At 55.2% G+C, this 1,131,492-nt stretch overlaps 11 protein-coding genes, 7 long non-coding RNA genes and 2 other non-coding genes across 62 annotated transcripts; 11 read left to right on the top strand and 9 right to left on the bottom strand.

Annotated features, from left to right (window-relative positions):
* Positions 1-60,218: 60,218 nt before the first annotated feature.
* On the top strand, positions 60,219-193,227 carry ANO1 (anoctamin 1). Of its 12 annotated transcripts, XM_074371545.1 has the most exons (28): positions 113,109-113,317; positions 113,853-114,025; positions 121,063-121,395; positions 134,593-134,691; positions 135,424-135,575; positions 137,712-137,766; positions 140,624-140,675; positions 143,050-143,115; positions 143,595-143,650; positions 147,137-147,178; positions 151,185-151,249; positions 151,966-152,100; positions 155,254-155,414; positions 163,725-163,807; positions 165,502-165,513; positions 166,133-166,204; positions 168,224-168,301; positions 169,259-169,333; positions 172,482-172,683; positions 172,841-172,952; positions 173,878-173,935; positions 175,491-175,591; positions 176,203-176,348; positions 178,710-178,862; positions 184,815-184,867; positions 185,493-185,677; positions 189,786-189,891; positions 191,503-193,227. In XM_074371545.1, the coding sequence occupies exons 1-28, from the start codon at positions 113,137-113,139 to the stop codon at positions 191,743-191,745; spliced, it is 3,249 nt and encodes a 1,082-aa protein (XP_074227646.1). In that variant the 5' UTR covers positions 113,109-113,136; the 3' UTR covers positions 191,746-193,227. The 12 variants fall into 12 exon arrangements, with proteins under 12 accessions (XP_074227658.1, XP_074227647.1, XP_074227648.1 ...); XM_074371548.1 differs by lacking the exon at positions 143,050-143,115 and having other exon boundaries at positions 113,110-113,317; XM_074371551.1 differs by lacking the exon at positions 168,224-168,301 and having other exon boundaries at positions 113,110-113,317.
* On the bottom strand, positions 107,753-112,482 carry LOC123617343 (uncharacterized). Its single transcript, XR_006725483.2, has 3 exons — positions 110,622-112,482; positions 109,586-109,820; positions 107,753-109,284 (listed from the first exon to the last, which is right to left on the bottom strand). It is a non-coding gene; the product is annotated as an uncharacterized LOC123617343 (long non-coding RNA).
* LOC141578807 (uncharacterized) lies at positions 155,801-164,281 on the bottom strand. Its single transcript, XR_012509492.1, has 4 exons — positions 163,634-164,281; positions 160,301-163,036; positions 159,215-159,385; positions 155,801-156,855 (listed from the first exon to the last, which is right to left on the bottom strand). It is a non-coding gene; the product is annotated as an uncharacterized LOC141578807 (long non-coding RNA).
* A 10,161-nt stretch (positions 193,228-203,388) lies between the features above and the next one.
* Positions 203,389-210,380, top strand: FADD (Fas associated via death domain). 2 transcript variants are annotated; one of them, XR_012509491.1, is made up of 3 exons: positions 203,389-203,838; positions 205,855-207,663; positions 208,733-210,380. XR_012509491.1 is itself a non-coding variant. In XM_074371543.1 (2 exons), exons 1-2 carry the CDS (start codon positions 203,553-203,555, stop codon positions 206,208-206,210), a joined length of 642 nt encoding a protein of 213 aa, XP_074227644.1. In that variant the 5' UTR covers positions 203,389-203,552; the 3' UTR covers positions 206,211-210,380. The 2 variants fall into 2 exon arrangements, 1 of the variants encoding a protein (XP_074227644.1); XM_074371543.1 differs by having other exon boundaries at positions 205,855-210,380.
* A 26,639-nt stretch (positions 210,381-237,019) lies between these two features.
* Positions 237,020-314,426, top strand: PPFIA1 (PTPRF interacting protein alpha 1). Of its 4 annotated transcripts, XM_074371528.1 has the most exons (29): positions 237,020-237,253; positions 238,442-238,705; positions 270,656-270,757; positions 271,108-271,272; positions 271,981-272,055; positions 272,416-272,517; positions 272,649-272,870; positions 274,427-274,573; positions 275,862-275,996; positions 277,214-277,297; positions 279,237-279,368; positions 280,680-280,742; positions 281,786-281,865; positions 282,250-282,385; positions 285,148-285,371; positions 287,440-287,671; positions 292,437-292,588; positions 293,401-293,573; positions 294,031-294,112; positions 298,565-298,646; positions 298,752-298,952; positions 300,584-300,646; positions 305,707-305,882; positions 305,977-306,074; positions 308,035-308,210; positions 308,891-308,959; positions 309,839-310,004; positions 312,358-312,429; positions 313,034-314,426. In XM_074371528.1, exons 2-28 carry the CDS (start codon positions 238,442-238,444, stop codon positions 312,414-312,416), a joined length of 3,660 nt encoding a protein of 1,219 aa, XP_074227629.1. In that variant the 5' UTR covers positions 237,020-237,253; the 3' UTR covers positions 312,417-312,429; positions 313,034-314,426. The 4 variants fall into 4 exon arrangements, with proteins under 4 accessions (XP_074227629.1, XP_074227630.1, XP_074227631.1 ...); XM_074371529.1 differs by lacking the exon at positions 312,358-312,429; XM_074371530.1 differs by lacking the exon at positions 300,584-300,646 and having other exon boundaries at positions 237,021-237,253.
* Positions 299,176-299,248, bottom strand: TRNAA-UGC (transfer RNA alanine (anticodon UGC)). The gene has a single exon. It is a non-coding gene; the product is annotated as a tRNA-Ala (tRNA).
* Positions 314,427-325,715: 11,289 nt separating the features above from the next.
* CTTN (cortactin) lies at positions 325,716-358,347 on the top strand. Of its 10 annotated transcripts, none has more exons than XM_074371539.1 (19): positions 325,716-325,855; positions 329,532-329,624; positions 331,115-331,212; positions 331,645-331,731; positions 331,868-331,941; positions 334,004-334,133; positions 337,508-337,618; positions 338,627-338,681; positions 339,751-339,861; positions 342,021-342,131; positions 342,641-342,751; positions 343,507-343,617; positions 344,875-344,930; positions 348,733-348,802; positions 351,072-351,220; positions 353,713-353,802; positions 355,042-355,198; positions 356,051-356,122; positions 357,218-358,347. In XM_074371539.1, exons 4-19 carry the CDS (start codon positions 331,645-331,647, stop codon positions 357,352-357,354), a joined length of 1,632 nt encoding a protein of 543 aa, XP_074227640.1. In that variant the 5' UTR covers positions 325,716-325,855; positions 329,532-329,624; positions 331,115-331,212; the 3' UTR covers positions 357,355-358,347. The 10 variants fall into 10 exon arrangements, with proteins under 10 accessions (XP_074227640.1, XP_074227641.1, XP_074227637.1 ...); XM_074371540.1 differs by having other exon boundaries at positions 329,532-329,629; XM_074371542.1 differs by lacking the exon at positions 325,716-325,855 and adding an exon at positions 325,874-326,032.
* Positions 358,348-377,224: 18,877 nt separating this feature from the next.
* On the bottom strand, positions 377,225-874,910 carry SHANK2 (SH3 and multiple ankyrin repeat domains 2). 6 transcript variants are annotated; one of them, XM_074371523.1, is made up of 23 exons: positions 874,021-874,910; positions 847,131-847,231; positions 805,803-806,021; positions 786,005-786,208; positions 781,692-781,763; positions 779,657-779,765; positions 760,522-760,673; positions 759,360-759,527; positions 748,400-748,516; positions 734,549-734,626; positions 693,211-693,277; positions 638,752-639,079; positions 631,062-631,231; positions 624,698-624,811; positions 549,561-549,636; positions 516,397-516,479; positions 514,689-514,813; positions 405,477-405,612; positions 404,318-404,398; positions 396,610-396,740; positions 395,218-395,329; positions 390,475-392,881; positions 377,225-381,161 (listed from the first exon to the last, which is right to left on the bottom strand). In XM_074371523.1, the coding sequence occupies exons 3-23, from the start codon at positions 806,007-806,009 to the stop codon at positions 380,597-380,599; spliced, it is 5,502 nt and encodes a 1,833-aa protein (XP_074227624.1). In that variant the 5' UTR covers positions 806,010-806,021; positions 847,131-847,231; positions 874,021-874,910; the 3' UTR covers positions 377,225-380,596. The 6 variants fall into 6 exon arrangements, with proteins under 6 accessions (XP_074227624.1, XP_074227622.1, XP_074227627.1 ...); XM_074371521.1 differs by lacking the exon at positions 874,021-874,910 and adding an exon at positions 873,635-874,009; XM_074371526.1 differs by lacking the exon at positions 874,021-874,910 and adding an exon at positions 873,635-874,009 and having other exon boundaries at positions 395,245-395,329.
* LOC123617347 (uncharacterized) lies at positions 477,171-483,055 on the top strand. 3 transcript variants are annotated; one of them, XR_006725485.2, is made up of 5 exons: positions 477,171-478,334; positions 480,653-480,786; positions 481,212-481,404; positions 481,689-481,885; positions 482,566-483,055. It is a non-coding gene; the product is annotated as an uncharacterized LOC123617347 (long non-coding RNA). The 3 variants fall into 3 exon arrangements; XR_012509490.1 differs by having other exon boundaries at positions 480,653-480,862; positions 482,673-483,055; XR_012509489.1 differs by having other exon boundaries at positions 480,653-480,862.
* Positions 819,040-819,120, bottom strand: TRNAP-AGG (transfer RNA proline (anticodon AGG)). Its single transcript has one exon. It is a non-coding gene; the product is annotated as a tRNA-Pro (tRNA).
* An 80,035-nt stretch (positions 874,911-954,945) lies between the features above and the next one.
* LOC105070438 (actin-1-like) lies at positions 954,946-978,560 on the bottom strand. 2 transcript variants are annotated; one of them, XM_074371518.1, is made up of 9 exons: positions 978,416-978,560; positions 977,440-978,317; positions 975,139-975,249; positions 971,299-971,383; positions 967,786-967,947; positions 965,752-965,940; positions 964,084-964,265; positions 957,288-957,414; positions 954,946-955,296 (listed from the first exon to the last, which is right to left on the bottom strand). In XM_074371518.1, the coding sequence occupies exons 2-9, from the start codon at positions 977,551-977,553 to the stop codon at positions 955,205-955,207; spliced, it is 1,062 nt and encodes a 353-aa protein (XP_074227619.1). In that variant the 5' UTR covers positions 977,554-978,317; positions 978,416-978,560; the 3' UTR covers positions 954,946-955,204. The 2 variants fall into 2 exon arrangements, with proteins under 2 accessions (XP_074227619.1, XP_074227621.1); XM_074371520.1 differs by having other exon boundaries at positions 977,615-978,317; positions 978,416-978,555.
* LOC141578806 (uncharacterized) lies at positions 960,015-961,133 on the top strand. Its single transcript, XR_012509488.1, has 3 exons — positions 960,015-960,153; positions 960,498-960,592; positions 960,996-961,133. It is a non-coding gene; the product is annotated as an uncharacterized LOC141578806 (long non-coding RNA).
* Positions 962,194-964,268, top strand: LOC141578804 (uncharacterized). Its single transcript, XR_012509486.1, has 3 exons — positions 962,194-962,335; positions 962,710-962,877; positions 964,132-964,268. It is a non-coding gene; the product is annotated as an uncharacterized LOC141578804 (long non-coding RNA).
* Positions 978,561-981,100: 2,540 nt separating the features above from the next.
* LOC141578805 (uncharacterized) lies at positions 981,101-997,567 on the bottom strand. Its single transcript, XR_012509487.1, has 3 exons — positions 992,868-997,567; positions 992,522-992,624; positions 981,101-981,224 (listed from the first exon to the last, which is right to left on the bottom strand). It is a non-coding gene; the product is annotated as an uncharacterized LOC141578805 (long non-coding RNA).
* Positions 997,568-999,717: 2,150 nt separating this feature from the next.
* DHCR7 (7-dehydrocholesterol reductase) lies at positions 999,718-1,018,009 on the bottom strand. 3 transcript variants are annotated; one of them, XM_074371516.1, is made up of 9 exons: positions 1,017,909-1,018,009; positions 1,012,506-1,012,628; positions 1,009,587-1,009,689; positions 1,008,614-1,008,836; positions 1,007,068-1,007,158; positions 1,005,934-1,006,147; positions 1,004,084-1,004,288; positions 1,003,354-1,003,485; positions 999,718-1,000,589 (listed from the first exon to the last, which is right to left on the bottom strand). In XM_074371516.1, exons 3-9 carry the CDS (start codon positions 1,009,682-1,009,684, stop codon positions 1,000,125-1,000,127), a joined length of 1,428 nt encoding a protein of 475 aa, XP_074227617.1. In that variant the 5' UTR covers positions 1,009,685-1,009,689; positions 1,012,506-1,012,628; positions 1,017,909-1,018,009; the 3' UTR covers positions 999,718-1,000,124. The 3 variants fall into 3 exon arrangements, with proteins under 3 accessions (XP_074227617.1, XP_074227616.1, XP_074227618.1); XM_074371515.1 differs by lacking the exon at positions 1,017,909-1,018,009 and adding an exon at positions 1,013,117-1,014,642; XM_074371517.1 differs by lacking the exons at positions 1,008,614-1,008,836; positions 1,009,587-1,009,689; positions 1,012,506-1,012,628; positions 1,017,909-1,018,009 and adding an exon at positions 1,007,684-1,007,737.
* Positions 1,018,010-1,022,257: 4,248 nt separating this feature from the next.
* Positions 1,022,258-1,053,334, top strand: NADSYN1 (NAD synthetase 1). 8 transcript variants are annotated; one of them, XM_045517968.2, is made up of 22 exons: positions 1,022,320-1,022,459; positions 1,023,630-1,023,769; positions 1,024,023-1,024,083; positions 1,026,144-1,026,260; positions 1,030,159-1,030,212; positions 1,030,625-1,030,714; positions 1,036,996-1,037,047; positions 1,037,901-1,037,989; positions 1,038,136-1,038,253; positions 1,038,813-1,038,944; positions 1,040,239-1,040,313; positions 1,041,388-1,041,512; positions 1,041,951-1,041,999; positions 1,042,448-1,042,550; positions 1,042,964-1,043,132; positions 1,044,062-1,044,197; positions 1,044,860-1,044,966; positions 1,046,502-1,046,633; positions 1,046,980-1,047,049; positions 1,050,998-1,051,126; positions 1,051,684-1,051,860; positions 1,053,106-1,053,334. In XM_045517968.2, the coding sequence occupies exons 2-22, from the start codon at positions 1,023,745-1,023,747 to the stop codon at positions 1,053,151-1,053,153; spliced, it is 2,058 nt and encodes a 685-aa protein (XP_045373924.2). In that variant the 5' UTR covers positions 1,022,320-1,022,459; positions 1,023,630-1,023,744; the 3' UTR covers positions 1,053,154-1,053,334. The 8 variants fall into 8 exon arrangements, 5 of the variants coding, with proteins under 5 accessions (XP_010955101.2, XP_045373926.2, XP_010955099.2 ...); XM_010956797.3 differs by lacking the exon at positions 1,023,630-1,023,769 and having other exon boundaries at positions 1,022,261-1,022,459; XR_006725486.2 differs by lacking the exons at positions 1,023,630-1,023,769; positions 1,046,980-1,047,049 and having other exon boundaries at positions 1,022,260-1,022,459; positions 1,050,966-1,051,126.
* Positions 1,053,335-1,056,527: 3,193 nt separating this feature from the next.
* LOC105070439 (mas-related G-protein coupled receptor member X1-like) lies at positions 1,056,528-1,057,988 on the bottom strand. The gene has a single exon (XM_010956867.2). The coding sequence runs from the start codon at positions 1,057,986-1,057,988 to the stop codon at positions 1,056,993-1,056,995; it is 996 nt and encodes a 331-aa protein (XP_010955169.1). The 3' UTR covers positions 1,056,528-1,056,992.
* An 8,522-nt stretch (positions 1,057,989-1,066,510) lies between these two features.
* LOC123617310 (mas-related G-protein coupled receptor MRG-like) lies at positions 1,066,511-1,072,744 on the top strand. Its single transcript, XM_074372998.1, has 2 exons — positions 1,066,511-1,066,642; positions 1,070,543-1,072,744. Exon 2 carries the CDS (start codon positions 1,070,559-1,070,561, stop codon positions 1,071,453-1,071,455), a length of 897 nt encoding a protein of 298 aa, XP_074229099.1. The 5' UTR covers positions 1,066,511-1,066,642; positions 1,070,543-1,070,558; the 3' UTR covers positions 1,071,456-1,072,744.
* Positions 1,072,745-1,087,743: 14,999 nt separating this feature from the next.
* On the top strand, positions 1,087,744-1,092,489 carry LOC141578931 (uncharacterized). Its single transcript, XR_012509844.1, has 3 exons — positions 1,087,744-1,087,909; positions 1,089,273-1,090,133; positions 1,090,237-1,092,489. It is a non-coding gene; the product is annotated as an uncharacterized LOC141578931 (long non-coding RNA).
* Positions 1,092,490-1,105,607: 13,118 nt separating this feature from the next.
* Positions 1,105,608-1,108,878, top strand: MRGPRG (MAS related GPR family member G). 2 transcript variants are annotated; one of them, XM_045517766.2, is made up of 3 exons: positions 1,105,608-1,105,644; positions 1,106,139-1,106,248; positions 1,107,229-1,108,878. In XM_045517766.2, exon 3 carries the CDS (start codon positions 1,107,260-1,107,262, stop codon positions 1,108,154-1,108,156), a length of 897 nt encoding a protein of 298 aa, XP_045373722.1. In that variant the 5' UTR covers positions 1,105,608-1,105,644; positions 1,106,139-1,106,248; positions 1,107,229-1,107,259; the 3' UTR covers positions 1,108,157-1,108,878. The 2 variants fall into 2 exon arrangements, with proteins under 2 accessions (XP_045373722.1, XP_010955104.2); XM_010956802.3 differs by lacking the exon at positions 1,105,608-1,105,644 and having other exon boundaries at positions 1,105,662-1,106,248.
* The last annotated feature ends 22,614 nt before the right edge of the window (positions 1,108,879-1,131,492 follow it).

The following is a 1,131,492-nucleotide window of genomic DNA, read 5'->3' as shown; positions in this document are numbered from 1 at the left end:
CTACGTATAAAACAGGTAAACAACAACAGCCCAGGGATGGGGTGAACAGCCCAGGGAACTACAGTCAATACCTTGCAAGGGCCTGTAATGAAAAGGAACACGTACACGTGTAACTGACTCACTGCGCTGTCCACCACGGATTAACACAACACTGCAAATCAACTACACGCAAATAAAAAAGGGAAAAGAAAAAACACAAAGAGAAAGAAATGCCCAGGGCACAAGCACCCACAAGTGGTTCAAAGACATCCTCTAGGTGCTGCTGGCTCAGAGGCTCCCCTCACCCCTCTTGATCCGAACCTCAAGGGGTGGACCCCGATGTCCACGGCTTAATGAGAGCCCGGGGTTCCAAGGCACACTAGTTTGAGAGCCATCCCGGGCTGTAAGCTCGGGCATGATGTGAGTGGTGAATCCAGGGCCACGGCCCTTACTGGGCGCTGCCTGGCAAGCAGTGACCCACAGGCATCGCAAACACAGGGCCAGGGGCCTGGCCGAGAAAGGGTGCCAGACCCCACCAGCCACCCCTCCCACCTCCGACTTCCATGGCGTGTCTTCACCTCCGTAGCTTCAGGTCAAGGTCAACGCGCTCAGGTCCAGGGGGGCCACCCCTTCCCTGTGCCCAGCTTGTTCTGTGAGGTCCACCAACCCATATCCAGTCCCTGGGGACATCCAGGCCGGCCCCACCGGTCCTGCTCCAGGCCAGTAAGGCACGTGCGCCGGGCTAGGGTGCGCCGCGGGTCAGGTGCACTCCTGACCTTGAGGTCAGTGGGGTGCCCTCTTTCCTGGGCTTTTGTGGAAACGTGGGGGAAACACACTCTCCTTCCCAGGACTCAGGTGGGCGATGCTAGCCTAGAGCTGCAGGGGCGTCATAGGGGGTGACGGGGCAGATGGAGGGGACACTGGTTCCGGAGTGACACGGAGACCAGACACAGAGGACGGCAAGGAGCAGCACCACCCACTGGAGCTGCAGGGCCCAGGCGCCCATCATGCCCTTTGAGGGGGTTTCTTTACTTGCAACCACGGGGACAAAACAAAAACAAAACGCGAAACACAAACCCACTGTCCGGAGCCCCTCCAGCTGGAGAAGTCCCCGCTGCACCTGCACATGTCGCCAGCTTTCAGGTGGCCTCCTCCCTGCCCGGCCCCATCCAGAGGCCTCCTGCTGCAGCCCACTGTCCCCATGTGTCCGGTGGGGGGGGCAGGCGCAGGAAGCCCACCACTCTGTCCTCTTATCTTCCGCAAGCTGGGCAGCCGCTCCCCCCGAGCCCGGTGCTGGACCAAATTTAAGGGGCCGGACGCTATTGTCAGCTTATCTGGTTGTAAAGGTCTGTCTTATCTCCAGCTGCCTCTCACTGCCAGTCACTGGTTTATGCTTTTACGAGGGCAGTTTGCTCTTCCTGGGGACAGAGGCGCGATCTCCAGAGGTGCCTGGTAGTGGGGGCAGTGGCGGCAGTTTCTTCCTTATAAAGTGATGGCGGCCCCATGCCAGTCCTGGCTCAGCAGCTGTGTGGGCCCCGTGGGAACCCTGGGGGGTGGGGAGATGCAGGGGTGAAGGCCATGAAGGGCAGGGACAAGCCGGGTCACCGGCCCCGCAGCCAGGAGAAGAACAGGGGAGGTGATGGGAGGAGAGCCTCTGGGAGGCAGAACTCCGCGGTGTCCCAGGTCCCCACACATTTTCTTGTCCCCCCCTTTTGGTTTCCTGCCCTTCACAGCACACCTGGATCCCACCAGCCTGATCACTGTCCTGCCTGCAGTGGGGAGGGACAAAGCCCTGGGCCTGGAGGCCAGGATCAGACCCTCACGTGGTGCCTCCGCCACCCCCTAGCCTCAGTCTCCTCCCCTGTACAGTGAGCATAAGACGTTGTGCCCCCACCGTGCAGGGCGGCCGTGGGGAACCGCGGGACAGAGCCTCATCCAGGGCTGTAAACCAGACAGCACGGGCTGTCCCATGTGGCATCCCTCACAGAGGATCCTAGGCTCCTGATCTGTGGCCCCCGCCCCACACCCCCCAGGGTGTGTGCACTCTGACGCAGCCGACAGGGCCCAGGCTGAGCCCCAGGGATGCGTGTTCCAGCAGGTGGGAGGTTTCTAGCTCCAGGACCCAGGACTCATTCATTCAGCAAAAGTGTTGAGCACCTACTGTGGGACACACATAGATGCTGGGGACCCAGCAAAGACCAACACAGACACAACCCCGACACCCCACTGGCAGTGATCCGACAATAAACATGACAAGTACTTAGAATGTGTGGTCTGTTATGTGGTGATGAGAGAGAAACGGGAAACTTCTGGTGGACGTGCATTGATGGGTGCCTGGACCACTGCCCATGTCTGGGGTGGGGATGGAGCCTCAGTTTTCAGTCAGGTGACCAGGGAAGGCCTCACCAGTCAGATAGAGGACATCTGAGTCAAGACCCAAAGGAGATGAGAAAGCGAGACGTGGGGATCCTGGGAAGAGTGGTCCAGCAGCATTCACAACAGGTGCAAAGGCCCTGGGGCAGGAGCTGGGTGTGTTCAGAGAAAGCCTCCAGAGGGGGCTGGAGGTCAGGCATCAGTGAGCAGCTCGGAAGACGAGAGCAGAGCGGTAAAGGAACAGTATCCAGGCTGGGCTTTGACTCCGAGCGAGACAGCGTCTGGGGGATTTTGAGCCCAGGACAGGGGTGGTCTACTTGCTTTCCAAAAGACTCGCTGGCTGCCAAGTGAGCAGCAGACTGACGGGGCAGGAGAGAAGCAGGGAGGTCAGGTTGGAGGCTCTTGGATTATCCAGGGAAGAGTGGGTGGCCCTGGGACCAGTGGTAGCAGACAAGTTGGTGGGAGCAGCTGTCGGCTGGGTCTTTGTGGGGAGCAGAGTGGGGTTTGCTGATGTTTCTGCCCGGCAGGACGGGATGGAGGGGGATGCACAGCACCGAGCCCTCAGTGAGGACCAGCACCATTCCAAGACATGCCCTTGACTCCTGGGATCCTTTCTCCCAAGGAGGTACAATCATCCCCACTTTCAGGATGGAGAAACTGAGGCACAGAGTGGCCACAGAGCTGCAACCCAATCCAGAGCATGGGCCCTTACCCACAAGGCCACCCAGCCGTGCGTAATGTTTGTGCAGCAACTCCCAGCTCAGCAAATGTTACCTAGTGGCAGTATGCCTGCCATGTGTCATATTACGATGCCAGGATCCTGCCACGGTCCGAGCTGAGCCCTCCAGTCCCTGCCCAGACCTTCACAAGGGAGAGCGTGAGGTCAGGGCTCAGCAGACTCCCTGTAAAGGGCCGGACAGGGAGGATTTTCGGCTTTGAGGACCACCCGTTCCTGTCACCTGTCACGTCTCTCAATTTCTCGCCTCATGCTGGGAAAGCAGCCTCAACAGGAGTCAAGGACACAGACTGACGGACACTGACTTGGAAGATGGTATTGTTTTTGTGGATCATGAAATAGTAGTCTTCTCCTGGGTTTTTTTTTCCACCCATTAAAAAACTATAAAAGTCATTCTTACTTAGCTCATGGGCTGTACAAAAACAGGTGGAGGTGGATGTGACCTGAGGCCGGGCTCTGCGAGCGCCTGATGGAGGTTATCACCCAGACCAGGAGCGGGCTGAGCGTGAACGAGAGGAAGGAGGCTGGTGGGAGGGCAGGGCGGCGGGCAGCGCACGGCAGGCTCACGGGGCTGGGGGGGGCACTGAGGGGCAGGGACCGGCCTCCAGCCGGACGTACCGGGCCTGAGGTCGGGCCCAGAACCTGCCTTGCTGCCCTCCTCCCGGACGCCTGCGCACCCTGGTTGCCCCCAGACCTGACGATGACCAATCCCTCGCCCTGTGCCGCGTACCGTGCTGCGTGTCCCGCGGTCCTTCCTTGTTCATCCTTACCCCGCTCTGTGACCGGCAGGTGTGGAGCAGGAGGGTTCCACAGGCTGTGTCGACAGGGGAGGGGGTCAAATGAGGAGAGAAAGTATTGGGAAAGAGTTTTTTCTAAGATACTCACAAGACACATGCAAACACAAGTGCTCCTGGAACTGATTTTATCAGATAACTATTTTGACCTTGGATTTCACGTGAGGAGGGGTAGGGGGTTGAATTTTATCCCAGAGAGCACCCCCGGATACGTCCGTGTCTTAATCCCCAGGATGGGTGTGACTTCATTTGACGTAAGGGGTTTTGCAGACATATAACTCAGCCACAAGAAAGAAGGAAACCATGCCATTTGCAGCAACATAGATGGACCTAGAGATGGTCATACTGAGTGAAGTAAGTCAGACAAAGGCAAATACCATATGATATCATTTATATGTGGAATCTAAAAAAAATGACTCAAATGAACTTATTTACAAAACAGAAATAGACTTGCAAACATAGAAAATAACTTATGGTTCAAAGGGAAAAGAGTGGGGAAGGGATAAACTGGGAGTTCGGGATTTGCAGATACAGACTAATGCGTATAAAGCAGACGGACAACAAGGCCCTACTGCACAGCACAGGGAACCACATTCAATGGCTCGTAATGACCTATAATGAAAAAGAAAACGAAAAGGACTCTATATGCAGACGTAACTGAATCGCTATGCTGTACACCAGAAACTAACACAATGTTGTAAATCAAACTCTACTTCCATTTTTTTTTAAAGGGGCTTTGCAGATGTAACTCTGGTAAGGATCTTGAGATGACACCATCCTGAATTAGGGACGGCCCCAAATCCAATCTTACAGGAGACAGAAAAGGAGAAAATACACATAGACACAGACAAGGAGGCCACATGAAGACAGAGGTGGATGGGGGGACAGTGATGCGGCCACAAGCCCCGGGACACCTGTGGCCCCCAGAACCCGGAAAAGGCAGGAGCTTCCCTGAGAACCCTGGGAGGGAGCACGGCCCTGGCCACACCTTGATTCCAGACTTCCGGCCTCCAGGCCGTGGGAGGATGCGTTTCTGGTGCTTTTAATCTCGTAGCACGTGGCCACGTGTCATGGCGTCCCCAGGACACTCACACGGGGCCGTGCACCTGAATCCCCACTTTGGGTCTGGTAGCAGGTGGGTGAGTTTCACAGGCGAGAGGAACGAGGCCCACAGACTAGATCTACTGGGGTCAGTTGGAGGGCCACCGGCGCCACTGCTCAGCAGGCTGGCCGGGCAGCAGGTGGCCTGGACTCCCGGCTCGCGCAGGTCCCGGGCCTGCCCAGCGTGCTGTGCAGCCTGCCCAGTCCCTCGGTCCCCGCGGGCCCGCGTTCTCTTTCTCCCCCTCCTCCTGCCCCACGGCACCCCTCCTGCCATCCTGTGGCAGGTAGACACCTCGGAGCCCACGAGATGGTGGGAAGGCCATTGTGAAGACAGGGAGATGCTGGGGCCTGGCCTGAGGCTGGCCTCGAGGACAGCCAGGAGGGGACATTTCTAGGCTCTGGGACGTTGAGTGCTGGGAGCAGGGGATTTGTGAAGGTGGGTGAGGGGGCCGGGGTGGGGGCACCGCTGTCCGGCTGGAGAGGAGAGGTGGACGGGCTGTCTTCTGCTGGGGTTGGGGGGGCTCGGAAGGAGCGGGTTTGGAGGGAGGATGCTGGGTTCCACTTTGGACAGGCCCAGCTGGGTCTGGGGCAGACGCCCAGGCAGATCCGGCCCGGGGGCACTTAGGTAAATGGGCCCCGAGCCGGGGAGGCCTGTGTGCCCGCCCTCCCTGCTGTTGGGCCCCCACGTCTGACCCTTCCTCCCTGGCACTCTGAGCCCTGTCCTCCCAGCCCCCGTGCCAGCAGCCTGGCTGGGACCCGTGTGGGGCAGGGGCTCCAGGTCACAGGGCCTGCACTCTGCTCACTCTCAGGGGCTCTGGGCATACAGGCAGTGCTCAACACGTCTAATGATGCGAGCCTCTCCGTGGAGATCCAGTGGACACAGCAAGCTCCCAGGTAGCCTTCTGGCCAGTACGGGCTGGCCAAGGCGGCTCTTGGCCTGGTGTCCCCCCCACCCCACCCCCGCCCAGTCCTCTGGCCTGACCCAGAGTCCAAAACAACTGTTATTCCTTGTTCCAGGGTCGCTGGTCCCAGGAACCCAGAATCCAGCCTGGCTGCCTTCACGGAGAACCTCCTGTTTGTTGGGGGGCTGCATGGCCAGGCAGGTGGAAGGGGTTGGGTCACAGTCTCTGTCCCGGACCCAGGATGGGGACGTGAGCTTGGCAGGGGCAGAGGGGCCTGGTGTGGCGCGTAAAGGTGCTGTGCTGTGAGGGGCGCACGGTGGGGCTTCCGGGGTTCGGGGAGCCAGTATGGGCTCTGGAGCAGGTGGTGCCGCCCTGGACAGGAAACCAAGGCCAAGCCAGCTGCAGGGGTGACATCTGGGGTGAGACACCTGCGTGCCGCTCCCTGGCCCCTGGCAGGGCTGGGTGAGGAGTGAGTGAGACAGGATTGTGGAACGTCTGTGAGTGGAGGCGAGCTGCCCCCGCGGACGGGGCGCTCACCCCCGTGCCCGGCACACGCTGGACCACATCCACAGAGGCTCCTGGGTGGACTGGCACTTTGAAGCGGGTCTCAGGGAGGAGGTGGCTGCTTCCCCAGGGGAATCTGGCCTCTGTTTGTGATGACAACTGCCAGGCAGCTGGTGAAGGTCCTACTGGGCCCCGCTGGGTGGCCCTTCCCACTGGTGGCGGGAGTCAGTGGACCCGGCACGACGTCACAGCTGCCGATCTGGCTCCTGGCTGGGCCTTTCTTCTGCCACCACTCAGGCCCCAAGTTTCACCTTTCCAAACCACCCTTTGGAGTGAGAACCAGATCCAGCTGCATTAGCTAGAAAGGGACCACTCTGACTGACCCAGGATGCCCCCAGGGTCCCCACCCCAACCTCTTGTGTCCCGCCAAGAGGCAGGCAGAACAGGCTCTCCTGGTGCGCGCCATTGTACAGATGAGGAAACCGAGGGTCAGAGAGGTTCCAGACCTGGTGGAACCCAGAGGAGACTGGACTCCAGCCCAAGTCTCTACATCCCATTCCAGGGTCCTTCCCAGTGCCCCCCCCATCCTGCCAGCCCTGCCCCCCAGGGCAAGACTGCCTGGGGGTCCCCACTGAGGCCATCGCTGCCGTCTGCCTGACTTAACCTCCCCCCTGACCCAGCTCCTGGCCTTCTGAGGTCCACCTGTTGCCCTGCCTAGGTGGGGCTGGCCTCCTGGTCTTCTCTCAAACCTGGAGGGGCCAGGGGCTGGGTCGCTGCCCAGCGGTATGGGAGGCCCAGCGGGAAGGAAGCCTCTCACCCTCAAAGTCACCCCAAGCCTGAGAGTGGGGAGAGGGGTCACTGTGCTTTGAGCCCCTGGCCCCTTTGGCTCTGGGCTGGGGGGTAAGGAAGGGGGTACTCCCCCTAGCCCCCCATTGTGCCGGCTGCAGTGGCTGCTGTCTCAGGGTCTGGCCACACGTGAGATTCCAGCCACATGTGTGAGGGAGGGGGCGGAGGGAGCACTGCCCTTTTGGCCACCCTTGGCCAGGTGGGTGCTGCCCCCTGGTGGGAAGTCTGGGGAACTGCAGTGTGGACGTCTCCATTTCCGTCCAGGCCAGAAGTGGCTGATGCAGACAGACCCTTGGCCGGGGGACTCCTGTGCAAGCAGGGACCCTGCTGGAATCTGTCTCCTGGGGATGGAGGGTGTCAACGCTGCCCAAGAGACTCCCAGGCGGGCACCCGAGGCCCCCTCAGCTGCCAGAGGGCCTCAAAGGATTCCAAGAGCGCCCTCCTGGGGCAGGGTCTTGCGTTCACAAGCAAACAGCTCACCAGCCCCATGTACCAGAGCTGGGCTGGTTCTGGGGGGCAGGAGCGGCCCCCCTCCCTGAGCCCCGCTTCCCCACGGCCCTGCGTGGGGCTCTGTGGGGCTGTGCCTGGCGTCCCCGCTCAGGTGTGGGAACATGGGCAGGACACCGCACCGGCACGGCTCAGACCCTGGCCAAGCTCCCCCAGGCTCCCTTTCTTGCATCAGGGACCGGGCGCTGGGAAAGTCCAGCTGGTGGCTTAAGCCCTTCAGAGCGTCTGTTGAAAGGGTGGCAGCCGGACAGCAGACAGACCCAGTGCCCATCAGCCCAGCCTCCTGCCAGGCTTCTGGAGACAGACAGCAGCACCCAGGCAGGTCCAGCTGTGCAGCCTGGCCCTACGAGTCCGCTCCCTGGGAACAAAGTGGCCTCAGCCCCATCCGTGGGGCTCAGGAGCCCTTTAAAGGGGCAGCACCCGGGAGTCACCCTGAGCCTGCGAGTCCTCTCTCCCTCCCAGGCAGCCGGGGTCCAGGCTGTTGACAGCACACGAGGGGGTGAGCAGCTCAGGGAGGCTGCTGTGAGCCGAGGGTCCCCAGAAAGAGCAAGCTCGGGCCTGCAGCAGGAGCACTGCACTCCACAGTGTACAAGGCACCTCGCACGGGCAGGCTCTTTCCTGAGACTCATACTCACCTGGGGGTGGGGGTTTGTTGTGGTTCCATTTTTCAGATGAGGAAACCAAGGCCCAGGGCAGCCAGGCAGGTTGCCCAAGGCTGCCGGGGGCATGGGCAGGCCTCGGCAGGCCTGCAAGGCCGCCTCTCCTGTGGGGTGGGGCCAGGTTTGGAATTTTCCTCTGGCTCCTCACCTTTGAGTGGTGTTGGCGGCCAGGCAGTGCCAGGCTGGGAAGTCTCTCAAGAGGCTCCACACCCACCACACCTAGTATTTTTATTCCCAGGTGAGCCTGATGCCAGGAGAACGTGGTTAAACCTCGAGGCCCTGATGTTTCCTTCCAGGTCCGAGGTCAATGGATCCCTTATCTGGCGAGATCTTATCTGCATGTCCTTGCCGGATTCTGGAGCTGGCTCCTGGAGGTACAGGAGGCCCACTGGATAATCAAGGTGCCAAGGATCAGCCCCGAGGGGTGGGGCCTCCCGCCTCCAACCCCGCCCCATCTCCTCCCCGCCAGCGCTGCTTCCCTGTGGTGCTTTTCCGTCTTCCCTTTCTCACCTGCTGGCTCTCCACAGCATTGGAGGCATTAGACAATAAAAGGGAGTTAGAATGGGAGTCAGAAATTGTAAGAGAGCAGAGAGGGTAGGGGAGGGGGGAGGATGGGTAGACCTTCCAGGCCCTAAGGGAGTCTATTTCAGCCCTAGCTTACACAAGCTGGCTCTGAGCTTCCTAGTAGCCAAGGCAAAAGGGAAAGAAGTTGAAGGAAACTGGGAGGCAATCTAGGAGACTGGTCTGATGGATGGAACCCAAAACGTCCCCTGGATGTTTCACTAGCCCTTGCCACCGTCAGCCACCCTTACATGAATCTTCGGAAAAACAAGAGGGCACAAACGTCACGTTTCACGACGGCATGTGTGTGTGCTCCTGTGTGCTCATTCACGCCTCCTTTTACCCAGCAGACACCCACTGGGCACCTACTCTGTCCAGGCCTGTACTAGGTGCCAGGGAGACAGGCATGGTCTCTACTTTTGGGGCCAGGGTCCCCACCCTCAGGACCCAACAGTAAACAAATAACACAAAGGAAAACAATTATATGCTGTTGACAAAGGCAATCAACAAACAATCACTAATAATAGAAAAGAGTTTTATTTGAGCCAAACTGAGGACTGGCCTAGAGGCCCACCTTCCAGATGACTCTGAGAAACTGCTCTTGAGAAACAGGGTTTCCAGCACAGTTTCATATCTTGTCAAGAGGAAAGAACATTAAGCAAGTCGGGGTACATTTGTTCAAGGTTTCAAAACAAAACAGACCAACACATATATATATACACAGTACATACAGTTTGGCCTTGGCACACCCTCGAAGTGCCCCCTACCCTGTACCAGCCACACTGACTTTCTTGCTGTTCTTTATGCATGGCGGGCCAGTTCTGGCCTCAGGACCTTTGCACTTGCTGTTCTGTCTGCCTGGAACACGTTTGCCCAGGAAAAGTCACCGTCCTCCTTCTCAGTCTCCAAAACACTGTCTCTGAAGTGTCTTTCCTTGATGGTGAGGCCATTCTCTGCTCTGTATCCAGGCCCCAGCACATAGTAGGACTCACAGTTTCATTGAACAAAGACACAAAACACTCTTTGTTATCCTTTTAAGGCCCCAAATGGAAATAAATTGCAACCCACGTCCTAGACTCCTGGGCTTCCCCTCTGCTCCAGCCTGGCTCCCAACATAGGGGTTATCAGCTCCCAGTCACCCCACATTGTTCTTTGAGCAGCACAAACCATATTCCCTGATTAATGCATCCTCTCCAGCTCTGGATCTGACTGTGGGAGCCACAGCCCACTTAGCACTCTCTGGAAACCCAGGCCCACCGCTGGGGGGCAGCATGGTGTCGTGGGAAAAAGCCAGAAGCTTCAGGTGGCCTGGGTCTGCATCCAGCCCCAGCCCCAGCCCCCATCACGAGCCTGGTGACACTGGCCGAGTCACTTCCAAGCCCAAGCCTCAGTGTTCCCCTCCACGAAGTGGGGCTAGGAATCTTCCATGCCAGGCCACTTCCTCGCCGGCCCAGGGCACAGTGGGCGTGCAGGGCCAGGACCCTGTGCCGCCCCAGATAATTTCAGACAGACTGGGGACCATCACTCCCAGCCCCTTTTCAACATTCAAAAAGGTTTTTGGGGGAAAAAAGCAATGGTTTAAAAATAGGAAGAAACATGTCCAAAAGGAACTTTCTAGTATTTCCCACTGGGTGGCTCTTGGCAGGCTCTGGCTGGGAGGAGGAGGGCAGGACCATGATAAGACCAGGTCGCTAGCCAGAGCTCTCTGGGGGCTTTGAGTCCTAAGCCCCCCGCCCCAGCCTCCACCCCCTGCTTGGGCAGCCAGGGAGAAAGATGCTACTTCAGCTTTCCCACAAGACTGCCTCGGGCAGCCCTGGTGTCTGAGCAGAGTGGGGCTGGCGTCCCTCCCAGCAGGCACTGAGATGATGTAGGCACTGTGGGAACAGTCACGCAGAGGACATGAAAACACTTTCTAGACTAGGACCTCCATCAGTGTCCTATTCTGTAATAAAGAACCACAAACATACTGACTTGAGATGACAGATTTATTCTCTTATGCTTTCAAAGGTCAGAAGGTCTCACTGGGCTAAAACCAAGGTGTCAGCAGAGCTGGTTCCTTCAGGAGGCTCCGAGGAGAATCCATTCCTTGCCTTTCCCAGCTTCTGGAGTCGCCCGCATTCCTCGGTTCCTGGTCCCTCCCTCCATCTTCACAGCCAGCTGTGCAGCGTCAACAAACCTCTCTCCCTCTCTGGCCTTTGCTTCAGCGTCACATCTTCCCTCTGGCGCTGACCCTCCTGCTTCCCTGCTGGAAGGACCCCTGTGATGCCCACCCAGACAATCCAAGGAGATCTCCCATCTCCGCTCCTTAAGTTCATCACACCCAAAGGGTCTTTTTTGCCACATTAAGTTCACACATTCACAGGTTCTGGGCATTAAGATGTGGATATCTTTGGGGGACCCACTTTTCAGTCTGTCGCAGACCCTGTACACCATTGGTGCCCCGAGGACTTATGATAATAAAAAGCACCGGCTGCATGCTTGGGGTCTTACCCTCAGAGGACTTAGATTCCAGGCCGGTGGCGTGACTCCCCATCCCAGCGGGACAGGCTCAGCACGGCCGAGGCACCGGCGACCAGGACACAAGCGCTCTCCCTGGGCTTTCCTGGGGACCTGCTGCAGCATAACCCCCCAGCTCCACGAGACGTCCCTTAGTCTCGGATCCTGCAGGGCCCTGGAATGTCGGGGTGAACTCTGAGGGGTGAGACCCTCCAATGTGGATGTCTGGGACTGCCACTCCACCCTGTGGTCCTCAGTGTCCTCCTCTGTAAAGGTGAAGGGTGGAGCCGTGGGGTCAGATGGGGAGGCTGGGGTTCAAGCCTGGATTCTGTTAGCTGTAGACAGAGGGACCAGGTCAGGTGGAGCAGCCCTGCCTTCGAGGGCGCTGGGGGATGAAATGGCCATCTGTCTCTTCTAGCTGCGCCCCCCACCCCAGAACACAAGGCCACTGGATCATTCGGCCTCACTTCTTTCTCAGCCTCCTGGGGTCTTGCTGCAAAGCTGTGCGATGGAGAATTTAACATTCCAGAGCGGGTGATAGAAGCTCTTTCCACCACTAGGGGGCAGCATCGGCCCTCGCGGCTGACGCTGCCCCGAGGGCCCGGCCACCTCCCCCACCCCTCAAGGGCAGAGGCCTCAGGGTTCACCAGGTGGGGGCCCTGAAAGCCTGCCTGGCCCTTCCCACACCCCACCTCCCTGTTCCCACCTAAGGACTAGCTCCCGAGGTTACTCAAACCTTGAAAGCCGCGGTGGGTGGGCCTCCCTGCCGGGGTCCCTGCCACGAATTCCCTCCTCCCCGACACCCTGGCGCCCTTGCGGCCACCACCCGCCCCGTTCCGGAGCCCCCTTTCCCTGGCCCTACCCTGGCTTCCCTCCCCACCCAGGCTGCTGCCCCCCACACCCCGGCTCACCCCGTCCTCGCCAGAGAGGACGTGTGCTCCCACCCACGTGCACACACGCGTGCGCACCCAGACACAGGGCACGCTCACCAGTACATGTGCACACTCACACGTGCTCACATGTGTGCACACGTGCACACACACTAACTTGCACGCACAGTGCAGACACCTACAAGCACACACACGAACAAGTTCATGAACACATGCATCCACACAGCACACTCTCTCACACAGATGCACCTACACGTATGTGTGTGCATTTGCTACATATGTGTGCGTACATGCACTTCTGTGCACCCACTGACTCACGTGCACACACACTCCCTGCGTCCACTCACACCTGCACTTACACCCCCACCGGCATGCACACACAAGTGCACGCACAAACACACCCTCTCTCCTGTGTGCACACACACAGCACCCCTCCAGCATTGTAGTCTTCTCTGTGTCGTCACCCCCACCCTGCCCTGGGAGTCGGTCCCCCCAGGGTCCCCGAGGCTCCCTGGGACCTGAGCTCCTCCTCAGGGTGAGGCTCCTTCTGGGGTGAGTCCTCTCTCGCAGGGTGAGTGTCCCCTCCTGGCATGAGCCCTCTCCTGGGGGTGAGCCCCTCCTCCTGCAGCAAGTGATCCCTCAGGGTCCTTCTCCTCCCCACCCCACCCCAGCCTCCATGGAGCCTCTCCAGAGCTCCCCGCAAGCCCGCGTGCGCCAGACCCCACAGGAGGGTCAGCTTCGACTCTTTCTTTCTCTTCGCAACCGCCGGGATGCGAAAGGGGCACAGGGAGGGGTGGTGCGTTCCACCTCCCAGAAACGTGGCGCACAGACTTCTGCCCCGTGAAGTGTATCTGCAAAGAGCTCGAGGCTCTTGAGCTTCCCAAGTTCCGGGGCATCCGCAGGGAGATGCTGGGGGGGGGGTCCCCAGCGAGGGGCCTCCGGCTGCCCCCAGGAGGGGTGGGCCGCCTCTGTGACGGGCGTGCAGAGCGCAGCCTGGGGGAGGTCGGAAGAGGCTCGGTCCAGGCCCAGTGCCCTCCCTGCTTTGTTGGTCCGCCATCCCCACAAGGCCCCTGCTGCCCGCGGAGAGCTGGGGCTGGGGCTGGGACTTGGGGGCGGTCCTGGCGGCCCCAGCATGCCTGCACTCCAGCCTCCTCACCGCGAGACAGACAGCAGAGCTGCCTCCCTTGGGGCCCGCGGACCCCACCAAGCCTGAGGTTCCTGCTCACACTCACCTCCAGCCACGAGATGCACGTCCCGTGGAATCTGCTGCTGACACTGACCCCCCCCCCACTTCCGACAGGTGGGTTCCTGGGTCACTCTACCTCCTGGCATCTCAGGACCCCAGACTCACTACCGCCCTCTGTCAGAAGATAAATGTATTTCCCTTCAAGAAATAAAGCCGGGTGACCCCAAGGGGAAGGGACAGGAGGCGGGGTTCGGACTGGGAGAGGGAGCATCCTGAGGGGGGACTGCGGGGCCTGCACGTCCCGCCGCGTCCTGTCCGTGGTCTTGGTCCTGCAGGGTGGGCTTCCAGTGCCCAGGCAGCTGTACGGGCAACGGCCCCACCAGGGCAGGCCTCTGGGTCTCCAGGACCACAGGAGCCCTGGACCCTTGACCATCTGCTGATGAGACACAGGACAGCCCCCAACCCCAGCTCTCTCTGTGCACCCTCAGCCGGGGACCCTGGGGGTGCTGAAGCAGGGGGAGAGCCAGGCCCACGGCCCTTGGGGACTTCACAGTCTGGCTGGGAGATGAGACTGGATGATGGGGTCAGCAGACACCTGCCGCCTCCTCAGGGGCTTCCTGGTGGGTGGATTCAGCCACGATGGAGGGCGGGTCGGCACCCACGCCCGGGAGTGCAGGGCACGGCGCAGACCAAGGCCCAGAGGCTGGAAAGTCCTGGGAGTGCCCAGGGACTGGGGAGCAGGGGTGGGGCCAGAAGCAAGTATCTGGGTCCCGAGCCTGCCTGAGAGCCGAACTAGGGGTTGAGCAATTCCTTCCAGATAATGGGTGTGTGAAAAGCTGGGGCTTTGTTTCCGAAGGCTCGATCTGGCCTCAGTTTTCATAGGGAAGATTGAAGGCGATTCGTGAAGTGCCCATCGGGGAGAACAGCCCCTCTGACTGTCCCCCGACTGCCCCAACGTCTCCTCCGCGTGGGGACACCCCAATCCTCTAAGAGGCTGAGGGGACCGCAGGCCAGCTGGTGGTTCCGGCCTCAGCCCCTGGCCTTTCGGGGCGCTCGGAGCCACACGGCCTCTGGGCAGCAGCAGGTGGCGATCTGGAACTTGAGAGCAGGCAGCGCGGGTCCTGGAAAACCTGCTCCAGGAAGAGTGCGGTCAGGTGGTTCTGGGAACTTGGGACAACAGAAGGCCTGTGGGGACCCGAGGGTGCTGGGAAGGGCCTGGGGGAGGTGGAGTGTGGAGCCGGGTGCCCTGACCCCAGCCTGATGCCTTCCCTGCAGGAGGCCCCCGGACTGAGCCGGGCACCTGGACTGAGCTCCACGCACGCCCTGAGCCCCCATGACCTGAAGCAGGGTTGCGTGGTCCCGGGTGACCAGAGCTCGCTCCCCGGGGGGCCCATGTGAGGGGGCGTCGGAGGACCACAGAGGGCCGGGTTCTCAGAGGCCCTGTCTAAGCGAAGGAGCATTTTAGCCTGAGCTGGTGTTATGGGTTAAACTGTATTCCCCACACCCCGAATTCATAGAAGTCCTAACCCCCGTGACTCAGAGTGTGACCTTGTTTGGAAATAGGGTCATTGCAGATGTAATTAGTTAAGATGGGGTCAGACTGGGGTCGGGTGGCCCCTAATCCAATGTGACTGGTGACCTTAGAACAAAGGGAAACAGACACACACAGGGAGAAGCCCGCGTGAAGACGGGAGGGATGCAGCCACAAGCCAAGGAACCACCAGAAACCAGGAGAGAGCCCCGGGCCAGACCGTCCCAAGCACCTCAGGGGAAGCGCCAGCCCTGTCAACACCTGGTCCTCAGACTGTTGGCCTCAGAACCGCGAGAGAGGGACTGTCTGCTGTTGAAGACGCTCTTTGTGGTGCTTTGTTCTGGGAGTCCCGGACGCTGCTGCAGCGGGTTTGGGGAGCCCGCCATTAACTCTGGCTGCCCCGGACCTGTGAGGCACAGGTGGTGGGGGGGCAGGAAGGGATCTGTTCTTTGATCCTCATCCTCCTCTGAGAGCCACAGCAGAAGGGAGCACCTCTTTCCTCCTGGCAGCTGTCCCCCAACTTCCTAAGACCCCCCCATCACTCCCAAGACAAAAGTCCCCTCTCCCACAGCCAAGGGGTTACCTGGGGCATAGTTCTCTCGGAGCTGCAAGGTGTCCGGCCCAGGGGCACCTGTGGGTGGAGGATGGTGGGTGGATGGATGGGATACAGGAAAATGGGGCACGAGAGGAGGGCGGTGTCCCAGGTCTGGGTTGAGTCCCTGGGATGCACCCTGCTAAGTGAGCGTCCTTGGCCTCACGCAGGGAAGGATTCAAGAGTGAGCCGTAGTTGAGTAAAAGTGCATTTATTCAGAGAGATGCACACTCCACGGACCAAGTGTAGGCCGTCTCAGAAGGCCAGAGAGGCCGCGAGGCTTGGGGGCGGGGGGCTGAAGTAAAAGCAGATACACGCTCCACAGCAGAGTGCGGCCGTCTCCGAAGGGGAGGGAGCAAGAGGGCACATGTTCGAGGAGCTTGTTGCTGGTTTTCATGGGCTTGGTTACTTCATATGCTAACAAGTGGGAGGATTATGCCAACTACTCTGGGAGAAGGGCAGGGATTCCCAAGAATTGGGCCACTACCCGATTTTTGACCTTTTATAATCAGCCTTGAAATTGTCCTGGCACCTGTGGGAGGCCATTTAGCAGCTATTGTATTTCAGTGAGTGTGTACCGAAGCTCCAGGTCTACTGGGAGTTGAATCTTCCACCATCTTTTAGTGCTTGTGCCATGCCCCCTCCCCTCCTGTCTCAGAGGGATTGATGGATGCATGTTGGTGGATGGCTGGATGGTTTGCTGGCTGGATGGATGCTGGTGGATGGATGGATATTTGATGGGTGGATCAATGGGTGGATGGATGTCTGCCGGGTAGGTGGGAGGCCGCTAGCCTTATGGTCTCGCGCCTGTGCCACCTCGCCTGGGGTCTGAATGCCATAGCAGGCGCTCTTTGCCAAACAGCCCTGTCGGCCATAAGCATGCAGGCTGGCACAGGTGGCTGGTTTGTGCGGCCGCACTCCAGCCATTTCCATGCCAGTTGCCAGGTGAGATTTCTCACTACTTATTCCTTGGCCTGGAAACCTGGAAAAACAAACCGCTTCACCCCCGAGCCTTCAAGACAGCAGCTCTCCGACCACTGCAGGCGGCCCAGCTGGCACCCCACACCCCCCAGGTGTCCCGGGCCACCCGCTCTGGACGCTGGCCCGCGGAGAGAGCCCCGCCTTGCCGGCCTGCGTTGCTGGGAAAGCTTTCTAAACTCGGCTCTGACGAGGAGGAAATTTATGACCGAGTTTATTTAAAGGAGGAAGCAGCCGCCTAGTGTGACACCCAGGAAGTGATGCGCTGAAAGCTCCATGGGAGACACAGAACAGGTACCGACTGATGCAGGACACGACGCATTATTTAAAATCTCCGCAGCTGACAAGTCAGACAGCGACGCGGGCCAGACGCCGCTTGGAGGAGATGAAAAGCGCGCATTTCCTTCCGCTAGATAAACAGCCCGGCAGCCAGCGCCTCCGTGATGACAAACGGTTTCCTCCTGCCACTGGTGTGGGGGGTCACGCCTCACTACGGGCCGGAACCGCGGTCCATCAGAGGCCCCGGAAAAGGCAGCAGTGGGAAGACGCTGCTGCATCAAATCCCCGCCAGGCCGGGCTGGCTCCGGGCACCCGGATGCTGCTCATCCCCTAGACCGCCCCCCACCCCAATTCTCAAAACACAGGAAGATGAGAGGGAGTGGGGGGTGCAGCTGTGACCTCCCCCCCGGGGCCAGAGCAGAGGGGTTTCAGGGCCTCCCCAGACGACATTCTGGGAGGAAAGGAGCTGGGGGCAGGGAGGCGACTTCCCGGTTCCTCAGGACAGGGGTTGTGGTAACTCCCGTTTTAGAAGTGGGGGTCCAGCTTTGTCTCCCCAGGAACAGGGACTGGCTTTGGTTGGAGTCTGAGTGCCCTGTCCGGGGGGAAGATAGTCACCCCACATCAGACCGCATCGCTGCCCGGGGCTGTCTCAGGAGGAAACTGGGTTGAAGGACAAGCAGGGCCTGGAGCAATCCACCCCACCAGTGCTTTCAAAGTCCAGAGGAGGTTATTTATAAAAGGCCAAATTGTTGGCATATGCACCACCTCCCGGGGCCAGAGGAGAGGAAGGAGGCGGGCCCTGCTGGTGGCTTGTAGCGCTCCGTCCTCCACCCTCTGGACATCAGAGATGTATTTGTGTTTCCTATCCCCCCACCCCCCACACACACAACCTGGGGGTAGGCGGAAGGCAGGGCAGATGCCTGGGCCTTAAAAGTTCCATGAAATACTGCCATTTGCAGCAACATGGAGGGACCTAGAGATGATCCTATTAAGTGAAGTAAATCAGGCGGAGAAAGACAAATACAACATCACTTATATATCCAAACAAAAAAAGTGATACAAAACTTACAAACCAAAAATAGACTCACAGACATAAAAAGCAATCTATGGCTACCCAAGGGGAAAGGGCGGGGGAGGGATAAATTAGGAGTTTGGGATTAACAGACACACACTACTACATATAAAACAGATAAACAAGGACTTACTGCACAGCACAGGGAACTATATTCGGTTTCGTGTAATAACACATAATGGAAGAGAATTTGAAAATGAATGTACATGTATGTACGTGTGTAACTGAATGACTGCTGTGCACCTGAGACTCACATTGCAAATCAACTACACTTCAGTACAAAATAAAATATTTTAAAAAGGAAAGTTTCCTCCCCCTAGGAGGGCCAGTGTCCAGCCTGCCGAGCCCCCACTTTCCAACGGGAGCTGTCGCCTCTCCCCCAGGGCAGCTCCTCGCTCTGCAGCAGGAAGACGCAGGGGGCCCGTGGGAGGCCCGCCTCCGCTGACCCCGGAAACCACTCTTCGCAGTGGAATCGCTGGGCTCGGACAGCCACGTCCTGCACAATCCCATTTCTGTGAAATATCCCAAAACAGCAGATCCACGGGGCCAGAACGCAGGCTGATGGCTGCTGCTGGAGTTTGGGATTAGGGGAACGGGGAGGGAGTTCCCTTCCGGGGTGATGACGGCTTAGAACTTGCTAGAGGTGGTGGTCAGACGACACTGAGAATGCACGGAATGCCGCGTGATTGTTCACCTGAAAATGATCAATTTTATATTACGTGAATGAGACTCAATTTTTTAAAAATGCCTGTGGGGATCAGTGGGGCCTCTGGGAAGGGGCTGCTTGCGGGGACCTTACTCCTTGGCTCAGGCAGGTAGCCACAGGCTCCGGGAGAGAGAGGCATGGAGATGCCGCCTTCAACGGCAGCCCTTTCCTCATTGTACAGACCGCGTTCTAGGCCCAAGGAATGGCGGTACTTCCGGACCCAACCCAGCTTCAGTATGTATGGGTACCTGGCCCTCTGGTATCCTGTTCTCAAGTCTGTAAAATGGAATGCACGAAGACGCAAGGCCAGAAAGCACAGGCCCCGGATCCCGCGTGAAGCCGGGTTCATCACCTGGGCCACAGCCCACAACCTCGTTCCCAGAAGTGCTTCCGATGGCGGTGTGGAGTAAGGATGCAGGAGACAAAGGATGTTGCAGCCACCCCCAACTTAGACCCTCAGGGGCCTGAGAACGGAGAACAGCAGGGCACTGGCCCGAGAGAGCTCAGGTGCACATCAAACGAATGACTTCAGTGAGCCCAGACTCTTGCCTCTTCCCATATGTAGAAAAGCGCTAAATTTCTTAACTTGCGATGTCTGAGTTTTCTTTAATTAACAGTAATCTTTTGATGCTCCAACTGCCTGGTTTTTGTTGCAAACACCCCCGTGTCACTGGCTCCTCTCTGACCTCCTCAGAGCAGTTGCCTCAGAGCGATCTGGGAGGCTGCCTCCTGGGCTCAAGTCCTCAGCAAGTCCACCAAATAAAACAGAATTTTCAACTTTTAGGTTGTATTTTGTTTTGTTTTGTTTTGATTTTTTCAGTTTACAGGGTTCCTATCTTACCTTCCCTGCCAGACGGTTGTGTTCCCAAAGACTGGGGCCTGTCTAGCTTGTCTCACTGTCCCCCACAGCCTGGCTCCCCAAATTCCAGGCCACAGGCAGACTGTGTCAGTATCTCCTGGGCACCTGCTAAAAATTCAGATCCCTCAGCTCTCCTGCTTGACATTCAGAGTCAATGCAACCAGGGTGGGGCCTGGAGATCTGCATTTTAGCAAGTGCCTCTAATAAGCCGAATGCACAGCTGGATGCAGGACCCTCCTGCAGTTGGAGGGGGGGTGGAGGGGGCAGGGCACTTCCTGGGACTTTCATCGTGCAGACAGCCAGTGCCCTGTGCCCTGCGCTGGCAGCATGTGGGCCAGAAGAGCCCCCGAGGAGACCCTGTCTGAAGGACCCTCTTACTTCCCTAACTCCAGCAGGACTCCACCCTTGGCCCCAACAGGCAATGATCCTCCTGGACGTCCAGGGTGAAAAAAAAAAAAAAAGAATGCTGTATAAGAAAATTGCCAGGCTTTTTTTTTTCCCAATAGGAAAAGAATGTTAGAGGATATTATTCCCATCAAGGAATAATAAGATTAAAGGATTTAAAAGAGGCATCTGGGCTGGTGACCCATATGTACTCATCATAGGAGCCGCCGTGTGGGGCCCCGGGAGGACTGAGCCTCCCCTGCAGCTTGGCTGCGGGGTTGCAAAGCTCATTTGGATGTAACCCCATAAGGATGATTGGCACGCTCGCCTGCCAGGCCCTTGCAGGCCCTTCCCGCCCCTCACCTTTCTTAGCGCTCCAGCAGCTGCGGGAGGTAAGAGCAATAAGTACCAAGACAGACTGGCCTTTCTCCTCCTGGACACACAGCCAGTCCACGTGGCCCAGCCTCCCTGTGGTTAGTGTGGCCTTGGCATGTGGGTGGCGATGGCCTGGGCCCAGCCCCTGGGAACCTCCCTCCAATCCCCTATCTGCAGAGGATCCTGCTGGAAAAGTCTGAAGATCCATGCAGGCTCCAAGCCGGAAGGAGCCTGGATCCCTGAATGACTTCGTGGAACACACCCCCTCCCACTACCTTCCTGTGCTGGCCTGTGATGTGAGTGAGAAAGAAACCTTCCTTGTGCGGAGCCCCCACATCTGGGTTGCCAATGCCAGTGGCCGTGCCACCTGTGAGCTGGCGCTTACAGCCGCAAGTCATCAAGCTCTGTCAACGGGCTGCACTTAGTTCTGAGCGCTTTTTGTGTATCAGTGCAGGTAATACTCACCCAGGAAAACAAAGCTCAGGGTGGGGGACAGGAGGGTGTGTAAGTGACCCACACAGCCAGGGTCCAGGGAGGCCAGCCTGCGAGCTCTCCCTCTTTGACGCCTCGGCTCCCCAAGACTCAGAAGGATCAAAGGGAGACAGAAGGGAGGAGGGCAGGGCACAGCCATTAAAAGAGCGATGCAGCAATTGAGAACAAGACAGACACTGGTTAAAACCCAATGCGGCCCAAGATGGCAGAAGATTTGACTTCCAGTTGACCTTCAGCCTATTATACGTTCCTTATAATATATTAGCTGCTAAATGGCCCTCCCACAGGCACCATGACACTTCCAAGGCTGATCATAAAAGGTCAAAAAGTGGGGGGGGGGGCAATTCTTGGGGATCTCTGCCCCTTCCCCAAAATAGTTGGAGTACTCCCCCCACTTGTTAGCTTATGAAGGCCACAGGAAGGGGAAGCGTTCGCGCCGGGCTCCAGGCTCCCCGGGTGGGGCCTGCGGTCTAGCAGAGGCCCCCATGAGGCTGTGTCTGTAACCAAGCAGGACCCTGTTGTCATCAGTGACCATGTGATATCTGCAATGGCGTTTGTAACTGCTTAACTATATAATGGAGTTGCCAGGTGGAAGGTCCTGAGCAGCGGGAAGACCCTCCACCTGCTCCCCAACCTTTCCCTTCTCTGCTAAAATAATCTCTGAGGTCCCCTCTCACCAGAACTATTTCTTAAAATAGAAAATCTATGTAATGGTAAAGAACAAATCTGACTCCATATTAGATCTGTTCCTTTGGCTTTAACCCTGTGCTCTGTTTCCCGTGCCGAGTCATGCTGATTCTGCTCCTTTTGTTAAAAAAGGTTGCCTGTAGCCTGAAATGTACAAGGCAGCCCATTCTCAGGGCTCTGACCTTTAAGGGTATAACACTTTCCCACTCATATAAAGATAAAAAGTTGCAGGATAGAAAATAACTTTTGTCTTGCTGGAGGTTTGCAGGAACACCACGACCTGACCTACGTGGGCAGCTGCAAGAACAAAGGATTCCAACACCAGAAAGTTTGCAACAACCAACCACACCTCCTCCCCTTTTTAGTGTAAAAGGAGCCTGAATTCTGACTTGGGGAAGTGTTCTCCAAGACATCAGTCCCCGGTCTTCTTGGTCTGTCAGCTTTCCAAATAAAAAGTCATTATTTCTTGCCCCAACACCTCATCTCTCAATTTATTAGCCTGTTGTGTGGTGAGCAGAATGAGTTTAGACTCAGTAACATCTACAGGATGACCCAAAAAAAAAAAAAAAAAACCCCACCCCCAAACCAAGACAAACTGCACAAAACTCACCAGAAAAGACTCAGGTTTTGCTTGGTTTTTCCTTCCTTTAGCATCTGGGGACTAGGTGGCCTGCTGGTCATCAGCCCTCCCATTTTGTATCCTGGGTGGAGCACCTTGTCCAGACCCCATCAGAGCTGGCCAGATCCTCTCACATTGTCCCCCCAGGCAACATGCAGGGCCAGGAGCAGGGCCAGCTGGGGTTCTGGACCCTCCAGGCTGTTTAATTATATTTGCTTAACTCCTTTTGAACCACATCTTTTTCTTTTCTCCTGCGAGATCTTGATATCTGACCAGGAAGGTCAGGGATGGTATGGCAAAGTTGAGAGATTGTGAATAAATATTTCAGCTGTCTTCAGATTTGTAGCTTTGCCTGATTCCTATGATCTTGGGAAGGAATGCTGAAAGCAATAAATGGTACAATGTCACCTGTGCAATTATATGCCCAAGTCCTGCTGACCCTAAACAGCTCCTAGACCCATCCCCTATTGTATACCCACGACTGCTCCCCGCTTCCTGAGATCAGGCCAGAGTCCCTTGGCTCCCAGACCACTGTAGCAGACAGCCCCATTCCCACCCCTTCTAGTCCATTCTTCACACTGCAGCCAAGAAATGACTGGGACTTGTTTGGGTCTGCCAAGAGCCAGATGCGAAGATCAGATCTGACACAGAGGGAGCAGCAGGAGGAATAGCAAAGAGCCTTCAGCCCACAATGCAGGGCTGACACCTACAGAAGGAGACAGGGAAGGGCAGAGGTGAATCTCCAGTTACAGCATCATTCCAAGAAAGGTTCAGCCAAGCTGCCTCTTTGGAGGGAAAAAGGCAGTTAATCTAACTAAATTAATTATATACATATGTACAAATTAATTATATACATATACAGAATAAGATAATACAAACTGAGAAATATTGACAGAGAAAACTGATGAAACTACAAAAGAATGCTTTGATCAACTCAGTGCAAATAAATCTGTAAGCTTAGATAAAACAGATTCTTTCTAAGAAAATGTAAATTAGAAGACTTAACCCCAGAAGAGACAGAAAAAAGAAGATGACCCAATTACCATAAAAAATAATGACGTCCGTAAATAGAGAGCTCTGTCCCACACCAAAGCAGCCCCGGGCGCTGTGATTTCCCACGGGAACCCTAACACAGTTTTAGGGACCAGATCATTCCAATACATTTAAACTGTTCCAGGGCCTGGAAAAAGTAAAAGAGCTTCACAAATCTTGAGAAAAAGCTAGTAACATTGATACCAAATTCAATAAAGGTAGAACACTATTTTGAAAACTATAGATCATGCAAGAATCTGAAACAGAATATTACTAGACACTACGAATCCTAAGGACTATAGATGCAAAAGCCCTCAAGGAGACACTGGCAAAATAAACCCAGAAACATAGAAATCATATACAAAGATTATATCCTATGATCACATAACATTTATCCTAAGAATGCCAGGTTGGTTTGAGATATGAAAATCAATCAACATAATACACCATATTGTTAGAATAAAAGTTGGAACCACAAGTTCATCCTGACAGATGTAGGAAAAGCATTTAACAAAACACTCTTCCATGATGAAAAAACCCAACCAACTAGGAATTGAGTGAAACTTCCTCCACGTGATAAAGGCATCTATGAAAAACTCACATCTAACACCAACTTAATTGTGAAAGTCTGGGTGCTTTTCCCCTTAAGATCAGGGACAAGACAAAGGCTTTGATTCAGCGTCACACCAGAGGTTCTAGCCAGAAAAATTAAGCAAGGAAAAGGCATAAAAGGCATCTAGATTACAAAAGGAGAAGTGGAACTACCTCTGTTCGCAGATGATATGCTCTCGTATATAGAAATTAGGAAGGAATCCACTAAAAAAACTATTTGAACTAGAAATCAAGCTCATTAATGTGGCAGGAGACAAGGTCAATATACAAAAACCAATTGTATTTCTATATGTCATAAATGGACGAACTGAAAATACAATTAGGAAAACAAGCCCATTTGTAATAGCAGCAAGAAGTATAGAACACTTAGGAAGAAATTTAATAAAAGAGCTGCAAGACATACACTGGAAGCTGTGAGAACAGTGTTGAAATGTAAGAAGTTAAAGAAGATCTAAATAAATGGAAAGAGGTTGCCTGTTCATCCATCAGAAGACAGTACTAAGATGGCAATATTCCCCAAATTGATCTGCAGATTCAGTGCAACGTCTATCAAAATCCAAGCTGGCTTTTGTTTTTGTTGTTGCAGAAATTGACAAGCTGATCCTAATATTCATATGGACCCAGAATGAACAGAACAATCTTGAAAAAGAAGAACAAATTTGGAGACTCATCCTTCCTGATTTCAAACTTGCTACAAAGCTACAGTGACGCAGCAGCGTGGCACAGGCATGCAGATGGACTTACAGACCTGCAGGACGGAATAGAGTCCAGAAGTAAACTCACATCTATAGCCACTTGATTTTTGACAAGGGTACCAAGACCATTTGATGGGGAAAGACAAATATTCTCAACAAACGGTGCTGGAACAACTGGATATCCACAGGCAAAATAATTCAGTTGAACCCCTTCCTTATACCATAAAATTAACTAAACGTGGATCATAGACCTAAACATAAAAGCTAAAATTATAAAAGTTCTAGAAGTATAGGGCTAAATCTCCATGAACTTGGGTTAGGCAAAGCCTTCTTGGAAATGACACCAAAAACACGAGCAATGAAAGAAAAAATACAGGTAAACTGAATTTAATCAAAACAAAAAACTTTCATGTTGCAAGCAACACCATCAAGAAAATGTAAACACAACTTATATAACAGGAGAAAAAGATATGCAAGCCATACATCTGATAAGGAGCACGTTTCTAGAATATATGAAGAACTCTTACAGCTCAACAATAAACACATAATCCAATTTAGAAATAGACAAGGTATTTGAATAGACATTTCTCCAAAGGAGATATACAAATGGCCAATAAGCATATAAAAAGGTGCTTAATATCATGAGTAATTAGAGAAATGCTAGTCAAAACCACAATGGGAAACAACTTCTCACTCACAAGGATGGCTCAAGTTTTTAAAAAAGACAATTATATAATGGAATACTACTCAACCATAAAAAAGGATGAAATTTGCCATTTGCAACAACATGGATGGACTTGGAGGGCATTATGCTGAGTGAAATAAGTCAGATAGAGAAAGACAAATACTGTATGATATCCCTTATACATGGAATCTAAAAAGTAAAACAAACTAGGAAATACAACAAAAAAGAAACAGACTCACAGATACAGAGAACAAACTGGGGGTTACCCTGTGGGGAGAGGGAAGGGGGAGGGGCACGATACAGGGAGGATATTAAGAGGTACAGATCACTATGTATAAGATAAGTAAGTTACAAGGATAAATTATACAACACAGGGAATATAGCCAGTATTTTATAATAACTGTAAATGGACTATAACCTTTAAAAATTGTGAGTCACTATGTTATATATCTGAGATGTATGTAATATTGTACATCAATTATACCTCAGTTTTTAAAAAATCAGACAATAATTAATGTTAGTGAAGATGTAGAGAAATGGGGACCCTCATACACTGCTGGTGGGAATGTAAATGGTGCAGCCACTTTGGGAAACAGTTTGGCAGTTTCTCAAAATGCTAAGCACAGAGTTATCATATGACCCAGCAACTCCAATATCCAAGAAAAATAAAAACACAGCTCTATGCAAAAATTTGTACATGCACATTCATAGCAGAATTATTCATAATAGCCCCAAATCAGAAACAACCCAAATGTCCATCAACAGATAAAGTCATAAAAAGCCATAAAAAGAAAAGAAGGAAGATTTTTTTTAAAGTGTTTGAAGTAGGCAAGTCTTTCTTATATGGGAAAAAAAATCCACAAGAAAAAGACTGGTAAAGTTGACTATACATAAATTGTTATTGTTTAATGGCAAAAAAAATACCACAATGTCAAAAGAAAGTAACTATATTGAATATTTGCCATTAGTATTATAGATTAAGAGCTAATTTCCTTAATGAATAAAGAGCTTTTATGAATCAATGAGAAAATGTACTAATCAGTCCAGGATAGGTTGTGCTGCAGTAACAAAACAGCCCCAAAGTGCCAGGGTTTAAACCGCAATAGTCAACTTCTAGCTCACGATACACATCCATCCTGGGCTCATTGTAGTCTCTCAGGGACTATCTCAAATGTAGCCAGCCTGCTGTGCCAGGCAGAAAGGAAGAAGTCCAAGGTCAAACTGCAGCTAGAGACTCAACCCACTAGTGACACACAAACTGCCCTTTACAACTTATCGTCTGACACTAACCACACGGCTAGAAAGCGTAGCTGCACCACGTTCCCAGAAGGGACGTGAACCGGCACTGTTCAGAAGCAGCGCTCATGAGGACACAAGAAAAAACCAACTGCCCAGTGGGAACGTGGGCAAAGTCTGTGCACCGAGACCTCATCGAAAAGGGACAGAGGTGACTCTTACGCAGGTGAAAGATACTCAGCCTGAACCCAAATCAGAGAGAGGGCTGCACATCTTCACCAACCAGAGACTCTGAGGGTGGGGAACTCACCGTGCTGGGGGGGAGCCTCGTTCGTTGCTGTCCGGAGTATGAGTCTACATGCCTTCTGCAGAGGTCGGCTGGAAGACACCTGTCAATTTAACCTGGCGATTCTTCTTCCAGGGACATATTCTTTTTTCTTTCCTTTTCTTTTCTTTTTTTTTAATTGTTTTTAATTGGAGTGTAGTTGATTTACAATGTCGTGTTAGTTTCTGGTGTATAGCAGAGTGATTTAGTTGTACATATATGTCCTTTTTCATATTCTTTTTCATTAATGGTTATTACAAGATACTGAATATAGTTCCCTGCGCTACACAGTAGGTTCTTGTTGTTTATCTATTTTATGTATTGTAGTTTGTATCTGCTAATCTCAAACTCCTAATTTATCCCTCCCCTCCCTTCCCCCTTTGGTAACCATAAGTTTGTCCTCTACATCTGTGAGTCTCTTTCTGTTTTGTAAGTAAGTTCATGTGTCTCGTTTTTCTTTAGATTCCACGGATCAATGATATCGTATGCTATTTGTCTTTGACTTACTTCACTTAGTATGATTTCTTTTCTTTTCCATTTTTCCTTTTCCTTTTTTTTTCTTTTTTTGCATTATCCTTGGTTCTTTTCAAAACCATCACAACAGTAAGAGAACAACCACAATGTCGTTGCCATCTTTGTCATTTAGAGAACACACTTGCTCGGTTGTCTCCCTACAACTAGTGATCACCTACTCCACTCTCCACTTGAGGTTTTCAGAACCTGTGGCTTCTCTTTCTGATCCAGTCCCAGGCATCCCCCCAGCCCCACGGCCCACCCCCATCCTCACATTTCCCCACGAGTCGCCAGTAGCCCGAGCCCGACCCCTCCAGCACCAGGAGGCAGCGCCGGCGGCGCGCGCACCCGCGGCCTCTCGCGGGAGATGTGCCTTTACAGAGAGGATGCAGACTCCTCCAGCCAGGCGGCCTCCGAACGCCCGGGGGTGATTGGAAATTTTAGAGTTCACGTTCCTGAAAAGTCAGTTCATCTGTTTTTAGGCCCCGCCGCCCCAGGATCAACTTTTAGAAGTTCAGATCAACCATCCTCCCAGCTTTGAAATTGCCAAGTTCTCTCAAATGCCATAAAACCCAATGTAAACAACTTTGCGACTCTGACCACGGGTGTCCCCGTCACCCCGAGAGGTTGCTGGGACATTATCTTGGCCGGGAAGTCTATCCGCCAAGTTCGAAGACCAACGGCGAGGTTTCACAGCAGAGAAAGTGGACGTGTCTGCAAAACACGGATGCCCCATGCCCCAGCCAGCGCTCCCAGGGTGTCTGGCCCTTCTGGGTGCCCAAGAGGACACGGCGGGGCACGGCTTCCCTGCCTACCAGGGTGGGCTTGGCTGTGGGCTCCTGGGGAATCGCCCCCAAGCTGTCCCCTGGCGCTGCCCCCCCCCCATCCTGCATGCTATGAGAATGGGTCACTCAGTCCTGGGAGACGGTGGGGTGGCCGAGGCCGGGGTGCTGGGCAGGCTCCAAGACATATTAGCAAACCATCCCGGGCTGTGTTTCTGGCCACAGTGTGAGGACGGGGTTGTCCTTGCCGTGTCGTGGGCGGTGATCTCAGGATTTGCCATTTGTCATGTTGGAAGCCTGAGTTGCTGCAGGCCCGGCTGCTGTCAGCATTCTTCCCCAGAGACGGTGGGGTCAAAGGCCAGATGAATGAGTGCTGGGGAGCCAGGGGCCCAGGAGGGACAAGGGTGCCCAGCAGAGCAGTCACAGGCTCCCAGGCTGGACCTGACCCCGAGGCCCCGGGGGCACTTTTCTCTCTGCCACCTCCTCAGTTGAGACAGATGTCTGTTAACCTAATAGGGGTGGGGCCTCAGGGCCTTTGCACATGTTATGCCCTTGGGCCTTGTTTGTCCTCTGCCCCTCCCACAAAGCCACATCCCTGAGGCAGATCCAGGTCAGGAGGCTGCTCTCCGTCACCCCCATGACAGCAGGAACCGCATTCAAGGGTAACTGCCCCATGCTCTGCTCTGTCCCCAGGGATGTGAGCCATTCCTGGTCAATCTGCCAGTGCCCCCAGCAAATCTCTATTAAAGATGGAAATATAGGGGGCTAGTGCCTCGGCACCCCAGGAACCCCAAGATCAATGAAACACTAAGGCTGGACTGGGCTTCTGCTAGCACTGTTGACACTTGGGCCCAGAACTCTCTTTGTTGTGGGGACCTGTCCTGTGCCCTGAAGGACACTGGGCAGCACCCTTGGCCTCTGCCCACTAGATGCCAATAGCCTCCCCACTCCCAGTTCTGACAGCCAGAAAATGTCTTCAGACATCACCAGGTGTCCTCTGGAGGACACAACCACAGGACCCCCAGCTTCCCTGGGAGCCATGGCCCCCGGGCAGCCCGCCTGAGCCCAGGAGGCCCGCAGGGGAGAGGAAGGGAGAAGACGCAGGCCCATCCCGACGTCAGGCTCGGCCTCCCCACGCCCAGTGAGCTGCACGTGACCCGACTTCTCCACTCGGCAAGGAAGGGGGCGCCCAGGGGCAGGCGGGGCAGGGCAGGGCCAGGTGCCCTGTGTCCGGAGCAGGTGTGAATCTTGACCCCACCTGCCTATGACCTCAGGCCTCCCTCCGTGGGCCTGTGAAGGGACCACTCAGACCAAATCACTCAGGAAATAAAAGAGCTTTACTGCCAAGAGGCTCAAAGGAGCCAGATGCTGGAGGACTGGCTCATAAATAAAACCACAACAGGTGCCTGGCTCCCCGGGACCCCCAGGGGGGCAGCCCCCGGGGCTTGTGTTAGGAATACACACACGATTTTCTCCCAGGCCCAAACCCACACAGGCAGAGACCCTGGAGAGACCAGCAGGGTGAAGGTCAGGGCAGCCAGAAGTGGGAGGCTGTAGGCCAAGCCAGGCCGCACGCACGCCGGGACTAGAACTCCACAGCGACCTCCACTGACGCGGCTTACCCTCGGAGGGAGAGGGCCCCGCATTCTGTTTATCTGTCCTTTCCTCCCGTCTGCACCCACACCACCCCGGGGACCGTCGCTTCCGACCAGCTCTCGCCACCTCTGCCCCAGAGCCCCTCCAACCTCGGCTCCACCCGAAAAGCAAACCAGCCGCGCCCTGGTGCCGGAGCCTTTGGTGGCTTGCTTCCTGTCCACCCAGGCCACTTTCAGATCTCAACTCGAGTGTGATCTTCTCTGGGAGGTGTTCCCTGGCCTCCCTGGCAAGGCCCAGCTCCCACGTGGGACGCCCTCCGGGCTCCCAGGGCCTCGCCATCACCACGAGTCCCAGGCGACAAGTCTCATCATCCGCGTGCTTTTTCGGTTCAATGTCCTTCTCCTCTGCTGGGCCTGAAGCCCCAGCAGGGCAGGACTGCTGTGCTTTGGCCCCACACGCATTCCTAGCACCTGACGGAGAGATGAATGAGTGAAACTGACCCAGACGAGGCCTGTCTCTCTGCTGGTGGCAGAGGGCCAGGTTCCAGACTGCGGTGACACTGCCCAACCCAGCCACTGACCCCTCTCCAAGCAGATTCTACTCTCGATGGTGAAGCAGATCTGCTGGTGACACACGGAGACCTCCAAAGGCTGGCCCTGGTGGGCGGGGGCCAATCGGCTGGTGGGACCCACCCCGGAGAAGAGCAGGCCACCAGGACACCCTGTGAGTCCAGTCACTGCGACGACCTGGTGGATGCTGGGCGAGGCCACTCTCACAGGCTGGATGCAGGTCCTTAACCAGATCTCAGAAGAAGAGAACTTTGCATGTGGAATTCCCACTGAGCACGGGGTCCGGAAGAGACTCAGTGGCTCGTGGAAACAGCCGTGGGAAGTGGACATCCCCTCTGCCCACGTGATGGATGCGGAGGACAGAATGCCTGCTCTGCCCGGGCGCCCCTCCCACCTCCCATGGGGGCCAGACTCAGGAGTAGTGGGGGGTCTGCATCAGAGGGCGCCCTGAGGCCTCCTCGGCCGGTTCCCACGCTGCCTTCTGCAGTGGAGAGACCAGGTCCCAGGGGGAGGCTATTACAGGGACTGACCCGGGCCAAACCCGGAAGCCAGCACTGGGAGAGTCTCCAGGACCAGCACCGAGAGAGCCGCAGCGAAAGACTCCCGCTGAGAGGCTTGGAGAGCCCCCCGGGGCCGCGGCGCACCCCAGGCTGGCCGGGAGGGACGGATGCCCGGCCCCGGGCGGGGCCCCCTCCAGGCTGACCTCGGGCCCTAGGAAGCCCATCCTGATTTCACACCTTTGGGCTTGTCCCTGAGACACGTCAGAGACTCATCCCCCACACCCGGGCCCCGTTGTTTGGAATTGGGAACCATGTGGAAGGCCTGCTAGAGTCCTCTGGCGCCAGGACAGGGGTCGGTGACCGCACAGAAACGTGGCGCTCTTCTCGCATGAGCAGGGGAAGACTGAGACCCGCCCTGGCAGAAGGGAGTCCGGTCTCGCCCTGTTGGGCGCAGATCCTCGGTTAAGATCCCTTGGGACGGTCCCACCTCCTGACAGGCCAGCATTTCCCTGGCAAACGCTGACTCCCTGGTGACGAAGTCGTTGGCACCTCACGAGAAAGCACCCTTTTAATTTGCCTCCGGGGCCTGAGGTGGGTGGACCGGGCAGGACCCTGGGAGGGAAAGTGCTGGCGAGAGGACCCCAGGCCCCTGCTCAGCTGCACCGGGTTAGAGGAAAGTCTCCTTGTCCGGGTGGGAGGAGGGGCTGGAACAGCGGGGAAACTGAGGCTGCTGGTCTCGGGGGCTGGGACAGCCAGGGTTCTCACTGCGCTAACCCATGGCAGCTCCAGTGCTCACTGCGGCCAGGGCTCTGGGTCTCGCCTCTTCTGGTCAAAGATCGTATCTCAGGACTTCTGCCTGGTCTCTGTAGGGTGACCTGCTCCAGGGTCAGAGGGCAGGACCCCCTTGGGCATCATGGAGGGGGACTTCCTTCGCGGTCTCACCTGGCAGAAACTTGGAGTAACAAATCAGACCTTGGCGATCCACAACTTAAGAGAGCTAAGGCTCCCAGGGGTGCTGGTGCTCTTGGCCTCCAGAATGTAACAGCATGAAGCAAATTAGCAAAAGCCAGTCACAAGAAAACAATTCCAAATCCGAATCTGCAGGAGTTGTAGAGTTGGGGCACACTCAGGTAACCTGCCCATTCTCTGAGGCTGGTCCCCGGGATGTGGGAATTTAGCCTTGAGGGGCCTCCATCAGGAAAGACTCATTTCCTAGTGGACACTAATCAGAGAGGGTAGAGATGGCCGGTGATCAGCAACCACTTCCTGGGTGGGATGAAGAAGGGAGAGAAAGGAGGGAGAAAGGAGAGAGGAAGGGAAGTTGGAGTGTAGATTGATGGCTAGACGGATGGAGGAAGGACGAATGGATGGATGGAGGGAGGGAGGAGAGATGGATGGATGGATACATGGGCGGATGGGTGGGTGGATGGGTGGATATGTGGGTGGATGGATAGCTGAGTGGGTGGGTGAGTGAGTGGGCTCCACGGTTCAGAGAGGAGAACCCAATATTGTAGAAAGATGGTTCACAATAACGACGGACGAAAGACCAATAAAACCTGCCCCCAGGTGGCAAGACTGCTTGCGGTTTTGTTTATACTCTCTGTGCTTTTCTGTGTAACAAGACGGGACCCAGGGGAGCACGGCTGGGCTGCTCGCTGCCTCGCCAGGAAGGAGGCTTTCGCTTTGCTGAGACGGGGAGGAGAGGCCCCAGGTGGAAGGCAGGGCAGACAGGGAGGAGCTCGCTGACGCCCTGAGGAGGGCAGCTGGACAAGAAGGTCTGATAGAGAGAAGTACCCCCTGTTTCCCATGGGACGGCGAGTCCCGCCCCCAGGACCTCCTCTAACCCCAAACCCAGCCCAGAGGCCCCAGCACCATCCCCTGGGGTTAGGCTCCAACGTGTGGATCTGGAGGGACCCAGCGGCATCTCTCCTCTGTTCTCTCGAGAAACTGTCCAAACAGCCCAGAAATAAAACCTCCAAGTTCACAGTTCGCCTGGACTTCCCCGGAAGCCACGTGCCCATGTCGTACGTGCTCCGTGCGCTGCACCAGGGCCAGCAGCTCAGGGCATCGCTCCCAGCGCGGATCTCGGAACTCGGCGTCTTGCTCAGCCCCGTCGGGGGGTAGGCGCACCTGAACCTGATCTGCATAAGGTTGCCATGTGGCCTGGAGGCCCCCCAAGACAGCACCCGGTGACAGGGACGGGGACACGCACTATCCAGGCACCAGCATCTCCACACACTGCAGATGCAAAAAGAGGTGAAAATCCCAAGTGGTCTGTGGTCCCCCCAGGTGCATTGAACATTCTGGAACATTCCAGAACATTCTGGAAACCCCAGTCCCCGACACTCCCAGCATCACAGTTCGTGGAAATATCCTTGGGTCTCAGCTTGTGCTTCTGAGTAACGACAATCCCAGCTGACCCAGGTGCTCTTGGCACAGAGAGGCAGCCTTGCCCTACTCCATGCCACCTTCCTCCCTGGCTGCCTCTCCAAGGGCTGAGACCCCTCCTAGAAGTGTCCGTGTCAAGAGGAAGGACACGGCCCACGCAACAGGGTGACCTCAGCACAGTTACTGAAGGGAGCTATTTTTACAGGTGTGAACAGAGAAAAGAGAAACCAAAGATGGAGGCACGTGCCCAGGGCCAGCAGCAGTGGGTAGGGAGCCCCAGTGTCCCGAGACTGAAGCTGTGAGCAGAGGGAGCCTTTTGGACGGACTGGCCCGCAGCTGGGAGCAGCGGTCCTGCAGCCCGACTGGAGGAGGGAGGCCAAAGGGGTCTACAGACCACAGCGGCCGCCTGGACAGGAGGTGCTGCAGGAACCGGCTGCAGTAAGAGAAATCTGGACAAGTCCAAGGGCAAGGCCAGGACCCCGCCGTTGTCCAGGGTGTGGGAGAGGCAGGATGAGTGGGGGCCTCGGTGTTCCGGCCCGTACAAGGGGCCTCCAGTAGCAAAGTGGTCCCGGCATCGCCGCAGGGAGTGAACTCGCGCGTTGGCTGCAGAGCTGCTGAGGAAATGGAAATGCATGTAAGCCAGGCGGCTGCGGGATGTGGGGGGGCCTTGTCCAAAGAGTGGGGCGAAGTGCCCGTGGAGGTTCTGCACCCCAGAGCCTCTTGTCCTTCCTCTGCAATGTCTTTCTCGACTTGTCATGATGTTTGTTTTAATTTGCTGTTTAATGTAACAGCAAGCAGAGAAAAGTTAGACTTTCAAATTATGAGCATGAATTTTGTTCTTCTTGTTCTTGTGCGGGTCCAGCTTTGAATGCAAGTGTAAGAGCCGGCGACGTGCTCGGGATCACTGAAGTGACATAACCCGACCCTGGCGGTGTGTACACACACGTGTATTTTGTTTTCTCCAGGCCAGTGGACACACTGGCCCAGCTGCCTCTGCTGCTTCATTCCGCGCGTCCCCCTCCTCCTGCACCGCACGTGTCCCGGCAGGCGCTTGGCCGGTACCGGGGGGGGGTAAGAAGGGGCTGACGGATGGACCACCGGCGCGTCTTCCTGCGACTGACTGCGGCCCCGGGGCTGCGAGGGCCCTGCCTGCTGAGTTGGGCCGGAATGCTGACCCCGTGCTCACTGGGGCTTCACCGGGCTCCCCCGTGGTGCCCCCCAGCTCGCGCTGGCGCGGACTCACAGGGACCGGGAGCCTGCACCTGGCGCCTCTGCCCTGCACGCACGCCTGGGCACACAAAGGCGCTAAAATGATAAGCATTTAAAGTCAGAGACAGCACAGCATTAAACCAAGCACGGCCCCGGCCCGGGCTCTGCGTGCCTGTGGGGTCGCACGCCCGAAGCCGGCTCTGACGTCGGGCGTCCTGCCCACCGTCCCCTGGGAGGCCCTCGGCCTGCGGCCCACGATGCTGAGGCTGGAGGCCTTTGGATTCTATCTAGGTCAAAAATCCTATAAATGATACATTCCTTGGTTAATGAGCACAGTGCCTTCCCAATGGGGTAAAATCAGGGGCACAGATTTAATTTAACATCTTCCTTTTTTTTCTTTTAACATCAAGATTTCCAGACCTAGTCGGGTCTCATTTTAATTCAAATCTGCCTTGATCCAAATTTCTGAAGGCCAGCAGGAGAGTTCTTCCCAGCACAGGCCACCTCGGTGGAGCTGAGGGAGGGGCTGCCTCCTCAGGGAGTTTTGATGTAACCCAGGGTGGGAGTGGGAAGGAGGCGGAGGGAGAGGCCCGGGCAGCGGCAGCGGCAGAGAGGACAGAGGAGGGCGGTGGGGGGGGTCAGGGGAGGGGCTGGGCGGGGGTCCTGGGGGAGGCACAGGGCACAGGGAGGAGCGAGGGGCTGCGGGGGCCCCAGACACGCGCAGGCAGGGTCAGGCCAGGTCGGGCCAGTGCCTGCTCCCTCCAAGGCAGAGGAGGGAGCCGCCAGGCCCCCTGCTGGGCCTCCTTCACACCCCATTTGTAACAGGGAGCAGTCAAATCTGTTGTGCAGCCCGTGTTGCTGCCCCCTCGCCCCCTCCGTGTCTGCAGATGCCGGCCATCAGCGGGGCAGGCGACCCAGCAAGGCTTACGGCATTTATTTATCTTTTCAGCCATAATGCATGAGCTCCCAGAGAGGAGACCGAAGGCTGTGGGCCGGGGCATTCCTGGACGCTGGCATCACAGCTGAGCACCAGGCAAGGACTTCAGGCACGGCTATCACCGGGTGACAGATCGGTCTACTCTGGAGAGAGGCCAGCTCCAGCCATCTCTGACTCTGGGAATGGCTTGGAAGTGGGGTGCAGGGGAGGACCCCCACTGGGAGGCACCTCTGTACCCTGGCCAGACTGTCTCCTTTGTCCTCAACACAACCTTGCCAGGGACCAGAGACGGCTGGTGCTCACCAGCTGCCGTACCACTCACAAATGCACCTGCTGAACAGCTGCCCTAAGAAGGAGGACCCCTTGTTACTCCCAATTTACAGACAGGGAAACTGAGGCAGGAGGGGCTTAAGTGGCAAGTAAGTGATGGAGCCAGGATCTGAGCCAGATTACTCAAGACCCAAGCGACACTCGGCCACATGTTTGGTGTCGGGCATCACGGCCCATGACTTGCAGGTGAGGACACTGAAGTCTCAAGGACACGAGTCCAGCCCAAGGTCACACGTCTGGAGCCACCCCCACGTCTGGCCGACCCCAAAGCCAGAACGCCTTCCTCCCGAAACGTGAGGGTGGGGATGTCTGACCCTCCGAGGAGGCACTGACCCCACGGCCACAGTGAGGAGGAGCGTGACCCTGCATGTCCTCCCAGGGCCCCCCCACGTGCCCTGCTTTCTCCCCTTCCTTGCTGTGTCCAGCGCCCTCCTGGTCCATCAGCTGCTGCTGATTCAAACAGCTCCCACCCGAGCCTGCAGGGCAGAGGAAACTTCCACAGCGCCTGTGTTCTCTAAGCATTTCTGGTGGCAAGTGACAGAAACCTAACTCAACCTTACAGAAAAGAATGATTAGGTCACATTGTGGGGGAGGTCAAGGCATCCACCCGCTGGCCCCGCTGGGCCGGGTTAGGAACTCTGCCTCCCCAGCTTCCAACTAGGCCACCCGCTTCGCTGTCCCCAAAGGCTGGCAAAGAAAGATTCACCAGCATCTCCAGGCTGGGTGTCACCCGGGATCCCAGCAAAGCCAACTCTCACTGGACCAGCTCGGGCCACAGGGCCATCCCTGGACCTGTCACCTCAGCCCAAGACTGCCAGGGCTCAAGGCCCGCCTGGGGCATCGGCCGCCCCAAAGCTGAAGAGGGGGCCAGCTCCACTGGGACCTCATGACTGGAGTAGGGAAGACAGCCCCCAGGGAAAGCTGGGGCCCTGCTCCTGGAGAGGGGACTGGGTGCCAGGAAGCAAACTCACATGTCTTGGAGACCCCACACGCCGTCTCCGGCCACTGCGGATGCGGGGGTCCATGAGTGACTTACGTCCATGATACAGAGTCGGCACCGGCTCGCTGAGGACAGGTAACAGACGCGCTCCCTGCGCACAGATCCAGGACGCGTGGGGCCCCGGCGACTGCCCCTGGAGATGGCGTCTTCTTTCCCTCCGTGTCAGCCTCGACCTCAAGACTCCGACACCTTACCCTTTGAGACAAAGACCACCCACATCAGAGAATCTACGAACAAAATCTTTTGCTGAAAGTTCCTCAGGTGAGACGGAGGGAGCGATTACATCTCGCATCCAGGAGTAATTCCTGCTAAGTCCCAGGAAGACACATGTCCTCTTCCCAGCCTTGCTGTCCACAGCCCCCCACCAGGCCTTCCTCACCGACCTTCCCCCCACCCGCCAAACTGCTGCCAGTGTAAGACTGAGCCTCAGGTTCCTCAAATCTAAAAGGAATTTTCCAAACTGTGGTAAAACCCCCATATCATAAAAGTCAGCATTTTAGCCATTTAAGTTTGCACAGTTCAGTGAATTCACAATGTTGTACAAACATCGCCAACCAGCATCTCATTCCAGAACATCTTTGCCACCCCGAAAGGACACCCTGTACTCGTTAGCACTCCCCCCGCCCCCTCTTCCCAGCCCCTGCCATCACCAATCTGCTTTCTGTCTCTGTAGATCTGACGATTCTGGAATTTCATATACGTGAAATGATACAGTTTACAGCCCTCTTTCAGTTAGTATAATGTCCTCAAGGTTCGTCCATGGTGTAGCACGTGTCAGAGTGTCATTCCTTTATATGGATGGATAATATTCTATTGCATGGATAGGCCACAGTTTGCTGGACATCTGGGTCATTTCCACCTTTTGGCTATCGTAATAAATGCTGCTGTGAACGTTAGCATGTGATCCTCCATTTGAATGAGTTTTCGGTTCTCCAGGGTACATACCCTAGGAGTGGAATTGCTGAGTCCTGTGATAATTCTCTGTTTAACTTATTGAGGAACCAAACTGTTTGCAGTGGGTGCACCATTTTACATTCCTGGAAGGGGGTTTTTGAAAAACCTGGCTTGCAGAATGACAGGTCCCTGGCATTTGTAAGCGTTCACTGGACAGTGAAAGCTGGTGGTTGAAAGTAGGATCTGTGCAGACACTGATCTAGATTGGTGTGACCGCTTGCAGGCTCTGTGCCCCTGAGAGAGCTGCTAAACGTCTCTGAGCCTCACTTGCCTCACCCACCCAACGTTAGTGTCTGGATCCACTCTGGGCACACAGAGAGTGCTTGACAAGCCGTGGCTGTCTGTTCTCAGCCCACACGTCTCATCTCGGTGGGGAAGGGATGGCCCAGAGAGGCCAAGGAGCTCGCCCAGCCACACAGCAGCCCCAGCTGTGACCGGTCTGCCGGCTTCTCCCCAGAGCCACGCAGCCTCCCACGAGGTCGCTGTCACCCACCCAGCAACCGAAGCCCAGACAGCGCTGAGAGTGCGTGTTTAACATCCATAAAATCCAAGGAACTCAATAATCCCAAATAAGGTCTCCTATGCATTTCTCCAGGAACCCAGCCCAGGAGGCGGAACTCAAAACATATCTTAGAAGGAAAAAATCGGCACTCTCCTCCTTTCCTTGGGTCTGCCTTTACAAGACAGCTGTGATCGTATCTCCAGGTCCAAACAAAAGCGCTGCGCGGGATGCCCGCCAAACCCCCGCAGGCCCAGGCACCCTTGTCGACAAGTCAAAATAACCACATGACGTGTAGGGAAATGAAAAGTGGGTTCAAGTTTAATGGGCAGAAGGACACCCACTATTCTCAATTGTTGGAAGGAGTTTTGGAGAAGGACTCGCTCTCAGATCAGATGTCTGAGTCATGCGGGCCCCTCCACTTAATTGTTTAATGATGGGGATTTTTTCAAGTTTCCAATAGAGATGTTTCTGGAGACCCAGCATGCTCACCTCAGCCGGGAACAAGCCCAGCCTGGCTGGGGTGGGCGGCCTCTGCCTCCCTGGCCCTGACACCGCATCTCAGTGCTGGGACAAGCCCAGGAGACCCGGCTCCGCTTCCCGCCTCTTACCCTGGGGATGGCTTCCGCCATGCTGCGTACTTTCTTCAAGTGTCAGTTTTCCCACCCGCCAAATGGGCACAAGTGGGTTTAAACAATGAATGAGAAGACGAGGTTCATTAAAGAGCCGGGTACATCGGGAAGTTCTTGGAGAATTATCACCCACCACCTTTGCCGTCATCAGGGCCGTGTTGCTGGTTTTATTTGGATGTGGAGGCCAAGGGAGCAGGTGTTTAAGGCTACGCTCACACAGCCAGCCCGGACCCTGTGGGGCGGGGGGGGGGGTGGCCTCCAGGCTGCTCTGCCCACCTCCACTCACCTGGCCCCAGTTCTGCATCCAGCCGTGTCCCAAGACTTTTCACTCACTTTGTCACGACCATGTCCCTGGGAGAAAGGACCATCACATCACTTCGTTTGATGGGCAAGGAAACCAGGGCCCAGGGAGGTAGAACTTGCCCAAGGGAAAGCCCCCGTGGGCTGTGGGGGACCCCAGCAGCAGGCTGCTCCCTGGTGAACCTCTAGAGCACAAGTCACCTGTCCGAGACAGCAGGTGATAACATGAGAATCAGGTGGTCCACGCAGCTTTGTCTGCCTACCTGGACTCGTCCATTGTGGCCCAGTGGATGGGAAGCCTGGGAAGGTGGTCAAAGCTTGGGCCCTAAAGCAGCCAGTGTGGCATGTGGAGGGCTATTCAAGGCTTATCATTCACTGGAAGTTTCCTTTCCAGCTGCGAAAAAATGCCGAGCTCCTCCCCATATCCTGTATGACCCCCCCCCCCCCCCACCGGATGCTTCTGTGCAGCTCCTCTCCCTCCTGCTCCAGCCATACTGGGCTTCTTTCAGACACATTCCTTTAGGTGTCAGCTCCTTCTGGCCACAGGGCCTTTGCACATGCTACTTCTGCTGGCTGGGATTCCTCTTGTTGTTACCTCTTCACCTAGTCAAGTCATGTTTAAACTTCCAGAACCAGCATCAGTTTCGTTCCTTGGTGTAGGCGGCTAAATGGTGTCCCCAAAAAGACACGTCCGAGTCCCAAACCCCAGCACCTGGGAATGCCATCTTATTTGAAAATTGGGTTTTTGCAGTTGTCATCAAGTTAAGCATCTCAAGATGAGATCATCCTGGCTTCAGGATGGATCGGGTCCTAAATCCAGTGACAAGTGGCCTATTAGAAGACAGAAAAGGAGAAGACACAGAGAGGAAGGGGACATAAAGATGGAGGAGAGATTGGACAGAGGCAGCTACAAGCCAAGGAGCACCAAGGATTGCCAGCAGTTCCAGAAGCTGGGAGAGGGACGTGGAAGAGCTTCTCACTCAGGGCCTCTGGAAAGAACCAGTCCTTCTGACACCTTAATTTCAGACTTGTGGCCTCCAGAACTGTGAAAGAATCCATTTCCGTTGTTCAAATCCACTCAGTTTGTTGTAATTTGTTACAGCAGCCTAGGGCAGGTTTCCCAAGTGCAGGAAATGAATATGCTTGGAAAGCCCGCCCTAGAATGACGACCACTCCAGTTTGTTCAGAGCAGAGGTCCCTGAGATGTGAGACTTTCAGGGCCAAGCCGGGACAGTCCTCGGCCAAGTGGGATGCTGGTCACCCTGGCCTGGCCTGACCACTCCCCACCAGCTGGCTCAGCACCACAGAAACCAGGGCCCTAGTGATGTTTTGTGGAATGAATAGATCCCAGAGAGCAGACCCAGGGTAGGTAGGGAAGTCCCAGGGCATACAGTTGGTGCTCAGCTCTGGGAGATGCCTCTTGGCACTGGGACCTGGCTGCATGGGAGGTGGTGAGCACCTCGTCCCTGGGAGCATTTAAGCAGAGAGGCTGGGAGGATGCTGTGTGGCCCAGCTTACACTGAGTGAGAGCTGCAATCAACACTGTCAAAGTCCCCTGAGTCCCAGGACTTTGTACCAGGCCCATTCTGAACCCAGAAGACAATCAGCCTTGAGGAGACAGGGCACAGTGCAGGGCGAGGTGGAGAGGACTGGGCACTCAGGCGTACAGAGTGAGGACGCTGAATGACGAGAGTGAACTCAAAGAATTATCACAAGGTAAGGGCAGAACGAAGGCCAATCAGCAGCAGCATAAAAACAGGACCCACTTCAAAGGTGCAAATCAAACGCAGCAGGTTAACCAATTTGTCCTTCACTCTGGGTGTTGGAGCCGGGGTCAGTACCTCACTGTTGCAGGAACCTTCATAGTTCACAAATTACCTTCACACAGTCTTAAGCAAAGTGGAAGTTTGTTTACTCTCCATGTAAAAATCCCAGGGCACATGCTCCCTGGTTTCAGAGACCCAGGCTTCTTACATTTTGCTGCTCTGCTTTGTGACGCCTCCATTCCTCAAGCCACTTCATGGTCTAAAATGGCTGTGCTCACTCCAGCCATCACAGCAGTATCCCAGGCAGCAGGCATGGGAGAGGAAAGGGGAGGGGCATCTTCTCTTTGGGATGCCTCCTGGGATTTGCATTCTTGTGCACCATCATAATAAACGATAGGTGAAATCAAAACATTTTGGAAACCTTGAGTGACATTTTCTCATTCAATTACTTCATGAATCCCAGCAATAGGATTTTAGCAGCTACTGTGTGCCACTGGCCTCTCTATCTATTTCACGGGTAAGGAAACTGAGGCTGAGATTGACTTGCCTACAGCCCCACAAAGAGGACGCGGCAAGGCTGGAGCCAAAGCCCAGGGCCCTCTGATGCCAAGCCTGGCCCCACCACCTCACCCACCACTTTGGGCACCAGAGCTTCCTTCCCGCTCTGAGCCGCCCTGTGAGTCATGGCCCCTCTGCACTTCTTCCTTTCCTTGAGATTCACGCTGTCCAGGCCTTCCCCAGGTCGCCCATCAGAGGGAACACCCGGGTATGGAGAACGTGGACTGAGCAGATGACCTCCAGGGACGGCTGCCTCCCCAGAGGGAGCATGAGGACCAGGTAGCTCTGCAGGGGAACTTCCAATCCCCTCAGGCTGCTCCTGGGGGCAGGAGCGTCCTCTGCATGGCTGTCTCTGGGCTCCGGGTTGAAGCCCCAGCCAGCCACCGCTCCAACAGAAGCCAGCCGGTCTGTGATCCAGCCCGTGGTCCAGCCCGTGGTCCAGCCCGTGGTCCAGCCCCTGGTCCAGGCCCTCCTCTGTGAGCACACGGTCAACCCCACTTCATTGTCCAGGATGCGTGGCAGAGCTGCATCCAAGCCTGGGACCCCAGTGACACCGACATCTGGTTTCCCTGCCTGGGTTTGGTGTCTTCCCTGGATACCCCTGAAATCCAGAGACACTAGTCCTTCTGGAATCCTGCTCTGCTGAGAAAATCAGTTTTGTTGTTTAAAATCTGTGTATCCAAAATTAACACAACATGGTAAGTTGACTCTACTTCAACTAAACAAAAGAGAAATTTAAAGAAATCTGTGTATCCAGATGAACTTCAAAGAAATAAGAGGTTCTTCTGACACCTGGTCCCCTGCACCTGGACACCTAGTCTGCTGCAAACCCACGGGGCCCCGGACTTGAGGACCACAATCCCTTGACTCAGGCAGCATCCTGGGCGGCACCTGTCAGAGCTGTACCAGAAGCCTGTCAGCACCGGACCCCAGGGGGCTCCATCCAAACGGGGGTGTCCTGAAGTCCTAGCAGGTCGACCGAGGCAGTACCCACATCCACAGCCTGGTCGACAAGGACACGGAGTTAATTGTTCCTCACACAGGCAAAGGCAAAGAGGGCCCTGCAAGGGATCTCCTGGCTCTGTGACCAAATAAGGCAATATTGCATTTCACTGTTTACAGCCGCGTGGAGCGGGCGGCTCAGAGGGCACCGAGGGAAAAGCCGTCCGCGCCGTCTCTCCTTCCACAACATCCAATAACTCTGTCCAAACCCAGTTATCATTTCCTTCTAGAAACAACCATTTGTCACTTTTTAAAGACACTAACAAACCCCAGAGATGACCCAGTCTCGCCTCCAAGCAGCCGGGTGGCGGATCCCGGCTTTGAACTTCCACATGCGTGATTTAAGGATCAGGAGAGCCTCTGAAAGTTTTATTCCAGGGTCTGAGCAAAAACAGAGACTCTTCTTACAGGGCAGACTTCAGAGCTTCATTGGTGAGGTGCCTCCTGCTCTGAGGATTTATTTCAAACTTTCCTCTTGCAAATAAGTCAGTTGCTGCCGCGGAGAACCGTGGGTAACCTTCCTGTCCGGACAGTATTTATAAAACGAGACCCACAGTTGGCAGGGCCAAGTTTTAGTAATTGGTATTAATAATAAGATGAGTGTAAATGTTGAAAACCCATTAGGAGGCTTTAAGCGCTAAACAAAGCCCTTCAGCTTGCTGGCATCGGCACCCTGTGTGTGGACCAGCCTAACCTACAGCTGAGAAAATGTAACCCCGGGTTGGGGGGGTGTGTGTGAGATGCTGCAACAGCTTCAACAGGACCCGATGCTTCTGCGTAGAACACGTTTAGAGCCCCGGATGGGGACGTGGCTTTTGCAAAACGGAGACAAGAGGAGAGCATCACTCTCACTTTCAAAGTGGAAGTTTTAAACCTGATCCTTCCGCTGCCCTGTGCACTACTAGCTGTGAGGAGCACGGGTGGACTTCCGTCTTTGCACTCTACCCCAAAGCAGCCTTTTTGACATAGCAGCTGCTCAGGACATGTTTTCTGGAAGGGAATGAGTGAGTGAATAAATGGATAAAATTTACCGTTGCATCTCTCACCAACGGCAGCCTCCGACTTCCCACCCTTGACTCTCAGGTGAGGTCCTGGAGAATGGGTCTGCAGTGGCTATGGGAGCCAGGACCCCAGGTTTTATTTTGGGATAGAATTCTGGAGCCCAGAGGTGATTTCTGGGGAACCCAGTAGCAATCAGTCCTCAGCTTCCCGCCCTGCCTGCCGCCTCCGAGTACCTCCCTTAGTTTCCCCTACCCCCAGGAAGCCGTCTCCCCACGTTCCCTCCCCGCCTCCCCTACCTGTCCACACACTCACACCCTCCCCTAATCAGGAGAGCCACTGTCACCAGGCCTGGGCTCTGCATGGAGTCTGCAGGGGGAGGCGGGGAGCCCTGTGGCCACAGCCCGGATCGCTGCTTTCAAACCCGCCCACCTAAAGGAAGTTAATTCACTTTCCCAGATGATGAATAATATCTCGGGGACCGAATGCTATTTCATAAAAGAGCACATCACTGGGAATCAGACCCACCTGGGTTGATCCCAGCCAGCCCCGTGGCTTTGGCCAAGTTACCGGATATAAGCATTCATCCCACACGTGCAGCATGCCGACACCCCTGTGAGCGAACCAGGCAAGGCTCCTTGGCTTTGAGACACAGCTCGGTGACATGAGAGACAGCCAATATTTATTGAGTGCTTACTGTATGCTTGGGCACCATGCTCAGCATTCTTTTCTGCATTGCCTCCCTTAACCCTCCCCACGCCCTGCAGCGCAGGGACGACTGGAGGAAACAGAGACCCCAACAGAAGAAATGATTTCTTCTTTTTCTCTCTTACTCTTAAGTAGACCCGTCGCTGGACAGCCACCCGCCTGGACCTCACCCCTTCACCCATGAAATAGAGACACACAACCTTCATTGTCAAGGACGGTGAGAAGATTCAAAGAGAGAATATAGGCTGAGTGCCTGGCACAGCATAGGGAACAGAGGTGACGCTTGGGAAAATGCAGCAGGGTGATCTCAAAGGACTGTTGCTGGCCAAGCAGTTAGTGTGAGTCGTGAATGAGACCACTCTCCTTCAACAACCCTGATTTTTCAAAGCTGAAGCTGCATGGCTGAAGGGAGAAAGGGTGTCTGGGCACTGACCCCCCCCCCTTCAGCAGATAATCAGACTAACTGGGCCTTGATGGGGTGGGTCACCCAGGACCACAGCCAAGGCTGGTGGGTGCCAGGAGGGCGGGGGTCCAATGGGATCCTGGGAAAGTGTCTGAACTTGGCATTAATGATTAACCCATTCGCTCTGAGCCCTCTTGCTTGCTGACTCATTTTGCAAACTCTGCTGGCCCGCACGAGTGGCCTCTACTACCTTACCTGAGATTCTGGTGTAGAGGTGTCCCCACCTGTCGCAGGGAGCTGGTGCCCACCTGAGGCCAGGGCATGGGAGACGCTCAGATGGAGGAGACGGCGCTGGACCCTCTGCTGGCGAGTAAGGAGCGGGCGTCCACTGGGGTGGGGCCAGGGGATCACTGCTCGCTGCCAGCCCAGCCCAGCGCAGGCTGGCCACCCTGTATGCTCTCTGCCCTAGGAAGGCACTGAGAGGACCCAGGGGCACAGCTTCTGGTGGTGCCCAGCCCAGCCCGGCTGGGGAAAGTGCCCCCAGGGTGCGCAGGCCGTGATGGGTGTGTTAATGCAAGACCATTCCTAGGACGGAAGACCCTTCCTGAGAACACTAGTCACAGCGCAGGGCTTCCCCGCCTCGGCACTGTGGATGTTTGCGCCTGGGTCTCTCGGGTCGTGGGGGCCATGACGCGCCCTTTACGGTGTTTTGCAGCGTCCCTAGCCTCCACCCACCAGAGGCCAGGGGTGCCCTCCTCTGCTGTGACAACCCCCAAAACGTCTCCAGACATTGCCTGACTCCTCCACTGAGGGCCACTCACCGCGCCACCTGTACTGAGCACTAACCACGCACCCGACGTCCAGCGCCGCATTCAGGCCGCGATGCATTGGGGTCTCACGGGGCCCCACAAGGTTGGCCCCAAAGCCTTGGCAAGACCCCTGCATTAGACCCTAGCTCTCTCGTTTACCAGCTGGGCCTCCTAGACCAAGTTGCCTCACCCTCTGGGCCTTGGTTTTCCCATCAGTAAAATGGGACTTCTAATAAAGTGTCCACCCCCCAGCACTCTAGGGTGGGAACCACTTGAGTTAAAACACGTTAAGGGCGCTACCTGCAGGGCCAGGCCCCTCCCAGGTGTTATTATGACCTCACTTTACAAAGAAGGGGAAGCTGGGGCCCAGAGAGGTGAAGCCGCTCGCCTGCGGGTCACACAGCTGGCAGCATCAGCACTGAGAGTGACCGTCTCCAGAGCCTCCTCTCGTAACCGCCAGGCTGTGTGCCCTGGGCAGGAGGAGAGACATGGTAAGGGGCCTGAGAACCGAGAATTCAGAGGCCGGGCCTGGTCCCAGCCCACCCTCCTTCTCGCTGTGGCACGAGGCAGCCCCCTCCCATCTCTGGGCCACAGCCTCATGTGCACTGAGGGTTTCCATTTGCCTGACAAGGTCCCGCCAGGAGGACGAGGACCAAGGACAGCTCACCTCATTCTCCCAGGTCGCTGGCATCCTGCCTGCGGTCCTCAGGGTGGGGGCGTGCTGGGGGAGTGGCGGGGGGAGTTCCTGGGGGCCTCCTGGCTTCAGGGACCAGCTGGGATCACTTTGGGGCGGGCAGAGGGCATTTCAGAACAGAGTCCACCTCTTGATTCACGGGAATTCGGCCACCAAGTCCAAGACTTAGACCCATCTAACCAGCCCCACCCTCTGCCCTTGGATTAGTGAATGAATGAATGAGTGAATGGCGTCACTCCATCTATGAGTGAATGGATGGAGGAGGCAGGCTCACCCCACCTCGGTCCCCCAGAGGGAACTCCAGGACCTGAGCTGGGGTGCCCTCTCCTGTAGGACAGAGGGGGCAGGAGCTGTTCTCCGTAGCCCCCATTCTGGGCTTCCCCCCAGAGGTCAGAGGTCAGAGTCTATGGGGGCAGCTGCCTTCCCAGAGACTTCCTTGGCCAAAGCTGGAAACCACCCTCCGCCCCCAGGAATGACCCTCTGGCCTCCTTTGGGAGACAAGTTCCAAGGGCAGAGGGGAACAGAGTGAGGGTTTGCAAAAATGAGCAAATTTGCTGGAAAGGATTCTTTTTTATTTTTGGTTTGTTCTCAGAGTGTCTGAGAGTCAAGCCAGAGGGAGGAGAAACATAAATTGAGCAATCAGATGTTCACAGAGGACCCTCAGATTGCTGCCGAGTGTCGCCAAAGCTTGGGGATCCCTGCACTGAGGTTGTCCCAGGATCGAGCCCTCCTTGGTGGCCCCCCCACAGGGGCACCCATGAGGCAGAGTCTCTCTCCAGGTGGGAGGGGCTGACCTGATGCACACAGAGGAGCGGGGGCAGGAAGGGCAGTCTGCTCCAGGAACTGTGGGAAATGCCGGATCTTAGAGTAAATACATGAGGGTAAAACTGAAGGCAGGAACGGAGGGGCTGCGGCCAGGGCCCTTTCAGGGGAGGGCTGCAATGCAGTGGTCTGTGCCATCTACATGCAGAGGGGATGAGCATGCAGATTTCCGCGTGCATTGGGGGCGCCTCCACCTCTCCCAGGAGCACTTCTCAGGCAGGATTTCTGTCCAGAAGCTGCATAGTGAGTCGTACTCCTCTGCTAATTGCACAGCTCCTGGACTTCCAACCTGGCCTGAAGTACCTCCCTGCTGGCAGCACAGGGCTGTAACTTGAGGGGACCCCCTGAGAAGACCCTTGTAGTGCTGTTGGAGGCTGCATCCTTCAGTCTCATTCCTCTGACACTAAGCTCAGGTTCTCAGAGCCCTTGATTATAATGCCGGCATCGCCAAAGGGGAGCAGTTAGACATGTATCAGTCAGCCACACCCTAGTATAAACAAGGTTAGCACAGCCTTTCCTAGGGGCTGTTGGCTGAACAGAGACAGGCATCGCTGCAGAATGTTACAGAGCCATGGGACAGCAAGGGGTGCCGGGGCTGGAGGAGGGTCCCTAGCAAGGGATGGGGTGCATGGCTGGCAGCAAGAAACACTCTTCTTCCCCAGCTGTCAACAGAGACCCAGGATTTCACCTTCAGGGCCATGTGTGGGGACTTCCTCCCCGGGTGGAAGCTGGGAAGGGCTGTAGGGAGACCGTGAAATCTGGTCTGGGGCAGGGCTCGATCCCAGTGCTGGGATTGCCTGGCTGGTGTGACCTGGAGCAAACTGAACCCAGCTCTCAGCTTCCTCTTCTGTAAACTGGGTGCGTCCCCCCACAGGGGACTCCCGCAAGGATGGGATGCCTATGGCTGTGTTTTCCGGGTGACGCTCGTTGTCTGACACTGGAGCTGGGAAGGGCCTCTCTGGCTCCTGCCTCTGCTCCCGCTTCAGGGTGAGGCTCTAAGTATCTGCCTCTACTGAGAAATTGCGCCTCTCTTTTCACCAAGAGGAGAAGTCGTGCTGCGCCTCTGTGGGCTTGTCAGGTAAGGAGAACGAGGCAGCTAGGCAGCTTGGCAGGACCCCGAGGGCAGGCACGTGGCTGGGAGGAATACGTCATTCCTCAGCCATCAGCGGAGGGGTCCCTGTGGGGGGGGGGCACAGAAGGTCAGAGGCGATCTGGGGGTGGGGGTGCGCTGCAGAATCCTTAGCGTGTCAAAGGAAAAATGTGCGAACAGGAAATGCAGCCAAAGAGGAAGAGGGGGAGGGAAGTTGGGGTGGGCGGAGACCTTGAAGGAGCTTCTTGCCCCAAGGGGGAACCCAGGAGGGGTGGCGCTGGACCTCAGAAGCCTGACCAGGACCTGGTAGATCAATGTCCCTACTTGTCCCAGAGGCTGACCCTCCAGGGAACTGTTTTCTCAGGGCCACAGGGATCGCTGACCCGCCCCAGCAGTGTGTCCACAGGGAGGGCGGGGCAGAGCTGGGCTGACAGTAGCCCCAGTAGCAAAGGCCCTCAGAGTGTCACCAGCCTCATCGATTTGTTGTCATGTGATCATCCTGTCAGGAAATGCTCTCCAGGCCCCGGTCTTGGCCAGCGCTCTGGAGGCAGGGCCATCTGCTTTAGCAATTATCCCATGCAGGTCTGAAGTGAGCGTTTACATAAGAGAAGCTCTGTGACTTCGGACGGTTCACACCGCCCTCCCTGGGGCTGTTTCTTCATCTCTATCATGATGAGAGTTGCACAAACAACCACAGGGCAGGGAGAAGAGACCCAGGGAAGGCCTCTGTTGGTTCAATGGCGAGAAACAAAAAGGCCATCTTTAAAAAGAGATTCTCTTTCATACAAGAGAAGTCCAGAAGTGGGCATTTGCGGATTCCATGGTAGGATGCCTCACGAACTCATCAGAGACTCAGGACACTTCTCTCAGGCTGCTCTGCCATGCTTAGCAAAGGCATCCTCCTCACGGTTCAAACTGGCTGCTTGAGAGCAAGCCATCAAATCTGCATTCCAGTACAGGAAAGAAGGATACTCTCCCTTGCTGGAAGCTGCCCACACACTTTCACTCATTCCCACCGGCCACATCAGGGGACGCCTAGACAGGCAGTCTTTTTTTCTGGGTAGTCACATGCCAGCTAAAAAACCAGGAGTTCTTTTGCTAAGAAAAAGGCAGAGAATAAATACTGGGAGGCAACTGGCAGTCTGCGGCACAGGTTCTGGGTCAATCTCTCGTCCTGGTTCTGGCAGGCCATCAGTTGGCCAGGAACCTGGGTTTCCCCTCCACCCTCCGAACCTTGGTCTGTCACGGGACTGCTGGTCCCCCATTGCCTCTGCTTCGGATACATGATGCCATTTAAAAGAAAAGTGAAGACGAATTCAAAGAAACCTCTGGAGCATTTGACTAATGGGCTGTGTTTGGAAATGCCAGCCTTATCTCAGTCTCAAAATTCACAGAGTGAACCATGCCTGCCTAGACTTTTTTTTTTTTTTAAGTGAATACTTAGTCATTCGAATACATATTTTCCAGTCCTGGCAAAATGTGAGTGCTGTTTCAAACGCACAAGCAGCAGGCACTGAATCAATCATGAAACCACCTCCTCACAGACAATTGAAATACCTCATTTCCGGCGTAGGTTCCATACACCCGGCTGGGATTCCCCCCCTCTTTGGAAACTGTAAGATGCTGTGATTACCATCCAATGTGTCATCTTCCTGGAGACTGTAAAACAATCCGTGACCAACTGGACTTTTCTGTTGTGTTCACACTGCATGGTAATAAAATATTTCCGTGTAAAGATGCTGTATCAATATTTACCTGCAATTACGCCTAAAGACACGGTTCATAAATCTAAGAGGAGCCCATGCCCTTACAATTCGCCGGCATTCCTGAGAGACTTAGGTAGTTGTGAGAGTAAAGCCAGCTGCCTGCAGGGCCTTTGCACGGCTGTTCCCTGGGCCCAGAATGTTCTTCCCCAGAGACCTGCGTGACTCCCTCCTCCTTCACCCAGGCCTTGTGCAAACACAGTTCCCTGGCCCCCTGGGTCCCCGTCTGTGGCATCTTCTCATTTCTAACCCCTCGAGTGCTCCATGAATACTTATTACCTGAAGTCACCCACTTTTCAAAATATTTTCTATTGGTCCACAGAGACACTATTAAAGATGGAAAAGGGATTGAGTTCTCCACTCTGGCTTTAGCCACGGTAGGGGTGATCCTCCTCAGGTGGACTAAGAAGCCAGAGTACAAGCTCTGCTTGAGCACAAGTCTCTGACATTCCGTCCTGTTCTAAAGGGCTTTAAGGGACCTTACCAAGAGCTTCAAAATTCCTCGAGAAAAAATTTCAAGAAATAAAATAATTTGGAAGTTGGTAAGGAAAATGAGGCACAGGGAGCATCAGGTTTCAGAAGTACAATGGTTAGAAATAATATTCAGCTTTCGTGGAAGGGTTGCTGCGAGCAGGATGCAGCGGGCTCCGCTGGCTTTTGCTCCCTTGCGCTCTGGCACCACACTGTGAGGAGGCACTGGAAGGGGTCCCCATTTCACAGATAAGGAAACCGAGGCACAGAAGGAAGAAGGTTCTTGCCCAAGATCTCTGAGATGGCAAAAGGCAGGTGGGTGTGATTCAGTGGTCCCTTAGCAAGTGGGAACATCCATGCCCTTGGCCCTAAGTTGAGGTCACCTTCAGGTGGCACAGTCTTAAATACCTGCTCAGGCCACCTCCCCAAGTCGTCCTGAGCCTCCCAGCAACCAACTCTAAGAAGGAAACGAGAGCCATTATACAATTCAGTGTCCACGAAATAGGACCAGCTGCCCGGAAGGAAGATGCCCGAGACACGCTGCTTCCGGGCGTGAGCGTGAGTTTCACTCTCCGTGGGTCAGGACTCCTGGCTGCGAGCAACAGACATCGAGTCTAATTCTCTATCCAGAAAAGAACGTGATGGGAGGCCCTGGGAGAGGCAGGAGTGAAGGCAGCCTGGGAGGCCGTGAGTGGGAAGGACAAGTGTTCTGCCCCCCACGCTGCTGCAGGACCCCTGGCCACGGCACACGGCTACGTCGCCACTGGACAGCGCCATGCTGTTCCGAGAGAATCCTAACCCTTCCCTCTCTGGTCCAGAGGCTGAGCCACTCACAGGCACGTCTGATTGGTCAAGCCTGGGTCCAATGGCCATGGCCCTGGCCCAGTTGCTAGGGAGACAGAGCTGGAGGATTTCCCACCCGCTTCCATAGGAGTGGCTCTCATCCACTAATATTACACACAGAGGATCCCCCAAATAGGAAGGGAGGTTAGGTACTGGGCAGCCCCCTTCCTGAAATGACCAAAGGCCACCACATCCTCTCTGAGGAGTCCCCCAGGACTGCCTCCCATGGGGTCCACTGAGAACAACAAGCTCTAACTGCCTGAGAAGCCGGAAGTGAGGGGCTGGTGCCTTCCTGCATAAATAAAACCCTTGGGGGGGGGGGGCTGAGCAGACCCACAACCCCCCCGAAGGGGCAATTTGGGCCCCTTTGGCACAGACTCATGGGTGCTTGGGAATCCTAAGGGACAGCCCCTCCTTTGGTCTTTGGCAACTTGCACAGCATCTCTGTGGGGTTTATCATGAACACGGCAGCACTGTGGCGCCGGCTCCAGCCACCTCTCCATCTCCAGGACAAACTGCCTCTCTGATCCTGGACCCAATGTCATCTTCATAAGCCAGTGAGAAGCTGGAGCCATCTACCAAGTGGGGTGACTTGCATCTTACACAGTTCGTTCAAAACCTACTGCCCAGCAGGGACAGGGCAGCTGACCAATTTGTTTGTTTTAGTTTGCTTGGCTTTGTTTGGTTTATTAAGCTGTCCGCGTGGTTGAGGTCAAAACACTGATACACTGGGATTTGCGGAGGCTCTGTCCGCCCAGCTCCTCGCTGCCCTGCTCTGCTCTGTGCCCGGAGAGGTGGGGGAAGGGCTGGCCTTCATGGACTGTGTCCACAGGTCCCTGTCACCCTCTGGGTTCTGAACACGGTTGGCCATTGAGACCAGAGGACAGGAAAGGACACTGGGCCTCTGTTCTCCTGGCTACTCCCGCCAGGCTGCGTTCCTCTGCAGAAGACCCCAGCTCCCACCAGGCAGCCCCCTCTCCAGCCCCATCCCTGGAGGCCTGGCACCACCCCGTCCATGGTCCTTTGGGCATCGGCTCCCCACTGTTGCCAGTGCCTGGGTGCCTCATCCTCCCTTACTAACTTCTTGTAACCTGATCACGCCTTTGCAAAATTTTCTTTCATTAAACTTGTTATGGGCTGAAGTGTGTCCCCCCCAAATTCATACTGAAGTCCTAACCCCCAGACCTCAGGATATGACAATATTTGGAGGTAAGGCCTTTAAAGAGATGAATAAGGGGGTGGGGGAGTAGAGCTCGGTGGTAGAGCATGTGCTTAGCACGCACGAGGTCCTGGGTTCATCCCCCAGCACCTCCATTAAAACAAACAAAATGAATGAAAAAGAGAAGAATATGGTAAAATGAGGTCACGAGGGTGGGCTCTAATCCCATAGGCCTGGTGTGCTTACAAGAAGAGGAGATCAGGACACAGACACACGCAGACGGACGACCACGTGAGGACGCGGGGAGAAGGCGGCCGTCTCCACGCCGAGGAGAGAGGCCCCGGGAGGAGACAGCCCCGCCCACGCCTGGACCTCGGACTCGAGCCTCCAGTGACCGTCTGCTGTTTAAGCGCCCCCTGGTCTGTGATGTCTGTTATGGGGCCTGAGCCGCAGCATCCAAGCCCCCTCTGGAGGGATCCATCTGTTTTCTGCCAGGCCCTGATTGGTACTTATCACAGCAATTTCGAACCTGGGGTTTAGAAGGCGCTGGACCAGCTCATCCCAGCATAGGTCCACCTCATCTCCATCCCCACCCTCGGAGATGGCTGGCCCAGTGCCACTGCCAGCCCGGACCACGGAGGAGGAACCGAGGCTGCGTGTGAGAAGGCACAGTCAGCGGGGACAGACGCCCGGCTGGCCTCACGCACAGGCCACTCCCTGGCTTCTCTGAGCGAAGAAGACTGGTCGTCCAGAGTGGGAGGGCAGCCACCCCCCGGCCCCACATGGTCCTAATCCTTTCACCTGAAGTTAAAGGAGGGGGCTGGAACCCAGCTCTGGGAGCTACCTGACCTGTCAAACCAGCCCTGACACAGGCGATGACACCAGGGTCCCGTCCCACGTGCATGGAAGGGGCCGGAAGAGGTCCTTCAAACCCGAAACGCCTTCGTCACGATCAAAGACCACAGAGGCTGTAAAGGTGTTGCACACAGTCAGCTGTTGCTCCAAACCCTGCAACGTGGCCCTGGGAGGGTTCGCCCTGCCCAGAGCACCCCACTGCCCTGTGCAGGGCACCGAGGTCTGGGCGGGTCGCTAACCAGAAAGGATGCCTACGCTTTGGGCAGGATTACGCTGACAGATGGGGTGGGTGTGGGGTGGGCAGCAGGGCTGCCCTTTCAAATGGGACATAGCACAGCCCATCCCGCCTGCACACTGGGCCCGGCCAGCAGACTGGCCTGCCACCAGCCCGCCACCCAGCCACCAGTGCAGCCCTGAGGTTCAAGGGCTGACTTGGCTGATTCTCTGAGTGTGAGATTTTTAAATTAAGTGTATCTGAAGGGGGAGGGCGAGGGTGGCCTAGGGACATGACTTACCCGCTGCTTTTCGGGGACAAAGGAAGCCGACTCCCGGCCAGGGCTGTCCCCCAGCTGACCAGCTCTGTGCACCGTGGGCGGAGCGTCGTCTCGGCTCTGAGCCCTCTGGAGATATCTGAGGTCAGGGTTTTGCTTTTCCTTCTCAGATTCCCTTTGAATGTGTGGGAAAGTGTTATCTCGCCTGGGAGAGGAGGGTCTGTGAACAGTCCTCGCTCTGAGCTGCTGTCATTTGCATATCTGGCTGAAAGGGGGAAGGAACCTACCCCCACAAGGGACCTCAAGGAGCCCTGCTCAGGTCCTCAGGGGAGGCGGCGGCCGGCGTCTCCAAGGGCAGTGCCGCCACCAGCATTTTCTTTCTCTGGAATCGTCATCCTCCAACCCACCCTGAGGAAGAGGTTGGCATTTGGGACACAAGTGCACCCTTGTGCAGAAGACCCAGAGTGACCTTGAACGTGCCGTGCGCTTCCAGCAGGGGCTGGCCCTCCAGCTGGCAGGTGGGCGGTTTCGCCCAGTACGTACCTGCCATCAGACGGTGGTGCCTAAGCTTCTGTTGGCCACGTACCTGAAAAAGGCCAAGCCTCAAAGAGCAGATGCCCTGGGTGATGACAGACACCTTCTTGATTGTTTTATTTTTAAACTAAACTCGGAGGGAAGTGAGCCTTCCCTGGAGACCGTTTTACATCGATTCCTTAGTAAAAGCCCCGGGACCCACTGAGTATTCCTTTGGCCTTTGGGGGCGAAAAGGCACCAGGTGTGTTGAATTATAGCTAAATCTACAGCTTCAGGTAACAGACCCCATTGAAGGCTGTCCTCTTGGCGCTGTGATTTAGAGCCAAGAGCCTTGGCATCGATGTTATTTACTCTGAAAAAAGAAAAAACAGGCTGTTTTCTTTGATGGGGCCTTGAGCGTAAATATTTACAACGCTAACTCCAGTCCGTTTCATTGCAAAACTCAAACAGTATGGGGCAGCCTTTAAGGGTAAACTGGCCACTGACTTTAACCGTACCTGGAAGACTGCGGGTTGAGTGTCTTCCCGTAGGCCCTCTGCCCACTCTGTCCCGCAAACAAACAAAGACAAAGGTTAAGGAGAGGCCACGGAGCCCCGAGCCCGGACTTGGGCCACAGAAAATAGAAGAGACTAATTGTGGGTGATTTCTACTGTGTCCAGAACCTTCTCGTTCTTCCGCGACAATGTGTTGCACCCAGTGTCCCAGGCCCATCCCCTTGAGTTCTAAATTCTCAAGGAACAAACGACAGTTCGGTATGGCGCACTGAAGGAGTCCTGCAGGTGACGAGAAATTTCTACAATCAGTTGGAACTGGTTTTTGACTCTCGGTTCTGCCACTGACCAGGCGTGTGGACTTGGGCAAGATGTTGTCCCCCTGGGCATCCGTTTCCTCAGCTGTAAGTGGGAATCATACCTCAGACCTCATGTGGCTGGGGTCACGCAGGTAAAAAGAGTACAACCAATATTTCATCCCAGCTACCTTGCATCGTCTGGGGTCTCTGAGGCCGAGGCTGCCCGCTCACATCTAAGAGGCAACATGGGACGGACGGGGGTCCCAGCACCGGCTCACAAAGCCTGCGTGGTGCTCAGAAGCAGTCGTGATCATTGGCGTTTTGGGTACTTCCCTAAATGCAGCAGCCCCCTCCACCCCGACTCCCATCTCCCGGCCACAAGGGAGCTAATCTCAGGAGATCGGGGGGTCACAGTCGTGCTAAGAACCCAGTGCGCTTTTCGCTCCTCTGGCAGGCATCTGGAGTGTGTCGAGGAGAAAGTCTCAGCCTGGTGCCAGGAGGTCTGCGCCCTCTCTCCCGGGGCAGCTGTGCCGTCTCCGGCTCAGGGCCCCAGGGCAGGGCGCCCAGGTGGACCCAAACATGGCTGTGTTTTTATTGGCCTTTATTAAATGATCACCTCCTGTTTGTGGCCATTGATTCTGATGTTCCATTTCTAATAGCAATATTGGGTTCTTTAAAAATAAAGTTTGACAAGTCTTAAAAAGGAGAGACATCCTGAGACACGCTACGACGTACGGGAACCTTGAGGACACGAGGCTCAGTGAAATAAACCAGTCACAAAAGGCAGATGCTGGGCGATCCCACTCTTGGGAGATCCCTGGAGGAGCCAAATCCACGGAGACAGACGGCGGGGGGGGGGGGGGGGTGCGGGCAGGGCTGGGGGAGGGGGAGTGTTTAATGGGTGTTAAATGGGCATTTAGTTGGTGAAGATGAAAAGATGGATGATGGTTGCTCAGCATTGCCATAGGACTGCACACCTGAAAATGGCTAAAATTGTAGATTTTTGTTATATATATTTTACCACAATTAAAAGCATAAAAATATCCAAGGAATTTTAAAAAGTGAGCTGGATTAAAGAAAAATATGAATAAAATGTCATATTTTATGACCAGGAGACCACAGCTCAGGCTCAAGTCAAAATATGGGGACTTGGACGAGAGATGTTTAGGAAACACTGGATTCTGCCTTAGAGCACATCGGTTCCGGCACAGACCTGATCTCCAGCCAGGCTGCCTGGGTTTGCGTCCCAGCTCTACCCTTACTGCTGTGTGACCTCGAGCAAGTGACTCCACCTCTCTGAGCCTCAGTTTCCTCGTCTGTAAAGTGGCAACGATAACAGAATGGACTGCATAGAGCTGGTATTTATAAAGTGCTTGGAAGAGACCGTGGCACACAGTAAGTGCTGTGTAAGTACTTGTTAAATAAACAGACTCCCGAGGAGAAGCGCTGGGCAGTGGCCTCGACTGCAGGCTCCTGGGCAAGTTAAGCCCTCGGAGACAGACCCGCTCAGCAGCAGGCCCTCTGCATCAGTGGGGGGGCCCAGGCTCACTCCAGCAACTGGGTGCGCTGCATTTGCTGGAAGCCCCTGGTACCAGCAACGAGCAGCTGCCTCAAGTCTCCAGCTGCTGGGAGAGCTGAGCTGGTTTCTCCCCAGTTCGCTGCCCACGCTCTGGTCCTCCTCCTTCTCCGCTGCCCGCACTCCACAGCCACTGAGCAATCTGTCCAACCTTGCCTGGGGCCCCGGGCCACCAGGGGACCCCCAGCCCCACCAAGCACCTTGGTGGGAACCCTCAAGTCCTTCCAAAAGACGCCGTGGAAACAGCCCAAAGGTCCATCAGTGGATGAGTGAATAAACAGATGTGACTAAACAGTGTAGCACTGCATGTCACTCAGTCACAAAGAGAGGTTCCGACACACGCTGTGACGTGGCGAGCCTCAAAACATGATGAATCATGAAAAAAGAATTAAGGAGAAAGAAAAATGCTGTGAAAGAAGAGGGATGCAAGAGACCACGTACTGTCTGATTCCACTTAATGAAACGTGATGGGTAAATCCCAAGACAGAAAGTAGACGGGCGCTTGCCAGGGGCTGGGGGAGGGGAAATGGGGGGTGAGTGCTACAGGTTCTGGGTTTTGCTCCCGAGGGATGGAAATGTCCTGAAACTGCATAATTGGCGGTGATAGCTGTACACCGCCACCATCTTTAAAATGGTTAATTTTATGTTGTGTGAATTTCACCTCAATACCACTTTTTTTCCCCCAAAAAAGACTTGCTGGGCCCTGCTCAGTGCAGCTGTGCCTGGGGCCCCAACATTTGCTATGATGGCCTGTTCCCCCACTTTTGTGCCTTCTTCCGGCCTCTGCCCTAAAGCCACCAACACCCCGATGGGCCTCAGGTCAGGGGTCACTGCCGGCTCCGAGCTGCCCGGTTGGGAGTGGCTTCCCTTGCGTTTCAGTGCCCACCGCGTGGCCCCGCCTGCCTTATCTGAGGACGACACAAATAATAACACCCTCTAATCCAGGGCTCGCAATGCTCCAGGTTCTGGGCTAGAAGTTAGATTCTCTTTCCAGCTTCCTCAAACCTCAAGTAGCAGCTGCTGCCAAGGCCCCTTTTACAGATGCGCCAACCAAGGTGCCAAGAAGCAAGTTGTCCACAACTGGGTTCCAGCCCTTCTCTATTTCTCCGTGAGGCCCGGGCTTAACTCCTCTGCCGCCTTGCTCATCTCCGACGATCCTTGCACCAGCTCTGGAGGGCAAGGGACTCATCCTTCATCCCCACTGCCTGCCAACCCTGAGTAGGATCCCTGCCCACGAAAAGTAATGCTCCAAGAACCTGGCTGAAATAAAAACAGACTTCCTGAGACTACAAGAAGCAAGTCTTCAAATGACCTGTGACCCTGGACATGTTCTGATGAGTGACAGTGGGGGCAGGGTGTACGTGACAATCTGGGCACCTCCTGGCTTATCCGAGGGGCCTGGGTGATGGCAGGTGATACACTGAGGGGTCTGCAGAGGGGGTGGCCTTGGGCACCATGACACTGCTTGTCACGTCAGCTCTGGTCTCTGACCCACTCCTGGGTGCCACTTGGGGTCAGTGGAGACCCGGGGCCTTGAATCATATCTGACAAGGACTTGGGCGGGCTGAGCCTGTCCCACCCTGCAGGGCCCCAGCCTCAGCTTGCAAAGCCTATTTTAAACCCTGGCCAACCCCAGGGCATGAGCGCTGGCCCCAGCCTCGCTGGGAACAGCCTTCTCTCCTCCACTCCCTCCCTGCTTCGCCGAAAAGGGAAACCATTTTCCATAATTATAAGCATTGTGCAACGTGATTACTGTATCCTGTAATGATGGCTGTGGCTGTGACGTGGGCAGGCCACCTCCCCGAGACAGTCCACTTGCCCCACTCCGCTTCTGACATAAACATCTTCCTGACGGCACAAGGGGCTCCCCGGAAAATGAGTTGGGGGCCCTGGGCATCCCTTCTCCATCCAGGGCACCCCCTCCCCATTCAGGGCACATGGGAGCCCTGTCTCGCCCCAGCCTGGCAACATTTACCAAAGTAGCAGCTGAAACCAATCCTTGTAAGAAGGAGCTGGTTCGGGTATTTATGAAAATATCTTTAAAGAACTTGATAGGATTAAATATCTCTTTAAACGGTCTGGGTCCACGAGCTGCTCCTTTGCATATGTTGGACACAGCTGAAGGGCTTCATCAGAACACAGTTTAATTGGAGCCAAGAAATGAAAAGAAGAAAAATGGCTCCAATCGGAATGAATCAACATCTATTAATGGCTGCTTAACATATTTCTGCTAATAACAATGCATTAAATAATGTGCATTTTTAAAGCTGGCTAACTAGACAATAGCCCATCCCTGCCCCCCAAAGGTAAACAGTGATGGTTAAAAATAGCCCCAGGACCTATTTACATTTTTTCCCTCCTGAGCCTTTTCGGTTTACAGTTCATCATTCCAGGGGTAAGAATTCTAAAATTTTCTCTGTGTATTTACACAACTGAGCTGTGTATCACGTTGGCTATCAGACCCTTCCAAGGAAAATGAGTTTGTATCTGGATTCCCGAACAACAATGGTTTGGGTCAGATGGGGGAGGCTCTGAAACTCATGTGGCCCCAGCAAGGGCCGGGAAGGCACTTTTTCTCCATCTGTTTCTTCTGCCCTCCCAGGCACACACCTGGGGTACCCAGCACACACCCTGGGGCTTCTTGGCAGCCTCTTTGCGAGTGAGCCAGAGTCCACAGCACCCTACCAGGCGCCTCATCTCCCAATAGTTTAGTCTGGACTGAAACGAGATAAGCACCAAGGACAACAGCAGGTCACCTTTCTCCCTGACCCGCGGTGGGGAAGGAGGGTTGCATCTCCACTCTGCCCACAGCGCTTTGTTGGGGGCGGGGAAGAAGATTCCGGGCTGGAGACACTTCTTTGTGCTTTTGCTGCTACTGCGAGCGTTTCTGCCCAGAGCAGTACACATGGGTACCAAATCCCAGCAGGCCTGGCAGGGATCGGGGAGGACTGGTCACCCAGCTTCCAGGAGGCATAGATTCCCTTCATGTGGATGTGGTCGGTCCCTACAGGGTTGCTGGGTCTGGCTTTTGGGGTGTTTACTTGGCAGGCGATCCAGGGGGGCCCCTCACTTGGGTAGACTCCCAGCACCTGCTTGGCTCCTCCTGGGGGTGCAGGAAGTGGGAGGTGGCCTTTCAAAAGGTCAGGCAGCCTGCCCCTGTCCCACCACTGCCCTGCTGTGATCTGGGAGCAGCTTAAATGAACGTTCTGTTTAAGGCCACTCTGCCTCAGAATTTATTGTATTTATCTGGAGGTGTCAGGGGTGTGAGATTTGTAGAGACAGGAGGCGCCTTGCCTGCAGCTCTCCACGCTCTCCTGGTGCCCACATCCCTGCTGTTCAGGAGGACGCTGAATTGTGCAGATCTGGCCGTCTAAACACGAACAGGGCTAGAGAGAGGTACCTCCCGGCTCCTAACCCAGAGCCAGGCTGCCAGATGTGGAAGGGAGGCCCCTGCCAGCACCCCTCACTGAGTTCTCTTCGCCTCGCTTACCTGGAATCCTCAAAGAACATGATTTTTCTCTGATTTGGAGACAGTTGTCACTTTATCCAGATTCCCAAGTTCTGCACTGGCTGGGGTTCAAGTTCAGGCCAAGTTTGCCCTCTAACCTCCAGACCGCCTTCCCATCCCTGGGCCTCACCTCCTCCTCTTCTGACAAATTGAGAGTGATGAATCAGGGTCCTGCCGCCTCGGGGAGGAGGCAGTGCTCTCTCCACTGACGCCCCATGCTGTGCGGTCTCTCGGGGCTGGGTGGCCGCCCCCTCCCCCACAGTCAGCTCACCTTCCCTGGGGCCCTGGCTGGGGGCCCTGCAGCACCACCGCCCAGGGCCCCACAGTCCACCCCGGCTGATAAGCCGGTCCGGGAGCCGGAGGAGACGCGCCCCGCAGAGCGGGAGGCCGGGGGCGGGCGGCACCCGCGGGCCGAGTGCGGCCGCTGCCGGTCTCAGGCGTCCCGCGCCTTCGCTCCGTGTCCGGGTGGCCGCGGGGCGGTCGCGCTGCGCGCGGGGCGGGGCGAGGGCGGCGCCCGCAGGTAGCCCCCGGGGCGGGGGCGGGGAGCCCGCGGGGACCCCAGCCCAAAAGCCGAGGGGGAGGGGAGGAGCGGCGCGGCGGTGCGCGAGGCGGCCAAGTTTGGCTCCGGCGCGCGCGGCTTCGCGACGTCCTGCGTCTGGGGAGGAGGAGGGGGCCTGTCCCCTCCCGAGTGGACTCGGACCCCGGCCCTCAGAGCCGCCGCAGACCTCTGGGGGTGACCTTGTCGCCCCCTCTCCTGGACCCCGTGCGTCCGGGGCGCACCAGAGTTGGGCAGCGAGCCGAGAGCATGCTGGAGGGCGACATCGGCCTCGAGGGGCTGTCCCCCAAGGAAGCTCCCGCAGCTGGTGAGTGTCCAGGGACGGCGCGGGGGGCGAGGGACCCCGAGCGCGGCAGCAGCGGCGTCGGGGACCCCGGCGGGCAGCGGCTTCCCCGGGACTGAGGGGCGCGCGAGGAGCAGGAGGCAGGGACCCTTGTCTCTGGTGGCGGGGACCCTTGTCTCTGGTGGCGGGGACCTTCCCCTGCGAGCTTTCTGGTGTGTGTGTGGGTGGGGGGTGCTTGGTCGGCCGCAGGTCACCGGGGGCACTCACAGACAAACCGACGGCGGACCGACCGACTGTGGGCTGGGCGGGGCGGGGGGCAGCCGCGGCCCCCGGGCGGGCATCTGCCAGGCCGGCGGTGCGGTTTCCGATTCCCGGGAGAGCATCTCCCAGCCGCGCCGCGCGCCCAAGGCCCTCGGCGGATGGAAGGTTTTCGGATGTTTTTACAGGCGCTATTAATACACATAATATTTCCGTGCTGTTCTGGAGATTTATTTGCGATATAAAGTAACTACTATGACTTGAAGTCATAATGGAAATTGTAGAGGAACTTGAAGTGGGGAGACAAATACGGCTCGGACCGAGTTGGGAGGGAGAGTCCCTGACCTCCTCGGCCCCTCCCTGCGCATAAATCACGACCCTGGCTATTTTTATTCTAATAATTTTAAAATAAATGACCCAAGCAATGTTTCCTGGATGATTTTTCCCCTCCTAGTTCAGAGGTTATTAAGTAAACCTCAGAGCCCAACAGTGACAAGGGGTTACATCAGGCACTCGGCCCTAATTACACAGCTGAAGCCCTACCCGGAGCACCCTGGTTAGGGTTCTGTGTCCTGTGACCAGAGCTGCCTGAACCTGGGAGCCCCTGAGTGCAGTGGGGAGCCTTCCTCCCAGCTCATCCTTCCTCCCCGCCACTCTTTCCCTTTTTAGATTCCCACGGAGAAACTTCTCCTGATTCCTGCTTCTTAAACAGCCCCATTTTGATTCTTTCTGGAAATGACACTATACTCATCAAATGAAGGGCCCAGGAGGAAGAGAGGGGGACACTGCCAGCCAGAGGAGGGAGGCAAGACGTGGGAACAGGAGGGAAGAGGGTGGCTCGAGAAACCAGCCAGGAGGGTTTGGCCGCGCCGGCCTGCTGGCACAAGCGGCTTCCTTTGGTTCACACGTGAACGTGATGCGTTCAGTAACCAGCTGGCTTCATGAGCCCCCCAGACTCAGCCCTTGATGAGCCTCTAACCCAGTTCTTGCCTCTTGCCCGGCCCTGATTGAAGCACGTCACACACTGAATCCTCAGTCTGATTGTGTAAGTTGGGAGCAGAATTGTCCGCATTGTGCAGAGAGGCTGAGGCTACGCAGTTGGTACCTGGGGCCCACAACGTCCGGCGCCAGCTCCCGTGAGGCCTTTGCTCTCCCTCACCCCGCAGTCCGCCAGCGATGCAGCCGAAGCGCTGATTGCTACGCTCAGCAGTGTGCTAGCCACGGGCCTGCACACTCTAAGTTAGTGGGTGGGCCGTATCTCTGATGTGGGGATGGCGGGACTTAGCTTAAGGGAGGGTCTGATGAGGAGATCTGAGTGGTAATGACAGGCGGACCCCACGCATCTGCTCCTGCATTCTGCTCTTTGTGGTGGGCAGGGGTCTCCCCCACCCCTTCTCCTGCTCCGAGCTTCAGCAAGGACAGGACCAAGGCCCTGGGACCAGTGCCTCAGCCTCCATCCCTGAGTTTGCCACCAGGAGCCCCTTTCCACCACGGCCAGCATGCAAGACGTGTGTGCAAATCCTGAGAGGGCCACGTGGCTCTCCAGCTCTCTCGGTGTCGTTAAGACCCGGAGGCTGCCATCGGCACTTGCAGGTAAATACGAAGTAATAACACCATGGAGGTGGGAGATAGAAAGAGACCTTAATCCCCTGCTTAGTCTGGATGCTGGGCACTGAGGTCCTGAAAAGGGGACGTCTTCGCAGTGGGATGCAGTCAGGAAGAACTCAGTCTGAACCCCGGCTATGCTGCCTGCAGCTCTGTGACCTTGGCCAACTTACTCAACCACTCTGTGCCTTAGCTGTCAGCCCAGAGGGTTTGTGAAGATGGCTCGACTCTACAGCCTTTCCACTGGGGTGGCTCCGCTGTATGCGTGGGTGCCGCCCTCACTGTTGTTATCTGCTCCTCCTCCTCATCATCACTGCAAGCTTCAGGTCACAGACCCAGATGGGACCATCTGCCCGATGTCCTGAGATTTATCCTAGGACAAGCTCGTTCTCACTTCTCTGGAGCAATTGATTGTTACGGCTGCCACCTCCCTCTCTGCCTTCTTTAGAAGCTCCCTCATTATTTATTAATAAGCTATTTATTCATAAGCCCATGGTCTGCACCTCCTGCAAGGGCTGGTGGAGTTGGAGTGAAGTGGAGGTGGGCATCCTTCCACCAGGACATGTCTGCCTACTTCACTCCTATCCATCCCTCAAAACCCTGCTGGGATGTCCCCTCCTCTTGGAAACTAGCCCATATGCCTCTCTGCCCTGATGGCATCCTGGGTGTGGAGAGAGGGAGGGAGGGAGGGAGGTTGGGTAAATGCAGCTAATGTTTGTTGAACAGTTCACTGTGTGCTGGGCATGTGGGTGGCCCATTCCTGCAACATCCCGTACAGTCCTCACCTGCTCTAAGAGATGGACCCTGTCATCTCTGCCATTAGTGGATGAGGAAACTGAGGCACGGGGAGAGTACTCAAGGTCGGAGCTGTGCTAAGAGGCAGACGCAGAATCTGGACCCCAGGCAGGCTGGCTGTGTGTTCTCACCGCGCTGTGCTGCCGGCTCAGAGAGGGTGGGAGACCTGTCCCTCCCGAAACTTCCATTTGCCTGTTCAACAGACAGCTTTGGAGGGCCTGCAGGGTGCCTGGCGCTGTGTTCTCGGGGCTTGGGACGCAGCAGAGGACAGAGCAGACACTGGCCTGGCCCTTGGGAAGCTTTCTTGACGACCTAAGAATTAAATATCTCAGATGTTGGCTGGTGATGTGTCCCCTGAAGAAAAGCTGAAGAGAAAAGAGGGCAATGTTAAGTAGAGCGGCCAGGGAAGCCTTCACTGATGGGCAGTGTGGAAACTCGCATCTGAAGGAGGCAGGGGAAAGACTGCCTGAAACATGCCAGTGGGCGCCCAGGGACCAGAGGGAGGGGAGGGGTGATTCGGATGGTGGTAGGCCTGTGGCTACTGTCACAACTTGGGCTGAGTGAGACGGGAGCCACCAGAAGGGTCTGGAGCTGACCTAGGTGTGGGCAGGATCCCTCCGGCTGCTTACAGAGAAGAGGCTGGGGGCGGAGGGGTAGGGGGAGCAGGGAAGGGCAGAAGCCTGCTCAAAGGTTCTTGCAATAATTGAGGCACGAGATGCTGGTGAGGTTGTGCCTGGAGAGGTGGAGGTCAGGCTCTGAGTGTATTTTGAAAACAGCACCCACAGGAATTGCCCACGTGTCAAATGTAGGGTCTGAGAATCAGAGAAAAATCCTAGGCAGCTCCAAGATTTCTGGGTTGATTAGAAGCAGGTGGAGGTGGGTGCGGGGTTCGCCTTTTTGTTTTGGTTTGGTTTTTCCTTGTGTTTTTAAAATATTTTTGCAGGGGGTGGTGATTAGGTTTATTATTTATGTTTAATGGAGGGAGTGGGGATTGAACCCAGGACCTCATGCGTGCTAGGCATGCACTGTACCACTGAGCTATCCCCTCCCCACTCCCAGTTTCTGTTGTTTAAATTGAGCTTAACTGTACATAACATTTTAATCACGTTTAAGCATACAAATCAGTGGCACGAAGTCCATTCAGAATGTTGTGCAACCATCACCACCATCGCTTTCTAAAACTTTTTTTTATCCCAAACAGAAACTGTGGCCCCATTAAGCAATAGATCTCATTTCCCTCCCTCCACCCCAGCCCGAGGTGACCGCTACTCCACTTTCTGTCTCTGTGAATTTGACTGTTCTAGACACTTCACACACAATATCTGTCCTTCTGTGTCTGGCCTGTTTTACTTTACATGTTTTCTAGGTTCATCCACGTGGTAGCAGAGATCAGAACTTCATTCTTTTTTATGGCTGAGTAATTTTCCATCGAAGGCACAGACCACATCTTCCTTGTCCATTCATTTGTCAGTGGACTCGAGTTATTTCCACCATTTGGCTACTGTGACTTAAGCTGCAGTGAAAATGTGCATACAGGTGTCTGTCTGAGTCCTGTTTTCAACTATCTGGGGCATATACCTGAAAGGGGAATATCTGGGTCACAGGTTTCCCTTTTTGGAGAACCACCAAACTGTTTCCCACTGCAACTGCACCAGCTCTCCAGCAGTGCATGAGGGTTCCAGTTCCTTCACATCCTCATGAACACTTGTTATGTTTGCTTTTTTTAAAAAAAAAATTACAGCCATCCTAGTAGGTGTGGCTTTGGTTTGCGTTTCCCTGAGTGGTGTTGAGCATCTTTTCATGCTTTTGTTGGCTATTTGTGTGTAGTCTTTGTGAATCTAATCAATTTCTTTGTGCATTTTTAATGCATTGCTTGTCTTCTTGTTGTTGAATTGTAGAAGCTCTTTATATATTCTAGATATTAAACCCTTACCCGCTGTAAGATTTGCAAATACTTTCTCTCACCCTGTGGGTAGCCTTTTCACTCTCTTGATCACATCCTCTGATGCTGTTGTATGTACAGTGAGCTTCTTCTCTGTGCTGTGATGTGACTAATCAAGGAAACTCTTGTACCCTGCAGTCTGATGCACAATTCAGTCTGACTTGGATGTAGAGGAATCTGCATCTTTGAGCCGGTTACAGTACTGGGAGCTGGAGATACAGGGTAGCCACCGTCCCAGCTATCACGGAGTTGGCAGCCTGTGTTGATTTACTTTGTGATGCACATTGTGGAAGGGCCCTGGTTATGGCTAAACAAGCTCTGGGTGCCGAGGACGCATCCATCCCACCACGCTGCCTGTCTCGCCTCAACTGTCGCCTCCCTCAGGGCGCACAGCAAGTCGGGTCTCAGGTACGGGCATCCGCTAAGTCTGCCTGCCTTGATGCATTCACTTCTGTGGCCCCAGTGGATGGAGGGAGGGATGGATGGCAGCTGACGGCCTTGTCAGCTCATTCTATTTCAGGCACTGCTGTGAGCCCTTTTCACCCATCACCGTCTGGGATATTCGCTTGTTAAGTTGGTAATTATTAGTAACATGAATCCCTTTTGACTGATGAGGAAACTGAGGCACAGAGAGACAAGTGATGTGCCCACGCTCACAGCCCAGGGCACCCTGTGAGCAGCTGAGGTGGATGGGGGACCCGGAGACTCAGACCAGAGTCAGGGCAGCAGAGGACTGGAGCTGCCACCCAGCTCTCAGAGTCGGGGTTTGAGTGGGGAAGGGCCGCCGTCCTGGGGTGGGGGAGACCTTGCTGCTGCGGGAGCCTCAGCACCGAGCTGGGTGTGGCTCGTAAGCTCCTCCTCTCCCAAGCCCGCCTTTGCCTGGCGTGGGCATCCCTTCTCCTCCAGCACCAGGCTCACATGTCGGGGTTCCATGCTGTGTAATGAAGTATTAAAAGCCTTCCGACCCCCAGAAATCCATTTACCGACGGTCATGTGGCCATTGGGTAGACAAATGACTAGTTTCGTGCATGTAGCCCTCGGAGGGCCTGCGTGTACAGGAGATGCCTTGCCTGGTAATCCAGTCTGCTTTCTTGTTGCAGCCTGGGGGTCACCTTGCTCCCCTCCGAGCCTTTCACTGCAGTGCAGTTTGGCTGGGCTCTGGGGTCACATGCACGCACGCTCACACACACACACACACACACACACACACACACGCACGGCGAAACCCACCAGGCGCCACCCCCCACTGGTCAGCCGAACACTCTTATCTCCAGCTGCACCCATGTTTGCCTCTGGGCGTGGTGTGCAAACATTCCCCTTGACACCCAAGACTTAATCCTTTCCCTTTCACACTCAACTGGAATTATTTCTGCCCACATACGGCCTCGGGTGGATAATGATTTTTTAATGCATTGACATGACACTTCATTGCAAAAGTCTGAACACGCCGTTCGGGGTGGGAAGGGAGCAATTGATGTGAGCGGCTAGAAAGAAGGCACAATCGGCCTTATGTGTGTGTCATTGTGTTTCCTGGGCAGAGAACAGCCGGGGACTGGAGCAGATTGGGGATGCAGGGCGAAGGATGGGGGAGGCCCCAACAAACTCTGCTCTGGGCTCCTGGCTGGAGTTTGGGGCCGTAGATCGTTCACTTCCTAATCCCCGTCCTGTCTTCCATCCGATGTGGCTCAGATCCCTCCCACCCCCACGGCTTATGCGAGGCACAAAGCTCATGTGTGGTCCTCTGTCACCCCCTCCACTCGGCCCCACACTCTGCCCTTTACTTGGTCGGGTTGAAGCGAGCTCCCACGCATTTCTCAAAGCTGCCCACTGCTTCTGAGCCATGCCTGGCCGCCCTCTCCTTGATTCCACCATTGCCTCCACCTTGCCCGCCTCTCCTTCCCCCTCCCTACAGGGGCCCCTCTGCAGCCCAAGGTGGGGCTTACCTGCCTTTCCAGATTCTTTCTTGCCCTCTCTGTTCAGCCTCACTGACCTTCCTATGGTCCTTCATTCCCTCTTTCCTGCTCGCTGGGGTCTTGGCCGTTTCTTCCTCCGCACTCTGTCACCTCCTCCAGGAAGCCTCCCTGACCCCTATGGCCAGCAGCATCCTCAGCACCAGGCTTCTCTCCCTTGAGCACTTACACAGCCTCCCCGTCTATCTGCTCCCTCTCTCTCTGCACTCCACAAAGTTCCAGAAGGACAGGGCTGGGCTTATTTTTGCTGGTCCCTGGGATGCTGCCCATGCTCACCTGGCTAAGATGTGCTTGTCAGGTGGTCCTCCGTAAAGTTACTCATTTCTCTTTTCCATGTTGATGTTTGAAGTGCTGGAGATTTCTTAATGGGCTATAGGTTTTAGATTAGGGTCATCAACTTCTGAAACCATCTTAAGCTGAATTTACTAAATTTGTATCATATGTGAGCTCTTTCTTAATTAGTGTTTTGGCATCAGCATTCCCTACACCAGAGACAGCTCGTTGTGGTTATAAATTAAACAACAGGTGACTAAGAATACAGACAATTCAATTTAAGTCTCTTGTTGGCCAAAGCCTCGGGATTAGTTAGGTGTGTCCCACGGAGCCATAAATTGGATATTGACCTTAACTGGCCACCACATTTACACACAGAGGCTCCAATTTCAAAGGGGAAATCTTTAAATAAGTATGTCATTGATTTTAATCAATAATCACCGGAACAGGTGTTTTTCTGCCCTTAAAGAGGCAGATGAATGCCTTGGGTCTACCCTGGAATAAGAAAGCCTGGTCCAACCCCCTCATTTTCCTGGTAACTGGAGGAAACTCAGGCTCAGAGAGGCTGAGTGATATTCCTAAAGCCACAGAGCACTTTGGTGACAGAGATGGGGCTAGAGTTTGCCTACTCCAAGTTCAGAGCTCTCTCCCCTCCTCCCAAACCTAAGGAGGAGTCTAAGGATGCTTGGCCAGGTTCCTTCGGGAGCATGTTGGAGACCCAGCTTTGAGGTCGGTCCAGCACCAGCTGTGTTTCCTGCCACCTTAGAAGAGACACCCGTGTCTTTGGTTGATGCCAGATGAAGTTCTGCCTCTAAAGGGAAACAAGTCTGGAAAGTGCACACAGCTCCTTGGGGGCTGGGGTCCTGGGCAGGGGGCGACGCCCGTTCACTGAGAGGCGCGGGGGCGCCAGACCTGAAGAGGAACGGCAGGTTCACCGCCCTCTACTCAGGCTCCCTGGGAGGCGGGTGGTGGGTGGAACCACCTGCAAGGTTTAAATGTTTGCTCTTATCACTGTTCTTTTTGGAGGGAGGTGGGGATTAGCCACTGTTGTTGAATCCGTGTGAGTTTGCCGCACACGCAAGGCGAACGTGGATGGTCCCCAAGGCGTACCTGGGCTGGTTCACGTTCTGCACTTAATTCTGACTTTTTGAGAAACACTCTGCTTTGTCCTCCCATCCCTCAAATAAAAGATGACAGCCGGTTTATACATTGGATAAAACATTTGAAAAGAGCATAAATTAACAACAAGATGGAAGAAAGAAAAAATGAAGGAAGCCAAGGGGGTGGGGCCAGAGAGGGGCCAGGACTGAGCCTTGGGCTCCAAGAAGCCGGACTTTCTGGTCATAGTGGCCTCAGAGCCATAAAATGAAAGTCTACCGGAGTCTCGGGAAAGGCCATCCCCCAGCCACCCCTAGACAGCAGCCACAGGACCTTTGCATAAGCAGCCTCCTCTCTTGGAGCCCTGTTCCTCTGTCTCCTTCTCATTGCCTGGCCTTCGATGTTGTCTGAGAGACCTTTTCAGTCCTCTCCATCCCACCGGGGGTGCCCATCACCCCTACTCCTAACGCCAGCCCCTCTCCTGTAGAGCACCGATCACACGTCATACTTAGATGGTCTAAGTTGAGTTGCAATTTACATAGAGAGTAAATTACATAGGTGTAATTTACATAGATCTCAAATGCACGGTTCCCTCTGTTTTAACACAAGTTCATACACCTGTGTACCTCATCAATCCCCCACCCCCACCCCACAGACTGATTCCTCCTCTTCTGAACTTACAAATGAAAGCACAGGGTGTGAACAGCCCCACGGCCAGCTTCTGGGGCTCAGCACACTGTTTCATGCAGGCCAGTAGCGGGCCTGTGGCTGGGGGTGTCGCGTCGTGTGGATGGTCCACGGCCTGCGTGTCCGTCCTCCTGGAAGGACTGGTAGTCTCCAGTCCGGAGCCTTTATGAATGGAGCTGCGAGGAACAGTGCTTTCATAGGCGTGTTTTCACTTCTCCCCTAAGTGCCTACGACTGGCATACTGGATCATAGGATAAAAGTGTGTGTATCTCTTTAAGGAAATGCCAAAACGTGTTTCCTGTTTCCCAAACCCCCAAGCCAGGTCTGAGACTCGAAACTGGGCTTTGATTTATTGGACTGATTTACTCTGTGCCCTCCTGCTCCACTGATGTGAACACCAGGTGGTCCAGATTGGCACCTCTTGTGGGTCCTGAATCCCCAGCACCTAGTGCAGTGCTGGGCACAGAGTAGGCGCCCAGTTAAGCATTTGCAGAATGAATGAATTCCCTGTGCAGCTGCTCTTTTCTTCTGCAAATAGGGACCATGTGCCTCGCTGAGGATCAAGTGGCCTAAGTCTCCATCCTTTTGTGAAAGTGGAGATAGTGAGAGCCTGAGTGAGGGCTCTCCCACGACCGCCTGCAGACACCTGGGGAGTGTCTGGTAACAGCGCAAAGGGTTTCCTCCAGGACAAACGGCGGGGGAGCCCCGAGTGTCCTCAGGACAGCACAGCCCCATTGTTGTGTTCTGAAAAGGCTCTGGGTTGGGTGTAACCAGATGCTCACCTCTGCCTAAGTGAAGTCTCAGGAAGGCACTTACAGAGAACTCCCGGGGGGCTCTCCATGAGAAAACCTGTGTAACTGCAGCCCAGCGAGATCACCTGCAGGATGGGGTCAGGGCAACGCAAAATGAGCCCTCAGGGAGAGAATGGCTGGGCCCGGTAACCAGCTTGAAGTCTCGTGTGTGTTTGGGCTGGTTCTGGAGGAAGAAAATGAAATGCATTGCTGCTCCTGGGGGACCGCATCTCAGTGTGTCCCCAAGAGAGTGGCGTGTTCCCAGGAACCCCCAAATCATTTCAGATGATGAAAGCATCATAAAAGAAGGGGCCTGGGAAGCGCGTGAAAAGGCACTCAAGTTCATTAGCCACCAGGAGATGCAAAGTGAAACCACATTTGGTGCCACATGCACCACCAGAGGGGCTAAAATGCACAAGGCGGACGGGACGGTGCCAGGCTCGGGCCAGGGCGCTCTCGCAGGCTGCTCGCGGGTGGGAGCTGACACTGGAAGCTCTGTAGCAGGAGTGTAGCCACTGTTGCTGGACCAGAGCTGACTCGATGCCAAGCAGACCACTCCTTGTGGGACTCAATCAGAATGCACGCCCTTACTCATCCAGAGACACGGACGAGGGTTCCTCACAGCACTGTTCATGACGGCCCAGAACTGGGAGCCCCCAAATGGCCACCAACACTTGGACGGGCACACACACGTGGTCCCTGCCCACCACGGAGCACTTTACAGCCCTGGGGTGAACTGCCCGCAGCCGCTCCCAGCATCGGGGATGTATTACCAAGGTCGTGATGCACAAAGGAGGCTGGACCCAAAAGGGCACACATTGTACTATCCCATTTATAGAACGAGCAAAACACTCCATGACCCCGTTTATACAACACACAGCAGCAGAATGCATCTGTGGAGACAGTAATCATGAAAGCAGTTTCCCTTTGGGGGTCGGGAAGGGGCTTCTGGGTGCCGGCCGTGTGGGCTGCTTGGTCCACAGACACACGCCATGTGCACACATCTGTGCTTGCGTGATGCTCCCATGAGGTGCTTTTAAGGCGTCAGGAGAGGGCAGTGCCGGAACCCACCCCTCCTTCAAGCCACCTAAAGGCTCTGTGGGAAAGCATTCTTGCAGACCGTGAGATTCCACCAGGGAATTAGGACGTGGCTCTGTCTCCCCGGGGGTACCCCGAGCTCCCGCCAATCCCACACAAGGGCGGGAGACCAATGCCAGGGCGGCCGGAGCAAAGGTCGGGCAGCTTCTGGGGGCTTCTCCTGCCGTGGTCAGAAATGAGTAAAACAGACCTGGGCTGGAACCCAGCTGAGTGAGGAGAGAAAAAGGGACGGAACGCTGACACTGTTAACAACCCTGATGGCTGAGCTTTATGTGTATGATCGCACACCAGGTGCCTGAGCGTGCCCCTTCCTGAGCTGGTGCTGGCCTTTCGTCATTTAAAGATGACAAAGCAGCGATGGTCACGCAGTTAGGAAGTGCTGGGTCGGGGTTCACCCAGCGCGCAGGACCGCGCACTTTGGGCCACACTCCGAGTCACCTCTCGGGTGGATGCCATAGGAATAAAACATTATGACGTTAGGTGGTGTTGTCTGGTGCTTAGGGCTTTTAACACCGGCATCTCCGTTATGCTGTCTTTAAAGTACATCACGGAACAACAGGACTAGCCTTGAATTGGTGACACAAGAAGTCTCACCACGAGTACATTATGATTGTCGCCACTGGTTGGGTTCAGAACTTTATTATGGATTTATTATCTAGTTTACTCCTCACAGCATCCCAAAAGGTAGATACCATTATCCTCATTCTACAATGAAACTGCGGTTCAGAGAGGTTAAGTAACTTGGTAAAGGTCACACAGCTCTAAGAATCTATCAAAACATGAGGCATTTCTTTGCCAGTTTCAGGTCAAGGGGGAGGTGACATGTTGCTCAAAATGTCAATGAAAAAAAAAATGCTTGTTGGCACCCTGTCCTGGATTATTCTAGGAACGTCTGTGAGAAATTCCTACGGTTTGAAATCTCCATTTCTCTATGGAGTCAGCCAAACATGGCCTCAATGTTGATCTTCAGAAGCATATTTTTAGTGTGAGGTGGGTTGTGTTTATTTTTTTTGATGAATAGCAAAAATGAGGTTTCTATAAATAAAGCCGTGGCTTTTTCCCTAACTCTCATTTTATTTCCTGTGCACGATTCACAAGTGAGTTGACCAATAGAATGAGTTTACCAGCTGCAAAGAATTCAAAATGGAACGTACCCATGAGGGACAGTCTAGGTCTTTAAAGGGCTCTTCCACCTGGAGTGCCGCAAGGCGGCTTTCCACACCTTGTTAGGAGCCAGCGTCCCTCTGTCTGGGGGTCCATTTGGATCATTTGCATGATAGTTATGTGTCAGGGCTACCAGTTAGGGACCATTTCTCTTTTAACTGAAAGCAATCCATTTTTGTGAATTGGAAACCATTGGAGACCAAGGGATAAATCCATTTCCATTTCTCAGTCTATAAGACAGTTGCTACCTATGTGGGGTCCTGATGCACCCAGAGCCCCCAAGACTCACATGGCTCTGTGTCCTGGTCTCCAAGGAGACCCCATGCAAACCCCCCGCAAATGTCAGGGGAGGCATTTGCGGGAGCTCTTACCTGGCACTGCTACTGGTTAAGAAACCAAAAATGATGTTGGTGGGAAGAGAACCCTTTGGAGATTACTTACACTTGGCATTTTCAGCTCTTACTTATGTGGAGACAAGTCCTGGTCCTTAACCCGGCCTCCCCATCCCCTGAAGCATCTCACCTCTGCCTGCAGGGGAGCTTCCTTCCACGCACGTAGCCTCGCGCCTCACAGGTGCTCCTGGCATTTGCATCCGACTTGACACCCAAACTCTCTCCTACCCAAGCTGGTATCCCGGCTACCAACCTTGCTTTCTCTCTCCAGCGATCACATTTTATCCCTCGTGGCTTCTTTCTGCCTGCCTGCATCCTCCCTGTGTTAACCCTTGTCTGGTCCCAGCTCCCTTAAGTGAACCTGCCAAGTCCAGGGAGAGTGCAGGCTGGACATTGCCAGGGTCCACCTGCCACCTCGGAAGCTGGCCCAGTGCACACCTTACTCGCCCACCTGTCTCCTCGGTTCTGCTCTCTGCCCTGACCCCTGTGCACCACCCTTTCCTACAAACTCTGGATCCTTTGAAGAGCCTGTAGCTCTGTTATTATTATTATTATTGCAAAAACAAGCACATGCAATGTGCCCTCCTGCCCGTCTCTAAGTGCACAGTGCGGCAGTGCTACGTGGGCACACGGTGTGCAGGTCTCTAGAACTCTCCATCCTGCAGAAACGAAACTCGTGTACTCGCTCGGCAGCTCTCCTGTCCCCTCCCCTGGCCCTGGGTAACCACTACCCTACTGTCTGTTCCTAAGAGTTCGTCTACTTTAGACACTTCAAGACAAGTGGACTCATGCAGCATTTGGTTTGTGGTGGCTGGTTGGTTTCACTGAGCATATGTGTTGAATGCTCATCCGCATTGTAGCCTGTGTCAGAATTTCCTTTCTTTATAAGGCTGAATAATCTTCCATCAGGTGGACGGACCACATATTCTTTATCCGTTCGTCCATCAGTGGACACTCGGGTTGCTTCCACCTCCTGGCCATTGTGAACAGCGGTGCAGTGCACGTGGGGGTGCAAATATCTCTTTGAGACCCTGCTTTCACTTCTTTTGGGGATATATCTGCAAATGGGGTTGCTGGGTTGTATAGTAATTAATTCTATTTTTAATGTTTTGAGGAACCACTGTACTGTTTTCCATAATGGCTCCACCACTGACTTTTCCAGTAACACAACAGCGCCCAGCGTTCTCATTTCTCCACATCCTCAACGGTGTTCATTATTTTCTGGTTTTTTTTTAATAGCAGCCACCGTAATGGGTGTGAGGTGCTGTCTGGTTGGGCTTTTAATTTGCATGATTAGTGATGTTGAGCGTCTCTTCATAGGCTTGTTGGCTATTTATATGTCTTATTTGAGGAAGTGTTTATTCAAGTTCTTTGCCAACTTTAATCAGAGCTTTTTGGGTTTTGTTGTTGAGTTCTTTCTATAATCTAGATCTTAACCCCTCACCAGACACACGGTTTGCAAATATTGTCACCCTGCGGATGGTCTCCTTGGCTGCACAGAAGCTGTACGTTCAGTGCCGTTCCACGTACTTCTTTTTGCTCTGGTTGCCTGTGCTCTGGGCGTCATATGCAAGAAACCTTCGCCAAATCCTGTCGTGAAGCTTTCCCCATGCTTTCTTCGAGGAATTTTATCATTTCAAGCCTTCTGTTCAGGTCTTTGATCCATTTTAAGTTAATGTTTGTATATGGTGTAAAGTAAGGGCCCAGGCTCGCACTTCTGCATGTGGAGACCTAGTTTTCCCAGCCCCTTTGTTGAGAAGACTGTCTTTGTCCCACTGCTTTCAGTGGCTTGGCCACATGACCTTATCAAAGACGGCGTGACCGTATGCCCAAGGGCTGCGTCTGGGTTCTCTATCCCTTCGCGCTGGTCTGTGTGTCTGTCTTTCTGCCGCTACTTCTTGTTTGTGAGCTGCTAGCTCTGTGTAAAAGCTGCGGCATTTGCCTTCATCCTCGGTGGCACTCACCTTAAGCTGCTTCCTCTTTCTCTCCAACTTCAAATGAAGCAAGTGCCCTTTAGATTTGGTGGCAGATGATGGCCGTGGAGACCTTACAAAGGGAGAGCGTGCCAAGTGCCATCCTGAGCGCTGTCAGGTCGCTGCCCATAGTAGAACCTCTCCTGGCCTCCCCTCCCCGGGAGCCAAGACACCACCTCCAGGAAGCCCACGCGGATGCAGCACTCAGTATCCCTGTGTCCTGGACGTCTCAGTGCGAGGATGTCAGGGAATTGAGGGATGAGAGTGGCCTGGCCACAGCGTCCCCAGCGAGATGAGGTCGCATTCCACCAGAGATTAGCTGCAGGCCCCAGGCGCCTAGACACCCCTCTTGGGTCCAGACGCCAACGGTGTTTCCCACACGAGCCCCAGACGGCTGGAAATGATGACGTGGCCTTGGCAGTTTTCACTGTTTCCTTCTCGTAAATCCAGCAGAATTCACGCCAGTTGGGGACAAAAGGACAAAAGGCTTGTGGAGCAGCCGGCCTGAGAGTCCCCACAAGCCAGGACCGACTGATGGAGAAGCTCTTGTCTGGGGTGGGGACTTTGTTAAAGGGATTTCTGAGCATCCCTGGATGTGGCTGAAGAGGCCAGAAAGCTCCTTCTCAGGGGGGAGTCACAGCTCTGCCAGCACAGTTGCCAGAAGTCTCCCAGAGGCCAGGGAGGCTCCAGGAGGGACACAGGCTGCACCCCCTTGCCGGGTGGGACCCGCAGTGACTCCTCCCCGTGCACCAGCATCCCCAGGTGTGAGGTGGGGTCGGAGGGTGCCCCTCCAGGGGGTTGCTCGTGAAGTGAGCGCAGACAAGCAAACCCCGTAACTCCTGCTTTCGTATTATTACTGTTTTACCCCGAACCACGGACGCCCCTGCCTCCGCCCAGGCCTTCCGGAAGGAGGTCCGGAACAGTCCCCGCAGCTCGTGCCCAGAGAGTCGAGCCTTAGGATTTCCCTCAGATGTCACAGAAGTTTGAGAGAGTTGCATTTCACGTCTGTTTTTCCCCTCAAAGGAAAATGCATTAGTCAGCCAGGGCCACCATGACAAAGTCCCACAGATGGGGCAGCTTAAACAGCTGAATTCACTGTCCCCCATCCCGGGGGCTGGAATCCGAGGTCCAGGCGTGGGCGGGGCCGGCTCCTCCTGGGGCCTCTCTCCTCGGCGTGGAGACGGCCGCCTTCTCCCCGTGTCCTCACATGGTCGTCCCTCTGCGTGTGTCTGTGTCCTGATCTCCTCCTCTTGTAAGGACACCAGGCCTATAGGATTGGGACCCACCCTAGTGACCTCATTTTATCACGTCTTTAAAGCCCAGCTCCAGATACAGCCACATTCTGAAATGCTGGGGGTCAGGATTCCAACCCAGGAATCTTGAGGGGACATAGTTCAGCCCATCACAAGGAGCTTTCGTCTCGGCTGCGCAGCCGAGGGACTCGCACTGCTCGCCCACAAACCCAGCACCTCCCAGCCCACTAACCCGGGTTGCTTCTTGGCGCCTGCGGGTGTGAGGTCCTTGCAAGCTTCCCCAGGTCCCCACTTCTGACCGAGCCAGGGGCTTCTTTCTGCAGGCTGAGGCCCTCTGTCCTCACGGGGGACCGTCTGCATCGCAGAGTCGTGGGAGGGAAAGGGCATCAGAGAAGCTCAGGGAAAGGCCGTCTGGCTCCCGCCTGCTGTTGCGGGCCCGCGGCAGACTCTGCGGGTGCTCGGCAGACCCCCAGCTGCCAGCCGGAGGCTGCTCTAGGTAAGGGGCGGGCAGCAGGGGGCCTCAAGGAAACTGCACCATCGTGGGAGAGACAGGCAGGCAGACAGACAGACACTCAAGCAACAACACAATCCATCAGGAGGGGCCCACGGGCCACCTGGCTGCTCCTCTAACACAGGCTTCTCCGCCTCGGGCCCTCGTCCCGGCTGTCCCTCCTGCCTGGGCCGCGCTGCGGGGGAGGTGGCCCTGCTCACCGGCTCTGCTCGTCCTCAGCCGCCTCCCCAACCACCCATCCGTGCGAGGCCCCTCCCCGCTCCGGGTCCACGGCCTGCCGGGTTGTTGTTCGGACTTCCCGGCTCTCCGCTCCACGTTGACAGTGGGTGTTAGTGTTTCCTGCAGTAGGTGTAAGGTCCCCTGCTCGCTCCCCTCTCCCAGCACCTCGACACCTGTCTGCACGTAGCAGGTGCTCTGTGAATGTGGATCGGATGTGTGGGGACAGGAGCCTGAGGGGTGGGCAGTGGCAGGAGTTTGATGGAGAGCACTGTGCCTCCTGGAGGGAGTGACACCCTACAGGCTGAGTAGACGTTAGTCAGGCGGGAAGGGTGTTCCAAGCAGCGGGAACAACATACGCAAAGGCCCAGAGGAGACAGCAGGGTGGAGGACTTGGAAGACGCAGAGCTGGGCGGAGTATGGTGGGGAGGGGACCTCGAGGAGCCACGCAGGCGTCAGAACACCCAGTGCCCCATCAGCCACCCCTGCCTGCCTGACCCTGAGGTTTATAGCGGAGCTCAGACAGGCTTCTGATACCTGCGGCAGCCACCGCCCCGCGCGCAGCGGCCCACCCACCCAGGGTGCAGGAACCAGAATGTCCTCACTCCCCCCGCTCTGGTGCTGGGAAAATGTCCTTCATCTATTTTCCAAAACAATGTTTTTTCCCCTTTCCATACAGCTGGAAGGCCTCAGGTAGGCAATACGTCACAGGAGCATTTTTTAGGTGTTTCCAAAACCTTAGCACTTCAAAGGCATAAATATTTAAAGAAGTTCACCATTTGCCTCATCGATGGAAGCCTGAGAGCTGTATTCTTAGGTTACTTCTTACAAATCAGCAGCGCACAGAGTGCTGCCTCACTCACACCCTCAAAGGTCTAATAGACGGCTGTCATAACACGGCTGTAGACAGAGTTGTCGTCTGCTGGAGGTCCTTTTATTGGGATTGATATCCACCCATCCATCAATCCATCCAACCATCTATCCGTCCATCCGTCCATCCTTTCATTCACAGTGGGTGCTGCGGTCCCGCTGGAGAACAAGACTGCCCCCTGCCCTCAAGGGCTTCACCGTCTAGTGGGGAAGACAGGCGACAGGCAGCAGCATCTCATGTATTTCCAATGAGAATGGCTGTAACAAAGAAAAAGGCAAGTGCTTTGAGGGTTTACACCAGAGGAATCTGACCCAGTTTAGGATCAGAAAGACTGACCCCAAAGTAAAAACATGTTTAAGCTGGAACCTGAAAGATGGGTAGGAGTCTGCCAGGCAAAAAGGTGGAGAAAGTGCGTTAGGTGGCAGGAGCAGCAAGTGCAAAGGCCCTGAGGCAGGAAAGTGCTTGGCATGTTCAAGCAGCTGACGTGAAGCCGGAGAAGCTGTGGCAGAGTGGCTGAGGCTGGAGAGGCCGAGAGGGACTCGGCCACGATGTCTGCAAGACCACACTGAACGTGGACTTGATCTGACGAGCAGACGAGAAGCCAGGGAAGAATCACAAACAGAAGAGGACTGTGACCAGGTTAGCCTTTTTAAGTCGTTTTGATTTAACACACCACACACAGAGAAAGGTGTGCACGTCCTAAGCGCATGCTAATTAGCCTGCTGGGGCTGCCATGACAAAACGCCATGGACGGGGGTGGGGTGGGTGGGGGTGGCTCAGACAACAGAAGCCCACTCCCCACGGCTCTGGAGGCCGGAAGTCCACGGTCAGGGCCCGGCAGGTTGGTTTCTGGTGAAAGGTCTCTCCCTGGCTCGCAGACGGCCGCCTCCTTGCTGTGTCCTCACGGCCTTTCCTCTGTAAGCGGACAGAGAGACAGAGAGACAGAATGGGGCTGGAGCCGCGCCCTTACGGTTAACGACCTCACTTAGCCTTAATTACCTCCTTAAAGACTCATCTCCAAATACAGTCACGCTGGGGGCTAGGGCTTCGACAGATGAATTTGGGACCGGGTGCAGTTCCATCCCCAGCAGTATAGCTCGATGGATTTTCATAAAGCGGACACACCCAGGAAACTAGCACTCAGGAAAAGTGAAGAACGTGACCCCTCCACCCACCAGATCCTTTTCATGACCCTGTCCCGTCCCCCCACCCCCGCTGCTCCCGTGCCTTTCAGTCCCATAGAGAGTTTTGCCTGCTTTTGAACCGTGTGCCAGTGGAACCAGGCAGCAGGCACTCTGATGTCCTGCAGCTTGTGCCCGACGCATGCCCTGCCCTGCGTGTGCTTTGCCCGGAGTGTGCTGTGCCCCGCGTGTGCCGTGCCCCGTGTGTGCCGTGCCCGCGTGTGCCGTGCCCGGAGTGCGCTCTGCCTGGAGTGTGCCATGCCCCGCGTGTGCCGTGCCCCGCGTGTGCTCTGCCCAGAGTGTGCCGTGCCCCGCGTGTGCCATGCCCAGTGTGTGCCGTGCCCGCGTGTGCCGTGCCCGGCGTGCGCCATGAATCGCGTCCGTGGAGCCCCGCGTAGCCCGTGCGTTTCACCGCGGCCTCGCGTAGCCTGAGTGCTCACCACGTGCTCCTGGCCAGCCCACTGCGGGCGGGCGGCCGGGGCGGGGCTGCCCGGAGCACAGCTGCTCTGAGCGTTTTGTGCGGGTCTTTAGTGAACACGGGGAAGCACCTCTGTCGGGAGCAGAGCGCCAGGTCAGAGGCGAGCAGCCGCGGGGCTCTGGTAGATCGTGCCTCGACACTTTCCAAAATCACCCTATCAGTGACGCTCCCACCAGCACTGTCCACGGGGCAGAGAATGGGCAGCCGGGGCGGGGAGGCGGCATGGGGCTGCTCTGGGAACCCGGAGGAGAGAGGCGGTGGCTGAGGGCATGAAGACATGGGGACCAGTGGCAACTTCTAAGCCATGTGCGCCAGGCTCTGTGTGCCTTATTTTACGAGACCCACTGTCCTCTTTATTTATAAAGCTTTGGGGTGACACTCCATCTCTTCTGTCTTTTCCTTGTCCCACTCTTGGGACCATGGTTGGGTTTTCATTGTCCTTGTTTTCTGAAAAAATCTTAAAATCCTTGAGCCAAGGAGAAAAGCAGATGAGACACCAGTAACTCCAATCACCTCTTGGGAAGTTTTTCCTGTCCTCTTTTGGCCCAATTACTAGATGTATTGAGGACCTACTGTGTGCAGGGCCCTTTTAGATGCTCCACGGACTCACACGTGCTCCTGCCCTCTGGGGGTGCTGTCCAGAGGGGCGCCACGCCGCGGCCCGGCCGGAGTTAAGCCCCATCTCTGCGCTGCGGTGCTGCGGTAGACCGCGGCTACAGATGAGAAGACTGTGGTCGTGGTGTATCCAAGGATGGAGGGGACCTTGCCTTTCTTTGCTGCCTTGGCCGAGCTGTGACTCTGGCTCCTAGTGATGCCTGACTACAGCTTCCCACACTGCTGGCTCGGCCATCCACAGAGCTCTTGTCACTCAAACTGTCTTCCTGGTCCTCTGTGTCGAACTGTGCTGGACAGATGCAGAGCTCACGGGGAAGGTGATCCGACCGTGGGCGACACTGACGGGTGGTGCCTGGGGTCTAATGGCCCTGCCGCCCTTTCGGGACCAGGATGTGGAAGGACCTGGAAGAGGGAAAAGGGCAGGGCCCACCGGACCCCACAGAGGTCAGGAGATGTGCTCACGGCCGCACAGCTTCAAAGACTTTCCGAAGATGCATCCCCGCCCTGCCGCTTTTTGTGGGGTGGCAGGAGGGTGATGGAATGTCACCTCGGGGTGTCAGCGCGCGTCATGATGATGCAGAGGATGCCCAGAGGCTTGGTTTCACTGCTTGCTTTCCTAGTTTGCATTTTAGCAAAAATAAGGCAAAGGCGAGGAGAGTGCTCCGGGGAGCGAGGAGAGCGAGAGAACGCGTGACTGCTCGTCTGTGCCTTTTGCCCGGCTCTGGGGTCCACCTCGATCCTGTGATTTTGGTTGAAGGATGGAGGTGGGCTAAGATGCTGAGGACCTGACATGGCACGAGAAAGCTCACCTAGGACAGCGTGAGGGCCCCGCCTGCTTCCTCGTGCCTGGACCTCCTGGGAGAGCAGGGGCTGCCTTCTGGCAGCAGCCTCAGTTTTCTTCCTGCGTCATCTTCTGCCCAGCTCTCAGGTCTGCGGAGGAATCGAAGTGGGTCAAAGCCCAGGCCTGGCTGGACACACAGGCGGAGGAGAAGCCGACGAGCCTACGATGCAGGGTCTCTGCCGAGATCTGTTAGCACCAGGCCGTTTCCAGACGGCAGCCCTCCGCCCCTTGAGCCCCGGCCTGCCTGGTCACTGCCTTTCCTACTGTATGCCTTACTTGCTTTTCCTGGTCTTTCTTCCCCACGAGAATGCAGGCCACTGGGGGCCGGGTTTTGGTCTGTTTTGTTCACTGCCCATCTTCCTCACAAGATGCCTGGCACGTGGCTCGGCTCATCAAATCCTCACCCAATAATGAATGAACACGTGGGCCAAGGTGTGTCTTGGGTCCCAATGCAGGGACAGGGGCTGATTCGCTTTACAAAATCGGACCTCCAGTCTGTGCCCCCCTGCAAACAGAAGCAGACCCGTTTTTGTGGTTTCTTTACCCATGACCCCAGCCCACAGCACAGCACCCACATGCTGAGGCAGAAAAGCAAACTCTTGAGGCACCAAATGAGATTCTTTTTAAGCCCTAAGTCTATTTTGCTTTTTAGTAAAGCCGTTTGCACGGAAAACCAGGTCTCTGTGCTGGCCTAGTGGCTCCAGGCAGGACCCGGTGTCTCCTGCCCATTCCTGCCGCTGCCCGGGGCCGTAGCCCCCTGCGCGCACTCTGTGAGACACCCTCCTTTCCTCTCTTCAGGAAATGTCGGCTCTTACAACTGGGAACAGCTTCATGATTAGTGGCGCCCACTCCAAAGTAAAAACGCCAGGTTCTGTTCAAAACTGATGAAGATTTTCAAGGTGGCTACAGCAGAGAATTAAAGCCAGGGTCCTGTGCTTGTAGGATGCACCCCGCAAAGTGTCCCCGAATGAGATACACAGGACACTGGGCTGGGCCCTGCGGTTCATGGGTTCCACCTGGCAGTCTCTCGCAGGTGGCGCTGGACCGGGCTGCCCGCTGCCCTGCACCACACCTCCCCTTGCCGGTCCTTCCTGTGTTTCAGGGACCAGCCAGGGTGGCCTTTGGTGCTGCTCCCTGGACACGTGCTGGCCCCCCTCCTCCAAGGGCCGAGGATGGGTGGGGCTTCCCGGCTCTTTGTGGGCAGTGAGCCGGGGCCTGGTCCAGCTCTCCTGTAGTGAGTGGAGGGGACATGGTCCTTCTGGGCGGGAGCATTTCTGACTGTTTCTAGACTCCACTGCCTTCTCTGCCCTCCTGCCGGTGCCCGGCAATGTTTGAGGTGGTGCCTCCCCGCTCCCCACCGCCGCATCCTGTGTGGCTACAGCAAGCGCAGCCCCCTGCCCACCTGGGCTGGACAGGGAAGCACAAGCAAGAATCAAGTGCTGTCTGAAGCCTTGAGAAGCCGCTTGCTTGTTGCCGGGCAGAATCCGCCTGGCTGACGGATGCCCCAGCGAGACCAGAAACCTGCAGCGCACATCCTGGGCTCGCCCTGAAGCCGCCCGCCCCTGCTGTGTCTATGCCACTCATCAGTTACCCCTTGGCTCATCTGCTCGGGGGTATTTATTGAGGGTCTGCTAAGTGCCAGGCACGGAGCCAGTGCTGGGGACACAGCAGTAAATAAGGCAGCTGTGGAATCGGCCGGAGGTGAAGGGGCTTTTCTTCCCACAGGACGGGCGCACCTGGAGCCCAAGAAACTGTGAAATGCTGTCGCGTTAAATGCTGCAAAGCCTGTGGCACTGTGCAGGCATGCGGCAGGGAGGCCTGTCCCCGCCCGGGGACCCTGGGAGGGCTTCTTGGAGGAGGTGTCCGGTCCATCAATCTATTCATCAGTAAATACTGAGACCCAGTTGGGAGCCAGACCTGTGCAGGCCTGTGCAGTGGGGATGTAGCCATGATCAAAACAGTGCATCTGTTCTCATACCTCTCGGGGTGCAGGAGAGCGGACCCCCGTATACACATGCACGCATAAAATGTGGGACAAAGAGGAGTGTTCTGGAGGGAAATAAAGCAGAGAAATCGTTACGTTAAAGGAGCAGGCTTCCAGAGGGGACAGCAGGAAAGGCCCCGACTGCTCCCCACGGCCCCTGCTGCTCCCTGGGTGTGCTGGCGCTACCTCGCACGCGCTCACACGGGCCAGCTGTCTGTGTCTCTTCCCAGCTCTGCATTCGGCGACGTCACGCCAGGAGCTTGAACTCGGCACCGGTGGGAGCATTTACACCACAGCAATCCGCAAACACAGTAAATCACGTCCGATTTGTTTGGCTCCAGGAGCCGTTCGCCACCCACCACTGTCTGGGGCTGGCTCTTTCCAGCCCCTGGGTAATTCTAGGGCAGGCTCTGCGACTTTCTGGTCACTGTCATAAGAAAAGCTTTCCCAGCCATGTTTAGTCACAAAAACGTGGTCTCATGAGGATCATTAAAGCGTCCTGTCCCCTCTGAGACTTCGCTTGGAAGCATCGCTGCGTTTGCTCCCTTCACCAGCCCTGCAGGCTTTGCCGAGGTCTCCGCAGGGGGGCCGTCTCCCCCTTCTCTCATTACCCTGGTGCCTCCCCTCCCTCTGCCCACCAGTCTCTAGGCCCCGGACCCTCCAGGGCTGGGGGAGGGGAAGGAGGCTGGAGGGGTGGGGAGAGCTCCCGGGTGGGGGGAGGCTGGAGGGGTGGGGAGAGCTCCCGGGTGGGGGGAGGCTGGAGGGGTGGGGAGAGCTCCCGGGTGGGGGGAGGCTGGAGGGGTGGGGAGAGCTCCCGGCTGGGGGGGCTGTTGGGAGCTGACCCCCTTGAGGATACTTTTGTGGGGTTCAGACCCTGGTGTAATGGAAACATCCCCCTCAGACGCCTGTGATGATCCTCCACTGAGACTGACACACTGAGTCCCATGACTCCTGGCCAGCTGCCTTCCCAGGACCCACGTCCAGTGCACAAGACACTTTCTGACATTCCCCCTCAAGTCTCCACTGTCAGTGGCGGGGAGGCACTGCTGCCCAGGACACTGCAGTCAACCTCTTGCTGGAGATGCTCTGAAGCACAAATTGGACTCTAGTCCGCCCTCCCTGCAAGCCCAGGGACCTGACTGAGCCCCTTGAAGGGGCCTCCTTGAGTGTCCTCCCAGCCTCGGGCAGAGGGGACACTGCTTCACTCAGGCAACTTTCTACCAAGACACTCCATCTCCCCACCCTCTGTAACTCCAGGCCTGTTCCACCCTGGAGGACAGTGTCCAGCTAAGGATCCCCAAGGTGGTGCTGATCCCCAGCTCGGCGAGTGACATCTGAGCAGTAATCATTAGCCTAAATCAGAAGGAGGCACATGAAAAGGGTGGGGAGGGTATAGCTCAGTGGCAGAGCACATGCTTAGCATGCACAAGGTCCTGGGTTCAGTCCCCAGTGCCTCCTCTAAAAATAAACAAACAAACCTAATTATCCCGCTCCAAAAATTAAAAGTAAAACTAAATAAAATTGAAAAAAAAGATATAATTCACACACACACAGAGACTTGACAATTCAAAGAAGCCAAGAGCTACGCTCATTAGGAAAACAGGTGCAGTCGCTGCTGACACTCTCAGGGCGTCATCGCTGCTCGCAGCAGTGAGGTCTGTTTATCCAGTGGTGACTCTGAGGCTGGCGTGGCTCAGGGCCCCCTGTACACACGTGTCAGCGCTGGCACTGGGACACCGCCTGCGGGAGCAAGTATTTATTTTTCAGAGAAGTCAAAGGGCTTGCCCAGGCTCACCCAGCTGCTAGGGGAGAGCGGGATCCAAACCCTGATCCTGCTGACTCCTAGGTTAGTGCTTAGCCTCACCACGTCACCAGGGAATTATCTAGAAAAGAAAAAAATACCCATCTGTAAAAAGATCGAGAAAAATGATGGAATTTTCGAACATGCCAAGTACCACTGCCCCACGCAGGCTAAGCCCGCCGCTTGGTTGTCAGTTTCAGGTGTCCGTTCACTCAGCAAGCGTCACGCAGGCGCCGCCGTGCAGAGGGAGCTCCGTCTTCACACGGTGCTATTCTGACCTACATTTTAGCCCCCACTTTTTCTTTTTTAAGCTATATATAAATTTCAGTTTTTAGAATAAGGAGGGTTTTTTTTTTTTTTAGCTCTATCAGAAGAGATTAAACAGAGACAGAATGGAAAATAAAGTCTATTTTAAAATAAACCAACATCTTGGTTCACGTTCTCCCCCGGAACCTGTGTCCGTTTAAAGCAGCCTCATTATTTTTAATGCGTCCACTTCCTTGGCCAGCTCACCCCCTCGGTTTCCCATGTTAATCGTCTGAGAAATCCCAGCAGTGAGATTTAGCCAACGCCAGCCAGTGGATGGGTGAGGCCCCCGGAACCGGGGAGGCCCCAGAGACGTGAAGTGACAGCCCCTGAATCCGTGACCCCTGCACACTGTCCCTGTCCCGCTGCGTCCCCAGGTGGCACTGACATCGAAAGCCAGGAGCGTGTGAACCAAATCCCAAAGGCTGCCTGGAGTATTTTGAAACTGATCTGCTGTCACGTGAGCATTTGTTCTCCAAAAAGCCTGGATGTCCGAAGAAGCAAGGAGACGGAACCAAGAGCAGGTGTGCGGCTGCGTGTTCTCATCGACTCAGACTGAGAAAAATGTCCCCCTCCCCCCTCCTTCACAGCCTGGCCCTTCACACGTGTTGCTTTGAGGCGGAACTCCAGAGAAAAACAGTGTTTTCCAAGACTGGTCCACGGATGGCCTCAGGGTGGGAAAGACGCCAGCTTCCCTCTGGATGAGTCCAGATTGGAGTCATCCTCAGCTTTAGCCTCTAAAGACCCCCTGAGGGTAGGATGTGGTCTGGCTGTATCCCTGCAGGACCCACAGAGGCCTGGCATGCAGTAGGCGCTTAATAAACACTTACCGAATGAGCGAGTCTGGAAATGGCCCTGGAGATCTACTCCAGTTTCTTCTTTACCCACGTTTGGACCTGCTCACGTTTAGTAGGCGGCAGGGGTGGAATGATGGCCCCCCCGAAGATGCCCACATCCTGACCCCCAGAACCTGTGAATATCTTACATCACGTGTCAAGGCAGAAATAAGGTGGCAAATGGATAAAGGCTGCTAATCGCCTGACCTTAGGGTGGGGCGATTATCCTGGGTTATGTTGTGGTGGGGCTAATGGAATCCCCGTCCTTAAATGCAGAAGAAGGAGGTAGGGGTGTGTGTCAGAGCCAGGGGAGATGTGACGATGGGGGAGGGGTGCCGTGATGTCATGCCAGCTTTGAAGTGTCCTGAGGCCCCGTGGTTCTGCCATCCATCGGTGCGAAGTTCCTGCACCGGGCAGACCACCAGCCTGGGGTGCCTGCGTTAAGCTGAGTTGAGGCCACTTCTTGTTCGCGTGGCTTCTCTGGTGTTAATATATGCAGTGAATGCCCCCGAGGAAGGGGCAGTGCAGACTTCCCCAAATTTGGATGACCACAGGACCCTTTGGATGGGGGCAGGGTCGCTTTGTTTTCCTCCAGGGTGAGGGTGGGACCAGCACTGAGATGGCCCAGTCGCTGCCGACGTCAGGGCTTGGGGAGGTCAGCTTTTGTTCTTTCATGGAGACCCATCTGGTAAGATCTGTTTATTTTAAGAAATGCCAAATATTTAAACCATCACTAGATGGCTTAAAATAATAAAGACTCTGTTAATGAATTCATGTAGAGCTTTCCTTCCCAGAATCTTCATAGGAGTGTGTGTCTCTGTCCCAGGCCATCTGTGGGCTGAGAGTCAAAGACAGAAAGTGGCTGCTGAGAGGAGGATGAGGAAGAAAAACAGGACTACAGTTAGTTTGTGCTTTAAATTTGGGGGTTGTTCACCAGAGACTGAACAAGAGAACACAGGTGGGTCAATATAACTCGTCTGTACTATTCAGGACTGTTTGGGTTGTCAGGGAAAGAAAACCAGTTCCAGGCATAGCTGGATCCAGGGGCTCAATGTCTCCACTGCTCCATCTTTCTCTCTTTGTTGGCTCTGCTGTTCTCTGGCTTGGGTCCACCCACAGGAAGACTCTCTTGATGACCAGATGACAGGCAAACATCCTGGCCTTCACCCTGTGCAGCTCCAGTGGACTGAGGTTGTCTCCGGGCCCTCCAGCGAGAGTCTCAAGGTTGTCCCTGATTGCCCTGACTTGTGTTGGATCTATATAACCATTCCTAACGAGTCACCATGGCCTGGGGGATGCTAGTCTGTGACTGGCCAGAAACAGGCCCCTTGGCTACTCCTGGAGCCCAGGGGTGGGGTGCCCACTGCCCCAGAAACTTGTGGGCTAAGAGGGGATGGTGGTGATTCCTCATGGAAAACCAGAGCACCAACAGCTAAGGGCAGAGAGCAGAAGCTGGCAGAGGACATTCATTCAGGGGGCTGGGTGTCCCCCTTGAGAATAACTTCTCTTCAAGGGGTCCCTCAGACTGTGGCCAAAAGACCTATAATGACCAAGATTTCTCATGCCTGACAGATTTGGCACTGCTCCCGGGGCTCTATAGACACCAGCTGCTTTAATTCTTGCAACAACCCTGGGAGATCAGGGTTCTTGGCCCTTCTCCCAGTTCACAGAGGAGGAAACTGAGGTTCAGAGACACCCATTCAGACCCAGAACCCCAAATCCTTAACCACTACCATAACCAGCGTCTTGTCTGAGCTGTGTCTGCCCCCTGTGGCCCCTATGCACAGAAACCCAGGCTCAGCTGACAGCTGGGTCAGGGCTGGGTGCATCCCCTGGCCAGAGCTGTCTCCACTGGAGAGGATGGCCTGGCCCACACACTGGTCTCTTGATTCATATTTGGAGGCGAAGAACTCCTGGAGCCACCCGTGACCCATACAGGCACCCCGAGGGCAGCGGGGAGGGGAAAGACAGCTGCAAGGACTCAGCGCTGAAATGTTGGGCTCCCACAACAAGGGAAGAGCATCTGAGGGTCTAAGTTGGAGGAAAAACAACTGAAAAAAAAAGTCCTACCCATGGCTGTTCAGAAACCAGACAGACTGGAGTGATGTTTCAGAGCCTAGCTTTGACCTCAGATTCAAATTCCATGCCCGGCTCTTCTCACCAGCTGGGGGACCTTCATCTCTCTGTATCTCATCCAAACAAGGGCATGGGACAAAATATCCAACCCATAAGATGACTGTGTGGATTACACAATGTTCAAAGTCTTCTTGACGTGTAGGATGTACTTAATATCTGCTGTGATGAGGGTGATGATGATGATGGTGATGGTAGTGATGATGGTTTTGATGGTGATGTGGTGGTGACGGTGATGATGGTGGTGGTGATGGTGGTGATGGTGATGATGATGGGGATGATGATGGGGGTGATGATGGTGGTGATGGTGGTGATGGTGGTGATGATGGTGGTGATGGTGATGATGATGATGGTGATGATGGTGGTGATGATGATGATGGCGATGGTGATGATGGTGGTGGTGATGATGGTGATGATGGTGGTGATGGTGATGCTGGTGGTGATGGTGGTGGTGATGGTAGTGATGATGGTTTTGATGGTGATCATGGTGGTGATGATGGTGATGATGGTGGTGATGATGGTGGTGATGGTGATGGTGGTGATGATGGTGATGATGGTGGTGATGGTGATGATGGTGGTGGTGATGATGATGGTGATGATGGTGATGATGGTGGTGATGGTGATGATGATGATGGTGATGATGGTGGTGATGATGGTGATGATGGTGACAGTATTGGTGCTGATAGTGATTAACATCATCCCTGCTACTGTAATTCAAGAGACTGGGGTCACTTTCTCAAACCAGTAAAATGTGCTGTAGTCAGCAGATTACAATGAGCAAACAATTGATCAGCACTTTGTTCCCAGCTTCTTCAAGCTGCCAAACCTTCCTGAGTTACTGATTCTGCTCCTCTCTGGCTCTCAGCCCTCCAGAGGCTGCCCACTGCATGTGGCCTGCAAGACCCTGCCTGATCTGGCCCTGCCCTCAGCGCTGACCTCATGCCCCAGGCCTCTCCCCCTCTCCCACCCCACCTGGCCACACTGGCCATCTCACCAGTCCGCAAACACACCTGGTGTATTTCCACCTCAGGACCTTTGCACCTGCTGTTCCCTCTGCCTGGAACACTTTTCCTCAAGTTATCCACGAAGTTCATGCCCTCCCCTCACTCAGGTCTCTGCTCAAATATCCCCTCCTTAGAGGGCTGTCTCCTGATGCCCCTAAGTGTGATAGCAACACCCCTCATTCCATCCCACCAGACCTTTCCTATGTGCTTCCTCCTGTTTTTTTTTTTTTTTTTTCTCAGCAGCATTCATGTCTCCAGACAAATCACATAGTGAGCAGTTTATTGCTCATCTCCCCTGCTAAGTCATAAGCCACAGGGAGGCGGAAGCTCTGCTTCCTCGGGACGTGGAGCCCTCCCTCACACATAGTAAGCCTGCTGATTGTGGTTGACCCAGCGGCAGTTGCCTTTTCTGTCACCTGGAAAGAGTGATAAAGGCAGATCTGGGCTGGATGCCCTGTTACAGTCCTACCTACAGAGGCTGGACCATTCCCATAGATGCTTGGATGCAGGTAGACTTCTCATTAGCGGGAAAATGTGAAATTGGTTAAACTCCCACCCTTTCTGCCCTTTTTCTTTTTCTGAAATTTATATTGGGAGTGCGGGTTTTAGGCTGATTGATTTATTATTATTCTTTATGGTGATACTAGAGGTTGAACCCAGGACCTTGTGCATTCTAAACACACACTCTACCACTGAGCTCTACCCGCCCGCTGCTGCTCATTTTTCAAGTGCCGTTTCAAGCACACCATGAAAATCCTAGTCTCTGTGTAATATCCTTTTGGCATTTGTGTTATTTGAAGACATCTGGCTGTTGACCCTCTGTATTTTTGATTTGTATGTAAAATAAGTAAGTGAAATACATCCGTGAGGTTTTCCTTATCTGAAGAAAGATGAAAAAGCAACCGCCCTGTGTGCCAAAGAGAGACGGACATGCTTTAGCGTCTGCTGGGTATAGCAGTGAAGTGACTTTAGAGGCAGGTCTGTCCCGCTGAAGCCCTAGGAACCTGTGGTGACTGGCAGGCCGGGCCTGGGGCTTTAGTGTCTACCGTCCAAGTGCCTGTTGGGCCCTTTCCCTCCCCCTCCAGCCGTTATCAGCCTCTTTTCTCGTTTGCAAAATGCTGAGCTGAGGTTAAGGGCAGGTGCCTGAGCCTGCGTGTGCACTTGGCCCACGTGTGTGGAGGGGCTCATGCTCCTGGGCGGCTGGAACCCATCTGGGTCCCCCCTTCTTACCCCCACTGGAGCACCCTGAGTGGGAGACGCCGCCTCCTTCAGATTCACAGGGTGGGCTTCCCCCTCCCTGAGCTGGGCGGAGAGGGGCAGGGGGCGGCTTCCACTTGAGGTGGGAGGGGAGAGGCCATCTGTTCCCGGGGGAGGGGACAGCGAGACTCATTTGTTCATAGCCTTCAGCTGCCTCCCCCCCTCACAGCCCCACACCCTTTGTCTGGGCTTCCTGGAGCCGAGCGCCCCCTAGAGCTGCAGTCTGAGGTCAGGGTGGGAGGAGGGGTGCGGGGTGCTCCACCATCTCACCAAGCAAACATCCCACCCGCATCCCTGACCTGTGACTCATGACTTGGCCAATAAGGGTCAAAGCTGTGATGGTCACAGATCATGCACAGACCTCTAGAGTGTCCCAAAGCCCCTGCTGGGACCGTGTAACTGACTTCCTATGACCACGGAACAAACGACCACAAACCAATGGCTTAAGATACCGAAAGTTTCTTCTCTCACAGCCTGGAAGCCAAAAATCTGAAATCAAGGTGTGTGCAAGGCTGAACTTCCTCCACAGCCTCTAGGGGAGGGTCCTTCCTGCCTCTTCCAACTTCCAGGGGCCCCAGGTGTCCCTGGACTTGTGGCCACATCCCTCCAACCTCTGCCTCCACCTGCAGTCAAATGTCTCTCCGCCTCCCTCCTGTAAGGACACGTGTGATGACACGTAGGACCCATCCAGATCATCCAAAATAATCTCCTCATTTCAAGAGTCTTAACTTCACCGCACCTGCACAGTGCCCTTTGCCATGGAAGGCCACATAGAGGTCCCAGCAACGAGGACATAGGACATAGCCATCTCTGGGCATCATCACCCAGCTGGGTGGAACCCCGTGGGCGGAAGAAAAGGAATAGGGGAGGAAGGCCCCTTTTGGGGGAGAGCTGCTGGGAGCCAGAGGGGGTGTCCAGGAGACCAAGAGACTGGCAGAGAGAGGGAGAGACTTTGTGTTTAAGGTGAGAGGACAAAGAAAGCCCAAGGGTGAAGAGATGAGGAGGAGCCTCTCCAAAGACTCCAGCAGTGCCCTGGATGGCCACAGACTCCGGCACAGGGATTGACCCAGCAGCCACCGTGTGCCGAGTGCTGGCCCAGCTGCCAGCGGGAATGGGCACCACCAGCTAGGACGCGGCACACTCCCGTGCCTGCTGCCTGGCAGGGCTCCTTAGGGTCCAGAGGCAGCTTTTCTGCCCGTGGGAGCAACCTAGACTCCTGGGGAATCTGAGCAGCGCCCTGATCACAGCCCCCAACACACACACACTCCCTGGCCCGCTGTCCCCTTGTCTACTTTCATTCACTTGACAGTGTTCACGGAGGGCCAGCCACGTGATGGGCGCTCTGCTGGGCTCCAGATGCTCAGGGAAGAGCAGGACAGATAGATGCGGGCCCTGCCCCTGGGAGCCTCAGTCCAGTGAAGATGGCAGGAAAGGACCAGATGGTCTGTGTGGTGCAGGATGTAAACATGGGGCTGAGGTGGGGACCTGGGAGCTTCCCCAGACCAGGTATCAGCAAGGGACAGAGTGGGGAGCAGAGACCAGCAGGAGCAGCACGGGCTGATGAAGGGCTTGGCTAATTTGAGGACCAGAAAAGTGGCCCCCGTGAAGGGAGAGCACTTATCAGAAAGGATGGAGGTGGGGGAAGAGGCGGGCACGTGCCATTGTGAGAAGCTGGGAGTCTATGTCTAAGGCAATAGGGAGCCAAGGTGGCTTTTAAAGCAGTGGGAGGACCTGATCTGTGGTGTCTTGAAAAGTCACTCTGGGTGGAGAAAAGTGACAAGAAGGGCAAGTGGTGATGAGGAGGTGGTGGTAGACCTGCCCTGGGCGAGGCCAGTGGACGTGGAGAGAGGTGGGTGGGTTTGGAGCGAATCTGAGGGGGTCTAATGCACAAACCCGACCAGGCGGGAGCAGGGGTCCAAGGTGTCCACAGTGGTTTCCTGGTTTGTTGTCGATGGTGCATTTACTGGGAAGATGCCAGCAACTCTGCTGTTTCCCTTCATCTGGGAAAAGAAAGAGCAGTTGCAGGATCCTTGGGCACGTTTTAACCCCTCAGTTCATTTGGGGATGAAGGACGGTCGCCTTTTGTTTTTTTCAAATTAGGAAGGGATGCAAGTTCATTGTTTAAAAAAAAAAGAAAGGAAGAGGAAGGACGGAAAGGAGAGAGAGTGGGAGGGAGGAAGGAGAGGAGGAGGAGGAGCAAGTGAGAAAGAGGAGGACGGGACACGAAGGGAAAAAGGAAGGAAGAAAGATGGAGGGAGGGAGGGAGGAAGGGAGGGTAGAGGAACTGAAATGTTACGGAGGAAGTAAGTGAACGTCTCCACGGGCGCAGACCAAGCACACAGTGCACACCGCTCTCCGGCAGGCTTCTCTCTGCGTGTGGAAAAACATAAGCAGGTTCCTTCAGCACCCTTCCTTGTATGTCCAGGGCTCCAGCCCAGCACTTTTTCCTCGGGGCCTGCTGGGTGCTCGGCCGGGAGAAGGAAGGAGACTCAGGTGATACACATCCGGGTGTCAGGCTCTGTGCTCAGAGGGGGGTTGTCCCATTCCATCTTCCCCTCATCCCTGTCAGGGGACCTGCACATCCCCATTTTACTGACAAGAAAACTAAGACTTGGGGAGGTTAAGTCATTTGCCCAAAGCCATAGAAAGTGCAGATGATATCACACCCAGTCTTTTACCTGGGGTTCCAACCAATCCTCCAAGACCAAGTGAGTAGATCATCAAAACTTACTTTCATTCACTCACTTGTTCTCTCCTCTTTGTGAGGACCTGGGGGGATGTGAAAATGAATCCTTCTTAGGTGCCCTTTCAAACTCCTCCATGGGTCTCTGGCAGCATATTGCACCAAGGTGCTTATGTGTCTTCTTAGGTCTGAGATGTCCCTAGTGCAGGGAAGAGCCTCTTCTGTCTATAGCCTCCCACTTAGCCCAGTGCTGGAGTATGGTAGATAGATTGTCAGCAGTGCTTTGTTGGATGTATGATAGATGGATGGATGGATGGGTGGATGGGCGGATGAGGGGATGGGTGGTTGGTTGGATGGATGATAGATGGTTGGATAGATGGATGATGGATCAATGAATGGATGGATGATTGGATGAATGGGTGGATGGGTGGGTGGATGGGTGGATGGCTGGATGATGGATGGATGACAGTGTAGGCAGAAGATTTCTTGCCTCCAAGGAATTTACACTTGTATGGAGCAGTGGTCAGCAAACTCTCATCCAGGAGCCAAATTTGGACTGCCCATTTGTTTTTACAAATAAAATTTTGTTGGAACACACACACACACATTCATTTACATATCCTCTGTGGCTACTTTTGCTTGGTGACAGTGGAGCTGAGTCATTGCTACAGAGACCATATACAGGATCACTTCATGGGCTTGCGACCTTTATAGTCACATGAGGCCCTGTACTTAGAAGGGCCCCATGTCACCATCTTGGTCATCTGCTGTCACCATCTTGAAATTCCTCATAATTTCTAAACGAAAGGCCCTGTATTTTCATTTTGCACTGAACCCTATCAATTACGTAGCCAGTCCTGTCTGTATGAACCACGATGCCTTAAATATTTACTCTCTGGTCCTTAACAGAAAAAGGCGGCCAATCCTGGTCTGGAAAGTAAGACAAGCACCCAAGTCATGACAAATCCCAGGTAGAAAGTGTTGCGTGCTATCTGGGAGGGCAGCACGGTGTCTCAGGAGCTCAGAGAGCAGAGAAGTCCCTCCTAGCTGAGAGATCTAGAAAGTTCCACAAGCCCTTGGTGCTGACAGCATCCGAGGTTGGGTGGGGGAGGCAAATATGCACAGACCACAAGGTCAGCTTGGGTACCACTGTGCCAACGGGGAGAGTCAACTTTCCTTCTTCCCTGATCAATGCAGTGTCCAAAACCAACATTAATTATTCATCGTGAAAGAAAAAGGAAATAATTACACATTGATTTCTGCCCACCTCCCCTGGCCTTTGTTTTGCCATCATAGCCACAGGAAGGGGGCTGCTGGGGCACTGCTTTCATGGACCAACCTGGACAAAGATTACATTTCAGAAGGAGAAGAAGACCCTGAGAAGATGTGCAGGGAGCAAAGCCATTCCAAACTGTACCCAGAAAAAGTTAGGGTTTCAGCACAAGCAAGGATTTTCAGTCTTGGGGCTTTTGCATCTAATGAGACATAAATTCGAAGAGATGGAGGCAGAGCCGGAAAAGCCTAAGCAGCGGGCAGTGGCCCAGGCCCGGCAGAGAATTGGTGGCTTGGTCAATATTTGCTGAACTGACGAATGTATCCTGCATCCCAGAGCAGGAAGGGGCGGGACAGCGGGATCTGGCGGCCACACCTTCCTCTCTGCACCTAAGTGGCTTAACGTAGGGTCCCTGTGGGACACAGGTGCCCACAGACACGCTGGCTAGTGTTGCGGTGCTATCTGGTGGCTATTTTAATCACTACGTGCTTTCGTTCTATTATTACAAGTCTTCAAACAATCTTTTCAGAAGTCAAAACTGAGGCTCAGAGAGGCTGGGTGACTTTACCGAGGCTCCACAGCCAACATGCACCCCTGCTGGTTTGACCCTAAAAGATGCCTTCTTCTGGCCAGATCACCCGGATCCAACTAGCACGACCCCTCCCTCCCGCCTGCTTCCGGAAGGTGGGTGAGTGCTCCCAGGGTTGCCCGCTCGCCTCCCAAGGTTGCACATCGTTTCTGGGTAATCCCCTCTCACCCATTGTCCCGATCACCCTGTGTGTTAATGATGCCCCAATCCAGATGCTCCCTTGGCTCTTGGCCTTTTCCACAGCTCCAGCCTCTGTTTCCAAAGGCCCCCCACCCCCGGCTTCACCCGAGTATCCCACAGGCACCTCTCCCATGTTTCCTCCTCCCTCCGATTAGCAGGAGTGAGATGGGTTGAGGCACGCAGCTGCAAGTCTGAGGGCAGGATTCGGAAAGCCTTGCTCGGGACCCCCGTGAAGACCGGGGCTGCTTATAAAGTAGGACGAGTGGGACTCCGGGGTGATGGATGAGGGAGGAAGGGGCCTTCCATGTCTATCATTTTCTCATTCACTGATTCACGGAGCAGACGTGCACTGAGGGCCAGCAAAGCACCAATCACTGCCTTACATGCTGGGATACAAACACGCCTGAGACGGGATGTCGGGGCTCTGGGAGAGAGAATATGTCAAAAACTAGGTGTAGTCAACTGTCAGAGCCGGCGCGGGGGGCTGGGAAGGGCCCTCAGCCCTTTCTGTCTTCTTCCCCAAGAGGAAGAGTCACTGGCCATGCCTCAGTCAGCAGTGGGCCGGTGTGGCGGGCTGAGCGGTGACCCCCAAAAGACGGTGACCCAGCTTCTGGGGCATCCAGGTGTCCCAGGCTTGTGGCCACGCCCCCGATCTCTGCCTCTTCTCCTGTGTGTCTCTTGTGAGGACACCTGTCACTGGATTTAGGCCCCCCTGAGTAATCTAGGGTGATCTCACCTCGAGATCCTTAATTACATCCCCAAAGACCTTTCTCACATGTAGTTCCTGAATGTTTCAGATGCTTAAAACCACCACCAAAAGGAAGAAATTCACTGCTTGTTGATGGAGAGCGCGTGGCCCCAGCCCTTCTGGCGCCTGGGGGCTGATAGTGCTGACCACCCTGTTCCCCCCACACCAACCGGTCAGAGGACTGTGCACGAGCTGATCACGCTCCCTGAGGACCGCCCCCCCCTTACCTGGCCTTTAAATGTGCTTTGCTGAAACCTGCGGGGAGCTCAGGGTTTACTCGGGCATGAGCCACCCCGTGCTCCTTGCTTGGCCCTGCAGTAAACCTTTCTCTGCTCTAAACACTGATGTTTCGGTTGGTTTGGCCTCACGGTGCGTGGGGCACACGGACTTGCCTTTGGTAACCCTGGAATGTGCGCCGTGACTTCCGTTTGCAGATGGGGAGACAGAGGCGGTCAAGGGGCTTGTCTAGGGGCACGTGGGCGTCCCGTGGTGGAGTCTTAGGTCCCAACCCAAGGAGAAAGCAGGGAGCTGTTCTCATGCTGCAAAAGAAGCGAGCGAGGAGGATTAAAACGTAACCGCTGGATGCAGCAGGCAGAGAGAGGATTCAGAGCCATGTCCCAGGAAGGCTGGCCCGTGGTGTGGACGAAAGTGCCTCGCAAGGGAGAGCAGGGAGGTCTCTGAAGGGCAGGGCTGGGAGCGAGCTGTCCATGTTCCACGTGGCCTCAGAGGGCAGGACATAGAAGATAGGTGAAAGTCGGAAAGCAGCAGTCGGCTGAGGTGTAGCTGAGCAGAGAAGGAGCCTGTAAGCATCGCAGCTCAAGGGCTCTGTCAGAGGCCACTTGGTGGGTACCTGGTGCGGGGGTTTCAGACCGAATAAAGCTCTGAAGTAGGCGAGTTCTCAGCCCCCTTACAGCCTGGAGACCCCACGGAGCTGACTGCTTTGACCACCCGCTCCCCACTCCCGTGGGAGGACAGGATGCTGACTCCTTAACTCACAAGCAACCTTCATACTTACACCACATTTCAATTTGTCTTTAAAAAATGGGGATTTTTTTGTGAGTCCCATGCTGCAGTTACTAGTTTTAGTTTTTTGAGGAATCTCCATCCTTTTTTCCACAATGGCTGCACCAACCTGCATTCCCACCAGCAGTGTAGGAGGGGTCCCTGTTCTCCACACCCTCTCCGGGGCTTATCGTTTGTGGAATTTTGAATGATGGCCATTCTGGTTGGTGTGAGGTGATTCCTCATTGTAGTTCTGATTTGAATTTCTCTAATGGTTAGTGGTATTGAGCATTGTTTCTTGTGCCTATCAGCCATTTGTATGTCTTCACTGGAGAGATGTTTGTTTAGGTCTTCTGCCCATTTTTTGATTGAGTTTCTTTTTATTGAGTTATATGAGCTGTTTATATATTCTGGAAATTAAACCCTTCTCGGTCGCATCATTTGCAAGTATTTTCTCCCATTTTGTAGGTTGTCTTTTCATTTTGATTATAGTTTCCTTTGCTGTGCAAAAGCTTATAAGTTTAATTAGGTCCCATTTGTTTATTTTTGCTTTTATTTCTATTGCCTGAGTAGACTGCCCTAGGAGAACTTTGCTAAGATTTATGCTGAAGAATGTTCTGCCTATGTTTTCTTCTAGGAGGTTTATTGTGTCTTCTCTTATGTTTAAGTCTTCAAGCCACTGACTTTATTTCTGTGTATGGTGTGAGGGAGGGTTCTGACTTCATGATTCACATGCAGCTGTTCAGCTTTCCCAGCGCCACTTGTTGAAGACTCTGTCTTTTCTCCTTTGTGTATTCTTGCCTCCTTTGTTGAAGATTAATTGACTGTAGGTGTGTGGGTTTATTTCTGGGCTGTCCGTTCTGTTCCGTTGACCCATATGTCTGTTTTTGTGCCAGTACCATGCTGTTTTGATTGCTGTAGCTCTGTAGTTTTGTCTGAAGTCTGGGAGGGTTATTCCCCTAGCTTTTCTTCAGTATTGCTTTGGTGATTCTGGGTCTTTTGTGATTCCATATAAATTTTAGGATTACTTGTTCTAGTTCTGTGAAAAATGTCCTGGGTAATTTGACAGGGATCACATTAAATCTGTAAATTGCTTTGGGTAGTATGGCCATGCAATTGTAATACTGATTTGAAATTTAAATTCCCACACACCCAGCTATTTAGTTTCAGTAAAACATACATCTAAGTGATTAAATACATACACTTTTACACTGTCAAGTTTTGTGCCAATGTTGGAACTATGTAGAAATGGCCACATTTGCTGTCATGAAAAAAGGGTACACGCTTGGGAGACACTACAACAGCCATGTAGTTGCCGTGGTCATGTGACATCACGTATCCTGGATGGGACCGGGCAGAAAAGGGACAGTAAGTGAAAACGAAGAAAAGCTGAGTGAAGTGTGGACCTTACTTAGTAATAATGTATCAGTATTGGTTCATTAACTGCAACTAATGCACCACACTAATATGTTAGCAACAGGGGAGCTGGGTGCTGGGGATACGGGAACTCTCTGTACTGTCTCCTCAGTTTTTCTGTAAATCTGAAACTATTCTAAAAACAAACAACAAAATTTATGGAAAAACAAGAATAATGGCCACAGTAGATTGAAAGACATTTAAGAAACTGACACGTATGGGACCAAGACTTGAGAAAGTATGAAGACAGAAAAGCAGACCAAAGAACCCTTTCTCTGCAGTTGGAGGTAGAGGAGGAAAGAACAAAGAAGGGCTTTCTATTCAGAATAACTTCTGTTTACTTTTCGGGTCTCCAAGGGCTTTCTTCTCCACTGAAAACGAAGAGAAAAGACAACACTTGGGGTACGATCGTTTGATTTATAAGGATCTTTTCTTGTAACTTCAGCATTTCCATGACACTCTTCAACATGATTTTGATGATTGTGTATAAAATCATCATAAATGAAAGATCCAGGAAAAAAAATTCAGAGATGAAGGACTCTTGTAGAGCAGCACCCAAGATGCAAAGTACAAGATGAGCCTTTTCACCTGAGACACTGTCGAATTAAAGGAGGGGAGAATGGAATTTCCCCTGGAGTCATCGGGGTTTTACAAGCACTGCTTTTATAGGCAGTTTCTGGCTGGTTTGACACTTTCTGAAACAAATTGTATCTTTGTGGAATGAATGTTTTAAATAATAACCAAAGCCAATTTCCAGATACGCTCCAGCTCCCAGGATTCTGCTGAAACCTCCCTTGTGAAAGTTACACTGAAGCTAGGTATCCGAATTAAAAATAAAATAACTTTTCCAAATATTTTGGTGAAAATAGAAACTTTCCGTTTTATGAGATATTATTTTTGTCTTCCATCTGTACTCCAAGTAAAACAAAATATTAAGGCTTAATTCCATTTTATTTCAACTGTTTAACTTTGCCCCTGAACTTTTAGATAAACATTTACCCAATGGATGAACTGGTGGATTTGAATTTTTTGAAACATAGTAAACATTTTCCTATGTAATAATCTATCCAGTTTCTATAAACTGTATCAATTTATTAGATGTTTTAGCTTCTTTTAAGGTTGAAGAAAGTTTAAGGTTCACCCAGAATATTTTTTCTAAAGGTGCGTTTATATTCTTTTCTTCCTCATCTTGCTTCAAAAATGGTTCTGGAAGTCATCTCTGCTTGTGTTTCATCAAGTTTTTGAGGTTGGGCAACGCATGGGGAGTGGCTTATTGATTAGATGTAGGATTGAACGGCAGGAAAGCCGACGTACAGACTTTGTCCTTGGTGCTGGTTCCCTCCCTCCCTCCTCTTCCCTCCCCTCCTCTTTCTCTCCTGTCATCTTGGCCCTCCGTCCCCTTGCCTAGAGAGGGGCACAGATGGCAGTTACCTTGCCGGCCACTAGGTGCTGGGTAGCGTCCCCTGGAGTCTCTCTCTGCTCATCAGGAAATGATACATACCGCCACCACACCAGAAAGTGGACCGACAGGATACTGGGCACCGTGTTTGCCAGTGGAAACAGGTTCTTCTTGAATGTCAAGGGTTCTGCCTGGCTTCTTCGGGTCAGTTTGCGTGTCCTGTGAACACCTGGGCATCTGCTTCCCGGATGAGCAGGATATGTTTTCTTCCTGAACCACAACAGTTTTCACAGGCGTCGCCACCGGCGACAGTCTCTGATGGATTCTGGTGGCTTATGTTGGGAGTTGGCTGTCAACACCTGGGAGGTGAAAATCCAAGGTCCAAAAAGGAGCCGAAAGCCCAGCTCGCAGACTGGGCCCGCAGCCTGGCAGGAAGTAGCTGGGGGCGCCAGCTCCTGCTGCCCGCACCTTCCCACGTCACCCACGTCACCCAGCGGAGGCAGGGGCGGCCTGGGGACCTCAGCGCCTGCTACGCTGGCTTTGCAGTTTCGAGCCCTGGCCTTGGCCAAGTTACTTTGCCTTTCTGTGCCTCAGTTTCCTCATCTGTCAAATGGAGATAGCGGTCCCTGCCTAGAGGCCCTCCTGAAGATGCCCCAAACAACAGCGCTAAAGCGCCGACAGCGCCCGTCGCGCAGATGGCGTTGAACAAAGGGGGGTTCGCCATTCCTTCAGCAGGTGGCGCTTTGAGCGCTCACTATGTTCCCGGCGCTGTTCTGGGCACTGGGGATGGGCTTTACAAATACTGGTCTTGAATGTACCTCACTAGACAAATGCTTAAAGGTAGTGGCAGGAATAACTATTCCAGGAAGTGAATGAATGAGTGAGTGAGCAGTATGTCTACTTACTTCTCTATGAAAGTATTCTAAGCAGCAGATACGATGCCTGGGCCGTGCTGGGTGTGAGTCCTCCATCGCTGCCGAGGCAGACTGCGTCCTGGGAAAATCACTCGACTGTTACCTGGAGGTTTTCCCTCAGTGTGGAAATCCGTAGCCTGGTCGGGGTGCAAGTTCTGTAATGACAAAACTAGCCTCATTCTCAAATTCATAGCAGCCGTGAGGGCACAGCTGTTTCTTGGACGTGTGGCAGGTGGCGTCTGACTTGTGATGGCTGTTGACACAGAGGCGCTCAGGCGTGAGGCTCCGGCTCCTCCCCACGAGGGGGGCGGCCCTCGGTGCCATGGCTCCTGCTGCTCCTTCACTTGAAGCTCCCTTCCTCGGGGCCCCAGTCAGCTGGAGCCCAGCCCCTGTCTGCTTCTGGAGCCTTCTCTGACTCGGCCCCACCCCCGTGCCTCTCCGCTTTCTCTGCTGACCTAAGCCCAAGCCCACCACGTGCCCTCCCCGAAGCTGCTCAGGGCAGGGCCCACACTCTCCGCCTTCTCCACCTATCTTCTGGAACATTCAGGACAGTGCACCCCTTAGATGCACACAGGCAGTGAGTGCCTAAGTTAATAGGTGCCTAAGGCTCACAGTTCAGTCTCCCCTCGGGAGTGGTTAACTTTGGAAAGACAGAAAAGACCTGGTACTTGAAGGTGGGAGACCTGAGTTCGCATCCTGCTCTGCCATTCATCAGCCGCGTGACCTCGGGCAAGTTCATTCACATCTCTGAGCTCAGTCTCATCGTCTGTAAAATGGGGATACTAGAGGGCTGGGGGAAAACTAAGAGCGAGGCTGTCTTCGGGGAGTCCTTATGAGGACAGAGAAGTGACACATGGCTGACAGCCAACACCAGCATTAACTGGCCCGAGAACCCGCTATCGCCTGGTGCGCTTGTGCGCGGAAGCTCAGGGGCTTCCGTGGGCTCCGTGCGTGTCCCGTCTCCACTGAGGCTACTGGCCCTACAGCCCCACGGTCACCTGTGTGCCTGTCTGCCCTCCTGAGACTGGGTGGGTCCCAAACCCGGCTGCTCTCTGAGCCCCTGGGTGCAGTTGAAAATCTCTGAATGTGAAACCCCACATCTGTGTTTTTTAAAGGCTGACATGGTGACTATGTGGACCTTCACTTATAAACATTGGCCGAGACACTGAGTTTCCCTGGGATAGAAACTCTCATAGATCAGAGTGTGCCTGGTGCTCTCAGTGCACTGAATATGGGAGGGGAGAGGGGGAGGGGCAGGAGCATTCGCAGGAAGGCCGCATCCCGTCTCCTGGGGCCCGGCCCCTCTAATGGCCAGCACGCCCCACCCCGCGCTGACGGCCAGCGGCCTTGCAACACCAGCGGGCGTCCTACCTGAGCGATTCCTGCCTTTCTTAAAGATTAGACTAAATTTATGCTAATGCAAGTCTTACCACACCACCTGGCACTGTTACCCTTTGCTGGGAAGCTCAGCTGTCCCCACGTCCCCAAGTGTCTCACCCACTGTTTCCTTGGTGTCCTGTTACATGTGATAACAGAAAGCCATCATTCCACCCACCCTGGGCTTCAGAATCCCATCTGTTCTGGAGAAATATGACCTGGTCATTCAGAGCAAGTCTTTCTTTCCCCCCATTTTGGTAACTTTGTGATGAATCAAAATCAAGTCACCACCAATAACTATACTCAGTGACACGGAGCGGTCCCCTCCCTTCTTCTTTCCTTTTTCTTCTTTACCGGAAGTCCTCGCATTTTGGGAGTGGGTTGGCACGTGCAGTCGGGGGTCAGCCTCCAGGACGCAGAGGGGTCTCTTGCCACTTGGCTTGTTGAGGGAAGGGGGCTTATGAAATGCCAGGCAGAGCCCTGCCTGCCCCCGAGATCACGCTGACAGGGCTGGAGCCCCAGCCCACAGGGTAGACCAGGGCTGGGCTGGGGGTCTCACAGCCTGTCTGTGGAACGGGGGCCTGACCGCCTCTCCGGCACCATCCGTCCATCCATCAAGAAGAGCCCACATCTCTCCTACACCCCCGCCCCCCGGGCTGGTTCTCTTGCCTCAGCCCCACAGAGGAGAAGGAACACTTCTCCAAGGCCAGATGCTTATCTGAGAAACAAGTTTCTCAGTCCCCAACTGGTCCTTCCTGGGCCTCACCATTTTTTTTCTCCTTTGTTCTTGGTCCTTTTTCTGCTCTGGAGAGATTTTTCAGATGGACGCCCTGGACTGAGGTGAGCTTTGACGTTGCCCCCAGGGATCGGACAGGTGCTGGCCCCTCCCTGGGTGTGCTGGCCTCCAAAGTCAAGGCAGCGGGTAGTGAAGGACTGGGTCAGTCCAGGCGAGACCAGCAGGAAAGAAAGGTTTTCCTTCCTCGCTTCTCCCAAACCTCTTCCTTCTTCCCTTTCTCTTTGCCGTGGGAAGTTTTTTCTCTTTCTCCACTTACTCCACCCCCAGATGTCCATGGGCCTGATGCTGGTTTTCCTGTTCACCTACTAAAATTATGTGGGAGAGAAAAGTCATTTACACCTTAGTATGAATTAGATCAGTGGTTTGCTGGTCCTCATCTCATGAGATTTACTGTCTCAGTCAATGAAAAGCTTAGGGACGCCATAGAGACATTTGGGGCAGTTCCAGGAGAACGGGAGGCAGGGATGGAGTGGGATGTGATCTTGGAGAACCTCCCCAGAGCCCAGGCACTCACACACCAAGCTGCTAACCCGAGTCCTCGTAGCTGGCATCTGTTCATGTTCCAGGACAAAGGATTTTGAAATACATGGTTGAGAGTGATTTGTAGCCTAACCAAGGGCAGGGACAGCTGACTGCAAATCCTGAATATTGTTCTTGTGACCCAGTAGTTCTGTGGGATGCTCGAGTCTGCGAGCAAGGCCAACTTTTCGGAGCAGGATCCCTCTGAGATTGGCATGGCTGTCCCAGGGGACACTGAGGGCTCCATCACAGGGCTTGTGATCTCTTGGGTTCAGCCATCATCAGAGGAGGCCTTGCGTGCTGTCAGGGTGATGTCAGATCAGGTGCTACAGGGTCTTTGGCTAAAATGCACCTCCTGGGCCCCGGCAGCCTGCTGAACCCCAGACCCCCCCTTCCATCTCCTTAACCACAGAGCTCGGACCACGTCACCCGCTAGTTCTGTGCTTCTCTCCCACTCAGAGGGGCAGAGCCCCGCAGCCCCACCACCCCGACCCCTCTTGGACCGCATTCCCCACCAGCCTCAGCAGCCTCCACCCTTGTGCCCACCGCTCAACGCTCATCACAGCTCAGGGCTCAGACGGCTGCAGCCTCCACCTCGAATGTCCCTCCCTGGACAGTCCAGGGCCAAGTCTGCTCATCCTGCCGGCCTCTGCTCAGATGCCACCTCCCTAGAGGGGCCTTCCACGGCCACCCCTGCCCCTACCCCTCATTCACTAGCCTGCCGTCTGCGCGCTCCGCTGTGGCAGTCATTGCCCTCCGACAGTCCCATTTGCCTGCCTTCTTGTTCCCTGTCGGCCTCCCCTGCTGGAATGGGAGCCCCGTGTCTGCAGCGCCCACTCCATGTCCTCAGCCTGGCGCCCAGAGGTGTTCAGTGAATGAACGAATGTCCCTTGTGTGAATGAATGAATGCCTGAGAGGCCAGGTTTGGAGGTCGCTGGCCCAGATGGCTGAGCATTCCTTCTGTTCAGACCCCCTCAGAGTCTGTGATCATCGTAATGACAAACAGCCCCGCTTCTGTCTTCATCACAGCAGTAACCGGCCGTGTCAGGCGCTGAGCTGGCGTTCCTCGCAGGACCCGTGCTGGGCGCTCTGGGTCCATTCCCAGCATCCCATCAGCCTGTGTGTAATTGGTACCAAGGAGGAAGTGGGGATCTGTCCAAGGTCACCCTGCAGGCATGCAGGACCTGGGAGTGAAGAGGCCTGTGCCATTTTGATAGATGAGTTAACACTTTCAAGGGCCCACTGGGACAGTCCCTTCCACAAGCATCTATTAAGCCCCTGCTGTGTCTTCCTCTCCTTGGTGACTCAGTATAGGTCAGGGTGAAGAGACGGCCTGACTTTAGCCTGCCCCTGAAAAGGGCACAGAGAAGATGACTGCTTTCCCGTGGCATTTAAAATACCTCCCGGCACAGGGATGCAGCCAGCCTGCCACCGAGATGTCCCTCTGCTCCATGGACCGTGAATGAAGGGACTCCCAAGGCCGTCATGGCACAGCCTCACCACAGTCAGGCGGGAGGAGGCGCCCGCACCCCCAGACCGGCTCAGCCTGGGCCCAGCAGGCCCTTGGGCCAGCGAGGAAACACCCGCCCTCACAGACACGCGGGGGGAGCCGCCAGCAGCAGCAGCCTGTCCGCGTTGGCCCCGCTGGTCCCCGAGCACATCGCTCTGCGGGGGAGCCCCTTGCTCTTGGAAAGGCAGCACCAGTGCGCATCATTAGAAATCTTTTTATTTGCGTAAAAACAGAGTCTGGTTGTCAGAGTCTTCGCGACGTCTCTCTCTCCTGAGGGGCTGTGAATGTCCCCTTCCCAGCGAGGCCACTGTGGCCCCCCTCGTGGGAAGCTGCCCACGCGAGTCTCCGGACACCTCCACTCCCCTCCACCCCGCACCGGGGCAGCCCTTGGAACCTAAGCGCTGTGTCACTGTGTCATGTTGTGTCTCGGGGATGGCGCGGCAGTGCTAAGGGGGCAACCGTCCGATGGATGAACCGTGGCCCCTCACCTTTCCCCACTGCCCTCCCCTCCCGGCCACATCATCTCCCCCACTGCCTCCCCAGGTCCCGCCAGGCCCCGGACACCTTCACCTGCAGTCCCTCCCCTGCTCGGAGCAGCTGTCCCCTCCTTTTCATCTTGCTGGTTCCCAGTGACCCTTTAGGACCCAGCTGAGAACCACTCATTCCTGAGAACCTTCCAGAACCTACTGTCTGTGATCTTTCTTTCTCAGGCCTCTCCCTGGGTTTTCTGACTTTCCCAGGCAACTGTAAGCTCAGTGCAGGCAGATCTGTCTTCTGTTTCTGTCTGGGGCTCACAGCTCAGTGGCTGCACATAGTAGGACCTTATAAATATGGAGAGGGGGTGTCCTTCTATCCCAAGGCCCAGCTCTGAGCCCTCGTGCAGGTTGGAGGCCTGACAAGGGCCGTCACTGGGCTTGTGTGGCAGCTGGACTAGTGGCCCAGGACTTTCCCCAGCAACCCCATCAGCCTGAAAATGCTCAGACAATAGCTCCATCTTCCTGGCTCCTGGGGAGAACCCGTTTGTGAAGATTCCACACCTCCTGCCCTGACAAGGCTGGCGGCTCAGGGGTCCTTTGAGCCAGATTAAGTTGTTCTGTCGTGATAGGGCTGGCTCTGCGCATTGCTGGGGTCTGTGGACACGGGCAGAGCCCACGATGTTCACTCATTTGTGCTTTGGACAAATCGTTTTGCAACTTGTGCCGGGCTCCGCTGGGTGCTGTGCCTCCAGCAGAGTAAGATGGACAAGGCTCTGCTTTCCTGGCGCAGCGAGAAAGTGAACAGTCGGTAACAAGTGCTCTGAAGCAAGGGAGGAGGGGACAGGGCAGGCCCTCGGGAAAGGTGATATCCGAGCCGGGACTCGAGGAAGTTAACTCCTGTGACGCCGTTACCAAGTATCTGCTCTTGGGAGGGCATCCCTCATCACTCAAGGGAAAACAGTCCCCTTTTTGGTCCCCAAAGTAAACAAGTGACCGAGAGCAGGGGGAAGGGCTCCCTGCCGCCTGGCTCCTCCCTTGCAGTCTGGCCTCGAACGTCACTGGTGCTGCAGAGGCCAGTCCAGCTCGGCGCTTGGCCTGCAGCCGACAGCCAGGTGCCCGCGTCCTTCCTAAGGTGCAGGGACTGGGCCTGTTCCGTCTCCCCCTGGATTGCAGTGTGTCCCCCTCAATACACTTTGCGTATGAAACAATTTACATGGATCTGCTCACACAGGCCTGGAACATCTCTGGGCACCAGCCAGAGTTTTTCTTTCTCCCCTCGTTTTCCTTTTGGAAGAAGTTGGGGCACTGACATCCTCCCTGACAGAGGACAGGATGGGCTCTCTCTTCTGAAAGGGGCTGGAAGGAAGGATTGGAGTGAGTTCTGCAGAGGTGGGGGGGGGTATCAGGGGCTGAGGTCAGAGGTCAGCCTCTCCCCCAAGGGGACCGGAGTGGGGCAGCAGGAAGGAGGAGCCATGATTAAGAAAATCTCAAGGTGCTTGCACTGAGAATCAAATCGTGGGCTAAAACATAAATGAATTAAAAAATCCCTCCTCTGAGGCATCCTTTTGCCACTCAGGGGTGGATGGAAGGGGCAGGAGGAAAAAACAAAGCAAAACAAAAAAAGGATCTGATTTTCCAGAAAGTCTGATTTCAGGTGTAAAAATTCGCAGGAAGCACAAGAAACCAGGCCCAGCTTTTGGAAGTGGCGTTTGTTAAGAGGCCAGGGCACCATGGAGGGGGCGGGTGGCCCTGGGCCCTCTGAGGCCCGTGTGACCACACATCTGGGAGGGTCTGGGTGGCGACAAGCTGTGGTCAGGGTGAGATCTGGGTGGATTTCGGACTGCTAATTGTATGAACGTGAGGAAGGAGGTCATACGATCTGGACTCATTTGTACCCCTTTGGGGACGAGCTGGTCTCTGTGTGACTGTGTGTGTGTGTGTGTGTTCCTACTAACTCCACAGGGCGTGGACCTTTGGGCTTTATCTGCAGAAGCAAAGGGACTGAAGGGCCAAGGTAACTCCTCATGGGTTGTTAGCACGTTCTGCACAGGCGGGTGTCAGTCCTCTGCCTCAGAGGCTACCCTCTCACATGCATTCCCCTCCTTCCAACATCTTACCTCTTAAGAAGAAAGGCTTCGGGGCCCAAACTCATTGAATAACTGGCTTGCTTTCTGCACCTTTGTCCTCAGTCCCTGTGGCTCAGTTCTGGTGTCATTTTCAGGCACGGAAATCTGGAGTCACTGAATGAATCAGGACAAAATAGCCTGGAGCTGACATTCTAGCCAAGGGAGGGGGTGGGGCAGACAGAACAAGACAATGAAGTGAATTATGCAGGGTATGGAGGATGGTGAAGCCTGCGGAGAAAAACGAGGGGGCGGGCAAGGTGGAGGGCAGGTAATGAGAGAGTGAGTGCATGAATGAGTGAGTGAATAGATGAATGGATAAATCATGGGTGAGTGAGTGAATGATCCCCTACCAGCCCACGCAGTGCTATCAGGAGAACCATCTGCCTCTCGGGGTCAAGGAGTCCTCAGGGGAGGCAACTGGGTATGACACCCCACCCCAAGTACTGTGCATGGCATCTCTGAGCATCCTGTCTGAGTGCTCCTGGGGGACACAGACGGCTGACTCATGCCAAACTTACGCTCAGCACCGGGGGAGCCTTGGAGGATGCCCTCAGGTGGTCCAGGTGGCTGCCTTTCGGGTCTTGAAATAGAGAGCTCTCTCACCTCCTCCACTTAAAAGCCGGTGTGACCAGCTGTGCAATCAGATAGGTTTGTAATTAAAGACAACTCTGCCAAAACATGTTAGGAATGTGTCTCCCCATCAGCAAAGATGGTTTTCTCTGAATTGGTGCTCCGCAGATTAAAGTGTGATAAACTGGCCATTTTCCCCCAAACAATAAAAGGGTCCAAGGTAAGCCTGCAGGCTACATGATATGGCAGTGTTTTTAATAATAGTCTCCCTTTTCCTGGTGATCAGACTAATTTGTGTTCACTGCATAAATCTTAGAAAACACAGAAAAATATGAAGTGGAAAATAAAAGCCGTCCACTAGCTTTTGTACGTATTAAGAAAAGGTGCTGTAGCCAGCAGTTGTGGACCTCGTCCCTGACCACACGGGGACGTGACCCTTGAAACGGGGCTTGTCTGGATCGAGATGAGCTGTGCGTGTGGAATACACACCAGGTTTCAAATTCTCATAGGGAAAGAAAGAATGTCAGATAGCTCAATCATTGTTACATTGATCATCTATATGTTGAAGGGTAACATTGTAATCTAATAAGCTACCTAAAATATTTTACTGATTTCATCGGATTATTTTTACTCTTCTAATGTGGCTATCAGAGCATCTCAAATCACCCAGCCGGGCAGCCCCGGGAACACAGAACACGGCAGCACCAAGAGAAGCTTGCAGCCGAGCAGCTCAGTGGCGGGACGGAGACCTGGGTCCTAGCAGAGGCCCTGACACAAAACAGAAGCTCTGCACCAAGTCACACACAGGTGGAGGCATGACCACGTGAACGGCACAGTTTCCAGGGAAAGCCCGTCATGGCCCCCAAAACCCCAGATCTTTTATTCCAGGCCCGGGGTCTCAGGAAAGCCTTGAATCTGCGCATAAAGCTACCTAAGCCTGGTCCTCTGTCCAAGGATGTCTGGTTTTGCTCAATCTTTGAGGAAGCTGTGTGAGGCCGCACTGGTCGAAAAGGATCCACTCCAGAGGGAGACCTGGGCCGCAGACCCAGGCTGTAATGTCAGGGTCCAGCCTCCCTGGAGACGGGTCTTTCGGGGAATCAGGGTTGTGTGTGGTCCCTGCCCCCAGGGGAGCAATAATGCAGGCGTGATGCAGTCCACACACTCACACACACGCGCATGGAGGACGCAGGTCCTGGGGCTGCCTGGGCGAGAGCCTCTTCTGTGTCACATGCTCAAAGGGCACGGCGGAGCTCCATCCTGGCTCCCTGGCCTCGTCCTTATCTCTCACAGGCTCCTTGACCTGGAGAGAGGGCACGCAGTCCCGGGAGGGCTCTGCCTCGTGTGGTGTGAGCTCAGGTGAAGGCCGCCTGTGCGCGCGACACGGACGTCCTCTGTCCCCTCGGGGAGCGTTGATGGAGGGGCTGCTGGCCCCAGCCCGGGCGCGCTGCAGCTCTTTCAAGCCCCAGGAAGAAGACTTAAACCACCAGACGGGGCTTTCACTTTGAGAAGCGGGGAGTCCGCGGGCTGCAACCGGAGTCCCCACGCCGCGCTGGGCAGGGTGGTCCGGAGGCCGGCCCGGCAGCATCCTGGGTCCCGTCCCTGGTGGGCAGGATTCCTGATGCCCAGGCGTCTATTATCATGGGGCCAACGTCCCGATTCCTGCAGGGTCGCTGGCACGGAGGGAGCTGTTTGAGACTCAACCAGGACCTCTCCCCACACCTCCAAAGAAAGGACCCCAGAGGGTTGGGGGGGGGTCATCTGTGTGAATCCATTTGTAGATGGTTGTAATCCCTGTTTAAAAAAAAATGTGAGTTAATATTTGTAGAGCGCTTAGCATGGTGCTGGCTTGGAGTAAGCACTGCACCACTGCTTGTTAAATAAACATAAACAGGGAAATCTATATTGTGCCAAAGACAGGGAGAGGAGCAAAGAGTGCAGAAATAAAGCAGAAGACACGAGGAGGATGGAGCAGAAATGGATCCGAATGCCGGGACAGAGCCAACTGAACAGAGATGAGTGGTGCCCACTGAGCCAAGCCAGAGAGGCTTCCAGGAGGTAACAGGCTGGCTGAGCTGGCTGGGTTCTAACTCACCCTGGGCATGTTTTTAGAGTTCTTAGGAATTCTCAGAAGGCAGGCCTTGGGTTAACAAAACATAAAATATCTGAAAATCCTCTGATGGCAACAACACCCGTGGATCCTGTTGGGGGAAAACACGCCCCAGACAGAACTTCATGCTTTGGCTGCGGTCCAGAGCGCTGGGCTGGCGGTTTCCGTGCCCGCGGAGTCTCCCCGTCCAGCTGCAGCGTGCCGGCCTCGGCTCAGGGTTCTGACATCATGCGAGGGAAGGAAATGACAGGGGTCCAGTCTCCCGCCCACTGTATCTCAGTTATAAATTCCCCAGGCATGTCTTCCCTGGGGATAATTACACCCTGAGTCGCTTTTAGCGTATTAGGTCATATACCTGTTTGGGGCTGGTTTCTTTCCTACAGGGATTGCCCACCGGACACTTCAAGGGGACACAGAGCCAGCGGGGGCTGGGTGGCCACTGGCACTCACAATAGCCCTGAGTCATGAGCGGCTCGCTTCTTCCACACTCCTCCTCCCACCCGGGCCGCCTGTGAGTCAACAGCATTTATTTAGCGCCTGTGAGTGCAGAGATCTGAGCTGGGGAGAAGGCTGCCCCGCACAGGGATGGTAGAACTGAGGGACAGAGCAGCCTGGTTCCCCCCGGGGCTGTGCCAGCTCACCCGGGGGGGGGGGGTATCTGTGTATTTTGTAGAAGCAAACCAAAACTCCCACTTCGTGTATCTCTAATAAAAAGCCAAGCATCTCTTGAGCCTCCATTTCCATCAAAGCAACGTGGGCAATAAGATCAGCCTGCTCTTCCGCGAGAGCGCAGGCGGGGGCCGATGGTAAGCCCCCTCCCCGCCCCCCAGAGCAGGGTTCTGCACAGGAGCGGGTTTTGCCCCCAGGGGACATTTGACAATGTCTGGAGACATGTTTGGTCATCACACTGGAAGGGAGATGGTACTCCTGGCATCCAGTGGGAGGATCCCAGGTGCACAGGACGGCGGCAGGACAAAGATCAATCCAGCCCAGGTCAGCGGTGCCCAGCGGAGAAGCCTACCTGAGGACACTGTAGCAGAGACCACTGCAGGGACAGTCCCTGCCCCGGCTCACCATGGCCTCATTCTGCTCGCTGTGTAGAGCTTGGTTTGCTCACCCGGGAGGATCAGTCACGTGCCGCTGGGCAGGCAGAGAGCGAGACGTTCTTTCTCGTGCGCAACCCCAAGGCGATGAAATTGTTGAAAAACAAAACACCATCAGAAAGGGGCCCTCCTAAGCCTCTAACAAGCAAGGCTCTCACCCAACTGCCTCCCCAGCCTCCTCTCTCCTGCATCCCTTGTGGCTCTGTGTTTGTACCCCCGTGACCATTAAGATGTCAGCAAAGATGAGAGTGCTTAACAGTGGGGGACATCACAGTGACACGGAAGGACCACACGGTGGCAAAACAGGGTGAGCTGTGAAGCCCAGAGCTTCCCCAAAAATGCACAGTTTAAACTAATAAGACTGGTTTTCCCTCATTCATGAGCGGAGAGTTAAGCCTGCTGGGGAAATCCGTCCCTTTGTGTTTTTAATGAGAATCATTGAGTCAAAAAAAGAAAATGCAAAACTAATGCAGCAGCTTATCTAGAGGACCTGTTCATAAGCAATTGGTGACTCAGAGTAGAGATAATCCTAGCAAGCTTGGAACCAGGAAGGTGACATCATCACCCAAACAAAAGGGACCCTCAGCTGGAAGAACCCCGTTCCCCCTTCCTGATTTGGGGAGAACGTTGTTTTTAACGTCTTGTTGGTCCCCAGCATCCCAAGACCCAAGAACCCCCAGCCCAGGCCATAAGTGGCCTGGGATCCAGCTGACCCCTCCTTTCACCTGCTCTATGCAGAGGTCACCCTGCATCTCCCCTCCACTAGCTGAAGCATTTCCACCCTGTCGACCTGGGAAGACTAGGGGTGGAGAGGGCAGCAGATGCAGGGAGAGGGGCAAAGCAAGGAAACATCCCCATACCGAGCAAAGAAAGTGATGCTTTACAGGTAAGCAGACGTCTTGAATCTATGCTAAGGCATAGATCACAGAAAGAAGAGGTGAAACGCAGCTTTCTGGGCAAAACCACAGGGAGGGCGCTGTCTCAGGAAGAAGTAGGGAGCTGCTAAGGCTCAAAAACTGTCCCCCACCCTGCAGCCCCAGAGGCCCCTCCTAGGGTCAGGAGTCAACTGTCACCTCCCAAACGTTTGGAAGTACCAATGTACCCAGATTTTAGGAATTAGGTTGTTACTCTTTTTTCACAAGTTGTATCTCGTAGATGTCTACAAGACCCTTTGCCACTTGAAAATAAATTTAGAACAATGGTACATTAGGGTTACACAACCTTGATTGTTTACCAACAAGAGTAAGGGAATGAAGTTACATAAGCCTGTGTGTGTGTGTGTGTGTGTGTGTGTGTGTGTGTGTGTGTGTGTGTGTGTGTGTGTGTGTGTGTGTGTGTGATTCTTCCCAGCCCTAAAAACTTGAACTTTGAGGGGCAGGATCTCCCTGGCATGGCAGACCGTGGAGGACTGTCTCCGGTGGCGCCTTGGCCAGCCTAGCGCACTTCTCCAAACCTCCTCTCACTGTCCAAGGTGCAGACAAAGAGTCCTTTAGGGCCACTCAACTCCCCTTGGCAAGGCCAGCCCAAGGACGGAGTAATCTTCTTGCACCTCTCCAAGTTCAAGAAATTCACAAACTTGAGCCTAAATAGGGGAGGGGAGAAGGCCATGACAATGACAAGATGACTAGTAGGGACCATGGCCACCACTGCCCAGCCTGTCCTGGGCACTGAGCTACAGTTTCACCCAAACTTGACGTTCACGGGAGAAGGATGGAGGCTCTGTGAGCCTTAAGGAGGCTCGCCCAAGGTCACAGGGCTGGAACGTGCCACAGCTGGGATCAGACCCCACCCCATCTTCCCCACCCCATCCTGTCTGAGTCCAGAATCCATTCCTGGAATCACAACAGACTCATGACATCATGACCTTGGAAGCCAGCTTTATAATCATTTTTGTAGGCCCTGAATATTCCTCAGTAGCCACTTGACAAGCAAATATTGAGTGTCAACTGTATGAACTCACTGTGAAATGAGCTGGAGTAAAGGAAGTGCCAGAGTCAAGGTATAGGCAGGTTCTTGGGCCTGAGTGCTTGGGTGAGGGGCAATCCAAGTTGACTTCCTGGAGGAGGTGGCATCTGGCACACACCTTGAAGAACTAGCAGAATGTAGGGAGGCAGGGGGAAGGGAGGTATCTCTACCACTGGGCAAGGTTGCGAGAGTGGCCCCTGAGGACTAAATTTGAGTGTGGCTGCCCCTGGAGACTGCGTCCTCCTGCAGGGACAGAGGAGTATGTCCTGAGAAGTACCTACTGTGTGCCCGGCCCCTGCTAGTCCTAGGGTGAGAGCAATCAAAGTCACCATCCCTCCCTCAGGGAGGCAGTAGAGCATCGTGCAAGGATTGCAGGCAGCTCTGGCGGAGCCCCAGCCCCCTCCGTTGGCCTTCCGAAGCCCCCGTCCCCCTCTGCAAAAGGAAGACCAGGCTGTGGGGATAAATGAGATGAACTGTGTTCCAGACTCTGCTCTTGCCTGGTCAGAGAACACCAAACATTCTTTAACTGGGAGTGCTGGCAACATTACGGGGCTCGGGAAAGACGCTTATCCTGGAGGAGATGCACAGAAGCAAAGGGGGAGCTGGACAGGGCGGGCAGGCAGAAAGCAGGGGAGGCTCCCCGGAGGAGGTGAGGACTGAGTGACAGCAGGAGTCAGCCAGCGCGGGTGGAGCGGGAAGGGGCAGGGAGCACATTCCTGACTTCGATCTCAGAAGCGTCTCTCCTCTGCGAGGTGACCCTCCACCGAAGCGCAGCGTTTGGAGACTTATTTAGGGTGGGAGCTCGGAACTTTCCTCTCCGGTGTGAAACCTTGGCCACCCTCAAAAAAAGCTAAAGGGGCACTTTCCTCGGATAAAAATAAAACTTGGAGGGGCCCGCAGGAGTGGAATACTTTCTTCCTGTGTTTAAATTTCTACGGAAAATCTGACCCGCGTGGCCGCCGCCCCGGCCATAGGCGGGCGCACAGCGCTTATAGCGTTCCTCAAGGCGAAGGCCGCCGGGCGGGCGCCCCGGTCCCGAGGCGGCGCGGGGCCCGGGGGACCCGGCGCGGGGTGGGCGCTCCCGCAGCGCAGCGCGCGCGGGGCCGGGCGGCCGAGGGCAGCGGGCGGAGCGGGAGGCCCGGCCCCCTGCGAGCGCGCGGCGAACGCTGCCTGTCCTCTTGCAGAGGCCGCCGGGGCCGTGGACGGGGAGGGCGCGCCGCCCGGCGGTCCCGGCGCACAGGCGGCCGCGATGAGGGTCAACGAGAAGTACTCGACGCTCCCGGCCGAGGACCGCAGCGTCCACATCATCAACATCTGCGCCATCGAGGACATCGGCTACCTGCCTTCTGAGGGCACGGTGAGTGCGCGCGGCCGCGACCCGGAGGGAGGGCCGCGCACCTGCGCCGCGCCCGGGCCGGCGGGCGGGCCGGGGGCGCCGGGCCGCGGGGCGCGGGCGGGGCACCCACCCGAGCACGTGGGCCCCGCCGCCCAGCGCGGCGCCCCCCGCCCCGCCCCGCCCCGCGTGCCCGCCGGCAGCCGCTTCGCCCGGTGCCGGGAGCCCGAGCCCGAGCGCGCGGTTGGGGCCCCGGGTGGGACGCTCCCTTCCCGTTGGTGCGGGCTAGGGAAGCCGGGGTGGGGGAGGGGAAGCCACTACCCCCGGGAGAGGGTGGCAGCCTCCGGGCCCACCTCGCCACCGCCCTCCGGTCCCAGCCGCGCCCTTCTGGGGTTCGCCCTGTTGGCGTCTCCCTCACCTGTACGTGGCTCGGAGTCCCCGGGAGCGGTGCCGGGCACGGGAGCGCCCCACGCCCGGGGCAGCAGGCGGGCGCCGGGCGGTCAGTTGAGGCTTTCCACGCTAGTCCGATCCCCCGCCGGCGCTCGCGCCTGATCTGGGTGGTAGCCGGGCCAGCGCCTACCTGGCCACGTGGTTGGGGTCCCCGCTACCCTCACCTCTCTCTCTGGGGCCGACCCAGCCGTCATAAGGATCTCTGGAAGTCAAAATATGCCCATGACGGTTTTGGCTTCAAGTTGAAACAAAGTTTGCCTGCAGAGGGGAGCGCTGAGACAAGCAGGGCCCGGGAGCCCCACAACTGGCTGCTCAGTCGGGGTCCAGAGGACACATGCCCCCTTCTCTCTCTTCCCCCAACAGCCATGGCCAAGCACCACCCTCCCCAGGAGATGCTGAGCCCCAAGCCCGGGTTCTGCTCTGCCCCAGCCCAGGACTGCCCTGGCCTGCCTCTGTAGCCTTGGCTGAAGGGCGGTGCATCCAGGGAGGTGTGTTCCAGGGAAGGCAGAGACCCTCAGGCCTGGCACCCCCTCAGGTCACAGCCTGCCTCCGGGGGCCTCTGGGGGCTCCTCTGCAGCTGGGCTCGCACAGAAGTGCAGGGAGCATTAGGGACCAGTGTTGGTGGAGTTCACTTGAAAGCTTCTGGGTCGTGATTTCAGCAAACACTGCGTCCCTGCTGTGTGCTGGGCCATGCCGGATCCTGCCCCCCCAGCACGCACAGGGGATGAGACAGGGAACCCCACCCATCTGGGGCTTAGGGAGCAGTGGTGGAAGGACAGCGACAAGGGACACTTGCATAGCGATGGGCCATCACTCTGTATTAACTCATTTCTCTCTCCATAACCGTGCGGGGTAAGTGCTGTCACTACAGGTGAAGAAACTGAGGCCAGGAAGGGGCAGATGACCTGTCCCATGTCACCCACCTGCTGGGAGGAGAGATAGGAGGGGCCAGGACACAAGCAGGCAGCCATAGACAGCCTGCAGGAGGAATGGACCTTCTGGAGGAGGAGGAGAGAGTTACACCCTCAGTGGGGTGGGGTGGGGCTTTTCCCACAAAGAAATCGCATATTTGAAGGCCACAAGGTGGGACTGTGGAGACACCAGTTAGGAGGCATAAGATAATGGTGGCAGCCAAGGAAGTGGAGAGAGACAGACGTTCTGGAGGTAGACCAGATTCAACTTGATAATGAATTGGTTGTGAGCTAAAAAAAAAAAAATGAGCCCTTAACAAATGGCCCCTGGGTTCAGGCATTTCAGTTCGGGGATCTGTTGCCTATCCTGATCCAGCAAGTGTCGGCTCCCCAAACTCTGGTGGGGGCCATGAAGTCCGCAGAGAGGCAGCCTGGCCCTCCATTCAAGCTCTTCCCAATCCAGAAACAAGCAGACAAGCCCAGGTGAGACCAGTGACCCTTATTCTGCACATAACTCTTGCTGTGGACAGGCTTCGGGTGTGACAGGTTTGGAGGCCTGGGAGTCAGAGACACTGGCTGCAGGAAAGAGAGAGAGCTGAGCAGCATCCCACCAGAGAACTGGCCAAAGATGGCCTGGAAGCAGCAGCTCCGGGAGCTGGGGGACCCTGTGCAGGGCAGGCAGTGTGCCGGCGAGAGCCTCCAAGGGCATCCCCGGCACAGCTCAAGCCAATAATTGTTGCTCAGTCATTACCTTGAGTCACCCAGCAAAGGCGACTCTGAGCACCCAGAGGCCAGAGGGCGTGGACTGCGTTTCATAGCGTTCCTATCCGGTTCCCAGACATGCATCCCATGCTGTACAGTGTCAGCGTCATTTTCGTGGCCCCTCCCACGCAGGCTGTGGTTTCCAGTCTCTGTCTCTGTGCCTCTCTTCCCTCTGTCATTCCCAAGTTCAGGGGTAGAAGTCATTTCATTGTTTCTGTAAAAAGAGGTATCAGAAATGACTCAGAGGCTAGGGCCAGATTGGATGCAATTTATTTCACTAAGTTTTCTTTGTGTTAGTCTTTGAGTGTTTCTACTTTCTTCCTCTAAACTGATGGCTGTTCGTAGCCCAGGATCTGTGTCCCAGCAAGCCCAGACACCCCAGAGACAGGCACCTGATGCTGGCATCTGCCTCCTTGCAAGATAAGAGCACGTCCTCCTTATCTGCTATTGGAGACGGTCTGTTTATAGATTATGGAATTTGCCCAATAGTCATAAACTGATACATAGTCTTAGTGATTTAATTTTTAAAAATTTTTGGAATGGAAGTGAAGGTGAAGGGTGATGTTCCCTTCTGAGCTGAAATTTAAAGAATTTCAAAATGGAAAGAAATTTTCCAGGTCCCGGATTTCATTTTCCCCATTTTTGGAAAAAGTGAATGCGGGAGATTCCCTTAGAATGATTGAGATTTGCCCTGACTTTGGCTCTCTCACAGAAATGTGTGAACTCGGCTTCTGGGGCTCCAGCTCCAGGTAAGAAGCCACATTAAAGAGTGTACCAGGTCCCAGTCCAGCGACTAAGGTGTGGACGCAGGGGCCCCTCCGTTCTCATCCGCCCTTTTCTCAGAGTCGGGAGGGAGTTTGGAGAGGCAGGGCTGCACCAGTGTAGACTGCCCTCTCGCTGTCCGTGGTTCTTGAGTCAGGGCACACCTGCTGTGAAGGGGACCTCTGTCCCCTGACATCTTCCCACATAACCTCAGGGAGCCATTTTCCACCTTCCTTGGGGCAGCTTGGGGTTAATCTTCAAAATATGTTCAATTCCTCCATCACACTTTGTCCTCACACAAATCCTGTTACCTAAGTTGAAGAGATGTTTTTGTCCCCATCTTGCAGATAGAAAAACTGAGGCTCGGAGCTAGAGAGTGTAGTGTTTAAGTTCTGGCCTGGGTGGCTCTCAGCTTCAGTATCCTTGATCTGGTGGTCCCTACTGGTCACCATGTGCAAAACCCACACCTCCGTCACTCACTCACGCACAGATGCATTCATTCCAGCACCGTGCATCCAGTGACGACCGTTAAAAAGATAAATGAGAAATCGCTCGTCCTGAGCAAAGGTGCACCAAGGGGTCACCTGTCCCTTTCTTAAGGATAGAGAAAGGACATTTTGAAGCTTTCCCCAGCCTTAGGAAGTTATGCACACAGTCTAACCCACATCTCTCCTACTGCAAGGTAAATCTTTGCCTTTTTGTCCTGTCCTGTGCAAGAAAAGCACCCACCCTACTCCTCTGTGGAAGGGCCCTGGAGAGTCACATGGCCACCACAGCAGCCTCTGTGGTCCCTGCCATGTATCTACCTTGCCAGCTCCCTCTCAGCCCCGCTCAGAATTGTTCTCCAGACCCTGAGTCTTCCCAACCCTGGAGAGCGCACTAGGAAGACAGCCCACACTTTCTATTCAAAGCTTGCTAACCCCCTATACTTATCCAGGTAGGATCACCCCCAATGTATAAAACCAAGACGTAGCAGACAAAGCAGCCTGCCCAGGATCACACAACAAATCAGTGCCGGACCAGGCCTGGGGGCAGGATCTGGGACTCACACCAGTGCTCGTTGCTGCCTCCTGCTGGCAGTGCCACCAGCCCCCTTTTGTAACTTCAAAATCTAGATTTGGCACTGGCGCCATCTTTAATTTGTGGTCCACTTTGACCATGGGATTATTTTCCCCTGTTCTCCCCTAGTTCTTTATTTGTGCTGTGTCTCAGTTTCCAATTAGAGCAAACTTCTGTTGGGGATTCAGCATCGGCCAGGTCCTGTCGTAAACCCTTTACGTGTGTTAACATGCTTAATTCTTCCAACAACTCTTCCCCACTGAGCTGGTCTTCAGAGGAAAGCAGAGGACATGCACTCGTCAGGCTCTGTGCTGTCGCTCCCCCAGATGGTGGGAGATGTTCAGGGGATGTTTCTACACTCCCAGACTATCAGGCCCTGAAGGTCCTCCACTGGGCCCCCGCGGACAGATAGCTGTTGTTCGGTTTTGAACTTTGTAACCTTTTCCTGTCTCCTGTTGGTGGGGAATTTTCTCCCTGTGTTAATTTCCCTGCGCCCTGACTTGATGGGGTCACTCTGAGCTTCCTTCCTGTTCTCTGAGGGCCTTCTGGTCCCCTTTGCTCAGTGTTCCAGCCAGCCGGGGACATGGCCCGAGCCCACGCCAGGTGTTGAGCCTGCTGTGTGTGTAACAGCTTCTAGAGGGGAGTGTGTTAGGGACAGTCCCAGGCCCGGCCTCAGGGTCCTGCCGCCAGCTGAGGGGCCCCGTGAGTTAAGAGCTTGTGCATGGGCGGCTCTGGGGCAGTCCCAGCACACAGGCTCCGCACTGGCTGGAGAGGCCAGGGACCTCAGATCGTGGAGGACAGGGGAATTTGTCCAGTGCGGGGGAAGCTAGGGAGAATTACAAAGGGCAGGGAAGGAAGGGCGGCAGGTAGGGAGCACAGCACATACAAAGGCAGGGAGAAGGGGCTGAGACGTCCTGGTGCCAGTTAGGCTGGGGGAGGGGAGAGGGAGACATGGAGAAGGGGGAGAGGAAGCTGGGGAAGGTGTCCAGGCAGGAGACAAGGATGAGCAGTCCAGCCCTCCAGAGCTGTACACGGCCCCTGGCTCCGCTCGGAAGACCTGAGTTCCCCGTTTGGAAAGCAGGGATGAGCCCCTTGTAGAGACGCTGAGTCTGGAGTGCCCGGGATGCTGGCCGCAGGACGTGTACCCTGGCTCCCTGCCCGCCCGGAGACCGCTTGTCCACCTGGCTCTGACCGCCCCCCCGCCCTCTTACCCCGCCCAGCAGCAGCTTCGTCCCCAAGCACTGGCCAGAGTCTCCACCCTCCCAGGCAGCCTTTGGGGCTGGGTCTTCTGCCCACTCCCCTGCGAGGGGAGGCACCACCTCTCGCCACCAGCTGATTGTGACTCTGCATTTCCCTGACCTTCCTGAGATATTCAGGGGAATGAGCACCTGCCTTTGGCACCAGGGTAGAGGGCAGGGAGATAAGATGGCCCCCGGGCACCCGTCCTGGAGTTAGAGGGAGCGTCCACCCAGCCCCAGCGTTCTTTTAACTCAGTTCCTCCTCTGGCTGCCAGTAGGGTCAGCTTCTATTATCCACCCATTTTACAGAGGCAGAAACTGAGGCCCAGAGCAGGTAGAGTATCTCCCCAGGACTCATAGCTGGAGAGGGACTGAGCCCAGACTTGCCTAAAGCCCACTGTACCCTGACCTTACCTGTGGTTCTGGGAGCGGTGGGGGCAGAACTGAGGCTCAGCTGGACGGCCACTCTCTCCCTAACGGTGTCCTTATGGCACCAGGGGCAGAGCAGATCACTGGGGCACCTGGGCAGCATGAGTTGACCGCTTCGCCCACATGAGCCTCAACTTCCTCCAGGTCAAGTAGCCCTATTTATAGCGGCCCTCGTGCGGGGCCTCAGAGGATGTGCCCGTGCCGAGAAAGAGTGTTGCCCTACGTCCCTGTTACCGTCGGGCTTGGGGGGGTGCACCCTGGGTGTGCAGACAGGATTCCAGGCTGGGCTCAGCCCACCTGCTCTATAACCTCGGGGCCCCCTCCCCTCACTGGGCCTCAGTCTCCCCCCGACAAGATGAGACGGACAACTCTTTTGCGCCTCTCCCGCCACATTGTAACACGACCGCCAAAGATGCTGCCGTTGTCCCTGGCGCTGTCCCAGGCTGGGCAGGGCTGGGCCTCCTCCTCCCGTCAGAGCCCCCAGCCCTCCCGGTGCCGCCCACCTGCCCACACAGGTGTGGCCCTGCGCCCTCGGCCCCCGGGCAGCTCTGAGGCCCCTGAGCGGTATGGACTTGCTTGTGAGACTACTTCCAGCATGGTTTTATTTCTTTTCTCTTATTTCCAGCGGCGAGCTGGCTGGTGAGCCTAGCTGCCTTCAACTACCAGCCACATCCCATGAGAGTTCTAGAAACCGAGTGTGGCTTTAGCAGAAGCCATGCATCGAGGCCCCTGTGTGCAGGCCCGAACTTGTAACCTGCTGCCCCCAACTCCTACCTCCCTGGAGATGCAGGCAGATAAGGAAACCAAGGCAGGGCTGTGTGTGCGGGGGCCGGCGCTGTCACCCCTTCTATCAGCCGCCACCCTCCGTCCCCCAGCTCATTCTGGCCCCTGAGGCCACCTCCCATGCAAACTGCTGAACTAGGATCTGCTCTGGGGAGAACCCAGACTCACACACACTGGTCGCCCAGCCCCAACCACACAGCGAGTTAGTGGCAGAGGCGGCACCAGGAACCCGGCCGGGCGTGGGCCATTTCGGGCCACGTTCACTGGCCATCAGATGTTGAGATGTGTGGGCGCAGAACCGGAGCTCAGCTCTGCTCTGCCTGGGCCCCTGGGGGCCCGTGTGAGAGCACTCCCTGGGGCTTGGCCTCGCAGAGTTGACGCCCGGTTGCAGCAGCCTGCTCCCCCCCCCCAGCCAGCCTGCCCTCGCTCCGCAGGCTTTCACGTGCTGAGTGGCCCGCTTGGCATCCTCAGCTGTGGTCAGCAGCAACGCCTCCTTCTGAATGTCAGCTGCACGAAGGCAGGGCCTTCCGCAGTGCCTGCCCCGGCCGGCCTGGCCAAGCGTTACTGGAAGGAGTCGGGGAGCGAGTGGGTGGCGCAGTTGGCCGCTTGCCAACTGGCCATCACTGGCCGCTTGACAGCGAGTGGGTTTCATCCTCTCCCCCCGCAGCTGCTGAACTCGCTATCCGTGGACCCCGACGCCGAGTGCAAGTATGGCCTGTACTTCCGGGACGGCCGGCGCAAGGTGGACTACATCCTGGTGTACCATCACAAGAGGGGCTCGGGCAGCAGGACCCTGGCCAGGAGGGTCCAGCACGGAGATGGCGGCCCGGCAGCCCGCGGCGGCAGGCAGGACCAGCCCCTCCCCGGGAAGGCGGGCCCGGTGGGAGCGGCGGAGCCCGAGCCCCCGCTGGACTACCACGAGGACGACAAGCGGTTCCGCAGGGAGGAGTACGAGGGGAACCTGGTGGAAGCCGGGCTGGAGCTGGAGCGGGACGAGGACGTAAGTGCCCACCGCCTTCTCCCGGGCGGGCGCACGCGATGGGCCGTTTTCAGGAGGTGGTGTGGCACGTTGCTCAGCGTTCACCCGTTCTTAGGAAAATGCTGACGCTTTTCTGGTTAAGGGTGGGGACCCTGATCCGAGGCCCCACCCCCACTTCTGCCCTGGGGGCGGGGCTGGCCGTCTCAGGAAGGTCAAGGCACTTCCCTCTCTGGTCAGTACCCCCTCCCCGGGAAGATGTGCCCGTTTGATGGACGGAGGACCCAGCTCTCCTGGGAGTCTCCCTGCCGGTTGACCTTGGCTTCTCGGGGCCTCAGTTTCTCCGTCTGTCAAACGAAGAGGTGGTCTGGCTGATCCCTGGGGGGCCCTGGCACGCTGAGATGCCGTGATTGCAATGCTGTTTCTAGACGGAGCTCCTCTTTTTGGCAAAGCCTGGGAACCTTTCTAAGCGAAGGTTTTCTGGGGAGATCAGAAGGTGGGCTGGCCTGGCTGTGGCTGGCCTGGGGGCAGAAGGCACAGCCGTGTTGGGAGAGGCAACCTTGGCGGCCCTTGGTGGCCCTGGGGATCGCGGCTCAAGCCCTCAGCTTCTCAGTGGGTTTGCTGAGGCTCCCTCGCCGACTCCTTGACCTCTCTGTGCGCGTGGCGTTGGGGGGCTTCCTTCCATGAACACAGGGGAGTCAGGGTGAGGCCCCCAGCCTGTGGAACCGTCACCGTGCGTATTAACCAAGAGTCAGCAGCAGTCTTTGCAGCGCAGCAGGAGCAGAAAAAGCAGTCAGCATGTCAGCGCAGGGCCCCGTGAGTCCACAGTCAAGTTCACGACAGATGTTAGCGTCCGTCTGCCGTTTCCTCAGTGAGAAGCGCTGTGTCCTTAAGTAACGAGCGCTTCGAGTCCAGAGATGAGGCGGGTCTGGGGGACTTAGATGAGAAAGCGAGTCAGTTAGGGAGCCCACGTGAACACTGTGTCACAAGCTGATGTGACTTCCCTTGAAAATCAGCAGGCCTCTTTCTGCCTTGCCCTGGGGGTCGAGGGGCCCTGTGCTCGGCAGGGACCATCCCTCTGGGTGGTGTGCACCTGCGGGGCTGCGGCGGCCTGGCGGGCGTTGGTGAGTTCTGCTGTAGGGTTGGTTCCCGCTGGAGTGGCCAGGGCATGAGGGGCCTTAAAGGTTGTGACTGTCAGGAAGCCAAGATGGTTCCTGACAAGGGTGCAGAGAGCCCATATGCCTGACACGGAGGGCGGCAGCTGCAGGCAGGGGTGTGCTGGTCCTTCGCAGTTTTCTGTCTCTCTTTGTCTTAGACCTGAGCCGGTTCCACTCAAAAGAGAGCAGTCAATTCTCACTGACTTTTCGCAGTCCCGCCAGGCCAGCCCCGCAGCTGTTAGTCTGAAAAATATGGCTACTATGCAAGTCATCCGTCAGAGACAGGCGAGCCTAGGGGTGCTGGGAGGCAGAGACCTCCCCAACGAGCTGTGACCTGGGCTCTGTGCTCCGTGTGCCTTGTCTGTTCAGCAAGGGATTTACCCTCTGTCCCTGCTACTCTTCCCTGTGTGCAACCTTCAAAGCTCACGTTTGCAAGGACCACCACCTCCCCGAGGTCTGGAAATTCACACTGATCCCGGCCAGACCCCAGGCCCTCCACCGGGCCTTTGCAAGCCTTCCTGGGCTGCTTAGGCCTCAGTTTCCCCATGTGTCAAACGAGATAACGGCAGTATTTACATCACTGGGTTATTGTGAAGCGCTTCACCCCGAATCTGACGCTCAGGAACTTCTTACTGGCTGGTGTTAATATTCGATCACGTATTATTGTTCATGTGGAAATGGAAAAGCAGAGCTCACAGAGGAGAGAGAAGGGCCTTTCCAAGTCCAGTCACATGCCACGTACGTAGTGTCCTTTTAAAACCTTCGTTTTCTCTATCATGGCTTTGAAATAAAATGTAAACATAGAGACATTGGTCACTGTCACCAGAGAAGGTCGAGTTGTCCAGATAAGCAGCGAGGATTCTGCACCCAGTTCCAACGTGTGTGGGTGGTTCCCCCCACCCCCTAGCCGTCCTCGGACACCAGCTGGGTGCTCTTCAGCTTCACTCACTTTGACCACTAAGTATCTGGACCAGACGGCACAGGGTAGGGCTCAGGCCGACAGGCGCCCCAGCCCCTTCAGCCAGCATTTGTGAGCCCCAGTGTGCTTCTGACCCGCTGGCTACCGTTCAGAGGTTTCAACCGTTTGGGGTTCGATTAGTTTGCTAGAGCGGCTCACAGAACTCAGAGAAACATGGTACTTACTAGATCATCTGGTTTATTATGAAAGTATGTAACTCAGGAACACTCAGATGGAAGAGATGCTCAGGGCAAGGTGTAGGGAGTGGGTGCGGAGCTCCCAGGTCCCCTCTGAGCACCAGTCCCCCCAAATCTGCCATGTTCGCTGACCCATAAGCTCTCCAGACCCTGTTCTTTTGGGTCTTTATGGAGGATTTATTACGCGGGCACATCTGATTAAATCATTGGCTATCGGTGATTGGTTCAACCTGCAGCCCTTCTCCCCAACCCAGACATCTCAGGTGGGACTGGAAGTTCCACCCTCTAGTCATGTGGTTGGTTCCCCTGGCAACCAGCCCCAATTCCTTTGGAAAGGAGGTACTTTCCAAAAGGTCACCTCACTCACATAACAAGAGGCACCTTTCTCGCCATCCTCACTTAGGAAATTCCTAGAGTTTTAGGAGCTCTGTCCCAGGACTAGAAGACAGAGACCAGAAATACATTTCTCTGCATGCTCAGCATGCACGAGGTCCTGGGCTTAATCCCGGTACCTCCACCGGGAAAAACACAAACTTTAATAGAAAATATATATATATGTATTTCTTATTGTAAGTCACTAGATCACAGTGACCCAAAATTTCGTCCACTGTTTGGCTCTCCAGCTTAAAAGCCTTCCCAGCAGCTGACTGGGCCTTTTTTTTAACGGAGACGTTGCTCTGGCATAGACTAGACAGCTCAGGGGTTCAAAGCAGCCGACCTCCAGCTGGAGCCTCAGAGCACCACCGCGCACCCCGGGCCCCGGGTTCCTGAACGCCCCTCGAGATGACCCAGGCCAGGGCTGCTGGGAGAGCTCCGTCCACGGCGGCCAGGCGCTTCCACCCGCTCCTCGGAGGCCCGAGTCTCTTCAGAGGCCGGCTGGGGTGTGGGGCCAGGCCAGCGGGTGTGTGCGGGCCCCTGCCAGCGAGATTAGCAGGAGGACCGCTGCCTGTTTCTTTCCGGGGAGAGACGCTTGGCCAATGACTCACTCCCGGGGAGGGGAGGGGAGAGGTGCTCGGGTTACAAGGCATGAAAGGGTTTGCAGTTTGGGGAACAAGATCACCTGAGAGAGCCCAGTCCTGCAACCTTACGCACTTTGAAGCACAATTTGGGGCTTCTGTGCTTTTACCTGGAGAGAGAAGTCCATGGAATCCCATCAAATAGGCAAACACTCAGCAATCCCTAAAAGGTGAAGATTCGTTGCTCTAGAGCAGAGTCTCTGAACTTCAGCACTGCCGACTTTGATGTTAACCGCATCCCCAAAATGCAGCCAAAAATGTCCCCAGACATCACCAATGTCCCCGGCGGGCCGATATTGAGAGCCTCCTTTAAAGGCTGGATGGGAGTGTTGACTGAAATATAATCACACAACGTGAGAGCTGTGGATTAAGCTGTGTTTGGGGGCAAGATGAGGACTGTAGCCCCGGAGACAGCCTCCCAGAGAGCTCTGAGGAGCTGTTCCTGAGAGGCAGGGGGAGCACTCAGCATTACATGTGATTTCAGCGAAGGGGGCACGTGCAGCCGAGCACACACGTAGGCAGAAGGCTGCTGCTGGTCACAAGGAGCAGATATCACCATTAATGTAAGTTTTAGTGCTTTTCTAGATATGAGGAGATGCAAGAATTGGGGTCATAAAATCTCCTGAAAATGCCTAACTATCTGAAGGCCTATTCGGCCCGTTGTCCCAGAGCACAGGGCGCCTCATTCCTGACCCCCAGCCTGCGCTCCTCCCCAGGAGCGCTGGGGGTCAGCGGCCGCAGCGGCTTGTGATTTAATCCAAGCAGAGGCAGATGGCAAGTGCCGATTTTCAGTTAGCAGGAGCAAAAGGAAAGAGGGGGCGAGAGAAATGAAGGGAAGATAAACAAGGCCTCCGGGCGCAGGAGAGCCCCTTTGAGCTGCCTGCGCTCACCGGCGGCCCAGAGGTACACGACCTGCCTGTGTTCCCCCGGGGGCCGGCGAATGTGTGAGGCTGGACCGCTCCTGGGCAGAGCGGGCCCCTGTGTGCAGGGCGAGCCTTTCTCCCGAGTCAGGAGGTTTCCTGTCGTGAAGACATCCCATGATGGCTAGTGGAAGACCAGCCTGGCCGAGGGCACAGGGGGGGCAGCTCTTGGGGACACGTAACAGTGAGTGTCCTGGGGCCGCCGGCATAAATGACCACAGACTGGGGGGCTGCCAACAACACAAATTGATTCTCTCCCAGTTCTGGGGGCCTGGAGTCCAAAATCAAGCTGTCAGCAGGGCCGTGCTGCCTCCCAAGGCTCTAGGGGAGGGTCCCCCACACTTCTTCCAGCCCTGGGGGCCCCAGGCACTCCTGGGCAGCGGCCACATCCCTCCCGCCTCTGCCTCATCCTTACTCGGCCTGCTCCTCCGTGTGCCTCCACGTGCCTCCCCTCTTCTTGTAAGGACACCAGTCATTCTGTTTAAGACCCGCCCTAACCCGGCATAACCTTATCTTGATTTCTTCTGCAAAGACTGTTCCCAAGTAAGGTCCCATTCACAGACACCGGAGTAAGGATGTGGACATCTCTTTGGGGAGCACTATTCACCCCACTACAAGCTGAGACTCCACACACGGGGGTTATCTCAGGAGCAGGGTGGCTCAGGGACCCTAGGGGTACAGCTAGGGGGGCCATGGCTTCTGGTTGGAGGGCAGAGCAGGGCAGGTGGTGTGGCCCAGGGGAGCCCAAGCCTTGGCCTGGCCGCCTCAGGGCAGGGCCTGGGATGCACACAGGAGCCCCGGGTCCCGTCCAGATGCAGTCTGGGGCCCCGCAGGTCTGGGCGGCCCCGCCCTTGCCTTTCTAACCTGCTCCCAGAGCACAGGAACCTGCTGGCGCTGGACCATGCTTTGAGGTGCGAGGCGTGTGCTGACCTGTTCCCCCACGAGCCATCAGAAACATCCCCTGGGAAGGACCCCTAGTGTCCCCGCAAAAGCCCCTGATCCACTGTTCAGTGCCCCAGAGGTCACCCCAGACAGAGACCCTCCACACTGGGTACCCTGGGCTGAGAGCCCGTGGAGAGGGTCTGGAAGAAAGGTGCTCACATAGGACGGATAGAGGTTGAAACTGGCCGACAGGCTCTGACCACGGGTCCCTCATTGCACCCCAGCCTCCCTGGGCACTGTGGGCTCAGGGGAACTCAGGTTGAAAATTGCTTCCCCAGACTCCAGCCAGAGAGGGGCCCTGGGTGTCACGATGGGGTCTGGCGCCTTGATCCGGAGGATGGCCCCTGGAGTCGGCTTCACATGTGAGGGTCCAAGAGGGTCCCACGTCAGAGACCCCCCCGGGACAGCATGCATAGTAGGAAATGAGGAGGAGAAAGGTCACTGAGGCAGGAGGCCCAGGCCTTCCTTCTCAGGGAGAGCCTCTCCCTCCCCTCCCCGCCACCTCCAGCAGCCCTGGGGTCAGCATCCAGGGTTCCCATTAAACTGACAAGAGCAGTTTGTGGCCAAAATGTTCCCTTGCAACTAAAACCCATCAGCATTTTTCAGGTCTGGCCTCCAAGCCTGGACGTTATTTATGTCCAATGGTCACGCCAAGAAGGCCACACACTGAAGTCCGGGCTGTGCGCTGGGGGTGTCCGAGGCCCGCGCTGCCCTGAAGTTGAACCTGACCCGGCTTTGGCAGCGTTATTAAGGCCGCAGACACAGGAACCCCGTAAAGTCAGTGTGCTCTCATGGCACAGCCAGGGGCTCCTCTCGGCGCCCCGGGCTGGCGGGCCGCTGCTTCTCCGCGGTCCTCAGGGCCGGTGTCGGTCTTGGCCGCATCTGTTTCCCATCTTTGTGGATGTTGTTTTGGAAAAGCCGGTGAGGAGCTGACTGCGGGAGGATGGGTGCTGCTTCCGCACTGGGACGTGCAGTCAGGCGGCGAGGATGCGGCCTCCGAGCTCCCGGTGAGGGTTGGTCCCTGCCCAGCCACTTCCTAGCTGAGCAGCCTCGGGCAAGTGGCTTCCCCTCTCTGGACGTCAGTTTCCCTGTCTGTAGAATGGAGATGAGGGCACTTCCTTCCTCCTGGAGTGGTGGGCAGGGAGGGGGACGTGGCCCTTGCAGTTTCCACCTGAGGCCAGGGACTTGTCAGTTTGGAAGCAAGCCCCCACCCAACCCCGTGCGGGTGCCCTAACCCACCGCCCTAACCCATCGGTGGCACAGGAATCAGATCCCTTTACAGAGGGAGGAACCAAGGGTCTGTAAGGAAGGAGGAAGGAGACCAAGACCCCCAAGGCTGAGGGGCAAGGCGAGCACTTGAAGCCGGGTCCTGGCTCCTAACCTCGTGTGCTTTGCCCTGAACCATATGGTCTGCAGCCCCCCATTCCCACCCCGAGGCTTAGCACCGCCACCATGGGCCTCTCCCACAATAGGATGTTAGGGGCCTCTAGTCTGGTCCTGAAGCTGTCATTTCTTCATTCATAATTCCACCATTACACATTCATTTCTTTGGCCCTGAAGATCTTATGTCTCTTGAGTCTTAAGGGCTGGAATTTTATACACCCCAGCAGACTTCCTTTGGGCCTGTGTTGGTTTTGTGGAAGCACACTTGTCATAAAGTGAATTCTGGACGTTTTTTATTAAGTCACATCTTTAAAGTCCCCCAAAGACAGCTCTGCCTGGGTCCCAGGCGGTTGGGCTGAAATCTGCGTCCCGCTGGCTGCAGTTCTGACATCCGCTTGTGTCTCTAGGCCGGCGGTGGGCCCGAGTCAGCTCTCTCTGCCTCATCAGGGATCCTGCCTGCCGGTGTTAACCCTTTGGGAGCTTGACCTAGGCGGTGGTGGGAGTAGTGACACCAGGGAAATCGGCAAATGCTCAGCTACAGATCTGGGTTGTTTTTTTCCCTCCTGGAGAGGACCCCGCTGCTCCACCCCTACGTGTCTCCCTTTCCCTGGAGACATCAGGTGTCTTCAAACGTGTCTGTTGAATTTCCAGTTCTCGTCATGATAGTCTTTTATTTCGGGAAGTTCAGTTTGGCTCTGGTCCAAGTTGGCTGTGTCCATTTTTAATAGTTTCCTGTCCTTTGCAGAACCTTTCTGTCTTGAGGTTGGTTTCTCTGGACGAGGTGAGCATAGCTGACGTGGTAGCTATCTGATCCTTTGAGAGTCCCAGGCTGAGGGAGTCCCTTCTGATGGTTCCCCTCCAGCTGTCTCCTGTCCTGGTGGGCCTGCACTCTTGCCCACTGGCCACCACCCTGACATAGCCCGTGGTGGGCACTCAAGTCGGGAAGGAAGGTGCCCTTGTCTTTGGCACTTGCATTCATCACACATCTTGAGGCCATTACAGATAGAACCACTCTGAACCGAGGTCACGGGCTGAGGTGCCTGGACCTTCTGGGGCCATGGCCTTTGGGACCAGAACTTCTTGGGGTGGTTCCCATCCCTCCTTCTCCCGCTCAGCTCGGTACCAGGACTGCCTTCCTTGCAACTCCCGGGGTTGGAGGAGGGAGCCCTTTGTCTGAGAGTGTCATCTCGAGGGGGCCTGGCTCATTGGGGCTCCTCTCTTAGACTCCCCATCTTGGGTGGGCCTGGGGCGGAAACCTCCGTCTCCCCTCCAGCCCACGTGACTGCATCAGTAGAAGCCCCGGGGACAGCATGGTCACTCCTCTGGCCTTCTCAGCTCTTCAGCAACTCTAAGGCCATGACATTTATTTTATTTATTTTTTTGTCCAGCATTTTTTGTTTTCTGTGGGAGGGTGAGTAATCTCCCCGCCGGTCATAGAAGCAGGACTGTGAATGAAAACTTACCATTTATTCCTTCAACAAGCCAGGCCCTGGGGTCCAGACCCCGTCCCGAGGACTGGAGGTGAAGCTGCCCCCACCAATCCCGCCTCCTCGCCTCCCATGGAGACCACATTCTGGGTCCTGGCTCACAGGAGGCGAGTGTACCATGTCTAGGATGGTGGGGAAGGCCTGGTGGCCCCGGCGCATCACGTGATCGTGCCCGAGGGACCGGAAGCCACTCCTCCTGGGCAGTGCAGATGTGGTCAGCAGTAACCACGCCGTGGGAAATGCCAGTCAGCGGGCGACCTCTCCCTGCAGACCCACGCCCTGCGGCTGAGCGCATTCCCGTCCCTTCTGGGAGCCGACCGGGTGGAGGGTGGGTGTGAGCCCGTCAGGGTCAGCCCCGGGGAACGCTCCCGGCCTGCACCCTTGTCCACATGTGTCCGCACAAAGAATACCCGCCAGTGGTTGGGGAGAGGCACACGGGAGCATCCCTGGCTGCGCACAGTAGGTGATCAGCAGGGACTGCCCTCTCTTTATGGCCCACTCAGCAAATATTGAGCACCTACTCTGTGCCAGGTGCTCTCTCCATCCCAGGGACACATTGGTCAGCCAAACAGATCCGGCCCCAGAACCAGCATTCCAGCTCACCTCCGTGCCGGTGCCAACACCGCCAAAAACGAGCCTGGTCGTAAGGGACTGACCTGGGAGGTGGCCCCAGATGTCATGTGCCTAGAAAACTCATTCGAGGAAGAGAACACGAACCCCCCCAGAGGGCAGCCCTGGGTGCTGTGAGGCTATCCAGGGACAGTGGTGTCCTCACTGGGGCTGAGGACGCAGAGGGCAGAGGGAGGGGGAGGTTGACCAGGCCCCTGTGGTGGTCAAGGGCTCAGCCCAGGTCTCCCACCTGGGCTCCAGGGCTTCCTGTGCCCAGCTGTGGCCAGGAACCGTCTTCCTATGCTTCATAGGAGCAGCATCCTGTGTGTGCAGCTCAGCCCTGGCCCATGGTCAGGCAGGAGTCACCAGGAGCAGGCTGTGCACCGTGAGGACACAGTCAGGGGAAACCCTCCTTGTGGCCCGTGACCCCAGGCCTAAGCACTCAGGATCCCTAATACCCTGATTTCAGTACAGCTGCTCTCCAGGGCGGGCGACAGCTCCGCGGATCACGGTGGGCTGGGGAGATACTCTGCCCAGGAGCCCTCTGGGTGCTGAGGGCATCCAGGGAGAGCCCATGCTCAGCCTTGCTGATGCCAGCCTTCCAGCAATCTCCAAGCCCACGCTTCAAACAGGGTGGGTGGCCGTGAGCGCGCACTGGAAGCCACGGTCCACCTGTGACTTAGCACGAGCAGGCTCAGGTGGCCGTGGCGGGGAGGGGTTCCCAGGATCCTCGCGTGCCGCGAGTGCCCCGTGGGGATGTCGGTGCTTGTTTTGTTTGCGATTTTCTTCCTCAGAAAAGGAAAATGCCAAGAGCAGCTGTGGTGAGGGCTCCATTTTTGCGAGTGGGGCTGGGAGTGGAGGTTTAACCCCATTTAGTTCATGCTGAGGGAGCAACCTTGGCCCGACCCTGCTCCCCTGGTGGCCAGCATTCTGGGGGCCCCGATCCTGCCCCTCCCAGAGCCCTTGGCCTGGCCCTCCCTACGCCCACGCTGTGGCTCGCAGCCCCGACAGTTCTGTGGCCTCCAGATTTCCCACACAAGGGACCAGAGTCGGAGGCAACCCACTGCTCCGGGGCATCGGCTGGGGGAGGGGACCCGGCATCTCCTGGTTTCTTCCGGCTGCCGCCAGGCCAGGCACCAAGGTTTAAAACATCACAAATGTGTCCTTGTCAAACCGGTCCCACGACCCCTTCCTCCAGTGCTGCCAGATGTTTTCCTGGGAGGGACCCCGCTGCTCACGTCAACAGCGGAATGTGTTTTCCCAGGGAGGCCGGCTCAGCCCTGGTCCCTGACCACCGTCGGGAGAATCTCCATTGACTCAGAAGAATGTATTTTGGGTCTTTGCGTGTGGGTGAGCCCTGTGCACCAGAATAAACCTAAACTGTAACAGGAAAGATGAGTTCGGCTGCACAGGGCTGCCCATGGTCCTTTCTTCCTGCTCAGGGGTCCCCACAGGCTGGCCCCATGCCCACAAGTCACCAGGACTGGAGGCAGCACTGACTTCTGTTTGATCTCAGTGCCCCAAGGGCTTCCTGGGGCTGCAGAGGGCTTTAAGCTTCTTGGCCAAAGGAGTCCGCGCAGATGTGATCTCCGCTGCCTGGGGCGGGGAGAGGCGGGGTAGCCTCTCCTGCACTGGAATCTCCCGCCAGCCAGGGGGCCCGGCAGGGACGCTAGCAGCACCAGGGATTCCCCCAACTGTGACTTTGTATTGCAAAGATCTGCAGATGAGGAAGAGGGAGGCTCAGAGAGGTGGAGTCACTTGCCAGAGATAACAAAGGTGCGGGCCAGGACTCCAACCCAGGCCACCCAATTCATGGCTTCCCCCGGTGGCCACCCTACCTGCCCCTTGGGGGCAGTGGGAGGATCTGGACTCCCCTTGCCCAAGCCCCCAGGGCTGCCCGCTCTAGTCCACGCTGAGATGCACCCGATCCCAAGCCCATGCACTGCGTCCCCCAACCCTGGACCGTCAAGTCAGGCTCCAGGTTCCCCAGAGGTGTGCCCTACACCAGCACACCTCTGAGTCTTGCCCATCCGGTCCCTGTGCCTGAGCGCCCTGGTCCTGGCTGTCTCCTTGAAGCAGCCTCTCTTGGACCCCTGCTTTTTTGACGCCTCCAACCGCTTAAATAAGCCCCCTGCACCAAGCCCCGCGGTGCTCTCACGTGCCATTTCATGACGAGCATCGTGCGGCTCCTGGAACCTGCGCGTGACCTTATTCAGAAGAAGGTCTTTGCAGATGTAAGGTACTGATCTCTGGATGAGATCATCCTGGATTAATGTGGACCCTAAAATCCAATGACAGGTGTCCTTAGAAGAGAAGGGAGGGGGAGACTGGAAACCCAGAGCCACACAGGGGAGTAGGCGTGTGCAGATGGAGGCAGAGGTTGGGGTGGTGTGGCCACAAACCCGGGACACCTGGGGTCCCCAGGAGCTGAAACGGGTGTCAGCCACACCTCCCTTCCTTGGCCTGGTTCCCTTCTGCCAGGACCCCCAGAGTTGTGGAAAAATGAGGTGGGGCCTCCACCTGGGGGCCCAGCGTGGGCTCCAAGCCCCTGGGGTGCCCTTGAGAAGCCTGGTGGACCACAGACCCCACTGCCTTGGAGCCCCTCTGTCTCGGAGAACATCATGTTTCTTTGCTTTTTGTTACGACGGGACACCCCAGTTATCTCGGGGTGATGGGGGAGGCTGCTGGGGTTACACATGCCTTCGGTGGGGGAACGTGCTATTGGCGCCTTAATGCCATTCATAGATGAAGGGGGTCTCTGAAACTTGAACTGCAGGGGAGACAAAGAAATAGAAAAGTAGAGTTGTTGGGTCTTGTCGGATCTCACCCACGATTAGCAGTGTGGACTCAGGGCGGCACAGCCTGCGTGTGAACACCGGCTCCCACACCTGCCGGCTGCACGCTGCCTGCCGGGCCCTGACTTTCCACCCCAGCTTCAACGAGGAGTAATTGACACATATAATTGTGTATGTTTAAAGTCTGCACTGTGATGACTCGGTAAACATAGACATCGTGGAATAATTACCCAGATCAAGATAATTAACACATCCATCACCACACACAGTTAACTGTATGTGTGTGTGTGTGTGTGTGTGTGTGGGGAACGCTTAAGATCGCTCACCACCTTCCGAGTATACAATGTCGTATCATTAACTGCAGTCACATGCTGTTCGTCACATCCTCAAAACTAAATCCTTCAACTGAAAGTTGGTACCTCTGACCGATGTCTCCCCACTCCCAGCCCCCAGCCCCTAGCAACCACCATTCTACTCTGTTTCTATGTTTGTGTGTTTGCTTTGGTGGGGGACATAATTAAGTTTTTTTATTGATTTATTTTGTAACGGGGGTACAGGGGACTGAACCCAGGACCTTGTGCATGCTAAGTGCAGGCTCTGCCACTGAGCTATACCCTCCCCCTCTCTGTTTCTATGAAATCAGCTTTTTCAGTTGTTGTTCTATATATGTGATACCATACGATACTTGCCCCTCTCTGTTTGACTCGTTTCATTTAGCATAACATCCTCCAGGTTCATCCATGTTGTCACAAGTGGCAGGATTCCCTCCTTTTTGTGGCTGAGTAATATTCCACTGTGCATATCTACCACAGTCTTGATCTGGTCGTCTGTCGAGGGACCGTTAGGCTGTGTCTGTATCTTGGCTATTGTGAATAACATTGCAGTAAACCTGGGGGAGCAGACATCTCTCCAAGATCCTGATTTCATTTCCTTTGGCTAAATACCCAGACATGGGATGGCTGGATCATATATGGTAGCTCTAGTTTTAATTTTCTGAGGAACCCAGGCAGTGACTTCATCTTGCCAAGCCTCACTGTTCCCATCCGTGAAGGGGCCAGTGGTCCTGCCTTTCCCTCAAGCTAACTGGAGTCCATTCCCTCGAAGCTCTTGGCTTGTGCTGCCCCTGGGTGGGCAGCACTCAGTGACCCTCAGCTGCTCAATCCTGTCAATCAGACATGCCGGACCAGAGAGAAGTGACTCGTCCAATGTCATGACAGTTCAGCGGGGGAGCTGGACCTGAACATGGGCCTGCCGTCGAGCCGGCTCACATTAGGAGAAGGCAGTGCAGAGCAGGGAACCCAGGGGATGGGCTGCGTGCAGGCAGAGGTGTGTCCTGACCCCACGGAGACGCCCAGAGGGGACCATCTTTACCATCACCTCCTCACCCCTGCCTGACGGGTCCCGAGTACACCCACTCGGCTGAAGGGCCTGCCTGGGCTCTCTATCATGAAAGGGCTTTTGTGGCCCAGGCTGCTTTAGGGACCCTCGACTAACCCCCTTGAGAACTTCCCAGGCCTTGTGGAGTCTGGGCCTCCCTCCAGGCCCGCCCCTCCCTGGCTCTGCATCAGTCCTACAAGACTGGGGGAGCCCACTCACCCCCGAGCTTCCCCGTGCCGTCCGGAAGGAGGGGATCCCAGTGGTGCCTCAGCACATCAGAGGAGCCAGGAGGTGATGGCCGGCTGCTGTCCCCAAAGGTGAGAGTGGTTTTCAGCCCCACGCACCTGCTCACTGACAAAGGACTTCTCTCCTCTTTCCAGACGAAAATTCATGGGGTTGGATTTGTAAAGATCCACGCGCCTTGGAATGTGCTGTGCAGGGAGGCTGAGTTTTTGAAACTGAAGATGCCGACAAAGAAGGTTGGTGCTGGTGTCTACCCCAGATGGTCCCTGGGTCTGGGTTTTGCAGACACCCAGCGGGAAAACGTCAGGAGGGTCTGAATTGTTATGAAAGTCTGATCCCCGGCCCCCACCCCAGGAGGGCAGGAGGGCCCCAGTGTCCTGAGGGCAGAGAGTGTTACCCAGCCCCACAGAGGGGCCCAAACAGAGGGGCCCAGGACCATCTCCTAAACACAGACACGGTGAAGCTTCCTGCTCTGGCTTTTCATACTCAGTATTTCCGTGCATTCATCAGACCCATTTTAATTACGCTTCCTAGCTTGCTGGGCTGCTGCTTCTTAATCTCTGAAAACTTCAGGCTGAGAAGCGGTCTGACAGTGTTTCTGCCTGAGCTTAGCGAGACGTTGGGGGTCTCCTTTACCACGCGGAGAGGAGAGCCGGAGGGGTGAGGCTGTTCTGGGCAGGGGGTCAGCTCCCGGCTGCTCAGACCCACCCCAACCCTAGGCATTACCTCTTTTTAAACAGAAGTAAAGTTTAGGGAAGTTATCTGGACTGTACAATAGTTGCCTTTCTGGCTGGGATCTCCTGAAACTCTGAGCTTTCTGGAAACCCAGGCACGGAGGGGGCGTTGTGGCCGCTCCCAGGACGTGCCGTGTCCATGGGGTGGGCTGGTTCTCTGACCGTGTCAGAGGAGATCCCCAGGGCTGCGGCTCAGCCGATGACGTGCATCCCCCGGCCCCGTCTTGTCTGCAGCTGTATCACATCAACGAGACGCGTGGCCTCCTGAAAAAGATCAACTCTGTGCTCCAGAAGATCACGGACCCCATCCAGCCCAGGGTGGCAGAGCACAGACCCCAGACCACCAAGAGGCTCTCCTACCCCTTCTCCCGGGAGAAGCAGCACCTGTAAGTGTGGGCCCTCAGCTGCCTGCCCCTTCCCAGGGGGCCCTCTCTGTGGTCATTCCACCCCCTAGTTGTCCATGACTGGAGGAATGCACGTGTGGGATGGAGTCTTCTGAAGCCAAAGGGAGTTCTCCATCCCCCGCAGAAGTGGGGATTTCAGCCCCTGGAGCAAATTCACATGAGAGCTTGTGATTCGTTGGCACAGAAGTCCTGGAAATAATTTCCAAGGTCACTATCAACTCAGGAATTAAGGGGACAAAGAGTCTTGTCCTTCTGCTGAGTGACACAGGGAACCTAGTATGGGCCTTGGATTAAAGCCCCAAACCGGTGGTCTGGGCATCCTCCCCCGGCCCAGCCCTGTCCCTCTCAGGATGCGTTCCAGGCAGAGGATCTAGTTAACTGCACCTCCTGAAGGCTGCCAGTTCTGGGAGCCTAGAACCAAAAAGCAGCCCCAGCTGGAGTCCTGAGGCCCCGGGGACTCACAGCCAACGGGGTTGCCTGGCACTGCTGCACCTGTTCTGGAACCTTCCCTCCTCCCCTGATCCCGCGGGGTAGCGGGGCATAGCCACCTGGGTCAGCGGCTGCCACAAGGCCTCTGTGGAGCCTCACTGGGCAGAGCTGGAGCACCAGTGTTGCAGAAAAAACGTGTTACACCTCAGTGTTGTAGCTCAGTGTTACAGCTCGGTGTCACCGCTCAGTTGTGACAGCAACCTGGATCTGGGATAGAGACCAAGCAGCACTCCGAGTTGGAGAACTCAGGTTTATTACACCAGTAGGCCCAGAAGAATCAACACTCCCAAGTTCCACACCCTGTCTATAGGTTTACACAGTCTTTTATAGGCTGCCAGTTTACACTTTGCAAAATCGTATGCAAATGAGGTATAATGAAAGTTGACTAATTAGGAACAAGCTTTGTAGAACTGGACCAATCAGAAGGGAGAGAGATAACCAATCAGGAGTGAGCTCCATGCAAATAAAGTACTACAAATGGACCAATCAGAAATTAGGGTAATGAACCAATCAGGAGTGAAGGAAATAACCAATCAGGAGTGAGCTCAGGGAACCAATAGAATTTTAGGGGTAAGTAAGCCATTTCAGAGGCAAAAAGTGAGAGAGAGCCTCTGGGCCAGGGAACTGGATGGTGCTGGTAGGAGAGTAGTGGCCCTGCTTGGGGGTCCTGCTGGTCTTTTTATGGGGCTGGGTGGAAAAAGAAAGCTTGGGCTCTGGGAGCCCTGTGGGACTTGGATGACGAGCTCTGAGGGGTGGGAGGGCTCCTGGACACCCTCGATCTCATGGGACATGAAAAACTGTGCCTCGGCTCAGACTGGGGCTTCTGCCCTGGCCAGTGTGTTAGTCACAGGGCAGGGGCCACTTTCTTTACTAGCTGTGTTTCCTGATCCGACTGGGATACGAAATAAGAGAGGAGGAAGTGGCCCCAGCCCAGCCCCTCCCACCAGCTCCAGGTCAGGGGCTCCTCCGGCATTGGAGGGCAGTGCCCCCCTTCCCCCACCCCCAGAGCTCTGGCCTCCCTTGGCCTCCCTTGGCTCTGCCTTGGCTGACTCCCTCAGCATCCCCAAGAACCCTGTCTTGGCCTGGCTCACCTCCAGGCTCTGGGCCACCCCCACCCCTTGTCGCCCTCCCCAGCTCTACCCTGATGGTCTTGGGGAGTGGGTAATGTATTCCAGAGACATCCCTCTGCCCCCAGGAAGCCTTAGGAAATCTCTGTGTCACCCAAGACGTGAGGATGGAAACCATTTGGAAATTATAAGGAGACTGTCTTAAATATTGGAAGCGTCTGATGGTAGAGTCTCCCTGGCGGTGCTAAAGCAGAGACTAAAATCTGCCAGCTAGGGGTGTCATCAGAAGGAACGGGATCCTTGGGGAGGGAGGTCTGACCACACTTGCTGCTGGGGTCACTGCCCACCAGTGTGGGTCTCCTAGCCACCCCAAGTGGTGAGGGGGACGAAAAAGACTGTTCCACATGCTGCCAGAGTCAGGTCACACTTGGGGTGCGGACCGGGCTTTGCCAGTTTCGCAGTCACTGCTGGTGCGTGAGGTGCGGTTTCCCAGGGCCTTGGAAGCAGGGAGAGCAGACTCCAGTGAGCTGTGTCTTTTTTTTTCTTCCCAATATTTCAACAGATTTGACCTGTCTGACAAGGATTCCTTTTTCGACAGCAAAACCCGGAGCACAATCGTAAGTATTGCTCGCTCGTGGGAATCGATTGCTCAGCAGCAAATGTGGCCCCGGGGAAACGGATGATAATTTCATTTCAGCCAAACTCCTCTGGGTGAAAGGGGCTCTAATTGTCTGTGACCGAAATAATTAGGATAATAACACCAGCAGGCTGTGAGAGCCCTGGGGACAGCCCGGGTGGAGCAGCAGGGATGAGGCAGAGGGATTCCAGACCCGTCAGGTTATTTCCACACGTTCTGACATCTTTGAAGTTCCCAGCACATCTGTCCAGCCTCCTTGCTGCTGGCCCTCAGTGAAATTTGTCCGTTCCTATCTGTCTGGAGGTTTCCAAGCAGGCAGGCCTGGCAGGAGCGAGGAGCAGTGGAGGCAAATGCATGAGGGTTGGGGTAGATTTCTGGGGCTTTGCCAGATGAGCAAACCGAGGTTTGAAATCTGACCAGGCCACCCTGCCCTCTCCTGGTGTTGGTTTAATGTTTATCCATCAGCTGCCAACTTGTCCGCCAGCCAAAAAGCTGGGCCGTGCATAGCTCAGGACCCAACGTCTGTTTAAACAAGAATTAACCTCGAAGCCAAGTGGCTGCTCCTCTCTCCCCCAGAAGGCCCAGCCTGGCGAGGAGAGGGTCCAGACGGGGAGGAGGCGGCCCCTTAACCTTGAGCAGATAACTGCCCCTCGCGGCCATGTCTCAAGACTGGCAGGCGGCCAGGCAGGGGACAGTGGTGCCGGCCAATTGGTGTGGGGGGCTCAGGCCTTTGCCAGGACAGGTGGTAGATCAGGTCCTGACCCCTCCCAGCCTAGTGACTCCCAAATGGGACGAGGTGGCTTCCTGCTCAAAGGGCAGCCGTGCACCACCCCCCCGCGAGGGTAACCCGGACGCAGTGCCAGGAGCACAGTCTCTGCTGTGGTTTTTAATTATTGACCGTGTTGCCAATTCAATTAGCAGTTAAATCTCATTATCATAAACAGTAAGAAACTCTTGTATGCAGAAAACATCAGTGGCCAGTGAAGCTCAGGGCTGGCACGTGTGCAGAGGAGGGAGCTTCTCCCTCGTGGACACCAGCTGCTTGGGAGAGCCAGACGCAGTTTAACCTGAGTGGTCTTACCTTTTCTGTGTCATTTTGGGATGGGAGAGAATCAGCATGGCCGGCTGAGGAAACTGAGGCACGTGCCTTGTTTCAGTGAGTAAGTGTGCCCCAGTTTTACACTCTCTGGGACCTCCAGGGCTCTCTCTGAAGCACAGGGCAGGGTGCAAAGTCATAAACGCCCTCTTGCTGTCAGGGAGGTGGCCCGAGGTCGGGGCGGCAGATGCGGACGGAGGCTCTGGGCTTCGCTTTATAATTGAGCTTAGTCCGTGATCCCCAAGTCACAGAAAGCGATTCTGCAGGACCAGTGAAGTGTCAGCTAAACAGTGCATGACTCCATTTACCTCTGGGGTGGGGGAGCAGTCTCTCCTAGAGACTTGAAGGTCAGTTTGTAAACCACCAATGCTCCAGAGAAACTCTTTGGTGACTCGAAACTTTGTCCTTCGTTAGTCTTGGGGACCCAGTGCTGTTCTGGACAAAGAGATGATGATAGCCCCTCCTACCTCTTCCCTGGGCTCCTGGCATCGGGGCGGCCTAGTGTGCAAGCAGATAAGAGCCAGGATCAGCAGGAAACAACAGAAAAGGGCCTAAGGTGCTGATCATAGGACTAGCCCATCAGCCTGTATGCACTAGGGAGCCATAGATGGTTGCAGGGCAAGGTCCTAGAAAAATCACTGCCAGTGGCTGGCTGTGAGAGGGCACGTGCTGGGTGGATGTGGTCATAGTGGTGGCTGTAAATGAGGGCTGTGGCCACAGGTAGCAGGGAGGAGGTGGTTATGGGAGAAGCATCAAGGTCAGGACAGGGCCACCGATTAGATTCAGGGGATGCTGGGGCAGGACCCAACTGACTGGGTGATTTATTCATTCATCATCGGTCAGTAACCAAGCTCCTGGTGTATGCCCAGGACTGGCGGGAGGGGAAAGGCAACAGGCACTTCTATACTGTGGCAGGTGTGGAGGGCACCCGGGACGGGAGAGCAGAATCAGAGGGCAGAGTGACGGGGGCAGTGGCTGCTCGGTGACGGTTTGTTAAAGGGGCCCCGCAGCCATTTAGCTCTAGAGAGATAAGCACTTTGGGCAGAAGGAACAGCCGGGGCAAAGGCCCTGTGGCCTCAGGAGAGGGTCGCTGAGTGAGAGAGGCAGTCTGGAGGCCGGGTGGCTGGGGCAGGGCTGGGCAGGCGGAGATGAAGGGAGAAGGTTGGATGGGGCACCGCAGGGTGGGAACTTGGAACCTTCCGGGGTCAGGGGGTGACTGGAGCTCTCCAACCCGCATGCCAATTCTTTTCATCCCATTTTGCAGGTGGGGAAACTGAGGCAGGGGTGGCAAGGTAGTTTCAAGACCACACAGCTACAAGGAATGAGACTCAGGCAGGCAGACCCCCAAGGCAGGGCTCCAAGGGAACAAAGTGAAATATTTTGTTAGTAAAGTGGGCACAGGTTTCTGGAACATTCAGAACCACACCTGGGATTGGCCCTATTGGCTGGGTCCTCATACCTTCGAATTCCAACTCACATCTCAGCCCAAAGGGATGACAACCTTCCACTGGGGTGCCCGGGACACCCGTCCCCTGAGCATCTGCACAGTGTGGGGGATGCTTCATGGAGGGAAGTAAAAATGGGCCCTTGGGGCAACCTCCTTGCCCAACTCTGTCTTCGGGAGCTGGTGGGAGGCTGGCACTGCTGGCCGCCACCACCTCCCTTCCCGGTGACCCGTGTCCATGTTGGCCAGCCCACCAGCTGCCTGGAGTGACGGCCGCCCCTCATGTCTCCACAACAGGTCTATGAAATCCTGAAGAGGACAACATGTACCAAAGCCAAGTACAGCATGGGTAAGGCACGCGTCATCTCCGTGGGAGGTGGGCAGCCAGGCTGGGTTTTTTTTTTTTAGAGGGTTTTGATTTAAGCCTGTGTAACAGTTTCAGTTTCAGGCAGGAGAGCCGTTCCAGGACCGTGGGGCTGTTTTATGGCACTTTTAAGCACCAGAGCATCCTCCTCTCTGGCTCGAGGCATCTTTGATGGCCTGAGGAGCCTCTCACAGCAGAGGCAGTAAATTCTGGCTGCTGGAAACTAGAGGGGAGACCGAGATGTCTTCAGTCTCTCTTGACCCTCATAGTCCAGGGGAGGAAGTTAGGATTCCAGCCAGGGGCGACGGCCTGACGCAGCAACCAGACTCGCCAGCCAGACTTGCAAGCAGCCTAGAAGGCGCCCTGCTCGGGCTGCAGTCTGGCTGAAAGGGGCACCCCACCGTGTGTGCCCTTTGACACATACCCGATGACACTTGCCCTGATCCAGAACCTGCTGCAAAACCATCCCCACTGGGCTCCTTAGGTACCGGTTTACAGAACACCTCAACCACAAGTGCAAAACCTTCCCAATTAAATCAGGAACAGAAACCCCCCACCACCAACACAGGTCCCTTGCCCACAGTCACAGGCTGAGTTTGCTAAAGCAGAGCATTTCAGAGCAAAGGAATGCCTGTCCTCAGCCTTTGCCCGCCTCTTCCTGAGCTGTTTTTGGCTCTGCTGAGAGCCAGCAACAGTCCTTCATGCTGTAGAAGCATCTTAAGTTTCGAGGCTGTGGTTCCAGGGGCCCAAGGAGGGTCTGGTAAGAGCCAGAGTCTTTGCATCAGGAGAGGCTCCCTGCCTCCTGGCTTCCTGTGGAGGGAAGAGGCTGCAGGAAGGGAGCAAAGAGCAGGAGGAGGAGTAAGATGCTAGCAGCTGAAGCCTGGGGCAGGCCCGGGATGCGGGGGCGGGGGGGGGGGGATGGACCGTCCAGGGTCAGGCGGCCTGCACGTTTCCGGCCCAGCGCGGCCAATGGTCAGTCGCAGGGACACCCTTCTGGGCCTGGAATCTCTGAGCCCGTGTCCTAAGTCAGTGAGGGGGTGCAGCATTCAGGAGTCGAGAGGTGGCCAGGAAAACTGTCCCCAGAGCCCAGCCTCTGAAATCAAGAGCCTCTAGGGTGACTCAGGCCACCAGAGGTGGGAGAAGCTGGTTCTAGTCCCAGCGCTCATCTCAGACCTCAGTCGTCCTTTAGGGTCCCCGTAGGGTCCTTTCTGGTGGAGGCTTGTGTGGTGGCTGTGAAAGTTAGTGCTGATCCCCACTCCAGGTTATCCTGGGAGTGGGTGTCTCTGGGTCCTCTGGCCCGTTCCCTAGCAGGGCTGGTTCCCAGGGCTGGTGACAGACAGGTAGATGGAAGGGCCCTCTCCACACCTCATTTCATATTGGCGCCTTGTCTGAAAGCCCTCGTGACCTCCAAATTTGTGGATGGGTTCTATCACCCACCAGCCTCTGTCCCAGGTAGGTCCCTACCCTCAGGGAGTTTATATCGTGGAAGAGGTAAACAGATCATAGATAACCAGGTAAACCAGAATGTAATCTTGCTGGTTGAGGGGGAATGGGGGGTGACAAGAGGATTTGGAACCAGTGAACAGAGGTCTTTCTGATGAGATGACATTTGAAGGGTGAGCCTTCCAGACGGAGAGTGCAGCTTGTGCAAAGGCCCTGTGACAGCACAGCCTTGTGAGTGTTCTGGGGACAATGAGGAGCCAAGGAACCTGAATCAGGCCCCTCATTCATTTTTTTAATCACAGCTGAACTTTTCACTCATGTGGCTTTGGCCACATGCTCCCACCTTGCTCTGGCTCAGTTTGGATTTCTAAGCGTCCCTCAGGTGCCCTGACCATCCCAGATCAGTAGCTGAGGAAATGGTTTATTTTTAAGTGGATTTCAGGAAGTGACTTTCACACCTATGTCACAGCAGAGTAGTAAAGAGTGGCGGCCAGGCCACTGAAAAATGTGACCCGCTTACCACCTAGAAAGCTTGTTCAGCCAGACAGAGGGTCCTGTGACCAGCAAAGGGGTTCATGGAAACTCCTGGGCCCCCATGGATGTGTGCAGGGCAAGATCAGATCTCCAGGAACCCCCGGCCCCATGCTTGGCTGGGCTCCGCCTTCCCCCTCACGGCACTGTCTCCTGGAGCTGGGCGCCCGAGTCCGCACCTCTGGACTCTCAAGACGTGCAGAAATGGTTATTTTTCTAACGCTCCCAGTGCGGGGCCTCGGGTGGCAAACGAGGGCCAGGCCATCATTCCAGCGCCCACCAGAAGCCCACCAGGACGGCGTGAGTGAGCGCGTTTCCCCCCCAAATGCAGCTTTGATTCTTCCAGGCCCTTTTTCATGTAACTAATAGCTGGATGTGTAAACAGGGCAAGGAGAGGGAAGAAAGAAGGACTCTGCCCTTTTAAATAAAAGGCGAAAATGTGGTAAATACGGTAAGTGCCTCTGCCCTGCCACGCAGGGCCCGCAGGCCTCCTCTTTGGCTTTTCCAATCAACCTAAAATCTAATTCCAAATTGTATGTGTGTTTCTGACACCATCAATTTCCCCATCCATATTTTTTTCTCATGATTCAGCTTTTCCTAACCACTGACAATCCACCTTCCTGATCTCGCAGGCGGGGGTCGCTGGTGAATTGCAGGTTTGGGGGTGCCTTCTTCCTCCCAGACGTGATTTCCTCTTGGGGTTTCCTCTGTGTCTTCCTAATTCTGCCCATACAGCATGTTTTCACCATCGCCTAGTCAAACCCCGGGAGGAAACCCCAGAAAGGTGGCTGGGCTCTGTGCAGCCAGGCGTGGCTCGCTTTGAAAACAAATTCTCGGTGATCCAGACGGTCCTGGGGCCGCTCTGGTCGAACCTGAGCCGTGGGAGGCATGCCTGGGCCGTAACCCCTTGTCTCTACCTTTATTTTCAAGGCATCACGAGCCTGCTGGCCAACGGCGTTTACTCGGCAGCCTACCCCTTGCACGATGTAAGTAACCTTGACAGGCACGGCTCATCTCTGCGTCATTTGATTCCCCAAATCCCCAGGGCCTCGTCCCCAAGGGAGCCCTCTTTCTCCTGCAGTCTGGGCTTTCTGCTTTGGCTCTCCCGTAAATGTCAGCCATGCACAGCCCTTCCCGCTTTCCCCAGGTGGGGACCAGAGTCACACACACAGCCGTCTTTGCTCGCAGAGCCATTCCACCAAGGCGGGGGCATCTGTGGCAGAAACTCTGCCCCATCCGTATCTGGACCTCACAGCCAGCCGGTCCACAAGATGCTTCCCCTGGCTCCATCTCCCCCACCCTGTCCTGCTCGGGCTCTGGCGGAATGACCAGCGCTCTCTGTGCATCTGCTTCTGCAGAGCAAGTGGCCAGCTTCCTGAGCTGAATCTCCAAATCCCACTGGCATCCCCCTGACAAATACAGCCTGTGACCACGGCTGCGTTGTCTTGGCTCAGGATGGAGCGAGAGAGGATTCTCTTCTTGTCTCTATGGAGACAGGGACGAGAGTTCAGCAGGGCACTGGGGATGGGCCACGGGGCCTGAGCAGTGTGGGAACCCCGGATGGAGGATCTCTGGAACTTTCCAAATGTGTGTTACTGCAAAGACTAGGAGCGAGAGAGGGCAGGCCTGGGGGTCACGGGACCCAGATTCTAGTCCTGGCCACTCACTCCTCTGTGGCCTTGAGTGGAGGAGACAGCCCCTGCCCTCTCTGAACTTCAGTATCCCCATCTGCAAGTCAGGAATAATACTCACGCTGCCAGTTGCCAGGGCTGCAGTGGGTTTTGGAGGGGTTACAAAAACAGAAGGGCTTTTGGGGAGACACTAGATTGGACAAACGGAGGGGACCAGTGCAGCACATGGTCATCTCCCCAGGCTGTTGAGTGGGAGGGAAGATGTTCAGCCGACCTGCTGTCGAACCCTCATCACTCACTGTAGGGATCAGGGCCTCCCCCTCACTGCAGGATCTGGGGTCAACTGATCCCACTTTCTTGCCTCCATGCCTCCGTTCATGCTGTTCCTTCTGCCTGCCATGCTCTTCCTGCCTCCTCTGCATGGAACCTTTCTTCTCCCCTTCCCCCAGCACAGTAGAGTTCTTTCTCTCTGGGCTCCATGCTCCCTGTCCCACAAAGGCAGCACTGTTTGGATGCCCTTCCTTGGGCCTGTATCTCATGAAAACCCCCACACTCAGCACCTAGTATAAATGCGGTGTCGATTTGGGTAGGACTGAGTCAAGTTGCCTTGGCGATTGACCCAAGTTGCCGTGGCTTGAGGAATGTTTCAAGGGCAGGGCTCAGGCCCTGAAGGTCCCAGCCAGCGCTCCTGGCTCCTCCCCGGAAGGGGCCTCGCTCATCCACCCTGCTCAGGTCTGCTCAGTTGTTCAGCCCCACTGGCGCCGGGAACACAGCCCTGCTTGGCCTTGGAGCCAGTAACCCCTGCCAAGATGTCAGAGACAGAAGGCGGAATGTTTCGGGGCCTCCCTGCCTGTTTGAGTCAGCCTTTTAAGTCTTAAAAGGGAAAGAGGAGAAATCAACATTTCTGAGCACCTACTGCATGCAAAGAACCATGTTTCATAGGAGCTTTGTCTCATTTAATCCGATGCAAACATGGAGGCTCAGAGAGGTTCAGTGACTTGCCCAAGGTCACACAGCCCCTGTGGAGGAGCTGGGGCCAGAAGCCAGCCCTGGTTGACAGTAGGCTGCTTGATCCTCTATTGCACCGTCATCTTTGTCCCTTACACAGCAGTAGGGAAGCCTGCCCTGTGGGGTCTGTTCCCACTTTGCAGATGGGGAGACTGAGGCTGCAGTTGCTTAAGCAGCTTACCCAGGAGCACACAGCCGAGGAATGGAGCCCAAGTCCTCTGGCTCTGCTTCGAGGGTTCTTTCAGCTGGATTACGGACTTCAGTCATGTTGAGGAAATAGTAGATTTTACATCCGTGGATTTTCCACACAACTGACGGACATGACACCCCGTTAAGTACCAAAGCTGAAGTTCAAATATTTGGGGAGATAAATCCTGAATTGAGACACGTGCACCCCATGCTCTTAAACAGAGGACGCCAGCCACAGCGAGGCTGCACCTCAGCCCCTGGTGGGGGGTGGGCTCTCCCCCCGTGTGTGTGTAGTTCCCTCCATCCGCCTGGGACCACTGAGCATCTGACGGCCTTCAGCGCGTGGCCCATAGCTTCCCACCCGCGCCGGTGCCTTGGTTACTGCGTTCACTCACTCACTCACTCATTCATTCATTCAGCGAGAGTGTCCGTCAGGCCAGGCGCTGGTGCCCTTGCCAGCCAGACACAACCTGTCGGGACTGCATGTAGAGGAAGAGGTTTTTGCTCCTGGAGCTAGCATTCAGCTCAGGAGAAGGACTTGGCGTTTTAGCCGCTGCTGGACGGCTTTTTGGCTTCCTTCCTGGTTGGCACCTACCCCCGTCGAGGTCACCGGCTAACTGACCTCCGGGGAAATGAGGTGCTGCTGGAATCGTGTGGCTGTCTCAGCCAGGAGTGAAAACACCGGGAAGCCAAAAAGGTCGGGTTGGGCAGGGAGGGCCCCTGAAGACGGGGGAACTGGGTAAACGGCTCCCAGGGCATCTTCCCGCATAGACCACAGCATCAGTTGCTCTCCTGGTGGTCAAGTTCTCCCGCCTGGAGGGGGCTGGTGGTGCCACGGGGGTCAGAGAAGGAGCTGGTGAGTGGAGCAGGCACCAGGCAGACCTCCTGGATCCCTCAGAGCCTTTATCTGCCCAGCAGCCCCAGGACCGGTTGGCCAGGCCAGGCCGGCCAGGCGGGGGCCTCCCAGACCCTCTGTCTCACGGCTCCTCCTCGGTCGGCGGTGTCACCTGCTGGAATCCTGGCTCACTTTCAGCTTTTGGACCCTCCTTCTTGTCCATTGGATTTGGAGACCAGGATCCACGTCCCAGGTCTGACAGGATTTCCCTGTCTATCCCAGGAAAGTTAGTTTGCTCCTCCGAGCCTCAGTGTTCCCATCTGTAAAGCTAGAGTACTGCTCACTGACCTTCATGTACAGTGACCGTCTGACTCATCACCCCTCCTGCGACGTTGGAGAGTGGGGGGCACTGCCTGGACGGGGCCCTGGGACGAGATGCCGGACCGTCCCGGCGGGGGGGGTGTGTTTGTCCTATTGATGCGGTTCCTCCACCCCCACGGCCCCCGTTCCTCTGTGATGTCAATTCCAAGGAGCTAGCCGTGTTCCCTTCCTGGGTGCTGTCTCTGCGACGTGGGGAAGGCGCCTCGGTCTTTCCTGGGGATGAGGGGCTGGCGGGGCAGCCTGAGGTCTCACAGGGCGCTTTTTATCCCAGGCGGCCCCAGGGCCTGGGCGACTGTCCGCTCTGGGTGAAGTCCTGTCCTGGGGTGAGCTTAACTGCATCAGTCAGGGCTGCTGGAGTTTGTGTCTGGAAAGGCTTCGGATCTGAACTGTTCAAAAAATGTAAGACTCTCTCCTCCCTCTCTGGACAGGGTGACTATGACGGGGACAGCGTGGAGTTCAACGACAGGAGGGTGAGTGCTGCAGAGCCAGGAAGCCGCTCCTGGGGTCTGGGGGCCTCAGGGCCAGCGTGAGCGGGGCTGGGCTTACGGTCACGGTGCTGCGGCCCCACGTCCGAGGGAGACGGTGGTGAACTCGCTTCGTTGCACTGTCCTCTCAGACTCTCCAAAGCATCCTTTCAGGAGGTCAGATCACGTGGGGGGAGGGGACATGCCCCCACCGCCTGCCCTTTCCCTCTGTCCTTCCGCAGCCCTACGTGGCTAGGTTGAAACCTGTGTCTCACCGGATCTGTCAGGACCTCCAGGGCTCTTTACTGACACTTGGCCTAACCCTGCCCAGCCTCCGGGGAAACAAGTTTGGGAGAAGCTGGGCCAGCCGCCCGGGGCGCCACAGCCCCCAGCAGCACAGGGCCAAGCCAGTGTTTCTCAAGCCTACTTGACCTGGAACCCTCTTCAGTGAAAAGGGTTGTAGAGCTGAAGTTCCGTGGAACACACTTTGGGAAACACTGAGTGATCCCTTATTCTTTAGGGGCTGTCCCTAATTCCTCCCGCCCAGGCTCTCCGGCGCTCCCACACCCACCCCACAGCTCCCCCCCCCCCCACAGCCGTTTCTCCTCCTTCCCTCACGTGCCCACACCCGGATGCCAGCCTCCTTCCCACCCCTGCCCCAGCCCCTCCCGGTTCCTCAGGCACAGACCTCCGTCCCCTTGGGGAGCTGCCCCCCTCCGGCCCTGCATTCGTTTCAGCCCCCCTTGTCCTGCCTCTTGCTGCCGAGGTGGGGCGGTGGGGGGTGATTCCCCGAAAACCTCACGGTGGTGGCCTTGTCCCAGGTCGCAGGGGCCGGGAAGCTGTGTGTGGAATGTTCTTCATCCCCACCCCCCTCCAGCCCCCCGTATGTGTTTTTAAACCTTCAGTACTTGATACAACTCGCCCGCCCGGGAATCCAGCTGAAGATGCTATCTGATTTAGCACAAAAATACATATTTGGTTATTTTTGGTGGAACAGCTGGCATCCGTCTGAGACCCCGTGATGTGCAGAACTCCCCCGTCCCGTCGGCAAGCCTGCCCCGCCCCGGCCCTGGCCCCAGAGTCCGGCCCGCTTCGTCTCTCTGCGCCCCTCTGCCACTACCCAGAGCCCTTCCTCCACCTAAAAATGCTCCCTCCGTGGGCTTCGGTGACCCCTTTCTGGCCCTTCGGCCTCCAGGCCACAGGCAGAGCAGGGTCACAAATAGGAATGTCCAAGCAGAGGCAGGCGAGGGCGGAGGCTGTGCCCTGACTATCGGCCTGGTCTTTGGGCCACAGACCCTCAGGGGCCTTGGGGCCAAGCGCCCCTCCCCCCAGGGAGTAAGGAGATCACCCCAGGTGCGCAGTGACTGGCTACAGCCCCAGGGCCCCCGGCTCCCCTCATCTGCTCGCAGGCTGAGGGGCCCCCCGGCGACCTGCCAACCACTGCAAGGAAATCTTAAGTTTCATCTCCTGCCCCCAACAGCTACAGGGTGATGGACGTTTTCCTCATGGCAGGAAGAAAAGCCCCTTGAGGTGTAGGGTAGCTCATGCAGAGAGCTGGGTGTTCCCCGTCAGTCACATCTGTTGGTGGATGGTGGCCGAACTGCGACAGCCAGTCCCACTGCCCGGGAACAGGGTGAGCAGTGTGACAAGGCCGAGCTTTCGAGAGGGTCTTCCCGTGGCTCTTCTGCCCTGGTGCCTCCCCTCCCCCCCGCAGGCTTCGTGGCCTCTCCCCATCCAGGGTCTCTCTCCTCGCCCGTCTCCCCCTCCCCGCCCTCCCCCTCTGACTCCCTATGGTGTAAATCGGCAACTGGATTTCAGCCGAGGGTGGGGAGCTGCCTGGGTCGGTGGGGGCTGCTTCGCTCGTGCTGGGTGCCGGGTGAGCTCAGCAGGGTTTGCCGGCTCAGGCCTCTCCCTTTACAGGGGGAAACCGTAGGCTTTTCCTCATTTTCCGCATCCTCAGACAGATAGCACACAACGACCCTCAGTGCTCCACCTTCACAGAGGGCTCTAACGGGCGTGAGCCCACCTGGCCCCACTCAGTGACCTGGGAGGAAGGACAGCCTCCTTCAGGGTAAAGGAGGCCATGGGGCTCAGAGGGGATAGCGTCTGCCCGGATGCCTGGCGGGGCTCAGGGCAGGAGGGTCTGCCCAGGACACCCACCCAGGACTCAGCTGGGAAGGCCTGCCCAGCACACCCCATCCAGACTCAGCAGAGCCAACATCCCAGCACAGCAACACAGCTCCAATTCCTGGCCCCTCTCTCCTCCGAGATGGGGGGAAGCCCCACGCATCCCAGTTCCTTACCCAGAAGCTGCGAGGCCTCACCCACCAGCAGGCAGGCTTGCTGTTAGCTTTTCCGAACTTGTTGGAACCCTGCTGGACACACCCTGTCCCTGCCGCTTACAGAAAGACTGGACGTCTAAAGGAAGCTACTCTTACAAAACTCAGAGCAGACCAAACCTAGGATTCTGACAGCAAGGTTCGCTGATCATTTATTAAGAATGCATCTGGCTTTTCTGTGTTGTTTTCCTCCCCGTCTTTTGGAGGCACGTGTGCTGGCTTGTGTTCTCCCGGGTGCTGTTTCTCAGCCCTGCAGAAGGAGAAGAAATGGAGGCGTTTGCAGGAGGGTCCTTTCTCCGGACCCCTGACTCCCTCATCTGTGAAAGCTGGACCCCTCCCAGTGAGCCTCTTACACTTTTTAAATTTTCAGAGACTTAATGGGAGATGTCTTTGTGCACAGAGATCCATCCCGTCAGCTCTTGATCTTCCAAGACAGGGGGGGAGAAGGTGTCAGCTCAGGCTGCTGTAATGAAATACCAGACTGAGGGGCTTAAACAGGAGACATTTGTCTCTCACGGTTCTGGAGGCTGGAAGTCCCCGGTCAGGGCGCTGGCAGGGTAGGGTTCTGGTGAGGGCTCTCTCCCTGGCTTGCAGACGGCCGCCTTCTAACTGTGCTCTCACATGGCCTTTCCCCCATGTGTGCACGTTAAAAAAGAAAGCCCTGGTATCTCTTCCTCTTCTTATAGAGACGCGGGTCCTATCAGATCAAAACCCCAGTCTCATTGTTGCGGAAAAGTGTGTTACAGCTTGGCATTACAGCTCAGTTGTGACAGCAACCTGGATCTGGGCGAGAAACCAAGCAGCACTCGGAGAGTTGAAGAACTCAAGTTTATTATGCCAGTGGGCCCAGAAGAGTTAACACTTCAAGTTCTGGACCCTATTTGCAGGTTTACACAGGCCTTTATAGGCTACCAGTTTACTCTTTGCAACATCATATGCAAATAAGGTATAACAAAAGTTGACCAACTAGGAACAAGCTTTGTAGAAATAGACCAATCAGGAGTGAGGAAAATAACCAATCAGGAGTGAGCTTCATGCAAATGAAGTACTACAAATGGACCAATCAGAAGTTGGGAAGTGGACCAGTGAGGAGTGAGAGTAATAACCAATCAGGAGTGAAGGAAAACAGCCAATCAGACGTGAGCTCAGAGAACCAATAGAATTTTAGGGGTAAGTAAGCCATTTCAGAGGCAAAAAGTGAGATAGAGCCTCTGGGCCAGGGAACAGGATGGTGCTGGTAGGAGAGTAGTGGCCATTTCAGACCAACTCCAGACCCAATTGTGAAGGGTGAGGGCTCCACAGTGATGCCCAAGGCTTCTTTCTCAGCCCCACCATCACCTAAGAACATAGGCCTGTTCTTGCCTGAGGACCCCGCCCCCGCCTGTGGGTTCTTCGAGGCCCTACCCAGAGCTGAAAGCTTTGACCCGTTTTTCCGTGTCTGTCCCCCCAACTAGAAGGGGAGCGCCAGGATTCGGCTCTGCTCACCTCAGTGCCCAGTGCCCAGCACGGTCCTTGGCACAGGGTTGACTCTCTACACGTGTTTGTTGAATGAATGCATGATGGAGCTGTGAGCTGAGTACCTCAGTTCAGCGGCGTCCCGGCAGCTCCGTGTTCCGGGGAGAGAGCTGGGAGGTCACATTTTCCCCAGCCCCTCACCACTTTCTCTCTCCCAGCTCCTGTACGAAGAGTGGGCCAGTTACGGGGTCTTCTACAAGTACCAGCCCATCGATCTGGTCAGGTAAGAGGGGGCGCCAGGAGCAGACCTAATCGGTTAAATGTCCCTATGCGTCGACCGCACTGAGCGCGCAGTCCCAGGAGCCTGTTTGAGCTTGAAGAGCTCGTGCCGAGGAGCCAAGGCCTTCCGGCAGGGGCAGGACCCAAAGCCCGGCCGAGCCTTCGGTGGGGCAGTTGACTCAGATTCACCGCAGGATGGGCTGTTGTCTGTCGTGTTCACCATCTCCCACTAAAATCACGTTCCAGCTTGACCCAGCTGGGCGACTGGCGGGGTTCCTTTCTTTGCTATATTGAGAGAAAAAAAGAACTGCCTTGGAATTTGTAAGAACTGGCCATCGAGGACCTGCGTTCCGGGGCAGGAAGGGGCAGACAGATAAACAATGTGTGTGCTGTGGGGACATGCAGACCAGAGCTCAGCCCATCAAGGAGCTTGAGATGCTTAATATACGGGAGTTATTGGTTCTCCTGGTGCCTCCGGGCTGAACAGGCTGGGAAATGGAGCCCACAGCCTCTGGGCAGCACCCTGCCAGCAGCCTGGGTCCCCAGCGGAAGAGCTCCCACCTTCGGAGCACAGGGGAGAAAGGGGGTGGACGCAGGGAAGGCCTGGTGGCCTGGCTCAGAGTCCCCCTGGGGCTCCCGTGTGAGCTGCCCCTCACTGGGGCGGGGACGGGTTGTGGATTGAGAGTAAGTGTGTCTGTTTGGCTTTGCCCTGCGGTGTAGGAAGTATTTTGGGGAGAAGATCGGCCTGTACTTCGCCTGGCTGGGCGTGTACACCCAGATGCTCATCCCCGCCTCCGTGGTGGGGATCATCGTTTTCCTCTACGGATGGGCCACCGTCGATGAGAACATCCCCAGGTAGGTGGGCCGCCCCCTCCCCCTGAACACACAAGCAGAGCTCCCCGGGACCTGGGCCCCTCACCCCAGCCCCCCGGGCACCGGCTCAGCCCCCCGGGAAGTCACATGCCTGGCCAGGCGCCTTCGGGACACGGGGCGCAGTCCAGAGGGTGTAATAGCCGTCTGACAGCGTGGGCAGCCTTTCCAGGCACAGACGCCCTGGGGGATGTTTTATTGTCGAGAGGAAGACATAAAATAAATATCCAGCTCCTTTTCATTCTTTGAAGCTTTTTTTTTTACCCATTTAGTTCTCGGTTATGATGTGACAACAAAATTCACTGCTTCCTGGGGAGGTCAGGAAATGAGACAGATGACCGTTCCGAGGCCTTGGGGCACGTGCTCAGCCGGCCAGGCTCCGTCTCCCTGCAGCGTCCCCACCCCCGCGGCTTTGGGAAACCTTGCAGCACCAGCATCTTAACAAAGGCTGGCCCGGTGCAGCAGACCCGTCTCTGAACGCAAGGGTGACGTTTCCTGCTGCTGCTCCCCGCGCAGTAAAGCAGGCATGGGGCGCGCTTGGAAGAGGCCGCCGCCCCGGAGCAGCCCAGCCTGTGTGGTGTTGCTCTCTCCAAGTGGCAGCCAGAACGTGGCCCAAGCAGTGGGCACTTGGGGACACCATCTCCCGTCTTCTCTAGTTTCCCAGACTTGCTAATACTCACCCCAAAGTAACTGTGTCATGGGTTCAGGACCTCAGGCCCAGCCTGTGTCAGGGACACTGTGCCGATGGGCAGACCGCTGGTTAGAAAGGTGGACGCCGCTGGCCCTGTCTCCCAGGAGCTGGCAGTCAGTCGGGGACAGTCCTGAGACATCAGTGTCATTACCTCTTACAGCTCAGCCCTGTATCTCTAAACTAGAGCTGTGGCTTGGAAAATTCACCCAGTTCTGCTTGGTAAAAAGCCAGTGAAGGAGTCTTTTACCTGGTGGAGAAACGGACTCCTTAGAGAACTCAGCTGCGTAGAGGCCACATCCGGTAACTTTTTATGCAAGTGAGGTTTTCATACATGAATAACACCTAAAGTATTCCGCCCACCCTGCACCAGAACGTTAAAGGAGTCTGGCTAATGTCCCCTCCAGGGTTATTTCGGGCACAGGCAGGAGAAAACTTGTCCCTTTGTTTGCTAATGACATAAGTTACCAAAGCAGCCCAGAGTGATGGAGACTTGACTCCAAAGAAGTGGGGAGCCCCCCCCCACCACCACCACCCGGGCCCACGAGGCAGCCTGGAGGCTTCTCCATCAGCCTTCTCCCTGTCCTGGAGAGGAGATGGAGCTGGCGCCCCCAGGCTGGACCCGGCCAGCTCTGCCGCCTCCCATCACACAGCCAGGGATGCAGACAGATTCACTGGGGATTCTGGAGGCCTGTCTGACCTCGGCCTCTGCCCGCTTGGTGCCTTGGACAAAGCAGGAGGTGTGTGTTCCCTTTGGAACCTGAGCCGTCCAAGCTTGTAGGATAGCAGGCCCCCTGCGCCTCTGGTGCCGCCCCTCCATTCTCTCCAAAGAGCAGGCCCGCCCGTCGCTTGTCTTTATTTTGGCCGGAGGTGGTGAAGGGAGAGACTGAGGGTTTAAAACCAGCAGAAACAGGCTTTTTGTCTGGCTGGGGTGTTTATGCTGGCAGGGAGGAGGGCTGGGGCAGCTGTGGGGCTCACAGGCAGGCAGAGATGCAGGCCCTGGCCCTCCCTGGCCCCGCCCACCCTCAGGACTCCGGGCCCCCCACCCTCGGGCTGGGGGTCTCTGTGGCCCCAGATGGCACATTGACGATGGTGCAGTGGGGGGAGCCTTCCATCCACTGCTTCCCTGAGAGGGGCCGGGGTCAGGCACGGTGGGATGTCCTGCCCTCTGCCTTTCAGGAGAGGCCCTCAGGAGCGAGGGACAAGAGCTGGACTCCTGTGCCTTTTAAAAAACCCCTGTAGCCGCCTGGCATTCAGTTATTCCCACAACAACGTGCACAGCAGGGCGGTTTAGGCGTCCCAGCACCGTCTCAAGGGCTCTCTCTATTAACAGCGCTCACTGTTAGCACCAGCCTTGACGGAGTCCTCCTGACGACCCAGGAACACGGGTTCTCTCGATTCGCAGCCTCGCCATCCTCCAGACGGGGACACTGAGGCCCCAGGAGTTTGAGCAACCTGCCCAGAGCCACACAGGTCACAAGGGGGAGAGCTGGGATTCACACTCAGAGCTGGCCGGCTGCCGAGTCCAGGGTGTGCCTGCGCCAGCCGCACTCACACGCAGACACACACACCACACACATACACACACCACACATACAAACACAACCACACACGTATACACACGTATACACACACCACACACAGATACACACATACACACATACACACACGTACCCCACAGACAGACACACAGATACCACACAGACACACACACCACACGCACACCCACAGCAGAGTGGGGACTGAGCCCTGATCTCTGTCTCAGGAAAGCCTACACCCCGAACGGCTCTCAGCTGCTGCCTGGAGGCCACGGGAGGCAGGAGCGGCCCTGAGCAGTTGCGGGGCACACCGCGCGGGACACATGGCGCGGGGCATACAGCGCGTGGGCTCAGGAGGGCCGTGCGTTCTCGTGCTTTCCCCCCGTTCCTCTTTCAGGTCCCAGGGTCCCTGTCCTGTAAGGACCTGGTCAGAATTCTCTATTAACACAAGCCTAGGTGGCATCTGGTTACCAGACAGAGGCTGGGTGGGGACCTCGGCTCCTCCTAAAGGTGGCTCCAGTACGGCTGTGGCTCCTGCTGCCCGGGCCCCCCCCAGCCACCGAGGTGAACACTCAGGCGGCCTCTCCGGCCACACAGCAAGTCTAGGCAGGTCCATGCCCAGGGCCGCCCGCGGAAAGTGTAGGTCGCTTGCAGAATAAAAATGCAGGGACCCGCTCAGAAATCATTAAGTTTAAGCAGGTGACAGCAAAGTGGGAGATTGGTCTGGGGGCCCTGCGTGGTGGCACTGGTCACAAGTCGTGGAGGCTGGCCTTGGATGGGAGGAAGGACGTGGACCTGGCTGCAGCTGGCTGGGCGCCGGCCCACGCCCACCGTGGCGAGGACCCCCAGCCCTTCCTCCCGCCCCAGCGGCCCACCTGGCCCAGGGACTCTGGTCTGCTCCCTCTCTTCCAGCATGGAGATGTGCGACCAGAGACACAACATCACCATGTGTCCTCTGTGCGACAAGACCTGCAGCTACTGGAAGATGAGCTCGGCTTGTGCCACGGCCCGCGCCAGCCACCTCTTCGACAACCCCGCCACCGTCTTCTTCTCTGTCTTCATGGCCCTCTGGGGTAAGCGGAGCACCGCCACCCTGTGTCTTGGGGGCAGAGGCGATGCTGGGTGGGTCCCCAGGTTCCCTTCTTCTCCTTGAGATGATCCACAGGGCTATTTGCCAGGGATGCACAGAGGAGGAACAGTGGGTGGAAACAACCCCCCATTCGGTCTGCAGGTCACCTGGGTCTGTGCTGGGTCACAGGTGCTCACGAGTTACCTAACCTGGCCAGGAGCCCATATGAAAAGGCTGAGAGGATACTTTGCTCCCAGAAACGGGACCTCTTTCCTGGGTCCAGGATTTGTTGGCCCAGGAAGGGCAGCCGCTTTAGAACGGGTTGTGGGGAGCGGATCACGGCCTCCGCCTTCTTCCCTGACGATGCTAGGAAAGCTGACCTGGGCCAGGCCCTGAGACCCATCTCTCATTGTCCCTCCGGCACCCCTGCAGGGTCCGTGCGCCCATTTCACAGATAAGGAAGCCAAGGCCCAGAGGGAGTTAGTGTGAGTCACCTGGGATCACTGAGCTCCTGAGTGGCCAAGGCAAGGAGTGAACATATGATTCCAGAGCCTGTGCCTTTAATCTCTGGACTCCACTGCCACCCAGAGTCCAAGGCAAATGACTCCTTCTCCAGGATTCTTCCCAAATGCAGGTCCCACTTGGTACCCAACTCAGGCTTGGGAGGGGCGTGGGAGGCTTGTAAATGATGGCTGGATGCATTTCTGCAGATGTTTCTGGATTAGCAAACAGGCCTGTTTCCTCTTCTGTGACCCCGTGGTACAGTCTCTGCTGGCAGGGGATTCAGGATTTAGGCACCCGTGTGCTGAGAAGACCCTGGGCACCAGACCCCCATTCTTTGTCTTCAGGGGCTCCCCTCTACTAGGAGATGGAGCTGCGCACAGGGAAGGCACAGGAGCCCAGGAGGGGGGAAGTCAGAAAGGGCTTCCTGGAAGAGGTGTGAGCCCCTGGAGCTGAGTTCGGAGCTGTGGGGGCCAGGGTGCTGGGCATTTGTGGCAGAGGGACCAAGTGTAGTAACGGAGAGGGCTGCTGCTGGCTCAGGAGTGAACAGCATGTGCAAAGGCCCTGTGGTGAGGGTGCAGGCCTGTGGAAGGAAACTGCGGGTGCAGGTGCAGGTGGGAAGGGGAGGAAGGAGGACCCCAGAGGCCAGCAAGGGCCATGAAGGACTCTGTTCTCACTGGGAGGACTCAGAAGCCGGTGCAGTCGGCCTGCTGCATCACATAGGTTTTCTTGTCTCATTTTGCGTTGGAGACGGCGACTGTAAGAGGCAGCCGGGGAGGTGATGGAGGGAGGCTGGCCCAGCTCCGACTGCGGACAGTGGCAGGGCTTTCGCTTGGAGCCCACGTGAGCTCCGTGACAGACGCTCAGCCCTCCCACTTCCCCGTCGGGCAGGTGATGGTGAGAGGTCAGTTTCTCCCGAGGGCGGCACAGCACGGGAAGGAGGCCTATGGAGATAGATGAAAATGTGAAAACAGCTTGGACTCTGGGAGACTGGAGCTCAGATCTCACCTTTCACCTCACGCTTGGGGGCCTCTGTGAATTACATCACTTCATCTCCTTCTGTAAAGGACACGAGCTTCAGTTAGCGAGCCCTGCTGCATGCCAGGCACTGTCCTAAGCGTCTTACGCGTGGTGACTCATCAATCCCCCCTATAACTGTAGCAGGGAAATAGCTTCACTAACCCGTTTGGCAGATGGACAAATGGAGGCCACTTTCCCAAGGTTGTACTAGCTAATAAGAGGCAGAGGTGAGACTTGAACCCCAGCCTCCTGGTTCCACAGCCCCAAATACTTGATCACTGGGCTCTCCTCCCTCTGCCGGCTCCTGACCACGTCCAGCTGATGTGCGTGCTTAACTCGTGCTTGGCTTGTTCCTGACAGGATGACCTCAGAATCATTCTCTCACCTGAAACAGCTTCCCTGTCTGCCTCCAGACACATACGCGCCCTTCCCCTCCAGAGCCTGCACAGAGTTCTGCACAGGCTTTCTCACTGATCCCCACGACAGCCCTGGAGAGAAACCCTGCTGTTCTCTGATGAGGACGCTGAAGCACAGAGAGGTTAAGTAACTTGCCCAAGATCACACAGCTGGCAGATTCATCATAAACATGACAGGTTCGTGCCCTGGCTTGCCAGCCTCCAAGGTCCAAGCTCTGATCTCACCTCTCCATCCAAGCATCCCCCAGCCCTTTCTGTGCCCCTCTGGGGAAGCAGAGATGTTACCATGAGTGGGCAGTAGGGGCAAACGGACAGTAATGCTGCTCAGCCCGCCCACAAAGCAGGGAACATTAGATTCTGTGCATCCTCTCAACAGAGCCAGCTCACTCATGCCACTTCTTTACTGAGCACCTACTGTGTGCAGAATACATACCCCCAAAGGGGTTGGCCAGCCCTTACCAGCAGCCCCGGCCTTGGAAGAAAAACAGATGTTTCCATCCCTCCCACACCCAGGACGCAGGGAAACGGGCAGAGCCGTGCTCCTGCTGTGTGCCCCTGCCTCCTCCAGCTCCACCTCCCCGGGAGGGACGACAAAGGTTCCTGTCTGTCAAGTGCAGTTCCATCTACACACTCCATTTGGGGGGAAAAAATAACAAAAAAGCCAAACCACTCCTGTGAAGCACTTACTTTAGGAAAAAGGAAGCTATTCTAAATCAAGACAGAAGCAACAGGAAGGGGCCTGCTGGGCCTGAGACGTGCCTGTTGTCACGCCGCCCCTGCTGGTATGTCCCCCTGTCCCCTGGCCCTTTCACACCCGCTGTCAAGCGTAATTAGCAGAGATCTTGCCAACGCTGAGGTTTTTTTTAATCCCTTGTTCAATTACTTGTTCATTACCCTCCAGAGGATCATTTTCCCACTGGTGTTTCTTCTCCACCTGTTCTTTCTGAGTCTGTCCTTCAGCTGTTAACGTTTCTGCTCACACAGTGACAGCGACCCCAAGCCTATTCCTGGCAGAATGGGGCCGTGTCACTGCCCCGGGGGTCGCCTTTGGTCACTGCTTTCATCTTGCTTCCCCTCCACGGTGGGGTCCAGCTTGTCCCAAGGCTGACACGCCCATCCTGGAGCCATGAGCTCTGGGTGAGCCCCCCGCTGCCTGGGATTTATGACATATCAAAGCCTCAAATAAGATGTCACGCAAAGCAACTTAGAGTCTCATTTAGCTGTTCAGGAGGATCAATTTTCTGAAATTATGGCATAATAATGGGGTTTTAACAGCTTGTCAGTTCCATGCCGAACAAAGAGGGTTATTTGATTTGAGCCTGGCTGCAAGACCGGAGAAAGAGAGCCCCAGCATTAACGGGGTGATGGGTGCGATCGAAGCCCCTCCCCTGCCAGGGGCTGCGCCCGGGGCTCCAGCGGAGTTGGTGGTCACTGGCTGGGTCACCCCAGCTGGATGGGATGGAGCGAGAGGCTGATTCTCTGCTGGAATCAAGAGGCCAGCAGCCGGCTCAAGAGCGAATGCTTGTTCGGCGGGTAAATAAGGAGGGTCAGTGAGAAAAGGACAGGTTGGAGGCCTTTGTGCGGGGACCCTGTCTCCCCTGGGGCCCCACAGGCGCATTCACTCTCCTGTGTGGCTCTTGGCAGCCCACGGACACACATCTCCAACCTCCATTCCCAGAGGAAGGAGTGCACTGAGCAGGCGTTTGACTGTCAGGAGGCAGAGGTCAGTGAAGCTGGTCTCTGCTCTCGGGGGTCACGTTTTAAGGAGTGTGAGCCCTGTCTGTCCCCGGGGCCCATGGCACGGGACTGCCAGGCAGGGGAGTTCCAGGGAGGCAAGATCGCCTCCCGTAAGGAGCTTGGGCCTCACCGTGGAGACGGGGCAGAGGGGGCCGTCCTCGGGGCGGCCGCAGAAGCACCCCAGCATCGGTCAGAGCCCTCCGTCGAGGCTGTGCCTTCGTGTCAGCAGCAGTGCTTCAGTGAAGGAGAGCTAAGAAAAGGGGGTTCAGCAGCCAGCTGAGGGGCATCCAGAATTACGAACCTGGAGGAAAGACAGTTTGGCAGGTCAAGCCGGGCCCAAGGGAGGCGGGCTGAGATGCGGCCCGGGAGGAACAGAGGTGTGCGGTGGGGTGGAGGGTGGACGGCCAGCCACTCTGATGGAGTGAGAGATGGATGGAAGGACAGGGCCAACGGTGGACAGATCAGTGTGTCCAGATGCCTGTGTGCACCAGGGACGCCCACGGAGCTTGCTCTGAATGCAGATTGCAGGTCGGCACGGGGCCCCTGAGGTGGGGGTTCCGCTACAGCATATCGCGGGCCCGTCGGAGAACCCCCAGAGGAAAGCGGACAGGCTGCCCCCACCCCCACGTAAGCACAAGGGTGTTTGGCTCTAGCCCGTGTGCTCCGCGGCCCCCACGTCCGGCAGAGGGTCTTAAACCCGGAAGCAGAGTCTGTACCCCTTGTTCGGTGACTTTTTTTTTAAGTTCGGGTGAAATTCACATCAGGTGAAGTCACTGTTTTAAGTGCACAGCTCAGTGGCATTTAGGACACTCGCCACGTTGTGCCAGCGTCACAGTTTCATTCCCCCTAGGGGAGACCCGGTGCCCAGGAAACAGTGCTGCCTTCACCCCCGGCCACAACCAACCTGCTTCCTGTTCTGTGGATTTATCTGTAAATACTGTGGACGCTTTGTGTAAACGGAACCAACCGTATGCTTTGCTCTGTGATCAGCCTCTGCACGAGACCCAGTGGAGGCGCCTCGGGTGAGCTGGGTACCACGCGGGGGTCCCGCCTGAGGCTGCGCTGTGCCCTGGCTCACCGACGCCCCACAGTGGGCGCTGCTGCTGAACCTATTGTGCAGACGTGGAGACTGAGGCCGGCGGGGGGCGGGGGGCAGTCCTGCACCCAAGCTTACACCTGGGTTTGATCCAGGGTCAATCCCGAGACCTTCGCTCACCTGCCACTTCTGGGCTACTGTCTACAGATGTGTCTTCCCAACGTTGCGTGGTGAAGAAAAACGTTGGAAGGAAGAAGCCTCACCACCCGCGACCGTCCTGGCCTGGGCCCCCTCTTCACTCCCGGGCCGCTGTGCTGTGCTGCCCCCGGGCTCAGGAGTGCCGGGGGGGTGGGCTTGTCTCTTTGGCCCCCTTGTCTGGCTGCTGGGGTCAAGGCCATCGTGTCACGTCTTTAGTAGCCCTGGGTTCTGCACACGGCTTGTCCTTCTGGGGGTGGGAAGCCACACCCCTAACCCCGGCCAATCTTGGGCTCAGAAGTCCTGGATCCAGGTTTCTGTTATGTGTTAACCAGTCACCTGACTCCTTGGGGTGTCTGTTTACCCATCCGTGCAAAGGAGTGCGTCGTCCCTGCGCCGAGGGCCTGGGGGTGGGCTGGAAGGAGGCTCCCCGAGCACGCCCAGCGCTGACACCGGCTGGACGTCGCGGGAAGTCTGTGTGACGTGGTTAGCACGTCAGCCAGGAGAACCGTGCCTGGGAACCTCAGAGGGAAGGGATGGGACCCCAGCAGGACCCGCTGCTGTCCACACGGCTAGGGGGAGGAGGCCGGGCAGCAGGAGCTCAGGAGCTGCAGAGGAGGAGCCGTCGGCTCCCTGCCTGCCTTGGCCCTGCCCAGTAGAAGGTGGGTTTTCACGTTGCTCGGATGCCCGGTTCTGAGCTGAGACCTCAGGACGGCCCCTGGCTCAGGGTGAGCCTTCACATTGCCCCGCCGCCCGCCATGCCTGAACATCACAGCTCCATCCCTTTGCTCCAAAGCAGGCGGGGCAGACTCCACGCCATGGAGCCCAGGCGACAGGGCATGGTGGGGTCTGTGGCTGAGTGAAGAAGTTATGCCCAAACTTTGACAGAGCAATGGTCACTCCTCAGCACCAGCCTTCTGATGCCAGTGCTTCTGAGTTTCAAAGGAAAAGCAGGAAACTCGTGATTTTATATAAAATGTCTGCATTTCTTAAACACAGCTGATCCAAATGAGCCTTGTCAACGTACCATCTCCACTCCATGGCCACCAGGTTGTGACCGCACGTCCAGTCTCGGTCCTGGTCAGCCTTCAGATACCTCTGGGAGAGAGCTCTTGAATCTATCTTAAGATATTTAACAGTAAAATTCTAGAGCAAGAATGCCTGGGTTTAAATACCAGCTGACTAGCTGTGTGACCTTGGGCAAATTACTTAACCTGTCTGTGCCTCTGCTTCCTTATCCATAAAATGGTAATACAAGTTTTGCTGTAATCATCAAGTTTATTATTATGATTTTATTATTATTCCCTTAAAGAAAATCAAATATCTGTGCAGAGGATCCATCAGGTGGTTAAGTGTATACTCTGGGGTAGATAGAATTAGATTCAAGTCCCACTCCTGCTGTTAACCTGCAGTTGACCTTGGGCATGGCATTGAGTCCTCTGAGCCTCTGTCCTCGTTTGTCAATGTACGAGTGGCAGTCGCTCTCATTGCATGGTGTGGTTTCGAGGGCTCATGTAACTGATGTCGGATAACCACCAGCACAGAGCCCGCTGCAGGCGCGTCCTCCCACTGCAGACTGGCGAGTGGGGGGAGGGGGAGGCCCAGGAGGCGGGGGTGGGGGGCACGCAGGGAGGCCAAGACTGGGGAGGGAAACAGGCCGGCTCTCCCACTGAGCCTGAGGTCTCAAAGGCGGCCTCGCCACGGGCAGGCAGAGGAGGACAGAGAGGGACAGCTGTCGAAACACAGTGAAGGAGCGAAGGGCCTTCCTGAGTGGATGGAGGGGTGGGAATGGGCCCGAGGTCCTCCACTGCAGTGACCAAAGGACACGTTGCAAGAAGCAGAAGGAAACACCCTCACATGTTCCTTCTCAGGAGGTGCTGAGACTGTGGATGGGCCTGCGCCACCGGCCACACGCTGCCTCACTGCAGGTGCCCGGCCCCTCCAGAGTCCCTGCTCAGTCTGTATCTGCTGGGAGTGTACTTGTGTCACAGGGAACTACATTTCCCAGGCTCCCCTGCTCTGCTGTCTGGTTTCTGGGAAGATTCAGCCAATGGGAAGCCCTGATGGGGATCAGAAGGCGGGAGAAAGGGAGAAGCCAGGGTGTTTCTCCTTCTCTCCCTCTGCTTCCCGGGGCGTCTCTGGAGGAGGTTTTGTCTTCTCCAAGGCTCTAACTCCCACCAGACGCGCACCCTTCATGATCCTGGCTTCTTCTGGGAAGCTCCAGTTTCCAGTAACCGCCTTCCCTTGTCCCGCTGCCCCTAAATGACCCACTGCATTGGCAGCAACTTCCTACTGTTGCTAATCGCTGGGTGGTCTCACCGTCCCCTGCTGGCCTTCTCAGCTCTTCCCCTGCCTGTGCGGCCAAGCCCAGGTTTAAATTACCCCAGTCAGAAAGACCGAGGAGGTTCCTGTGTCCCGGCTGGGCCTGGCTGGTGCAGCAGCTGGTGTTTGACGTGTACGCATTCTGCACAGATACACGCAGACTCCGAGGCCTGTTCTCAGCTCGCCTTAACAGGGAGGGGGCATACAGACTAAAGCTCTCTGAACCAGATGAGTCAGATTCAGGCCCACTTCCTTCCAGGGCCAGCGCCTACGTTCTTTCCTGGTAAAGGACGACACTGGGGAATTTGCACTGAAGTTCCACGTCTTGTTGTATTTCCATCTTGACGCCACCACTTCTCAGACAAGCCATGTAATTCCTCTTAGCTTCAGTTTCCTCATCTGTAAAATGAGGGAAAGAATGACGCCTTCCTCCTGTGATTACTGTGAGGTTTGAGGGCCAGGCATTGCTCAAAGAGCTATCACATTAAGTATTAATCTCATTTAAACCACACAATAATCATAGGAGGGTCCCAGGAGGAGCTGGTTTCTTTCCTGACACCAAGTGGAATGATCGGAGGGCTTCCTGGAGGAGGTGGTATTTGAATTATGTTTAGTCTGTTGGGAACACAAAGCAGGATGTAGTGGCTAAGAGTGCAGCACAGCAGTCAGACCATATGCAAGGGTTTGAAGCTTGAGTGAGTGGCCTTGGCCCACCTCTTATGCTTTCTGACCTCAGGACCCCCACCTGTGACTCAGGTCCCCAAGATCGTGGAGGAGGATGGGGAAGAGCACGAGCTCTGGGACCAGCCTGCCCAGCCCCTCACCGTCTGGCTCAGTAAGCTTGGCCAGGACTCAGCTTCCCTGGGGCTCAGTTTTTTCATCTGTAAAGTGAGAAACTGAGAAAGTGATCATCCGCACCTCGTGGGGTCAGAAGGAGGGCTGAACGGATTAATTCGTGGGATGTTCTTGGTCCAGCACTTGGCTGTCCTCACTCACCAAATGGTGCAGAAGAGGAGAATGCTTTCACGTCATCCGATGCCGTGGGATTTCTCAGCCCCTGACTGTCTGGTTCTCCTCCTGCCCTCAGCCGCCACCTTCATGGAGCACTGGAAGCGGAAACAGATGCGACTCAATTACCGCTGGGACCTCACAGGCTTCGAGGAGGAGGAGGTGAGTGGGTTTGGCACTGCGCTCCCCCGTGTCCTCCCCAGCCCACACCCCATTCCTTCCTGGGGACTCCCATGAAAGCCCTAGGTCGCAGAGCCCAGGCGAGGCTGCGCCCGCTGGCTTCTCAGCTCACATCCCTCGTGTTGGAATCCCCCACAGTTGCCAGGGTGACCGTTTGCTGTCTGTCCTAGTGTTTTGATCTCCCTGCTCACATGGACACACTGCCCACCAGCGCAGTCAGGGACACAGGCCAGAGCTCACCACGCTGATCTCATCATGTCTGGGGCGGCCCGGTGGGTCTGGGGAGGGAATTGGCGCCACCCATGAGGCTGAGTCCCCCCCAGAATGTCAGTGAGCCTTTGTCCCGGGTGCCAAACCCTAGATCCCCAGAGCCAGCCCTCAGCCTGGCTGAGAAGTGGGGGCAGATCCTTCACGAATAAAGGGAAGCCACGTGCTGGGCATTCGAGATCGAACGACCACTGCGATGGCGGGTGAGCCCCCTCCCCGGGGCTGCTCAGAACCTTGCCGTTGTCCCATCTCAAATTGCCAGCTCCTGCCAGACTCCCGTGGGATGAGTGGGAACGAGAAGGAAACCGGTCCCACAAACAGCAGAGCTGTGAGGCGTGGCCGCGCTGACCACAGCTTCGTGTTACGGAACCTCTTGCTCAGGGTTTTAAAGAGAAACCGCCGGTGCGTCTTCACTGGAGCGTGAAATTCTCTTCCGACATTTTTTTTAAGCATCCTGTTGTGTTCCCCCGACACCCACACACCTGCTCCCTCCGGGACTGAGCTGGTGGGCCCCTCAGCAGCCAAAGGCGTAGTGCGGTCAGAGAAGCCACTCTGCGGGCTCTGTGCGGACAGTTTTGTCCACACACAAGGGCGCTCGTTTGCTGGGAGAGGCACAGCAGTGTGGCGAGATGGCCTCTGGGACCAGGCCATCCCGAGTCGGCCCCGCCTCACTGTGTGACCTGGGCAGGTCGCTTAACCTTTCTGTGCCTCAGCGTCCTCACTGTCCCCCGTGGTGTGAACTGGGTCAGCCGTCTACTGGAGCAGATTCTAAAGATTCAAATAGAACAAAAAGCAGTGTCGTCTTATTATTTTAGAAGTAGATTTAGAAAGACCTTTCCATGATGTCCCTGTGGTTGGGGCAGGGCCAGTCCCCTTTGTTCAACCCCTTGGGGACCTGCCCCGTGATCTCTTCACCCTGACGGCTTGGGCGCTAGATCGTGGGTGGTGGTCGGAGCCACTGCGCGTGCGGTCCCCAGGGGCCTGAGTGTGTTCCTTAGGGTGAGCCTCCCTGCCCGCCCCCCACGGCTGGCCAGGGGCCCCTCTGGGGTTAACCACCTGAGACGGGGGCGCAGCCTCTCCACGACGTGTGAACCCCAGGGAGCACTTTTGGGGCAGGAGGAAACCTGTGTCTAGTCATCTGGCCCATGTGCTCCTTCCCTGAGCCTGAAACGGTTCAGCCCCGCTCTCCTTTGGGGATTTTCTAGAACATTCGAGCTTCAGCAGCAGCAATACGCACGGTCACCCTAAAAGAGAACGGCCTTTCGCGAGGCCTCCTCCTCCACCTGTGCCCACTTACCTTCATCCTGGTTCGGAAGGATATTGCTTTTAGAGGATGTAGCCTGTTTCTTAAAAAACAACACAAGTAATGAAATCTTTCTGTTTTTGTTTGACGTCTCTGGTCCCTGAAGGAGGCTGTCAAGGTTTGGAATTTTTTGTCGCTCCTCTCTCTTCCTGCAGCCTGTCTCCCCGGGAGAGGGCCTTTCTCGCACACCTGGTCCGGCTGTCTCTGCCGAGCAGTTCCGCGCATCTCCTTCACTGCGGGCAGGGGTCTCTGCTTCTCCCCACCTCCGGGTCTCTCTTAACCCGCTCTTCCGTTCCAGCGCCCTTCGCTGACCTGCTCTGGGCTCCCTGGAGGCCTGGCGCCTCTGGTCTGCCCCCGCTTGCTGACACTTCCTGCCGTCTCTTCCCACCCCCACGGCTCCTGATAGAACATTCTCGGGGGCCAGTTCATGGCTGGGTGTTCACAGTGAGAAAGCAGGCTGCAGGGTGGGCTGGGTCCTGGCACAGATTGACCTACCTCCGGGACACAGAGCCAGATTCTATGGCCTTCCCAAGGGGCTAAGGTTCCCAATAAGGAGGAGAATCTTGGACGGACCACATATGATGAGTTCTGAATTGGAAATGGTCCGAACAGCCAGCTAGGAACTGGCCCCAGAGGGTGCCTGAGGGAACGAATGGGCTGAATTTGCCCTGTGTGCTTGGGTGGAGGACCTCAGACACAATGAACAAGGCTCCCTACTGACCTGGTTTCCTTCACAGGACCATCCCAGAGCCGAATATGAAGCCAGAGTTTTGGAGAAGTCACTGAAGAAAGAATCCAAAAACAAAGAGGTATGGTGGCCCCTGACAGCTGGCTTCCCAGCAGTAAAACATTGCATGTTCATCCACAGAACAGACCAGGGATCAGCAAGCACTGTATATCCATCCATCAACAGTAGAGGTGAGGGGCCAGCCCCCAGGCAGGGCCAGGTAGTAAATGTTTTAGACCCTGCAGGCCTCTGTCACAGATACTGAACTCTGCCACCGAAGGATGAAAGCCGCCGTAGACAACAGGGTAACAAGTGGGTAGGACCATGTTCCAATAAAACTTTATTCACAAAAACAAGCAGGGTCCGAATCTGTCAAACCCTGCTAGAGATCTGACTTCTCCATCCATCCTGAGGGTGACCTCAGACTTCAGCCAACATTTCAACATCAGGAACTGAGTAGCTTTGCAGCTTCCTTGCTCCCAGTGGTCACTGCGTCCAGTACTCGTGTTCTGTGTTGAATGACGGATAGAAAGGTTCGCCCGAACAGCGGCCCCGAGCAGATGGCCAGTTCCCTGTTTCACTCACAGATGATGAGAATGAGAGGGAAGTGTTTTGTGATGTTCTTGAGGCCATCACCTTTGAATAATAAATGCCTTTCTTTCTCTCCAAACCTCTCATTGAAATCAGCGGTTTCCTGGTCGCAGCCTGAATTCTCGCAGACCTCTGGAGGTGCTTGGTTATTTTTTTAACGAAGGTCTTTTTTAAACATGGGACAAGCACGAGTCCCCGGGCCCTTGCCAGCCTCTCACTGAGGCTGGAAAGTCAGTTCTTGAAGGGGTGGGAACAGAGGCACGAGGCTCTACCAGCTCCCGGTTCGGTGTCACACCTGCACCCTTGGCCTCTGAAACTGACCACAGCAAACCGCTGGGCTTATCTTTTCTCGTCATTGGGTCACGTGGACGGAGTTTGCTGGTGCAAAGTGGCCAGGGGTCCCAGTCGCCAAAATCCCATCTAGGGGGGCAAAGTGGATGCAGCCAAAGCTCCTCTCGGGCCCCAGTTCCCATAACACAGCCAAAACCCAGCTCAGTCCTCCTGCGGCCAGAAAGGGGGTGCATTTCCCTCTTAGAGTCAGAATAGGACTAGGGGTGCAGAGAACATAACCATCAGAGCGCGAGCCCTCACCAGCAATGAGCAGACAGTCTTTCTGTCAGAACATCTGCTTGTCCAGTGCATGCTGCCCTCGGAGCAGCCGCCCGGCAGCCTGGAACCAACGGCTCCATCCGCCCCCCAGGCTGTGTCTCCTCTCCTGACGCCGCAGCTCTGAAGCCCCCAGGCCCCCGCTGTGGGCCGCCGCACCCTATGTGCAGTGCGGCATCCTCACCCCAAGACAGTCCACCCTGTCGCTTTATGGCGGTCCCTCTTAGCACGAGTGTGGATGGGATTTTATTCCTTCCTAAGAAGGAAGGGGCTTTAGTGGCCCACATTGCATCCGCTCAAGTCAGGGGCTCAACCAGGCCCCAGCGCTGGGCCTGGGCAGCCACACTGGGAGCCCTTCCCAGGTTCCCAGTCACCCTGTTTCTTGGCTTTGTCCTGAGCTCTTTAATCACAAGAGCGACAAAGGTAAGGGTTCGTTTTTTGCCAGCCTCTGATGGTGACCCCAGGCCCCATATGCCTCCGGGGGGAGCCTCACCCTTCATCCGTTTCACTGGCTCCCAACAGCTACTTAGTGCTTTTAATTTTTCCCCCAGCTATGGCACCAAATTCGTTTAAGAGAAAAATTTAAAAGGTCCACCCCTCGATTGGTGTGTTAGGATGCTGGATGTGGCTTCCTTCATGTTGGTGTCAGATGCTCAGAGTAATCGTGTCTTTGCGTAAAATGCACCTGGTGAGAGGGGCCCCACGGGGCACTGAGCTCCCGGGCTGGAGTCTCTGTGGCCCTTACCTTTGCTGCAGTCTTTCTTTAGAAGGTGGCTCATCTCACTGGTTTAAGATGCCCAGAGCCTGAGTCAGCCTCAGCCGGGGGCGTGCTGGTTGCCAAGGGGGCAGTGGGGGCTGGGCCCGCGGTCTCACCCCACGGTGCTTTCTTGTCCACCCGCCCCAGAAGCGCCGGCATGTTCCGGAGGAGCCAACAAACAAATGGAGGCAGAGGGTTAAGACAGCCATGGCGGGGGTGAAATTGGTACTGTTCCTCTTCGGGGCAACGCGAGTCTTGCGTGTTTGCCGACGACCAAAGTCCGTTGTGTTTTCTTCCACAAACTCTGACTGCTGTAGTTTTTTTTTTAACATTCACATCCGTGTTTCTTTGCCTGCCTCCAGCACCAGTGAGCTGTGACGTGTGTTGAGATGTCACTGCATGGCCACGGTGGGTTCGTGGGGGGAGCTTGGCTTTGGACTGTGCAAAAAGCGCATGTCACAGCTGCCTGCGCGCAGTCCCCCGTCTCATTAACACGCATGCCACCCGCCCTGGAATGTGTGGCCTCGGGTGTCACGTCTGCCAGCATTCTTTGACCATCTACATGCATTTTCCCATTAAAAACCCACCCTATTCTTGAAACATCCCAGGTTAGTGACAAGCATCTACATCAGGTTTCTCCAGACCTCCAGGTGCCAGAGGCTCGGGCCACGTGTCTCCGCCGTCCGCCGTTGCTACGCAGCCGACAGCGTTTTAACTTGTAGTGCTGGTGGCTTGTTTCAACCTGCTCTGCAAAGGAAAATAACTATTATGGTCTGGGTGGCAAAGGAAAACATCTTAGAGCTTCTCGCCTTGGAAGTGAGACTTCCAGCTGAGAAACAGAGTCCAGAGACAGACTTCTCCTGGACTGAGTGGGTCTGAGAGTCTGATTTAGAAACGCCTCTGGCATGACCACGTCCTGTACACAGAGGACGCACATTTTTGAACAACTGTTTTTTCCTATCATTTTGTAACATCATTTCATAGGTGATAAAGCCCCAGGTGCCAGATGTTTGATTCACTCATCACTTGCAGTGTTTTATTTTTTCCCGTGTTTGAGTGTCTGTTGTTCATGCCCACACACATGTGCGCACACACAACTGGTGCACATACACACACTGGTGCACACTCGTCTCTCCACCCTGATGGTCCCCACCACTGACCCAGCACTGTTTCGTCTTGTAGACAGACAAGGTGAAGCTGACCTGGAGAGACCGGTTCCCAGCCTACTTCACCAACTTGGTCTCCATCATCTTCATGGTGAGTTCTGGAAGGCTAAGGAAGGAGGCGGTCGGGGCCCCTAGGGGACGTGCTGTGCTCACCGGGGCAGGGTCAGCCACTGTCCCCGTCCTGCGTGGGGCGGGGCGGCGGCATTGGGGATTCTACCAATCCTCCAAATGGGAAGGGGCCAGGGTTCCGCAGGCCCCCCAGGGCGACTCCACATGCCTCGGGGCTCGTGAGATGGTTTCACATGGTCCCTGACACACATCCTTCCTTCTGAGAGTAGCATGTGTAGTCATTCAAACCCAGAGTTCACAGACATTATTTAAGACAAAACTGAGGCGTTTTAAAGAAAACTATTAAATAAGTAACACGCAGGACAAAAATCAGGACAGTGCTGCTCAGGTAGCCGAGGGTCTGAGACTGGGCTGCACGGACTGCTGATTTGAACAGATCGCCAGCACTCAGTTAGGGGATTTTAATCCCACCCAGATTGGGCCGCGCCCCGGAGGCCTCAGGTCCGTGTTAGCCATGGTTTCATCCCCCACAACAGATCAGGGCCACACGAGCTCACTGTAGAGATGGCCGCCCCCTCGTCCAGCCCCCGAGCTTTAAGTTCAAGCCTGGCCCGGGGGCCTCACAGCTGCCTGTCCCCTGCCTGCTGGTGAGGAAGCGGAGGCCGGAGGCCTTGCCCTCTCCCCAGGTGACCAGCCAGCAGGTGTGGGGGCCAGACGCCAGGCAGACAGTCTGCCCCGCGACCCCTACTGTTCCGTGTGAACTTGGCGGGGTGTCTTGGTTTTCCGTGCTGGGGGCGAAGGGGCATGAGGACCCCTAACCTGAGTAGCTGGAAGCAGAGTGAGGGCTCGGTTTCCCTCATACTCTCACACACGGTAAGATGTAAAGACGTACTCGGCTGACGTACAGAAGTCGTAATGGGGACTTCCAAGACCACAGTCACTCAGTGGAGCCAGGAGGGCTACTGTGCCGCCCAGGTGACTCTGGGTGGGGGCCCAGCTGTGTTTTGAGGACCCTGGAGCAGGCCCCCCAAAATGCTGTGAGGGATGTGCCCCCCAGGCTTGGTGCTGAGGGTAACCTGAGGATGACAGGCGTCAGGGTTCAGCCCCTCCTGAAAGAAGCAATGTCACCATGAAAGGACCAGCGAGGGAGTGGCAGGAGGTGGGGAGGCTCTGGGCCCTCCGCCGGAACCACAGCAAGGAGTTTGGACAAGAGCCCTCAGGTGTACACATCACTTCCTTGAATAGACTTCAGAGAGTTTTGAGTTTGAATCAAAGTTGAGGGCTGGTCAGGTAACTCCGTGATGCCTTCAGGCACTGGCTTCTCTGACAATCTGTGTCTCTGTTCCTCTTGGTCACAACATGGCTTCTCCACCTCCAACATCACCTCCACTTTCCAGGAGGAGGAAGGGGAAGGGCCAAGGGGAAGGAGATGGATGCTAGTGGAGGCAGCCCGTCTTTGAAGGTGCTTTCCCAGAAGGCCTGCCCACAACCTCTGCCTGCATCTTGCTGGCCATTTCGTCTGCAAGGGGGCACAGAGTCCCGCCCAGCAGAGGCAGGACAGTGGGTAGGGACCTCGCTGGCCCTTGAGGCACCAGTGACCCCATCACGGATGAATCAGACACAGTTTCATCCTGCACTCAGGAGCTTCACTCACTGAGCAAACCTCCAATGGTCACCTACAAGGTGCCCGCGTGCTCCTGCTCCTGGAGACACTGCTGTGAAGACAGCAGCCAAACCCTGGCGCTGAGGCCCTTTCCTTCCAGAGGGGACATCGCACCCAGGAGGGGCACTGCTGCGGGGCTTGTCCCGGAGGCGCACTGGCCTCCGCGGGGAAGGAAGGCCCTTGCTGAGTCACTCTGCGCACCTGGCCCCGTCTGCACTTCCGCGTGCCGGCAGGAGGGGGTCTCCGAGCCCAGGGTGGTGCCATCCCCGGGGAGCTGGGGGAGCATACATCCTGGCGGGAGCGAGGGGTTTTCCCAGGAAAGCCCTCATTCCGGGAGCTGGGAGGTGGCGGGGAGAGGTACCCACGCCTCACGACAGGGCTGTCTGTCGTCAGGGTGCCGTGTGGGGAACAGACGTTCCCCGGGAGGGTGTGATCACCATTCAGCCGCCCGCAGATGTGGGCAGAGCAGAGCTACTGGCTAAAAGCTTCCTAGCAGCTTCCCGTGACTGCGGCCTCCTTCGGGGGCAAACCAGCCGCAGCCCTTCCAAGCTGCAACCTGAGAGGGACCCAGCGCGCGGCCCGTGTCTTTCCTGGGCTGTCCCGGGAGCCTTGAGGGGCCGTTCTGGCAGGAGCGGGCGGCCCCGCACACCCACCCGGCACCCTGAGTGCCTCCTCGGGGCTGGGACTCCCAGGCATCCTCACCCCGAGGGCAAGGCAGGGAGGGCACAGAGTCTCCCCGGGTGAGTCAGGGCCTTTGAGGGGGGAGAAAAGGCGCCCAGGCAGGCAGGCAGCTCCACAAAGAGCAGCCTTGTCATCCTAACCAGTGCCTGCCCGTCTCAGGCAACCACCCGCCCAAGTTGTGTGGACTGTTCTGGTCCCAGTGGGTTTGGCAGGTTGAAGGGCTGGCTCTCAGGGATGAGCCAGAAGGGTGCGGGTGGCTCCTGGAGGGGTTGGGAGGAGGGACCCCATCCGTCTGTCCCAGCCAGACCTGCAGCGCTGCCCACAGGAGCAGACCACCCCACGCCCCACTCACCTCCTGCAACAGCTCTGCATGGATAATGTCACTGCTTCCGCTCAGGGTCACCCAGTCTGGGGGCAAGCCCACCCTGTAGTCAGCTTGCTGGCTCACACATTAGGGAGCCACCTGTCCTGTTGGGGACAGTGGGCAAGAAGTCGCAGTGCCCCCACAGCAGGCAGAACTGTGCACTCCGGGCTGGACAGACCCACCTGTAAAATCCTAGCTGGTGTGCTGGGTGACCTGGCCTGGTTACCTAACCTCTCTGAACTTCTGTCTCCTCTTCAGTAAAATAGAAATTAGCCCCTCATTCGCCCGTGAAGTTAAGACCCGTAAAAAGCCCCTAGCATTTGGTGGGTGATGAGAAACGTCCATCTTTGTTCTGAAGTTGAAGTGCTGTGGGGGCGGGGAGAGCTGGAGCTACGGGGGCCCAGGGGGCTGTCCGACGCACACGCCGGGCCGAGCCACGAGCATCCCCTCTCCCCTCTGCAGATTGCGGTGACCTTCGCCATCGTCCTGGGTGTCATCATCTACAGAATCTCCACGGCTGCCGCCTTGGCCATGAACTCCTCCCCCTCCGTGCGGTCCAACATCCGGGTCACCGTCACAGCCACCGCGGTCATCATCAACCTGGTGGTCATCATCCTCCTGGACGAGGTCTACGGCTGCATAGCCAGGTGGCTCACCAAGATCGGTGAGTGCAGCCCCGAGTGGCGTCCCTCGTGCCTTGGGGCCTTGGGGCCTTGGGCTGGTCACTTTCCTTCTCTGAGCCCCATTGCCGAGCCAGCCGAGGGAAGCGGTCGGCCGGGACCACGGCGGTGGCTCAGCAGTGCGCATCTCACTCCTGCTAGAGGTTCCAAAGACGGAGAAGAGCTTCGAGGAGAGGCTGATCTTCAAGGCTTTCCTGCTGAAGTTCGTGAATTCCTACACCCCCATCTTTTACGTGGCTTTCTTCAAAGGCCGGTAGGGACTGCTTTAGTGACTGAGACTCCCCAACCTTTTCCTCTTCCTAGTCCAAGAGAAGGGTCGCCTCCCCATCTTCCTTCAGGTGGGAGGCACCTGGACCTGGGGCAGAGCAGTCAATGGGGCCCCCCCTGCCACTGAGTTTGGGTGACCAGAGCGGCAGGGCAGCGAGGACCCCAAACAGCAAGCTCCAGGTGTTCCCACAGTGGGGGGCGGGATGAAGGCTGCAGGAGAGGGTTAAGGGCAGCCGCTGGGTCCAGGCGAACCCCATGCCTGGACCCTCTCAGCTGTCCTGGGTTTATAGGCGCCTATGTCCACCCACCAAGACTCCCCACCATTGCTCCTGCCAGAGGCTGGCAGGTCTGGTACCAGAGCCCCTCTCGAAGTGTCCTCAGCATCGTGGCCACCCTCCCACACCATGGTCCCCGAGCTGGACCACAGCATCCAGGCCCCCCTGAGTGCGTCCATGATGACAAAGCAGGCTCTCAGTGGGCCCCTCACACCACACATCCCACAGGAGGCCCCCCACCCTGCACGTCCCACAGGAAGCCGAGAGGCGGCCCCGGGGACACCCCCACTGCAACCTGCCCGCGGTCCCCAAGGGGGTTCCGTGACCCTGCCGTGGTGGGTGGTACCATCTGCACCCAGGATGCTTTGCCCTAGCCCCCTCCTGGGCTTCTTCCCCTCCGTCTGCCCCTCAGCCCATTGGTTTCCTGTTGAAGTTCCATTTTCTTACCCCTCGATGGGTTTGGGAATCACATGAACATTCAACCAACAGAAAACCACTATGGTTGTCTTGTAGTCATTGAAACGGGCAAGAGAAAGGCCTGTGAGTACACTGGAGGCTCTGGCTTGGGGGTACTCCCACCTTGGGGGTCTCCCTGAGCCCGCTCTCCCCTCTCTAACCGACCCCCAATCATTGCAGGTTCATCGGACGCCCGGGCGACTACGTGTACATTTTCCGGTCTTTCCGCATGGAAGAGGTAATGAGGTTGTGCAGTGTGTTCTGTCCACACAACAGACCTGCCTGTTCCCGCCCCTCTGAGAACCCTGCTCTGTCCTCCAGCGGCTGGGGCGGGGCTTCGGTCGTGTTTGGCTGGTCCCTATAGGATTACCTTAAAAGGAGAAAGTGTCTTCAAAGGCATGAAAGCCAAAAAAAATTATCCTTATTTTTTTTCTTTTTGTATAAGGATTTTGAATGTTTTTCTCTTTGGTTAAGATGAATCATGAGAAAAAACAGAACTCAGCTACAATGCTTTCACTTTAGTATTGAAACACCCACCTCTCTCACACAAACACAACGCCGGGGAGCTCTGGTTTCTGCCTAACGGCTCTGGCCCCTGCAAGTCTGGTTAGTGCCCCAGCTGCCTTCTGCCACTGAGTCCTGGCCCCTAGACTTACTCCGTTGTCTCCATCAGACCAAGCCGGGCTTCAGGGCCAGTAGTTCAGGTGTCAGGGAGGCCTGTCAGCACTTCCAACTCCCAGAATAATTTAGCTTATGGGAAAAGAAAGGGGCGGGCCTTCCTGATAAAGATTCTGTGAAATAGGTCTTGGGGCGGGCATCAGGTACAGGGTGATCTGGCCGCCTTGGAATACAGTCTAGAGGTTCAACTATCTGAGTGCCGGCCCCTGAACATCCTAAGACACAGGGCTCATCCGCGGTAACAGATGTCTGCAAAAGTCCCAGGAAGCCATCTCCTGTCACGTGACACATCCTTTATATAGATGACACCCTGTTGAGCTCTATTAAAGAGAAGTTGGGGAAATGCCTTTGTGAAATAGAATAAAGCAAAGGACATCATTTTTTGTAATGAAATGATGGCTCTCCTAAGTGAATTCTTCGGTAACAGTATGTAAAACTTTGATCAGGACCCACAGAGGGGTCAGCTGCACCCCAGGAGTTCACCCCGTGTCCCTTGAGTTTCCTTCACTCAGACGAGTTAAGCTTCTGCCTGTCTGCCCTGCCTGAGGCAGTACCAGCCCTTAGGCTGTATGGAGCCTGGTTCCAGCCTGTGGGGCCCGGCATATTAGCTTCCCGGGGTGGCTGTAACGAAATACCGCAGACCAGCTGGTTTAAAACAATAGAAATTTATTCATGTACGGTTCTGGAGGTCAGAAGTCCAAAACCAAGGTGTCAGAAGGCCTCCAACATTCTAGGGCGCCTCTCCCAGCTCTGGTGGCCACTGGCAGTCCCTGGCGTCCCCGTGCTGAGAGATGTCTCTCTCCAGCCTCTGCCTCAGTCTTCCCGCGGCCTCCTCCCCCATGCGCCTGTGCGTCTTCTCTTCTCACGAGGACACCAGTCACTGGGTTAGGGCCCACCCAGCCCCAGGACCTCATCTTGGTCACATCTGCAAAGACCGTATTTCCAAATAAGGTCCACTTCTGGGGTTCCAGGGTTGGGACGTGGCCTGGTATTTGTGGGGGACAGCGCGAGGGCTGGCCTCCCTGCTCTGCTTGCTGGGACCGGGGCCATCTCTCCCGAGTCCGCGGCGGGTGGGCGGGCAGGCCTGGCCGCTGAAGCCCTGCTCTCTGCTGCAGTGCGCGCCGGGTGGCTGCCTGATGGAGCTGTGCATCCAGCTGAGCATCATCATGCTGGGGAAGCAGCTCATCCAGAACAACCTGTTTGAGATCGGCATCCCGTGAGTAGCGCCCGGCCTCGGGTCCCAGAGGAGTGAGGGGGAGGCTGGGCCTCAGGGCACCTGGGCGGCCTGGGTGACAGGCGATGCGGGGCCTGTACCAGGATGGGGGCACCAGAAACAGGGAGGTGGTGAGGACAGCGGGGAAGATGGTGGTAGACAAGGAGAGGAGAGGGCCAGGATGACCCCCTGCCCCCAGCTGGCTGAGGATGTGGGGTACCAGTGGGTGCCCCCAAATCCATGTGCCTGCCCCCGTGGAGGGCAGATGGAGGGCCCGGGGGCTTGCTTCCTTACCTTGTGCCCTTTGTGAATCACGTCCCATTCCCTCCCCAAGGACGCCCCTCGAGTCCACTCGGGCCCAGCCAGACCCCTGCACCTGCAGGGCCTCCCCAGGCTGATAGGTGGCAGTGACCTCCCTGCCCCTCGGTTCCCTCTGTTGCAAACTAAGTGATGACGCTTGACCCCTGCCCTGGGGGGCAGGACCAGGGAAATCATCACAAATGCACCAGTTCGGCCTTTAAACCCCAACGGCTCGAGAATTGCAAACCACAGCTCCCGAGCCCCCAGGCCCGCCTTCCCGGAGCCCTGACCCAGGGGACGCCGGGTTTCTCCAGGAAAATGAAGAAGTTCATCCGCTACCTGAGGCTGAAGCACCAGAGCCCCTCCGACCGGGACGAGTGCATGAAGAGGAAGCAGCGGTACGAGGTGGATTACACGCTGGAGCCCTTCGCTGGCCTCACCCCGGAGTACATGGAGATGAGTGAGTGGGGAGGGGGGGCATCCTGACCTGCGAGCCTGGGTGGGACGGAACCAGGCCAGCCGGTGGCCTGGGGCTCCCTTCGGCCCCTGCCCAGAGAGGAACACACCCAGGATGGAGCCAAGTCACCTGCAGCCATGTCACTGGATGGGAGGATCCCCAGAGGTGGCCCGAGACTCCTGGGGTGGGGGAAGGGAGAGAGGGAAAAAGCCAGGTGTGGCCTGCACGGCAGCCACCTGGAGCCTCCCTGACCCCATCTTCTCCCTCTCCCTCCACACGGGCCACGCTGGCCTCCTGGCTTTTCACAGACACACAGAGCTCACGCCTGCCACAGGGCCTTTGCACTAGCTGTGGCCTGCCTGGAATGCTCTCCCCCAGTACCTGCATCACTCACTCCCTTTCTCCAGGGCTGTGCTCAGAATGTCCCCTAGCAGTGGGGTCTTCCCAAATGCAGTGTTTAAAGAGGGCAGCCCCCCCTTTATATTTCTCATCACAGCTGACATCTTTAGTACACATGACTCCTTCATTCCTTCTCCGTCTGTCTCACCGGTAGAATTGAAGCTCTATGAAAGCTGACCTTTGGGGTTTTTTTCCTCTTTACTGCCATATTCGCTGCACCTAGAACAGGTCTGGGCATGCAGTGGGTGCTCAGTATGTGTTCACTGAGTGAATGGATGACTGACGGCAGTCAGAAAGTCTCATGCAGAGGGATCCCGGAGTGTAGTGCCCCCGACCATGGACAGCTTATCTGGAATGCTGGTTCCCGGGCCCATCCCTGATCTATGTGGGGTAAGACCCAGGTCTCTGCATTTCTAACAGGCACCTGGGCAAACGAGCCAGCCAAGGACTGCTCTGCGGGGTGAGGTGGGCAGGGGCAGGGTGACCTTGGGTGGCAGGAGCCGTTCTGTTTAACTGCATTGCAGGCGCTTCCCTGCACACCCTTGCTGGCAGAGTTGGTCCCAAGAAGTTGCTCCCAGCTTCCCCAACGGGGAAGGAAATGACTCCGGGACTGAAAACAAGAGACCGTGCTGTTCGGACAACGGCCTCTGTTTTCTCCTGGAATCAAATCTGGGCTGAACCAGAGGCGGGCGGGCAGCTCCCTGCCCTGTGGGCCCCGGGAGGCCGGCCGCTCCCCACTGGCTCACACTCAGCATGGGTCTGGGAGGAGGGTCTCCGCTGCCTGCCACCTGACCCTGTGGGAGGCCGGACACCAAGAAAAGCAGCCTGTGATGGGCTAAGAGACCGCGGTGGTTTGTTTCTCCAGATTTCAATTTTTAATGGTAGCTGGAAAGACATGGTCCTCTGGGGTCTGGTGAAATGAAATTCTTGGGACAGGCTCCTCCTGCCCACCCAGGGAGTGGCCCACCCCGTGCCTGCCCCACATCCCAGCACACGGGGCACACTGTCCTCCTCCAGGCCGACTCCGGTGGGGCACCTGGAGTGCACAGATGGATAGATGGACGAAAGGGCCCAGCTGGGAATGACCTACCCCCGCCCCCACCCCACCTGCGTCTCCAGCTGCCCTCCCTGTCCGTGCGGGAGGTGGCAGTATCACTCAGAAGCCAGGATCCCACAGCCCTGGGACTCAGCAGCCCCCTGGCCCACACGCCAAGCTTATCCAATGGCCTCCATCACCTCCAGGCCAGTGTCTGCAGGAGCATCCCGCGCGGAGCCGCCGTTGGGTGCGCGGGAGGCCAGCGACGTGGCCCAGGGATGAGGGCTCACACGGAGCCCCCGCCTGCCGCACTAACAATGGTCACACTCAGCCCGCCAGGCACGGGGTGACATTCTGCCGGCTTCCTTGTTTACCGCCTGGCAGCGAGCACCCTTGGACGGGGCCCGGCTGTGCAGTTCCCAGACCTGCTTCCCCCACTCGCTTCCGTTCAGCAACCTTTCCCTGACCTCCTGGGGAGCCAGCCCTGCGCTGGCTGCAGCGTCTGAGGTCCAAGGGTGGGGATGTGAGGCCGACAGACAAAATTGTCCAGGACAGTGGACTGTGGGCCCTGCCCAGCTCCCTGAGGCCCGATGGAAGGGGACACTGGGTGCTGCTGGAGAGGCATTTGTGCCCCCAGCCCCCCAGGCCCCAGGAAGCACTATGCTAGGGCCCCTTCCCAGCCCGGACACGGGGTGACTGAGGCTGGACCCTCGTGCTCACAGGCACCCTTCTCCTGCGTTACTGGTGATCTTATCAGACCAGACGAATGAGTGAGTACACGTCTGTTATTCAGGAGTCGACACTGAGGTCCAGAGCAAGACTTGGACTCCCCCCACAGTCCGCCCAGGGAGGCAGGGCACCAACTGGCGGGGTCCCGCTGGCCTGGAGCAGGGGCCACGCGTGCTGACCGCCCCCTCCTCTGTCTGCAGTCATCCAGTTCGGCTTTGTCACCCTGTTCGTGGCATCCTTCCCGCTGGCCCCACTGTTTGCACTGCTGAACAACATCATTGAGATCCGCCTGGATGCCAAAAAGTTCGTCACTGAGCTCCGGAGGCCGGTGGCCGTCAGAGCCAAGGACATCGGTGAGTGACCCCACACTGGGGTCTGAGAACGTACTGGTCTGGGGGATGGAGGCTGCACCCGGGGAGACAGAGGCTGAGCTGGCAAAGCAGGGTCATGGGCTCCTCACTGCACCTGCCCTGGGCGGGGGACTCAGAGACCCAGGCTGGGGTGATGCAGGGCCTCTGGCCTCCTCTGCACCCCGCCCCGACCTCCTAACTCCTCAGATATGCTGGCCGTGGTGAATGTCTGGGAAAGAGCTGGTGTCTCGGATATGTGACTTTGTCCCCCTCCAGGAAGTCAACGAGACGCATTTCCTCTCAGATGGTCCTCAACACCGCCTCCCCACCCCGGACATTCTCATGGCCCCAGAGCACAGAGCCACACCCACGGGGAAGCTAATGTTAGCTACTTATTAGCAAGTGCCTCCCTACAGAGTGTGTCATTTAGTCATTTAATGCTCACAGAAAAGAAAGGGAAGGAGGGAGCCCTTCCGCTGATGAAGGAAGAGCATCGTATACTTGCCCATCGGCTCAGAGCTAAGAGCAACCCAGGCCTTTTACCCCGAGTCACTAAGGGGCTCCTCATCCGTGTGGAGGAGGGGCGGGGGGGTACGTGTCACGTCGGCACAAGGAATAGCTGTCTTAAGAGTCAAAGGCGTCAGAGATGGAGTGGGCTTCCTTGTGGAGTGGTGAGCTCCCTGTCAGCTGAGGCATGTAAGCAGATGTGGGTTCCCATCTGTCCAGGAATGGGGAGATCGAGTGGGCATAGCTCAGAGCCCCGCCAGCAAGGACGGTGCCCTTCTCATCTTAAAGAGAATCAACTCAAACCAGGACCTAATTTTCAGGGTGAAAACAAAGAAGTCTTTATTGGAATTCTATCTTGAAATGAGAGGGAAAACTGCAAAAATACATTCATTTTATCTCCTACTTGACACGGTTTTAGTCAGAAGCGCACCTGCGCTGGTTCTCTGCTGGTTCTTGGAATAACCGACGGCTGGATTGCGTGTTGGGAATGCTGTCATTTCACCGAAATGAGGTTTGCACACCAGCCTATGCGACGTCTCTGGGTCGGGCTTTCGTAGCCCAGACATAATTTGGCAAAAATGCAGGGGCTTCATCGCCCCTTCCAAGAGCTTCTCCAGTCCTTGGCTTTGGGTCGCCCTCCCTGAAAGTGGCCCTCAGGCCATCGCACCGCCGTCGATGTTAGTGGCACGGCCCCGGCCGGAGGCTCCTCGGCCCCTGCTCACCTGCGGCGCGGCCCCCACCCACCGCCCGTGCCAGACCTGCTGATTCCCCCCAGCCGCCCCCCAGAAGCCTGGAATCCTGCTTTGCCTGGTGCCGTCTCTCAGGCTGAACGGGACACTGTGGTTTTCACAGCTCAGACGTGGTCAGAGACCGGCGATTTCTCCCGGTTCACGATTGTGCTGTGGCGTCCGCAGGGAGACCTGCAAGGCCCGGGCTCTGAGGAAGTCTGAGAACCCTTGGTGTTCCAGGGGGAGGGACTCTGAGCCCGGTTCCAATACAGAGGGACTCTGTCTCCCTCCTTTTTGGGCGACCCAGACAATCATTTAAAGTCAGCCAACAGACCCTCCCCTACCAGGCTTAATGATTTTAACGGCCCCTGAACTCCCTGGCCCTCTGAAGTCCCTTCTGGCTCCCAGGGTCCCCGATTCTGCCTCGTCTGTGGCCCTGGAGCACGCCCTTGCCCCTCACACCACACCCCCAAATAGCCAGGAGGGCCGCGGCCACAGGGCAGGGGGTCGGGGGACACCCGTCCAAGGCAGTGGGCTTGCTGCAGTGCTGGCCCGAGCCCGGCTCACCCTGCCTTGAAGGCCCAGAGGATAATGTGCTGGTCTCTGTGGACTAAGAGGCCATGTGCTCGAGTCTTAGAGCAGGCTTCTCACCGAAAGGCAGAGTTTCTCATGCTTTTTTTCATTTCACACTTGAAAACCTAAGAGCTGTTTTTCGCCCGTGGGCCTCCAAACACTGGCCGTCCGCTGACTGCGGCCACCAGCCTGTATTTGCAAATCCCCCTGGAGATCCAGGGGAGGTGGCACCGGGGCTGTCGGAAGCACGCCACGCCCTGCTCCGTGTCTGGCACTGAACTTTCTCTGGGGCTTTCTGCTGTCAGGTCCTCCCCAGGAACCTTGCGAGGCAGCTGACACAAACCCTTGGTCCCACTTTCCAGATGGGGAGATGGAGGCCAGGTGGTTGGCAGGGCGGAGCTGGAACCCGAGAACTCAAGCCCTCGGCCCCTCCTGGAGCCGCCACCCCTCCGGACACACCTTGGTGAGGTGCACGCCTCAGGCCTCGATGGGGTGGACGGGGCAGCCCGCCAGGCACTCCCTGGATAGCCCTCGGGAGTTCTGAGCCCGCGCCCAGTGGCCGTGAAGAGGAGAGCGTGGCCTCCCACCTCTTGCTCCTTACAAAGGCCCAATTCTCAGGCACCCAGAGGCCCTGGGCGAGTCCACAGCGGCCAGTGTTTGCTTTGGCATCTTGTGCTTGGCAGAGCCGGGGCTGTGCCCAGCAGCGGCACCCTAAAACCTGCAGACACCCTGGGGCGGAAGGGAGCATCAGGATGCCCCCGGCCCTCCCAGGCCCCGGTGGGCGGTGCCACTCCCACCACGAGCCAGGCCTGGACCGCGGCCCCGGGTCTCTGCCCTCGGCACCTCGTTTCTCCCAGCTCTCACGGATCAGCAGCTCCCTTCCTGGTTCCTGCCTGCCTGGTTGGTGGAGCGTAATCTGCCCTTCTCTCCCGGGTCTGTTTACAGGCTCCTCCGCTGTAACCTTTCCTTGAAGAGGCCTTTGTATTCCTCCGGTGATCCGTGCGGGGCCCTGAAGGGACAGAGGGCCCCAGTGGCCCCCATGACCTGCACCCAAGGGGCCATGGGCGTCTGGAGGAGGCTCTGCCACAGAGCCCAGGTGTCTTGACTGCCCTGCTGGGTCCCAGAGAGGGAGGCATGGCGCGTCCCTGCAGGGACCCAGCCCCGGGCATGCATGGGGACCTGCACCAGCGTCCCAGCCCTGACCGCCGACCCCAGACCCACATGCCTGCTGCCCTCGGGCTCCATCTTCAGAACCTTCGGGCGGGAAGCTGTGCCTGCGTCCAGCTCCTGGGCACTGCGGGTGGGCAGGCAACATGGATTCCTCCCTGTCATGTTCTTGGAAACAGGGCTGCGCATCCCCTGGAGTGGCAGCAATGCCTTGGAGAAGAGGGCAGGTGGAAACGGGGCAGCTCCCCTGTGAGACTTTTGTAAAGGGAGCCCCAAGACCTTTCCCAAAGAGCGTCAGCCCCTGGGACCTATGGGTCATCAGAGAAGCGATTCTCATCCTGGAGTGTGCATCGAAACAACTCAGAGGGTCAGGACTCCGAGAGAGGCTGACCCCGCGGGCCAGGGGCTGGCATCCTGGTTTTGCATTTTTTAAACAGGACCCCATGATTCTGGTGTGGGGATCACACAGAGGACCATTGCAGGTCCTGTAAGGCTCAGTTCTGGGCTGCGGAAAGCGCTCACTGGCCCCCCTGGTCTCCCACCTCCCTGACATCCCAGTTTCCTGTTGTCATCTCTCTCGGCGCGTTGGGCCAGTCACCTGGGCCGGACACAGACCCATTTCCTCCTGCAGAGCTCAGGGGCCGTTTCCCGAGGGAGCCCCCTGCCCAGAGACCTCCACTTACCCGGCTCACCGGGACCGAGCACCCCCACTGGGAGTTCTCTACCTCAGACCCCGTGGGGCCGGGCGGGGCTGCACGCGTGAGCGGACTGTGCGCACACATGAGGGGTGCTTGTTCCCAGTTCCCGTCAAACACCCAGCCCTCCCGGGGTTTTTGTCTCCCCTCTTGAGCATGGGTCTGGGTTCAGATAAATGTTTCTCTAAGCGACACAAGCAAGTTGCTTAGGTGTAGAGCAGAACTTCAGGGCACAGTGTGGCCTGAATGGGGCGCCACTGCTGGCCACAGCCGGCTGTTGTCTTGGAGACTGCCAGCCTGCTGCTGACCAGAAGAGGCCCTTTCAGAAGCAGCAAGTCTAGATTTTTAAAAATACAGCATCCCTGGGAGGGTGTAGCTCAGTGGTAGAGCCCATGCTTAGCATGCACGAGCTCGTAGTTTTAATCCCCAGTCCCTCCTTTAAAAAAACAACATCATCCCGAGCTGTAAACATCAATCAACATGTTTTAAGTAGCAGGCAAGCTCAGTGAAATCTATGTGCCTGAATGTGGCCCAAGGGCCTCCATTTTGCAACCTCCGCTCAGCATGAAGAGTCTGGATGGAAGTGCTTTGCACACTCATGCAGTCACTCAACAAACACCCAGCAGCGCCCCCGCCCCACGTGCTAGTCTCTGTGCTGGGTCCAGGAGAGATGCAAGGATGGGCAGTTCACAGCCTCTCCAGGAGCTCGGAGTCTGCAGAAGGGCTCCCAGCCGCCGAGACGCCCAGCTGTGGGAGCAGGTGGAGCCTGTGCCGCGTTGATTGCCTGGGGATGTGTTCCTTGATGAGCCACACGTCCCGCTGACTTGCACCCGTGTGCTTTCTTCAGGGGAGATGGGCAGGGTGGGTGCATCTGGCGCCCTGAGGCATGCAGGCCCCGTGACCGCCCTGCCTCAGTTCCAGCCCAGAAGTGAGTTGGGAACCGCTGCTCTCGTGGGAGGCCCCAGCGGAGCCACAGCAAACTTCCCGCCTTGGGTTGGGTTTCAGCCCGCATGGGCGCGAGGGCTGCTGACGGCAGGGAGGCGAGCCCCACCCCTGCATGGCCCGGCAGACCTGGTCTGCAGTGGGCATCCTAAATGCTTGTTCTCACGGAATGGTCCCCGGCCGGGGCTGGGGAGCCCTGCCTCACAGTTGACCTCGGGTGCTGGGTCAGTGGTCCAGCTTCTGGGCCACGCGGGCCTGGACTCCTGCTGTCTTGGCAGGCTGCCTACATGTACCCCCAAACAGGTGCTCCCTGCAAGGGCAGGACCCCCAGTGCACAGCCCTCCACGCCCTGGGTAGGGAGCCCCACCGTGCTACAGTCTTCCTAATGACCAGCTTTTGTCCCCTCCTACTCCTCTGAGAAGCACAGTTGTCACCATCACAGATCTGGCTTTAAGCCGGGAGAGAGAGTGCCTGGGACAGGGTTTCCAGCCCCCAATCTGTGGTGATTTGCCTGGCCTGATAGGACACCGCCAGGGTGCGGGCAGGAGGTGGGCATGGGTGCTGGACCCCTTTCCAGGGTTCACAGGACTGAGCCCAGATGGCAGAGCCCACAGCTAAAGTACTTCCTTCCTGGGCCCTGCTGGGATGGGGGCCGGTGGAGCATCCCTGCTGGCGTTTCCCCAGGTCCCGTGTGTCAGCCTTCTGTTCACCTGTGATTAGGCTCAGTGCTGCACTTGGGGTGATGGAAACAAGGGGGCATCTGGATAGAAAATGGCCTGCACCTCACTGCTGTCTGGTCGTTATGCCCAGGACGCAGTCCTGGCCAGGAGCCCTGGCCTTGCTTCTGGACCCTGGCCCTGCATCTGGCCGGTCCCTAAATAGAATTTTCCTAGCACGAGAGCTACGTGAAAATCCTAGGACACCAAACCTCGTGGGTTCCATCTCCAGGCAGTGCCCGTGGGCCCTTTGGGGCAGGAACTTCACCCAAGTTGAACCTTCCTCTCTCTAGAAAAGAGCCCTGCTAAGCCGATCAGTGGTTCACACGGGTTTGCAGCAGGTTGCTCAGAACCAGTAGAGACCAGGTATTTTTAAGCATCTCTTTTGAAAACCACAGTTTGCTTACTAACAGCTGATGCCGGTATAAGCCGTGGGCTCTGTGGTCAGCCAGGCTCCGCCGGGGTCCTCCCTGGACGATTTCTCTTTACTGCGTGTCTGATCCCCACCCCACCCCAGAAAAGGGCCAAACCAGCCCCTGGAAAGGCCGAGTCGCTGCCTGCCAGCCGGCATGACTGAGAGTCAGGGCAAGAGGCTCTTTAAACCTGTGCTTCTCCCCCGCCCCCCAGGGATCTGGTACAACATCCTCAGAGGCGTCGGGAAGCTCGCGGTCATTATCAACGTAAGTGACGTCCCTGAGCTGCCCTGGGGCCGGGCGCCCCTTCCAGGGGCTGGTCTCAGCCTCCAGTGCAGTCCCGGACTGGTGGGAGTGTCTGTTCAGAAGTGTCCCTTGGTCGTATGGAGGGGGCGGGGCGAGCTCTCTGGGAATAACAAAATTTCCTCCACCTTTCTCTGCAGAGTCCTCCCCCGAGCCCACCTTGGCCCCTAAGTCCGCTGTCTCCCCAGACAGAGAGAAGGAGAGGGGCGGACAGAGATAGGGAGGGCGGGAGAGAGACACCCAGACACAGAGACAAGGAGCGGCACTCAGACAAACAGACAGAGACTCCTTTTTGGGTGTTCCTTTTTTTAAAGAAAAGTTAGTTTTCCCCCTTTATCAGAATTCCCCAAGCCTTCTCACTCAGGTGCGCCCTATTCCCAGCCCCCAGGCCCTCTTCTTGGGGTGCCGGAGAGGCTGACAGGAGTTCCCCCAACCGTTCGTTTGTTCACATAATGTGCCAAGGCCACGTGGTCACGTTTGCCAACTTGGGTCACACGGCCAGGCCCCAGGGCCAGTGCCACCCTGGCTCAGGTGGGACACCTCCCCCGCCCAGCGGGGGGTCCGCACTCACCCAGCGCTCCCCGCCCAGGCGTTCGTGATCTCCTTCACGTCCGACTTCATCCCCCGCCTGGTGTACCTGTACATGTACAGCGAGAACGGGACCATGCACGGCTTCGTCAACCACACCCTCTCCTCCTTCAACGTCAGCGACTTCCAGAACGGCACAGCCCCCAGCGACCCCCTGGACCTGGGCTACGAGGTGCAGATCTGCAGGTACCGCTCTGGGCAGCCCTCTTTGAAGAGCCACATTCGGTGGCCTTCTGGGAAAACTCCTGTTCAAGCCAGGATTCCTAAGGGCAAGTCACAGAACAGCTCAATGTTGCTTCAAAAAGAAAAAAAAAAAAAAAAAGATCCCTGGGGTGGGGGTAGGGGATGATTTATTAGTTCCTTTAACTAAGAAGTTTGGAATAGCTTCAGGCATGGCTGGATCCAGGGGCTGCCGTTTGCCCTCTGGCCCCATTCTGACACTGCCTCCCAACTTTGCATTCCTCCATGTCGGCATCATTTTCTGGCAGGTGGAAAGGAGCCCCCAGCAGTCTTCTCTACTCAGCAGTCTCAGTGGGAAGAATTTCTCTTTCCCACTAGTCAGTAGAAGTCCCAGGATTGAGTCTCACTGACCTGTCTTGAGTCACAGGCCCATCCCCAAACCACTGTTGCCAAAGTAGGGAAGGCTCTTATCGGCGAGGCCTGGGTCATGTGCGGGGGGTGGGGCCTTGGCCATAGAACTGGGGGCATCCCAAGGAAAACTGGGGTGCTGGGACTCAAAGAAGGAGTGATGGATGGTGGGCAGGCAAAAGCAACGGATATCGGAGATAGCCAAACCTGAGGGGCCCCGTCAGCTGGCCAGACACTGCAGAGAGCACCCAGGAAAGATGGAGGTGGGGACGGGTGGGGGTGGGTGAGGGGCAGAGCCAGGCCTGGCCATACTCTGTACATTTTCCTTGTGCCAGCCTGGGTTAGGGGCTGGGGACCTGGGAGTGGGCCACATGACCCCTGCTCTCCAGAGGCCTCGTGCAGGGGCGACGGAAACACACAGATTCGTGTAAAGGGGAGGAAGTAGCTGGAAGCCCAGGTGAAGGGTGGGGGCAGTGGGGGGCACTCCAGGGGGAGGAGCACAGTGGGCAAAAGCAGAGAGGTGAGAATCGGGGTGTTTGTGGGAGGGAAACTTCAGCCTGTCCTGGAATGTAAAGGGGTGAGACTGGAGGGATGGGCAGGGGCGCAGCATCCGGGGTCAGGATGCGGAGGGCTGTCATGTGATTGGCCACTGGCTTCGAGTTGAGGCTGAGAACAGGGAGTAAGAGCCGAGACAGTGTGACCTCAGCTGCCAGTCTGAACGGCCTCCACCCCCACTGACACTCAGAGCGTGAAGGACCGCAGGGGCCGAGAGGCACATCACAGAGCCCACGCGATGGAGCTCGGCCCGTCCTGCGCAGGGCAGGTGTTTGCTCCGCGCCTGTTTACTCTTACTTTGCACATGGTTCTACTAAGCTTATCTATTGGTCTTCACACCCTTGACGTAGTAGCAGGGGGTGGAGGAGACTGTCAGGGGTCAGGGTCCTGCCAGCAGCAAGTAGTGGCCTGCGGCTGCAGCAGAAAAAACAGGCCCAAGAAATGGAAACACAGCACCACCCGGGGTCATCGGAGGCCTTGATTAAAGAGAAGTTACGAGATGTGCTTTGTGTTCTGGGTCAGAGCAGGGACCGCATCCACCCTGGGGCCCAGTCCAGCGGTGGAAAGGAATGAGCTGCAGCCAGGCCCGCCAGCTAGAGAGGGCAGGTGACACGCAAACACGCGGCACAACACGCGGCCCGCTTTTCAGGGTCCCGTCCACCGCATGTTTCCGTGCACACAGATGTGGACACGTACATCACAGGAGCAGCCGGGGTGATCTGCTCCGATGGCCTGCGTGGTTCCCTTGGGGAGGATCAGCCTGGGGAGTGGGGGCTGAAGGGCTCTGGATCCTCCCTCCCTGTCCCCTGCAGGCACGGGCCCCCGAGAGCCCCGAACAGCCCTGAACTGCTGGCCTAAGAGCCACGTTTGTCAGCCAGCTTGCACTGCCCCGGCTTTGAACGTCCCACGCCAAGAACACGCTCAGGCCACCTGCTTAACTCAAAGTGAATTTCAGAGGAAGAATGATTTAGGGCAAAGAAGACGGGGGCAGGCAGTCATTTTATTAGAAATTCCCTCAGAAACGGTGTTGGGGTTTACAGGGCAGACGCTGGTTTTCAAGCCCCAGGAAGCAGCTCCCCGTCCGGGCATCAGTCAGGAGTCCAGCCAGGAGAAAGGGCCCCGTCCGTGTCCCCCGCAGAAGCTCTGCCCTGGAATGGGGCCTGGGGCACAGTCTCTGCTCAGTGAATGTCACTTGTTACTTTGCCTCCGTGGAGGTGAAGGCATGAGCCAGCCCGCTCTGCTCCCTGGGATTCTGGCTTTGGCCAGGCCCACCCCTCGGTTGGCCACAATCAAGTCTGTAGGTGCGGTGCACTCCATGCCACCACCAGCCGCACCTACACCAAGCCGCCTCCCAGGGGAGTTGGCTGCGGGAGGAGTAGTGCCCAGCCCAGCCTGGGGCAGCAGGTGTGGGAGAGGAGCTGGGAGCAGCACTGGCGTCACTGCTGGCTGTTACTAATTTCTGCACTAAAACAGGCATCTCTCACTGAATGCTCACAGCCAAGCCCAGAGAGAGCATTATTATCCTCCCCTGGGGAGCTGGCAGGCAGAGTACAAGCACTAAGCAAGGAAAACAATAAGATTGCCTCTGATCGAGGTCAGTGCAGACGGTGAGGGGTGGCATCTGGACACGTCTTGAAGTGGGCTTTGAGGGGTGCATAGGAGTTTTCCAGGTAACCCGAACACATGGCCCAGCATCCTGCTACAGCTGGCCTTGAGCACAGGAAGAAGTGGGAGGAACAAGTGTGTGTGGCTTCTGACCCTGGGAGAACAGGGGATGCCTGTTCCCGTCAGAGATCAGGTTGTGCAACTTCTGCGTGGCTCAGCACCTGGCACCAGAGTGTGTGCTCCCAGCCCGATCCTATCTCTGGGGTTGGCAGCTCGGCACTGAACAGGCCCGCAGAGACTCTTGTCCAGCTCCCGCAGACACAAAGCTCTGTGGGTGAGGGGCCGTCTGTGTCCCCCGCAGAAGCTCTGGCCTGGAGTGGGGCCTGGTGCACGGTCCCTGCTCAGTGAATGTCACTAAGTGAGGAAATGCCAGACCAAGGCCCAGAGAGGCCAAGCAATGGCACAGGGAAGCACAGCAAGGCGGGAGCCAACGGTGGGTCGACGGCAGGCCTAGGCGTATGGAGCCAGCTGCCTCCTCTCCTGGTTTCCTGCACTGGGCCTCCACTTTTCAGTGACCAACAGGGCACTCCTGCAGCCCAGCACCTGGAAACCAGCCTAGTGTGGCTTTCTTGGACAGATTTGGGAAAGTTTTCCAACATTTCCTCCAAATTTAGCTTTGTTAAAACCAGGCGCCTCCAAATTCGGGGCATTCAGGGGGCCAGGTGGGGACAGGGCCCTGGCTTCTCACCCTCACCCCACCTCCACACCGAACAGCTCTGAGAAAAAGGCAGACCTACCGTACGAGAGGCGCCCCCACTCCCTGAGGGCAGGGGGCGAGCTTATCTCAGCAGGAAGTCAGTGGGCAGCACTGCAAGTGATAAGGTGAGGAGCAGGCTGGTACTTAACTTACCCCGTGGAGATAAGGAGGTAGCAGCCGGGCAGCCGCGGGGACAGGGAGGGAGGTGCCCCCGGGGGCCGGGCCCATGAGGCAGGGCAGGCCTGGGCACAGTTGCCTGGTGCCCTGACCGCACCAGCTGTGTGTTTAACCTCGCACGTGGGCTTCTTTGAGGAAATGTTTCATTTTTTCCCAATAGCACCCCCTACAGAGCCGGGAGAGATGGGAGAAATGGTTTTCAAACAGGGTTCCACGGACCCCAGCCTGGAGTTTTGTGGACAATGAGGGTTGGGTTGAGGTTCCAGGCTTGGGGACCCCACCCCTCTTCAACCAGGGAGGCCCTGCTTGCTTTGTGTGACCTACTAGGGTTTCACCTGGGACTTCTTTTTGGAAAAAGGACCCCGCTGCCTTCTACAGCTGGGAACCTCTGTGCCGGGCGGTCCCAGAGCCCCTCCCGCGCGCCCGCAGCTGGGCTTAGGGGACGCCCGGTGGAGTCTGCGTTCCCCGCGAAGCTCCCTCGCCTGCCCGGCCCACGTGGGCGCCTTCCCCCAGGGAGGGCAGCTCTCCCGCAGGCATCCCGGGAGCCCCCCGGCCCAGCCAGACCCCAGTTCCTCTTGAAGACCCTCCCTGACCCCTGGCGGCCTTCGGCAGGTACAAAGATTACCGGGAGCCGCCGTGGTCGGAGCACAAGTACGACATCTCCAAGGACTTCTGGGCCGTGCTGGCCGCCCGGCTGGCCTTCGTCATTGTCTTCCAGGTGCGAGGTCCCTGTTGTTTCCGGGTTTAGGGATCGGGGCGCTGAGGAGGTGCTCTGGGCCCAGAGCAGGGGCAGGAGGGCAGGAGCTGGCTGATGTCAGGGTCCAGAGGTTCGAGGACCTGCTCTGGACACCCTAGGGGCAGTGGAGGGGTGGGCTGGCGCCCAGGCCCTATGCAGAGACAGGTCCCAGAACCTCGTGAGTGAAAGGAGGGCAGGGGAGGGGCCGGACCAGTGCTGGCAGAAGGGTTTGGGCTCCTTGGCGTGGGGGGGCAGGTTTAGTTAAATATAAGTGGTGTTTATTGAAGGAGACACGGAGGGGGCCCTACCTTAGCCTCCCCTGTGTGTGGCAGAAGACAACCCCCAGTGGACAGGAGGGCAGTGGGGTCCCCGCTGACTCCAGCCCCCGCCAACAGCCAGGGAACTCGGCCCCCCCGGCCCCGTCTCTGCGGAGGGGGGCGGGCGACCTCTGAGGCTGGAGCGATTCCCCGTGGACAGGACCCCAGACCGGGGAGCCGGCTGGTGCACACGGCGCTGAGGTCTCAGCCGGGCGGGAGCACCCTCAGCCGCCCGGGCCCTGCTGAGCCAGCACTCCTGTGCCGCCCCTTAGCACCTGGAACCCTAAGAACTGGGTTCCAGCCCCAGCTGGCCCCATCGACACAGTGTGGCCTCAGGCAGGGCTCCCATCCCCCGAGGCGCCCCTGTCTCCCCTGCCAGCTTTCCACAACGCTCTGCAGGCTAACTGGCATCTGGGCCCCGTGCCCCAGAAACAAAGCCTGAGAGGGGGATTCTGGTGCCGGCGGGTTGTTGAGGGGAGGCCCCAGGAGAGGGGCGGGAGCTCGGCAGGGAGGGGCTCTGGGCCGGAGCGAGCATCCCAGCACGCCTGTGGGCCCACCGGAGGCAGAGAGCGCCGGTCATTGGCTGCGGGCTGTCCGGGCCGGGAACAGGGAGACGGAGGGGCAGTTCCTTGGGCAGCTGTGCACTTTGTGGCCACTGCTGGCTACCACAGGGGGCTGGGAGTGCCAACCAAGAAAGGCGGGGCCGGCCGGGGGATCAGCATCCTCCGTGACAAGGCAACTACCTCAGCCACACGTGCCAACAAGTGCTCACCAGACAGAAGCTGGAAAAACAGAAATTTCTGTTTTTCCGTATAAGTGGATTTATTTGCATCTTACACGCCAGAAATGGATCCAGGGAGGAGCCAGGCGTTCAGGGTGGTCCTGGGAGGCGTGCCAACGGCAGGAGCACCTGCGGAATTGGCAGTTTACGGGCTATTTGTATTTTAACCATTTTCCTTGAAGGCTTAATACGCATTACATTTGGTGATGTGTGGCCAATCAGATCATTGTTAAGCCTCCCAGTCAAGGGATTCAGAATCGCTTGGAGACTTTTCCTAGTTACTGAGCTCAGATTCCTTCGAGAAGGTCGGCCACCACCTGAAGGACCCCAGGGCTGGTTTCCTGTTTCATTTATACCTTCGGGGAAACTGAGGCCCGGGGGCTCCAGGGCATGGCTGAGGTCACAGGGCGCGGCGCTGCCAGGGGGCTGCAGGGGAGGTGGGAGCATCTCCCGAGCCCTCTCCTTCCCACCCCGACTCGCTGGCTCTCCTTCCAGAACCTGGTCATGTTCATGAGCGACTTTGTGGACTGGGTCATCCCGGACATCCCGAAAGACATCAGCCAGCAGATCCACAAGGAGAAGGTCCTGATGGTGGAGCTGTTCATGAGGGAGGAGCAGGGGAAGCGGCAGCTGCTGGATACGTGGATGGACACGAGCCGCACGCCGGCCGGGCCGTGCGGCAATCACAGCCCCCCTGCCCGCCCGGACGGCCCTGACGGCCCGGGGGGCACCCCGTAGCAGCCGGCAGCCCTGGCCACACACACCCTCTCCCGGGGCAGGCGGCATCTTGCACCCACCTGGCCCAGTGGCTCCTGTGTTTGTTGCGAACCTGGAAGACCACCTTCTGATAGGACAACATTTTTCCATCTTTTCCTGTTTTTTTTTTCCCTTGTTTTTGCACAAAACCATTATGCAGGGAATTCTGTTATCTTTAGTATTCAAGGTTAATCAAAATGATCGCTGGGGACGGGGTGACACACAGTGCAGGCACTTTGCAGAAGCAATGCTCGAAGCCTGGGGTCTCCTTGGTGGTGGGAGGTGAGCAGTGACCCAACCCCCCCCCCAGAAATCATCTTCTTTAATCCTTCTGATGCCTTAAGAGAGATGCAAGGTGGCACTCCAAAGCATTGGGCCAAAGCTGGTGGGATATTTGAGGGAGAACGGGGAAATGGATAAGGAATAAACGAGGTGGACACCAGTTCCAAAAGGCGTCACCTGCCCCTAGGTTGGAAAAGTGAGACTTTTTATCACCTTTTCCTTCCATGGGTGCAGAAACCGAGACACTGCTCAGAAAGAAGGACTCCCTGGCTCCGTCCACTCAGAGGGCCTGGGAGCTTCAAACTTACTCTTGGAGACCTAGCGGGATGCTGGTGTCCTGAGTGAACAGTGACAGGCACCTCCGGGGACCCCATCGTCCGCCACACGCCTCCCCCAGCACGAGGCGACAGGAAGCCGCGCGGTGAGCGATTCCGGCCTCTGAGGCTTTTCTCCCGGCGGCTTCAGGGTTTCAAGACATCTTAAGGCTTTGGGGAGACCTTTTGCAGCTTCAGAATATTTATTGGGTTTTTGTAATCAATTCTACGGTGGATTTGAGGGGGTTTTTTTTCTGTAGCTCAAAGGTGGAAGGCGTTTATTTTATTAGCTAACCAAATACCATTGAGAGGAATTTAAAATACGGTTACTACCAAAGATTTTTATTAATAAAGGCCTCTATTTTGATAATACCTCTTATATTTTTACTTACAGGAATGTTACTGTTGGACAATTATCATTTTAAAAGCTTGTAAAAAACACATCTCATAGGTGATAAGAATGATCTTATTTGCAGCCATTCTCCTAACCGACTGTCTGAAGTTTCTCAAGCACCCAGAGAACCGTGAAAGGAACGTCTCACCGAAGGGAGGGAAGGAAACACAAGTGTTTGTCGTGAACGTGTGGTTGGTGAGACACTGACCTTTCTGTAAGCTGCCAACTAGGAGGGACGTCCGCAGGTGTCGTAGACTTTCGTTTTGGGCTAAAATCATGCAATCTGATGCTTCTCTTTTTTCTTGTACAGTAAGGAGTTGGAAATGGGGGATTTTGTATATCAACACTGTACTCAAAATTAGGTGATGACCAGAAGATCCTTTTATGGAAACCATTTTTTTAAAAAGAGAATGTACTCAAATCCACAGAGGACCGTGGCTGAACATTCATCTAAATAAATTTGTATACACAACACTTTCCTCTCAAACCCTGTCCGCGTGACTTTTGCCCGGGGAAGCTCGTGGGGCTGTCCCTAGAGCCCCGTGGCCAGAGCTGCAAATTCGGGAGGGACTCAGAGGTACCTGTGTCCTCAGTGCCAGACCCCTGACTTGTTCTAAAAGTTCCTGCAACTCCGTGTCTCTGCAAGTGTGTGCACGTGCGTACACGTGTGTGTGCGCGTGGCTGCGTGTGCACACGTGTGTGCAAGTGGTTGTGTCTCAGTGTGTGCATGCTAGTACACGTATGTGTGCGTGTGTGTTGGATGGCAGTCGTGGTCACACCTTCCCAGCGGCCTCTTCCACGATCCCCGAATCCCAGCCCCTGGTCCCGCCAACCCAGCAGAGTAGTATTTGGGATTTCAAGTTCCCCCCACACCTTTCGGGCACCATGCTAGGGTTGCTGGCGTTTTCATGTGAGCCAGTGGGGGCGCTCTTTCTTGAATCCATCACCTATAATCACCACCATTTCATGAAGGAAAGAATATTTTTCACACCCAAACGTGCAGCCTGATGCTGGGGACATTTCTTAGGAGTCACTCTAAGGAGGCCTCGACCTGCCCACCTGCAGGACCAGAGAGACCCTCGGATGCCCCCTAGTGCTGGTCTCCAAGGAAATGACAAACCCAAGTTCCCAAGCCCTGGCTACCCTGTTTCAGGAACATTCTTCTTAAGCTTTGGAACCACTGCCTTAGCCCTGATGAGGGTAGCTGCCAGGATCTGCATCACCGGGACTCCTCCCCTCTCGTGGCCAGGGGCCAGTGAGAGCTCACCTGGGATCTTTAGTCTCACCAGACAGATGAGGAAACAGTCTGAGTTGGGGGGAGGTGTGACTTGCCCCAGATCACCGGTCAACTGGGCACCCCAAGTGTACAAGACATCCACTCATGCAAATTCAAGAAGAAGCAGTGAGCAGAGCAAACACAGCCCCTTCCCTCGGGGGATGACTTCTTGCCCTGGAAAAAAGCAGGCGGGTTCAGGCGACAGGATGCCTGTGCAAAGGCCCTGAGGCAGAGATGTGCTGGGTGAGTTGTAGGACCAGCAAGAAGTTCATCACGTCTGAAGAGGGGGAGGTGCAAGGGAGCAGGGGAGAGGGAGCAGAAACCAACTGGAGCTTGGTGTAAGTCCACGGCAGGGGCTGTAGGTCTTAACCAGGACAGGGATGGATCTGAGTCACATTCTGAGGTCATGGCAGCTGTTGGGTGGAAACTGCAGTGGAGCAGGGCCAAAAAGGAGAGTTGCAGAAATTCAGGTGAGCCATGATGGGGCCTGGACGAGGGGGTTAGAGGTGGGGGGAGAAGAGCCTGCAGGTAACATCACAAACACATGGTATCTGGCTACAAAAGGACCCCCCAAGATGAGCTGGTCAGCCAGGGCCATTATTTCACAGATGGACATAGGCAGGCCCAGAGAGGGCGGGGGCTCCTCTGTGGTCACACAGCGAGCTGGCTACACAGCCGTCCCTCAGACCCAGACCCCTGGTACCCAGCGCCAAACATTTCCTGCTCCTGGTCCCTGGATTGGTGCGGTGTGAGCCAGGCAGGGCTGGGCCCCTGGCACAGACAGTGAAGGACGGTGGCCCACAGGGGGCCTGAGTCGGGGCAAGGACACCTGGCCGGCGCCTGCTACTGGGACTCCACCTGAGGGTGGGGGCTGCCATGCCAGCAGCCGGCCTAGGACACCTCTGTCTCATAGGCTCAGTGGTTATTAAATTTTTTAGTTAATTTAATATATAAAACCAGGCAAATACACAAAAAAAATCCAGATTTGCACGTTCTCTTGAAAAATCACACTATCTTATGAGACAGCCACATTTTTCACCACGTCGCAGCCGCGCACTGACCGGAGCCCGGGGGCGGCTGCTCTTCTTTGGATGCTGCTGATCCTTCTGGTCCATCACAGTCCCTCATCCCACCCTCCCAAACGTGCCCAGCTAAGGGGGCCGCTGAGAGTGTGGCTCCTGGAGTCACTGGCCTTTCTAGACAAGCCTCAGGCCCAGTCCCTGTCTTGGGATCCAGGACCAGTTACAGGCTTCCCTGGATCAGGGTTTGGCCAAGGTATGTGCCTGAGACCGGGCTACAGGGCTGTCTCCACCCCGAGGCTGGACTCGGAGCCCCTGCCCCAGGGCACCCACATCCCCTGCTCCCACACACTTTTTCACCTGAAGGTTCCCGGGAGCCATTCACGTGCCCCCGAAAGTCACCCCACCACAGGTGGTGAGTGCCCCGCACCTCAGCAGCACTCATTCACCCGTCCGTGTCTCGTAAAAGCCACAGCGAAGCGAGGGGCGCTAGCGCTTGCCAGGGAAGAGGGCAGGAAGGGGCTGCGGCCAAGTGCCAGGCAGGGGGCCTCTGGGGCGCTGAGCGAGCGAGTGAGTGAGCGAAGGGTGGGGGGGATAGAGCGATGGATGGATGGATGGATAGATGGATGGACAGATGGACATTTGCATGGATGGGTGGATGGATGGATGGAGAGATGGTTGGATGGAGAGATGGATGGTTGGATGGATGACAAAAAGACTGGCAACTGGGCCTTTCTGCCTTTGAGCTGAGTGGACCTCCTAGTCAAGTGGGGGGATGTTGGTGGAGGAGGTAAGGGGCCCATAGCAGGTAAGTTCTGGTGCCACCTGGACCACAGATACGCCCACAGCAAGCAGCCCACCCACTGCTCACTCGTAGCCTTTGGCATAGAAGCGTGTGGCACAGTTGTGTCTGACGCCTGACTTGGCCCAGCACAGGCATTTTAGCTTGATTTGCTCAGACGGGCTGGTGGGCACTGCCCCGGCCAGGAGCCTGCCAGAACCCACCCCTGGGGAAAAGGCAACCTTGTAGATGCTGAGGTCTGATTTCCAAAGCTCTGCCAGGTAATTTATTTAGCGTGTCCATTCTCACTCCCCTCTCTCCTCGACACCCCACCCCATATTTTTAATTGAAGTACAACATACAGAAAACTGCACATACCTTAAGTACACAATCAAACGCCACAAAACATGCACGCTTCTGGAGTCAGGACTCAGAAGCAGAGTGGGCACCCTGGCAGCCTCCCCTGATGCTCCCTTCTGACCGCCCTCCTCACCCGGCTGTCACCCACCTTCCTGACTTCCCGCAGCAGGGGTGAGAGCGCCTGGTCTGGCTTGTGGGTGGCTGCTGCCCTCTGCTGGCGGCCTGTGGGCGCTGCATCGGGGAAGGAGGAGACCCAGAGGGCGGGGTCTGTGTTGGGTTTCCGTTTGCAGCCCTAGTAAGTGACCGCAAACATAGTGGCTTAAAACACCAACATGTTCTCTTACAGTTCCGCAGGCCAGACGGCTGACACAGTCTCACTGGGCTAAGATGAAGGTGCGGGCAGGGCTGGACCCCTTCCGCCATCTCCAAGCCAGCCATGGCGGCAGGTCCTCCCCCGATGGCTGTCGCTCCAGTTCTCCGCTCAGGAGGACAGTGATTGGATTGGGTCGCCCGGGAAAACCCGGGGTGACCGCCCCATCTCAAAGTCCCGCACCTTCTTCACACCTGCAAGGTCGGTCCTACCTGTGAATTAACTGGTTCACTGGTCTGGCAATTGGGACTGGACACCCTGGGGGCCACTGCTCTGTCCCCACACACCCCTGCCCCCAGGAAGAAGTCTTCTTCTTTAGAAAAAGCTAACTACCCTCAAGCCAAGCCCAGAGTCCCCGGACAGCTGAAGAAAGACTTCAACACGAGTGAGGGAGACCAGGACAACCAGAAAAAGGAAAAGGAAAAGAAAGAGCCCAGGGGACACTGAGCACGTGGAGAAAAAGACCGACGTGCATCCGTGAAACCAGCCAAAGACGCTGCTTCTTCCTTTTTCAGAGACAATGCCAAGTGAGAGGAAAATACGTAACCTGGATTTCATCAAAATTTTAAAATGTTTTTTGCATCAAAGGATACAGTCAACAGAGTGAAACAGCAGTTCACAAAATGGGAGAAAATATTTGTAAATCGCATTTCTGATAAGGGATTTAGATCTAAAATACCAAAGATCCTCTCAACTCAATGACGAAAAGACAAGACATTCAATTAAAAATGAGCAGGTCTCAGCCATAAAAAAGAAGGAAATCATGCCATTTGCAGCCACACGGATGGACCTAGAGCTGATCACACTAAATGAAGTAAGTCAGAGAAAGATAAATACCATATAATATCACTTACATGGAATCTAAAAAGGTGACACAAATGAAGTTATTTACAAAATGGAAACAGACTCACAGACATAGAAAACAAAAGGGATGGTAGGGGAAGGGATAAATTAGGAGTTTAGGACTAGCAGATATAAACTACTATATATAAAACAGATAAACAAGTTTATACCGTACAGTACAGGGAACTGTATTCAATATCTTGTAATACCCTATAATGAAAAAGAATATGAAAGAGAATATACATAAATATAACTGAATCACTATGCTGTACATCAGAAACTGGCAGAACATTGTAAGTCAACAATACTTCAATAAAAATAAATAAATACAATTTAAAGTAAAAGTGAGCTGAGGACTCGAATAGACATTTCTCCGGAGAAGACATACAAATGGCCAATAAGCACATGAAAGACATTCAGCATCACTGGTCATCAAGGAAACGCAAATCAAACCCATGAGACACCACTGCACATCCATTAGGATGCCTGTTATCCCAAAACACAGAATAATAAGAGTTGGTGAGGATGTGGAGAAACTGGAAACCTTGTGCATTGCTGGTAGGAATATAAAATGGTGTAGCTGCTATGGAAAACACTTTGGAGGTTTCTGAAAAAAATTAAACATAGAATGACCATATGATCCAGCAGTTGCACACCTGGGTATATGAACAAAAGAATTTAAAGCAGGACTCGAACAGAGGCTTGTACACTCGTTCACCTACGGCTTCACGGGGCAATCCCTGTGAACAGGAAGACCCTCGCCTGGTTTACAGGAGGCTCCTCACAACAAGCAGGTACCACTCAAAAGGAGGTGCTCACAGCACTGCGGCCCCTCTCTGGGGCATCCTCAAAGGACAGTGGTGAAGAGAAATCCTCCCAGTGGGCAGAACTGCTGGGTCTCCAGGACCTACTTGACATCTGTAGACATGCCACCCAATGGCAGCAGAGCACACTGTGTTTTCCAAGCACTCAGGGAACATTTACCAAGATGGACCACATACTAGGCCATAAAACGAACTCAACAAGTTTGAAAGAATGGAAACCATCCAGAGTGCATTCTGCAACCGTAACCAAATCAAACCAGAAATCAACAACAGGAAGGCAGCAAGGAAGCCTCCGGCACATGTAAATTGCACAGCGCCCTCCCAGAGCATCCAGGGCCAGAGGCAAGGTCCCGAAGGAAATAAAAATAACCAGAAATGAGTGAAAATGAAAAGACAACATATCAAAACGTGTGGGACACAGCTAAAGCAATGTTGAGAGGAAAATCCACAAAACCTAAATGCTTACCTTAGAAATACATAACCTACGTTCCTGCCTCAAGAAACTAGAACCAAGAGAAAAAAAAAAAAGAGCCAAACAAACCCCAAGCCCACATACGGCTACAACGAGCAGTCGGAGTCTGCACTCTGGAGCAGGCTCTCACCAGAACCCCATCGTGCTGGCAACCTCATCACGGACATCCAGCCTCCAGACTGTGAAAAATAAATTTCTGTTGTTTATAACCACCCAGTCTACGGTATTTTGCTACAGAAACCCAAATGGACTGACATCTAAGGGAATACTACACATCACTATGCTCATAAATTCTACAGCTTAGAAAAACGGACCAATTCCTCAAAACCACACGAAGTACCAAATGCAATCAAGATGAAATAGACAATTTGAGCAGCCCTATAACCATCAAAGAAATGGAGTTTGCAATTTAAAACTTCCCCCAAAAGAAAGCTCCAGGCCCAGATACTCTCACTGGAGAAGTCTGCCAAATATTCAAAGAATGAACACCAAATTTTCACAACCTCTTTCAGAAAATACACGAGAATGGACGATTTCTCAACTCATTTCATGAAGCTAGTATTACCCTGAACCAGAAACAGACCAAAAAAAAAAAAAAAACCAAACAAACCAATGCCAAAAAACAAAAACTATAAACCAAATTATCTTATGAATTTAAATGCAAAAATTCACAACAAAATATTAGCAAAAAAATTCAAATATATATACATAAAGAATTATACACCACAACCAAGTGAGATTTATTGCAAGTATGCAAGTCTGGTTCAACATGCAAAAATTAATCCATGTAACCTACCCTATCAACAACCTAAAGGAATATCACGTGATTCTATCAATTGATTAAGAAAAGGCTTTTGACAAAATTCAGCACCCATTTATAATTTAAACAAGGGGGGAAAAACCCTCAGTTTTTTTTTAGGAATATAGAAGCATTACCTAAGTTTGATATAGTGCATCTACTGAAAAAAGCCTGCAGCTGGCATCACAACGGTGAAGGACCAAGTGCGTTCCCCTAAGATTAGGGACAAGACAAGGACGTCTGTTCCCACTACAGTTATTCAACACAGCGCTGACAGTTCTAGCAACTGCAATAAAGTGATAAAAAGAAATTTAAAGTATACAGGTTGGAAAGTAAAACAAACTAACTCTGTTTGCAGGTGGCATGATGTTGTGATTGTCTACATAGAAAATCCCAGAGAATCAGAACAAACACCACAACAAAAGTACTCCTGAACTAACAAACGAGTTCAGCAAGATTGCAGGATAAAAAAATCGACACACAAAAACTAATCACATTTCTATAATGAACATGCAGAAAGCAAAATTTCAAATAGCATGGCATTTTTAATTACTCCAAAGGAAATTACTTTGAGTGCTTATGTATGCAGTCAAAACATGTACAGGATTTGTTTGCTAAAAATTGTAAAATGCTGACGAAAGAAATCAAAGAAGACCTAAGTAAATGGAGAGGCATACCATGTTCATAGATTGGAAGAGTCAACATAGTAAAGATGTCACATCTACCAACTGGCCTATGGGTTTAATGCAATTCCTATCAAAATCCCAGCAAGGTTTTTTTTTTTACTTAGACAAGTATATTTTTAAATTGATAAGGAAAGACACAGAGTCTAGAATAGCTAAAACAGTCAACAAAGTAAAATAAAGTTGGAGAAGTTACTCTATGCAAAATTAAGATTTACTAAATAGCATTAAGAGAGGGTGGCATTGGTGGAGGGATAGGAACAGAGGTCAACGGAACAGAATCGAGGACCCAGAAATAGATCAAATATACTCAAAGGATTTTTGACAGAGTACAGGTGCAATCCAATGGGAGAAGACAGTTTTTTCAACAACTGGTGCTGGCACAAGTGAACACCGACAGGAAAAAATAATAATTATGTCAACCTAAATCTTACACCTTATACAAAAAATAATCCCAAATGAATCACAGATTAAATGTCATACTGTAAAACTTACAGAAAAGAAAACAACAAACTAGGAAATCTTTGGGATCCAGGTTCGGCAAAGAGATCTCAAACTTGATGCCAAAGGCACCATCCATAGAAGGAATATTTGATCAACTGGACTTCATCAAAAGTTAAAATTTTTGCTCTGAGAAAGATCACATAAAGAGGATAAAAAGATAAGATATAGACTGAAAGGTAACAGGTCAGACGTAGCGATCACTGTGCTAACAGAGATTCAAATTAACCAAGACTTATACAAGATTCATTCAGTCAGAAAGATTTTGTGGGCTCCTATGAAGTGTCAGACAGTGTTCTGGGCGCTTGAACTCTGGCAAGGGAGACAGGCAAGAAACAGAGTAGGAAGCAGAGTGTGTTGTAAGTCGGGAGATGCTACGTGCAAGGCAGAAACCCTGCAGCGGGGTTAGGGATGGGGATGTGGTTTACCCTCCTTGGATCACCTCCCACCTCAGCCTCCCTCCCAGACTCCGCCACGTCTCCCTGACAGCTGGACGCCCTCTGGGCTCAGACCTTGGTACTTTTTCCGTTCTTCTCTCCCTCCGAAAGTGCCCTTGTTCTGTGCTCTAAGTACTGTATTAGTCAAGGTTCTCAAGAGAAACAGAACCCGTAGGATAGAGAGAGAGAGATGAAAAGATTTGTTGAGATTGGCTCACGTTACGGAGACCAAGGTCTGCCATCTGCACGCTTGGAGCCAGGACAGCTGGTGATGTGGCTCAGTCTGAGTCTGAAGGCCTGAAAATTGAAAGACTGATGGAACTCAAGGAGAGAGAGTGGATTCTGCAAACTGGGCGGTGGGGGGGGGGGGGCGATCTGCTTTTCTCAGTCAATTCAAAGGCCAATCTCTTCCAGAAACACACTCACAGACACACCTGGAAGTAATGTTACCAGCTCTCCAGGCCTCCCTTAGCCCAGGCAAGTTGGCATGTAAAATTAACCATCACAAACACCATCTATCTGCAAGATACTCCCAAATTCACATCTCCTGCCCGGATCTCTGTCCCAGACCCGGGTCCTGTGCACCCCACTGTGCAGTCAACATCTCCAATAGGTCCTCCCCCAAACCCACCCTACCCACGCTTACCCCAGGTCGGTCAGTGGACGCTCCATCTTTCAAGCATCCTCAGCGTCTCTCACTGACATACACCCCAAATCAAAAAAAGACTTCCCTTCTCAGCCCCTCCACTGCACCTGCCCCAAGTACACTCACCTCTTTCACCTGGATTCTACCCAGCGGCAGAGTGATTCTTTTTTTTTTTTTTTATTCAGAGAGATTCTTTAAAATGTAACTCAGACCTCACTATGAGCGGCATTATTCATAATGGCCAAAAGGCAGAAACAACTGAAAACTCTGCCCACTGATGACTGGCTATGCAGATGTGGTCTGTCCACACAAAGGAACAAGACTGACTCAGAAAAGGGAAATCAGCTCTGTCGCAGGCTACAGCGCAGGTGAACCTTAGGTGTGACGCTCCGGGGGAGAAACCCGGCACAGAAGGCCTGTGCTCTATGGTTCCGTGTATAAGAAATTGTTCAGAATAGTCAAATCCAAAGAGACAGAAAGTAAATTAGTGGTTGCCAGGGGCTTGGGAAGGAGGACGGGAAAGGAAATGACTGCTAATGAGGACCAGGTTTCTGCTTGGGGTGATGAAAATGTCCTAAAATTAGCTAACGATGAGGTTTGCACAACCTTATGAATATATTAAAAACCACTTAATTGTACACTTTAAAAGGGTGAGTTTTATGAAACGTGAATTATATCGCAATTATATACATATTTTTTCAACTCAGACGGCTTCACTCCTCCGCCCACACCCTGCAGGGACTCCCTCTCAAGGGCATTAAAGCCGGTCCTTACCTGGCTCCTTCTAACCCAACCCTCCCCTCGCCGACCACCCCTGCCTCCCCAGCTCTGCTCCTGCAACCTGGGCCCTCCTCTGCGCTCCTGCGCCTGCGGCGGCCCCGCCCCGCCCTCTTCGCCCCACACCTGCACACCTGGCCCCGCACCCCCGCTCATGCACCTGCCCCGCGGGGCCTGCTCCGACCGTGCCCTCTCGGCGTGCGGAGCCCCCACCTCCATGCTCCCCACCCTCTATCCTCCTGGCCCTGGCCCTTGTTCACTTCTGGCTTAGCGCACTTTTTTATCTGTACTGTGTAACCCTGTGTACTGATGCTGTAAGCTCGGGGCAAGGTGGGGGGCTTCCACACTTTGTTCCCGAATTTGTCTCCAGAAGCTACTGCGTGGCACACAGTAGGTCCTCAATAAATGCTAATAAGCAGTCAAAAGAATACTGGCGATTATTTTTAAACACAAGGATTTATTAAACTTTAAAACCTAAATAAACCTCTGGTTAGTCGTTTCCGCACACAGATGCCCACGGGGAACGAAAGGACATGCGTTTTCACAAATGTTAATAAATAAATGCACTTATTATCGGCGTCCGCAGTGCAAAATTCCACAGGAAACCCAGGCGGACGCTCCCAGCCGGCGCCCGAGGTCTGCAGACCCTCAAGGCCGCGCGTCTCTAACGGGAGGGAGAAGGTTTGCAGAGCGCAGGCGCGGAGACCGTCCCAGCCCCGCGCCGCCAGCCTATCTGGGGCGCCCCCTAGTGGCGGCCGCGCGCCTCCCAGGCGGAAATGGCTGGCGTTGAGTTCGGGGCGCATGCGCGGGTCCCGAGGTTCTCGCGAGACCTCCGGGGCAGACTTCCGGTGGCCAGCCCGGGGCGCGGAAAGAGGGAGGGATCCTCGAGGCCGTGGGGCGAGGGGCGTGTGTGGAGGCGGCGGGCCGGGGCCGCGAGGCGCGGGCCGGCGAGCGGGCGGCGGGCTGGGCGGGGGACGCGCGCAGAGGCCGGGCCCTGCCGCGCCCGCCGCCATGGACCCGTTCCTGCTGCTGCTGCACTCGGTGTCGACCGGCCTGTCAAGCAGCGAGCTGACCGAGCTCAAGTTCCTGTGCCAGAGCCGCGTGGGCAAGAGGAAGCTGGAGCGCGTGCAGAGCGGCCTGGACCTCTTCTCCGTGCTGCTCGAGCAGAACGAGCTGAGCTCGGAGCACACCGTGCTGCTGCGCGAGCTGCTCGTCTCCCTGCGGCGCCAGGACCTGCTGCGGCGCCTGGACGACTTCGAGGCAGGCGCGGCGGGCGGGGCGGCGCCGGAGGAGCGAGGTGGGGCCGAGGGCCCGGAGGAGTGGGGGCCGAGAGGGGCCGGGGGCGGACGGGCAGGCTGGGGCTGGGTCCTGGGGGCCGGGCCGGTGGGGTGGAGGGACCGGGGAAACAGAGAGGCGGGGCCTGCTGGCCCAGCCTAGTTTCGATCTGCCCGGCGCCTGACCTTTTCCGGGTTCGGTTTGCGTCGGTTTTCTCTAAATAGCCCTGGGAGACCCGAAACTCAGAAAAGGTAACTCAGCCTAAGCTGCAGAGCATGGACACCTACCCCCTCAGCCTCAGTATCTTCTCCACTGCCCCACTCCCTCCAGGTGAATTGGAAACTACTCGAAAGAAAGGGGCGTTGCTAACCTCCTGGGTGGGGAGGAGTCGGCCCGGAAAGAAGCTAGGCCCGCCTGGGCCACCTCTGCGGTATGTCCGGCTGACGCTCTCCACAGCCGGCGGAGAATAATGCGGACACCGTAACTCTACACAGGCCTTACAGCGTGCCAGTGATCCCCATAAGCGCTTAACATATTTACCTTTCACAATAGGCCTGTTAGGTACTGTTACCTATCATGCCCGTTTTACAGGTGGAGGGACTGTGCCTGAGAGAGAGGTTAAGGGACTTGCCGAAGACTCACAGCCGATAACTAAGGAGCTGTAGGATTGGAGGAGGCAGCCTGGCCGCAGGGTGGGCGGCAGTAGCCACTGCACTATCTCTCGGGCCAAGTCAATGCTGTAGAGGCTTCCCACCTGCTCTCAGGCACGCCCTTTTTCTACCCTCACCGGAGTGTAGCTGGGTTTCTCAGCCACAACCCTGTGTTCTCAGAGCCCAGGGGAGGGGATTGGGGGACGCTTTGGGGACATCCCTCACAGACTTAGAACTATGGCCTGGAATCAGCCATTTAGTCACTGAACCAAAAAAAGGATATAAACGTGACACCCCAGGTACCGTTCCGTAAGGCCTGGTGCTTGTCGATGGCAAACTGGACAGCACAGCTCTGCCCGAGAACAGTCAAGTTCAGATTTCTATATATAAATGCATTTCTATATATAAATACATTCAGGTGACTATACACACACAGCTGGACAAACAAAACAGGACAGAAAAAATGTTCTGGAGCATATTCAGTGACAGAGGAAAGATACTGAAATAATACACTTGAAAGGTAGTCCACAAAACAAAGACCCTAACATTTTAGGTTTATACCTGTATGTCTGTGTGTGTGTTTTTATTTGTGTAGCTACTGTATGTTGGAGGAAAGTCCACCAGAAGAGCAACCGCAGGTTTTGGTGGGTTGATGAGAGACAATTTTACATTGCTCTTTTCCAGGAAGCAGTGTTTTGTTGGGTTTTTTAGATGTTCTTCCTTTAGTAGAGGTACTGGGGATTGAACCCAGGGCCCCAGAAGGCAGTTTTTGCGTAATGGTTAAGAACGGACTCTGGCATTACACCGTCAAGGTTTCACGTCCTGGCTCTGCTGTTGTCCAGCTGCAGGACCTCAGGCAGTGACTTCCGTTCCCTGTGCCTGTTTTCTTATCTGGATGAATGGTCCTAGTAACACGAGTACCCACCTCACAAGGCTCTCGGGGCTGGAGGAGTTGGCACTCAGGCCGACAGCGTCTTGGGGGTTCGGAGCTGGAGGTGCAGCTTGGCAGGAGCCTCCCAAGAAGCATTTTGTCCTCCTCCCTGCTCCCCCCAATTCCAGAAACAGCCTTGTAGAGTCTGTAGCGCCCGGCCTGCTGCTCTCAGCAGATGAGGACACAGTAGCCAGGGCCTGGAGACCAGGGGTCAGCATGGCAGATTCTGAAGGAAGAGCTGGGGGGGTGGGTGTTGGTTTCCCAGGGTTGCCATACATACTCTTGGGCTTTCTGGGACCTTCCCTTGGCCCCTCTGCTGCTGGGTGACTTCAGCCCCTGCAGGGGGACCTCTGGGTCATCTCTGAGAAGCCCATTTGGGAGCAGGGGTTGGGGGTTACCTGCCTCCTAAGGACCTCCCCAGACCTCTGGTGAATCACTGTGTCCTTTCCCTCCCCAGACCTGCGTGCAGCATTTGACATCATCTGTGACAATGTGGGGAAGGACTGGAGGAGACTGGCTCGTCAACTCAAAGTGTCCGACGCCAAGATCGATGCCATCGAGGAGAAGTATCCCCGAAACCTGGCCGAACAGGTGAGGGAGTCGCTGAGGGTCTGGAGGAACAGCAGGAAGGAGGACGCAGCTGTGTCCCACCTGGTGGGGGCGCTCAGGGCCTGCCGGCTGAACCTGGTGGCGGACCTCGTGGAGGAAGATCAGCAGGCCCGGGCCCGCCAGAGCCAGAGCGAGCGCGGCGGTGACCCTGCACCCCTGGAGTCACGGAACTTGAACGCGCCCACCTCCAGAGCTTCCTCGTGACCCAGCTGCTCTTCCTCGTGGACCTGCACAGTCTGAACTCCAGTTCCTCCCTGGAGGTCGACCGAGCCCTGTCCAGGCCAGCACCGGCAAGACCTGGCAGGGAGCAGGGGTGAGGGCCAGCACTCACAGAGCCAGCCCAGCCTTCGAGTCATCGCTGGCGCACCCGAGCGCTCGTCTGTGCCCGGCGGTGCTTTGGGCACTGTGGTCACCCTGGGAGGGAGCTGCTCCTGTCCCTGTTAAACGAGTTTCGACAGGGGGACATGTGGAACCATGTCCAGCACACAGAAGGAATCTTAAGACTTAGCGGCTGTGACCTTTGTTACTCTGTTCTCTCTGGAGCCCACGCTGGTCACTGCTGAGTCATTCAGCCGCCCCCACCATTGGCCCAAAGGCTTCGAGGCTGAGGCTGTCCCGATAGACCCGTATGCCAGGGCAGGTGGCATGGGGGTGAGGTGCTCCCTGACCGAGGACTGGAAGACCTCCCACAGCCCAGGTCTCGACCCTCTAGTGAGCCGAGCCTCCTTTGAGGGGCATAGGGACAGCACGGTGGTGCGGATGGGCTGAGGTGACCCTGTGAGATGCTCAGAAGCCTCGGGGACAGACAGCGCTTGACTGGTGCCAGTTCTTTGAAGTATGATCCTTGTGATTCCACAGTTTATTACTATTTTGTATCAAAATCATTGTCTTATCATATTCTGTGATAATCAGAATTGGCAAGAGAGCTGGATCCTATGATTTTGAGAAGTAATCTTCCTGTTTCTAAAGTAATCTTATTAAAGCAAACACCTTTACAGCAGAGACCTCCACATTACAAAGGAGTTACCATTCTCAGTGATGATTTCATTTTACATATTCCCCAAACTCCCGCGGTAGCCGATCTCATGCCCCGTAGCGGCTATCCCAAGCCCAGCCTGTGAGCAGGAGGCTGCACTTGACGTCCGCTCCAGGAACCACTAACGAGGGGAGTGTGTCCCTCAGCAGATCTTGGTCAGCCAGAGGGCCGCTTTTATTGGCTTTGGGCCTGCCCACCTCCGGAGGCGTCAGAGAGTCAAGTGGCCGTCCGGCGCGCCTCCCAGCTGTGACCTTGGCAAAGCCAGGTGTGACGTCAGGCTGAGATTGGGTTGCTGAGATCCCAGCCATGCTCCCCGCCAAGCTGTGCACCCAGCCTTCAGTGGATGTTTACAACGTCAGGACCTGTGCTCGGAGCTAGTATAAACAAGATAGAGTGGCCCTGCTCCGTGGACCCGGAAAATCAGTTCACAAGTTTGGGGTGCTGCCAAGGAGCTGAGCCGGGTTCTGTCCTGGAACAGCGTGACCTGGCCTGTGTTAGGTACTGGACTTTCCCCCTCCTGCCAGCAGCACCTGCCTCTCCAGGCCTCGGGTCAGGGCTGGTTCTGTGGTAACACACATCATCGCCATCGAATGAGAGTGGCTTGGCTAATGGATCACTTTGGTAAGTAGGTGTCTACACTTGAGCAGAGACAGATTTCAGAGGTTGTGCCAATCCCTGTGGTTTCCAGGACAGAAAGGGCAACAGTGAGAGAGTGTCTGCTGTCCGCCCCCCAGGGCCTGGAGTGGGCCGGCCCTGGCGGCTGTGGGCCACTGGGCAAAGCTGCAGAGCCTGGTGACAGGAATTTGCGCACGAAGCTGCCCCCAGAGGTGGGAGCTCAAGGGCAGGTGGCAGCATCCCTCGGTTCAGCCCATCGCTGGTCACGAGGCTGCCCCTGTGTCCGTGCTGTGCCAGGCATTGGGCAGCCTGAGCCAACTGCCTGCCCTCCGGAAGCACGGAGTTTCCCAGCTTTGTAACCAAAGGCAAGAGCGTGATGAAAGTATGCGGGAGAAGCACCGAAGCCCACATGGGCCCGAGCAGTGGGGAGGCACACAGCAGGCTTGAGAGCGGTTTCCTGGGTGACACGGGTTTTAATGCGGTCTGTGTTGTCCCCGTTTTCTAGAATGCGTTTTTCGATTGTCCACCAGATGACAGTACGAGGTGTCGCGTGGACTGTTGGTAGGGACAGTCCTGGAGATCCGTAGAGCGTGTGGGCTTCGAGCCCGACCTGGGTCTGATCCTGGGCTCTGCCCCTTGTGGCTCCATCGCCCCGAAAGGGACCATTAGATAAACACTAAGTGCCCGGATCTGTGGCACTTTTCAGATACCTCAAAAACAAGCACTAGTTCGCGCAGACCCCCAGCTCTGCCGAAGGCCGTGCTGCTCTAAGGGTGTCGGGACACGAGCCCGGCAGTCCATCCTCACGCCGAGCCCCACCCCACGTCTAAGGTGACCTGCACCCCCAGCACCCTCCTGCTGCTGATTCCAGCTGCTCCCACGCAGGAGTTCTGGGTCTCATGACCCCTCCTGGGACAACGTGATTGACGGCTAGTCGGAGTTGTGACTGTGGGGACCAGTCAGCGACACCCAATCTGAATAGGGAGTTGCTGCAGTTTTTGGACAAGGATTTCTCATGGCAACATCACCAAAGAGACAATGTTTATTCCTCTTTTTTTTTCTTTTTTTTTGGCAGTCACGTACAACTTACTTTTCTGAAGGTGCACACAGGCTGTGGTGTACTTGAAAGCTGAAGTTAAAAGCCACGATTTGCTCTCGTGATCCTTTTTCCCCTGGGGAAGAGCATCTGTGCTTTGCAGGAGGTTCCCCAGCCAAGGAAGGAGGATTTGATCAATCCTGGAGCAAAGGATCGCTCCCTCTTCTGGCCCCGCACGTTTCCCGGCTTCACAGCCTTCCTCCCGTCCCTCCATCCCCCTCACCACAGCCAGCCCTGCTCCTGCGCACACAGGGGCTGTCAGTCTGCCCTGCAGGGTCCTCGCCCCCTCCAGGCTCTTCCGTTGCAGGCTGGGATTTGGCAGCCCCCCACCCATCCTGTTCTCCCCACTGGCTCTCTGACCGCTCTTCCGCCCTGGCGCCCCTGAGGCCACCCCCAGGCTGCACCGCTGAAGCGGGAGTCTTCCTGTCCCATCGTGTACTCTGTCTTGTGCAGCCTTTGGGGCACTTAATGTTCTCTCCGCGGAATGCTCTGGCTTCCCTCCCCCTGGCCACGCCCCTCAGACGCCTCACCCTGTCCTACAGCAGCCCACCCTTCTCTCTCAGCTCCTCGCGGGGGGCACCTTGGCCTCATCTCTCCCCGGTGCCTCCCACGCCTTTTTCTCCCCCAGACCCTCATTGTCAGCAGCCTGGGGGCAGCACTTGCTTTAGGAGGGAGCAGATCACAGCTTTCTGGAATCAGGATGTGGGTATCATGTGGGCAGGCGTTCTGCCCCCCACGCACCTGAGAGTCGGCACCCCCCGACCTGTGCCCAGTTCCGTGCCTTGTGCTGCAGGGCAATCCACCCAGTTGCCCGCGGTGCAGACCCCGGCCCCTCCCTGGGGCGCGCGATCCCGTGTGTATCTGAGCACTGGCCCCTGTCCCCCCGCCCCGGCAGAGCCTCGGCCTGTCCCTGCCTCGCCCCCACCGCCCACCCCGGTCAGCAGCCAGAAAGGCAAGCCAGCCGCGTCATACTGCAGACCCGGCTGCGCTCTCAGAGCGAGGTCTCTGCACGTAGTGCTCAGCTGCGTGTTTCTATTTCCACGGCGACCGTCCTGAGCCATGCTGCGGGCTGCCTGCTCAGCCCAGGGGCCCCGGACAGGCAGGCCTGGCGCAGGTTCGCCGCCTGTCTCCCTCCAGCTGCTGAGTCAGGCACAGATTCTCACGCAGGGAAAATTCGCTCTTGAAACCATTTTCATCCAGGAAGCCCTCAGTTTAAGTCCATGACTAAGCTAAGACCCTGTGGCCAGAGTCCCACATGTATACCCACCGTGTGATTGTCACCGAGGAGCAGAGGCCCGGTCAGGGCGTGGGTGAGGCCTTCCTGGTGTGGCTGGACCAGGAGAATGTGGCGGGCCGTTTGGTCACCCGGGCACCATCTCCCAAACCCGCCTGGTGACAGTCTCTAGACATGAGGTGATGGTTTGGTTTCAGCACAACGCATGTTGTTTGAGGGGACAGAACACCTGTTGGGGAGATGACAGAGTTCTCAAGATGGGTGACGGTGACTGTTGACAACATGGTGCGTGTACCCAGTGGCACTTAGAAATGGCCAAAAGGGTCAGTTTTATGTGTATTGTTACCACAATTTTAACAATCATACCTCACATTAAATTAACTAATTACATGATCTGAGTTATCCATTCTGTGGGCTTCTCTCTCATTTGTAATTTTACTGGCGTTTTACAGATTACGAGGGCTGGAAGCATGAGCTCATAGCGGGCCCAGCGTGTGCGTGGAAGTAATGTTATAAATAAACCGTCCCCCGTTGCTCCCTCGGGGGGTGGTTTGGGCTGGAGAAACCTGGCTGCAGGTACCCGGGCCCCTCAGCACCTTGAGGAACGAGAGGGGGTCCTGCCCCGTGCAGCCCGCCCGCTCCCTGACACCTGCCCCCGTCCCCACGGCCCGGCCCAGGCTGCCAGTGTGATGCGGCCCTGTCCGACCCCCACCGCCCGCAGCGGACCCTGCCCACCCTGACAGAGCCCCACCAGGCGCGGCTCCCGGTGCGTGCAGCTAAGTGAGCGGAGGCCCACCGTGCGCTCAGGGAGCGGGTGAGCAAGTGAGCCACAGGGAAGGAAGCACACGGGCCCAGGGGCCCCTCCATCCACCTCAGCCCGCGGCGAGCGAGACCCAGGACTTGCCCTCCACGCTGCCTAGGCCCAGCCAGGGACCCCAGGGAGGCACCCCCGCCCCTGAATCGCCACAGACCACCCCAGGGCCGCCCCTCTGGCAGGGCTGGTGCCACCTGCACAGGAGCACGCACCCTTTGCGCTGAGCGCTCTTGACATGTGCAGCCATCTCGCGCGTCTGCCCATCCGTCGTCCGCCCGTCCGTGCCCTCATTTGGTAGGTTTTTATCAAAGGGCTGACAGCTCAGACGGGGGCTGCCCGCTTCGCGTCCCTCTAGCTGGGTGACCCACAGTGAGCCCAGTTCTGCATCTCCCTTGCCTGTCTGATGGGACCCTCCCGCTCCCAGTTGCAAGTGGTGGTAAGTGTCTGGGTGTTACTGGCACGTGGTAAAGGTCACTAAATGTCACTCTTTATTCCTGAATAGCTCCGCATGTTTAAATGACAGCTGTGAAACTCGCATCACATGTTCCTTCCCCGAGGTCTTCAGAGGCACCAGATGATACCCGGGGAACCAGCCCCCATGCCTCTCACCAAGGAGCACACGAGTCCGGCCCGGCCGCGGCATCTTCTGTCATCTGGCCCCACTGATGTCCACAGCCCAGACCAGAGACCACAGACCACAGAAATACACGTTGAGAGTACATAGGTTGACCAGGAGACTGACTCATCTTTGTCACACAGCAGGGGACCCTGTGGAGGCATGGGATAGTTGGAATAAGGTAGATGTAATAGAGGTAAAGTGAGCAGTGCCACCTAGAGGCAGGGCATCCCAAGGAGGCTGTCCTCTAGCCAACAGCCTGGGTTTGAATCCCAGCTCTGCTCCTTAGCAGCCGTGTGACTTTGGGCCAATTAACTCAGCTGCAAAATGGAGTATTAGAGGACCAGCTTCAAAGGGATGCTGGGAGGACTGACTTGTTCATAAAGCACAGGTGTGTACACGAGGACGCCTGCGGCCTCCGTTGTCCCTGCACCGTCTGGTAATCTCGATGACACTGCTGAAGCAGACAGCAGAGCCGAGAGACAAGCATCACTGAGTAACTGAATCAGCTTGCTCTGTCTCTGGGCACCGTCACATGTGATGACACTTTTTAGAAATGTCTTCCAGACAGTTTCATTGGATTTTCTGGTGTTGATGCAGTAAAGGCATATGGTAATCAGATGAGAATTTAGAAAATGTTTCAAATCAATGAGAAAAGAATTCAATAAATGGGGTTAGGACAACTGGGAAAGATTCTTCCAACCCTACCTCGCTCCTACCCAAATAAATTCCCAATGCATACAAAATATGAATTTCTTTTAAAAATGATGCAAACCCTGGGAAAACTTCAATCTTGCAGAGGAAGGAGAGGGCCAAGAAGCAAAAGGCTGATCAGTGTGACCACTTAAAAAACTAAAAATGTCTACTTTTCAAAAAATATAAACAAGTTTAAAAGACAGATGACGCCTGGTGAAATGTATATAGGTGAAGGAGTGACGTTGAGGTAAAGAGCCTGCCCAGAGTCATTCATTCGCTCACTTTCCAGCAAGTGTTCGGCGAGCACCTACTATACGGGAGACATTGTCAGGCAGGAGTTACGTCGGGAGCCGCCTTCACGGAGCGTCTGTTTGAGGGAGAGGCACGGCACTCCCCTCTCCTGGAGGGTGACACTGGGCCGCCTCTGATGCCCACTGCGTCCCTGCAGCTGGGTTCCGAGTCCTTACAGCCCTGTGTATCCAGTGCTGGGAGCCACGCGGGGACGAGGCCCCAGTGCGGGAGGGGTCACGCCTTTGCCTACAAGCACTTAACTCCTCACTGGTGTTGAACCCCCAACCTTGCACTTCCTGTGAGTAAATTTGGGGGCCTCTGCCTTCCCCTAGGGCTGCTGGGGGACAAGGCCAACGCAGAGCCTAGAAGCTAGTGCTGATTTATTATTATCGCGGGATAGTTACAGTCTTAGGCACTGGGAAGGAAGAAGAAGACTTGAGACGAATAAAACATGCTGCTGACGTTGAGGAGACAAACAGAAACAACTACAAGTGAAGAAACCGGCGTCCTGGGAGTTGAAGTGATTTGTCAAGTCTCAAGGTGGAGACAGGACTGGAACCCAAGCCCCCTGCCTCCAAGGCCCATGCAATATCTAGGACATCTGTATTTCAGAGAAGGGGTCTTTTCAGTTGGGTTTCATAGGATAAATAGGAGTTTGCCAGATGGTGAGCAGTTTAGGCACAGGAAACAAGAATGACGAAGGCCAGGAGGCAGGAAACTGGAGGGTTTGTTCAGGAGGCAGCAAGCAGATTTGTGGGACTGGTTCCAGGCAGGTTCTGGAGAGTTACAAGAAAAAAATGTGGTCACACACTTAGGAAGAAGGTGGCACACCACTTAAGGCTGTCTAGCAGCTTTGGGTTTTTGAGTGCTTTGGGGCTTGCCTCTTGTCTTAGTCTCACAGGAACCTGGAACTGTGCTAAGGGAGGTTGTTTTTCCCTTTTGACCCATAGGGACATGGGGGCACAGGGGAGTTCGGAGATTAGCACGTGGGTGGCGAGTCTTGCCGCAGGAGGTGGAAGAGTGAGGTCTCCAGTTGTTCTGCCAGAAAGAGAGAGCCAGCCTGCCCTGCAGAACTTTCTAGTGCCCAGACAGGCACAGCAGGCCTGGAAAGTGGCCCAGCTCGGGGTGAGGGGCACAAAGCCAGAGGCTCCAGGGGAAGGCTGCTGCCGTCTCACCACAGTCAGTCACCAGGAAGCGGGAGTGGCCAGGTGTCTGCCCAGGGTGGGAGCAACCCCGAAAGCTAGAGTAAGGCTCATGCGCTCCAGAAATACTCTGCTGAAAGCACTGCTGATTCTGGAAATAGGCCCATCTGCTGGCTTCCCGCCCAGAGAGTCAGGGTGGAGCACGAGCCACACTTCCGTCCCCACCTCTTTTATCTGGGGAAGTCAAGCCCTGGCCACCAGGAGCTGCCTCCCTCCACCCTCCACCCTCCATTTCTCCAGCGACACCCGCTGGACAGGGTCTGAGCACAGACGCAGGGGAGCTCCTACCCTTTCGTTCATTCATTCGTCCTCGAGGTCACCTTCCTGGGCCTGGTCCTGCTCTTGGCATCAGGGCACCACAGGGAGCACAGCCAACAGGGGTGCAGGGAGTGCTGGGCTTGGCAGGATCTGCCTGCTGTTTACAGCCCTGAGACACAGGGAACAGCTTCCTCTCGCCGTTCAAAGGGGACAGAACGGTGGTGGGTTTCTTGTGCTGTGAGGATGCAGTCCTGAGCCCTCCCCCTGAGTCCCACCTCTTTAGGGCTTTGCTCATTCACTTATTCAAGATCACCTGTGCTTAGCAGAACCTGGGGGTCCCTCCCAGCAGCTTCTGACCTACTGACCTCTGACCTGACCCCCATCAACTTCTCCACCTCTGCTCCAAACCTTCCTCATTCTTAAACCCAGTTGCAGGCCCTGACCCCACTCCTACTCCCAAAGCAAACAGAGGCAGGCTGATGGAACGCTGCCCATCAGGCCTCCCGAGCCCTGGAAGCAGGAGGCAGGCAGCCATCCTCTTCCACCTCTCCTTCCCGCTCCCCTGCCTCCAGCTCCCCTGCCTGCTCAGGCCCTTTCAATCTCTTTTCCAGAGCAAGCACTTGCTTCCTCCCCAGACCACCTCCCTCCATCTCTCCATCTGCAGGCCCCTCTCCACGCCCAGGCCTGACTGCTTACAGAAAAATATGGTCATTCAGCCGAAGTTCTGCCTATGAGCAAAAGTGGTAGTTGGAACTTTCTAGAAGTATTCTTAAAAGGAGAGGGGACGTGTGCTTCAGCATCCCCTTCTTCCTTCCTTCTGGCTGGAATCCAAGCATGAGAGCTGGAGCATGGGCAGCCATGTTGGACCATGAGGGAGTAAAGCAACAAGATAGAAAGAGGCTGTGTTCCTGATGGTCATGGAACTTCCTAGCAGCCTCAGAAGACTTACCTCAGCCTTCCATTTGTGCGAGAGAAATCAACGTCTCTCACTGAAGCCACCGTGATTTGGGAATTTCAGATACTTTCAGATAAACCTAATATCCATCAAAACAGTATCACTTGGAGTCAGCGGAAGGTGACTATAACAGTGAACACAGTGAAAAAATAATATTCTGAAACTAGTGATAGATTCAGCCACCCTTCAAGGCTCTGAACCTGAGGGCTGCTCTTTTTGTTAAAAAGGACATTAGTCATCATTAGGCTGAGACTGAATCTCAGTCTGTTCAGGGACTGACTGATAATTGAAAAGAGTATGTGTCTCTCACCATGTGACTCAGTGCTTCTTAGTGCCAGGTCCTTACCTCTCTGCCACCTAAAACCTGCCGGCTGCAAGCACCCTGCAGACTGAAACATAGCACGGTAGGATGGGGCCTGCAGGGCCGGGGGCCTGTTGACACCCCCGTCCCTAACCTGGAGCCACCCTTGCATTCTCCCCCAGGGCCCTGTGGGCTCCCCCGTAACCTGCAGCCCAGCTTCCAGCCGCAGATAGTGTTTATCACCACCTGGAATTCCACTTCCTGCTGCCCTGCCCACCACACACCTCCTTGTGACCCAGTCTCCACCCAAATACTATCCTGGTTCATCATTTAGGAGACATTTCCCAAGCACCCACTGCTTGTGGTTCCAGAGCCAGGCAGCCAGGCCCTTCTCCCTGCTGACAGGGTGACCTGGGCAAGTTCCTGCACTTCATTTGCCCTGCCTCAGTCCTGCTCATCTGTAAAATGGGCATAAAGGGTTCGCTCGGTCAATACGTATCATCTGGGCTTAGAACAGAGCACCCTGGACGTGTCAGTGGCTTTGTTACCCATCAAGGAAAGGGTTGTAGCACTGAGCCAGGCAGGCAGAGGTTCTGCTCTCTTGGGAAGATGGGCTGACCTTCTGGAGCCTCCACAGACACAGCTTCAGACCTGCCCGTCAACCCGGCTCATCTACTGGATTGAGGGTGTCCCAGCGCGGTGGGGCTTGGATGGTGGTGGACAATTATGGGACCGGGGGTCCCCGACAGCAAGGAACTCTCTTTACGTCTGACTTCCGCTGCCTGATCGGAGCCTCCGAACAGCAGGTGTTTCAGGAAACAGTAACAAAGGAATGAGTGTGTGAGGTGCCAGATGAGCAAAGAGAGTGAGGCCGAGGGCAAGGCCAAGACCCCCGGCCAACAGGTGCCCCGTCCAGCCCAGGTCTCCATCCCACCCCCCACCAGCGCTGTTCCCTCTGCATCCTCAGCAGAGAGCTTTGAGTTCCTCTCTCCCTGGCCGCAGGCAGCCTCACAGACACACGTTTGCGTAAGCTCCGGTGGAGAAAGTGTTAGCCGCGTGAACCCTGGGCCTTTAAGTTGACAAACTGGGTTTGGATCCAAACTCACCTATTCATTTGCTTTTTGGCCCTGGGCAAGGGTACCCCCAGCTCTCTGAGCCTCACCTTCCTCACTGAGAGACTGGGTCTATTTCTGTCTCACAAATGACCCCCAAACCATGCTCCTGTGTGCCAGGGTTCCCGGGGTCGGGACCTCAGGGAGGGCCTGGCGGGCTGGTTCTGGCCCCAGGTCTCCAGTCTGGACTTCCCCCCAGTGTGGCAGCCCGAGGGCACTGAATCACCTGCAGCCCAGGTATGAGGGCAGGGGACTGAGACTCCACTCCTGGTGGGGCAGCAGGAAGGTTCTCGACAAGCATGTGGGAAAGGAGATACTGTCATAACCCTCCATAGGAAAATACAGTTGTCACAGTTGATTTTCATGCCAGCCGGGCTCAGAGCAGGCAGGGGAGGGCTTCTGGGAGGAAACACCTGAAACCGACTTAATGCCTAGTAAGTAACGTCTCTGGTGATTACAACCAGGGTTTTTCCCTCTTAACGGAGGCACAGGGAGCTGGCCCCAGGACCTCATGCACACCAGGCACGCACTCTACCCCTGAGCTGTACCCCCACCCCTGCCTTGTTGTTATTGATCACCCCCTGAGACCAGCCCCTCCCCTGGACCCTTCCTCGGTCAGGTGGCATCCTGTCTGTAATCCACAGGCATCAACTCCCAGGAGACAGCTGGAAAAAGTCGGACCTTTCGGTTCACTGGGAGCAGCCACCCACTGGGCGGAGGGAGTGCACAGGGCACTGAGCCCAGGCCAGGAGAGCCTCCGAGGACACCCTCTGGGAGCTGGGCATTCAGAAGGGCATTTCCATCACACTCGGTGAGCACATGGTGGCCACACTCCGCCAAATGCGGCAGCCTCTGCATGGACACGCCCCTCCCAGGTCTGGGAGAGCCTCCAGCTCTGCAGCCTTGATTTAAAAATTTCTACTAAAGGGCATAGAAAACAAACCTACGGTTACCAAAGGGGAAGGAGGGCGGAGGGATAAATTAGGAGTTTGGGATTTACAAGATACAAACTACTACATATAAAATAGATAAACAACAAGGTCCTGCAGTACAGCACAGGGAACTATATTCAATAGCTTGTAATAGCCTATAATGAAAAAGGGTATATGTGTGTGTATAACCGAATCACTGTGCTGTACACCAGATACTAACAGAGCATTGTAAATCACCTACACTTCAATTAAAAAAAAAGAAAGACTCTGCTAGAGGGAGGCGGGACGGCAGGGGCCAGGGCAGTGCTTATTGGACAGCCTTCCCGGCATCCACCTGGCCACCCTCCTGAACCCGATCACAGCATGAAAGACCCCAGAGAGGTGGACCCTGGCTCGGGTCCTTTCCGTGATTCCCCCGCTACTGAGCTGAATAGTGTTCTGAAAAATTCATGTCTACCCACAACCTCCAAAGGGGACCTTATTTGGAAACAGAATCTTTGCAGATGTAACCAAGTGAAATAAGGTCATATTGCAGTGGGGTGGACCCTAAATCCAATGGCTTGTGTCCTTCTGAGAAGAGGACATTTAGACAGACAGACACACAGGGAGAACGTTGTGTGAGGACAGAGGCAGAGGTTGGAGGGGTGCAGCAGCCAGCCATTGGGCGTCAGGGATTTTCACCAAAACTAGAGGCGTGGAACGGGTTCTCCCCCAGAGCCTCCAGAGGGAACCAGCCCTGCTGACATGCTAATTTTAGGACTTCTGACCTCCAGAACTGTGTGAGAGTGTGTCTCTGTGGCTTTAAGCCACTCCGTTTGTGGTCATTTGTTACAGCAGCCACAGGGCACTGACACACACACCCCCACTGCCACTCCCAGCCACACCCACCCGAGTGTCCCCTAGTTCCCACGCCCCCTGGTTGGGGCAGCCCATTCAGCCCCTCTGACTTTCCAACCATAGTAGAGAAAAGGAGACAGCTTTACTCTTGGAAAAGCGCATATAAGACCAGGTACTTTCCAAGAATTTGAGTGTTTGAGGGTGTGAGTCTGCACCCACCGCCTTCTGATCTACGCGGGTCACAACTGCACCTGCCAGTGCGTCTCACCAGTGTCCCCTCCTGTGTTACCTGTAGGTGCTTCCTAACAGAAGTGTGACAAGTGCCAGGAAAAGCCCCTGGGAGCCGGCACTTCACTGCACTCTCCTTTAGGGACACGCATCTGGGAGGAAATTCGAGGGGTTTTGATTTTGGTTTTGTTTTTCATTTTCAGTTTTATTAGGTAGAATTGTTAGAATTTGTAAATACATATGCACAATATACTGCACGTATTTTTAAATTTACGTATGTGTACTCTTCATTGTTTCTAAGAATGTTTCGAACTTCAGCTTTTTAAACTTACATAGTGATCAAAGGAATAAAGCCAACCACAAAATAAGAACTAATTCAAAAAGATCCATACACCCTGCTATTAACAGCAACAGGATTTATAATCGCCAAGATACGGAAGCATCATAAGTGCACATCCACAGATGAATGGATAAAGAGGGCGCAGCATACGTATGTAATGGAGAAAGAAGGATATTTTGCCTCGTAAGAAAGAAGGATATTTTACCATTTGCGGCCCTTCATTCACTTTTTTTTTTCCACTTCAAAACCCAGAATTTTGTGACTGGCATAAACAGGAAATTCGTAGGGTTTTCATCTACAAAGTGGGACTCTTTGTAGGACAAATTCCAAGATAGACTCGGTACCTAAGGGGTAGTGAGTTCTGGGTCCCTGGTTCACGGTAAACATCTCAAGGAATAAGAATCCAGAAAAAGACTGATTCCCTGAGTGGGGAGGGTGGGGAGGGGTGGGGAAGACCCCAGGGTCCCAGTCTCTCTGTCTCCCGCCCCATATCCCCCCCCCACCCCCGCCATCTACACAGAGTGCGCCTTGATTCCAGCAGACCCTGCTCTACAGCCCGGCACCCGGAACTGCGCAGCTCTCCCGTGCTCCCCGGCCGGCTCTGCCTCGAAGATCAGGATCAGCTGTTCCGAACCTAACGCCTCCCTCCTTTTTTTTTAAATTGTGGTAAAATACACGTAACATACAATTTACCATCTTAACCACTTCTGAGTGCACAACTCAGAGGCACAAAGCACATTCACACTGTTGTGCAACCATCGCCTCCATCCGTCTCCAAAACCTTTCCATCTGCCCAAACTGAACCTCCGTCCCCATCAAACCCCGCTCCCCAGCCCCTCCCCCAGCCCCTGGCCCCTGCCATCCCACTGTCCGTCTCTCTGAATCTGATGACTCTAGGGACGTCCTGTGAGGGGAATCATACAGGATTTGTCCCTTTATGTCTGGCTTATTGCTCTCAGTACATTGTCCTCCCGGTTCATCCACGTTGCAGCCTGTGTCGGAATTCCAGTGCCCCCGCCTCTTTTTTTGTTTTGTTTTGCATTCTTTTCTTATTGACGTATAGTCAGTTTACAGTGTGTCAATTCTGGAGCGCAGCATCATGTTTCAGCCACACACACACACACACATATTCTTTTTCATATTCTTTTTCATCATAGGTTACTACAAGGCATTGAGTACAGTTCCCTGTGCTGGGCAGTACAATGGCCCCTTTTTATAGCAAACACCCTGCTCAGCCCCCTTCACACTCCTGAAATGCAATGTCTGGAGTGACCTAGCACCTTGCCCCTGACCCTCTAAGTGTCCTGTAGAACCCACAATCACCCTGACAAGCCACCACCACCCTGCATCTCCCAGAGACTCCCTTGGGGCCGTACCCCACCCCCAACCTCCCAGAACACTGTGCTCCCAGGTGACTTTGGTCCCTGAACAGCCCAGGGCTCTCTGTTCCTCGTCTTCCCCGCAAGTCTCAAGGCCCTGACGCCCCTATAAATGTGCCTCCTTGCAGATTTTGTCCCTGTAAGCAAATCACAGGGATAAAAAGGCTGCCAAAAGAGGAGCCAGCCCCACAATCCACCTCCATGGAGGCTCAACCAGCAGCACCCCACAACCTTACCACCATCCTCAGCCACACCCTCATTTCAAAGAGGTGGAGATTGAGGCTCAGAGAAAAGGACCAACAGGGACTCACATCCAGACATGCCTCCTGGGCACTGCGTATGTACCATGTATCTTTGCTGTTCTCCACATCCCTAAGAGAGGCAACCTCCCATTTTACAGAAGGGAAGACTGAGGCTCAGAGAGGCAAGGAACTTGGCTCTGGGTCACGTCGCAGAGCTTTCTGGTGACAAAGCCATAGCAGGAGCTAGGACTCCTACTTCTAAGTCAATACAGCCTCCCTGCCTGTGTGACAAAGGACAGAGGGAATGAGGCAGCCCTCATCGCCCACAGTAGCCACAGGCCCCTGTGAACCTTCAAAACCAGGCTGCCGACCCTGACCCAGTGAGTCAGCACTTGGAGGGGGCAGCGGCCCTGGTGCAGCCCCCCTGGCCGGCTGTGTGGGCAGGATGACCGGTTCCTTCCCTGAGCTGGACGGTGATGGATGACCCAGCGGTGAGGCTGGGCAGGTGGGACCAGGGGCGGGCATCCCGGCTGAGGCTTCCAGATGGCAGCTGGCTAGTTTCCCTGTGCGATCTTCCCCTCACTCTGGAATATCAGCTTTCCTGTCTTGCCCCAGCCTCCTGCCATCTGGGCTCAAAAGGCCCTCCCCTCCACCGGGTCCTGTACTGCATCCAGCACCGCCCTCTAGAGCCGTCGGTGCCTGCTCCTGCGCCTGGCACTCAAGGCTTCCTGCCATCGTCAACTTCATCCCATTTCCTGACACAAGCTCTCTCCTCTGGCCACATTCCTCCTTGTCATCAAAACCTGCCATGGCTTTCCTGCCTCTGAGCCTTCATCTGTGACCCCCCCAACCGTCTGCCCTCCTCACTTCATTTCTCCTCCTAGACAGAGAGGGCAGGTCTGGAGTCAGAGGAACCCGATTACGGACACTGACTTTGCTGACGTGTCAGCTGTGAGGCACTGGGTGAGTTCCCGTACCTCTCTGAGCTTCAATTTCTCCGTGCGTAGAATGTCATTCAATTCAACGTGTATTTACTGAACTCCTGCTGCGTCCACACAGTCTGGAAATTCAGCAGTGAGAAAAGCTTATTTTTTTCTGTCTGTCCTTTTGTACCTTTTATTTACTTTTTTTCCTTAATGGAGGTACCAGGGATTGAATGCAGGACCTCGTGCATGCCAAGCACGTGCTCTACCCCTGAGCCATGCCCCCAGCCCACTTTTTTTTAAATACTGTGTCATGTGCAAGTGTTCGTTATTGAATATTTTAACTAAAGTGATCATTACTGATGAAACAAGACTTAGAAAAGGGGAAGAGATCTCATTCCAAGGGCTGCCGTGAGGATGGAGGGAGGTGACGTGCGGATAGCGCTAGGCCCGGTGGCCAGCAAAGAGGGCGTGCTCACCGAATCCCGACCTCACCGACACAGCACACTCTCAGCTCCTCCAGTGAGCCTGCTTCAATTAGATCTGACCCCCGCCTCCTCCAGGGTCTCATGGTACCTTTGCTTGTACTATTTCATTCATCCACCTGCCTATCCATCCATCATGCACCCAGCCAGCCTCGATACAGTCATTCACCCAGGCACCCATCTATCCACCCACCCAGCCACCCCCAACACAATCGTCCATCCATCCACCATCCATCCACCCACCCAACTATCCATCCATCCACCCACCCACCCATCCATCCATCCATCCATCCATGCACTCACTCATGCAGCCCCAGTACAGTCATCCACACATTAAGTGTTTACTGCCTACCCACAATGTGCCAGGCCCTCTGTCGGGTAGGTAGAAGGTAATGACAGTACAGTCCCAGTGCTTCCCCTCCTGGGGACAACTGTCAGGTGGGGGAGAGATGCCATCGGAAATTATTTACTATACAGCATCCGAGCTTTGCTAGACTGTGAACAGAGCAAACGTGCTCCATGGAGCACATGGTGGGGCATGTGACTTGCAGAGAAGCAGCATTTGAGTTGAGACCTGAGGGTGGAACAGGCTGGTGAAGGTGGGAGTGCGTTCCCTGTGAAGGGCGGGAGGTCAGCAGGTAAGGGGAGGGCAGGACGGAGCACTGAGCTTGATGCTGAGTGCGGGCCCGGAGTGGTGACAGAGGACCTTGCAGTCACGTGAGGAACTTGAACTTTGTCCCAAGAGCTGACTTGGAGGACATCAAGCAAGGAGGGACGTGATAAGGTTCTGGGTTTGGAGCCGTAAGTCTGGCTGCAGTATGGACAGTGGGCTGGGGTGGACGGGAGGCGGGGGTGAGCAGTAATAGTACAAGGGAGCCCCCAGGAAAGCTGGAGCGGAGACGAACCAGGCAGGAGCGAGCAGTGGGAGCTGGAGCAGGGCCCGGGCAGCGGGGCCGAGAGCCCAGGGTGAGATCTGACGATCCCCCCACCCCCGACTTTTTTTTATCATGAAGCGTTTCTCCCCGCAGGGAAGCAGAAAGACAGGCGGTAAGCATCGTGTCCGCTTGGATTCAACAAGCATTAGCGTGTTCCCCTTTGTCTTTTCTCAACAGAGAGCCAGACAGGTGGATTTCCTTTTTCTGAACCACTTGGTAGTAAGTTGCAGTCATGACAATGCTTTGCCCCCAAGTCCTTCAGCTGCATCTCCCAGAATAAGGACATTTTCCTCCTTAGCCACAAGTCCTGTATCACACTGGAAATTCCACAGGAACTGGCATCTGCTGTCCAGTCTGCGTTCAGATTTCCCCAGCTATTCCAGGAATGTCTTTCAGAGTTGGGTTTTGTTTATTTTGAGATCCAGGGACCCAGCAAGTTTCCAGGATTGCGTTTGGTTGCATCTTTTTGGTTTTTAAGGAAGATTCAGGAAGTGGAATGTGCAGGGCTTGATGAGTCACTGGAAGTCGGGTAGAGGGCAGTGGGGGGCGGGCAGGGAAGTCCTGGGAACGGCTGGGCTCTGGCTTGGGCAGCCGGGAAGCAATCTCCCAGATGAGGAGTTCCGGAATGGGAGCAGGTCTCGAGAGGGGAGTGTCTGGCAGGCAGGTGGAAATGCAGGTGTGACGTTCAGGAGACGGGTCGTGGTGGGATACAGACTGGGGGCTAGATCGGCGTCCTGGAGCTGCCACAGCAAATGACCACAAACTGGGTGCCTTAAAACTCATTCTCTCATGGTTCAAGGGACCAGAAACCCGAAATCAAGGTGTCCTCATGGCTGTGCTCCCTCCAAAGTCTCAAGGGAAGATTCCTTCCTTGTTTCTTCCAGCCTCTGGTGGTTCTCAGCCCTCCTCGGTGCTCCTTGCTGGGCAGCCGCGTCCCCCCAATCTCTGCCCCTTCTGGTACTTGACCTTCTCCGTGTGTCTTTATACAGTCCCCTTACAAGGACACCAGTCACTGGATTTCCACCCTATTCTAATGTGACCGTATCTTAACTAGCTGCATCTGCAAAGACCCTATTTCCAAACAAGCTCACATTCTGAGGTTCAGGTGGATCTGGATTTGGAGGGGCCACGATTCAGCCCAGGACAGGGACATCAGCGTCTATGTGGCAACTGAAACCTCAGGAAAGGATGAAATTGCCCAGAGTACAGACGGCTGGAGCCCTGGGGAATCCCGGTGTTCAGGGGGGTCCCCACAGGGTGAGGAGCCCTAAAAAGGAACCGGGGGGTTTGGTCACAGCTGGGAGGGGGTGGGGGAGGGGCCCACGGGTTCAAGTGCTGTGAGTTACCAAGGAAGGGCAGCGCTGAGCCGGGGCTCTGGGTTTCGGGAAGGGAGCCGTTTCCAGGAGCGGCCTGGGGGAAACCCAGACTGCACAGGAGCTGGTTTTGAAATTTCACACACTGGCCTTGGAGGCGAGTGGAGTGGAAGTGGCTTCTTTATGTGTTACTTTTCTGATGCTCTCAGCACTTGTGTAAGACCGGAAGCCCCTCCAGGGTTGGGACCCACACCTGATTTTGTTCACTGTGACACTCCCGGCCCCCAGGACCGGGCCCGGCAGGTCACAGACATTCAGTGAGTGCATGTTAAGTGAGGGGGTGGCTGGGGTCCCGCCTCTTGGCTGGGCTGGGCGCTTGAGCTGTTCAGGGTCCCCAGTGTCGGGGAGGGGGCACCCCGCCACTGCTCGCCCCAGGACTCACCCCCTTCACGCTGCGTCCCCAGGACAAGGCCGCACGTGGAGGCATTGAGAGGGGACGCCTGCCCGCCCTCCACCCCGACCCCCAAGTGTGGAAGGAACGAGGAAGGCTACATCTTCGTGGTTTTTGCAAGTGAGGTGTAGTTGATTTACAGTGTTGGTTTCAGGTGCGCAGCAAGGTGATTCGGCTATAGATATACATACGTATTTTTTCTTTTCGAACTCTTTTCCAAGACTACACCCTAATAATTATCACAGCGGACCTGCATACCCCGTGAGGGAGCCTTCAGTGCAGGGAGCCGCTGCACAGAGGAGGTGGCCAGTGAGATCACGGAGAGGGCGCAACACCAGCTCCGTCTGCTGCTGTCATTTGGGTCCTTTGGTCTGCTTCCCCTCAGCAAGCCCTGGGTCCCCAAGGTCTCCCTTTGGACTCTTAACCACAGCTGCAGAGCCCCCTCTGGGATTCCCAGGCTGGACCTGCTGGGTGCACAGACTCCCATGAGTGCCTGTACTCATGGCCCCGGCAGCTTATAGCATCTCTCCCCAGGTGACCCCCACTCTGTGCCCAGAAAGGGCAGGAAGCCTAATTTCAGCTGGTGACTGTGGACCCTGCACCCTTCCCTCCTGTGGACTTGCTCGTGACTCCTGCACGGGCCTCTTGCATATCAGAGTGCTGGTCATTAACCCTACGGCAGGACAGGAGTGCGCTGTTCCTCCTACACTGCATGAGGAAGCTGAGCACAGAGAGGTCAAGTCGGCTACCCAAGGTCACACAGGAAGTGGGGGAGCCTAGATCCAGATCCAGACCGAGGTGGTCTTACGCGGTGCCTCACAGAGCACGAGGCTTTGGGCTGACCGTTGCCACTTGTCATCATCACTTGGGCTGCAATGTCATTGGCGGGTTGCAGGGTGACCTCAGCAGCTGTGTTGGCCAGGCCTGTGCACATGCTCTGGGCTCCCGGGCAGTTGTCTCGGGCCTGGCCTCACTTGGGGCTCTGTTCTGTGCTCCAGAGGCCCAAGTGGAGACAGGATGGGGGCCCGAGCACTGAGCGTCTGAAGGGCAGGGGCTTCCAGACCTCTGTGTGGCTGCCACGGTGCTTGTGTCCGCCCGGCAGTCGTTCCCCAGCCCCAGTGCGCTGGCCCTGCTGGTCAGCCTGTCCGTCCTTCTCCATGTCCGTCCTCTGAGCGGCTGAGTTCAGCCCAAAGCCCTGGAGACGCCACGCCCAGGTCTTGCTGGCTCACCCCGCTCCAGCGCTGAGTTGTGCCGGGCTGGGCTGGTCTCTTCAGTTTCATTAGAGGTCCTCATCATCTTTCTCACGGGCGCCTGGGGCTCACCATCCCAGGCAGGTTGCCGCTTGGCCTTTGGGTGGGAGCCCGAGGCTCTGCTCCCACACCCGCCAAGGGACCCGCTGGCACCGCACGGTGGGGAGGAGCCTGCAGGCCGTGGGAAAGGGGTGGCCCGGCTGGGGCTTCCCTCACTGCCCCAGAGAAGGGGGCGGGAGGAGGGAGCCCCCTTCTCCCTCTGGCGGAATTTCTCTTCCTTCCATCAGGGCACATCCGAGCCAGTCTGCTCTCCAGGGGGAGGGGGTGAAGGGGCAGTGGATGCCCCACCCTCGGCACACGCTCTCCCTCCAGCATTTGCGCTGCCTTGTCCCTCTGTCTGGACCTTCTTCCCCCATCTCCTCACATGACTAACTCTTACTCATCCTTTCTGTCCCACCTTCAAGGTTGCTTCTTCCAAAAAGCGCGCCCTGCTTTTCCTGGGCCTGAGGTGGTGCCTTCCCCCAAGCTCCGAGACCCCTTCCCCTGTCTCTTTTCCTTTTGCTCTCTGTCTGCACCCACAGTCTAGACTCCTGGAGTGTCGGGGCCGTGTCCTGTTGCCCTCCCTGTGTCCTCGGCACCTGGCCCCGCACAACTCCATAGTCTCACAGCAGATGGACCGGGACACAGCCTGGTTTACCTCTCCCTCCCTCCTCTCCCAGGACCAAGCTCATTGCCTCACTGCCTGAGGCTCCTGGCTGCTCCCTTCCCCACTGGGACCACAGGCAGCCAGAGAGCTGTGTGCTTTGGAGCAGGAGGGGCGAGCCGGGCGAGAGGGCTACTTGGCAGAGTGATCTCCTGGAAGAGGTGACTTTATGGCGTGAGAACTCAGTGACGGGAGACGTCAGCCACGTGAAAGGCCAGGTCAGAGTGTTCTGGGAAAAGAGGAGCAGCGAGTGCAAAGGCCCAGGTGCAGGAACCAGCCTGGCAGGTCTGAGGGCCACAAAGGGGGCCAGTGTGAGCCGAGCTGGATGAGCGGTGGATTTTCTTCCAAGTGTGTCAGAAGCCAGGGAGGAACATGATCTGACTCAGCCTGCACTGCTGGGGGCAGGTTTTCCTGATTCCAGGGTGGCTTGCTGAGCTGAGGCTGAGGGCCAGGGCTCGAGGGGATTCACGTCAGTCCCTGTGCCTCCCCTGGCCCCCGCCCCTGCCACCTGCAAACGCTGGCCATCACTTGGAAATATTCATGGAAGGCACAGCTTTCAGAAAAGCATCCTGTGTGGGACAGTAGGGTCATGACTCACCTTCCGGTTCCCAGAATTAATACTAGTATTAAGTGGTGAGAAATTGGTCAGGGGCGGACAGAACCTGTTTTTCAGCCACCCACAGGGATGCAGACAGTGGCGCAAAGAGCACTCTAGCCTTTAAGCAAGAGCAGCCTGTCTTTGGTCTTAAACCCCGTCTGGGGTTAAAATATTCACATGAAGGGCTAAGTTATGCTGTAAACAGGTGTGGAGTGATTGGATGAAAAGGACCACTCTTTTCCTCTCTTACTGGAAAGAACCTGCACTGCTGGGGGGGACCAGCTGTGTGACTGGATGCTGGGTCCTACCTGGGTCCCCGGGGGACTGACAAGGCATGCCCACCTCAGCCAGGCATCAATCTCTCCACTTGTAAGGTGACACATCACTTACCCCCACAAAAGCTTCCCAAACCACATGGCAGAACGTGTAGAAAGTTAACTCAGCCCCCGACTCCAAATCCTACATCCTCTGAAAAAACTTTGATTGTGAAGTAGCTCATGGATACAAAAGAACAGGGTGGAAAATAAGACAACACGATGCCCACATACCCCCTAAAATGTGCTGGGACCAGTCACACCTCTCGGTGCTCCTGAGGGCCGGCCTCACCCCCGACTCTGTCCCTCAGCAACCATGACCCCGGATTTGACTTTTATCTTCTCCCTTCCTTGTGCCTCCTGCGTCAGGCCGGCTGCTTTGTGGTCTTGCGGCGCACAGAGGACGTTAATGCGGCGTGTTTCGTGTTTTAGTTTCCTGAAACAAACTGGACAACACAAGGCAACAGAAACGTGTTCTCTGACATTTCCATGAGGCCAGAAGTCCGACACAAAGGGGTGGACAGGGTTGGTTCCTTCTAGAGGGTCCGAGGGAGAATGGGTTCCTTGCCTCTCCCCCAGCTCCTTGCGGTTGCCAAACCCCTTGGTGTCCCTGTACCTAGCGGCCGCGTGCCTCCCGTCCCTGCCTCTGTCTTCACACGCCTTCTTCCCTGTGTATCTCTGTCCTCTCCTCTTTTTACAAGGAAACTGCCATTGTGTGTGGAGCCCACCCTAAATCCAGGGCTGGTCGCACCACGACGTCCTTGACTTAATCGCACCCGCAAAGACTCGCACCTCAATGAGATGCATTCGCAGGTACCAGGGGCAGGACGTGGGCACAGCCGTTCTTCTTCAAGCAGAGGAGGGTGCTCAAAATTGACTCGGTGATGGAGGTGCCTGACTGGAAAGTTTAGGGTCCTCTACAGAGTGGGGATGTTTCTGGCCTTGCCTCTCCTTCGGGGCGGGGCCGTGTCTTACACCTCTGGGTCCCCCAGCGGCTCAACCGGATGGAGGCAAAGGGGCCTGGTCAGGGCTGCTGGATGCTCACTCAGGAGGCTGGGCTGGTCTGTTCAGATGGGCTGAGCGTGGAGGGGCAGCCAGGTCTCCCGCCCGCCCTGCAGTCCCCAGCGCTGCGCTCTCCCCCGCCACCCTCCCCCATCAGACTGGCTTGGAGCAGTGTGGCCACAGCTGTCACTTCTCTTTGCACCCTGTCCTTTCCTGAGGGCCATGTCTCACCATGTGATTTAAGAAATGATGGGGTAATTACTCCTTCAAGGCTTATCTCCTGCCCTGGATCCTGCCTGTCCTGTTTCTTCCTTCCCTGTTGGCCTTCAAGAGATGGCTGTGCCCGGAATGAACGAGGTCAGGACGGGCGGTCTGGACCCTCCTCGGCCTGGTCCTAAGGAGCCTGCGGGGTGGGCTGGGCCCCAGGAAGGCGCCAGCCCATCCAGGAGGAAGGAATTGCTCCCTGTGAACCCCTGGGACCTTTCCTGCAGCAGCTGAGAGCAAAGGCAAACGCGGTCACTGCCACGGCCTTGCCACGCCGACCAGGTAGCGGGAGGCTCCGGGCAGCCTCTATTCCGCGCCCGGTGACCGTGCACCTGCTTGGTGCAAGGCACCAAGGCAGAGCGATAGGCAGAGGGACAGACCGCCCCGGGGGCCTGCCTCCTGACCCAGGGCAGACCCTGCCCCACGCCCCTGCGGTCTTCCCCACGCTCACACGCTCACTAGGGTAAGGGCCTGCCTGTCGGCTGAGCAGAGGGCCCGCCCTACAGCTCCCACAAAACCCGGCTGAGAGATTCCCCATGTTCTCAGTCTGCCGAGCGTGCAGGGTTCAAACCAGCGAGCGCTGTGAATTGACATGGGCGGGCCCTGGGTGGGCAGCTCCCAGCTGGCCCCTCCCCAGAACCCCAGCTGCCAGCCTGCACGGACTTTCTTTGGGTATCAGCTTTTTAGAAAATTCTTTTTACTTTATTTTTATTTAATTATTATTATTTTTTAATTTTCCCCTTAATATGGGCACTAGGGATTGAACCCAGGACCTCACGCACACAACCATGCATTCTACCACTGAGTTATACCTCCCTACCTGCTGGGCGTCAGCTCTTTTTTTTCTTTTTGATTCTTTTCTAATTTATTTATGTTTTATTTTAAAAAAAAATTTTAATCCCCTTCACGGGGCACTGGGAATTGAATCCAGGACCTCATGCACATCAAGCACACATTCTAGCACTGAGCTGTACCTCACACCCACCCTGGGCGTCAGCTCTTTTTCTAAAAATCCTTTCTTATTTATTTTATTTTATTATTTTTTGCATGGCAGTCTTTTATTCAACAAACATTGAATGTCTTTATGTAAGAGGTGCTATGCATACAAAATTGAATAAGACATATTTTTAAAAAATTCTTTAATTCTTATTTTTTATTGAAGTCTGGTCAGTTTACAATGTTAGTTTCAGGTGTATAGCAAAACAATTCAGCTATTATATACATACTTTTTTTTCAGATTCTTTTGCATTACAGCTCATTATAAGAAACTGAATATAGTTCCCTGTGCTATAGGGTAGGTCTTGGTTGTTTATCTGTTTTATAAATAGTAATGTGTACCTGTTAATCCCAGACTCCTATTTTACTTTTAAAATTATTCTATTTCCCCTCTTAATGAGGGCACTGGGGACTGAACCCAGGACCTCATGCATGCCAAGCATGTGCTCTACCGCCGAGCTGTGCCCTGACCCCCTGGGCATCAGCGCTTAGAAATCCCTCGTGGCAGCATCTGGTGCCGGGTGGGTGGTTCTGTGTTCCAGTTGCCCGGCTTCTCCGGGAGTTCACAAACTTCTCTTCACAGCCCTGCTCCTCTCACCCTGCCTGGAGCCTTCATCGGTGTTCACAGGCTCTGCTGCTGCCTGGGTTAAGGGAGGCATTACTCAGAGCTAAATATTTCTATCCAAATTAGAAAAGAAAAATCCCCTGCCCCTCCCTCCGCAGCCCAAGAAATGGGCCTTGTTCCTCCTTCTGTGTCCTGAATCACAGCCAGGAGGTTCTGAGAATGCTGGGCAAGAAGGGGCGGTGACTATGCTCCCCGTCAGTCCCTGCCAAGCAGTGAGCCGTCCCTGCCATCATCATCTCGCCATCAGGGCCAGGAGAAGGGGCAGCAAGAGTGGGTACCTGGGTACCAAGCATCAGTGGAATCGAGGCGGGGTTGGAGGAGGGAGTGGGATGGGGGGAGCATCGGGGGGTTAGAGCCAGACGTCAAGGCTCCATTTGCAGGAAATAAGTTTGCTTTAGACGTGAGGACGTTTTCCTTTTCGTGTTGGATCCAACAAGTGCCACTCTTTGACCTAAACTTACATGCAATCTAAAGAAGTGGCCTGTAATAAGCAATTAGATGTGTGAAAATCTACAAAGTACAAGAAAATCACAGGTTCCTCCCTAGCCTGGGTGCGAACACACACAATTAACCGAAGACAGCAGCCGGGACAGACAAGCCTGCCGCCAGCCACACGTGGAGGCAAATTGTCATTGGCAACTTAAAACTCCACAAACGCAGCATGAAGAAACGGCTCCCGAAATTCTTCAGGCATGGTTAGTGAGAAATACATTAAAATCGGGGATTTGAGAGCCTCCTCTCTGGCTTGGGTATTTCCAGATTATTTTTTTATTTTTTATTTTTATTCTATCTTTTTTTTTTAGTGGAAGTACCGAGGATTGAACCCAGGACCTCGTGCATACTAAGCACGCTCTCTATCACTGAGCTATACTCCCCACTAGATTCATTTTTAATACATGCTTCTCAACAGGGTAAAATGTATTCCGTGATCCTTGAGTGCATTCTGATCATTCCAACTCAAACTAGTCAAAAATCAGACCTTGAAAATGGAAATGTGATTGGCGGCAAGTTAACATCGCAGGTGGGGCGGGTGGGGGGTGGATTACTGGTGTTTCTATGTCACAGAGGGCCAAGGATGCTGCTGAGACAGGCTGTCAGGGACTGAATTATGTCCCCCAAATTCATGTGTTGGAGTCCTGAACCCCAGCATCTCAGAAGATGACTGTATTTGGAGATGGGGACTTTAAAGAGGTGATTAAGGTAAAATGAGGTCATATGGGTGGTCGTATATATAAGGACCAGTGTCCTTACTTATAAGAAGAAATCAAGACACAGACGCACACAGAGGGGTGACCATGTGAGGACGCGAGGAGAAGACGGCCTTCTCCACGCTGAGGAGAGAGGCCTCAGGAAGAACCAGCCCTGCCCACGCCTGGACCTTGGATTCCAGCCTCCAGAACTGGGAGACAATAGACGTCTGCTGTAAGACCCCCTAGGCTGTGGAATTTTGTTACAGCAGCCCAAGCAAACTAATGCCCATGTGAATCTCAAGGGAAAAATTTTTCAGCTTTTTCCCTTTTTGTTTTTTTTACATGATATGTCAAGCCTTTGAGTCCAAATTCACAGGTGTTAGCAGTGAAGACTGACAACCAGACACTCCAAGACAAAGATCCAAAATGCACATAAGAGCTCTTAGCTTGACACACAGATTCATCCGTTCATCCACGCGAGTTCGGGGCTGTCCACTTCCTTCTGGCTTCTCCCTGGGAAAGCTCATTTCCCTTCCCGTGTAAGGGCGGGGACGGGGGCCGGCTACGGGGCAACTTCAACGCCACTTCTTGATGCAGGGGATCCAACTGCTGTGAGCCCGACCCAGGAGCCGTCACTGGCCGCGCCATACGCTATTTTCTTTTTTCTTTTTCTTCTTCTTCTTCTTTTTTTTTTTTTTTGTTATTGAAGTTTAATTGATTACAATGTTGTGTTAGTTTCTGGCGTATAGCATCGTGTTTGAGTGATCCCCAGACGCAGTTTTTTTTTTTTTTTTTTGGTTATTCGTCTGTTTCTCTGCCTCGACACTGAGCGCTGAGGTCCTGATTTATTGATGTATTTCCAGCACCTGGCCGGGTGCCTGGCCTAAAGCAGCTCAACATTATAATGCCTGTTGGATGAATGAATGAAAGGCATAAAAGATGGCAACATCTGACAGTTGTCATATCATCTGTAAAAGTTAAAGTGATTTTGAGGAAGTGTCAGGAAGAAAGAAAAGGCTTTCCGGGCTGCACTGCCGTTTGCTGCATGAGATATTCCTTCATGGAAAGGAGCTTGAGGGGCCCACTTCCCAGGGCCGTGGGCCGGGTGCTGGTTGGCACAGTCCCTCAGCGTGTGATCCTCTCTGCTCAGTAAGTCAGCAATCACCGTTTCCATATCCTCAGCAGGACTTAATCTTTCAGACTTGGGAACGAGGAATCAGAACTCCCCAAATCCCAAGTATTCTGTATTTTTCAAAACACTGTATTTATATAATTTAAATTATAATCATTATAAGCAGGTTCAGAGGTTTTCTGTTTAAAAAATCATACACTTATTATTATAAACTAATATATTTTGACAATATTACATATTTTAATAACGTGAAAATGACCTCTATCTGATGTAGACATTGGATAGCAGAAAACATGAAAAGAAGGGACTGTTAACAAAAGATAAATGCCAATGAAAAATTATTTTAAAATTTAGAGATATTTCCACAAATCTCTAATATTGAAAAGATGATTGCCTTATCTGTGAGCCTTGATCCTTTGTTTCATGACAAATATTCCAGTTTTGGAAAATCTTCATTTGGCATTGATGTTGGTCACATTTTTAGGAGTATGTCCAAAGCATTCTTTGAGTTGTACTTTAGGAGAGTACAGGTTGCATTTTTTTATTGTGGTAAAAGACACAGAACATAATATTTACCATCGTAACCATTTCTAAGTGTACAGCTCAGTGGCATTAAGTACTTTCACAGTGTTGTGCAACCATCACCACGATCCCGCTCCAGAACTTTTCCATCTTCCCAAACTGAGACTCTGTCCCCCTTAAACACTAACTCCCCCTCCCCTCCCCCAGCCCCTGGCCCCCACCATCCTACTTTCTGTCTCTATGGATTTGACCCCTCTAAGGACCTCCTGCGTGTGGAATTTGTCCTTCTGTGGCAGGAGTATTTCATTAGCATATCACCCTCCGGGATCATCCATGAGGTTGCTTTTTTAATGATGAAACTATTTCATCTGCTTCACAAAACCATAACCTACAGTGACTAGTCAAACACTGAAAAGTGCCGGCAAGTATTACTGAGTGGGATGCAAATCATGTACCATTCAGATCTCTCAGCAAGCTTCATAGCCCTAAACGGAATCACACATTAAAGTTGCCAATTTAAGGACTTTGTTTGCTTTTTCCTTAGAACACCACTCATAGGATTTGTATGACATATACTGTGTGTATAAACTCATTCATATTTATTTCATCCGCAAGAATGACTCACCATTGGCAGAGGCAGGGCCCAGATCAAACACTCACGATGTGCCGCAGCCACAAGCCAGACTGACTGGTTCCCTCCCTCGAGCTTCCTCCCTGGTTCCCGAAATGCCAGCCTTACCCTCCAGCTCCACATGAGACCACTCCCTCCCCTTGCTTTTGACTTGATCAATGGTTTCCTTCCAGCCAGTAACTTCTTCATGTTGACGGTCAAGTTTAATTCTCCCAAGAGAATTTTAATGCTTTTCCCTTTGTCTCGATGTCTTGTCTGATTTTTCTGTTTGGGATGGGGAAAAACAACTTTCCCCAGAAATGGTGGGAAGGAATTCCTGCTGGAAACCCAGTGGGCAGGGTCTCCCCTTGTGGTCTCAGGATGCTGCCACAGGTCCCCGCCCTGTGTCCTGAAGGGCAAACAGGAAAAGAACCGTAGGGCTTTCGCTCCACACTGTTTTCCTCTCAGTCAGAGAGGAAAGCCTCATAAGCCCCTGCAGTGTCCCTTACATGCCATTGATGAGATCAGGGCCCCGGCCCTCTCTTCACCTTTGGGGGACAAAGGAGAATGAGATCCTGGAGGAACTCGGACCAATCCCGATTCTCTCTGGGGTGATAGGCATGGTCTGGATAAAAACGGACCCCCCCCCAACCCCCTGGAGATGAAAGCAATCTCTTATTAGCCCTTCCCATTCACATAACCCTCACAGCTGTCCTATGAGGCGGTACTCCCATCCTCCTTTCAGGAATGAGGAAACTGAGGCCCAGAGAAGTCAAGCAACTTGCCTAAGAGTACACAGCCTTGGCAAAAAGAAGCAAAGCCAAGACTTGAACCAGACCACCGGGCTCCAGAGCCTACATTTATAACTGCAGTGCACAGGTGCCTTTCAGAGAGGGGCTGGTGACCTGACTGGGCGGGGAGCCAGCAGGGGTGCCAGGGTACTCACCTCTCACCCCCAGCCGTGAGTCTCCCAATGTCCCAGCGTGGTAGTTATTGTGGGTGTTATTACACCCCGGCTACAGGTGAGGAGCTGGAGGTTTAGTATGGGTTACAGACCTTGCCCAAGGCCAATGTCAGGGTCAGGGCTGGGGCCCCGGCCAAGCCCTCAGAGTCTGACCTGCCTGCCCAGGCCCCTCTCTTTCCAATTGCTGGGTGTTTTTATTAGCTGGCTCCATCTGCAGAACACAATGAAACTGTCATGAGAAGTAAATTGCAAGGGGCTTATGACTTGCTTTTAAAATTTAATTACACACATGAAGGGGACAGAAGTCTTTATGCCCATGTGGGGGGACTTGAGATGGTCTAGGGGCTAGAGACACCCTGTACCTGGCACTGCGCAGGGACAACAGTGCGCATTTCAGACCAAGCAGGGGAGAGGCACGGAGTAGACCCTCAGTGGGCATCAAGGCTTAGCACCTTGGTGGCCCAGCACTGGACTGGGGTTTTGTCCCCAGCTCTGTGGGTCTGGGGACTTCTGATGTAGCACCAGGAAAACTGGCTTTGGAGGTAGTCTTGGGTTCAAGCCCTAGCTTCTACCAAATCATAAACTGTGGGCTTGGACAGGTAACTGACCTCCCTGGGTCTCAGTGTTCTCACCAGCAAAAGGATGGAGGACGTGCTTGCGAGGGCTGTGAGGTTATATGAGTAAGGGGTTCTCTCTAAAATGCTCCGCAAATGTGATTTTCTCATTTGTGCTCTCAGGGACAAGAGCTTTCTGTCATTTGCAGTGCAATGATTTAACCACGCTTTTTTTTTTTTCTGGCCATATTAGGTTGTTTACAATTTTCCTCTTACTGATTTTGCAAGCTGAGGGAATGAAATGAATGAATGAATGAAAATGAGCGAAATCTGGGATTCTCATTTTCCTGCAGCTATACCAAATGGGCTTGTCCTTTCTCTGCTCAGAAAACTGCTCATCCTTCCAGACCCAGCTCAGATATCATCTCCTTTGTGAAGCCCTCATGATGACAGCTGGAGAGTTGGTTCCTCCTTCCTCTGTGTTCCCAAGGCACCAAGTTACACACCGTTTATAGAATAGACATTGTAACAGTCTATTTCTCTGCTCCCCTCCAGGCTGTGAACTGAGGGGAAGTGATGTCTTTGGCAGTCCTGAGTCCCCAAAACCTAGGCCACAGCTGGCTCATAGTGTCCTATAAGTGTTCATGAATAAACATTCTATGCTGTTGAACAAAATTTTAGTATTGTGCCAATTTCTTAGGAGGCAGGTACTTTTGGAGCATGGTGCAAATATGGGCTGGACGAATTAAGCTGAAATACTTGAGGGGAGCTGGAAATTTTCCTCTGTTCCAGACCCTGTTATCAGGGGAGCAAATTCATATTTGTGTGTAGTTGCTCAAATATTTATTGAATGGACAAATATATGAATAAAAGTGTGGTCCTGGACCCAGGAGGTAAGAAAGCCAATGAGAGGTAGCACCTGTTCTTGGTCAAGGAATTCACCTCGGAACGGTTCACCTGCCCCTGACACAGCCTTTACTTAGACTTGGTTAGTTCAGGGACTCCAGGCTGTCTCACCACCAACAGCCAGATAGTGGCCAGTGTTTCCTGGACACAAGGCCCTGACATTTTGGTTTATGAAGTTTTTGCTCCAGGAGTCATTTCCTGAGTGGGGAACATCTGCTTTAATCTACTAAAGATTATTTATTAATTTCTGTATCTACAAGATCGAGCGCAGATGGCCCATAGCAGGAGTTTTAAAAGTTTGAGCAAGGATGAAATATGGATATGAATAAGGACAACGATGCTTGAGAAAGATAAAAATGACCGCCACTCACAGAGTGCCTCCCCAGCCAGGTCCTTGACTAGGTGCTCCCTACGAATTCTATTTCTTATAACAGGTCTGTATCATTCTTCCGTCTTCCAGGTGGGTTCCCCCCGAATTGCCCAGGCCCACACTGCAGGGAGAAGTATCTGTTGGAAGTTGAACCAGGTGTGCCTGGCTCCAAAGCCTGCCTTTTCGACAGAGCGCCCGGGAGCCTCAACATCTCTGCCTCCCCAGGTACAGCAGGTGAAGCTCGCTAGTGGATCTTGGGTAGAAACCGCGTCCTTCCGAGTCGGGCAAGGATCAGTTCCTAGGATGCTCCGACCGGCTGCGAGCAGGTGCTTGTGCCTGGGCGCGCTCTCCTGTAAGGTGTGTAGCCGTGACGTTCGGGAGTGTCCAGCTCAAACCCTGAAGCACAGTAGACGTTCGATAACCGCCTTTGGTGTCCCCGGGGCTTAAGCGGAGATTCGGGAAAAGCCCGGGAGGTGGGAGACGCAGATGCAGATGCTGCCCGGGACGAGGACCTCAGCCCGAAGCAGCTCACCCGCCTAGGCGGGGCCTAGAAGAGGCGGGGCTCCGCCTGCACCCACCCAATCGGCGCCCGAGAGGCGCAGCCCGCCCCCATGAGGAGGCGGCGCTTGCGCACTCGGCCGCCCCGGCGCTCCTTTCCGGGTGGCCGGGGCGGGGCGTGCTGGCGGCGCTCGGCTTTGACGCTGCGCCGACGCGCCCGACGTCGGGCACGTTGACGCCGGCGACGCGCAGCCGGGCCCGCTTCTCCTGTGCTCCGCCAGTGTCCGGCCGCGGGCCGGCCTTAGTGACTGGGGGCGGCGGGCCCGGGTCCGCGGGCGCGGAGCGGGCGGCGGGCGGCGGGTGCGGGCTGCCTTCGTCCGGCCCCGAGCTCGCCTGGAGCGAGCAGCCGCCCGCGAGCCGCCGCGGAGCCTCCTCGCCCGCTCCCGCCGGCGAGCAAGGTAAGGGAGCAGGGCGCTGAGGCAGGGTCAGGGCGGAGCGGGGCCCCGGGCGCCGGCCCCCTCCCCGCGGCGGCTGCGCGGCTGCTTAGTGTCAGACCCGGGAGAAGGGGGCGCGGCGAGGCCCGCGGCACCGGGCGGGTGGAGGGCTTTGCGAGCGCCTGTGGGACCCCCGGCAGTCGGGCTCTCAGGGCCGTGCGCCCCCTTCCCTGACCCCAGCGCCCGGTGACCCCAGCGCCCGGTGACCGCGGGAGCGAGGACCTGTGGCCGCGAGAAGCCCCTACTCACGCAGGGCTTTCACCACCGTGGGGTCCTGGCTGCTGCAGCACCCGGTGCGGGTGCGGACTGGGTAGAGTTGTCTCCGTCAGGTGCGCGGTCCTGGGCATTTCATCCCCGGGGTCTGCAGCCTCGGGAACCGGTCCCCTTCTCCTCTCCCCATTATTATATTTGAGACACTTAATAGCCTCTCATAATCTCACCTTTCACTTTTCCTTCCTTCCTGGCTGTCCACGGCTGTATCGACCTGCTATATTTCCACTGTGGAATTTGTTTGGGGGGGCTGTTGACTTACGTAAGTTAGGTTGACTGACCAACCATTGCAGCCGTTGAAAAACACCTCTCCCAGCGCTTAACGAGTCCAGTTCCGTTTAGCGCTCACCAAATCCAGCCCAAGAATTCAGGGAGCCGTCAGTCCTTCCCAGGAGCTGACTGCACACATTCCTGTAAGATGCCTGATGGATTTTGTACTTGTCAGTTTTAATGGCTGTATGCTCCTTCTGTGCTTTTCATGAAAAATGATTGGGTGGCAAGTGTTTTGGCTTTCTCTCCCCCACCGGGAAATCGAAAAAAAAAGTTACAGAAGCACGCTTGTTTTCAACAACCAGAAAGTACAGCTTTGCAAACAAAATGCCATAGGGTTTGTTCTTTATGTGAGGGGTAGTCTTCCTTGGTCTTTATCCCTTCGCTGGTTTACTGTCAGCATCAATGCCTTCATCGTGTGTGTCCCGGGCACTTAAGATTTGCATGTGTCTGTTCTCCCAGCTTATTTATATACAGAGCAGAGCAGTCAGATCTGGGACTAATGAGGCTCTCAACCTTTCATTTGTTAGCTGCAGAGAACTATAAAGGGGCAGGTTTGTGGAAGCCTTTATTTTGCACTTAATGACTGTGGTCTGGGTCTCTCATTCCAAGATGATGTGCGAGGTGATGCCGACCATCAGTGAAGCAGAAGGCCCCCCAGGAGGAGGTGGGAGCCACGGCTCCAGCTCCCCTTCACAGCCCGATGCAGATTCCCATTTTGAACAGTTGATGGTCTCCATGCTGGAAGAGAGAGACCGGCTTCTCGACACGCTGAGGGAGACTCAGGAGACGCTGGCACTAACCCAGGGGAAGTTACACGAGGTTGGTCACGAACGGGATTCCTTGCAGAGGCAGCTCAATACTGCACTTCCACAGGTATGGATGACTTTTGACTCACAGCTTTTCTCCTAAATGCTTTTTCACGGTGTTAGTATTTTCAGACCAGTGTTTTGCATAACCCTTTGTGAGACGCTGGTTCTGTTGTTTGTACAGCCCATCTAGATAGAGTTCCTGAGGATTAAACTCTTAGGGAGAACAAACTGGTGCTCTTAAGTCACGTGACAGCACCTTACCACTCTTGTTCCTTTCTGTGCCACAGAGGAAGGAACTGCCTGGATTTGGAACAGTGCTCCAAAGGTTTTGAAAAATGGCCACGAAGCAACCAAGATACGTGGTACCTTATGCTTTGTTGTCTTAAGCCATTTTTTGCCTAAAACATGTATTTCCAATTTCCTGATGAAATGCAATGGGAAAGCAGGATGGATTTCACAGGAAAAATATTTTTACAGTCCACCTTTCTTAGAACACCGGTGTTTTGTAAATCACATTTGTTTTAGGGGATAGAAGACTGAAGACTGAGTCCTTTGGAAATTCTCCGTTGGCAGATGAGAATTTAAAGCTTAGATCACACTGAAGTTTTTAATCTAAGTATATTGCGTTTGGACCAGTGTTTCAGAGCCTGGTCTCGTGGAGCTGAGTGAGAGGATGTAATGGTAGGTGTGGGGAGAAGGTGTCAGTGTGAGGTGGATGGCACAGAGCGTAGAGAGATGTGTGGGTGACTTGGGTGCGTGTGAGCTGTGTGGGTGCCGTTTTCCTTGTTCATAATAGGTGCCTTTGTGGTGCCTTCAGGTAGACCTGAATAAGCATGCATTTATTCTCTCATGGTGGGCCTGCCGTGGTAAATTAGTAAATGACTGATTACTAGCCTTAATGCATCTCTTGGCTTTAGTCAGTTCTCCTGAAAGATTGATAAGCCAAACATTTGGACTTCCTTTTTAGCAACAATAATTTGATGTCTGGGCTGTAATGTTCCTTCATTGTCGGATTAGAGAATCATGAAGTTTTTTCTCACTTGAATCCTGTCATTACCAAGCTTAAAAGGATTGGCCAAATTATGTTTTACTGGGATTCTATTGTATTTGTAAATCTTTTCAATAGTTTGGGGGGGTTGTTTGTTTGTTTTTTGTAATTGTATTTGTCTTCATGTAATTTGAGGTGCATACACTGAAGTGTAGGTTTTTGAAAAGCTGAGTACAGGGGGCACAGCAGGGGAAGGACAGGAGTTTGTAAAGTCTAGTCTTGCGCAGTGCAGGTTGTCACACCAGCCAGGGAGACGGTTGCTCAGTGATTTGTTTCTGGCTCTGCTCCGGGCTGTAACCTGGACATGCCTTGTTGAGTGGGAGAACGTGATGACGTCACCAGGTCACCTGAGCACCTGAGTCCAACGTCTCCGAAACATGGGAGCCATTAAGTAAATGTTATTTATCCCTTCCCTTTCTTGGCACTTGTCTCCTGTTGGGCATTAATTGTGTGACCAGTTAGGCACGTGCATACACTAAATGCACTTGTGCTTCTGCCACTTTACATAGGCAAGTAGTTGTTGCCTTAAAGGAAACTTAACTGTAACATAACATACGTCAGAAAAATTCACAAATCATAAGTGTACACCTCAGTACATTTTTCACTAAGTGAACACCTTCAGGTAACCACTGCCTCGGTCAAGAAATAGAACGTTACCAGGCTCCCCGGAAGCCGCCTCCCTCCCGCCCCAGAAGTTGTCTCCCGAAGCTGTCTGTGGTCTTGACTTTTCGCCATTGATGACTTTTAACATGTTCTTGACTTTATGTGAATGAAATAAGGTAATATGGTTATTTTATTTCTTGATTCTTTCATTCAACATTGTCTTTGCAGGATCCATCTGTGTAGGTTTGTTCATTCTCATCTGCTGTTTTATAACCCAGTATATTCTTTCTGCTGCTCATGAGTATCTGGGGTCTTTCTAATTCTTACAGATGCTGCCCTGAGTGTTCTTACTTGCTTTTTGGTGCAGATAAGTATACACTTCTGTTGGGTGTGTTCAAAGAGGTAGCACTGCCAAGTGATGGAGAGTGTTCAGCCTTAGTAGAATCTACTGGAGCCTACCCACGGTGGTGGTCGCGTGAGTTGTACTGCCGTCCACGGTGTGTGAGCCATCAGTTGTTCTGACCCTTAATGTGGTCCCTTCTTTCATGTTGACTTTCTGGGAGTGTTGGTGGTGGGAGTTCTGTGCAGTAGGACCTTGCTGCTCCCTGATGGCCAGTAAACATGCCGAGTTGGAGCTTCCCTGTGGGTGCTTATTGGCCATTTGGGTATCTTCTTGGTGAGATAATTGACTTTTGCCCACTTTTTGATTGGGTTGTCTGTTTTGCTTCTTACTGATTTGAAGGAATTCTTTTTATACGTTCTGAGTACATGTATGTATGGCAGGGTTTTTTTTTTTGCATTCTTGGGTGTGTTTGCTTTTTCACTCTCTCAGTGTGAAGCATTATTTTTTTATTTTAATGTGCCCCAGTTGACCAGTCTTTTCAGTAATATTTAATGCTCTGTGTGTTCAATGAAAGATGTTACCTTGAAGTTGTAGGAAGATATTATCCTGTAAAAGCTTTATTGTCTTATCTTTTCCATTTAGATCTGTAATCCATCTGAAATTGATTTTTATTTATGGTGCAAGATAGGGGCCAAGATTACGGTTTTTTCCTTTAAATGAATGGATATGCAGTTGACCCAGCATGATGTATTTAAAAAACCATCCTGTCTGCAGCGCATTGAAATGTCATCTCTGTCTTAAATCCAGTGACTGTAAATGTATGGGTCTGTTTCCAGACTCCGCTCTGCTCTGTTGATCTTTTTGTTGTCTTTGCACAAATACCACGCCATCTAGATTATTGTCGCTTTAGGCTTGAGGGCGGAGATTTAAATTCTGTACCTGAGTAGAATACGGAGGTATTCAGTGTCACCGTGGCTAATCTTGACTCTTCACATTTTCAGATACATTTTGGAATCCACTTGGTAGTCTTTCCCTGGAAAATGTGTTGGCATTTTAATTGAGATTGAATTGAATTTGTAGACCAGTGTGGGGAGAAATGACATCTTTTTAATATTGTACTTGTAATCCGTGAATGCAATATAACCTTCCATTTATTTAGATCTTCTTTATCTTAAAATTTTTGTTTTATATGTTTTATATATCTTAAAGTTTTGTGTATATATCTTGTTTTTTTTTTCTTTCCAATTACTATAACCATTTTTCTTTTTCTTGCCTTATTGTATTGGCTGGGATCTCCAGTACAGTGGTAAACAGAAGTATTGACACTAGATAGCCTTGCCTCGGTCCCAATATCAGAGGGAAAGCTTTCAGTATTTCACCATTACATACGATATCTGCTGTAGCTTTTCTGTAGATATTTTTATTAAAATATGAAAATTCTCCTCTATTCTTAGTTTGCTAAGAATTTTTAAATCATGCATTAAAATTATTACATTTTCTTAAATTCATTTTATGCAAACTTTGAAACAATTGACTTTTCTTGTATGTGGTTGTTTAACTTTAGAAAAAAATTGCAATTCTAGAATAATCCCAGCCTGATCTCAATGTATTTTCTCTTCATTGGATTTTATTTGTTAATATTTTATTTAGGATTAGGGCATATATATTCAAGGCGTGTAATTTTACTTTCTCGTATTTCTTGTCCTTGTTGGGTTTTGGTATCAAGGTTATGCAAGTCTCATAAAACAAGGTGGAAAGTGTTCCTTGTTTACCCCCAGAAGAGCTTCTGTGAGACTGGTGTTTTCGTCCTTAAATGTTTGGAAGAATTGATTGGCAAGATCACCTGGTGTAGAGCTGTCTTTGTGGGAAGGCTTTTAGTTTCAGATTCAATTTTTTTACATAGAAATATAATTTTTCTAATTTTGTATTTCTTCTTGTGTCTATTTCAGTAAAGCATTCCACCCTCCCACTAGGAATTTATTCAGGCCACTCAAACTTTCCAATTAGTAATTGTAAAGCAGTTTATAACATCCTTATTATCTGCAAGAGCTGTTGTAGTATCTCCTTTTAAAAATCCTTGATAACGGTAATTTGTGCTTTGTCTCTTTTTCTTAATCGGTCTTGCTAGGGGTTTATCAATTTTATCAGTCCTTTCAAAGAACCAGATTTTGGCTTTATTGATTTTTTCTAAATTTAATATTTGTTTTCTATTCCTTATTTTCTGCTCCTTTTCTCATGCATCTACTTTGTGTTTCACTTGCTATTCTTTTTTCTTGAGATAGATGCTTAATTGATTCTTAGCCTTCTTTCTTTTCCAGTATATGTGTTTAAGGCTATAAGTTAACTCACCCTTAGCTGCATCCCTCAAACTTTAATAAGTCAAATTTTCCTTATCTTTTATGTAAAAATATTTTCATTTTCATTGTAGTGTTGTTTTTATCCATAAAGATTTTTAGGAGGTGTATCATCTAACTTCCCAATGTTTGGCAGGATTTTCTAGTTGCCTTTTGTTGATTTCTAGTGTAGTTCCATGAAGATCCCTGTCTTAGTGTTTTTTGCTGCTATTATAAAATACCATAGACTAGCTGACTTATAAACAACAGAAATTTATTTCTCATAGCTGTGGAGGCTGGGAAGTCCCAAGATCAAGGCACGGACCATGTCTGGTGAGGTGTTTTCTGGTTCACGGGTGGCCGGCTGCTTCTCATTGTCCTCTCATGGTGGAAGGGGCGAGGGAGCTGGCGCCACTCGTGATCTCATCCCTTCCCAAGTCCCTGCCTCCTAATGCCATTGTGAATTTTAGAGGGGCATAAACTGTCAGTCTGTTGGAGTCCTTAAGTATACTCTGCATTATTTCAGTCCTTTGAAATGAGTTGAGATTTCCTAATGACCCAATATATATTCATTTTTGTTAAATGTTCCTTGGGCGCTTGAAAATAATGTGTATCAATGGGAATACAGTGCTCCTTGTGTATCAGATCAAGTTTGTTGATCATGTAATTCAGATTCTAGTAGCCACATTAAAGTGAAAAGATACAGGTGAAATTAATTTTAACGTACGTTGCTTAACTTAAATATACGAAATATTATCATTTGCTTGTGTAATCAATGTGAAAAAACGAATGAAATGTCTTACATCCTTGTTTTCATACTGAGTCTTAAGTTTGGTGCGCGGCTCACGCTTGCGTGGAGCACGCGGCTCAAGTACTTTGCAGCTGCGGGGGTGCGTGCCGGGCAGCCCGCTTCCACACTGCCTGTCCGCCAGTTACCGAGGGACTCCCGCTGTGATGGCAGACTTGGCTCTTTCTCCTTTTCTATTTCTGTCGGATTTTACGTATTCTGAGATTGTGTGATTAGGTACATTCAGATTTAGGGCTCTGATCTTCTTGGTGGATTGAGCTTGTGTCACTGCCGAGCGCTCCTCTTCATGCCGGGGCGCTGCTGGCTTCAGGCTGCGCCGCTGGGTGGTCCTGTCTCTGTTAGGGTTTGCCTGGGTGCCTCTTGCTTCCCCCTGTCGGTGATCTTCTGTCTTAGCTGGCGCCCCTGTGACCAGTGTATAGTTTTCATTTTAATCAGTTTGACGATTTTTATGTTTTAATTAGAGTATTTGCTCTATTTAAGTATAATTACTGGATTTTCAGTTTATAGGTGCCATGTTACTGTTTGTTTTCTGTTTGTCCCCCCTATTCTGTGTGCTTTTTCTCCTGCTTTCTTTTAGAAGGAAGAGCTATGTTTTTAATTCTGTACTTCCGTGCCAGCTTGTTGGAGATATATTCATAGATACAGAGTGTGTTTTAAATTTAAGCCTAATTTGGTGCTTTTCCTACCTCCCTGACAGTGCGTTGAACTCCCTCCCTTTCGTGTCATTGTTACTGTCCTTTTAAACTTGAGGTATATTTTTGGCATTATCATCGTTTTGTACAGTTAATGTTTATTATGATTTATCCTCATAGTTACCCTTGTTGTTGCTCTTCACTTGTTTTTTCTTGTTTCTGTCAGAGACTACTTTTTCTTGAAGAACTGCTTTAATTGTTTGTTTGCCTGGAAAGCCTTTATTTTGCCTTCAAATTTGAGGAATGTTTTTGTTGATTATTCCAGGTTAGTGGTTATTTATTTTTTTAAGCACTTGATAGATGCCAATCCATTACCTTCTGGCTTCCTTCCTTTTTCTTGAAAAGTCAGCTCGCAGTGTTGTTGTCCCATGAAAGGCAGTACCTTTTTACCTCTGGCCACTTGGAACATTTTTTCTTGCCTTAGGCATCAGCAGAGCTGCTGAAAACTAACCCGGGGTTTTCTTTGTAGAAATCAAGATGGCTTGATTCTTTCATCAGTTTTGAAAACATTCTGAACATTGTCTTTGTAGGTATTCCTTACCCCCTTTCTGTCTGTCGCTCACTGTGAGGGCCCTGCATATGTTACATTAGCCCTTTAACAATGTCCTTCCATATATTCTGGACTTTCTTCCTTCTGATTTCTTTTTTTTTTTAACTGATCTGTCCTTCAGATCACTGATCCTGTCCTCAGCTTTCGTAAGCCTGTAGATTCAGTTCTTAATTTCAGTCACTGTTATGTTTAAGTTCTAGACTCTGTTTTGATTCTTGGAAGTTTTTCCTTTCTTCAAGTGTATTTTTGAACAGTTGAGTTTGCCTCTGATAACTGCAGCAGTTGGGGCACCTCTGGGTCCCTTTCTGTTCCCGTCCTTTTTTCTCTCGGTCCTGTTTGCTGTCATGCCTGTTTTTGTTTTTCAGCAGAGGGCTGAAGTTACGTATGAGACACTGGAGGTCCTGGGTGACGCTGTTCCTCCCGCGTTTCCTCTGACGCGCACCCAGGGACGCTCTCAGCTCAGGCTGGGAGTCCGTCAGTCTCAGTCTCCGCTGCCTCACCCACCCCCACCCACTGGTGGGCCCTCCAGGGTCTCCATCTGGAAGCCTGGAGTGCTTCCTAGGGCCCTGCCTTCTTGGCAGGCCCTGAAGCCCAGTTTTTGTCTCCTCAGCACCACGAGGTTAACGAAGCTCAGCTTCTCGGCACTGTGTGCAGAGCGTGGGGTTTCTGCACCCCCCTTTGCTCGGGGAGCTTGGCACCTTGAGTCCTAGCTGACTTGTCAGGCCTGTACTCAAAGTTTTGTCTTCCCAGCCCCTGGAACTGTCCAGAGCTCTGTTAGCCAGTACTTTCTGCTTGACTTTTCCTGTGTTTTCCTCCCGGCTTGTTGGTGCTTTGAGGAGAGTCAGCGTTGTCAGGTGCCCGAGGGAAGGAGCGTCACTGTTGTATCCCCTCCCTCACTGGGCTCCCTTTGCTTGGCGACCTGGGACCCTCCAGGTGCCGCTGCCTCAGTACCTCTTTGATGCCTCCAAACAGACCTTGGAAATGTATTCAGCTTTTCTGGCTTTTGGTGGGCTGACCTCTTACAAGCCGCTCACGCGTATAACTGGAAGTGGGGAAAAGCTGGTGTGTTCTTTCCATCTGAGGCAACATGCAAAAGTCATAGTAAATATATTGACCATCTTTATTTGATACAGGGAAAAACAAGACCCACTGGTTCTGCTTAGTGTACCCATTGTTCTGTTTCTAACTAGTCCCCAGTTTGCCCACGCTCAGCCACTGGGACTTGGGAAGGGGATGGAGTGAGCGGCCCACCCCACCCAAGGACACAGGACCTCCGGGGACACAGGACCCTCAGCCGCCGTGCTGCTGCCCCAGCCCCGCGAGGGTCTCCCGCCTTCCTCTTGCCCTGAGCCAGCCCAGGGCAGGCTCTGTGATGGCGGGCTGGTGGCCGCAGAGGAGAAGGAAGTAGGAGGGGTTAAGTGACGGTTCCTCTGTGGGTTGATCAACGTGGCTTTTCTTTTTCAGTGTTTAAAAAAAATGACTGCTCTTAGTCTTCCCTCCAATTTCACTTTAAAGTTGAAAATGAAGATTTTACGGTTAAAGTTGAGTGCAGTGATTTTACGGTCTTTTTGCAAGTAACAGATGAGATTTTTAAAAGACCTCTCAGAGAACTCCAGTGTGTGGAAACCGAGAAACGAGGATCTGCTCAGGTTGAGTTGTGGGTGGAACCCCGGATTTTGTCCTTATCTCTCCCAGAATCGCTAATTCCTGAGGTGGGTGAATGTCGAATGCCAGGCACTCAAAGGAATAGTCTTAAAATCACAGCCAAGTCTGCCTGTGTCTGGCGTGGTGATGTCACAGCGGAGGTTGAGGTTGCAGAGGGAGTGGGGATGGCAGAATGCGGGGGACGGAGACCAGGCAGCCACACTCAGTGGCTGCGGGGACGGAGGAAGGCATGACACCCGCGAGGTCTGGGGTGTGTGGTTGTTGCAGCCAGGGGTGGGGACACTCCTGACCGTGTCCAGTGCAGCCCCCACGTCAGAGAATTACCTGGCAGCCAAGGGCCGAGGCTGAGACGCTCTAGAGCGAAGAATCACAAGAGTCAGAGCAGGTGCAGCACCCGCCGTCCTGTCCTCCCAGGGCCCGCCCTGCCAAGCTGACGTTAGTGAGGGAGTAGGGAGCCTCCCTCAGAACCGGTGAAATTAGCCCCGTGACTCTCACTGTGGGTCGATTCTGGTGACACCCTGAGATCAGACGGTGCCCCAGCATCTGATTTAGGAGGAGCTGGCAAACCCTCTTCCAGGACCATGCTGTCCCCAGTGGTTTCGGTTTATGAAGCAGAGCAGTAGGTCCTCAAAGCAGGGTCCAACCGCGTGCCCTGTCCCTCTGTGGCACTCACTCCACTTGTCACCTTCCTGAAGGAGGCCCTGCCTTGTCTTCCTGTTCCTGCACCCCTGAGCCCCTGTGACTGCGGATATTCCGGGTTCTGCGTTCCAAGCTCCCGGTGGTGGAGGTAGACAGGGTCCCTGTCTGTCCCTGAGAGCTGCTGTGACGTACCCCTTCTTGTGACAAGTGCGGCTTGTGAGGTGCCCCTGACAGAATGCAGTAGCTGAACACAACCAGGGTGCTCGGGGCGGGCTGCCTGCCAGCACCTGCATCCAGGACCCTCTTTGAGCTGAGAGCTTTCCCGGCACTGTGACTGCGGGGCAAAGGCCACAGGCAAGGAAGAACTTGGCCTTGGTTCAAGCCATGGAAGTGGAGCCGCTGTCCCTGGACTGGGAGCCCAAGGAAGCGTGGAACAAGGTGAGGGTGGCTGGCGGCTGGGCTGGGCTATACCCAGCCTGACCTCATGTAGAGTTGGGTTTTTGGTTCTGTTTTTAAAGTACTGCTCACGGTCCAGGGCATTTTGGCCTCAGTGGGGAAGGATTGGCATTCTTTAGTTGACTTTTTAAAGAGGTCAGGCTGATGCTGTGGGGGGGGAACGGGCTGGGGGTGGAGGTGAGGGTGGATGCAGGGGACACTGCTGGTAGGGGAGCAGTCACTTCTCATGCGCTGCTGAGCTGTATGTAGGGTTAGTACTTTAGGGAAAAATTTAAAACCCCTTAATATCACCCATCTTATAAGCACAGAACAACATATACAATACTTTAATGAAGTAAGCATAATACTTACATATACAACATACACGCTAACACAATCAGGTATTTACTGAGTGCTGTGTAGGTGCCAGGCACTGTTCTAGTGCCGAACACTCAGTGCGTGGTGAGGGTTGCGCGGCCCCGGTACTGTTTTATCTTTGCAAAGAGCAGTAGAGAGTGAAGGACTCTCTGCAGTTCAGTCTGAGATGTTAAACATGTGGACAGCCCAGCCGCAGAAGCCAGGGCCGTTTCTGGGTGTGTGTCTGTGCAGCCAGGACTTGGAGGCAGCTTTCCCTGTGTCTGCACAGCCCACTGCCCTCACCACTCTGCTGCCCGAGCTCACAGGCGCTGGCCTGGCGCCGTGGTCCGCACCTCCACCTGGGGGGACTCTGGGCCTTTTGAATTCAGCGTGGGCCCAAGCCATCTATTCCCCATATCTGTTCCTCCCCGGCCAACGGTGCGGTTTTCTGCCTAGTCGAGTGGCCAGAAACCGAGGAGCCGGCTGCCTCCAGCTGTTAGTCTCCGGGCCCTGCGGGGCACCTTCTCTGTCTCTGAGGCCCCCTGGCAAGGTCTGCGCCTCTCCTCCCAGGTTGCCTCAGGAGGGCTTATCCCCTTGTCTCGCAGCAGCCGAGCTGAGTTGTAGGTCGGTCCTCGCATGCAGAGATTTTGTTTTCCTGCAGCTTGTCTGTAAATGTGCTGTCCTCTCAGGGAAGGCCTTTCTGCCTGCCCTGTCTTCTGCTTGCTCACTCTTAGTGCTCGATACTACTAAGTCGTTTGGTAATTAACTCTTTGGAGAACCAGTTTTGCCCAGTGTATAAAGGTCCTCAAAAATGCTCATACTCTCACCCAGCATTTTTATTTCTGCTAAGGAAGTGGGTCTTATCTGGAGGAAGCTTACGCGTAATGATGTTCCCTGTAACAACTTAATATTATTTACATTTTTTTACTGGTCAGAAAATTGTAAGAGTAATACGTGCCAGTTAGAAACCATTCTGAGGTGTAAATAATGTGCAGTCAGCTTTCCATAGGGGTTTAGTGGCTCTCACTTTGCCTCCCAGCCTTAACCTCATTTCCCCCCTTTTTGGCATCACTTTGGGAGGGACACGATTTCTGGTGGTCCTGTTCTTGTGGTAGGAGATGGGCTCACTGGGCTAGGCGGTGGCTGCAGACCCCTCCTTGACTCTCCCCACTTCCTCAGGAATCTGTGGAGTGTCACAGGGAGGCTGCCCCCCCCGCCCCCCGTGACCTTCCAGTCACCAGGGGACTTCCTGGGAGTGAGCGTCCATTTGGCGTTCCTGCCCACATGAGCTCTTACTTTGGGAGCTGCAGAGTGGTGGTTTCTCCAGCTCTCGGTCCTCCTTCGTTCATTAACTGCTACTCCTCTGTCAGGAGCATCCCTTTTTGATCTCTGTCAGTCGCTGTGGACACTTGGATTTGCATTTGCTGTGTGTTGCAGTCATCATCATCGTTCCTTAGCTGCTTTATTCTCCCCCACCGATTGCCTCCTGTGTCCTTTGCCAAGGCCCTATTAGTCTTTGAATGTTTCCTTGTTTTCTGGCACAAATAATTGTCCCAGGCCTACTTTGTGTTTTTCCTGCCTCGGATCTGAAATGATTCCTCTGAAGAGCCCTGGTTCCTTTCAGTGGGGAAGTGTTTAGAATCAGTATCTAGAGGCCAGTTACGCTTATTGTCACAGGGGTTAGCACCTTTCAGGTCCTTCTAGGGGACAGAATAGAAATATTCATTCAAAAAAACCCTGGGTTGCAAACCAGTATTTCCTTAACAAACCAGAGCGAAGTCTCTCCCCTTAACGTACTTTCTATTTATATTTCTTGTTTTACACTGATAATAATTTTGATTCTAATGATATTAAAGTTATTTTCTTTATCCTGTGATATACATAAAATACTTTAAACATTTAATACCATGTTATTACAGTCATCCTAATGAGTGAAGTTTTAGAATTTCTTTGCAGTTCTTTTGGGTCTTAGAATAATACAGCTCACGAATATAGAGTTCAAGCAGTGGGTTTTAAGGCAATGTGAAGTAACGTAACCATACAAATAAAATCTGATGTACAATTAGGTTCATTTGTTCCTGTTTTTAATTTTAGGTTTGCATTTTTTTGGAATTCATTTTTCTTCCCCAAGCGCATAAAGCATTTGCATGGTTCAAAAATCAAAAAAAGGCATTCTCAGAAATCTTGCTTCTCCTGCCTGAGTCCCACCCACCCGCTGTGGGTAGGGTGACCGTGTGCCGGGTTTGTGTCCGGGAGTCCTGGGTTTTGCCTGTTACTCTGAAGCAGTTAGCAGTGGTGCCCTTGCAGTCTCCGAAGGGAAGCATTGCTAGAGGTTTGTTGGTGCTTGCTAATGCTAATTAGAGGTGTGGACAAAATGTTTCCACTTTGTCTGTTTTTCTCTGTAGCTAGAAGCCAGCTCTTGGCTGAGTTCTGCCCACTTGGAGTGTGGTTCCTTGGCAGGGAAGGTCCACCCATGGAGTTCTTACTCTTGGCTTTCAGAGTCTCATTCTTATTCTGAGGGGGAAATTTCACTTTGCTCTGAAAATAGATTTGGGAACTTGAAACATATCATGTATTTCCAAATTTTTCTGCTTTGCAAATGGGCTAATTACCCCTCCTGCCTGTGTAATTTTAAACCCTTGCCCAATAGTAACATAAAAATTGATTTCATGTGTTGGCATGCTGAAGTTGTTGAATTGTCTGTATACAAGTTTAAGTTTTACGTGAGACTAATCAGTATTTCTGAGCCACTGATCTCTTGAAGTCTAAGGTGCTGTTAAGAAGCCAGGGCTCACTCTTCTCCCCACCTTTAAAATAATTTATGGGACAACGTGAATGGCCATTAAGGTCATGGCATTCTCGGGGCCCTAAAATAGAAGCAGAGATGAGGCGGGGGAAGATCATTTAAAATAGTCTGAGTATTAATTTGAGTAGTCTGACGTGGCATTTATTTTCATGCAAATTAAAATGTAAAGGACTTCATTTGTAACTTAATGTGAGATCCAGTTGAAGCAAGTGGTTAAAGAAATGCTTACTTACTTTGCTGTTTTTGTGTCTCAGTTCCTTTACCTCCACCCCAGACACACGCCAAGGGGAGACTCGGCAGACTGGAGTCTCGTTCCCGGTCTAGCTGAAGGCATGTTACAAAAAAGAGAAAGTGCATCTCCCTCCTCCAGCGGACAGATTGACCTCAGTGATGAGTTTGCACCTCCGTCTGTCTTATGCTTCGGCCTGTCCCTCTGGGTGGACCCCACCACCTGCCGCCCCCTGCCACCAACCCCTTGGTCAAGGTGGGCAGGTTTTTGAGGAAAGCAGTCTGTTCAGGCAGAGCCGGTGGGACTTGGGGGCTGTCCTTCCCTTGTCCCCTGTGTCAGTTACCTCGCCGAGACGAGCTTCCGTGGTGTTCCCATCGGTCAATTAGGAACGATAACTATTCATTTTTATTTAGCAGATGTTTGCTGGGTGTCAGCCTTGCCTTAGGCACCGTCCAGGGCTGTGCAGGTGAATGTTGAGGGGGTTATCTGAGATAATAGCCAACTTTTACTGCCTCCGAGTCTCTTTGTGTGAATTATCTCACTGAAGCTTTATAACAATACCATAGGGTACACTCTCAGCAGGACTAAAAAGCAGGGTGCTGTTGAGGGCCCCATTTTGTAGATGAAGAAATAGAGGCACAGAGAGGTTTGGGAGCTCCGCAGAGCCCCGTGGATCATAGGCGGTAGGTGGTCAGTGTCTGCAGCCAGGCCGCCGACTCTGGGTTCCTCCTGGCAGGAGGGGTTGGGCAGGCCGCCTGCAGACGTCTGGGTCCCTGCCTGGCCCTCTGCACACCCTGTGCCTTGGAGCCCCCCAGCAGCTGCGTGTTCCCCCGGGCCTGCCCGCCCCGCTGCTCTGTCCCTGGTGCCTCGCACAGCGCCTGGCGCGCAGCAGAGCATCGTGGAGCCAATGAAACGTTTCCTAATGTCTCCAGGTGGCTTCTCTAATGCCCAGCATCTTTAAAAGTCACCTGTTCTTAGGTGTCTCATCCCATTCTGTTTCTAGCTAATTTTTAAGCTCTCCTTTTTTTTTCAATCCAAGACGTTTAGAGTGTCTCTAAACGTTGCTTTTCCCAGGAGCTTCCCCGGTGCATGACAAGGAGGGTAAGCGCGCGTCTGTGCCAGCCTTGTTGCGAGTGTGTCACACGGGTGTTTTTCATCAGTCAGCTCTTGGCCTGTGTTAAAATTCACTAACCTGCTCCCTCATCAGTATTTTTAAGAGAACTCTAGACAAATCACCGGAAATAAGAAAAAAGCTGTGGCTTTGGAACATCACAGATCAGTTGGCAGTTTGTGTGTCGCGGTGGGCAAGGCCGTCTCCCATCCCCTGCCTCCGATGCGACGTGCTCAGGGCGGCAGAGGTGGCGGCACGTGGCTCAGAGCCCGAGCCTGAGGCGGCTTCCCTCCCCATCTGTCACTGAGTCACTCCTGGAGCCTCAGGTTGCTTCTCTGCAGAATAAGGGGGACTGAGGCCTGCAGCTCAGAGCTTTGCGAGGAGAAGCCCGTCTGTGAGGGGCCTGCTCCCTGGAGAGCAGTGTGGCCTGGGGCCTCCGTGCTTTCCCCTGGCCTTCAGGGGCCCTACGGGGCGGTGGGAAAGCCCTGGGAACTGGATGATTTTGAACCTCCCTTTTAGCACTGTCTGCGACGTTCTGTGATTCCCGCCAGTTCTTTTCCCTCAGTAGGAGGGCAAGGTCGACATTTGGTCGTGATGTTCACCCTCAGGACTTCAGAGCCAGGGCCCCAGGGAGTGAGGAGCCTGGGACACAGCTGGGTCCTCCGCACGTGTGTCTGCCCACTCCTGGCGCATTCCTCATGCAGGGCCAAGTCCACCTCCCTTAGCCCCTGGTCAGGAAGCAGGATCTCGGTGCATTTGGATGGGGGTGTCATCCCTGCCGAGGGTGTAAGGATGGAAGTGGGGAAGCAGGGCAATGGTGAAGGGAGCTTTCCCTATGAGACCCAGAGTTAACTGTGACCAGTAGGGGAAAAAGGAGGAAAATGAACAAAAAAAGTGTAAACGCTGTGAAAATGTGTAATGTGCCCAGTGGCGGTCTCTGCCCCCAGCCAGCGCACGCGGTGTGGGGTTCATGTTGCAGAGGCAGCGCCATGTTCCTGTGCAGTCGTGCTTCTTGTTGAGAGACTGGATGAGGCTCTGCACTGTGCAGATGTTAAGTCCGAGCAGAACAAGTGTGCTAAGTCGAGGGGCCTCGTTACGAACTGCCTGCGGGGTCCGTGCAGAAAAAACGAATTACTGTGCGGCTCCGAATTGTTCACAGTGTCTCGGGGAAGGTGGGAGGTCCCGGGCTTGGAGGCCACAAGCCTCATCCTACCTCCCGAGGCTCTGGTGAGGCGGCCTGTCCAAGGAAAGTGCCCGCATCCTTGCCCAGGAGCCACCGTGAGTGACCACCTCTGCGCACTGCTGGTTCCTTCCCGGTGGAGCTGGCCTCCAGGCCTGGGGTCGGTGGGCCTAGGGCTATCCTGCGCTGTCCCAGATGCGGGAGAGGCTGGGGGAGCAGGTGGCTGGTGCTCCAGCTCCTCCTCTGGGTCCCATGCCGTTCCTCAAGGGCAAACACTTCCCAGCCTTAGGAGGGGGGCTCCGAGGCTTGGTGGCCGAAGTAGATGACACATGACAGCAGCATGACCTGGAGCATTGACAGTTGGGGACGGCAGTGCAGTGTCTGCTTTCCCAGCCGGGGTGTCAGGAACAGGTGCCACATCGGTGTCTGCTTTGCCCCAACTTCCCCCAGACAGACGAGAACACATTACAGGAAGATCAATGAGGTGCTGGGTGTGCTTCCTCCCATCAGCTCTCGGGCGTTATCACTGCCTTTTGTTGTTTTTATTCCTGTTTCTGATGATCTTTACTCCATTTCAAGGAGAAATTCTCACAAACGAGCAGCATTGCCTTTTTGATGTGTGTGTATCGGGGTGCCCGACGGTGGCCCGGGGGTAGAAAGGCCAGTGCAGGGAAAAGTGGTGGGTGGTTGGAACAGAGGGGTTAAGCTGGAAAGAATGTACATTCCAAGGTTGTTTTCTTGTGCAAACCGTAGAAGCAGTTGGTCCCAAAAAAGTTTAACGATGAATTAAGAGATTGCTGGAAAGCACGTTCCTGTTGATGGGTATGCGCTTTATGCAAACCCTTGAGCGTCCAGTACTTTCCCCTTTGCTTTCCAGCTTCGCTTTCACTGGTAATGATTGTTGTTGGAGGGGCCAGGTGCCCCCAGGAAGCGGGGCGTTGTCTGGAGAACCTGAAAGTGTTAACACAAGAGCCTGTTTATTAAGCGACTTACAGGCTGATACAGCATCTTGCTGCTCATACGGTTTCATTGCAGCCCAGTGAAGAAAGTGAATTCCTTGGTGTTGACTTGGAATGCATGTTTTCCTGTGCTTCGAAACACTACTGGTGTTGCTTCAGTTAGCTTTACTTAGGAGCCTCTCACTGGAAGTGTCAGCAACTCTACATAAAGACGCAGTGACACACGTAATCCTAGTTTAATGTAACTTTTTAAATTGTCAGTCACTTAGAGGGAGCTCTAGCCTGGTCCTTGTGTATTTCCTGTGCTCACTGGCAGGTGTTAGGGTCTCTCTCTCTCTCTCTCTCTCTCTCTCTCTCTCTCTCTCTCTCTCTCTTTCTTTCTTTTTGACGTTAGGAAAACCTCTGTGGAAAGAGTTGAGGGGAAAGGAAACACTTGCTGTCCGAAGATACTTGAATGATTCTCACATGAACAAAAGTATTGTGCTCGTGACTAGGGAACAAGTTAGAATCCCCTCCCTCTGCCTGTCTTCTGTTGTCACCAGGGAGATTCCTTCACTTCTGTGCGCTCGGCCTCCCGCGTTGGAGGGTGACTGCCACATCTGCGTCTTCAGCCCCGAGTTTGTCATGCACCCTCCACACCCCGGCTCCGTCTCTGCCGGGTCCTGTAGACGCGGCCCGTGGGGGTCCTGCTGCATCTCGTCCTGAGCTGCACCGTCCGCCCTCCGCAGCCTCCCCGCCGGGCCCCCCTGCACCCTCTTTCCTTCCTCTCTCGCCCTCCAGTGTGACGCAGCGCAGTTTCTAGTTTTTCTTTCCTTATGTCGTTTTTATTTGCTTTTGTATTCTAGTAGCCTGGCTTCGGCCCTTCCCGCCTTGTGCCAGCATCAACACGCTCGATGGCTACCAGTTTAACCTGCCCCTTTGCTGGGCGGCTTTTATAGCAGGGGCAACCCTACGCCCTCTGGCACTCACAGCTCGGTGTTCTGGCTTTCTTCAACTTTCCCACACCCTTTCCCCACTATAAGTACCCCTCCATTCTGGCCAAACCAGTCTGTGCACTCTGCTCCCTCCCCTTACACCTCAGCCTGCACGGTTCCCTTCTCCGGAAACCCCACCTGTCTTTCAAGGCCGAGGTCCGCCCTGTGAGGTCTTCTCTCATCACCTCAGATTCCTGCAGGGGCTCAGGGTCTGTCCCATTTCTAGGAGAAGACGGGTCTGATGCCTGGGGCTGGTTTTACTCTTTATTCCTTTTATCTTTTCTCCAGTTTTTAAAAATGCCATCGGCTTTAAGAAAAACACAGCTGGAGTATTAGGATCAAGTATATAAAAAGGTCATCCTTGAAGGTGCAAAAGAAATTGCAGAAAGATACCCTGGGGGAGCGTGGCCGACCTCTTTCCTCGGGACACGGTGGTGAAGTTGCTGGTTGACTGTTGCTAGCAGCCCCCTCTCCTCACTAACTGTGGAAGGCGTTTCTTCTCCGCCCGGTCTGTCCGCCCCTCCCCTCCACACCTGTTTCAGGTTTGGATCCTCTGCTTACTAACATTCCCATGTTTTGTCATCTACAGAAAGAGGTACTTTTATTTCCCAATATTCAGTGAGGACTGAAATGAAGCAGCCACCACAATACTCTGCACAAAGTAGGACCCCTCGACACCGCCACCCCCGCACAGCTGGTTGGACCAGGTTTCGGTGCTCACCTGTTACCTTCCCCTGAAGGTAACACAACGGCAGTGCTGAGTTCTGCGTCCCGAGCCACTTATTAACCCAGCGACCTTTGCCCTTCGCTGACCGGCCTGGGCCCGTGCACTGGTCTGTAAGAGGAGGTGATCACGTGTGCCCCCCCCCCGGGTGGCTAGGAATACGATGTGATAAGATATATGAGAGTATTTTGAAAACCATAAAGCACTAAGCAAATATAAAGCTGTGGTCATTAACATTTATATCTTGCCAGTATTTCGCATAGTGCCTCCGAAATTTTTGTTATTATTCAGTAAATTATTTGTCCAAATTAATGGGGCTGCTCATTCTTAAGCCAGTATTTCTACCTACTAAGCTTGACAGCCACAGAGAAAATCCCTAGTGAAGTACCTCCAGTCACAGTTTTGTGCCTGGGCCTTTGATTCCTTCTGAGGTATCTTCTTATTAGGTTAGAGGGTAAAACTGTTCATAACAGAGGCCTCTTGTCAGACTGGTTTTCAGGACATGAGCACACAGACCCATGGACGATTAAGATTCCAAAGTAGTGACAGTGGTGGCGGCATGTTCCTGGCTCAGGTCCATACATCCCGTTGCTTGACCATTCGTGCTGGCTGGATCTCTGTGGGGGCTCGGGGGCTGGGGGGGGTCACCGTACGGGGCTGGCTCTCCCCACACAGTAGACTGGCGTCGGCGCAGCACGTGCAGAACCCGGGTTTGGCCCCATCTCCCTTGGAGGCCTGCGGAGCCTTCCCTGAGCCCAGTGAGCGAGGGCGTGGCGGCATCAGGGCAGTCGGGGTCCTCGGCTGGGATGTCTGCAGAAGGTGGTGTTCGGCCAGGGAGGAGGGTGCGGGGCCGAGGCATCGAGGGTGCGGTTCATGGGGGTGCTTCCCAAAGGCAGAGCCGGTCGTCCAGGACACTGCCACCTGTCGGGGGGATCGCGGTGGGTGGGTGGGCCTGGACCGGCCGGGGGCCCTGCTGGCAGCCTTGATGCTTCCTTCATTGACAGTAAACCCTTTATTTGCCTCGTTTCCGCGCGCCAGCTCTGTAGTTCCTGGTAGCAGTGTCGTTCTTGATATGAAAGCTGCATGACAGACAGTCAGAGGCCTCTGTCAGGTCAGTTGTCCTGATGACCTTCACCCGCAGCGACAGGCCTTAAACATGGCAGCACCTGTGCTGCTTTGACTGGCCAGCAGAACGTCCGGAGATGCTGCAAACGTGGCCGTAGATACTCTCAGAGTGCGCGCTCTTAAAGTCTCTATTGCCCCAGCGATGGAAGAGCCACGGAGGAAGCCCCGAATAGAGTCCTTCCAGTGATGGTTTCACACCTGGACCTTTGGCTCATTCCAAGATACCCGTCTTCCATCTGGCAGCTCCAAAACCGTGTTAGAGACGGAAAGGAAAGCGGCCTTCGGTTGTCCTTGGGCTTCTGTGCACTGAGGTTCGAGCTTGCAGCGCGGTCCCCCGAGTCTGTCAAGGTGCTGGCCTGGAGCCCCCGTCGTCTCTTGAGCTCTTTCCGAGTCGCGCAGCAGCCGGCGGCCGCAGTCACATGCAGGGTTGGGGCCACTGCGTGTCGGGGCTGCTCTGCAGTAGTGCCTGGTCTGTGGCAGGGCGGGTCCTGCATTAGGACCCTTTCTGTGCCACTGTGTTTGGTGACACCTGCGAGGGCCCTGGAAGGTGGGTCCAAACGCCCTTACACGTCTAGGATGTTCTAGTTCAGTAAAAGTCATGAAATAATTTCACAGGGCACTTAATCACCTGTGAAAGAGTTGGTGGTGGCTTTTTTCCCCCCAAAACTGAGATGCTACTAAGAATGGGTGACAAGCCTAACATATTCCGAAATTGTAATAAATCAGAGAAACCTCGAGCACACCGTGAGATTTTTGAGAATTGCTAACCCATAAACCACATGGCAGTTCCTGAGTGGTGCCGGGGAGACTAGTGTGCTGTCACTTCGCTAGAGGAGTGGGGACGCTAGCCAGGAGCGCTGGCGTCCCTCAGGCCAGCGTTGGCTCCCTTCTGAAGTTCGGGGGGCCTGAAACGCCGGCAGCCTCCCATCACTTCCGGATGTGCATTTGTCCCGTGTTTCGGTGGTGCCACCATTGCCAGGAGGCCTAGGCAGGACCACTGGTGGTCCTGGAGCGTGGCAGCGTCGGGGGGTGGGGCACAAAAGGTGAACTGTGGCAGTCACATGAGGAGCGGGAAACCCACCCTGGGGTCTCCGGGAGAGGTGTTAGTCCCTTTGACTGATGTAGGCGGGGCTCGTCAGATCAGACACAGTAGCCGAGCCCGCAGCCACAGTAAGTAGTTTTGTCTGTCAGGTTATTTCCATAAATGTGTAGGGCTGAGCCCGGGTCAGGGTGGCCTGTTTGATCTGCATTCCTGAAAGTACACGCTCAAGTGGCCGAAGACTTCCTGGCAGTTGTCTTAAGAGGAAAGTGGGGGAATTATCTGTTACTCCAAATTGCCTTATATTTGAGTATATATACTATATATGGAAAATTTAAACAATATAAATAATTTGGATGTCAACCTAAATAATCATAGGTTTATGATTATTTTTACTGTTACATAATCTGTCCTTTATTGACATGAGGAGGTTAGAGAAAGCAGAGATTCCAAATGAATCTGTGGTGACGTTTGAACAAAATTAATGCGCCCCCCCCTTTTTTTCTGCAAATAATTTTTATGTTTAAAAAGTAGTAAGGCAGGCTAAGCCTGTGCAAAGCGGTCTTAATCATCACTGGAGGCATTTATGGTTGCTGGTGATCTTTATGTTTTTTGGCCAGGACATCAAAACCCTATAAATTTTAAAATGTGCAAAGAAATGACAAAAGCAGTGAAACAGTATTTATTTGGTACGTTGTGGTTCATAGCATTGGAAACGTTGGGAATTAGGTTACATGACCTTTGCCCCAGCAGGTCTGTTTTCAGGTGTGCACCTTAGAGCAATCCCATAGCTCTTTTTTTATAGTATTTTAAATCATAATTTGTGCACTTCTAAATTATATTCATTTAAAACTCAGCCTGAACACATGATTTTAAGAAATCAGTACAATACCCTAATTGTAATATAAATTTTAAAAATTAGTTTCTAGTGAAACATTTTGTCGTGTAACTGTTGGGGCATGACCGCGCTGGGAGGCCGAAGCCTGACTGTGCTTCTGCTAACGAGCACTTCGGTTTTAAGAGATGATTAGAAGCCACTCTAGAAAACCATGGATACGTGAAAACGTAGCGGGAGAGGGAAGCACAGACTTGTAATCTGTTGTGTTTAGTGAAATACAGTCCCACTTGTGCTTAATGAAGGGAAAGCAACAGCCGCTGGAACAAGGCTAACGCGCCGTCCCGTCCCGGGCCGTGGGGTGAGGGAGCCGGGAGGGCGGTGCCCTCCCCGCGGGAGAAGCGGCAGCCTCACTCCCTTGCAGGGCGCGAGGTCGGGGGCCGGGGCGTGTTCCCTCTTGCTCTCACCCAGGGCCGGGCACGTGCTCTGTCTCCAGCATGTGAAAAGGTTTTGGAGACTTTTATATGACTGGCAGCAGGGAATGGAGGATGGATCCAAGAAAGGAACATCGACACCAGAGCTTAATAACTCAGCCGGATGGCAGGACCACAGGGAGATAGAGGTTTGCACACGTTGCTGGCCCACGAGGAATAATTCAGCTGTATCTGTGAAGATTGCGGATATCATTGGACTCAGAAATTCTAAGATTGTCCTGCAGATATACTTGGCCCAGGTGCAGAATGATGACTGCAAGTTTGCTGGTAATAGCAGGAGACTGGAAGCACAAGCCAAAGTGCCCGTCAGCGGGTGAATGTGAGTAAATTGTGGCTTTTGTATTCACTGGTGTATGTGGTCACTGCAGCTGTAAAAAAGGAAGACCTGACAGAGAAACATCTTCAGCTGATATCCTCACTGAAGAGCAGCGAGGGGGAATGGATATATGTACTGGTTTATGCATGTAGACCCGTAAAAAACTCCAGATGGACGCGAAGCCCGTGACCCTGACTACCTGCTGTGTGGAAGAGCAGACAGGCTTGCAAGGGAGACTTAGGTGTACTCTGTTACTATTTCAGACAGATAAAAACATTCTTGAAGTTTTGTGTAAAAAAAAAAAAAAAAAAGCTCTGCCCTGAGCCCCGCCCACTGCTGCTGCCACGACTGTCCTTTGCGAGTTGGTTGCAGCCAGAACATCTCTGGAAACCCGGGTCTTCTGCTGTTCCTCACGGTGGTGTAGATTGTCAAGGTCAGACAGGCAGCTTTTGTCTCAGACTTTCAGGACAGTTTTTTTATGATTCAGTAATTTTTTGGCACATGCATAGATCTGTGAAATGAAGGATTTGAAAACGAAAACTATTTTATACTCCAGTAAGCATGAGCAGCACCAAAAGCCACATACTCGCCTTACTGGGACGTTTGAAACGTTAGACAAGAACACACTGGATGTTAATGTGCTTCATAGTGTGTTCTCATTTTATTGTTTTCTAGTGTTTAAACATTCAGAAGTACTCATTCGTATTTGAATGAAGGATTTCTGCCCTCGATTTTTTAATTTCTTTGGTTTGATTTTCCCCCAACCCCTATGCTCAGTTTTAAAATTTTAATTGGAATATTTTGCCTGTGAATATTTTACTAATATTATATACTTGCTTCTGAAAGAGATGAAATATGCATTCATGCTCATATTTCAGGTTGTTTTGAAATATCTATGTGCATTCATATTTCAAATTGTCTTGACTAATTGTAAGAAATTGTGTGTGTTTAAATACTGAAATACTAAAAATAACCAAAAGCATTTTGACTTGTTCTTTAGCAGAAAGACAGAAATATGTGAAGGAAAATTTATATTTATTGCCCATTAGGAAATCCCAGTTTTTGCCTAATAGAAAATGCATTCCAAAAAAGAGCGATGGCTAAGCTAGCTGGATATTTAAATTGGGATTTAGAAGCAGAAATGGACAATTCATTCATTTACATTGAAAAGAAATGTGTCTACTCCTAGGTGTGCCCAAAAAACAAAGCATAAATCCACATTAAAACTTGTGCAGGAATGTTCATAGCAGCACTATTCTTAGATAGTTAGAAAGTAGAGGCAGCCCAGGTGTCCATCAGCAGATGAATAGATGAACAAAATGTGGTGGATCCGTATGATGGAATATTATTCAGCCATGAAGATGAGCGAAGGAGCACTGACGTGTACTACAGCGTGGATGAACCTTGAGAACATTGTGCTCAGTGAAGAAAGCCAGACACACAAGGATGAATATTGTACACGTCCATATTATGAAATGTCCAGAACAGGCAAGTCCGTAGAGGCAGAAAGCAGACTGGTGGCTGCCAGGGGCTGGAGGGAGGGTTCCTTTTGGGGCATGACCAGAGTGTTCTGGAATTAGATAATGATAATGGTAGCACAACATTGTGAATATACTGAAAACCACTGAATTGTACACTTTAAAATGGTTAAGATGGCAAATTTTATGTCAGTGACTTTCATCTCGATAAAATTTTTTTAAGTAAAAGTTGTGTGGTCACATTTGTTTCTGAATTTGAATAATGTGAATTTAAAAGTGTTATAAAATAGCCACATCAGTATTCAATAACTGTGAGGTAATACAATTCTCTGTAAAGTTTTTTAAAAAGTTAAATTGTCAAAAATGATCAAATTTGAGAATGGGAGGCCAGGTGAAGTGTCGGTTGAGTCTGTTTTGGACGCCGGTGGTGCCACTGCGGCAGGTGCACGGGCACAGAGTCCACAGGCAGATTGCCAGGTCCGGCCCCAGATGGTGCTGGTTAGGAGTGACACCCAGAATGCACCCTCCTTAGTTGCTCAAAGTCAGAAACGAGGCTCAGCACATTTGTTTGATGGACTGTTTTTTAGAGCAGTTTCAAGGTTCACGACAAAGTTGAGGGGAAGACAGAGAGATTTCCCGTGTACCTTCCCCTCCCACACCCCTAGCAGAGCCTCCCCACTCTCCACACCCCCCTGGAGCCCTACGTGTGTTACAGTCCCTGACCTGACGCTGACGCCACCTCGTCACCCAGACCCTCTGTGGACATGGAGTCCACGTAGTGCTGTACCTTCCATGGGTTCAGACAGCTGTAAGCACTTCTGTCCACCAGTGTAGTGCAGAGTAGCATCCTTGCCCTGAAAGTCCCCTGTGCTCTGCTCCTCATCCCCCTTCTCCTTCAGCCCAGGCTACCTTGACCTTTTCACTGTCTCCATAGTGAAAGACGTTGCTTTTTCCAGAACGTCGTGTGGTTGAAATCAGACAGTATGTGACCTTTTCACACTGGCTTCTTTGACTTAGTCGCACGCATTCCATTTACCTACTGGATGACATCTTGGTGGCTTCCCAGTTTTGGTGATCATGGATCAATCTTTTTTTTTTTAATTTAATTTTTAAAAAAATTTTTACTGAAGTGTAGCTGATTTACAGTATAGTTTCAGGTGCACAGCAAAGTGATTCAGTTATACATATGCATACATACGTATTTTTTCCTTTCAGATTCTTTTCCATTGTATGTTATAACAAGAAACTGAATGTCGTTCCATGTGCTGTACAGTAGGACCTATGGATCAATCTTCTATAAACATCTGGCACAGTGTATTTTTAACCTGGTTCATCCACAAATTTAAAAAACACTAAGGTGGATTTTTCTCCTCCAAATAAAAATCACATTCAGTTTTTGGCAGAAAAAGTCCAAGCTGCCATTGGTGGTGTTTAGCAAAGACCAGTTCCGGGAGACAGATGAGACCTGGAGGCTGGATGCTGCTGACCGTGGGCCCAGGCAGAGGGGCAGCAACAGGGGAGCAGGGGCGCCTGGGGGCCTGGCTGGTATGAGAGCAGGGAGAGGTCAGCTGGACACCAGGAAGGCATCCCCACCCAGGAAGTGAGTGGCCGTACAGTCACTTCACCTTGTGTGCAAGAATCTGCTGCTATGAACTGACTTACCTGAAGGTGTTTAAGTGACCTCGTTTTAACAACGTGGCAGAAACCAGCCAGTGAGTGAAATGAAAGCCATCTCAGCCGCTGGCCTCCGCAGGGCCGCGCCCTTCCAGGGGCACCATGGGGGAAGCTGGGGGCCAGGTGGGGCCGGTGGGCCTCCAGTAGATCGGCCCGTTCCGGGCTCCCTGTTTGATGGCCTGGGTTGTGGGCTGTGGTTGAGCATAGGGTCTCCGCCCACATTTCGTCCATAGGTGACTGAGACGGAAACTTCCAGTGACTCGTCCAAGGTCATCAGGGTCGTTTGTTTCCCAGCATGATCATGAAGTGCCGGGGGAGGCTTTACATGTACGTGTTCCATGTTCCACCGCAGGAATGTTGATTCAGGAGGGTGCAGCCTGGGAGTCTGCATTTTTCATCAGCTGCCTGGGTGGTTTTAGGTGCAGCTAGTGTGCACAGCGTAGGCCCCATGCCTCCTTGTTTTGTCCCGCAGATACAGCCCCAAGGCCATGGACTGAGGGTGGGGTGGGAGGAGCTGGTCAGGGAAGACTGGCCGATTTGCAGATTTGAGGCAGAGGGGACAGCTGGGATGGGAGTTCAAGGGACAGTAGATGAGTCGGGACTGATGTGGTGGGGGCAGGCAGTGATGAGGGGGGAGGCTGGGGACGGGCCACGTCGGAGCTCAAAGGCGAAGGAGGCTGCAGTAGGACAGTCTGGAGGGGTGTGGGCGTGAGGTCAGATTAGCAGTCCCCGACAGTTGGTTAATGTGGAGGAAGAGGGAAGGCCACGTGGTGTCCTCTACTGAGTGACGGCCTGGGAGGAGGGGTGGTTGGGCCTGGGAGGAAGATGATAAACTCAATTTGGGGAGAGTAGTTTGAGTTCCCAGAAGACAGCCAAGTGGACATGCAGAGTGGGCAGTCGGATGGTCACCCAGCGTGGGGGGTGGGAGCCAGGGACACAGGTCAGACAGGCACGGCGTGTGGGGTGGACAGGAGACCTGGATGGAGCAGCAGCAGTTATGAGATGAGCAGAGAGCAAGGGACCGGGGTGGGCAGGAGGGGTCAGACACTCCCCGATGGGCGGGCTGGGTGAGCTCTGAAACTGGCCTGGGTTTAGCAGAGACGAGGACAGTGCTGGTGTGTCTGACATAGCTGTCTGCGAGGTGCCAGGGCCTGAGGCCCGATCGCGGTGGTTGGTGGGAGGGCCAGAAAAAGAATTAGAGATAGAGGTACAGTGACTTTGGGGAAAGCGTTTCTGAATAAGTTATGTCCACATGGACAGTCTCTGTTCTGTGAGTGTTGTATAGTTTTAACATCGTTTAGAAAGAGAAAAAAGAAGTGAGGATTGGTCTTTTTTTTTTTTTAATACAAAGAGAGTACATTCTTAAAAACTGAAACTGAAAAGGAATATAAATTTAAAAGATTCATTTCTGGCCTGATTTCCCAACCACAGTGGATAAGCTTCATTAGCAGTTTGGCAGGTATCTGTCTATATTTTATCTCATATACATATAAAAATATACACAAGTTTGTGTTTGCTTTTAACTACAGTGAGATCACATTGAAATACTGTTCTGTACCATACTTTTTTAGATTCAGATTATATAATCTCAAATACTTAATTGCCAAATGCTAAGTATGAGCATAAATTTTATTAGTATCTATTCTTAGAAACAAAAGAAATCAGATAAATGGGAACTTTTTAACCACTTGTGCGTTTCTCTCTGTTGCTTGCAAATAATCAGTGATTGAAAATCCAACGCTGTTGCATTTATGGTGGCTTTAAATAGGTCTAGTGGGCTCATGGGTCAGTTTTTTTGGGGGGGTAGGTAATTAGGTTTATTTATTTATTATTGTTATTTTTAATTTAACTGGTGTACTGGGAATCAAACCCAGGACCTCATGCATGCTAGGCATGCGCTCTGCCACTGAGCTACACCCTCCCCTGCTCATGGGTCAGATACTGCAAAGGTATAAGGTTTGTTTTTTTCCTAATTGTCTGTAGTCCTTCTCCCATCATTAGGTTACAATATGGATAGATAGTTACGCATACCCTTTCTAAGCATACTTTTAATCAAGACGCTGGAGTTTCAAATGTATGATTTGCTGATTCATTTAATATATAAACTTCCAGTTTTCTTTTCATTCAAAATTTGACATGCTTTTAAAACCTAAGACCGAGGCACATAGCTTCTACTGTCAGAATATAATCTAAGTTGGTTGTGCAAGTCAGTTTTTCTTTCAGGTGTTCATTGCGGTTTGCCGAAAACCAGACCTGTCTCCATCCTGTATTACGCCCTATGTCCTACCCTAAGAGCACATGGACTTTTTGCCTCCAGTGAAGCTTTGTTCTTGTTTCAGCAGAAGGTTAGCGAAAATAGTGAAGAGTAATTAAAAATAAAACAGAGCTATTGATGGAGAGTAGAGAGAATTGAGGGCACAGAAGAACTGTGGCCCAGGATGAGCAGGTAAAGAGCACAGGAGCAGCAGGAGGCGGGACGGGAGAGGCCCCGCGGCTTCCCACCCTGCTCTTGCCCTCCATTGGGGCTGGGGAGAGGCAGTGGTCATCGCTTTGGGAACCAGTGTTCTGTCTGACCCGGAGGACTTGAAGCTGGCTTGATTGTGGGCTCTGATCAGTAATGTCTGGTTCGTTAGTCTGAGCCTGTTACCCAGATCTGATGCTTTTGTCCAGAAATAAGTGTTCGCATTTTCAAGCGTTATGTGAAACCAAGTTCTGGAACTGATCTTCCCTTGTCTCAATCCTAGAAAATGTCAAACAGAAATGCAAATCTGTACTGTGCAGACTTACTCTTTAAAATGAAAATATTTCAGTAATTGTTGTATCTTTTCAGTTTCAAAAAGTAACTCAAACTTTAATTGCGGTGAATAGAATGTCACTTTAATGTATTTGGCTTACAGTATTTTTTAAACAAGCATTTTTTTCTCTTTAGAAAAAGAGATGCTGACAATGAGATTCCTGTCATAGTGATAGAGTAGGTCATGTATTGCACATATTTGGGGTTGGTTCAGATAGGCCAGTTTTTCCTGCAGTATTAGTACAAACAGTGCACATATGAACATGCTTTCGGAATCTTAAACTTTGGAATTTCCTGTCTAATGTTTATCTAAACTCCTAAGTTTAAATTTGCTTTGATACTTTTTCAGTTGAATTCTTTTGAGCAAAGAGAAAAGTTTTTCTTTAAGGAGTAAAAATAATTGTGAAGTTCTGTAAATTTGTTTTCTGCCATCATCAAAGCAGTATATCATAGAATGGTTTTGGCTACTAAATTTATTATAAGAAACACTTACATGTAGCCAAATGATGGGAATTAAATATTCTGTTAATAGATGGATGAAGACAGTTTGGAGCTATTTAGGAAAAACTTAAGGGAACTTTGTATGGAAAAGACATAATAAGCTTGTGTCTGGTGATGAGGGAGTTACAGAGAGTGAGGGAATGTGGGGAAAGGCTCGTTTGCGTGCACGTGGGGCAGAGGGGCAGTCCTTCTGTTCCCAAGACAGGTGAGTCTGTGTGATCACTAGTTCCTTGGAGCCAGTGCCCATCGGGGTTTCCCAGCTCCCCACCCCACCCCAGCGAGCTTCCTCGTCCGCTTTGTTGTGCTTTGACGGTATTTCATGTCAGGCAGTGAAATCTGTTCATAATAGACAATAAGACTTGAAAAAGTGGAGCGCCAATACTCAACCCTCCTGGGGCCTGCCGGTGGCCACCCTGCCACCTGGGGTGGTCCTTCGCTCTCCTTGCGGCTTCCCTGCGTTCTTTACCACTGAACCTCCGTGCTCCATCGTCACCCCAGCCTTGCAGGCCCTCAGCTCCCTCGCCCCTCACTTCGCCGTGCTTACCTGGCAGAGGCCTGCCCCAGCAAGTCCGTTCCCTGCCCCCACATCACCGGTGGCCCGACATGGGCAAGCGCCCCACGTCCTGTTACTGGCACGCTACCCCCCATTGGATGGCTGTTCTGTTCCTCCTCCTGCCCTCCCCGAGCACCTTGCCCACCCTTAGGCTCAGCACGCAGGTCTCTGTCCCTCAGAGAAAGGGGAAGAGATGCAAAGAGGACGTCTGCATTCCCGCCACACACCCACCCTGTGTCTGGCTCTGAGTCGGCATGTTCAGCTGCCTCTCCTTTTGCTGTGGGTGAGCTGTGTGCTCCCAGGAGAGGCCACCCTCCACGCTTACCACGTGGCCCAGTCTGCTCCCAGCTCCTCACAGTGGTTGCTGTGTCAGCTCCCTCCTTTCCCTGGGCTCAGCTGCAGAGGGTCTGTCTTGACCCCGTATCTTCTTTCACCCCTGCCCTGTTTCCGCTGAGCCACCTACAGTGAGTGACTGACTCCACCTGCCACCTCCGTCCTTCCTCCTGGGAGACTTGATGCTCCCCTCCCCAGGTTTCCTCTGCCGCCTGCCCGCGCCGGCACCCCTCCTTTCCCAGCCTCCCCTCCTGGCCACGCGCAGCCCCCGCCGGCATCCCCGAGAACGCCAGGCGGGGGCTGCCGCTCTGTGCCTGACGTTGCCGCCCCAGTGCCTTCGGGCAGCTCCGGTGAGGCTCGTCCGGGCCCGGCTCTTCACCTCCCTCACCAGCGCGCTCTTCCCGCAGACATTCCCGTCCCAGAACACGGTGGCTCTCTGCTTCGCCTGCTCCGGCTGGAATCCTGGGAGTCATCCTGGGCCCTTCTCTTTCTGATCTCTCGGCTCTGACCGCAAACCCTGTGGGCGCCCCCAGCAGACACGCCCAGACCCACCTCCCTGCGGCGTCCTCCCTCACCCTCGCAGGCTCTTCCGAACAAACGTCCAGACGGCCCGTGTCTGCGGCGGCAGGCACAGCAGGCGGCAGGCACAGCAGGCGGCACGTGGGGATGTCGGAGACTCGTGTTGCGTCTCGAGGATTCTTTCATGTCCTCCTTGGTCTCAGCTCAGGCCCTCCGCTCCTAGGGGTTACTGCTGTGGACTCAGCTGCCTTCTCGCCCTTCATCTCCTCCTCCAGCCCAGCTTCCGCTCTGCTCTCAGGGCCTCCGTTTATCCAGAAAACCCATTTTGAGCACAGCCTTTGGGCCAGGCCCTGCCTGGGACTTTGAACAGTTTTGCCCACTCTCTGTCCAGGGCCCTCAAAGTCTGTAGACAGACAGCTCCCAGAGCCTGCAGGATGAAGCCCAGACTCCGTGCTGGGCACACAGGACCATTGCAGTCCAGCCTCTGCCTGCTTCCCTCCTCACCTCACCCCTCCTGCGTGCCACCCGCGGATGCCCGGCCCCAGGGCAGTGCCTGTGCTTTGTGGAGGGGCTCTCACCCACTGGAGAGCCGGTTCCTGTTGGCGGTTCAGTCCAGGCGCCGTCCCTTCAGCAGACTTACATCCAAGCACGCCCGCCTCTCATCATAGGTGACTTCTGCCTGTTCCCACGGCAGCCTGGGCAGCTCTCACCCAGAGCACCGAGCTCACTGGGGTCGTTGCTCACTTGCCCATCTGTTCTGTGGGGGCCCCTGCGGGGCAGCCAGCTCGCCTTTCTGGTGTTCACCCAGACCAGACGTGCAGCCGTTTCTTGGGTGAGTTGTGACTTCCATTTAGGACAGCAGCATCAGCTCATGGCTCATGGTTTGACACGTCTCTTCTCCAAAATTAAATTTAAACAGAGAAACGAACTGAAAAATATAGCCAGGCCCCCAAAGAGAAGAATACCCTTTAGCACAGACCCAGGCTGCCGCGTGGGGAGCATGGGTTGGCTAGGTTCCTTGGCCTGCTGAGCCCTGAACTCCAAGCAGGCAGCGGTGGTAGGAAGCTCGGCTCCCACGGGTCATGGTAATAGGAACTGAAGTGTTCAGTGGAATTGGAACTAGGTTCAGACTCTGTGAAGTGGGGTTGGATGAAGTTTCCCCCGCTAAGGCCCCTGTACCTCGGTTCTTTGTAGGAAGCTATGGGCCCAGGGAGGGTAGAGAGCAGTACCCTGGATGCACAGAACTGCCTGTTGGTCGGTTCTCCAGCACCATCTGCACTGTCTCCACTGGGGCAGGCAGCAGGGCCCTGAGTCACCATGGAAACGTAGTTCTGGCCCGAGGCCTTGGACACCAGGCAGGGAGGCGGGCACCAGAAACATCACATCCTCCTCAAGGTGAGCTGGATCCCAGGTCCCATGACACTAGGACGTCTCGTCCTGGGACCTCTTCCCAGAGCCAGCTCCTTACGAATCCATACGCTCACTCCTTGTGAAATTTGTGGATGGTCTGGCAGAACTGTCAGCATAAGTATGTTTAAGATGCTTAAAAAGATAAATTAACATCCATGAAAAGCAACTAGAAATTGGAAAACAAAAACAGACAAAAATGAAACAAGAGCATGAGGGCAAGGCCAAAAAGCAGTTTGAAATCTAGTAAATGAAAAAGACGTTAGAATGATAAACTTTGGGTTGGACATAATCAAAGACAGATTTAGTGAATTGGCATTTTCTTCACGACATTGACCCAGATTGCAGCACAAGGAGGACATTGTGACAAATGAAAATCCAGGGCCCTGGGTGCAGGCGAGCCGGGGGCCAGCTCTGTCCCTCAGCCTCGGCTAGTTTGAGACGGGCTTTCTCTCACCTGCGACAGGAGGCATGTTTTCTGATGCAGGATCTCGGTGATTAGATGAGAACTCTCATTAACATTGGGTATTAGATGGTGTGACAGTCAACTGAAGTCAGTTGTCAGAGGAGCTGTAAGTCAGGGTATTCGGTATCATTCATATTGGCACATCCAAAAGAAATCTTTGAAACTCAGGAAGGAAAAGGAACTTCCTGGGAGAACATGGAGAGGAGACGTAGTCTGTTTGGCTGCCCCTCCCTCCCTGCTTCTCAGCCACAAACCCTGTCGCTGAATGCTGCCGGCCAGCTCTCTGAAGATGTATCGACACTGGACACAATCTTTGATGGGTTCAAAGACACATTTGGAATATTTCTATCCAGAGTTACTGGAATTTCTTTGTGTTTGCAGGTCTACGCCGAAGCACTGAAGAGTTGTTCACTTTCTTTAGCTAATCTGTGCGCTCAGGAGCAGCCTTGTCTCCAAAGAGCCTTGTGTGTGTGCGTGAGCGCGCACGCGTGTCTGTAAATTGTAAAATATATGTAACATAAATTGACCACATTAACCAGTTTATTGAACGGCTGGGTGACTTCAGTGAAGCCAGGCTGACAGACTGGTCTCAGGGCACCATCAGCCTTTCTCCTGGGGACACTCCAAAGCCTGGTGGCCTTATAGGCCTTTTTCTTTATTCTTCCAGTGGTTCTGGATCACACTTCTGTGAGTCATTTAAAGGTGTCTTTATCCACTTTGGTCTTAGGATTTATGTTCAGGAAAATATCTTGGGCGTCCCTGGATCTTGAGAGGGCAGGCTTGGGTTCCCTGCCCTCCCTCACCATGTGCGTGCCAGGGCCGGGTGCAGGGGAGACGGCGGGTCTGCACTACGGAAGTCTGTGTGGTCTTGGGCCGGTCCTCTTTCTCTGGAGGATCAGGGAGTTCCTGTGTATCCGCTGGTGGGAGTTGCCTTTGTGTGAGGACTGGAGAGGCTTGACAGGAGCCAGTCTTTAAAGGATCTCTATTTTATCTTATTTTATTTTATTGTTTTACTGTTTTCTAGGAGTTTGCAGCACTTACTAAAGAACTCAATGTATGCAGGGAACAGCTCCTTGAAAGAGAAGAAGAAATTGCTGAACTGAAAGCGGAAAGGAACAACACCAGGGTCAGGATGCAGACTCTCGCTGTTGTAACATTTGCCTCCGGGTCACCGTTGAGATCGGCTTTGCTGTCTTTAAACTCACAAGATGATCCATTCTGTTTGGTTTTAAACGCATTTTTGACATTTTCCCTCTGAACTGAATGATTATCAGTTCAGTGTTCTCATACCTTGCTTGCAAATTTATGAAAATTAATGATATTTTAATACATTTGGGGGGACCTTCTCTAACTTTAGGCTGATTTGAAGGGATTCAGGCTTGTCTTAGCCTGAGATTAAAAGGCATATGTGCCCAGATTCAAGTAGGAAATTGAAAATGCTCTTTAAAACCTGTGTTCATTGTCCTTTTCTTCCAGCTGCTGTTAGAACATTTGGAATGCCTAGTCTCCAGGCACGAGAGGTCGCTCAGGATGACAGTGGTGAAGAGGCAGGCGCAGTCCCCAGCGGGCGTGTCTAGCGAGGTTGAAGTACTCAAAGCACTAAAATCTTTATTTGAACACCACAAAGCTCTGGATGAAAAGGTACCTTCAGCCACGGGGCAGTTCTTAATTTGTGTACATGCTGTGTCATTGGACGGACATCATAGGCGTTTGTGTAACTTTGATTTACTTTTGACCTTGAATTCTTGTCAACAAGTTTTTTTCTGTAAGAAGACAGCTCTATATGATTAAAAAGTACTAGTTGGCATAAGTGTCTAAGGTTTGCTATGTTCGGGGGGGGTTGTAGCTCAAGTGGTAGGCAGCAGCTCACGCTCCTCCAGGTATAAGTAAGTAAGTAAACCGAATAGCCTTCCCCTCATAAAACAAAAAAAGATTTATTATATTCTGTATATTGATTTTTTATTAAGAATTGGGTAATATAATTTATTTAGAGGGAAGGTTTTTCTTAAACTTAAAATCTAAAGCTGTTGAGGGGGAGGGTACAGCTCAGTGGCAGAGTGTATGCTTAGCATGCACGAGGTCCTGGGCTCAATCCCCAGTACCTCCATTAAAAAAAAATTTTTTTAATTAAAATAAATGAATAAATAAATAAACCTAAGTACCTCCTCCCCCTGCAAAAAAAGAAAAAGGAAAAAAGAGCTACTGACAAGCAGGTTTTCTTGACGTTAACATCAATGAAAGAGACTAAAGGTATCCTGTTATGTTATATTACAGTAACTGTATTAGGATAACTATACACTAAGAGTTAAATTAACACACATACGGTAACTCAGCCCCTTTTATTTTCAGGTGAGAGAGCGATTACGAGTAGCACTTGAAAGGTGTAGTTTGTTAGAAGAAGAATTAGGTGCCACCCACAAAGAGGTAAGCTTGATAAATCATCCTGTAATTTGATTGGGGTTTAATTTGTGTCCCTTAATCAAACAAAAAAAAGCATGAAGACTAGTTGTGGATGTCAGATGTCGTTTAACTTTCTGATTGAGGACCAGCCCATGTGAGTCGTTGCAGAGTAAGCCAGGCTTTCATTTCAGAGTTGCCGAGTCTCTTAAGTGCCCGCTGGTTCAGCGGACGATAGTCCGACGTTAGCAACCTGGCTGTGTTCGGGGTGGGTAACATCGCCCCGTGTGTTTTCTTTTTACACTGTTTACAGTTTACAATTGTGTTTCTCCAAGTGGAGTTTTGCTACTTGTTTCTTTACTCTCATATTCCACTTTTTGGTTTTAGCTAATGATTCTGAAAGAACAGAATAACCAGAAGAAAACACTAACCGACGGGGTGCTTGACATAAACCATGAGCAGGAAAGCGCGCCGAGCGCAAACGGAAAGGCAAGTCGCCGGCCCTCTCTCCGTGCGGCCCTGGCCGGCAGGAGTCAGTTGTGACTTTTCGCGTTTCTCGGGAGCTCTTTCTCTCCTCGCTCACCAGACGGGGCTGTCTAAGGATTCCTTTCCCCCACTAGAGATCGTCCGATGGGTCTCTCAGTCACGAGGAGGACCTTGCCAAGGTGGTGGAGCTCCAGGAGGTCATAGACAAGCAGTCAAGAGAGCAGAGCCAGATGAAGGAGCGCCTGGCGGCCCTCTCCAGCCACGTGACGGAGCTGGAGGAGGACCTGGACACCGCCCGGAAAGACCTCATCAAGTCTGAAGAGATGAACACGAAGCTGCAGCGAGACGTTCGCGAAGTGAGTGGCCGTAGCAGGGTTGGTGACGCCATGGGGCTGAGTGTGTGGGCTGTTTGGGTTCGATGGCCCCTCACCTCCCACCCCCGTCGCCTCCACCTTGGGCTGGTGTGTAAGTAAGAGCAGAGTAGAGCAGTCCTGGGGCTGATTGGCTGCGTCCCCCGTTGCGTGGTCAGTCTCCTCTCCCTGAGGTCCTCAGAGGCGGGGAGGCCTGGTCCGGCTGCGGCGCGACGTGGGGCCGGCCCTGCTCCTGCGCTGCGCCGCGGCCCTGTCGCGCCTGGATGCGCGTCCCTCGCTTCTGCCTGTTTTGGGCTGTCTGGGCTCAGGCTTCCCTCTGGTGCACGGGGTTCCCCCAGAGGGACTTGTGCCCAGTCTGTGGGCTCTGTTCGGGGGCGGTGTCGGGCGCTTTCGCTTTTCTGACCTGCCTCGTGTGCTGCGCCTTGAATGAGTAAATGGTGCCGAGTGTCGGTGGTCAGACGGAGCGGGGTGAAAACGCACCTACGTCAGATGTCACAGATGCTCACCTGTATGATCGGCACTCACCTGATTGATGAGAAACCACCTAATTCTCACTGTAAAAGTGAATGAGTGCTGGATGCTTCTGGTGCCTCTCTTGTCAGTGTCACCTCTCCTTTATGAATAGGCAACCCCCCATCCCCCCCACCCCGTGAGACCACCACAGAGAGAACCCCTTTATGTATGCATGCAGAGCAGTTTTATTTTCTGTTTAGCAGCTTGGTGTGAATAATCAAAACAAAAGTCCTTGCATGTATTGCATAATCTGTGTTAGTCTTGGGCGACAGTAGGAGATTGTGTGGCAGAGTTTAATATGCAGAGAAACTTGGAAATTTTTTTGACTTGTCACTTTTAATACTAAACTTTGCTAACATTAGTTACATAGCAAACAGGGAGGGGCCTGGAATGGGCCTTGAGCGTGGGGCACAGGAATTGCTCTAAGTAGAGAGTTCTGGTCGTGGTATCAGCGTTTGATTCTGGGTGATGAAATTTTGCTTTAGAATGTTGCTTCCAGTTATATTAAACTTTGACTTCTGTTTCTATTTGTTCGTATTACTGCTTTAATTTTCTGGTAATTGGATGAGCTTCTATCCGCCTCTTACCTGACAAAGCAAGACACTCACTGTTGGATCTGTTGAGGGGCCACTCGCTGTCCTGGGTGAAGTCCACTTGAATCGTGAGGCAAACAGAGGGCCTGTCTTCGTGGCAGATACCTTCACCTGGAATTTTTGCAGTAGTGGGATATTTTATTATACTTTTTTTGTGAAATAATATATAGAAAAGGATAAGCTTTGGTAAACTGAGCGGCTGGGCATAGCATTAAGACAGATGAGTGCTGATCATGCAGGTGAACATTTGTACTTGATGTAGGTGTGTTTTCATTTGCCTTGGAGAAGAATATTGGCCTCTCTGTCAGTTTAATTTTGAGGACACTAACTTTTTATTTGATTTGAAAATTAGGATTTAGTCCACCCTTTTCTCTCTCAAGTGTGTCAGTGTGCTACCTGTTACTCACCTGTTGCCCTCTGATATGCCCGATGCAGGCCATGGCCCAAAAGGAGGACATGGAAGAGAGAATCACTACTCTTGAGAAACGCTACCTCGCAGCACAGCGTGAGGCCACCTCTGTGCACGACCTCAACGACAAACTTGAAAATGAAATTGCAAATAAAGATTCCATGCATCGACAGGTAGTGGTTTTATTGAACTCTGTCTGGCTTTTATTGATTAATGATGTTAAAGACCTTTTCCCGTGACTTCCATGTTGGAAGTCAAGCCCCAGTGGTCTTTTCATGACCTTGGAATGTTACGCTCACAAGTGTGGGTGACTTCAACTTACAGGTTCTACTTACTTAGGATTTGGTTGAACCATCTTCTGGAGCTACACTCCTGATTCTTTTCTTCTGTTTTAAGTGAACAGTAATCTGTTGCTTGTTAGCATTTTTACCAAAAGAGCAGACAGTGGCAAAGAACATCAAGGCAGCTGGCTACCCCAGTTAGTCACTGGGGTCAGCGTGATAAATGACAGATTTAGAAATGCAGCCTCAGTAAATTTTGTGCCTCCTGTGGTTTGGTGAGCCATGCTCGCTCTGTTTCAGTGTGGTCTCAGGTAATCAAGGGTTAACCGAACGCCCAAATCCACTTCTTAAAAGTGAAATGAGTTTGTCTGATATGTTATGAATTATATCATTTAGGCCCAAAATAAAGATAAAAAATAAAATACTAGAAAGCCATCAAAATTTATAGTGTGGAATGGTGTGCAAAATAATGACATTAAAAGACAGCTCATACTACTACATGTGAGGATTTTATTTTCTGAGCGTTTTAAAGCATAACATATCATGTGTCTGTGCACACAGAGGTGAGTGCGCACAGAAGAAAGAAGAAAAGTGCTTGGGGACATGGTAACCTCTCAGGGACCTGAATTTAGAGATGATTTATAATTTTTTTTTAAACTCTGTATTTTCTACATTGAAATTTTTTAGAGTAAGAGGATTTTTTAAAAAGAGTAATCACACATTCACCAAAACAATGTGCCTGGCGTTTTGTTAGGCGCACTGTCAGAAGGTCAGTGTTTCAAAGGCGGTGAAAGCTGTGTCGTGGCTTACCTGCCCGGCGGCCTGCCGGGGCAGCTTTGCCTTCGACGCCGAGTCTGATGGTTTTTAAAGAAGGGTTAGTCCGGTCAGTGAGAATGAATAAGCTTCCACAGAATTGTCTTTTAAAGACTTCTTTGGAGGTATTTAGGAAAAGCAGATACTTTGGCAGGAGATGTTTTGCATGTTGAAATCAAGCCCAGGAAAGTGGGTGCGTACTCCTCACAGAAAGAAAAATTTTGCTCCAAAGCAGCTGCCAAAGCTGTTGTTTCCTTCGGGACTAATTTGGAAGACACCTGCGTGTAGGTTTTGTTTCGGTTTATTGAACATGGAAACGAACGGCTCGCAGGTTTGCCCGGTTTGATCCTTGGCTCTCATTTCGCAGACTGAGGACAGAAACCGCCAGCTACAGGAGCGGCTGGAGCTGGCGGAGCAGAAGCTGCAGCAGACCCTGCGGAAAGCGGAGACGCTCCCCGAGGTGGAGGCCGAGCTGGCCCAGAGGGTGGCCGCGCTCTCTAAGGTGCTGCCTTGGCTCGTGCTCGGGGTCAGACGGCGGGATTTGGGTCTTGAACATGACGTGTTCATGTGCCTTGTTGTTCTTACGTCCTTGCGCCACGAAATAGCTCAGACTGGTTCTCAGTGCTGCTTTGTCTGGCATACGTGTAAGACGTCAGGCGTCATCCCCTTTTTTGTCATCCCTGAGTTGACCCCCTCCGGTTTTGCCCCGTGTGCTGTTTGTGCCCCGTGCGCGTCACCTGAGGGAGAGCCGCTGCTGCTTAGAGCTGTTTAAGTGGCAGAGCGGAGCGCGGGGCGAAGCCTCGTGTGGAAGACAGAAGACAGGCTTTTTTTTTCTCAGAAATAGGGAAGTCCCGTTCTCTCGGAAGGACAACCAGAATAAATCTGTAATAAACACGTTTTAAGTCATTAATTCGTTTGTTCAGCGAGTGACGACTGCCCTCGCAGCCCTCAGACCCCTGCCCCGGGGCGGCCTCCCACCGGCGCAGGGCCGGCTCGGCTCACCCTCGCCAGCGGCAGAGCACGGGCCAGCGGGCCATCCGGCCTTCCTGGGCCTAGAAGGGGCTTCCCCTGCGCAGCCGGCGGGCACCGGGCAGGCACGGAGGAGCCGGCCCGGGCCTGTGCTGGCTCCTCTGTCAGGAGTCGTGTTTTGCCGCCTGGGGCTTGGCGAGCTGCTGGCCCTGGGGCTGGGTGCCGGTGCGCACAGGAGCCAGCTCCTCGCCCACAGCTGTCACAGAAGCACTGTTTCCTCTTTGTGATCTGCGTTTAAAGTCCTGGTTTCTTCTCTCCCTGTCGTCTCTCCTGCCCCTGGTCGGCCTTGTAGTCTGACCTTTTGTCCTCTGGAAACTCCGCTGCTAAGGAGGCTAAGCGGTGGGAACTCGCCCCCCCAGCCTAGGAAGGTAGCCTGTGCGCCTTGCTCCCCTGTGCCTGCCGCTTTCCCGCTTGCCCGGCTGCCTCGCCGGCACCTGTCCGAGGTCGGGGCTCAGCCCGTCGATGCGGGCCCGGGGCGGGGGCAGGAGTGCATCTTCCCTCCCACGTCGGCCACCGCCGCGGTCCAGCACCCGAAGCCGCGTGGACGCGGGGCTGGTGGAAGCCCGAGCTCTCCCTCTCACGGGGGAGCCCGCACGTGGCATGTGGTGCTTGTCGCTCGAGCAGTGGTCGCTGGCTTGTCGTCAGCGGGGTGCAATTGTCAGCTAGACTGACGCTGTTCCTTGCTGACAGGCGGAGGAGAGGCATGGCAACATTGAAGAGAGGCTGCGCCAGATGGAGGCCCAGTTAGAGGAGAAGAACCAGGAGCTACAGCGGGTACGTGTCCGGGCACGAGGCCGAGGCCAGCTCGAGCCGGGGTAGGGGGGTGGGTGTCCATTCTCTGAACCTGTCGCATGTGCTTAGCTGTTGCCTCGCCTGTGAGCTGCCTCCACTCCATGACCAGGTGTAAGGCGGGTAGGAAACTTGCCCGTAGACAATGTGCAGGGGGTAGGGGTCCCCATGGCCTAGAAGGCTGCTTGCTGCTCTGCCTAGGAAGCTCCTGTCAGGAGGCGCTACAGGTACAAGCGGAACCCGACGGGTGCCCCCGAGACAGGCCCGAGATGCTGGCCTGGGGTCTCCCTGAAACGCAAGAGTAACCACATCATCCTAGAGGATGAGCCTGCCTGCCTGGGGTGTGGCTCTGGAGTCCCCAGTCCAGGTCATGGGCCTGATCTCTGTCCCCAGATGCCACGTTACTACCCCCGGCACAAAGGTGTCTGTGGGGAAGGCTGTTCTGAGCACCAGGAAAGCCGTAGGTGAGCTGGGATACAAAAGAGTGTTCAGAAAATGTGGTGGTGGAGCTCCACATCAGGCCGGTCCTGAGAGCGCTTTCCCTGGAACGCTTGGTCACATGTCAGCACGGAAGAATCATCCAGGAAACAGAGCGGATGGTCATCCATGTCCGGCCGGCACTCAGCCTATAACATCAGTACCGTCATCACCAGAGACCTGTGCTCTCGGCGTGGCCCGCAGGGCCTGGACCAGGCACTCGCAGGGGTAACGACTCGGCGCCCCTCGGCGGGTTGCAGCTCATGCGGCCCCTGCCTCCCAGCACACGCCCCCGCCCTTGGGCAGAGGATCAGATTTTTACTGATCTAGGGACGCACTTCATTACTTTGAGAACTGGCTCGTGGTGGCCGTTGAGATCAGGGTACTGTTCATCACTAATGCAGTTCAGAGTAAATGCTTTAAGTCACCTTGCTTTGAAAGTATTTGAAAGCTGAGACCTGACTGTGGAGAACTGGGTCTCTTCCAGGTGGCGGTGGCTGCTGTGTGTGGAGTGTGGTTCTGAGTGCTTTACACGCAGTCCTGCAGCCGCCTGGGAGGGAGGGAGGGGCCAGCACCCACGGTGCACAGATGGGGAGACCCAGTGCATGGAGGGGCTGAGGGCGTTGGCAAGGCCTCATGGGTTCCCTCCTCCTAACTGGGCAGCGTGGCTGGAGCACACACCTGAGCCCCGTGCCGCACTGCCCTCCACCTGGGGGGAGCCCTGAGCACTGCGATGACCCACTCGGGTGACCCGCCGTGACGCGGGCTGCTGTTAGCACTTCCTGTCCCCTCTGTCCACTTCCCTTTTGTGTTCCTTCAGGATGTGGAATGAAAACAAGCTTTTTAAACCATGAAATTGATGCTAATTTTATAAAACACAAACTTACCAACTTTGTTACTACATTTCAAAATTACTTAGCATAATTTCTAGTCTCTAATATGTTATCGTTACAGAAAATTCAACTGATGTAGGAGTATAAAGAAAAACATGTGTGAACATCTGATTTTTTTTTCCAAGATGAATTTTTTTACCTTTTGCTTTGTGAACTGAATTCATTTTACCCCCTCCATCCAGACCCAAGTCTCTGTTTACGTCCTGGGAAATTCCTCCACCAGTGTGTGTAGAAGCTGGTGCTCTTAAAAATATGCTTATTTCTGCACAAAAGCTGCTCCCTGCGTCCAACTGACAGCTGATGACTGGTGACGTTCCTCAGGCCCCATGGGAGCTTCGTTTAACAGAAGCAGTGGGGGGAACATGGTGACGTGTGATGTCTGGAGGACTGGTGCCCGTGTTTCTCCGCACCTGTGAGTGGGTTCTGGTGATCCTGCAGGAGGACGCTGGTATGGCAGCAGGGAGCAGCGGCCTGGGAGTGACTGTCCTTGGCACTTTGAAAGCAAAGATCATGCTGTCCTTGAAGTTTGTGAGTTTTTGTTTTTCTTGTTTTAGGCAAGGCAGAGAGAAAAAATGAATGAAGAACATAATAAACGTTTATCAGACACTGTTGACAAGCTTCTTTCAGAATCTAATGAGAGGCTTCAGCTTCATCTGAAGGAGAGAATGGCTGCTCTGGAAGACAAGGTGAGGTGTCCCCGTGTCACTGGGGGTCCCCCTTACAGAGAGTGCGTTTGTGCTCTGTGCCTGAGGAGTGACGCATAGCGGTGGCCAGCGGCCGTCACACACAGTAGATTCTTCATGGAGGAGGAAGTACCAGCTGTCATCCACTCCCCGAGTTAACCGACACCCCTCATGTCCTGCCAGGTTGTGTGTGTGGGGAGCTCCGGAACAGGAGTGGGGAAGCTGTCTCTATAGAGGCTGGAGAGTGAGTGGTCCAGGCTTTTACTGGTTATGAGTGACTGAGTGAAATAGCTTGTGCTAATCGGGAGCTAGAGCGACAGCAGCCGCGGACGGCACACAGAGGAGTGGGTGGGCTGCGTGCCGGTGGAGTGTGACTGCAGAAATGGCGGTGAGTCGGCTTCGGCCGCCGGGCCCTGCTTTGCCGTCCCCTGCTTTGCCGTCCCCTGCGGTGGGATCCTTTTTTGGGTCCAGCCCTTGCCCCTTCGTTGCACTGGTGTTGGAAGTCGGCTTCTGTCTCTTTTACGTGGTGTCACCTGAAGGGTTTAATCAGCTAAAAATAAACACTCGCACAGCCAGCTCCTGCCTGCTCTCTTCTCACCTGGTTTGGAGAATGTCCAGGCCCGGACTCGGGCTGCTGTCCCCATGGACCCGCTTGAGCCGTAAGCAGAGCAAAGGGGTGTCAGAAGCTATGTCAGGGAAGCTCTGATGAGCCGTGCTTGGATTCAGGCTTTCAGAAAACCTGCGCAGGTGCACCCGTGTCCTACAGGATGAAGCCCAGAGCCTTCCCTGGGGTTGGCACCTGGGGTGACCCTTGTTTGAGAGAGACCAGTGGTGACCTCTGATCACGGGACACCTCTCATTTGACACAAAGCCCATTGTGAAATGCGTGATTAGAGACCCCATAGGGCCGTCACCTCAGTTCCTCCCTGGTCAGTGGGCCGGCCTGGAGGTAGGAATATTTTTGTCTTAGATTTGAGTCTTACGTCTGAAACACGTGCCAGGTTTCCCCAGTGACCAGTGAACTGCACAGCCTGAAAGCTGGTGCAGTTTACCAGATTAAACTCATGCCATAAACTTCTATCTAGAGAATCTGTCAGTGAAGAAGTAAATTTCACGTGTACAGATTAGTGCTGACACTGCCCGTCCGCGTGGTTGGCATTCACTCCGTGGGAGCGTGACACGCTGTCTAGTACATGCACACAGTCCCTGTCTTTTCTGCAGTGCTTTGTGATTTTAAACAGAAGTATAGCCGAATTGTATTATGTGGAACATTTTTAAGAATGAACACTAAAGGACTATTTATATGTTTTTTAGAATTCTCTCATACGGGAAGTTGAAAATGCGAAAAAGCAGTTAGAAGAAACGCAACATGACAAGGTACTTAAATCTTTGAATCTTTTAGAAGTCTGCTAGGAGCTGGACTGAGCCGGGCTCGTTGTTGTAATTACTGCAGCTGTCTGGCAGAAGCTGCGTTACGTTTTCTCTAGGCTGGTCCCCTCTGTAAGGTGTGTAGCGCTCTCGGCTCTGCACGCCGGGCGCATGTGTGTGGAGCCGGGCGCATGTGTGTGGAGCCCGGCGGCTGTGTGCGCTCCAGGGTTCCGAGTCCTCCCTGGGTTCGTCTGAGAGCACCAGCATCAGCCTTCCGCCCGGAGCAGCGCGGCCCTGCAGAAAGATGCCTCGAGCCATTTCGTAATCTAGAATTTCCTCGTAGCCACGTTTGAAGCAGTGAAAAGAAGCAGGCGAAATTAATTTTATTTAATCTGATGTAGTCAAAATGTTCTTTTACCATGTAGTTGATATCGAAGTTAATGAGCTACTTGACTGTTTTTTTCACTTGAAGTCTTTGAAATCTCCCGTGCCTGTCACAGTCGTGGCCCATCTCCATTCGGGCTGGCCCCTTTCCAGGTACCTAGTGGCCACTCTAGTGGACAGTGCAGATCTGGAAGGTTACTGGGTGACTCCAGAAATGTATCAGTTTTCCTTATTGTTTTACTGGGTACAGAAATGAAGTTGGGCGGACAAATGATAAGTGTGTGAATGTGTGCTCGATGTAGGACTGTTAAAAATAATCAGAGAGGTCAGTGCAGTAGCCGGTGACTGTTCTCACATCCCGCCACAGAGTTCTGCTTCTCTCTGCAAAATGCGTTATTGTTAAGGCTTGGTGTTTATCGTCTAACAACTGTCCTATGACCGAGGTATAACTCCCTGTTCACTAGGATTTATAAAGTTAATTTGGTGGTTTGAGTATTTGTGTTTGCTCTAGGACTCTTAGCAAAAATTTTCTCAGAATTAAAATGTTGGGTATTTATAACTGCTAATGTGAACTGTTATGGTTATGTTCAACATGTGAGCACATTGGATGCAAGTAATTTGAATCCTGGAAGAGATGGCCGCCACGTGTGTCATTTGCTGTTTTGTAGGACCAGCTCATACTAAACCTGGAAGCGCTGAGAGCTGAGCTAGACCAGGCGAGGCTGAGAGGGGCTCCCCTTCACCACGGGTATGGCGCTCAGCAGGTCACACTGCATTTCGACACCTGCCGTGTGGGTACCAGGGCAAGCCGTTGGCTGTATAGACGGTGTGACTGGATGTAGCTCGTGGTCCGACATCAAGGATCCTGTAGCTTAGTGGCAGGCAAGAGGGGCAGGTCAAACTCCGTTCCACAGGTTAGATCCTGGTGCTTCGGAGCGTGGTGGGCACATCACTGACAAAGCTCAGAAGCACCGGCGGGCAGCGGGCTGCTGGGCGGGCCAGTGAGGGGGGTGCCCTTCTTGGAGACCTTGCGTGTGAGGTTACTTCTCCCCACCTTGACCGGGTCTGACTTGACCAGCAAAGCAAGTTCACTTTTCTTTTAATAACGATCTTTTTCTCCCCTGTGTTTCAGCCGACCCCACTTGGGCAGCGTCCCGGATTTCAGGTTCCCGGTGGCGGACGGGCCCGTGGAGCCCTACGGCGGCAGCGCGGTGCTGCGGCGCCCGCAGAAGGGCCGGCTGGCAGCGCTCCGAGACGAGCCTTCCAAGGCAAGGGCCCCGTCAGTGTCAGTCGCCGCTTTCCTTGTCCTGCGATTTTGGGGCTGTTTTGGAGCAAAGGCGTTCGTTGCTAGGTCGCTTTCTCTCCCCTCCCCATGCTGTTTTCCTTTCTCTAGCTAAGTGTTTACTGACTTTTAAGGCGTGCATTTTTTTTTTAAAGAAGAAATTCTGATAAAATATGACCTACTCAAGTGCAGCACAGTGCTGACTATACTACAGTTTTGAAGTAGTAATTAAGAGTTAATGAATACACATGTGCATCGTCTTTTAGTGGGAAGGATTCTCGTTTGGAAGTTTAAATACTTTCACATTTTTGTCTGTTTTATAGTATATATTTTCATGTATTTCTCTGTATTTTGAGCGCCTATATTCAGTGAACAGCTCATGTGGGCCAGGCGTCATCATAGACCTAGGGCTATGGCCGTGGATAAAAACCAGACACAGTGCCCTGAGTGCACGTGCCATTCTAGTGGGAGAGACAGCAGTAAATGAGAAGTCAGGTCAAGTCTGGCGTGTGCGTTAGCTGCCGTCACTATGTGTAGGTCACTACAGAGCTTAGTGGCTTAGCAGTGCATGCTGAGTGGGTCTCGGTTCTGTGCACTCGGGAGCATCCCAGCGGGATGGTTCCGGCGCGAGGCCTCCTGGGGTGGCCGCCGCTGGAAGGCTCAGCTGTGGCTGAACGGTGCCCTCCAGACTCACTCAGCTGGTGAGGGGACCTTCTTCTGGGCTGGCTTTCCTTAAAACTCACTAGGGGAGAGAGGAGGGGAACGCCCCAGAGCCTTTTACATCCCAGTTTTGGAAGCCACACAGCTTCACTGCCACTGCATTCTGTGTGTCAGAGTGAGCTGCTAGGTCCTGCCCTCATTCGTCGGGGCTTGGGGGGAGGAGCCCCTCTGCCTCTTGAAGGGAGGGGTATTAAAGAATTCACAGACGTGTTTTTAAACCACCATGTCAGATGGTAATAAGCAGGGAAGGGAAACTGGGGGTACCGCAAGTTGGAGAACGAGGAGGGGATAATAATTTTAAACAGAGTGGCCAGTGAGGTATCACCAGAGGGAGACATTTAGCAGAGACCTGGAGAGGGGAGAGAAGGAGCCACTTGGAGGTGAGAGGTCGTGACAGGAAGCTGGGCTGATGGATCGGTGTCGGGTGCAGGAGAGAGAGGTGGGCCAGGGGCCCAGGGCTCAGTTTTGAGCAGCTGAAGGACAGAGTCTGTTTCCTGCAATGGGGAGCCTGCGGCTTTGGGGAAGGCTGGGAGTTGGGCCCTGGTCCTGCTCAGTAGACAGGCCTATCAGATGTCCAAGAGGACGAGTCAGGTCGACAGTTGGCTATTACAGCCCAGACCCGAGAGAGGTCCCAGCTAGAGATGGACTGGGGGTCATGAGTGTGCAGATGGTATTTAAAGGCCTGCAAGAAGATGAAGTCACCAAGTAGGTGCCAGCGGGTAGAGAGATGAGGTCCAAGGATAGAGCTGCCAGGCACCCCAAAATTCAGAGGAGGACAGGGAGGTTGAGAAGGGGCAGCAGGAGATAGAGGAGGAAACCTGGGGAGGGCGGGGCCTGGAGCCAGGGGAGCGAGATGCTTGGGGTAGCAGGGAGCATGAGGAAGGGTGAGGAAGGAGTGGGTTCGGTAGTGGGTTTGATGGGCACTGTGGAGCAGCTCTGCTGGAGGGGGCGCACGGCCTGCTTGAGCTAGTGGAGACCTGGAAGAAGTGGGTGGAGACGGAGTACAGGCTGCGCTTGGGGAGCAGAGAAAGGCAGTGGTAGCTGGAAGGGGATGTGCAGTCTGTTGTGTTATGTTGAGGAGGAGGAGAGAGAAAACGTTCTGAGGCTGATGGGAATGAGCCAGTAGAAAGTTGATTGGCCGGAGAGGAGGAGGAAGGATGGCAGAGGATCCTGGAGTGAGTCGGCGGGCGGCGGGGATGGGGGTCTAGCTGTGGGGAGGGGTCCTGGGAGGGAAGACCAGGTGCAGGGGCACAGGCCCCGGGGCTTCTCGAGGCTCCTGCGGTTGCTGTGATGTCGTGTCTGGGAGGTGGGAGCAGGACCCTGGGCTGAGAGAGAATGGGAGGGAGGGTTGGGGCAGCCCCAGAGGAGAGGGGGCCACACCTTTCATATCTGTTCTGATGACAGACGCCCTCCCTTCGGAGGGGGCTTGGGCTCAGCGTAGATGTGCCTTTTCTCCGTGAGTTGCAGTCCTAAAGGCCCTGTCTGCAGCTCCGTGTCACATGCCCTGAGAAGAGAGCTTGTAGGGCTGGCCCTGTCCTCCATTCTGCTGCCGCTGCTGGCTTCTGCCTTTGCTGTTGCCTTAAAAGAGGGGACTAGGAACCTCCCAAAACTCAAGTTGTGTGTTACTGGATGACACCAGTAAAAGCTGTGGCCAACTGGGGAGCTGGTAGCTTTGGATCCGATTAATTTTTTTACTTCCCTTTAGCGTGGCTGATTGTGGCACAGGTGTTATTTTTGTACTTAGTTTTTGAGTTCTGTTTCTGACTTGGTCAGTCCAGCGTTGTAAGTAACGTCGTACAAGTTCCTCCCGTCCACGTTAAAGCTTGGATGCCACCGGGCATTCTAAGAGAGAGATCATCCTCCTTTCCTGTTCCTTAAACACTGCTTCTTGCTTAATAGATGTCAGCAGCTTATCACTGTGGCCCATTTTTCCAGAATCGTTTGGGCTTCTGTTTAAAATCTTTATGCTCCTGGAGGATCTGAGCTGCTGTGACCGTCGCCGTTGAGACACGGGCCTCTCCCCCACAGGTGCAGACCCTGAACGAGCAGGACTGGGAGCGCGCGCAGCAGGCCAACGTGCTGGCCAACGTGGCCCAGGCGTTTGAGAGTGATGTGGACGTGTCTGACGGCGAGGACGACAGGGACACGCTCTTCAGCTCGGCCGCTCTGCTGTCGCCCAGTGGGCAGGCCGATGCACAGACGCTGGCCATGATGCTGCAGGAGCAGCTGGACGCCATCAACAAGGAGATCAGGTGGGCACGGGCGTCTCTGCGGGGTTGGGTCGCACTTGTGGTCGTGCGCGGTGCCGGGGGTGCAGGCGTCATCTCTGCAAGGTTGGGTTGCACTTAGATAAGTCTGGAACAGGTCCTGTGAATATCTTCTGAATGTTCCATGACGATAAAACTGACTTCAGTTGTCTTTTAAGATTATAAGTTCTGAGATGACCCTTAGTGATAAAACTCAGTTGACGAGGGCATCCTCTCCACAATTGTGGTCTGGGTAATGTTTGTGTGAGAGCTTGCAGAATGTGTTCCGTCCCTGCCCCAAAAGCTGATGCACAGCTGGGGAGAGCTGCAGGGCATACAGGGCCCACCCGTGACGCTCTGGACGCCAGACCAGGGCCCACAGGTTGGGCGGGGGGGCAGGATGCAGAGAGCCGAGACCATGTCAGTCCAGGTGCAGAGGGAGGTGTGGCGTGGGCTGGGGTCCCCTCCCAGGGCAGGGCCGGATGCAGGCTGAATGACGGGAGAAACGCCCAGTGCGGGGGCAGGTGTAAGGGGAGCTCCGGAGGATGGGGGGCACTCTTTGGCAGCACTTCCCTCCAAGTGAGCCCCGAAGAGGGCGAGGTGCCGAGGTGGTGTCCACTTGCGGCCTGTGCGTCCTCTAGCACTGAGAGGGGTCATCCCAGGTGTCCCTCGGAGCCTCATGTTTTCAGGGGTGGCGCAAAGCCGCCAGGAACAGAAAGCTGGGGGTTTCGGGTTGGTAGAGTCTCACTCATACTTGGATTTTGCTATATGGAATTAACTTAATGTGAAAATTGTTCCATTGAAAGACAGGGATCAAAGGATGTGTGTTTGAGTATTTCAACATATTTAAGATGTTTTCCTGAGAAACCCTCTTAGCAGCTGTAATAGTTAATTTACAAAACAATGGACCAGCTGTGGAGTAGAATCCAAAGGATGGCCTGTGTCATCAAGAGGCCGTGGCTCTGGGCGCAGCAGGGTGACCAGGCGCCTGAGACCTGCCCTGGGTCAGACCTGACGCAGCCACATGACCAGTCCTGAGTCCCCGTGAAGCTGCCACAGGCCAGCGGATTGGACAGGGCTGCCGCCCAGGGTGTGCTGGTCCTGTTCCTGCTCCTGCCTGGGGATAGCAGGAGGTGGAGACAGGCGCAGGGTGAGCGTCAGACAGCGAGGAGCGGGCCGCTCCTTAGAGACGGGCTGTCCCTGTGCAGCGTGGAGGAGTCTGACAGGTTCCTTCCCATCCCTGTAGGAAATGCAGAAGGGCTGTGTACTTCAGGTTTTATTCCTATGGTGCGTTGCTGGGCAAAAATGGTTTTTCCTTATGCAGCAAGTTGACCTGATAAAATGGAAAATTCTACCCACTGACTTGTCAATAATAAAAAAAATACTTTCAGGATGTATATGTAGAATTTAAATTGGGAAGGTTACTACAAGGATCTTGTGTTTTAATATAAAAATAATTACTTGTATAGTCAAATATTTGAACTGCTGTTTAAATACCCACTATACACTAGGGTAGAAGAGCAGTTATCTTGAATTTTAAGTTAATGCAGCGTGGTTGACATGAATCCAGAAATTCAGATGAGTCTGGTAGAGAATTTCATCAAATAACACTTCTGTTCAAATTAACCTTTAAAATACTCAACTCAACATTTTCGTCTAGTCTAGACTTCAGTGTTTAGAAATTCCTAATTGCTTTGCTTTGTGAGTTGGTTTTTTTTTTAATTATTATTGTATCAAGAGCTCCCAGTTTCTAGTTGAAAAAATTGATAGACGTGCAGCTTTGCTCCAAGGCTCGGGAAGGTGAGAGTCGTAAGATGCAGGTCCCCCACTAAGCACAGTAAGAGTTGCCATCCAGGCCCGTCAGAATTTTAGTGTAAGTTAGTGAAATGAGGCATGAGTGACTAGAAGTAGCTTTATGAGGCTCAGTGGTAACTTGTGACTTTGACTGTATCATGAAGGTAAAAAGTGGGGTATTTCTGCAGAGATGTTGATCTCTCTAGTTGCTGGTTGTGAGCAGATGCAGGTTTGTCGTCCGTTTGCTGACAGAGGAGGAATGACGGTTTGTTTCGTCTAGGTTGATACAGGAAGAAAAGGAGAACACAGAGCAGCGGGCAGAGGAGATCGAAAGCCGCGTGGGCAGCGGGAGTCTAGACAGCCTTGGTCGTTTCAGATCGATGAGCTCCATTCCCCCGTACCCCGCCTCCTCGCTCGCCGGCTCCTCCCCGCCGAACAGCGGGCGGTCCACCCCGCGAAGGATCCCGCACAGCCCGGCCAGGGAGGTGGACAGACTAGGTATCATGACTCTGGTGAGTACGCCTCCCCCCTGCCACTGCCCCCACGCGCCCCAGTTAGCTCTTGAACAGGGTGGTGGGCCTTTTGTTTTAACCCAGAAGAAAATCAGGTACAGTTGCTGTGCTCAGAGGTTCCAGACTTTAAAACCAACTGGTGTTTAATCAGTTAATGATAGCACAGTGACGGGCTGACTTGACTGTTGGGATGGCCAGCTTTGCTTGTCACCGTGACCCCAGGTGACTTCGGGCAGGGGCCTGCGCGGCCCAGCAGCTGCAGGCGGAGGGTTGTCGTCTCCTGGAACGGGCAGTGTGACAGGAGAAAACACAGGCAGTCCTCGCGGCAGGAGGGAGGTGCATTGAGAGCCTGCCGCCCGCCCGCACGAGGGTGCAGGGCGCACAGCCGGAACGGGCCAGGCCACTCCTCACGCCCGCTCCACGTGGGAGGCAGGTGAAGGCCGCTGGCTTGAGGCACCCAGGGAGGCAGCCGGGCCTCTTCACTCCCCAGCGTCTGGAAAGGCCATGACCTTATGATTTCTGGTGACAGAGTGCAGCTCAAAAGCGCGTGTCATAACTTCTGTGTGTGTTTAGTGCAGGGTTTGTGGGCACGTTGCTGTTTACTGCATGAAACCACGTTTACAACATTTTGCCTTCTAATTGCACTTCTTTTTTCTGTGTCTACCTATTTTCATTTTAGTTGCCCTGTTGGCCAACACATAATTAAATCAGCTGTAAATCGTGTTAGTGGCACATGAAGTGGTACTAGTCCATTTGTGGTGTTTTGACATACTGTTTTTGTAATTCACCTCATTAACTCATTAGCTAATATTTACAACTCTGACAGCTTCGTTTGTGGCTTCATGCTTAATTGCTTTCAGAGAATTTATGAAACCCGTTGTGTTTTTCCTTGTCTTTGTGATTCTGCACACTGGCTGACAGTGTCTGCCGCCATCATTGGTTTTGATCTCCCGTGTCATCCTTTGTTTTATTTTAATTGTCAGTCCAGACCCCAGCCTCCCCAGCCCCCAGGTCTGTAGTTTATTCCTCCAGCTCCTTCCTGGTCCCCGCTCCCCCCCCCACCGTTATAACTCCCTCCCACGCCTGCCCCGGCCACTGCGACGCTGTGGTCTCAGTGTGTCTGTGCCTGGTCGTGGCTCATCAGTGGGGTTTCCGCTTTGTCTTCATTTCTCATTGAACAGTGTCTCCCCGTGGCAGTAAGTTTTCATTAGCGTGTCCCTGGGTAACAGGTATGGTTACAGGCATGCTGTGGATGGAGCAGAATGTGTTTACACAGACTGTGTATGGCATGTGTCATTCATTCATGAGGGAAATGTTTCTTGCATAAAGAAGCCACCACCACAGGCAGGATTAATGGACACGTGACACTAATAGTATACTTTCTGGTTTTGGTGCCTGTATTTAAAACTAAATCTCATCTACTTACTGAACGTACACAGTTAATGTCTTTAATGGGCTTTAAAATTAAATTACCTTCTGTGAGTCATAGAGTGTAAAGACCCCACTGCTGTTACGCTCGCTTTTGTTACATATTTACACAGGGCGCCTGCTTTAATCAGTAAGTTTATTTTGAGAAGTTTTAACCCAGATTCTAGGTAAGGCTCTTACATTCATGCCCAATAGGTGGTTAGATCTGTTCAGTGTTAAGATAGGTATTGCGGTAACTTCCTCATCAGTTAGGGTGATACTTGACAGTGCGACTTGTGTTTTATTAAGAAAAACTAAGTTACAGAGAAGCTTGGCTTAGACTGGGCAGCTAGGGCCCTTTGTTGATCCAGAATGCCACAACTTAATAATCTGAGTTACGTTGTAATAGAATTACATCTTCCTGAGTAATAACTTATACTGTTTCTCTAGTAAATCTTAAACGGCTTATTATATTTAACTTTTGTAGTCAAAGAATGTTCTATTTCCAGTCTACATTTTCTCTAAATCTGATCTCACTTTTATGTGTTCTGACATTCTCTTTTTAATATATTTGCTTGTGCTGATTCTTGAACTTTTAACTTCAAAGTGTACAATCAATCTGGTTTTCTCTTCATTTCTTTGCATGCATCTGTCAGCCTAGTGATTTAAGGAAGCATCGGAAAAAGGTAAAATACTTTGTGATTTAACATGCCTTCGTGTCTCTGTGACGTGTTGAAGAGTATCTGCCGTTTCATGGCAGCAGACGCCACGTGGTTGTGTTCTGAGGAGTGCTGACATTTCAATGGAAACGTTGAAACTTACCCAGCACGTAACACGTGCTGATGGCTGTTGGAAACAGGTCATTCACTAGTGGTTTTATAGAACATTGGGACACACGTAAGAGTTTGCCCCTCTCCCCACCTGTTTGCCTTCTAATCGTCGCATGTTTATGTATAACAGGCAGAGTGTTTTTGAGAAAGAAATTACTGAAGCAGAACCATAGATGTTAGGTTTGGGGAATGCCAGTTTTAATCATCACAGGTAGCAGCGTGTAGTGAGCGCTTGCTGTATGCCCGGCACGACCCCACGAGCATCCACACGAGGTGCGGGTGCTGTCGGCCCCTGCGTGACAGAGGCCGGGCGGTGGGCTGGGGCCGCCCAGTCAGGAAGTACTGCGGTGTGGGCTCGGCCGCGTAGCCACGTCAGCACCCGGCCGCTCTCTCTCCAGATGCTCTCGCCTCCCTCATGGCGTCCCTGACAGAGGGAGCTCAAGGCCTCTGGTCCTCACAGATGGCCCTGGATTGGGCCTCCCTGTTCTTGGAGAAAGCACAGTGCGTTAAGGAACAGACTTGTTGACCAAGACATCTTCCTCATGACAGTCACGCTCCAGTCCCTGGTCTGTGCCCTGTATGGAACCTGCTCGGGGTGCCCTTGTAGCGCGGACCCCACGGGCCCTGCGCTGCCCTTTAACCAAAGCGGTTCAGTGCAGTGAGCAGGGTGGCGCCTGGGGAGCCCCTCAGCTGAGTCCACCGTTGCATGAACTCTTGGGCTCCAGTCCCCCTGTGCCACCGATGGGCTTGTGACCTAGCCGTGCTGCTCGCCACCGTGTGCCCTGCTTGCTCTCCTGTTAGGCGCAGACGGTGATAGACCTGCGCTTGCCGGGGTGGCCACGCTGTGCCAGTCTGCACGGTCTGCTGGCGTTGAGGTGCGGAGCTCACTCCCGCAGTGAGACACAGCCCTGCTGACCTGTGTTTGTATTTCCCTTGGTAACAAGACCTGTTCAGTGCAGGAAGTGGTGTGTTGACTTCCATCCGGGTGGGACAGCCTGCTGCGTTGCTTGTGGTGTCTTGAGCTCGCTGACTGGCTGCGTAGAGGACCTTGTTCTGGGTGTGCGTGTGTGTGTGCGTGGAGGGGACCAGGCACCGTGCAGACCTGTCTCCTCCTCCGAGTCGCTGGTGTGTGCCGAGAGCCCTCCCAGTTTCCTTGCAGCTTCCCGTCAGGCCGTGTCCTGGGGGTGCCGCCAGGGGAGAGGGCCGCCAGGCCGGGGAGCCCCAGGGCTCCTTTGGGAAGTGACTTGCCGTGTTAGCTGGGCCCTTAGGCAGCTGTTAGTCTCCGTTGAGTTGACGGTCAACTCAGACTCAGTGTCGTTCCCCTGACCTATTCTCTGTTGTTTTTTGATTTTTATAAGTGATTGTTTTGACTTGAATTGAGATTTGTCCCTGTTGCAACTCATACTGATAACATCTAGCCCTTGGAGCCGCTTGCGGCCCGGTGGTTGTCGCTGGAAATCAGGAGCGGGTGCACAGTTGGTCCAGCTGTGGCTTAAATGAGTGCAGCTCCATTTTGTGCTGATCCACGTGGTTGTCACCAAGCCACCGTGGGGCTGCAGTGGGTCGCTGTTCTTTACAGAATCCCACTCAGAAGTGTGGGCTGGCTGCTCGGGTCTCTGTTTACACAAATGCTTGCCGTGCATGTTTCATAAAACCCAGCCTGGCTTAACCACAGACCCCACATTTGTAAGTAAGGCCTGTTTGGACCTGGAAGGGGTTAATCTGTCCCCCATTCTGTGACCACCACCCTGCTTCCCACACCCACATTCCATTACAAACAGAAAAACTAGGCGCCTTAAAGACCTTTTAATGAAGACCTCGGGTTACTCTATCTAAGCTGTATTGAACAAATTATCTAAACTGCATATAAGCACTCTGTTTATAACCTCCAGTCTAAACATCATTGAGAAATACAAGCCAGATGCACATGTGTTCGGGTGGAGGGGTTAGAGCTCTTTCCACTCTTTAAACCGTTGTTTTAGGGTCTGGTAGTTGGCATCTAACCAAGACCAGTGCTGGGTCATGGTACAAGCTATTTCTATTTTCCCTCAGACGGAGAGGTCTGGACGGCTTTGCCCATGAGGCTTCTTACCCTTGCTAGTGTTCTCCTCTGAAGTGGCATCAGGCGATAAACACATCCCTCCTCTTCATCGGGGACGGTCAGTGCCACCCACAGATGGTGGAGACTCGGTTTCAGGCAGGTCTCAGGTCTCGGCTGTCCTCGGGGCGGCGTGGGGCCCGGGGGGCAGAGCTGGGGGCTGCTGTCTGGTCTCCGCACTCCCTCCAGTGCAGGCGGGCAGGACTCGGCTCTGCTCTGTGCTCCCTCTGCTCCACGGTCCTGCCTCTCATGAACAAGACAGCCCCTTCAAAGGGCATCAGGCTGAAACAAGGCTTTTTGTCCCTGGCAGAAAGCACAGCTAGTAGGTTTCCAAGTAAGTTCGTGTTTATAATGTAAAGCCTGTGTGCTTTCTTTCCGTGTGTGTCACCGCCTGCTGTTGACTGACTTCGCATTCATCTCGCTCCCTCAGTTGCCGGCTTCCCGAGAAGAGGTACGAGATGACAAGACAGCCATAAAATGTGAAACGTCCCCGCCTTCGTCCCCACGGCCCCTCCGAGTGGACCGGCTGCACAAGGGGGCGCAGCACACGGTCAGCCACGAGGACATCAGGGACGCGCGGAAGTAAGGGGCCGGGTCTCCTCGAGCCCAGCGTCAGGGAGCCTGGTCCTCTCTTGTTGGGGGGTGGTCAGGGGGCCCGGCCCTGCTGTGGGAGTGGAGCACAGTCCAGCAGAGATGCGTGTCTGTCTGGGCAGAGTCCATTTGGAGAGAAAAGAGTTAAATGATGTCAGCAACTGTAGAAAAGCTTTACTTCTTCCGAGTCCACAGACTGGCTCCTTTGGGAACGTTCTTTGTATTCTTGGGTGGAGCACTGGCCCAGCACGGGGATGTTTCTGATGGTTCCCTTGGCAGGACTCAGTGCCCCCGGACACACTCTTGCCCTCTTTGAGCTGTTAAGAGTTCCAGCCCATTCTTACCGGTTCACCGAGCGCTCCCTCTCAGGAAACCGTTACTGACAACCTCCTTTGTCAAACCACCGCCTGTTGAGCTTTTGTCCCAAACCAGACAGCACTGGGTAGAGGGCACCCGTGTTAACCTCTGCATCACCCCTGCGGCGGTGCCCAGGGCTCCTGCACGGCCAGGGTCACGCTCGGGGCAGTGGGAGCTCCCGCCTTTGTGGGGGCACCTTCTCTAGCCGAGAGGCTGCCCCGAGGTGGGGTCGGCAAGCTACCGGCAGCAGTCTCCGTTGTGCTCTCCCTGGGAGCCTGTATCTGTTAGCGTCACGTGTTTGGTGAGGGTTCGCGTGAAGGAGACTTGTGGTGGTTGCTGTGAGGTCTGCAGCGGGAGTGGTGAGCGTGTGTGCTGCTCTGGCTCATGCGAGTGGAATGTTTTGTTGTGTGAGGGCACTTACTAAAGATCATTTTCTGTCCCCAAAGCTCGACAGGCTCACAGGACGGCCCCGTCAGCAACCCCAGCAGCAGTAATAGCAGCCAGGACTCGCTGCACAAAGCCCCCAAGAAGAAGGGCATCAAGTCTTCCATCGGCCGCCTGTTTGGCAAGAAAGAAAAGGGCCGGCCCGGGCCCATCGGCAAGGAGGCACTCGGACAGGGTCAGTGGTTTCCTGCAAGGTCCTGACCGTCTGGAGCGGGGTGGAGGCTGCCGTGTGTGTACCTACTGTGTGCCCCCCCATTGTTCCCACATGGTTCCTTTCCTATGAGCTTGGTGCTCTCTGGGACCCAGAGCTACAGAGGCGCACGGCTTCTCAGCAGGTGCACACACGAGCCGGGGGCATGGTTAACATCTGTTTGCTTGAACGACTCAGCCTTTTCCAGATGTAAAGGTTCACTGCTTCTCGAGCATTTTTGGGCCCTTGTCATCTAATCAGAAAGTTCGCCTTTAGAATCTTTTTCACTCTACCTGCAAATCCTCTTACCTTCAGCAGGACTTGTTAGCATATGAGGTTACTGAGCCCATAAAACTAACCACCCCGCAAAACCCCTAACTTGGCGACGTTGATTCTCTCACAATATTTTGACCACTCTGCTTCCTCATATCTGGCGTTTCAGAGACAGAAAACTCATCTCCAGATGCCTTGGGACTCAGCAAATTGGGAGGACAGGCTGAAAAAAATCGTAAACTTCAAAAAAAGTAAGCTTTTTGTTTTTGTCTGTCTCCCTGAATGTTTTTCAGTTTCCTAATTTTTCATTAATGCTCATTTATTAAACCTAGTATCTAGCTTTGTATGTCTATTATTATTTGAAAGCTTAATCTAAAGCCTTTATTAAATTATACTTTTTGGAGGACTTTGAGCATCTCTAAAATTTGGAAAGGACTCACACTTGGGTTCCCAGTCTACTTTGGAAAGTTGTCTCACAAGGACGTGTGTGGTTGAGTCCGGTTCAGCCTTAGAGCATTTGAATCTGAATCCTGGCTCTGGTACACATTAGCTTCGGTGCCTTGGGCAAGTTCCTTAGCATCCCTGGGCTCCAGTTTTCTCATCTGTAAGATGGGGTGATAGGAGTCCATCCCTCATGGGGCATTAGCTCCACACCCACGTCTACATAAACATACGCAAGGCAGGCCGGACAGTGCCAGCACGTCCTGAAGTCTGTGCAACTGCGCGTCTGACCACAGCTGCTGCGGGACCTTGATCACCCGCCTTCAGAGATTCGCTGTTCATGCTAGTCATCTACCAGAGTATTCACTAACTGTGGTGCCCTTTGTTTTTCCTCCTCTGGTAGGTTTTGTATTTTTATCTTAAATACAGTTTTAGTTTTTTAATCTGTTTATTGAATTTTAATTCTGAGTTGCCACGATCCTGAAAATATGTGGTAACAGTAGGGACAGTCTCCACAGAGGAGCCCAGGCGCTGCGATGCCCCGGGGTCAAGTGCAAAGGGTCAGTGTGCGCGTGTCTCTGGGTCCAGAGGCATTTTCTGATTCAAACATGTTGTGTGTCAATGGACCGCATCTAAAACCAGAGTTAAGTGGATGAGCTAAATAGTCTGAGATGCTCCCAGTCAAGTGACAACTGAAAAATAAAATGGAACACTCATCTGAACCACAAAAGAGGCAGCTCGTAGTCCAAGAGGTGAACACTGACCTGGACGGTGGGGACGATGATGACAAGGTAACACTGGGCTTTGAGACTGGGTGACACTCGGTGGGTCCGTGATAAACATGATGGGGGAGGTCATCTGGCCCCTGTCAAGTGCCTTGAGGAACTGTCTCAGGAAAAGGGGCTCGAGGGGCTGGTCGTGTCCCAGGTCTCGGGCGAGTCCCTGGAACGCGCCTGCCAAGCGAGGGTCCTTGGCTTCATGCGGGAAGGAATTCAGGAGCGAGTCATAGTAGGATGAAAGCAGGTGGATGCAGAGTGCCGGCTGGCTCAGGAGACTGAGGCCCCAGGTGCGGGGTGGTTAGTTTTATGGGCTCAGTAACTTCATATGCTAACAAGCGGGAGGATTCTTCCCACTACTTTGGGGAATTGGGCCCCACCCACATTTTGGTCTGGGGTGGTGTGTGTCCTGTAGCAGCTGGTGTGTTACGTGAACGTGTCATGAGGCTCAGGGTCACCAGACGTCGAGTCTCCCGCCATCTTGGGCTTAGTCGGCTCTGACGAGTTTTGGTCGTATCCTCAATGGCTCTGCTCTGTCTTTTCACGGTTGTGCCCTGCTCCCTTCCCTCCTGTCTCAAAACCTTCCGTGGTCTGGAACCAGGGCCTCCAGACACTGACCCCCAGCATCACCCGTGAGCCCCAGGGACCCTCTCCCCTAGAGGCCAGTTTGCCTTTAGCCCCCGGAGCTGCCTGTTGGCTTTGCTTTTGTGAAGTCTGCCTCATTTTAGTTCTCGTCTCAGAAATCACCGTTGTTTCGCCCAGCACACTAGCCATTATGTTTCGGGCGCAATGCTGTTGCTTCTGTACGAATGTTTCTGTACGGTGCCGTACGAATACTCGGTCTTTGGTTCCCTGTAAATGGAAGTTTGTAGAAACCACTTAACAGCAAAGTTTGATTTGAATGTTGCTATCTTTGAACTGAATAAAAACGTTTTAAAGTAACTTGGGTGATTGCCATTTGGCCATGTGAGACTCAGGGTTAGAACGAGGCCCTTGGCTCCTGGAACCGTGCCAGGGAAGTTTGTCCCGGGACTTTGCTCCTGTGTTTTACTTCACATCTTCATACTTGGGTGATGGAGACAGTCAGGTTTTTGAGTGCCCACGGGTCCTCCCACCCCTCTGCTCCCAAAAGTTTGTATTTCACATGGGATCAAAAGTAGTATAAATTGGCCAAAATGTATCACTGTGTTTTCTGTATTTATTTTGTAATTCTTAGGAGATATGCTTGAGTACTCGGCTATATGAGAAATACTTCATTGGGTTATTTGCCCCCACATGTGATTAAATTTCACGTGCAGGGTGCTTGCGTGTGTGTGCATGCGCGCACATGTATGCAAGTTTCTCTGGAGCCGTGATGTTCAAATTGAACTTCTCACTGTCTGTTGCCATAGCTGAGTGGGTAAGAGCGGCTTGTTCTCTGCTCCGGGGTCATGCGTGCCAAGTTCTAGAACGTACAAGTAACTTAACAGAGAACAATTCAAAGTCGGAAGGTTATCTGACGACAGTGGGTAATTTTAGTTCTGTCAGTTAACCAGAGATGAAATTGATGGGGGAAAATACTCTGTTTACAAATTTTTTAAAAATATTTGAGTTTTCCAGAAAAAAAGGTGTCATTCCAATGCAGTTTGATATCGACGGAGTTAAAGGTATAGGAATCGGCATACATTTCCCTGGAGTGTTTTCTTTTTATTAGCCCTTGATTTATCCCAAAGGTGTTCTTTCAACTGCTAAATTTACACAGCCAAGTACATTCACTTTCAGAGCATCTTCAAGAACTGGTGAAGCTCTGATTCTCAAATTCTGTAAAAACCACGTGAGAACACGGTGGGCGCTAGGTGTGACACTCCTGGGTGTTCCTGACATCAGCCCCGTGGGAAGCCGTGGCCTGGGGCCCCACACCTGCCACCAGGACTTGGTCCCCTTGATAGACAAGAAGAGTGCTCCAGGGCAGGTCCATTCGGTGGGTGTGCCATGCCGAGCACGTGCTCTGACACGTGCAGCCTTGGTTGTCACCAGCTGCAGGCCCTGGTCCCAGAGTCTTGCTGGTGTCACCGAGAAGTGGCCTCTCCCGCAGACGGCAGCTGCGTGGCTGCGTGGCCCCGGCGCCCTGCCTGAGCTGTGTTTGTGAGGGAAAGCGGGAGGTCTCCACTGAGGTGCCTTGGCCTGCTGAGTGTCGGGCTCGGAAAAGCCAGCCGGTGTCCATCGTGTGGGCGGCACCACTTAGATAGCCGTGATCACGGCTCACGCACGCTCACCGCGGTGCTGCTGTTGTCATCCACAGACCGCGGGACCTCTCCCTCCCAGAGTGTCTGTCCTCCCAGCGTGTAGCCTGGTTCTAATTGTCTTTCTCCTGCGACTCTATAATTTTAAGGCTGGGAAGCTGCGTCAGTTTACTGCTAGGGCAGGTACTTAGAGAAATCATGCTTCACCCGAGAACGTGACCCTTGAGCACGGAGACAGGACGCAGCTGCGGGCCCCGCACAGTGCGGCCCAGGCCGGGTGGGTGCAGCGCTCCCCGTGTTACCCCCTCAGGCCTGTCTCCCTTGCAGTTCTCTGTAAACTGAGGTCACAGCTGAGAGTGAGACAAAGTCACAGCACAGCGTGACGCGGTGTCCTCTAGCAGAGGAAGGAAATACATCACAGCCAAAACCAAACGAGTCTTCTCCTTGCTTCAGGGCAGTGGTTTGGGGCCGTGGAATCGGGCAGGTGGTGTGCAGCTTACCCCCCGGATGTTGGCTCGTGACCAGATTCCTCAGAACGGAGTTGGATGCTTTGGGTAGATTGAAGGTGCAGAGGGATACGTGGCGTTTAGGGTCCTGCCCCCTGAGTGCTCGTGTTCTAGGCTCGGGAGCTGACGCCCGGAAGAGCTGCTGTTTTCTGGGAAGTTGGCCTGTGGAAGAATAGCTCGTTCCTTTGCTAAGGGTTAGATGCCTGTCGTGTTTATGCTTGTAGTTGTGGTGAAGTGGGGGAAATGGGTGGTCGTGTGGACTGTTAGAAAGGGTCACCTGAGTGAATGGGCCAGTTCGTAGGTTCTACATGGCATCTAATAAGTCAGACCCATCACAGATTAAGGAGCTTGGCTGCCTGCACTCAGCCCCCCAGCGGCAGCAAGAGAAGCGCAATTCCTGGGCCGGGGGGTCACCAGCACAGAAGGGGCAGGAGTGGGGACCCTGCACCTGGTGCTCGCCTCCCGGCGGGGCCTGCGGCATGTTCCCACCTGGGGTCTCTTTAAAGCTGGTGATGACTCTTTAATCCCGCAAGGAGGTGGTCCTGTAGAGGGTCGCGGAGACTCGCGCTGCGTTTCGTTACTCAGGCAACCTCGTAACATGTTCCAACTGCCATGGAGCTGATGGTTTAGAAGATTAAAGGAAAGTGATGAGATGGGCATTAATACACTTTAGAAAACGTATAAAGAGAACTCGTCTGTCAACTGCATGTGTGCGTGTGACAGCGATTCTTTAATTCAGAACGTCTTGTCATCCGTAGGCACGAACTGCTGGAGGAGGCCCGGCGGCAAGGTTTACCCTTCGCGCAGTGGGATGGCCCCACGGTCGTCGTCTGGCTGGAGGTGCGTGCCCTGCTTTCACCCTGGCTTGAGTGTGTCCATATGTGAACGTGCGAGCCTGTTTGCACCTGTGCGTAACCTGCCGGCCTCGATGTCTCCTGCCTTCAGCTCTGGGTTGGGATGCCGGCCTGGTACGTGGCCGCCTGCCGGGCCAACGTGAAGAGTGGGGCCATCATGTCTGCCCTGTCGGACACGGAGATCCAGCGTGAGATCGGCATCAGCAACCCCCTGCACAGGCTGAAGCTGCGGCTGGCCATCCAGGAGGTCATGTCCCTGACCAGCCCGTCAGCCCCGCCCACGTCGAGAACGGTGCGTTCCAGAAAAAGCTTGGCCCGCATTGTGTTCCTCTGCAGTGCTTTCTGAACACATCCAGTGTTCTGTTTATAGTTTTAGCGTTCAAAACCATCGCAGCTTTCCATGTGTGACAGTTGGGTAGTTAAAAGATAATTTTACTGAATACTTTTTTTTTTTTTTTTTTACTTTATTACTTTTCTTTGGGAGGAGTTAATTAGGTTTATGTATTTATTTTTCATGGAGGTGCCAGGGGCTTGAACCCAGGACCTCGTGCATGCAAAGCACTCACTCTACCACTGAGCTACACCGCCCCCTTTATTGAATGCTCTTATAACAATTTGGCTTCAGTGGCCTTGTCATGTAGAAATAGGAGTTTTTGAAAAAGTAATCACTACAAATTTAAACATCAATTTAAAGACAGTGAAGGGGAAAAGCTTCACCCCCAGGCTGCACTGTCATCACTGTTCGACTCTGGTTGACCTGTCTGGCCGATCAGGGCCTCCCTCTTTCGGGAGCTGCAGACCCTGGGCGCTCAGGCTTTGGGCAGTCCGTAAACCTGCAAGCGTGCACAGGGTTACTTGTGCTGGTGCAGCTTTTCTCCACGTGGAAAGGCCTTGCAAGTCCTTCAGAGGGGTCCTCCTTGAAAAATTAAAAACGAATCGAGTGAAAACATGAATTGTTTCTGGGAGTTAAGGGCGGGCCAGCTCAGTTCTGAAGTGCGGACTCTTTACGTTGGCTCAGTCCCCAGTCTCCGCCTTGTCTACGCTGGAGAGAAAAGAGTGAAGAACCCAAGAGCCTCACAGACGCACTTCTCTGAGAGCAGGTCAGGGCCCGCTCCGGGGCTCACGGTCGCTTTACACAAACAGCGTGGAGCTGCCTTGTCTCTCCGCGCACGCGCCGTGGTCGTGAACAGTAGGCCTGCCCCTGCCTGTTGGGCAGGTGCTCTCACCCAGAGCCCTGTCCTCTCAATGGTACCTAATCTGGTCTCTGTCCCCCAAGCGTTTCACCATAGAGTTACCGTCTCACAAATGAAGGTGCTGGGGGTTTTCCCCAAGTTTTTATCAACCATCTTGGTCAAGGTGGCTTCTCATGGATTGAGTTAACGAACGGTGAGGAGGAGCCCGCCCACTGGGAGACGGTGCAGTCTGCTCCCTGAGGGGCACCCGCGGCTGGGGGCTCATGGGTCTCGGGTGCCGTGCTGGGGTACACGCTCAGCCCTGCTCCCTGCCTCGTCAGCCCCCCAGGGCGAGGGCCCGGCCAAGGAGCCTACCGTCTTCCCACAGCCCAGAGCTAGGCTTCCGTACTGTCCGGGTGGTGCTTTGGGGAAGACCATTCTAAATAGATTGGATCAGTAGTTACTTGAGAATTATTCTCAGTTTTCAGAAGTGCGAAATGCCTTTCCCTCTGTCCCGCACCCCTCGGGTGGCAGGCCTATGACTGCAGCTCTAGGGGGGCTGCTGTGTTACTGGCGATGGTGCTTGTAGGGTGGTCGTTTGAGAGGAGACAGCCTGGGTGTCCGCGGTGGGCGGTGGGGGTCGGCCTTCGCCCCCGCTCCTTCCACGCGCCGAGGCTGACGTGTCTGCCACCTTGCCTCTCTGTCACTGCTCCCCTGCCCTGGATGTGGCTGGTCACTGGGGTCACTCCAGACCACAGGAAATGTCTGGTTAACACATGAAGAGATGGAAACGCTCACAGCCACGCCACAAACGGTCAGTCCCACCCTGGGCTTGTCCCCCTCCTTCCCAACCCCCCGCCCAGAGTGGCGCCTTTCTGGGCCCTTTTGTGGAAAACAGGGATGTCATTTTACACTGAATGGTTCCGTACAAGTATTTCCTTTAGGTATTAGTTCAATGTGTAAAACAGAATCCGTCTTTTATCTTTATATGTTTTTCAGAAGCTTAGTCGGTAGACTTGCTCCATGTAGAACAGATGTAGGTCGCGCCCCCTTCCCGGGAGACCGCAGCTCAGCACTCTGACCCGAGTTTCCCCTCCTGTGGGGGTGCTTGCTGTGGGAGCCCACTCCCTGCATGAGACGTTGGAGTCGGCGGGTCTGCATGGGTTTTGCATGATGCTTTGATTCTTTGAACGTTCTCGCTCAGTTAAGCCGCGCTTTCCCTATGGAGTCGGTTTGCCTGCGTTACTAAGCTCGCCAGTACTAATAGTGTGTTCTTTTACATTCCTAACCACGTAACCTCAGGAAGATGAGGAGGGAAGCTGGGCTCAGGTTGGAGACTTTCTATAATATATTCTTCACTATATGTACAGCAACAAAAAGAATTGGAGGATGAAAACTTGTAATTTACTTTTTTTGGCGTTTTTAACATCTTGTATTCAGACTGTTGTTAAAGATTTGAACGCATTAGTCAAAGCAGAGCACAGGATTAAAGAGTGCGTCTCATGGACAATTTTGAACACTCCTGTGTTGGAGCCCTTGGTCGTGAATTCTGATTGATATAAATCCCTTGGTCCAACACAGTCTTTCCTACGAAGTCCCGTGGCTGCGGCAGCTCCTGAGATGATGTGTCTCGGCCCCTGTTGGGGTAGCCTTAGTTCCGAGACCCACTGGCGGGAACATCGCCTCCCAGCGCGTTTCCCACAGGAGCTGCCATAGCGACGCTGTCCCTGTGTCTGTGTCCACCTCGCGCTGTCCTAATACTGTGCTGCTCCAAAGACTTTCTTACTAATGGAATTCTCAGAAATTAAGCCTAGGCTTGCTTGATGTATATGTTGGATTTTCAGCTCCCCAGTTCTGCTTACAAAAAGCTCTCTCACAACTGTTTTGTAGCCTTATTTTGAGACAGCTTGATTAAACACAGTGGTTTCCACACACCTGACCCCACCGACTTTGCCATGTGACCTGATGTACCCTTTAGCAACAAGTTAAAGGCCACCAGGTGTGGACAGGCAGCTTTGCCAGGGCTGGCACAGTGGCATGGTGCTCATGGACCTTGAGAGGATAGCTGTATAACCGAAAAATCAAAGTAATTTTAAATCAGAATCTTGCTGACTACAAGTTGATGGTTTCCCTCTATTTCTACTCGTGAAGTAAAGCCAGTTGTGTCCGTCTTTAACCACAGGAGAGAGCAGCCGTAACGTGAGTCTCCCTTGATCTAGGTATTCCGTGCTTCTCCTCCAGGTGAATATCCTCATTAGTTATTTAACCTAGTCAGGTATCTCTCTACGGGGCCAGTGATGGCCCTCAGAATGAATTTTAAAGAGTGCATTTCATAATTACTTAAATGTCAGTGTATTTTACACTAAGAGGCAGAACTTTGTCAGCACTTGAATATGAAATACCTGCGTCATGGGGCACGAAGTATAAATTAAAGAAGCTGAACGTCTGCCTTTGCCGTGGAAATACATACAAGGGTGAGCCGTGCCGACGATGCCGGAGTTGCCAGCGTCCAGCCTTCAGCGTGAGCAGGGCTGCTTTCGCTCTGTCCCCCGTTGTAGAGGAGGGAGAGGGAAGGGGCTTCCTGGTCTCTGAAGCTGCCGAGGGCAGGTGGTGTGCAGTGCACCTTCCTGCACTGTCCGCAGTGACCAGCTCCTGGGCGGGGGGCATCTAGAGGCGCCCTTGGGCACTCGGGGGGAAGAAGGCATCAGGTGTGGTCAAAGCCTTCGATGCCTTCACTCAGCAAGGGGCATCTGCGAGCTGTCTGCGTGAGACCTCGCTGCTCGCTGGTGGTACCGGAGCGCACAGGACAGCCTCGTCCCTGCCGTCACTGTCACATGTGCCCAGTGCAGAAGACTTAATCCGTGTTTGTGATCATTTCAGTGATGGTAACATAGACCCTGCAGAGGGACTGTCTCTTCTACCCCAGTGTTCTCTGATCATGAGAGAGCCCTGCCGTGTGCTTTTTTCAGAGGCTGTGACCACAGCCCAGGAGATGTGTTCTGCCTGGGACTGAGCCTCATCCTCCCAGGAGCTTATGTTACTGACCCCTTGAGTGTGAATAGAGTATATAATGAGTAAACAAAAACAAGGAGGTTCTGCTTCCATGGAATTCTCTATTCAGAAACATCTTTGCAGTTGTGTCCATTTAAAAATGCATAATCAGCAAGCAAGAAACTCATGCCTGTCAGGCTTACGAGATGAGGGTAGGGTTTAACAGAAAGAAAAAACATGGTGTAATGATTTTCCAAAAATGTTTGATGTTTTTCTCCATTCATTATTGTTTACAGAAAGTAGTGAAACTTTGTCTTTCTATTAGAATTTGAGTGCTCTTGTTGGAGTTTGAGTCGTTCCTTCCAGCTTTGTTGGTATAAATAATAAATTAGGTTAGAGGCCATACTTTCAAGACAGAACATGGTGGTAGTTGAGAGATAACTGTTTCCGAAGATTCTGTAAAGTAACCACAGAATTCCTGTGAATGTACTTCAGTCTTCTTGGCCCAAAGAACATCAGGTGCCTTTCTCTGATACGTGTGTACATATGTGCTTATTTATTTTTCACTGTGCAAACCTTGCACGTATTCTGTTACATTTATCCTCGTGGATTGAATGGTTTTGATGACATTATAATAAATTATATTTTTTGATTTCAATTTCCAGTTCATTTCTAGTATTTAGAAATACTGTTCATTTTTGTATGTTGACCTTGTATTCTGCAACTTTGATTTCATTCTGATAACCATTTTTGTAGATTCATTTTCTACATTGATAATCAGGTCACCTGCAAATACAGTTTTATTTCCTTTCTAATTCATAATGATTTTGATTTCTTTTTCTTGCCTTATTATAGTGGCTAGGAGTTCCAATGCAGTGTTGAGAGCAGACACCCTTGCTTTGTTCCTGGTCTTAGGGAGAATGCATTGCAATTCACCTTTAAGTATGATGTCAGCTCTGCCTTTTTTATAGATGGCCTTTGTGAAGTTGAAGCAGTTTTCTTCCATTCCTAGATTTCTGAGATTTCCATGAATTAATGATGAATTTTGTCAGATGACTTTTCTTCATCTTTTGAGATAATACTGTGATTTTTCTTTTCAGTCTATTTGATATGGTGAATTTCGTTGGTTTTTCAAATGTTGACCCAACCTTATGTGCCTGGGATAAGCCCCATTTGTCAATGACATCTCATTCTTTTAATCGGTTATTGATTTGATTTCCCGATGTTCTGTTCAGGAATTTCCATCTGTGTCTGGGAGGGATGTTAGTCTGTAGTTTTCCTGTGATGTGTTTCTCTGGTTTTGGCATCGAGATAGTGCCGGCCTCATAAAATGAGTTAGGCGTTTCTTCACTTTTGGAACAGTTTGTGCAGAATTGGCATTTTTTCATAAGTATATGGTAGGATCCACTAATGAAGCCATCAGGGTAGAGATTTTGTGTGTTTGTATGTGTAAGAAGGTTTATAACTACAGATTCAAGTTATCTGTTATTCAGTGGCTTTCATAGATTATATGTTTCAAGAAGTTGGACTGTTTTATTTAAGTTGCTTAAAATTATGCAGTTTTCCCTTAGCATCCTTTCAGTGTCTGTAGGATCTGTACTGATGTCCCCTCTTTCATTCTTGATATTGGTAGTTTATGTCTTGTCTTTTTCCTTGGTCACTTTGGTTAGTCAATTTTATTGGTATTTATGAAGAACCTGATTTTATGTTCGTCGTTTTACTTTCTGTTTTTCTGGTTTCTGTTGCATTGATTTCTGCTCTTACGTTTTCTTCCTTTTGCCTGCTGTGGATTTCATTTGTTCTTCTTTTTCAAATTTTTTAAGATAGAATCTTACATTATTGATTTTTTTACCTTTCTTCATTTGTAACTTAAGCACTTAATACTATAAATTTCCTTCAAGGCACTGAATTAGCTGTGTCCCACAGCCTTTTAGTATATTTTCACTTTTATTCAATTAAAAATATTTTCCCACTTCACTGTGATTTCTTCCTTGACACATGAATTATTTGCAAGTATGCTAGTTTCAAAATATTTGGGAATTTTCTGAATATCTTTTTATTATTGATTTCTAATTTACTTGTGTTGGGGTCAGAGAACATACAGTCACCGTTAGTGAACTGAGTCTCGTCTGTCTTGGAGAATGTTCCATATCCATTAGGAAAGAATGTGCCACGCTGTCCTGGGTAGAGTGTCGTGCAGTGTCCGCCAGGTCGCGCTTGCCGACGGCGTTGTGTGGGGCGTCTGTGTCCTTTCTGAGGCTGGTTTGTTGCCTGCTGCGGCTTCCGTGTTAGGTCCCTGGATGACTGAGAGGAGGGCTGAGTGCTCTGACTGTGGTGTGAGTTTGTCTCTCGCCTTCAGTCCTGTCACTTGCTGCTTTGCTTGTCTCTTCTTTTAAAACTATCTTTTAGTTCACTTTTTAAACTGATTTTGAAATTAGCAGGTGTTTTGTTAAGGACATTTGGAAAACAAAGTGTTAAAAATAAAATTAAATCCAGCCAGAGGTATTTTTAATGAGTAGAGTTGGATTGATCCTTCAAACTTGTTCATGAGTCGTGATCATTCTTTGTTGATATATTATTACATATAAAAGCTATTTCAGAAATGTGTAGTCAGTCAGTTTTATTTTGACTTGGTTAATAGGTTAAGTTTATAAACACAAGTGAGTCAGATTTTTAATGGTATAATTCCTTTTGTATAAAATTTAGCTAACTAATTTAAAAGCTAGTAAATAGGAGATCAGATTATTTTGAAATTATAAATGTTGTCATTAGTTAGCTCAGCCTTTGAGGACATGTAATAGATTAAAAATCCAGTTTAAAGATGATTTATACTGCCCTTGTGACGGCTTTTCTGAACTGATCAAACTTAATTATTGGGAGCAGACCCTCGCATACGGGGACATGAACCACGAGTGGATCGGCAACGAGTGGCTGCCCAGCCTGGGCCTCCCGCAGTACCGCAGCTACTTCATGGAGTGCCTGGTGGACGCGCGGATGCTGGACCACTTGACCAAGAAGGACCTCCGGGGTCAGCTGAAGATGGTCGACAGTTTTCACAGGTAACTCATTGCAGGTGGGTCTTCCTGGTTGGCTAAGAGATTTTAGACTGTTGCCAGCTCTAAATTTTTTTCTCTTTTTTTCTTTTTGAAATAGAAACAGTTTCCAGTGTGGAATTATGTGCCTGCGAAGGTTAAATTATGACCGAAAAGAGCTGGAGAGAAAACGAGAAGAAAGCCAAAATGAAGTAAAAGGCTAGTACAGACTGTTGAATTGATCTGGCTTGTTTCTTTCTTCCCAGTGTTAGCACCGTCAGTGATTTCCTATTTAAAAAAAAAAAAATCAGGAAGTGCTTTAAGTGGAGAAAACTCATCTGGCCTCATTCCAGAGGAGGGAGGGATGACAAGGAGTATTTTAAGAGCCCCTTCTATAGCCAGACAGCGTGTGTCTGTCCTCTTCTGTTTCTGTCCGCCTGCAGGTTCAGTGTCTCACGGTAAACATTTTTCCTAGGACTCCAGAGATTCCCCGTTACTGTGACACGTGTCCTACCCCACTCAGAAAGGCCACCCCACCCCGCTAGGTAGCCGCAGAGGGAGGAAGCACAGTTCTCCACTGCTGGCGCATCACACGCAGGATTTGGGTGTGAGGAGCGCTGCCCTGGCCGCTCATCAGAGGACGGCGGAGCGCAGTGCAGAGCGGCGTGCTTCCACCCAGCGCAGAGCCAGCGTTCCAGCCGGGCCAGGCCCGTGGGGCGGGAGCCCCTTAGCCGGGGAGAAGGCAAAGGCATCTGAGATAGAAGCCAGGTGCACGGGCGCGAGGACGTGGAGGGTCCGGTGCGGAAGCCAGGAGGCACCTCTCCCTCGAGGGCCTCCCGCGCCGGGTGCCTCTCAGCGACCACGTGCAGTAGAGAGCTTCCAATGAAGTGTTCACGATTCAGCTCAGAGCGACAGCTCCTGGTCTGTAGAAAATAAAGAAATCACTAACGGTAGTGTGAGGAACAGTGAGACTTAATTGAACAACTCCAGGCCCTTCCACGGGTTAACTTACTTGCTCCTTATTCCCACAGCCCCGTGAGCACCAGTGCTGTCTCCATCCCAGTCTCCCCAAGAAAGAAACTAGAGGTGAAAGTGCGGTGGGGAGATGGCCCGTGTGAAGGGCGGGTAGGCGTGACTGAGCTAGGGTGTCAGCCCCGAGAGGAAGCAGAAGCCAGCATCTAAACTGCATCTGCCTTTGTCTGGAGATGGGCACTGGGAGTGAAATCGGGAAATTCGTTTCTTTTGTTTTCTGTTTCCATTTTAAACCTTCTTGCAGTTGGCAGGAATTGTCTTTGAAAGTAATTGGTGATCTTCTGGATGTATTTTTACAGAGTGGCCATTTTTAGATCTCTCCTAAAGCAAATTTAATCATTTATTGCCTGGCATAATATAACTTCCCCCTAAATCTCTCATATGCTGGAGAGCATCTTTAAGTTTCTCTTTTTGAAATGAGACAGCACAACTGGCTTCAGGAAACACGGCTTCAAAATTATAAATGCAGGTGGGGTGTAGATCTCAGGGGCAGAGGGCATGCTCAGCATGCATGAGGTCCTGGGTTCCATCCCGAGAACCTCCATTTAAAAAACATACAAAAAACGAAACTGGTGCCTATAAATGGGGGGGTATAGCTCAGCAGTAAAGTATGTGCTTACAATACATGAGGTCCTTGGTTCAGTCCCCAGAAACCTCCACTAAAAAAATAAATAAATTCTTCTGGCAAGGTTATAAATGAGAGGTTTATGTTGCTTCGAGCAAGGTGTCCAGATTTGGTGCCACTCCTTAAGATGGGAAGAACGTATTTCAGAAGACTCTGAGGTCTGTATCTGAAACGTGCTCCTGCCTGGTGGGCATTCAGATTCTTACGTGTCCTTTTCTTCTGATCCCTGGATCCTCACTTTCTGTTCTCTAGAAACGAAATGTACATAATAACTTCACTCCTCTTGAGCTCACCGGAAGAGTGAGTCCTAGTGGGGCAGCTCCTATTAGACTGGAGGAGGGCCGAGCCATCAGAGCCTAGCTGCAGGGCTTGCCTGCCGCCTAGCAGGGCCTCCCAGCCCTTGCGGACGGAGGCCCTGCCTTGCGTGGGAACTGAAGGGCCCGCACCTGCGGTGGGAGTCTGCCCGGAGCTCCAGGGTGTGTGTGGTGGGGCCGCTGCAGACCGGTGTGTCCTCGTCTGCAGATGTGCTTGTTTGGAGCAACGACCGAGTCATTCGCTGGATCCTGTCCATCGGCCTGAAGGAGTACGCCAACAACCTCGTGGAGAGTGGCGTCCACGGCGCGCTCGTGGCCTTGGACGAAACCTTCGACTTCAGCGCGCTGGCGCTCTTGTTACAGATCCCAACGCAGAACACACAGGTACCCGCGTCCTCAGCCCCAGGCGGGCGGCTCCCCTGGTGCGGATGGCAAGCTGCTTGTGTGAGAGGAGACCAGACTCGTAGGCTCAGACCGCTAGTCATCTCACTCGTACCAGATCCATGATGCGAGGGCTCAGAAGCGGTCTGCCTAGTTCCTCAGTGTTTTTGCTTGTCTGCTTTCCATTTGCTGTTGGAAGCATGAGAGTCTTGTGATAAACAAAAAAAAAAGGGGGAAACTTTCATTTAAGCCCATATGCTCGTAAGAGTGACATATTTAGTTCTTCTGTGGAAAGAGAAGTCCGTATCTTTTGTGTGTCAGATGAAGGTTTTACTAATTTTGTCTCTATGGGTAAGTGCCTGAGTAATTCTTTTTGACTTGTGGGCTCATTTGAGAATCGGGAAAGTTTTTCATTCTTCTACAGAAGATTGTATATCTTTTGCCAGTACCCCCATCCCCACACCAGCGCCAGCCCACAGAGCCCACTGCTGTGTACAGTTTCCAAGGGGTCGTGAGCCCCTCTCCCCAAGAGCCCATCCATGGACTCCGCACTAAACCCCTGGTGTAAAATACTGTCACGGTCTGGGGTTTTTTTTAAGTCTTGGTTTAAGAAGCAATGGTGATATGCTGATACTCGGATTAGATTGCTGAAAGTTTAGAGTGGTGGTGCTTTACGATTTCAGGCTCGTGCCGTCTTGGAGAGAGAGTTTAACAACCTTTTGGTCATGGGGACTGACAGAAGGTTCGATGAAGTAAGTTTTCAGCCTGATGGTTTTTAAAGTTGCATTAATGTAAGTTATTTTATTATACTCGAATGAGCCATGTAGTCTGGGTATCGCTTCTAAATGTAGAAATAATTTTACTTTACAAGGTGAACTTTGCTCTTAAAAATTGATTAACAGATGAGCTATTAAGAAACTAATACCTTCAGTAAAATAGGGTTTTTTTTTTTAAATTTTGCTATTCAACTTTTGCTACCCCTCAAAAATACTTTTCATATCATAAAGCACTGGTTTCAGCTTAGGCATGGAGTCTGTAAGTTGTGCTGCGGGGACACTGGGTGTCTTGCCCTAATCCAGAGGCCCTGTGCTCTGGGGGGCATGTTGCATAGGTCTGTTGAAACACACAAAATGTTCATTTCCCTTGTGCAAATCCATGACTCCTTTATTCCCACACTGTGGTCCTTATTCTGCTCGCTGGGCCTTAGGAAAACTTGAGTCTGACAGAGAACAGGATGGAAGGACACACAGGGAGTGCTTGCTGGCTCCATCCCAGCACACGATGGATTGTTCACAGCTTGGAAGCTTCTTAACACACATGAAAATGTGTTACCTTATGTAGCAAGAAGGTGATTTCTTCAAGATGGGAAGTGAAAGCTGGTGATGGATGGGAGGAACGGATACCCGGAGCCCACGACTGTCCCGGTTTATGCCCAGTTAGTGTCCCGCCGCGCTCAAAAGTACCCAGTTTGGGCAAATAAGTCACGTGGTTATCAGGCATGGGGTTAGATACCTGTGACCAAAAGTGCAGTGACAAGCTCTGTCACTTCAGGGGGCTAGTCACTTTACTCACTGTGTGTTTTTGTCCTTGATTTTAGGGTCAGTCTTACTCTCTGTCCTTTAATTTCCCAGGACGATGATAAAAGCTTTAGGAGAGCACCTTCTTGGAGAAAAAAATTTCGACCAAAGGATGTTCGTGGCTTAGCTGCTGGGTCAGCAGAAACTCTCCCTGCAAACTTCCGGGTCACTTCCTCTCTGTCCTCGCCCTCTACGCAGCCAAAGAAGATGCAGCTGGACGGTAGGTGGTGGCGGCGGCACGGCCCCAGCCCCGTGCGGGCGGTGTGAGCGCGGCGGGGACGTTGGTGCTGACCTGCGGTGGCCTCTGTGTCTGTTGCATGCCCAGGTTTCAGTGTTTTAAAACTAATCCTAACATCTGTTTATGGAAGTCTCACAATAATAGAGGTTTTGGGGACGTGTGTGTGTGTGTGTGTGTGTGTCTGTGTCGTGTGTGTCTGTGTGCGTGTGGCGGTGCTCGAAAGCTCTTCGTCACGTAGCAGTGCAGTAGCATCCAGACCATGGACTGGAGGGTGACTGAGTCCAGTCTAAGGACATGTTTCAGTACCAGCAGTGTCCACCTTCCCTGTCTTGCTTGACCCTCGCACGCTGGGGAGGGCGGGGCAGAAGGGAGCCTGAGAGCAGTCTGCCCCCGGGCCGACTGGGCCTGTGATTTCACCAGCTTTGCAGCTGTTACTTCAAGGCAAGCTCTGATTTCCCCTTAGACAGCCACCAGCAGTTAGGATCGGCCATGGTTCACCCACAGCCTCTCAGCCCCGAGGTGTCCCTGCCCCGTGACCCCATTAGGAGCCAGGCTGCCTGGGCTGGAGCCCGGCCCTGCCGCCCAGGAGGGGCACAGCCTCAGCACCGCCTCAGGGCCCCCGCCTGTGGGGTGGCCGTGGCAGTGTCATCCTCACTGGCTGGTGGTGGTGAAGTGAGACACTCACAGAGGCTCTGGGCAAGCGCCTGATATGTCAGATGTCCCATGCAGGTGTCGACTTGCTCTCAGGCCTGATGTAGGGGACAGGCTGCGGGAAAGTAAGTGGTTTTGAAAGGGTGCTGCTGGGGGTTTTGTGATTTTTTTCCTGTTATTCGCCCTTCCCGTAGGTAGGTTTGTAAGTTTTGCCTTCCCTTACTTGTATGCAAATCAGAACAAAGTACGTGTAAGTGAAGCCTTTCCTAAGCTGGACAGTTTCAGTGAGGGTGGCTCACGGGGCAGCATTTTTATTAAAAAGCTGCAGGGCGGGGCAGACTCAGTGGTGGAGCGTGTGCTGAGCGTGCGCGAAGTCCTGGGTTCCATCGCCGGCACTGCCTCCCTTAGGGGGAAGAAAGCAGCGTCTCTTTGCCAGCTTTGGGGTTCAGTAATAGCTTAATGGGTAGGGGGCGAACCCAGCAACCATTTTTTTTAAAGAACATTTTTTCTTTCAAGGAGCACACAGTTCATTTTCACGGATCTTACTTGTGGCATGACCTTCAGCTTGGTGGACAGTCCAGAGCTCTCTTCTCCCCTCGTAGCTGCACCCCCAGTCTCCTCATTGTAAATCACAGCCTCTGTTAAACGTTCACAGCAAGGTTGACGTGAGAGCTGTGACAAGTCAGAAGTGATCCTAAAAGGAGGCGTGGGGAGCCACTGCGCAGGAGACGGCTTTTTGCCCTGAGTGACAGATGAGGCGTAAATGGAGAATGGGCTGTTTTCATGGCTTTTAAGGCAGACTTAAGGCAAATTGCTGCAGGTCTCCTGTGTTCTTAGAATCAGAAGGATTTACAAAGATAGTCTGTTCCGGTGTGCGGTACCAGCTGTCTTAACATGCTTTCTGGAACCGTGGCAGAATCCTGATAAGATGTGTTCCTGATGGACCCGTGGGGAGACAAAAAAAATGTATGATGGGGAGCAGCGAATTTCTACTGTGAATTTTGGAAATTTCTTACCCAACTGGAAGGCGGGGGTTGGGGCTCACCTGTTGGGCCAAGCAGTGTGTTTCTTGACAATAAAAAAGACATCAGCGGTGCCCATTGTTTCAGTGGAAAGTGAGACTGGACTCCTGCTCTCTGTGAGTCGCTGTCCTTTGCCCGCCCCTGCAACCACGCCTCAGTCGGCTCGGGGGGCTCCCGGGGAGCAGGACCACCCTCTGACAGCACAGGGCGCGGGGCCTTGCGGCCGTCGGTACTTGGCTTTGGTCACCTGCTCCATCAGGGGCTGGTGACACCTCACGCTGCCGCGGGGTTGTGCACCTCACAGCCTTCTTGGCAAGACAGCGCTCAAGCTGGAGGAGCCCAGGGCCCTGTAGTCTGGCGGGTTTAAGGAGAAGGAGGCTGCCACGCTGAGGGTGTCGGTCGTCCAGGTGCGTGTCATGCGGGAGTCCTTCCGTCGTCTGATGGGGAGTGAGCGCCGGCGCCTGCCACCCGGGCGGGGCTGCGGGGACCCCACGCGGCGGCGCTTCGGTTCTCTGTGTCCGGATCTGCTGGAGCCCTCAGCAGGCACAGGTGTGGGTGCTGTTGCAGGTGTGGAAGTGTGTCTTTTCTTGTGCCCTCATGTGACGGTCTACCACTAACTGCACGTTGTGTTTGCACGCCTCCTCCCGTGCTTGTCGGAACAGGCGGTGTGTCGGGAACGCAGAGGCTGGATTCTGCTACAGTCAGGACTTACTCCTGCTGAACCCTCCCCCCTGGTGAGTAGAGGGCAGCCCCGTCCCCGAGGCTGCGCCGAGGCCAGGCCCTGGTGTGTAAGTGCCTGCCGGGGTCTGTGGGGTGGGAGGCCTGAGAGCAGAGTGCGGGGCCTGGGTCCCACGCGCTGGCGGGCTCTGCTGTACACACACAGGCCCCGCGGCACCGAGCTTCACAAGGCTGCACCGCTGCGTGCCTTTCAATTCCAAGGCTCGTTTTTAAGACAAAACCATCTAGGCATCTCAGGGTCGACGACCACTGGGGTGCCCATCCCTGCGCCGCAGGTGGCGGACTGATTGGGTGCAGCCCCGGGCCCAGCCCCCTCTTCACTGCTCCAAGGGCCGGGGCTCTTCTGCTCTGTTCTGTTGTCCTGTCTCAGCTGGAAGTTTGGTTGGCTTATTGTTTTTTTATTAGCAACTTTTAGACATGCCAAAGCCCCTCAAAGCATTCTCTCATTGGTATGCTCGGTTCTTGGAGTTAGTCTAAATGCTCCAAGCAGCTGCAGCACAGGAGCGGGGGATGGGGGGCGGGGGCTCGGGCCCCGGAAGCTGCAGGTCTGCGTCAGCGCTGCCGTCCCCAGGCTGACTCTCGCTTGGTCTTGTCTTCCAGTTTACCCACACTACTTCTACAGATGACACGCAACAGTCGCCACCCACCCAAGACTACGTTTTGGACTCAAAGGAATCTTTAATCTGTTAATACTTGTTATATGGACCCTAAGATATTTTATTACAGAGTTTTTAATTAGTGAAAAATTCATGAATACCATAGAGAAAATATTTTAGAATTTAATGTTTCTTATATTTATGTAAACTTATGACTTCATTTATACAGTTGCTTACTTTTCCATGTCTATCCAGGCTATAAATATCCTTTCAAATCAATTCTTGTTCTTATATCTGATCTTAGCCTTTCCAATGAATGTACTGTAACGCTCGTATGTATAAATCCTATGAACAGATACAGGGCTCTTGTAAATTACGCATTTATTGTAATTATCGTTGTTTAATTTTTTAATAATGAACCACGACAGAGAAGAGGATTTTACTGCGTTTGTAAAATCATGGCACAGTGTGCATTATCCGTTACGAAACGTAACCGTGCTCTACAACAATCATTTTGAAATAAGCAAACTTAATTTCCAGCAATTGTATTTTAATGACTGACCTTAACTGTACTTTTTCTAGCAAGAAATGCTTTCCTCCTCAGCGTGAACAGATTAAAAATGCCAGGTGTTAAATATCAGCTTCTAATCAGATTGGGACTGAAAGGATCATCAGGACACCGTGAACTTCAGACCGGCCGACTCTCCGCAGCCTGTGGCCTCGGTAGCCCGTCTTCAGTAACTGGCAGAGCCGTGAGCTGGGGACAGTTCTCTCAGCCTCAAGACAGACTTGGGTGGGGAGCCGGGGCCCGCCGCACCCCCATCCTCCCTGCCCCTCGGGGGACGCAGGCCGGGGCGCCCGCACATCCACTCCCAGAGGACCAATCGTGAGCGCTGCGCTCACTGCGAAGGCATGGGATGCTGGACACCATGCAGCGCAGCTGTGATAAAGGCCTTATTTTCTTATGTAAGTCATCTTCTTACATTTGTTTGTAAACAGGTTTAAAGAATGGACCTAGCCGTACATTTTTAGATTTTGACAATATAGCCATTTTGGATTGTATAAGTAGCAAATGTAACTTTTACTTTTAAATGGCACATTAAACGGCCAGCAAGAAATGTGTGCAGATCACGGCGCATTATTTATTACGCAGCTGATACTTCGCCAGCTAGGACAGCACGACTTTTTACATCTGGTTTCTGCTTTTAATTTACTTGTACAATTCATTGTTACTGTTCTGTTTTTCTATTAATCTTTTGTGAACTTCCTGATTATGTAACAAAGTATGTACAGCCTACTTTTGAACTATTTTTATCACAGTATTATTTATTGCTTTCTTTCAATAAAATACTGAAGCATTTTCCACTGCCAATAAAGATACGGGGAATAAGCTGTAATTATACTGAAATTGACTGCAGCTGTTGTATCTCCGGCTCCATCCAGGCTGACTGATTGGCGCCGCTGTCCTCACGTGGAAATTCTGTCATAGGAATCAGCTGACAGAACGAGCAAGTTGGAAGATGGACGAGAAGGCTCTGGGGGCCAGAGGCCCAGCTCACCAGTCCCTGCGGGAGCCGGCCCAGGGAGGCTCTGCTGCCGGAGGCTCAGGCGGAGGCGGAGATGTGGGGGCTCGTGGGCGGGGGCTGAAGGCAACGCTTGACCTGGACCCCGGTGATTAGTCTGGGGAGTGTATGTGCGTGTTAGTCAATAGTTTTTATCATTCACATATTTCACTGCAGCAAGAATGGAGCCTGGGGGTCAGGGAAGGATGAAAAAAAGATTTTCCACACAGATTCTTGATCACTGCCACCAGACGCGGCAGCCACCCTCATTGGCCGCCCTCTGCGGCCGCAGCTCTGGGCACACCGGGCACCAGCACGGGGCAGCCAGAGCGGCTGCTTTTGCAGGAGGTGTGTTTTCAGGAGCCATCAGTGGAGCTGGAGTAGCTGGGGTCCATTGTGAGCTGAGGTGAGGCCAGAGGTCCAAGATAAATGGCAGAGAAGAGGCACTTGTGCTGTGGTGGTCGAGGTGTGTGCGCGCCTGTGTGTGTGTGTGTATACACACCCGCATTCGTCCGCGCGGGCTCCACACTGCTCTTCATGTCACCTGGTCACACGATGGCGCCCCAGGCTGTGTCCTCCTGGAGTCACTGCCCCTGGGACGGAGCCTGCTTCGGTGTAGCTCGCACCAGGTCCAGAGTCACATGCCGGTGCAGCGCGGCAGGGCGGCGGGTGCCCAGCCGGATGTGGGTTACAGGGAGATGCGGGCACTCGCAGGTGGCAGCGCACAGATGCCCACTGCCGTGGCGGCCAGACGGAGCAGCGGGGCCTTAGCTTCAGGGTTTACCAGGCAGTTTCCCGCCCTTCCCACCACAGACGTGGGTCTGGGGGCACGGAAGCCCGGTGGCTGACGCTGCGCCTGCGGGCACCACTGCCCGGGGCCTCGGGTTTAGGCTTCCTGCCCAGACTGCTCTGTGGGGCTGACGGGCTCCCCCCTGAGGGGCACGTGTGTCCTTTACGTGGGCAGACACACCTGCTTGTTTCCAGCGGCGGGGTTGCCAGGCAGCTGTGTTTTCCTCTTTGGGCCCCTGCTTGTTGGTGTCCCAGCCTCACTTAGGAGCAGCCTTACCTCCCGCATTTCCCAATTCTCAGGGTTCACTCAGGCGTGAGATTTAAAACCACCTAGTTCTCTTCTGCACCTCGCATTGCACTTTGCCTGGTCAGAACCCAGTAAGCCTTGGCATTGAAGGCTTCCGGAAACAAAGTCATCAGTGAGCCATAAGCTGCAGGTGTTTTATTAAAACTGGGTTTGTTTTGGAGTGGGGTATAGCTCAGTGATGGAGTGCATGCTTAGCACACACGAGGCTCCATCCCCAGTACCTCTGTTTAAAAAAAGAAAAAAAAACATTGGATTCATTTATTCCACTTACGCCGTTTTGAAAAACGTCAGCTGGGAAACACCCCCAAAGAAAGCGGCGAGGGGGTGTTTCTGTAGTTTTGCTTCCCAAGAACACCGCTGCTTAGGTCCGCTCACCTCGCAGCCGGTGCCTGGGCGTGCCCATGTGGGCGCGGGAGGGGAGTGCCTGGGTCGCGCTGAAGACCATCCTGACTCTTCCCAGCATTAAAGACACTTTGTTCCGGCTCCTTTATCCTCATCATTGCCTCCGTTAAGTTTCTCTCTTCAAGTTTCACATTGTGCATTTTTGAGGGAGCTGTGGTTTGGGGGTTTTATCCTTTCACCGGCCAAGTCCTGTCCCCGCCCAGGGTGGGTTTCTAGGGTGTGCGGAAGGGCCCGCCCTCCCTGTGTTCTTGACAGGTGGGCAGGTGCCCGGGGTGTTACTGCTGCTGTGCTAAGCACCCACGTGGCATGCTGTACGTCTCTAAATAGCTCAAATCACTTTGTTTCGTACATTTCCTTGGCTTAACTCCTTGGTGAGAATGATCCAGTGATTTTGCTGTTCCGTGTCCTGGACTCAGCGCTGCACCTTTTTGAGGACAGTTGTCCGAGGCCAGCTCACTAGGCAGCCCCATACCTGGCACACGTGTGGTAACACGTGGTGGGAAAGGAGGCAGGGCCGCTTCCTTCTGGAGGCTCAAGGCCGGGTCCATTCTTGGCCTCTTCCAGGTGTTGGCTGCCAGCTTCCTTGGCTGTGGCCACATCCCTGCAATCTGCCTCTCTTCACGTGATCCTCTCCTCTCTGTGTCTTTTCTTCTGTCTCTTATAAGAACACTTGTCATTGGCCCACCCAGGTAGTCCAAGAAAACCTCGTCTCAAGATCCTTAATTACATCTTCAAAGACTACTTTTCCAAATAAAGTCACATTCACAGGTTCCAGAGATTTGCACATAGATGTATCTCTGTGGGGCCACCACCACTGTCATTCTGGAGAAGACCTTGCCCTGGAGTTACCAGGATGGGTTGAACTGGCCATACCCCAGGGACCCACCTTCTGGTGGGAACATGGACTCTGTATGTCACATGAGGGGCACTAAGGAGAGGGCAGGGGGCTGCTGATGGCCGGGAACTTGGGCCTGTGCTGGGGGGAACGGAGTTTCCAGACCGCTCCCTGTGACATGGGTGGAGACAGAGACTGGCTAAGAAGAATGCAGAAGACATCTTAAAATAATCAAAATGACCCTTGGCATGCAAATAGGTTTGACTTGTAGGACATTTCAACTTCCAACTCGAGTGTGCAGAGCATCACTAGCTGCAGGTGTAGATCTGTCCAGGAGCAGAGGGGTTCTGGTCTACTAACAAGCGATGCCAAGAATCACTTCTTATGGGGGAGGATAGAGCTCAGAGGTAGAGTGAGTGCTTAGCATGCATGAGGTCCTGGGTTCAATCCCTGGTACCTACAGTAAATTTACAAAAAAAGAAAGAATCACAGGTCTTGAGGACCTGCTCTGTGCCGGGCACTCTTGAGGTGCTGGAGAGACAGTGACGAGGCAGAAAATGATTCCGCCCTCCTAGGAAGAGGAGGCATTTCTAATCCCGTAACCCAGGGCTCGGCCCCGGGACTGCAGCTGTGCTGTGGCCTTGGCGTGGAGGCTGCCCTGGAGGGAGGGGGACCTGCTCACACAACCCTGGATGCTGGGAATTTTGTTCATGTTCACTCAACATATTTAGCATCTTTGCTGGATAACATGCATGTGGTCCCCAGACAGGGTTTCAGGGAACAACCTCCCCTTTCCACGTGGCCACTCCTTGCAGCGCCGCCTGTGATTGGGCTCACTCTGCACGTCTGCAGTGGGTCTCGCTGGTCTTCGGAAGAAGCCGCAGAGCGTACACTTTCCTCACGATGAGGGGCAGCTGACAACCATGACCTTCTCGTTTAAGCCCTACAGTCCTGGCCTTCAAGTAGACCAAGATGCTTTCGTCACAGTATATAAAAGCAATTAAAACAAGTTCATAATTAAGATAAAAAGCAATGTAAATTAATTTCATCTTTTTAAAATTAAAACAACGTAACTGAGGGATTGTAGTATTACACAACGCATAAGGCCTAAGTGATTTTAGTCTTCAATTCTCCAACACCTTATTTTCTTTTTAATGTTTTATTTTAAACTGAAGTACTAACATGTGAGTCATTTAAAGCAAAGCCCCAGCAGTCCCAGCGGCCCCTGTCTTCATGCCTACTTCCCCCTCCCTGGTCGATGTGCAAGTGTGTTAACGATTTGCTCTACTTGCTTCCTTACTCCTAAATAATTTGAGCTTAATGTGGCCTGTTGATTCATCAGTTTTAGACTTTTTTAGTTCCTATTGGCAACTCTTCCTGGTGGATGGGAATTTTAGCATTCCTGTGCCTCCCCCCCATCTTCCTACAGAGTTAAATCAAAGTTAATGGTTACATCCGTGTTCACTGTTTCCATTAATAAGGCTGTCAATATTATTTATTGCTCAGCCAAGTGGATTACTATGATTACAACAAGAAAGGCACATGGGGAGACTGTATACCCCAGTATTTATAGATGAAATAATGCAGTGTCTGGAATTTGCTTTAAAATAATCTTAGGGGCAGGGATAGGTCAGGATATGGATCAAAACTGACTATGTGGGTTGATAACTGTTAGAGATGGCTGATGGATTCACGAGGGTTTATTACAGTATTCTATTTTTGCATTCATGTGGAATCTTCTTTAATACCATTTTTAATCGTTATTTTAGGGTCGCCTTGTGTGATAAACTCTCAGTCTGGACTAGGTGTCTGGAAACTGCTTCTTGGCCCTCACTTTGGAATGTAACTGCACCCCGTTTTGAACTTCAGCTGCAACCCACAGTGGAAAACATTTTACACAGCAGCCTGGCATGTATTCCCATCACTCCCTTTCATCAGTTCTGTTATGACCATTTTTTTTTCACATTTTTTAATCCATGAAGTCAGGATACGTCTTACAAGCAATGGCATCTTAGACACAGAAATACAGTATATGACAAAACATCACACAGGCTGCAGATTCTCTGCTGCAGTGCTCGCGGAGCGGTGGGATCTGACCCCTGCCCTGAACCTGGGCTGGCCTCGGTGACTTACATGGTTGACCAAAAGAATGTAGCAGATGTGAAGTTCAGGGGAGGAGCCTTGCAGAAACCAACCGCCCAGTAAGAAGTCCGGCTACCCAAAGACCAGCACGCTGTAAGGAAGCCCAAGGTAGCCACACGGAGAGACCGTGGAGAGAGAGATCCCCAGGCGTTCCTGCTGTCCTCTTGTGAGGGAGGAAGCCAAGTAGGACATTCCAGATCCTGAAGACATGAAGAAGGAAGACAAGAGAAGAAATGAACTCCACCAGCAGCCAGAACCAAGGCCCCAGACAGTTCATCCCTCCCAACTAAGGCTCCACTGGAAACACAGACGAGCCACCCCTGCCCTTTCCAAACTCCTGATCCATGAAGTCTTGGCATAAAATGGTGGGGTTTGTTTCTTTTTTACCATTAACTTTTGGAGTGGCTCATTACACAGCAATAGATAATTGGAACTTATATGTATGAAATGAACTCTTACATTTTCTATTCTGCCATCTATTTTTTTTGTGCTGTGTTTCTCCCCCAGAAAAGTTGATTCTGTAATCCTTTAAAAGATCACCATCTGCTATGGTTTCTTATTTGTTGCTTTGTAAAAACCCACCCCAAAACTTAGTGGTGAAAAAACAATGATTTATTGTTTCTCTTGATTTGGTGGATTGGCAACCTGGGTGGTTCTTCTGCTGGTCTTTTCTGGGATCACTCATGTGATGGCAGTCACCTGACAGCTTCTCTGGGGCTGGAAGGTCCCAGATGGCCTCAGTCAGGTACCTGGCAGCTGGTGCTGGCTTTTAGCTGGGACGCCTGGGTTCTCCTTCCTATGGCCTCTCACACTCCAGTAGGCTTCTTCACAGCAGTGTAGTCTCAGGTTCCAAGGGTGCAAGATGAGAAGCAACAAGGCATCTTAAGGTCTACATCCCTTACCATTGTGTGTAGAGCTCATTCAGTGTCATTTCTCCACATTCTCTTGATCAGAGCAAGTCAGTCACAACGCCAGTCCAGAGTCAAAAGTTTGGAGAAATAGACCCCATCTAGTTACTGATAAGAGGAGCAGCTATGTGGCTGCTGTGGACTGAAGGTCTGTGTCTCTGCCCAGATTCGTAAGTTAAAACTCAGTGCCCCATGTGATGGTACCTGGAGGTGGGACCTTCAGGAGGTGCTTAGTCCTGAGTGTGAGGTCCTCATGAATGGGATTCATTTTCTTAGAAAAGAGACCCAGAGAGCTCCCTCACCATGAGAAGACACAAGGAGAAGTTGGCCATTTGTGAATCAGGAAACCAGTTCTCACCGCACACCAATTCTGCCAGCACCTTGACCTCGAACTTCCAGCCTCCAGAACTGTGAGAAATAAATTTCTGTTGTCTATATGCCACCCAGCCTATGGTATTCTGTTATTATAGCGCAAACTGACTAGGACAGTCACAGAGCAAGGAGGCGTGGACACAGGGGAGCATGGTTTGTTGAGGGCTGTATGAGTCAGCTCAGGCTGCTGTAACAAACACTACGGACTGGGCACTATAAACAACACACAGTCCTGGTCTCCAGTCCTGGAGGCTGGAATCTGAGATGCAGGGGCGGGCAGGGCTGGTTCCTCCTGAGGCCTCTCTCCTCGGCATGGAGACGGCCATCTTCCCCCTGTGTCCTCACCTGATTGTCCCTCTGTGTGTGTCTGTGTCCTGATCTCCTCTTCTTATAAGGACACCAAATCATACTAGCTTGGGGCCCCACCCTTATGTGCTCATTTAACCTTAGTTACCTCCTTAAGGGCCTTATCTCAACTCCAAATACAGTCACCTTCTGAGGTGCTGGGGGTCAAGAACACATTCAGTCCATCAATAGGGTCAGTATTCTCATGATCCCCCACACACTCTGGGGAAAACTGTCACATTCCAGGTCGACAGCTGTTTCCTCTCAGCACTTCAAAGATACTAGCTGTTAGCATCCCCTGGGCAGAGGGCAAGTCTGCAGTGGGGCTAATGGTCATTCTTTTGCAAACCTTGTGTCTTGTCATTCTGGTAGCTTTTATGATTTTTTAAATTTTTTTCTTTTTGAGAGTTTGCAGTTTTACTCTGTTTCTTGGTGTATGGGTCCCCTTGAACAACTCAGGGCTTAGGGGCACCAGCCCTCCTCAAAGTTGAAACTTGAAGTATAATTTCCAGCAGGCCCTCTGTACCCACAGCTCCACATCCAAAGATTCAACCAACCTTGGACCCTGTAGGACTATTGCATTTACTGTTGGAGAAAACCACATGTAAACAGCCCCACAGCTTCAGCCCGCGCGCCGCCTTGCATTTCTGCAGTCACTTTGGGTCCACAGAGGCATTCAACTTGTTTTGGGGCACGGCTGTGCCTTTTTGGTTTTCCAAGTTTACAGCGTCTCTGTAGCTGCAAGGTCGGGAAGTCACTGTGAAACACGATCTCTTTCCCACTAGCATCCAGAGTGATCTTTGAGAGTCACAGTGCCCATGCCACCTCCTGAGGACCAGTCTCCAGTGAGCTTTGGTTGTTGGTCTGGACGAAGGCAGCAACAACTCTCCCTCATCCCGAGAGAGCGGGGGTGGGGTGGGGCGGGCAGGGTGTCCTTTCAGGGGAAGAAAATGTTCGGCAAATCGGTTGTGGTGATGGTTGCACCATCTTGTGACTATGCTGAAAACCACTGAATTGTGCGCTTCAAGTGGGTGTGGTGTGTTTTATGTAATTATAGTTCAGTAAAAGTGCTCTTAAAAATAATTTCAACTCATCAAGCTGTTTTGAGGGGAAAATGAAATATTCTCTTAAGTTGGTGTCCTGAGATCCAACTGCTAAAGTGGGGGTGGTTCCCTGCACACCAACAAACAATTCTCAGACACTACCAGGGTTCCTGGGAATTCAACTCAGTTCTTTTTTTTTTCTTTAATGGTATCTCTTTATTTATTTTTGTTTGTTTGTTGGTGGGGGGGGGGATATTAGGTTTATTTATTTATTTTAATGGAGGTCCTGGGGATTGAACTCAGGACCCCATGCATGCTAAGCACGTGCTCTACCACTGAGCTCTACCCTCCCCTTCAACTCAGTTCTGACACTCTCTACTCGAGGTGACATCAGATCCCACAGGTTACAGATTCAGTCCCCCAAGACAATCCCCCCTTCAGATGCCAGCTGCAAGTCTATGTTGTTACCTGCACTTCTGACCCACCCGCTACATACTGGAGGTTCCCACAGCCTCCTCCTTGGACTTCAGACACCAGTCCCAAGTGCAGGCTGTCACTTGTGCTTCTAACTGACTGGCTGTAAATCAGAGGTTCCCCTGAGCCCCTCCTCAGGGTGGATTAATTTGCTAGAGCGGCTCAGAGAACTCAGAGAAACATGGTCCTTACTAGGTCACTGGTTTGTTATGAAAGGACATAACTCAGGAACAGTCAGATGGAAGAGATGCGCAGGGCGAGCTGTGGGGAGGTGGTGCGGAGCTCCCAGCTCCCTCTGAGCACCAGTTCCCCCAAATCTGCACATGTTTACCAAGGAAGCTCTCCAGACCTTGTTCTTTTGGGTCTTTATGGAGGATTCATTGCACAGGCACGACTGATAAAATCACTGGCCTTTGGTGACTGGTTCAACCTGCAGTCTTTCTCCTCTCCCTTCCTCAGAGGTCAAGGGTGGGGAGTTCCAGCCCTCTAGTCACATGGCTCATTCCCCTGGCAACTGGCCCCCATCCTTAGGTGCCTCCAAAAGTCACCTCATTCCTAGAACTAGTGACAACTTTATGCTTGCAATACTTAGGAAATCCCAAGGGCTTGGGGAACTATGAGACAGGAACTGTGAATGAAGATCAAATAGATATTTCAAATCACAGTGTCACACCTATAATCTCACAATGGTGCCCGATAAAGCCAGGCTGTCTCCAAATGTTAGTTCCCCTGCTTCCAGGTCTGACTTCCCCATTTAGCCTATGCCAACTAAAAACTGTCACTTGCCATCTGCCTCTCTAAGAATGAAGTCACAGTCGCTGACCTTCAACACAGCCTGAGAGGAGTGCAGGGCGGGGATTGGGAGTGAAGTGCTCTGTGCTCTGAAAACCGGCAGAACACGCCTTCAGGTAGTTAGATATTTGTCAGGAGAAGGTTTTAGGAGCCCAATTTCTTGCATCTTCTCATGTCTAGAAAAGCTCTAAAATCATTAATGGAAATATCTCCTCTTCAAGACTAGCAGCAACCGTCTGCCAAAATGCATGCATGATTGCACGTACCCCCGTCACTGAAGTCACGTAGACACTGACCTTCCCCCATCTCTTCAGAGCAGCTCCTCAGAGCTCTCTGGGAGGCTGTCTCCCGGGCTGTAGTCCTCATTTTGCCCCCAATAAAACTTAACTCACAACTCTCACATTGTGCTTTTATTTTTCCAGTGGACACCACCAAGCATTTAGCTTGATGCTTAACTGCACACATTGCTGCACTGTCTGTAGTAATGAAGGAAGTGAAAACACTTCAGTTCTATCTATCTGACCTCAATGTTCCCTACACAGACCCTATTCTTTCCCTCCTCTGTGCCTTTGCTTGAACTACCCCCCTTCCCAGGATGGCTTTCCTATCTGTTTATGTCTTTATTCTGCTTACTCTTAAAGCTCCAGCTCAAAAGCTATCTCTCCAGCATCACTTCTTGGACCCCACCTTGACATGCCACTGGCTCCTCAAATGTCCCAAGTCCAAAATGTACCAAGTCCGAAACCATATTCTCACTCTCCCATTTCAATCTTCTCCGCCACCCTAGGACCCCCCTGCACATTTTCCCTGTCTACTCAGATGCTGGGAAAAATTTCAGACTTTGGAAGGGGCAAAGGTGACTATTAGATATTCTTTCTTTTTAAATTTTTTTTCTACAGATTTTTTTTGGAGGAGGAGTTAATTATGTTTAGTTGTTTTTACTTTTTACCAGAGATACTAGGGATTGAACCCAGAACCTCTTGCATGCTAAACATGCACTCCACCACTGAGCTGTACCCTCCCGCAAATATTCTTTCAACAGAACGATGGAGCCTCTGATAATTATGATTCTAAGATGCGTGCCCTTTTTTTTTTTTGCCTAGATTATTTCACACCTCTGTAGAGGTAGAAGTTAACTTGCAGTAAGCAGACAGCAATGCAAATAATTCTTGTCCATAGAAAGGCAAATTATCCATCTCCAGTGAAATACAATTGACATTGCCCTATGGATAGACCAGTTTTTGTTAATTCATTTCAGCATTCCTTTCACTTCTTCTTTGAACAAGTCATAACACCTTATCGTTTCATTTATTATTAAGTTAAATAAAATCTTTGACGTGTTCATTTTATATGTGTATGAAAATCATGAATTTATCTTAAATTATCCATTGACCCCCAACATCTCCTTCCCCACCCTATACCCCCAAACCATCCTCAAACCTGACAATTTAACTTTCTAAATGTATCTTGTATCAACTCACTTCTCTCCAGCTTACTTGCTACTGCTCATTTGCCTGAATTGGCCATACTAGGCTCCTACCTGGCCCTCTTCCCATCCATTCTCCAAATAGCAGCCAGAGGGATTTCATCACAATTCAAACTGTATGATGTCTCTCCTCTGCTTAATTTCCTCTAAGGATTTCTGATTTCTTTTAGAGTAAAGACCAAAGTCCTTGCTGTGCCCTACCAATCTCCACATGACATGGCCCCATTGCATCACCACACCTCTGCTACACTGAACTTCCTTCACTTCCTCTGTGGTGAGATATTTCCTGCCTCAGGGCCTTTGTATAGGCTCTCTCCATGCCTGGAAAATTTTCCCTTCCTACCTTGTTTACTTCTATTTGGCCTTCAGATCTTAGCACGAAGGTTAATTGCTTGAAGAAATCTTGGATCTCCTGGATGAGTTCGGGTCCCACCTTCTACCCAATATCATGAACTTTGATGACTTCTTCACAGCATTAATCTCGTTTCCTAACAATATATATGATTAATGCCTGACTCCCTAAGCTGAAAGGTCCCTGAGAGCAAGGTCCATGTTTCTTCCGTTGACCTTCTATTCCTGTTACATACCTGGCCTTCTCTGGGTGGATGGATGGATAAATGATGGATGGATGGGTGGGTGAATGAATGGATGGAGGATGGATGAATGGATGGAAGAATAGATGGATGGATGGATGATGTATGTCTTGGTAGTGGATGGATGGGTGTGTGGATGGATGGTGAACGAATGATGGATGGATGGGTGGATGGATGATGGATGGATGGGTAGATGGATGATGGATGGATGATGGGTGGAAGGATGATGGATGGATGATGGATGGATGGCTGGATGGACAGAGAAGATGATGAGGACGCTCGTCCCCCCAGGTGACTGATAGTCACAGTTACCTCCTGAGTCCTCAGGGCTCAGAGCACTTGGCATTGTCCCCTTGGCCGGCACATTTTCCCATTTTCCTACCACTTTGGATTGTCTGCATCTGAGACAGTCTGGTCCGCACACGGTGCGAGCTACGTAAATTTACTATGTACAGCCATTTCATTTGTAGGCATGCTCCGCAGCCTCGCACCCCGAGCGGAGCTCGCGCCGGCGCCAGCGGTGGGCGCTGCGGGCGCCACGTGGACGAGGGAGGAGGCAGCGAGCCGTGAGCCACGCAGCCCCAGCTGGACCTCAGCTCGCACTGCGGCGCCTGCCGGAGCCCGGAGGCCTCCGACCGGGCGGGGGCGGGGCCTCTCGGGACCCGGATGCGGCCCGCCCCCGCCCGCGGAACCGGAAGTGGAGCGGGGCGCCTGGGAGCGGCTGGTACGGCGGAGCCAGAGCCGAGCGGGGCGGGCCGGACCGACCCCAGGCGGCGGTGAGCAAGCGCGGCTTCCGCCGGACGGGGAGGGCAGGTTCCTCGGCTGCGGTTCCGGGGCGCCTCCAGGTCCCGAAACGGGAAGGAAGCGGCAGCCGCGGCGGTCTCGCCGCATTTCCGCTCGCGGTTTCGGGCGCGGGGGGAGCGCCGGCGAGCTTCCCCGGGCGGGAGGCTGAGGTCGGAGAAGGGTGGGCTCGCCGGGGGCCGAGGGACCGTGCCGGGGCCGGGGGCTGGGGTGGGGGGCTGGGCCTGAGGGGAAGGGCTGAGGTCCGAGAGAAGGGGGCGGGCTGGGGGAAGGGGCCGCGGCCTGAGGGGGAAGGGCGCGTGATTCTGAGGGGTCTGGGGATGGAGCGGGAGGGGCCTGGGGCTGAGGGCAGGAAGAGGGAGGAGAGGGAGCAGACGCAGAGGGTCTGGGGCCTGAGGGGTGGGTGCCGGGACTCCTAGGAGGAAGAGGCCGGAGGGCCGAGGGGGAGGGGTCGGGACCCGGGGGTTTAGGGGACGGGGACGGAGGGCCCAGGGGATCTGGGGTGGGAGAGGGGCCCTATGGGGATGGGTTCCAGGACCCAGGGGGTCAAGGAGAAGGGGCAGAGGGCTGGGGGAGGGGCTGAAATTTCGCTGGCTGCAGGGTGGGGATGTTCCCGCCCAGCTCCGGGCCCGCACCTACCGGGAGGTGTTGCAATCAGGTCATTGGAAATGCAGCGACTCGCGCAATTGCAGAGTTGTGAGGCCCTAAATTTGGAACAGTCTCTTCTCTGGGTGTGTTGGAGATCACCTGGAAGGTGCTTTTGGAGTGTCTCAGGTGAAGAGGGGGACAGGTCTTCGTCCTCCTGGAATGGAGCCCTGTCCGGCTTCTGGGGGAGGAATTCCACTTTACGCTGGACGCAGCTCTGGAGGCGTCCGGAGCGGGCGCTCTCCCCGGGCCTGCTCCGCTTGGGCTCAGTGTCTACTTGGCCCCGCGGGCCTTTGTCAGGCGTAACCTACCAGGTCCTGACCGCATGATTCAGCCTGGCGGCCCGCAGGCCGGTTTGGGCAGAGCCGAAGTTAGAGCGCCCCTCCCGCCGCGCCGGGTCCAGGTCTGAGGTCTGCGGGGTGAGTCACCGGTGCCGTATGAGAGGCAGGCCTACTTCTCTCCTGGATGGAAAGTACTCCCAGACACTCAAGGAACGAGGAAAAGCCCTAAAGGCGACTTGCCACGCAAGAATAAAGAGCTGGGGGATGCAGAGTTACTTTTGATGCTCTGCCCCCCAGGACCTGAAAGTTTACCTCCCACTACATCTGACTTTAGTGGAAGTATTTTGAAGGACTTATCCATAAAACACTTTAAAATGGGATGAACATAATTGTTGATTCAGATCTTTGGTCCGTGCCAGGCAGTGATGCTTAGAAAGCACATGGTTGAGTGGTAGAATCATTGTGAGCCCCAGCTCCTGCCTTGTGTGGTAATAGGCCCATGTCCTGGGGCGCGGAGAGCCGAGGCTGTGTGTCCATCAGATGTGCAGATGCAGGAGCCGGGATGGGAGGGGATTCCTCTGAGTGATTGTGGTGTGAGAGTGGGCCTTGTGATACCTGTTTCCGATGCTCAGATGCCTTTTTGTGCTGCCCTAGAGAGGGCGAGGTTGACAGAAAGCTTAATTCTGCGTGGGTGCTTTCCTCACCTCAAAAAGAGACCCTGTCCATCCTGCTCTGACACTGGGCAACCGCTGATCTACTTTTTGTCTCTAGACTTGCTGGTTCTAGCCTTTCATATAAATGAGACTGTATACTCTGTGGCCATCTGTGTCTGGCTTCTTTCACCAAGCATAATGTTTTCAGGGTCATCTGTGTTGTAGCAGGTGCCAGTGCTTCACTCCTCTTCATTGCCAAATAATATTCCATTGTAGCGATAGACTGCATACCACAGGTCTGTTACGTAACATGGACGTTTGGGTTATTTTCACTTTTTGGCTGTTAGGAATAATGCTGCTGTGAACATTCCTATCCAAGTTTTGTGTGGACGTTTTCCTTTCTCTTGGGTGTATACCTGTAGGAGTGGACTTGCTGGGTCGTATGATCTCTCGGTATTTAACATTCTGAGGAACCGCCAGGCTTTTTCATTTTACTTTCCCACTAGCAATATAAGAGGGTTGTGATTTCTCCGCAGCCTCACCAAACTTCTTACTGTCTTTCTAAAATTTATCTTAGCCATCCTAGAATGCGTGGGGTGGGGTCTCCATGGAGCTGATTTGCATCTCCTTGATAGTTAATGTTACTCTCTTTTCATGAGCTTATCTGTCTGTGTATCTTTGGGAAAATGTTGATTCAGTTCCTTTCTTCACTTAAAAATGTGATTAATTGTTCTTTTCATTATTGAGTTGTAAGAGTTCTTTATGTATTCCCGATATATGACCTGAAAATAGTTCTCTCATTCTGTGAATTGTTTTCACTTTCTTGATGGTGTCCTCTTAAGCACAAAGTTTTAAATTTTGTCCAGTTAATTTTTTACTCTTTTCTTCTTGTGCTTTTGGTGCCAGATCTAAGAACTAGTGCCAAATTCAAGGTTATGAACATCTACACTTGTAAGAGTTTAATGGTTTTAGTTGAGACATCTAGGCCTTTGATCCATTTTCTAGCTAATTTTTGTGTATGGTGTGAGGTAGAGGTCCAGAGGTGTTACCTTTGGTGCCAAAAAAAGTACCCAAGGTTTTAAATTTGCGAACAGTTGTTTTCATGATTTTTTAAAAAGTTTTTAAAATACTGAGAGGGTAATAAGTTACTTGAGCCTATCACTAGCCCCCCTCACGTAGATTTTTATAGATGCTGGCTGATTACAGTAGTAACTGCCGTACCCGGAACGTACCCAGCAACCTACAGGAGTTAGGATCTCCAAAGGGAAGCTGAGTACAAGGAAGGCCAGCAGGGCACCCTCCCCGCAGTTCCTAGCACACAGCACGCCGCCTGCTGGTGTAAGTGCTGTGAGCCTGGGACTGGTTTGTTCCCAGGGAACAGGGATTTTACTCATCTGCTCTGTAAGATCTAGTCTAACAGCGGGGTGTCCAGTCAGGGCTGTTGTGTGGCCCCAGGGAAGAGGGGGTGTGTTGCTGGCTTGGGGACCTGGAGCCTGGCCCTCCTGCAGTAACCACTTCCGTTCAGTAGAAATGCAGCCCCATCTCCTGTGCTCCCGGAGTCTCCCCAGTCGCCCCACGTCGTGTTCTGATAGCTGTCACCGTGCTGGGTTTCCCCGGCCACACTGTGGGCCGTCCCTCCAGGAGTGCTTTTCTTGTGTTATTTCTTTCTTTATTTCTTAAACTCAGAGTAATAGAATGTTACTCTTTTTAACATCATCATAAATTAGAATGAACCTGAAATGGAAACCTGTCAGGCGGATAGCAAACAGGAAACGTCTGCCAGCAGTGGAGGCAGTAACTTCTGTTTGTGTTAAGAAGAAACTTCATACAGTTAAAAACTTCTTGAAACTCCTTATTTTCTGTAGTTTCTCACTATGGCTGAAAATTGGTTGGGCTTTTTGGTTAGTAAAATGCAAATCTTCCCACCCTTCGTTTCAGCTTTCTTTATAAAACCTTGTTACGTTTGGGAGGATTTCAAAGGTATTCTGAAAAGATCTCTGCACAGAAAGATTTGCCCAGAGTGCCTGTCAATAGCCATCCTTCTGAGCTTTTTATCCTTAATTTTTTTACAGACAGAATCACTCCCAAATGTCTGGACATTCTTCGCTGGATTACTGCATTTTAACCAGAGTTCTGTGAGCAGCCTTCTATCCCCACCTGGAAAAGTAAGGTTTGTGAGCTGTGGACATTCTCGTGTTCTCCCCTCTGGGGCTCAGGCAAACCCCTTTGATAAGGAAAGTGAAGGGTGTTCTCTTGCTGGATTTGCAGAGATAGGGACAGTCATTTTCTGGGAGGAAGTTTCCTTGTTCGAAAAAATCAAGCTCGGTTTCCAGCATGGTCTGTGGTCTAGAAAGTTGAGGGGGCTTCCCCAGAACTCTGGAGTAGGGGACTGGGGGGCATCCTGTCCTCTCCGAGCAGCCGCCCAGGCCCTTCCTCCCGTTCCGTTGTGGTGAGAAGGGCAGGAGCGTGATGCTGTCGAGTGCGGCCGTGCTCACCTGCCTGTGGGGAAGCTGGCTTCAGAGAGATGGGCGAGGGTTGGGCTCTGCTAGTGTTTTCCTGACGTGTCCAACAAAGTCACAGGCCAACTCATCTGTTTTCACCTTTGTCTTAGCGGGGAGGAGAGCCCCCCGGCCCTCTGCAGAGACCCCTGTCCTTTTGGGTGACCCTTTCCTCAGTGATTGGACCCATAGGCAGCCGAAGTCCTACAGATGGGCAACCCCTTCTCCGGGACAGTGTGGTGCCATGGGGCAAACTCATCTGGGGGAGGTAGAGGCTGAGGGCAGATCAGTAACTTTCAGGCAGCTGTTCCTTCACTGTGACAGGGCACAGTGGGCCAGGATGACCTGTGGTGTCTGCCGCGGCTGAGTGTCGTCTTTTGGCCCTAAAATCCTGTCAAAAGCAGTTCACGTCTGGGAAATCCTTGCCGTGCTCTGGGATACTTAGTCAGAGGGGAACAAGGTTCGAGATGGCCTTGTAGGGACTTTATTGGTCCTGGGGGCCCACAATTCCCTGCCCAGGTGACATGGCAGGAGTCAGATCTGGAAATCCAAGAGCTCTGCACCCTGGCGCGCCTCCACCACCACCTTGGACTTGTGACCCAGCGCAGCTGAAGGGATGGACCTGGGTGGGAGGGCGTCTGTCCTGTCTGGACCCACACAGACACTCGGATGTCCTCAGGGGCAGGGCTTCTGGTGGATTGACTGAAAAATAGGCTTTCTGTTGCTTCCTGGCCTGTGTGCGGCTTTATTGGTACTTCTGGGGAGAATGAATCGGTTCTTCTGATACATGGTTTTCTTTTGAAAGCCTTGAAGGCTGGGTCTGGCCTTTACAGTTACGCAGAAGGCGATCTTGATCAGGTGTGGAGCCACAGCCCTATTCCCTGTACTAGATAAACTCCTGGAATTCGCAGACTCTGCGGAGGAGGAAGGCTGGGGGCCCTGCCTCAGAGACGCCCAGTACAGGAGAAGCTGGCTTGTTATATTCTCTGCGTTTCCCCAAATAGATGGCAAAGAAGCTGCTCTCTAGTAAATTACTTGAAATATTCATTGACTTGTCAGAGTCTGAGTTAAGATCATTATCAGGTTTTGAGTAAGTATTTGAAGTCAGAATGGATGCTTTTTTAATTTTTTAAATTATGATAAAATCCATGTAACAGAATTGACCGCAAGAGACAGTCAGTTCATTCGCAACGTTGGACAGCACTGTTGTCACAAGACCGCTTAGTGGGACCGGGAGGTATTCCCACTGAATGAAGTAAGTGCGCATGTGACCAGCTTATTTTCCAGAGAATTTCCTCACTTGAGTTGAAGCCAGGACTGTTTCTTGTGTGTTTCTGCTGCCTCCTGACAACAGTACTAGAGCCGTAATCATCTGTTTCTTTTGTTCCTACCGTTGTCATTTGGGCGCAGGGGTTCTGAATGACCATCTGACCACACGGCCGCCCTGCCCGTGCGGCCTGAAGTGTGCGAGGCTTAGTCCTTGTGGTAACTGTAATGAGAAAGAACGTGAGAGGGAGCCTGTGTATATATAACTGACGCCTTATGCTGTCCACCAGAGACTGACACAGTGCTGTAAACTGACTGTACTTCAATTAAAAAATTTGTTTTAATTGAAAAAAAAGAGCGTACCCATGGGCCTCCGGGCGTGGCCTTGCCAGGTCTCGGGACCCTGGTGCTGCCCTTTCAGATGTGGAAGGCCTCGGCGGGCCACACGGTGTCCATCACCCAGGACGACGAGGGAGCTGACGACTGGGAGACCGACCCCGACTTCGTGGTGAGCCGCCAGCTGCCTCCGCGCGCCTCTGCCTGAGGCCGGCTCCCCTCCCGGGCGTCTTCGGGGGCTGTTTGCCTGTGTGTGTGTCGGGCGACCCAGGGTGTGGGGTGTACTTGTCATTTATCTTTCTTTCCAGAACGATGTGAGTGAGAAAGAGCAGAGATGGGGGGCCAAAACCGTGCAAGGCTCTGGGCACCAGGAACACATCAAGTAAGAGCCTTTCTCCATCTCTGTGTGAAAGTGATGTTCTGCAAGGTGGCGGGAGAAGGCAGGCGCCCGCCTCCCTGACTAACCGACGCGGTGCCCGCCTGCGCTGGCGCCCTTTTGTTCTGTCTCGTGGCCTGCTGTTCACGCGGTAGGTGGACGTGAGACCTGACGCACATGCTGACACCTTCGTCTACGTGTGTGCACACGTCGGCGCTCAGCGACGTAAACGTTCCCAGCGTGGGCGGCTTTTGCCTTTGTAACTCTGGTCTCCTTTTCTGCGCCGCGGTCCCCACCCAGGAGCACAGCCCCCTACGCTCTGCCTGCTGACGGGAGGCTCTGAAACGCGAGCCGCCCTCAAGCGAGCGCTTTAGACCTTCGGCACGCCGCCCTGGTTTTTATTACTTAGTTGTAGCTTTATTGTCTGACCGTTGTCTGTTGGGTGCCGTGCGCTGAATCCTAACCCTGTGTTCTCATAAAAGCCCCACACAGGAGAGCTGAGTGAAGCGTGTCGCTGTTCCTGCCTGGGCCCTGTCTTAACCTGCCGCCTCAGGGCGGCTTGTCTGCTTGTCGGGAGTGCAGATAAGAGGGAGGTTTAGAATGCGCTCAGGCTGTTCTCTCAGGCCCTGCTGGCTCCAGAGTGTTCGCCCCCGTCCCCTGACTGTGAAGGTGTCGTCACCACCGGCGGCCTGCTTTGGCCACTTGCAGGGGTCTTGCTTGGCCCTGGGATCTTTGCAGTGAAATGAAGCTGTTCTTGGCTGAGGAAGAGTCCGTAAATCCTCCAGAAAAGATCTGCAGTGTGGGCATTTTAGACACAAGTGTTCTCCTCCCTGACTCACCGACTGCCCCCCACAAGCCCCTCGGCAGGGGCCCTGGGACTGGTGGGTCGGAGCCAGGCCGGGAGCTGCCTCGGGTCACTTGCCACGGGTTAGGCTGACCTGTGAATTGGTTTTGTCAGCTGGTCCTCTTCAAAACATGCTGGGGAGGGTGGATTGGAGAAGAAACAAACTGGTCAAGCAGCCTCCCGTTTGGCTAGAATTCAGAGAGCACACCCAGGGGACAGGGCGGTCGTTGGTGCCCTGTGGTCCTTCTGGGTTCTTAGGACTGCTGGTCCCCCTTCCGCCGCTCCCCAGGGGGTTGCAGCGGTGGTGGGCAAGCCCAGTTGGTTTTTTTTTTAATTCTATTTTTCTTTTTTTTCTTGGGGTGGGGGAGTTAGGGCAGTCTGTCTCTCTGTCTATCTATCTGTCTAGCTATCTATCTCTAATGGTGGTACTGGGGGTTGAACCCAGAACCTCCTGTATACTAAGCACGCACTCTACCACTGAGCTGTACCCTCCCTCTCCAGTTGGTTTCTTAATAGCAGTTCTGGGATTGTTGTCCAGATGTTGAGGTGTGCACGTGGTTGTCCCCTGGCCCGAGAGGGGCCGTGTGAAGTGGCCTTCATGCCACGCTGGGCCTCCCGACGGTGACAGCTGCGGAGGCTTCCTGGCCTGCCAGGTTTTCACCACAGCTTGTGGTCTGTTCCACCGTTCCCAGTGTTGAAAGTAAAAATGGCTTTTACATTGTAAATTTCTGAAAGTCTTTCACTTCACCTTCGAATAAAAACCTGGAGTACTTCAAGTAGAGAGAAACCTCTAAATGTTTTTGCATCACTGGCTTCATTGGCTGTCCTGGGGGCTTCTGGGGTCAGGGGTGATGACTGTCCTCCCCTCTGCCTCGGGCAGCATTTACAGAGCTCGTTCTCCCAGCTCAGGTGTCTGATAAGACCTGAGAAACCCGTCTCCGTATGGAGCAGGTGAGGCCCCACTTTAGGCCAGGTGCCCGTGGGGATTTTGATGACTCACTGCGTGTATTCAGGTTAAATTTGTGTATGGCTGTAAGCGCCGCTGGAGTGCGGACCAGCTGGCAGAGTCGGGAAGCAGGCATGAGGCGGGGGACTTGGGAGCCAGCAAGTGACGAAATCTTGCAGGTTTGCAAAGATGACATCTCCTGCCCTTGTTATCCTCCTGGAAAGCAAGGATGCGCCTCTGTTTTACCGATTGTTCCTGTTTCCTCTCTTCCCTTTAAGCATACACAAGCTGAGGGAGAATGTTTTCCAAGAGCACCAGAGCATCAAGGAGAAGGAGCTTGAAACAGGACCGAAAGCCTCGCGCGGGTACGGGGGCAGGTTCGGCGTGGAGCAGGACCGGATGGACAAAGTAAGTGTCCGGCCACCTTGGGCCCAGTTCCCAGGGCGCCCGGCCTCTCCTGCCGCCGGCGGAGCGGCCACTCAGGTCTCGTCCTCAGATTAAAAGTTTTGATTCAGTTTATTGAGAGAGAGATTTGCCAGAACTCATCCTCTCTTGATTGACCTTTCCCGGCAAGTGCTGCCACTGTTTAGAAGCTCTTTCAGGGTTCCGAGTGGCCAGGGAGTGGGGGATGTATAGGGAGGCCCAGAGCAGGAGATCGGGGTCTCCCAGGGGCCAGCACGTGAGCAGGACAGAAGCCCAGAAGCAGCTGGACTGCGTTCAGCCTGCAGCCTTGATGGTGCCAGTCTGCAGACCGGAACCAAGTCCGAGGGCCGCGTTTCACATCACGGGTGGAAATTCAGCCAACAAGCGTGCTGATGTCCTTTGTGCGTTTGGTGACCTTCAGAGGGTGGCCTGGCACCTGGCATCAAGCCAGTGCCCACCAGGCTGGGGGTGAGCGGTCACTCAACTGAAGAGCCGAGGGCAAGCCAGTTCTGAGGAGACAGAGATGGAAGTTGTTAGCCAGCGCTGCCGGTCTGCTCTGCCCACAGAGCAGGGAGTGGAGCGGCTGGGGGGCTGGTCTCCACCCTAGAGAGGAGACAGCAGACTCGTGCATCTGCAGTGAAGCAGGTCTCACGTTCTACAGGCGTCCCTGGAGAGGTGGCTTTCCCAGCCTGGGTAACCTGAGATGTCCGCCCTGTTCCATGTAGCAGTGCCAGGCGGGGTCGAGTTCTGCTCTGTAACTCCACACCTGTCCGCCACAGGTCAGAGTTGGCTCCTTAGCTGGGCGTGGCATGACTCAGCCGGGCCACGTGCATTCTGTTGCCGCAGAGTAGACACGTGGGGCCTATGGGTACCCCAAACCCAGTCTGAACTTAGCCTGGAGGTGGAGGTGGACAAGAGAAGGCTGCAGGAAAGAGACAGGGATATTGCTTGGAGTGACTGTCACTCCCAGAGATGTCTGGAGACCACACAGGAAAGTGGGAGCCGGACGGTCTATGGTTCTAAGAATGGTTGGTGGCTTCTAGTGTCACTCATGGGCGGAGCCCCTGGGTGTTTTGGGCAAGGGGATAGCCAAGTAGGTAGGAGCCGTTCCCACCCTGGCGGCCATGCTCACGGGTTCTGAGGAGGTGGAGCAAAGGGAAGTTGAGTATCAATCTGGGCCCCCAGCTCTGGCTGGGGGAGATGTTGACAATCAAGGAAGAGCTGGGTCAGGCCGGCAAAACCGTTGTCATCTGGTCTGCGCTGCTGCAGGGACTGAGTGGCCAAGTCTCAGGCCCCTGCCCCCCGGCTCAGGCCCTCGGCGGCCCGGACTCCCCGTCCTCACCTCGTGCTCGGCTCAGCACCCACAAGGCACTCAGGGGACATTGTGTGAGGGCCCAGAGCCAATCTCTCTGGCTGGCACTTTAATGGTACCGGGACGGTCAGAACACGGGCTCACCTTCGGCAGGGCAGTCACCTGCCAACTGCTGCAGGGTTGTGTTCCTCCCTGCATCCCTCACTGCACACTTCAAGGTCACTGTCAGCTCACATGAGCACGACTGGACCCGTCTGTTGTCAGAAATATCAGATTCCAAACCCAAACAGAAAACCCTTGAGTTATTGGTAACGTCCTCTTCAGAAACTGATGGAAAAAAAAAGCTCTGAGATCTGTGTGTTGAGAGTCGAGGAGTATGTGATGGAGACTTCCAGAATAGCACACATTCCAGGCAAGCACATATTTGTGAGAGGAGCGTGGCCTGAGACTATGCGGCCGCTGTCGGGCTGCTCTCTGCGCCGTGGTCTGAGCATCCCCCTTGCAGGGGCTCAAGGGGCCTGGTCTGCGGTGCCAGGAGCCAGGGTACCTTCAGGCTTCGGTCAGTGCTCCGCTCAGAGCTGACTGTCTAATAAGTGTGATCCTATCAGTATAAGGTCAAGGGCAATTTTGGGGATAAATCTGTTTTGATCAAAAAGTTGGAAAAATTACCAAACTGTCACTCTGGCCGTGTTTTTGGAACAGTTTTCTCATAACTTCTTTGTGGTTAAGATCCACGCTGGGGAGTCCTCCCAGCACGCTGCTTCTCTGACGGTACTTTGCCACTGTTTTGCGTGAGACCCTGGAAGCCTCAACTGGGTGGTCCCTGCTGGAGGCGTTTGGGATAGGGGGCAGCAGTTCTGTGGATTGGCAGTAGGCTCCAGGCATTGGGACAAACCCAGGAGGCGAGAACGTAACAGCTCTGAAGTTTTCAGTGAACTTGCGTCACGCACATGGACGCGGAAAGGAGGATGCTCTGAGCTGCCTGCGGGGTGGTCAGATACGGGCTGACCCTGGTGTCAGGTCCCAAAGCCGCTTGGTGGAGTTGTAGACGCACGGATAGGAGGGGTGTCTGGTGCGCTGCAGGCCCCGCACCGAAGGAGGTGGCCTTGGTGGGCACTTCCCAGGCGGGCCGTGTCTTGCTGGAGTGAGAGTTGAGATTTGGCTGTGTCACCGCCCTGCCTCGTGTCATGTGTCAGTCACGTGTCCTGTGTCCTTCCTCGCTGTCCTTTCTGAGGAGGGAGCTTGGCTCTGAACTTGAGGGGGAGGGGCCCGTGAGGCTAGAGCAGGACCAGGGGCCTCTCAGGGCTCGGGTGGTAGATACTTCCAGCTTTGCGGGCCTCTGGGGTCCCTGTGGCAGGTACTGAACTAGCTGTGTTGTGGAAACACAGGGGCGGCCGTAGATGTCACATAAGTGAACAGATGTGGCTGCGCCGTAGATGTCACATAAGTGAACAGATGTGGCTGTGTTCCAGAAGCTTCATTTACAACACACTGCAGCGCCCGGGGTGGGCCATGGGCCGTGATTTGCTGACCCCACAGTGGACGGCGTGGAAAGCCCAGGGCTGACTGCTTGGTAGGCGTGTGACCTTGAGCAGAAGGTCGCCAAACTTGCTTCCTTCTCCGTGGGTGGGGCTATGACAGGCTGCTCCACACTGGCTGGGCTGTTGGCTCTGAACACAGAGCGTCGCTAAAGCCTACCTGTCTGTGTCAGTGTGCTTGGCAGTCGTGTTGCAGGCTGTGGCTTGTGGTGTCTAGATGGGGACGGGCCCCCTGGTGCCTCAGGCCAGTTGTGTCAGAAGCCCCCACCTGTGGCCAGGGTTCCTTGGCTGCTTCCGGGGAGCCTGATACAGGGAGTGCAGTGAACACCTGTGCTGGGGCTGGGCGCTCCCCTGGGCCGACCTGCACGTCGCGATCACCCACACTGGTCACCCACACTGATCTCCCACACTGACTGGAAATGGGGGCTGCCCACTGAGGCCTGCGTCGGGGGAGGTCCAGTGTGGTGATACTGGCAGGTATCTAACACTTGGTTTTTGCCCCTGTGCAGTCAGCGGTCGGCCACGAGTATCAGGCGAAGCTCTCCAAGCACTGCTCGCAGGTTGACTCCGTCCGGGGATTTGGAGGCAAGTTTGGCGTCCAGGTGGACAGAGTTGACCAGGTGAGTGAGGCATTGTGGGCAGCCAGGGCTGGGGAGGGCCCGGGGCCACTCCCTGTAGATCAGAGCTCACTGCCAACATCATGTGCCCCTGGCTGTGTCCTCTGGGCCTCTTGAGGTGACGCAAAAGTGCCTCTGACTCTGGGCCTGCAGGGGTCGTCCCCACCGCAGGGCTCACGGGCCCCTCCCCTGATGCTCTGAGCTGGTGGACTGGCTCCTTAAGATGCAAGAACTGTGACGTGTAAGAGCGTTTCTTGCTGATCGCTGTTGAAACACCCGGGTCGGATCCGCTCATCAGACGGCCCTGCGACGCCCTAGGCGTACTCTGTTTCTCTCCACCATTCTGGGTGTCACTGTGACAGGGACCCCCTAAGGTGTCCAGAGCAGACGAGGCACAGTACGCCCCCACCACTTCCAGGCTGTGCTTAGCGTCCAGACGCTGTTCCCGCAGCTTGGACCCCAGCCCGCTCTCTTGATTCCCTGGCCAGGGCCGTTAGCCCTTTGTTCTACGTCGTGACCATGGAGAGCCTGGGATGGGGTCAGGCCTCTGTCCACGTCAGGCTTTGCTGAGTATGAGCCGTGGTTCTGCACTGGCTTGGCTGTGAAGCAGGGCAGCAGTAACGCCGGTCCCCTGGGCTGTGTGGAGCCGCCCCTGTGCTGGTCCGTATCACCGATGTCAGCGCTGTCCTGGTGGAGGTCTGTCTGAGGGGCTGGCTGACGTGCGGCAGTGGGGAGTTGGCCAGCGGGGCGTTGCGTGCCTGAACCCCAAGTCGGGCGCTCCCTGCAGCCGCCGGTCCCGGGGGGGGGCAGGCCGCCACGCTCGCAGCCCGGCCTGGGGGGCCCCCGAACACATTCAGAGCACCAGAGCTTCGGGCGTTCGTGACTTAGGAAATCAAATGTCAGAAAATAACATGCCTGTGTTTTTAAAGTTAACATCCTATGTATCATGGATCCAGAGTAACTGTTTTGGAGGTGTGCAGAAATGCGTTTCCCTTTTGTCTGTACCTGCAGTCTGCCGTGGGCTTTGAATACCAGGGGAAAACTGAGAAACACGCCTCCCAGAAAGGTACGTGTGGAAGGCACAGACGTCGGCAGGAAGGTGGCCCTGCCTGGTTCTGAAGGGTGGGAGGACGCCGTCACGCCAGGCCTCTCCTGGGGCAGGGATGTTGCCATCAGGAGGCCCCCCCGCTCTCCTGTGTGTGTCTGGATCCCCGGGTGTCGTGTGACCCTGCGGCCCTGGCCTCTCATGTCACCGTGGTGCCTCCCATGTTGCAGGAGAAGCTGCCTCCCTTCATCTGTGCCTCGTTGCCCGGAAATGTCAGCTCTCTCCCTGGGTGGGCAAAGCTGCCCTCGGAGGGCAGGAACCGGAGCCGCCGAGCGACCAGTGTTCTCATTGCATCCCTGTGTCTATTTAGGCCTTGGCTAGTCTTTGTGAAGTCATGCTGGCCTCGTAAGGCCTTTTTTAAAAAAATGCAAATGTCACTTCCTCAGAGCACTCGAGGCATTTTTTGAAGGTTTGCTTACTTCTGCCTCTTGCCGGTCGTCTGCTGACCAGGGAGTGAGCTCGGCCGGGAGCAGCCCAGGGCCCGTCTGCCCGGTGCGCCTGGCCCGATGCTGGGCCCACGGGGTCTCTTCTTGAAGCCATTTTAGCTGCGGAGCTTTCTTTATACACTGGCCTTTGGTTTTTTTTGTTTTGTTTTGTTTTGTTTTGTTTTGTTTTGTTTTGTTTTTTTAAGCTAACTTTTTTCTTATGGAGGGGGGAGGTAATTAGATTAATTAATTTTTAATGGAGGTGCCGGGGATGGAGCCCAGGACCTCATGCGTGCCAAGCATGTGCTCTACCACCGAGCTGCGCCCTTCCTGCCATACACGGGCCTTTGAACGGCTACTTTCTGAAGTGGGACTGTGGCTTGTTTCTGTCCTGCACCAGTCGAAAGGGACCAGGCTGCAGGGCCACGCAGACGGTACCCAGCGTCACTGGTGTGTGACGGGGGTGGCCTGTTGTGCATTTTAAAACGTATACTTGACCTCCTGGTGAGTCGTCACCAAAAATGTCTTTGTCTCGCTCAGTTTAACCGAGGTGACGCTGCAGCCTGTCACCAGGCGCCTTTCCCTCTGCCTCCCTGTCTCCTCAGACTACTCCAGTGGTTTCGGTGGCAAGTACGGTGTCCAGTCCGACCGTGTGGACAAGAGCGCGGTGGGCTTCGACTACCAGGGCAAGACGGAGAAGCACGAGTCGCAGAAAGGTGGGCCGCGTCGGGAACCCCCGCCCGGCGTTCCCATGTCTGCAGGCCAGCGCCAGGGGCTCCCTCCTGTGATGCATATTGGTTTACGTTGTATTTATACAGTCTTTTTATTTTTTATTGAAGTAGTCAGTTACAGTGTGTCAATTTCTGGTATACGGCACAGTGTCCCTGTTTGTGTGTGTGTGTGTGTGTGTGTGTATGTATGCACATATATTTGTTTTCATATTTTTTTTCATTATAGGTCATTATAAGATGTTGAATATAGTTCTGTGTGCTATACAGGAGAGATTTGCTTTTATCTATTTTTATATATAGCTGTTAACATTTGCAAATCTCAAACTCCAGATCTATCCTGTCTCACCCGCTTTCCCTCCAGCAACTGTAAGATTGTTTACTGTGTCTGTGAGCCTGTTCCTTTTGTGGATGAGCTCATAGTGTCCTCTTTGCCTTTCTTGTTTTGCTTTGTTTTGTTTTTTTAGATCCCACATATAAGTGATATCATGCGGTATTTTTCTTTCTCTTTCTGGCTAACTTCACTGAGAACGATGATCTCTAGGTCCACCCACATTGCTGCAAATGGCATTATTTAGTTTTTTTTATTGCTAAGTAGTATTCCATTTATTTATACAATTTTTTTAACCTAAAATGTTTGGTCGTCCCTATTCCTTTCTAGTCACTGTAGGTGGTTTGTGGTCATTTTGATGACTGCTCAGCCCTCCGTTATATGCAGATTCTGTAGTCTGCTTAACCCTTCCTCTTTGGAATGTGGAATTTAGGTTATTTCTGATTTTTGGTGTTAAGAATAGATGGCGGTGAATAGTCTTGTCCCCATTATCTTATATACGTAAGTGATTATTTTAAAGAATCAATGCCTTGAAGTGGAGTTGCTGGATCGGAGGACATTGGATTTAAAGTTTTGAGCCACGCTGCCAGATTGTCTTCAGGAGCCGTCCCGGCTTCCCTGCAGCGCCGCCGCTCACCCGCCCCGGCCAAGTGCCCGCGCTCGGCCCGCGGAGCAGTGTGTTTACAGCGGTCAGCCAAAACTCAGCCCCTACTGCAGAGGTCATGAATTGCTGGTTCTTCTGCATTGTCTGTTTTGTTTGACCTCCACATTTAAATTTTTATAATAATTGCCAACGTATAAAAAGTGAGAACTCACAGATTTTTTAAAACCGTTTTTTTTTAAAAAGACAGAAGTGAGAGGCAGCACGGGGATCGCAGCTGGCTCAGCACTTCCCTGGGGAGACGGCAGCCGGCCCTGGGGCGCCGGTGTGCTGAGGGCACCCCTCCCCTACACCTGGCAGGGCCCGCTGCCTGGGCTTGCTTTAAGCCCCGCCTCCTCTCCCTACTGGGGACAAACCTGTGCTCCTTTGCCCAGTGTGCCTTCTGCTAATCAGGACCTGCTGTTGGATCCTGTTCATTTTTGCCAGATTTTTCTCCCTGCGACGGCCCTGAGGAGGAATTCAGACGCCTCTGGGAATCCAGGAGAAGAGGCCGAAGTTCCTGGAGCGGCCTCAGGCTCCTGGGCAGCCCAGGCCCTCTGGGGTGGGATTCGGTCTTTGCCCAAACTGGAGGCCACTGAGAAGGTGACTGTTCAGTGTAACAGTGACTCAGGTTTCAGGAGAACTCACGTTTATGGAAGGTGCTCTGTGATGGTCCTATCTCCTTGGGGCAGTCCCTGATGCACTCTGCTGCTTGAGTTTGTGAAGGAAGTGACTTTTTTTTTTTAATAATAAAAAAAATTTTTTTTCTTTTTTAGTGGAGGTGCTGGGTATTGGACCAAGGACCTCCCACGTGCTGAGCACGCCCTCTACCCCTGAGCTATACCCTCCCATCCACCACAAGTGTCCTTTTAAAAGCTTGCTCATGGGGCTCATCCTGATCTCAGAAACTTTATGTGAATTATGGTTCCATGCTGTCATTTGGAATGAAGGAAAGATGCTACAATTATTGATCCACTATATTTACTATTCTTTGTGATTCTATTATTATACATAAATAATACTTTTAAGTGTTTTCCACATTAGTGATCTTACAGTGAGCTGCAAAGATTTTTTTTTAAGTTGAGAGATAAGAGTGCTTCCTTAGAGACTGCCGAAATCCACAGCTTGCTCGCTGGTCTTGCTGCTGGCGTACGAACAGCACTTCTCTCGTTTCAGATTACTCCAAAGGTTTTGGGGGCAAGTATGGTATCGACAAGGACAAGGTGGATAAAAGCGCTGTCGGCTTCGAGTACCAAGGCAAAACGGAGAAGCACGAGTCCCAGAAAGGTGTCTCAGTTTTCTCTTGCTCCCCACCAGCAGCTGTTCACGTGCTGGGTGTTCACCAGGGCGAAAGGGGGAAGCAGCCGTAACCAGCAGCCCTTAGAGGAGATGTCTCTGTTAAACATGGGGCTTTAAACAGCAAACCCCCAAACAGAGCTGCCAAGTAAGAAACGAGACCTTCGTACGTTTCTCAGCTCTAACAGCACGGCCGGATTGCTTGTAGCCGGGGCCATGCGCCCCGCGTCTGTGTTGCAGGTGGCGAGACCGGGATGGCTCTTAGCGCTGGTTGCGCTGCAGGTCTCGGAGCCCCTCCTGTGGGGCCCTGTCTGCGTTCATCCGCGGCCCTGAGACTGTAGATGAGGTTATTTCCTGGACACACTGTGAGGAGGTCGTCTTACCCAGGGAAGGGTGGGTTTAGTGAATCATGTAGATTGAACTTCGTTGAAAACTTGCCTTCTCCCTATTACTCAGGCTGCCCGTTAATGATAGATTGTGGCCTTTTGTTGTGCACGCAGACTATGTGAAAGGGTTTGGAGGAAAGTTTGGTGTGCAGACCGACAGACAAGACAAGTGTGCCCTCGGCTGGGACCACCAGGAGAAACTGCAGCTGCACGAATCCCAGAAAGGTACACTCACCTGGGCTGCTCGCCATCGAGGGCCTTGGAGTTCTCATTTCCAGTCCACTCGCACCTGGTCTCGCTGTCCTTCTGTGGCGTGTTGTTGTGTCTTCCCCGTTGGAGGTTGTCCTCTGCCTCCCATGGTTTTGAAAGCACCCCACCTCCCGTGGAGTGATGAGTCCCCCCCCGGAGCTGCGGTGAGAAGCCGCCCGTGCCCACTGTGTCCTGAAGCCCCGGCCGCCGCTGCCGCACTCCTAAGGCTGTTTCCCTCCCTCGCGGTGCAGCCCCAGATGCCTGCCAGTTTGCGAAAGATGCTTCCTCTCTGCCAGAACCCCGTCCCTCGGAGAGTAGATGCGGGGAGGGAGGACCTTTGAGGGTACCCAGCTCCCACCCACCCTCGCCGCCTGCAGGTTGGAAGTGGGGTGTGTATAACGTGTCACTTCCGTCATGTGCACGGAGACGCGTGCTCTTGTCTGCAGCGTGGGTCAGACCCTAGAAAGAAGTCTCAGAGCGTGGAGAGGCTATCTGAATCAGCTCAAATACAATTCCTAACCTGCTTTTAGGTCTTGGCTGACGTGTTCAGATTTTAGGTTTGTTATTTGACCTTTGAGCCCCTTTTGCCCGTTGGGGAGACTGGAGCTGGGCCTTCAGCCCCCGAGCTTGGCAGGAGCTCTTGTCTTCTCTTAAGTGATGGGTTTGATTCCTGCCCGTGCTTGCACGCTTCTAACCAAACTTCTATTTCCCTGTCACTTGTGGATTTTCAGATTATAAGGCTGGTTTCGGAGGCAGATTTGGTGTTCAGTCCGAGAGGCAGGACGCCTGTGCTGTGGGGTTTGATTACAAGGAGAGACTGGCCAAGCACGAGTCCCAGCAAGGCACAGTGCTCCCCACCCCCCGCCCTCCCCTTCCAGTGCCGCACTTCTAGCACAGACTTCTGGGCTCGGCCTCCGAGTCACCCGCTGCCACCTGCAGGGCACTCGGGTGTTTCCACCCCAGGGTTAGCTGGGAGCAGTATTAACCTGCACCCTTTCTTCCCGTTCAGTTTCTTCTCTCCCATAACTTTGGGATGTGTGTTTGGTAAAAGGTGGCCATAGTTTGCAGGTCATGTCACCCTGGCCCCGTGACCGGACTAGTTCTCCGCTCTCATCGAGAGCCGCCTTCCTGACTCCGAGACCAGGAGAGCATGTCTGGTTCGGCCAGATCACGGGCCTGCGGCCAGAGACTTGGTGGCCGCGAGGGGCCTGGGGCAGGCGTGTTCTGTGTCTCCTCTGTGGTGGTGTTTTTTTTTTTTTGGCCCAGGGTGGGAGGTATTTTTGGGGTTTAGTTTTGGTTTTCCTTTTGTTTTGAGAGCACCATCTACATGTAACTCCTTCACACAGAACCGAACAGTACCTACACAAAGCTGAAACTGGACGGGACGTTTCTAGGTGTGGGTACTGGGAGCCCGAGGGGCAGACACGCTTTTTCTCAGAGCGGCTATTTAATGACCGTCAGAGCCGAGGACACGGAACTGGGGAAGGAGCCGTGCCATCACTTTTCCTGATGTTACAGGCCCGAGTCTAGGCTTCCCGTCCCCGTCAGGGGCTGGGGAAGCGTCCCCTCAGACCGATCCACGGACGGCAGGGACGTGGCCTTGGCTCTGTGTGTCACTGACGCTGCCTGGCAGTGTGACTGTCATAGATCTGTGTTGACAGAAGTATCTCACTGGTAGAATTTCCTAGCAGCCTTTTTCTTTTAAAAAGCAAGAGAAAGCCTGCAGTTGGGCCTCTTTCTAGGGCCCAGTAAGCAGGAGCGGAGGAGGAGCCGAGTGGGCTGTCGCTGGGGAAGACTGTGCTAGGAGGGGCGTTCCGCCCCGCACCCCCCCGCACCCGCCCGCACCCTCTGCTCCCCCGGAGAATGCGCACGGCTCGCCCACGCCTCTCTCCCGCCTCTCACCTGCTTGCCTGCCGAGCACCGGGGGCCGAAACCAAGCCCGCCTCGCAAGCAAGGGCTCGTGGTTTGATGTTGTCATCCGTCACTCGGGCACGTTTTCTCGGGCCGTCTCTGGGTCTGTGTGCACGCCTCTGCCGTCAGCGCCACGCCGGGCCTCGACCTCGGCCTGAGAGTAAGTGCCACGTCATGTTGCATTTCAGACTACTCCAAAGGATTCGGCGGGAAATACGGGGTGCAGAGGGATCGGATGGATAAGGTGAGTGTACCACAGCCAGGGCCCCGTGTCTTCTGCGGCTAAGGCCGGGCGTCTGTGCTGCTCTCGGGGGGATCGCTGTTCTGCGGATGGTCTCTGTTTTCTGAAGCGCCGCCGTCTCAGTCTGCGGTGTGTTGTCACCGTGGGGGTGCCAGTAGCTAACACGTGTGCTGGGCTCCATCTGCTGAGGCCTCGGTGTCCTGGACCCCTCGAGGCCAGGCTGCGAGGCGGGTACGTTTTATAGTGGAGGTGTCCCTGGCTAGGCAAGCCCAGAGCTGGGCCACCACCACCACCCGCATGTTTAGAGTCCAGGGCCAACACGAATGCCACCGGGACTTGTGGCTGTTTGCATTAAATTTCTTAGCAGGAAACTGGAGTGGAAACTGAGTTCGTTGGTCACGCCGGCCAGGTGGTGGTGGCCACCATCCTGGAGAACGCAGGTGTAGGACGTGTGTGTCCCTGCAAGAGGTCCGGACAGCACCCACCCAGAGCCAGAGCCAGACCCCCGAGCCACCTCACAGTCGTTCTCCCACGGGGACGCCCTCCCCCAGCCTGTCACTCTTGATTCGTTTCCAAGTCTCAGCCAGCCAGTCGGCCTCAGGCCTGGTGATTGTCTTTCTAGTCTGAAGTCTAGCCGTCTCAGAGGACCGGACTCACAGGCGGTGTGGGGTGGTCCACACTGGGCCGGGGTGTGTGAGACTCACAGGCGACGTGGGGCAGTCCACGCTGGGCCTGGCTGTGGCTTTTGTCTCTGCTCAGTTCAGCTCAACAGGATGGAGGCTGCCCTGTCCGGCCGTGTGCCTGGCATGTGGTCCTGGGCCTCAGGCCTGGTCTTCGTGGACATATTTCCCTCAGGCTGCCCAGATGGGGCTCCAGCGCGTGGCCGTGTGGGCCTGGGAGCGGGTGACTGGGCACAGGGCTCTGGCCGAGGGGCCGGGAAGTGTCCTGAGGGGGTCAGGTCTGAGCTCAGTTGGCCAGAAAAGAGGGGCGGGGAGACTGGAGAGTAGGCACTGTGTGTGCAGGTGTGGGGACAGGGTCGCTGCCGACTGCACGTGTAGGGATGGGCCTTATTGCAGACACTGGAGATTTGAGAGAAGCTCGTCAGGGCCCCCATCTCAGGGAGCCCCACAGACCCTGTAAGGTTTTGCATTTCATCAGTGAGCTGCAGCTTCAGTGGAGCGATCGGGGTGCGGTGCAGGCCCGGGTGGACTGGGCTAGTGGCAGAGGAAGAGAAACACTGACCTCAGTGAGTGTGGGCGGTGGAGCCCCCCGGTCTGAGGGGTGAGGAGGAGGGAAGAGGCAGGACCATCCCAGGTGGATGCTAGGGCTGTCCGCTGAGCTAGGCCGTGTGGGTAAGGTGAGTAGGCTGTGGGTGAGTCTGGGCTGTGCTGTGGGGGCGGGGGTTGGGCCCTGCCCACAGGTGCAGGTGGAACCAGGGGAGCCCGTCCTGTGTTGGGGGATGAGCAAGGACCACACATCTGGTCCTGCTGGTCTGAGGGTGGAGAGTTTCGAGGAGGAAGAGGGAGGGTCACCTGTGCTCAGGGGTGCTGCTGGTGGGGGTCCTGTTGGGGTGAGTGGTGTGGCCATCTTTGATGCCCTGGTGGGGGCATTTTTTTGAGGTTGGGGGAGTTGGCGGAGGCCAGCTGGCTGTGTGGGGAGGGGAACCCCAAAGTTGGCAGGTTTGGGCCTGCTCCCCCTCACCCCCCCCCCCGCCATGGTTGGGATGAGCTGGTCAGTGGTCAGCTGAGAGGGTGGTTCTGTTTAAGGCAGAAGAGAACCCAGACCATAGAGAGGGAGGTGGGGAGACCCTGGGCTGTGTTCGGAGGGCAGGGTCCCCGCTGTGGCTGAGCCGGAGCGGTAGCTTCGTGCGGGAGCGCATGCAGGTTTCTGTCTGGGGGTGAGTGTGCTTCCTGTCAGTGGTGATGTTAGCCGTCTGTGTGGTGCACTTGGGAAGCCGGAGGTTAGAAATGTGAGGTGACTTCCCGGGTCTCAGTGAACTGTGTGCGGGGGGATTTGGACCCCAGTACTGGCATGAGGTCGTCCCTCGGGGGGAGGGGTGCTGCTGGGACTCAGGTCTGCAGTCGTCCCTGTGGATAGTGGAACCAGGTGAGGGGTTCCCGGCAGGGAGGTCCTAGGAGAGGTTGAGACCTTGGGTTTGCCGGGCTGGACCGCAGGGAGCGGGGTCCCTGTGGAGGAGGGTGGCCAGTGGGGAGAGGAAGGTTCTAGTTGGCAAGCAGGTCTTGGTGATGGGGCATGATGGGGCGTGTTACGGACGAGGCAGTGCGCAGTGTGGTGGGGACCGCGCAGCTGGGAATGAGAGGCTTTGGGGTTGTGGGGTTTGTCGGGAGCCCCCAGGGTGATGGCAGAGATGGCTGTGAGCATCTCAATGGAGAGCTGGCCAGACACGGCAGGTAGTGGGCAGTCGGGGGCTGGGGTGGGGTGCTGTGGTGCCTTGGGAGCACAGGACTCCCTCTGGAAGCAGCAGGAAGGAATGCGAGGTGGCCCTGTGGACAGCTGGTGGAAGCAGGGCTTAGAGGTGGTTCCGGAAGGAGATGGCAGACGCTGGCAGACACTGGGCAGTGTGGGAGCTGGGCGGGGGTGGGGGCGTGCCTGGGAAGGGGGAGAGGGCGTGGTCAGGGTGGAGGCCTGGAGGGGAGGCAGGACGGCCCTGAGCCCTGGCGCTGCGGGCACCCCGCTGGATGCGGCTGGGCCTGGAAGGGCAGGCGGGTGGCGGTGGAAGAGGGGGCGCTTTGGGGAGAGGGTCAGCTGTGCAGACCAGACCTCCCTGCGGCACTGGCACTGTCGCGGAGCTGCCTGTACCTGAACTTGGGGAAGGTGTGCACTCCTTGGGGCTGCTGCCCACAGCTCCAGACAGCAACCAGGCGAGCTTCAGTCCTAGCTCTCCCGCTTTCTTTCTCCGAGTCGTGGGCATCAGAAAAGGAGCAACTACCCTGAGCCCCTGTGCTTCTCTGGAAAGTGTTTGCCCTCGGTGACCAGGCTGGCCTGTGGTTCTGGGAGCCTGTGTGCGTCCTCGCCAGCCTTTGCATGGACAGTTGTCGCTGCCCCTTGAATGTGGCAGAGTGGGTCCCCTACAGAACAAAACTACAATTGTGCTTATTGGGAAAAGTGGAGGATCAGGGAGGCTTTCGTGTGTCCCCGAGCGCCCCCTCCTGACAGAGCAGAGGCTCCTGGGGGCCTCTCTCGGTGGTGATAGCTTGGGAAGAACCCGTGGTTGGTTTATCTTTGCTTTTTCTTTTCTCTTTCTTTTCTTTTGCTTTTTTTGAGCAGTTTTCTCAAATTTGAGGGGACGGTACAGAGATTTTCTGTACACTGCCTCCCTCCACTCACGCAGAGCCCCACCACGCACACCCCGACCCGAGTTGTCCATCTGTTACAGCCTGTGAGCCTGCCTCGAGCCTGCGTCGTAACCCCCGGAGCAGAGGTGGGCCTCGGGGCTCACCCGGGGTCGGGCGCCCTGTGGCTTTGGCCAGGAATGCGATGACTTGTGCCCTCCGGCGTTGCTTCCCGCAGAGTGGTTTCACCTCAGACCCCCGTGCCCTACGGGCTCGCCCCTGTGTGTGTATTTCTCCTCTGGCACCGACCCGAACCGTCACCCGCAGATGTGTACCATCACGCTTCGGGCCTCTGTTAAGTTGCAGAATGGGTAGATGTGGAACCCTCGGGCTCTCTGGTTGGTTCTTTCGGAAGATGTAGGCAGGCTCCAGCGTTTGTGTAGGTAGAAGCCATCACAGGCCGAGAAGGAAACAAGGGTGCTGTCCTGATCTTGCCTTTCCTGTTCTGGTAGAACGCTTCCACCTTTGAGGACGTCGCCACGGTGGCCTCCAGTTATCAGAAGACTGTCCCTGTCGAAGCAGGTGAGTCCCAGCAGCCCCCCGAACAGCACTGTGGGCTTTCCTGGGAGGATGCCCTGCTGTGTCACGTGGGCCCTGGGCAGCGCTGGGGGCGGACAGTTGGCAGAGTGGGGGCAGGAGCAGGTGGAGCTCGTGGAGAACGGGGCTGTCCTGCGTGTGTCGGGACAGCTGTTGGTTCCCTTTTGATGGAAAGTCCTGTTTGTCCCTGCAGAAGTTCAGGGCCCCTTTCAGACACAGCGTGTTGCAGCTCCCTGGTAGTGGGGGTCTGCTCTGAGGGGGGCTTCCCAAAGCATAGGTGGGTTCACTGCAAGTCCCAGAGGGCCTCCTCACTCCCAGGTTCGGGGAGGCTTCTGCGGTACCTGCAGCTCAGATGCCGCACTGCTCGCCTGGCCGGACGTTTGAGATGCTCAGTCACCGTGGCTGTGATAGGTCTGAGCCGTCTGTGCCTGAGCTAAAGCAGACCCCTCCTCTGCTCACTCTCCCACCGGGACGAGCTGCATGAAGTCTGCCCTCCCGGCACCTGCTGTGTGTTTCCTGTCATACTGTTCAAATGTGGGCCACACCCAGAGGCAGTGTCGTTCTGTTGGGGAAGATACTACACGTGATTGAAGGGGTCAGTCAGATGCAGGAAGCAGAGGTGACCGTTTGTTTCCTGTAGATGCTCGGTGGGTCAGCAGTGCACAGACTATGGTCTCAGGACACTTGTAGACGTTACTGAGGCCCCGAAGGACTTTGGTGTATATGGATTATATCTTTTGATCTTTACTGTGTTAGAATTAAAACAGAAAAATTTAACATTTTTATCAATTTGTTTAACATTTGAAAGTAATAAAATTGGTACATGTTAACATAGTAATACTATGAAAAAATAACTACGTTTTCCAAACCAAAAAATGCAGAAGAGTAGCTCTTTTTAATTGAAGGGTAGTTGATGTACAGTATTATATTAGTTTCAGTTGCACAACATACTGCTTCTGAATCTTTCTAGATTATACTCCAGGCACAGTCAGTGTAGAACACCTGCTGCGTTCCGGGCAGCACTGTTTTGCTTTTCCGCACGTCTCCCGCTGTCAGGCGGCGCAGCTCTCCTCCCTGCTTCTGTGCTCCGTCGGCCTCTTGTGACAAGTCAGGTCGATGAAGAAAAGCTGGACTTGCCCAGATATGCCGTTAGAAAAGGGAAGAATATTTTAATGGCCATTTCCGATCACTGTGGATATTTTTTGGTGCCCGAGTCCAGCAGTCAGCTGGTCAGTGGTTTTTTTTTTTTTTAATTCTTATTTTTTATCGAGGTGTAGTCAATTTACAACATGAGTTTCAGGTTTACAGCAACCTGATTCAGTTATACACGTGCGTAGATATGTATTTTTTCAGTCTTTTTAATTACAGCTCATCACAAGGAAGTTTTTTTGAGGTTTATGTATTTATTTTACTGGCGGCACTGCGCTCTGCCGCTGGGCTGTACCCTCCCCGCCCCCGTCAGTGGTTTTCTTAAAGGTGAGTCTGCTTTACACAGCGTGACTTTGTGACACCACATAAGGGTCATGGGAAAGTCTTCATCTCCGAGTTACACTGGTCCTCCACTCAGCGACACATTTCATTATACAAAACCCCCAAACTGCACTCGTTAATGTTGTCATCAGTCTTATCGCAGAGTCTTTGAGTAAAATCGGGGTGTTGTCCTCATGGTAGTGGACTCAGGTTTTCCAAAATTCTGCTTTTGCTTGAAAGCTTGAGTTTTCCCAGCGACAACATACACTTGCGTTTTGCACGGTAGGCTCAGCGTGTCCTTTGGGAGGGAGGGTCTCCCCGAACCCGGATGTCTCGATCATAGTTGGTCAGTTGCTATTTCAGGGAAAGTGATACTCCAGGAGGGGTCAGTTCAGCCTGCAGCTCAGATGGTCGTACAGATGGTTACCCGGAGGCAGCCCTGGGCGCCCCCAGGCGGCAGTGGTGGTGCGCGCCAGAGGCACATTTTGTCACACGACTTACCAAAAGGGTTGAGATTTACTAAAAATCAGTACTTTTTACTGTTTTATCAGGGGCGTCCTCAGGGGGATTTTTCCCCTCGTGAGTGTCCGGTGGTAAAGAATACCGGGACGTGTGGAATGCAGGACTACTCCAGATGCAAGGCTCTGCTGGTCACCGTCCTGCTGCGAGTTCAGCAGACAGGGCAGCGGGGGCCCGTCCGGGTGGGGGCCTGTCGGGCCGCCGGGCCCAAGGCGCCGGGGGACAGCGGTGCTCCAGGCCTGACGTGAGCCTCCCCTCCCCGCAGTGAGCAGCAAGACGAGCAACATCAGAGCCAACTTCGAAAACCTCGCGAAGGAGCAGGAGCAGGAGGACCGGCGGAGGGCGGAGGCCGAGCGGGCGCAGAGGATGGCGAAGGAGCGGCGGGAGCAGGAGGAGGCCCGGCGGCAGCTGGACGTGAGTGCGGGCCACGCTCCTCTGCGTGTGAATCCCGAGTGCGGGGGCCGCGGGTTTGGCTTGTTCCTTCTTCTGTGGCCCAGAGAGTTCTCAGTAAAAAAAACATCTTGAACCGGCACCTAGGCTGTGCTCTTGGGAGCTTCACTTCAGCCACATGGACCATCGAGTCTTTTGACCACCAGGTACTAGACAGTTGATGTGCCCTGATCCCGGGGCCAGTCAGCTGTGTCCAGTGTCTGGTGGTCAGGAGTGCCAGGGCGACTGCAGGCCGGTCCTCCCTCTGCCCGGCCGTCAGCCCACAGGCCCTTTGCCGAGCTCCCGTCCACGTGTTTCCCCGGCGGTCTCTGCTCTCACCCCTCGCCCTCCAGAACCTGCTCTCTTCCTGGGTGGAGGGCTGAGAATCCAGAAGGATCCCTGTGAGGAGGCAGATCTGCTTGCTTCTGCACCTCTTGCTTCAGTGGCCTGGGTCTTTGTGTTTGTGCCGCTTTTCCACCAGAGGAAGTAGAGGTGGGAGCTGAGAGTGAGCAGGAAGGTGTGGACTTTCTCCTTCCTAAAACTGTCCCAGGTGGACTGATGTCCGGTGTCCCTGATCCCACTTTATCCCCTGCCTGCTGGGCTCCCTGTGGTAAGTCAGCTCACCATCCCAAGGCCTGTGTTCTCACCCATGGGACAGGTGTGGAAACCCCATGACTGTGGGGTGGTTAGGAAGTAAACTGATTTTATAGACTTAAAAAGGCTTCGTTTAAATCTGTGGACATTTCCTCCCCCAGATGGGTGGTTAAGGCTCTGAAAACCCCACTGAGGGAGAATGGGAGGTTGAGGAAGTTGAGCAGATCAGCATGCCCTCCACAGGGAGCGCTGGGCGCTGGAGACGTGAACCGAGCAAGCCCTGGGACGGGCTCCGTCCCGCGCGGTGGAGTTGGAGTGATGGCGGGTGTGTCTTACCACCGCGCGCCATTCCTTGGTTGCTAGAAACCTTTAAAGGTCTCTCTACGTTAAGGTTTTAGTGAGATGTTTGTAAGTTTTCCTTGTTACAGACACACACATACTCATACACTACAAAGCATTTTTTCTGCTGACTTGGTCTTTTCCAATAACACCTTCCTCGCTGTATGACTGAGAATTCAGCCCCTGCGGCCTGGGAGATGCAGCAGGGTGCGGGTGCGGGTGCAGGTGAGAGGAGGCTTTCGGTCGCTGTTCTCCAGCCTCTCTGCTTCTGAGGTTCTCTTGCTGTTGCTTCTGCTGTGTTGTCCTTGCTGTGTCCGGCCCCTGCCACCTCATCCTCGTCCCCGCTCCCTGTGAGTGACTCCGTCCTCACAGCCCTGCCGCCCAGGCAGCCCTCTGGGTTGTGAGGAGCTCTCGGAGGCAGGAGACGAGCAGCAGGTGTCTAGTGTTCCCTCCAGCGGGTGGGGGAGCCCGCAGATGCTTGGTTCTCCGGTCTTGGGAGCGTGTGCCTGAGAAGGAACTTCTCTGTTCCCAGCCAGATTTGGGAGAGGCTGTCGCAGGTCCTTGTAAAAGTGATTCAGATGGAATTCAGCGGCCTGGTGCCTCTGTGCTGTGAGCGGCAGGTCCGGGTCTCTCTGGAAGCCGAGGCTTAGCCTAGCCCCTTCAAGGAAACACGCTTCCCTTGGGCATTTAACTCGTGGACACGTGACCGACTGTCCTGCTGGTGTGGGTCAGGCTGAGCCACACTGGTGTTGAGAACTGTGCTTGGGTCTCCAGAGAGGGTGGTTTCCCACAGGGCAGTGCCGCCATCAGCCTGTTGGAGGGGAGCCTGGCAGAGCAGACAGGGAGGTGCAGCCCGAGCTCCTGCTGCTCCCAGTGGGCCCCTGGATGAGCCTCGGCTTCCTTGTCTGTGGCCTGGAGAAAATCCTGTCCCCCAGGCTTGTGGCCCCATGCAGCCTCTGCCTTTGTCATCACATTTGTCACATCTGCCTCCTTCCCTCCCTTTCATGAAGACCTGTGATGCCATCAGGCCCAGCCGGGAAGTCCAGGATCCTCTACCATCTCAGGTCCTTGCCTTCGTCATGTCCGCAGTCTCTGGCCCTGTGAGGTCACACAGTCACAGGACCGGGGGTCAGGATGTCCATTCTCTGGCCCCCAGAGATTCACGTTCCTCCTACGTGCAAAATATACTCACTCCGTTTTGAGGTCTGCGAGTGTCTCAGTCCGTTCAGCGTCAGCCCCGAGCCCAGATCTCAGCATCCGGATCAGGTGTGCGGAGACTCTCTGTGGTGGCGCGGCTGCCCTGACTCGGGTTCCAGAAACCCCGTGGTCCTGAGGTGGCAGCAGGGGCCCGTGTCTTGGGAAGACGTGACTGACCTTTGCTTCAGAGCAGATGTGCCCCGGGCTGTCTCGGGCCCCCGTCTCTGCTTGGCGTTGTCTGTGCTGTCCTGGGGCAGGAATGTGCCCCCAGCTTGGGTGCGACCTTCTGCAAGGCCGTGAGGGGCCCGGTCACTGATGGGCTGCCTACCGCTGTCTCCCCACTTCAGGAGCAGGCCAGAGCCCAGAAGCCGACGCCCCCCGCGTCCCCCACGCCCCAGCCAGCTCAGGAGAGGCCTCCACAAAGCCCCGTCTACGAGGTTGGTGTCTTGACACGCTTTGCCCGTGAGTCTGATTCTCCAGAGCACCCTTCTGTGGACGGTGGGGGTGGGCCCACACCGCTCTGCTTGGGGCCCGTCCATCTGGAGAGCAGCCCTCCTGAGTGCCAGTGTGGCTTTGTAATTTGTAGTCCAGCGGAAGGGGGCCCCCAAGCCTCCCCTCCTCGGAACATCCCACTGGAAGGGGGCCACTGAGAAGCTGGTCCTATGAGAAGGCCGGAGTGATATCGTGTCCCTGGTGGGGCGGGCAGTCCTGCCAAACCGTGCAGTGGGGTCGGGGAGCGGGTGCTGTGAGCACACGGGAGGACAGGGTACAGCCGGGCAGCCCTGCACACCGTCCCCACACCGCCGACCTCAGGACGCCCCCACGCCACATCCTCATGTCCGCCCTCCGATCTGCTCACCGCACATCCTGGGGAAACTTGCCAGCAGGACCCTGTGGCTCCCTGGTCCCGTCCTGGAGCGGCTCCCGGGGCCAGGCCCAGGTGGAGTCCCCTCGCTGGGCCTCAGGAGTAGCTCTACCAGCTGCTCGGCCCCCACGCCTGTGGCCGCTGTCTGATGAAAGCTGGTGCCTGACTGCTTGCTCTTCCTGGAGCTTCTCCGTGTGCCTTCCTTTCCCTGACCCTGGAGGCTGCCTTCAGGTGGACCCTGGTCGGAAACGCCGACAACAGCCGCCGTCGGTCCATAGTGGGGAGCGGCTTGGTGGCTGTAAGCCCAGTGCTGGGGATTTCCTCTTGCCCTGATAGTGGGTGACTGTGGGTCCCGCCCTCTCCTCGCTCCCCGCAGAGGCTGTGGTTAGGACAGTGCCCGCCACCCACAGGCTTGGCTGCTCCGCCAGTGGGATGGGTGGAGCTCTTGGCAGAGCTGTGGGAGGGCTGCCGGCCTCGGGGTCAGGGCCTGGGTAGGAAACAGGCCAGACCTGCCCCAGGAGGAGCGGCTGTAATGGGGGCGCGGGCAGGCCAGCCGTCCTGACTGGCCGTGCAGGGTTAGTGGCCATGGGGCTCAGGGGTGTCAGGGTGAGGGCTGTCAGGAGGAGGCGGCACCAAGTCCCCTCAGTGCTGCATCACCTCTGCTAGGATCCAGGCCTTCTCAGAACAACTCCCTCATCCCCGTGTCTGTTTTCTTGGTCTCAGCTGGGACTGAAAGTGGCCCGTGTGTTTCTGTTGGCGGCACTGTGACCCAGCATGGGCCCCACGGACTGTCTCCTTGCCTCTCCCCCAGGACGCGGCTCCATTCGAGGCCGAGCTGAGCTACGGAGGCCCCGTGAGCACTGGTGAGCCGGAGCCAGTGTACAGCTCAGACGTCTCCGACTCCCGGGAGGCCTACGCCCCGGATGCCGTCTATGAGACCACAGAGGCCCCCAGCCACTATGCAGCAGGTATGGGGGTCTCCCTCTGCTTCTGTTCCCCTGGGATCACTTCTGTTTCCCCATTGGCTGACCCGCGCTGCCCCTGCCTGCCTGCAGGGTTCATTCCTTCTGGGATGGGCCACAGTCCCCAGGGGGCTTGGCCTCCTGTGGGGTTTCCAGGAAGATTCCTGCTGGTGTGGGGCGGGGCGCTGAACAGGGGTGGGCACGAGGGAGGGGCTTCTGCTGTTGTCTGATCAGATCAGAAGCTTGAGTGTCTTCCAGGCGTGGGGAGCCAGCTCCAGGGGGCCGGAGCCTCCTGGGGTCCCTAAAGATGAAGGTTCCCGTGCCCTTTGGAAGGTGCACAGGTTGAGGAACGCTCAAATTGGCCTCTTGCTTTTAGAACGAAGTTACTTTTAACGTATTTGGACAGGTTTAACACACGCCCCCTCCCCCACTTGGAGTGACGTGAGAATTAGCATCAGAATCGACACCAGGGCAGAGCCCTTACCTCCCTGAGCACAACGTGGGGCATCTGGTCCCCTGTCTCCAGTTGCCATATACCTGTGACAAGGCTTTCTCTCAAATGGGGGCCAAATATCTGAAATTTTAAAAATTGCACTTTGTCACAGCGTCCATGGAGTTAATTGCGTTCACCGGGCGGTGTCGGAGTTGGAGACGGAGTCGGCACGGAGGATTTGCTCCTGCAAGGGGGGTGGGAGGTCCTGTGTCCCCCAGCTCCGCCTCCGATTCTCTCGGGATGGGTGGGCGGCGGGGCGGTGCCGTCTCTGCCCGCCAGGCTCCCCGCCCAGCCTTGGGAGGGGCGGTGGCCGGGGCGCAAGTGGGACGGGGCGGCCCCTCAGAGCTCATGCAGCTTCATTTCAGAGGAGGGGGCCTACGACGAGTATGAGAACGACCTCGGAGTCACAGCCACCGCCCTCTACGACTACCAGGCCGGTGAGCAGCCGCCCCGCCCCCGGGGGGGAGGGGCTTCCGCAGCTCACGTCGCGTCTCTTAACTAAGAGTCTGACTCAGAGCTCTGTTTACGATTTTAAAAAGTAATTTATCTTGAAACAATTTCAAAGTTACAAAAAAGTTGCAAATACAGTACAGGGAATTGCCGTATCTCCCTCAACCAGATTCCATCTCTCCATCTCTGCCAGTGAGGGCACGCATGCACACTCACGCGCACACACACACGTGCACACACGCACACACTCACACGCTCCCTGTTCCCTTTAGTCTCTGAACCACTGAGCTCTGCATTTGCAGGGGTGCCCTGGGCCCCTAGAGACCCCAAGCCAAGGACACTGCCCATCACAAGCACACTCCTCCTGGAGTGAAAAGTTGCCGTTGAGAGACCACAAGGTCTGCAGAGCTGGTCCCCATTTACCCGCCGCCCAGGGGTGCCTCTAATCCTGGTGGGGCCTGTCCCTGGGTTCCCCTAGCACGGAGCAGCCCCACAGCCTCCGCCAGCCCCTCAGGTCCTGGGCGCCTTTCACGTCAGGACGACCCTCAGCCCGGCCCGGCTCCAACCCCTGCGTCATGTTGGGCCCACAGCCGCTCTCTTCCCCGGGTCCACGCCGTGGTTGTCACTGCTGTCTCCCAGCCCGTTGGTGTCGGTCAGGTTCTCCACCGCAAAGGCCCCGTTCCTCCCTTTGCAGCTCTGAGTGTTTCGTGGGTCCCCCCCAGGGTCCTGTTCATTCTCCTCACACTCCCAGCCCCCAGCCAGCCTTTGGGGCTGTGGCTTCCCACTTCTGCTTCCCTGGGAGGAGCGCTTGCTCCTTCCTTTGTCCTGCCCCGGCCCCTGCCAGCCCTGCCCCGGATTCCCTAACCTGCCCAGCAACCTGGCTTCGGAGCCCCGGCACATCTGCTTTCTTGCTCCCAGTTATTCTGGCAGCTGTAGCCAGGGTGTGGGAGCAGACCTGCCCTCATTTAGCAGAGATGGTGCCCCCTGCCTGCTGCGAGCCTCAGTGGGAGGCTTGCGGGGAGCGCAGTCCGGCGGGTCATTCATGCATTCATGTCCCTCTCTGTGCCCCCCCCCCCCCACAGCGGGCGACGACGAAATCTCCTTCGACCCCGACGACATCATCACCAACATCGAGATGATCGACGATGGCTGGTGGCGCGGGCTGTGCAAGGGCCGCTACGGGCTCTTTCCCGCCAACTACGTGGAGCTGCGGCCGTAGCGCGGGGCCGGGCAGCAGGCGTGCCGCTTTCGTATTTAATGCTTCTGCTGATGCTTTTGGAAATGTTTGCGCCACAGGATTTGCTGAAATACTGTGATCATGCTCCTTAGGGGACTCGGTAATTTTTTTTTTGCATTTAAGGTATTTTCTTTTTTTGCCAAATCGACTGTCGCGTGGAGCCACTTCGGTTCTCCCGAGTGCGCCTCACCACCATGGTGTTAGGAGTCGCTGTCCCAGCAGCGTCTCTGGGGTCCCAGCGTTTGCAGGGAGGAAAGTGGCTAGAAAGAACCTGAGCTTTGAGGTGAGGTGGGAAAGCGCCTGGCACTGTGAGGTCCTGCAGCATTTGACCCTGGCCTGCCTCCTGCCTCCTGCTCTGCGTCTTGTCCTGGTTCTCTGGCCGCTCCCGGCCGCCCAGGAGGGCTGCTGAGCCGCGGCCCTGCCCCGCGATGCAGAGTTCCCCGGCCCCTGCAGGGTCCTCCCCACTTGTCTCCGGCTCCCGGCCCAAAGGCCTGTGGTCAGCTTCCCCGGGCAGCGGGGCTGTGGCCGCCCTGGGGGCGAACAGCCACCCTGCTGTGGGGGGCAGGTCCCTCCCCGGTTGTAAACTGCTGGAAACACCCGCTGTCAAGGGGGCCAAACCTCATGCTCAGTGGTGGCGAAGTTCGATCGATTGACTTGGCTGAGAAGCGCAAGCGAGCACGTGGGTGCTCTGGCCCACGACGCCCTGTGGCAGCTCTGCGGGGACCGGGAGGGACCCATCCTGAGGGACCAGGAGGCCCGCTCAGCCCTGCGTGGTCAGGGCAGCGGACCCCAGATGCTCACGTGGGGACACGCGTGTGGGGACGTCTGTGGCCCCGAGGCACACGTTTTCTTTCCCGAAGTGCATTTGCTTTATCACAATTAGGTCGGGTTTTATATGCAATTACTGTATCTAAATTTCTGTAGCACACCTCACAGGTATGATTTTTTTAAATTAAATGTTCACAGTAAACTTTTTTTGGCCCGCTTGCTGCTGATGCGCTGTGTGCCGGCCCCTTGGTTCTCTGTGGGGCCACTCAGCTGGCAGCGTCTCCTTCGCCGGCTCCGGGCTGGCCGGCTCCCTTCCAGCCAGGCGCGTTCCTCAGAGGGTACTTTTTAGGAGGTGAAACGTTTGAACTCTCGAATCCTCAACTACATGGACAGAGACTCCAAGCAAAACAGAAGATGCTCCCGAGTACGCTTCTCACAGCAGGCCCCGAGGCGGTGGCAGTGTGGCTGCAGGCGTTGCTCTGCTCAGGGGCGCAGCAGTGAAGCCGCGTCTGAGGGGTCAGGGCACTGAGCAGAGGGTCTGGCGGGCTTGGAGGGCCAGCTCCGGGTGTGGGGAGGCTGAGGGGACACGAGGGGACCGGCAGCTCTGATAAACACCTCCAGGTCACCCGGCTGAGTGGTGGTCCGCCCCGGTGGTGGGAGGGCTGTGTGCTGTCCGCAGACCCAGCCCCCCAGATCCCAGGTGTGGACAGGCCTTTCCTTGCAGGGGCTTATGTGCAGCAGGGGAGCTCAGAGGTCCCTGGAGGACCTGGGAGGTCCCTCGGAGGCTTGGACGGGTGGTGCAGATCAGACTCCCAAACCAGCCCGCTCTCCCCACGGCAGGACTTGGGTGTTGTCCACGGCCGCTGTAGGCAACTGTGGGGATGGGCCTAGAGCCCCGAGTCCCTGCTGCAGTCCCTTCCCTCTCTCTGCTCTCACTGGGTCCTTCTCAACACCCTCTGGCTTGTGTCCCACAGGTCCCCTGCAGCCTGGGATCCTGTGTTGTGGCTGGTCTCCCAATTCCCCGGGCCCGTACCCCTCGCAGGCTAGGTGTGTCCCAGGCCAGCCGCCAGCCCCTCCAAGGACCTTTCCTGTCAGGCTGCCTTGACTCTACCTTAGTCGTGTGTGGTGGTGACCTTTAACTTAAGGACTGTCACCAGTGAGCCAGGCAGGCTTGGTCTGTGGTTAGAGTGGCGTGCTCTTAAAATTCAAGAATTAGGAAGTTGGCACTGGCCCCCATCTGCCTTTCCAGGTCTGTCTGCCACCGTGTACCTTCCCTGGAGCTCAGCTGGGTCACCTGGGAGCTGGGAGCAGTGCTGGGGCGCGGGCCTGCTCCCTCCCCGCCAGGCGTCCCAACAGAGCCTCTGGCTGTGCTGTTTCCCCTTTGAGCCCCTACAAGCCAGAGGGCAGCAGATGCGTGTGCTGTCCCTTTGCCAGCTCTGCTCATGGGATCCCAGCCTGAGGGGCCCCCGCTGTCCTCCCGTGACTGTGTGGGGCAGGACGGGAGGCCCAGGGCTGGAAGCCAGGCCCACCCTGCACGTGGTTACGGGAGGCAGGGCTCTGACCACCAGGTGAGGTTGCAGCTGCCTGCGGGGACGCTGGTCCTAAAGAAAAGGCAGGAAAGCTTCTCTACGAAGGGGTGGGGACAGAGTGTGACTAGGGCGAGGGCGGGGGCGGGGAGGCCCCACCAGCCCAGTGTCCGCCCAGTGCTGCTCTGCCTGTGCCCGTGGTGGCCCAGCAGTCACGGGTATGTCCTGGCACGTCTGTGTGTGTGTGCTGACGGCAGAGCCGGCCAGAGGTCTGCTCACCTGCAGTCGTCACGTCATCATCCTCTCCACTCCTCTTTTAAACAGCCCATCGCCACTTTCTGTCTCAAGGTCATAATTGTCCCTGGGCCCTCTTTGTCATGAGGTGCAACCAGAGACGGCCTCTCTGTGCGGACGGCCCAGCCGCTGAGGCAGGCACCTCCAAGCACCCTGGAGTCACCGTGGGCACGCCGTGCGGCTGGGATGTCTCCCCGGCAGGGTGTGCTGGCCGGGGGGGCAGCACGACGTCCACGGAGAGCGCGGTGCTCCCCGGCGCAGGTCCCAGGGCCGACGCAGGAAGTGGCGGTTGCATCATGGCTGTCAGGGTACAGAGGAGATGCGGTTCCCAGGCGAGCTGCCCCGCCAGAGCCCCGAGGGTGTGGCGGGGGGGGGGCGGGCAGCTCGGGGCTTTCAGGAAGGGGCTCCCTGCTCTGCTGCTCTGCGCCCCTGGAAAAGGGAACACAAATTCCATGATCTTCCTTCCCAGACAGGTACTTCCGGGGTCCTTCTCCCTACTTGAGTTTGAAGCCTTTTGCCGGGTGCACCTCAAGGATTCGGTGGGATGTGTATGTATCTTCGTAATAAGACATAGCAATGCATTTTAGGAATTTGTTTTCTTGAAACATTAGGATGCCCTAATCTTACAATGTCAGTTCCATGTGGGTTTTTAAATTTTTTTATTTAATTTTATTTTTTTGGTGGGGCAGCGAGGTAATTAAGTTTCTTTATTTATTCTTAATAGAGGTACCGGGGATTGAACCCAGGATCTGATGCATGCTAGGCACTCACTCTGCCACTGAGCTACCCCCAGCCCTCCCCTCAGTCCCATGTTTTAAATTCTGGGGTTTTGTTTTCACTGGCCCTCTGGATATTTCTTCTGACCTGACTCGTTCTCCCCTGGGAAGTCAAACTCTACACTGGATTATGATTGTGAAAATGACACGTGGAGGGGAGCGTAGGCAAATAGAAATAAATTGAGTGATGAGCTGCTTTTTCTTCTAAACTCTCTCAGAGTTAAAATACTGTTTATTCAATTATGTTCAAAACCGTCTGGAAGCGCTCCGGTGTCGTGTGTGAGCTGTGGAGATTCCCGCGGGCACCGGCCGTCTCGGTTTCACGTCAGCATCTTCTCTGTTGATTAAACCTCCCGTCTGATTCAGCAACACCACCTCCCGAGGGGGCGGTGTGAGGTGACGCATGTGGACATCCCGTGGGCCTGACGCCCTCAGGCAGGCAGAGTAGTGGCCTCCCCAAGACGTCCACGTGCCAACCCCCGAACCCTGGACATACGTCACCCCACGTGGCAGAGGGCAAGTGAGGGCTCTCATCGGCCTTGGTTGTGGGTTATCTGAGTGGGCCCGTGTCATCCCAAGGGCCCTTAAAAGTGGAGGAGAGAGGCAGAAGAGGGGGACTAGGCGTAGAAAGACTCCACCCGTCGTTGCTGGCCTGGGCAGCGGGGGAGGGGCCAGGAATCCAGCTGGAGAAGGAGCAGACTCCCCCGGAGCCTCCGCCGGCCCGAGCCCCGCCCGCACCGTGGCCGGAGCCCCGAGAGCCGTCGGAGCCTAACCTGCAGAGCTGCAGGGCCATACGCTTCTGTGGCTCTGGGCCGGTGGCTTGGGGGTGATTGGTTCCAGCAGCCACGGGGAGCTGCCCCTGCTTAGGGGGCGTGGGGTGAAGTCTGTCTGTGTTTGGAGAGCTTTGGAGAGCCGGGTCCCTGTTTCCCGCCCCTCCCTGGCGCCGCCGGTACCCAGTACCGGAAGGTGCTGGGTCAGGGATCCACAGCTGATGCGGCGATTGAACGGGTGACCCAGGCTGCGGTGACGCGAGTGTGAGAAGGGTCTTCAACAGAGTCCGGCCCCTCGGCCAGTGATCTTCGGAGGTGAGGCCCTGACCTTTGTGCCCTGGCAATAGGATGGGCCCCTGTCAGCGCAGCGCTGTGGCTAGGACTTGGTATCAGGACCAATGGCCCATCCAAGTCAGCCTGACCCCAGCCTTCCTGGCTCTGGGACCCTAGGCCGAGGCTCCATTCTTGGGTCTTTTGTTTTTGGTGGGTGCTGACCACTGCCCAAGCAGGGAGAACCAGTTCATCGCCTTCCACAGGCGTGGAACCCCCCATTCCCGCAGCCACGCCGTGCAGTCCTGGGTTAGAACCCTTTGCCAGTCGATGGAAATGGTATTGAGCTGTGGGTTTTCTTTTTCTTTGTTCTTGTAACTGAAGTTTAGTGAGTTTGCAATGTTGTATCTGAGCCGTGTTTCCAGCCTGCCCGTCCCCTGTGAGTGAGAGCCGCTGCTTTGCATTTGTTCAGGGATGGTTTGTATTGTTTTAGTAGTCATTACCAATGTTGGTTTATTAGTTTTTTAAATTGAACTTTAGTTGACTTACAATGTTGTGTACGATTTGTATTTTCTAGGTGCTCAATCTTCCCCCAGGTTTTCTGTTTGTCTTTGTACTTTGTTTATGGTGACAATTTTTTTTTGGAAGAATCTTGTTCTTTTCTGTCGCTTAATATCACATTACATGATTCTTAAAATAGCTTTATTGAGATATAGGTCACAAATCACGTGTTACTTATTTAAAGCATACCATTCAGTGTTTTTTTTTTTCTTTAATATATTCACAGAGTTGTCCAACTATCACCACAATCAATTTTAGAACATTTTCATCACTCCGGAAAGAAGCCCCATGCCCATCAACAGCCAGTCCTCATTTCCCTGTTTCTCCTTTCTATAGCCTGGAATGTAGGTTTGAGGGCTGGAGCTCTGCCAGCTCTTTTGGACTGTGAGGCTCTTTGAAGGCACGTTCTGAGGGTGGGGTGGAGCAGAAATACAGAAAGAGCTTGGGTTCATGATGCCATCTTGCCTGCTTCAGTACTTTTTTTTTTAATGATGCAGGTAAATAAACTAAAACAAAGAATGTTGCCCACCATCCAGTTCTACAAGGATTAGTCATTAGTCATTGTAGTTGCACTGACACTGCACCCTGAGAGTTCAGGACAAAACAGGGTGAGGCACTTCATGCTTTGGAAAAAAAGAGGCCCCTGAGATAGCTGGGTATCTCAGGAAGAATTTTAATGAACCCAGATTCTTGCACGTTTCATAGAAAAAGAAAAAAGCGCTAAAGTCATTAACTAGATACATCTTCCTCGTGATTAGCAATAATCTTTCATTGATATGTGCGCTTGACTGCACATGCTTCCTAGCCCCAATCACAGATATACTGGCCTCTCCCCCTTTCTCTTCCATGCTGTTCCTCAGGGCTTTCTGAGATGCTGTTTCAGGCTATAATTCAGTAAGAACCCAGATCAAAGTCAACTCACAGCTCTTACAGTGTGTGTGTGTGTGTATGTGTGTGTGTGTGTGTGTGTGTGTGTGTGTGTGTGTGTACGTGCCCATGCATGTGTGTGTGTGTTTTCAGTCAACAAAATTTTTATTCTATCTAAACCATTGTTATTTCCAGTATCTGCTATAACTGCAAACAATTCCCAACCAATTCTCTGGGTCAATGAATATGAAATTTCATCTTCTAAAAAGGTTTCGCCTTATCTAAAAAAAAAAAGACAAATGAACTTATTTATAAAACAGAAACAGACTTACAGACATAGAAAACAAACTTATGGTTACAGAGGGGAAGGGGGTGGGAAGGGATAAATTCGGAATTCGAGATTTGTAGATACCGACTGGTATACATAAAATAGATAAACAAGCTTTTACTTTATAGCACAGGGAACTATATTTGATATCCTGCAGTAGCTTACAGTGAAAAAGAACATGAAAACGAATATATGTATATTTATGTATGACTGAAGCATTGTGCTCTACACCAGCAATTGATACAACATTGTAAACTGACTACACTTCAATTTAAAAAAAGTAAAGTTTAAAAGGTTGTCCTAGTTTACACATGAGAGCACATTTCTTCTTACTTTTGCCAAATAACGAGCGTTGTAAGAAATTTTAAATCTCTGACAATCGAATAAGTGAAAACGCGTATTATTTTGGTTGCATATGTTTACCTTTTACTTCTGGTGAGCGGCCTGCTTTCTTCCCTTCCCTCCTTTTTCTCTTCTGTTTGTTTGCTTCCTTTCTTACGCACACACAAGTGATCCTCTACAGGCTCATGGTAAGATTCAAACAAGGACTTTTCACTCTGGAAATATTTGGGACTAGACATTATGAAAATGCTTTTGCCACACAACACCAGAAGTGTAAGATAAATTTTAAGAAGCATCGTTCAGGTGGAGAGTCGAGCTTGTAAGAAGGTAAAGGACATCTTCAGGGGAAGAGACAGAGAGCAGGACGCAGGGCAGAGCACTAGCCCTGACGTCCTGACCGCGAGGCCATCAGTATGGGTGGGGAGAAAGTACAATACCTGGTCAAGATGGTACCTAAAGGAGATGAATGACTGATGCAGGGAACTGGCTCGGGCAGGCTCCTCCAAGGGGCGTGGGTAGAACGGAGACGGAGGAGGTTAATTAAGCAAGACAGTTCCCCATCCAGCCACTAGGTGGTGCTGGTAACTCAGCACAGCTTGGTTGTCCCCTGAGAAAAGCGGGGATTTCCTACTGCAGTCCAGACACAGTATCCGAGGGGGGTTGGTTCCAGGCCCCCCGCGGACACCAAACTCTGTGGATGCTCAAGCCCCTTGTATAAGACGGCGTAGTATTTGCGTATAAGCTGTGTACACCCTCCCATATACTTGGTTTTTCAAAAGCTTTATTTGCACACCCCAAGTCATCCTTATAAACCATTTGTTTTCCTGCACTGTTGGGTACTGTGTCCCGGATACTTTAAATCGGCTTAGGTTACGTACAAGAGCTAACGCAATGTAGATACTACGTCAGCAGTTGCCAGGTGCACGGCAAATTCAAGCTTTGCTTTTGGGGACTTACTGAAACTTTTTCCACCAAATATTTTCAGTCTGTGGTTGGTTGAATCTGAGGGTGCACAACCCGTGAATACAGAGGGCTGACTGCATATTTTTGCCTTTTTGCATAAGAACTGGTGAAGTAGAGATGAAAGAGACATTCTCAGTAAGTCTCAGTAAGTCTCAGTAAGACAGAAAGCAGATTAGTGGCTGACAAGGGCTGGGGGGTGGGGAGTGACCACTCATGGGTGTGGGGTTTCCTTTTGGGGCCATGAAAATGCTCTAAAACTAGTTAGAGGTGGTGGCTGCCCAACGCTGAGAAGGTACTTAATGCCAGAATTGTGCACTAACATGGTGAATGGTTTAAATAAAGGAGAGAGAGAGTGTCTCAGTCCTGAGCTTGGGTGTGGGGACAGACAGATGATCCTGGTACCACATGGAAGCCACAGGATCCCTGGGCATCCAGAGGACAGCAGTTGGATGGAGTCAGGGAAAGATTCTGGGATGAGGCCAAGCTGGGGCTGCATCTTGGGGGAAAAGCCGAGGGAAACCAAAAGAACAGAGAAGAGGGTGTTCCAAGCAGGATACGCAGGGCAGAGACTGTGGGCGAACAGGCTTCAATATTGCTGAAAGCTCAGGCCCTCGCAGAGGATGGGAGACAATGAAGCTGGAGACAGAGGCAGGGCCAGGTCATAAAGGGCCTCCCGTTTTCGGGAGGACCATTCAGGCACCAGACATTACTTGATACTTAATTCTCAGCACTGGCGACCTTACAGATGAATGTTGTAAATAAAACTAAGTTTTTGGAATGTAACCCTCTGTATTTTGGGGTTTCCCTTTTCCATGTGTACCCTCAAGGAAAAAAAAGCCCTCGTATTTAAATGACTGAAAACAAAAGAAAATACAGTATTTCTAAAAAATCCAGAACAAAACATCTTTTTTCAATTGGTGAGAATGTGGGGTTGGAATTGATACTGGCTTCACCACTGTGTTCCAATGGTCTTCTTACCTATCTTTCCATCAGTGCCACACAGTCCTGATTACTGTGGCCAGATAAGAAGTCTTGAAACTGGGTAGACTGATTCCTCTCACTTTATTGCTCTTTTTCAAAATTTTTATAGCTGTTATATTTCATTTGCTTTCCTGCACCCACTTAAAAATAATCCTGTTTATATCTACAAAAAAAACTCTTGCTGGGACTTTTGATAGAAAATACTTTAAACCTGTATGTCATTTTGAGAACTGACATCCTCCAGTACAAGAACACAGTATTTCTCTCCATTTACTTAGATATCCCCTCATCTATTTCATCAGCACTTTGTGGTTTTTGGCATACAAGTCTTCAATGTGTTTCATTAGCTCCACACCTTAAAGTATTTTATTTATTTATTAGCAACTATAAACAGCATTGTAGTTTTAATTTCATCGTACACCTGCTCATCACTGGCTTATAGAAGTGCGGTTGATTTTTGTATGCTGATCTTGTATCGGGCAACCTTGCTGAGCTCCCTTACACATTCTAGAAAGGTTTTTTTTCGTAGATTCCTTGGAATTTCCTACATAGACAATCATAGCATCTGCAAAATTGGACAGTTTTATTTCTCCTTTCTATTCCGTATGCCCTTTATTTCCTTTTCTTGCTTTATTGCACTGGCTAGGATTTCCAACATTATGTTGAAACAGTGTCAACGGACAATAATGGACACCCTTGTTCCCAGTCTTAGGAGGAAAGCATTCAGTTCACCATGAAGTGTGATGTTAGTGTAGGCTTTTTGTAGATGTGCTTTATTAAACTGAGGAACCCAGTCCCTCCTGTTGCCTCCTCTCATGTCCCTTTACCCTCTTGCTTTGTAGTAGTGTTGATGGGGACATTTTCTCCAGTCCTACCTTCACTTGAAACTGTGCAAGGATGCTTCCAGAGCCAGCCTCCTCGACGGCTTCCAGTGGGTGGGCCTCTCCTCCGAGCACCACGGCCCTGTGCGGCCCCTCCTGCAGGGAGCTGGGCTGACCTGCAGAAGGGGAGGGCACTGTGAAAACAGCAGGTGTCTCTTCCAGACACAGGGCACAGGGGACACGTCAGCATCTGCTCTGAGAGAAGCCAGCCCTCGTCAGAAGGAAGTTCACACAGCCCTTTGCAGAGGTCAAGGTGGCAAGGAGCTGAGGTGTGAGCGTGTCACCTTGGAAACAAGTCCTCCATCCCCAGCCAGTCCTGGCCAATACCTGGGCTGAAACCTCCTGAGAGCCCCTGAGCCAGGAACCACCAAGCTGACCTGCTCGTCAGTTCCTGACTTTCAGAACCAGTGGGAGATAACCAGTGCTTACTGCAGCTTTCACTAAGTTTAGCATAATTTATAAGGCATGTATGTTAATTATTTATGTTTGAGTTTCTCATTTGAATCCAACGAAGAGCGGGCCTGGGCTCCCTCACGCAGAATGTCGCCGTGCGGATGCGTGTACCCTGTCACCACCCGAGAGGGGCCAGCGTTTGGGCCCTTCAATATTAGTCAAAATGTGTAAGATGAGCTTTAGTCCCACAGCTCTCTAAGGATGAATCGGGGATGCCCTAGCCCGTGTACATTCAGGAGACGACTTCAGTCTCGCAGCACAGGGGCCGTAGGACACGGTGTGGAACAGCTGTGCAGGGGGACGGGCACTGCCAGAGCCACCCTGTCACCAAGGTGCCCAGGGGCACCCGCGTGGTCGTGTGCGGGCAGGGCCGGTGAAACTTCCAGCACGCGATTCCCCTGGGGTGGGCGCCTGGACCCTCACGCCGGCACATGGCCATTCACAGCAGCGCTGCCTTTTGTGTTTCAATTGAATAAACTTTGAATTTTGGAATAATTTTAGATTTACAGAAAGATTCTAAACCTAAATGGAGAATTTCTGTGTATTGTTTACCAGTTTCCCCTAAAATTAACCTCTTAGTTAGCCACAGACCATTTGTTAAAGCTAAGAAATTAGCGTTGGGGCCACACTGTTAACTAAAGGACAGACTTTATTTGGATTTCATACAGTTTCTCATGAATGTCCTTTCTCTGTTTCAAGGTCCACTCTTGGATCCCACATGACATTTAGAAAAGCATTTTATTCCCCCTTAAAGAACAGATTTATGGAGATACAATTTGCCTACCATATAATTCACCTATTTAGAGTGTACAATTGCATAGCTTTTAGCGTATTCATAAAGGTTTGGAAATATCCCCACTCTCCGATTCCAGAACATTTTCATCACCCCCAAAAGAAACCCCATACCCGTTACCAGGCCCCACCTCTCCTCCCCAGCCCGGAGAAGCCGCTTGCCCGCTGCCTCTGTGGGGCTGCCTGTCCTGCACGTGTCACACACGTGGACTCACACGGCCTGCCCCGTTTGACCACGGATGGGGGCCATTTCTCAAGACTTCCCTTAAGACCCACCCAGGAGAGTGCCAGCCACTCCCAGGCTTCCTTGTCTTTAAAGTAAAACGTAGACAAGGCTCGAAGAGCCCCGAGCAGACAAAGCCAGTTAAGCAACACTTAATCTCGCTTATTTCAGGAACATAAGCGGAACTTGGGTTATCTATTGTGAATGCCTCTGATAATCTTACACAAAACCTAAGTTTTCTCCCCAAAATGGTAAATAACCAACCCTCTGTGGTCTGGACTCTCCCTCTCCCCCTGTAATAATCACTCATTGTAAAGGTTAACCATCTTCCTCCATTTCGCTTTATAAGCCATCCTGTAACCCCTGAGCTTCACACCACATTGGGGTTTGAAGTCACCCTCAAAATTCTCCAGGGTGGCGCCCTCACCCACTGCTGGAGGGACTGTCAAATGGTGCAGCCACTGCGGTGGAAAACAGTCTGGTGGCTCCTCACCAAGGCCAGCATAGAGAGTTACCAGATGACCAAGGGTTCCTCTTCCAGGTATGTGCCCGAAAGAGCTGAGAACGGCTACTCTGATACTTGAAAACCTGTGTACACAGCAGCTCTAGTCACAATAGCCAGAAGGTGGACATCACCCAAGTGTCCCTTGATGAAAGAAATGTTCACATCTCGAGATGCAGGGAAGCCGTTCTGGCTTATACGCGAGTGAGCTTGAGCTTGATGCTAACTGCAATAGCCTGTTTGTGGCCCGTCAAACATACATTGTTCATCTGCTTCACTCATTAAAGACATGGGCACACTGGCTAAAAGCAAAGATGTCCCTATTACAAATAAAGATTGACGCCCCTCCTCCCGGGACGCCAGTGCTGGTCCTCCGCTGATGATAAGACTCCCTTCTCAGGTGCCAAGGCTGTGCTGACTCGCCATGTACCTGCTGGCCTCTTCTTTTTTTGGAAACTGTGAAGAAATGTATCCCTGCCTTGTTAACGTTTCTTTGTTCTGACAAGATATGAAGCTGTGCTGGGAGCCCCGCTTCTCCGGGCCGCTTTCTCACAGTCATGGGGAAGCGGGTGTCTCCGGGCTAGTCCTCAGTTTGGCTCTGATAAAACTCTTTCCTGGGGGAGGGCAGAACTCAGTGGTGGAGGGCGTGCTCAGCATGCATGGGGTCCTGCGTTCCATCCCCAGTACCTCCACAAAAAATAAAATTAAAAAAACCCTAATTACCCCCCCAAAACTATAAAAAAAGAATAAAAAAAGAAAAAAGTCAATCAAAATATGTTCTAAAAAAACCCTCTTGCCTATAATTATTGTTTATTATTTATGTCAACACCATCAACTGACAGATGAGTAAGCAAAACGTGTCTGACCACGTAACAGGATATTATTCAGCCATAAAAGGGGTGCAGCAGGGCCACCTGCTGCAACACGTCTGAACCTCGAAAACGTGCTAAGTGAAGAACCCCAGACACAGAAGGCTACGCAGTGTGTGACTCCACTCGTACGGCAAACCCACAGAGGCGGAGATTAGGTAAGTGGTTTCCAGGGGCTGAGGAAGGTGGGGGGAAGGGGAAATGACTGGTAATGGGGGAGGTTTCTGTCTGGAGTGGTGACACCAGCGGTGATGGTTGTGTGACGCTGTGACTGTACTTAATGCCGCGGGACTGGACACTTAAAAACGCTTGGTGAGGGGCTGGGGGGGGGGAGCAAGATGGCGAAGGGGATTAGGAGGCTCAAACTACCAAGTACAAAATAAACAAGTTACAGGGGTGTAATGTGCAGTGCAGGGAAGACAGCCGATATTGTATAGTTGCTCTATGGAGTAAAATCTATAAAAATATCAAATCACTATGTTGTACACTTCAAATTAATATATTGTAAGTCAACTGTATAAAAAGAATTCTTAGTGAGGATGCTCTACCCAGACACTCTTGTGACAGTGTCTGCCGCTTGCCCACCCATTCTCCATTCATCTTCTCTTCACAGCCCCAGTTTTGTTCCTGGCAGCACTGTGCCAAGCCAGCTGCTCCTGTCCGTCTTCCTTGCCCCTAGGTTGCTCTAGACACTGTTGTGGTTGATGGCATGTTAGTGGACACTTCTGGGAAAGCACTGGCTTCCCTGTTCAAGGAAGACAGACACAGCTGAAGCGGTCTTCTCTTCTTCCTGCCTTGGAAGAGAGTGTGATGTGTGGAGTGGCAGCAGCCTTCCGTTGCTGTGAGGCCCTGATGCTGATAAGTTTGAGGGAAAGGCTGAATCTCAGACTTGACAATGTCGAGATGTCAGACCAAAGCCAGCAACTGCCCACTTAGCGTCCTGTCATTCAAGCAGTCCTCCAGCATCCCTACTTGAGAACCTTCTGTTCTAGATGCTGGGGCAGTGAACAAGGCAGAGCCCCTGCCCTCCTGGAGCTTCCATTTTTGTGTCACATGAAAAGAAGAAAGTATTAATTGTTTCAGCCACTTTTAAATGGGGTTTCTGTTACTGGCAGCTAAACATGGTATCAGCTGATGCAACTATTATTAAAAGTGATCTGCTTCCAGGGATAAAAGTGAAGATGTTCCAAGCTGTGTTAAGCCGCTCTGGCTGTGCAGCTAACAATCCCCTGACCTGGGACGGGGACATGCGTTTCTTGAGACTGGACCCCAGATACTCTGTCATCATCTTACTTACATCTGCCCCGACCTGTCTGCAAGAACCTGTCCTTGAGGGCTGAGGCATGAGTGGCAGTGATCTGAAGACCACGCCTGAAGAGAGCTGGATGTAAGACAATGCTGTAACAACGGCAATTACCCTAATGTCCAACTACAAGAGGCTCGTCAAAGAAATTACGGGGTACCTGCTTACTGGGATACCAGCCACCATTACCACGAAGAGCTGGGGACAAAGGCTTGTGGTAAAGAAAAGCGGAGAAGTGCGAGCACATTGTGATTCAAAAGAAGGTAAGGGGGTGGGCGTTAAGAGACAGAAAGCGATGTTTGCCTAGATGCTCCCACAGTCTGGCGGCAGGACTGCGGGAATTTTCTATTTCTCAATGTATATCCACTGTGCCTGTGCGGCCTAGAAACTCAAAACAACGAATCTGTTAATTAAGATTAATGACCCGCAACAGTGTGCTTCCGTCGGAAATGCAGGGCTCGCAAGGCTGACCGGGCCCCTGCCCGGCCGACAGCTGAGAGTGGGTGTGGGGACGGGGTGGGGCATTCATTCCCTGCAGCCCACGCCGAGGCCTCGTTTCCGTGCGGAAAGGGAGCCGGGCACGGCTCTCCGCTTCTCTAGGGCCAGCTCCCAGCGAGCACCTGCAGACGCCGCGCCCCACGGCTCCCTCGACGCCCACCACCGCGCCAGCCGCCATTCCGGGTGGGCGGGGCCGCCTCGTCCACGGACGCCTCCTGGCCTCCGGATTGGTCAGAAGCTGCAAGCTTACTTCAGTTGGGCCAATCATAGATCCACACTCGTTTGCCAATCGTGATTGGCTCACTTGGGGCACGTGACCATCAGTCCCTTTGCCAGTCTTGATTGGTCCGCGAGGGGCACGAGCCCAGCGGTCTCTTTACGGTTATGATTGGCCCATGGGCGGCACGTGGCCAGCAGGCCCGGCGTCCTTTGCGCCCTCCTCCCGCGCCTGCTCTAGGCGGGCGCGCGGGGCCGTGAGGAGGGTCTGCGCGGCTGCGTCGGGTCTCTGGGGCCGCTGGGGCCTGGGGTACTGGCGCAGGGCCCCCGGCCTGGAGGCGGCTCCGTTGTCGGCCGTGCCCGGGGCGGGCAGGGTGGGGGCCACCGCAAGAGTGGCGCGTGAGGCCCCTCGACGCCCGGCCGGGCCGTGGGACCCCTGTGCGCCCCGCTTTCTGGCCGTTTTCCACCCAGAGCCCCGGCAGAGGCGCCCGAGGCCAGCTCGGGCCCACAGGAGGGCGAAGGCGTCGCCCACGCGCCCGCCCTTGTGCTCCGCGGAGCCGCGCTCGGGCGAGCACAGGGCGGAAGGGGCGCCTGTTTCCGGAAGCTGGAATCGAGGTGAGTATCCCAAACGCCCGGTTCTGGGAGAATCACTGCGCTTCCAGCCCCGGCCCAATGGGGTCTCCGTCCTCCCAGCAGTCCCGCGAGTGGCCCCGTGGTGCTGGTGCTTTCCACTTGCGGGAACGGAGGTGGCCATCCCTGGTGCGGCCTAGCACGTGTGGCAGGTCCGTGGTGGGCAAGGGAGAGGCCAGGAGGCGACTGAACTCAGACATCTGCCCAGGGCCGACTGTATAGCCGCTGATGAGGGATTTGGGAAGTGCCTCTCTCCCTACCTGGTGACCCACCCCCTGCACCTGGGAATAGCTCTGATTTCTGCCCTGACAGCGTCTCCTGGGGCAGGACCTGATAGGTGTGTAGCTCCAGATAGAGGAGGTGCCTGGTTTTGCAGGGGTGCTGCTGCAGCAGGTGGTTAGGACAAGAGCTGCAGGTAAATGGGTGAGTCAAGGGGAGAGTCCCAGTAACTTTCCAGGCCAGGGGACAGGGAAGGTCCGCACAGAGGCAGGCAGTTCTGGGGACGGGTCCCTCGAGGCACTAGGGAAGTCTCTGTCCTTACTAGGTCTCTGAGGACCAGATGGAAGCTTCCAGCGCTGGAGTGGCTGCAGCTGGAGTGGCTGCAGCTGCAGGGGGCTGAGTGTTGAGGGGCGACCAGGGGCCTCTTGGAGAAGGATAGGCTGCTTCTGCAGACATTGCCTGTGCCAGGGAAACAGCAGTGCTGAGGTAGGCAGAGCTCAGGTCTTGCTGGGGCTTACCTTCCAGAAGTGTGTGTGGGGGGTGGGGGTGGCAGATAATCAATAAGCAAATTAATAAGCCACTTTGAGGTAGTAATAGTAATAAATGCCACGAAGAAGGGAACTGGGGAGATGGGAGCGTGTGACTGGGATGGTTCTACTCTCATCTGGTGGTGCAGGAATCCATGCAGAGATGGGGGTGCCAGGAGCAGCAGGTACAGAGGAGAACTCAAGGGGAAAAAGGTGACTGGAGCTAGGTGAACAAGGAGGACTCGCTTGGAGAGGTGGGGGGTCAGGGCCAGGTGGGCGCCAGCCTCGATGGCCGAGCTGGGACCTGCATGGCCCTTTCTGTGTTGCTGCTGTGCATACGCGGTGGCCTGCGTGCGTTTTGTGCGACATCCGATCTTCTCTTTTTATGGTCTCCTTCCCCTCACCGAAGAGAGCCATCGCTCTGTCCACTTCGTTCTCCAGGCTGCTGCCAGGGAAGCTGGTGGCTGGTGCCTGTGTGGGAGAGGGAAGGCTGGGTTCCCTTGGCAGCCTGTGGGGCTGAGGTCTCAGGCCGAGTGGTTCTCCCCAGGGCCTCGATGTCTCTGTCAGGGCCTTAGAAGCTACATTTATACACTCTTGCTGGGAAATGGAGCCTTTATTTTCAGCTTGCCCAGATGGCAGGCTCCAGGCCGAGGGAGGGCCCCCAGCTCCGAGCCTTTGGCGTCACGTGGAGCTCAAAGCTGTGGGGGCCTGTCAACCTCCTTTTCAGACTCATTCTGCAGCTGTGTGACTCCTCACCTCGTCTTTCATTCGGCTGGCCTTTGTGTCTGCCCTGAGGGTGCTGGTGAAGGGAGGGGAAGGGGCTGCCCTGGTCCTGGCTGCAGGCTGCGGGGTGGGAGAAACACTGGCACTGGGGTCAGGCGCTGCATCACCTGGGATCGGCAGTTGCAAGCAGCAGAAGTGTGTTCTGGGTGACTAGGCCACAGAGGAGTGTGCTGGGAGGAGTTGGGGTCACCTAGGCTGGGGAGGAAGAGTCTAGTGGGAGGGCTGGCCTGGGCCACTCCCTTGGCGAGGACTCTGGTCTTCCGGTGGTCTGCTCACCTCTGGCAGTGGTATCTGGTTTCTCTGTGCCTTGGGTTCCTCAGCTTCGCAATACTACCTCATGGGGTTCTTGTGGGAATGAAGGCAGGTGCCACGTGTCACACATCTCTAAGCTGTGGGTCCTTTTACATGTATCACGTCTTGGCTCTGAGAAAACCCGGCATCCTGAGGTCCAGGCCTCCCTGATTCTAGTTGGGGAAGTGAGGTAGCCAGGTTGCCTCTGAATTAAATCTCTTTTTCACAGCCCTGAAAGGGTTCACCTGGGAGGAGCCGCCAACTTGCCCAGCCTCTTGGACCCCTGGCCCTGTACAGATGCATTTGGAGGGGAGCAGACTGGGGTGTCCTTGTCGTCAGCGAAGGGCCCTGATCCCAGCAGCCCTTCTCGGGTTCTCTTTCCTACAAGTTGACTTAGCCACGGAAGCCCTACAGCAGAGCCTGGTTCTGCACTCTTGTGGACCTTGGCAAGACTTAGCCTCCTCATCTGTAAAATGGGGCTGTTTGTCCCCATCTCAAATTGTGTTAGATACTCAGGGTGTGGTGCTCTGAGTGGTGCCTGGTGTGGAGATATTTACAGTTATTTCCAGCCTCGACTACCTCTCGGGACCATGCATAGAAACAGGTGATTCCTGCCTGGTGCTCTAGGCACTTCTCTGGACCTTCAAGGACCGTGCTCTCCTGCTCTCTGGGTTCTGGGGTTTGAGGGACGTCTTTAATTCCGTTTAAGTTCCTTGGCAAGGAGGACTGTGAGGGTGGTGGCACGACAGGTGTGCAGGCCACCATACGTGGTGAGTGCTTGGCTGTTTCCGTGCTCGGTCCTGCTCCCCTGGCTGTACTGAAACTGGCCCAGCCGTTTCCCTGGGCCCATGTCACACAGGGCCCCGGGCTCAGCTGCCTGTCTGGCCCAGCAGCTGTGGCCAGTGCCCTGGCTCACCCTCTGACTCCTGGACACGTACGTATTTCCAGCAAAGGTGGCAGCAGCATGTGGAATGGGGCCCCCTAAAAGACCTGGCCGTCTCTCTGGCACCACCCACTTTGGACGCTCAGATGTTGGCTGCATGAGCTGAAATGAAGAAGTCTGCATATCCAAATGGCTCGGCCAGGTAAACGGCAGCCCTGCTGGTGGTCGTGTGCGGTGAGCAGGCCCAGCTTGTGGCTCCTTGCTCACCACGCAGACCAACCCAGGACGTGCCAGTGGACGCAGCCGGGGGCACCTGCCCGCCCAGGGCCCTGAGAAGGTGGGCGGCGGCGGCTTCGCCGGGACCGCTCTGTCCTGCAGGCTTGCTGCTGCTGAGATGACTCCAGTCCCAGGCAGAGCGGCTTCTGACCCGCTTTGCACACCTCGGGCTCATCTTCCAAGATGACGGGGGCTGCTCAGGTGAGCGTGAATTTAGCTTTGGGTAAATGGAGCGCGGTGGCTGGAGACGAGGGTTAGAATGGTGTTCTCACATCGTCTGTCTCTTGGAAACAGACAGACTGTGGATCGCCATGCCTGTAGCTCATGGGAAATGGGGATAATTCTTTTGTGATGAGTGGCCTCTGTCACTAAAAGCAAACATTTGGTTGATTTTTAACAAAACGTGGAGACGATGGTACTGCTGACTTGGACAAGCGTTACTGCCGAGAACCACTGGGGGGCGACGCAGCGCAGGGGAAGGCGCCCTGGAAGCCCCGGCCTCTTGGTCGAGATGTCATCTTCTGTTCTTTGAAATTCTCAGACACGTTTGATATTTTAACTGAGTGAAAATACTGAAAGCGACACACTAAGAGCATCGTGAATGGAAAATTGATCGATAACACAACCTTACTTCAATTTTCTTTTTATTTTTTAACTGAAATGACTGTGTATGCGCCAGTCTCGGTGAGAAAGGCTGCAGGGCTCCTTGACATTTCATTCCTCGAGTCACCTTCTCGTGCTTTGAGAGGGCTTCTCAGTTCAGAAACCAAGGCACTAGGACTGTTTCATCAGCTACATTGTATATTGGAGGTATGTTTATCCTCATTAAATACATAGCATTTGAGCACAGCATGATTTTATGCAGGTCAGATTCAGAACACTGAAGGCACACACTTTATTTTGTTTTCACTTTTTTTTCATTTCTGTATTTATTTGAAGGCTCACATTGAAGTTTCAGAATTGCTATAAACAAAGTTCCAGAGTAGAAGCAATGGACAGTGATTGTAATTTAAACGCAAAACAGCAAAAGACTGAAGTGTGGAAACGTGTTGCAGCAACAGTAAAGAAACAAAGTCACCGATACAGCGTGGATTCAGAATTGAAGGGCTCAGTCTGCTGAAGTCTGAGAAACAAGCCTGGAAATGACCCGCTTCCCCACCAAGCAGGGCGGTCCGGTGTGCTCACCCTGCCGCCGGGGATCCGTCCCTCGCTCGCGTGTGCAGATCTACAAACACAGAGAGACGTTCTAGTTCACTGGTTATTAAAATGCCTCAGACCGAGTAGAAGTCAGAGAAAGAGCCCTCCGGTGTATGTACTTTCCTTAACAAGACAAACTGATACCTTTGTCTGGAAGAAAGCATTGGACAGTGAAGATAGGGGGTGGGGGGTACGGTCTGGGAGAAACCAAGGGATGTGAAGTGGGGGCGCTCTAGGGAGCGTAAACTACAGCAGGTCAGAGGACGGGACCTTCTGATGGACATGGAGACACAGTGGCTGCCGTTCGGATGGAGGATGCGCCACAACAGACTGTCCAGGAGCTGGATGGCGAGTGTTCACTGATGAGGCCAGAGGAGGGGTTCAGTAGTTAAGGTCAGAACCTGCTTCCCTACCCTGGGAGGGACAGCCCGTGTCTTCCTGGCTCAGTTCTCTGCCAGGAGACACGTTCTCTTGCCCCAGGCCTCAGAGCATGCATACGCCAACTGCGTTGCCGTGGGCGTGGGGGGCCCTCGCTCAGGGCTCAGCCTCCACGCCTCCTCCGCTTCCACCCCGCAGAAGGCCAGCCAGGTCTCAGCCGCCCCCTCCCCGCAGGGTTCACAGACATCCGTGGTGACGTTTTACACAGTTCTGAGATCAACACATGTCCATCTAGTCACTGAGAAAACTGCAAGGAAATGGAACCAAGGTGGATGAGCTCAGTGCCAGGAGAACTTTCACTCCTTAATGAAGGATGTTATCTGCTTGAGTGGCTGTGATGCTCAGATAACCTATGTGGCACTGTGAGCTTGGCCACTCTGTTTAATTCAGACAGTTCTCACTGTTTGCAATCAGAACCACCACCATAGTGCAATAGTATATTTATTTTTTTACGGTAATTTTGGTTGCCATACAAGAGATTGAGGGTTGGGAGAAAGTGCAAATTACAGGAGCTTGTTTTTTCTTTCTGTTTTTAATAAGGTCTAAAAAGAATAAAAGCACAAAAGTAACAGAAATGTAGATAATGTGAACACATGTTACACAAACTGTAGTGTGAAACAGTAGCTTCTGAAAAACAAACGAAAAATTTGTTAACGGGAAAAATCAATATTTGTGGCCTCCCACACACAAAAAGTCAGCCAGGTCACCCTGGGTGATGCTTGCTTGTTCAGTAACTCAGGAAAAAACCCACCATTTTATTAACTAAAGTACCACAAATAATTCACTTGTGATATGTAAGGTTCAGCAAATCAACAGTCACATTGAGTCATTTTTATATTATATGAATTAACTTAAAATGCGCACAGACACCCTGGAGAAGGTATCTTGGCAGGTGGACATAATTTACATCTTGAGAGGTTTTGGTTTTGTATACACAATATTACAGAAATTAGGCGTGTAAATGCAATTTATTTAAATTACAGTATATAACAAAAGCTGATCTTTTTAAAACCTGGGATAGTATTAACATGATCTTTATTTGAGCAGTCTAACATCTGTTTCACCAGTAAAGAGGGTCATGGAGGAGGGCCTGGTCCTGGCGGGTCCCACGGGGGAGGGCAGTGGGCGGGGACCTGAAGGAGGAACTATTGCTTCCGGTGGCAAAACCGTCAAATGGAGCTAGAGCCCGATTCATTTTGGCAACGTGTTTATTTTGTGGTCAGTGCAGGTTCTGATAGGTCCTGCGCCTTTTCTACAGTAAATGGTGTGAAAACAGACCATGTCGTCCGCTCTTGCGACTTTCAGCCTGCTCGCTTCTGCTTAGTTCATGTGCCTCGAAGTCTCTTTAAGGACTGGCTCTCACCCTCCGGCCACCAAAGTGCACTAACCCTAACGCCGCCGAGTTGCCATTGGCTGCGGTCTACCCACGGCTTCCTTTCCTGTCAGCCTGTCTAGCGTTTTGCCTGGCACTGAGCGGAGGGGTAACCCCAACAGCAGGCACAGGGGAGGGGCTGTGGTGAAGTGGTGGACTTACTGGACTTGGCAACATCACCAGATGGAAGACAAATACTGGCCAGATCACCGTTTTTACATTTTCTGAAAGATTGGGTGGCCTCGACAGGCCACCTGTAGCATCTTGGCTTGAAATTTCTCGAGGGTGATGTTCGTTCATCTCACAATGGAAAACTGAAAGTACAGAGAAGTAAAGCGCCTTCATGTTCTGTTGATTTCAGGTTGGAAAGGGTCGTTGAGATACGAAGAGTGACCTGCAAAAGGTTTTGGAACAGAAGGTCCAAAACTCGGTTTCCAATTCAGGGCGAGTGGCTGGAAAAACTGTGTGTATGGGGTGAGTGTCTTTGTTTTTGGAGAAACTGCTGCATTGTGAATTACAACCATTTTTGAAGAAATAATTGTCCTTTGATGACGAAGTTCTAGCAAAGATAGAAAATATAACACAGCTCTGCTGGTTCAGATGCATCCAAATAAGGTTGATTTAAAAAGGTCATACTTTTATAATTATTCCACAGAAATAGTATTATTAAATCACAAAAGTTTTTTTTTCTTTAACTTTCTAGCACTGAAGTGGCACAAAGGCTGCCTGGTAGACCAGCCACTTTTTTTTTTTCTTAAAATATTGTGCTTATAAACTATCTGTACAACTATTTAAACTTGCAGTAAAGAAAGGTTTTAAATTGCTAAATTTTACATGTTCATTCTAGAGCTGTTCCAGACCTAATCAGACACTTGATTCTGAGCATAAAGAAAAAAAGAAAAAAAATCATGTTTTTATAATTAGAGATGGGCTAGGCTAGTTCTGAAATCATAATAAAAGCCAAAATCCTGACACTCGAGTTGCTTCCGGACGCGGGAGAAGGTGCTGGATGCCTGGCTGTGTGCTCTGTGGCCCGTGCACGGTTGGTGGCCTCCCTTGGGAATCAGAGGTATTGTTACAGGGGAGGGGCTGCAGGGGAGAGAGTGGGGCAGGGCTCAAGAAAGCCTGACCAGAGAGGCAGGACTGGCCGGGCGGGAGACCTCCCTGCTCTTTACTGTCCGCATCTGCTTCGCGCCCTCTCCCTGCAGCCCCTTCTGTTCTGAGCCCCGGGTTCTGTCTACACGCCAGACCCACTGGGTTTTCAGAAAACCCGTTGCACTATTAAGACAAACTGGTGGGATTCCTGGACGCTCAGAGGGAGAGGGAAAAAGCCCCCAGGTGCCGTCTTCCCTGGCCTCCGAGGACAAAGGGCCGTCTCAGCAGAGATGCTTGCCCTGGCCGGGCTCAGGCCACAGGCGCCACGCCCCACCCGCCTCCCCCGCCGCCGCGCCCGCCGTTAGCCTTGCGTCTTGTCCTGCGTGTCAGAGCGGATGCTCTGCTCTCTGCAGAATTCAACACACTTTCAATTTAAAAAATTCTGGAAGGCAGAACCCCCTTCTCACGCTTCTGGATGGACGCTCCTGGCAGACAGCCGCCCTCCCCTTGAGAAGATTTTGGACCCAGGCAGCTGCCCGCTGGCTGGTTCCCACGGCCGGGTCTCCCCTCCTGGGAATCGTGACTTTGTGCTTTGACTAACTCCAGGTGACATCTGTTTGGCCACTTTGGAATTATGCTAATGGGTTTACAGAAATAAAGAAAGCAAGCTAAGCAAAGCTGGCACGATCCCATTCCAGCCCCCACCACTGCCAAGAGCCTCCGGGCCGCAGCACCGTGGGCGCACGTCGCAGGAGGCGGCGGGGGGAGGATCCGGAGGAAAGAAAGTTCCTCTGCCTTTCAGGCTCAAGAAGGGGCACCAAGTAAGCGTGTCTGCGGGCGTCTGGCTGCGAGCGGAGCCGTGCACAGGACAGAGAGAGCCCGTGCGCCCTGCGCGCCCCCGAGAGGCTCTGGATGGCAGGGAGGCCGTGTGCCGCCGGGCTGGGTGGGCGAGCCGGTGGCGGCAGAGGGAGGCCCCGGGAGGTATCTCGACAGATTAGGGTTAGTGCGGTGGTGTCTGCCTGCAGAGCGCGGACCGAGCTGCGTCGGCTGGGGTCTCCAGGACCCGCATGCTGGGAGGCGAGCTGCGAGCCTCCTTCCACGATCAGGGACCCCGTCCCTTGTCCCCTCTTTGACAGAAACAGCCCAGGGAGCCCACCCGGAGAGCTGGGAGTTGAAGGCCTCGGCTTAGCCACACCACGGACACACATGGCATTTCTCTGGGGACCAGGAAACAGACCCGTGGACGGGTTGGCGCTCGCCGTCCAAATGTCTCGGTGTCAGCCCATCTCTAGTTATAACAGGGAGTCTGTGGGGAGAAGAGCAGCCGCCCTTATCTGTCCAGCAGCTGCTTCAAAGCCCTTTCTATGTTCATTCTGTGGCCGACGCGCGTCACGCCCAGGTCTATTAGGTCTTCTTTCTGAAGGTTTGGGAGGTGGCTGCCGTCAATCTCGTTGTCCATGAAGGCCTCTTTATGTTCACCCAAGTTTAGACTTTCCAGCCAGTCGGCCACGTCTGGTTTGGTCCACAGGTGCACAGGCTTAGTTGTAAAAGGCTTATTTGAGACTGGCTGTTGCAATATGGAGGGAGACGGCGACCTGCTGCGTCCCACCGGGTTTAGGCCAAACAGGTCCCCGGGAGCGGGCTGGCTTGGAAGGCCAAAGACCTCGGAGAGGCTGGGAGAGGCTGCGGCCGCGGACAGTGGGGCGGGCAGGATCTCTTTGTTCAGCTCTGTGGGCGAGACCACCGGGCTTGGGGCACGTCTGGGTCCTGAGGTCCTGCTCTCGTAGTCCGGGGGCCGGCTCTGCAGGGTGATGGGCTGGGAGGTCCCGGGGCGGACGGTGAAGGTGACCGTCGTGCTCCGGGTACCTGAGACGGTGCTCGTGACCTCTGGGCCTCTGAAACGGCAACAACAGAGAAAACCATCAGAGGCCTGGCCACTGAGCGGATGAGCAGGATGCAGGTCGCCAAGGAGGGGCGGGCATAGCCAGACCACAGCAGAACGGCTCACGGCCAGGGTGCTGGCCGTGAGCAGGTGCTTTGCCATGCCAGGGCTGGTCGGGAGGAGAGGAGCGGGAGGCAGAGTTCTGGGGAGGCACCAGAGCACACTTGGCAGCCACTCACCTGAGCCCGGCGGGGTCGGGGGACGCGCCTGTGCCGCGTGTGTGTGTGCGCGTGCTCGTGTACACGGTGAGGGGGGCAGGGGTGCTAGGGAGACACGGCCGAAACTATGTCCTGCTCCTGGGCAGGGGCATGTCTGTGACATCACCAGGACCACTGGGAGAAGGGACAGCTTTGCCTGTTTCAGCAAGTCGAGGGACGGGCACCCGAGGAGACACCCTCCCTCTTAGCTGCCATCAGGCCTTTGGCTTGGCTTAAGAGGACGAGTGCAGGGAAGGGCAGCTCGCCTGCTGGCCCTGTGTCAGTAAGTGGGAAGCCCTGCAGCTACCCAGGGACACTTGGGGTTTGAAGAAATTGTCCACAAAGCCAGAGAACCAGGGGTCATTTGCCAGAGTTGCTTCTGCACGAGTCCCGCCCAGCAGAAGGGCATGCCTCACAGTGGCACTGAGGGGCTGTCTTGTTGGAGAACGAAGTGGGCGCGCCTCCGAATTTTCATTTGCTCCATGCGAAGGCAGCATGCGAGGCTCACTGACAGGGCATGTGGTCCTCACCAAAGAGCAGAAATCTGAAAGGAGTTCCCTTCTCCCAGGGGTGCCCTCCCTGCTCTGGCCAGGTGAGTGCAGCCCCGGGGCCCGGCATTGGGGGTGGAGGGGAGGTTCTCGCTCACCTACTGGGAGAGGGTCTCTCCACTGACAGTGCCCCCCCCGGTTGTGGCCGAGGCCCACGGCACGCTTTTCAGCCACATCCGGAGAAAGATGTCCACTCCTTTGGGCCTGGTTCTTGCTCTTCGCTGCTGTCCCTAAACTGAGGGCATGTATGTCCCACTGCCCCGGGGAAACCACAGCCACCAAGGAGGTGGCAGAGTATGTGTGTGTCCCCTGCTTTCTGAGCTTGTTTGTGTGAATACAGGCAGCCCGCCTGCCCCATTCTGGAGGCACCTGTCCTATTATGGGTCCCCCCCAGGGTCTGGGCCTGGGGTGTCCACCTGAGCCCAGGCCCTGCTGGTACCAGCGCGGGCACATCCCTAGCCTAGGAGTCTCCAAATGTAAGGGGGGGGGCTCCTCTTCCTTCTAAGAGGCGAGACGGCCAGGTGGACGTGCCCTGGCGAACGCGGGGGCTGTGCAGCAGCTGCTGTTATGGCCGGCAGGGAGGTGATGGCTGTGGGGTCTGAGCGTCCAGGAGAGGGGAGAAGCTTCCTCAACGGTGGGAAGGGAGCGGGGGCCCCGGCCCGGCCCGGCCCACCCGCATGCTGGGCTGCTGGGCTTTTGCTGCCGTCTGTCCTCTCTGCCGCTGCTGTGTATTTGGGTAAAGGCGCCAGCTGCGCACCGAGAGGCCCCTCAGCCTTGTGACGCCCCCCCAGTTGACGGCAGTCGCTGCTCCTTCGAGTCTGGACCCTCCCACGTGAGGAAGCAGCAGCAGGTCTGAGGGGCCCTTGCTGGACTCAGGCTTTGATCTCGTCCTAATGGGATGCCTTTCAGGGGGTGGGGCAGGGGGGTGCCCATGGCGGGGACACCCACCCGCCCGCAGGGAGCTCACGTGCACTTTCCTGGAGGGCCAGGTGTTGCCGGGCGGGACATGTTACATGTAGGAGACCCCTGTCGAGAACCTCCAGCGGCATTGGTTACTGGTTGAACTGGTGTGCTGGACACACCAACAGGGTAAAGGCAGCCCAGGTGAGACTCTGAGGACAACCCTCCACTACTCCCAGGCTCATTACTCAAAATCAAGAAACAGGAGTCTCCCTGGGTGCCGGGGCTTCACACGCAGGGGAGAAGGAGGCACCCCTCTGCTCCCAGGACCCTAGACAGGCTCGTGAGAGGGAGCTTGGCCGTGGACATGGCGAGTCTCCAAGGAGAAACCCGCGAGTTCTGGTGCTCCAGTGGGCCCAGGAGATCACTCCGGTTCCAGCCTGGGCAGGGGCTACAGCTTGCAGGGCATGCTGTGAGCATCCTCGGGCTGCCTGTCCCCTTCTGTGCCTGCCCCCACTGTAGGCTCGTCGTCAGGCCACCTGATGCAACAGGCAGGCTAAGATAGTGGCGTCAGGCCACGAGGAAGTGATCTGAGGTGTTCATTACGACCTTCCGGGAAGAGAGAAGGCTTTTGGGAGGAGGGTGAACATCTTACAGGGGCACATCTGCTCAAGTGAGTGGTGCCCAGGGTGGGAGTTCAGATGTGCTTTCTCCAAGGCGCCCTTGCGTGGTGCCGTGCCTGTGAGCCCGGCTCCAGGCCCACCCTCCCTGGCAGTGCAGTGGGGAAGCGACCTTGTTGTTCATCGGGCTGTGTGACTGGAGGTGAGTTAGTCCCCCAAGATGATGGCAACTGCTTTAAACCCGGGCATCGTTTAACAGTGGGCGTCTCTGAGCCGGGGGCGGGGTCAGCACCACCCTCCCTTTGGAAGTAGAACCCCTATGGCACCCAGGCCATTGGGATTGTTTTTAAAGGGAGGCTCTGTAGGTAGCTGCGCTTGTCAGAAGCAAGAGAAGGCCCCCTACCCGCCAGCGGGCGGGGGCAGGGGCAGAGGAGCACACCCGCCCACAGGCCTTCTCCGCTGGCACTCACCCCTGTCCACCGCAGCCCCTTCTGCAGACACCCGTCGTGGGAGCAAATGAAAATGACAAAAGCGAATGGGTTGAGACACCACTGCAACATTAATTAAAATTAAACAAGAAGCTCCTTTTGGTGGATGAAGTGGAAGCAGTGGCACAGGCTCCAGCTGAGGACCTGTCCCTGTTGGGCCCTTCTGGCCGGGGCGCAGGCAGAGTGCGCAGCCCACAGCACAGCCCGGAACAGAAAGTCACAGGGCCGTCGCTTCCATGTTTAGAACAGGAAGTTCACAGCCCTGCCTCCTTTGGCGTGGTGTCATGTGAGTGTACAGAAGATCCAGGAGAACGTGAAGGAAGAGAAGATGGCAACGTGGGAATAACGGCCTCTGCTGGGAGCCCCCGAGGACGGCCCCTCGCTCAGACCCCAGCCTGGCTCCTGAGCTGTCCCGTCGCCGCAGCATAGGGAGGATGCAGCAGCCTTCCTGGCGGGGGAAGGCCAGCCCGCCGACACGTGTGCTTTGCTTCATGTCTACACTGAGAGATGCGAGCTGGGCAGCTAACAACGGGGGCGTCAGAGCTGGCTGTGTGTGCGGGGCCTGCCCGCGGCCCTGCTGAAGGCCGCTCTGGAGGAAATAACCAGAGCGTCTGAGCAGCGGGCGAAGGCCTGCCCTCTGTAGCTGGATTTACTCTCAGTCACACTCATCTTACTCGCTGGATCTCCTGCTTGCAGGGATCATTATGTTGCTAAGCAACCCCTGGGTTCCCGGCTGGCATGCGCAGGATTCCGAGGCCCTGGCTGAGCACAGACACGCGCACACGTGCCCTCTCTTGGATTTCTCTCTCTCCTACCTTTTAAAGCAAATCCATATGGAAACATGAGCATTAAAATAAAAATGGAGAGTTAATGCCACATTGAGATGCAGTTTTTGTCAGTCAGCACAGGTTCACTGGGGTGGGGGAAGTCAGTATTCGAGTAGTTTTTCATCGTGTTGACAAGTTCGGCTCTCAAACAATAACTGACTGTGGATGGGGGCTGCTTGGTGGCGACGGTGGGGCGTGTTCCCCTGGCCTCTGGCACTGGCGCTGGGGTTCTGAACCTCCAGCACACGCCCCGGCAGACCTCTGCACTTGACCTGCTAGGGGTTGTCACCTATCAGATAGCGCCTTTCTCCAGCTGCCCTCCTGTGGAGTTGTTTTGTCTGAACGGTGGTGCCGCAGGTGGGGCTGTGAAGAGACAGGGAAGGTGGCCCGCGGCCCGAGCGCTGGCACGGGGGGCAGCAGCAGTGCCCCCGCCGTGAGCACTGCGAGGGCCATATGTCCGTGGTCCCCAGGCCTGGCCTGCAGCAGGGGTTGGCTCAGGGACTGTTGCGTGAACGGGGATGGATATTATGAAGCGCGTTTCCCAGACTGGAAGTTCCGGGACTCGGCCGAGCTGATGGAGCAGAGCCGGTAGTCCCTCTGTCGGGAAAGGCTTCCTGCAGGAGGCTCAGGTCTTAGCAGACCAAGAAGGCACCCAGTCTTCAGGGGGAGGGATTCACCCCTGGTACACTAAGGCCGAATGGCACGAATATAAGACTCGGACTTGAAAACGGCTCTGATGTCGAGGATGAAATGCCACAGCTGGACGAGAACAGCCCCTCAAACACCGTGTGTGAGCAGAGACTCGGACCCCTCGCTCGCACGCACCTCACCCACAGCCTCAGTCGCAGGCGTCACCTTAACGTGTCAGTTGCTGCCGTGAAGTGGTAAAACCTCCATGACGTACGGAGGGTGCACACACGCCATTAAGCTGCTTCTGTTATCTAGTCGGGTTTGACGTCTGGGAGGCTCTGGGGTCGTCTGGGCAGGGATAATTTTTTAACAACGCGAATTGATTTATTTTAAAACCGAGAGGCTCTCAGGCTAAGGCTGCAGCGAGCCAGGGAGGAGGCACCGGCCGGCGAGGGCAGGCGCTGCGAGTCCCCGGGTGCGAGGGCTGTGGGGAGGCTTGAGGGTGACCCCCAAGAAGTGGCCCGTGCTCCACCGCAGGCGGTCTGAGCCCCTCAGGGGGCCTGGGGCTCCACTGGGGCCTCCGAGAGGTGAAGGCCAGCCTCGGATTCCTCTGGACCAATGAAAAGAGCGAGGGGACCCGGAGGGACTCTGGGGGATGGAGCCGAGGCCGCACCCCCTGGACGGAAGCCGGAGGGGCCCCCCCCAGGCAGCTGTTCACTGCTTTGAGCCTCCCAGTGGCCCAAGGGGGAAAGCCAGACTGACTACTTGTGTGGAAGTGCTGACAAAGAACAGAATTATCTTGGTTTAAAAAACAGTGCTGCGTTCTGTGTGTCAGGCCCCTCTGTTTTGGGTCAAAGTGCGTGTGTCAGTCAACACCCACCTGCTGTCTGCAGAGCAGAGGCCCCCGGACCCCTCAGCAGTCTGTGCACAGGCTCCCGGTGTCCCTGGGACCCGCCTGACACAGTAGCTGCAGGGCCATCTTTATCAAACGAAGATCAGTTTACACCAAGCCCTCGGTGGCTACCGCCACTCGGACACCACCCAGTTCTCCCCTCTGCACGCAAGGCCCTGTGGGACCTGGCCCACCAGCTCCCCAGCCCCTCCCCGCCTGGCCAGTGGCTTCCGCACGGAGAGCAAGCACTTCCTGGCTTTGGGCTGTGTGCTCGCTGGCCCCCGTGCCTGGGTGCCTGGTCCTGGGCTTCTGCACACTGGCTCCTGCTTGGGTTTCAGGTCGCTTAGCTGTCCCTTTCTTGAGAACAGTCGTCTCCTTCCTGCCCACGGCCACTGGTGTCAGCACATCCTCGTCCCTGTGCAGTGCTTGGCGCATTTGGGGTTTGTCATGCTTGTTATTTCTTCCCCCTTCCCCCTTGAGATGTAGTGCTTCACGGTGGGAGAGACGTTGACTGTTTTCTTGTTCAATGGTACATCCTGGGCCCAGCACGGGGCCTGGCACCCAAGACACCATCGGTAACTACCAGTCAAGGGAATGGTTAATAACTAAACCTCCTGCCCAGCTTCCAAAGGCCCAGGCCTCCTCAGCAGTGCGCCCCTCCTGTTACCGTCCTCGCTTGGGCCTGGCACTGTCTTCCTACGAAGAGCCTCCCTGACCCTCGGACTCAGGAGGCCTGGGGCTGGGCTGGGGTTCCAGGCCTGGGGCTGAGCATCCAGTTGGCTTCCCAGCTGTGCACCTGGGGTGCCTGCCCCTGGCCCTGTGGCTCTAAGGGAAACGACACGTGCCCAGAGTGAGGGGTCTCCTCGTGCCCAGCGCCTCCGAGGGGCTCTGAGCGGGGCTGGGGGTGGTGCTGAGGGCCTGCCCAGACGTGAGGCTGCGCTGGTCGCCACCACCTGCCGTCATCCTCTTGAGCTCTGAGCTCCACGGGGAATGGAAGGGCGGGCCTGCAGGGCTCCGGGACCTGCGGTGCTGAGCATGGGGGCCCGTGGTCAGCTTTGGGGTGGTGCTGAGTAGGAGAACCAGCCGACTCACTCCAGCCCTGAAACCACACTGTGCTTTGATCTTGTTGGACACTCTTCAAAGATGAGGTACTTCCTGGGAAAACGAGGCCCCGAGGCCAAGGGAGCACTTTCCCCAGAACTGCCTGCCGGCGCTGTGCTTAGTGGCTGTTTTCAGCTGAGGCCAGAGGAGATGCTCTAATGCTGCGTCCTAAAGGACACGAACTGACCCTCTCCTCTTTGCATAAGTACTTGTAATCTGGACACTGCCAGAGCCCAGGTCACCCCTGATTTCGGGGAACCCGCGCTAGCAGCAGGAACTCATCCGCAGCCCAGGTGAGACCCAGCACACCCAAGGAGGGGCCTCGTTGCTCGGTGCTCTCTTCCTGCCCTGGCCCTGCCCCGCGCCCAGCCCCTCAGAGCTAAGAAAGAGCCTGAGGGTGAGAGCACCTTAGAGGCGGCCGGCCCCTGAGGCGCCCGCCCTCACAGTGGGCAGGCGGCTGCCGGGCAGCCCGAGGGACTGGCCATGTCTCGCGCCGTCAGACTTGTTTCTCTGGAATTGAGACCTTTGCACCTTGTCTGCCAACTCGAAGAGCACGGCTGGTTTTAATTTTCCCTAGAAAACTCGCTCCTTTTCCCTCACGAGGAACTCCCTCATCCAGTTTCGTGCCTCATTCTGCCCAGGGCCATTCACAGCTCTTAATTTTTAGATGCGCTTAAAAGTCTCTATGAGACACCCTGGCAGGGGTGCCCTGGCTGAGAGCATCCTGGCTTTGTCTGGTCCCTGAAAGGCTAAGTACCCGGGCCTCTCAGTGAAGGCCCGACCCAGCAAAGCAGAGGCCTGTGCCAGGGCTGTATCTGAGAGGAGACAGACACGGTACCCAGGGCTCGGTGGCACCTTCGGGGTCCTCTGCCCGGGAGCTGTCACCCTCACTCACCCTGGGGAGTGTGCCTCATGGCTCCAGCTCAGGTCCACTCAGGGCTCTGCCCCTGGGTGGTAACTGCTCTTGTGTATCATCAGTCAGTGGATAGGACCCTGGGCACTCAGCTGGTCTTAGGGGAGCTCTGAAAGCCTGAGAACAGCCCTGCCCTTGGGGAGCTTGGCCCTACAGACGAGTAAGTCAAGCAGCTGCCTCTTCCTTCCAGGCTGCTCACTGGCTCCAGCGAGAGGGGAGGAGTCGAGCCCTGAGAGAGCTCCCGGGGCTGGCGGGCGGCTTCTGTGCCACCCAGCTGGGTACTGAGGTTGAGCCCTCCACCTCCCTGACCTCCGCTTTGCTCGGGGCACCGTGGGAGCAGGTTCAGGCCCCGCCTTGGTGTACCCATGCCGCCTGGTGCCCAGCATTTGCTTAGAGCCTAACAGATGTCACCTGATACGCCGACCATACGTGGACTGGGCTGTAAACAACAGGCTGGAGGGGGCTGTTCCTGACCTGAGCGGGGGTTGCACAGAGGCGGTCCTGCAGCTGCCCTCAAACCCAGTGGGATTCTGCCTGGGCCGTCTGCTCTGAGGCCCCTCCCACCCAGGGACACGCAGGACAGGGAAGCCCTAGAGACACCTGCAGCTCCAAGGGGCTCACCTGGCCAGGGAAGGAGCAGGGCTGGCCAGCAATCTGGACTCTGCTCAGAGAGGCCCTGGGGAGCCGGGTGCCGTGCAGGCTGCCCCGCTGGCCTGATCAGCCCTAGGATGACCCCCCTCCTGCATCTTCTGTGCTTCAGACACTGCTGAGGAGAGGATGTGCCAGCCAGGAAGCCTGGCCCAGTCCTGGCTCCACCTCCCCCTGGCTGTGCACAGGGACGAGCCACTTGGCCTCTCTGAGTCTCCGTTTCTCCTTTGAAAAATGGTTGTAGTTAATACCTGCTCCCCAGCAGCTGTTATTCACCCACGTCCAAGTGTTTTATACAGTGTAACACGCTGCAGTGAAGCATGTTAATTGTCGTGCTTTGACGTAACCTGGCAACTAAAGGCCTGTACTATTACCTGACGAGAAAGGGCAAAACTAGCCGGTTTTTAAGTCTTCTTTGAGACTTCCGAGTATGTGGGAGATTTGTAGGCATTTGTGTACGTACAGCCACCGGAAATGAGGACCTTGTAAAGAAGGCCCCTCAGCTGGCTTGCTCTCTGAGTGTAACAGTGGTGGTGGCAGCCTGCATCTCTGCACCGAGACTGGCCTGTCAAGAGGTGGCGGGGGCTGCACGTGACTACACTTGAGCCAAAAGGTAACTGGGAAAATTGTGGCTCTTAGCCTGCATCTCAGGACCCAGCTGTGGTGTGATATTGCTGATTAATAGACTCGGATGCTTGAATGAGATGCCTGACTGGCAGGAGTATGAAGACTGACTTCATTAGTTGAAATGATGAACCTGAGACCGAACATCAGTGGGAGAAACGGAAGTGCATTGCCCTCTGGGGACCAGAGGTGTCTCTGGCCAAGAAAGGCAAGACCTGTGAGTGGTGGCCAGCTCATCCACCAGCTCCTGGCAGCTGGCCAGGGCCTCAGTAGAGCCCTCGGACTGGGTTTAGGAATAGCCCCCATGTGCGACCCCCGGTTCCAGGGCAGTGCCTTACACTCTTTTGACGTGGTGGGTGGTGGCATGGACGGGATGAGCTCCAGGGGGAGGCTTTTTCACCCTGTGCTCCCTAGTGGGTCTGCAGCCTGGCCCCTCCCCAGCCCCAGACCAGTTAGTGACGGAGGAGGCGGGAAGGGGGAAGCCTGCCCGCACAGGTGGTGACACACCGCCCCTCCTGCCCCAGCTGCTGGGTGGGGCTGGGTTTTGGCTTCTACGAGGCCCCAGAATGGCCTTTGAGGGGTCCTGGCAAAGACCAGGAGGACTCAGGAGGAGAGAGCAGGGCTCCTCTTTGGAAGCTAAGGTGCGATGGCCCGTGTGGCCATGTCGTGGGAGGTCCACGTCCTGCCAGGCCAGATGCCAGAGTCCAGGGAGCGAGAAAAGGAACAGGTTATTGCATGACACGGGCGGTCAGCGCGAGGCTCCAGGTCTCCCCTCTTTGCCCACCTCGGGTGCTCCCAAGGGCGCTTCCTGGCCGGCGCTGGACAAGACCGAGGAGAGCCCGGCCTGGGGCGGCGCGCATGCCGCCCACGGCACTTACCTTGGAGTGAGGCTGGCCGGCTTGGCTCCTGTCGGCGAGTCCAGTCCTTCCCCCGGCTTTGCCGATTTCTCTCGGTTCATTTGCTGCAGGATTGAGTTCAACTCACTAATCACGTTTGCCTTCGGGCCTGAGAGAATCGGGCTTTTGACCTCCGAGACGTCCCCCCACAGCCTGGAGGTCCTTGGCTGGATAAGCTTGGTGGCCCCGGGCTGGGCCCCGCCGGGCGGCGGCGGGGGTGCTGGCGGGGGGATCACGAAGCTGTCCACGTCCTCCTCCAGCAGCGCGTCATGATAAAGCGCGTTGCCTTTGTGGATTATGGGCTTCATTTTTGGCTTAGGAGGTACTGGGGGTTTGTCAACCAGAAATGCTTGCCCGTCTGCATAGACTGTACAGGTGTCCACGTTCTCCCCGCCTTCGGAGGACAGGGTGGAAATGCTGGACACCGTGGAGATGGTGCTGGTTGTCTCGAGGTGGTGGTCGCTGCTGCTCCGGCTGTCCACCTCCTCGATCCCAGAGTCCGTGACGGTGTCAAAGCTTTCGGGGGGTGGCAGGAATGAGGCGGGCAGACAGTTCGAAAGACTGGCCGGCTTCTTGCTGTCTGCAGAGTTGGTTGGCTGGCTGGAGTTCAATGAAGGGGGCTGGGAGGCATCGTTTTTTTTCTGCTTGACCGCGTCTGTGAGAGCAGGGACAGAAGCAACGCGGTCGTCAGGGATATCAAAACTATTTGCAAATTCCAGGGGAGGAGGCAATGGCTCTGTAAAAATAAAATCCTCATCCAGATCCACGGATGCCAGAGGTGGGGGAGGGATGCGGAACGGCAGGATCACCGCCTCCTCCACGGAGCCCGCCGCCACGATGGTCCTGCCGGCTGCGGCGGCTGCGGGCTCGGGGCCAGCGGGGATTGGTAAAGCACCTTCGGTTTCGGGAACACCTTCTGGCACCTCGAGCGGCGAGTTGTCTGGCTTCGTCTCCACGTCGGCTTTCTCGTCCTCTTCCTCCAGGAAGTCATCTGGCTGGGCTGCATCCACAGTGTGGACCATCAGCAGCCCGGCCGCCTTGTGCTGGGCCGCGTCCATGACACTGATGAGCAGGCTTTTCTTGTCGTCCCGCCGCTCCCGGCCCAGCTCGCTCTCGTACTTGTTCTCTGTCTCCTGCCGCCTCAGGGGCCCCCGCGTGTTCTGCCTGGTGACCGCAGGGAAGCCTGTGTCCGTGCTGGGCCGCATTTTGGTATCGATGTAGAGAGGTTTGTTGAGGTCGGCCATGGGGGCCTCCCCCTTGGGACCCTGCTGAGACTCCTTCATGGCTCGGTCCCTCGCAGAGAGCGCCAGGGCCAGCGGGGAACTGGGGTCTAGCAGCCTCCCTGTGAGCGGGTGGACGTAATTCTCGGGGCCGGCCACCGGGCTGCTCTTGGGGGGCACCACAGGGCTGCTCTCGGGCCCCTTGGCTTTGGATGTAGAATTGAGTGGCCTGCTGGCCTCACCCTGAGCTCCGACCTCGCCACTGCCCGCAAAGTGGTTCTCGGGCTCCCTGGGCGCTGCCCCTGGTGTGGGTGACGGCAGCTGCTCCGTGCCATCCTCCTCACCAAACCCGCCCTCCTCGGGGAACTTGGAGGGCCGCGCCCGGGGGGCGGGCGGCCCCAGACCCACGTCCTCGTCCCCCAGGTCTGTGGACAGGAAGGCGGGCGAGTTCCTCCTGGCCTCCAGCCGCTTCTCCCGGTCGCGGACGGCTCCAGCGATGGCGGCAGCGAAGGGGCTGCTGACGGTCAGGCTGTCGTCGGGCCGCAGCTGGCCGGGCGGCTCGGAGGCCTGGGGGTCGATCTCCATGCTGCTGCCCTGGCTGCTCTTGCCGCTGCTGCTGGTGGAAGGCTCCTTGACGATGATGGTGGGGATGGGGATGGAGCAGGTCTTCTCGGGGCTGTCCTCCACGTTGGACTGCTTCACCAGCACGCCCTTCCGCCTGGCCGGCTTGGCGGGGACGTAGACCGCTTTGCTGGCAATCTTCCCCACCTCGGAGTACGGGTTTTCAGGCATCTGGCCCCTCTTGCCGCGGAAGTTGGCCTGGGCGGCGGCGTTGCGGCTGTAGAGGTCCTCAGAGTCCAGGGAGTAGCGGTCCAGCTCCCTCCGGTAGTGCAGCCCCTTCTCCCGCACCACGGCGGCCACCGTGTCGGAGCGGGCCGCCGGGGACACCTTGGCGGCGGAGTTCTGCGTGAATGCAGGCTTGATTGTCCCGTAGACTCTTGGGGTTGGGGACTTGGGGCAGTTGTAGGTGGTGGGGGAGGGTGGTGGCGGAGAGGGGGGCACTGACTGCGGTGGGGGCGGGATGTCCTCGGAGGTGTCCGGCATGGACAGGCTTCTGGTGAACTTCAGCATTGGAGGGGCCAGAAACTGTCGCTCTTCCTCCGTTATTCCTACAGGTAGAAGATAGGCTTAAATTTAAACGATGACAGTAACAAACCCCTACTAAGCTCTTAGGATGGTGTGACACACTACGTCTCTGCAAACTTACAAAGAGTCACGATGCACACTTGTTCACAGAACAGCACAGCACAAGCCACAATGCCAAGAGATCACGTGGCCCGTTCTGAGCCAAAAACAAAAAATTAAAAAGAAAAAGAAGGGAAAGGCACTGGGAGGTATTGAGTGCGTGCTGTTGAGATGTTCTGCTGGTGCCCGGAGCAGCAGGCGGGAGGGATGGAGCCCAGGGCGGTGAGGGCGCACGTGTGAGCTTGTTGGGGGCGGGGCTGGATTGGGGCATCCATCCTTTCAGCCTTGGCCAGAGCCCCCGAGGGTGTTTTTAGAGTCTAGGACTGAGGCTGCCCTGCTGCCCACTGGAGACGAGGGCAAAGGGCACACAGGTTGAGGGTGCAGCTGCCCTGGCTGACGGGGGCATTAGTGCTGACCTTCTGCAGTGGGGCAGGGATGCCCGCTGCCTTTGGGCAGAGCCCTGGGCAAGTGGTGGCCCTGGGATAGCCTTGCCCACACTGCAGGAACCCAAATTTTTTGTTGTTGCCTGATGTCTCTGGGCCACCTGAGGGTCTGACGCTCCCCGGGCCCTCAGGAGGATGGCTAAGAGGCAGCCGGCAGGAGCAGGCTGTTCTGACCTGCAGCAGGCCCGAGGGAAGGGAGCCTGGACCCTCTAACCCAAGACCCTAGCCCAAGCCAGGAGCAGGATCCTGAGCAGACAATTGGCCGCTGGCCCCAGTGAGCTCCTTCTGGGTATCACCTTAAGACCCTCTGGGCTGGGCCAAGGAGTGTAGCAGTTTCCCGCAATCACGATTGACCAGGGTCCAAGTTGGGTGACTTGACCTAACGGAGCGCATGGGTGTTGGGTGTGAGTGCGCAGTACGTGCCTGCGATGGTGACGGTGGCACCCTGCCTCATCGGGCCGAGAGCCCTGCGTGTGTGGACTGGGTAGGACTTCAGACTCTCCTCAAGACAGTCTGATATATAAAAACATCAACAGAAGGCACTCTGGGAGACAAGAGGCGAAACACACAGACACGGACAGACGCCTCACGTTGGGGGCATGCAGGTCTTCCAAAGAGGTACAAAGTGAGTTACTTCAAATCAAAAAAACTCCTGGGACAAACTACAATAATTTATCCCAATGAAAAGTTCATTCGATAAGGGTATTCCAAATTTCACATACTCCTTGTGGGAGGACATTTTGGCATCTCAAAGATGGTTGCTAAAAGGCCTTCCTTGTGGACCATTTGTACGTGGTGGTTGCCTGACGATTAGTTCCCAAGGAGTAATAATTTAAGAATACACCTTATACAGTAAACTGGGTTACATTCATATTACAGATTCCAAGCTGTAAGGTCCACTAACCTGATAGAAAGATTCTGCTGTCTGACAGGAGGAAATCAGGTGTTATTACCCAGGCGCAGAGCCAGTGACGCGGCGCGGCGCGTGCGCTGCTCTGCAGTGGCCCTGAGCTCCGGGGGGTGACTCTGAGGGACGGCAGATGCCACCTCCACCATCCCTCATGGCTTAGCTCCTGCCTGCTGCAGTCCACCTCGGACTAGTGACAGAGACACCACACCTCAGGCCGTGGTGCAGGGGGCCTTTCCCGAACACAGAGCAGTGTCCCGGGGTGGCCGCCGCACAAACTGTCCCCTTTAACAAGGGGCCACAACTGTCCGGCGGTGGCCTTCGCTTCCCGGAGAATTTACATGGTACAGACAGTGCCGGGTGACCTCACAGAGGGACTGTCTGAAGGGTCACGTTACCTTGCCCGGATAGTCAGTGGAAATCCTGGTGGCCTTAACAGGAAGGCGGCAGTTTCCACAACACACAACATGTTGTATTCTTAGAATTCAGGGACCTGACCCGCCACCCTCACAAGTGTGCCCGTTGAGCTCATTGGCAAAGCCTGGCAGTAGCCGTCACCATAGGGCTGCAGGGAACGCAGGACAGGGGCCCACACTGCCGGCCCACTCTGATGCGCAGGGCGGGACGGGGGGCTTTGGGACCTTGCCTGCCCACCTTCGCCTCCCTCCTGCCACGCAGCCCCTCCCCCTGCTGGGACTGTCGCAGGTACTGGGCTTGCGAGGCTGGGGGAGCCACCCCAGGTCGGTATCCAGAGAATAGAAAAGTTTCAGATGGCTTGGGGTTCCAAGGGCTCCCGGGGGTGAGGTTAGGTGCCCGCCCTCTGGTGGGCAGGCCTGGGGGCTGCTCAGGGGGCACTGCCGGGGTGCTGAGAGCCAGGGGGCACCTTCATGGGTGTGGCCGTGCTGCTTACCTATTGATTTCTGCCTTCTCATCGTACCTCGAGGGAGGCCCAGAAACGGGCCTTTCGGGCTCCCAGGAACAGTGGGCGTCATCACAGCGATCCCCTGGCGCTCGTACACGGACTGCAAACCAGGGGGCCAGGTGAGATGTGCTGGACCAGACACGGGAACCCCAGGCAGTGGGCACTGAACTGTCCAGTGGATGCTGACGACGGAACACACCAGAAAGGGCCCTCCCCGCCCTCCAAATGCCCGTAAGCCCTGCTCCGTGGAGCCGTGGCCCGCCTGACTTGACCGACTGAGAATGAGGTGTCCTAGGAGAGAGCACCCGCTGGTGGGAGTGGGGTCCGCCCTTGGCCGCGTCCTCTTCCACACAGTGGGCTGACAGCAGCAGCCCAGGCGGGCTGTCCCAGCCCTGCCTCCTCTGCCTGGTCCAGAAGGAGCCCAGCGCCCACCTCCTCTGGTGGTGAAATAGATTCCCTGTGCGGCCCCTGCTGCTTCCTTGACTGGAAAACCGAGATTGCTGGCTGCCCCACCCCCCACACTGAAGGGTGACTTGGGAGCAATGTCGGCTGTGGAGCCCAGAGGAGACGTGTGCACGTTTTAGAGGTCTGGTGCACATGCCTCAGGCTGTTCCTGTGTGGCCCAGTCTCACCAGGCCTGGCTTTTTGCTCTGCAGCCTGGTCCTGGGCTTGGGGACAAGGCGTCTGGGACAAGGAGGGCACGGGGCGCAGTGAGGGGCAGGGACGGGGGGAGGGAAGCCGCCCTGGGAGTTCCGGAGATGAGGGCCAGGGGCAGGGGCGAACGCTTGAATTGTTATCATCAGCAGCTGTGTTTGTTTTAACAAGTGTTTAAAAACCGTCATGTCAAATTGATGGTACTTATGGGGGTTATTGTTTAAGAAAAGGTGAGGTTAAACAGTCAGTGTGAAATGGCTTCAGAAAACACACTAAGTCAGTAATGGTAATAGGTGTGTTCAGGTCCACACGAGGTACAAAGCTGGGGTGCAGGCAGCTGCCTCTGGAAAACTGAGGAGCAGCTGACCCGGGGACTGGGCGGCTCTGCCAGCCCTCGATGGCCTGGGGTCTCTGCTCACCATGTAGGGATGGGGGGCACGGCCTGGGCAGCGGCTCTGCGCAGGCACTGGCTGTTTGCGGAGGCCTCGCTGCATCAGGAGTCAGAGGTGGGCTGCAGGAAGACCCTCAGGGTCGAGGGACTGAGCGGAAGTGACAAGGTGAGTGAGTGCCAGACCCGGGCTCCAGCCCGCTCTGTCTCCCACTGGTGCCTCTGGGACCAGGGCTCCGGGTCTGGACCGCACAGGGAGGGTGTGAACTGTAGCCACGGGGACGGCCATCTCCACCCCTGCCCACCTGCCGCCCACTCCCCTGGCCCCAGCCACTCACGTTCATGTCAGAGACGGGCGGGAAGCAGCGGCTCGTGGGCCGCTGCTTGATGGTGGCCACCCTGGACTCCACGGCCACACTCTCGGCGGTTCGGGATGGCTTAGGGGCTGGGACTGTCTCCTCGGGTTTATCTGCAATGTGAACATGACCATCAGGACAGGCGTCAGTGACCCAGTCAGGGGAGGGGCTTAGTTAGAAAAATGCCGAAGTGCCGCCTGCAGTTTAACAGCTTTTGTCGTGCAAGGGCTTTGTCACCCAGGTGAGGGGCACACATGCCTCGGCCACAAGCATTCATAGCGCAGGACCCGACCCCGAGCCACACCGGAAAGGTGCACATGGACGAGAGGGGAGGGAGACCTCCGCCCCGAGTGCCCGGAACTCAGGGAGGCGCTTCATTCACACCAGTGTGATGTTAGTCTTGGTGGTGGGAGCTGGGCAGCGCTTGGAGCGTTCTTCCTTTTAAGCGCTCAGAGGTGTGGCTCTTCTACAACCACATGCAGTTGCCAGGGTCTGAGGACCCAGCACCCAAGGCTGGAGGCCACCGAGCTGCGTGGGGGTGAGGGGGACAGCCCCCCCGCTCAGGAGCCAGTCTGCTCTGGGGAGGCGCCCCCAGGCCCCCAACAGCTGAGCATTCCTAGCTCGTTGTGAAAAAGCCGATGGTTAGTGAGCCTTACAAATTAAAACATTACTAACAAGTTGAAATTTAAAACATTGCACTTTTGGGGAAACTTGAAAACTGGAGCTGACCCTGGGCCTGCCAGATGCCTAGCTTCCCTCTGCAGGCCGGGTCCAGACCCCAGTGTCCGAGTAGGGCCGTCGCAGCAAGGAGCCCGGGTCAGGGACATAGATGAGTGCTTGGTGGGGGAGGCCACCGGGACAGCAGGAAGGCAGAGAGAGGCCGGCCTGGCAGAGTGTCCTGTTTGGACCCAGTGAGGCACAGCACTCTCCTGGCCCCCCAGAACATTCTGTCCGCAAGCTGAGGCCTTCTCCTGGGTGACCCCAACCTGCTCTGGGCTCTTGTGACTCCCCATGAAGATTGTGCTGTCAGAAAGACCCAGGCCTCTCAAGCCGAGGCCAGCGTGAGAGTCAGAGGCTGGGAGCTCCAGTGTCAAGGTCAAGGCGCCTCAGCCAACTTGTGATGGCGGCTTCCTAGGAGGAGCTCAGCCCCTGTGAGGGCCCCCTAGAGCCACCTGCCCTCTGAGCCGCCCAGACAGGGGCCCCAACGAGAGGAACCGCAGGGGGCCCCTCCCCACTCAGGCTCCAGCTGGGCACCCGACTCCAGTGTGTCCTGGCCCTGGGTGGGCAAACCACGGCCTGTGGGCCAAACCCTGTCCACGCCTGTTCTGGTTTGGCCCTTGACCTAAGGCCGGTGTCCACACTTTAAAGGGGTTGAGAGAGAGAGAGTGTGCCGTGGGGAGAGGCCCGCAGAGCCACAGACACCCGTGCTCTGGCCCTTTATGGAAATGCCCACTGCGTCCACCTGCCAGCAGAAGACTAAGGCGGAGACAGCATCCCAGGGCGCTGCCCCGACAGGCCACTTTGCTCGGGACCTCTCAGTTCCTCCTCTCAGCACCCTCCCCAGGTTCTGGGACCCACAGCTCTCCCAGCTCTGGCCTCCTCCTCGGGGCCATTTCCTTCCCGGTTGATGTCGGGGGACACTGGTGAGTTTCTGCCCTTCAGGGAGTTAGTGGGAAACACCCGCCTCTCTGTGTGGCTGCAGGGACACTCCAGCTGTGGTCCCTGTGTCCCCCACCTTGCCTTCCTCCTTGCTGCCCCAGGGCCCCTGGGCATTCGTCCTCAAGTGCTTTCCAGGTTGCTCATTGCCCAGCCCCCAGCCCTGCTGACCTCTCTGCCTCTTCTGCCTTCTCTGCTCACCACCTTCCCTTTGCCAGATTCCCTGCCCCAAGAAGTGTGCCTCCTACAGGAAGCCTTCCCCCTCAGGTTCATGGTTAGGGTTTAACTTGTTTCTGTGATGATCTCCTCTGCTCCCCGCCCCGCTGGCTGCAGGGCTCAGGGTCCTTGGTTGACCTTGGCGAGCCCACGGCAGCCCGAGGGGCCTCTTGGCCCGTCCCTGGAAGCTTGGTCCCTCGCAGTTGGCTTTGCTTTGGCCGAGGTGCCGCTTTGCCAGTGATGGCGGGCAGTCAGGTCCATCTCCCGCATGGCCCGCAGGCGCGGCGTCCTCGCAGGCCCAGTCTCAGCTACGGCGTGTGCAGCTTGGCTGGGCTCTCCTGGGAGCCTCCGGGAACACGGGCCTGGAGCGGAGGCCGCTGAGTTAGGGAGCGTGACTACGGCCTGGCACGGCGTCCTGTGGGGCCACCGCAGCGAGAGCCCTGTCCGCAGCGCAGCGGGCCGTGTCAGGCCCAGCAGGGCGGGCGGGGGGCTCCTGGGCAGGACGGCTAAACTGGCTGCGGCTTCCAGAGGCTCCTGCCTAGCTGGGCCCTGCGAGTCCGTTTCTTTGGTGTTAGCCCCCTGAGCTGAGGGGGCTGGCCCACCCTCTGCAGCCCAGAGCGCGGCCTGGAGCTCCCACGCTCCTGGAATGAGCGGGCAGCAGACTGCAATTGTGGGGCCCGGCGCATGGCAGGCACTCCCAAAACGCAGCTCGATGGCGGGTGTGTGCAGGTGAGGCAAAGGCACCATTGTTAGTGACAACGGTCCCCAACTTTGGTGGAAATGCTTAATAAGCACCTTTATCCCGTTTCTCATCCTAAAAAGAACTTGGTCATAGGGGAGCGTCATTCCTTTTTTGCAGAGAGAACAATGAGGCTCTGAGTTGCCTAAGGTCTTGCAGGTGGAATGCTGGGACCAGAGGGAGGCTTGGGCTCCACTAGGGCCAACAGGGGTGCCGAGCCCTGGCAGACCATGAGTCTAGGGTTGCTGTCAGATTGGTCTGCCTGGCCCAGCCAGCTGCAAAGTCAGGGCACTGCGCTCACCACGGTCGTGCTGCACTGAGATGGGCGGCTTGGGGTGTAATTGAAGGGGAACCCCCTGGAGCTGTGGTGACCCTGAACGTGGGTATCATGGTCTTTGTCTGAAACCTTTGCCCTTCGGCCTCCACGCCACCCAAATGTTCTTTGATCCAGAACACAGGAGAGCATCTTGGTTTGGGGGGGTTTTGTCCAGGGCTGTTCTGTTCACAGTGAGAGCTGGTCAGCGTGGTCTGTGTGGTGCAAATGCGGAGGGAAGCCCTGCATCGCTTCCCCATGGGGCCCTGAGTCCCCTCCTGGCCTTTGTCTCGAAGGGAGGCTGGTGGCCTGACTCAAAGACTCTGCTCAGCCCCCGTGTTGAAGGGCTTGTTTACTGGAACGTGAAGGCTTTTAAGGAAAGCTGTGAGACTGTGGGTTCCTGCTTCTCATTCTAAGCTCATAAGGATTATTATGCTTAATTTATAAAAGCCTGGAATTGGGTCTCTATTCAGGGACTCCAGAGGAAGAGGATTAGTGAGTTCAGCCCCTGCAGCCTTAGAATGAAGTGCTCTGTGACTGAAAAGCAGTCCTGCAGACAGATTTGAAAACTGTCAAATCTTAGTAATGAATTGATGAAAATGCTCCGGCAGTGACCTGTATTTTAATTTTCTAAACAGACCTACAGTCTGCTTAGAAGACAGATGTGGTACCCACCGTCCACAGGCTGCACACTTCCTCACGCAGGGAAGAGTGTGTCCTGGGTGGGGAGGGGTGGTAGATGTCAGGGTCGCATGTAGCCACGTGTCTCTGGGAACCAGAGCAGAGCTGGTGTCCTGCCTGTCACCAGAGTCCCCCACCTGTGAGCTCTGCCCCCACCACAGGCAGAGTCACCTGTGGCCCGAGCCCTCCCACTCGTCCAGCAGGTATTGCTGGCTTTGTAGTAGGGAGGCCTCAAATTGTGGAGTGGAATGACCCTCCGAACCGTGGGGAGGCCGAGGCCAGGATGACACGGGCGCATCTGGCCAAGGGGCCCTCTTTCTCCTGGGGGAAGGGGGCGCCATCGCAGGGACTCTGGCTTCCGTGTCCTGTGCCCCCCTTTGCCGTGGCCACATGCCAGGCTGTATCCAGGCCCCCAGCTGCTCCTTGGACCCCTCGGGAGAGCATCCTAGATGCTCCAGGAACGTCCCGCAACGCCGGGACTAAGACTCTCCAGTTCTTCAGCCTGTCAGGCAGTTGGTTTGTGAAGTGCCTCCTGGCTGCGGAGATGCCCAGGCACCCTGTCGCTCCTCGTGACCTCGAACCAGTTGTTCCGCCAACTCTCGGGAGGGGCAGGGCCACCCATGCCCCGTCTCAGGGTGAGAGGCCACAGTGCAGGATTTCCTCCGTAAACCGCTTCCAAGAAGGAAAGCAAGGTGTCGACAGCGCTAGATGTCAAAGACGAGCCATATGCAGTGGAAGCAGCAGCTACTGCCAGCCACCCGTCTCTGGTGGAGGCAGCGAAGGCCAGGGGCCAGCGCTCTGACCCCAGCACACTGTTCCTGGCCTGCAGGCTCTGATGAGTCACACAGCTTCGAAGGGAAGGGGGTGGGGTGCAGCCAGAGGGGCCCGCGGGCTGGGAGGCCATGGTGCAGCTGGCCCCACCACCCCTGCCCAGATTCTGCCTCGGGCCCCCCCCCACCCCACCGCTGCTCACCCTGACACCAGTGAGCTTGGTGTCTGGGGAATAGCGCAGGTCCTCAGGGAACACTCAAGGACTAAATGTGGGCGTGTTAGCTCCAAATCACATCCAGTGTTCGGTGTTCGCTGGCCAAAGGCAGGCAGGGCTGCACTCCCCAGGCTGGCCCCGCGGAACACGACCTCTCTCCTCTCTCCCTCAGTCACAGCCCCGGGTCTCTGGCTGCTGGGCCCTGGGGAGGAGGGTGGAGCCGGTGGGGTGGGGTGGGGTGGGGCGGGCCAGCGGCTGCTCCCTGAGGACAGGCTCTCCCGCTAGCCCTGTTAGGGTCATGGGACTTCTGGAATCTACTGTGTAGTGCCTTTTCTGGAAAGTGTGGTGGACAGAGGGGTTGTTCCTGCCAGCTGGGTTTGGCCTTGGGTTGAAGGGAGTTCAGAGGGTAATGTAATCTCAGGAAACTTCCTGTGCCCCAGGCACGCACCATGTGGTGACACGGTGACTGGTCCTGGAAAGCCCATGGTGGGGGGGGGGGTCTCCCAAGCAGCCCCTGGTTGTTGGGGGAGGCCCAGCATTGCTCCAGAGGAAGGCTGCCAGGGCTGGCCTGCCTCTCGGGGCGGGGGATGGTGGGTGAGAAAGGAGCTCCTGTCCTGGTGCTCCAGGACCCCTGGCCCTGCCCTCAGATACTGCCCAGCGGGATTCCCAGACTCCCCCCACCATCTTGGCTGAGTCACATCTCAGTGGCAGGGCCTGGGCCTGTGGGCAAGTCCCCTCTTGGCCCTAAACTGACAGGCTGCTGCTCACCTCCAGCACCTGGGAGAGGCACCCCAAGTGTGGGAGCTGCTGCGGAGGGGCAAGCTCCATCGGGGCCCGGCTGCTGGGCACCCGTGCGGCTGGTGTCTTAGCTGCTCACAGCGCGGAGGCTGGTCCCCCCCTCACCACTGCCAGCCTAGGGAGGGGCAGGGAGCAGCCTGGCCTCGCAGCCCCCTCTTCCCCAAGTTCAAGGGCAGTCTCCTGGCAGGAGCCGAGCAGGCCTCAAGGGGTTTTTTAGGAGTTGAAGGGAGGCAGCCCCTACTGGGGGCAAAAGGGCCAGCAGTCAGGGCCCCATTTGCCAGGGGCCCTGCTGGCCTGCGCCCCAAGCCATGGCTATGGAGGCTGCCTGCCACCCCTGGGCCCAAGAGGGCCCAGGCGTCAGATATGGCCACGTGGACACAACTCAGGGGCAAATGCAGAACACGCTGGGGACCACAGACGGGAGAAGGCAGACGTGACAGACTGAGACGGGACGCATCCTGGGGCCGATCCCACCCCCCCCCCCCCCCCCGGACCCCGAGCAGGGAGAAGACAGCACAGGGTCACAGCACATTCCAGACGCCACGCCGATGGCCACACAGGGCGTGCGGGTTGGGGGCTGAGACGGACGCTGGGCTCGCCCCTTACCCTTCTTTTTCCGGACGGAGGCTTGCAAACAGAAAGGGGAGTGTGAGTCCTGTGGCAGGTGCGCCGGCAGCGCTCCCCCAGGGCCCGGGCTGGGCTGCTGCCCTGGGCTCCCCCTCGCCCTGCACTGACTGCAGCTTGTGGCGGATGCTGGTGGGCGCGGTAGCTGTGAAGAGCTGGACGCCCTTTCTGATCACATTCTCCAGCAAACCTGCTTCCCTCAGGGACGGGGGCCTTTCCTCTCACTCAGCCCCCGCCCTCCCTGCACCCTGCCAGAGGGGGCCGTGTGAGCCCAGGCATCTCTTAGGGGGACCCTCACAGCGTCCTAGGCTGACACCCCCAGAGCCCTTATTAAAGGTGTCCTGCCCACAGCCCACAGGCCCCTCGGAGGAGCCAGAGCAGCACATGCTGTCTGGGTTTAGAAAAGCATGTGCAGAAACTCACACTGTGGTCCCCGCCGGGGCCAGGCCTAGGGTTCAGAGGGGTTTTCCTGGTGAGTCTTGTTTGGATGGATGCGGCGTGGTTATGGAGGGATGAAAGGAAAGGGGCTTTGCGGAAACTAGTTGTTCTGGGCGGGGGTGGGCAGCACCACAGCAGGGATGCTCTCATCTAGAGAACTTAGGCTTCAGCCTGAAACAAAGATTCCAGCCCTGGGACAGGGTGGCAAGCAAGGGGGTGCTCACTGGGAGGTGGCCTGGGCCCGGCGAGGGTGGACTGCAGGAGGCCCTTGCAGAGGAGCTGTGAGGGGGAAAGGGCCTCTCTGTGCTGTTTTTGGAGGGGAGGCCAGGACCAGAAGGTCTCCTCCTGAAGGCTGGGACCAGATGGGAGTGATGGCAAGTCAGAGACCGGCAAGGACGCTCAGACTACCCGCCCCACCCCAACCAGCTGGGGCTGATGGGGGTGTGGCCGTGGGCGCAGGGTTTGTTTTGTGCCCCCGTAACATACCCTGAGGAGAGCTCAGAGACGCCCACCAGGGCCTCCCAGTGGAGTAGGCCTTCAGCCCACTCGCCATTCATTTGTGATCAGAGCCTCCTTCCTCCAGGAGGTGTCCCTGGCCTCCGTGGTGACTCGCAGTGTGGCACTTAACCAGCACCTGGGAGGCTCACACCACCAGCTCAAGTCATCCCTCTTCAACAGCCACACGGCCGCTAGACCCAGGGCCCACCTTGCTCTGCACATCCTCCCCGGGCCAGGTGGCATCCAGTGGCCACAGCCCTCTGTTCTTGTAGAGCTTTCCAGAAGGCACCAGGAGCTCCTTCGACCTGGCCCGCAGCCCACCAGGTCTGCAGCCCCACTGCTATCTATGCCAGACCCAAGGGCTGGAGCTTCCTGGTCCTAGCTGTGCACGAGAGGACCAGCAGGGCGGGTTTCAGGGGGGGCTCCCTCGACAGCAGAGGGCTGCTTACCTTTATCCACTAGTGAGAGGCCCAAAAATTCAAAACAAAACAATGTTAGACGAACCGAAAGAGTTTAAGACTAGTAACCACCCCTGAAGCCAGCAGGACCCCAGCGGGCCAGCGTGGGAGCCCTGCATCCGGGGGCATCTCCTGACACCGTTCTGGGGCCTGGGGGCCAGGAGAGGGGCAGGCAGGCAAGCAGAGGGCCATGCGCAGGCTGGGGCGTGGCCAAGGCTGGCCCAGCCGGTGTGCTGGGAGCTGGCGGCAGCGCAGGGCTGGGGCGGGCCGGACGCGGCTCTTACCGAGCTCCTCCAGCTCCGAGGTCATGGACTTGGAGCGCAGGGTGAGGGCCGTGGTCGGAGCACGCTTTGGAGGTGGAGGAGCTTGAGGGGCAGGAAGGAGAGACGGAGGTGAGAACCTGGCCACAGTGCCGCCCACCCCACCCCACCTTACAGAGCAGCCGGGAGGAGGGGACCCGGAGCCTGCTGGGAAAACTGAGGCAGTGTCCCCCAGGGTGGGGAAGCCGGCAGTGGTCACCCTGCAGAGTCATGAGCCTGGATGAGTCTGCAGGCTCCATGAGGGACCAGGACAAGCCCTCATCGGGAGGCCTCCCTGCCTCTCTGTACTCAGCCCCCAAGCGCACCTTGCACTTGGGGTCCCTCCCGTCTGTAGGGCCAGGGCCCAGTGTGAGGTGCAGCAGAGGTCTGCAGAAGAGAGTCTGGTCCAGCTCTCTGTAGGCCTGCTGGTGACTAACGGGGACAGGAGATTCCAGCAGCTGCAGCAGGACGGGGTTCTCCCGGCTGCAGTAGCTTTACTTCCCCTTCTCTCCACACCCTCACACTGCAGCCTCCCCTCCCACATCTCTCAGCCCCCTCCTCCAGGTAGTCCTCCCTGGCTGTGCTGACTGCTGTCTCTAGGACTGAAGGCTCCTGGCAGGGTGGGTGGGTGGGAGAGGGGCGTACACTTGTCCTTGAGAAATGCTGGAAGTGCTAACTTGGTACTCCAGCCTTCTTCTAGCCCCAGGTACCTTTGGCCTGCTCCCGGCTCCCTTCTGCAGGCCTCCCTCAGCGCCAGTGTCCCCCAGCTGTGACCTCCCTTGGGAAGGAGGGTAGGCAAGCTGGCCCTCTGTCCACAGTGGGCCCAGGCTACTTGCGGGCAAGACCCATCACCAAATTGCAGTGACTGGGGCAAGTCAGTTTGGAGTGGGAGCCCCCAGGCCCCTGGTCGTCTGAGCACAGCCCTGGCCTGAGGCCGCCACTGCCCTGTGGGTAAGCCTGAATCACCCGTAACATCCCTTTCTGGCTTCTTCCTACTCTTGGTGGAGGGATCAGAACCCACCCCAGTGGAAGGAGATGGGGGACATCCTGGGAAGTGCCCAAGCACCGGAGGCTGGAGAAGGGCCCCTACTCCCCATTGATCCCTCGGGCGGGGCTCATGGCTGGGAGAGCACAGGGTGGGCACCTTTCTTCCTGGCGGTGTCATCCGGGTCGAGATTCCTGGTCACAGTGACCACCTTGAGGACAAGGTGGTTCCCTCCCTGGCGGATCATGTTCACCACCTGCCGGTGGCCGACCTTCACCACGTTCTCGTTGTTAACCTACCGGAAGAGGGAGCAGGGCTGTGAGCGAAAGGAGCCGGCACCCGGCCGTTGGGGGGGCAGGTACGCTCAATCTCTTCTCACACATTTGGGAACACGCGTCACAGGACGCTGCCTGTCTCCCATCTCCCGTCTCCCCGCGCGGCTTCCCTCTTCCTCCTCCCTCGCCCACAGGCCGGAAAAGGCAGGAAGCTTGGCTCATAGGCGCGAACAGCAACGGGTCAGCCCCGCTTATCTCTGGGACGGCAGCTTCAGGGACCCGCTGCCTCCACTGGGGCCTCCACGGTGTGCGCCAAGCTCTTGGCACCCGTCAGCCTCTCACCTCCCCCTTTGCCACCAGGGTGGAAATGCAGACAGGCCCCGAGGTGACATCCCGTGAGCAGTGCGGGGCCCCAGTCCCCGGGCACTGGGCACCTCGTGAAGCTCAGCCGGCTGCTCTGTCCACCGCGCACCATGTCTGCCAAACCAGCCAGACCTGGCTCCATCGTGGGAGGGAACTTCCCTGAGTGACGCCTCCCTCCATCACCTCCGCACCCTCCAGGGCCCCTGCATGGACCCTCTCCGCGTGGGCTCTGGCACCTGCCGTCCCCATAGCTCCCGGTGTGGGCGCCAAGCACAGAGGGCAGCCCTGAGAACAAACGCACAGGAAGGCGAAGCCACGAGCACCTTGAGTACCGTCTCTTGAGGAAAGAGAACCGCCCTGGTTGTCAAGAACTAACGGAAGCACTGAAACCCTGCTCGGCCTGCGACTGCCAGTCCCCGTTTTGCTGTGCTGCTTTCTCTGCTGTGGAGTCCTACAAGCCTTCGGAGCGCGGCGTGGCCGCAGACAGGAGCATCGGCAGGGCTCGATGGCCTCACAGACCCACCACCCGTGCAACCAGGGAGCACGCAGTGCCCGGCCCCTCAGCTGGGACACCAGTGAAGGCTCCGACCATCTCTGAAGGTCTCCTCCAGGCCAGCTCACCCTGCTTTACCCCCAGTTTGCCTGGGGCCCAGGAACCTGGCCGGGCACACTGGCCAGGAGGCACCCTCGGCACCCTCCCCTGTCCTGGGGCTGTGGGCCTTCCCCCAGCCGGGGCAGGATCGTCCAGGAGGGGCCGGTGTAGGGGAGAGTTGCCTGCCTCTGGGCTGCAGCTGTGGTCTTTGCAAAGTGACACCTAGTGGCTCTGCTCTTCACTGGTTTCTCAGAGTGTGGTCAGGAATCCAGGTGAGCTCAGGACAGGGGGAGCTGGGGAGTTGGACCAGGAGGAGAGATGGCTGTCCCTGAGCTTCCTGGGGCAGCAGCACAGGGCCCAGCTTGGCCAGCCTGACACTCAGGGTCCAAGCTCCCCTCCCTCTGTCTCTTCCCCACTAGCACCGGAGCAGCGACTGTGGCTCAGGAGTGAATTCATTCATTTGTTCATTCCACCAACACTCTTGCTCTGAGAGCCCACTCAGTCCCGGAGGTGCGCGGGATCCTGGTGGATGGTCCACTCTTGCCCCCTGGGGCTTACGCTCTCATGGGGGAGTTGGATGGCACACAAATCAGTGGACAGATATCATTTCAGGTGTGCCGAGTGCCACTAAAGAGAGCCAAGCCAGTGAGAGGAGAGGGGGGCAGATGCGGGGACCAGGAGCAAGGGCTGAATGCGCTGGGGGGAGGGGCACAGCCAGGGCTGAGGCCGGAGGCGGGGACGAGCCTGGAGTGTTTGTGGGACAGCAAGATGGTGGGGGTGGGGGGCCTGAACAGTGTGAGCAGACAGAGTAGAAGAAAAGCCCAGGTTCTGGGTGGCCCAAGGCCCGATCAGTGGGCCTCGAATGCTAGGTGAGAAGTTCATTTTGGGGCCCGAGAGTGATGTGGCTAATGCACATTTTAGGCGGATCAGTTGCTCCGGATGGCGGGTGGGGATGGGGACAAGGGCAGAAACGGCAGAATCCGTGCTGGCGAACATGGGCACCAGGGCCCCGACGGAGGCAGAGAGGTGGGGAGACCCAGACCAGGTCTGGAGCCACCAGGCTGAGGCACCATGAGGATGTGGGGAGCTCCCCAAGGGGACTGCAGTGCGGCCAGCCTCCCGTCCAGTGGCTGGGGGTGGAGGCAAGGACCAGGCTCTGCTGTGTCCGTGGGTCAGTGCAGGCAGCTGGCAGGGCTCAAGCGGCTGTTGGAGAGCTGGGCTCCAGCCCAGGGGCTGGGGTGCTCGGCACCCAAGGCTGCTTGTCAGGGAGCTGGGGCTGGGGACTTGGCCCCTGGCCACAATCCAGGCGTCCAGCGGTCCCACTGCTGCCTGATGACGCCCGTGGCTTTGGGTCCAACTCTCTAGAACCCTGTACCTCCAGAAGTGTGAAGTTAGCCCAGCTTGCGTCCTGACACCACCTACTAGCTGGGAGCCCCAGGGCGGCCCACCGGCTCTCGATGCACCAGCTGCCTGATGAGTGAAACGTGGTGATGTGGGCCCACCTCCCACTCTCTGAGTTGCCAAGAGGGTGGGAAGAATCAGGTGCCCCCAGGGCCTGGCGGCCTTGAGGCTCACCCTCACCCAAGACTGAGTGCCCGGCGGTGGGAGCAGCACCCCCAGCTGCACCCCCCCTGCTTCTCAAGCCTGCGCTGCGCTGGGGGAGCTGGGAGCCCAGCTGCCTTAGCCCCTCATGTGTGTCCATCCACCCCCCCCCCCAAGCCACACCCAACTTACATCCTCCCCCTGCTCTGCCAGGGAATAAGCTGTGGACGGAGTCTTGCCCCCAAAGCAAGAGACATGCCAAGGTCAGAGCAGGGGACAGTGTGGGCTTTTGTGGGTCAGCCAGTGTGCAGGACGGCACAGAGGTGCCAGCGAGAAGCCCCAGAAACACCACAGCACAGTTCAGCCTGGAATCCACAAGCCCATGACCCACCAGGCAGGATGAGGACATGCAGCTCCATCCTCTGACCAGGGCGGAGGAACAGAGTCGCAGAGAGCCGTGCTTTAGTTTCCCAGCCCTTAAACAGGCCAAACCTTCAGTTTAACCTGAAACAAGACTTCGGAACCAGATACTGTCCTTAAAGCAAATGTTGCAAATTACTCGGGTGGTGACTGAAATCTCAGAGACCGAGCAGGTGAAATGCCTGTCCTTCCTCAGATGCCCAGACTGGCATCTTAACTTTCATGGGATTCTGGTGTCTCTCAGAGCAAAACAAAACCCACTGGGCCTGCAATTCTGACATGCTGCCGCCAGGGGGAGGTATGTACCTTGATCATCCAGCACATTTACAGAGAATTAAGCCACGGCGAAGATGATAGCTTTGGAGCAGAGAGAAGCTGCCAACAAATCAGGGAGTTAGTTTGTTAGGAAGAGTGCCACGCTCTCTGCGTCATCCTTCCATACAGACATGGTGCGAGTTACGGAGGGAGGAAACCGCGTCCTGGCAGCGAGGGACACGAGCCTGGCCAGCACCACGCTTCAGGAACCTGTCCTCCATTACACTTTTATATGTCTCTAAATGTTTCTCCTCTTCCACTTCAATTGTTTTTTAAAATACCAAACTTGTATGTGTACACAGTTTAAAGAAGCAGAGTTCTACAAGGCTTGTTACAAAGCCAACAGGACCCAGCCATCTGGCCCCACTTCCCACTCCCGCAGCCTTCAGCCAGCTCTTCTGTACCCATCACTGCATCTCTAGACGCACTTATATGGTTGCTGTCTTATGTTTAAATTGCAGGTACCATGTACTGACGTATCTCTACAGAAGATGACGATTTAGCTCAGTGTTCTCAGCTGTGGCACCATTGTGGTTTTGGACCAGTTCTCTGTTCGGGTGTGCACTGGAGGGTTTCTAGCAGCATCACTGCAGTCTGCCCGCCAGATCCAGCAACATCCCTCCCCAAAACGTGACAACCAAGATGTCCAGACATTGCCATGCGTCTCCTGGGAGGTCAGAGTCACCCTCAGCTGAGAAGCACTGACCTAACTCTTTTCCTTCACCTCCTGTCCCACCACTTTTCCAGAACTTCTTCCTCCAGCAGTAGACAGTTACCCAGCTCCACACTCAGGATTTACATCATGACTGTAACATCAGTTCGTGGCCAGACCATGCAGTATGCTCTGAGTACTTTGTCTGTCTTTCCCAGTGCATTTTATTTTCCCTAGCATGAAGTCATTTTCTGGCGTATTTATATTGGTTTAAATTTCTATGTACTTAACAGTAATTCAAATCCAAACACTGCCTTATATATGTACATCTTTTCAAAATCTTCAGCTCCATTGGGTGTTAAGTTTGTTGTCTTGAAGAAATGGCTCCTAAAGTCTTCTCTCTAACAATGTGGGTTTGGTGTTCTCTTGGCCTCTGTCCCCATTACTGTCACCCTCAGGACTCCTTTTGATTCACTCTTGTGTTGGTTTTTCTGAATCCTAGAACCCATGTATGTATGTATTTGATTCAGAACCTCATTTTTGGTAGACTTCCAGTAGTTTCCCAAGAAAAGGAGTTTGGGAGATGACTTTTTTTAAGACATTGTCTATTTAAAAATGGCTTTACACACTGAAACAGTAGTTTGCCTGGGTGTAAAATTTGAGGCTGGAGGATAAGGTAAAGTAAGCACCTAAGACTAGCTCGTCTGCAGGTGACACTGCAGGCTGGACAGAATATACCTCCACCCCCAAACCCAAACCAATAGAAACAGTTCCCTGGAAGCTCCAGGGCAAGAATAAAGGCAGACTTGGGATGGGAGTAGAAAATGGGACGCTTTGGGCCATGGACACGGTGTGGTGTGAATTACCGGACGCCCTGATGAGAAACTGCAGCCTTTCTGATTTGAGAAGTCAGAGGACAGAGCCCATGGTGGCCACGGCTGCTGAAGTGAGGGGAGAACCCCTGCGAGGAATCACTCCATGTTCTATGTGTAAACACTTCCCAAACCTCCGGTTGATGTCTGAACTATGTATGCACAGGGCCAACTCAGAATAGCTTGCAGGTAAGGCTAAAACACCGAGCTAAAATTTGATCTGCTGCCATTATGGGCCAGGCAGTTTGCAGTTTGAGTCTAACCAAGGTTATCAACTAACTAAGACAAAAACATCAACACTCACGCAAGAAATGTAACAGAAGCCAAAGTTGCCACAGCACAACAGCCACAATGTTCAGGATGCAGCGCAAACTGACTCGATGAGCCTACAGACGACCGGGGTGTCGGAACTACCAGACGAAGGCTTTAAAGCGGCTGTTGCAACAACGCTCAGTAAAGGGAAGTGCGCTCCTAATGCACGGAGTGTAAGAAGCCTTAGCAAAGATGTCAGTGGAACTGTTAGAGCAAAACAAACAAACAAAAACAAAAAACAGTATTTGAAATTTAAAAGTGCCCTGGATGGGTTTAACAGCAGAATGGATACGAAAGAGCAAAGAGTGAACTTCAGTACAGAAGTAGAACTTATCCAATATGAAGAGGGAAGGTTTTCAGAAGTGGACGAAGTGTTAAGGACTGTGGGACAATGTCAGAGGGTCTAACATAAGGATAATTAGAAGCTCTGAACGGGAGAAAATTAGAATCCTAGAAAAGAGAGAGAAAATGGGTCAGAAAAAATGGTGCCTGAGAACTTCCCCAATTAGGTTAAGGACAAATATCCAGATTCAAGAGACGCAGTGAACCCCAGGTAGGTAAACACAGAGAGAATCACGCCTGGGCACAGCACAGACGGCCTGAGCGCCGAGGAGGAACGAGGACCTCTTCCAGCAGCCGGAGCGGCGCACACCTCGCGCAGAGGAGCAGCGACAGGAACGCCTGTGGCCTCACCCCAGAGACTCTGGAGAGCAGGAAGAGCCTGAGCAGTGTTTTTAAATGTGAAAGTAAAGCAACTGTCAAGCTAGAGTTCTGTAACCACTGAAAGTATCTGCAAAGAATGAAGGCGGAAAGAAAGACCTTTGTAGATAAATGAAAACCAAGAGGATGTGTGGCCAGCAGACCTATACTACAAATAATGCCAAAGGAAGCTCTTCAAGCTGGAGGGAAATGACAGTAATCTTCAGAAGGCATGAAAGATATCAGAAATGATAAATAACTGGGTAAAAGATAAAAGATTATTTGAATTCATATTAAAAATAGGTGTGACCATTTTAGGCAAAAACAATGTTGTGTTGTGGGCTTTAGAATGTGAGTAGACGTTACACTGGAGACAGCTGTGTCCTGAAGGAAGGCCGGAGTGCGGCAGATACACCTGTGTGGTTGCCAGGTTTTTCTTTTGTGTGTGAAGTGTGCAGTGTGAACTCTAAGTCAACTGGAAAGGATGTATACTATGATCCTGGAGCCACCACTGGAGAGAACAGAAAGCAGTCCAGCCACAAGGTGATAAGGTGGAGTTCTAAAAACAGCCAAATTACCCAAAGTAAAGCAGAGAAGGGAGAACAGAGGAAAACAAGAGATTAACAGAAGACAAACAGACTGGTGCACCTACGCTGGAGAGCATCAATAATTATGTTAAACGTTAATGAGATAAATCTCCAGTTAAAAAGCAAATATTATAAAAGTAGATTTAAAAGACCTAAGTATGCTGTCTGCACATTTTAAAAACAAAGGCACTGAGAGGTTGAAAGTAAATACGTGGAAAAAAGATCTCCCATAGTTGGAGCAGCTATATTAATATCTGGCAAAATGTTATCCACTTGAGGTTGGCAGTTCCTCAAAAAGTTAAACACGGAGTTATCACATGATCCAGAAATTCTACTTCTACTATATTCCCAAGAGAACTGAAAAACATACGTTCACACAAATAACCGTACACAGAAGTCCGTAACGGCATTATCCGTAGTCGCCAATAAGTGGGCTTGGAGGAGTGGGAAGCGACTGTTGATGGACGTGAGATTTCTTTTTGGAGTGACAAGGTGTTCCAAAATTAGACTGTGGCCAACATACTAAAATCCACTGGACTGTGTAATTCAAAAGATTGAATTTTACAGTATGTAAACTATATCCCAACAAAACAGGAAAAAACAGATTTAAGGAAAAGAGTATTACCAGAAATAAAGAGGGCTACTTCATAATGATATAAGAGGTCGTTCGTAAGGAGGAAAGAACAGCCACAAACATCAATGCACCCAACAACAGGGCCTCAGGACGATGACGCGGAACTGGGCAAGTTAGCAGCAGGTGGGTAACTCCTCACACACAGCAGGCAACCTTTGCTCAAACTGGCAGAACAGCCCCCCGAAACGGGCGGCCCTGTGAGGCACTCTGCTTGCCCCACGGTTTCCGAGCCGCGCTGAGCCTGAACCGCGGCGTGACTGTGTTCTCACCTCTTAGGCTGGGCGCCCGTGAGCCCTTTCCACCCAGAAACTCACGGTCCTCGGTTCTAGGAGGTCTCCTTCAGTTACTTCGTGAACATTTTGTTTCTTTTTTCTCTTAGAGTTTCCCTTATTTGGCATATGGTGGGCCTTCTGGACCGGCCCTCTAATTTATCTTTCCTCTTCAACTTTCCTCTCCTTCTCTTTCTGGTCAATTCTTTTCAATTTACCTTTCAATCTGTATATCAGAATTTTCATTCCTGCTCTAATAGTTTTAATTTTCAAGAGCTCTTATTTTGTTCTCTGAATGTTACTTTTAAAAAGTGCATTTTGTTCTTCAAGGATGCAGTATCTCATCTCTCTGGTTGTATTAGTAGTAGTTTTTTCATGTTATTCTCCCTGCATAATCTGTTTCCTCTTTTTACCCCACAGTTTGTCTGTCTTGGGCTCTGTCTTTCATATTAATTCTTTCATCACTGTCTGGCGCTCCTCGGTGGGAAGCTCATATTTAAGAGAGACCCCTAAAAAGCTGATTTCTGTCCCAGCCAGTTATTTTGTGAATACCAACAAACTGGTCCTGGACTTCGCACGCAAAGCCAGGAGACCTGAAATAGCTAATGCAGTAATGAAGCACAAGCGCAGACGACTGACACGGCCTGACTGCAAGACTCACTGTGAAACTTCCTAATCAAGTGCTGGCCAAAGGCTAGGCAAACAGAGAGCAGAACAGAAGCGCAAGCCCAGAAACAGGCCCGCGCAAACACAGCGCGCTGACCTTGGACAAGGGGGCAAAGGCAACTCAGTGGACAAAAGACGTTTCAACAATGGTGCCGGGGCAGTGGGACACCCACGTATCGGAGAAAAAAAACAAACAAACAGAATCCGGACCCGGCCTTTTTACCTTTCACAGAAATTAACCCAAAATGAGTCACAGACCTACATGTGAAACACTAACTGTAGAATTCCTGGAAGATAATGTAGAAGAAAACCTAGACGACCTTGAGTTTAGCGCCAACTCCTCGGCCAAAATGCCAGAAGCGCTCTCCATCAAGGAGAGAGCTGACAGGCCAGGCTTCGCTAAAGTGAAACCTTCTCTGCAAAATAACACCGTCAAGAGAATGTAAAGGCAAACCACAGGTGGGGAAGAATTCTTGCAAAAAACACACCAGATAAAGGACGGGTGTCCAGAATACACACAGAACTCTTAAACAGCACCAGTAGGAGAACATAGCACCCAAACAAAAATGGGACAGAAGATCTGGACACCTCACCAAAGCAGAGAGACAGATGCCAAATTTCAAATGTCATTGTGGAAATACAAATTAAAACCACAATGCGATACCGCTGAACACCTGGTAGAATGGCCAGAGTCCAGAACACTGACGACAAACGCTGGGACGTGGGGCAACAGGAACTCCTGTCCACTGCTGCTGGGGATGCAGGACGGCGCGGCCACTTGGCAGACAGTGGGCAGTTTCTTAGAAAACTGAACATACTGTTACCATGTGATCCAGCAGTCACACTCCCCGGGGGTCGTTTCCCCAGGTAAGCGGAAAACCTGGGTCTACACAAAACCCCGTGGATGTTTACAGAAGCTTTATTCAGAATCACCAAAACTTGGACACAACCAAAATGTCTTTCAGTAGGGGAGTGGATAAATTGTGGTCCATCCAGACAGTGGAATATTATTCAGTGATAAAAAGAAAGGGGCTCTCAAGCCACTAAAAGACATGGACAAACCTTAAATGCACCTTGCTCAGGGAAAGAAGCCGATCTGAAGAGGCCACATACTGTATGATGCCAAGTACAGGACGTTGTGGAAGAAGCAAAACCATGGAGACCATAAAAAGGTCAGTGGTTGCCAGGGGCTGGGGGGAGGGCGGCGTGAACAGGTGGAGCGCAGGGGACTTTCAGGCAGATAGTATTCTGTACGATGCTGTAATGGTGGACATGTGATGCTACACGTTTGCCCAAATCCACAGAATACAATGCAGAGGGAGCCCTGATGTAAACTGTGGCCTTGAGTTAACAGTAACGTAGCAATTATTGGTTCATCAGTTGGTTTGGCAATTGTGACAAATGGACCACACTAGAGCAAGGTGCTAAAAATACAGAAATGAGTGGGGGCATGGATATAGCTCAGTGGTAGAGCGCGTGCTTAGCACACACAAGGTCCTGTGTTCAATCCCCAGTGCCTCCGGTTAAAATAAAAAGGAAATGGGTAGGTAGGGAGTATGTGGGGGCTCTCTGTACTTTTTGCTCTACTTTTTTTTCCTGTAAATTAAAACTGCTCAAAAAATAAAGCCTGTTAATTAAAAAGGAAGCTCCTTTCTGCATTTTTGTTATTATGGAAAACTGGCCCCTGGAGTAAACAAGAGCAGAGGGACTGCTAAACAGACCACTGCAGCCACAGGACCAGCTGAAGCAGCCTCTGGGAGAACCCCCACCCCGCCCCTGCCCGGCATGGATTCTCCTGGACCGACAACCAGCTTCCTCCTCCCCTGCCTGAAAGCATCCAGCCTGCTGCTTGTGAAAAGTCAAAGCTTCCTATTAACAACAGCCTCAGTACAAGGACCGCCCCTGAGAGGTAGCTCGAATTCCTTTTATCACCAAATTCTCCATCACGGCCAAGATTTTCTTGACCATCTCAGAACTGTCCTGAGGGTACCAGTTGGCTGGAATCAGGAGGTGAATGGGAGCCACATGACGTGTCTGCTGGCACGACTCTGAAGTCTTCACAAGTTCCCCCGTTCCTCCTTATCTCCGTGCAGCCCATCTGCTGGAGAAACGCAGCTGCCGCCTGTGCCCCTCAGTTTTGCTGACCACGTTCTGTCCTCTGTCCTGCCACCCGCTGCTGGCTGGAGGCCGGCCCCTGGCTCTGGTTTGATTCATGGCGAGCACCCCTCCCCCCGGAGCCCCTGAACCCCTGCTCCTGCCTTTCTGTGGCGTCAGGATTCACTGGTGGGTTTCTGGCACTGTTGGCCTGGTTCGTCCCCCGCTGGACGGTCCCTAAGGTTTTTAGCAGCTACTGACGGCCACGGCCTGGAGGTCATTTGCTTCTGCTGTTCCTTCTCCGTTTATTATTTGGAATAATTTTAAGAGAGAAACTTCCCTTTCTCAACTGTTTGACTGCCCCGAGGTCCAGTCTTATAAGAAGGGCAGGATACATGCTCCATTCTTTCTTCTTCTTCACCAGTTTTCAGAGGAATGAACCGGTTCCCTTACAAGCGACCTGTTCTTTAAAAAGCATCATTATGGATTCAGGGGTGTTCAATAAGCCTGAATCTACTCCCATTACTATAACAAGTTCTTAGAGTTGTTATGGATTTGTCTTGTTTTGTTTTTAGTTTTTCTGAAGTGCAGTTGACTTACAATGTCAGTTTCAGGTGTACGCAAAGTGAGTCACTTACGCACGTACATGTTTTTTCTTCTCAGAATAGGTTTAGATTTACAGAAAAATTATGACGACTGCGCAGGGAATTCCCACATGCCCCACCCCCAGGCCCCCAGTCATCACGAAAATATTACACTAAGACCATACGTTTGTCACCAGTGAGCCAATATTGATACACTGTTATTAACTAAAGTCCACATTTTATTCAGATTTCCTTAATTGTTACCCAGTGTCCCTTTTCTGCCTGCAGGCTCCCACCCGGATGCCACAGGACGTTTGGATCCCTCTGGCTGCGACAGCTCAGACTTCCCCTGTTTATGGTCGCCTTGACAGTTCTGAGTACCAGTCCGGTGTTTCGTGGACTCTCCATCCACTGGGGTTTTGGTCTCTCATGATGAGACTGGGGTCGTGGGTCTGGGGAGGAAGACCACAGAGGTGGGGTGCTTCTCAGCCCCCCACACCAGGACCCACAGTCTCGACACGGCTGGCCCCTGGGGTGCTGCCTGTGCTCCCCGGCTGAGGCGCGCGCTGCAGGTGGCTCCTGGGAGGCTGCCCTCTCTCCTTTCCATGCGGCCCCCTTTGGAAGGAAGTCACCGAGCGCAGCCGCAGCCAAGGGGTGGGCACTCACAGTCCGTCCTTTGAGGGTGGGCGCTCTTACATAAATTTCAGGGCTTCTGCAGGGAGAGTGGTTTCTTCTCCCTTTTCACTGGTTTCCTCAGTTGTGTATTTTTGTCAGCCGGACCTGTGGATGCTTACTCTGTGGTTTGGAGGCGCACCAGTGCTCCCAGATTGGTCACTCGGATGGCTCCAGCTCTGGCCGTCAGAGCTGCCCTGTCCCTCAGCTTTCCCACCACTTCTTTCCTTTCTGGCTCCGCGAGATGCCCTGAGCGACTACCCCTCTTATGCCCCAGTTGTCCCACATGTGCTTAGCGGGGCCCCTTCGCGTGCCCCCCTGAGCCCTTTCCATGGGACTTTGAACATGAAACACCTTCAAGACCATCCCTGCCTGCCGGTGAGGCCACATGGTCTAGGCTACTTGTCAGTTCACACTGATGATTTCAGCTGAAATTCAGAGTAGCAGGGGCTTTCCTGCTTTGATTTTATATTTGTATTTCTATCTTTGCTAAAAATCTGGGTTCCTAATGAACGACATTAACCAGTCTGTCGGTCGGTCTGTCTATCCATCAATCATCCATCTACACATCTGTCACCTTTCTACCATCCATTACTCAGTCATCTGTCACATCTATCCTTACACTCGTTAGGTAGTTTCAGGCTGACGACATCAGTGTCATTACTCACAATATAATTACTGAAAAGAGCTTAAGACTTCTTTTCGGTCTGCAGCCTTCAACCATCCCTTGAAATCATTTCTCTGCTAAAGCCATTAGTTTCATTTGTGCTTACGTTCACTTATATTATTTTGTTTTTGAATTCTGAAATGTCGATTTAATTGCTTTATCCTTACGTGAAACATTTACCCAATTTCAGGATCCCATCTACAACAGTTTGCATTCAGAGAAGTCTTTTTCTCCCTGTACGCTGCCCCCGAGGCAACATTCAATTAAACAAAAATTCCGTGTGTGGATTATCCTTCCGTTAAAAAGAAGAAATACGCAAATACCCGTGTGTGTGTGTGTGTGTGTGTGTGTGTGTGTGTGTGTCTATGAGCACGTGTGTGTTCACGCCCACCTTTTGATCACACCTCTCTGGCCTCTTCCACACACAGCGCCCCTGGAGGCCGCGCGGTGGCCGAGCACAGCGGCGCCCTCTCCCTGCTAGCGCCCCCGCGCCGCCAGGCCGCTGACGCGTGCCCAGGCTCACGTGGGGGATGTGGAGTTGTTCCCAGGCCTGCGCTGACCCAGAGCTGCAGGCGACAGCCGCATGTGCGCCCCTGTCCTCAATTCCTCAGTGCACCTTCGGGACACCCACCTGTGACTGGGCCTGGAGTCCCTCTGTCTCCAGAAAAGCCGGTGCTTAGGCCTTGGCCTGCGGGGGTCCTGCCAGGCCGTCTGCCTCATCTTGCTCCCCCACCGCAGCCCAGGCTCCCACATCCTGGGGCCCCTCAGTCCCTGTGCCATCAGGCTTCCAGAATTCTGCTGCGGCCACCTTCCGTCTTCCCTTCACCTCCCTGCCCTGGCCGTCGCCGCATCCCGCCCCCAGCCAGTCTTACTGCACATCTCCTGTCAGGTCTCAGAACTCTGTGCCCATGGGACATGATGCACAAGGCACTAGGGGGCAGATTCCCCCATTGCGAGCTGTTTCCTGTGTGTCCTTAGGGGATGCACATGTGCAGGAATGCAGGCATAATGAATTCCTAGCTTGTCCCCAACCACGTCTTGTTCAAGCCCCAACCTTGTCCCCTCCTGATTAGGAAGCCTGTGCCATCCCACATCCTTCCTGGGAATGTGATCCCTCAAGACCAGAGGCTCTGGCAGCCCGGGCCCCTCCCCCAGCTCCGGGCTGGTCGGGCACCTGCTACGTTCTTTCAAGGATGTCCTGAGCTTGCCGTGGTCACCTTGTGCCTGTGCTGTTCTCTCGGCTACTACCGCTGTCGGCCGGCGGGGAGGGGAGGAGAAAGGCGCCATCGCCTCCTCCAGGGTAGCCCTCAGCTTTACCTGACCAGGCGGGTCACTCCTAGGACCACTGTGGGAGAAGAGAAGGTGCCCCCAGGCTGGTCAGGTGCCATGGGCCCTCCCCTCAGCATCCACGGTTGCTCCTGGCAACATGCGGCAGTGGGCAGGCTGCTTCCGCTCGGGGCTCCCTCCAGCCCTCCAGCCCCACCCACACCCCCTTTAGAGATGCCGCCTGCAGTGCCGCAGGTGGGGAGCGCAGGGCTGCTTGCACCCGCACCCCTACTTGGGCTCAGAGCTGGCTGCTTCCCACTGTCCCTGAGCAGCGAGGTGTGCGGTGTTGCGGTGGCTGAGTTGGTGTCTCCCGGGGCTGGCTGTGTGTACGCCTGGAGGGCGTCCCTGACTGGGCTTCGCCCGTCAGTGTGCGTCGTGGTGGCAGAACCTGTTACAGGTAGATTCCCGGCCCTGCCGCACAGCAGGTGAGAGAACTGGCCTGTGCCCCCCGAGACCCCCAGGACCAGCTCTCAGAATGCCAGCCCCACCCCTCCATGGGCCAGGCTGAGTCCCACGGCTGAAGCCCTTGGCGTGGGTGTCGGCAGAGCAGCCCCTGGGCCCCAGACCTGGCATCTTGGAGTCAAGAACTCCAGGCCCCAAGGCAGCCCCCCAACGGCGCAGGTCACCCTGGAACATGGTAACAGCACCTGCTGTGTGCCGGCACCAGGCAAGCATGTCGTATGCGGACTGGCACTGACTGCTCCTGACAACTTGGCTGGCAGATGCTGTCACCATCCCCACCTTATGGATGGGAGCCCAGGGCCCAGAGAAGGCGAGCAGGTTGCCCAGGGCCACACAGCCTGCAGCGGCGGCCGTGAGCGCGTGGCGGAGTGCGGTGCTCAGGAACTGCCGGGTCCTATGGCAACTCTGACATGAACTTTTGAGGACCTTCCCAGCTGTCCCCTACAGCAGCTGCACCAGTTTTCATCCCACCAGCTCAGCATGAGGGTCCCGATGTCTCTGCATCTGCATCAGCACCTGGACGTCTCTGGGGTTAGAGCCGTCGGTGAGGGGCCCTCCTTGTGGGCTGGGCTCGCCTTTCCCTAACGACTAAGGGTGCCAAGCATATATAAGCCTTTTATCTAAAATATCGGTGTCAGCCACACTGGCACAGGGTGAGAGCACAAGAGAGGCCGGGCCCTCGGAAGCTATGCCACGTGGGCGCCGGCAGTAGGTCGTCCACACTCAGTCACTTGCTGGCACCACGCTGACTAGAGAAGCTCCTCGCAGCCCTGCCACCCACCTGTGCATCTCTTCCCCACCTCGCAGCCCTGGAAGCCAGCCGCCCTGCCCTGGGCTGCTTGCTCCCTGCTCCAGGACAGAGGCCGGGTGTGGGGCTCCAAGCGCTCCCCTCCCCCAGCTCCTCTCTCCAGCTCACAGCACTTGGACAGAAAGGCCGAGAGCACTGCTCACTCCTAGATTCTTTTGCCCACTTGTGGGAGACTGAGTCTGCTGAACACATGTCTGCTCTCGAGAACACCTGCGCGCCGTAAGGTGACGAAAGTGCTGCTGGGTGCGGCAGGCAGGGCCGTCCTGGACAGCTGTACAGGCTGCTCACTGCGTGATGGTGCCGCCGGGGGAGCTTCCGCCCAGCCTAAACTCTGCTCGCTTCGCTGTGACCCCCCGCCCCACAGAGGGGTGCCTTTTCTCATTTGTCTCAAGTCTGTGGACAAAACTGGGGATGTGTGTGCATTTCCCAAAGGGGAGGGCCCCTGGTCCTCATCAGATTCTAAAATGGAGTCACACCTAGAAAAAAGGCTGAGTGCTCCCCATTGAGTGAGACAGGCCTGTCCCCACTTCTCACGCCAAGTGAGTGAATGAATGACAGGAATGGAAACTGGGCAGCTGATGTGGGAAACAGCTTACAGTTTCCTCAAAAAGTGAAACACAGAATGACAGTGAGACCCAGCAGTTCTACTCCTAGGTTTGTGCCCAAGAGAAGCGGGAGCAGGTGTCTGCTCACGCACGACTGTGGCAGTGTTGCTCACAAGAGCCAAGAGGCAGAAACAGCCTGATGTCTGTTGACAGATAAAATGATGGATGGATGAGCTGAATCTGCTCCACCCACACAACAGAATATTACTCACTCATGAAAAGGGATGCCACGCGGACACATGCTCCAGCATGGATGAAGTTTGAAAAAATTCTGCCGGGTGAAAGAGGCAAGACACAAAGGACCTCACAGCATGTGGTCCCATTTCTGTGAAATGCACAGAGCGGGGACAGAAAACATGAGTGGCTGCCAGGGGCTGGGTCGGGGGTGGGGGTGAGGGGAGGGACTGCGGACGGGTTCAGAGGCTCTTACTGGGGTGATGAGAGTGTTCTGGAACTAGACAGAGGCGGTGGCTGTACAGCATGATGGATGTACTAAATGCACCGAATGGTTCACTTTGAAATGGTTAATTGTGTGTTAACGTGACTTTCACTTCAGTTGAAAAAAAAGCGAGCATTTGGGCAGAAAACTTTATCCCTCCCTGGGCTTGCAGACACAGAAAAGCCTGCCTCTTCTGAGATGTTCACTCTTGGGGAAGACCCATGGGAGGGATGTGGCGTCTGGCCTGATACAGACCTCACCCCTGCAGCCCCCACAGGAGGCAGCCTGCCCCTTGGCTGGTATTTACCACGGCTACCTTCAAACCACAATTTATCAGTGTGACTTTATGCTTTTCGTGTTGATGGAGGAGGGGCCTCCGCTCTGCAGGGAAGGCCTGGGGGACGCCTCCCCCCTGGGGCCGTCTGTGAAGCCCAGGGAGCCAGAGCCCACGGGCCAGACATGGTGCTCGGACAGCCTCCTTGCTGGGACTTGAGCCAGAGGTTCGGGTTCAAGGCCTGTGCATTATTAGCTTGGGCTGTTGTGAATAGTCCCACAGATGGGGGGGGGGTCTTAAACAACAGAAATTCACTGTCTCCCGTTCTGGGGGCGGGAGTCCGAGTTCCAGGCGTGGGCAGGGCCGGCTCCGCCCGGGGCCTCTCTGCTCAGCGTGGAGACGGCCGCCTTCTTCCCGGGTCCTCACCTGGTCGTCCCTCTGTGCGTGTCTGTGTCCTGATCTCCTCTTATAAGGATATCAGTCCTATGGGATTAGGGCCACCCAGTGACCTCATTTTACCTTAATCACCTCTTTAAAGAGCTTCTTTCCAAGTACAGTCACATTCTGAGGAGTTGGGGGTCGGGAATCCATCTTTTTAAAGAACACAGTCCAGCCCACAAGAGCCCAGCTCTGTAGCAGGCCCTCAGGTCTTTGAGAAGTTACTGGCTCGGGTACAGTCTGGGTGCCAGCCTGGACTTGGTGCCAGCCTGGACTTGGAGCCACCACGACACCCTGCACAGGGTGAAGTGACCTGGCATTTGGGCCAGTGCTCCCGGGAGAAGCAAGCACAGACGCCGGGCCGTGTGCACACGGAGCCGGTTCCCCTGGCCTGGCCTGGCCTGGCCCTCATCAGAGGGCACCCGGGAAGGCCTCTCTGAGGACACCAGCGCCAGTCACACTCCCCCAGCCCTGGGATCCTCTTCACACAGAGAAAGACACGAAGAAGGGAAAGAAAGAAACCGCAGTTGACGTGGGCAGCACTCTGGAGTTCCGCACATGCTTTCTTGGGCATTTAAAAAAAAAACCAAAACATGAGCTTTCAACACCCCCAGACCTGGCCGCCTCCGCCAGGTGGTGGGAGGGGCGTCCCTGGCTACGCGCCAAGCCCCCGCACCTGCTCTTGTCTCTCCTGCCACCAAAGCCAGGCCTCGACCCCCGCGTGAGCCGTGGGGCCACCCAAATGCCTCTTGGGGGTGCCTGCTGTTGCCACTCCCCTGTCCCCACCCCAGCACGTGGCTGGGGTGGCCCGCCCGGCGTCTGCGTGGCCGGGAGAGCTGACAACGCAGGTGAGCTGCCTGGGGGAGGCCTTGAGGGAAGAAACCACATTCTCCCCCGAGGCCGGAGTGAGCCAAGGAAACCACAGCCCAGACTGTTCCGCACAAGGCCCGGGGCCTGTCCCCTACCCCGCCTCTATCCCCTCCGCCCGATCACCCCCCCCCAACGGCATTCTCTGTGGTGGCCACCCTGGCACCTCCCTGGCCCCCAGCAACCTGCTCCCACAACCTTTTTTTTTTTTTTTTTGAACATGTAGACTTTAAAAAAAGAGTGGTGAAATTCACGTGATGTAAAACATCCCCTTTGAAATCCGCGGCGCTCACTGTGCACGCTCCCGAGGCTGTGCAGCCACCACCTCCAGCTGCCTCCAGAACGTCTTCCTTGCCCCAAAAGGAAACCCCCAACCATCGGCCGGCACTCCCCGCCTCCCCTCCCCCCGCCCCTGGCAGCCTCTCCCCTGCTGTGTCTCTGCACGTGCTCATCCCCGGGACGTTTCGCGCCAATGGCGTTGCACGGAAGGGACGCAGTGTTTTGTATCTGGCTGCTTTCGCTCAGCGGAACGTCTGCGCGGCTCATCCACGCTGCAGTGAGTGTGCCAGCGCTTCGTTCCTCTTTATGGGTGTGCAGTATCCCACTGCGTGGACCCCCATGAGCTTTCGTGGGTGTCCTGTGCGTGGCTGGTCTGCCCTCCTGGCTCCTGCCAGGCTCCGTCTCATTGACAAGGAGGAATGAGAGTCAGAGTTTGCCAGGGCAGGGGGCCCGGAGCCACTGAATCCTTGCTGGACCTGGGGGGCACGTCCTGTCATTGTCTCCATTCATGTATGGGGCTGCCAGCCTTCAGACCTACAGAAAGGGGTGCCGGGCCCCTCTGCACGGGGCAGGGAGCGGGGTGGCACGCAGGTGAGTGACTCAAGAGCCCTGAGCAGGGTGGTCCTTGGCGCTCACACCCTCCCAGCCCACCTGTGCTGACCAGGGCAGGGCTGACACTTAGGAAAGGCCGCTTTGCAGCATAAAAGGCAGGGACACAGAGTGACGCTCACAGCCGGAAAGTGCCTACAAACGTGCCTCCTCTCTCCCTCCCACTCATTATCCATCCATCAATCCACCTGTCCATCATCCATCCATCAGTCTGTCCATACACCCACCCATTATCCATACGTCTCACCTGTCCACCCACCCGAACTCCCATCCACCCATCTGCCCATCTGTCTGTCCAGCCATCCATCCATCCGTCCACTGGTCTACCTGACGGTTGTTAGGTCACATGCTGTGTTAGACACTGTGAACATATAACATATGAGGGTGGCCAGCCGGAGGCGGGGGCCTGGTCCAGCGCTGCAGCGGGGTGGTCCTCCCGCAGGAGGGGAGGCCCCTGAATTATGCAGGGAAATGTAAGCAGGCCGCCCAGGGCCACCTGCTAGCAGGGAGCAGGGCCCTGGCAACGTAGCCGAGGACATGGATACTGGCCAGGGACCCAAGGAAAGGAGCGTGGACCAGGATGAGGCTGGGTGACCGAGGTGGGCTGGGTGGGGGCTGGGCCTGACTCCCTCCTGGGCCACGAGGGCACCCCAGCACGTCACCACCAGCCCTCACAGGGCCGGTCACCTGGGCTGAAGGCCACCCGTGCCTGCTGGGGGACACCAGCCCGGGAGGCCTTCAGAGCCCCGCGGCCCCTGCCCGGCTCCGTGCTGAGGCGCCCTGCGTGGCGGGGGTGGGGTGGGGGGGCCGGGCCAGCTGTAACGGCAGGGCGCGGCCGTGCTCATCATGCTGCTGCTTTTTTTGTTGAAGTTCAAGTCTGTTGGACGGTGCTGAGCATGAGGCTTGGTCTAAAATAAAACCGGAGCTGCGTCAGCGTGTGGGCTGCTTCTGCCGGCTGGAGGCCAGCACCACAGCAGCTGGGGGCTGCGAGCGACGTGCTGCTCTGTGGCCCGGGGGCCGCTGCCACCCAGACCCACCAGGCTGTCCCCATGGGGCCCGAGGGCAGAGAAGCCAGTCCCAAGTTCAGAGGCCGCGTGTCCAGAGGACACGAGGACGTGCTACCCGGGCCCTGGTTCCCACACTCAGCATCCGCCATAGCACCTGAGGTCAAGCCCGCTGATGCCTCTGGACACGGTCTGGGAGTCAGGAGCCCCTGGTGTGGCTCCGACTTCTTGTGCCAGGGAGACCCGGGGGCAGCAAAGAGCAGAGGAGGCTGTCACCCCCAGGGAGACGAGCGCGATCTTGCGGGAGCCCTTCAAGGCTGGGCTCCAGGCTGTGGCCCAGCTGGCAGAGGAGGTCCTCAGATGGCGCTGGGGAGGGAAGGGCTGGGGTGTGGTCTGCTTGTTCTCTTCCCCTCCCTCAGGGGTCCCGAGCCCTGGGGTTCTAGGGCACACAGTTTGGAAACGTCTGACCCCAGAAGTGTGGTGTGGGACAGGTACCGCCTGGTGGCCAGATGATGGCTAATTTCCCATTCTTCCATCATGCTGTAATCCAGATGTTGTCTGGGGCAGCAATGCTCCCAGCTTCTAAAATGAACAATCTCCTGCCCCCCCCCCCGAAACCGTGGGGAGACGTGCAGCGTAGTTCTAGCCAATGAGATGCAGGTGCAGATTTCCGGGAAAGTTTGGCTTTTCTAACACAGGTGCCAATCTGTCTGTTCCTTTGGCCTCCTGACTGGAATGTGGATGCTAAGGCTGGACCTTCAGCAACCATCTCGTGACAGTGAGGTGAGGGCTGAGGTGATTTAAGCTACTTGATCATCTTTGACCTGCTGAACTAATGCCTGCAACTACTAACCTACCGATTTAAAGATCAAATAAGCTTCAATTAGTTTTAAAGCTGCTGTTTACTCTGGTTATCTTTAAAGTGGAAGCCAGTATGTAAATGAGAAACTCGGTAAGGTATTGTCCAGCTCAGAGGTTCCATGTCCCGATGCCCGTGGGTCCTGCTCTCTCGTGAATTACACCCACAGCCCTGATAAGGAGCCAGAAGGATCAGTCGCTGCTAAACCCAGCTCTCCAGGAAGGCTGGGCTCTCTCCTCTCCTCTCCAGGACAGGTGGGAACGTGAGTGTCAGCTGGGGCCAGTCTGTCCACTGGGAAATCCAAGCGACAATCCCATGTGGATATGTTCCCTTCTCAGCAGCTCCCAGGTTGTTGCGAGCACAGCCGGGCTAGACAGGCCACACCGGACACATCTGCTGATTGAGGGCCTGGGAGGGGCCTGCTTGCAACTTGGCACAGGGGGCGTGCAGACGAGATGTGTGCCCAGGCGGCCCAGTGCCAGGGGAAGGTGATGAGATACAGAGGGTCAGAGGGGCAACCTGGCAGGAAGGAGTGGGCACTGGAAAAGAGAGCCTGCTGGGGCCAGGGGGTGGAGGGCAGCACTCTGAGTGAAGGCATCAGCCTGAGCCAGGCCAGAGCAGCAGCAGTGGGGCAGCCAGGACCTGCACGGCCTGGAACCTTGTCCTGTGGGTGGTGGGTGGATGGGGAGGGTTTCCAGGGCAGACACGGCAAAAGCAGAGTGGATCAGGAGGGGACCCGAGGAAGAAGGAGGAAGCTAGGACTGTTACAGTAGTCCAGTGGGGAAGGGCAGCTGGATTCCCCAGGCTTCTTTCTAATCCAGATCTCTCCAACCTCAGCAGGAAACAGAGTCTGCCCCCCTCTTGTCCCCCAAGCATCCCTGCTGGGGTCTCCCCAACCACACCCAGAATTTAGGGCTCACAGGCAAGGGAGGAATTGGTGTCCCCCAAAAGACACATCTGTGCCCTAACTCAGGAATCTGCGAATGTGACCTTATTTGGAGAAAGAGTCTTTACAGACGTGACTAAGATGAGGACCTCAAGACGAGACGACCCTAGATCTAGGGTGGCCCTAACCCTAATCACTGATGTACTTAGAAACAGAAGAGGAGCACATGCAGGGGAGGCCATGTGAAGGCAGAGGCAGGGGCTAGGGTGATGCAGCCGCAAGCCCAGGGACTCTTGGAGCCCCGGAAGCTGGGAGAGGCAGGAGACCCTCTCCTAGAGCCTCGGGAGGGAGACAGCCCTGCCCAGACCCAGGCTTCAGCCCAGTGAAACCGATTTGGGACTTTCTGTCTCTAAGAACTTGATGCTCCAGGGACCTCCTGTAAGTGGAATCGGGTAGGATTTGCCCTTTTGGGACTGACTGCCTTCTTTCACTCAGCAGTGTCCTCAGGGTGCACTGTGCTGTGGCCTGTGTCGGAATTTCCTTCCCTTCTAAGGCGGAATTATCTCCCACTGCATGAACAGACCACGTTTTGTTTATCCATTCATCTGTGGATGGACACTCGGGCCAGGGCTGACTCTTTATTTGAGAACATCTGTCCGCCCCATCCAGCCTGACCACGGCCTCTAAGTCTCCTGTGCTCCATCAGCGAGACGCCGAGGGAATCAGCTTCCACTCGCCCCAGGCCAACCTGCCTTGGCTTCATCGAGGAAGTGGATGGTGGCTGTGGTCGACCTGGTGGCTCCCCAGCATGCCCTCCTGACCCGGTCACCTCTGCCCTGGAGGGGGCAGGGCCGGCCGAAGAACGGGACTGCAGGGCAGCTGCGGCTCAGCCTGAGAGATCTCTGGGTCAGTGGGGATGGGGGCAGCAGGCCGGCGCTGACCGCTGCCCTGGGGCTTTGGGCTCGCTGTTCGAGGTGGGTCTGAGGGCCCGGGTCATGGTCTAAGGTGGTGGTTTCACCTGGGCAACTGCAGGGCCATTCGGTGACGTCTGGAGCCAGCACTGGTTGTTCCAGGCGAAGGACACTGCTGGCATCTAGGGGGCAGAGGCCAGGGATACTGCAGGACATCCACTGTGCACAAGACAGCCCCATGACACAGAGTCACTCAGCCCTGAGCGTCGGGTGCCGGGCTGACCCTGCTCTGGGGGAGGGTGGCCGTGCTGGAAGGCACCGGCAGTCCTGGAATGGCTGCACGGGGTGGGGCCCACGGTGGGGGGTCCACGGTGGGGGGGGGAGGCGCTTCCTTGCTCAGAGGCTCTCGCGCACCCTGGTGATGGTGGCTGGAGGGGCTTTACCACTCAGGACCCACCTGGCTCCTCTGTGCAAGGGCCACCGAGTCCACGGCAGTGTCACAGGGCTGTCTCCCAGTCTCCCACAGTGACTTGGCAGACTGCACACTTGTGTGCCTGGTCCTCAGTGACTGGTGGGGAGGGAGGTTACGAGGAAAAACTAGGTGATGAGTTGAGTGGTGGCCTCCAAAAGGCTCTGTGCACGTCCTAATTCAGGTACCTGTGAATGTGACCTTATCTGGAAAAAGGGTCTCTGCAGATGTAACGAAGGGTAAAGACCTTAAGATGAGACCATCCTGGATTACTGGGGTGGGTCCTAAGTCCAATGACTGATGTCCTTATAAGGACTAAGAGAAGACACAGCGAGAGGAGAGGCTGTGTGATGGAGGCGGAGATTGGAGGGACACGGCCATAAGCCAGGAGAACTTGGAGCCGCAGAGGCTGGGAGGGGCAGGAGGGACCCTCCCCTTGAGCCTCCAGAGGGAGCGGGGCCCTGCCTGCGCCTGGATCTCAGATGCCCAGCCTCCAGAACTGGGAGAAAAGAACATTCTGTTGTTTGAAGCCATGGTTGGTGACCCTTTGTTCCGGCTACCCCAGGAAACTCATCCAGACTGCACTCAGCCCCGTCTCCGGGGGACACAGGCCGGCAGGGCTCCGGACCCTCCCCGCTCCTCCCTCTGCGGCTCTTCGGCTCCTCCGCTCCTCCCAGCAGCTCCTGGACGTTCCCTGGAGCACGAACCACCCCCTCGGCCCCAACAACGGCCCGGGAAGACCTGCTAAGGACTCAGAAGTCCCCCCCAGGAAACCATTTCCTATAGAAACTGTTCCGTACAGTGAACTCTGGTCACACAGCCTGAACCCCGCCTGCGTTCGCAGTGAGCCTTCTCGCTAGTTCCCCTGTGCACCCCAGCCTTAGCCTCCCCTCTGGGAGGTGTTCCTGGGGGTGGGGCTTCTCCAGGGTCTCGTGGGCCGACTGTCCCTCCACTTGGAGGATCCCAGCTGGGCGATTGGAAGACCCCTCTCAGAGCCCTCGACTGGCCCAGTGGGGGTGCCGGCCGAGCTCCCCCAGGACAGTGGGATGTGCTTCCTGGACCTGCAGTTTGAGACGTCGGGGGAGGGGGAAGGCTCAGTTCAGAGGAGGGCACTGAGGAGCTGCATGCCCAATCTGCAGTCAGTGGGAGGCGGTTAGCGAACAAGGCTCAGCTCGGCAGGACCGCTCCCTGGAAGAAGCCAGGAAGTACGTCCGTTGGGAAATCTGGCCTGGTCACCCTCTCTGCACCTGCCCAGGAGGGGCGCCCAGGCCGCGGACGATGGGCAGGCTCAAGTCCTCGCTCTCCGCATCCAGCAGAGGCCTGGGGCCAGGGCACAGTTCCGTGCCTCAGTTTCCCCGTCTGTAAAACAGGTCAATCTCAGTGCCCATCTCCGAGCTGCCAAGAGAGCAGTATGAGCCCCAAGGGGGACCTTCAGGCCTAGGTCCTCCCTGTGCCACCTTAGGCCACGGTGAACACTTCCCCTGATGCCTCTTCCCTCTGCCTGGACCAGGGCAGCCACCAGGCTCAGGATGGTCCTAGGGTCAGAGGCAGGGCTGCCACCCCTGCAGTGACTTGGGTGCCAACTGCCCCAGTGACCTAAATTCCAAGAGTCTTAGGAGCTCTGGGCCAGTGACTGAGGACCAGGACCAAATATTTAGTTTCTATTCCACCTGAAAGGGTGACCTCAGCCTGCCCCGAGCTCGCTGGGTGACAAAGGAGAGAATGCAAAGGGCCACCCCAAGACCCCACCTGGCTTCTGGGTCCAGAACGGAGCCCTGCGAGGTGCAGGTGGGGGCGAGCCACGGGGGCGGCTGTCACCTTTATTGCCCGTGTCTCTGCCAGGAGCCCGGTGGGGGCCGCATCCTTCTGAGCTGGCAGAGACCAAGGGGAGAGTCACAGGTGCCCCAGGGGCTGTGGGTCTGCCCAGCCTGAGGTCCAGAGCTGCTGCAGGTCCTTTCCAGGATGGGGGTGGGCCCAAGGGGAGGGAGGCCCCAGGGCTGGAGGAACATCTCCAACACAACACGGGAAAGGCTGGTCCCAGCGGGGAGCCCAGGCAGCGGAGGTGGAGCAGAGCCTGGGGAGACCTATGCCGCAGGCCTGGTCTGTCCGCTGTGCTTCCCCATCAGGAGCGCGGCCCTGCCCCGGCCGCCATGACCAGGTACAGAGACAGACCAGGCCTCCAGAGTCCTGAGCACTCCTCCAGCGCCGCCTCGAATGGTAGATCAGCGTCCTCCCACGTATGTCACGTCAGTGTCTCAACAAGCCCCTGCCCCCGGTCCGGTCCAGTCGGAGCGGAGCGCGCACCTCTCTGGCCGCCCTCCCACCCAGGTCCCTCCAGCTGCAGAGGCTTCTGGGCAAATCCCTCCTCAGCTGGTTCTGCGCCCGCCCCCTTTTCCGCACGGGGTCTGGTGGAGGTGTGCATTCAATTATCACCGCTCTTCCTCAGCCTTGAGGAAGGGACAGACCCCCCCTGGAAAAGAAAATCTCCCTGGTGACCCCAGCTGGCATAACCGGCTTGAAAGACTTGAATTATACTCGGGGTAACTGCCTTCCCAATGCAGATCATCTCTGCTCAAGGGAGGCTCTGTCCCCACAGCGGTTTAAATGGACAATCAAAATGAAAACAGATTATTTAAAAGGTCTCATCAAGCCCCTGGAAGCCCACGTCTGAGCTCTGCAGCTGGCTGTCAGCTCTGGGCAGGATGAGCTCCCAAAACTGGACACGCCTGCCATCTCCTGCCCGCTCCGTCTCACGGGACGCAGCGGGGCTGCTGGGAGCATCCTCAGGGCAGGCCCTGGGGGGTCAGCACCTCTGATCAATGTGTGCTGGAGCCGCATCCTCTCACAGCGCTCTCCCCCCAGCAGGTGGCAGGCGGGGATTGTGTGTCCAGACGGGCTGGGCCCCTGCGGGGCTCTGGGTGCGGCCTTTCAGGGAAGTGCTGTATCCTTGGTGCCGGGATCAGGGGTCTGAGGTGCCAACTGGTGTCTGCTGGGGCCCCGCGACCCCCATTCCTGGGCTCTCAGATGTCCGCCTGCAATCCCTCAAAAAACAAAGTACATACACGCTTTTCTGACATGCGCTTGCCCGAGCAGAGCTAACTGCCCCTGGAAACAGCCAGTCTCACCACAGCCCAGGCGAACGGGCCTCACGACGCATCCTGCCCGTACTGGTCCTAAACCCCATTATTCAGAATAGCCCCTGACCAGTCTTCGCTCGCCTGGAACCAGCCAGGTACCAGTGCACGAGCTGACCAGGCAGCGCCCCCCTCCCCATAAAAGACCCTGCACGTTCGCCCCAGGGGCTCACACAGGCACCTCTTGTCTCTGTGGCCCGCAGCTGCCTGTAGCAGCGTCTCTGTTAAACTTTCCTTTGGTTCTTAAACTCTCCTTCGTCTTTGCAAATTCTTTTCCTGCCTGGGACACCAGCCCGCCCGTCCCCCAAGAAGGGTCGCTGTGGCTGAACGGTGTGCCTCCTGCATTCCAACCCCAGGCACCTCTGAGCGTGAGCTTTCAGGGGGCTGAGGACAGGGGCACAGGGTCTTTGCAGGTGTAATGGGATTAAGATGAGGTCGTTAGGACGGGTCCTAATCTGGTACCCGGGGTCTTTATAAGAAGGGAACTTGGACACACCCACGGGGAAGGAGGCCGTGTGACCACGGGGGCAGAGACAGAGGTGACGCGGCCACAATCACAGGGACACCTGGAGCCCAGAAGCTTGACGGGGCAGGAAGGGGGCTCCCCCAGAGCCTCTGTGCAAAGAGAAATCCGTACAAGCAACCTTGTTAGACGGCCCCTCGTCTCCCGGCTGCTCCCCACGCTCACTGCCCGCACCCTTTGCCTTCTCAGTTCTTCCCTAATTCGTCGTTTGTCTAAAAGGTGTAAGAACTTCCTCCCGGTCACTTTTTCAGTTTCTCAATCTCTCGCGGAGTCTGTCAGATTTCTATGCCTTCTCCTGCTCATCTGTCTTTAACAGTTTAATTCTCAGACCCAGCCAGGGTCCCTAGAAGGTCGAGGAGAATTCTCCCTGCACTACAACTTCATGGGAGCGAGCCCTCACTCACCCCGAGGACCAGGACGGGCCGGCCGTCGCGGCCTGGTGTCAGGCCCCGGCCCTGGCATGGGCAGCTCCCCTGGGAGAAGCCACAGTCCTTTCTACTTAATTCGAGGTGTCTCCCACCAAGTCCACAAGCATGCTGGTCCTGGTCATGTGGGCCCCAAACTCGATGGCCCAGAAAGACGCCCCATTTTCTTAGGGCCTAGAAGCACCCCCACCCCGAGGTGCCAGACACTAGGCCGTGAGGATGGCCCTCTCTGACACTGCAAAGCAAGTTGACGGCCACTGTCCCATGGGCAGAGGGCAGCGTGGGAGGGGCAGCCTGGGGCTCCCCTGGGACATGATATGCCCAAGGTCACTGGCTGGGGTGTGGGGGACCCCCAGCATGGGGCTGCCTCATCCGGGAGGGGTGGAGGGGGCTCTTAGCGTGGTTGACTCTCCAGAGATCCCCTGGTGAACTGTGCTTTTGGAAGGCCTCCCACTTCCGTGGACCGTTAACACCAACATGTGCAGGTCAAGGGCTCAGAACTGCGTTTCGTGCATCATTCTCACCACATGCCAACATCCCGACTCCCCAGGAGGAACTGCTTGGCAAAGGCTCAGAAGCTCTGGTCCAGCTCTCAGCCCCGCCAGCAGGACAGCAGCGCCTGCCCCGTCCTGACGGCGCCACAGATTATATTCCTGATATCGTATCGGTAATCTGCCCACCCAGACCCCAGACGCAGGCTTGTGAAGTTGCACACGGTCTCAGCCGGGGAGACGGCAGGCTGTCTGCCACCACCAGTGTTCACGCTGGCTTCTGCTCTGATCACCCAGTGGCTGCCCCTCCTTGAGGGGCTGCACACAGGAGGCAGGACCTGGGCTCCCCTACCCTGGCCATGACCTTCCCTGAGGCTGCCCCTGATCTGGGACCTCTGTCAACAACATCGCTCGGTTCCTGGCCCCCTGGCTGATGGGGGTGGGGGGAGGGGTGGCCAAAAGTGCTCAAACCGAGGACCTGATTCTTCCTTCCTAAGAGCAGCTTCCACCCACTGACGGGATGCTGACACAGACTCCCGGCTGCGGCGGTGGGAAACACGCACCGCCTTCAGCAGCGGGACCGCAGAGGCATGGAGACGTGGGGATCGGTGATGGGGTGAAGACCCCTCGCCCCTGCGCCTGGGGAGGGCTGCGAGCTGGCCCACCGGTCGGCTCCAGCTTTCGCAGTGCCCTAAAGTGCACGGCCCTGCCCACTGCCCCGCCTGCCCCCAACTTGGCTCCCTAACACAGGTGTCTGTGCTGGCCTTGCCAGGAGCAGGGGATGCAGTAAAACCGCCGGGAGTGTCCAGCCCAGGCCGAGCATCAGGAGGTCGGCGCGGGCCTGCCTGGCGGAGCCCGGGAGGGGTCTGCAGCCGACTGCACGCGTGAGCACCTCCTGGAGCGGACGTGGGCTGGGTGCCAGAGCCCAGCCTGGGAGGTCGGTAGCTCAGGTTAGCTCCGGCGTGTCCCACACCATGACGAGTAATTTATCAAGCGCTTTGACTCGAGGGCAACAACTGAAAAATTAATCCCCAAAGCAAACAATTAACTCTCAAAGGGGATGAGATGCCTCATTTCTGAAGCACCGGTCTCATCCTGGAAGGGAATTCATCACTTTCTACCTGGGCCCATGGAGGGGGGTGCTCTGGGAAAACAGCAGGTCACCTCGGGCAGCCCCAGGGCTTGTCGCTGGGCGTTAATTAAACCTGTGGCCTAAAGGGTCTCACGGGGCGCATGGGCAGAGAGCGGACACCTCTGATAATGCAAGATGATCAAGGGGCCAGCCACGTCCCAGGGGGACTGGGATGTTTTCCCCACATGTGGGTTTTGGGACAGGATGACCTGGGTCCAGCTGCCCTCTACCTGGACCCAGTTCTGACGGTCTCTGTGTGACCAGCTCTGGCTGCTATACCAAAGTCCCACAATCCAGGCGGCTTAAACAGGACTTATTGTCTCCCAGTCCTGGGCGCGGGAGTCCGAGGTCTGGGGGTGGGCGGGCCTGGCTCCTCCCGGGGCCTCTCTCCTTGGCGTGGAGACGGCCGTCTTCTTCCGTGTCCTCAGGTGGTTGTCCCTCTGCGTGTGTCTGTGTCCTAATCTCTTCTTGTAAGGACACCAGGCCTACGGAATTAGGGCCCACCCTAGTGACCTCATTTTACCTTAATCACCTCTTTAAAGGCCCAGCTCCAGATACAGTCTCATACTGAGGTGCCGGGGGTCAGGGCTTCAGTATATGAATTTGGGGGGGACACACGTCAGCCCATGACAATCTCCAACAATTCTTTCTCTCATCCTGACTGCTCACGCTAGCTCCTCTCCTGTCTCCTCTCTTGCTGGAGGTCACATGCACATGACGCGTGGGGAAGGGCCGTGAATCAGGGTCAGGACCCCGGCACCCTGCCCTTCCACATACGGCTTTGTGATCTTTGGCGAGACACGTCCCCTCTCTGGGGCATCGAGTGGGCTAAATGGGAGGACATCGGGGTCCCTCCTGCCTCTGCCGTATTTGGTTTCAGTGGCCACCTGGGCGACTTGGGCTCAAAGTCAGCCTACATGATGTGTCCCTGAGCACCCACCGCTAAAACCAGTGCTCCCTAATGACCAAGAGCTCAGTCTCGTCAGAACCTATTTCTCGTCCTGCAAGGTCCTGAGAGGTGACAGCTCACTTCCAAGGAGTGACTCAGGGTCCCAGGCGCTACTGTTTTCAACCTGGAGCTTCTGGGTTTGGGGCCCGTCTGCATCCACGCAGTGGGTGGATGGAGAGTGTGGAGGTGGTGCAGGGAGTTCTGGTCATGGGATGGGAGCTCAGGCACACGGGCAAACCTGACTGCAGGACCCGGGCATCTGGGCAGTGGTGTCGAGCTGTGTTCCCCAGAAGAGGAGGCTGCGGGCCTAGTGGACAGCAAGACAGTGTGTGGCAGGGAAGGGGCGACTTGAATAAAGCTGTGGAGGAGAATCTGAAACAGCCTGGGGCCACTGAGGGGATGGGGACCGCTGGGGGCAGGACGTTCTCAGCTTGAGTGATGGCCTTAAAGTGATTTCTCCTTGAGAAGGGGGTGGGTGGCATTAGCAGCCTGTGCTTGTCTGCCAGGATCTCCTGGGTCCATGGGCGCCTTCCCAGAGCTGCACAGGGAAACACCATGCCTGCAACCTTCCACTGAAGGAATCACCCGCACCTCCTGGACCCGCCAGCCACTTCTGGATGCCCAGCTTTCCTCCCAGGACCTCGGCTCTGGTGGGGGCGAAGGGGGTTGTCCCTAGATGGACTGGAAGGTCAGCGACACAGTCTGGTCACCCCCCCCCCCCCACCGTGGAACTCTGTGGAAGGTTGCAGGGCTGCCTCTCTTTCCTGTCCTCTTTGGGTGATGGATTCCTTAAGAATCCTACCCTGGCCACGGACAAGTCAGGCCTGGGGAGGATGCACATGATCGTATTTCATCTGAATTACGAGTTTTATATTTTGGAACATTTTTAGGTTTACAGAGAAATTGAGTAGATGGGAGAGCGAGCCCTCCCCCCACGCCCACCCTCCCCTGTTATTCGGTGAACCGATACTGACACGCGATTAACTGAAGTCCACAGTTCACAGCTTCGCTCTGGCTCTTGTACGTTGCATGGGTTTCCACAGATGCGCCTGTCAGGTGTCTGCCAGTGCATCGCCCTACAGAATCGCTTCCCTGCCCTCAAACTCCGCTGTGCTCCACCTGTTCACCCTCCTCCTCCCCGGCCCCCGGCAGCCACTCATCTTTTCACTGTCTCCATCGTTTTGCCTTTTCCAGAACGTCACATATTAGAATCATCCGGCGTGCAGCCTTTTCAGATTGGCCTCTTTCCCTCAGTCATATGCATTTAAGTTTCCTCCATGTCTTTTTGTGACTTGATAGCTCATTTCTTTTTATCACCGAATAATAGTCTGTTGAATGGATGTACCACAGTTTTATTGAGGGACATCTTGGTTGCTTCCAGATTTTGGCAATTATGAATAAAGTTGCTATAAACACTTGGGTGGGAACGCATTGCATTTTTACAAAGCTGCGGCTGTAAATGTCTTGGCCCCACGCCTGTGACTCATAAGGTCCTAACAGCTCCCATATTTCAAGTGCTCATTACCTAGCAGACATTTTACACTAAGAGCTTTCCTCCTTTGCTGCACACTTACTGTGCGCCTCTGGCACGCACGTCTGTCTGAGGGCTGGGGACAAAGCAGTCAGCTGGTCTCAGGCTCATAAATTATAGATAAAAAGCAAATACACATGCCATCATACAGTGACTTCCCAGGCCCCCCCCTTCAAAGTCCCTGCTGCTAACCCTGAAGGGAGGGGCCGACATCACGAGGGTTCCTTGTGGAAGCTTCTGGAAGCCTGTTCTGGAGGAGCAGGGGTGAGGGAGCACTGGACTTGGTTGGCAGCAGCGGCGGCGAGGTCGGGTGTGGCTCTGGGGATGCTCGGGGTGGGTGTGGACGAGTTCTCTATGCAGGAGCCAGGCTGTAGCGCGAGATGCGGGGGAGGCTGGTGGGGGCCGGGTGGTGCTGCTGGCAGGTGGCAGCGAGGGGCCTCCTGGAGCAGGCCCAGTGCCCAGTGACTCCACGGGAGACGGGCCTGCAAGTTCCCAGGTGGGCAGGCAGCTTTTTGTGCCACCCCCCACCCGCTGCCCCGCGGCTCCCAGGGATGCAGTGCCCACCCTGGACCAGAGGCGGGGCTTCCCGCTGCCTGTGCTCCGGGCCTGGGGAGGGTGCCTGGCGCACATCGCCCCAGCGGAGAGATGGCGGCCGGCAGACACGGGTGCAGAGCCGGGGTCTGAGTCACTGTTACTGGGTGGATGTCTCCCCCTTCAAAGTGACAGGCTTGGCAAATACATTAAATACCAATTGAGAATAAATGCCACCAAGAACTCGATCATTCTTCATCTTTCAAGCAAAGAAATGCCACATGGAGCTGGAAAATGATGCGAAACCATGGAGGGGCCCTGGGTCTACTCTCTGCGACGCCCACACTGCGGGCCCGGCTGCCTACAAGGGGCCCTGGGGCAGCCCCGTGGGCCCCAGTCTGGGGGTCACGGGGTTGGCTCCTCACTGCATGCCTGGGCTCGCTGGTTCGGTGCCATGTGGGGGACACTCATACCTGCCCCCTGGACAACAGCCCACGGCCCCCCAGAGGGCAGGTGCAGGCTTCCTCTCCGAGCCAGCACCAGGCTTGCCCTGTACACAGCACGCCTGGTGCAGCACAGCACAGCCGTCACTGCCATAAAGATGCTGTCTGGGCAGGGTTCAGGGCTCAGGCTTGAGCCAGACAGCCTGGGTTCAAATCCTGGCTCAGCTGCCCTCAGCTGGGCAATCTTAGACAAATGACTCAACATCTCTGTGCCTTGCTTCCTTCATCTGTAATGAGTGGACAAGATCAGCTACTTCCTACCCCCAAACGGATGTGCTGTGGGTCTGTGGGAACGTTCCGGAAAGCACGAAGCCCAGGGCTGGGCACTCAGTGGGTGCCTCATCCAGGGCCTCCCTCCAGGACCTCGCTGCGGATCTGCACTAAACACGGGGCGAGCATGCAGAACACGGCGCGGACTGTCCGCTGCTGTCCCGAGCTGGAGGCGGACAGAGAGACACGACAGGGTTCCTGCCGGAGCATCTCAGCACAGATGAGCGGACCAGTACACGCACTCCTCTCGGTTTTCTCCTTAAACTTAAAAGACTCTATTTTTTAGATCTGTTTTAAGTTTACAGAAAAACTGTGCAGAACAGAGTCCCTGTATGTCACACCTCTTCTTAAAGTGAGAGTGACACGACTGACACACAGCTCTGCTCTGCTGAGTCCCCAGTGTCCATGTAAACTTTACACGTGTTTGTGTAAAACCATCTCCTTAGGACACTGCAGCCACCTCACCTCTGTAAGAGCGGCTCTGCATGTCCCTGCAGGGATGCTCTGTGCCCCACAGGGCGACCGCCCGCCACGGGAGCTCGGGCGTTTCCAGGGGTTTGAACCCAGACAAGCAGAGCGGTGCTTTTCATGTTTTATAGGCACTGATGCGTTGTCCTCCAAAGTTGCGCCCATGTCATCTCTCCCCCAAACGTCAGAAAGCACCACCTATTTGCCCAAGTAGGAGACAATCAGATGTAGAAAAGAGTCGAGGCAGAACGGCCCCCTCCCTTCTCGTCCTGGACCACCCATGCCCCGGAGCTGTGCACCGAGGGGGCAGGAACCTGTGTGACGCTAGAGAGACCACCGGTCCCACATCAGTGTGATTCTGTATACCAGCAACAAACCATGAAGACAGAAGTTTTAAAATACTTTTACGATACCTTAAAAATAAATGAAATATTTAGGGATGCATCTGGCAAAAGATTTGCAAGCCCTGTACACTGAAAACTTGCAAACACTGCTGGGAGGCGTGGAAAGACTTGACTCCGAGGAGAGACTTGCCACGAGACCGTGGGGCAGAAGACTCAGTACTGTCCTGTCAAGATGTTAGTCCTCCCAGCTTGGTCCCAGTCAGGCTTTTTAATAGAAAATAATGAGCCGATGGTTTAACTCCCACGGAAATGCGAAATATCTAGATAGCCTAAAAACTTGTAAAGAGAAGGGCAACGTTGGAGAACCAACTCGACCTGATACCGAGATTTATTTTGGAGAGGCAGTCATCACGACAGTGGTCCAAGACAGACAGACAGAAAATGGAGCAGAAAAGGGCTCGGAACTGGACCCACATACGCATGTGAACATCTGGTCTTTGGTCCTTGACAAAGACAAGGCAGTTCAGCGGAGAAAGCATTTGCAGTCGCGTCTCTGCTCCCATTTCTGCTACTGGGAGAGTGTGCCCTTTTCCATTCTATTTTTTCTGGGTCAGTCTGGCTAAATTTTATTGATGTTTCAAAGAACCAGCTGTTGGTGTCATCATTTTTCCTCAATTATTCTCCTATTTTCTGTTTCATCGATGGCTGTAATCTTCATTATTTCCTTTCTTACGCTTACTTGGGCTTAATTCGCTTTTTCTTTTGGCAGCTAAGAGTAGAAACTGAGGACATCAATTTGAGCGCTTTCTCCTTTTCTAATAGAGGCATTTTGTGCTGTAAGTTTCTCGCTAAGCAGGGCATCAGTGGCATCCGACACATGTTGATACGTTGTGTCTTCATTGTCATTCAACTCACCTTCTAATTTCCAGTTGGATTTCTACTTTGACCCATGCTAAGTATTTAGAACAGTATTATTTAGTTTCCAAATATTTGGGGATTTTACAGAGATCTTTCTCTTACTGGCTCCTAATTCGACTCCCTTGTGGTTAGAGAACACATTTGTATGACTCGAATCAATTCTGAGTTTATTGACATCTGTTTTATGAACCAGGATATAGTTTATCTGATAACTGTTCCAAGTGCACTTGAAAAGAAAACAGAGAGAGGTCTATGAATGTCAGTGAAGTAAGTTCGTTGATATTGTTGAAATTTTCTATCCCACTGAGTTTCTGTCTACTCAGTCTATCAGTTATTGAGAGTGTGTTGAAATAATCTGATAATGATTGTGGATTTGTCTATTTCTCCTTGCAATTTTTGCTTCATGAATTTTGAGGCTCTGTTATTAGATGCTTAGGGTTTTTATGTCCTTCTACTGAATGGACCATTTTATCATTCTGGACCTTTTTACTGTTATGAAATTACCTTAACTCTGTTGAAATTCTTTGTTCTGAAATCTACTTTGTGACTAACATAGCCACCCTGGTTTTCTTTTGATTAGGGTTAATGTGGTATATATTCTTTCCACCCTCTTGCTTTTAACATGTTTGTGTCTTCATAATTGAAGTGTGTTCCTTGGAGGCAACAAGCATCTTGTTTTTTCATCTACCTTGATAATTCTGCCTTTTAATGGCGGGGGGGGGGGTGTTTATACCATTTACATTTAGTGTGATTGCTGATATGGCTAGGTTATCCCTGTCTTATTTCCATTTATTTTTTTTATTTGTCCTGTGTACATTTCTCCCCTCATCCCTGTTTTTCTGCCTGCTCTTGGGCTGAGTATTTTTTTATGATTCTATTTCATCTCCACGTCAACTTCTTAGCTATAATTATTTGGTTATTTTAGTGGTTGCCTTAGGGTTTACAGTGTATGTCCTTCACTTATAATCAAGTGATGCTCTCTGGCTTCACACACAGTATAAGAACCCTTCCACTCCTCTCCTCCCAGCCTTTGTGCTATTGGTAGCACACATTTTATCTTTCTATATGTTATAACCCCAAAGTACATTGTTATCATTTTTGTTTAATGCCAGTGACTTATTACTTTTATTTTTTATTGATGTATAGTTGATTTACAATGTTTTAGGTGCACAGCAAAGTGATTCATATATATACAGAAAACTATATATATATTACATATGTATTCTTTTCAGATTCTTTTCCATTATAGGTCATTACAAGATATTGAATATAGTATTGAATACAGTTTCCTGTGCTATACAGTAGGTCCTTGTTGTTTATCTATTTTATGTATAGTAGTGTGTATCTGTTAATCCCAAATTCCTAATTTATCCCTCCTTCCCTTCCTCCTTTGGTAACCATAAGTTTGCTTTCTATGTCTGTGAGTCTATTTCTGTTTTGTAAATAAGTTCATTGGTATCATATTTTAGATTCCACATCTAAGTGATATCATATGATACTTGTCTTTCTCTGTCTGACTTACTTCACTTAATATGATCATCTCTAGGTCCATCCATGTTGCTGCAAATGGCAGCATTTCATTCTTCTTCTTTTTTTTTTAATGGCTGAGTAATATTAAGCCAATGACTTTTAAAGGGATTTAAACAGCAAGAACATCTCTTTTCACATTCATGCTGCTACCCTTCCTGGGCCCCTCATTCCCCTGGTACCTCCCTCTGGTGTCACTCTCCTTTCACCTGAAGGACATCCTTTAACACTTCTTACAGTGGGGCTTGTCGGTGCTGAGGTGTCACAGCTCTTGTACTTTGAAGAGGTCTTGATTTCCCCTTTGTTTTTGAAACAGCTGTTTTTCCTTCCCCTTCGGTACTTTGAGGACATCTTCCCGCCGTCTCCTCACTGCCATTGTTTCTGACAATGTATCTGCTGTCACGCGTGTCTTTCTTTATGTAATGCATCTCTTTCTTCCTCTCCGGGGGTTTCTAAGATTTTAATCTTTACCCCTGGTTTTGAGCAATCTGAAAACCAGGTATGTGCCTCGGGGTGTATTTTTTTCCCCAATGTGTCTTGAGCTTTGGATTCATAGAGCTTCTTGGATCTGGGAGTTCACAGACCAATTTTAAATTTGGAAACACTTCCATTATTATTTCTTCAGATTTCTTCTTGTCCTTCTCACCTCAACCTCCTCGACTTCATGGACTCACACGTTACATGCTGGGCTGCCTGAAGTTGTTCTGCAGCTCACTGAGGCTCTGTTCTCTCCTTCCTCTTCTTCTTCTGCACCCCAGCCCCCGCCTCTTCCTCCCCTCCCCCTCTGCCTCCTCCTTCTTCTTTTTTCAAAATGATGCCCCCCTTTTCTCTCTGCGTTTCCTTTGGGTAGTTCCTAATGCTCCTTCTGCAAGCTCATGATTCCTTTCTTCTCCAATGTCTGGTCTGTCATTAACCCCATCCTATGCACTTCTCATCTCAGACACTGATTGCAGTTTTCACCCCACGAAGTTTGAGTTTTAAGATTTTTAAAATTTTAATAGTGGTAACATGCACGTAACATAAAATCAATCATCTCACCCATTTTAAAGTGTACCGTTTAGTGAGTTTTTTTTTTTTTAAAACTTCCATGTCTCTCTTAACTTTTGAGCATACAGAATCAGCTACAATGATTCTCTCTTTATTGTCCTTGTCTGTGGTTCTAACACCTGTGTCCATCCCTGGTTGGCTTTGATGAACAGGTTGTACTTTCCTGCTTGTTGGCATGTCTGGGAATTTCTGAACGGGTGCCAGACCTTGCAAATTCCACTTTGTTGGGTGCTGGGTATTTCTGTATTCTCCTAGATATTCCTGAGCTTGGTTCGGGTGTGGCTAAACTACCTGGAAAGGGTTTGATTCTTTCAGGTCTCAGTTTTAAGATTCCTTAGGTAAGACCAGAGCCATGGTGAGTCTAAGGCCAGCATGGGGGCAAGACCGTTGCGAGTGCTTCCACCACGCTCCACGGATTCAGTTGCTGGGTGGCAAGAAGCACTGCCTCCACCCTGAGTGAGTCCCAGACGCTGTTCTCTGACCCTCCGGGTGATTCTCTCTCCAGCTGCTAGTGGTTTCCTCACACACATACGTGCGCACGCTGACCGATGCCCTGCTGAATCCTCAAGGGTGACCCTCTCTGGTGCTCCACCCTGCAAACTGTAGCTGCTGTGGTCCCCCTGGCTCTTGGCTCCATTTCTGCTCCCCGAGTGCCCCTCCAGCCTCTGCTGGGGTCTCACTCCCTGCACCGAGCCTGGAAACTCTCGGTGCAGGAAGCCAGGTGTTCACAGGGCTCATCTCATAGCGGACCAGGGCCCAGTGGGGCCTTCCCAGGACAGGTCCCCACCTGCTGTCATGATCTCCACCTGTCTCTTGAAATACTTCAGCTAAAGAATACACTCAGTCAGAGAAATGAGGAAATGCAGAGACAGAGGAAAGCAATCAAACAAGACAAAGTAATAATCGTTTCACCATTAAACCAAGCCAAGGACCTTTAGTTCCTCCTCAAGGGCTTTTGATCATATTCTGAGCCATGTCCTTGGAGCTGTTTTGCAAGTACTGAAACCCCCACTAGGTGGAAGAAGTCAACATAATGGCCAGACTGTAGCCATGACGTCAGCTGCCACAACTGGCCTCAAGGAAATGAGAACAGACTGACCCTGGAGCTGAAGATTAGCTGTACTTAAAACAACCAAGACGACACTGACCAGACGCCCCCATGACCAATTTCAAGACGACTGTCAGAGCTGACTGTGCTGCTCAGCACGTGCCCCCTCTGCCCTCCTGTGTGCCCCTGAAACTCCCCTTTACAAGCTCTTGCCCACTGATCAGCCATGGGGAGTTGGTTCTTTGGGACATGAGTCCACCTTCTCCCCAGGATTGCCAGCTTCCCCAGTAAAGCTATCTTTCCTTTTACCCAACACTTGTCTCTCTGTATTGGATTCTTCAGCAGCTGAACCTGACTCTGGTAGCAATCTCTTTTGTCTCCCATCTTTCAGGGAAGTTTCCCACTGTCATGTGTTGTTCAACACCTCGTCTCAAGTCTATAGTTTCATATGCTGTCTGAGCTTCGGGTGTCCCCGGGGAAAGGCAAATCCGGCCTCTGGTTTCTCATCATGGCCACAAGTAGAAACGTAGTAGCAGGAGGCATTATTATTATTTTTATTTCTAAGGTTCTTTTTTTTTAAATGGAAAATTGCAAACATAAACAAAAGCAGGTACCAAGGAAGCCCCATCACCTTTCCTGAAACTTCTATGATCGTCTGCTTCATGGCGTTGTCCTTATTAAGCAAGATCACACCTCCCCGCCTTTCCCACACCACCTCGCTCCTCACTGTACTGTTGGTAGCTAACCCCAGCTGGGAGTGGAAAAGTGGCACCACCACCCAGCTCAGGACAGGGGCAGTTCACCCCTGACCCCAGCCCAGGGCTGAGAAGACTCACCAGCCCCCTGCCTCAGCTCAACGGCAGTGAGGTGGCTCCTGTGGCCCAAATGCCGGAATAAACACCCAGACCCTCCGCTTTGACTCATTCTGGGGTCCAGGATCACTACTGATGAAGACACAGGTGACCGCTGATCTTGAAAAAGGAAGACGTTACTGGTGTTCCCGAGAACCTCGGCCTCGCCCCCTCAGCCGTCCCCCCGGTGTTCCAAGGGGAGGCTCCTAGCAGGCACGGCAGCTCGCAGATGCTCTGAGATCCGACGCGGGCCACCAACAAGGAAGTCATTTAGTCCCGATCATAACCACTTAGCAAGCTCTTTTTCTCTCTTTCCTGTTCAGGGACCTTTGGATGCAGCAATCTGAATAATTGATTTGAGCAGGAAAGCCTCAAGCCTTTGAAGTCCCTCATTAATTACCTGGACAGAAGGAAGGAAGAATCTCTACTCGGCCACCCACCTGCTCACCATGATCAAAGGAGCCCCCCTCCTCGGCTTGACCCGTCCCTCCGTCAGCCAGATGTCACTGACAGTACAAGGCTTCCAAACCCTCCGAGCGGCTGCAAGGCCACCCCCACCTGCAGGGGGCGCCGCCCCTCTGCCTGACGTCAGGCACATTTGGCTACAGCTGAGGAAAAGGTGGTCTGCAGAGCATCCAGTTGTCGGGGTGCCGGGATGGGCTGAACTGTGTCCCCCAGCAAATTCACATGTTAAAGCCTGACCCCCACAGTACCTCCAAATGTGACTGAATTTGGAAATAGGGCCTTTAAAGGGGTGAAAATGAGGCTGGTAGGTTGAGCCCTAATCCAACATGACTGGTGTCCTTACAAGAGGAAATTGGGACACTCAAAGACCCCAGGGGTGTCCAGGCACAGAGAGGTGGCCGTGTGAAGAGGGCAGCTGTCTGCGAGCCAAGGAGGGAAGCCTCAGAGGAAACCAGCTCTTGTGGCCCCCAGAGCTGGGAGGAAATGGATTTCTGTTGTTCAGGCCACTCGCCTGGCCTGCGGTGTCTGGCTGCGGTGCTGAGAGGACCGACGCAGGAGCAAGCCCTGTGCTGGCTGTAGGGGTGGCCGGTGTACGGATGCCCAGTACAGACTTTCCAACCTAAGCAGCTTACAACGAACGGGGCTGATTCAAACTAAAGCACAGTGAGGAGACAGGCCATGGAAGAGCGAATGGTGACACTAGACCTGAGGTGGTCCTGCCGTAGGTCACAGTCACCTGCAGGCTGGGGCGCGCCCATGCAGGGCTACGAGGCCGGGGGGAGGCCGCTGGAGTCCGACACGCACTCTGGGTGCAGTGGTTTCAGCTAGGAGGTGTTACTGAACGTGGGCCGGCTGCTCGCCACTCTTTGAACCAATCAGCAAAAAAGGTAATGTTGACAGAAAGGGAAATTATTTGTAATCAGAACCCTGGCAGTCTGGGGAGACGGTGGGCTTACGTGCCCAAGGACCATCTCCGCAGATGCTGCTCGGCCGGGGAAGGGGAAAGCCGAAGCGATCATTGCGACAGGGTCAGAGATGGCGCTGCGCCCGAGGGTGCGCGGGACTGCCAGTCCTCTGTGAGTCTCCTTTAGATGCTGTCTTATTCACAGTGTGTGAGGTTACCGAGGGGTGAAGCGAGGAAAGAAATCTGGTCATTTGTCAATGACTTACTCTCCATTTCCATCTGCAGAGAAAAGACAAGCAGGTTTTGTGTGATAGAAAGATTCAAAAGGTATGTTTAGGCTGGGGGTGAGCAAGGCGCCTGGTTTCGGGTTAGTTACAACATAGCTTTGCTAAAGCGACAAGCAAAGGGGTTTCCTGCTGGGGATTCCTGCAAAGAGCTGCTGCCCCAAGGGGTCCTGCTCAGTTTCAGGGGTCAGAGGACACCTCCCAACAGGAGGCACCTAGAAATCAGCTTCCTCGGGGAACTTGGTCGGCCACCTCTTACGTGGAGACAGGCATCTGGGGAGGCTGGCGAGGAGGTGCTGTCTCCAGCCCCTGACTTCCTCTTTGAAAACTTCCTGGCCGTGAACTCAGGAAAAGGTAGTGCCGTGAAAGAAACACGGAGTGCTAAGCTTTCCACCTCCCTCTCTCAGCAACCTGAATGGTCCTGGCCGGAACTCCTCAGTTTAAGAACCAGGAAAAAGCACTGGAAACAGTTCAGGAGAACACACGTGATGGGCTCTTGGAGGCGGCTGAAATCCGCAGAGCTCCGTGGAGCTGGAGAGAAAGGGCTTGGATTTCCCCAAAGCCAGTGCTGTGGAAGAAGCCGCCAGCCCTCCTCCTGAGAGATGGCTCCACCCAGCACCTCCTCCCCGGTGTGGGCAGCACATTGCTGCCGGCCTGCCCACTTCTTCCGGGCAGGGGAGAGGGGTTTGTTCTTTTGGGGAGAGCAATGAATAAAGGGCAGAATGGAGTGGGCCGGGTGTGGTCCATCTGGGTGGAGCGCTGGTCTGGAGGCGATTAAAGCCAGGGCAATCCCTGGTTTGTTTGCAGGGTGTAGTCTCCAAGGCTCTTGGCACCTCCCTCACTGCTGAGCGCCCTCCTTCCTTCCTTCTTCCTTCCTTCCTGGGGACCCGAGATCCTGATGCCCTGACTCCAGCTGGCTGCCCCTGCCTGGGAAGCCCTGCTGTGTGTCCAGGGTGCAGCTGGATGGCAAGTGACCGCGGGGCACCACCCAGCCATGGCTCCCGTTCCCGGAGGAAGCTCTAAGCCCCTGGTCTGCCCTGTCTCAGCTTAGGGCATGCCCCCTCACCCTGGAGCGTCAGCACCGGAGGGAAGTGAGCCAGGGCCAGCGTCCCTGGCTCTGAGCAGACATCAGTGCTGAGCGAGGGTGTGGAGGGCGAAGGGCTGAGCCTGCCCGGGGGAGGGCCGCGGGGGTCCTGGGAGCGGTGGCTGGGGGCCGTGCCTGGGTTTTCCTCTGCTCGTCCCCCGAGTGGGATGTCCTCTTCCTGGACCCAGGCACGGTGTGGCAGGGAATGAATTCGGTCTGACTGGTCCCTGGGCTATGCGGGGCAGAGCGGCAGGGCCTGCATCCTGCGAAGGCCCTGGAGGACACTCCCTGGTCGCTGCCTTGGGCAGGGCTGGACGGCGGGCTGACATAGGGATGGGACCCCGGGAGGGAGAAGAGGCCTGGGTGGTGCTGGTGGCGGTGATGGGGGCCCTAGTTCTGCTTGTCCAGGGGCTCCCCAGCTCCCTTCTGCTGGGAACTGCAGCCCTTTTCTTTCTGGGGCCACCCCGTGTGGTCCTGGACACGGTCAGTGGGAGGACTGTCCTCTCTGGTCACAGGAGCACCCACGGGACCCAGGCCTGGCCAATCAGAGCTTCCCATTTCCCGGGACACAGTGACTGGTGTAGGGATGGTCATGTGACCCAAGCCAGGCCAATCAGAATCCTGCCTGAGTTCTGCCAGGTCCCGCGGGGAGGCGGTCAGTTCTGGGGGGCTGGGAGGGTGTGTGCGCAGGGAGGGGCACCCTCAGCAGTGCGGAGACAGGCCAGCGCTCGGGAGGGCGGCGGGTCAGCAGAGGGGAGACGAGAGGAGAGAGACAGACCTGGAGCCGGAGCCAGAGGGAAAGCGAGTGAGCGGGGACCACCGTGGACCTCTGCGCCCCCGGCGTCGGGTGACCCAGCCCCTAATTGTTCAGTCACCTGCATATCAGTTGCCAGTCAAACCCCAGCTGTTCGGTGGGACCACGTAAGCTGCCGCTACCCGACTGTTTTTTGACCTATAAAAATGGCAGCTTTGATGGTGAGAGGGGACTTCTATCCCTGCAGTTGAGAGAGCCCTGAATAAAAGAGGATGCAGCCGCTGCGGCGAGCTGCACTGCCCCGGCCCTTTGAAGTCCTCCCTTCTTTTAGATCTCGTGGGGTTCACGAGGGGCGCAGAGCCCTCCCTGTCCTTGACAAGGAGTTAAAAAAATTATCTCAAATTCCTAACAGAATGTAGTAGGGCCTCCCTGGGAGGGCTCTGCGGGCGGCCCTGACCCCAGGAGGGGAGCTGCCGGGCTCTCTTTGGGAGCTGGGGTTGAGGGAACCCTGAGTCTGCTTCTGTGGATCTGGATCCTTGTCCCATCACCAGTCTCCCCGTGGAGGGCTTACCCTGGGAGGGGCCCTGAGCAGCCTGTGCCCCGCGTCCTTCTGTGGGCAGGGCTGGCTCCTCGCCTGCTCTGCTGAAGGCCTGGAGCTGCCCCTGGGCCCTGGCTGCCTGCGGCCTCCTTCCTGGAACACTTCAGCCGGGCTGGCTTTCTGACGGAGAACTCCGAGGGGGCCTCTCCCAGCCGAGGGTCTGCAGGACGTGGGGAGCCCTGAAGTGGGGAGCAGGCTGCCAAGACACCCACAAACTAGTGTCCACTCATCCCCGGGGCCCCCCATCCACCAGGGCCTCAAATGCAGCCCCTTTTTGGAGTGGACACAGGGATATACACCTTGCCTGTCACACAAGTGAGGAGGTAGGTGCTGTGGCTGGACCCCAAGCCAGAGGGAGAGGGAGGACTGGGGCGGGGGGAGAGAGAGAGTAGGACCAGGAGACCCCCCACCTGTGTACTCCCCATAACCTTCTCGTTCTGGCTTCACAAAGAAGACACACAGGTGGCCAGTAAGGCAGCATCATGGGCCATAGGAGAAAGGCAGGTTCCATCCACGAGACCCCTCTGCACACCTATCGGGCTGCTAAGAACAGAAGAGACGGCCCACGCCAGGCGTAGGTGAGGGTGTGGAGGAACTGGAACCCTCACACGGGCCTGGCGGGAATGCAAGACGGGCAGCCACGTTGGAAGCCAGTCTGGCAATTTCTTAAAAAGTTACACGTTTATCTACCATGTAACCGAGCCCTTTCCCCTTCTAAGCATTTATCCAAGAGAAACAAAAGCACAAGTCCAGACAAAAAAAGACTCGAACGTGAATGCTCACAGACCCGTTATTCGAAGCCGAGCGGCAGCAGTCAAACGCGATAAGCACATCGTGATGCGTCCACAGATTGGACCGCCACTCAGAAACACAGGGGCAGGAGCCGTCAGTACATGCAGATCGTGGAGTAATTATGCTCAGTGAAAGAAACCCAACCGAAAAAGAGCACAGTGTGGTTCGTTCATGTAAAATTCTGGAAAATGCAGGCTACTCTGCAGCAGCTGACGGTTCAGCGATGGGGCCGGCAGGAGGCGGGGTCACACAGAGGCACGGAAGCTTCTGGAGAGATCAATGCGTTCATTAGCTTGCACTTGGTGATGGTTTCACGAGGGCGCGCACATGTCAACGCTCGTAGAACTGTACGCTTCGAAGATGTGAGGCTTATCGCACGTCAACTACGCCTCACGAAAGCTCTCTGGGAAAAAACAAACCATCACACCACATCGCAGGAGATGGCAGCGAGGCCGCCCCACGTCGGGGGACACGGTGCTCAGCACAAAGAAGATACAAGAGTGACCAAGACACAAACACGGCCTCCCAGCGGCCCCTCCAAGGTGGACCAGATCACGTTTCAAAGTTCTGGGAGACAGCGCCTGAATCCATGTCCCCTGCCGGCCCCCCACTGCTCCCGGGGTGAGTAAGGAATGGGACTCAAACTGACACGCCTGCCCCAAACCCTGCAAGTCAGTGCAGGAAAGACCATTTCTACTTTCTCTCTCAGTGTCTGCAAAGTGCTTCTCACGCCGAGGATCTGGGGTACACCCTCCCCTCGTGATGTGGGGGCTGCGGGCAGCACTTCTCAGCTGGCTGCAGGGCCTGGGCTGGCTGCGAGGGTGTCCGGGCAGAGCCCCAGTCTCCGCACGCTCCCCGGGGCTGACCCTACTGTGCCAGGCTCTCTGTTTTCCGGCCCAAAGCTCTGCCCTGTCTCGTGCCTCCGTCCCCAGCCCCAGTCTCCAGATTCTGTCCAGTCTGGTCTCCATGCCCTCAGCTGGGAGCTGAGGGAGAAGCCAGCCTGTGCCCCCTTGTCTGTGACCTCACAGCCCCCAGCACTCACAGAAGCCCCCCGCCCAATCCTGCTAGACCCTGCCTCAGTTTCCCCCAGCTGATCAATCTCCAACTGTGTTTTGTTCAGGGCCTTTCTGCTGAGGCGCTGTCACCCGTCCCAGGCTGTCCCGGCCTCTTGGGAACGTCCTGGGGCACAGGGCTGGATGCTCCATGCACATCCCTGTAGGGAGCTAATGTCCCAGAATGTCACATCCCCATGTCCCCACAGCGGAAAGTGCTAGAAGGGTGGTGAGGGGCCTCTGGAGGCAGGAGAGCAGGCTGGCTTGACGTCTCTCTCTGCCCCCTTCCCAATGCTTCACCTTTGGACTGGGCGCTTGAGGTCTCCACTCATTCATTCATTCATTCATTCATTCATTCAATATTTGACCTGGGGCCCCTGGCTCCTCCCATGTTCACACGTTTGCACTGACAGGAGCTCCTGGTCACTGTCCCTCTGCCCTGAGGGGGGCTTGGCTGACGGGTCTCCGAGCCCTCCCCTACTCTGCATGCAGTCCTGGCACCCACCCGGGGTGGGCAGTGTCGGGGGCTTTATAATGCGTGCACGCACTGCAGTGTATGAATACAGAAATAGACGTAAAGAAACAGACTGATGTTGGGGGTGCAAGGTCAGAGAAGGGCAGGGGTTCTGGGACACTGCCTGGCATGTTTCAAGAAGCCCCGGCTGGTGGCTGGGTGGCGGGTGGAGAGGTTTGGGGACGTGGGCTGGACGGAGTGGTGGAAGGCGAGTGTCCGTGGCCCCTCAGAGCCAGGGCCTGCTGTTCCCTTCTCAGCATCGACAGCAAATCCCCGGGGCTTGGCTGTGTGCAGCCTGGCGGTGCCTGGGGCTCGGGATCCGCCGACGGCCTCTGCAGAGCACTGATGGCGCTGGAGGTGGGCGGTTCCCTGGGAAGGCAGGGGTTCAATGAGCGTCTGGTGGGGCGTGAATTCTGAGACCAGACTTGTGGGATCCCTGAGCACTGGGACATCCGTACTCACCGAGGGCCCACCTGTGACTCTGTGCTCCTCACGGGATGGGCGGGATCAGCAGCCGAACCCCTGGAAGGAGCAGTGGACCCAGCGTCGGGAAACCACACGCCCAGCCCTGGCTCTGCCCTTAGCAGCTGGAGTGGGGCCACGCCCTCCCCCAGTTTCTCCCTCATAAGACAGGGATGCCCATGGCTGCTGAAAGCACCTTGTGAGCAGCGAGGCCTCGATTTCCTCCCCTGGGTAACAGGGCAGCCAAGCTGCCACCCCAGAGGGGCGGGCCGGGAACACAGCCCATGGGCCGCAAACACCCAGTGAGTGTGAACCCCCACAGAAATAACACGGCTGTGCAGCCTGTGGACGGGGAGGGCGTTACACGGTCCCAAGGCTGCCTGCAGGTCACGGCGGGCCCCGGGAGCGCCAGTCCTGCACCTGCCACTGGGACCAAGCTCCACCAAGGCCCCACCCCCACCTCCCCGGGCAGCATGAGCAGAGAGGGTCCTCCTCGCCTACCCCTGTGCCTGGGCCTGCGTCACCCAGAACCTTCTTCCCTGAGTCCGGAATCTGTGACACTGCAGAGCCCAGAAGTCCCCAGGGGACGGGCAGTCGTCACCGCCTTAGAGAAAGGAGGCAGCGTGACTCAAAGCCACGTCCCTGGTGAACACTGACACTCTGAAGCTGGGTGAGGGCGCCATCCATGTCCCAGGCCCCAGAGCTCCGGGCTTGGGGTGACTGGACAGGCTGCCTGGCTCCTTGTGGGACTGCCATAGACAATGCCGCCGGCCCGCTGGCTGGGGTGGGACAGGCCAGGCTCAGACCCCCGGGCAGCACTGAGGGGGCTTGGAGGTCACACAGTCTCCCAGACCCCCAGCTTCCTCATAAACAGGGACCGAAAGTGCACGGGCCGGTTTTCAGAATAAAGCCGGGTGATGGCGTGTGGAACTGGACAGTGGCCAGCAGCACAGATGCCGCCTGACCGGCTGCTGCTCCCAGCACAGGGCATGCAGGGACCAGAGCCCAGGCTCCACGCCCGGTCATGGTCAGCCCTGCGGCCCAGTGCTCCACTGCCCTGTCTGCTCTCAGCCCCAGGAACCCTGACCAACGCCTGCATCACGTGACAAGTGGTTGGCGAGGACAGTGATGTGGCTCAGGGCCCAACACCCCTTGGTGGCCCATCCATGTCAGGAGCTCTGCTCTGGAACCTTCCATTTCCCAGAATGCTCTCTTCACAGCCCACATCCCAAAGCTCTGTTAGACCTGCAGACACAGCTGGGCCCTTCCTCCGACCCTGGCAAAGACCTTGAACTGAGAGGAAGAGAAATTTGGAGCCAGTGACGGACTATGGCCTGGGCGGTTTCTGGACTTCTATCTCGATGCCTGAGCTGGTCAGGTACCCCGGCGCCCGGCACAGAGTAAGTGCTCACTCACAGCTCTTTATCAGCCAGCAGAGCAGGGGGTGGGAAGGAGAGGAAGTGGCCAGGACACGACGGAGAAGGTCATTAGGACTGTAATGCACCAGGAGGGAAAGGCCAGGTGGAAGTGGGCTCAGGGCAGCCCCTCTGAGCACATCAGGTCCGGGGAGGGGCTGGCGGTGGGAGCAGAGTGATCAGGAAGCGGGGCTGGGCAGGTCTGGATGAGATGAGGTCAGAGGGGGTCAGCTGCCCAGGCCCCTTGACTCCAACCCGCTCACCATCCCAGGGCCATGGGAGATTCAAGGCTGGGATGTGAAGTCCTTGAATGGTGCCCAGAACACACTTACGGGCTGAACTGTGTCCCCTAAAATATATATGATGGAGTCCTGACCCCTAGCACCTCAGAATGTGACTGCACTTGGTGATGGGTCTTTAAACAGTGAATAAGGTAAAACGAAGTCACTAGGGTGGGTCCTAATCCCAGGGGACTGGTGTCCTTGTAAGAAGAGATCAGGACACAGACACACATGGAGGGACGACCACTTGAGGACACAGGGAGAAGATGGCCGTCCCTGCGCCGAGGAGAGTGGCCTCGGGAGGAGCCAGTCCTGCTGATTCCAGCCTCCGGGACTGGAGACAATCATCTCTGCTGTTGGAGCCGCCCCGTCTGGGGCACTCTGTGACGGCTGCCTGAGCAGACTTGGACACAGTAAGTGCAGTGTCTCGTCAGCTCTCACCTGCTTCGTTCCCATTTCACAGACCAGGAAATGGACACAGAGGTGGACGGCACCTGGCCAAGGTGGGCCTCGGGGCCTGGCAGGCAGACGCCCCAGACCCTGCTCACCCCGCACTGTCCCACCTTCCTCTGCTTTCAGAGGGCGTCTGTGGTTCTCAGAAGTACAACCGGCTGCCAGGAATGGGGCCCCTGCCTCCAGAGGGAAGGAATGACAGATACAACTTTTGAGCTTTTACTCCACACATACGTTGGTTTATGGAAGGAGACGTTCCCTGCTCACCTGAGGATGGTGATGTCGCTGGTACAAAATGCCAGGTTTCGGGTAGGCCACACCGTCCTTTCCTACAGCCAAGAGAGGGCACAGACCTCCCAGCCTGGACCACGTTCCGAGGTCCCTGTGTGCTCATCCCCACAGTGGACTGTGGGGGTCAGACAGGGCATGATGGTGGTCTCTCCACAGTGATGGCCCCCGCGTGTCCCCTGAGAAGGTGGGAGGGCACGGTGGCCACAGCCTGAGGGGCCTGCGCGGGTCCAAGGCTAAGCCTTCATTTCACACACCAGTGCTTATCAGCCAAGGCGCGGCCTCGTGCTTGGAGGCAAGCGAGGGGTTTACACCTGCAGGTTTTCACACTATCAGAACAGTCAGAACAACCAATCGAAGGATCTCAGCCCAGCTCAGAGATGACTGAGGAACTGGTTTTCTTCTCAAACGGAAACGACTGTTCTTTCCAAGGAGATTTTGCTCATTTGTGACGGACACAGCTGAGAGCTGGGGCCTTCCCAGAACAGCTCGTCCGCTCTCGGTTGTTAGTAAATTTGGGGTGGGGGCTGGGGGGGGCCAGCCCCTTTGTGCTTGAACACCTCTCAACAGGCAGGAGGTAGAGCTCAGCCCCGCTCCCTGAAACACCCCAGTGCCCACGCGGCCACCAGCAGGCCACCTCGCAGTGCTCACCTGCCAGGACCAAGGACAGCGCCTTGGTGGTGCTCACTTAGTGCCCACGAGCCACTCCCCCACTCTCCAGACCCCAGTCGCTTCCAGCCTTGGCCCCACCAGTGGTCGCCTGGCTTCCTGAGACAGACGGCGAGAACCCGGGACCCCGCCAGGCCTGGGGCTGGGACGGGCAGGAGCGAGGCCCGTAGGCCTGGCTCCAGCACCAAGTCTGGTGCCAGCGGGAGGCTTCAGGGCCGTGCTGCCTGCAGCGGCCAAGATGGGCAGGGCTGCTCTGCTGGTTTTCATGTCCCCTGTGTGAATCCCTGGACACGCCCCCATCAGCCTGCCGTGTCACAGAGCCCACCACGTCCTGGGTACCCTCAAGGCCCTGGCCCTTCTCGGCCATCATCTGCACGTGACTGTCCTGGGTCACGCCACCTCGGTGGTGTAGCCAGAGAGGAAGATGCTAGACTAGGGACAAGAGGCCCCTGAATTAAGGATAAACACAGGCTCACGGTCCTCCCTTTCCCACAGGCGAGTGGTCCATCGGGACCTTGGGGGAAGGGCAAGGTGGGGAAATCAGTTCTTTTTTTGGAGGGCAGAGCAGGAAAGGCTTTTGCGGTCACTGAAATAAACCTGTAAACGGATCAGTTATCCTGCTAAATCAGGAAAGGCCGCCTGTCCTCCCAGAGAGATCCTCTTTGTATCTGAGAACACATTCTGCATTGCACTAGGGATGTATTTATTTATTTTTGCTTCTAACCAGACGTAGATGGCATAACTTCACTGTCTTTTTTAAGCTAATTGAAGGTAAAGAAGTCTGGGGACTGGGTCCGGCATTTACACGGAAGGAACCTGCCTCTGTTCTTGCTCTGCCGTCTCCAAGCTGTGTGACCTTAGGAAGCCACTTGACCTCTCTGGGCTTCCACATCATCTCCCGTGCAGAGACGGCCCCGATGCTGTCTCTCAGGATGAGGCAGGTGAGGCTGGAATGTCTGCCCCAGAGGCCCACTAAGGTCCTGCCTCTTTCTGGAGCAGAGTGGGGACAGATCCTTGGCCAGGCCCAAGGACAGAGCGGTCGGAGTGGGGCAGCCGTCAAGAGCGGCCCACATGCGCTTGGTGAGGCATCCAGAGAGCTGGAGCAGAACACAGAGAAGGAAGAACCCATCTGGGTGTGACAGGAGGTGCCTGGGGTGGGTGTCACCTGAAAGGGCCGCCCCCTGTCCCCCCAGGAGGCACCCTCAGCATCCCGTCCCTCAGAGCCCCTGAACCCCATTCCTGCGGGTCCATTGTGGAGGACCGCACAAAGCCCCGGCCCCGGCCCCAACAAGCATGTGAAGGTGTGTCTGGACGTGGCACTGGGCGCCCGGTGGGGTTTTATCTGCTCAGAATGCTCGGCTTCTCCATCCTCTCGTCTGGGTCCCCCAGTGCTCTGGACAGAAGCAGCAGAAAGCACAGAGACCCCATCGGTAGGAGCCCACTCTGGTCGGACGAGGTGGTGCATGCCGGGGTCCGGGAGGCCAGGCAAAGGTGGCCCCTGAGTGACACTGGCCCTGAGGACACCGTGTGCTGGATGGAGCATGGGTCCCTGAAGGGACTTCACCCAGAGGTCACAGCCAGAGGACGGCTGCTCAGAGGTGCCACTGTGTCTGCTGTGCAGGAATCTGGCGGCTCTCCAGAGCCAGCTGAGGGGCTGTGGGAAAGTGTGGAACCCTGGGCCCTATCCCCAGACAATCTGAGTTGCTGGGTCTGGGCTGGGGTCGGTGAGTGGGGTCTTCGAATTGGATACATGGGGCTCGCTCCAGTGAAAGCTCACACCACCCAACGCTCACAACACCCCTGTGCGGCCCCGTGTGGATGGTGTGGGGTGAGGCCCTGCGCCCGTCAGGCTGGTGCTGGGTGCCAACCTGGGTGGCTGGCTGGCAGGGGACACTGGGACATTTGGAGGGGCTGTGTTCTGCCCAGCCCTGAGGGAGAGCCAAGGGGCTTTCTCCGAGGGGGGTGTGGGAACCGTGGAGACCAGGGGAGGGAGGCTTCCTGGAGGAGGGGGTCCCCAGTGGACTCCAGGTGGCCCAGCTGTGTCAACCCAATGGATGCAGGGAGTGGGAGAGAGCCTTCCAGGCAGAGGGAGCGCTTGGGGCCAGCAGGGAGGTCGGTACACAGGGCGCCCTACCCAGGCTGGCGTGTGGGCCAAACCAGTGACGTCACACTTGGCACTTTCAACCTAGTAACTGGCAGGGATCCTCTCCGTCAGCTCTAGTCATGGCAAGGGACTGGCTGACTTCTGGAATGCAGAGGGGGCAGTGCCAGGAGACCTTGGCCGATGGTGCAGGGGACAGACACTCTGGTTAACTGCATTCCTAGGTCCCCAGGGGCACCCTCTGTGCTGAGTTGCTCAAGATCAAACCCCGAAGTCCTCCTGGAGGGCTCCCCTCTCTCCTCCACCCCGGCCAGCAGCAAAGCAGCTCACACCACTCCAAAGTCGGCCTCGAGTCCACCCACCCACAAGCCCACCATTAGGACTCTCTCGTGTGAATCTGGGCAGGGACTTCGGAACTGGTTCCCCCAGCTGCCCTCACCCCTTTGCAGTCTATTCTCAACCAGGCGGCCAAAGATCTCACCGCCCATGGCACGGAACGCAGTGGGGAGAAGCGAACTCTGCACGGTGGCCTGTGAGGTCCCCAGGACCCGGCCAGGCCACACCTCTTATCTCACTGCCTGCCACCATCCCGGCTCCAACAGACCAGCCTCGAGCCCTCCCTGCTCTCCTCCAACCTCTAGGCCAGGCTCGCCCCACCTGCGGACCCTGGGATGACAACACCCGGCCGACCATGTGGCTCCCCTGCCGCACCATCGCACCGAGCTGCCCTGACCACTGTACTTGGTGCTGCCCGCACCCGCACCTGGCCGTCCGGTGCCTCCCGTAGCAAGCACTGCCTGCTCGCGACCCAGACCACTCACTTCACGGCTCCGCCTGTTGTCTGCAACGTGAGCTGGTGCCTGTGCAGAGGGTCAGCAGAGATGTGGAGGTCGGAGGACTGGAGGACAGGCCCCGAGTTTCGCTGCCATGACCCCCCGGGGAAGCACTGGAGCCTCGGGCTTGATTTAAGTGCTGAAGGGGTGGTCCTGGATTGTGTATGGGGGGCAGGGTGAATGCCACCTCACAGCCCCTCCTCGCTGGAACCGCCCAGGCCACCCCGCCCCAGCTTGGGAAAGTCCACCATACTCTGACCCAAGACAGGCACCTGACCCACAGGTGGCTCATCCACTGGCTGGCTAGTGGCCAATGCCGAGGTCTGATGCAAAGGGCATTGCCCAGTGGGGCAGGATGAGTGGTGGAGCCAGATGGACGGGCTGCTTTTACAGTCAGAGAATTCAGGGCCAGTGACAGCAGCCCCGGGTCCCTGCAGCTGCCAACTGGGCCACACTGCCCTACAATACTCCCAGACCCTAAGTGTCATTTTAAAAAAATTGGCCAGAATCTGTCTCTGTTCTTTTTTGCTAACAAGTATAGGCTGGCTTGTTTTTGTCTCTCCCTGCCTCCCTCCCTCCCTCCTTCCCTCCATCCAACCATCCACCCATCCAACAGCGATCTGAACTATGGAATGAGCACTTCCCTGAGTGAGAGACAGGACAGATTTGGCCCTGGCCCACGGAGCTCCCAGCCTGTGTGAACACTGATTGCACAACGATGAACAGTTAACCACAGAGTGAAGGCTCCTGGCGGGTGGTCCAGGGGCCTGTCCTGGGGGTGTGCAACACAGTGGCGGCTATTCTAATTGAGCAAGATCAGAGGAGGCCTTTCTGAGCACGGGACCATCAGGCCTGGCTGGTGCCCCGACCACAGGTGAAACAGGGGAGGGGAGGGGGCTCTGACTTTCCTGCGTTATTTGCATACTCAGCGGCAAAGCATTCTGCAGAATCTGGGAGGCAAGAGAGCTCATCCTCAGTGGGAGCGTCTGGGGCATATTTTAAAGCTGGGGCACAGTCAGCTGTGTATGTTAGAGAGATCCCTGCAGGCACGCGAGGCGGGCGGGCTCGAGGGAGGCGCCCAGAGGCAGGGGTGCTGTTAGGTCACTGTGCTTGACCTTCAGTTTTTCTTCTCTTCAGGAAGAGCCAGAGCCAGCACGGGTGGTCCAGGGGCTCGGCTGGTTGCTCAGAGCCAGGCAGCGTGGTGCACGTACCTCCAGGGGGATCCTGGTGGCACCTGTGCGGCCGGTCAAGTGGCATGTGGAGGGGACACGTGTGGACCCTTACCATCCATTGCTGGGCTCAAGCACCATCTCCCTGGAAACCAACCGGCAAGACCGGTCACAAGGCATCGAAAATTCTGAAAAAGGCGTTTTCTTCCTCCCGTTTATTTTCCTGGGCCCCTTCTCCTGGGAGAATGGCTCAGGGAGCAGCTCCAGCCAGTGCTGATCACGGGAGTGCGTCCCTCAGGCCGCTGCCCGGGACAGGTGGGAGCCTCACCTGCCCGAGCGGGTGGTGCTTAAGTTACCGTGTCCAGAGTGCTCTGCTGCTGAATGACGCCGAAGAGTAAAGGTCCCCTTCCGCTGCCTCAGCCCCCCTCCCCAGGAGCTCGCAAGCACCAGCTTGAGGCACATGGTTCCAGTTTCTCTGAGTCTCCGGGCAGCTGTACGTATTCGGAAACACTAGGTGTTCTTTTTCATGCAAAGGGGTCACTCTAGTGTCTGACTCCTTCTGCAGCTTGTTTTCGACACTCGGCTGTCTTGGCTGGGACCCTGGATTTCCAGCATCCTCTTCCATGGCTGCTCCGAATTTCCACCGAGAGTTGTGCTGGGGCTAGTCCCCTCAGCTGCGCGGGGACCCCACACCGCACGGATCCCGGAGAGAACACGGCAGTGCACGCCCTGGTCCCTGCTCTAAACGCTCTCCCAAGGCAGACCGTCCATCGAGAACCTCATCAGGCAGGTCCCGCCAGGCCAGAGACCGGGAGGCTGGAGGGGAGGGGCGGCACGGAGACCCCAGGGAGAATGCCAGCCGACAGCACCAGCACCGCAGGCGCGGTCCCGACACGCAAGGCCAGGGAGGCGAAGCTGGCTTGGGGAGCGCTGTGCAGCCGTCAAGATCGCGGGTGACAGCACCAGCTGATGCGGACAAATGGCCTCCCTGCGATGCGTGAAAAAGAGCAGGTGACAAGTCCATTTTTCAGAGAGAAAAGCCACAGAAAACAAGAGCCCGGGGGACCTGGGGCTGCTGGGGGTCCTCTTGGGGGCACGTGCTTTGCCCTTTGAATAATCACTCTTGTAAGTAGCGTCCCTGCCCCCGACAGACGTTAGGTTCTAAAAAGGAAAGGCAGAGAGCTGCCGGAAAGAGAAGGCCTGGACTAGGGTGGGATGGAAGAAGGCAGGTAGGGAAGGAAGGAGCAAGGGCTGGAACAGGGCCCCAACCTACCGGGCAGGCACGCGCAGGTGGTCACAGGTGATCACAGGTGGACCGACGGCGCAGGTGAACGGAACTCATTCTGGGCCTGTTGGCAAGGGGATGCCATCACCAGCTCCCACCCGGGGTGAGAGGCAGGATTTCTGCCAATGTGAGGTCAGGAGGTACCAGCCACGTGCTGGAGCCGACACAGAGGCAAAGATGCACCGGCCCCGCACCCCGCCACACCGCGCACACGCACGGTTCGGAGAGTCTGGGGAGACCACGTGGCGCCTCGGCCCCTCCGACCCCTCCACGTTGACAAGGGCGCCGGGAGCAGCCGCCCACTTCGGTGGGGCCCGGCCCAGCCGGGATTTGAACCCGCTGTCAGACCTTGCAGGAGTCAGCCAGGCGGCGGTAACAAAACACCACAGACTGGGCTGAACCCTGAGGAGCGTGTCGCCTCGGGCGGAGGCCGGCAGCCCGCGGCCAGGGCGTTAGCTCCGCCGGGCTCTGGGGGGCTCTCGCTCTGTCTGCACATGGCCGCCTTCTCTCCGCATCCTCGAGTGGCAGAGAGAGCTCTAGTGTCCCCTCCTCTCCCTGTAAGGACACTCATCCCATCATGGGGGCTCCGCCCTCATCTAACCCCAATTATCTCCCAAAGGCCCCACCTCCAAACAGCCCTGAAGCTGAACAGGGCCTTACGGGGCCTTCCCAGGGCGCACGCACCCCTCCCGCCGTGTCCTCCACTGGCCTCTCGTCTGTAGAAACATTTTAGGCAAAGAGGACGTGTAATCAGAGAGGTGAGAAGACGCAGAGGCAAGAGAAAGCGGCCGAGCAGGCCGGACAGTCGTAGCTGAGCCCCCCACACAAAGGCAGGGGCCTTCACCCTCCTCAGGGGCTTCAGATCATGTTCTGAGCCACGTCCTTGGAGCTGTTTTGCAGCTACTGAACCCCCGCCAGGTGGAGAAAGTTAACTGCACAGAGACCAGACTGGAGCCACGACAGAAGCTGTCCATCTTGCACAATTTGGAGAACTAGCCTCAAGGAAATGGGAACAAACTGACCCCGGAGTTGAAGATGAGCTGTACTTAAATCAAGGTGACGCTGAGCAGACCACCGCGTGACCAGTTTCAAGGTGACTGTCGGAGCCGACATCCCCCTACCCCAGTCTGCCACAGAGCGGCTGCTCGGCGAACACTGGACGAAAGGGAGAAAGACCCTCCCGGGAAGCCAGAGGTGTTCCTGCGGGGGGCGGCGGTGGACGTGAGTGGGGGCGGGGGCTCTCGCCCCACATCACACACCACTTGTGCCCAGAGTTACAGGTGACGCCCACAGCTCAGGAGAGGCCCCAGGCCGCCTCTGCTGCTGTTTGAAGCCTCCACCACCCCAACGCTGCTTCAAACACAAATGTACACACGTCCCAGCAAGTTTATTTTGGGGCCGAGAAATATCTAGACGACATCTGTATGCGTTTGTTTCTGCAGCTGTCTGGCCGGTGTGGCTCCTTTTCTCAGGATGGAGACACTGTCTCAGAGTCACAGCGCCCAGTGAGAAAGTCGACCCGCGAATTAACAGTAAATGAAGCCTGGACGTGGCCAGGAAACGTTTGCTAGTTTAAATTGGTCTCATTACCTTTTCAAACATGGAGCCTTAACATGTCTTCTGTAGGTCTCTTTGCTCCTGGGAAGCTCACGAGCTCTCCGCTCCCGCAGGGGCCTCCCGGAGGACGGTGGTCCTGTTCTGCCACCGGGGCCTCCACGTCCTCACCGGGCCTGGGGCTGTGTGGCTGGCCGGCCCCACGGGATCCCCGAGGAGGAAAGCCGGCAGAGACCCGAGTGCGCAGAAGGCGCATCCTGAAGTGCCACTAGGCGGTGGGCGTCCACAACCGACTTGCTGAATGAATGAATGAATGAATGAATGAACAGACGAGTGAGCAAATGGATGTTAAGGGCCAGGGTGACTTGGAGAGATAGGGGGGTCACTTTGCAGTCAAGCAAAGCGTGTCCACCTTTTTTTAAAAAGAATTTATTATTTTATTTAAAATTTTTTTGTGGGGGAGGTAATTAGGGTTATTTATTATTGGTTCTTCTTTTAAACGGAGGTACTGGGGGCTGAACCCAGAGCCTCGGCAGGCTAAGTGTGCGCCCCACCACGGAGCTAGACTCGCCCCCTCCAAACGTCCACCTTCTGAAGGGACAACAGGGCCGTCTGGGTCCTTCAACCAGACCCTGAGCTGGCTAGCCGACAGCCCCTGGCTGCAGGGAGGTGCCCAAGTGACTCAACAGGTGGGGAGCTGGGATGGACCCCAGGGAGGCAAGTGGAGATGGCGGGGGCCACCGGGGTCGCCGCTCCAATCCTCCGCAGACAGAAAGACCGTTCCAACACAAGCTTCTCTCCACGGTGCTCCACAGGCCGAGAACACCGTGTAAAGGAAAGAATGAGAGAAGCCAAGAGAAAATGCCCCTGCCCTTCCCGTGCCCGGTGCCGGCATTCCCACACCGACTGTCCACTCCTGGGTGGAGCCTGGCCGCCCAAGCCTCCTGCCGATGCAAGGAGGGAGGGGGCGTGAGACGGAGAGCCGGGTGCTGTGGGTGTGAGTGCGGGGCAGACGGAAGCTGGGGGCAGGGTCTACACAGCTGTTACTGTTCCTTCACTAGTTCATTCATTCAGTCACTTATTCACTCAACAAACACATGGCAGACACTGCCCTGGGCCCCTCTGACACAGTGATGGGGACACCTGGGCGGGGCAGGCGGTGTGTGGACCCACTTGAGGGGAGTGAGGAAGGCCCGCCGCGGTCCACGGCCTCCCAGGCCTGACACACGTGGCCCCCCCGACACATTGTGGTCAGCCTGTCAAGAGCCAGAGGGACCCACGGCGCTGTCCCACCCGAACCCCTCTGTCCTCAGAGGCCTGGCCCTGCCTCCTTTCCCGTCAAGACAGGGAGAATCCTCTTCAGGACCATGAGCGGTTTGTATCAGTAGAGAACAGGTCCTTCACGTTGTGCTGGACACCAGAAACTGACACACTGTAGCTGACTATACTTCAATAAAACAAAAAAAGTCCCTTTAGAAAGTGAGCTTGACGCCCTTTAAATGTCTGTTGACAGACAAACGGATGAACAAGACGTGACCATCCATCCATGCAGTGGAGTATTTTTCAGCCACAGGAATGAGGGAAGCACTGACACAGGCCACAACCTGAATGACCCTCCACAACATTCTGCTCCAAGTGGAAATATCCAGACCCAGGAGGTCACGCACCGTGAGATCCCGTGTGCATGAAACGTCCAGAACAGGCAAATCCTCGCAGACAGAAAATCCACCCGTGGCGGCCAGGCTGGGGGAGGGGGCGGGGCAGGGGTGCAGCCGCTGATGGGCGGGGTCTCCCTGGGGGGGGCGAGGAAAACATTCTGGAACCAGCCAGGGCTGGCGGTGGGGGTGGTTGCATGACACTGGGGATTCACTAAATGCCACTGAATCAGACGCATGAAAACAGTTCATTTTCACCCCAATACAATTTTTACAGAGGAGACTTGAGCCTATGACGAGTGAGAAGGGCCTCAAGCCTGGTGAGCAGGTTCTCCTCAGGGAGCCCGTTTCTCAAGGATGCTGTGGACCTCCCGCTCTCTGGGTGGCTGGGGAGGGGGGCCCGCAGCCCCTGGGGTGGGCTGTGTGCTCAGGAGGAGCAGGGGGCTGAGCCCCAGGAGGGTCCCCGGCCGCCAGTGCCCTGGTTTTCTGCAGCCTGAGGCCCCGCCCTCGCCTCCCACCCCGCCAGTGGCCTGGGCGCCCGCACACCTGCTCTCTGCCCGGCACAGGCCAAGCCGCGGGCCGGCCTGGGGCCGGGCGGGTGGGGGGCCGCGGGGCTGACCAGCCTGAAGCCCCCGTGCCAGTCCCGCCCTCCCCGAGCTCCTTGCAGCCGGCAGACCCACTCTCGTTTGTTAAAAATACACAGCACCATCTGCAGCGACATGTAATTTAATAAATTTATTTATAACGTGACTGAGGCTTGTTTTAAATATGAACTTTTATCTCTGAGATGGGGCTTCAGAGGCCCAGAGGGAGCCGCGCCCACCTGGGGCAGCGCCGGCCAGGCTCGGAGCGCTGGGCCCGCAGCTCAGACGCCTCTGAAGTCAGAGGAGAAAACCCGCAGCCCCAGGCCCAGGCTACGCCCCCACTCACAGGAGAGGTGGGACCTCCCTACACTGGGTTAGACGGTGTCCCCTCAGAATTCCTGTCCACCCAGGACCTCAGAATGGGACATCATTTGGAAAGATGGATTGGTTATGACGAGGTCAAACGGAGGAGAGTGGGCCCCAGTCCAGCGACTGGTGTCCTCGTAAGCAGGGAACACACATCGCAGGCCATGTGAGGACGGAGGCAGAGGTGGGAGGGACGCAGCCCCAGGCCCAGGCCCCCCTGCAGTCCCCAGAAGCTGATGCCCCTGGAGCCTCGGGAGAAACCAAGAGCCTTGACACCTTCATTTTGGATTCTGGCCCCCAGACTCTGAGGGGATCAGCTGTGTGGTTTCAGCCGTCCTGCGTGCAGTCGTTCGCTCCGGCAGCCCCAGGGTGTTACCCTCTCCCACCCCCACCCCCACCACCCAGGGGAGCCTCCATCCCTGTGCTCTGAGGAGCCCTGGGCACCCAGCTCATAGCAGGTACTTGTCACAGATCCATGGAAGCCTCGGGGGCACGTAGCAGAATCCTGTGCGTCACTGCCTGCAGGCCACCCGCTCGCTGTGCTTCCTCCTGGCCAACCTGGTGTCTGGGAACCTAAGGGGCAGGGCTGTGTCTGTCAGGTGTTTCCAGAAGAAGCCACAGGCCAGGGAGGGAGCTTCTGAGAGATGGGCTGGGGCTGGGCGGGAGCAAGGGGAAGGGGCCTTGGAGGCTCCTGCCCACGGGGATCTAGGCTTCCGGGGCGGGAGAAGCACCGCGGCCCAGAGATGTGACCTGGGACCCCTGGCCTCGCTATGCCCAAGGGACTGCAGGACTTAATGGGCACAGAAAATGCTAGCAGTAGAATCCGCACTGGGCTGGGGGGTCCAGCAGGCGCTGCACGGACGATCCCTGAGCCCCAGGTCACGGGTACTTCGATGGGTGTGCCTAGGGCACTGGGGGTACCAGAGCTGGGCCCTCACCCCCACCCAGGGAGCCACGGAAGGCTTCTCAGAGGAGGATGTGGTGGGTCAGGCCTGGAGGTGGAGGGCTGGGGCTGGGGGAAGACGGAGAGGGGATGTGGGCCCCCAGGCACAGGCACAGGCACAGGGCTCCATCCTGGGGGCAGGGGACAGTGTGTGTCTTGTCTGGCAAGGGCCCCACTGTGTCCGGCCATCGCCGACCCCTAACCGACCCCTAACCACCATGGCTGGAGGGTGTGCCCAGGGGAGGGCCTGGCCCCTTCTTTGAGGGTCTTGCTGGGGGAGGCCAGACCCACGAGTGAAGTGACAAGAGGACCGACTGGAACAAGGGGCTGCGACGCGGCCCTGACCCTGGCGTCCACCGCCCCGCTGTCCCAGGAGCCTCCCCGGTCAGGGGTCAGAGCCCACGTCGCTGCAGCCTCCTCCTGTGTCTTCCCTGTCCTGTCTCCTGTGAGGGCGCCAGTCACTGGCTTCCAGGGCCCCCACCCCCCGGGTGTTCAGGACGGCCTCGCCTTGGCATACTCAGCTTGATGACACCTACAAAGACCTTTTTCCCAAATCAGGTCACACTCACAGGTTCTGGGTGGACATGACTCCTAGGGCCACCCTCCAGCCCGTCCGCTCTATTAAAATTTGGGTTTGTCTTTGTTTCATTTCACTCTTCCCATGGCCACGCAGAGACACAAACTGCCACCCCCCATGCCCCAGTGACCGGATCTGTCTGAACCTGCATTTTATATCCATTTCCAAAGCGCTGAACACGCGCCCCATCCCCAGGGCCTCTGAAGGAAGCTGAGTATGCAGTGCACCTGGTGCCAGGTGTGGCCATTCCCTCCGGGCCAGGTGGACAGCGGCAGCGGGGGGTTGGGGGCAGGCTCAGGGGTGCGAGGCTGCCAGCCCCTGCCCCACGTCCCGTCCTCTCCCCACCCTTGCCCCCCGCCTTCTCGGGCTTGCTCCCTCCCAGAGCGCCCACGACCCCAGGGACTCGGGCTGGGGACCTGGAAAGCGGGGGCTCCTCGGGAGGCACCGGGAGACCGAGGGGCCCAAGGGGCAGCTTTCCCCTGACCGCACCGTGGGTCCGGGGCCACGTGAGAGGCAGCCTGTGCAGCTGGCCACGGTCGGGTCCAGAGAGCTTCCTCACCTGACTGAGGCGCCCTCGCCCTGCGGGTCCCACCTGGACAGCATCTCCCGAGGGGTGCCTTCTGGGCACCCCGTGTGGGGGCACCTTCCTTCAGCACTGCACAAAGCTCCACGCTGCCATCACGGCCTGCAGGTGGACCTGCAGGGCTCTTCCACGGGCCTGCGTGGGCGGGGATGTGCTGCGGGCGGGGTCGCGGGGAGGGCGGAGGGGCAGGCGTTCAATATGCATTTGTTGGGTGAATGAAGAGCATGCGTGTCAAGCCCTGCACAGCCTGGCTCGGCTGGAGTGTGGGGTGTTTGAAGGTGGAGAAGGCTGGAAATGTAGGCTCGGGGGCCTTATATATCTGGGGAAGGAGTTCAGAATGGATCCAAAGTTAGCACAAATGACTCAAGAAGGAATCAAAACCGGAATAGTCCGGTAACCATGAAAGGCATCGCACCAGCAGTTAGAAATCTTTTCACAAGGAAAATGTGGGGCCCCAGTGGGCTGTCGGAGCAGGCTCGACCCAGCACAGAAGGAACAAATAATTCGAACCCGAGCAACATCCTCCAGAGGTAAAAAGAGAGAGAGCGCCCCCAGCTTGTTCCGCGAGACTGGCGTGGTCCTCGGGTCAGAAGAGGACAGTCACGGTATAAGCATCAGAAGGGAACATTGCAGGACGTCCCATTCATAAGCTCAGACACAGAAATTACAGTGCAGCATGAGTGAATGGAATTTAGCAGTGCATTAAAAGGATTACTACAGCACTGCAAGCTGGATTATCTTTGGAACCTGAGACTGGTCTCCTAGAAAATCGATTTGTGTAATTAATTAGCAAAGGAGAAAAGCCACACGATTTTATCAAGTGATGCACAAATGCCCTTGATAAAATCCAATATCCATTTCCAATTAAACCAAAACCCCTCGGCACACTGGGAGGAGAATGAAATACTTTAACCTGATAAACTGCGTGTCCAAAAACGCCCAGAGTCAACAGAAATTTTGAAAGTATTCCCTTTAAGATTAGGATCAAGACAGTGGTGCCCTCTATTACCACTTCTAGTCACCATTTTACTGTGAGTAAGTCCCAGTCAGCAGAGAGAAAAGAATAATAATAATAAAAAATAACCAACACATAAAAGATGAGAATTAATAGGAGAATTTTAGCAAGGTGGCAGGATTAAGAAAATCAATACACTGAAGTCAGCTACATTTTTATATTCCAGCAACAATCAGCAAATGTAATTAAAAAAATATATCACGAAATGGCAAAAAAAAAAAAAAAAAATGAAAGTACCTGGAAATAAATCTAAATACTTTGCCGAAGCTCTTTATGGAGACAATTATAAAATCTGCTTGAAGGACGTTAAGGGAGACTTAATAAATGGAGAAATAGATATGTTCTTGGAGAGGAAAATGATGCAGTGAAGGTGTGGTTCCTCCCCAAATCGGTCTATTCTTGGTCAACGCAATGCAATTCTAATAAAAATCCCAACAGGGTGGTTTTATTTATTTTTTCTGGTGTAAGTTGATAGACTGATTGAAAAATGTATACGGAAGAGTAAAGATCCAAGAACAGCTAAAATAATCCTGAAGAGGAACAAGTGTGTGGGGTGGGAGAAGGGAGGCGTGTCCAGAGGAAACCAACACAAAGGCCCCAGGGGGCTGCCCAGAAACACACCTGCATCCTTCTAGATGCTCGGTTGGGGACTGAGTCAGCACTGTGTTTCCTGGATTAAAGGGTCTTACTCCCCAAATGATGCTGGGGGAAGAAAATGAAGTTGGATCCCTACCTCACACCATACACTTACAAAAAAAAAAAAAAAAAAAAAAAAAGAATTCCTGGATTAAAGACCTGGATATGAAAGGCAAACTAAATTAAATTCCTGGAAAATAAGACTGGAAAATATCTTTATGATCTCTTGGTAGAAAAGCATTTCTTAAGTAAGTCACAGAAACGCATAACTCCTAAAGGTGAAGCTTGATAAATTCATCTACGTTAAATTAAGAACTGCTTGTGGTAAAAAGAGGGGAGAGGCAAGGGAAGCTGAGGAGCAGCAAACAGAATGTACAAGGACACAAACCAGTGAGAAAAGGAAAAACCCCTGGAAAACTGGGCAAAGGAGGAAGACAAACATTTCCCAGAAATGGAACCCTAAATGGTCCATAAATACATGCAAAGATGTTCCAGAGGGCCCATTAGGAAGCAGGCAGTACAAATGGAAATGACACTGAAAAACACTTAATGCCTCTAGATTGGCAAAAACTACAGGTTCTGAGCAATAGCAGTGCAGCTCTGAGACCTGCCGTCCAGCGAGACAGGGGGAACTGGAACGACCACTACAGCAAATTCTCTGCCATCCCCCACCCCGGTGAAGCTTCCCTGGTTATAGCCACAAAGTCTGCCCAGCGTCCACCAACAGGAGAGTGGACACCCACATGATGTCCCGGTCCCCGAACTGCCTCCCTCATCGCCTGCCCTTTTAGCCTAACTGGCAGGAGAGGTTACGTCCACAGAGCCCTCTGCTCACAAGGAGCCTTCCCCCGCATGGGGGGACACAGTGACCCACTCGGATGCTGGTGGCCACAGTAACGCTGAGCAGATGCAGGTCAGTGCCCAGCAGATGGGGTCAGGGAAGTGAGACAGTCCAGCAAAATTACTTATGCAAATATTTATCCGATGGGCGTGAGCTCCAGCGCTCACGTAGACTGCAGACTTGCTTCTGGCCCACCCCCTGCCCCTCCTTCAGTGAGCGTCACTGAAGCGCTCTCCCACTCACGGGCGGGGGCTTCAGTGCAACCAGACAGAAGTGAACCAAGCAAGCTCATAACCGTGACCTTGGCCGACCTAATGCCTGGGAAGGAGCGGGTGGTGCTCTGAGTGTTCGTGGTGGGGCAGTGGGAGGGGGCTGTCTGGCCTGACAGAGGGCAGCGGTCACTTCCAGAGGAGGGAGCGGTGGGGCTGGAGGGTGTGGGGCCCCAGGAAGCTTGCTGAGGGGCTGGCACTCCAGGAGAGGGGGCATCGTGAAGACTGTCTCCTGGCTGATGCCACCCCCGAGCCCCTCCCCAGGTCCTCCCAGCACCTCTGTCCAGTCTGGTGTCCCCGGCCGTGCACAGCTACTTGGCGGCCCCGGGCCCCTCTGCCCTCTGAACGGTTTGTACGGTGAGTCCGGTGGCCCCGGGCTGGGGGTGGCCTGGGAGAAATGGCACCGGCACTCAGGACTGGGACGGGCACCATTGTCACACTTACTTTGTGGACACGGACACTGGGCTCTGGAAAGGGTGGTGGTCGCTGTGTGAGGATGACGGTGATGACGCCAGAGGGGGCGAGGGAGCCTCCCCTACACGGTGAGTGACGTGTTCACCATCACACAGGTGCACACACACAGATACGAAATAGGACAGAGTAACATACGGACAGAGGGTCCTCGTGCCCGACATGACCTGCTCCCTGAATTCTCGCCACGGGCCCTGAGGTCCCTTGTCATCCCCATTTCACAGATGACAAACAGGCACATAGGGGCTATGGGGTGCGCTGGCACGGCACAGGTGGAGGTGGATTCAAACCCAGGTGGCCTGGTCCGACCCCCGACCCCCACCACTGAGTCCTTGTTCACCCCTGGTGACGCCGGTGCCTCCCACACATGCACATGGGCGTGGGAGGCAGGAGGGCCCCAGGGCGGGCTCAGGAGTTTGGGGGCTGATCTGCTGGCAGCCCCTCCAGCAGCATGAGGCCCTACATTCAACTGGAGTCCAGATGGGCCGCCGGGTTGGGGGGGTGGGGCTGTGGGGCCAGGGACACGGTCTTGGGGAGGGCCCAGCCCAGCAGTCCTTCAAAGAGGGGATGTTGGACAATCCATTTGTCTAAGAACAGTGTTGCCCTTATATGTGAAATCTAAAAAAAATGCCAACTGAATTTATTTACAAAACAGAAACAGACTTACAGAGAACAAAGTTAGTTACCAAAGGGGAAAGGGCGGTGGGGGGAGGGATAAACTGGGAGTCCGGGATTAGCAGATACTAACAATATAAACACAAAATAGATAAACAACAAGGCCCTGCTGTACAGCACAGGGAACTATATTCAATACCTTGTCACAGCCACTCATGAAAAAATATATACACACACACACACGTACAACTGAATCACTGTGCTGTGCAACAGAAACTAGCAGTGTTGCAAACTGACTATACCCCAATTAAAGGAAAAAAAAGAACACGCTCCCGCTTTGGATGCTAGTTTCCAGCAAGCCACATTTCTTTGTAAGTAAAAGTGCCCTCCCGGCCACTGCAAGTCTTAACCAAGAGCGATTCCTCAGGAAGATGCTTTTGCTCTGGGCAGCCCAGTCACACGGTCACACGGTCACACAGTCACACGGTCAGGTGCCTTGGGGCGAGCACACCCGCAGTGAGAGGGGCAGCCCCAGGGCGGCCGGGCTCAGGACGCACGTGCTCAGAAAGGGCCCCTTCTCGGGGCGGCCCCTTTCACCACTTGTTTTTAGGTCAAACTCTCAACCCTGAGTCTTCCTAATGCGGCTGGTCTCTCACCTTCCAGCAATTAGAGCGCTGGCGGCGTGAGCCCCTGCTGAGTTCTTAATGGCCTGAGGCCTCCAGGAATCTTATTTTTAGCAATTTCCACTCCAATTACTGCTCAGTGAAAGTGCAGACGTCTAGGGAACTTTACCATCTCACACTTTCTTCTAAAGAAGCAGATGGAGGCAAAGAGTGCAAAACTGGACTCCACGGTCCCCCGGATCCGCGGCACAAAACCGAGTTACGGGTGCAAACCTCCAACCCATCTTTTTGCTGTTCCTCCTCCTGGAGCCAGAGGGAAAGCTGATGGCAACCAGCCCCATGATGGCAGGCGGGCTGGCTCTGGTCCACGGTCACCACGGCAGCCGTGCCGTAGGCCTGGCACCGAAGCCACATTGCTATTAGGAAGGGATTTAAGAGAAATGCAGCCGCTGCTTCAGTTACTTCACCCCTCTCCCCATCCTCTGCCGGAAGGATGGAGCCACCAGGAGGAAACACACGATTTAAGTGATCCTGGAAATAATTTATTGTTCCCTCCCTTCCTGGAACAAAAAAGATGTGGTGAAATATCACGCAGGAACTCCAGGGAAAAAGACACCAGAGGGCTCGGGGCCCCCACACGGGCCACAGCAAGGTGGGACTGCCCCTCAGAGCCCCTCTGCCAGGGAGCACCCTCGGCCTTGGGCACTGGAGGAATCTTTCGCGCTCCCCCAATACCATCAAAACCCACCTGAAAATCAGCCCATCCTGTCGTATGGAACCTGTCTCCTCACTCTCCACCGGGACGGAGCGTCTCATAGACACAGCCTTGGCAAGTCTAGCTACTTCCTGCCTCAGTGCCTTTGCACGTGCCCATCTGAATCCTTGGGATATCCTTCCCCCACCTTTTCCATCTAAGAGACTCCTGCCCACTCTTTTAAAAAAATCCTAGCTTGCATTTACAACCTTCATGTTCAGGCAAATTGCCTGGGATCCTGTTAGATTTTGGAGTGGGCGTCAGCACGTGCTGGGTGGAGCCAGGTCCTGCATTTCTAACAGGCTCCCAGGGGATGTAAGGTTGCTGTCGGAGTCCCGTGTGCCAGGGCTCTGGCTACTCCATTCTTCCACTGACCTGCCTGCAAACATCCTCACTCACTGCAGACCATACTGCACCACAATTACCCAAGACATTCTGTCCTTGAGCACCTGGCCCACGTCCTGACCGCCTGTCTGATCCCCAGAACCCAGCCAGGGCTGGGAGATGCCCAGGTACAGAGTCGAGTAGAGCAGGATCTCATGTAGAGCAGATCTCATGTGTTTCCTGTCCCCGGTGCCCCCGCCCCCAGCCCTGAGCCCATTTCTGGGTCAGGCAGCAGCAGGAAGGTGCTGGGAGGACAGGTAGCACCTTGGAACCACTTTGCTCTGGAACATTTTCATCCCTGAGCTCGGCCCTGGAGACGGGCGAGGCTCAGCCTCCGGTTTGTGGCTCCCAGGCCCCCACCACGATGCCTGTGTTTCAGCTCAGGGATGAGGTGCCGGTGGGGCTGCAGTCAGCGAGGGCACAAGGTTCTGCTCCAGCCTCTGTACAGAGCGGGGGGGGGGGGGGGCGGGGGGGGGGCTTGAATCCATGCCAGGACCAGAGGCCACTCAGAGGGAGGTGACTTGCCCAGAGACATCCAGCCTCATCGCCGGGAACCACCTAGGGGATGCAGCCTCCTCAAGCCTGAGAAGCAGCAGCACCCCCACCGGCCCCACGCCGCAGGCCCAGGGAGACTTTACTGAACGGGTCAGCTTCTGGGCTGAGCTCCGGGCCAGGCCTCCCTGGAAGGTCAGAGGTGGCCAACTGGCAGAAGCCAAGGACCCTGGGACCTGGTCACGGCCAGACTCCCCCTCCCTACTGACAACACTTGCTCGCTGGGTCCACTGGTCCGAGGACTTCTCAGAAAAAGCCTGCAGCCATCAGGGGCCCACATGGGCCCGCCACCACACCTGCCACCAGGCAGTGTCCTGTGTGCTTTGTTTGGAAGCAGCAGTGCTGTCTGGGTCCAGGCTGGCCTGCCCGTTAGGAAGTCAGTGGCCGTCAGGAGAGTGAGGGCCAGAGGTCCAGGCCAGCGGAGGGGCCGGAGAGGGTCGCCCAGTCTTCTTGTTGCCAGACAGACTTTCACCCCTTCACCCCACCCTCTCTTACAAAAAAAGAATCTATTTCTGGTTCTGCCCTGGTGGGGCAGGGTGAGCAGCTGCTGGCTGTCTGCTTGACTTTGACCAGAGAGGCTGAGTGACTCCCCCAGAACCACACAGAAAAGGCAGCACCCGTCCCCAGACCACTTCCCAAGTTTTCCGCAGAAGAAACAAAGGTGAATGTCCCCAGACGCTTCTGCTGGAAATCTTCCCTGACGGGGGGAGAGTCTTTTTCTCGCCTCTTTGGGTGAAGAGCTAGTTTTCAGCCACTGGTGGGGCTGCAGGAGGACTTCCCTAGTGGGTCAGGGAGGGGCCACCTGGGGATGGTGACCGACTCTCAGCCCCGGGGGTGGGGGCCCAGCGGCCTGAGAGGCAGGCAGGATTCAATCTCGGCTCTGAAGCTCTGAGAACAAGGAATGTCACTGGCCACCCGGTTCTACAAGGGCTAGGGCATCGGCGCCTGCAGTCGCGGACCTGCAGCAGCGCTGAGAGGAGTTCAGGGCAAAGGCAGGAGGAGGCGCTGCGCTCTGAGAGGACAGGCCCTTAGCTATGTTTCAGGAAAGTTTCTTTAACGCCCCTGGATTCTTGCATCTTCCTGTACTCGGAAAAGCACTAAAGTCACTGACTGAGATGTCTGCTCCTCGTGACCAGCAGCAACCTTCTACCGAGACGTGTCCTGGATTGCACGTACCCGGTTTGCCAAAATCACATCCACCCTGGCCTCTCCCCTGCCTCTTCAGAGTGGTTCCTCAGAGCTTTCTGAGATGCCGTATCCCGGGCCGTAGTTCTTAGTAAGTCCCCGAGTAAAACTGAGATGCACAGCTCTCATGCTGTGTGTTTTTCAATTTCAGTCGCATCATTTGTCCCTTCCCCGAGCCTCAGTTTCTTCATCTGTAAAATGGGGTAACATAAGGGCCTCGTGGGATGGGCGAGGCCCAGCTTCCAGCCCAGGCTCAGCGGCAGGGGGCCAGTGAGGGCTGCTGTCCCTTCCTCCTGGCCACGTCCCCAGTCTGTCAGCGCCGGGGCACCACTCTGCCCCAGCCTCTCGCTGCAGGACTCAGCTCCCCACACAACCACCTGGGCGTGGGCCACAGGCGCCCAGAGGCCCACTCACAGTGGAGACTCGATCTCATTTTGTCTCATCTGTTTACAGCAGATGATAGAATTTGATCTCAAATTACAAACCACTCAGTTCCATGCGGTTTATTACGCAGAACCTCACTCGGATGGCTATAAATAACCCTCACAACACAGTCCCCAGGAATTCTCTGGAAGGAGGCTGCCTGGTTCTGAACACAAGATAACGGAAACACAAATGGAGGCTAATTAATTTCACCGCTCAGAGGGAGCACTTCCCTCGGCAGCCGTGGTCAGTGGGACTCAACAGAGAAAACCCTGCGGTGTGAGGGCCTGGCCGGGCCCAGCAAACCCCAGAGAATGGGCTAACGCTTGTTCACGGACCGGCCCAGGTGGGGCCGGGCTGTCTGCTGACTCCTCAACCTTTAAACCCCGGCCAAGCAAGGCTCAGAGAGCATTTACTGCACAAAAGAAAAAGAAATGAGAGGGCCTCTGGACTGCCTTTAAAGGCAGATTATTTTCCAAATGAGAGAAGAGACTCTTGGGGCCTCGGCGGAGGAGGGGTGAGCGCTCCCTGAAGGTGGCGCTGTCCGTTCAAGGCGGGCCCCCAGAGGGATGTAACTGGGGGCGTGAGACCCAGTGGTGGGCATGGGGACGGTCCAGTGGGTCTTCACTAAGTTAACTACAGTCACCCTAGGATGCAGGGACCCCACTCCCCAAAGAGTCGAAAACAGGCACCCAAACACCGCGCTGTTCGCAGCTGCCAGAGAGGGCCGACCTGCACGTCCGGCAGCTGCAGGGCAGAGAGGCCAGGAGTGGTCCGGTCAGCCGGCGGGACGCGACTCGGCCATAAAAAGGAGTCCGGCCCTGACACAGGCTCTGACATGGATGAACCTTGAAACTGTCCGGCTCGGTGACGGAAGCCAGACACAAAATGTCACACACACACTGTCGAGTTCCATTCCCGTGAAATGTGCAGAATAGGGAAATCCATAGAGAAAGAAACGAGACTGGTGGTGGTCGGGAGCTGGGGGACGACTTAATGGGACTGGGGTTTCCTTTTGGGGTGATGAAAAGGTTCTGGAGCGAAACTGTGATGACAGGGGGTCACACACGCCTGCGAATGCACCTCCTGCCACTGAAATGGCCACTTTTAAATGGTAAACATGGTAAATAACATTTTACGTTATACGTGTTTTACCACAATTTGAAAAACCGTTACGGGGTCAACAGGGGCCTTAAAGGGGTGCTTCAGTGCCCCCAGCTTCTGTCAGCTTGGCCTGCTCTTAGATTTGGACAACGGACACGTGTACCTCCTACTCAGAGGGCCTTGGACCAGGCTTCCAGGCCCCTCCTGCTGCCCGACTGGCAAAGAACTACTCCCCCCCACCAGTCGGGTCTGCTGCCGCAGCTCTGTGCTGGCCGGGGGTCTGTGGGGTGACGGAAGTCACACCCTGTGATCTCGGGCCAGTCCCCACCCCGCTGGGAGCCTCAGGCTTCTCAAATGCAAACCAGGAAGCTTGGAACAGCTCCAAGGAGGCCCTCTGTTCCCCCATTCCGAGGCTGACAGTTTTCCAAGCAGGCTGCACTTGTGAGTAACAATTCACTTTCCGTTTGATATTAATTAAAGAGTCGATGACTGGCACCAGTGTATGGAATAGGTCTGGGGGAGTTCGAGTTAGCCCGTGCGATTTTAGCCCAGATGTAGCCACGTGGTGCTGGCAGGCACCCTCCCAGCCCCTTCAGGCTCTCTGAATGTTTAAAGCAGCTCTCAGATCCGAGCGCTACATGAGAGGGCCCGTGGGCACTCATGGGACTCGTGCCAAGAGAGACTGAAATCTTTCTCAACTTCAAACTCCTTGATTTTGAAAAACAAACGGTCCTTTAAAGACGAACGGTACTTCCAAAAGGAACCTCTGGGCACCCTGGTAAGGATGTTGAGCCTGTCGCCATGGTGACTAATAGGCAAACTCTAGGTTTCCAGATTCTGTACCCAAGGCCTGCTTACCCACAAACGCTGAGGCTTTGGAATTTATTAGAAGCAGCACCCTTGAAAAAAGAGCTTGGAGGGTCTCAAATCAAAGCAGATACCACTTCCCCGGGCAGGTGCTAAAACAGTGCGGAAAGGGCTCTCTCACGGAAGCCCTTGACAGAAAGTTCACTAATGTTGCAAAGGGTGAGTGCACAGGTGCCGGTCAGCTGGGGTCCTGCTCTCGGAGGGGACAGCGAGGCAGGCCAGATCAGCAACGCCATCCCGGACTCAGCAGGTCCAACCGGAGCCCCCGCTGCTCCCCACCTGCCCTTCCCGGTCTTCCCTGCGTTGGTCCCTCAGCAGCCTGGGCACTTGGTCACCGCCCTACCACCTGTATCTCATCCTTCATGGACCTCCTCACCCCTGGGCTGTATCACAGGGCAGAGTGACATGGTGACAGAGGACCTTAGGCCTGAAGGCATTTCCACATTTGCTTATATTTCCATGCTTTATTCACTTCAGCTCTACATCAAACCATGGTTTTGGAAAGGCTAAAAACCCACAGAGGAAGGGGACCTGTCGGCCAGGGGCAATCTGGGAGGGTGTCCTGGGGGAGGTGTTATCTGAAAATCTTTGATTCCTTGAATTGTTTAAGGAGAATTTCTAGGTAGCCTGGCACTCAAGATGGGTCTTCCAGAATGAATGGAGGAGTTTAGAAAATCGCCTTCATTTCTACTGAAAACGGAGGAAAAAAAGGCAATTTTCAGTTCTCCTCCCAGGCGCTCAGGATAAGGAAGCTCGGCTGCTGCTGAAAGGGAACCCCGAGGCTCCACCCAAGTCTCCCTGCAGGCTGCTCAGGGCGGCAGCCCACGGGGGCCATGAGCAGGGACCACCGAAGGGGGACAGTGTCCCGTTCAGCATCTCAGGAGGAGGCAGCTGGTTGCGACATGGGCAGTGGGGGGTGGGGGAGGGGAGGCCACCGGTAACCCGCACCTGGGGACCCGGGGCTCCCAGCTGGGCTGGGGGGAGCTTTGAGTGTCACCTGCAGAGGTGTGTATTCTAACGAGGGCTTGCACACACGGGCTCTGAGTGCGGGAACACGTAAGGCGGGGCTGGTGAGGACCACACAGAGAGCCGCGGAGCCCACTCTCCACGCCCACCTGTGATTTTGGTGGCGCAATTCCAGATTGCCACAGGATGAGGAAGAACCTCACGCCCGCTGACTGGCAGGGTCTCCGGGTAGGGCTTCAGGCGAGAGCAAGAAGGGTCTGGAAGGTGCGCCTTCTCACCCAGAACAGGCCAAGGCCCGGAGCCAGGGACGCCCAGGGCAGTCGGGTCCCGGGGCTGCCCCCGCACAGAGCCCTGGATGCCCTCCCCTCAGTCCGGCAGGTGGGGTGTCCTGACGTGGGCCCCGCGCAGGAGCTCCCCAGCCGTGCTTCACGGGCTGGTTCTGCAGATTCCCAAGCCCCCATCTCTTGGGCCTGAAGCCCCTCGCTGCGTGAAGCCCAGGCAGCAGCCGTGGCCAGGGGTTCCTCCTTGAGGTGAGGCCCTGAGCGGGCGCCAAGGCAAAGGGGGAAAGGGCCCAACAGCTCAGCTGCAACTTCTGAACTCCCAGGAGGCGGCCCCGGCTTGGACACATCGCCCCGGAAAGCGCAATAAAAGGGGTGCAAGTTAAACGCCCCACTGAGCTCCGGACCCTGGCTCCTGGGGCCGCGCCTGCCTCCCCACCACTAGGGCCAGGGCCATCCGCCCGGCTCCCAGGCGCCCAGGGAGGGCCAGCCTGGTCTTGTTCCGGTGCCTGCGAGGGCCGCGTGCAGCCGCTCAGACGCCTTCCTATACTTACATGTGCGTGTGCGCTCGAAGAGCCTTCTCCTTCCTCATAGGGTTGTAAGTGTATTTAGATAAATGCATACTTTTTAAAAAAATGGAGGTACTGGGGACTGAACCAGGATCACGTGTATGCTAAGCATGCCCTCTGCCACTGAGCTGTACCCTCCCCCCGCCCTCCTCCAAATGCATACTTTTTAAATCAGATGTTTTTCCATTAGATCTTTTTTTAAAAGTACACTATTTTATTGTAAATAAGCAGTTTAGTTCTATGTATTTGTTTATTTTTATTTTGAGGGGAGGGAGGTAATTAGGTGTATTTATTTATTTGAATGGGGGTGCTGGGGATTGAACCCAGGCCCTCATGATGCGCCCTACCACGGAGCCACACCCTCCCCGCTACCCCTGATAAAAGCGTACTTTCAGCCTTCCCAGGAGTGTGCACGTCAGAGTGCCATGACACTGCTGAGGCCAAAGGGTGCCTCTGCCCAGCCGACCCCGCCTCTACCCCGAGGCAGCTGGGATCCTGCATTTGCGTTTTTCGTGCTCCGGCTTCTCTGTTTAGTGTCGTCACCTGCTCACAACCCTAGACGGTACACTGATTCATCCTGCCTCCTTTTTAGGGAATTTTTCATAAACTGGATCCTACCTCATGCACTCCTCTACAGCTCAAAGTTTTCACTCCACGCTGCGTCTGAGACTGACTGTGCCAATGTGCAGAGCTGTCATTCATTCGTTTTCCCACAACACATCCGTTTCCTGATTATTTCCTTTGTTATTAGACAGCGGCATCACTCCCACTTTCCTGCCCCGGCGGGCAGAGCAGCTTGGAACCTTCCAGTGTGTCCCCCCTGGCGCTCGTGCGAGTCTGGCCGGGCGGGGGGCGGGCAGGGGGACCCCACAGAGTGAACTGCCAGTTCTTGCGTGCATTTCCAGCGTCAGCAGACAATGACAACTGCTTCCAAAGAAGTCACGCCTGGGGTCTTTTTCATGTATTTCTTCTTAAAACAAAGTGTTGGAACCTGAAAATGCTCTGAAAGGCCCGGCTCTGAGCAGTGCTGTGGGTTGAGATGTGTCCCCTCAAAAGACTGGCTGAGGTCCGAACTCCCAGCACCGCGGAATGTGGCCTTATTTGGAAACAGGATCTTAGCAGATGTAATTAAGAGGTAAGTGAAGATGAGGTCATACTGGGTTAGGGCGGGTCCTTAACCCAACCAAAACCACTCCTAAGAAGAGGGAACTGTGGACACAGACTGACACAGGGGAGGAGGCCACGTGACAACAGAGGCAGAAAGCAAAGCGGAGCAGCTGCAGGCCCAGGACTGCGGGAGGGCGGCCCCAGAAGCCGGAAGAGGGAAGGGTCCTTGCCTAGAGCCTAGAGGGGTGGGCTGCGGCCCTGCCTACACCTTGATCTGGGATTTCTAGCATCCAGAATAATGAGAAAATACATTCCTTTTTTTTTTTTTGAGGGGGAGGTAATTAAGTTTATTTATGTTTAACGGGGGCACTGGGGCTAGAACCCAGGACCTCGTGCATGCTGAGCACATGCTCTACCACTGAGCGGCGCCCTCCCCGAGGAGACACATTTCTGCCGTTTTAAGCCCCCAGCCTGCCGTACGTGTTACAGCAGCAAAGACACTGACACAAGCAGCACTCTTCCACCGGCCGCCACCTAACTTGGCCCACAGGTGAGCACCCTCTGCAGGGAAATGTGATTGCACAGGAGCCACCGCAGAGGAAGGGAGGCAGATGTCACCTGCAAAGGTCAGGGCTGAGATGTTTTAGGGTCAGGGTCACATATTCTCGTGTGTGTGTGTATGTGTGTTCATGTGTGTATGTGTGTATATGTGTATATGTATGCACATATGTGTGTGCGTACGTGTGTATGCATGTGTGTGCGTGTGTGTGTGTACCACCCTTTAAAATGTAAGACACTTCCCTCCTGCAGGGCGTGCCAAAACAGATGGTGGGTCAAGTTTGGCCAGAGTTTGCCAAGGCTGACATAAAAGAGAGAAAGACACAAGACCCCGAGGGTGGGTTGTCAAATCCAGGGGTTTTCAGGACAAACCCCACCTGTACTCTTGAGGATGCAAATTTAGTTCTGGGCTTCCTGGGGGGCCAGGTGCAAAGAGAGACATGGCACCTAAAACCAGAGGCATCACAGAAGCCACCACGTGCCCCGGAGCAAGTTCAAGTTCAAGGTGAATTCAGAGAATGACGTTTATTACCAGGGTGGGGTCGGCCGCCAGCAAACACGACCAAAGCTTGAAAACAGGACTTCCTGCAGTTTACATCTACCACGCCAGGCGCGTGGAAGTACGATGTGATAGAAGACGGGGGTGACTGTAACTCGGTGTTAACGCCGTGGTGCAAGGAGAAGCCATTTCCGAAAGTGAAAATGAACCCACAGGGAAGAAGTCTTTGGGGGGCCTTAGGACCCAAGAACCATGTTCACGGGCCCTCACATCCTGCCTCACTCTCCAAGGATGGGGGCGCGGGATTCCTGGGCAACCCTCCGCTAGAATCCTATGAGCAGCAGGGCCCTGGCCACGTAACGCACCCCCAGGCCGGGGGCTGGGACCCAGTAATTAAGCTCCAGAGCAGGAGTCCAGCTGCGTAGGGAAGAACTCCGAGGCATGCAGCTCACGGAGACCGTGATCCAGCATAATTAACACCGACACGCGGAGCTGTATCAAACTTCTGGGTTAAATTCGCCCACATCTAAATGCCAACACTACACAGAATGCGGTCAAACCCAGGACTGGAAAATTGGGCAGAAAGGCCTAGAAATGTGGAGGCTGGCTCCCCAGACCTGCGTGTTACAATGGAGCGGGTCCACCAATCCTGAAAGTTACGTCAAGGGGTGGTGAGTGCCGTGGGGACTGGGGACACCCGTATGGGCCGACCCCAGCAGCAGCCAGGAGATGGACGAGGCTGAGTCACTGCCCACAGGTCACCTCTTATCCCCCCTCCTTCCTGCCCGCAGGCTGGGCTGCCACCTAGCGCCCCCCCCCAATGCTGCCGAGCCTCAGGGAGGGCAGCCCCCCGCCCCCCACCCCAGGCTCTGTTCTAAGCACTTCCTGTGGACGTAATCACCTATGCCTTACAGCCCAGATGGGAGTGTATCAGATTCCTTATTGCGGTTGTAACAGATAACCACAAATTCAGTGGATAAAACAACACACACTCCTCTGTCAGCTCTGCAGGTTGGACAGGGCTGAAATCACGGTGCAGGCAGGGCCCCACTCCTGCTGGAGGCTCCAGGGGAGGGTCCTTCCTGCCTCTTCCAGCTTCTGGGGCTCCAGCTGTTCCCTGGCTTGTGGCCACAACACCCCGATCCTGCCGACTCCTCGGCCGTGTTCAGATCTCCCTGTGCCTCTGTCTAGTGAGGACACTTGGATAATCCCAGATAATCTTCCCGTCTCAGGATCCTTAACCCCATCACGTCTGCAGAGCCCCTTCTGCCAAGGATGGCGATGCATTCACAGGTTGGGAGGATCAGGGCGCAGAAGTCTTGGGGACTGTTACTCAGCTGGTCACAGGGAGACAATGCTGTTCTGTCTGGAGGGCACAGTGCTTGCAGGGGAGGCCAGAGCCCAGGGACTCCGTAGGGCCGGCCCAGGGTGGTGATATTTGCTGCAGCTGACCCTCGGGCTGGCCTCTGTGTGGCCAAGGCCCCTGGTGCCAACACTCCCTATTGTGAGCGTGTGCCTGGTGTGTTCCAGAGCACGCCTGCCTTCACTGGTTTTGTCTTGCTCAGCACGCTTGGGTGGGAACGGGCCACAGCTCAGCTCTGACCCCCGGGGTCACGGGCGCGTTCACTGCACAGCCACCTCCACCTCAGCAGCCCCAGAGGGCGGGGTGTGGGGTTTCAGGGTGGGAAGGAAGTTACGTTCCTCCCAGGGTGCCTGGCACCCCTTATAGGTACTGGCCTCCCTGATGAACGTTAGCCTGACTGAGATGTGGGGTGGGCTGTCCACAACCTGCTGGTTTGTCTTTCCCACAGCAGAAGCATCGTTACCCTGCTGCAGACTCACTGGAACAAAAATGTAATTGCCCTGCCTTTAAGAAGCCGCCGCTGGGTTGGGAGAAATGCAGGTTTCGGTGGCTGCCAGTGAAGGACTTAATTGAGCAGAACAGGTAACCCCGTCAGTGTCACCAGGAACTTGGAGAGCGGCCTCTCTGGGCAATGCTGTTGCCACCTGCGGGCGAGGAGGTGACGCCCCTTCCTGTCCTCCCACTTCCCACCACTGAAACCCCATCGTGGGGTCTTCCTTTCCCATCTGCTCTGAAATAACTATCTGGGCTGCTTCATCCATGCTGGTTGTCTTGCCCCCAGGCCAAGGGCAAAGCTTGTACTTATGGTCTGAATGTTTGCACCCCTCCCCCTGTCCCCCATTCATTTGTTGAAGTCCCACCCCCAGTGACTGCCTTTGGACATGGAACCTTTATGGAGGCAATTAAGGTTAAGTGAGGTCTTGAGGGTGGGGCCCTGATCTGATAGGGTCTGCGTCCTTCTGAGAAGAGATCTCAGAGCGGTGGTCTCCCCGCCTTCTCCTCGGCAGGCAAGGATATGGCGAGAGGGTGGCCATCTGCAAACCACGAAGATGTCCCTCACAAGGAACTGAATCTTCTGGCACCTGGATCTCAGACGTCCAGCCTCCAGGATGGTGAGAAATAAATGTCTGCGGTTTAAGCTGCCAGCCTATGGCACTTCGTTACGGCCAGCTGTGCTGACGAAGACGTTCGTGGGGGCAGGTGAGTCACCCCCCAGGGCTAGTTTCCCTGTCTGTACGGGGGATGCCAACAGAGCCTGCTCCAAGGGCAGCCGGGGGAGAAACGTCCCAATCGCCCCTCCGAGTGTTCGCACAGCAGCGCAGGAAGGCCCCCAGGAGGCCTCCACCCAGACACTGGGGCGGGGAGGAAGAGCAGCTCCCAGGCGGCCCCGTCTGGGGCTCTGTGTGTCCGACAGGAGTTCTAGTGTGTTACTCACCCCGAGACACCTATTTTCACAATCCTCTTGTCCTGATCCCCATGTACAGATGAGGAAACAGGCGGGAGCCGACAGGGAACATACCCAAGGGCACAGCAGGAATTCAAACCCAGGCCCGCCTGAATCCAGAGACCTCGCTCCAGCCCGGGCCAGTCTGGAGTCCAACAGCACCCCACAACCCAGGCTGGGGGCCATCCTGGAGGGGGGAGACTCTGCGGGCGCACCTGGGCGAGGAGGCTTTAAGAGGTAGGAGGGAGACGGCTGGCAACCATTGCTAAGAATCTTTCCTGGCGAAATACCCGTAAAATAGCCAAGAAACCCATGATTTACAGCTTAACGGCAGAATGCGATAGAGCGGGACTGACAGGTCTCGCCCGTGGGAGGCACGCTTGTCCCCGAAGGAGTGTGCTCAGCCCTGCTGAGCCTGCAGGTCCCTGCTGGGGAGGGGGTGGGCTTTGAGGGGTGGGACCCCACGGCCAAGGCCACCTGCTGCCCCTTCCTCCAACGAAGAACAGCTTCTGAGCTCTGGCTTCTCTGAGCTGAAACAGACTTCCTGCTTCTGTCCACACCCTGCTGGGAGCTTCCAGAGTGTAGCCAGGTCCCCCCACGGAGGGGCCCTGGCCCCCCCGCTGGGCTCTGGCCCCCTCTGCCGGGCTGTCCCCGAGGTGCGGCAGGGTGAGAGGAGGTTGCTGGGGCTGGCGGTGGGCCAGCTGACACAAACAGCTGGCCGACGGCGCCTTCCCACACCACTCGGACCCAGCGGGACATCCAGTGGGCGTCTCGCCCCTAACCCCTACCCCAACTGCCCGTCCCAGAGGGTCCCGTGGCCGCCCCACCGAGTGTGAAGAAAACCAGGATCCCCCACATCTGTGAGTTCTCCCCCAGGACAGACCCCCCAGTCGGACTCTCTCCATCCCCGTGTTTAGATGGAAGCATCCTCTGGGTCTCGCCCCTTCGGATGAGTTTCCTGGGCGGCACAACCAGGTCCCGTGCCCTGTGGGGCTGCAACCAGCAGAAACCTCTTCCCTCACAGTTCAGGAAGCCCGAAGCCCCAGACGCAAGGTCCTGGAGGCCCCGAGGGAGCACCCGTTCCAGCCGCTCTGCCAGCTCTGCCATGGCTTCTCCCCACCTCCTGTGTCCCCCTCCCCCGGGAAGGGAGCTGGTCCTCAGACTTAGGGTCCACCCAGTGCAGGGTGCTCTCACCTCAAGATCCTTAACTAATTACATCTGCCAAGGGCCTGGCTCCACACGAGGCCGCCGCGGACGTGGGTTTGGGGGGCACTACCTAGCCCACTCTATGCCCCAATCCTTTCCTTCTGCAGAAGCCAGGCAGGCTGAAACTCACACCCACCCATGTCACTGCCTCTCGCAAACCCTCGTCCCCCTGGAAATAAAACCTGAATTTCTCACCACGTCTTTCGGAGTCAGTGCCTGCCTCTCCTGCCCTCCCCACCTCTGTCCCCACGCTCAGACCTTACGCCCCCAAGCCCCCTGCCAGTCCCCGCCTCTGGGCCACCTCCTACAGCCGCTTCCCCCGCCGGGGGGCCTGCCAGCCTGGGCTTCTCAGCTCCGAGCTCCCGGCTCACCTCCTCAGAGAGGCCCCCTGCCCTCCCGGCCAGCCTCCCCCACGTCCCTCTGACTTCGGTCCTTCACAGCACGCGCCCTTGTTGCCCACGGCTCACCCAGGAGCCCCACCAGGGCAGACCCAGGTGTGGACGGGGCACATGGCAGGTGCAGGGGAGACACGTGCATTGCTGCGAGGGAAGGCAGGGAGGAGCGACTGGGGGCCCTCCTAAGTGGGACCGGGCCTCCCTCCATGGTCACAGTGACCTCTAATGTGGGGACCCAGCCACCCGCGGATGCTTAAGTTTAAGTCACTTAAAATTAAACAAAAGTAAAAACTCAGTTCCCCCGTCACACTGGCCACACTTTAAGTAGTCATTAGCAACATATGGCCAATGGTACCACATCGGGCAATGGGATATTTCCAGAAAGTTCTACCCAATGGCGTTGCTCCAGACCAATGAACCAGAGAGAATTAGAAGCTGTCAGTGTTACAAGGGGCCCTGGGCCTCTCCTCCAGCCTTCTGACCTCCCAGGCAGGCGGGAGCCAGGCTGGATGTCCGGGAGACACCGCTGGGCTGGGCTGGGTACTGGGGGTGGGGGACACTCCTAAGGGGGTCCTCAGGGGGTATATGGTGGCACCTGCCACCAAGAATGCAGAAGACATCCCCAAAGTGGGAACCACCAGGGACTTTGCCCACGCACATGGAGGGGCAGTTCCGAGTGTGGTCACCTCAGAGCAGGAGACCCCGGGATGCCCTGGGTAGGGGCAGGACAGGCCGGCCCCAGCTTGCCCAGAACCTCCTGGGACCACTCCTCCCCAGGACTGGCAGGTGCCACCCTCCAGGAGTCTTCTAGGCTCCAGGAGGGGCTGAGGCTGGGGGCGTTTACAGGAGAAGGTGCAGCCACCAGCACTGACTGAGAACGGATGAATTCGGGGGGCGGGATGTCGCTCACAGCATCTTACTCCTGGCCCGGGGTCTCCGTGAGGAGGGTGCACATCCCACTGCTCTCCAGGGGACAGAGGGAGAGCAGCCACGCCCCTGCCAGCCCTCCCCTAGCCCAAGGATGGGCGGTGCCTGGTCCTGTGCCCCAGGGGGAGGGGCTCCTCCAGGCACGCACCCTCCCAGAGGCAACAATGGTTCCCACCTTCCCAGATTCACGTCCACTTCTTCCCCCGTCTGTCAAATGAGCGTCCCCACACCCAGCAGCCTGATAAGAACAAAACCGAACATCGAGCTGTCTCCTCCCGATGCAGCGGGCCTCAGCCTGGGTGACCCCACGCCTGCCCCCGGGGACATCTCGCACCACCTGGAGGCAGTTTTGGTGGTCACGACTGGGAGCGGCTCCTGCGTCTAGTTGGCAGCATCCAGGGACGCCACTGGACACCCACACACTGAGGGGCCTCGGAGGGGAGAGGCTGCCCGGATTCTACCTCCCTCCCACCAGCGAGGCCCTGTTTCTCTGCTTCTTTTGCAAAGAAAACCTCCAAGAGGGGTCCTCTCACACCGCTCCTCATCCTCCCCACCCGGGCACTCCATGTTTACCATCCCCACTTTTCCCACGAATCTCCCTCAGTTCCGGTCACTGTCGCCCCGTCCAGTGACATCTCAGGTCCTCAGGGGCCTCTCACCTGGGCACTACCTCTCGGCTCCAAGCGCTCCTGACTCAGTGTCCTCTCCCTCACCTGGATGCCTAGGGAGCACCTGAAGCCACACAGCTGAGGTTCAGGTCCTGGTTCTGCATCGCCGACCTGTCCTGGCCCCACCTTCACAGCCCCAGCAAGTCACACCAGCCACCCAGCTGCTCGAGGCCCACCCAGGCGTCAGCCTGATTCCTCTTCTCACCCGCCACAGCTCAGAGTCGTCAGCAAGTCCTGTCCGATCTCCCTCCAAACCGTCCTTCTGACCTGTCCTCCCCTCACCCCACCCCAATCCACCAGCATCCCTGCACCCGACTTGGCCGGCTCTCCCACGGCCGCCTCTGTCATCCGCTCCCGCCCACAGCCGGTGTAGCCTTCCCCAGTGCAAGTCGGGTCCCAGGCCGCCCCTGCTGGGAGAATGAAGCCGCTGCCTCTTCACCTGCTCACCCCACCTCTCCCCCACAACAGGCCTGCTTTCCACAGTGCTCTGGACCCCAGAACACGCCCAGCGACTTCCTTCCTGCCTTCAGGCCTTTGCGAGGCCTGCTCTCTCTGCCTGGACTGCCTCCCCCTGGTCTGGAAGGGCTGCCCCCTCAGGCTCCGACGATGCCGTCCTGGAAGAGCCCCCCTTCCAGCCCTGGTCCTCAAGCTCCCACCTGAGGGTCAGTTTCAGCCTAGCGTCACCACCCTGGCACCATCTCTGTTTGCTTGTTTCCTGGTGGACGTGTTAACCCCCGGAACTGACGTGTGATGATACCCATGCGTCCCAACCAGGGATTCTCCCCCCAAAAGGTGTCCTAAGTCTTTACTGGGGCCCAGCAACCACCGCCCCGTGGTGCCCTTTACTCTCCAGCCCCTCCCGGAGGTCTGGGCTAATACATTCACTCTCCAGGCGCTCCCAGAGGTCAAAACTGGTATGGATGGTCCCAAACGCCCATCAGAAAAAGACACTGTTGCCAGGCAGGGCAGGACGTTCCAGGGGCGCAGAGAGGCCGGACACACTTTGGGTTAGGCTAGTTCTTCAGTGCCTGGGCCTACACCTATTTTACAGATAAGAAGACTGAGGCCGGACATCAGGGAACCTACCTTCACAGTGGGGAAAGCGAGCTCCGATGGCTCAGCCCCTCTGCTCTTCCACCAGGGCCTCAAATCTCCGTGCCCCTTACTGTCCAGAGGTCGATCACGGCGGCGAGGGGGAGCAACCCCAGCCCAGCTGCTGGCCAACAAAACCAGGAAAAGGAATAAAAGACCTTTGTGTAAAAATGGAAAAGTAGGACATGCTCCTGTATAAACTGTGCACAAAGAAGGATGAGTAACAGAGGAAGAGTGGTCCCCACCCATTCACCCCCACGGAGCCCCCCGGGGACACGGGGGCCTGGAGTCTTAGTGGACCCCTGCCAGCTTGCAGAGCCCAAGGCTTCAGGCTTCCGGGGCCTCCCCCTCCCTACAGCTCCGCCTCCATCTCCTCCCTGGCAGCCTCAGTCCCAGCCCCCAATCCCAGCTGAGCGTGGTACCCCGCACCCACGGTTGCTAGGAGACCGTTGCCGAGAGTCACAACTCAGCTGGCAACGGAAAACCCCCCCAGCAACACAGTTTGCCTGGCCCATTTAGAGAGACGAGTTTTCTTGTCCATTCAGTGCCTCGGTCCCCGTGCAAACACTTGAAGGGCTTTCTTTCCCAGGGTTTCTGGAGATCACTTAGTACACGCTCTGTGTTTAGGTGTGGTTGTGAATAAACATATCAGTCACTGACTCTGCGTCGAATATGTCACGAAGCCAGGAACAGAGGGGCAGGGAGACACCCGGGGGAAATTCACTTCTTATCAAAGCCTGGCTCTAGTGTCTCATCTGATCAACCCCCAAGCGGCTGGCTTCACGTAACTGAGTCCGAGACCCAGCAGATTCAAGTAAAAGCAGGAGACCGACGGCTCCCTCCCTGGAGCGAGGCAGGGGGTCTCTGCTGCTGTGTGGAGAAATACCGCACCCCAGCCGCGTCCCGATGCCCCAAGGCCCGGAGCTGGCTCAGGGTGAGGGCTGAGATGCTTGGCACCAGCTCCTCAGGTACATCAATTTCATTTTTTGGGACCTCAACCCTGGGACCCTGGGAGCTGGCACAGCCACGCAAGTCAGACAGATGCCCGGAAGTTGGGATGGCAGCACGGCCGAGTGGAGGTGCTTCGTCCAGACCTCCTCTCCCCAGACCTCCATCTGGCCAGGAATTCTAGCACGAAAAGCTCTTGCTTTTGGGTTCTGTTCACCAGAACCCCAATTTTCCTCCATCTGGGTGTATGCAGGGTAGCACTTCTCCACCCTTCCGAGGCTGGATGTGGCCAGAGGGGAGCAGAAGTGCCGTGTTATCCAGGCAAAGCTTAGAGAACCATCACGCCATTTACCAGGCTCCCTCTCCACCAGCCTCGGCCACCAGTGACTGGTGATGGCAGCTGGGTGAGGACTCCATTCCCTGCGCTTCTAAGTGAGGGTGATGTGGGACAGAGCAGAGCCATCCAGCCATGAGAGTGAGCAGGAAGCAAACCCCTGTGATCTTGGGGCTGTTCGTTACTGCAGCCCCACCCAGGCTGCGCTGACTGCTACAGGTCAGGAGGGTGTTGCACCTCAAGGATGCCCTTTGAAATGCCAACATCCTCAGCAAGGGGAAGATTTCTTAACAACGAAGATCTTGTCAGGCAGTCCCCATTTGTATGGCAAAGGCCACTGGTTAAGCCAGGAGGTCAGGGAAGAATGGGATGCAGGAGTTCTGCTCCCCCCGGGGGCCAGTGGGGGGTGCTCCCTGCAGGAGGCGGCCCAGGCAGGAAGCTCACATCAGGGGTGGACACGGAAGGGATGCTCGCCATGTGATAGGAGGAGGAAGATGGGGCGGGGCCCAAGCACACACGCCCCTCCGTCTCCTTCCTACCCGACACAGTCCATTCTCTGTGCTTCTCTGGGTCTCAGTTTCTCTGCTGCAAAGTGGGCCGAGCCACTCCTGCTCTGCACAGGGCCGGGGCAAGGGAGGACTCTGTACTGCAGAACACCGTATGTACAGAACCAGGGCGGCGCCTCCATGTATTAAAAAGTACTTTCCATTGAGGTCCTGTGCAGTCTTGCAGCAGCCCCAAGAGGTAAGTATTCAGCCCTTGATTTTGCAGAAGAATAAACAGATACGTCAACTTGCCCGAGGTCGCCCAGCCCATCGCAGGTGGAGCTTGGTCCACAGCCGGCATCACACGCCTCCCATGTCCAAGTCCCGAGCTGCAGGCCCCTGAGGCCGGTCTGCCCTCTGGCTGTGGGCATGGTCTCTGGGTGGGGAGCAGCTGCATCCTCCGCCCTGCACCCCCAGGACGGGCTCCGGGGGAGAACCACTAGACTGGCAGAGTGAACGGGTGTGGCACCATCAGCGCCACACCCAAGGCTCGGGCTGGTAAAGAATCCCAGTTCTGGGGCTCTGGGCCCCAGCGAGACAAGGCAGAATGTGTTCTGTGCAATCAAAGACGGGATGTACTTGGGAGAGGCTGCACAATTGTTGTTGTGAAGCGGAAGAGAAATTAATTTTAATCTTGGAGTCGATTCCAGCCTGGGAGGGAAGTGCCAACGCTCGGAGAAGGCTGGTGCCAGGCATGTACCGCTGCTCCCGTGGCCGCCGCAGCCCGAACCCGGGGCGCCTCCCTGGGGACCCTCCCCCATTACCACCCCAAGCCGACCCCCACATCCCGGAACATGAAGAGGCCCTGGCCCCTTCATTCCGCCCAGAAGATCTTGGACATGCTTTCCACTGAGCTGTTTTCTCCCCCTGGACCTGCCCCCCACCCAGTAAAATGTACCCACCCTGGGCTCCACCCACCAGGTGCAAAGGGGCAGAGGTGGGGCAGGGGCCAAACGGAACCACCTCTTGTAAATACCCTGGACACTGATCATTCCCCTGTCACCCCACCCTGAGCCTGGAGACCTGCAGTGACCAGGCCTCCCCCGACCCCGCTCCACCCTGTCTCTGGGCCTCAGTTTCCCCTGATGTACATCGAGGGGCTGGTGGTCGGCTCCGTAGCAGACAAGCCTGCTGACACTCATTCTGTTTTCCTCCTCCTCACTCAGGGGACGCCTGTCTTGGGGGGCGGGGGCAATGGATTGGCTCTAAAAGCTAGGGGCGTCTGGGAAGCCCTCTGAGGGGGTGGCCCAGCCTGCACCCCTTTGCCCCTGGCCCTCCCCCTTCTCGCTGCTCACACTCCCATGACCTGCTGGGCTGGAACAGGCATCTTGGGACTCCAAAGCGGCCCCACAGTGAGGAGGGCCATGCCGACAGACAGAAGGAGCCTGGGTACTGGCCCTGGATTCCTGGCTCTGTGAGAACCACACAGACCCTCCGTGGATCAGGGCTCTGAGGATGGTCCCCAGCCATTGGATGCAATTTTGAAGTGATGCACACTCCAAACAGGGATAATAATAATAGCTGTGTTGTTATTACTAACACCACGGCCGCACCGAGCACTTCATCTCTAACCATCTCAGTCCGCGAGAGTAACCGTGAGGCCAGTCTCCCCGCCGTATCCATTTCACAGACAGGGCAGAGACATGGTGAGTCAATCGCCCTGATTTGGGGAGGGGCTTCATTTTGAAGGCAAAAGGCAAGAGCTCTGAGTGCAAGAAGCCACACAGAAAAGGTCACACGTAGGACGCCATGCATGGGAAGTGCCCACGACGGGCAGGTCCACCGAGACGGAAAGCAGACTCGTGTGCCGGGGCCGGGCAGGGGCGTGGCTGCTGGCGGGTACGGGGGGTTCTGTTTTGGGTGATGGGAGTGTTCTGGGACTAGAGAGTGGTGATGTTTGTACAACACTGTAAGAGGCCTCAAGAACAGAGCTTCCCGATCTTCCTGCCTGGGGCGGGACAGGGACGCCCCGGCTCTGTGGTCCTCAGCCACAGGGGGCAATGGAGCACCCGCCCTCACCTGGGCCGTGGATGGCAGGGGGCGTGGCTGCGTCTCGGGGACGGGTGATGGGGGTCGGGGGGGAGGAAGAGCAGCTCCAAGACCTCGCAGGGAGTCCGGTGGTGGGGGCTGGTGCAGGCGGCTGACCGGCCGCGGCTGGGTGCTGGGCGTCCTTCCTGCTGGGACTACAGACCCCACAGTGGCCCACCTCCAGTCCAAGACTGGGCCAAAGGCAGCTACAAGTCCTAAGAAGACAAATGGGGCCACACTGGGAGAGCCCGAGCTGGAGATGTGACCATAGTGAGCCGGCCCACACCCCGCTCCTCACCGCTCTGGGCGGCTCCCCAGAGGTTCGAGGGGTGGGCGCCTGTGCTTGAATCAAGAGAAACCACCCCAGTGTCCTCACGTCAGACGGCCTCGGGCCCCAGAGGCTGGTCAGCCAGGGACAGGCCCCAGAGGGCCGCAGACGGAAGGGAAGGGCGGCCCAGACCACAGCAGGAGCAGCAACAGATCCACGTGCAAAGCCAGGGTCTCGAGGCCCCACGACCAGCCTCGCTGCTCTGACCTCTATCTGTCACCCTGCCCCTGCCCCTGGTGACCAGGCTCCCACTCCCTAGTGGCCCTGTCCCCCCGACATGTAGGAATGGACTGAAGTAGCAAGAACAGCATGTCAGATGAGCTATGAGAAAGCATACTGTAGACACCCCAACCAACTCCCAAGAGAAGCAGGCAGGTCCCTTCCACGGGGCCCTCAGAAAGAGAAGGGTTGATTTTTTCGGGATAAATGAGGCCCGGTTGCCTACGAGGTGGGGGGCCGTCTAGGGCCTCCCTGGGCTCGTAGGTTTGTGCAAGGGGCGTGTCAGGTGCAATCCGAGGGGCGCCTGCTGGGATGGTGCCATCAGGACGTTCCTGGGCACCCGCGTGCACACGTGCACCCCTCTCCCTCCAGACAGAACAGTGGTCCTGGCCCCTTTCCTCAGGGTCGACTTCCCCATCATAGGGATGGCTGGGCATCCGAGGCCTGGGCTCCTAGTGGGCTCAGCGCAGGTGCTGGAAGGATGAGGACTTGCTGAGCCCCGCGGACGGGCACACAGCCCAGCTCTGAGGAAGGGGGCTGACGGACAGAAGGGGACGGGCCAATGCAGGAGCCCCTCGCAGGGGGGCAGGGGCCGGGTGTCGGTCCTAGCCCGGGGGCCGGTGGTGTAGGGGTGCTTCCGGGACCGGCAGATGGGCCGTGGGTACCTGCATCCGGAGCAGGATGGAGAGGTGTCCTCTGATCTAATCAGTCCCCTCGGCTGGACACCCTCGCCGCCAGGCCTCCCAGCGTAAGTCTCGGGGCTGGAGCTGCGGGGTAACTGGATCAGGCTCCGGCTGGTTCTGACCGCCCGTCTGCTTCTGACCGCCCGTCTGCGGCCCCTCGTGGAAAACACGCGTCTCCGAAAAGGAAAGTGGTTTCCAGAGGTAATTTTCTCTATTGCGTTTCTCAGCATCACACGCAGAAGTCTACTAATTAGATTTCCCTTCATTTGGGGGAAACAACAAAACAAAACAAAGCTGACGACTTTGCAATCTTAAGCGGTTTCCAAAGTACAATGAAAACGTCCACTCTTTCCCGAGGAATGCTGCATCTAAGCGTGAACTCCTCTGATGGGAGTTGTTCTTCAGGCCAGCGAGGGTGGGCTGCACCGGATTTCAGCGGCGCCCACATCGGGTGCTCTGGGTTCTGACTCCAGGTCTGGACAGCCCCGGCGTGGCTACCTTTCCAGGTCGGTTGGAAAGCACCCTGGAGTCAGACCCACATTTCTGGTTCAGACAGAGGCTCCTTTCTCTAGTTGGCAAAAATCTAGCTGTTGATTATTTTATAGAACCTCATTTCACAGCAAAATCGCACCCCCTCCATTTACATCTGGCGCTGCCAAGAGACCCCCGTCTCCCAGGGACATGGTAGACACAAGCCAAGTGTGCGCTCCAGCCCCGCACAGGCGGGCGCTCCACACGCATGGTAACTGGGATGATTGTTCCACAAGAAGAAGAAAAGGGGTAAGTAAGTTTACAGCAGGGCTTCAGAAAAAAACTATTTTTTTTTAGTTTTTGAAATAAAGTGCTATTGATTTAGAAGGTAACTAGGTGGTGAGGGGGGGGCAGATATGACCAAAAAGAGGACATTGCTCAGCCATGCGGGCAGGGAGGCTGGGACTCAGAGAAGTTATCACGTGGCCCCTTGAGTCCCAGCGAGGCCTTTGCACCGATGAGCGGGCAGGAGGGACCGGAGAGTCACTGGTGCACGTACAGGAGACAGGCCCTCGGGTCCCCAGACTTGGCAACAGCAGGAGGCTGCCACTGAGCAGAGATGGGACAATCGGGCCTCAGAGAGCTTAACATCTGCAACTGATTTAGACGCACTGAATACATAAACTCCTGTGAGTCCACAATGACATGTAAGGGACAGAGACAGACAGACAGAGAAAGAGACACCCCCCCCCCCCGTCCCCCAACAGAGCAGCACGGAGCCAACTTCCTGGACAGGGACGGAGATGACAAGCACCAGATCCTCACAGAGAAACTTGATTATGTAAAAGAAAGAAGCAAGCACGTATGTTGCCTTCTTGTACAAGTCATGTTTCGGTTCAACCGAAGAGTTTATTTGATAAAAGAACATTCTTCACGAGTGGAGAATTCCAGATAACAACTGTGCAAGACTGTCAGATTGGGAAGTCACCGTTTGCCAGGCAACCCAGAGAATGAGAAATGTTTGAAAACTGTATTCGATGAGAGATTAATATCCAGAATATATAAAGAACTCCGACAACTTGGCCACAACAAAAACACAATGGGGGGAGAGTATAGCTCAGCGGGAGAGCATCTGCTTAGCACGCATGAGGCCCTGGGTTCGATCCCCAGCCCCTCCGAGAAACAAGTAAAGAAATAAACCTAATTAACCTCCACCCCAAAACAAAAACAAAAAACAAAACAAAAAACCACAACTCAATTTAAAAATGGGCAAAGGACTTGGACAGACATTTCTCCAAAGAGGAAACACACATGTCGTGAGCACACGAAGAGGTGCCCTGCATGGTTAGTCATCGTGCAGATCCACACCTCGTGCCCACTGGAATGCCTACAACTGGACAAAGTAAGAGGTGGAGAAACTGCAACCTCGTTCGCCTTTGGAGGGCATGCAAAATGGCGCGCCTGTTTTGGAAATCAACGTGGTGGTTCCTCCAAAAAAATCAAACGCAGGGTTACCATTTGATCCGGGGATCCACTTCTGGGTATGGGCCCCAAAGAAGGGAAAGCAGGGGCTGACTAGCGCAGGCATTTGCACGCCCACCTTCACGGCAGCTTTATTCCTAACACTCAAAAGGTAGAAGCAGCCCAAGTGTCGACGGGTGGCTGAACGGATCAACAAAATGCGGTCTGTCCACGGAACGGAATAGTAACCATTCAGCCTTAGAAGGGAAGGAAGTTCTGGCACAGGCCACACCGTGGACGAACCCCGAGGACGTGATGCTCAGTGAAAGAAGCCAGACACGAAAGGACAAATCCTGCAGGATTCCACTCACGTGAGGTCCCTCGGGTACGATTCCTAGAGACCGGAGGCTGATGGTGGTTGCCAAGGCTTGGGGTGGGGGGGAGTCCGTGTTTAACGGGGACAGAGCTTCAGTTTTGCAAGATGAAAAGAGCTCCGGAGATGGGCGCTGGGGATGTCTGCACACTGAGAACGTACTTAAGGCCACTGAACTGTGCACTTAAAAATGGGTAAGATGGTAAATTTGCTGTGTGCACTTGACCACGATTTGAAAAGTAATTAAATGAATGTATCCGTACAAAAAGAAAAGGGAGGAGGGGACAGAGCGAGCCAATGCAGCCCGTAGTTTCTGCAAGGCCAGACCTCCACACAGGCCTTCAGAAATCCTTGATCTTGTCCCCACTTGGCTCAAATACCCCAGTGGCTCCCCATTACCCCAGGCCTAACTGCTGCTTAAAAGGCCCCACAGGACCCGGGCCCAACCCATGTATCCAACCTCATTCCCCCCCTCCCAGAGTGTTCCAGAAAGCACAGAGCCCCCATCGCCGGTCTAGGCAGGGCCCCTGCGCTCACCCCCGTCTGCCTGGCCTGCCGTTCCCGGGCCTTGCCCTCATCGAGGTTTCACCTGTGTCTCACCCGCTCTGGGGCCCTCTCCTGGCCGCCCGTGGATGAAGGCTCTGCCCCGGCATCTTAGCACGTGCGTGTGTGAGCATGTGCATGCACACGTGTGTGGATTCATCTCCTGGGGCAGCTGTGACAAATGACCACACACTGGGTGGCTTAAAACAATTTATCCTCTCCGTCTGGATCCCGGAAGTCAGAAATCGAGGTGTCAGCAGGTCCGCCCTGCCCCAGGAGGCTCTGCGGGAGGGTCCTTCTTGCCTCTTCCAGCTTCTGGGACGGGGGGTCGGTGTTGCTTGGCTGTGGCTGCATCCCCCCACCCGTGACTTCCTTCTCTTTGTCTGTGTCACATCTCTCCCACCCCCTTACGAGGGCACTTGTGATGGCACTTAGGGTCCACCTGGATATTCAGGGATCATCCCCCAAGTCAAGATCCTTAACTCCAACACGTCTGCAAAGACCCTTGTTCCACATGAGGTGACACTGCCAGGTCCCAGGGATGAGGGGCTTTGGGTGGGTGGCCACGATCTGTCCCACTACCGTGTGTGTGAGAGTGCGTGTCCCTGCCGTGTGTGCATGCACGTGTGTGTGTGTGTGTGTGGACGTGTTTCCCTCGTGCCATCACTGCCACCCTGTCCTGGTGCTTGCAGACCGTATGCTCCAGCCGCCCCAGCATGCGGGCTCCCGGAGGGTGGGGCGTGGGCGCTCTCAACCTTCGCTGAGCCCCCGCCCATCGGGCACAGAACTGACGCATGTTTTCCTGCGTGAACGCCCCCGCCCTTGAACCAGGTAGCCTGAACCCAGCCCTTTCAGATGAACAGCGGCATGGCTAGCTTGACCAGACCTGGTGCCCGCAGGGAGGCTGGGCCTTGTTTGTTATTCACAGATGGGAAGCGGGTGGGGCCGGCCCTGATGTGGATGCTGCCCGGTGCTTGGGAGAGAAAGATGAGGTGCTAAATATGCCTGGCCCCCTGCACCCCAGAGGCCCCCAGGCTTGCGGCCCTGACCCCAGCCCCCCTCATCCCAGCCCGGCACCCCTGCACCCTGAGAATGCCAGTAGCCCAGGGAAATCCCAAGAGGCAGTCACCTTGGCACCTGGGCCAGCCTCCAGCGAGCCTGCTGTGTGACAGGCGAGCCTCGTCTGGGGTCCGTGAGCCACCAGTCTCGGCTTTACCTGCAGATCCAGGCCTGGGGAGCTCACCTGACGGGCCCACGTGGGCGGGTCCACTCCCAGGTAGCCAGCCCCACCCAGCAAGAGGAAGCTGGAAGGCACCCCTGGGCCAGCCGGCAGCCGCGCGGCTGGGAGGCATGTGGCAATTTGGGGCTAATTTTCTCCTGCAAAGAAGTCGATCCCATCATCTGGTAAATGTACTCATCATCGCTGCGCTGCTCGGAGCGAGCGCGCATGTGCTCCCGGGTCCGGGGGGAGCGGGCCGGCGCAGGCGAGACGGCCAGCTGCCGGCGAGAAGCACACGCTGCCAGGAAGGAAGGCTCCCGAAGCCGAGGCCGGAGTAGAAACAGCTCCCAGTCCCCGAGGACGGGCTGCTCCGTGGTCACTGAGTCCCACTCTGCGCGCCCGCTCGGCCCCCCTTACAGACGGGGACGCTGAGGCCGCGACCCCCGCTGACCGTCCCTGTAGCAGGGCCCGAGGCCAGCCCCCCGACCTGCCCCCTTGTCACTGAAGCAGAGATAGATGAGTCCAGGCAGCCCAGAACAAAGGGACCACCCCTCCCTCCGACGGGAGATGCTCCGATGAATCAGAGTGGCCAAGGGAGTGCTGTTCGCTCAGTCTGCTGAGTCTCGTGTAGAATAATAACAGAAAATCTCAAAAGTGCTTAAGTCTGTGCGCGGGACCTAGTAGAACGCACAGCCGAGACCGACCCTCTGCGCTCCTGACTGACTATCCGGGGACACCAGGGCCCCGCCTCCCTGCAGTGAGGAATGGCCCGGGCATGCGATTCTGGTCCAGAACGTGAGTGGACGTACCGAGCCAGCTAGATGCAGCGGAGCCTGGCGGCCTGGGCACCCACTTGCTGGGGATGGTGGAGCCAGGAGCTGGGCGGAACCTGGGTCTCTGAATCACACCATGGATGAGGACTGGCTGCCCATCCCAAACGCCCGTTTGGAACTTGAAAGGAGTAAGAAAAAACTTCTGCTGTTCAAATTACAGCCATTACGCACCCTGGGGCCTGTCTGTTACAGCGTCTGGTGTCACCACCACTGACATGAGGTCTACCGTGGTTGAGGTTCTGCGGGTTGGGGGCAGGGGCACCAGGACCCCCGGCCCGTGATGCAGCCAAGGGACTGAGGGGCCAAAAAGGGCCGCTCTCCCCGGGCAAGGGGCCAGCACTAGGGACTGCCTTTGGGGCTGCCTCCTCTAGGTGACTAAGTTCAGACTCCTTCTTGGGAGTTCTTGGGGCTGAGGAGAGGGTCATAGGGGACTGGACGCCAGGGCGGGGCAGGGCAGACGTGCAGGGGTGGGGCTGCCGTGTGTCCCCACTGTCTCCCAGGGAGGCCATTTCGTGGGCTTCGGTCCTTGGGCAGAGTCACAGGCTTTGCCATCAGGGGCTCTTTAAAAGGAAACAGGACAAAGCCACCCCGACACTTCCCGAACCCCGCCCTGATGCCCTGATCTCACAACGTCCTGAGGACCACTAGCAGTCAGGCTGGCTTGCGAGGAAATTTTCTTGGCTGGAAATGCCACAGGCCTTCTAACTTTGATTTCCTGTTCAGTTTGAACTGAAGTCCCCAACTGCAGCACCGGGGGGAAGTGACGGCGGGGGCACGCTGGCAGGAAGTCCCAGCAGAAGGTGGCCCACTGGATTGTCCCGGGTGAACAGAGCCAGAGCTCTGCTTGGTTTACGGGGACAGTGGCTCAGGCCTCCTGGCTGCAGCTTGGGGGAAGCCGGGGGTGTTCCCTGTGTTCACACCAGGGGGAAAGGGAGAGCTGCTGCCCCTCCTCCTCCCTCCCCGACCCCTGCCCTTTCTTCCAGGAACTAGCAAGAGACACAGCGCGGCAGCAGGCTCCTGGAGATTTATACCCAGCACGGAAGTCTCTCTGCTGGAGAGCTCTGAAGGCTTTAACGAGACCGCGAAGGATGCCGCGGCAACCCTCAGGCTCGACAGCAGGTCCTGGATGGTCTGTTCGGTTTCAATCAGGAACACACGTGAGCTTTAATGAAGTGTCCCTCTACCAAAGCTGCATCCCTTTGGCCCACCCCCACGCCTGCCCCCTCCTCCCAGGTAACCCCGTTATCACAGAACCGTTACACACATTACTGTTCCCCAGGAAAATTCAGAGTACGGGAAATACACACTGTGATTTCGCCTGCTTTGAAACAAAGCATAAATGTTTTCATGCTACCGCAACTGTTCTAAAACCTGAGCCTGTCACTGAGGATTACGTTTTGGGGATCCTTTGTGTCTGCACACATGGACTCCCCTCTTTCTTTCAAACTTCTGCATAGTTTTTCCTTCCTCTGACAAGGATTTGCTGTGCACCTGCTACGTGCCAGGTGAGCAAAAAGACTTGGCCCTCTTAGAGTTGACGTCCCGTGGGGAAAGACTGACTTACAATAAACTATGCATATAAACTGCGTCCTGTGCTGCTGAGCGCCCTGAATACACGGGGAGCAGATCTAGGGACTGGGGTGGGGTGAGGAGGGCTGAGTGCGGGGAGGCCTCTGGGGGCCTCTGAGATGGGCCCTGGGGGAGGAGAAGGGGCCAGCGGACACATGCAGCCCCTCCTCACACCTACAGCCGGGGTCTTCCCCGTCTTTTCACCGTTTCAAAGATTGCTGCGGGGAAGGTGCTAGTCCATGTGAGAGGTGCGTCCTCCTGGGGTCAGGTCACGGCACACAGCCCTTCCACGCCCTGTGTGACCCAAGGACCACACACAGTGGGCGGGGACATGGATGATCTGTTTCAGAGCTACCAAAGCAGCAGGACCTCGCCTGGTAAAGCCTTATTATTCAAACAGTATTTCAAAAAAGTCAAGAATGTTGCTCTCCTTTTTCAAGAGAATCAAAAAAGAAATTTTTTTTAAGTTGTGGTAAAGTACACCTAACGCAAAATTCACCATTTGAACCATTTCTAAGTGCAGAGTTCAGTGGCACTGAACACATTCAATTTGTTGTTCAACCATCACCTCCATCCACCCCCAGAACCTCACTGTCACAGATGGATGCTCGGTCCCTGTCACACACTAACTCCCCTGCCCCCTCCCCAGCCCCTGGCCCCCACCACCCCACCAGCCCACATTCTCCGTGAATCTGAGGACTTTAGGTGAGAGGCTGGAAGCAAGGGGGCAGGGCACAACTATTAAAGGAATGACAGAGTGACTGAAGATAGGACACAAACTGGCTGGAACCCAACTGGGCCCCAGATGGTGGAAGATTCAACAATCAGTAGACCCTGAGGCCCAAGATGGCGGGAGATGCGAATTGCAGTGGGCCTCGAGCCTCATCATACACTCACAGTAACACAACAGCTGCTAAATGGCACGCCCACAGGTGCCCTGGCAGTTCCACGGCTGGCCCTCAAAGGTCCCAAAGAGGGCGGGGCCCGATTCCAAGACACCCAGGGACCCTTCCCCTGGAACAGCTGCAGTAACCCTCCCACTTGCTAGCCTGTGAAGCCACTGAGCCCATGAAGCTAACTGCCCACACCCTGGGGCCTCTCCCTCTGTCCCTCTCACCGTCTCAGACCACCTGCACTGTATGTGGCGTGTGCATCTCTCTGAATAAATCCTCTTTCACTCTTCCATGGCTCTCTCTTGAATTCTTTTCTGCATGAAGCCCAGGACCCTCACTTGGCAGGTGCGTCCCGGAGCCTCGCCCGAGGCCTGGGACTCAGCCATCCTCCGGCCCCACTTTCCTGCAGCATAGGGCCTGCTCTGGATGGAAGTACACAGTGCCCCTTTCCTCTTACCCCAACTTCGCAGCTCCTGGTCCCACGCCTCCTCCCAGCCTGGGTACCTCGGGGGCAGTGGCAAGAATGGATGGGGCCCCCGTCCCAGGGCAGGGCCCAGAGCCCCTCCTGTGTGTCACTTCCTGCTGTGAGCAGGGTGGTGCTGTTCCCCTTCCTGCTGTAAGTAATGAGGAAGGCTGAGCTCTGAAGAAGGCACGCCTTCCTAATGAGTGTCCCCAGAGACGGGCTTCAGCTCAGCAGAGCCAGAGAGAGGCGGGCATCAGCATCCACACCCAGCCCTGCCGGCCAAGCCTCGCCACCGCCAAGCCCCACTCTGATGTGATCATTCAGTTAATTCCTCCCACCACGCACTTACTACCAAACAATAGCCAGAGCCTGGTGCCAAGGCCTGCACCTGCATCTCGATAAACAAATGAGGAATGAGGTCACTCGCCATTTAAGGTGACCCCGGCCGAGCAGGGATGATGGACAATGAGAGGTTAACGGAAAGGTCGCGGTGGGAGCACCTTGCAGGGGTGGACATGGAGGATGAGCCCTGTTCTGAGGCAGGGGCGTGTGGCGAGGAAGCACAGGCTGGGGTGGGGCTGGCCGGGGGCGGGGGGGCTGCTGGGCACACAGCCTGTTCTCAAAAACACAAAACCCCACATCGAACCAAATCAGGCCATTCCATTCAGAAGGCTCATTAAAAATCACTCCTGGAAAATTAACTGACAACAAACAAAATCTCTTCCTGGAACAGACAAGGCGGGGCCAGACGCAGGAGAGGGGACCAGTCACCACTGACCCGGCTCCGGGCTGGAGTGCTGATTATGGCATGTGTGCCCACCCCCAGCCCTGGGCTGAGTCACCCCACGCTCAGTGACCGACGTGTCCCAGATCCGCCTGATGCCAGGAAGAGGCAGCAGAGTCTGGGGGGCTGGGGTCCAGTACCAGGTGGCCAGGCCCCCTGACAGCCCCCAGGACCACCTTCCTGGCCCCAGGAGAAGACCACACAGTGCTCAAGGGCTACCCACCCAGGGCCGGACTTGAGTTCGAGTCTGCCCCATAACTCCCTCTCAAGGCTGGTGAGCATCTTCCATTGGCCCAGTCAGTCACTGGCTCAGGGATGGACATGTGGCCCAAGGCAGCCCAATGAGATGCTCACTTCCTGCTGGGCTTCATCAGTTGACAGGGTGAGAACCTGGAGCTGCTGGAGACTGAGTCTCCCAGATTCGTGGGGAGAACCCACTGGGGAATGAAGCCAACACAGAGGAAAACTGAGAGAGGGAGTGAGCTCCTGGGCACATCATTGAGCACCTGGATCCAGCCAGGCCTGAAGCCAAACACCTCTGGGACTTCCAGTTACTCCAATCAGTAAATTCCCTCTGCATGCTGAACCAGTTTGGACTGAGTTCTGTCAGTGGTAGAGGAAGTTGTGGAATAACACAGTCAGAGACAACTGAGGAGATGGGGCACTCTTGCCTTGGTTCCATCCTTAACCGACTCTCCTTGATGCTGAAAGACTGTTCCTCTCACCTCCTCCAGGAAGCCCCCCAGGGATCCTCCAATCTGTTATGACCCTTGCCTTCCATGGGCCTTCAATTTGCTTAGTGCCTCCCCTCAAGACTTGAACTGTTTCACCGCCCCAGCTGGGCCTTTGGGCTAGGCAGGAGGACCCGCCTGGGAAGACGTAACAGGGGGCCCTACAGCGCTCGAGTGCAAGCTCCGGGTCAAGCCCAGCCCCACCATGAGAACTGTGTGAGTCTGGGCACACCACGTGGTCTTCCTGAGCCTCGACTTCCTCATCTACATAATGGGACTATCGACAGAGCTGACCTGGCGCAGGCAGGAGTGTGAAACAAGACACCCCTATAAAGTGTCCTCCCGCGCCCCACACAGCGGACCCCCCGCGGCAGCAGCAGGTGCAGATTCTGACCCACTGGCTGCAAATCCTGGTGTTCGGGTGGGTGTCCGTCACTCAAAGCTGCCCCGGCCTTCCCTGCTCACGGCACCGCTGCCCCCACTGCCCACTCTCGGAGGCCGTAACCCACGCCTCGTTCCTCCAAGGTGCCCCTTTTCTAGGCTCCCCCGTTACTCCCACCTCTGGCCCTCTTGGCAGGTGACGCACCAATGACCGCGTCTGCCTGTCCTCACATCCTGTCCTTCTCGAGCTCCTCTGCCACCCCCACCAGCAGCCATCTGGTCCCTCTGGCCCCTGGTCCTCCGTGGGCCTACCACCCCCAGTCTCAGCCTCTGTGAATCCAGGGTCTACAAGCCCCCTTTATGAAAACCACCTGCTTGGGAAGATGCAGCCCTCTGAGGCACGCGCTGCCTCCTCTGACCAGCTCGGGTGCCATGACAGCCCCAGGAGATGTCCCCATCCCACCGCCCCCCAGGCCCCCACCTCTCAAGGCCCTACCCCTTGGTTAGCTGCGTTCTGGATGCCGGGAAAGATGCTCTGTGTGGATGTCTCATCTCTTGCTCTCATGGGGAGTTGGGTCTGTGCTATCCTCCACGCCAGAAAGCCCTTCCTGCCCCTCACGCCCACCGTGGCCCCTCCCTGGCCAGCCCCTTTACTCCATCCCTTATTCCAGGCCATATGGTGGAGATGCTCACTGTGTGGACTCTGAAGCAGCTGCCTGCCTAAGCCACAGCCCGGCTCTGTCACTCATGCGCTGTGTGTCTGTGGGCTAGTGAGTCCCCTTCTCTGTGCCTCAACCCCCTCGTGCAGAAAAACGAGCTGATAGGAATACCCAAACTAAACTGAGCACTCTGGGGGCTCAGGCAGGTGAAGTGCCAGAACCAAAGCCCAGCATCCCAGAAGTGCTCAAGAAGTCTGAGCATTTCCCACTGTCACTGTCTTCACGGTCGTTTGTGTTATTTGCAGTCAGCACACGCTGTCCAGCAGTGACGCTGCCAACGGGTCTGAGTTCTGTCTCTGCGGGCTGGGGCTGGGGCTGGCTCCCCTCCCTCTGCTCCTGGCCTCTCCCCTCAGGCCCAGCACAGAGACCGTTATTTGGTTATTTACTAAGTGCTCCCGGAACACCTGTTGACTGACCCCAAGGCTGGGTCAGCAGTTCACAGAAACACAGGGTTACCCTATGTTCTGTCTTCAACCACACGCACTCTTTAAACAGGGGAATGGAACAGGCGAGCCACACCCAGGAAGATTTTGTGGAGGCACTGTGCTTTCTTCTTCCAGTATTTCTCTAGAATTTTCAACCTCGTCGTATGTGACAATTCCCACCTGACCGCATTATGCTAAACCGTGTTCTTTTCTTGCATCCCGCTGTGGGAATGGGGAATAAACAAGGCTGTATTTACAACTCCAAAAAAAAAAAAAGTTACCCTTGGACCCAGCAAGCCCACTCCTAGATACTTACACCCCCCAAAGCTGGAAACAGGGACTCAGACAAATACTCACACCCTCATACTCCCGGCAACAGTATTCACAACAGACAAAAGGCAGGAGCAACCCAAATATCCATCCGCAGATGAACGGATAAACAAAGCGTGGTTCATCCGTAAATGGACTATTATCTGGCCACTGAACAAACAGAGCATGGACACAGGCCACAGTGTGGACGGACCTTGGAAACATTCCGCCGTGTGAAAGGACGGACCTTGGAAACATTCCGCCCTGTGCTGCAGGATTCCACGCACATGAAATGTCTGAACAGTCAAATCAATAGAGACAGACAGGGCATCAGCGGCAGCCTGAGGCCGACGGAAGTGGGGGGGGTGGGGAGTGACTGCTCAGCGGGAAGGGGTTGTCCTTTTGGGGTGATGAAAACCTTCTGTAACTAGACAGAGGTGATGTTTGCACAACACGGTGAATGTACTAAAAATGCTACTGGATCGTACGTTTTAAAATGGTTAAAATGCTAAATTTTATGGTATGTGTATTTTACCATAGTTAAAAAAAAGATACACACAAGGAAGAAAGTACACGTGTACACACATGTGACAAAATGTATCTCTCGTAGACACACGTAAAGAAATGAGAATCCAGGAAGATAAACCTCATTACAGTGACCCCATCACCTGACTCTTCCCTCGGGTGTGAAAACTGATCGCCAGGCACAGGCGGGGGCAGGCTTCGCCCTCAGCCCCTGCAGCTTCCCTGGAGCTGGGGCACACATCTACCCCACAAAGTCCACGGGGTTCGAGTGGATGTCAGGAGAGAGTTCTGGACCTGCACAGGGAAGGGCTGGCTTATTCTGGTTCTCTCTGGAGTGAGTCAGTCAACCCCTCCATCTCCGTCTGCTTTTCCCGTGCCTGGCCCTGCTGGGGCTTGAGGGGGCGAGGGAGGGGAGCTGCCTCTCCAGACAGAAGGTTCTGGCACGTGCTCTCTGGGCCTCTTGACGTCCTCGCTAAATCCCGCTGGCCTCTGGGCCAGACCCCGGAGCCTGGCTCGTCCATTCCATCAAGAGACATACAGCTGGTGCCAGGCTGTTCTCCTGGGAGCTGGGATGACCTGGGGCACCAGACGAGGGCCCTGCCATCTGAAGGAACTCAGGTTCTGGAATGGGAGATGCTCAACCAACCAGTCCTTGTCACACAGACTCAACAAGTGGCAATGCTGAGAAGAGACGTGTCCTTCAGTAGAGCCACGTGATCTGGGGAGGTTTCCGCCAGTTAGATAGTGAAGGCTGGCCAGGGAAGGCTCTGGAAAGGGAAACAGGAGCAGAGACCTGACATAAGGGAGCCACTGGGAGCAGAAGGGGGAGAGAAGAAACAAGCAGAGGGCTGGAGGCAGCGGTCAGCCTGGCTCAGCAAGGAGGCCGGGAGCCTCAGGGTCCTGCAGACAACAGTAAAGCCTGGATTTTACTGAAAAGTGACAACAGGAAGCTCTCCCTGGAGCTGAGAATGGAGCAGAGGCTGTAGCAGCAGGAGGGGAACCCAGGACAACTCCCAGGCAGGGACTACACTTGCGGCTGACATCCTATTATGAGCGTGAAGGCCTGAGAGTGCCTTGGAAACCCAGCTCACCACCGAGGAGCTCTGTGACCCTGAGCCTGCCACTCTGACCTTTCTGTGCCTCAGCTTCCTCATCTGAGAAATGGGGACAGTGCGAGAACCCACCTTCTGGGGTTCTGATGAAGCCTAAATGAGTCAGAATACACAGAATGCTTAGAGATATGTATCAGCTGTGGCGGCCGAGGCTGGAAACTCAGCAGGCCTGGGTGGGGAAGGATACCCAGTCCAACGCTGGGAGAAATCCAGGAACTCGAGTCACCATATCAGGAGCCATGCCATGGAGTGCTGGCCTGGCTCCCAGCAGCCTGCAGCCCGGGGCGGCCACAGATGGCGGCTGGTTTCTGGTCAGCTCACGGTCAGAGCCTCCATCTCCCGGCTTCCTTCTCTCAGCCCCAACCCATCTCTCCAAGGCCCACGGTTGGGCACTGGGGGTCCTGGGGCTCACACCTGACCTCACCATGGTGGGTACTATGGGAAGAGGTTCCCAGGTGGTGAGAGGCTGCCTCAGGGGAAAGGGGGGCCAGGCCTGGTTGGGAAGGCTCTACCTCCCTCCTGCCTCTCAGAACAGTGGCCTCCAATCTGGTCTCTCTGCCTCCACCTCCCTTCTTCACAAGGCCCCAGCCCGGTGATCTGCAGGCCACAGACGTTCATGCTGAAACATCAGAGGCCACTTGCCTCCAGTGACTGAGAGAGGCTGCACCACTCAGATCGGTACTCAAGGCCTCCCTGATCTCGAGGCCCCTCCTCCTCACACTTCCCACACTTTCCTACACGGTCTTGCCTCCGAGCCTTTATCCAGGCTGTGCCCTCCCCTCATGACAGATACTGAGTGTTCGGCTCTGGCTGGCCCCTTATCTCATGGAGCCTTTGGGCCAGGCAGGGACAGTGACAGGTGCTGTGAGTGAGTGTCTCAGGGAATGTTAGCGAGGTTTCACTGAGGAGGGGCCGCCGGGCAGAGATCTGAGGGTGAGCTGGAGCTGCTCAGGTAGAGGAAGTGGAGGTGGGACAGGGATGACCATCAGAGAGACAGAGGGAGAGGGAGAGAAGCGTGGGCAAGTGCCAGAGGTGGGAAGGGGTAGGGCGCGTTCGAGAGATCAGGGAGAGAGGACCTTGGTCAACGCTGATCTGCCACCTCCCCCGCTCCTCCAAATAACCTGTTCCTCCCTCTGCACCCCAGCCAGGTTTACGGGCCTCCCTCCACCCCAGCGCTTTGCCCCTCGAGGCAGAGATGGCCTCCTTTCATCTCCATGACCTCCAGCCCTGCCTACAGAGGGCTAAGCACAGAGGAGGCATGCTGAAAACTTCGTTAAATGAAACTGAAGGCCCCGGGTAGAGGGAAGTGGAAAATTGGCCAGTGGGTGGTTGGGCTCATGGCACTGAAGCAAGGACACCGTTCTCAGGATTTTACAGCCTCGGATGATAATGGTGGCCTTCCACATCCCCTTCACCATCCCTTCTCATTTCAATTCCACTTACTGTTAGCGCACACACACTCCAGTTCCCAAGACTGACAAACTCCATCAATTAGAAGATCCTACAGGGCATTTAGCACAAGGCCTTCCTTCAGTTCATTTGCCAACCTAACCACTTGTATCATGAAACTCCCCACCAAAGGGCACAGCAGACAGAGACAAATCAATGCTAACGAGAGCCTGCAGAGCTCACTGGGAGGCAGGTGAGTGGGAGGAGAGAGTGAGGGCAGGTGGGGAAGACCCGAGAGGGCCCCTAACAGGCAAATCAAGAGGCCCATCAGAGAACCCTGAACCGGAAGCCTCCAATGTGGGGCTCTCAGCTCCCCACGCTTCCTGTAGACCTCATCCTGTGTAGACTGGGGCTGGGTCTACAGCAAGCTTCCTGGGTTAAGGAAGATCATTATTAGATTACATTTCAGTGACTCAGGACTTACCCAGGGCATTAGCCAGGCCCTGGCTTTGGAGTCACCCTAGACTCAGATCTCCTGGAGGGGCCCTGGCAGGCTACTTCATCTCTCAGCTTCATCACCAGCAAAACGGGCACAGGACACCTATTTCCTAGGAGTTTCTGTCATTAACACGTTTTAGGGCCTCTTTTTGGTTGCATTTTTTTGGAGGGGGGAGGTAATTAGGTTTATTTATTTATTTTTAGAGGGGGTACTGGGGATTGAACCCAGGGCCTCGTGCATGCTAAGCATGTGCTCTAGATCTTGAGCTATAGCCTCCCCCCAGGGCCCCTTGGATGCATCACGCACTGTGCTGGACACACCATAGAGAGCAGGTCATCAAACTCTCCAGCCTAGAAGGAGCAGGAGTTCTTGGGAGGGAGACAGACATAAGTCAACCACCTGGCACATGAAACGATTCTGATGGCAAAGGAAGCACACAGAGTGAGTGTTATAGGGAGCTGGGAAGGCACCTCCGAGAAAGTGACATGTGAGCTGAGACTTCAGTGGTGAAGTGAAGGTGGGCTTAGCGCACAGACGCTTAACCACGTCGATCCCTTCACCCCTCCTCACAGAAGAGATTTCTCCACGAAGCAGACAAGCACACTCACTGAATCATAAACCTCTGTGTCCAGAAAGGCCAAGGACACAGGACACAGCGATGGTAGGGAAGTGCTGAGGTCTCCCACCAGGCACCTCTAGGTGGGAGTCTCCATCCTCCAGCTCCCAGGTTCAGTACCCTGGAGAGGTCCCAATCCTGTGGCGATTCAGCACCACGGAGAAGTCCAAACCCGAGAGATTCAGCACCCTGGAGAGGGCCAGCCGCTCCATCCTTCCTTCTGCTGCTCCCAGCCACTGACCAGCCATACATTCACGCCTACTTAAACTGGTAAGCGGGGCCCTCCCTGGACCAGCCCGTCACTCTCAGCTCCACAGCAACTGACCACTCCCCAGATCCATCCTGAATCTCCCTGACCCCCTGAGCTTTCCCTGGAGCCTTCAGTTTTTGCCCACAGAAACCCCACACTTACTTATCAGTGGGTTGTGCCAACACCATCTCTTCATGCAGACCTTTTCCTGATTTAAACTGAGGCCTTCACCATACGCTACTTTTTGCCCTCCTTCCAGACTGTGAATTCTTGGAGGAACTGTGTCGGATTCACGTCTTTTCTCCCTATAGCACATGCCAGCCCAGCTCCTGGTGGCCACCCCAATGTGTGCTGCAGAAGTGAATGAATGAAGTTGCAAAAGTGATCTGTACAATTGCTGAGAGCTCACTCTGCCAGAAACTGCATGCTTCACACACATTTTTATTTAGCTTAAACTGAGGCCAAGAGATGAAGGATTTGCCCAAGTTCACATAGTGAAGAGGTGACAGAGCTTGGATTCAAACCCAGATCACACTGCACAGCCTGTGCCCTTGACTGAGGCTCCTTTCCGTCTCTGTCCAACCCAGGGCACTGCCATCTGCCAGTCCCACAGAGCCTTGAGCACAGCAGCCGTGGTCCCCTGAAGTGATACTGAATCTTTTTTTAGCCTGAAATTGAAATCACTGATGCTTCAAATTAGAACCCCAAAATGAACGAGCCAAGACTTCAGATCCGTAAGAGCTACGCCGCCTGCATCCACCTTCTCAGCAGGATTCTGGGATGCTCCTCAGCCTGGACCACCTGTTCTCGGTCAATATGGAGGACAAAGTGAACTATTTTCTAGGCACAGGAGGGGCTACATCTATGTGCAGGAAAGAGGTCCGGCCTCCCAGCCTTCCAGAGGCTCCCCTCCCAGAGCAGTGGCCTCTTTAAAGCCTTGGAGAGCACAGACCCCAGTGCTAGGAGCCTTGGAGAGCAAAGACTGTAATGACAACAGTTTGCCCTGTGCGCTGGCATCTTCTGAAGGCAAACAAAAAAAAGCAGCCAAACTCCTGTGTGCTGACTTTTATTTGCCACTAAAGGAATGTTTTTCAATCCTCACTGAGAAGGTGGCTGGAAACTTAGACCTTAAGCTGGCCACAGTCTCCGCTCCTGCAGTGGCCTTGTTGCTGGCAGCCTAGAAGCAGAGGAGGTAGAGCGGGAAGCTAGTTGGGGGCCCAGGCCTTTTCCAAAACCAGCACAGCAAGAAGCCATGGAGCTTCAGAACAGAAACGTTCCATATCTGGAGGGACCCAGGACAGCCCCTGGGCCTCACTTGTCTTTAACATGAAACTAACAAAACTTGACAACCAAAGTACCAATGTGATTCAAGGTCAAGAATTCGCCAGTCACCCTAGCTTCCTGCTAATAGCAGCTGGCATTTGCTTTCTAACTTAGTTATTGAATTAAACCCCCATTTAAAACGATTTAAATAAGATATTAAGAATGGGGGTGGGGGAGGGGAATGGGTAGAGTTCCTGGACTGGCCACACAGGCACCAGCAGGACATGTGACGAAACCTCTCTCCACATCCTGAAAAGCAAGGTAGAGAAGTGGGAGCCGTGCGGTGTGGCTGAGCAAGGATTCTGGCACCACAAAGGGCTCTGGCCTCAGCCCTGGGATTTGTCGCTAGAGGGTAAAATGGGAATCATGAACAGAAATTCCAAGATTACCTAAAAGCCAGGCCAGTGCCAAAACAGAACTGAGCAAGGCAGTGAGTGCCCTGGGAGCAGAGGTTCAGGCCAAATCTGGAGGCAAGCCTGCCAGGGATATTTGGGGCCTGGGGTGGGGCGGGGCAGGTGCCTGCACTAGCTGGTATCTTCCCCGCAGAGAGGCACCAGGAAGCTACAGCCAGGACACTCTTGGCTGGAAATGCCCGACTGCCTGTGCTTGGCCCACGGCGGGTGTGCTCTGTAACGGCCTCCAGCTCGAAATGATGGCGGTAATGATCACCTGTCACCTGTCATTACTGTAACCTTATAACGTATTCTGTGCTCAGCTGCTCGTCACTGGTTTCCGCTCCTGAGTCAGGCATCATCAGTGATGATGAACGACAAGATGACCAACAGCAAATCCCAATGGGGTGCAACACTGGTCCAGCCCCAGCAGCCCCGCACAATCTCCTAACCAACGAGACAGGCCACGGCAGCCCGCGTGCCCAGGGCTTGCACGGCATGTACAGTGGACCCTTGGACAACATGTGTTTGAACCGTGTGGGTGGGTCCACTTCTACATGGATTTTTTCGTTAAATATAAAGTTGGGTATCTGCAGGTTCCACAACCATGGATACGGAATCCTCGGATGTGGAGGGCTGACTATGGGACTTGAGCATCCGCGTAGTTTGGTATCTGGGGTGGGTACTGGAACCAACGCCCTGTGGGCATCAAGGGACAGCTGCAGCTAATCTCCAGTGACTTAACTCACACAACCAACCATTTTGCTGGTGGGAACGCTGAGACCCAAGAATGACCACGGATCAGGAATAACCTGGGCTTCACTTATTCTCCTCCGTGTAATACTTAATTTGGGAGCTGGGGAGGCAGACCGATTACCACCAGGTTGTAACAATTGTTCATACTCCCAGCTGGGTTAAAAGTAACGGTCTGGGCAAACGTGTGCTAGAGTCCGCGCTGTATCTTCCAAGCAGCAGCTTGACACTTTATAAGGTGCTCAAATGGACTCTAAGGAAAACACCAGTGCACTCCTCTTAGCGTCCTCCCTTCAGCGCAAACCGAGATGATAAAACAGTTCCAGGCCATCTCTAGTGCGAGTATTTAATACATGGAAAAAGGAATTAGCAAACTCAAGCATCACTTTTCAAGGATGAAGGATGTTGCTGTCTGCTTTAATTGCAAGGGAAAACCTATTTACGGAAATTAACACAAAAACGAGATGGGCCACTTCAGGAATACGAAAACAATCACAAAAACCATAGGAGTCCTCAGCACAGCATCAGGGTGGGGAGCGACGGCCCCAGGAAAATAATTGATGCCCAGGAAAGCGCTGTTGTCCTGGAAGCAAACAGTAACTCCCTGGCCATGAGGCGGAGACATCGCTCACCTGCAAGAGATGGCCGCTTCTAAGGAATAACTTGCCGTTTCTGAAATTAACACCTGTCATTCTAGAAAATCTGAGAAATTGAGAAATGTCTGAAAAAAGAGAAAATAATCACACACGGTTCCACCACCTAGGGGTCAATGCCTCCTTTCCTTTCTTTTTCCTATGCTTATTGGGGGGTGGTGGTATAATTTAGATGATATTGTGCAGATAATTTTAATTCTGCCCTTTTCACCTAATGTAAGGTAACCACTTCCCATTAGTATTAAGAACTCCTTGCAAGCATGATTTTTAATGCTTTCTCACGAATCTACACAGATGCATGGTGTCCCCTTAGCCAGTCCTGCCCTTTCTTTTTGCTGCCCCGTGGTCTCTGCCTGTTTCTTTCCTTTCTTAAAAAATGTGTTTTTATTTTGGCGGAGGGGTAGAATTAGGTTTTTATTTACTTACTGACCTTTAATGCAGGCACTGGGGATTGAACCCAGGACTGGCACTTGCTAGACACGCCCTCTACCACTGAGCTGTACCCTCCCCCTTCTTTCCTGTTTTTGGTTTAGATCATTCCCTTAGGATGGATTCCTAGATGTAAAATTCCTGGTTCAGCTTTATGGTTCATAATACATATCGTCATATCAGTTTCTAAAAAGTTCATGGCAATTTATTCTTTCACAGAGCACTGCAGAAGTGCTGTCACCAGAGATGGGTATAGTAATAAAAAAAAGTGTTTGCTAATTTGAAAACAAAAACTGGTATCTCATCGTTTGTTATTCTTCTTACAGTACGCCCCTGGACACATCCAGTGCGTCCGAGCGTCTCCCAGAGTCTCTGAGCTACGGCGTTACTGAGTCAGACGGCCTGGGTTGGAAGCCCAGCTTCTCCGCTCACCCGCTGCAAGACTGTGGACAAGTGACTTAACCTCTCCGAGCCTCAGTTTCCTCATCTGTAAAACAGGGATAACGCGGATGCTGTTTCACAGGACTATTGTGAGGGTCGGAGGCGGGGACAGTGCAGTGCCTGCAGATACACCCTCGATTGGTGTGAGGACCTGGGCTTTTGGTCGTATTTGCTGTAAATGTCTGTCCTTTTGATAATTATGGTTTACTTGTATTATGAGCAATTCTTGAGACACAGGATGTTTTAGTTTATTAAAGTAACGCAAGGAACAAAACTTAGGTTTCCAGATGGGGAGGTTTCTGGAAGACAGACAGTCCTGGTCTGGAGGCAAGGAGATCAGAGCAGTGCCTGCTTCTAATCTTCAGCTAGAATGCTAAACTAAGAGGCTCAAAGAGCCAGCATGATGAGGCAGCTGGTCACCATCCTGTCTGCCCACTGGAAGAGGCAGCGCCATCAAATCGCTCTAAAAGCACCGATTCCCAAGCTCCCGCCTTGTGGCTCCGATTCCGTGGATGTGGGCTGGGACCAGGTCTCAGTGTCTCTGAAATGTCTGCAGGTCAGCCTGGTGTCCAGCCAGGTTTCACTGGACGAGGCCAACGGGCACCCAGTTTGTCAAGTGCCTGCAGGAATCAGTGACATCCTGACCTCCACGTCTCCGTAATGACTCGATGCAAACGGTCACCCGTGAGCCAGTGCCGTTCTCCTTACCCAGCGGCCTCTCCTGCCCCGCCTCCTGGGGGTGAGGAGCCTTAACCAAGATGACCTGGAAGAAGACACTCACAAAGCACTCGACACGCTGTGCCTGAAGGCTGCCTCTGCCTCTGAACTCTTTGCTTTCCACTCCCCGGCAAGCCTAGCCGTCATTTAAACCAGTCTGAACTGGGTTTCGGGTGGTAGCCAAAAGGGACGGGGGCCCCAGCCTCACATTTACCCTGACTCCCTTGCTTGCTTCTGTCCCCTGGGCTGTCACTGCCCCCGCCCACCTCTCTACGAGCATCACTCCCCCGGCCCCGCAGGTCCCCACAGGGGCACTGAGCTCCCACCGCCCTGCCCACTCCCACTGCCCCTACAGCTCTCCGGGGAATCTTCAGTGTTGCCCACCAAGCTGGTCTGCAAGTGGTGAACATACACGGTCTAGAGCCACCACGTTCCACTGTCCCCACTCACGGGGCACCCACTTCCTCTCCTCCACCTCTGAGATGGGCTTTCATGACAACCCAGCAGCACACTAAGCCCCACCTATGTCACTGGCATTCCTGACTGGAAGGAAGCCTCTTCTACGGAACTTCACGCAAAGCTTTGGGTCTTTGGCAGGAGAGAGGGGCGTGGTCAGCAGAGAAACCAACAACAAACGAACAAACTCCTCCCAAAAGTTAAGGCAGAGATACGCGTCTCTTAAACAACCAGGATGCCCGCACAGAGGAAACCCTTCTTGCCGGCATTCCAACAAAGTCCAAGTAGGAAAAATGAAGTCCCGCAGATGCCAAAGACGTTGACGAATGAACACCCACTTCAAAAGTTGCCTCCTGGTCCCAAGGTTCAAACTGCAGCTTGTGTTTTTAAAGAGGAAATAAAAATTGGACGCACTTTGAGTTCTTTTCCAATGGCAGAGAGAAAGGAGGGCCGGCCCAGGCGGGGGTGGGGGACGAGGACAGTCTGCCCACACCTGGGGCCGCTTTCCACACAGGACCCCACACTAAACCAAGAGCCCAGAAACCCTGGACTCCAGGACAGCTTCTTGCCTAAACAAAGATCCACCTGAGACACATAAGTCTGTTTAAGACAAGCCCTCCGAGGTCGAAGCTTTCTCGCTGAATACACTGAAAAATTTTCTATTGGAAAGGACGCACGCCCGTTAGGCTATCGATGGTTTTAATATTCCAGGGGCAGAATCCGGTAGCTCGGAAAACAACTCAATGGAGAGTCTCAGCCTTTTAAATCCAAGCACCGAAAGGAGAATTTCTGAGCCCCACAACGTAGCCTTGAAATAAACCAGGAGGAGCAGGGTTCCCAGGGTCCCTCCTCCCCCGTGCCCCCGTTACACTTGGACCCGCGGGGAGCAGCCTCGTAGGGGCCCCCTGCTCCTTCGGGTCATCCGAGACCTAGTAACAGCAACAGAACCTTAACACAACTCAGGGCTAGCCATTCCTGGAATCTAGAGGTGACCCAGAATATAAAACCTGTTCCAAAATGGCAAATATGTTTGCTTATGAGAGGTTAAAAGCAATGTCAAAGGAGCTGCTTGGAAAACAGGAGGACAGCAACTAGAAATGCTCCCAGTTTCCATGGAGCCCTCGATCAGTCCGGGTGGCGGGCCTTCTCTGTCCGGTGCAGGCGTGCCCCGCGGTCACGTCCACCAACCCAGCATCTCTGCCCCCTGGGAGAGCGGTGGGCCCAGCACTGGCCACGCGGCAGGCTCCTGCTTCTGTCATTGACTAGTTTATTCAGGAGACCGTCCCATGAGCCTGACAACCAGGGGTGCTCTGGCATCCGCAGCCCTCATTGATTATTTAAAACCAAGAACCAGCAACAGCTCTGTCAACCTAGAGCCGCCTCTCTCTCTCTGTCTCTGTCTCTTGCGCGCGCGCGCGTGCACACACACACACACACACACACACACACACACACGGGAAGGGGACTTACATCACAACTGCATCCTACAGAGGATGATTCAACCCAGTCTCTCTGCATTTTCATGAGGTTACAAATCGAGTTAACCCATGAAACCACCGTGGGTTCCAGTCCCCATCATTCTGGGAACGCATTCCACGGTTTAATTGGGCAAGAATAAGCACAGGTCTTCATATGAGCCAAACTCTGATTGGTCAATAATAATTTAAATACCTCTTGCCACAAATAAAGTGAGAGCAACACAGGACACCTGGAGTAGTGGCAGCACCGCCTCCATGTCACCTGGCTCTCCCTCCTCCCCTCCTGTCTTTCCTTCCGGGTTCCTATCACTCAGATAGTCTTCGGAAGTACTGAGGAGAGCATGGGCAAAACTGCAGCTGAAAAAGCCCCCGGAAGCTTAGGCGTCACGGAGAGGAATGGCTGGGAGCGGCCGCCTCGCCGAGGCCTGGGTCTCCACCTTGCCAGCCCCACGGCGGAGGCCCCGAGCGCCTGGCTGGAAACCACGCCTCCACTCTCTCCACCTGCGCGTGGACTCCCAGAGCAGGTGAGACAGGGCTCCGGGTTACCCCCGAGCAATGATTTTTCCAAGAAACATGAACTCCCAACAAGGGCCATCTGAGCTTACCAGACCTCTTAAAAATACTCTTTTCAAGGTACAACACATTCCTTTTCTTCTTGATATTTTCAAAGAGTAACACATTCTTTTGCACAACACGATCGAAGGGAATGCCTGAACCCACAAAAGGTAGGGCGCTCAGGCGCGCAGGCAGCTCAGCTCCTCTCACCCCAGTGTGGCGACTCTAGGCGAGGCCTGGAGCACGCGGGCACCACAGCTAGGGAGCTTTGTTCAGCGAAGAGGACAGGCCCTCCTTTCACCTGCTAGCCAAAGCCAGTTTTCCAAGCACCTGCATTTAGAAGTTTCCATTTTGCACCGCCAACTCCAGACACCTCTCTTGCCCAGCCTCCTTGGTCTTTGAAGCCCATCCCCATCCGACAGGACTGTTACTTCGACTTGCAAATCAATAGACCCTTGGCCGTCACCATTAGAGACCTCGTGCAAACAAGAGCCATGGTCCAGCACCTCCCAACCCGCCCCCGCGGCGTGAGAATGGGCGGTGGCCTCTCTTCGTGTCTATTCACAGAGTCACAACTAGGCCACCCCCACAGATCCACGTGTGTCCCCGACAACATGGCAACTACCTCTCTCTTCCTTCTACTTCAAGACCAATGGCCAAGTTTCACATGCATTTCTACCCTTCAAAGAGTCACAGCTGAGGCCTCAAAGACAACCCCAATGCGCGGTCCATGGGAAACAGCAACCACAGTGGGCGGAAATGACCAGGCAACACCCGTCCATGGCGGTCTCGTCCACGGCACCCCCAGCTCCGGCCCCCTGGCCACGCTGCCAAGACCACAGGCCCCACCCTAAGAGAGTCGGCGCTCTCCCCCAGCAGAAAGATATGAACACCTGTGTCCCTACCTCAATCAAGAAGTCCCCAGTCCTCAGTCCGGCTTGCCACGCCACCCCACCTTCATCCACGGACTCCAGGTACTGCAGGGCTGGGAACGCCGGCGTCGGCGTGAATTCTTCAATGGGCGTATCCGCTGGGAAGGCAAGGGACACCTCGTTACAAGCCTGGGAGATGTGTCCACGTTGGCAGCCCAGGCCTCCCACAGGACCCTGGGGGAGAGAAGGCCCTCGTGTCTCCATGGAAAGAGGGAGGTCCAGGCCAGCTCTCCACTGGGAAGAGGTTGACTCAGTCAGGTCAACACCAGCTCAAGCAACAGAGCCAGATGCCTTAGGCCCATCACAGCTCTCGGCCCCTCGGCTGGAGGCACAGGACAACGTGCTCCCCTGGACGTGGCTGTATGTACACGCCTGTCATTTTCTTTAAAAGCATCGGTGACTAAACATTTTCAGTTCTAAAAATGGAAAAGTTCCCCCCCACACCCCATAACCACATGGAGCTACAGAAACACCACACTGAACCTCTTGCCAAATTTACATCTACGTAGACTCGCAACCAAGGGGTTCAACTTGGAGCATGGACGGAACAGAGCACTGACCCAGTGGGTGGCTGCAGACTGGGAAGCTGCTTGTGAGTTCTCTCCGCCCGGAGCCTGGCTCTCTGTGACCACCCTGCGGCCAGTGGCCAGGGGAGGGCTGGGCCCCTGCTCCGCACCCAGAGCAAGCCTTGGCTTCCGGGCCCCACAGCTGCAGAGGGAAACTCTAGGGCAGGAGGTGGACTTTCCTGGGTAGACATGAGCGGCCGGGGGTGGTGGCTGGGAAGATGAAGGTGGCCTCAGCTGGGGGAGGGGTGACAACACCACACAGACAGTCACGGACCCACACGGGGACCGATGTATCTTTTCTTCCTCCCTCTGGACAGGCCGCTGTCACGGCAGCCTGAGTCTGGAGCGGGTGGGGCTGCCCCTGGGGAAGGGGCCTCCCCAGCACAGGTGCGGGACCCCTGGCAGAGCACAGAAGCTCCGAGATCAAACTTCCACACGAATCCCCCCAACACATGCGGTGCACAGATGTCTCTTCTCATGGGGAGGCGATGCCATTTTGTTTTATCTTGGAAGGGAAGCCCCCAGGATCAGGGCTGATGGGAGGTGCACTGCCGTGGAAGACGTTCCCGGAGCCCCCCACCACGGGCCACGTGACGTGTGTGCTGCCGGCTGGGCCACACTGGAGGGGACCATCTTGCCACGTTTCCTTTGCAAAGTCACCTTAGAGGCGGGCACACGGATGCCTGCCGCACTCAGAGCTGAAGCCCACTGCCAGAACGGGGCAGTTTCGAGATCCCCGAAACTCGGGACCTGGCAAATTCTGGGTATCTGAGACCAGGAGCTCTGAACCCAGCCACAATCAGGCTGAACTAAACCTCAAAATATAAATGAAACCCATGAATTTAAAAAAAAAGAGTGGGGGAGGGAGGGGGAGAGAGAGAGAGCTTGTTCAGAGCAATATTGTGCACAGAAATTAACAGTATTCCTAGAGGAAGCCCCGATGTCTTCTGAGTAGGGCAGAATGTGAGAGAACACGGTTGTCTGGCAACCAAGTGCCCCCAGGACAAAGGCTTCTTTCTGAGCTGGGGAACCTTTTCCACACAGGCGTACACACACACACACACACACACACACACGCACGTGAACGCATCCAGGCTGGGAGCAGCTGCTCTTACCTTTCGCCCCTCGGAGCACGAACCCAAAGCCCTCATTGTCTTTCTTCTGCAGGACCACGGTCTTCTCCTCGATAACGCAGTCGCTGTAGAGAGAATTCCGGGGATAGCGACCATTATTGTAGCCTGTCATCATCACCGTGGCAGATCCTCCGCCGGGGACGTTCATCATCATAGCCAATTAATCACCCCAGCTCGCCGGATCCAGGCAGCATGGAGGAAACTAAGCAGGGCGCAGGAGGAGCGGAGGCAGCTGGGGGCAGGCTAACGGGATAGGCGGGCTCGGCACAATGGGGCTCGGAGGGGGGCGCCAGGCAGAGGCAGAGCCGGAGCGAGCGGGAGGCAGGAGTCATACGTGGTGGGGAGGCCGCCCAGCGATGGCTGAGCGGGCCGGTTCCGGGCACCCGAAAGCAGAGAAAGTAAGTGGCCCGCGGGAGCCGAGGCGGCGCATTCAGGAGCCCGGGCCGAGCCCGGGCCGGACGCAGCTTCCAAAGGAGGGAGATGAGATCAGCCGGAGGAGAAATGAGGCAGCAGTTTTTTTTTTTCTTTCTTCTTCTTGAAGGGGTTTTTAAAAACATCAAATTCTATTTGCTCCTTGCTCGAGCCGGCACCAGGAGACGCGGCCACCCCTCCCCCTGGTCCGAGTGAACGCGGCGCCCCCTCGACCATCCGCGGAGCGCACGGTGCCGCCGCGGCGGCAGCTCGGCGTCATCCCGCGCGGAGAAACCGCAGGCTGGCGGAGGGGGCGGCCGGCGGGCGGGCGCTTCCAGCGGGCGGGGGCAGGTCACTCCAGTGACAGAAGCCACTGACAGCACGGCCTCCTTGACGGGGGACAAGGCGGCTGCAGGCTCCCCCTCTGAGAGACGATCTAAAGCCACACCGGCTGCCCCTTGGCACAGCTTTTTTTTCTTTGAAAGGAAAGAAACCCGAAAGCTCCAACTTTGCTTCTTCGGCCAAAGCCTCCCACCATCCACAGGGAGGGCGCTTCACCACGTGATCGCTCGCCCGCGGCACGGGGTGCGGGACAGAGGTGGGCATCCCGGCTCAAACGCGGCCCTCCCCCACCTTCCGGGGCTGCACCCCTCAGGATCCCACTGCTGCCCCGGAAGTAAGTCAGGGGCGGGGGTGGGGGGTGGGGGGGAGGGGCAGCAGGCAGCCTGGAGGCTTTCTCCAGGGTCCTAAGGGGCTGGTGTGGGAGGGCGGGGGAGGAGGAGGGCCCCAACGGCAGGGCCAAGGCACCCACAGAATCAGCAGGCCGCTTTCTTGGGGGGGAGGTGCTGACGGGCTGGAATCCCAGACAACTGAAGGTCAGCTCTGCCCAGGACTGGATTCACCCCCTGCAGGAAGCAGGCGGCCCCAGCACGCAGCCAACTGGGAGCAGCTCCCGGGGGCCTGGAGGAGGAGGGACAGGGTGCTTGGACACGGTGGTGGGCAGTAGCCAAGAACTTCCCATTGCACAGACGAGGCAGGGGACGCAGCTGGGGGACGCACACGTGTTCTGACCCACTCCTGAGCCCTCCGTCCCTGCATCAGACACAGCACACAGGAACTCGCGGGGGTGACCCTATCTCCCAGGAAGGGGCCAGCGCAGCAGGGACACACACTTTGACAAGGGGAGGCCACACAACCCAGCGCGACGGGTCCAAGGCGATCTCGGAACTTGGGAGCTCTTCCTGGGCTCGTGCTCTGCCCCCAGCCCTGGGCTCTGCCTGCCAAGTGCAAGGAGCCCCGGGTCGGGGAGCTCAGCCCCCACGGCCCACCAGAAGAGGCGTCCAGGGACTGGGAGCCCATGGGCAGGTCTCACACCGGCCTGGCCTCTAGTCAGTGACAGGCTCTCTAAACTGTGGCTTCCCCTCACATCACAACGTGGCGAGATCAAGACATCGGCCTCCCGGGACTCCTGTGAGGTCAGATGGGGCTATACCGGTGGCCTGTGGTGGAACCAGAGAGCCCCAGGGAGCCACAGCTTTAACCACTTGGCGGTTAGCCAGGATCCAGAACCACAGGAGCGGAGGGGAGGAGCCGGGAGGGCGGGGGCCCTGGGCCCAGCTCACCCTCCACCAGGCCCCCTCACCCTTCCATCCCATGCCTCCCAACCAGCATGCAGACACAACTGCCTCCCCGGCACCCCTTCTCCTCCCCTCCGAACTTCTCAAAGGGATGGGCACCCTGGCTGGCAGGTGCCACCCGCCACCCTCTCCTGCCCTTCTCCAGGGAGAGGCCTCCCAGGGCCAGGCTGCTGAAGCGACGCCTTCTGAGTTTGCACTTCCCTTCGCAGAGCAGCCCCTTGACAGTCTGGAAAGATCACGGCCGATCCGAGGGCCCTGAGCCCTGCTGTTCCCGGGGACACGCACAGTGCCCTGACGTCTGCCTCTGCCAGGCTCCGGGGTCCTGCTCTCCAGTCTGTGTCCCTGCAGTGGGCCAGCTTCACCCACCTCGCAGATGACCCCACGTATCCCAGCAGCTGCCCCTCATGCTGGGGGGCTTGTCAGGGCAGCGCAGCTGGCAGAATGCTGGTGCCCCTCAACGGACAGCACAGGGCAGGGGCGTGTGGGCGTGGTGGGCAAGGGGTGGATGGCACAGAGCTCAGCCCAGATCTAGCCCTGCTCAGGCCCCAAGGTCACTCTGACCTTCGCAGCCTCGGGGTCCCACTCTACAAAATGGGAACAGTAGCGATGCATGCCTCGTGGGCCCGCGGAGGAGCGCACGGAATAACCCACCCGCGCCCAGGCCGGCAGCCGTGGTAACGGCAGCAGCGTCTTGAGCGCGGTCATCGTTTGCATGTGCTGACCCCCTCCTGCTCCTGTAAGGACCCCTCCCAGGCTAACGGCGAAGCCTGTCTCCTGTGTCCCCTCTTAAGCCTCTCAGCGGTTCCCAACCCATCGAAGAACTTCCCGAGTCACTCACGGCTGCCACTGTCTTGTCCCTAAACCGCGTGGCTCCGCCATCCTGCTTGCTGAAAACAGGCCTGACTCCTTCGTCTCTGCTATGAAGAAGGACGGCTCGAAATTCTCCCCCTGCATTAGTTCAGGGTCTGAACAGTCCCCGGCCCCCTGCCCATCACGACCCATCTCACTTTCATTCACAGACAGACCTGGGTTTGAATCCCTACCCAGGCATTTATCAGTTTAGCTTCTCTAGCCTCAGTTTCCCGACCTGCGAAGTGGGAGTGGGGAGACCTGCCTTGCAGGGACTTTGAGGAACAGGTGAGACACGGCCCCTAAAACACCCCCCAGAGGGCAGGCCCCTCACATTCCGGGAAAGTGCCCTTGTCAGTGTCCCCCTGTGCCAAATCCCGCAGGAGACAATGACCTCATTCTGCGGATCACATGGCACGGGGCCACGCACGCCAGTGTTTGTGGACGGAGTGAGATGGGCGTGAACAGAGCATGGAGGGCAGGGTGTCAGTGGAGATGGCTGAAGGAAGGCCGCCGAGGTCAGGTGAGGAGGTCTCGGGACAACCCCCAAGCCCCCAGTCACCCCCAGAGGGCAGGGCATGCAGCACCGTGGAGCTGGCTCCCCACCCCGTGAAGTGGAAAGGCAGTCCTGGCCCTTGGAAACCCACAATCCTTGTAGCAATCCAGGGAAAGCGCCCGGAAACTCGAGTGGAAGGGGCATTCCCTACAGACAGGAGCGTGTGTCCAGTTTTGTCCAGGTGGGCAGCCGCACACATCCCTTCCCCCGCCCCACAGGACCAGACTGGGAGGCCCACGCCCTGGGCCTCAGGGAGGAACCTTCCTGGGACACGAATCTCTCAGGGGGCTCTTCCTGCTGGCTCATGAATCTGAAAGCTGTCTCAGGATGGCAGCTGCGGCCACTTCCAGAAGCCGTGGCTTCCGTGTGCTGCCACCTGTCCTTGGGGACAGATCCTAGGGAAACAAACAGCCCAGCCCCAAAGTGGTCACGCCCACCCTGCTTTGTGTCTTCCCTTTGCCCTGGACCACGCTCATAGCCCAGGCTGACCGCAGAGCCTCCCCCATCTGGCTCGGTTTCACTCCCCTGAAATGCCCTCAACTTGGCCTTATAATCTACCCAAGTCCCCAGCAATGCCTCACTGCCTGCTGTCCCACGTTCCCTCTGTCGGCCATGCCCTTCCCCAACGTGGCAGGCCCTGTGAACGGGGTGGGAGCTACCCCAAACCTTCCTGACAAGGGACATCACACAGTCTCCCCACAGGGGTCCCCTCCAGCCTTGCCCAAGCCTCTGACAGGGCCCTTCTCACCTGCTAACCCATCACCTGTGGGCTCCTTGGGAGCACACATGATGCCCTGTCCTCTGCATCTCTCTACATGGTACTACTGCTAGTGAGATTCAACGTGTGTTTGTTGATTTAACAACAAAAAAATTTAACCTAGCTGTACTTAATTTAAATGTGTTTTCTAAACAGGGCAGGAGAACATTTTAATGTACCCCAAATGTACCCTCCTTTGGGAGCTTCCTGTAACAGGAGCTGTGGAAAGCACAGGGGGTGGGCATTCAGCCCCACCAAGTACAGCTGTGCAGGTTGCGCACAGCACAACTACAGAGGATACCATCACATCATGGCCAGCATAGACTTGTATGTTTACTGTGGTGATTATGGTTCTGCTGGAAGTAAAGTGCCTTGAGGAAGGGCAGGCACCTTTCACTGGTTCACGCAAAGACAGAGAACAGGCCACTGGCTGCCTTGCGCATGTCCACCTGGGGGTATGGGCTGCCTGGGGACCAGGATGCATCCATAAAGAACCACATCAACACCGGGAGACACAACTCCGGTCCTAACTCTCCTGAGAGCCACATGGTAGACACTGTTAAAGGTTCTCACTGCCCAAGGGTCCCATGCACACTGCAGTGAAGAGTTTGCTGAACACACATGCAGCAAGGCAGGGGCAGTGTGGAAAACCAGTCGGCCACACAGTGGGCCCCAGAGTTCCCACCCCATGGCAGGCCTGCAGACACCCCTGGTGTCTTCCTTGCAAGACTGCAGGTGGCCAGGCCTCCAGTGGCCTCACCGTCTCCCAGCAGGGCACCACGATGGACCTGCAGGGAAGGCTGCATTTTACACGGGCCCCGCAGGTAGCAGGTGCCAGTGATGGCAGCTGGCGTTTAGGGTTTGTCAGTCACTGAACAAGCTCTCTTGGCAGTGGCACCGATCCTGGAGGAGGTGTCAATGTGAAGCCACAGGAAAGCCAAGCCCGGGTGGCCAAGATGTGTGAGCACGTGGGGCCCCAGGGTGGCTCTGTCCACCCTGTCCCACAGGGGAAGGAGCATTACAGGCATTTTCATTTTGAGCACAGGCACTGTTGGGGCAGACCAGATGGCTTCCCCCGGCTCTTGGATCCCAGCTGGGATGTGACCCGGTCAAGTCAGATGGCTATGCTTCTTCTCTGCCCCACTGGGACTGGGTTTTGGTCTAGGACTAACATTCAGAAACAGTTAAGCTACCACGTTAATACGTAAATTAACGCGGCCGTTACTTACTGAACACCTGGTAAGTGTCAGAGGATGGACTGGGTACCTGGCATTTCTGGAGGAACAAACCAGGCCCAGTCTGGCCCTTATGGAGATGTCAGGTGTGTGGGTTGAACGCCCCCAAATTATGTTCAAGTCCTAATCCCCCTGTACCGTGAATGTGACCTTATTTGGGAATAAGGTCTTTGCCGATGTGATCAGTTACGGATCTCAAGATGAGATTGTCCTGGATTTAATGAAAACCAATGACGGGTCCTTATAAGAGAAAAGAGGGGGAGATTGGGGCATTGAGACATGGGAGAGGGAAGGCCACGTGATGACAGGCAGAGACTGGGGGGTGCAGCCGCAAGCCAAGAAGCACCAAGATCGCTGGCCACACCGGCACCTGGAAGACAGGAGGAAAGGCCCCCCACAACTAGAGACTCTGGAGGGAGCCCTGTCCTGCAGACACCTTGATCTCTGACTTTCTGCTGTTTGGAGCCACCCATGTCTGTGGTAATCTGTCACAGGAGTGACAGGAAACACACACACCAGGCAAGTGGGAGACAAACACTAACCCAACCGTCACACAAATGTGCAGGAAAGGGAGCTGTGAGAACCAGAAGGGGGCTGGAGGACTTCCTGTAGGAGGAGGACCAATACACGAAGAATAGGAGTGAGTGGGATGGGAGGCTGGAGAGGGGAAGAGGGAGAGGAGAACACCCCAGACAGAGGAGGAACCACAGCGATAAAGGTTCAGAGCCACAGCTGAGAGGCAGGAGGGGCAGATGACACAGGCCGTGGGTGTGGGCGGCCTGCACGCCCAGGGCCAGGTCCGGGGGACCCAGGGGGATGGTGAGAGGCTGCAATGCAGTTTCAGCCAGGCCCGTGACAGCATATGCTCTCCCTGTGTCATCCGAGAAGGCGAAAATGACAGAAATCTGCGGTCCCACCCCCATCGTAGCCTGAATCCCCCTACAATGGCCCAAGGTTGACTCGCAGACATGGCCGGAAATTTGTCCACCAGCTATGTTTCCTGCTAAACCATCCGCATAGGGAAGCCTGTGGCAGCAGATGGAACAGCTCTTCCAAGATACCAGCACGGAGCCAGAGTGAGGCTGCAGGTGGTCAGGACAGCCTGGCCCCCTGGCAGGAGGGGACGCCGGCGAGCCACAAACACGGGCAGGAGGGGCACACACGCTGCGCGTGGCACCTCGGGCAGAAGCACTGACCCTCTTCAGAGCTTTGCGGAAGGGGCGGTGGGGAGCTGCCGGGCTGTTTCAGCAACTGGTTCAGTCTGTGTTTAATGGCGTGTCTCTGAAATCTACGGTGGGGTCAACTTCATTACTCGCTACATTTCGTGTCCATCACACATCCTTGCATGTGAAAACCACCTGCGAGTCAGATTTTCTCACTCGGACAGGCTTTTCAGGCGGGTGACTGAAGGCGGAGGAATTACAGCAGCCGCTGGGGGTGTTCCTGCGACGAGTTACACACGGGCAAATGGGTTCCGAGGCAGAATTACCAAAATCATTTTAGGTTTCTTTTTTTGGTGGTAGGAAGGTATACTGAACGTGGGCTGTGGGTGTGGGGAGCACGGCTGATTGGATCTGGGCTGGGGCTGCTGGTCTTTCTAAAGCAGCAGTGGCCGTGTGTGGGGTGTGCCTGGGGAGACCCTGGGAGGAGTCCCGGAAAAGAGGCTGGCGCGTGTGACACCTATGAAGGCTCCTTCCCGGAGCGGCTGTGGGGGGGCCCCGCCTTCTCCAGGGCAGGGAAACGGAGCCTGAGAGCAGCCTCGTCTGTATCACTCCCCGTGTGAATGCATTTCGGTGACACAGCTGGATGGAGGCAGGAACTGGGACACTATTAGAAAGAGGGACCTCCAGGGACCGGGAACGGCAGTGGCTGTCCTAGAAATTTCCGGGCTCTGCCAATCAGGAAAGGTGAAGCTAAACAGAGAGCCTCTCAGCTCTTCCGAGGGGGGTGCTGGGGGCCTCAACAGGTGTCCCCACTGGGCAGAGATGCCAGGCGCGGGCAGGCGGCCCAGCTCACCGTGGTGGCGCTGGCTGCAGGGTGGCACACCGGACTGCTCCACAGGTGGGCGGGAGCAGGGCCAGGCCTGGCCCTTCGGAAGGGCTGGAGGGCTGTGCGCGAGCGGGAGGGGCTCCGCGAGTTATCGCTCACTCACCACCAAAACTCACTGCCAGTGGGGTACCTCCCGGCTCTCGGCCACACACGCTGCTGCTCCCTGAATCCTGCTTCCTGCTTCCGGGCCAGGGGAGCACTTGGAGTTGCTCTCTTGCCCTCCCTGCCCTGTTCGAGCAGGAGGCTGCCCTAGTTCCCAGGGGACACAGAGCCCCACGCCATCCACCTCGGTGCTGAGGGGCAGTCTGTGCGAGCCTGCTCATGTGTCACGTGCGGGAGATGGTGAGTGTGGCCAATTCATTCACAAGTGACGCTGCGCCCGGCGCTGGGGAGCCCTGCCCGTGGGGCGGTGTCGTTTCAACCGCACAGTGAGGGCATCTCTGTCCCCACGGAGCCCACACACCAGCTCCGTGGAGACGTGCAATCCTGAACGCGCCCCGCCCGCGACGACCACGGCGCCCCCCTCCTCATGGCTGAGATGATAAGCAATACAAGTTTTCCTAAGTGATAATATGCAGAGAACTTGATTCAAATTAAATTGTCTCATTACTCAGTAATAAATCACTCAAAAGCATTTCCTAAGCACCACTGGGCGTGTTACCTGCCAAGAGCGGCTGGTGAAGACAAAGATACAGCGCAAATGCCTTTGGAATACTGATGGGAGGTGATCATCGCTCCCTGCGGAGATGAACCGAGATGGGATCTAAAAAGGGAAGTGGCCGCTTAGGAGCCTGAAGGACGCGGTGGGGGGTCCCAGCTTCACCAAACCCGCTCTGTGACCTTGGATGTCACAATATGGAGGTCAGCTGCAGCCCTGAACCATCACAGCGGCGTGAGAAAAGGTTTTACAAAGCCTACAGCCCCGGGCATGGCGTACAGCAGAGGGTGGCAGACCTCATCAGCCAGGGAGGGTGCAGCTTGTGGTTCATCCTGAAAACACTCAGTGTAAACGGAAATACTCTTGCGTGCTCCCTACGGAAAAGAATCTCTTGGCGACATCAGCAGATGCCCCTGGGCTTCCTTCCTTATAAAGGTACGGGCAGACCTCAGAGATACCGCGGGCTCTGTCCCAGAGCACTGAAATGAGGTGAATGCGGATTTAGGGCAGGTCACTGAGGCTTTTGGTTTCCCAGTGTACATAAGAGTTGTTCACGCTACACTGTAGTCTATCAAGTGTGCAAACGCATTATGTCTAAAAACAAACGTACACACCTTACAGCTCAATATCAAAACAAACAGCTCAATCAAAAAATGGGCAGAAGACCTACACAGACATTTCTCCAAAGAAGACATCCAGATGGCCAACAGGCACATGAAAAAATGCTCAGCATCACCAATTACCAGAGCAATGCAAATCAAAAGTACCATGAGGTATCGCCTCACACCAGGCAGAATGGCCATCGTCAAAAGCCCACAAACGATAAATGCTGGAGAGGCTGTGGGGAACCGAGAGCCCTCCCACACTGCTGCTGGGAATGCAGCTGGTGCAGCCACCGTGGAAAACAGTATGGAGGTTCCTTAAAAACCTAGAACTAGACTTCCCCTATGCTCTAGCAACCCCACTCCTGGGCATGTGCCTGGAGGGAACTCTAATCTGAAAAGATGCATGCACCTCGTGTACCTCATAGCAGCGCTGTTTACAAAAGCCAAGACATGGAAGCAAGTGGGACCCTGGACAGGACCCTCCCTACTCTGGGCTTGGGAATTCCTGTCTGCAAAATGGAAGACTAGAACATTCCAGTAGGTGCTTAAACGGCGCTCACTGACGCAACAACTGGGACCTAAGCTGGGGACTCCTGCGTGCAGCCTGTGATGCCAACGGAGTGACCCACTGTCCTGTGCTGCCTGGGAGGAGATGGTGGCCCTCCCAGCCCACCGCCTGCAGGAGGGAGCACAGCTCTGTTGAAGCTGCTCCTCCCACACTGTTTTCCCCAAGACCCTCACGACCCTCCAGGCCAGTGGGACCATTCTCCCCCGAGAGTCCACGAAGCTGATGGTGGGAGGGCTTGCCCAGGGCCACACAGCTTGGCCAGGGGTGGGGCCAACTGTTCGACCTTGGCCTTTGACCCTGAACTCAATGTTCTTTTAAAAAACAAAACCAAACAATCAAACAACAAAACCAGGGGAACAAGACAAGGGCCTAGCTGGGAGCGCAGGAAGGGGCTGCTGTGCCTTTTCTTCCTTTGGTGATCAAAACCGACCCATCTGTCGGTCTTGAGCTCGCCCCAAGAAACCATGACAAGTGGGCTGCGGGACGGACGCTGGGCCCCCCGGCAAGGCCAGTCCTGAGGCCCCTGGTGGGGTGGACACCGTCCGCAGCTATAAAACCACCGAATCAGACTGAGCCTGGCACCACCTAGGGACCCTGGCTCTGAAGAGGAGGCGGAATCCAGGAGTCGGGGGGGGGGCGCGAGGGGCTGGTGGGCTCACCCTGACCCCACGGTCCCCCCACCGAGCCCATCTGGCCAACCGGGATGGCACCGACCTCTAAGGTGAGAGGCGACGAGGAGCGGCTGGAGGGGAGAGCCCGGCTGCCACTCCTATCCGCCCCTGACCACAGGAGCAGCCTGCTTCTGCTCCACACGCTGAGGCTCGGGTCAGAGGTCGCGGCACTGAAGGGGCAGTTCCAGGAGGCACATTTTCAGGTGGATGGGGCACTTGGACAAGCCCTTTGAAAGGAGCTCTGCAGATGTTCTAGAGCTTTCCGGAAGGGGCCAGAGAGTAACTACTGCAGGTTTTCCGGGCCACACGGTTCCTGTTGCAATGACTCATTCTGCTAGTGGTGGCTCAAAGGCAGCCATGACACCATTCAGATGAATGGGCGGAGCTGTGTTCCAATAAAACTTTATTTACAAAAACAGGTGGTGGGCCAGATTTGGCCTGCAGGCCGTAGGTTAGAAAGACATGTTCTAAAGACGTTGGAATTGACCCAAGTAGCACATGGATGTGAATGCCTTGAGAGACCCCACACGTTCCTACATGTAACAAAAGCTAAGAGTCCTAACCCTCCTACACAAGCAGCACGTCTGTTCCCACACACAGGCGCCTGCTCTGAGACAGCATCTGAGCTTTTCCTCCGAAAAGGAAAAAAAAAAAACGTTTCAGAAATGGGGTCATCTGCGAGATGCCCCAGAAAGGTTCAGAAGGACCCTACGGAGAACCCTTTCTGAAATATAAAGAAACCCCACCTCCTCCTTACTGCGTGCAGGCTTCTAGGCTCAGTTGGCTCCAAGTGGGAGGTCTGAATTTTGGCTTAATTAGTAACAATGGAGAAGTCATAATAGTAAATATTAGAATTTTTTTTTAGTTGAAGTATATAGTCAGTTTACAATGTTGTGTCAATGTCTGGTGCACAGCATCATGTTTCAGCCATACGTATACACACGTATATTCCTGTTCACGTTCTTTTCCATTATAGGCTATTATAAGGTATTGAACATAGTTCCCTGTGCTGTACCCTGTTGTTCATCCATTTTATATATAGCAGTTAGTATCTGCACATTTCAAACTCCCAATTTATCTCTTCCCATCCTCTCCTCGCTCTGGTAACCATAAGTTTGTTTTCGACGTCTGTGAGTCTGTTTCTGTTTTGTAAGTAAGTTCATTTGTATCATTTTCGTAGATTCCACATACAAGCGATCTCATATGGTATCTGTCTTTCTCTGTCTGGCTTGCTTCACATAGAATGACATTCTCCAGGTCCATCCATGTTGCTGCAGATGGCATTATTTTATTCTTTTTTATGGCTGAGTAGTATTCCATTGTATAAATATACCACAGCTTTTTTATCCATAAATTTGCCAATGGATTTTTAGATTGCTTCCATGTCTTGGCTACTGTATATAGTGCTGGTATATGTTTTTTTTTTCAGCGTTTCACAGATTTTACTTCAATCCCCTGACATTCCAGGACAGATTGATGTAAGTGTGGGTCAGTCTGGATCTCAGTCCTGGGGGACAGTCCTTGCAGAGAGAGGAAAACAGCTAACTTCTGTTTTGATTGTTACGCTCATCAGCAGGGAAGAAAAGACAAAGGAGAATGTTCTTGGCTGGTGTGGAGAGATCCCTGCCAGTAAATGGGACAGATGCTCTAACTTGCCAAAGACATCCCCCGAGGTCCCATTAACATCATGATGCTGAACCAGAGAGAACACTGGGGTGCACGTATCTTTTTGAATTAAGGTTCCCTCTGGATATATGACTAGGAGTGGGATTGCTGGATCACAGGGTAAATCTATTTTTAGTTTTTTAAGGAATCTCCATCCTGTTTTCCATAGTGGCTGCACCAAACTGCATTCCCACCAGCAGTGTAGGAGGGCTCTGTTTTCTCCACAGCCTCTCCAGCATTTATCGTTTGTGGACTTCTGAGTGATGACCATTCTCACTGGTGTGAGGGGATACCTCATTGTAGTTTTGATTTGCATTTCTCTGATAATTAGCGATGTTGAGCATTTCTCCATGTGCCTTTTGGCCATTTGTAGGTTTTCACTGGAGAATTGCTTGTTTAGGTCTTCTGCCCATTTCTGGGTTGGGTTGTTTGTTTTTTTGTTACTATGTCGTATGAGTTGTTCGTGTATTCTGGAGATTAAGCCCTTGTCAATTGCATCATTTGCAAATAGTAAATATTATCATGATTACACACAGTCTTTGAGTACTTTTGGTTGTCGGGCACAGTTCTAAGTGCTTCATGGGTTAAATTAATTGGATCATTATGATGACCCCATGAAGAAGGTACTGCTGTTACTTCCACTCTGCAGATGAGGGAATTGAAGCACAGAGAGGTTGAGTGATTTGCACAAGGGCATACAGCTGGAGGCAAAGCAAGGCTGTCTGGGGCTGGAGCTGCATCCTAGGACCACAGGACACTGAACATCTGTGGGTCACTGGCCTGGGTTGGGGGAGCAGTCCCCTCAGTGCTCAGAGTCCTCCCCACCCCAGACAATGGCTGAGAGAGAGGAAGGACCCACAGGGGTGCGAGTGGGGAAGGGCTGGTTCCAGAAGCACATTCTGAAGAAGGAATCACGGACTTCCTGTCAATATCTGAGCTGTCCAGAGAGCCCCCGGGGACGTACCGAGAAGATCCTGCTGGGAGACCCTGCTCCACATCAAAATGGTCTGAACTGGAAATAGTGCACCATACACTGTGGGCGGGTTAATGCAAGGGAGGAAGAACAGAGCCAAAGAGAGGCCCAGAACCTAAAAACAGGAGTAGGAAGGGACGTCTGTGCAGACGTTCAGCACTGAAATGGCAAGTTCAGTTACAAATGGGCCACGCCTGCGACTCCCTGCAGCAACTAACAGGCCATCCACCAATGAGAAGGTCTTCCTGGTGGGAGGGTGCGCTCTTCTTGTGCTCATTCTTCTACTGCTGCCTTGGGCACACTCCAGAGATTTGCTAGCTCTATATGCCGAACTCCTATTCATCCTTCAAAACCCACTTCATCAGCCACCACTTCCAGGAGCACCCCTGTTGCTGTCTGTAACATGGCTTCCTGTGCATAGAGGCATGGCACTGAGCCCTGGCCCCCTCGCACTCCCAGCTCCTGTTCTTTCCTCCAGCCTGCCTTCTACTGCTGAGGCTGGAAAAGTTGGATACTTGCTTTCCCAGGCTCCCTTACAGTTATGGATGCTCACAGGACATGGTTTGGGCCAACGAGACCTGAGGGTGAGCATTCGAGGGCCCTCTGGGGAAGATTTTACTTGGAGGGAGAGATCAGAGCAGGGCTTCCTGGAGCTCTTTCTTCCTTTATATTCTTGCATAAGGTTTGCTCTGAGGACACGACACGTGGAGCTGTGGCCACCATCTTGAGGCCACACAGGAAAGGCCAAAAGATGCCACTGACCCCTGGGACAAACCCTGGGCATGGCTCACCACTGTGGTCTTAGTGAGATTTGCAGCCAAAAACTTCCTAATGGACATCTGGAGGTTGGCGCAGGGAGGGCACGGAGGTTGATTACGGATGAGAAGGTGAGGAAAACGCCCAGGGTTTGGGACGCTAAGACTTTCTGATAACTCAAGTAGCCTTCCAGTTATGCTCTGGGCTAAGAGATATTCGAGACCCAAGAACCCTGGTGACACAGACCTGAAGTCCTGCACAAACCTTCAATTTCCCAAGGAAGATTTATTCCCAGCCCCTCGTCTCAAATCTACTCCATTCAGAAAGTTGAGAGCCCAATAAAAGTATTTTTCTTGGTCTTGGACAAGACTAACTCCCTGCTAACCACAACACGGACTCCCTAAGCACCCTGGCTGGATCCAGAGGATGGTGGCAATCATGAGGACGTCATGTGGGTGGGGGCGAAAAGTGCCCAAGTAAAGGACAGATTTCAGACCTAGCCGGGAACTATGCGGTGGTCGGGACAAGTCCCTCCGTCTTGGAGAAGGGAAAGCTGAGGGCCGAGGTCTGGACCTGACAAGCATCGCAGGATGTGTAGTCCTGGTGCCTCCCGCTCGACAGCCAACCACAACCATGGGAGGCCCTGCGCCTGCACCAAACCCCGCGTGCCCTCCGACCTTCAGGGTCGGCACAGACAGGGCTCCAGAAGTCAGGGTCCTTCTGAGCTACAGAGACCCCCCTCCTGGCACGGCTCCTGCAGGGGACACGCCTGGGCTTGTCCCCCATGAGCCAGGCTGTTGCCTGTGCTGCTTCCTCCAGCTGCTGCTGCCTGCAAGTCTCTCTGTAAGGAAGACGATGTCTTACAACTGAGGTGCTTGTCCCCAGCTGAGTGTCCCTTCTCTGTGCGGGATGCCCCCCCCCCCATCCATGGCTCCACCTGTGTCACCGGGGCCATTTCCAGCGGCAGGTGGGTGGAGCCAGCAGTGAAGCTCGCTGGCTGGGCCTCGGGTCGGCCCGGCCGCCAGGCTGCAGATGGTCCGATTTTCCCGGGCTCCAGCCCCAGCCGGTTTCTTTCCTTAACTTTTTCTGTTCTTTAGGATTTCCTAATCCTCCCTGTGTTCCTCATTATTCTTTATTGAAGCCGGAGTCCCACCGCGTGGCCGGCTACCTCGGGCCATCCATCTCACCGTCCTGACCTGCTCCTCTCGGATCTAATGACGATGTGCTTGCTGCGAATTGCCCCGGACAGACATGTTTCCTGCTGCATCTGCCTGGTCTCCAGGGCCGGGCGGCATCGACGTTTGTTTGCCTCCCTCCCTCCCTCCTTCCGATCTTCCAAAAGATAACCAGCCTGCCTTCCGTCTCCACGTACTCTCCCTTCTGCCCCCAAAACACTCGCTTCCATTCATCAGAGGATCTTAGGATGTCTGAGTTTACCAAGACAGATTTCAGCTGCAATACACGCAGTAGAGCTTCCCTCCTTCTCTCCCTCCCTCCCTCCTTCCTCCCACATTCCTGAGAACAGGGTGACAGTCCAGCAACAGGCGACTGTGGGATTTATCAACGTGAACAGCATGCGTCCACGGTAACGACGGTCCTGTGTTCACAGCACATGCAGGAGGGAGGCACAGGTTTCCCAACGAGGATGCTGTGGCTCAGAGAGGTGCAGCGACTAGCTCAAGGTCACACAGCTGCCAGAGGGCGGAGCTGGGCACCCAATGGAGCCGCTCAGCCACAGAGCTCGGCTCCAAGAGCATCAGGGCAGAGGGAGGCCACGGAGCCCCTCCCTCGTCCTCAGCGCCCTCTTTGGGACATGCACTGCCTGGGGCAGCTCCTCCATGCCCTGCAGAACTCGGGAGCCTGGGCCGCACAGTCCTGTCTCCTCATGACTAGCACAAGGGGTTGCTATTCCTGGGGAGAAGGGGTCAAGAGTGCGTCCAGGGCGGCTGAGGGACCAGAGCCTCAGGCCTGTGGTAGCAAGAGAGTAGAGGGGGTCAGGAGGGACAAGAAGCCCCCACACGTCCAGCCTCGCCACTGCCTCCCGTGAAACACCCCCCTGCCCCTCCCTGCCCCTTCCAGCCACCTGCCCCATGCCCTCAGCCTGTTCCCTTCACTCCAGGACCGTCTGAAATGACCTCCCTTACTCTCCCCACATCCCTGGAGGCCCCCACTGGGCGGAACCTCGGGAGACAGACTGCTGTTCTTCCTGCCAGCCCCGCCCTCCCCAGAGCCTGGGGTGTCTCGGCACAGCGGGCACCGGGAGCTTCTGTGTGACCTCCCTGAGTCCCCCGTCAGGGACTGGCCCCAGACCTTTCCTCCCCCAGTGCCTTGTGCAAATCAGAGCCGCTGTCCCTCCCGCAGGCCCCTGGCTGTCCATCTGCAAACACGTATGGTGACCGATTTCTGCACAGCCCGCCCCTGGGGGGTGCACAGCCCCCACCCAGAGCCGCGTGGTAACCGCAATTTAGGCTTCAGCACGAGGCCCACAGGAAGGGCAGGAAGCGGGGAGGGTGGCGGCAGGCGGGTCTCAGTCCTGGGCACTTGTGGGGGGGCACTTGTGTGCCCAAGGGGGCACATGCGGGGGTGCAGTGGCTGGAGAGCATTCCCCCCAAATTCATGTCCACCCTGAACTTGGAATGTGCCTTATTTGGAAACAGGGTCTTTGCGGAAGTGATGAAGGTAAGGACTGAGGAGAGACCATCCTGAGTTTGGGGGCCCCGAATCCAATGACAGGTGTCCTTAGAAGAGAAAAGACAGAAACAGAGGAGGAGAAAGTGACATGAGGACAGGGGCAGAGGCTGGAGGTGCGCGGCCACAAGCCCAGGCAGGCCTGGGGCCCCAGAAGCTGGACGAGGCAGGAAGGCCCCTCCCCCGGAGCTCAGCAGGGAGTGCGGCCCTGCCACACCTCCACCACAGACTCCTGGCCTCCAGAAACGGGAGAGATGAGTGTGTGTTGTTCTAAGCCGCCCAGCGTGTGGTCATTTGCAGGGCAGCCCGGGACATTCATTCAGGGAGCAATTGCAGAGTGACACGGCCTGCATGGCACGGAAAGGATGTCTTGGGCTCAGGAGGCAGGCGCCAGCCCTGTCTCTGCACACATCTCTGTGCAGGTGCTGGGGCTGAGGCGGGTCTTCAGAGGGTCCCAGGGCAGTCAGCACCCTGGCCAGCGCCTTCCCCGAGGAGGCCAACGGGGTGCAGCGGGCACAGTCTAGGAGGGAAGCCGGGGTCCGCGTGCTTTCCTGGCCTCGGCAAGTAGCCAGAACTCTTGCAGCCTCGGTTTCCTCATCTGTAGAGTGGGGCTCTCCCTCCCGTCTCGGGGAGTCAGGTCCTCAAGGCCAACAGCGATCAGAACTGCCTGCTCCAGGGTCTGTTCTCGCTGCTCTAAGTCTTGGCGCACTGAATGCTCGCAAACACTTGTATTAGTTTGTCACTGCCAGGACAGCTTAGCACACACGTGGTGCCGTCCGCAAGGCAGCCCGAGTCTCTTCCACGGCTGGTGCTCAGAAGCCTCCGTGGCCTAAGATCAAGGGGTTGCAGGGCTGGCTCCTCCGGGAGGCCCCGGGAGGATCTGTTTCTTGCCTTTTCCAGTTTCTAGAGGCCGCCTGTATCACGTGGCTTGCGGCCCCTTCCTCCGTGACTCCAGCCTCTGCTCTTCCGTCTTAGCTCCCCTCCCTCTGCTTCTGACCTTCCTTCCTCCAATAAGGACCCTGCAAACAACACTGGGCCCACCCAGATGCTCCAGCGTCACGTTTCAATCTTAAGTTCAGCTGACACGCTGACAAGGTCTCACCTGCAACAACATTTATTCTCTGTGGCCATGTGACATATTGACGTCAGGGGGTTCAGGACATGGGTGTGTCTGGGGGGCCATTTCTCGGCCCACCCCACAACCCAAGCCACCCCTCTCCTCCTGTGGAAAGACAGCAAGACAGAGGAAGCTTGCAGTGTGGGCTGGGGGTGTTTCCATCAAACCTTGCCAGTTGCGGGGCTGACTCATCACACGCCAGGCCCTGCCTGGTGGGGCCGTGGAGGGAGGTGGAGGCCCGCATTGGCATGGGTACCGGGGAGCAGGCAGACGGTACCGCCGGAAACATTCATGCATTCTTTCCTTGTAAGCCACACTCCCCTGGGGCTGGAGGAACAAAGCCAGGTCAGCCATCAGACCACATGCAATTACCCACCGGAACGTAACCGTGCCATTCGCTGGTGGCTCTGCTGTCACCTGTCCTGACTGGGGAGAGAGCCAGGCGGTGACAGGGGCGGCTTGGGGACACTTCGGTTTTTGTCCCGTAGAGCTGGCACTGGCTCCGCCACCCCCCCGCACAGCTCTGCTCCTCGCTCCTAAGAGCCCCACGCGAACAGCTCGTGCAAGGAGGTGTTTCTGTTTCCAGGTTCCCAGCAAACCCAACATGTGACGCTGACAAATTCCAACCAGGGCTGGCGGTCACCTCATCTCGCAAGGTTAGAGTCCATCAGATTCCCGGTACAGAAACTAATCAGGTAAAGATGGAACTCAGGCTCCCCAGGGAATTGTGTCCGAAGGCCGACAGGTGCTCATCGCTGGGCGTCCACCCGGCCATGCTGGGAAATTGGATCCAACAGCAGCCCTGGGCTCCCATCGCCTCCCCGGGGGCGGGGATGCACCTCATTCACGCAGGGAGCAGCAAAGCTCAGAGCACGCCCCGTTCCCAGATCTTTCGCCTTCCTACCTGCCCCGTCCTTTTGGTTTCTAAGAAGTGGTCCAAGTCCCAACCCCAAACATAGTGACCCGAGGTGGGGGCAGGAAGCAGGGGGACACGTGCCCCTCAGAGGAAACCCGTCTCTTCTAGGCCTATCAGTCTGGGCTCTTGGTTTCAGGAACCAAAGCCCCCCTCCGATGTCCTGAACATGTGGGGCTCATGCTGGCCGACCGAGGATGCTGATGGCTGAGCACCCCTGGTTTCACAGGAGCAGGAGCTGGACATGCTCAGGCTGAAACCTGCAGGGACGCCCTCAGGGTGAGGGGCCGTCCCCAGGTGGGAGGCTGCTTTTCCCTGTGAGAGAAGCGCGAGTCCAAGGCCGTCAGCGAGACTGTGAGCCCAAGTCTTCCGGAGTGCACTTGACCCTGCAAGCGGTTTTAGGGAATGACCAGACCCAAAGACGTCCTCAAGGGCACAGCAAGGTGTGTCCAGGGATGGGGACGCTGCTATAGTCCCCACCCGGTGGGTGGGGCTGCCCACCAGGAGGAGACCGCGGGTTCCCTGGGGCCCACGCCCCACCCGGGTGTGAGCGAGGAGGTGGCGTCCGCACACTGACACCACACGGCAGGAGAGTGTATACACCCGCTGCGGTCACACGAACACACGGGAAGGATGCTCCAGCCTGCAGAGAGGCAGCAGGCGGCACAGCCTGCAGTGAGTGCCCCTTTCTGGGCAGTGGGGCTGGGGAAGACACTCCCTGTGTTTCTGGTTCTCTGTCTTGAGATGGGTGAGCGGGTGCCAGCTGTTTTCAAAATGAGAAGCAGAGAATGGTGGGAAGCCGTGGTCACTCACCGCGCCCCCACCCCGGGCAGGGTCTGTCGGTCCACCCACCTTCTCATCGGGGTTCGCCTGGCGTCTCTGTTTAATGCGGCGTCCTACCCTCCCCCCACCGACCAGCAGCACCACTTTTTGTTCTGTCCACAGAACTTGTCCCCTCCTGTCCAGCCTGCGTTTTCCTGCATGTGCAGGGACCTGTGTCTCAGCCTGCTGACGCACACTGCACGAGGTCCTGGGGCTGCTGTGACAAATGACAGCATGCTGGGTGGCTTAAGATGGCAGAAGCAGTCACCCCACAGTTCTGGAGGCAGAAGCTCAGTCGGTTGTCACTGGGCCGAAGTCAAGGCCTCGCTGGGATGGGTGCCCCCAGGGACCCGAGAGGGGGGGCCTTCTTGCCTCTTCCAGCTCAGGGGGCTCCAGGTGTCCCTGGCTTGTGGCCGTGTCCCTCCAATCTCTGCCTCGTTTCCACGGGGCCTCCTCCTCGCGTGGATTCAAATCCCCCTCTGCCTCCCTCTTATAAGGACACCTGGGGTGGCATTCAGGGCTCCCGGATGATCCTGGATAATGTCCCCACCTCAACACCCTTAACTTAACCACATCTGCAAAGACCTCTGTTTTCGCCACAGGTGACATTCACAGGTACTAGGGACTTGACACGCACGTCTTTGGGGGGGACCCTTATGCAGCTGCCTGCACGTGCCAGGTACCTCGAGCAGAATCAGTCTCGGCACACTCTGCATATTTTCTCCATGAATGTGCAATAAGAGACAAAGTGCCAGGTCCCCACCTGTGCTCCGCGCTCTCGGTATCCACGTCCCCATCTCCCAAGGGTCTTCACTGACCCGTCCTCTTAGCCCCTCATCACCCTGACACGTGGGAAATGGCCCCCAGAGCCTGAAACCACGTGCGTTCAGAGACCCACTCCCTGGTTTCCTAAGACAGCCTCACTCGCCATCTCATGCTGTCTCCCATCAGGGAAGTGCAGGTCACGGCAAGGACGCTGAGGCAGGAGACAGGCAGCCCCTCCCCCACTGCCACTCTGTGCCGGGCGGGATGCACAGGTGTCCCCCACGGGCCTTCCAGGCGAGGAGGACTGATGGCCGTGGTGCTTCTGAGAGGTCACACACCCCTCCCTATCAGGAAGCAGAGCTCAGACGCACAGACGAGAAGAGAGCAGGGGAAGAGGTCAGGCATCTGTGCATGTCGTGGGTGGAGTCACTGTGATGCAGAAGGATGAAGCCAAGGACCCCAGCCTTTCCTTGACACCCGACTCAGGTTCCCGATCTCAATCCCAGCCACGCCTCCGGAGATACTGCCAGGGGACCACTCCCTTCCCATCTGAGAGCCCCAGAGGCTTGGCAGAAAACTGGTTTGTGAGCCGAAAGAGGTCAGACTTTTAGAACAGGACAGAAGAACCTCCTGGTCTCCAGCCAGGTCCGCAGAAGCTCTCCACCAACCTTTCTGAGGGCTCCTTACCCAGAACAGGGCTCTGCCCACCACTCCTCCCCTCTGTTCCTCCCCAGCCCCCGCTCATCCACCAACAGCCTGGGCTCCGCAGGGCCAACTCCAGGCCAGGGACCAGGGGCACAACGGCGCCATCTGCCATGCCAGGCTTCCGGCCACCACGCCAGCCTCCACTCTGACCTTGATCAGCGGAGTCAGGAGGGAGGGAATCAGCAGAGCCCTGCTGGTGGGCTGGCAGTCACCCAGGAGTGGGGACAGGCGTCCCGGGGCTGCGGACCGTGTGACCCTACGCCGCTCTCCCCGGCAGGTCTGGGCTGCATCTGGGCCAGTGTCCTGCAGGCCAAGGCAGGTGCCTGGCGTTTCCTTCTGCCCTGGAGGGACGGACGGCAGGGCAGCTGCCCCGTTCCTCGCCCTGCACCCTCGAATCTGGCCCTTGCCTTCGCTGACTGCCTGCTCCTCTGGCTACACTGACCTTTAGAAGAGGCCAAATTATTTCCTGTTTAAAAAATCGAGGTGAAATTGACAGTGTGAAATTAACCACTGCCAATGAACACTTCAGTGGAAATTAGTGCTGTCACCGAGTGGCGCACCCACTAGCTCTGTCTAGTCCCAGAACGGGCTCATTGTCCCTAAAGGAAACCACGTCTGTGAAGTGGGTGCGCCCCACTGGAATTCTTCTTAAAGGCACAAAGGAAGAATGGAACATAATCTATCAAAAACGGTCATGGGGGGAGGGTACAGCTCAGTGGTAGAGCGCATGCTTAGCACACACAAGGTCCGGGGTTCAATCCCTGGTGCCTCCATTCAAATAAATAAATAAGTAAACCTAATTACCTTCTCTGCAAAAAAAATTAAGAAAAAAGGTCACAATACGGCTATAAATGAGAAAGTTCCTCAAATCCTCGTAAGGCCGAGGCTGCGAGTGTGTGGCCGCCCGTTCCCTCCTCTGCCATGTGGGACACGGACGTTCCCCTCCCTGGTGGACTGGGATGAGGAGCAGGCGCTGAGAAGAGGGTGTGGAACTGGGCTCAGTGAGTGCTCTGGACTACCAAATCTCAGTTTCCATATCTGTGAAATGGGGTGACTGTCATTTCCAGGCAGGATGAGGACCAGAAGGAAGGACAGACGGAAAGTACTCTGCACACAGCAGGTGCTCAGCACTTTGGTGGCCCCAGTGCTGGCCCCATAGTAAGCCTGATGAAGCTCAGGGAGGGGACCCGTGGAGGATGACCTCGGTTGGGGCTGGGGCTGGGGTGAGTGCAGACTGAAGAGGGTGTGCCAGAAGCAGACCCAGCATGGGCAAACGCACAGACGAGGGAGCAGAAGGTCTGGGGCCTGGGCAGGAGGTTCTTATACGACACACAAAGGCACTGAATTGTACCGCGTCCAGGGCAGGTTGTAAGCATGAGGGAGACTCACATTTCAGAAATACCACTTGAGTGGGCGGCCTGGGAGGGGGACAAGCTCCCGGTAGCTGGGAGATGAGTCACAGTCCAGGTGAGAGGTGGGGGAGGGAGGGTGTAAACACAGCTCAGGCTGCAGCGATGGGGGAGGAGGCCCAGCCAGGAGAAAGGGCAAAGGGAACTGACAAGACGGGGTAGACTGGCTACCAGCGAAAGGCTGGCGTCTGCTACCCAGCCACGTCTGCTTTGGAAATGCTGATGTTCCACGTGAGGAGGTCAGAGCCCTGGCTCGCCTTCCTGTCTTCCATCTACTCATTCACCAACCCACTAACTCAGGCAACCATTCATCCACCACCCTCCATCCACCCGTCCACCCCCCCATCCATCCATCCATCTCTATCCATTCATCTATTCCCCCATCCATCCATCCATCTCCATTCATCTATCCACCCACCCATCATCCACCTATTCATCCACACATCATCCTCCATCACCCATCCATCCATCAATCATCCATCATCCAACTATCCATCCACCTATCCATTCATCCATCCACTTCCCATCTTCAACCCCCCCCCGCCCCATTCTCTGAGGGTTGAGCACTTGCCAGGCCCTATCCCAGATACCAGGGAAGAGGTGACAAGTCAGTCAGCCTGGTCCTGTCCTGGAGGAGACAGATGTGGCAGGTGCAGGATGGAAGGGGCAAAGGCAGAGCGACTTCCCAGCCACCCTCCTGGCCCAGGAAACGCTGAGTCAGGGGGTCTGCTGCCTCTCCCTCTGGCTCCTCCCAAGTCAGATGCCAAGACCCTCTTGCTTCTTGGAGGCAGACTCCAAGCGCCAGGCCTTGATGAGAGGTGGGGAATCAGCACACAGCTCCTGAGAGCCTACTGGGAGACAGCACAGCCTGGGGACACTCAGAGAGCTGACCTCCTCATCTTCTCCTTGGCCTGGTGCCCCAGCCGGCTGCCTGTGCCTGAGCCGCAGGACCTGCAGTTTCCAAAGCACGTTCACACACAGGTGCCCAAGGGCTGGTGCTGACGGCAGCTTCAGGCAGAGCACACAGGATTCTATAACAGAGGAGCCCTTGGGTATCATGTAGCCACTTTACAGGTGGGGAAACTGAGGCCCATGCGCTGGGACTAGGACCCTGGCATCTGCCGCAGCAGGCCTGGGTCTGAAGCTGCCCCCTGGACTTCAGATTAATGGGCCTAATCACACATTAGAGGGCTGGCCCTGTGTCAGACAGACCCTGAGCCAGGGCGGTGGGGGTTGGGGAGACATGGATACTGGCCATGGGTAGGGGTGGGAGTGGGGGCTCCTACCAGATTGCAGGGCTGGCTCTGCATTTGCTGACCTCATGCTGGCAGCTTGCAGTTAGCCATGGCAGGAATATTCACGCTATGGACATTGGCAAACGTTACAAACCAGGGCGGAGATAGGATGGGGCAGGGAGAGGCCAGACGGTGTGCAGGGAGCAGAGAGGCAGAGGCTGCTCTGGCGGCAGTGACCATGGGAAACATCGGGGAGAACCCGTGAAAACCTTCTCCCTCAGCTGCCGAGTGGCCCGGCATCTCGGGGGATGCCAGCTCTGGCCGGCACCGGCTCCATCCCCACGGGGAAAACGCAGGCACCGAGGGTCACGGTGGGTCCCAGGCCAGAGCTGTGCAGAATCGCAGCCTCCCCCAGCTCCTCCTCTGCTGTTTCTCCCTCGGCGCCTCCCCCACCCCATCCCCCTGCGCTGCCCCCACCCACACACCCACTGGCCACCTGGGCATGTTCTAAATGTGGCCCAAGGAGCGCAGAGCCAGGAGCCTCCCTTGTGGGGAGGGACTTGCCTCTGGGCCCCCAAGCCGGGGCCACCAGGTCCAGAAAAGAGGTGCCTGGGCCTCCTGGGCCTCTGCCCTGGAGCAGGGCGGCTCTGGGGGGCCTCTCTGCCCTGGAGCAGGGCGGCTCTGGGGGGCCTCTCTGCCCTGGAGCAGGGCGGCTCTGGGGGGCCTCTCTGTCCTGGAGCAGGGCGGCTCTGGGGGGCCTCTCTGTCCTGGAGCAGGGCGGCTCTGGGGGGCCTCTCTGTCCTGGAGCAGGGCGGCTCTGGGGGCCTCGCTGGCCAGGGTCAGTAGCTCTGGTATAGTGCCCCTCCCCCAGCCTGGAAGGCCTGGGGCTCCCCACCCCCTTGCGGGGCAGTGTCTGAGCTGGGCCCCCAGGCCGGTTATGCGAGAGCCCTGTCACTGCAGAGGGTCTGAGCATGTCCCCAGGGAGAAACCTCCCCTCCCCTTGGTCTGGGGGCAGCAGGAAGGCCCAAAGCCCCCGAGTCCAGGGGGGACACACAGAAGAGCTGGGGACACTGGCTGCGGAGAGGCCAGAGCACACTTAACGACCCTCGCGTGGCCCCGCCACGCCAGCCACCCCCGGCCATCCAGAGGGGCTGGGAGCCAGGGTGCACCCAGGACACCTGCTAAAAGCCAGGTCTGTGCTCTGCTCCCTGAGTAGCTACCTATTCAATCTGAGTCTCAAAGCTCTGCGGCCCCAGCAGAACCACAGCCGCTGGTTTGCTGGTTTTCGACACCAGGCGGAGCAGAGTGAGTGGTCTTGTCTGGGTCCCGGGGCTGCTGAGGTGAGGCTGGGAGGGAACCCAGGTCTGGCCCTCTGCGGGGTGCACCCCTCCCTGGCCAGAGGGCGACCGCCCCTCCCCCGACTCAGCGTGGACCCGGAGTCCCCGGGACCTGCGTTCTCATCGACACCCCCCACCCAGTCTTCCATGTGTGCTCGCTCCCAAAACGAAAACACACCAGCCCCTCAGTCTCCCATCTGGACCCTGCTGCTTGTCCCACAGACACACGCAAGAACCGGTGTCTGCCTGCTTTTGAGCTCCCGGGAGGAGCGGGAGGAGCAGGGCAAGGGCCACGCCTCTGGGCTTCTCTCCCTTTGTGTGACCTGAAGGAACATGCAGTCGTCTTGGGCTCTGCCTGCTGCTCAAGGCTGTCTGGCTTGTCCCCAGAGAAACCTAGAAAACACTTCTCTCATGTTTCAGAAGCTTATCCCATCAGTGAAAGGGAAAACTCGGAACGCCACGACGGGATGGCCAAAAGTCTCACGCGGGGCAGGCGGGGAGTCGAGGGGAGCCTCAGAATACAGAGCCAAGGGGAGAGAGTTCAGAAACAGGAGAAGGAACCAGGGGCAAGAGGAAGGGACCCAGATGGTCCAGCAGGAGATCTGGAAAGACTGAGCGGAGGCAGAAGCGAGGGAGCTTCCGAGGAAAGAGTAAGAGGCCACTCTTACAGCTGAAGCTGCTTGAGTCTGCAGGCGCCTCTAGGAGAGCGGACACGATGCTGAAAGCCCAGACTCCCGCCCAGACCCCCAGCAGGGCGCGTCAGGGCGTCAGGGAAGACACACACAGTGCCGCTCCCACGATGTCCCAGGGAGACACGAGGAGAATCCCCGGCAGTGAGGAGAGGCGAGGTGACGAGGGGCAGCGCCTTTATCCTTCAGAAGGAAAACCATTCGAATCTGGAATGGCACGAAATTGAGCCCATCTGAAAATCAGAGAGTCTTTTCGCATACAAGAGTTTATACTCTTTCTTTTTTTGGTCATTACTTGAATACATGTCCCGGCAGAACGAAGGCAAAGGCTCAGCTAACACAGCCCCAGGGAGGGGTCACCCAGGACGACAGGTGCACACGGGGAGTCCAGACAGGGGCAGACCGCCGGAGGGCTCTGGAGAGAGTGGGGCGGGTCCCAGGGACACAGAAGGGACAAGGCGACAGGATGATGCCGTGCTAAAGAAGACGGAGTTCCTCTCCCACAAGAAGAGAAGAAAGGCAAGTGAACACCGTGACCCTCCTATTAACCTAAAACGTGTCATTACTTTCAACAACTGATGGAGCTGGTAAAACAGGACCCACGGGGCTGGGGTGTTGGGAAGAAGACCCGTCTTCTCACGGGTCTGGAAAGACGGGCTGGAGTCCTGGCTCCCTCCTCGGGCGGCGGGGTGGGGGCGACGCGAACACTTAACGTTCTTATAACGACTTAATGCTTCCTGCTGGTTTTTAACTTTCAGATCCAACCTACAGACAGAAGCTGGAAGGCTTAAATATGGACAACAATGTAACAAAGAGTCGAGGGATACTGTCCAAAATTTAGGGAAGAGAGGAGTTTGAGTTCAATACTTTGTACTGGCCTGGAATGAAAAAGGAATATGAAAAGGAATCCTCACACATGCACAGCCGATTGCGGTGCTGTGCACCCGAAAGCAACACAACACTGTAAGCCAGCTATGCCTCGATTAAAAAGGAGAGAGGAGTTTGAGGATGCTATTTAAAGGTAATCCACAGACCACAGTAACTATTCAAAACTGGGGAGAGGCGCAGTACAATGCCAAGAGCCTGATCTTTTACACTAAGAACCCGTGATGCTTGGCACTGCTAGATTAAGAAATAACGGGGCTGTCGGAGAGTTAGGGACATAACCACCAGAGGAATGGGGCACACACAGGTAAAGGGTTCCTCTGCCACGTGGGGGTGCGCGGATGAGGCTGGGGAGACGCTGGAAGACGACACTTTCCTTCCATCCCCAGCCCTGCCTGGTGTTTTGGTTAAGTTAATCACCTGTTTTACTACATACATGTGGCACTTGGATCAAAATCTGCGAAGGGAGGGAAAACGCTGGCCTGACAGTGAATAAGGAGCAGGTCCCCTGGGCAGTCAGACAGTGAAGGGGACAGAGTGTGGACCAGCGCGGAGGCGGCCCCCCCGGGGCAGCGGGCGTCGCGGGGAGGGCAGAGCTGCTCAGACTCCTGCGATGAACTGAATGAGGAAAGGTGGGAGGAAGGGGAGGAGGGCTCCAGCTCTTCCACGGGAGTGCTGTTCACTGTGATGCAGAGAAGAACATTTTGGGGGGAGAAACCGTCACAGGCTCAGGCAGGGGGCACATTCCTGGGGCTCTGCCTCGTGCACCCAGAGACCTGGCCCCCAGCTGCCAAACACACAAACACGCGTGGTCACGGTGGGAGAGGCAGGTGGCAGGGACACGCGGTTGGGGTGACTCCTAACCCTGCCTGTGCCTGGAGGGCCACCTCACTCTTCCTTGGTTTCAAAAAATTACAAAACCAATACATACTTGGAAAGATTAAAAATGCAGAAATGTATCAAACAAAAAGCAAAACCACCCCTAAGCCCCACCCCAAAGGACCTGCCCCGAGGGCTCCGCTGAGAACCAGCCCCAGCCATCAATTAAGAGAGAGGAAAAAACCCGAGTGTGTTTCCTGAAGGATCCAGCCAGCGAACATTCCCAGAGACGGAGCCCTCTTTTTCTAGTCTAAGAAATAATACAAAACATAACAACATAAAATGATGGTGGAAGAAGAATGGGGAGAAATCAACGCTTCTTACCATTCAGTTCTTACTACCTACACACTGAGGCAGCCTTCTGGAACATTAAGTCAGGGTTTCAAAGCAAAGCCAGCTACCCACACGCGCATTCGCAGCTCAGCATCCCTCTGGATTTATATAGCACCTGCTTCCACGGGGCTGCAAGCACTAAACACGTATTTTCTCATTCATTCTTACACGAGCACCACTGGGGATATGGCTTGAGTCGGAAGTGTGATCTCCGCTTTGCAAACTGGGTCAGGGGTCAGGGACGGAAGCACAGAGAGGGACAGCGAGCTGGCCACAGTCACACAGGGACTTAGCTGGAAAGTCAGCTAGAAAACTTAGGAAGCTATATTTTCAAGGGCTTTCAAAGGCTTCAGATACTATATCCACGGGCTTCTGTGTTCAGAGTCCACCTCTGGAAAGATTCTCAGGAAACCGGTAACAGAGGTCCTCTCCGGGAGGGGATCTTGGGGGAGGACGAGAGGAACGCGGACTCTTCATGCTGAACAATTTACTGCGCATTTTGAACTTTTAACCCTGTGTATCTATTTCCAATTACCAATTTTAAAAGATACAAAAATTGTGCTATGATGTTTGGAAGCCGTGAAAATTAGAAGCCACGGAGAGCGGATGTTCAGCCGGTGAACGGGCATGATTTGCCACCCTTTTAATTCAATCTCTGAGAGCAAATTGGTCTCCCCGAGGGAGAGGCGTAATGAGATCCTGCACCTCCTCAGACCCTTTCCGGAGCTGTCTGTGCGCACGTGCCTCCTGTGGGTGACGGGCTGCCTGTGCAGCTCGCTGCCGGCAGGGGCTGCGTCTGACGCCCACTTGCCTCTGGGTGCTCCTCTCTGCAAAACCCAAGGGAAGGGGCGCCCCTCGCTCTCCCTCAGCCCCACACCCAGTGCCTTGGTCAGTCCCATCCATTCCAGCTTCGCCCCATCCCTGAATCCACCCACCTCCATCCCCCCGCCTCCTCCCCGAGCCGGGACCCCCGGCTCTGCCACGGTCTCGCCCTTCAGTCTGTTTCCCTGCAGCAAAGTGAACCAGATCCTGTCACTCTTCTGCTTAAAGCCCACCGGTCTCCCCGACTCCAGGTGTGAAAAACCAGAGCCCCCCCACGAAGCCCCACGTCTTCTCTGACGCTGGGCTCTCTGCTCTCCCGGGAGGGAAGGCTCTCTCTACCCCAGTGCTCTCACGCTTGCTGGGTCCTCGTCAGCCTTCAGGTTTCAGCTCAAAAGCCACCTCCCCAGAGAGCCCTTCCCCGGCTCCCTCACCCGCCCAGGGGGCTGCCTGGCGGCTCTGCTGCCTCGTCTCAGAGCAAAACCGCGAGGAGGGGCTGTTCTGGCTTATTTGTCAACCCTGCTGTTATCTTCACGAGTTAGACTTCAAATCTACTTGAGGTCAGAGGCCGGGCTTGTCCTGTTTGCCTCTGTATCCTTAGCTTCCTGAATAGTTAGGTTTTGGTGAATACTGGTTACATAGATGGATAAACAGATGAGTGGAGGCGATGAATGGATGGAGAGATGAGTGCATAGGCGGGTGGATGGATGGCTGGATGAGTGGGTGAAGGGGTGGATGGATAGATGGATGGACAGGTGGATGGCTGAGTAGGTGGATGGCTGGGAAGATAGCTGGCTGGCTGGCTGACTGGCTGAGTGGACAGGTAGTTGGGTGGATGGATGTGGCTGGCTGGCTGGCTGGCTGGCAGGCTGGGTGAACAGACGGATGGCGTCTGGTCAGCCGAGGGTGAGACCCTGCCTCTCCCAGACAGACTCCCACTGGGCCCCGTGATTCTGAGGCTGGGAGTCTGAGTTAAGGGCAGTGAGAACCTGAGATCCCATCCCTGTGTTGAGAAGTGTTTTTAAAAACGGCACTGAAGCATCTGTGTAGGAGTGGCCCCAGGCTCCCTGCCTCCTGACCTTGGCCACGCGTCCACATTTCTAGGTGCTTCTCTCACGTGCGGGCTGGGTGGGGGGAAGGGAATCTGAGGAGGGAACTGGCTGGAGCAACCAGACATACTCATCAAGGGACGGCGTGTTTCCACCCTCCCGCTCTTCAGCTGAGTTCTCTGAGCGAAGGTTTTGCATTGAGGGGAGACACCTTCTGCCTGATTCAGACACTGTCTCCGCTGAGTCTCGCCTCCCATCGCATCTTCTTTCATTACACCTGCCCCGGCAACGGTGCCACCTCAGCCACAAGCCTCCTGCCCAGAACGTCCGTCACCCCACCGCCACCGCAGGCCATCGGCCCAGGGGCTTGGCGCAGCCCCCAGGGCTCTGCGTCCCACTAGGCCACGTCTCACGTGAACTCTGAAGCGGACTAACGAGCGGCTGGCTGGCGTGCGCCCGCAGAGGGCACGCAAGCCCCTTGGACACTTTCTGCTGCTCGCCCAGAGGAGCCAGAGGTCAGCCTCTCACTGCAGCATCCGCCCAGAGCCTCGCCCACCAGCCGCCTGGGTGAGGACGGCATGGGGGGCCACAGGCCCCCTCCCCGGCCGCCCCCCGTTGTCTCTGCAAGCTCGCAGGCTGGGTAAGACAGCTCCCCGCAGGCTGACCCCTGCTCCCCTGTAGGCTCGGAGGTCCTGCGCTAACCGGGGTAACGTCATGGGTCCGTCCTCCTGATGTGCTTTGTGGGGTGATGGCACCGTCTCGACGGGGTATCTGGGCTCTCATCCTCACCAGCTTTCCTCAGTCCCAGGTGAGTGCCTCGGCCGGCCTCGGGCCGTAACATCTTCACCTTGGAAGACAGGGCAGAGGGCACAGGCTCTGTATTCCGATAGCCTCAGACACTGGCTGGTCAAGGCCAGGTCCTTAACTTGGCCCTCCTCCCTCCTCTGTGTGTCCTCCTGCATGCGGGAAATGACACCCGTTTTCCAGGTTGTGGGGGGGCTGGCGGTCAGCAGCGGCAGGAGGTGAACGAGCAGCGTGGTCACGGCTCTGGTCTGTTTCACGGCAGCACCTCATCACGTGAGGCCCACGGCTTGTGGATTCCCTCACGTGGGAAAGTGGGGCTGGCTCCTGAGTGCGGTCGAGGCCAGAGCTTTTACCATTTGTTTAGAATCTACCAGCTGACCCAGGTGTGGCCAAATGTCCCCCTCCTCCGTGGTCCTGGGTCCTGCCACTGGCCAGGTGGTAGGTACCCAAGGAGAACCCAAGGCTTTGTCTGGGACCAAGCCGGAAACAGATCTGGTGGGGTCTTGGGAGGTCACCAGTACAACCTTCCACAGCATTCTGGTGGGACAACGCCCACCCTGCTTGACTTCCTCTGATGACGGGGTGCTCACCACCTTCAGAGACCGCTCCGTTCTACTGCTGAACAGCCACGACGGCTCCCCATGCCCTCAGTCGGCCGAGCCGCAGTGGGCATCCTGGTGTGCTCTGGTCCTGCTCTCAACCACACGACACATGGTCCAGGCAGCCTGGCCCTGGGGTCCTCTCTTTCCAGCTCAGTCAAGCCAGGTTTCTCAACGGCTCCACTGTGGGGAAGCAGCCCCGAACACATAGCCGCCCATTTTAAGGACTCAGTGTGTGAGCACACCCACCCTCAGACACACACATGCTGGGGGTGGCCTGCTGGCTGCTCTCTGCTGACAACGGATCTCGTGCAGAGACGGCTTTGCAAAAGCCACGGCCTGTGGGTGAGCCACCGCCTGGACCCTTCCAGGTTTCAGAGGCCCCCTGCACCTAAAGCCCCCCTCCCAGCCTGGACATCCCTGCAAGTCACCATGGCAACAGCTCTCAGGCTCTCTCCGAGCCTCAGGCTCCCCCCACCACCCCAGCCAGGACGGAAGCAAATATGACAGGGTGCTGACCGTGACCGTGTGCCCAGGGTCCACTTTGACAGGCAGCCTCCTGCTAAGGCAGAAATGACTCATCTGACCCAAATAAAGCAGAAGCCGGGGTCACGCATGGCTCCCTGGGAGCCATCAGCCTCTGAGCACACTTTCGGGGCTGTGCTGGTGGCCAGGCTACAGATCACAACATGGGCTTTTAAGGTCAGAAAATGGGCAATTTTAGCAAGAACTGGAGGGCCTGCAAAAGAGGACCATGACTCCCCTCCTCCTGTTACAGCACATCTTGTTTATGACAGAAAGGTGGATGGGACAGGTCTACACTGAAACAGGTCACCAGCAGTTCCACACCCAGGCGTGCACCCGGAAGGGTTGGAAACGGGTGTTCCCAAAACTACCAGCACACGCTTGGCCACAGCAGCACGTTTACAGCAGCCCCAGGTGAAAGGGACACAGCGTCCGAGCAGTCGTCGACAGACGGCTGGGTGCACAAAGCACGGTCCATCCGTTCAATGGGAGATTATTCAGCCTCCAAAAAGGACGGACATTCTGACACAGGCTGCCATGTGGGTGAGCCTTGAGGACGTGATGCTCAGTGAAAGAAGCCAGTCACAAAAGGATCAATACCGGACGACTGCACGCACAGGAGGTCCCTAGAGACGTCACATTCCTAGAGACAGAACGTCGGATGGTGGGCGCCAGAGGCTGGGGGAGGGGAGCGAGTGCTTCATGGGGACAGAGTTTCAGTTTGGGAAAACAGAGAGAGTTCTGGGGATGGATGGTGTGACAGCTGCACAAAAATACGAGTGTACTTAATGCCCCTGACCATACACGGCAGATGGTTATGAGAGCAAAGGTTGTGTTATTCATGCTTTACCACAATAAAAAAGTTAGAGGGAAGAAATGAATGAGGCACTGACACATGCTACGGCGCGGATGAACCTTGGAAATGTTATTCCAAGTAAAGACGCCGTTCGCAGAGAACCGCGTGTGGTGGGACTCCAGGTCTAGGAAATGTCTGCAACGGGCACGTTCATAGACAGGCTGGTGGCTGCTGGGGCTGGGGAGGGACTGCTTCACGGGTGACGGAGGGGGGTGATGGAGGTGCATTGGAACTAGATAAAGGTGACTGTCACACAGTATCGTGAAAGTGCTGAGTGCCACTGAATTGTGCACTTTAAGATGGTAATTTTAGGTTATGTAAATTTTTAACTCGGCAAAACAAATACAGGAGACCACATTCGATCCCTTGGCAGGCAGAGGAGAGTTAAGACCCCACTGGGAGTCTGGGGAGAAGCCAGGGCAGCGTGTCCAGATCCTTCCCCAGCGCAGAGCTTCTCAGGGGGAGAGGGGTGAGTGAGATTCTCAGAATGGGCCCCACAGATGGCTGCCCAGCCCGGGATGGGCAGGCAGCCTGCATGTCCCTTCCTCTTCTGCACCCCAGGCCGACCCCCAGTGAGCTCCCTGCCCAGGAAGAACACTCTGTCTGAAATGGGGCGCCGCCGCTTCCCCAGCAGGACCTGGCCTGCCTCCGCCTCCCCCTGCGTTAAAATATGGAGGTGCAGGAGACCCGAGGATGCCTCCCTGTGTCACACGAGTGTGGCTTCTGCAGGAAAATTCGGACCCGTGCCCCACGCCGCATCACCGAGGGCACGAGGCCCTCTGCGCGAACCAAACAAGCCCCTCCGGAAAGAGCCAGAGGGCAAACCCGCCACTCTTCAAAGCGCCGCCTGCTTGGCGTCACAGGGATGGGCCTTCCTTGTACGAAACCTCCGACCCAGAGCAGGAATGGGTGTGGGAAACGCAAACGGGGCGGAGATCCGGAGGGCGTCCTAATATCCCCGGGGGAGGCGCTGCTGCCTCGAGGCTCCCGTGGCCAAGCGCCGTCATCTTCACCATTTGTACTCCTTCCCCCCAAACATGCCAGGCTTTCCTTCTCCTCCCCAAAAGGCAGCCCTCTCCCTTGGCCACCCCACAAGTGAGCTCCACCCTGACCCCAAACCGCAGGCGGCACAGAGACCACCTCTCAGGCAGGTCCTCTGAAAGACGTGGCTTCTATGATCCTAGCTCGTGCTCAGAGGTGACGGGGGATGCACAGGGGAAGCAAGCCAAGGGGCCTGAGCGCTCCGAGCAGGATGGTCCAGGGCTTTGGTGGCACAGACAAGCGTCTGTGACCGGAGGGGGCCTGGCAGAGAAGACCCACATCTTACCTGGACGCATCAAAGCTGTCATAGGAGCCCACCGTGTAGTGCCGGAAAAGTTTCTTGCTGCGGTCTGCTCGCGTTTCTGCACAGAGAGGGAAGAGAGACACGGTTTAGGAAGGCCCGGGCCCTGAACGCGGAAACCACGCGAGGCCGGCCCGGCCCCTCATTTATCTGACCTACGACGTGTGAGACCTGCTCTCCTGGGGAAAGATCTGGGAGGAAGATGAGGTCTCGCTCAGTGATCTAACTGTGCAAACTCGGGAGCGCAGAGGAACCTCCAGGCTGACCAGCGCAGAGTCACGAGCCCCGTCCCGAAACGGAGGCAGAGTCCCGGGGTGCTCGGCTGCAGCGGGCGCAGAGTGAGGACCCTGCAAACAAGACAAGGCCGTGCAGGCCCGAGCTGGGCTCGCCGCAGCCTGCTGGGCACATGGCATCGGCTGGAATGCTGTTCTCATGGGACGCAGCTGAGCCTTCCAGCAAGTCTGGGAACCTGCGGGTGACTGCCTTTGTTGCCCTTGGGAGGAAAATGTTTATTGTTATTTTCCTGATTACAGTTGCTTCCTCCTAGAAAAAAAAAACCCACAAACATGATTAACGTTCTTAATTAGGTCTGGGGCTTACTCCTCTTACTCAGCAGATTTCGACGTACGTTTCATGGGAAATGATACGAACAACGTAATTAGACTTAACAGGCAGCTCAGGGCTGGAGGGAGAGACCCACAGAAACACAATCCAAGCAGTACGGCGGCGTATGATTTACTGTTTAGACATTTTCCCCCAAAATAAAATCTCCTGGAGACTCTCTCCCCCAAACCCTGGAAAAAAAATACAGGGACAGGATGGGACTGGCGTCAGGAAGATCGCTCAGAACCTCATGCAAACTCCATGACCCTTCTGCTGTCAGTCCCTGGATCCCACATTCCAAGGTGAGCATGATTTCATCCACACCCAAACGCACATTTCCAGCCGAAGACTGAACACGGGCCAGGGTCCTGAGAAAGGTCTTGGCCTGACACCTCCTGGCTCCTTTCATGCGCAGTAGCTGTTGGTGCAGCAAAAACACAAGCTCCTTTTCCATATAGTGTGGTGTTGCCTTTGGGGACAGGGGTGGCAGCGATGTCCAGCCCAGGACTACATTTCCCAGCACCCCTTGCAGTCGGGCATGGTCATGTGACCAGCTCCCACCAATGGGATGTGAGCACCTTCCACTGAGGGCATGTGTGCCTTGAGTCCCTTCCAAGCTTGGCCTCTGTGGGAGCCAGGAGCTCTCCCTACCCAGGCCCTAGAGGGTCATGGGATCTGCAAGGATTCCTAGAAAATGCCTGGGCCTCTGTGAATGGGACTGTTCAAGTGAGCAACACACTTGTATGGTGGTGTTCCACCCTCCAGGGGTCTGCTTATTACAGCGGCTAACGCTGCCTTCACCCACCGGCGGCCGGATTCTCTGTGACGCGCTCCCACCTACCTCTGCCCCTTTCCCATTGCTCCACCTGAGGCTCCAACAATACGAAGGTCACAGTTCCCTGAAGGGCAACAACGTTTCCTCACACTGCCAACATCCCTGACATTAATTGAGCACCTACTGTGTACCAGGCCCTGTTCCAAGTGCCCCTCCTGTACACACTCATTGCCCCGTCACGACCCCCAGTCAGGAGGTGCGCGTGGCCCTCTGCACGTTCTGATGCAGGAAAACAGATGTGGGGCGTGAGAAGGGCCGTGTCCCAGGCTTCGGTTGAGCCCCTGGGGTGTGCGCCACCAGGCGTGGGTCCTTGGCTTCGTGCAGGAAGGAATTCAAGAGGGAGCCACGGTTGAGTTTAGGTAGATTTGTTCAGAGATACATTGAAAGGCAAGAGAAAGGCCATGAGGTGTGGGGACTGGGTGCTCAGTTTAAAAGTAGGTACACACTCCGTAGACAGAATGTGGGCCATCTCCGAAGAGGGAGAGAGAGGGGTGGCCGCGAGGCGCACCGTGTTGCTGGTTTTTATGGGCTTGGTGGCTTCATGTGCTAATAAGTGGAAGGACCAGTCTAAGTAGCCTGGGGAAGGGGCTGGGAGTCCCAGGAAGTTGGCCATTTCCCACTCTTTGACCTTTTGTGGCCAGCCTCGGGACTGCCATGGCGCCTGTGGGCGTGTCATTCACCATGTTAATATATCACAATGGGCGTGTAATGAAGCTCAAGCTCTGCTAGAAGTTAAACCTCCCACCACCCTGAGCCTCAAGGCCTCCTGGGGGTGGAACCTTTCACCATTTTGATGTTAATTGCTGTAGCGTTCCTTGAATGGCTGTGCCCTGCCCCCTTCCTGTCTCAGTTCCACCAAGTCCAGCCGGGAGTGGCCCCATTTGCTCCATTTCTCGCCACCCTTCCAATCCCTGCGCAGGACCTTGGTGTCCTCCCTGTGGAGTGAGCCACTTGCCTCTGCTCAGTGTGTTCCTGCCGTGAGACAGGATGGGACCAGGGAACTGTTGCTGGCATGTTTGCACCTGGACAAACATCTCCTAGAGCAACAGAATACAAAGAAACTTTAAGGGGCTAAAAATAGTGTGTGCAGTTGGGGCAAACTATAAACAATAAGATACAAAAAGGCCACAAACCAACTGCCACCTCTGAGGTGTTGGGAGCAGAAGCAGAAGACTGCACACAATCCTTGTACACGGCACCACCGAGGCGGTGGGCAGGCCACCTACGCCTCCCCTCGGGCCTGACCCACGGGTCTACCTCTACCCTCACCCCATTTAGGGACCAGCTTGCCCTCCTTGGAGATCGAGCAAGGGCACCTGTTACTTGCCTTCGCTCTCTCCTGCTGCAGCATGAGTCCCAGTAAAGCCCTGCCTGAATTTCTTGTCTGGCCTCTTATCAGTATCTGTTGATTGAACAGTCCAGGAACCTGGCTGGTAACATCTTCATCCTCACTAACATTTATCAAGTCCTTCCCCTGGGGCCACCATTTGTGGCCGTCTGGGCTCATCCCCTCGTGGGTCACAGTGGCCCAGGGAGGGAGGTGAGGTGGCTGGACCCATTTCATGGATGGTGCCAATAAGGACTGCCCAGGCCAAGGTGCACTCCCCTCAACGGCAGGGGCAGGACAGATGCCTGGCTGGCAGGCGGGCTCCAGGCCAAGGCTGGGAGCCGGCAGGTCCCACCAGAGGCCCGGGAGAGGCCACGGCCCTGAGCTCTCTGCGGGGCTCTGAGGCGGGGACGTGGCTTTGTCTCTCTGGGTCACCTCCAGTGTCTGACTCCTGGCAGATGCCCAACGTCCAGGCTTGCTGACCTCGAATCTCAACAGTCCACCGTACATCAGCAAACAGATCCACGTCACACGCCGTCAGAGTGGCCGGAGTGCACTGGTCCTGCCACGCACCCAGACTGAACGTGCCCTGGTGCTCCGGGCCCTCCTTCCCAGCACCCTATATCCCAGGCACGCTCAAGTCTAGTCACCATCGTCACGCCCACCTGAAGGCCAGGCCCTGGGCCCCAAGTGCAGGGATCACGAGATTCAGAGGGGCTGGGGCCCCAGCTCTGTTCCCTGGGGCTCAGAATCCCAGGGGTGGAGTGGGGTGAGGATAAGGTTACTGGAGGCTGACCTCTCGCAGGCTGGGCGGGGGGCCCCAGCAGTCCCCTGGCTGGGCCAGCCCTGTGACGCCCGTGTGGGGGCCACACGTGTGCCGGGTCCTGGAGGGATGAGTGGGGTCTGAGCCTCTTTGTGGGGCTGAGCAGGTAGCTCAGGAAGCCACTGAGTGACCCTGGGGACTGGCTGTTCATTGTCTTTATGACTCTGAATCACCTCGGTTGCTGAAGCCCCACTGGGCAGCTCCGTGCTGGTTGTCTGGGGAACCAGCGGGCTCTGAGGGCTGAGGTCAGAGGTTCCAGGTTTCGGGAGCTGAGAGTGTAGTCAGCGTGCGTGTGTGTGTGCATGCGTGTGCGTGCGTGTGTGCGTGCGTGTGTTCTGCGCACAAGTATTCACCAGAGGAAACACTGTTTCAGGAGGAGACTGCTCCTAGGCAGCCAGTGGTTGCCAGACCTTGGGATTTCACGGCCTAATAAAACTTTAAACAAAAGAGGGGCAGGTGTAGCCCACCATGAGGTATACCAACTATTTAATTTGACGTTAAAAACTATGGATTCCCCTCCACCAACACAATTATTTTAGAAGAGGAAGGGGGGCTTTTGGAGGCACGTCATCTCTGACTGCTTCGTGAAAAGCACCCCCACACAGGCCTCCCTTGCCCTCTGGCTTCCGGACACAGTCCTCCTTCTGCTCTGAGATGCGACCCCAAAGGGCAGGAAAGGGGTCCTAAGGGACACCATCGCCACCATCGTTCTCATCACCATTACTACCGTCATCATCTTCATCACAGCATCATCGTCACCATGTCACTGTCTTCATCACCACCAGCACCAGCACCAGCAGCTTTCCCTGGCCTAGGCTGAGAAGCAGACCACACGTGGCCTTCTCTGCCGTGTGAGCCAGGACGTCCCACATTTGGCTCCAGTCTAGCAGAGCTGGCTTTCTGGTAACCAAGACAAAGGGTCAAACAGCCTCTGCCTTGATTCTGTCTGGCTGTCCTTTCTACACTTGCCAGGACTCTTGGTTGCCAGAAAGCCAGCTCTGCTAGACTGGAGCCCATTTGCACCCTAAGGCCTTTGCACTTGCTAGATTCTTTCTGGAACATTCTTTCCCCGGCTCAAATTCTACCGCACTGCGACATCCCCAGCTCCAATAACACAGCGTGGCGCACAGGAGGTGCTCAAGCACTGTGGAACAGCTGAACAAAGGGCTGAAACCCACGCGCTCCTGGACGCTCTGTTGTTCCACTCTGCCATCGTGGCCCCTTCCTTCCCAGCTGGTGGTGGCCGGGGCATCTCCTTGGGTGTGACTGAGACAGCTGGGGACACGGCACAGAAGGTGGAGTGTAGTCCTGCCTGCTAAGGAGTGAAGCGGCCATCCTACAAACTGAGAAGCTGGGATCCTGGTCCCGCCCTTGGTGGTGATGACGTGTGACCTCATTGCTGCTCCGGGCCCTCATTTTCTCAACCATCAAGTCAGATGTTTGGACGAAATGACCCCAGAGGGATCAGTCTTCTCAACATGCCGCAGCCCCTCCGCCCACAATGTGACTAGGGGCTCACCCCTCCCCCAGGAGTGGGCAATAACGCAGGTTTAAGCTGATGTGCCCTGGGAGCTTTTCTCGGAGTATGGCCTAGAAAAATCTACACTGAGGGGAAAAAAAAACCCCTAGAAATTCCATTCCATATACCTCTTGCGACTTGTGAAAGGGAGTGACAGATTGCATGACAAGCTTTAGATTGTCAGCTGTTTAAAATAGCCTTTACGCAGCGCTGCTGGGAAGAGGATCCTGCACGGCTCGGCCAGGCAGCCAGGACGGGGCATCCGGGGAGATTCGAAGGACCTCTGAGCCGAGTGTGGCTGTTCCAGCAACAGAAATAAGAGAAGGAGTCTTCTCAAGGAAATTTACTAAGGCTCTGAAAGGCTGAGAAAGAAGTCAAAGGAGTGGGGAGGAGGTGGGCTAGAGGGGCAGGAGACGGCCCCAGGAGAGGGCGTGGACCCGCCGGCCCTTGCCCCCATGTGGGATGGTCCCCTCGCACATGAGATGCTGTGCATGGGGGCAGGGAAGGAAATTTGCATTGAGACAAGTAAAGGCGAGCTCGAGTCCTTGGAGCTGCCCAGCCCCCGGCAGGAAACAACCTCTCCAAGCCTCAGTTTCCTCGTCTGTAACATGGGACCAGCAGCAGAACTAACCTTAACGGCGCTGTGGTGAGGGTGGGACACTGTCACACGGCCAAGTCCCGTCCCAGCACCTGGCCCGGGCGGGCTGTGGGCCACTGCTGCTCCCCAGGGAGCCGTCTTGGTCTCTCCTGTTCACGCCCTTCTCTGGAAGCATCCTTCCGTCCCCGGAACAGGGGAAGACCCCAACCATATCTGTATATGGAAGCTCATGCCCTGGTCAGAGCCGCTCAGCTGGGCCCACCAGACCTCTTCCTGGGAATCTGGAATAGAAGTGGCCAGTCTCTGCTCCCTCGGGCACCAAGGCTGTCAGGGCAGGAGCACTTTGTGGGGGAGCAGGGACACAGGCAAGAGGCCTGGGGCATTGACGGTGCACGCAGGGCCCTGGGGAGACGGCCGAGCTGTCCTGACCCCCGACAAGTACTCCCGCAGCCCCTGCGTCCAGAGCCTGCTTCCAGGGCTGGGGGCTGGGCCCCGCGCTCTGCCGTCGGGATCCAGGAGAGGCCCTGCACCCTCGCAGAGGAGGACATCTCTTCATTTGACCAGGCCATGGGGGTTCAGGTTTCCTCAACCATCAGAGCCCTGTCTTTTCTGTCGCTCTGGGTAGACTCTTGTTACCCCAGTAGACGGTGGTGGCCTCTCTGGATTTCAACCCAGGGTCTGGCAGAGCGGCCGGCCCACCACGCTGGTGCTGCTGGCCGGGGCAGACCTGGACCGTCGCTGCCAGTCCCCACGTACTGGCATTTACCGTGACAACACACGCCCCGCAGGGTTCCAGACACCGCAGGGGCGGTAAGCCCTCAGTGACGTCCACTGGGGAAGCAGCGGGGCCCCACGTCTCCCCCTCCCTGATACAGAGCCTGAGCTGGCCGTGGTTCAAAGACGATGAAATGCTTCCAGGTCGCGCTGCCTCGGCTCATCCCAGCGATGGGCGGGGTGGGGCTCAGATACATCACACTCTTCCTTCCCCAAGTGCTGGGCCCCAAACTCGCTGTTTATCAACAACAAGCACAGAGACGTGGGGGAGTTGGGAGACCGCGGGTGGCATTACGGACGCCAGCTCCTCCTGTCCTCCCGCTGACCCTACCCCGGACTCTGCCGTGAGGCGAGCCACTTCCCTGGCAGCCAGCGCTTTGAGGTTCATCGATACTGTTTATCATCACGAGGACCAGGTGGCTTCCACGCTCCGTTAGCCTGCAAACCGTGATAAAGACCAGACCTTCGCTGACGTGTTCCCAGCACCCACAAGGCCAGTTGCCCATTTGTTAATCTTTTTTTTTCTTTCTTTTTAACGGAGGTGCTGGGGGTGGAACCCAGGACCTTGTGCAAGCTAAGCACGTGCTCTACTGCGGAGCTCTACCCCCCCCACCACCCGATACGTAAATCCTGACTTGGGAAAGCACGTCCGGCCACACCCTGGGCTGGCTATAAAGTTGTCCCAGGGGCCCCTCTGGGATGCGGAGTGCAGCCCACTCCACCCTGTGAGTCAGGAACCCTGTAAAAACTGACCCATTGATCACAGCGGGCCACCTGCCTCGGTGTTTGGGGTCTCAAGATGCTTTCTCAGTTTGGTGGGCACCTTCCTTCCCTCCATCCCCCGACCACTATGCCACAAGCCTTCAAGAGCAGACAAAGGGATGTGGGTCAGCCCCTCTGCTCACCGCGGGGGGAGGTTTTAAAACACGAAGGAAGAATTCCTTCATGGGAATTCTGCACAGGTTGGTCCAGAGAGCAAAATTATGTCAGTAAATGCAGTTCCAGCCCTGAAAGTCCATGAGAATGGCCCCAGGATCCTGGGCAGGTCACCACACCTGCTGGGCCTCCCTTTCCTCTGACCATCAGAGACGGAGCTGTTCTCTGAGGTCAGAGGTCATGGGGCCCCTGAGGTCAGGCCCCCAGCAGGGATGGGGCAGTTCGGACAGGGGGCAGTGGTCCCACGTGAGCTAAAGGTCTGTTGAAGTTCACTGTGTCCACGGCCAGCCCTGCCTGGGTCTTAGTGCTCAGAACCACCCCGAGATGACCACTGCCGCGGTCCCACTGCACAGACGGGGACACTGGAGCAGAGAGCAGTTAAAGGAAGGCCTCCCCATGTGCTCAGGGTTGAGCCTGGGGGAGGGGAGGTGCTGGCAGAGCCTGTCGGGGGAGGTGCCCGGGGTGGAGCCGGGAGGCAGAGGCAGGGGAGGGGAGAAGAGGGACTGAGACTGAGTCTGGTGACGCCCAAGGGCAGGACCGGCTCTCGGAGACCCAGGGAAGGAAGCCTGTCGGAGACAGTCTGCGTTTCCAAAGAGAGACGGGGACTCGGTGAGAAACGTCCCTGCAGGGAATTTGAGGGGGTGACTGTGGATCTGTGATTCGGAAGCATCCGTGCTGGGGCAGAGGGGAGGCCATTTCTCAGCTGGAGAGGTTTTCCAGGAGCCACCTTGACCTCTGCCTGAGGATACCCTTGCTGAGGCCACGAGAGGCCTGTGGGCGACAGTCAGCCAGGAGGCAGGGCCCCAGGCCTGCAGCCCCGGGGAGCCGGGTCCTGAGGACAACTGACCGTGCTGGGAGGGGCCCCCCTCAGGGCCTCCAGCTAAAGCACAGCCCGGTGACTCCAGGCCCACGAGACCCTGAGCACTGAGCCCAGGCGGGCCCACCTGCACTGCCGGCCCCCTGGAGCCGGGAGCTGCTGAACGGCTGGGGTCCAGAGCTGTGAACTGAGGTCACATGCTGTGCAGAACAGACGGGACAGAGCTGGGGTGACGGCTCTCTTCAGAGTTCTGTCTGTTTCTCTGAAAGGTGAGCCTCCATCCCACCAGAAGGAGAGACCAAGACAGGGACAGAGAGGGAGACAGACAGAGACAGAGACGGAGACACAGAGAAACGGAGACACAGAGAGACAGTGACAGAGACAGAGAGACATGTACAAAGAAAGATGGAGACACACAGAGAAAAAGATAACAAAGCTCAGAGAGAGAACACACAGCAGTACAGAGAGACAGAGACACAGAGACACACAGAGACAGGGAGACAGAGACACAGAGAGAGAGACGGGGATACAGAGGAGGGAAAGTGGTCCCTGAATGCCCCCCAGCTCCCCTCCGTCCCGGCCCCTCCCTGTTGGCGTTATCTGTGGCCCCTCACCCTAAAGAGGCAGAAACGGCAGAGGGGACCCCTAAGAGGACAGGAGCCCCCTCCCTCATCACGGCAGTGTTTTCTGAGCTTCCTCGGATCCCAGCTGAGCTGGACAGGACCAGGCTGGTCCGCGAGGTGGCGCTTCCCGCCCTGTCACAGGGCGCTGGGCAGCCCAACTCCCACCCCCGGCTCCGCATCCACACGCCTCCCTCCCATTCGGGCTCCTGTGATCTCTGGCGGGTTTTAAATCCAACACTGTTCGGGCTACACCCAGGCTGGTGTGCCAAATGCAGGATTGGAGCCACAAGGAGGAAAGAAATTACCGATGGGGATGAGGACAGAAATAACTTTTCTTTTTTAAAACCAAAGATGTCGTTGGGCTCCTTGCAAAAGCGGAGAGACACGGTGGGGGGGGGGGGAGAAGCCGGCAGTCTGGGGTGCGGGGTGGGGTCGGCAGAGCCATGGGGGTGCTGGCAGAGGTCTCCGCGCTCAGCATCATCTCCTACTCGGGTCAGACACCAGCTGGCGAGTCCGGGGGCAAACCACTGAGAAGGGCTGGCGGAGCCTGGGCAGGGCGGGGGCAGAGGCGGGGAGCGCTGAGCACTGAGCTTGCAGCCTGCACAGCCAGCTGCACCCCTGTGGGCCATGGCGCTGCGCTGACAGGGGCCATCCCACCGCCAGGGCACAAAGGTCAGGGCCTCACCTCCGAGGATCACTGGCCGAGGGGCCGGACTGATTTGAAGCCCCTTCTCACGCTCGCGTCACCGCAGCCTGGGTCACCTGTTCAATCATATCAGCTGTGGATCCCTGACCCAGCACCTTCCCGGTACCGGGTGGTACTGGCGGTTCCAGGGAGGGGCGGGAAACAGGGACCCGGCTCTCCAAACGCACACAGACTTCACCCCACGACCCCTAAGGAGGGGGTCAGCCCCCCGTGGCTGCTGGAACCAATCACCCCCAAGCCACCGGCCCAGAGCCACAGAAGCGTATGGCCCTGCAGCTCAGACTCCAATGGCTCTCGGGGGCTCTGGCCACGATGCGGGCGGGGCTCGGGCCAGCGGAGGCTCCAGGGGAATCTGCTCCTTCTCCAGCTTCTCAAGGCTCCTACCCCTTCCCCGGCCACCCAAGCCAGCAACGGCGCGTCAAGTCCTCAGATCCTGATTCTGAAGTCTGTGCCCCCCCCTTTCCACGTTTAAGGCTCCTGGGGATGACACGAAGCCCTCCCTCTGGATAACCCAGAAGCATCTCCCACCTTAAAGCCAGCCGACCGGCAACCTTCAGTCCATCTGTGACCTTCCTTGCCCTCTGCCATGTGTTCAGACACATTCATTCACCTGTTCCAGGGATTAGGGCGTGGGCACCTTAGGCCGTCACCACCCAACACAGCTGCAAAGAGACCATGCCTATAGGATAGTGCACGGGGGCAAAACTTGCTCAGAAAACTGTTTCAGCCCTTCCTAATTAAGGAGCTCAGAATCTTGCTTTCAGCTCAAAAACTACCCAAAGGGTGAAGGAGAAGTGGTTCTCCAGGCAGTGGACTTCCTTGTTTACAGGTACAAGACGGAGCTCAGTTCAGTTTCCGACTCTGTAGAATCATGTTGAGGCCCAGGCGAGGGCTGGTTCCTTCCACCCTCGTCCCCTCCTCTGTGCGACGAGATAAATGGTTTGCTCTGTGCCCCTAGCCCGTGCACAAGGATTTCTCCTGCAGAATGACAGCCCCGGGGCCGCATTCTCTCCCTGGAAGGACGCTGCTTCCCAGTCAGAGAAGCCGCCTCTGTGGTGGTCTGCAGCACCGGCCAGCAACAGTCATGGCTTCTATGTGCTCCCTCTGCCCCCTCAGCACGTGCGCACACGTGTGGGGTGTCAGCAGCCCTGTCCTCCCTTCTCACCCAGCGCTGGGAAAACCAGCCCTGTGCTCACACAGCGGGGTACGGACGTGCTCTGAACTCCCTGGATGGGCACGGGTGTGTGGGCACGGGGCGTGCCGGCCGTCACCAGCCCTGCGGGGCACATGTCGGCCAGTCCCCACTCTGGCACATCTGAGCGCCAAATCTACAGACTCCAAAGACAAACGGCGAAGGAAGACGTGCCAGCACGTGGCTGATTTCCTTTCCCGTGATGGACAGAGAGCACTTCAGAGGGCTGGGCACTCCCCTGGCGGCTGGTTTTTCCCCTTAGTTATCACGGTCAGCTGCTGGTTGTGCTGTGAGAGGACAAGAAACTCCTGGGGAATTAGCGGTGGTTGCCTCTCTGTGTGGACGGAGTGTGGCTTGTGTAACCGTAACTTCCTTCCCACCGGGCGCAGCTGCGAAGCCCTCAGGGAGCCCGAGGGGCCGCAGGGTTCGGGCGCCGACCAGCCGAGGCCCACCAGCACCAGCTCCACCTCCTCAGCCTCGGGAGAGACGAGCCCGTGTACCAGGTGGCTAAGTGCGCCCAGGTGCGAGGGCTGAGGCCACGGCTCAGCTGAGGTGCTTGGTCAATGGTGAGAAGGCAGGAGGACCCGAAGGGAGGGAGGCCAGCCTCCCAGAGCAGGCCTTGAGGACGAGGACGAGGACAAGGATGAAGCCGGGGAGTCGGGGGTGAGGAGCTGACCCCAGATGCATCATTGCCACTGTCATCGTCCTGATCTGTGGACACCTGTCACCTGCCGTCACCATCACAGGTAACATCAAGTGCCCACACACTCTTTTCTAAATGCAAAACACACGAGCTCCTCTGCTGGCAGCAGCACCCTCTGCCGTACAGGTGAGAGCTAGAGGGGCTCAATGCCAGCCCAGGTGATGCAGCCCCGAAGCCGGTTGTCCTAACCACCGCCCCGCACCGCCCGGCACACCTGGGAGCAGAGCCCGCTCTGCCCTGTGCCGAGGTGGCCTTCCTCTGACAAGCACTCTCTGTCGATCACGCAACACCTGTTTCCAAGCACCGGCACCCTTCCCTCCAGGGGACTGGGTGGCCAAGAACGCCACTTCCCCAGCCTCTGCCCAGGAGTGGCCACGTGACCGGGCCTTGGCCAATGAAATGGGAGCAGGCGTCTGCTGGGAGGGGCTTCCCTTCCCCAAACCAGGCCGCCCAACGGGGAGAGCTGAGGACCCGCAGGAGGAAGGAGCCGGGTCTGGCCCCGCCTTCCTGTTGGGCGGGACAAGGAAAGCCCGGTGTGTTTAGGCAGCATTCCCGAGGGTTCTGTCTCTGGAAGCCAACCCAGCACCTTCCCAACTGCAAAGCCAACAGCTCCATGAGACAGGCGCTATTGCTACGGGGAGGAAACTGAGGCACAGAGAGGTTAAGTGATGGTCCCAAGTCACACAGCCCTCAGGGGAAGGACTGGCTTTCAGGTTGCTCTCCTAATGCCTCTGCTGTAATCGGACGGCAACTGCAGGAGGCTTGCCTGCTCTACCAGGAGAAAACCAGATGCGGCTGGACAGGATCCAAGGTGCCCAGCTCGCGAGCGGCGGAGCTGCGGCCCTAGCCCAGCTCCAGGACCCCAGGGGATGCTGTGCGCTTGACTGCATCCTCCCCTTGACTTTATCAAAGGACAAACCTTGAAGATGAATTGTTCCTGTAGAACATGCTTTACGATGCTGTACTTGAAAATTACCAGGGAACGCAGGAAACCTGGGTCCCAGGCTTTTGGGATGAGGACCCCCATTTGAGGATGAGTGGGACTTGCCCAAGACCACGGTGCGGGGGTCCACCTCCCGACACACGGCTCCTCGCTCGCTCAGCGGACGCCTCCTGCCCAGGCACCCGGCGCTTGTGACCGGGGGTCAGAAGCTCTGTGCTCCCACCATCGCTCCGGGTCCTGCCAAGCGAGGCTGGGGCACCACTGGCGGGAGATGAGTAAGCTTGGTTCCTGGCTGTGGTTCCCCATCTCCACTCTCCCAAATTGGCTGGACAAATGAATAAAGCTGCTGGCTGTCAACGAATTGGTTTCTACTCTGCAGTAATTAGAATCTTAAAAAGAAAAGAAAAAAAAAAAAAAAAAGCAGCCCAGGCGGCTCAGTGGAAGCCTTTATAGCAACACCTGGAGCCAGACAGGCAGCTCGAGTGGAACTCACAGTAAAGGGGGGACGGAGCCCAGACTGCAGTCATCGCCAAGCTTGGCCAGAGCGGCCGCGCCAAGGGGGTCCAGCTCAGGAGTGCTCAGCAGCCGGTGGACGCCGACACGCCCTGGCCCAGCGGCCCAGGGCTGGGGTGACAGCGGTGGAGGGGCAGGGGGTTCGAAAACACGTGAGGACCTGGAGGAGGCTTTCCCAGCACGGGATCCACCAGCTAGGCCCAGAGGGAGCAGAAGCCCCCTCCTCTCTCTGTCCTTCCGGGATCTCGGGACCCACCCTCGCTTCACTTCCCCAGCACAGGCCCCTCCAGCACCATGACCACACCCTAGAGAGCGCCTCCTCTCAGGCCCCACTAGACCCCCGCCTTTCCCCGCCGATGGCAGCACCTCACACAGACCAAGGCGCAGGGACCTCCATTGCAGCGCTGCTACCTGGAGCACCTCTCTCCATCCTTACAATGCCCCTCCCTCGAGGCTGGGTTCCGGTTATCCACCCTCTGGCACGACACCCCTGGGGAGGGGCCCAGAACCGTGCAGTGTGCTTGACGCCCAAGGGCACACGAGGGTGAGCAGCAGGGCTGGATTTCAACCCAGGAAGCGACTGGGAGCGCGAGGATTCTTGTTAGTTCCTTCAAATCTTTTTTAGGGACACTGGCAGCTGAAGCTTAGGAATTAGGACACAGAGGAAAAGAGACCTGTTGAGCTCCAGGAAACCGCCCTGATCGTGTGGGAAGACAGCTGCGTCTCCCTGCTTGGCAGCCAGGCAGTCAGGTCGTGGGCTGACCGCCGACCACGGTTCAGGATCAGGGGAGTAGCTTCCAGGTTCATCCCTGGAGGGATCACAGTGCGTGGGGGGAGGGTCAGATGGATCCCAAGGGCGCTAACAGATCACACAAAGGCCCACCCTGGCAGTGAGCTTACAAACGACGCCTGACCTCTTGGGCACTCATTCCCCGACACCCACCCCTGCCCCACAAAGATGTTACATGTCCCTAACAGACACCGGGGCTGGCAGGTGGGTGATGACCAGCAGGAGGGCCTGGGAGGGGTGGCTGCTGTCTCGACCATTCATGGCTAGTTTCTCTTTGCACACTTCAGCGTGACATCTTCGGGGCCCCATCAGGGAGAGGCGTCTTATCTGAGCAGGTCACTGAGCTCCCCAGCCGGAGCCCTGGCAAGCTAGCTGTGTCCTCTCTCCTCTGCTTCTGGGAGCGAGAGAAAGCAGTTGGTAACGACCTACTGCAGAAGTTGAAGAAAGCAATGCAATCTGAAAATGCATATGGTGTTTTCTTGTCTCAACGGCTGCAACACCAGAGCACACAGTCCACTCGATGTAAAAAAAACAACTAAAAATCAAACTAGCCATTCTTTCTTTGCAGGAGGGCAGGTTGGACAGGTGGGAGGCACACTGCACCCATCTCATTTGGGGGGAACTTTCCATATAGTTTTCCAGGGGGGAGAGAACACGCAAGAATCCTGGACAAGCTATGCGTTTAAGTCACAGCGACTCACAAGGCAGCCGGCCGCCCTTGGAGTTTAACAGCAGTGCTTACTAGGAGTAGATGCCCGAGTTGGTCTTAAAACCCCCCTGAGCGCTCAAAGGGACTCCTGAGAACACGGAAAGGCTCCTGGGTCTCTAACAGCACCAGAGATGCCGGAGTCCTCCCCAGTGACTTGACGGCCGCCTTGATTCTCTCTGCTACCTCGGGAGCAGGAGAAAGCCGTTATGGAAACAATAGCCCTCCCGGCGAAGCACAACAACCAGAAATACAGTCCTCCTAAAACACACCCAGCGCAAAGAGATCGCCTACACAGCCAGCCACCCGGTCTCACCGAGCACCAGCGGGGCGGGCAGACCCCGCCGTCCACAGTCCCCGGCAAGTCAAGAACAAAGACTCAGCACACGGACCCACAGCAGGTTCGGGAGACGGCACTGTACCTCCAAAATGAACTTTCTTCTTGAACCGTGAATTCTCAGCCATCATCGCCAGCCTGGGTACGACCATCTCAGGCTGGTCCCGCGGCTTCTCCAGGTCCGCGCGGGGACCGAGTCCACGAGGCCCGCCTCATCTACTATTGTCTGTTAATCCAAGAGGAAAAAAGTTGCAGCCCTCCAGGCTCAGAATGGCAGAACAAAAGGGGGAAAAAAAATCAGAGGAAGAAGAAAGATGGCTCCGAGTGTTTAATCCACGGGGTGGTTCACAAATTTGACTTTTGGAGACTGCACGTCGGGATCGGCTGAAAATTCGGCTCTTTGACACAAGTTGTACGCTCCAGATTGGAGCCTGCATCCTTCCACTTCCCACTGCACTGGGGATGGGTTTTTTCCCCTAGTGCTGGTTTCCATGGCAACGCACCAGCCACTACTCTAAATAAGTACGGGCGAAGGACGCTGGAAGAACCGGCGCGTTGCGCACGCCATTAGCGGGGAGAGGAGAACGATTCAACCCGGCGCTTAGCACGGGGCCGGGGTAGCGCTCGCAGGCCGCTGTCGTCCTCGCCCCGAGGAACTGTGCTCTCATTTTGTCACACACGGTTTTTCTCAGTCTGAGCAGTCTCTGAGCCGTGCGTTCTGTGGGGTGGACGGCCGGGCAGCCAAGTCCATTTTGGCCCCACCACCTGGCTGAGCCAAGGCCGAAGGGGAGGGCAGCATCTCAATGAAGCTGGTCGTGGCTGAAGACTCCTGTTATACCTTTCCGTGGTCCCTGCATCCCTGGGGGGTGGGGCATGGGACTTCGGGCGCTTTGGTGGGGTCTGGGGGCGAGATTCAGGGACACTCTTTGCGTTCAGGGTGAAGGCCGGTGCTGAGCCGTCTGTCTGCAGGATGCGTGGCAGGGCTCGCTCTGGGGCGGGGGGCCAAGCCTGCCTCCTGACCAGCGAGGTCCTCTCACCTCCCGGCTCTCCAAGCGCTTCCCCTTTGGGCCTCGTCTGGGAAGGGAGCATGGGGTGGGGGGTGGGACAGGGGTGGGACAGGGCTCTCCTTCCTTTTCCTTATTTGTTATCAACTTCTTTTCTCAAACAGCTGCCACAAGCTCACTGTGTGGCCTCAGACATGACCCCTCACTGCTCTGCGCTGCAGGCTTCCTGTTGGTCAGAAGAGCTGGTGGTTCTCAGCAAATGTTCTTCGGCCCCTGAGAGGCAGGCGGTGTGGCCAGGTGACTGCCAGGCCCCACCCGGCCCCTCACTGGCTGCGCGGCCTGGCAAGTGGTCCAGCCTCTTATTTGCCAGATGGGGATAACAATGAATTATCTTACGTTAATTATTAATTAATTAAACCAGACACTTATCAATTAAATAATTTAAAAGTTAATTATGAAAATGGGGTGTCAGGGTTGTTAGGAGGTTGTCTGCATTATTTCACTGCTAACGTGAAGAGCACACGAAAAACCCTGGTGTGGCTGAACAAGGGCGCCCAGTTCGCGGGATAACCTGCCCTTTCAATCCTGTGCACCCAACCACGTTGCAATAAATGCCCCGTGAAGGTTCAGAAATGAGGACGCTGCGCCCAGAGATGTTCGGTGAATGACCTAAGGGCACACAGCCAGGTGAAGCTGGGCCTGGGACTGGAGCCCAGCCCGGAGCCCAGCCAGTGTACCCCACACAGCTCTCAGCTGACCAGCAGGAATGAAGACAAGGTGGGCTGTGATGTGCAGATGGTGGGCTTCACTCCTAGGAAGTAAAGCGGGGTCTCCAACTGGGTGTCCTGGCGCCTCTGCACGGTTCCCCAGTCCTGCCCTCTGTGGCTCAGACCCAAGTGAAGTCCTGCTTCTCCGCAGCCCCCTCCCTCCTCCTGGTCTCTGGGCCCAGCAGGGGTCACAGAAACAGCCTGTGCCTGGCACATGGGAGGCCCTGGGGCTGCTGCCACCACTCTCCAGGAGGGAGCCAGTGGGAGGCAGGAGCAGAGATGGGAGGGTAAAAATAGCGCGGGTTTTCCACGGCAGTGCCTCCCGCTGTCCTTGGAGGCGCCCTGTCCCTGGGAGGGCGAGGAGCTGGCGGCTGGCCCGCACAGGAGGCCATCGGGGCAGCGGGCAGCGGGCAAACCCCAGGCTTCCAGGGCAGGGCTGGCCTGTCCTGACTTGTGACCTCGGTCAGATTCTCACCCTCTTTGAGATTCAGCTCCAGGAGAAACGGGCCAGCAAGAGCAGGTCCTCCTGGAAGGACTAGCTGAAAGCCATGAGGTGGCTCCACGTGGGCAGAGGAGACCCGGTGAGTCTGACCTGGACGCCCCTGTGTTCCCAGGGCCTGCACCCCACAGATGCCCCCCCCAACAGAATGCATGGACTTCCTGCATAAAGTACTGGTTTATCCAAAGGCAGACGGGGCCCAGGATGCCACACACGCGGGGACATGATCCTTGCTGTTGGCTCCTCCAACGACAGCAGAGCATTAGCGCCACATCCTGAGGTCACGACGGTCTGGCCCGCACCTCTCCCCGATGCCCAGGGGCACGGGACTTCAGGGACACGGCTGAAGCTCTCTGTGCTGCCACACAAACTGAATGGTGTCCTCCCCCCACAAAGTCACATGCTGCAGCCCCAACCCCCCTCCCATGGGATGGGACTTGGAGGGGATTAGGGTTGGAGAAGGTCATGAGGGTGGGGCCCCCACCAGGGGGTCAGTGTCCTCATAAGGAGAGGAAGAGACCAGAGTTTGGTTCTCCTGCCCTGTGAGGACCTGGGAGAACATAGGCACCCACAAACCCAGAAGAGGACCCTCTCTAGAGACAACCCCACTGCCTCGGCCCCCAAACTGTCAGAAAAAAATGTCTGCTGTGTGAGCCCTGGTCAGAGGAGACAGGCGTGTTCCTGCCTCGGGGAGGTGGGGACCAAGCAGGCGCCCACGGGGGTGGACGCACAGCATTAAGGGTGATCACCGCGCTGTGAACAGAACAACCAGACTCTGCCCCCGTCACACCCACGGAGCTTCCCCGGAGGCAGGACTGAAGGCAGCGAGACGCCTTTACATCTCAGGGCCCAACACCTGCCTCTAATTACTTAGAAACTGGCGGGACTGACGCTTGTGTGTTCCTGAGGCTTGTGCACGCGTGCGCACACGCACACGCATACACACACGGCAGGGAGGGACAGAGCACAGGCCGGGGAGTTGGAATTCTTCTCTTTGCAAAAAAGACCTAAAACCCAAAGCTTGCTTCCCTTCCAGAACCTGAAGGAGCCCAGTCCTCCATCCTCTGACACTGGGGCCAGCTTCTGCCTGGCACCGGCAGAGCTGAGGCTGGACTCCTCCCTGGACCCACCCGGGCATCTCCCGTCTCCCTCTGCTCCAGCTGGTGCCCAGCACATCGGGGTTCCTCTGCTCGCTGCATGCAGACCCAGGCAGGCTCTGTGTTCCCTCCCGGGGGGGCCCAGCACCTCTATCAAGCCCCGTTTGCACACATGACAGCTAACAGGTGTGCATGCGCTTCCCTCAATGACCATGAGCCGCTCACGGGCACACGCACCCCCTCCCATCACAGATGCCTCCTCCCCAGCATCTAGCCGGGGCTCAGTTTCCAATGAATGTCTGCCCATTGGGTTTCATAAACGAACCAGATTCACACACAGGAGTCACAGACCCGAACGTCTCCAGGCAGGCTGTGCGCAAAGGAGCAGGCGTGGAATGGTGGGGTCTGGGGTTGATGGAATCTTAACGTCACAGAAACCCTACTTTACAGAAAGGTTTGTTCTTCCTGAGTGTGGCTGCAGGTGGAATTGGGCCCTGGGCGCTCCTCTGAGAGCAGTAAGGGGAGGAGGGCACAGCTCGGTGGTAGAGCACACGCCTGTCATCCCTGAGGCCCTGGGTTCCATCCCCAGTGCCTCCACCTACAGAGAGCGAGTGAGCAGTAAGCGCCCTGGCAGAGTCCCGGGGGCACACCCGCGTCCCAGCGCGGTCTGGAGGCTGCTGTCCCGGCGCGGGGCGGGTGCTGTCAGCCGGCCCCGGCAGGGCTGGCGCGCACGGACTCTAGGTGGACGGAAGGCCTCCGTATGAAAACTCTCGGAGCCCAGGTCCTACATTCTTGTCGCGTGAGGCACGTGGTGTTTTTGACGTGGATCAAATACACACCGGACTCTCCAGAAACGCCAGTACTTCCAACATCAAAGAAGGAACACCCTTTGTTCATCTGGAGATTTTCGACGAGTGCTCAGCGAGTCCCAAGTCCAGCCCCGTAGCGGCGGGGACCCACACGGTGTGTGAGGGTGTCGGGCGGCATCTGGGGCCCCCACGCGGTTCCCTGTGCGGGAGCGTCTGTCTAACTACCGTCTTCTGGTCCTGTGGCCCCCATGCACGCACCTACTTGCACCATCACGGGGCCCTCTCGCGTCTCCCTGACACCACAGTGGGGACGTGTGCCCCCTCTTGTAACTCTGTCCCCCTCCCGCCCTTCTGCACCCAGCAGGATGGGGTCCCTACGGACTTGGGAGTTTCCCAGACTCCCTGCAGGGGCGACAGCGGGGTTCTGGGGAGGAGACACGGGTACCAGGCTGCAGGGAGGCACCACAGCTGTGCGTGCCCCTGGCAGGAAGCCCCTGCACGCCCCCAGGACACCTCTTTGCTCATTCCGCAGCCGTAACCCGGGGCAGGGGCGGCTTCCTGCTGTGAACCATCCCTGGGTGGCATCACTTGCCCCCTTCTGTCCCTCCAGCCCTCCCAGTCCTGATTTCCTACAGTCCATCCCCTCCATCTGAAGCCCCTACAGAGGTGTGTTTGTTCCTGACAGGACACTGATTGATAAAGGGTGTGATGTTAATTATTTTGAACTATGTGTATTATGGGCTTTTTACGTAAGAATTTCATTTAAAGAGATAAAGGGGGTCCTTGCACATCATTGGTTTTTAAAAAGGGTGCATCGTGCCTCTGACCGCTGAGACCCTCACAGCTGCAGTGAGAGACGGGTTCCGAAAGGGCCAAGCCGGAATTGCGAGGCGCAGCCTCACGCCCCACCCCGCGCACTCCGAGGCTCAGGGCGCCTTAGCCTGGAGGGTTACTCAAAGACTCTCAGCTCAAAAGCAGGACTGATGACGGGAGAAGCGGCAGCAGGAAAAGACCCTAAGTCTCCTGACAAAGAGCTTCCCGGAGGACCCCAGGTAGTCGGAAAGCAGCCCCGCCGCGAACACCGCAGAAGCCCCGGCCTCCGCTTTTCCACTTGGTCCTTGGTTTCCTTCTCTGGAGAGGACACTCTACAAAGTACCTCAGACCCCATTTGGGGTTAAAAAATATGCTAATGGAGGAGGGTGTAGCTCAGGGGTATGCTTAGCATTCACGAGGTCCTGAGTTCAATTCCCAACACCTCCATCAAAAAACAAATAAATAAACCTGACCCCGCCCCAAGTATGCTAACGGCCCCTGCAGCAGCCGGATTAGTCAGGCGGCCCCAAGGATCCGCCCCCCAGAGAGATCCCTGCCGTGTGAGTGTGGGCAGGACCTGTGACGCGCCTCAGACTCGCAGAACATGGAGCAGGGGACAGGTACGCGTGATCACGTGACTCTGTCACACGTGAGGCTGTAGTGACTTCTTGTGGGACAAAGCAGGTGTCCACCTTGGGGAGTCCCACCGGGAGGAACACGGGGCGGCCTCTGCCTGCAGAGGGGCTCACAGCCTCCAGCCGGCAAAAAAAACCCCAAAAACAAACCCTGCAGCACTTGGCCCCGCGAACCCGGGGGACCGAATTCTGCCGACGCCCCGGGACAGCCTGGAAGGGATCCTTCCCTGGTCAAGCTTCCAGCTGAGGACATGGCCCGGCCACCATGCTGAGGAAAGCCTTGCAGGGGGCCAGCGAGGCCAAGCCACTCGTAACCCACAGCAACTGCGGGCTCACAAGCGCACGTGGAAGCCACTCCATTTGCAGTGACACTGTCCCCGCGGCAACAGGTAATTAATAAAGTCTCATGCTGTTTAGACTTCAGAGCCACACCAAGTAACACGCTACAAAAACTCCGCAGGTGAGATCCTCTCTCCTGGACTCTAGCAAGTGCAGAGACGAGGAGGAGGGGGACAGGCAACGCGCGAGAAGCAAACCTAACACGCTTTCCCAAGAACTACTTCTGTCAGAAGACTCCCAGTGACTGAGCGACCTTTTGGATCTTAGCTGGGCTGTCTCCCCCTCTGATCTCATGACATCTCACCTTTTAGACATTCAGATGACATGTAATTCAGATGATGCAGGAGGCTGGAATTTCCCCAAGAAATCATGGCACCAGGTGGCTGCTCTGACACCCCCCAGAGCTGTGCTGGGGACCCCGCGGTCAGGGCGGGTCTGGGCAGCCCCGCGCCCGAGCACCAGCCAGTGGCCGCAGGCACCCGGGCTAACTGTGCTCTGAGCAGCCGCACTCTCAAGGTCTAAGGGGCCGATCAGGCGGCGAACACCAGTCGGAGCGGGGAGCCTGTGCGTTTATGCCCACGTATGCCCACAGGGAGCCATTAAGAGAGGATGAGTTAAGAGACAGAAAGAAGAGTCTCCCTGAGAGTAAAAACCAAATGCAACACGCGTCTCCGTCCTAAGGCAAGGAAACCGACATTTGCCAAATGCCCTGCTGTTGCCACCAAACTGAACTTGGGTCCACTCGCCTGCGCAGCAAAGCCGATCTACTGACACCGGGTGGTGGTGAAGGAAAGTACAGTGTTTACTGAAGGCGCCAAGCAAGGAGAACGGGCAGCTCACGCTCAAAGGACTGAACTCCCTGACGGCTTTTGGGGAAGTGTTTTTAAAGACAGTGTGAGGGAAATGGTCATGAGGCCGATGAACAGCTTGTGCACGATTCTCTGGTTGGAGGTGAGGTAACAGGGTGATGTTTTGGGAATCTCACTCATCAACGTTCTGGTTCCAAATGGTCTGGATTCTGTGCGCTGGTGGCCAGCAGTTTCCATCTGGTGGGAGTCTGGTTTCTGTACAAACAACTTAGGAATGTGCATCAGACTTCGGTATCGAGGTCCTCTGGGCAGGAACCACAGGTCCTGTGCCTCTGCAACGGGGCTGTTCTGCTGTTTAAAGTATTAGCAGTTCTCCTGCCGCACGGCTGTTCTTTGTCTCTGAGTGTTGTTACTCCTCTGCTCATTAGCCCTTAGGACAGACTTTTTGCATCTCAGGGAAGATTCAGGAGACTCAAGTTTTTCCTTAAGTGAGAGGTGGGGAGGGGTCTGTTGCTGAGAAAAGCCTGCCTGGGGACTGCTGGGTTTCACGATTTGTTGTGAACTTTCACAGATAAGAAAGAAGAAAACATAATGTTTTTGGAAAATGGTGCTTTAAAGCTTGATTCTTTGGGGGGAAAAATCCTCAAGCTCAGACCATTTTAAGACTGTCATTAGCCTAAATAGCACAGGCAAAAACGAGTATTGTCAAGTGTACTGAAGGGAGTGACTTTTTCCCCTCTCTACGGTGGAATTTCAGTGAGTAACTGTTTTCCTACAAAACTCATAAACGCCACTAACACCGACCCCAAACCAGCACCACGTACCTTGTCTGCAGCTGGTGCTGCGCCGTATCTAACGTGAATCGCCCGGCAACATCTGGGGACCATTACAAGCCGGGTTTGCAGGAGGAACTTCCCTGGACATCAGAGTAGGGAGAGAGAGCTGAGGGTGTGCGGGCGCGGCCCAGAACGACACCCCGGAAGGCTTTCGTAGGCTGCCCCCTCTCCACCGCGCCCAGCTGGCTGCGGTGCTGGGCTGGCGGGGTCGGAACGCAGGCCTGGTGTCCGAAAGGGCTCGTGACGAACTGAATCACTCGGACCTGCGGGCACATCCGCGCACCCTCAGCGCCGTGCAGGCCTCGGTCTCGCAGGGGCCGTGGAGGGAGGGGAGGTGCCAGCGCCGCATGCAGCCTCTGCGCCCGCCGCACGGGAAGTGGCCAGTGCCCGGGGCCCGCGCCCTGCGGGCTCGGCGCCCAAGTGGCCCAGGCTCCCCCGTCGCCCTGTGCAGACAGCTGAGTGAATGGAAGGCACCCGAGGAGGCGTGGGGAAGATGTGGGGACCCCCCTGCAGCGTCTGTGCCATCTTCCCCGGCGCCCAGGCAGGCCTGTTCTCATAGCCGGTCCCATCTGACGGCCGCCTCCGAGGGCTACGCGCCCATGTGGCTGTGTGAGAAATCGCACGGCAGCGGCGGGGCTGGGCCAGCTCGGGAGCGCCGGTCTCCGCTCCCGCATCTTCTCCAGGCTCGGCTGAGCTGTGCTCCTTTCGGGAACGTGGAGGGCTTTCCAATCTCTTCCTCACCCTGCAGTGATGGGTGCCTCTTCTTCAGGGAAGTTTTACCCTGATTCTACTCTGCCCCAGAGCCGAGGCCCCCTCAGCTCCCACTGGCATCTTGGAGGGGGCTTGGGCTGGGTGTGAGGGACCCTTGGCTGTCTCAGAGGCAGTGAGAGCAAAGGTCCGACTACAGGATGGGCCCAGAAACCTACGGTCAACCCTGTCAACCCACCAGGTTTCACGGAGCCCTGCCTGCCAGGCTCCAGGCAGAGGCTGGAGATGCAGGGTCTTGGCCCCAGAGCAGCTCCCATCTAGCTAGGGAGGCAGATAAATCCAGATTCTCCTGGGATCAGGGCTTGAACAGAGGGGTGAACAGAGCCACCAGGAACCAACAGGCAGGAGCAAGTGCCTCTGTCTGAGAGGCTCGCAGGAGGTCTTCAGGGGTGGAGAGATGAAGCTTCCCGGGGAGGCAGGTGGCGGCTGGCTGTGGAAGACTGCTTGCAAACACAGCTGCCATCACTCCCTTCCTGTGTCCACATCCACCTGCAGTGTGACTCTGAACTCCCCCCATGGGGAGACAAGATTTGCCCAGCCCCTGAATCTCGGCTGGCACTGCAACCCTGACCAACAGAACGTCCTGTCGGCGACACTGCCAGTTTAGAGTCTAGACTCCCAGAGGCCATGTGTGTTGCTGCTGGGCCCCGACGCTGCACAGCTGCTGTGTCAACAAGCCCAGGCTAGCCTGCTGGACCATGAGACCAGGGCCCCAGCATCCCTGTAACTCGCTGGTTGTTTACCAAGAGCTGCTATGGACACACAACAGTGTCCAGTGAGAAAAGCAGAAGCTTCCAGCAGAGCCCAGCCAAATTTGTTGACATACCTAGTCATGAGATAAAATGTACTGGTTTCAAGCCCCTAAGTTTGAGGGCTGTTTCTTACGCAGCAGCTGCTGACTGTTACATTAATAACCTGACTTTCAGCAAGTCCCTGTGTCTCTTAGCAATGGTTTCACCATCTAAATGGAGATGACAAGTCCTGTCCCTTTCACAGAGCAGTTGTTAAGAGTCACACGGGAAGCTATGTAAAAACACACTGGGAATTTTAAACTGCAAGGCAACTGAAGGTAGAAGTATCAGCATTAGGAGGAAAGTCTGGGGAATGCGGGGTGGGCGGCTGGCTAACGCCTCACGTAGAAACTGCCACGTTCAGCGTCTTTTTCCCGAGAAGGGAAGAGCTACCTGTGGGGTCCACCACAAGGACGCTGGGTCTCTATTAACTTTGGTGTCGTTTCCAAGGCTTTCCTGTTGCTAAGGTGGCGAGTGATGCGCCTTACGATGTAAGAGGCACCAAGGAGCAGCCGTCAGCACCCAAGGAGCTGGAGTCGTGGAGAAGGAGTTGAATTCTGGCTCTACAGCCAGGTTCACAGCCACTTTGTAGTTTACGCCCCTGCCAGAGCGGTCCGCTTGATACGCTGTCTCCTCGTTTGTAAAGTGCACGCCCCCACCCAGCTCTGCACCCCGCCGGGGGCAGGTCAACATTCTGGACCACCCTGAGTTAAGACTCCACATAAATGACCTGCAGGTCCTTGGAAGACATTCAGCTGGAGACGCGGCAGGGACAGGCTTCTTTTCCACCACGTCATCCTCCGGAGGCTGCGGGCCGCTCTACCTTCTGTGCATGAACATTTATGTCAACACAAAGACACCGCCGAAGCAGCCAGGCGCCTCTCCTCACGTGGGAAAGGAAGGCAGAGAGGTGTTCCGGATACTTTGTGGGCTGGCGGTTTTCAGAAGTCGCTTTCAGGGCTTGATGAAGGCTTTCGTGCTGTTTACTGCTCTGAGCTGTAAATGCCTTAAATCGGGAGGGTAAATAACTTCACAAGCGTTTTGTGTCACAGCAAGGACAGGCAGGTGTACGCGGAGCCCACACCTCCCTCCCAGCTCCCCGTTCACTGCTGCCATAGAGACCGAGCCTGGGTTCAACCGGCCGGCAGAGAGGGCAGCGCCTGTACAACGCAGGAAAGGTGCTCTCTGTGCGGGACCCAGCCAGTGCCCAGCGTGCCGGGGGCATGGGGGTGTCCACGGCTTCACAGATGCAGTTGGGACTTCGTGGGATCCGCAGAGTCTCGGGGGTGAATGAGAAGGCGCACCAGTTCACGCTCAGCCAGTGGGCTGGTCCGAGGCACTGTGGTTCCAGAGGGACCACACTTAATTCACTGGGTAGAAGGCTGCCTCTCCCGATTGCCAACTAAACTTCAGACAACCAGGCAGCCGGCCTGCTCACCATGCAGACTCGGACGAGGTAACAGCAAAAGTGGGGCCAATTCCCAGGGCTCCGAGGAACCCAGCATGAAAACCACAGCTCCAGGTCGCCTGGGCAGAACAGAGCCGGGCTCGTTAGCCTGACGGGCGGAGAAAATTAATCTCCACCCATTCAACACGTCTACCTGGAAACAAACAAGGCTGAAACAAACATGCACCCACATAAGGCCGATGCCGAGGGGTCTCTGTTTTGTCCGAGACGCTATGGTGGAATGACCAGGCTACCCCAAATCCAGCCTTCCTTGAAAGAAAACCCAAACAAATTCCAAATGTTTTAAACACACACACACACACACACACACACACACACACACGGTACCCCACGCACACTCTGATCAAACACTTCGCCCAGGGAGGGAGGGAGCGCCCTCTGACTGCATGACGGTGTTGGTGCGAAAGGTCCCGAACAGTAAACCCCAAAGGCAGAAGAAGGTCAAGTGGTGTTGCCAGGGGCTGAAGGGAGGGGGAACGGGGCGTGACGGCGCCTGGGGACAGGGTCCCCCTCTGGGGTGCTGAGGATGCTCTGGAGCTAGGTGGCAGTGGTGGTGGCGCAGCTCTGTAAAGGCACCGCCTGCCCCAGAACCGTGCACGTTTGAAGCGTGATTATTCTGGCATTTGGATTGCGTGTTACAGAAGAGCAAAAGACTGCGGGGCCGACCACGCCCCAGGGGCTGGGTTCCAGCCCTGCTCCCCCACGGACGGCTCTGAGACCCTAAACAAGCCTGGAAGCCTCTCTACGCCTGGATTTACTGTAACAGCACCCATCACCCGTGGACGTGCGGGGCCTGCAAAGAGCAAGCAGTACCTTCACCCCAGCTGCTCTTACTCCCGGGACTCTTACCAGTAACGCTGTTTGCGGCCTGAGGCCCCTGAACCTGGTGCAGAATAAACTCCCTCTCCGCGGAGGCCCCGGAATCCTCTGGAACAGCACGCACCCTGTGGCATCTGTCCACCGAACCCCTAAGCCAGCCGTGAGTTCCTGGCGCCCGACCCCGGGCCTCCCCAGTGCAGGGGCCCCTCACACCCTCTGCATCTGCAGATCCCACCATCAGACGTCTCTTCCCTCAAGGGCGCGGATCCAGCAGTGGGGCCCCTGCCCCCCCGGTCAATTGAGACCCACCCACTTCCTGCTCACAACCCCTCCCCCATTTCAGCAACTCTCCTTCTAAGACCGGCCCCTACTCCGTGTCCAGACTCTCCAAATTCACACACAGTTGACCCTTAAACAGCACGGCTGGAACAGGTCCATGTGTACACAGGTTTCTTTCACAAGATGCATGCTTCAGTCCTACAAGGTCCGCAGTCAGTGGAGTCCAAGGATGTGGACTTGGATACGGAGGGCTGGCCGTAACGTTAAACGTGGATTTTCGACTGAGCAGGGGGGTTGGCACCCCAACTCCCTCATTGTTCAAGGGTCAACTCGAGGACAATGCAGCGGCCTTTGGTGCATTTGCAATGTTGTACGACCACCACCTCTATCGAGTTCCAGAACACTCCCATCACCCCCTGGACGTTAGCAGTCACTCCTTGCTGTGGACAGAACTGTGTGCCCCTGGCCCCCAGACTCATCTGCTGAAGTCAAAACCCCCCAGTGCGACTGTACCTGGAGGTGGGCCTCTGTGGAGGAGAGGAGGGTTGGGTGACGTCATAAGGGTGGGGCCCTAATCAGATAGGACTGGTGTCCCTTCTAAGAGGAAGAAGGGACACTGGGGTCCTCTCTCTCCAGGCACGCACAGAGAGACGACCCAGCGAGGACTCGGTGAGAAGGCCGTCTACAAGCCGGGAAGGGAGCCCCACCAGGAACTGAGCTTGCCGGGAACTTGACGGTGGACGTCCAGTCCCCAGGCTGCAGGTAAAGGCCTGTAGTTTAAGCCTCCCTTAAACTGGTATTTTGGTATTTTGTTCTGGTCACCTGAGCTGACCAGACACCCCCCCAGTCCTCCTCCTCAGCCCCAGCAACCATCCATCTGCCTTCTGTCTGTGGGGACCTGCCTACACTGAACGTTTCACACAAATGGAATCACGTAGCACGTGGTTTCTGTGCCTGGCTTCTTCCACTCAGGGTCAGGTTTCTGAGGTGCAAGCGTGTTGCAGTGTGGATCAGGGCCTCATTCCTTTTAATGGTCATTGTCTACAGAGGTCACATTTAGTGCATCCATCACCCGCTGGCGGGCATCTGTTTCTGCCTCGTGGCCCCCGTGAATGGCGCTGCTGTGAACGTGGCTATACGTGGATGGACCCACGTGGACACGCATTTTACATTCTTCTGGGAGTTCTTTCTTTACCTCTCAAAACAAGAGTGCACGCCAGTGCCTGTCAAGGTGTGCAGCAGAGGTGAACGGTCAGTGTGTTGTCTTGCCCACGACGTACCCGCTTTGTCCTGGACACACTCATCAGGGCTGGGCCGTGCTGTCTAGAGGAAGCCCCAGAGCCGTCCCTAGAAAGCCTGACCATCACGTTGTTTCTCTGCTCAAACCCTTGATCGGCCCCAAGCATCAGAATAAAACCCAGTGTCCTTACTGGGCCCACAGGCTTTACGGAGCCCAGCCCTCAGTCAGCTCCCCTTCCCCACCATGCTACAGTCACAACGCCCTCCTTGCTGGCCCCGAAACACAAGCCCATTTCTGCCACAGGGCCTTTGCACCTGCTGCTCCCGCCTGGAATGCCCCGACCCCATGTCGTCCTGGCTTACTCCCTCATTTCCTTCGGGCTGGATACCCCGCCGACCACAACCTGCCCGTCTGCTCCCCAGCACTCCTGCCCCTGACACGTGGCCTTGTCCCCCAGAGGTTGCCATTTCCCTGCTTGCTGCTGGAACCCCCAGCTCATGGAGCAGCGTCCGGCCCACACAGCCTGCGCTGCCACATCTTTGCTGAATGAATGAACCTGAGCGTCTCTGCATGTCAATGCTGTGCATGGAGACATGACTCAGCCAACACAGGCACAGGCTGGGGGGCGGTGGGGAGACAGACGCAGAACAGATCTCACAACAGAGTGGGATGGGCCGTGGCGGGGAGATGTGCGGGGCACTCCTGGGGCAAGCAAGAGCGCCGGGAGCGAGAAGGGCCAGCGCGGAAGCCCAGAGAGAAGGGCCTCTCCCTGCTGGGTCTTGCAGGATGAGTAGGAGTTTGGCAGATGGACCAGAGAGGGAAGGGCATTCCAAGCAGGAGGAACAGCACAAGCAGAGGCCCAGCGGTGTGAACAACTGGGCGTACTTTACACGCGGCAAGGAGCTGAGGGGCTGGTGTCACTGACAACAACGATCCTTACGAACAACAAATGCTCAGCCTGGGCTGCCCCGCCAGCGCTCACTCCAGCCCCACGTGGTGGCTATAAGGACCATTTTGATTTTAGATGGGGAAATTGAGACTCTGAGAGGATCTTTCCCCTTCTGGAAGCTTCACAGCTCTTCAAAGCAGAGTCGCGGTTGGAATGAGGGGCCTGAAGTCCTGGCCACCACGGGGTCTGCAAATAAGAGCTGCCGCTTGCTTTGTCAGTGGTTTGGTTGGGACACAGCCAGGCCCGTTCGCCACGTACCGTGGGTGCCTGCTTTCTTGTGACAAGGTGATGGGGTAGCGCCCGCCGCCCGCGAAGACAGACTTTACGCTCTGGCCCTTTCTCTTCAAAGAGCAGTCTGCGAGCGCTGGCCCGGCGGGTGGAGATGAGCGCTGGACAGGCAGGCCGGGGGCGGGCGGGGCCCCTGGAGCAGGGTCCCCACAGGAGGGCCTGGCTCAGGGCTGCGAAGGCGGAGGTGTGGCGTGGGGATCGAGCGGGGCCGCAGGGAACGACGGAGGAGAAACAGGCTCTCGGGGGCAAGGACGGCGACTCCAGCCCTGGCTACCCTGGCGCCTTTTGGGGCTCAGCCTGCGCGTGGCCAAGGGGACTGCAGACACAGAACAGGGCTATGTCCCCGCCGTGGACATGGTGACGGCAGGAGGCGGAGAGAGCCGAGCAGGAGAGACAGGAAGAACCAGCCAGAGCTGGGAGGTCAGCGGTCAGCTGGGCGGGGGAGGGGGGGCCGGGAGGGGGCTGCGAGGAACAGGCCCCGACGGCTCAGGGGGCGGGGCGGGAGGCCCCATCCCCAGGGCGCGTGCACGCGGCATCTGCTCAGTGGAGACGTAGTGGGGCTGCCGTGCTCGGGGCTGTGTGGCCTGCTGCTTCTCAGCAGGTTTGGAAGAACCAGAGTGACTAAGGTCTGGGAGATGCTCAAAGAATGCGTGTGGAGGTTAGACTTAAATCTGGGCCTAGAAGCCCATCTTCTGACGAGCGACAGGGAGCGAGGAAGGACAGCCTGGCCCTCCCTGCCCCCGCACGCCCTCTGCGCTTAGGTTGGCAAGACCCAGTTGGGCCCCACCGACCTCAGGAGAGTCCCAGTGCCCCAAGGACGCGGAGTCCTTCAGCTGTGTCCTTGCTGAGAGCCTAGAGGGCCAGGGCCCAGGGAGCCAGGGTGCAGCCGGAGCTACTAAGCGTGGAGTTGGGGGTGGGGGACCAGCATCGACCCTCCTTCCGGGAGAGGCTGCAGGACTGTGGCCTGCGTCCTGGAAGCCAAGGGGGCAGCCGCCAGCTCGCCCTTCCAGAGGCCAGCGGGCAGCCCGGGGACCAGCCTGTGTCAGGCAGGCGGGAAGAGGGCTGCTGGCCCCGGGGCCTTTCTAGTGACCGCCTGGGAGAGGAGAACCCGGGGGAGGTCCTCCTGCCACCACTCTTTCCAGGCCCTGGCGGGAGCAGCCCAGCCAGGAGCAGAGCACATGCCGCGTGGCTGGGAACGGCAGGATATTTTAAGCAGCACATGGGGGAATTTTGTGTTGCCCTGGAGATGGGGCGGATGCAGGCTTCGGCGGCCACAGCGCATCTGTGCTCAGCGAGAGGCCTGTGTACAGTTGGGGCTGGAGGGGCCGATGGGATGGTGAGGTGGAGGTGGCTGTGGCCGCCCTGGGGGGTGGGTAGTTTTACATGCCCCTGCTCTGCTCTTTGAGGGCAGCCCAGTGCCCCAGGGAACCCTAGGGTCCCTGAGCCAGCCCCTGCCCAGCGTGACAGAAGAGTGTGCAGAGTGAGTGACAGTGGGATGTTTGCTTCTCACCTTCCCTGCCCTGGACATACGCTCCTTATGAAGTGACCTCAGACTACTCTGCTGCTTGCCAGGTTCTCTGGGCCCAGGCATTTGCCTCTCTCTGCTGTCACCGGGGAAGTCCTCAACTTCACTGAATGGGAGCCACCTCATCAGAGGCCACCTGAAGCCCGGCCAAGCCAGCCCCAAGCCTGACCCACGTCTGAGGCTCCCGGGAAAGGACCTCGCTGCACCTAGGGGCAGGGGCACCGTCAAGGCCCCTGGCCAGGACAGGTGCATGCTGGAACCACACATTAGCGATTGCATGCGGGCCCTGCACAACCAGCCGGTGACTGCGGGCAGCCTGAGAGCGCGTGTGCTCATCCGTAAATAGTCACCACGTGCTTCTCCAGTAAAGAGGAGGGTGCTTCAGTGGGCTGGACGGCGCCCCCACTAACCCCCAGTGCTGGCAGATAGGACTGTATCTGGAAAAGCAGTCTTCGCAGATGTGATTAAACTAAGGATCTTGAGATGGGGTTGTCCTGGCTTATCCAGGTGGGCCCTAAACCTAATGACAAATGTCCTTGTAAGGGGCAGAAGAGACAGACACACACACAGGGAGGGGCCGGGTGAGGATGGAGGCAGAGACCGGAGGGACGCAGCCACAGCTCAGGAATGCCCGGAGTCCCCGATGCTGGGAAAGGCAAGAAGGACCCTCCTGTAGAGCCCTGGGAGGGAGCGCAGCCCTGTCGACACCTTGATTTCAGACCTCCAGCCTCCATACGGTGAGAGAGAGTCAACTTCTGTCATTTCATGCTGCCCAGCATGTGGTCGTGTGTCATGGGCACCCTGGGACACTGACGCAGCGAGCAAGTCTGAGAACTTCTCCATGCCAGGCACCCTCGAGGTGCTTTACGGGAAGCATGGCTGGACAGCCGCCAAGCCCTTCTGAGCCCAGCAGGCATTCCTGCCACTAAGCCCACCCCACAGATGAAGACCCCAAGGGGGGCCGGGGCCAAGGACATGTCCCCAGGAAGAAGGGGACCTGGAGTGACTGAGTCGCTGGGCACTGGGACACACGTGAGACCCCTGCACACGGAGCTCCCGGGGCAGGGGTGGGGCTGGGGCGTAATCAAGGATGGTGCCGGTGGCTGCAAAGTCCAGCTGGCAGGTGCCGCAGGAGCAGTGCGGGGCTGGGCATCCAAGGGTGAGTCTCGCAGAGGGGCGGTCTGGGCTGCTATTTTATTCCAAACCATCCTCACCCAAACCTCAGCAACCTGGGGCAGAACCGGCTGCTCAGCCCAACACCCGGCTCCAGCCAGTGTCGCACCTGTGCCGCTCTTCCTGCGTGCTCCTGCTGTTCCACTCTCGTTCATGCTGTTCCTGTCTGTGCTGTGGGACTCAGCTGGAAGGCTGTGTCCTCACTGACAACGGCCCTGGCCTGCCCTGACCCAGACACCTTGTCACTGATTGCTATGGACTGAATGTTTGTGTCCCTGGTTCCTGTTTGGAGGTGGGGCCTTTGGGAGTTAGTTAGGGTTAGATGAGGTCGTGAGGATGGAACCCCAGGATGGGGTTAGTGCCCTCACAGGATGAGGAGGACTACAGCTCTCCCTCTCCCCCCAGCCCCCCACCACATGAGGACACAGCGACACCCAGCTTCCCAGACACCCTAGCCAGAAACACACCAGCTCCATCTTCCCTGAGCACCCGCCTCATGCTGGGGGCTGCCCCATGAGGGAGGTGGGGCTGCACCCCCATTTCTCAGATGGGAAAACCGACTCATGCAGGCTCAAAGGGATGAAGGTGCAGATGAGCAGAGAACTGGACTCAGGCCAGGCGATCCCGACATGTGTGTCGTAACTGGCACATCAGGGACCCTCAATGCTGACGTCCCCATGATAACAGCGGTGTGTCTGGGGGAGGTTAAGCTAAGGGATGGACCAGGGTCCCTGAAACAGTGGTGAATAAACTCCCCTCTCCCTGATGTCTTGGGGTCAGAGCAAACTTGCAAGGGAAACGTTCCTCCCAGACCACACCTCGAGAGCGTGGCTACTCACCGCATGGGGGACTTGTAGGAAGGATAGGGTGGTGCAGGGCGCCAGGGGCGCCGAAGACTGTGCCCCGGCTCCTGGTACCCGAGTAGCCGAGGATGCTCCAGAGGCCCTGGGCAGGCAAAGGAGGAAGCGCTCCCGAGGTGGTCCCCGCCCTTCCCGCGTCCTCCTCTCTCTGACAGAAACGCTCCACTCTGGCCAGCCCAGGTGGGGAGGGGGCTGCACGACCACCACGAGGAACACCCTAATTCCAAGGAGGCAGCTGCAGATGCTTCTTTGTGCAAGCTGGCCGGGGGGGCGGCCCCCACGGGCACCCAGGTGGGGGTGCGGGAAGGCGCGGCCGCAACCCACCCACAGATCCTCCGGGGCAATGTTCAGAGGACTGGCGATGCTAGAACACCGGCCGTCGGGGGCCAGCTCTTCTGTACACAGATGGTGAGAGGGCCTGTCATTTGCTCCTGGTCAGTAACAGAAGTTGGTGCACAAACGAAAAAACAAAAAAGGACATTTGTGACTAAAGCTCCAGGGAGAACGTGCAGGACAAAGACCCGGGGTGCGCAGCGGCGCCCAGTGAGTGGACAGCCCGGTCTCCCCTAAAGGACAAGGATTCGGGCCTCCGGACTCCAGGGGCCGGGACCACGTGATCCCGCTCACAAGTCCTGTGAGGACAGCGTGGCCCCAGCCGACAGGACAGGACCTTGAGGTCCACAGTGGGGTCTGACCAAGGTCACACACAAGCCAGCAGTGAGCTGTGGCTTCTCTAGAACCTTCTGCCTGGCTGACCCTCAGAGCTGTCGGCCTGGCTCCCTTCTGGATCTAAGGGCCAGATGGAGGCTGAAGGACCATCTGCAGCCAAGCAGAACCTGGGTCTCCAGTCCGGAGGGGCGGCTGCGTCCGAGCCCCTCGGGGGGTCTCACTCCTTCCCACCCACAGCGGAGAGGCGTTTCTCCACCCAAAACGAAGCCATGTGTTCTGAAGGGTGTGTGACAAACGAGTTCCTCGACTCATTAAAGCTTCGCTGGAATAAAGAATAAAGGAATTTGGTCTAAAGCCACGGATGCTATAAGTCAATGCCAGGAGGGAAGCCCCGATTCCCAGTGCTCGTGGCAAAACCTCACTTGGGGCTGTGTGCTCTGACCTGTGGCGCCTGACAGCCGTGAAGGGGACCTCTGGAAGTGTCTCCCCTTCGGGTCCCCCCAGAGATAAATGTAGGAAAAGTGCGTGAAGCCCAGCGGTCCGCAGCGCCCGGGATGTGGTGCCACGCCAGGGCGGGCCACGGGGGCCTTGGGGACAAGGGGGTCGTTCATGCCCGGTCAGAGCTGTCCACACATCACGTGCTTGGTCCAAAGGCCCCCAGGCTGCCCTGACACCAGTGCCACCGCGGAGCAGCGCAGCTGGACCGGCATGGGCCCCAGGAGGGCGCGGCAGAAACGACGTGGGCTTCAGAGGCGCTCAGAGACCTGGCCGGCGGGATCCCCACATCACAGCCAGCAAAGCCGCAGAGGGAAGCAGGCTCCGCCCGGCGGAAATCCTGAGCCCACGTTTACCTTCTACGCACCGAGCCTAAGCTAAACACACGGTGTGGCCGACAGTACACGGAAGAGGCTGCCTGCGTGGGGGCCCGGGGTGGTGGGAGCAGCAGGCTCGCCCGGGGCCCTGGGGTCTGCACACCTGCCCTGTTCCGTTCCCGTCAGCTTAGGCTCAAACTCACCTTCCTATTTCAGCAAGCCAAGGGGCCGCGGGGAGGACGGCCACCGGGCTGCTCCCAACCCCCCAGTCCTGACCGCACAGACCATCTCCAGCCTGTCTGCAGTGAGGATGGAGGATGAACCAGATGCTCGACTTCCCAGAAGACACTCTGCTCTTTGGAGGAAGTGGTAAAACACCGCAGAATTGGTAAAGCAGCCATGACGCTGCTCCAGCAGCACCTGAGATCATGCAGATGGCGCGAGGCTCCAAGGGTCTCGCACCGCCCTCCAGCCCGCTCAGGTTCCCCAGAGGGCCCTGCTGCCACCCGAACAGTGACTCGGGACCCAGGGAAAGCAGAACGAGGTCGAAGGCAGGGAAGGGGACCGTGGCCTGATGGAAGGACGCAGGCAAAACGGTGGTCAGACAGCCCTGGGGATGCCCATGAACAAGGCTGCTGAGTTTCTCCAGCCAAGATGTTGGCTCTTCCGCCATCTTGGCCTGGACACCTGGGGGTGGGACGCACCCGACTTGGCTTGTTGGCCAATGACTTAGCACGTCCAGCGGGGCCACATCCATCGGGGGACCTGATCAACCAAGGGCTGTGCGTCAGAGCGTGTGCACTTGGGGTGCACCCCCCAAGACCCACCCCCAGCTCCTTCTCCCTCTGTCCTCTCTCTCTGCACACGAAAAGTAGGAGTCCATTAGCAACAAGGTCCTTCTCTCTTCACCTGCTCTTCACCTGGGGAGAACCGCCATCAGGGCAGGCGGCCCCCTTCTTAACTTGCTCCCCCAGCCCCTCAGGTCCTTCTGTGCCCACGGGGAAAGGGTGTGTGTTTTGTTCGGTTTGGTTCCAGAGTCTAAGCCTGTAAGGGGGGCATCAACCAGGGACAGGTGGACCCCAAAGAGGCTGCCATGGGCTGATTGTGGCCCCCCCCCCCCAGATACCAGAGGTCAAAGCCCTGGAATTTGGAGACGGCGTCTTTAAGGAGGTCGTAAATGAGGTCATACGGATGGGCCCCAATTCAGTTGGGCTGGTGTCATACGAAGAGGGAATCTGGACACAGGGAGACATCAGGGTGTGTGCGCGCAGAGGGACGACCACGGAAGGGAGCAGCCCCGCCCACACCTGGATCCCGGCCTCCGGGACTGGGAGACCACAAAGGTCTCGTTTCAGTTAGACACGGTGCCGCGTCTTAAAGCCCTTTCACGTATTCTTATTTCTGAGCTACTATCACTAAGTGTTTATTTGCACACATCGCGCAGCAAGCACTTCACAGGCACGCCTTTCTGCCTCCTGACACTCTCTCAAAGGATTCTCCCCCTTTTACAGATGGAGAACCCGCAGCTCAGAGACCACTCGACCATGGACCCAGGACGGGAACCCAGTGGGTCGTATTACAAGGGCTCTGTCTTACAGCTTCCCCACAGGGATTTCCCCAGTGCCGCAGGGAAGTCCCCTTTCAACTCCGTGCGCTGTCGGTGGGAACGTAAACTGGTGCGGCCACTACGGAAAAACAGAGCTACCAAGAAGCCCGGCCACCCCACCTCTGGGTGTTCATCCGAGGGAAGTGAAGTCACTGTCTCAGAGAGAGTGCTGCACTCCCCAGTTCACAGTGGCCAAGGCCTGGGGACAATTTAGAGACCCATGGCCGGATGAGCGGACAAAGCGCACGTGGTGTATAAACCCACCGGGACACTGACGCAGCCGTCAGACCAGAAGGAAGGCCTGCCTTTTGCAACAACATGGACGAGCCTGGAAGGATACGATGCTGAGTGAACTGAGTCAGAGAAAGGCTAACACACGTGATCTCGTATATATGTGGAACCTTAAAAAAAAAATTGAACTCACAGACACAGAGTTAAAACGTTGGTGGCCAGGGGCTGGGCTGGGGGCAGGCGGGGTGATGGAGGTCAGAGGGTACCAACCTTCAGTTATAAGATGAGTCGAGTCTGAGGCTCTAATGTACAGCTCGGTGACTACGATTGATAACACTGCTGTGTAACTGAAATTTGCTAAGAGAGTAGAACTTAAATGTTCTCACCAAAAAAAGGTACCTCCGCCACGAGTGGTGTGAAGGATGCGGGGATCGGCGACACATCACGTGGTGCACCCTTCGATCGCGGACGATTTTCTCTGCGATGAAGAAAACGGTCCCCTTCCATTCAGCCCTGCCCTGGAATGCCACCTTCGCTTGGGGTCGCCTCCACATTTTATGAAGGACCAGCTGGAGTACGTGCGGGAGACAGCGAATGGGTCTCTCGCCGCCGTGACGCAAGGTCTTGGAAACCCTTTAGGTGAAGTGCTCCTGAAGGAAGGAGGCACGTTTTGGTGGGGAAATGAAAAGGTGGGTAGGAAAAACGTGCCAAAATATTACCTGTGTGTGTTTCTTAATGGTTTAATGGTGGGACACTGGATGGCTTTTCTTTTCTCTTTCTTCTTTTCTAGATTTTCTACGAACCACATATTATTTTTATAGTAAGAAAGGCACCTTAATGAAGCCTAGTTAAAAGATAAACTTGGTAGCTCGCTCTGTGAAAACGGGTGAGTGTGTTGTTTATGACCTCAGAAGAGAGGCGGGGGCCGATCAGGAGGTGCACTTGGGCTCAGTACAGACGAAGCTGGCTGACCTGTAAGGTGGCCGGAAGACATCTAAGCCGCAGGCGGGGTCAGGCTGGGCCAGAGGGGGTCTCTTGCCACTTTGATTCTGTGACCTGGGCCGAGGCCCATTTGGTCCCTGGTGTCTGTCCTTCACTGGTTAAGGACGCCGAAAGGAAGGACCCCCTCACCACTGCAGCCGGCTGTTGCATCAGAGCCCCTCTCCTCCAGGGAGGTAATGGGCCTGAAACAAGACACGGCAGGGGGACAGGACCCCGGCTTGGCCTCTCTGCTAGATGGAGACCCTGGACGATCCCGTGGCCAGCCAGACCAGGGGCTCCTGAGGGCAGGACCTTTGCATCGGCTCCCTGCCCTGAACAGTGCCTGGCACGGAGCAGGTGCGCAGTGAACACGTGCTTACGACAGCACGACGGAGTGGGCCTCCCGCAACCTCCGCCTCACATTCATATGAATGAAAATGTTAACCTCTGAGGGCGCTGGGTTCTTATGACAACCCCTGAGAGAAGGCCCCACCCAGGGGCCGGGACACAGCAGGCGCTCAGCAAACGCTGCTTCGTCTAGTCAGATCTCCGCTCTCCATTACTGGGGCCTGAGGTTGCCGACCCCGGGACCGCCGACCCCGGGACCACCCCCCCTGGATCCAAAGCCCTGGGGAAATGCTTCTAGATGGTTAAACCCAGTCTTTTCGGGTATCATACATCCTTCAACTGTAAACAGCCCTCCCCTGGGGTGATGGCATCAGAGGGCCTGGGACTGAAGCCCCTCCCCCACCAGGTTTCACAGGCTTGGGCAGCAGCATCAGCCGGCCCCCGTTATTTTAATCACACGATTACCCGGGGTCCTTTGTCACTTAAACAGTTTAATTGGGGGCTGTGGCACGCCTACAGCAGAGCTGCTGGAGGAAGCGTCAGCGGGCACACCCCAGCAGCGGCAGGGGGAGAGAGCTTGTCCCCGGAGCCAGCCCCTTCCCTGCGGCGCTCGGTGGCCAGACCCGGTCTGGCCCCACCAGCCAATGGGGGAAGCCAAGCCCTTCTACTGAGGGGAAGCTCCTTGAGGACCTGCAGCCCCAGGTGATGCCCGTGTGTGCTGGCCATGGGGACAAGTCGCAGCCGAAGACTGTTTAGATGGGCAGCAAAGTGGGAGGGATGGAGTTATCTGTGTTAGCCTTTGCTTATCTGTTCATCCATTTACCTTCCTACCCATCCATCCATCCATCCACCATCTATTCATCAGTCCACCCATCAATCTACCATTTATCCATCCAACCATCCAATCACCCACCATCCACCTCACACATTCATCCATTGTTCTCTGTGCATCTACCAGGTACCTTCTCCCACCTCAGACCCAGTCAGCTTCCCTGAGGTGTTGCCACCTCATCCATCCATCCATCCATCCGTCCATATACCCATCCACCCACGCATCCATCCACTCATACATCCATCTGTTGTTCGCTGAGCACCTACCATGTACTTTCTCCTACTTTTCAACCCACTCACTTTCTAAGATGTGGGGTCTACTCATTGCTCCCAGTTGGGTGGGGGGAGTGTGTCTGGGCCCTTCCCACCCCGTTGGCTGGCCCCTGCCAGACCGCGTCCCCTCTCATCATGACTTCCGCAGTCGATCCTCACCCCCTCGGAGAAGGAAGGAGCTGACAGGGCACCTGACGTGCGCTGGGCTTGCCGCCCCTGTTTTCTCAGTAAGTGGGCACTAAGTTCACAGGTGCCGTCCTGCTTTTCCCAGGAGAACCGGCAAGGGGTAGAACAAGCCTGAAGTGCGTGCTGGACTCCGGATCCAGGATTCCTTCTGCTCCCCCTGGTGGCCCCACAGGAAGCAGCCCTCGTGGTGGTGGCCTCTGAAAAGTCTCAAGGACAGACACAGGGTCCAAAGTTCCAGATTCCCACCCCGGTTCTCATGCTGTTTCAGCTGACAGACCACCTCCCTCGGTCTCCGGTGCCTCCCCCGTGAGATGCGGTAACGATACCCACCGCGACGCGCCGCTCCCTGAGCCGTCCGCCTCGGCAGCTGCAAGTCGGGCAACTTTCAACCACTGGAGGCCACTGCCTGTTCCCAGGTCACACCCTCGGTGGCCTCAGGGGCCAGGGGGCAGGCAGCTTGCAGCTCCTCCTGCAGCACAGCACAGCCCCTTCCCTCTCCTCCTCCTGGCGATCTCCTATTCATCCTTCAGAACCCAGGTCAGGTGTCACTCGCTCTGGGAGCTCACAGCTGTCCAGGAGGCCACCGGGCTGAACAAGGCCACGAGGTCCCTGGCCTTGAAGCCACTGCACCAAGTGGAAACTTGGGGTGCCTTTCCTACGGGAGGAACGGTGTTTCCCTGCCCAGGTTCGGGCCTGTTCCTGGCAGATTTCATTTTCCTGGGAACCGCCTGAGGCCAAATGTGAAGGAGGCCTGGGATACGGATTTCAGAAACCACACTCCACCAGGCCACCTGGCTCTGTTCTCCTGTATTCCAGAACCCCTGGCTGATGGCCAGTCAGGCCCGGGACGGGGAAGCAGCCTTGGCGCTAGTCTGTGCTGGCTCCAGAGGATGCAAACTCAGAGCGGTCTATGTGGCCACCCCACTGGCTGGCAGAGATAAGGAGGAGAAGGAGGGCGCCCGGGGAGGGGGCGGACGGCTGCGCGCTCTGAAGCCTCCCTGCACAGGTGTGACCAGCCCCGACGAGAGCAATGAGGAGGAAGTCTGCCACGGGCTGGAAGTGGGAAATCCGTGCCTCTGATGGCTCGCGTGTACTTTGTAAGCCCGGCTCTTAGCCTGGGGTCTTGGACTCCTGGTGCCTGTGATCCTCCAGAAGCCTGAATGTGCACTCGTGGGTGGAGAGCTGATCAGACTGGAGAGGGACTAGGAACCGGGGCCAGGAAGGAAGGACGCCCCGAGGAGCCCTGTGCAGCAGCGAGGCACGCCAGGGTGCAGGTGCGAAGGGCTGGGGTGGGGGGTCCTTGAGGAGCAGCTGCTTACAGCCAGAGGTGCCCCCATTCATATGCTGAAACCCTAATCTGCAATGCTATGGGATCTGGGGGTGGGGCCTTTGGGACGCGATGAGGCTGCAGGGTGGGGCCCCCATGGTGGGATGAGTGCCTGTATACAAAGAGGCGCCAGTGAGCGAGCTTCCTCCCTTGTGGGGACGCAGCCGGAAGGTGGCCATCTGCACACCAGGAAGTGAGCTCTCACCAGAACCAGACAGCCCAGCACCTTGATCCTGGACTTCCCGGACTCCGGACGGCGAGGGGCTGTCGCTGACGCCCCTGTGCTTGGTATTCTGCGGCAGCAGCCTGAGCTGACTCCTCCAGAGGGATGCGATTCACACTCAGCACTTCATTCATCAACACGGACTCCCTGGGACCAGCACGCGGCCGCGGTAAATCGAAGGGGCAGGAGACCCGCGTGGCGGGCGGCAGGCAGCTGGGCCCACGGGAGCGGCAGGGAGCCCCGCGGAGATGCTCACGCACCCTCTCCCCTTCCTCCCGCTGGGAACTCAGATCCTGGCCAACGTCCAGCTCCCATGTTCCTCCTGCCACCAAAGCCTGCAGATTCCGGCTCTAGAATGTCTTTTCCCATGAACTCCCCTTCCCTCCTTTGCAACAGGACTCTAGCAATGCCCCGACTCTCTGTGGCTCCCCAAGGGCCCACAAGCCCTGCTCCACCTCACTCTCCGAGCGGTCTTCCTGAAACACCCATCGAACGCACCCCCCCGCCCCGCAGGGAGGGTCTTTGCTGAGCGCTCCAGCCCACAGCGCCCAGAGCCTCACGGAGCTCCACCCACGTGCTGCCGCAGGCCCCTCCCCACGCCCGCTCCCCCGGAAGGGAGCGGAGACAGAGGAACCACAAGGTAAGACCCAGGGCCAGCCTCGTTCGTGCACCTGCAAGAGCCCACCTCCCACGCCGCTTGCGGCCTGAGGCCCAGAGTGGGTGGCCGTCCACCCCAGGGAGGCCCTGACTCTGTGGCTCCCACGTGGAAAGTCAGGGCTGCAAGCAGAGAGTCTGCTCCACAGGGCAGGAGCTCTCTGTGCCCAGAAAACCTGCTGGGCCCATCCCCTCTGTGCTGTGCTCTGTGAGCGGGGGGGCTGGAACGTGTCACACTACACTCCCCAGAGCTGTCATGGGATCTGTCAGTGGGAGGCCTGCCCCAGCAGAGACCAGAGCCTGGAGGTTCCCTCCGGATGCAGCAGACAGGGGCTCTGGCCTCCAGCATCGTCCGGGGTGCCTGGCACCCACCTGGCCGTGTCCCTGCAATGGGACCCAAGGTGGAGAAGTGGCAGGGGCTGGGGGTTAAAGTGCCAGCCCATCACGTTCCTTCACACCGTGGGACACACCCCCGGGCCAGCCGAGTCCTCGCAGGGCCAAACGCCCTGGGCTGTTGGAGCGCCGGCTGGGCCACCCCGTCCACAGAAGTCGGAGCTCACCCTGCAGGGCCGTTCAGAGCACCGAGCACGGCCCGGGCCCCACCAGGGCTTGGTGCTGGGTAACCTGCTCCCCCTTCTGCAATCCCAGATCTCAGGATCCTGCAGGGGCCTCCGCTGAACTCTGACCCGCACTGCAACAGCCAGTCCAGGAAGCCCAGCAAAGACCTCTGTGTAATCAGCCCCAGACCACCAGGACTTCACTGATCCTTAACTGCCAGCTTCCCAAGGTCATAGCCTAAGGTCAGCAGGGGAGGGATCTGAACTTGGAAGTCTCTGATTCTCAAACCCAGGCTCTGCTCTGCTAAAAAGCATGGAGCGCGTGGGCACACATGGAGCTGCGGCTGGCGCTTTGTAAGGATCGGCTCGCAACGTTCCCGAGCAGCCCCGGAGTGGACGACAGAGCCCACCCTGCAATGAGGGACGTGGGCACATGGGGGACAGACCGGCAGCCCCATGTCACATTGCCGGGACGCTGCCTAGCAGAGGGTCAGACTCCGGCTGCCTGGCTTTCCGCTCACAGCTCCTGGACACAAGCTTCCACTCGGCGTCCCTCATCCCGCTGCACCCAGAAATGGCCCCCTGTCCCCAGCTCAGTCCCGCTCCTGTGAGCGTCTTGGTGGGGATGACCCTGGAACGTCCTGTCCTGCCCTGCCTGGCGGGGGGGCTGGAGCCCAGCGGGCGCCCCAGACCCTCTCCTGGGAGTGGGCAGAGCCGCCTGGAGCTGCCCTGGCCCCGTACGGCCTGCACTCCTGCGAGCTGCACCCCCACCCCCAGCCCCTGGTTGGCCTCCTCTAAAGGCTGGCAGCCTTAGGAGGTGCGGGGCCCCGGCGTGTCCAGCAATTCTGAAGATCGAGATACAATTTTGCGTGTATGTGTGTTTTTACAAAGTTCTTGGTTTTTTGTGGGGGAGAGGAGGTAATGAGGTTTATTTATTATTTTATTTATTTATATTTAATGGAGGTACTGGGGATTGAATCCAGGACCTTGTGCATGCTAAGCACGTGCTCTACCACTGAGCTATATCCCCTCACCCTCCAGATGCAATTTTGGGTTGAAAGGCAGCCTCGCATCTCAATTTGCCACTTCTTAGGTTTCAAGCAGAGATTACTCCCTTCCTGCCTCCTGGCCATCATTTTTCAGTGTCTGAAAAAGCTCTTAAGTGTGAAAGCCAGGGGCACATTCATGAAAAACACGTCTTTGAAAAGCAGAACACTGGTGTGCTGGCCTGTCGTCCTCAGCATTCCCGCTGACCCAACTGGGGCCACAGACACGCACCTGCTGCGAGGGACCTGGAGGGGGCGTCTACAGAAGTCACAGGAGCAAAGAAGACACAAACACCCCGCCTGGGAAGGTGCAAGGGTCAGCGGGAGGGACCTCAGGCCGAGGCTGCCAAGAGCGGATGAGGTGACCGATGACAAGGGGTGTGAGACACCCTGGCAGGGTCGGTAGTGCCGGAGGGCGTGTGTGTACAGACCTTCATCCAGACACACGTGTGTGCGTGCAAGCACACACACGCATGCATACACACGCACATTATACAAACACATGCTTACATCCACGTGTCCACACACACACACCCATGTCCACACACCAGCACGATGCAGTCACATGCACGCGCACACACACACTCACACACACACATGCACACGCACCCTGTCGGCCCTGCTGCTCAGCACTGAGCCCCCAACAGCCCCATTTCCGGTGCAAGCCTCTGAGCACAGCCCTGGCAGCCAGCTCCCAAATCCCCAGGGTCTTCCAGCTGAGCTCCAGTTCTAGCGGGAACCCCAGCTCCCACAACTTCCGGCTCCGGCTGGTGGAGATCTTAGAGGGTGTCAGGAAGCCTCCCCTCCACATGCGCCCCCCCCTTCAGCAGACCTGGTGCAGAGTCAAGGCCTTGCAGCTGCAGGAAGGTCTCAGGTGTGCATGTCTGCGTGTCCAGCCCAGGGGCCACCAACCGCAGCTCCTCCTCAGGGCCGGGCTGAGGCACCCTCACTCGGGCCACTGTGACTCAGCCTCCCATCCCAGCCCTTCTCCATCTCCTCAGTCCACGGGGCCATGAAAAGGCAGGAGCTCCGTGGCAGTCAGATGACCCCGCCCCCACCTCCTTACTGCCCTGGCCTGTGCATGTCCTCTGACCCTCATCCTAACTGACCACTTGGACACCTGATAACTTGCCCCAATGCTCAATCTGAAAAGGGTGAAAATCGTGTCTGCCTCATGAGCTACCGTCTGCAGAGGCTCGGGAGAGTGGCTGGCACGCCCAGGGTGGGCTGGACACAAGTGCGCTGCGGCCATTCTTGGGATCTGGGCCGCCCTCTGGGCCGCGCTTAGGGCAACCGGGAAGGAGCAGCTGGACCCCGGCACCAGCGTGATCCTGCTTTGTGTCTAGGCACCCCTGATCTCTGGGGTTTCCTCCCCCGGAAGAGCCTCCCCAGCCCCGCTCTCAGACCGCCCAGACCCCCTCCCTCCGTCCGGGCCTGGCCATCCCAATGGGCAGCCTTGGGGCACGTGCCAACCCGCACCTTCGTGTCCCACAGTCCACAAGCGCCACCCTCGTCGCCCACAGGTCACCATGCCTGGAACAAAAACTCTCACTAGAAGTTGGAGGAAGAAAGGAGGAGGGAGACAGAAAGGGGAAAGCAGACTGAAACCGCCTTGCCCTGCAGTCCTTCCAACAGGAAAGCCAAGGAGGTGAAGTGACTCGGCCACGACCACTCGGACCTTGGCAGAGGGAAGCGTCCTGGGCCGTGGTGCCCCGCCCACTGTCCCCCACTACCCAGGAGGCTCTGCCTGCTCCCAGGATGCCCACCAGCAACGTCACAGCCCAACAGTGGTGGCCTTGCCCCAGATTAAGTCCCCACGAGGCACGGCGGTTCCTCAAGTTGCTGGTGAAGCAAGAGCCCCACGGATGGATTCCTGGGAGCACGGGGTGCTTCTGGCAGGGATGAACAAATCAGCAGCAAGCGTCCATCTACCAGAAAAGCTGGGGGCCCGCTCCCTGACCCTGCGGCCATGGGGGCGCTGTGCTGACCTCCGATGCTGCCTGGGGGGACTGCTGGGCCGGGGACAGGATGAGAGAGCCCAGAGTCAGAGAGTGCTCATGCTCGGGGGGCCTCACAGCATCAGCCCCTCATCTTCTCAGACCTGACAGACCACCTTGGAAAAGCCCGGAAGGCCACCCCGGACTCTCTCAGCGGGAACTTCCTGGATGAGGTAGCTTTCCCGCATCCCTAAGCCCAACGTACTGCCTTCTGACTTCGAGACGCAGGCTGGAAGTCGTTCACAGCACAAGTACCTGCATCTCAGTATGAAACGCTCGCACCTATGTATAGAATCACCGCACGTGTGAAAGCCACAACTGCAGAATAAGCAGGTGACTCCCGTCCCCCCAGCCCCGCTGCTGTCAGCACCAGAGTGGAAAAAGACTCCCGGAAAAGTTCCAAGGTAGAACCCGGCGCAGGAGAGTTCTGCTCTCAGCACGGCGGTGGGGAACTCCCACAGAACCACCCTCCCACTGGTCACGATCGCAGTGCCCTGCATGACAAAAACACCAGCCCCACCCCTCCCCTCCCCCTGCAGTGACCCGGGGACTCTGTGGAACAGGCCGGAGCAGCCAGCCGGGCGCAGGGCCGGGTTTCCGCCCCAAGGGCGTGCTGCAGGCGCACGGCGGGGCAGCACGGGCAGGCAAGCCCAAGAGAATGCTGCCGTCTTCCTGGCTGCAGGGGTCAGAGCACGACGCCCGAGTCTGCGCACGTCGGCACAGGTTTCAGGGTGACCTTGAACTGCGAGTGCGACACACTCAAAATTTAAGATTCAGATTCAGATCCGTTACTGGACTAAGACTTGAACTGCGGACTGGGAGATGCAGCTTAAAGAGCTCGAGTAATTGTCAACGGAGACAAAATGCGGAGATTCCTCAGAGGAATGTAACAGAGCCCAGGGTCAGCACGACACCATACAATGTCAAACAATCTAAAATCCTCAGAAAACAGGACCTGTTCTCAAGAGAAAAGACAACCCACAGATACCAAACGTGAGATGATGCAGATGCTCCAACTGGTACGCGATGGCTTTAATGCTGTCGTTGCAACTCTGTCCCCGAGGCCAGGGGGATGCACTTGACATTTTCCTTAAAAACAACAAAATGGAAACTTTTAAACTGAGAAATACAGTATCTGGGGAGAAACTCAACAGACAGCTTAGACAGTAGAATGGAGATGACAGAGAAAAGAGTGAGTGAACCTGAAGACAGATCAGTAGAATTTATCCCATATGAAGGAGAGAGGGGAAAAAATTAAAAAAAATTAATAGTGCCTCAGGCTTTCAAAGGATAATATAAAAAGATATGTAAGAATTGGGTAATCAGAATTCTAGAAGATGAGGCAAAAAATAAACACTAAGGAATAACATCCTCCTGAAAAGAAAGGAATTGTAACTGTGTGTGGTGACATGTGTTAACTAGACTTACTGTGGTGATCATCTTGCAATATACATAAATATCAAATCATTATGCTGTTCCCTTGAAATTAATACAACATTATACGTCAATTACACCTTAATGAAAAATAAAAAAAGAGAAATAATGGACGTAAACTTCCCGTATTTGATGAAAGAAAGAAATGCACAGATTCAAGGCGGCCGGCAAGGGGGCCTAGTTCCTGGAAAGATGGGAACAAGCACACGCCGCCGTGACTCCCCCAGTGAAGCAGCTATCAAAGCTGGATGGAGGCAGGAGCAACTACCCGAGGTCTGAAAATAGCAGCAGGCAGGCGGGGGAAGGAGGCCAGATTTCAAAGCACCACTAAACAGGCTGTGAGTTTCCACTTATTTTCCTTCAGGTAGAAGCTGGCTGACGCCAAGGCTGCCTGAAGGCAGATGTGCACGGCACGTGCAGATGAGAAGAGATTCAAGACGAGCCTTTGTTTTTTGACCCAAGGACTAGGACAAGGGGATCCTAGGGCCCAGAGAGTGTGGGGAAAGTCACCCCTTCTATTCTTCATTGCATTTTCTCCTGCCAGCGGCCCCGGGAAGCCCTGCAGAGGCCCAGCGGCAGTGGAGGCGGGGCAGGGGCCCGAAACTCTGAAGGAGGAGAGAACTTCTCTCTGGCCATAGGAGGTGTGGCTCCAAGAACGCGAGATGAATCCTTAGTGCTTTCTTCTTCTTGCTGTCCTCCACCACGTGGCCATGGACAAAGACAGAGTTGCAGTAAGTTTATGGCCAGGCAGGGAAATTAAGGTCCCAGCTTTTTGTCTGGAGGATGCAACAGGAGTGCCCAGAAAACTGCAAAGTGTCAGGGAGACTGTGATGAGGAGGGAGGGGGGGAGTGATCATGTACAGTTGTATAGGAACTTCTGGGCTCACTTCATGTGGACAATGTGTGGATAGGACCTTAAACAGCATGTAAAGGACACTGAGAATGGGTCTAGGAGGTGACCCACCACCCATCTCCAAGACTGGCCACTGTTGGTGCATGTGTGGGGCAGCCCTGAAGGGCAAAGGCTTTGAAGACGAAACTGACAGTGGAATCACATTCACGAAAAACTGACTGGAACTTGCAGTCTGATCCCAACCAAGTAACTGCCTAAATCAACCTTTTCCTAGGGTTTACCCAAGACCCGGAGTATTGTCACAAAATACTCAAAATGTCCAGGGTATAAGCTGAACTTAGTGGGTATACAAAGAACCAAGAATATACCAACTCTCTAGGGAAACAACAGAAATACAGATATTTACTGGAGAGGCTCAAAAACAGAAGATAGAGAAAAAAAAATCAGTGAGCTTGCACTCAAAGATAGATCAATAGAAGTTATCCACTCTGACAGAGAGAAATCCCATAAACTTAAAAATTCAAGCTCAGTATACCTTAACTGGATTAACTCAAGAAGTTCATGCCCAGAAGCACCATACTCAAATTGCTGAAAATGAAAAAGAAAATATCCTACAAACAGAGAAAAATGACTCATTTCATATAGATGAACAACCGTTTGATTGCAGGCTCCTCACCAGAAACCACAGGGGTCAGAAGGAAACGGGATGATGTTTAACAGCGCTGTTAACCCCAAACTTAACACCTCGTGAATATCCTTCAGGAACAAAGGTTAAATGAAAACACTCTCAGATAAAGAAAAACCAAGAGAATTTGTTGCCAGCAACTCAATGCTAAAAGAAATGCTAATGGAAGTTCTTCCACTGGAATGGAAATGATGCCAGAGAGGAACTGAAAACCAGGCATAAAGGAAGTACAGCAAAAATGGTCAATGTCTATGTAACAGGACATTCTTCACTTCTTACATCCTGTAGGATATTTACGATGGTTGAAAGTAAAAATTATTACATCATATGATAGGGTTTTCAATACATGCAGATTTAATACACGTGACAAATATCACAAGAAAGGCGGAGAGCAGAGGCACCATACAGTGGTAAGGTTTTTACAACCCACCTGCAGCAGTGAAATATTAACTTTCAGTAAACTGTAGTAAGTTAAGTACCCAGAGCAACCACACACACACGGAGCTATACAAATGGAGTAAAAACTTCAATAAGTAAATTAATATGGAAAAGTAAACCATCCAAATAGTGGGGAAAAAATCAGGAAAGAAAAAAGAGAAAAAAGTAGAGAGAACAAATAGAAAACAAGAAATAAAGTGGTAAATAAAAATACAAACACACTAATAATTAGACAAAATTTAGTCTAAACACATCAGATAAGAGATTGTCAGAATGGATTTTTAATAAACAGCCCAATAATCTGCTGTCTACAAGGAATCGGCTTTGTATGTAGTGACAGAGGAAGGTTTAACGTAAAAAGATGGAAAAGACATACCATGCAAATACTAATTACCAGGGATGAACAGGAACATTGAATAATGATAAAAATATCAATCCACCAAGAGGACGTAACAGTCTTGAATGAATACGCACTGAACACCAGAACTCCGAAATACAGGAAGCAAAATCTGACAGAACTGAAAGGAAAAAATGGGCAAGTACCTAATTATATTGGAAAACGTCCACATTCCTCTTTTAACAATCAATGGAACTAGTACAGGGCAAATCAACAGAGGCATGAACATTTCTGAAAAATAACATCAAGCGCGTCTAACTGACATTTATAGACCACTCCACAGAACACACGTTCCCTTCTGCGCATGCAGAATTGTCATCCAGAACACACACTCTGAGTCATAAAACTAGAGAAAGAGCAAAACGAGTTCAAAGCATGCGGGAGGAAGAAAATAATGAAAGCAAGAAGAGAAATCAGTGAACCAGGAAAAGAACAGAGAAAAAGCAATGAAACCGGAAGCTAGTTCTTTGAAAAGATCAGTAAGATTTTGATAAAAAATTTTAGCAAAATTGGCAAAGGAAAAAAGACAGAAGACACAAATGACAAATATCAGTGATGAAGGAGGTGACAGCATTACAGGAGAGACATTAGAAATAACTGGGGACTCTACGAACAACTCAGATGAATCTGACAACTTAAAATGGGCTAATTCTTTGAAAGTTACAAACTGCCCAAACTCACCCAAGAAAAAACAGGCAATCTAAACTGTCTTGCTTCTATTAAAGATATTGAATTAGTGGTTCAAAAAAATCTGAAAAAGCCATTTTCAGACTCAAACGGTTTCACTGATGAATTACACCAATCATTTCAAGGAGCAGTAACGCCAATTCTACACAATACTCCCCGGAAAAGAGACCTGGAGGGATCCCATCCCAAATTAATTTCTGAAGGCAGCACTACACTGAAACCCAAACCAGACACAGACAGCATCAGAAAACCAGACCAACAGCCCCCACAACACCCTCAACAAAACATCAGGGACTTAAATCCAGCAGCACAAAGAATAACACATAATGCATCATGACCAAGTGAATGTTATCTCGAGAATGCAAGGTCGGTTCAATATTTGAAAAAATCAGTTGACATAAAGGGCCAAACAAACTGAAAAAGAAAAGCACCATCATACCAAGTGATGCAAAAAAAAAAAAAAAAAAAAAAGCATTTGCAGATTTCAGCACATCCACAAGGAGAGGGGGTGCATGCCAGGCCTGGGACCTGGAGCCCCGACCCCCACACTTTGGCTCCATGCAGCTAGGGGGAGGCTGTGGCAGGAGGTGGAGATGAGGGCTTTTTGGTTCCCCATGGCCTCTGCTGTTACTTCAATAGCAGGGACCAACGAGGGTGAGTGGAGGCGCCGTGCTGGCAGGAGGAGGCTGAGAGCTTAGAAAAAAACAGGGGGCCAAGGCCAGGCTGACCACCTTGGAGATACAGCACGTCCCGAGGGGATGCTGGACAGGACTGAGGGGCTGGTGAGGACTGCTGCCAATAGTTAGATTTAAGATGGCCCTGGACATGAGAGATATCGATCACAGGGGGTACCGGGTCCCCCCAAAGATAGGAACCACAGCAATAATAACAACATTAATTACTATCATGCAATAATGATAAGAAAAGTGAAACCCCGGCCATGCCTGGGAAAGCCCTGCACGACTCCCCCGTGTGAAAACCCCGTTTATAATTCTTTGAGAGCCTAGCACTGAATTCTTTCTCCTTAGAAAACAGTAAATAATCACAATGGGTAATTAATTAACAACACTTAATCATATAGTGCATAACAGCAGTAGTAATGCTCTCCCCTGCCTCCACTGCGCCAGGCACGGTGCTGACTGCTTTAGAGGTTTTAAATTACTTGACCCTCCCAGCCGAACGGGGCATGACCCATCGCCCGCCCTCTTTTACACACGAGGAACCTGAGAAGCAGAGGGGCCCCCCAGCCGGCCCACGCGGCATCCTGCGGACAGTAGGGGTGAGGCGGGGCCCGGGCGCACGCACTGGGGCCCCCAGGGCCGCGCCCCCCGCTGCTGTCCAAGACGAAAGCCCACTGTCAGCTACGCTCTGTGTGGCGCGGGCATTGCTGTGCCCACTGCCCGACCGGTCCGGAATGGATGGAAAACCAACCTGCAGCCTTCCCAGGGGATGGCAGCCTCCCACGGGCTTCCTTGCGGGGAGTGTGTGCGGAAGCGTGGCCTTCTCTCCCTCTCCCCTGAGCCGGGACCGTCCAGCCTCCCGCCAGCCTCCAGGACACACTGTGAGCCCTCCTGGTGGGTCCCCAGCCCTAGCCTGGCCCTGCAGAGGCCACGAGGTGACTGCAGGCCTTCGACTCGGTCGACAGGGTCAAGCAGGCTCCACCTGGCACATCAGCTTTGAAGACCGGCTGCTGCTAGGCTTCCTGGCAGATGGATGGAGGGATGGGTGCCGATTCCCTGGAGGGCCTTCTCCCCAGGGCTCCCACTGGCGGCGGGACCACGCGCCCCTCTCGGTGGCTTCTGCGCCCTGTGGCTGCCATCTAGTGGCCGAGACAGGGAACACAGGGCCCGAACCGCTTCCCAAAAGGTCCAGCAATAAACTCGTAAGTGGGAGTGTGTGCCGGGGGCTCCTCCACCAGGGAGGCTTCCTGGGGGTGCCGGGAGGATGCTGGAGGCGGGCCTGCGCTAGGACAGCCTTTGCATGTGCTCCTCTGCTTGGAAACTAGACGTCATTTCCACATTACAAAGCGGCTTCAGGTTACCGGGTCTTGAATAACCAGACTCCCCGCCTGCACCGGCGTTAAGTGCTGACCTGGCCAACTTGGGGTGTCCTTCTGTCCCCGGGTGAGCTCGTGGGGGCAGTCAGATGGGCTGTGAGGCGCCCCGGGAGCACACGAGGGGTCTCACCTAGACGGGTCGGGGTGGGGCGAGCGGGGCTCTGAGAAGGGCGAGCAGAGTCGGCAGGAAACGGAGGCTGCGCAGGTGGCGGGCCTCCCTGGGCTCACAGCGCCTCCCTCCCATTCCGGAGAAGGTGCTCAAATGCTCTGAACGCAGCGCCCCCCACCAGCTTCACCACGTGCAGACACTGGGACTCTGTCAACAGAGGGCCCTCCTTCAGTGGGGCCTGGGCCTCTGCATTTCTAGCAGGTGCCCAGGCACCATGCTGATGCTGTGGTCTGTGGACTGCACTGTGAGCAGTGACACCTTCCTAGGCGGCCCTTGACTTTATAAAGCCAGGTTCTCAGACTCCAGATGCACCCGGACCCCCGCAAGGCTCCCGGAAACACGGAGTCCCCCAGTCCGGGGCAGAGACCGAGCACTGGCACTCCTGACAGGTTCCCCGGGGACAACACGGCAGCTGCGGCCGGCCAGGGAGCGCGTCTGGAGAACCCCTGGCCCCAGCCCAGGCCGCCCCAGTCAGAACCCCCTCCCTGGGGACTCTGAGAACCGCTGGCTTCCCTCCCACGTCTGCCCTCACCGGCTTGTGAATCTTGCATCTCGCAGCGGACAGAGTAGAGCAAAACTCCAACAAAGTGAAACCCAGGCGGCCCGTTAGTTACCGAAGCGCTGCAGAGTCCCAGACATGGCCCAGACCAGGGCTGTTTTGAAGCCAAGGGGAGACCAGGCCCACAGGCATCGCTGTCTCCCGAGGGCAGGGGCTGAGCGGGCGGTTCTCTGAGCAGCACTAGGGTCAGGGCCCCCGGGCGAGCCGAGGGTCGGGAAATCAGGGCGGCTGTGCTCAAGTGCGAGCGGCTCTGCACAGGCCCTGGGGGGCCCACCCCAGGCGCCCCGGTCTGGTCCAGAAGCAGGCTCTGTAGGACAGGGCAGGCGGCCTACCGCGGAGGCGCACCGGCCCCTGGCAGCGGAGGGCACGGCTTCTCAGCACATGCCATTCTGGATGGCCTGGGACTCTGTCTCCCTTGGGGGCAGGTGGCCCCGGGCCCTCCAGGTCAGCCACACTCACCTGGGGAGGCGGGGGGGGGGGCACAGAGTCGAGGTTGCCCTGGCCGACCACAGTGGCCACCTGAAACACGTCCCCACTCCGCCCCGAAGGAGGAAGGAAGGGAAGACCAGTGGTGGCCTTGCTTGAGGGGCTCAGAAGGAGACAGAAGCACCTTTCTGAAGTCACAGCCCATGGCTAGGCCACCTGCCACCACGGTGAGGCCCAGCTAGACACGGTCCCCCAGGTAATGGGACACCCCGGCTGGATCAGTGTGAGGCCCTGGGGCATGTAATGTCCCAGCTCCAAAGGATGCTGCAGAAAACAGGGCTGAAACACTTCCCTCCTGACCCCCAGCGTCCCCTCCACTCTGCCAGGGAGCAGGACCCGAGGTAAAGTGGGAACTCCCTACGGGCTCTGGACGCAAGCTCCGCCTCCGCCCGCCGCTCACTGGCTGTGTGACCTGGAGCAAGTCACTTAACCTCTCTGAGCCCCGTCTCTTCATGCAGAGAATAGTGAGAAACCAGTGACCTTCGAGGGCAGGCCTGAGCTACAACTGCCACCAAAACAATAAATCCTAAGGGACACGGTTTACTGAGCACCTATTATGTGCAGAAGCCATAAGAGCATTTTAACTGCTGGGTTGAGAGCATTTTAACTGCTGGGTTGTTTAATCATCCTCGGGACTAGACTGTGTGAGAAGACTTGTTGTCCACGTGGTGCCGAGGGGGAAACAGAGGCAGAGAAGGTCGGGGAGGCCTAGAGCCCAGGGATCTGGACAGACTATCCTGAGGACGTTGGGACAGTGCTCGCCCTGGTCCCAGCCGGTGCAGAAGTCAGATGTTCTTACGGCTCCACGTACCTCCCGGTGCCTGGGGGCCACTCAGGACGTGTAGGGCTCAGTGTGGTCCCGTGCCCCACCCACGGCTCCCGTGCTGTGCCCCAGTGTTCAGCCGTGTAGGGGGCAGCACGTGTTTTCAGGTCAGCGAGATCCACACCAGCGATGCCCACAGAGCTCCGAGTGACCGGACAGCGCGGCACGCCTGGCTGTGAGAGTTCCGCCTGCCGGGTCACACAGGCCACCACGCCTGCTGCACGTGGGCTTCCTGTGATAGAGGACTCGGACGGAGGCACTAGGACAGGACTGTGTGTTTCCCACCAGAATCACACCCAGTGAGGCCGGAGAGGCCTGGGCACGGCCGGGGACCCGAGTCAGCCTGAGGCACCAGCAAAAACACGCTAACACAGAAGGCATGCTCGGCTGTCTGAGCCCCCTGCTACCCTGCCCAGATGGTTGTGGCTTCACATCACCCACATTATTAAACTGCTTTTTAAAAGTGATGAACGTATTGAAGTTAAATGCTGGCTGGCATGAAATGGTATCACCACGTTAAACTGCATGGAGCTAATTGGGACTGTGTGACCCACAAGTGAAAGTTTCCTTCCCTTAGCTCGCCATCTGGTTACTGAAGCACCCACCCAGCCACCCATCCACCCATCCATCCATCTCTCCATTCATCCACCACCCACCCAACCATTCGCCACTCTGGCCACCCATCCTTCCTTCCAACCATCAATCTGGCCATCCGTCTGCCTGTCTGCTTGTCCATCCATCTGCTCGTCCATCCTTCTCTTCTCCCATCCGCTGGCCACCAGACACCTGCTGGCGCCTTTCGCACCAGGCTCTGCGCTGGGCAGGCGCCGACGGCTCAGGAGACATCACAGTCCTTCTCCTACAGCTCCCAGACACTGGGAGGAAGGCTTGTAAATGAAAAGACACACCAGTGAGCCAGGTCCCTAGGGAGTAAGACCAGGACAGCGGTTTTTATCTGGGGGAGGAGAGGAGTCGGGGCAGGAATCGGCTGCAGGAGCAGGGCTGGAAGGGAGGGCGTGCTCGGCCTGCCAGTGTCCGTTTCCTGCTTCTGGGGAAACACACTTGGCCCAAGTTCGGGGTATATGCTGTGACCCGTCCCCTCGGAGGATGGGCAGGGGATCCTGGTATGGTCAACGGGTCCATCCTACTCCCTTGGTCACATGATTTACAACAGTTCATCGAGACTCAATCCTGAATCTTCATTTTATGACTGGGAAAGGGGCACCCTCTTCTTCCTATGACGGCTAAAATAGTTGAAGCTTAACCTGGTGCTGCTGGTGGCTATCTCCACGTGGTCTGGGGAGAGCCTTTCAGAGAGCAAAATTCATGCAGAGGACACCACAGAGAAGAGATGGAAAGAGAGCATCCTGATGCTCTCTGAGCACCTGGATCCAGCCACGCCTGAAGCTCTTATGCCTGAACTTTAAAGTCATTAAACTCCCTTTCTGGCCTCAGTCAGGTTGAGCTAGATATTTATCATTTGTAACCAAGAGGTCTGACAGAGATGAGAGGTAATATTCCTTGCTTCAGGACACAGGTTCTGACCTGGGAAGAAGTCCAGGATCTCAGAAGAAGGTGAGAATGGGGCTGACGGGACTTTGGGACCCCCAGCCAGGAACCCCAGGGTGGCTGACACAAGTGTGCAGGCACTAATTCATCTCAGGCAAGACCCTTCCACTCTCCAAGCTTCAGTTTCCCTTGTGTGAAATAAATTTTGTTTCCTTGCTTAAAGCATCCCAAAGCTTTACTCAGACGATGTCCTGTGCCTCACATCCCCAGCTGCTCTGGATGAGAATGAGGTGGTGGCGGTGGAGGGGGAGGTTATCCAGATGTAGTACGCACCGTGGAAATGGGAAGAAGGCTGTTCCTTAGGATGTACTATGGCAAAGTGGCCAGCTGCCTACCCCAACACCAATTCTCCACTTTTTCCTCAATAGCAGGTTGTCTGGGATCAAGGCTACAGCTCTCAGCCTTCCTTGAGGTTCTGTTATGGCCAATAGTTGGAAGAATAGTGGGCACTTCACATGTCCTTAAAATGAGGGAGTGTGGTTTGTTTCTTCTCCTTCCCTCTGCTGGAACGTGGATGTGATGGGTGGAATCTAAGCAGCCACCCAGAACCATGAGGCAGCCTGTTAAGAATGACGGAGCAGCAGAAAAGGAAAAGCTTAGGTCCTCATGAGCCTGGAGCCCTCACTCCAGCGCTGGATCATCTTCTTCCATCTCGTCTAACATGACAGAGAAACGAACCTCTGCCTCATGTAAGCTGTGCTTTTTGTTCTCCTGTCACTTGGGGCAGCGGTCTTGATGCCCCAGCCGGGGGTGAGGGAGGTGGCAGAGGGGAGGACGGGTCTCTTCTTTCAAGATATGAATGTCTGGATTTTTACACTAATTCAAAGCATCCTATTTATGAAAGTTCTCCAGGAAGGTCTCCCTTACACATCTCCAGGCCCTGCTTTAAATCACTACAATAGTTTTGACTCCTAAGCAACCACTCTCTCTCAGATGGGTGCCCGTCAAGGGTTTAATCAGACCACAGCGCCTGCACGTGGAAGTAAGTGCCTGGGGAGCATCTGGGGCAGCCGGGCCCGCGCTGCTCCCACAGGCAGGGGATGCTCCGCACTTGCTCAAATGTACCTGCCGGCTTCTTTTTTTGTTTCATAACAACTCCATTTTGTCACTCTAATTTTAGTGGCAATGTTTTTGTTCCAATCAGCGATCATTTTGGAAAAGTAGGCTGCGAGAAGGGTTCTTGGCATACAAAATGACAAGCGATTTTTAAAAACGGCAGAAGACTGATGATTTTTTAACCACACTGAATTCTAAATCTGTTTCGGGCTGGTTAACACTCGTGAGAAAATAATGAGCTCTCTCAAACTGCTGTCCGCGCTGCGAGCTCCGACGTGGCAGGCGTTCGTGGTGGGCCTACTGCGTGCCAGCCGGGGTCATGGGGGCGGCCCGTCCCTGCCCTAGGGAGCAGCGCTCAGTCGGGGGATGGGACACAGACGCGAGGACGTGTTCCAGCACGTGTCCGCCTGGGGGCGGGGCTGCGTGCGTCACGTGCCGGCCTCGGGGATGCTGGGACTTCCAGCCCACGCTCCTGCCCCAGCTCAGGAGGCCCCTCGTGTAAGCTGTGGCCACACGGGCCTCACTCTGCAGGGTCAAGAGTCCAGAGTGTGGAAAAGTCTGGCAGGTCCTCGAAAAGGACCTGAAAGGTAATTCTGAAACACAGAATTACCCTACGATCCAGCAATCCCCCTCCGAGGCGGGTACCCCAAAGAACTGGGAAGTGGGGCTCAACCAGATGCTTTTACATACATGTTCATAGACAGCAGCCTTGCTCACAACAGCCCAGAGTAGAAGCAACTGGAATGTCCATTGATGGACGGACAGATGGATGAACGAAACGCGGCATACACGTGCAATGGGATGCTGCTGGGCCTCAAAAGGAGTGAAGCACTGGTGCACGCTACAACACAGGTGAACGTTAAAAATGTTACGCCACGTGAAAAGAGACACACGCTCAAAGGACCGCGTGCTACCCGGCCCCGCTGACGTGAACGCACAGAAGGAAAGCTCTAGAGACAGAAAGCAGATTAGCGGGGCGATGAAAAGCTTCTAAAATTAGATGGTGGTGAGGGTTGCACAAATGGGTGGGTATCTAAACGCCACTGAACTGTTCGATTTAAAGTGTTTAATTTCACGTTATGTGAATTTCACTTCAACAAATCATAAAAAAAAAAGATTCCAGAATATTCTCCCCTTGGCCACCACTGCCTCCTCCCGAGCCCCTACTCCCTCGGGTCACTGCCTCGGACCATCCGGGTCTCTCCTGTTGATGCTGCAGGGCCCGGGGCGGAGACACGGTGTCCAGCGGTGGAAATGAGACACACAAGCCCGGCTCAGACCCAGTGCGGCCACGTGCTGGCTGGGTGGTCCCAAGAAAGATGCGGAGCTTCCGGGAGCCCTGGCTTCCTGCCTTGTAAAACAGACAAGGTCACACATCTGGGGCCGTTGTGGCATCAGAAGGGACGATGGGTGGAGCTTCGGGTGGCAGTGAGCTCCCTGCCCACCTGTAAGCACAGGGGCCACGCCTGATTGGTGGAGTCACTCAGGGAGCTGGTGTTGACCCAGCCCAGGCTCCGCACCAGACCCCAAACCAGTGATAAAACAGCGATAGAGAGGCGGATAAGGGCCCTGCTGTCCCGTGGGGGACAGAGCGGGAACAGACTCTCACCAAGCCAAGGAGTTTCATGCCACAAAGAGGAGGCTGGGGTGGGCCCTCGCCGTGGTGTCTGAGCTGAGATCCGAGGCTGGGAAGGCGCGAGCTGAGTGGGACGCACACTGGAGCCAGGAACAGCAGGGGAACAGAATGTGCGGGCAAAGCTTTGGGGCTCCCCGGGGGGTGCAGGCAGGAGGGGGACAGGCCCCTGGGGCCCAGAACAGGCCCTTCTCAGAAGCCTGTTCCAGGGGAGGGGCCGTTCTCTGCAGGAAAGAGGCCCCTAGCATTTCAGGAGTTGGCGGACACCGCACTGAGCTCCTGATTGACTCAACAAACAAAGGAAAGGGGCGGTCTCCTGGGCGGAGAGCAGGGCTCAGGGGAAAGGGGGCAGCTCGGACCGGAGGGGGAGGCGCGCAGCGGCAGCGGCAGCGGCAGCGGCTGCAGGGGTGGCATTTGCGCGGCTGTGGCGGGGGTGGGGGCGGGCTCCCCCCCGCCCCCTGGCCCTCTTTGACGTGCCACTCTATCACCGAGTGCCTGTACCTGGCCCTCCATGCGGGGCTCGCTGACCGCAAAAAGCAGACAACCAAACGCACCACAGTGTGTTCCTCCAGTGGGTGCTGGGGAGAGGCAGGGAGAGCTTCCAGGAGGAGGCAGCCCCTGGACCACACCTGATGGAGAAGCAGAGTTGGCCAGGAGGAAGAGTATGCGCAGAGGGGCAGAGCCCGGGGCACTTGGTCCCCAAGCTGGGCCTTGAGGGGAACGCTTCACGCTCCTTACTGCCCACGGGGCAGACCCGGCCACAGGGCGGCTGCCCGGCCCCGGCTGGCTGGCCCTGGTTCTCCCAGCCCTATGGCTCCAGGTGCCTTTCCCCGCATGCAGCATGAGGCTGGACCTCACCGCCGGATGCAGCAGGCGCCCCGCTCTCAGCGGGTCACTCTGGACCTGGGAGGCCACCCTGCGGTTGGACCCTGACCGTTGTGCAGCAATGAACTGGGGCCACCTGCTCCAGGAGGAGATGCCAGGTGCTTTTACGGGCATCTGAGTTCTCCCCAGGACCAGCGCAGTGGCCACAATGACCGTCTGCAGGTGGGGGGGACTGAGCAGAGGGCAGATAACTTCAGCCACGCCAAAGCAGAGCCACGGACACCCAAGCAGCTCTGCCCCTGTGGGGAGCGCCCGGCCAGAGGACCCAGGGGATGGGAGTGTCATGGTGTCACCCTCAGGCACAAAGGGCCAGTGGACATGAGTCCAAACGCGACAGACCTGGCCCCCCTCAGCTGAGGGAGGCCCCAGAATCCACACTCATCGCAACACCGCTGAGTGTCTGCAGGCAGGTCCCCAGGTTGGAGGAGAGGGTGCAGAGCGCCCGGAGTGTCAGGGGAGGCAAAGCAGCGGCCCTGCCCTTCCCAGAAGCCGCTCTGACACGGGCGCCCCAAAGTCTCTTGAGCCGCTGGCTGTCAGCATTGGGGCTCGTCCCACGGGGCTCTGTTCATGCTGGTAAGTGGACCCTCTTCTCCTCCGCAATCCAGGGGAGGGCTCCCCGGGACCCAGTCCCCACACCCTATGTGTCTGCCACTGAGAGGGTGTTAGGGCGAATGAATGAATGAGTGAGTGACCGGCCCCCATGCTCTGGCTCTGGTTTCCTGGAACGGAGGAGGCACGTCCTCACACCCACTGCTCCCGTAAGTAGGACAGCCCTGGTTCCCTCGGCCGCCGGCTGGGGATGCCAGCTGCCCTCCCTGGCCCTCGGGAGTGTCCCCGTTTGGATGACAAACAATGCGGTCACGCTGGCAGTGAGACTCCTTCTAGGAGCATCCACGAGCAAAGCAGGAGCTTCAGGAACAAGAAGTCGGCCAGGCCCCCCCGGGCTGTCTCTGAGCCGGGGCTCGAGGACAGAGCGCGGCCCCGAAGCGATGGGGGCCGCTCGTTTACCCGAGCTTCTGAAGGAGCACACGGAGCTGCGGTGTGCATGTGCGTGCGAGCACGTGTGCCCATGTGCATGAGTGCGTGCAGCTCGTCTCTGACCCTCAGTGAGCTCTGTGACCCCCCACCACCGCCCAGTGCTGACTCTGCCAGTGGGAAAGGCGCCAACACGCACGGGGGCCGCAGACCCGGGAGGCTGGAGGCACCTCCCACCCGCCGCAGGCCTGGAGGGGACCACGGTGAGGGGGTGACCTCTGGATGGCCTGTCCCAGCAGCTGGGGACGTACCCCGAGCCCCCTCCTCTGCTGGGCAGCCCGCAGTAGGGGAAGGGGAGGACCCTTCCGGCCAGGAGTCCGGGTCAGGTCGATCTCTGGTCCAGGGCACAGAAAGCTCTAGTCTCCTGGATGTGGGACTCAGACCCTGGTCATCTCTCCTCTCCTCCCTGGATGTCCTTCTTGGAAACAGAGCCACCAGCCCAGTCCTGGTTCCAATAACAAAATTAAGGGACACGCACCACAGGCTCGGGGGGCCCTCAGGGGTGACTGCTGACACCACGACAGCCTCGCCCTCCTTACGTGTCTGCTGGCCACTCGCTCGGGCGGGAACCTTCACAGCCCGTCAAGGTCACGGTCAGGCCCTGCGGAAGTCAGCTGGCGGCTACATCATCTCTGAGGCCTCCCCTGGCCCCGAAAGACCCATCTGGGTGGATGTCGCTGTGCGTAGAAGGCCAGTGAGCCCGGGTCCCAGCGTGACTGCCAGGAAGTCATTCCACCCCCAGGGTCTCCGTCTGTAACACGGGCTCTGGGTGGGATGCCGGCCCCCTCTGTCCTGCAGGAGACACTGGGAGAACCTCCAGCAAACGAGAAGCACTGGGCTGATGGGGAAAGTGACCCGGACTTCACGGGAAGGCGCCCCCCCCCCCGAAAAAGGCTCCCGCAGAGTCCTCCCTGCTCCGAGGTCAGTCCCTCCTCCCCACACTGTGCTCCGAGGGTTAACAGGCTTGCAGGCCCCACCACTGGTCCTGAGAGGAAGAGGGGAGGGATGCGGCCGCCCGCAGGCAGAGGGCACCGGTCAGGGACACAGAGGCTGGAGCGCTCCGTGGCCACAGGCCCCAGGCACCTGACCAAGGAAGGTGCTCAGCCCAGGGAACGCCGGGCCCCACAGAGAAGCCCGGGGCAGCTCCTCTGCACACTCGCAGAGTGCACAGTTAGAACCTTCTGGATTCCGGTGAAGGGCACATTTGCATCTTGGCTAAATAAGCAGGGGCCGCTGGGGCACATCCGCCACGGTTAGCAGCTGTGCCGACTTGGACCACACTCCGGGGGGGATCCGGCTGCCTTCGGCATTATTTCTCAAAACAAATCTGTAATCTAAACAACACAGAGGCAGGGGATCCCGCCGCAGGGAGGCACCGGAGGCCGCGCTGAGGCCCGTCGGGCTTCTGCAGCCTTGGTGGGGAGAGGAAGCCACTCCACGGCCACCCCTGCCGAAGGCCTGTGGTGCAGGTCTGCACGGCTGCTGCCGGAGTTTAGAGCCCTGTCCTCCAGGGTTGGAGGATGGATCCATAATGCATACTTCTGGGGCCGAATCCCAGCTCCCAGCTGAGCTGTAGGCAAAACTCCCAATGCACCCCAGTCTGTGCCATCAGGAATTAGGAAGCCCTGGAGCTTTCAAAACAAAGCACCTTTGTTTAAAGACAACAATGTTCTTAGAAGTATTGAGTACAAATGCCTGCCTTCTAGCACAAGGTGGAGGCCCCAGGGCGTCACCTCCAAGTCGGCAGAGCCGCTGTGAAGTTTCAGGATCCAGTGCAGAATGAAACGGGGGGCGGAGAACCTTGCTTACAAATGATCAAGAATTCCACAACGGTGACTTCAGAGCGTCAAAGAAGTGTGGGCCCCATGCAACAGCGGGTGTCTCTGGACCATGAAGCCAATCCCTGGTGATCGGAGAAAAAGTGTATTGCATGTCCCCAGGTTCCCTGCCCCGAGGGCTGTGGGCAGGTCCTATTTTTAGGGAGCTGCAGAGGAGAGGACCCTCTAGAACCCCCCGATAGAGGCAGCCAGACTTCAGTCCCAGAAGTCAGCACAGTTCTAGGGCTGAAAACAGAAAAGAGGTGGCTCTGTGCTGTGCAAAGGACCTGGGGCAAGTTGACTCAAGAAGCACCCCGAGGAGAGGGACACAGAGCTTTTAAGTCGAAAGGCTGCTTATGGAAGTTCTATTTGCAATAGCAAAACATAGGAACAAGTGCGAAGTCACAAGACAGAAGGGCAGGAGGGCCAGTGTTGTGTCAATGTCACAACAATGACATCGCTGACGGACGTGGAGCATCCACGGCCCAGCCACAACAGCCTGCAGAACCACTGGAAATGGTGTTCTGGAAGAATATTTTCAACCCATGACACGATGTCCTTTGTCACTTGGGAAGTAAAATAAGTAGGATCCACAATTTAAAAGGATGCCTTCAGTTCTGTTTGCTCTGCATTTATACTCCAAGCAGGACCGAGACCTGGGAGGGGATTATCACCGTGGGGCAGGACTGTGGGTGCTTTTTATTTTCTTTATTCCTTTCTGTATTTTCCAAACTCCCTGCAGGACCAGACATGACAGGTAATTTAAAAAGTGACCGCCTCTCCAAAGGTTATACACACGTGGCCAATAAGCACATGAAAAGATGCTCAGCATCCCGGGCCATCAGGAAAATGCAAACCAAAGCCACAGTGAGACACCACCTCACACCCCCCAGGATGGCTATTATCAAAATCCCAGAAAACAGGTGTTGCGAAGGACGTGGAGAAATCTGAACTCTCCTACACTGCTGGTGGAAACGGAAAATGGAAAACAGCCTGGCATTTCCTCAAAAGGTGAAACACAGAGTTACCACGTGACCCAGCAACTCTGCTCCTAAGTGTGTGCCCCAAAGAAGGGAACACAAGCATACAAACAAAAACTTGTGCACAAATATTCGCAGCAGAACCAGGTGCAAAAGCCGAAGTAGAAACTGTCCATCAGCTGATGAACAGATAAACAAAACGCCGTCTATATTTACAAGGAAATGTTACTCAGCCTGAAGAAGAAATGACATTGACGTGCGCTATGCACAGCACGGATGAACCATGAAATATTATGCTTAAAGCGAGCCGGTCACCAAAGACCACACGCCATGGTCTTCTGTTCATATGAGGTGTCCAGGATGCGCAGATCCATGGGGACACGAAGTAGATTACTGGCTGTCTAGGGGCTGGGAGAGGTGGTGGGGATGGGGAGTGACGGCTAATGGCACGGGTCTCTTTCTGGGGTGGTGGAAAAGTTCTGGAATTCGACAGTGGTGATGTTTGCACAATCTTGTGAATATTCTAAAACCCACTTAAGTCTACACTTTAAAAGGGTAAATCTTCCTGGATGACAAGCCTATCTCAGTGTAAGGGGACAGAAAGGTGGATGCCACACCTCAAGCACTTCAGATCGCAGAGGGAAGTAAAACGAGGCAGGAGAGGGCTGCCTGTCCGGCCCTGATCTTCCAGCCTCATTTGATGGCCCACTTTGCAGCTTCTGGAAGCTGCATTTGCTGAGGACGAGCGTTGACGCTTGACGCGTGTCTGTGGATGGTGCCTAAGCCACCACTTCCTGCCCCGTCTCCTGGCTCCCGGGTGCCAGGTCCCCGAGGAACCCGGGCTCCTCCTCCTGGTGCCCTCAAGCCCACAGAGCCCGACTGGCTGGCGATGAGGGACACAGCACGCCCTCCCAGGCGCTCTCCTCGGCCCCATGGTTCGCTGGCGCAGGAGGCTGGCCCTTACATACCCACTTTACATGTGCATGTCTTAAATTTAATCTGCCAGCGTGAGGTTTCATTTTTCCCAGCGTGCAGCCCCATAAGCCAATGTTTATTCATCATCCCTGGATCTGTTTCCTATCGTCTATTTCAGAGGAGCCAAAAACAACATCTTAACTCAATAACAGAGCACCATGTGATGATTTTTGTTCTCCAAAATGAGCCATGGCTCACTCTGGGGGGCCGTCCTTGGCTCTTGAACGGGCCCCAGCTAAATGGGGGCTCCTGGCCTGGTTAACCGTCCCTAAACTGGGTGCTCAGGTGCCGGGGAGAGGCTGAAGGTCCGTCCTCACTAGTGTGGCAGGTGGCAGGTCGGGGCCACATCCACACGTTGGGAGTAGCTCATTCATTCCACCTCCCGCAGGGCAGGGCAACATCCATCTTCCAGGTCCCCAAGAGCCCAAGGGGGATGCGCAGCCAATTGCTGAGTGGGATGCCCAAGCCGCGGCGCCACTCCTCCGGCTCTGCAGGGGGAGGGGAGTCCCGCTCCTCGTATTGTAGGGTGGGGGGCACGGCAGGCAGGCAGGCACTGGGGCCACTGTGCATCTGAGTCACACAATTTCCAGGATCCAGACCCAAAGACTCCCTGGCCTGGGATGCCCACAATGCTGGTGTTTTCTTAGGCCTCATAGTACCCCACTGCCTCCTCTGCTGTCCACGAACTCCACGGTTTTAAAGAAATCTCATGCAGTAGTGTCGGAGAGGATTCAAGTGGGAGAGGGTCTAAGACTGGAATGGTGGTGAGTTGTGTATGAGAGGGAGAACGGACATCGACACCACCTTCCTGCAAGGTCCATTCATCCACCCACCCATCCATCCGTCCAACCACCCACCTATCCATCACCTATCCACCCATCCACCCACCTATCCATCCATCCACCCGTCCACTCATCCATCCACCCACCCATCTACTTACACACCCACCCAGCTGTCCATCCTGGAGGTACTTTCTCAGCACCTGCTCCATTTCAGGGACCACACCCAACACGGGGGACACTGGTGTGAAGCAGCTGTATCCTCCTGGTTCTTTGCCCTCAGGACGGCAACACACCTTGGTCAGTTCACCTTACAAACCGTACTTACAAACTAACTTACAGGCCGTCTCCTGCGAGCCCCTTGGCGTGCGCCAAGTGCACTGATTAAATCTGCTCCAGAGGGAAGGACGGCCCTGGGGCTGAGTCTGAGAGGCTTCCAGATGCTGGTGGGTCAGTGTGTAGCCTGGCCAGGTAACGGTCTTGGGACAGAAAGCGAGTGGCTGCCCTCAATTCGGACGACAGAATGGCCCCACTGGGGATGCGGCTGCCTAGCAGCAAGTGGGAGAGGGGAAGGTGTCTGCAGAAAGTCCCACGTGGAGCAGAGCACGGCTCATGACCACCAGGTCTTTGCCACCATTACAGACTGAACTGGGTCCCCCAGATTCATATATGGAAGCCCCCACCCATAATATGTAGGCATTTGGAAATAGAGTCTTTAGGGAGGTAATGTAAGTTAAATGAGGTCACAAGAGTGGACCCTCATCCAGCAGAACTGGTGTCCTTATAAGAAGAGGGGGAGACACGAGGGATGCGCCAGCCACAGTCAAGGCCACGTGAGGACATGGGGAGAAGACGGCTGCCTACTCGCCAAGGAGAGAGGCTAGGAGGAACCAACCCTTCCGACACCTGGGTCTCAGAGTCCAGCTTCCAGAACTCCAAGTGATAAACACCCATCCTTCAAGACCCCCAGTCTGCGGCATCTCGTCACGGCAGCCCTTTCCTGCCCACCGCCATCCACAAAGGCGGCCCAGGGTCGGGTAAGCACAGCCCCCGGCCTCCCCCAACCCCCAGGAGAGTCTGAGTGACTCCTGCTCCCCTCCCTCCAAAGCCCTGGCCCACAGCGACCGCCACTGTGCAAGGTGCCGCGGGCAGAGCTGTGGCACCACATCTTGTAGCACCAGGAGGGGGAGAGGGCAGGGCTGCGACCAGCATCACCAGGTTGCTATGGTAACCGGGGCAGGACACCGTGGCTACTGGGAGCGGGGAGAGGAGAGGGCCCACATCCCAGAGTGACGCCAAGGCCTGAATCCTCCCGTCGGAGCCCGAAACGACAGACAGACCTGGCAGAACTCTATTTTGGGGGTGAGCCCGAGTGTGGAAACTGGTATTTAAAACCCGGAGCAGCTGCTCGGAGACAACGGTGCACACACCAAGGCGGCGAGGCTCCAAGTGTATTTTAATAAAATGGCGTAAAAGAAAGAAGTCGGGGTCGGGGAGGGAGGCTGCATGACTCCGCCACGGCTGTTTAACAAAACACATTCATTAGCAGCCAGGACAACGAGTCCGCGTGTCTATTTTATGTTCTGTTAGGGAACAGCTAGTGACTCCTCTGGAAGCTGGCTCTTTTGTTGCTCATTAATATTTGAGATTCCAGTTGAACTAATAGAGTCATTTGCCTGTATTTTTAAATGTTCTAAAGATAACAAAACCAGTCTATTTCGGAAGCGACCACGCCCACTGTGAAGGCTTGCCCAGGGCCTGCTCGCCCTGTGACTAGTGGAGCATCTGCTTAACAGTGGGGCCACGAGAGCCCCGGTGCTCCGAGCAGAGCTGCCCGGAGACGTGGGGACAGCGCCCACCCCTGCCCTGTCTCCAGGGAGGAGGCGGGTCACGGCAGTGGCCTCCTGTCCTGGTCAAAGAGCCCAGACGCTCTGGCTGCCCAGCCGAAGGGGTGGCCGTGGCTGAAGCCTGCAGAGGCCCAGCTGTCCCGTCCTTCACTGCTCAAGCACCCGGCTGTCCTTGGCATGCCCTCCTCCCGCACCCCTGCCCAGGCCCGGCACTCACACCAGCACGTCCATCCCCCAGCCACAGCGACTGGTTCCGGGGTGGGGGACCTACACACGACCCAAGTCCGGCTGGTCAGGTCCAGTCCTGGGACAGGCAGAAAAGAGCCCTTCTTGAAATAAAAAGCAAGGTCCTACTGTACAGCACAGGGAACTACATTCAACACCTTGTAACGGCCTATAATGGAAAAGAATACGGAAAGGAATATGTGTGTTTTTACACGTATAACTGAAGCCAGAAACAGCACAACACGGCAAATCGACGGCACTTCAATTAAAACCAGCCCTTCTCTCTCCCCTTCCCACCCTCCGCTGGGTTTGGGTTTAGGAGGACAAAAGCCTGGGGCTGCCGGGGACCAGCCTGCGGTGAGAGGGAGAAAGGATGCCTCTGCCCGGCCCAGACCAGATCCCCAGGTAGCCCTTGGGGTGGACCCGGGCTGCGGTCCTGACAGGTGCCAGGGAGGGCGCGGGAGACCTCCAGGCATGCTGCCGTGAGGTGGTGGTGGGGGGCTTCCGGGCCAGGACAGACTCCTGGGAGGCCCTGGGCCAGGGCTGCTGTGCCCCACGTCCGCTCAGGATCCTGCTCCCCAAGCCTGAGGAGACCCAAAGACGGCAGCTGACAGTTCTGGGGTGAACCCGGGGCAGGCCTGGGGCCTGCAGTGGGGTAAAGGGAGGCCCCAGGGTGGGGCTCAGAGCAGCCCCCAACACCCAGGGCGCCTCCAGGAGACTCGGGGTTCTACATCACGCCCTGCGGGGGCAGGGTCACCTGGGTCCGGGTCACACGGGGCGTGCTGTGCTGAAGTGAGGCCAACAGCGGCCTTGGGCATTGTCCCCAACGGGTCACAGCAGCTGAAATCAAAGATGAGCTGTATTCTGCTGGCTAGGAGCGAGGGAACAAACACTCGAACACACCGTTCACTTCGGGGACCGACTGGCTTCTGAGTGGGGCTCAAAGAGCGGGGGTCTCCCCGTCGGCAGGGGGGCCCTCGATGGGCTGGTGTCCCACCGCCACATGGAGAAGGAGCCAGAGCAGAGGCCTGTACCACAGCCCGGAGGGAAGCAGGGCTGCACAGTGGGTGCGGGGCCAGGACACCCCCCAGGGGCACGGGGACCACAGCACCTCCTCAGCGCCAAGCGCAACGGGCCGGAGCCACTGCCGCCTGTCCCATCAGCTCCCCCACAACTGCAGCTCTGGCTGCAGGCTGGCCTCCTGGAGCCTGGGGTGGGCTGGTCCTCTGCAGCCGCCTTGGTGTAGGCGGGAGGGGCAGTCACTCCCCTGGGGGATGCGGAAGCTGCTTGAGCCCCCTGACCCCCTACAGGCTTGAGGCGCCCGGCGCCCCAGAACCAACCAGGGCCCGCTCCCAGAGGCAGGCGGGTCAAGACCGCGGCGCCCTGCACCCGAGGGATGACCGACCCCTGCCTCTAGGGGACCAGATTCTGGCTGCCTTGGGAGGTTGGGGCCAGGGTTGGGCGTGGTTATTCACCAGACATCTTCTCGTCTGGGCCTAAGTGGACACCGCTCGTCGGTCAGGTCCTTTGTCTCAGCAACTAGAATGTGATCTGCTTGGGAGCAACTTGCCTTGTCACCTTACGGGGTGAACGGGGAGCCCTGGTGTCACAGTTTCTGTTTACACGTGAGCCGGATCACGGGAAGCTGCACGCACGGTCCTTTGTTTCTCATAAACCGACTCACTACAGGCTCCAAGCAATGACTCTGAAACATGTTTATCTCTGTCCCTATTTGAGAGCCCTCACTGGGCACGCCCCTTATTCAGTTCAACCTGTAGGACTCTGGGATAAAGGACCAGGTCCCCATGCGATCCAGCAGCTGGGCCACCCAAGGCCGAGGTCCCTGCAGGGCACAGGCAGGAGCTGCACCCCCAACCCCCATCCACAGTGTGCGGCCGTCACGGCGATGGTCAGTTTTGTGCGTCAGCCCGGCCAGGCTACAGCACCCGCCACCCGGGCATGCTCTGGTCTGGGCGTCCTTGTGAAGGTGTTCAGCAGACGTAGTTAATAGGATCTACAATCAGTTGACTTTAAGGAAAGATTTTCCTTGATAACGTGGGCGAGCCTCCTCCAATCAGCTACGGGCACTAACACGAGCAACACCGAGGCTTCCTCAGTACGGCAGCATGAGCACCTGGCCGTGTCCGGCTGGCCAGCCCGTCCTGTGGATTTCAGACGTGCCAGCCCCGCAATCGCGTGAGCCAATTCCTTAAAATGAATCTCTTACTATATACGTGTGTCGGTATCTGCATCCCACTGGTCCTGTCTCTCTGGAGAACCCCTGCTGGCCAGTGGCTGGGCGATGGCTCCTGGCCGGGGCAGTGTGGCTGAGCACCACGCGCCTTTGGCACCCAAGTCCCACAGGACACAGGAGGCAGCGGCGTGTGTCCCTGCCGAGCTGGGGCCCCTCTCAGGCGGGTGGGATCTCTCCACACCTTCTTGTACCTGCCGGCTGGAGGCAGAGGGCATTAAGGCCCTTGAGAATGGCCCTTCCATGGATTGGAGGGGCCCGGGACCCCTCAGTCACACCATGGAGAAAAGCGGCTTGTCTTCTGACCAGGAGAACCCACCCGGTGGAAAAGAGACAGGGGCTGCATTAAGCCACCGAAGAGGTGGGCTTCCTTGTTACAGCAGCTTGCACAATACATCGCACCTAATACGCAGCACCCGGGCAGGGAGCTTTACAGGCAGACTGGAGCTGGCCCCCTGGGCTCCTGGACCAGGGCAACTCCATGTGGCCTCCTCCCCACAAGCAGGTGGATGGCAGAGGGTGGGGTGTTGTCCCTGTCCTCAGGGAGCCTGGATGCTAGGAGCAGGGGGAGGGGTGTGCCCACAATTAAGTGGCAATGTCCCCCGAAACGCCATCCTCCGTGCACACGATGCCATGGTCACACGTGGCACCTTGCTGTCAGTTCTCTGGGCTGATACAAGCAAAGAGGGGAGTCTTTGTAGATAGGGGCACACCTGTCTCTCCTGCACAGAAACAAAAAATCCTGCAACCCTGCTCCTCCTGAACCCTGCACACGCGTCACACCCGGAGCCTTCACGTCCTTCCTGGGTGAAGGAACCCACGCAGAGCCGCAGCATCGCCTGTGCACAGGGAGCTGGCGGACCTGAGAGGAGCCTGCACCTGCCCGGCCTCCCCAGCGCCCAGGCGGACGCGCGTGAGCATCAGTCAGTGGTGCTCGGATCCTGGATCCCCCGTGGGGCCCGCGGGAGGGAGGCCGCCTGGATGTGGGTGTGGACCAGAGCACAGAGAGCTACATGCTTCACAGCACCTGAGATGTGGGTGCTTAGGGGTCAGTCACCGGGCTTCCTGCCCTGCTGACTCCACAGGCTGGAGGAGACTCCACGCAGGAATCACACCTGCAGTTCGTGCCTGGCCCACGCAGGGAAGCCTGCTAGAGACGCACACGGTCCCAAGAAACTAGAACCAAGGGTAAGAGGAGCGAGTGCTTCCCTTGTAAAGAAACAGCTACCAAACACTTCGTGGAACCGAGCCGAGCTTGCACCCACGAACCAGCCAGTGGCCTGGCCACCGTCCCAGTCTGCTCTGGGTGACCGCTGCCGCTCATGTTTTCCCTGGGCGACAGGAAAGGGGTTGGTCCTACCCACAGGCCTGAAGGGCCCTGAGCAGCCTTCTCCACCTCGAATTATATCTGAGCCAGAGTGCACACGAGTGAGCTACACCAGCTAAATGTTCCCTGCACAGGGTACAGAAGTGGTGCTAAATACATACTAAAAATGCATATAAAAATATGTATTAAAATGCATACTAAGAAAGCGATGCTACACTTTGACATTTTGAAAGTTAATTCCATCACCATTTTGAAAAGCGGGGCAAATGTAATGAGGTTATTTGCATTTAATTCAGTGAATCAGGCATTTTGAAAGCGAACTGGACAAAACACTGTAATATGGTTGGAACCTGGTAACATGTTAACATTATGTTGACTCTGCTGTGAGAAGGTTTTGCATGACGTACGCACCCTGGTTTATTTCCGTGCCTCAGTGTGGATGTGCACATTTACGACAGGTATCTGGAGCCAGGAACGCACTTGGGTTTCGGGCCAGTTTGATGCCAGTTCTTCTTCTTTTTTGGTGGGGGGGGTGGTAATTGGTTTATTTACTTGTTTGTGTTGATGGAGGTCGGGCACCAAAGCAGGCTCTGCTACTGACTCCACCCTCCCCGACACCAGCTAGTCTTAATTCTCCTACGAGTGCAGGACTTCAGACTAAACGTTATGTCCCTGGGCTGTGGAGTGTGTGGAACTTAAAAAATCACGTGATCATTTCCTTCAGACTGGAAGGAGACTAATGAACACAACTTGGAGTCACAGGACATTGACGTGCAATTTAAGGATTTAAACTCTGTATAAATCAGTTGTGAACAACGGGTTCTTAAATGCAGTGTTGACCTCCTTGTATAAAACTACAAGAATAAAAGGGAGTTCACCAGCGTAAAAAAAAGTGGCTCTACACGGAGGGGAAAGAACCCGAAGGCTCAAACCAGCTCGCTCTGTGCGGAAGGCGCTTGCTGCGCGGAAACGTTTAACAACGCCTCGCACCTTCCGTCTCCTGGATTCCACACATACTCAGCAAGTTTCCAACGGCAAAAACACAGGCACTAGAAAAGAGTGCTAGTTGTGAAAGAAAAACAACGGAGAAACTGGACTTCACTTAAAACTGTCTTTAAAACTTTCTACCTGTTAAAGGACACAGAAAAAGAAGAGGCAGTCACAGACTGGGGGAAATGCGTGCAGCGTGTGTCTGACCACGGACGGACGAACAGAGCACGCGGAGGGCTCCTGCACAGGTAACCCGCCCAGTTAAAACGGACAAGAGGCTCGGGCCAGCGCTCGTCAAGAGAAGCCGCGCATGCGGAGAGTAAGCCGGGGGGTGTTTAATAACACGTCACCAGAAAAACGCAAGTCAGACCCACCAGGACGGCTGGAATGGAGCAGACCCGTGTTACCGAAAGCCGTGGAGGAAGTGGGGCCACTGGAATGACCACACCCAGCCGGCGGGAGTGTCACCAAGCGGGTCCCCGTGGGGCCTTCACAGACCACCCCCAGTGTCCTCCACCTGCCTCTTGTCTGTAGAAAAACTTCGGTCTCCCAGGCTCCCCAAGTTCCAAAGAGCACATTTAATCATAGAAGCGAGAAAATGCAAAAAGAAAGGAAAACAGTCCAGCAAGACAAAATAATCATAGTTTAGCCACTAAACAAAGTCAAGGACCTTTAGCTCCTCCTCAGGGGCTACAGATAATATCTGAGCCATGTCCTTGGAGCTGTTTTGCAGCTACTGAACCCCCGCCAGGTGGAAGAAGCTAACTGTGTGCTGCTCACCAGCACAGGGACCCCAGACCGGCTGGAACCAGAGGGCTGGTGATGCTGACTCCGAGTCCCTCTCCATCAGCCAATCAGAAGAATGTCCACGAGCTGACCACGCCCCCACCCCCCTTCCCTTGCCCCATCCCTGAAACGGACCGGAGCCCGGTTTGGTAACAGGAGCACGAGACGGCACAGCAGTGTGGAGAACTGTTTGGCAGCTTCGTACAAAGTGAAGCACAACCCTACCCGGCGACCCAGCCCTGCTACACCATGGTGTTCCCCCAAGAGAAAGGAAAACACGCCTGGTCAAAGACTGGTACAAAAACGTTTGCAGCAGCTTCGATCACGAGTCCAGACTGCGAAGCAACCCAAACACGCACCACCCGGAGCACGGAGAGCCGTACCGGGGCACAAATGCACAACAGCACACGCTTCACAGCAGAAGTGCACACACCTGCACCAGCGTTCAGTTTCGTGAAAGGCGCCAGGCTCAGAGGCGCGTGCTGTAGATCCCAGCTCTCGGAAACCCCGCAACAGGCTGGCCTGATCTCTGGTGGTGAACGGAAACCGAGCAGGGCCCTGTGGGGCCTTCCTGGAGACAGACACTCCCCTGCCCCCACCTCCCGCGCCTCTGATTTGTAGAAAAGCTTTAGCCTCCTGGCCCTTCCCCAAGTTCCAAAGAGCAAATTTAATCAGAGAAACGCAAAACCAAAGGACATAGTTAAGCAATGCAAAATAATAATAGTTCAGCCATTAGACAGAGTCACAGACCTTCAGTTCCTCCTCGAGGGTTGGAGATGATGTCCCGAGCCGCGTCCTTGAGCTGTTTTGCAGAAACTGAACCCCCACCCGGTGGAGGACGTTAACTGCATGCTGCCCACCAGCACGGAGACCCCAGGCCGGATGGAAGCAGAAGGTTGATGACTGAGGGTCCTGAAACCTCACCCTGCCGCCTCACCGCCAGCCAGCCAGAGAACTGCACACGGGCGTCCACGCACCCCGTGACCCTCTCGCGCGCACTGTCTTAAAAAGCCCTTCCTGGCTTTCGAGGAGTTCAGGTCTTCTGATCGCGAGCTGCGCATTCTCCCTGCTTGGCCCCACGCCGGGCACCTTGCAGTAAACTTCGTGCTCTCCTTCACCCCAACCCGGTGGCAGTAGATTGGCTCGGGCGAGCGAGCCCAGGCTCGGTCCAGGAACAGAGTCAGAACTCCGCTGCCTCTGGTTGGGGCGAGCGGGGCTGAAAAGCAGCCTGAGAGACCTTTCTGGGCTGATGAACCTGTTCTGCATCCTAACTGCAGTTGGAGACGCAGGTGCACACACTTGCCCAAATGCACTGAAGCAGCCCCACACCCTGTGCCTTTCTCACTGCACATAAATCGTTCCTCTGTAAAAGCCAACGCTACGTCACAGCCGTGGAAAGCCCGAGGCAGACAGAACTCAGCAGGAAGGGCTCTGGACCCCCCCACCCTCAAATCCAGCTCAGATTCCACCTCCTCTGTGCTGTTTTCTCCCTCCGCCCAACTGCGCCCCCAGTCACCGGAGTGCCTGCCTCTGCCCAACAGCCCACATCATTAGCAGAACAATGCTGTTCATATTTGCCATCATTCGTAGACAGAAGACGGTTCCCCCTAGACACCTACGTCCGACGGTCCCCCAGAGATGCCCACGTCCGAATCCCCAGGACCTGCGAGTACAGGACCTTACAAGGCGAAGGGGAATTAAACTGTTTAATCCATTTAGCCCGACCGGGGTTATCCAGGTGGGGCCAATCTGATTACACGAGTCCTAAAAAGTGGAGGAGGAGGCAGAGGAGAGGGTCAGAGACACGAAGCCTGAGAAGACCCGGCCCAGGGCTGCTGGCTTGGAGGACAGAGGGGGTCCACCAGCCAGGAAAGGCTGTGGCCTCCAGAACCTGGAAAAGCCACAACCAAGGAGTGGCTTGTCTCCTAGGGTTCTGTTAGGGAACACAGCCCAGCTGACACCATGATGAGACCCTCCCTAGACTTCCAGCCTCCAGAACCACAAAATAATAAACTGGTGATATTTGAAGCCACCAAATTTGTGGCCTTTTTTTCCAGCTTCTAATATCTTTAACGGTAACGGTTGCTCTGTCTCCAGCTCAGGTCCCTGCAAGATGCCTGGGGCCAGGAGGTGCTCGAACGCGGGGGCTGCCTCCATGCCAGGTCAGCACAGTTGCCTGGAGACCGCGATCTGCTTCCACGTTCTCAAGTCCCCCGGCACCAGCCGGAGCCCCAGGAGTGTTGAACCCCATGCCAGGCATCAGCCTGGTGGAGAATGGGCTTCACCAAGGATCCCTGCCTCAGTTTGCAGGAGCAAAAATGCCCTTCCAAAAATCTCCCTGTCATCTGACAGCTTCTCTATGATAGACACACACAAGTGACTGCCCCTGGGAGGCCCTTTCCAGAGACACATCAGCTGGACAAACTGCACTGTGTCCCCCCCACCCCTGTGAGGGCGCTGCCAGTGGGCAGGGAAACCAGCCCCCCACACCCAGGCGAGAGGGTGATGCAGGCAGGTGGGGGGGAGCACCCCCAGCAGGAGAGGGAGGAGGGGGCACCAAGCTGCTCTGCCTTTTCCTGCCCCCGAACCCAGGAAGCCAGTCATTTCTGGAGGATGCAGGGGGCAGGAAGGCCCAAACGGCCCTCACATGCGGCCACTCTGGGCTGCCCTGTCCAGGCATGAAATCACCAGCAATGCTGGGCACCGATGTGCCAGTCTTCCCAATGGAAGAGTGCAGGTGGGGAGCCAGTGGCTCTGAACTCTGTACTGGGAGAGGAAGCTGGATTCCCTCCCCGTCAGGAGGGAAGGAGACAGAGGGGCGGGCACCCAGCAACCTGGGAAGGCAAGTCAATTTCACCGGCCATGGCCTTGCCCCTCACAGGCCAGAGAGCTGGGCAGGCTGCCTGCAGGAGAGCCCGGGCGTGGGCCAGGGGTCAGTGGGCCTGAACGGCCCCACATCCTCCCAGGCGACCGTCACCGCACCCAGGAAACACGCTCCCACCCACTGACCCAGCCAGCCACCTCCCCGCGCCAAGCACATCCGGTATTTCAAGGTTACATTCGGGACATCTCTCACCTCGACACCCTCACCATTCGGCAAAGGTTATGGTTCCCCTCAGGTTTCAACCTGAGCAGGACCGCAGGAAGCGCAGCACAGATGGACGCGCCCTTGGAACTTTCTCAGCTGAGTCTCTGTGATGAAGACGCTGCACACCAGCCAGCTCTGGGGAGACCCAGCGGGCGGGCAGACAGCCTTGTGTCCTGGGGGGGGCGGGGGGGCTCGTGTCTCCAGCACACCTCACCTCCCGGCCGCGCTGGCCCAGGCAGCCCTGGCCACGCGCAGGGAGCTCCCTGGTGCATCTAGGCTGGGAACCTGAACGGGACAGGCCTCCCCGGACCACACGAGGACACAGCAGAGCCGTCGGCCGCAGAGCGAGCGTGGCCACTTCTGACATGCGCACCCAGCGCCTCGGACTCTTTCCACCAGGACCCAGGGGCGCGCACGCGGACCGGATGCTCACAAGACCCCAGTGCTTCGCTTTTCCCCAACCCCCCTATTTTTTCTCAATGCCGTTTCATATGAGCGGTTTCCTCTTAGCACTGTAATCAGGTAAAGCTTTTGGCAATCACTTTCGGAATGGGTGTCGGCGAGGGCTGCATCTGGGAGTTCTGAGAGAAGCGGGAACGAACTGCCTTCGCACCTGCCGCGCTCTTTTGAGCACTTTCTCACTGAGACATCAGAGAGCGGAGTCCTTAGGGCACGGCAGGGGCCGTCCGGGAGAGGCGAAGCCGCCTGTTGATGGCGTCGGTAGGAGAGATCAATAAAGCCGTTTCAGGCCCCAAAGCCCTTTTCCGCGGGCTACAACGCACCACCCAAGTTCTCTGCCACATGCATTGAGCACAGCTTGTTAACTAAAAGCTTTCACAGTATCTTGCAGCTGATTTCTGGTTTGGACAAAGCCCAGTGGGGCTGCATCAACCGCTCTAATGATCAGAGAGGTCTTCATTCTGAAACTCAGCCTTTCTCGGGAACAACGCACCTGCTGCCCTCGATGTCACCACAACGCGGACCCCAGGCCAGAGAGAGGTGGAGAAACGGGTGGGGGCCGGAGCGGCACCGCCTTACCTGCCTGGCTGTCCTTGGGCTTACACTGGACTTCCTCCACGCACTCGGCCGGGAACCATCCGATGTGGCCTCGGGCGCTGCCTTCCCAGAAGCCCCCTTCGCCGATGCTCAGAACTAGAGGCAAGGAAAGAGGGAGGGGTTAGTGGGCAGGGCTTGGAGGGGCTGCACGGGAGGAGGGGCTGGTAGCCCGGCCCACAGAGCAGCAACTCTGGTCCACTTGCCCGTTGACCACACCTCCTTTAGCTGTGGACAAGGGGCCTGGCAAAGGGTCCCTGGGAGGGGTCAGTGCCAAGCCTCTGCAGCCCCCAGGTGCCCTCTGCCCATCAGGCCTGGGGAGGGGACACTAGTGCAGGGCGTCCTGGGGTCCTTGAATCTTAACGCTGCATGGCAGGGGGCCACTGTGCCCTGTCTCTAGGGCCCCAGGTGAGACAGAAGAACGGGAACTCCAAGTCCCCACCCTCTTTTTTCAGGTGTCAAAGTGGGGGAACGGGCCACCCCAAAGGGGAGAAGGAACCATGAGGTCGTGTCTGCCCATTCCAAGCTGGGGATGGGGGCCCAGTGTCTGGGCCCACAGAATCTTTTAAGAGATTTGAGAAAAGAGAATTTGCAGCAGGAGATGGAGAAGCAGACTGGTGGTTCTAAGACACCACGTGGCCGAGGCGGGCACGGGCAGCCCGGCCTTGGGACGGCTTTATTAATGAAGAACCCCCAAACTGTGTTGGTGCCCCGGGCTCCAGGGGCAGACCAGTCGCCTTACAGAGAAGGCGTGGGGCCTGTCCCCAGGGGCCCTCTGCCTGTGAAAACACAAAGACACAGCTGCCCGGCGGGCGGAGGGCGCTGGGGTCCCCTGCCTGGGCTCTGCACTCGGGGCACAGGGGCCTTGCAAACGCCCACTAGGACGATGAAGGGTATTATTTTTAACTTGACCCAGGGTGAGCAATGCAAACCCAAGACACCAGGACCCAAGTGCTCCCCGGGCAGCACTGGGACAGATACGGGCCAAGTTCACGGCGGTGAGGTGGGGAGGGTCTTTGTCTCTTAGGCTCTTGGTGCTGGGCTGGGGGCACCCCCAAAGTCCCCGGCTCACCTCAGACTGTGGCTGTGCGGGGGAGGGGGTCAATATAATCTCTGCACAACCTAACCCCCTGTAAGTTACCCAGGACCCAAGGCGCCAGAACCGCACAGATTATAGGCACGCAAGTGCCTCCCCCCACCCCTCATCTCGACCTCAAAGGCCAGATAAAGGACACCTGGGCTCATGAGTTCTGAAGGCCAACCGCACAGAAACCATCAGCTTTACAAGCCTTTGCCTGCTCGCAGGGAGAAGTGCCTACAGGAGACCCCCCGCTGACCAGTACCACTGAGCCTGCTCAAGGCGTTTCCTCCAAAGATCGATGCTGGTCCCTCATACTCAGTGCAGCCCAGCTGACCCGGACGTAAGTCACAGCTTCCCAGGGGAACCCGGATCTGGGTGGGCCACCTCGGGGTGCTGCCCTGGACTGCAGGGGGGTGGGGGGCAGGGACCGGCCTGTGTGCCATCTGGGCCAATGCCCAGTGAAGGGGCACCTTTCCTTCTTGGAGGCTCTGGGCAGGCTGGTCTGCTGTCTTAGGGGGTCCAGGGGAGGAGGAACTGCTCAGGGAGACACTTGGGCAGCTTCTTTAATCTCCTGCCTCAGTTTCCCCACTTGTCAGAGCAGGAAGACACTTGTCGGCTTGCCGCGTGTGGAAGAGGCACGTTAACCTTACAGTGTGGAGCTCCGCCCATCACCCCCGTCAGGGACACCACGTTCTAATCAGCGTTTAATCTACGCCAAGTACACACTCCTGGGCACCGTACTGTTATTACGAGACAACAGATACAACGAAAGGCCGTTCACAGCTAGCTTGAGAGCAGAGGGGTAAATACATGAAAGCAGGGAGACGCGGTGGAAGGAGTCACCCAGCTCAGGAACCCTTCACGTCGGGCTGGTTCCAGCGACCTTGGGGCAAGGTCCCCTGTCTGTCACCCGGGATGCAGTACAGGAGTACAGGGACACGCACACACACACACACACACACACACTCATACACACACACACACACACACACACTCACACACTCACAGTCATAACCAAGCAGCTCGGCTGCCTGTCTGAGTGTTAACATGAGAAAGCCCTTCCTCACTTCAGGATTCTTCCTTGTGCAAGCCTGACCTGCAGGCTACTCAGTGCTCTTAGGCCACTGGCTCCCACAGGGCAAGTTGGCAGAAGCTGGGAGCATCAGAGTGAGCCCTGAAATGCCTCATACTTGGAATCTCGAGTGCTGGCCGTGCGGGGCTGCATGACTTGGCACTTGTGGCCAGTGTGGTGGACGCTGTCACTGCCCCACCCAGGACCCCTCCCCCAGCAAAGGCACCATCCCCCCGCTCCTGTGACACAGGCGGCCAATGGCTCATAGCTGACCGCTCACCACTGAGCCCCTTCTGGAAATGGGGGCCATTCAGCCAGGAGGTCATGCCCCACTCCCCGGGAACCCAAGTCGGTGTGCCACTCTCTGGGCACCTAAGCCAGGACACGTGGTGCCACTTCATAGCTGGGTCCTGGCCCCTCCTCCCTCACCTGGCCCCCAGCACTGCTCTGGGGGCACCGGACACCCAGTGACGGGGAGCTGAGGGCATGGTCCCCCCACTTGCAGGACGGCTGACCGCCAAGCGCCCACACAGACGCTGATGGCAGAGACCGTGACTGCGTCTGGTCTCTCCAAGGGGCATAAAGACCACAGCCCTGGGCACAGCCAAGTGGTGCTGGCGTCATGCAGGGCAAGCCACTAAGAGGGACAAAGAGGGTGGGGGTGGGGCCAGCACGGGCTTGCCATCCAAACTGGATCCGAACCCTTGCTCCCCGGAAGTCAGCTGTGGGACGCTGGGAGACTCCACCCGAGTTACCACGCTGTATACGACAGGGGTTATGGGCTGAACTGTGTCCCTAGTAATTCTGTGTTGAAGCCCTGACCCCCAGCACCTCAGGTAGGGCTGTATATGGAAACAGGCAGGGTCTTTAAAGAGTGATCGGGGTAAATTATGAGGTCACTGGGGTGGGCCCTAATCCCGTAGGCCTGGTGTCCTTACAGGAAGAAGAGATCAGGACGCAGACACACGCAGAGGGATGACCACGTGAGGACCCGGGGAGAAGGCGGCCGTCTCCACGCCGAGCAGAGAGGCCCCGGGAGGAGCCGGCCCCGCCCACACCTGGGCCTCGGACTCCCGCCTCCAGGACTAGGAGGTGATAAACCCTGTGGTTTAAACTGCCCGGTCTGGGGAACGCTGTGCCAGCCACCCGAGCTGACTCAGACAGTGGGCCCCGAAGCCCCTGGCCCACGGCTGGTACGAGGTTTATGCAGAAAAACACATGACATCCCAGCTGTCCGCCTGGCGGACAGCAGGTGCCTGTGGACACGCCTCCACCTGTACCTCCTCCTCTGTTCCCACCCCCGGTGTGTGGACAGGGACATGAGGCCCCAGACAGGAAGTGACCAGCCTGGGGTCACCGGGAAGGCTCCCCGGGCTCTTACCGGCCCAGCCTGAAGCCCTGCATGGGTCTGGGGTCACAGTGGGCTGTACCCGCGTGGAATCAGAGCCCAGGGCTGTGGGCTCAGTGGTTTAAGAGCTGGGCTGGACAGGGAGACACGGTGCTGCTTGGGGGGCTTGGGGTGTGTGGGGTGCATGCAGACATTCTGTCTTCACACGAGCCACCAGCAAGCCCCCACCCAGCCCCGCAAGCAGCCAACTCTGCAGATTCAGAAGCTGACCCACCAGGAAGAGGCTGGAGTTTTTAGCATCACTACCCAGCAGTCATTAGGCACTAGCTCCTAAGCAGAGCAGGTCCTGGCAGGCCGCCCTCCCCAGCTAGTGGGAACGGTGGCTGCTCCCAGAGGCGGTGCTCCTGGCCTGGCCACGTTGCCCATGCCTGCCCCTCCACGTTCTGTCTGGGAGGAAGGCAGTGGGCTCCTGGCCAGAGCGGACCGGCCTCCTGGGAGAGCTGCAGGAAGGTCCCCAAGGCCTGGGCGTCTCTGGCCCCTGTGCCCCCGGCTAGCCCACCAGCTCTGCCGGGAGTGGGCACCCCCCCGGCACTTTCGACGCCCACCCCGCGGCCCGCGCGCTGCGGGGAGTGAGAGACACAGGAGCGGCCCTCTGGGATGGCGTCACTGTCGAGAGGCTCTAGTCCAGGGACGGCCACGCGCAGCAAGGACGTTTCATGTGCCTTCCTTCTGGGCCCCACAGGAGCCCTGGGATGGAGCCGCGGCCAGGCACCTCCCTGGCCACCAGCCAGCCCGTCGGCAAAGGCGGGGTCCTGTGCACGGACGGCGAGGCGGCCGTCCTGCGCCAGCTGTGGGGTCAACTGGAGTTACTCGGCGTCGGGGGAGAAGTCCACCCCATGACGCGTCTGGAATTAAAATTCAAGCTGGCAGGTCGTGCGAATGTTTGTATTTATAATCTGAATGTTTATAATTTAAAGTTAAACAAAATACTTCATTAAACAACATAAGGGCCATTAGGGACGCCACTTAGAGGGGCGACGCCTGGAGACCCTGCGGGACCACGTCCCAGAAGGCAGCTATGAACCCCGAGTACGATGGGAGAGGACACTGGCACGTGGACAGAAGCGCGGGTCGGGGGGGTGGGGCGCGTGCTCGTCTGGGGGAGACGGGAGGGGAGCTCTACAGGGGAGGCCCCTCCCCACCACTTGGAGCCGGGCCTAACCGCGGTCCGCACGGCAGGACTGGCAGTGGACCGGCGCCGTGTTCAGTGGCCTGAAGAACCAGGAAGATGAAACCGTACACCCCGAAGAGACTGGGGGTGTCCCCACAGGGAAAGAGCCAGAGGAGGGTGGGCACATCCGTGTCTCCCATCCCCGAACAGACGCAAAGCAGCTCAGCTCACATGGGAGACCAGAGCCGGCCCAGCGCTGGCACCCAAGCAGCCCTCCGAGAGAGAGAATGCACTGAAGCCAGGGTCTCCAAGACACTGCCCCCAACGTCCAGGATGCGGCAGGCTTTCGGACACATGAAGGCCCAAGGGGATGGGGCCTGCTCTCCAGAGACAGGAAAACTGAGCGAGGCCGACCCCAGCGTGACTGTGACAGTGTGACCACAGACGGTTTCAGAGCGATGCCCACAGCCATCCATGATGTCATCACATAGCACGTGCTTCCAAACACGGAAAACCTCCACAGAGCGATAGAAAGTCTTGACAAATAGAAACTCCAAAAAAACACAAACATGTGGAAGGCCTAGAGTTTAAAATTTGCAAAATTAAGAAATTCACAAGGTGGACTCAACTGTGACGGGTCATTTCAAAGGGAAGAGAAAGCAAACTTGAAAACAGACCCACGGAACTGACCTGAGGTGGAAAACAAATGCTGAGGATGAAAGGGACAGAGCCCCCGGGACTCGTGGTGCCGCCAGATGGTCAAATTACGTGCAGCTGGACTACCAGAAGGCGCCCAGAGAGAGCGCGGGGCGCCAGCTGTCAGCGGAAAGTTGTGAGACCCAGGTGATGCTGGCCGGATCAGCGCACAGCACGGAGCAGGAGGTAGTTCATGACGAGCTCAGGGTCAAACGGTGACCGGGGGGAAGGCGGGGTTTGAATCTGGCCGACTGACCCCTAAGGGGTCTTTCTACCCCTTTCTAAGCAGGGAGCTCAGCTGCCCCCATGTGGCCCGCGGCCCACACCGGCCACCTCTCCCTCTCGCTCCCGTGGCCTCCAGCACCACAGGCCTCCAGGACAGCTACAGCCAACCTCCCGTTCAGGCCTTCGATACATCCATCATCCCTCAGGGCCTTGCATGCCTCATCTCCCTGCTCAGAAACCATCGCTGGCTCCCTAGTACCCTGGGAGCAAAGTCTAACTCCTGGTGTTCACGGGGGCCCTCAACGCTTTCCCACCCACGTTTCCCAGGACTCTGCTTCGGGAATCCTCCCCTCTAACCTGGTGGACCCCCTTCCTTGGAATGTTGCAGGCTCCCAGGCTGAAGCAACTCCCCGGACACACCTCCCTGACTCCCAAGATGGGTCTGGCTCCAACCCGTGCTGGACCCCGGCCCAGCGCCATCTCCCTTTGAGGTCCTCGGAGGATCTTCAGGCGGAAAGGGGCTCAGCGGTCGCCTGCCCCTCCCTGGCACTTTCTGCAGTGGATGCTCATCCCAGACGTGTGTGTACCGCCCTTCCTAATGGGCGTCAGGGATGCCGCGGCTGCGAGCATCACACTGGTCCCTACTCCGCCCTCCCAGGACTTCATGTTCCCACTGAAGCAATGCCTCACACAATGACACCCCAACAGGGGTCACTCCCGGCCTGATGCTGCCCCAGATGCAGAGTGGACACTGACCTTTGACCCTGTCGCCACGGTGAAGGGGGATCTCGCCGTCGACCTGGGGTTGGTATGGCTTGACGACGACAAAGAGCCGCCCGGGCACTGCACTGTATAGCTTCCTTCTGGGCCCTGGGCACTCAAAGGCGGAGAGCGTGTCTTTGTTGGCACCTGGCGGGAAAGCTGGCCTGTAGCAAGTGGGGGGACAGAGAGGGGGGAGGTTACAACCCGAGGCAGAGCAGGGCACACTCCAGACCCACCGCCAGCCCATTCCTAACAAACAGGAGCAGTGAGCAGTCACACTGGAGCTCCCGATTCTCGGTGGGGCTGGAGCCATGAAAAGGCCCTGGGGCAGCGTTTGTGGTTTAAAGACTCAGGTAATCCCAGTCATTCCACCTCTGGATATACACCTAAAAGTAGTGAAATCAGGGTCTCAAACAGATATCTGCACACCCATGTGCACAGCAGCATCATTCTCAAAAGATGGAAACAACCCAAGTGTCCACCAATGGATGAACAGATACACAAAATTTGGTCCATCTGTACAACGGAATATTACTCAGCCCTGAAAAGGAAGGAGATTCTGTGCCAGGCTACAGCTTGGATAAAACCAGAAGGCATTATGCTCAGTGAAGAAAGCCAGTCACAGAAGGACAGACAATGACTGATTCCATTTAGAGCAGGTACCTGGTGTAGTCAAATTCATGAATAGGATGGTGGGGGCCAGGGGCCAGGGGCTGGGGAGTGAGTGTTTAATGGGGACAGAGTTCCAGTTTGGGAAGGTGAAGTTTTGGAGACAGGTGGAGGCAACGGTTACACAACAATGTGGGTGTAGTTCATGACACTGAGCCGTGCGTTAAAAATGGCTAAGATGGTACATTTCACGTGCATCTCACAGTTAAGGAAAAAAAAAGACCTCCATGGAGGCAGCAGTGGAGGCAGGCCCCAGGTCTCGGCTGTTCTGTCAGCTTCACGTGAGCACCAGCCAGTCTGGGTGAGGGAACCACCAGAACCTTCTGGCAGAAGCTCAGTTACCACCATGCAGGCAGCCCGCTCCCCGCGGCCCCCGAGCCCCTCGCACGTGGGGCTTTGATCTTTTCCTGATTTGTGTGACCATTTGGCAAAAAGAGTGTGTTTCTGGGCCAACTTCCACACCTGACGGTGAGCATGGATACCTACACCCGAACTGGGCCCAGGACGGGGACGTGAGTGCGCACATGCACGCGCGCGCGTGAGTGTGTGAGAGAGAGAGAGGTGCACGTCCACAGGGACACGCGCAGTCATCTTCCGTGACGACACTCCTGCGTCACTGTGATGGGTGGTGGGTGACCAGTCCCGACAACTCCTTCTGGGAGGGGAAAAAGCACACTCTTTCAACAATCTCGAGGAGTCACACTGAGCTCTCCTCCAGTGGCGGAGTCTTTAAAAAAAACACACAGACATGGACAAACCTGCACAAGGGTTTAGGGGTGACGTCCCAGAGCCTCCTGGCCAGAAACACAAGAAAAGCCTTCACGCACACCTGGTGTCTCCCCAGAGGGTGCCCAGCCATGGGAAAGAGGAATATTAACAATACTTGGGGCAGATTCCTGAATCGGGGGCCACACCTGAGTCTCAGGAGGGGGCCTGCTCATGTTGTGACCATGAAGGGTGGGGTCCCCAACCCTGGTTCTCCTTTCAAACTACAGATGTTGTGGTCTGGGAGCCCACGGAGGGAGCTCTGAGCTTTCTGAAAGGAAGGCGTTCTTATGTTTAGGTGTCAAACAGGTTTGCAGGGAAAATTCTAGAATATCATGTGCCCACTCGCTTTTGCACCTACAACTTTGTCCTTTCGTTCCTTTGTCAGTCCCTCACACATCCGGTCACTCATTCACTGGCCAAGTGTTTTGTGGGTCTGCAGACACCCGTGGACTTGAGGCAGACTGGGCCCTCACTGGGGAGAAGTACCAGTTGACAAGACACTTCTCTGTGCGTCCAATGGGGCAGCACAGAGGATGCGGCGGCTCGGGGAGAGGGCGGGGGCTGCGGGAGAGGCTCGGCAGGGATGTTTGGGGGCAAATGTGACACTACAGACTGGGGACGGGGCTGGAGGGGCGCTAGGGCACCCTGGCTGTGGTGTGAGGGCTGGGCTGGGGCTGACGAAGGCTGGGGGCAGGCGGCCCCATGGGGAGCCCGGGCGGACGCGCAGAGCGGCAGGAGAATTCGAGCACGAGGAGGCAGCATCGCCACAGGTGGGGGCCCGCTCCAGGCTCCACGGGAGGAGCGGAAGGCGGCTGCTGGGAGGTCGCCCGCGGGGGACTCTGGCCCCACCACAGAGGTCCCAAACCCTGACTGCAGCTGACAGTTGTGTCTGAAGCGTAAAAGCTCAGACCCCACGTCACCCCAGCACCACCAGCACCGTCTCCGCCTCTGCCTTCAGGCCACGAAGAAATGCAGGCGCCCTCAGCCCGCACGGACCCTGCGCGCTCGGCCCCCTCCTGGGCTTCTGGGCTGCGCCCTGCTTCTGTTGTGCTGGGGCCGGCTTCCCGCACTCCACACTGTCCCCTGAGGTCCTCAGGGGGTGCTACCAGGGTGACCGCCATCAGCTGTCCCATCCCGCTGGCCATGGTGACAACCAGTGTGCAGCGGGGCTTTTGTGAACTCCAGGGAAGGGGGATCCACAGTGGTCTGAGGAATGTCCAGCTACCCAGACACGCTCCACAATGTCCCCAGGCACCGGCCTTGGGTTCTGCCTGTTTGCAAACCCAAGGTCCCCCCTGGCTCCAGGCGGCGGAGTGTGGGTACCAAATGCTCTCGAGGAACGGGGAGAAGTACTGAATGCACCTCCTTTCTCTAGCATCTCGTGGGGCGCCCCAGTCACAGGGGCCCCTCGCCTCCTCCCAACGCCTGGGTCTCCCCTTTCTCCACCTCGGGAGCCCCCTCCTCCACGGACCCCCCTCGTCTCTCCCACCGAGGTCCGAACCCTGACTTGCGTGAGCTCTGACTCTGGGGGGCCCTCGTCCTCAACTACATCGTCCCTGGAGCTGACAGACTTTCTGCCCTCACTCCTGGGGCATTCACCCCTGCAGGCTGAGTGCCCAACACGGAGCAGAGAAAACCCCAAATGTCCCCCAGTGCGGAAGCAGAGAAAGTGACAGGTGAGGGTGGCCTGTGTGACGCCTGGACTGGATTCCTCAGCAGGCAGGACGCACCTGCTCCCCCAGGGTGACCCCTGCACCTGGCCCCGTCTCCCCACCAGGGGCCCAGCATAGACCCAGGGGGCCGGCTCCTCAGGGATCCCCTACTGCTGCTGTCCAGGTGACATGCCGTTAGTACCCTGGGCCGGGCAGCAGGCAGGGTGGTCTGGAGACGGCCGGCTCCGCCCCTGCCCTGCCAGCTGAGGCCCCTCCCCCTCCCCCTTTCTGGGTCAGGAGGGGGAGGGGGCAGCACCGGGGTTCTCACAGAAGAAACCAGGTCCCTTTGCCACGAGAGGAGCATAGCTTCGGGCGTCCTGGCCCCTGCATCCCCAGGAGGCGGGGCGAGGGCTTGTGGAGATGGACAGACGTGAGACCATGGGGCCCCTTCATCCTGGAGCCTGGCCAGATGGGGGCGCATCCCTTGGAAGGGGTGTGCAGGGAGGGGCCAATTCCCACCAGCCCAGAACCTTCGGGAGCCCTTGCTCCGCCTGCACAGGGAGGGGCCGGGGCTGGGACTCTGGAGTCCGCGGCTCCACCTCAAGGTTCTCTGCTCTGGGCTGCGGGGAGCTTGTTTCCCGGGGAACGTTCCTTCCCGAGGTACCCGGGGAGGTACAGCTGCTACTCGGGCCCACAATGCTGGTGTCACCCTCCCCCAGCGGGGCCATGGGTACAAGCTGGACCTCCTGGGACGGCCCAGTCCCCGCACTGGAACCTGGACCCACCTGCCCCCGCCTTACCTGAGCCTGCCCAGCTCAGCCCCTGCCCCTTTGATGAGAGGTGGCCCCCGGCTCCCTGGTGCTGGTGAGGCCAGGGCAGCCTTTGGGACCAGCTGCCAGAGCTTTGCAAAAAATACGTCAAGAGCTGTTCTGAACCTGATGAGAATCAGTCAGCCCCGAGGGTAGCTGGGAGGGGTCCCAGGACGGCCCTCACTCCTCTCCACACGTGGGTGGTGGGCAGTGGGGCCAGTGTTCCCCACAAAACCCCTTCTTGGGCCGGTTCTCGGGGACACGGACCAGCCATGCCAGTGGGCGCCACTAGAGGGCGTCTCAGGCAGGTGTGTGCGAGGCCTCCACCTGCGGCAGGGCGCCGGGGGAGGGGCTGCAGGCACACAGGTTCCCAGCCTCTCTGGACCCCCGACCTCTTCTGCCTGCACGAAGGCCAGCTGGTTACTGATGACCCTGCCCGCAGCACAGAGGGTGGCACCCGACACCCTCCCCTGCCTGCCCCACAGTGGCCAGAGGGTCTTTCAAGACGTCCTTGACGGTGGTGACAACTAGCCAACACAACTGCGGAACTTCCTGTGAGCGAGACACGGGTCTCAGCACACGAGGGGCACTAATTCCACTTCATCCTCATCACAAACCTATTGGTTCCTTTTTACATATGAGAAAGCAGAGGCACAGAGCAGTCAAGTGACTTGCCTAAAGTCACACAGCAGGTAGAAGGCAGAGCTGGATGCAATGGGCCACGTGGCACAGGGTCCGCTTGGGCGATGGGCCGTAGGGGTGGCTACCCACGGAGACAGGATCCGCCGACAGAGGGTGCGCACAACACGGGGCTCCCCCTCCATTACTGGGGAGCATCGTCACCCCTGCGGGCTCCCTGATAACCGGAAAGGGCTCTGGAAGTGCCCTGGGCCACTCTGAGGCTGGTGGCAGTGTCGTCCCTGGAGGTGTCCCCATCTATCCCAGGAAGGGGCTGGCTCTGAGCTGTGCAGACAGAGACGGGATGGAGAGTTCAGCCACCTCCTTGAGCCCCCAGAAGGCCTGGGGGCTGGGCGATGGGGCCCTGAGTGCAGGCACCCTGCCTCCTGTCACGGCCTGAGGTGTAGGGTCCCTTCCACGCCTGCTCGCGGGTATGAAAGGCCAGGTGCAGTCCCCGGCCAGGAAGCAGACGGCCTGCATGTGGCTTAAATGCCACCGTTATCCTGGTGTCCTGGGGCAGCCAGTGCGCCTGGCAGGTCCCCGTTAGGACAGAGGAGCAGTCTTGGGGGAAGGACCCCAGCAGCCCACAGGGCTCCTGTCTTGGCGCAGCTACTGTCCCTGACAAGGGAGCAGGATCCTGAGCAGACGGACGTGGGATGGGCGGGCCTGGACGGGTGGGGAGGGAAGGAGGGGGGGAAACAGCAGAGAAGGCGGGGCTGACAGTCGGGGGCCCCCAGACAGGGTGGGTGCTGGCTGTGCAGGTGCCAGCACTGGAAATCTCGCATCCAGGGCAACCAACCCCTCAGTCCCAGGCAAACCGCAGCCTGGGGAACGTGGAACGGGCCCGGCCAGGCACCCGGCCTCGGGGTGGACGCAGACCTGGGCTCCGTCTATAGGCTGCTGTGGACTGAGCAAGGCACTGCCATGACTTCACCCCTCCAGTCCTGCGGGCAACCCCAGGAGCGGGTTTCTTATGATCCTTGTTTCACAGTCACCAAAGATGAGGCACAAAGTGTCGAGTGACTGGCCCACGTGGGGTCCAGAGCACGTGCTCAGGAAGCCCTGGTCGCAAGCACTCAGGACAGGCTGGGCGCTGTGCCCGCCTCACACGCACGTGTGTGCACGCGCCACACACGCACACACACACATGCACACAGGGATACACGAGTGCACGCACACACACGGAGGTACGCACAAGTCCATGTATGCACACACACGTGCACCACGCAGACAGCACACAGCCCGGCGCAGGACAACAGGGACAGTCAGACACGGCGGTCCCTGCAGTGCGCCAGTTGCTCCCTCTCTTCACCAGCAACGGTTTGTCTGCAGCTTTTGCAAGTCCCCGGCCACCCTGCCTTGGGTATCTTACTAGATTCCACACCCGAGGAAGGGGACACACTCCGTTTAAACCTATAGCCCTAATTCTAGCTACCGGTATGAAGTGGAACTTGAGGCCTCAGGGGAACCCTTTAATTTAGCTTTAAACGCTCGCTAGCACCTGGGACTTCTCCCTTGGGGTGACTCCGAGCGAGAATCTAGACCAGAGACAAGCACGGGTTCTCGTGGTCTGACAACGAGATGCTGGGGCGGAGGGCCAGCCTCGACGGGCTCAAGCACGGATGCGGTCCTGGGGGCGGCAGGGCAAGGAGGGGGCCCGGCCGTGGCCAGAGACTGGGGTTCCCACGGCACACTCTCCCCACGACCTCAAGGCTGCAGCCCGGACACCTGGCCTGCTGCTCACAGCCACACACTTGGCCCTCTTCCAGGACCACGTGAAGCACTGACCCCTCCCCCCCCAGCCTGAGCCCCCGCCCCACCACCCCCTATCTGAGCTGGGGGCAGGGCGTCAGGAACGACCACGGCCAGCCAGACTCACCGCAGGCTGGCACAGCGAGCCCAAGGGAACAAAGCAAGGGGAGACAGGGAACCAGGTCCCCCGCAGAGTGCTGTCACCCCATACGCCGTGCCAGCCGGGACTCATAGGAGTGCTGGCTCACTCTGGGCCACCATGGGTGAGGACAGAGTTCGAGGAGCACAAGCCTCATGACCACCATGTCGCAGACGCAGGGACCAGGGTCCGGCCCCAGCCACACCACAGGCCTCAGTCTTCTGAACTGTGAGATGGGAGCACGCAGGGCCAGCCTCCCAGAGACACTGGGGAACAGAGCAGCTCCTGGGCGCACGTGAGATCGCAGAGGGGGTACCGGCGGCGACAGAGATGGTTGCTGCGTTGTCTGCTCCAATCAGCCCTGAACCCGGCCCCCCGAAGCCCCGGCAACGAGCCCAACCCCACCCCTCCCCAGGAAGTCTCATCCTGGCCTGAGAAACCCTGAAAGCCACGTGAGAAGTGGGAGAGCCTGTCTGGGAGCTGCGGGTACAGCTCCCGTCTCTGGTGGGAGACAGGGGGTGCGGGGAGGGCCCAGAGCCCGAGTCAGACGCCCAAGGGGTCCACACTCAGCCTGCCTCGTCTCCAAAAGGGACAAGAATGGGGTCCCCCCCCCCCGGGCTGCTTTGGAGTTTACCGAGATGCCCTCCCTGCACCTGCCTCATGTGTGGACACAGTGGGACCAGCCAGGGCTGTTACCATGGCTGGGGGCATCTGTCGGGTTCCAGTGCCCACACGCGGCCCCTCGGAGACTCAGCTGTGCCAGGGCTCCTTGTGGCTGCAAACGTGACCATCACTTTGGCTAAGGCACATCTGCATGATGCAGCTCTGGAGGAACTCTCCGCCCAGGACAGCTGGTGCCCTGAGCTCCCTCTCTATCCACACTTCGCTTTTAAGACCCAGAAGCCAGTGCACAAGGAAAGAAAATGGGCCCCAAACACCAGCGGCGGCCCCAAGCCACCCTAGGCGCCCAGCTGGGCCCCCCACACCTGCCCTGAGCAGCGGCTGCGTGCCCATTGCTCCAGGAGGCCGTCTGAGGCGAGGAGGGGCAGTGGGCAGGACTCTGGTTTAAAAGTGTTCTCAACGTCCTGGTTGGAATAAAACAGGTGTTCTGCTCAAGCTCTGGTCACGTGCCAAGTCCCAGAAACCAGGGTCCCTGGTGTCCCGAGGTCTTCCTCTCCCCGGTCCCCACAGGAGCCCGCCCGCCGGCCGCTCCTTACCCGACATGCCAGGGCTGCTGGGGCCTCTTGCCATCCTCACTGGCGCCGCCCAGCCTGTTGAGTGACGGGGAGCGGCTGCGGGGCCCGGGGGTGTAGCTCCCGATGGTCTTCAGGGCCCCGTCGGGCCTGCCGGGCACCTGCTGCAGCAGCTGGGGCGAGAGGCTGCGGTGGGCGGCGGCGGCGGCGGCGGCGGAGCAGGCGGCCCAGTCGGGTGCGCTGGCGGTGAGGTTGTTGTCACTGTTGGAGCGCAGCAGGACCCGGGGGGCGGCCAGCGTGCTGGGGGGCCGCCGCCTACGGTTGGAGTACGCTGGGGCCTCTCGGAAGGGCACTGGGGTCGGAGAGAACAGGAGAGGTGGGTGAGTGAATGCAGGTCCCTGCCATCGAGGGCAGGGGTCTGGGCCTGTGTGTGCCAAGCCCCGCCAAGCACTCCAAGGACACGGACACTGTGAGTTCTGTGCTGAGCCCCTGCGGGACCCCGCTGCGTGCAGAACTCACCCCGACACAGAAGCGGAGACAGAGAAGCTCTCTGTGCCACGGAGGCTCAAGCCAGAGCTGGAGATGGAAGAGACGCGGGGTCCGACTTCCATCCGGGCAGCGCCCACGCCTGCAGCGGCCCAGGCAGGGACCGTGTAAGGATGGGCCGCCCTATCTCACAACGCGGTTGAGACACTGAGGCAGCCACAGGGTTCCTCCTCACCACGACCTGCACGGAGCCCCTGAACGTGGGCTGAACTGTGTCCCCCTCAATTCCTACATTGCAGTCCTAACCCCTGGGACCTCAGGTGGGGCTGAATTTGGAGAGAAGATCTTTTAAGAGGGGATTAAGTTAACATTAATCACTAGGGTGGGCCCTAATCCCACAGGACTGGGGTCCTTGTAAGAAGAGGAGATCAGGACACAGACACACGCAGAGGGACACCACATGAGGACGTAGGGAGAAGGCGGCCGTCTCCACGCCGAGGGGAGAGGCCCTGGGAGGAGCCAGCCCTGTCCACTCCTGGACCTCGGATTCCAGCCCCCAGGATGGGAGACAGTAGATGCCTGTGGTTTAAGCCGTCCCCTCTGTGAGACAGTGTTACAGCAGGCAGAGCTGTAACACACCCCTTAACTTTACTGTCCCGACTGTAAGTGTGCTCCTTTCTCCACCCATCACACCGGGACCCGCAGCGGGAAACAGGAGGTTCTAGACCAGAGACAAGGCCCTCCCTCTGTGCGATCAGTACGCCCAGGGACCCGGAATGAGGCCACTGCCCACAGGGACCACGAGGGCCGGGATCCACGCTGCAGCTGCCTCGGGTTTCTCCGAGAGCTGGAACCAGAAATAGAAAGTGTCCTTTCCAAGAAAAGGCAGCTGAAGAAAAGTAAGCCTTCAGGCTGCAGGGGAAGGGACAGGCCAATGACTCCTGGCAGCAAAGGACATGGCCTCCTTTGAGCTCAATGCCACGGGCGGCGTCCCATCCCGCCCACTTTGGACCGAAGCTGCACCCAGCTCAAGACTGCGCTGCCTGAGGCCAGGGCTGCTGGCACACAAACTGGACTGCAGAGCAACAGGAAACTCATGCCCTCCAGGAATGCTGATCTGGACGTGGGACAGGCAGCGTCTCAGAGGAGAAGCTACCAACAGTTCAGGACAGAGTCCTGGTCAACCCACCAGCCCGGCTGCCCAAGGTCAGAGGTGGTAAAGTTCATCATGGAACCCAAGAACAGCTGCATCCCACACAGAGCCTGGGCACACCAACATGCTGCTGCCAGTCACGCCCACATCAGAGGGCAGAGCTCACGGGGACAGAGGTGGTGCTGGCAGAGCTCAGGGGGACAGAGGTGGTGCTGGCAGAGCTCAGGGGGGACAGTGGTGGTGCTGGCAGAGCTCACGGGGACAGAGGTGGCGCTGGCAGAGCTCACGGGGACAGAGGTGGCGCTGGCAGAGCTCACGGGGACAGAGGTGGCGCTGGCAGAGCCCACGGGGACAGAGGTGGCGCTGGCAGAGCTCATGGGGGACAGTGGTGGTGCTGGCAGAGCTCACTGTGAGAGAGGAGGTGCTGGCAGAGCTCCACCGAGACAGCTGTGACCCAGTGCACCCTCTGCTGCCCCCCCAGGATGCAGGGCAATCCTGGGCAGGCAGAGACACAGCCAACCCGCAGAAGCCGCTCAGAAATGGCACGAGGCTTCCTGGGGAGGCGCACTCGTAATTCACGCCCTGGCTCGTACAGTGATGAGAATTTGGAAGCGACCCATTGGGAGGTCACGCTCTTTCCCTCAGCGTTCTCCTGCCAGTCTGATTCCTCTGAAGCCTTTCTGTGGGAGCGAGATGCACTATTCCACAGCCGCGGCCCTTCAGCTGGGATCTGCACCCACTCCGAATTCCTCAGAGCCGAGGACTCTTCCGTGCCAGCCTGCCCAGGAGGGAAACAGGGAACGGGAGGGGCGTGCTCGGCGGACCTCCGTCTCCGGGGCCCAAGAGGCTGCTCTCTCCAGGGCTCGGTCCCTGGGGAATCACCCTAGGTCTTACCCCACCTACCAGAAAAATCTCCTTTTGGGGAAAAGTCCCAGGTTTGTGTTTGCCAGTCACCAGGGAGAACCACGTCAGTGTCTCCCTCTGTCGGCATCAGAGGCCAAAAGACTTCTGGGATCACTGAGGGCTCATCACCGAGGTTCACAGTGGCGGCTGGTGCCTTGGGCTGCCCCGATCCCTGTCTGACAGAAGAGTGTGGGTTTGGAGACCTCGCAGAGGACAGTGGTTCCGGGTCTCCGAGAGCGATGCTCCTTCCCTTCCACTCACGGAGACTGTCCGCGGCAGGCCCACAGCCCAGGGAGGAAGCCAGCACCTCGAGCAGACGCTCGGAGGGGATCCCCTTAGCTTCCTGGGGCACCCTCACCACCCCCGACCCGAGGAGAGGCCAGGGTGCGTGCTCACCGTGGGGAGGGGGACACCCTAGCTCGAAGGGGACGCTCCGAGACACATAAATGCCCGCGCTCCACAGTGTGAGCTCATGCAGAGCCTCCCAGCTTCCCTGAGCACACAGTCCATCCTGTATTTCTGCCCAGCGTGACTGGGTAAGGTACTGACCCCTCCGATAGAAAGTGATGGAATGTGGGGTGGGGGGAGTCCTGCCAGTGGCTGAGACAGGCTTGCAAAGGAAGAGAAGCCTGCGGACGAACAGAGCTGGCGCTGAATGAACAGGACACCATACTCCCGACTAACACATCCGTGCTGTGCACGGATTCCCAACAGCGAAGTCCCAGGAGGTGAATGTGGGCTAATACTACACGGACGCGAGCACAGACAAAGGCTGCTTTATATAAATTCCTGAGACCCAGGCTGAAGAGGCCGTTCTGAGACCTAGAGGGACTCACGCAAGACGAAGAAATAAAAGAGCTGGGACTTTTTCACATGCATTCTGCCCTGCGGATGCAGCCAGTTACTCAAGAGGAATCGCATAGGTGACATTAGGGTGAACATTCCAATGAAAATTATCTTGCTTAATTACCAAGACTCACATGAAATTAGCTTCCTGTGCAGTTTAATCAGAAATTTCTTCCATGTTTGTTTCATGGCTTGGGCCGGGAAGTACCTTCCCAATTTCTCTAAAGGAGCGTCCTCATAAACCTTCTGATTTCACAAAATAAGAGCTCTCTGGCAAACTAACCGGAACCATCCGTGGAAAATGTTGGGATTTTTTTGTGTGTGTGTGTGTGAAAAGAATTAGAAATAACTCTTCCAGTCTGCAAACGATTAATATTCCACCCAACTGTCTCCTTCCTTCAGGCAATCTGCAAACTCCAAGTGGGTGGGATATTTTCTTAGCTGTCTTACATGCACTGACTTCTACGTTCCTTCTCCACAATGAAAATCACACAAGGGAATGACAAAAAGCGGATGCACTTTTCAAGTCGGCCACGCTGCATTTCCCAACCGCTCCCTGAAACTGCAGCCCAGAGGCTGGCCAAGGAAAGCCACGCGGTGGTTCTGAAAGTGTCCACCTGGCCAGGGCAGCCAGCAGGGTCCTGACCCTCCTGACTCCTGAGCAAGCTCCCTGGAGCTCCAGGGAGCGTCCAGACTGGAGTCAAACTTCCATTATTCTCCATAGGACTTAGTTCCCAACCTGCCCTCCGGCAAGTCACCACGGTGCACATCTCACAATTCTGCAAGGGATGGAGACTTGGAGGGGTGGGAAAGGCACCTTCAGGTGGGTTAAAATTCCAGACCAGCTACAACAAAGCCCTATCAGACACCAGGAGTGGTTATTCCCTTCCACGAAGGGAAGGAAGAGCCAGCAGTTCTGAGAAGAACCAGTGTCCCCCCGCCCCTCCCCCGCCCGGAGAATCAGCAAGAAACTGCTGCTTCCCGAGCTCCACGCGCCCAAAAGCCTTCTCCTTACCTTCCTTCTTGGTGAAGGCATTTAACAAAGACTTCATTTTCCCTCCGACTTTGGCAGCCGTCCGCCCATTATATAACCTTCTCAGATGGGAGGAAGGAGAGGGGCGCTGCCCAGCCCCTGGGCGCTGGAGCGGCTTGGACCCGGGGAGCGGCAGCAGCGGCGGGCGTCTGGGCGCTGCGTGCCTCGGAGCATCGCTGGGCAGGCCAGACCCGGCACGCTGGTGCCAGGGCCCACCCCATAGTCTGTCTGTCAGCTGGGAACCGACTGTACACAGACGGGGCTGCTCTCAAAGCCTGCGGCCGCCGCTCCCCGCGCCCGTCATGTGAGCAGCGCTGCTCTGCTTTTGTGCTCAGTGCGCCGGGGAGGAGGGTCTGCGAGCATCGCCGGGAAATGCGGGAGGCGCGGTGAGCCCGAGCCCCGCTGAGCCAAGGACACCAGGGCTCCGGCCACTTCTGCTCAAACGCGCCCCAGGGGGCTACGTGGCACACCCTGTGCTTCTCTAGTTTTAATTTTTAAAGAGAAAAGCCAAGTTTTCTTTAACGCTGCTGGTCCGGGAGCAGATGTGATGAGCCAGTTGAGGAGATAAAACAGCCCAGTTCCAGAGAAGCTTCACGCCGGACCTCGATAACTGGGCGGCCGTCAGCCAGCATTCAGAAATTTCTGAACACGACCCAGATTTCCGCTGGCAAGAATCACAGACACAAGTGCCCGTTACTTCTCCGGCTCCCCCCCCCCCCACGGAGGTAATTACCCTGGAGAACACAGGATTTCCACCCCCCACCTTTTTTTTCCCCAAACAAAAGAGAGATAAAGCAATTAAGTGGCAGCCCAGCAGAGGCTCGCCCTAATTCCAGGCAGCTGATAAAAATGAATGACTTCCGAGCCACTTTGCATATTTCTTACAGAAGTCCGGGAGACACGAGAGAGGCGACAGGGAGAAAGTTCGGCTACGCAGCTGAGCCCTGCGGCAGGTGGAACGGGTTATTTCTACCCCAGGAGCCAGGGCTGCCCGAGAACTAAACAGAGCATCCTCGGGAGCGAGTTCTGCCGCCCGCCGCATCTGCTGCAGGGCTGTGATTAAGTGTGTGTTTTTTCGGTTGCTAAGATAACTGCTTCTGAAATTTGGGGGAAAAAAAGAGAGCGAGAGAGAGAGAGAGAGAGAAAGATGGGATGAGACGGGGAAAAGCAACGGGAGTCTGTAAGTTGAAATCCATGTGGTCGACACACTCCGTGTCAGCAAAAAGGGCAGCCATCACAGCACGGGACGCCTGGGTTGGCAGGACGCCTTGCTGAACGGTCTCTCCAGGAGGGTGAGGATGAAGACTGGGTGCCCCGTACCCGTTGAGCATTTAAGCCTCATCCTCCTTTAACTCCAAAGACGCCCCATCACACAGCTTGGAGCTGCATTCAGACTCCGCCCTGGGCTACGCTCGCCCGCCGAGCCGGAGCCCCGGCCACTTCTGAGACCTGCCCCAGGAGGTGTCTGTCTGCTGGTGTATGCTATCATCAAAGACCCCACGACCTTGCTCCGCTCAGCTCACGTCCCTGGGGGACAGAGGTGGCACTGGTAGAGCTGGACGTCCTTGGACAGGGGTGCAAAGCTGAACTGCTTCCAGAAGCTTCTCCCTTGGATGCAGAAAGTGTCACCAGGTGGGGACAGCTGTGTCCCCGGGTACACTCGCCAGGGGGCCTTCAACGTGGGTGTCCAGTTTGTCCGAGGTGTGCTGGCCACAGGCCTGGCCGCCCACCCCATCAAGGGCAGGATGCCACAGGGATGTGACCCAAGGGACCTCCCCAGCCCGGGGAGCCCTCTGGGGGTTGGGGGGCGCTGTGATGCTCAGCCCTCCCTCCATCTGCCTGCGATCGCCGCCGCCCCGAAGTTCGAGCCTCAGCCCGCGCCAAGTCCCCGCGCCAATCTTCGCCCTAGCGCTGCCGCCTTTCTGATGGCAGAGGACCAGAGTTCCTGTGTTCCAGGGTTAATGGGCGGCAACCTCGCCAAAGGCCAGAGGTGCTCTGCCCTGGTGGGCTCCCCTGCCCTTGACCTTGGGTGGAAGGCGTGGGGAAGAAGCAGCTTCACTGGGCGCCACTGTGGAAATCCCTCATCTTTGCTGATTCCAGGAGGAGGGAGGCACCAGACCAAGCCCTCACCCGGGTGCTGGGAGCAGAACCAGAGATGCCCAAACAGCATTTACACGTGGCGCCGGCAGGACAGCCCCCAGCTCCCAGCCCCGTCGCCCCGTCACTGGCACACAGAGTGCCTGTTTCTCAGTGCGTCTGCCCACAAGCAGGAGAGGAGTCTGGAAATGATGGTGCCCCGGCTGCCCATCCCCACCCCCCGAGAAGGGAGCCTGTCTGAGGCAGACCCTGTAACCAGGAAACAGGCTGTCCAGCCTGGGGCAGAGGGGCAGCCCAGCTCTCCAGCCCACCCCATCCCCACATTCCATGACCCACTGCACGTGTGGCCACGGGCTGTGCGGGCCCAGGGGACAAGCAGTGATCAGGACGGAGAAGATCTCGGTCTCCCTCCTAGGCTGTGTGAGGGGCAGGGTGGGGCAAAGGAGCTGACTTCAGACATAATAGGATTTGAGGAACCTCAGGAAACACCCCTTAGGTGACGGACTCCTCTTTCAGACACCCGCAATTCTTCTAATGAGCAAACAGCTTTTCTAACCAGCACTTCCAAGAATCTGAGTAAAAAATTCACCAAGATTAGGAACGATAGCTTAGATTCACATGCAGACCTACTGTGTGCCCAGTCCTGGACTAGGCGCTGCCCCACAGAAATCCTGCTGGGGTGGCGGTGGGGAGGGAGGTGGGCCATTCCTGACCCCACCCACCTCACCCATTTAAAGTCTCCCTGCCACTAGCAGGCAGGCTCTCCTTGAATACTTCCAGCAACAGGGAGCTCACTACCTGTGCGCAGTGGTTCTCTAGTTAGACGCAGGCTTTGGATGCTGGCTCTGCGCCCACGTGCACAAGTCTCCTTTCCTGTCACACAGACAACACGCCCCCACCTGCCACCTACTACTTTGGAAGGGGAAGCAGAGGCACTGAAAGCACTGACTTCATCCCAACAAAGAGAGTAGGTGTGAAGGTGTCAGAGCCCAGATGCCCAAAGATGGCCAAGATTTCCTTCCGTCGGCTCCTAGACCCTCTGTTCCTACACGGGTCCTTCATGGAGCATCCGAAGTGACCACAAGCTGGTCACATTCCTGCTGACGAGGTTTGATTTCAAATGGACTTCATTTCAAATGAGGGGGAGTTGGAGGGGGAGAATTCCGGGTTGGAGCTGGGCTGGGGTGAGGCAGGTGGCAGGTGGCAGGTGGCCGGGAGGGGGACTAGGCTGCTACGTGATGCATCTGTCCACCTGCTCACCCACCCCCTACTCACTCACCCCAAAGGATCAGTGAGGATCTTTTGAGTTGGGGGCTGTTTAAAAGACAAAAAAGCAGAAGGAAGGATTAGACGGGGGCCCCCAAATCAGACCGCTTCCAGGAAGGAAAAGGGCCACCCCAGAACGACGTGTCAGCTTCCTGGCCTGGCCCTCTGGCCATCACCTTGGCCCCACCCAGCCTAAGTCCAGTGCCAGACCCTCAGTAAGAAGTAACACATAAATCATAAGTGATTCGAGCTGGTCCCGCCCACCTACCCGCCACAGCCACACGGGACCCCTTGGCTTCTGCTTCCACACCACACAGTGACCCCTCGCTCCGACCTGCCTCCCTAACCCTCACTGTCTAAGCCTTCATTTGCTGCGTCTTTTGACAACTGCCTGACAACAGGCTGAAAATAATTTCACTTCTCGTATAAAAAAGGCTCTTAGCGCATCAGAACATTTCAAGTCGCTCTGAAGTCCTGGTGGGGAGGACGCGCCAGGTGTTATAAACATGCCTGCGGAGAGTCTGCCAAGCCGGCGGGTCTTAGGAACACCGCCTGCTCCGTGTCCACGAGCAGCCCACCCTCCCTCGCTGTGGTCACCACGCCGGCCGGCGGGGAAGGAGCCAGATGGCGGGGGCAGGGCCCAGCATCTGATTTGGGGGCTGGCTCTGTGTCTCCCGCCCTTGTGGCCGTGGCCGTGGGCTGGGCTGGCACCCCCGGCCTTCGGCTTCCCCATCTGTAAGGTGAGAATGAGCCAGCGCGTCCCCAGAGTTGGCTGTAGGATCCCCTGCACTCGTGTTTGAAGCACAAAGGGGCTGGGGGTAGACTTTCTGGGTCAAGCCTGGGCCCTCCACTCCCCAGCTCTGTGGCCCTGGGAAAGTTGCGACGTTTTCTGTGCCTCGTTTCCTCTTCCCGTCAACAGGGATGTGAATGGTGCCGCCATGTAGGAGGTGAAGATCAAGTCAGTAAGACTTGTAACAAGGCCTGGACTTTCAGGTTGCCAGCGACTGCTAAGTAAATGTGTTTAGCTTAAAAAAAAACCCTGTGAGTGAACAGCAAGTAAACTACCCTGCCCCTCCTCTGCCCCAAGTCTGTAAGCCCAGAGTGTGTTTACATTATCTCGTCTACAGTCACACCACCCTGAATGCACCTGATCTCGTCTGCGTTTATTATCTCTGGGTGTCGCCTCCTCCAGGAAGTCTCCCTGACTGATCGCTGCCAGCAGGCCACCCTACGGCATTTCCCAGTTCCAAGGGACTTCAAGCTTCTTGAAGGCCAGTCCAGTGTCCAGGCAGGTCCCCTATCACCCTGCAGACAGGAGGTGGCAAGTTCAGCTTCTATGTTGTTCTGAGTGTCCCAAGGCTCTTTTCCAGGCTCACCAAGTTGGTCTCCCCCTTGGACTAAAGTCACCTCTGCCCTGTCCTGCCTCCACTCCAACTCCCTCCCAGGGCCCTACCCACCCCGCGGAGGCTGAGCTGTGCTGCTGGCCCTGGGCTCCAGAGAGGGCTGCCCTCCAGCGCTCCGGGCCGACCTTGCCCAGGCCCCACAGGCAGGCACACTGGACATCGGTCAGGCCAGAGTCCTCACTGTGTCTGAAGAGCCCCCTCCAGGCGGGCAGGACTCAGGGCGGGAGGCGGGGGGAGCTGGGGCTCATTTCTGCAGCCTCAGCTGCTGCCGGGGCTCCAGGCAACAGGATGCACGTCCAAGGCCCTGATTCAGGAAGAACAAAGCAACAGAGCCAGTGGGCGTGGGCCTGCTCAGCGCCCAGGCCTGGCTCTCTGGCCCTCTTGGACCACCAAGAGCCACCAAAACCTTTCAGGACCTTCCTTTCGGGCATCAACAGCCAGAATGGGCTCTTCAAGAAGCCACTGAGACCCTGGCTGAGGAGCTGACAGGGCTGGGGCTCGGGTGTGAGTGTCTCCGAGGCCCCAAAACCCCAGATGGTGACTGATTCCCTTCTCCTTCCAAGCGGCCTGGGGACTGACTCAGGCCCCACCTCCTGTGGAGACGGGGCGGGATGAGCAGGGGAAGCCAGAGTCTATTTCTGCCTTAATACAAACTTGTGGAGGCGGCTGTGGCCTTTTGCCAGACAGGAGGCCCAGGGGGAACTGAGAGGAGGAGACAAAACTCCAGAGGGTCTCAGTGGCCCACCAGCCACACCCTTCACTTTCTCCTATGGAGGTGAAAACCGACTGCTGGGAAGGAAACTGGGTGTGCGAAGAGCTCAGCTGGGTTGGCCAAGCAGGGAGCAAGGAGGCAGGGGGTCCCGGGTGGCTGTGGGCTGAGACCCAGGTCCTTCCTGCTCTCTTCCCACCTGACCAGAAGAGTAGCCCTTTCTTCCTTTCCGCGTAGCTGCAGATGACTGCAATTTAAATATTAGTAGGCAACGTCTCTCCATCTCACAATCGTTGTTAAATGAATCATACTTTTATAAATAACAGAAGATATAAAAAAGCGTCTCAGCAATAATGCGGGGTTATCTTTGAACAAAGCTGTAGGTGTCTGCAGCGTTTGTAACGTTCCCGTCAGCTGGGGCCGCTGAGGGAAGCTCTGCTCTGGGAGGATTCATTGAGGCCCCTGGATAATCGGGAAAGGGGTGCCAAAAACAGAGCTTCTGCACCTGCCAGGGTGGAGCGCCCCCCCAGGGTGGCCAGGCTCCGAGGTGACGGCGGCCGGGGTCGAGGCTCTGGCAGGGGCTGCGCTCTGCCCAGACACAGTGCTTTAGGGCTAAGACCGAGATCGAGGTGGGGGTCGTGGCTTTGCGGGGTGGGGCTGGGCCTGACCCCCAGAAAGTGAGGATCTCCAAGGTGCATTCTGGAAGCATCGCAGACTCTCCTCTGCCTCCCTGCCTTTGCCATGGAGTCCCCCAGAGACATGGCGTGCCGGGCAAATGCTCTGACCGGGCAGAGTGGGGAAGGGAGAGCCCCCTGGGGGCCCTCTGAGAGCCCGGTGACCGAGGATACCTGGCCTTCACCCAGGTGGAACGGAGGCTCCGAGCGCCAAGACACGTCACCAGTGCCCTCTCCGCCCAGCCGCCCCAGACTTGCCCTCAGCCCCGAGGTCAGGCACAGACACCTCCTCCGGAAGCCTTCCGGGCCTGGGCATGTGGGACTGGACTGCAGGTGCCAGGACCACACAGGGAGAACCGCTGGAGCCAGAGGATGCTCTGCTGAAAGGCAGCCCCTGAGATGGTCCGAGTATGACCATGTGTGGAATGTTTGTTTTCCCCCAAATTCATACGCTGAATCCCTGACCCCCGGTGGGATGGGAATAGGAACTGGGACCTCTGGGAGGTGATTAGGTCATGAGAGTGGGGCCCCCAGAATGGGATTAGCACCCTTAGAATAAAAGAGATGCTGAGATCTCAGTGGATTGAAACTGGTCCAGGTGCGAGGATGCTGGAAAATAAAGTGCTCTCGACAGCACTGCGAAGCACCGAGTGAGCGCTGCGTGGGTCCCGCCTCGGTTCAGTGCCTCATCAGTGGGTCCTAACACAGGCTTGTATTTTGGAAACTGATTGAGCCTCAGTGACTGATTTCACCTTCAAATGAATTTCTTCCACAGCCGAATTGGCAGCATACTACAATCAGGCGCCACCATCAGGAAAACCCCAAATCCAGGGAGAGCCCAACCCGCAGGGCAGGAGGGCAGGAAGGAGGGAACCACAGACTGGAGAGGACAGGCCAGTGGGCAGCAGCCTCGGGCAGTGAGGCGAAGAGGTGTGGGTGGCGGCCGCCTCCTGGGAGCCCTCCAGGGTGAGCAGAGTGAGGGCCCTGAGGGCCGTTCCCCTAACACGAGCCCCGGCGGCAAAGCTGTAGCTCCTCACTCTGACCTGGGGGCTTGCACCAGCCCCATCATGTCGCCGGCCCCTCTGCCTGTCCTCACTCATGTGGCAAGACAGCTCCTGCACGACGAGGACCTGCCTGTTTCTTTGTGCATGTAGTCCAAGGTGTGCAGCCGACACACCTGCCTGTGCAGAGCGCTGTCCTTGGAGCCCACCCCACCCCACAGCATCCCCCAGCCCGCGGGGACCCCCCACCGCTGTCTCGCCTGGTCCTCCTGCAATCACAGCCCTTTTCCTGGCGGGGCGCCGTCGCCCCACTGTCCGCATGCCCCCCCCCCCATTCACGCGGGGCTCCTGCAGGACAGGTAGGGCCTGGTTTGTCTCTCTGACGGGGGGGTCCTGCTGCCTGCCAGGGCCACCGCTGCTGGTGTAGCCTGGACACAACCAACATCTTGTGATGTCTGGAAATACTTAAATACTCATTCTTTTCTTTAAAATTAGAAGATAGCTTTGCCTTTGCTTGACTTGGGGCCAACACACAAGCTGGGGAGCAGCCATCCTGGGGGACAAAGCCCCTTCCCCTTCGAAGCAGCTCGGGGCGGCTCCCAGGCCTTTCAGAGACACCGTGGGCGATGCCCAGGTGGTCAAAGGTGAGCCACGGCGGTCACTGCAGGGCCTGCAGTCCACCAGTCCTGGTCTGATGGGTGCTGGCCTTTAGCTGTGCAACCACGGACAGGCTGCATGACCTGTCTGAGCCTGGAGGTGGGGCTCTGGTGCCGTCCTTTGCACACAGTCTTTCCAAGGCCCCTTCAGCTGAAGAGGTGAGGTGGGGAGGGGTCTGCAGCCCTGCACCCCCAGGGCTCTCAGGTGTGTGTGGACGCCTCTGCACGCCTTGCTGAGCAAAGCCCAGGATTCAAAGGCACCTCCTGGCAGCCAAGGGCTCATTTCAAGCCCAGAGAAGCCAAACCCTGTCCCAAAGCTGAAGGAAGCTTCGCCATGAGGCTCAGGGGTCAGCAGGGCTCCTGCTGCCCAGAGGCCCAAGTCCCTGCCACATTCCCCTGAGCATCGATCGTCCTTCAGGCCCTGGCCTGGGAACCAGGGGAGTTCACACGTTTCCCTGGTCAGCTTTCAGACCCCTGAACGCCATCTCTTTGGATGAATGTCTGTATCATCATCATCTTCCTCCTCGGCTGGGAGATTCAGCCTCAGCGAATCCTTCCCCCAAAGACCCTTCAGCCTTCCTTGGGAGGGACCCCGAAGTCTTTGCATCCTTTTGCCTGGACTGGGGAAGGAACCCTGAGCCTTCCAGTGTCTACTGCACACCCAGCACGGCTGGCCTTCCTCCGCATCTTGGGACAGAAAGAACCTCCAGCACCATCATCCTGACTGACCCGTCCTCCACGGTATCAGTTCAGCTCATTAATACTCCTCTTAAAAAAATCCAGCAAGTGCCCCATTTTCCTAATGGGGTCAGCAGAGCACTCACTCCCTGGCACAGAACTCCAGCTGTTCAGTTACCACCGGGCTGCTCTGTTTCTACCTGAAACTGTCACACATCTTTCCACCTTAGGGGGCTGACAGTCTCTCTCCTCAGACTCCGAGGCTAGCCCACCGGAGCCACGTCCCCCAGAAGAATGTGGTTTAAAATGCTCTGCGTGTCTTCCAACGAGGCACAGACGCGCCCATTCCCTAGGATTCAGACCACTGGGACAAGCGGAGGAGGTGGGCTTGGTCCTGCCTGCTGCCCTTTGACGCATTTACCTGCCGTCCCTCCGAGCATTCTGGGTCATCTTGCGCCACGTCACAGCGTGTCTGTGGAGTGAGCACGCCCGATCTCATGCAACAAACCCCTGAGAGTCAAGCCCGGGTGGTTCTCGGATTTCCCCTTTATATTTATATTCTTTTTTTAAAAAGTATTTTATTTATTTTGCTTGTGGGGTTTTTTGTGTGTTTGCTTTTGTGGGGGAGGTAATTAGTTTTATTTAGTTAGTTAGTTATTGTATAGAGGTTCTGGGGGTTGAACCCAGGACCTTGTGCATGCTAAGCACATGCCCTACCCCTGGGCTATAACCTCCCCAAAATGTCTTCTCTCTCTTTTTTGAGGGGAGGTGGTGGTGGTGGTGGAGGTAATTTGGTTTATTAATTGATTAATTAATATGGAGGGACCGGGGATGGAACCTAGGCCCTCATGCGTGCTGGGCATGCAGTCTACCACTGAGCTGCACCCTCCCTGCCTCACTTTTATAAATAATGCTGCCGAGAACATCTTCACATGTGTAGCATCTTTCCTCTTTGGAGTCACTGCCTCAGATTGTATTTCCAAGAGCAGAATCACCAGGTCGAGAAAGACATCTGAGTGTTTCTATGGCTTTGGACACACTTTTGGCAAACTGCTGTCCCCAGAGAGTTGTACCAATTTATATGACCAGGCAACTGGAACTAGATTTTTCTCTTAAAAGGAAGCAACAACTTCATGTCCAGGGGTGAGAAACAGAGAAGATGTGTCTCGACTAGACGACAGCACACTCAGAGGAGCGAGAGCCCCGCTCGCTAACGTGCGCTCACCCGGGCGGGTTATCAGCAGGGACACGATGCCACTCTGAGCGGCGCGCCAAAAGCACAATGGCTTCTCCGTCCAGCAGAGCAGCGGGTGGGGAGAACCGCAGACCCTCCAGGTGTCCCGGTGTCCCAGTGAGCCCAGGATGTCTCTCCTGTTTGGCTCCATAAACTTCCAAGGAGTTGGCTTCTCAGCCACGACGCAGACTGAGCTGATGACACCTGTCCCTGAGATCCGAGGTAGGAGTCGGGGCGACCTGATGGACTAAGGTCCCAGCAGAACTAGGATGTATGTGATGAAGGGGAGAGGGGTGCCCAACGACATTAGGATTCAAACAGGTGGCCCTCAGTGAATGAAGACACGTTTCCCATAATTACAAAGAGATGCGAAATAGGGACAGAACAAAGGAGGAAAAGACACTGCATTCCGAGCGTGTTCGCAGCACGGGCTGAAAACAGACGCGGGGCGAGGTCGTGCTGGACTTAACCGCCAGCGCTCGACTCCACACTCCCTGCCATTAGACGGTAAGCCGCGCGCAGCAGGGCAGGAGACGCACAGACCTGCCCAGTCTCTCTCGGGGATGGGGTTTAGAAAAGGCGGCCAAGGACCGCGATCAGGGGCCCCAGATGCCGTCTGGGTTCGGAGCAACCCTGAGGCTGGAAGTGGGTTGCATGTCTTTTGGAAAGGTGGAGAGGCAGAGGGCAGGAACTGGGGGGTCTGGAACGTGCCTTCAAGGGGATGGCGAAGTTGGGGAGGGACCTATATATCTGGGCAGAAAATGAATGCACTACCCTTCGGTGGGCTTCCTGGGGTGATGTCTGAACCCTTTTTGCCTCGGGCCGCCCATCTGTGAATTAATAATAACAATGACAGTGACATGGGTTACACTGTCCCGCTGCGGACGAGGTCCCAGTCCTGCCTGATCTCAGCACCAACGCAATGTGGAGTGGCGTTATCCCATGATGCCAGGGAGGCGACCTCAGCTCAGAGAGGTTCGGTAACACGCCCAAGGCCACACAGCTGGGATGCCTGCGGTGCGGACCCCACCACCGAGCCACGGGGCTGAGCCTCCTTCTCTGCTCTGAGGAGGGGCGTGACCTCAGCTGGGCCGGCTGGGCCAGCAGGGCCTGGAACGAGACAGCTGAGCCCTGTGTTTAACAGGTGACAGATGCGGACACTGGAGGAGGCCCCACCCTAGGCGGGCTCCTGTGAGGGCCTCGGAGAGACCGGGCACAGGCCTCTGCTTTAGGGAGGCCGCCCACCTGCTGGCTGGGCACAGGAAGTCCTCCTCTGGCAGCACCACTTTGACGATGGGACCCCAGACTCAGCCTTGTCCCACCCCTCTGTGTTTTTAAGCACAAATGCAACGCCAGGAAGCATGGCCGACCACCCCAGAGTAGCTGTCGGTGTTAGACACGCAGTGGGGGGACGCCTGGCGGCCAGATCACCGCCCTACCTGACTGAGGCGTCGTAAGTTACCTTTAAGTTCCTCTGGGAAGGGGGCCCGGCACCAAGTCCTGCCCGAGCACTCCTCTACACGGGGCAGCAGCCCCTACCCACTGCTGGGGCCCCCTCTGCCAAGTACCCCGACCCCATGCTCAACCCCCAATTAATTCAGCCCACAGCTCCAGGTTCACAAATGGAGCAGCTAAGCCACCTGGACAGCCCCCAGCCAAGTCTTCAGATAAACAAATTGCCTCGGCTCTGCCTGGGGGAGGGGTACCCCCACCCACTGGACCCCCTGAAACCTTGTTATCTGGCTTCAAAATGGGCCACCATGGACAGTGTGGACCAAAGTTGGGGGCGGGACTCAGAGATCATGCCCAGGGGACACTGGGGGCCCCAGGGCTGCTGGGGCAGGGGGGGCTGGCCAGTGTGGAGTGTGGCTTCCTTGTGGTACTGGAAGGTCCGGTGGGGCTGGCTACTGAAAAGAGCATGAGGTCCACTGGCCCTCAACTCACAGCCCACGGAGCAGGAGTGGGGAGCCCTCCCAGGACGGCCACTCCTCCCCAAGTCTCAGCTACGGCAGTTGTCTGACAACTTCCTGAAAAAGCAGCCAGCACCCTGGATTTCCACACACAGGCTCCTGATTCTAAGTGCCGGAGACTAGTTCCTGTTTTATCAGGACGTGCCTTACAGCGCGGGTAACGGGATCTGCTGGGAGCTGTCGGGAACTTGTGGGCCGGGGGCTGAGTGACAGCTGCTCCCTCTCTGAGCATCCCTGCAGGCGAACGTGGGTACCCGAGCTCACCCCGGGGTCCCCACCAGGCTCAGCAGTCACACGTTGCCCCTGGTGTTGACCCAGTGTGGCTTTCCCAAAGTGAGTTCCATGGGACCCTGGGGACCCTGGAGGCAGACTGTGTAACAGAGGTGCCACAGTCGAGTTTGGAAAACACCACGTCAAAGTTAGGGGGCATCTTGGCCGCAGGACCCACCAGGGCCTTTAACGTCCTAAAGTGCATCCCGCGGGTCCAATAGTGGGATGAAGCGGGCAGTGTTTCCAGCAGAATTCGACCCCAGACCTGTGTTGTGCGGGGCAGCCTGGGACTCCCCAGAACCCAGGACTCTGCACACGCGATCAGGGCGCAGGCCTGGTGTCATGGTGACAGGGGCCCCCCACAGTGCCCCCCAGAGCACGACTGAGCTCATGATCGGAATCGGAACTCCTGACTTGTCCCGGGAGCGAGCCCCAGTCCCTTTCAAGACCACCAGGAATCAAGCTGGGACTTGACTCCAGGCACCGGTGCCACAGGGACACTCCAGCCTTCTGAGTCGGTGACCCACCTCGGGGGCCTGACCTATGAACACGGACGGCTGGCTGGGGTGAGCCTGGTGACGGTCAGCACGTCAACAGCCTGGGCCCAGCGCGCTTGGAACGGCTCGCCCACCACGGCGACAGAGGGACTGGGACAGGGACCGTGAGGCCGATCTCTCCATCCAGGCTGAGGGTGGAGGCAGGCCTGCCAAGGAGGTGGGGGCCTGGCCTGGGCAGACCCCTGCGTCCCACTGGGGCGCAGACCTGGGTGGGCAACCTCACCTCCAGGCCTTGGTTTCCCCTCCAGCAAATGGGAACCGCGGGAGCCCGAGGGAGGACTGAACACACGGACACGCCCACCAGCTATTCCTGGCTCATTTCTCCCTTCGGGTGTTCTTATTCCGGCGTTGATGCGATCAAAAGGAAACCAAAGCAAAAATACGCCAACAGAAGCTCAAGTCAAATCCACTGACAGCTGCCTTTTTTCGAGCCTTCTGTCTGATGATCGGGGTAAATGTTTTACTACCTTACCTCCCTTCTAAAAAAGCTATTTTTAATTGTGGAAAAACACACACGATATACAATGTACCACTTCAGCCCTTCCTCAGGGCGCGGCTCAGAGGCACGAGCACACTCACGCTGCCGCGCAGCCACCCCTTCACCGTGCCCAGAACCTCTCCATCTCCCCAAACTGAACCTCTGTCCCCGTCAAACACTAACCCCCAACCCCCTCCCCAGCCCTGACCCCACCATCTACTTTCTGTCCCCATGAGCTGATGACTTGAGGTCCTCATACGATTGGACTCGTGCCGGATTTGTCCTTCTGTGACTGCTTCACCCTGCATGTCCTTCCTTATCTCCTTGAATCTTCACAACAGTGTCGGGCAGGAGGCTGATATTCAGATGGCCAGACAAGCGCAGAGAGGTCCAGCAACGTGCCCACAGTCACACAGCTCCACCTGGGACTTAGCCCTGGCGACGTCGGCTCCGAGCCCCACCCCGGCCTCCTGGCTAAGAGGAGCAGGGAGGGGCGGAGGGTTTCACTGAGTTTTCCCTGAATGAGAAGCCTGCATTCGCTGGGGGCAGGTGCGGGTGGTTTCCATCTCTCCCTCCTACTCGCCCAGGCGGTGCCCAGAGCCTCTGAAGGAGCCCAGCGTGGAAGCTGTCTCTGCTAAGAAATGTGTGTCCTCGCTGCTCCTGGTGGACTCGGCAGCTCTGCATGTTCTGGGCTCCAAGCTCGTCCCCACCTTGTCCCGGGGTAACTAACTGTAACTGCAGCTGCCAGCGGGTAACGTGGATGGCATCGCCCAGAAAGACCCACGCAGGCTGCCGAGACTGGGGGGAGTTTAGAGAAGGAGGCCCTGCGGGGCCAGCCCCTCAGCGTGTCTCTGGGCAGGGGTCCCCCACCCGAGCACATTCTCCACCTGTAAAGTGAGCACACTGCCGCTGCCCAAGCCCGAGCGAGTGTCTGTGCCCTGAAGTGACCCACAGACATGGGCGTGGCTCTCCGAGGGGCTGCGGGAGGAGGGCGGGAGCCAGCCCGCAAGGGACCATTAGCCCCCGAGGAGGATTCCCGGACTCTCTCCATAATGCCCACATCTCCAGGGTTTCCATTCCACCAGCTCCTTTCTCCCCAACCCTCAGATCCAAATCCCAGAGCCTCACAGGGAAAGGACACACTTTCCTCTGGGAAAGATCTCCTCCTCAATAAAGGCAAAAGAAAGAGCTGGCATGGCCTGGGCTCCTGCCTGTCCCTTTTTCTATCCTCTCATCTTTCTATCCTCTCATCTTCTGAAACTGGCCCTTCAGCTGATCACCTGGTCACCCAGAAATAAAATGGCATTTCCCTTCTAGAAGAGAGCCATGTGGTAAGGTCCTAGCCAATGAGATGCAAATGAAGTGCCCTTACAGGGTGGGGACATGCCTGGCTCCTACTCCTTTTTCTTTCTGGCTGATTAGAATGATGATGTGTTGGGTGGAGCTGAAGCAGCCACCTTGGGCTATGAGGAGCATTGGGAATGAAGTCCACACATAGTGGAGTAATGAGACAGAATGAACTGGGTCTCAGATACCAGGGAACACTGTCCCAGGGCTGGAACACCCAGCTGAACTTTTACTGGAAAGACAAACTTTTAAAAAATTTGTAATCAGCTGGTCACTCACAGCCAAACCTCATCGTGGCGACTGGGGCTGGCAACACTGACTTTCTCACACCCGAGGGAGGAGCAGCAGAGTCGTTTAGGGCTTTGGGGCCAGTTGCACCAGAGGGTGAGGTTCAGCTCCCCAGATGTATCTGGGTGGGTCCAAGGGTCAGAGCCCTATGGTCCCCAGAGTCTGGTGGGGAGACAGACGCATAAACATAATTATAATGAAATGTGATCGATTAATACAAAAAAACACTGACCCATGGAATTCTACCAAGCAACATGTTCCAGTTCCTACACACTTTGTAATAAAACAAAATGTAGCTCCGTTTAAAAGCCAAACCCCACAGGCCATTCTGCACACAGGGAAACAGGCATCCGTGGGGTTTGCTGACAGTAGGGGAGACCTATGGGGTCCAAGGGAGGAGACAGGCTCCAATTCAGACACAAAACACCTCTCTGTGTTAGAGCACGTGGCCAGTTATCCCACTGCTCCAACAACATTTAGAAGGTGCTTCCCCAGAATGCGGTGCAGGGAAGGTAAAGGGGGTCGCTCTGTGGGAGGCAGGGCAGGGGCGGGAGGACTGCGGGAGGGCAGGGGGATGGAGAGGCTGTCCCCCTCGAGGACGGCAGTGTGACAGGACCACACTCCAAGCAGTCCAGGTCTCTGGGGGGCCGTGTTTTCCTTGAGAACCACAACCAGGACAAGGGGGGCCTTGGGAAGGGCCCTCGTGGAGTCAGGGAGGCGGTCGCCTTGGCAAGGCTTTGAGAGCCACTGAGTCTTCAGATCACTGTCAACAAGATGAAGCGGAGGGTCCCTGACCCAGCCATGTGGGAGGCGGTGGGGGGCCGGGCTCAGGCACACTCGAGGGGCCGTGTCCCGGGGAGCCAGGCTGCAGCCCCTCCAGCGCCTGGCATGGGTCTGCGTGGAGGGAGGGAGCCTTGGCCGGTCTGGCAGGGCCCTGCAGAGCTGGGTGGGGCTGGACACGGGTCTCAGTGCCTCCCACAGGCCTGATGCTTGGAGCTTCACCTCCAGGAGTGCGGGAGCCCCAGAACCTTCCAGGGCCCCCAGGGAACACTCCCCGCGTAAGGAGCTGATGTGAAGCAAAGCTGGTGCCCGGGGCCTGGGAGCGCCGGCAGTGACCGACTCCTGAGGGACACCACAAGGCAGATGTCTCATCCAAACAGCAGGTGTCAACTTGGAGTCTGCCGCGCGTGGGAGGACTTCTGGGCGTCTGTGTGTACTCCCAGTTGGGGAGGAGGTAAAACTAAAGTATGGGCGTGACCTCTGAATCAGCGTCCTGGGGGTGCGGGAAACTGGGCGGCTCTGGAGAGCAGGAATGTGGTCTCTCGCGGTTCTGTAGGCCCGAAGCCCAAAACAAAGGTGCCGCTTGGGCCCGGCCCCCTCTGGGGCCCCGGGGAGGGGCCTCCTGCCTCTCCCAGCTTCCGGGAGCTCCCGCGTCCCTTGGCCTGTCACCACGTCTCTCCAGCCTCCGCCTCCGTCTTCTGGGTGCGTGTCCGTGAGTCTCTGGACCTGAAGCCCCCTCTCCTTTCTCTTATAAAGATGCCAGCTGGCGGGTCAGGGCCCATCTTAATTCAGTGCGACCTAATTTAACTGAACTAATTAAGTCGGCAAAACCCTTATTTCCAAACACGGTTACATTCGGAGGTCCTGGGTGGGCGTGAAGTTCGGGGTGGGGGCCGACACCATTCACCCGGCGAAACCCCCCCGAAGGCGCTGCCTTGACGCTGACAGCGATTATCTCGGCGGGATGGGGATGCGGGCGACTTTCATACGAACGCGTATTTGTGTAATTTCTGTGAAGACCAACTATTACCTCCCTATGAAGAAAAACCAAATAAATACGTTTTTGATAAAGACCAAAATTATTTCAAGTCACCAAGGTCCTTTGTCGATTACCAGAAGGACAGTTACCACCCCCAAGGATGCTGAGGTAACACTGTCATCCGTCAGCAAGTCCACCCAAAGCGATGACCAGCTCATGGCCCCAAGAGGCATGGCGCCTTGGACTGGGGGCCATCGGTGCTGCCCAAACGAGCCCCCGGCAGACACAGAGCAAGGATCTCAGGGAAGAGGGAGCGATCAGGCTGACTGGCTGCAGAGTCAGCACTCGGGGGTCCCAGTCCAGCCTTTAAGGGTGTGGTCCAAGCTAGCCAGTCAGAGCCGGAGAGGGAGGGGGCAAACCTCAATCCCTGTTTAGGGACAAGCCAGCAGAGGCCCTTCTGGAAGGGGGGCTGCGGGAGGCGTGAATGGAGGAGAGTCCGCAGACTCGCACTGGGGAAGGCTCAGCCACCTGCTGGCAACACAGAACGTCCAGCTGAGGAAGCCCTCTCTGTTCTCAGTGGGGAGTAGGTCTCACGGAAGCAAAGTGCCAGTGGGCGGGACTCTACGGGTCTTCCCCGGACAGACCCCTCCCTGCATCCTCTGCTGCAGCTCCTCTCTGAAGGGCTTAGAATAGTACCTCACGAGTTTTTCAGATGCTAAAACCCCCACCAAACGGGAGGAATGGATTAACGGGCGGGCGGGGTGGCGGGCACTGGTAACCACACAGTATCTGTCTCTGATAACACAGCCGTCACCTAAGACGGCTTCCCTCATGCCAAAGCGCACACCAGCTTGATTTTAAACTGCACGTACTTTTCTCTTCCTTGGAACACAAGCCCACAGGCCCCCCTCCTCCCTGAGCAGCCTTTGTTCCAGGCACAGGGATGTGAAGAGATGTGGTTTGTTAACTCACGGAATAGAGGCAAACCCCGGCCCCAGCCCGGGGGAGGAGCAGGACGTGGTCTGGTACCCACAGGAACTGGAGACCCCATTACCAGACTTCCTTGACACCAGTGTGACTCGCAAAAGGACCACATCCCCGTGCACGCTTGGATCATTATCAGAAGCACTGTTCCTTGGACATCTGCTAGAAAACTCCCCACCACTCCTCCCCAAGGAGACGCACAGTCTTAAAGTCACTAGCCGACACTGTGACCCCCTTTGCCTGGCGAAGAAATAAACTTGTCTTTTCTGCCTCACCCAAAACTGTCTGAGTGTTAATTCAGCGATTGGTGTACAGAGGCCGGGTTTCAGCAACAGAAGGCCCCGGCCCCCCCGGACGGCCCATCCTGAGCCGGGACGGGACTCTGGTCTCCCCACCGCTGGGGAGGGGACCATGGCCCCGGCCACGCTCACTTACATTTCTGCAGAGTTCAGAAGAGCGCTTCACCCACGACTCTCAGAAACCCGGCCCTGGAAGTTCTAATCGTCACCCACGGAGCGAGGTGGTCCAGGGCCTCGTCCCGTTGACCTAGAAACCTGGACGCTTCTGGTGACCTGTCACAGAGAAAGGACGCCAACAGGTGTCCCTGTGGCCCAGGCTGTCTGCACGGCAGGCATGCCTGCTTGTCACCGGCTTCGTTATGAGGGATAACTAAAAGCGCCTGCCCTGCTGCCTCCTCCCTAATCCCACTCGGCCACGTGATGAAAGGGCTTGGAGAGAGCGCACGAGGCCCCCGAGCCCAGGGGGCCGACGCCTTAGCGGCCGAGACGTGAGCCAGGCTTCCGGACGCTGCGGGTGGAGGAGCTCGGAGGGCCGCGGGCCCTCCCCGCTGGGCCCCGCGCCCCCGGCTCAGGTCTCCTCCTCCCCACAGCTGCAACAACCTTCAGGCTCCAGGCAGCCTCTTCCTTCCTGATCCACCGGAGTCCAGGTCGAACCCCCCGCCCCCACCAAATGCAGCTCCAACCAGAGCACTGCTTTGGAAATCGTCCGCAGCTCCCACTGCCGGGAGGGGCTCCCGACCTCGCCCCCCTGCCCAGCACCCCACCCTCCACAGGTCCCCGGACAAGGGGAGAGCGTCACCCACCAGCACCACCACCCTGTGCGAGCGAGCCCTGCCCTCCCCCGGCTGGGGGCCACCCCAGAGCAGCGTTGACAGTCGTGGTACTGAGGACGGTAACAAATGCCAAGCACCGCGATGGGTCAGGCGCGCTTCCGGCCACTTCGCGTACGCTGACCCTCATGGGAAGCTGTGAGGATGTGAGTCCCAAGCCCTGTACCATCCCGTCCTGGGAGGCGGTCCCAGTACTCAGAACCTATCGGAGCAGAATTCGCCCACCACCTGGGTCCCCGCCGCCCCTTCACCTGGTACCCCTACAAAAACCAGGACGGGACCCGCCCTAGGACAGCCCTAAGGACGCACAGCCCAGTGGGACTGAGCACCCGTCTCCTGCTGGCTTCTCTTTCCGTCCCCCCGAAGGGGCCAAGCAGTGCCACACGTGTGTCACAGCAACTGACCGGCAGGATGAACAGAAGGTTCTGATCACCACAGACATTTCAGCAACTGGAGAGCTTGGAAATCACGTCTGTGGATCATGTCGAAGGCTGGCTGGGAAGACAAGGGGAGAACAGGCAGGAGCCGCAGCACAGCCCAGCCCAGCCCTGGCCGGCACAAAACTCAGGACTTGTTATGGCACAACCTGGGCGTGGACCCAGCGGTAAGAAGACAGGAGGGCAGGAACTCCTGGGATAAATCTTGGTCCTCAACCTCATAGGAGACAGGGGGTGAAGATAAACCAGCTGCCCTTGAAGGCAGGAGAGCCGCTTTCTGTGTGCAGAGCACAGCCTCAGCACTGAGCATAGGGCTGGACAGATTGGCTACAAGCTCACGGCAGATGTGGGATGGATGGATGGGTGGACAGATGGATGGATGGAGGGATGGGTGGATAGGTGGACGGATGGATGGACGGGTGGGTGGGTGGGTGGACGGATGGATGGATGGGTGGGTGGGTGGGTAGATGGATGGATGGATAGGTGGATGGATAGGTGGACAGATGGGTGGATGGGTGGATGGATGGGTGGATGGAGGGATGGGTGGATAGGTGGACGGACGGATGGATGGGTGGGTGGGTGGGTGGATGGATGGATGGATAGGTGGATGGATGGGTGGATGGATGGGTGGGTGGGTGGGTGGATGGATGGATGGATAGGTGGATGGATAGGTGGATGGATGGGTGGACAGATGGGTGGACGGGTGGATGGATGGGTGGATGGATGGATGGGTGGATAGACGGGTGGATGGATAGATGGGTAGATAGACGGGTGTTTGAGAAGATGGATGGATGAATGGCAGATGGGTGTGTGGATGAAGGGGTGGTTGGAAGAGCTATGGGGGTGGGTGGGTGGATGAATGGATGGATGGGTGGGAAGATGGATGAATGGGTGAGTGGGTGAGAGGACAGAGTAATAGATGGCTAGATGGTGGGTGGGTAGATGAATACTTCAAAAATTATAGTATTATTCATGTCAGGATCTACGCCAATATCTTTAAGGGAGTCTGCTGGTAGGTGCTCTGAGGCCACATCAGTTTTCCTTTAATAGATCACTAACATACACAGGGTGAGCGATTTTGCATACAAAGCTTCGCGTCTGGGCGCCCTGCACAACTAGAGGATCGGTGACACCCAGCCCGCACCCATGCACGGCACCCAGAGCCAGAGCCAAGCGCCAGTTTCCCACGAAGGGGCACCTCTCCAGGTCCTCACAGCCCCTTTGCAACTTGTAGGGTTAGGAAGAGAGGGAAAGATCCTTTATTTCCGTGTCATTCTCAAAAGGTGAAAAAGAAACAGACTAGCTGTGTGTGCAGAGACACTGCCCTCCGCCTGACCCGCCTCGCCCGCCTCCCCGCCTCTGCACGGTGTGTCTGCACCCTCACTTAACGCATCATTTCATTCAAAACAACACTACAATGAGGCGCCTGCTTCCTGCCTTCTCCAATCACAGTTTCAAGGAGCTTACAAAACCCCACTCAGTAAAGGGTGGCAGGGCTGGGATTCCAGCACAGCCACGCCTGTCTGCCTGCCTGTGCCCAGAGCCCTGGGCATCCCTGCGCCTGTTCTTCACAGCGCCACTAGCGGGTGACTCCAGGGTCCTGGAACCCACCCCATCGCCCCAGCACTCCAGTCCGTGCTGGGGCCCAGCGCTTGCTGCTGGGGCTGGCGTGGGGCACGACGGGGACTGAGTCACGATTCCCCACAAGGAACGTGAGGGCCTGCGGCACACAGCAGCCTCAGCACGTGGCTGGAGAGGCGACGTGCACCACCATGCTTTCCCCAAAAGACACAGGACATCACCTCACAGTGGGCTCACAGATCCCGCGGATTCTGCTAAAGGGCGGATAATGGTGGCAGCAGCCGGCAAGGGGGGTAGGGCGCTTCAGGGGGCTGGTGCTGGGTAGCCTCCAGCAGCGTTCACCGGCAGCCCCGTCCAGCCTCACCAGCACCAGGCGGGGCTGGCTGCAGCCCCGCCGGCCCTGTCTAGGAATCTCTGCGGGTGGCATGGATTCTCAGAGCCTGTGGCAAGTTGCAAGACGCCAGGAGGTGAGGGAATTACTTCAAATCATAGCACCCCCGTGACCTGTGCTTCTCAGCTTTCGTCCCAGCCCAAATGTGCTGGGAGCTAAAATTAGGGTGCGGCTTGTACCCAGCCTGTGCTCTGTCAAGAAATTGTGGAGCGCTGCTCAGAAGCCACCCTGGAGCATCTGCTTCCCATCCCCTGCTCAGAATGCATTTTAAATGGTGCCATCAAAATTCACTGCCACGTTCCTATAAAGTAACAGCAGTGCCGGCCACTAAATTTGCACAGTGCTGTGTGGTTGGGCTGCTTCTCCAGTGCATCCTCAACACACCACGGCAGGTAGGCAGAGGCGGCGGAGGCTCGCGTCTGAAACGACGCCTGGGACCGCGCGCGCTGCGAAGCCCCGCGCCACCCACCCAGGTGGCCAAGCCAGAAACCCAGGGATCAGCCTCCACGTGCCCGCCCCGGCAGCGAGCCCACTGCTGTATCTCCCTGGACACACCAGCCTCCTGACGCAGCACCTGGCTTCCCTCACCTCCCTTAATGGCAGCTGTCCACACAGCAGTCCACAGGTTCCTCCTAAAAACACCAATCAGGGTGACTCCGTCGCTAAAACCCCTCAAAGATTTTTAAAAATCATTTTTAGAACCAAATCCAGACCACTGATTTTGGACCATGAGGCCCCAAGGACTCAGCTCCTGTCTCCAGCCTAACAGTCCCACCTCTCCCCCAGGACTGCAGACCCCCCGCCCCGCTCACACGCCCCACCTGGCTACCCCAGGTGCTCAGGGTACCCCAGGTAAGCTTCTTCCACCACAGGGGGTTGGTAAAAGCTGTTTTCAGGAATGTGCCACCTGCACAGCTGTGCACGGCTGACTCCTTCCACGCCAGAGCTTCCAGCCCAAGTGCCACCCTCAGTAAAGCCTTCCTTGAGAACTCTCTAATGGGGGGAGGGCAGTCACCCCTCCCTGTGACTTCAGCTGTCCCCGCACCCTCACTGTAGCACTAGTGCCTAGTATAGGGTCAAAAAAAGCTTAATACATACTGCTCTGGTTGGATGGATGGATCGGAGGGTGGGTGGGTGAGTAGATGGAGAGATGGATGGATAAGAGTGTGGATGGGTTGATGGACAGGAGCATAAGTAGATGAACAGATACCACCACCCCCTACCCAGAGTCAAGCTTAAAATAAGAAGTGGAAAGGAAGTCATCTATCACAGTTTTAGAAGGATACACAAGGCGCTGGCCCTGGGACAAGATCATGGCTACCTAATTCTGCTCTGTGACAGTGAATGAGCGTCTGCTGTGTGTGGTGAGGGGGTGCCTCGCCAGGTTCTTGAACGGTTATATCCTTTCTTATCTCGCTCCACTTCACCACAACTCTGGATAGAAGCTGTGGTCTAGCTCGACTGTACCAGATTAAGTCATCCACAGCACCTCTTTCCTTCTCTCCATCCCTCCCTCCCTCTCTCCTTCCCTCCCATCCATCATCCATCCATCCATCCCCCATCCATCCATCCTCCCATCTACCCATCCATCCATCCATCCATCTCTCCCATCCATCCATCCTCCCATCTACCCATCCATCCATCCATCCATCTCTCTACCCGTCCATCCATCCTTTCCATTATCCATCCAACAAACAGTGAACGAACACCTCCTGTGTGCCAGGCACCCTGTTAGGCACTTGGGATAAAGTTATGAGAAAAACACATCCTTTGAGGAGCTGTGAGGGGAGGGGAGTTGAAAGACAATAAAGAAAACGGGCGTGTGAATCATAACGTGAGTTCCCTTCGTTCAGACCTCTCATTTCTCAGGAGCCCAGAGTGCAGCTGAGACCACGCTCTCCCCCAGGACCCAGGGAGATGACATACCAGCTGCCCCTCAACCTGCTGTCTACGCAGTGGACAGCGCTGACATGTCCTGCAAGTGCAGAGCGGCAGCCCCGCCGGGCACCCCCACCAGGCCCCGGTTAGTACCTCCTGCCTCTCACCTGTGTTTCAAGCCTGCAGCTGGGATGTCGTGTTTCACGGCAGGCGTGAAACGTGCTAGTAAGCCTGCCTTTGTTTCCACTCGAAAACACACAGCCCCAAAGCGACTAACAGCTTTACTCCAAATGTCCTTTTCAGATGGGCTGTGAGGACAAAATGCTTCCAAAATCCCACAAAACAGGTCTGGAAAGGCTCTGATGCCTCAAAATGTAGTAAGATGGAAATTCACATGTTTTCCTACGAAACTGGCTCTGAAACACGAGGTGGGAATAAATGAGAAAAAATTCCCTCCCCGTTGGCACCTGAAGTCATATCAAAACACAATTTCAATCAAAATTCTCATCAAAAGTCTTATTTGGTGGAAAACAGGTTTTACAATTGGTGTAAAAAAAAAAAAAAAGCCTGTGCAAATACCCTCCTGGAAGTAACGGCACTGAACTGGCCTCTTCGACGCCAGTTAACTCTCTGTGGCTCAGAGATTTCCAGCCGGATGCAAGCACGGCACCCACGGTCATCACGCACACTGCGGGGGCCAGTGGGTGCAGACCCAAGGCTGAAAGTACCTGTATGCAAGTGGCAGCCACACACCCATTCTTCCACCGAGAAACTCAGCTGGGGGCCTACTGCGTGCCAGCACGGGAGTCACGGCAGGGAAAAAGCCAGTCACGGTCCCGTCCTTAGAATCAGATAATAAACAAGCCCAGGAATGAACAGGTGCTCTAATCTGGAGGGGAGCCGTGAGACAGACAGGCAGCCGACATCCCCAAGAACAGGGCAGAGCCCAATTTGGACAGAGTGGTCCAGGAGCAGAAGGGACCTGGGTGCAGCTGAAACTCAGAGAGCAGCAGGGGGCACGGCACAAGATGAAGTGGGAAGCAGGGAAGGGGCTGGTCACCCAGGGTCTCCCGGGCCTAAAGGAGATGGACTTGATGCTAAATCTACTTTGAGGACAACGAAGTGTTTCAGCGGGGTTGGGGTAGTGGGTAGGGGTGGCATGGTCTGACTTCTGTTCTGTTTGGAAGACCCCTCTTCCAGGTGCCGGGGTGGAGACTGGATTGCAGGCAGAAGGAGTTTCAGACACAAAGAGCCTGGCTGATAGGCTACTGCACTAGTCCGTGTATGGGATGATGGAATATAGGCCTGTGTGACAGTGGAAATGCAGAGGAGTGGGGCAGGTTAGTGGGATTTTGGTATCTGGAGAGAGCATGGGACTGGCTGATGGGCTAGAAAGGGGGCAACAGAGCGGGAACAACTGCAGATACACTTCGGTTTCTGGCTTGGGACACAGAGCAGATCACAGAGAAAGTGCGACATTCAATGTGCTTGGGGGGCGGGGAGTTCAGTGTTGGACACACTGCATCAGGGAGGCCTGTGGGACTCCAAGGGAGAGGCCCTTTGGGAAGCTGGACACAGAATCTAGAGTCCAGTGGACTCTGAGTCTGATAGTGCACACTGCACGGCCTCAAGGGGCTGGGGTCAGTTCCACGAGGTGCTTGGCCAAGAAGCGATGACTTAGTGCCAACACCACTGAGACTCGCCATCAGGAGACAAGTTGCCAGCACGTGGCCACGGCTCAGGCGGACACAGGCCTACCAGGCCTGGTGAGCAGGGCAGAGCCCATGCCCAGGCTTCACAGGAAGCTGGGGAGGGCATCCACCTGACACGGGGGCTTGAATGGGGATTTTCAACCTGAGGAAATCCCAGAGGAACCCCGAATTCCTTCGCTCCAAGGGCAAATCTAACAGGAATGTGCGAAGCTAGTCATTCAACCCCAAAGCAGAAAGCTTTTGTGGGGCCGGACGGCAGGGGGAGGCCTCAGCTCAGAAGTGGGTGGCCTGTGGTCAGCGTAGGCAACGACTCTCCCCGCGACTTCTGCCCAGGATGCTGCTGAAGTGCCTCGCGCTGTCTCAGCCGACCCAAGCCCTTGACTGTGGGCTGAGGTCAGACGGCCAGGGGCCTGTGCACACAGCTCGGCCTCAGCCGGGGTGGTCCGACGCCTGGCGGTCGTGGACGAGCCCCAGGTGTCCTCTGCTTGGTCACCTTGGGTGCTAGTGAGGCCCACGCTCACGCTGTGAAAACATGAGCTCTTGGAGGGGTTCCTTTTCTTCAGGGCTCGTCCACCTGCTCCGACATCAAAACTCTGTCTCTAGGACCCAGCACAGGGGCGATTTAGAGGCTACAGTGACTCGGGATGGGGGAGATGCAGCCGGGTCTGGCCTGGGGGCCCCATCAGACACTGGGTGTCCTCCCTCTGGCACCTGGAGCTGGAGTCGTGGGAAAGAGACGCAAGCACCCCAGTTTGCCTCTTGGTCTCCACCATCAGGGATGTTAGGACTGACCTGTGTCCTCCCCCAAAGTCATACGTTAACATCCTAACCTCCAGCACCTCAGGATGTTGCTCTCTTTGGACAGAGGGTCTTTCCAGGGGTAATCAACTTGCAAGGAGGCGCACCCTAGTCCCACGTGACTGGTGTGCTCATTGGAAGAGGAGATTTGGACACAGACACAGACAGACAGACACACACACACAGGGAGGACCCCACGTCAACAGGAAGACAGCCGTCCACAAGCCAAGGAGAGGGGCCTGGACCAGATGCTCCCTCCAGCCCTCAGAAGGAACTAGCCCTGCCGACACCGTGATCTTGGACATCCAGTCTCCAGGACTGGGGACCATCGGTTTCTGCTGCTTTGAGCCCCCCACCATCCCCGCCAGTCTGCGGACTTTGTTTCCACCGTCCTAACAAACTAGTCCAAGGAGCCACAGGGAAGAGGCAGTGGCACCCCTGTCCTGGCACCCCAGGTTACCAACCCCGAACACTCTGCGGACATCAGGCCACGGGTGCACTTCCGTTCACTTCCCGTCACGGAGAAGGAAAGGGCAGAGGTGCTTCCGAGGGCCTGCCTCTGGAAAGCCAAACCCAGCTCTGCTGCTGGCAACCCTGCTGGGACTCTGGCTGTTTGCACATTTTCAAATTGGAGGGGGTTGTGAGAAGGAAAAAGGGGAGGAGGGAGTGAGGAAGATGGGAGGGTCCAGGGCAATGCCAGAGAGAGAGGAAGAAGCCGATGATGAACCGTCTGAGCTTGCAGAGTTCAGAGTAACGTCCACCCTGGGTGATGGTGGCTCAGCCTCAGGTCAGTCCAGGTCCCTCCCTGTCGATGGGGGAACAGGCCCCCATCCCCCGCAGAGGAGGAGTGACCTGGGGGACCCTTAGGGTAGAGCTGTTGGCTTCAGGGAGGCTCCCTATCCCTTCAGTGGACTGAATGTGTCCCCTAAATTTCTTACGTTGGAGCTCTAATCCCAATGTGGTGGCATTTTGGAGGAGGGGACTTTGGTGGTGATGAGGTCATGAGGGTGGGGCCCCCAGGGTAGGATTAGTGCCCTTGTAAGGAGAAGCCAGACCCGTAGCTCACTGTCCCTCCGACATGTGAGGACACAGCGGGCAGTGGGCAGTCTGCATGTCGGGAGGACGGCGGCCCCCAGACCCCGACCGGCACCCGCTCTTGGGTCTCCCACCTCCATGACCGTGAGAAATAAGCATCTGCTGTCTAGAAGTTGCTTAGTCTGTGGGGTTGACTCAGACTATCCTCCTCTGAGGCCCTGGGAGTGGGTTCAAGGGGCCCTGGAGATGCTGGGGAGGCTGGAGGGGGTCAGACCTGCCGCCTCTCCAAGGGCAGCAGGGGAGACTCAGCTCTGATCTGGGGTCCGGCTCAGGGCACTCAGGGGAGTGATCACCCACGTAAGAGAAGATGCTGCAGAACTGAGCGACGTCTAAACTGGGCCTGACCGAGAATCTGGGGCATGTGAGCACAGCTCGCCCCGTCCTGAAGGACTTGGAAAGAACAGGGCAGACAGGGTGACGGAACCCACCTGCGAGGGAGGGGACTCGGGCGCCCTCCCCGGGAGAGCACAGACGGCGTCAGCAGGACCCCTGCCTTAGGGAGGTTCCCTGGGCAGCCCAGCGTTGAGATGCTGCTGCCTGATTCCCCAGCAGCCATGGAGAGTTGTATTTAAAAAAAAAAAAAAAAATCTTTTACAAAGGGTAGCCTCCAGTCACCAGGCAATCATGGGGCCCTGAGTAGAGTCCGCATCTTCTCCCAAAGTCTGCTATTCCTACCCTCAAGCTGCTGTCCCTGCCCACTGTCCTTCACAAAAATTTAAAAACTGCCTCAGTGTCCTCATCTGTAAGCTTTCTACTTTTTGTTTTCACAAAAATAACTTTATTTAAACAATTTAAACATCTTTAATTTCAAGATAAATGGTTGCAGTGACACAAATGCAATTAACAGATGTTAGTACATTCATGGAATTGGATTTAATTTTTCATTTTATGATGGGAAAAAAAGTAACCAGTGAACTTAAAAGTGATTTAGAAAGAAAGGGAACTCCCTAACACCACACACAAAAGTAAACTCAAAATGGATCAAAGACTTAAACATAAGACAAGATACAATAAACCTCCTACAAGAAAATATAGGCAAAACATTATCTGACACATATCTCAAATATGTTCTCTGAGGGCAGTCTACCCAAACAATAGAAATAAAAGCAAGAATAAACGAATGGGACCTAATGAAACTTACAAGCTTCTGCACAGCAAAGGAAACCATAAGGAAAACAAAAAGACAACCTATAGAATGGGAGATAATTTCTGCAAACGATGAAACCGACAAAGGTTTGATCTCCACGATATATAAGCAGCTCATATGACATAGTAAGAAAAAAACAAACAACCCAATCCAAAAATGGGCAGAAGACCTAAACAAGCAATTCTCCAAGGAAAATGTACAAATGATCAAAAAGCACATGAAGAAATGCTCAGAGAAAAGCAAATCAAAACTACGATGAGGGATCACCTCACACCAGTCAGAATGGCCATCATTCAAAAGTCCACAAATGACAAATGCTGGAGAGGCTGTGGAGAAAGGGGAACCCTCCTGCACTGCTGGTGGGGATGCAGTTTGGTGCAGCCACTGTGGAAAACAGTATGGAGATTCCTCAAAAGACTAGGAATAGACTTACCATATGACCCCGGAATCCCGCTCCTGGGCATATATCCAGAAGGAACCCTACTTCAAAATGACACCTGCACCCCAATGTTCACAGCAGCACTATTTACAACAGCCAAGACATGGAGACAGCCTAAATGTCCATCGACAGATGACTGGATAAAGAAGAGGTGGTATATTTATACAATGGAATATTATTTAGCCATAAAAAATGACAACATAACGCCATTTGCAGCAACATGGATGTCCCTGGAGAATGTCATTCTAAGTAAAGTAAGCCATAAAGAGAAAAGAAAAATACCATATAAGATCGCTCATATGTGGAATCCAAAAAAAAAAAGAACATAAATATAAAACAGAAACAGACTCATAGACACAGAATACAAACTTGTGGTTGCCAAGGGGGTGGGGGGTGGGAAGGGACAGACTGGGATTTCAAAATTTGCAGATACTGACAGGCATATGTAGAATAGATAAACAAAATTATACTGTATAGCACAGGGAAATATATACAAGATCATGTGGTAGCTCACAGCAAAAAAAAAAAAAGGGACAATGAATATATATACGTTCATGTATAACTGAAAAATTGTGCTCTACACGAATTTGACACAACATTGTAAAATGACTATAACTCAATAAAAAAAAGTTTGGAAAAAACAAAAAAAACAAAGAAAGGGAGAGTCCATGCGTCAAGGCGGAGAGACCTGCCTAAAAGACGCTGAGCTTGGACCACGTGCCTCCCCTTCCTTTGGCTTTTCAGCTCTTCTCGATTCTGTCCAGCGGGGAGTTACAGCATCTTCCAGATCCATTATGTTATTAAAACACAGGGGTGGCTCCTCTCTGGGGGGGGGGTCACTTCTCTCCCAGGGCTCCCCCACGACTCAGGACATCTGGGGGCAGTGGAGGGGGTCGGGCAGCAGGGCAGGCTCAAAAGTCAGGAGCTGAGGTGAAACCAGGCACCTTCGAGATCACCCTCGAACCCTGTGGAGACTACCTGGCCCCCACCTTCAGTGAAGCTGGACGAGGAGCATCGTTTTCCCTTCCAGCCTGAACCTGATCACTGTCTCCGTGAATGAGTCTGTCTGTCCATCCTTCCTTCCTTCCTTCCTCCCACCCCTCCTCCCTTTCTTTCCTCCCTCCCTCCTTCCTTCCTTCTGCAGAAACTGAGCACCACACTGGGCCAGGGGCTGCCCGGCCCCGAGTACCCAGCAGCAAGAATGATGTCCGAGTCTCTGTCCCCTGTGACTTCAATCACCAGATTAAGACACCTGGCAGCATCAGCCGGGGGCCCCTCCCTGCGATCCCAGCCCCGGGGAAGCCCCCCAGCAGCTGCTCACCCCGGGCTCTGGTATCACCGCCCTCCTCTGCCCTCTCCCTGCAGTCACCATTGGCGGGAGGGTCCTCTACTGTCCCTGGGCTCCTGGGCCATCAGCACGTTGGTGACGAGGTCTCTGCCCTGCCTCAAGGCCCTGCGGTACCCCGTTTTCCGGAGTGGACTCCAAGGCATACAGCACGAGGGAGAGTCGGATCCACACCTTCTCGGCAAAACACGGGCAGCGACCCCGGACGGCACAGCCGGGACGCTCCCCGTCCACTGGAAAGAGGAAGCAGAAGGAAACCCGGAACCCAGAGCCACTGTCTCCTTCGGCACCGAGCTGGGGTGAGGCGGCTTAGGAGGGGCCCAGACGCCGGAGGGGAGGAGGCAGGGGCCCAGATCCACTTCTGCGACGAGTCGTAACCGGCATTCCGAGCCCGCGACCGGGAGGACCAAGGAACCAGACGGAAGGGGAACCAGGGGCAGAGCAGACCCAGGAACAGTCGGGACTCACATTTGGCTACAGAGAAGGTCCCAAGTGTTCCTCTGTGCTGATCTCCCGGAAAGCCAAATTCTCAATTTGCGGCAGACCTCACCACGCACCCAAGGCTGGGTCTGAGGATCACAGGGCGGCCACCCACACGGAGGGAAGAGGAGTCCCAGCCGTATCTCAGCAAGAGCGACTTCTCTTTTAGGTTCATCAAAGGAGCCGGGGACAAACAATCCAGCCACCGGACAGCAGACGTTAGTCACTCCGAAAGGTCCGTGTGGGTTGGGTTTTCCAGCGTCTGCTTTGTCGCGGGTGCAACCCAATAGCACATAGCTTCTGCAGAAAGGGCAACGACGCCCAGAGCGAAGCCCCAGGTAGCTCCCAGCGGGGCGAGCAGCTCCGGCCAGGGGAGCACCGAGCGGGTGAGTGTGAGGCCCTGGGCTTCCCACTCCCGCCGACAGCCACCTGACTTCACCGTTTCTGGGGGTGACGTTCCAGTTCTCCCTCTGTGGGACCACCAGTCCCAGCTGGTGGGCCGTGCACAGGGCACCGCTCACAGGGTGAGGGCTGTGTTCTGCCTTAGGAAAAAACCGGCCACCTTGCTGGTGAGCAGAGATGCCCACAGGCAGGTCTGCTGGCCCTCGAGGGTCCCAGTGGTGGGAACACTTTCACAGGTGTTTTCACAGGTGTTCCCACAGGCAGCCGCTCTCCCGTGGCACGGCTGGACACCACCTGTGTGGCAGGCAGCCCCACCGGCCCCGAGGATGTGGTCCTGTGGGAGCTCAGCCACAGGACATCTCTAGGCAAGAGAAGACGACCCATCAGGGGCCCCCACTGGAGGTTCCCCCGCTGGGAGCTCACAGCCCAGGGGGACCTGCATCAGACCAGGCGTGCACGAGAGGAGGGTGGGAGGTCCCTGGGGAAGGGACTCCCCACCAGGATTCTCCCAAACCCTAGAAGAGACGAATCAGTCCTAAGTTGGGCGCTGGGGAGTGTTCAAATGTTGCCCGTGTAGGAGCTGCCACAGGCGGGGGGAAGAGGGGAGAGGGTGGGGTGCCAGTGAAACGTCTCTCACCCGAGTCCTCAGAAGAATCCAGAACAGGAGGGGCTGCTGGTGAGGAGCCCTGCCCAATTCCACGGGAGCCACAGGGTCCGGTCCGCAGGCCCAGGCCAGGGCCAGGGTTCCAACAACAGCGAGACGGGCGGGACAGGACACCCAGTCAGGCTGTTCCTGGTCCGCGAGTCACAGACGCCTCCCCAGGCCACTAGCGCGTGACTAAGGGGTGAGCTCGGCCACTTGGCCTTTGGAGGACGGAACCTACAGATTTGTACTCGTTACACATCGAATCCACAGCCAGCCAGGCGCCCTCCTCTCACCCCAACAAGAGCCCCACTGCAACATTCACCCCGCAGCACAGAGGCACTGTTGTGTGACAACAGCGACCGTCTGACCTTCACTGTCTACGTCTCTGTGTAACAGTCCCCAGGAAGGGTTCTGAGCCCTGAGCACAAACATTCCAGGGACGCGGCCGGTGGGTTTCTGCGGTGCCCCCCACGGCTCCTGCAACGGCTGGTGCCCCCGCCCACCCACCGCCTGGATTTCACGTACCGACAGCGTATCTGTCACCGTTCCATCACTGACTGCTGTCTCCCCCTGAAATTGACCAGTGTCAATTCCGGGCGATCACTTTGGTGAACTGCCAGCCGGCCCCCAGCCCCGAGCCGATCATGCAAATCCTGCACTCCTGTGGGGGCTCCATCCTTGGCTTTCTCACTTTCAACAGTGCGGCCAAGAGCTTGACTTAACGCACTCATCTAGAAGAGGACCTCACTACCCCTGGTCGAGGGTGACACGGACGTGGGCCGTGGACCTGGAGCTGCGTGACCTGCTCTTGGACAAACCTGAGTTCCCACCCTGGGCCCTGCATGGTAAGTCAGAACAAGTCACACAAACTCCCAGGACTCAGGCTCCCCATCTGTAAAATGGGGCTAATACCATAATAACCAGTGCCTCCATCACTCCGCTTCAAGCCAGGCGTGGCTCAGACAAGCCATCCGCACTAGAGCCACACAAGGTGGCTGCCTGTCGCTTACCCCTGTGACAGAGAAGTGGCAACCAGGCACAGGCAGGTTAAGTAACTTGCCCAAAGTCACACAGCCCACAAGTGGCAGAGTCAAGATGCAAGCCGAGGAGACGGGCCCTGGAGCCCGCGGCCACAGGCAGCGTGTTGAGCTGAGTGGTGTCCACACCCGGCTGTTGGGGCAGTCAGTGAGCACCGCCCGCCCCTCGTCCCTGAGGACGAAAATGCCCCACAGGAACTGTCTGTGCCAGGCCTAGGTCAGCACTGCAGGGCCGAGGGAGGGCCCGGGGCACCAAGCTCCAGAAACGTCACCTCCTCATCCTTAGCAGGTTTCCTCCACTAAGCTGCCTGGTTCTCAGGGCACCAGTGTCCTGGGACCAAGGGACGGGGCTCCCAAAGGCAGAGACCGTGTTTAGGTGGGCACTGCGGGTCATCATCTGTCGAAGCTCTGATCTCTGGTACCTACAGCTGTAACTGTATTTAGAGGCACAGTCCTTATTTTTTAAGTGCCTATTTTTCTTTTTATTTATTTATTTAGTTTGGAGGGCTGTAGTGGTGTAATTAGGTCTATTTATTTATTTAATGGAGGGACTGGGGATTGAACCCAGGACCTCGTGCATGCTAAGCACATGCTTTACCACTGAGCTCTACCCTCTCCCTGGAGGCAGAGTCTTTAATGAGGTGATTGGGGTAAATCATGGAATTAAGGAGCGAGGCCTCGGGAGGAAGCAGCCATGACCACCCCTGAATCTCCGACTCCGGCCTCCAGGACGGGAGACAAAAAATCCAGTTGTTTGAGCCGCCCCATCTGCAGGGTGGCAGCCCAAGCAGACGGACACACTGCGGAGCCCCGCGACCTCTGCCGGGGCTCTGCACCAGCAGGGATGTGGGTGGGGCCCACAGGCAGGGACTGCAGGGGAAGCACCACCCTGCAGGGAGTAAACCTGCCAGACCGACAACACCACGTGTCTCACCCGGGGGCGATGAATGCTTCCAGACCAAGCTTGCACCGCCAGGGGCTGCGATGGCTCAGGGCAAAGCTCCCTGCAGACCTTCCTGCCTCTGCCACCTCGCTGCCTGCTGCCTCCGCTCCCCGATGGCCCCGGGTGTCCTTCCTGCCCCGTGTCTGGGGCTCAGCGTGTGGCTGTGAGCTAGGCATTCGCTGGGGTGGTGGCTGGGGCTCAGTGACCGCTTCGTGACCCAGGCACGTCACTGCTCCAAGTCATTGTCTCTGGACATGGGGTGAACAGAGCAGTAATGGGGGCCCCCGAGTGGTGCACTCACCACAGCCCTGCAGCTCGGCCACGCGGGGGACGTGCGTGGGCTCTCACCTTGAGGAACTTGTACCCCTAGGCCCCTCCTCCAGGAAACCCCTACATGTGGTGCATACGGACTCCTACGCTGGGTTTCACAGTGTCCTCCCCCGCCCCCAAATTCACATCCACCCAGGACCTGCCAAGGGGACCTTATCTGGAAATAAAGAGTCTTGGCAGATGTAATTAAGAAGACGTTGTACTGGAGGAGGGTGGGCCCTAGTCCAGTGACTGGTGTCCTTATGAGAAGAGGACGCCCGGTGCTGCATGGAAGGGGTTTTAGGGTGACAGGAGCAGCAGGAGCTGAGCACTGGGAGCTCACCTAGGCTGTGGGGTGCTCAGTAGCTAAGAGACAAAACCAGGGCCAAGACCCACCTCTATCGGTTGCCGTGGTCCAGGTGACCTAAAGACCAGCCCAAACCAGTGCGGAGGGAGGGGGCCGATTCAGGAAATACTCAGCAGAAGAACAGATGGGTGTCTGGTAGACTGGACAGGGAGGCCAGGAAGAACCTAAGACCGCCCCGGGCGCCTGGTTCCCGGGCCCTAACCGAGGCGGGACGCCCAGGAAGGAGGGCTGCCGGCCGGAAGGATGGTGTCTCCATTTTCCAGGGCTGCCGTGCAAAAGGCCCATAGACGAGGGGCTTAAGCGACAGAGATTTACTATCTCAGTCCCAGAGATCGACACCTGAGATCGAGGTTTCAGCAGGTGGGTTCCTTCCAAGTGCTGGAGGGACAGACTGGTCCTTGCCTTCTCTAGAGATGTCCTGGCCACCTTCGGGGGTCCTTGGCACATAGACTCATCACCCCAGTCTTGGCCTTCATCTTTGCATGCCGGGGTGCAAGTCTGTCTCCAAATCTCCCCTTTCTATAAGGACACCAGCCCTACTGGATCAGGGCCCACATTAATGGCCTAACTTGGTTATCTCTGTAAAGACCCTATTTCTAAATAAGGCCACATTCTGAGGAACTAGGGATTAGCATTCCAACATACGAATTTTGGGGACAGTTCAGCCCATTACAGACGGCAGACTGGACCGATCGAGGGGTCTGGGGCAGCTGGGTGGGCAGATTCTGCAGGAGGTGGGGCTGTGGGGTTGAAGGGCTGAGGGGCTGAGGCTCCGAGCAGAGGTCAGCCGCCAGCATGGAGGGTGGGGGGTGCCGGGGGTTGGGGGAGGGCAGAACAAGGCACAGCAGGACCTGGGGCGCCACACCTCCCTCGCTGAGACGCCCCGCACAGCCTGGGCCCGGGCACCCTCCTCACGGAGTCCATGTCTGTCCATCTGTCTCTCACAGGTGCCGTGAGCCCCTGGCCCCAGACCCTGCAGATTTCTCAACATATCTGCCGAAATGAGCCAGGCAGGAAAAGGGAAACGGACTGGGAGGAATGGAAACGATGGTGTCTCAGACCGGAAGAGAAGCAGCCCTAAACAGCACAGGGGGAGGCCCGCCCGGCACTCCCGGGGCCCTGCGGGGCTCTGGGAAACTGCGGACATGGTGGGGGCAGGAGCGGGTGGGGTGCACAGGGGAAGAGGCAAAGTCCTTGTTTGAACTTGACTGAGAGATTCTCTGAAGGCCTCTGTGATTTCTATATCAGATTTCCTTCAATATTTAAAGCAAAGATGTGCCCCATCCTCTGTAGCAACACCATCTGGATCCTTCGAAATCCTTAAAAGGTCGACCCAGGGTCATTTTAAGGTTGAGAACTCTTTCGTTTGTTCAGCAGATACAGACCCACGGCGCCACCTCTGCAAACCGTGGGGTGTCCTGGTATTTTTGGGACGCCTGGCTTTGTCACGGTCACGGCACACACACACATCCTGCCACTGGTGGGTCTGGGCAGGGTCCCAGAATCAACCACGTGCAGATTCCTGCCAGGGATGGATGAATAATCACACCAAGTAGGGTAAATAAAGGCTATAAATAGCCTCAAATCAGCTCGGGTCAAGCCTGACTGCCAATGAGATATGAACAAGCTTTCACTTTTGAGATCTTGTCTCGCATAAAGGGTGTGGATCACGCATCTCTCCGGCAGCCGTCACGCTGGCTGACAGGGTGCTCGGGGTAGGGTGAGGAACGGGGTCGGGAGTGGAGATGCCCTGCCCTACAGGTACCTGCTCCCAACCCTGAGGTTTGCAGAGGAGGGTGCACAGCAGAAAAAGAAGAAAAACACACATGCATGCATGAAAAGATGTTCAGTATCGCTAATCATCAGAGAAATGCAAATCAGCACCACAATGAGGTATCACCTACGCTGGTCAGGACGGCCATCGTTAAAGAGTCCACAAACGACAGACGCTGGAGAGGGTGTGGAGAAAACGGAGCCCTCCCGCACTGCTGGTGGGAATGTAAATTGGTACATCCATTATGGAAAACAGCACGGAGATTCCTCCAGACTAAAAATAGACTTACCCTGTGATCCAGCAATCCCACTGCTGGGCATATATCCAGAGGAAACCTTAATTCAAAAAGACACCTGCACCCCAATGTTCACAGCAGCACTATTTACAGTAGCCAAGACATGGAAACAACCTAAATGTTCATCGACAGATGACTGGATAAAGAAGTTGTGGTATGTACATACTATTCAGCCATAAAAAAGTGTGAAATAACGCCATTTACAGCACCATGGATGGACCTAGAGATGATCACACTGAGTGAAGTGAGCCGGACAGAGACAAATAACATATGATATCACTTATATGTGGAACCTAAAAAAAATGATACAAATGAACTTACTTACAAAACAGAAACATACTCACAGACATAGGAAACAAACTTATGGTTGCCAGCGGGGAAAAGAGGGTTTGGAATTTGCAGATACAAACTACCATATACAGAATAGATAAACAGGGCCCTACTGTACAGCACAGGGAACTATATTCAGTATCTTGTAATGACCTATAATGGAAAAGAATGTGAAGAAAACATACATATGTATAACTGAATCATTCTGCTGTACACCGGAAACTAACACAACATCATAAATCAACTCTACTTCAATTTAAAAAAAGGCAAAAGATGTGCGTGAGGAGGAAAAACAAGCAGGAGGGGCTGTGAGCTGGGGCCTCAGGGTGGGGGGAAGGGAGGGAGTGGAAAAGACAAGGATTCTTCCAGGAAGGGCGGGTGGGGATGGCGGGTGAACAGGGAGCCCTCCACAGACCACAGGTGCACAGGGGCCACAGGCCACGGGAAACGGGGATCTGTCCCTGCGACATGTTCGTACCACTCTTGGCGGGTCTCCTCCAAGCCCTGGACACCGACTGAGCCTTCTCACTCCCAGTTTGGCCACTACAAACTGATCCGTAGCCATTCTCAGCCCTCATTGTCGTAAGTGCCACAGGCTCCTTTGCTTGGTGCTGAAATCTGGGGTGAGGCTTGAACCTGGCAAAGAGTTTGGGGTCTCTTGGTTTACCGAAATGAAGGGAGCCCACGACACCCCAAAGAACCTATTTCTTCAGGGCAGGATGGGCACATCTCTGCTGTTCATCCCCAATACACAGTCATTAACTCCACTCAGCCCCAACCGTTAAAAAGATCAAAGACAGTGAGCCAGTCCCCAAGTCCATGCGGTACCTCTGCCTGCTGGACGGCGGCCCCCAAGGGAGGTGAGGCCTGCCGTTTGGACCAACGCAGCTCCCGAGAGAACCACTGCCGTGATAATTGAGCATCCCAGAACGTAGAGACTATTCTGAGGCACTGGGCTATGAACTTGACCTTTAAATGAATTTGATACGATTCGCTTTGACAACGTTAACATTCTCTGACAAGACCCACCAGCAGCAGCAGGAGGCCGGTCTCCCAAAGGCTGAGCCTTAGCCAGCCCCCAGGAGCAGCCTCTGCGCATGAGACCAGAGGACGCAGCGGCCGGAGACGTAGAATGAGCAAAACAAGGAAACGGAAAAGGCAGATGTCAGGCGGGAAGCAGACAGGATCCCTGATCCTTCAGCCAGTGACTTAGGGCAGGCAGACGCTGCCAACATCCAGGGCTATTTCACGAGAGCGATGCTGAGCAGAACCACCTGGGATGCTTCCCTTCTACAGAATCGTTGCAAAGAGCCCGAGGGAGGACAGGGCCCACACCGGTCACCTGGACCAAGTACCACAGCCACCCCTCGCTCTCAGCCGTGCTCCCAAACTTGCTGCCAGTTTATATAAAACTCAGCTCCTGTTTATGAGCGTCTCATAGGATCAGGACACGAAGTGGTGACACCACGGAGAAGACAAAATTGGGCTTGTTCCCAGCACCACTGACCTGTGGTCAGCATGCCGGGCAGACCATCGTCAAACAGAAACAAGTGTGACCAGAGAGATGGCAGGGTCTGGGAGGGGTGGGAGGCAGGGCTTCACCACAAAGCACGTACGTGTCTAAGCACGGCACCCAGTGCTGTGGGATGCCCAGTCTGCGCTAGGCTCTGCAAGGCAATGCACGTGCGTAACACTTCCACACAGGCATCCCCAGCTCCGCGGGGCGGTGCTGAAATTCCACTGAGGCAATCCCGCCCAGCCAGCGTCCAGAGGCAGGACATCCTCTCTTGTGGCCAAAGGCATGGCCACCTGGTGCTCCCACAGCCTCTCAGCCTGGTCCATCGGAGTGCTGACAAAGACCCCTCCCCTTGAGGCCGTGGAGAATCTCAGGACCCAGAGCCCTTCCCACCAGTTCTTGGTGCTGTCCGGGAGCTGTCCGCCTGGCTGAGCCACAGATTCCAGCAGTGAGAAGTGAACAGAGATCACCGCCTGCCCACCTACCCCTCTGGCCGCATGATTTTGTCATCACTCTTCTTCATCGATATTTCTGTTTCTATTCTGGGCACCAGAAAGGACGTGGATAAATTCATTACAAAGGGAGGGAAACACGGGGGTCTTAAAACTGCTTCCCCTTCTGGAGCACATCTACATCGAACTTGTCTTCTACTAGCTGGAAAACTGCGAGAAAGCAGAGGACGTGATGGACAAGAGGCAGAGTCGGGAGACCTGGGCTTAAACCCCAAACTCACCCCCAAGATGACGTGCGGTCCTGGGTAAGCCATCAAGCTGTCTGAGCCAAATTTCCAAAGTAACCGCCTACTGTGTCCACCAGCACTGGCCACCTGCCCTTGTCCGTTTCTCCATTTGGTGTAACATCCTTCCCCCACCCTACTGGCTGCAGGGTGACCACATCACCTAGAACCGGCCATTGGCCGATGATGAATGAAAGCAGCACAATTTAAGGGAAGGGTCAGCTCCCTGCCCTCAGCCCAGCTCTGACCAAACCCTGTCCCTCCAGGTCCCCTTGGCTGTCCTTCCTTACCAGCTCTCCCTCGGAAGACCCCTGTGGGCCCCCTGAGGGTCTGGTCCCGGGGAAGGAGGACACTTCCTGAGGCTGTTTATTGTCCTTTCCCTGGAGACGCCCTCATCTTGGTGGCCTCGATGGTCAGGGCAGCCCGTGTGACCGATGGCCCCAGGGACCAGCACACACTGACTGCTCTGTGTCTGGACCTGCATGACTGAAAATGTGACACTCATCACCCCGGAAGCCCAGATGGGATGATTTTCTCTTCTTCTGCCTCATTTCTGTCAACCTGATGCTTCCTTAGCGCCTCAATGTGTCCCTTCTGGCTCGGCTAAAATCAGCACCACTTACGAATTCCTTCTCTAAAACTTCCTTAAAGTCTTTCCACTCATGCTCATTAACCAGAATAGAAACCTATTCTGCATTCAATTGAATTCCACCCCGCAGTCGTCCAAGCCCTCAGCCCGTATATGAGGCTCAGACAGTGCAGACCCACGAAGAACTTCAAGAAAGGACGCGTAGCTCTCTCTGTCTGAACTTGGGCTCAGCCCCCGTCAGGAAAGGACCCCCAGTGCAGCCAGGAGAGAGCAGAGACAGCGCTCTGAGGCCGGGAGAGATGCTGGGCTTCCCCCGAGGTCCACGGAGGGTCCAGACGGGAACCTGCACCCTCTGGCAGCTGGGCTAGAGCTCCTCTCGGTTCCACCACCCAGCTGCCTTTGCGTCTTGGTGACAGGGAAGACTCCCGTGACTATTTCCCGGCACAGCTGAAACGTGCACGCTCCAGGTGTTTCTACGTCACAAAGTCCAGAAGTCCCGGGAGCGGGCAGTTCCCTAAAGGCCACGTGGGGATTTGCCAGGCTCGCTGAGAACTGATGGGACCCCCTCTCTTGGCCTCAGGACCCCGGCCCTACTGGGGCTTTATCTGGGGTCCCTGCAGTCACTCCCAGGCCTGGTGACTCAGGGACCCCACAACGGAAGGTCACAGGCGAGGGGTCAGGGCAGAGCAGAGCCCAGACAGGATGCAGCACCCTCGCGGCAGTGGTGAAGGAAGCTCCCAGGGTTTGAGGCTCAACAAATGTTCGGGGAACTGCCACCCACTGAGTCTCAGCCCCGGCACTCCGACTGCTCGATCATCATTTAGCAACCCTGGGCCTGGTAGCCCTGCAGGGACAAGTAAGGTCCCAGAAGCTGGTGCTACGGGTGCCGGAACCCTGGTCTCAGGAGCTCCCCACCCAGCGCAGGGGACTGTGCACTCTGATTTCTATGAAATAAGCCTCTACTCCGAATGGGAAGGGAATCCTGCAAATGGGAGAAGGCTGGGGGCGGGGACCTGCTGGGAAGACTGCAGGGAAGTGGGGGGTGGCCCCAGGAGACCTCCCTGGGAGGTGCTCCGGGAAAGGGGGCAGCATGGACACGGGGCCAGCAGGGGGACTGGGCAGCAGCTGTCTGATCTGCGTGGACAGGGCTGGAAGGAAAGGTTGATGACAGCAAGGAGCTTCTCCCTGGAAGTAGACAGGCCTTAGCACGGCCTGGGGGCATGTACCTGGGGCAGCTCGAGGGCCATCTGCTCTAGCTGGTCCTTTGACCCCACAGGGAGCGCCCTGGGCAGGGGTAGGAAGATGCCTCTAAGAGCCCTTGCCCCCTGAATCTCATAGTTCCCATCTACGGAATGTGGGGTGACCAGTCGGGGTCCCCACTGCTCCCTGATGACAGGCATCGGGCTGAGAAGGAAGCTTCCTGCCTGCCCCTCAAACTCAGGCCAAGTGCGGACCTCCGGGGGCAGCCTGGGGTTCTGGGAGGGGTCTGTAAGCTTCCTTTGGGTGCCTTCACGCTCTGATCTGGGATTCCCGGGGTCACCCAGTGTCAGCCCTCCGAGACAATTACTTCTTAAACACCCTGATCTTCAACAGCCTCCGCCAGGAAGACAGGGGCGGGGGGGGGGGGTGCAAATCTTAAGACAGAGGTGACCCTCCAAGGAGCCTGGACTGCTCTCTTTTCAGGAGGTCCCACCAGACTTTCTCTCCAGATGTGGGAATTGAGAGTTCCAGAGCTCCAGGGCTCCTTCCACTGACCTGGATCCCTCGTCAGTGATACAGACGCACGTAACTCACCAGTGCCTATGGGAAGTTCGAGAAACACCCCTAGAGGGACATACTGAGGACCAGCAGAGTCAGCCGACGGAAGAGGGGGAGTGGAGGCGGGGCTGCTTCCATAGGAAGAGGCAGGAAGCCCTCGTGGACTGAGCCAGAGGTAAGTATTCCTGTTCCTCAGCCTACAAAGCCACAGATGAATGCATGTCTCGGAGCAGCAGGGAAGCTGGTTTTCCTGGATAAAATGGCTCGGATTACCAGACCAGGCTGGAAGCGACCACGGGCTGCTCTCCTTGGAAGGCCCACCTGCAGAGACCTGACGACTGGAAGACCAGCCCTGCAGCGGGGACACAGAGTCCTAGCCCTGGAGACCCCGGGACCCCCCACGACTGCAGAGGTCCCGAGACCTGGAAGCAAGCCCTCGGGTTAGAGACCCCTGGTTAGAGAACAGTGACCCCAAGACTTGCCGGGGGGCAGAGCGGCCGCAGCGGGCACTTGGGGTCAGGAGAGCCCGCCTCCCCGCTGTGCCCGGGCCCCAACCCATCAGCGCCGGGAGCACGCTTCCCATGCGGGCTCTGCCACGGGGGCCTCGGGGGTGTGCAGGCGTCGGTGGCTGGGGATGTACTTGTCACATGGGGTGGGCTGGGGCCAGACTCCTTTAATGTCCAGCAGTCGTGGGAGGGTCCGAATGAACGTGAATGACCCGCCAGACATTCATGTAGATACAAACGCATTTATCCGAGCAGAACTGCCCCTGACTCACACATACACATCCTTTGGCATGGATATGCATGGAATATTCCAGAAATGCAACTGCTACACGTGAGTAAAAGGGCTTATGTGGCATTTGGTCCAGAACTTTGCTAAGAGGCGCTCATGACTGGGGAAACCGCAGCCCCGGTGGCAGAGCCCTCCTGGCGCCACGGCTGCCCGAGCTGCTCTTGCCTCTGAGGGCGTGGTGCGTGGACGGGGCCGGCTTCCACCCTGCACGGGACGGCCCTCAGGGAAGGGCGGGTCACTGCCCCATCCGTTCCTCTCTGCTTCCTGTTCCCTACAGGACAGTTAGGACCTTACGTTGATTGTTAAAACTTACACGCGTGTGCCAGGTCACATTAGTTATGAATGTCACTGGGAGACAATGTGGGTGGCGTTACACAATGTTTATGACGGAGGGACCATGGCACAAGGATGTGCCTCCCTTGAAAGGAACGTGCAGAGACTGTGGCTGAGGGTCTGGGGGAGACGGCGGGTCTCTGGGGCATCCGTCCTTCTGCAGGGGGTGGAGTGGGGGAGCGGTCTTCCCAAACTGCCCGGGACCAGGAAGCAAGCAGCTGGGAAAGGCTCAGGTCTGGGGACTCCTTCAACCAGAGGACAGGAAGGACGAGACATGTGGGGGCAGGTGGGTGGATTCCCAGAGCACCTCTGGTGGGACATGCTCTCCAGCAGCCGCACCTCCACCGCATGGGACATCCGCTGGACACGTCCCCAGCCCCGGCCTCCCTCGGGCAGCGAGTGAAAAGGCGGCTTGGGAGGCCTGGGGGAGCCTCAGGACCCTCTGCCTGACAACAAAGCAGAGGGGACACAGTGGGACAGGAGGTCACGGCTTCGCGGCCACAGCTGCACCGTCAGGACCAAGTGTCCCCGGGAGTGCAATGACGGTGAGCACAGAATCTTGGACAGACCAAGGCCACGGAGGATCACCAGTGGACACGCACCGGACAGCGGAGTCGAGAGCCGGCCACACACAGAAATGCCATCCCAACAGAACACAAGAGCCACCGCACAGAGTCACAAACGGGCATCGCCTTAGCTCGCCTCCTGGCAGGTCAGGATTTGGGGATATGACTGCGATGCGTGGGGGAAGGGGAGGGGCGCTGCAGCGGCGAGCACATGACCAGACACCAGGAGGAGGAGATGGAGACCCAGGCGGCTCCTGGACACGGCCGGGGGGAGCCACGCGTGCACGGGTGGACGGGGAACCGGCTCCCTCAGCCCCGAGAGGGAGGGACGCAGGAGCAGGATCAGCCGTGCCAGGTGACAGCTCACATCCGCTTAGGCGGCTGTGTCTGCTGGGGCTTTAGGACGCCTTCCCCCTCAGCAACCGGCTTTGGAAATGTTCTCTGGGAACGCAGGCAGCAGCTGCGATGGCTGCATCACTCTGGGTAACAGACTAGCCCGCTTTCCCTGGGGAGCCTTGTTCCCAAGGCTCCGAGCAGAGAGACGCAACACCGCTGGCCCCGCGTGAGCCGATCTGCTGAAATGAAACAGGTTAGAAGGGTGAGTTTTCCCCAGGACCTGCCGGCTCTCCTTGCAAACAAAGGACGCCGTGTTTACTTAATATCATCGCCTACGTTTCATGGTAAGTAGCACACTGTCCAGCCCAAATGCCAGGAAATCTGAATACTTCTTTCAAATCAGATCTATTTTATTTCACAGCAGGTGACAGCTACCAAACAGGTATTTTTTTTTCTTCCGCAAAAGAATCATGCCTCGATACCAGCACGGATTTTACATTCTCACACATAAACACACACCCCCCCAAAATAATGCACTAAAAAAAATCTGTTTGAAAACACCACCCTCTCTCCATCATCTATACATCGCGAAAGCACAATTACATAGGCACTCGGTCTCGGAACCTAGCAACAGTATCCAAGCGTCCCTCAGGCGGCTCATCAGACACCCAGACTCACACATCAGCTCAATGGGTTTCATCCTGAAAAAACAAAAACCTCGCGCTTCTCTCCCCATCACTGCAGAAGGACAAGATGTATGAAAACAAACCTTGTTCAGCGGAAGAAGAACAACCCATGTCATTTAATCCATCTGACAGTGCAGCTCCCCCACAGAGCCGGGCAAAAACAAAAATAACCAAGGTTGTAAAAAATAGGTTATCCCAGTCCAACGCTTATCAGCTTCCAACATGCTTAATCTCTGCATGACTATTTCGGACTCGAGCTCCCCAGCTCCCCAGCAGCCTTGCTTTGGGGGACCTCCATCCTACAGAAGCCATCACAGACGCTCGATGGCAAAAGCTTTTAAGACCTGCTGGGCTCATGGACTCAGCCACGGCTCAGCCCTGGATGACAACAAGCAGGATTAACTTTGGTATTCACGCTCGCTTCTAAACCATCACTTTCTCCGAGTTGGCAAATAAAATAACCCAATGGAGGTCACATTTAATTTTTTAAAGAGGAACGGAGTTAAAAAGGGGAAGAAAAAAAAAAAAGGAAACACAGCAGCAGGCAGCAGCAACGTGCATGCTGGCTCGACTGTGAACGGAGCGCTTCACGACACGATGTAATCTCCTTTTAAAGGGATAGGGTCTTACCCCCACCGCGTTCCGGATCCACTTCCGGATTCTACAGACCTTGAAGTGCCTGTGAATCACCTCCCGGTATTGACACATTTACCGTCTTCCCCCTGAAGTCACATCGGAGCCTCTTAAGTGCCCTGATTTTTCTTTCAATGTCTGGGAAACAAAGGACCCACGGTCCCAGGCAGGGAACACGAACTGTTATACGGACTTTAAAGACAAGCACCCCATTGATTAGGCTGGATGTCGAAAGTCAGGAAAACGCTGAGTGTTTAAATTTATTCACTTCGATGCATCGAAATCAACCCCACGCCCAACTTGGAATCTGGGGACCCTCCCACCATGTTTGTCTTCAAAAACGCAACCCAGCACCGTTTAGGTGAACTTGAGACTTAACCTTCATTTCCTCCGAGATCAGACTCCTGACAAGTGAGACTGGGTCCTCCAGCATGCTGTCCCAGCCCCACCAAATGTCTGATAAACAGAAGTCTGCAAGCGAGCACCATGGGCACGTCCGGAAGGAGGCAACAGCCCACAGCCGCAGGACGGGACACAAGCCCCCGCTCTGCCTTACTTCTCCTGTGCTGTGGGGTAGCTTGTAGGTCACGGTTTGCTAAAGTTCAGAAAGTCAAAACAAGGCCCCCATCCCACTCCTCTCCAGCTCCCGCACCGTGACTCCCGAGGCTGCAATCCCAGACCGATGGCCCACGGGGGACAAGCTGTTCCCCAGCAGCCAGACCAGATGCCCACACCCTGAGAGTCTGGGGGCAGGTAAAAGATGTGCCCTGACCAAGACAGGCTCCAACAGCACCTTCCCTGGTCACAGAGGATGTGGGGTCAGGGGAGCCAAGCCACAAAGCTGGAACAGGAAAGCCAAGTGGCTGGGGAGACTCCCACAGGACAGACTGGAGACCCCTACTCCTATGTGGCCCCAGGAGCACCGGCATGAGGGCAAGAACACTGCCCCCACGTGACCCCCTGTCCCCTGCCTCCTCCTCTCCGGCCGCCCTGGGAGGGAGGAAGCACGACACCCTGGCAAAGGCGTCCCGTCTGGTGACCGATTTGCCCACAGGTGCTCTGAGCCCTGACGCCCAGCACCAGGTGCCGGCAAACCAGGATGTTATGTCAAAAGTGGAGGGGGGGGGTGACCGTGCAGCGGGAGCCCTGGCGGGGGAAGAGTCACTTGCTCCACAGACATTTACTGAGGCCCCACTATGCGCCAGGCACTGCAGGGAAGGCAGACCCCACCCATCTTTACGAAGGTAACAGCCCAGAGAGACAGTCACACAGCCACCTGGGTGAACAGCAGCCCCAAAAGACCAAGTGGACCGAACGTCCAGGTCCTTGCCCCCGGACCCCATCACCGGGGCCTTGTTTGGAAGTAGGGTCTTCACAGATGTGATTCATTTAAGGATCTCAAGATGAGATCACGCTGGACTTAGGGTGGGCCCTAAATATAAAGACTGGCGTCCATACTGGACGCAGGAGAGGTGGTCTGAGACCCCAAGCAGGGAGGGCGGTCGTGTGAAGCGGGGGTAGAGGTAGGAGCGTGGCGCCTGTACAACCAGGTCCCAGCTCCCAGCAGAAGGCTGTCCAGCCTCCCCTTGGGCCTCCAGAAGGAACCAGCCCTGCCCACACCTTGACTGTGGACTTCTGGCCTCGAGAACAGTGAAAGGATATATTTTGGTTGTTTGAGGCCACCCAGTTGGTGACATTTCATTACGGTGGCCCCATCCTGACGTGGTGAGCTAGTGCCCTGGAGGCGGGGGCGGACAGGCAGTCCTGGGGGGTCCTGGGAAACAGAGGTGGGCTGGAGCTCACACGTGCAGCATCAGAACCGCTGGAGCAGCCGCCCCAGACCCACTGGGTCGGGTTCTCTGCAGGCAGCTCCCCAGAGGCACCCAACCTGGCACACGCTGCTGGGGGCTGGGGAGCCAGAGGGTTTCCGACGGCAAGTCAGGAAGGGACAGAAACAGTGTTGCTGGTGAGAAGGTTCTGGTCTTGTTGCAGAAAGAATTCAGGAACGAGACTGGATGTCAAGAAAGCAAAGCAAGGATTTCTTAAGGGACAGGCAGTTCGCTCTCAAGGAAAGAGTGCACAGACCCAGCAGAGCAGCTGCCCCGTTTCTTGCGCGGCTGGTTATATGGGTATAAAAAATGAACGGGCAGAACATTCGTCGGGGAGGGGTTTGGGGTCGTCTTTCCTGACCTTCATTCCAGCTCCACCTTCCCGAGGGGAGGACAGATGTCCTGTCCTTATTTAGCCTTGACTGGGAAGTTGGGTGAGGTCATGATGAACAAAAGGTTACGTTCAGATGGAGCTATCACGAACGAATCGGAGGGTGGAGATTCCTGTCTTGTCCCACCTTTCTTTGCCTCCAGGACACTTGCCCACCCAGAATGTATGGTTTCTTATCAGTCCCGCTTTTCTCGGTTTGTCCAAGGACCCCCGTTGTTCACCAGGTGTATGGTTTCCTGCCATATGGCCTGTGCCCCCCCTTTCTCTGCTCGTATCGAGCTACCTGCCTGCTCTAACACTAGGAGCGGGTCCCCCATCTAGGGGACTGGGGACCGACTGCCGGCAACACAGAAGGCTTGCTGGGGGATGCGGGTGGGGGATGAAAATGCAGCTGGGGCGCCTGGGGACCGGGACATGGGGAAGCGGTGGGGACATGCCATCAAAGGCAGAGTGCATGGGGAGTGTGCTTTTCTGAGCAGGCGCACACCGGTCTCCCTGGAACAGCGGTTGACCGGCAGCTCCCAGCTTGGAAGGTACAGGGGTCTGCAGTCCTTTCAATACCACTCCTGAACCCAGGGGGCAGAGAGGCAAGGAGGACGTCACCCTCTGTGTCATCACCTCCTAAAGGGCCAGGCCTGGGACGAACAAATGTTTCTGAATCCCAACAGCAGTTGGGGCCCACACGGAAGAGGATGCACCGAGAAGATGGTCCTGGAGAGATGGTGGCCAAGGGGAGAGAGCAGCCCCCTTCGGACCTGCTAGCTCACACGCCTCCCACGGCTTCTCGGGAGCATCAGACACAGTGGGGGGAGAGGACGCCCCCCCCGCAGCAAGAAGCAGACGGCTTTTCTCAGGAGGCAGGAATTCTCGGGATGGGAAGGAGCCAGGGGACAACGGTGCCAAAGTTAGGGGTTAATAACATCCGAGGTCTCACAGTCAGAATTCCCCCCTTTGGTGGCCCCGTGGAGGTGGTTTTACCCCGAAACTCGTCCTCCTGCCTCCTGCCCTCCAATCCCTCCTCCAGAGGGCAGCTCTCAGGCTGCACCCGTCATCAGCGAGGCCTCCTGAGGCCCCAGCCGCGCCGGGACTTGGGGAACTGATGGGACGGGATGCTGCTGGCAGGCGAGGTGCTGGGCATGCAGGCTCAGGAAGTGCTGGCTCTTTCCCTGGGATGATTCATTCACCCAGGGACAGGGTGGCTCTCGGAGACAGCGGACGCAGAGCTGCACGCAGACTGAGGCCCCTGTGGGCAAATAAACACACAGGCGTGGCCCAGGGACGGCACCAGACTCTCCCCGCCACACGCTCAACATCCGGCCCCGCCACACACTCAACATCCGGCCCCGCCACACGCTCAACATCCGGCCCCGCCACACGCTCAACATCCGGCCCCGCCACACGCTCAACATCCGGCCCCGCCACACGCTCAACATCCGGCCCCGCCACACGCTCAACATCCGGCCCCGCCACACGCTCAACATCCGGCCCCGCCACACGCTCAACATCCGGCCCCGCCACACGCTCAACATCCGGCCCCGCCACACGCTCAACATCCGGCCCCGCCACACGCTCAACATCCGGCCCCGCCACACGCTCAACATCCGGCCCCGCCACACGCTCAGCATCCGGCCCCGCCACACTCAACTAACAAGGGGAGGAGCAAAGCTGGGGCGGCCGCAGGGCGCACAGCGAACGGCCAGGTTCAGTCTCAGAGGTTTCGTTAACACCACGCCGAATCGAGGTCTTTGTGACGGGTTTACTTCAAAGAATGAACGCACTGAGTGATGCTCACACCCACAGAGGACCCACAGCCTCCACGTTCTTCACTGCCTCTCTGGGAAATTTTCAACAGAATCAACCTAACGGCACAGTTTGCTAGTTCACAATCACACATGCTTAGACGACTCAGAGGAAAGAAGAGCTCTCTCTCTCTCTCTTTTTCCTTCTTTGGCGATGCTGAAAGGACCTGGCGAGGAAGCAGAGATTTTCCGGACTATCTTTTCCCTTTGGGACATGCCACGGAAAGCCCACGGTGCAGGTGGGCTGCTGGACAAGATGCCTGGACTCCCCGACTCGCTGGTTGTAAAATTTCCCCCAACCCCGCACCCTCACTGAGCTTGAGGGCACCCACAAACATACAGAATGAGGGCCTCGAACCTCAGTCTGGCACCGTGAACCACAAAAGGCGCACACACCCGTGGTGAGTGCTCCTGTCTCAAGACCTGACAAGCCCTTCACAGTTTAAATAAATCCTTGATCAGCTCGGGAGAGTGGTAACTAAAATGTGTTCACCCCACAAACAGTACGACTTTTATCGTAAGAAAATCTCATAATAACCTATGAAAAAGAATATATATGTATAACTTCATCACTACGCTATACACCGGACACTAAGACAACACTGTAAATCAATCATACTTCAACTAAAAAAAAAAAAGAAGAAAATCTCTGCTTGTAAAGAGGTGTTTGAATCCCAGAGAGGGGAGCTACTTATACCTCAGAGTGGGACAGACGAGCCGGGACCTCCCGGGCTGGGGCTTTAAGGTCGGCAGTTTTTGCGCAGGACGGGTCAGTGGCTGCGGCGGGAAGGGGCGTGAATCTGCAGGGCAGGGCTTGGGGACAGGGCGCCGAGCCCCCAGCTTCTCTCAGCTCCAATCCGCAGGCCAGGGGAAGGAAGCCGCTTCACGCCCCGCCTCGGCGTGCGGGCCCCAGGGAAGGCCAGTGCCCGGGGACAGTAACTAGGGCGGCCGCAAGCCGTTAGCGTCGCTGGAGCGCAGGGGGACGGGCACCCTGACGCGCACAGCCCCGCCGCCGAGGGCCCGCGCACCGCTCTCCTCTGCTGCCTGCCCCGCCTCGTGGAGTTCTGACTCCCTTCGCAGCCGCCGGTATTTTTAGACCTCAGGCCAACCCTGTCCACTGTACTGCTCTCCCGTATTAGGGAGGTGGTAGGAAGAGTGGTTGGCACTCGGAGAGCTCAGTTCATTTTCTAAATCGCTTTGCGGACGTTAACTCATCAATCTCCCTAATGCGTTTCACTGAGATGCCGACGCGGCCGTGGTGGAGGCCTGGATCTCAGAGCAGTTAAGTGATTGGCCCCGGCTCACAGGTGGACCGTGTCAGCACCCGGCGATGCTGGGCCCAGGGCCCTGGATGATGCAAGCAAGGCATTTGGCTCTGCATCCCTGTGCGATTCCCAGAGGCAGGTGGGCGCCAGCCACACATCCGACACAATAAAGACTCGACAGCCAAACACACGCCCCCCAACACCAAACACGGGGTGAAGGGCACAGGTGGTGAGACACAGATGCCATCTGGCTCCTCCTCCAGGCGCCTTGGAGCCCCGCTGCCCACCCCCTCGATGGGACGGCGCCACCTTGAAATCTCACCGCTGCTGGTCCAGTGGGACTGCTCCCCGCTGCAGGTCCTGTGTAAGCCCGGGGCTGGAGGAAACAGGCCAGCGGGCTCTTCCAAGATGCAAGACTGGGCCCAGCCGCCGGCAGGGCGATGGGAAAGAAGAGGAGCCCCAGGGACGGTCCTCCTGGTTGGCACAAGGGGTACTAGAAAGGGGAGTGGTCATCAGCACAGTCGCTGGGGACGGTGGGAGGGAAGCGGGCGGAGGGAGGTGATGGGGATGCCTCTGCCAGTCTTGTCCCATTTAGTCACCATCTCTTATTTTAAATGGAGTCGTGTACGTTGCCGAATCTTCCAGTAAACCCACTTAAATTAGCTACAAAGTAATCTGCTTCCTGGATGGACAGCCAAGCCCCAGAGCCACTGCCCACCACCTGGCCAGTTTCCTTGCCTAATGTCTAAGGTTTTCCTTCACCCCAACCCTGCCAGGAGTTAAGGAAACATAGGAACAGAGGCAGAAGAGATGCTAGGACTACGATTTCTGTTAAGTTTTACCAAAAGCAGACACTCCGAGCCAATCTAACCAGTTAGCCAAGATGGAGCCCCGGCAGGGCTCAACCGAGACGAGCCTACTCACCGACGTCCGTCTCCTTGTGGTTCTTGATGTATTCGGCCAGCTCAAAGTTGCCGGCTATGATCGCCACCTGCAAGAGTGGAAATCACGTTAAAGTGCCAACTGCAGAACTTACCCGACGTCACCGATGGTGTAACAGCAAAACGAGTCCAACCGCAGCTCTTCAGTTTTAAATAAGAGATAGTCCTTTCTTTTCCTGGTTTTACTGAGATACAGTTGACACACAGCACTGCATAAGTTTATGTGTAAGTTGAAGGCATATAATAAGCATAATGACTTGACTTGGACATTTTGGGAAATGATCACCATAGTAAGTTTAGTTAACGTCCATCATCTCACAGTTACAAAGACTGTTTTTCTTTGCGATGAGAACTCGTAGGATCTATTACTCTTAGCAACGTTCAAATGTACCACACAGCAGTGTCACCGATCATCACCGTGCTGAATGTCACATCCCCAGGGCTAATTTCTCTTATAACTGGAAGTTTGGACCTTTCGACCCTTTTCATCCATCCCTTCACCCCCGCCTCCCTGATCGATCTCTGGTAACCACAGATCTGATCTCTTCTTCTATGAGTCTGATTGTTTCAGATTCCACATCTAAGTGAGACCGTAACCGAGCAGGACCCTACTGTTATCAGTGCCCGTCTGATACCGGCAATGGTGTTTGTAACTGCTTAACTGTACGGTGGTTTAAAGGGGATTTCTCAGGCTCTTGCTGCCCAGGGTGGGGAGGGAGAGGAGGCAGGCTTGGGTGGTCTGCCCGACCCCCTCCTGGTGCTGTGCGCAGGGCTCGTGCTCAGGGTCCTGCTCTTGACCATGACACCTCAGAAACGGCACTTGGCTGTTTTGTGCATCTTGCTGTTCATAACTCGCCCCAACTGCGTATCTGCAGTTGCTTTTGACTGCTTGTGTTTTCCTTTTATCCTGTTGTTCGAGCTGCAGGTCTCAGCCTCAGCTGCTTAAAAGGCTAAATGCATTTATCAACCTCACTTTAAACTGCACAAGTTTCTCTCCAGAGCTCTTTTCTATGGAGCTGCTTCCCACGCATCCTTTGTTCTAGGAATAAGAATATTAAGAGAATCCCGAAGCCAGAGATGACCTTCATACCCAGCAGAGGGAAGGGGACCACTGCACCTGCAAAAACAAGAGCAGCTTTGCAACAACTTGCTACCCTGTATGCCATCTCTATGGAAACTAGCTCTGCCCCTTGAACTCTTGAACTTTTACTACAAAACCCCTGCCTTCTCACCCCAGGAGGCTAATAGTCTAAGAGGTATTCGCCCACTGTGACCTCCTTTGCCAGGCGAAGAAATAAAGCTGCCTTTTCTGCTGCATCCAAAGCTCTGTCCTCAAGTCTCAATTTGGTAAGTGGGGTACACAGGCCGGATTTCAGCAACAAGATCACTACAGTATTTGTCTCTCTGTCTGATTTCATGAAGCACACACGCCCTCATGCCCATCCACGGTCTCGTAAATGGCAGAGCCAACCGTTAAAACAGCACCCACATTACCGATCGGCCCTCAGACCCACTCGGAGGCACGTCTCCCCAGTCTGCCCCTCTCCCGGGCCCTGGCCACACTACCATGCAGAGGCCAGAATCTACAGGAGAGATTCCTCAGCCCGGAAGGCCACGGCGGGCGTGACCTGCACCGCAGAGGGGAGGTCAAGGGGCCAAGCCTGGAAAGCCCCACCACCAGCATCCTGTGTCCCAGCAGGCCTGACTGGTCCCAACGTGCACCTCCGGGGTGGGGAGCAGGGGCGCCCGTTCCCCTGATTGGACATGAGCCGGCCTCCATAATCGAGGGAGGGGGAAGCCTGAGAAAGGCATTCAAAGCTCTACACCAGGTTTCAGCGGGAAAAGCTCCACCCATGGAGTGATGGGTGCACACGGCATCAGGACCAGCACCTACAGGAAACGACCCAGCTCGAGCCCTACAGATCCGCTGACTGAAGCGACAAGGCCCCGTGATCCCTGACAGGCGGAGGCAGCCAGGCAGGTGAAGCCACGTGTCCCTGGGGTGGCCCCAGGCCCCCGGGGGAGACCTGAACTGGGGCCCCCGTGGGCAGGCCTCCTGGTGTTCACGGTGGCCCAGACGGGAGACCTGGGCCCAGAGGCAGCTATCTCTGGCCCCCAAGGAGTGGGCGTTTAGATGCCCACCTGCAGACACGCACATCGACTACCAGTCGGCTGCCAGTGATGATGTGGGTGGGCCTTCCCTGATCCTTTGGAGGCCTTCAGAGCAGAAACTGAGATTTCCTGGAGGAGAAATCCTGCCTCAAGATTGCAGCATCGGCTCCTGCCCGAATTGCCAGCCTGCCCTTCCGACTGCAGACTTGCCCCCACAGCCTCCAAGCCAACTCCTCACAAGGAATCTCTTAAATGTACACAGATATATCCCCCCTCCTGCCAGCTCTGTTCCCCTGGAGAACTCCAGCTGACACAGCTCCACGGGGAGGTGGGGGGTTGCAGTGCTGCGGAGGAGACCCAGGGACCCCAGGCCCCTGTCCTTGGAAGTGACATGGATTTCAACTTGTGGGCCCCACCTCATGCTCAGGGCCCTCCAAGGATGCCACAGGCAGGAGCTGCCCCCTCCCTGGCCCACTGGGGTGGGGGCAAGTCAAAGCCATTTCGGAGGCAGCCCCCGGTTCTGCAGAGGCAGGAGCAGGGCTAGCACCTGGGTGGAGGGGTTTGCTAGCCTCCTGGAGGGTGACCACCCACCTGGGACCCAGGCTTCAGATCATGGGTCCCTGCAACAGAACAAGGATGGGGGGAGGGCCCCAGGCGGGAGGCTCACATAAGCCCTGAGAAGCTGACAACCTAATTTGCTGGCATTTATGACATGAACGTAGAAGGAAGGGTCTTCAGGGTTACACGTAACATATAAGCCAGTGCCATTTAGGGGACAGCTGGCCAGAATCATTCCTTGTCTTTCAGCCAGAACCTCAAAAGTAAAACTCACTCCCACCCATTAGGATGGCTAACATCAAAAGACAGAAAATGACGAGGGGTGGCAAGGATGTGGAGAAATTGGAAAGCTTGTGTGTTGCTGGTGGGAATGGAAAATGGTGCAGCTGCTGTGGAAAACAGTGTTGAGTTTTCCTCAAAAAAATTCTACATAAGAGCTACTATAGGGTCCAGCCATTCCATTTCTGCACATACACCCAGAGGGTCTGAAAGCAGGCAGAAGTGTTAATTCTGCGCATCAACTTGACTGGGCCACAGGGGGCCGAGACATTTGGCTAGAAATTATCATGGGTGTTTCCAGGAGGGTGTTTCTGGACATTTGAATCAGTAGATTGAGTAAAGCAGACTGCCCTCCCCACTGTGGGTGGGCCTCATCCAATCAGGTGAAGACCAGACTAAGGAGAAGGCTGAGTAGGTAGGCACTCCTGCTGCCAGACTGTGAGCTGGGACGTCGATCTTTTCCAGCCGTCAGACTCAGAGGAAAACATCACCTTTCCTTGGGTCTCGAGCCCACCAGCTTTTGGACTGAAACTTACATCATCGCCTCTTGTGTTTCCAGGTTGTCACAACCTCAGATTTTGGGCTTCCCAGCCTCCATAATGAAAAATCTCGTGTGTGTGTGTGTGTATGTGTGTGTGTACCTACACTGAGAATGGGGTGCTGCTGTAACAAATACCTAAAAATGTGGAAGCAGCTTTTGACATGGGTCATAGGGAGAGGCTGGAAGAGTTCTGAGGTGCGTGATAGAAGTATGGACGTTAGAGGCCGTGCCGCTGAGATCTCAGACAGAAATGAGGCACAGGTCACTGGCAACAGGAGGAGAGGTGATCCTTGTTAACAGGTGGCCAAGAGCTTGGCCAAATTGTGTTCTGGTGTTTCGTGGGAGGCAGAGATTTTGAGCCATGAACTTGGATGTTTAGCTGAGGAGATTTCCAAGCCAAGTATTGAAGGAACGTCTTGGTGCCTCTCAGCTGCTTACAGTGAAGTGCAAAAAGTGAGACGAATTAAAGGAAGAATTGTTCAGCAAGAAGGAACTAGATTTTGAAGATTTGGGAAATAGCCTATCCACGTTGCAGGAAGTGAGAAAGCGTGTTTTTTTCTTTTAATATATATTTTTTTGTTTTGCTTTGTTCTGGAGGGGAGATAATTAGGTTTATTTATTTTCGATGGAGTTCCTGGGGATTGAACCCAGGACCTTGTGCATGCTAGCCACGTGCTCTACCACTGAGCTACACCCTCTCCTGGAGAAAGCAGGCTCTGAGGAGTATGCTGAGGGCGTGGCTGGACCATCGCACAATAAGAGGTGATGTACGGATGATACACGCAGAGGGAAGGCCAGTCTACACTGAGGGTTAGAGGCAGGGTGGAGTGAGGGAAGGCTGTCAGACTTCCAGGGTTTGACAGGATGGCGTAACAGAGCGACTCAGCTGCGAACACGTGCTGCTCTTCAAACAGAGGGGAACATGACCCCAAACGCCAGTCAGAGAGTACTGGGGCCACTGCCTGGGTTTCAACAGGACAGAGAGCCCTTGCCAGAAGACTTGGGGGAAGGACCACCCTGCCAAGCTGTGATGCTGCCGCTCCAGTGGGCCCGAGAGACAGAACGTCAAACCAAAGAGAACTCTCAAGCCTTAAGGTCCGGTGGAGTCACCTCACCAGGTCTGGGACTCGCTCGAACCCGCCACCTTCCTTCCCTTCCTGCTTTCTGACATTCCCCTTTTGGAACGGGAACGTCTATCCTCCGCTGGGCCCCGTGCTGTGCTTTGGAAGCACATAACTTGTCTGGTTGTAGGGGTCACAGCTGGAGAGGAGCTGGCCTCAGGATGAGCTGTACCCCAAAGTCTCACCCACACCTGATTTACATGATACATAGATGAGACTTCGGAGTTTACTGTTTCGGAGTCGATGCTGGAACATGCGAAGACTTTTGGGGCTGTTGGGCTTGAAAGACTGCATTTTGCAGGCGAGAAAGACATGAATTTGGGGAGCCAGCAGGGGAGTGTTATGCACTGCATGTTTGTGCCCCCCCCCCAAATTCATATTTTGAGGCCCTGACTCCCAGTGTGATGGTCTTAGGAGGTGGGCCCTTCAGGAAGTGATTAGATTGAATGAGGTCACAAGGGTGGGGCTCCCATGGTGAGTTAGTGCGCTTCAAGAGGAGACATCAGAGAGCCTGCTCTCTCTGCTGTGTGAGAACACAGCAGGAGGAGGCCGTCTGCAAGCCAGGAAGACAGCTCCCACCAAACCTGACCCTGCCAGCACCCTGACCTCCAGCTGTGAGAAGCACATTTCTGCTGCTGAAACCACCCAGTCCATGGTGTTTCCTTATGGAAGCCTGAGCATCAGATTAAGACAGCAGGGACTCAGACAGATATGCACACATGCACATTCATAGCAGCGTTACCCACAATAATCAAAGGGCTGAGGCCACCCAAGGGTCTACTGACAGATGAACAGATACACAAAATGTGGTCCAGCCATACAGCGGACATTATTCAAACTTAAAAAGGAATGAAATTCTGACACAGGCTACAACACGGATGAACCTTGAAGACATTATGCTCGGTGAAATGAGCCAGACACAAAGGGACAAATCGTGCATGATCATATGAGGTCCCCAGAGGAGTCACATTCCTAGAGACAGAACGTAGGAGGGTGAGGGCCAGGGGCTGGGGGGGTCATTGTTTAATAGGGGCGGAATTTTAGTTTTTTAAAAGGAAAAGAGGTCTGGGGTTGGAAGGTGGTGACAACAGCAAAACAATGTCCTTAATGACACTGAACTGCACCATTAAAAATGGTTAAGATAATGAAACCTATGTTATGTGTATTTTACCATAATTTTAAAAAGGCAGAAGTCCACCTGTGTGGACCGGGATGAGAGAAGGTCAAGTGTGAGAATGCAGACCCACCCTGAACAGTCAGGCAGGTGTTAGGGGAGACGGATGAGCTCTGGGACAGCCGGCCCTCCACCGGTGGGGGTCGGCGGGGGCCAGGATGAACCAGCCTGAAGGAGACGGGGGTGGGGAGGGGGCCACAGACAGCACACTGCTGAACAGGCAGGACCTGTCTGGGCCGCAGGACGGTTGCGGGCACAGGCAAGCCCTCTGTGGCTACTGGGCAATCTTGTCCAGGGGCCTGGAGTGTTGCCTCTGGTGGGGGTGAAGGTAGGCGGGGAGGCACTTTCCATCATGGAGGCATACGCCGAGGTGTCCCCCTCCCTAGGGGAGATGCTGCTCCCCACGGCGCACCTGCTCCCACAGGCTGAATGCCCCGTGTGACACCGGCAGGCAGGTGCCGCAGAGGTGAGGGGCTCTGGCCCCAGGCTGCCTGGGTGTGACCTCCACAGGTGTACTATGTAACATCAGGCATGATGTGAATCCAGAGGCCTCAGTCTTCTCAGCTTTAAAATGGGTTTGGAGTGGGAATTCGATGAGACTGTGTATGTAAAGGTTTTGAGCAATCCTGGCACACAGTAAGCCCTAAAAAGTTTGCTGTTTCTATGGTTCCAATGATCAGTACTGACCACTTACATGTAAGCAGCAGACAGCTCGTTATAAAGGTGCCCCAAGCCCCCGCCATAAACCCACCATCAGACGCTCCAGTGCACACCCACGTCTGCACCCAGTGCACGCCCGCCCAGGACGGCGCTGGAAGTAACCTGAAAGCCAACCCGTAGCCAGCGATTCCGAGCTGCCGCTTCCAAAGAAAAGCTCTCGGAGCTGCACATGGAGTAACCGCAAAGCACGGAAGCCGCGCGAGCCGGCCCGGCCCGAGCAGCGGGGCCCGCACCGCCAGTGAGGACAGCACAAGCGTGTCTTTGTGCCAATTGCCCACCTGTTCTCCCTGGACGACCTCAAGGCCAGCAAAGTCCTCTCAAGCAGGAAGCGGCCGCCTGCCAGACCTGCTGCGTTGAGGCGTCCCGCTGCCTGGCCCCACTCCTGGGCGTCCCACCAAGTGCCCGAGGGGAGGATGGGAGGGGACCGGGTCTGACGGAGGCACCTCAGGGTCATCCAGCAAGCGTCCGGCGGCTGGTTTGGATGCATACAGAGGGCAGAAGGTTGGGGGCTGTTTCCTTTGGTTCCAGGCACATATACCGATAATAGCAATAAAATAATAATAAGATCTCTCCAGCCCTCATGTGGACACACTTAGTTCTGAGCACTTTCACATGGATGAACCCTCTTTGATCCTAACAACTCTGTGAAGTGGGCACCATTATCTCCACCTGACATGTGAGGAAACCGAGGCACAGAGAGGTTAAGCCACTCGCCCAGCATCACACAGCTGGGTAGTGCTGAAGCCAAGGTATTATTAAAAGCTCAAGCCATTCCTGTCCATAATCTGTACCTGATCATCAAGGCGCAGAACACGTCTATAAATAATCTTCCCTGACGATGACGTTTTTTAAAAAGTTAGCATGTAAGGCAATCACAGCTCAGACACTTGGGTAGAAAACCAGCAGCACAGGGAACAACCAGCAGGACAAACCGTCCTCCGGGGCTTGCGACAAGCCCCGCGCCGCAGGCCGTGTCGGCCGGGCGGCTGCAGAATGGCCTGAAACACGCTCAGGGCAAGCAAACGCACTTTTTGTGGGGAGGGACACTGCCTCCTACGGGTTCCTCAGGGCCCTAGAAAGTGAGACCTGAGCCCCTCACTGCTGGCACGTTCTCACCCCCGCCCCTGCCCCGCCCCTTAACTCAACTTCCCCTCTCCCTCCTGGCTTCAAACGTCAGCTCAGGAACATGTGCCAGACTAGGCATCTGGGCACCACCGGAAAGAAACGCAGGGATCCAACTTGAGGGGTAATGTCTGGGTGTGGAGAAGCCCAGGACAGCAAGGAGCCCCTTTTGGACTCAAAGAGGCTCCTCCTGGCCCCTCCTTTCTTAACCCGTCGCCCAGCATCAGGGTCAGCACTCGGGGGAACGCAGGGAGGGTGCTGGCGGGGGCACCCGGACAGGGCGCTCCTGGCTGGCGTCTGGCCCATCGGCCGCACCACAGGCAGGATGGCCGGGGCGGAGCTGGGGGAGGTCGGAGGTGGCGCTGGGGACAGACTGGCGGATCATGGGAGGAATTCAGGTGGGAAAGTATCAGGAGCCAGGGCTTCTGCAGAGAAGAGAAGAAGGGAAGCCCGAGGGATGGGGAGGAGCCAGGGCAAGAGCCTGGCCTGGAGACTCCAGGGCCTGGGCGGGGGTGCGGGAGAATGCGGACGGCGGGGGCCAGTTCTGTGGTCCCCAATGGTCACTTACAGCAGACACGTCCCCCCACTCTGAACCTCCCCCGTCCTCAGTTCCACACCTGTTGTCTGGGAAGGCACAAAGGCCTTTCATGGACTTTTTGACCAAGAGTTATGTTAACACAAAGCCATGGCGTCTTCACACCTCTCCTCTGGGGTGGCCGAGGTCTCCAGGGGGACGCCGGGAGCCCCTCCTGTCTCCTGCCCCGCGCAAAAGGGGGGCTGCGTCCCCGCCCCACACTCCTGCCCTGGAGCTGGGCTTCGTGCCTCAGGGGTTCCCTGCAGTTCTCGCCCCAAGACACAGGCAGCATGGGGAGCGGCTCACTTTACAAGGCCCGGGGGTTGCCTCGTGGCGACACGATGCACTGCAGACGTCACCCACAGTCCATGCCGTGACAGTGGGTAGGGTTCTGAAGGCTGAGGGGCTGCCCCGTGAAGTCCTGATCATCTATAGATGCTGACGAGCCCCCCCCCCCAAAAGGACGACATTGAGACCACCGTGTGGAGGACAAGGGCAGATGAAGCCCACTGCCTGATGTCCCTGGGGGTGCTCAGCCCTGGTGACCAGGTCGTAGGAAGTCCTGAGGACGCAGGAACGTGCGCGAGGGGAGCCCGCAGCTTGTCCCCAGAGCAGCACCCGGCGCTCAGGGAAAGGAGCCCGGGTCGCCCCTCCACGCTGCCGGGCAGAGCCCCCTGCAGCAAAACCTCGGAGCTCATGCTCCCTCCTGAAAGACGCGAATGGCCCAGGGGCAAGGCTGGGGCTTTCCGTCTGTTTTTATAACTCAGAATTTGGCATCTTAAATGCTTGCAGCTCACCCTGAGTGGGTCTCATGCTCTTTGAAGATTTTCGAAACCCGTGACATGATAACATGGCTTAGGAGGAATTCTGAGCACAGGAAGACGGGGTCTGGGCCTCCACCCAGCAGCACAGAAGCACCACAGCAGAGCAGGACCGGCATCTCAGGGAGGCAGTGGTGGGGGCCGCCTTGTCCGTGAGCAGCCGGACCCAGGGTGCAGGCTCCTGCGTCCCGACACCTCGGGTCCTGGACGTTTTCTCAGTCGCATGAGTCCCAGCCTGGCTGTGTGCCCACACCCAGCGCTCCGACGGGGCCGGAGCAAGTCAGCGGGGTGGGGACGGTCCCCTTTAGAACCCAGGGCTCTCCTGAGTCCCGTCCGCACTCCCCCTCCAAATGCAGCCACGTCCAGCCTCTGTAAACAGGGGGGTCCAACACAGAGGCAGCGCCCCAAATTCCTCGAGAGCACCTCGCTCCTGGTGCTTATTTCAACCCCTCCGATCTACATCTGAATTAGGCAAGTTCTCCCACATACCCAGGCCCTGCACCCCTCTCCTCAGCCACACCTGCGAGTTTCCTGCGGGCAGACCCTGGACCACAACGAGTGTCCTCTACGGACTCAGGGGCACTACTCAATAAGTAAGCAGAGGAAAGGCTCAGGGTGCCGTGGTCGTGGGCACCTGAAAACAGCCCAGGCCCTGTGCCAAAGGGCCCTGGGGGTCACACACGGGGGCCGGCGTGTTTAGGAGGTGCCCAGGCGGGTCAGGGTTGTGTGTGGAGCAGCAGCAGGTGTCGTCTGCCTCTCTGCCTGGGGTCCCCTAGGTGATGTGAGGTGCCACCCCAATCCTCACCAAGCACCTGCCTGTCGTCCCTCCCCAAGTCAATGGAGCAGGCCGACCCTACTGCACACCTACTATGCGCCGGGCTTTGTGCCAGACGCTGGGGACCCGGCAAAACCTCCGCCCTCCCCTCAAGGGCATCCCACAACCGGACGGCTGCAATCACTGTGTCCTAACACGCTGTGCCCCTGCCTCTGTGGGGCTTAAAGACCAACGCGGGGAAATGTGAGGGCTTGGATGCATGCAGTCAGGCTCACCACGGTGGAGGGGCCCCATATCACACCAGGAGAAAGGAAAGATCTGGGGGAACTCGGGGCCTGGGAAGATTTCATGGAGGAAAGTTAACCCGACAGGCAGGTAGGGGAGGAAAGTGCGTGCGAGGTGATCTGATCGGCCCTGCTGAAGTTCCCTACTGATCTATGTCTACGCCTCCTGTACCAGGCAGTCCCTTCCAGGGGGCCTCCTGGGAGACTCCACCACCACGTGCAAAACCTCCATCCATCCGTCCATCCATCCATCCTTCGACCCATCCTTTTATTCATCCACCCATCCATCCATCTGTCCACCCATCCTTCCACCCGTCCACCCATCCAGTCACCTACCATTCCAGCCAGTCACCAATCAGCCACTCATCCACCCATCGTGCCACCCACCTACCCATCCACACACCCACCATACCCCCCACCCAGCCACCATGAACTGCGCACAGCCACCTGCCACGCCCTATGGCACAGAGCACGGCATTTGGTCCAGGGCTGGGCTCCAGCTCGGTGCCAGAAGGACTCCTGCCTTCCTGCCCGGCGCTGGGGGAGGGTCAGTGCACGTGGATACTTTTTACAGCAATAACGCTGCCAGAGCGCTGAGCTGCCCCATTTGGACGTTCTGCACGGCCTCCCAGCTTTGGTGGTGGGCGGTTGGTCCCTGGAGACGCTGCCATGCTGCTGTGGCGCCCACGGGGGCTGTCCCACTGCACCCTGCTGGGCTGGCGCTGGAGCTGGAGCCAGGGTGAGGGGGAGAGGCTGCCTGTGTTCTCATCACTGGCTAAATCGTCATCTCCTGGGATCTGCAGCCAGAAGGCGGAGGAAATCCACTCCCCCGCCCGAAGGAAGCATCCTCTTCTCGCCAAAGCAAAATGCGCCTCCCGACACAGAGAGCTATTTATAGGCAGCTCTGTGATCCTGACACGTCCTTGCCATAATTGGAAAACGGCTCCACCCAAAGACAGCTTCAGAGACAGCGGGGTCTCCGTGTCCCCGCCTTTGGTTTCCCTCCAGATGACACCACATCACCTACTTTGGACTCCCAGGGCAAATCAGGAAGTGACAGATGCCCAGGGACCCGGGAGCCCGGAGAGGAATCTTAAACCTTAGCATCCACAAGCGTGCGGGAGGGGGACTGTGCCCCTGGCCTGGAGGGGCAGAGGTCGCCAAACTCCACCAGCCCAGCTCCAGGGAGACCCTGCCGCCTCTGGCTGAAGCCCGGAGCCCCGAGGTTCTGCACAATTCTGCAGATCCCAGACCACAACCCCGAGGTTTGCCACATCCCCTGTGAAGCCAGGAGCCCTTGCAAACTGAGGCGCCACCCGGAGGCTCAGGGACCCCACACCACCCTCAACAGGGCTGCCTGGAGAGACCCTCCACTCAGCATGCCGTCAAGTGGCATCCACACCACCAGGAGGTCCTGTCTCCAGGGGCTTCGGGCCGGTCACCGAGCCAGCGGAGGGAGCTTGGGCTTGGAGGCTGCCGCCTGCGTGGCGTGCTGGGTGACCCTGAACATTCCTGGGAGACCTGCCTGGGGGGGGGGGGCCTTTGCTGGGACTCCTAGTCCCCTGCAGGCCCCCGTGTCCCTCCCTGGACCTGGAGTGATGGGGACGCCCTGGCAGTAGTCAGCCTTCACTAGGGCAATGCAGTGCAGCGCTCAGGGCCACAGACACCTCTCTAGCACAGAGACCCTGGACGGGCTACCTCTGCTCATCTGCAGCTGGGCCGACACTGCAGGTCCCAGGCCTGTGACTGCCAGGAGGGTGGAAGTAGCTCCCACTGATGAACAGCCCACCGCCAAGCCCAGAGTCCCACAGGGAACCCCAGATCAGGCGTCTTCGCAGATGGCCCGTCCCAGACATTCAGGGAGGAGATCCCCACTCGACTACCCCGGAGGATGAAGAGGCAAAGCTTCCCCTACTCGGCGTGAAGCCAGCGCAACCCCAGCTTCAGGCTCTGTGAGGCCCTGCCGCACCTCTGGCATCCCAGGCAGACGGCAGCGAATCAAAGGCAGATTCACGCACGAAGAGGGAGGCGTCATCACCAAGGAGGCTTCTTGCAGGAATTGAAAAATCGATCAGTATAATTCATCACATTAACAGAAAGAAGGGGGGGCAGCTGCAGGCCCCCCGACAGCAGCAGCTCGCTGTCAGCTCTGATAAACACCATCAAAGACCGCTCGATGAAATTTAACACGACTCCTGATCAGACGTGCGAGACGAGGAGCAAAGGTCTGGTAACGAGCAGCGAAACCTCCCGGTGGCCACGGCCACGCTGGGTGGGGCTTGACTCTGAGGGCCGCCGAGCCGGGCCCCCCGAGCCTTAAGCGGGGACCAGCCGGGCCAGCAGGCCCAACGGCTCAGCACGCGTCTCTGCACTCGCTGTGTCCCGTGTCTGCTTCCACCTGGCCCCGGCCTCAGTGCGCCCGACTGGCTCCCCGACACGGTGGCCTCAGGACGGAACCAAAATCTGGAGCTGCAAAGACTTCCCAGGGGTAGGCAGAGCGCCTCTTCTGGAATATCCTACTGATCAAAGCGCAAGGGGAGAAGTGCTCCGCCTCTCCATGGGAGGCGCTGCAAGCCACCACGGCTGAGACTTTCCGGTCACTGCCACGCCACCCTGCAGCTGCCCAGTGACCAGGGTGCCCACGCCTGAGACCAGGCGGAAGCCCGAAGGTCACATAGCCATTCGGGATTTGCCTCCAGAGCCCAGTCTCCCAAGTGCTGCACACGGTGCCGTCGGGTTAAAGCTGTTTTAAAACAGGACATCTGTGAGTCACCTCCCAGGGAGGCTGGGACTCAGCACTGGAATTACTCCCTGGGCGCAACAGAGACACTGAACCCCGTGGTTGGTACTGGGAGTGCATATTTATGGACAAAAAAACACACTCAGTGCTCAGAAGCTTCTGACCTGATCACCAGGCAAAGTCAGCTGGTCTACTTTCTCAGCTGCTCAATTTCCTGCTGCAGCATGGAAACACCGGCCGGACCGCGGAGGAAGCACCAGCTCCGGGGGGGGGGGGGGGTGAGCCATGCCCCCCAACCCCTCTCAGGCAAAGAGACCCTCAGCACAGCACTATCCAGCCCTCAGCTGCATAAAATACTCATCATACTCGAGGGAAAAGAGGCCTTGAAAACCATCTGAGAGGCCTAGGAGTCTACCACGCACGGGAAAGGCAGAGAAGTGGCTCCTTCACGTCCACCAAACGCACCATCCCCCTCCCGGGTGGATCTGCCAGTCAAACGCAAATCGCTCCTTGAAGCAGCGAAGGCTCTGAAGGGCACCGCGTGCTCCCGGGAACCCCGATGTAAAGAAAGGGCTCTTCAGTGTTCACAGAGAAACAGCCTCCGGGAGGGCGGCCCCCGTGGGGACCACTGGGCTGGAGAGGTGCGAACGCACAGAGGATGCAGGACTTTCCTACTCGGCCCCTCAGGCCCCACGACTCACAGAGCAGAACGAATGAGACGACTGGGTGGTGAGAATCTGAGATCTGGGGGGTTACAGGTGTTCCCAGACTGGCTCCTCCCACGCAGCAACGAAGACGACCACCGTGATCAAACCAGCAGCGGTGGGGACAGCTCGGAGGACGCAGTGTGCACGCTCACCCAGCACCTGTGCGCTCCCCCCGCACCCGCGCGCTCCCCCCGCACCCACATGCTGCATCCGAGCCCCCCCCCCCCCTGCACGCCTGGAGAGGAGGGCTGCTGTGCCTCCTGTTCCCAGACAAGGGACCCGGCTTTCAGAGCTCCAGGAAGTCAGGTGTGAACATTTTACAAAGGGAGCCCTTGTCCTCTGGTCCCAAACCTGGGGCTGTAGCCAGGTGCTATGTACGTGGCCTCGCACGGCTCTCAGCCCAGAACGTTCCCCTGCACCTCGGTTTGAGCGCAGCCTCCTTGCTTGAAAAGAGGTCCGAGAGAGAGATGGATAAAGAGACTTGATTCAGAGGCAGAAATTCAGTATCATTTCCCACAGGTCAGTAACCCGAGGAAGGAATAACGCTGAGGCCGCCAGGCACCCGTGACTGAATCAGCTTGGGCCACCGTAACCAAGTTCCACAGATGGGGTGGTGTCCGCCGTCCTGGAGGCTGGAGTCCAAGGTCCAGGCGGGGCCGGCTCCTCCCGGGGCCTCTCTCCTTGGCGTGGAGACGGCCGCCTTCTCCCTGCGTCCTCACGTGGTCGTCCCTCTGCGTGTGTCTGTGTCCTGATCTCCTCTTCTTATAAGACACCAGTCCTGTGGGATTAGGGCCCACCCAAGTGACCTCATTTTACCTAATCACCCCTTTAAAGGCCTTGTCTCCAAATGCAGTCACATTCTGGGGTGCTGGGGGTTAGGACTCCAACATAGGGATTTGGGGGCACACAACCCAGCCCGTAGGACCTTGCTGCACAAGAGTACCTTCTTCAAGGACACATACGTTCCCCAGCAAACACTCTGACTGGACAGGGCAGGCGCACACAACGGTGTGAGAGTCCCTTCCACGTGATCTGGGTTCAGGGTGCACGAGGTGGGGCTGGGGAGCTGCTGTAAACGTAATTGTCGCGGGTGGAAACACGGGAGGGAAGTTGCTTCCCCCGTCTTACCTTTTCCTCCACCCCCAAGATTCCCGTATGAAAAAGTTCAAACACATCCACGACGTTGAAAGAACACCACGATGGAAACCGACGCGCAGCAGGCCCCGATCACACGGCCGTGCATGTGGAGCCGGTGCGGCGCTGTGTGTGCACGAGCCCAGGTGCACCTCACTGGTTTTGCTAAACCACGTGCTGCCTCCCCTTCTAAGTGACGTCAGCATCTGGAGACAAGGAGGACGTCCTCCTAGGACGCCAGCCAGGACGTCAGCGGTCGATTCCGAGCATCCCCACGTGCCCACCCCGTAAGCAGAGTTCTCCAACGGATCCTTTCTCCACCTTTTAAATTGTTTTCATTTTAGGTAAAAGTACACACAGGGAAAAAGGCACAGATGGCAAGTGCACAACTGGACAATGAACGTCCACACCTGAGTGACCAAGAAAGAGAGCGTTCCGTCACCCCAAGTGGCCCCCCGCACCCCCTTCCGGGCAGTCCCCTCCCTTCCCCCGCCAGCCGACACAACAGGGAACCACAAACGGGCTGCGTCCGTGTGTTGAGTGTCACATACACGAAACCACGTTACACACTCTTCGCGCCTGGCTTCTTCTGCTTAACATCACGTTTCTGAGCATCGCTCATCCTGTTGAGCATCGTAGTTCTGTTTTTCTTGGTTAATAACCTCCCGAGGGTGCAATGGCTGGGACAGCAGGGCGCATGTCTAACTCTGCAAGAAACCGCCTTCCCTCCCAAGTGAAGGAGCCATTCTGCGCCCCCACCAGCCACGCACGAGAGCTCCAGCCACCCGCGTTCTCACCAACGCCTGGCGTCGCCCCTCTTTGACAGTCCGACTATTTTGGCACTAGTAAGTTGTAGTTTTAAGTTACATTTATCCCCTGCCTTTTTTTTTTAACCTTATCATTGCTACCTTGAAAATAAAATTAACTTTCCATTTTCCCAGCACTTTGAGAGAGCGATGACTCCAAGATCCAGACCAAGTACTGAAATTATCAACCTCACTGAAGATGCTGCTAAGAACAACCACACCTGCAGGCCTGACAGGTCTGCGGAGAGTGAGGAAGAACGGCCATTGCTTGTTACCCAGAAGCACCCTTTCTCACCCCGAATAACAAGAGTGAGAACGGCAGGAGTAGCCATCAGCTTATTAAGATGGAGCTAACTCTTCCAAGTTACCGACACGCACACAGAACACTTCATTCAGTGACGTGGTCAGCTGCGCCAGCTAACGTCACGCCAGTGAAGTAACACAAGGCTGGAAAAAAAGTGAGCTAGTTCGGTGTTCCGGAGGAATCTCCTTGGCTCTCCTTCTGCCATAAACCAAACTAACAATTCCACTAAAATCACTGTCACTTGCCACATGGGGGTTAAGATTTCTGGGAGACGAACCAGTTTTCCCATCCAAAGCCAAAGATCGTCGGTGGCATCCGTCCCGCGCCTGCCAACAGCCTTGCTCCCCGGCGGTGGTCTGGTCACTTTCCAGACCCTCTAAGCCGAGTTCCAGTTTCAGTCCACCATCCCCCCGCCTTCCGCAGCAAAGAAACAGCAAAGGGAGTAAAGCCCTCCCTCCTTGTCCTCCTCATCCCCTCCTTCCGACTCCTCCTGGTACGTTTACACATAAACTCAGGTGAGGTCATGTCCTCTAGACAAAAAGACATTAACTTATAATTCACCCAGCGCCTCAGAGGAAACTTGTTACATAAAGACAGTTTCCTCCCTTCTTCCCCCTCGTCCACCCGAAGCCACAGGTCCTATTACTGCAACGTTGACCGCTCAGGGATCAGCACACGGACACCCGCGGATTCCGTCTGCGAAACGTACGGGGTGGACGTGAATCAAATCCAACACGATTAAATAACACAAAATTGCAAATATGACAATGAACATGTGTGTTCATGTATAACTGAAAAATTTTGCTCTGCTCTGGAATTTGACACAACCTTGTAAAACGATTATAACTCAAAAAAAATGTTAAAAAAATAACATAAAATTGCATACAAATACCTTAAGGAATAAGAAAAACAATGCAACAGAAAAAGATGTTTGCTTCATGAGGAAAAACCTGGGGGTGGTGGTTTCAGTTCTTTGTAAACAGCAGGTAACCTTTGGAAGAGAGAACGGGCGGGAAGGAGAGAGGAGGGGGAGAAAAGGGGAAAAGACGGTGAAGGAGAGGGGGCAGCTTTCCAAAATGAGCTTCATCTCAAAACCACTAAGAATATAAGCCAAGGACTCAAAGCTCCTACTTTGCGGTCTAGGGGCCAGAAGAGAAGATTCTCTGTTTATTTATTTATTTAATTTTTTAGAGTGGGAGGTAATTAGGTTTATTTACTTAGATGGAGGGACTGGGGATTGAACCCAGGACCTCGTGCATGCTAAGCATGTGCTCCACCACTGAGCTCTGCCCCATCTTAATTCTGTTTAGTTGTCGGAGCGTCTGCCCCAGATCTCAAGCTGAAACACCCCCTCCCCCAAGAGGCTCCCCCCTGGACAAGGAGTTGTAGGCACTCGGGCCCCTGGTGGCACTGCTGGCTGGCCCAGCTCTGTGGCATCTGCGGCTCAATCAGACCAGCCTGCCTCCTTCCCACTGTGAACATGCCGCTTGGACCACTATATATAAAAATGGATAAAACCCGTATTTCTTCTGTACGGCACAGGCGACTGTATTCAATAACCTTTAATGAAAAAGAATATGAAAATGAATATATGTATGTATATGCATGACTGGGACATCGTGAGGGACACCAGAAGTGGATACATTGTAACTGATGATACTTCAATTAAAAGCGAAAACCACCGCTCGGTTTGACGGCACCATCATCTGCTGGTTTGGGGATCCGCGCCGCCCTTCACGAGGGAGAGCAGCTGGCGTCGGACGTGAGCCTCAGAGCAGCCACGCGAGTGTTTACTGTTTTCTGATTAATCTCCTTCTTGATTTAGCGTCTCCACACTGGTGCAGCCGACAGAGGAAGTCCACCTGGGTTTACGGCGGGCCTCAGCACGGTGACCGAACCCCGCCCGCCCGCACCTGCCGAGCCTGTTTCAGGGCCTGGAGACACGCAGACGCCCGCGGCCTCCGCAGCCCCGGCTCGCTCAGAGCCACGTGAACAAGGCCTCTTCGCCTTCCGCTTTGATGCTGATTCTCTTCGACTCTCTGGGTCTCTCTTCTGGGCAGAGTCCATGGGCCATCAGGGGCATCCGCAGGTCCCCAAGCCAGCACCAGAGGAAAAGCACCTCACCTGCCCATCCGGGGCTCAAGAAAACTCAAAGAAAGATGGAAAACTAGGCACCGAAGGCCCCTCCGAACAACCGCCTTGTAAGCAAGCACGAGATGGCAAGTCTACAAGAAGGAAGAAAATTCCGTTGCTAAAAGCCATTCTGTAAACCTCAGAGAGCTCTGGGGTCGCGGCCCTGCTCGCTCCTGAGATGCCCTTTATTCCCTGCGATCTGCGTGTTGCTTTCTGTCTCCTGCATCTCGGCAATTTGCTGCCCGGGTGAGCCGGCTGCTCCCTGCTAGTGGCTTCCAAGCACGGTTACCTTTGGATGGTTTCTGGGTATCGTCTCTTGCATGATAAGTGTGTCCTTGGTCTTGATATTATGGATCAAAATACGGACATCTTCTTTTAAACGCAAACTTTGGTCCCCTGGAGACGCTTTGCCGCCACTGGGAATCGAGTCTCAGATGTGCCCGGCTGCTGTTCCCAACTCCGCCAGCACGCGCTAGCAGACTGTACACACCTCCCCCCGAAAGAACACCCTTAGCAACTACATCCTGGTGCCTAACATTTTTATTCTTTTCAGTTATGATTCATGGTGCCGTCTGTGGACAGATAATGAGAGACAATAATCCAAGAATAGCTCTGAGGCATTTGTTCAGCCGAGATGCAGCAATGGCGCAACCCACCTGGAAAACCAGCGTACACAAGGGGGGCCCACCCGTCCCGCGGAGGCTCCAACTGGACCAGAGGTCTGGGCTGCCGGGCTCACCCCTGCAACATCACTGGATCCCGAGAGCACCCAGAGTGTGACCCTGGAGGCCGGGAAGGAGGGAGGCTGCCACCCTGTGCTGGGGTGAAGGGAGGAGGGAGCCCAGCTTGACGCAAAAAGGAGGTGTGAAGTCAAGGTCATGGGTTCAAGCCTTCTGGACTATTTGACTAATTACACTTAAGCACATCATCGCTTTTTAAAAAAATTATTATGAACTCCATCACTGTTTCCTGCATCTCCTTTTATTTCACAACATACACCTGGACCGCCGACACCCAAGTGTCGCTACGTGTTGCCGGGGCCTCACTGCTCACTCCCCACCAGGCACTGTGTGGTCCTCCTTTTCTGGAGCTAGATGTGTCTGGGGAGGTCTGCCTATTTTCTGCAGAAAAGGATTCAAGAACTAATGATGACTATCCCTGGTCAGCGGTTCACCCAAAGCCACGGTCAGGCGGGCTGGGCGTCTTCTTGTGACTCCTGCAGGACCAATGACCCCCTCGACTGCCTGCCGCTCCCCGGGCAGAGGGCAGACCGTAGCTGACACACCCCGGTCCCTCGGGAATGTTTCCTGTCGGGTGTCATCCTCACGGGGGCAAGGTCGGAGGACGTGGGAACAACCTAGAACAGTCGGGGTGGGAGCAGAAGAGGAGCCCCACCCGTGTCTGCGCCAGTGACCTCTCACGTGGTCACGGGACGGACGGAGGCGTGAAAATTCCTGGTGCTCCCTGAATGCTGAGCTGGCAGAGACAGATGCTAAATCCTGCATCAGCCACACACACACACACACACACACACACACACACACACACACACATCCCGCTGCCCCGTCCCTCCCGCCGCCAGCTTTCAGGCAAGCTGCAGAAATTTCCAGCCTTCCAGCGGAGCATGACTCACTGGCAGGAGGATGGAGATATAATTATCCACCTGTGCCAGCTAAGCGGCCAGGAGCCCCCCGCCCTCCCTCCAGTGGCACACCATTCAGCATCTCCCTGCTGTGTGAACCGCGGTCTGAAGAAGTGAATGTGACTGCAAGGTGTCTGTCTCTCCCCAGAGCCTGCACGTGTGCACGCCCGGGGCAGGTGTGTGGGACTACACGGGTCCAGGGAGAAACCGAGGCACAGCGGGTGCCAGGGCAACAATGCGCAGTCTCCGCCCTCAACAGGCAGTTTCACTTCTAAATCCCCGCACCTGAGGTCCCGCTGCAAGGGGCATGTGTGTGCATGTGTGTGTGTATGTATATATGTGCATGCGTGTCTCTGTGTGCATGTATGTATATGTGCGTCGGGTGTCTGTACATGTGTGTATATGTGTGTATGGGGTGTGTATGTATGTGTGTATATATGTATACGTGTACATACATGTATGTGTGTGGGTGTGTATGTATGTATACATGTGTGTATGTATGTATACATGTGTATGCGTGTGTATGTGTGTGTGTGTTGGGTGGGATGGGGGTATGCATACGTGTAGGGTGTGTGTGTATGTGTATATATATGTATACATGTGTGGTGGGTGTGTACACGTGTGCATGTATATGTGTGTGTATGTATGTATACATGTGTATGTGTGTGGTGTGTGTGTGTGTGTGCTGGGTGGGATGTATATATACATGTGAACATGTGCATGTGTGTGTGGAGGGGGGGTTGGGAGGGTTCAGGACACCAGGCCATTACTTTGGGTTGCTTTGCTTCATTCTTCTTAGGGAACAGAGGATGGGACACAAGGTGACAGCTGTCCTGGGCAGTGACAGGAAAAGCCACAGTGCACAGGCAGCCGGGGCCCCGAGGGGGAGGGGCGGTCCCCTCTCGGCCCCAGGGAGACGGCGGGCTAAGGTCGTAGCTGCTGAGCTCTGGAAACTGTCACGCCAACCCACGTCTCAAACGGTTTCGCCGTGAGAAGCAGGGGAGGAGAGCAGGTGCGGAAACGCAGGCGCCCACTCACCTCCGTGGTGAGAGCCGAGTCGGCGGGAGAAATTCACTCTGACCCGTGGCCCACGCGGCTGCTCCGGGGGCAGCTCTGGGCAGGAGGGTCACCGGGTCCCCTGACGGGGCTCAGCTATGAAGACACAGATCACACAGCAGCCCTAATAAACAGCCACAGCCCCCTCCCTCCACGGACAGGAGCCAGAGGTGCCAATTTCGCCAACACAGCTGTGCCCTGGGATCACCAGGCCACCAGCCACTCCTAGTGACGAATCCACACAGCCACAACCCAGCTGGCTTGTCCGTGGCACAGTCGTCAGGGGAAAAGTGTCCGAGTCTGTGTGGGTACCTTAAAATGTGTTCATCCACAGCAACCAGCTGTCCCTCGGGCACTGACGGTCCCCGAAGCTACAGACACCCAGCACCGCGGTCACGACGGGAGAAGCCCCGGCTTCCAGTCCCAGCGCAGTTTACGTGCTGTGTGGCTTGGGCTATGCTGATTAACATCTCTGAGCCTCCGTTTCCTCACCAAACGGGACTAATAACAGACCCTGCCTCATAGGTATCTTGCCAATTAAAGTGAGACAGAGCTTGGAGAACGTTAGCACTGCCCGATGCAGAAGCACTCAATAAACAGTGGGTACTACGTACTAACTGATTTTTTAAAAGCATTCTCTGCACACAATAAGAGAATATGTTTAAAAAAATTGTTACCTAAGGGGAAGAAAGAAGAGAATAGAAAGGGGAGGGAGAAAATGCTGGATGCCTTTGTATTCATCTTGTTTTTATAGATTTTAGAATGATGCAGACATTATACGTAATTATAAAATTTTTTTTTTAATTTACAAGCAATCATTAAAAATTGAAAAATAAAAGTAAACAAACAGACCCGTATCCATATATAACCAGCGGCGTACAGAGAAAAGTGGCCACTCCACGTGCCTTCCAAACACAGCGATCTGACGGCACAGCCCGCACGAGACCCACTCCGGCGACGGAGCACGGCTGCAGACGGAAAGCCTGAGACCGTCTGAGCACCGTGGCGCTGGCGGAGGTGTCGGCACCACTGCTGGGAGAACTCTGTGCGGGGCTGGTGGCAGACGCCGGGGTGAGAGTGATGTGGCTGATTAAACCCGCAGGTCTGGACGCGGTGGGAAGGAGCCGTGGATGCAGGATGGAGATGAAGGAAGAGCCCCGTCCTGGACTGGGACACGCAGCACTAGGAGGATTCCTGACGTCTCTTGTCTTTAAAACCAGCGCCTGCACGCTTAGGATGTGGCCCCCAACACCAGTCTGCAATAAAAGGAATGAGGCTTCCCTGACCCCCACGTCGGAGCCAAGAAACTTAGCAGAGGAGCACGAAATGTCTGGCTGTCCCAGGAAATCAGGAAGCAACCAAAGGGCCCAGGAAATAACCCAGGTGGGCTCCCACTGAGCTCAGACAGGTGTGCTGAAGCAGGCGTGTGCTCCCGCCAAGCAGGACAGAGGAGAACAAACAAACACAGCTCGACGGACATCTCCTTAAAGCATCAGAGCTACGGAAATGACGGAGACCGAGCGCCGAGTCCTGAGAGGGGACAGCAGCGAAGGCGTGAGCCGACATTCGAGCCCGCCGGGAGGCAGCAGCAGCCTTAAGCTGTTTCTATATGTTCACGAAAGCGGCAGTTAAATCCAGGCCCCACCGCACCAGTGAATTTACGGAACAAGCATCTCTAAGTTGTCCTGCTATGCTGACGCCGAGCTGAGAACGCGCACTGTACCGAGGCCCGCCCGCCGAAGCGAAGTAAACCCTTTGCAGGGAGATGCTGGATCGCTAGGCGTGCCGCCTGGCGATCTCCGGGCTGCTTAACAAAGAGCCCTTTCCCGGAACGCGTCCTTTAGTCTCTTGCGGTATCTGGGTCCCACCCCGTGCACCCAAAGCAGAAACCTTAAACTGTCCCTGGGCGAAGCCAGAGACTTAAAACGTGGTAGATAAACACCACCCGAGGCAGATCACTCCTACCCCTGTGCCTGTGTTAGGGTTCAGGTATAAAAGCAAAGCTTCCCCACGAGGCCAGCAGGCTGAGCCTGGCGGGAAGAGCCCACCGGGCAGGACGCGAACGTGAACTCGGGGGAGCCTGGTTTCCCTGCTTGGCCAGCAACGCGCACCCAGCACCAGCTTCTCACCACGCTGCGTGCACACACAGGGTTCCGTCCCGTCACTCACGGTGGTGGCGTCCTGTGAAGTCGCTGCGAACACTGACTTAGAGACTGAACCAGTTCCTAGCGGAGATAAAAGTTGGTTCCTGCAGGCCCACCGTCACACTTTCATCAACCAATAATGGCACAGCCTCGCTTTATGTGTGTTACTGTTTAAAGATGTCCTATTTGATGCATATTGTTGCTTCCTTCACACCGAACTCATGGCCAGCAGCCCTGTGACTCACACCCGGACGAAGCTGATCTAAAGCTCGTATTTCTCCAAAAGGCACGTTGCAGCCTCGTGGCATTTACGACATTAGACGGCACGTTGGTACTACCGTTGGGGGCAATTCTGTGCAGCACAATCACCAACACAAGGCACAGCAGTGTGGGAAATGCCGCAAGCTTTTATTTTGAGGTTAAAAAGAAACCTTAGTGAGCAGGTGAATTCGCAAAAGCAAAATCTGTGAACCGCAAGTTGAATGGCACGAAGGTTTTCAGAATCCCCTGGTCTGACCCCTCCTGATAAAAGGAGGCAGCCCGCCCGTCATGCCATCATGAATCACTAGTCTGTCTTCTGTGCCCTGGCTGGTTCCTCCCCACCTGCTTAAAGCACGAAGACAGGCGAAACACCCGTGACCAGAATCCTCTGCTCCACTGCGCGGTGGGGAAGGAGGGCCCCGCTGCAGGCACACATCATGTGCTTGTTCAGGCATCTCAATGTGTTAGCTTCTTTGTTTAAAACAATAAGGCGCACAAGAAGAAATAGACTCGGAAGAAACACATGGGGACAAAAGATTCTTTGTATCTATTTTATAAACAATAATACTTCCCATAGTATTAAAATGAATGAGCCTCCCTGAACGCTGACTCTGAATCCTATTTAAATATTCATGAAGATTCTGAACACTCATCTCCAGAAAAGATTCCACAGTTAAAAGATTCTGTGGACGCCGGCCCTCTTCCCACGCTTCCTGGGTCATTTCACTGCCTAGAGTGAGGGGGTGGGCTTGCCCCGTGGGAACGAAGACCTTGGGTGGAGGTGGGAGAGACGGGGGCCACAGGGGAGGCAGCATGCAGGTCAACCCAAGGAAGAGAGCCCGACTGCAGGCCAGTGGGGAGGGAGGGAGCTCCCCGTCTCTGAAGGGGTTCAAGCGAGGGAGGGAAAGCTTTGAAGGATATAACTGCCTTTAAGACACAGGCAGGGTCTGGGGGGTGGGGGGGCCGGGTCTCTCTCCAAGACGTCTCCAAACCATGAATCACATGCCCGAGACCCAGGCGAATGGGGATGTTGCCACGGATACGTGCTCCCATCCATGGGGAGGGCTCAGATGCCACAGTTCCCCCATCACCTGGGAGAGACTCTGGGAAGCACGGCACTGCCCCCTTCAACCTTGTGCTCCGACGATGTCCAGAAGGAAAGGCTTGTCCACTTGAAGGGAGAAGAGGCCAGGGTGCAAGACAGCTGGCTGACCAGCCAGGAAGCCTAATTCAGTGAAGAAGAGCCAGCTCGAGGGTGGACCAGGCACTGATAAGGGCGGGTGCTGGGGCATCACTGAGACGGGAAGCGGAGAGTGGGAAGCAGAAAGTGCCCTCCTGGGGACAACGCTGCCAGGGTCTCCTGCCCGCTTTGATCTGGAGTCTGGGTTGGGACTGCAGAGAAAGCAATCTCAGGATGGAGAGAACGCACATGGTCTTGGTGAGGGCATTCGTTTCAAAGCTGACCCCTGGGAGAAGACAAGATGGGGTGGGAGCACCAGGCGGCCTTCTTTCCTTGGGGGGGGGGAACCAGCTTCCTCTAAAAGCACCCATGGGGCAGAATCGGGACCAGGGAGAGAAAAAGTCACAGGAGCATCACCCAAGGTGCACGGTGCCGGCAGGAAGGGCTCCCCCTCCAACCCCACACCAGGTCTGCCGGAGACGGAGTCAGAATATCACGCACCGTGCAGGGTGCAGGGGCACCCCAGAGTGACTCCTGGTACCTCCTGGGTGGGTGGGGCTGGCGGGAACGGGGCGCAGACCGATTGCAACAGGGACTCGGAGGAACACGGCCCCGAGGAAGCGCGCTGCCGTAACACAGAGAGAGAGGGCTCGGGGGCCTCTGGCACGAGGAGGAAGCCGCGTGCCGAGGGCTTGTCACCTCTTTCGTCCTCTCCAGGGCGACTCCCAGCTCTCTCACCCGTGGTCACCGTTCATCAGCCTGAATCACAACGAGCAAGTAGGCTTCTGCAGAGAAGCCTGAGCCAGCAGGACGCCTGGCTGTGAGCACGGTTCCGCCCGACGGCAGGGGCACTCGTGGAGAGACATGCATTTCCTCATCTGTGACCTGGGACAAAGCAGGACCTGCCTCCACTGGGACTCAGGCGTGAGCTTCCTGTGGCCCCTGTAAAAGGACCACAGATGCAGTGGCTTAAAACAACACATTCATAATCATACAGTTCTGGAGGTCAGACGCCCTAAAATCAAGGTGTCATCATTGGGCAAGTTCAGGGGAGAATCAGCTTCCCTGTGTCTTCCAGCTTCTTGAGGCCGCCTGCATCCTTGGCTCGGGGCCCCTTCCTCCATCTCCAAGGCCGGCGGCGCAGCATCCTCAGATCACTTTTTCTTTCTGACCCACGTTGCCATCACTGCATCACTGGCTCTCACTCTGACCCTCCTGCCTCCGTCTTTGAAGGCCCCTTATGTTGACATTGGGTTGGCCCCAAGCGTCCCATCTCAAGACCCTGCATGTTACCACCTCTGTGAAGTCTCTTTTGCTGTGTAAGGTCACAGATTCACAGGTTCTGGGGAATGGGGACGTGGGTGCATTGAGGGACCACTATTCGGCTGACCACAATATACGAAGCTGGCTACAGAAATACGAGCTGTCTGGGCCACGTAACAGAGACAGTACTGAAGACGGGGGTGGGGTGCTTGTCAGGGAGGGAACGGATGTGAGCCCAGGAGGAACCGTCCTCTGCTTTGCCGGCTGTAGGATCTCTATCACAAGCACTCACTCCGCTGCTGCAGCGCCAGGGCAACTACAAGCGACCTGCAGGTGAGTGGGCGCAGCTGTGTCCCAATAAACCTTTACGTATAAAGAGAAGGCAATGGGCCAGATGTGGTCCTAGTTTGCCAACCCCCAAGGTTGGGTTTTCTTGGTTCCCGCATCCTGCTTCTCCATGGAAGGGGCTTAGACCGCCATGCCCACCGCCTAGACTAGCAGGGCTTCCCTGGGGAAGGGAAGTGGGTCCCTCCCTGCCCCACTGATGCCAGGCTCTGCCCACATGCTGCTCCCTCTGCCCAGAGAGCAGCCACGTCTCCTTCAGTCTGGATCCTAGGATGGAGACTAAACTGGGGTGAAGCCTTTAGGTATTGTCACCAAAGGGTTGGAAGCCCCTGAAAATACAGGGATGTTTGTTACCATGCATAACCTGATCTAAGCTGACCAATGCAAGGAACAAGTGCTAGTTGGTATCATTCTGATTATTGTTTTTATGTTATTCTAGCTTTTTCTCAGTTGCCCCACCTGGCCAAGGCTGGATGCCAAACCTGCACCACTCCCAAGCAACCAGCAGGTCTGGGAAGAGGCCACTGGCCGTAGGGGCTGACCCTGCAAACCTGAATGAATTTTGTCACAGCAAGAAAGCAAAGAAGCCATCAACTGATGTACGGCTGTACACCCTGTGGTTCCTCCATACAGCGGAATACCATTCCCATAAAAGGGAATGAAACCCCGACGCAGGCTACCACACAGATGACCTCTGGAAACATGATGCTGAGTGACAGAAGCCGGACATAAAAGCACATTTGTTGAAGGATTCCACTGACATGAAACGTCCGGACAAAGGAAATCCAGAGACAGAAAATGGGTTGGCGGCCAGGACTGGAGGGAGGTGGGATTAGGAGAAATGCCCCTGGGGTTTCTTTTTCAGGCGATGGAAGTGTTCTAAAACTGACTGTAGTGATGGTTGCAGGCACCTGTGAATATACTGAAAACACTGAACGATACACGTGCCTTGTAGGGCATGTGAATTACATCTCAGTAAAGCAGTTTCAAAAGATAACGAAGCCCACAAAGCGCACCGGGGAACCGAGGACAGCACCCCTGGCACCCCCTCCCCGAGGCGGGGCAGAAGAGGGCTCCCTGGACCCGGCCAGAGCTGTCAGCTAGACTGTGGCAGGTCTGGACAAGGGGACGGAAGATGCCGGATGGTCACCTGGCTTCAGGTGCCTTTTCCAGGGGTGACACTGTCAAACGGTCACCACGGTCCGTGTTTCCCGGGTCATCTTTAAGATCTCACCAAACCCTTCCAAAGGAAGGCGAGAAGGCGTCTTGAGAAGCCTCTAAGTTCAAGGCCATTGCCGGCCCAGGAGCCGGCGCCATGGTTTTCTCATCGCCTGAGTCCCTGCAGGTTAATAGCCACTGCCCGTCCGATGGGCAGCCTCTTTGCTCAGATCCATACACACTCTCAACTACCCTGACGATATTTCCGACGTGAAAAATCACCCTCCTAACGTTTTAAAAAAAGAATGAAAAACATCATCGGTTTCCAAGCCCGCAGAAACCCTGGCAATTCCAAATTAGCATAACAAAAACTGCTTTTTGAGAAAACTGGGAAAGACTCTCGATATGCAGTATTTATTATCCATTTCCATAAGCCCACTCTAAACGCCTCAGAATTACCATAATCTCTGTGACTCCGCCCCTTCCACTGGGAATGTCTTCTTCAAGCTGAAAGTGTGATGTTCTTGGAAGAAAAGAAACAGTTTGGGGAGACAGCTGGTTCTAGGCAAAAGCACTGGTTCTGCCCTGGCGATGGAAATCTTTAGCACGATAACAAAGTCCCTTTGAGGAAGCAAAGTCATTGTCTCTCACGGGAGCCACAGGAAATTATTAATTTCCAGACGCACCCGCTTCTATCTTGAACTCGGCCTACACAAAGCGACGCCTCGTCTTAGACGCCCCAGGGGCAGGACGAACAGGGACCACGAGCTCAACGGCAGAAGCCACAGGGCTCAGCCGGGCCCGAGGCCTGTGCCGGCCCAGCCAGCGGGCAGCGGATGCAGAGAAGCCGGCCAGAGGGCAGGGGACCCAAGTCACTAACCTCAGGTCACTTCCCAGGAAACCAGCTCTGTTTCCCGGTTTTCCCAGTCAGGCTGCTGGGCCGCACCGTCCCAGGGTGTAAGGAAGCACCCTCTCGTGCACATCGTCCTCTGCCAGCACACAGGCGGCCGGGAGGTGACCAGGCCCTCAAAGACCCCACGTGGGGTCCGCCGCCTGGAGGGGCGGGGGGGGGGGTCCCCTGAGCGCCGCCCTGCTCAGGCTCACGGCCTCCTTGTGATATTGCCCTGGTGGCGGCCACAGAAACAGCTACTTAAAAAGGCAGCGCACACCACGCCTCACGCCCATCAGGACGGCCGCTACATAACAGAGGCAGGAAGCCACGCGTGTCGGCGAGGACCTGGAGAAGTAGGGCCCTTGGCATTGTTGGTGGGAACGTAAAACGGTGCAGCCGCCGCGGAAAACAGTCTGGAGGAGCCTGAAAAAATTAAACACAGACGCACCATGTGGCCCCACAGTTCCACTTCTGGGTGTTTACCCGCAAAGAAGCGAAAGCAGGGACTTGGAGAACCACTTGTCCACCCACACCCGCAGCGGCGTTATTCACAGGGGCCAGAGGGTGGAGGCCACCCGAGCGGCCATCGACGGACGAGCGGAGAAGCAGAACGTGGTCCATCCGTTCAACGGAGTACTGTTCAGCCTTAAAAGGGAAGGACACTCTGACGCCGGCTACAACATGGATGGACCTTGGGGACGTGATGCTCAGTGAAGTAAGCCAGTCACAAAAGGCCAAACCCTGTAGGATTCCACTCATACGAGGTCCCTAGAGACGTCAAATTCATAGACAGAAAGGGTGGGGGAGGGGACGCGGAGTTGGTGTTTAATGGGGACACATCAGTTTGGGGGGATGAAGACGCTCTGGAGATGGGGGGGGTCGCTGCACAGCAACGTGCATGTGCTTAATGCCACTGAGCCGTATGTTTAACGATGGCTGAGGTGGTAATTTCTACATTATGTATATTTTACCATGATTGAAACAAAACCTGAATTTCTAAATTCCCTTGAAAAGCAAGAAGATCTAGCAAAAAGGGATATGTGTATTTTACCATAATAAAAAAAAAAAGCAAACGTAACAAAACAACAACAAAAATACAGCACGTTAAAACCCAGCATTCACTTCTTATTGCAAACCCAGAATCCGCTCCTGGTCTTCAGTGGCACCTGGTACACAGTCCCCAGACCTTCTCATTCCGGTCCCCACCCACAGCCAGCATCCTCCAAACACGCGGCCCCCAGACTGAGAAGCCCCCATCCCCACTCACCTTCCTGCTTCCGAGCTAAGGTACTCCGCTTTCAGATGTGGGAGGAAACACTGCCCCCCAGGGAAGCCTGCCGGGTCCCAGATCACAGTACCATCAAACATCCCCTCCTGGCGTCTGTCACCAGTCCCTCAAAGACAAGATCCCTCTGACTACATGAGGCTCATTATTATACGTGCCCAGTGACGGAAAAGAGGCTGGCAAGAAACCCAGAACCACTGACGGTGATGATGAAGTGTGGGAAGGGCGTCCTGGCATGATGAACTTCCTGGCAGAAACATCAATCCTTGGTGAGACCCACTCCTCGGTGTCCCTTCCCTGCCCTAAAACTTCCTGATTGGTGTGACCTTTTCTGAAATGTCGCTGGCAGCACCCTTTAGATTGGAAGCCTGAGATTGGTAGCACGAAACAGGCACTCCTCTCCGGCCCAGACCCTGCTTCTCCACCTGGCGTTGCAACAGGACGAGCCGGCCCTGGACCAGCTCAGACGCCATGCAGAGGGACTCTGGATTTCCAATAAAGTCACAGGATCAGCACTGCTTATGTCTGGAAGAGAAGTTGAAACCACCAAGCAGCAGATGCTCAGATGCTTTCAAATCTGAGATGGTATATATATACACGTGTAACTGAATCACTATGCTGTACACTGGAAATTAACACAAACCGACTACACGTCAATAAAGAAAAGAAATCTAAGACGAATGAAAGAAAATGTCCTTTGAGGAAAATCTGTGATGGGGGCACAGAAATCTCACAGAAGTCCCAAAGCCACGTGGCCATCAGGGAAACCTCCCAAACCCCAAAGCAGACAGGAACCCCGGAGCCCTTCTCTGAGATGGGTGGGTGGGCTGTGGGGCGGACCCTCCTTGTGGCCCCCAGGCCTGAATGAGACCCTCCCCCAGCTGAGCTTCTGACGGGGGGGCACCCGGCCGTGGCCTCGTCAGTCCTGGGGTGTCTCCCTGACCCTAAGCATCCCGAGGACCGGGGGCAGGGTCGGCCCTGCCTTCGTGGCACACCCCGGGAGACAGTTTCCTGCAGCCACACAGAACTGGTGCTGCATCTGGGTGGACGGTGATCTGCCCTTAGCCTCAGTCTGCTCCCGTCTCAGTGAACCCGGCATTCACTGCTCATCCAAGGTGACCCCGTACACACTGAGTAGGGCTCGAAGGACGGCCGAGGTGAAGATGTGCAAACCGAGAGACCATCTGTGGTGCTGTCCCTGTTTGGCTGGGGACCTGCCTGCATTCATATAACACAAACCCACTCGCTGGTGCAACTGAAAAGGCAACTTTGTTTCCTAGGATGGCTAACTCCATCATCTCCCTCTTAGCCGAGAGAGCTGGCCAAGTGTGGGTATCTCTCCCCTGAGTAGCAGCCACATTTTAAAACCTGCTTTTCTATGTGCTGATAATTAATGAAGCACCAGGTCCTGGCGGAGGCCTCCTCTCTGGATGCAAACACATCAGGCAGGGCCTCTCTCTGCTTCCTTTGTTTTCAGGCGACACCCGTCCTGATGCCATCCACCCCGTCCCCAGCCCTGCCCACCTAGCCCGAGGCTCCGGGCTCCCTCCAGGCCGGGATCTTCTGCCTCCTCGCTTGCCTGGGTGGATTTCAGCTTCCAGAGGAAGGGTGTATGTGAACTCACTTGGATAACATTTACAGGTGTCTCTGCAGTACTCTCACGCTGACTTACTGGAACACTAGTCTGGAAGCCTTTCCCCTCAGAACGGGAGCACGTTCTGAATATATTCACCGTCAGTGAGCTGCCAGCGCTGTCACTGGAATGTTTGACCACCACCCCTCCTTCCTCTCTACATATGGAAACTGGCTTTTCCCCTCTTGAAACTTAAAAATTAACATTTTACTTTTTATTCCCGAAGTCCTGAGCTCTCATGAGCCCGTCCTTGCTGTGGGCATTTGCTCATAGTTGAAACTTGTGGAATTCAGGGCCTTTTCCAACTGGGCATCTCGTGTCCTTCCATTCGGGGCTATTGTCTTGAGTGACCTCTGTGCTAGCTGCTTCTGCTGTCTCCGGAAGCTCCGTTATTCAGGTGTCGAGCCCCTCAAAGACTCCTGGACGATCTCATAGCCCAGTCTCCAGTCCGGCTCCTGATCGTCCTCCTCAGTGACGCGTGCTCCGAGCTCAGCAGCCATGACTGCATCCCAAGAGCCCCCTGGATGCCCCGTTTCACAAATGCTATATCCTCGCTTACCTCCCAGAGGATATGGGGCATATATTTTTGAAGTTCCCTTCTGTTCTCTAAATTTCTGTTTCCATCCAGCATCCTTTTCTCTGCCTGTTTGGTGTCTGCCTTTCGCGTTGGCGGTTCTCCCTTAATGACTGTTGATTCTCAGCTGTCTGTTCCCATTTTCCATGGGAAGCATTTCCATGCAGAATGGGATCTCCGGATGTGAGTTGCTCTTGTCAGCAGGAGGACGTGCCCTGGGGGGCTTTAATGGAGGGAATGAAACACAGAACACTCGGGGGAAAGGTTCTATTCACACAGGTGACAGCAAGTGCAAAGGCCCTGGGCAAGGATGTGTTTGCCAGGCTTGAGAAAAAGCAGGAGCAGAAACAGTGAGTTGGGAGGTGTGGGGTCAGCAAGTCCCGTGAACCTGGTTGTATGAGCTCAGAAGGGTCAACCAACACTCCCGTTTCCAGCCTCACCTGCACCCTCAACACAAAGGAGCCTGGTCGCCTGCATCCGGGAGCTCTCCAGGGTCCTGATGCAGTCCAGCTGGAGCCCAGCTCTGCCCACTGACAGCCACTCGGGAGCTCTCCAGGGTCCTGACCTGCGGTCAGCTGGCTCCCAGCTCTGCCCACTGACATCCACCGGGGAGCTCCCCAGAGTCCTGACCTGCGGTCGGGTGGTGCCCAGCTCTGCCCACTGACATCCACCCGGGAGCTCTCCAGGGTCCGGACCTGCGGTCGGATGGCTCCCAGCTCTGCCCACTGACGTTAGGAGGTGCAGTTTCCCTAATGCCCTCCCCTTTCTTTTCCCTCCCATTCCTGGTGCTGCGGACTGGTGACCATCTCTCCTTCACTTTTACTGAATAGGGTAAGATGTTCACATACCTTCCTGACTTTCAGACGTTACCAGCAGACTCAGTGTGCTTTTCTCAGCTCCTGGGGAGCAACACCTGCAAATCAACCTCCCTGGGCCCCGGCCCAGCTCTGCCCATGTGCCCGGGGACATAGTGCCACTCTCAAGGCTGGCTGCACATTGATCTGTTTAGGGGGACAGGCTGCAGACTGCATAGTTTTAAATTTGTTAAGCTTGGGTTTACCGCCTCAGCTGTGGTCCAGGGGTCCTGAGAAGAGCTCCAAGGATGTGCCCTCTCCTCTCAACCAGGTGCCCACCCAGCACTCCCCTGGACCCTCAGTCATCAGGCTCAATGACTTGGACCTCAAGCCAGATCCTTCACAGCCTTGTTCTCTGCCTCTCCACCCCTTCCCCAATGTTGCACAATCAACCAGTAAATTAAGGAACTCTCTCCTCGTCCTGACCCCAAGCTTGTTCAATTCACGAGGCACCCCTCACTCATGCCACTTAAAGGGTAAGAATCAGCCCCACTTTTCCTATGGGATCATGATGGACTGTTGGATGGGGTGGCTTGGTTTCCAGTTGAGAGTTTCCTGTTGCCCCGACGGGTACAGCATATCTCGCTGAGAGTAAAACCCAAAGTCCTCGATAAGTCACATGGCCCCTCTTGGGCCTCCGCTGCCCCACTCCCCCAGCTAGCTGGCCTCCTTGCTGCTCCCTCAAACAGGCCAGGCACACTCTGACCCCAGGGCCTTTGCATGTGCCAGTTCCCATCCCCCAGATACCTGAGTGGCCCACTCCCTCCTTCCCTTTTCCTGGTCTGTGCTCAGATGTCAGAGGCCCCCATCATAAAAGATGCCCCGTCTCTCTCCCTGCTCTTCCTGCTTTATTTTCCTTCCTTCAATTTAGCAACCCTGATGCATCATGTGTGTATTTTTTTTACTTGTTATAATCAGTCTGATTAACGTCCACTCCGTGAGAGCAAGGGCGTGGCTGTTCACTGATGAATACCCCAGCACCTAGAACACAGTGTGGCTCTTACGGGGAACCCAGCGCGCACTGGTTGGAATAATGAACTTGAAACTGGATTATGCTTCATCACAGATAAACCCAGTATATCAGCCAAAACATGCTGGGTTACCCAGGTTTCCATGCCCTAATCTAGAACACAACTTCCACTTTCCTGTTTCCATGGGAACACAGAGTCTGAATCCCAAATAAGAACTTTTAAAAGAAACTGCTTAAAAATGAATGGCTTCCCTGACTGCGGGCTCTAAGCAGGGATCACGGACCGAAGTGCTTAGAGGGACCAGCTGTTCGCTAGGCAGAAGAGGCAGGTGGGGGTGGACAGTAAGGAGCGGTGGGGACTGCGGCAAGCTGGAAAGTGCCGACCTTCCCAAAGGAGCAGTGCTCCCCGACCCTGGCCAAACGCCAGCACACACAGAGGCTGCCTGATCACCTTTCCTAATCATTCCAGGGAAGCTGGAGATCTGAATTTTTATATGAAATTTCTGAATATTTAAATGTCAGAAAACGATTTAATTTTTAAAAGACTCTTAAAGGCCACAATCCAAGTCTCTGGAGTCAGATCCACCCTCTGGATGGCAGGTGGAAAGCCACAGACTGACGTTTATTCCATCAACAAATGAGGGAGAACTGGCGCTCTGGCCCATGGCGATGGCATGGTCAGAGGATCACGCAACATAAGGCAAGTACCAGCGATGCCCAGGTTCCGCCCACCGCGCTGCTTCAAAACACACCAGAGAAACTCAACAAGAGAAGAAGAAAGAATCTGGTTGGACTGAAAGAAACAGTCTTTCATCATCACCCATGGAAAAGGCTGAGATGAAATGTCGTATTTCCTACCTCCTCCTGCCAGGGCTCACGTGCTGCTTCTCACAGAACGCTCACGAAGGGGGCAAAAGTGGAGCGGCCGTGAGGGGGCACGGCGAGACAGCGGCCGTCTGCAAGAGGGGAGCGAGCCCTCACGGGCACCGGAGGGGCTGGCACCTTGACGGCGCACTCCCCAGCTTCCAGGACCGCGAAAAACAAACGCCTGCGGTTTCAGCCGCCCTGTCTGTGGGACTTGTCGCTGCAGCCCACGTGGACTAAGACACACCACGTGCAGGGCCAGTGCCACCTTCAGGTGGCCGTGTGGTCGGGCTCCCACACCATGGCTTCCCTAGGTGACTTTCACTTGGTGGCAAAGAGCAGAGGTGCACCCAGCTGGTGACAGTTTTCACAGAGGGCAGAAGGGAAAGCCATGGAAACCAAGGGGTGAGCCTGTGCAGGGCCGGGCAGGAGGGTACCCGGCGATTTGAGCAGCCGGGGACCTGGTGAGCTCACTGCTCAACAACCACCCGTGGGCCTCCTGTGCCAGTGTCCCGAGGTTGCTGGGACAGAGGACCACAAACTGGACGGCTTCAAGCAGCAGGACTCTACTCTCTCACAGTTCTGGAAGCCACAGTCCAAAATCAGCATCACTGCGTCCAAACCGAGATGTGGGAAGGCTTGGCTCCCTCCCAAGGCTCTGGGTGAGGGTTCCTCCTGCCCCTTCCAGCTCCGGGGCTCCGGTGCTCCCTGGCTGTGGCCGCGTCCCTCCAGTCTCCGCCTGAGCCTTCACACAGCCTCCTCCTTGTGCACATCCTGTTATAAGGACCCTGTGATGTCTCTGGGCCCTTCCGGACAATCCATGGCAAACTCTCCATCTCAAGATCGGTAACTGCCACTGTGAAGTCCTTGCCGTACGAGGTCACGTCCACAGGTCCTGGGGGTGAGACCTCTATCCTCTGGGGCTGTTGTTTGGTCCAGCACCTCTCCGTGACACTCCTCCCTGCCCTGCAGCGTGGGGCCCCCATGGCCCTGGCCCCACGCCTCCTTCCCTGAACACGGCGCATTCTTTCCAGACCCCGGGCCTCTGCTCCTGCCCCGTCTCCCTGGAGTGCTGCGCCCACTCCCCACACATCGGCCCAGCAGAGGTACCACCCCCACACCCGTGCCCCACGGACCATCTCACTCGGCCCTGGTAACTCTTCTTGTCACCTGCCACGATGCAACATTTTCACCTGGTGGTGGCCATATGCACACGGGTCTGATATCTCCCCCCGCTGACCCGCCCACCAAGACGCGGACTATCCACGGGGCGCAGGTGCATGGGGCCACGTGAGCTGAAGGTCAGGCTGGGGTGGTCCTTGGGTCCGTTGTGGGTGGGGGCAGGAGTCACGTGGGTGGTGGTCTCTATGAGCAGGAGAAGGGGAGAAAGGGGACTGTGACCTCCCCTGAGGATGAGGGGAAGGAGTCACGGTGCTCCTGGTGGGGACGAGGCTTCACAGACGCTATCGGGGGTGGATTTACAGGCGCAGCCACAGTCTCCAAACCCTGAACTAGATAAGCTCCTCCAGGGGGTCTGTGTGCGTGCACGTGTGCATCTGTGTTCACGTGCATCTGTGAGCGTGTGTGTCCATGTGTGTACTGTGTCTGTGTGCACGTGTGCGCGCGTCTGTGTCCACATGGGCACTTTGTATGTGCACGCGTATGTGTGCACGTGTTTGTGTGTCCATGTGTCTGTGTGTGTGCACGTCTGTGTCTCTGTGCACATGTATACTGTGTCCATGTATGCACGTGTGCATCTGTGTGTGTGCTTCTGTGTGCACGTGTCTGTGTATGTGTGTCCACGTGTGCATGTGTGTGTGTCTCAGTATGCATGTGTGCACATGTGCCTGTCTCTGCATATATGTATGTGTCCATGTGTCCATGTGTGCGTGTCTGTGAGTGTGCACATGTGTGTACATGTGTCTTATGTCTCTGTGCACGTGTCTGTGCATGTGTGTACACGTGTGTCCGTGTGTGCACTGTGTGTGCATGTACATCTGCATTCACGTGTGTCTGTGCATTCAGTGCACGTCTTATGTCAACTCTGCAGTGTCCCAATGTCGCCCGAGCCCACCTGCCGCACAGAGGGTAGCACAGGAGGAGGCTGGGACCCTGCTCACGACATCCAGCGTGGAAGCACAAGGGCATGAGAGAGGACAAGATCGCCTTGACCTTGCTCTGCCATCCGTGTGGATTTCAACGACACGTGGCCCTGCCAGAGAGTCTCACTGCCAAATCGCTAAACAAGGAAAGACGTCCAGAAAGGTGTCTGGAGGGAGAGGGAACAGACGTGCCTGTTGAGTGGGTTCCATCGATTTCCCAGAAAAAGTACAGCACCCAGAACTCGGCCGCCCCCCAAAGCGTCAGACGGCCCTTGTCGCCGGCCCGCGCACCAACCCAGGAGCAGCTTCTCAGAGCGCAGGCAGCAGGACACGGGGGCTCGTCATTTACAAGGTGCCCCCGCGTCGCCCGGGGTGGTGTGTGGCTTGGGAGGAGGCTGGTTCCTCTCCATTCGCGTCACAAGCTGAGGGAGCTTGATCGGGGCTGCGGGTGAAAGCACCCAAGATGCTTACAGGTCTGGAGAACGACAGCCGGGCTCTGACATCTCAGGAGAGACCTAAGGCCACTCCCACGAGCTGTGTGTCCCCCTGGGAACATGCTACAGCAGAGCCATGTCCTGGGCTTTGGAAAGTGAATCAGAGAGTGAGGAGGTGAGGAGACAGAATCTACGGGCATCTACCAAAGGCCAGCTCAGCCCTGCGACTTATCACCTCCGAGCTGAGGGATTAAAGACCCCACGTTTCTGGCTTTGGCCCTTCTCCTTTCATGTCCAGTGTGACGGCGTAGGAAGGACTCAGGGTCCCGGGGGCCGTGGGCAACACTCACTGTGCCCTTGGAGCTTCAGACCCCGGCCGTCCACCCCACCTCTGCACCGAGCAGGGATGAAGGGAACCCGGGTCTCGGGTGACACAAGGAGGAGGCTGAGTGCCCAGCGGGGCTGAGACTCCTGCTCACGGGAGGCAGCCGCCATGGCTGGGCACACCCTTCACCACAGAGCGCCCACTGCAAGGGCTTCTCTGCCCTCTGCCCCGCCCGTCCTCACACCTCCCTCCCGGAGTCACAGCGGGACCTGCGATGCTTTGCAACCTCTCACTGCCTGTCCCCTCCCCCTTATTTCCTCCGCCCCGACTCTGTCCTGGACTCCAGCTGGGCAGCTGCTGAGTAGCCTGAGACCCACACAAGGTGACATGTGTGTGGGGACGCTGTCTCTCCAAACACACGATGCTCGGTGCTGGAATTGTTCCCTTCAAACCACGGAAACCCCTTCAGAATGGCGCTGCCGGGAGGCAAGAGTGTTCAGATCAGTTTCCCCGTGTATCAGCCAGAGACCTCCAGGGACACACACACGTGCACACTCACACACACACACTTGGTGATTATTTTAAGGAACTGGCCCGTTTGGTCTGAGATCTGCAGGGCAGACCAGTACGCTGGAACCTTGGGTGAGGTCTCTGTGTGACAGTCTTGAGGCAGAAGAACTCCTTCTTCTCCGAGAAACCTCAGTTTTTGCTCCTAAGACCTTCAACTAATTGGACAAGGCCCACCCACATGGACTAGATTAGTCAACTGACTAGATGTGAACTAAACTTACAAAGTACCTTCACTGCAATGCCTGCCTGAGTGTCGGATGACATAACCGGGCTCTGGTGCCTAGCCAAGCGGACACCACAACCCACAGCCTTTGACGGCCATTCCGACCTCTCCCCCGACCCTGCCCCTGCTGCACACCCCCTTCACTTAGACCTTCCACATCTTTAGAATTCTGTCCATTCCATGTCTCCTTATCTTCTGAGCAATCAGAAAATAAAAGGATCCCTGCCATTGTTCATAAACCACAGGCCAGAAGGAAGTGTCTGCCTCACTCCAGGCAGCAGAGCCCTGGACTGGCAGTCAGAAGGCCTGGAGGCCACCGACTGATTCTGGAATCCTAGGCGTCCATCTCTGTAATTCCATTTCTCCCACAAGCTGGGCATGAAAATGTCCACCTTCTTGGGCTGTTGAACATTAAATAAGAACATACAGAAGAGCACTGGTGAGCTTTAAATTTAAATGTGCAGCTAGGAAGATTCATCATCATCACCATCCTCACCACCATCATCATCACCATCACCAACCTCACCACCATCATCATCCCCATCACCATCCTCACCCCCATCATCCTCACCACCATCATCATCACCATCCTCACCCCCATCACCATCACCACCATCCTCATCCCCATCATCACCATCCTCATCCCCATCATCACCACCATCATCACCATCACCATCCCCATCATCATCACCATCCTCATCCCCACCATCATCATTGTCCCCACCACCATCATCATCAACACCATCACCACCATCATCATCACAATCACCATCATCAATGCCATGGACTAAATTATGCCCCCCCCACCACCAAATTCATATATTGAAGCCCCAACCCCCACTGTGATGTTATTTGTAGATGGGGCCTTCAGGGAAGAAGTTAAGGTCAAATGAGGCTATACGCATAGGGCCCCGATCAGACAGGACTGCTATTCCTACAAGAAGAGTAAGAAACACCAGAAACCTCCCCCCACCCCCTCTGTCTACACACCGCAAAGAATAAACACCAGCATCTGAGAGCCAGGAAGAGAACCCTCACCAGAAGCTAACCTTGCCGGCATCCTGACCTTGGACTTCCAGCCTCCAGCCTGTGGGACGGACGTGCCTGCTGCTGAAGGCCCTGGTCTGCGTGCTTTGTCACGGCGGCCAGAGCCGACTCGGACAACTGCCACCATCCTCGTCCTTGTGTAAGGCACACCCCAGTGATGCTGTAGGTGTTCCTCCTCCTCCTCTTCCTTAGAAAAGTCACCTTTGTCTCTCCTTTGACTCTCAGACCTGAGACTGCGTCCGGGTCCTGGGGGCTTGTTGGAACACAGGGCCCCACGCCTGCCCCCCGAGCTTTCGAGTCAGGGCACCCGAGGGGAGGCCTAAGACTTCGCACTTCGCTCAAGTTCCTAATTTTTCTGCTGCTGCTGCTTCAGCCTTCGGATAAAATCACTGAGCAAAGGCTTGGCCAGATGAACTCGGTCAAATATTCCAAGATTTCGTAGAAAAGCCCATGTTCACCCAGCAGCTGAGTATCACCCAGGCTTTCCAGGTGAGGGCACCTGATCCCTGACAAATGAAGCGGTGAGGCATCGCTCCCCCACAGACTCAACAGTGACTCACTCCTCAGCTCTGGGAACGGAAGGGCTGAGCGTGAGACGTGAATGCTGGGGACACTCTGCAGCCAAGGCTGCCCAGAACTCAGTCTCTCGGGACCGTGACAGCATGAGGAGGCGGGAGCACGAGGGGGACCAGCTCCTGGCACGCGCCGTCGGGGGGGTCCGTGCTGGGCATCACAAGAGCAGCGTCTGCAGGACAGAGTCCTATTATTCAAGCGTGTTTGCGTAACTGTCCTCCAGAACCATGGGTAGCACTTGATCGATGACTGTTAGCAAAATAGGGACAGATGGCCTTGGGTCTGAGCTGTGGCCCTGCTGCAGCCCAGAGGACGCGCTAAGCTTCCCGCTAGGGCCCCGGAAGGAGGGGTGTCCCCGCCCCAGGTGGTCACTGCCCGTGGTGTGGGGACGGGAGTGGGGACTGACTGGGAAGACAGCTACGTGCCCTTTTGCCTGGACGCCATGCATGACCACTTCTCTGGACGCCATATGGCAGTTACCAGCCTCTGCCCAGAAGGGCAGAAATGACTGTTATGTTATCCAAGCACTTTCTATGAATCAAAGGACATCAGCTGCCGTTTTCTAAGCAATTTTTTGGGAGGGGAGGGGGGTAACTAGTTTTGTTTGTTTGTTTGTTTGTAACGGAGGCACTGGGGATGGAACCCAGGACCTCGTGCCTGCCGAGCACGCACTCTACCACTGAGCTATACCCTCCCCCTTTCTAAGCAATTAAAGCAACGTTTTGACTTCCAAAAAAAGGCTCAAAAATATATTATTTAATGGCAAAAAAAGCCTTTAAATCAAGATCACCAAGCCACACCTGAGCCCAAAGGGACAGACGCATCCCCCGACGAGGTGGGAGGGGCCCCCTGGGAAGAGGACCTTCCCCGCGGAGCAGCCCATTCACTCTGGAGACACCGAGCCCTGCCTATTAGTAAAATCTGAGGCGAGTCTTGGTGCAGTCACCTGCAGAAGCCAGCTCTGAATCAAAGGCCTCTCTCAGCCCGAGAAGACGCAAAAATCACTTCCGAAGAAAAAGAACCACAGTCACCTCAATTTTCAGCTCATGTGGAGACAGCTGACTGTGTTCAGGATCAAAAAGGATTTCTGTAACTCAAGAGTTTTAGCCAAAAGAAATTTCTTTTTCATCCTAAATCACCTGGTCAGCTGCAGCAAAATTCGGCCATTCACACCACGGGATGCTACACGGCCATGAAAGAACAAGCCCCACCTGGAAAGCACAGTGCTGAGTGTCAGAAGGTGGCCACCAAGACCAGCTACTGTGTGACTCCATCCGTGTGACGTGCCCAGAGGGGGCCCGTCCACGGGGACAGAGAGCAGATCAGTGGTCACCTTGGGGCCTCGGGCGGGAGGAGTAGGGAGTGACTCTTCGCAGGTACAGAGTTCTCCTTGGGGTGACAAGAGGGTCCTTAACTCTGCAGAAATGATGCCAGTACAACATTGTGAATCTGCTTATGACACTGAATTACACACTTCGAAATGGTAACAGTGGTCAATTTGGTGTAATATCCATTTTACCACAATTAAAAAAAAATCAGGACCCTGGCTTTTCACTCCAGCCACAGCAGAACACCACGGTCCTTCACCCTCTGCCCTGGGACAGCGGGGCCGAGTTGGGGCACTGGGTGGACGGCAAGTCAGCTCCCGGGAGATCTCACGGAGCCCTCCCCGTCCACAGGCAGGCGGCGAGCCAGCACTGCCCCACAGCTGCACGATCAGCACACCCAGGTCTGCACTGCCTTTCCCAAGCTGCCCTCCTGAATCCCCCACACAGGGGCATCGCTGCGTCCGTCATGCTGGTTGGTCCAACCGGGAAGAACCAGTATGAACAGGCGAAGTGAAACAGGACGGCAGCCTGGGCGCTACGGGATGGAGGTCCAGGGACACAGCTCCAAACACAGACCCCACCCTGGACCAAACGGCTGAGATCTTGCCCAGATGCAGAGAGGACGGGCAGGAACGCGGGTCTCCTCCCTGGCAACGGACCCACAGCATCCCACGTGTTTGAGCCCCTGTTTACCTGAAATGGGGTCTGGCTGTTGTAGTTCTTCAATTCCTTATTTCCTCCTCGAAACAGCAGCACTCGGGCACAGCTGTCCTGCAGAGTGGAGAGAGGAAATCTGTAAAGCGGTGACTCCAGCATCCTCCAGAGAAGCCCACTCAGAGGAAGAGCTCACAAGAACTTAGAGAAATGAAGATGCAGAGTCAGCGGAGCGGCCGGATGCAGGTGGACGGCCCCGCGCGCGGTCCCCTGAAGCTTCAACGCTGCAAACACCTTGGAAAGCAGCTTTGCAGAATCTATAAAAATTTAAAATACATACAGCCCCACAGCGAATGACTGCACTTTCTAAGAGTCTGTCTACAGAGAACCTTGCACGTGGGTAGAAAGTATGCAATAATCTAAAGCCTGTAAGTAAACCACGAAAGGAAAGAAAGGAAGAGAAAACCCGGAGGCGGCAAAAATGTTCTAAAAGAGGGGAAAGTGGGAATCATTCTAGAACATTCTTTACAAATAAAACCTTTTTTCCTGAAGGAGTTGATTTACCCTGTTGTGCTAGTTTCAGGTGTCCAGCAAGGCGACTTGGTTATACATGTATGTCTTCTTTTTCAGATTCTTTTCCCTTTTAGGCTATTACAAGCTACTGAATGCAGCTCCCTGCGTGCTGCCGTAGGACCTTGCTGTTTACCTATTTTATATATCATAGTTAGTATCTGCAAACTCCTAATTTATCCCTTCCCGCTTCCCCTTTGGCAACTATAAATTTGTTTTCTATGTCTGTGAGTCTCTTTCCATTTTGTAAATAAGTTCATTTGTATCATTTTTTTAGATTCCACATGTGAACGAAAAATACTGCAAACCGTATCAGTAAACAAAGAATGCTGAAACCATCAAGTCATTAGCAGCTGCCGCCACCCCCCAGGGAAGACCAGCCTGCAGCCCCGCCCATGGTGCCCTCTGAGGGGACTCAGAATAAGAAAGGACAGGATACTGGCCCTAGATAGCCAGATGCTTGTCAAAGGAATGAATTCACTGAGCCCAAATGTTTGCTTCCTCATACACAGAAAAGCACTACATTCTTTAACTTGAGATGCCTGGCTTTCTTTAGATAGCAAGTCATCTTTTATTGCTCCAAATACCTGGTCTCTGTTGTAAAGCTCCTGTATATCCTTGCTCCTCCCCTACCTCTTCAGAGCAGCCCCTCAGAGCCATCTGAGGGGCTGTCATCCTGGCTTGCGTCCTCCCGCCAAATAAAACATAACTCTCAACTTTTAGGCTGTGCATTTATTTCAGTCGACACACATATAAATGATATCATAGGATATTTGTCTTTCTCTGTCTGACTTCACTTACTATGATCATCTCTAGGTCCATCCACATTGCTGCAAATGACATTATTTCATTCTTTTTTATGGCTGAGTAATATTCCTGTGTGTGTGTGTGTGTGTGTGTGTGTGTGTGTGTGTTTGTGTGTGAGCTTCTTTATCCAGTCATCTGTTGATGGACATTTAGGCTGTTTCCATGTCTTGGCTGTTGTGAACAGTGCTGCTGTGAACACTGGGGTGCAGGTGTCTTTCTAAATTAGAGTTTTCTCTGGATACACGCCCAGGAGTGGGATTGCTGGATCATACAGTAAGTCTAGTTTTAGTTTTTTAAGAAATCTCCATACCGTCCCCTGTAAAACATTCTTTGCTGCGGCAGGGTAGATTGATACAAACTGACAAGAACAACAGTAGTAAACGTAAGTCTCAGAACAACAATATAGCTTAATTTCACTTACACGTTAGAGCCTGTATCATAGAAAAGCAAAGAATATGTCTGCAAAGTCGTTACCAATGAACAAGATTTACTTTCTCAGGAAGGAGGAAAGCTCAGGGAGCAAGCAGGAGGCACCTGTTGTTATTATTGGTTTCTGCACTTGTGTTTTCTAATGGTTTTTAAAAGGCAGCCAATGCTCATTTCTTGTGTGTTCTTACTACGAAAAGGAGTCTATTCAAGCCCATTTAGTGAGCATCTACTATTTGCCCAGAGGGGCCACCCTTTTTGAAAGCCCTATGGAGGAGGGTGGGGACAAACACCCTCAGATAAAGAGACTAGTGGAAGTGAGACAGGAAGGACACAGCCACTGAAGTAAAGATGCAGCAGAAAGTTCCAAGGTGGCAGAAAAGGCAACTCCTAGGAGACGCGGAGGCCCATGAGGCGGAGCCTCCGGCTCCAGGAGCCTCGAGCCGCATTACACACGCTGCAGTGCCCTGGCCTGGTGACGGCGCCCCCACAGGTGCCAGGACTGTTGCGAGGCTAACCACGAAAGGTCAAAGGAGAGGGCGGCGGCCCAGTTCCTGGGAGTCCCGCCCCTCCCCCGGAGCAGCTGGGCTGCTCCTCCCACTCATTAGCACATGAAACCCAGCAGCGCTGCTCCCTGCCCCCTCTCTCTTGCCTTGGGGGGGGGGGCCCACACTGTCTATGGAGTGTGTATCTCCCTAAGTAAATCTACGTTTACTCAACCGTGGCTCGCTCTGAATTCTTTTCTGCGCGAGGTCGAGGACCCTCACTTGGTAGGGGGCATCCCAGGGACTCGTCCGAGACCGGGGACATGGCCGCCCTCCTGTGCCCGCCCCTGTTTCACTCCGGTATCAGAAGCTTACTGATGGGAAGAGTGCTCTGCCTAGCAGACGCAGCTGGGCTGTTAAGAACGAGCAAATGATGCTTGTGGAAGAGCATTTAGACAATCAGGTGCGTGTGGGTGCAGGGCCACACCAGGGCCCCAGTGCAAGTCACAGCCACACGCCAGCACGGGGCCCGCCCGCTGGCCCACCTCCACCTGCAGAGTCCAGAGCAGAGGCAACAGCTGTGGCCACCCAGGCTGGACGCTCAGGAAGTAACTGCTGAATGAAGGAGCCAGTGGAGCAACTAACCAGGTTCCCGCCTAGGGAGCTGCTTAAGAGGACAGGCCAGCAGCTCCCCCCGAAACCGAGCAGGACCCTGTGGGGCCCCTCCTCGTACAAATCCACCCATGTCCTCTGTTTCTTGTTTGTAGGACACAAGCTTCATTCAGCCTCCTCACCTTCCCTGAGCTCCAAAGGGCAGATTCAAACAGCTGCCAATCAGGGAAGACGGGAGGAACAGTCAAGACACAGCAGTGTGGCTGTTAAAGCCAGGTCCTGGCTCCTCCTCAGGGGACACATGTGACGCTACCCTGAGTTCTTCTGCGGGAATCGAGGTGGAGGATGCTAACTTCAGGCTGAGTGCGAGATTCCTGAGCCCCGCCCTGTTCCCTCCCCACCAGCCAATCAGATCAAGCCACACCCCACAGCCCTCACCCCAAATGTTACCTTTAAAAACCCTTCCCTCGGGGGAGGGTGTAGCTCAGTGGTAGTGCTATACTCAGCACACACTAGGTCCTGGGTTCAATCCCCAGTGCCTCCATTAAAATAATTACATAAGTTAAAAATAAACCCAATTACCTCACCCAAAAGGTAAACAAAAATAGATAATAAGTAAATAAATACATTTTTTAAAAAAGGTTTTAAAGTTATTAAAAAGAAAACCTGCCTTGGGAACCTTCGGGGGTTTGGCGTTTTCAAGTGCAAGCCGCCGTCCTCCTCCCTCGGCCCTGCAGTAAACCTTCTCTGCTCCAAACTCCGACGCTTTCGTCCGTTTGGCCTCACTGTGCGTCGGGCACGTGAACCTGCGTTGGGTAACATTAGGACTGCGCACTGCTGCGGGTGGGCCGGACGGACGGAGGCTGCCCTCTGTGGACCACTGTGGGCCCAGAGAGGGCCCGGGGACCACACTGGGGTGGGTCCCCGAGGAGGGGCTGAGGGACACGGGGCCGCAGACTCAGGCCCGCGGGGCAGCCCCCGTAGGGTGGTGTGAAGCCTATTCGGAGGTGGAGGTTAGGAGAGAAAAAGCAAGCAGAGAGAAACATTCGCCAGGAGCCCTGCTGTGTCCAGAACAGCTGTGGTTGTGCAAGACGGGGCCCAGGCTCACAGTGGGCAGGGCCCCACCATGGTTTAGGGGTGGGAGCCTTAGGGCAACCTGAGACTGTCTACACTGCATTTTCCCCACGAGCGTGCATGCAGGGAATGCTTCAAGAAACTAAAAACATTTTAAAAAATTTAAGTGGGGGAGGATGAGCTCAGTGGTAGAGCGCGTGCTTAGCACGCACAAGGTCCTGGGTTCCAGCCCCAGCACCTCCGTTAAATAAACAAATAAACCTCCTCCCCCCACCACCCCCAAAAAAGAAAAATTTAAAAGACTTAACTATGCTTAGCAAACACATCTTTCATATTTAGGGTACAGTTAAATCCGGATTTTAAAAGAGAAGCCCCGGTATTATGTGTTACCAAATGAAAGTTTGTGTGTCTGATGCACCGTGATGCCAAACATACCAAAACACCGGAGTTGGGAGCAGAGAAAGGTTTACTGCAGGGCCGAGCAAGGATGGGCAGCTCCTGCTGGAAAAACCCACGCTCTCCGATGGTTTGGGGGAGAAGCCTTTACAGGCAATGTCTGAGGAGAGGGCTGTGGGGTGTGGCTTTCTTCTGATTGGCTGGTGGGGAGGGAACAGGGCGGGGCTCAGGAATCTCGCACTCAGCCTGAAGTTACCATCCTCCACCTTGGTTCCCGCAGAAGAACTCAGGGTAGTGTCACGTGTGTCCCCTGAGGAGGAGCCAGGACCCGGCTTTCATAGCTGCGTTGCTGTGTCTTGACTGTTCCTCCCGTCTTCCCTGATTGGCAGCTGTTTGAATCTGCCCTTTGGAGCTCAGGGAAGGTGAGGAGGCTGAATGAAGCTTGTGTCCTACAAACAAGAAGTGGGGGCCCCACTAGGTCCTGCTCAGTTTCATTAGTTCAAGTGGTGACGGGCCCAGGATCCCAGCCTGAGTTCACACTCCTTGGAGGGAGGCCGGTGAAGACTCCTCCTGGGTCGTGTCATTTTACAAGACTTTTTCTGGGGGGGGGGGGGGGATGGAGATAATTAGATTTATTTATTTATCTATTTATTTATTTTACTGGAGGTTCTGGGGACTGAACCCAGGACCTTGTGCATGCTAAGCACGGGCTCTACCACTGAACTATACCACCACCCCCTGGGTCGTGTCATTTTATTCCAGAGTCTTAACTCCTGCCCAGCAGGTTTTGTAAACAGAGTCCTATTCAAACACAAGCCCCTGAACTTTCTGGCCCTGCCCCAGCCACAGGGCCAGGAGGACAGGTGGAATTTCAGCAGGTGGAATTTGGGGTGAGGCAGGTGCAGATGTGAAATAAAATTCATATTTTATGGCAAAACAAGAATAATTTAAACATAAAGTTTTTCCTCTGCCCTTTGGCCTCCTCTCTGCCCTCACTGGGCACAGTGTGCCTGCAAAATGGATCCACCAAACCTCCCCCGTCGGTAGGAACACCTGCTCAGCCATAAAGAGCAATGTTCTCCTGGCACCAGCAAGGCAACTCCTTAACGGTAACATTCCTCCTTGAGCTTGTAAGGGGCCACGTGACCCCCAGGCTGCCGCTTAGGTGTGGATTACGTGAACTGTCCATAATGCATCTGATGCAAAGCCCTGTGTCTCAAGAAACTCATACAAACCATGATTTCTAACAGGCAGAACAGTTCTCAGAGTTTTCTGAGACGCTTTTCCTGGGTTATAATCCTCAAATTTGGCTAGAATAAAACTTTCCATTTCTTTCTTAGATCAACCGATTAATTTTTTGTTGACACAGGTAAGACAGAAGGGCGTGAATTCCTGGAGTGGCAAGTGGGGAGGGACCCAGCGGGGGTTCAGGGGACCTGAAGGCTGCCTTGTGGGGGCAGGGGGGTCTCTCCCTGAACTGAATCTGCACAGGGCCTAAGTGTGCCCTGGCCCAGCTCGAGGGCAGCCTGGAAGGACCAGCCAGCTGGCCATCCCCAGCCACCAGGAGCATCCTGGCCAATCCGGACCCAGGCAAGAACCTGACTCCGCAGTTCCTTGCAGACGCTCCCCACTGCTCACCAAGGATCCCCGCAGAAAATTCCCATCAGAAAGGATGTTTATTTCCCATGAAGCTAAGAATAGGCCCTCGCCAGCACTGCCAGTCACTCTCTCCCAGGAGGAATCCAGCCAGGATCCCAGAAAACTCCTCGGCTCTCTCACAGAGGGCTGACTTTGAGTCAATATTAACCAACCCCGAGGCGGACAAGCCATCACTCTGATATTTACCAGACTTCAAAGCGAGAGCCCGTCCTGCACAGGGATCTCAAAACTGAAGGGCAAGGAGTCACACGGCTTCACAGCAGCGACACCCCGTGTGTGTGTGTGCGCGCGCTCACGTGTGCGTGTGTCTGTGTGCACAGACGGATGCTTCACGGTTCAGAACACGCACCTACCGGTTCCTGGATTCCACCCTGGCGGTGTAAGTAGCTCTCTGCAGGAGACCGCCTCAGCAGGAAACCCCTTTCACTTTGTCACTTTAGCAACATTGTAACTAACTTTTGAATCAGACGACCCCACCCCTGCTTTTCGGATCTTCGGATCACAGGATACCTTGTCTAACCTGTGGGTTTTCTCTGTAGATCAAAGAAGTAGGAACGAAGAGCAAGTAATTAACAGACGACCAGATCTCCTCCTTGGCTTCCCCTTCAGCAATCTCTTGAACAAGACAGCATTTAAAGAAAAGATCGCGAGAAGTCGACACACCCACACGTAGCGGTGGTGGGGTGGTGGCAGCTCTGACCGCCTACCTTAGATTAACTGAGATCACTTCCCCTTTCCCCTTTAACTTTCATGGCTGAGCAGAACCTTCAGAGATGGACTTTCAGGGGGACGCTGAGTCCACCATCTCCCCACATTGCCAGCATCTCAATTAAAAGCAACTTTCCTTTCTATCAACATTGCCTCTCTCAAGTATTGATGTTCGAGTGACAGGCAGCCACACTCCTTGAACTAAAGAAAGCAAGCTGGATCCAGTGTACAAATCCATTTCACGTCCCCCATTTCTTATTAGTAGGACATAGACATCCTTCAGCCTCCTTGACCTTCCCCGAGTTCTAAGCGGCAGATGGAGAAGCATTCCCAGCATGAAAGCAGCAAGTGCAAAGGCCCTGGGGCTGCAGGAAGCTGGAGTAAGGGGGGTCAGAAGACGAGCTGGACAGGGGACAAGGGTCTTCGGGTTCACATGAAGGAGCTTTTCATCACAGGGGACACAGGCTGATCCGTGTGGTATAAAGCCACTCTGGTGTTCTGGGGAAAGTCAGGGAGTAAAGACTGGGAGGCAGGAGGTAGGTTGGGGATGAATGCAGCCATCCAGGGCAAGGACAGGAAGGGACAGAAGGGAGCTGACCAGACCTGGAACAAGAGAGATCATGAGGAACAGGAGGGCCGCCCAGACTTCAGGCTGGAGCCACAGAGAGACGGGCACTATTTACACAGCAGGAGGAGCTGTTACTGGAACCACTCACACGGTCTCCCCAGGGATGTCAGCCGGGCTATGGAAATTGCTGCCAGAGCCCAGGGGAGAGGTGACTTGGCAGGTGCTGACCGAGGCCACGGGTGTTTTCTAGAAGGTACCGAAGGACCCAGGCAGGCCTGCCTGAGGTCATGTCGGGGGAACTGAGGCAACGGAGTATATGGTCTGGACACCAAGAGAAGATGCCACTGAGAAGTGGAGCTGGGTGGGGACAGTGATGTGATCATGGCAATGCCTCGGGGGTGTCCTGCTGCCCTGAGCAAGGCCTGGTGGAGTTTGATTGTGCGTCCTGTGAGAACAAAGGTGGGAACACGGAGGCTGAGGGCCCAGCAGCATTGGGACGAGATCGGCAGTGTAGACGGGCTGAGGAATGGAGGCGGACATGGGTGTGCAGCCGGGGCAGTTGCAGAGGCAGTGGCGTCTGTGCGTGCGCACGTGGCCTGATGGAGGAGGCCAAAACCGGGGCTCTGACTACTTTGCCCCAAACTGCCCTGTCTGCACGGTGGCCACGGCTTTAACTCCGGATTTTAAACCCCCACCCTCTGCCCCCAGGGCTCTGATTTCCACTGCATCGAGCTGATCTCCGCTCAAACATCACAGACGTGAACTACTCCATACGCCAAATTCTAAGTTAGGAATTCATTTCCAGTTTGAATTATCTCTTGAAACAAGTCTGTCTAGGCAGACAGAAGTCCGAGCAGAGCCGAGATGCAAGCAATTAGTAAAAGTGCAAGGAGCTGAGACGTTGATGTCATCAGGGCCGGCTGGAACCTGGCTCCACAGACGGACCCTCCTTTAAGGGTGATGCCCCAAAGACCACGCCCCACACACACCAGGGTGCATGACTGCCTGGTGCCCAGGGGGCCCCATCCTGCCCCATCGAGGGGTGATAGGAGCCTGTCCCCAAAGCCTGGGGGAGGAGAATACAGGGTGGGGTGGGAGCCCAGCTTTGACTTTTTACCAGCTGATCTGCTCCGGACCAACCGGCACCTCCTGGACTGCACAGGGAGTGACAACCAACAGTGGCCACCAGAGGCTGGTTGGGGGGATCTGAGGGGAGGGGCTGTCTGGACGTCTTTCCACAGACTCTCAATTTCAGAGGTTTATTACCCCTGTGATCCCCCATGGAGACCCCTGTCAGCTACCGTCCTGACGAGTGCTGGGTGGGAAGCCGGCAAGAATACAGAGACGCAAACAGAGCACAGCCTGTCGCTTCTTCCCCTGGCTCTCAGCAGGATCAAGAGGTCTGCTCCAGAGAGGCGGGCTTTATTCTCTATCTTCCAGATCAACTGGCCTGGCCGAGTAACATTACATACTTAAAACTCGCTCCCTGCCTTCACCATCTAGGGTAGAAAAACAAACACCAGGCTGTGTCCCTTACTCTGGGGCCCCTGGAGAGCCAGCAGCGGGCTGAGGGAGTCAGCAGATTAGATGCAATTTGCTGCTTACATCAAAGCCCTGATTAGTTGATTTCATAAGAGGAGAAGAGAGACTTTTCTTATCACAGTGTGCCTTACTGGAAGTGTGCAGCTGAGGTCTGCCTGAAACTGACACAACACACACATCAATCCATAAACCTGATGCTTTCAGATGTAATGAGAAGCTTGGTAAGCAAATTAACAGCAGCACCAGCATCACCAGCACCATCACCATCATCACCCTCATCAACACCATCACCACCATCATCATCACCATCACCACCATCATCATCATCATCATCACCACCACCATCACCACCACCATCATCACAATCATCAACACCCTCATCAACACCATCACCACCCTCATCATCACCATCACCACCCTCATCATCACCATCACCACCATCATCACCACCCTCATCACCACCATCACCACCCTCATCATCACCATCACCACCATCATCATCACCACCACCATCATCATCATCATCACAATCATCACCACCATCATCATCACCATCATCATCACCACCACCATCATCATCACAATCATCACCACCGTCATCAATACCATCACCACCCTCATCATCACCATCACCACCATCATCACAATCATCACCACCATCATCATCATCACAATCATCACCACCACCATCACCACCACCACCACCACCACCATCATTATCACCATCATCACCACCCTCATCAACACCATCACCACCCTTATCATCACCATCACCACCACCATCATCACCACCATCACCATCATCACCACCATCATCCTCATCACCATCACCATCATCACCATCACCAGCATCACCATCATTGTCACCATCACTATCAAAACCATTACAGCCACTTTAACTGAGATTCTGCCGTGTGCCAGGCATACCATATGTTTGTCTTCTATTTTAAGCCTCTTAGCAACCCTGAGAGTTAGGTATAATTATCTGCACATTACAGAAGAGGGATTTCAGAGCCCAAGGAAGACAAGCAGGTTGCCCAAGACAGCACAGGAAGGTACTGGTTTAGATCCCACAGAACCCAGACTGCCACGTCTCCCTGCCTTGCAACTGTACCTAACTAAGGCTGCTTCTTAATCCCCTTCTCTGACTCATATCCTGACTCGAAGGCACTGTGTCCCCACCCTGGGACCATCTCTTTCCCAACATCATTCCCCAGAGTGGCTGGTACGACCTCCCTTTCTGCTTGAGGTTGCACAGCAGTTTCTGTTGGCCCTGAGCCGGCCTCACGCAGCCACACACGTCCCATGTGTGTATAGCAAGAGGAAGGGGACACAGTGAGGAGGCCGGCAGGTTGGTGATTCAGGGAGGACAGGGCTTCAGGTTAGGAAAGCTTGTGTGGGGTGCGTGACAAAGGCCAGGGGCCCTCCATCCCTCCTGGATGGTTCATTGTGAGCTCCCGGAGGATGCTGATGTGTTCGGAGTTGTGTGTCCCTGAATCACTTCGAGTCGCCGTCTGGACCGGCCTCTCTTACTACCTCAGTGAGACATCTCAACGGTTGGGCAGGGGGTGCCTGAGAGAAAAGAAAAAGGCCACAGCAGCATCCCAGGCAGAGGCATGAGGGATTCATGGGGCTGGACCCCAGAACACTTGCTGACTTCCTGTCCAGGGCCATGGGGCCACCAAAAGCAAGCCTGTGACCCTCCACAACGACCCTGGGACATAATGCAAGGCAGGGTGTCCAAAACAGAGGTGCCCCCAGGCATCTCTACCCCATGCTGCAGTGGAGGGACAGATGGGTGGGGCTGGACAGCAGCAGGCTGGCCCCGATGGCACCAGGACCCTGGAGTGGGGACAGCTCTCACCCCGACAAGGGCTCCCTGGTGCGTGGGGAGGAAGTCACTCGGCCCTGGAGCCAGGAGTCTGTCCTTAACTTAGGTCTGGAGAAGGGGCAGATGCAGCCTTCTACGCCCGGGCCTGGCCAACTGGGGCCCACAGGCTAAACTGGCCCACTGCCTGTTTTATAAATAAAGTTTTATTGGCACACAGCCTCCCGCATTAACCTGCACAGTGTCTGTGGCGGCAGAGCTGAGGAGCTATGAAGAAGACCACGTGGTCTGAGAAGCTGGAATATTTAATAAGGGGTCTTGGCAGAAAAAGCCTGCTGGACCCGCTAACCTAAGGCATTGGGCGGTGGAGGGGGGAGGAGGGCACCTCTGGGCCCGCCTGAAGCCATCAGCCGACGGGTGGGGACAGATCCAGAGCATAGAGAGTGACATCGGTCGAATCCAGCCCAGTTAATAACCCGGGATACAGACTCCCAAACGTCTTAACCTTTTCTACTAAAAAGGTTACACCCTCAGAGACCATCATTATTTCACCATTATTTCAGGTGACAGAAAACATACTTTTTCTCTTTGGTTTCCTGGGGTTTTTTTAATGATAAAATATGCTTAAAATCTACTGGGGAAAATGAAGGCACGTTCTTCCCGTCTGAGGCAATAATTAGGAAGCACATGTTGGAGCAGATGTTTTCCCAGCCAAAACCAAGCCTCCTGACGTGTGTTTTCCTAGTGCAGCTGAGAAGACACCTCCAGGCTCATCAAGCCATTCCGGCATCCAGCGCCGAGGAGCACCGAGTGCCCAGCTGCATGCAAATCCCCTCAATATGCCTTGTTAGGATGGTGGCCAGGGGCTCTCAGAATACTCCCTGAAGCCCGGCTCAGTCACTCCCCCAACCCCACGCGGCCAAGCTGCTCTCCTGCGCCAGGCACAGGACACCCTGGAATATGGCAGTTTATGCCCCCGAGAAAGTGGGACCAAGGGGGAAGGGACAGCAGGAAAGGCCTATTCATGGCCTGGTCCTTCATGTTGGCTGTACTGCCAAGGGCTGCAGAGTGAAAAATACAGCTAACTCTACCAGGGGCTCCTCAAAGAAAGGCTTGACTGAGGATGAGATATCTAAATTGGGTTTTGAAGAATGCATAGGAGTTGTCCAGGGTAAGAATCCAAGAGGGTGCAGTAGGTAGAATCAAAGTGGGACTTCAGAGAGGCTAGAGGGGACCCTGGATGGGGCAGTCACGGAGTGAGCAGGGTGAAGGACTTGGGTGTAGGCAAAGGCTGGAGATTTCACTCACAAAGATGGAATCATTACTTTGGATTTGATGGCAGAGAGGGGACAAGCAGAGTGGACACAGCTTGGGGTGGGGGCCAGCAGTCACCCTAATCCACGATCTCCTCACTATTCCTCCAGGGTGTGGATCCCCTGACCCCCTCTTTGCTGGGCTGTTCCATGGAGTGTCCACACCTCCCCACCCCCCAGACCTGAAGCTCCTTGAAATCAGAGAACGAGAAGAACGGAAGAAACAGGGCAGCAGAGCCTGCCACCAGGGACGGCTGGAACAGCCGTGGCTTCGGGCACCAAGGAAGCTGGCCTCGCCCCTTGGAGCAGTGCCCCGCCCGTCTCCAGGGAGCCCGGCCCCTCCTCACGTCCTCCACCAGCCCTGCCGCCGGCTCAGCCCTCCCCACTGCCTCGAGAGGGGACCAGGGGCTTCCCCGAGTTACTCCCCACGTGGCAGCGAGGTGCTCCCTCAGCACGGGGCGCACCCCTCCATTTGGGATTCAGCCCCAGGGAGGGCAGCGGTCGCACCCCCCCATCACTGCTTCCTGAACACACTCATGTCCGGCTCGCCTTGCTTTCAGTCCGTCTGACACAGAAGAGTGTGGGCTTTGTATTTAAACTGTTCACGTCGAGGCTCCAAGTGAAGTGAAAGAGGGGTCCTGAAGAGGTCTCTGCACCCCCGTGTTCACAGCAGCACTACTCACAACAGCCCAGAGGTGGGGGCCACCCATGTCCCTGACGGATGAATGGATAGAATGTGGTCCATCCAGACAGCAGAATATTATTCAGCCTTAAAAAGGCAGTAAATCCAGACACAGGCTACAGCCCGGATGAACCCTGAAGTCAGGAAGCTCAGTGAAGGAAGCCAGACACAGCAGGACAAATGCTGCAGGATTCCTCTCCCGAGAGGTCCCTAGGGTTGTCGTTCTCAGAGACACGAAGTAGACGGTGGGGGCCGGGGCTGGGGATGGCGGGGAAGGACTGAGTGTGCAGTGGGGACAGAGTGTCAGTCTGGGAAGATGGAAAGCTCTGGAGATGGATGGTGACAGTGGTCATACAACGTGAATGCACTTAATATCACTGAACGGCATACTTAAAATTAGCTAGATGGGCAAGTTTTGGTTATGTTTTATATGTGTTTTCACAATTAAAACGAGAAAGCCTGCTGGGGACGTGTTTGTACGTGCAGTGGCCCCATCGAGGTCTGGCGGGGTGCCATCATGGTATCCGGGGCTCTGTCAGCTGCACCCCTCCCCACCCAGGACCCGCCGAGGGGTATGCGTAACACTGTACTGCAGAGTCTGCACCCTCAGCTCTGCGGGCTTCCTGTGCCCAGCCCCGACACGTCCCGGGACCGCACCTCTCACCTCCCGACTCCACTTCCTCTTCTGCAACAGGAATAACCATTCTCAAAGAAGCAGGTGAGACCTACCCCCCCCCCATGCCCCAAATGCTTGCATCTCCCCAGATTCCTGTGCTGAAGCCCTAAGCCCCAACGTGACTGCACTGGGAGCTGGGCCTTCAGGAGGCAGTTAGGTTAAGTGAGGTCGTGAGGGAGGGGCCCTGATCTGATGGGATTAGTGGCCTGTGAGAGGAGACACCAGAGCTCTTTTTCTCCACCGCATGGGGGCACAGGGGGAAGGCAGCCGGCTGCAAACCGGGAAGAGAGACTGGAATTCTGCAGGGACCAGGCAGGCCGGCACCCCGACCTCAGGCTCCTGGCCCCCAGGACTGCGAGAAAGCCACGTCTGCTGTTTGAGCCGCCCCACCTGCGGGGCTGCGCGAGGCCGCCGGAGCGGACGCGGACGCGGACGCGGACGCGGACGCGGACGCAGACGCTGCCCCTGCAAAGAGCACAGCGCGACCCCGGTCCTGGCGTCGGCGCGCTGGGGGCGGGCGTGGGGCGCGACCCGGCTCACTGACCTGGTTGTAGAGGGCGCAGATGTGCAGCGCGGTGTTCCCCGAGGCGTTCTGCGCCCCCATGTCAGCCCCGTAGAAGAGCAGGTGCTCCAGGTGCTGCACGTGCCCGTACCTGCAGGCCTGAAACGAGAGTCCACGCTGTGAGGCTGGACGCCGCCCGGGACGCCCCAAGCCCCAGGCGCGCAGCCGCCTCCCCCGGAACCAACCGTGTGGTCAACACGGCCCGACCCCTGCCCCCACTCTAGACAGGCCTCGCACGTCAGCATCCCTGGGTGGGGATCAGACGGAGCCAGTGATGGGTCTGAGGACTGTGTTCAGCTCTTTGACGGGGGTTCTGCAAGGTGGTCCCCGCAGCACCCAGCTCCTCCCATTCAGAACCATGGGACAGGAAGCCCAGAGAGACCCATGGCGTGTCTTCGCCTCCGGCCTCAGGAACCAGCCCCAGCAAGTGTAATCCAGGATGCTCCATCTCTGGCCTTGCTTACCCAAGCTCCCCGCCCTGGGAGGAGGCGTGAAAGCAGCCCGGAGAGGTGCAGGCACCCGGCTGTGTCCTGGGCAGAGACCCTGCCTGCCCTCCTCCGGGCAAGGGGCATCCGGTTACTGCTTCAAACTGTAACCCACCCGGAAGAGAGCACGGGGCGGGAGCAGCCCCACAGTGTGATTTACCCTTTCCTGGGCCCTTCTAAGGGGTGATGTGTGATTTGTGAGCCAACAAGGCTCTGGGGTCAATTGGATCAGGCCCCCTTTTCCCTGAACCTCACTCTGAGCCTGTGTCTTCATGTGTAAACAGAAACCCTATTCCTCACGGGGTTCTCACGAGAGTCACGTGCATAAGGGACCTGAAAGGACCCCCCAGTGCTGCTCACAGGGAGCCGGGCGGCCCTGCACTGTGACCGGGCACTGCTGTCCCACTCAGGCAGAGGGTCCACCAGACACTGCTCGATGCTGGGGCAACCCTTGACCCGGGCAGCAAGTCTTAGCCAGCAGACCCACCCCATCCACCGCCACCTCCCAGACACCCAGCGACAGGCAGCGCGAGGGCGTGAGACCCGCCATCCCGGGGACGGGGCAACAACCTGGATGGGGAGATGTGAAAGGCAAGGAAACGGGGGTCCTGACCCCACACGGCTCACAGGGAGGGCGGGGAGGCACCCAGTGGGGAAGAAACAGTGGCCACACGGGGACAGGCAGCGGTGGGGGGTCGGGGCCGGGCTGCACAGTAACCAGAGGAAGGGGTGCTCATTAACCCTGCCTTTCTGATCACTGAGGCAGATCGAGGGAACTTGACCTCTGCCCAGTCCACGAGAAGCAGCTACACCTCGCCAATTAACACTGAGGACGGATGACAGGCAAGATATGGGAACCATACACTGGATGAGCTTAAAAAAAACAAAACCCCGAGTAACTCACAACCTCTGTGCCTCCCATAAAATCATCTCCTCCGTTTATAGAGCAGATCGTCACCATAGATACAGTGCTTTTACCTGCCCGCCCCCTCACCCCCTTCTTGGGACAAGAGCACCTGCATCTTCCTTCAGGGGCCACCCGAACCCGCTCCCAGAGGCCCGGGGGGCCGGCCGTGCCCCCGCAGCCGGCACAGAACGTTCTACTCCTGACAGACTGGGCTGCGGATGCCCATGCGGCCCTCGGGGCCCTTGACGACTGAGGCCGGAACATTTGCTGCAACGACTGAGAAAGTGGAATTCTCTTTCCCCCAGGATGGCCGGCAAAGAAGCCACAGGAGCCCAGAGCCGCTGGGCCACCAACACAGGGGAACAGAGGCGAGGGAGTCACAGGAAGGAGAGAAAACAAGACACACACACCCCCCCACCCCCCACCCCAAGGTGACGCCGCGTGAACCCCTTCAGCCACGACCACGCCTGGACTCCTTAGGACACAGTGTAGGCATAATTTTCATTCTCCCCTTAAACCAGTCTGAACTGGGATTTTTGTTCCTTCAATTTCAGGAGCCCAGCTCACCAGCTCCCGCCAAAGGGCCTCCAGGAGGCAGGACTGTGCCGCGGCGCAGCCGAGACACCCTGTCGTCAGCACGGAGGGGGCCGTGTGAGTGTGAGGACACTGAGCAACCAGCCTGGGCTCCTCGCCCGCCCTCCCTCAGTTAACCTGAAATCGCGAGGCTTTGCGTCACACCCTCGGGATGGCGCCACCCTCTTCTTACCAAGAGCCACAACAGGCTCAGTGCTAAGAAGGAAAACAGAGCTGTTAACTCTGAGCAGACTGCCAGGGAAAGACCCCCGAGGGCCTCCTTCCCGCTCCAGTCTTCTCTCTCCCAGCCCGTTGTTTTAAAACAAACAAAGCCAAACGAATTCAGACAAACACTGAAACAAAAATAAAACCTCCCCTAGCCCCACAGTGGTGCAGTGTGCCATTCACTCTTCTAAAGGATCCTCTTTGCTAGTCTCCTCTTTTGAACCACGGTTGTTACCTGACAGGAGCTGTGCTTGCTGGCGCGGCAGCCTGGTGGGCGAGGAGGGGTGAGGGGGCCCGAGGGAGGTGGCGGCCAGACGGGCCAGCAGCCGGGCTGCGTGCAGCGGGCTGAGCAACAGGCCCGTAGAGGAGGAGCAGGGAGCAGGCTTCCCACTGGTGGAGAAGGGAGCCACCAACGACGTGCAGGAGAAAACCAGAATGAACTCTGGGGACGGTGCCAGTAAGAGCACATGGTTTCCAACACAGAGAGAAGCAAAGACGAAAATGTGCAGACCCACGTGGACACAGGTCCCCAGCTCCCGTGCCTGAGACGGCCTGGGGTCAGCAGCAGCCCGGGAGTGGCGAGCACGCTCAACGCCCGGGCCTTGGGTCCTAAACCCCGCTCTGTGCTCCGAGAGACCAGGTCTCCTCAGGGAAATGGCCGACTCCAGCGCCGAGGCGGAAAAAGAACAAGATGAGCTTGGCACACCTTGCTGAGCGAGAAGCAAAGACGTGCTCAAGAAAGGATGGGGTCAGGGCCAAAGGACAAACAGGCCATGCTGAAGGGGCGCCCACGGGCCCCAAGAGGGACAACACTAACAGATCGTCGACCCGTTGAATGAACAGAAATCCACGAAACCGCATCGCTGTAAACAAGGGGACAGACAGACAAGAAGAGAGAGCTCTTCCTGGTAGCAGGCAGCCAACTAATTAGTGCGAGACAAGGACGGGGCGGAAAATCTCCATTTAGCAATTAATTGCCTAATTCAGGCAGGAAACTCCAGCGGACACCGACGCCACCAGGAGAGAGAAGGGTGAGAAGAGGGGTTTTCCCAGTGTGAAGACCCCAGAAAACACCAACCAGAAAGGGAAGCAGGAGCTGCAGTGGAGGCCCCGCCAAGTCCGCCCAAGCTGGTGGTCAGAGCGAACGTCGCCAGTGACAGCAAACGGCCACCACGCACCACCCGGGGGGACGCACTGCCGGAAACGCGCGTCCCTTCCCCGGCGCTCCCGCGGGAACGCGCGTCCCGCTTGTCATCGTGAGGGAGCAGCGAGCAAACCCAGTCTGGGGGACAGCCTCCCGCAGGACCAGCCCCGCCGCCTTCAACACAGTCCCTGAGAGAATCGAGGGAAGACGGATGACGTCTCCCAGGCGGAAGGGCTCACGCAGGGTCCCGGACTGGCCGCTACGACCATGAGGGCGATTACTGGGACAAGGGGAAAGACTCAGATGTGGCCTCTGGGTGAAGGGTATGTGGGAGTTCTCTGTCCTGTTCCCGCAACTCCTCTGTAAGCCTGAAATTGAAATAATAGTCACTCACAATTAAAAAAAAAAAAAAAGAAATTAGTACTTGCTTAACACAAAGACCTCAAAGCTTACCAAAGTAAGAACCTGTCCTCCCCCAAGATAAGCCGTGCTAACCCCCGTCCTTTTTTCTTTTAAGAGGTGTTGTGCTTTCTGGCCCTTGGGAGACAGATTAAAAGGACTGACAGCGCCAGAGAGTAACCAGAATGGAAAACAAAACAGCATGCCTCAAACTCGCTTAGCCATTCTGTCTGAGATGCCTTCTGGAAAACGCACGTCTCCTGCCTGCAAATCTCCGGGCACGTGCACTTGGAGGCGGTGCCCCACGAGATCTGGGATTCACCCCAGCTATGCTGGGTGTCCCCCGTCACAGGCCAAACACGTAATTTGCGTAAATTAGGGACAAGGGTGCTCCTTCCTTCAAGCGCTTCACTGCCACCTGCTGGACACCTGTTGTGATGACCCTTCAAGCCTGAATTTACAGCAAATGAAACAACGCCCCCTGGGGTTGTGCAACTCAACTGGAGCAATGCGAAGTTCACTGCGTTGCAAATGTTTCTGCTTGGTTCGGTGCCACAAGCAAAATTATCTAAGTCCCCACCACACAGGCATTTCTCCTACAACATGTGCTTTGCAACGTGAGCTGGAGATCGCACAGCTGAACAGTCAGACTACAACGGTCGTCACCCCAGCTTAGGCACCGGCAGGCCCCTCACCCAGACACATGAAACACTCCATGCCCCGCGGAGCCACTGGCTGCTCTGTGGCCCTGCGTTCCCGGGTCTTCAATGGCTGGCGGTGGTCATGCTGGCGGCCCCACGGGGAGTCAGGGGACTGGGCCATGAGTGTACGGACTGCAGCGCAAACCACAAAAAGTGGGTAGTTCTGCTCTGATCAGTGTTGTGGCCTGAGCTCTGTTCCCCAAATTCGTATGTTGAAACCCTAAGCCCCAGCACCTCAGAACGTGACTGCATTTGGAGATGGGGGTCTTTAAAGAGGAGATTAAGGTAAAATGAGGTTACTAGGGTGGGCCTGAATCCTACATGATGAGTGTCCATATAAGAGGAGATCAGGACACAGACACACACAGAGGGACACCACGTGAAGACCCAGGGAGAAGACGGCCATCTCTACGCCAAGAGAGGCCCCAGGAGGAGCCGGCCCCGCCCACCCCTGGGCCTCGGACTCCCGCCACCCCCAGGACTGTTGTCTGAGCTGCCTGGGCTGCGGGACTTTGTTACCACAGCCTTTAATAAACCAATACAATCAGTTCAGGTCAACTACTTTGTGAGGTTCAGGCTGAAAAGTGACATAAGAGATGTGATGCTTAGAATTCCAAAAGGAAAGGTCCCAGTATTTTGACGTCTAAGGGGATGCCCCCCAGCTTTCCCCATGGACCCCACTGCTTTAAAATGTGATTTCTGGATACAAGAGGTCCCTGAAGACTCAGCTTAAGTCACTACAGCAGAACACGGGCTCTGACTGAGGCGAGGAGGTGTATCCTCCACCTTGGTCCCGGGGCCATCACCGACGCCCTCTCCCTGTGGCGTCTCCTCTGCCCTCAGCCCCAGGAGTCGGGGCTGACTGTGAAGACGGTGGCTCGGTGGTCCTCAGTCCCCCTGGAGGCCCACCGTGAAATGCGACCTTGCTGACTTCTCCAGAGGGAACGTTCCTCATCTGGGCAGCGTGGGGCCTCAGGTGCAGATCTGACCCCCAGGTCAGTACAGAGCAGACCCCCAGCTGCATGGCTCAGCTCTCCCCGCAGGGCCCCAGGGGCTCAGTGGCTTGAGATGTGGGCTGGGAGCAAAGGATTGGGTCTGGAGTAACAGCACGGGCCAGGGAGGGGCCCCCAGGCTCTGGTCCTTCCACCTGGCAGCCGGGGGATCCAGGCTCTCAGATCCAGGGGTCCTCATCTGCAAAGATGCAGGTAACAGCTGCGTGCTGTGTCCACAGTGAGGCCCCCACACTGATGGCCGTGAACTGGGCCACACTAACCCTCCGTAGGCATTGTGGGAACGCCATCTCCAGGCCCATTCATGATGCCTCCACCCCAGGAGGCCAGTGGCGCTGTTCCCTGACCTGAGGCTACATCTGCCCATCACTGTGGCCTGAATGAGATGCCCACTCTTGTTAGGACTGGCCACTCCCGGTGGGGGCCGTCGGAGCTCTCAGGGGCTCTCTGCCCAAGCCTGTGCTCCCGTTGGTCCCAGCTTCCGTGGATGCGGTGTGCACCCCAGCTGTCAGCACCCCAGCTGTCAGCACCCCAGCACACTAGGAAAACCCTAAGGTAAAGGAAGAAGACCAGAGTCCATACTGGTGATGCCATGCCTTCTGGAGGTCAACCCACCCAGCCAACATGTACGCAGGGGCGTGGAGGGTGCTCAGATGCACAGCCCTGCCCTCGAAGGGCTGCGGGTACCCCTGGGAGACGGTAACACACACAGCACCCACACAGACTGGGAGCCACACCGTGCTGTGAGCGCCATCAGCAGACCTCCCGGGGGCCTGCCCCCTTACCGTGGGGTGAGGGAAAGCACCAAGGGCCTGGAGCCCAGGGCTGAGGGTAAACGGGGGTGGGAGGGGGTGGATGGGGGTGGGGGGTGAGCCCAGTGAGAAGAGGGAGGGAGGAGAGGAGCAGTAACCAAAGACTGCAATTTCCTTAGGGTTAAAACCCCGCATTAGAAAACAGTAAGCAATAAACAGCAACCACAACAAAATTAAGATCAAACGATAAAACGTCCTTTAAAAATTGTTGCAGAAATCAAATGAGATCTGCATGAAGGCCTGAGAGCAAACTGGTTAAGTGCTCTGACTGTCAAGTACCATTTCTTAGAGACAAAACCAGACACTCCCCATGATGAGGACAGCAGGGGCGTGGCCAGATGGTGGTGATGGGGTGTGGCCAGGGGATGAGAGGAGGGCGTGGCCTGATGGTGATGGGGTGTGGCCAGGGGATGAGAGGAGGAGGATGTGGCCAGATGGTGGTGATGGGGATGTGGCCAGGGGATGAGAGGAGGGCGTGGCCAGATGGTGGTGGATGGGGTGTGGCCAGGGGATGAGAGGAGGGCGTGGCCAGATGGTGGTGGATGGGGTGTGGCCAGGGGATGAGAGGAGGAGGATGTGGCCAGATGGTGGTGGGTGGGGTGTGGCCAGGGGATGAGAGGAGGGCGTGGCCTGATGGTGATGGGGTGTGGCCAGGGGATGAGAGGAGGATGATGTGGCCAGATGGTGGTGATGGTAGTGTGGCCAGGGGATGAGAGGAGGGAATGGCAAGATGATGACAATGATGATGATGGTGGGGGCGTGGCCAGCACTTACTGAGCACTAACTAGATGCCAGGCACTGTAGTGTGTCATTTAACTGTCACAAGAGCTTTATGAGTTATAGCTCAGCAAACTTTAGACATTAGCAAATAAGCTCAGAGAGGGTAAGTCACTAGCTCAGGTGACCCAGGTCATGCTGAGGGGGCTGTCTGCAATCCCAGTCTGTGTAATACTCAGCCAAGTATATCCTACTGACAATGCAAGAAGGAAATCTCACTTATCTTCTAAAACAGAATCAGACAAAATCTCGGAGGGAGGGAGAGAGCGAGACGCCCCACGTGGGCCAGTCACGTGGGCACAGCTGTGCATGAAGGCGTGTGGAAACACCAGACCGGCTCCTCTGCCAAGCAGCTGTCCTCTCACTGGGGACGGCCATCCCCCCAGGGCCTTGCCTTGACCTCACCAGTAACATATCCTCGAGTCCCGAGACAGCCAAGCCCACGCACCCTGAGGTCGGAGCAGGGTGCCAGGCGCTGCGCAGGTGGGTGTAAATGCTCAACAGCTAGACTGCAGGGTGAATCTCCCTGGCCTGATGCCCACGTTCCCGGGCTGCGGGGGTGCATCTGGGTGGTTTTTACTTCTTTCTTGATGCTTCCTCATATTTTCAAAGAACTGTATGTTGAGCAGGTGTTTCTTTTGTAATTAAAAAAATTTAGGGTAACATGAATAACAAGTTTAAAGATCCTTTGCAGACAGCAGTTCTAAAGAGCGCTCTCCCAATATCAGCCTGCAGGGGGCGCACATCCCAGTCGCAGGGCCTGGGGGCCGAGTCTTGCTCCTTCCGGATGAAACCCTGGGTGCCCAGCACCACCCGGGGCAGCCAACCAAGCGGCCTGCAACACCTGCGAGCAGGCCGGCTGCGGGCAACTTGACCCCTGGAAGGATGGGCGCCGGCCGGCTGGGCAGGAGCTGCCGGGTGCCACACAGAGGGGCGTAGACCCCAGAATTCCGAGGTGCTTCCCCAAGAGGGCCGGGCCAGAGTCGGCCCAGCTGGGTGATGCAAACCCGCCTGCCCTCCATTTCCTTCCGCCACAAATGCGTGTCGTTAGACGGGTGGCTTCTGTCTGAAAGCCCTGGAGGCCAGACCAAGAGCCAGGCTTCAGGCGGGACCCGCGCTGGGAGCGAGCCCGGCCCGGGCAACCACCAGCCTGTGGCCTTGGGCGACCACCCCTGTGTCTGGGCCCCGCTAACTCGGAGACCAGCAGTGTCAGCCAAGGTTGCTGCAGGAGTGTGAAAGGATGGCGAGGACAGCGTTTGCTCAGTGAATGTGAGCCCTGACGGAGGACGACCACCTGGGGAGGGCAGCTGTGTCCGGACCCTCGCTAAGCATCCCCTCCTGCGGTCACAGTGGCCACAGGTGAAGACCGCAGGCTCCCCCAGTGGCTTGGTTGCCAGCGGCTTCAGCAGGACTTGCGTGAAAAAGAAGCCGGCCACTAGAGGGCGATGCACGGCCCCGACGGTGATGCAGGGAATGGATGCACCGAGAGTTACTGCCTCTGAGCTCCAAATGCAGTGCCGGGCTGGGTGCAGGGGACCCTGGACGTTGGTGGCTTTGCTGCTGGACGCTGGGAATCCACACGGGGTCTCGGGGGCCAAAACCACGGCAGGGAGCCAGCTCTGCAGAAAGCGACCCTCCACGCCCCCAACACTCACCGTCACCCCCATCTCTGGGTGGTGCTCCCAGGAGCCAGGTGAGGCAGCCACGACGGCCACCTGCATTAGAAGGGGGGTGGGACTCCAGCGTGGGGCCACCCCAGTGAGAAGTGGGGTGAGATGTTTGCCTGGTTGGGAAGGGAGGAGAGAACGGAGCCCAGGGGCTCCCCGAGGTCGGGACACGGGAGCTACCCCGTGGAGACACGCCGCTGGACTCGGGGCTGAGCTCACTCTTTTCTTGTGTCTGTTTCTGCTGCTCCGGCATCTGGGGTCTCGGTGGCACAGGAGGGACAGGCTGCCCTGCCAGGGAGTCAATTCCTAGAGAAAAGGACTCCGCCTAGAGCACAGCTCTCAGATCCACACCAACCATGCAGTCCTTGCGGCCCCTGCACTCTCGGCTCTCACACTCAGGGCCCCTCACGCTGTCCAAACCCCACCCCGGGCAGCCCCTGGGCCCCAGGGATGCTGAGGTCACAGTCTGCTGGTCCTGCCAGCCTGTTCCCCACCTCGGAAACCACAGTAAAGACCCCTGCCCCAACAACGTCCTCTGCCTTCCCCGCGTGGCCTCCTCCTGGGTCTGTGAGTAACACGCCACCTCTGCACAGGCAGCCGTCTCCTGCTGGGTTGGCCCCACCAGGCCTGAACAGTAGAAAACCTACATTTTAACGGAGGGGCTTGAGAGAGGATGCCCGGCAGGTGGAAATACAGCGTCCCTCACGATTCTTCCGAAATGTGCTGATAAAACTCCCATCTGGGCCAGGGAAGGTCTGACGTCTGTCCATGACCAGGGGCTCCGTCCCCGAGCCCGGCATGGTCCAGGCCCCGCCGTCCTGGGGACTCAGGCACGGTCCCAAAGCCGTGACTGCCCAGGTCACCCCCAGCAACACCTCTCCCCGTGTCCCTGTCAAATTCCGCATTTAAGGCCATTTTAACCTGAATTCACATTATTGGAGTTCAAAAAGAAAACTGCAGAACAGCAAAAGTAATGACGTTTAAAGGACGGACAAATCTAGAGAAAAAACACCACCGGCGTTTCACACGGGCCGGCCCGCTCCCAGGCTGCACACACACCTGGCCCCGTCGCGTCCGGGGCTCGGGGTCGAGGGAAACCTGGACTAAACGTCTCTGCTCCGTGCACACTCCTTCCCCAGGGACGGGGGCACAGCTCTCAGACATGTCGGTAGCTGGAACACCGGACGTGGAGCTGGCCTTGCCTGGCTCTTCCTCTGGACGGGCCCCGGGGACACCCTGCTGGTCCCTGGCTTCTGAGACTCACAGCTCGGCCTCAGGCCCTGGGTCAGCAGCTGTGACGCAGGCCCTGAGGGCGCTGCTCCCCTGAGGGCCCGCCCAGGGCATGGCCTCGGGGCCCCTGGGAATAGCTTCACAGAGGTCCCCCCCCCCCACCCCGACACACACACCCTGCTCATACCACAGGCAGGAACTGGACGCTTCTCCAGGCTGCGGGGACTCTGAACCAGAACCGAGCACGAGAAGGCTGGGCGGGGGGGGGGGGGGGGTCCACCTGCTGCCGCACCTGGGCAACCCCCACCCTCCGACCACAGACCCTGCTCAGACGGGCAGGTGTGTAGGCTCACGGCAGTGGAGGGAAACGGACGGGTCACGGCCACATAAAGGGCGAGCAGGAGAACCATCGCAGCCGCCTCCTGGTCCGGCCTCTGCCCTTGACCCCTTGGACGGATACGCCCCCTGCTCTCCCAAAGCCACCGTCCACCCTCCTCTGCCCGCAGACCCTGACGTCCGCGCCTGCAGCACCGGGCTTCCTGGTTGGCCGGCTCTGCCGGGGCTCAGCCAAAGGGAAGGCGGGAGAACGGAGAAGCCAGGGCACTTCTTCCCCGTGTCGCAGTCCCTGCACCACACGGCTCCCCCGGGGCTCCCTCCTCCTCACACACCTCCCCCTGGGCTCCCTCTGCCTCACTCGCTCTCCCTGCTTCCAGGAATACAATCCTCTCTTGCCCTTGGTCCATTAAAGACGCTCCCTCTGAGCCACCAGGTGGATTCTGTTTCTGCCAGGACTGCAGCCGACCTGCCCCCAGCCCCACCGCTGCAGGTGGGGTTTGGAAACATGCGCCTTGTGCACAGAAGTCAAGCCCTGTGCTAGGTCCCCTGTGCTCACAAAGCCCCCGGTCCCATGCTCTACCGGGGCAGCTGGGACAGCGGGCCCCCGAGTGCCCTCGGCTCCCAGGGAGGGGCGCTCGGCCAGCGGGGTGGCGGGTGAGGGGTGAGCCCCGCGCACCTGGTGGATCTCGTGCCAGCCGTTCTCGTCCTTGCAGCTCACGGCCGCGTGCTCGTGGAGGAGCAGCTCGCAGCAGCAGGGGTCGCCCCCGACGATCGCGGTGTGATACAGCGGTGTGAGGCCGTAGCTGTCCTTGTAATCCGGGGACGCGCCAAGCTCCAAGAGGGTCTGAAAAACGCCGAACGCTGCAGTCACGTGTCTCACGGCCCCTTTCTCAGGACTGAATCAATCAAGAAGAGGGCCACGCGCCCCCAGACCACGGGCACCCAAGCCCTCAGTTCCCATGCTTGGCTGGCCTCTCAAGATTAAGGAGGTCCTGACTTCAGACATTGAAGTTTCTGGCCCTGAAATGGCACCCGGTCCCAGGCATGCAGCACACGCTTACACGTCCGGGAGACGTGGAGACGCTGGGCACACGTGCCCTCGGGCACCAGGGAGACCTGCCCTGTCCGGCTGATGCCCTGTGTACCAGCGGAGAGCAACATGGGGACAGAGACATTTGGATGGAAAAGGTGTACTATTTAACCCAAAAGTGCAGCGTAAACCATCTCAGTGTGCATCCTGGAGGTGCTGAAATAAGAAAGCGTCGCCATGAACTCTTGATTTCCCAGGAAGCCAGGTGATGAGCGCAGCCGCTGTGAAGCTAAGGAGTCCATGACGTTACAGTAAAGCACCGTGTTGGGGGTCAGCCCGCAGCACTGGGTCCCCTCCCCGCCTCTCCCCGACGGAGCGGGCTTGGGCACGTGCCCTGCTGCCTGGTGCACCACAGGCAGAGCCCGGGCAGGTGAGGATGCTCAAATCACAGCGTGGGGAGGGGGAGGGAGGTGAGGTCCACCCCCCACAATCGGCTTCTGATGCCGGGGGCAGCGGCTGCAGTGAGGTGTGGGCTGGGTTGGCAGCCTCCTCCTTGGAGGGGGGCGGGTTTCAGCTGAAAACACGCGCCCTGTGGCTGGAACAGAGGAGAAAGGTGACTTTCTGTGAACAGTAGATCCTAAAAGCCACGTCACCAAGGAGGGAGGTGGGGAGCCAGGCCACTCTTGCGAACACCACTCTAACATGATCCGGCATCACCTCGGGGGCCGCTGTGGGAGGGGAAGGGGGACGGGGCAGGCGCCGGGATCGGATGAGGGGGCGTCCCCGGGGAAGACGGACCCACGCTTACCTTCAGGGCCGGCAGGTTCCTGGTGCGGGCGGCTTTGTGCAGGGCCGTCATCCCATCCTTGGCACGGAAGTCCAGGTGGGCCCCGCCGTTTCTCAGGGCTTTGATCATCTCCCCGGGGTCGTCCAGCTGTGCGGCTAAGGTCAGCGGAGTCTCTAGGGGCCCAAACCCATGCATGTCAGAGCCAGCACGTGGGCGAGAGCAGCCACACCCCTCACTCCCTCACCAAGTCCAAAGGGCTAAAAGCGAGTTTGAGGAATGGACCCCCAGGTATTACGGCTCCCACCCACCTGCTGACGCCAGGGCAGCCAGCGTGGCTCCGACGACCCTCAGGACAATGACTGTGACTCTTGGGGTCATGTGCAAATCAAAAGGGGGACGGAGGCAGGGCTCAACACCACTGACTAGGGGGCTCTGAAAAGCTGCCCCTGCGGCCTTTGCCTCGAGGACGCAGAATCCTGCAGCCCCAGTAGACGCCCCGGCACGGGGAGCAGTCGGTCAGGGCTGCAGCCTAAGATGCGAAAGGCAGGCGTCCACCTCTTCATCTCAATTATGTGATATCTACTGGCATCTTAGTAAGATACCAAGGTCTGAGCAGCAGGGAAACAAACATAACACAGAGTCGTGCCCCGCCCACAGAGGACTCCCTCTGGGCGAACATAGACCCGGACAGTCATCACGAAGGGACCGGACCAGCACAACGCACGAGGTGGGGCGGAAGCCCCAGGGACGGATGGCTGCCGCCAGCCTCCGTGGGGAGCAGGGTTGGGAAGGGGCCCCGCACCCCGCGCAGACGGCCCTGGACCAGCCTGCAGGTGCGGCGGCTTCGACCTCCGCATCAGACTTCTCTCCTTACCCGCAGTCTCCCTCGCACGCCGCCATCACCGGCGGAGCAGAGCGCGTTACTTTGATGTGGTTAATTTGAGAAGCTCTTAAATTACAGAAAAGGGCAAAGAGGGATGTGACAGTGGCAGGTTCCCGCGACCCAGAAACACGAACAGTGAATAGCGAGTCATTCTGTCTTCAGGTGCGTTTCGCGAGTAAGAGAGCCGAGGCTTCTCACGTGGGGCTGAGCCCCTTCTGACGCCCATCGCGGCCACGCCACCCTCCATCCCCAGGAAAGGCAACTCGTCACAAATTTACATTGACCCCTCCCATCGACTTAGGGCCCCCACGTCCTGGTCTAGGAGCAGGCACCGTCCTGACTGCTTTCTAGACTCGCCGTTGGGACCCCTCTGTGCCTTGGTTTTTCACGGTGCGACGCGTGGGCTTAACCCACCCCGTGTAACTAGTCTGCAGTCTGCAGTGGGTAGACATGCCCCGGCGTGTGTGTGACCCCCGGCTTACACGTCCGCTCCCCAGGGGAACGGTCCAATGTTCACGAGTGCCACTGACATCCCTGCTGTATGCCTACCAGAGGGGCCCTCTCGTGCAAGGGCTTTTTCTTTTTTTTCGAAGAGTTTTCTGGGACAATGAAGGGACTATGGTGACAGGGGTTGGGGAGGACATTTCCAACACAGACAACATCAGCAAGGCAAGGAAAGGGGGACACGGCAAGGGGTGTCTGAATCACGACTGCTGGGGCCACGGGCAGAGACGTGAAAAGGGGGTCAGCTGCACAGAGAGAAGCAAACTCTGAGACAGCCCCTGCCCTGCGGAGAGAGGGGCAGTTTGGGGCCTCAGCGCCTCACCCCAGCAGCCTGTGGGGGTCTGGGTTCCTTGCACAGAAAGGACAGTGCAGGAGGGCGATGGGGGAGGGGCTCTCTGAGAAGGCGGAAGGGCTGGGTAGCAGGAGCCGCCAGCATCCTCCCTCCAAAGTCACGTCTCTTACAGCAGCTCCTCTAGTCTGACGTCAGTGAACGTTAGGACTGGCTGCCTCGAGGGCAAGGTCAACCTTCAAAACGATTTGGGTTTTCCTTTTTCTTTTTTTTTGCATTCTTTTTTATTGACATGTATAGTCAGTTTACAAGGCTGCGTCAATTTCTGGTGAACAGTGTAATGTTTCAGTCATACGCATACATACTTTGAATACGGTTCCCTGTGCTATATAGTAGAAACTTGTTACTTATCTATTTTATATATAGTAGCTAGAATCTGCAAATCTCAAACTCCCAATTTATCCCTCCGCACCCCCATCCCCTTTGTAATCATGAGTTTGTTTTCTATGTCTGAGTCTGTTTCTGTTTTGTAAATAAGCTCATTTATGTCTTTTTCTTTAGATTCCATATATGAGTGATATCCTATGATATTTGTGTTTCTGTTTGATTTCACTTAATATGATAATCTCTAGGTCCACCCATGTTGCTGCAAATGGCATTATTTTATTCCTTTTTATGGCTGAGTAGTATTCCATTGTATAAATATACACAACTTTATCCAGTCATCTGTTGATGGACATTTAGGTTGTTTCCATGTCTTGGCTGTTGTATATACTGCTGCTATGAACATTGGGGTGCAGGTGTCTTTTCAAATTAGAGTTCCCTCTGGATGTATGTCCAGGAGTGGGACTGCTGGGTCATATGTTAAGTCTATTTTTAAGTTTCTTAAGGAACCTCCATACTGTCCTCCACAGTGGCTGCACCAAACTACATTCCCACCAACAGCGAAGGCTGGTTCCTTGTCCAGGTTTTCTTTCTTACTCGGTGCTCTGCATTTGGCCATTGCAAAAGCAGCGGGTCCAAAGGAGAAGTTTTTGTTTAGATGGCACTATGCTCATAGCCGGTGACCTCAACATCACTTTGCAATGACAACACTGTCTCAGAGAGTGGTGGTGGCAGATGGTAAAGTTCCAAATTGCCGACCCCTCTGCTGGGCCGGGGCTGCTGGACCTCGTTGGGCACGGAAGTGGGTGCAAAGTACCAGATGCCCTGTCAGCGGCTGTGTGTCTCAGGTAGGAGACGGGACCCCCAGCCCTCAGATGACATCCGGGGACATGGAGTGACACTTCCAGCTTCTCGAGGGTTCCAGAGGCCCCCCTCAAATGACACCACAGACTTGCCACGTTCAGACCCAGCCAGGACCCACCCCGGCGAGGTCAGATGAGCCCCCAGCTTAGACCTCATGTTGGGGAAGGGGGCGTCCAGTGAGACCGCACATGGGCTGAGGGGACCATCCTAGGAGATGGTCGTCAGTCAGCTGCACACCTGTGGCCCTTACGGGGCGGCACTGTCTGTACCACCAGGTAACGTGGTCACGTCTCCAACGCACCTGGGAACGGCCGTTACCTGGCACCGTCGCTCTTTGAAAATACTTCTGGTTTGGCATTTCGCAGTTTCTTTAGTTTAAAAAAACACGCAGGAACCTATACCATTAGAACCTCAAAAGAGATCCAGTCTCTACCCGTCTGAGATGGAACCTCCCCACCTGAAGGACCAGTCCTTCCCCACCTGAAGGACCAGTATCCCCCCACCTGAAGGACCAGCCTCTCCCCGCGCCTGAAGGACCAGCCTCCCCCCGCCTGAAGGACCAGCCTCTCCCCGCCTGAAGGACCAGCCTCCCCCAACCTGAAGGACCAGCCTCTCCCCACCTGAAGGACCAGTCTCTCCCCACCTGAAGGACCAGCCTCCCCCAACCTGAAGGACCAGCCTCTCCCCACCTGAAGGACCAGTCTCTCCCCACCTGAAGGACCAGCCTCTCCCCACCTGAAGGACCAGTCTCTCCCCACCTGAAGGACCAGTCTCCCCCCACCTGAAGGCCTCCCCCCACCTGAAGGACCAGCCTCCCCCCACCTGAAGGACCAGTCTCCCCAACTGAAGGACCAGCCTCCCCACCTGAAGGACCAGCCTCCCCCCTCCTGAAGGACCAGTCTCCCCTCCTGAAGACCCATCTCTCTCATCTTTTGAGACAACTTTGAAGACAGAATGCCCTCTAACCTAGAAGCGGCCTGGTGGCATTCTGGCCCCGGGAACGACCAGGATGTGCCTTGAAGGGCACCAGCAGTAAGATTTGCAGGAAGGTTTCCGGCTGTGAGAGTGGGCGGCGCTTAAAAGGACAGCAGTAGGGCGCTAGCGACCAGCTTCCAGCCTGTCCGGACGTTGGGTGAGGTCTGGTGGCAGGAGGGCAGGCGGTGGAAGTCCGTGTAGGCTCAGGACACCTGCCGACCCGGCTGCGGTGCCTGCATGTGGGAGTGCGCACCTGCCCAGGTACAGGGGCGCATCCGAGGGCTGAGACGGACCTGTGGGGACCAGAGCCTGGTGAGCGCCTCCTCCAGAGACAGCACTGCCCGGCTCTGCCCTGGAAAGGCTGGGTGACCTCCAGCCGGTGTGCCAAACCCTCTGGGCCTCAGTTTCCCGACTACACAGTGGGGTAAAAGTAGGACCCGCACCTTGTGGGGTCTGTGAAGACTGAATGTGCTGGAACAGGGCCCGGCCCACAGCCATAGTTCCTCTGGGGGGTGCGGCTAGAAATGGACTTTATTTCTTCACGATGGATTTTCTTCTGTATTTTCAAAAGCCATTGCAATGACTTCATTTGAAATTTGGTAATAATAAAAGTAATTTCTAAAATGAACCATGAAGCCAATTCCTCTTCCCACCCTCCCCCGGACAGGCACAACCCCATGGGACTTTCTTTCTCAGCAAGAGACAGTTTCAAGGCACCCAGGATGCGGATCAAGTGAAGCCAGGATTCCCAGACCTACCAAGCGCTCTGCCCCATGCTGGCGACTGTTCCTGTCCCGGGGAGAACAAGGACATCTCCCTGAGCTGTTACAAGACAGACGGATACACAGACAGGTGGATGGGAAGATGGGCAGGTGGGTGTGTGAGTGGCTGAATGGAGGGGTGGCTGGGTACATATGAGGGGGGAGGGGGGAAGGATAAGGAAAGGATGGATAGAAGGACAGACAGAGATGCACACACATGCACCGACAGTTAAAACTGAGTTGAATAAAAACAGGTGAAAAACACACTTCTTCTGTACAGCACGTGGAACTACATTCAGTATCTTGTAATAACCTTTAATGAAAAAGGATACGAAAACGAATATACGTACGTATACGCATGACGGGGACACTGTGCTGGACACCAGAAATGGACACGTTGTAACTGACTGTACTTCAATTAAATGCAAAAAAGAAAACTGAGTTGAACAGAGCAGAAGATTTACATTTGAGGTCAAGGTTGACTGAGGGGATCAAACCATGTGCCCAATTTCTCTTCACAAATAATTCTTTTCCAATGTAAAACCCATTGCTGAATTAGTCCTAACAGAGATCACACCCACCCCGCTCCCTGAGCCTGTGTGTCTTGTGCAAAACGACCCAAGTGGGAAAAGCCTGGCCTTGGGGCCGGGAGCCACGAGTTCCAGTTTGGGCTCGGCTGTTACTTTGACAGAAGCCTTGAACCCCGCAGGGTGTGGGGTCCCAGTCTACTCTGCAAAGACTGCCCTGCTCAGCCCACGGCGAAGGTCATGGGAGGTCATGGCTTTGCACACGCCTCACCTGAGGGGACAGAGACAGTACAGGCTAGAATCACTGTGTCAGCCTGACATGGACATACACCCCCTTGGGACACCTAAGAGGGACAACACCACAGTGGAGTCCGGGCTTCCGCCTCCACTCACATCAACACAACCTCACTTGCCTCAAACAACCCATCTGATGAAAACACGCATCTCTGAGACATGACATGGCCCTTCTAAGTCAGACTGAAGTTTCGCATCCAAAACGCAGGACTCTGAACAGTGACCCAGGAAACCTTCCAGACTGGGAACTTCAGTGACAACCATTTGCGACTGTGGCTGCTAAACCCCTAGGGGAGAAGCGGCCTCCAGCCAGGGGGTCTCAAGTCCCCGTGACGCGGGCGCCTCCCCGGGGAAGGAGACCCGGGAAGCTCCTACAAGCACAATCGGATAGTGGGGGCTGCACCCCTGCCCTTCTCTCTTCCACGTCAGCAGAAATCTGACATGTCCCCAAATGTCACGGCCTTGAAGGCAAGAATCCTATCTCCAGCACCGAGGTGGGCACATTTCTGCGACAAATCAGCGACTTCAGCCGCACCTCAAAATCCCAACGACCAGCAAGAGGAAACGTAGGGTTCGGGGACTGCTTCCCTGTTACCTGGAACAGCGGTTCTCAGACTCGGCGTGCAGAGGAATCACCCGAAGAGCTGGTTAATGCAGAGAAGGCGGGCCACTCCCAGAACTGGTCTGACAGCACCGAAGGGCTGAGACTCTGCATCTCGGGAGGCCCGAGGGGCACACTTCGCTAGAGAACACTGCTCTCAGCAACTTGACTGCGCAGTGAAATCACGCGGCCCCACCCTCTAGACCTCAACTTAATCAGCGTGGAGCCTGACCCAACTATGAGGACTGGTACAACTTCCCAAAGCGGTTTTTAACCTGCAGCCGAGTTTGAGAACCACTGCTCTACACACTTGCTAATTCAAACCTGCTCCACGGACCAAGAGCACGGGCGTGACCCCAAGCTGGTTAGAAACACAAAACCTCTGGTCCCACCCCAGATCTTGAGGCTCCCAGGGGACATTTCAGCAAGATTCCCAGGGAACTCAGACACCAAGTCTGAGATACGGGGACCTAGAACGCAGCTCTCCCACCTTCTCAGGGACGTGATCAGTGAGCAAGCGAGCCAAGGAAAATGGCGGTGTGTGCCCCATACGGGTCTACGCCTTTATTTGTAAATTGCACGTGATTATGGGAAAAAATAATAGTCTTTTAAACAAATGGTGTTGGGTCAACTGGATTTCCACACGCAAAGGAATGAAGTCAGAGCCCTACCTCACACCATATACAAAACTGAACTCAAAATGGACCACAGACCTAAACGTAAACAGTTAAACTGTACAACCTGTGGTGGAGGACACAGGGTTAAACCCTGTGACCTTGGGTTATGCGATTTTTTTTTTTTAGATATGACACCAAAAGCACAAGCCACAAAAGAAAAAATAGATAAAGTAGATTTTATCAAAATTAAAAACTTCTCTGCATCAAAGGATCCTAACAAGAAAGTGAAAAGAAACACGCCATAGAATGGGAGATGGTACCTGCAAATCACACATCTTGTAAGGAGCTTGTATCCAGAATACATAAGGCACTCTCACAGCTCAGCGATGACAGACAAATATGGGCAATAATATCAAAACACGGGCAAAGGATGCCAACAGACACTTCCCCGGAGGCATACAAGTGGCCGGCAAGCACCTGAAAAGCAGCTCAGTATCGCTGGTCACGAGGCAAAAGCAAACAAAGCCACAGTGAGACGCGACTGCATACTCACTAAGGCGGTTGTAAGAAAACAAAGCTAACAGTAAATGCTGGCGAGGATGAGGAGGAACCGGAGCGCTCCTCCACTGCTGGTGGGACGCCAAATGGCGCCGCTGCTTCGGAACACGTCTGGTAGGTCTCCGGCAGGTCGAACACGGAGACGTAAAGCCTGCGTCCACACAGCGTGTGCCAGGACGTTCACAACAGACAGAAAGTGGAAACAACTCAAGTGTCCACCAACCGACGAGCAGATACACAAAAGGAGGACACGCAGAGGAATGTTGTTATTCGGCCATAAGGAGGGGGCACGACACACGCTGCGACGTGGATGAACTTGGCAGCCTTCTGCTGAGTGAAAGGAACCAGACGCGAGAGGGTGCACATCGTGTGACTCCACTGCCATCGAGCGTCCAGAACACGCAAATCCAGAGACAGGAGGTCGATCGGTGGCTGCCAGGGGCTGGGGGCGAGGGAGCGGGGAGACAAGGGGAGAGGCTGCCGCTGGGCGCCGGGCTCTTTTTGATGAGAATGCTCTAAAATTAGAAAGTGGTGATGGCTGCTGCGCGACCCTGTGAACAGACTGAAAAATCACTGAACTGCACTTTAAATGGGTGCATTTAACCGTACGCGAAATATGTTTCAACAAAGCCTTACAAAAAACAAAACTGAATTTAACCCCATGTAAATTATATCTTTATAAAAAACTTACATAAAAAGAGCACGCCCTGTGGCAGTGATATATTAAGTAAATTATGGAATCCAAGTAGGTGAATGTTTTTAAATGGGAAGATAGATAGATTGGTGTTTTCTGTCCTACCCTGGGGAATCACCTGTGTCCCCTTCATAAAATGACAGAAGGGAAAGGTGGGTCCAAAATAGCTTCCGGGGTGCGGCTCTCTGACTGTCAAGACGCTCACGACTGATGCCTGTCCACACCACCACACAGCCCACCCTGTCCACGTAAATGCTCACGTGACTACGAGAACCAGGGACGCTGACTCAGCCCCCAGCGCCCCCTCCTGTGCGCGGGGTCACCGGGTACACGGCAGCGGGCTGCTCATGGCGCAGTTACCACAGGCAGCGGGGCGGGCGGGTGGCGGGGGGCGTGGGAAGCGCTTTTCAGAACGTTAGGGTACACCAGAGCCTCTGGCACTAATTTGCACTCAGTGCTTCAGCGTTAAGTATTTGATTACCAGCAAATCATGCAAAATCACAAAGTCTTCCAGGATGCTAAAACACGACCCCCATCCACTGGAACAGTCCGCTCATACCCTACCCTCGACCACGAAAGAGAATGAGGCAGCATCTTCCTTCAGGCAGTCACAGACCTCGATGGAGGACACTTTCCCATGAACAGTGAGACTTGCCCCAACGGCCCGTGAGCCCTTGAGGCCAGCAAGCACCGGGGACAGTGACGTGGTCCCCCCCAAACCGTCAGCGCCACTGAGCTGACGGCAGCCGGCTCCCACGCTGGCCCAGAAGCCGGCCGAGCCATCCTTGCTTCCCACCGTTTGCCACAAACCGAACAATCACAACCATCCTGCTCGCGGACCCCAGACTCTGGCTTTGGCGACCAGACGTGCTGGACGGGAGACTGTCTGGAGTGGGCTCTGGTGACTTAGATTTGTGATCAGAAACTGACAGGAAGAAACAGACACTGGTTTCTTCTCTCTGAGGAAATCTCTGACCCTAGGAGACAGGATGGAGGCAAAGCGAAGAGATTTTAGTCAAAAGGACAAGGGCTTAGTATTTCAGATAAAAATAATCTCGGTTACCAAACGGCGGCGGTTAGTTTCAGGAAGAGTTTTCAGATCTAGGCTTGTCGGGACCAGGGAGCAGAACTGCCAGCGCACCAGGCCCAGGTTCCTGGTTCTCCTGGTGGAAACGCGCCATCCGCCCAGGCTGTGACGGCAGCACACACAGGAGCTGCTTCGAGGGCAGACACAGCAAAAGTGGGCGGTTCCTGCTCTGACAGGCGTCCGAGCGGCTGCTGGTGTCCCCGACAAGGACCATGAAGGGAGCGGGCTCCGGGGCCCCACCGCCCAGCACGTGGGGGGAGGGCATAGGTGAGAAGCTGTGAGTTCGGTCCGCTCAACAGCAAAATCCAGGAGGGCGGGCTCTGCGATTCTCTCGCAGCTAAAACCACAGGCAGCAGGACACATACGTACTGAAGCAGACAAATGGGACCTGTCAGACCAGGAGTTTGGAAAGTAAAGGACATTTTGAGCGGGTGAAAACTCAAGGCTCAGAACAACAAGACTGCTCCGCACACCTCTTAGCACTGACAGAATCCAAAACACCGACAACCCGACTCTGGCCAGGACGCAAACCAACAGCAGAGAACCCCGCCGACCGCTGGCGGGGCTGCACACGGCACCTCCAGCTTGGAAGACAGTTTGATGGTTTCTCCTAAAACTAAAAAATGTTTCACCATATAATCCAACACGGTGCTCCCTGGTATTCACACAACTGATTCGAAAACTTATGCCCACACCACAAACTGCACACAAATGTCTGCAGTAGCTTTATTCACATTCATTAAAAACTGGAGGCAAGCAAGACGCCCTTCAGCAGGTGAATGGATAAACAGAACTAGAGCCTCCACAGAGTGGATTATTGTTTACTGATTAAAAATGGAAGTGCTGTCCTATTTCCAACAGCAAGACATGGAAACAGCCTGAATGTCCATTGACAGATGAGTGGAGAAAGGAGAGGTGGTGTATTTATATAATGGAATACTACTCAGCCATAAAAAATACAATAATGCCATTTGCAGCAACATGGATAGACTTGAAGATTGTCATACGAAGTGAAGTAAGTCAGAAAGAGAAAGAAAAATACCATATGGTATCAGTCATATGTGGAATCTAAAAGAAAAGACAAACGAACTTACTTACAAAATAGAAACAGACTCACAGACAGAGAAAACAAACTTGTGGTTATGGGGGGAGGGGAGTGGGGCAGAAAGTAGGGTGGGAAGGGATAAATTGGGAGTTTGGGATTTGTAGATACTAACTACTATACATAAGTTAGATAAACAACAAGTTTCTTCAGTACAGCACAGGGAACTATATTCAAAATCTTACAGTAACCTATAATGAAAAAGAAAATGAAAAGGAGTATATGGATGTGTACGTAGGACTGAAACACAATGCTGGACACCAGAAATTGACACAACTTGCAAACTGACTACACTTCAATTAAAAAAAAAAAAGAAAAGAAAGAACATAAAGGCAAGTGCTATCAAATCATAAGAAGATATGCCAACTCTTAAACGCCTGTTGCTCAGTAAAAGAAGCCAGTCTGTAAAAGCTACATATTGTACGATTCCGATTATACTACATTCTGCGAAACTCGAAACTACGGAGATGGTAGAGAAATCAGTGGTTGTCAGGGGCTCCAGAGGGGGCAAGAAGACCGAGCTGATGGCAAGCACAGCAGATCCCTGTAAAGCTGTGAAGCTATCCTGTGCAGCGCTGCGATGGTGATGCAAGAATTAAACACTGTGATTTGTCAAGACCATAAACTTCACAGCACAAAGAATGAAGCTTCGTGTATGCAAATTTCTAAAATCCAAGTTTCAAAGTTCATTTAGGAGACCGGGGCTCCCAGGATGGAGGCACAATGTGACAAAATAATCCAACTGGATCACAAGAGTAAGAGACCACCTCACTGGAGGAGGTGGGGGGAGAGAGTGCTGACCTTTGTGACTTCGGGAAGAGCAGAGTCTGAAAGACCAAAGGCACAAAGAGCTGCGCGTGGGCACCGTGCGCGAGTCGATAAAGCTGCCTTCCGTTGTGGTGTGCAGGTCAGTAATTTGGAAACCACTACAAACGTGCCCTGGAACTGAGCAATTAAATACACACATGGCTGAGAGTGGCAGCCAAGAGTCTCACCATCCAAGTGGGAGGTTGCAGAAAAGTAAGGGGCAGAGACTGGAATGACCCACATGGCACTGGATTCGGACTGGGGACATCAGTATGAACTCATGTTTAGCTTAATACAGATTCAGATGGTTCCATACAGAAGCATTTATAGACATGTATCTATTCGCAGGTTAGTGTACACACACACACCTCCTTGTCCTTTCCTCCGAGACACCAGAAGCAACTACACCCCCGTGGCACTGAGCACACCCAGCACGCAGGTCTCGGTTTCTAAGACCCCTCTCCCCGGGCTCCCAGGTGGAAGGTCCGGACTCTAGGGCTGGGGCAGGAAACACACAACAGAGCCTGGAACACCTTCTGATGGCAGGAAGCAAGAAAGTGGTCAAACAATAATAATAATAAAAACACACACTGATGGGCTACGTCAAGGGACCCAGGAGCCAACTGAGAGTTCTTCCCCAATGGCCGAAGCTGGAGCCATCCGAACAACAAAATACATAAAATAGTACTGGATTGTAACTCAAATTCTAAATTAAACATCCACGGCCCTACACTGATACAAATCGCTGACTGAATAAATAAATGAATGGGGAGAAGAGACAGATTTCCTTCGCAGAAGGATTCCGAATAAATTGATGGAGCACCTCTGCCCGCACTCTTTTAAGTGTGGGCTGAGCTTGGTGACTGCCTTGCAGAGGACAGTCCAGAAACGGGGGGAGAGTAATGCAGTGGGGAAGCCCGACCAGCACACCTGAGCAGGGGGGCCAGGTCCCCGTCACAGCCAGAGGCGTGCCCCACGGTGATGTGATCAGAAGGCACCCACCTCCGAGGTCTCCCGCCCCCGCACACATCCCTAGTCTAATCACGACCTAAACTGCAGACAAACCCCAACAGGGGGACAAAATCCCGGACCAGCTCCCCTCACAACTGCCAAGGTCATCAAAAACAAGGAGAGCCCTAGGAACTGTCACAGCCCAGAGGGGCTTACGGAGACAAGAAGACTGTCAGGAGGGACCCCGGAACAGAAAGGGGACATTCAGCAACTACGAGTGAGCATGGAGGGAGTACGGACATGAGTTAGTGGCAACACCTCCATGCTGGCACCTCCCCCCGTAAGATGGCGATGGGGGAAATGGGTGTGGGGCGCAGGGGACCTTCTGCAGTATCTGCTCGACAGTTCTGCAGGTCCAAAACTGCTCTAAAATAATCATTTAAAAGAGTATTTTAAAAAACAACCTTGAGGCTCGTGTTTCAGGTAACAATTCACGTAAAAACACTGTTGGTCTCCACGTGGCCCCCAGGGGAGACTGCTCACCTGAGGCCGGGCATCAAGGGTCACGGAGAAGCGTCCCGGGATGGACTCCTCCCCCGGCTGGCTGGTGATGTCCCCGCTGCCCAGGCTCGCCCCTGGGGGCCCGTCTCTGCCCAGCATCACTCCCACCGCCATTTTTCCTTCTACTTCACGGCCTTACTCGACGTATTGCGTCTTGCCCGACCACACGTACCTTTGTGAGTCACCTAGAACCCTGTCTGAAACTCTGTGGGGCACGAATATGAAAACTCCTGAAGTAACTGGACATGCTGGTGGGGCTCTCGCTTACAAACAGGTCCGTCTGTGCCAGGAACTGCACCTGACGCTTGGCACACCCAGATCTCCTCCGGTCACCGGCTCGGCGATCCTCGAGCCGACTCCCAGGGCACTGGGTAATTCGTGCGTCTCGGACCCTCTGCAGACTGATGTCCACGAGGCCCCAGGACCATGTTCCCTGAAGAGCTACGATTTCTGGGGAATTACATCCCGGGACGCGCTCAGGGGACGGGGAGACCGCAGGATATGGAGCAAAGGGGCACCGTCCGTGAGCAGAAATTCAGCACCCTAGAAATCTCCTAATGGGGCCGTGTGGGAGCTGGGCAGGGGCTCCCCGAGAGCCTGGCCACAGGGACGTGCGGCGGGACCAGGCACATCTCGGCCCAGGTGACGAACCGACAAGATGATGGGCTACCGGTGTGCTGGGAGCAAATGCAGTAACTGGTCTCGTAAGTCAAGTCCAGACTCGTCACAGGTGCTCTGCAAAATCGGTTCCGTGAATGCACATCCCACCCCGACTTCCAACAAGACGGTTGAGGGCTGGGAGGCATCCCAGCTGCGTTACAGCCCCGCCCCTGCTGCACCCGGGCTCCTTTCAAGTCTGGGAAGGCCGTGCAAGTAGAAGCCCTAAGTTTTGCTCAAATTATTAGTTTTCCTTCCTTTTCGGGGCTCAAGACGCCACCTGCCTCGTCCCAGAGGTTCCAACCAAAGCAGGAGATAAGCCAGGACCCCGGTGGGCGCATCAATTTCTTTCTGCGACTCCCATCATCACCGAACGGAACTTCCATCAGAACAGGGACCACAGAGGCGGCTGGAGCAGCACGGGCCACTTTGTTTTAACCGGCAGGTCGTTCCTCTGGGAGTTAATTATCTCCTGCACACCCCTCAGTCCAGAAGTGCCGCTTCGCCCCGTGGGGCCCCCGTGCCCGGCGCACATGCGTGGGGGAGGCCGCGCAGCCCCGGTGCAGGGACGCGGCGCGGGGGGGAGCCTCGTGGCGCTCCCGCGCTAGGGAAGGAGCCGCTTTCGTCTCTGCTCAGGGAGTGAGGTCTGGTTCTCAGCCAGATTCTGCTACCAGCTGGGTGGCTTTTGAGAAAGTCACAGAACTCAGCGTGGAGCCGCTGAGACAGGAGCACTTCTTGGAGTCCTCAGAGCCGCTGAGGATGACGGCGCAGCACCTGGAATAAACAGGAAGTGACCCAGCTCTGCCTCCCGCCGCCCGGCCCCAAGCTGCGGCAGGAGATGCCATCCCAGGTCGGCCACCGCGGGCCCTCCAGCCCTGGGCCCTCTGCACCGGCCACGGCCACCAGGCGCAGCCCGAGAGCAGCGAGCCCACCGCCAGCCCCACCGCCCTTCCTCCGGGGGTGAGAGCGTGGACCCTCTGCCTCCTCCCTATGGTGACCTGGGGTCCCACCTCCGCTCGCAGGGCCTCGCCTCCTCCAGGGGTGCTGGCCTCACAGGGGGCTGCTTTGTGGGAGCACGCGGTGGGGGCGGGGGAGACGGGCCTCCACGTCCTGCGCACGCCATCGGGCTCTCGTCGAACCTCAGCTGTCATCATTAAGGGCCCGGCGACTGACCTAGGGCACCAGTGTGTCTGGAACCAAAGGGTTTCCCGGATGTGGATTTCAGTGTGAAAACCAGGGCCGTCCTGGGAAAGCTGGGGCCAACTGGGCACACCACCTACTGCCTGGAGGCAGCCACCACAGCAACCCCATCTTCCTCCCCGGGTCCACAACCCCGGGCTGTGCTCCCACTGTGCCACTGATACGGCAGGAACGTTCTGGACACCCTACTGCGGGCAACTCGCTCCGCACGGGGAACCCTCAACATGTGCTGCTCCCCTCGTGCCCAAATGTCCCCACCCTGCAGGTACTGTCACTGTGTGGAGGGGATGGAGGGGACAGAGGGGACAGCAAAGGCGTGTCTTTCCTTCTGATGAAGCGCCGGCCTCTCAGCAGAGCGCACGTCACATCCTCTCTCAGCATCCTCTCCGGATGTGGTGGGGCCGCTTGATGCCACTGTCCTGGGAACTGCCCACGACTTGGTGTCTCCATCGCCCACCTTCCTCATGTCACTCGGCACCCCTGGCCCCCGTCTTCCCTGCCCCCGCATCCGGAACAGTCTGCTTCTCTCCCCAGGTGAGAATACGAGTGAACACTCCCAAGACGCGGGGCGTGGAGCAGGGACGCCGAGACAGGGTGGTCCCTGCAGCAGGATCTCGGGTCCCTGCCTGGACTCTGGGTCAGAACTTTCTGTCTTCGCTACATCCTTTACCCTTCTGCTTGCTGTACATACTTCTTTTCTGTCTTAGGGGAAAAAACCCCACTACATTTGATCACTGTCAATTCCGTCCACACAGAAACCTGCACACAGGTGTTTCTAACAGCTTTACTCAGAGTCGCAAAACTTGGAAGCCACCAAAGATGCCCTTTGGTGGGTGGATGGATAAATAAATGGTGGTCCATCCGGATGGTGGAACGTTATTTAGCACTAAAAAGAAATGAGCTGTCACGCCACGAAAAGACTGAAAGACTAAAGCCAGCCTGAAAAGGCCACCGGCTACAGGATTCCAGCACATGACATTCTGGAAAAGGTAAAACCACGGAGGCTGTGAAAAGGTCAGTGGTTGCCAGCGCTAAGGGGGAGGGAGCTTTACAGGCTGAGCACAGGGGATTTTTACGGCAGAGAAGCCCTCTGCCTGACACTACACTGGCGGACACGTGTCCTCACACGCTTGTCTAAACCCACAGACGGTTCAGCGGGAACCCCGACGCCCACCGTGGGCTTCAGTTAGTAACGAAGTGCCAGTGCTGACGCATCGGCGTCACCACGCGCCACACCCACGCGGGACGTCGGCAGTGGGGCGGCTGCGGGGCTGGGGGCTTACAGGGGACCTTCCTGCCTCTTGTCTCTACTCGATTTTCCCTGCACCTCAAATGGCTCTAAACAACGAAGTCTACTAATTTCAAAAAAGAACGTGAGTGGAGGGTAGACAAAGCTCTGCCTTACAGAGGAGACGAGCTGCGAGAAGTGAGCATGACGCAGGGAACTGCCACTCGGCAACCACCGCGCGAGAGCTGTCCGGCGCGTCTGCTTTAAACGGTAAAGTCGAAAATAAAAAACGATTTCTAATTTATCTTCCCAGATTAAAAAAAAAAAAAACCCAACCAAAACCCTCTGCTTGATTGCTGCTAATCACTGGCTGAGATCCGGCAAAGTCCTGTAGGAAGAGCCGTCTGCCTGGGAGGCGGGCGCGCTGCTCCAGGTCCCCAGCCCGACGGGGCCGCGTCTCCAGTCAGAGCCTGGTCTCAGCCTTGCTGGAGCGCCAGGCCCTAACTCTGCGCTCTGCCAGGAGCCGCGGACGTGGGTCTGAGGGGAAACAGGTTTCTGTGTCTTTTCTTAGAGTCTGTTCTTCCTGATCAATTAGCCCGGAGGCCGTGGTCCTGGGGGGAGTTCGGGAAATACTGGCGTTCATTTAACCCACACCGCCGTCTCCGCGGGTGGCTGTTCCCGGGTCGAGTCTACCCGAGACCTAGGGGCGGTGGACAAGGCCCTGCTCCTGTCTTTATCATTCCTCAGTCCCGCTGCTCCGCTGTAACTGCCCCCACCGACTCTGTCCATCATCACAAGGTCAGCGGTTTCCAGCTCCAGGCGGGACCAAGGGCACTGGCCGCAGACCTCCGTTGTGAAATAACCTGGGGTCCGTGCTGGTGGGTTTGCGAAGCTAAGTTAGGGTCTGCTCTAGATTAAAAGTCTTTCCCTGCTCCTGGGCTCCAGAAAACATCACCCCCAGCAAAGGAGGCCTGGTAACTGGCGGGAAGGAGCCCGCTAAGGGGAGTCGTGCCCAGCCTGGGGGCATCATCGGAAAACAGCCGTGGACGACGCCAGGCCGGCAGGCGCCCAGGCCAAAGGCAGCCCAAGGCGAGAGCCCAGGTCAGGGACCACAGACCCCAGGCCCGGCTGACGTCTGCGACTGTCCCTGAAGGCTCAGGTTCAGGCTCAGGAATCCACAGACTGTGTGTGGTCCCAGCCTGAGCGCTGCGAGCTACAGGAAGTGCCCCTCAGGAAGGCTGGGAGCCAGCCCGGGAGCCCAGGCACAAGAGACCACTCAGCACAGGGCCAGAACCAGGGCCCATGCTCACCACGTGCCCACCCGCCCAGGTGCTCAGACCCTCCGTCCGACTGCATGTCCACCCCTGTGCCTGCCCCACACCTGCCTCCCTGCAGACGCACATCAAACCCTGCAGCTACCCACTCCCCGTCCAGACTCTCCGCAGGGGCCTCCCCCGCCCGGGGGCCTCACCCCCTGACTCCTGACCCTGGAGGGTCAAGCCCCCTGCAGGTACAGCACAGCTCCGTCCTCCCGGGGTCCCCACCCACACAGGAACCCTTGTGCCCCACGCCACCTGACCCGGATGCCTGAGGCCCCAGCTTGTCCATGTCCCCCTGCACACAGACCCCTGGCTTCCCCGTCTTCTCAACCGTCCGCCTGGGCTGAGGCCCTGCTCACCTGCAGCCAGGCCTCTGCACACGTCCCCTCTAGCTGTGTTCTCCCGCGTCCCCTGCCAAGCCCACACCCATGCTGTCCAGCCCCCGCGCCGCGGGCATCAAAGCTCCGTCACTGAAACGCCTGCAGCCCTGCGCCACATCACCTACAGTCAGACTCAGGGCAGAGGAGCTGACGGCGACCAGGGCACAGCAAGCCGGGCTCGGACGGGGCAGCGCGCGGCCGAGCAAGCAAGGGGCGGCTCCACCAGCTTAAGGGGCAGAGGAGCCCCCCACACAGTGAAGAAGCTTCGCTCTCCAGCTGACAGACGCCTGTGCTGCGGGTTCAGCGACCGTAAGGTGGACTCCCCCAGCCCAGGAGGAGAGGGGAGGGGGCCCCGCATGCTGGTCCGAGAGGAGGCCCCTCTAGCCCAGAATCACCTGCCTGCCCGGGTGAACCTCCAAGCTGCCATGGAGGCTCGCACCTGAGCCACTCTGGGCTCTCGCCACAGCCTCCCCTCCCCTCAGCTGGTCAGGTTCACGTGTCCCATTAGCACAGGGCTTCCACCCCAAGGAGACATTGTGCAAATGTCTGGAGACATCTTTGGTTGCCATCACTGGGAGGTGCTACGGGCATTTGTGGGTGAAGATCAAGGATGCTGTAAACATCCTACGACGTACAGGACAGCCCCCGCCATAGCAAACTGTCTGGCCCTAATGGAATATTATGCAGCCACGAAAAAGAAGGAAAGCCTGCCATCTGCAAGAACATGAGTGCACCCTGAGGGTATGATGTTCCGTGAAATAAGTATGACAGAAAAAGATAAAGACCATAGGATCTCACTTATACGTGGAATCTAAAAAAACTAACCATAAACAGAGCACAGAACGCTGGTTGCCAGAGGCAGGAGGTAGGGATAGGCGAAATGGATGAGGGAGCTCCAAAGGTAGAAACTTCCAGTGATTAGATAAATCAGTCCTGGGGCCGTCGTGCACAGCACAGTGACCATGGCCAGTAAGACTGTGCTGTATAGTTGAAAAGTTGCTAAGAGAGGAGATCCTAAAAGCTGTCAGCACAAGAAAAAAAAATGTGTAACTGTGGTAACCATGGTGATGGATGTTAACTAACTCATTGTAGTGATCGTTTCCCAGCATATCCACATGCCAAACTGCTATGCTGCACACCTAAAACTAATACAATGCTTTGTGTCAACTGTATTTCAATAAAACTGGGATAAAAAAGAGAAAAGCTAAGATTAAATAAAAGTGCTCATTTGAAACTAGTGAAAAATAGAAAGAGTGGTCCAGCCCCGATGCCAGCAGCACGGGGGCTGAGCCGCTGCACAGGGACTTCGTGTCCAGCAGAGGGAGTTGTGAGTGTCTTGCTGTGTGTGTGTCTGTGCGGGTGTCTGTGTCTTTGTGTCTGTGTGTGTGTCTGTGTGTCTGCGTGTCTGTGTGTGTGCGTGTGTGTCTGTGTGTCTGCGTGTCTGTGTGTTGTGCGTGTGTGTGTGCGTGTGTGTCTGTGTGTCTGTGTGTGTCTGTGTGCGTGTCTGTGTGTGTGCGTGTGTGTCTGTGTGTGTCTGTGTGTCTGCGTGTTGTGCGTGTGTGTGTGCATGTGTGTCTATGTGTGTCTGTGTGTCTGTGTGTGTGTCTGTGTGTCTGCGTGTCTGTGTGTGTGTGTGTGTGTGCGTCTGACTCCCAGGGCCCGTGTGCATCAGCTCCTCCGTGAGGTCATTCATTCATTCAGCAGACATGGACCGAGCACTGACTACGTGCCAGCATCTGGGATTCCAGGGGGCAAACACAGGCTCCCGGAGGAGGGAGACAGCACTTTTGCAAAACGAGCAAAGCGGGCCGCTGTGACGCCCGATCATCTGAACACAGCGTCACCCCTCCTCACTGAGCCTGCACTTCTGCCTCCGGGGGTCTCCTGCTGTCTTTCCGCCCGGCCTCACCTACCTCCACTCTCCAGGTCGTGGAAGTTCGGGTCCAGGCCGCGTTCCAGCATCTTGACGACTTTCTCCACCGACTGGTGCTGAACGTGATCCATGCACTTTTTCAGATTGGTCTAAAAGGTGAAAAACCAGCAACGTCTTTACCAAGAAAAGGTAGGTCTTCAGAGGCCACGGGAAGGCTCCCCACGGGGCACTCTCTGGCCTTCACGATGGGGCGGCCTCTCGACCCCAGGCTGGCCAGGCAGCATCCTTCCGTGTCTGGAACCCCAGGTCCAAGCCTGGGGTCCAGTGGGTGGAAACGCCATCGGTCTGTCCTCGACATTGTTCTAGGACCCCCCACCCACCCCTGTCCATGCCGGGGCCACAGGACGCTCCTTCCTTTCAAACGGATGAGCTACCCGACTGCTCTGAAAATGCGCCCCAGGCCTTCTGACTCCACCCCGGGAGCGGGGCCCAAGGACGGGCATTCACGGTTCCTAATCTCCAAAGCGGCAGCCTCGATGGAGGGCAAATAGGGCACCGTATGCTCAGCTTAATCCGCTTTTGGGGGACCCCATGACCACACAGCAGAAACAGGGATGCTCGGTCACCAAGCGGCTCAAGGCACAGGAAGACATTCACTCTTCGTCTGGTCAGAGTGAGCAGTGGCTCCATGGTGACGGGGCTGCCCAGCCTCATCCGCAAGGGAGACAACGCTGTGCTGCGGGTCCGGCCGCTGGGCCGGGCCTCTGGGCCCCAGTCGCAGTGTCTGTGGCGCTCCGCCCACGACTCTAACGCTTCTCACCAGCCCGGCTCTCCGCCCCCTCCCCGCACCTCTCCCCAAGCACCCTGAAGCCCCTGGACCCGTTGGCCCGCTGACACGGCTGGACGTTCACCCGAACACTTTCTGTACACTCTCAGACTCAAAATTAAATGCCGGAAGACACAAGATACACTTGGTTTCACTTAACACCCTCATTCCAATTTGTAAATTGTAATTTTTTAAGAAAGCACAAACACATTTTTATCTACAGCTCAGAAGGTAAATCAAAAAACCAGATGTGCCCAGACTTTGGAGTCTAAACGCCACTGTCTGGGCGGATTGCGGGGCTGAGCGGGAAGCGCAGGAGAAGCCGGACCATCTTGCGGGGCCAGAAAGTCGTCAGCGCTCAGAGGATGCTGGGGACACACCAAAGGGCGGAGGGCTGGGCACACGGTGCCACCGGCCACGTCTGGACCATTTGAGCACAAAAGTCAGTAATGACAATGGCACGTTACAACCCACTGAACGCAGTGAAGTCCAGGCAATCGTCCTGATACAAATGGGGGGACGACACTACACCAAGGGGACCCCGAAAACTGGGAACAGCCTCTGTGGGCGTCCAGGCAGCGTCCTGGCTCTCCCCGGGCTCCGCAGCGAGTGCCCTGGGCTCTGCGGGAGGGGCGGGCCCAGGAGGAGGGTGTCTGCGAGCATCCTCGGGTGTCACACACCCTCCTCGGCACTGAGCGAGGCACCCATGCACGCTCGGGCGGCAGCACGCCCTGGACACGAACGGCATCCCCGACAAAGTGCGGGAGTGTCCACGGCGTGCCGGCCCCGCCACCAGGTGCCCGCGCACAGTGTGTCCAGCCAGGAATGGAGTGCCCCCCGGGATGCAGCCCGCGGCTCTCTTCTCAACGCGCTCCTCCTCCGCGGCCGCCCTCGCGCGCCTCACCTCCACGCAGCCTGTGCCAGCAGCACTTTCGCTGCGAGAAGGGCGGCAGCAGGACCGACTCGGCAGCGGCTCAGAGGGAACCGCCAGTCCCACTCCGGGACACGCCCAGGAGGAGGCGAGCAGCAGGTCACCGCACTAAGTGATGATTTCAACTACGCGCAGGCACCGGACGCGTCTCCATCACGCAGGAGGAGAGGGCGGTTGTGCCTAACGGGGGCCCGGTGGCCGTAGACGCCCCATCGGCCTGCGCAACCCTCAGGACGAAGAGCCCTCTGCCGAGAGCTCCCCGGCCCGAGGAGGACGGTGCGGACGGACGCCGACAGGACGCTGCCACGCCGCACTCACCTTCGTGTGCAGCTTGGCCATCTGCTTCTCGTCCAGGTTGGACTGCTTGTACACCCGCTTCTTGTATCGAAACTGGCACAGACACAGAAACGGGGGGAAAAGAGAAAACCAAGTCAGGGTTCCCCGTGGTTGCTCGGAGGAAAAACCTGCCTGGCCTGTGGCCACGTCACCCATGGCGGGGGACCCTGGCAAACCCTCCAGGTGTTGATAACTTTGGGTCCCCATACCCCGGGGCCCGGGGCAGCGTGGGTGTACGTTCTGCGGGGATTCTCCAGCCGTTCTGGCCAGAAAACCATCAAAGGAAACAAGAGCGACCCGGAGGGATGGGGATACGGGGCCTGGGGTGCTGGGCTCTGCTCTGCGCGGAGGGGGGTCCCGTGTGGTCAGCGCAGCCCCCACAACACATCAGGACCCACTTCCCACGCTGGCTGTGTCCCCGCCGCAGACCTCTGTGGAACGCGCATTAGAAGCCCCGGCCCGGCGACACCACCTCCCCAAGCCTGCGGCCTCCGCCAAGACGTCAGGGCTCAGCTCCTCTTCTCACACGGTGGTAGCGCCTCTCGACCAGACGAGACGTCTGGGGTCAGAGGGGCGTGCCTGGCTCAGGGGCAGCGATGGTGCCCAGGAGGGAGCGCTGGGGCCACGGGCTGCCTCCTAACCCCCAGCACCTTTCCCCGACGCGCCCTCTTCTCCCGGGGACCCTGGTCGCTTCTGCAGCAGAATGCGCTACAGCGGGTTTGGGAAGGATGCCGACCGCGGGCTGTCACTAGGATTCTGAGCTGAGACATGGCTCCAATTCCAGCCTCACCACCATCCTGGCAGCTGTGTGACTTGGGCCAGACACCTGCCCCGTCCCAGACTCAGTTTCCCTGTCTGTCGCTTGGGGACCACAACCCCAATCCCCTAGAGTGGCCCGGGGGCTGAACTTCCCGGCATGGAGTCGGTGCCGGGCCAGCGCTGCCCGAACCCTCCCGCCCCCACCTCCCTCAAGCCCGTCCCACTCCGAGGAGTTTAAACAAACACAGGTGTGAAACGAAGGCGCAGGGCAGGGGGTGAGCTAATCCTGAAAGCTTGATCCCCCATGAAGCTTCCAGAGCGACCACCTTATCGTCCCTTCCCTCCACGCCAAGCAAAACAGGAACCCGACAACAGACCAAATTCCTTTGCAGCACAGATGAAAACTTGATTTCTTTTTTTTTTTAAAGTGCCAAAATCAACCTGTGAAATCAGATAGTGCCGTGAAACGCGGGCTGCAGAGATTCCTGGGTCACACGCACGGCTGTGTCGTGAACGGCGGGCGTCCACCTCCCTGAACCGCCCCGGCGGGAGGAGATGCCACCGGTTCGAGGGTCCTCCCGCTCTGATTCTAGGCTCGACCAGGACGGCAGGCTCTGTTACGTCCCACATTCCGGGTCGGCCGTGAAACTCCTCCTCCGTCTTCCTTCATCCAGCACCGCTCTGAGGTTTCAGAAGCCGCTGAGAGTGACTGCAGAGATGTAACAGGGTTCCCTAACTTGACGGATCTGCAGGAATGCGAGTCAATGGGTGCTTTTTCCAGTTAGGAAAAATACGCCAGGGTCGATAACATCTCTTGGCAGGGGGGGAGGGGGGGTAAGTTCTCGGAGGAGAACGTCTGTTTCCAGAGTCACAAACATTTCCAGCCTGTGGCGAGAAAAGGATGCAGGCTCTGAAACACAGCAGCTCGTCTTGGCGTCTTCTTCATGTTTCACACGTGGTCAACCACGTCTCACTGACGTTGCCCGAGGCAGAGGGCTCAGACCCGGCCGCGCCTGGTGGGTCCATCTCCAGGCCCGCCTCAGTGGGTCGCCCGCAGGACAGCGGCCCAAGGAGATGAGTGAACGTCCGCGTCGACGACTCTGTCATGGCAACAAGAGGTAACGGCCGGAGCAGCTGCAACACCAACTCGCCCACTGCCGGGTCGCACGCTGTGTGCACTGCTCGTTCCAGCCTCACAGCCACATGAGAAGCTGGCATTAATGTATCCCCGATTTCAAAGCGGGGATCTGAGGCTCAGAGAGGCTGGGTGGTGTGCTCAGGGTCCCACAGCGACCAGGGCGGGACCAAGTCCGTCTGACGTCACAGCCCACGTGTCCATGTGGGGCGAGGACCGCTCACGTGCTCACCTCTCAGCCTCGGCTCCCACGAGCCCTGGGGTGGGACATTGGCTGGCCACTCTGAAAGCCAGGGGACGACCCTGCCCAGGTTACACCGGGCTTCCCCCGGCCTCCTCCTGTGAAGTTCTCAGGGGTGGTAGATGGGCAGTGTCACCTCCTTTAAGATGCTTTCCAGTCAAAAGTAGGCCCTGGACTTCCTGGTCTCCTGGCTCTGTTTTACTGTCTTTGTAGAAAGTACCAGCCCCCAAGGAGCTCTGTATTTACTCTTCCTGGCCGGTCACCTCCCACAGGCGTGTAATCTCCATCAGACCAGAACCCTAACACATGGGCCATGCTGAGGAAGTGGCCGGTACCGAGCAGGCCCCCAGCAAGGGAGTTTTCAATGGATCCCCATTTCCCAGATGAGCAAACTGAGGTCAGAACGGAACCACACCACTTCCCTGAATCACAGGACTTCCAAGTGGCATCCCACGTTTTCCCCCCAACAGAAACCCTTGTCCCTGGTCCAATACTGGTCCACATAACCAGGGAGGGGGTGTGGAGAGGGGTCCCAAGCCTCAGCCTCAAAGTCACTGTCAGACCCAAGAATGTGCAGATGAGGTGCAGATGAGGTCCTGTCTCGGTCCATGACGTCTCTGACTACAGAGCGCCCCCCTCTTCCATGGCTCAGATGCCAGTCAGGACACCACCCTCCCAGGCTCTCACTGCTGACTAAGCCCAAATAAATACGATCACTTAACAGGATGTGCGGTACAACAGGAGAAATGACCACGTTTCCGCCTACCTGTATAGCTGTCTTAACACTTCATGCGGGATGACTGGATAAAGAAGGTGTGGTCTATATATACAATAGGATACTACTCAGCCATAAAAAAGAAAGAACTAATGCCATTTGCAGCAACAGGGATAGACCTGGAGATCGTCATTCTAAGTGAAGTAAGCCAGACAGAGAAAGACCGATACCCTATGACGTCACTTACACGTGGAATCTAGAAAAATGATACAAGTGAACCTATTTACAAAACAGAAGCAGACTACCAGACACGGAAAACAAACTTGTGGTTACCAGGGAGGGGAAGGAGGGTGGAGGGATGGCGTGGGAGGTCAGGATCTGCAGATGCACACTGCTATATGCAAAACAGAAAACAGCAAAGCCCCACTGCAGAGCACGGGGAACTGCATTCAGCTCCTCGTGATGGCCTGCGGTGGACAAAGTGTGGAAAGGGATGTATGAATTCACGTACAGCTGAATGCCTGTGTTACGCATCAGAGACTAACACAGCACTGCCAACCGACCACACTTCAATTAAAAAAAAAACAAACACAAGCCACATAATGTGGAAATACCATAGGCAACTGGGGTACAGCCAGCCAGGGCGCCGAAGGGCAGGGACGGGGGGCACACCTTCTGTGGACGGCAGGCTGCCCAGTGCACGTGCCCACCCCTTCCCTGGCAGTGCCAGGAGCACGTGACTGGTCACAGCAGCTCAAGGAGCCCACTGGTCACTCCCGGGAGTCACACTCCTGAGAAGAGCCGGCTGGCCACGGGCCACCGTGCCGAGGACAGGAGACCGACTCGGGGAGGCAGGAGCCAGCCCCGTCTGCACCCAGCGGGTCCTGGAGACACGAGCTTGAGTCAGACCCACAGCAGGGTCTGCTCACACCAGGATTTCTCTCTGACACATTCGTCAAATCCTCAGCAAGAGCACAAGTGGATAAAAACCGCCCAGCAGCCCACAAATGGCAACAAAATAAGCGGCAACCTCAAGACTGCAAACCAACTTTCTCCTGAGCGGAAGCAGAGTCGATTCACGATGCTGTGTTAGTTTCTGGTGCAGCCATTCAGTATACAGGTATATATATTCCTCTTTATACTCTTTTTCAACATAAAAACTCATTTTCTTCTTCCTCATCTCTTTTTTTTTTTTTTTTTTGGCTTTTTAAATTGTTTTTCAGAGGGGGGAGGTAGCCAGGCTTATTTATTTTTTAACAGTGGTGCTGCGGATTGAACCCAAGACCTCATGCATGCTAAGCACGTGCTCTACCTCTGAGCTCTATCCTCCCCAACAAAATCATTTTTAAAATCCCAGAGTCGTTTCCCAACCCAAATTAAATGTGGAGCTGACTGAAGGCCCTCCCGCCACCACCACACCCAGGCTGAGAGGCGGTCACCAGTACCTCCAGGGAGGGCACGCCCTTGCCCATGGGCTGCGGGTACTCCCGCAGGAGCCGCTCTTCGTCCAGGAACTTGCCGTCCCGCCCCCCGCTCGCCGGCTGGAACAGCCCGTAGTTCAGGACGTCCTTCAGGCTCTGGTTCAGGGAACACAGAATCCGCTGCTTGGCGACCCACACCGTGGCATCGGGGTTAAATCGAATGCATTTCTGTAGGGGAAGGCAAAGACCCCGGATTAGTGATGCCACAGGCCCCCAGGACACATGGCCGGACATGCCAAAGTGCTTCCATCCCGTCTCTGGACCCCCTGGCTTTTCAGGATGAAAGATCAGACCTTCCTACCTCGTTGGGAAATAGAAAAGGGGAAAAGCTCAGACTGAGTCTCTGTTTCTGAGGCCTCAGCTCTCACTGCTGACTTTGACCTCCGGGACCTACTGTGTTTCTGGTCATCACTAACCACCTGCCGCCCTGGGCAGTTCTCACCTGCACGGAGCTCCTCAAACTCCTGCCGCTGTTAAAACACAAGCTGTTGACCCCCCCCACCCAGCGCAGCGTCTGAAGCAGCAGGTGGCTCAGGCCCGGCAGCTGCACTTCCCACCAGTCTGAAGGTGGCGCTGTTGCAGCCGGTCTGGGGGACACACTGATGACCAGGGCTCGAGCAGACTACAGCGGGGCTTAATGTTCACATCGATCGCTCTCTCTTGACATGGCAGGTACCTGAGTCCCGCAACCTCACTGATGCGAAAGCCCAGGGCAGAGTGTCTGTGCACCCCTCAGCTCTGAGCATAACGGCAGTGAAAACACCGGCGTCACCCCTCCCAAACCATACAGGAAGGCCATTATGAAAAACGGTTTGATTTAAAGATCAGACCAGTTGCCACAAGAGCTAATCTCTGAAAAAGCTGAATAGAACAGACGGTGCCTGCAAACCAGTCACGAACACTTTTCAAAAGCGTAACAGCACCGCTGAGAACCCGAGGACACAGCTGGTCACGCTCCCAGGTCCCTCCTGTGAGACCCACCAGCAGGCCAGGAAGACAAACCCGAGGCCAAGCCCGAGCTTCCAGCCATGGTTTCTTTGGTTTTCTTTAAAATTTTTCATTGAAGTATAGTCAGTTACAATGTGTCGATTTCTAGCAAACTAATTTCTCCTGTATAACCATGACTTCTAATTTTGATTAAATTAAAATTATATTCTACTGTGTGGCCATCAGCAGGGCTCAAATGTTTGCTTAATTACCATGAAAGCATCCAGAACCAGGGAGCTTTGACTGGGTATGAGGCTGGAGCCGACTGTCCTTGGGGAGATTCTGCACACCCGAGGCTGCAAACGGCCCCAGTGTCTCCCTGACGCTCTGCGTCGGGTGACTCCTCCTTGCTGGGTAAGATGATCCTGCTACTGTCAACAATGAGGCTGGTCCAGCCGGCAGCCCGAAGTCACTGCTGGGAAACCTGACCATCCACGGGCATGAATGCGCCATCTGTCCCTCTCCAGGGTCAAAGGCTGAATTCAAGAATAAGGCTCAGAGCTCCTCACGGGCTGCGAGGCTGCGTGGGGGCTGGGTGTCCACTTCAGTGACTGCCAGCCGCACCCCACCCCCCGCCCATTCCTGGCTGAGTGAGAAGAATGTGTGCCAACTCCAGCACAACAAATGAGCTCCATCAGACGTGACCAAGTGGGACCGTGGATATCTTGCCAATTCCTGCTTCAGGAATTGTGGTTGGCCTCTGGTTCCCACTGTGTGAACCCCCAAACTCAAGCTCCCTTAGACACCAGCATCCAAAGAGGGCCTGAGGCTCCCTCCCTGCGGCCGGCAGAAAGGATCCCGCCAGCAGGTGCGTGCCGAGCAGAGCAGAGTCTGGGAGTCACCTCCCGGGGGCCTGGTGACATTTGTCAGATGATCCCAGAAACTGGTGTCCACTGTCACTTAGCAGGCAGGGCTGGGGACATTGGGTGTGCACGCTGTATGGGCCAGCTCTGCACAACGAAGAAACGTCCTGCTCCCCCTAAAACGCCAAGAGGGCCCCAGTGAGAAACTTCTAGAAGGAGCAGGAGCTCGAAGTTCAGAAAGGCTTCCCCAGCTGCATACACTAACCTTGGGCAAACTTACCAACCCAGCAGTCCCCGTGTTTCTGTGATGAAAACCACAGCAACTAAAAAACTCGCAGGGCTGTTTCAAGGGTCAGACAGATCATAGACAATACATGTTGGTATGGACTGAACTGTGTCCCTCTGCAAAAGATAGGGGTTCTTGCCCCTCAAAGAGCTCAGAGCCTAGTGGGGTGTGGTGATGACGGTGATGGTGGTGGTGCTGATGATGGTGATGGTGGTGGTGATGATGATGATGGTGATGTTGGTGCGGATGGTGATGATGGTGGTGGTAATGGTGGTCATGATGGTGATGATGGTGGTGATGGTAGTGATGGTGGTGATGGTTACAGTGATGATGTTGGTTTGATGATGGTGATGGTGAACTTAACAGTGATGACAATGATCATGATGATGACACAACCATGGCTGACATTTATTGGCTCCTGATATGCCAAAAATTGTGCTGACTGCATTACCTTCGCCACAACCACGATTCGAGAGTATGATTATTATTATCACTATTACTGACATCACTGTTATTGCTGCACAATAACTATAGTTGAAATATAGTTACGTATTAAAACAGGGCTATAACTGTCATTACTATTCCCATTTTCCAGATGAGGAAGCTGAGCCCCAGAGACCCATGTAACTATCCCAAGGCGCCACGCCTAGAAAGTGGCGGAGGTTCAGTCTGAACCTGAGTGGAGTCTGCCCGGCTACTGCGTCCCTGCAGCTTAACTGACACACGATTTCTCTCCGTACACACACAGCGCCACTCTCAGTGCAGACAAATTACAAAATACTGAACAGTGAGTGAGGAAACGGAAGAGGATACTTATATTCAGATTCCTCGTGGACCAGGAGACACTGCCTTTGTTCAGACTTCCCAGTCACCAGCCAACCTGCCCCAGTGCTGAACGTTGACAGTTACAGGGGAGAAACAGTTGAACCCCGTAGCAAAGGACACAATTTGGGAGATTCCATGTAATTTTTTCAAAGAAGTAAAGGCTAATCTCCGAGGTACTTTTAAAAACAGGAAAAGTGACCACACTGAAGGCACGGGAGGCTGGGGAGATCAGCTGTGGCTGCGTCTCTGGGAAGAAGCAGGGGAGGGCTGCGCACGCAGTGTCCTTCCCGGTAGCGGCTGGGCTTCGGGGAGGATGCACAAAAGAGACCCCTGGAAAACAAGAAAGCCCCTCAGACAAAGATTTTCACCCTGTATGGATTCACAAGTTGAACAAAGAACTTGGAACCAACCCCTCAGCCGCCAGTGGTGGAAAAGCTGCAGGGCTCTGGGTCTAAAGGTCCAAAGGTCCAAAGAAAGGGGTTGACCGCGAGCCCCAGCTCCCAGACCAGGGAAGCGCGGGGAACTGGGTGCCAGCTAACAGACAAGTGACCCCAGGGCCGGCTGTGCACCGCCGACACCCGACCCAACAACGCAACCCACCCCAGTGGTTCTCCACCGCCCTGGCCCCCCATCGGGAGCTGCAGGAAATAAAAGACAACACTTGAGAAAAAACGACAAACCTTCCCGACTGCTACGAGCCGCCTCCCCAGGCTCAGTGGCAAGAACGCTGCCCACTCCAGAAGCCCAGGAGGTGCCCTTGGCTGCCTTGTCCCACACCTTCTGGATAAGTCCGGATTATTCTACTGCCCGGAGCGTGTGAGTTCTGGCCTGTCCCACCACCATCACCCAACAGCCCCTGTCCTTTCTCAGCAGGTTACTCCAGAGGCCCCCCCCTCAGCTCACCTGTGTGCCTCTCGGAGCCACGTGACTTCCACAAGCAGCCATCCATGTCCCCGCCCAAGCCAATTACTACACGCGTCCTGTCTGACAGTTCTCGCCGCTGCCCTTGCCCCCACGCTGTACACATGTGCTCCTGCATACACACACGCATGTACACGCACACATATACACACAAGCACACACACACACATACTCCAGCAGTGCCAGACCACTCTCATGCAATCCTCTGGAATACCAGGCCATGTGTGTCCCTTTGCCCCAGTGCCTCCAGCTGACCGTCCCCTCCTCTCCTTGTCTGCCAGCTGAAATCACACACACTTCCCAGCAGGGTCCAGGACTCGCCCTCTCTCTGGCCTCCCCAGGCTGAGCTGACCACTGAGCTACCCAGGTTGAACCCAGGGAACGGTCTGACTGCCCACAGACCGCCGTCCAAGCTGATCCCGCCGATCCCTGCCCCTCCTGTCCAGCCAGTGGGTCACAGCCTCTCCATTCTGCATTTTCTGTCTCCTGGGAGGTGGGACCCCTGTGTGTTACTCCTCCCTTTCTCCTGACTGACAGGTGGGAGTCGGTAACCGTCACTCACGGATCTCCTGCTGTGACACCCCAACTGCGGAAACATCCAGGTCCCTCTGAAACCGCCTGGTGTCTCTGGGCTGAGCTGAAGGCTTAAGATACAGATGTAACCATCCCTGAGACTCACATCAGAGCGTCTCTCCCTCACTTCTCGGTGTGTGGACGGCTGTCTTCTCCCCGTGTCCTCAGTGGTTGTCCCCCGTGTGTGTCTGTGTCCTGATCGTCTTTGCTTGTAAGGACACCAGTCCTAGGGGATCAGGGCCCACTCTAGTGACTGCGTTGTACCTTATAATCACCCCTTCAGAGGCACCGCTCTCCAAACACAGTCACATTCTGAGAGGCTGGGGGTCAGGACTTCAACTCTGCGGGGACACAACTCCATCCGTCACACTGCGACCACGGCCAAGTCTCTGCAGCTCAGAGAGGGCCACGCTGGGCCACACTTTTGTGGTCAACTAACCGGCACAATCCACGGAGGATCACAAAACCTTGCTCTCTGGGGTCATGCGCCCACCACACCGGGGAGGGGCAGGCCTGAAGGCAGAAGCTGGACCAGCCTGTTTTGATTCACAACAACACAGAAAGTGAGCTTTATGGAAGAGAGCAAACTGCTTTCCAAATCAGTTCTGGGCCCTGCAAAATGCAGACAGACGACAATAGTTGTTTTTTAAGATTTTATAAGGGTCAGAAGTGTCTAGACAAAGCTTGGAAGAATGGTAACTATTACCCTATGTAAAATGTGCACTGCAACACCGCGCTGCCGAGGCCGAGGGCAGAACCGCACGGGCTGAATCACACGATCTGCCCGGTGCCCTGCCTCTGCGCACCCGCTCACTCCCGCACCTCAGGTGGGACTTGAATGCAGCTCACTCCTGACCGCCTCCCAGAGAAAGCGAGAGGAGCTGGGGCGGGGAGAGAACTGACGAAGCGCTGGGGGTCGTGGCGCCGAGGGGAGCCTTCCTGCATCGCCCATGCGGAATCCGGAGCCGGAAACACAGACCGTGGTGAGAAGAACCACCCCTCTCTGAAGGCGCTCGTGAACTCAGGACATTCCAAGAGACCAGGTTTCAGAGCACATCACTCATTGCAAAAGAAGCACATTTCTTTTTTTCTTTTCTTTTTTTTTTCCAGAAAAGTTTTTATACATTACTTAGATCTCTCAATGCATTCTTCTCATATCTTAAAGATGGTAAGGTTATTATATTACTTACCAAATACAAGTTAAACACAAAGAGAAAATATACATTTCTGTTTGTTTTAGGGGGGTAATTAGGTTTATTTGTTTGTTTATTAGTTTATTTTATTTATTTAATGGAGGCACTGGGGATTGAACCCAGGACCTTGTGCATGCTAAGTATGCGCTCTACCACTGAGCTCTACCCTTTCCCTCAGTAAGCACATCAATTTTTTTAGGATGCATGGAAAGACCCATAATAAAAAGAACTTGCCAGGAGCCATTTAAAAGTGCATAGCTTGGTGGTGGAGTCCAAATGAAAGAATGCTTTTTTCCATGCACAAACATGGTGGCAGACATCAAACACTGAAACGCTGTCACAGGCAACACTTGAAGGGATTCATGTGAAATGAGGAAACGGTGGGTGACCCTGACCTTGCCCAAGAAGGACAGTGTGATGGGAGAAGGCTCAAGTCCAGGGGCCACGCTAGTGCGTCTGAATGTTGAAACGCTAAGAGAGGCCAATGCAGCCGTGGATTCTTTTTTCCAATCAGAATAACACTTTTCTGAACAATCTAAGATTAACAGCAGCCCCGCAGCTGTGGGGAAGCAAAGGGCAGACGGTGCATCCTGGCGACCTTGGCGGGGCTAGCGAGTGGTCCTCTACCACAGTCACGGCGATCAGAACGGACAGGCCCTGGCCGGGGCTCGGTCAGAGAGGCACACCCTCCTAGGAGGTGGGTTCCCACGATTTCAGGCAGGCCTGGGGCAACGCGGAGGACCTGATGCTGACTAAAGCAGGCCTCCTAGAGCAGCACGTGGAGGTGAGTGAGGGCAGGCGGGGAGGATTACACCACCCTGGCCGCAGACACGAAGCCCTCACTGCGCACCCGCCAGCTTGGCCAAGAAAGCGCGTTAAACACATCACTGCCTCTTTGCGTTCTCCTGGAGGGGTACGAGCAGCCCCAAGCCCGGAGAGGCTCACCCCAAACCTCGGGACAGCCCCGGCATCACAGCCACCAGTGGCGATGAAATCAACAGCTCGAGGGGCTGGTGAGTTTCAACCCGATCCCACAGCGGAGCCATGACTCAGGAAGGTTCCCGGGCGGGGGCGACGCGGATTCCGGGGGGAGGAGGGGAGAAAGGCGAGGCAGTGGCCTCACCAGACGGGGACAGACGCTGTACTGACCGTGTGGAATGAGAGCTCCCGTCCTCCCAGAAAGGAAGTCTGGGGGAGAAGAGTCGGAACTGGGAGGCGAGAGGCCCAGACCCTGGTGTGAGGTGGTGTGGAGACCCAAACTCAGAGCAAAGGTGCGGGGAAAGCGCTGCGCCCGCGCCTTGACGCAGAAAATTAAACACTGATGGTTCCGCCCTGGCGTTGCCGTGTCCTGGATAACTCGGATCAGCCTGGGGCCCGGGGAGGAGGAGGCACCTGCTCTTCCCCAGGGCGGCCTCTGAACCACAGTCTTCTCACCACAACGTGGGACTTGCACCAGCTCAGACGTCCGTCGCCACGGGGACCCCGCGAGCCGGGCCTGTAGGCTCATAGGCGAGGCCCCAGCCTAACTTCCCACAGGAAGCTGCAGCCGAAAACCCTCACCACATGCAAACCTGAGGCTGGTTAAACTGACTTTTTGTTTTCTAAAGATCCAGATGAAAACGAAGTCCCTCTCGGCCTTGAGCCAACTCCACATGAGACGAATGACAATCCCCTGCAATTGGGGACGGGTCTTCCCGGGGGGCCTGAGCCTTCCCCTCGTTGTGAACAACTGGTGACTCACCAACTTCCTGATTAAAACTGTGACGTGTTAACCACCCTGTTTAAGGACAGCAAGGCTGATTATCAGTACATCACAGAGGAGTGGGGGCAGAGGGGAGTGGGGGCAGAGGGGAGCTGGGGCCCGGCCCTTAGCAGCCACCTGATGAAGCCACAAAGCAAACCAGATTCCATGCTTTATTGCCAGCGACCCAAACGCTTACTGCGAAGAACACGCCAGGGCTGCTCAAAGCAGAGGTCAAAGACCCAAACCGTATACTTCTGTAATGCAGAAAGGATGGCTGGACGGATGGGGAGATGGATAGATGGGTGGAAGGGTGGACAGGTCAATGGATGGATGAATGGATGGGTGGAGAGATGAAGAGATGGATGGAAGGGTGGAGAGATGGACAAATGGATGGATGAATGGATGGGTGGAGAGATGAAGAAATGGATGGAAGGGTGGAGAGATGGACAAATGGATGGATGGATGGATGGAGAAGGTGGATGGATGATGGATGGATGGATGGATGACTGGTGGATGGATAATATCAATAAAGACAAATCTTAAAACCTTAACACCAAGAGGAAATACATAAGCTGTAAATGACATGCTCAGTATGACACCAGGTACATACGTCCTTTTTACACAGCAGCACAGCACTGTTTAGTGATCACTGCTACATAGAAAAGGAGAACAAGGGCCAGGAGGGACTCACGGTGAATTCACGACAGCGTTTGCCTCTGAGCAGAGGGGACTGAGCAGGAGGGTGACAGAGACTTCGATTTTAATCAGGAATGTTTTAACGCTATGATTAAAAAATGACAAAATGCTAACTGCTGTCAATTCTGCATGATAAACAATAAAAGTGTCTATTTATGATATTATTCTTTGTATTTTCCTGTATTTTTAATTTTCTCTAAATTAAAAAAAAAAACACCATCAAACTGGGATCTCAGGCAACCCTCAGTCTCCTGGGGGCTTCCCTAGCTGGGCTGGCGTCGGCCCCGGACTACACGCCACAGCCGGTAAACATGTTCTTGGCTGAAGAGCATTATCAACACCACCCTTCTGCCCACGGAGTCCTGTTTGATGGCTTTTTTCCCTAATTAAGTCTAAAATACCGAATGAATTTCCTTGTGGTCGGCAAACAAGCGGGCAGGAGAGAGAGCACACTGGGACGAGATGAGCTAAAAACAAAACGGCAGCACAAAGGTGACGTGCTTTGACACAGTGTTTCTTTGTCTCTCCGTCGCCTGGGCTGCGGGCTGACGTGTGAGGTCATTCAACGGAGACACTGAAGGCGGCAGTGCGGTGAGTGCTATCTGGGGAGTGGGCTCGTCCCCAGGGGGCTGCCCAACAGACAGGAGAGAACATGACCCCCTAGCCCACACCTCGCCACATCCCCCCGACATGGACGGGCCAGACGGGCAAGCCCACCAGGACAGAAAGCGCATCAGCTGGTGGCCAGGGACTGGGGGGAGGGGGACCGACTGCTAATGGGTGTGGGGTCTCCTTTCAGGGTGACGAACCTGTCCTGAGGTTGACTGTGGCGGGGGCACCCTCATCTGTGAATTTACTAAAATCTGCTGAATTTTACACTTTCATTGTGCAATGTGTATGGCACGTGAATTACTTCTCAATTTTTAAAAGAAAAGTCTTGGAGGGGAGGGTACAGCCCGGTAGCAGAGCGCGTGCTCAGTGTGCACAAGGTCCTGGGTTCAACCCCCAGTGCCCCCACTAGAAAGCAAATAAATAAACTGAATCCCCCTAAACAAGCTGATCAAGTCATCCTTAAGGACCCTCCCCGCAGAGCACACTGTCGTCCAAAGGCCACTTCTCCTCTGATGACCCTGACTTTGTCATCAGCAACTTGTCGCTGGGTCCCCACCTGCTCCTGCCGCCATCGATGCCCCCGTCCCCCTGGATTCCGGCAGGAGCTTCCTTTCATCCTCCCCCAAGAAAAGCCAAGATCCCCCTTCTCAAATATAAATGAGGTCACTCCCTGCACCGAATCGCAACCCCCACCTCAGGCCCTCTGCACTCCCCCCCCGCCAGGCGCCCCGTTCTGGCCAGCAGCCTCACTCTTGTCTGCTGCTTCGACACGCCGGCCAAGTTCACCCCCACCTCAGGCCTGCTGCTCCCGCGACCTTCTGCCTAGAAGGTTCCAGGCGAAGATCGTCACGAGCTAACCCCTCATCACCTGGGGCTCGGCTCAGAGGTCACCCTTGTGGAGCGGGACACTGCCCAGCCACCCACGTGCTTAACTGTGAGGTCAACATCGAGGAAAGTGCGGGGAAGGGCGGGAGCATGAAGACAGAGGGTCCGCCAGCGGGAGGAGCAGGGGCGCCGTGTGCATTTGATCTTATCCCAAGAACAGCAGGGACTCACAGGGCGGGTTCAACCACAAAGTGGCAGCTATGTTGACTGAGTAGGCACAAGTGCTGAGAGGAGACCGTGATCCGCAGGTCCCCTGGTCCAGGAGAAAGGTGGCAGTGACAGGGCTGGGTGGGGGTGCAGACGGTGACCCAGGTTCAAAGGGATTCAGAAGGTCAAAGGGCAGGACTTGGGAGTGGCTTGGCTGAGGGACGATGGACCGGTCCGGGATAACTCCTGAATCCTGGCTCTGACGTCGGCATCAGAGAAGGTTCACGGCCGAAGGGTGGGAGCAACCCGAACTGGCCACCAAGTGGGGGTGGATCCAGCCACTCAGGGAGCAACCACCTGGCAGCGAACGGAACGAACCACTGACAGATGCCACGCTGCGGACGAACCTCAAAACCGTGACGCCGCGTGAAAGCAGTGGCAGTGTGACTCGTCCACGTGCAACACCCAGGAGGGGAGGCCCCGGAGACACAACATGGTTAGCAGTCATCGGGGCTGGCAGCGGGGGCGGGGATGAACTGCAAACAGGCACAAGGGAGTGGTGGGAAGACTCTAAACCTGGGTGGCGATGGTGCTGGCACGACTCAGCACTCACTGAAGACTGCTGCGTGGGGTCCTCAAAACAAGTGAGCACCGAGCCTGTAAGTTACACCTCAATAAAGCTGGGCTTTTCGTAAGGTGACCACTTGAGAAGGGGACATCAGCGGGGCCAGGTTTGGAGGCTCAGAGGGGAGGAGGACGGGGTCACAGCACCCGTGCTGGTCCGTCTGTGTGTCAAGGGATCTCTGAGCTTTCAACCGAAGACGTGTCCAGGGAGAGATGAGGTCCGGGCCCTGGACAGAAGGTCGGGCTGGAGACGTGATCATACACGCGGACGTCCTTGGACAGACGTGGTAACGGGTCCTGGGTGCAGAGAGTCTGCAGTGAGCCCAGGGCCTCCCACCAGTCAGAGGGTCACGGCGGCCTCACCCTGAGAGGTGGAGAAATCCCGAAGGGAGGGGAGAGGCCCCAGGAAAGGGAGTCCTGTCTGCATGCGAGACAAGCCGGTAGGAGGGACGGCCGGGAGGTCGGGCCGTAGGGGCGGGGCTCGGCGCACCCACACCTCCTGCCCGGAGCGTCTGACTCTCCGTTCGCCCCGTGCCTGGATGCCACAGAGAACGTGCAGGAGGTCTACCCAACCCACGGCGTCCCCTCTGGAAAGACCCACCCAAGGAAATCAAGGACAGACTCCTGGGAGTGGAACGAAGAGGCTGTCATTACCTCCCAAAGGAGACGCCTGCCTCCTGAGGGGCCCATCATGAAGAACTGGGCACCTGCCCAGCCACGTGCTCCAATGGAGCTCCCCCAGGTGACAAGCCATCTGGCACAGCCTTCCAGAACCTTCCCTCACAACGCACGCCCACCTCTGGGGTCTTTGCAGAATGAGAGGCCAGCAATAGGGGGCTGGAATCTCAGCTACCAGCTGAGGAGATGGGCTCGAAAACCACCAAGACAGGCGAAGGCCTCCCAATATCCAAAAACACGGGAAGCCGTGGACATTAACACGCAAATATGGTGACTGTCTGCAACCACAGGAAAAAGTGGGGATTTAAAAACCTGCGGCAGGAGGAGGTGGACCCTCTGCGCTCTTGGAATTCTGTTTTGATCCTCGGTGATAAGCAGGAGGGCCAAGGTCAAGTGGATCAAGCGGATCTGACAGTTCACTTGGAAGCAAGTGATGGATCAGGAAGGGTCCAGGTAGCTGATGAACGGGGCGGGGGAGACAGGGATGCGGGATGGGGCGGGGATGAGGGACGGGGCGGGATGAGGGACGGGGCGGGGATGAGGGACGGGGCGGGATGAGGGACGGGGCGGGGATGAGGGACGGGGCGGGATGAGGGACGGGGCGGGGATGAGGGACGGGGCGGGGATGAGGGACGGGGCGGGATGAGGGACGGGGCGGGGATGAGGGACGGGGCGGGATGAGGGACGGGGCGGGATGAGGGACGGGGCGGGGATGAGGGACGGGGCGGGATGAGGGACGGGGTGGGATGAGGGACGGGGCGGGATGAGGGATGGGGCGGGGATGAGGGACGGGGCGGGATGAGGGATGGGGCGGGGATGAGGGACGGGGCGGGATGAGGGACGGGGCGGGATGAGGGACGGGGCGGGATGAGGAACGGGGCGGGATGAGGGACTGGGTGGGGATGAGGGGTGGGGTAGGGATGAGGGATGGGGCGGGCTTCTGTTCTGGGGGAGGAATTAGAGTGAGAATGTGTGAGAGAGAGAGGGAATGGGAACCAAAATAAATTGTGGCTGAGGGGTCAGGATAGCTGCTGACACGCTTTTTCCTAAATCAGATAAACCTGAAGACGCATTTTTGTAATAAATGGAAGCACTGATTAAAGCAGAAAAGGAGAGACATTTCCCCGAAGCCTCTGCCAGGAGGGGAGCCCGGCCGGCACGTCCGTTAACGTGCTCAGACAGGTGGTGGGGACGGACGTGCGGGCTGACAGCTTCTGGGGATGGCTCGGTGCCCACCCCTGGGTGGAGGTGAGCGCGGGAGCTGACGCCACGCACACACCCAAGGAGACCCCGAAGGCACGTCACCGTCCCCTTCTGTCGTCTTCTGCGCCGTCCTCGTGCTGTGACTTTCAGGGGAGGCTGAATGCCAGTGAGTGTCCTGGGCCACCCTGCTCCCACTTCCGGTGCGCCGTGCCCCAAAACAGAAATAACGCAAGATCTGTAGTTTCTGTTGATTTTGGCACGTGGCACTCTTGCTCAAAAGGCCAAGGCTCCTGACCAGTGCTCGGCATCACAGTGAGGTCTTCGTGCATCTGCAATGATGCAGACTAGAAGCATGCCCGCCAGCCGCCCCCAGGGTCCCTCCCCGCCCACCATGCCCTCCAGGCCCGCGCACCTGCACCCAGGACTCTGCTCATCCGAGTGCGGTGGCCCTGGGGGAGCGTTTCTGGAAGGAGGACCAGTGGTGTGACCGCCAGAAGCTCTCCACCTAAGATTCAGCCCCTCAGGTCCCAGTGGACACGTGAAATGCGGGAACAGCAGTCATGCAGGGGAAGCAGCAGGTTCAGATCACCCGGGGGGGAGGGGGCGACCTCATTCACCAGGGGAGGGACCACAACTGGCGCGCAAGAGGGACCACCTGCCACATGAGCTTCTGGAGAAGCCGTGGGCGGGCGGGCACTGGGGTGGGGAACCCGCTGGCAGCCCCGGGAACCCTCCAGGCAGGAGCCCAGGCCCGTCTACCCACACCCGTGGACAGAACACCTTCTAGGGTATAAGCCCACCTGTGTCAGATCCAGCCCGTGACAACCTTCCCCGACGTCCCACGCCCTCGCCCGGCGGCCCGTGGAGCTGCTCAACAGCAAGATGGCCACGGCCACTCCCCCTGTTCTGATGGTCTCAAGGGTGACACTGCCAGCAGACGAGCTTTGACCAAGGACAGCCATGGAGGTGACAGACAGGTAACGGGCACTGGCTGTGGCCCGGTCCCAGCTGTGCGCCCAGCCTGAGGCTCACATCTCACCCCCAGGTGGGACCCAGGCTCAGAGACCTTCGGTGCTGGCCCCGGGCACACAGGCAGCCCCGCTGAGGTGGTGGGCAGGGGAGGGGCGTGGCCCCCCGGGAGCAACATGCACCCCCTTCCTCCGCCTTCCCAGCTCAGATCTTTAGGTCTGGAGTCTGAAATCCCGGAGGAGTGCTTCCCCAGTCCTCTGAACTCCTCCAGCATCGATGTGTAAGAGAATTCAGGAGCTCAGATGGTTGACACCTGGCAGCGTAAGGACAGGTCCACACCGTGATGCGGGGTCACCCAAGTCCTCACCAGTGAGGGGCTTTTGATGAGCAGGGCTGCACCCAGGGGTGGAAAAGCGACAAAGCCAAGTCCGACCTGTGACCCCAAATAAAGGTCACCCCCCAAAAGCACCCAAAGTGGAAAACAGGCACAAGCCAAGGCCAGGAACGCCCCTCTCGAGTGCCCTAGGGAACCCAACTGTGGCCTCACCCTCACCCCCGGGAGTGGTCCTGGTGGGGACAAAAATCCGGGCACTTTGCATCAATATGCTCAAGTCTGGACAGAAGGACACGAGATCCTACTCTCTTCCCTCCTCTGACTGGGCAGGGGTTCGGGAGACAAAACGAGACCCCCGGGCTGACTGTCCAGCAGAGACCCTCAGTCAGTCTCCCCGCTGAATGGGGGTGCTCTGGGGGGTGGGGTGACCGTCCGTGAGAACGGACAGCTTCCTGCACCAAAAAGTCTCAGAAGACAAGAGGAGCCCGGACCTTCTGGAAAGACGCAGCCCTCCCTGCCCGGGCCTCTCTGTCCAAAAGGGCCAGAAACAGCCCCCGAGCCTGACTCACTCAGGAGACCAGAACAAGCAGACGGGGCAAGTCGCTGGCAAACCACGGGAGCCACGGGAGAAACGCACAGAAGTAAGAGAGACGTTACAGGGAAAGACCTGGGGGGAAAAGAAGGCTGGTTCCCCAAAACCAGACACCTAGCTCCTCTGTCCTGGTCAGAAAGCGGGTCTCAGGACCTCGTGGGAGGGAAGTAATGAGCCATCAAGGACAGTTTTCAACAGGAGTGAGTGCAGAGCTGTGAACACAAATGGAGAAGCAGCGCAACCCGGCCGAGGTAGATCAGACACCACCAGGCACAGAGGAGAGTGGGCGCACCTGGAGGCACCAGAGAGAAGGCGCACACAGGGAAGTGCCAGGGCACCAGAGCAACCACAGAAAAGGTGACGGAGCCAGGGAAGGAAAGGCCGCTAGAGGAGGTGTGTCCCCGAAACAGAGAACGCAACGGCTAACAGAGAGAGAGGAGGAAAACTCTGAGACAGACAAGCAGGACCTGCAGGTCAGACGTGCTCCCGGGAAAGCACAAGAGCCAGCACTAAACACGCCCTGGTCTCGTAGCTGAGGCTGAGGCTGAGGCTGAGGCGGGAAGCCCCATGAAAAAGACCGGCAGGACCCCCAGGCAGGGCCACTACTCTCCTGCAGCACCATCCGGTTCCCTGGCCCGATGGCATTGCGTTGCTTTTTGCCTCTGAAACGGCTTGCTTCTAAGAAAGCGGAACTTACCCCTAAGATTCTATTGGTTCCCTGAGCTAACTCCTGATTGGTCCATTTGTAGCACCTCATTTGCATAGAGCTCACTCCTGGTTGGTCCATTTCTACAAAGCTCATTCCTAATTAGTCAACTTTGTTACACCTTATTTACATATGATGTTGCAAAGTATGGACTAGCAGCCTATAAAAGCCTGTGTAAACCTACAGACAGGGTCCAGAGCTTGGAGTGTTAACTCCTCTGGGCCCGCCGGCGTAATAAACCTGAGTTCTCCAGCTCTCTGAGTGCTGCTTGGTCTCTCGCCAGGATCCAGGTTGCTGTCCCAACTGAGCTGTAACACACTTTGCTACAACAAGGTCAATTCTTCAGGAATCCAGTTAAAAAAAAAGAAAAAGAATCAAGTCACCAACAAGATATGTCCAAAGCAGGGTCAGGGCAAGCAGACCAGGGAGCCACATCCCCGCAGACGTGGGGTGAGGTGGGGCAGGAACTGGGACCCAAAGACATCCCAGGAGAACCACCCACGAGCTGTATTCAAGCACACAGCTGGTTCTTGTTCCTCATAGACTCGGTATCTGGGACTTTGCCTCCTCGCTCAAATGTATTTGGAACCTCGAATTAATCCATGCGGCACCTCTGTGACCACGTACAGGCACGTGGGCAAGACGTGAAGTTGGACAGAGGACCCTCTGCCTCCTGTGTCGGCTGTGATCTTATAAACAAGTGTCCTTATCCTGGTCTGTTCACCGCCCCGTTTAGGCTTTCTGTGCTTTTCGTTGGCAATTCTGTTTAAAATGCCCCCCACCCCTGCACAGTGCTGAGTGGGGTCTGATGCCCTCACGGCGGGAAGGCTGTGACTCACGTGTGTCAGGTGAGCTGCACTCAGGTGAGTTACAGGCTGCTGGCCTTGAGCTCTGTGTTAATAACGGATCAACCGTAGGTATCAAATAATACTCTCTACACAGAAACACACACTGTTAGCATCAAGCTCAGTATCTGGTAGGACCCTACAGTAAAAAAGAACGCGGAAAGGAGTACACACACGCACATGGGTGACCGAAACATGATGCTGCGCACCAGAAACAGCCGCAGCACTGTGAACTGACTATATTTCAACTAAAAAAAATTTTTAATTAAAGAGTTAAAATTAAAAAAAGAAACACATAAAACAAGCTCGGGTACAGACCTGGGAATGAAGACATTGTGACCAGAGGTTCACAGGGTCCTCACCCCGTGTGTCCTGTGTGGGGCAGTGGCCCAGGACTCACTGGGTCAAGGTGACTTTAAAGAGCATGTCAGGGGTGGGGGGGGAGGGTGTAGGTCAGCGGCAGAGCGCATGCCTAGCATGCACAAGGTCCTGGGTTCAATCCCCAGTGCCTCCATTAAAAAATAAACAAATGAATAAATAAACCTAATTACCTCCCCCACCAAAAAAAACAAAAAAAAACAAAAAAAACTAAAAACAAAACAAAAAGAGCATGACGACCTCCAGTGACGAGAACCATTGGTCCTCAGACCTGCCCTCGGGACCTCTTCCTAAGAAAACCCTGGACCATCAATTCCACCCACTTCAGAGGTGGCACAAGCCAAAGAGCCGTGACAAGAAAAGGTCACTGTCTACCGGCCGGGGGACTGAGAGACACCAGGCTCTGAGGTCTGCAGCTGGACGGCCGTTACGTGGGATGGACGGTGACCACGTGCGGAGTTCTACACCAGCAAGAGTTGGAGGACGGGGAAGGAGAGGGAGGCCGTGTGCGTGCACGTGTGTGCATGTGTGCACACGTGTGCGTGTGCAACCAGCTGCCTGCTCTCCATCCTCTGTGACCGTCTCCTTCCCGGGCGCAGAGCTAACCTCTGTCCCTCACCCTCCTCTGTGGCCAGGTGCATGCGGTCAGGGGCAGCCTCCAGAGGAAGCAAGGGAAGTGGGGAGGAGAGATGTGGCCCACGAGTCTTCTCTTCCCTCCCCACTCTCTGGGCAGACACCGGAGACCCCGGGGAGCAGCCCTGCTACCAGGCGGGAGGAGCCTGAGTCTTTGCACAGCTGCGGGGAGCAGAACCCCCGCCTCCTTGTCCCTGCCAGTCCCCAGCACAGAGAAATAAAACATTTGTGTTAAATGCCTGGGGCTTGGAGGTCTGCTTACTACAGCAATTAGCTTAATCTGCCCGAAACCGTAGAGGGAGAGAACATTTCGTTCCTCATGGCAATAAGAAAGGAGGAAAAAAATCTGCAATCAAAAGCGAAAACAAAGATTCCAGCCACCCGTGTTTCGTAATCGCTTCTGTTAACTTTACAGGTTTATCTGGAAACAGCCTCTCGGGCAGAGAAATGACTGGCGTTTCCTCCTTTTATACTCAAATACCACCGTCTTAACCATGCTGGTTTTATCAACGCGTGTGCTCCGAGCCTTACCCACGCGCTTCCAGCCACACACGGCCACCCATCGCCTGCAACCCTTGTGGGGACATGCCTGGAACTTTCACCGTGTTGACCACTGCCCGTGGGCTGGCACCTGTGCCCTCCCGTAAGTCTGACAAGAGATGTGAATGACACAGAAGGGGAGGTGAAGGCCAGGCCACTGCGTTAGTGCAGCCGGATTCCGTCCAGGGGCTCAGGGGACCCTGAGCTCTGACCCTGCTCTTAGGTGACAGGTGCTCCCGGCCTGGGGTGGGCCCCCAAGAGCAGGCGTTGGGGCAGGGGGAGCAGAGACCCAGCCCTCTCTCTAGACCCTGGGGTGCCAGGAGGTGAGGGCCTGGGGGAGGCCGAGGGACCGCACCTGCGCCAGATGGCCAGGAGGTGGCGCAGCGGCCTCCCCGCCGGTTCCTCTGATCTCCAGCACAGCCCCTTCTGCTGTGGGGCCTCCAAGTACAGAGGCTGAATGCAGAGCATGGGGTCTCCCCATCCAGGACACCTCAGAGGCCGTCCACGTCCGTCCCAGCCACATCACAGACCCAGCCTGCCTCCCCCACCTTCTTACACCCCACCCTAACAGGAGGGGTCTTCACGGGCACACCAAGACCGCCAGAGCAGACAGGAGATGCTCCAAGGTCCGGCCAGGCGCCCTGAGTCCTGCCCCTGGAGGGGAGCCCACCCCACCCAGGCCTGGGGCAGAGAGGGCTGCCCCCCGACAATCCAGTCACCTGCTCCCAAGAGACAACAACTCCCAGAGGCGCCCACTCAGCCTGACCGGGGGTCTGCGACCTGCCAGCCTCCGGGAAGCCCCTCTCAGGTCACCCGACCCAGCCCCGCCCCTGGCGTGCCCAGACCCCGCACCCAGCACTCAGACTCTGGCAGCGACCCCAGGACCTCAAGCCCAGCCCAGCCCAGCCCGAAGGGCCTCCAACACCACACCCTACACCCAGCCACCCCCCCAGGCACCCTCTCACCCCGGAGCGAAACCCCTCCTGGTCCCCGAGGTCCCGCTGACAGGGAACCACGGCTGGAAAGACCTCCCCCTCCCGCTTCGCCCACAGGCCTCACGCACGCTCACCCCCGCACAGCTGTGCTCCTGGGCGGCGCTCCGGGCGCTCACCCCCACATCCCAGCACCCGGCACGCGAGAACCTCAACACCTCTCTGTAAGCACAACTCGGCAGCAGGCGACGCAGAGACCACCCCTTCCACAGGAAGGACCCCGAGCAGGCAGGGCAGAGCCCTCTGACCCGTCCTCCTGCAGTGGTGGTGCAAGGCAGCCGCCCAGGGCCTGAAGAACCAGCGGTCTCCCTGGCTCAGACCTCCTTCTAACCACCCCCTTGGGCCCCCCACTCGCCACACTCCAGCGGTCTCCCTGGGGGGCCTGGAGGCATTGTCCTCAACGTGCCGGGTAACCTGACAGCCTGGCAGAGGTCCCCACCCCACTGCCCCCATCACCCACCCGTCACCCCCCACACCATCACCCACCACCCATCACTCTGGTTACTTTTCCAGCCCTTCACCGCCATACAAAGCCTCCTTAGTCGCCATCTGAGGCTTCCATCCTGCTGCCCAGAGCAGCACCTGGCTCATCACAGACACTCAAAAGGTCAGGTCGCCGAGTAAATGTTAGAAGGACCAGCGGGTACCACCCTGTGGATGCCCTGAGCACTGAGAGCACCCCAGACCAGCAGCAGCACCGACCCGAAGCGTGTGAGGAGTGGCCGGTGTGAGTTCAGCCCTCAGCCCTTGCCGGGCACCGGGAGAGGCAGGACTGCTGAGCGCTCACCTCTGCTTTGAGCGGTTTGCAATTACATCCAGGAGCCGTGACGGACTTGCAGGAGAAGGAAGGAAAGCCCACAGGAAACGCATTCTCAGAGTCGAGTATAAAAGTGCCTGGGAGGGGGGTGCGGGGCGGGCGTGGCCGAGGACCCTCCCTCACCGGCTCCGCTGGTCCATTCAGCCGCCCACTGCCCAGGTGCCACACGCACAGCAGGGCCACGACCCCAGCCCTGCCGGTGCCCCACAAGCCAACCCTCCAGGGGAGGCAGACCCTTTACCGAGGACCCACAGGCACCAAGCAAGTGTGTGGCAGGGGGACATGCAGGACCACGGGCAAGAAGCAGCCCTGAGATTGCGAGGGGACCAGCTCGGGAAACAGCATCAGGCTGGGGCCTCGAGGGACAACCAGGAGTTGTCCAGTGGGCGGCGCTGGGAAGGGCACGCCGGACAGAGCTTGCATCCCAGCAAGTGGGGGGGGCACGGAGTGGCAGGGAGGAGGCAGGGCACCCCAGGTCCCGCCTGCCAAGGCTCTTGTGGTGTGCGTTGCCCCCGCAAGGCTGGTCTCTGTGTCCCCGAGGCTTGGCCTCTGTCCGGGCTCCCGGCAGGTGCTCAGTGAACAGGGTGGGGCGGACACTGGCGGCGGCAGGGGGGTGGGAGGGCGGAGGTCGGGAGCAGCAGGATGGGGTGGGCGGGCGGGCGGGGAGCTTGGTGGGGAGGGGGCATGCGGGCCACCAGGACCCGCCGGGCAGAGGGTGACCGAGGCACCGTGGGCTCAGGGCACGCTGCACCCTGACCCAAGTCGCAGGCGCAGCTCACCGTCTGCTGCAGGTCCTCGATGACGATGCGGACCACCAGGGTGTTGCCCTGGCTCTCCTCCGTCCTGGCGCCGCCCGGCTTCTCCGCTGTGGCCCGGATGGTGTCGTAAATGGTCTCCTCCTTGGAGCTGTCCGAGTCCGAGTCCTCCGAGGAGTCGGAGAAGCTCTGGGCCATCTCGTCTTCGCTGGATGTTGGGCTGCGCGGCATGGCTGGTCGTGCCTATGTGGGGCAGCGGGGAGAACAGATATTAGGGAAACGTGAGCACCAAAGACTGAAACCCGGGTGCGGCAGACACGGGCGTTAGAGCGCAGCTCCTGCGTTTGTGGGCGTGACCACAGGCAGGGTGACCAGTGTGTGTCGCGCACACACCTCATCCCGGAGCCTGAGCCGGGCGGCCAGCAGGACCCAGTGGAGGCCCTGGCGCTCTGCCCCGGAGCTGGGCGCCCCGGCGCCTAGAAGGAGCCGGGGCCAGCAGCGGCCATGCCCACGGTGTACGGGGATTAACCAAAGGGCCGCCGTGGCAGTCTGAAACGTCTCAAGGCAAGAGGAAAGGCTGCCTTTGTGTTTCCTGGAGAACAGAGAAGCAGGAGAGGGAGAAGTGCAGGCTGCAGGTCAGAAGAGCACCAAGCTCCTGCTATGATAACCCCTGCTGCAAACACAGAGCAATGACAGGCACCGTAAGGCCGACCCAGCAAGCAGGGCCGGGCTCACAAACGAGACAACCCCCAGGCCCAGGAGCGCGGGGAAGGCGGGTCGGACGCAGGCCAGTGTGGGAGGCTGGAGGCCCCGGGAACTTGTGGCGGCCTCCCCCTGCCCCACGGGCAGCGAGAGTTCCCCTGCAGGACCCAGGTCAGGGCGCCGACCGCCACCTCGGACCACGGCTGCCAGCAGGACGTACCTCGGGGAGCAGACCACCCACTGGGACACCCCCAGCGCTGTGGGCAGGTGTCCAGAAAGGTCAGGATAAAAGCCAGCGTGACCCGGGGTTGCTGGGAAGGGGGGGTGTGCCAAACCAGCGCCTGCACTGAGGAGGCCAAGGCCACTCGCACAGGAAAGACGCCCAGACGGCTCCCTGCAAACATGCGCTGCCCCGGGCAACCCAGCTCGCAGGCCACCCTCGTCATGCGGGCTCTGCCTGTCCAAGCCGTGTGTTCTTTCCACGGACTGCACAGCTGTGAGAAGGGATGAACCCCCACGATGCACAGAATCCTGAGAAAGGAAAGGGGTTTGGAGGATGAATCAAACAACACGGTGTCATTTCCACAAGGGCTGGAAAAATGCAAACAGCTCTACAGACCGTGAGCACGATGCGGAGTGAAGGTGCAGAGGCCCTGGTGGGGACAGACACGCCACGCTCGGGAGGGGCGGGAAGGGGTGCACAGGGCCTGCGATGCCCCTCGCCACGTGTGGTCTCCTTAAAACCGTCCCCGCACACGGGATGGAATGCCAAACTGTGACAAATGCAGGGACATCGACGTTCACTATATTACACTTTCTTTCTCAGAAATATTCCACAGTAGGAGGGAAGGAGGTGGGGAGGAGGACGCTCACCTGCCCAGCTACCCCAGGTACTTGGGGCGTGGCCCCTGCTCTGTTTCACTACGGGGCAGGGAGGGCAGAGCACGGCGAAGTCCCAGGTAGGACACAGGTCACCCAGTGCCAACTCTGTGTTCAGCTCGGGAAGGCTGCTTGCCCACCACTTACGTTCAGAGTTCAGGACAGCAGACACCCCTGGAAGTGGTTCTCTACTCAGCCTGTGGAGTCAGTCCTGGAGGCAGCCACCAGGTCCATGGACTTTCACGGGGGCACACGCAAAGCCCAGCAAACCACAGGAGCCACTCAAGGAATGCAGCCCCCCCCCCACCCCCAAGGGAAAGGCAAGACCATGCCTGGGTCAGGGGCTCCCTTACTGCCCAAAGGATCTGGACCGTCCTCGGGGAAGGGGCTGGGGTCGCATGGCCCACAGGTGCTGTTCTGTTGGCCTGCAAAGGGTTTTGAATGTCATGAACCTGGAAGTTTCACATGACAACTTGGATTTCTGGCTTCTTGCGGCTATCAGGAGAACCTGGTGTTGCTGGGGACGGCCACATGGCACCTCAGGGTAGGGCCAAGCTCCAGCGACCCCTCTGGCCCGCACGCCCTCCCTCTCCATGGAACCAAAAGACTCGGTACCGTCACATCTCCCACCGGCCCAGCTCCCACGGGCCCCTGGGCCCTGAGTTTGAGAACCAACGATGGCACCACCCAACCACCCATGCTGGCTTCTGTCTCCTGCCTCCCTCTCCTGCAGACCCCCTCTCCCTCCCTGGGAGGGGTCGCCGGCCAGGCTACCCATCTCCAGCAGCAGAGCATCCGAATCACGCAGGAAGATTTTATTTCTTCAATCAGAATTTCCAAAGTTCACCCCCCAGTGGAATTTTTTAAAATATCTTAAACAGTTTATTATTTTTCATTTTTCAATTTATTATTTTTTAAAACAGGCTTCATTCACTTTATTTTTTTAATTTTTTTAACACCCAGTAAAATTCTCAGTTGAAATTTCAGAGCACATGAGTATTTTTGTCTTCACTGCCAAATGCCTTTATAATTTCAGCTTGTTTTCCCAACCATAGAGGTGCAGAATCTGGTGAGGGCAGAGAGAGCTGCAGCTGAGGGTGGGGTCTGGGGCTTCCTGGTTCCACCTTAGGAAGGTCCCAGCCAGCCCGGCTGCAACTCATACGGACACGTTCACTCATGCATTCACTCAATCACCATTGATGCACAAAAAAACAGTGCCTGGCATAATTATACACTGTATATACACATTATGCGATATATATTACATTCACAATTATAATCATAACATAGAAACACCTGTGTATTATTGTAACATATTACAATTATTTATAATTATTGTAACATATTATAATATAAACATAAGTTGTATATTACAGAGTTGCAAAGATATAACTGGTTCCAACTAGGTCCCAGGTTCCAATGAAGTGTATCCTGGCTGCACAGGGAAGTTACCTGGAGCTTTTAGGAAAACCCTGGCACCAGAAGGTCTGATTCAGTCCATCTGGGTGATGTCCCGTATCGACCTGTCTTTAGACGCTCCCAGGTGACTGGAATGAGGACCGCAGCCCTGGGTGCCCCTGGAGCCGAGTCCGGGGCTCTGAGTGTGCAGCACAGAGACGCAGAGGGATGAGCCCAGCCCTCCCCCAGGGGTAGGGGGCCGTGGCAGCGGTCGGGACGGACTCGGGGTGGGTCTGGTCACTCCAGGCTTGGGTGGCTTCTTTCTGCCCTGACAGGGGGACGTGAGCGCTGGGTGGCTTCTGCTCCAGTAAGAACTACAACTTCCCCTCTGACTTCTGAGCCCAGCAGACACCGAGGGCAAACAGGCCAAGAGAGGACGGGAAGGGACATCACATTCACAGGTGGAGATAAATACTGAATGAAGAGGAACAGCTGCCGGGTTCACGGGAGGCCAGGCCGGGGCAGGGGCTGCGCGTCCGCTGCTGAGGGGCCTCCCTGGACCAGCGCTCCCACGCAGGAGGAGTCCGGGCCCCAGAAAATTCCTGGGATTCAGGTAGCAGGGGCCTCAGTGCCAGCATCTGAGAAATGGGCGCATGGAGAGCCCAGCTCAGGGCAGACACTACCAGGCCCTGGAGTGCCCCCTCTAGTGCATCCCACCCTCTGCTTGAAATTATTTTAAAAAGAAAAACCAAAAAGAAAAAAATTGCGCCCCCACTGTTCGCTTCCACCAGGTCCCTTTTCTCTAAAGCCCTTCTTTGCCTCTGAAATGCTTTTATCTCGAGTTCCTCCTGTCCATGCTGCATTTCAGGGGGTCTGTCCATCCCTGCTGTCCCTCCAGCGTCTAGGGCACAGCGGCCAATCAGTGAACCCCTGGGGGGCAGCAGGTCATAGGGAAGCACCGAGTGCGGGTGGAGGCGCGAGGGACCGAGCCACACGCCCCAAGTCGGCAGGCGCCGGCCACGTTTAGACTCCAGCCACTGCTGGCATGCAGGACGTGCGCACAGCCCGCGTTTCCTGAGCCTCGGAGGGTTTGTTTTTTTAACTAAAGCAGAGTGAGTTCACAGTGTTGTGCTGATTTCAGGTGTACAGCATAGCGACTGCGTTATACACATATACGTAATTCTTCTTCATTATAGGTTGTTACAAGAAGTTGAATATAGTTCCCTGTGCTAGAAAGTAGGACCTTGTTGTTTATTTTACACATAGTAGTTTCAGATGAAAGGCCAAACGTTGGCATGCTCCAATGCTAGGAATTCCTTGTTTTCCAAGGGTGACTTTGCCACTGGACCCCCTGGGCAGGTGACCCGTCTTGGACATGCAGGTCTGAACAGTCAAGTGTGCCTGACCCCTTGGCCTTTTTTCCAGAAAATAAAAGGCGGGGGTGATGGTGGTTTGAGGATGTTGGCGCCAGGCTACAACTGAATCGACTGCGGGAACGAAACGGACAACCAAGTGGAAAGGGCCCCGTGTCCCAGTGCCCCGCGGCCCACAGACCTCGCTTGGCCACGAGGACCCCACCATCGCCCCTGCATCGGCGTCTGCTACAGAAACTCAGGCACAGGGCCCAGCCCGCTGGACCCTGAAGCAGCACCAGGCTTGCTTCTTTCCAGGACATCCTGGGAGCACAGGCCAAAAGCCCTGGTGGACGGTCTTGACCTTAATGAGAGGCTTGAGTAACATAATCACCTGATCCACGGGAGGAGCAAACACCTGGGAAAACAATTACTAACTCCGGGTGGGACTGCCAGTGACACAGAGGGCGCCCGGGGACACTTGCATTTTGGATAAACACTGGACACCTTTTGCCCTAAGTACTTCCTAAGGACTGCACGGGACATACTTGCACCGAAACGTTATTCATCTGAGATTCAAGCAGAATCGGGCTTCTGCATCTCTATGGGCATCGCCGTGGGGACCGGGGCTGAAGTGGTTCTCAGGCCCCTTCGTCACACAGGTGGGACCAGAGGAGAGGCCCCAACTCAATCAGGAAAGCAGCCCCCCCCCAGGAGAGGTCGGCACCGGGCAGGGGAGGGAAGGTCACTCACCACCCAGGGGCAAACCTTCTCAGTGTGACTAACCTCTCGGGGGAAACGCCAAGCTTTAAAAACCCAGGTCGATAAAGTTCAATGTCTCTCAGAATGAGCTGGTTTCACTGGCCCTGCTGGGGACCGATCAAGGGAGAAAGAAAACAACGGTGCTGAGAGCAGTTTCAGCAAAGACTTGGGATTTTGCTGCTGCCGTGTTCCAGGGAAGCACGCAGCCGGTGCCAGCAAACAGGACCTCCTAAGCTGTCTCAGCCCACCAGGCACCGCCGTGGGTGCCATGGGCGCCGTGGGTGCCGGGCAGGCCGTGGGTGCCATAGGTTTCCTACTGACTCCTTCCTCAGACACAGTGAAAACGTGGCCTGGGGCAGAAGACACGTGGCAAAAACAAACCTAAATTCTCACGCCTGAGGCCGACTTCATCAGGGTGAGAGCTGCAAGATTCACCTACATGAAGATCTCCTATAAAAACATAGAAGTCCCACCGGCTCTAGTTTATAATGTATATATTTGGGGTTTTTTTTTGCAAAAAAAAAGTTATTGTTCAAGTGTAATCTCAGTCACCCTACGCATTTGACACATTGGAAGCAAGACTTTGTGATTACTCATTTATTTAGTGCCTTCACATATATAAAGCTGGCTCATCCTCAAAGCAGCGAGCCCCCCCGAGGGGCTGCACTGGGGCTCTGTGCAGACAAGGGAACTCGGGCTGAGGGCACGGCCAGGACTGACAGCAGCCTCCAGGGGAAATGGTACATCTGGAACCTATGGGAGGAACCTAGGTTCTGCTGCTCTGATGGAAAATCGTTCACAGACGCCGGTTAACACAGGCTGAGAGCGAGTGGAGGTGCAGAGCAGGTGGGTTTGCGGAGGAGGGAGCCAGGTGGAAGGATGAGGGCAGCTGGGGAAGGGGAGAGAGGCACCGCTCGCGTCTCGGTGTTTCTTTACTCCGCGTGTCTCTTCCCTGCACCCACACGACACATCCACTGAGAAGAAACCGGAAGCGGGGTGGGCCGCCCTGAAAGTAACGCCAGGCCTGCCGACACAGCACCCCACTTACCCCCGGGGTGACCTGCCCTGCCCAGGTTCCCCTGGAGAAAGGTGCCAGCCCCAGTAACTGAATCAGAATCTGGTGGGGGAGGTCTGCGAATCAGACCACACCCCTGAGGACGGGGAGAACCAGGATTCGGGTCCAGCACCAGTCCTCCAGGAAACCTTGCCTGGGAGCCACACCCTCCCCATTTAGCCCCTACAGAGTGAGCGCGGCTGCAGCCCATGTGACACCATGTGGCAGCCACCCAACCTGTTGGGGCTCTGCTCTCCACCACGCCGCGGGGCCAGGGGGTTGTGTAAATGCAGACCCCAGCCACCAGCGTGGCGTTAGCCCCTGTTGTGAGCTGGACCGTGTCCCCCCATCAAATTCACACGTTGGAGTTCTGACCCCCCAGCATCCCAGAATGAGACTGTATCTGGAGCTGGGTCTTTAAAGGGATGATTAGGTCAAATGAAGTCACTGGGGTGGGCCCTAACCCCACAGGACTGGTGTCCTTACAAGAAGAGGAGATCATACACACACGGAGGGACGACCACGTGAGGATGCGGGAGAAGACGGCCGTCTCCACGCCGAGGAGAGAGGCCCCGGGCGGAGCCGGGCCCACCCATGCCTGGACCTCGGATTCCAGCCTCCAGGACGGGGGACAGTGACCGTCTGCTGGTTAAGCCGCCCGGTCTGTGGCACTTGGCTAGGGCGGCCCCAGGAGACTCACACAGGGGTGAGACCCTCCCGATACACTTGTTAAACAAGTCCATGAACCACATTTATGACAAGAATCACCATCGATCCAGTTTTTCGTGGCACTTCCATAACCATCGTCTAGAATAAGGTCTCCATTTCCACCCCTTCTTGCACCTCTGGGTGAGCCCGGGGAAGGAGGCCCGTCCTCCACTCCGCCCGCCTATCGGTATAGTCGCCTCCCCCGAGCTCCTCTCCCTAGCCCCCCCAAGCCCCTCCTGCAAGCCGGGCTCACTCCGTCAGGTCAGCTCCGACCCCCCACGCCACACAGACTGTCCTTCCTCTCACCTGGGACACCGGCTGTCCCCGGTCTCCCTGTCACATCTGATGATGCCCCAAGTCACCGCTGCCCGGGCCGTGTTCTGAGAACCAGCTCCATCACACACACCCCAACCCACCCCGGGGCAGAGAAGTCTGGGAAACACAACTAGATGAAAGGCAAACAAACACGCCGGTCACTTCACTGCAGACGACGTCACAGCGCTCGATGCGGCCATCTCTCAGAGAGCAGCAGGCGTGGAGCGTCCCACAGCACCTGCCCCAGAAACACCTTCCCCCAGTGACGACAGACACCACCCCCCGCAGTGGCCGCATCTCACGCCCCGGGGCACGTCCCACGGAGGCCAGCTCCCTGCCGAGCACAGCCAGCCTGGACACTGGCTGGGTGAAGACGCGCTGCCGTGCTGGGGAATCTGGAACGCTTGTCCGTCCAGGAAGGCTCTGGGATGGTGCAGCTGCTCAGTTATCTTCTCCTTCAGCCGAAGTCAGTATCCACAAACCACAAAGAGTCGCTGGCAAACCAGATGCCTGAATTCGAATGCCACCTCCCCTGAAGGCCACTGCCCACGGGAGGAAGCACCACACGGCCTGCCTGGTGCGCTCCACGCGGACACAGCGGGGTGAGGCACGGAGAAGGGTTCTGGGTGAACCACCAGAAAGGCTGGGATTTGGAACATTCATGAGATGAACCCACTTCCCTTCCACACTGCAAAACTCACTCGGGAGCGCCGGCTCTCTGGGCAACAGGAGCGTGGGCTCCTCGCTTCCCCATCCAGACTCCAGACAGCCCCGGTCTCTGCCTCCCCAGTCCCGGGAAGAGTGGCCGCCTTTCCAGCTGGGCCTGCCTGAGCATCCGCTGTAAATGGGGCCGCAAAATTCCTACGAAAGTCCTGGTTTTATCACAGGCTGATGCTTGAGTCTTCTTCCCGTGTAATTCAGGAGGTTCTGACCGGCCCGTGTGCACCCAGCTCTTAACCTCTTCATGAGGCACTCGGCTCATTCATCTAACGTTTTTGAAGAAACTGAGAATGAACTCATGACATGGCTGACAAGCGGTAACTTCCAGAACATACGAACAGCTCGTACAACTCAGCAGCAAATGCAGAAACATGAGCGGCTCAATCACACCTGGGCAGAAGACCGAACCAGACGTTCCTCCAGCGAAGACACACAGACGGGCGGCAGGCACGTGAAAACGTGCCCAGTACCACTCACTGTCACAGACGCGCAGTCAGAACTCCAACGAGGCGTCACCTCACGCCAGCCAGAACAGTCGTCACTAACAAGCCCACAGACGATCAGTGCTCGAGAGGACTGGCAGTATTACCAACGTTATTTTTCGGAGCGCTCCTAGGCTTATAGAAAATTGAGCAAATAGCGCAGAGGGCTCCAGTGTCCTCCTCTGTCCCCCGCCCAGAGGAGCGATGTCTTGTTCACCTCCTGGGTCATTTCCTCCTCGGACAAGCCTCACGGGCAGGTTCTCTTGGACCGAGGCCCCCAGAGGGTCTGATCTAATTCGCCTAGTTTGCCGTCTCCGGCTCTGACCGACCTTGCGTTCAGGATCTAAAACGCGAGGTAAAATCAAACACCCCTGTGACCCGCATGGCTGGTTCTCTCCGGATACTGGGGTCCCTGGCATTTCCTGCGGTTAGTGTGGGTCCCCCACCCCCGACTGTGAGTTCTGGCTGCTGGACTGTGAATGGGGGTGAGGGGTGGGGGGGTCCAGGGCCAGGGCGCCTCCTGCCCTCGCTCCCCCTGCTGGACATCTGCAGGGGTGCAGCTGCACCCAGGGGCACCCCTGGGAGGTGATCTCCCGCCAGGAGAACATGCCCCTGAGGGCATGTGAGCTTAGAGCCCAGCAGCTGGTGGTGAGGGCGAGGGGCTGAAGTGCCCTATCGATGCTAGCCATCCCCGCATCTGGATGGGAGCAGCGTCTGGCTTGGCTGATGGTGACAGCATCAACAGACTCAAGACTTTTCCCCTGCGGGGGATGAAGTCTGGGCCCTGCTCCCAGCTGCACAGCAGCACTGGATGAACAGGCGCAGAGGCATCGGTGGAGCCCCCGCGCTGAGGGCTGGCAGAAAGCCATCCACCAAAGGCAGCTCCAGCTTGGACAGCACTGTCTTTAGCTTCTAAAGGGCCGAGTGAACTTCTAAACTACAGGCTACCAGCCGCAAAGACAAAGTCGAGTATGGGAACCGGGGGCATCAAACAAGATTACGGAGCTGAGATGTCGGGGGAGAGACAAAATGTCACTGAGATCTTAAAACTAAGATGTGTCTGTCACTCCTGGGCATGTATCCGGAGGGAACTCTAATTCGAAAAGATGCCTGCACCCCAGTATTCACAGCAGCACTGCTCACAACAGCCAAGACATGGCAGCGACCTGAGTGCCCATCGACAAGATGACTGGGTAAAGAGGATGTGATACACACACGCGTGCATGTGCGCAATGGAATACTACTCAGCCATAAAAAAGAATAAAATAATGCCATTTGCAGCAACATGAATGAACCTGGAAATTGTCCCTCTAAGTGAAGCAAGCCAGAGAGAGAAAAATGCCATGCAATATCACTTATATGTGTAATCTTTAAAAAACACACACACCCACACACAAATGAACTTATTTTAAAAAGAAACAGACTCATAGAGAATAATCTTGTGGTTACCCAGAGGGAAAGGGAGGGGGAAGGGATAAATTGGGAGTCTGAGATTTGTAGATACCAACCACTGTATATAAAATAGATAAACAAGTTTCTACTGTACAGCACAGGGAACTATATTCAAAATCTTGCAGGAACCTATAACAAAAACGAATATGAAAAGGAACATGCGTATGTAAATGTATGATGGAAACATGATGCTGTCCACCAGAAACTGACACAATACTGTAGACTGTACTTCAATTAAAAAAAGAGACCATTAAAAAAACTCTAAGATGTGTCTGTTACAAAAAGCCTGTACATTTTTCAGATCAAGTGTCGGGGCCCTCAGCAGCTTTCTGTGCGGCTGCCTGGGCGAGGCGGCTGCTCTGCCGGGGGCCCAGTCCCTGAGCCTGCGGGAAGCTCTGCGGTCACTTGTCTGGGGACAGCCCTGCTGCACCCTGGGTGCGGCTGCAGCTACCCTGTCCTGCTATTGTCCCTAATGATGGTGTTGAGGCTGAGGATGGCTTTTCTCTAATTCCTGTCATCCCAGCAGCTGTGGGAACCTGGCTCTCCTCTGAACCACCATTTCCATCTCTTGTTTTCTCGAGAAAGGATCTTGAAGAAAAACACCTTTCCCCTTGCGGGATTTAAAACCAGGGAGCTACCCTCCCAGCCCAAGTTCTGGCAGGCTCTCTGGGCAGGTGCTCCCAGGCTGACATGCCTGTCCCCCCGTTTTATGCTCCCAGGACACCACGCGGTCCAGCAGCCTAGCTCAAGGACCATCGGTGCCCCCACAGCGAGGAGAATGAGGCCCAAACACCAAGCCCAAGGTCGAGTCTGACTCACCTCTGCGTAGCCTGGTCACCCCACAGTGGGGTCTCCCAGACGAAGAGCTCCCCCCTCGGAACTCCTCCTCCTTCTATCCGGGGTTCCCAGCCCGCACTCTGCGGCTCGGGCACAGGGGGCTGCGCTGGGATCCAGGAGTCGCTCACCTTCAGGTGCTCCCCAGGTGGGACAGATGCTCGGCCAGGGCTGAGAACAGGTGGCATGTCTTATGCTGGCATCTAGCTTCTGCTCAGGAGAAGAGACCCCCCCCATCCTTGAGCAGCCCCCCCAGGATGCCCTCCCTTGGCTGACCCAACAACCCACCCCTCCCAGTTCTCAGGACCCAGCCCAGGTCACGTTCCTGGAGCACCCCCGTGACCCCTGGCAGGAAGACGCCATCCCTTCGTCCTCCACTGACTTCAACGGGACAGTGACTCTTCCACACCCTCCACTGGTCTGCACAGATGGACGTCTGAGCTTGCAGAGGACATGAGCAGGGAAGGTGACTGCCTAAGAGACCGGCCAACCGGGCGCGTCGTTCCAGACAGCAGGAGCACGGCGGGTGCACTGCCCTGCGGCACGGGTGCTCCCAGGCGTGACTCTCCTCACTTATTTCCAATCCCCATCCTCGGAGGACTCGACGCTCCCGGCAGGGGCACGTGGCGTCCGAGGAACACCCGAGCGTCCTGAAGAATCCACGCCACTCTGAAATGTGTATCCATGTACGTCCAGACGTAACGTGTGGAGAGTAAGATACGAATGCTCTGCGCTGACATCTGAGGCAGAACTGTGACTCATTTCCTGTCCCTAACAACATTCAATGAGATGAACTCTCCAAAAAACCAAATTTAAACATTTCCGTTGAAAGCACCGTGACTTAAAATGACGATGTTCATTCATTTTAAGACGTATTTTGCCTTTTTTTTTAGTGGAGGAGGCACCGGGGGTGGAACCCCGGACTTTGTGCGTGCTGAGCACGCGCTCGACCACCGAGCTGCGCCTACGCCCCGTGCTGCCTGTCCGTGGACCACGAGAAACACTGCAGCAGCTACTGCTCTTGAGATCTTAAGAAAAAAGTTTGAGGTTTAAATTTCTTTTAATTTACATTTTTATGAAAACCCATCCAGGCTGTGGACACTTTGAACATATTAAATTTTTAATGATTTAGATGCCCACTCTCAGTGGAACCTAAATTATGTAAAAACCTGGATGACAACAACACGCGTAGGAATTTTGCTAAACAGAAGGCAAGACTGATGCACTTTATGGAATATCTAATAACTAATGAATGACGTTTATCTTTACTCCTCATCCAAACATCGCTGGGCACTGACACGGTACCCGAGGGTGCGATGTCATAATTAAATCCAGCCACACTGGTAGGCTGCCAATGACAGAAAACGATTCATATATCTGTCCTATAAAATGGTAAACCTCCACACTTTCAAATTTATGTCCTTATGAAGGTTAATCCGGGAAAGCAGAAAGAGAAAATATATTTTATCGAACAGCCTGCAAGCTCAATTCATAATTTTTAAATAGGAAGGACTTGGCTCATGGGCCCCTATTTGCACTCCTGCCCCAGCCCCCAGATCACAGGACAGGCCCGCCGGAAGGGCTGGCCTCCAAGCCCCACACTGAGCACTTCAGCAGACCTCACGGCTCACAGAGGAACAAGAGCTCGCAGACCCCCGGGGATGACAAGGGAGCAGCTGCTTCCTCCGGGACCACAGGCTGGGCCTTCCTTGTGAATAAAATCACAAGAGCTGCAGGAAGGCAGATGCCCAGCACACACCGGGGATTCTGCCGGAGCCAGTCTGGGTGAGCCCGGGGTCTGAGTCTGTTCAGGCTGCCCTAACAGACAGTACAGCCGGGACGGCTTAACCAAAACATCCACATCTCACAGTCTGGAGGCTGGCCGTCCACGACCCGGGCGCCGCTGTGGTCACTCCCTGGAAAGGATCTCCTCCCGGCTGCACTCTCACCCAGAGAGAGGGAGCTCTCTGGGGCCTCGTCTCAGGAGGACACTAATCTTACAGGATCAGGGCCTCACCCTTGCGACCTCATTGAACCTTAATTACCTCCTTAGAGGCCCCACCTCCAAACTCAGCCACGCTGGGGGCTGGGCGTCAGCAGATGAAACAAGCGTTCGGTTCCTGCCATCTGTGGACGGCACACCTCTGCTCCCGAGCTCCCCCACGGGCCATGCTGGAGCTCCGGGCTGGGAGGCCTGGTCCAGGGCTGCAGTAGTGGGCGTGAGGGAACCACCCCTCCAGGCGCCCAAGGCTCCATCAAGACCTCGAGCACCACTCACTCAGCACGGAGCACCGCCCTGGGGCGTGCTGAGTGTGTCACCAAAAGGGGCAAAGGGCTGTCAGGAATTCCAACCCAGCCCACACACCCCAGCACAAAAGAAGCCCTCAAAACACTTTAGCAGCCGCTATCCTCGTCCTCTCCACCATCCGGCAGCTCCCTCCCTGACCTCACACAGAGGGAGGATGTCCAAGAAGGGCTTCCACACCAAGAACGCGGGCGGAGCGCCATGGTGTTGAAGGCATGGGTCCTCGCGGAACTGTATTTAAAAGAAGCAACATTTTAAGCATCTTCCCCTGTATTTCTCTTCTTTTCTTTTTTTTTAATGGAGGTGCTGGGGATTGAACCCAGGACCTCATGCATCCTAAGCACGTGCTCTACCCCTGAGCTGTGCCCTCCTCACCTCCCCCATATTTCTAATGGTTCCCTCGGGAGAGGTTCTTGAAGTAGGACTGTGTTAGCACGGACGCGCCCCTAAACGCGATCTCCCACGAGAACACGCAGCCTCCCAGAGAGCTGCCCAGTTCACACAAGGGCCGCGCATGCCTCTGAGGGTCAGCATCTGACCCCGCGTGCTGGGCAGGGGGTGCCCAGCATCCCACGCAGCAGCCAATCCACGTCCCCCAGAGCCCCACAGCCCCACAGAGGGAGAACTCGACGGAAACGCCCGCACGTCCACTCTCAGGGTCCTCCAAAGACACTTGTGAGGGCTGCACTGGGCGGGCAGATGGGGCTGAGAGGGAAGGCCCCGCCCAGGGAGGGCCCCGCCCCCACCCACCCCGCAGCTCAATCCTGTCCCTTCCCGGCTGGGAGCAGTATCAACACTCGTCTGACAGGGCTTTATAAACCTATTCCATTTATTTTTCAAGCCATTGGACTTCTGTAAACTTCAGTAACAATAAAAGGAAAATCATACTCAGTCCTCACGGAAGGACAAGATGAAAGAAAAGGGGGAGACATCAATTCGAGAACGGGTCATCCTTGCAGCCGGGACCAGGTGGGCTGACCGCTGCGCTGGCCTCGGTATTTGCGTCGCTTCGCGCAGCCTGGGGTGACTCGCCCTCCCAGGACCGGCACAGCGACGTGCACTACTGCTGACCCTTCTTCCTTGACCAGCCAGGCAAACACCCCCTGAGAAATGCCCCTTCACCTCCCCAGGCGGGGGGGGGGGAAGGGGGGGCGGGGGTTCTGCTAAAACAACTTTAACTTCTGCCCGAGGGTCTGCTCTTCCAGGAAGGCAGGCAGCACCAGCGAGAGCACCATTCACGCAACACGAACCCCGACGTCCCGGGCTGGACAGAGGCCCCTCCTGAAGTCCGTGTCCACCCAGCACCTCACGACGGGGCCTTGTCTGGAAACAGGGTCTCTGCAGGTGTAATTAGTTAAGATGAGGTCGTACTGGCGGAAGGTGGCCCCTAACTCCAGCGCCTGGTGTCCTTACAAGGAAGCCTCGGGGAGACGTGGACCACACTCGCGGAGGCGCAGGGAGACGGCCGGTGACGCCGCAGGCAGAGGGCGGAGTGATGTGTCCACAGGCCAAGGAATGTCAGGCTGCCGCCACCGCCGGGAGGTAAAAGAGGCGGGAAGGCTCCTCCCCGGGGTCTTCAGAGGGCGCTAGCCCTCCAGACCCCTTGACTTTGGACTGTGACCTTCAGAATCATCAGAGGATCGACTTCTGCTGCTTGAAGCCACCAGCTCGTGGCCATTGCCCAGGACAGCCTCGGGAGACGGACACACTAGGGATGTCACTCGGGGCAGCAGCGCCGCTCAAGACTCCTCCAACTGACTTCTCTGGGCAAAACTGCACACCTGAGGCTTCGTACCTGAGGCTTCGTCCTGTTACCTTTCAGAATAAGGACACAAGCGTAGTGACAGGTACTCACCACTGACACTGACACAAAGGCCTTCAGAAGCCCCCAGCTAACAAGGTGGCAGAGAACAGAAACGGGCAGAAAGGGGGCAGGCTTGGGAGTGGCACAGACTGGGCTTCGATGCTGGGGCCCCGGGGAGGACGAGGAGAACGGGCCCGACTTTGAGCTCACTGTTTCCTCTGCCCAGAACTGTCCCTTCCCTTCCCTCCCCCTTCTCAGCCAAGCCCTCGGAAACGCCCCCGACTCCCCTTTCCTAAGCTACAAACTTCCTCAGCTGCCGTTCCCACCTCGGATTTGTTAAATCTGCATTTTCTCCCCTTTTCACGTCGCCACCAGGAGAGCAGGGACGAGACCTAGCGTCGGTGCTGCCGCGCCCGCACCCCTCGTCCAGCCGAGGACACACGTGAAGAAGAATCAGTGAAAGTCACGGGGTCCTGGACCGGGTGGGGGGCAGGCAGACCACACAACTGGGTACGACAGCTCCCCCCAGGAAACGCAGGCCGCCTCACCCCCGAGCAAGGAGGTGCTGTGAACGTGGCGCCAGGGTGCGGACGCTCACGGTCACGCAGACGCGGAACAGAGAGAGGGAGCCTGACAGCCCAGCAAGGAGGGAGGCCAGCAGTGAGGAGGGGGAGACAGAACCCGGGCTGGAAGGAGAGAGATGGAGACAAGAAACAGGGGGCAGACGGAGACACAGGAGGGAGACTCCACTTCCAGGCAGAGACTAACAGGTACTGGATGTAGCCTCCTGCCTAGAACCACTGAAATATGCTCAAAATATAGGGGGAAAATGGTTTCCAAAAATGCAGGACTTTTCCAAAATTAGGACAGCAACCTAAATGTCCTCCAGTGGATGACTGGATAAGGAGGATGTGGTCTATACATCCAATGGAATACTACTCAGCCATAAAAAGGGATGAAACAACGCCATTTGCAGTAACATAGATGGACCTAGAGATGATCATACTAAATAAGTCAGACAGAGAAAGACAAATATCATATGATATCACTTATATGTGGAATCAAACAAAATGAGACAAAGGAACAAATTTACAAAACAGAAACAGACTCACAGACATAGAAAACAAACTTGTGGTTACCAAATGGGAAGGTATGGGTTGGGGGGAATAAACTGGGAGTTCAGGATTTGCAGATACAAACTACTGTGTATAAAACAGACAAATAACAAGGTCCTACTGTACAGCACAGGGAACTATGTTCAATAGCTTGTGATAACCTACAATGAAAAGGAATCTGAAAACGAAAATATATATATACCTGTCTAACTGAACCACTTTGCTGTACACCTGAAACTAACACAACATTGTAATTCAACTATATTTAATTTAAAAATTGTTTTAAAATAAAAAATAAAAATCCCACCAAACTGAAAAAAAATGCAGGACAGTGATGCGTGAGAGACAGGAAACAAGCGGGGTGAGCCCTCTGACTGCCCCCAGCCTTCACAGTGTCCAGGCCATGGTCCAAGGAAGGACCAGGTGAAGCTGGACGAGGTCCCAGAGTGCAAGTGTCGGGCTGAGGACGCAGGGAGGCCAAGGCAGCGACCGTCTGCGAGACAGAGAACAGGAGAGGAGATGCTGGAACACAGAGGCCACTGCAGACCTGCACAGGGTCCTTGGAGGATTCTGGAGAGTGTGACCAGCCTACGACGGGAAAGAGGCACCCAAAAGACTAGCAGGCACTGTGCACGTCGGCCACACAGGTCCAGGAGCGGCGCCTGCTCCCATGCTCCCACCAGCCAAACCGGAAAACCTCACGGTTCACGGGGCACAGCGCACAAGGAGGGAAGCATTCAGGCCTGGACTCGACGCTGCTGTCATCCCACGGAAAGAATGCTGCACGCAAGACCTGAAAGGCTCAAACTGTCTTTACGGAAGTTAACTGGATCTCAGAACAAAGTTCAAGAATATTACACAAATTCGGAAATATACAGACTTGAGGAGGTGCCCAGACGGCAGAGGAGAGAGACCCCCAGCTCGCCCTCTCCCGCACACACACCAAGAACGGCATCTCCAAGCCCGCTGAGTCGCACGGAGCACCTGCTGAGCTCTGGCAGAGGGCATCTCACTTTGAAATACAGGAGGATGCTCACAAAACCCAATAAACAACAAGTTCATAGGGTATAACACAGGGAAACATAGTCAGTATCTTGTAGTAACTTACGGTGAAAAAGAATATGGAAAAGAATATATCTGTGTTCATGTATGCCTGAAGCATCATGCTGTGCACCAGAAATTGGCACAACATTGCCAACTGACTATACTTCGATCAATATATATATATATACATACAAAAAAGGCTCAACCTTAAAAAAAGTCTCAACAAGGAGAAGCCACAATTCACAATGTTGGCAAAACATGAATTAGTAAATTAATCAAATGATTTTTGAAAAGACCAGGCGTGCAAAGCAGCAGCTAAGTGTGAACCACAGTGAGGAATATAACCAGCCGGTCAGAACTAACTGAAGCTGATGCAGTTGGAAGAAAGAATTAACACACAAAGCATTAAAAACTGTATTAACTGCAAGTTCAAAAGGACAAGTAGAGACAGAAAAGATTTTTAAAAACCTAAATCAAATGTTCAAAGATGAAAACTACATTATCTGAAATGAAAAATACACCAAGACTCATGGAAAACTAGACCTCAGATAAAAAGGTAGTGAAATCGAAGCTGTAGCAAAAAGAAACACCGAGAAAATAGTAAGTTATTAAAAACCAGATTATCAGGAAGCTATGAAGTAACTTCAAGCAGCCTCATATGTATATGGGATTGGATTCCTTGACAAGAGCAGGGGCGCAGAAAAATTATTTGAAATTTTGGCCAAAAAGTAATACACATTTGATGCAAACTATCAACCCACAGATACAAGAAGCTCAGTGAAAACCCAAGCCCAGGAATCATGAAGGAAACTACGCCAAGATACATCGTAACAAGTCAAAACCGAAGAACAAAAACAGGCAAAAAGGGAAAAAACTAAGACGCGCTACGCCCAGAACACAAGCTGCAGGAAGACAGCAGACTTCTGGCTGGGAACAACGCAGGTGCAGCGGACAGGGGAGCAACGTGAAGTCCTGTAAAGTCCCGACCGAACAAGAAGGCCAACTAGAATCACAGATCCAGGGAAGACGTCTTTCAAAAATAAAGACTCTTCAGACATATAAAAGCTAAAAGAATTCATGACCAGAAAGCCCTTCCCTATAAAGGAAGTTAAATGAGAATCTTCAGGTGGAAGGAAATGATACCAGAAAAAAAAAATGAAATTACACAGAAGAAAGCAGACAGTGGGAATGACAATCACGGGTAAACGGTTGAGTTCCTCTTAGTTAGACCTTTTTTAAAACAATTGACTGTTTAAACCAAAAAACCCCAAATGTATACATTTATATTTAATAATACAAATATATTAAACAAACAGAAATGGGGGAGGAGTTTACAAAACTTGTAGAAGAAAAACCCAGGGCAGCAGGTTGATGAGCGTGGAGGGGGAAGGCAGTGCACCGCTGTGACGGGTCACACTCTGCACGAGCCGGCACGACACAGCACTGCAGACAGAGCAGCGGAAGGTAAGGACGGACGCCAGGAGCCCCAAGCAACCACTGGAATAATGAAACACAGAGTCCCGGCTCACGTGCCAGCAAAGGAAATAAAATGCAATCGCAGAATCCATCTACTAATCTACATGAAGGCAGAAGAGGGAATAAATCACAGATGGGACAAGCAGGAGACCACAAGCGAGACGGCAGATTTAAAATCACCATCTCCACATTACGTGTGACCCAGCTCTACACGGGCTGTAAGAAACGCACATTTTTAAAAAAGACAAAAATAGGTGAAAAGTAGGAAGACAGGAGAAGACACATCAGATCAATGCTACCATTTTCACTTTAAACACGACCCACCTCCAAGTAGTCTGTAAGCAACGCACATTAAAACTAAAGACAAAATCGGTGAAATGTAAGATGGGAAAAGACGTATGTAATACTAATCAAAGGAAAGCGAGAGAAGTTAATTTTTTTTCCAGAAAATTGAAGAGAAGGAATCTCCTCAACTTCTTCTACGAGGCCAACATTATTGCCCTGACACTAAAAAGAAAGCAGATCAATATCCTCCATGAACACAGATGCAAAAATCCTAAGCAAAACTTTGGGAAATCCAACCTGACAATATATAGTATTTCATGACCAAGGGTGATTTATATCAGGCAGGCAAGGCTGACTGAACATTTGGAATCAATCAGCGTAGTTCACCTTATTAACAAACTAAAAATAAAACCCACACGATCAATTCAATAGCTGCAGAAAAAGCATTTGACAAAATCCAACACTGATTCATGACAAGAACTCCTGATAAAGGGCGTCTCTGCAAAGCCCACAGCCAACATCATACTTGACGGTGAGAGACTGAAAAAGGTCCCCTAAGAACAGGGGCAAGACAGGGACGTCCACTGTCACAGCTTCTGCTCCATAACAAGAAACATAAATAAAAACATCCTGATGCGAAGGGAAGAAATAAAACTGTCTTTGCTTGAGGACATCATGGTCCTTGCAGAAAATTCATTGGAATCCTTGAAAGAGCGACTAGAACGCTGAGTGATTTAAGCAAGACTGGAGGATGCAAGGTGAATGTAACGCCACCCGTTGTGCTTCTACAGAGCTGCAACGGACAGCTGCAAACTGACATTTAGAGACAACACCATTCACCAAAAATACGATGTACTTTCGGGGAAAATCTGGCAAACGCTGTGAAAACCACAACCCACTGCTGCGAGAAGACTTCAAAAGTGAAGAGGAGGCCTCCGGGGGAGGGCCCGAGGCCCGAGCTGTCGCCTCCTTTTGCTGGTGAGTTAGGCTTCCCCGGAGCGGACACTCAGCATCCACGCGGTGATCTGCCTGCGACCTGGGAACAACAGGGCGACGTGCTGACTCTCCTGGGGACATGTGTCACTATCTCCAGTCTGCACTTGCAGAAGAACATCACACAGAAGCACACGGCTCTGGGGACCGCTTTTCCAGACGTGCCCACAACCAGGTCCCCCCGCCCCACCGAGCCACAGGGCACAGGACACGTGCTTTGCTTTATTTAAATGGATGCCCCCTGCGCGTGCCCTGTATCAGCAGGTGCAGGATGGAGGTGAAGAGAAGCGAGGAAGCAGTCTGCACACAAAAACGGGGAGGAGGTGACAGGCTTTGATACCTTATAGCCTGGGCAGTTAAAACAGCATTTCCTACCAGGGCGGGAGCAGAAGAAAGTAGGGAAACACAGAGTTCCCTGCCCTGAGCCCACCTAACAGTGCTCCGTACACAAGTCCACGTCGCCAAAAAAACAAACAAAAGCAACATTTGGTCCCTACTTAGAACAGATCCAGACTTCCAGAAAACCCCGACAGAAGGCACGTCTCAGAGAGCCCAGCAATCTGGAGGCATAAACCACGCGCAACTGCCCACACGCCAACGTGGACGAAATTCATCTCAGCCCAGGAGCTCAAGCCTTTAGAAAGTGCTGGAAGCACAGCCCAGGGGGGCTGGGACAGTCCCCAGCGGCCACCTGCAGCACCTAAGTAAGCAGACCGGTGCCGGGGAGCCCAGAAACATCACGGCGAGGACAGAACATCATTCAGTTCCCCCTTCCCGCCAGGGGCCCCCCGGCACAGCCCCATCCTGGCTGCACAGTCATTTCTCGTTACAAAGCAAAATTCCACTTCCACGGCCTCTTCCTGAAATCCCACAGAAGAAGCAGGAAAGGGATTTTATTTTTAACACACACGGACACGAGGAGAGGCAGAGAAGGAGCACCTAGGAGAGCGTCTTCGGCGAGAGGTGGCCGGAGTCTGGGGAGCACGGCCGCCCCCCGGGACAGACCAGCCGTCGCGGGCAGCACAGAACTCCAGAAAGTCTCGGGGCGTGACTCGCCGGCCCCTCACAATGGGCTGAGGGCGGGAAGACTGACCGGTTCAAAGCCTGTCCAGCCCTCCCGCATGGCAGCCGGGGGACAGTCCTTATTCCCATCAGATGAAAAAGGGGAAGTGGACATTCTGGAGTGAGACCTCAAACATGGGGTGGGGTGGGGGCACACAGGCCACACACTGAACAGGGGGGTTTCCGCCCCCGCCGCAGCCCTTCCCCCTGACATGGATCCTGGGACTCAAGACGTGTTTCCCAGGAACTTGGTGTCCCCGGGGAACATGAGGAAAGCTGCAGATACTGGCAGTCAGGATTCCCCAGTGAAATGGCCAGCCCTCCCCCTGTGAACCCGTGGGTGCCCAGCAGTCTGCAAGTCCAACCCCGCCCACCTTCCGACCACACTGCCGACGGTCCATCTTAAATAAAAACAGTCTAAGACTGTCCGACTGCAAGTAAGTTTGAAGCAGGATCGCAGAGGCCGGGGGCATAAAATTCCTCTTCCAGGAATCAGAGCCAAAAGGCAAAGAAATGAGTAACAGGAGAGGAGAGAGAACAGTGTGACCATAGGAGGACCAGGGCAAGAACCCCACAGCGTAACTGAAGTAAGTTCTAGAAAGGAAACACACAAAACGGAGGGAAGGGTTTGTCAACAAGCATTTTAGGCGCCACTGAGGAAAGATGCACCTTCCGAGAAGCACAACGTCTGCCTGAAAGTTAGCAAAGACTCACAACGTCACGTTGAACGCCATGGTGGTGTTCTGCAGTGTGGTCCCCAGAGTGCCTGGCTGGGCGGGGGTGGGGGAGGTGGGGCAGGGGAGGTGGGGGGCGGGGGGTGATGCTCCCTAAGAGTGAAGCTTCCAGGCCACACCCCAAAACTCGTCCCTCAGGTGATTCTTCTGTGCGGTGACGTTTGAGACCCGCCAACCCAGCTACAGAGAGAGGGTAACTTTCACCCCACACTTCCCCCGGAGACGGAGATGGGGACGGATCAGGCAGGAGGGCCGCCTGGGGGAACCTCATTCTTCCACTGAAAGGAACGGCTCCCTCACACCTCTGCACTGGGGGGAGTGGGAAAGGACGCAGACAGCAAACACCACCCGCAGCTGCCGTCTGTCCAGTCTGCGCTCTGGTCCAGACTGGACGGCTCCTTCCGCGCATCAGGGAAACACCTTATAAACTCCAAAGGAAGGTGCCGCTGGTCACAGCTTCGGAAGGCTGTGTTCTCGCTGCTTTTAACCCACAGCCTGGTCCTGAGGCTGGTGGGGTCAGTACTCAGGGAGGGAGCGAGGGCGGGTCTGGGGCCGGGAACCCAAGAGGCACCTAAACACCCCAGTGTCAGTGGGGACAAAGGGAGGTTGGAGCCACTTCCCAGATGCTCATGCCCCAGTTGCTGGCTGGAATCCAGTCCCCTCGAACAGAAGGGGACAACGTGACCTCTGAAGCTGTCCCGGGAACTCGAACCTTCACGAAGGCACCGTAAACGGAAAGAAACTCCAGGCGGGGTTAATGGAACAGTGCGCAGAGCCCTGCACGGAAGAGTCTCGCCTTTATCAGCAAAATTACTTAATCAATCCACTTTTACACGTTCTGCTTTCAGTCATTACTAGTATGTTCACTTACAAATGCAAATTGCGAGGAAATCTATACTCATTAAGGCTTTCTTTTTTCCTGGAGTTTTTATCAAGCCATCAGGAGGCTATCAGCTCCTAAAGGTGACAGGAAAAAGCGAGACCCAGAGAACGCAATCAAGCCCGCTTAATTAAGTCGTGCACAGGGTGCCCGAGGAAGTAACAGAAAATGTTACAGCTCTGAACACTCTGTCAGAGGTGAACATCCAAGTCAAACAGAAGCGGTGTAGCTCACTCTTCCTTACTGCCTTAAAACAGTCTGTTGGGAGTCTGAGATTTGCAAAGATTAACCAGTACACATAAAAACAGATTAAAAATTTTCTTCTGTAGAGCACAGGAAACTATATTCAATGTCTTGTAATAACCCTTAAAGAAAAAGAAAATGAAAACGAATGTATGTACATCTATGCATGGCTGGGACGTTGTGCTGGACACCAGGAACTGACACATTGTGACTGACGATGATACTTCAATAAGAAATAAAAATAAATACATACTAAAAAAAAAAAAAAAAAAAAAAAAAAGAACCCTGTTACCTGGAAAGTATCAGGAAAAGAAAAAAGGAGGCATTAAATCCTTCTCCTGGTTTTCCGAGTCAGGTGCACAGAGACAGAGGCCCCCAGGTGCTGCTGAGAGAGAACACGGAGCCGCGGCTGCACCACCCAGATGCCTCGGTCACGTCATCCTCAACTCGCACAAGCTGCCGGGACCCAAAGTGATGGCCATCCTCGCCGGAGAGGGCTGGGCTGGGAGGGCTTCCCGCCCGGCTTCCCAGCCCACGGCCCCTGGGGCCGCCTGCCCACAGCCCCGCAGCAATTCCAAGTCAAAGGCGACTTGATTATTTTTTTCAGCCAGACTCCCATTTCCTGGGCTTACCTACTGTCCAGAGCTACCCCCTACCCCAGAGCTGGACCTGGAGCAAGATATTCCACCCCTCCTGAGCCGCACGAGGCGGCGCTGGGATGGCCGTCTCCACGGGGGAGAACTGGGCCTTGGAAGCACCTGCCGTTCCCCCAAGGTCAGAGGGCACCACCTGGCCGTCAGGACCAGAGCCCCTGCCCGAGTGGCCGTCCGCGTTCCCCTGGCTGCCCGGCCTCCCGCGTGAGCCCCCCGCCTGGACGTCTCCGCCCCTTTTCGGGCCCCTTGGTGCTTGTATGAGTTTGCTAGAGCTGTCAAAACAAAGCACTACAGACAGGTGACAACAGACATTTACTGTCTCTAAGCTTTGGGGCTGCAGGTCCAAGATCAAGGTGTCGGGAGGGTGGGTTCCGTGTGGGATCTGCCAGGGAGGGGTCTGCCGCAGGCCCCTCTCCTTGGCCTGTGGACCGCCGTCTCCATGTGCACGTGGCCTTCTCCCCGTGTGCAGGCCTGTCTCCAAGCTTCCCTTCTTGTGAGGACACCAATCACACTGGATCGGGGCCCGCCCTAACGACCTCCTTTTACCATAATCACCCTGTTAAAGGCCCAGCTCCAGATAGTCACTTTCTGAGGCCCTAGTAGTTGGGACACTGTCAGATGGAAAAAAAAAAAAAAAAAACCCACAAACTAGAAGTTGAGAGTTACATTTTATTCAGCAGATATTTCTGAGGGCTTACGCCTGGGAGGCAGCCTCTCAGATGGCTCAGGGACTGCCCTAACAGGGCAGCAGAGGGCCCAGGAGATATAGGAGCTTTTGCAACAAAGACCAGGTAGTCAGAGCTTCAAAAGGTTCCTGTCAACGAAGGAAAACCAGCTACCTCAGGTTGGGGAGCCGAGCGCCTCTCTGTGTCTGGGAAGGCACTAAGGTCTGGACTCCCTGACATCACTCCTTTGATGGGCACCTTAGCTGTCCAGGGCCATGTCCTATGCTTCCCATCCTGAGCCCCTCGGGGGCACCCTTGGGCGCGGCAGCAGAGGCTCGGCTGCCTGCTTGTCTGCAGCCTGAGTTCCCCTGGCTCACTGTTGGGGGTGGCGGGGGCGGCTGGTGACTGGACAGCCGCAGCTTCCTTCGTTTGCTGATATGGCTGCAGTATCTTTCATTCGCAACACCAACACGCGAATGCTGGGGACACAGCTCAGCCCATGCCAGCATCGTCGGCTGAATGAAAAATACTGCAAGCCTTCTCAGTGAACAAAAAATGCTGTAGCCATCAAGTCACCATCGGCGACGGCCAACTCGGGATGCAGGTGAGCAGGCCTCTGCAGCCGCCCCCACCGGTGCCCCCAGAGGGGACTCAGGATGGGAAGGAACAGGACACTGGCCCTAGACAGCTAAGCTGCAGATCAAAGGAGTGATGGCAATGAGCCCATACCTTTCGCCTTCCCACACATAGAGAAGCACTAAATTCCTTAACTTGAGCTGGCTGGTTTTCTTTAATTAACAGGAATTTTTAATGCTCCCACAATCTAGTCTTTGTTGTAAACATTCCTGTATATCCTGGTTCCTCCCCGCCTCTCTGGCGCAGTCCCTCAGAGCGATCTGAGAGGCTGTCATCCTGGGCTCGAAGGGGTTCGAGCCCTCAGGAATGTCCGCCAAATAAAACATAACTCTCAGCCTTTAGGTTGCGCATTTATCTCAGTCGACAGTCGGCTGGACTGGCTAAACCAAGAGCACCTTGGTTTGGGTGTTACAGGCTCAGAGAGAAACCCAAAGCCTTACATCACCAAACCGATCACCACCAGCTCCCGGGCGGGGTGAACGGGAAGGGTGGGTGTCCAGACACCTCTGGGGGGAACTTTCTCCAGGCAGACATCAAGGTTGTGTCTGGGGTCTGTCTGCAGGTGGCTGGGCCTCACTGAGAGGCAGGCACCTGCTGGAGTCAGCCCGGCCCCTGGACCGCAGCGCAGTGCCCGGGGTCAGGACCGAGACTGGACTCGGGGACCCTTGGGCGTGTGGGGGACGGGCATGCCTCGTCAGCTGCAGCCTCCACCTTCCACTGCCCCCAGACCACCTTAGATGACGGGACCTCATGGCCCAGCACTGCTCCCTCGCTGGTCTTCTCTGAATCACCTCTTTTTTCTAAAGTCAAATTTTATTTAAAAGGAAAAACCAGAATCAAGCCAGTAAACACAACTTAACTGCTGGATCCAAAGGGCAGACCGGGATGGGAGAGACGTTTCAAGGTCAGGCCCAGCCCCAGAGATGCAGAATTCCAGGACCTATAAAATCGCAAGCAGTTACACACACAGGTGTGAGGGATCTGAGGAAAGGGCCATAAAGCGCCTTCAGAGCGAAGCTGTCATTGAAGAGCCTCAGGAGAGCCAAAGACATGCAAAGTAGCGCCAAGCAACTGAGGAAGTTCCCTGCAAATCTACTTAGGAGCTGGGCCTGCAGATTCAAAGCACGCACAGTAACCCAGGCTTCCGTGCCTGAGCAGGGCCCTGGGCTGGGGGGCCGCAGGGCCCAGGGGAGGCCTGGCTACAACCACAGAGCGTCACACGCAGGCGGGGGCCCTGCAACACGAGTCTGACGCCCTGCTGGACGGCCAGCCCCGGCCTGAGACTGAAGGGCGGCTGCCGGGCTGGTCTGACGCCTTCATGGGCCGATGCGCTATAGTCCCAGGAAGCCTTAACCCTGATGGAGACACGGAGAAAGGCACCCAGAGCCCCTGACTGTGCTGGGGCTAACGCAGAGGCAAGGTTTCTCTTTCACACACTGTGCCTGTTTAGACTCGCCCCGGCCAGAACACGCAACGGAATGGCATTGTTGACGTAAGACTTCACAATGAAAGTGTGATTGTCAGAAAGTCAGGAAACCTCTAAACTGTTTCAGAAAACTGAAAATGCCCCCGATTCTCAGTACAATTAGGTTGTATGTTACTAATGAAAGTAATGAATTACGTTCATCCTTGAAGCAGAATGTTTTGTTAGAAATGATGGGAATTTGAGTTTGTAAGTGAAATGCCAGTGTCATGAGAGGCCCACCCTTCTTCAAGGATTGTAAAAAAAAGCACCTGGATTCACAGGGCAACGGCTGTAACCCAAGTCCACGAGCTTTAAGCAAGTCAAGCCTTGGGGTTTGTACCTTTCATGAATTAAATATTAATTCTAAAATCACCAGTAACCAGAAGTTCTCTTTGTGGGGTGGGAAACCATCGCTTGGGGGACAGTTAACAGCCTCCCGTCGGCACTGCTGGCTGTCAAGGAAAGCCAGCCGCAGAAGGAGACGAGAAGGGTGTTAAACTCCGCCCAGGACTCCTGCCCAGCCAGGATCGCAGCCTGTCTCTGGCTCTTTCTGCCTAAAAGGAAGACCAGTGAGTTTCCAGGAAGCCTCAGAGGCTCCCCGGCATGGCAAGCCGGACTGTCCCGTGGATTCCTCAGAGGGACCCGCCGTCTCCTCCTTGCAAGTGTTTCGTGAGCACTGTCTGTATGCCAAACTCTCTGCCAGGGTGCTTGCGTAACAGGGAAGAACAAACCTGACTCCATAAGAGATCTTCCTTTGGCTCTAGCCCTGTGCTGTGTTTCCTGGGCTCAGTCACGCTGGTTCTGTGCCTTTTGTAAGAGAATGTGGCCTTTGGCCTGAAATAGACAGGAGAGCCCGTTCCCAAGGCTCTGACCTTTAAGGGCATCACACAGAGATGAAAAGGTGCAGAACAGAGGAGAACATTTCGTCTTGGTGGAGGTTTGCAGGGACATCCTGACCTGACCTACGGGGACAGTTGCAAGAACAAAGTTTGCAGCAACCAACCACACCTCCCCCCCTGAATTCTGATCTGGGGAAGATGGTTCTCCGGGGCATGGGTCTGCCATCTTCTCCATCTGCCAGCTTTCCAAATAAAGTCTCTGTTCCTTGCCCCAACACCTCGTCTCCCGACTGACTGGCCTGTTGTGGGCGAGCAGAACGAGTCTGGACTCTGTAACACCTGCAACACACCACTGACCAAAACTGACTAAAAGCCCTGCCTCGGAGAGCTTCCATCCACTGGGAACGTTCACAGGATGGAAAGGAAACTGCTTCCAGTGACCTGAGCCAGTGCCCTCCGGGACTGCGGATAGGACCCACAGAGTCATTGCATTCGCCTGAGCAAATGGCTGGGCCAGCCCACGCTGGGTCGGGGGTAGAGGGGTGGCGTGGGTCAGGTTCCCAGCCTCCAAAATCGAGGGCTGTGCTGCGGGCGTGTGACCCAACCCACAGTCCGGCTACCGGAGCCGGGTGTGGGCCACGCTGCCTTCACAGACCACCCTGCTCCCCGACTCTCCATCTAGGCAAGTCCCACCCGCTCAACTGGACAGTAATTCCCGGGGCCAGGGACCCTGACCATCTTAGATTTGATTTCCGTCCTCTAAAGGGCACCCTGGTAGGCATTTTATGAATAAGTGGTAATTAACTGGAAGGAAATTTCTGAGCCAATGTCTCCCACCCACGCTCAGCCCAGGGAAAGGGCACTGAAAGACACAGGACTTAATTACCAACCCGGCCACCAAAGGTAGGCATCGCCCCTCCCCCAGCTGTGAACTCGGACATCAGAGAATGTCCAAACACAAGGACAATTGCGGGGATGATGTCCAGTCCAGTGGGGTCCAGCTAACCCAGCACCAGGCCTGCTCCCATCCCATGTCAGCCTCGGACTGAGCCTTCTGGTATGGAGATGTGAGCTTGCACTTGGCCTTTCTACGCTGTGAATTCTGTGGAGAACCCAAGCAGAGTGGATGCGGGGGCTGGGGGCATGGCCTCCGTAACCCTGTTGGGGTCTCCCCCAGTGGAGGGAGCCTGCAACCTGCAGACACCGGTAAGGAGTCGTCTGTGATGCTGGAAGCGGCTGCAGCGGAGTGGTGGGAGCACTTCACCGCAGAATAGAGGTCTAAGAAGACAGGGACAGTAGGACCCTTGCCGCCCTGATTAGCGGCGAAGGGGATGGGCGGCTGGCCACACCCCTAGTCCAGACCCACGGACCCCGCCTGGCCCGCGTGTCCCTGAACCTGGGCTCTCGGTGGACAGAATGTTTTTACTCTGCGGTGTTTGTTCCATAGATTTTCAAAGCTGGTCCTTGCCACCCCACAGGATTCCAATGGGGTTCCTCTATCTCACTGAGTGCTTCCACGTGGGTGGGTCCAGGTGTCAGGCAGGTCACGAGGGGAGTGGCTGAGGCTGGACTGGCCTCAGGGCACTGAACCCCAGCTCTGAGCTGGCTGGAGACCCTCAGAGGGCAGGCAGTGTGGGTTCCAAAAGAAGAAGTAAGACCGGGACAGACCAGCCCTGGGCTCCCGCCTGTGACCCTATGTTAAATTAGGAGTCCCTGCCCTGGGCTCCATCCAGGCTGGGGGCGGGGAGGGGGCAGCCCCACAGCACAACTGGCTCTCAGTAAAAACCTGAGAAAAGATGCCGGCAAGGACAGAAGGCGCAGGACCACCATGTGGGCGCAGAACGGGTCCTTCCTCCCACACTGGTGACACTGCTCAACGAGGGAAACGGGACAGTCGGGGAGCGCGGCAGGACCGGGAAGGCTACCCTAGCTGCTTGCGGGTAAGGGCGCTGGGAGAGCCAGCCTCCCCTAAGACTTGGGGCTTAACGTCTGTTCACAGCACTCTCAGCTCCCGGCAGCCTGCAAAGTGGGTCCCGTGATCACTGTTTTTTTATCAATAGGGAAATGGAGACATAGAGAGGGGGTGGGGGGGAAACAGACACTAATGAACTCATCCACAAAACAGAAACAGACTCACAGACACAGAAAACAAACTTATGGCTACCAGGGAAAGGGATAAACTGGGAATTCAAGATTTGCAAGTATTAGCTACTACATATAAAATAGATGAACAAGTCTCTCCTGTACAGCACAGGAGATACATTCAATATCTTGTAGTGACCTCTAATGAAAAAGAATATGAACACAAACACATGTATGTATACGTATGACTGAAACATGCTGTAACCAGAAACTGATGCAACAATGTAACTGACTATACTTCAATTAAAAAAACAAAAAAGAGAGGAAACTCACCTAAACCAGAGAGCGGACCCACAGCAGAACCAAGCTCTGCTCTTGGACCCACAGCCCACACTCTGAAACACTGCTGCGCAGGGAAGGGTGGCCTCAGCGGACCAGGGTGTCCGCCCCCTCACTGGGCTCCTGGGAGGACACCTCTGAGCCCCTGCAGTGTCTTCCTGAGAAGCTGGTTTTAAACGTGGGGCCTTGAGCCACATCAAGCCATTTACACTCGTGGCAGGATTCATGGTGGGCTTGACCTCTGGAGGGGCTGGAAACTGACGTGGGCCATGCAGACAGATGTTCAGCCACGCCCACAGACCAACTCCCAGGAACATCCTGACTCCCGGCTGCAGTGAGCACCCCGTCGGCAGTAGCTCACGTGAGCTGCCACGCAAGGTTTGTGGGAGAACCCCGTGCCCTCTGTAAGTCTCCTCGGGGACCAGAGAGCTGGAAGCTGTCACCTGGTGTCTCCTGGACCCTGGCCCACGAGCCTGTGCGTTGGCTGATTTGAGTCTGCATCCTTCTGCTGTAACAAGGGTACCACACCAGCTGTGCTGAGTCCCGTGACTTCGTCCAAAGAACCACTGACCCCAAGGGTGGTCTCGAGGGCCCCTGAGCCAACAGCCCTAATAAGTGGCCACAGTTCTAAGGAGGAGGGCTGCCTGGCGAAGGTGAGGAAACTGGGTTCATTTACCAGAACGTAAGCTGCTTTCACGCAGGGGAAAAGTAAATCCCCCCAAACAACCAAAAACTGCCCAGAGCGAGTCTAGAGAACGTTCGCTCCCAGGGTAACCAGGGGACCGGGGCAAGGGCCCTGGCTTGTGAGCACTCTTCCTGGCTCGAGGTGGTGGTCCTTGCAGGGACGACCCCCCAGGCGGGTAACAGGAGCCAACCCCGCTCCCCGTCGGCACCGCCCAGAACAGCTGCCAGTTCCCTCTGTCAGGCGCGCCTATGCCGGGCAGGGTCCCGCATCCCCCTGGACCAGGTCTTGGGTGACAGGCTCCCACGGGGAGCTGCAGGACAAGGTGCTGCCCGGGACTCCTGCGGCAGGCGTCTCTCTCTTACACTCTCACACACACACACCCCTAATCTCTCCCTGGACGCCCTGGACCATGCAGAGCAGTCCTGGGGAACGGATGCAGGATGCAGCCACTCTAGGAGCACCATCTCCCCACTGGCCCGTCCACGGGACACTGCCAGGGCTGCCAGGCAGAGGAATGGACCCTGGGACCCGCTCCCGCTCAGGACAGAGCTGCAGGCAGGCAGGGGACAGCGGCCTGAGTGAAGCTGGCCCGACTGAGGTCTGCATCACCCTGGCCTCCCCACACCTGTTTGTGGGGATGAATCGTAAAGTAGCCCAAGTCAGCTGCCCAAAGGTTCCTGAAAGGGGGTGGGGAGGCTAGGTCTTCTCCAAGTTCCAGCAGAAGGGAAGTCCCTCCCCTCCGCACCCACCAAGCCAGCCCTGAGGTGGTCTGGATCAGGGGTGTGTGCTGTGCACCACCGTGTCGGCGGCAGGGCGTGGCAGCCTGCAGGGTCACTTGGAGGGCGGGGAGTGTGTCCACAGAGCCACATCCAGAGCCATTTTCAGTGGCTGCTGCAGATAAGAGAGGCCCAGGGAGGGCTGCCCCCCGGGCTGAGGCTGGGAAAGACGGGCCCCGATCGGCACCAGGGTCCGGCCAGCCTGGCGCCCCCATCCCCATGACCAGTTTCTGTCGTGTGCTCCAAGCCTCTGTGGGGATCTCAGGGTTTCCTGAAGCGAACTCTCTGTGAACATATGAGGGAAGTGGCCAGTGAACCCCTAAACCAGCTCGCAGGCCACCTGCACCATCAGGTTTTGTGCCGCCCCAGAACAGAGGCTGGCGGGGTCAGCGCGAAAGTCTTCTGCCCTTAACAGGCTGGTGGGTATCTCTGAGGAGCTTCCTCTCCATCACTTACCACAGCTTGGGAGACATCACTGCAGACGTTCAAACACCGGAAGGGCTTGAACTACATTCCAGCGAGGGGGTAGCTGGAGTTTCCCCTGACTGTTTGAGTAAATATTACTTTGAATCTATTTCATGACTGTTTACTCTGAATCTATTTTGTGACAGTTAAACGTCTCTCATTAGCTGAACCGCTCCCTCTAAAAACGGCCCAGGAGACTCAGCACCAGAAATGTGCAACCACCATTTGGGTGGAAAGAATAAATACAAGAAAGGAACAGAGGCGTAAATGTTTAGAGAAAATGGAAACCTGCAGCCCTTCCCCGACCCCTGCCTGCGCTTTTGACAGACAGGTAAATCGCATTATTTTCATCCCTGCAGCTATGGAACCACAGCAAAATTACATACCTTTTCTCTTAATGCTTCCCAAAGACCAGCCTGCTACCTAGGCAAACAGGTGATCATTTGTAATATCATAAAAATGTCAACAAGAAAAAAAGAAAGAAAAAAAGAACAGAGGGGCAATCTGCATTCAGCCGAACACCTGGGATTCTATCTGCAGCAGTCCCAGACAGCAAAACCTCCTACGCCAGGCTTATGTGCTTGTCTTGGTGCATCACACTCTCTCTGATTTCTCCCTCATTCCTTCCAAGGAAAGGTGAAGCCAGCAAGTTTGTGACTCCCTGCAGGGCAATGAAGTCACACAGCAGCCAGCCCTCAGTGCATTGGACGACAGGCCCGCGTCAGCCCAGCCTGGCTGGTGGCTGTGTGATGCCAGGTGCATCCTGGACTGTAACAGAGCAGGGAGCTCTGGATGCCAGGTTCTCAGCAGGTTCCCTCAACACAGCCCCTTCCTTCGGCTGGGGAGAGATCCCGGGGGCCCGCCCCCTCCAGGATTACATCCCGTGGGTCTGCCTGGTGTGAGTGTGGGCTCTTTAGGGGGAAGGGGGGGAAATGCTGCTGAAATAGAATGCAAAACCGTGCGTGCACGTTCAGATGCGCATTCTGCACAGAAGACTCTCCTCAGGTTTTCCCACGCATCTGTGACCCCCAAATGCAAAACAGCTGGTTTCGATCATGCCCGAGAGAACTTTGATTGTAAGCCTCAGTCCCAGGTGTCACCAGGGGCTGTGTTTCCTAAAACCAGCCTCTGATAATCAGCACTTAACGCCCAGTGTCACCACCCCAGAAAATTCCTGGTTTGGCTACAAGATTTTTTTTTTTCATTTGAAATAGACACACATATATTTATATTCACATTAATATAACTTTACTCACATTCACCGCCATCTAACTCCTTCCATAATGGCAAGCTGTATCTATGAGCCTCAGTAAACCCAAGCCCACACTGAGACCAGATCCTAACTCACTCCAACCGGCTATTTCCACCCACTTGGCACAGGCTCAGCAGACGGGAGAGACCCAGGCTTCTGTCCAAAGAACCAAGGAGGCAGCCTGCTCCGCCCGGAGAAACCACATTCCACCTGCTCAGCAGCCTCAGGGCTGGAGGTAAAAGCATCTCTAAGGACAGAGACACCAACACATGAGAACGTGTGAGTCAGTGCCCGCTCCTCCCACTTCCTGGGACCCTCGGACACAAAACCGTGTCCAACACAGACCTTCGGGCCAGGGCTGAGCACTGCTGACCCGACTGCCTGCCCACTGCTTGGGGCCGTAGTTTAGGGGGGCTCCCGGGGGTTGCTACAGCCCTAGAAACTTCCCCACCCCAGGGGAAGCTCAGGATAACAGCTCCCAAGGCTTCTCCAGGCCAACCCACCGCTTTCTGACTCCCTGGTACCCAGCCCTGGACTCAGTGCAACACACATCCATGTCATCAGCTCAGTTTTTAAAACAGTTTGGTTGCCCACAACTTGTGGTCTACATCTACAATGGATTACTACTCGGAGAAAGACAAATGCCGTATGGTATCACTTATATGTGGAATCTAAAAAAAGACACAAACGAACTTATTTATAAAACAGAAATAGATTCACAGACATAGAAAACAAACTTACGGTTACCAGGGAGGAAAGGTCGGGGTGGGTGGGGGATAAACTGGGAGCTTAGGATTAGCAGGTACAAACTACTACATAGAAAACAGATGAACAACAAGGTCCTACTGTACAGCACAGGGAACTACATTCAATAGCTTGTCATAGCCCATAATGGAAAACAGCATGAAAGGCAATATACATATATATATATGTACACACACTTGTGAGTGAATCACTACGTTGTACCCCAGAAGTCAACACAACATTGTAAACTGACTACACGTCAATAAAAAAAAGAAGTTTGATTTAGATGTAATTCACACACCATACAACTCACCCACTGGAGGGCACAATTCGGTGGGTTCTAATATAATCATGAAGTTGGGTAGAGCATCACCTCCACCAAATCTAGAACATTCTTCATTTTCTCAAAAAGAAACCCACACCTCTCAGGGGTCACCTCCCAACACCCCCCACCCACCACCCGGGCAGCCACTCCGACTTACATTCTGTCTCCACAGAAGTGCCTGTTTGGGACATTTTCATATAAAATAAAGTAATACTCTACACAGTCAATTCTTTCTTTTTTTCCTTTTCTTCAATGCTCTTCTGCAAAAAGTCTTGCTCTTGGCCAAAGTTACCTCTGCCCACAGGTAGTTCTTTAAGTTCGATGTCTAAGTCACTTCAAAATACGAGAAGGCAACACACCAGAACCACCCTAGCCTAGTGTCCACCTCAAAAACGTTTTTGTTATGTCTTCAGCTTTCACTGAGGTCAAATAGTATTTGAAAACTATTGGGGTTTTTATTTTTTCAAAATCCCAACTGCAAACACTACATGAAAACATTCCTTCTAGACTGGAGTGCTAGGAAAAATCTGCTCTCCAGATGAACTAATTATCAGACAAGAGAACTCTGTTACCTCCTATTTCCTTTTTCTCCCTGGCTGCCAGGAAGCTCAGAGATAAATACCACATGTGACTGCAAAAACGTGCTCTCATCCCACAGTTGGTCATAGCCTAATGGTCTTTAACCTAGCAGTTACAGTGGAGTTTTACCAGTGCAGCCTGCAGGCAGATTCTTACCAAACTGGATTTCCTACGGACGAGGTCTCAGAATCTGCAATTTAAACCAGATGCCCGAGAACTCTTGTTACTCAGGTCAGGCTCTAAAGTCAAAGTGAAATGACAAGGCCTTTTTCCTACGACTGAGAAGACTTTTATGGAGAAACAAATCTAGTCCTTCCTCTTCCTCTGTCATCTTGGAGTGTCTGTGAGCCGCCTGGGTGCTGTCTGCAGGGGCTGCAGTCAACACGGCACATTCAGCACTGAGGGGCCGTTGAAGCGATCCTTGGCTGAGACATTTGGGACACCACCCCTTTCTCGAAACCTCACAGACTCGACCTTGGTCTTCAGGGCATCCCAGCACTTTCCAGGGACACTCCAGTCCACCTAGATCTGTGCGGCCTCCTGGACATCACACAGCCAGCCTGGGGGCTCTGCTCAGCCTGAGGTCGTTCCTGCCTCAGCTCACCTGGTCCCCCTGCTCGCCCACTCCCGCACTGAGAGATGTTTCTCTCCTCACCTGCCTCGCTGGGGAACCAGGTCAAAACCAGAGGAGATGGAGGGAAACCCAGGAGCACTGAGCTGGCTGCCACACCGGCACCGCAATGCCCGAGGCTGCATCCCGCGCAGGGCGCTGGCAGCCATGGGGGTTCACAGAGAACGTGCCAAGGCGGAGAAGGGGCCCTCATGGGAGGTGGGGACTCTGGGACCCTGTGCTACTGCCTGTGGGTGGGGGGTGGCCTGGCAAGTCCCGACCCCTAGGGCCTCACTTCCTCTGCCCCAAGGAGGGGTGGAGATCCCGGACCGGCCGGAGCAGAATTTACCTGACCAGAAAGACAGAAGGCGGGAGGCAGGCGGGCAGGGCGCTGGGCACCCACCTTGACCCCTGGGCCTTAGGAAGCGGGTCTCAGCCCTCAAGGCATACATTCGTGGAGGGAGACTTTGATTGTGTGAAACACTCGGGGCATTTCCGTGGGGGGGGCTGCAGTGTGCAGCCCAGCGTGGAGACAACAGCCAGCACGTCCCCAGTCAACCCAGGACGGGGGATGCTCGGGGCCCACGGGTGGGGGCCTTGCGGGAAGCAGCCTGCACGTGCTGAGCACTGAGTTCAGGGAAGGCTACACCCCTCCCGGCGGTTTATCTGGGGGCACGTTCTGCAGAGGGGCATCAGGGCGATGGCACCTGCCCTCGTGAGCCCCAAGCCCACTCCCCGAGGTTTCAGTTGGGCAGTGGTGACCTGGGAGAACGCCGTCCAGCATTCCCACGGCGACCAGGCCGCCATAGAGGTCTGCACGTCGTCGGAAACCCGAGCCCTGGCCATGTACGCAATGCCCCCATTGCGCTGCCTGCTCGTTGGCAAAGGCTTGAAAAGTGACCCTGTTCCCCAACCCGGCTGAAATCCAGGTTAACGTGGTGTCTGAGTGTGCTGGGCCAGTGTAACCAACAGCCACGTCTAGGCCGCTCACGGCAACACAAACTCATTCTCTCGCAGTCCTGAAGGTCCAAAGTCTGGATCAGATTCACTGGACTGAAATCAAGGTTCTCAGAGCTGGGCCCCCTCCGAAGGCTCTAGAGGAGGGTCCCTCCCGCCTCCTCCGGGCATCCCTGGGCTTGTGGCTGTGTCCCTCCAGCCCCTGCCGCTACTGTCATGTGGCCTCCTCTTCCCCTGTACTCAGATCTCCCTCTGCCTCCCTCTGGTAAGGACTCTTATGATGACATTGAAGACCCAGCTAGATAATCCAGGGTAACCCCCGTCGCAGGACGCTTAACCCCATCACATCTGCAAAGCGTACCGTACAAGGTGGCACACACGCTCCCGGGATGCGGGCCACTTTCCACTGGCCCCACACTTTCACTCCTCCGGGAGATGCCTGGATCCCTCCGGGGGTTAACACAAGCTCAGAGCTGGCAGATCACTCTTGCCTGGGCCTGCCCTTGGGGAGGGGACAGTCACCTGTTCCCGGGGGCCCTGGGTGAGGAGGGAACCAGCTTGTACGCTTTCGTTCATGTGCAAAGAGCAGAAAGTCGCCTCGCCCTTTGGAGCCAGACTTCTGGAGAGCATGGTCCTTTCTGGAGCGCTGTCTGCACCCCTCACCTGCATCGCTCCCCGGTTCCCTGCAATCTGAGATGCGGGGGGCTTTGGGTGACCCCCTGGAAACAGTCTCCTTGCGGTTTGCACAGCATCACCTCCTCTCCATGGCGGAGCTGCTGGATGTGTCCGGGTCCCGCGACCTCTCGGATACACAGCCAGCTCCTCCTTCAACGCCCCGGGCAGCGCCAGACTGGGCCTCCCTCTCACTGCCTGGACCTAGCCTCCCCAAGGCCCAGCTCCAAGCCAAGGAAGGCCATCTCCTAAATCTCTGGCGTTCCCTGTGACGGCAGGAGCACGATGAATGAGGTAAATTCCAGCCCTTGGGGGTCTGACCCGGCCCATCGTCAGCCTTCTGGGGTCCCGGGAGGCTGTGCCTAATCGCAGCCCTCCTGTACCCCAGCAGGAAGGAGTCCCCCATTTGGGCCAGCATCCTACACAAACGTCACCAAAGAAAGCCACACAGCTTAACCAAGACTCTGAGGGCTTCAGACCAGGAGGACGCCAGGCGCCCGCACACTGGGCGCTCGTGCCCCGGGGTGTGCGGACAGACACTTCTCAGCACCTGATCACAGAAGCGTGGCTGGTTCTTGGTGCTGAACGTGCCCAGATCATTTGGAACAGGGGTCAGCAAACTTTCTGTCAAGGGCCAGCTGGTAAATATTATCAGCTCTGAGACCACACGGCCTTGGTCACAGCCACTCAACTGGGCTGCTGTGCCAGAGAAGACCCGAGAAGGAGGAAGTGTGGTGGTGTGACAATAAAACTTTATTTACAAAAGGCAGCCCCCAGAATGGGAGGAAAGATGTGCAAACCACGTACCTGGCAAGGGATTAATGTCCAGAACATATAAAGGGCGTTCACCATTCAATAACAAAAAAATCAAACACCTGATACAAAAATGGGCAGAAAAATAACATACGATATCACTTATACATGGAATCTGTAAAAAAAAAAAAAAAAAGGACAAACAAACTTGTTTACAACACAGAAACGGACTCACAAACATAGCAATCAAAGTTATGGTTCCCAGTGATGGGGGGGAACTGGGTGGGAAGGGATAAATTGGGAGTTCAAGATTTGCAGATACTAAGTAATACATATGAAACAAACAAGTTTATACTGTAGAGCACAGGGACCTATATTCAGTATCTTGTAGTAACTTACGGTGAGAAAGAACATGACAGCGAATACATGTCTGCTCCTGTGTGACTGAAGTGTTGTGCTGTGCACCAGAAACTCACAGAACATTGTGCACTGACAATACTTCACAAAAAGTTTTAAAATGTGGACAGAGGGCTTGAATAGACATTTCCCCAAAAAATGGCCAATAAGCACATGAAAAGACGCTCAACATCACTGATCATCGGGGAAAGCAAACCAAAACCACAGTGAGGGACCACGTCATACCCACTAGGACGGCTGCCCCCAGGACAACAGGAAAAAGTGTCGAGGACGCGGAGAAACCAGAACGGCTGGCACAGCTGGTGGGAACATAAAAGGCCGCGGCCACCATGGAAAACGTCACGGCGGCTCCTCGAAAAGTTACCCGTAAGCCACCGTGTGACCCAGCAGGCTGATACCTGCACACCCAGTGCCCAGGCAGCATCACTCACAACAGCCAAAAGGTGGAAACAAACAACCCGAGCGCCCTCTGACCGGTGATGAATAAACAAAAGGTGTTCTCCGCAGAGTGAGTATTATCTGACCTCAGAAAAGAAGGGAATTCAGACACACGCTGCAACACGGACGCGCCTTCAGGACAGCATGTTCAGCAACATCAGCCAGACACGAGAGGACAAATCCCGTCTGACTTCACTCACAGGAGGTCCCTCGGGGAGTCAGACTCGCAGAGACAGAGAGTAGGATGGTGGGGCCAGGGGCTGGAGAGGGGCGGGGGACAGAGTCTCAGCTTGCGCAGATGGAAAAGTCCTGGAGACGGTGGAGGTGGTGGCTGCACAGTGTTGTGAATGTGCCTAATGCCGCTGCCCTGTGCCCTTACACACAGTTCAGGTGGTAAATTTCTGCTGTGTGCTTATTATCACACACACACACAATTCAGTAAAAACAGCTGACAGGCAGGATTTGGTCTGTGAGCCACAGTCGGCCAAGCCCTGATCTGGGACCACACACAGGCACCCAGTTTTGGAAAGAATGGCTTGAGAATCATCACAGAAGACACCCAAGCCCCACCTCTGCAAATCGTTTTGGTATGTCACGCTGCCGCCAGGAAAGTCACCCAGAACATCAGAAACTCTCCCACGTCATCTGATTAACCTCTACGGGGTGTCTCATTACACCCGCAAGTGGAAAAAATAATTTCAGGCAATAACCACGAACACTTCAGGAAAACCGCATCTTTGAATTCGTCCACTCTAACATCTTGACTCACGGGTGAGAATTCAGAACACTGCCAATTAACTCCGTGACTTTAAAGTGGAACCCTTCTGCCGCTAATGATGCACCATCCTGGCGACTAACTGAAGTACCACTCGAGGGTAATTTCCCGTGTTTTCTGAGTGGCAGCCAGAGGCGATCAGGGCAAAAGGTCTGAAACCCAGAATCCACCCGGGTTTATTACGTGATAAATGTTCCCACTGTAAGATGACGGAGCTGCGGCGCCCACACGGGGGGCATATGTGATGAGTGGAGACCTCCAGGGGATCCAGAGGCCACTGAGGATGCAAGGTCCCTCGGTGGCTTCCACTAGGGCACCTGAGGAGGCAGGAGAAGAGCCCAGAGAAACCTCGGCCTGACGGAGAACACTGCCTCCGCGCTCCCCCCACCCAGCACCCCCGGCTCAGGCAAGGTCAGCACCCGAGAGGCGGAAACCCCTCCCCACCCACAGTACGAGGGCCGCCGTCCTTCCCCCAGCCAAGAGGCCCAGGGAGGCTCTCTTGGGGCTAATCTCCCAGTGAACACCTGGTCCCCTGTCCCAGAGATGGCCAACTGCACGGGCCAGAGCCCTGTCCGGTAAACCAAGATTACAGCAAGTCACTCCCGGCCTAAGGGGCTGCCCAGTTCAGCGTTTTCCTTTTTCCTTCCCCTTTTATACATCGATGACCACGGTCCCTGGGACGGGCACTGAAATCTAAATGCCCCCCGCCCACTTGGGGCCGACTGTAAGCGGTTCCCTAAGAACAGGAGGCCCAGCCCTGACGAAGGACCCCAGAGCACGGGCAGCACCCCTCACAGAGCCCGGAATGGTGACAAGCGAAAGCTCAGATACACTGGTCAAGGGTCCCTCACTCGTGGTGAGAGGGCTTGGTGCAGACTGAGGTCAGAGAGGTTCGACCCGGTGGGAGCCACGCGGCACCCCCACCCGGGCCTGGGACAGATGACCCCCAAATGCAGAAACGTGCTGCAGAGTGGGCTTCGCCGCTGCCGCCAGCTGCCACTCACAATGAACGGCAGTCAGTCCCGAGGCCCGAGCCCGAGGACATCAAAGGCAGGCCTTACAAACAGTGCCGGGCAGTGCTGCCCAGGCAGGACCTTCCCTCCAGCCTGCTCCCCTCTACAAGAAAGAGCGGACCACGTCCCCCACTAGAGTCACGTGTCTCATGGGCACCCCTCCCCCCGGGCGGTGAGTGAGCAGGTGCGTGTGCACCAGGGTTCAGACAAGGGGTCCCTGCGGAGGGAGCAGCATCTGACAGCAGATAAAGGCAGAGGGCAGGACGGCGCGGGCTGGTCCTCCACGGAGCCCCATCACTGTCCGCCTGCCAGGAGAACGCCTGTGTGTGCCTGGGACTGGGGGGAAGGCAGAGGCCAGAGACGCAGCTCAGAGTGCAGGGAGAGGCCACAGCCACGTGGAAAGGATGAACAAACAAGACAGCGTGAGGGTATGAATGGATTTCAGAGATGACTGGAGACCTGGGAGGCTGGCGGTGGGAAACTGGTTAGGAGGCCACCCTCAAAGCTGACGGTGACCCCCAAAAACCAGTGGGCACCAGGACCAGGACCAGGACCAGGGCAAGGCGCCAACAGCCTCACCTGCTGTGTTTATAACCCAGGACATGCATCCTCAATGGAATCTTGGAAGGTGAAATGGATCTTAGTGTTTTTAAGTATAAAGCACAGACACACAAGCGGAACAGAAGCAGATGTACAGCATTTCCATAGCATTCAAGTTTCATTGCGGTGGACGATTTGGAAAAAGTGTCTAAGATGTCTCCTTGGACAGGCCATTATTTTTTTTAAAAAAGATTGTAAAATAGTGTCCAAGGGGGTGTGGACCTCACATACCTCCCTTTATGGTCCCCAGTAAGGTTTGGGCCGGGTGGCCAGGAGTTGCTCCAAAAAGGGCCCAGTGTGCGTTCAGTCAGGGCTGGACTGAGCCTCTGCCCACCAACAAGGCCGGGCGTAGGGAGCTCAACGGCCGGGAGCCCCTCTCCTCGCCTGAGAACAGCAGTCGTTTCACCTTCCTCTGAGGGTGGTCATGGTAAAGCCTGGCACTCAGGCCACATTCTGCCAATGCCAATTTTAAGCATGTATTACAGATGAAACGATACCAGTGGAGCACACAGTAGGTGCTCAATAAAATGAGCTCTGGGCATTAATTAGACTGTGAGCTGAGGGCATGTCTTGGCTCTGCAAAACCACAGGTCCCTCCATGGTCCCTGCATCAGACACAAACAGGTGTCCTGGGGTCCAAGTAAAGATAGAGGCAGGGCACTTGTAACACCTCCACCGTCTCCCCTGGGCCGCACTGGCCAAGTCCAGCATGGACACGCAGCTGGGACACCTCAGAGCAGAGATGAGGAGCCAGACCTCGAGTCCTGAGCCGTGGTCCCAGTTAGTCCCCTCCAGGTCGCATTAGCCAGGCACCAAGGGGCAGCCTTGTTTTTCCAGCACCGAGGACAGCTCCACCCCACCCTCTCCCCACCCGACACAAGCACTTGGGCCCTGACTGCGAGGAACTGACCATCTTTTCTGGCCACAGTGCCAAAGGGGTAAGGCGGACCACACTACAGCAACAGCGACTGGCTTACAGGTGACAAGGACAAGGCGAAGATGTTCTAACTCACCAGAGGCGCTGGCAGTCTGGGCCCCACAGAAAGGCTTCTTCAAACAGGAACTGTCTGCACTCTGGTGGGCCGAGGCACAGGGACAGGAGAGATTTCCGGAGCTGCAAGGGACAAGAAGACCAGGGCATGGTCAGACAGAGGCTCCAAGAGGCAGAACGTTGGAACACCCAGAGCATCCTGTATCTCTGAGCTGAACGAACTGCACTCTGCTTCCGGAAAGATGGAGTAGGCAAACTTTTCCCTACTCTTTCCAAGAAGTGCAACTAAAAACCCAAGATGTTGTAAAGAAAAATAAACTTGGAGAGGCGAAGAGAAGAAGGCAGACTGGGAATCAGGGACCCGAGAAGTGGCGCTGTGGTGAGTTCTCTAGGCTGGGGTTCTGCCTCATATCCCAGAGCTAAGAAGCCAGAAACCCAGAAACAACAGTAGAAGCACAAAAAAGCTGCAATGAATGACTGTTCTCTCCAGGCAAAAAAAACAGGACACGGCAGCCAAGCATAGACGCTAGCTGCTCTATGCCAGATGCACACCACAGAAAACCTGGGCCCCAGCTTGGCCTGCAGCAGCAAAGGCCAAGAGGGAGCCTGGGCTTCCCCTCGTGTGGCTGTTGTGAGGCAGCCACACCCCACTGGGAGGTCAAATAAACCAAAACACAGAGCTGGGGCTTTCTTCCCCACCGGGCACTAATGAGTCCCCCTCTGGTCCCACTGTATTAGGGCAGGCGACCCGGGGAGGCTGGATTTCCACGTGCACTGGGCACTCCTCCCTCCCCCTGCCGGACTGGGGTCAGAAGAGGAGTAAAGGAGAGTCAGGACTTCCTCCATCACCAACAATAATGAAACCTGCCCCCTGCCCATGGTCTCAGGGGAGACCACGTGGGGAACAAGAACCCCCCAACCCTACCAGCAATTACAAGGAACTCCCCACTTGGTTATCAGCCAAGATCAGCTGAGGACCCTGGACTTCTGCCTCCACCTGGCAATAGTGAGGCGGCAACCCCCTTCCCTTGTGAGAGTGACGTGTAAACGAGCCAGCTAAAACAGAAGGTTCAAGTAGGGTCCACAGTCTCATAACATAACATGAAAATGTGCACATTTCCATTGAAAATCAGTCATCACCTCCAAGAAGCAGGAACATCTCAAATGGAGAAAAGACAACCAAAGGATGACAACACTGAGGGGACAGAGATGTGAAGATGATTTGACAGGGTTTAAAGCAGTAAACACGAAAATGCTTCAATAAGCAATTATGAACATGCTGGAAACATGAAAAAACAGAAAACTTCATGAAAGAAAGAGAAAACCTCAGCAAAGAAATAGAGAGCCTTGCTGACACGACGGGGTTATGTCCCAATAAACTCATCGCAAGTCGAAAACATCGTGTGGAAAACGCCTTTAATACCCCGTTATTGAGCATCACGGCTTAGTCTCACCCTCCTTATACACGCTCAGAACACTCAAATCAGCCTACATTTGGGCAAAATCCTCTAACACAAAGCCTGTTTTATAATGAAGTATTGAACATCTCGCGTAATTGGTTGAATACTGCACTGAAAGTGAAAAAGAGTGGTTGTCTGGGGGTGAAAAAGCCGTGTGTTGGTTCTCTGCCCTCGTGATGTCACGGCCGACTGGGAGCTGCAGCTCACCGCTCCTACCCTGCCCAGCGTCACAGAGAGGCTCACGCCACATGTCACGAGCCCAGGAAAGAACAAAATTCAAAGTGCGGTTTCTACTGAATATGCATCACTTTCATACCGTCAAAAAGTCTAAACATTTTAAGTTAAACCACTGTATGCTGGGAACCATCCACAGAAGGAGAACCAACTGGAAATGTTAACTGAAAAATATAATAAATGAAGCAAGTTCAGTGGATGGAGTCAACATCAGAATGGAGGGGATCAGAGGAAATAATCACTGAACTGGAACCTAGAAGAATAAGAATTAATCAAACTGAACAACAGACAGAAAACAGGCTGAAAATAAACAAATAACTAGAGCCTCTGGAATCTGTAGGATTATAACAAAAAAAAAATCCCACATTTGAATCACCAGAGTCCCAGAAAGAGAGAAGAGAGGGGGAAAGCTGAAAAAGAACTAAAAGCTAAAATAATAGTTGAAAACATCCCAAGTTTGGCAAGAGACATAAACCTACAGACTCAAGAAGCTGAAAAAACAACGCCCAAATAGGATAAACGCAAGGCAATTCACACCAAGATCCATCATAATTAAACTTCTGAAAACTAATAACAAAGAAAACTCTTACAAGCAGTCAGGGAAAAATTATACATTTCATACAGGGGAAAACAACAGGAGTGACAGTGCGTTTCTCATCAGAAACCACAGAGACAAAAGGAAGGGGCACAGTGTTTTTTGAGTGATGAAAGAAAAGAAGTGTCAGTCTAGAATTCCATCTTCAGTAAAACTGTTCTATAAGAATGAAGGGAAAGTCAAGACATCCTCAGAAGAAGGGAAACTGAGAAATTGTCACCAGCAGATCTATCCCAAAAGAACGGCTCAAGAAAACTCTCTACACAAAAAGGAGACCTAAAAGAAGAAATCTTGAAACGGTAAGAAGGGAAGAGAACATGGCAAGCAAAACTACGGGTAAATACAGTAGGCTTTCCTTCCCGTCTCAAAGTTTTCAAGTTGTTTGACAACTGAAGCAAAAATTTAATGCATTCTCATGTATGTAGAGGAATTATTTAAGACATAGATATTATGAATGGGGGAGGGTAAAAAAATAAGAGGAGATAAGGCTTGTTTGTTTTCACTCAAACTGTATCACAGTGGATGGTAATAAAGGTATCTGATATAATGCCTAGGGTAAACACTTAGGAAGCTACTAAATCTCAAAAGTTACAGATAAACAAAAACGGATTCTAAAACATATTGAAATAACCCACAAGGAGGCAGGAAAAAGAAAACAGAAATGAAACACAGAGACGGAAAAAAAAACAAAAATGACAGACTTAAGCCCTAACATATCAATAACTGCATTAAACGTAAATGGTCAAAATATACCAGTTAAAAGAGATTAGCGGAGTGGACCAAAAAATATTTTAAAAGGATTAATTATAAAAAGTCTACAAAAATTCACTTCAAATATAATGACCTATTTAGGATAAAAGCAAAAGGATAAAAAAAGATACATTATGCAAACATTAACCAAAGGAAAGTACAATATTAGATAAAGTAGACTTCAGGGCAAAAAAAAAAAAAAAAACTACCATAGAGAGGAACATTATATAATGATTAACTGTCAATCCACCAAGAAAACGTAATAATCCTAAATGTATACGCACCAAACAACAGAGAAGCAAAATATGTGAAGCAAAAACTGACAGAATTGAAAGGAAAAAAGGGACAAACCCACAATTAGAGCTGGAGACTTCAACACCCCCATCTCAACAACTGATGGAATAATTAGAAAAATCAGCAAAGGTATGGAAGAACTCAACCACACTAACAACCGACAGAACTAAACAATACTTACAGTGCATTCCACTCAGCAGCAGCAGAATACACATTCTTTTCAAGAGTTCATGGAATACACACCAAGACACGCCATATCCAGAGCTATAAAACAGGCCTCCATAAATTTAAAAGAAGTCAAATCATACAATGTATTCTCTCACCACAACAGAATCAAACCAGAAATTCATAACCAAAGGTAGCAGAGATCTCCAGATACTTGGAAACTAAAACAGCACAATTCTAGGTAATTGTTGACTCAAAGAAGTTTCCAAGGAGTCTTTTTTTTTTAAATATGAAGAACCGAATGAAAACTAAGACACCAAACTGCACGGGATACAATTAAAGCAGCACTGAGGCAGAAGTCCTAGCAGTCAGTGCCTACAGCAGAAAACAAATAGTCTCACGTTGAAGTCTACGTTCCCGTCGCAAGAAGCTAGCAAAAGGAGAGGAAGATTAGGCCAAAGCAAGGGGTTGAAGGAAGAAAAGGGAAAGAAGAGGAAAATCGCAAGAGTGGAGATAAATAAAAACCAAAAACAAACACAAAATAGAGAAAACTGGTGAGCTGGCTCTTTGTAAAAGGCAATAAAATTGACAAGACTCTAGCAAAACTGACAAAACAGAGGGAGAGAGAAAAGACTCAGGTTACCGAGTGCAACGGAGGGCGTCGTCACAGACCCCGCAGGCATCAAAGGGAAAGGGCCACTACAGATAGCTCCACACACACTCATCGGACAGCATAAATGACACAAACCAACTCTCCAAAGAATATAAACTATTACAACTCTTTTGATATGAAACAGATCATTTAAAAAGCCCGATAACTATTAAGAAAATTGAGCTCCTAATTTGAAATCTCTCATTTTTGTAAGAAAGGGGAATCTGCACGCCCAGATGGTTTCACTGGAGAATTCCATGAAACGTTTAAAGAACTAATATGCATTCTACACAGTATCTTCCAGAAAACAGAATCCAATCCACTTTATGGAACGAACACGACCCTGATACTAAAACCACACAGAGCGCGTACAGAAAAGAAAGACTGCCGGTCAATACCCTTCATAAATAGAGATGTTAGAAGTCTTTGATGAAATATTATCAAAAAGAGTTAATCAATATATGAATGAATTGTACACCATGACCGAGTACAGTTTATTTCTGGAATACTAGGCTGGCTCAATATTTTTTAAAAAAATCAATCTATGTAATACACTACACCAACAGGCTAATGAAGGAAGATCACTCGGTCACAGAAATCAATGCAAAAAAAGCATTTGACAAAATTCAATATCCATTTATGACAAAAATTCCCCCAAAAATAGGCAGAGGGGAAGTTCTTCAACTTGATGAGGAGATCTGCAAAACCTCACGTCATCAGCTAACATTATTCCAAAGGAAGACTAAACGTTCCTCCTCTATGATCAGGAACAAGGCAAAGATGCCTGTTCTCAGCACTCACTCTGGGAGAAGTTCTAGCTGGTGCAAAAGCAAGAAAAGGGAATAAAAAGCACACAGTTTGGGAGACAGCAGTACACCTGTCCCTGCTGCAGGTGAGACGACTGCAGGAGGGCCCAAGGAACCAGCAACAACCAAAAACACTCTGAGCAAAACAATCAGTGAGTCGAGCAAGGTCACAAGGCACAAGATAAAAACATAAAAGTCAAGTGTATCCCTATATACTAGAAATGAGTATGTGGGCACCAGAATTTAAAATCCAGTATCATTCATAATTGCTCAAAAAAAAATAAAATACGGAAGGTATAAATCTAAAAAGCACGTACAAGACTTGTATGCTGAAACCCACAGAACTTCGGTGAAAGAAATCAAGGCACATCTGAAGAAGTGGAGAGACACACTCTGTCCACGGACTGCGAGACTCAACACGGCCAAGACATCAACTTTTCCCAAAGTGGCGCGGGGTGGAACCCAACTCCTACCAACGTCCCCGCCAGATTTTTTTGTAGATATAGACAACATCATTCTAAGATTTACACGGAAAGCCACGGGAACTAGAGTAACTAAAGCAAACCTGAAAAAGAACCGAAGGAGAAGAATCAGTCCACACAGTTTCAAGACTTACTCAGCTGCAGTCATCACGGCCACGTGGGTCTGGCGGGTGGATACGGACACAAATCCACAACACTCAACAGAGAGCCCAGAAACAGACCCACACAGATACGCCCCGCTGATTTTGGACAAAAGCATAAGAGCGATTCAACCGAGGAAGGAGAGCCCCCTTCAGCAAATGGCACGGAGCGACCGAAGGCCAACAGGCAAAATAATGGCGCCCTGAGCCTTACGCAAAAATCAACTCAGAATGGATCATGCACATAAATGTAAAACTATAAAACTCCCAGAAAGAGATTCTTATAGGAGAAAATCCTCAGGACCCAGCACCAGGGAACAAGCTCTTACCCCTGACACCAAAAGGGCAATCCACACAGCGAAAACTCGCTAAGTCGGACCTCATCAAAATTAAAACCTTTTGTTTTGTGAAAACCCCTATTAAGAGGAGGAAAAGGCAAACCACAGACTGGGAGAACAGGTTTGTAAACCAGGCGTCTATCAAAGAACTGGCATCTGGAATATAAAGAACTCTCAAAACCTAACAGGATGAAAACCAAACAATCCAGCCACAACATGGACAAAAGGCATGCAGAGACGTTCCACAAAGGAGGGCAAAGTGGCAAAGCAGCACGTGAGAGATGTTCAACACCACCAGCCGTGCAAATACAACTGCACGAGGCATCACTACACCAGAGTGGCCTAAGAAAACAAAACAAAACAGTAACCTCAAACGCTCGTGAGAACACAGACAAACTCACATTGCTGGGGAAATACGAAATGGGACAGCCACACTGGAAAACAGTGTAGCAGTTTCCTAAAACTCTAACCACGCAACTACCGTACGACCCAAAAAACACACTGATGGGCATTCACCCCAGAGAAGTGAAGACTTACATTCATGCAAAAACCTGTACTTAATGTTTACAGCTTTATTCATAACAGCCCCCAAATGCAAACAACCCAGGTGTCCCTCGAATGGTGACGGGTGGGTAAAACCAACTGATGCACCCACCTCACGGAACCTCCTCAGCATAAGAAGGGAGGGGCCACGGATACACAACTACCTCTCCAGAGTTCTGATGACAGAGCCGCCAACCCCAGAAAGTTACTTACTGTAGGATTTCACTTCTGTATAATTACTGAAATGACAAAATTACAGAGATGGAAGACAGATTAGCGGTTGCCAGGGGCTGAAAAGCCGGTGAGGTCGGACGACGTCTGTGTGGCTATAAAAAAATGTTTCCTGGTGCCGACGGAAACATTTGCATCTCGACTGTGTCATCGTCTACATCCTCGTTGGAACATTACACAGTTAGTTCTGCGAGACGCTACTCGTGGCATAAACTGGGTAGAGGATACAGGGGGCGGCTCTGTCTTCTTTCTCGCAGATGCAATTATTTTAAAAATAAAGCTCTTTTTATTTTTAAAAGTACATCGTAGAAAACTAAACAAATGAAAAGAACTTACACAGAGCAACTGTGTGACCCAAGATACATGATTCCACGCCAAGGAATATGCTTAAAGCTGATGAGAACATATGCCCACACAAAAAGCTGTACTCTGATGTTCAGAGCAGCACGCTTCTGTTGTTGTCATGACAAGCTACTGAATGTACTTTCCTGTGCTAGGCAGCAGGACATTATTGTTTATCTATTCTGTATATAGCAGTTTATGTCTGCTAATCCCAAACTCCCAATTTACCCCTCCTCTTCCTCTCCCCCTGGTAACCATAAGTTTGTTTTCTATTTCTGTGAGTCTGTTTTGTAAATTAGTTCCTTTGTCTCATTTTTTTAGATTCCACATATAAGTAATATCATACAGTATTTGTCTTTCTCTGTCTGATATTTCACTCAGTATGATCATCTCTAGGTCCATCCATGTTGCTGCAAATGGCATTATTTCATTCTTTTTTATAGCTGAGTACTATTCCATTGTACATATACACCACATCCTCTTTATCCAGTCATCTGTCGATGGACATTAGGTTGCTTCCATGTCTTGGCTGTTGTCAACAGTGCTACTATGAACATAGCGGTGCATGTATCTTTTTGAATTGGAGTTTTTTCCGGATACATGCCCAGGGATTGCTAGATCATAGGGTAACTCTATTTTTAGTTGTTTTTTTTTAAGGAATCTCCATACTGTTCTCCATAGTGGCCGCATCATAGCATCACTCTTCATAGCAGCCAAAAAGTGGAAATAACCTAAACGTCCAGGAACTGATGACTAGGTAAATAAAATGTGGTTCATCCATGCAACAGAACCCTATTCAGCCACAAAAAGGAATGAGGCCCTGACACGCTACCACCTGGATGAACCTTGACAACATGATGCTGAGTGAAACACGCCAGACAAAAAGCACTTCATATTGTACAGGTTCCTTTTACAAAGAATTCACCAAATCTATAAAGCAGAGGACTGGTTGCCAGGGCTGGGAAGGGGAGACAGGATGGGAGTGGAGGGCAATGCTAATTGGTGCTGGGTTTGTTCGTGGGAGGATGAAAATGTTCCAAAATTGACTGCAATGATGACTGCAATCCACGGATACTCTGATAAAACACTGCATCGCACCCTTTAAATGGGCGGGTCGTAGGGCACGGGAAATACATCTCAATAAATCGTTGAAAAAAAGAAAGCAGGGACTGGGTTCTAGGAAATTTGAAAAGCACTCACTTTTTTTTTTCTTTTTTTTTTTTAATGTGGTACAGTCAGTTACAATGTGTCAATTTCTGGTGCACAGCACAGTGTCCCAGTCATACATAGAGATGCATGCATTAGTTTTCATATTCCAAAAGCACTCACTTTGGAGTGACGCTCCCTGAGCCCCATAGAGAATAACTAAATTATTGAACTATTTTTAAATGTTAGCCTTCAGCGTTCCACATCTATTTTTAGACATGCTCATCAGTCCAATGGAGATGGAAATCGTAATTGCGAAGCGTTCTGAAACAGCTCTGTAACCCTGAGGACAGGCCCCAGGCACAGAGTGGCCCCAGTGTCCTGGGCTGGGAGGCAGGTGGCAGCTCGGGTCCTAGGAAGTCACACCAGCCTGTGCCCTGGACCGACCCAGCTGCCTCAGCCCCGGGGGCCCCTCTCTGGAAGAGCAGTCTGCCTAGTTCCAGCCCCAGCTCTGCAGCCCGCCCCATCCAAGTTCCAGCTGATTCTGTGACACGGGGCTGCATGAGGGTGCCACTCCAGAGTCCCAGGGATTAAACAAGCTTGCACAGGTGGTTCCCACGGGGGACAAAGTCGACATCCTCCTCCCATCCAGAAAGGTGGCAGGAACGGTCCCACACTGCAGGTCCTTCCCAGGGCGAGGAGCTGACTCTGCCAAGTCAAAACAGCGATTCAAACACAAACTCGTACAGGAATGTTCACCACAGGGCCATTCACAAGAGCCAAGATGTGGAAGCAACCAAAGGTCCCTCAACAGATGAACGGATAGACAAAACGTGGTCCATCCACACAATGGAATATTATTCACCCATGAAAAGGAACAGAGCGCCAACACAGGTGACAAGGTAGATGAACCTGGAGACCATTCTGCTCAGTGAAAGAAGCCAGGTACGAGTGACCTCTGGTTGCATGATCCACTGACATAAAATGCCCAGAGCGGGCAAGTCCGCCAACACAGAGCAGGCTGGTGGCTGCGAGTTGGAGACCGCTGGTGGCAGGGGTTCCCTTCTGGAGTGATAAACACTGGAACTTCTGGAACCAGATGGTGGTGGGGTCTGCACAACCAGGTGAACGGACCACATGCCACTGAGCCGCACACTTTGAAAACAGCTGATTTCACGTTCTGTGTGTTTCATCTCAATAACAAAAAAGAACCTCGTTCCCAGCAGTTCACAAGGTTTCAGAATCTACTTCATGGGCTGAGGGAGGAAACAAAGACCAGAAGGCATGGCAAAAAGCCAACGTCTTCAGGGATGAGAAAAGGGAAAAAAAAAAAAACGCTCTGATCTTCAGTTTTTTTTCATCAAGCAACCTGAGGCTGATTTCCGCAGCCCGTGGGAGCAGCCGGAGCGTGAACAGCGGGTGTTTCCTGCTGTGTGTGGACACTGCCTCCCTACCGTGCTGTCCGCACTGCAGCTGCGGTCTGGGCTGGCGGGACCGTGACTTCACCTGATCTGCCCGTTCTCCTGAGACACCCGAGGCGCCCAGACGCTGCGCGGCCCACCAGGACCACGGGTGGTACCCGACTGCCACTCCTGCCTCCTTCCTTCCTGCCGCCTCTGCTCCCTCCGGATGCGAAGTTCCCGTGGGCCCTTGACCTCCAGGAAATGCTCTGAACTCTCCTCTGCCCCGGCTCAATTACCAGAGAGGGCAAAAGTGCAGGCAGAAATGAGATTAGTAACAGTTACCAGGTAAAATTATTCAGGAACAAAGTTAAAATATTAATCACACCCTCCAGCCGATCCACAGAGCCCATGACCCCTAAAAGCGTGAAACCCCACCCAGCCTCTCCAAGGTCGTGCACGTGACGGTGGTGGTGGTGGTGGTGGTGGTGGTGGTGACGGAACAGCTGGGAGGGGCCAGACACACCAGGTGCGCGCCTCCCGGGGCCTGCCTCCTGGGGACATCCTCTCCCAGTGACCCTAGACTCGGTCATCTTTTTGGCCAAACCGGCCAGAGCAAAGGGACCCGTGGGAGCCGGCTCCCTCTTGCCCTTGCTGGGAACCCAGCGACCACCCAGACATCAAGCCGGGCTTGGGGGACTTGGCGCAGTTACCCACCCCCGTCCCTGACAACAACCAGCCCACCCCTGGAGACAGGACGGGGTCTGCTCCCCACTGACCCTAGGTGAACTCAGTGACCATGAGAACCATCCAGCTGAGTCCTGCTCAGATGGTTGACTTTCCAAATTGTGAGATAAAAAAAACCAAGGGCCAGCAAAATCACTGCCCATGGGCCAAATCCGGCCCCCAGCTCATTTCTGTAAATAAGGTTTCACTGGCGCACGGCCACGCCCGTTCATTTAGGTATTGCCCTAGACCACTTTTACTTTGTAGAGAGGCTGAACGGCAAACCAGCGCAAAGCAGGTACTCTCTGGCCCTGAAATGGCAGTTGTTGTTTTGCCCTATGTTTTGGGGGGGGGGGGGTCTGTTGCGCAGCGAAGCTGCCATGTCCCCTGCAGGGGCAACAGGTACCCTGGGATTGCTGGGACCCCCTCAGCTGACGCAGCCTCTATCCAGTCGTCACTGACGAGGTGGCTATTGCCCCAGGCCCTCCACAGCTGAGGATCAGGCGGTGCCCGGGTCACACGGGCGGCCCAGGCAGGCAGCATCCGCAAAGCAGGGTCAAACTCCAGCTTGCCCCACCTGGGAGGCCCCAGCCCGTCACAATGCAGGCGTTCTGGAGAGGGCTCCTCACCGAACGGCGCAACTGACGTCCATCTCCACCTCCCAGGCCCTCTCTTTCCTCCTTAATAAAAGATGGCAGGATAAAATTTCAAATGAACAAAAGCACGTCCACATTAGGAAAATCCGTCTGAGAGCCAAGAAAGCCCACACGGAACAGCACCCTCCGCCCCCAGCCCAGCCATCTGGAGCTCCTGCAGGGAGCCACCCCCGTGGGAACTCCCCGACGCACACAGGAGGACGGAGGAGCTCGCGTGGGCTCCCAAAGCTGCCGCTGTCCCCTGCAGGGGCAACAGGCACCCTGGGGGGGGAGGTGCTGGGTCCCTCCTCAACCCAGCATCCAGAGCCCCAGCATGAGCCAGGTGCATTCGCAGCTCAGGCAGGGCAGGAATTCACAACGGGGCCTGAACAGGAGGTCACAGGCCAGAGGAGAGGAGTCTACAGACTCACACCTGCACGCGGCCCAGGCCCTATCTGAACAGATTAGCACACACGGGTATTGCCAAGAACGACGGAGAGCAGACAGTCCACGCATGCCAACACAGTCTTGACTTTATGCAATTATCTCACTTAATGCTCAAGGCCACCTGCAACATGTTATGACCCCATTTAAAGGATTAGCAAACTGAGGTCGAGAGGTCAACGGCTCATCCAAAGTCACGCAGCAGTCACGTGGCAGAGCACACGCACCACCCACGTGGAGGACATGCGGGCATGCACCTAGGGGCATCCAAACATTCCTCAAAGCTGCAAAGATTCTGGGGCAAGCGCAGAGACACAAGTCAATCTTGGTCTCACCGCATCCTGGCCAGGGCTCCACTCTCCACGTGGCCAAAATCCTCCACACAGAACACCCCCGACCACGGCCCTGGAGAACGGCAGCCTGGAACACTGCACACACATCCCGGCCGGGATGAAAATGCGCCGGCAGCTTCCAGGCGTGCTTGAGTCAGTCGTGTGGGAAAAGCTGAACCAGCCTTGACCCTTGACACCCATCCAGAGGTCGGGGGAGAGGGCTATCCAAACAGAGTTACAGGCACAGATTTCACAGCAGATGGTCAGAGGCCACCGGGCACACCAGGAGGGACAGACAGACGCGCAGGGAGAGAAGCCGGACAACATGCTCCCATCCCTTCAGCTGAGCTCAAAATGCCAGTCAAGGCACCTCTCTGGGCCTCAGTTTCCCCTTTTGTAAAATGGACATAAAAATACTTCCTCCACCAAGAGGGGTTCTGAAGATGCCACACGGCCACAGGCGTGAAGGTGCCCGGCACAGGTCGGCAGCGAAAGCTTCGGACCCTGACAAAGTCTGGAGATAAAATGCAAATCATGGTAACAATCCATCAAGCTACCTACAAAGATAGAGTAACTGTTTTTTAAAGGTTTCTCTTATTTTATCTTATTTTACTTGATGTGATGGCACAGCTAATGGAAAGCATTTAACCAGGGTGTTTATCATGATGTAATTAAGGAAGTAAGCCTGCGGAAGAAGTCACTTCTGCCTCAAAATGTGGAGTATCGTGGCGCTGGCTGGCCTGCTACCTCAGGGCTATTTCCTGTCTTCTGGGAAAAGACTCACCCCACTGCCGGCCACTGACCCACAGCCAAGCCCGGACTACACACTTTGCTGGGGAACCTGCCAGGTGATTCAGGGGACCGCACACCCCGACAGCCTCAGGACTGTGTGGACACCCCAGCGGGGGCCAGAAAACTGTCCGTCTGTACGTCCAGGGGCAGCAGTGAATGCTAAACAATAAATAACAATATTCCAAGATAGTCTCAGTAATCCAGTTCTAAACTACTTTTTAATGGAGGTACTGGGGATTGAACCCAGGACTTTGTGTATGCTAAACACGTGCTCTAGCACTGAGCTATCCCCACCCCCACCCCCACCCCAAGAGTAAACCCCGGAAGCTACTTCACTGGGCCTGGGCTCCGTGAGAGTCCGCACTAATCTACACTGGACTCGGGCTCCGGGGGGAGCTGCCTGGTCCTAGGGGCCTGGGACCCAGCAAGACCCCCCCTGGGACCTGGCCAGGTCCCTGTTCCCGCCCGAGGTTCTCAAAAAGGCTGAACCTGGGCCCCCAGCACCAACATTCTGGAACCCTGATCAATCCTAAATTAACTCTGGGCTCCCCTCCAATCCTGGTCTCTCTCAGAGGTGAGACAGAGCCCCCCGCCCTGGGGCAGAAGGCCGAGATGATGGAGGTTCTAGCCTCTCTCCCTGTTCCTCCAGTGAGGAGTCTGGGTTGCTAAAGTCAGGAAGCACGTCTGCAGGAAGGGGGCTCCGTCGGAGAATGAGCCGGGGGGGTTGGGGGGGACAAGGTGGGGGGGCTGGGGGCGGGGAGTGACGGAGATGTTAGCTGTCTTGATTGTGGTGGTGGCTTTCCTGGTGTACACATGCATCAAAATTCACCAAACAGTACATCTGAAATATGTGTAGCTGACGGTGCAGGAACCAGACCACAGTGAAGGGGTTTTTAAAAATGTAAAAATAAATTTTAAAAAAGAAGAAGAAACAGAAGATCTGATTATATCTAGAACAAGAAGAAAGTGAGTTAAACTCCAAGCCCCATGTGAAGAGAAGCCCAGGCCCCGACGGCACCTGCAGAATCCCACCAGACGTTTCAAGAAGAATCAATGCCTTCACACAGTTCATCACACACTTTGCCCAACAGTGGAAGACGATACTCCCCACAACCTTACGAGGCCAGTGCTACCGTGACACCAGCTCAAGGGGACTACAGGCCAGCGGTACTCGCGCTCACACACGCAGAAAGCTCGGCAAAGTACCAGCAAACCGCATCCAGCAGCACGTAAAAACGACCACACAGCGTGACTAAGTGGGTTTATCCCCGGAATGCAAAATCGGGCTGACATGGAAAAATCAATTAATGTAATGCACCATATTAACAGAGTAAAGGACAAAAGGCAGCTGATCATCGCAAGACATGCAGGAAGAACACCTGACAAAATCCAGCAGCCCTTCAAGACAGAAACGCTCAAAAACAAAGAACACGCGTGAACTTCCTCTGCTTCACAGAGGGCACCCCCAGAAACCACGGCTCACGTCACGGCTCATGGGGAAGGGCTGGGTCCTGCCCCCAGGATCAGGAACCAGGCAGAGGTGCTCCTTCTCCCACGTCTGCTCAGCACGGCACCGAGGTTCCCGCCCGGGCAACTGGGCGAGACAATGAGATAAATGCATCCAGACAGGAAAGGAGAAGTGGCTCCTTTCGGCAGAAGACAGGACCTCGTGCGCACACGTCCCCAAGCAGCCACTAAAAAAGAGCTGGGAGTCATAAACAGGCTCAGCGAGATTACAGGGTCTGAGATGAATCTACAGAAAAGAACTGGGCTCTCCACACAACAGCTTTGAACAACCTGCAAAGGACACTAAGGGGGTGGCTGTACAGCTCAGGGGCAGAGCGCGTGCTTAGCACGCGTGAGGTCCTGGGTTCACTCCCCGGTGCCTTCGTTAAAAAAAAAGAAGAGGAAATTAAGAACTCAATTTCACAATAACATCAAAAAGAATTTAATCTTTAGGCATAAATCTAGCCAAAGAAGTGGAAAATTTTATAAGCTGAAAACTAGAAAACACTTTTCAAAAAATAAAAAGACCCAACTAAGTGGAAAAACATCCTGTGTGTGTTCACGCCTCAGACCTCACACTGCTAAGACAGTACTTTCCAAAATGAGCTACAGATTCAAAACAGTCCCTATCAAACCCCAGCCGGGTTCTTTGCAGAAGTGGATAAGCTGGTGCTGAAATTCAAGGGACCCGGAACAGCTAAAAGAGCATCGGGGACAGAAGGACTAGGTGGGAGGCCCACCCTCCTGATTTCAAAACTTGCTACAACATCAGTATGCAACACGGCGCCATTCTGGCACAGGGACGGACGGAGAGAGCAAAGCGATGGGCCTGCAAGTCCAAAAGGGAAGCCAGTTTCTTTGGTCAACTGATTTTCAACAAGGGCACCAATATAATTCCGTTGGAAATGGTGCTGGGACACCTGGACATCCACCTACAAAAGAATGAAGCTGTACCCCTTCCCGACACCACACACAAAAATTAATTCAAAATGGACCACAGACCTAAACGTAAGAGCTAACAGCATAAAACTCGTAGAAGAAAAGGCAGGTGCCAATTGTCATGACCTCAGGTTAGACAAATCCTTCTCAGGTGTGACACCAGGAGCACAAGCAACAAAAGAAAAAATAAGTAAATAGTTTCATCAAAAATGTAAAATTTTCCTTTTTTGGCGGGGGGTTATTAGGTTTGCTTATTTATTTAGTGAAGGCACTGGGAATTGAACCCAGAATCTCGTGCATGCTAAGCACACGCTCTACCACTGAGCCATATAACCTCCTCCCTAAAAATGTAAAATGTTCACACTTTAAAAGGACACAATCAGCAAAGGGAAAAAGACAACCTGCAGAATGGGAGAAATTATCAATTGTGTATCTGATAAGGGCTTTGTGTCTGGAAAACATAAAGAACTCTGATAACTTAGTAATAAAAGAACCAAAGCCCAACTGAAAAATGAGCAAAGGCTCTGAACAGGCATTTCCCCAAGTGAGATATACAAAGAATCAACAAGCCCACGGACAGGTGCTCACATCACTGACCAGGAGAGAAACGCCAACTCCAAAGGAGTAAGATCCCACTTCACGCCCACCAGGATGACGCTCATCAAAGACGGGTAACAGCCACTGTCGGGGAGGAGGTGTGGAGATCGGAACCCTCAGACACTGCTGGCTGGAACGCTGAGGGTCCAGCCACTTTGGAAGACAGTCCGATAGCTCTTCCAGAGGTTCCATGTTGCATATCACATGACCCAGCAATTCCACTCCTGGGTAAGAACCTTAGAGACCTGAACACAGGCCCACATGAAAACCTGTACCTGAACGTTCATAGCAGCGTGATTCACAGTAGCCAAAGAGTGGAAACAACCAATATGTCCATCAGCTGATGTACCAATGAGTCAAATGGGATGTGTCCATACAATGGAATATTATTCAGCCATAAAAAAGGAATGGCTGCTAATGGGTGTGAGATTTTCAGAAGTGATGAAAATGTTCTAAGATGATGATTGCACAACTCTTTGAATATATTCTAAAAACACTGAACTAAGTACTTTATATACTTTAAATGGGTGTGATTTGTACAGTGTATAAATTCTATCTTGGTAAAACTGTTGTATGTTTTTTTTTTTAACGAGTTGAGAGCAGTGCCCGGCACAGTGGTACTCAACCTCGGTGCGTTGGTCCTGGGGCACACTGATGAATAGGATGGACGGGGGCCTGTCCTCCTGGACTTTCTTCCAGCGGAGGGAGGCGGGTGACAAGGGTGTAAACCACTCATGAACACATGAAACTCGAATATAAGAGAAAGAACTGAGGGTGGCTTCCCCCATCCCTTCTCTCCTACCCGTCTAGGGCTCCCTCCACAGAGGCAGCAGGAAGGAGGCCTGCTGGAGGGTTAACAGCACATCTTTGCCCTCCGAGAAACCGTCCCTTCACCTGAGACCTGGGGATCCCTGATTCTCCCTGGAGCCAGGCAGGGGGACCCGGGGCATGTCACCACTTGCTCCCCCGTTTGGATGCCTCTCACATTCATGTTACTCAGGTAGAATCAACGCCCCAAAATACTAATAATCAACCGTATGCCCTTCCCCAGCCTCCACTCCCAGGTCGGCGAGAATGAGCCAAAAAAGCGCCATCAGTCAAGACAGAGCTGAGCTCCACCCTGAACTCCCAAGTTACTCCTTGACATCATCACGCGTTCTACTGAAAAACATCTACCCTGTTATTTAGAGTCGAGATGAGAAGTTACCGAACTTTGGGAAGTTGTTACGAAAGCCCCTGAAATCCCGGCTTGGCTGAGGACCACTCAGGAACAGAGCTTCGTAGGGTCTCGACTGGAACTAACCAAAACCAGAACCAGAACTTAAAGCACACCTAACCCCAGAGCCCACAAACCCCCAAACAACACCCCATTCTGCCTCCTCGGACGCCATGACCCCAAGCAGGGCACAGCCGGCCCCAGCCCTGCTTCCGGCAGAGGGGCTGGTGGAGACTCAAGGACAAAGTCTGTACCAAGGCAGGTGCTCAGTTATGCACCTGGTGACGCTCGCCCGCTTCAGAGACTTGTTCACTCAACAAACATTTATGCGAGCTGGAGGCGGGGGGGGGGGGGGCGGGATGGGGGGGTGGAGGCGGGGGAGGCACACAGCGGGGTCTCTGACCACCAAGTGTGGAGCCGCGCTTTAAAAGGCTGCCTTTGCTGCCCCCGCCCCCTGCTGGGCCGAGCAGAGCTTGGTCACAGCCCAGTCTCAGACCCCTCTTCAGGGGCCCCCTCAACCACGCCCGGAGCCCCCAGCTTGGGTCTCCCTGGAAAACCTGAGCGTTTGGACAAGAGGGAGACTAACTTCTGCTTCCAGGATTCCCCTCGGTCACTCTGGAACCCTGGGGACCCGCGGCTGAGCCCGCCAGCTCCTCCTCTACCGAGGTCGCCAGGGAGCCCAGGGAAAGGAGGGCCCGGCCGGCACAGGCTGCACAGCACGTGACAAGGACCAGGCTGGGACTCCCCGCCCCCCCGGGCTCCAAGCCCTTCCTCTAGGGACAATCTTCACCCCCAAAACAACCCTCAGGCCCAGCAAAGGGTCAAGACCAGCAAAGGACTGACTCACTGGCGGGATGCATCCCGGTCCGTGGCCTGGGAGGTCACACACGGGGGCTGCAGGGCTGAGGACCAGAGGGGCAGGCCGTCCACGTCCCCGTCTCTCCATTACCGCTTCGGGTGCTCCAAAAGTCCTCTCCTTCTTAGGCAGACTCCGCCTCCTCCCCGCTGGCGGCCCCCAACCCCCCATCCAGCCTCTGTCCACCAGTCCCTCTGCACGTGGACACCCTCACTGGTATCAAAAAGCAGCTTTCCTGCCACACAACACTGCCCAGGGAGCTGCCTGGCCGCCTGACGGCCACCACCACACAACTCAGCTTTGGTGACATCACTCACACAACACAAGTTACACCCTTAGTCATCAAGTGCCCGCCCCCATCAAACCCCAGCTGTGGAGGGAGCCAGCTCCTGCCTTCCCTGAGCCCGCACCCCACCACCCGGACTCTGCCACCAGCCAGTCTCTTCCGGGGGTGGGGACCACGCGATGACCTCCTGAAGCCCCTAACCAGACTTCACGGACGCATCCTGAATGACGAGGAAGGGGATACGTGGAAACATCCACCTGGCTTCCGGGCAGAGCCAGCTTTCAAACACTTCCATGTCTCAGGTCCCATGCTTCCTCCAGTGGTTCTCAATGTGTGGTCTAGGGAACCCTGGGGGGTTCCCCAAAGCCCTTTGGGGGGCTGGTCGATGAAGTCAAACCATTTTCATGAGAACTCCAAGATTAGTTGTTTTTTCACTCTCACCCTCTCCCAAGTGTGCTGCAGGGTTTTCCAGAAGCTACACAACGTGTGTTACTGCAACAGGCTAAATGCAGCAGCAGATACGAGAATCCAGCCGTCTTCTACGAAACCAGACAGTAAAGAGATCTGGCAAAAACGTAAACCAGTGCCACGGTTTCGTCTTGTTTTTGGAAAATAGCTGTTTTTCATAAAAATATGTTATTTACATGAACACATATGGGTTTACCACTGTCACCTTTAAATGCATTACTAATTAAATATTTCAAAATTCTTTCTGAATTTCTAACAGGATAAATATCAGCAGATACAATGCACATAAACAAACTGCTCCCTGGGGTCCTTAAAACTCTACAAAGAGGGTAGGGGCGTCCTGGGACCAGAATTTTCAGAAGCCCTGTGCTACCGGGCCCAGTCTCCCTGGAAGGAGCAGAAAGATAAACTCGGGCATCACCCTGAATGACACAGGGGAGGGGGACGGGCAGGCACCTAATTCTGCGCCATGGAGTGGGCAGCTGGCTGGCAGAGGGTCCGAGTGGTAGGGAAACCCTGTCTACCTCAGTTTACTCATCTGGAGAATGGGTGTGAGGGTACCAGCGCCCACAACTCAGGGCTGAGGATGGAGTGAGTCGGCCGTGGAACCCTGCCAGGCCCCACACTCACTGTTACCCTGATTTTCATGATGTAAAGTCATCAAGATGGTCCACCGAGGAAGAAGCAGAGGGAGAGACAACTCTGGGAGCCTGTTTGGCCCCATGGTGACAGTAACAGTCTTGTGTCCCCATCACACTCCCCCTTCACCTGTCTGAGCGGGTGTCCCTCCCCAACAACCCAAAGAACTTCATCAGAGGTTTGATCAAGAGACAAAGAAGCGTCGGGAAGGAATCCTGCCAGACTCAGCACAGAAGACCCTGCCAGCCACTCACTGGCCTGGGACAGCCCCAGAAAGAGCCCAAAGAATCAAAACACACAGAAACCAGACGGTCTAATTTCACACACTTTGGGACCATTTTGCTGCAGAAAAGCAGGGAAGGCCTGGAACTCTCAGGAACCGAGAACGTGGCGCCCCCAGCCCCACGTGTGGGGGGTCGGTAACCCCACACGCCAGGCTGGCCACCACCGTCTGGGAATGCTATCCGGACTCTACCTGGGCTCCATGTGCAACAAAAACATCCTTGAACTGTGGCCTTTTGTTTGCCCCACCCCCAGCCCCCAGGCGCCAGCTCCGCAAACATTCTGGCAGTAATCCTGGTGGCGGCAAGTTCACGTGCCACCTGCCAGGAACTGACATCCCAGAGCTGCCCGGCCTGGAGGCACCCCCCCTCCCCCCCAGCTAGCCAGGTCTGAACCCTCAGGGCGAGGCCAAGAAAGAACAGGCTGGTGGCCTGACTGGTTTTGCGACTTCCGGGAGCTGAATGCACACGTGGGAGGGGAAGCCTGGAACCAATGATGCCTTCCAGCCACTGGGGCAGGGCCTGCTCCAAACCAGTGCCCTTCCAGAACCCTGGGATACAGAGAGAAGCAAGACCCGGTCCTTTCCTTGGTGACAGGGGACCTGCACGCAGCACAGCAATTGTCTGCGGTTTGCCAGGCCCCCACCTCTCCTCAGGATAATGGGAGCATGGAACAATGCATGGAAATCAGAAAAGGGGGAGGGTAGAGCTCAGTGGTAGAGCGCATGCTTAGCATGTTGGAGGTCCTGGGTTCAATCCCCAGTACCTCCAGTAAGAAAAAAAAAAAAAAAAAAAACAGGAAGGAGGAAGATGGGGAGGCAGGAAAAATCCCGGGCAGGAGGTACTGTGCCCTGTGCTTTCCAGGGTGTCATCAAGCAGGAAGAAGTCCCCCCTCCACTCCTCACGCAGGGGCCCCAGGCTGAACTTTCCCTCCTCGAAGCTGGCCTTCGGTTCTGCTCAAGATGTGTGAGGTCTGCGCTTTTGGGACCCAGTCTGCCAGGCCACAGTCCCCACCGCTCCATCCTGCCTTTCTCAGGTTCAACCCACACCGTGGGTCCGTTACCGGTCACTACTGTCTCCGAGGTGTCACCACTGTCCCCAGGTGGGAATCACCTGCCAGAACCTTGAGGGCGGGGCTGAATCTTACCCACTTCTCTCTCCTCCCCTGCAGGGGGCTTCAAACTGGGGTGTGTGGACCCAGAAAGGCCTGGGGTCCCCCTCTTCCCAGCAGCCCCTCCCACCCTTTACATCCAAAAGGCTTTCCAGCCCCCTCTGAATGTTGTGGTGGGGAGGGAACTCCCTAATACCAAACAAAGGGGGAACTTCAACTAAGGTTTTCATTAAACCACACCAAACACACCCACCATCTGATCTCTAAGAGCTGTATTTCCAATAACACTTTCCTATTTCCATTTCTAAAAATCCGTAACATATTTATAGAGTTTGATCTCAGGGCTTTCTCAATCCAGAAGCGACTATTTTTTTTTAATACTTAGAGACTTTAGGTCACAGGAAAATTTTAAAGTTAATTTATGTACAGTTTCCCTGCAGAGAAACATACTCGATCGATTAGTAAAAGACTCACGAGCATAAAAGTCTACCACGTTGGGATGAAAGTCCTCGGGGAGGTGGTGGCACCAACCCAAGGGAGGAAGGGGGCCCTCCAGGTATTTGTCAAGGAAAGGTGGGTGTCAAGTCACCCTTCGCTGCAATGGATACGGTTAAAGTTAGGGAACAGTTACTTCCCAAATGTCAATATTTGCCTTGCAGACCAGGTTCTACATCCTTATCAAATACTTAAAGCTATGAAGCAGGATTTTAAAGGCTGACGTGTGAATGCACGGGGCGTCCAGGGGGACGGCGGCTGGAGAACCCTGGGGTGCGTGTAAGGCAGCGCGGGTGCAGTTCTCTCGGCTTTGCTGGGTATTTCGGTTTTTCATACGAAAATGTTGCAGAAGCCGTGTGAGAGGACGGGTTTTTCAAATGCCTAGGGAGTTGAGAGGCAAAGAAAACAAATTGGGGGGGGGGGGAGAAAACTGCCCCAGCGAGTCTCCCAAATCAGGCCTTTTAGTTGAAGCAGCAGCTCAGGACTCTGGGCAACTATCCTTCTCAAAGTGTGTTCCCAGGACCCCTGACAGGGGAACCGCTGGGGAGCTCCAGCCCGACTTCGGGGGCCTCAGTCAGAATTTCTGGGGCTGGGCCTGAAGCCCCTCCCCCGTGAGGCCCATCATGTGAAATCTGCAGCTTTGACCCTGGGAGCTGGTGGCCTCACTCGATCCTGAGAGTCAAGGAGCGAACTCCCGCGAATCTCACAGGGCAGTTTTCAAGCCCTGCCCCGCCCCCTCCCCGCCGGCGGCCAGTCAGCAGGAGCCCTGCCCTTCGCGCCCGCTGCCCAGGCGTCCCAGCAGCCCGAAGGCCTCTCCTCCCAGGAAGTGACGCGCATCCCAGCTGGCCCATCCCTGGGGCCCATCCATCGAGAGTGACCCCAAAAACAGGGGGGAGGGTATAGCTCAAGCGGTGGAGCGTATGCTTGGCATTCTTGAGTTCAACCCCCAGTACCTCCCCTAAGAATAAAGAAACCTAATTACCTTTCCCCTCCAAAAAAAAAAAAAAAAGTGACCCAAAAAAATAGATAAACGAGGTCCTACCGTAGAGCAGAGCGAACTACATTCAATACCTCGTAATAGCCTATAATGAAAAAGAACATGAAAAGGAATCTATACATGCACATGTAACTGAATCACTATGCTGTACACCAGAAATGAACACAACATTGTAAACCCACAACATTGTAAACTAGTACTGCAGTTAAAAAAAAAAAGGAGTGGCCCAGCTCAGTGACCCTGAGCCCTGGACAGGCTCTCAGATCCGCCCCAATATTGGACTGGGTTCACCTTTCGCCTCCATTAAGACTGGAAACCCCTCTAGTGGAGCTAGCTGCATCCTTGTCCCCCGAAAACCCACCTCAGAACAACCACCAGAGCCAATGAAACGAACATTTTAGCCACTTCAAAGTACTTCTTGATTCTGCTTTCAAAGAAAAAAAATAAAGGGCTCTCACCATCAAGGAGTGTGACCAGATACAGAGGTTTTCGCTTGCTGGCTCTACCTCTTTGTCGCACCATGGTAACAAGAAAAATCATCTCCTAACCGGAGGAATCTCCCCGCTGGGGAAAGTGCATCCCAGCCGTGTGCGGCGTCGGGGACTCAGGGCTGGGTTCTCCCAGGCTGCCTGGGCGCAATCCCTGCTCCCCACTCACTAGCTGTGTGGTCTTGGGCAAGTGGCTTCACTCCTTTGAGCCTCAGGCTCCTGATCTGTGAAGTAGGAATAACTGATCGCACCTCTCTCTTTCTGGAGTTGGCAAGAGCTGGATGAGGTCACCTACAGCAAGAGTGTGGCACAGGCCAGGCGGGCAGGAACACTCAGCAGGAGAGAGCCTTACAGCTGCTGGAGTAAGAGGCAGACCGTTCTTGCCAGGTCCTGGGGCAGCACAGGCGAAGACAGGGCCAGACACCCAGGTCCTGCCCCAGTGTTCTGATACCCCCGTCCCCCTCCTTCCCCAGACTGGGTTGGGGACCCTCTCTGTGTCCTATAGCACCCGATGGTCACCTCCATCACAGCCCCTGTCCCAGTGTGCACCAACTGACCAGTCCCTTCTCTTCTGCTGTCTATTCTGGAAGCTCCTGGGGTGGCCCCCGTGGCCAGCTTCTGGCCCTCAGATGATTATTTGTTGGGCTCATTTCTACAACACATAGAGAAAACCCAATATAACCCAGACCACCTCTGAAGGCACGGCAGGCTCCTCATTTGGGTGGGCGGGGCGGGGGGGGTGGCCAGGTCACAGTGGTCGCTCGGAGCCCCTCACCCCGTCGGTTGACAGCCTTTCAACAACTGCCCAGGTGAGTGAGGGCTCCAGGGGCAGCTCCCAAGATGAGAAAAAGTGGCCTTTGTCTGGGGCGCTTTCCTCCTGACCCCACCACAAACCAGGCCTTCGATCAAAGCGGAGGATTCGATCACTGGATGATGGCGGTTCCTAAATGTTCCCTCCCTGGGGCTCAGGACAATGCAAGGCTCAGAAGAGGCACCAAGTGTGCTTTTCTCCTGGCTTTTCCAGCCACGCCTGCCCCTCTCCCTGCCCCTCCCCAGGCTCCCGGAGGATAACTCTCTACTTCAGATCCCACAGCCTGCAGCCATGCTGGACCTTAAGTTTACAAGGCAGGGGCTAGAATCCAGGGAAATGAGTTCAGGGGTCAGGGGCCGGGATCCAAACCGAACTCACTCCTACTGTCCCCTTGGGGCAGAGGCACACTCGGCCCCTTCTGCAACTCCCAAACCGAGCCTCACTTTGGTAAAGCCCCCCTTTACCTCGTCACCCGAGGTGACAAGGACACCAGAACTCTATCATGTAGGATCTAGGGCATACTTGGGAATAAAGCAACGAAGGTAATGGGGGGGGTTGGATGGGGGACATAGCTCAGTGGTAGAGTGTGTGCCTGGCATGTACGTGCATGAGGTCCTGGGTTCAATCTCCAGGGCCTTCGTTACGGGGGAAAAAAAGAATTATTTTTCTATAAAAGTCAGTTTTGACTAGTTTTTCCCTGCACATAGGTTAACTCCTGGCATGTTTTTTCTTCCACCCTTTTCCCCATCATCAATGAAATGTAAAATGCAGAGCTATCTTGGAACTCCGCTCCTCCACTCCTCACATCTGATCCTGATGGTCCGGCTTCTCCTGGACAGGGTCCCCCGGAGGCTGGGACCGAGTCACCTGCACAAGGTGACCCCTAGACGCCAGATAGGGGGCCTTGCCCACAACCCCAAGCACTTTAAAATAAATGAATGAATGAAAACCTCTGGGAAACTCACCTGAATACGAATAGAGCTTTCTAAAGCAAACTGTACTTGGAGCCAGTAGGCAGACTCACTCGCTACCCCCACCCGCCACCAATAAAGGGATCTGATTTGTTCAAAGCAGCCAAGGGCTGTCAACAGTGCCCACTGCGAACCACCCCTACCGGCAACAATCCCTTTATTCATAAAGGGTTCCTTTAGATACCTGAAGAATTACAGCCTCTTCCAAAGAAGAGGAAGCTTTCCACCCAATTCTTTCTTCTTGGAAAAGCAGAAATTCCCAGCATAATAATGGAACCCCTTCCTTTAAGAACATTGCACCCCAGGAGTTTTACATCCAGTCACTTCTGAAACAGCCTAACTCCTATTAAGACAAGGGTCTCCCTCATGTCTTCTTAAAGATACCGTGACTTCCCGGGCAAAACTCCTTGCCACCACTTATTAACCCCCACCTCAGGGCAGCCACGTCGATGTCCCCCTTTAATCACCACCGAGCCCCCAGTGGGTACAAAGCTCCAGGCAGACAGTTCAACACCCTTCTCACACGCAGCCTTGCGATCGCCTACAAGTGGTTTGAAAACTCGAGTCCCCAAAAGCGGCCGCATCCTGGGCTCCTCTGGACCTCCCCAAGCCCCCAAGCACCAGGTTCCACGCCTGGCGAGGAACAGGCGGTCCACTGATTATTATTTAACGTGGGTAGCGGGCACTTGGAGACAGGCTGAACCCAGCGCCCACTGACTCTCCCTGCGGCGGGTCAGCAAAGCCGCGGGCAAGTCCCAGGTAGAGGCCAAGCCGCCATCCCTCACTGTACTTCTGAAATTACCTCTCTGCTTCTTGGAGCTTAATTTAATTAGCGGATTGACCTCATTAATGTTCGAACTTGAGTTTCAAACAAAAAGAGGTCACGAAACTATCCAATTTACCTCTTCGAACTTCTACGCACAAACCACTTTATTTTGGGAAGGCCTCTGAGGACTCCCAAGACGGTGCCCCTCGTACCGCGGCCTGAGCTCCCACCCAAGGGGCCCAAGGGCCTTCTCAGATCCAGCCACCTAGGGTCGCTTTAAAACTCCACCGCGAAAACCTACTGTCACAGCAGCGGCCTCGCCCCCTCTGGACGCCCCCAGCCCCTCGGAAACACTGACCTCGCCTGCGCGCCGGTTCTCTCATCCCGGGCAGTGTCACCGCGCAGACACGCCGACCCCCGCGCCCTCCGAACCCCGGCGGCGAGGTCCACCCCGACCCCCGTGTCCTCCGAACCCCGGAGCCGAGGTCCACCCCGGCCCCCGCGCCCTCCGAACCCCGCTGGCGAGGCCCTCAGAGGGGGTCGCACCTGCTCGCACAATCCAGTGGTCCCAGCTCAGGTGGCGAGTGCGTGGTCGCTGTCTCCAGGCGCCCCCCGCGCCCCGGACGCCCTGAGGAGGCGCCTGGGTCGCGCACGGGATGCGCGGGCGGAGCAGCCCGGCTGCCGGGAGGAGGGATGCCCGGGCGAAAGTTGCCGGGGAAACTTGAGCAACTCGAGCGCGCCGGTGCCAGCCTCCTGCATAATTCACCGGTCGCCGCGGCGGGGCGAGGAGGCCGCTCACCTGCACCAGCTGGGCCCCCCAGCCTGGCTGGGGTGTGCGGCGGGCAGAGGCCGGGCACCTGGCGGGGGCTCTGCTCGATCCCCAAGACCCGGGGGTGCGACCCGCGACCCCCGGGGCCTGCGCCAGGTGCACCGGCCCCGGCCTCACCGAGCCCGCTGCTTCAACTGCGCGCAACTGGATGGGGGCTGTGGGCGCTGGCGCGCCCGGGGCCGGGGTAGCCGACGCAGGGTCTCCGGGGACCTGGCGGAGGCGGCGCGGGTCCCCGCCCCCCGGGCGCCCCCTGGCGGTTCTGTGCGAATTCCACTGCCGGGCAAGCGGGCCCAGGTATCCGGGCCAGCGGGCGGCGACCTAGGGCAAGACCACCGGCAGCGAGTGGAGGTAGATCCACCTGCCTTGCCCCAAGGGGAGACACAGGGCGCGCTAGAGGTGAAGACGTCCATGAGCGCGTGGTGGGGGGGAACAAAAGGGGTGTTCCTCCTTTCAGCTCCCACGCCGCTTCCAAAACGGCCCCTACTCCAGAAGGACGACGGGGGGCGGGGGTACCTCTACAGAGAAGGGACTCCCACCAGGACCCGAGGAATCCTTCCCCCAACCCCCTATCCTCAGCCTCTGTGGGTCCAGGACTGCGCCTACTCGGTAGTTAGTGTTCCTGGAATCCAGACGCTACCAAAATGCAGCCGGTGAGCATGGTCGCGCGCCCGGGGGCCACCTACTGTCTTTCCCAGCCGCGCGGGGTGCCCCAGCCACCCCCGCCCCGCACCCGCAGCGCCCCGCGACGCCGCCGCCGCCTCACCTGGCTCGGGCGGCAGCTCGGCGAGTCCGGGCGGGCCGGAGCCCCCCGGAGAGGACCGGCGTCTGCACGCACCTCGCTCGGCCGCGGGGACCCGAGCGGCGCCGCGCCCAGCCCGGCCGGAGCGCGGGAGCCGCGGCCGCCGCCGCTCAGGTGTCCGGGCCGGGGGGGGGGGGGGGAGGCGCCGCGGCCCCGCCCCGCGCTGCAGCGGGGGCCGGGGGCTCCTGGCGGGGGCCGCTCGGCCGACCCTCCCCTCGGCCGGGCGCGGGAGGTCGGGACTGGCGAGGGTGGGGGAGGGGTCCTCTCTCCGCCCGAGGGCGCGCGCGGCCCCGGCCTCGCGTGCGCCACCCGCCCCGGATCTCCCGCCTCCGCGGCCGACCCCTCCCCACCTGGCCCTGGCCGCCTCCGGTCCGCGGCGGCGACTGGCGCGCGGCTTGCGGGGTCTGTTGTAGCAACCGGGGGACGGCGGAAGCCCGGGGCCACCTTGGCCCCGCCCCAGCCCGGGCTGCGTGGCTCGGCGCCCCCCGCCCCTCCCCCACCCCGCCCGGTGCGAGCCAGCGGACCAGAAAGTTCCTTAATTTTGTAAAGCGCGGCTCATCCTGCGCAGCCCACTCCCGCTCGAGAGGGTTTTATGCTAACAGGATTCGGAAATACAGGGGCCGATCGCACATGTGAAGGCGTGCGGAGCAGATGAAAACTTTGTGCCTGGGCAAGGCGCCGCCGTCGGCCTCCCAGGCCACCGTCCACCTGGGCGCCTCCGTCCTGGGCGTGCAGAGCCGTGTCGCGGGAGGGCGGCGGCCCTCGGGCCGGGAGGGGGTTAGAGGGCGGGGGCGTTAAAGTCAACCGCTCCACTGAATCCTGGAGCCGGAAAGGCACCCTCCGGAGACTCCCGCGAATCCTATTATGATCCGGGACTGCGAGCTCGTTAGTGTTGCCGAAACCCAAAGCGGGTTGTCTTAAGCCCCCGGCCCCCGGCTCCGAACTGGGAAGTGGTTTTGCTCCTCCCGACCCGGGGCACGGGCAATCAGCTAATAACTTTTCTCAAGACCCCAGCAATTCACTGCGCATGCCACCTGCAGGAGCGGCGTGCCTCTGAGGAGGCTGCCGAGGGAGGCTTCTGAGCCCTGCGTTTTCCAGTATTCTGAAAAGGAGGAGCGCTTTCTGCCGCCCAGATCTGCAGTCCCGGGAGGGGTGGTGGCAAGCGCCAGCGTCCAGGCTATGATGTGGAGCAACATGCTTCCGGAAGAGCGAGCCTCCCGCCGTGCAAACCCCCAGCCCCGTCTCCCCGTGAGGAACGTATATACGTGTGTATTTTTAAAAGTCAGTTTTATAGGACATGCCTGGGAGATTGCATGGGCCGGTGACTTCAACATACCGAAGGCAAAGTTAAATATTTGCTCTAGATACTTTTTTTCCCTGCTTGCATAATTGTCCCACATTTCAAAGAAGTCTTTAAAAGCACTTAGATTAAAAAAAAAAAAAGTTGTGTTTGAGGCCTAATATTTCAGGACACAGATGAAGTCCTGTAACTCCTTTAGGGCAGCTGCCAGATACCAACTTCTTTCTCCCCTCTGCTCCCTTAAGCGTGAGATTTAATAAAACGTTTGTTGAATGAATAAAGGAGACAATCAAATAGTAATAATCCTTAAAACCGGAAGAATGAAGCCCAAGTAGGCACTTGCAGGCATAATTTCTTTGACTTGGAGGCAGGGGATCCTGCCAAGGGCGGTGGGGAAGGGTGATCAGCAGAAGGTTCTGATGTTCTTTGGGCTTGGGAGTGACAGATCTCATAGGACAGGGCTTATAGGGGGTGGGGGGGGGCTTTCTTCCCCAACCCCCACCATGATCCCAAATAAAGCGAGCTATCTGACTAACGCTGTGTATTGGCCCTGCAACCCCAAGTCCCCAAGATACCACTCCCCTCCGAATTCCCGCCTCCGAACACTCCCGCCCAGATTTCTAGAACCATCTTGCAAATAGTAAAGGGAGCAGTTGGCCCGAATCCAGCTGTGGCCACACGACTGCTGTCCTCACATGCCAAAGCCCTCCTGCCGTGGTCAAGAAATACTTCCCTGGGGACCCAGGTCTCAGCCAGCCGGTCCACCCAGCTGGGTGTCCCTTGGCCACCCACTCCAGTCCCTCTGATCTGTTTCCTGCTCAACAACACTGCTCTGTGCGAGCCCCATCTTTTGGCATGTCAAGGACAGTATCATTCTCACGTCCCAGTTTCTCTGCGTCTGTCTGGGTATCCAGTTCCACCTTGTACGGACTAGGCAGCCTCCTTCCAGTCTTCGGCAACCTCGAGTGAAGAGGCTCGTGATCCAAAAATAGCAGCGTCTCCTCACCCCTTAATGACCTGGGAAAGTGTTCCAGGGTACAGGGCCTCCCCACCCCCTGACAGCCCGTGCCTACCGGTGGTTTGGACCGTCACACGGTACCACGGTGCTGCTCCCTGGAAGCTGTCTTCCTCCTGGTGGACCCAGTGCGGTTCATGTCGCAGAGTGCCTTGTCTCCGTTTCAATTTAGGAGAAGAGAAATACTCCTTTTTGCTTCTTGGTGTCAGAACTCCCTGGATTTGTTTCTGTAAGCTGCCTTTTCCTGGGTCCCCCAGACGTGTCTGATGCTGCTTGAGTGAGCTTGAAGAAGGAGGTTGCCTTTCCCATCTATAAGCTTTTCTTTATGCCTGTAAAACCTGCAGTGTCCACCGTCAGTCACAATATTTATGGCTTGCCCCCTGAGCACAGGGCACCCCAGGACTTCCCAGAAAGAGTCACTGCTTTACAGAGAACTAGAAACTGGGACATCGGACCGTGAAGAGATGCAAAACATAACTAACTCCTCTGTCCTGGGAAAAACATTATAAATATTTTGTGGCTTGGATTAACCCAGATGCACATTGCACTCAGCGGCAGGCCTGGTCTGTCCCTCTAGAGGAAATGCTCCTGGGTTTGGGAGGTGAAGGCAGGTGTGCCCAGGGGAAGCCAAGTAAAGGCAGGTGTGCGCAGCAGAGGCCAGGTAGAGGCATGTAAAGGGAGGTGCTCCAGCCAGCAAGTGCGCCCCGTTTTCCTCATCCCTGCCAGATCCCCCCACACTTCTGCAGTTTTTTCTACTTGTTTTCCACTACAAGAGGTCTACTTCGCTCATCTTCCCCCACCCATCAAATGTTGGACCATTCACTCATTTCTTTGTAATTTCTTGACAGCTTTGGCTCAGTCCCACATCCTGGTACTGTAAATACTCCCAGATCGTGCAGACCCTTCGACTTCTCTGCCGGCGTGCCTCCCATGGGGCCTTCCATAGCTTCACCGGGAGTTTTATGACTCTCCATTAATTTTCCACAAATTTCTTTTCCACGGACTTGTTTCGAAAAGCCTCGCGGGACTGATGTCTGAACAGAGAGTGAAGGCTGCTAATTCCGGGAGCGGGGAGGGGAAGTTGGCTCCTCCTGGAATCTGGGATGGGAGGAGGGGCTGGTCAGGCTTTTCCCGCTGGACTGGAGGATGGGGGAGCAGTGGGCAGAGGACAGGCAGGCAGGCAAGGGGCGGAGGGAGCTGAGGCTCCCCCTGGGAGGCCACCTCCAGGCCAGCTTCTCTCTGCTTTCTGTTCAGGGACTTCTCCCAGGCCTCCTGCGGGTGCAAGTACAGTCTGAAGCCTGGAGGAGTTGTGGCCCCAGGGACAGCCCTCGGCCATCCTGGTAGATGGGAGGTGCAGATTCTCTGCTGCTCACAGGAGTGAACAGTCCTGCTCAGGGAAGTCCTGGGGCCTCTAAGAAGGTACCTCCCATGTTTATGGCAGAGACCTTGAGAAAACCCTGTGATCCTGTGTGATGTCCATGAAGATGAAGGCAGAATCAGGCAGAACCAACATTGCCCTGGAGGTGACATGGCTGAGGCCAGGGGAAGTCCCAGTTAGGAGGGAGTGGGTCAGCTGATGAGAAACAGCAGGAGCTCCTGGACGCTTTTCCTGAAAAATGAAACATATCAGAAGGTCCCTTTGTAACCAGCTCAGAGGCTCTTGGGGTTTGCTTGACAAGCAGACAAATAAGCAAAGCCTTTTACATTATCAACAGACAGAAAACCGCAGGGCTTTGACAAAACAACACACCATGACTAGGTGAGGTTTATTCCAATAATGCTAGAATATTTTACCATTAGCAAATCTGTTAGGAGGTATGTTTGACCCAACAAAACTTATTAGTTAAAAAAAAAAAAAAGGAATTGTTTGAGAATATTTTGATATTGTTCAGTTTTAAACCTCAAAACAAATCCAGCGTGATGTTTAGTATGAGACAGTAAATCACTCTCATTCGGTCCAGGAACAAGACACGGGAGCCTGCTAACATTGCAGTGCTTAATCTTTCCCTAGAAGTGCTAGCCAATGCAATGGAATAAGAAAATTAAATGAGAAATAGAAGTATTTGAAAAGGGAGGCAAACATCATTTGGGGAGGTGCTATGAATTTTCTAGTTGAAAAATCCAAGGAAATCACCTGAAAGCTCATGAAAGAGTTTGGAAGAGGACCATAGGAAACCAGTAACTTTTCTATTGATGACCAGTAAGCAGTTGGAAAGAGAAAGGAAATAAGGAAGTTCCTGGACTCGACAGAACAAAAGGGAAAAAAGTGCCGAGATAAATATAATGAGAATTTTGTGAGGCTCAGAGGGGAAAAAAAAAAAAAAAACTAAAAATTCTCTTAAGAGAAAACAAAAAAAGTAGAATAAATAAAGGACAGGTATAGAGCTGTGGTTGGGGACAGAGTCTGTTAACCCAGACCACCTGGCTTTAAGACCCAGCCCCACACTGACTAACTGGGCGGACTTGGCCGTGTATCCTAGCCTCTCTCTCAGCTTCCAAACCTGGAGAATGGGACTAGAAGCCACACAGTCCTGCTGAGAGGGCTAAACGAGTGCACCTGCACACACTCAGAAGCACAGGGGGTCGGCGTAAGCGCAGCTCCATCACCGTGACCGCTGCCTTCGTGGTTCTTCAGCAGGAAATCTCAAAGCCATGAAGAAGCAGCTCTCCCTCAAAAGGTCATTAAATTCAGGGTGGGGGAGGGTAGAGCTCAGTGGGAGAGTGTGTGCTTAGCGTGCACGAGGTCTGGGCTCGATCCCCAGTGCCGCTGTTGAAAAATCAATAAATAAACCTAATTACCTCCCGACCCATAAAAATAAATAAATAAATCAACCAAAAACTAAAGACAAAACAATGTTTTAAAAAATCATTAAATTCAAATGCAAGCTCAAACAAAACCAGGACAAGATTTTTTTTTTTATTTGGCATGCAGTATATCTAAAGGTATAAACATGCAAAAAATATAGTAAAGATGCTTATATCAAGAATATAGAAAAGTCTAAATAAAAAAGACTAGCCAGCTACAGAATGGACAAGGGGGTGGGCATATAGCTTAGTGGTAGAGCATGTGTTCAGCATACCCAAGTTCCTGGGTTCGATCCCCAGTACCTCCATTAAAAAAAAAGAAGAATGGACAAGACTTGAACAGACCTTCCGAAACCTCTCAAAAAGATCTCTAAGCAGATGAGAAGGTACCCAATTTTATTATTCACCAGAGACAGGCAAAATAAACCAGCAATGAGATCACGCCCAACTGGCGACAATGGAGAAAGCAGATTGTACCGAATGCCAGAGATGCTGGTGGTGGAGTCGAAATGACCGCTTTGGAAAGTCGTTCAGCAGCGTCTACGATGGCCAGCACTCTAGGTGCACAACCAAGAGGGATGCGGGCATGTGTGTGGGCACCCAAGCCACGGGCAAGGATGCGTGTGGCACTCGTGATGTCACAGAACTAGGGACCACCCAAAGATCCATCAGCAGAGATGGGAATGAAGAAATTGTGCCACATTCATGCAACGGAAAACCAGTGGGTGACAAGATTGAATGAAGCCATAAGAAAGAAGGGTATTTTACCATTTGCAGCCCTTCATTCACCTTTTTTTTTCTGCATCTTCTTTATCCATTCACCTGTGGACGTGCACTTAGGGTGCCTCCGTATCTCGGCAATTATAAATAATATTGCTGTTAATAGCTGGGTGTGTGTATCTTTTCGAAATAATTCTTATTTTGTGGCTGGCTTTATTCTATTGATAACTATGGAATTTGAAAAAGCTAAAGCTCTAAACGTTCTTAGAAACAATGAACAGTGCACATATGTAAATTTTAAAATATGTGCAGTATACGGTGCATATGTATTTACGTGCAATATATTGTGTATGTGCAGCCAAGCTGTGACAATTCTACCTTAGAAAACTGAAAACTGAAAAATAAAAAAATAAAATAAGAAAAATACCAGATGATGTCACTCATATGTGGAATCTAGAAAAAGAAAAAAAGACACAAATGAACTTATTTACAAAACAGAAACAGGCTCACAGACATAGTGAACAATCTTACGGTTATCAGGAGGAAAGGGGTAGAAAGGGATAAACTGGGAGTTTGAGATTTATAGGTACTGCTATATATAACATAAACAACAAATTTCTTCTGTACAGCACAGGGAACTGTATTCAATATCTTATAGTAACCTATAATGAAAAAGAATATGAAAACAAATATATGTGTCTATATGTATGACTGAGACAGGATGCTGGCCACCAGAAATGGACACATTGTAACTGACTATACCTCAATTTTTAAAAAGTAAGTACATATTCTAAATATGTAAAGATTCTTTTCAAACTAAATATCTGTTTAGAAAGTGATCGAATTCATCAAAATCTCTAATTGAAAAAACGGATAAATGACAGAAAAGGACACGTTATTTTAAAATACTAAAGAGTGGTAAATCTGTTCAGTGAATGGCTCTGGAGTGATTGAGCCTCCATATGCGAAACCATGAACCTCACACCTTATCGAAAATGACCTCAGGCTGGGTCATAGCTCAAGATAAAAGATGAAGCGATGTGACTTTCAAAGGAAAACCTCAGAGAAAGTCTCTGGTCTTGGGTTCTTAGTCACAACAACAAAACACCACCCATAAAGGAAAAGAAAACGGGTAAATTGGACTCCATCAAAGTTTCAAAGTTCTGCTCTTTGAAAGACACACTATAAAGAGAATGAAAAACAAGACACAGACTGGGAGAAAATTGTTGCAAATCGCATGTCTGACAAAGGGCTTGGATGCAGAATACTCAAAACAGGAGTTTGAAAAACTCAGCAATAAAAAAAAAAAAAAAAACACCCAAGGGAAACGTGGGCGAAAGAGGAGGACAGCCCCTTGACCAAAGAACTTCCCAGGGCAGACGAGCCCCTGAAGAGACGCTCAGTCATTAATCGTTAGAGAAATAGAAATTAAAGCCACACACCAGTTAGAATGCCTGGAAAGAAAAAACCGCTGGCGAGGACAGGGAGCAGCGGAACCCTCACCTGTCGCTGGTGGCCACGGAAGACGGCGCAAGCTCTTTAGAGAACGGTTCGGTGATTCTGCATGAAATTAAGCATATGCTGAATGTATTTCACACAGGTATGAATCCAAAAGAAATGAAAAAGTTTTGTCCACACCAAAACCTGTGCAAATGTTCGTAGCAGCTTCAGTGCTCCGAGCCGGGAATCTGGAGGTGCCCGGGACCCCTGCTCCCCACCCCAGCCTTTCACATCTCCAAGTCCCCCCATCCTCCTTTGCCTGCCCTGCGTCCAGCCCGCCCCCCCCATCCTGCCCTCTGTCCTCCATCATTTGCTGCTACTTCTGAATGTCCACCGCCTCTGTCCCCCTCCGCCTCATCACACCTCCAGAGGGCTGGGCTGGCCCCCTTGGAATTCCTCCCCTGCTTTAACTCCCACGGGCTCTCACCCGCCCTGGGTCAGCTCCAGAGTCCTCCTGAGGTCCTCAGAGGTGTCCGCCTCCATCCTCATCCTCTCCCAAGAGTGGCTTACACGTCCCCTCTCTTCAGAGAACCTTCCAGTCCTGCTCCTGCTCCTGTCTCTGCTCTTACCACACCGGGGATGATGGGCAGGCCCACCGATCGGCACTCAGACACTTGCTGTCCCTCCGCTGGGCTGGAAATCCTGGGGGGGGCCTTGGATTTCCTGTCCCTGGGGCACCTTTCATGTTCGCAGGGGAAGGTTGGAGCCCGGGTCCAGGGGATGGTTCACAAACCAGCCCCCTACACAGGGGGCCGGGAGATACAGAAGGAAGAGGTAGCCACTCTAGACAGGCAAGTGACAGGCCAGATAAGCAGGGAACTTACATACAGACACATACGCAAGACCATGAACACATCTCCGCACCTACTTGCCAAACCTTAAAGTTTATAGAGAGACCAGAGCCCAGTCACCTCCACCGGCTGATGGTCTCAACACCAGTCTAGGTCACATCCTTGAAAACAGTTCCCGCTGTGGGCACGGTGGGCAGAATACACGTGTTCAGGCACAGGGGACGGCTGAGGAGTCACCAACTGCCCCGGGGCCAGCTCGTGGGTCACATGGCAGCCGCGTCCTCCCGGAGACCTCCGCCCACACCCCGTCTCTGAATTCATTTAATGTAGGAAAGGAGTTTGGACTGCAACCAGGGACTGGTGTTTAGGGTGCAGCGGACGGGGCTCCCCGACACATGTTCTGGCTCCTAATCCAGACCCATCACGGAAAGGAGGTGGGTTTGGAAGCCCCCACAAAGAGGACCGGCCACCTGGGCACACGGGACACTGAGACAGGGCGGTGCTGCCCGGGAAGGGTCCTTGTTGACGGCACAGCACGGGTTCCCTGTGCACAAGGAAACAAATCTCATAACAACTTAAGTGTTACAAATAGCCGGAACTGGTTTTCGTTCGAAGAATCAATTTCCAGGCATCCACTGCTCTGCAGGTGATATTTTTTTAAAAGAGTGAAACACTGTAATTTTAAATAAGTAAATGATAGAGATGGCGATGAGTCTGGCCTGTTGCCGCCAGCTGGGAAGGAGGTGGAGCCATTTGGTAGGCTTCCCGCTTTTCACAAAGCCCTCTCCCTCTGCCCTTCCGAGGTCAGAGTTGAGGAGATTGATTCTGGATGGAAGAGGTAACATAAAAGTCAGGAGAAAATGTCAGCGGTGAAGTATCTGACTTTCTGCAGCGAGAGGTGAATGCTTCCTCTGCTGGCAGCCCGGAGTGGAGGGCCCGAATGTTCTAATCCCATCCCAGAGTCCACCCTTAGGACAAACATGAAGCCGAGCACGGGATCATCTTGTTGACAGCGATTTAACTTTCTCTCCTGATGGAGGGGAGGGGCGGGGCGGGCAGCCAGGAGGTCCGGGTGCCCCCAAGAACCAGCTCGTGCACCGCAGGGGAGCCCCCGCTCTAGAAAGCACTGCTCCACGGTGCGTCTGAGACCCTGTTTCTTCATTTGTCAAATTCCTCCAAAGAGTGACCTCTGAGGTGGGAACGGGCCATTCCTTGTTTCAATGGCAGCAGAAGCTTGGAGCCTGGAGGAGCATGAAAGGGGATGCCCCTCTCCGCCACCATGTGCCCCCTTGGTGATCCCACTTCACTGTCCCAATATCTACCCAGTGCTCCAGGGGAAAGTGGAGACACTGGACGTGGTACAGGGCTGCAAAGAGGATGCTATTCAGTCAGATTTTTATTTGCACTAATTCTTATTATAATTAGATTATTATTTTGGATTAATCGTTAACCTTCTTGCTACACTCTCTTTTAACATTGTTACATTGTTATTATTGTTGTTCATTATTAAAATAATAGAGTAAATGTCCATCAACAAATGACTGGATAAAGAAGGTGTGGTACATATAGACAACGGAGTATTGCTCAGCCATAAAAAAGAATGAAGTAACACCATTTGCAGCAACGTGGATGGACCTGGAGATTATCATACTGAATGAAGTGAATCAGACAGAGAAAGACAACTATCATATGATGTCATATGTGTGGAATCTAAAAAAGAGATACAAATTCTATCTGCAAACCAAAAACAGACTCACGGATACAGGAAACAAACTATGGTTACCAAAGGGGAAAAAGGCGGGGAGGGAGAAATAAGGGGCTGGAAATTAGCAGACACACACTACTATATACAAGGTAGACAAACAACAAGGACCTACTGTACAGCACAGGGAACTGTATTCAGTTTCTTGTAATGAGCTTCAACGGAAGAGAATCTGAAAAGAAAAAATCTACGTATTATGTCTATGTATAACTGAACCATTTGCCACACGCCTGAAACTGACATTGTAAATCTACTACACTTCAGTACAATTTTTTTTTAAATAATAGACTAAATGGATAACCAAGTTTTGCCAAGGCAGACACGGAAGATAAGAAGTCCCTCTCGGGGGAGACCACCTCTCCCGTGCAGAAGTGCATCACCCCTCCCCCGGGTCCACTTCCATTCCAGGCACGTCTCTGAGGGGGAGGCGGCCCCGAGTTTGGGAGGAGGAGACGGGGGGGGCGGGGAGGAGGGCTACACAGGCGTCCTTGGTTCCAGAATTTCTCCGATTTGCATTGTGAACAATTGCACTGGTGCTAATTGGTCCCCTGCCGCTCTGTGGACCTCAGAGCCACCCCACCCAAACCCCCTCAAACCCACACAAAGCGAACGTGAACCTGTGCTGTTGTTGCATGTTTGGCAAGACAGGTCAGTGGAAGTATGTGGGGGGCAGAAGCCACCTCTAAGAGCGGCGGCACCTAGTGGGCGGGTCCAGCTTGGAGCAGGTACCTGCCGTGTGACCTGGTGCAGGAGCCCTGGCTCCAGGTGGACCAGCCTCATGATGCTGGGGGCTTACCTATGCGCGCTGAGCCCCCCACCCCTTGTTTGTCAAATAGAGACCATAAGAGTACGTGTTTTGTTGCCTTTTGTGACAGTAAACGAAGTCATGCCCAGAAAGTGGCTAAGCACAGAGCCTGCTCCGTACTAAGTGTTCGTTAAATGTGAGCGATTGTCATTATAAGAAGTGACTGGGGAACTGGAGACGCTTAATCCAGAAACGGAGTCTTGAGGAGGCTGCAATCAAGTCACCGAAGGAACGGCAGGTGGAAGGAGAATTAGACTTCGTCTACCTCTTGTGATTCGGGTTCAAGACAGAGAACTTTCTTGACATTGGCTCAGTGGCCCCAGCTACACTGCCTTCGGAGTGTACTTGGAAACTCGAGAATTTGGGGTGCAAGCGTTGAAGACTGATTTTAAAACACATTTCACAATTCTTTGAATACAGATTTGGTTCTTTTACAAGAGTAAAATTAATTGATGTTTAAATTAAATTTTCAATTAAAATTAATTGATTTCTTTCTTTTTTTCCTAAATCTTAGGAAAGATTTTTTTTTTAGCAACAGTAAAATCTCACCCTACACTTCTTGCCAATGGCTCTGCTGAGTGGAGCTGTTTGTGTCCTGGCCAGCTGCCCTTCCAGACTCAGGGGACCACGGTCTCACATTCTAGGAACTGCAGTCTTTCTCCATGCCTGTCAGATCTCCTGCCGTGGGCTTCCTTCTTGTTGGCAGCAGGTGTGCCCTCCTCGACGTGCGTGGCCCATTTCAACCAGGAATCTGTCTGAAAAACAGCACATTGTTGGGCTCACGGCTGTGGCAAGTGTGCATTTTATTATTTGATTGGACAAAAGACAAAAACGTCTCCGTGGTGCCTCTTGGCGGTGTGTGGCCCACCTGCGGCCACCTGGGCACACCCCTCGGGAGCCCGATCAGGCTCCTGCAGGAACACGTTGGACTATCTCGGGGTAGCCCTCTTGGCTACTGCGTGTGCTCAGGCAGAGGTGAAACAGGCCCGGTGTCACAAGATCCAGCAATCCCACTCCTGGGCATATGTCCAGAGGAAACTCTAATTTGAAAAGGTACGCACACCCCAATGCTCACAGCAGCACTATTTACAATAACCAAGACATGAAAACAGCCTAAATGTCCATCGACAGATGACTGGATAAAGAAGATGTGGTATATTTATATAGTGGAATACTACTCAGCCATAAAAAGAACAAAATAATGCCATTTGCAGCAACATGGATGGACCTGGAGATCACCATTCTAAGTGAAGTAAGTCAGAGAAAGAAAAATATCATATGATATCACTTATATGTGGAATCTAAAAAAAAAGATACAGATGAACTTATTTACAAGACAGAAAGAGACTCATAGACGTAGAAAACAAATTTATGCTTACCAAAGGGGAAAGGGGAAGGAGGAATAAATTGTGAATTGAGGATTTGCTGAAACAAACTGCTATATATAAGACAGATAAACAACAAGTTTCTACTGTACAGCACAGGGAACTATATTCAATAGCTTATAATAACACCTATAGTGAAAAAAATATGGAAAAGAATATTTGCATATATACATATAACTGAATCACTTTGCTGCACACCAGGAACTAACACAACATTATAAATCAACTAAATTTTTATTTAAAAAAATTTTTTTAAATTTTTCAAATGGGCCCAGTGTGGTTTCTGTAGTGGGGTCCCTGTGCCGGCTGGAGGAGTGAGCCAGGAAAGATTACAGGCTTTCTAACCCTACCAGGAGGGTCCCTGAGAACAAAACAGGGGTTTCAGCTCAACCCCTGGACCACCCAGAGGGCCTCCTAAGCCTCCTTCATTAGGAATAATTAATGCTCTCACCATACAGGGCTTTGTCCTATAGGCTCTGGCATTCAAGGTTAATTGGCCCAGTAATAACTTAATTACAGAATGCACACCAAGAGTCATAACCAGTGTCTTCCACTTAACGATCCCTTCCCGCTCCTTTCCGCGTATTCCCTGAGTGCCTCTTAGCGTGAAAGCTGTGGGGAGTTTCCAGGAAGAGCATCGCAGGCCAGGAGAGGACCAGATTTTGCTGCCATAAGAGATACAAAGGCACAAGGAGAACGGGACTCACAGAAAGAAGGAAAAAGACGCAAAGACAGTGGTGAGGCAGGCAATCGGTTATTTTAATACAACTGATTATAGATCGCGGTCATACCTGAATTCTTTTCTTTTCTTTTCTTTTGGATTCTATAATGAGAACTTGGATGGCTACCGAGGCCCGTGTGGGTTCGAGTTTTTGGTGCCACGTGTGTCGTTAAAAATAGCAAATTAAGTGGCAGGCATGGTTAAAAAGTAAAATAAAATAAAGGCAGCTAGATGGAGTTGGCTTTTGTGTGGCTTAAGATTCCCCAGGCGGAGCCTTAGGGAAGGATGGGGGTGGACACCTCGCTCCCAGGTTTGAGCTGGGCCCTGTCGTGTGCAGGCAAAGGAGAGGGTGTGCCTGCACCTGCTCGCGGCAGCATGAGGTCGGGGCTGAAATATTGTCCCACTTGGAACTGTGACTTGCTTCAAAAGACTTAATTTCAGCACTTTGGTTGCTTTATTTTTTAACAAGACCTGTCTCCTGAGTCTTGGGATTAATAACTACTGGAATTGCTGTCAAAGAGCCAGCCAAGCAAATTGCAGAAACGTACAGATGATAATGGCATGAGGGAGGCGGGTGGCTAATTGGACCATGGCTTCGTGGACTGTCCAGTGGCAGCACATTAAAGACAGGGGCATCCTTACATCACCTCTAATGTGATGCTGGAAATAGGAGCCCAAGACCTGAGAGCTGCACAAAGGGACCTGCCTGCAGGGCTGGAAGGGCCATGGGGCAGCTGCTGGCCCCATCTGAAACTGATGATGCCAGCAGGGGCCCCGCTGTACTTCTTACTGCAGAGGCTCCACCTGCACTGGGGCTGCCAGTGGGGAGCCAGGCTGGTTTTAGATCAGAGAGTGAAGAGTGTGGCAGCCTGGGTTCACTCTTTTGCCCTTAACATCATAGATGAACAAGTGCTTCTTTTAAAAGACCTGATTGGAGAGCTATCCTTCCAAAACAGAAAGAGGAGTGATGTCAGAAGCAGCTGGGAGGAGCATGTATCAGCCAGCATGGGCTGAGCTATAGTGTGATAACAAACATCCCCTGATTCCAGGTGGTTTAACAAAATAATGGTCTGTTTCTTTCTCACCCCTGTGGGTCTGGGTGGCTTTTCCAGAACAGCTGTCCTCTAGGTGCCTCCAAAATAGTGCTGGCAAAGGAAGAGAGCTCTGGGAGAACCCCTGCCAGCTCTTAAATGTCTCCATGCCTGCTTCCACGGATTCATCATTGACCAAGGAACATGGCATGGCCATGCTGAACCTCAGGGGGGCGGGGATGTAGTTCTTCTCTGTAGTGTGCTCAGGGTGGGGAGGAGGACCAGAAACAGGGTAGACCGGCCTCCGTAATGCTTACAGTGAGGCCGCGTCTTGTGTAGAAGTGCAGGAACGACCTTCCCGGGGACTGAGCTTCCATTTAGGGTTCCTGTCACTGGGTGGACTATTCTCACCTGGGTAATTTCCTTTCCCTGGGGGCATGCAGTCTACTCCCCCAGTATATCAATAGGGAGACCACTGAAGTCACAGGTGTGCTTCCTGAAACAGTGGCCTCACAGTTGGCAGCATTGAAGAGCTCACCTGGGAGTCAAACAGACCTGAATTTGTTACCTACCACTTGTGTGACTTTGGACAAGTAAATTCACCTTCTAAACCTCAGTTTTCTCATATTCCAAATGGGGATAACAGTGATTACTAGCTTATCCCATGTAGTGAAAATTAAATAAGAATTCAAGTAAAATGCTCACAGTAAGGGCTCAAAAGGTGAGTGCGAATGTTGGTGTTGTTTGTAGCACAAATACATTCTACTCACTGACACGTTCACAATTCAAGTCTGAGAAAACAATATGGCGGAAGAGTTGAAGAACTACGGTACCAACAACAAAAGCTCAGTTAGTCGCTTCTCCAGCAGAGCCCCGACGTCCTTTTTTCTTTCTTTCAATATAGTGCACCAGATTGTGTTACTGTTTGGTGAATAACTACTCTTTCCTCCCACCCCACCCTGCCCTCCCTCCGTGGGCAGAGCGCACCCTTCTCCACCCTGTTGTTTTGACTCAGTTTGCTCACTGGGTGGACAGGACCCCCCATTCTGAGCTGGCTGTGGCAGTGCAGCATAGGTGCTTGCCAGTCCTCACACCCTCCTGACATCCTCCATGAAAAGAACACATCTCAGACATGCCCTCCTTCAACCGCAGTCCTGGAATGAGGGACACACAGACTGGAGCTGACCTGTAGCTCATCTGACCCACAGCCTGGGACCCAGCCCTATGGAGCCCAGGGGCCCAGCAGAGCCACGCCTCCCTCCACTCCCACCCCACAGTCTTGTGAGTAAGAAACACATGTTTGGGTGCAGAAAGCCACTAAGATTTCAGGGATATTTGTTACTGAAGCAAAAGCTGACTGATACATTCAGAATCTGAAAGACCTTGAGCCCTTAGCCCAATCACAGACTAACATTCAAGATTAGCATCAAATAAGTTATGTTTGCTAATATAGAAAGACATCTCCAACATATTGTAGTTTGAAAATGACTAATTTGAAAATATGTTTGCCGTTATATAAACTTTTATAACTTCATATGTATGAGTATATACATAAACATAAAAATTCACTTGTGAAAATATATTTGCCTCTTCATATTGAGAATTATGGGTGATATCTTCACTTATCACTTTCTGCATTCTTTTTAAATTATAAAACTATCCCACATACAGTAAAAAAAAAAATCCAAACATTATGAAAGGGATATCCAATGAATAAAGTCAGTTTTTCTCCTACTCTGACCCCCAGTCTCACTCATCAGAGATCATAATTTCTTTGTGTCATTCTAGAAATGTTCCCTGGTAGCCAAATTTTCAAATGACTCCAATTCACCAACTAGCCAAAAAAGTAAAATTTAACCAGTCTCTGAGTGAAAAGACATAATGGTCTAAAATAATATTGTATCCAGGACTAATTCTTTTTTTTAAATTAAATAGTCAGTTTACATTGCTGCGTCTATTTCTGGTGTCCAGCATAACGTTTCAGTCATACATGTACACACATATATTCCTTTTCATATTTTTTCTCATTATAGGTTACTGCAAGATATTGAATATAGCTCCTTGTGCTCTACAGTAGAAACTTGTTGTTTATCTATTTTATATATAGTAGTTAGTACTGCAAATCTCAAATTCCCAATTTATCCCTTCCCACCCCCTTTCCCTCTGGGTAACCATAAATTTGTTTTCTATGTCTGACTCTGTTTCTGTTTAATAAATAAACTCATTTGTCTTTTTTCTTTTTTAGATTCCAGATATAAGTAATAACATATGGTATTTTTCTGTCTCTTTCTGACTTACTTCACTTAGCATGACAATCTCCAGGTTCATCCATGTTGCTGCAAATGGCAGTATTTCATTCTTTTTAATGGCTGAGCAGTATTCCATTGTATAAATACATCACAGCATCTTTATCCAGTCGTCTGTTGATGAACATTGTTGCCATGTCTTGGCTACTGTAAATAGTGCTACTGTGGACATTGAGGTGCATGTAGCTTTTCAGATTAGTTTTCTCTGAATATGTGCCCAGGAGTGGGATTGCTGGATCATAAGGTAACTCTATTTTTAGTTTTTTAAGGAATCTCCATACCATTTTCCATAATGGCTGCACCAAACTACATTCCCACCAACAGTGTGGGAGGGTTGCCTTTTCTCCACACCCTCTCCAGCATTTATCGTTAGTGGACTTTTGAATGATGGCCATTCTGACTGGTGTGAGGTGATGCCTCACTGTAGTTTTGATTTGCATTTCTCTGATAAGTAGCAATATTGAGCATTTTTTTTCATTTGCTGGGACTAATTCTTCATGTACTACACAGAACTAATCTGTTTCTCATTAAAATTATGGATTAAATTTTAATCCTCGCATTTCTAGAAATAACAAAAGTCTTTGTACTCTTACTTGGTTACCTAGTTGAAAGGTTTATACTTAGCTTCAAAAAATAAATCTCATTTAGTGCAGGAATGCAGGATTATCTATCATGTTGTTAGATCAATTTTTAAATCTGTATTAAAGGATTTTAAAGAAAGGGAAAAATTTCCCAAGGATCCGGTCACTTCTCCAGCACTTCTAGGCTTGCCCTGGAGATGACAATTTCTTCCATGTTAGTGGAATTTGCAGTTAAGAGATGGATTCATGTGAAGGGAAAGAACATAAATTTACATATTAAGTTCTCTGTAAATTGTGTGTGTGCTCATTTCTGTGGCCCAACTATGTTATTCGTGGAAACAACCAAGGGAACATAAAGTCAGATAGAACTTGACACATCAGTGTGCGAAACAGCCGAGTGAAAGCTGACGTGCGGAGGCAGGTTCCCAAGAAGATGGGTTTTTTGTTTTGTTTTTTTCAAGTGGAGCATCTCCCCTGGTTTGAAAGAGTTAAGTCATTGAAAATGCTAATTTATCCACAGAATGTGACTCATCCTGAGGTCAAGGAAGGCCCCAGGCTCCCAGGAGGCAGTTTCACCCTCACAGATGTAGAAGGTAAGACCTGTGGGCTAAGGTGTGGGCCCAGCTGGGGGGCAAGTCCTGGTTGGGGTCTACGCTGGCCTCTGTCCAGAGGATGGGGAACTTGGAGTCAGAGTTGTGACCACTTTGGAAACAGGGTGGCAGGATCTTGAAACATTAAACACACAACACACCCCCTCTGTAAGACCCAGCCCATCTCCCTGAGGTACTGGCTCAGGAGAAAAGAAAGCACGAGTCCACATGAAGGCACGTGCCTGAATGTTTGCAGCTCCATTTGTAACAGCCAAAAGCTGGAAACAGCACAGACATCCATCAACAGGTGAACGGATGAGCAAAGTGTGGCACACCCACACCTCGGAGACAAATCGGGAACACAGAGAAGTGAGCTGTTGACACAGGCATCAATCTGGGTCAATTTCAAAATAATGATGCTCAGGGAAGACCAGACTTAAAAAAAATCCATACCATATGATTCCACGTATATAAAAGTCCAGAAAATAGTAGAAAAATCTAGACTGACAGAAAATAGGCAGGTGCCTAGGGTGGGGGGTTACAGGGGAAGGAGGCACCACCACGGGCACGAGGGGGCCTTGGCAGGTGATACCTGGGTTCACCATCTCGATGGTGGTGCTGGCTTCACGGGCAAACACCACACACTCGTGGTTCTCTGGAAGGGATGTTTTGTCCCTCGTGTGGCGCTGTCTGGAGACATTTCTGTTGTCACTTCTGGGGCAGGGACTTGCTACTGGTATCTGGCAGGGGGAGGCCTTCAGGGGTGCTGCAAACATCCTCTAATGCATTGGACAGCCCCCATAACAGACTTCCCCAGCCCCAAATGCCAGCAGTGCTGAGGCTAAAATCCTTGGTGTGTAGATATGTCAAAACTTACCAAATTATGCACTTCAAATATGGGCGGTTTGTGGTACTTTGATTATACATCAATCAAGTTGTAAAATAATGAGCTCCCAGCCCCGCCGCCTGCTAGCTGTGCGACACCGGCTGTTGCACTTCACCGCTCTGAGCCTGGTTCTGCCCTGGAAACAGGGGAGACAGTAGTGCTTGTTTCCCAGCGCTGTGTAGCATGAAATGACATCCTGGCGGGTGAGCTATTCCATGTCTCAGAACCTGAAAAACCGTCTGTGGAAAAGGCATTGTCCCCAGACTCGAGTCCTCACAGGAACCAGCGGACCCGGTAAGAACGACCCCGGATTGTTTGGGTAACGGTCCCAGGCCTGTGGGGCGGGGGAGGAACCCTGGACAGACACTGGCAACGGCCTCCCCTGTAGGTAACAAGGACCTTGAGGTGACCTTGAGGCCCGACTTACGGTCTGACCCCACGCAACAGGAAATACAACTCTGGTGTGATTTAACGTAAAACACATACATTTACATTTTGGCTGAGGTTATCGTTCACTGGGCTGCAGCCACAAAAACTCTCAAGAAAATTGAAGAGGCTGGAAGGTCTGAGCAGAGCCCCGCTCACAGGCCCTCCTGTCTGGGCTCCACGCCTGGCGGGGCCGCCCCAGGGCGGCTCACGGGCACGTGTAGCTGGAGAGCCAGGAACCACTGCAGCTCCCCCGCTGGGCCTCCCTCGCTTCGACTCACCTGCACCTTGAGGAAGATAAATAAGAGAGGCTTAGGAAGCAGGAACGCAGAGTCCTCAAACAGCTCTTTGTTCGCCGGGGAGGCTGGGTGAGATCGGCAATGATGCTGGCAGCAAAACAGCGCACCTTTGTCCACGTGCAGTCCCGGGACCTTCCGGAATCCAGAGCGGGGGGTGGGGGCGGGGTTACTCTCCCCGCTGTGACAACCCGTGGCACCTTTGGGTCCCCTTCCGTCCCCAGATGTGCTAAGCACTGTGTCCTCAGAAGCCCAGGCAGCTGCTGGTGGCCCCAGAGTGGTCACCTTTACCTACAAGATGCAGCCGCATCTGAGAGCATCTTTAAGAAGGCAGTGGGGTGACGGTGGATCCCAGGGAACTCCAGGATCCTCCCCCAAGATCTGTGGTCCTCTGGCAACAAGGAGGCCACTTCTGGCCCGTGAGGATTGTAGAAAAAGCTCCCACTTCTGACCATGCCCCGTACCTACCGGGGAGCCTCTGCTGTCTGCAGAATGAATCCCACGCCCCACAAGATAGGGGCTGGCCGTGGTCTGGCGCTACCTCTGAGTCCATCTGATGTTCATGGCCCACCAGGCTTCCCTCGGCTCCCCAGGGAACCCAACACGTCGCAGAGGAGCACCTTTTTGGCCGAGGGTGTTTCCTCTGCTAAGAACGTGGTTCCCGTTGCTTCCGGACAGTTCCAACCCCATGGAGTCCTCAGGGCTCTTCTGAAACAGCGCCTCCTCCAGGCAGCCTGCCTTGATGTCCTGAGGCTGGGTGACATCTCGGCATCCTCCGTTCCTCCCAGGAAAGCATTGGCAGCAGGGGCCTGACCTTCTCTGGCAGGAGTCCCTCCCCCACAGTTAGACTGAGAGAGGGGCCGTAGCTTGGTCCCTTGTGTAACCTCAGTGCGGGTTTGGTCCCAGGCACAGAGAAGTCCTGATTGCTGTGCGTTGGATACACGTGCTCAGTGAGGGATGAGTGAACTGGTTTTCTTAAGGGATTGTATGATCTAGCAGAAGAAGGGGCAGCTGAGGGACGGTCAGCCCTTGTGGAGAGGAGAGAAGCCCACTTCTCAGAACCCCCTTGGGCTCTAGTGTCTCGAGGCTTCTTGTAGACCAGAGGAAACGTGGAAGCTGCCAGGCCCTGGGAACCTGGCTCAGAACAGGCCCAGCTGGTTGGGTGGGTTCTGTGGGGCAAGAAACAGGAAGAAGGAGGCTGTTCTTCATAATCCCTCTTGTTTACCGCAGACACTAAAACAGGGCAGGATTGTTCTGAGATGCCGGACGTCCTCCGTGAGAAAGACCCCACTGGACCGAAAGGTCTGTTCAAGAATGTGTGGAGCCTGGGAAACCCAGAGAGGAGCGGGAGCTGAGCGGGAGGCGGCGATGGGGCCCGGGCTGCCGCATGCCAGAGCGGCTGGCACTGGCTCAAGAGGCAGCTGGACACATTTCTCCACAGCTCTGCGGTCAACCACGCCACCGTGTGTGAGGGTCACATGCCACTATGTGTGAGGGTCAATTTTACACGCCACCTTGCCTTGGGCCACGGAGGGGGAGGGAAGGAGCCCAGATATTTGGCCAAACGTGATTCTGGATGTGTCTGGGAGGATGTTTCTGGATGAGATTAACATCTGAATCCATAGACTGAGTCAAGTAGATGGTCTTCCCCAGAGTGGGTGGGCCACATCCAATCAGTTGAAGGCAGGTCTAACTCGAACAAAAGGCTGAGGAAGGAAAAGTTCACTCTCTCCCTGGCTGTCTCTGAGATGGAACATTGGTGTCCTGCCTTTGAACTCGGATTCAGACTGGAAGTTGCACCATTGGTTCTCTGGGGTCTGGACTTCTCAGTGGCCGTAATCACATGAACCAGTTCCTTATCATTAATACCTCTGGGCAGAGATGAACAGAGAGATATACAGCTCCGTCCTATTGGCTCTGTTTCCCTGGCGAGGCTGGCTAATACACTGCAGTGCCTGCAACTGCCCACGGAGGGAACATGCACACCACGGGAATCAGCAAGTATGATAACCAGCCCCCCCTCCCGGGCCCCTCCCCGGGGCCCCTCCCCCAGCCCAGCCACAGCCCAGGGAACATCTCCGCCTCCTGGAGACCTTCTCAGGCCGAGCAAGGCCATGTGGCTCCTCTCCCTGCCCCCTGAGACCCCTCACTGAGCTGACCTGGACCTCTGCCATCCTCCAGAGCCACTGCTGGGAGACATCCCTTCCTCTGAGGCAGAGGTGCCCCCTGGTCCTCCCTCATCCCTGTCTCCATCTCTACTCGGTCCATGCAGGCTTCTTGTCTGGGCTCCACTGCCCCGTGAGGTCTCTGATCGCATGACCATGTCTTGCTCTTCTCCCTGCCCCCAAGTCAAGGACGGAGATGGACATGTGGAAGGTGCTCAGGACACGACACGAGATGGGATGAGTCTGCGGAACAGAACATGCGTGTCTTCTACAGATGTGCCCTGGAGACCCCTGCCACAGCCTTGCCTGGGGAGGACTATCGGCCGAGCCCTCTCCGTCAGACAGGATCCTGTCAGTCCCAAGATCCCCAGGGCGTGGAGCTCATCTCAGGTGGTTTAAGGCGGGTGGAAAAAAAAGAAAGATAATTTACCAACCCCTGAATCTGGAGAATTCTGCTAATCAGGGCAGCACGGTTCCATCTGCCATTTCATGATGTTTTATGAAGGCAGCGCTGACTGCTGGATGCTGGGCTGCCCGACGCCCTCACGTACACAGACGGTGCGCGTGTCCTGCTGAGGAGGGAGGGTGCCAGGAGAGTTTCTCTGGGGCACACCTTCCCAAGCCTGACTGCTGGCCCGCAGGACCCCCTGTGCATCCTTCCCAGCCTGGTGCGTCCAGATCTGCCCCCAGGGCGGGCGATTCTGGAAGGCTCCTGCCGCCCCACCACCACCTTGCCAGCACTTGGCATTGGCCACACTCTACCCCTTACAGACCTGCTGGGTGTCCAGGGAATTCCCTGTTTGCATCTGCGGTCTCTGAGCAGGGCAGACTGGAGCAGCTCTCTGCTGGTGTGTGCATCACGCCCCTCACCCCTTCTGTGAACTACCTCTTTGGGTTGCTTTCCCCCCGTGTAGTGCCTTAAAGCGCCATATCCGCCGTCTGTCTCTGAAACGGCAGGAAAGCTGGTTACCTTTAACTAAAAGCAGACTTGTGACAGCAGGAGCGTTCCACACGCACATGAAGGTCAGGTCCAGCCCTACTGCTGCCTTCCTGGGTCCTCTTTCCTGTCATCGCTGCAAGAGTGGTGAGCTTGGGCACATGGCCTCCAGATGCAGCCGGGGAGAGGGCTCAGGCTGGGCGCGCTGGCGAGGCGACACCGCAGTCTGCAGCCCCCGCACCCACACGTGCTGTCCTGGCAGAGCTGCAAGCCGAGACTGGACAGGCTTTAAACCCTCCCTCGGCGGTCATTCCAGCTGCTCCCTCAACTGCTGACAAGCAAGATGGGGCAGTCACTCGGCAGGGTGGCTGGCCGCCATCACAGCAGCCAGGCACGTCTGGTGCTCAGAGCCCAGCTTGCGACCCTGGGGGACACAAGACGGGATTTTTAAAGTCTGGATCTGAAAGCAGCTGGATCATAGGATTCTAAAAATGTTCAGTTTAGATAGCCGGCCCAATGCTGAAAGCCATGATCAGGGCTCAGCACCAGGAAGGGGCCCCCGAGAACTTCAGCAGGTGCCAGAGGGATGATGGAAGGCCGCAGTTTGAGGCAGTCCTTCCATGAAAGCTGTCCCATGGGCTGTCCCCTCCAGTTGTGCGGGTGATACCTGCAAAGGGCTGGGTGACCCCGTTCACATCCACTGAGGAACTGATGGTTTCCCGGAGTGGATAATGGCAGACCTGCCCACCCTGAGACTGTGTTAAGTCAAGACCCAGGGCTCTGGCCTCGCCCATTCAGACACAGAGACCAACAGCCTCCAACAGGGAGAAGAATCAGATGGTAAGGCAGATGGCAACTCTCCTCCCTGGAGAGGGGAAGTGATTGGTCCACCAAGAAATGGTACCCCTCCTCCAAGTTTGCAGCCTCTTCCCACATCTCTCTCCAAAGCAAGCTTGCCAGCAAAGAAGTTTTTAGGAAAAGCGTGTCCCTAATATGGCCTGTGATACACTTACACTAAAATATTATTGGTTGCTTATCTGAAATTCAAATTTGAAGAAGCTGTAGTATATTTGTACAATGGAATACTACTCAGCCATAAAAAAGAATAAAATAATGCCATTTGCAGCAACATGGATGGATCTGGAGAATGTCATTCTAAGTGAAGTAGCCAGAAAGAGGAAGAAAAATACCATATGATATTGCTTATATGTGGAATATAGAAAAAAAAAAAGGAAAAAAAAGAGGACACTAATGAACTCATCTACAAAACAGAGACAGACTCACAGACATAGTAAACAAATTTATAGTTACCAGGGCAGGGGTGGGGACAGGGGGTGGGAAGGGATAAATTGGGAGCTTGAGATTTGCAGATACTAACTACTATGTATAAAATAGGTAAACTTCAAGTTTCTTCTGTAGAGCACAGGGAACTGTATTCAGTATCTTGTAGTGACCTATAATGAAAAAGAATTTGAAAAGGAAATATGTATGTATACGTGAGACTGAAACATTTTGCTGCCCACAAGAAATTGGCACACTGTAACTGACTGCACTTCAATTAAAAAAATTTTTTTGAGCATGCATTCTGTAGTTTTAAAAATCTTATCTCTAAGTCATCCTTTTTTTTTAATAAGGAGTTTTAGGTTCATGGCAAATAGGAGCAGGAGACACAGAGTTCCCCTATCTCATGTGCCCTCTGACCCCAACACACATGCACTCCACCCCGTGTGTTGACACCTCCCACCAAAGTGGCACATTTGTCACAACCCGGGAACCCACAGCAAGGCTGCATCGCCACCCCAAGTCCGCAGTGAACCCGAGGGCTCAGCCGGTGCTCCACATCCTCTGTTTGGCAGATGTGTAATGTCATGCATCCACCTGGATTGGGGTGGGCCCAGTGTCCTTCCAAGGGAAGAGAGGAGCAGACCCAGAGGAGAAGGTGAGGTGAAGACAGAGGCAGAGATGGGAGGGATGTGGCCACAAGCCAAGGGCCGCTGGCCGTCACTGAAATCTGGGAGACGGGCCCAGAATGGACTCTCCCTTAGAGCCTGCAGAAGGGAGAACCCCCCACACCTGGACTTCAGGTGTCTGGCCTCCAGACTGCAAGGGAATCGATTTCTGTTGTTTCAAGCCCCTCTGTTTGTGGCCCTTTGTCACGGCAGCTGCAGGTCCCTAAAACAGGCCGTGAGGAGGTAGAAAGAAGTGAGCATATAAAGTGTGGGTGCAGGGGCCCCTCCAGACGAGCCATCACCCTTGTGCCAGACCCAGAGCCATTTCTGGAGGGGAGAGCAGAGGGTGCAAGGGGTGAGCTGTTTATCACAACAGGAAAACCAGACAATGAGGAGGCCACAGTGGCCACGCAGCACAGGTTAAGAAAAGAAGAAAAATACTGTATTTCAGTTTTGCCACCCGCACTCAATGATCAATGAAGAATTTTCTTTCTTCCCCCCAAAAAGAGCATGTTGCCTAGACTCGGGGAAGACAGAACAGCGTCTCAAGCTCTCCCCGGATGGCGGGGTCGGGGCCCCAGCTTTCCCAACGGCACCCGCGGAACCCCGGGGCCAGGGGCTGTCTGCTCCCCCGGAGGGAGGCCGGCCTTGTGCCGGCCCTGGGAGGGCTAGGCCCGGCGGCCGGCCGGAAAACCGAGGACCTGGGTGCTGACGAGGCAAATTCAACAAGGTTCCCGAGGAGACGCAGGGAGGCGGTATGAGCAGCGATTTAGAATTTTTGTTTTTAAAGCAAATGGCTTAATATAAAGTATTTTTTTTATAATTCTTTAAAAATATTTGGGGGGTAATTAGGTTTTTATTTATTTATCTTCAACGGAGGTGCTGGGACAGAACCTTCTTCTGCATTCTAGAAACCTGCTCCTGGGCCAGAAGCCACCCCAGATAGTAGCATCTGAAAACTGCAGCATCATTTGTCTCTCTTCTGTACATCGCTGGGGGTGACCAGGCTCAGCTAGGGGTCCTCCTGGGTTGCAGCCAGGCGGTGGCTGAGCTGGGTTTTCTCGGAGGCGTCCTCCCTCACGTGGCTGGAGTTTGATTCTGGCTGTCAGCATCCAACGATGCTAGAACACCAACCTGCTTCTTCTCCAGGTGGCCCGGCTTCCCCACAGCCTGGACGCTGGGTTCCAAGACGGAAAGACAGGATGAGCCATCTGGAGCCGGGCTGCCTTTATGACATAGCCTTCCGACCTCAGAGGTCACGCGGCATCCCGTTTGCTACATTCTGTTCTTTACAAGCCAGTCACTGAGATGACCATTATGCAAAGGGATGGAAATCAGGTTCCAACTCTTTTTTTTTTCCTTTGTTTAATTTATTTTTTATTGAAGTACAGTCAATCACAATGTGTAAATTTCTGGTGTACAGCACAATGTCCCAGTCATGCATATACATACATATATTCATTTTTATATTTTTTCATTAAAAGTTATTACAAGATATTGAACATAGTTCCCTGTGCTCTACAGAAGAAACTTTTAAAATCTATTTTTATATATAGTGGCTAACATTTGTAAATCTCCAGCTCCCAAATTTATCCCTTCCCACCCCCTTTCCCCAGTAACTGTAAGTTTGTTTACTATGCCTGTGAGTCTGTTTCTGTTTTGTAAATGAGTTCATAGTGTCCCTTTTTTTTTTTTTTAAGATTTCACATATGAGTGATATCATATGGTATTTTTCTTTCTCTTTCTGGCTTACTTCACTTAGAATGACGATCTCCAGATCCATCCAAGTTGCTTCCAATGGCATTATTTTATTCATTTTTAAGGCTGAGTAGTATTCCATTGTATAAATAGACTGCAACTTCTTTATCCAGTCATCTGTCGATGGACATTTAGGTTGTTTTCATGTCTTGGCTATTGTAAGTAGTGCTGCTGTGAACATTGGGGTGTGTGTATCTTTTCAAATTAGAGTTCCCTCTGGATATATACCCAGGAGTGGGATTGTTGGATCATATGGTAAGTCTATTTTTAGTTTTTTAAGGAACCTCCATACCATTTTCCATAATGGCTCCACCAAACTGCATTCCCACCAGCAGTGTAGGAGGGTTTCCTTTCTTCCACACCCTCTCCAGCATTTATCATTCATGGACTTCTTGCTGATGGCCATTCTGACTGGTGTGAGGTGATACCCCATTGTAGTTTTGATCTGCATTTCTCTGCAAATTAGTGATACTAGGCTCCAACTCTTGATGGCAGAATGTTGAAGAATTGGCAGGCGTGTTTTGAGCCATCAGCCTTTCCTTCTGGATTGAGTGGAGGGAAGTGAGGTGGGTCGGCTCTGGCTTTGCGGTCTTCCGAGATCACAGACGGAACTTGGGAAACAGCCTTGGGGAAGTGGGGAGCCCACAAGTCAGGTCACTGTTGTCCTGTGACCTGGTCCCCGAGCCCGTCCGCCCATCTGAAGGGGGTGGGAGGAGCCGGCAAGCATGAGTCCTGGATTCAAACCTGCTTCTCTCTGCCCCCAAGTCCACAGCCACACAAGCCATGCCACCCCTAGAGTCTCCCAAAGCTTAATGGTGGCCGCATATTCCTAGAGGTAAACATACATCCCTGAGAGTTTCATTCACGCTTAGATTTTTATTTAACCAAACCAAACTCGTGACTATCGACTCTGCAGGCAGAACGGCCAGCAGCCTCGTTTTCCTCTGTTGCCAGCAGCTACCCCGACGTACCTTTGCAGGGCTCTGTGCTGGGCGCTGGGAAGCAGGCAGGCCCTGCCCTTCCTCCCCACGGTCAGGGTTACAAAACCCAGCAGGAACGCGCAAGGAGTATGAAGTGGTGGAGGGCTCTCCCTCCCCCTGCCCGCCCAGCCAGCAGCGGCTGCTCACTGGAGAGCCCCTTGAGGTGACTGGAGGATGCGGGAACCAGAGCAGGGACAGCATGGGGGAGGGGAGCAGACCCCCGCACCACACCTCTGTGCACCTGCAGAGGGACATCCAGGCTGGGAATCCAGTGGGACCTCATGCCCCCCACCTTTCACTCTGGTTCATGAGCACTTTGCTGGAAACCAACACCCTTCCCTCTTTGCGCTGGTCCACCAGCTGGAAAATGAGTGATTTTTGATCATTACTGACTAATTTCTAAATGAGCATTATTGGAGGGATTAATGATTCATTGCTTACCCAATAGCAGCTCCAGGTGACCTTCTGCTACACAGTCAGCTTTAACAGGCCTTCAGAGCCCCTGTGGGGGGAGGGGAGAGCTCAGCCGCACAGTGCAGGCTCAGCATGCACGAGGTCCTGGGTTTAATCCCCAGCACCTCCGTTAGAAAAAAAAATCAAGTAAAACAAATAAACCTAATTACCTCCTCCCCATAAAGCAACAACAAAAAAGCAAAGTAGTTACACTAAAACAATGTATTAAAAAAAAAAAGCACCTGCTAGAGAAAGTCATGGTCCAACCTTTGTGTGTATGCTCCCCCTCCCCCGAGTCAGTCAGATACATTCATGTCCCCAGGAAGGACCGACATGCTTATTTGGAATAAGAGTAGGCTGATCGGTAGAATCTTCTAGAAGGAAGGAGCAGGGTTGAGTGAAACCTTGCAATCAGGTAAGGTCATCTCTGGGACATTAGTCCATTATGGTGAGTCTGCAGCTGCAGGCCAGGAGGACTCAGTGTCAGGATATCCCAAAAGCTCTTCTCCTGAGAATCATTCCTCATCTTGGACAAAGGAGGCTCCCCTCTTGGATGGTCAGAAAGAAAACACGTGAGACTGCTGGACAGAAGGCCTGGGTTTTAGCCCTTGGTGTGACCTTGAATGAGTGTCAGTCTCTCCATTCCTCCCATGTCCCAGAAGCAGAGGTGCAACCTTTCCGTTCACCAGGCAACACTCCCCGCCCTGGACACAGTGAAGATCCAGGTAAGCATGTCCCTGCCCTCACTGAGCCCAGAGTCTCTCTGGGGAGATGGAGATTGAACACATGAGTGGGTATGTGTATAATTAAAATTGTGGTAGATTTTCCAGGGCAACCCAAAGGTTTTAAGAAAGCGTACACAGTGAACATTCACTGGCTGCCATCCAGCACCCATTTCCCTCTGCCCTCTTCCTAGCTGCAACCAGATTTTGGGGGGAGCTCCTGTCTATGGGGCAGACCTGGGGTTGGGTGGAATGGACCCTACCCCTAGCTCAGGAAGAACACCGATGGAGATCACCTCTGTGATTGGTCAGTGATGGGCATATGACCTAGACCTAAGCCAATCAGCACCGAGGCGCCCCCTCTGCTGTAGCAATTAATCTGGAGATGATCCAGTCAGGGTGGAGGTAGGAATTTTGTTCAGTGGCTGGGAATGACAGACCATTTTTGTACTGAAGGGCTAGCCACATAATTTTTCTCAAAACAAAAGGGGAAAAAAAGGGCTTCTTGTTCAAAAGCAGGAATAAAGTACCATTAAAGCTGCTAAAGCACCATTTACAACCGCCAGGACATGGAAGCCATCTAAATGTGCATCCACAGACAACTGGATAAGGAAGCTGTGGTATATTTATATGGTGGAATACTACTCAGCCATAAAAAAGAATAAAATAATGCCATTTAAAGCAACATGGATGGAGCTAGAGATCGTCATTCTAAGTGAAGTAAGCCAGAAAGAGAAAGAAAAATACCATATGATAGCACTCATATGTGGAATCTGAAAAAAAACACACAGATACAAGTGAACTTACTTACAAAACTGAAACAGACTCACCGGCACAGAAAACAAACATGGTTACCGGGAGGGAAAGGGGTGGAAAGGGTAAATTGGGAGTTCAAGATTTGCTGATACTAACTATAAAATGCTACTATTTACAAAATAGGTAAACAACAAGTTTATAATGTATAGCACAGGGAACTACATTATCTTGTAATAGCCTACAATGAAAAAGTATATGAAAAGGAATATATGTACGTGTACGTATGACTGAAACATTATACTGTACACCAGAAATTGACACAATGTTGTAAACTGGCTATACTTCAATTTTTGAAAAATTATTCTAAAAAGTCTGTCTTAGGATAAGAATGTCCCTTGGGGGGCAGAATTGGCCCCAGTTGAGAAGCACTGGCTGCACAAGGGTTAGTGGAAACAGCCTGACATCCCAGAGTCTGAAGGAGGAATCCGCACGGACCGACCATGGGACTTTGTGTATGTTCTGGAATGTTCTGGCGTTCGGTTTTCCTTATGGGGAGATGAATACTCAATGGGTTTATTGTGATCAAAACAGGCACTGCGTGTCCAAAGGTTGTCATGCAGAAAGCAGGGACTCAACAAAGGGCATTTCAGATTTTGATTTCAATTCCCAAAGTGTGCCGTATGGTGTGTCCCACATCTGGCGTGATACCAGGCCCCCAGAAGGCGACCCATCACCCGGTGCTCACAGTCCTCTGGCGGGTCCCAGGCTTCTGGAGGCCTGGCCCCCTCCCTCCAGACGTTCCTTTCTCCACGTGGGGCGTGAAGGGCGTGGCGAGGGAGCCGAGAGTCCCTGAGGGGGTGAGAGGCTCCTCTAAGCCCCCGGGCTGCCTGTGGACCCTCCTAAACTTTGCCATCAATTTGCATTTTGAGAAGATGCTTCTGGAATGTCCAGGGCTGGCTCGAAGCCACGCTCCTCTGGGTAAATCACCAGGGTGGTCCCGGAAACTGACCTCCACCCAACGGCACCCTAGACTGGCTGGAGCCCTCTGCCCAGGCCATTCGGGACGACACTGGGCTTGAGCTGTCCACACTGCTGGAACTGTGGGTCTGTAAGGCCAGTTACTCACTCTGTGGCTGGGCCAAATGGAGGGGACCAAAGGGTTCCTTTTCTAACGTCTGCTGCTTTGGCGTATGTGAGCGCTTACTTCCTTTCTTTAAGAAAGTCTTGGACAGGTGGCCTGATATCTGCCCATTAGCAGCATTTCCCGCGCACAGGGCAGCGTTGTTGACTGTAGGCACAACGCTGGTCAGCGGGTGCCCAGGACTTAGCCATCTTGCTTCACTGAAACCTTCCACCCGTTGGACAGCTCCCCACTTGCCCCTCCCCCCACGCCTTCATCCATTCATTCACTGAGGGGCACGTAGGTGGTTCCCATACCTTGGCCATTGCTGTTGCAATGAACATAGGGCTGCAGATATCTCTCCAATATCCTGATTTTAATTCCTTTGGATAAATACTCGGAGGTGAGATTGCTGAATCACGTGATAATCTTATTTTTAGTTTTTTGAGGAACCTCCATACTGTTTTCCAGAGCAATTGCACCATTTTACATTCCCACCAACGGCGCACAAAAGTCCCATTTCTCCACATCCTCACCAGCACCTCTCTTTTATTTTTTGATGGTGGACATCCGAACAGGTGTGAGATAATAGCTCTCTGAGGCTCTGATTTCCATTTCCCTGATAATGAGTGAGGCTGAGTATCTTCAAGTGCCTGTTGGCCATTTGTACATCTTCTTTGGAGAAATCTCTCTATTCAAGTCTTTTGCCCATTTTTAAATTGAGTTACGTGGTGGTTCTGTCTCCGCTTATTTAGTTGTAGGTGTTCCTCATCTATTTGGGATATTAACGTCTCAGGTGTGTGGTTCACAAACACTTTCTCCCACTCGGTAGGTTGCCTTTCCACTCTGCTGATGGTGTCTTCTGTTATGTCAACGATGATTTTCCCATCTTTGCAGTGCTAGCCTTCACTTGTGCATGTGAGACTCACCTATGTCTTTTCATGGCTTGATGTATTACTATTCTTTTTATAGCCAGACAGCAAGTCTGTGTAATGATGCACACCGGTTTGTTTATCCATTCCCCTGTTGAAGAATACCTTGGCTGCTTCCAGCTTTGGGTGATTATGAATAAAGCCTCCATAAACTTTCACGTGCATGTCAGTTGAGTAAATGCCTATGAGGGCACTTGCGCTGATGAGAGTATGTTTAGTTTTATAAGAAACTGCCAAACTGTCTTCCAAACTGGCTGTACCATTTTGCATCCCCACCAGCAATGAATGAGAGTTCCAGTCACTCCACATCCTCACCAGCATTTGGTGTTGTCAGCGCTTTGAATTTTAGCCATTCTGATAGGCATGAGGCAGTATCTCTTTGTCTGAGTTTGTGTTTCCCTGATGGTAAATGATATTGAGCATATTTTCAAATGCTTTGTTATGGATGGAATGTTTGTGTTGCCCCCAAATTCATATGCTGAAACCCAAACTTCCACTGTGATGGCATTTGGAGGCGGGGGCCTCGGAGAGGTAATTAGGGTTAGATGAGCTCATGAGGGTGGGACGTTCATGATGGGATTCGTGCCCTTACAACAAAGAGGCAGAGAGAGCTCACTCTGTCCACACAAGGAACACCCATGTGTGGACACAGCAAGAAGGTGGCTGTCGATAGCCCAGAAGAGTGTTCTCACCAGAACCCGACCATGCGGGCTCCCTGGCCTTGGACATCCAGGCTCCAGAACTGGGAGGAATAAACTCCTGTTGTTTAAGCCACCAGTCTGTGGCATTTTGTTTTGGCATCCTTAGCAGACTGAGGCAAGATTATGTGCCATCTATATGCCTTCTTTGACAAAATGCCTTTTCGGACCTTTGCCCGTTTTTAAACAGGGTCATCTTTCTTCTTGTTGTTGTATATTTTTTAATTCTTTGTATATTTGGAATATATGCCTTTTATCAGATATGTGCTTTGCAAATATTTTCTCCCCCAAATCTGTAGCTTGTCTTTTCATTCTTTGGCAGAGCAAATCATTTTAATCTTCATAAAATTCAGCTTATTGGTTTTTTCACCTCTAGCTTGTGCTTTTGATGCTGTGTCTGAAACTCATCCCCAGTCCCTCGGTCATGTAGATTCTACCTGTGTTTCCTTCTGGAACTTTCACAGGCCATTTTACATTTGGGTCTCTAATCTACTTTGAGGTCATCTTTGTGTGGGGATTTGGGTCTAGATTCTTTTTTATTCTGCATGTGAATGTCTAATTGTTCCAGCACAGTTGTTGAAACACTGTTTCTCCAGCCAGCTGACTTTGTGCCTTTATATGCGTCTATTTCTGGGCTGTCTTGTTCCATTGATCTACATATTTATTCTTTAACCAGTACGACACTGTCTTAATTACTACAGCTTTTGGTAAGTCCTAAATTTTAATAGAATGAGTCCTCCAACCTTGTTCTTCAGTATTGTGTTGGCTACTCCGGGTTCTTTGTCTTTCCAAATAAATACTGGAACTAGTTTGTTGACATTCACAAAAGAGTTTGCTGGGATTGCACTGAATCTACAGATCAAGTCGAGAAGACCTGACATCTTAACAACATTGAGTCTCTCGGTATATTAGCGTGGACCATCTCTCCAGGTAGTCAGATCTCTTCGATTTTTTTCATCAGCATTTTGCAGTTTTCTGCAAACAGATTTTGTACGTATTTGGTTAGAATTATACCGAAGTACTTCCTGTGGGGGGTGCTATTGTAAATGGTATTGTTTCTTAAATTTCAGATTCCAGTTGTTCACTGGCCATTTGTAGGAAATCAACTGGCCTTGTGTCTTGCAATTTTTCTTGTTAGCTTTAGGAATTTTGTACATTCCTTGGGGTTTTCTATATAGACAATCATGTCAACTGCAAATAAACACAGTTTTATATTTTTCTTTCTATTCTGTAGGCCTTTTTTATTTCATTTACTTGTTTTATTTCATTAGGTAGACTTTCCAGTTGGATGTTGAAACAGGGTGATAAGAGAGGACATCCTTGTCTTTTCCCCAATTTTAGGGGGAAAACATTCAGTCTCTCACTGTTAACGTGACATTAGCTGGGTTTTCCACCAAATATTCCTCTTATCAGGTTAAGGAAGTTCCCCTCTAGCCCTAGTTTTTTGTTGTTTTTTTTTTTTTTTGAGAGTTTTTATCACAAATAAGTGTTGAATTTTGGTAAATGTTTTTTCAGCATCTACTGATGTGATCATACGGTTTTTCTTATTGTCTGTCAATATGATGGGTGCATTGATTGATTTATGAATGTTGAGCCAGCCTTGTACTCCTAGAAACAACTTCACTTGGTTATGGTGTATTAGCCTATTTTTTATAAATTGGTGGATTCCATTTACTAATGTTTCGTTAAGGATTTTTGTGTCTATGCTTATGAGAGATGTTGGTTTCTAGTTTTCTTTCATTGTAATGTCTTCCCAGGTTTTATCATCAGATTAGTGCTAGCCTCATGGAATGAATTGGGAAGTGTTCCCTCTGCTTTTATCTTCTGGAAGGATTTTTGGAGAATCAGTATTGTCTCTTCCTCAAATATGTGGTGAAATTCACCAGTGAAACCACCTGGGCCTCATGCTTTCCTTTTTGGAAGGTGCTAAAATAGTGATTCAATTTCTTTAGTAGATACAGCTCTGGTCAAGTTATTTATTTCTTCTTGTGTGAATTTGGTAGTTTGTCTTTCAAGGAATTGGTCCACTTCATCTAAGTTATCAAATTTGGAGTCATAGAGCTATTTATAGCATTCTTCTTTTTATTTATTTTGATGTCTATAAGATCAATGTTGATGACCCCTTTTTCATTTCTGAAACTTGTGTTTTCTCTCTTTTTTATTAGTTATCCTAGCTAAGGGCTTCTTTATTTTATTGATATTTTCAGAGAACCAGATTTTTGCTTCATTGATTTTCTCTGTTATTGTCCTATTTTCAATTTCTTTGGTTTCTGCTCTAATATTTATTAGAATTTGTTAGTTTGTCTTCTGTAGGCTTATTTTGCTCTCTTTCCTCTAGTTTCATCAGGTGGAAGCCAAGGTTATTGATTTTTTTAGCTCTCTTATTTTTCATATATGCATTTAATGCTGTGAATTTTCCTCTGAGCCCTGCTTTCATGCATCCTGTGAAATTTTTAATAAGGTTTTTTAATTTAGCTCAAAATATTTAAAATTTCTATTGAATCTTCTTTTCTGACCACAGCTTGTTTATACTGTGTTGTTTAATTACTAAATATTTAAGAATTTCCTAGCTATCCGTTTGTTACTGGTAGTTAGATTAGTTCCACTACAGTGTAAGAGCATGCTTCATATGATTTCTATTATGTTAAATATGTAAAGGTGTGCTTTATGGCCCAGAATATGAACAACCTTGGTGAACGTTCCATGGGAGCTTGACAAGAATGTGCATTCCACAGTTGCTAAATGGAACGTTCCGTAAGTTTCAGCTAGATCATGTCGATTGGTAGTGCTATTCACATCATCAACAGCCTTACTAACTTCCTGCCTGCTTGGTCGTCAGTTACTGACAGAGGGCTGTTACATCTCCAGCTGTAATAGATTTGTTTATTGCCTCTTTCAGTGCTATCAGTTGTTGCCTTATTTTTGAAGCTCCTTTTTTTGGGTATGTACACAACTAGGATTGTCAGGTTTTCTTGACAAATTGATCCCCCATCATTATGGCTCTCTTTATCCCTAATCAATATCCGCATTTCGAAGTCTGCTTTGTCCAAAATTAATGTAACTACTCCAGTTTCTTTTGATTGGTGTCAGCATGGTATTCCTTTTTCTATCCCTTTACTTTTTCCCTATCTTTAAAGTGAATTTCTCGTGGGCAATATAGAGCTGTGTCTTCTTTTTTTTTTTAATCTACTTTGACAATTTCTGTTTTTTAATTGATGTATGTAGATCATTCACATTTAAGTGATTTATTGACATATTTGATTTAATTTCTATCATGTTTGTATTTGTTTTCTATTTGTTGCATTTATTTCTGCTTTTCCCTTCCCCTTTCTGCATTTTTTTGGTTTTTCAATAATGCTTTTTTAAATAAAACCTTTAGTGGTTGCTGTAGAATTGACATCTTGACAATACTAGGTCTTTCTATTCATGGACATGGACCATCACTCCATTTATTTAGTTGACTTCATTCATTGGAGTTTTGTGGTTTCCTTATATAGATCTTGTACATAATTTGTTAGATTTATACCTAAGCATTTCACTTTTTTTGGATGGTAATGTAAATGGTATTGTGTTTGAAATTTCAAATAACAGTTGCTCATTGTCAATATATAGGAAAGCAATTGACTTTTGTATATTAACCTTGTATCCTGCAACCTTGCTATAATTGCTTATTACTTTCAAGGGGTTTGGGTCAATTATTTTGGATTTTTTTTCTCCTAACTTTTAAAACTCAATTTTACTGAATAATTTATTGATACAATTCTTTAAACAATTTTTTTTAACATGTTAACATTTCATTACCTTCTCTTCTTGCTTGCATGGTTTCTGATAAGAAATCCACTGTAATTTTTAATCTTTGTTCCTCTATAGATAAGATGATGCCTCTGGCTTTTTTCAGAAAATTATTTGTGCCTTTGGTTTTCTGCAGCTTGAATATGATATGCCTAGGGGTGTGTGTGTGTGTGTGTGTGTGTGTGTGTGTGTGTGTGTGTGTGTGTGTGTGTGTGGTATTTATCCTGTTTAGTGTTCTCTGAGCTTTCTGCATATGTGCATGGTGTCTCTCAATTTTGGAATGTTCTTTGTCGTTATTACTTCAAATATTTCTCTGCTCTCTTCTCGCTTTTTCTGATAGTCCAATTACACACAAAAGTGTATACTATGTGTTTTATTGTCCCACAGTCCTTAAACATTCTGTTCTTTTTATATTTCTTTCTTCTCTTTGCATTTCATCCTGGAAGTTTCTCTGGCCCCATCTCCAAGTTCAGGTTCTTTCCTAGGCTGCATTGCATCTCGTGATGAGCCTACTGAAGGCATTCTTCATTTCTGTTACTGCGGTTTTTATTTCTAGCATTCCCTTTTGATTGGTTCTTAGAGTTTTCATCTCTCTGCTGACATTACCCATCTGTTCTCACATATTGTCTGCTTTTTCCATTAGAGCCCTTAACGTATTAATCATAGTTATTTTAAATTCCCTGTCAGGAAATTCTAACATCTGTGTCATATCTGAGTCTCGCTCTGAAGATTGCTTTGCCCTTGCAAACTATGTTTTTCTTGCCTCTTTTTTTTTTCACGGAGGTACTGGGGATTGAACCCAGGATACGATTACAGGGGCCTCCAGGGTCAGGCTGTAGGCTAAGTGTGTGTCATCAGCGCCCCCAATCATAGGCCACCTGAGGACCGGGGACTGTGTTGGACAAGGTGGTGGCTGCATGCGACCTAGTGGCTCTCATTTTGGTCATCCAGTGGGACCACCGGTGGGGTGACCAGGCCATCTTTTGTCCTTTTGTGTTGACAGTTTCTGGTGAGCCTTTGGCCTTGTGGAATGTGAATTCTCCCTTCTAGGTACCGACCGCTGTAGTGAGTTACAGCCTCTCTGGAAGAAATTAAAGTCTGATGTGCAAATGCATCTTGGCGACAAGGCTGGAAACTACACAGTGACCTCAAGGTTACCAAGCTTTTAAATGGTTGTCACATGAGCCAGGCCACACAGATTGGACACGTCCGACGCTGGTGACGGTGGTGGAATTAAGCTCTGAAACCACTGATTTGGGATGACGTCTTTGTTGCTGGGTATAATTAACTGCTTTACTGAGCTGGCCTGGCACTCACTGGGCTCAGGGGTTCTCGAAGTTCTGCCTCTGCTCCCAGCCCCTCGGTCCCAACCCCACCGGGCCCCAGGCAGAGGCCTCCAGACCCGACCTGGTTCCCCAACTCGGTGCCTCCCAACAGCAGGACCACCCAAGCCGCCGTCTCCCGGGAAAGGCCCCGGGCGGGGGGCTCTGAGCGTGCAGCATGAACTCGGGCTCTTCCACAGGGTGTTTTCCAGGACTTCTTACCTCAGCGGCTGTGTCGGCCTCCGTCAAGCCCTGTCGGGTGGGCTGAGGGGCGGAAATGCCTCCTTGTGTTTTGACCTGTCCTTCCCTCCACCGACAGCAGAGCTGGGTCTTAGCCCAGAAGTGTGAAGGAGATCACAGGTCTTCACTGACTTTAAATCAACCCCAATGCCAGCAGGACCTCCCGTCTGGGCTGCCGGTGGACAGAGCAACCTCTGTCCCGGCTGAGACACCTCCTTCCCCCCCAGTCCCAGGTCACACAGACGTCTGGGGCTGCGGCCCCCAGAGCTGGACTTGAGGGGCTCAGGGCAGGGCTTTGGGGAGGCCCAAATGGAGAATCCAACCACATCTGGCCTCCAGCTTCTTCCCAGTCTGGGCACCGGTGCCTCTCCGCTCACCCACCCCCTGCTGGGGCACCTGGCCTGAGCCCCTTATCTGCAGAACGGTCCCTGTTGACACCCAGCGATCTCTGGTTCCTGCCCTGGGCTTGCAAGTGCACAGGGCTGGGCTGGGCAGAGGGGAGGGGAGCAGAGGGGAGACGGACACGAATAAACAAAACCAGTAGATTCCCGTGCTGCGGGCACATTGTGCAGGAGCGCCGCGTGAACACCTGCCGTTCTCGGTCTTCCAGCATTTTCCGTCCTTCCATTGCCGACAGCACGTGGTGTGCTGGGGGACAGTCACCCCCACCCACTCTCGTCCCCGAAAGTGGTCAGTGGGAGGTGGCTGCTCACTGACACGTGCTCCAGGGCCCAGGCTGAGGGAGGCAGATACTGGGGACACCAGAGCTGAGAAGGAGGCTGGGAGCCGGTGAAAGGCCAGTGCAGGGAGGACTCAGGGCGGCTGTGTCCCCCCAGCAGTGACCCTGAGTAAGGAGCTGGATATGAAAGGCCACGGCCAGGGCTGCTGGCTGAGAGAGGAGCCCTGGCAGATGGGCGCCAGGGAGGAAGGGGTGGGGCGGGGGAGGGTTCCGGGAAGGCTGGGAGGAAGGGCTGCTCAGCTGGAACGCCTGATCGAGCTCCCGGAGCCCACGTGGCCCTGCAGGGAGAGATTCGCAGAAGCCCAGTGCGAACACGCAGGCGCAGGTGTGCCGACCACCAGCAGGAAGCGAACGCGCCCCGGCTGACTTGCGGGCCCCGGGTCTGGGCCGCCGCCCCCGCGCCACGCGGCCTGCGATTGGTCCCCGCGCCGGCCCCGGCTCAGGGGTCTGACGCCTCACCTCCCACCCGAGCAGGTCGCGGCGGGCTCGCTGGGCTGGGGGAGCCAGGAAGAGAAGCGGGCCGGTGGGCGCCTTCTGGCCGTGGAGGAAGTGTGCTGAGGGAGGGCAGCGGGAGCGGGGACGCTTCCCGGGGGCTGTGCGCTGGGCGGCACCGGAGGTGACCACGAACGGAACGCTTGAAACAGCAGAAGTTCACTGACTCACAGTCTAGGGGCCAGAAGTCAAGGCGTCGGCAGGGCTGGTTTCCTCTGAGGCCCAAGGGAGGCTCTGTTCCAGGCACCCCCACCCCCCCGCCCCCCCGCGCCTGGTGCTGCCGGCCACCCCCGGCATCCCTCCGTGAAGCTGCGTCCCTCCCACTGAGACAGGAGGGAAGGGGCCGGGGCACAACCACTGGAGGAGTAACAGCAGTTAGCACCGAGATGGCAGAAAAGTCACCCCCCAGTAGACCTGGAGGCCCAGGATGGCGGGAGGTTGGCCCTCCAGGGGACCCTGAGCTCCATTACACACATTGTAACGTCCTGGTGTGGTGAATGGCACACCCACAGGTGCCAGGACGGTTCGGAGGCTGACCATGACAGAGCAAAGAAAGGGCAGGGGCCCAGTTCCTGGGAAGCCCTGCCCTTCCCCCAAAGTAGTCGGAATAATCTTCCCACTCGTTAGCGTATAAAAACTAGCGGCACTGCACCTCGCGGCCCCTCTCTCCTGCCTTCTGAGACGCCAGCTCTCTGTCTACGGACTGTGTGTTTGCCTTTATCTTAACGCCCCCGTCCGTGCACTTCTCTAAATAAATCCACCTTCACTCTACTTGGGCTCACTCTTGAATTCTTTCCTGCACGAAGTCAAGGACCCTCATTTGGCGGGTCGCGTCCCAGGGACTCAGTGGAGATCTGGGACACAGCCATCCCCTCGCGCCCCGTTTCCCTGTGTCACCACCTCAGCTTCTGTCTTCACCTTCTGCTCTCCCCATGTTTCTGTGTCTTCACCTGGCTTGTCTTCTTACAAGGACACTGGTCGTATCGGATCAGGGACCACTCAGATGACTTCATCTCGGTCAAATCTCTAAAGATCCCATTGCCAGATCAGGTCACACCAGCACGCACTGGGGTTAGACTTCAGCAGACCTTCCACAGCGGCTCCCTTGAATGCCAGACATTGAACAGTCCCGGTCCTGACTCCTAGGAGCTGTCTCGTCACAGGCCATCTGGGACTCCTCCACACCGGCTGTGCCTGGCTCTGCGCTGGACACTCTGTCACTGTGTCACCCATGGGCATCATTCATTCAGCTGTGTCCACTCACTCATTCACTTGCAAGGATGCCAAGAAACCTGTCACCACTACCTTTGATGACAGGTAAGGACCAAAGCAGTGATGGGGACAGGGTGGTGCTTTTTGGTGAGGCATCTTTAAGTGGGGCTGAGTATCAGGGAGATGGCACGGGGTGTGGAGAGGGCATTTCAGGCAGAACGTCTGTGCAAAGGCCATGAGGTTGGCCTGTGAGGAGGCCACAGAGGCAGGAGCATGGGTGTTGGGGGAATCGACTGCAAGATTAAACCAGCAGTGTTGGAGGCGAGGGTCCCACAGGGCCCGACAGGCACAGGGAGAAATTTGGACTGTATTCTAAGAATGGCAAGAAGCTTCTTCTTCTTCTTTTGAATTTATTTTAGTGGAGGTCCTGGGGATTGAACCCAGGACCTCATGCATGCTGAACAAGCACTCTAGCAAGCACTCTACCACTGACCTATGCCCTCCCCCGAGCAAGAAGTTTCTTGAAGATTTTAAGATGGGAAGGCAGTGAATCTAATTTGCATATTAAACAAGGGGTGGTCCCCGTTCTGTAGAGGCTGGACCAGCGGGAGCAGAGGGAGGCAGGGGATCTGCTGGGAGTCTTGGCAGAAGTCCAGGAGGCAGCGGTGGGGGCTGAGGAAGGGGAGAGGAAGGTCCCCGGATGGACTGGCTTGGGGTTCGTTTGGCGGACAGCGAGAAGTAAGGAAGAAAGAGGAAGGGGAGGAGGTGGTCAGCAGGGGCCGGGGGTCGGGGGGGGGGCGGCGGTGGCGGGGCCATGGTCTGGCACCTCGGGAGAGGGCTGAGCCTGGGGCAGGAGGGAAGTCAGGGTTCCAGGGGGAATTCCAGGGTAGAGGCCCCGGAGGGCCGCGCCGTGGAGAGATCGGGAGGAAGATGCTCAGACACCTCCTGGAACACAGCGTGGGGTGGGGGTGGGGCGGTGGTGAGGAGAGAAACGGGAGGCGTCGGCGTTCAGGTTCTCCGTAACCTCGAGACCGGGTGGCCTCCGCACCAGAAGGAGCAGAGGAAAACGGGCGAGGAGCCGGCCCCGCCGTGGCCGACCGGCAGCACTCAGGGGACAGGTAAGGAAGAGGCGTGGGGAAGGGTGCCCCCACGGCCCTCCCGTCCGCGTCCTGCTCCCCAGAACCTGTGAGTGTGACTTTGTGTGGGAAAAGGGGCTTTGCCGCTGTGACTAAATGAAGGATATTGCGGTGAGAACACCCTGGATCATCTCCGTGGGCCCTTATGTATCCTCATAAGAGAACCGGAGGCAGATCTGAGACTCAGCGCCAGAAAGAGGAGCCACGCGAGGATGGGGCAGAGACTGGAGGGATGTGGCCGCAAGCCCAGGGACTCCTGGAGCCCCAGAAGCTGGAAGAGGCAGGAAGGACCCTTCCCCGGAGCCTTTGGAGGTACCCCCCCACCCACTGACATCTCGACTTCAGACTCTGGCCTGCAGACTGTGAGAGACAAAGGTCTGTGTTTAAGCCGCCCTGTCTGCGAGGCTTCACTCGGGCCACCCCGGGACACAGAGGTTGCAGCCCCCTGGCTCCTGTTCTCTCAGGTTCCCGCACCAGGACCCCACGGGACCGGGAAGGGCGTCCTGGGCTCAGGCACTCGGAGCACCAGCTGCTGGGGGCCTTGGCAGTCCCTGGGGATTAGGCCCACGCCCATCTCTCCCCAGGAAGACTGTCCTGTACCCCACAGGTCCACCGGAGTCCGGCTTCCCCAGAAGCCATGCCTCCATCTGGCAATGCTGCTCTCAGCTCTGGGAAGGGCCAGGAAGGAGCCGCGTCCTTGCTAAGCACAAGGATGTTCTGAGTTTCAGCACCATTAAATTACAAATCAGAGGCGACCGGCCGCCTGAGGGGCGCCCGCGGACAGAGGAACGGACATGTCCGCAGCACAGCCGAGCTCCTGGGTGAACAGGACTCAGAAGGCGGGAGAGGCCGGCCCGGGCCCAGGGGAGCGTGAAGGAGGGTGGGGAAACGTGGGCTGTGACTTACTGGTGACTTGCTTGCTTGCTTGGGATGTTAAAGGCCCTGTGTGTCCTCCTCCCAGGGTGCCTAGCAGACACACGGCCCTTCTACTGGCCTTTGTGTCCATCTGTCATTACAGAGATGAGGCATCTGAGAGAGGATAAAAGGGGAGGGTCTGAAGGCTGCCTTAGGCACCCCCGGGGAGACCTGCTCCCAGCCCTTCCTGCTCACAGCTCGGTGACAGTCAATGGTGCCCTTCAGGTAGTGAGTTTCCTGGCATAGGAGGTATGCAAGCCTGGAGGCTCGGAAAACTGTGAGTTGCAGGGGTGGTGGCCCCTCGGGTCCCCCGCACCCCTGGGAGTCCACGGGGCAGGTATGGACGTGGACTGGTGGTCACCACATGCTGCAAGATGTGCTATTTCCTTCCCTGAGCTCCAGCCCTTGGGGGCGGGTGGGCGGTTACATCAGGGGCTATGGATCTGGTGTCCAAACCCCTTGCTTCTGATGCTGCTGGTCTGCGTCCTGCAGGGAAACACCTTCAACAGGTGAGGTTTCACCTGCAAATCGGATTGCTGTTTTGCGGCCTCTGACTTTGAAGTTGAGCACGTGGGCCCCTGGTTCCCTGCCTCAGTCTGCCCTCGCTCCCAGACAGGGCAGGTGCAGCCCTCCACCTGGTGCAGGTGACACCACGCGGGACAGCACAGACGCCCCAGGCCGCACCCCCACGGCTGTTTCTGCACCCCACTTAACAGGACAACCTCTGTGTCCCTCGATCCTGTATTTCTAGGCAAACTCTTCCAGCCATGCCCCCCAAAGCACAGGCCCAGGAAGCGCCAGCCGGACCTGCCCAGGGAACTCTGTCTCCTAACGGGGAGGCCGGGGCCCTGCTGGGACCTGTCTGTCCCCTTGACCACCGTGAACAGAGGGGCTGCCCAGGACTGAAGGCCTGGCCCTGTCTGGATTCAGCCTGGGCCCCTTTCCTGCCTCACTGGCCATCTAGGCCTTGGGACCCATGACCTGGACCGTAGGCCCTGACCCTACCTAGTGGCAGACTCGCAGACCCCACCTGCCTGGATCCCTGGTGGGAAGTTGACCACGCTTCTGAGCCTGTTTCCCCAGCTGTAAGGTGCTGAGTGACCATCTGTAGCTCCCAAGGTGGCTGTGAGGACCAGAGGAGCCCATCGAAAGAATTTTTGTTAAGGTCACCGAGTGACCTCTGAGTTGCCAAATGCCAGGCCGGCTCTCAGTCCCTATCGTCTGGCTCTGCAGCGTGTGGTCAGGTGACCCCTGCCCCTCCTTCCTGGGCTCCCAGGATGCCATCAGCCTGTTTCCATCCAACCCCACGGGCTGCCCCCTCTTGGCCTCCTTTCCCCCGGCCTCCTCTTCTTTCCTTCCTCTTAAAGCTGGAACCGCCCAGCCTGGCCCTGCCCTCTCCCGTCCACATCACTTCTGTGCTGTCCACATCCAGGCCTCGGCTCCCAACACCGTCCGTGTGCCGACAATCCCAACCTGGTCTCCAGCCCAGACCTCCCTCCCAACCTCCAGACCTGCACACCCACCTGCCCATCTCCTCCTGGATTCCACAGCATCTCCAGCTCCGAGGGACCCCAGCCCAGCTCCTGACTGTCCCTCCAAGTCTGCTCCGTCCTGGGCTCTGCACCTCCAAATTTTCAGGTGGTAGCACTCCACATCTCTCTCACGTCCACAACAAATCTGTCCAGGAGCGTCTCTCTTGCAGCCACAGCAGATTTATGCAGAGTGGTTAACTCTGCCTTCAAGATAAATGCTGCAATCACATTTCTCAGCCCCCGACTGCTGCCTCCTGGAGCCAAGCTGCCTCGTGGTCCAGCCTGGGCCGTTGTAGTGGTCTCTCCGCCAGCCCCGGCCCCAACTCCCACTCTCGTGGCTCTGTGTGACACAGCCCTTGGTGTCATCCTTTTATATATAGGTCACATCATGGGACTCCGCCCAAAGCCCTGTAGGGCTCCTTGTTTCTCTCTGGGTAAAAGTTAAGGTCCTTGCAAAGGCCTGCGAGTCTGAGGGGACCTGCAGAGCCCCCACCCCGATATGTCCTCCCTGACCCCACCTCCCTCCATCCATTCCGCAACTCACTCAGCCCCAGGCCCCTGGCCCTTCCCCAAGCTTCCCACGCACCCATCCACCTTAGAGTTTGCACAGGCTGTTCCTCTGCCTGGAATGCTCTTCCCCACACAGCCTCACAGCCTGTGCTCACACGTCACCTCCTCCACGACGTTTCCCCCGACACTCCATTTAACATGCCTCCTGAGCCCAGTGTGCACCCCAGGTCCTCCTAATTCCACCTCATCGAATATAATCACCTCCCCAAGGCCCCGCCTCCTAAGACCATCACATGGGGGGCCAGCAAGGCTTCAGTGGATGGATCGTGAGGGGACACATTCCGTCCACAGCCCTCTCCTTTCCTATGGCTACCCCTTCTTGAGAATTTACCCATGTATTCGGTAACCTACCTATCCATCAGGTGTATTGCTGGGAAAGGAATCTTAGTCCCTTTGAACCCGACGTGCTCCAAACTCCTAGAAAAGTGTGGGACACATAAAAGGGGGGATAAATATCTGTTGAGTGAATTGCGTGAAAGCAGCGACCGCCTGCGCAACAGGGCGCGTAGGTTTCCGCCTGTCACCTGTCACAGAGGAAGCACTTAAGGAGCCCGAGCTGGAATTCGAGAGTGAGGGCTGGGGGAGGACGGACCACGTGATTCTATGGGGGGGCATGGTTGCTGCTGCCTTGGTGTACCCTCCCCGGCCCCGTCCTGCCGCTACCCAGCCCGCCTCGCCCCGCCCCCACGAGCAGGAGGAGGAGGGAGGGCAGAAGCAGAGCCACAAAAGGACCGACGGCTGGCTCTGACCCTTCAACCCGATGCACATCGGTTTAGACTCTGCTTCATAATGAAATGCTTTTTAAATCGTTTAAACGCGAATGTGAAATCTAATTTCACAGAACAGCCACAAGTGGCCAAAGGAGTATTCCATTTGTCGACGAAATGAAATATTTGACCTGTTTAATTAAGACGCATATTTGAGTACCCTCAGCATTTTAAAGCATTGCATCTGCAAGGTGGGGTTGAGTCTCAGGAAGTCAGGAAACATCAAATTCTGGAGATTCACAGGACGCGGATGGATGCGGAGTGTGAGGCGACTAACTTCGGCAGAACAGCTGCCTGTGATCTCCATCCCCCTGCCCTCCCCGAGTTCCCCCCACCCCTCCAAGCACCAGGTGATGCCCTGCTGGGAACCAGGTGGAGTCCCCACCGGGGAGGGAGCTGGGGCAGGGGATTCAGACTGATGGGCTCCTGCCCAGAGTCCTCTCTCTGGAGCTGCTTCTTCCCTGTGCTGCGCACTCCTGTCCGTCCCACGTGGGGTCAGAGCCACTGGGTGGCACACACGTGGCTCTGCTGGGGGGGCCGTCTGAGCTCTTCACTCCCTGAACGAAGACTGATGGAAACCCTGCAGTTCGACTGAATCCTTATACAAATGCACATTTCCTTTTTCTTGGGAAGAGGGTCAGTTCCTTTCACCAGACCCTCGAGTCTTTCATGATTCCTAAAATATTCAAACCTCCGATCTATTTGGAGAGAGAAGCAGTCCCCAGCACTTCATGAGGACTTACTCTGTGCCAGGTGGGCGCTACAAGATTTCTCTAATAGCATCTCTTCTAAAATTTTTTTAATAGATTTTTTGAGTTACAAGAAGCTGTACACACTTCATATATACATCTTGATGAGTCTGAAGGTGCACAGCTGTGAAGCCACGGCCACGATCTATGATGTGAACTCATCCATCACCTCCACAAATCTCCTCTCCTCAGTTATTTTGTGATAAAAACACGTAACATAAGATCTACCCTCTGAGCAGCTTCTGAAGCCTCCATGCAGGCGCTGTGCTGGACGCAGCTCTCTGGGACTCATTCCTCCTGCGGAGCTGTAACCCTGTGCCCTTTGACAAACTCCTCCTGGTTTCCCCTCCAAGACCATCCCTTGGATGAAGGGATTAATCTCTCAGTGACAAAAGCGAGGAAATGGAGCCCTGCAGATGCTCAGGGCAGGACTCAAAGGGGAGCAGCAGGCTCCCAGGGCTGGGACAGGTTCCCCAGGACAGGGCGCCCCCAGAGCCTGATGGGGGGGGGAGTGGGTGCAGAAATGAAGGGAAACAGCAAGTGTGCCTGGACCAGCCTCCGGACTGAGGGAGGGTGGGTCGGGCTTAACGCTGGAGCTCCGAGGGGGCGGAGGGGAAGCTGGAGGGGACAGGCAGGGGGCAGCAGTAGCAGGTGACAGGGCGGAGGCAGATCCCAGAGTCAGGGACATGCTCCAGGCCAGGTCTGCACATTCTGGCAGGCTGTCACTCTTTGACCTGGGTCCCCAGCTGCAGAAAGAGGCCTGCTCACGCACCCATCATGTCTAGAAAGGAGTCCTTGGGCCCTACTGGGATGTGTTTTTGTGAAAAGGGGTGGTGGATGGGGCTCTAGGAATGTGCCCTGGACCTGGGTGCCTGGCCCCATGGGCAGTAGGGCAGCCAGCAGGAGGGCAGAACCTAATTCTCTCTTTTCATGTTTTTGGGGATTTTTTGTTTTTCATTCTTATTTATTTGTTTGTTTTAGGGTCAATCAGCTTTTAGTTTTTATTTTGTTATTGTAGTAGAGCCATTTCCAATGTTGTGTCAATTTCTGGTGCACAGCATCACGTTTCAGTCACACATACACATACATATATTCGTTTCCATATTCTTTTCCATTATAGGTTACTACAAGATACTGAATCCAGTTCGCTGTGCTGTACAGGAGAAACCTGTTGTTTATCTAGCTTATACATAGTAGTGTGTATCTGCAAATCTCGAACTCCCAATTTATCCCTCTTGCCACTGATTTAGGCTCCGCCGCCGGACTGGGACAGTGAGAGCTGCCTCCTCCCAGCCTGCCCCTGGGAGGCCTGAGCTGGCACTGGGTTCAGTGCAGATCCTGGGGCTCCCCTCCAGCCGTGATGCCAGGCATCCCCTCCCCTGCCCTCGCCCCCACACTGGAAACCCGCTGAAGCAGTGGGGCAGAAAAGGCTCCCCTGCCCACGGGCTCCTTGCCCTGCGGGGCCCTGAGCAGGAGGCAGGCCTGATCACTGGTGATTGCAGCTGCAGCTGTGGACACAGGAGCAAATGGGACCACCGAATGCTTCTCCAGACTCAGCCTGCATTAAGGACATTAAGAGCCTTGTGCCTTGATCCTGAAGCTAGATTCATGAAATTGTAGCAAAATGAGATGGAAAAAGACGGGCCAGCAGTTCCCTCTTCTCTGATCTCCTTATTCAAGCTCAGTTTGGTGTCCAAACACACGCTGATGCAAACACTGCATACTGTCAAGGAGATTTAAAAGGGCAAGATATGAGATTATGCAATTTCACGTTGGAAAGTGTGTGCATAAATTTGCATATCATATGCATCTGTTATAATGGATCCTAAGTCACATAATCAGCTTAAAACAATGAGTTCTTGTCTGACCGTATTTTTATTCATTTCCTACAAATGACATGAATCCCAGCTCTACAACGGGGATTACACTGACAACTAGACTCGGAGTTGCCCGCAAATCTCCTCTGGGAGGGAAATGCATTAGGATTCAGGGCAGGCAGGGGCCCAGGTACTAACAGCTTGACCCTGGTCTGCGCTGAGGCCCCTCCTGGCCTGGGGTTTAGAGCTTGTGAGTACTCTTAGCACCACGAGGGACTCTGAGTTGATTATCCTTTTGTGCTGAGGGTGTCCTAATCTGTAAAATGGACACAATTCCAACATTTGCTTCGTTTCTGCCTCTTGGGTTGCTATGAAAATTACCAGTGTCTCCAGTCAAATTTTAGTTGCAAGAAACAAATACTGTTTGTGATTTAGGTTTTAAAACGAGGGATCTTGGACCAGCTGGAGTTGCAGCCCTGGGCTGGGACACCAGACAAGCCTCTCTGAAAGACCCCAGAGCCAGGGAGGTGCTCTTGGAAGTGCTGATTTCTAGAATGTTCCCCAGGGACCGTGATGCCGGGGTTGGCCCCTCAACACCAACACAGCCCATGGCCAGACCACAGGAACCCACAGCTGCATGGCTGAGTCCATCAGCGGAGACACCGGCCGTCCTCAGCTCACACAAGTGTATAATTGGAGAATGCTAATTTGCACACAGTGTATTTTTCATTCAGAACCCTGGCTGCAAGGGCATCTCGGAAATGTACTGTTTTGTTTCCCTGTTTCTGTACAGCAGGCAGCCTCCCCAGAAGGTGGCTGGAATGGCGGAGTGCCAATTCACCAGGCCAACCACACCCCGTACGTGGGGCCCAGGCTCAGGAAGGGCCGATGCAACTCTGCTCGCTCTGGCTCCTGGGGCTGTGAACGGTGGGTGTTTCCTAGCATCGTAACTGCTCTTGGATACGGGACAATCCAGCGCAGGGGGATGGGGAGCTGGGCTCTGCAGTCAGACTTGGGCTCACAGTCGGACCTGGCCTTCCCTGGCATTGCAAGTTATGGAATTCTCCAAATGGCGTTTCCCCCCATAGGATGGGTGGGGTTAAGAACATCTGTACAGAGGCTGCTGGGAGAAGCAGAGGAGACAGTGCCTCAGGCCCCACCCCCAGCGCCTGGCACACAGTGAGTGCCCGGTATACCCGAGCCCCCGTGGATGGAGGGCGATGAGGACGAGGTCAGGGAGGCGCTGGGCGAAGGGCTGGTGGGACTGAGGAGCCCTGGGGTTTGGGCCTTTCAGAGTCGCCTCGGAAGATGTTTCTTCCCTGTTTTCCCCCACCTGTGAATTGACCACTGGCTCCGACGGCTGAAAGCTTTCCAGCAGGATGCCCTCAGCACCAGGCTGAGGCTGAGAGCTCAGGCCGGGCTCCAGCAGCTTCACATCCATCTCTGCTGAGTGGGGAGGATCGACACTTCTGCCCCAGCTGCGCTGCGCACGCTGAGCCGCGCATGCTGAGCAGGACCCAGGCGCTAACCATCTCCTGCCAGGCGGCCCGCACCCTGGGCCACAGGAGGCCCCTCCCGCTGGCCCTGCAGGTCGCTGGACTCTGTGCCGTGCCCATTAGCCAGCCTCCACCTGGTTCTGTCTCCCTCTCCATCTTATCTTCACTGCCGTGGAGGAAGGATGCAGGCAGGTCTCAGAGGGTCAGTGCGACTGTGCTCCAGCCCGGGGTTGCGTGTTTGGCTGGGGGCTGGAAGCTCTTTGCATTCTCTGGAAGCTTCTCAGAGGGTAGGAGTGGCTCTGAGGAGCCGCCTGCAGGCCCAGGAGGGTGCATAGATCCCCATGCCCAGCCCCCATCACCTGTGACAGTGGGAGCATCCCCCCAGAGGAGAGCTGCTTCCCCAGACCCTTCGTTCTGTGGTCCGTCTGGTGGTTCCATGAAGCAGGGCCAGGGCCTCGGCCATCTCCTCGGTCACCCTGGGGACTATAACTGCAGACACATGACCGGTGAGTGGCACAGACTCGTCAGCTGCTTAGATGAGTCAGTCATGGGCCACTTCTGCGCTAGAAGGTTCTTCACGTGGAGAGGCCCTGGTGGTTCCGAGCAGGGACGGAGCCTGAGCTGGACCACACCACAGGTGCTGGCTTCATGATGTGGACAGGTTACAGAAACTTCACTCCGGGGAAAGACAGGACCAACAGTGCGGGAGGTTACTGGCCCCCAAAAGATAACGTGTGCACGACAGTCCCCTTGGAGGCGGGCAAAGAGGCAGTGCTCCGTCTGCAGGAATCACTGCCACACAGAAGTAAAACCTCCAGCCTGTAGCCCGGCCCTCTGGGGTGCGCAGGGCTGGCCTGCTCACACTTCCATGACCGAGGACCACGCCCCACGCAGCACAGCTGTCACACCCCCCTGAAGTGACCCTTCTCCAAGCTCAAGGGTCCCTGCCTTTCCTTGCCCCCGAGGCCACTTTCCCTGGATCTATTCCTAACACGCTGGCCTCTTCCAGAGTTTGGTGCTGGGAAGCGAACGCTGTACTCCACGGAGTTTGGGACTGTAAGCCTGGAGCCCAGCTGGGCTCTCACCTCCTTTGTCCTAGACATAATACTCCTATTAATGCAGCCAAGGTTTGGGGTGGCCTTACGCCGTGGTGGGCAGCCCAGCACTTGCAGTCAACCATGCACAGAGAGGCGAGGACCTGGCCTCCACAGTGGGGTGGGTGCACGGTCACTCTCGGCCAGTGCTGGCTTGTGCTGGCTTGTGCTGGCTCTCCTCCGAGGTGTGTGGCTGCAGCGCCTGACCTTTGGTCCTTCTGAATTGGCCTGAGACCTCCACCCTGGTCAGCCGGCCCTCCTGCGTGGCTTGGGCAGAGCTCAGGCTGAGCAGGGGCTTCTGTTCTGGGTGGGAAGGTGGGGAGAATGAGGCAGGGTGAGGGACGCGTCCGGTATTACAGCTGACCTCCTGCTAAGCTGCAAACTCTGGGAGGGAGACACTCTGTCGATTTCAAGGGCAAGCATTGCAAAACCTCGTTCTAATCCCTAAACGGAACCTGGAATTGGGTGGACAGATCCAGAACCTTCTGCCCTGGGCCCACCACAGCCAGCCCGAGGATGGTTCCGAGAAAAGCGCTGCCGTGACTCACTCTAGACATCCAGCCGCATTCTAGCGCATTTTCCAAATGTAGGTGACAGGAGTGCCACTGTATGCGGAGCCCTGCGGAGAAATCCTGAACTGGGGCTGAATTACACGTGTGCGGCCGAGCAGGTGTGATTGTGTGAGCCAGCGGCCAACTGTCTTTCTCGTTCATCCCAATTTATGTTTCTGGGAAAAATAACACAGGAAATGCTGGATCTACAAAAGGCAAAAATAACCAGGAGCAGGGGGCACTCCAGGGGCACACGGTGGACGCCCCACCTGGACAGCCTTTCCAGGGTTCCTCTGAGGAGCCTTCTCGTCTGTGGGGGGACCCTCTGTCATCCAAACTGGACAGTTTTGAAAAGGAGGGCAGAGCTTCCAGTAAACTCTGGGCGGGGCGGGGGCAGCAGGTGGAGAGCCGCGACGGTGCTGGCAAACCAGCATGTGTGGCTGCCGTGGTGTCTGTGCGACTGCAGAGATGGCGGGATGCAGATGAGGAGCTGGTGCTCCTGGGGTGGCACCGCTGTCGGGGGGAGACCTGCGACGTTGTGGCAGGGATGACACCGTCTTTGTGGCCAGTATGTTCATCCTATGGGCAGAGTCCTCTGCATTTGATCTCTGGCCGTGTGGCCTTGGGGGCAGAGACAGAGGGAGAGAGCCCAGGCTCACGTGCCCCCCACCCCGCCGGGAGCCACTTTGCAGGGAGGCAGCAGGCGAAATGGAGAGAATGGGGCTTCAGACGGGGGTCAGCCTGGGTTCAGGTCAGTTCCCACCCCACAGTGCACTAGCTGCTCAGGGAGGACATTTGTTGGTGTGTCTCCACCCCTGGCCTCTGGAGTCTTGGTGGGGAGAACAGGCGCTTCCACTAGGGGAGCCGAAAATACCAGGCACTGGCTTTACCAGCCTTCCTGGGAGCTGGCGTGGGACTGCGGCCTGATCCAGCCCATGAGGAGTTCTTGCCCTGAGCCGCTCAGCCAATCAGATGCACCTGCCCAGAGTCATGTGGCCAATCAGATAGGACCGTCTTGAACTTTTTAGCCAATCTGATAGCCTCCTCTTAACATCCCAGCCAATCACATGATCCTGCCCTGAATCCCTTGGCCAATCAGGTGTGCTGTCCCCATCTAGGCCAGGCTGCAGGTGTCCTGGCTGGGACATCTGGCCCTCGTGTCCCGGCTGCAGCCCCCTCGCCTGACTGGCTCTGCAGCTCTGGCTGCACAGCTTTGGAGCAGCATTTCCCCTTCTTTCTGCCAATGTTGTGTTCTGTCCTTCATTTCTCTAATATTTTTCTACTCTGCTTACACTGGTCGGAGTCCGTTTTTCTGTTGCTTACAACTAAAGCACCTTGGCTGACGTGCTGCGGGGGCTTTGGGTGGTTCTTGCCAGCCTCTAAGCCCTACACAGTCATTGTGAAAATGGGATGAGCATCCGTGCCCCACAGGTTGGCTAAGATGTGTGCTGTAAGTGCACCCCGGGCCCTCGCACACAGCCCCGGGGAAGCAGGGGGCGGGTGCACTGTCCGCAGAAGTGCAGCCAGCAGACGTCACCTCGCTGAACAGTGGCATGTGAGCCTTCTTATTAAACCGAACTCCTCCCATCTGTCAAGAAGTTAACATCCTCAGAACCCAAAAGTCGAACAATATGCCCAACCCACCTAAGACCCCACGTGGGGAGCTTTACCCCCCACAGGGCCGCCAGCTGCAGCACAGGGCACCCAGGAACTCTGGACTCTCAGACGAACAACCATTTTTTAAAGTGTAAGTATGTCCCATGCAACATTCAGGACACACTTGTACTGAAAACGTACCGGTTGTTTATCTGAGATCCCTGTGTGCCTGGATGCCTGGTACTTTGGTCGGCTGCCCTGCACCTCAGCCTCCTCGGGGAGGCTCTCTCCTCCACAGCCCTGCATCCTGTGTTTGCTTTGCTTTGCAGGCGCCCTCCTGACAGTCCAATGGCTTTTGTGCAGTGCTTCTCTGAAAGCCCATTGCATTTGCCCCAGAGCTTATTAAGACGGGCCACGTAGACAGTGAGAGGCGCGCGCAGCCGCGTTCTGGGATCCATGCCGCCTCGGTAACAAAGCTGCCAGGGCAGCCGCGTCCCTCACCGCTGGGGTCCAGGGTGAAGCATAGACACCCTCTGGCTCATTATGGGCTCATGTTCACACCCCAGGGAGCCTGCTCCTCGGTGGGCGCCTGTGACCTCCCAGCCCTGTTCCTCGCACCCCCGCCCCCACCTGGCCCCATTAGGCCCTCGGCTCTGTCCAAGCGAGTTGCTGCCGGGGGCCGTCATTTTGCAGAGAAGAAACACATTTGTAGACAAGCCTCCACATCCTCGTGTCGCCCTCAGACAGACGCGGTGGCTTCTCGTTAGTTCTAATGCATCACGCAGAGAGGGAGGTGATTACCCGACCCGTGCTGCCCGGAACAGACTGTCCCTCCAAAGCGTGGCGCCTGCAGGGCAGCACCTGGGGGCGGCCGCGTGGTGACCTGCGGCCCCTGGAGAACAAAGACCCCGTGCCTGAGTTGGAAGCTGCCCCTGCCCGCGTGCTGCCTCCTGGGGCCGCGGAGCGGTGACTCAGGTGGGACTCGGAACTGTGACTGTAGACGTTCGTGGGGCGCATTTCACGAGCCTCTCGCGTACTGCTTCTGCGAAGGGGATGAAGCTGCCCTGCAGGGAGCGGCTGGGGGCGGGGGGCCGCCACTGTCTCGGAGTGTGAGGCGGGTTAATTGCTGCCATTGCTCCCTGGGCTCTGCGATGCTGGCTTCCTAGACTGAGTCATAAAAGAGGTAGATGGTTGGGCCAAACAAGTCCCCACTGTCGCTGATTTTAAAGTTACCAAGTGGAACGGTGGCCTTTCCAAGGTGAACTCGGCTGTGATGGTCCGTTCAGGCTCCAGGCTTCTGATCTTTCATTCATCCACTCAAGAAACGTTTCTTGCACACCTACCACGTGCCGAGGCGCCTGTGCCGAGTGCTAGGGCCGCTGCGGTGATGAGGAGGGGTCAGAGAGGGCCCACGTCATGCAGCTGACGGTCTGGGGGAGGAGTGCACGTCAGACGCAAGGAATTAAAGACCACACGTGACAGCAACGATCACTGCTGTGAACAGGAATTCCAGGCTTTGACCAAAAAGCAACGGAAAAGCCTCCAAAGCTTCACTGAAGGGAGTGATGTAGCCCACCTTCACTGTACAAAAGATGGCTCCAGGGGGACGGTGGGGAGGGGGGCTGGCATGCGGCCAGCAGGCCAGTTAGGAGCATCGTAGCCCAGCTGGCAGCAAAGGAGGCGCCGGGACAAGTAGGGGCCGGTCTCAGCGCCCGCACTGGAGGGGTACTGGCTGGCCCAGGGTCGCCGGGGAGGTAGAAGGTCAAGGATGATGCCCGGTCTCGGTCAGCCGCAGCCAAGGGAGGGGGTGTGCTTCCACTAGGAGTGGGAGACGGGGTGAGTGTGGAGTGGGCCTGTGGGAAGGTCCGGGGCTTCACCGAGGGCACGCTAACTTGGAGGTGCCGATGAGCAATCACGGGACAGAGTCTGAGGGCTTGGTTGGATACTGTGATCCTGCCATAAGGAATCTCAAAGCTGGAAGCACTCTGAGTACTCAGACCAAGGACCACGTTAGCGTGCAAGGTCACGCTGCTGCTGACTGGAGGAGCTGGACTGCATCCCCCCAGATTTATATGTTCAAGGCCCTACCCACAAGACCTCAGAATGTGGTTGTATCTGGGGCTGGGCCTTTAAAGGGGTGATTAAAGTCAGCTGACGCCACTAGGCTGGGGCCTAATCCCACAGGCCTGGTGTCCTTACAAGAAAAGGAGATTAGGACACAGACAGGCAGAGGGATGACCATGTGAGGACGCGGGGAGAAGACGGCCGTCTCCACACCGAGCAGAGAGGCCCCGGGAGGAGCCGGCCCCGCCCACGCCCGGACCTCGGACTCCCGCCTCTGGGAAGGAATACAGTGACCGTCTGCTGTGACATTTTGTTACGGTGCCCCGTGCTGACTCACACACTGGTCTTAAACCAGAAGGTGAGAGGACCCCAGCCACCAGCTCTCAGCCAAGCTTCTTGAAGAGCCGACCCCTTTCCCGACCCCCACGTCCTCCCTCCCATCCCTCCGTTTCTCCGCTGGGATTCTGTGCCTGGAATCTCTAGTCCTGTGCTCTCGTTCTCCCCTCGCCCCCTGATCCCATGACCCGTTGTGGATCCTGCTTCCATCTCTGCCACCTTGCGGCTGTTCCCCGTGTCCCCCTCCTGTCTGGACCCACCCTCAGGGCAGGGGCCTCACCCCCACCGGCATGCGGAAGGCTTACAGAGCCCTTCTGCAGACGAGTCTCCCCTCAGAGGTCATGTCCGACTCCCCCGATGTCCCTAAACAAACGCTCTCAACCCGACCTCGCCACACCCTTTGCCCCACCAGTCCACATTCTGCAGGATTCTCTATTTCAGAGACAGCGTCGCCATCCCCCAGAGGACCCTGGACAGAGCCTGGGCTCCATGCTCTCCTCTCCACCCGGCCCATCTGATTGGCTCCGGGGTCCTTTCCCCACCTGCTCCCTCTGCAGAGCTGGGATGGGTGTAGTGTCCTGACTTGAATATGAACTTGAACTTGAACTGAGTCCGCACCTGGCCCCTGCGCCTGCGCCCACATCTGGGCGTGGACCTCCTGCGCCCCACCCGGGTGCCTCCTCAGGAGTTTCCATGGGTTCAGAGCTCGGGATCTGGGGGCCCCGAGTTTGAGCACTGCCAGTCAGGGTTGTGTGGCATCGGGCAAACCCCTGCAGCCCCTCAGCACCTGCCTCATCTTCTGCAGGGCTCACAGAGACCCTGCCCACCCCGGGACCCGTTCCTGCCCAGAGCTGCTTTGGTGACAGCCGTTCCCTCCTCCCCTCCCCCTCTCTGTTCTTCCTCTTCCACCTCGTCCTCCCCTCCTCATCCCTCCCCCTCCCCTCCTCCCCCTCCCCCCACCTGCTCCGTCCAGATCTGCAGAGGTTCTGGCTCTGTAAGGGGCTGCGGTTCCCCAGGCCCATTTCCCGGACCTGCTCCAGGCCAGGAGGAAGGGGTCCAGTGCCCACCCACCCACCCTTGATAGCAACGCTGCTGGTGGTCCCCCTCCCCTGAGGGCTCCCCAAGTGGTGATGAGCCACTTCCCAGAGGCCGCACGGGCTCCAGAACCTTTGCTCCCAGGGGAAAAGTTCAGTGCTGCTTTCCCAGCCAGGGAGCTGGGGCTGAAAAGTCCAGTTAACACAGGAGCGGCCACTGCAGCCGAGGGCTCCCAGCAGCCGCTGCCACACAGCTGGACGGCTCCCCCTCCACAGCCTCCTCCTCAGGGCGCCTGCGAAGGGCACAGCGATGGGGTGATTTAAAGAAGGAACGAGGTGGCCCGGGGTGGCTGGCTTTGAGAAATTAACTCCAGAAACTGCTGTGCAGAGTGAGTCAACAGCGTGAGTGCAGAGGCGTGGCCGCGGCGGGGGAGAAGGAGCGGCGTTGGGGGAGAGGGAGCTGGGGGGGAGGGGGGAGCGGCGGGGGGCTTCCCAGGCAGTGCCCTGCCCCGCGCTTGCGCAGGCTCACGGGGGCTGCCGCGCTCCGCCCCTCAGCACCAGCTCCGCTCACGGTGGCTCAGCCCTGACTTGCATGCTGGCAGGTGGGGTGGGGACCCCTGGCCCCCTGCTACTCCAAGTGTGGTCTGTGCACCCAAAACACCAGCATCATCAGGGCACTAGCTTGAAAGGCCGAATGCCAGGTCCCACCCCAAGCACGGCACACGGTGCCTGGCCACGTGGAATTCAAAAATGGATAGCAGAGGGAGTGATGTTCTGTTCAGTGGCCAGCACGTAGGCCCGTGCACTAGGACACAGGTGGACGTGCGAGGGGGTGGAGGCAGAAAAGAGGAGTCTGGAGAGGATGTTGATGCATAAAGTGCGATCCCCATTCCGGGAGGGCTGTTGGGTTTATCAGTTGATGTCCATGCCTTGCACGATTTTCCAGGAGCAGCCTGTGCCTCCATCTCCCACCTTCAGGCTCGTCCCCTGCTCTCCCACCCTCACCAGTTAGTTTGCTTCTCAAAGTGTGGCCCGCCGCCGACAGCAGCCTCATTCACTCAGGGGCTTATTGGGGAAGAAGATTCCTGGCCCCAACCCCAGACCCACAGGGCAGAGTCTCCAGCTGTTGGATCTGGGGATCTGGTTTGCAAGCACAGGCTTAATGAGGGAGAGATCTGTTCTCCCCACATAACATGAGGCACAATGCAGACGCTTTCCAGCAAACCACTCAGCCAGCCGAGTGTGCAGAGTTTGCCCTCAGGCTGGCCGCCAAGGGCCCTCAGATGTCTGTCCACGTCTGGCACTGACGCACGTCCAGGCAGGAGGTGGGAAGAGGCCAGCTGGGTCTGTCCCTTGTAGCTGCTTTCCCAGAAGCTCCCCCAGCACATCATCTTCTACCTCATTGTTCATAACCATCGTGTGGCTGCACCTGCAGGGGCAGGAGGAGGCCAACCCCCACCCCACTGGGCTTTCGCTGGAGAAAGCAGAATGGGTGGGTCCCGGGCACAGTCAGAGTCTGCCCATGCGTGCCCATGTGTGCCCTCTCCCTTAGTCCCTCCTCGACATGGCAGGGCTGCTGTTCTGTCTTTTCGGCAGGGGCTGGGAGGCTGGGTACAAGATCTGACCAATGAATTGTGGATAGAAGTAGGTCAAGCATTTGGAGTGTGGGGCTGCAACTCTCCCGAGCTCTTCCGTGCTGCCCAGCAGCAGGCAGTGCTCGAGAACACAGCTGCTCCCAGAGCCGAGGGGCTCCCTGCTCGTTGTCCTGATCTCTGACGACCAGTGATAAGCGAACAATTTGGGGGAGAAATAATCATTGTTTAAAACACTGAGACTCAGGGGATGTTTGTTACTTCAGCATCACCTTGATTATCCTGACTGATGCAATTCTTCTCCACAAATATTATGGTCCCATAAAATACCTGAATTTTTTAAAAACACATTGTTTCCTGTTTATAGTCTACCTCTAGGGCTCTCATCCATTCTTCAAAATTCAAGTTGCCTGTCCTGACCTTCCCAGGGGTGGACGGACCCCGGGTCTCCTCCCTTCTTTGCCTGGGGCGCCTACCAGAGCAGTGGCTCCTTGGCTGTCTGCTGCCTACAAACCCAGCTCCTTCCACTGCACTGAGTTCCTCAAGGGCTGGGACTAGGTCCACTCATCTCCAGATCTCAGCTCCAGAACCTTGCCTGGCACACGAGAGGCCCTCGAGAGAGTTGTTGGATTCAAATGAAACAGGGACTTGTGCAGACAGACAGGGTCATGGCAGACTGTTGATGGCAGACTTTTCTCGCCCACGTGGCTTTGCTCAAACCCCTTCTTTGCCTGCAGTGTTTTACTTCATTTTTTGAGTCCCCATCTGTGCCTACGATGCTTATACCCACCTGTAAGGGAGCTGCCTCCCGTAGGGGAAGTAATCAGCCATCCAGTAACTACTTACTGAGAATCTACCATAAGCCAAGTACCTTTTTAGATTCTGGGTATGCAGTGATGGCCAGAACAGACAGAAGTGTTAACATTCTAGAAACAATGTCATTCACAGCAGCACAGACGGACCCAGAGATGACCACACAAAGTGAGGTCAGTCAGACGGAGACAGACAAGTATCACAAGACATTACTGAGATGAAGAATCTAAAAAAGTGATACAGATCTTATTTACAAATCAAAAACAGACTCACAGACATAGAAAACAAACTATGGTTACCAAAGGGGAAAGGGCAGGGAGGGGTAAGTTAGGATTTGGGATCCGCAGATACCTACTATGATGTATAAAATAGATAAACAGCAGGGACCTACTGCAGAGCACAGGCAACTGTATTTAACTGCTTGTAATAACATGTAATGGGAAAGAATCTGAAAAAATATATGTGTATGTGTATATATGTATAGCTGAATCACTTCACTGTACACCTGAAACCAACATTGTAAACAAACTACACTTCAATAAGAACTAAAAAAAATAAAATAAAATAGATAAACAACAAGTACCTACTGTATAGCACAGGGAACTACATTTAATTTCTTGAAATAACATACAATGGGAAAGAATTAAAATATATATATAGATGTATGTATATGTATAACTGGATCACTTTGCCGTACACCAGAAAGCAACACTGTAAGTCAACTACACTTCAATAAAAAACAAAACTTAAAAAAAGGACAATGGCTGACCATAAAAAAAAAAAGCACATGAACATATCATATAATGTGAGATGTGCCAAACGCTCTGAAGGAACGTTAATCAGGGAAAGGATGGGAAAATGAGAGGAGACGCTGTTTCAAAGGAAAGTCAAGAAGAGCCCCTGAGCAGGTGACCCTGAGCTGACGCCTGAGGACAGCGAGGGATCCTGCACCCAGATGTGGCGGGAAGGGCGTGTTCGGGGGAAAGTGGGGAAGTGCGAAGGCCTGCGGTGGGCAGGGCAAGCGGCCGTGTCCCTGGAGGGGAGGGAATGATGGGGACACCGAGGCAGCGAGGCTGGGGAAGTGGGGGCGCACAGAGACCCCGCTGGCCAAGAGTCGGAGAGCAGGCGGGCTTGGGCGGTGACAGCAGACGTCGGAGACCAGGAGTGATGGTGGCCGGGACCAGGGTGGCGGCCTTGAAGGTGCTGCTGAGGGGTCACTCTGGGAGGCAGTTAAAGGCCAAGCGAACGGGATTACGGGATAAAGTGCAGGGTATCAGGGAGAAAGAGGGCTTAAGAATTACTCCAAGATGCAGCAGAGCAGGACCCTAAGGGGCCTTCCTGGGGGACAGACTCCTGCCATGTCCTCCACCTGCGTCTTGTCTGTAGAAAAACTTTAGTCAAAGAGTGAATTAAATCAGAGCAATAAGAAAATACAGACACAATGGGAAATAGTCAAACGAGACACAGCTGTAACAGCTGTCATTAAGCACAGCCAAGGACCTCCAGTTCCTCCTCAGGGCTATGGGCATATTCTGAGCCACATCCCTGGAGCTGGTCTGTAGACACTGAACCCCCACCGGCTGGAAGAAGTCGTCTGCATGCCGCCCAGACTGGAGCCGTGACATCAGCTACCACAATTCCAAGAACTGGCCTCAAACAAATGGGAACAAGCCGACCCTGAAACTGAAGATGAATTGTGCTTGAAACAGTCAGGGTGACGCTGATCAGACCACGGGGGACGTCAAGACGGCTGTCACAGGGGCCCGTGCTGCCCTGCGTGCGGCCCCTCCCCCCGCCTCTGCACCCCTGAGGCTCCCGTTTAAAAGCTCCTGCCCGCTGATTGGCAGGGGAGATTGGCCTTTGGACACAAGCTGGCCTCCCCTGCTGCGGCCAGCCTTCAGAATAAAGCAAACTTCACTTCCTACCGACACGTGTCTCCTGAGCACTGGCTTTCGAGCAGCGAGCCGCCAGACCTCAGTTTCGGCAGCTCTGTGACTTGAGCCATGAACCTAGTTGAGGACGTCGGGGAAAGGACAGGTCTGGGGGCTTTCTCGCCCACGTGACCTTGCTCGCACCTCTTCCTTTGCTTGCAGGGTTTTATTTCATCTTCTGAGGCCCCGTCTGGGCCTGGACGTGAAGTGTGGGGACCTGCTCCGTCCAGTGGAGCCTGTCAGACTTGGGGGACGCTAGTCTGGGGCTGGTGGCAGAGGGTGGGGCTGGAGGTGGACGTCTGGGGCCTCTGACGTCTCTGCAGTTGTTAAGCCAGTGGCTGGGGCTGGGCTGGGCCCCCTGGGGAGGCGGGTAGATGGTTAAGCCCGAAAATCCAACAAGGCCGCGGCCACAGAGAATGCTGGGAAAAGGGGAGGAGTCAGCAGAAACCGGTGAAGAGGGCGGAAAGGTTTTAAAAAGGCAAAGTCATGGCTCCCATGTGAACGTAAAACGAACACCTAAGATTTTCTCTAGTTCACCAACTAGCCAGGGAACAAATCAGACGTCACAACCAGCCCCCAGGAGAACTCAAAGAACCTTCTGGGAGATGTCAGGAATCAGGAAATAAGAGCACGTACATTCCTGACAGTTCTGTTCACAGGACAGAGAACAATTTCATTCCGGCCGCCACAATTAACTTGAATCCCCACGCACAAGAATCACTTGCATTATTCTGTTTTGCACAGCAGTTTTGTGCGACTTATAAAATAGCTCGTTGAAACATGGAGGGGACCCCAACGGGTGCACCAGACAGGAAAGTTGTGGGTTTTTTCTTTACCCATTTTAAAGTCTTTGCCGACTTTTCCTAACACAGGAGACTGTGACATCTTAGAAGCCACGTGAACAAAGCGTTTGCAGAAAGATGAGTGAGCAGCGGGGCAAGTGCCAGAGGTCAGATGAGAACTGGGCCCTGGATTTGCCAAGACGCAAATCGGTTGGTCGGTGACATCAACAAGAGTGGTTTCGGTGCATCGGGGGCAGAAAGGCCACTCGGAGAGGGCTCACGAGACAGCAGGAGTCAGGCGAGCTGATCACAACCCTCTCACGTGGGGCAGGGAATGGCTGGGAAGGAGCTCTCTCAGGGTCTGCACTCCTCCGGGTGGTTCTCATCACCAGACCCGGGGCCACCTCGGGGGACTTGCTCCCTCCTTGGAAAACGGATCCAAGCGGCCATCTGCCACCTGTCCCATGAGAGAGAGACTAACATTGGAACAAAAGCCGTCATCACCAAAGGAGAACTAATTTCCAGGAGTGCAGGCAGCGTGAGTGCCGTGCTCCTCCCCAGGCCAGCATCTCGCCGCCCTCGGGGGCTGGAGCCCCCTCCAAAGGGTGGACAGTCCTGCAGGTGCCAGGCCAGGGCGTCTCCTCTCCCAGACCCTCCCGCCTCCGCCTCCTGGTTCCTGGTCCCCTTCCCGCCCTGCCCCAGCCCGGCCCACCCCTGCCCGGAGCTGCTGAGTTGCTGCATCCTGTGCCGGCTCAGAACAAGCCACTATTAAGAGGCTCGGGGGGAGCCGTTCCCTGCGCTCTCGAGCTCCAGTGCCTTCACTCAGCTGCCTTGTCACGGCGCGACCATCCTTCTGCAGAGAGAGGAGTGTGTTTAAAAGCATGGCTGTGCTCTCCCCAGGGCGAAGCAGGGTGTTTGGCAAATGTGTGATTTCGCCTGTGCGTTTAGCTCTGAGAATTGACTATCATATCGAGGATTGCCTTGCGGTGGGGGATGGGGGAGACCAAGAGAAACTGCGAGAGGAGGACAGTGACAAGGCAGCCGCTGAGGATGAGGACCGCATGTGGCCGGCAGGGCTGCGGGGCAGGCGGGCTCGGCAGCCCTGCAGTCTCCACGCCCGCCCGTGCTTCGCAGATTCTCTCGCTTTTAAGCCTCCTCACGACCGACACCTTGGGAGCTGCGGTTTCTTCCCACTTCACAGAGGAGACTGGGGTCCCGGGAGCTTGGTCCAATCCCGAGTGAGGAATCGGCCCGGTCTGGGGGCTGCAGCACCCCAGCTCTCGTCCTATCACACCTCCTCAGGGAGCTGGGAGTCTGGTGGTGCTCCTGCCTTTGAACCTGGAGCAGGGTTGGCTTTTCTGGAAAAGTGAGGCGGGGGGCGGGGGGCGGGACTAACAGTGTTGCTTTGTCTGAAAAGAATAAGCAGCACTGACCAAGGGCTGTGTCCCCTTGTAAATAAATGTCTGCGTCGCAGGGTTGGAGGGGAGGTGAAGCTCAGCGGCAGAGCGCATGCTTAGCACGCACCAGGTCCTGGAGTCTGTCCCCAGTACCTCCATTAAACCCTCCCCCCCAAAAAACAAACAAAAATAAAGTCCCCCACCTCATCGCCTATGTTTGAACAAGGGCAGGGCACGGGGGCTTTTTCCGGCCCCAAATCCACCTGGGGCTCGGGGTCCCCAGGTCCTGTCACAGCGAGTCCCAGCAGTGCCCAGCCCCCGAGACGTCCATGGTCTCCCCCCGCCGTGAACAGGAAGATGGGGTTAAGGTTAGGGTTAGGGTTGGGGTTAGGGTTAGGGCTAGGCTTAGGGAACGCAGAGCCAGATGCCAGGAGAGGCCTGCGAGGCTTGCGCCCCCCAGTGGTCGGCTCCGGGGGAGGCTGCAGTGCGCTACACCTGCGCGCCGAGTGAGCAAACGCATCTCCTCACCTGCTGTGTCGCTGCCCACCAGCCCTGGTGGCGGCCCCTGGCGGCAGGCGTGTCCAGGGAGCAAAAGCGCTGGACCCTGGCTTCCCAGCTAAGAAGGCAACACAGACTAAAATGTGAGCCCAAGTCTCCAGTGGGTCCTGGGTCTCACAGGCCCAGGCGCCTGCCCCGGGGCATCGTGGTGTTCTTCATGGTTTGGGGAAGTTTAAAGGGAAAATGAGATTTTAAAATGGCTTGTTCCTCTGATGGTGAGAAGACCTGGGCTTTTCCAGAGACGCCCCTGCACGCATCTTACCTCAGGTCACACTCACTGTCCCTCATCACGCCCGCCTTGTAGAAGGCAAGCACACGTTCTTTTTCTTTCTCCTTTTTCTCTCTCTGTAAATCAAAGCAGGACATGCATGCAGGTGTGTGTCTGTACATATATGCATATAAGGGTGCACATCTGTCAAATAGAGCTGAGGGGCGTATACAGATAAACCACAGTCCCCGCCCCCACCCCAACTCCCCAAAGACACGTACTGTCAACTCTCTCAGTTACGTCTCTGAGTATTTACCTCATCTATGCTTTTAAACAAATACTGCTTTCGTCACAGTCTTTTGAGTCGTCAGCTTTAGGCAGTACCCACAGAATGGTGGAGTGTTCACCTCCCTTTAAGTCAGCAGTTCCTCTCCCAGTCTCTCAAAGTAGTTGTATGTCCCAAATTTTGGACAAATCACTATTCAGAATTTGCATTATTGCAACGAGGTAAATATTGTTTGCTTTGGGGTCAAGTATGACTAAATTTTTTTCCTTTTTTCTTAGTCAACTTTTCATTTTTCCTGGAATTAATGCTTGCCTTTTTTCTCCTCTAAGTTGCTTAGTTTTTTCTTTTCTTATCATATCTACCAGTGGCTAAGTCTTCCCGCACCTCCAGCAGCCTCTCCATATGGTTTTCAAGTCCATTGGGTTACCCTTAGCTCTGCCTTTCCTGCAGCCTTTCTTCTAGGATTCCTCCATCCACCTGAGTTAATCTGGATCTTTGGTCTTTAGGCCTGAGAACTAGGCCTGTGGACTGGGCAGGGATGGAGGTCTGGTGGTGCGAGGGGTCCCCGTTCAGTTTGCAGAGCCTACAGACTGAGTGCATCACCTTACCTTTGCCATGTTCTTTCACTATTGAATTATTTTTAATCCATAGACCAAGCTCAGCTCTGGCACAGAGAAGCATCTCTCTGCGTAACTCCGGGGAATGGCATGCTTCCTATAATGGCTGCCCTGACGCCCTCTCGCCCCTGGCCACACACCTGTCACCTTCCCAACTCTCCTCCTCCCTTTTTGTGCCCCTTCCTGGATTGTCCCTCTATCTCGTCCTGGCCACTGAAATCCCGAGTCCCCTCCCTGCAGAGGGCAGCCTCTGCCTCTTTTCTGTTTCAGGGCTGGCTCTGTTTGGAGGTGCTGCCTCCCGTGTCTTTCCCACCCCTGCACACTGCTCATTGCAGTTGTACCTGTGCACAATCTCCCCCCCTCCACCCGGAGAGTGAGCTGCTGAAAACCCAGGTGACAGCCATCACAGTCCCTTGCCCGAAGCCCACGTTAGGTAAATATTTCATAAGTGCTGACTGGTATCCTTCCAGTGTCGTGGAGAGGGAGCTTCAGCACTGGTCTTCACAGATGGTGCTCTGAGAAAGCTGGGGGGGTGGGTGGGAGGGGGCAGACTGGGGAGTTTGAGATTTACAAACGTTAGTCACTATATACAAAAAGATGTTTCTTCTGTACGGCACAGGGAACTATGTTCAATATCTTGTAATAACCTTTAATGGAAAAAAAATATAAAAACGAATATCTGTATGTATATGCAAGACAGGGACATGGTGCTGTGCACCAGAAACTGACACATTGTAAGTGACTGTACATCAGTTAAAAAAAAAAAAAAAAAGAAATCCAGGGGGAGAAAAAGGAGGTTCCTTATTCTCACAGATTCTGGCAACCATCTTGCCTTCAGTGTTAACGCCGTACATTCAGCCTGGCTGAAACCAAGTCTCCCGGGAAATGTCCGGGGTAAGGAAAGGCAACCACTAAAACACCCTGAATTCTAGAACATGTACACCTATTTCTTTTGACATTTATTGCTTGTCTTATGCAAGAGACTCTGCTGGGTTTGGGGCAGTATTGACCAAGCCCTAGTAGAAGCCGATTTGACTTCACTGGTTTCTACCAGAATTTCCCCAAGCAACCGCCCTTCCCTGCTAACAATTTTATAGGCGGCCGAGTCAACCCAGGGCATAAGGCCCTCCCGGACTGAGCAAGGCCAGCCTGGCCGTGGACGCGCAGACGGGGCCACCCTTCATGGCTTCACCAGATTATTCTGCCCCAAAGCTGCTGGCAACTTCTGTTCTGTCTTTAAAGACAGTTTAGCCGATGTTTTCCCTCAGCGATTTTGAAGCCTTTTTAAAAGAATCTCCATTGTGTACGTGTCACAGGTTGGGCTTTATTGCCCTTCCTTATTACCGGCTCTCTAGATGAGTGTTTCAGGCTGTGGAATTAGGGCCTTTCTATTTCTGATGTCCCCGTTTCTCAAAATAGGTGGTGTGTGAGCCGACTTGCTGGCCCAGATTGCCCACCGGGGCCCCTGGGTCTGAGGCGGCACCTTCCCGGACCCTCAGCGCCACTCCACGCTTCGCCCAGACCCGAGCAAGGGGCCCAGGATGCTGCCAGCATTTCCCACGGGCCAGACTCAGGGTGGAGACTCATTCCGGGGTCTCAGGAGAAGGACGCTGGTTGGCTTTTTTGAGGAGTCCATCAAAGGACACGGAAAATGCAGGGTTTTCCTGACAAATGTATAGGCATGCCCCCAAAATAGAAAATTGAATGTGGGAGGAGGAATCCACCCCAGCCCGGAGCACTTTGTTTCCTTCCCTCCAGGCTCCCCGCCGTCCTCCCACGGTGGCGTGGCTGCCTCGGGAATCAGAGAGCGGCCCATTGACAGAGGTAGTCAGGGTGCACTGGGCGGTCCACTTGAGGGGTACGTTAAGGGGTCCCCCGAGCTTTGGCTGAGCGCTGAGATGGAGTGACCCTTAACTTCCCTTCCAGTCCTGGAGGGCGATGCTATGCTAGAAGCTGACGGGGTCAAGGGCAAGGTTTACTTCCGTCCAGGCACCCCAAGTCCATGCCCGGCTCCCTGACCCCTGCAGGGGGCACTACGGGCAGGCGCTTTGCGCTGTCTCCCACTCTGCCCCCAAGTGACCAGGGCCCAAGGATGGAGATTCCATTCAACGACATTAAGGGGTACTGAGTGTCTCCCCAGAGCCCAGCCCTGTGCAAGGGGCTTAGAACCTCAAGCAGAAATAGGACACACGGGAGGCCCTGAGGGGGCCCTGAACCAGCCCTGGGCTTGGAGGGAGGGGGGTCATCCCTGTGCAGGTTTGGAGACAACCCCTGCCTCCCAGGAGTTCTTGGTGTCTGTGGAGACAGAGCGTTCTCTGAAACATTAGGCAGAGAGAGGAGCCAGTATTTTTACCAGGTCAACCAGTAGCCGAGGGGAGTATTTGCTGGCTCCATCCTCCCTGGCTCCTTGGCCATCTCAGGACGTCTGAGAGTCCTTCACTGAGCACAGCAGTTTGTAATTACTTTACCTACCTGGTAATTTACCTTCATCTGTATCCCTCGCTTGGAAACTCCCTGTGAGCAAGGGCTGCGATGGGCGTGTCTCCCCAGTGCCTGAGGAAGGCTCTCCATGTGCGTTTATGGAATGGATGGGTGGACGAATGATTGGAATTTTTTTTTAAAAAATAGAGGACTTAAGAGAAAATAGAGTTCACCTCCAGATGCTTCTCTAAAATACCAGCCACTCCTTTACAGCTCCGTGTCTTTTCTTTGCCAGTTTTTTTTTTCATTTTTCAGTTTTATTAAGTAGAGTTGTTACAATATGACTGCATATATACAATGTATTGCATGTAGATACATATACACAATATACTGCACATTTTAAAAAGTTGCATATATGTACTGTTCATTGTTTCTAAGTACAGTTTAGAGCTTTAGCTTTTTTAATTTACTTAGTTATCAAAGGAATAAAGCCAACCACAAAATAAGAATCAACAGAATGCGGTGATCCAGTCATAAAGGACAGTCAGATGTGCTCGCACATATTCAAGAAATCAGTCCTCCAAGTTCTAAATAATAAGTGGTTCACTTGTGTCCTTTTTTTTTTTTCTAGATTCCACACACAAGTGATGTCGCATGGCATTTTTCCTTCTCTGCCTGGCTCACTTCACTCAGAATGACGGTCTCCAGTCCATCCATGTTGCTGCAACTGGCACCATTTCACTCATTTTTACAGTGCAGCACCATTTCTTGGAATCTTGCTGGGTTTTCTGGACGGCATGTCATGCACATCTTTGTCAAGGAGACTCTGGGGGAGTTCACGGGGACAGAGGGATGGAGACTGGAGGCGCTGAGTCCCAGCTTCAGCCTGGTGATGGGGCCGTCTCCCTCCTCGAACTTCCCCTGTCATTTCTTCTCTGACCCATGGGTTATTTAGCTACGTGTTGACTAACTTTCAAATACTTGGGTTTTTCTACTTGTCTTCCAGCTACTGAGCTCTGATTTAATTCCATCGTGGCTGGAGAAGGTCGTTTGGATGTGCCGGAATAACTGAGTATCTATTTGGAAGAAAGGAAACTCTACCTTTACCCCACAGTACACACAGAAATTAATTCAGGAGAGGTCATAGATCTAAATGGACAGACAAGGACCGTAAAACCTTCTAGAGGAAACACCAGGAGAATATCTCTGTGACTTTGAGACAGGCGAAACATTTCGTGGACAGGACGTAGCAACAACAACACAGAAAGTTAAATGCTTAGACTTTTCGAAATTAAAAACTCTGTTCATCAAATCAAAAGGCACCATTAGGGATGTGAAAGGAAAGCCACAGACTTTAAAAAATTCACAAAATATACGTTAGACGATGGACTCACATGCAGCCTATTTAAAGGACTCCGACAGCTCAATAAAAGGAGGAACAACCCAAATGAAAGAAGGGTGAAACACATGAACAGGCGCTTCACTGGCCGTCTGACCCCCCAGGGATGTTTGCTTCCGTGGCTCACTGAGCGTCTCCTGGCTCCTGGTGTTGGTGCCTGGTTTTCTTGGCCAACCACTCCACTTTCCTTCTCTGTGCACGTGTTTGGGTGGATCTCTTCCCCTTCTGGTTACTCTAACAGAGAGTCTGCCCAGAAATGCCACATGACCCTGTCAGAGCAAGGGAGAGGCAATGCCAGGACTTAGAACTGCGGGAGAGTCTCTCATCCCCACCGGACCTGAGCTGGAGAAGCATAGACCAGAGCTGCTGGTGTCCAGCAGGCTTTGCCACTGGGAGACCCGTCTGAGAGTAGATCTGACAAAGGAAGAAGCAGAGCCAAGGGGAAGAGCAAGAACAAATCCCAAAGCAATTGCTTGAATCCCTGGATCCAACCTAGCCTGAAGCCCAATGTGGTAGATTGCAAAAATGGCCGCACAGCCTTCCCAGCTCTGTGAGACACCTCTTTGCATGGCGACTTTAGAGTCCTCCCGATCGCAGGATTGGGTCTCTCTCTCTCTCCCCCAAGTTGAATCTGGGCTTGGCCACATGACTGCTTTGGCCAATGCAACAGTAGCAAGTGTGACCCAAGCGGAGACTGGGAAGGTGGCTGTGTGCAGGGCTGCTCTCTCTGCTGCTCTTGGGCTAGCCTGCTGGACGGTGAGAGACACGTGGCCCAGTCGCCCCCATCATCTTGCTGGCCTCCAGCACCAACCAGAGCCACCTGGCCAGCATGTGACTCAGGACATCTTGGCCCATGGCCCCCAGTGTAATGGCCTCAGCTGATGGCAAGCTGCCCAGCTGCCTCCCAGCCGCATGAGCAATGGCACAACCCTGGCGGTGCAAGCCGTCATGTATTGGGCTGTTTTGCTTCACCATAAAATCTAAAGTGACTAGCGCCCAAGGTCAACGTCTGGGCTCTTCAGTTACGCAAGACGAAGAAATCCTGATTTTTTTAAACTTCGGCCTGCTGTAGTTGGGCTTATGTCCCTTTCAAGGAACAAGCCCAAAGTCTGAGCTCTCTCTACCTGCCATGTCACCCTGGCAGCGGCTCACGGGTCTCACGCAAGCGTTGGTCTAAAGCTTGGCTTTTGAACTTGCACACGTATGTGAATCTCTACGTGTCCGAATCTACAAGTGAGTTAGACTCACCCAGCCTTACTCGAGGCGGGTGCCCATGGATGGAGCAAACAGAAGAGCCGAGTCCAGCTGTGTCTCTGACGCCCGCCGCGGTCCCGCCTGCCGGTTTCGCCGGCCACCCCCCATCATCCTGCGGGCCTAGGTTGACTCTCCCTCAAAGTCGCCTTCCGGAAGCTTCTCCCATTGGCCGGCCTCACGTGCAGATGTAGGTGACATGTGCATGTTCTCACCCCAGTCCTCTGAGAGTGACCCATTTCCTCTCCGATTCTGGGACGAGCTGGGCTCACCAATTAATCACGGCGGCCTCAAGCAGAGCCTCATCCTCTCCACCTGGGGAAACGGCAAACGTCCAGTCAGGAAGGACCTGTGAGGCTGGGAGTCTCCCAGGGTCGTGGGGGGGGGGCCTGAGTGGGGCGCACCCTCTGGAAGAGACTCGAGAGAGACTCGAGGGAGACTACAGACCCAACCTGCCTTGAACACTTCAAACCAGTCCTTCCTGCCCCCCTCTCAAAGGCAGATCCTGAGGCTGGGGGTGGGAAGACAGGGTTCCTCTCCTAGAACCCACTGGTCTTCAGGGATCAAAACAAGGGACCGACTCAAGAGAGCCAGACTGTCCCCAGCCCGTCCAGGGGCTGTGTCTCTGGAGCTGGATGTGGAAGGAGACAGGGAGACAGCCAAAGCAAGCGTGCAGGGTTCCTGTCTGAGGCTGGTCTGGCCAAGGGATGCCCAGAGCTGCCCACCCCAGGGAGGCGGTGTCTGCTTCGGGCATCGGTGCTCCCCTCTCCATCTCAAAGCAGCCCTTAGCAGGTCTCGATTCCCAAGCTGCTGACTCTGAATGAGTGTCCAGAGCAGCAGCCCAAGGGCCGCTGTGGCCGGCTGGCTGGCTGGGCAGTGGTGGCACCAGACCCTCTGGGAGGAGGAAATGGCAGGGAGCATCTTGAAGTAGTGCCAAGGACCGGCCGACCTGAGGCGCATGCGGGCACGAGGGGCTTCCCACCTCAGGCGCCGGGCAAGCCAGAGCCCTAAGGGGAAAGGTGCCGTTGCGTAGGTTAGAACCAAGTTTCCTGTGAGCGCCCGACCTACTCCCCCCCATCCAGGCTCTTCCTGCCCCTCAGCGAGGCCAGGATGGCCTCAAACAGTCCTCTCCCTCTGTGCTCCGCCCAGGGGACTGGCCTCTGCCTCCCAGCCCGCTGGCCCCACTGGTCTGCCTGGTTCCTGAGCCCGCCCGCTGCTGCTCCCATCCAGGAGGGACCACCCCCTTTTCAGGCTTGGCTGCCCAATGCCCATCCGGGCAGAGTTCTGAGCCCCCGGCATTGAGGAGGGGAGGGCAGACTTGAGATGGACTAGCCCCTCCTTCAGGAGGGTTCCTGGGTCGGGAGATAAGGCAGAACCACCCATGACCCTACAGTCGCAGCCACGGTCCCTGAGATGCTGGAGAAAAGAGCTTCACAGACCCTCGCAGGACACAGAGGTTCTCCCACCTGCAGCTTGCGCCCTGATTCTCTGGGCAGAGGCAGCGATCCCAGTGGTAGCAGGGACAGCAGGGCTCCCCAGGCTTGGTTGGGAGGGCAGGGAACTTCCCCAGGGCTGGAAGTCCCATGGCCGACCTCAGGGTACTTTGGGGACATGGGACCATTAGGACAGGGAGATAGCAGGATGCAGTGATGAAGACCGAGGGTCTGGAGACCAGCAGTCGTCCACAAATTCACCTTCTAGGGGTCTGCTTTCCCCATCTGCTTTGCGAGATAATATGGATCACTCCCCGTGGGGATGTGGGGGATAAAATGTAACCGTGCCTGGCAAGCCCTCGGCTGAGCATCTCCCTAATACGGTGCAACCTCTAAATGGGAGACAATATGACTGTTGTTGCACCGTCATCGTCACCACCACCACCAGCGTCGCTGTCATCGTCATCGTCACTGCCCTTACAGCTGGTCGTGGGACCACCACTGAATATGGATGGCACCAGCATCCCGTCTCCGCCCCGGCCCTGGTCAGCCTGGACTCGGGGAAACTGCCTGCTCAGCTCTGCCCGTCGTGAGCTCTCAGCCGGGGCCTGAGGAAGGGTGTCATCAGTGAGCCCCGGCATTGGTGCCGGCTTTGCCACCACATCAGTGAAGGGCAGGACCCTGCACCCTGGGACACATGGCGAGAACATCTCAGGTCTGCAGAAAAGGCGATGGGAGGGGCCCGAGTTGGGGGGGAGCCTGCGCCGAGGGAGCCTGATGCTCTGGTCTCCCACCCCCCAGGACTGGCCTCTCCCCTCCTGTCCGGTGAAGCGACCCTGAGTCAGGAAAGAAGCGGCCGCTGGCTCCTGTCTGTGTGAGCTGGCGCCCACGCCTCATGGTGTTCTTCGCTGGGGGAAAACTGTGTACGTCATAAAAACTTTCAACAGTAAAAAGGCTACTACAGGTTAAGATCGTTTTTTTAACCTGTCTTTTCTCCACATTTTAAACCACGTGATTGAAGTAGCTGTGCTCATAGTGGCCTGGTCTGAAGTTGGTTAAATTTCATCTGTTAATAGATCGCTTAGATGAGATAACCTGGGGGTTTCTGTTGGGTTTTTCGGACACAGTAAATGGAGATTTGGTAACAAGGGCGTGTTACCCTGCGACCGGGTAACAATAAAATTGCAATTTGTCATTTCTTTTCATGCTCATAATTTGAAGACTGGAGAAAATGGGGGGCTGGTTGAACAGAGGCAGCCGTGGTCCCGCACGGGTGGGACTTAGAGTGGCCCCGAGGGGCACGCAGGGCACAGAACTGGTTTGTGGTTCCTTCCTCTTTTCTCAGCACTGCCCTGCTGGCCTCCTCGGGGGGGCCCTGCAGGGCCCTCCCCCACCGCTGTCCGAGAGTTTATTGCTTCACCCAGAGGACACCTGGCTGCTTCCGCGAGCCCCACCCAGCACCCGTCAACCTGTAGGAGAACCACGCTGTCGGTCCCCAAGGCTCAGGCCTTTTCTGGCCTCATTTGGCTGGTTCTGCCCCCGCCCTGCCAGAGGGACCTGGCTGGAGTCAGTGGGGGCTGGGCTGAGGGTGTGACACCGGCCAGGAGACCCAGGGCACCAGGCAAGTGGGACGTGCCCCCCAGAAGACACAATGGAGGAGGGAGAGGTGCCCACGGGGAGGTCCCCGGGAACCAAGAGGGGTGGGTGTAGCTGACCCCAATGCAGGGGTGCCCCAGGCTTCCAGGTGCCAAACGGTCACCCCAACAGAACATTCCTTTTGTCCAGGTCAGATTTTTTGAGGTGAACAACGTGATGATTTACTGTGTGTATCCACCATGTAAGTTAATTAACATCCATCCCCTTGCCCGGTTACCATTCTCTAAGTGTCCAGGACAGAAGTGTTTACTTCTGGCCACCACGCTGTCCCATAGGTCCTGCACTTCTGGACCTTCGTGCTGTTTGAACAGCATTTCCTCCTCCCCCACCGCCATCCTACTCTCTGGTTCTGCAAGTCCGGCTTTTTCGGATTCCACACGTAAGTGAGATCATACCACATCTGTCCTTCTGTGTCCAGCTCTGTTCACTCAGCACGACGGCCCCCAGGTCCCTCCATGCTGCCACCCAGGTTGTGCGAGGCATGGGTGGCCACGGTCATCACTAAGGCTCAGGGTCACCCCTCTGCTCATTGTCCACCTACCTGCCTTAGACAGAGTCAGCCTGCAGGCCGAGGGTGCTGGCATGTGGGTACTGAGCCCCTCGCTCCCGCCTTCAGTGACCTGGGCGCTGGTGCTGTCAGCCCAGGGAGCCAGTGAGGAAGTGGGGCTCTGACAGGGAGGTGTGGCTCTGCCCAAGGTCGCGTCTCCCCTCAATGGCATGGCTAGAATTTAAGCCCGGGTCTGCCTGACTTAGAGTCAGTGTCCTTTCAGATCCTGCAGCCTCTGGGCTACTCGGACAAGACGGACAATGGGGATTCCCTGCCGCCAACGCCCCTGCCTCGCTGCCAGCCCCACCCCTGTCCCTGACCTGATGGATGTGTCTCAGACAAGGCTGCCTCTCAGCCTGCCTCAGAGCGTGGCTTTTTACACCAAAGGACCCAACCTGCAGGCACTCAGGCATCAGCACTTGTTGAGAAGAAGGTTCTAGAAGACCAACACCAGGCAGGTGGTCAGGCCCCTACTCCTCAGATGACTTTCAGATGTGACGTCTTAGTTCCCTGGAAGCAGGAAATATTCTTGCTTCTTTTGTGACCAGCTGGAAGGAGGCCCAGTAGAAATCTGGGCACAGAGTAGGAGCAGAGTGCCCCCCCATCTGGTGGCCTCAAATAACAGCCATTCATCAGCTCATGGCTAAGTGCCCCGAGGACTCGGGCTGGGCCCAGCTGGCCGGTTCTTCTGCTGGTCTCAGCTGGGCTCACTCGCTGTGTGTGGTCAGCTGGTGGTCAGGTGGCTCACTCCCATGTTGCCTGCTCGTTGGCAGAAGGTCAGCCAGAGCTAACAGGGCCATTGTGCCATGTGTCTGCCATCATCCTGGAGGGGGGCGGTCCACCAGGTACAAGGGGGCAGCTGCAGCATTTCCAAGGGCAAGTCCAACACACAAGTGCTTTTCAAGCCCCTGCTTATATGACCTTTGCCATTGTCCCATTGTCCCAAACTTGTCACATGACCAGCCCTTATTAAGGGGCAGAGACACGGACTCCACCCCCTGATGGGAGGGAAAGAATTTGTGGCCAGTTTTGCAATCTGCCATAGCAGCTGCTCACAAGACAGGGATCTGTCGCCTTGTCCCCTGTGCCCCTTGCCAGCTGGCGCATGTCCCTTGTGGCCACAATGGCCCCATATCACTGTGGTTTGCTTTCTGGAATACCTCTCTCTCATACAGTGGCAGAGCTCGCCCAGGAATTACGGCAAACATATCTGTTTCCCCAGCTTCTAGAAGAGGGTCTGGGGAAGGCTTACTCGGTGAATGTTTATTAAACAAGTCATTGAATTTGTTGGATTGGATTGAAAGTGAAAATGGCTGTAGGTGAGCAGTGTTTTAATTAGGCCCAGGATCTGGAGCTCCAGATGGGCAGAATACAAATTAGTAGAGCTTTTTAGAAGCATCCCCTTAAACCACAAGTTCAACGTGATTTGATCGCCCCTGAAATGTTCCAGGACACCTGCTGTGACCTAGCAGAACTTCCCGTGGATCACAAATGGGCATGTCCCTGTTAGCAAGTCTAAACTGGTACTGCTCGCTGCCCAGCAGGCCAGCAAATCAAGGGATGAGTTGCTGGGGCAAGGAATAGTGACTATATTTGGAAAGCCAGCAGACTGAGAAGACGGTGGACTAGTGTCCCAAAGAACAATCTTGCCTGAGTTAGAACTCATGTTTCTTTCATACTAAAAGGGGAGGGGGTGAGTCCAGAGGGGAGGTGTTAACTTCCTCCTGCTTGCAGTCATTCACAGGTGGTCAGGATGTTTCCTGTGAGCTAAACAAAGATATTTTAGCTTAATGCTCATTACCTGGGAGGCAGGGTTCCCAGAGATGAGCCATTATGTATAACTTAATCTTATAGGCAACATCCTGTTAGTGACTAACTTGTAGCAAAGGCAAAGAATGCAAAGGTTAAAGCAAAGGAAACAGATCCAATATGGAGTCAGATTTATTCTTCCCTGTTACATTCCGAGCCTCTCCTGGGTCATAGACCCACTGAGAAGCTTAGGGAAACAATGGACCTTCTCTGCAGAAAATGCACAACTGCACTGTGCGCGTCAGGGCTCAGTTGTGGAGAACAGCTCCCACTCCAGTTAGTTTAAGCAGAAAGGAATTCGTCACGGGCCGGTATAAGGTGATTGAATCATAGGTCAGGTTGGAGAAACAGATGATGAGCTGCAGATTCAGGAATGACCTTGAAAACATAACTGGCCCAACAAAGGAGCTCTTGGCTCACCAGAAGCCACTTGCTTAGCCAAGAAGCTACCATATTCCGTTATACACACACACACACACACACACACACACAAACATACACACACACACACATATATATACACCATATCTTCTTTATCTAGTCATCTGTTGATGGACTCTTTGGTTGCTTCCATATCTTGGCAGTTGTAAATAATGATGCCACGAACACTGGGGAGCATGTACCTTTCCAAATCAGTGTTTTCGTTTTCTTTGGATAAATACCCAGGAGTGGAATTACTGGTCATGCAGTAGTTCTGTTTTTAGATTTTTGAGGAAACTCCAGACTACTTTCCATAGTGACTGCACCAGTTTACATTCCCATCGACAGTGTAGGAGGGGTCCTTTGTCTCCACAGCCTCACCTACTTGTGGTCTTTTTCATACACAAAAATAAACTCAAAGTGGATTACAGACCTAAATGTAAGATCTGAAACCATAAAACTCCTAGAAGAGAACGCAGGCAGAACACTCTTTGACATAAATCGTAGCAACATCTTCTGGCTCTGTCTCCTAAGGCAAAAGAAACAAAAGCAAAGCTAAACAAACGGGACCTCATTAAACTTGAAAGCTTCTGCACAGCAAAAGAAACCTTAAACAAAATGAAAAGGCAACCTACTGAATGGGAGAAAGTACTTGCAAATAATATAACCAGTAAGGGGTTAATATCCAAAATATACAAATAGCTCATACAACTCGATATTAAAAAAAAAAAAAACTGGTTAAAAAATAGGCAGAAGACCCGAATAGATATTTTCCCGAAGAAGACCAAGACGGCCAGCAGCTACTGAAATGACACTCAGCATCACTCATCATTGGACAAATGCAGAGCAAAACCGCAGTGAGGTATCACCGCGCACCTGCCGAGTGGCCGGCATCAGGCAGGCGTCCAGGTGATTCCGACACACTGTACGTTTGAGAACCACTGGTTTATGCCAACCTCTCGTGCTTGCAGAGAGCTTTACTGCGTATGAAATGTCTTGCGCGTGCTGTTTCGCATTCATTCTTACGACAGCTCTTCTGGGGAAGATAGAGATAAGGACAGAGGCCGAGAAAAGGATGGAGACAGAGCAGATGGTCAGAAAGGATGACTGATGAGCAGAGGGGGGCTCCGAGGGATCGTGTGACTTGCCTGAGGTCGCAGGTCACAGCAGAACCAGGATTGACAAGCTCCTCTTTCCTCGCTACTCCATCCTCCTTCAGAAAGGAAGGTTGTTTGAAAGTCGTGTTGACTTTTTCCTTAAAGTCCAGGCTTCCATCCCACCTAGTGCGGCAAGATGGCACCACGAGCCTGAGGTCGCAAGGTCGCCCTGACCGTGATGACTCACTGCTCCAGGTAGACCAGCCCGCCCCCCTCCTCCTGTGCCCACCTCCTGATGGCTGAGCCTGGTGGCCGGCCCACCCCAGGGCAGGCAGACCGCAAACCTGATGGCTCATTTGTAACTGCCAAGTCAGTTCAACTATTACATTGCTTAATTTTTATTTTTAAATGATCCATTTTCTTAAGTTATGCCCTTTTCTCAAGGGACACACAGTCACAGATTCTAGCATCTTCTACAAATAAATAAGCTTTGATGCTGGAAAGTCTTAGGTGCACATTGACTTTGGCCAGAGTTAGGGGACGCCTTGAAGACTGTCTGGGTCTAGCTCTTCACGGAGATACAGAAACCAGGAGTTGCTTTGTTCACTAGAATGTTGGTGTTTAAGAATACCGGGATGTTAAACCAGTCTTCTCATCTGGAATCTTTTTAGTTTAACATGGTGTCATGATTTGCTTTAAAAAATTACCAACTTTTAGCAATGACTTGAACAGAAATAAAATGTAAGAATAAGCTCACAGTATTGTCCTTATTTCAAAGTACAAAAAAAAAAAAAAAGGTTTCTCTGAAAATGTTAAATTACCAGGTTCCCAAGTTAAGCTCTTTTTCTCCTGAAGTCTGAACAAACTCGAGTATTATATAATCCCTAAGCACGTGAGCAGTTCCATCAAACCTTGCCCGTAACTGCTCTGAGCTCCAGAACTTCTTCTGGACCGCTCTTTAAGACCACAGCATCTGGTTTACAGTAACTCTTGGTGAATATTTAATAATAATGATAATAGCTCATGTAACCCAATCAAAAGGTGGGCAGAAAGCCTGAGCGAACATTTCTCCAGTGAAGATACACCAATGGCTGATAAGCACATGAAAAAGCGCTCAACCTCGCTAATTATCAGAGAAATGCAAACCAAACTACCATGAGGTGTCCCCTCCTACCATCAAAATGCCCATCATTAAAAAGTCCACAAAGAATAAATGCTGGAGAGGGTGTGGAGGAAAGGACACCCTTCCACACTGTTGGTGGGAATGTAGTTTGGTGCAGCCATTATGGAAAACAGTATAGGGATTCCTTAAAAAACTAAAAATAGACTTACCATATGACCTAGCAGTCCCATTCCTGGGCATATACCTGGATACCTGGAGGGGACTCTGATTTGATAAGACACATGCACCCCAGTGTTCATAGCAGCACTATTTACAATAGCCAAGACATGGAAGCAACCTAAATGTCCATCAACAGATGACTGGATAAAGAAGGTGTGGTATATTTCTATAATGGAGTACTACTCAGCCATGAAAAGGAATGAAATACGCCATTGGCAGCAACATGGATGGACCTGGAGATTATCATGCTAAGTGAAGTGAGCCAGAAAGAGAAAGAAAAATACCACAGGATATCACTTAAAGGTGGAATCTAAAAAAAAAAAAATGACACAAATGAACTTATTCACAAAACAAAAACAGACTCACAGACGTAGAAAACAAACGTATGGTTACTGGGAGGAAAAGGGGGTGTGGAAGGATAAATTGGGAGTTCAGGATTTGAAGATAAAACTACTATACATAACAGATAAACAACAAGGTCCTTCTGTAGAGCACAGGGAACTATATTCAATGCCTTGTAAAAGCCTATAATGAAGAACAATATGAAAAGGAATATATATATATGTGTATGTGTATAACTGAATCACTACACTGTACACCAGAAATTAACACAAAATTGTAACCTGACTATGCTTCAATTGAAAAAAGCAACTAAGGGAGATACAGTCTTACACCCATTGCACTGGCAAGTATTTAAGTCTCACAACGGCGTTGTAAATGAGGTGACAGGGCAATGAAAATTCCTCTGCATTACCTAGAGCTTGTAAATTCACACCACCATTTTGGAAAGTAACTTAATATTATGTAATAAAGTTTCACCACAACAATAAAAAGTAATGATGCTAAAACAAGAGTTAACATTTATTGAGCTCTTATTACCCACGGGGCACTGTTCCAAGCCCCTTACATGGAATTACTCTTTGAATCAACTGCAGCTATATCATATTCTCCACTGTACAAATGAAGAAACTGTGCTATAGGAAGTTAGGTAACTTGCTTAAGGTCATACAGCCTGTTTGAAGCAGACTACAAACACAGGTGTTTTGACTGCAAACCTGTACCCTTACGTAGTATGACCTCAGTATTTAACAAATGAGTGAGGGATGGATGGATGGATGATGGATGGATGGAGGCTTGGATGATAAATAGATGGATGGATGGGGGAGGGAGGGATGGATGGATGATGGACAGATGGATGAATGGTTGGAGTGAGGGAAGGATAAATGGATAGATGGATGGATGCTTGATGGATGGATGATGAATAGATGGATGGATGGATGAAAATAAAGAAAAGGAATCTTCTCTAGCCTGGTGCCTCAATTCCTGAGCATCCAGCACTAAGTGCACAGAGGCAGGCTTGGCTGGACCAGGGACCGCACCCAGAGATGCAGTGGCATCCTCTGTGAGCCCGGGAGGGTGCTGCAGTTGAAGTTGCAGTTGAGTCAGGGAGCCCTGGGAGTGACAGTGTAGCCCCAGCTCGAGCCTTCCTACCACCCTTCCTCACCCTCCCTCACTGCTGTTGCCCAGCCTGGAGCACAGTGAGTCCCATAGTCTGAGATCTGAAGTCAAGCTGACCCCCCAGGAATGATTATCCATGGGGTCTGCGCTGCCCATGGCACGTGACTCCTTGGGCTGAGAGAGGAAAGCTAGTCAAGGGCAAGGACCAACTCTCCAGGAACAGGAGCGTCACCTGGGGGCTGAGCTTACCGTTATTTACCCCAATCCCTCAGTTGGCTTTTAACAAAGCAATTTTCAGCATCCAATTAAGCCGTAATGGACAATTAGGATCACTAATAGTTGTGTATTTAATAGAAGGAGCTCACTCCCGAGTAGTTAATGTAAATCACTTGCTGGATGCTGATAATTACACTGCTTTGCAGAAACCAGGCAAGCCAGATTTCTGGGTACATGTGTATGAAACTCATTATTGAGGACTCTTGATTCACTTTTTCCCAGTACTTGCTTCTGACTGTGCTGTCAGACCCCTTCTCAGCCCTGCTTTTCCCCCCGAGCAGCAGGTTACCCGAGTACTAGCTTACCCCAGTTCTGCCACCATTTGGATACTTCTGGTTACTACAGAGAGGCAGACCCACGCCGGTCAAGTGCCCGGCACTGAGCCTTAGCTGTGTGACCTTGAGTGCTCCCCTTTGGGTCCTCTAAAATGGGGCTCATCATAGCACCGCCTTCTTCCACGATCACAGCGCAGACTGAGGGAGGTGACACGCGGTGAGCCCTTCGAGCAGGACTGGCATAAAGCAAGTTATGCTTTTATTAGGACTGAGGCAGTCTCCTTATTTGTTCTAACTTGATCCTGTTTGTTTTTTAACGTTGACGTCATATTTGATTCCAGGCCTTTCTCCCTCTGTGCTCCCACTGTCTCAGCCCTGACTTCTGCCCTGGCCAAGTGAGGAATGGGTGGATGTGTGGGTGGGTGGGTGAGTAGGTGGAGAGATGGTGGATGGACAGATGGAGAGATGGATGGATGAAGAGATGGATGAATGGGTGACTAGAAGGAGGAGTGGGTAAGGGGATGGATGGATGGATGGACGGAGAGACAGATGGATGGGTAGGTGGATGAATGTGTGACTGGAGGGAGATGTGGGTGGAGGGATGGACAGATGAATGTAATATTTGATTCCACGTCTCTCTCTGCCTAAGTCCCCTCCCACTGCCCCAGCCCTGACTTCTGCCAGGGTAGCTGCCGAGTGAGGAGCGTTGAAGGTCTGTTTCTCTTGTGTCCCACCCTCTTTGCTGCACTGGGTGCTTCAGCGTGGGTGGGGGGAGGGAGGGAGAAGAGACGGCTCCTTACCTGACTGTCCAGGATAAGGCTGCCATCCCTTCCTTGGTCAGTGTGGCTGCTGTGGCTGGGCCTGGCTGTGGGGAAGGTGTGACTTCCATGAACTCTGCCCCCACCCCTGCCAGGCAGCTCCGCTGGGGAAGGAGGCCCCAGTGAGTCTCTGCATTCCATCTGCCCTCATTCCCAAGCTGTGAGTGCCTCCCTGGCCCCGACCCTGCTCCAGGGTCCTCAGGAAGCCCCAGCAACCATCTCATCCATCCTCGGGCCCCCAGGCTCAGGCATGCCCCCGCGTCTGCACCACTCGGGGCCCCAGGGACGTCTGTGCCTGACAATCCCGGGCACAGGAGCAGGGGGGGCTGAGCACCAACCAAGGGGAGAGCGAACCGCCCGTCCACCCTTTCCGAGCACGCTGGAGTTTTGGTAGCCAGGGTCCCTGGCCGCAGGGAGGGAAGCCCCCTGTCCATGGTGCTGAGAGGGGACATGGCTTCTCCGCATGCACACTGTGCTCCTGAATGGGGAGCCCCCTGCTTCCCAGCTGCCCATGCTTGGCTGGGGGTCGGAGGGGTGGGAGAGGGGTGGAGGGTGGCCTTGGTTTTCCCCTGAACCCCTGCCCCCTGCTGGGTGGTGGCCCAGCAGCCTGGGGTCCTCTGCACTTGGTGAACACAACTCTTCTTCTCAGTCGCCCCCAGTTCAGACCCAAGACCCCCTAACTCCTTGACATTACCTTTCTCTGATGAAAGTAGAGACTTGAAGACAGGGCTTCCTGACTTCCACCCTCCTTACCCTCACGAGCCCCTGGCAGGAAGAGGACTTTTGGTGAACGAGAGAGTGAGGGAGCGAGTGGGCGAGCACATCGCCAGGAGGAGGGATGTTCTGAAGCCTGGTATTTGGGAAAGATCGTCCAAGCCCAAATCTGAGTGCAAGATTCAGCTCCAAATACACAGAAAAGGAAGAGCTTAAATACCCACGAACCCTGCGGTTGGGTCCCAGACCTCGCGACTCATCTTTCGTTACAAACTTAATTTTTAAAAGTGGGATTTATTGGCCTCTCAAGTGAGCCTAGGCGGAATTCAGGTCTGGTTGGTTCAAGCCGTGCTGTGAGGAATCAGAATCTCTCTGTCTTTCCCTTTCATTTTCTTTCCCTGTCCCTGTCTCTTTGTCTCCCAGTGTCTCTCTCTTCCCACCTCTTCCTCCCTCTCTTTCTCCCCTCCCCACCCCTGGGTTCTGCAATGGCTTCACCCTCAAGCAGGCTCCCATGGTGGCAGCTTGAGGGCTGCCAGCAGCTCCAGACTCCTCTCCTCTCTAAGAGGGGAGCTCCCCCACTGCCAGCATCCTGGAGTTGAGTCTCACTGGCCCGGCTTGGGTGGCATTCCACTGGGGCTTGTCAGCCATGCTTTGGTCGTATGCCCGCACCTGCAGGAGAGGGCAGGTTGGAACCTCATCCAACCACATCGAGAGAAAAATCCAGAAGGAGAACGGTCGCTGGACCACACAGGTATCACCCATCCCGACCTCCCATCTGGGATGCGCTGTGTCCCGGATCCTGGTGCCCTCGGCCCCACGAGCCTGGGGTGCTGGGAAGTGGCTCCCTGGGGGGGCGCCTGAGACGCAGGCGAGGCTGGGGCTGTGCCACAGGCTGCTGTGCAAGAGGGCCGCTCTGGACGCCCCAAGAGGGGGCGTGCCGACGCGGTTCTTGGCGTTTTGCACAATTTATCTTCCAGATGAACCCTGAATCATCTTTTCAAACTCCATCCAAAAGAATCTCCCTGGGATCTGATTGGGGCCGCGCTGGATTTCGGGGGGAAGCAGGGGGAGCTGACAGTTTACGCGGGGCCCCCACCCCCGAGGGCGTTGTTTCTTCGCTGCGCTTGAGCCTCCTGCGCCTCGTCGGCAGCAGTTTGTGGTTTTCCTAACGTGCGTCTCGCGCATGTCTTGTTAGTTTACTTTTCCTTGCCAGGGGTTTTGTCACATTTGTCGCCTTTTTCCTATTTAGTTTTTGAATTGATTATTGAAGATGCATCATGTAGGGTCATTTTGGCTCCCAGGTGATAAAGAAAAACTCAATAAAAACTTATAACCAAAAGAGGGTTTGTGATTTATTATCTGATTAAACTGGAAAATCGAGGTCTGGCTGGTTTCATTTCTCAAAGGGTCAAACTGCTTATCCTTCCCCACCTTGTGCCTCCTCATATGTGTCAGTTAAGGAAACACCCGCCCTTTTAACAGATAACCCTCAGTCTCAGCGGCTTAACCCCACACAAGGATGTTCGTTCCGCATCTGACGGTCTCGGTGCCTCTTCTCTGAGCAGGGAGTCCAGGACCCAGCCTCCATCTTCAAGGGCAGCTGAAGGTCGGCTCCCATCCAGCCAGCGGGTGGGAGGCGCACGAGCGGAGGGCGGTGTGTGCCTGGTGCTGACGGGTCTGCACTGAGGAGGGGAGCACCGAAGGGTGAGTGAATAAACAAAGCGAGGTCCGTCCACACGATGGGGTAACAGTCAGCAGTGAGTTACTGACACGGGTTCCAACACAGATGCACACATGCAAGAAGCCACATACAGAAGACCGCGTGTTGTGTGATTCCGTTTTTGTGAAATGTCCTGAACAGGGAAATCCACAGAGATGGGGGAAGGCGGGTGGTTGCCAGGGGCTGGGGGGGCAGTAACTGCGGGTGGACACAGCGTTTCTTTTAGGGTAGATGAAAATGCTTTTAACTTAGATCCCCGTGATGGTTGCATGACTGTGACTACTCAAAACGCTAAATTACACACAGGAAGTGGGTGAATTTTATGGTATGTGGATTATGTCTCAATAAAGATTTTTTTTAAACTGTGAGCAAAAATGCAGACGTTCTCAGATAGATATAAGAGTTTATCCCCAGCACACTGGTGCTAAACGGACTTTTAAAGGAACAAATCCAAGTCAGATTAAAACACAGAAGTGAGATACGGGAGGAGGGGCTGGAAGGAAGGAGCCCCACAGGCTGCAGAGGTGGTGGGATTAATAAGTCCACCTCCAACCTTACGTTCAGCAAGACGTGAAGACCTTGTGGCAGCCACGAAAGAAAAATAACAGATACACTTCCAAATCAGTAGCAGAATAAAGAAAAGTGAGTCATTCCAGCAGAAGGCGTGTCAAAAGAAAAGAAAAGCACCCAAAAAAGTGGTGTGAGAACAAGGCAGTGTATCCGGGATCGCGGCCGAGGAGAACGGCCGGTTCACATTTCCCCTGCAGCGGCTGTCGCGCCAGAAAGGCAGGAGCGAGTGCCGTGACGGAGACAGTGGGCAAGCGGTTACTATCCGGCCCTTTTCAGAAAGTCTGCTGCCCCGTCCTAGGACATTCTGCCTCGTTAAACCAGGTGGTAAACCCCCCTTGCTAGTTAACCTGTTTGTTGTTGTTTTCTCTCACATCCTCTAGAATTTGCTGTTCATCTTTGACATCGTGGAACTTCGCTGGGCAGCGGGGACGCCCTGTTGCTGCGCTGGGCCCTCGCCTTGGGCCCTCCGGTTGGGCCTTGCTCCTCCGATGTTCATGCAGACTTTCTCTCCTTAGTTCTCCACTCTCACCCTCTGGCTCTCCGACTAGGTGTGCGCTACAGATCCACACTCCCTGTCACTGTCGAAACGGCCTCGCTCAAGTTAATGAACCTCTGTCAGCTTCGGTCCTGCGTCACGAGCTCGGCTGGCGTAAGCCAGCCTCACAGCGACGTCAGGAGTGAATCTGTGAAGGGCGTAATGCCCCTTGTGTTAATGGGCCCCACCTGTGCTCCCGTGAACCAGAGCATCTGTGCCACTCTCCCCATGCTGGGGGCTGGGTCTGTGGCCGGGTGGCGCTTCCAAGCCCCCAGGGTGGTTTGGGGCCTGTGACCTGCTCTGGACAATTAATTGTGTGCAGATGTGTAGTATGTCCCTTTGCTGACAGTCAAAGGCCCACCAGGGCACCCTTATGCACACCCAAAGTGCATGACAACATTACAGATGGCATTTGCTCTGTCAGCTGGATTCTGGAGCAAGGGTGAAGCAGGAGAGAGCCCTGCTGACCTTCAGTGGACGTGTAGCATGGGTGAGAAACAGACTTTTGTTTTATGGCACTGAGACTTGGGAATGTTTGTTACTGCAGCACAGCTTAGCCATGCTGACTGATGCACAGGGGTTGCCAGAAATTCCCTCCCTTCGTGACTCTGCACTGATGTAGTGAGTGTCCTGGGAGCATTTCCCAAGATGCTGCAAGCCTTGTTCACAGGGGCTGTCTGTCCTTTATTAACCCTTTTCATCCAAGTCTGGTGGAGGCAGGGCCACCCTTACATTTGAGTTGGTTCTGAACACTGATCAGTTCAGCCAAGCTGAGGCTCAGCTCGAAGCTGGCATTAACAGGACAGATGATGGGGTCCAGGCAGCCACAAGTCAGAGGGTTCTCCTACCGATGACGGAGGAGCCAATGTCCTTATACTCCTTGCTGGTGACCCACATGTCCTTGAAGGTGGAGAGTGAGCACAGGATGGAGCCTCCTACCCACGCGCCGTATATGGAATGTGGGCAGGTGGACACCTGGAAGGGGGTCGAGGAGGCGGGAGAGGGGAATGGAGGAGGGAAGAGAGGAAGGCAAGGGTGGTGTGAGGGGTCGGGGGGAGAGAGGGAGAGAAACCAGGATCAAAATCAAAGTACTGTTCTAAAGCAGGGACACAAAGTACCAAGCCCTGAGTGCACCTCATGCGCAGTCATTCCCCCTCCCCTCTCCCTGGGAAACACAGTTTATTCCAAACTTTAAAGATGCTTAATGGTCATATCCTGCTGCCTGTGGCTTTAAGGTGAGGCTGAAAGCAGCAAGGGCACAGGACTGGCCCTCGGCTCTTGGACTCACTCTGAAATAGATGACACAGTTTGTACTCAGGTAGGGACTCTCTGTAAGGCATGCGCATTTTGTGGAAAACAGAAAACACAGATAAGCAAAAAAGAAACAAACCCAGGCGATCGAGCCTCCCAGAGAGGCTCCCTCGGGCCGGGCATCGCCTTTAAGGCCGCCTCTAGCTCTTGCTCTGACATCAGTCTCGTGGATGAGAGCAGCCCTTTCCCCCTTTCCTCTTGTCCATTCCTGTCCCCTCTAACCTTGAAAGGACCTAGTTACAGGACGAGATCCCTAGGCAATCTAGCTAGCTCCCGACCTCTGCTCTCCGGGCGCTCGCCACGCCCTGCCCAACCTGGCGATTGTCTCCCTAGATAGAAAGAAGTGAGAATAAAGAATTAGGCTGTTAAAAAGTGGCTGGCTCTCAACCCGCAACAGCCCCCTCAACGATTCTGTGGGCAGATCACGAGGACAAGACAGCAGCTGAAGAGAGTCAGCCCGTCTGCATGCGACGGAGAAAGACGCAGACCTCCACCTCCTGCCTCAGTGATTCACTGAGATTCCTCCCTCCTTTCTCCCTTCAAAAACTCTCATGGCTGAGCAGAATCCTCAGAGGTATCTCTGGACATAAGTCCAGCATCTTGCCAGATTGCCTGCTTTTCTGGTTAAAGCATCTTCCCTTTCTATTGGCACTTGCCTCTCGATTATCGGCTTTTGAGCAGCGAGCAGCCAAGCCTGAGTTTGGTAATGTGTGTGTCTCCTTCAGTTTCAATGTCGGGAGAAAGCAGTGTTTCTTGTTCAAGTCAGGTCACCTCTGGGCCGGGAGGAGGTAAACATCTCCACACCCACTTGCCAGGTAGGACCACTGAGGGTCTGGAAGGTGAATTCACTTACTCAAGGTCAGACAGTTGTCATCCTCACATACTCACTGACTTTCCTTAAAGCACTCAGGTATATCACAGTACATGTTTATTATTCTAAAAGAGGTGGGGACGGACACCTTGCTGCAGGAATATGCAAGGCAAAGGGATTTAAGAAGATTTGGAAAACCCAGAGTCCAGGGAATAAGACAAGATGAATGATCAGATTCAGTCATGGGTGCTGGCTGGCTGTCACCACAGAACCGTGCTTGGCTTGGAAACCATCTGTTATATTGGTTAAGACAAGAGAGATGGCTGAAATTTTAAGGAAAATAAACAAGGGAAAGAGTCAGAGGTGGGGGGCAGGGGCGGAGGGACACACACTCAGGGTCGGGCATCAGGCAGAGGAAAAAGCTGATAACAGGCACCAGGACCCTCTTTCCTCCCATCAACAGGCTGTCACCCTGTGCGAGCCCCAGATCCTGCCTGGGTCTTGTCCAAACAGACACTCCAAAACAAGCAAAAGTGTGCGCAAAACTGGGGCAGCTTGCGCATTCAGGAGAAAGCAAAGCCACCGACAGAAAAACGGCCAGAGGGTTGGAACGAGCAATTACAAAGCGATGTTGAAGTAAAAGAAAAAGAGAAAAACTACGGGCAGCCCAGCACGTGCGGAAGGTGTCCCTGCGTTAGTCGTTAAAGAAATGCAGAGTAAAGCACGCATTTTTCATCTGTCCAACTGGGAAAGAGTCTTTAACTTGACGGCGCCCGTGTGCGATGAACAGGGCTGGGTGGGACACTGCCCCCTGCGTCGGCAGGACCGGCGGCTGGGTGTCTCCGTGCGCGCCTGGACAGTGTGTTCCAAAGCCTGGACTCTGAGCACATTCCTGGCTCAGGAAATTCCCGTCTAGAAATGGGCTCTAAGGGAGAAACTGTCCTAAAGAAAAAAGAAGATACCATGGCCAAAAATTTAGCACGAGAACATTATCATCGCAAGACTGAGGCTGTTGGGAGAAGCTCTCGTTTTAAAAGACGGCCCCGTGGGAAGCGGCTGCTCCCGGAAGGGAGGGCGAGCTTGCTTGTGGGAGAGAACCCTTCTCCTCTTCTTCTTTTTTTAATTTCTTTTTTCAGTTTTTAAAATTGTTTTGTCCACCTGTTTTATTTTTTATTTTTATTTACTTTTAATTTATTTTCATCTTTTTGGGGGGCAGATAATCAGGTTATTCATTCTCTCATCATTTCTTTTTTCCACTTTTGCAGCTTTATATGCTGAGAGGCCTTCCCACATAAATAAGCAGGTGTCGCCCGATTGTCTGAGCTCCCTCTGAGACGTGTGTCAAATCGCACAGTGATCTTCGGTCAGAAATGACCCGCCAAGCCCCCTCTAAGTCTGGAGCCAGCCGTCCACACCCACTGCTCCACACCCGGGGAGTCAGCCAGCCTCGGCTGCTCCTTTTCCCAGTGGAGGCCCCGAGGACTGAGCCCAGGACCTTGGGTGTGCCAGGCACCTGCTCTGCCACTGAGTTTTACCCTCGCCCCTCTTCCCGTCATTGGGGGAGAATTTAATGAGCTCGTGGACAATTCAAGGTGAGTCTACACCCCCTTCCCTGCCAGAGAGCATCCAGACAGGAGAGAGACTAGGCAGAGGCAGGGCTGGGCTGTGGCAGTTACAGGAAACAGGCGCCGCCTTCCAGCCCCACGTGGAGAAGTTTTGGGGGAGGGCTGGGGGGGATTAAGGGCTCAGAGAGGGGGATGGCAGACCTTGGCCCGAACCTCAGCGCAGCCGCAGGCTGGAGGGCAAGGCTGTCGGAGGGCAGCCTGAGGGACGCCCTTTGCAGCCACGGTCAAGAAGTGGGCAGGAGTATGCCGTCACAGTTCCATTTGTTTTCCGTGCTGGCTGAGCTGGACCTTCCTTTCTGGTCTGGTGACAGTTCGCCACAGGCAGCAGCTCAGGGAGCCGAGAGAAGGGCCAGTGGAAAGGCATCCCCGGAGAGAAGGAGGACTCCAGAGCGAGAAGCCGGGAGCGGTGAGAGCTTCCTCACAGTCCCTACACGTCTGTAATTTCATGTGAGGTGATGGAGAAAGGGCTGCAGCCTTGGGGAGGGAGGAGGCAGGGGGGTCACAGTTTTCCCACATTGTATGTATTTATATAACATCATATAAAATTGTATAAAGAAGACTGTGGGCTTAGGAAGAACACAGGTGGGTACAGATCTCTAGGACAAGTGTGTGTCACAGTGAGTCCTGTTTTATAACGAGGGCTGCAGTCTGAGGAAGGAAGGGATGGAAATAATTCTCCAGTATTACATGAATTTTTATAATCATGATGGAATTTTATGTATCGCACATGTAAAGAGGGCTGCCGACTTTGGAAGCGAGAAGACTTGTGTTGATTTCTGTAATACCAGCTGACGTGTTCACCTTTCCAGAAAATCCCTGATTCTCCCCTGTTGCCCCACTGGTTCTGGTGGAGGACGGATCCACACGGATCAGAACAAGGACCACTGCTGTGCAAACGTCTACTTTCCAACGTCGCCCTGGTCCACCGAGTCAGGCTGTCGTTTGCAAGCATCAGGGCTGGGAGAACCGAGCCCTGTGTGGCCGTTCTGCAGAGCCAGGAAGGGAGGAGGGAAGGGGACATGGGGCCGGAGAGGGCTCAGGAGGCAGCAGAGGATACGCTGGGGATTCAAGCCAGAAAGCTGCTCTGAGAGGGCCCTGCCTGCCGTCAGATCTGAAAGCGGGGCGGCTGAGGGCAGGGGTGAAGGAATCTTCCCAGAGCAGCTGGGGGAGCTGAGGGGAGAGGGGTTCAGTCCCCGCTTCCGGCCCCCCGCCCTGGGAGGAGGAGCCCCTCAGATGTCCTGTTTCACGGGTGGGCGCAGACATGGAAGGGAAGTGACAGATCTGCAGAGGAAGGGAGGTTCCCAGACAGCTGCTCACTCCCCTGCCCTCCCTGGTGTCTGGGAGACCCCAGCCCTCCCCCATCCACGCCCACCGCACCCCAGTGGAGCTCGGCCAGGGGTCCAGCGTGGGGGTTGGTGTCACTCCGGGAGGGGCCGAGCACGCTGCAGTCAAGGGAGGGCGGCCCGCCTGGGGCCGGCTGGGAGCAGCTGGAGGAGAGGCTCCAGGCAAGCGCACAGCCACCAGGGCAGCAGCGAGCAGAGGGCAGACGGACGAGGGCCGGACGGGGGCCACCCTCGGCCCAGGGCACCGAGGCGCAAGGAAAGCCCTTATTCAACCAAAAGTGCACGGGGTCCCCCATCCGCCCAACCCCTGGCCACCGCGCTGGGCGGGTGCCGAGCTGGTTCCGTCCAGTTAGAAGGAGAGATGGGGACGTGCTTTCTTTACTGTGCGAATTGAGACTGAAATTCCAGGCTCGTTGCTTAAACTTTGCTTATACGTTTTCCACCATGGCCGTGAGCTGATCTCATAAACAGAAAGGAAGAAAAGCAGCTTTGAAAAGTGGGGTCAAAAAGGAGCCAGTGTGAAAAGGCTACCTACGTATTGCTGGATTCCAACCACACGACCTTACAGCCACATGAGTCCAGCGACCCGGCACCCTGGAGAAGGCAAAGCCCCAGGGCCAGTGCAGTCGTCAGATCAGCGGTCCCGGGGACAGGGCAGAGGCGGGGACGGGCAGGTCTGCACAGGGCGCGATTACCGCGGACGGCTGCGTGACAGTCGCGATGGACGTGGAACTGCTCTGCAGAACACGGCACTGGTGGGGACGTGACTTGCGTCCCCCGAGCCCACCACGTGCGCAACACCAGGGGTGAGCCTTCACGTCAGCTACAGACTTCGGTTCATTGACAGGTGGCTCGTGAGTCGTAACCGATGCACAAACGCAAGACGGGATGACAAGGGTGACGGTGTGTAAAGGGAGGGCTGTACAAGAACCTGCTTTCTGTTCAGTTTTCCTGTAAACCTAGAACTGCTCTAAAAAATACAAGCTATTCATTTAAAAGTAAATAAATAAACAAATAAAATTTAAATGGTGGTGAGAGGACGGCAGGCAGGGGCGGAGGCGTGGGCGGGGCAGGGTCCCCGGTTCCCTAAACCGGAGATGTGCTGTGGGGCCGGCTGCCTCCTGCAGGCCCGAGCCGGGAGGAGAGCCTCTTTGCATCTTCAGCTTCTCTCTCCCCGCAGATCGGTCCCATCGGAGGTCAAATGGGCAGATGGTTCTCCCACCTTAAAACAACTGCCACCACAACCGCACAGGCTCCTCCTGACCTCAGTCCCCTGACCTGTGGCCCCGTTTCTCTGCTTTCATGGTAGCAAACCTCCTTCAAGACCCTCTGAACGTCAGTCTTAAAGGTACGTCTCATGGGACTGAAGGTGCTAAATCCCAGGGACTCCAGGGACCAGTTCTCAGCCCACTCCTACCTGCCGACTTGGCGGGGTTTCCTGCCCGCCGTCCCTCAGGGCTCCCCTGGCTGTGGGCTGCCTGCTCTCCCGGTCTCCTGTGCTCTGGTGTTTGGGCTCCTGGCAGCACCCCTGCCCCTCCAGCCTCTCCCGATGGACCGAGGGGCTGCATATTGACCTCGTCCTTCCTCCCCGTCTGCACCACTCCTTCTGGTCTCTGAGCACCATGCTTCTGCTGAAAACTCCAATGTGCACCTGGAGCCCAGGCCCCTGCCACCTCCAAACTCCCTGTCCCTCCTGGACCTCTGCTCTCTGACGGACAGGAGACATCTCCAACTGGACACACCCAAAATGCCACTTCAGGCCTTCCCCGGCTGCTCCTCCGGTGACCTTGTCCATCTCAGTGATGACATCTGTGTCATCCCAGTGGCTCAGGCTAGGACTTCAGGAGACGCCCTGGCTCCTCTCTCTCCTCCTCCATCACATCTCTCTGCGAGTCCTGTATCCTTTGCTTGAGCATGCTCGGAGTTGGACCACCTCTCTCCTGCACCACCTGCTCTGAGCCACCAGCACCTCTGCCTCGACCAGCCACATCCCCACACGGCAGCCTGACCCACCCTCCAGAGCCTAGCCCGGTCATCTCACTGCTCTGCTCAAATCTTCTGGTGGTTTCGAGGTAAAAGCCTCACAGGGCTTCTCTGACCTCGTTTACCCCCTTCCTTCTCTCAGCACAGCCAACCCTTTCCAGAACTCCCTCCAGGAAGCAAGCCTCTGAGCCACTGCGTGTGCTGTTCCCTCTGCCTGAATGCTCTTCCCCAGATATTCACACACTCCCCTCAACTCCTTCAAGTATTCCCTCAAAGACCGCCTTCCCGAGGACACCACCCTGACCGCTCTCTCCTCCCCTCTTCCCTCCTTGCTGCCCCCCCCACCTGCGGCTTCTAGCCCCTCCGGACATACCGCCTTCTGTAGCAGACGGATCTGTACTGCTTACTGCTTCCTCCCCCCGCTCGATCGTAAGCTCCAGGAGTTTTGCACCTTCTGTTCACTGGTGCTCCCCTGAACACCTGGCACCGAGCCTGCCATGTGGGCGGCATTCCAGAAGCATCTGTGGAATGACCTCTGGAAGCCCCAGAGGGAGGGTGGGGGGCACCATACCTTCACGTTGATCTTCGGGGAAACCAGGGTGGATATTTCTCTCTGCAGCCGGAGCCGCAAGCCTGAGCAGGTGCCGGTTCCCCCAGACAATACGATGTGGCCGAAGAGAATCTTCCAGAGGGCGGGGTCGCAGGAGCTGACGCACTGGAAGGCCTTCGTGTGGACCCCCAGGTGGTGTCTCCCTGTCAGGAAGGGCGGAGCACAGATGAGCCGCGGGGACCAGAGGCTCGGCCCGCTGCCCACCTGGGCTCCTCCCTCCCCTGGAAGGCGCTGGGCCCCCCGAGTCCTGGGCAGCTCCGAGGGCAGCGGGCAAACAGCACCACTGCCCGCGAGGCGCTTGCGGGGTTCAGCAGGACAGCGCGTGTGCGCGGCGCGGCCCCGGGCTCCGGCCGGGCGCCTGGGTGAGCACACGCTAGTGCCCCTCTCGTCCCGAAGACGCCGCACCCCAGTGTTACTGGCAGTTACTCATGCTTAATGCCTCGGTGTCAGTCACCCTGTGAGGGGACTTCTGCGGACACCGCGTCCTTGCTCAGGTAGCCTTGGGAAAGCTACACCGACCCTTTCCTGAGAGCAAAGCCCCGTGGGGCGTGTGCGCTGTGTCCCCGCGGGGCGTGTGCGCCGTGTCCCTGTCTGTTTAAGACTGTGAGCCTCCGGGCGGCGTGGCTGGGGCCTGTCGGGGTCTCCCCGTCTGTGATGGTCCTGACTGCATAACCTTGGAACAAGGACTGAAAAGGCAAATTCGCAGGCACCGTTTAGGGCGGGGCTGGCCCAGTGCGCGTGCAACATCGCGGGTGTGTGGTGTCTGCCCAGACCGGCGGGGAACTTCCACACTGTGGGTGCAGAGCTCCATCCCGACGTCTCCATTTACCCGCCTGAAATCCGGGGGCACGTGCCACATTTTAAACCTTTGTCCCCAGCACCGACTGATGGAGAACACAGAGAGGACCCCAGCTCACCTGTCCTAGGTATGAATGCCATGTCCTCAGCAGGGACGAATCCTGGGGAAGCGTCTGCTTCTCGTGCATTCCCCTCTGTCCCTTATTAATGTAACCAATTATTTAAAATGTTTGTTTCCAGGCAATCACTGGTTCTCTTGGACTGCCAGGCAGCCTTCATTTTCCCAGTGCGTGGGAATTTCATAATCCGTCATTTTATCCCGTTCTGCCCTGCCTGCCAGAGAGCTTAATCAGCTCAATGCTCATTTAAAATCTCTAGATCAGCCACATGTTTAAAGTTCCTTCCAAAATCTGTGGGTTTTGCTTTTCTGCTTTAATTGTCTCGATTTTTATATTTCAAATTATTTTTAAATAGGTAGAGTATAAATATTATACATAATGAAGGAGAAGACTTGCAGTCCGGGTTAGTATTTAATCCCATTTGATAGATGACCTGACGCTCTCCAGTGGGTTTCTTCGTGTGCAAAATGAAATGATATGAGATTTGGGGAGAAGATTAAAGGATACAACCAAGGTCCGCAAAGTGACAGGTATACAGCAGGTGCTTAATAAGTGACAGCTGATATCAGAGGACCTTCTGAAATGGAGTGCCACCTTGCTAGTATTTGCTACTCTAAGCAGAATGCCCTCCTGGCTGCCCTGTCTCCTGCTGCCTCACAGCGCATCCTTCTGTCCGTTTCCGGGTTCACCTGTCCCCCTCCCACGGGCTCACCTATGAGGTCGGTCTGGAAAAGCACTTCGGGGCAGAAGAACCTCTCCCGCCCGAGGTCAATTTCCTGGCCGTCAGGCAGCTGACACTTCTGTGCATAGGAGGGCGAGCTGGCTTCCACTTTTTCTTTCTCAAAATCCAAAGCCACGTAACAGCATTTCTCTTTCAGGTCCCGGACGAACTCCCGGTCAGCTGTGGGAGAAAGAAAAAGGGCCACGTGGAGTCTGACCGTCAGGCGAGCTCACAAAAGCGTTCCCCACCCCCACCCCCATCCCCAGGCAGCATCTTTCTGAAGATTCAGCTCCTGGGGGCGGGGATCAGACGGCACCACTGTAGCTGCAGTTCCTGTGTTCGTCTCGTGCTCTAGTGCCTGTTACCCGCAACGTGTGCTGGGGGCCCCGGTCTGTGGACGGTAACAGTGGACTAGGGGTGTTCTGAACCAAGACACCAGTGCTTAAGACGCGTCTGCATTTTCTGCACCGTGTGCTATATACACCAAGCTGGAAAAATCAAATTCAATTTCATTGCCTATTAATATAGAAGGTGATGTTGGTGACCCCATCCCCACCTGCTATGAGTGTCAGCTACAAACAGCTCACGGCGGCCCCCTCCTCTGGGGAACTGTCAGTTGAAGCCCCCTCCCCTGGACGTATCTGGAAGATGAGCCTCCTCCCCTGTTTGGGTGGCTGACAGCAACTTCAGACCCAGCTATGCCTCCTGGTGTTGTGGTTTTATGTTTCATCCGTCATTCCTTTGAGTTTGGGTCAGAGGGAACTCCCTGCACCTGCTGGCCTGGAAATCCCACAGCTTCTCCAGCCCGCAGACGTCTGACTTCTGCCTTCACCCACTCCACCTGGCTGCTCTTGCCCAGGTCTGCAGTGTCTTCCTTGTTCCAAAGCTCTGCCACGCTCTTTTTTCTTTTCCTGGCTTCTTCCCCTTCAGCAGCTGACGCTGTTAGCCACACCCTTCCCTCCTTGGCTCCTGGGTGCCGCACACTCCTGATATGTCCCCCTTCCTTGCCTAGTTTGGGGTCTGGTGAGACAAGTCTAGGTTCAAATATCACCTCTTCCACCTCTGCCAAGTTCTTTAGCCTCTTAAACCTCCCCTTTCCTCGTCTTCAAGAATGGGATTAATCATCACTCGCAGGACGGTCGTAAGGATGAGGGGACATACTGCACAAGTGATCGTGCCAAGCCGCAGCCAGTCCTATCACTGTCCCTTGCTTTCCTCTAATTGCCACTATTCTTCAGGGTTTGTACTTGGTATGGTTTGGACACACACCTCTTGCCTAAGAAGACCAGAAAGTACAATGCAGGCTACGAGCTTGTTGGGAATGAGTGTCATGCAGGTTCTACAAACTGGGAATTTAGTCCGAGAAGTGGGTAAAAACTGGAACAGGCACATCCCTGTCTGGAGTCCTTGGGTTCACTTTCTAGCTGCTACACCTGCTAGTTGTGGGATGTTGAAGTCACCTACCCTTCCTAGACTTATTCCTCTTGCAATGGAGAAGCTTGTTTCCACTCAGGGTATTGTAACACGAAGCAGTGAGAGAATTTATGTGAAGTGTTGTCTTAGTCTGGTGCCTTTCAGAGGGTAAGTACTCGGTGAAGCTTAGTTCATCATCACCACTATCATCACCACCATCACCATCATTGACATCACCATCCTCACCATCACCATCATCACCATCACCACCATCATCACCACTATCATCCTCACCATCACCATCATCATCATCACCACTGCCTTCATCATCACCACTATCATCATCACCATCATCACCACCACCTTCATCATCACCATCACCACCACTGTTATCACTACTATCATCATCACCATCACCACCAGCATCATCACCATCTGCCTTGTTGTCATCATCAATGTACTAAACACCCCTAAACATAGATAAGGTTGTTTTTTAGAACTCGGATAATGGTAGCCTTCACTTTACCAGCTGAGGGCTACAGGTGGAGCACGCCAAGGAGGCTATTACAGCCCAAAGTCTGGTTTACTTGGTCAAGAATAGCAATGCCCTACCTGTGCTCACCAGTGAGTGCCCACTTTCTGACAACAGGTGTAGGAAGTACAAGGTTAGGTCTTGGCCTGCAATGTCCATCTGGAAGGTTGACTGAGGCAAAGGACAGCCGTCAATGATGGGCACAAAGTATGTCATTCCTTCTCCAGATTCAAGGGTCATACCTAAACAAGAGAACACACTGGTATTAGAATATTGGGTGCATGGCATTCGTTATCAATTGTCAAGTCTTCAGGAAGAGATGGTAGAGGGGGAAAGAGCTGGAGGGAAGGCAAAAATCAGAGGAGGAAACTTTCCTTCCCGGTAGGGGAATGTGCTGAATCTCTCCGGGCCAGGGCAAGGGCCAGCTGTTTTGGAGAAGAAGCCTGCAGATCTCCTTATTAAATCAGACATACTGGCATTAGCAGCAATTGCCAAAGAGCGGAGGAGGAAGGAGGAAACCGCTCTTTGCACTATCTCCTCCAGAGAACTGACTGTACGCTGATGCAGCACCAGGGCTCTCTGGGTGGCGCTCAAACGCCACGAGAGTCTGAATACAGCAGAGGAGGCGTGCAAGTTAGCTGGCAAGGCAAATTAGGCCTCTCTATGCCAGTCCAAAAGGATGTGATGTGGTGATGGGAACACAGGGCCTCATTCTGTGTGAAACAGCGACTGCTGGAGCTGTCCAGGGCTGATCAGAGTTGAATTTAGTAACTAAGAACCTGAAACTGGTAACCAATGAAGCAAAAGTGAGTGAGGACCTCCAAGTCTGCTGAGTGAGGGATCGATGAGTGGATTCCCTCTCCCACCTGAAACACCCAAAAACCAGGACAAAATACAGGAAACAACCATATCAGGCAACAAGTGGCGGTGAACCCCAGGAGACAGAACATCAGAAGAAAAGCAAACTGTAGGACAAGACGTCTCATGAACACACACACACAACTGCTAACCAAAATTTTAGCAAATTGAATCCAGCAATATAGAGGAGGAATAATATGTCATGACCAAGTGGGTTTTATTGCAAGAATGTAAGGTTGTTTCTACATTCAAAAATCAATCCATTTCGTCCAGTGTATTAAAGAACTAAAAGAGAAAACCCATATAACCATATCAATAGGTGCAGAAAACACATTTGATAAAATTCAACATCCATTCATGATTTTTTTAAAAAATTTCACCAAATGAAGAATACGAGTGAATTCCTCAAATTGGTAAAGGATGTCTACCCAAAACCCACAGTTATCATTGCATTTGATGGTGTACAGCTGAATGTCTTCCTGCTGAGATCAGGAACAAGACAGAACTGTCTGCTCTCACCTTTTCCATTCAATATTGTACTGGAGGTTCTAGCTAAAGCAACTAGGCAAGAAAAAAATGAATAAAAAGCATTTAGTTTGGAAATAAAGAAGTAAACTGTCTACTTGTAGACGACATGATTGCCAAAGTAGAAAATCCTATGAAATCTACAAAAAAAAAAAAAAAAAAAAGGCATCAGTGTTGACAAATAAGTTTAGTTAGAACTCCAGGATATAATATCGATCTACAAAGATCAGTTGTGTTTCTATATACTAGCAATGAATAATCAGAAATTGAAATAAAGACATTATTTACAACAGCAGTAAAATACATGAAACACTTAGAGGTACATCTGGCAAAACATATGCATGATTTCTATACTATAAAATACAAAATATTGCCAAGGGAAATTAAAGAAGACCTAGGAGATGTGCCACATTTATTAGTTGAAAGACACATTATTGTTAAGATGTCAGTTCTCCCTAAATCAAACTATAGGTTCAATGCAATTCCAATCAAAACTCAAAGAGGCCTTTTTGGGTAGAAATTGACAAACTGATCCTAAAATTCATATGGAAATACATAGAACCTAGAATGGTCCAAAAATTAGCAAAAACAAAAGACCAAAAGTATAGCACTAACATTATCTTATTTTAAGACTTATAAAGCTACAGTAACCAAGACAACGTGGTATTAACTTACAGTTAGGCAAACTGACAGAACAGAACAGAAAGTACAGTAATAGACCGACACATATATGGACAACGGATTTTCAAAAAAAAGTGCAAAGGCAATTCAATGAAGAAAGCAAAGGCTTCTCAACAAATAGTGTGGGAATACTTGCACCCGTCTATACATACACACACACGAAACTTCATTGGCCCCTTATGCCATATACAAAAATTTATTCAAAATCAATCATAGAGCTAAAACTAAACTTATAAAACTAAAATTATAAAACCTCTAGAAGAAAACATAGCAGAAAATCTTTCAGTTCAGCATGTATTTCTTAGATATGACACAAAAACAAGGTCCACAAAAACCAAAGTGGTAAACTGGTCTTCCTTGAAGTTAGAAGCTTTTGCTCTTTGAAAGTCACAGTGAAGGGAATGAAAAGTCAAGCCACAGACTGAAAGCAAATATTTGCAAAATACTTATAGGATAAAAGACTTGTACCCAGAATACAAAAAGAATTCTCAGAACTCAAAGATGAACAACTCAATAAAAAACTGGGCAAAACCTTTGGATGGTCATTCTACCGAAGTAGATACATGAATGGTAGAGACGCATGGAAAGATGCTCAGCCTCTTGGTCGTCAGGGGAATGCAAGTCAAAACCACAGTGAGATACCACTGCACACCTATTAGAATGGCACGAATGAACAAGACTGACCCCACCAGGTGCCAGGGAGGAACCAGAACTCACACACACGGCTGCAGGAAACCATGCAAAATGGCGCGTGCAACCACTTGGCAAACTAGTTTGGCAGGATTTTTTAAAAGTTAAACATTCACCTGCTGTACAACCCAGCCCCTTCACTTCTAGGTATTTACCCAAATGAAATGAAAGCACGTATCCATTGCAAATGGACACAAATGCACACTTGTCCACAAATGTTCGTAGAAGCTTTATTTATAAAAGCCGCCAGCTGGAAACAACCCAAATGTCCATTCAAAGGTGAATACACAGTATGGCACGTTCACACAGTGGGACACTACTCAGCGGCAGCAAGAGAGGAACTATGATACAAACAACAACACGAGTGAATCTCCAGATAATTATGCTGAGTGAAAAAACAGCCATACAAAAAAAGTCCATACCTCATAGTCACACACACACAAAATTCTGGAAGATGCAAACACATTTCTGGGGACAGACTGGTGGCTGTCTGGGGACAGGCTGGAAGAGGCAGCATGCGGGGGTGGGAGGGAAATGTTTAGGGGTGATGGGTAAGTCTCACCATCTTGACTGTGCCGGTGGTTTCAGGGTGTATCCACACGTCAAATCTTACCAACTGGTGCACCTCACACACGTGCAGTGTGGAGCGCGTCAACCGTACCTCAGTGAAGTTGTTCAGGAAAAAAAGTGAGACAGCGGGAGGGAGATATTCGACCAGGAGGGGTGGAAAGGGCTGGCAGGTGGAGTTTTGTGGATTTTGCTTTCCGTTTATTATTTGGCAGCGAGGGGGCGGGGGGGAGGGCGGCTCCCAGGGGCGGGGCTTCCTCAGAGCCACTCACCGCAGGTTTGGCCGGAGGCATAGAGAGAAAGGACTCCTTGGTTGGCTAAATACAGGGCGGGCACGCCGAAGGTCTCGAACAGGATCTGCGGAGAAGCCAGGCCAGCAGTCAGGGACTGAGGTTCCCCTTAACTCCGTGGGCACAGCGATCCCACGGGATGGAGGCACGTGGCCCCCAAGAGAGACGCAGACAACGGGGTCAGGAATGCCACTCCTCATCCCAGCCCTGCCCTGGCAGGTTCTGTGACACTCCGGTTCCCAGTCTGTCAGATGGGCTCACACCCTCCCCAGGTGCCTTACGGACCATCTCGGGGCTGACCGAGAGCATCATGTCGTCTCATAAAGCACCATTCTATCACAGTGGGGGTGGCGCCGAGTTCCCAGGGCCTCTGTGAGGCCACCGCTGTGCCCTCTCCCCGCTCTCCGAGGGTGGGCAGGTGCCCTTGGACTTGGGGTCATCGTGGAACAATGAAAGCTAACAGTTACTGTGTGTTCACTGCATGCCAAACACTTAGTCCAGACATGGCTTGGTCACGAAATCTCTCCTGGATGCCGACTGAATACAGGGCAGAAGAAGTGAACGGGGGAGACACAGCCTTGCTTTTATAGCTGATGGTGAACCCCGCTCCTGTGTGTGTGATATTGGACCACCATCCCAAGGACAACGTGACAGTGAGCCGGAGCTGTGGGAGCAGCTCAGAGATGGCCAGTGGGGTGCTCTGCTGGTTTGGCAAGATCCCTGGGGACTGGCTTATCTGAACAATCTCGTGGGCTCCTGGGGGTAGGAGCCGCCTGTCCCTAGTTGTCTGGTACCTGGCCCTGAAGCGACTAGGGCAGGTGTATGGTGGCCCTGGGGTGTGACAGGACAGTGAGAGGTGCAGTCTTAATCAGCTGCCCAAGAGGGAAATTGACCGGCCTCTAGCAAAGACCCCAAAACTGGGTCAAGACAGCATTTGTAAAAAAAAAAACAACATTACACACGCAGCTGGGACACAACACGGAGCACGTAACTCATGAAGCGTGTTACCCACTCGGTGGATTATTACGGAGCAGCTTCTGGGGGCTGGGGATTCACTCAAGAGAAGTGAAAACACGTGTCCACACAAAGACTAGCCTGTGAGTCAGCGCCACTCCTAGGAGCCCCCCCCCCAGTTGGCTCCTGGTGGGTCCTGGAATTTAAATCCTGAAATTTGGATCCTGGTGGAGGAGGGAGGGTGTGAACTCTAGGTGGGAGGGCAGCCTTTATGATCCAATTAGAGACCCCCCCAAAAAAAACCCACAAAGACCAAAACCAACCCTCGCTCCCCCTAGCCTGGCATGAGGCCAGTGGTCACAGAGCTTAGAAGGGTCTTTGGGGTTCCTGTGGTCACATTCCCATTTTATAGATGAGAAAACTGAGGCCCAGGGACAAGAAGAAGCAGCATTTACAGGATGCTCAGTGGGCGCTGAGCACAGTGACAAGCGCTTTACGGTGTTAACTCTCCTTTGCTTCCATAACGACCCCCAAGGTGATACCATTGCCATCCTGATGAAGAAACCAGGACACTGAGAGGACCAGTCACCCCCCTGAGATCACACGTGTTGGAGGAGCTGGGGCCAAAACCCAGGGATCTTAGTACCAGGCTGAGCCCTTCCCTGTACACGGGCTTCTCTTTGGGGACATGGCCCCCACAAATCCTCTTAAGATACAGATTTACTCCAGGAGGAAGATCAGCCTTGCACTTCCCAGTCCATTCCTGCTCCCGGGAGGAGCCCTGGAGGTTGGCTGCTGGATACAGGGACATTGGCCAGGAAGGGACCCTGCTAGGACGGCTGGTGTGTGATGGGGAAGCTCACGGCAGAGCCCATAGATGCAGAGAAGTCCATTCATCCCCAGCAAGGTGGCATCCCCTGTGCCCCAGTGCAGGCCACCGGCTGCCTCCCATTTGCTTCCAGAAGCTTCCACCTTTCAGCCCCACTCTCTGTCCTGGGCTGTAGCCACAGGCCCCCCTTCCCTGGGTGACCCACTGGGCTCTGCCCCTGCGGGTCCAGGAGAGCCCAGGGAGGCGGGAGAGGGCGGTGGAGTGCTGAGGCCCCCGCTGCATCCCTGTCAGGCCCTCCAGGGCGGGCGGGGACACGGCTCCTTGCTGCCAGCCCGGAGCTCTGCGCCCCCTTGTGCGGCTTGTCTAAGCCTTGGGCTCAGCTTTGTACGTCATCTCTCCAATAAACTCGCACCAGCGTTTCCCCATGTGAGCGTGCTTTGGTTTCCTGAGACAGCTAGGGGGTGGTTTTGGAGAAAGCCACAATGGAAGGCCCAGGAGACGTGGGGAAGTGCCCAAGACAGGCCGTGGGGTAGCCAGCTCTGCAGTTTGAGGGAGGGTGAATCTATGTGTCAACCCACCTGGGCTGCGGAGGGGCAGACACTGGGTCGTACGTGAGTCCGGGTGCCCCTGTGAGGGTATTTCCGGGTGAGGCTGACGTTTAAGCCCATTGGCTGCGTAAAGCAGATTGCTCTCCCCAGAGTGGGTGGGCCTCATTCAATCAGTTGATGGTCTCAATAGAACAAAAGACCTGACCTTTCCACAAGTAAGAGGGAGCTCCCCCTGCCTGGCGGCCTTTGAGCTGGAACATCAGTTTCCTGCCTTGAAGCATGCGCCGCCGCTCTCCGGGGTCCGTCCTGCTGGCCACGGGCCCTGGGACTTGCTGGCCTCCAGAGCGCCGTGCGCCAGCTCCTGCTAATAAACCTTGCTCCATTTGTGTATCTCCTCCTGGGTCTGTTGGTCCTGAGAAGCCTGGATAAGACAGTCTGGGAGCCGCACGTTCCCCCGGGGGCGGGACAGCCCCTCCCTCTTCTCCTCCAGCTCTCCAGGGCCCCGATGGGCCCTTGGCGCTCTCAAAGCCAGTATCTGCTGTGACCAGTCCACAGGCCTGTGCCGGGTCCCCACGGAGCACAGCGTGGCCCACTTCTCTGACCGACCCATCCGTGCGCAGATGATCCGCGGGCTCCCTCCCAGGGCTGTTAAATGAGGCGGCAGCTCCTAGCTGCGCTGTGACGGATGGGGCTCTGTTTCTGGGCCAAGACGTGAGTCTCCTCTGTGTGCAGGTGGTGCCGGGCATGCCCCCTGGGTCACAGCTCACTGCAGAGACACTGCTGGGCTCCAGGCTGTCGGGGCAGGTGGTGGACCCTGGCTGCCACTTCATTAGCCCGCCGATGCCCTCATTAAGCAGCCCCTGAGGCCCCCGCCCCACCTGGACCCCACTCCAGCTGGAGGAGGACTCTGCCATCTGTATAGGGGGTGCACCCTCCTTTCCTCACCAGCCTGCGCCCACGACGGACTTCACCACCCAGTTCAGTCCAGTTCAGTCCGGTGCAACCCGACCAGCACACACCACCAACTCGTTCCTGGGGGGCAGACACTCAGAGATGGAGGAGTTCTGGGTCTTCGAAGTCAGAATTAGACCTCCAGGCAGGACACACCAGGCATCAGTGCAAAGAACGGGGCTGCAGACTCAGGCCCGGGGGTCTGGGTGGGTCCGCGGGCCTCTTGTTGAGTGACCTCAGCCAGATGACTTCTGCTCCTGGAAGCTCCAATTTCCTTATCTGTGCGAAGAGCCTAGTAATCGCCCTGCCCACAGAGGGGTCGTGGGTCTACACGAGATAATTCAAATGAAACTTCGCGCCCATGCCTGACCGCTTGGCGAGCTGTCTGCTGGCAGCTGTCACTCTTGCTGCAGATGTCAAAGGGGACAGCTCTCGCCCCATGTCCCTGTCTCTTCTGAGGGTGTCGTCAGGGGGTGAGGCTGGAGCTGCCCTCCCTGCAGCCTGCTCCCCAACCCCCTTGCCCACCACCTGGCCTCTTACCTGCGACACTTTCTCTTTGTTGGCCATCGTGTTTAAAGGCGGCTCTGTCACCATCAGAGGGTGCTGCTCTGGGGCGACGTGGAGCACCTTGTAAAAGGAGTGGTGCCAGATCTGAGGAGAGGGGGGTGCAGACGCACGCTGCAGTCACCACCTTGGCCTCTCCGAGTGTCCACCCCCGGGGAGGCTGGCCCCCACACCATGGGGACGTTGGAGAGGCCCTACTCAGAGGCCCACACGAAGAGGGACCACCTTGCCAGCCATGTGAGAGGGCCACCTTGGAAATGGGGTCTCGAGCCCCAGTTGAGCATTCATATGATGCAGCCCCAGCTGACATCTGCCTGCTGCTAATGAGAGACCCCAAGCCAGAATCCCCCAGCTAAGCCACTCCCAAATTCCTGACCCATGAAAACTCCCAGAGGTAATAGGGGACCATTGCTGTTTTCAGCTTCTAAGTCAGGGTCTGGTCTGTTCCACAGCTTAGGTAACTGATGCATCTCCCAAGGCAGCAGGCAACCTGTTCGACCACATATGGAAACTCTAAGCAGAACCCTCACTTACTGAGACAGTGGTTCAAGTTACCTGTATTTCCCACATCCTTACTACGGCCGGCCAAGGGGTTCTTTTTTATTGCGGTGAAATACACATAATGTAAAATTCACCATTTTAACCTCTTTTAAGTGTCCAGTACAGTGGCATTAGTACATTCACAGTGCTGTACAACGATCATCACTATCCGTCTCCAGAGATTTCTCATCTTCCCAAATTGAAACTTTGTCCTTCTTAAACACTCACTCCCCCTCCCCCTCCCCCAGCCCCTGGCCCCACCATCCTACGTTCTGTCTCTGTGAATTCGGCTCCTCTAAGGACCTCATGTAAGCAGGAGCACACAAGATTTGTCCCTTTGTGACTGGCTTATTTCACCAAGCATAATGTCTGCAAGGTTCATCCACATTGTAGCCTGTGTCAGGATTTGCTTCCTTTTTAAAACTGAACTAAAAATAGACTTAACATATGATCCAGCAATCCTCACTCCTGGGCTTATATCCAGAGGGAAACTTAATTCAAAAAGACACCTGCACCCCAGTGTTCACATCAGCACTATTCACAACAGCCAAGACATGGAAACAATCTAAATGTCTATCAACAGATGACTGGATAAAGAGATTGTGGTGTATTTATACAATGGAATACTACTCAGCCATAAAAAGGAATAAAATAATGCCATTTGCAGCAACATGGATGGACCTAGAGATTGTCATTCTAAGTGAAGTAAGCCAGAAAAAGAAAGAAAAATACCATGTAATATCACTAATAAATGGAATCTAAAAAAAAAAGACAAACAAACTTATTAACAAAGCAGAAACAGACTTACAGACATAGAAAACAAACAAGGTCACCAGAGGAGGAAGGGGGTGGGAAGGGATAAATTAATAGTTCCAGACTGGCAGATACTAACCAATGCATATAAAACAGATAAAGAAGTTCATACTGTATAGCACAGGGAACTATATTCAAGACCTTGTATTAACTTACGGTAAAAGGAATATGAAGACGAATACATGTATGTTCATTTATGACTGAAATATTATGCTGTACACCAGATATTGACACAACGTTGTAAACTGACTAATTTTCAGTAAGAATATATATATATATAAAGAACTGAATAACATTCCTTTGCATGGGAGGGCCACATTTTGCTTATCCAATCATCCCTTGATGGACCCCTGGGTGGTCTCTACCTTTTAGCTGTTGTGAATCATGCTGCCATGAACACGAGTGTACTGACCTTGCTTCCAGTTCTTTGGGGACACACCCAGGTGGAGGAGTGCTGGACCATGTGGTAGCTCTAGCTTAACTTTGCAAGGAGCCACCATACTGTTCTCCACAGTGGTTGCACCATTCTGCATTCCCACTGACAGTAGTTGAGGGTTGCAATTTTCTAACTTCTCCCTCTTCCCAACATTTGTCATTTTCTGGGATTTGTTTCTTTGTTTCTAAATAATAGCCACCCTAATAGGCGTGGAGTGTGCTGTGGGGTAGGAAAAATTATACCCCTTTCTTACAGATAAGGAAACTGAGGGCCATAGAGTCAAGATACTTGTCCCAAATGATGTAGACTGTAAGTGGTGAAGACCCAGGTCTCTGACTGGAACCCATGCGGTCAGTACCGTGACGTAGTGTCTGCCTGGACCAGGGCCAGGAGATGGCCCTGCAGGCTGGCGGTCCATCCCCTCCTAGGTGCCAAGGCAGCCGGGTTCCCCTGTGAGCAGGTCCCACCCAGCAGAAGCTGCAGCCCACCTTTTCCATGTTGTCCCAGTTGGTGATAGCTGCCCGAGAGATGGGATATTGCAGGTTGAGTTTCCCTCGATTTTTCTGAACCTCATCTCCGATAAACCAGTCTTCCTCTTCCATTCCCACCAACAGATTCTGCAAGACACAGGCCAGCACAGGTCCGCTCTTAGGGGCAACTCACCTCACTTTGTCGGTGCAGACGGGGAGCCCTGATGTGCCTCCAGGGGACGGCTCTGGGTCACAGCGCTGCCATCAATGGCCTTTTCAAAACTGGGCACGATTTCAAAACAACACTAAGAGTTTTCAGCAAATGACCTGCAAGGAAAAAGTGCGCCTGAGGGAACATTGCTGGGACCCTCTCTCACCCACTTTGTGGATGAGGACTCTTAAGGGGGACAAAGAGAAGCAGTGGAGAAAGGAAACGTGGAGGGAGAGGCACTGCTTCTACGTTTGCTTTGGAAAGTGAGTGGAGGAAGTCTGCAATTTAATTTAATTTCTGTTATTTTTTAGAAAGATAAATCTATCTACTTTCATGCAGATTAAACCATTCATTCTATCATTCAGAAAGGATCTGAGAGTCAGCCATGTGTTAATCTGGGTCCACCAAGAAGCAGACATCAAGAGGAGATTAAAGTTTGGGGATCTCATTAGGGAACCAGAGGGGGTGTGGGGAGGGGGCGTGGGGAGGGCTCCGGGCAAGGCTGGGAGAGACACTGGTCTGTTTTCCAAGTCCGAGGCTGGTAGGGGTCCTGGAGCACCGTGCAGTGGGCGAGGCCATTCGGGAGTTCTGGAGACCAAGTCATTCATTCATCAGAGGGGTCCCGTGTCTCCTGGAAGTGGGTCTGCCTGGCTGTTCCTGCTGGGCTCAGTTGTCAGTGGAGAGTCTGTGGGAAGCATGGCCGTGGGGTCACGGTGCGCCAGTGACCGGGGTGGTGTGCCTGGGGTCCGCCTGGCAGTGGTGCCAGGCTGCTGTGGTGCTCACCTTGCAAGGGGGCGGTGCATCTCAGAGAGAGGTCCGTTCCTGAGGCCGCCACAGCTCATCTGCACAGAGCTCCGACCTCTTAGGAGTCTGTCTTTTAGGCAGAAGAGGTTTGGACTTGGGCTGAGAGGCACAGCTCTGAGCCCTGGGCCAGTCGCTTGTCCGCTCTGAGCTCTGCCCCCTGCTTGGTCCTTGGGGGTTGCTGGTCCCTACACCCACAACCACTGCGTGTTTGGGCATCGAGCCAAGGGGGACTGTGGCTGGGAACATATTTATAAATTGAAAGGACACACACTCATGCAAAGGACAGTTTTCAGCTCACCCCGATCGTCGTGAGGAGGGAGGGGGACTAGGGCCCCCCCACCCCCGAGGGTGAGGAAGGAGCAGCGTCATCCTGGTTTGAAGCTGCTGCTTGAAATACGTACGGACAGTGCTCGGGTCTGATGACTGCTCTGGTTACGACGGACTGAGTGACCCGGCGCAGCCCTGTGCTGCTCCTCCAGGGCCGCAGGACCCGCCACGTGGGGTCTCACTGCCACCTGCTGCTGCACCGAAGTGCACAGGAGGGGCTGATGGTGCTTGGCTGAGATGCCAGTCCACACAGAGCACCCTGTCCTGTGCCCCTGCCTCTTAGAGACAGAAACTTACTTCCTGCCGCCCAGGGGGCCGGCCCCGAGGCAGCCGCGTGCCTCACAGAAAACTGAGAGAGACAACCCAGCGGCCTGCGGTTCTGGTAGATGGCTCACTGCCTGATCATTCATCTTGGTCACTCGTTGCTATTTTGGTGAGGAATTTGATTTTTCTCGCAGTGATCTTACACGGCCCCACGTGTGTAACCTACTTTATAGACACGCTGTTTCCTGTTGTGCAGTAGAGGGCTTGGCACAGCTAACGGATGTCACTTCCTCTCCTGGGGCTGTGGAATGTTCCACGGAGCAATGTCAGGTTTTGACCTTGCAGGACAAAGTATTAGACCTGAAGGGGCAAGATGCCACACGAAGGATTCCAAAGAGAGGAACTGAGCACCAGCTGGTGGTTACACAGTGTTGGGAGTTTGAAAGCGCAAACAGGGACCACTGAGGCAGCGCACAGCAGGATCACTCAGTGGCCACTGGCTGCGGGACACCGGGAACTCGGGCTTGCAGAGCAAGAGCGCAGAGGAGGCCCCGCAGGGCCGGAAGCGGGGCTCCGCCCGGCTGTTCTGACGCAGCTGCAGGGCACTGCGGGTGGAGGGAGGGTAGAGCGAGCCCTTGGGGCTGCTGGCAGGAAGGAAGACGGCTGCTCCCTCCACCTTCCAGTCGCCTCTAGTGCCTCCCATCTGCAGGTGCTCGGGAGAGCCGTCGGCAGGGGAGCCCCAGCCCCGGCATCACCGAGCAGAGCGGAGGCACCATGGCAGAAGGCGGCTGCGGTGCGTTGAATGGCGGCCCCCCAGAACCGGTGGGAAATAAGGTCCTTGCAGATGAGATTCCTTTAAGAGCCTGGGGAGGAGGCGGTGCTGGGTGGGGCCCACCTGCAGGAGGGGCTGAGCGCTGAGCTGAGGCCTCTCATGGTCTCTCTGCACTCGGCTGGATGGTGTCCCTGATTGATAGGCCCCCTGGAGCCTGCGGGCGTGCGCTCATTTGGAAAAAGGGTCTTTGCAGCTGTAATTACGGTAAGGCTCTCAAGGTGAGATCCCCTCTATTGCCCGGGAGGGAACTGCCAGACACTCCACGGGTCAGAAACTGTGCTAAACGTTCACACCCCCATCCCATTAACCTTCCGACCAACTCAGGTACGCACGCACTGTTGTTAACCCCGTTCTGTGAACGAGAACTCTGCACCGACACTGTACAGGGAGATCCTCAGAGGAGTCGAAGCCAGAGAGGCAGGAAGCAGGCTGGCGGGGCTGGGGCCTGGGGGGGGGAGTGCGGGGTGGTGTTTGAAGGGGACGGAGTTTCAATTTGGGCAGAAGAAAAGGTTTGGGAGACGGATGGAGGGGATGGTTGCGCAACAATGTGAATGTGCTTCGTACCGGTGAGCTCTGCACTTAAAAAAAGTTAAAATGGTAAATTCAATTGCATACATATCTTATCACAATAAAAACTCCGAATTTCTAAATTCTCTGGAAAAGCAGGAAGATCTGGCAACACGGGGCCCACTCTCCTGCACGTCACTAGGCAGCAGAGAATGCCCTTTAAACAGAGCGTTGGCCGCAGTCCCCACCCCTCCCTAGTGTCTTCCCGGCCCCGGAGGCTGTGTCGCTCGGCACTTAGCGCGCGGGCGGCTGTTTACCCTCGGGGTAGAGCTCCTTCTCAATATCACACCCTTCTTAAAAGTGGGAAAATCAAACAGTGAAGAGACGGGCAGCGTGATTTAGTTCTGACAGCCGCCTGCTTTGCTGACGTATGTAATCTGCCTGTTCTTTCCAGGTCCGCGGTTGTCCAAGTGTGGCCCCCGGGCCAGCAGCACCAACACCCCCCGAGAAGTGGTGGGAAATACAAACCCTGGGCCCCCTCCCCCCGACCTGCTGAAGCAGAAACTCTGGGCGGGTCCGGCCCCTGCAGTGTCCCAAGCCCACTGCCCCAAGCCCACTGCCCCGTGACGCTGGTGCCCGGCTCACCGAGGCCACCTCTGCTCTGAGGACGTGACTTGGTCACCGTGTGGGAGGGGGCGAGGCCCCAGGGGAGGACGCCAGCACTCACATCATGGCGAAGTTTCCCGAGGATGGTGGGGAACACAGCCAGGGGCGCTTCTGTCCCCGCAAAGCCCACCTTACTGATGCCCGAGCCGTAGTCACAGATGAGAGGCACGTTCATCGTGCCGCACGTGAGACCTGGATGGGGAGGCAGGGGAGACGGTGCTGAGCGGCCGGGCTCTCAGGTGGCCGTCTGTCTACACGTGGCTGCCCTGGAGAAGGCAGAAGGCTGCCGTGGGTGAAGGCTTTTTCCCGTGTCTGGTGTGGCCCGTGACTTGCTTCACTGGGGTCCCCTGAAGCAGCCCCTCTCCCGTTCCCCCAGGCAGGGGCTCTGGGCGGGGACCCCGGGAGGCACAGCGGCCCTGACGGTCTCCGTGCTGGTGTCATGGCCAGGCCCCCCACCCCAGCCCCAGCGCCGCCTCTCCTGGGAGCCCTCACAGGCTTCCCGGCCCCAGGTTGAAACCAGCCCCTCCCTCCACTGGACTTCTAGACAATTTCTTCCACATCTTTGCAAGTTCAGAAAACACGAAAAAGTATGAAGAAGAAAAACCACAACCCCGCCGTGGTCTGACCACCTACCACTGCCCTAGTATATATATATGTATATATGTATTTTTATATCCTTTTTCTCTTTTTGATAGAAGTACTGGGGATTGAAACCAGGGCCCCGCGCACGCCAAGCAGGCGCTCCATCCCTGAGCGACACCCACCTCTGCCCTGTTATATTTTGATACTTGTTTCAAATTATTTCCATGCATGGTTTTTTAAAAATGAATTACCCTCAAAATAAATGAATCCATTTTCTCTTTTGAATACTGCATTTTAACTAAGCTTTTACCATGATAAATGTTTTCTTCACTTTAAAGGTGATTTTAATTCTTTTTTCAGATAGGGAAAGACTGTGTGTTCATTCGAGAAAATAGAGAAAACCGTGAGGGAGAGGAGGGCCCTCCCCAAACCCCACCAGCCACAGGCAACCCTTGTGGGTAGTGGTATTTGAGGGGAGGGTGTAGCTCAGTGGTAGAGCGTGCGCTTGGCTTGCGTGAGGTCCTGGGCTCAGTCCCCAGTCCCTCCATTAAAGTATGTAAATAAAACCTTTTCCGTCCTCCACAAAAAGAGGTTAAAAAATGAAAATGTGAAATTGTAAAAAAAAATTTAAAAATAAAAAGCTCAAAAAAAAAAAGAATAATTGAAAAAAATAGCAGACATTTACCCTTCCAGCTGTTACAATCAACACAGGGGTCACTGGGGTCCCTTTCTGTCTGGCGCCCTGAAAACTGCCACACATGGTACAATTCCAGTGGCGTGCAGTCTCGTCGTGTGTCTATCATGTGCGTGCATATAAAATATTATATAGAGACGCACCCTTTTCTGAGCGTTTAAACTTCCCCCGGACGTCGCCCTCACGGGGAGGCGCTTTGCGCGGCCGCAGGGCCCCGCCACGCGGGGCTGCCGGTCCCTTTAACTGTCCTCTAGTGTGAAGACTTAGCCCCAGGCTTTGCGGGCTTTGTGAATAACCTTGTGATGACCCGCCTCACTCCGTCCTGAATTCTGGTCTGGCTGTCAATCCCACATGTCCTTTGAATGACCAGTTGGAAGACCAGGACGGTTTAAAGGCTCATAAACAGTTTGCCAAATCGCTTTCCAGAGATGTCGGCAGATGGGCCGCTGCCGCGTCCAGGCCCCTTCCCTGCTGCGCTCTGCAGCTCGCATCTGCCCCAGTCTCCCCAGCGGGCCACCACCTGCCCCCAGCAGGGTCCGCATCTCCCCGCCAGCACCCTGTCCCCACCGCCAGGGCCCAGCTAGTGCCTGTTGAGTTGCTTTGGAATCTGATCAGTCCTTTAAGGGGGACTTCTGGCATTTTTGTGGGTGTCCTGCTTGTCTGTGGGTGGGTGGCGTGTCTTCAGCCACGTGTAGCTTCTCAAAGGCAGGGCACCGAGGCAGCTGGCTGTGCCGCAGGAAGGTCTCAGACGGACAGGGCACCTCACGGTGCAGGAAGCAGCCGCCCCAACTTGCTCGCCGGTGTCTTGCGGAGGTGAGATCGCGTGGCAAGTACCATCGCCATCATTGCTACATGTTATGAGGATGATAAACCTTGCTGGGCAAGGGATTTGCCCCGGTCTCCCTGCCGGCCAAGGGCAGCCCTGGGAGGGGGTCGGAATCCACGCTCCTCCTCCCACAGCTCAGTGCATCTGCAGTGCGGAAGTTAATTAATTCTGGGGCTGGCCCAGCGGGTTTTGTTCTCCCCTTGTTACAATAGCGTTTGAACTCAGAGTGACTACAATGTGGTTTTTCCTCTTTTTTTTTTTTTAATCATCTGAGGCTTCTGTTTCCATGGCTTTAGCAAAAGGAGGGAAACTGGGGCGTGAGTAACTGCCCGGCTGTCTCTGAGCCCGAGCATTTTCATCTGGGATGTCTTGAGTGGAATGTAACTGGTTCAGATGGGGGTGTGGGATTTGCCTCCCATGGGCCGACTCCCTGGGCTTGCCGGCCGCTGGAAAACGGGGCAGGGCTGCTGGACCCAGGGCGGAACATTCCACAAAGGGCTGCTTCCCTGCTTTATTCAGGTCCTTATGGGGCTGGGCCTCACCTGTGAACCTTAGACACTCAGTATCAGAGGAGGGTGCAGGGATAAGCTGGGAGCTCAGGACTGGCAGATACTAGCTACTGTACGTGAGAGACGAAAACAGCAAGGGCTCACTGCACAGCACGTGGAGCTGTAGTCAGTACCTTGTAACGACCTATGATGAGAAAGAACATGAAAAGGAATGTACACCTAAGTGATCGCTCCGCTGCACCCCAGAAATTAGCACAACAGTGTAAACCAACTATTCTGAGATTAAATTTTTTTTTAAACTTTCAGTGCCAGCACACAGAAGCAGGAGCGTAAGGCCAGGCGTGAGGGGAATTGGAAGGGACGTTCAGCTAGCCGAGAGAAGGAACTGTTCACCCGCAGGACAGACCTGCAGAAGCAGCAGGAAGAGCGAACCTCTCCCAGAGGCCAGGGAGTGCTGGGAGAAGGTCCAGGGAGGCAGAAAGCGGGGGCACCCGCAGCCCAGGAGGCGCCTCTGCACGTCGCCGCTTCCATGTGAAGCCGCTTGAGGCACCGGCACAGGCGGCGTCTCCTTCACCGGCTGGGGCTTCCCCAGCCTCGTCCACCTCCTCTTAGAGCCTGAGTTCCCCTCTTCCCCTGCAGTCACACTGCCCGTGGGGTCCGGATGAGGTGGGCTCCGCGGTCTCTGGCCCCCGAGATGCCACGTGGCGTGGGGCAGTGCTGCCTGAACACTCGCGTACAAGTGTTTATGTGGACGCGCCTCATTCCCCCGGTAGGTGTCCGGTGGAGGGCGGCTGGTCACACGGCAGGCAGCCTCTGAGCAAATTTCCTGAGGAACTTCAGGCCGTCCTCCGCGGCGGCCGCGCATTCCATCCCTGCCGGCATCGTGCCGGGCTCCAGGTTCTCCGTGTGCTTCCCTGCGCACCTGTCATTGTCGGCCTTTCTTTAGCAGCCACCCTCGTGGGTGCGGAGTGACGCTTCTGTTGTGATTTTCATTTGTTTCCCTGTTGGCTCAGGATGTCGAGCGGCTTTTCATGTGCTTATTTGTGCATCTTACATTTTCTCTCTTCAAGTGGTCTGCCCACTTCTTAAAAAATTGAAGCACAGTCAGTCACAATGCGGCATTTTCTGGTGTACAGCACAGCGTCTCAGTCGTGCACGTGCACACGTGTATTGGTTTTCACAGTCTTTTTCATTGCAGGTTACAAGATATGGAATATAGTTCCCTGAGCTCTACAGAAGAATCGTGTTTATCTGTTTTACATGTGCTATTTCATATTTGCAAATCTCAAACTCCCGGTTTGTCCCTTTCTACCCTCTCTCCCCCTGGAACCATAAAATCATTTACTACGTCTGTGAGCCTGTTTCTGTCTTGTAGATGAGTTCATTAGTGTCTTTTTTCTTTTTTTAGATTCCACATATGAGTGATACCGTATGGTATTTTTCTTTCTCTTTCTGGCTGCTTCACTTAGAATGACGATCCCCAGGTCCATCCATGTTGCTGCAAATGGCAGTATTCCATTCTTTTTATGGCTGAGTAGTATTCCATTGTATAAACACACCATGGCTTCTTTGTCCAGTCATCGGCCATGGACATTTAAGTTGCTCCCATGTCTTGGCTACTGTATAGAGTGCTGCTGTGAGCACTGAGGTGCATGTATCTTTTCGAATTAGAGTTCCCTGTATTTACTAGTCTGCCCATATTTAATTGGGTTGTTTGCCTTTATTTTTGAGTTATAAGAGTTCTCTACAGATCCCAGACACTAGACCCTTGTCAGATGTATGATTTGCCACCATTTTTAAACACTGTTCAAAGCTTTTGATTAAGTACCATTCTCAAGGATGGCCTTTCACTCTTGCAGCAAGTAGTCACGTCCACTGACTACACTGATCTCATCCCTGCCTTTGGTCCTCACATCCTTGCCCGGGAAATTCTCTGCCTGCATCTCCTCCTCAGCTTGAGCTCCTTGAAGCCAGAGCCCGGTAGGTCTGCTGCAGGACTGAACTGGGCTGCCTGTGGCCGCTGGCCCTACTGGGACACCGAGCTGTGGCTGTAGGATGAAAATAGTCGTAGCAGCACTATGTACAACAGCCAAGACGCGGAAGCCACCTGAGTGTCCATCGACAGACGGCTGGGTAAAGACGATGTGGTATTTAAGTATAAGATGGATACTACTCAGCCATAAAAAAGAATAAAATATTGCCATTTGCAGCAACATGGATGGACCTAGAAATGATCATTCTAAGTGAAATAAGCCAGTCAGAAAAAGACAAACACCATATGACGTCACTGACATGTGGAAGCCAAAAGATGATACAAATGACTCTATGCACAAAACAGAGACAAACTCACAGACGTAGAAAAGAAATGTATGGTGACCAAGGGGAGAGGAAGAGGGGGGAGGATAAATCAGGAGTTTGGGATTAGCAGGTACAAACTACAAAAATAGATGAGCAACAAGGATTTCCTGTACAGCGCAGGGAACTCCATTCATTACCTTGTAATAACCTGTGATGGAAGACAACCTGAAAATATAAACACATGACTGAATCACTTTGCTGTACCCCTGAAACTGACACGATGTTGTAAATCGACTATGCTTCAGTGAAACCTAAATAAAATAAAACAAAGAAATCTATCTCAAAATGGTCCTTGGCGGAGGAAAATGATGTCTCTGCTGCCTCTGCAAAATTCCTACAATCTTGTCTCCTTTTTCTAATAAAACCAAATTCAATCCCACAACCGTGCATGTATGGAATACTGATTCACTCATTGCTTTGGCAAGTTCCTGGATCTCTCTACATGGAGGAAGAGAGTCCTGGGGGGCCCTCCTTCGTCCCCGTCCCCCGCTAAGCGGGATCAGGGCGGGATTCGCTCTCCTCCTGGGAAATACACAGGATTGACAGAACGTGGCTACTGTTTGTTTTCCTTAAGAAAATCACCCAGGCTCCACGCGGCAGTGTCCCAAAGGGAGACCGCCTGTGGCTGCGGGAGAGCAGGGTGGGCAGTGTTTACACTCTCCCCGTGATGAGTCCTTCCATTAGTGGGACATGACCCTGGCTGGTTTTCAATGTTTCTAATAAAAAATGGGGAGAAACACACCCCACGTGATTTAAAGGGGTTGCACTTGGATGGCCTTGAAGACAGGGCTGCAGGCTCTGAGCGAGACACTGGTCCTGCTCTCAAGGAGTTGTTCCCAGCTTAAAGGAGAAACAAATCTGTTTTATAGATCCGTTCAGTGTGAGGAGGGCTGTACAGAGGAGGCCACATGACGAGCTGGTCTTGGAAGACTTGGACGGATTCCAGACGGGGGAGCAGACATTGAAAGCCCAGAGTCCAGGCTGGGCGGGGCCGTCCCTTGAGAGGCACGTGGAGGGCGCACTCCAGATGGCCTTGGGGGTCTTCGGTTTCCCGTGCACCCACTACTGTTACACCTGCGGGGTGTCGCTGAGGCCTTAATAACCACCACTGCGAGGAGGCGACTTTCTCGAGCCAGACACGGCCCCAAGTCAAGTCACGCCTCCCCGTGGCAGCGTGGGGCTGGGGGCACCAGTCTCAGTTTCTTCTAAGGGAGCCTATTTTCCCTCTCTCAGATCTGGGCAGGACGTGGGGCCCCTGTGACCAGGAGCACGTGATGGAGATGGTGTTGTGTGAGGAGTCACGGGTCAGGAGGAACTAAGCCCCATCTCACACCGATGAGGTGTGATGAGGTGATCATTTGAAAGAGCCTAAGCTAGCTTCTGGGACAAGAGACCACGTGGGAGAGAACTAGGTGCCCCGCCAACAGCCAGCCACCTGCTGGACATGCGGCGGGGGGGGGGTGTGTGCAATTTACCCAGCAGCAGGTGGTCTGCTAGGTGGCCCCGGATGCACAGGAGAGCCCAGCAGAGACCATACCAGCTCAGACCAGAATAATCACCAGCCAACCGACTGATGACTAATAAGATAGTTGTTGCTGCAAGTCAGTAATTATTAGCATCATCGTTATGCAGCAAAGGCTGACTGATACACTCTGCTACACTGCCTCTGTATCCCAAATAAATGCCCCTTTCCATGACCTCCATGACCTGCTGTCCACGGGCTCAAAGTCACCTGCTCATGGAGGGAGAACGCAGAGAAGCTCATAGACTATTGAAAGTCACAGACCAGGGGTTGGCAAACTACAGCCCATGAGCTGAAACTGGCCCACTAGCTATTTTTGTAAATAAAGTTTTATTGAGACACAGCCATGCCCATTCCTTCATTTACTGATTCCCTCTGGCTGCTTGTTGCGCTACCATTACTGAGCTGTTGTTGAGACCAGGTGGCCACAAAGCCTGAAATATTTACTATGTGACCCCTTGTAGAAAAAGTTTGACAACCCCTAGTCTAGACTTAATTCCCTTCACACTCTGACAATAGTTCTCGAAGTGCAGCCGTCGACCAGCAGAATCACCTGTATTTGTCAGGCATGCATCCTCAGTCCTCACCCCAGATCTGAGCATCAGACACGCTGGGGGTGATGCCCAGCCGTCTTGTTTAAGAAGCGCTCCCGGCAATTCTGATCTTCCCTGTCTCAAGATCAGACAAGACAGCCAGCTCTGATTACAGACAGCTGGCACAGGAATCTGATAGGATGGTTGATTCTCCAGTTTAAAAAGCATTTTCCTTAATTCTCACTCCCAGCCATTTGAAGAGCAACAACTGCCTTGAAGCCTTGTTTTACCAGTTTAACCTGCCCTTGGCAAGATTAGAGACCAGCACAGGGTCACCCACCAAAACCCTTGCCATCCCCCAAGAGCCGTGACTGAGCAGGGGGGCGGGGGGGCTGCCTGGTGGGATGGCAGCTTAGGATAGGGTCAAACCTTCCTCCCCGGACCCCTCCAAAATAAACTCAGCCTTTACAGGAGTCATGCAAGGGGTCTGGAGTGCTGCTATGATATGAGGTCGGTCAGAACAAAACCAAGGCCTTAAATCTGAAATGAGAAAGTCTGGGCGAAATCACTGACTGGTCTTGGTTTGTCCAGAGTTTTCCCAGTTTTAACGTTGAAAGAACCACATCCTAGAAACACCCCAGTTGTGGGCAAACTGAGACAGTTGGTGCCCGCATGTGTGGGATTTAAAAGGCCCGGCTTTCTGGGAAAAGGTGATACAGAGCAGGTAACACCAGTGGCGTTTACTGATGGGGGAGGAGCTGAAAGGCGGGGCTCTGGGGCTCAGGGAGGGGCTGGTCAGAGGGGTACAAAGGTACTTACCATCCAGGATGCAGAAATTCTAGTTCCCACAGGACTAGGGGCCTCAGAGCCACGGGGACCACAGGGGCATCGGATCCAGCCACCGTGTTCCTGCACCCAGCACCTGCATCCTCTTGGCTGTCGGCTGTCACCTGTCACGCCCCCCACTGGCCACGAAGCCTGGCCTCCATACGAGGCATAGCCCTCGGGCTGAGACGAGCATTTGCAGTGCATCCCCTACAGCTTCTAGAAAAGCAGCCTGCAACCCGTAACGGTCAGAAATGGAGGTTCCCCAGATCCACACGCTCCCCTCCCCGGGGAGCTGCGCCCCCAGACAGAAACGGGGAAGGCGTGTTACTTGTCTGTTTTGTGCTGGTTTACGATGACGTGTGCACAAGAAGACACGTGTGAAACAGACGCACGCCTTGGAGATGACGGCTTGGTTTAGTAAAAGTTAGTAACCACCACCCTGCAAGGGGTGCCAAGCACCGGCCGACGCCTCCGAGCAGCCCCTCCCGGCCCCCCCAGGCGACCCCCGCCCCGACGTTTCTGTCAGCGCTGCTCACTTGCTCTCACTCTGACCACACCCAGATCTGTCCCTAAAGACAGTGTTGTTTGGTTTTGCCTGCTTTTGAATTTCATGTGAATGGAGTGATCGCCCTGGACGGTTCTCCTCGGAGATTTCCCCGCATCGGTGCTCGTGGCTGGGGCTCGCTTTTCACCACCATGGAGCACTCCACACTCCACCGTTTGGATATACAATCATCTGAGGCAAGGGATGTGTGTGAGTAACAGCAGACGGCTGACAAACTGTCGGGGGTGGGGATGCCCCCTTTATCTGGAGGACTCGATGAGATGTGCGGGTTGGGGTCAAAACTGAGTTCGGGGGGCCCTGAGGTGAGGCTTAGCCCTGCCGTGGGCCCCTCCCAGCACTCGACCTCTCCCCTAAGCAGATGTTGAGGTCAATTGTTTGAACAACTTGACCCGAGGGGATCTCAGCTTGTCCCCCTAGGATGCCGTGCTTCTTGGTGTGGTCCAGGGGACATCACACTTCCATACTTAGAATTCAGTATCTACGTGCACGAGTCATACGTGTCAGGCTGCAGGCTGTGGCATCGGGAGAAAGTTTCTGGCTCAGTCATTTCCGCCCAGGATCCCAGGTCCTGCCTCCCAGCAGGGGGTTGGTGCACATCTTCAAGACTCTAGATTCTGCTTCCGTTTCTTTGTGCAAAGCTGCCCAGTTTCCCATGTGCCCGGGGTGTCCCCTGGTGGCTGCTCAGCAGAATACAGTTCTCGGGGACCCGGCGCTCAGATCCAAGTTTCAGGAAGCAAGTAGTTTCACACTCTGAAGCAAAGAAAGGTTTTCTGCCTTCCAACTCGCCCCTAACACAATACATAGCAACTCGACAACATTAAAAATTTTTTCAAGCGCAATTTTTTTCCATTTTTTAATTGAAGTATAGTCAGTTTTCAATTTCTGGTGTACAGCACAATGATTCAGTCATATGTGTGCACACATATATTCCTTTTCACGTTCTTTTTCATTATAGGTCACTACAAGATGTTGAACATATCTCCCTGTGCTCTGCAGAAGAAACTTGTTTATTGTAGTCCCCTCCCCCTCTGTGGGAACAGAGGAACGAGCCTTGGGCCGGAATGGTAAACAAGTTATAAAAAGCTACAGACTCAGAGGTGAGAAGGCTGGTTAGCCAAGGACAGGGAAGAGCCCCAGAGCGGGGCAACCTAAAACAGGCACAGCCGCCTGTGTCCAAGAAGAACGTTATGAAGCAGCTGTTTCTCGTACGTTCTGCCCTGATAAGCTGTAAGGCTCGCTGGAGTCAACACGAACATGATTTACCAAAACATAAAGGGTCTTCTGACCTCGAGCCAGACGCTGCCTGTTAACCATTTCCCTTGTCATTCTTCTTTGCTGTGCAACTTAATAAAGCTTCAGAGTAGCCATCAGCTCTCTCCGCATACAGTGTGTATGTGTACACAGTATCGCGACACCAACAGTTTATCTATTTTATATATAGTAGTTAGTATCTGCAAATCTCAAACTCCCAATTTGTCCCTTCCCACTCCCTTTCCCCATAAGTTTGTTCTCTATGCCTGTGAGTCTGTTTCTGTTTTATAAATAAGTTCATTTGTGTCTCGTTTTCAGATTCCACACATGAGTGATATCACATGGTGCTTGTCTTTTTCTTTCTGGCTTACTGCACTTAGAATGACAATCTCCAGGTCCATCCATGGTGCTGCAAATGGCATTACTTCATTCTTTTTTATGGCTGAGTAGTATTCCATTGTATTAATATACCACAGCTTCTTTGTCCAGTCTTCTGTCAATGGACATTTAGTCTGTTTCCATGTCTTGGCTGTTGTAAATAGTGCTGCTATGAACATTGGGATGCAGGTGTCTTTTTGAATTAAGGTCCCCTCTGGATATATGCCCAGGAGTGAGGATTGCTGGATCCTATGGTAAGTCTATTTTTAGTTTTTTGAGGAATCTCCATACTGTTTTCCATAATGGCTGCACCAAACTACGTTCCTACCAACAGTGTAGGAGGGTTCTCTTTTAGGAGAGGCAGTTTTAATACGTTTGTACTTAACTAAAATATCTGGGTCCTGAGAGGGTACAAAGGTGCAGCCTCCATCGTGTTAGAGCTATGAGTCCGTCCAGCTCAGGGGACCACAAACTACGTGGCTGTGTTCCAATAAAGCTTTATTTACAAAAGCACACTGCCCCTATCTGTTTTTGTAAATAAAGTTTTATTAGAACATAGCCACACCCACTTGTCCCCACATTGTCTATGGTGCTTTCTCACTACAGTTGAGAGCCGAGCAGCTGGGACAGAGGTGGGAGGTGGTCTGGCCCACGAAGCCCAATGTATTTCTTAGCCTGCGTTTTCCGGAAAACGTTTGCCTACTCCTGACTGAGTGGGTTCACGGAGACGTCTGTGGCCGGTGCACTGTTGTTAGTCTGGAAAGAAGCTTCTGCTGTGGACTTGATTTTCCATCAGTTCGTTCCAAAAATTGTTGCAGACCTACTGTGTGCCAGGCATTATCGCTGGACAGAAAAGACTCCGGCTGCTTTCACACTTGGAGGGCGCCAGTCATACCAGTTACCACCATTCCCCCCCCCCCCCCCGCAAATAGCTTCTCATTTTTTTTTTCCTGCTCCCTCAAGCTCTCAGACCTCCAACAGGGAATTCCTCCCTTCCAGCAATGGTACCCTGGGTTGTGTAACTGGTGAGCAATGCAAGTGCTTGTGAATTCAAATACGTATTTGGAAGAAAATGCCTATATATTTCATTTATCAGTGGTCACAAGCAGCCCGAGGTGGCGCCTTCTCCTTAACAGAAACTTAATTGAAATGTGGACGGCCTGGGCTGTGTTCAGTTGTATCGACAGAAACCGAGGCCTCTTTCCTACGTGTTCGGCCCCGGAGCCTGCTCATGCGGGCGGGGATTCCAGACCCTTTAGAAGTAATCAGGTTCAACCCCTACCTAGAAAGAATTCTGAACAGCAGGAGGAAGAAGGTTTTTAAAACAAACATCAGGAGAAAACACAAAACCACTAATTTTCATACCTGTAAGAAATTTGAAATTGCCGAAGCATGCCTGGCTCCTGGCTCCCCCCAGCCCTGGGGGCCGCCAGCCCCTCTCACCTCTGTGTTCCCGGGGAGGAGACGTGCCACCGGCGGGCCTGGTTCTCAAAGGGGTTTGCGTTTATTCAGCAATTGTTGGTCTTGCTCAGCGACATGCCTCTTCCTGTTAAAAGAAGATGATTTCAAAAAACTTTCATTAAGCGTGAAAGCACCTCGGCCACAGCAGGGCCGCTAAAACAGAGCTGCGTGAACTCCGCAGACAGAGCAGCCACGAGCGCCCCCTCCACCCGTCCCCCACCCCGTCCACCGGGCAAAGGCCGTTCCGTACAGCCGAGCCGCCCAGTTAACCGAAGCTTCACGAACACGGCGTTTTTAAATGCAGAAGCATCTCGAGGAAATTACAAACCTCTCTGCCTGCTTAACCAGGGACACTGGGGTGTGAGGTGGCCTTGTCTTGGTGGCTGGGGGGCCACCATGATGCAGAACAATCGCACTGAGCTGTGACACAGCTGTGACCTCAGGGGCCCCGCGCGGGCATCAGTCCCACCTGCCAGGGCCCGGGGTGTCCTCTAGTTTCTGTGTCCACCTTTCTACTCTTCCTGCATCCTGGAATGAGTTCTGAAGCGTTCTTGCCTCCTCTACAGCACGGAACGTGTGTGTCACATACGTATTATTCCTTTAAAAAGTTGGGTAGAATTCACCAGTCAATCCATTTGGGTCAGGCATTTTTCTTTGCTGGGAAATTTTTAAACTAAGAATCCAATTTCTTTAATAGATTTGGTGCTATTCAGACTTTCAGTTTCCTCTTGGGGCCATTTTGGTAAATTATGTTTCATCTACATCGTCGGAGTTACGGCAGGAAGCTGACACACTGGAAAGTTTCCATTTTTTTTCCTTTCTTCCCAGGGATTTCTGTCCTCTACTCTTTTCTTGTGTCTGAAAACCATTATCTTGTGTATATTGCCCAGGTTTTAGTTGTTTCAACTCCGTTTTTTAAGAATCTCAAAGTCTTAAACTCAACCTTAAAAACAACTCAGTGTTTGGTGGTTTCGATCAATCCTTTTCCCCTTTCTTTTCCTTGTCTCGTGAGAACCACGTGAGAGGCGGGACGCGCTTCTCACAGTCAGGGGAGCGCTTGCGTCCGTGTCTGAGCCTGCCCGGCGGCCCAGGGAGCCCCGCACGTGTCTCCTCGCCCTCCAGACCTCCTTCTCCTGGAGGGCGCTTGTGTCGCAAGGCGTGATGCTGGCGGCAAACTGCCGCCCCTGGTGAGCTCAATACAGGTGTTCCTGGATCACCTGCAAGTGTGGTACCAGGACTGTTGGCGGCACCATTTCTCATTTAGCGCAGCATCTTTTAATTGCTGGAATGAGGCGGTGGGCTGGCTCTGTGCCTCTGCCAGTATCAGTTTGATTGTTGGAGCAGGACGGGGTCCTTCTGGCCCCCTCTCTGGGTCCTTGCCATGTGGATTCTGGTCGCTAATCATGATAATACTTCCAAGTCCATTAATTAAGTGTGCGAAGGACTGTGCTCACGGGGTAACGTGTGGACTTCTGCCAGGGCTGGAACAGTGCCGGGGAATCACGTCCAAGGACACCTGGGTCATTCCTCGCTAGGAAAAACAAGTCTCTGACAGTCTGGAACTAAGATCTGCCTGAGCCTGAATCCCGCCCCGGGGAGCGGTCTGGAGCCTGAGCACAGAGGCCAGCATGCCCTGGACCCGGGAGGTGGGTTTCCGCCCCACGTGGCCGGAGCTGCACTGGCAGGTGCTTCTGTCCATCGGGGTGACCCTGGCCCGTGTCTCCATTCGGCCTGTTGCCCTGTGTTCTGGGGAGGAAGTGATTCTGAACTCGGTGGGAACTGTGTGTCTGCCCTGGGGTCCCCCTGACCCCCACGTTCGGTCTGCAGCGCGTTGTGCGAATGTAGCCGCGGGCTCGACCACCCCCTGCTGAGAGACTTCTGAGTTGTTTCTCGGTTTTGGTCATTATCAGTGAGGTTGCTGTGAACATTCACGTACAAGTTTTGTGTGAACAGAAATTGTTGTTTCTCTGGGATAAAGGTCTAAGTGCCGTTGCTGGGCGTCGTACCCATCTTTTAAATTAATACTGAAAAATAAGAGCTGTGCAGAAAACATAGCCCCCCCCCCGCCTCCGCCTCCAGCCCTGAGGAGGGGCCGGGGGCTGCGGCCCCATCCCTGCTCCCTCTGGTCCGGCCCAGAGTGCAGGACATCCTCCCGCTGATGTGTCCAGACCCGCCACGTCCCTTCCCCTGCGGTCACCTTGTTGTCCACCAGATTGGAAGGAAGGCAGTGGTGCCTCTTAGTCCCAGAAACATTAGGCAGCTGGACCCACATCACAGTTCGGCCTCCCACGCCTGCAGCCACACCCGCCACATTCTTGTCCCTGTGCCACAACTCTGTCTCCAGCTCATCAAGCAGTGGGCGTTGAGAATGATCCAGGCACCAGGATGAAGGTGGAGCCAGGCGGTCGCTACAAGCCCCGAGGAGCCCAGGTCCCAGCAGGAAGGAGCAGTCAGTGCAGGGTGCGAGGCCCACGCTCTTACCTCTTCGTGGAACCCTGCCGCCAGTCAGACTGGCCACGGTTGGCGAGGCGCTCCTCTCCAGGGACCTTTACGAGTTGCTTTATCTGGCAGGTGACCTGCAGCAGCCAGCCTCCAAGATGGTGCCTCCAGCTGCTGGTGCCCTGTGTCACTCCCTCCCTCCTTGAATGGCACTGACTTGTGGAACCGATGGAATGTCACACAGGTGGGGGAGTAGGGCTTCCGAGGAGAGGCATAAAGGACACTGTGCTTCTACCGCATGTCTCTGGGACCCCCCCACTGTGGGGGCAGCTGGCTGCCATGCTCTGAGGACCCTCAAACAGCCTTGGGGTGAGGTCCACATGGGGAAGGACTGAGTCCTCCAGCCGACAGCCAGCACCAACTTGCCAAATGCACAGAGGAGGAGCTGCCTTGGGAGCAAATGCCCCAGCCCCAGTCGAGCCTTCGGATGACGCAGTCCCCAGCCAACATCTTGCCTGCAGCCCCAGGAGGGACCAGAGCCAGAAGCGCCTGGCTAAGCTGCTCCTGGACTCCCGAACCTCGGAAATTGCATGTGATAATGTTTATTGCTGGTGTCAGCTGTTCGCTTTTGCGGTAACGAGTAACACAGCAACAGATAATAGCCCTGCCCCCTAGGGGTGGTGTTATGACCGTGAATGGGTTGCCACACTTGTAGTCTAGAAAGCGCTGGTGGAAGGCTTTACAGCTGCCCCGCCTCCACCCGCTGCTTCACAACGCAGCCTTTCTAATTATTCAGCACAGGTTTACCGAGCACTGTGAGACCACGCTCTGGAGAGAGGGGGTTAAAGACACAGACTCGGGCCCCAGATGGAGTTTGAATCCCAGCTCTGCAGGGTCCTGGCCTGTGACCATGGGCAGGCCCCACGATCTGTGCCTCATTTTCCCCGCCTGTAAAATGGGGTGACGACAAGAGTGTTGGCCACCAGTGTTGCTGTGGGTCAGTTGGTATCTGTAAAGTCCTTACAACGGTGGCCCCAGGCACGGCAGTTGCTATGAGCTTCAGCTGCTGACACGTGGAGGACGGTGTTCTTGAGCTGGGGATACATCAGGGAACAAAATAATCAGAAACTTGCCCTCACTGAGCTTGTATTCTCATAGGGGAGCGAGAGAAGCAAAATAAATTGGTAACTTATACTCCGTCACTGGAGTGTCAGTTCTACGAAGAAAAATAAGGCAGAAAGTCCTGGGACGAGTGTATCAGGAAGGATTCGCTGTGAAGGTGACATCTGAGCTACAAGGTCTTTGAGGGAACCACACGGATGTCAAGGGCAAGAGGGCTCTAGGCAGAGGAAACAGCCTGTGCAAAGGCCCTGAGGTGGAAGAGCCCTGGGGCCTCAGAGGGCCAGTGAGGCAAGGGCATGGCTGTTGCTGAGTGAGTGTGGGAGAAAGTGTGAGAGGGCAGGGCTAAACTTCAGCCCTGCAAACGACCTTGGCTTTTATTCTTAGTAACAGGAAACCTTGGAAAGTTCTGAGCAGAGCAGGGACGTGCTCTGACTCACATCCCAGCAGGACACATCTGACTGTCGTGCAAAGACAGTTTGGGGCCTTGAGGCAAGAGGCAGGGAGACCCGCAAGGGGGCTACTCTTCCAAGACTCCAGCTGCAAAAGGGCGGGGGCTGAGATGTCGGAGAGTGGTCTGATCCCGGAGGCCTTCTGCAGGGAGAGCCGGCCGGACTGAGCTCCCGCTGGGTGTGGGGCAAGAGACAGGCTGTCAGGGATGATTCCATTTCTGGGTCTGAGCAGCTCCAAGTGTGGGCTTTCCATCACCTGAGAGCAAATTCCAGGGGAAGACCTGGGGATTTGCTGACGTGTGACGTTTAGGAAGCCTTCCAGACACCCACCCGAGGGAGATAAGGAAGAGGTATCTGGATACAGGGATGCGATTCAGGCCAGAGAGGCATCAGAGACAGACTTCTGGGGTTGCCAGTGCTTAGGGAAGTATTTAAGGCCCCGAGACAGGTGGGGTTACCTGGCTACCTCTCACCAGGAGCTCTCTTGCAGCACCCCGAGTTGTCCCAGTGCTCACGCTGGCCCTGCACAAACCTCCAGCCCCACCGGTACTCTGGGACAGGAACCGGCCGGTGTGGGCAGGACTGTCTGCGGGTCATCAGTGGATCACCAGGTGGGAGGCACCGAATTTCCGGAAGTCGAAGCCACCCCATCCTTGCCCCTCAGTCACTGTGGTCTTCCCATGTGACACCCAAGGTGTGCTTTTCAATCTTCCCCAGCAGATTTGGGGATCTGAGCTGGTGACGGGTGGCAGGTGGTTTGGGGGTGAGTAGGACTTGCCCTTTCCGAGAAAACAAGTGTGTGGCGTGGACGTCAGTCCTGATTTTGCAGGTTCTGCTCAACTCAATGTCTCACCCAGGCAATCTGGCTGGATCGCCGCCTGGCCTGCCTTCTCGTGATCTAACTGGCAAACACCCACGTCCAGATAAGGGAGCTCTGAGAGCTGGAGGAACGTCCTGGGGCCTCTGTCCCTCCTGGAATGGCTCACCCTGATGACAGCCAAGCCTGTCATGAGGGCAGTGCGTCTCCAGTGTGGAAGTCAGCCTTCCCCACCCCCACCTCCACCCCCGCCACCCACACCAGCCAGAATCCTTTTTCACATTCTTTTTTTTTTCTTCATGAGTTTAATGGGATTCTTTTTTTTTTCACTTGTTCTTAAAAAATTGAAATATAGTCAGTGTACAATGTGCCGATTTCTGGTGCACAGTGTCATGTTTCAGTCATACAGGTACATATATTCGTTTTCACATTCTTTCCATTACGGGTCACGACAGGATGCTGACTCTAGCTCCCTGTGCCGCACAGGAGAAACCTGGTGTTTCTCACATTCTAACCTCACCACGCACAAGGGTGGAGCTCTGGGCTCCCCTATCCCTGCGGGGAGAGGGGTGCTGGGTTCTGTCCACACACGGATGGGGTGAGTGAGGGCAGGTACACGTGGCAGAGAGCCCGGGCGCCCTGCCCTGCTGTGCTTGCCAGGTACGCTGGACACAACAGCCCAGCTCCGAGACACTCACCCAAACAAACGGAACCTGGCGAACTGAGAGGCAGATCCAAGGTTCGAACCTAGAGCTCTCCCAGGAAGTCTGAGAAACCCCTCTGACAAGAGGCAGGAAAAGAATTGTCACCCTTATTTTTAAAACAAGGACACCGAGGCACAGAGAGGGAAGTCAGCTGCTCAGAGTCGCACAGCCATGGAGCGGGAAAGCCAGGCTCTGAGCTCACAGCCACCACTCTCCAGTCTCCCTGAAATGAATCGGCCCACGGTCTGGGCGGGAACGGCGGGCTCTGCTGCGCTCAGGGCCGTCCCGGTGGTGGGACGGGTCACGGCTCTGTCCTGGTGTTCGAATACTCACGCAGCTGGTGACAGACACAGATGCTGGGGACCACCTCCAGCCCCGGCCCCTGAGCGCCAGGGGGCGGGGCGGGGCCCCAGCTCTGGGAACCCAGGGCTCTAAAGCGGAGAGCCCAGCTCTGATCCTCCAGGCTGTTCAGGGGGCTGCCTGTCTTTGTTCAACCAGTTCTATCTGGAGCAGAGGAGGCGCTGCCCTGCCCCTGCCAGGGCGCAGGCACTGGGCTCCCAGCTAGCTCCAGTCCTCAGTTTCCCCAGATGGGAGCCAATCCCAGCCCCTTCCTGCCTCCCCTGCTTCTCCGTTCACTCGCTGGGGGCAGGCGGCCAAGCTGGGATTTCGTCCTTTGGCAAACAGAGTGGATTTTCACACTCAGCCTAACAAAAGCCCCAACAGCGGGCCGACGCTGGGGGCAGCGGGAAACCGTCACCTGAGTCCCGCAGTGGGCACCCAAACCTTTGGGGCAGCACCCAAGCATCTGATCCAGCGTTCCCTGGGCACCCCTTCCACACACCGGGACCTGAGCACGTGTCCAGGCCAGGCCCCGCCAGGAGACGGAAGTCTGACCGGGGAGGCCTGGCGCAGGCCGCCTCGCTTCTCCCTGCTTTCCTCCGCCCGCTGCCGAGCAGGCCTGTGGGTGCCGTCTTTCCAGTGGCGTTTGCTCTCTCTGCGTCTGTGTCGCACTTGGTGGTTCTGGCAGTACTTGTCACTACACTTGTGACGGTGCTCTGTGGTCAGTGCCCTGCGGTGTTACTGTTGTTCACTGTTGAGACATTTTTTTTGGCAATAAAGCATTTTTTAATTAAGGTATGTGCACTGGGTTTTTCAGACATGCTACTGCACACTTGATAAGACTGCGTAACTTCTGTGTGCCCGGGAAGCCGAAAAGCTCGCGGGCCTCACTTTATCGCGGTATTTGCTCTATTGGCGTGGTCTGGACCTGCACCTGCAGCACCTCCCAGGGACGCCTGAATGAAAAATGACGATCTCTGCCAGGGCAGCAACATCTAAAGAGAGCTGTCAGGAGTATCTGCGGGTTGAGGTGAGCAAACCCCGGAAGCGGGTCCCCTCCCCAGGGCTGGGATTCAGATCTCGTTGGGAGGGCCCCTGGATGGCGGCAGAGTTCTCTGGGTTGGCTGAGCTGAGTCCATGAAAGAACCAGAAGCCCCGTCCTCATGCGGCATCCCTCAGCGCCCCCTACGGACAAACGTAACGTGGTGCACCTGCAAGGAACGTTTGAAGGACGCAGCTCGCCACCGCCGAGCCGGGAGGAAGGGGGCATCCGGAGCTGAGAGGCGGTAGATTGATAGGCAGCACACCTTACATGTCCACTTCCACTTTATTTAACAAGAATAAGGGCAGAACTGACCACGGGGGCTGGAAGATGTCCCATTCAGTGTCAGACACCAGTCTGTCTGGGTAGCAGAATGGCTCAGGCCCCCAGTATGGAGAAGAGACGGCGTCATCGATGGGCAAGCCAGATCATCAAAGGTTGACAGGTCATCCTCCCGTGTTCAGAACACTGCACAGAGAAAACTGGCCACTTCTGCTGGTGAGAAGGCAGCTGGTGTTCACCCTGGGAATCCCCCTCAAGGTGAGTGCTGGGCTGTCCCCATTTCACAGATGAGGACACTGAGGCTCCTGGCAGGTGGAGCTGAGCTCCTGCCCCGGCAGGCCCGACAGCAGTGCTCCGCACTGCCCCTCGGGGGCCCTCCCAGGGCGGCCCTTCAGAATATTCCGGGCAGTAGGCGGTAGGGCACGGCAGCGGTGTAGCGCTCCCAGTCCCGGCCGTACTTGTTGGCACAGCGGTGCTCGTCGCGCAGGCAGCGGTGTGTCAGCAGGATGGTCATGTAGATGATGTAGAAATAGGGCAGGAGGTGGCCACCGCCGCAGGCCAGGCAGTAGGCCAGGCTGCCCATCAGGTCGCCCGTGTAGTTGAAGTGGCGGGCCACGCCCCAGAAGCCGGACACCAGCAGCTTGCTGTGGTGCTTCTGCCCGTCGGCCGACGTGTACGCACACTCGATGACCTTGGGCTTGCGGCCCCAGATCAGGCAGCGCCCGTCCGTGCGGCGGAACAGGTCCTTCTGATGGTTGGCCATGCGGAAGACGTAGTAGCCCGCCAGGCCCAGCAGCAGGACGCCCAGGGCGTAGGGGGTGGACAGCTGCACAGGGTGGTAGACCAGATACAGACCCTGCAGGGCGAGAAGGGGGCGGTCAGGCGTGGCTTGTTCAGGGAGTGAGCTGGACCATGGGCTTGAGAACACGGCCCGTGTTCAAAGCCCAGCTGTGTCCCAGACCAGCTGCCCACTCGTGCCCGGCCTCGGTTTCCTCTCCTGGAAATAGAAGAACCTGCCTTGACCAGATGCTGTGGGGATCAAAGAAGTACAAATGTGCAATACACAAATGTACGTGTCTACCCACTTAGCTGCCCTCCTGTCTGTCTAGCTACATGTGCATGCACACACAAACACGCACACACATCACATACCATGTAAATACAAAACACACAACATTAAAGATATTATTTGAATATAATATTACGATGGTTAATTTTATGTGTTGCCTTGGTTTGGCCTTTGGACCCAGATATTTGGTCAAACATTAATCTAGTTGTTATGAAGGTATTTTTCAGGTGTGATGAACATTTCCAATCAGACTGAGTGACGCACATCACCCTCCAAGATGTAGGTGGGCCTCGTCTAATCAGTTGACAGTCTTAAGAATAAAAGAATCCCTGAAACAAGAGTGGATTCCACAAGTAGATGGCCTTCATGCCCGGCTGCAACGTCACTCCTCCCCAGACCTCCAGCCTGCCCAATGCCCTGAAGATTCTCAACTTGGCAGGACCACAGCCATGTAATCATCTACACATGCAAGTGTGAACCACGACCCATTGTTACTGGTTTGCACGCCTGGAAAATGGAGATCACAGAATCAGGGAGGCAGTGGGTCTGCAAGCAGCCAAGTAGAGAAATGGAACCAGAAGGTCCAGCGTGGGGACCAGAGCCCAGGGCCCTTGCTTCTCAAACCTCCTCGCTCTGTGACTTTCCCAGATCTCTTGCTCTGGGACACCACTGTTACCGCCTACAGGACTGGCTGTACCCGGTCGCCACCTCACCCACGGGCTGCCGGGACGGCCGCCTGAGCCTCTCAGCCTTGGCTCTCCCCAGTCTCACACGACCTGTTCAGGCGGGCCACCCAGCTCGCTGCTAACTACGAGAGTGCCCTGGAACAAGTCCTTCCCCCGTCCCCACGCCTTGCTACTCAGGAAATGAGCGCGTGGCATCTGGCCAGACCTCCTAAGCAGTCACCACCCTACATGGGGGCCATATTCCACCCAGAGGAAAGAGGGCCGCTCTCTGTGAGCTGGGAGGGGTGCGGGGGGCTCAAGGATGAGGCCTTTCCTCTGTCCCCCATGAGTATCAGAACCCCCTGGGCAGCTCGGCGTGGCACACAGCACAGGGTGGGGGGTGTGCAGGAACGAAGCAGCCCAGCCTGCCTTGAGTCATCACGCAGGCGCACCTCACGCCTTTGTCCAGCCCTAACCGAGTTGCCGTCCAGCCTGATTTTCAGAGATGCTCAGGGAGGTGCTCAAGGCCTCCTCCCTGCACTGGTCGCCCTACAGAGACGCACACCCAGGTCCCCCGGGCTCCCCAGGCCGGATCCCACTCCTCCATGATGCATGCTAAGGCTGTCCTGGGGGCCCGGGCTGATTCGCTGCTCCCGGGGCTTCTCCCACAGCCCGAGCCCTCCCTCCCCACCCTCCTTTCACCCAGAACGGTCCCCTCCCCCACGCCCCCGACTGCTCAACTGGCGCTGGCCTTGGTTCGATTCTCCAGCCTCCAGTCTGGTGAGGTTTCCTGCCACCTCCACATCCTGTGTCCCAGCCACCGTGAACTGTCTCATGCCTTAAACATCCTCCTCTGCTCCCAGCGTGCCCCACCCGACCCCGCCATAACATAGTCCCCACCAGGAAGATGCTGCACATGCCGGTCTGGAATGTGCTCACCCCACACTCATCATCTTGCTCTCAGCCGGGCTGTGGTTGCCCTGAGATGCTCTGGCGGAGCCCCCAACTGCAGGCTGGGGGCCCCTCCTCTGCCCTCACCTAGGGGTCAGCACCCCACTGCCCATCGCGCACCCCCTCCCCGCACTGGGCTGCAGCATCACGGCCTTTCCCACCAGCCATGAGCTCCGAGAGGGCAGGCCCACCCACCCGCATCTCCTCCACTCTGCCAATGCCACCTGGATACTCAAAGTATTTAAGGGAAAAATGAAGGTATGAAAGGAGCCTCTTACCCTTTCAGCATTGATCTGAATACATATGAACAGAAACACCGCCCTCCATCCACCCAGTTCTCCCAAATCATTCCTGCTGACCAGAATTCCCCTCTGTGCCATCTGCTCTCAGCGTTATGGGCTCAGTTGTGTCCCCCAAATTCATATGATTCATAAGGTGACTGGATCTGGAGATAGTGTCTTTAAAGAGGTGATCAAAGTAAAAGTAAAATTAGGTGGGGCCTAATCCCGTAGGACTGGTGTCCTTGCGAGACGAGGAGATCAGGACACAGACACACACAGAGGGACGACCATGTGAGGACACGGGGAGGGCCATCTCCACGCCCAGGAGCGAGGCCCCAGGAGGAGCTGGCCCCGCCCACACCTGGACCTCGGATTCCAGGGTTAGGAGACAGTGAACCCCGCGGTTTGAGCCGCCCAGGCTGCAGGATGCGTCACAGCCACCTGCGCTGACTCAGACGCTACGCCTTCCCTTCTTCTTAGAGACAGGGGAGGAGTCTCCCTTCTCCAAGTTCCGGTGCCTCCCGAGGACAGACACCTGTGGGAGGAGCAGGCTCAGCACGTGTCAGCCGTGTCTGCTCGGAGGGCAGCCCCGCGCTGTCTGGGGGCCCGACGGCCGAGTGCCCTGCGGGGCTGGGCACGCCCCCGGGGGCTCACCTGCAGCGTGTACAGGTACGGCAGCCAGACGCAGTCCCCCCAGCCCAGGTACCACCCAAAGTGGTCGTGGCAGATGTCAATCGTTTTCAGGTACCAGGTTTCGTTCCAGAAGAAGTCCAGCACATAGATGGCCTGCAAAACAGGAGTGGCCGTGTACTGACCACAGGCAAGGGGGAGGGGGACCCAGGGAAAACCAGCTTCCAGTGGGGGGGCGGGTACTGGGGTGTTCCTGAGTTCCTCTGGTGACCTGCACCCCTGGCTGTTCTGCTTTTCCCACTGGGCCTGGGACACCAAGTAGGAGAGATGGGAGGAAGGGAGTCCTTATCACTGAGAGTCTGGAGTCTGAGATGACACAGATGCCCACGGCTGTGAAACTCTGGAGCAGAGAGATTGCTCAGGACAGAAAGGCTCAGGATGTGGTCCTTCCAGAGATGTCAGAGCCATGTGGCCAGGGCCAGTGACACACCTGAGCCAGTAACAGGCATCCCCCAGAAAAGAGGCCGAGGGCCATGCGACTCCCCAGGGCCAAGGCAACACCCGGCAGGCAAGAACCCGACTCCTTCACTTCACGCTCACTCGGGGCTCCTCTGAGATACGTGGGAAGGGGGCCCTTCTACAAGTGGTAGATGACAGTCTTTTGAAAACGATGTGGCTGGATGTGGGTGGACGGGATCCCCCAGTGCCCAGCGAGCGCCAGAGCTTCCACCCTCTTTGGCCACCGACAGTCCACCTGCAGGACGTTGACCAAGACCATGGAGTTGGTCACGTGGCCGTGGAGCTCCCGCTGCTTGGCGGCGAAGGACAGGTTGATGAGGGTCCAGGCGACAATCCCGGGGCGCCCATTGAAGAAGAGCTTGAAGTCAAACCACTTCCCAACTCGGGGGTTAAACTCGATGCCCATCATGTAGTTGTAGAAGAAGTTGCCTGTGAATTTGCTTAAAAACACAAATAACAGGTGCCTTGAGTTCGCAAGCACATCTCACAAGTGGCCGACTTTGCTGGCGTGGATACAGGCACTCAGCCTGGCCCAGGGACCGCAGGCCCCAGTGAGACGAGCTGGGGAAGGCCTGGCGTGAGCTGCAGAGAGGAAGCGGGCAGAGGCCGTGTCCACCTCCCCGCCTCCCCGCCGCCTCGGTGCTTCCCTCTGCATTCAGCTCTGTTCCAGGGCAGGTGGGGAGATGGCACCTGTGCTCGACTTCCTTGGGCTGGTGCCCAGGTTTCTCCCGCCCTCCTCTGGGCTCCCTCAAGGCACAGCACAGGTGAGCAATCCAGCTGGCTTGACTGAACCGAGATTTTGTTCTGAAGAACTCACAGGGCATTCGGGCCTCCCGTGGGCAAGGGAAGTTACAAATTATGCCAAGATAGAGTGAAAAAAAGGCCCTGTGCTCAGAGCCAGGCGCCTGGCTCCAGGGCCTACATCCATTCCTTGCTAGGTGAGTTTCTTATCATTTTGTTGCCCTGGTTACATGACGCCCAGCTAGAGAATCAACTAGGATTACCCAAGAGGAGACACAGGAGTTTCCATGTTAATTAGAAAAACACATTTTTGTGTCCATTCCTCTCAGTTAGGACAAGTAGAAAGAAGCAGAATGTGCAGGGTCTACAACAGGTGATGAGATTGTAAAGCAGTGAAAATGCTTTCCATGAGCCACAGAAGGCCAGCCTCCTGATTTCATAATTACACAAGCTCAAAGCACCATCATTCAAACACATGTCCTAAGAAATGTCTCACAGTTAAAGGAAACACACTTTGCTTTCATTTGGACCCAAAACTAAAATGCAGGCATCCCAAGAGCAAGAATTTTGTTCACACCTAAAGCCCCACTGCCTACACCTGTCTTCAGGAGGAAGCCAATAAATGTACCTTGATGAGTGGAGGGAGGGAGAGAGACAGGAGGGGAGGGAGGGGGACAGGCGGGGAGGGAGGGGGGAGAGGGAAATGGATGGACGGATGGACGGACAGGCTAGCTGGATGGACTGGATGGGTGGATGGATGGGTAGATGACTAGGTGGATGGGTAGGTAGGTAGACGGATGGGTAGGTATGGGCTGGGTGGATGAATGATGAAGAGCTGGATACATGGATTGATGATGAGATGGCTGGATAGATGGACGGATGGATGGATGGACAGGTGGATGGTTGATGACCATCCAGCCCCAGACTCTGTGAGAATGGGCACCAACCAGGAGGGCCCTCCCTGGGAAGCTGCTACATGAAAACCACTGAGATGTGAGATAAGGCTCCTCACTAAGGCTGTTCCGGGCCACACTGATATCCCAGAGACAGAGATAATGGGCTGCCCTTGTCCCCGGCCAGAAGTTGCCTTTCCTGCCCTCCTGCTCCACTGACAGCCCTACAAGGGATAGCTCGGCCACCAAGGAAGCACTTGGCCATCTTCAACGGCCTTTTCTCGAGGGGGGAGAAGCCACCCAGACATTTAGGAAGGATGTTCCCCAGAGCCCACCGAGTTCTGCTAAGCTCCCCGACAAGGACCCCCAGCCCTCAGGTAACGCCAGCCCATGGTAACAGAAAACAGCAGCCAGTCTCCCTCGTGGGCTCAAGCCGCCCCCGAGGACCTACCAGTCTCGGGCATCGGTGGGGAAGAAGTAGCCCTTGATCATGGCGAAGGTGGAGACGGCGTAGCCGAGGATGTTGGCGCACCAGAGCAGCGGGATCCAGTTGTCGAAGATGACGGTAGGTGAGAACCAGGACAGCAGGTGGGAGTTGGCAAACCAGAGGAGGTGTGTGATCAGCCACGCCTGCAGGCCGTTGATTTCATACTTGTTGACGACGCCTGCGGAGGGAGGAAAAGTGGAAACGTTTCCCTGGAGGTAACAGCATCTGGTCTGGCCCGACTGCCTCTCTGGGCCCCGGCAGCTAGGGTCCTTGTCTCAGGCCCCCAGACCCCGTCCCGAGGGCTGGTCAGCTGCTGCATTTCAAGCCCCGGGTCAACATGCCAGGAGCACAGCTCACACTCCTAGTCCGGGGACTAATGGCTCCGGCTCGCCCAGTCCTTGGAAGGGGGAGAGGGCGCAGACGGTCCGGAACTGACCCGAGGCTGAGTACCTGGCCAGCTGTGTGCCGCAGGGCGGGGCTGAGCTACAGCGAAGCCAGGGTGCCCTGCGGTACCGGGCGGGGAGCGCAGCAGCCCCCCCGGGACGGGAGCTCTCGGGGGCTGGGGCGGGGTGGGAGGGCTCCATGAGGGGTCTTGGGGACTGTGGGGAATGAATGGACCAAGCAGCTCCAAGGCCCCTAAGAAGACGCACAGCCCCTGACGCACTGGTGGGCTGGAAGCGACGGCGCGGGGAGAGGCTCCGTGAGCCCAGTTACCCCAACAGCGCGGGCGGGGACGCCCGCATCCCCTCTTACGCGTTGTTTTTGTTTTCTTTTGGCCTCTGCATGTGTTCTCTCGGTACAGACTTGTTTTTTAATTGAAGTACCGTTGACTTGCAACGCCATCTCCTCTTACTGAGAATGGGTTCTGCCACCTCGCGTCTGGGACGGTCCCGGAAAACCCTTCTATACAATTAAGTCCCAAAGGAAAATCAAGATGGTCCCGGTGGAAATTCTAGAGCACAGTTTGTATTTTGTCCGTGAGCCACGGTCCTTGGGATGGAAGCCGCACAGGGGCGGCTGGGCTCCGGGAGATGAAGGGACAGGCCTGGCCAGCGTCGGGAGTGAGGCAGGGAGGCCAAGGGCGGGGCTCAAGGTTACCTGCGGGGGTCACGGCGCCCTCCTGAACGCCGCCCACGTAGCCCGGCAGAACCTTATGGCAGAAGTCAGGAAGCATCGTGTACAGGAGCACCTGAAACACAGAGGTTTGAAGCTCGACGACTGGTGAGCTGGAGGGCCTGGCTGTGCTCCGACACGGCCCCGCTTTATGGAGAGGGCAGATGCGGAGGCCATGTACGAAGGTGAGAAACCCTGAATGTGGCTGGTTATTCCTCCCAGGAGAGTTTATAGCTCTGGGGGCTCTGACTCCACCTTGAAGGGAGTCCTGAACAGGGAACTCGTTACTATGCAAGAGTACGACGCGGCCCCCCTGCAGGGCCCAGTCACTCCCCTCAGGAGAAGCCTGGTCCCTCCCATTCGTTTTGGGGCCATTTTAAAAGTTGTGGTGTAACTCACACGCCATGCAATTCAGCCTTTTAAAGGGCACGATTCCAGTGTTCAGCGCATTCGCAAGGTTGTGCAACCATCCCCACAGTCTGATTCCAGAACATTCTCATCACCCCCAAAGCCCCCAAGGAAGCCCCATGCCCACCAGGGCCCCTCCCCGCCAGCCCCTGACAACCACGAGCCCCCTTTCTGCCCCTGTGGCCTTGCCCACCCTGGACTTCCACACAGGACTCGTCGTTTTGTTACGGACTCCTTTCCCTGAGCGCCATGTCCCCAAGGTCCACCCGTGTCAGAGATTCATTCCTTTTTGTGGCCAAGTCATATTCCACCGTGTGGATGGACCACATCTCACGCATCCGTTCCCCTGTCGATGGACATCTGGGTTATTTCCACTCTGGGGCTGCTGTGACTGGTGTTGCTCTGAACCACTTTTTACCCAAAGGGACCAAGAGACCTGAAATGCGAGCGAATCTGAAGCCTCACGGCTCGGATCACGCAGAAGAAACAGCTGAGAGTGGCCAGAGCCTTCCTCCGGGGCAGGGAGACCCAGGGGCAGGGATGGGGCCTCCTCCGGGCACCGTTTCCCTGGAGACGTCCTGGGAATAAACACCAGCGCCTATTCGCCAGGGTCACGGTGCAGACAGCCTTCTGGTGAACTGCCGATGGGAAGTCAGTGGGGTCACAGCAGAGCCAAGGCCATCCTGGGCCAGGCCTGTGAGGCCGCCTGCTGGGGACACAGCCCTGGCCTTGCTGAGTGGTGGCCCTTTGAGACTGGGTGCTCCTCCCCACAGGCTACCCTAAGAGAGCCCCCCGTTGTGCATGGGCCCCTCTGGCAGGCTGCATCCTCACGCCCTCCCACCTGCTCCCTGCTCTCAGCCTGTCCCTGCAGGGCTGGGCACATCCCTGGACCGCAGGGGGCATCAGCAGAAGGCAGGTGGGACACCGAGATGCCCCCAGGTGCCCTCGATCTGAAGTCCCAGCCAAGTCCATCAGGCTGCAGGTGGCGCCCCCTGGGCCCCAGGAACAAGGAAACCAGCCTGAGTCAGGGCTCCACCCCAGGACAGGGCCCAGGACCACCCCAGCGGGAGGGGATGCTCAGCATGTGCCGAACCACCTGACCGCGGTGGCCGGGAGGGCTGACCTGGAACGTGACCCATGCGGCGTAGAGCCGGGCCGCCCGCTTGGTCACGGGTGGCGTCTTGGCCCAGATGTCGGAAAGCTGAGCCCGCCCAGTGACAACGTCCAGCACGGGGTCAGTCAGGGAGCAGCTGTACTGGTCACAGGCCATGATGAAGTAGTACACGATGAAGGGGGCGCAGAGCAGCAGGAAGATGACACTCGCCAAGGAGAACCAGTCCACCTCCCTGCGGGGCAGACGGTGACGGTCACGCGGGGCCACCCCTCACCGGCCCTTGGACCTCACACACACGATGCTCTGCTCTGCTCCACGTGCGAACCAGCCAGCGCCTCACGAGAGAGGGCTCTCGACTCCCCATGCACAGGACCCCTGCCTGGAGGGCCCATCACAAGCACGCTCTACAGCGAGCAGTCTGAAGGCCGACTGGCCCATGGGCACCCCCAGGAAGCCCAGGGCCCAGAACACGAACGCACGTGGCTGGAGGCATCCCCATCGCTCTATGGCCCAACAGCCATCACCACAATGTGCCACACACGGAGGATGGTGGAAGTCAGTTTGCAGTCTTTTTTTTTTTTTTTTAGCATTTTTATAAATTTATTTATTTTAAGAATTAACAACTGAAATGACATCAGTGATCAATCACTATGCTCCCCCTACTGCTGGGGGTGAAAAAAAAAAAAAACACCCTCTACATCGTTGAGTCCCAAAGGGAGATCAAGACATTATCATTACTGTCAGGTGCCCATTAGCCAGAAAAAGGCTGTTGGCCCCGTGGTACAGACACGGACACGTTCAATGAACCAGTGCAAATAAAATCTTTCTAATTCCTTCCTTTCTGAAGTGGGAACCTCCTTACCTTTCATTCGTCTTGCCCTTAGAATTTTTTTTAAAATAGTTTCATGAAATCCCAAAGGCTGGCAACTCTCACTGAGACCCCATTTTGTCTTCCAGCTGGGAAAACAGCTGAGAACCTTACCAGGCACGGCCCCACTGTCCTTGGGTTGCAGCCCTGCCATTGGTCAGGCTGCCGGGACTCTTGGTTTGGGGAGCGCTGGGCTGGGATTTTGCAGCCATGGGGCCTGAGGGAAGGAGACAGCCGTTCAGATCATCCCATGAAGAGCAGACCTCACATCTCCCTGTGGCGCCTGCTGCGGTTCCCGGGCCCCGCGGGGCCGGCCTCCTTCATTCTCCTCCCCTCTACCTCGTCCTCCGTAGCAGATGCCAGGCAGGGGAGAGGTCACTCACCTTAGACTCTCACTCCTGGAACTGCAACACCCTCCCACCTGGCCCTGCTTCTGCTCTTGCTTGTCTTAATTCAGTTCTCAAAGGGCGGCAGAACATCCTTCTCATCATGTGAACCGGGACATCTGTGGCTCAGAACCCTCTCACAGTTTGCTCCTGCCTCCCTTCCCCCCTGACCCCCGCTATGTCCCCTCTGCTCCAGGCACACAAAGGTCTCTACTGATCCTTGAATATGGTTCCTCTTGTTCACAATACCTGCTACTTCTCTGGTTAAAACACACTTTCAGATCCCCTAATTCAGATCTCATGTAAAAGGTCCTGTCTTCAGTAGGACTTTTCATTTTCCTTGGAGTTAATGGTTGCCTCACTTTTTCTGTTTGCTAAGATTCCTATGCATCTATCACTATCTTTTTTTCTGAATGCTCTGAAAAGAGCTGTCATGCATATTGATAACTTTTCTACACACTCCAACACAACAAAATTTATCATTTGCAGTCTTCCCTCCTCCCAAGGCCGTTCATCCTGCACCATCATACAAGCCAAACAGCCAGTCCACGCTGCCTGCACCCCAGGTGCCCCGCCAAGGCAACTCGACCCGTTACTGTTTTCCTAATAACTATTCTCACCATGTAGAATTCTTCCATTTGTTTGAGTGTGCGCTTATTGTCTGTCTCCCCTGCGTTAGATTCCCCAAGGGCAGGAATCACGTCCCGTACTCATCACTCCACTACCAGGGTCTAGAACCTATGTCTGGTTCGTATGGGGCATTCAATAAATAATCACTCAAAAAAGGGGAGTGGGAGCTCTGCTTGTCTGAGTTCTTCAGCTGCTCTAAATGGTTATAACACGGCGCAAGCAGTGACAGCCCTACGTCCAGAACAAGTCAAAATTGTGAAGTTTCAAAACAACAGGGATAAAAAGATGATCTTAAAAGCTTTCAGAGAAAAGCCGGGATGAAGGGTCATGCTAGCAGCATGGTGGATTCCAGAAAACAAGGATGGGAAACTTTAAAAATTCTTAGGGAAACTTTTTCCAGCCTACAATTCTACTCCCAGGTTAACTATTATTCAGAGAAGAAACAAAATCCAAGAAAGCTGCTAAAGCAATGCCCAGTGAAAGGATGAGGGGCAGTCCCACGATGGCAGCTGTGCGGCGGGCTGGACAGTAAGCAGTCCATCTGGGTATGGGATGAATGGCTACGGCGGGGGCAGGAAGACATGGAAATAGCATTGTTGTGTTAGAATGTGTAGAAAAACTATTGATATGTATGACAGCTCTGTTAGAACCTGCAGGAAAAATATTAGTGATATATGCATAGAACTATTACCATATGGAAAATGTGAGGCAATCATTAACTCCAGGAAAAAACTGAAAAGTCATACAAGGTGAAAAAAACCCCATAACTATAGTACATTACTTGACTTAAGAGTAAATAACAATAACTTTGACAGAATTATGTAAACTCTAGTTACTGACTGACTGCTAGATGTATAGAAGAAAATGTGTAAAGTTGAGAGCAGTAAAAGCCAATTATTTAGAAATAAGCAGGCAAAATAATACAAAAGTAGTTAAAAGAATGAAAAATAATTGCTTTGGGAGGTAAGACTATGGGATGAGGTAGGGAACTGCTTATTTTGTTTATAAGCTTTTCTTTAGTTTTAGTCTTTTTTTTTAAATTAAAGTACAGTCAGTTACAATGTATCAATTTCTGGTACACAGCATAATGTTCCAGTCATACATGTGCATACATATATATTCCTTTTCACTATAGGTTACTAGAAGGTATTGAATATAGTTCCCTGTGCTATACAAAAGAAATTCATTTTTTATCTATTTTATATGTAGTAGTTAATATTTGTAAATCTCGATATACAAGCTTTTTAACACCGACTTTTATTTTAAATGTGAGTATAAATTACCTTAATACAAATGTACCTTCGTTTAAAAAATTTCGAACAAGTTTCTACTGTATAGCACAGGGAACTAGATTCAATATCCTGTAGTAACGTATAATGAAAAAGAATATGAAAATGAATATATGCACGTATATGTCTGACTGAAGCACTATGCTGTACACCAGAAATTGATACAATGTAAACTGACTGTACTTCAATTAAATAAACAAATAAATAAAATTTTTGTTGTAAAAAGCCATTTCAATAATCAAAGATGTTTTCATTTGCAGCGTGGGAACTGTAGCTGCATCACTTCATTTGATGCACACAGGTTAGTTCATGGACCATCGTGATGTACAAGGCAGGTTGAGAGTTCTTTACGGGCAGGGATGCCCATTTACAGCCCCAAAACAGACTCTAGAGCCTGGTGCCTGACAGTTACTCTGCTCTAACTTGCTGGGAAATCGCAAAAGAGCCAGAAATGTACAGGCTGAGAGAATGCTGCCAAAAGGAACGATACAGTTCATTCAGCTAGCAGTCACCTCTCTGTCACAAGCACTGAATTTTTAATACATCTGTAAGTAGCATCCTTGGTCGTCGATGGCTGAAAACAGGGGAGAGGGTAGTGTTTCGGCTGTAATGTTTTTTTCTTTTCCCGAGAATCAGGCAGGAATTGACACAGAGAACTGATGTGCCAGCTGCCTTTGCTGACAAGTCCCTGCCTTGGCCCACGAGCAGCAGTGCTGAGATGTGCTTACCTCCGGCGGGTTTCACAGCCTGATGCAGGTTTGAATTCTTGAGCAGCCCGGCCTCCCTTTCAAATCTCTAGCCTGATACTTCCCAAGGCCGGCTTGATCCTTTCCGACCTGCTGAACCAAGTCCTGCAGGAGACACGAAGATGATGAAGATGGTCAGGGAGGGGAAGAGAGGTAAGGACCCAGGTGACATTTATTCAAGGCACATCACTGGAACCAAGCGAGGATGGCAAGCTCAGTGCCCAGGGGTTCAAAAGCAGGAGAGGCCCCTTGGGGCAGGGACGCCCTGTGACAAGGCAGCCTCGTCACCCGGCTTCTTCGCCAGGTACGCACAGCAGCTGCCAAACAGCGAGTGCTTATTGACGCTGGGTGCGGCTCGTGGAGGTCTCCGTGGCGGGGCTGCCTGGGAGGTGAGCCTTAGCAGGGCAGGTGCAGAACTGATGAGCAGTGACGAACAAAGGTGGCTTCTTTGCAGACTCACACCGAGCAGCGCAGGTGCCTCTGAAATGTCTCTACAGGCTGCCTGTGCCATCAGCCCAGGTCAAGACAACAAGAGCCTGCACCTTCTAGCAGCCAGCGAGGCCCCAGGAACACGGGGCGGCACTGACAGTCACCTGGGCTCGGAGCCTGGCTCTCTGCTGGACCCAGTGACCTTCCAGGGTGTCCGGGAGCAGAACCCCACTACGTGAGGTTTTGCAGCTGTTGTTCAAGCTGGATAAAGGAGGTTTAGTGGCCACACCTGGGGAGAAAGCGGAGCCAGGGACGTGGGTGGGGCTTTCTGGCACTGGGCCAGCTCCCTGGACGGGGTTTTGAGTTCCAGAGGCCAAAGACAAAGAGACATTGCTTCTTAGGGTTTGGGATGATACCGTCCAAACACCTGGTGTTAAGCTCTCATTTCAAAGGACGTTCATCTGGAATCAGCAGCCAGCTGTGTGACACGGCCACCAGCACATCGGCCACCAGCACAGCCGCCGGGCGAGGACCGAGGCCCTGCAGCCCGCGAAGGGCCCTCGTTCAGAGAGACACTAACCTAGTGACTGAGAGCTGGAGTGAGCCCGCTCCCGTACCCTGTGCCCAAATTCCCGTTCCTGTGCTTCAAATTCACCAGTAAAGAGTGAACCGATGAAGCCCTGGACACCTAACGCCCTCATAAAGGTGGCGCCCCAAGCCCACACTCCGGCTGCGCGGCCCTGGGCGGGCTGTGGAGCCACAGGCCCTGTGAGTAATACATCTCATTTCTCAGTGTTCCCTGATGGTTTTTGCTGAAGGCGTCCTGCAACTGTAATTAAGAACAGCCAGGGCCGGTCTGGCCACTCCACGGGCCCTCCCCGGGGGAGGTGTCTGTGGGGCTCCCCACTGTCATGCAGGCCGGCGGGTGCCTCGGGCGTCCCTAGCCGAGAACGTCACCATTGACAACCTGGGACCCACACACCAGATGGCTTAAGCCCCGTGGCAGATTTTTTCGGCATCTTGAGGGTTTGGTACTTGGAGATGCACTAGAGGCCTGGGACCGTGGCAGGGGTGGGATGAGTGAACGCCCAGGACGCCCAGACGTCACCGTCAAGGCAGCAAGTTCTCAGCAGGGCAGGTCCTGTCGCCCACACGTCCTCGCTTGGAACTCAAACCATGTGCCCTTAAGCAGCCATTCACACCCACGAGACCAGTTTCCTCCTCAGCAAAGTAACCTGCTGTGTCTAGTAAATGAGGTCCAGGGGCTGGTCCTGGGGCCGAGTGCTCAGAGCCCCACCCGACCCTCACCAGAGCTCACGGAGGAGTCAGCTGCTGCCAACGCCGCCATCGGCACCACCCGGGCCCCGGGAAGGCTCGGCTGGGCTCACGCGGGACGTCGGGGCGAAGTTTAGATGGGGGGGTGCAACTGCAATGGCCACACCCGGGGTGCTGTTACCCCCTGCACAACTAACCACCCCTCAACCTAGAGGCTGAAAACAAGTATTTCATCCTCTGTCATTGTTTCTGCAGCCCGGGAACCGGGGGAGACCGGTGAGGGAGTGATGGCCGAAGCCGTGGGGAGCCGCTGCAGGTCCTGCGGTCCATCCGTGTGGGCTTCCTTGTGGCACAGTGGCCTCAGGGCCGGAGGAGGAGCACGAATTGCCGTTTCTGATCTGGCCCGGGAAGGCATGCGTCACCACCCCCACCAAGTTCTATTGGTTACACTGAGTCACAAGCTCACCTCCTTTCACGGGGAGGGTCCGACTCAACGGGGGAGGGGTAAGACAGGAGAACATGAGATGCTGGAGCCATCATTGGATGATGCGACCTGTCCTGGGTAGCGACAACGTGAGTATCCGCCGAGTCCCCAGTACCCGGGACCTCAGGGTTCTCACCCCGACTCGGGCAAGCTGGCAGCATCAGGCCCATTTTACACACGAGGAGGCTGAGGGGAGGCAGAGCAAGCTGCGAACACAGACCTGCGGGACGGAGCTGGGTCTGTGCTAACCCCACCCTCTGTGACGTGCTCGGGAGGCTGCGACGATGCTCGCAGCTGCCCTGAGTGCTGGGCAGGCACGCTTCCAGTACACGCAGAGGAGCACAGCGTTGGAACGTATTGGAACAGCAGGTCTGTTTTGGAGATGTGTTAGTCCAAGGACTGGTAGAGACTGAAAAATATGGACATGCCCCAACTTGGGACTTTAGATGAAAAGGAATGATACAGACTCAGAACCAGTGAGGGGGGCACAGCTGCTCTCTGGTGGGAGGGTGGTTCCAGGGGCCAGGTGGATCTACACGGTGACCCAGCAACTACCTGGAGGAATTCAGCCTGGACATACACAGACGGCTGTGAACACACCCCGTTGTAAGAAATCCCATTCTAGTTTGCTGTAAATACTTGGCGACATACTGGAAACAATGAAATTCTACCAATAAGGAGATCAGAGAAGTGACAACACTTGTCCGGTGGGAAGAGCTTCAGACAAGAAAAAAATCCCCCGGTGTGTCACAGCACACATAGGCAAGCTGCAAGGCGGTCTGTCATTAAAAAGCTATGCAGAAAGCCATATACCCAAACCCTCAACAGTACTGGACGTGCACGTGGGTTTTCCCCCCTTTCCCTAATTTTTCTAGGATACATGCACTTGCATAATAAAAATAATTTAACAACAACAAAGAGGGCTGATTTTTGACAGCTTTTGTCCTAAGATCCACAATTCTGGGAACATCTGTGGCTCTCACCAGGGTCAGGGAGGTCATCTGTTCTCAAGGCTCGGTAAGACTGATTTGGGGGGTGATCCTGGGTTTACATACATCTTTCTACACCCCCCACCCAGCCCTCTGCAGCCGGCGTGATCACTGCTTCAACTGGCACATGCAATTCACAAGCCTCAACTGTCAAAAGCAGGGGCTGCTCCAGAGACACGCAGAGAGCTCTAGCCTGGCTCACCTGGAGCGGGTTGAGGTCCCGGCTGGGGCACGGCAGACCCGCTCCTGGGCGCATTTCTGAGGCCTCCAGCGATAGGCATGTGCCCTGGGTGGAAGATGTCCAGAAAAGCTGCCCTTGACTTCTGAAGGGTAAACTGCAGCTCTGACTGCAGTGACAGGGATTGTTTCTTGACAGTTACAAAACACATGCTCACCCTAACACAATCACTGTCACACAAGTTTAACAGTACAAGTGCCCCCAGCTCGGCCCCAGGCGCCACCGGACTTCGCTGTGTGTCCTCCAGACTGTCTCACGCGCTGCTTACTGGGGAGTACATGCCCACTCTCCCTCTCTTTCTTCCCAAAATTGGTTTGCAGCCAAATTCTTTTGCAACTCCATTTCTTCACTTTATCTGATCTTAATAGGAGCTTCCTACTATGTAAATCTACTGCATAAATAGGCCACTGTTTTTCTTTTTAAGCAGAACTTAGATAAAAGGATTTTCTGAGAAGTACTCCAAGAATTAATGGTGCTTGGTTGTTTCTGAGTTTTCACCGTGCAGACCATCCCAGTTTTTCGGTGGAGAGTGTCCTGCAGGTAAGATGACTCCAAACCCCTGCAGACCTGCTCCTGCCGCCTTCCTGGGGTCCTTCAAGGAGCCCAGGGCTGCTCACCCAACACCTGCCCCCTGTGACCCCAAGCTTCTCAGCTCCCTCACCCCCGCCATTCACATATTTGAGACAACAAACAGGACTCTTCAAAATTCTATCCAAAAGGAATGCTGAATGACACTCAGAAAGAGATCATTCTCTGTTCCCACCAAGAGCGTGCAAAAGTGTCCTTTCACTCCCCTGCACAGCCCCTGGTGTCACGTCTTAAATCTGGACGCTGGGTGCCAGATGCCAGGCAGACCACCTGGCCCCTTCCTCAGCTCTGGGCAGAAAGTCACAGCTGAGAGTGCAAACTTTTAGGCAAAAGAAACCAGGCGGTCAGTGTGGAATTCTTGCCCTCTGGTCAAACCTGACCATGAGCGTGTCTTCCAACAGGGTCTGGGAGAGTGTGAAAGTCTGAGGTGATGTTCTGCCCCAACTCCTGGGCCCCTAAATGCAGGCGTTGGCAGTGGGGTGCTCCCCCCCAAACCAAAGCCATGTCACCAGTATCTCAGAACCCTGGCTCTGCTGCTCTCTACGTACAGGGCTCTCTCCACATCGCTTCACCTCTCAGGAGCCTCAGTCCCCTCATCTGTGAAATGGGGGTGATGCCTGGTGTGCAGGTTGTTCTGAGAGTTAAGGCTGAAGCGCCCAGCACAGTGCGGGACCCTCAGGAAACCCAATGAGTGACGCGTCTCACACACTACTTCTGATAAAAACGGCTTCTCATTTCTAGCCTCCTCTCCTTTCTTTACCTTTTGTCAGAAGTCTCACCAGAGCAATTCCTACCCGTAAACACCTTTCTTCATAAAATTATAGAATGTCCACAAAAGAGGCAATATATCATTATGTAGCTAAAGACGGAAGGTTGGAAAAGAAAAACGACGCGTGTGATCTTTTGTGAGCATTCTGAGCTGCTTCCTGAGCTTCAACCCCCCCCCCCCCACCCTAATTAATTTACTCCTGGTTAGCAGTTCCGTCTCCTTCTACCTGCCCTTACCTTCTCGGCGAGCAAATACGGATTATCCGTGTTTCCTCAACAGGAAACCACATCCGCTCGCTCCGGCGGGGGACCCCAGGAAGGAGCGCGCCAGTCCGGCGCAGGAAGCGCTCACGCCGCTCCGCCCCGGCCCCCGCGGGGCTCCCGACCACCGGGGGGCGGGCGATCCCAAGGGCCGGCTTCGGGGGGCCAGTCGGCGCCGCCACGCCTCCGGCCGCTGCTCACCTGCGCGCCCGCACCCCCTGCCCACCTGCGCGCGCATCTCCTCCCCGCCAGAGCACCGGCACCCCTCCGCGCACATCCCGCCCCGGCCTGCGCGCCCCCTCTGCCCGCACCCACCAGCGCATGCCCCGCACCTGCCCTCCCCGCCGACTTACCTGAGCGTCCGGCTCCTCACCCGGCCGAGCCGCGCGGTCCAAGCCTGCCACCGCCCCGCCCCCAGGCTGGCGTGTCGCGACAGACGACCAATCGGAGGCGGGTCCTGTGAGACCCGGCGCCCCCGAGCCCCGCGATTGGCCGAGGCGCCGCGCCCCACCCCCTGAGCTGACTCCGGGCCACCGAGCTGGCCACTCGGCTGCCGCCGGGCCGAGATTGACGGCCGAGGCCCCGCCCCGCCCAAGGCCTCTCGGCGGGGGCGTGGCCCGGGGACCCCGGAGCAAGGCCCAAGCTCGGGGCTCAGCCAGATCAGCGGTCGTGGGCAGGCTGCTGAGCTGCCCAGCGTCACTTTCTCCTTCTGCCATAGGGGCTTCAAAGGCGCGCAGAAAACACTAAGGCTCTGGTGTCCAGGTGCTGGGTGCACAGAGACCCACAAGATGAACAAAATCTCTGGTCTTGGGGCACCGTTGAGGGTGGGACCGTAATTAATAAACAATCAAGCAGCCACATAGGGCGTCAGGTGGTGAAAGGTGGTGTGCAGAAGACTAAAGCAGAGTACGTGGGCAGCAGTTTTATTTAAGGGTGTCAGGGAGGGCTCTCTGCTGGGGGACCGTCACAGTGGGCTTCCCCCGGAAGGGAGGGGGAGATGGAGTTTAGGGTGGGATCACTCGGGCAGAGCTGGGAGGGGAGGGGGTCGCAGGTTGGACAGCGGGAGAAGTTGAGTGAGGACGCAGGCCTATCAGCATAGGTCAGCCGCATGGGGCGACCCGCAGTAAGAGGGTCGCTCCGAGTGGTCCTGCTGGGCAGCAGTGGAAGACATTTTACCATATTGAGGTAGGGAGAGTCCTTCTGGCTTATACATGATTTAACTTCAACTTTAGACTAACCAGAACAGCCTGTTTGTGGCCTATTTTAATGCCTTGCACATCTGCTTTAACCATTGAGGAAAAAAATGCACTTAAAAAATCAAAATGGGGGAGGGTATAGCTCAGTGGTAGAGCGCATACCTAGCATGCACAAGGTCCTGGGTTCAATCCCCAGTACCTCTGTTAAAATAAATAAATAAAAACCTAATTACCTCCCCCCTAGAAAAAGAATTTAAAAATTTTTTATGTGAAATTGTTAAAAAAAATGTGAAATTGTAAAAATAATAAAAAAAAAAAGTCAAAAAATCAAAATGGAGTAAATATGGTTCAGAGATTCAGAAGGGACCAGGGTGGCCCCTGTGGACACAGTGTCAGGCATGTTCCTGTATTACTGAGAACTTGAATTTTCTGGACTGTCAGTCTCAAGGACACCACCAGCTAGTCCCAGGGCAGTATCTGTTAGCTGCCAGTTGCAACCTTTGTCTCAAGGTCTCCCCTTATAACTATGCAATCATTTTGGACCCCAACCAGCTCTTGCTTAACAAGCACTCGTACTTCTTGCCAACTGCACTTGCAATTCTTGACAGACAGCTATTGTGATTTTAAGGGCTTTGCCTTTATTTAGAATCCCCATGACTCTAGTGGAACACAATTCAAGAATCTGTGTCTCCTGGGCTATAATCCTCAGTTTGGCTCAAATAAAACTCTTTTCGATTCCTATTACAGGTTGGTTTACTGATTATTTCTGTTGACAGCAGGAATGGCCAAGCCGTATACGCCCATCTCCCTCAGTCATGGTACACAGGCCACCCTTGGGCTGGGCAGCTGTGCAAACCAGGCAGCCCCTGGTGGGGTGAGCAGCTGAAGGTGTCTACGGAGCCCCCACTTCCAACATCTGGGGTGTCACCTTACCAGCAGAGGAATCTGGATAGACATCTCTGTGTCCCTCCCAGAGACATTTTTTTCCCCTGCTGTTCTTCATTATGAAAATGTCAAATGTACAAACCAGTTGAGTGAACAGTAAAGTGAACACCCATTTCCCTAAATTCAGCAGCTGTCAACAGTTTGTCATATTTAATTTCTCTCTCTTGTATGTGTGTATCCCCTCTTTTTTTTTTTTTCCTAAACCACTAATGAGCTGCAGATGATACCTCCCTCCTGAATGCTTCAGTATCCATCTTCTAAAAACAAGGACATTCTCCTATGTTACCAGACAAAATGACCACCCTCTGGAAATTTAACATCCATTTGATGCCATTGCCTAATATATTGTCCATATTCAGCTTCCTCTAATCGTCCCAATAAAACCTCAGGGTCCAGTTGGGGAACCACACCATACACTTAGCTATCATGGCTCCTCACTCTTCTTTAATCTAGAGCACGGCTTCAGCAGTGCTTTCTACTTGTTTTTAATTGAAGTACAGTCAGTTACAATGTGTCAATTTCTGGTGTCCAGCACAATGTCCTGGCCATGCATATACATACATATATTCATTTTCATATCCTTTTTCATTAAAGATTATTACAAGATATTGAACATAATTCCCTTCTATTTTGTTTTATTGTATCTTTTTGGCCTGTGACAATTTTGAAGAGTCAAGGCCAGCTTTTTGCCAGTGTCTCTCGATTTGGACTTGACTGTGTTCCTCGCCTTTGCATTTAGGATATGCATTTTGGAGAACGATAATACATTCCATAGATACTGTGTCTTCGTGGATCACATTGGGAAGCAGCACAATATCACCCTGTCCCATCACTGATGGCAAGTTTCATCATGTGGTGCAGGTGGTTTCTGCCAGAAGACTTCCTTTTCCCTTTCATGATTAATGAGTAATCTGTAGAGTGAGGTTCTGAGACTATGTAAATACCCTGCTCTCAAATAACCTTTCATCCAGTCATCTATCATTTAATGACTCTTGCCTGAATCAGATCTCTTGATGCAAAAGAATAATTTTATAATTTAATCAGGCTTTCAATATTTATGAGTTGGCATTTCTCTGTAAATAATTGCCCTCTCTAATTTATGGGCATGGATTAATAGATGTTGTTGTTGTTCACTGAGTTATGATCCTGTACTGTCATTAACTTTCTTTTTAAGTCATTATCTTTTAGATACCCAAATTGTCCTCTGCTTGGCCAGTGGGAACTCCTTCAAATGGATTCCTTTTTTTTTTTTTTTTTCACATAACATGTTCCCATCATTTTTTGAGAACTTCCTTATTTTCTGCTACAACCAGATGTTGGAGGTCCTTCCCCAGCGGAGGCCTAGAACCAGCCATTGTTGCCAGATGTTTGAGCAAAAAGAGAACTGACAGATTTCTGGTGATGAAACTTGCCCCCAGAGTGTTGAAGTGAGGATTAACTGAATTAACAGATACACATTTTTGTGCTTTTCTGAAATTTCCAAATTGTCTTCATATGTCTATGAGCAAGTTTTACTTTAAAAACAAAAAACAGGGGGGAAGGTGTAACTCAATGGTAGAATGCGTACTTAGCATGCACAGGGTCCTGGGTTCAATCTCCAGTACCTCCAACAACAAAATAATAATAAATAAAGTTAATTACCTCTTGCCCCCCCCCATTTTTTAAAAGAATGAAAAATAATAATAAATAAAAGAAAAATATTTTTTAAAAAACAGTTAACAGATTTCCTTGAAATGTGAAAACGTGTATGTGTGACAGGCAGCATTGCACACCAGGGGGAAAGGACGGCCTGTTCCACCCACGGTGGTCTGCCCGCTACTTTACTCATGGGGGGAACGAGAAGTCCCACCCTGACGGAACTGAGGAGTGAAATGTGGAGAGAAAACCTGAAAAGCTGCTAATAGTGAATACGTTCCAACGCTTCTGGGAGGGAATTGGGCAATAGTAAAGCTGCACTTGCGCATGTCCTAAGGTAGGCAAGCCCAGGTTGGTGTAGCCCCTGGAGGAACTGGCGACTGTAGGCGTAGAGAAACTATAAGTGGTCTCAAGGGAGACGCCTATTGGGCTGAAAGTAGCAGTGCGCGCGTGCAAGCGCGTGTGTGCTGGCACAGCGCTGCAATAACTTAAGTTCCTGTCGGTTAAGAACAGATAAAGTGTGCTTTATTCTCGCAACGGAGTACCAAACTGCAAAAGTAACGAGAAGAATACAACTAATATTACAGGTTGCGGGGCGGGTGGTGCTGAGGACAAGTTGCAGAAGCGCATTAAGCTGCAGTTTACGGGGAGGTGCGGAATAAAAGAGAGGGGTGGAGGCAGCCGCGCAGGCCTGCACTTTCAACTGTGCTCCAGGACCTGGAGACCGTCCCACCTGCTTGGGTCAGCTTTGGGGCGGAACGGGCGGGGAGCGCGCTGGTGGGCCCTCCGCGGACACGAGCTGCCGGCGAGCCTCTCTCCTGCGCAGGCGCGGCCGTGAGCTCCGCGGCCTGGGGCGGGGCGACCGGGGAGGGGCGGGGCGACCCCGGGCGGGACCTGACGCCGCGGCTCTGCTAGCCTATCCCACCAGGCCTGGACGGAAGGGGTTGGGCGACCCGGAAGGATCCACGCCGCGGCCGCCTGTCTCGCTGGGACAGAAAGACCCACTATCCGGCCGGCCTCCTGCCTGGGCGACTGCGATCAGGATGGGTCGGAAGGTGACTGTGGCCACCTGCGCGCTCAACCAGTGGGCTCTGGACTTCGAGGGCAATTTGCAAAGGATTTTAAAGAGTGAGTCTGGGGGCAGCAGGGGGCGGAGGGGCGAAGGTCCACTCTGGCCAGCCCGGTTTGCTTGTGAGAAACTCCCAGGCGTGGGCGCGGGGACAGATAAGATAGCCTATCTTATAATGTCCATGCCCATGCCGGTAGGTGCTCAGGTCCTCCTTGTGGATGAGGGGGCGGGGGTGGGGTATACAGTGCCTGGGAACGCGTGGAATGGACCCTGGAGAGGGAGACAGATGGGAGGGCTGGGGCGAACCTGTCCTCAGATATCTCTGGGGTCCCGTGTGGCGTGTCTAGAGGTGAGTTGCGCATGCTCGGAGGTGTTTAAGGGGAGAGGGTGCCAAACATTGGCGAGGATGTTGTGAAAGAGAGCCCCAGGATCGGGGGTCTCTGCCTGCAGACCATCTTGACACTGGTCATTGGGAGAAGCCCCCCCAGAGAGGGAAGTGGAATAGGGGTGAGCCCACCAGCTTGGAGACCGGGTGTGGTTGTTCTGTGCGGGGTCACCATATAGTTACCAGTCTCCTTTGAGAGTGAAAGTTTGCACTGTTAACACCTACGCCTATCTGGGGGGCTGCCTGAGCAGCCCTGCAGGTGCGGCCACCTCAGGGCAGGGCTGCCAACAGCAGGAAAAACAGAATGATTCAAGTGAGGGCATCTTATCAGCCATATGCCCTGGACCTTCGTCCTTTTTATTTTCATTTTTAAATTCTTATTTATTTATCTTTTTGTTTGCAATCTTTTTTATTCAACTGTAGTCTGTATATAGTCTCTTTTATACAGTTCACAATGTTGTGTCAGTTTCTGGTGCACAGCGGTCAGTCATACATATACACACATATATTCCTTTTCATATTCTTTTTCATTATAGGTTACTGCAAGATATTGAATATGGCTCCCTGTGCTGTACAGTAGAAACTTGTTGTTTATCTACTTTATATGTAGTAGTACCTGCAAATCTTGAACTCCCAATTTATCCCTTCCCACCCCTTTTCCCCCCTGGTAACCATGTTTGTTCTCCATGTCTGTGAGAGTCTGTTTCTGTTTTGTAAATAAGTTCATTTGTGTCTTTTTTTTTTTTTTTAGATTCCATGTATAAGTGCTATCATATGGTATTTTTCTTTCCCTACTTTCATCTTTTTAATTTTTTCCCATATCAACCTGCTTTCATCTCGTCAGAGCTCAGAGCAAATTTATAGTTGGCGTGAAGAAAGGCGATCCTGGTGGCCAAAGCTGAGTGTCCACTCAGCCAGCCTCCCCTCCCCAGACTGCTGCTACTTATACCCGGAGGCGGATGGTGCCTGCGTCGGTGCCTTCAGGTCCTGTCTCCTTCCTGAATGTGGTCTTCTGTATCTGCTGGTTAATAAACGACCAGGGTGTGACTCCCCAGCCACCTCGCTCCTCCTTGGTGCTAAGGGTCAGCCTTGCAGGCCCTGCCTGTGTCTCATTTCCTGCAGGTGTAGGCAGGGTCTGGGAGATGCCCTCTGGTTTTTTTATGACACCTACGACAACCTCTGGACAAGTTGTAGGTGCTGAAATTGCCCCTCTTTCTCTCTCTCTCTGTACATGTAGGCATTGAAATTGCCAAACACAGAGGAGCAAGATACAGGCTTGGACCAGAGCTGGAAATATGGTGAGACACCGCAGGGTGGGCAGGTCGGGGTGTCTGTACCAGCTCCCCTCGGCCGCTGGTATTTAGAGCTGCAGACGTGCAGGCCCGTTTGGGAGAATGTTGGAAACCCACGGGTGGGCCTGCCTGGCACCCTTGAACAAGAGCAGGCCCAGCAAGGCTGGGTGATCCTAGATTCTGACGTCGAGTAACATGGGGTAGGAGTCACATAGGAACTCAGTGTTACGGAGTCCAAACTCGTTCTGCTCGCCGCACGACAGGCCAATAAATCGGAAGACGAGGTGATACTTTATTCAGAAAGCCAGCAGACCGAGAAGATGGGGAACTAATGTCCTGGAGAACCATCCTCCCCAAGTCAGAATTCAGGCTCCTGTTATACCAAAAAGGGGAAGGTGTGGTTGGTTGTTGCAAACTTCATGGTGTCGGAATCCTCTGTTCTTGCAGCTATCCGCTAGGTCAGGTCATGGCGACCCTGTAAACCTCCAACAGGACGAAAGTTATTCTCTGTTATGCAACTTTTAAATCTCTATATGAATGGAAAAATGTTATACCCTTAAAGGTCAAAGGCTTGAGAATGGGCTCACCTGTCTGTTTCAGGCTCTAGGCAACATTCTTCTATAAAAGGTGCAGAACCAGTGTGACTGAGCCCAGGAGACAGAGCACAGAGTTAGAGCTAAAGGAACAGATCTCATATGGAGTCAGATTTGTTTTTTCCTGTTACAACAGAGGGGCTGACTTTTCCCAGGGCAGGGCTGATTTCAAAGCTGGCTAGACCGCAGGCACGGGCCCATCTGGTATTGCACTGGTGTTTGGTGTCACGTGTGGCCTGGGAGCTACCAGGGAGTGGCATCCCACGAGGCAGGAGTCTGTCCTTGGAGAGGAGAGGACATCCCAGATCTGAATCCTTCACCGGGCATCTCCCCGACTCTGTTCTCATCAGAGAACCAGGCTCTCCCTCTTACCAGAAATAGAGGCCTAGGGCAGTGCCTTTCCAGGCATTAAGGGTGGCAAAGACCAGTTTGGGGGTTTGTGTTCACGGTTGCAGAGTTTGCTCAGCATTTGCAACAGCACTTCCAGGCTGCTGCGTAGCAGGAAGCCAACTTTTGGAAGATTTAAAAGTAGTTTACAAATACTCTCCATTTCATTATTGGGACCCCCGGACTGAGAACTTACTCTCAACAGTCTTCACATTTTATGACCTCATTAAGCATCATATTAGTTTTCTGGGGCTGATCTAACAAAGTCCCACAAACTGGGTGGTTTAAAACAGAAGAAATATTTTCAGGAGGCCAAAAGTCCAAAACCAAGGTGTCGGCCGGGTCCTGCCTCCTCCAGGCTCTCTGGGAGGATCCTCCCTGCCTCTTCCAGCTTCTTATCTTGCGGCCACAGCCTGCCAGCCCCTGCCTCCATGTTCACAAGGCCGTCCCCTCTTCTCCCTGGGTTCTTCTCCTTCTGCCTCGCGTAAGTGACAGGTGACAGTGACACTTGTCATTGGATTTAGGGTCCACCTGGATAATCCAGGGTCATCTCATCTCCAAGTCCTTTACTTAATCACATCTCTAAAGGCAGTTGGCGGGGGGACACCATTCAGGCCACTACAAGCTTGAGGATCTACAGCAAGAAGCTCAGGAGCAGCCGTGTACATGGCGTCTGAGTGGTTGTTAGCGACCCCTGTGCCCAAGGAACGTTTTTCTCTGGGTCCCGCTTTGTTTCTTTTGCATCCCTTTCTCTGTGTGATTTTGGCCACATTAAAGGTTAAGGAAAAAATCCAAGGGTAGGCACTTGGACATGTGAGAGAAATTCTCATAGTAACTTAAAACGATGGAAAATGGAGAGGGCCCAGTGTTTCTTAATATCCAATAAAATGCATGGTTTTTTTTTCCAGCAGTGATTCTAACTCTGGCTGCACGACAGAATCTCCTGGGAGGCTTTAAAAAGATACCAGTGCCGGGTTGCACCCCTGCACGTTCTGACCCCCTTGGCCCCCAGAGCCCTGCCCCGGCCCCATCCCCCGGCTCACCTGGGGTGTCTCGGGGCTCACCTGCCTGCTCCTCCCTCTACAGCGGCTACGGATGTTGGGATCATTATCACGAGTCGGACACCCTCCTGCATTCGCTCCAGGTCCTGGCTGCCCTTCTGGAATCTCCCGTCACTCAGGACATCATCTGCGACGTGGGAATGTAAGTGCCGACGGGGCGTGCGGAAAGGCGGTCTCGGAAAGGGGGCAGTTCAAGGAGATGGTGCGTCCAGTGCCGTCCTGTCGTCGGGGGTGTGGAATCTGCACATTTCACAGATGCAAAAGGCCTGGTGTAGGGGCGTGGGGCTTGCTCCCTCCCTAGCGCCACAGACGCCTACTTCCCCCCAGTGGAGGAAGTTTTTTGTAAGTTCTTCCAGGAGCTACTGTGCACGTGGGAACGTGCTTTGTACAAGTGGGAGCACGGTGTCCCCGTCACACACACAGCACATTCTTTACTTAATGGTTAGTTGTGGGGGGATTCCACGTCACCCCCCGCCGACAGGCTGGTGTGGGTACGTGGGTGTGGGCTCCCAGGGGTAGTGCGCATGGGTAGGTTCCTCAAGTGTAGATGTATCTGGTGTGGGGCCTGCAGGTCTAGGTGTGGTGGTGCAGGTCCGTGCAGTGCGGGCACATAGGTGTAGGTGCAGGCGGTGTAGGTCCACGTGGCATTGGTCCTATAGATGCAGATTCTGGAAGTTGGATGCATGTGGAGGGAGTCCCGTAGGTGCAGGTCTGCATGGTCTGCGAGCACACCTCGGAGACCTCGCAGGTTTGATTCCAGACGCTGCAGTCGAGTGAATATAGCAATAGAGCAAGTTGCACGACTTTGTTTCCCAGTGTGTATAAAAGTTGTGTTCACGTTATACTGGAGTCTATTAAGTATGCAATAGTACTGTCTAAAAATATGCACATATACCTTCCTTTTAAAATGTTTTATTGGTGAAAAGTGCTAACCATCATCTGAACCTTCAGTGCATTGTAATCTTTATGCTGGGAGGGTTTGAAATATTGTGGGGATTTCCAGAATGTGTCGCAGAGACAGGAAGTGAGCAAAAGCTGTTGGGAAAACGGCTCCCAGAGACTTGCTCAAGACAGGGTTGCCACAGACCTTCAAGATGGAAAAACACGCAGTGACTGCTAAGCTCAGTGAAGCAGAGCACAGCAGGACAAGGTCTGCCTGTGGGTCCAGACGGCGCGCTTCCCCTGGGACTGCCCCCGTGTGTGTGTGCGCGCCCCGTGTGACCAGAGCCACCGCTGGTCGTCCTGTTGTCTGTGTCTGCGTCCTCAGTTTGGAGTGCGTGTGTGAGCGCAGCCGTGTTTGCTCTTCCCCAGCGTCCGCCCTGCATGTGTTCTGCACTGCACGCCCACCGGCTGTGACACCTGCGCGGTGGGGCCTCTTTTAAGCAGTGAATAGACGGGATGGTTAATCCAGTTTGTTCAATTACATATGTATATAATTATATATGTTAGTATAGGTAATATTAATATATTAAAATTAATGTAGTATATAATAAAATTATATAACATTTATATAATTCTATTGATATAATATATTGATGTATTAACATTAATATAATATATACTTAATAATTATATTAATATAATTATCTGATTTAATAGTTTTATTACTATATTAGTATATAATATAATTAGATATTACTAATTAATATAATTTATTATGTATTAGTATTAATATAAGAAAATATACTGCTAGAATAACAATTTGCATATTATATATGTTTACATATACATTTAATATGCATATAACACATATATATAATTCTTGATATGCAGACTGCATTTGTTTCCTGTTGTGTTGCCGGGACAGATTGCCACAAATGCAAAACACAGAACCACGCACATTTTCTGTCTCGTGGTTCTGGAGATCCAAAGTCTGAAATGGGGCAGCAGCGTGGCTGCTTCTGGAGGCTCCTGGGAGAGGATCCGTTTCCTCACCTTCCCCAGCGTCGAGGGGCCGCCCACGTCCCCTGGCTCGGGCCCCCTCCCTCCATCTTCAGAGCGGGAGATGCTGCCACTCCGGCCCCGCCTGAGTCGCCACGTCTCCCCTCTGACTGCCCCGCCTCCCTGTGTGAAGACCCCTGTGGTTATGCTGGGGCCCGGGGAGCCCAGGACGGCCGCCTCGGCTCAGGAGCCGTAACTTGGTTGTCATGCTGCCGAGGTCCCTTTGCCTCGTGAGGTGACATGCTCACAGGTTCCGGGAATTGGGACGGGCCATCATTTAGGGGGACTTTACGCAGCCCACAACACGGGCTGAGTAAAATTCTTGCCACTTTAGTATGTTCCCTAGTCGCCGTGGTTTCTCTCCCTTGTTTCCCTTTGCCTTTGGTTTGTTTACTTTGGGCCGCTTCCCGCCGTGGGCCTTAAATTTATAATCCTCTTTTTATTTTTCTACTTTTTACCCTTAAAATGTTAGCAATCGTATTTAAAGATATTTTTCCCTTGAAATCTGGTATTTATGTGGATCTGTCAGCTCCACTGAACAAAACAACAGCGACACCCCAATGTCTCTGGTATTTGCCACCTTGAATTGTCTTTCCAAACTGCGCTCCAGGAAAAAGGGATCGAGCCTCGTTCCAGCCCTCTGTGGTCGGACGCCTGTCATCCCTGGTGCCGATCACAAGCGGCTCCAAATAAAGGAACCTTTAAAAAGCAAAATAAAGAGAAAACTTAGAATGATCGACAATTTTTTTAAAAAAACTATCTTACTTATTTGCTTTCATGATGTATGAAGTTGAACCTTTTTTTGTTTGTTTTTTGGCCATTTGTGACACTGTCTTCTCTTTTGCCTAAAATTGAAGTGTTTGCATCCAATTTATTTTAAGAGTTCTCGATATATGAAAGATACCAGCCCGTTCCCACGTAAGATAAAAATACAGCTCCTTTTATGTCATTTGCTGTTTAGTTTTATGTTTTAAGCCTTCCACTTTTCTTGTCGTGCTTTTTGTGTCTTGGTTTGGTTCGAGAGGCTTACTCCAGTTGGAATTCAGATATTCACTGTGGGACTTGATTTCATTAAAAAATATAAGTTAACCTCCCGCTCTGAACACATCTTTGTGCAAATGTGAACACAGACGGTTTGTGGTTTGACCCGGGGAGGAGTGGAAACCGTGATGGTGGAGTATGTCCTGGTGGCATCCGTGTGCCGTGGCCGTGCCGGGGGCTCCCCGCCAGTGACCTGCGCTTCAATCCTGGCTGGGAAAAGGGAGCAAGGGCAGCGTGGCTCAGCCAGTGCAGGGCGGGCTGGGGGCCGGCCGCCCACCCTGACGGCCCGCGCCGTTGCTGGCCTGTGTCGCTCCCTCCCGCGCCGCTGCCTCGTGAGCTCACGGCCCGGCAGCCGTTCACTGGCCCCGTTGGCTTTCCTCTGACAGTCCAGCCTCGCAGGTGCTCCTTACGGCCGTGCTCCCCTGGTGCCTGCTGCCTTCCGCCCTGAGCTCCTGTGCCCTCGCCCTGGGCTGGGCCCCTCTGCCTGGGCTCTGCCCACCTCGGCCCAGCTCTGTCCCGGCAGCAGCCAGCAGAGCGCCCCGGCCTCCGGAGCGCCGGCCCACTCCCCTGCACAGGGGGAAGGTGCCAGGTGGTCAGGGAGGAGACCTGAAGCACAATGTCTGTCCTGAGAGGGGTCCAGAGAGAGTGGGGAACAGATCTGTTCACCCCCGAACCCCCGCCCCTGTGCGGGTCCAGCAGCGCCCGCCGCCTGCGCTCCAGGGCCCCCGGGTCAGGAGAGGTGCTGCGAGGGAGAACAGGGACGGCGCGGGGACTTGTGCCTGACGCCGGCGGGGGGCGGAGGAGGGTGGCAGCAGGGATGCAGGATCCAGGAGGGGAGGAAGAGCCCTGAGCGGGAAGGACTTTGTGCTCAGTAGAAGACTGTCCTGTTTTAGAGCCTGTGCCACGGGAGGAAGCCTTGGGTTCGCTGTTAACTCTGGTTTGAGAATGCCACTGAGGAGCCTCCCAGTTCTCGTAGAGGACCTGGAGAAGCTTCACGCTGAAGCAGATGTGGGGCTCTGCTCTTTGCAGACAAGCGTGTATGTCCCCTCTCTCCACAGGCCCGTGATGCACCGAAATGTCCGCTACAACTGCAGGGTGATATTTCTCAACAGGTGGGTGGCCGCCGGGAGCAGAGACCCGCCTGCCCCTCCTGGGCTCAGGGCATCATCCATGGGGGCCGTGTGCTGGGGGGCGGCTTCTAGAAGCACCTTAGTGGGGGCTGGAGTACCAGGCAGGCGACTGAAGTTCACCGCTTCTCCGGATCTCTGCCACCACTGACACCTTCAGGTCTTAGAAAGAGAGAGACCGCAGGGTGGGGTTTGGGGACGTGGGGCCCTGTTATCTGGAAGTCAGTCCAGGGAGGGCGGCCTCGTGCTGTCCCCTTGCAGACCCCGGGCATCAGCTGCCCGCAGCGCACGCCTGCTGGGTCTGCACTGCCCTGAGTGTCCGGGTGCGTGGACCCCTGGCTGCTCCTAGTTCTGGGGCATGTTCGTCTCAGGAGTGGCCTCGTTCCCCTGCCTGTAGGAGGATCCTGCTCATCAGACCCAAGATGGCCCTGGCCAACGAAGGCAACTACAGGGAGCTGCGCTGGTTTACCCCCTGGTCCAGGAGTCGGTGAGTGGCTACCCTGGTTTGTGACCGCCTCTTGGATGTTTCCGAAGCATCTTCCTGTGCACAGCCTCGGTGCAGGTCGTGGGGGAGAAGCACAAGAATTCAGGGCAGAGTCCCCGCCCCCATCCCTGTCACTTACGTGATATGTCTGTTTGGATGCTGCTGATTAATTTATAGCCAGTTTATCACAGACCGCATAAAACTCTCCACATCCATCACCGGTCGTCAGCATTTTACATCTGGTTCTGTGTGTCAGGGCTTCTCAGCTCCAGCCCTGTCGCTTTGGGACTGGATCGTGCTTTCTTGGGTGGGGGGCAGTCCTGTGCATGGAAAGGTGTCTGGCAGCACCCCTGGCCTCCGCTTGGTAGATCCATCCATTTGTGACATTTTAAAATGTTTCCAACTTTGCCACATGTCCCTTGGGGACAAAATCATCCCCAGTTGAGACCCCCTGCCCAGTATCCTTCTTACAACTGCTTCTGTTTATTTCTTGCTGCCGCTGGCGCAGATGGAATCTTTAACATGATGGCTTCAAGTGGGTAATATTTCTGTGTGTAGAAGCCTTGGGATTCTGTGTGTTGCCTCCTGTAATTGGCCCCTTACTGCGTTCTCTGCGTGGGGCTGCTCACTAGTCTATTGAATTCTTTAGGTTTTTTTTTCAAGTAGAAATGATGTCACGTACAAGTACTACGTTTGCTTCTTTCTAATATTCCCATCTCTCATTTTGTTTTCAAAACAGCTTTTCTTTGCCAGCATCTCTAGAACAATATTCTACCTCATTTCTAGAACAAATGTCTTGGACACCAGACATTTCTGTCTTTTTCTCGACTTGACTTGGAAAATTATTTCTATTCTGCATTTGGTTTCAGATTTACATCCAACTCTGGTTATTTTTACTTTGAAGCTTTAAAATTAATTGAGAATGGATGTTGCATTTATCCTGTCTTCTAAGCATATGTTGAGGTGAGCATGGAGGAAGTCTGTGTCTGAATAAACTCCAAGCGGACGTGGTATATTAACCTTTCTTTCTGTTTGCTAGCATCTCTTCAGGATTTCCCTCTGTTTTCTAGAGTTAGATGCCAGTATTACGTTAGTTAAAAATAATTTTTAAAAAAACTTTTTTCTGTACTCTGAATGCTTTAAATATTGTAGGAGTGACAGTGTTATTTAATAGTATGGCTGAGATTCTCTTTACAATTAGGAATGTTGTACCAAATAGCGTTTACTTTTGCATCTTTTTATCGAGGTATAAATAACATGCAACAAACTACGCAGATTTTCGTTGCTTTCTGTTTGACAGTTGTGTGCATTCGTGCAGTCACGCCCTAAAGAAGACAGAGCCGTTTCCGTGGCAACTCCTGCCCCTCTCTCTCCAGACGACCCCCCAGGTCACTTTGTCCCTTCTTAGATTTCACACAGATGGAGTCACACCTGGTACGTTCTTTTGTAACCAGTTTCTTCCGCTTAACGTGACGCTTTTGAGGCTCATCCGATGGCTTATTCCTTTTACATGGTGCAGACAGCTTGTTGTTTTATATAATAATACGGTCTTAGGAGTCATAAATAATTCCAGAAGCTTGGTGACAAAAGCCAAATACACAAACCACTCCCCCGGCTCTGTCCCGTCTCTGAGCCCTGCTCCCCGAGCTGTTCTTTCCGTTTTCCATTTTCCTCCTTTCTACCGTAACCTCTGGGTTTTGCCTCGGTGTTTCTTTTCTTTCTTTCTTTTTTTAACCCTCCTGTCCAGATCTCTCTGGACTCCCGTTTGAGATGAGTAAAAGTGCCATCTGCAGATTCCTAGCAGAAGGAGGCGTGCTGCCTGGCCAAACGCAGGAACTCTGTGGGGTGTGCCACAGGGGCCGGAACCACCCTCTTTCTCCTGTGCTTTGACAGTTCGTGGACCGGGGCCAGGGCTGGCCGGGCATACGGGGACAAGTGGCAGGTGATGGAGTCGGGAGAACAAGAGCAGGGGCACCAGGCTAGTCTGCTGAGGTCCAGCAGGGTGAAGGACCTCGGGCTGCCCTGGGGTGCCCAGGGCCCCCAGTGGCTGTAGGAGTGGGGACTCAGGGGGTCAAGCTGACCCAAGTTCAGTACAGATTGTTCCGATTGCTGTTGGAGAACGGGCTCTTGCCTTGCGCAGAAAGAATTCAAGAGTGAGGCAGAGTAAGGTGAAAGCAAGCTTATTTAGAGAGAGGCACGCTCCACGGACAGAGTGCAGCAGAGAAGGTGACCGGCCTCGGTGTCTCTGAGCGACGTGCAGACGCTGCCCGTCTGTGGTCCCTGCTCTGGGAGAACAGGGCAAGCGCACATACGGCCTCACCCTTAGACTCTCTGCACCCCCTCTTCCTAATACGGACATTTCGCAGTTTTATGGTTAAGTTTGTTAAAAAACAAAAATTCACCCGAGTGAAGCTGATGATCTGATTGGCTTTACTTGATGATTCAGGAGCTGGGCAGCGTCATGTCTGGTAAACAAGGGCGTCCGAGGGCCTGTACAAGACGGAAGGTTCTTCTGGGCAGAAGTGGGGCAGGACAAGAAGACATGAGCAGAGATAAGGAAGGCTGGTTCAAGCCAGGTCTTCCTTCCTGGGGAGGCGGCGGCAGGGTCTGTAGCACACAGGTGACTCCCTAGAGTGGTCAGAGTTCTCAGAGGGGATCAAACTGCAGCGAAGTCTTGGTTTGCAGTCTTGGGGGCAGGGGACTCTGTGTGGGTCTCGCTGTTTCTTTCTTCCTTTTTTTAAAAAATTTTTATATTTAGTTTATTCTGACCGGTCGCAGCTCAGCGCTTCACGACCGGCCAACGCATCAGTTCACAGCTGAGCTGCAGGCTGTGTCTGAGCCCCTGTATCTCCCCGCATTCCTCTGCCAGGAGTCCACCGGCGTCCAGTTCCTTCCATCTCTGTTCTCTGCTCTGACTCACCCCAGACTCCAGACGGGCGCTTCCTGCCCCCCAGGCTGGCTGCACAGCCGGCACCCCCTCCCCATCACAGTCCTCTGGGACTTCTCTTCCCACCCTCCAGGCTTTGATCGGCTCCTGGGCAACTGTCTTCTCCAGCCTGTTGCTCATTTGCTGGAGCACAGCAACCAGTACCGTTCTGTGACTCTGCCATCACCAGGCAGTTAGTTAACTGAGTTCTGACACTGTCTCCCTGGAGGCAGCATCAAACCCCACAGGCTCAGGGCTCAGCCCCACAGAATGCCCCCCAGGAGCCCCGCCCAACTTCAGGCGTCAGTCACAAGTCTGTTACCGAACCAGGTCCGCTTGCCTGAGGTGCAGCAAACCAAGGGCCGAGGCACTGAGGTTTGCAGCTGTGTGGTCAGGCCCCCAGGATGGCCGCTCTCGTGCTCTCTGCACATCCGCTGCTCCAGCAGTCCCTCCTCACCTACAGCCACTCGCCTGACTGCCCTTCCCTCCTAACCACAGAGCCTAGCCAGTCAGTGCCTGCGTGCCCGCCCCAGCCCCCGCCCGCGCCTGTTCAAATCTTCAGATGCGAGCTGTCTCCACGTGCCGGTTTATCGCAGGGGCGGTAGGGGACACGCCCCTCTGCTGGTTTCCCTGATAACTGATGAGGCAGCCTCCTCATTCTTGTAAAACGACTGGGCTGCATGAAGCTGGGAATCTATGCTGTTAAAGAGGGGAAAAAAGAAAGAAAACATTGCTAAACCGAGTTTAATCAGTGGAGGCAGTTTACAGGCAGAGGGGTCTAACGAGCCGTCCCTCAGTCTGTTCCTCTGCGAGACCAGCTCAGGGATTCCTGTTGGCCGCCAGTGTCTCTTAACTCCGGGGGGCTCAGTTCCGGTCCCCCATCTTTGGATCGTTCCTCAGTCTTGAAGATGGGGGTCGGTGACCACTCTGGCCACTTCCTGCTGAAGACGGGTGGAGGCCTAACAAGAGGCTGAGCAATGAAACTGCTTCAGATTTGACTGCAAATCCTCACAAATCCCAGGATGAGGCCAAGGCTTTGGGCTTGAGGACGCGAGGCAAACAGCAAGTTGAGAGTTGTGACGAAAGGGGGCGTAAAGGGCGGCACACACAACACCGGCACCTGGTCTAAGCAGCCCTCAGATGCAGGCCGGCTGCTGCCGGGACCCACGAGAAGGTGCTTCCTGAGAGATCGAATCCAGGTTCTTCTCGTGAGGACTTTTTTTGGTGCCAAGTTGCCTTTTGTTCAGTTTTATCTAAACAGGTGTTAGCTTCTCCTGTGCCGCTGATACCTGCGGAACAGGGGCTGTCGGCCACTACGCAGCACCTCCTTCTTTTGCTGAGCTGTGACCCAAAGCAATCTTACCGTCTAGCGGTCTCTTCTGGCCAGAGAGGCGGCAGCCTCCGCAGGGAGGCTGCGGCTCGGGCTGCCTCCTTCCCTGCTGCTCCTCAAGTAAAGGAAAGATTCGCAGTTGCAGGAGGGACCTCGGGCACATGAGGCTGCGGCTGGCAGCTGGCAGGTACTGTTTTGGGAACAGCTGTGGTGTCCTTGAGTCTGATACCGTCCGGAAGGTTCAAGTCCTCAGTGAGGCCGGAGCCACAGCCCAGTGGCTGCCCGGCTGTTTCGGATGGCCGCACCACAGCTAGTCTAGTTTCAGTTTTAAATGCATTCTTGCGTTGGTTTCTGTTGTCTCTAACTGTGAGTACACATCTCAGGTTCACTTTTTTCTTGTTTCTAATGTTGAAATGTTAAATTCTTTCAGGCCTTCACTCCCTTGATTTTGCCTGTAGAAGGGGTGGCAGGAGACACTGAGCTCGAGCAACCAGAGGCTTTCGTTTTGGTATAATTAATTTTTTAAAAAACAGATTTTTTCCCCTTTGGGAGCTGTGCCAAAATGGCAACAATAAAGTGGCCCTGTGGCTGTGCCCTGCTTTGGTGACGGGCCCATCACGGTTTCAAGGTGCTCTTCCAGGCCCTTGTAGGAGACCAGAAAAAAAGGCCCAGTTCTTGACTGCAGAGAATCTAAGAATCAGGTTAATTTCTTTAAGTCTTAGGTGGATGCCCCAAGTCTGAGTGTGGTAAGACGGGAGGTGCGGGGTCGGGGGGGTCCTGCATCTCCCAGGGGGTGGGTAGAGAAGACAGCCGTCGGCATGGCCAGAAATGGCTTCTCAGCAGGACTGCGCTGCTGGGGCTGCTCCAGAGGATGTTTGCTGGGGAGGAAGGACATGTGATCAGAGACCTCGCGAGCTGTGCAGAGCCAGGGAGGTGCAGGTGCGGAGGCAGCTGGACGGATGCGCCGGGCCGGCCCGAGGCCAGCCTGGAATGACTCACTGCTGCTGGGGGGTTGGTCCTTGATACTTCGGCTCTCTCCTGAACTGTGCGACCCTCATGAGCCGTCCGCTAGGTTCAGTGGCTTCGGAGCAGAGAGTGGGGAGGGTGGGGGTCCCCGATGGGCTTGCCTTCATCTGGTCCTCAGTGCATCTCTGCACTCAGTGAGGGAGATGGTGAGGATGAAGGGAGAAACCTTTGGCAGCTCTTCCCTTTAAAATGAGTTTTGAGAGGGCGGGTACAGCTCAGTGGTAGAGCACATGCTTAGCATGCACGAGGTCCTGGGTTCAATCCCCGGTATCTCCTCTAAAAATAAATAAATAAACCTTTTTGCTTCCCCTCCAAAATAATTTTTTTAAACGAATTTTGAGGCAGCAACATCGTCATCTGCACACCGGCAGGTGGTGAGCTGCATGCTCACTGTGCGGTGCCGAGGCAGCTCTGGGGGCAGAGGGGTCCGCGGCTGCTATTCCCTTCGCTAGTGAGGGAGGAACAGCGTCAGCCTCCCAGTTTCTCAGCTTTTAAAATTTACTTAAGTGAAAACCGCTGAAATCATCCAGAAGTGCAGCACCATGGGGTGCCTTGTACCAAAGTTGTGTGTGGAACTCTTGTCCGTCTTGTACAACTTGGAACCTCGTTTCTATGATTTCAGGGATGAAACAGGTTTGTCGTATGTCGGGGTAATGCGGTGTGGTCTTTCTGGTCAGGGGCTCTGGTCAGGAAGTCCACCTGGACTTCTCCATGGGGAAATAGCTTCCTTTCAGATCATCCCGGGACCGCTGTCCATCAGGGTTGGGGGGTGCGCACCGCGCGTCTCAGTGTCTCGTGGCGGGCTGCCCAGCTTCCCGCCGCATCTCCTTACACTTCCCTTTCATCCGAAGCTGGTAGTTACGGCCCGTGTGACTGTGTGCCTGTCCCTTTGCCGACTCACCCGTTCCAAGCTCTCTGCTTGATTTTGGCTTTCCACCCGGACGCCGTCCTGCGTGCTTTCCAACACGGCCCTCCTCAGACCTGCGGTGGTTTCCTTTCCAGGCAAACAGAGGAGTATTTCCTCCCCCGGATGATACAGGAGCTGACAAAGCAGGTGAGTCTCCATCAGTTTATCACCCTGTTGCTCTGAGCCCTGGTCTTCTCCCAGGAAGATGGGCTCAGGATTCCGGCCCTGCCCACGTGGCCAGGTTTGCCAGGCGCCCACAACAGCCGGCGTGGGGTCCCGTGTGAGGGCTGTGTCTGGCAGAGGCATCAGAACACGAAATGCCGGGCTGACACCTCGGTCCTTGCCCTTGGTGATGAGCAGTTGAGCTCACACATGTCGGGGAACCTGACCAAGAACTCTGGGATGCGGTACAGAATGATGCTCCTGGGGTGGCTTCTTGGCTGAGTGAAGCAGCAGCACGAGTGAGGCTCTGTCCCCGAGAGCGGCGGCCCTGCCCTGCGAGCTCCCGTCACCTGTGGGTGGTGAACGGGCTCTTGGAGACACGTGCGCCTGCGTTCTGCTTCCAGCCCTGTTTCTAGGGTGCTGGTGGCCTGTCAGCTCCTGTGAGCTTTGGAGGGCCCGGCTGGGTTGTTTCTGACACAGGACGGGCCCTTCGGGAGCACACATGCTGTAAGAAGAGCGTCAGGGAGGTCGCTGCTGTGTGGATGCCCACCTGTGCTCCCGGGAACTGCAGGAACCAAGTCATAGTCAGTCATGGCCACAGTCAGGCTCAGAGCCTGGCTTCCGGTTCATGAGTGGTGTGACCGAGGCCCTGGGGTCGGCAGAGGAGATGCTGGCTGGCCCCGGCACCTGGGCCCCAGGTCCAAGAAGGATGCATCTGGGTCTTGAAACAAAATGGCACCTTCACACAAGTCTCGTGCGTGACTCTTGGGGTCCTGGCTCAGTGTGTGGCCTGGCAGGATGGCCGTGAGCCGTGAGCCCTGATTTGTCCCGACTGCAGGAGACCGTGCCCTTTGGGGACGCTGTGCTCACTACCCTGGACACCTGCATCGGGAGTGAGGTCTGTGAGGAGCTCTGGACGCCCCGCAGGTCAGCCCCGCCTTCCTCGCTGTCAGTTCCCCAACCTTGCTGGGCCCTGAGGACCGGAGATGTGCAGGCTTCCTGGCGGGCTTGCAGGGCTGGGGGGTCAGGCTGGGGAGGTCACCGGTCTCCCCTTCACCCTTCTCTGCCCGCAGCCCGCATGTCGACATGGGCCTGGATGGCGTGGAGATCTTCACCAACGCCTCGGGCAGCCACCACGTGCTGCGCAAAGCCCACGCCAGGGTGGATCTGGTGACCATGGCAACCACCAAGGTAGGAGGCGACCGGGATGCTGGGGTGTGTCTGTCTCCTACCTGTGGCCGTCAAGCGGCTCCTGGGCTCACGGCCCAGCCGCCCAGCTTCTGGGCCCTTGACCAGCACACTGGTCTTGGGACGAGTGACACGGTGACCGGGAACCAGGGTGCTCGTGGGCACCGCAGCAGCAGGGCCCGGGGAAGGCCTATAAGTTGGCGGCAGCACGACTCGAGGGGCCGGGATTGCACGTTCACGGGTCAAGGCTGCGTTCAGCCAAGCCGGGTTTGACTCTCAGCTTTGCGACGTGGGGCTTGTCTTCTCTGAACCTCCACCTCTTCTCCTGTCCAACAGAGGTGACAGCGCCCACCTTGAAGTGTTGTTGGGAGGTGAAATGGACACTTAATGAGGCACCTGGTACCTTGGCGGCCAGGAAATCACAGCGGCGAGGCGTTGCCTGGACGCAGGCATTTTCTTTACTGGGTTGGGGGTGGCGTCTGAGGCTTCATACGTTTGGGCTGGTGGAGGGTGAGGCTGGGGGACCACAGCTGACCATTGCCATCTGCCCTGCATTTTCCAGAACGGTGGGATTTACTTGCTGGCCAACCAGAAGGGCTGTGACGGGGACCGGCTGTACTATGACGGCTGTGCCATGATCGCCATGAACGGCAGCATCTTTGCCCAGGGATCGCAGTTCTCCCTGGACGACGTGGTACGTGGCACGCACTGGCCCAGCCACGGCGGCTGGAGCAGCGTGTGCTCCTTTCCCGGTTGGTTCTGTCCTTCAGGGCCGTGTTCTCCATTCTCTCCCGTAACCAGGGTGTCCAGTGCAGCCCCGGGGTCTTGCTGGTTTTGATTGCTTCCTCTCTCATTGGTGAGGGAGGGACTCCCACCTCGAGGTTACAGGGGTGGCCCCACACAGCACGCTGGACAGATGAGACCCAAGGCGGTTTATCTGCTACAGGGGGAGGAGGACGCCTCGGCCTGCAGGGTCCCCCTGAGGCTGTCCTTGGGCCCCAGGGAGATGCCAGGCACTGGGGAGGAGCAGGCTTTGTGACAGCAGGTGGATGACCCCTGGGTCCTCGGGAGGAGGTGATGGGTTTGTATGAAGAAACCTCGGCTGGTGGGGAACTGAAGTGGCCCCTCGGGAATGAGCAGGCTCCATGCCTGGTCCCCGCGATAAGAGGGTCGTTTGGCTGGGGGAGCTCGACCCGGGAGCAGAGCGGGGAGGGGCTTGCAGGTGGGGCTCCCCAGAGGCCAAGGCAGCACGTGTAGGTACCCGGCGGCTGCTGGAACGTCATTCTAAGTGAGGTAAGCCAGAAAGAAAAAGAAAAAGACCATGTGACATCACTCGTGTGTGGAATCTAAAAAAATGACGCAAATGAACTTATTTACAAAGCAGAAACAGACTCACAGACGTAGAGAACAAACTCATGGTTGCCAGTGGGTAAAGAGGGTGGGAAGGGGTAAACTGTGAATTTGAAAATGCACCTCTTGGGGAGTGATGGAAATGTGGTGGTGGTTTCATGGGCATAGACACCTATCAAAATTCATCAAATCGTACTTCCGAAGTATATGTAGTTTACTGTACAGGAATCAGACCACAATAAAGGTGTTAAAAACTAATCGAAAAATAAAACAAAACAGAATAAAATAAAATAATAAATGGATCCAAAAAAAGGGGCAGCACATGTTGGCTGTGGGCTGCGTGAGGCCCCGCCCCCCAGTCCTGGAAGCAGGCATGGAGACAGAATTGTGTCCTGTGCCGTGATGAATGGGTCACCGGCACGTGTCTCAGGTCGGCAGGAGTTCTGGTGGCCACAAGAGGAAAGGGCGTGGGACCCACAGGACCACGGCTGTCCCCTCTCCCTGAGCCTGCAGTCCCTGCCTCAGAAGGTGTGACTCACCGTCTGCAACTTGGCACACCTATGAGAACAAATTAGATGTGTGAGTGAAAAAAAAAACAAACGGAAATCACAATTTATTTTTGAAACTGCCTTCTCCAGGAAGTCCTCACTGCCACGTTGGATTTGGAGGACGTCAGAAGCTACAGGGCGGAGATTTCGTCTCGAAACCTGGAGGTGAGCGCTTAGACACACGCATAGGATGCTCATCAGCAATGGTTTTTGATGACAGCTTTATTGAGCTGTCACTCCCACAGCGCACAGTTCACTGATTTCAGCACAAGGCTCCATATTTTTAGTATATTCATGGAGTTAAGCAGCGTCACCACGATCAGTGTCAGAGCATTCTCATCACCCAGAAGAAACCGGCCCCATCAGCCGTCCCTCCCCATTCACCCCCCCATCCCCCAGCAACCTCGTCTGCGCTCTGTCCCCAAGGATTTGCCTGTTCTGGTCACGTGATGTAAATGGAGTCCTGTACCATGTGGCCTTGTGCATCCGACTCCTTTCACTGAGAGTAATGTCTTCGAGGTTCATCCCTGCTGTAGCGTGTCGGGGCTTTTATTCCTTTTCCTGGCCGAATAATATTCCACTGGGTGGATAGACCACCTGGTGTTTATCCGTTCTTCTGTCGGTGGTCATTTCGACCACTTCCACTCTTTGTCTCCGATGAGCCTAGCAGCCGTTGGTGGACGTAGGCCCAGGTTTTTGCGTGGATGTTTGCGTGTCTCCGGGTTGTATGTCTGAGACTGGACTTGAGGGATCACATGATGATTCTATGTTAAACTATTGGTGGCCCTGCCAGGCTCTCCTCAGCTGCTGCCCCATCTCAGGTACCCCCCAGCACTGACGGAGGGCTCTGGGTCCCCCACTTCCCCCCAGCACTGAGGGAGGGTTCCAGGTCCCCCACTTCCCCCCCAGTACTGAGGGAGGGGCTCTGGGTCCTCCACGTCCCCCCCAGCACTGAGGGAGGGCTCTGGGTCTCCCACTTCCCCCCCAGTACTGAGGGAGGGGCTCTGGGTCCCCCACTTCCCCCCCAGCACTGAGGGAGGGGCTCCGGGTCCCCCACCTCCCCCCCCAGCACTGCTGCATCGTCTCCCTGTTCTGTGGGTCCCAGTGGCTGAACGGTCCCCACTGGGTCCTGAGCTGTGTTTCCCACTGGCTGGTAGAGTCCAGCTCTGCGGTCATCTCAGGAGCCAGAGTGGCTTCCAGCCCTGAGGGGTGTCCTTTGCCACAACTCTCCACCCCAAGGCCAGCAAGGTGAGCCCCTACCCCCGTGTGAAGGTGGACTTCGCCCTCTCGTGCCACGAGGACTTGCTGGAGCCGCTGTCTGAGCCAGTTGAGTGGAAATACCACAGTCCTGCTGAGGAGATCAGGTGGGGCCCATTGTGGGGGGCGGTGGGGGCAGGGTCCTGTGCTTCCCAAGGGCACCCCCTCCATCCCGTCCTGCCCCGGGTGGTGGCCCAGAGCCTGAGCTTGGGTGGGACAAGGCCACGCTCTGTGATGCTGCGGCCACACCGCCTGGCTCCCACGCCCAGCCCTGCCCATTCTGTGCACTGGGCCCTTGGGCACAAAGACACTGTCATTTCCTTTCTGTGCCTCAGTTTCCCCATTTCAAAATGGGCCCAATCACTTACCTACCTCCCCGGGCTGTACAAGGCTTCAAACGCTTTCATTTACACGAACTGCTTAGAACAGGCTGGTGCGTCGTGACAGCCCAGCCACGGCTGGCGGGTCTCGTGGGCACTGCGTCCGCCTTGGCCCCGGCCCCCAGGTCACCAGCTCCCAAGCTAACATTTCCCGCTGTTCCCCAGCCTCGGACCTGCATGCTGGCTCTGGGACTTCTTAAGACGTAGCCAACAGGTAAACCGTCAGTGCCTCACCAGCTCCCTGTGCTCCTTCCGCTGGTTGGTCCGTGTTTGAGGTTTTTACAGCAAGCGTCTCCACCCTCCCTCAGTTGGGAGCCTGGTGTCCCCTAGCCAGAGGCCAGAGGACACGTGTCCTGAGGTTCGGCTCCATCTTTGGGGCCCCGTCTGATAGCGCTGATTACGAGACCCCCCGTGTCCTGCTAGCTTTGTGGTCACGCGCGTCTGTCGTTTCCCACGGAGACTCGGCCTTAGGCACTCTGCACAGCGGAGCTGTCTCTGCCTCCTGGAAGGTCCACTCTGAGACGTGTGGGGCATCTTTCTTCCTCCCACAGTGGAAGCGTTTCGTGGGCGCTTATCAGGGTTTGCGGGTGGAGCCGGGCTCATCTCTGGGCACCTTGCTTCTCCGAGGCTCTGCTCACACCGCCTTTGGTTGGCTGTTCCAGGCGGGGTTTCTGCTGCCCCTGAGTGGCGGGGTGGACAGCGCGGCCACCGCCTGCCTCGTCTACTCCATGTGCCGCCAGGTCTGTGAGGCTGTGAAGGACGGAAGTAGGTGGCGTTCATGGCCCGAGCAGGTCTGGGGGGTGAGCCGCTGGGATGCCCACGGGAGGAGCAGAGGGAAAACCCAGGCCCTGAGCATCACAGTGAGGACATGCTTACGTGTCCAAGTCTGGGGACAGCGAGGCCATTAAATAGTCCCTTCCAGGCCTTTGGACCCATGTGGCCGTGTCCATCAGGCCACAGATGCCTGCCGCCCCGTGGAAGGAACAGGGGCTCTGGAGTCAGGCAACCCAGGTCACATCCTCCTGCCCTGTGCGGTGACGCTGACCATTCCCTTAGTGTACACAACTGAGAAACAGGCATCGTGACGCTGACCTGGCGAGCCTCCGGGCGGTGCAGAGGGACTGAACTGTGCAGGCACCTCGCACACAGCACGTGCCCTTCCGTCCCATGGTTTTCAGATCGGGAAGTGCTGGCCGACGTCCGGACCATCGTGGACCAGCCCAGCTACACACCCCAGGACCCCCGAGAGCTCTGCGGACGCATTCTGACCACCTGCTACATGGCCGGCGAGAACTCCTCCCGGGAGACATGCGACCGGGCCAAAGAGCTGGCGCAGCAGGTCGGAAGGTAGGGCGAGTCACTGGCGTTGGGCACGGACAGGCGGCGGCGACCTCGGGAAGCCCCACCTGAGACAGCACGTGTGAGTCAGTGAGCAATGGATGTTGGGCACGCTTCTGCTCTCTTGGTTTGAGCCGGCTTTTCTGGAAGCCGTCTGTCAGTGCTGCCCGATCCTCGTCGCGTCTCAGATTTCCACCCCCTTCCCCTCCTTGCATCCCTGTGGGCTCATGTGCTCCACGTGGGAGCACGTGGATCCTGGGGGAGTGACCTCCCCCACTGCCCCTCCCACGCGGCGGTCCCTGCACCTGAGGGAGGCGTAGAGAGGGCGTCTTGGTTCCATTCGGAATGTTCCGTTTATTCTGCCTCCAAGGGAAAAATGGGGAGCTGCCCATCCTGTGTGCGGAACTCGGCCCAAAACTGGCCCCCACCCAGCAATTCTGCTCCCAGGGGCAGACCCAAAGGGATTGAAAGTAGGGACACGAACAGATGTTTGCACGCCCACATCTGCAGCAGCGTGTTCACAGCAGCCAAACAACTCGCATAGGCATCAGCAGTTGAATAGATTTTAAAAATGTGGTTTGTTCGTACAAGGGGATATTATTCAGCCTTAAAAGGAGTGAAGCGCTGACGCAGGTCATGATACGAATGAAATAAGCCAGACTCCAGAGGACAGCTAGACGTGTGGTTCCACTTCTGTGAAATGCCCAGAACAGGCAAATCCACGGCGACAGAAAGTGTGTTTGTCATCAGGGGCTGAGAGCAGGGGGAGGGGGAGTGGCTGCTGGTGGGCACGGGGTTTCCTTTTGGGGTGATGGGAAGGTTCTGGAACTAGAGGTGGTGGTTGCACAACGCGATGAACGTACCAAACGCCGCTGAGCTGTGGTGGGCTTTGTGCTCCGTGTGCCCGCCGTACACACAGCCCTGCTTTCCCCTTCCAGCCACCACCTCGGTCTCAACATCGATCCAGCCGTGAAGGCCATCGTGGGCATCTTCAGCCTGGTGACGGGGAAAAGCCCTCTGTTTGCGGCTCACGGAGGCAGCAGCCGGGAGAACCTGGCGCTGCAGAACGTGCAGGTGTGGGTCCCAGATGGGGCCGCTGTCACCGCGCCGAGTAGGGGTCAGTGCTGGGGTCTGCAGCCTGCCTGTTAGAGACACGGATCAGGCAGCGTCATGGACAGGATGGGCTCTGGGCGTGTGTTGGGGCAGGAAGGTGAGAGCGTGTGAATGTACGTGCATCTGCGTGAGTCTGTGAGTGCGGGCAATCTGTGCGTTTTCCGCATCTCCGGGAGCGGCTCAGACTCCGCCCTGCCACCCGGGCAGCAGCAGGGGAGCTGGACCCTGGCCAGCTGGTGGAGGGGAGGAGGGGCTGAGCTGCAGCTGCTGGGGTCTGTCCATCTCTCTGTCCCCTGTCTGCGGGTGCAGGTAGCCTTTCCCTCCTATGGAAATGCCGGGGGGGCCGAGGTCTCTCCCAGCTGGCTTTACAGCCTGGTCTCATCACCGCCCAAGCTCTCTCTCTGGTCCTCCCATCTCTGCACTGAATGCAGGAGCAACACCCCCGGGGGGAGAGCCATGGGCTCGCAGACCTCTGGACACTTGAAGCTCTTGCGTTGCTTTACCTTCCTGTCCTCCTGAGGTGGTGGGGTGGCGGGGAGAGCCCTTCTCTGAGCTGCGCCAGGAGGGGACCTTAAGCGCACCCTCTCCCGCCCTGCACGGTAATGTGCCCTCTTGTGGCCCAGGCGCGCGTGAGGATGGTCGTCGCCTACCTTTTCGCTCAGCTGAGCCTCTGGTCTCGGGGTGCTCGAGGCGGGCTTCTCGTGCTCGGATCTGCCAACGTGGACGAGAGGTGCGTACGGCCCCTGCCCTGAAAGGGTCTCCGGGGTGGCCCGAGGCCAGTCCTGCAGGGTCTGTCCCCGACACTCTGTTAGCTCCTGATGCATCTCTGAGAGCAGTTGAGGGTGGTAGAGACACGGGGTGACATGAAAATGGTAACTCCTGGCCCTGTTTCTGCCATCGGCCATCCCCTTAACGGGACAGGGAGTGACACTCCCTGGGGTTGATCGAAGGAGCCCCACTCGGGCACACGGGGTTTCAATCCTCCGCGTCTGACACCTGGGGGGTCTTACACCCTGGCCCTGCACCCTTGCGGGAGTCTGGAGCGGTGAGGGGTGGGACTTCCTCTTGGACAGTGGGAAAAGGTCAGCTGTGTGACTGCAGGAGGGACAAGGGCCAGGCGGCACCCGCGGCACAGGTGTGGTTCCGTCAGTCCAGACAAGGGGCAGGCAGGTGGAGGAAGCGGCTGTTCTTGATGGTGGACGTTAAGCGTGCGCGTGGGGGTTGTTGAGAAAGGCAGGAGACAGAGCCTGGAGGCCCTGTAAAGTGAGGACGCCACCGAGGAGAGGCAGCCGACCCAGTGGCTTGCTGAGCAATGGCCTCAGAGGCGGGCGGGCTTGGGGTGGGGATGGGGAGGTGAGGAGGAATGGACCCACCACAGGGGCGTATGAGCGTCACGGGGCTGCTGTGATAAGCGGCCACGGAGGCAGTGGCTTCAAACACAGACGTGCTGTCTCAGTTCTGTAGGGCAGGAGCTCAACGCAGATCTCACTGGGCCAGATGCAAGGGGTCGGGAGCTGGTTCCTCCTGGAGGCCGCAGGGGCAGATCCATTCCTTGCCCTTTCCAGCTTCCGCAGGCCCCGGCATCCCTTGGCTTGTGGCCACCTCCTCTGTGTGCAATGCCAGCAGTGCAGAATCTCTGTCTCTTTCCTCTGGGAGCACAGCTTCCTCTAATTCTGACCCCCACCCCTGCCCCTCTCTTCCACTTTGAAGGACCCTTGTGATTGCATTTAGAGCTGACCCCATAATCCGGAGTAACCACCCCATCTCAGGGTCCTCAACTTAACCACATCTGCAAAGCCCCCTTTGCCCTGTGTAGTGCGTACACATTCCAGGGATTGGGACGTGGGCATCTTGGGGGACTAGTCTGCCCATAGGAGGGATCCAGGAGTGGGGAGCTGGCCCCGCTCTGTTGGCTCAGGCCCACGTGCGCTGAGGTCCTGCCAGCCCTCCCAAGGACCTCAGTCCCTCTGCTTTCCACTCCACTGGTGCTGGCCCTCCCCTCTCAGACTGGCTGCTGGTCATTCCCAAACCTGTCTCCCGGCCCAGACGTCTCCTCTGGCATGCCGGATACCTCTTCTCCGCTGCCTGCCCCAGCACATCCGACTGCTCCAGGACCCTCAAATCTGCCAAGCTCTGGCTCCACGGCCCCTGGAAGAAGCTAGCCTTTGGATGCCGAGGGACTGGGTGGCCAGGCCCCCAAGTCTGTGGAACCTGCAGCCCCTCGGCCCTGCTGCATCAGACCCCATGTTCTGTCTCCCGCTGCAGCCTCCTTGGCTACCTGACCAAGTATGACTGCTCCAGTGCAGACATCAACCCCATAGGTGGGATAAGCAAGACGGACCTGAAAGACTTCGTCCAGTTCTGCATGGAGAGCTTCCAGCTCCCCGCCCTGCAGAGGTGTGTGTGCACCTGCGAGACCACGGCTGTGGTCCCCGAGCCACTGGGTGCAGGTTTCAGTGCAGCCGGCCGCCCTCGCCCCACTCAGATACCTTCCATGGCTCCTTATTGCCTGATGGAAGTGGTCCTGCCCTTCTCGTGACCAGGCACCCCCTTCCTTCTGGTCAGAGCACCCCAGGTCCCCTGGTTCTGGCCAGACCAGGCAGCCACCCCCACACCCATCATAAGGCAGGGAGGTCTGTGCAGCCCTCCACCTCTGAGCAGAGAGCCTGGTGCTCTGATGGTTCCTGCTGAGTTGATTTAATACCCAGGCATTGAAACTGACCTCTGCGTGTCTCGGCCGCAGCATCCTGGTAGCCCCACCCACTGCTGAACTGGAGCCCTTGGCCAGTGGACAGGTGTCCCAGACAGACGAGGTAATGGTGAGGGCTTTGTCCCCCTGCTTCTTCCCCCACGTCCCTGCTCCTGGGTTCTTTCACTGCCTCCTTTTTGCCCCAAGGAATTGTGTCCCATTGCTGAGCTCCTGGCCTGGGAGCAGGGGCTCAGTGTCAGTCCATTGCTGGCCTTTGACCTTTCAATGCAGGGCTCTCGAGGTCGGGGTCCAGAGTGAGGGCGATGAGGTGAGTGTGAGGCAGAGTGAGGACAAAGAATGAGGTCCCTCAGGTGTTCTCCATCCCATCCTGGCCTTTCGATTGGGACTGGTTGGCCAGAGGCTGTGGTTTGCAGCTTTAGTGGGTGCTGGCGGAAGTGGCCCTGGACTGTCCTAAGATCCATGACAGCAGACTTTCCTGCCTCTGTTCCTTTGGTCACAAAGATTCACCCCTGTATTTTCTTCCGAGAGTTGTATGGCTTTCGCCCTGACGTCGGGCTCTGTGGTCTAGTTAATTTTGTGTGCGGTGTGAGGAAGGGATCCGCTTTCACCCCCTTTGGCAGGTATCCAGAGTCCCAGCCCCTCTGGGTGAAAAGACTGGCTCCCCCCATTGGGTTGTCTAGTGTCCTTGCTGCAAGTCAGTTGACTGGAAGCATGAGGGTTTATTTCTGGATCTGCTCCGTTGATCCATATGCCTAATGCCAGCCGCACACTGCCTCGACCACTGCAGCTCTGCACCAAGTTTTGAAATCAGGAAGTGTGGGTCCACCTACTTCGTTACTCTTTTAAAGAGTTTTGAATTCCCATATGAATTTGGAACTCAGCTTTGTCAGTTTCTATCCAAAAAAAAAAAAAAATAGCCAGTGTGGATTTTCTTAACAATTACCTTGACTCTGTAGATCATCCTGGTGGAAATTACCATCTTATTTTTTTTTTATTGAAGTAGAGTTGATTTACAATGTTGCGTTAGTTTCTGGTGTACAGCACAGTGATTGAGTCACACATATACATGCATGTTCTTTTCCGTATTCTTTTCCATCATGGTTTATTACATTATTGAGTGTACGCCCCTGTGCTGGGCAGTAGGACCTTGCTGTTGACCTGTTTTATGTGTGGTAGTGTGTATCATTAATTCCAAACTCCCAATTTACCCCTCCCCCAGCCCTCTTCCCCTGTAGTAATCATGTTTGTTTTCTATGTCTGCGCGTCTGTTTCATAAATAAGTTCGTTTGTGTCATATTTTAGATCCCACATGTCAGTGTCATACAATATTTTTCTTTTTTTCTGTCTGGCTTATTCTACTTAGAATGACAATCTCCAGTTCCATCCATGTTGCTGCAAATGGCGTTGTTTCATTCTGTCTATGGCTGAGGAGCATTCCACTGTATAAAGATACCACATCATCTTTGTCCAGTCATCTGTCGATGGACACTTAGGTTGCCTCCATGTCTTGGCTGTTGTAAACAGTGCTGCTGTGAACACCGGGGTGCAGTGTCTTTTCAACTTGGCCTTTTCCCCAGACACATGCCCAAGAGTGGGATTGCTGGATCATGTGGGGAATTGCCACCTCAATAAGAATATTAAACCTTCTGACTGGTGAATGCGAGACATCTTCCCTTTCATTTAGGTTTTCTTTGAGCCGCTCAACAACGTCTTGTCTTCTTCAGCGTGTCAGTGCGCCCTTCTTTGGTTGAACGTATTTCCTGCTGATAGCGCTGTGAGTGGCGTTGTTCCCTCCGCTCGCTGCCAGGGCGCAGAAACACAGTTGACTTTCTCTGTTGTTTCCTAGTCCCTGTGCACTTGATTTCTTCTCCAGCTGCACCGTCTGCTTCCTTCTGCGTTAGGCTTCATGCTCCTCTCCCAGTGTCGTGGGCGGGGGGGCAGGTTGTTGACTGGAGATCCTTTCCGATGGGCGATGATAACCATGGATTTCCGTCTTAGCACTGCTGTCACTGCGCCCCCTGAGTTTCGGTTTCCTGCGTCTCCATTTTCATTCATCTCAAAGTGCTTCCTAGCATCTCTCAGGGCTGCTTCTTTGACCCTCCTGCTATTTGGGAGTGGCTGGTGCAGGTTTCCCGCACTCGCGCGTTTCTGACGTTGAATTTGAAGTCTGCTGCGTCACGGTCGGAGCCGCCTCCGTCTGGTCTCCCTGCTCTGTGGCCTGGCGTGCGGTCTGTCGTGGAGACTGCCCCACGTGCACTCGAGAGGCTGTCACTCTGGCTGCTGAGTGGCACGTCCCGGGGTTTCTGTCGGTCTAGTGCTTTGCAGTGTCGTCCAGTCTTCTGTTTCCTTGTTGATTTTTTTGGTCTAGTTCGATCCATTATTGAAAGTGGAGAACTGAAGTCTCCAACTATGATTGCTGAATTCAAGGTATCAAAATGTCACCAGAGAAGACGATATTCAATACCTTGTAATAGCCTATAATGAAAAAGAATATGAAAAAGAAGGGGGAGCATATAGCTCAGTGGTAGAGCGCATGCTTAGCATACACCAGGTTCTGGGTTCAATCCCCAGTACCTCCTCTAAAAACAAATAAATAAGTAAACCTAATGACCTCCCCCAACCAAAAACAAAAAAAAAGTCAGAATATGAAAAAGAAGATGTATGTATATTTGTGTGCATATATGTATGTAGATCTGTCACTGAATCACTGTGCTGTACGCCAGAAATTAACACATTATAAATCGACTCTAATTCAATAAATTAGTTAACTTAATTAAATAATAATTAATTTATAATTAATAATCAGTAATAATTAATAATAACTAATTTAATTTACTGTCACTCGAAAATATTCTTTTCATGCAAAAGAAAGCGACGAAGGGACCGCCGTACCGGGCCCGTCGGAGGCTCGGAGCTCAGCCGGGCGGGAGAGACGAGGTCATGGTCCCTGAAACGCTCACGGCCCCTGGAGGGACAGACCACAGGAAATAACCGTGGTGGCCCCAGGTAGCCGGGTCTGTCGGCAGAATCGACCCGGCTTACCCAATGGTGGCAGCGTCCCTTAAACTGGGGTCAGGACAGGCCTCCCCAGGGAGGTGACATTGGCGCTGAGGCCTGAGGGAAGGCCAGGTGGGCAGAGGGGTCCTCCTGCCCCTGCTCGAAGGTGAGGGCTGTCCCGCTGTGTCATGGAAGGCCAGCATCACCATCTGTCCCCCTGATAGGGATTGGGGCAAATGCTGAGAAACAGAGCAGGGGTCCGGCTCGAGTAACCCTCAGTGTGACGCTGACTCCTGAGCAGGGCTGAGGCAGCCCACGGCCTCTAACGTGGCCAGATTTTCATGAGCCTGTTCTGTCTTCTCGGAGACCCCCGTCTTTACGCCAAGTGGGCTTCTTGGTACAGGGCACAGGGCCAGTCCACTTGGGGCCCAGTGCCCAGCAGTGTCCTCATGTTGGTGACCTGGGGCGGCTGTAACAGAACACTACACATGAGGCGGCTTAAAACAGCTGAGCTGCACACCCCCCACCCCTGTTCTGGACGTCGGAATCCAGGGGAGGGGCCTTCCTGCCTCTTCCAGAGTCTGGGGCTCCAGGCGCCCCTGGGCTCCAGTCTCTGCCTCTGTGGTTGCCTGGCCTCTCTGTGTGTCTGAGTCTCTCCTCTTCTGTCTCTTATAAGAACCCCTGTCATTGGATTTAGCCCCTCTGCCCCCAAATCCATGGTGGTCTCATCTCAACATCCTTAATTTCATTCTATCAGCAGAGGCCCTTTTTCCCAATAAATTAGTGACCTGTCAGTCCTGGGGCTCAAGACGTGGACACATCTTTTGTGGAGGCCACAGTTCAGTCCACGCCAGTCTTCAAAACCAGGTGTCTGGTTCTGAGTCATTTTTTTCAGACGTCACCTTGTTTTTGGCCCATCAGTGCTGGGGAGAGAACCCTTGTGTACGCGCGCGGCCCTTTGGGAGGGTCTCCCCTCCCTGGGCCTTGGTTCGTCTCAGGAAGAAGTTTCACGCTCCCCCCAGCGCTGACTCGCCGTCACCGTGTGGCCTCGCAGGAGGACATGGGGATGACGTACGCAGAGCTCTCGGTCTACGGGAGGCTCCGGAAGTTGGCCAAGACCGGGCCCTATGGCATGTTCTGCAAACTCCTCGTCATGTGGAAGGACGTCTGCACCCCCCGACAGGTACACTTGCCCTGGGGGTCGGCAGGGAAGGTCACCTCGTGGCGCTGGATTTGACTCACAGGAGCAGGTGGCCACGGTGTGACCTCAGAACGGTAACGCGCTCGCTCTCTCGGGAACCATGGCCTGGCTCTAAGCTCCTGGCACCCCGGGCGCCCTCCCTGTGCCCTGGCTGAGTCCGTCCGCGTGGGGCTCAGCCACATGGTGACCAGCCGGCTCCTCCCCAGTTTGGGGGCCAGAGGGCAGACTCTGAGGTCAGAATGTCCCTGCTTTTCTGCTAGCTGCCAGGCTTGTTAGGGCTGCGGCCAGCAGATGTGGGCGTCCCCACGGCGCCATCTGCAAGCCTGGTGAAGTACACGTTCCCGGGCCCCTGCTCAGGAACCTGGATCCCTCACAGCTCATCCCGCCGCCCACCCTCACCCCTCCCAAGCCACAGCATCTGTCCAGCCCCGCCCTGGGAACATCCGAACGCGGTGGGAGGGGTGCTGGCAAGACCACCAGACTGGGGTCGTGCCAGCTTTGCGGACCTCACGCCCTGTGCATCCCTTGCCCCCCACCAGGTGGCAGACAAGGTGAAGCGGTTTTTCTCGAAGTATTCCATAAACAGACACAAAATGACCACGCTGACCCCCGCATACCACGCCGAGAGCTACAGCCCCGATGACAACAGGTTCGACCTGCGGCCGTTTCTGTACAACACCCGCTGGCCCTGGCAGTTCCGCTGCATAGACAAGCAGGTACCTCCGGCAGGAGCGGGCGCCCTCTGCAGTGAATCTCCTCCATCCAGGACTGAAAAGCTTGTTAAGACACACGGTGGCATTTTTTTACCGCCCTTTTTTCTGCAAAGGAGCCAGTGTGTTGCGAGTCCATCAGCTTGGCACGTGCTGGCGTGGCCGTGCTGGACTCCCGGCTTTGAGGATGCTGAAACGAGCGGTCTGGGTCACTGTGTCAGCATGACGCCAGTCCCGGTCATCTCCAGACAACGGGGCTGTCCAGCTGGCTTCGTGGTTTCTAAGTCATCTGCTTTTCCTTTCTTTTAAAAAATTTTTTTTTAATTTAGGTTTTTTGGGGGGGAGGAGGTCATGAAGTTTATTTATTTATTTATTATTTATCTTTGGAGGCGGTACTGGGGTTGAACCCAGGACTTTGTGCGTGCTAAGCATGCGCTCTACTACTTGAGCTATATCCTCTGCTCCCCCTGCCTTTTTTTCTAATTAATTAATAATAGAACAAAAGAAGGAGGAATAAGATCAGTTTAAGAGGCAAGTCTAGGTCGTTCCCTCCTTCACTTTTCCACGACAGAGAGTGGGGGGCAGCCCCACCCTAGCGCCGGCCGGCCTCCGAGGGGAGGAGGAGAAGGATGGGCGATCAGTGAACACAGGACGCATGAAAGCGAGACACTGTGACGAGAGCAGCGCTGAACTAGAGAATGTGGCGGGGGGGGGGCCGTCCATGAGGAGGTGGCGTGTAAGCCGGATGGAGCCCAGGTAGCACTGCGCGTCCGTGGCGGTGGCTCCCACCCGGGGAACCTCGGTGCCGCCTGGAGGCGTTTCTGGTCGCCGCGTCTGCGGTGGGATGTGGCGCTCCTGCGCCTGGCGGGCAGGGTCCAGGGCTGCCCGGGGTGGCCCCTCCCCCAGCAAAGAATTAGGGAGCGGTGGGGGCTTGGCTCCCACCAAGACACACTCGGAAGTGGGTTCCCCCACGTCAGCCTGAAGGTCCGCAGGTGCAGAAACCTTAGAAGACGCACGCGGGTGGAGATGGGACTCGCCGGCCGTCTCTGGCCCAGCAGCGACCACGGCGCCTGCGCCCGGGCGCGCCCCCCAGACTCTGGGCCCGCCCACGCCTCAGTACCGTGAAGACGCTGTGGCATGGCCGGCGTTTCCAGTCCCGGGACTGCGGCCCTCTTTTGAGGTGAATAGGTGTAGCTGGACCGTGTGCCTGTTGGGGTCTGCGTGGTGACGCTGTCTTCTCACGGCTTCCAGGTTCTCCAGCTGGAGAGGAGGCAGCAGGACCTGGAAGGTGTGGACTGAGGCTGGGTCCTGCACGGAGGACTCCCCTGCCTCGGGGACCCGCCTCTCTGGTGACCACGACTGTGGCCATGAGCTCGGCCCCTCCTGCCCAGAGCAGCGCCTTTTACATATTTCAAGGACATGGATCTTTTCAATCTAGTTCCTTTAAAAAAGGCTGAAATAAAGAGGTTGTGATTCTTAACTCCCGTCTTGAAGCGAGTGTTTTCCCGGCCCCCCGTGCCTCGCCCTGCTGCCCCGGCCCTCACCGGAGCTGAGGGGGAGCTTTCCAGGCAGGGCTGGAGGAGGCCCCGGTTCTGGGGCGCGGCTCCCCGCCCCTCACCCGTCCCCGCAGTCTCTGTAGCTCTGCAGAGCGGCCCCTTCCTCTGTCCTTGCTCTTGCTTCTTCTCGCCAGAAACCAGCCCATTTCCCTGATTTCTGTTTCCTGGGCACCGTCATTGTCATTCTGAGGGCAGAAACCTGTAGCGATATAGATTGGCCTGTGTCCCACGTGCCCAGGGCCAGGCTGGGCCGTCATCAGTCCCTGCCCCCGCAACGTGCTGCCCGAGGGAGAGACCCCTGGGTGGCAGGCAGGCTGCCCGCCGTCCTCGCCGTCCTCCTCCGTCTGTCTTGGTCTCACTGTCCTGGGTTGGTACTGAGTTGAGCAGGGCGATGCTGGGGTGGGCCAAGAGGAAAGGACTGGGCTCTGGTTGTGGGCCTTGAGGAAGATCCAGCCTTGGATCCAAGCAACGCAGCTCAGCCCCCATCCTGCTGGACCCCCCCAGGAGTTCCCGGGACTCCCCAGGAACATTTGCTAGCTGTGTGAGCTTGGACTTTCTGCAGCACATTTACCAAAAGCTTTACCCAAAAAAACCTGGTGAACGAGGGAAGGAATTTATTGGTTGATGTGCTGAGCAGTCCAGGGGGAGTGAAGCTGCAGGTCTGGCCGGACCCAGGGCTTGTGCCACACGCTGGAACTTGTTTCTCTCCTCCCCCGACGCTGCTCAGCCCCTGTCTCTCTGCGCTGGCTTCCTCCGTGCTCTGCCCTGGGGTGCTGTAGCTCCAGTCTCGCAAACTCTCGAGTTCGAATGCAGCAGGAAATTAGCACGTGTGTCTTCTCTGTTTCTTCAGTGCAAGCGCCCAAGGAAGCGGGACGCTCACACTGGGCCGCCCTTCACCTTCTGAGATGACTGTCCCCTGGGGTGACGGCCAGACGCCCTCAGTGTGGGTGTCTGCACCCTGCAGGTGACCTGGGGAGGATGGCCACCTTGCTGACTCCCAGGAAAGGAGTGACATCCTCCTGTCTACAGCCCCCACCCCACCTGCAGCCCCGCCCACCCTGGGCTCCAGCCTGTGACCGAGCCGACTGTGAGAGACCCTGGTCTGGAGGGAGGTCCTGGCTCCCACCCCACATGTGCTGGGAACGGGGTCAGGGAGCCTCCGTCTCAAGTAGGCACGAGAGGATGGCTGTGACCTGGGTCCCGGCGAGTCCCTGGGGCTCAGCCCACCAAGTGAGGGTCCTTGGCTTCACGCAGGAAGGAATTCAAGAGGAGCCGAAGGAGAGTGAGGTGGATCTATTCAGGGAGATGCACACTCCATAGACCGAGTATAGGGCGTCTCAGTCAGAAGGGAGACCGGCGACCTCAGAGCGTGGGCTCGACCAAGCCGAGGCGTGAGGCTGTTAGTTTTACGGGCTCAGTAACTTCATATGCTGGCAAGTGGGAGGGTTCTTCCAAGCACATTGGAGAAGGGGCTGGGGGTCCCAGGAACTGGGCCACCGCCCGCTGTTTGCCCTTTGATGGTCAGTGTGGGACCTGCCCTGGCCCCCACGGAGGGCCCTGAGCAGTCACTGTGTGCCCCTGAGCGGGTGCTGAAGCTCAGGGTTTGCTGGAAGGTGACCGTCACTTCGCCTGAAAGCCCCTCTCGGACAGAGACTGCTACTCCTTATCTATCTTTACTCCTCCTCTCCTCTGTAACTAGGGCGAGGCGTCACACACAGGAAGCATTTAATGTGGTAAATAAATAAAATCACTGTAGCCGTAAGAATTTATAATTGCAGATTGGTGCTGCACTTACTAAAAAGAGATTTACGCCTAAATTATTAAGATGAATAGGGTTGCCAAGCTGGCAAAATGTTCATCAGACTTTAAATATAATAATTTCTTAGGTATGTATTTTCCAAAACTGATCTATCAGAGTTAAGAATGAGGTAGGGGGAGCTACATTCAATATCTTACAATAACCTTTAATGAAAAAGAATATGAAAAATGAATATATGTATGTATACGCATGACTGGGACATGGTGCTGGACACCAGAAATGGACACATTGTAACTGACTGTACTTCAATTTAAAAACATTTTTCTTAAAAGAATGAGGTAGGGGAGGGAACCGGGAACACCACGAGGGAGATGTTTGTGTGATCAGTCACAAACGTATCTTTATGGTGGTGATGTTTACACAAATGTGCACACGTAAACACACACACACACACACACAGACACACACACACACACACGAGTGCACGTAACACTGCTGAAATCTGCATAAGGGTTACGGACTGAAGCAATGTCAGTTTCCTGGTTTTGATAGCATACTTGAGTTGGGTAAGAAGTTACCATGGAAACTAAGGGGCAGACACGAGGACCCCTCTGTACTGTGTTTGCAGCTTCCTGGGAGCATGGAACGATTTCAAACTAAAGTAAAAACAAAACCAAACAAAACAGAAGGTCTGCTGGGTGCTGGATCTTCCACCATCTTGGTGCTAATTGCTGAGTCATTCTTTTAATGGCTGTGCCCTGTCCCCCTCCCGCCGTCCCCCTCCCCCCTGTCCCAGGGGAGCAGGGACCCTGAGGGCAGCCTCGTCAGGGTGTCGGGGTCGGGGTCCTGAACGTTCTCCTGCAGAGGCTGCCTGCTCTCAGGGCCCCGGACCCTGGCCTCTGGTCATCCGCGTACAAGGTCGTGTCCCCCAGCTGCAGAGTAGTGGTGCCTCCCAGTTATAAGGTAGTGTCCCCCCCCCAGCTATAAAACAGTCCCCAGAGCTTAGCCAGTGAGAAGCTATGGATTCCTCTCTTTAGCACAAATGTGTCGTGGGGGGTCCTGGCTCTTTCCTAAGACCCAGACACAGACAAGGTGAGGGCAACGGTGCCGCCTGTCCGACACGGAGCAAACCCAGACTCTCCGGGGGCGGCTCCTTAGAACTAAGACACGCGAGTGCCTTCCTCTCGCCGTTGGACGGTCCTACGTGCTTTGGCTAAAACACTTCACTCAAACGACCAAAGCAGCCTGGGGGCCACACGGAGACCCCAGCGCGTGTTTACCGAGGCCGCCAGCCTGTGCCAGGGTGGATGTTGTCTCTCCGGGCAGCACTGGTCCACAAAGCTTTATTTTGCTGGAATTCTAAAGACAAAAGCAGAGCATCTTGAGAGAGACAGCACATCCCACAAGGTCAAGCCATTGGAAATCGGGGGGCAAAACCATACACAGTGTAGTTAGACCCCAGAACATGCCAGGAAAATGGGCCAAGGACAAGGCACATCATTTTCGAGGACCAGCCTCCACCTGGAAGGGATGTGGCAGCCCCAGTTATCCAAAACTGAAGGCGAGCGGAATCCTAACAGTGAGGCAAAGGTTAAAATCGACTCTCCGAGGCTGGGGGTGCGACTTCACAGCGCCCCCGCCCCTTCCAGGAGGGTAGTCTGACAACAGGTTTCAAAAGCCTGAAGCGTGGACACTCGGTTTCCTGTGCCAAGAAGTCTGCTTCTGGCTGCTTGTCCTCAGTTTCCACACGAAGAGGAGGCAGTGAAGGAGCTGTTTGGGGGTGCTGACTCGGGGAGCTCTGTCCGGCTGACAGCGAGGGGTGGTTACTGCCAGGAGATCATAGGGGCCATGCCCCGGAGACACACATCCCCCGGGAGCTCCCCGTCCTTCAGGGGGCCAGGCGGGGGCGCCTTTCCATCCTTGCCGTCCTCTGTCTCCTCGCCCAGGGCTCTCTGAAGAACCACCTGGAGGGGCTCCCTCGGCCGCTGCCTCTGCAGGCCCCCGATGAGGACATAAACGGCAGGGTTAGCCGAGCTGTTGGTGCAGGACAGGAGGACACAGATGTCATTGAGGGTCTCATTTTCCACGTCAGCTGTGAGGAATCTGATGATGCTGAGCGGCAGCCCGAGGACGAAGAAGACCAGGACGGAGACCAGGAGGACCAGGTAGAGCTTTCTGGGCTGATGACGCTGGGAGCTGGCGTGGACTCGGAGGAGCAGCAGCAGACTGGACGCGCCCAGGATGGAGAACAGGAGGAACGCCCAGGCGCTGGTGGCAGCCAGGAGCGCAGGGCAGAACTGCGTCTTCCTGATGTACAGCTGACTGCAGGCATGGCCTCGCAGTATATTGAGCAAAAAGGTGAGAATCCAGAGGAGGGCGCTCACGATGGCTGACAGGTGCTTGGGGCAATGACACGGGTACCAAATGGGGAAAAGGACAGACAGACAGCGCTGACAGCTGATGGCGGAGATGACACCCAGGCTAGTGAAGTAGAAGAAGAACCTCAGGACCATGAAGATCCCAGGGAGACGGAAGCAGTGCCGGAGGAAAGCCTTGAGGATCTGGCGGACAGAGAACACGATCTGGAAGCAAAGGTGAAGGAAATCCACAATGGCCAGATTGAGGCTGTAGGTGAAGAAGGAGTTTCTCTTGGTGGACAGATGGATGAACCAGATTACAGTTCCATTTCCCACCAACCCGCAAAGGGACACAGCCACCGAGATGGACCGGAAGGTCACGTGGCCAACGCTCCCCGACCCTGGAGACAGCTGTGCGGTGTCAACGCTGGAGTGATTGGTTGGGTTGCAGTACCAGTCCATGGCGAGGTGATCTGGGCTCAGGAGAACCCTGCGGGGCCCTTCTGCTCTGTGATTCCTGGCACAGAGATGGAAATGCAGAACCTCAGGCAAGTAAGGGGCCCTCCTGCTCCTCCCTCTTCTCCCTGTGCCTTTCTTCTCCTCTTTCTTTCCTTGTCCTCCCTCCTTCTCGGGGAGGGGGTGACCCTTGAAGACATAGCAGACATTACCAGGAAAGATGCTACCCAGTGCAGAGAAACCACTTGAGGAGGGTCCGAGGCCTGGGGGAGCAGGACCCCTCCAAGGGTGGAACTCTCGGCATGGATAGCACATGAAGAGTAGTTTGGGACACAGAGGAAAGGACGATGGATGAGGTGAAGGTGAGTGGAGGCATCTGGTCTACCTCCCTGCTTGGGTCCAGGTAGCAAGCTCAGTGAGCTCAGTAGCAGCCCAGATGCCCCGATGCCTGCAGGGCGAGCCACGTCTGAGTCCCTGGGGGATCTCACCCACGCCGGCTGCTTCAATACCATCCTTGTGCTAATGACTCAGAAGAGAGGGTCAGCCACCCAAAGGTGCCCCGTGGGCTCCTGGAGCTGTGGATTCTCGCATCTCAGTGGCAGCAGTAGACGAAAGAATGGCTCCTCTCAGACACACCCGTGCCCTAATCCCCAGAGCCGGGACGACTTTAGACTGGCCAGAGGGGTTAAGGTTGCACATGGAAGTAAGGCTGCTAGTCAGCTGACCTTAAAATAGGGGTGGTGTCCTGGGTCATCCTGGTGGGCCCTACATGCAATCACAGGTCCTCCTAAGGAGGCAGAAGAGAGGAGGCAGGGAAGGAAGGGGGACGATGGAGGCAGAGGTTGGAGTGATGCAATGATTAGTTCTGAAGAGAGCAGAGGGCCGTGAGCCAAAGGTGAGGGGCGCTTCCCGAAGCTGAAAACAGACAGGGGAGCGGCTTCTCCCCTGAAGCCCCGTCCACTCTGGGTCGTTAGCTCAGCGAGACCCGTTTGGGATTTGGGAGCTCCGAAACCGTGGAATAACAGATTTGCGCTGTTTTAAGCGGCTGACGTTTGGCCATTTACCGCCGCAGCCCCAGGGAGCTCCGACAGCCACCGCGCTGTGCTTGGGGCTCAGGTTGCATGAGCCCTCCTGCCCTTTGGGTCTCACACTCCTCCCCTCCCTCATTTCCAGCTTCTCCTTAGTTTTTACTGAGACGCCGTTAGCTCCTCTCCTCTTTTTATCCCCCAAATGTTGGCGTTTTTCAGGTCCCTTTCCTCGGCATCCTGCTCTTTCCCACTTAAACTACATCCTGAATTTGATCTCATCCACTCACCTGGCACCCTATCGGTCACTCAGTTCCCAAACCTCTGTCTCTCCTCAGCCCCTGACTTGCTCGTCAAACTGCCTGCTAATTACACCAGGGAGGACGCCCCCCCCCCACTTGTGCTCTTCACTGCATGTTTCTTCTTCCTGCAGAGAACGGATAACATTAGCACACAAAGCCCAGTTCCCTGGATCTGAAATGCAGAGTCACTGGAGGGCGCGGGGGACTCTGGGGTCAGACCATTTGGGCTGGGTTCCTGCCCCTCCCATAGTGAACGGGTGCCTTGTGCAATGTTCCCCACCTTTCTGTGTGTCCGTTTCTGGAGATAAAGCAGAGATTGGCAAGATCTTTCTGTAAAGAGCCACATAATAAGTATTTCAGGCTCCACAGGCGACTTGTTCTGTGTCCTCAGTTCTGCCGTTGCACAGAGAGCAGCCACCGACCACAAGTCATGCCCCAGTGCAGCCGGCTTCCAATAACACCTTATTTACGAACACTGAGATGTGAATTTCCTATCATTTTTCCATGCCACAAAATATTATTCTTCTTTTGATTTTTTCCCCAACCACTTAAAAATAGAAAAACTGTTCTTGGCTCACAGACTGCACAACAACAGGTGACAGGCGGGATCTGGCCCGTGGGCCGTAGTTTGTCAAACTCTGATTTATCGTGATGAGGTTCATGGTGTTTCCTCCTAGGGTTTTTGCGAGGCTTAAAATCCCCTATGAATCCTTGTAAAACACTTAGAGCAGGGCTTGGCACACAGTAGCTTCTCAATGAGTGTAAGCCACTGTTAAAATTACTGTCTTTGACTCCTGCCTCTCCCTCTGTTTCCTACATCCAACACGTCACCTGCTTTTCTCAATTTTGTCTCCACTTCTTGTGGTTATTCATGCTAGTTGGCAATATGGCACCAGTGAGACTGGACTTCCTGGGCCCGCTGTTCTTGGACTAGAGCTGCATGAATAATTCTGAATAGTGACTTCTTAGTGGAAGGTGACTTCTGGGTGGAAGACTTATTTACTTGTTTGAGACCTTTCAGAGCTCCCTCTCCCTCCTGACATGGGGGACCAGCAAGGTCCCCTGTTCCATTAGTCTGAATCTCTAAGGAACTATAACATCTTGCAATGGATGTGGAATGTAAGTAAAAAACAAAAAATCAGAACAAAACAAAATAAAAAATCTCATTGTTTTAGGGCATGAAGATTCAGGGATTGTTTGTTACCACAACATAACCTAGTGTGTGCTGACGAATACAATTTCCTTTTTTCTGCTCTCGTGCTCACACTCCCCTGTGTTCACTCTTTGACTACCTTCTAATTTACTTACCTGGCTCCAAAATTGCCCTGCTCCAACCGAAACTTCCCACCATCTTCCATCATCTGCATATCTAGTCATGTTTTTCCCCATCTTAGACTCCATCAGGATAAAAATTGTGCTCCTTGGCTCAGGGCCTGTGTGTCTTGCTGCCACCCCTTTTGTGACCCTCACCATCACGCTCTGCTCTTCAGCAATCTTGACTTACTTGCAGTGTATGTCTGTCCTATATTTTTTGTCTCCGTGGCTTTACATAACAAACGACCTATACCTCAGAGCAACCTGATGGGAATTATGTCTACACCAGTCCTCTTTGTCCTTCTAGGCTCAGCTCAGGAGTCACCACCCCGAGGAAGCCTTCCTTCACTCGTCACTGCTGGCTCTGCCTTGGATCTTCGGGTTAATGTTCTCAGAGTTCTTTCTTCTATCCTAGGGTTAGTACCGAGAGGACATTCTGGAAAGGGAGAGAAGTCCGTGAGGACTCTCAGCTCAGGTTGTGGATTAGGTGGATTGAAAAGCAGGCTTTGAAGAAGGAAGTGAGTAGAAGGTAGTGAATTCATTCTGAGTTATGCTGCTTTGGGGTTGTTGGTGGAACATCTAGGTGAAGAAATTCAGATCGCCGGGATTTGGGAAGGGAGCTGTGGACTTAGCAAACAGCATGGTGTAAGTGACGGCTGACACCACTGAAGAGGATGCCATCATAGGAGACGGGCAGATCTGGGACAGAGCACCATCCGATGCGTAGACAAAGAAGGACCAACGGAAGCGCACAGGAAAGGAGAGGGTGTGGGGGAAGGAAACAGGGGAGCGTGATGTCTGAGGCGCTAAGAGCAGAGGACCAGCAGCACGGCAGTGATTCCTCGGAAGTCTGAGCAGAGTGAGACATACTAGGAGCACGAGGGTTTAGCGTGCTTTAGACTGTTGCAGACTTAGGTCCTCAATGCGCTAGCAACGATGTTCTGATGGAACGGAGGGCAGATCACTAGGAGATGGATGTCATCAAAGATAATGTACTCCACTCACCAAATATTCTGGGGCTGTCTTCAGGGAACTCTGCTCCCCGAGGCTGGTCAGCTGGCTGGCTGACTGGAGGTGGTCAGGACACCTGGGCCTTCTTTGCCGTGGCAGGCTCGCCCCTGGCCCTGGGCCTTTTCTTTAAGGGCCATGTGACTGCTGGCCTCAGCAGCTGCCCCTCTTCAGACTTTCACGGTTTGAGGTCCAGTGTCTTGTCTCTCCATGCCGTATTGTCCTAATGCAAAAATGGCGTAAGTCATCCTGTAAAGTAACTGGATGAGAATGCAGGAGGGGGAGGGGGGCAGGGAAGAGAGCAGACACATGGAGGCTAAAACTGGGGGAAAGCCCACTGCAGAACTGTCCAGGAGGGCATGGCCGAGGCATCGGTGTTGCCCCATCGTGGAGATGTCAGACCACAGCCCAGCGGGTCGGGAGGCAGTGGCGGGTGGACGGCAGCCGTGGCAGGGCAGGGAAGACGCGGTGGGAACAGGACGCACAGACGGTCTCGGCTCCAGACCAGACACGGGCTTAACGCCCCAGGAAGATGCGGCGAGACGAGAACAACTAGCTCTTACCTTCGGTGCGGGTCCAGGGTCCGGTCCGTGAGGGCAGGAAGGGCCTTCTCTGGAAGTCTGCTCTTGGAGAAGTCCACTGTGTCCTGGGACCAGCGAGCCACTCTCGGGAGATCTAAGTTTATCAAGATGGTTCAAGTTCCCTTGTTTTTTCCTGTGTGGGGTCACCGGCCAATCAGGGTCCAAGTGCCATCTCGGGAGGAGATCTCAGTACCGCTTCTGCATCCTCGAGTTTCCTCCGGTGTTGCCTCACCCTCTCGTTTGGCTTCCGCCTCTGTTCTCAGCATCATTCTCCTCCTGTGACTTTTCCTCTTAAACCTCCATTACGCATCCGCTCGAATGTGCCTAGCATTCCGCACCCATCAGCTCAGGTGAGGTTTGGGACTTTGAAATATCTGGGGTACTTTGGCGGCTGAGGCTTATCTGAGGGTCATGCCTGGGAGAAGCTCCCTCCGGGGCCACACTGTCTGGGGTCTTCCTTCTCACCTCATTTCCTGACCTCGTCCTGCCCTTTCACCCCTTTCAAAGTCCCAACCTCCCACGTCCAGCCCTGCAGTGACCACCGCCCAGGCCGAGACCCAGGCGCTCCGGACCCTGGATCAAGGCTTCAGTGGGGGTGGCAGTGGTGCTGGGGGGAGACAGCTGAACCTTCTCCATCTGGAGAAGTGAACCACCTCGGAGTCCTGAAATAAGACGTGCTTCTTCTCAGAAACCGCATCTGTTTGTGGATGGAATGGCCTCCAGCCCTTGGGGAGAGACAGCAGAACGATGCGATGGAGAACCAGGGCAGCTCTGGCCAAGGCCCCCGATGAAGAAAGGTCAGGAACAAAGGATGAGAGCCTCACGGCACACCCTCTGGTGTGGAGTCGCCGGGGTCCAGCCCCGGACAGTGCACTCGCCAGGGTAAACAGGCCCAGAGATCGCTGAGCACACCCTCCAAACCCCGCCGGAAGGATTTTTGTCCCCGCTATGTTTAGTTTTACTTTCAGCCCCACGAGATACATTTCCAGTGACTAGGCTCGTGCCTCCCAGGGTTGATGGAGAAACCCAGCAAGATGAGAGGAAGGAAGGCCCGTTTCCTGCTGGCTGCTTTGTAGGAGAGCACGTGGATCGTGTCGCCCAAAATCCAGGGGCATTTCCTTGGGGTCCTTGTGTCAGCCAGCTCGGGCCCTCCCTCAACTGGATCCTGTAGATGAAAAAGACACGACGTCGCCTCCTTTCCAAACCTTTTAACCCTCTTTAACAGTGGTTCTCAAACACTTCGATCTTAAGACCCCAGAGAGCATTTTTCCGTGTGATTTAAATCTGCCGGTATTTTCCACCTTAAAATAAAACTTAAAAAATTAAAAACCATATTTATTGTATAGTCGTTTTAAAATACAGGTAATAAACTCATTGCATGTTAAGATGACTGGCATCTTTTTATGAAAAATAAATACATTTTTAAAAATAAAAAATCTCAGTGGGAAGAGTGGCATTTTTTTACACGTCACACAAACCTTTTCAATGCTTGGCTCGTGGGGAGACAGCTGGAGTCTCCTATCTGCTTCTGCACTCAGTCTGCTGCAAAATGTTATTTTGCCTGAAGTATATGGAAAAGATCTGGCTGCACACAGATACGTTGCAGGAAAAGGCAAGAGGAGTCTGACAGTCCTCTCAGGTGCTCTTCTGTGCAAGTTGAAATATGCTTTCTTGAAATCATGCAAAACTTAACAAATGGCGGTCTCTTCAAGGTCAGTTGTAATGTGGAGTCTGAGACCATATCAGTAAACCCGGAACCCCTTGTTACGTTAAAAGCCGTTGATCTAAATGGCACTTTAATCGGATCCTTTTCCCGTCAGTGATTCTGTAGTCATTTGGGAAATACTGGTTCACTGGGTTATGAAGACTTTCAAATGCTGACATATCTCACCCTCTGTGTAGTACTGCACACTCCATCTCTCATGCTGTTCATATCATCGTGAATCTCATCAGAAAATCTCATCCTTCAATTATTGGGACAAAGTCTCGGGAGGGTTACCTCCAGGCATATTCTCCCTGAGCACAAGTCCCAGCCTCCTTTCCTGCCTGGAATCTAGAATCCCAGCCAGCAGTCAGGAGGTTGCTGTGAGAGGAGGAGGGACAGGGACCTGGGCCAGAAGAGCCCCAGGCCCAGGTGGGCAGGGGGCGGCAACGCCACGTGGCTGTTGAGCACGTGAGTTCAGGCCCCAGCCTCCCCTCTACCAGCTGGACGAGCCTGGTGTTCCGTAGGTGAGTCAAAGGCGTCCTCTGCAGCCTGGTCCTGCGGGCCTTACTTCTCAGCAGGCCAGGACCCGTGGGCTCTAAGCCCGCCAGCACCAGACTCACTCTTCACACATTCAGTTGTCTTAAATATAGAGCCCAGATTAGCAGATTTTAAGCCAGTTCCAATCTTCCTGTTTATCATCGTCCAGAACTGCACCCAGCACCTGTGGGTCACAGATAAGACAAACATCGGGCAATGGAAGACCTCAGGCCACAGCCCCCTCTGCTGCTCTCCGATGCAGAGGCTCCCAACAAGCTGCCGAGTGATGTCACCTCGTCCCACGAGCCCTCTGAAATTCCCCTCCACCCCAGCAGCTCCCCAGCTCTCACCGCCCTCCGGGTGCTGGCCCCTGTGCTGCAGCTTCTGGAAGGTCTCACGCTGTGGGGGACTCTCCCGATGGAAACCTGTCAGAGTGCACCCTGGTGAAGCTCACTGTGCACCGCCGCCAGCTCACGGTCTTATCTTTCTTCTTGATCAGCCTCCCATTTCCTCAAACCTTCCACCTTGGCAGGGTCGTCTAACACCTCTGACTGTGCGTCCTCGTCTGAAACACCCACAGGCCTGCTGGGAGGATCAAGTGCCTGCAACGTCCACCATCCAAAGCGGCGCCTGGCACGTCTGAGTCTCTGACACAGGACGGGCATTGGCATGTGCGGGCCTCACCCCTGGCCTCCCCCCCACCAGATCCTCTGAGCGCTCCCCCTCCTGTCCACCCTTTCCTTTTTGTTGCCTCTTCCTTCATGGCACCAGAGCTGACTCAAAGGCCACAGGGACCACAGGCGCTTGGCTCAGGCCTTGGTGTTCTGGGAAAGTCATGGACCTTGTGTCCAGACGGACATGGGCTCCCACTCAGGGGTGCTCTCTATTTATGGTGAAGGAGACAAGCACCAGGAGTAGCCTCTTCTGCAGCAGGGAGACCAGGAGGGCCTCGTGAAAGTCACCGGAGAACAGGGTACGGATGGTGGGCGTGCTCATCCGTGCTAGGGGTCTAGACTTGGGAAGATGAGGAGAAGGGCCATCTTCCACTTGGGCACCCGTGAGCCCATGAACTCTCCTCCACTAGCCTTCGTCCACGTGGGCAGCCGCACTCTGGGGGCGCATGCGTGGCACGGGGCCCTTGCCCAATCTGGCTTTGGTTTCTTCCTGTCATAGAAGTCAGTCTACTGCCACCTAGAGGCCATGCCAGGAACTGCTGTCTGGCTGCTGTTGCTGGAGGAGGTTCTCAAGCCTTTCCTGATGCCACACACTTTCCTAAACAGGCTACCCCAGGTGGGCTTGGGACCCGCACAGCACCACCCCACACCACCCACCCCTTCTGCAGGGTGCTCTGTCCACCTCTCCCGCCCCCTTACTTGTGCTTGGAGTTTTTCTGAACATGAAAATATGCAGACTGCACCACCGGAGACAGGAGCAGCTGGCGAGGGGAGCACCTGGAGAGCACACGAGGGTCCTGGAGACCCCACTGCCCACGGCGGCCACAACCAGACGTCACAAGCCGTCAGAGCAGCCCTGGCTTAGGGAGACTCATTTGAAATTGATTGATTGATCAATTGCAATTAGTGGAAAAGAAAGAGATGACTTATTTTGCCTCGTACGACCCTAGCCGGTGGTGGGCAGGTCAGATCTAAGAGGGCCCGACAAAGCAGAGACATGGTCACCGCAGGCTTGGTGGGTCTGATGTGAGGGTCTCAGACAGATCTGCAGGGACTGCCACGTCTTTACTTAAAAAAAAAAAATCACTCCACTCATGGCAAAAGGAAAGGTGCACATCTGAGCTCCCTTGGAAAGATGTGTTGCCATGGCTCCCTGCCCATCTCACCTGGCCGGGCCGGGCTGGGCTGGGCTGGCATCCGTCGGGGAGATGGACACAGGGGAGGCTGTGACTTCTCCCAGAGAGCCTTCTTGGTTGGGAGGTCTGTCACTAAGAGCAGAGTAATTAACAGACAGGCTGGGGGACATCACGAGATGCTGAGTTCCGGGATTTCAGATAAAGGCCTGGGCCCTGATCGGCAAGGGGCCCTCGGACAGGAAGACCCGGGGACATGGGGAAGTTGACGACTCGGCTCAAGGCAGAAACCCTTAGAGGGCTTCCTGACCCGGGCGCGAACTCTGATCTCTCGGGATATCGGACTCTGTAGCACCAGGTCCGTCCAAGAAGACCTCCCAGGTACGAGAAAAGATCTATTTGCTTTCGCTTTCAGACAATCTTAACCCAGGCTTTTGTTTGCCTGGAATTTAAGACCTCGTGACTTGTACGAGGAAGGTGCGCCTGGAAATGGACAGGACAGAGATGGGGCCCTGGCTTTCCACCCGTCCCCCCCGGGGGCTCCCATGGGGGAGCCACGCCTGGGCTCTGACTCCTGCCCACAGAAGGTGCCCGCGGCCGGGGAGAGTGACCCCACACTGTTAGAGGTGGGGCTTGAGCTGCTGCGAAACGACGCTTGACCTCCCAATTTCTGTGTCGTTCTGACTTAATAGCTTGACTTCTACAGTCCTGTTTATTTCTCATCTAAGACATTCCTTGTTCAGTCTAAGGTACTTTTGGAGGAAGTGTCGACTGAAGTAAAATGCACAACTTAAAAGCTGAGAGTTATGTTATATTCGGCAGACATTTCTGAGGATGACAGCCTCTCGGGTCGCCCTGAGGGACTGCTCCAAGGTGGCAAGGTAGAAGCCAGGTAGTCAGAACAGCAAAAGATTACTGTTATTTAAGGAAAACCAGCGATCTCAAGTCAAGGAATTTAGTGCTTCTAAGTATGGGAAGGCGCAAAGGTCTGGGCTCATTGAAATCATCCCTTTGATGGGCACCTTAGCTCTCTAGGGCAGCGTCCTGTGCTTCCCATCCTGAGCCCTCTTGGGGGCGCCACTGGGGGCGCTGCAGAGGCCGGGCTGCCCTCTTGTCTGCATCCAGAGTTCCCTCCGCTCACTGTCGGGGGTGGTGGCCTGATGACTTGACGGCCACAGCATCGTTTGTTTACTGATACGGCTGCAACATTTTTTGTTTACAGCAGTTTTTAAATTAGCTAAGTGGGCTGGGGCAGGGGCGGAGGGAAGCACCCCAGCCTTCTGAGAGGCTCACCACAGAAAGGACTGAATTCTGACACGTGAGGACGTCATGAACTCTGAAAACATTAGACCAACACGAAAGACCCCATATCATACGATCCCACTTATGTAAGATGTTCAGAAGAGGCAACTCTGTGGAGACAGAAAGCAGCTTGGTGTTTGCCAAGGAGGGAGTGGGGAGCGACTGATAATGGGTCTGAGCTTCCTTTTTTTGGGGGGGTGGGAATGTTCCGGAACTAAACAGGCGGTGACTGCGCGGCATCGTGACTGTGCTGAACGGCACTGAATCGTGCACCTCAAAGTCATTCATTCTGCGTTATGTGAATTTCACCTAAATTAAATTGAGAGAGAGAGGTGCACGTCTCAGAGCCAGAGCAACCGCCTCAGTTCAAGAGCAAAGGTGCCCCGGCTGTTCTGGCCCCACTGGGCGGGGCTCCTCCATCAGAGCCGGCTCTCAGGACGGCAGCCCCACCGCAGTGTCGGCCCCTCTGTGGGCAGGACTGGCATCCTCAGGGCGCCCAGCTCACGGCCCCACTCAGAGACGACATTCCCGGCGTGGGGGCCCTGCCAGGTGCCGAGGGCTCCCCCTTTGAGCAGAGCTGCCTCCTCCTGCTGCTTTGACGGGGGAAGCATCCTTTGACAGATGCTGCCTGTCATCCGGGGGCAGGGGTGCGCTCTGGGCGAGAGCCTGCGTCTCAGTCAGCCAAGGGACCGAGAGCCTGTCTGCTACCCTGGAGGCCACCTGGGGTCTCTTTCTCTGGAGAGGATGCCCACTTTCCCCCCTAAAATTGTCTCACCGATAAATCCCCCGCTCCTTGATGAGGACCGAAGCTCCAGCCGCCTGGGGTTGGTCACAGGGCTGTCTGCCAGCTTCCTGTCCATCACCGTCACGGGTTGGAACACCCTGACCCGGGGCCCTAACCACATCTGACCCTGGCGTTTCCATGGGCACCAGCTGTCACCAGGCCCCAGGCCTTATCATATGACCGCCCTGATCTGATTCTGATCCTCATAGACCTGCTTCCGATCTCCATAGACCTGATTCCGATCTCCAGCCCCCCTTGACCTCAGGCACGGGACACAGGGCAGCCCAGAGCGGGCAGCAGGGGGGCTGGGGCAGACCCTTCCATCTCGGGGAGAGCCGCTGACTGGAGGAGGTTCCGTTACCCTGGAAAGAGGGGCCGGGCCCTGAAGCTCTGAACCCCAGTGATGCACCAATCTGTGAGGACAAACCGCAGGACGAGGGGGTTTCCCAGGTACGTGGCAGGCTTGGGTCAGTTCTTAGAACAAGTGTTGTTCCAGAAGCTTCTGTGACCCAGAAGCAGAGCCTCTGTGGCTCGGGGCTGCAGGACCAGGTGGGCATCGCTGTCCTGAGTCCTCACACGACTGGCTCTGACGGCCGTAACAACCCCCCACAGATGGCAGCTTAACCAGCAGACGGTCTCCGTCCCCTGTCCTGGAGGCGGGAGTCCGAGGGCCGGGCGTGGGCAGGGCCGGCTCCGCCCGGGGCCTCTCTCCCCGGCGTGGAGACGGCCATCTTCTCCCTGCATCCTCACGTGGTCGTCCGTCTGCATGTGTCTGCGTCCTGATCTCCTCTTCTTGTAAGGACGCCAGTCCTGTGGGGTTAGGACCCCCCCCAGTGACCTCATTTTACCTTATTCACCCCTTGAAAGGCCCCGCCTCTGAATACAGCCACCTTCTGGGGCGCTGGGGGTCAGGACTCCAACATGTGAATTTGGGGGCACACAATTCAGCCCAGAGCAGCACCCCTTCCCCAGATGGGGCTACTGAGACAGGAGGAGGTCAGCCGCTCACAAGGGGGCTGGGATCTGCCCCAAGGAGGCTGGCTCCCAGGCCCTCACCCCAGGCTCCTCAGACCCCCTGGTTAGCCCTGCGGCCAGATTCCGGAGGAAATGCTGATTCTCAGTTCCATCTTCAAGTCGGGCGACCAGCCGCCCCAGTCTTCCCAGGACACGGGCCATTTAGGGATACAGGTGGGGAAGTCCCAGGCAAACCGGACAAGTTGGTCACCCTCCTTGCGAAATACAACAAAGACCCAGGTCTGGCAGGTATGAGTGGGTGCCCGGTCCTGACCGCTGGTGGCGGCCACTGCAACGTGGGCACAGCCCCGGGCCCAGGCGTGTGCTTCCCTGGGGACCCCACAGGGCCTCCTCGGGGATGCAGAGGCCCCCAGAGCGCCCCCGAGTATAGGTGACCCACAAGAGCCCCTCGGCCAGCATCCTGGAGGGGTTCACTCACTGAGACACGGATACCCCAGCGCCCCTCCTCTGTGCCAAACACTGTTCCCTGAGCTGGAACAGGCAATGGGCGAGATTCTTAAATGAAACAATCTCACATGGACTTATATTCTCAGGGGGCAGGTGTCAGGGAGTGGGTCTTGCAAAAGCAAGTAAGTGGGTGGTATAGACCATTAGCAGGCGGTGAGCGCGGGGCAGGCAGGACCACCGGAAGGCGCTGAGTGGGGAAGCCGCCCAGGGGCAGGACCAGGAGCAGACAGAGCCTGTGATGCGAAGAGACACTTCCCGGCAGCGGAGCAGCACGTGCAAAGGCCTGGGCTGGGAAGCTGGAGGCCCGGTGCCTGAGAGTGGGGGCGGGGACAGGCAGAGGAGAGGTGGGAGCGCACCGCGGGGCGGAGAGGGTCGTCCGCAGCTGCCCCCCAATCTCAGTGTCACTGCCTAGACCACGTCATGAAGACAGTTTGGCCCCTCTGGGAAGAAGGCCGCGAGGGCCTGGGAGGTGTGGGCTAACTCAGGGCCTCGACCAGCATGAAGTCCTGAGGACCCGCGTGAGCCGTGGAGGGGCGGACGGAGTGGGGGCTCGGGGAGGCCAGGGTGAGACCTCCCACCGCATGTCAGCATCTCTCCTCCACCCCGTTCTGTGGGACCCCTGCCAACTTGGGGGCCCCAAGCAGAACCCTGAGGGCTAAGGCTAACCCTGACTCCCCCAGATTTGGTACGTGACCAAACCTTTGTTTTCCCAGGGTGTGTCCAGTCCCCATGGACCAGCACTTTCCAGCCCTCCCCTGGAACTCGAGTCTGGACTCTGAGGGTGAGACCACCGTCCACAGAGCCGCAAATGACACAGAGGGCGGGGCTGGGTGGTCCCTGCACCTGCCGGTGGTCCTTCCCCTCACGGTGCTGGTGGCTCTCTGCGGGGCGCTGGGCAACGGTGCCGTGTGCTGGCTTCTCTGCCTCCACGTCTGCAGCGGCCCCTACTCGGCCTACGTGCTCCACCTGAGCGCTGCCGACGGCCTCAGCCTCGGCTACACGGCTCTGGTCCTCTTGGAGGAAGTCCTGGAGCTGCATCACCAGGTGACCCTGCACGTGGCTGCCGTCCTGGACCCTGTGTCCGACTTCTGTGACTCGGTGGGGCTGCGTCTCCTGGCCGCCACGGGCGCTGAGGCCTCCCTGGGGGTCCTCTCTTCTTCCTGGAGCCGCCACCGCCCCAAGTGGACCTCGGCCGTGGTGAGCAGCCTGAGCTGGGCCCTGGGCCTCTGTCTGCACGTGGCGGACGAGGTCTGTGGCAGCTCCAGCAAGAGCCCAGCCTGCGACAGGTTCCACGAAGGCCTGGGGGCTTTTCACCTGCTCCTCTGCTTCACGATGTGCGTGTCCAGCCTGACCCTGGCCCTCCGGTGTCCCCAGCAGTGTTCGCCCTCCAGGATCTACCTCGCCATCCACAGCGTGATCGCCACCCTCCTCCTCGGGGGCCTGCCCCTGGCCACCGGGACATTCCTGCCTCGGTGGGAGCGCCTGCCGCTGGCCTCCGACCTACTCTTTCTCCTGTCCGGGTGGCCAGCGCGGCTCGCCCGGCCATCTGCCTCATGGCCGGGCATCTCCCAGGGGGCGCTGCCGGGACTCCCTGCGCGTCCTCCTGCAGAGGGCCCCGATGCGTGAGCTGGGGGCGTGGAGGACTGGAGGGAGCCTGGCCGCGTCACAGGGCAGAGTCCAGAGCAGACCGCGTGGGGAGAGCCTCCCAGCGTAACAGTCGGGTCTGCCTCTCTGGCTTTACCCTCTGTGTTCTGCCGCTTCGCTGCAAGTCAGTCCCTGAAGGGATGTCACCTGTAACTGGAAGTGTATCTAATGGCCCGACTCCGGGGACCCTGCCTCCCACGCCTGAGCGTTTCGCTAAAATGCCTTTGTTCAGCTCACGGGAAACATCCCGAGCAGGCGCGATGCACAGGTGACGCACCGCACGGGTGACCCGCGGCAAGAAAGATTAACACATCCCTCTGGAGTCAGGCCAGAACCGGGAAATATTTGCAACAACTTACCACCTTTTTTACTTTAACCCCCACCTCCCCCGCTTTGCTCCTAAGCATCCAAACCCGGCTTTAAGCAGCTGCTTCACAGTCCGCCACACCTGCTGCTCCTGCCACCTCTTCTGGAAGCATTCCCAGATTTCCCCCTTCCCTCTGCCTTGACCTCTCTCTAGCAGCACCTCACCAGCCCTCTCCTTGTGGCCAGAACCTCAGCTGGAGCCCCTTGACCAGCCTCAGCTCCATCCCTGCCACTGCCCCTCCACCCGCATCTCTGCACCGGGCACAGCCACTGGCCCCAGGTTTCAGTGTGCCCCACAAACTCTAGGAGGGCGGCGGTGCCCCGAATGTCCCCCGGGTGCATCTCTGACCTCGGGCTGCGCTGCTCACACGGGGTCTTCCCCCGCCACCGCCGCCACACCGACCCCCTCCCTGCTCAGCCCCGCAGGTCCCTCTGCTCACCGGCCACACCCCTGCCTCCCCCAGCATGCCTGTCTCTTACTCCTTCTCATCGTTCCTCCTTAAAGACCCTCCCCGGGTCACCCCAAACACCCACACTTCTCTCTCCCCGACACCTGTTTGCTTTTTAATGCAGTTACCACCCCGTCACTATTTCCCATTAGTTACCTGACGTGTATCACGATCTGTTTACCGTGGGTCTTCCCCGCATGGACTTGAAGCCCCCGCAAGCAGGGACCCCTTCCCTGTCCACTGGTGTGTTCCAGCCACCAGAGAAACCACTGCACACGCCGTGTCTCGGCACGTGTCAGCCGGTGGAGAGAGCAGGTCACCAACCTGCCACGCGGGTGTCCGCACAGTTTTCATCAGCCGTCTTCCTGCTACGCACCCATCTTTTAACCAGAATCCAACATCTTGTCCTTGGAGATTCTCCTCCATGCTTTCAGAATTGATTACAGCTTTTTTTTTTTTTTTTTGCTTGTTTAGAAATGTCATGCATACCGTGACTCTTATGTGAAATTTACTTTTCTTTGTTGCTTGAAACACAACCAGGTTTGTAAAACATGCAATTGTATTAGCGAGCGATGTCCAGCCTGTCCTTTCAGGCGCACGTGTGGACGGACACACACTAGGGCAGTTCTCGAGGTGCTCAGGTTAAAGCGGTGCTGGAGATGCCGTTATTCAGATCCTGTTCATTTCTACCTGGTTTAAAACCCAGAACTGACCGCGACGGGTCAGTGTCCCCTGTTAGTATATTGCCATCGCACTGGCGTGTGAGGCAGGCTTTGGTTGACTCTTGTGAGCAGGTGGCAGCCAGAGAGGTGGTTGGACAGGCGTCCTGGCCCGGGCTGGCTGCCAGCCAGGGGAAGGGAACGCCAGGGTCCTGAGAGACAGGGCCCTTCCCTCATCCCGCAGCCGGGGCCCCGGATCCAAGGACACGGCCCTACGAAAGGGTGTTTTACGTCGCACAGCTGCTGCGTCGACCCCCAGGATATCCTCTATGACCCCTTCTTTGTTCTCTTTCTCCCGCCGAAGCTTCTGTTTCAGGGCTGAGCTCCGCGGGAGGGGAGAGCCTGACCACACACACGGGGTGACTGGTGTCCTTGGAGCCCAGGTGCCGAGGGCGGAGCCTTCCAAGGGAAGACCCGCAGCCTGACCTACTGGGGCTGGAGCCGCTGGAGCCGCCTGCACCGGCTGCCCGCCCAAGTGTCTCCTCTCTCTCTCTCTCTGAGCAGGGAAGCATGTTTCTCTTTCCCATTGTGTCCCTCTGCCTCTACTGAGAATTTGTTCTCAGTCGGTGCGCAAGGAGAGAGGGGGTTTGGGAGAGAGGGGGTTGCCCACTCGTTCGGTGGGCTTCCCAATTTGGGGGTCTCTGTAACTGCTAGCAGAAGAAACTGGTCTGAGAACAAAGCTGGCCCAGGCTGAGTCAGCTTGGGCGGCCGTGACAAAGTCCCAGAGATGGGGTGAGGGTTCAACAAGTGAGGTTTCTTTTCTCGCAGTTCGGGGGGCTGGAAGTCCACGACCAGGGCGCCCCCACAGGTCCTCGGCCAGGGGTCCCCTCCTGGTACTCGGGGGGCCTCTCTCCTGCTGTGCCCCCCAGGCTGCGTGCTGGCTCCCTCCGTTCAACAAGGCATCCCCTTACAAGGGCCCTAATCCCACCCCAGGACTCATCCAAACCCACTTACTTCCCAAAGGCCCCTCCAGAGCCACGGGGGGTTAGGGCTTCCGTGTATGAATCTGGGGAAGGACACAGCATTGCGTCCACAGCAGGTGGCCTTAACAAAAGACCACGGACTGGGTGTCAAAACAAAGCAATTCACCTCCTCACAGTCTGGAGGCTGGAATCCCAGATCCAAGTGCCAGAGGGGCTGGTTTCTGGTGAAGTCTTGATACATCGGGGCACGAGGTGTCGGAGCGAGGAGTAAAGACTTTATTTGGGAAGCCAGCAGACCAAGAAGATGGGGGACCAATGTCCTGGAGAACCATCTTCCCCAAGTCCGAATTCAGGCTCCTTTTGTATTAAAAATGGAAAAGAGAGGGGATTGGTTGTTGCAAACTTCTTGGTGTTAGAATCCTTTGTTCTTGCAACTGTCCCCATAAGTCAGATCAGGGTGTCCCCACAAAACTCCAACAAGACAAATGCTATTCTCTGTTCTGCACCTTTTCATCTCCGTGTGACTGGGGGGTGTGACTCCCTTAAAGGTCAGAGCCTTGGGAACGGGCTGTCCTGTCTATTTCAGGCTAAAGGCCGCATTCTTTAATAAAAGGTGCAGAACCGGCATATAAAAGGAAACAGAGCACGGGGTTTGAGCTGCAGGAACAGATCCGATGTGGAGACAGGTTTGTTCCTCCCTGTTACGGCCTCTCTCCTTGGTGGGCAGGCCACCACCCTCTTCGTGTCCTCACTCGGTTTTCCCTGCATGTGCTCGCCCCTGGTGTCTCCTTCGTCTTATAAGGACACCAGTTCTGTTGGCTCAGAGCCCCACACTTACGGCTTCACTTCACCTTAAGCAGCTCCCCAAACCCCGTCTCAGGTACGGTCACACTGGGAGTCAGGGCTTCTCTGTCTGAAGTGGGGACACATTCAGGCCATAACACTGGCCAGGCTCCTGGACTTGCCGGTCCCTGAGTCCTCCCTCCATCCCGGCTCTAAGTCCTCGCTGAGCAGGTCCTTGGTGCAGGGGACGGTGGTGTGCCCTCAGAGTGAAGACTGGTCCCCACAGCCCGAAGCACCCCAAACCACTGATCAGAAGTGAGGCAGCCGACGAGTGAGTGGGTGAGTGGACGGAGGGGACCCCGCCTCGGGGGAGCAGAGCACCAGCTCTGCGGCTGGGAATCCGCTCAGCGGGACCCGGCCTGGCAGCGTGACAGACGGGCTTCTGAAATGCCCCCTTGTGCTGACCCTGCCCCAGACAGGCCACCCTCGCCCCTCCCCGAGGGACACAGCGCCAATGCAGGGGGCACCCCCTCCCCGGCACCCCCCGCAAACTCGCCCACCGTCATCCCTGCGCAGCTAGGAGGAAGGGCTGAAGGGAAGGGTGGCTTGCGGGCTGAGAGCGGACCTGCGGCTCCCCCAGGTTGATTTCACTTGAAATGACAATATAACCCCATCCATGTCAACATCAATGACATCTTTTTATGGAAAATTGCATCCTTTCCCTTTTCAAAGGAGTTTGGTGAGGACGACACGGTTTTGCGTGTTTGCAGGCCTCTCTGGTACCTGGCGTGAGGGAGGAAAGCAGGGCGTCCAGTCCGTGGCGTCACCCCACGTAGGAAGCCTCTGGCAAACCCCGCTGCACCCTCATGAGCGGATGAGACAACGTCGAGTACTACATGCAGACACTTCCCACCTCGCTTACTCCTGACGGGGCCTCAGGGGACACATCGCGAGGGCGAAGGGATGGAGGTACCTGCACGTGTCTTTTTTTTTCTTTTTTTAAAGGCAATCAAGATGCAGAGAAGCTGGGAGGGCCGCACAAGGGGAACCAGAGAGGTGGCCAGCGTGGGGGGCGTCGCGGTCCATCTCACGCACGAGCAGCCCGTGGGGACGGACGCCAGGGTCAGGGTGGCCGATGCTCAGGGAGGGAGGTGGGGGTAGAAGGCGGTGCTTTAGGGCTGTGCTCATGGTCCGTGGGTCTCCTTTGAACCCTGTGCAACCGTTCAGCTCCGGGGCAGCCACTGTACCATCTGGGGAAGCAGGGGCAGCGAGAGGTGAGGGATGACCCTCGAAGAAGGAACTGAACTTGTCTTTCCATCACTTTCTATGGACAGAGGCCAGTTCCCCGGTTTGACTTTCTAGGGAGAAGACGCTCAGCGATTAGCCCTCCAGTCAAATAGGGCTGAGGGTGTCACCCTGCAGGGAGGGCGTGGGCGGGGCGAGGCTGCCCCCACGTCCGACCATCTCCCCCGAAGTCTTCCGCCGCCACCAGGGGGCGCTCCAGGCCCTGCCGGCCTGAGGCTCTGCCCGGCGGCGGCGGCGCCAGCATCCCCCAGGGCGGGAGTACATCCGCGGCCTCCCGCACCGCCGCGCTGTCCTAACCTGCTTGCAGATAGCGAGCCAGGTGATTGTAACGGCTCTGAGGTGGGTCCAGTCATTGGCCAGCCGAGCTGGTGGTTGTCCTGTGGTCCCAGGACGTGTATAGCAAACGTGGCCCTTCCCACGGGTTCGGTGTCCTGGGTACGAATCAGGTCTGGAGCCAGGTGGGTCTGTTTCTGGGCCCCTGCTCTGTCCCCGCCGGGCTGTGTATCTCCCCCGGACAGCCCCACGCTCCATGCCGTTATGACGTCTCCTTAGTACCTGTCACTTACAACACACGTAGCGCACAGACAATGCACACGGCGTGCAGGTCATGCACCTACTGCTGCCCGGCAAGCTGGGCCCTCCAACCTGGCTTCCTTTCCTGTCTTACATGAGAGGGTGTGAAGAAAAGGAAGGGGAGGGAACAGCTCCGTGGGAGAGCAGGTGCTAAGCGTGCGCAAGGTCCTGGGTTCAAGCCCCAGTACTCCCGTTAAATAAATAAATAATTACCTCCCCTCTAAGGAAGGAAGGAGGAAAAAGAAAAGAAAGCTAGGAACTCGGGACCTCCTAATAGGGGCAGCAGAGCTCTCAGGTCCTCCCGCACCCGCCCCCACACTCCGCTGCCGTGCACACACTCTCGTGGATGCTGGGTGACACGCAGTGGCCTGGGCCACCTTAGAAATCCACGCGCCGCGCACACATGTTCACGCTGCTTTATCTGCAGAGTCCTGCTGGCATAATAACCATCACCATCCGTATTATCAATGCAAACCGGTGGCGCAGTTTGCAGTCGGCCCTCCTTGTGTATGAACTCACTTGACCATTTTGCAAACGCTGGTGCCTGTTGTGGTGTCCTGCAGCCATAGCAAAGGGCCACAGAATGGGCGGCTCAGGCAGCAGGAATCCGCTCCCTCGCAGCCTGGAAGCCAGGAGTTTGAGACCGAGATGCCGTCAGAGCCTCGCCGCCTCCCAGAGCTCTGCAGAGGGTCCCCCTTGCTCCTCCCAGCCCCTGGGGCTCTGTGTGCTCCTTGGTTTGTGGTGACGTCACTCCAGCCTCTGCCTCTGCCTTCCTTCTGTGGGTCTCTGTGTCCTCATCTTATAAGGACACCACCGGACTTAGGGCCCACCCTAGTCCTGATGGGGTCACTTTCTGGGACACAATTCAAGCCGATACAGTGCTCTTCCTATCGTGTTCTGTGGGCAGGTAAACTGAGACACGGAAAGGTGACTCCAGTCACTTGAGGTCACACAGCCCCAGGACCCCAGGCTTGACCACGAGGCCGCATCCCCGTCAGCAGGTGCCAGGGCTTGGCGGTGGGGAGGGGTTAACTACAGAGGGGCAGGATGAGGAAATTTTGAGAGGGTGATGAAATTATTCTGTATTTTGATTGTTGTGGTCATTTTATGCCTATATTATCAAAATTCATAAAATTGGAAGCCAGAAAGAGGACATGCCCTGTGGTTCCATTTATATAATGCTTTCCAACACACAGAATTAATATATAGTGAGAAAAATCAGAGCACTGTGGGGACAGAGACTGGCTGGGAAGGGGCCTTAGAGAAATTTCAGGGGTGATTCACTGTATGTAATTCACTGTGTATAAATTTACTGTACGTAAATTTTATCTTAAAAAAAACCTACAGGATAGCAAAGTAAATACTGAACCCCAGTTAATGGTGGCATGCTGAAGTAGTCAGAAGAGAAATGTGCTGATGTCTGCAACTTAGGTGAATCAGTGCACTAGGTGGGCTGGATGGATGGATGGGTGGGTGGGTAGATGGATCAATGATGGACAGATGGGTGGATGGATGGTAGATGGTGGATGGATGATGGATGGATGGTGGATGAATGGATGGTGGATGGATGGATGGATGGTGGATGGATGGATGGATGGTGGATGGATGGATGGTGGATGGATGGATGGATGGATGGATGGTGGATGGATGGATGGTGGATGGATGATGGATGGATGGATGGATGGATGGTGGATGGATGGTGGATGGATGGATGATGGATGGATGGATGGATGGATTGTGGATGGATGGTGGATGGATGGACAGGTGGTGGATGGATGGGTGGTGGATGAATGGATGGATGATGGATGGATGGATGGATGGTGGATGAATGGATGGTGGATGGATGGATGGATGGTAGGCAGGTATGTGATAAAGTCAACTCAGCAAACAATCATTCTGGAATCTTGAGGGTGGTATATGTACTGACTTACATCCTTTAACTTTTCTGTATATTTGGAAAATGTTCATAATAAAATATTGGGGTGGGGAACATCTCTTTTGTCTCCTTTACTTGGGAAAAACTTCTCAGTTTTTAATTTTCATATGTGTGATATTTTAAAGTTTACAGGTGAGCTATTTTGTGAGCTGTCCTCCAGGTGATGTTCGTGTGATGTTTCCTTGTGACTCGATTCATGTTTGTGTCTTTGGCAGACGCAACGCAGGAGTGATGCCATATTCTTCTCATGCTCCCGTCAGGTGGTGCAGTCTTGGTTTGGGTTTGGGTTTGGGTTTGGGTTTGGTTTTATTTGGGTTTGGGTTTGGGTTTGGGTTTGTTTTGCTTTGGTTTGGTTTGGCTTTGGTTTTCGTTTGGTTTTGGTTTGGCTTTGGTTTGGGTTTGGGTATGATTTGATTTGGGTTTGGCTTGGCGTTGATTTGGTTTGTTTTGGTGGCAAGGGGGCTGATGTGGACGAGCTGAAGTCCTGGTTGGGTAAGAGGGCGTTGTTTGAGGGTGAAGTCTTATTCACGTGTTTCTCAAATTCAGAAAGAATAAAATGTGCACAAAGCCAGCCTCTGTGGTTTCCTTCAGCTGGAACTGCCCTTTCTTTCTGTTTGCCGCAGAACTCAGTGCAGTTGCGGTGGGAGATGTGAGGGATCAGACGAGGCATGACCTGTAGGTGCCTCCTGGGGACACAGACACAGGCACCGTGGGCGGGTCACTCCCTTCCCTGTAGTTTTGACCAGTGTCTCTCTGGCAAGAAGAAACCAACAGAGTCAATGAGAAATTTTCAGAGCTCTGTGACGTTTCCTCCGCTCCGCATCCTCTCTCCCCAGGGACCATGAACTTCCTCCTCAGACGGAGGAAGAGAACATGAATAATTTTTACGGCCAAAACTATTCTACCCTCTTTTCTCAATTCATAGGCAACACCATCTAGAGATAAATGTCGTGGAAGATGTGAGACATGGCTGGCACTTCCAGTGGGCGACCTCGGGAAACTGGGAGGGAGGTGATAAGGTAAGGATCTGCGTAACAGGCTGCTTTGGTAAAGATGCTCAAATCTTCTCTGACCTTCTCCTGCTGACGCCCTTCCTGCCTTCCCCTGAGAGCGTCGAGGCTCCCGTCTAGCGGGGTCCCCCATCTGATTCCCAGCCCCACCTCCTCGTTTCCAGTTCTCTTGGAACCAGGATATAAAGGAAAGAGTCAGCTTCCCCCCGAGGAGGATGAGCTGGCACCAGGACTGTTTGGATGGGAAGGATCCTAAGGAACCATGGTTTCACATGGGCCAAGTGCTGGGGATGCTAAGACGCCTGGGCCCGGGTCCTGGGAGGCTGGAGGCGCCTGGGAGAGCAGTGGGGTCTCGGGCTGGAGAGAAGGACACAGCCCTTCCAGGTGAAGTCCCCCTGGGGCTGGACATCACGCCCGGCTCCTGCTCAAGCCCGAGCCTCGGCCCTGACTTCCAGCATCACTGCCCCGTCCTTGCTGTTGGTGGTCAGAGCGGGGCTGTGCTCGGGCTCCTCAGCTCTGGCATCCAGGGCATTTGCTCTGTCTTCTCCCTCCACATGGCTGCCTCAGGCTGCTCTTCCTCCTCAGTCACACACACCAGGGCAGAACTGTGTGGCATCCACAGCCCGCTGTCAGTCCTCCCCTCTGCCCATGCCAGGAACTGAGTGTTTCCATTGCTTTTTGCCCCGTCTGGTGTTACTGTCAACAGCCGGAGCACCTGCAGCCTCTGTGGGCCCTGAGTTGGGCTTGTCTCTTCAGTGAAGAAGCAGCGCCCTCTTGTGGTGGGTGTTAAGTCATTGCCTCAATCAGGGACTTGGTGTGGAGGCTGCCTCCTGGGTCCAGGTGTCTCCAGGCATCTCCCTTCATCTGCAAGGTGCTGTTCTGTCATTCTGCTTGGAGCCCTGGACCCGCTCTGTGCTGCTCTTGGGAATCTGGTGGTGCTCCTGGGAATCTGCGCGGCTTCTTACTGTTGCTTACGGCTGATTCTCATTTATTCCTGATTCTTAAAGGGACTTATCCCAGGCTGGGGGCATCCCTGAATTCTCTCTTCTTTCTTTGCCCTTTTCCAAACCACTCTGGATCCACATTCCCCATCGGCCTGTGTCTGGTCCCCATCTCAGGTTCATCACCCCACCGTTCCCCTCTGAAGGGCCTGTGTCTCCTTCTTGTCCATTACAGCCATGTCTCAAGGAACACAACCATTTCTGCTCTCCTTACCTGCGGGTTTCAGCTCAGCAGACAGTCTGGTCTCGTCAGTCAACCAAGAGCCCTCAGATATTCTTTCCTTTATTTAACAAGCATGCGTTGAGCATCTACCCTGTTCCAGGCACTTTTCCAAGATTAGAGGTGTGTGTTCAGTCCACCCTCTTTATCCAGAAGCCTGGAGTCTAACTCTTACCTACGAGGCTCCCTTTCTCGGTGGGGCAGCTGTCTGTCCAACCTCAGGCTTCAGTCCCCATTGCAGATGCCACAGACAGACTGTGGCTGCAGCACCTTGGAAAGGAAGCAGGAGGAGAGGCTGTTCTCAGGAGGCTCACAGTGCATGGGGGAGGGGAGGGGAGGGGTGTACGTACACGAAGTCGTCTCTTCACTGAGCTTGTAGCCTTTGAAGACACTCAGAAACATTTCACACGCCATGGTTTGGGGGTCGTGACATCGAAGTAATGCTGACGAAAATTCAATTAACTACCAAGTCAGTGAGGAGAAACAGGAGTTTTACTCGAGCCAAACTGAGAATTATAACCTGGGAGGCTCTGAGAACTGTTGCACCTGTTTGACGTCAAAGGCACAGTCACGTACGTCCCCAAGACAGAAGATGGCACATCAAAGTGCCACACTGATGTTTTATATAAAGTTCACCAAGGATACGCAGTCCAGGCAACCACAAAACCAGCAGCGAGTCACCGTGACCCCCTAAGAGCTGGAAAAGAATGCTGTTCTTTTTTTTTTTTAATTGAAGTATAGTCAGTTACAGTGTGTCCATTTCTGGTGGGCAACATGATGTTTCAGTCATGCATATACATACATATATTCGTTTTCGTATTCTTTTTCATTATAGAGAATGCTATTCTTTTAAGAAGTTACATTGCTAGCATGGAAGGAAGACAGTAAGCTGATGTTTGCTGCAGTCTCATCTTCGAGGAGCTCCGACTGGCTAGCGCAGAGCGCAGATTCACTCTGCGTGTTACAGGGGGAGACAGGAAGCCCAAACACAGAGACAAAACGTTATGTTTAATTTGTTTTGTCCTGACTTAAAATATAAATTTTAGTTCATCAGTAGGAATGCCCCTGGTCCTGACGCGCTGGTTTTCCTTCACTCACTGGACGCCGGGTGGCCTTCAGGAAGGAGGCTCTGCAGGTGGGGGCCCTTGGGTGACCTCCCTGGAGGAGAGCCAGCCACTGTGGTGGCTCCTGGAGAATTTTCTGGGGAGGAGCTTAAGCCATGGGAGGCCCAAGGAGACAGGGGGGCAGTGGGAACCCAAGGGGCAGGAAAACGGGCTGTCCTTGGTTTCCTGGAGCGCTCCGGGCTGCAAAGCCAGAGTCAGGGTCTCTGGCTGACATCGGCTCATACCTGCCCCTCCCTGCGTGCACAGACAACACCGGGTGTTTGAAACCCACCCTTGCCTTTCCCCTCTGCTTGCTGTTCTCCACTCAGCGTCCGGCCCTACCGTTCACAGCATCCTGTCACTGTCCTCGGCGTTTCTCCGAACGCCACAAGTTTTACTGAGAGGGAAAGAGCCCCCCTTCCTGGCTCAGCCCCTACAGAAGCCGCAGCAACAAGCCAGGCCTGAGCTCTCGGGAGGCCCCGGGGCCCTGAGACAGACACGAGGGGAAGGGCGTTTACTTAGCGATCACGTGCATTATCTCAACACCGTTTCAAGGTTATGGCCCAGGAAATAAGAAAACCTCAGCGGAAGGAATTTCTCCCACATATTCAATCCAAGCGCCACCCCTTTTATCTCTTCTAGTTGGAAAATGCACAGAACCGTTAACACACAGCTTTGGAAGAGAAACCGCTCCGGGTACACGTGACCCCAGGAGCTCGGCGTCGAGGGCGTCCCGATCCAAAGGCACAGGATCCAGGCAGAAAACCGCTTATGACTGCCAGCCTCTGGACATCTTTTTCCCCTTTGAATTCAAATACTTTGTATAGATCTCAGCCTCAAAAAGAAGGCGGTAAGCATAGAAAGAGACTTAACACACATATTTCAATACGGAGTCATTTGTTTTAAAACAATAACATAGATGCCAGCATGAGTGCTGAAACTGTAGTTTTTATTATAAACAGGCTCCTTTTGTTTCTTCCTTCCTTTCACTTCTGTGGATGAAGTTTGGGTCCACAGGGGCCCCGAGCCTTTTCCCAGCATCCATCTCAGCCTCTCCCATGCATAATATCTTGATGCAAATCCAACTCCTCTTACTAGAAGAAGACTCAGCTGTTTTTGTTACCGTGTCCAAACTCATTCTGCTCCCGCCATGGCACGCCCATCAGTCAGGAGATGAGGTGTTGGGGCTAGGAAGCCAGCAGATTGAGAAGGTGATGGACTAGTGTCCAGGAGAACCATCTTCCCCAAGTCAGAATTCAGGCTTCTTTCGTATTAAAAAGAGGAGGGGGTGTGGTTGGTTGTTGCAAACTTCTCGGTGTCGGAATGCTTTGTTCTTGGAGCTGTCCACGTGGGTCAGGTCAGGGTGTCCCTGTAAACCTCCAACAAGACAAGTGCTATCCTCTGTTCTGCACCTCTTTATCTCTGTATGAATGGGAAAGTGTTACACCTTCCAAGGTCAGAGCCTTGAGATTGGGCCCCCCCGTCTATTTCAGGCTGCAGACAACATACTTTCACAAAAGGTACAGAACCAGCAAGACTGAGCACGGGAGACGGAGCCCAGGGTTCGAGCTAAAGGAACAGACCTAATATGGAGCCAGATCTGTTCTTCCCCATTACAATTCCATTTATGTGCCATTCTCAAAATAATAAAATTATAGAGACAACCGATTAGTGCTTGCCAGAGGTCAGGGGTGGGCAGGGGCAGGTGGAGGTGGGATCGCCTGATGACGGACTAGGTCTGTGACTTCATGTCGTAGTGGTTACACAAGTGTGCACGTGGGACGAAATGGCACCCAGCTGCATGACGTAAATGCACACCCACGGGAGCCGGCAAACCCGATGAGAGCCGAACGAGGTCTGTGGGTTGTGCCAGGCCACGTTTCTGGTTTTCATACTGCCTCACGGGCACAGCAGCTGCCGCCCCTGACGGGCCCTGGGTGAGGGTGTAAGAGCATGCCCTGTCTTAGGTTTACAGCTTCATGGCAAATCTATGATGACTTCAAAACCTGAAAGTTAAAAAACAGTTTAAAAAGAGCAAAGGAAATTCTAGAACTGAAAAAAAAATTACATAATAACTGAAAACTCAGTCGACAGTGCACGATAGCTGACCAAATGCAGAAAATCTGTATACAGGGGCATGGAGAGAAAAAGGATATGAAATTCAGGAAAGATCCATGCACCCCAGCATTCACAGCAGCCCAAGAGCCAAGACAGGGAAGCAACCTAAGTGTCCCCCGACAGAGGGCTGGATAAAGCAGATGTGGTGCAGGTGTGAAATGTACACACAATAGAATACTATGCAGCCATAAAAAAGAGTAAAATAACACCACTTGCAGCAACGTGGATGGACCTGGAGATCGTCATTCTAAGTGAAGTAAGTCGGAAAGAGAAAGAAAAATACCATATGATAACACTCATATGTGGAATCTAAAAAAAGAAAAAAAAAGACATTAATGAACTCATCTACAAAACAGAAACAGACTCACAGGCATAAAGAACAATCTTATGGTTACCGGGGGAAAGGCGGTGGGAAGGCACAGATTGGGAGTTCGAGATCTGCAGATACTAACTACTGTATATAAAATGGGTAAACCACAAGTTTCTACTGCATAGCACAGGGAGCTATATTCACTACCTTGTAGTAACCAACAATGAAAAAGAACATGAAAAGGAATACGTGTATGTGTATGCGTGGCTCAGACTTTATGCTGGACACCAGAAACCGACACAACACTGAACCTGACTACACTTCAACAATTTGAAAAAACGAGAGCATCAGAGATGCACAGGACGTGGTGGGAAGGTCTTGCGTGTGTACAACTGAGTCCCAGACTGAGCGGAGAGAGTAGGGCTGGGAAGAAGCTCTGTGTGAGGAGTTACTGGCTGAGCGTCTTCCACAGCTTGTAACACAGTAGGTCAGGGATGCAAGGAGCTCTGTGAAGTCCAACAGCACAAACACAGGTCCCCCAGCTCGGGTGCCTCGCTGTCAAGCTGGTGCCACGGGAATGGGCCGGCGAGGAGGCCACGAGCCTGGTGCTGAATCTCCGGTGGACAGGCAGGAGGTCGGGAGGTGACTGCTCGAGACAGGGTAGCCGGGGCCTGTGTGACACGGGCACGGAGGATCTGGGGACAGGACGGGGGGAGGATATAAGGTGGTAATAAGAAACGGGAGGAAACATGTCTGTCCTCCGGCCCCTGGTTCAGAAGTTACAGGATAAGAATAAGCGCCACTGAGAAGGACGCCGCGTCATCGGGAGGCAGCCGGGTTCTCATAAGAGCAAGGAGGTGAAGGAGTCGCCTGGAGGGAGTCCGAGGATGAGGGTGACAGGAGGAGACCCAGAGGTCACGGGCGGTGTTTGGAGGTCCATGGGATGTGGGAGGTTGGGCCAGACCAGGGGGCGCCTGGTCAGAGCCTGGGACGTGCCTGACGGACAAAGGGACCGTCTCCAGAGGGAAGGGCAGCCCTTACAGTCACGGTCCTCCTGGGGAAGGGGGCGACTGGTCTCTTAGGCACCCAGGTCATTGCAAACTCAGTCACTACCGCTATGCAGTCAAAAGTTAAGGAGGGGAGGGCAGAGCTCAAGAGTAGAGCACGTGCTTAGCACGCGCAAGGTCCTGGGTTCCATCCCCAGCACCTCCATTTTTAAAAAAAGTTGGAAACCAGGAAAAGATCCAACATCTTCCATGATGGGGCAGGTGTTTTCCCAGGTTGAGGGGGGAGGTCCAGGGCTGCAGGTGTGAGGATTACCCTAAAGGCTCCCTTCCAGGAGTGTCCTGGGAAGTGTGAGACTTGAAATCCAAACCCCCACCCCCGTGAGGGTGGCATGTGGTTGCAAAATCTCAGCACGACTCTCCCCACCCCCGACCCCACCCAGCTTCCAGACCGAGAAGGACTCACTTCGCCGGTCTCTCCCATGGCCGACACACAGGGCCATCCAAGCGGACCCTCCGCAGGGTGGGAAGACACTCGGTGTCTCAGCTTCCAGTGGTGCATCCTCAAACCCAGGGCTCTAAGTTCCTGGAACCAGCAAGCCCGTCACAGCTGCCCCCCTGCTGCCGTGTTTCCTCTTTATTTTTCAGCCTCTTGGAATTCCCCCAATGTTCCAGGAAGCACTGCCATGTACCTAAAAGGTTGTTTTTCTTTTTTACCAAGAACTTCTAATTGTTTTATAACCAGAAGGATTTCAACATATCTGGTCCAGGAGATGACTATTTCCAGGAGTGCAATCCCACCTGAGTTTTGGGGAGACTTCAATGATCGCAGCGTGAAGTGGTCAGTCTCTGCCGACAGAGTCTCTCCTTGGGTGGGTGACAGCGTCTGCCTCGCTGTTAGGAGGAGGCGGCAGGTTGGGAGCCCGCAGCCTGGAAGCGCGTGCTCTCCGGGGACTCCCTCCTCTTAGACTGTGCTGCTTGCTTGGGAGGGCGACCCGGACCTCCATCCTTGGGGACTCCGAGCCCGCGCTGAGCTCACATCGCTGCTCTAGCCCGTCTGGCAACCAGGCACATTCTTTGCTCAGAGTTCATGTACATCCTTACCTCAGATTGCTTCTCCCTCCCTACGAGTGGGCAGGATGCACGCAGCCCTGCCCTCCCCGCTGTCCTGCAGGGGCACTGCTTGGTGGGACCACGGCACGGCAGCCGTTTGTTTTAAGCTTGGGCCAACATATCAACCTACCTATGAACGAGACCCAGATCCCTTCCTCCTCCGTTGGCTGGTCTAGGCAGCCCCTTTAGTGCCAGCTGAAGTAGGGCCTTTGGTGATGTGAGTGAACAGTGCTGCCTGCCATATCAGAACACAAAGGCTGTTACAGCCATCAAGCCCCTACACCTGCCCCCAAGACGGTGCCCGCTGAGGGGACCCAGGATGCAGACAAGCAGGCTGCCCCCGCCAAGCCCGCAGCCCCTGCAGCCTCCCACAGCGGTGCCCCCTGAGGGGACCCAGGATGGGGAAGAACAAGACGGGGGCCCTGGAGAGCTGAGGTGCACAGCAAAGGAGTGATGTCAGTGAGCCCAGACTCTTGCATCTTCCCAGACACAGAAAAGCACTAAGTTCCTTAACTTGAGATGGCTGGTTTTCCTTAATTAACAGGAATCTTTTGATGTTCCGACCCCCTGGTCTTTGCTGGAAAACTGCAATGTGTCCTGGCCCCTCCTCTGCCTCCTTGGAGCAGCCCCACAGAGAGGCCTGAGAGGCTCCCCCCGGGCTCAGTGCCCTCAGAAAGATTGCCGAGTGCAACATGATTCTGTTTTTAGGTTGTGCTTTGTTTGTTTGTTTGTTTGTTTTCAGTCAACAGTGATGTGAAGGTCTGAGTCCCACATTTATAAAACTGGCTGGACCCCCTGGACCTGCTCAGGTCTAATCCCAGATGCACTGGACCCCCTGAGGCTGGACTGCTGTCACGCCTGACCCCCTCATGACTTGGAGGGTCCGGCGATCCCCAGCTCGGGGTGGGCAGTCCAGGCACGTGGGTCAGGCCCTCAGTCTCGGGCCCCAGGAGCACCCCAGGAGCTGCTATTCAATTACTGACACGTCTGTCTGACACAGGAGGCCCAGCCTTGCCCCAGAACCGCAGGGCTCTGCCCGGCAGCTTCCCGCCTGGACCCTGCCTGATCCAACAAAGGAAAGGGAAGTGTCTGGGTCCCAGAGGACTTCCCCTCCGACTTGGCCGGGTGCTGCCAAACTCGAACGCGTCCACTCCCACCACCGGCGGAGAAGGTTTCCATTGTCCTGCGTGTTCCCTGGAACTTGGGCTTGACATTTTGTTTCCTAAACAGGAGTGTGAAACCGTGTCCCTTGGGGACTATTGCACCAGTGTATTGTAGCGGTGCTGAAGCAGGCACTGTAACAGCGCCCCCATCGCTGGCGAGGTCGGCGCCTGCTCGCGTCCGTGAGCCGCGCGGCTCCCTTGCTGTGAGCGCCTTGCAAGCCTTGACCCGTTTCCCATCCAACTGCCCTTTTCCTTGTCGACGCTCAGGACCCCTCGTCATCCGCAGTTAATACGCTGATGGGGAGTCTCCCCCGCCTGCAGCTTCACGTACTTCGCATTGGTGGGTTTTGATAAGCAGAAGTGTGTGTGTGTGTGTGTGTTTTAATTATCAGTCCTTTCCTGCGTTTTGCTGGCTTTGTGTGACTTGCCCAATAGATCGCTCATTTTTATCCTGAGGTGATATTTTCCTCTATTTTCTTCTAAAAATGTTAAAGTTTTGCTTTCCACTTTGAGGTCTCCAGTGCAGCTGGGCTCTGCGGGGAGTAAGACGCAGGTCAGGGCTGCTCCTCCCACGAAGATAAGCAGGAGCCCCGCCTTCATTCACGGCACGGCCCCCCTTGCCCACCGGGCGGCCACGCCACCTCCGTCACGTATTCCTTTACTTGAGGGGTCGCCGCTCAGCTGTCCCCCTCCACCGCTCTGTTTTTATTCACTTAAATTTTATTTTGTTTGAATTCTTTATTTTGTTGGGGGGAAGTATTTAGGCTTATTTTTTTGTTTTTTGATGGCGGCACTGGGGATCGAACCCAGGCCCTCGTGCGTGCCAGGCACGTGCTCTACCGCCGAGCTGTCCCCTCCCCCGGTCTTATGTCTATTCCAGCTGCCGCCACACTTTTGATTAACACAAACTTAGAACAAGTCTTGAAGGAACCAGGGGTTCTAAGTCTGCAGTCTAAGATGAAGAACCCAGTGAAGACTCAGCAGCCAGACTGCGGACAAGGACGTGAATGTAGCACTGCCGCTGGTGCCTAAAAGACAGCCCCAGCCACCCCTGCCTGTGCCGCCCGCTGCCCCGCGGGGATGGCCGCCCGCGGGAGGGGCCCAGGGACCGGGGGCAGGTCCACCCTCCAGTTCCAGGCTCTGTCACTGTGTGAGCGACACCCCAACACAGTGTCTGGGGCCTCGTCCAGAAAGACCCAAGTGCTTTCACACTGAATCCGCCACGCGAGGGGGAAGCTCAGGCTACAAGTGGGTGAAGGGGCCCCCACCTGGGGCGGGAATCACCTGGAAGCCTCTTCACTTCAGGTCTGTGCTGGGGCTGGGACACCTGAAAGGCTGGACTTGGCTGGGGCCGTCAACCAGGGTGCCTCACGTGGCCTCTCCAGGTGGCCCAGGCTCCCTCGTAGCACGGACACCTCTTACGTGGTGCCCAGGGCTCCAAGCCAGGTGTCGTAGCGAAGAAGGACGTTGCCTGGCCCTTTATGACCTCACCTTAGGGGTCCCTCCCACGGCAGCACTTCTGCCGTGTTCCGTCGGTCTAAGCCACCTGGATTCAAAGTGGGGGAGTGCAGAAACCACTTCTTGATAAGAGAGGTGTCCAAAAATTGTGCAGCATGTTTGAAACCCACCACACCTCCACGTGGGGTCTTTCTCTAGGTCAGTTGTAGACACAAAATAATTGAGAAGGTGCCTTTTCCCTCCAGGAGGAGGAAGCAAAACTACCAGCGTCTCCCATGGACGCCTTCCTCCGGGATCGCACCTCGCTTGTGGAAGTTACGACACTGCCTTCAGTCCCCTGTGATGGGTAAACAGCAGAAAAGAGGGAGAAATAGACCATGCCATATTGTCTGTATCCCTTAATCGTCGAAGAAAATGGAGCAGATGAATCAAGCTTTCAGAGGAAAACTCTTCTCTTGCTGTAACTCAGATCTCATCAGGCCAGCACCCTGCGTCTCCTGATGGAGTGACCACAGGAAAGAGGAAGTCACGAGCCTCCTGTCTCCTGCCCTGTGGCGTATTATCCAGCAGCACAGTGAGACCCACATCAAGGCGCAGAAGAAGGAGCTGTCACACGTGGGTGGGAGTAGCAGGAACTGCAGCACCAGTCAAGGACCGAGCATCCGGGGCTCCCTGTGCAGCGGACCGAGCTCGCCCAGGCTCCTCAGCCCGGACACACTGCGCTCCCCGCCCCTGGGGAGGGGCCTTCTATTGTGCTGTGTAGGTTAGGGGTTGGGGGTACACAGCCCCCCATCTGCTCCACAGCGGAGCTGAGAAACCACGGCCTGTGCATGCCAGGCAAGGAGCTGAGGGTGAGTTCCATGACGCGGGGCCCAGGTGTAGGGGCCCCGCTGAGAACATGCACTCCAGTCCCTGAGCCCCGAGGCGAGGGCACAGCTCACACATCCCTCCGTTCTCGGATTCCTGTGTGACTGCCAACCTCCTGACCGCCTGGGCAGGTCTGACCCGGCCAAACCCTCGCCCACCAGAAGGTGCTTGCGTGAACGTTCTAGCGCGGTGAAGACCCATTCGAATCTGTTGTCTGGGTCCAGTCACTATTAGGATTGGTAAGTTGATCCCAAATGCACTTACATATGTCACTTAAACAGGAGTCGTACTAATTTGATTCTTGCAATATATAATGTTATCGCTTCTACTCAAAATATACAGACTTCCCAGGAAAGGTCACCGAGAAGCATGCATTCCACAGCTCGGAGGCAGATCAGACCTTGGGAGGGCACCATTCAAGGTGCCGGAAAGTGGAGGTCCCACTGCTGGAAAGACAGTGCCTAGAGGCAGACGCGTGGTGCTACGGGCCGCGGCGGGCCCCCAGTGCCTGGGCATGGCCCAGCCCCCCTAGCTGGGCAGCCGGGCCCCAAGTCCTTCACTGAAATGGGATCACACGAGTCAGGGCAGAGCCCAGCCCTCAGCGAGCCCACGCACCTGCTGACGGCCGTGGGGTCTGATGGTCAGGTGAGAGGCTCGGTGGGGGGAGCGGGGAGACCAGCAGGGGATCCATGAGGGTGGGAGCCGCTGTCGCTGGAGAGATGGTGACATCCCAGCGATTTGCCACGGTCTGGAAGTCTGATTGATAAGAAGAGCTGTGAGGAGGAAATGGGACTGGAGCCCCCAGGAGAGAAGGCAGACCTTACGGGACGTGTGTGTGGTTAATTTTTTGACCCAGCGGAGGCCGCCGCTGACATGTTCCTGAGATCACGCTCGTTCCCGCGACCTGCCGGCCGTCAGCAAAGCTGTGGAGCTGGGTTACGCTTTCAGAAGGTTCGAATGACTCTTTTGTTTTAACCGTGGTGCAGCCAGATTACAATGTTGCGCCAGTTTCTGGTGCACAGCGTCATGTTTCAGTCATACGTGCACTTACATAGATTCCTTTTCATATTCTTTTTCATCATAGGTCACTGCAAGATACTGAATACAGTTCCCTGTGCTCTGCAGAAGAAAGTCGTTGTTATCTATTTTATATGTAGTAGTTAGTATCTGCAAATCTCAAACTCCCAATTTATCCCTTCCCACCCCGTTTCCCCATCCCTGGTAATCATAAGTTTACTTTCTATGTCTGTGAGTCTATGTTTTGCAAATAAGTTCGTTTGTGTCTCTTTTTAAGATTCCATGTATGAGTGATGTCACATGGCATTTTTCTTTCTCTTTCTGGCTTATTTCTCTTAGAATGACGATCTCCAGGTCCATCCATGTTGCTGCAAATGGCATTCTTTCATTCTTTTACATACACGTGTATATATATATACACACCACCACTTCTTTACCGAGTCATCTGCTGATGGACACTTAGGCTGCTTCCGTGTCCTGGCTGCTGTAAACGGTGCTGCTGTGAACGTTGAGGTGCAGGTGTCTTTTCCGAATAGGAGTTCCCTCCGGATACATGCCTGGGTGGCTTTTAACGTTCAGTATTGTTTTTGACGCAGTGACAAGAGCCCGGCGTTTTGGGCCGGAGGAGCCTGGCTCCACCTCTACTGAATGTAACTCCCTGAGCCGCCGGCCTCTGGGAGCCCCTCCCGCTGCCCGTCAAACAGGGGACAGGACCCCACACGGTCTCCCTCCCCGGGGCCTGCTGTGAGGGACAGGGAGCTGAGGGGCTCTGGGAAGACCTCTGTGAATATTCATCGCTTCCACTTTTGCTTTTGAGAAGTAACAGGGCAAAGTGTGCCTGTGCAATTCAGGTGATTTTTCACCCTGACTTTCCTGCCAACCAGTGGCCAAACCAGTGGCTCTGAATAAAGGGGCATAGAGACAGTTTCTCCCAAGTATTTAGTCTGAAAAATGTTCAAAGCCACAGAAAAAGTAAAATAGTACTAAGGACAGGTGACTGTGCCCTTCTCTAGGTTTACTCAAGCTTCAGCTTTTTTGCTTCCCTCCCCCCGCCCTCTGTCCCCTTTGAGAGTGACTTGCAGACGCCCCGATGCATCAGGCGCACTGAGCGCTTCACCGCGTGTCTCCTGACAGCAGGGATGTGCTCCTGTGAGCCGGCCTGCCCGTCACTCTCGGGGGACCTGACCTGGGTACCGTGCTCTCATCAGTGGCACTTCCCCGACAGGCCCCGGAATGCCCCTTCGCAGCTGTCCAGTGACGTCCCTCAATCTGAAATAACCTCTCCACTTTCTCTTCCTTTCACAACACGGACATTTTTGAGGAGCCAGGCCCATCGTTGGGGAAGATTTAAAAAACCCTTGCTGTGTGTTTTTGTTGGCATCTAACCCCGCCTAAAGAATTGCCTTGCGTCCCAGGACTCGGAGCTGCACGACCCACTGGGTCGCGGGGTTGGACCGCATTCTTTTCCATCATTTTATCCTGTGTCTCTCTCCTCTCACTCATGTTAAAAACATCCAGATTGCCTGAAAATCTTGAGCCAGACCCACAGTTCCTCAAAATTAAAATACATCACATGAAAATGGGCTGCCCTACACCCTTGACCTCCCCACCCAGGCGATCCACACTCACCTAGAAGGTTTTCAGATGGACAATGTCATTCATTCCAACTCCAGCCAGGAAATGGAGGCACCAAAGACCAAAACACACTATTTTTTTTAAATTTTATTTTGAATTAGCACATGGCGGCCAGCAGTCTGGGGGTGCTGGGGTGTGTGGGTCTCAGTGACCACCATCTGCTGTTCACCATCTGGGTGTGGGACAATCACAGACACATGGGCCATTTGTTTGGCTAAACACCTTTAAATTGTGCAGTTGAGAAACGTCCACTTGATGGCTTTCCTGTGGTCATTTCCTCAGCCCTGCAGACTGTCACCCTGTGTTTCTGCAGACTGGTGCTCAGCCTGGACTTGGAGGGGTCTGGAATTCATGTGCGTGTGTGTGTGTGTGTGTGTGCCAGCCCCGAGCTCTGAGGACTCCGGGGGCCTGTGTGCAGAGTCGGGCACAGTGGGGGGCAGTGATGGAGAAGACCTCCCCCTCCTTAAGGGCCTGGACTCTCCAGCCTCAGCCCCCAGGGCCTCGGCCTTGTCCCCTCCCCACTTGCTGCTCGAGCAGGACCACACTTGGCACTGAAGCATCTCTGAGGCCCAGCTCCCCTCTGGGGCAGCCCTGGGTCAGGCTGGCCACAGTCCAGGCAGGACCAGCTTCTGTACCTCTCCAGCCAGGGGCTCTTTGAATATTCTGGATACAAGTCTACATTAGATAATCACATCGTGAATATTATCTCCTAGACTGAGGCTCGAATTTTCACTTTCTTAGCTGTGTCCTTCAAAGGACAAAAGATTTGTTTTTTCTTTAGGGGGGGTGGGGTCTCTGCATTTGTTTTATTTTTTTTTAACTTTTTTTACTGAGTTATAGTCATTTTACAATGTTGTATCAAATTCCAGTGTAGAGCACAATTTTTCAGTTATACATGAACATACATATATTCATTGTGACATTTATTTTTCTCTGTGAGCTACCACAAAATCTTGTATACATTTCCCTGTGCTGTACAGTATAATCTTGTTTACCTGTTCTGCATATGCCTGTCAGTATCTACAAATTTTGAAATCCCAGTCTGTCCCTTCCCACCCCCCTTCCCCTTGGCAACCACAAGTTTGTATTCTGTCTTTGAGTCTGTTTCTGTTTTGTATTTCTGTTCTTTTTTTAGATTCTACATATGAGCGATCTCATATGGTATTTTTCTTTCTCTTTCTGGCTTACTTCACTTAGAATGACATTCTCCAGGAACATCCATGTTGCTGCAAATGGCGTTATGTTTATGGCTGAATACTATTCCAGTGTATAAATATACCACCTCTTCTTTATCCAGCCATCCGTTGATGGACATTTAGGCTGTTTCCACGTCTTGGCTGTTGTAAATAGTGCTGCTGTGAACTTTGGGGTGCAGGTGTCTTTTTGAAGTAGGGTTCCTTCTGGATATAAGCCCAGGAGTGGGATTCCTAGGTCATATGGTAAGTCTATTGCTAGTCTTTTGAGGAATCTCCATACTGGTTTCCACAGTGGCTGCACCAGACTGCATCCCCACCAGCAGTGCAGGAGGACTCCCTTCAAAGGACAGAAGATTTTAATTGTGATGAGGCCCAACCTATTTATATCTTCTTTCATGGTTCATGTGTTTTGTGTGTCCAAAGACATCCTTTCATGTTTTCTTCTAGAAGTGTTACAGTTTTTGATTTTACGTCTGTGGCTCAGATCCATTCTGAGTTAGATTTTGCCTTCAAAGTAAGTGTCAAACTTGTTTTGCATATAGACACCTGGCTGTTAACAGACATTCAGTTATTTAATTCCACCACAGCACCTTGAAAAAGATCAGTTGGTCTCATTCATGTAGATGCATTTCTGGGCTCTCTGTTGTGTTCCGTAGATCTCTAGATCTGTTCTTGATTCCGCTAACTTTACAGTAAGCCTTGACACCAGGTTGTGCAAGTCCTCTGACTTTGTTCTTTTTCAAAACTGTTTTGGTTATTCTAGTTTCTTTGAATTGCAATACACATTGTGGAATCAGTTTGACAATTGGTACCCAAAATGCTTGATGGAATTTTGACTAGGAATGCATTGTGTCTGTAGGACAGTTTGAGGAGAATTGGCGTCTTCACGATGTTGAGTCTTCTAACGTGTGAAGACAGTGTGTCTCTACATCGACGACGTCTCTCGCTTCCCCCAGTGCTGCTCTGTGGTTCCCAGCGCACGGAAGCTGTGAGTGTTGGGCACATATGGCCCTAAGTATTCCATGGCTTTGATACTGTTGTGTGTAGGGTTTTTATTTCGATTTCTGCTTGCTCACTGCCAGTAGATGGAGATACAACTGATTTTGTACATTGGCCTCGTCTCCTGGGAACTTGAAAACCACCTTGTGCTTTGGGCAGCTCTTCTGTAGCCTCGCTGGGGTTTTCTATGTCGACAGTCACATTCTCCGTAAATAAAGGGAATTTTACCTCTTCCTTCCTAATATGCATGCCGTTCACTGTTTTTCTTAGCTTACTGCCTTGGCGAGAACTGCCAGAACAATGCTGAGAAGCGGTGAGAGCAGATGTTCTTGCTTTGTTACCAATTCTTGGGAGAGACAATTTAGTCTCTCACTGGCAAGTGGGACTGCAGGTTCCAGGCACAAGTTCTAGTACGCTGAACCAGAACAGGCTTGGAGTCAGACGAGACTGGACCAAACTCTGACTCTGGTACTTGAACTTGTGTGATTGCAAATGGTCTGAAAACCCTCAGGCTCTTTATAAACTGTGAGGTGCTGAGAGGCTGCGCGTTATCCAGTGCAATCACCTCTTACATGGTGATAGTTTTTAAAGTCAGGAAATGAAGCGAAAAGAGCACATCTTCCAACCTCCACTGACACCCCCGCAAAATCACAGCCGCATACCTTGAACCATGATTATGAGACAACGGGGCTAGAACGCAATAACAAAATGAAAACCAAAAAAAAAAAAATCCTTCTTATGAAAATTTTAAAACTCTATTAGACGACTCTTGGGTGAAAAAAGGGAATAAAACCCCAAATTCCAGAATGTCTCAAAAGCGGAAGAGCAGGAAGCTAACGAACAGAACGGCACCCCCGACGCGAGGGCTGTTTGCTGACCCGTTCTGACTTAAAGTCCTTGCAGCTTGTTCTCCCTTTTCTCTGCCCAGCCCCCGTCTCTGCTCGCTGCACCCCCACCCCCGTACGCTCCGCGCCCAGGACAGCCGCCCCGCCAGCCCAGCGGCCGCCAGCCTCGGAGGAGCCGCTCCGCCGGGCGAGGAAGAGGACGGCGCCCAGGGGGCGCCCCGGTGGCCGGAGGGAGCCGTTCTGTTCCGTCTGGTTTCTCCACAAAACCTCGGGACACCAGCCCCAAGGAGGATTCGCAGTCTCCGAGGCGCTGGGTTCCTGCGACGCCCTTTGCCTGGAGAAGCAGTAAAGACGTTCTTTCTGATTTCCCCAAAACGGGGCCTCGGAGGCTCCATTCCACTCTCAGGGTGCAGAGGCCGTGTTTTGGGGCAACAACAATGAAAGCGTTCATACGAGAAGGTCTGAAAGGTATTGTAAGCAGTGTGAAGGGGGGAGTCTGTATTAGTAACATGCGAAAGAATAAAATAAGTGAACTAATTCTTAGCTAAAAAAAAGTAGAAAAAAAGAATAATAAAGTAATTATCAATTAATGAAGGAAAGTACCCGGGGAAAAATAGTAAATACAAAATCAGAAAGAATTTAGAAAAATCAACAAGATTGTACCGTGTATGTAGCACAGGGAACTATATACAGGACCTTGTGGAGGCACACAGCGAAAGAGACTGTGACAATGAATGGATGCATGTTCACATATAACTGAAAAATCGTGCTCTACACTGGAATTTGACATGACATTGTAACATGACTATAACTCAATAAAAAAAAAAGTTTTAAAAATAAATAAATAAATAAAACAAAACAAAACAAAACATCAGGAAGGATTGGAGGTAGCTCAGGTACCGGTGGCAGCACAAATCTGAAACTCCCAGCTCATCCTCCAAGGAAATAAGTTTTAAAAATGCCCCAGAGAGCAGGTGAAGGGACCAAGCCCACCCCTTGACGTAACTAGAAGACAGTGAAACCCAAACTTGGAATTCCCTGTAATCAGCAAATAAACACTGGCCCCGAGAAAGCTGGCTCCCATAGTCCCACCGCAAGCTTCTGTGGACGGAAACGTCTGCCAAGAAACTACACACCAAAGAAAGAAGGGAGCGCCCAGTAAACCTCAGCTTCATCTGCAGCCACCGCCAGGGAGTCCAGCCTCGGTGTGAAAACGCTGGGGACAGCCTGCTGGTGGGTCAGGGCAGTGGCCGGGGGTGTTCAGGTTGCGCTCAGGGTGTGAGGGAGAAGCCTTGGAACCCTTTGACAAGGCACAAAAGAAAGAGTCTTTGGAAATAACGCAGTGGAGTAAAAGGTGCAAGAGGAAAACTTTGGATTCTGCAAGACAAAAGAAAACCAAGAAGCTGAAGGACTGAAAATCTCTTGGGACCCCTCTGGGACCAACTTCCGTTCCAGCAGGGGCGCAGCCGGGGAGTTCGGCTACAGGTGATGCTACAGGAGAGTGTAGCTCACCAGCTACTGAAGAACCAAAAAGGCAGGGGGAAGTGACAGCTGAAAGGGGTCGCCACCAGCCCACCGCAGGACCTACCACCCCGAGGGCTCAGGAGCAAAGGGAAGAGACAAGAGTCATCCAAGTGTGGAAGCTGGGGACCCTCTGAGGAGGGGCCAGTGTTGCAAAGGGAAAACAATGGAGCTGGTTCCTCCAGTGCCAGGAAGACAGCAGACTGGAACCAACCGTCCTGCCCCGTGAAGAGAGCTGTGGGGCAGCGCTGGCCTGGAGCAAGACTGGGAGGTGGAAGACCCACCCTCTTCAGCCCTGTGGTCTCCTCTAGCCCTTGATTAGCTGCCCACAGTCATAGCCAAAAGGCGGTTTGCATAGCCCCAGTGACTACCCCAGCTCCAGCTGCAGCCCCAGCACCAGCCCCAACCCATCCCAGCTCCAGAACCAACCCCAGCCCAAACCCCAGCCCCAGCCCCAGCACATCCCATCACCAGGAAAAGCCCCAGCTCCAGGACCAGCCCGCAACCGAGCCCCATCCCAGCCCCAGCCGAAGCCCCAGACCCAAAACCAGCCCCAACACAGCTCCAGGGCCAGCCCCAGGCCCAGCCACAGGCCCAATCCCAGCTCCAACCCCAGCCCCAGACCCAGTACCAGTCCCAGCCCCAGCCCCAAGCCCAGCCCCAGTCCCAGCCCCAGACCCAATCCCAGCCCCAGCACCTACACCAGCCCCAGCCCCAGTACCAGCCCCAGCACCAGCCCCAAACCCAGCCCAGCCCCAGCACCAACCCCAGCTCCAGGCCCAGCCCCAGCACCAGCCTCAGCCCAAGTCACAACCCCAGCCCCAGACGCAAAACCAGCCACAGACACAACCCCAGCCCCAGGCACAAACACCAGCCCCAGGCCAGCCACATCCCCAGCCCAGTCCCAGCCCCAGACCCAGCCCTAGCCTCAGCCCCAGGCACAATCAGAGCCCCACCTTCAGGCCCTGCCCCAGTCCAAACCCCAGGCCCAATCCCAGCCCTAGGCCCAGCCCCAGCCCCAGCTCCAGCCCCATCCCCAGCCCAGTCCTAGCGCCAGCACCAGCCCCAGGCATTACCCCAGCTCCAGACCCAACCCCATCATCAGCACCAGCCCCAGCCCCAGACCAGCTCCAGGACCAGCCACAATACCAGCCCCAGCCCCAGCCCCAGCCCTGTCCCTGCCCTGACCCAGCCCCAGCCCCAGCCCCAGCCCCAGCCCCAACCTTATCCCTAATCCCAGCCCTACACCCAACCCCAGCCACAGCCCTAGTCAGAACCCCTGTCCCAGACTCAACCCCAGCCCAGTCCCATACCCAGCCCCAGCCCCATCACCAGCACCAGCTCCAGACCCATCCCAGCCCCAGGCCCAACCCCAACCACAGTCCCTACCCCATTCCCAGCCCCAACCCCAGCTTTAGCCCCAGACCAGCTTCAGGACCAGCCACAACCCAAGCCCCAGCCCCAGCCCCAACTCCAGCTCTAGCCCAAGCTCCAGGACCAGCCATAGTTCCAGCAGCAGCCCCAGCCCAAACCCCAGCCCCAATCCCAGCCCCAGCCCCAGGCCCAACCCTAGCCCCAACCCCAGCTCCAGGACCAGCCCCAGCCCCAGCCCCAGCCCCAACCCCAGCCCTAGCCTCTTCCCCCACCTCTAGCCCCAGCTCCAGGACCAGCCACATCCCCAAGCCCAGCCCTAGCCACAGTCTGAGTCACAGCCCCAGCCCCAGCCCCAGCAGAACAAAGTAGCAGGAAGGATGAGTCTGGAGTTGAGAGACAAAGTCTCAATGTATCCTGACTAATATATTTTAAAGAGATAAACAATAAGGCCCTACGTGCAGCCCGGGGAACTGTATTCAACACCTTGTAACGGCCTGTGATGAAAAAGAGCAAGACAAGAAGTGTATTTACGTGTATGTGTGTATGACTGAAGCACCGTGCTGTCCGCCAGAAACAAACAGAGCGCTGGAAACCAACTATACTTCAATTTAAGAAAAGGATTTGAAAAAGAATAAAATATAAATTCTCCACTGAAAAAGCACAGTAAATGTCCTGGCTGAGAACCAGGCCCACACTGCACTGCTGTCCTGTCTCTGAGTGCGACCCCGTGTTGTGCTTGTGGTGAGGGTACCTGTGCACACAGGGCGCGCCGAAATCCTTAAAGGTGAAGCGCGTGTGCCAGGAACTTGAACCTATGGGGTTCGAGGAAGAGGCAGGTAAGAGACAGGCAGGTGGGCAGAAAGCCCCAGTGTGGGGATGTTAACCTGTAGTAAATCTTGTGCCGCTCTTGCCAATGTCCTGTAGGTTGGGAAAGTCTCAACAAAGATGGGGAAACAGGTGGACCATGGGCAGGACTCACGTCCCAGAACAGCAGGGTCGGGGCGAGGGAGCTGGTCTCCGCTAACACACTTAACTCGATGCCCATCCCAAGGTGGCGGCAGCCCCAGGCCTGTGGTTTCACCCTGGTCAAATAGGAGACGTCCGGGGAGTGAGGGTTTGACCAGAGAGAGTGAGCAGGACCCGCAGGGAGACCAGCACTGCTGTTCTCAGAGCCCTCCCAAGGCCGTGCCGTCCCCAGCACCCTGGCCCCCGGCCTCCTCCTTTGCATTGGACCTTCCTATCCTTGAAGGGCGCAGAGGAGGAGATTTTCAGCACAGCCTTAGGGTGGGAGCAGGCCACTCACATCAGTGTGGGGGTCTCTGCTCGGCACCCTCCACCACCTCCACCCTCGTCCACAGCTTCCAGTCCCTCCCAGGGGACAAGAGAACCAGCTGTCACCAAAGTGGGAGGTGCCCTGAGCCAGTCTCTGGATAGAAGCAACGTTCCAGCCCATCTCCCTCCGCCCCACAAGGAGAGACCTCAGTCGCCAAGTGTTCGGGACAACCAACACGGCCAGGTAACCAAAGGTGGAAGGATGGGCCCAGGTAGTCAGAAGTGACAGGATGGGGCCAGGTAACCACAAGCGATGGGCTGGGGCCAGCAGCCCTTTGGCGGAGGGTGAATTTGGGTGGCTTTGCTGGTCTCACCCACCCCGCAGCAGCAGCAAGAAAAGAAGCAGGGTGGGGGCCTGGCTCTCTGCCGCCATCCTTGATCAGCCAGGAAGAGGGTGGGAACCCAAGGAAATGTGCGTCTGGCCTGAGCCCACATCCTAGGATGACAGGAAGGTGAGTTCTCCCTGCTCCCCCGGGCAGGGCCGGTGAGGGACTGGGAAGCCCCCCAGGAGCCAGGGGTGTGCGTTTTCATTAACCTCCTGGTCCTCCGCGAATCCATCCTCCAAGAATCCATCCTCCAAGGATGGGAGGCTGAAATGCGTTAGACTTTGCCGAGGCAATCCCTGGGTCTTCCACTTCGAGTTCTCAGGGTCCCAAGGGGTCTCATTTCGCTGGATTACTGGCAAAGCTGGGACGAAGAACACGGCTCTGACTGAGGGCCCACTGGATTTGGGCAGCCTCCCAGACCTAAGCCCTGGATTGTGGGCAGACAGGCGGGATGGTTGCAGCCTCCTCAGGCACACCGGAGACACCCCAGCCACTGACCGCAGCGGGGACGGGGCACGAAGGAGGGAGAGGAGGGCCCCCACCCAGCCTCACTGTCAGACAAGCCCCTCTTCTCTCCACAGGGGAAGGGTAAGGGACAGGGAAGGGGAAGGCTGGAGCCCTCCCCACTGCCCCAGCAGGGACATGGCAAGGTCTGAGGGAGGTTCCCTGGGGTCTTGACCTTGGCCACGTGGAAAGACCTCAAGAGTGAAGAGCTGCTGTAAGATGATGACAAATGTGACACCAGGGCTACTGCAGGCTATCCCTCCGAGGCTGGGCCACCCATCAGACGCACGTGAGGTACCCGGCACTCTGACTGTAGACAAGACTTGTTCTGAGGATCAAAAGCACCACGAAAAACAGGGAGGCGCAGGGCCCTGGGCCTGGTCCTTCCTGCTGGTCCCCGCCGGCCCTGGCCTGGGAGGACATTGGCCGTCTCGGGAGACTGGGGCTCTGTGGTGGAAGCCTTTCTGCTTTGTGCCTTGGATACGAAAGGCAGGCTGGGGTCAGGCAATCCAGGCGGAAATGGGAGAGGTGTCTCCCTCTGTGGGGTCTCGGCCCTACTACCGGTCACCAGCCAACCCTTGGCGAGCCCACCTCCTCAGATGTGGGGAGGGCTGAGGGCACAAGTCCCCAGAACTCAGGCATCATTGCCATGGCAGGGGCTTCCTGAGCCCCTTGGGTTTCCCCACCCCAACTTCCCACCCTGCCTGATGACAGAGAGAACCCAGACCGACGCAGCACCCTGGACAGCGCCCAAGAGGGGGCGGCTTCGGGCCTCAGGGTCTGTCCTTCACCCAAATTCCCTGTGGGGCGGGCTGCTGGAGATGGACTGTCCTCTGATGCTCAGCTCCAGCATCTCCAGGCTCCCCTCAGCCATCTGCCTCCCAGATGTGGCCTGTGTCAGCTTCATCTTCCTCAGCCGCCACAAGGTGGCCATTGTCCGAAACCTAGTGCATGACCAGCGGGACTGCCTGCCCTCCATCCAGAATGGCCTGACCACACTGAGGTTCTTCTGCTCGGTGCTGGGTGTGAGTCTCCCCACGGCCATCACCTTGGAGCAGCGACTGGACACCCTCTTCCTCGCCAGGGACCCGTGCTGCCGGATGTGTCATCGGACCACTGCGTGTGCACCCTCCCCTGGGCCCTCTGCCTGCAGGGGCGCCTGCCCGGCTCCCCAGGGAGCACGGCACCTGCGCGGCCCCATGTGTGGGGCCCGCCTGCCCGGCACAGCAGGTGGAGTGCAGCTTCCCCACCTTGGGTCCTGCTTGCTGTCCTCCTCTTCTTCCGCACCTTCTGGCTGTACCGGAAACTAAGCCAGCACGTCCTCCCTAACTCCCACCTCTGCAGCTCGTCTCGTTCTGCCCGGGCTGAGCACACCCCTCAGGCTGGTCCTCCAGCAGGCGGAGGCCAAACGGGGGCCTGGGAGAGTCCTCCCACAGGGCCATCCTTGGAGAAGTGACCGCCCATGACCACCTGCAAAGCCAGACCTCAGCCTGTGTCCCGAGTCAGGCGGGGAGGGGAGGCAGCTCAGGGGCAGCCAGAGTCAGGGCCCACCAGAGCCCCCACCTCCAGGACCCCAGAACCCTTGGGGCTGTTCTGGCCACGACAGTGTTCCTGTGAACAGGCTTGGGCAGCTGAATGTTCCCGGGAAGGGTGTGGGACAGGCCCTGCTCCCCAGGGGCCAAGGAAGACAGCCTGCCGCCCCCCGCCTCACCCCAGCTCAGACACAAGCTGTAAAGTATCATTTGTTCTCATCGTGTGAGGCCAGCTCACGCCTCGGCTATTCAATTATCTCAGAAATGGCGTAAACACCACAAAAACATTCAACCTAAAATAAGAGATCCACTTGAGTTTTATGTCTCTCTCTCTTCTTTTTTTCATGAATTGCACGATTCTTCCAGAGCCCCTGGGCTCCCACCTCTGAAACACGCCCCCCCCCGCCCTCTGTCTGGGCGGGAGCCCGGCTGCAGGGGTCTGTCCTTGCAGCTCGGTGGGCTGCGGGATTTCCGCTCGTGGGATCCTGGGCCGAGCTGGCTTATTTTACGAAGGGCTGTCTTGAGAGAAAAGGCCTAATTCTTTCAAACCCTCTTTACCACCATTTGAACAAACGATAAAGGTAGGAAAAACCAGCATATGCCAAGTCTGTGCCAGTCGTTGGACACAGGATGGAGCAGGTAACGTGAGTGACATCACGTAACCTTCCAGACCAGATCCACATCAGAGGCAGTGGGGCCGGGTGCCTGCCAAGGGGGCCTGGTTTCCTGGGCGTGCGGAGCTCCCAACCCAGGATACTCTGCCCACCTGGGGGCAGGAGGAGTGAGGCAGCCCCGCGGGAGCCCCTCCCCACGCAAGACCCCGAGTAGGAATGGGGAGGGAGAAGGGAGGCAGAAAGTGCAGCCTCCGACCCTGGCCACTCTCCCCCAGCAGGTCACAGCGCCTGCCTGTACCAGCCCGTCCTTTATTTTCTGTGTTTCTGATGCCCTCACTTCTGGGGCCTCCTGCCCCTGCAGGGACTGCCCCTCCCAGGGTTAGCCAGTTCCTAGGGAGAGCCAACCGCTGCTTGCAGCCTGCTTTGCAAATGCAAACCTACCCACCACCTCCCCCATGGGGCTCTTGCATTCAGGGCCACCATCTCCTGCTCTGATCAGCCCAGAGCAGGTCCAGGCAGCTGGTGTGTGTGTGTGTGTGTGTGAACACCCCTGTGTCCCAGAACCCCCTCAGATGATTCAAACCAGCGAAACCTAAGCCTGCAGCTCCACCTCACTGGTTGCTTCCTGTGGAAACCACATAAAGGCTCCTGCCCACACGGCCCCCTCCCCCGGCTTCCTGACAGGACTGGAGCTGCCCTGCTGTGGTCCCAGTGGTGTGCCCCTCCCCTGGGGAACACGCTACCCACTTACGACAACCGTCCCACCTGCTGGCTTGGCCAGTGACGCCTGCGCTGAAGACACAGCCTTCTGCAGACAAGCCCACAGCCCGGGATACTCCGCTGCCGGGAGTGGGGGACCCTCCTCTGGTCCCCAGGCTGCCCCTGGGCCACCTCATGTCCCCCATCTGGGTCTCAGAATCAGGCGATTTTGCTCTGAAGGTCAGATGGGACGGTGGCCGTGGAAGCCATGTGAGCGGGAACGGGCCTCCCTGCCCCACCCCCGAGCCCCCCCCCGCCCTATTCCCTTTCCCTAAGTTCTTCCCGACACAGGCTCTTCCCTGAGTCCCCAGGACCCACCCAAGATGTGACAAAACCTGGGCCCAGCCTGCAGACATGGACACAGACAGAGGAGCGCTGGCCTGCCGGGGGCCGCGGGGCTGGGTTTAGGCCCCCTGGGCGAAGTTGCTCACTTCGTCATAGGTCAGAAATGGCTGAACACCAGCCACGTGGTGCAGCCAAGCCCCGCTCTGGCAGGCTGGGCTCGGACACAGGCCCCCGGCCATGAAACAGGCCGCGAGGACTCGTCCACACGAATGCACTTGGTGTTTTGGATGACAGCGCGAGGCTGGGGTTCAACCCTGGCTTCCGAGGGTAGCGTAACAGCCTGTGGCTCTGAGAATCGTGCTGTGGCTTCAGGGAAAGACAGTAGGGGTGGCACAGAGATGCCGTCACGCTGCTGGCCTGGCGGGGACCCCCACCACACACTCAGGTCTGCTATTCACTGTGCCTCGGTTTCCCTGTCTGGCCACCTCAGAGCTGGTTGTGCCAGAAACGAGCTGCTTGTGGAGAGCACATGGCACCCAGCCAGCACTGTGTCCATGTCCTGGGGTGGCCAACACGAAGTCCCCAGACCGGACGGCTCAGAACAGCAGGCACTTCTTCTCTCACGGTCCAGAGGCCAGAGTCTGAAATCAAGGTGTCCCAGGGCCATGCTCCCTCCGAAGGTTCCGGGTGGGGGGGGGGTCTTCCCGCCTCTTCCAGCTTCTGGGGCTCCAGGCGTCCCTGGGCTCGTGGCCCTGCCCCTCCAGTCTCTGCCTCTGTCCTCACGTGGCCCCTCCTCTGTGTGCCCCTCCTCTCCTGTCTCTTATAAGGACACTTGTCCACGTGTTTAGGGTCTACTCAGCATTGTCTCGTCTCAGACCCTCCCTCCTGCAAAGACCTTTCTTCCCAGCGAGGTTCTGGGTGGCAGGGCCCTGCAGAAAGAAACCGGGTCCCTGGGCCTGTAGGTCATGCAGCTGCTCACTCCTTAAAGCCACGTGCAGGAGTGTGGGGGCTGGGGAGCTGGCGGGCCTCGGCGGGAGGCACAGGGTAGGCACTTGTGAAGCAGAAGGCAGGCCCCAGCCAAGCCCACTTGAAAACCGTTAGGACCAACAGCATCTCGACACATAACTTCTGACTTGCGCTGAGTCCCTGGGACGGCAGAGCAGCCCATGGAAAAGGCAAGTCCTTAACAGACCCAGCGCAGGGCGTGGAGCTCTGTGGAACAAAATTTGGAAAAGCATTTTAACCCCAAAGAATCCATTGGCAGCTGGGACCCCAGGATCTGAGGCCAGCAGGTGGACAGTAAGGGGTGGGTTTTTGGGAAAGGGGCTAACATCTGCCTCCCCAGACCTCCCACAGCAGCAGGATCCAGCCTCCAGCCAGGCAGTGAGCTCTCCATGGATGCTCAGGCCAAGGAGAGGGGAAACTGAGGCACAGGAGGGCCAGGTCATTCTCCCAAGGCCACACGGCCAGACTCCTGGCTCACAGGCACCTCTCCCACAAACCAGGGGACACTGGAGCAGACGTGGCCTCTGAAGCACCACCTGGAGGTGTGGCCCAGGGCCCCGGGACATGGGACCCCCAGCCTGCCCTCTAGGCACCTCGTGTGCTGAGGAGGGAGGGAAGAGTGGCCCACACAGAAGACATTTCCGTCTGAGCTCACTGCTGAAAACAGGAGCACCCCTCCCACTTCCAGGGAACTGGCCAAGTGCCCGGGTCCAGCCAGCCGAGCCCCAGGGGACACGAGAGGATTTAGGCCCAGGGAGGAGCCCCAGGCGGGCAGTGAGCACAGCTGAGAGGCGCCCGGGCAGCAGGTGAGAAGGCCCAGCGTCCCTGCACCTGTCCCACCTGCTCCACCCAGGCCTGGCTCTGGACACCCCGAGGACATCTGGGCTCCCGTGGGGCAGGACGATGTGGGGCTGGGAGGTGGGCGTGAGGCCGGCGAAGCAGACTGGAGGAGGGTGTTATTTAAAAGCTGGCACTCTGGATCTTTGCATGTACTGGCAGGTGTTCCCATTCTGAGAGCAGTGAGGACAGCCCGCCCGGCGAGCCCCTCCTCCACTCCTCCCTCCACCTCCTTCCAGAGCCCCCTCCCCCAGCACAGCCCCAGCGCTGGCCCTCCCCCTCCCCCTGACTCAGACAGCCCCTCCCCGTGCCTCGGGGGAACAGGCCCAGAGCAGGGTGTCGGTGCAGTCACCCCATGACACCAGAGGCCATCCCGGCTCTCTGGGCCCCAAGAGCCACTGTCACCATGTGCCTGTACAAGAAAAGGCTCGGGGGGCAAAGGCAAGACCCCCTCACCCCCCAGGGACAAGGACAGCCACAGAGGAGGGGACCAGCGAGGACTCTCAGGTGTGAGGCTGGGAGGCTCAGAGAGGCTGTGGACGGTTCCGGGGCCTTCAAGGAGTCAGGACCTGGGTAAGTGGGGAGGGGGCGAGGGTGGTCCAGGCAGAGGCACAGCCCAGCCAAGGTGGGACTGTGAGAAGAACCCAAGGTGTGTAGGGGGCTCCCCCTCTGTCTGTCTGTCTGTCTGTCCATGTGTCTCTCACTGGGTATGTCTGTCTCTCAGTCTCTGCCTGTCTGTCTGTCTCTCCCCCCACTCCTAACCCTGGGGACAGGGCTCTGATGGCCCCCACATGGGTCCCGGGGGGCGGGCTGCCCTGGCTTCCCCGTGAGGGGTCCCTGTCCCCTTGGAGCAGAGCAGGGCTCTCGGGCCTCTCGCTTTTCCAGAGAGGCCAGCAGCACACACATGTGTAGGCGTCTCCCCGGAGGACCCAGGACCCTGTCACCAAAGTCCCCACCCCTCCTGGGCTTCCAGAGAAGCCCACGCCCGAGTCCCAGGGCTGAAGCCCTGCGGGGGCCACAGAGCAGACAGGCCTGGGGTGTCCCTTCCCTCACCCTCCCCGCCCCCCGCTGCCCCCCCCCAGGACCTCTCCCCGCCCCTTCTTCAGGCCGGTGCAGGACAGTGTGCGTGGGGCCATCAAGGACCCTGCCCAGCGGAGCCTCTGGGGGTGGCCCAGCAGGAGTGCGGTCCAGGCCCTCCAGGGCGGGAAGCCACGTGTGGGTCCCTGATGGAGGAGGCCCCGCACACGCGTCCATCCACGCAAGCGCCCGCCTTGCCTGAGAGACCCAACCTCTTCGACATCATGCCCTGGTGCCTGGCCTTGTCAGTCTCTGCAGTCACCCTCACCTCCCAGCCCCGGGCGGGCCGCCCACCTGGCCCGCGTCGTCATCACATCTTAGCGAATCCTCCTTTTATGAGAAGGTCCTGAGGCCCGAAGGGCTGGACCTGAGCCAGGAAGGGGCCCGAGCTGGAGGCGCGTCTACCTGGCTGCACCAGCACGGCAGCGCCTTCCCGCGCGGGGACTCCGGCAGCAGCGTCTGTCCCCTCCTTCCAGGGTCCCTCCGGCCGCCCGTGAGCCAGCCAGCATGTTGGGGCTCTGGAGGACCTTCAACAGTGTGGTTTCCTACATCACCCTTGCCGTCAGCCTTGGGGAGCTGGTAGGGAATGGGCTGGTCCTCTGGCACCTCGGCTTCCACATGAAGAAGGGCCCCTTCTCCGTCTATGTCCTCCACCTGACCACTGCCGACTTCCTGTTCCTGGGCTGCCAGGTGGCCGTCTGGGCCGTGCAGGCCGCCCTGGGCGGCCAGGGCGGCCTCTACCTCACCGTCCCCTTCGTGGCCTTCTCCGTGGGGCTCTGGCTGTTGGCGGCCTTCAGCGCCGAGCGCTGCCTCTCCGACATCTTCCCCACCTGCTACCAGGGCTGCCGCCCCAGACACACAGCAGGCATCGTCTGTGGCCTGATCTGGGCCCTCACCCCGCTGACCGTGCTGCTGCCCGCCAATGCCTGCGGCCAGCTGCCGGGCGGCACGCGCCTGCAGACCTGCCCGTGGTTCCACACAGCCAGTGTCGCGTGGCTGCTGACCCTGGCCTGCGGGGCCTCCGTGGCCGGGCTGGTCCTCTTCATCTGGGTGGCCTGCTGCTCCCAGCGGCAGCGCCCCCAGTTCTACGGTGTCGTCCTGGGCTCCGTGCTCCTGTTCTTCTTCTGCGGCCTCTCCTACATCTTGTACTGGATCCTGAGCAGCAGCCTGGACCTCCTGCTGTCCTGGGTCCCCATGCAGTCCTTTTTACGCCAACCGTACTCGCTCTCCCCACTGCCCACGCTCCTGGCCTGCATCCATTGCAGCTCCAAGCCACTCATCTACTTCACGACAGGCCGGCAGCCAGGCAAGCGAGAGCCACTGCGGGAGGCTCTCCAGCGGTCCCTGGGGGAGGGGGCCCCGCTGGGGGCCGGGGAAGTGTCTCTGCCCATGGGCCGCATGTAGAGGCCTCCCGGGCCCTCCCTGACCCCTCACCAGACCCTCCAGGACAATGTCGTCCCTGCCCCAACCCTAGCTCAGTTGCCCTGGGGATCCAAGGGCTGGGGACAGAGTGAGAGCTGCAGTCCTGGTCCCCCCATGCCCAGCCCGCGGGGGCCGGGGAAGCCTGAGGATGAGACCAGATACACGGCAGGCAAACCGGGAGACCCCAGGACAGGCACCTGTGGGCAGAGCCCTCATCCCCAGCTCCTGCCTCCTCTCCTGCCACCAACTGGGGGCCGGGGTGGAGGGGAGGCAGCCCCCTAAGGCCCCGTGGGGGGTTGGGTGGATCAGAACCCAGGCTCTGGCTGGGCCAGGGGCTGTCCTCACTGGGGCTGCGCTGAGCCTCTTCCTACAGGCTTCTCCCCCTGCCCCAGCTGCCCAGTGACCCCACCCAGGGCCTGCCCAGCAGTCTCTCCACGGGCCACCAGATGGCGCTGCTTCCTCACCAAATGCACCAAAAGTGCACCAGCAGAAGAGGGTTCACGGGCTCAGCCCTTCCAGCCCCGCCGCCCACACCGGGGCTCCTGGATACCTGCTGCCTGGAGGGCATTCTTGCCCCTCCATTCCATCTTCAACTTCCCCTCCTCCCAGAATCCTCCACCCGTCGCCCCCACCCATCCTTGCCCACCCCTGCAGACCCTGCCAGGCCAGTGTTTGCCCTCCCTTGGGGCTTTCCTTGTGAGGGAGGGAGGGAGGGAGGCGGGTGGGGAGGGAGGGGACAGAGGTAACTGAAGCCATTCCTTTTAATTTTCAAAGCACAAATCATTTTATATGTTTCTGATGATTAAAAAAGAAACAGTTCATAGCCATCGTCAAGACTTTCAAGCCCTACAGAAAATATTTAAGAGATAAATCACCAGAACTCTTTGGACTCAAAGGAAGACATTTTGGGGGTAGAACCCTCCGATCATGTTTGCTTTTTAATAGAGGCCCGCAGAAATTTCCATTTTTACCAGAATGAAGAGATTCTATACACGTTACATGAACCCTGCTACAATAAAGCGTTTGACAACTACGGGAGAATTGGTTTTAAAAGTTGTCTTTTGTCGGGGAAGGTAGAACTCAGTGGTAGAGCGCATGCTTAGCGTGCAGGAGGTCCTGGGTTCAATCCCCAGTGCCTCTATTAAAATAAATAAATAAATACAGAAACCTCATTACCTTTCCCCCAAAACAAAAAAACTTACAAAAAAAAAAAAAACCAAAAGCTTTTTTTTAAGTTGTCTTTTTTTTTCACTAGAGAACGTATGTGTTATTCATTCTGGGAACATTGGGGACAATTAAGAAATGGAAAGAAGAAAGTCTTACCTGTAGCCACCCCTGCCAACCCAAAGACACCTTTGCAGGTTGTCTGTCCCTGCCTGGGAAGGACAAGGTTCTGACCACACCGGCTTACCCAACCTGGTCTCCCCAGACTGTGCCCTTAAGACAGGATGATTCCAAATGAGAGAGGCCAGGGTTCCAGCCATCTAAAAGCTGTCCAGCAGGCTTAGGGAGGAGGGTCAGGGACCCCAGCCTTAGCTTTGAGGGGTGGGGTGGGGAAGAGCCATCTATCCTTGGGACCACTTCATGCTGGACTCCAAGGAGGAGTGTGGCTTCCTTCCTGGAAGGGCTGGAAATGGGAAGATGGCAGGGGGAGGGAGGCAGCCTCAGAGACCCTTCCAGCATCAGCCTCATCTTCCCAGCCCCAGGAAATAGTTGTGGGGCCCCCTGAGGGGCCCATCCATCTGTGTCAAGGCGAGGACCGGCGGACAGCCAGGCAGCTGGCAGTGTCTGGGCGCGTGATAAACAGCCCAGTCTAGACAGATGGGCCGTGCAGGACCTCTGGCCCCAGAACCCGCTGCTGGGGTGTACAGACGCCAGCCTGGGCCCAAAAGAGCCAATGTGTCCCCAGCCCTGGAGAAGTGCATGGCCACCTGGGGGGACCAGGCTGTCACACGGCTGGGCTCCCATCCTGCTGGCGCCTCTCCAGCTGGGTGACCTCCTGCGCGTCACCTGACAGCAGGGAACTGGTCTGGAAAAAAAAAAAATTCCAAGGCCAAGCAAATCGCCTTCCCGGGACTGGGGAGGGGCAAGGCTGGCAGGCAGGCTGGCAGGCAGGCTGGCAGAGGGCAGGCGGTGCTGAGGCTGTCCTGACCTTCAGAGCCAGCGCATCACCTCTCCTGTCTCCATCTCCATCTCCGGGCCGAGCTCCAGACGTGCCTAGCCCGCCCTGAACTCGCACACCCACCGTGCTGTCTGCTCACGTCCCCACTGTTGGCATGTCCTGCTCAGCCATCGGGGTCCATCCTCAAGTCTGTCTGTCCTGTGACACCGGGAGCTTCCTGGCAGTGGATGCCGTGTTCCTCTGACGCACACCTGCCCTGGTCCAAGGCGACCCCCTTGCCCAGAGCATCCTCCCCACCCGCTGCAGGCTGCATTTCCTGCAGTCGTATTTGCACCCCTGTGATTGTCCTTGTGGGAGGGTCTCCCTGGGCAAGGAGGAAGGGCCCGACAAGTATTTGTGGACTGCACGGCCTGGAGACGGTGCTGGATGAATGCGTGATTGCAGGAATGGTGTGTTCAAGAGAATCAACCATGTGGCAGAAAGGGAGCGCCACAGAATGGAATCAGACCAGGCTGGTCCTGGGTTCTGGAACCTTCCCCGCCAGCCAAGACCTGACCACTGACTGGATGGATGCCTGAGCAGGAAGTCAGAGAAGAAGGGGCACCCGCTGCCCCTGGCAGAGTCCAGTCCCTCACCTGCCCTGGGCCACGCTCTCCCCTTTCAGCCAGCAAACCCTGAAAGAACCAGCTCCGAACCAGCTCCGGCTGGGCCCTGGGCTGGAGGCGAGGGAGGGGCGTGCCAGGGTGTGGCCCCCGCCCTCAGAGGGCTGGGCGTCGGGAGAGGGGACCGAGCCCTCAGCGCCATGCGAAGGCGGCCTGTGCAGAGAGGCGCCGTTGTCCCAGTTTGCCCCTGACAGTGGTTAGAGGGCCCGCACACGTCCCAGTGTGGACGGCCCTCACCTTAGGGAAGCAGGGACGAAGGTCACACCTCCCCACCCAGACAGCAGAGGGAGCTTCCCAGCGGAGGGGGTGTCTGCGCTGAATCCTACAAAGCCGCGTGGGGTAAGGAAAGGACTCCACCAGCAGGGGACAGACTGAAAGTTCCCAAACACAGGCACCTGCTGAGGAGAAGAGAAAGACGGGTCGCCCAGAGGAGGCTGTGGCAGCTGGGCCCCGGGGTGGGAGCAGGTGTGCAGCGGGCACAGGGCCGAGGACACCCCGGGGGACACTGGGCATGAGACACACGTGCCACCTGCCACCCGGGTCTGACCCTCCTGCCAGTCGCCTCACACTGAATGTTGGTGGCGCCCGGCAGTGCTCAGGGCTTGGCTGGGTTTTGCTGTCTTTGGAGTTTTTCTCCATATAGATGACGAGTCATTGTGGCAACATTTGTTGGAAAGGCGGCCCTTTTCCATCAGTCGCACGGGTGCCTCGGCTGTAAACCGATCGGTCGTGTGTGGCAGGTTTGGTTCTGGACTCTGATCCGTGCTGGTCTGTTTGTCTGTCTCTGCACCAGCACCACATTGCCTCGCTCACTGCGCCAGTAAAGCCAGTCATGCAATCAGGTGCTGGAAGGCCTCCAAGTCCGCATTTCCACGTTGCATTTCTGTATACATTTTAGAACCAGCTTGACAATTTCTTCAAATCCTCCTGGAGGTTTGACCGGGATTGCACTGAGCCCCTTCAGTTACTCTAGAAAAATTCTTGGGGAACCGACGTCTTATCAACATGAAGTTTTCAGTTAATGGGTCTTTGACTTCTGTCAGCTACTTTTGTAGTTTTCAGTGTAGATACGGTGTTTGTATTTTGTAAAATTTATACCTAGGTATTTGATGCTACGTAAAATTATCTTTTAATTTCGTTTTCCAGTTGCTTGTTGATAGGTTAGTGGTTTTTTATATTGATCTTGAATTTTTATGTGATCTAATACCTATCCCGCCAACTTGCTAAACTCCCCAAGTAGCTCTAACAGGCTTCTGCAGCCCACTTAGGCTGTCTGCGTGCAGGATTATGTCATTTGCAAAAGGGTAGTTTTATCACTCCCTTTCTGGTCTTTATGCCTTTTACTTGCTTTTCGTTCTCTGTTTCCTTTTCTTTCTTCATCACACCGGCTGGGACTTCCCATATGATGTCGAGCAGAAATGGTGAAAACGGACACCCTCGCCTTACTCCCAGCCCTCTGGGGAATGTGCTCAATACTAGATGTGGTGTTGGCTGGGGCCTTTTTCTATATGCCCTTTATCACACGGATGTAATTTCCAGCTACTCCTAGAGAGATTATCTGAGAGTTTGGCATCTTTTTTTAAGCCATGCGTGGGTAGTAAGTTGTATCAGGTGCTTTGCTTCATTTGTTAAGACGCCCACACAGCGTTCCTCCTTCAGCCTGTTACTGCTGTGAACTGCGCTGATTTACTTCCCGACGCCGACCTCGCAGCCCTCGGATAAACCCCCCTTGGCCGTGGCGTTACTACCCCTCCTGGAGTTGGTGGACTTGCTTTGCTAGTCTCTCGATACAAGCACGTGCATTTCCATTTGTGGGACATGCTGGTCTCTGGCTTATTTTCCCGTAACATCCTTGTCGGTTCGCCATGTCAGCTCCTCCCTGCTGCTCTGTGGAAATTTGGGAAACACCAGCGCCACTTCACCAGAGAAGCCAGCTGGGTCTGGAGTCTTTGTGAAAGGAGTGTAAACACAGTTGCAGTTTCTTTAACAGCTATAAGGCTGCTCAGAGTGTCTTTTTCTTCTTGCATCCATTTTAGAAAGGCTTGTTTTTCAGGGGTTTTTTCCCATTTCACCATGTGAAGTTAGCATAAGTGGAATGAGCCAACCTGAAAGTGGACCCTCCACCCTAGTCAAGACTTGAGATCACAGCCCTGCTCAACATCTTGATTACAACCACGTGGCAGCCCCCGAGTCAGAACCGCCCAAGTCACGCCCAAATTCTTGATTTACAGAATCTGTGAGATACTAAAGGTTCATTGTTTTAAGCTGCTGAATTTTAGTATAATCAGTTACAAAGCAATAGATTACTAATACGATCATGAAATGTTCCTCTTTATCTCTGGTGGTATTCCATGCCTTGAGGTCTGCTTTATTTCAAATTAATAGCTAGCTGCCCTGGCTATCTTGTGATTATTGTTTACACAGCATAGTTTTTTTTTTTTTTTCAGTTTTTTTCTCTTAATCTACCTGCATCTTTATATTCAAAATGTGCCTCTTCAATGATGCAACTGCAGATTTTGAAGATGGAGGAAGATACCATGAGCCAAGGATGAAAGTGACCTCTAGACAGTGAGAAAGGCGAAAAACAGACCGAAACCAGAAACAAAGGGATTCTCCCCGGGTCTCCCAGGAGGAAAACAGCCATCGAGCACCTCGATTTCAACCTGTGTGTTTCAGACTTCTAACCAACCGAAATGCAAAATAATAAATTTGTGTTGTCTTAAGCCAATAATAATAATAATAATAATAATAGTAGTAGTAGTAGTAGTAGTAGTAGTAATAGTAATAATGTGCCTCTTGTAAACAGCATATTATTGGGTAGCATTTTTAATCCAGTGTGAAAATCTCTGCTTTTTAATTAGAGCTTTAGACCGCTTGCATTTATTACAAGTATTGATATGGATGAGTGTCAGTTTGCTATTTTGCTATTTCTTTTCTGTTTATCACTTACATTCTTTGTCACATTGTGGTTTTTCTCTTGCCTCCTTTTGGATTAATCAAATAATCGTTAGTGCTCCATTTTATCTTCTCTACTGGAGTGTTAGCTACAGCTCTTTGCTTTATACTTTGGCAGGTTCCTCCAGAGATTATTACTAGCCCCCTTTAACTTATCACAACTTTTACATACAAAGTAAGAACCCTGTAACAGTAGAAGTTCCTTTACCCTTCTCCAGATCTTTGCATTGTTGTAACATATTTAATTTCTACATGTTTTATAAACCCTAATATACATTGTTATTACTCTTACTTTAAATGACTGATAGACTTTTATAGAAATTAAGAAAATCTCCATTTATAGTTACCCACCCGTGTGTCATTTCCCATCTCCTTCATTTCTACTTTCAGACTTGAATCACTCCTCTCCAGCATGAAAAACTTTCTTTAGTATTTTGGGTCTGAGGACCGCAACTTCTCTCAGCTTTTGTCTGTCTGAAAATGTCTCTCCCTTCCCGTTGTCCTCAAAGATACTTTCACTAAATATAAAATTCCAGACTGACAGAATTTTTTTCTTTCTTTCACCATTTTAAAGATACCATTCAATGGTGCTCAGCTCCTGCAATGTCAGATGGTAAGTCAGGCTACCCTCACCCAGGCAGTCGGATATGCTTATCCACTCCCTCCACGTAGTATGTCTGGGTGCTGTTGAAACGTGTGCCTCTGCATTTTAGCAGACTGACCGTGAAGTGCTGAGATGGGGCTGTTCTTACATTTATTCTATTTGGGATTCACTGAGCTTCCCCAGTCTATGGGTTCATATCTGTCCACAATTTTGTCAGTGTTTCACCATTTATCTCTGTAAACATTTATTCTGGTCTTTTCTCTCCCTCCTCTCCTTCTGAGACCCCAGTTACACATATTTCAGGTCATCTGATGGGGTGCCATGCTCAATGATGACGTCGGCGGTGGTGGTGATGGTGGTGATGGCAGTGGTGGTGATGGCGGTGGTGGTGGTGATGGTGGCGGTGGTGGTGGTGGTGATGGCAGTGGTGGTGGTGGTGGTGATGGCGGTAGTGATGGTGATGATGCTGTCACCATGGCCCCTCTCTGTGCTTCAGACTGGGTAATTTCTACTGGCCTGTCTTCAGATTCATTGATCCTTTATTCTGCTGTGTCTGTTTGGCTGCTCAGCCCATCCACCGAAATGTTCATTTCTGCTACTGTGATTTTCAGTACTTAAACTTCTATTTGAATTTTTTTGCAGTTTCCATTTCTTTGCTAACACTTACCATCTGTTTACCAATCCTGTCCCTCTTTTCCTACAAATCCTTAAATATATTTATAATAGCTGTTTAAATGTCCTCATCTGATATCTGTGAATCTGCCAGTGTTAACTATTTTTTCTCTTGATACTGAGCCACATTTAACTGCTTCCTCTTATGTGTACTTTTTTTATTGTGGATGATACATTGTAAATAGGCTGAATTATGACCTCCACCCCCGAAGAATGAAGACGGAATCAGAGACGCAGCCAGAGATGGGAGGATGCTCCCCCAGAGGCTGTGCCGATGGAGGAGGGGCTGTGAGCCGTGGAACCCAGGCACCTCCAGAAGCTGGAAAAGGCAGGAGCAGATCCCCCCAGAGCCTCCAGGAGGCGTCCAGCCCATTATTTCAGACATCTACCCTCCAGAACTGTAGGCTTTTAAATTTATTAATAAAGTTATTGTTTAATAGTTATCAATTAATTAAATTACAATGATTTGATGAAGTCATTGTTTTAAAAGTTATTAACTCATAAACTAACGGCCTTAGCATTATGAGAAGTTATGTTGCTTTAGCCACCGAGTCTGTGCTCCTCTGTCAGAGCAGCGAAAGGGCACTAACGCAGATTCTGTCCCCGCGGCTTCTGCCGCTGTTGACTTGCTCTCCTGTCTTCCCACAGCTGCTTTTTAGTTTTTCCAGAGTTTCTGACAATCGAAAGCAGTAGGGTTGGTCTGATTTCAGCTTCTCTGGCAAACCAGAAACAGAGCTCACTGTACACTTTTTTAAAAGAATGAGAACAAGCTTATGGCTACCAGGGGTAAAGGGGGTGGAAAGGGATAAACTGGGACTTCACAAATCACACCTCTTGGGGCGGGGTGGAGATGTTAGCTCTCATGATTGTCGGGGTGGTTTCATGGGCATGGACATCTATCAAAATTCATCCAGTTGTACATCTGAAATACGTGTAGGTTACTGTACAGGAACCAGACCGCAACAAAGGTGTTTGAAAAAATTTTTAATAAAAAGTAAGATAAAAGAATGAGGATAATTCTGAATTCCAAAACAAGCAGGCCCCCAAAGGTTGGGGGCACACCCCCCACTCACGGGGCTGCATGAGGGTAAGTGAGGCATCACGTGATCTTTGGCACAAATCAAGCCTCCAGCGTGTAAGCGTCTCTGTCGTTCAGGGAGAGGGCAGCTTAAATAACAGAACTGTGCTTCTTCTCATGGCTCTGGAGGCTGGAAGGCCAACATCAAGGTGCCGGCAGGGTCGGGCGAGGGTGAGGGCTGTCTTCCTGGTTTGCAGACCCCGCCTTCTCCCCATCTCTCCCTTCCTCTTCTTCTGTAAGGGCACTGATTGCAACATGGGGCCCCACCTCATCACCTCGCCAAGGCCCACCTCCAAATCCCAACGCCCTGGGGGGCAGGGCTTCCACGTGTAAATTCCCATCCAGAGCAGTCGGTTGTGGTCAGAAGGATGAGAGGGATGGGGTCCAGGCCTGGAACTATGAGCGAGTCAGCGGGATGTAGCAATAGACTAGCCGGGGCTGAAGCGCCAGCTTCCCCCTCCCACAGGGTGCCTGTGGGGAGCACGCACACGCCCCTCACCGAGAAGGGGTCTCCGGGGTTGTGGCCAGCCCTCCCAGCAGAGATGCTGCCCCTTCAGGCTGGAGTCAGCAGCCCTCAGCTTTGCACCCCCTCAGCTTTGGAGTGCAGGCCCAAACCCAGACAGGAGCTGAGAGTCTGCAGAGTGAATACATGCTGGACTTGCAGGAAAACTGCTCTGAGGTCCAGGGAGGCTGTCAGCCCGGGCCGTCCTCCCTCTCTGCCCTGTGAAATGCCCCGGCACTCCACCTGCCAGCTGGAGCTTCTGGGGGCCTGTCTGCTTTCGGTCCCTCTCCAAAATCCCAGGCACTGCAGCGGGGACTTTGGGAAGAGATCAATCTCCCTGGAGCTGCTGACAAGGATTCTTCACAGCCTCGCAGTGGCCCAGCGTCTCTAGCTCAACCCAGAGCCCAGCAGTCACCACATGGGGCAGGCCCTCGGTGGTCATCCCTGGGCCAGAGGTCAGCCACTGGGGACCTTCGCCGGCATTCACAGGGGTTACATCTTTAAATTCATTCCCAGCATTTAACGACTGGGAATTTTCACATCAAAATCCAGACTTCTAACCTCTCCTGAATGGCAGAGGCTGGAAAACATCACCAAGTTGCCCCCACTATGAAGGAGGGACGAGGAGGGGCTGGCCTTGTGCAGGGGTGCTTCGCGTCACCTGCAGGCCCCCTTCCCTGCTGTCACCCTGAGCTCCGGCCACGCCCCTGCCTATACAGTTGTTTCTGGATTGAAGAGGAAAGGAAATGGGTGAACAGTGGGGAAACACAGTCAGGGAGCCCCATGTTTCAGTAAAAATGGGAGGGAGCTCGTTTCTCTGTGGACAAGACGAATGTTCCTTTGTGTATAATGTGCAACGATATGTGTGTGGCACTGAATCCCCCCGCCTGGACAGGACCCCTTCATACTGCAAATGGCAAGACTGAGGCCCAGACAAAGTGGGACCTGCCTTCGGTCACCCAGCTGGGCAGCAGCAGGCCAGGACTCCTCTGACAGGTGTGGGCACACTGGAGATGCTGGCGCCCAGGCCCTGGGAGCTGCGATGAGGACTGTTGTGTCTCAGCCCTGCAGGACCATGAGAGACGGCTTCCTTCCCCAGCCTGCCCTGCAGACAGGCGTGCCGGTCCTCCAGCAAAGGGTGGCAGGTGGCCTGCAACGGGGCTAATGGCCTGGAAGAGCTGGGCTGCAGGAGGAGGGGAGGAGGCTGCAGAGACACGGATTAAGGACATTTAGCGGCTTCCTGTGGGGAGCCAGGCCCCGTCTCTCCAGGGAGACCAGGGAGCCCAGAGCAGACAGACGGAGAGGTCCCTGTGCGTGGCCAGCACGGCCAGCCTGGCGAGGTTTCTTCCTCGTTAGCGTCTCAGGAGGAGGCCTCAGCACCTGTGCTCAGGGAGAAGGCCAGCCCCTCACAGGGCAGAGCTTCCAGAGCGGGTCTGCGGTCGTGTTACTCCCTGCTCCAAAACACTGCTTCCACTGCCCTTCAAAGGGCAGGATGATTTGCCAAATTAGAGAGAAATGGCAGAGTGGGGATCAGCCTCCCAGGGCTGGGCTGGGACCAGCACTGACCAGAAGACATGAAGCGGCTTGATTTATGCCAAACCTCGTGTGTGGCCCTGGCTGCCATGCTGAGAGGGAGAGCCCAGGCTTGGTGACGCCACCTTATGCCAGGTGCCTGGCACAGCACTGTTTCTATTGTTTTATTATGTCATCACCGTCATCACCACCATCGCCACCATCACTGCCACTGTCATCACCATCACCATCACCACCATCACCACCATTGCCACCATCATCACCACCACCACCATCATCACCATCATCACCATCGCCACCATCATCATCATCATCACCACCATCACCGTCAGCACCAGCTTCATCATCTTCTTCCTTCTCCCCAAGCATCCAGCTCCCTGCCAAGGACAAAGGAAGGCAGGAAGAAGAGAGCCACCACAGCCCTCCTGCACACTCCGCACCTCAGCTTGCAGCCTGCCTTACACACACCCCATGCACCTCAGCTCCCTCCCAGCCCCATGCACACACACAGCCTCCTCCACTGGACAGGGCACCAGGTTCCCTGGACTTGACCTCAGCAGTCTCTAAATCCGACGCTGACACCAGCCTGCTCAGCCCTATGCTCACTGGTTTGCAAGCTCAGGGGAGCACAGTGGTCGGGAGCCGTGTTTCTAACTTGGTGCTGCCCGTATGGGCACAGGCTGGCTGGGTGCTCAGGGAACACTGAATGTGACAGGTGGGGGAGGGGCTGCGAGAGGAGGGCGGAGGGCGAGATACCTGAAGAATAGACGGAATTTTCACTCTTGGCTGAGACTCCCAAATTCCCTGCACAACGGAAACTTCCCAAGCCCCACAGCTCGGCTGAGGGCCACTGCCAAACCCTGTGGTTCACGGAAGCAGGCTCTGTTCCCTTCCCAGGAAAGGACACAACGTCTGCCCTTCACAGTAAGAGCAGAGTACGGGGAAGTGCTCTCCTCACCCTCCCTCTCCCCAGACCAGCAGGTGTCTGCTACCCTCTGGAAATAAGCATCTTCTGTGTCCATCAGGACAAGGTGACTGTGGTCAGCCCAACTCCACGCCAAAGACTCTCAGGGGCCCCCAGAGCTGCATCACAACAAGGTGTGGGTCCCAGGGAAGGCCTCGGACTGCCTGCAGGATTCTGATGGTTGGGGTGAGCTTGGACATGGAGCTGTCTGCTCTGCTGGGATCCAGCCCAGAAGCAGTGGTCCAGCCCCCAGCCTCTCAGACCTGCTTGGACTTCACCCCTCTCCCCTGGATGGGGGACGTCGGTGATGGCCCTACACCCTGCTTTGTGAGCGTGACACCTGGAAGGCCCCAGCTGCTCCTCCTGGGCCCCCGTCAGGCGTGCAGGCAGGGCTCCTGACCTGTCCGTGTCCTGGTTGATGCCCAACGTGGGAGAGGATGTGCAGGGATCGATAGGGAGTTCTCAGGGGCGAATGCTGGGGGCCCCGGACTCCAGCTGGTGCATGCAGAATGCTCTAGAATGCCAAAAGCCCGGGGGATGAAAGAATGAGATGAAAATGGGCATGACAGTGAGCGTTTCTTTGGCGGAGACAATGCTACCTGTTGTCTGCCGGGGAGCTGAGCTGTGGGGCTTGGCAGGGCAGAGGGTGCCCACCCCCGCTTTTGAGATTCCAGGAATCCTGCAGATCAGTCTGGAGCCTCCCCGCACCCCCTTGCACCAGAGAAGCTTCGCTGCACAGACCAGGGCTTGGAGGCTGGCGGGGGGGGGGGGCAGGTGGTTGCAGGGCACTGAGCCCTGCCTTCCCCGGAGCCCATCCGGGGTCTTGAGAGGCCACTTTGCAGCCCAGGGCACAGCGAGGCCAAGGGACCTGCCTGGCGGGAGGCGGGTGTATCAACAAGCCCTGGGCTTAGACCGCCGGGTTGTTCTGCCTCTACCTCCACGGGGCGAGTTGGGCCAAAGGAGCGGTCAGGGGGTCATGTTACAAGACCATGCAGAGAAGAGGTGAGGGGGCAGCTCTGGCTGCCTACACTGTCCCTCTGAGCCCACTCCCCGACACCCCAAATCCCACAGCCTGTGGGCCACTCTGGGCCAGCGGCAGAGCTGAGTGTGTTAGGGAGAGCCTGGCATCCGGGCAGCAGAGACCAGCCAGGGACGGCATTGCTGACATGTCCCAAACAAAGACAGTCTGTCCCATTGACCTCCCCTCAGCCCCCAAGGGAGCCACCTGTATATCAGGGACCTGCAGCTCTTCCAACCCAGCTTCCAAAAATGTCTTGTCAGCGATTGCCCCTGTGGGGCTGCAGGCATTCTGCTGGAAAGCACTGGGCAGGGAAGGGGTGAGCAGGGCTGGGCTGGGCTGGGCTGGACGCTGGGAGAGATCTGGGTACCCAGGGAGATGGAGAATTACACTGAACACAGGAGGACAGGGCTGGATTCCAGGTACCTCTAATATGCTGTGTGACCGTAGGCTGTCACCCACCCTTTCTGTGCCTCCGGCTCTGCCCCACCTTTCCCTGGAGGAAGAGGCCACAGGAGGGCATGTCAGGAGGATCTTCTGGTGCTTAATGATGACCCATCTCTTTTCCACTGTGATCCCTAAGCAAACCTGCCAACGAGCAGGCAGCCTCGGGATGTTAGGCAACACCCCAGCGTGCACCTCGGACCGCAGTCACGGCTGGAACCAGAGCTGCCTGGACACGGCTGCAGCAGCTGGTCCTGCTGGTGGCAGCTCGGGGCTGGCAGGGGCCGCTGCACGCTCCGGAGACGCGCACACGGGGACAGCAGGGATACCAGTCTCCACTCTGCACCTCCTGGGAGGCACCCATCCCTGCAGCGGCCCCCTGGCCCTGGCCCAGCCCGCCCCGCCCTCGCTGCACAGACCCACAGCTCCTGCCCATGGCCTCATCCCTGCCACCGCTCTGACACTCCCCTGGCGACTCAGCCAGCTCCGGAGCTGCAGGGTCCCCGCCACAAGGAGCCTGGGCTGGGGGCAGCCAGAGTCCGTGGCATTGGCGGAGCCGTCTGCTGGGCAGGCATAGCCTGAAGGGGGCAGCAGAGCGGGGAGCGGAGCGAGACTCCAGACTCCAGACTCCTGAGACTCCGGAGGACCGGTCCGCAGGAGGGAGCGAGCCCGCGCCCATGCCCTGCTGCACGGTGAGTGCCGCCCGCCTGGGGAGGGAGCTCTGCTGGGCACCAGAGGAAGGGCCACACTGTCGCGGTGATGGTGGGCGTCCGGACACTGGACCAGAGGTCGGAGCTTCGTGGGGAGGGGGCAGCGGAGCAGCAGTGATGGAGCACTCTGGTTTTCTGCCGACTTCCTGCAAGTCCCCTGGGGGCCGACACGCGGCCCGGCCCCCTGCCCCCGCCATGCCCCTCAGCGGGAGCGCAGGTGGGGCAGGGCGGCGGCGTGGGCCCCAGGGCGGAGCAGGCAGCGCTGCACTGCGCCCCCCGCGTCTCAGCGCCCCTTTCCGGGCGGCTTGTGGTGGGGCCTCCTCTAGGGGAAGCCTGGCAGGGCAGAGCGCTGGGGCTTGAAAGGGGCAGCTGCCCTGCACGGTCACTTTGGAAGCATCCTCTGCCCCATCAGGGCCTCAGACTTCTGGCTTCTTTGCCCACAGTGATTTCTTTTTTAAAAGCCAGACTTGAAAAGGGATGTCTCTGGTTTTCTGCTCTAACGTTGCGCTGGCAGAAGGGAAGACAAGGCTGCAAAGTGCTGGGGGTAGTGATGGAAAACTTGGCTGGATCTTGGGGTGAAGACAAGGGTCCTGGGAGCAGAAGGTGGAGTCCTCGGAGTTCTGAGTCCCTGGCTCCTGGAGGCTGGTAGGGCCTTTGTGAAGCACTGAGACTTCAGGACACAATACGGGGCCCCAACATCCCTCAAGGGCAGGCCAGCCCCAGGCCTGAGGTCTTGTGGGTAGAGGGGAGCTGGCCCTCTGCCTGAGGTCCCTGGCATGGCGGGGGACGGGGGTAGGGGCGGTGAGGAGGTGGGACACGGGGTCAGATCTTTGGACCGAAGTCTCCTGGGAAAGGAGGTTCAACCCCCGCCCCGGCTCTAGAGGTTTCCCTGCAGGACCAGGGGCAGCACGGCTGGGCCAAGCCCTCGCCGGTCCTGGTCAGTGTGGTTCAGCTGCGGGCCGCATGCAGGGGCCGGGAGGGAGCAGGTGCGGGTGCAAATCCCGGCTCCCTCGTTCCGGTTCCATGTCTTTGGATGAGTTCCTCACTTTTCCGAGGTTCTGCCTCTTCCGACCAAAATGGGAAATCAACTCCTGGCAGCTGTGACAGTCAAAAAGGGTCACAGATGTGCAGGTGCTCTTGCTGGTCTGCGCGAGCCGGGTGCCTGGGAGGTCAACGCCTGGGCCCCCGTGGCGGTCCCCGGCCAGGAGGCAACCCGCACCCTCTCCTCCAGGGTTTACATAACCAGCTGTTGCTGCAGCCCTGGGCACACTGTTCCAGAATGTGGGCCAGGACGGCTCTGTCTGTGCAGCAGGGGCAGTAACAGAGGAACCGTCGGACGGCCCTTGGGGAGAGTCCACGGGGCTGGATGGAGAGCAGAGTGACACTGGGCTAGTTGACCAGTTGGCTGGACGGGCCTGCACAGACGCACAGGGGGGCAATGGTTGTGTGCGTGGGGTTTGGGTTCAAGTCCCTGGTACCCCAGCTGCGTGCCCCAGGCAAGAGCCTGCAGTCTCCGCTCCCTCACCTCCCCGCCTGATGGTAATAATCGCGCCCGCCTAGCGCCTCTTGTGAGAATGAAGGTGCCCCTGGGCGTAGGGTGGCTGTCACGTCGAGACGCGGTGCTATAGGTGTGTTGGTTGTTGCTGCTGGAAATTTAATTGAACACTCATTAATTCTGGTGTCGCATTTTCCTGCTCATCTGTGAGAGCCAGTACATTTATTTTAAGTCTCAGATAAGCAGGTAGCTCTTGAGAGGCTCGGTAGGCACAGATGCGCTCCCCGTGAGTGCCTGGCTTCTGTCTGCCTGGGCTCTGCCCCCTGGGCGGCAGCCCCGTCTGGCTGGGAACCACCAGGCCCTGCAGCAGCCGGCCCTGGGTCTGAGCCTCCCACCCCAGCCAGCAGGACTCCCTCCCGGGAGCCAGCGGGGGTGGCACCCGAGGCTTCTGAGACCAGCCCCCGCAGCGAGGGGACGGCAGCTCTGCTCAGCACCCCGTGCCCGCCAAGGAGCCCTGGGCTGGGTGGGCGCCCTCCCTGGAGGCTGGATGCCAGCTGCTGCCCCTCAGGGGGCTCGGCAACCGGTTCCTCGACACCCCAGTGCCTCTGACTGACTCCTCGCTGAGCAGTGAGCAGCAGAGTCGGTGGCGAGGGGAATACTAACTGGGCCAAGTGAGGTATCAAAACATCTAATACCTGCCTCTCCTCCCGCGGCCGCCGGGAAGGAGAGAGCAGCCCTGGAGGAAGGGGCTGGGGGACGTGAGACGCTGAGCACACAGCCTGGGGGCCCAAGGCAGAGGCTGCAGATGGGGGACCCCCATCCCTCCTGGCCTCTCCTAGGGGTCCCCCAGGTGCTGGACCCCCCAAGGAGGGCCCAAAGAGCCACAAGAGATGTCCTTCTTTGACTGAAGCCACTGGCTGGTGATTTTTGGTTCAAGATCCTCTCTTCCTAAGGAGAGACCCGAGGTGATGGGTTGGCTGTGGGAGGCCTGGGAGCTCTCAGGAGCTGGGAGAGGGGCACTGTGCATCAGATACTCTGGGGTGCGATTGGGCTGGTGTGTGCAGGGGCGGGAGGAGCAGGGCTTATTGGAGGCGGAGCAAAGAGAGGGGCTAGGCAGCCCCAAACCTAGCCCCCTGGCTGGGCTCCTGCCTTCCTTCCCAAGGGCCCCCGGGCCCCTGAGCCTGGATGATCTGCATGCAATGTCCCAAGTCACTTCACTTCACCTGCCTGGGGGTTCCCTGCTACCCCAGACCTCCAACCTCACCGCCTCCTGCGTCTCCTGACCCTTTGATGTGCCAAAGCTCCCCCTTCCTCCTCCCACTGCCCGGGTGAGACAGGGACAAGGTGCCCCAGGCCCTGCCACCAGAGGAGCCCTCTCAGTGCCCGGGGCCAGGGTGACCCAGGGTGTTTCCTGGACCCCTTCTTGGCTTTAATTTCCAATTGTCAAATTTCACATTTCAGCTGAGTCAGGAGCCAGCGTCTTCTGGCTGGCCGTCCTCGGCTGGCCTGTAATCTGTCCTTGTCACACACGTCCGTCCTCCAGAGCTCTGCACACCCCAGGACCCAACAGTGCCCAGTTCCCGCCTCCTCCCGCCCTTCGGGCCTCCCTGGACCCACGTCCTCTTGGCTCCTCCTCCAGGTCTGTCGGGGCCCTGAGGACTGGCTCAGCCAGAGGGCAGCTTTCGGGCTGGGAAATGAACCTCCACCTCAATCATGGAGCTGTGTTAGATCCACACTGTCCCCTGATCGGGCTTCCCCACGCCTGAGTGGGCAGGGCACAGCAGACCCCACGAGGGACCCAAACCCCTTCTCTGACCAACAGCTCGTGTGTCTGTCCAGCCAAGAATATTTTCAGCAAACATTTACGGGCACTGCTCCGTGTAAAACCTCCTTCGGGTCCCTGGAAGTGTGTGAAGTGCTGGACAGCCCCACCCCCACCCCCACCCCCACCCCAGCCAGAGGCCCAGCGGAGAAAGACTCAAGGTTGATCACTAACAGAGCGATGGCGTGTGTGCAGGCTCCATGGCCCCAGTCAGGCATCATGAGCTGAGTGCAGGGCACTGTGATCATCAAAGTGGCTCCTGAGTGTGGCTGTCCTAGGGGCCTCCTGCTCTCACCCCTTAATCCACATGACCGTCTATGAGTAAGGACTATGATGACCCTGTCTTACAGCCAGGGAAACTGAGGCAGGAATGTTGTATCAGTTAGCTAGTGCTGTGTAACAAATGGCCACACACTTAGCAGCTTAAAGGGCCCCACCCCCTGCTGCTATGATTTCCTGTAGCCGGCAGTCCAGGCAGGCTTAGCTGAGGACTCTGCTCAGGGCCTCACAGGGAGAAATCAGGGCACTGGCCAGCCTGCATTCCTTCTGCAGTCTCTGGGGAAGAACCCACTTCCATGCTCATTCAGGCTGTTGGCCAAACTCGGTTCCTAACAGCTCTAGGACTGAGGGCCCCATTACCTAGTGGGCTGTCAGCAGGGCCACCCAAGTTCCCCGCCACATGGCCTCCTCTGTCTGCCTCCGATCTGGCCGTGGAGAGCCCCCTCATGCCGAAGCCTTCTCCCATGTGGAGTATCCCCCCTCCTTAGGCTGATCTCTAGGCCTAGTGGTCCCTCTAGACCCGCCCCACTGATCTCCATTTTGATTAACCCAAGTTGACTGACCAGGGGCCTCAGTGACGTCTGCAAAGGTCCCTGTTGCCATGTCATATGATGTCACTGCAGCTGTGATCTTGCTCACATTCACAGGTTCTGCCTACACTCAAGGGCAGGATATTATGGGGAAGGGCGTTGGGTCATCCTGGAATTCGGCCCAGGTTCAGTAATGTTCAAGGTCAAACAGCTAGTAAGTGACAGCTGAGGTCACCCACCCAGGGGGTCTGGCTCCTAGGGATCATCCCATCCGGGAGGGGAGGCTTGCATCCCCGGTAAGCAGGCACCTGAGCCAGGGCCGCTGGCACATGCTTGAGGAAACCCTGGGGCTGGCATTGGAGCTGGAGAGAGGGCTGGGGATCGGGGGAGGGGGCCGTGCCCGGGGCGGGCGGTGCATCACCCCTGCCTTGTCTCAGACCCAGTATGAGGCAGCCCAGATGAGGGGCCGACCGGATACCCCTGGGGGCTGAGCAGGGAAGAGGCCCGCCTTCCTGGGCTGGATCCCTGGGGGTCCATGAGGACCAGGAAGAGGACAGCTGCAGCTTTGCCTGAAGTCTGGGAGCGAGCAGGGAGGGGGCCGTGAGCGAGGGTCTCCGGGTCCATGTGCGCTGTGAGGAGCAGCCTTTCTGTCTGCATGATAACTGTCTCTCGGCCCAGATGGCTCCCGGGAAGGTGGACCCCTCACTTTGCTCACCACGGGGCTCCCAAGGTCCTCCAGGGCAGCCTCATAACGACACTGGGTCTGACCGACAGGCAGCCCACCACCCAGCAGCCCAGCGGTGGAGCAGCTCAGGCTCCCAGAGGCCCCTCCAAGGCAGAGGAAAGCCGGCAGATGGGCCAGGCCCCTGGGGGTCATCCCAGGCCTGAGCTCTGATGGCCCCCACTGCCTGGAGGCCACAGCCACAGAGCTCAGAGCCTCCGGCCGGGGCCTGGGAACACCCACCTTCGCTGTCACTGGCACCCTGCAGGCCACTGCAGCCACAGGCCTGGCCTTAGCTGTCCTTGTCAGGTGTGTGAAGGAGAAAGCAGGTGGTGCAGGCTCCTGGCACAGACACAGCCTGTCAGCTGCTCACCCCACCCAGCCGGCGAGGCCCGGCTCCCCACTCTCTTCTCTCACAGACTCCCACTCACTTTCCTCTGCTGGGGTTCCCTGCACTGTCCAAAGGGCACGGGACACAAGGGGTGGACTGTTCCCCACTCCTCAGTGGCCAGCCCCCTCCCCTCCCCCAGCAGGGGGATGAGGTGGGGGCACTGCTGCGGCCAGGGTATCAGCACGGGGGTCCTGAGTGTGCCCGCACCCCGCCCTCCTCCACCAGCTAAGGGCTTCCCATCTGTGCCATCGCTGATCTCCTGGTTGACTGGCCTTTGCGGCCACACCACGAGGCAGTGGGCACCACGCCAGCCAGGAGCGGGTCCCTGTCAAGACGGAAAGCCATCAAAACCACAAGGATCTGGAGGGATTGGAAGGGAAAGCCAAACAGGAGGCTTCCAGGAGGCCTCCCTGGAGGAGGTGTGGAGGGCTTGGGCCCCAAGGCCGCCGGATCCCAGTAAGCCCCCACCCCTTTCCTCCTGCACCTGAGGTGGTGATGTTTCCCCCTTTTCTCCAAGACAGAGAAGGGCCTCCTTCTGTCTGGCCAATCACAGCCCGTGCGTTCGGAAGCTGGAGTCAGTCTAGTGCTGTTAGGGCACCTGCTCTCCACCTGAGACCCTCGTCAGAGCCCCGCGTGCCTCGCTCTTCCACCTGCAAGCTGGGTGTGTGTTTCTTTCCTGGGGCTGCTGTGGTCAAGCACCACGGATGGGAGCTTAAACAACAGACACCTGTCCTCTCACTGTCTGGGGCCCGACAGTCAGAGATCACAGGTCTGCAGGGCTGGCTCCTCCTGGGGGCCGTGAGGGAGGCTCTGATCCAGGGCCCTCCCCCGCTCCCGATCTTCGCGGTTCTGTGGCTGTAGAGGCATCACCTGACCGCCGCCTAGTGTCCCAGGCTGGCCGCTTCCTGCCAGTGAGCTGAGCCAGCAGGCGTTCGATGCCTGCTGGTCTTCCAGTGGGGTCCCCTCTGCCGGACGCAGCCTCACACGCCTGCAGGGAGGCTTCTGGCCAGTTTCAACGAGACCAAGAGACCCGAGCCCTTTGAGAAGCCTCTGGGCGGTCCGGGCTCAGGCGACCGCAGCCCTGGGCAGCAGGGCAGGACCAGCCTGGCTTGTTCTCGCCCCAGGGACCCACCGTGAGTTTTTCCTGCTTCCCCATTTCTCCCCAGCGCAGCTTCCTTTCTTCCCAGTAGGGGTCACTGCGGGGCAAGAGTTTGGTCGCATCTCCACCTTTTTGGTGCGGGCACAGGGAGGAGGCAGACGGGAGGACTGGGCTGGGGGTGAGAGCTGAGATCCAAGCCAGCTGGAGCCAGAGGCTACCACGTCCACAAGGTGACCGCTCACGGACAGGGAGCTAGGGTGACTCTGTGAGTCAGTGAGTTAATGAGATCGCTGTGAAGGACCAGCACCCACTCTCACCCATCCTCACCACCTCCCGCATACCAGGCACAGGAGCCATCTTCAGAGGCATTCCCTCCTTCAATCCTCCCAAAGGTCCGACAAGAAGGTGTGATTAAAATCCCTACTTTACAGACGGGGGAGGCTGAGGCTCAGAAACACTGAACAACCTGCTGAGTTGCCTCCTAGACTGAAGTCTCAGAGCTCCTTCCATGAATCATCCTCGCCTTTCTCCACCCCCTCTCTCAACAGCAATTCTTTGTGGGAGGAGATAATGATCCTACATTCCTTTTGGATCAGAATGATTCAGCTTTTGTTCCCCAGTAAGAATGCAAAGCTTCTTAATGAAAGACTTGCGATAAGCCAGATGCAACCCCTCACACCCTAGTATGAATTAGGAGCACTTAACCATTATAACCAGTTCACAGCAGAATGGAATGCAGAGCAGTGGATCTCCAGAGACCATCCTGGGTTTCAGGGGGCTCTGTAGGTAAGGGGTATACCCTGCAAGAAAGCCCCAGAAGGCAGCAAAAGCCCAGCTGGCCCTGCAGAAAGAGGAAAGCCCACCCTAAACCCTGCCCACCACGGAGTACCTGGTATGGCTGCCAAGCTGGCCTCTGGTGCTGCCCTAAACATTCCCTGCACCCCTGTCTCAGAGGGGCCTGGGCCGGGGCCAGCCCACCCAGGAGGCCGTCTTCATCCCCCAAGGCCCTGCACCTGAGACTGGGATGGAGGTGCCTTGTGGAGGACCCCCCTGCCACCCCTCTCACTCTCCAGGAATGTGGAGGCCTCACCTCGGGCTGGGGGGAGGGCAGGGCTAAGAGTTCCAAGACCTCCGCCCACCTTTCCTTCAGCCTCCTTTGCCGAGAAGGATCTCACTGAGAGTCCCTGAAGGCCTGCCCTGGCCAGAAAGAGCGCCCGGGCAGGTGGGGAAGGGTGGAGCTGGCCGCAGGTCTGGGGGCCCCCTCCCAGTTGCCTGGTCTGGGCCCCTTTGTCCCTCTCTGGGGCAGTATGCTCCTGGAGAGTCCAGGGCAGTGACTCTGGGGTGGCAGACCCCTGGCACATCCCCTAACCCTTCCTTGGACTCCCCCTCAAGCCTGAACTGAAATCCCAGCAGCCCCCGGGGGTGGGGGAGGTTACCACTGGAAGTGACTTGCTCCCAGTGACCTGTTTATAAAACAGAGAGTCTGCGTGGGTGCGTGTGCTGGGGGCGGGGCCGTGAGTCCTCACCCACCCGATTCCCCGCTTCTGCGAAAGGACAGCAGCTTATTCCAGCCCGGCCGCCCCTCCCCCTGCTCCCTCTATTCTGCAAGCCAACCCTTCCTTCAGGGGTCAGGGAGAACTTCTCACCCCAGAACTTGAGTGTCCAGCTCTCTGAGCTCAGGTGAGGCCACGTGAGCGGAGCCACTGGGGGCCCACCTCCCACGCCTGGGGGTCTGGGGGCTGCCCCAAGGGACTCGATTGGTCCTCGCAAGCTCTCCACCCCTCTGTGCATTGGCATCACCTGGGGTGCTTGTGAATCTCCTGAAGCCTAGAGCCTGCCTGCTCCTCCACCGTTAAACAGGAGTCCCTGGGGATGGATGGGAGGGAGGCCGTCCCCCTCTCTGCACCGCAGGGGTCTGGGCCGCACGGGTGGAAGGGGCACAGCTGTTAAGAAGAGGGGCTTTATGGAAGTAGGTGGGGCTCCCAGAGCACAGGGGCCGATGACCCAACTTGGAAAACAGGCTGAAAATAAGGAGGAAGGGGCAGAAAAATCCCTGGGGTGGCGGGTGGGGGCTGTCTAAGGAACCCGGGTCAGTCCTGATGCCAGCCACCCCCCGCCACACCCTGCCTCCTCTCATCTTCTCGCTCGAGGGCCAAAGACCCCGCTGGCTGCTGAGCCACAGACTGAGCCCGTTCCCTGAGGGAGCAGGTGAGAGCCAGCGGGCGGCAGGTGCCCTGGGAGGAGGGACTGCCCAGCCAAGGTGATCCCAAGTCCCCGCCCCCGTGTGAGCCCTGTGCACATAGACATCGTGCCCACTGCCCACAGAGAGCAGGCACGTTTTACACAACAGGCGTGGGTAAGCGGAACAGAACCTCCCCGACCAGGTGAGGGGGGTGAAGACCCCCGAGGACACGGGGGCCCTCTCTGCCTCGTCGCTCTCGCCCATGTCTGCTGGATGCCGAGCCCTGCTCTGTCCCCAGTACTCTTCAGACCCTGACAGATAAGCCAGACAGACAGACAGCTGCCTCCCTGGGGCTCACGGCCACATCCACTCAGTTCCAAGGAAGCTCAGGGGAGGTGGCTGAGCCAAGGGATACCCAAGAGGGCTTCCAGGAGGAGGCGAGGCTGGAGCCCAGAGCTGAAGGAGGGGTGGGCTTAGTAGAAAGAGTGCAAGCTGGGAATAGCATGTCTCTGAGGCCAGAGGCCGCCAGGCGCGTGCTGGGCTGAGGGACGTGCCCTTCCTCTGTTTAATTCTTTTTCCCTGAAAGTTCCTGGCTCACGTGCCTCCAGCCCTGGCCTTGAGCTCCACATTCACACCCCTTGGCTTCATTCTAGAAGCTTCTGGTTCCCCAACAGCTCTCCCCATTCACCAGGCCTGCCCTCTTCCTCTCTCGGAGCCCCTCTCCACCCGGCTCTTCCTTCCAGAACCTTCTCCTTCTGGCTCAGCTGCCCTCTGGAGCCAGGGATCTTAGGTTGAATAAGGATAAGAATCACCTAGAAGCCAAAAATGTCGACACCCTGGCGACAGACCCAAAATCTGTCCTCCAGAAATCACTGGGTCTCTCCAGGGACCCTGGAATCTGCATTCAGTGGCTCCCGTGGGCCCCCAGATCCTTATCACAGAGGCTGCATCTCTGCAGCCCACATGGGACCGTGTCTGGTGACCATAGGGCATCAGTCCTCCTGACAAAGCTGGGCGGGTGGGTGGACACAGCTGCTCCGCCAGCCCTCTGCCCCTGTGCAGATATTTACCAAGGTGGGTGTGCAAAGACCCCATTTCTGCCCCCAGCATGAGCACAGACGCTTATAAGAGAGCCTTTGGCCTCGTGGCACTGTCCCAAGGAGCAGACCCAAAATCTGCCCACCTGCTCCAGCCTAGCCCTCTCCTCGTTCTTTTATTACGATACCCACAGTTTTCAACCACTAATGTAGCCAGTGAGCTAATTTTCTGTGTCACTTGACCATTATTTTTGTAAAATCACCATCTACTCTAAAAATTGCCTTTCACTGCACAGGCCACTCTTGGTAAGGGGCCTGTCCTTCCTGCCTCCCAGGCCAGGTCACTCCTGTAGATCTGACCCCTCAGTGACTCTTGGCAGCAAAGGGGTTCCAGGGACGACGTCACCTGCAGCCCTGTGGGAAGGGGAATGCGCGAGAGAAAGACCCTGGTAGCTTGGGTGTGGATGCTGGGGTCCGGGACTGGTCCCTCCGGGAGCT

The sequence above is a fragment of the Camelus bactrianus genome, chromosome 10 (genome assembly GCF_048773025.1).
Source record: "Camelus bactrianus isolate YW-2024 breed Bactrian camel chromosome 10, ASM4877302v1, whole genome shotgun sequence".
Classification (NCBI taxonomy): Eukaryota; Metazoa; Chordata; class Mammalia; order Artiodactyla; family Camelidae; genus Camelus; species Camelus bactrianus.
This window is presented reverse-complemented; position numbering and strand designations above follow the sequence as displayed.

Coding starts and splice junctions, on each gene's coding strand:
- PPFIA1 (XM_074371528.1), top strand. CDS start 238,442: ATGATGTGCGAGGTGATGCCGACCATCAGTGAAGCAGAAGGCCCCCCA. Junction 238,706..270,655: donor TCAATACTGCACTTCCACAG/GTATGGATGACT, acceptor ACTGTTTTCTAG/GAGTTTGCAGCACTTACTAA. Junction 282,386..285,147: donor TCCGAGACGAGCCTTCCAAG/GCAAGGGCCCCG, acceptor TCTCCCCCACAG/GTGCAGACCCTGAACGAGCA.
- DHCR7 (XM_074371516.1), bottom strand. CDS start 1,009,684: ATGGCTGCAAAATCCCAGCCCAGCGCTCCCCAAACCAAGAGTCCCGGC. Junction 1,008,837..1,009,586: donor GGACAGTGGGGCCGTGCCTG/GTAAGGTTCTCA, acceptor TCTGCCCCGCAG/GGAGGTGGACTGGTTCTCCT. Junction 1,003,486..1,004,083: donor TCTTGGTCAACGTCCTGCAG/GTGGACTGTCGG, acceptor CCTGTTTTGCAG/GCCATCTATGTGCTGGACTT.
- FADD (XM_074371543.1), top strand. CDS start 203,553: ATGGACCCGTTCCTGCTGCTGCTGCACTCGGTGTCGACCGGCCTGTCA. Junction 203,839..205,854: donor GGCGGCGCCGGAGGAGCGAG/GTGGGGCCGAGG, acceptor TTCCCTCCCCAG/ACCTGCGTGCAGCATTTGAC.
- LOC105070438 (XM_074371518.1), bottom strand. CDS start 977,553: ATGGAAGAGGAAGACTGGTTTATCGGAGATGAGGTTCAGAAAAATCGA. Junction 975,250..977,439: donor ACTGGGACAACATGGAAAAG/GTGGGCTGCAGC, acceptor CCCTCTCCTCAG/ATCTGGCACCACTCCTTTTA. Junction 964,266..965,751: donor TTTCCAGACCGACCTCATAG/GTGAGCCCGTGG, acceptor CCTTCCTGACAG/GGAGACACCACCTGGGGGTC.
- LOC105070439 (XM_010956867.2), bottom strand. CDS start 1,057,988: ATGGACTGGTACTGCAACCCAACCAATCACTCCAGCGTTGACACCGCA.
- LOC123617310 (XM_074372998.1), top strand. CDS start 1,070,559: ATGGACCAGCACTTTCCAGCCCTCCCCTGGAACTCGAGTCTGGACTCT.
- MRGPRG (XM_010956802.3), top strand. CDS start 1,106,031: ATGACACCAGAGGCCATCCCGGCTCTCTGGGCCCCAAGAGCCACTGTC. Junction 1,106,249..1,107,228: donor TTCAAGGAGTCAGGACCTGG/GTAAGTGGGGAG, acceptor CCCTCCTTCCAG/GGTCCCTCCGGCCGCCCGTG.
- NADSYN1 (XM_010956797.3), top strand. CDS start 1,022,375: ATGGGTCGGAAGGTGACTGTGGCCACCTGCGCGCTCAACCAGTGGGCT. Junction 1,041,513..1,041,950: donor AGTCCTGCTGAGGAGATCAG/GTGGGGCCCATT, acceptor GCTGTTCCCCAG/CCTCGGACCTGCATGCTGGC. Junction 1,051,861..1,053,105: donor TCCGCTGCATAGACAAGCAG/GTACCTCCGGCA, acceptor CACGGCTTCCAG/GTTCTCCAGCTGGAGAGGAG.
- CTTN (XM_074371539.1), top strand. CDS start 331,645: ATGTGGAAGGCCTCGGCGGGCCACACGGTGTCCATCACCCAGGACGAC. Junction 339,862..342,020: donor GAAGCACGAGTCGCAGAAAG/GTGGGCCGCGTC, acceptor CTCTCGTTTCAG/ATTACTCCAAAGGTTTTGGG. Junction 353,803..355,041: donor CACAAAGCCCCGTCTACGAG/GTTGGTGTCTTG, acceptor CCTCTCCCCCAG/GACGCGGCTCCATTCGAGGC.
- SHANK2 (XM_074371523.1), bottom strand. CDS start 806,009: ATGCCGCGCAGCCCAACATCCAGCGAAGACGAGATGGCCCAGAGCTTC. Junction 781,764..786,004: donor AGGGCGTGCCCTCCCTGGAG/GTACTGGTGACC, acceptor TGTCTGTGCCAG/TTTCGATACAAGAAGCGGGT. Junction 514,814..516,396: donor CGTGCTCCGAGGGGCGAAAG/GTAAGAGCAGCT, acceptor TTGCCTTCCCAG/CGGATACGCCCATTGAAGAA.
- ANO1 (XM_074371545.1), top strand. CDS start 113,137: ATGAACTGTGTTCCAGACTCTGCTCTTGCCTGGTCAGAGAACACCAAA. Junction 169,334..172,481: donor TGGTCTCCATCATCTTCATG/GTGAGTTCTGGA, acceptor TCCCCTCTGCAG/ATTGCGGTGACCTTCGCCAT. Junction 175,592..176,202: donor CTGTTTGAGATCGGCATCCC/GTGAGTAGCGCC, acceptor GGGTTTCTCCAG/GAAAATGAAGAAGTTCATCC.